This window comes from Ictidomys tridecemlineatus, chromosome 1 (assembly GCF_052094955.1).
Source record: "Ictidomys tridecemlineatus isolate mIctTri1 chromosome 1, mIctTri1.hap1, whole genome shotgun sequence".
Lineage (NCBI taxonomy): Eukaryota > Metazoa > Chordata > Mammalia > Rodentia > Sciuridae > Ictidomys > Ictidomys tridecemlineatus.
This window is the reverse complement of record NC_135477.1, coordinates 146,592,908-147,580,268: the sequence shown is the minus strand read 5'-3', so window position 1 is coordinate 147,580,268 and position 987,361 is coordinate 146,592,908. Positions and strand designations below refer to the sequence as shown.

Sequence of the window (987,361 nt, the reverse complement as noted above, 5' to 3'; positions counted from 1 at the left end):
CCACTCCTCCTCCAGCCCTGACTTTTGGGACAGGCTGGCCTTTACCTCTGTCTGGACCAATCTACCCCAACTCAAGCCTCATTAATGTACCCCTCCACTTATTTGTCCTCAGTTTTTCTGAGACTTTCTAGCTTGTAGACCAGGCAAGGACTCTGGTGATATTGTTCTTGAGAATATAATATTGCTCTAGCTGCAAGCTCACTACACTGGAAGTCCCTTATTCCATGTCTATCCTCTCCATGAGGACAGTAATCTTGCCCACAGCTGCTCCCAGTGTCCAGGACATACGCCCCTAGCACATAGCAGCACTGAAACAATATTTGATGAATGAGTACCACAGCAAGCTGAACCACGCTCTCAGCCAACAACTGGGGTACAGCCAGTTGTGAGTCGTGCTGCCATAATTTGGTTGTATGTATTTTATCATGGAAATGTTTTAGGTATTCAATATCATAACCTGAGTGTATCAGAGTCGGGAGAGAGGCTTAGAAATGATACAAAGAATGTTTCTTTTGTTCATAGAAACCCAAGCAATCAGCACTTTCTCATTGCTCTGTCCAGTTTGACAGCAAAACTTCTCCAAAGAGTCATCCCTGGATGTTATTTTTGCTTCCTCACCTCCAACTCGTTCCTCAACCCGCTCCAATCCGCCTGTCAGCTTCGCTAACTGAATAGACTTGTCATTTCAGCAGTCACCTCCAAGCCTCCCCTAGGGGGCCTTTGAGCAATTTCTGTGGGCTCCTGTAGTGCTGTCCCTGCTGGCTTTCCTGTCCCCATTGGTCATTCCTGCATCTATCCCAGGGCTTTTTAGGGTGCAGAATGAGACCTTGTGCTATCACCATCTGAGCCCTTCCCTAGGTTCTCACATCTGTCCAGTCCTCCACTGAGAATACACAGGTGCAATCCCAGCCTGCAAGTATTCTCAGGACTTCCACTATACATCCAGCTTCACACTGGACCTGTCTTCCAGATGACCCCTGTGTATGACAGACTTTCCCTCCAAACCTGTACTCTGCAGTAAAGGTATTCATCCACATGGATGCTTAAGCCAGATGCCTGTGGATCATCTTCAGTTTCTCCATTTCCTTACCCCGCATTTCCTGTGCCTCAGCAAGTGGTTTGTTCCACTTGCAAGTGCCCTTGAATGCATCTACTTCATGCCGACTCTGTGGGTACTACCCAGTCCACTTGACCATCACTTCTCACCCAAAGGACCACAGTAATTTCCTTACTAATTTTCTTGATTTTTTTCTTTCCTCTACAGCCAGCTAGTTATCCTACTCATGAGTGAGAGCAATATTTTTGTAACAGAATTACCAATCACTGGAATCAGAAAAGCTTTCAATGACTTGCCATAACAACAAAACAAAAACCCAAACTCCTTCCCATGACTGACAAAGCCCTGCACTATACAATCCTTTGTCCCTGCCCTTTGTGCCCTAAGTTCTGAGCACATTCTTCCTCGTGTTTCTGCCAACACACCAAGCGTGTTTAGCATCTCTTCCTCAATGTAATCTTAATTCCAAGAGAACAAATGTATTGTCTGTTTTTCTCCTGTATCCCTCGGCTTACCTCATAGCCCAACATTCAGTGGGCACTCAATAAATACTTATCCAGTGATCGAATGAATGAATTAAGCAAATCCCATAACCCCTAATGCATCCTAAATTTCAAAAACTCTGTCGACAGCATCTCCTTTGGATGCCCTGAAATCCCTTGTTCTACAATGTCGATCTCTTTTTTCCGGGGGGGGGGGGGGAACCTGTCCCCAGTTTGATGGGAGGGCATCTGCACTTGGCCACCTTCCAACCTCACAACTGGAATCTTCCCCGTGACCAGCATGAGTCAGAACGGCAGCCAGCACAGCCCGGGGAGGGATGGGGGTGCTAGAGCCCTCCTGAGCCAAGAAAAGACATAACCTTGAAGTAGGGTAGGGAGGCTGGAAGCTGGAGACCTGCCATCCGCTCCACCTGCACTCCTGGGGAGGAATGTCAGATTTATTCGGCTGCGGGAAGCACCCGGGACCAAGATCGATACTGAGCCTTGGGGCTGTATTTCTGCTTTTCATTGGCTTATGCACAACTATAATAACTCCTTGTTTTAACATAGTTCTTATTTCCAAAGTGCCCCGCATGTTTTATTTTCAGTTTAATGGATCCTCAAACATGTGCTCCCGGCGAGACTGAAGCAGACATAGCCATCACAGCTTTATGTGGAGGAAAAGGGAGCACAGAAAGGCTAAATCGTGAAGGTCACAGCCACAGAGAAAGATGGTCTAGTGATGGAAAGTTCTAGGTGTAGCACCCCCTCACAACGCGCTATCCCAGCTAGAATTAGAACCACCCTCGGGGCTGCATCAGATTAAAAGGGTGACTATAACTCTTATCAACCTGGATTTATTTTTAGCTGCAAACTCATGTGTCAATCTGCTACCTGGCATCTCCATTTCACTGTCTCTTAATACCTGAAGTTGATGTGTCTAAATGGAATGCTTGAGCTGCCTCTCCTGGCCAGATCTGCTCCCTTCGTCGGTCCCTACTTCAGGAAGACAACCCCCCCCCCCGCCCCCCCCGCCACTGCAAGCCCTAGGGTCACTTTGACCTCAGTTCACCTTTAATGGCTCCCCCATTGATCAAGTCTTATTTTATTTACACTATTTCCTTTTTTTTAAAGGGAGAGTGAGGAGAGAGAGAGAGAGAATTTTTTAATATTTATTTTTTTAGTTCTCGGCGGACACAACATCTTTGTTGGTGTGTGGTGCTGAGGATGGAACCCGGGCCGCACACATGCCAGACGGGCGCACTACGGCTTGAGCCACATCCCCAGCCCTATTTACACTATTTTTAGTTCCCCTTATCCTCGCTCACTGCTGAACCCCGAGAGCCTCTTCACCCCCGCCCCTCTCACCTGTAAGCCAGCGAGCCCCTGACTGGAGTCTCCTTCTCTCAGATCACCATATGTCATTCTTCCTGCACACAGGAGACAGAGTGGTCCTTCTCCATATGAATGTGACCATTTATCGTTACTTATTGTTCTTCCTGTGCTCACAAGTCAAAGACCTGGCACTTCACTTTGACACCATGTGCCTCCCGCTAAACCCAGAGGTCTCCAAGCCCCTCTGTCCCCACCCAGTCCTGTCCCTCCTTCTCTCATCACCACCCTTGCACCACAGAGCCCTTCCTGTGGGGCTCCTTAGGGTCTGGATGTTCTCTGTGCCCACCCTTCTCCTGGCCAGCCTCCACTCCCCCCTTAGGCCATAGCTTTACTCCAAGTCCCCAGAAAAGATTCCCCTTGATCCCCACAGGTTCAAGCCCTCACCACAGCTGCAGAGTTGCTTAATGTCCATCTCCTGCCAGACACTTGGTGGCACATAGGCAGGGGCTGGGAATGGATCTATCTCATTTGGTACTGAATCCGTGGTGCTTTTAAAAAAGCATCTGGTGCATAGTAGGTGCACAATAAATACTAACTGAATCAATGAATGCTCCAAGCTCAGTGTATATAGTTTCTTTCCTTCTTAGAAGCAAAGAAACTCTGAGGTTTAATTCAGAGATTTTAACCCCTGAACACTCCTCTGATTGAGGGTGCAAACAATGAGGTAATGACAATAATCTTTCCACTCCCAGGCTTTGGGGATGCTATGGGAATATATCTGGGCCCAAGAAGAGAAGAATGAAATAGATGCATTCCTTGGCATTGTGGAAAACAGCTCACCCAGCAAGGGCCTGTAACTTTTATGAACACATCGATTTCACCTATTGATTATATGTATTCAGCAGAGCCAGACTCACTCCATCTCTTCACATCCCCCAGAGACATCCCCACCCCCCTACACAGAGCTTCTTTCTTTCTTCTTCCCGTGCAGAGCCAGGGTGAATGGGCAACCTGGCTCAGGAGGAATTGATTTTAAGCAAATGAAAATAACCACCAAAAAGACCTAATGTCTAAGCAACTATGCAGGGACAGAGAAGAGGACACCAAAGTCCTGACCACAGAGAAAAAAACATCATGAAAACAACAATGCTAATAACAACATGGGCTGGTTCATATGCGCACTTAAAACATGCTGAAACTGTTCCATGGGGTAGGGGAGATTGACCCATGAGTGCTTTATCACTGAGCAACATTCCCCACCTTTTTTTTTTTTTTTTTGGTATCAGGGATTGAACTCAGGAGTACTCAACCACTGAGCCATATCCCCAGTCCTATTTTGTATTTTACTTACAAACAGGGTCTCGCTGAGTTGCTTAGTGCCTCATAGTTACTGAGGCTGGCTTTGAATTCTCCTGCCTCAGCCTCCCAAGTCACTGGGATTACAGGTGTGTGCCACCATGCCTGGCTTCCCAACCCTTTTTATTTTTTATTTTGAGACAAGAGTCTCACTAAGTTGCTTAGGGCCTCACTAAGTTGCTGAAGCTGGCCTTGATCTTGCAATCCTCTTGCCTCAGCCTCCTAAATTGCTGGGATTACAGGTGTGTACCTCTATGCCCAGCTATGTGTTATCTGATTTAATCCTCGTGAGCATTCCTTGTGAAGATGGCATTATAATAAGTCCAAATTGTCAGGTGAAATCTTGAGTCCCATAATTGTGTTACCACCTGTATTAGTCCATTTTCCTTTGCTATAACAAAATGTCTGAGTCTGGTATATATAAAGAACAGAGGTATATTTAGCTCAGTTTTGGAGCTGAAAAACCAAGATCAGCCTGCCCCATCTATTGAGTTTCTTAGTATGGTTCCCCATGGCTATGTCACAACATGGCAAAACAATGAAATGGGAACCACTGAAATACAGAAGGGGCCAAAATGCATGAGGTAGCCTCACAACAACCCACTCTCTTGAAAACTCACTCCTCAAGCTCAGCATTAATCCCTTTCATGTGTGATGCTCTGGTTACTTAACAGCCTCTCACTAGGCCCTATCTCTTAAAACTTCCACCCCCTCTCAACATCACCACAGTGGGGACCAAGCTTCCAGTATGAGAAACTTTTAGGAACAAACCATATCCAAACCACAGCATCACTTACCCAAAATCCCTCAGAGTAAATGAAAGAGCCAGGATTTGAACCAAGGACCAAGTGATGTCAAGGTTCCCACTGTGACCTACCCCAGCACTCAACTCCACAGCTGCCATCTCCCACCATATTCACTGTTACTAGTGAAAAGTCACTATTGGGTCTGCACAGGATTTTATGCATAATGTGTGGAACGTAGTGTCTATTCCATGAAATATGTGGTTTACTAAGCAAAACACTAAGTGGGAACTATTTTCAATTAAGATTGTATATGCACCAAAAGATACCGACAACTGTGACTCGCTAAACACAGTACCAAAGGACTTTATGTGACTCATGTTCCATAATGATGATGGAACCTCCCCCTCCCATCACACACACTAATAGTAATGACAGCTACATAATAACCTGGTGAAATAGCATAAGGTTGTGTCTTAACCCTAGTCTAGTGCTCTGGGCAAACTCTAACAAGATGATCAGAGAAAGACTTCTAGGGACTGATGCATTTGTGAAAAGTCACTGAGGTGGGGAGGGAAGACCTGAGTTGCTGGGGGGAAGGCAATTCCTCAAAATCTTCATCTGATCATTCAATAATCAACTTCTCAGTTGACTCTTTTGTACCAGACTAGATGATTCTGGGGACACACCAGGGGACTAAGACAGACATGGCCCATCTTCGTGGAGTTTATTCCAATAGGGGAAGACTTCAACCTGTTCACAACACTAGAGGAAAGCTTGTTTCACCCAGCTGGAAAGGGTTTGTCTTTGACTCCTCTGTGTTCTGGCAGGTTCCCAATAAACTCTGATCTCCTTCTGTCTGGAATGTCCTACCCTCCAAATCTCCAATGACTGAAATAATCACTGTAATTTATAAGACATTGTCAGTTGTCATACGCATCCCAATTTCAGAGAAGCTAAAATAGCATGCATCTTAGAATCTGTAAAGCAGTATAATGCCTGCCTCATAGGATTATCAAGAAGATTAAACAAGTTTAAATTTGCACTGTGCCTAGAACAAGGTCTTCCACATAGTAAATGCTATGTACGTGCTTATTTTGTCAAGTTAAAAGTGCAAAAAGGCCTCACCTAAAAACACGAAGGAGAGGCCTCCATCGTCCCTTTCTACAGCTAAGGATCCTGAGGTTTGCAGAGGCTAAATGGCTTGCTCAAGATTATAAGCCATCTGAACCCAGAAAAATACTCTTTCTGTTTCCTGAGTCCATGGTCTAAGCCTTCATGCACTCTCTCCCCCACATTACACTCTAAGGTGGACATGTGAAGCGCTTGATCTCTTGTGATTGTGTAACAAGCCCTCCTCTGAGGCTTCAAGACAATTTTCTATTCCCTTTCTCAGAAAAATCATCCCAACTCCCTTCCTTTTTTTTCTTACTCTGTATCCATTTAAAGAAAAATGCACCCATGTGTTGGCATCTGCCTCTATGCACACTACAAAGCTTTGAAATAGGCTGGGAGGGGCCTTCTCCTCCTCTCAGGGTCCCGCCAGATCACTGCCTTAAGAACAATCTCACAGTACGGATACAATGCAGATTCACTCCTTGGAGACTTGAAGGCCTGTAAATGTCAAATCAACAGAGAGCTTGGCCATGCCTCCAAAAGACACAATTGCTAAAAAGTGGCCTCGGCTCAGCAAGGATCCCAAGACAGAGAGCAAAGTGAGTTTCCTGTGGAAAAAGCTCTTCAAGAAACTTTCAAGCTGGGATGGAAACAAGAAAGCAAAACTGGAGCTGGGGGAGCCTCACAGGGCCTAATCCGTCTGGTAAATACAACAAATGAACCAAATTAGTGTGCTGAGGCCCAAAGAGACACAGTCTTCTTGGAACACAAAATTTCTAAAACGACCCAGGTCAAACCAAAACCAAACTTTCTATAAATATTTCCTACCCAAATTTCTAAAATAGAGTATAGAGAGGTCAGCAAGGTCTATGTGCTAAATTGAACCTGCTCAAGCACTCAGGAAGGCATGAGCTTTCATTATCATCATTATCATCACCACCACCACCACCACCACCACCATCATCATCATCAACGTAAGAACATAAGATCCACCCTCTTAACAGATTTTTAAGTATACAACACAATATTATAATCTATAGGCATAATCTTATACAGCAGATCTCTAGAACTTACTTATCTCCTATAAATTGAAATGTTGCACCCATTGATAAGCAACTCTTCCTTTTCCCCTCTTCCTAATCCCTGAAAACCCTCATTCTCTCTCTGAGTTTGACTATGTTAGATACGTCATGTATGAACTCACGCAGTGTTTGTCCTTCCGTCACTGGCTTATGTCACTTACCTGATTTCCTCCAGGTTTATCCATACTGACACACACTGTAGGATTTCCTTCTTTTTCAGACGGAATAATATTCCATTATGTATATATCACACTTTCTTTATCCATTCACCCATCAATGGACATTTAGGTTATTTCCACATCTTGGCTAGTGTGACCAGGGCTTTAATGAACATGAGAGCACTAATTCCTCTTTGAGATTCTGACCGCAGTTTTTTTGAATAAATACTCAAAAATGGTACAGCTGGATTGTATCTTAGTTCTATTTTTAATTTTTTTGAGGACCCTTCCTACTGTTTTCCACAATAGCTACACCATTTTGCATTTCCATCAACAGTGCACAAAGGTACCAATTTCTCCACATCCTCACCTCTACTTGTTGTATGTTGTTTTATTGATAATAGCCATCCTGACAGGTATGAGGTGATATCTCATTGTGGCTCTCATTTGCATTTTCCCTGATGATTAATGTTATTGAGCATCTTTTCATATACCTGTCATCCATTTGTATGTCTCCTGTGGAGAAATATCTATTCAAGTCCTTTAGCCCATTTTTTAAATCCAATTATTGAATTTTGCTATTGGTTTTTAGGAACTCTGTATATATTTGGAATAATATCATCTTAAGGCAAAATAGTCCCAGAATGCCCTGATGCCAACAGGAAGACACAAGCTTCCATCATTGTGCCATTAATGCAGGTTCACACTCTGGCAAAACTTGGTTCTAATATTGATTTCTATCTCCTACTATCTATGGACCCTCATACAAGTTGATTAACCTTTCTGGGCCCATTTGCTTATTTATAAAATGGGAATGATGTGCACTCTTCCTAGGACTGGGGGGGGGAAGATTAACTCATTTTGTCCCATTTTCCTGGAAGTAAAGCACCTCTGAAAACTTATATATAGCATATAATACATAAAACAATTAAATAATAGCAAGAATTATTAATTGATTATAATATTAATTAACACAATAATATATAAGCTCTAGAATATTATTCCATCCCACTTTAATGCATCTGTGTCAATTTCATTGAAATATTCACAGAATTAAACACCTGGAACTTAATGGGTTAAGAGGAATTTAAAGCCCACAGTGTAGAGAGTCAGCCCATGAGAAACATTATATATGATATGGCAGTGTCAATGCCATTCTAAGCAGATGCATTTTGACTTACCATGAAATTTCTTATTAAAGTCTCATGAAGGAGGCTCCCACAGCAGGTTGTTTCACCCCTTTATAGACTGAGACACTGAATTTTTAACTACTTCCACACTCATCTCCACTAGATTTTTCTTAAGGTCAAAGTGTTAGGAAGGATTTACCTGGCTACACACATATTCACATATAATTTACAGATGCCTACAATTATGAAAGACATCCTTAGGCAATTTGCAAGTTGAATTTGTTTCATTTCACTCAAAGCATGAAGTGAAAAGGGAATTATCCATCCAGGAAGAATTGCAGGGGAGACAGCAGGGGTCCCCAGAAATTCTCCCAACATCTTCAGTGGGAGAACACTAAATTCAAGAATTTAGCATCTGCCCAACAAAGGAATATTATGCAAGGCATTAAAATGATGGCTGTAAAATCCATGAAACAACATGGAGAAACGTAGAGTGGAAAAAATCACGGTACAGAATTGAATGTACAGAATGTTTTCAGCAGGAACAGAAAAAAGTGAAAGGAAGCACATGGTAATGAGTGGTAACTGTTAGGACACAATTCTGCAATTGTGGATAATGACTTTTTGTTTTTTTCAAAGTTGCTTTAACATGGATTTTTTTTTTAACCTGGGAATTGAACCCAGGGACTTTCTACCAATGAGCTCTATCCTCAGATCTTTTTATTCTTTATTTTGAGATAAGCTCCCATTAAGTTGCTTAGGGCCTCACTAATTTCCTGAGGCTGACCTCAAACTTGTAATCCTCCTGTATCAACACACCCCCACCCCAAGTCACTGGGATTACAGGCATGCTCCAGTTCACCTGGTTTAACATAGAATTTAACTTACACAATGTAATATTCATTAAAATTATATATTCTGGAATGTATGACTTTAACCTCAACTCCATCATGAATAGCTGTATGAGCTCCACAAGTGCTTTATCTTCTGTGTCTTCAGAATCTTTATTTGTAAACTAAATTTGGTGACAATTACATCATGAACCCATCAGGATGTTAAGAAGATGAGATCAAATATGAACAATGCTTTGTACCATATCAGATACCTACCAAGTGTTCAATTAATGTTAACTGGCTATTCATAAGAAAAAGCAGAAACCTCACTCCTCATCAGTGGCAATTGGCCAATATTGGCTGCTATCTATTGATTCTTCTCAGTTCTCACTTCTGCTGAAGGTGGAGGAGAAAAAACTGCATTCAGAGCAACAGGCTTGGGCTCAATTAATGATGCATATTTCTGGTTGGCTCTGGGACTTGGTTTCTTCTCCTGCAAAATGAGGGAACAGGATTGTGGTACCTCTACCTTGGCATTTTACTCTCTATAGAGGTATGTGGTGCCTTCCAATCTACTACTGGAAGTTCCATGCTCTTTGAATCAATTTGAATCTTTGAATCAAAGAAAGCTCAAATAAATTAATGAGAAAAGAAATACATCAAAGAAATGAGCTGTCGGCCCATAAAAGTCATGAAGGAATCTTAAATGCATATTACTAAGTTAAAGAAGCCAATCTGAAAAGACTCATACTGTGTGACTACAACTACATGACACTCTGGAGAAGGCAAATATATGGAGGAAATAAAAATATCAGTGGTTTCTAGGGATAGGAGGGAAGAATGAATAAGCAAAGCTCAAAGCATTTTTAGAGCAGCAAAACTATTCTGTCTGATACTATAATGTTGAATACATGTCATAATACATTTGCCCAAACTCATAAAATGTGAAACATCAAGAGTTAACCCCAGGCAGGCACAATGGCGCATACCTGTAATCCCAGCAGCTGAGCAGGCTGAGGCAGGAGGATCAAGAATTCAAAGCCAGCCTCAGAAAAAGCAAGGTGCTAAGCAATTCAGTGAGACCCTGTCTCTAAATAAAATACAAAATAGGGCTGGGGATGTGGCTCAGTGGTCGAGTGCCCTGAGTTCAATCCCCAGTACCAAAAAAAAAGTGAACCCCAATATAAATTATTGACTTTGGAAAATAATGGTGTGTCAGTACAGATTCACCCATTGCGATGCATGTATCACTCTGGTAGGGGATGTTGATAATGGGGGGATGAGACTGTACATGTTTTGGGGGCAGACAGTATTTAGGAAATCTCTGTACCTTCGACTGAATTTTGCTGTTAGCCTAAAATTGCTCTAAAATATAAATTTCGTTGAATAAAGGAATAAAGGAATAGGGTCCAACCTAAAGGAGTTCCTAATTGTCAAAGCCAGAAAACTTTTGGAAATAAAATGATGATAGTATTGGATTTAACTCATAAAATAAAAATATATAATTCTACTTAATAAATGTAGAAGGAAGGCAGGAAATAGAAAATCATTGTTGGGGGGCTGGGGTTGTGGCTCAGTGGTAGAGCACTCACCTAGCATGTGGGATATCCTGGGTTCAATCCTCAGCACCACATAAAAATGAATAAAATAAATGTATTGTGTACAAATAAAAAATAAATATTTTTTAAAAAGAAGATCATTGTTGGGCAAAATCTATTATACTAATTGCTGCAAACAAGATCTACCAAGGAATGATAAAATAAGCACATGACAGTTTGAAGAGGCACAGGATTTGCATAGTCTCAAATTATCTCCTCCAAGATAATTAGTTAACTACAAAGGGAAGGGAAGAAATTTTAGTGGGTAAACCTGGCAGAAACCACCTTAACCAAGTGATGAAGGTGAACATCACCAGTAACAAGACATACTGATATCATGAACCTTTGATCGGGTGCATGGAGGACATAACTCATTTCTTTGGTGTTTCACCAAAAATGTATAACCTCATTCCAAGCCTGAGAAAACACCAGACAAACTCAAATTTAGGGTATTCACACATACACACACACACAAAAAAAAATAATTAATCAGTATTCCTCAAAAGAGGCAAGATCATAAAAACTGAGGAATTCTTTTTTTTATCTTTTTTTTTTTTTATTGGTTGTTCACAACATTACAAAGCTCTCGACGTAAAATTGTGGATGTGTAACCGACGTGATTCTGCAATCTGCATTTGGGGAAAAATTGGGAGTTCATAACCCACTTCAATCTAATGTATGAAATATGATATGTCTGAGGAATTCTTAAAAATTAGAGATTAAAAATAAATAACAACTATGGGCTGGGGTTGTGGCTCAGTGGTGGAACACTTGCCTTGCACACGTGAGGCACTGGGTTCATCCTCAGCACCACATAAAAATAAAGGCAAAAGTAAATAAACAAATAAATAAATGTGGGGTTTATGAAACAGAAAACGGAGACCTTAGTGGAAAACCAATGAAATTCAAATAAAGTCTATAGTTTAGTTCACAGTGTTGTGTCCATGTTAGTTTCCGGGGATTATTGGTTATATAATGTTAACATTAAGATAAACTGGGAAAGAAATGAAAGGGTGCTCTATATACTATTTTGCAACTATTCTATGTCTAAAGTTGTTCAGAATGGAAGTTTAAAAAAAACAAAACAAAAAATAAAATAAAATACATTTTATAATTTTAAACCGAGAGAGAGAGAAAGAGGGAGAGAGAGAGAATAGACCCAAATGATGCAAATTTCTCTTAGTATTATCTAAGCTCAAACAAGATAAATAACACAGGTAGAAAAATAAAAACTTATGTCCACTCCTTAAACCAAACAGAAAGTATATTTAGAGCCTCCTCGTGCTGTGTTGTTCTGTTAGCATGGATAATTGGAAATTGACTGTGTTTAGAAATGATGCCCAGTTTCTCTCTTTGGGTACCACAGAAGACAAATTCCCAGGGCAATGGCCTATGATATTGAATTCAACAGTAATTAAGTTAACGTATCCTATCTTGTGTGTAGAGATGGAATTCAGGAGGTACAAATGTTTTGTTGAACTCAAATTCAATAGTCATGTACATTTCCCCTATTTGTGGTGTATCCAAAGGTTGTAGGCAAATTATAAAAGGTGATACATTATAATTATATTCTTATGAAGGGTGAGTATTTTCACTCTGTGAGAGCCTTCCATGGGGCACTCTTTCATTTGCACAAAGGAAAATGTTCAGGTGAGAAAACGTCAGCACGTTACAAATGGAGCAGAGACCTGTGGCTTTTGCCTGCCCAGTATTCTTTTTTCTTCTGCTAAATATGCTATCTCCTACCCTCTCAGCCTATATGAATCAGGTGCCCACAGAGCTAGGCTCAGGGACCCAGCTGCCCAAAGAGCACAGTCAGCCCACAGAAAAATATGCTACAGGTTTGCATCTATGGATTCAGCAAGGCCCAAATCAAAAATATTCAAATTATTTTTTCCAAGAAAGTTCCAGAAAGTAAAACCTGATTTTTTTCATGCACCAAGCACACACTAAATCCACACAAATGAAGAAATGCGCAGGCACACCCTGTGGCAGCCTCCTGGAGAGAGAGAGAGCCTCAGTCTCTCTCCAGCACTCACTGGAGCAGTGTTTGCCTCAAGTCTGTGAATTTAGGCTTACCACATTGTGTATGTACTGACCACATATAGACCTTTTTTCTTATTATTATTCTCTAAACAATACTGTATCACAATTATTTACATACCATTTACATTTAATGAGGTATTATAACTAATCTAGAAATTACTTAAAGCATCAGGAGGATGTGTACAGGTTATGTGCAAACACTATGCCATTTTATATAAGAATTCAACAATTTGCAAATCTTACCTCATCCCAGAGCAGACGAGTATCCCACCTTCCCCAGGTGGTGTTACACATTTGAAACCTCTAATGCAGACTGAATTTTTTCTTAGCTCTAAAATAACACACACACACACACACACACACACACACACACATATATATATATATATATATATTTTTTTTAATGAGTTAAAGAGAGGGAGAAAGACTTTCATAGTCTGGAGTTAAACTTCAAGGTTTATTGCAACAGGAGAGGCAGCCAGATTACAAGTGGCCATGGCTGTGTTTTGTGTAGTCATGGATTCTGATACCCATAGAGGTCCAGAAACCAATCTCCTGGGAATGCTGAGGAACATCTAGAATCCCTCCAACAGTAGTCATTCACTCAGGACTTGAGTCTGGCTGAAGAGGTGCAATTCTAGAGCTTTTGTTGGGATTATTAAGAACAAGAAAGTCTCTGTTCAATGATGACACTAAGGTGACCAGAGTTAGGGTGGCCATCTTGCCATTCTTGGAAGTGAACCTGACTGAGGTCCACAGGTGGGAAAGCAGAGCCCAGAAGGAGGGCCCTGGAGCAGCCCTGGACATTTGTCAGCACATCCCTTCTTTCTTTATTCTGTTTGTTTTTCTTTCCTTAAGCCAGCTTTAATTGGATTTCTAATATTTACTAATATAGTAAACCATTACAAATAAAGAATTCTAGACCAAGAAAAAAGGCTTTTATTTGAAGTCTCTAAATGTACCCACTCTATTATGCCATTATAAGTCTGATCTTTGTAACTACATCCCCTAGTATTCCCTCTCACTCAGACTCAACATCATTTCTAAATGTCACCTCTTCCCAGAGCAGACAAATGTCCCACCTGCCTCCTTCCCCAGGTATCTGTCACATTTGAAACCTCTGTAATTCAGACTGAATTTTCTTTCAACTCTGAAGTAAATAGTATTACTTTAAAGATGAGGAAAAGATGGAGAGAAAGACTTGAGTGGTCTGGGTTAAACTTGGAGGTTTATCCTAACAGGAGAGGCAGCCAGAATACAAGTGGCCAAGGCTGTGTTTTAGTGCCAGCCACCACCAACTCCCAGGTTCAGTCACTTTGGGCAAAGCACCTAATAGCACAGGACTTACCAAGATGTGGAGGTTATACTGATGGGGAAGGAACTTTTTTCCTCTAATGGTGTTTAAATCACATCAAATCATCTTCCAGAAGGTTCCAGGAGAAAGCCAATCTTCCACTGTACAGCATTAGATTATCTTGCTGAGACTGAGTGCCACGTTCTGATCAGACCTTAACATTAGACTCTCCCTCCCCTGTTAACCAGTCTCCAAAGGGCAAGACTATCTACTGTGCACAACAAAAAAAAACAATAACAAAAAGGAAATAGCATATATTCCCTGTGCACTTACCACATGCCAGGCACTAAAGTAGACATGCTTCAGGCAATATCTTCAGTCCTCAGAGCAATCCTTTGCTGTAGGTCACCTGAGTCTCCTTTGTTAAAAAAGGACAAGTTCAAAGAGGTTAAGTAACTTAACTGAGATCCTACTGCAAGGAAATGGCAGCAATTATGTTCTTCCCCAGGTCTGAAAGGCTCCTTTCCTCTATGCCATGTTCCTCTGCAGAGAAACTTCTGTGCATTCTCAACTTCCAATTTGACCAGAAAAGCCACAAACAGGCAGGTTGGTGTTTCAGTCGGTGTCATTGGAGGTGGCCTGGAGCAATGGGGAGAGGAGACAGACCCCTCCACACCTCTCGCCTGGCATTCCAGATAAAACACCAATGCCAAACTCTTTGTATCTAACAATGATGAATGAAAAGTTTTAATTTACAATGTGTCCAAAGGGGCTCATCATAACACTACTGATAATGAAGAGAAAACCCAGAATTCTCCCCCTGGGTGGGGCGGGGGGGAATTACTAGGATGGAGATCCTGCCCTAAAAATAAATATTTACTATTGTGTATATATATGAAACAGTATCAAGAAAAATGTAGAAAACAAAAGAATCACATCAAAAGAATAACAAAATGATTTTTGATCACTTACTATGTGCAGATAGAGTGACCAGCGCATCATGCATTACTTCACTAAGTCCTCAACTATAACTCTGAGGTAGATGTTAATATTTATCTCCATTTTGGGGGTGAGGAAATATGAGACTCAGGTTAAGTAAAATGCCCATTCAACTGGAACCCATTTTAGAAGACAGAAAATTTGAGTCAAGTGACTTCTCTTTTAGAAGCTATTTTTACTGTATGAAAATATTTAAGTATGAACATATATATTCAGTAACCATGTAGAGATGCCTATATGTGCTAGGCCTTTTTTTTTTTTTAGTTCTTGGATACAGAATTAACAAAAAGAAGCAGATAATATTTCTCATGGACGTTGCCTTCCGGTAGAACAGTTGAGGGAGGAGATAGACAGATGTAGCTGGTAGAGATAAGGATAGTGACTAAAACCAATCAGGGCAAAAGGATAGTGGGTGGGAAGGGAGCTAGTTTAATTATGGTCACCTGGAAAGGCTTTGGGGGGAAGGTAACTTTTGAGTACAATAAGGAGAGTCCAAGTATTCAGCTGAACTGGGGCCAGGGGTGGAAGGTGCTGAGGAAGGACTCACCTGTGTGTTGCAGAACAGTAAGAACAAGGTAGTGGAAGGGTAGGTTAACAAGGTAGGACAGAAGGGTAGGGGTGGGGGAGATCCTGAAGGACTCCACCGTCCTGGCAAGGTCCTTGGATTCCATGAAGTGGGAGAAACCTTCGTAGGATTGGAGCAGAGGAGGACATGATCTGACAGGTTTTAGAAGGATTGTTCTGGCTGCTGTGGGGAGAACAGACCCACAAGGCAGGCGGAGCAGCAGTGGTAAGAATTGATAGGATTCTGGATATAGTTCAAAAACATAGTTGACACAATTTTCTCATGGTTTGGATGTTACACTTGGGGGCGAAAAAAGATGAATCAAAGATGACTCCAAAGGAAGATCTACTGTAAATGATGAAGAGGAAACATACAAAAAATGTTTTAAGTATAGAGTATTTTTCTGTAAAATATTTGAATATATAGTGAATTCTATATCATTAAGTTAAAGTGATAGAAATAATCATGGATATATTCAGTAAAATAGTGCAGTCACTATGAAAAACAATATGACAATTCCTAATAAAAAATTAAAAGAATAGAACTACCGTATTACCCAGCAAGTCTGCTTCTAGGTGAATACCCCAAAAGAATTGAAAATAGGGACTCAAACATTTATTTGTACACCCATACACAGCAGCATTACTCATCATAACCAAAAGGTGGAAGCAACACAAATGTACATTGATAGATAAACATATAAACAAAAGGTGGCATATACACAGAAGAGAACAATAGTCAGACTTAAATTGTGCCACATGCTTCAGCAAGGATGAACCTTGAAGACATGGTGCTGAGTGAAAGAAGCCAGTCACAAAAGGGGCAAATGTCGCATGTCACTGGTATGAGGTTCCTGGCATAGTACAATTTGTATAGACAAAAAGAAGAGTGGTTGCTGACCATGGGTGGGAGAGAGGAGCCTGGGAAGTTAGTGGGTTCAGAGTTTAAATTCAGGAATATGAAAACAATCCTGGAGATTGATGCTGATGATGATTGCACAACAACGTGAATATACATCCTGAGACACTTTTTGAACACTTAAAGTGGTTAAAATGGTAAATTTTGTGTTGTGTACATTCTATCACTATTTAAAATAAATATATATACCTACATACATATTCACAATTAAGCATATTTTTTACTCCTGTTTCCTGAAGCATCATGAGGAATAAAGAAAAAAAAAAGAATCTCAGGATTTGTCAATCAAAAGGAAAAGGGGTTTTGACAGATAAATGGAAACACTAAGTGTAGTAGATACACACAATAGAATATTATTTAGCCTCACAAAGAAAGGAAAGTCTGCCATGCACTACTACATAGATGAACTCTGAGGACATTATACTAGGGAAGCAAGCCAGTCCCCAAGAGACAATAATTGTATGGTTCCATTTACATGAAGCACATAGAGTAGTCAAATTTATACAGACAGAAAGTAGGGTGGTGGTTGCCAGGAACGTGAAGGAGTGGGGGATTATCATTTAATAGGTACAGAAATTTAGTTGTCAAGATCAAGATGTTCTGGAGATTGCAAGTGATGATTGCACAACAATATGAATGTATGTAATCCCAATGAACTATATACTTAGAAATGGCTAACGTGAGAAACATTATGTTATGTGGATTTGATCACAATAAAAAATTGTGTTAATTCATAGCCACATCTCCACCAACCCGAGGCAGAGCCTTGGTTCGGTGACAGCTGCAGGCCTCCTCCCACACCAATTGTAAACTGCCCTAGAAGCCTTCAGTGCACTGGGGCAGGAAAGGCTGGGGAGAAGCTCTTGGCTTCTTTCTGACAGCTCAGGTATCTCAAAGAGAAACGGTGACAGAGTGCTAATATATGGTGTGTTGTTCGAGTATCTATTACAAGAACAAATGACGGGTTCTATTCCAATCTAATGAAGCAGAGATCATGAAACACACTTTTCAAGCTATAAAACATCCCTTCTCACTGCAGGATCCCCAGGGGGAGGTTGCAGAATAGATGGGAGTTAATATCTGAAGATTAAATAACACGATAGCACACTTGATATGTTTGACCTACTTTTCGAAAAGGGATGAAGGGTTTTTTTCAGTTTTACTCATCACCTTGTAATAAACAGCCACTCTAACAGGATGGTGGGACGAGAAGAGAAGCATGTGGGTATCCACTGACTACAAGAACCATATGAAATGTGGGGTGAACACCCAAAGAGGAGGAACACCTCAAAGTGGGCTGACAGAACCTCAGCGGGGACTCAGCATGTCCTGGGATTCTCCCTTCAGGACACAGGAGAGGAAATGGCTTCCTGCTTTATCATGACTCAACCGGAGAAGACAGCTCACAACCACAGCCTGCTACCCAAATACACACCCTCCTTCTTGTGGGCCTAAAAGGGACCAAACTCAAAATATATGAAGTGGGTAAACCCTCTTAAGGGCACTCATCCATCTACAGATGGGCAAATTGGTCCCAAAGAAGGCTGACCCCAGGTCAACATAGCAAGCATATCTGAGAAAGCCAGGTCCTTTGAGTACCTGTTTGGGCAAAGGAAAAGACATCTCAATGTTGAAATCAAAAGTCATAAGGAACAAGTGGCCTCTTCAGACACAAGGTCACTGGGTTTCTGTGAATCCCAGTATTTTTTTTATGTAACTCACAATTTCTTATAGAAAATAAATTAAGACCTGTACACTTTTCTCCATGTGCTAATGCACTGTTGTGTGCATTGGAGAAACCATGTTTACCCATCTGAGATATTTTGCTGGTTCCAAGTTGTCAGAATCTAAATGATTGGCTTTCAGGTCTACCTTACAAATCAACACATACTCACCCCAACCCTTCCTAGCACAGTCCCTTTCAAACTCTACCAATCTCACTGCACCCCTCTCTACCACATGTCCCTGTTCAGTTTTCTTCATAACTTATGTCACCAATTTTCTCATTTATTCATCTATTGGCTAGCTGCTGTGTTCCCAGTACTTAAAATAGCATCTCTTACATAGGCTCATCCTCTGTGGTTGTTGACTGACTTGGCTTGAAATTGAAGACCTTCCACAAGGTGATTCCCAAAGGGCCCCTGTGACGCTGTCTTCTCTACATAGAACAACTTGAATACAATTCTGCCAGTGGGCAAAGAGTTGGGGCAGGGGAACCTCTTAAGACCTTATTATTTTTTAGAATTATTTGATGTCTGCCTATGTCTATTTGCCACTGACAGACGCTGTCATTTACAAGAAAAGACAATGAGACAGCAGCATGTTCCATTACCCTGCAAGGCCATAATCCCATGCAAAATTGCACAATCTGGTCACGCAGTTGAATCTCAACTCTTGGAATGGAAAGAAAGAGAGAGCTTTTTACACTCGAGAGCTAAGACTAAAATATGTAAAGAAAAATAACAACGTTGGCAGTAAGTATTGGCAGTTTCTCTGACAGCAAAATTCAATTAAAAAAAAAAATCAGGGCAGCTCTTCAAACTAGAGCCAGACTTCAGGAAATTAGGGTTTGTGATCAAGTGGGCACATTACAATTTCATAAAAAAATTGTCTCGGCTATTCCTCTGCTGTGGACTTTGCGAGATAATGATGCACTTAATGTTTCTGATTACGTTGCTAGGCAAATCAGGGACCATGGAATAATTGGAAAAGCAGGGACTGAAGAGTGTTCAGAAAGAAAAAAAAAACAGAGCCAACCCACAAGACTTGTGACCTAGGCTTCCAACTGGCCCAGCCCTTGAGGCCACTCCTAGGTCACTCACAGTTTTACTGGGAATCCTTTCAGTCAAGTTCAACCAAAAGGGACAGAAAAGCCTGTGTTCGCTTCACCAAGCACTCCTCCATTTTCAAATAGGCAATGCTTTATTGTGTGACAAATGTCCTCATGGGTGGAATCAGCAGGGAGGCCCTTTCTCTGAGAGCAAAGCACCATGGTGCCTACCAAACCAAGATCATTCCAGGTCAAGGCATTTCGTAGGAGAATTTAGGTTTTATCTCCTAGCCAGGAGACCTCATTCGTGTAAATCCAGAACACCAGCATCAAGAAGATCAGATCCCATGACTCAGAAATAGTACTAAGGCAGCCCAGTTGACTTTCTTTCATTTCACATGGGAAGCAACGGAGGCTCCAAGCTGTCAAATGCCATGCCCAAAGTGATTGGCCCAAGCCAAGCCAAGATCCCAGGTTTCTTACTCCCAGTTAGGGTGGTCAACTATCCTGGATTTCCCAGACTTGTACTCATTTTATTATTACAAAGCCCTTATTTGACTTCCAGTTTCCCGTCTGGCATGTAAGGAATTTGGAAGTTGTCATTCTGTCCTAGCAGAAAGGTGAACAAACTGAAAAACAACCACCCATCTTAGATCTGTCAGAGAAATAAAGCCACAGGCAAAATGACCACCCCCAAATTGGAGTCCCAGACAAGGGAGAAAAAAAAAAATCACAATTGTCCAGAGCAGAAGCTCATGAATAGACACTCTTTGGCCACCAGTGCAGGGATGAGAAAGCCTGAACTACAATTCACTCATTGCTAGAGGCTGAGAGTTATAAATTCCAAGGGCTCAGTTTTAGGGAGGCACTCACACTTGTGTCAGTTTTACCACCCGGATCTTAGGGAGTTCTCAAAAAGAAGATGGGATAATGATCCCCTCATGCTGCTAGCAGAAAGATGGGGGAAGTGGCCACTTTGAAATACACCAGAGCACTCTGTTCTTTTATTATTCGGTACTTGCAATTTAACCCAGGGGCACTTTACAACTACACCCCAGCCTTCTTTTTTTTTTTATTTTATTTTTCTCTTTTCCTGACATCTCCAGGTGTACCCCCTTTTCTCAATCTCCTTTTCTCTTTGCTTTTCATTTCTGGAAGTTTCTATTTACATAGCCTCGTGTTCAGAGATTCTTTTCTTCTCAGTTGTTCTAATTTACTAGTTAGCCCTTGGAAGGCATTTTCCACTTCTGTCACATGGTTTTTATCTCTAGAATTTCTGTTTGATTCTTAGAATTTCCATATTGCTTTTATATTACCCATTTGTTCTTGATTTCTCCATTAGAATCCTTCCTTACCATATAAATCACAGCTGTCCTAAATCCTGGTCTGGGAATTCCAACATTCCTGAAATATTTGACCCTGGTTCTGATGTTTGTTTGTTATCTCTCTTTAAGCTATCTTTTATTTTTTATTTATTTATTTATTTTTTTGGCTTGGCTATACCTGATGGATGTACGGGGTCAAAAGAGTTATGATAAATAGGCATTTGTTCATATGGTGCAGGGTGTGAGGGAAAGGGAAGTGCTCTATAGGTCTGTGATTAACTTGCAGCCTTTTGGCAAGCTTGTGTCCCTGAACCATGGACTTCATAATTTTTCTTAGTATTTCCCTAATCCTTCTATGGGGCAGGATAGCTAGAGTGGGTTGGAGTTGGCTATTTCCCTCCCTCTGGCAAATAGACTCTGATAAAACCCCAGTAGGCCAGGCCCTGGTAAAATCATTTCTTTGGTAGGAGCCCTTGGTAAAAAGAACGGAATGTGCTGAGTGTGGTGATGCACACCTGTAATCCCAGCAGCTTGAGAGGCTGCGACAGGAGGATGGCCAACTCAAGACCAGCCTCAGCATCTTATTATCAAAACTAAAAGGAAGAAAGGCAATATTAAATTGCACACTGGAAATGTGCCAAGACAGTGGACATTAGGTATTTTTTTACCAGAAAAAGCAATAATATGGGCTGATAAATATCAATTCACTATGCATGAAGATAACTACACAAACATCATGTTGTATACCTTAAATACGTCCAATAAAAAAGAACAAAGTTGGAGGATTGACACAACCCAACTTCAAGACTTAACTATAAAAACGGTGTGGTATTAGTGAAAGAATAGACAAATAGATAAATGTAACAGAATAGAGAATCCATAAATAGATATACATAAATATAGGTAACTGATCTTAGACAAAGAAGCAAAGGTGATACAATGGAGAAAAGATTACCTTTAAATCAATGATGCTGGAACAACTAGACACACTGGAAAAAAAATGAATCTAGATTCAGACTTTATGCCCTTCACAAAAATTAACTAAAATGGATCATATATTCAAATGTAAAACATAACACTACAAAACTCTTAGAAGAAAATCTGGATTATTGGGGAATAGCAATACTTCATAGACGTGATACTCAAAGGCCCGATCTGTGAAAGAATTGATGTGGATTTCATCATAATTGAAGTTGTCTGTTCCATGAAAATACTATCAAGAGAATGAAAATACAAACTAGAAAAAAAATATTGCCAAAGATATATCTAATAAAAAATTTTCAACCAAAATACACAAAGAACTCTTAAAAATCAATAATAAGAACAACAGATTGAAAAATAACAAGAGACCTGAACAGATACCTCACAAAAAAAGATCTACAGATAGAAAATAAATATATGAAGAGATGCATCAAATGTCATTAGGGAATTGAAAATTAAAACAACAATGATAAAACACTATACACCCATTAGAATGACCAAAATTCCTTTAAGAAGACTAACACCACCAAATGCTGGTTAGGATACAAAGTTTCAGGAATTTTAATTAATTATTGGTGGTACTGCAACCTTGAAAGAAAGTTTGACAATTTCTTACAAAACTAAACATGTTCTTGCGATGCCATTCAGCAATCATTCCCCTAGGTATTTAGTGAGTTGAAAACTTATATCCATATAAAAACCAGCACATGGATGTTTATAGCTGCCTTATTTATAATTGCCCAAACTTTGAAGCAATTGAGATGTCCTTCAGAAGGCAAATAGATAAATTAATTCATTTCCAGAGAATGAAATATTACTCATCACTAAAAAGAAACAAACTATCATTGTAGAAGCTTAAAAAAAAAAAAAAACATTGATCACACAGAATTAGAAAGTAGATAGCGATCCCTAGAGGCTAGGAAGGGCTAGGGAGATAGGGATGGAGAGAAGGTGAATAATCGATGTCAAAATACTGTTAGAGGAGAGAAGTAGTTCTAGCGTCCTTTTGCACAGCAGGGTAATTACAGTCTACAACAATGTTATGTTTTCAAATAACTAGAGGGGAAGAGTTTGAAAGTTCCCAACACATAAAACTGATATTTGAGGAGATGGAAATGCTAATTACACTGATTTGATGGTTACACACTACATACATGTGTTTAACTATAATACTGTATCCCATAAATAAGTACAAATACTATGTCAATTAAATTAAAAGACAAATAAAAAGAATTAACATTTAAAAAGAAATGAATGAAAAATCCATAAACATACACGAAGGAACCTTAAATTTCTACTAGTAAGTAAATGAGACCTGTGTAGAAACGCTGCATACTGTGTGATTCCAACAATGTGGCACCCTGGGAAAAGTCCTGCTGTGGAGACAGGAAAAGTGTTCACCAGGGAATCCAAGGGAGGGAGGAGTGAGTACATGGTACTCAGAGAAGCAAAAGCACTCTATATGATAGTACAGTGGTGGATACACATCATCACTCATCAAAACTCACAGAATATAAAACTCCAGCAGCAAGCCCTGATCAAACTATGGACTTGGGGTGATAATGCTGTGTCAGTGTCAATTCCTCAGTTGTAAGAAATCCCTACTCCGGTGGGGAATGTCCACAGTGGGGGAGGTTCTGAATGTGTAGGGGCAAGGGCTCTATGGGAACTCTTACTTTGGGCTCACTTGTGCTGTGAATCTAAAAATTGCTCTTAAAAAATTAATTTTTAAAAGATTCTAATCCCAGGGAAATACCTCAGTTCCAGGCAAACAGGGACAGTTGATCACCCTATGTTCCCAAGTTAGTGTAAATTCTATTTATGCCTCACTCAGAAATGGGGGTGAAGAGCCTCCAGATGACTCCAGTGATCAATGGGGGAAACCAGCTTGATTCCAGATATTATAGTTCAAGAGAAGTCTTCTAAAAGGACATATCTATCTTTAAAATCCTTATAAAACAAACATCTGAAAACAGATTTCTTAAATCCTGGGCTAAAATGAATAACACCAACGTGTCTGTCCTTGGCGATGTTCCAACCTCCCAGAAAAGAGCATCTCCCAAAATTAGTCTATTCACCTCCACACAAAATGATTTATAGATTATTTTGTACAAACCTTACTGAACTGAGGGGAAGAAAAAGGAAGACTCGCCTTCTAAAACATATGTTTTAAGACTTTCAGAGAAATCACATTTTGTCTGTTACAAAGTCACCTCCCCTCACCTGAGAAGACCCAGATCCCTCAGGGCTGCACAGGTTAGATAAGGAGATGATGAAAGGGATTTGGAGAAAGAGAAGAAATGCCATGGGTATCCTTTGGTTGTGGAGAGACCAGTCCTGTGGAGTCAGGTGAGCACAAGAGGATCCCTGCTCTCTTCCAGTCTGCCCCTTTATACCCTTTCCCCTGAAGTCGTGCACCCTGCCAGGCTGCTGGGAGCACTTTTCAAAATGTGATATCAAAGGAGTCCAAATGCCACTAGGCGCTTTCTTGTATGTGGAATGTTCCCTGGTTCTTTGTTGTGCTCTAGCAGGCATTCTAAATGATTGTGCCCAGAAAACCAAAATTAAGCCCATGCCGGAAACACCTAACAGGAGGTTGGTAATTGTACTGATGAAAACAACATTTCTCATTCCTCAGCTTGCATTCAAATCACCTGGGATCCTGCAAACTGCAGGTTCTGATTCAGTGGGTCAGGGTGATGAGGTCTGGGATCCTGTTTTTGACAAGCTCCCAGGAGATGCCAATGCCGCTGCTCCAAGAAATGATGGGAACTGAAGCGTCTCATCCCAGGGACCACAAAATCCTCCATCCAGACAGGATTCCAGTTTTTCTGCACAGCTGAACCCTTATTCCTGGAGGCTAAGAAACATTGTCTCATGGCTTTAAAGACCTTCTGTTTGCTGACGACTCCCAGTTCACATCTCTTGTCTAGATGTCTCTGTCAGTTCCAGATTTATGAGTCCCACTACCTTAGTATATCCCTGATGTCCCAAAGACACTCCAAATTAAGATGTCCAAGATTGAGCTGCAGAGCTATCCCACCAAAAAAGAACAAAATTTGAACAGCTAATCAACCAGCCAATCAAACTCTGCTGCACCATCAGCCTTCCCCAACCCATGGAAGGCAGTCCCGCTCTTCCAACTTCTCCCATCAACAACGTGGAATCCTTCTTCACTCCTCTCACACCTCCATCTGATCTGTCATCGAGCTCTCTGGCTGTGCACAACTTTTTTTTTTTTTTTAAGAGAGAGAGAGAATTTTTAATATTTATTTTTTAGTTCTCGGCAGACACAACATCTTTGTTGGTATGTGGTGCTGAGGATCGAACCCGGGCCGCACGCATGCCAGGCGAGCGCGCTACCGCTTGAGCCACATCCCCAGCCCGCACAACTTCTCTGGCTACCACTCTGGCCTCATCCCTTATCACCTCCCACCTGGATTTCTGAAGTCCCTATCGATCTCCCTGCTTCTGCCCTTGCTCCCAGGAGAGGGCTGAATGACTCCCCAGCAGTCATTTTCCCACACCCTCATCCTGTATCCTGTGATGATGACTATTTCAAAAGGGGACTTTACTACTGTAACTAAGTTGCAAGGATCCCTAGATGAGATCACCCAGGAAAAACCTAAATCCAGAGGCAAGTGTCATTTGAAGAGCCAAGCAGAAGGAAATTTGAGACGGAGAAGGGCAGACCATGTGATAAGAAATGCAGAGATTAGAAATATACAGCCACAAACCAAGGGATTCTAGCCCAGAGACCCTGTAAAAGGTTGATCTTATGAGTCTGTTTGACTGGGCCACAGTCGCCCAGATATTTGATCAAAACTTATTCTGTGTGTCTGTGTGGGTTCTTTCCTAATGAGAGTAACGTCTGAACCAGTAGATCGAGTAAAGCAGATTGCTGTCCCTAACGTGAGTGAGCCTCAGCCAATCAGTTGAAAGTCTGAATAGAACAAAAAGCAGAAAACAATAAGGGGTACTGCTACATCGATGTTCATAGCAGCACAATTCACAACAGCTAGACTGTGGAACCAACCCAGATGCCCTTCAATAGATGAATGGATAAAAAAAAAATGTGGCATTTATACACAATGGAGTATTACACAGCACGAAAAAATGACAAAATCATGGCATTTGCAGGGAAATGGATGGCATTAGAGCAGATTATGCTAAGTGAAGCTAGCCAATCCCTAAAAAACAAATGCCAAATGTCTTCTTTGATATAAGGAGAGCAACTAAGAACAGAGCAGGGAGGAAGAGCATGAGAAGAAGATTACCATTAAACAGGGACAAGAGGTGGGAAGGAAAGGGAAAGAGAAGGGAAATTTCATGGAAATGGAAGGAGACCCTCATTGTTATACAAAATTACATATAAGAGGAAGTGAGGGGAAAGGGAAAAAAAACAAGGGAGAGAAATAAATTACATTAGATGGGGTAGAGAGAGAAGATGGGAGGGGAGGGGAGGGGGGATAGTAGAGGATAGGAAAGGTAGCAGAATACAACAGATACTAATATGGCATTATGTAAAAATGTGGATGTGTAACTGATGTGATTCTGCAATCTGTATACGGGGGAAAAATGGGAGTTCATAACCCACTTGAATCAAATGTATGAAATATGATATGTCAAGAACTATGTACTGTTTTGAACAGCCAATAAAAAAAAAAAAACAGAAAACAAAAAAAATCCCTGAGTCACAGGGAACTTCTCCTACCTGACAGTCTGAGCTGGGACATTGATTTTTTTCTTGCTTTAGACTCAAACTGAAGCATCATCATCTCTTCCAACTCTCAGGCCTGCTGGCTTTCAGACTAGAACATTCACCATGGTACCTGCTGGTTGGAAGGCCTTCAGATTTGTACCAGAACAGCACGTTGGCCTCCTGGGTGTCCAGCTTGCTGACCACAGATCCTGGGACTTCTCAGCCATCACAATCACATGGGCCAGTTCCTTATAATCTATTTATATACTTACACACACACACATACACACACACACACACAATATTGTATGTTATTGGTTCTGTCTCTGTGGAGAACTGACCAGTTCAGACCCAGGTGTTGGCAGCCTGGCCATCTCTACTTCAGGCTTCTTGCCTCCAAGACTGTGAGAGCCACCCTATTTGTGGTCATTTGTTGTGGCAGCCACAGGAAGTGAGTACAAAACACTGCAGCCTGAACTCAACCAGTGGCCAGAGGATTCTTGTCGATCAGAAGTCAAACCTGATCCCTCCTTTGCTCATGAGAGAAGCTCCTCAGTGACTTCTCATTTCTCCATGAGCAAAAACCAACGTAGGTACAAAAGCCCTGCACGATCTGCTTCCTGCCCCCGAGGTCAGCTTTCTGATGGCCCCCTGCCCACATTTGTCTTGCCCTCCACATCAGCCACACTGGCACCTCACTGTTCCTGGAACACATGGGGGACAACTCACCTTGACTTGGTGCCCTGAGCTTCTCAGAGGTCTGGTTGGCCAATCCCTTCAGCTCCTTCCAGTCTGACGAAATGTCACTTTCTCAATGAGCCCTGTCCTGACCGTTCATTTTAAAGCCACAAACCACAATGCCCAAAGGCCTTACTCTGCTCTGCATTTTATTTTTCTACAGCACTTATCACCTTCTAACATATTATATAATTTCCATATTTACCATGTACAATATTTACTATCTGGCTCCACCAGAAGGCTATAAGCCTCCAGGTGGCAGGAATTTTTATTCCTCTGTTCACTATGTCAGCATTAATGCCTTAAATAATGCCAGGCAAAGAGTAGGCGCTCAATGCATATTGAAGGAATAAGTGAATGAGTGAATGAATTCAACTTTGCCAAGAACACAGTAAATGGTAGACCTGAGACTCAAACCCCAGACTGTCTGGCTCCAAGACCCATACTATTCCCAATCCATGCCACTTCCTTAGATTTTTGTTGCAATCTGCCCTTGAAATAACCCCTTGGGATATCCTTACAGGTGAAACTCTAAGAGGAGGTCCTTCTAGAATTCTCATTGTATACATGCTTGAAGAGGGTAGGGTGCAGGGCAGATCAACAGTTGCCATAGCAAGAACTACAAAGCAGAGGAAGACGTAAGCTCTGTGCACAAGGACATAGAGCAGTGGAGGACAGGATAGAGGTGAGACACCTGGTCATTAGAAAATAAAACAAGAAGCCCTTTCAGTAATACCACAGGCAGCAAATCAGACCTCCAAGATTGGAAAGGGGTTGAAGGGTACCTAAAGCCAAATACCCACTCACATTTGAATTGCCTCTACAGCAATCCCTCCAAGAATGTAACTCAGCTCTTACCTTCAATTAATGCAATAAATTTTGACCTTACTTTTGTAAAAGTATACCTTCTTAAAGTCTGCACCCTCGGTTCCTCCAAATTGGGCCTCATTCCCAGGGCTTAGCACACTTTTTGTTTAAAAGGATCAGATAGTAAATATTTTAGGCTTATTATGGACCAGATGGTCTCTTTGGCAACTATTCAGCACTGCTATCACAGCGTAAAGCTGCCAGAAATAGTATATAATATAAAGGAATGGGTGTGGTTGGGGGTTCCAAAAAAAACTTTATGTATAAAAAACAGGCAGCAGACCTTAGTTTGCTGACCCCAGTATTAGACCACAGAGAACAAGTCAAATCTCATTCATGGGTCAGTATCATTGATACTTTAAACTAAGTACAAGAACCCTTCTCATTGGTATGGTCTCCAGTTCATCCAAGGTCTGATCCTTTTCTAATATCCTCTGTTTATCTGTGCAGTTCTCAGTGGGGTGTGGGTGGGGTCCTGATCTGAGTAGGATGCTCCAACATGACAGGTCCCCAGGGGGATTGTCACCTCCTTCACTCCAGTAGTCATACCTCTAATAACATAGCAAGGGATTACTTTTTTTTCCATGCATCCCAGATGGGAGGGACGAATGACAGATTCAGGGATGACACATACACAGAATGGGGAAGGAGGGATTTAGCCTGTGTATGTGATTTGGGGCTGTAGCTGACTGTGAGTGCATTCTGTGTGCATGTCATTTGTATTGAAGGCCTTACTTTAGCCCCCATAGTTTTTGCCTTATGGGAGTCCCGACTTTAGCTTCATCTAGTCAAGATCTCTGTGACCCCTGAATCTGTCCTGCATCCCTCTCATCTCTGTCATCCACAAATTTGTGAGAAGACTGTCTCCACCTTCATGCAAAACTTTGATAAGAAATCTCCTATCGACATGACCGCTTCCTCCCTGGTCCCTGGCATGTCTACACTCCCGTGCGGTCCCCTCTGTGATTCAGAATGACATCCATAATGACACCCAGAGTCACGGTTCCCTGACTGCTTTTTCTCTCCTATGGACATTCTATCTCAGGGGAAGAAACACCTGACAGGTCAGCACAGGACTGTGTGGAGCATGTTTGTGGTATTCAGAGGAGAGGGAGGAAGGGAGAGGATTTCTGTGAGACTCTAGAATTCAGTAGTTAAACTCTCCCATATTTGAAAACCAAAGATCCAACTGTGCCACCCCCTTTTTTTTTTTTAAATAACCATGACTTCGGGAATTTCACATGAACTTTCTAACTTTCTGAGTGATAACAGGTGGAGAAAATATAGGAATTGGTGGCTTCTTTCCACCAAGTCATTGAAAATGGTAACTTTTTCCAGAATCTAGATTGGCTGGGCTTTCAAGAGATTAAAAATTTGTTTTGGTTTTTTTTTCTTCTTTTAAAAGTATTTTTAGATAACAAAGTAGTTGCTTTTCAATAGGTACAAATCATTGATTTTTTTTTTTTTTAAGATTTTCAACCTCAATTCTACTGGGATCCAATTCAGAAGAAAGGCTGGACTCTCCCTTGTCAGTCAATCTTAGATCATCCTTGGCTCTGTGGTGCATCAAAATCTGACTTTCAAAATCAGAGCAGGACACTCAGGCTTGAGGTAGTTGTCTTTGGGAAAAGGCAGACTGTCAGAGCCCTGTCACTAAAACCTGGGGAAGGCTCTCTGGCTGTGTTTTCCTTCAAACAGCTGCATGGATTTCCTATTTAAATGTACAGTTGTAAGACTTCTTTTTTTGTTAATTTTTTTGTGGGGGTATTGAATTCTTTTAAATTGTTTTGTAGTTGTAGATGGACAGAATGCCTTTGTTTTATTTGTTTATTCTTATGTGGTGCTGAGGATCAAACCCAGTGCTTCACGCATGCTAGGCAAGCACTCAGCCGCAGAGCTACAGCCCCAGACCTGAGTATTGGCTTTTTCTATGCCTGATTAATATTTTTAATTTTTTTGGCTGTGCTATAATGATACATATATGGCTCTAGCTAGTGAGAATCATCAAACCTAGACTGATAGTGGCCTTTACTTCCACTCGAATAGACGGAGACAGTGTGTATGTGTGAGTGTGTGTGTGTGTGCTTCCAGCCAGTTACCCAAATAGAATTTGGTATTCATGAGTTTTATATTTGTCTGTTTAAGGATGCTCAGACATAAATGGATCTTTAATTACACAGGTCTAAATATAACCCCATCTCCTCACACACGAATCCCACCTTTCATCGAATACATTCATTTGCTCCTACTAACACTGGCTTCCAGAGAAAAGTCTAGAGTGAATCAGGAAGGAACTTCTGGCATGCAAAGGGAACACCCTCCCCAATAAGGGAGCCCTTGCCTCTTTTCTATGAGTCTCCCCCTTTCTAAGAAAAGTGGTGTGTAAGGAGACAGCAGCTGCCTAATTATGGCCCGCCTGTCTGCTCTTTGTGAATGTTAGTGGTGTTTTTCAGGCTGAGCAGCTTTGCCTTATAAAAGGGGGGGTGTTATTAAGTGGAGACCACCCCCCTTCCATGACCCAGGACTTCATAGAGCATGGAAACTGGGGTCTGAGAGGAGCAAAGGCCAGAATATCACGGCCCCCATCACTAAGCCCGAGGAAGGTCTCAGGATCTGGCTTCCTGAGGATGTGGTAAAGCTCGTCTCTTCCCTTCAGCATTGATGTCCAGCAGCTACTCTGACTCTCTGTTTGAGTAGAGAAGTGATTCTGAGCTGTGGAGCCCAGGAATAGTGATACAGGAGCTGCATGTGAGCAGAATCTGGCTGAACTTGCCTGTTAGATTTGCTATCATTGGGCCGCTTTCTGGGCACACTCCAAGGAGGTTCCCCTCCCCTGCCTCCACTCCCTGAGTTTCCAACCACACACTTCTGTGTGCTCCACCTCGGCCTTTGAACCCTCTCTTGGTAACCTCTGCTTCCTTTTCTTCCTTTTCTTCCTCTGATCAGCTCGGATTGCCCAAGGGAGTCAGGCAAGGCAAGATTCCAATTTATTTCCTTGAGCTTCAAACCTGAGACCTGTTCATCCCTAGAATGGAAAGTCCTAATAGCTGGCGTGCCATCCCAACCGCCCGGCGCTGCAGCAGAGGCAATTTGCGTTTCAAAAGTAATAGAGAGTAAATTGCAGAGGAAATATTTTATGCAAATTAACCAAGCTTAACATTTTGATAAAGGGCTTTTCTTTTAAACGAACGGAGGAATCCAATACTCCAATGCAAGTTTAACACAAAAGAAAATTTCAAAAGCCTGAATTTTTAAAGTATGTGACAGCCAGAGATATTTAGCCTGGTAGGTGACAGCAAGAGACATTAACCACCCCTAAGATGGAATATGGGAACCAAAGTGCATAAAGCTATTAGTTCTAAACAACATTTATGTGAGCTTATGGATTAAGGTGTTTCAATAATTTAAATAATTCTCTGCCTTCTTTTGAGTGGACTCGTTGCTAAGCCAAAATATATTTGCTGTGAGATCAATCCTACCTCTGTAAGTGACTTTGGAACCTGCCATCAAATAAAGGAGGGAAGGGGAGAAGAGCAAAGATTTATTGAGCATGAACTATGGGCCAGGCCCTGTGCTAGGTAGCTCACATACGTTATCTCCCCTAACCAGGCATGCTCTAGAGTCCCCTGGAGGAAACAACAAAGGGGCCAGGAAAAGCCACATGCTTATTGTGCTGGGTAAAGACACTTCCATTTGGAAAGAAAATGTTTGAGAAGAATACAGTTAATATCTTTTTCACCCACTTCCAAGACACTTAAAGGAGAGGCTCCTTCAAAAAAAATTTTTTTTAAAAAAAAAGGTAAGATAGAGACAAAAGCTTTTAAAAGTCTGCTGGTCCCCCTGCTTCCCAGAAGCCGCAAGCCTGTGTCCCCCACCATTCCCAGTGGAAAGCAGTTTAGAGGAAGGGGCAGTTTCAGTATAGGTAAAATAGCTGAGTCTCTGCTTTGTCTTCAAAGATGTGGTTCCCAAGAAGGGGGCTCCCAAACCTACACAGCTTTGAGATTTTTACAGGGGTCAAGCATCCGCCTCCCACCAGACTTTGTCTGTAGACACAATACATGCAGCACACAATAGGTGCACATTTTCTCAAAACATATAGAAGGTGCTGTGGTAATTGATACAAGGCAAATTCTTTTTAAATTAACTGAATTTGTAGGAGTTTTTAGTCATCATGTATTTTCCATCACCAGACTCTAAAAGTGCAATCCTTATCGTGGGGGGAGGGGGGGTCCACTATTTTTTTACTTTAAACAGAGCTCCTTGACACAATAAAGTTAGAAACCAATGACTCTGGAAGGAGTGAAATAATTGCTACCAAGCTCATATATTCAAATGTAGAAAAATCTCACAGGTCCACAGTGCGGTCTCATTTATTCTTATTTTATAAGGAATTTTATGATGCCTGATACTCATTTTCCAGAACTAAATGTGTCAGATTAGGAAACGGGATAACACAGAGGAAAGCACTCAATTGATTTGACCTTATAACATTCCTGTGTATTAAACTTTTTTCCATAAAAATTAAAATCATAAACTAAGAAAAAAGCATATGAAATAAACATAAGTAAAACAGTTAATAGCCTTATTATATAAAGAACACATACAAATATATAAGTAGAACAGAGAGCACCAAATCAATAAAGGACATGAACAAAACATTTATGCACAGAAGTACAAATGTCTGTGAGAACTTTTTTAAGGTTTAAATTTGCCAGAAATGAAACCTGTATAAAATAACACAGTCAGATATCGCTTTTTTACCTATTCAGTCTATCAGCTTAAAAAGTACAATGTCTGAAAATGTCCAGAATTTGGTGAGAAAAATATTTGCACACACACTATTAGTTAGAATATTAACTGATATTGTCCACATTTTAAATGTACTATTTAATAAATTTTGACACATATATACCTGTGAAACTATCACCACAATTAATACAGCAAACATATCCATTGCCCCTAAAAGTGTTCTTATGATCCTTTGTAAGTCCTTATCACACTTCTTCTCATTCACCCTCATCACAAGGCAACCATTGATATGCTTTCTGTTACTATAGATTAGTTTGCATTTTTTTAGAGTTTTAAATAAACAGAATCGTACAATATGTTCTTTTGAGGGGGGTCTGGCTTTTTTCACTCAACAAAATGATATTGAAATTCATCCATGTTGTTGCATGTAAAAATAGTTGGTTTCTCTTTATTGCTGAGTAGTATTCCATTATGCAGATATACTAGAATTTATCTATTTGCCAGCTGATGGGATTTGGGTTATTTCCAATTTTTGTCTGTTACAAAATAAAATAAAAATCTGCTATTAGCTTTTATGTGAAAGTCTTTGTGTAGACATGAACTTCATCTTTTCTTAAGTAAATGCCTAGGAGCAAATGCCTGGGTTACATAGTAGGTGTATGTCTAGCTTCTTAGGAAAATGACAAGCTGTTTTCTAAACACGACGTACCATTTTACATTCTCACAAGCAATGTGTGAGAGACTCATCACCAACAATGTGTATGGGCAGTCTAAAAAGCTGGGCTATATGTGTCAAGAGCTTAAAAGCAGATCCAAACTCTAAGGCCTAATCTATTAGTCTTGTATCTGATAATTCATCCTTTAGAAAAATTAGAAAAGAGGGCAAAGATAACCCAAAATGCTCATCATATCATTAATTAGTTTAGAAATTGCAAGTCAGCTGAATGTTAAATCATAATAGACAAGTTAAATTAAAATTCTACATTTTATAATGCAACTATCACTTTGCAAAAAAAGCTCAATAATACATTTTATACACACACACAAACACATTCTTTGTCTATTTTCTGTTGCTACAACAGTATCTATGACTGGATAATTCATAAAGGAAAGAAGCTTATTTAGCTCATGGTTCTGGAGGCTGGGAAGCCCAAGAACATGAGCCAGCCTTTGCTCAGTTCCTGGTGAAGGCCTGGTGCTACACAGCAGAAGGGCTGGCAGGCCCAGGCATCAGAGACAGCTTTTTAGGGGTGGCCTTGCTTTATAACAACCCACTCCCACAAGAAGGACAATCACCCCTTTCATCTACCTAATCACCTCTAACAGGCCCCACCACCTCTCACTACCGGTTACACTTGGAATCAAATTTCAACATGAGTTTTGGAGACTCAAACCACATTCAAACCACAGCACATGCACCTTCAGTGTGATTGAATTTTTATACATACATGGAAAGAAAGAGGGAAAATTGGATGAGAGAAAAATGCTTTCTTCATATTTGTATTTTTCTGACTTTTTTATGTAAATATGGTCATTACAATCTGTTATGGTTTTGGATATGAGGTGTCACCCAAAAGCTCTCTGTGTGAACAATGTACGAAGGTTTGGAGGAGAAATGATTGGGTTACATCAGTGAATCAATCCTGATGGTATTAACTGAGTGGCAAATGGAGGCAGGTGGGGTGTGGCTGGAGGAAGTGGCTCACGGGGGCATGGCTGTATATTTTGTGTCTGTAGAGTGAAGTCTCTCTCTGCTTTCTAATCATTATGTGAGCTTCTTCTCTCTGCCACACTCTTCTGCCATGATGTTCTGCCTCACCTCAAGCCCCCCAAAATGGAGCTGGCCTTCTGTGGACTAAGACCTCTGACACAGTGAGCCCTTAAATAAACTTTTCCTCCCCTACCATTGTTCTGGTTGGGTTGTTTAGTCACAGCAGCAAAAAAGCTGACTAAAACACAATCAGAAAAATTTTAACAGTTTTAAGAGTGAAAAAGTAAAAAGTAGGAGGCAAAGACATGAGAAGTGATAGCCAGATGCCTGCTCATGAAGAAGAGGGTGAAAAAAAAAAAAAAAAAACAGGCACAGAGCTGGAAAAGTCCAGCTCAACAAGATGCAGTTTTTTTAATGGAAGGAAATATATATATTACATTTGGAATCAAATTTCAACATGAGTGTTGGAGGAGACAAACCACATTCAAACCACAGCACATGCACCTTCAGTGTGATTGAATTTTTATACGTACCTGGAAAGAAAGAGGGAAAACTGGATGAGAAAATATACTTTCTGCATACTTGTATTTTCAGCTTTATATTTGTATTTGACACAGTGAGCCCTCAGTGTGATTGAATTTTTATATGGAGATATAGATAGAGTATAGATATAGATATATCTTCCAATAGGATTAATTAAATCCTATTGTTCCTACTCAGAGTGTCCAATACTTTGATTATAAAGGCAAGGAATTTTACAATATAATTTTTAAATATTTCCATTGAAGATGTGGTTGAAGCAAAAAAGGTTCTGTCCATGAAAGGAATAAATTCCTTGATGATATTAGGCCACTGTGCATATGGAAACTATTGCCCCAACAGGAGATTCTTTTTTTTTTTTTTTTTAGTTGTAGTTGGACACAATACTTTTATTTTTATGTGGTGCTGAGGATTGAACCCAGGGCCTCACATGTACTAGACGAGCACTCTACTGCTGAGCCACAATTCAAGCCCAACAGGAGATGAACATAAAGAGATCTAGGACAGATGTAGAAAGTCCAGTAGGTGTCACAGGAGGAGACGTTCATGTAAACTTATATTGTCACCCAGCGAAGCACAGGGCCCTTGGCAATGGAGAGAGGGTGGAAACTGGCATCATTGAAAGGGAGAATCGAGCAGGAGCTACTACCTGAAGGAGCAGGAGACAGGTGAGAGAGTCCCAGCAGACACTGAGCACCAGGTGTGGTATTGCCAAAAAGACGGGGGGCCATGGAAACCAAATACTTATCTTTAGCCTAAAATCTGAGAAATCTGCCCACCAGGGACCAGGCTCCTCCTCTCCGCCTTATTTTTCCTGGAGAGGGTGAAGACTGTGACTATTCCTGTGGGTAGGGAGCAGCAAAAGGTGTTACTTCAAGAGAATGAAAGAAGACACCCTAGGCTGTAAGTTCAGCCACTGAGTTGTTAGGGGTTGGGGACAATATAAACAGAACCAGAGCTGACCAGGCATCTCTGCCCAGCAGGCCTTTTGGACTTCAAGCCTCACACAGTGGAACTCAGAAATCAATGACCCCTTCTCAACAGAGGGCTCCCATATATTTCCACCCATGTCACATTCCAGGGAGCACACACCCCAGAAGAAAACTGGGAGATGATGAAGTCCCCAGGGATGGGTCCCCATCAGTGGGCTTGAGAAAACTGGAAGCTAATCAAGAATGATTTGCTGGCTTTTCTTTTTCAGGACACAGCCCTGAGGTGCAGATTCCAGCTGTAGAGAGAGCAATTCCCAGAGGGCTGATGGTTCGTGAAATCCAGGAAAAGAATAAAGCTGTTATTTGGGTTCCCAGACTCTTGAACTGAGTTACAGTGAATTCAACATTCAGATGGCCACTGCGGGTCAGGCATGGTGGCACAGGACTGTGATCCCTGGAAGCTCAGGAAGAAGAATCACAAGTTCAAAGCCAGCCTCGGCAGCTTAGTGAGACCCTAAGCAACTTAACGAGGCCCTGGCTCTAAATAAAATATAATAAAAGGATTGGAGATGTGGCTCAGTGGTTAAGGGCCCCTGGATTCAATCCCTGGCACTAAAAAGAAACAAAGAAAAAAAAAAAACAGATGGCCACTTTATCCAAAGCCTGCTGGTCTCTCTGTCCTGTAGATGGAAATAAAGACATACTGAACTTAAAAACTCAGAGCCCTTCCTCTTTCCTTCCTACATACAAAAGTCCTCAGTCCCTGGAGATCCTCTATCTCCTAATGATCTCCAAGGAGCATCCCTAGTAAGCCCAAAAACCTACTGTCATCTGTGGTCACTGTGCAAGACCCATCCCTGGGGACTTCATCACCTCCCAGTTTTCTTCTGGGGTGTGTACTCCCTGGAATGTGACATGGGTGGAAATGTATGGGAGCCCTCTGTCCTTCCTCTGACCCATCAATGTCCTCCTTGCACGCTGCATACAGTCTCATCCCTGTTGTTCCCAACAGTGTCCACCATGAACACATCAGCACCTGCCAACATCCACACCCCAAATGCTTTCTCTCTCTCCTGATGCCCCCCAGTGCTTACAGAGCCACCCTGCCTCCTACACCCAAATGGGAGAACATCCTCTCTGATCCTATGTCAACTGTCACATGGACAAAGAACATCCTCGAGCACCTTTATGACTCCTGGGTCCTTTGTGAAAACAACAACTTCAGCTTCTATTCCTAAGCCTTCTCAACATGAAATTTAGGGACTGGGCAGGAACTGACACGAGGCTAACCCTGCATGCTTGCCTGCTCCTCGGCTCCAGGTGCTCCTGGAAGTCAGTCCCTTTCTTTCAGCCAGAATTTTAAAATCCCCATCGATTGCAGCTCATGAAATAAAGAACTAAAGGGTCCAAAGTGGTTAAATCTCTTAAGGTCTGTATTTTCTGGTGGAGATCTCTACTTCCATGTCCCACCTCTCCTTGGACTCAACATGAGTACTCTAAAATCTTGCTGTAAACCCCGTCCCCACCCCTTTCCTCTTAATCCTGTCTGTCAACCTCACTCCTAGCCACCAAGTCCTCATGAGCCTTTCCTCCCAGGCTTGCTCCCCCACCATCTTCAGTACTGCCAGCCTCACTCCTAGACAAATGAGACAGCCCTTAACAAGAAGGTGTCCAGATTTCCTCTGCTGATCCATGAGACCAGCACTGTGCCAGAGCAAGGCAGCTATCTGAGCCCAATCAGGCTGCTGCTATAACAAAATAATCTTAGGCTGGGTAATTGATTAACAATAGTAATTTACAAGGCAGCAGAAGATTTGGAGTCTGGTGAGGCCTTGCTCCTTGTAACTGGTAACTTCTATGCATCCTCACATGGCAGAAGAGGAAGGCAAGCTCTCTCAGGTCTCTTATAAAAGCACTAATACCATTCATGAGGCCTCCACCTTCATGACTTCATCACCTCCAACAAGGTCCCACACCTTTGTACCACCGATTGGAGATTAGGTAATGCGGATTATGACATATGGATTTGGGAAGAACACAAACATTCAGGACATGGCAGCTGATAAAAGGCATCACTGGTCAAGTCCATTCAACACACACAGCAATGCTGCAACAGCCAGTTTCCCATGCAGCAGAGAAGATATGGCCACGTCACCCCATGAGTATCAGCAGCAGTGGCCATTTGATGTACCCCAGCGTCAGATACTTTAAACAACTTATTTTATCAATTCTTACCCAGTTCTGTGAGGTAGTAGCTGTTGTTCCAATTTACAAATAAGAAGAATGAGTCTCAGGTACTTAAATTACTCCAAATGTGGAGATTCTGAACCTATTGGAGGTACAAAGGCCTATGAGAACCTGACAATAGCTAAGGACACATTGAAGGCAATCCATACACTCCCTACATCAGTGTAGCCCAGACTAAGAACCCAGCCTTGGCCATATCTTCCACTCTCCCCAGAAGCAGGCATCTGGGGTTTCAATTTTATTCTCATGATCTTGGAGATTTGGTGTCCACCCCCAGATCTTTACTTTGCAGCACATTCTTTACTGCTGGAATTGGGCTAAAGCACCCTCCTCAGAACCCTAAAAGAAGGGAAAGAGAAAGGGAGGAGTAGCCTTAACTCCCAACACTGCCCTTCAACCTCCCATGAAAAGCCAGTTCCCTCTTCCCTAAATATGAGGAAGTGTCTTCTCTGGGCAGTTGATGTGGCTTTAAAGAGATGAACAGGGCGAGACAGCAATTGCATAGAAAGACACCCACAAGGTCAAAAAACCAAGGATTTCCTTTCAGAAGAACAAGGTATAATCTGATTGGTGTCAAAAATACTTACTGTGACTCCAGCATTTAAACCCAGGGCACTAAGAACACAGTGACCAGCCAGCCACATAATCACTAAACTGCCCTCACCAGCCCCAGGTTAATGGACTGTCATTCAGAACTCAGGTTTAGCCAGAAACAAAGCACAGCAACAGGAAAACAAAGGCTTTTCCTCTCCTCACTCATGCATCCATCCACCCATCCCAGCATTTGTTGGGTACCTATTGAATGCCTGGGAAATTCAGATGTGTTCCTGTTTTTGATGAGAGCACAGCCTGGAGGGAGAGACAGATGATTAAATGGATAATTATAGTGCCACATAAATGTGGCTAAATGTGAATTATAAGGGACAGGTTGAATCAATCATGAAAAGCCATACAAAAGAGTCCTACATAGCCATTAAAAAGAACAATGGAGCACCATGTTCATTGACATGGAAAGATCTCCCCAGTATACTAAGTGAAGGTGGGGAAATAGATCGCAAAACATCAGTTACAGGATTTTACTCTCTGAAAAATTGTATTTTACACACACACAAATACTGAAAGAATGTTCACCCAGTTATCTACTAGCTAGCTCTGGGGTGGTGGGTTTTCACAAAATTTCTATTTTATCCTTTATGCCTTTCTGTTTTGTTTTTGTAATTTTAAAATTTTCAAAATGAAACAGCATTCTATGGTAAAAATGAGTACTCGTTCATGGCAGAAAATTCAGGAATGGAGATGCTCAGGAACACACAAAGGCACACAGACTCCAACAGAACCCTGTTGGTGAACAGGATTCTCCCAAGATATCTGAAAGGTAAATGATGGCGTCTAGAATCTCTTCCACTTTTGGTTAGCTAACTATTAGGAATTAATATTACAAACTGGTTTCCAAGCTAAAGATTTTGGAAAATAAGAAAAGATGCCAAATAGTCCACAGTGTTTAGTAGTTTCCTCATGCCTCAAACTGAGACCCTGATAACCAAAACAAATTGCATCATCAAACTCCACCTGGCCCCTCACACCTGCTACCCCTCCAAACTGTCTACAAAATACAAAAACAGGACACAAGGTGTGAACCTGGCCCTAGAGGTTTCCTTGCTCTCACATATCCACCAGATCTGGGTTTATTTATATACTTAGCAAACCCTTCAAGAGCCTCCTCTCCTGGGTGCTTGGCTTGGCTTAGGAGCTCTGGCATAGAAGTGAGCAACACAGGCACCACCTCTTTCCCCACAGAACTCAGGATCTGGAGGAGAGAAGGAACTCACAAAGTGGCTCTGGAGGCAAAAACCTCTGAGTTCAAATCCTAGCTCCTCACTTTAAAGGTGGGTGGACTAGTCATTAGTTAATTAACCTCTCTGGACTTCAGCTTCCTGTCTGATCAAAGGCATGATAAACTGATAAGGATGTTATAGGGATCCAACTAGATGATGCATGTAAAATGCTTGGCACGGGGCCTGGCACGAAGTGGCCCTGGAGGAAGGTTAATTAATACTGTCATAAGCACTTATGCTCGTAATGAATGGCTGTGAAAGAATAGAGGGTACAGAAGAGGGACTGGGAGCTCATAACAGGAAAACCACTGGGCAGCCATCTCCCAGGGTCATTGCCCACATTTCCTGGAAATACAGGCCCATAGGAAGAAGGGACAATCTGACCAGACTTGGCACCATTGCTCTTTTTAGTTAAAATCATGGCCATTGAGAATCCATACCAATGATCAATCTCCTGACCACCTGGGCAACACCATAAGAAATGCAGAGAAAGGATGCTAATACCTCTCGTTCTGGGAAAATATATCGTAGGGGCTCCACCATGCTGACCTTTTCCGCACAGAGTATTTTGATTAACTGGCTGCTTATTCCTCCCCTGCAGGTCTAGAAGACTATAAACAGAGGGGTGAATGGTCAGCCAATCAAATTTTTGGTTCGCTGAAAAGGTTAAGAGAGTGCAGTAAAGCATAGTGACTGGAGGAGAGTGGAACCGCCTCTGCAGTCCTGGAAGTGGGAAGCGGGAAGGTGGAGCTGCCCCGTGAGCCTGGCGCAGGAGATTGACAGCTCCGCTCCTGGTCCTGAGCCAGGCGCAGCCTTTCTGTGGGCCGGTTAATTGCAGGCACCAACATCTGCCCTAAATTCTTCAAGGTAATTAGCGCCACATGTTATCAACAGGAAGTTGGTACCCAAGGGCACTTGAGATAATTGTTTCAACACTGGCACATCACTGCCTACCGTGAAAGGTCACTGCGGCAAATATATCCCCACTATCCCTCCATCCTTCTCATTAAATGAAAAAAAAAAAAAAGCTGTCCTTTGTCACTGCAGTCACATCAAGACCTGGGTGCAGGGTTCAGGGCATTCATGCAAAGGCTTCTTTAGCAGTAAGGGTGCTCCAGAGTATGTAATAATTACTTTCTGTAATTTCTGATGCCCCGTGTGTCAAGGTCCCCTCATATAAGCAGTAATTGAAAAACAACTTGGTTTGGTGGGCATGGGATCTGGTTGCTCGGAAGACAAAATATAATTGTGTTGGATGACTGTGACCCAAACTACTCAGGATCCCTCCCCACATGCCATCCCCACCACCCACTTTCTAGGGAATCCTCTCCAGCAGAGCTAGGGAAAGGGGAGATTTGTCAAGCTCCTTTGCCCAGGCCTGCACCTATGCTGCTGTCATGCAGACAATACATCTGCATGGAAAATTGCCTGCGCCCATAGGTCTAGCAGCCAGGCAGAGCAGCAAGAAATTCAGTATTTCCCAGGCAGCCGGGGTTTACCCATCAGGCCTTCTGCCAGAAGGCAGTAAAATGGGACATTCCTGTGCAGACATTCCCACCTGCCCAGCATTTCAATGACATCAGGCAGTGACCACACCAAGTCCTGGTTTAGGAAGGCTTTCCTGTCCCCCGTAATCTCCATCAGCTCTCCCACAAACCATCCCAAGATCTAAATTAAATGATACTCTTGCTCTGTCTCCCTCTCTCCCCAGAAAGAGATTCTGGAGATCCTGCTACCCTTAAGGATCAAGGCCAAATCCTTCCTGTGGCCCAGCCCTGCCACTTCTCCAGCCTCCCACACATGTCCCCAGCCCTCACTACCCAGGCTCTGGCCAGGCTGGGGCTTCTGGGAAGCACCCACACCCCTGGCTAACAGCTCTGAGATTTGGCTCATGCCTTTGTATCCTTCAAAGAACCCTCAATCCTACACACACACACACACACACACACACACACACACACACACACACACACGGAGGGGCAAAGCTCCAGGGCACCATGCTTCTCTCCTGCACAGTCTTTCTCCGTTATGATTTTACACCAGGTGTCTACATATTTGATCAGTGCTGGTTCCCACCCATGCCACTAGAAAACAAGGTCCTGAGGGATGAGCTAGACCAGGTCTACTTTGACTCCCCATCATCCCATTGCCACCACTCAAACCGCACACAAAAATGATCTGTGGACAGAAGGAATGCATTGGCTTATGGTAAGTTAGCATTACCTCTTAAGGAAATGTTAATGAGTTAATAAATGAAGGTTTGAGAAATTCTGCATACTCCCACCTCACAATACATGTAAGCATATCAAATAAAAACTCAGCCCCGCAGAGGAGAAACTGTTCGATGCACCATTTCCCAGCTTAGCTAAGTATGAAATCCTTTTCTCATGCCTTTCCACATCCTAAAACGTGGCCTTGGAACACCAATTTGGAAACATTATACAGGAGACTGTTTCTGTGTTTAAGTAATCTATTTTTAAAAATCAGTGAATATACAATTTCTCAAGAGTAGTCTGAGCCATAAGAGCATGGGGATCCATAGGGACTTGGAGACACCAGCCTGCACCTTGAGGCCTTCCCTGCCCCGCCCTCATTGGTCTGTACTATGATGGACTTGGGGACTCACACTGGCACATTGTGGACAGAGCCCCAAGCCTCATGACCCCAGAACCTGTGCAGGCTCAGGATTCCTTCACAACACATAAAGTAAGAAAAGTAATTGGCAGCTATACTTTTCCAATCAAGGTTATTGATGTTCTCCTCTTGTCTCACAGGAAACCTAGTAAGTAAGTCAGATATAATTTTCCTTACTTAAAAGGATAAAGAAAATGAAACCTATGGAGTTAGTGTGGCTTGTTCAATGTCACCCAGTTCCAGAAGAGCACAGCATGAATAGTACAGCCCCTATGCCTCTCCAATCCAGGCTCCTTCCTCTACATGACAAGGTCACACTTTCAAACTAAAATAAGCCCTGAAGAGATGGCTGCTGGCAAAGCAGCCCTGGCAATGCAGGACAGGAACTTGAGCTTATCACGAACAGAAAAGCCAGAGGCATCTAAAGCAGAGGCTGCAAGCTGGCCTACAGCTGAATCTGGTAAAAGTGTTTTATTCCACCCCAAAGTGGAGTTGTTTGTTTTGTTTTGTTTTTAGTTGTTGTTAGACCTTTATTTTATTTATTTGAATGTGGTGCTGAGAATCAAACCCAGTGCCTCACACATGCTAGGCAAGTGCACTACCACTGAGCCACAACCCAAGCCCAGTGGACTTGTTTCTGAGTTACCTTAGAGTATGGATGCCAGCTTTTCTTGGGTTGGTCAGCTTTCCACCGCTGTGGCAAAATACCCAGGAATAACAATTTAAAGAAGAAAAGGTTCATGTTCAGAAGTTTCAGAGGTTTCAGTCCATGGTCAGCTGGTTCCATTGACTTTAGACTCACGGGGAGGCAGAGCATAATGGCAGAAGGACACAGTGGAGGAAAGTTGTTCATCGCCCAGCAACCAGGAAGCAAAGAGAGAATAAGGAAGGGGCCAGGAGCAAGATGAACCTTTCCAGCGCACACCTACAGTGACCTACTTTTTCCAACAAGGCCTCACCTCTTTCAGTTTCTATCTCCTTCCAAAAGTGCATTATGAACCCAGCAATGGATTAATCCATTGATGAGATCAGAGTTCTTACTATCCAATCATTTTCCAAAAGCCCCACCTCTCAACATTGCTGCATTGGAGATCAAGCCTTCACCACATGAGCCTTTGGAGGACTTTGCAGCTCCAAACTGGAACACCTTGAAACCTTGGAGGCCTGGCACCCTGGGTCTGCAACCTTGTGGCTCGCCCACTAGCAAGTAGCAACTGCCCCTTCTGACAGGCATACCTGCTCCAGCTCACTCCCGCCACCCCCCCACCCCAGCCAAAGTAACATTTATTTACCTCTGGACCTTGCTTTGTAAATGATAGGCACCTGTTCCCAAGACTGCCAGACACAGAGTTGGGATGAGCAGAGGAACAGAGGGCTTACTAAAGAAAGAGCAAGAACGCACCCAGAAGGACATCTTGTGATGTCTGGGATAACAACCGCCACCAAAAATAAAAACATGTTTCTGCAACAGAGAGAAAATGAGGACATAAATTCCCTTTAACCAGCAGCCAAATGTTTTAATATTTATGCCTAGACTTTCCCAGGCAATTTTAATTCACATTTATGCTTTTCCTATAGAAAATAAAAAAGGAAGACAGGGGTTATAGAATGTGAAAAAAAAATATTCAAAATGCCATCATCTAAATGGAATTGAATCCTTTTCAAAACACTCTGTCCAGAGAAGCCGCCGCCTCAGAGGTGTTTTGTCAGCTCCGTGCACCACTCAGAACCCACTGAAGGCTATAAAAAGCACCTGCCGTCTTCAGTGAACTCCAAATCCATTTTCTCTGGGGTTGGATTCTAATGTGCCCCTTTGCAGTAGAAGCAGAGCTGGGGGCGACAGCTGAGGAACCGCACAGGCCTGTGACAGGTGAACTTGTTATATTACACTTCAAAGTCACACGCTGTCATAAAGAGAGGCAATGCCATCTGGGGGCTGCAGCATCCCAAACCCAACTTTGTCAGGCCTGGCTGGCAGCAGGGGGCCGAGCACTAAGGCAGAAATAGCCCAGCACACTTTTTCAAGTCCTTCTGAGTTCAGGAGTTCAAGTTGGTCCTTTATTCCAGCAAATCCTCCTCACTCAGACTGACTGCAGGTTGGAGGGCTGGTTTTATATGAGGATGGGGATTAATTTCTCCTCAAAGTGAACTCTCAACATCAGCCTACCTTCCAGGCACAGATTCACCACTGTGTCCTCCAGGAGGTCTCCACCATCTCTCCAACCCCACTTTCCCTGCTCCCCACTTTTCTCCCAATTGCTGGAGTCCTCAGTCTTTCTAATATTTACTTTGCACCTTGAATGATGACTTGCCGTTTTTAACTGAGGATCCTCGTGACTTGTAGCTAAACAGGCTGGCATCTCAGGGCAGACACAGGGTCTCCTACTTCTCTATCACACACTTAGGAGGAACTCAATGGGAACAATTAGACCCTGGACACTAGGCTCAGGGGTAGCAAAGAAACAGGAGGCACAGGGGTCTAAAGGACCATATGGCTGGGGAGGATGATGGTAGAGTGGCCAAAGGCCAGGGCCTTATCAGCCCTTTGGTACTGCCTGAGACCCGGTACCTGACACTCCCCTGAGGAGAGGAAGTGATGCAAAGCCCAAGAATAACTGAACCTGAATTTCTAATAGCCTGGTAGGATGGGGACTGAGAGTCATAGAAAAGAAGACATGTTTTAACTCTAAGTGTATGACCTGAGACTCCCACTGGCCTCCAGTCTAGCTGAAGGAAGGATGCAGGGAACTAAGAAAGAGGAGACTCTCAGCCTCGTTGCAAGGAGGGAGTCACTGAGAACATGTGAGAAGGCACTGTGACACAGGCTCTAGTGGCAGAGAAGGGATGTAATTGAGTCCCAGATCTGAGACTAGTGGCCCAAATTTGACCCAAAACCACACAGTGGCTATTTAGAAATCATTTCCAAAATGATCTCAGTAGGTATCTGGACCCAAACTGTCAATCCCCCAGGACAAACCCCAGGGAAGTAGCATGTCTTCTGAACAGATCAGAAAGTCTCATCCCCACGGAAAGATGCTGAGGCACAAAGTCATGCAGTGTCACACTGCAAGTGGCTGCCTCCCATAAAACCCTAGGACATGAACCAAGGTGCCTGAATCCCCTTCACCAGCAACAAAAACAGGCACATGATTGAATGAACAACCAATGAGTGCGTCAGTCCAGCAGGGATGCCTGCGTCTTCCATTCACTCATTAAAGGAACGCTTGCTCAGCAGTCTCCACAATGCCACACATCCTGCTCTTGCATGAGAGATGCACCAGTGAACCAGATAGACGAGGATGGACATGGTCCCTGACCTTGTGGAAATTGTCCCAGTGGGAAGAGGAGATCACCAAAAACCAAGAAGTAAATCACCCCCATGTAAGGAACAGTGCAATGCAAGAAAAGCAAAGCAAGGGGAGAGGATTTTAAAAGTGTGAGAAGAAAGGCCACCTGCAGAAAGGTGGCCTTGGAACAGAGACATTTGTGAAGATCTGAGGAGGAGTCCATGAAGAGGGAAGATCAGGAATGAAAGCTCTAAGGCAGGAGGAAGTTTGCCCAAAAAAGCAAGCTGACCAGTGCGGCTGAAGTAGAGGGAGGGGGCAGTAGGAGGGGCCACGCCTTGCTGGAACTCATTATCCATGTGTATGCCTAAGGACAGGCTGCCTGTCACTCATCTTCCTACCCCATGCCTGATCCAGGAGGGACGGGAGGAAGCTGCTCCTGCCCCCAATCTCAGTTTCCAGCACCATCAACACCCCACAAACCCTGCCAATCAGAAAAAGCCCACAGAGTGCTCCCCTAGACGAGAGAAAATGGAGTGTTTTCCAGCCCAGAACTTTGTGAACATCCCCTTCGGGGCTCAACATTTACATTTGATATCAGCTCAAAGGAAAATTTCTCTAGAAGCATTAGTTACATCTGTTCTGTTATTTTTGCATCTAGGGAAGCAGGAAATCCAAATAGTGCTTCAGTTGAAAGAAAGATTCTGGAGGCTTCTCTTTCCTATGCTTGAATCATTGAACTGATGCTGAGCTCCCCAGATGGAAACATCAAGGGGGGAGAGACGAGAGGAAAAGGCGGCTGACGTCCTGAATTAGGAGCTGCGATTGGGCCTGAGGGGACCTTGGCTAGGGACCTGTCACAGAGGAGCAAGTAAAAGAAAAGCCCTGGTGTGTCCCTTACATACGCCCTTGACCCCTTCCTTAAGCTGCTACCTGTCAAACTGTCTCAGCTCTCATGGAGACCATGACCACAGGGGCATTTCTCCTCCTAATGCACGCTGCCAGCTCTGCAGTGAGGGATGGCTCTGAAATGTGCAAGTCGCCTCGTTACTCCTGGTTTAAAACCTTCAAAGGTTCCCCATGGCCCTAAGGACAGAATCTGAGCACCTTGCACAGTCCTGTCCCCACAGCCTCCCGCTGTCTCCCACTCCCTGCCCGCAGCACAGCAGACAGCATTTCTCACACACCTATGTCTGCCTGCAGCACAAGGTTCATTTTGCAGGGATCCCAGTGCATGTACTCACATCTGTTTCCATAAACAGTGACACTCACTAGATACCATGTGCCCTGATGATTTCAGCGCCATCTTCTTCTATTTGTTTTTTAAAGGTGGTCATGACATACTAAATTGATTTCATGACTCATTAACAAATCATGACCTGCAGTCTGTAAAACAGTGTACTAAATTGACTTCTGCCATCCATCCACATTATCTTTCCCTCTCTCCCTTCTGAGGTTTCACACTTGCCACTCCTTCTGGTGAGCTCATTTTTCCTTCCCTACTCCTACCTTGATTAATCTAGTCGTCTTCCATGTTGGCTACATATTAGAATTATAAGGGATACCTTAAAACTATATCAATGCCTGGGCCCATCATTCCATCCCTACCCCCACTCTGAGACTCTGATTTTATTGGCCAGGGTAGAACCCTGACTCCCAGATGATTCCTAGGTACAGACAGGATTGAGAAACCCTGGACCTACTTCTACTCACTCTTCAATATTCATCTGCAACATCACCTCTAGGAAATAAGGAACTTGCTCTCCCAGCCCCTATACACACACAAAGTCTAGGTTTGATGACCCTCCCAATTGCTTGTAACCCTCTCTGCTTCAGTCTCTATAGTACACATTTTGTTCCATTTGTTTGTATCTTGTCTGTCTGTCCTCTGGGGGGTAAGCAGCTTGATGACGGGGATGTATCACATCTTATCTCTGTAAACTCACTGTGCTTAGCACAAAAGGAGATCAGTAAATATTTGCTACATGAGCCTATGAGGCAGGTCCTGTTATCATCCCATTTTGCTGATAAGGAAACTGACATCCAGAAGCCTAAATAAATTAGCCAGTGTTGTACAGCTAGCAGTGGTGGGTATGGGATGAGATCTGCCTAGTTCCAGGGTCAGAGCTTTTCGTCAGTACAGTAAGAGTCACCATGAGTCCACAGATCCAACCCCCAGATGCTCCCAGTCCTTACAGATGGGAGAAAACCATGACATTTGGCAGCAGGATTATTTTTTTCTGGGGCTTCCTTCTGGTCCTCAGTTCACACAGGCAACCCCCAGGGACTTTGTCCCTGATGCTCTTGTATTATCACTCTGCTCACTCACCAGGGAAGTCCCAACCCTGCTTCTGTACTCCTAATGCTGGATGGCACTTCCAGATGACACTGACCCATCACAAACTCATTCTCTTCCATGGCTCATTTCCAAAGAGTCTCACCTCCCCACTTCTCTTAATGCTTTAAATTATCCAAGTTCAAAATATCACAATTACAACAGTGCTGATCTGACCCCCTCTTCCACACTACCCCAAGTTATTCTGCCAGGCACCTGGAATTGCTGCTCCCCACTCACAATCTATTGGCCCTATCATTCCACTGGCCAATGGCCATCCTGCTCCCAGTCATCACCACTCCCCTGGACTGCAGAAGTGGTCTCAAATAAATCTTTCTGCTCCCAGGCTTCCCCTACCTATCAACACCCAAACACACACACACACACACACACACACACACACACACACACACAAATGTTTGAGACATATTCCAAAGGCCAATTCTGGCCAGGTCTCTTCTTCATTAGCACATACTGGTAGGTCAAACCCAAATGCCAAAGTCTAGTACTGTGAGCTGCTAATAGGTACCCTGGCAATACCCTGGTAATAGGGTACCTTTCCAGTCTCATCTCACCATGAACTTGTCACATGTGCTGTACTCCCAGCCACAGGTCTTCCAAGTATGTCATTTCTCAGAAATGTCCCCTATTCTCATCCTGCTCCATGCACCCTCGTTCGGTATCACCCAGTCGCAGGCAGAGAGCTCAGTGGAATTTAATACCATCAGGAAGATCATCCCAAGAAGCCAAAAGACAAAGGCATTGACTTCCTGCTGTCCATGTTAGGACCCAATGGCTTCAAGTCCTAGGTTGGGTTCATTTGTGAGTGAACAGTAGGGCTACGGGAGCATGAAACCCTGGTCATGTCAACCATGAAAACAAGGGGAAGATAGTTAAGGTTTCTATTGGAGTTATGAGAAAGATAGGTATGGGTAAGGCAGCAAAAATTATGACAATGGGGAATATCGCAGCCTGGAAATTTTGCCAGGTCATGGGATCCCCCAGTGTGCTACAAGAGAAGGCAGTACTGCCCTGCGATGTGCACTCAAGTGAGTCACATCTTCATAAGGGGAGGAAGTTCTACAGCATGTCTGTCTGCTCTCAATAGATAAGACTCAGAGAAGTCTCCAGGAAAATAGCATTTAAAAACATCTTCCCTTGTACATGGCTTTCCTTCCTCCCCAAACCTGAGATCCTACCACACATAAGGAATCAGTACCTAGAGACCCATCCTGTGACCAAACTCTTCTACTGGACACCCAAGGGTCCCTAAATCAACCCCCCCCCCCGCCCACTTCAGCCTGTCCCTGTGTCAAGCCTGACCCTGCCTTACGTGGTTTGTGTTGACTGGGGTTCCTACTTTGGCATTCCAAATGCCTAATTGGGAATAATTGCGACTCTTAATTACAGTTCAGTCATTACATACCAACACCACAGCTGCCTTTAAGTTTTACTTTTCATTAAAGCAATGTTTTCAAGAGCTTTTTTTAAAGGAGGGGAAAAAAACTACTGAATAATCATTTATAATTTAAAAGTAAATAAGAACAAATTATGATCATGTTTATGAAACAAAACATTCTATCCAATCCAGCTAGTTATCAACCTAAAAAACTCTTTGGATCACCTGGAGTTTCAGGTTCATGCACCAAGATCATTAATTCTGACTTGAAGATTCCAGGCTTAGTTTTCAGTAATAAAATTCTAGGGCCAATGCAATGGAGATTGCAGGAAAGCATGTGGTGAAGTAGTCCAAAGTAGGAGAATCCTGAAGACAACCCCTCATGTTGATCTGACAGGGCCACCTTAGAATATATTCAGATGTTCATAATTCAAGCCTCATTTTATTTGGTAGTTATTAAGATTTTAAAGGTACGATTATGAAAACACTTTCCCAGAAAAATACACATGCACCAAACATACACAGGATTTTTCATGCAATTTTCAGAGATTCACAAGTCCAATAAGTCCATCCATGAATTCCTTAAGATTTGTGAATTACAAGGTGTTCAGTGTTCATTACTTTATTTCTAGTAAATGTATGAAGGTATGTGCAAATTATATGTACCATGAAATTTTCAGGTGGGACTCTTCATCACTCATTGTACACACATTAACTGAGTGCCTGCTGTGTTGTCAGAAGAGAGTAAGGACGTGACAATGAAATAAACAGGATCCTTTAAGGAGCTCAGTTCAGTAGGGAGGAAGAGGAACTGCTGGGAGACATGGTTACATCATTATCCTGTGGGGCTGCTAAGCTTGGACTTGCCACCTCATGAAGGCTGCAATTGGGATGGGAGGACCAGAAAGGACTCCACAAAACCTGCACAATGGCATCAATATCAAAACCCAAGTCCAATGCTAAGAGTGGCAATCCCCTAAAGACCAGCTTCTAAATCTGCAATGTGACCAGTCCATCCATTAGTTACCAATGATATTCTGTCTTCTAAGGATTCTACACACTGACTACAAGGATGGAAATTCACGACTGAAATATTTTCCTTAAGAAAGGCAAAAAAGTAAGGGAAAAGGTTGTGTGTGACCAAGGTCATAGCTAGTTCATTGGGATGTCTGTTCCCTATGACATTCTAATCCCCTAAAGCAGAGCTCAGCTTTTGGCATATACAACCTGCTATTTCTGCAAGTGAACATTCATTTGACTATTATTTACTATCATGATTGTTTTTAATCAAAGAAACTTCACCAAGACTTAAGAATAAAAAACAGCCTCATCACCATGTGTCTACTCACACTTTACATGAGTACACATTTACATAGCTTATTGTTCTAAAAACCAGTGAGATATTAGTAATGCTCAGCATCAGTTCACAGAAGTGCTTTTGAGTTGGAGAATCACACAGGGTTTGGGGAAGAAAACTAGAGCAAGTCTCTAAGGAGCAATCGGCACTGCCCAGGACAGGTTTCCATGGTGGAGCTTTCTGGATCAGGTGCTAAAGGATGGATGGGAAGAGCTCAGGCTGGTGGGGTTGCCAGATTAGGTAGACACAGTGGAAGCAATGGAAGGCAGTTGGTGAGAAGTACAATGTATGACCTCATTTTTAAAAAAATTCTTATATCTCTCACCAGTCCTTCATGTTCATGTTTATGACTTTTTTATCTTAAACATTTTGTTACCTTTAAATTGCTTTTGTATTCCAAAGCCAGACAAATTACTCAAGGTGTTACTGGGTGGCCTTATTCTCTAAACAATAGTTCAATTTTGTTAGCTTTATTATATTTACATCTAATTCTTTATTTTTATCTTACAAATACTTTAATATTAGGTTGTGGAGAAAAGAATTATGGCCTATTTCTAGAGGAAAAAAGCATATATACATACTGTACCATTTGGGAAAAAAAGATAGGATTTATTTAGAAAGGCAGAGCCATACATTTTTGGTCCCAATAGTGTTCAATGAACTTAAGCCAGTCATGTATGTGTTCAATTTTTTAAAAGAACAAAAACATGAACATATAAAATTTCCAGTTAAGTATGACTAATTTACCACAGTTACTGTTTCGCCTTCTGAAAATCCTACTACAATAATAGTAAAGAAAAAAATTTTTTTTTCTTTTTTTAAGAAAACGTTTTAATTCCCCAAGGGAAAAGAGAATTAAAAAGGAGAAATGGTGAATTAAAATTTCCAAAAACTTTAGAAAGACAAAATGAATTGAGAATTCCTCAGCAGGGCAGAGGAATGTACCATAATTTTCCCATACAATGGAGATAGCTATGAAAAATAAGCCAATTTCTCCCTCCCCGTACCTCACCCATAGCATCCCAGACAGGCTCAAGACTTCAGGTTCTAGATGCAGTGAAACTGGGGAGTCTGGGATCCAAATCTGAAAACAGGAGGATTTCTGAAAAGTTGCAATTCAGAAGCACTTGCAGTGCCCCAAATTCCCCACTAAACCTTTACCACAGTCAGCTGACTATCTCCACTCACATTATCTCCAAGAAGACGAAAGTTTCATTCTCCAAGAAAATTAGACCAGAGAGGCCCTGGATTTTTTTTTAAAAATCAGCATATTAGATATAAAAGTAAGTTAACTTAATATCTGCAATTCCCATTCCTCCACCTTATTCCCAGAATGTTAAAAATGAGCATTCTCCTCCCAGGCTGAAGACTAGGCAATTTTCATTCAGAGAAAAGATGACCAGATTTTTACATTTCTTTCTTGTCACTAGTGCAATACAGTGAAGCCTATTAATTGGTGGTGTCTCCCCCCACCCCACCCCTACTCTCTCTCTTACACATACACACACAAACACACACACACACACACACACACACACACACACACTAAATATCCCTTTAGAACCCTATTGTTAAATATTCACAGTGAGCAGAGGATCAATTAGTATTTGAAGAATTCCATCAATACAAAAGAACAAAACAGAAAAGAAGGAAAGAAGCAGGTAAACTGAGTTAATAAAAAGAAGAAATGTCAATTTTTTTTCATTAAAAAAATAAGACACTGTATCCAAAAATAAGAATAGAATTCTATACTTTAAAAAAAAACAGAGCTCAAGAAAGGACATTAAAATTTAAAATAAACTCTAATAGAAAATTCAGTAAAAGATTTCAAAGACCAAAGTAAAAAATTTACCCCAGAAGTAGTTTTTGCCTACTTTGCTCTTTTCTAGACAGACAAACCAAAGAAAGGGAGTAAATTGAACATGGAGTGCAAAAGACAAATGGAACACCGAGCTTTTATAACTAGTTGAACTATCACTTGTGTAAGAGTAAACAAGCACATTTGAGACTTGAAAGAACTCAAAACTTAAGCTGAGAATCTGAAACAGAAAAGCTATAGTATCCATGAATGACTCTGTGCTGGAGGCCTAAAGAATATTTGGTCCAAATAAGAAGCAGGAAAATAGGAGTTTTCAGGGAGGACAACACTAGTAGGAAAACACCACCACCACAGAGCAATAGAATATCTATGTGTGAGTATCTTTTTTAAGATTCTTGACAGAAGTGTGAAGCTTTTTAATGAAAATAAATAAGGTATGTCCAAAGAAAACTGGGAAGAAAATGTGGGAAGAAAAAAGAGAGATACAATCTAGGAAGAGCAAAAATTCTCAAAGAATGAAAATAATGGTAACACTTTACTTGGCTAATCAATGAACTACAATTACATAATCATAATAATATAACCACAGACTTTTAACTCAACCAAAACACATTATGTAATTTTACTAGAATAAGGGAAAGCCACAATGAGGTGAGATATAGAAAGTGGGTAGGAGGTCATAAATAAGCCTTATTAAACCTACTCAACTTTAACAAGAATCCAGTAATGCCCAATATGGTTGAGTAGAGAAATAGCAGTATTAGCATATTATTTACAATTATGGAGGTAAATCTCCAAAAGAAATGTTATAGGTATTAAAAGTAATTGACTCTGTGGACAGAAATGAAAAGGGATGCTTCCTTCTACTGCTCATTATAAGCTCCTTAATGTATGAGTATATATTACTTTGATCAAAGAACATTTTATATTTTAAAATAACACCCAGAAAACATTACCATATTAGTTAAGATTATGTTTAACTAACGTGAAATGTTTGAAGGATTTTGTTCTTCTTTTTTCAGTTCTGAGAACAGAGACTTTCTTGTAACACATAAGTTCATTGTTCAACAGGCACCTATTCAATTTTCACCTATACTTTCAGGTCTGTGTTATGTACAAAGGCAGAGATTTTTCTGTTAACATTTTTCTACCACTCAGTGGCTAATGGCTCCCAGTGCTCTGCAGCTCTGAGTCCAGGCTTCTACTAATAGTTTCACAGTTGGCTCAGCCTGTCTGACCCACACACTAATGACCCATTCATTCTTCCCTATGATAACAATAGGCTGAGTCAGAATAGCTGGATCCCTGAGCAGCCCACCACACCAGACCAACACTCCTGTCTGCTCAGGCATCCTCCTGGTCCTCAGAAAGAGCTGGGAAGTCACTGGTGCCAACTTGTGCCACTGGTGCCTGCTTGCTCCTCTGACTTAACACCGAGGACCATGTCCTCTCCCAATACAACCAGGAAGATGATCAAAGTGACATTTTTCAAAGTAATAATTCCATAACTGTAATGATTAATAATCTCCCAGAATGAATATCAATCACATCTCCCCCAAAGCCTGTAGCAGTTAGAATCTGAGAATCCCTGTGGGGCTGGGGACCAGAATACCCATGCCATTAATCCCCTCTTTCCCAGAAGTGCCAGTGACTGTTCTGTCCCCATGTGGATACCAGTATATGGGAAATGATCTTGCCATGGAATTTGATCAATAGACAACATGTTAAGAAAACTTTTCTGCTGGCCTCCAATCTGGCAAAAAAAAGTTCCTCCCTCTTCTTCCCCACCTTGGCTCCCAGCCCATCAGACCAACCTTGCACAGACAGAAGAAAATGGGTATTTTCAGGACTTAAAGATATTGGGAAAGGAAAAGCAGAACTACTGAGTCAGAAGAATCAAGATCCTCTGCTGTTCCACTCTGCTGACCCCTGTAGAGCAGATGCAGTAAGGTTCCAGAAGCATTGTGGCCCTCATTGCTACTGGGTCAGGCCAGACCCAGGCTTGTCTCCACTGTGGCTAATGCATGCCAGCTCTGCAGGACCCTGCTGCCACTCTGGAGGAAGAATCACTATCAGCCATTCGTTTCTTCAAATATACTCATTAAGAACCTGCCATGTGCTAGGCATTGAAATGGGCACTAGACTTAGTGGTGACCAAAACTGGCAAGTTTCCTGCCCATTGGAGTTTAGAGTCCAGAGGAAAATTCAGACCAAGCCAATAATCTCACAGGTGAATGTAGAGGGACACCTTGTAATAAGGGACAAAGGGTGAAAATGTCAGGTTTGATGAGAATATGGAGAGTTGGCTTAATGTAAATTAGGGGTCAGAGAGAGCCTCTCTGGGGTCAGCTGGGAATGAATATGAATTTGCTGGACATAGAGAAAAAGAGCATTCCAGACAAAGAACAGTCTGTATTGTGACCCTGAGTGGGACTTTGGTAAATGGTTGGTGCAGCTGAAATAGCCAGCAGTAGGGGCAAGACAAAGCCACAGACATCCACAGGAGCTGGGTCATGCTGGACCATGTAGGCCATGGCAAGGGATTTAGATTTTATCCTAAGCACAATGGAAAGTTACTTATGCAGGACAGCTCTTTCTATCATTTGGAGACATCTGGACTTTATAACTTTGTGGCAGAATTCCTACTTTACTCTTTTGTGAAACACTTTCTTGGTATACATTTATTCATCCAGCAAATATATACCAAGGTAATAAGTCTCATACACCTCTGAGAAAATCAGCCTCACATGGTCAATGGTAAAGTTGGTCCTGAAGAATGGCTGGGTGCTTCATTCTGCCCAGGGACACAGAAAACACAACTCCTGTCCTCAAAAGGCCACAGGGAAAGGTAGGTCACTATGGAGCCCTCAAATAGGAAAAGGCCCTTCCAGACCACACACTTCTACATCAGTTCTTTTAACTTCAGCCTTCAAAAATGAACAAGACAAGTTGAAAGGAACTGAACTTGGACTTTGGAATGAGAATTCTGAAAAATGTCCCTAGCAATCCATTTCACATGGACACACACATTTGAATCTCAATGTAAGATATTCTCTGCTAAGGGATGGCACAGATACTTCTGTAAGAATTAAGAGGAAGAGGGGTGGACCAGAAAAAGTTTCAGATGGAAAAGCAAGAAAATATAGCTTTCTCAGCCCCTTCCCGCCCCCATGGAGCTCATCTCAGCCCCATTAACTTATCCTCTATACAAAAGTTATTCACAAAGTCACTTTACAGAGAATCATAGTTGAACACTTCAAAAAACTCAATGCTGAAGATGCTTTTTGATGGGGCTGGAGGTAATATCTGTAGTCCTAAGAGTCTGCATTGGCATCAGCAGCCAGTACCAAGTCTTTAAGGTGACCTAACTCTTGTGAACAGCTTTTCAAAAAAAAAAAATGGAAATGGGACCCTACCTTATCCATTGCAGCATGAATGCTGTGCCTATTACCCAAACTGCCAGGTGTGATAGGAGAGAACATGAGACGGCAGTCACAATGAAAGCTACAATTACCCATGGCTCCAGCTCACCTCTGCGCTCCCCCGTCTTGGCTGCTGTTCAATTCTGTATTCTTTCAAAACCCACTGAAACTCAAGCACTGGGCAAGATTCCTGCCTGTTGCCAGAGCTCTCTCCTAAATCTCTTGGGAAGACCATAGGCCCCCAAATTCTTGTTCTATCTTGCTCCTCTTGTCTGAGGACACTGGGTGGCAATCACAAGCCTCATCAAAGTTTCCTTTTGGAAAGTCAGGTCCCAGGGAGCCTCTCTCTCTGCAGAGCAAGGGGTGAGAGCAGGTGAAGAAGTGGGAAGAAAGGATCCTTTTGGCTGTGAGGGAAGCAGGGGCTATAATGGGACTTATGATCCAGGAATTCTTAGAAGTTCAAAGGGTTTACATCACCAAGCAAATCAATCCATGGTACAAATTTAACTTGATCTCTCTTTTCAGTTCTTCTGCCTTTGCCTGAATGGAATGACTCACTGCCCGTCTTCTTGGCTCTTCTAGCCATCTCTCTGCCTCCTGCTTTATCCTCTCAATCCAATTCCCAGATGAGAACCACACACTTCCATGAGTGTTTCTCTCACACTGGGTTCTGACCTGTCACTCCTACACAGAACGCTACTGAGTAACCACTTACTGCCCATTGGAGAAAGTCCAAGCAAGCCTGGAGGAACACACATGGCCTTCTCGGATCCATTTTCTGCAACTCCCACTGGCTCATCACTCCCAACTCTTCTCTTTTCCCATAGTACACAACCTTCCTGCTCAATAGTAATGCAGAACCAGAGGCAGTTCTCAAAATGAGCCTGAGCCTTTGTATATGCTGTTCTCTCTGACTGGCATACTTTGTACCACTGCTTTACATAACCATAAAACTTCTTCCCAATGAACTCTCCTCAGTGTCCTCTCTCTCTGAAGCTGATCTCTGATGATTGACTTCTTCCTCCATTGTACAGTAGGGCCTGTTCCAAATGACAAGTGTTGGCTTACAGGTCTGTCTGCCCCATTTGACTGAGTTTCTTAGAACACAGATTAAAATTTCTTCCTTTCCCAGTCCCTTACCCAGCTCCTAGAATGAAAGGATCTTTTCAATGGCCCATAATTAGGTATAATGATTCCCATCTGCAGTTGAGAAAACTGAAGCTTAAAGAGATAAGACTCTCAATGCCAGTAAACAATAGATTTCGAACTAGAAGTCAGTTTTTCCAATTCCTAATCTAGTATTTTCCACCAAGGTTACTCGCCCACATGGGGCAGGCTACCTATCTCTGCAGAAGGTGCCATCCCCAAATTTAAGTCCCCATCAGCCAGACTCGTATGATACAGAGATCTCTGAGGTCTGAGTATGGAGACCAAAACACAGGGCACTACCTGGCACTGCCACGGGAATCTCATTGCCTTTTTCTCCTCTTTCCAGAGAGTTCACTCAACTTCCCTGGCAATAGCTTAGCTCCAGAGACCTAAACTCACCCAGACTCCTGAGGGAGCATGGTAGACATCTTTCTAAGTGCTATTTGACAAGAAATAGAAAAGTGGCCCAGTTGGGTGTCCTTGGACAGAGGGTTAAGGGAGAGACTCAGCATAAGGGCTGAGAACATCTATATGCCTCACATTGTCTTAACCTCCCAGAGTCATAAGCAGGGAAGGCCATTGGGAGGGAGTTCTTAATTACCTGCAGGTGTCCCAATTAAGCAACATTGCCTCCCCAATTAGCAGTCCTTTCCATTGGAAATCATTAGGCTTAATTCCATTTCCCAGGAAACATCTTAATCAAGCAAGCTCTGTCCCCTACTCCTGAGACAGCCACGTTCCCACTAACGTCAGTCTGGTCCTCTCTGGCTTGGATGATGATACTAAAATGGGCTATGGGTCAATTTCCCAATTAAACACATCCCTTTAATTGCACTGTTTTCTAATGCTTAGTCAGACTAAGCATCTATGTTTCTTAAATTGTTTACTAAATGTAGAGCTCATTTTAAGAAGGGCCTTCCCTGATCAAAGAGAGAAACTTTTGTGTGCAAACTTAATATAAAAAAAAACTTATATAAAAAATAAATAAATCTGAAGCACCACAATGTGATAGCTACGAAGCACAGGAAATCTACAGGCTCATTGTCAAAGCCAGAAGAGCCCTCAATTTCTTCTCCCTCTTTTTTCCCCTTTACTCTGCCCCAAAATGATTAAAACTGAGGAAGAGAATTTTAGGAGAGAAGAGACCTTTCCAGGTGTAGATACCCACAGATGGCTTTTAAAGTACTCAAGGCCTTTTACTCAAAAGGCAAGGGAAAGGAAATGGAGGAAGAACAGTATCTGGATGTGTCCCACATGGACACTGTGGATGGAATTGTAGCTGATTACACGTCACCATAAAAGCCAGCAGGTTTATAATTTTTTCCAGTTATAATATTTTTAATACAAGTATTGCTGCTATTACTTTGAAAATACAGCAAAGGTTTATAATTTTTTAAAGAGATGGCCTTCTTGTTTGTGTCCAATTCTCCAACCAAGATTACAGACACCTTCTCATGCTGGCAAAGGGTTCATGGCCAATCAAGGGAATCATTTCCCCTGTCTACAACCAGCCTGAAATTTGTCACAATGGAATTTGTCACCATGAAATTTGCCAAAGAGGCTTTCCTGCCCAACGCCCTGCCCCCATGGCATCCTCCCCACATTCTGGAGGTTGAACTCTTCCCTAATTGTCCTTTAATCTCAGCAGATCTACACCTCCAGGAAAGGGGATAGGAAAGGGGGAAAAGTATAAGATGCAATTGGTTCCATCACAATTTAGAGTCCCTTGGAGACCTTTCTGCTAAAATCCTACAAATACATCTTAACTTTCACTCTGCAATAGACTATGAAGTTCAAATTAAATTCTGTTTCCTTTAACTTTTTTCATATCCATGTTAATCACATTCTATGAAACTGAAGAGAGAGAAGTGCCCCTCTCCTTGATACTAAATTTAATATGGGGATGATTAGAAGTGCATTTGTCACTGTTGCTTGGAGAGCTTCATACATTAGCCCTCCTGAAATTAGGTTAACACCTAATCATTTCCTGCTACTCCCCAGGTCTTCAATGTGGTGCCAAGACTCTACAATAATTGCCCTCCATTGATTTTTTTTCCCAAATTATTTATTTTTTTAAAGTTTGTAATCAACTTACATTAATACATTACTACTTGTTTTTTAACTTTATAATCAACTTATCTTAACTCATTTCTATGCAACTCTTAGTGACAAACATCAATTCTAAGGGACTCTGATTCTGTTCTCTATTAGACTAAAATACACATGCACACACACACACACACACACACACACACACACACATATATATATATATATACACACACACACACACACATACATACTTATAGAGATAAATTATCCTGAAGTCAGTTGTGTTCTATTGATGTTGACCATTTCTTCCTTCTCTTCACCAAAGACAAATTTATTTATATCTGATCTAGCACCTGATTGAAAAAATGTGACTCCTCCAATAGAGACCTAGAGACGTTACCTGGAAGCAAGCTATAATTTGCCACTGGGTTAAGTTCCAAAGCTTTCTGGTTGGGGAAAATGGGACTCTTCAAATTTACCTTAACACAGTTCCAAACCACCCCCTAGGAAGTCAGATACCTTGAGTCTCATGTCTCAGAGATGTGTGAATCTCATGTCTCACAGATCCATATTTTCAGGATTTCTGTACTGGCTCCAGGAAGTAAGTCAGGTAAAAACTATAGCGATAATAGTTCAGGTGGCCCTAACACTAATACTTCCATTGTTAATAGTTAATATTGGAGCTCTTTCTATGTCCCCAAAACAATTGAAAATGCTCTTCCTGCATTAGCTCACAATAGATATTACCCACATTTTACAGGAAAGGAAATTTAGAAAAGTAAGCAATTGCACCCAGGATTTAAATCCAGTTTGTTCTTTTGCCAAGTTGTCTGAAGCCTCAGAGTAAACAAGAGAGAAAGTTAACATTGAGCTGGGACTGGCATCTACCATCTTACATGAAAACCCTCTCTCCCTGTCTTGCTTCACAAATTAATTCATTACATTACACCTGACCTTGGACTCAGATTCTGACTTTAGGAGAATCAATTTTCCTCTAAGTCTGTTTTCTAATGGAAGCAATGAAGATACAGGACTGGATGACCCCATGGAAAATTTTCAATTCTTAGGGTCTGGGATTTCGGAACAGAAATGTAAAACTAGAGAAGCCCTGGAGGTGATTTAATGTAGGTATGTCAGATGCATAGTAAGCATACCTGCTGCCTCTTCCCCATGATGTGCTGCGGGTAGACATCATGGACCATGATCTTCTCTCTTAGGAACCCAGTTACAACTTCAGAATCCTTTTCAATTCTGTGCTGACACAGCAACTGAATATGACAACACCCCAGAGAATTAACATACTTACTATCCCTGACATTAACCAACCTGCTTAATTTACATATGAGGAAACTGAGATGCCAAGATGATGAGGAATTCAATAAACCTCTCTTGAACAATTAATGTGTGTCGGGTCTTGTGTTAGGTCTGAAGGTAAAAAGATGAACAAGACCTAGTGTTGCCCTGTAACAATTTTTAGTTTAGTATCAAACATAAGCTGTTAAGCAATTACGATACTAAGTATTATTTGACCACATGGGAAGACATCTAATCTAGACGAGCAGATTCACAGAAGGCTTCCTGCAGGGAGTCGCACTTCACCTAAAACTTGAAGGGAATTAGGAGTTTGTCAGATGAAGAAAGGGTAGGAAGGCCATTCTCAATGCAGAAAAGAATCCAACAGTGCAAGAGAGCTCAGACTATTCACAGAGTTATAAGTTGCTAAGGAACATAAAATGTAATGAGTTTGGAAATGTTGAACAGGAAGGGCAGCCAGGGCTAGTCATGAAGGGCCACACACACTATGGTCTCTACCATCCTTCACTCTGATTGTGTTTAGAAGACATGTACAAATTCTTTGATGTTCCTGCCGTTGACATATGAGGTCTGTGCGTGCTGTCCTGGAAACTTGACAGGACTGTAAAAGCTTCAAGCAATAAAGTATTGTGGAAATGATGCTACATGACTTCCAAGTCTGTGTCATAAAACCACAAAGCTTCCACCTTGTTCCCTGGATTCTCTGCTTGACACCATGAGCCACTATGAAAAAATATCACCTACCCTAAGATCACTATCCTAGAGGTGCCACATGAACATGCTCCAGCTGATAGCCCCAGTTAAGCCCAGTTGTCTGGCCCTCTCCACCAAAGTGCTATACCTATAAGTTAAGCCATCTTGAGTGGAGCTCATTACCAGCTGAATGCCACCAACTGACCTCTGTTGATGCCCCCATCAAACAGAAGAATCACCCAGCCAAGTCTTACCTGAATTCTTGATTCACAAATTATGAGATATAATAAAATAGTTGTTCTAAGCCAGAAAATTTTGAGGGCTTGTTTTATGCACCAATATATAACCTGAACAGCAAAGGAACACTGAAGATATTTAGGAAGGAAAATGGCATGATTATATTTGTTTTGGAAGAAACGCCCTGGCTGCTATGTGGAGGATGGATTGGAAAGCGGGAGAATGAAGCAGAACAACTCTTTGGACTACTGCAGGGGTATAGGTGAGTGATGACCATGGCAGTGGAGGGGAGAGAGGTGCTGGGCTGATTTACTATACACAGAGAAGGTGGAGGCAACACGATACATGACTGATGGGTGCGTGAGGGACAGAGAGAGTCAAGAAAGATTCCTAGTTTTCTGACTCAGATGGCGGGGTGGATGGTGGCATTGATGGAGAAGCTTAGAGGGGAGCATGTATGGGCAGCCTGGGGAAGGAGATGATTTCATTTTAGGCGTTAGGGGACATGATGCCACATGGGGTGGTCAGTAACTAGAGGTCTCAAGAGTTCCTTCTGGGGTAGAGAGCCAGATTTGAGAACCATCCACTAAGGGAAAGGAATGGAAGCCATGAGAGGAAAGGGACCAGGACCCTCACTGGGAGGGATAAGAAGAGATAAACAGAGGGCACAACGGCAGAAGTGGCAAAACTGAGACCAGCAGGGACAGTGCACAGCCTCCAGAAGCTCAAGGGTGAACTCCACAAGTTGCTTACCCTGCCCTATCTTCTGTCCCCTGGGACCTGCAGAGCTTTAAACATGGCAAACACCATGACTGAGAGAACTGTAGGGTATAGCTCTTTTCTGTCATTCATCAGACTTGCATATGCCACCCCGGTGCCAAGTTTTTAAATTTTATAAATACTCTGCTTTATCCTCCTCCCTCCATTCCCTCTAGTCTGATTGTTTTCTTTTAAAATGCTCCTCATTTCTTTCCCATTTCATTTTCTTTCATATGCAACCTGCTATTAAGGTTGTTTTCCCCACAGCTATTTTGACACCAAAGCAGCTTAATCTGTTCTCCTAATTAGCTTGTGAAACATACACAGAGCCCAACATCTCCTGCACAATAGCATTCTCTCCAGTCGTCTCCCATGACTCCCACATAAAGGAGGGAGCATTCCTTCTGCATGCTTCCTTTTTTTTCTTTTTTACTTCCTGTTCCCAAGGTTCCTCCAGCCACATCTTTCTCTCCATGGTTAGAAGACCTGGACCTGGACCATTGACCTGCCCAGGAAGTGGGCATCTTTAGAGTTAGTCCATGGACTGATACATTGTGGGCATAAATCCCCTAAAAGAATGCACACCTAAGAATTGAGCAGCCAGCAAGAGGTATCAACACTATGTCAGGTAAGCTTTCTTGGAAAGTTAACAAACTCAAATGAGGTAGGAAATCTTATACATAGGGAAAACTCAAGACGTTGAATGAAGGAACCAAACTCAAGTCCAAAATGAAGCAAAAGGTTAAGATGAACCAGGGGAGTAGACAGCCTGATCTAGGATCTGCCATGGGTAGAGGGTTGTGAAAACAAAGAACTCAAAATTAAAACAGAGTTGCCTCTATTGTGGAGGCAGTAAGGCAGCCTCATAAATTCAGTGGGCCTCTAATCACACACATGCACGCACACACACACACACACACACACACACACACACACACACACAAAATTACTCCCCCACACAGGTTTCCTGATGTAGCTGAGAAGCCTGAGCTGGCCGAACTCACCTTAGAGCTGTTCACAATTGTCTGAGTGTAGCCTCAGCACAAGAGAGACTAGGAAGAAGCTGAAACAGAGACCAAAATGTCATGCCTCTCTTTGAATTCCCCACCCCCTGCATTGAACTTCTTGACAATTAACAAAATACCAAAACTACATCTGCTTCATGGCCATCCCGAGCATCCTCCTCGTGTGAAAGAGGCTTAGAGGCAACACCTTGGCTGAAAGGCTGGATGATGACTTAGCCTTTCCTGGATCCCCAAGGTTCCCTCCAACCCCAGTCTAGACCTGAGGACCATGCCATGAGGTAGGTATTGTTTAAGATGGTACATACACTGGGATTTACACAGGCCTAAGCCATACTGGGCCTGCATGAATGGCTTCTCTAGCTTCAAATGCCACAGCTCTTTCCTTAGTGCTTCACAGTATGCTGAAAAGCCAAAGGTCCCACAGGACTGCTACGATGTCACCTAGAGTGCTCTAACACTGTCCTTAACATAATCTGGGTATGTCACTCTATTGCCTACTATGCAACCCAGAAGCTGCACCCAGTGCTACTTCTGAACATACCTTGCTCCTTAATCCCAAGAACAGCCTCTGTGAGTTGAATCCCATCCCAAGCTGCCTATGAAAAGATCTACTTCTCAAAGTGTATACATTTTCCAGATAGCTAGAAAATGGTGGGGAGCAAAGCTTACAATTCACTTGCTATTTTACATGGACCTTTGATCTATTATGATTCCAAAAACTGTCATTTTATCATGCAGTTTCAGAGATAGCTGGAAAATGGTCATATGCAAGTATTTAGTCCAAAATCCAAACCATATATGTGGGGAAAATTCATCATTTATTTAACAAACACCCTATCTACACTGTATCCCAGACCATTTTTTCTCCCTAAGTGACTTCTACTCATTTTCCCAAATGATAATACATTCATTCAATCAGCAAATATTTAATGAGTATCTACTATGTGCCAGGAAGCCTGGGGGGGGAACGACAAATGTCATGGGCAAAAATATCTTTGACTTGATGAAACTTGCATCCTAGTCAGGGAAGGCAGATGGTAAATAAATAAATGAATGGTTTAGAGAAAGACCCAGACAGGTTCAGGTGAGATGGAGCATGGGGAAGAAGGCATCCTCCCATTTATATACAGAAGACAGAGAAGGTCTGGCTCACCAGGGCTTTGCATAGAGGCCTGAAGAGATGAGGGAAAAGTGTCCCAGGAAGAGGAATCCACAAATGCAAAGGCCCCGGGTGGAGATATTGTTGCAGACCACAAGGCAATCAGAGCATGTGCCATGGCTTTATCCAAGTGAAAGCACAGAAAGGCCAGGGATGCAGTGGGAGGCCTGATCGAGTAGGAACTGTAGCCATGGCAGCAACAAGCGCCCACTCTGGATAGACAGCAGTCGGTGAGGGCTGTGAGCAGAAGAGAGACCTAAGAAAACGCCAGCTTTTAAAGGCTCGCTCTGGTTGCTGTGCTGAGAATGATCTGCATGGATGGCAAAGGAAAGGCAAGGAATCCGTGAGAAGGTTCCTGCATGTTTCCAGGAGAGGGCAGATGGTGGGCCAGGAGGTGGCATGGGGGTGGGGAGCTAAGCTCACAATTCACTTGCTACAGGAAGCCTCTTCTTCCCCATCCCTGTGCTTAACCACCACAGCACCCTTCACCCCATCTTTCAATTGTCTTTTGACCTTTACTGATCCTGAGTGCCTGGAGGTAAGGACCATGCTTAGCACTGGTACCCTGGCTTAATAAAATGAGCAGCTTTTGTCCTTACACTACAGGCCAGATACAGTAGGGGTGAACACCAGTGGTCTATGACCCCAGAGAAGGTAGCATTGGGAAATTATGCTATTCAAGAGTAACCCTGAAGGCCTTTGGTCTATCATTGTGCTGAGGCACAAATTTAAATTTCTTGCTTGAAAACTGGTAATAAGAAATGTATACTTCCCTCGTGACTGAGCCACACTGACTACCCAGGATACACACTGAGTTTTTCTCTTCAATTTGGCTTTTCTCTACTTTTTCCCTCAGTGACATTTTACAGAGGGGCTCACATGTTTCAGGATCCACAGAGAGCTCCCTACTGAAACTCAAGAATCATAAGACCAAGCCTGCACCTTCATCAGACTCCTATTTTAGCAGGGAAAAATGAACTTTAATAAAATAAGTAAATACAATAGAATAAAATGAAATATAAAAATGAGGTGGAAATATGGAAAAGAGACACAGAAGCTATTTAATATCTGAAAATCATTAAAGTAATATGCTATATAAAAAGAATTAAAAAACAAATACCACATGATTATCTCAATAGATACATAAAAAGCATTGGGAAAAAATCCAGTTCTACTTCATGATTTAAGAAAACCTTCAACCATAAGAAATAGAAGTCAACATGCTCAACAACACAATAAAGGGAATCTACAAAAATCCAACAGTTAACATCATATGTAATGATTTAAAAACTGTGTGCTTTCCTCCTAAGATCAGGAGAAACAGAAGATGTTCACACTCACCACTTTTATCCAATATTGTATCAGATGTTCTAAATAGGGCAATCAGGAAAGAAAATGAAATAAGAAATGTCCAAATTGTAAAGAAAGAACTAAAACTATATTTGCAGATGACATGATCTTGTATATAGAAAATGCTAAGGAATCCACTAAAAAATATACTAATAAATGAGTTCAGCAATGCCACAGAATCAAAGATCAATTTAAAGAAATCATTCATATTTCTATACCCTTAGCTATCTGAAAATGAAATTAAGAACACAATTTCATTTACAACATCAAAAACATACTTAGAAATAACTTTAACTATAAGGACAAAACTTACCCTCTGAAAACTATAAATCATTTTTACAGGAAACAAAGATCTAAATAAATAGAAAGACATCTCTAATTCATGGATCAGAAGGCTTAATATTGTTAAGATGGCAATACTCCATCTACAGATTCAAGGCAATCTCTGTCAAACTCCCAGCTGGTTTCTTTGTAAAACTTGACAAGCTGATCTCAAAATTCACATGGAAACAGAAGAGACCCAGAATAGCCAAAACTCTCTTGGAAAAGGAGAATAAAATTGGAGGACTCACAATTCCTGATTTTGAAACAGAATGGAGAGGGCACTGATTCCCCTGCCAAGGTTTTCTCCCCCAAAATAAGCTGGGTTTTTTTGCAGGATATGTCCACAGATAACCAGATCCAGGAACTGCCTGCTTCCTCCAAATCTTACAAAAGAACCCCCCACCAAATGTCCTGCTCTAACCTCAATATGACCTTCTAGGGTGGCAGTTGTGAGCCCTTCTTCATTGTTTTTCTGAGAATGGAGCACAAGTGGGAATCCTGCAATAACTGCCTGTGTATCTGTGCAGAGACAGTACAATAAACTGTCCAACACCTCCTCAGAGAACCAGTCCAGGGATGCTTACCCATGTACTGACACCCTTTGCTGCAGCATAAGTCCCAATAAAGCCTTGTGTGCCTCTCACAAGTTGAATTGATCAAAAGAGGCTTGGGCTGATTGCTCACAATTTCAGAACTTACTAAAAAGCTACAGTAATTCAGACTGTCTTATTGATATAAGAACACACATTTTGATCAATGGAATGTAATTGAGAATCCAAAAATAAGTCTGTACATTTGTGATGCATTAATTTTCACAAAGGATCTGTGTGGAAAGCACACTTTTTTAAATGGTGTTGGGAAAACTGGATAGGCAAGGCAAAAAATATAAGGTTTTACCCTTACCTCACACCATATGTACAAACATTATCCCCAAATGTATCAATACCTAAATGTAAAAAACAGGACTGTACAAGTCTTAGAAGAAAACATAAGGATAAATCTCTTCAATGTTGAACTAAGCAATGGTTCTTAAATGCACAAGCAATGAAAGAAAAAATGTATATATGGGACTTCACCAAAATTAAAAACACTTTTGCTTCAGAGGACACCATCAAAAAGATGAAAGACAACTGATGACATTGGAGAAAATATTTGAAAACCATACTGATGAGGGACTTATATCTAAAACATATAAAAGCACACTTAAAAAAACCCAGATAACCCAATTTTAAAATAGGCAAAAATCTGAGTAGACGTTTCTTCAAAGAGTATATACAAATGACCAGTAATCATGCTTAAAAATATGCTCAGCTTTAATAGTTTTCAGGAAAAATGCAAATTGAGACCACAGTGGGATACCACTTCACATGGAATTGCATGTTGAATGGTTATAATTTTAAAAAAGTCAGATAATAACATGTGTTACAAAGGTTTGGAGAAATGAGACTTTGTGAGTGTACATGTAAAATGGTGAATTCACTTTGGAAAACTATAAGATCCTCAAAAAGTTAAGTGCAAAGTTACTGGTTGACCCAATAATTACTCCTTAGTATAAACCCAAGGAAATGAAACCATATGTCCACTCAAAAATTTACACATGAACATTTACAGTAGCATTAGTTGTAATAATTAAAAGGTAGAAACAACCTATATATCAACTGATGAATATATAAACATATTGTGGTATATCTGTTGAAGGGAATAGTAGGTAGCCATAAAAAGGAACAAAGCACTGATACATTTATACATAGATGAATTTTGAAGATATTTTCCTAAGTGAAAGAACCTACAAACAAAAGACCGCATTGTATTTACACGAAATGTCCAACACATGAAAATATATACAGAAAGAAAGTACACTTATGGCTGCTTAGGGTGGGTAGGATGGGAATTGAGAGATGATGGAGATGGTAGTTAAAGGTCATGGGATTTCTTTTTCAGGTAATTAAAAGTTCTAAGACTGATTATGGTAATTGTTTTGCAACTCTACAGGAAATATGAAGAAGTCATGGAACTATATACTTGAAATTGGTGGACAGTGTGGTGTGTTAATTACTTCTCAATATAAGATGTTACAGGGAGATAGAGTGAATAACATCTAACATGTTTCACCAGAATTCCAAAAGTAAGAGAGAAGAGAAAATGAGCCAGAGACAAAAATTGGAGAAAATTTTCCAGAACATATATAAAGGATGCCCAACAAATCCAAAGGTTAAGTTTTAAAATAAATCACCTTGAGATGTGTTGTCAGTGAAACTACAGAACACAAAGGTAAAATTAAAAAAAAAACACAAAAGAATTTGGAGGAAAATGACAAAGAAGAATTAATTCAATCAGTAGCTGATTTATGAGCAGTACAATGAGAACCTGAACATGTGTTGAAAGAAAACCACTACCAGTCTAGATCTGGAGAAATAAAGACAAATGAAAACAGATAATTCAACTCTAGCAGAATAAGGTGACAAGAATCTTTCTGGGGGAAATGTCTGGAATAATTTTTGCATGTAGTGGAGGAGAAGGTTTAGCAATGAAACCTCAAGACCTGAATTTGTACTGACCCTGTTTACTATTGAAAAGATAAAAGTTGGGCATGTCACAGAACCTCTTGGTATCTCTGTTCCCATCATCTGCATCACAGAATGTATGCCCACTTACATAACAGGGTGGTTCAAATCCTCAATGGAATCACATATCCTAAGGGCCTTCATTAGCAATAGAAAATGAGGTCATTAGATGTGTCCTCACACAAGACATCTTGTGAATTGAAGAAGAGACATAATAACATGTATGGCAGGCTACTACTTGTGTATAAAGAGAGATAAACATTGTAAGCATATGTTTTTATATGCATAGAACAATTCTGGAAGGATTCACAAGAAATTGGTAACAACAATTACCTGTGGAAAATAAGTAGATATTGGAAAACAGACAACAAGAGAGAGACTTGAAATTTTTCACAACATTTAAAAAATAAAATCATAAAAGTGTTAGAAAAAAACATAACAATATATACTTTTATGATTTTATAACTTGTATCATTTTAAAGTCAAAGCCTTTTTAAAACACAACACACACAAATAAAGAAAGAAAAACAGAGGGGAAAAAAACATGACACAAAACCAAAACACCATAAAAGAACAAATGGACCAATTCGAATTACCAAAAGTTAAAGGATCCTGCATCACAATGAAAATATCACAACATCTTTTATACATTTAGAATTTTATATGTAATTATATGTTCCACATGTTCAAAAATAAATAAAGTAATTAATATTTAAATGTTTTGAATTTCTGATATTATAATGTCTTTATAACACCCCTGTCCCTCTCTCTACCATCCATCCCAGGGCCTGTTCTAGGCAGCAAAGCATCTTGCTGTCACTCCCCAACAGAGATCCTCTCTTATCCATAGCTATTTGGGGGACAGTATTCTACCATATTAGATTCTTCCTAACTTCTGGGTGATGTTTCTGATATTTGTATTATTATTACTCTTCTGTGACATTCTATAAACTACACACGCTAGTGACAGTCAATTTGCATCTCACCTGTAGGTCACTTGACCCTACTCCTATGAGAAGAAAGTGCACATCCTTCCCACCCCATTACTCTGGGAAATGTCCACAGAGCTCCTTTCGGCAGACAACAGCTCCCTTGACCAAGCTCTCACTGCTTTCCACTAAGGAATACGAGACCCCACCTCGGCCCCCCAACTCCAGTCAAGTCAACTCTGGATTTTTCTTCCTCTTTCTCTTTATCCCATATCTCATCAAGTCACAGAATCCTCACACCCTTTTCACAGCTGGCAACAATTAACTCTCTGACACAAATTTTGGCTGGGGCTTTCAGGCTGCTAGGAATAAAAGATTTTTTTTTTTCTAGAACAACAGGGGACATATGAGTCCACTTTCAGCCCTTTAGCTTCTAAATGAGATTTTAAACTTTTTCTACAGGTTTTTCATCCTGCCCTAAGGTGATGCTGTTGAATGCATTTTAATTAAGCAGAAGGGTCAATCTGCAGATAGTTATACCTGCATGAAGCGCTGTCCGTGGTTCTGGTCCTGCTTGAGGACCTGCTCCTTAGGTTTTTCTTCTCACCTGTCACAGCAGTGACCACTGAGCAACCTTCTCAAAGAACTCTGAATGAGGGAAAAGGTAGGGGTGGAAGAGAAGAGGAGAATGAGGGGAAAGGGGGAGGAGGAGAAAGATGGAGAAACTAACAAAGACAATTGCAAGAGTAGAGACTGCTGAAAGATTAGCCAAGTGAAAGAGAAGACTTTTATATTGTTTCATTGCTCAAACAATTGTTCTTACCAAGAAGCCACAGCCAACCAAAACTGAAATAGGAATTGCAAAATTGCTAAAGGAAAGTAAGAAATTTATCACAAGTTCCAAGTGATGCTGAGGTTTTCCGGTGTTGACAGAAGTACCTAAGCTCTTAGGGCTGGTTGAGGACAGCAGGCAGGTGGACATGGTATGATGGAATCATGTTGTACCAGTGTTTTCATGGTTTTTCTTTTTATATTTTGATGCAAATTTGGTTTTCTGTATCACAATTTACACAGCCTTTTTCAGGTACTCGTGAAAGCCCCATCACGGTTCCAACAGCTAAATTATTTTTCTCTTTGAGAGGCTGAGGGGCAGCCCTTCCTTGTCTTCCTCCTCCCCTGCTCATACTTCCCGAAGGCCAGTGCTGACAGCACACACCACAGCGAGGACACTCAGCCCACTCAGCGGCTGAAAGTTGACAAATTGCCAGTTTCTTTCAGCAGATAACAATTCTTCATAGTCTATTTTCAAAACACTTGAACTCTATAATGTATGCTCACTCTGCTACAAGGAATTACAGAAAATTGATACACTCCTCAATACCAAGAAACAGAATTATTGTTCTTGGTCTGGTTGTTTACGTGTTGTCTGAGCTTCAGGGCACATGAGGAGAAACTGCAAAATTGAGGGCAACGTTCAAGGGGCTTGGAGCATTAGCAGTTGAGAATGGCTCAGAGGCTGGGGAGGACCAGGCTGCAAAGTAATCACAGCCACCAGCACAGAGGTGCCACAGTTAGAGATTAAGGCCAGCTGGAGTGTTCTGCATGGGAGATAATTCCATTCAGCCCACTTTGGTGGGCCTTTTCATTCTCAATATAATTTCTCAATTTTCCAGAATGTCAGAGCTAGAAAGAAGTCTAAAGAAAGTTCGCATTTTCAATGTTCTCATTTATAAGCAAACAATACAAAACAACCTCAAAAAATCCACTGAAACTCAGAGAAATTGATTGACTTCCAAGGTCACAGAATTCGTTCAATAATCAATAACCAGTTTCCGATCCCAATCGAGTGCTTACTCAATATTCTCTGATCTCTCCAGCTCTCCCACTCCCCATCTGCATATCTTTTAATGAGCTTATTACCTTCTCTGTGCCCTGATTTTCCCACATGTTGAAGTGGGACAACTGTAGCACCTTTCTTTTGGGGTTCCGTGAGGATCAAATGAGGTTATTCATGTAAAGTGCCTTACACAGTATCCTGGCTCCGTGAATATTCAGTTTCATAGAAATTCATTATTATTGCTAATGCTGTGATTAACATTTTCACATTACCTATGAAGAAACGAAGTATTAGAGCTTCAAAAGGGCTTGGCAAGACAACCAGATTCTAAAATAATTACTTTTGAACTCTAAACCCTAACTTGTTGTGAATGGTGACATTGTTACTCTCTGGAACATGCTTTGGAGGACATACACAGATTGAAGGCAGAAAGAATGTACCTCTCATGCTCCCAGAGCCCCAGGGACTGGAATGAGAACAACATCCAGAAAGAAAAGCAAACTGTTTCCTTATCCTCAATCCTGAGACTGGGTAATGAAGCCATCAGCAGACTAAAATTCCATGTTTTGTGATCCTGACCTGCCTGTAGTTTTAATTGCTGGAAATCCTGATTTTTGTTAATCCTTTAACCTGATTAATGAAGCATAATAACTGTTTGAGGATTAATGAACATATTAATGAGAAAGAACAGGTGATTTTTAGCAAGGATGCCTGGAAGATAAAAGAATAAAAGCCGTTGAAGAAAAAATAGTAAAAGATGTGATTAACTATACCTAAGGAAGATGCTATTACCATTGCTGTTTTCAAAAAGAACCTCATCACATGCATCAGACTAAATTGCCCCTTTTTCCTGCAAATAAACCAAAGACTTGTCTCTTCTGTAATGGAATTCAACCCTCAGCTCTTATGAATCAGGATCAGATTGTAACACACTCATGCAATAAGTCTCGAATTATTTCCAGCCAATTCAGAAGCAGTTCACTTTTGGTTATACAGATAATTACCAGAAGTGAAATATAGGGGGAGATGCCCAGCTTTCACACATATCAGGGGAAAGGGAAGAGAAGGGGGAAGAAAGTCTGCATGTGGGAATGAATTAGGCCAGCTCAGAACGTTTACATACTTTGAGACTCACTGAAAGGGCCAAACCAAACCCTAACTCATACTCCCACTCACAGTTCATCCTTGAAACCTTATTCCTCTAGCAGAAAAATTCACTTTAGGCACGGAAGACATGGTACAGACAGGAGAGAGGGATGGTGCCTTCTACTCGCCAGGCATTTTACACTTTGCAATGCCCTTTTCTGCACGATTCCATTTAAAATTTGTTACCAAAGCTTACCTATGAGCTAAGTAGGCAGACATGCCTGGAAATTGTGTCCCCAAGAAGTCCTGAGATTTGACCAAGGTGTTGTTTTTGTTTTGTTTTTGTTTTCCAACAGTATCAGAACAAGAATTCAAGTTCAAGTTTTGTAGTTCCTGGGCTAAAGTTATTCATTATGCACACACACACAATTAAATTGGAAATCCTCTAAGAAACCCCCCTCCTTATTACCTTAATATAATAAGCGAAAACCTAGCAGAACATGGGAATGTTCAGCACAGAGGAAAGACATTAAATTACTGAACACCTACTACGAGCCAAACCCTCTGCTGAGCCCATTACATACTCTGTGTCCCCACCCCAGCTCTGCAAAGGGGATGTTAATGTCCCTATTTAGCAGGCAAGGAAACTGGGTCACAGCAAAGGGAAATTGTTTGTTTGCACTTCAGTCGCTTCATCTATGAAACTACAGGATCGAACTTCCTGATCTCCAAGGCCCCTTTCATCTCTAAGAATTTGTGGTTTCAAGAAAAGCAAAGACACTGCCTTCACCACACGGTGAAGGGGAACATATGTTCACATCTCCCGCCATCCCCACCAGCTCTCTCTTACGTGTGCAGGAGCCAGTCGCCATTGTCTAAAGGTCTCATAAGTCAGAAGAGAAGAGGTATCCCCTGAGAAGTGGGAAATCCAGAGGAAGACTTTTTTCTTTTTTTTTTTTTTTTGTCCCCCTCTAGATAATATATTCCACAGTTCTCCGAACACAGCCCAGAACTACCAGCCCCTGGATTCCCATGGAAATGTGGCTCCCAGCCAAGCAGCCCCATATGCTGAGTGGGAGCCCAACCAGAACAAACTTCCTGAGAGCCCCACAGGGCCACCAGATTTCCGTGCACCTCCCCACAGCCCACCTACCTCAGTCTTCCACTCCTCCCAGCGGGAACCCACAGTACCCAAGACCGAGGCACACCACAGAGGAAATTTGTGGAAGTGTCTGGCCCACCAATGTTCATTTCCTTTTCCTGACACCAATCCTAGCAGCAGCAGTTGTTCCATCTGTGCGTGTCACCGCGTGCCAAGCACTGTCCTAAGTGCTTTTTAGGTTTGGCCCCCTGCAGCCTTCGCCACCACTCTGCTTTGGGCACCATTATAACCCCTTTATACAGATGAGAAAACCGAGGACTAGAATTTGAATCAGTGGCCTGATGTCGCACTGCTAATCAGCAATGGACTTGGGAACAAATCTGGGACTTAGTGACCTGACAGCTTGCGCTTCTAACAGCGTCCCCCAGGGTCTGGCACCATGCCTGGTGCTCACCAAGTGCATGTTGAGAAGTGAGTATGTCCATATGGTACAAGGACAGGGAGCCCTTCACGGGAAGAGTGGCAGATCACACGGCGCTCTGGGAGGACACTCACACGTGCCTGCCACCACATTGCAAGAGAAGGAGGGAGGCCCTGCACAGCCCTCTGGGAAAGGTGCCACGGCCCTTGCCAAAGGCTGGAAGTGAGTGGAGATATGGGGAGGGTAGCGCCTGGTGTTGAATCTATGTGAGCTGCTTTTCTCCTGTCAATTTACTATTCAGTGAAAATTCACAAGTTTCAAAAAAATACCAGGAAATCATCTCCAGAGAAGCTCTTTGAGAAGAAAAGGGTGGGGTAAAACCAATGTTGGGGAAAGAGAGAAATTTTCACTCGTATACTCTGCAAACAACTTTGAGCACCTACTATATACCCGTGTCTCTATGCAAGACCATTCTAGACCCCTCAGGCTGCTAGGGAGAGATACCGAATGGAACAAGGTAAAAAAATACACATGTAATTAACAACAGGATGTCATGAAAGAAATGTGAATCTTTTTTTTTTTTGAAAATATTTATTTTTGAGTTGTAGGTGGATACAATATCTTCATTTCATTTTCATGTGGTGCTGAGGATCGAACCCAGTGCCTCCCGTGTGCTAGGCGAGTGCTCTACCACTGAGCCACAACCCCAGCCCCAAGAAATGTGAATCTTGAGGGTGTTTAATATAGTAATTTGAATTAGTTTGATGGGATCATGACAGGCCTGAAGACCCAGAAGCAGAAACATAGAAGATGAGGAGGAAGTCATCAAGCCAAGGAGGGTGGAGGTGGGAAAAGCATCGCAAGGTGAGGGAACAACATGTGCCAAGTCCTAGCAGCTGAGGCACTGAAGAGAGGGGCTGGTGTGGCCGCAGGAGACTGTGGTGAGGTGAGGAGGAGGGTCGGGCCCTTGGAGCTCTGTTCCGAGCGTTGTACTGCATTTCCAGCAACATGAGAAATAACTAGGCTGGCAAGAGACAAGAGCAGTTTCCCTGCAAAGGTCAACCCTTGCTGCGGTGCAGAGTTATGGATGGGGGCTGGAGGGAAGCAGGAAGCAGAGAGATTAACTGTGAGGCTAACGGCTTCATCCAGGGGAGCAGAAGGAAGCCCTGAGAAGGTGGTAGATTGAAATGGTTAGTGAGAGATGTGCTGGGTCTGATGACATTTCAGTGAGGATTAGTGTAAGGAGGGTAGCGAGCAAGACTGAGAAGAGCCAAGCCTGGCAGCACTCCAGGGGCAATCGCCCAACCACGAGTGCTACAGTGGGGTGAGAGCCTCAGCCTCGCCAACCACCACCCCTCGTACCTGGGAGAAAGCCAAGGGCAGCTCTGGGCACTCAATCCCCATCTTTCTCCCTCATGGGGGTCCTTCCCCACTGACAGCTAAAAGGCTGTCCCTAGTCAGGGTTTCTTGGAGCCAGGGAAGAATGTGGCACTCCTGAGGGGAAAACAGGAAAAATAAAGAGGTCTGTTACCAGTGTGCCGCACAAAAGGGAGGAACAAGATAACAAGAGGCAGGAAAATCCAACCCAAACCTGCCCAAATCCCAAATCAGTGTTTTTTATTGAGTTTTTATTTTGGGGTACCAGAGATTGAACACAGGGGAAGTTAACCATTGAGCCACATCCCTAGCCCTTTTTTTATATATATAGATTTTATTTAGAGACGGGGTCTCCCTGAGTTGCTTAGGACCTTGCTAAATTGCTGAGGCTGGCTTTGAACTTGTAATCCTCCTTCCTCAGCCTCCCAAGTTACTGGGATTATAGGTGCCTGCTACTGTGCCCAGCTCCAAATTAATGTTTTGTAAAGAAACAGATAACTAGTCATTTATAAATGCTATCCTTTATCTCAACTCAAACTAGAGAAGATCAATAGTCCTTATCAAATGTTTGAATTCGAGAAAGGAGAAGAGGCCACAATTCTACCTATAGATGGCACCATGCCCAGGGAGCCAACGGCTAGGCTAAGCGGCTCACACTTTTGGATCAGCCCTTTGGGGCAGCCCCAAGCCCTCTACAAGCCCCTGTTCTCTCACCCCGAACCCACAGGGTGACAGGTTCCATCATTACTCTACTCATGATAATAATAGCTACAATTTATTGAATACCTATTGGAAGCCAGACCAATAGTTCAGAAAAGTAGTGTCATCCCAGATGAGGAATCTGAGACTCAGAAGAGTTAAGCAACTCTTGATGTCCATCTGACTTCTGAACTCTACCCCAATCTTGTTGTAAACCTCCTGGTGGGGCCCTCATGAGCTACTCTCCCCCTAGTCAGCTGGGAGCCAGCAGTGGGAAGACTGGATGGCAGTTCCCTCTTCTGCAATGGCAGTGAGAACAGAGGAATTCTTTCCTATACCATACAGCAGGCCTGTCATTGCTTGCTGGACTGACACAAGGAGAAAGACCACCTTAGAGCTGAAAGCCAAGGGCTGGGTGCTGGGTTGCCTGAGGACATTGGAATGCATCTCTCAGAAAGGAAAGGCTTAGGAGTCCCAGATCCAGGAATGAGGCTGATGGTTCTCCTTCCCCTCTCCACCTGTCACCAGGCTGACACTGTTACACCACCTCCACGTGCCTCCAAGCCTGTGGTAGAGAGGTCAAACCCGGCATGGTCCCCTGCCTTCAGACCCTTCCCAGGCAGAGAGAAGCAATGAAGAGCAGTGGTTAAGAGTGAAGCACTGAAGTCAAGCCACCAGGACCACAATCTCAGGAACCTTGGGAAAATCTCTTCCCTTTTCTGAGTCTCAGTTTTCTCACCTGCAAAAATAGGAATGACCATGATAATATTCACTGCATGGAGCTGTTGAGAGGAGAAGATAAGATAAGGCAGGCACCTTGTGGCACACAGCTGGTTCTTGGCTGGCTTCACACCTTCTGTTCTGAAAGAGGCCTCATCCATCTGGTGAGAATGGAGTTGATCAGGTCATTCTGTCCTAAAAGGCTTTCTGGATGTGGGCATGTCCTTATCCACATGCAGGAGAGTGGGGTTATGCACCACTCCTCCATCTCACCAGCATGGAACCTCATCAGAGCCCTTAAAGATCACACTGTCTCTCCACAGATGTGGCAATGGAGTCCCAGAGAAGGAAGGTTACTTGCCCAAGGTGACACAGCCAGGGAGCATCTAGTGGGAACCAGAAATCAGGCCCAGATCCGGTGCACGTCCCATCACTTCACACCCTTTCTTGGTTTCTTCCTGCATAGAGCATACTAAAGAGCATTTTACTGTTCATTTATGGAGACCATATTCTGGGCCAGAAATTATTCTAGTCTCTATCCTCATAGATCTCAAGGTCTGCTGGGGACAGATAAGCCTGCCATCATAAACAGATGACTGCAATTCCAGTGCAGGTATTTCCCAAGGCCCTGCACGAAGTCCTTTCGGGATACAAAGAGGGTAGCAACAAACCCTTCTAGGGAGGGGAGGGTCAACAGCATAGGCTTTCAAGGAGACGAAACACCTGGGCCAGGAAAGAAACTGTGGTTGGGGAGGGCATTCCAGAACCAGGATTTGAGGGCTGCTTCCAAGGCCTACAATTGAAGCAGCCACTTTGCCTGTGTTCCCATCTTCATGGATCTGTGTAGTGGCCCAGCCTACTCTCCTAAGGGGCCACCTGACTAGTACCCAGCAGTGACCCCAGCTCGTTCCTCAGACCACCTAATGCTCACCCAACCAGGAGCCATGATATGCCAGCAAGTGGCCACCCTCCAGGCCACAGTGGCCTGGGGGTGCTTGTCTACAAACACTGGCTAGAAAAGCCAAAGAGGCTCAAGTATCAGTGGTCTCACGTTCACATGAAATCCTCCCTTTCTGTCTTCCTCCAGGGCTGCTTTTGGGCCACGAGCTGGGACTATGGTGGCACTTGTCGTGGCAATAGCAGGCTGAGCCACATGACTTGACCCTGGGAAGCCATCTCCTCCAGCTCCAGCTCCAGGGTTCTCTCAGGCTTCACTGAGCCAGCTGATTCTGCTACTTTACTATTATCAACAACTTCCACAATTTTTCAATGCCTCCTAGATTCTAGGCATGCATGAGTAAGCAAGAGAGAGAGAGAGAGGAAAGGAAATGAATATTCTGCCCAAGACCTGCATCTCATGGTAACACACATATTACCCCAAGAAAGATGAGAGTAGAATCTGTCCCCTTCATAGGAACACTCAGCTCCTCCTTAGCCGATAACACTTTCCTCTGGAGCAATGGAACAACCCAGTACTCCCACTCCAGAAAGCACACATATTTCAGGATTATTTCAGGAACCGAATGACTCTGTGCTAACAATCTACATTCTCTCCCTCCAAATGTGGGCCTGTAGTAATGATTAAAATGACAGACAGGCTACCTATTTCCCAGCAATTTGGAAAGACTGCAGCAATATACCCCAAAGTACCCCCGGAGATAACAGTGTAAGATTAAATAATTTGAAGATAATTTCTTCCATGAAAAGAATAATGTTGCCATCAAAATGAAAACCCTTGTAATAAAACCAAATTATGCTGGGACCCTGGGAGCGCTCTGCCTCTCTCCTGCCATTTCCAGATAGCACTTCTGCAAAAACAGTGCTGGAATTGGCAGCACAGAGCTTGCGCGGGAGGTGGAGCTGGGGACGCAGACACCCATGCTGCAGGTCCTGAGGTTGGTTTGCTCCACTGGATAGCACAGGGCCCAGGTCTAATATTAAGTGCCAAGCAAGCAGGCATGCAAGGAGTTTGCTCCAGGGCCCAGGACTAATATCACATGCTAATATTGAGTGCCAAAGTCTAATAGCAACAGAAAGAGCCAGGCCAATACCAAGGAAGTCAGACCAACCTCTGGGGCCTGGAAGAAATCCAGTGTCACAAACAGCATCAGCAATACTCCTTTTTCTTCCATATTTGAGATCAGTGAGTTGGAATGAAGCTTTCTCATTTGGTTTGGGGTCTTTAGCAAACTGTTCCCAAAGCTAGAGGAAAGGCAACTGAGCAGAGGAAGGCTTTAAGTAAGTGCATAAAGAAAATTATATTTGTCTTAGCACAACAAACAAAAAGATCTGGAGATTTTTTTCCTCCTATTTAATAGTACATTTGAGAGAGTCTGACATAAAACACAGGCCTATTGAATAGTCGCTTCCCCCACCCCCTCCAACTGCTGCTGAAACTAGAGCCCAGAGCCTCCCACATGCTAGGCAAGTGGCTCCAGCACTGAGCCACACCCCAAGGCCTCACATAGTTGTCACTTTGAAAGCAGCAAAAGGGGACCTCTTCCTTCAAAGTAGTTGAAAGCAGCATATAGCTATTGACATCCAAGGGCCAGCCCCTTGGTTTGTGATGGGGCAGCCTCTTCCCAGGCAGTGAGCAGCACCAGCAATTTACCTCTTTTGTGATGTTTAATAATTTATCTGAGCCACAAAGGGGGAGGAGCTAATCTTCCCAACTAGCCAAACAGAGGACAGAGAGAAAGATACCAGAGCATGGCCTGAAGCTCTGGTGGGGCTCAACCCCCAAGGGGTCCTCTCCTCACATGCCCCCACCTCCAGTGGCTGCAGTTTTCATGCACACCTATCGTTGTCCCCCCTCTGAAGGTGACTTCCCAGAGGCAGTTCTTACCCATGTGGGTAAACCCAGAGCCCAGCACAGTTTGGCACACAATGGACACTTGAGGTGGGGGTTGTTTGTCCAGGTCTCAGGCAGAAAGTCCGTGAGGTCAGTGCAACTTGACTTTGCATCTCCCAGCTCACCGGCTCCACTCTTCCCCTGCCCTGCTGAGCTCCCCACCTCTCAAGTTCTGCTTTCCAGAAGGATCTGCCGCCAGCACTTACTTAGCTCTTAGGAAATTTTCTCTGCCCCAGAACTCCTGTGTTTTCACAGAGTCCCTGAGACATAGACGCTCTCCCCACCAGCCTTTGCAGACTAAGAGGAGAGGGATGGAGAGAGCCTGAAAGTGAAAAATGTTTGGTTTTGTGTCAGTAAAAGACAGGAGAAGGCGGGGGCGGGGGAGAAGCAGAAGAACAACCCAGAAATTCCCAAACCAAGAGCAGCCCCCCACCGAAGGAAAGACTAAAGAGAATATTAACTAAAGCTTGGACAACAGACAGACCTGGATTCATATTCTAGCATGGCCATTTACTAGCTGTGCCACGGTGAACAAGTTACTTCAACACTCTCATCCTTCATCATCAGTAGAATGAGGATGTTAATACTAGTTCCTTAGGTCTGTTGTGGGGAGTAAATTTGCTGATATAAATAAGCCATTCAGGGGAGTGTCTGATACACATGAGAGTTCAAGAGCTCGTAGCTATTAAACTTGGCATATCTAAATCAAAGAGGGGCCTCTGGTGTGCAAGCAAGGTAATTTCTTAAGCCCTGAGATGGAACTGACTTATAAAATATTTGAAAATCTCTTCACACAAAGGAAAAAGCTTCTAGGATCTAAGATCTGGGAATAGGGGAGAAAACAGCTTTTTGAGGGAAAAACACTTGGGGAGGACACAGACAGCTTGGTGCTAAATCTTCCTACATAGCACCATTCATGGTCCTTTTTTTTCAAACAGGAAAAAATTGCAACTTTCACACTACTGCAGGAAGACATGACTTGTTTTGTTTTATAATGTAGCCAATTTCAAGTGCTTTTGACAGTTGTAGTATATTCTTATACTGTGATTCTCTTCCCCAGTCCCTCACCCCCTACATCTGAAACATCAGCCCAATGTATTGTATTATATCTGCACCAAAGAACACAAGGAAGAGTACTTAAAACTGAAAAGGCAAATCAGTGGCATCTCTGGTGCCAACTTTGATTGATGGCAAGGACTGCCTGCTGCCTTGTCCTATAGGAGTCAGTAAACCAGAGTATCAAAACTGATTAGTGACGTCTGCCCCATGCTGCATGCTGCTCAGGAGGAAATGGAAAAGCAGAGCTTGGACAACTGGGACTGACAAGAGGCATCCATGATCAAAATAGTTATTTTGATAACAGTAGTCTTTAAGAAAAAAAAAACCCTTTTAAAAATTCTTTTAAGAGTCTTTTAAAATTTTTCTTTTTCCATCAGCAAATGCAGCAACAGGTTGTGCCAGAGAGAACCAAGAACCATTCGCTGGCAAGTCTCCCAAGTCTCTGCCTTCTTGTGAAAAACTGAAGAGCAGATGGGAATGAAGGAAAGTGAATACAGGCTCCTGTCAGTCTCCTCCAAGCCTGATAAGGACTTTGGCTTCATTTCCAAATATTTGGAGATTCTTTCCCCCTCTTTAGATATCCTATTATTATTGATTTCCAATTCAGTTCCATGTGGCCAGAGAATCTGCTCTGCATGACTTCAATACTTTAAAATGGGTTGGGACATGTTTCATGGCCCTGCATATTGTGGTACAGCTAAACTGGCCATTGATTCTTCATCCCCCAAAAGATAGAGTCTACTCCTTCAACCCTTGAGTCGGGGTTGGCCGTGCAGATTGCTTGGCTCAATTGCACATCAGCAGATGTAACATAAATATAGGCTGAGGCTTGACCTCTTGTTGTGGCCAAAGCCCTGAGACTACTGTGTGAATAGGCCTGAGCTAGCCGGCTAGAAAGAGGGACACCCCCATGCAGCAACCTGCTAAACTCCAGATATTTGAATAATGTTTGATTGATTCTTGATCTCCAGCCACTTGCTGACCTACCAGCTGATGACATTCATGAGCAAGCCCACAGAGATCAGATGAACCATGTCAGACCAGAAAAACTATTCAGCTGATCCATACAATGATGAGAAATAATAAATGGTGATTGTGTTAAGCCACTAAGTTTTAGAGTGCTTGTCATGCATCAATAAGTAGAAGATGATGTGTGTTAGTACATGTGTATGTTGTATAACACACATACAAACATATATACACATACACCTCAATTAGCCTTTTCCTTCTTCTTTTTTTTTTTTCATCATATATTGGGCCAAACTATGTTGCTTGACCAGACAAACTCCATTTTTACCCTGAGACTCCATTTCATGTAAGAAATGCTTCTCCCATGAGAACCCCACCACTGCCACCTCCTGCCAAGCACACCTTGTTTGGTTTCTGTTATTCCTATACAATGTATTATTAAGGAATGCATTTGTAAGATGTTCTCCTTTAAGTTCCCATTTTTTTCTTGGGCAGTGTACTGTACCCTAAACTGGGTCATTCTGATGCACTTCCTACATTGCTATGGGTTTGACTTACTGGTAGCTTGTGGTTGGGGCTATAAAAGAGATACCCTACCTTTTGCAAGGCTTGAGATTGCAGAGGCAACTTGGGTGCTGCTCCTTGGCCTGCCAGTGAATAGAATTCCATTCCTTGCTTCAAGACTGACCTGGTGATTAATTTCAAACATGCCACAACACTATAGGCTCTGGTATACACTGTGGTTGTTAGCTTTATATTTAGTCTTAAAGCTATATAATATCAAGCCAAATGGCCACTGAACTGAGAAAAGAATAATGTCATCTAGAGAGGCAGTAACTGAGAAAGTTGGAGCTTCCCCTCTGAAGAAGAGGTTTAAGCACATAGTGAGCTTTGATGGGGACAGTTGCATCAGGTTGGCAAGGAAGCAAGTTGTTGCCACTGTTGTTTAGACACGTGGCATAGAGGTATGGATGGATGGACGTTGAATAGCCAAGTGGGAGGAATATGGCAGATCATGAGGACCATAATAGCTCAGCGTGCATTCCAATCCCCTTCTATCACACAGAGGCTGGAAAGCTAAAAACTACATTTCCCAGCTTCATTTGCAGCTAGGGTTTCAGATGTGGTTTAGGTTCAGCTAATCAGATGCTTGAGGCACAGGGGTTGGGCGTGGAGGATGTGGGGAGAGGTAGAGTGTCCATGATCCTGGTGTGTGCATCACAGGTGGCATGCATCCCACAGAAGCTATGTGGCTCTGGCTGATTCTAAAGCCTCCTGGGCTGGACGGGGGGCAGAGGCAGCACTCCTGCGACAGCAGAGCTTAGCAGCCCAGTTTTGAGACCATCGCACACTAGAGTCTGTTTATTCATTTCTCCCAGCAACTTCACAAGTCACTAAATTACCTGACCACCCTCTCCCCCCACCCCTGGTCTGATAACTGAGCCCTGATTTAGACAAGGACCAAATCCCCTCCATTTCCACAAGGATCTAACCCCTCACATACGTCGATGTTATCCTAAGGATGACAAAGAGAGCGGAACTGGACAATTATGAAAGACTGAGCATTTCTACCTAAGAAGGCTGAGAACTGCTGAAAAAGATTATTTCAACTTTTGAATAAGACTAAATTTATCTAAAATTGAAGAGTTTCTCCTCCCACTAGCTAGCAAGTGGGAGGCTTGTGAGGAAAATCAGAGCACTATTGGAGAAACAGAGGCTGCCTCTCTCTGCTCTTATGATTATATTTGTATTTACCTGCCATAAGTGTAGTGTTGAATTTAATGTTTCCAACAACTCGGTGAGTTGAGAACAATTATTACCCCATTTCAAAGCTGAGGTATCAGATGTGAAGAGACTGTACCCAAGACTGTACACACAGCAGCAGTAAGGAGACAAGTGCAACTCCAGAGCCCTCTTAACCACTTTGCTATCCTGATCTTTGGATTCCCACTGTCTGCTCTCTTGGCCACCATGTAGGTCCCCAGTGTCCTTTGTTTCCTCCCCTTTTCAAATTTGCTTGGGCATCCACACTGAGCTAGGAGTGACTGTTGAGGCTGTTAATGTTGGCAAGCAGGGTATTTGCATTTTCCTATTGTCAACATTCTCCTTAGCTGAGCTCTAAGGATGAAACCTCAGGTTATAGTGACATACACTAGAGTGACATAAGTCCTTCCTGGGGTCTTGAAAATCATACTACAGTTATCTAATCTGAAAAGTGTCTTTCCAGGTGTTTACTCTGTCTCCCCAATCCCCACCCATGCACCTCCTCCCACCCTCTCCCATGTGGAGAAAAATCTACCCAAGGCAACCCAGATGCACCTAGCAACAACCAGGAAGTATCCAAGAGGTACCCATAAGGGGCTTTGGAAATAGCAAGATGACACATATGTCAAGGATAATGTCCTTGATTCTCTATCAGCTGCAACGAAGTAGCTTTGTGGGGAAAGCAGCAGTCAAATTGTATCTCCATCAGCCCTGACTTCAATTTATTGAAATCCATAACTCTCCTCATGTCATCAAGGGAATGTGCTTAGGTGTGGGAACATCTGACAGGACACTGAAATATTGATGAAGTCTATAATTTTTTTTGATAAATAAGATGCCTTCCCATACTAGATTTTCAGTACAAACAAGTTGTCAAAGTATAAGCAAAATTTTTGCATCCAAAAATAAGATTAAAAATGAAGAAATTCTGTTTATCCCCTTAGTTTGCCTCCTGTGGCCACATATTAGTGGTGGTGTGGCACATATTAGTTAGCAGTTGGGACGGGAACTCTTTATTTCAGTTTAGTAAATATTTCTGAGCACCTTCTTTATGCTGTGTTCTGGGTGCTGAGGCATGTCCTCAGTTTTAAATAAATTTATCTTTCTGCGGATACAATCTGTAAATGCATCAACACAAAACAGCATGGAATCCTGAAGGGACACACCTTCAGCCTCAGTCGGACATGAGCTCACATTTCTGTTCAAGTTCCCGTTAGCCATTGAGACCTGGTGCTAGTTGTTCAGCCTCTTGGAGCTTCAGTTCACTTATCTGAATTGTGGGTAGTAATGCCCGTCACTTAGGGTGGTCATGAAGTTTTTGTGCTAAAGTGGACATCTGTGAAACACACACCTCCCAGCCTGCTTAAAGTGTGGTCTGCTAGTGACCTACAACTGAGACCCTCTGAAGACATTGCCCACTACCAAAGGGGGCTGCCTCACCCAACATGATATGACCTGTGAGGTGGGGGTGGTGTGCACAGTCAACAAGTTTCTTCAACTGAAGTCATAATATACATAATCTATGTTCCATACAAGTTTTCCCATTTAAAGTACAATTCAGTGACTTTAGTGCATTTGTAAAGTTGTACAAGCATCACCTCTAATTCCAAAACATTTTCATCACCCCCAAAAGATACACTAAGTTGCCCCATGTCCACTGACATCCCTCTTTCCCACGGCCCTCGGAAAATCTTTAATCTACATTCTGTCTCTATGGATTTGACTTTCTGGATTCTGTGTGTATGTGTGTATATGTGCATGTGTGTGCACAAGCCAGGGACTGGAACACTAAACAAATGCTCTGCCACTGAGATACAAACATCCCCAGCCTGATTCTGGACTTTTCATATAACTAGAATCATAGATGACTTTTTGGGTCTGGCTTCTTTAACTTAGCATAATGTTTTCAAGGTTCACCAATTGTCTTAGTCTCTTTCGTATTGCTATAACAGAATATCACAGACTGGCGAATTTTAAGGAAATTTATTTCTTATAGTCTGGAGGCTGAACGCCCAATATCAAGGTGCTAGCCTCTAGCGAGGGCTTCATGCTGTATAATGCCGTGAGAAAACAGAAGGGCAGGACAACACAAGAGGGCAAGAGATGGAACTTGCAGCTTCCGGTCCTTTCCCCCATTAGCATTAATCCATTCATGAGGGTGGAGCTAACGTGACCTAAACACCTCCCATTAGACTCCACCTAATGGATTGCATTGTTTCCAATACATGCTTTTGAGGGGACATAGTCGAATCATAGCATCCATATTTGCAGAATGTACAATACTTAATTCCTTTGTATGCAGAATAATATTCCACCGTATGGCTACGCAAAAATTTGTTTATCCATTCATCAACTGATGGACACATAGAATTGAGTCCCACCTCCACACTTTTGTGCTATTATGAATAACGTTGCTATGGAGATTCAGTTCTGAGTTTTCATGTGGTCATTTTTTTCATTTTCTGGAGTATGTACTTAGGAGTAGATTGCCGAATCACACAGTAACTCTGCATTTAACTTTTTATTTATTTTTTGGAACCAGAGATTGAACCAGGGATGCTTTACCACACCCCCAGCCCTTTCATATTTTATTTAGAGATAGAGTTGCTTAGGGCTTCGCTAAGTTGCTGAATGGGCTTTGAACTTGCAATCCTCCTGCCTCTGCCTCCTGAGCTGCTGGGGTTATAGGTATGCACCACCTTCCTGGCTTGAATTTAACTTTCTGAGGAGTTGAAAGCCTATTTTCCAAAGAGGATATACCATATTATGTTCCCACTAGCAGTGGATGAGGATTCCAAATTATCCACATCCTTACCAAAACTTGTTATTGTCTTGTTGATTACAGCCATCCTAATGTGCAAAGTGTAATCTCACTGTGGTCTTCATTTGCATTTCCCTGGTGGTCAATGACGTTGAACATCTTTTCATGTGCTTATTGGCCATTTGGGTATCTTCTTTGGGAAATTGTGTATTCAAAACTTTTGCCCATTTTTAAGATTGGAGTATTTATCTTTTTGCAGTGCATTGTAGGAATTCCTTATATATTCTGGATACTAGACTCTTATCAGATACATGATTTGCGAATATTCTCTCCCATTCTGTAAGCTGTCTTTACACTTTCTCAATTGTACCATTTAAAGCACAAAAGTTTTTAATTTCAATGAAGTCTAAGCTTTCTTACTTTTTCTTTGGTTGCCTAGGCTTTGGGTGTCAATGACTGGTTTTTCAGGGAAACAATAGATTTGTCCCCTGGGTCAACTCAGGACAACACTGAAGGGCCACCCAACTCCAGCACTCCCGAGGCTGAGTCCTCTGCTGCTGTTGTATTGTATGGTCTGCTTCGCCCTCTGTCCTGTCCTGTCTCCCTCAATTTTTCCTGGGTATCACTGCCAAAGGGGCTACCCTGAATAACCTTCTGCATGAAATCTCAGCATTTCAGAGGGGAAATTCAGCCCTAGACACTTTTGATGTTTCCCCACTGACTTTAAGACAGTCACCATGGTTTCAAGTCCTTTGAATCCTTGTGTGGCATGGCTCCTTTCCAGACTCTTCCCTATGCACCTTCTCCTTCTCCTCCATGATTCAGCCATGCTCAACTACTTGTGCTGTCTCAAAAAGGTCATCTCCCTAGCCTCTGGGCCTCTGCTGTAGCAACTGCTTCCTCCTCCCTCCACAACACGTCCCTCCCTCCCTTTACCTGGCTAAACACGCATCATCTATCCAATGCAAGGACTCAGCTGGCTGTCATTCCCATCAGAACACTGTCCCCAACCCTTTTTTGTGATTCCACAGGTCTCCTGACTCCCCACCCTTATGCTTATCATACTGCATTGAAATTCCTTGTTTACAACTTTATCTCCACAATTTCCTCACGAGGACAGGCATTTTGTCATTTATACTATATCTGTAGAGCAGGGCCATAGCCTGACATACAGAAAGAGCTTGATAAATATACAGCAAATGCATGACACATATAAAATACAGAATCCATGCAGAGAAGGCAGCCACTGTACCGCTTCAAGAAGAAAATGGCTGCTATTCGGGGCTTCAGAGCAGACAGGGATGCGTAGGCCAGCAGTGGGAGAGCTCTGCTGATGCTCTTGCAGAGTTTTAGAGCTCACTTTGGCCCAGCAAAGCCCTACTCATTTTCTCTCCAGCACCCAAACCTGTGTCAGGCCTCCTGGAGTCAACCTGGAGCTGGCCCTGCTACATTCACAGGCTACTGGTGCCTAGCAGAACTGGGCAGATCCAGGCAGAGAATGTCTTCTAGAAGCTGCTAGAAATCAAGCCGCCCTTCCTAGGACATGCATAAAGCCTTGTCTGGCTGCCTGGAGATGGTTTATGGGCTTCCTTATCAGGGCTCTGCAGCAGTCGCCAGCACCAGGACAGTCAGTTCCTTAGTTAATCATTCAAATAGGAGGCCGAGTTACATTAAAATGATGGATCTGTGGCTGCAAAACACATTGAATGCCCTCTGGAGCCTCAGCCCTTCCCCTGTGTTCCTCACCTCAAACCCAGGCCACTGTACCAAAGTGGAGGTGAGGCCAGAACTGGGGAAGGGCCTTCAAGGGGGCTTTTAGTAGCCAAAGGGCATGGGTCCCTCACTTGGGCCATTCAATGCTGGTGATAACCTGCCTGTCCTGGGATGGCCTGCATTTATGACCAGGATTACATGGCCAGGAATTGGTGGCCAAGGATTCAAATCCACACTGCTCCTCTCAGAGCCTGTGCTCCTGACAATTATGACAAAGACATTTTGAGACTAGGTCTTCCAGTTCTCAGTCCACTCTTCTTGCTGCCTCTAGATCTCTTTGTGAGGTGCAGGGTAAGGTTCCTGCCCCTGCATCCCGTGCAAATATTTCTTTCTCATAGCTCCGTGCTAAGGTTGGAGTCAGAGTAATACAGTAAGGACAGACAGAACAGTGCCCTGGCAACTAGGATGTGCACATCATTTTTGTGGCCTCCTTCAATTTAGCTCAGCTGGCGACACCCCTTGATGTGCTACCATCCAATGTGAAGATGTCCTGGAGGACAGGAGGACAAGGGAGTTGGGAAAATTACCTCCAAGATGCCCAAACCACATCTCTCCCACCTCTGCCTTCCAGTTTGCAGCCGAGAAAGATTTATGGTGCTGCCCAGATGGGTCATTCTTGAGATAAAGGTCATAGATCTTGCAGCTGACAGGCCTCCTCAATCAGTGCTTCAGGAAAACTTCCACTGCTGATAAATGAGCTGTCTCAAAAGCCTCAGCCACGGGCTCCTAAAGGTCTCCATTTCTAGGGATTTCTCATTTATTCTGCAAGAGGGACATCCACCCTTGATGTCACATAAGGAATATGGGCTGGAGTGGGGCTCTGAGAAGCTTCCCCTGCCCCTCCTGACAGGAGCCCCGGCTTTGTGTCCCCTTAGCAGAGGCTGGGCCTGCAGGGAGCATCATTAGCACTCACAGACAAGGAGCCCTGCATACAGGCAGATCCAGCTAAAATAACCTACAGGAAGATGCTAGAGGGTGGGCCACAAAGATAAGGACTTTGGGATCCAATAAGGCAAAGTACAAGCTGACCAGTGGAGAGGAAGCCCCATGACATTTGGAGACAAAGGCTAACAGGAGTTTTGACTATGGCCAACACTGCCACTTGTCCCCTCAGTATTTGACCTCCCTTCCTTTTTTCCAAGCTGAACTCAGCTTGTTTTGGGGAAGCAACACACCCAGTTAACAGTATCCCTCTACCCCAATGCATTTGTTGCTGGGGCACTGCAAGAGCTATCAGCACTACTCTACTAGGGATTTCTGGAAAGATTTTTGCTTTCTTGCCACAGGCATTACACCCTCTACCTTCCACTTCATTATTTTCATGCTAGCTTTGCTAATATAGAAATAGCTACAGAGCATCTATCTTGCAACATGTTAGGGACGGAAGGACAGAAGGACCTGGAACACAACAGCATTGTGGAACTACTGCACCAACCCTGAAATCCTACCTCCAGACTTGTGGTTATGCAAACAAAATAACCCTCTCTTTTGTTAAGGCACAGGGGTCATTATGCTGTCATATGATACTAAACATAATCCTGGGTTATAGAGTTCAAGCTCTTACAACTGGGAATTTAACACATTGCATTAGCCTGTTTTTCCCATCTACAGGAGGGAGATGACAAGAATAATAATTGTGACTATGCACAGGCACCATGAGGAATGTTTGGCAGGCATTACCCACTGAATTGAGAAAGCCACCCCTGTATACAATAGGCAGAGACACAGTGTGCACAAGAATGCCCACTTGGGGGCTGGGGTGGTGGCTCAGGGGTAGAAGGCTCACCTAGCACGTGCAAGGTGCTGGGGTGGATCCTTAGCACCACGTAAAAATAAATAAGTTAAAGGTATTGTGTCCAACTACAACTAAAAAATATTTCAAAAAGGAATGCCCCCCTGGAGCTGCCTTGTGGGACTCCTGTGAGGCTCAAGTGAGACAAGGCTCCAAATGCCTCAGCAATGAGACCTGTTCTGTAGGTACTTATCAAAGCCCACGTTGCCTGGAGCAGACAGAGGCAGAGGCAGAGGCAGAGCCAGGGGGAAGCAGCCCTACCTCAGCACAGGAAGGAAAGTTATGGATTCATGCCCCCCACTCCCACTCAGAAGGAAGAAGGAAACAAAGAGATTTCAGCTCAGTTGTGCAAAATAGAAAAGCCAAGTCACTGCCAGGAGAAACCAGGCCTTCCATATGGCTTCACGTGGGCCTCCTGCAGAAATGAAGGCCTAAGTGCCCGCCCACAGGCAAGACCCTGGGACCCAGAGCTGGTCCTCTTCCTCGTCCATACCTCCCCTTCACAGGCCCCAGCACCCCAGGCCTGCCTGCCATCAGTACCTCTCCAGCCAACACAGGACACTCAGCCTCATTCCAAGGGCTGCCCCTGCCCAGGGCCTGTCTTGGAATGGGAAGTGGCTGCCTTCTGTTCAAGATTTCTCATCTTCATCTTCTCCAGTGCCCATAAACCAGTACATTGCCCATGTTTTACAGGTCAGGGCACTAATCCACAGGATACCCTTGCAGGAATTCAGGCCTGAACTCCTGTCTCCAGGCTCTAAAGCTTCTGATATGAACTACCATACTGATCTGTGAAATGCAGGGGAAGAGAAACAGGGGGAAGACAGGAGGGGAGTGAAAAGGGAAGCACTAGGGGTTAAAGTAGAGACAATTATATTTCATGCATGTGTGATTATGTCAAAATGGCCCCAATATTCTATAGAACTATAATGCAGTAATAACATAAAAAAAAAAAAAAAAGATTGTTGCTTTTGTCTCTGTGGGCCTCTGCATCTGTATTTCTGAATGGGTGTTCTTTGTTCTCTGTCTCTTGACGTTTGTGTGTGTATGTGAACCGAAGGTGGGAGGCTCAGCCCAGTGCTGTGGTTAATGGGGAGGGCACCTTGTGTCCCCCCAGCCCCCTCCCATCTCACACCGTTTACCCCAGGCCTGGGTCTGTCTGTTCTGTTGCTCCCCATGACTCCGTCTCTTGGGGACATCCCACTGGCACACCACACCGTGGCTGCCTGGCCCTCTAACCTCCGTGTCCTCAGAGCCATCTGCTTTGTTGGCAGTTGGTTCTCAAGTGCCTGGTACAACACACAGTGTGGGCTCTGAATCTATTTTTGTTGAAGGAATCAGTATTTGTTGGACATACTGAAAAGGAAGGATGATACCCCCAGCACTAGGGAAGATGGTGTCTCTCCTAGAGGCAGCTGGGAAGTGGGAATGGGAGGGTAGGAAAAAGTCTAAAGCCAAATTCTCCATCCCTTAGCATGTTTACAATTAGAGGATTTGTCAGAACATCATGTGCTTATTGGCAGGACCCAGTGGTCTGGGAGATTAAAAACACAGGTATTACAGTGGTCGAAACTGCTATGGAAGATGGAGGTTCAAACCTCAGCTCTCTCTATCCCTTGGCCTCTCTGAGCCTCATCTCTTGCTTGTCAATGGGAACGAGGACAGGACCTAGCAAGTGGAGTAAATCCTCATTTTATAGATGAGGAATCAAAGAGGGTAAAAGATGTCCTGCAGGTCACACAGCTATGAACAAGGTTTCCTTCCACTCTGGATCAGTGGAAGACTCTGACCCCTAAGAGGGAAAGTCAAGATCTCCAGCGAGCAGCCTTTGAGGGCCAGACATTAGCAACCCCCTACTCCAAAATGCACCCAGAATTTAAGAATGACACATCTCAACAACAGCCTCAATAGGAGGGAGCCTGCACCTTTTCTCATGGATCTGTTAATGGGACCCTGTGGCACTGAATTAGAGCAAAATGGTGTCATGTCATCTGCTTCCATGAGGTATGTGATAAACTGGAATTGAAGTGCTCAGCACAGGGCCTGGCACACGGTAAATGCACAGTAAATACTAATGATAATGCTAATACATAGCTGCTATGATTAGCAGCTATGTATTAGCATTATCAGCTAATGAAACAGCTGCAGCCCAGGCCCTCTTACGGTGATTCTCAGATGGATGGGTCAAGGAGCTAGCTGGTTCTTTCTGGGTCTGCTCCACTGCTCACAACACCCCCACAGATAAATGGACTCTCCTCTCTGGCCCTCCTCTACCCTGTGGGGACACAAAGTGCCCTGCCCATTACCCACAGGACTAGGCTGAGCCTCCCACCTTCCGTTCACCTTTTCACCCCTTGGAGGGGTGAAAGAGCAGAGGCTAGGGTCAGGTCAGCCAAGGGAAGGGAGAGGAGGTGGGGCAGAGGAAGCCACCATGCCTGAGCCACACTCACATGTCTGTCCTCCCTCCTCCTATTTTCTGCATGCAGGCCAAGTGCTGGGAACAAGGGGTGCAGACTAAGTCAAGTGGGCTGTGCCCTCTGGTGTGTGAAATTCACTCCCCAAATGAGGAATCTGGCTGAGAGGCTCCCACTCACACCTAGGGTCTCTCCTGCATGCATATGAGCCTGAGCCCTCTGTGCAGTCCATCTGTCACCTGAAAGACAGTGCCTCCAACAATCTGAAGGAGCCTGGGTCTGCTGTCACAACCGAGACAACCATCCACATCTACTTCACAAGAGGCTCATCCTCCACAAAGTAGTACCCAGTGTAGCTGGCACCTTCCCCTCCAGGCCCAATTACCAATGATTGCCAGTCACGGCCATTGCCCAAACCACCTTGCAGCTCCCAAAGGAACTGTCCTGTCTAGGCCTCATTAAAGAAGGTCTTTGTGGGTCTGTGCCAGGACCGGGCAACAGAGACCAAGAAAACCCAGACCCTGCCCAGCAGATCTTAAACGGATAAATCTTTAAATCTGAAGACATGCAGGAATAAGTCTTTTTCATGTCTGAGACGTAGTGGAAGGCTTGGCTATAGAAAGGAAATACCAAGAAAGGTTCTCATAGTTTAGTTTATTAAAGTGAAACACACAATATGGGGGAACCAGAACTTGATTCCCTGTTAAAATAATACATTTGAGGAAATGTTTCTCCAACTATCACTGTAACTGATCAAGCATATGACATTGTTCTTTTACAAGATATATAGTTCCTAACACCCATGCAGAGAAGACCGGATCGAGGACCTTACCTGTGCAATATGTTGTGTGGGGTGCCAGTGATCCAGTTGTTGCCTGTGACAAGCAGAGACAAAGAGCCCACACAGACATACATATTCAGTGTCTTGAGTTTTCTTTCAAAGAAAGTATTTCACACGTCATGTACAAATTAAACACAAAGTCCAACAAGAGTCCTTTATTGCCACTGAAAAGGGGGGAAATAATTTACAATCTCATAACCAAAGGCAAGAACAGAGCCCTAGGGCAATTTGTTTCTGCAAATGCCATAGTCCCATGCATTCCTGCCAGTTGATGGTGCATCCCAGTCACTGAGTCCCAAGACAAAGGTTGAACAAGGTCATGAGGTTGTGATTATCCACCCTGGAAGAAGCCTCTTTTGTTCCCAGATGCCGGAAGTGCTGCCGCTCTCCTGCTTGGTCAGTAGATACACAACACAGCTGAATACAAGGGGCTCAGGACTCTAAATAGTGCAAACACTTAAAAAATATACATTCCAACCTCCTTGCTTCTACTGGCAAACAGAGCCTCAAAAACTCCACCTAACTGGAATATGAGTGTGCTCAGCCTCCCAACTTGATCCAACGAGGTGCAAATGGGGAGCATGGAGGTGATTTAAATGGCACCTGTCCCAACAACAATACAAATAAATGTTTAAAAAAAAAACCATGAGGCTATGTTAGATAAAAACACAAAACAGAGCCTGGAGTGGAGACACAGCTCGGGAGATAAGTCCCAAGTATAGCGTGAGCAACTGCAGAGCGCATGCTGAACACGTTCTTCTTAGGGACCATGGTGGACCCCTCCAGGTGAGACAGGGACAGATGCTTCCAAAAAAGACCTGGCAGCAAATACCTTAGGTCCTGGAAGTTTCAGAAGAATAAGAGAACAGAACAGAATGAGGAATGGTCTGCTGGACCCAGAAAACTCAAAGAGTGTGGCCTGCCCGGCAGCTGTTGTTCCATGCCCGTGGGCCAGGCTCAGTACCAGACATTAAGAGCTACCAAGAGGTGGGCCAACCCAGCCTCACCCCTCAGGAAGCAGACTCCAAAAAAACAGCTAGACAGACAGACAGACAAGCAGTATAGTTGGGTAAGTGCTAAGTTAAGCTTAACATTAGGCCCTAGCAATTTAAGAAACACTAGTGACTGCAGTTTCTTTTCCCCCCACCCCTTGGTGCTGGGGATTGAACTCAGGGGCTCATGCATGCTAGGCAAGCACTCTACTGAGCAACATCCCAGCCCAATTGCATTTAAATTTAACAGTTTCCCTTGAATATGGTATAAAAATGGAGGCCCATCTACCTGGAGCTCCTGAAAATCTGTTTGAGGAGGAGGAGAAACAAAGGAAAGACAGCAACAGGTACAGATTGTGTGTGAGACTGAATGAAGTACAGAACATAACATTTCATCACGGTGGACAATAAAAAGCAAGTCGGATATTTGAAAAATGATCTTATAAAAATATCTACATTAAAATTTTAGCCTGAAAGCTATAGCTTCAATTTTATAAAAAGACAATCTTTGAAAGGATCTGGCTCAGAAATATACAAACATTACACAACAGATACCAAAGTAAGACAGCTCAGAAAGCATCTGAGGGGATATTGCAACTGGCTTGTCATGAAATAGAATTAAGTATTCTTATTGCATAGCAGAAAATGAGGTCACTTCATTTGCATAATACTGCAACTTTTGAGATGAAGAGATGCCATTGGGTACTTAAGAGAAATAACTTTGGAATTCACAAGCTGATTTCTACACTGTCCAAATCAGTATCCAAGTGGCGTCTAAGCTGCTTCTAACCTTGGGCCTCAATTCCATTTCCCCACTGCAATCAGATTCCAGATATGCCACTGGCAAAGCTGCTTTTGCAAGCAGTAGTGGCCACCCCAATGGGGGTGGGAAGGGGGAGATGTCACCTACCATGTGACCTGCACTGACTTAAAGTCAGTCTGATGTATCCACTGTGGGGAAAGAATAATACCTGGGGATAAAGAGACAGCAGTTTCAGGATGGCATCTGTGGGCAGCCACAGAAGAGTGGCTTTTTGGTAGTGACATGCCAGTGTCCTAGTCCCCATGAGAAAGGATGCATGAGGATGAAATAAACACGCCTCAGCAACACTGCCAGCAGGGACAGTGCCTCCTAGGCAGGGAGATGCCAGGTGGGGCCAACAGCGAAAACCCAAAGGCAGAAAACACAGCTGACTAGCTTTCAGGGGAGGGATCTTTCTGGGAAGATGACACATACAAACTAGCCTTCTCCATGTAAGCACAAATGTCTAGCTTCTTGGTGGTGGGAGAGGGGATGGGAATTCGCCTCTCTTCTGATTGGAGGGCTTGGGTGAACAGCATACCTCAACCTCATTCTTACTACACGTACCGTCCCCCAAACAACTTCTTTGGAGAGAGAGGAAGGACATTTGGAATAAAAAGTTTATTCTATCAACTTCCAACCCAGGGATAGGCAGAGCTCTGAAAATCACAGCCATCCCTGCTGTGAGACAAATCCCTGCTGGGTAAGACCAGAGCACCTAACTCAAGCATGCCTTGATTCCTCCGGAAACATCTTCTAGTTCCACCCAAGCTGTACTAAAATATCCTCTTACCAAGGCTATAAAATCTCCTGGGTACCTTGATGCTCTCCAAACATCTCACTGAAATAACACTTGCTAAATACTGGGAAGAGAAATTTCAACTACAGGAGTGTTGTACAGGAGCGCACAATAAATATACTACCTGGAGAGAGTCCTAGTCAAAGTGGTCAACTAGCTGGGGAGAGTCCTAGGTTTCTAACTGCAAGGGCAGGGGACAGAGGGGTGCCAATCTCCTGGAATATCTGCTTGGAAGAAGCACAATTGTATCAGAAAGCCAACATCAGGTTTCATAAAGTCCCTTGGCTTCCTGACATCAGGAAAGGTTAACCCAGCTCCTAAAGTGTGAGACTATTCAAGACACAAAACGTCAGTGTCACAATTCCAACATGAATAGTTTTCTAGCTTGGAAACTGCATGGCTTTAAGGTTTTGTTTTTTAGTACAAATGACCCCCTGCACCCTCAAATATGCCACTCCAGATGCTTGAAATTCTATCATTGATAATTCTGACCAATGACTTAGCAAAGCTCTCATCAAACTCCTCTTTTAAAACGCAAGTGTCCTGGGAAGAGATCTCAAATCTAGGGTCCACTGCCATCTCCCCCCTCACAAGAGAAGCATAGAGGGAGGGTGTCCTGAAGGCTGAGGCACAAACCCTGAATTGGAAGGAGAGCACAAGAAAAGGGAGACAAGCATGAGACAGACCTGACCCTTGTCACAAAGTCCAAGGGCTGACACCAGTGGGTATACTCCTTGAAGTCCTTCATGGCCATCCCAATCATATGACCCCAGCCAACACAAAGACAGAACTATCTCTGGGTTTGATGGAAGGGTGACCTGTTACTTATCCTCCAAATCGGAACACTTGTCAGTATAATTTGGTGCTGTGAATAATGAGACCCAAATGATAAGTATACATGGGGGCTGTCCTGTCCTGAGAAACCCAGAAGTCAGACCCCTTTCTGAGACCACTGTGGGCTGGGATTGAATCCTTACCACTTTGATTTTTTGTTTTTGTTTTTGTTTTTTTCCTTGTCTATTTTTTTCTCCAGTGTGATACCTGGGCTTCTCTGAAGAATTTGTTTTCCCTATGGAAGAGACACAAAATCTTCCAAACCCAGAATCCATGACATCAAAGATCAGAGGCCCAGATATGAAGACTGGGCCATTCTCACCTTCCCAGAGGAGAGCCTGAGGAAGAATGTCTGGCGAGGAGCACAGATTCTGTTTGCTCCCTAGCCTGGTACCCAGAGGACATGGCAGCTTCAAGAAAGGCCCAGAGCTACAGTAGTCAAGTCACCTGTTCAGGTACGGTCAGGGGACTGCCCTGCCCTGGCCGATTACTCCAAGACATGCCCAGCCTATCCAAGTGGATCCCCAGAAGACAGCAGCTATGGTAGTCTTGGGGTTTCCATGGGACAAATCCAGAAGAGAGGTTTCTGTGATTTTGAGTTTTAGCATGGTGAAGGGATCAGTAGTAAAGAAATCCAGTGGGACGATCACACATCACACATCCCCATACCCCAGCCGAGAGAAATACCATGTTTTACACACACACACAACACACACACACACACACACACACACACACACACACACACACACACACACACGGTTCTCTGTTGTCTCTGTAGAAACAAGAAAAAAAGCCCAAAGGTGCTGCTGAGGCTGTCAGGAACTCCGCTGCTCAGGGTGGAGGCCAAAGCACCTTGGGGGAGAGGGAGGTGGGTCACCCAAGTCCATGCTGCAAGAGGCTGCACTGGTGGGAGAGGGTGCTGCTCACACCATCTCGGACCCTCCCAGTGAGTTGAATCCAGTCGTTACGGTCCCCAGGCTCCCAGTCACAGGCAGCACTTGCTCCTTCCTCCGTCTCCTAGCAGTGGGAGTTTGGGTCACAAGGACTTGTGGATCACAGCAACACCTAACATGAAAGGGGAAGAAAGTGATCACCTTAGCTTCTCCAAAGTTATTCAGAGTCCCAGGGAAGACAGCTGAGGGAAATGGGTACACTTTTTATCCAAATATTAAAGGGTTTGTGAACCTGGGCTCCCAGCACTCAGCTATTTCCCACTCTAACAGCCAAGTCCTGGCAAGACATTTAAACCCACGGGCACAGTCCCTCAAACACTGCAGGTGGGTGGACTCATCCTACACCATCACAAAGATCATCCAGATCTGAGACATCTCAGCTAATCTGCAGGCAGCACCCTCATTGAGAATACAGAGGCCCTGCACAGCTCTGTATCTGTGTCACCACAGAGAAGTGATTTTTGTCTGATTTTAGAAGACACTGAAATGAATTAGGAAGAACAGAAGACTGACTTCATGGAAGCAAAAAAAATATTGAATGTAACCCTAGCTCTGCCACCTGTCATCCTGCACTGTGGCCTTAAGCCAAGTCCAGTCACCTCCTTACACCCAGTTCCCACACTATTTAATGTCTTCTTACCAAGAGGCTCTTCCAGTGCTAAATTCTTTAAATTCTTTCAGCACCTAACTTGGTAAAAGGTGAAAGAGTACGACTTGGTGAATCCACGTGTGACCTACAATCTCTCCGTAGTAGACTGACGCTACATGAAAAACACCGTAGACCAAGTCCTCTGCCACAGACACCAGCCAGTTACATGTTTAGATTCCCAGACTACTCTGCAGCTGGAAGTGCCAGGTGGTCCAGCTGTGGCCAATGACATTGTGAATGCAAGTCAGCCAGTGTTGCAGCCTGGACTTGTCCTCATCCTTCCTGGGATGCTTATGCAAGGTCAAGCTATGAGAAAGCTGGCAAAGGAAAATGGAGGGAGATACCTGGTTCTTCAGTGACAGTCTGGGCCACCAGTGAAACTGTGGATTTCTTCCTACCCGAGACAAATACACTTCCTTTCTTATACAAGCAACAGTCTGTCAGTTTTTCTGGCACCTGCTGCTAAACAAAATCCTAACTTAAACAGTGTCTACAGATAAGATGGTTATGGGAGCCTTGTTTTAACATATTCTCACAACTATAAAATGTTCTGGTTGAAGAGAACACTGCTAAAAGAAAGCCCAGGATACCCCATAAAAGAGATTCTGCCAAATATCCTTTCCTGGATAATGGTGACAATAAAGATGCGTGGAAGCAGAGAATCCTGAGTCTGGAAAAAGGCATGCTATATGACCTTGACAACATCTCACCTCCACCCTGGACAACTCTTTCATAAGGTAGTTTTTGTTTTTTGATTTGATTTTTTTTTGTACCAAGGATTGAACCTAGAGACACTTAAACACTGAGCACATCCTCAGCCCTTTTTATATTTTATTTAGAGACAGGGTCTTGCTGAGTTGCTTTACAGCCTCACTAAGCTGCTGAGGCTGGCTTTGAATTTATAATCCTCCTACCTCAGCCTCCCAAGCTGCTGGGATTACAGGCATGCCCACCACACCCAGCAGGTAACATTTTTTTAAAGCAGGCTCCTGTATTGCTTTTTTTATATAAGCATTCTCTTTTGATTATAAAAGTAATATATTCTCATTATGGAAAATGTAGAACACAAAGAAAAAAATCTTTCAGCCTTTCACACAAAAACAACTGCCACTATCTTTTTGGATTATTTCCTAGCTTCTAATTTGCGTAATGATTATTTCTTAGCTTCACATTTGTTTACTGAGAGGTGTTCGGTGCCAGGCAGGCGCTGTGCAAAGCACTGTACACATATTATCCCATTTCATTCTCACAACAGCCCTCAGAGGCTCAGTGTAGTTTTGTTCCCATTTTACAAGTGATACAACAGAGGTTAAGTCAGACTGAATACCTGGTCCAGAGACCCAGGGCTAGCGGCAGAGCCAGGATTCAAGTTCAGATCTGACTCCATTATCCATTCCCAGAAGCAGTACCTGTTCAAGCCCACCACTGCCCCAAGGCAGAGCTACAGGACTGAATAGGGTTGACACTGCCCAGCCCTCTTTAACTGAACACCTGTCACAAATATTTTCTCATGACATTAAAAATACACTTCTGAAAAAATAGCCCAAAGATTAAGTATTTTCTTTATGGAAGACATTAAGTAGTTCTTGTTTTTTTTGCTAAATAATTAACATTCCAATAAATAACTCTCTGAATCTTTACTTTTCTGAGAATGTCCCCAGACTTTGAGACTCACTGGGGCATGGGATTGAACACAAAATTACATGCTTGTTTGTCTGCTTCCCACCTACATCTGGTGTAGGTAGAGAGTGAAAACAGGCACATGAAATATTCAGTACATGTAGGAAATTCTCACCAGCCATAGTGAAGCCCTCCTCTCTCATTAAGGCCCATGTAGAGCCAAGGGGAGATCCCACCAGTGTCTCAATGTCTTATCCTAGAAAACAGCCTGCTCAGCCTGGTGCTGATTTTCATAATTAGCCATTGGAACAGAATCGCTCTAGGAACAAAATGCTTCTAAAATCTTTCCTATTTAGCTAAAACAAAACAACAACAAAAAAACATAATTTTTTCTCATAAGGTGAGAAAAAACCCTACAAGAGGAAAAAAGTGAAAGAAATTCATTGCAATAGGAGCCTTGTGCTGAAAGAATGTGATAAAACCCTTTGGAGCCTGCCTGATACCAATGGAGTCCAGATGAGGACTGAATGAGAAAATGTTTATAAATATTCAGGATGAATATCTGGTACATTGTGTGTGCTCAATAAGTAAGTGTCTGGCCTAACTATTCCAGTTTCTGGAGACCAGATTCAGGAGCTGGGCTACATCGTGGCTATACATTTGCTTGTCTCCCCAAAGAACCTGGACTTTTACAATATCAACCCTGATGTCTCCCCAGCCCCTGTACCTTAGCAAACCCCACACACACTCCACAAGAAATAGGTAGACTCCACATCAGCCTACCATTATTCCCACTGACCTCTTACCCCAATCCTGAGCCAGAGTAGTATAAGGGGTATAGCTTAGAAGTCAATCCCAAGACTCAATTCTGACTTTGCCAATGTTAGTTTTAGTTTTGTGGCCTTTGCCAAGTTAAACTCTCAAAGCTCGGTTTTATTATCTGTAAAATGGAAGGATACAGTCCCATTCAGCCTTAGGGTGGATGGAAAAGAAGAAGGTAAATGTGTACACTGTACCTAACACACCCTCCCATGGCACAGAGAGGGGCTTCCAGCAAAGGGCAGTTCTTTGTGTCACTGTGACCCACTGTTAAGGATTGATGGAGCCAATCTCCTCCAGGTGGAGGTCCCGAACCTGCCAATTCTCAATTTATTACCCTATCAGGTAATAAAGATGTACAGGGCATTCCACTCATAACTCATGTGTACTTCATCTTGTATTTCCCCTGTTCTGTGTAGATAGGGCTTATCTTTCCAACTCAACTTCCAGAGAGCAAGAACTGTACTTGTGCCACCTGGGAGCCTGGTACAAAATAAGCCAGGAATGGCAATGAAACTCTAAAGTGTTTTGTGGCAGTGCAGATCATTTGGAAGAAGCTCCCTGAAACACTACAAAAAGAATGCTAAGGCTACATTCAGGTTCACAGGGGACAGGCTAATTATCAGCATCTTTCCTGGGCACAGAGTGAAGGAGTGATAACAATGTGACAATTACCTGCCACCCCAGGAGGAGGCACTCAGTCCCAAGTTAAGCAAGCTCACATCTCCTCCTCCCCTCCCCAGCCCAGGGTGGGTGGAGCTGGAACACAGACCTGCATAGCTCCGGCCAGTACTCATGTTGGTTGGTAGCAGTGTCCACTTGTCCGTGACAGGATTGTAGTACTCCACCGAAGCCAGGTTGCAGGATCCATCGTCTCCTCCAACCACATACAGGAGCCCATTCACTGCACAGACCCCTGGAGTCAAACAGAAGTCACTGGAGACATTAGGGCACCAGAGACCTGGATCTGCAGCAGATGCATGCTGGCTGCCTTGGAGGTTCATTTTCTCACACATGGTGGGACCACGGAGATCCAGCTCTGCAGGTCTGGGTTTGCTCAGAGGCCGCACATGCTGCCAACAGCCACTACTAGGCTCTGAGGATCCCCTAACCTAACAGTTATTTCTCTCACTACCACACAGTCCCTCAGATATTCCCTCCATCCCTTCTGATAGAGCATTGTGAGTTCTCTCAATGAATACTGAGCACCCAGCACAAAGACCTCCCAGCCCCGCAAGCTGGAGAACAAAACAGTTGAGTGATTTTGTACATGCTACTAATTCTCTGCTTGTAAGCTTTCCCCTGTGTGGTGCTAATGGCAGTGTCTGTAACCCCTTCACAAGACAGGGTTCTAAACTCACACACCATTCCCAGGGTCCAGGCTCCCCTCCAATCCTTAATGGGATTACTTAATGGGATTAGATTACTCCTAATCTCAGAGTAAACCAGTTGCAGGGCAAGGTCTCAAGAAGTGGGGACTAAAGATTAAGAATGTATAACTAAGATGATGCCCTAAAAAGTAGTGTTGGTATCAGCATTGGTGAGGATACTCTCAAATATTAGTGAGAGAATAAAATGGACCACCTTCCTGAATGCACAGGTGCTCCCTCTGACTCAAAATTCCACTTTTCACCTTTTATTATAAGAAATAATTTTAAATATGTGCATTGATTTAACTACAAGAACCATTTACAATAACCAAACTACTACTTAAACTCTAAGACAAGAAAATTATGTAAACAAATTCAGTGTCTCATAGGATGTTGATGAAAGATGGTGAAGGGAGCTTTTAAAAGCAGTTATAAAACAGTGTTATAGTGTGACTCCATATTTGTTATTAACAGAAATATCTATATGTGAATATTTGCATATACTCCTGTTTACATTTAAACTTTTTCTCAGACTTCAGATCCTGCCTTAGGGTCTGTAATTCCCTGCTCATGTGGCTTAAGATCAAATGCCAAGTTAAATCACAGCAGACTCAGGCACTGAGTAAATCAGTAAACTTCCCCTCCGTTTATACTTCCAACAAGTCAGCCACAAATGGGTTTAGCAAACAGGTAATGTGAGAATGAAGGTAATAATTCTGCCTGAAAGAAACCTGTTTGTCTTTCCAGCCTGGGAGGGTGGGCTCAGCTGATGCTTTCCCAAAGCACAGAGGCATGACCAAAAGGACAAAACTCCAAAAGGAAATAGCTTGACAGGACTCTCAGGCTCCTGGAGATACACATCTAAACCCCCTAGGGAAGGAACAGTGGAAGGGAAAGAAAGGACGAGAGACACAGGAAGTACAAAGAAGGGAATAAAGGAAGTGGTTCTCCTGGAGAACAGTCAAGGGCCCACCTTTCCCTGTAAGGAAGGAGACAGTTGACATTGCTTCTGTCAACTGCATGCAGTAAAATAATCACCGTTCATGGGGGGACGGGGTGGGGGGGATGACGACCCTTGTGCATTTAAATGCAGAGACCTGTGGCAAGTATTTTGTGTCCTGAGCTCTCCCCGCCCCTCAGATAGAGCCTGCCCAGCAGATGGATACTCCCTCCCTATTCAATGTTCAAGCTCAGCTTGAGATGCTGAGAATCTCTCCCCTCTTCCTCTCATGGAGAGCTGTTACGTGCAGAGCGAAGAGGCCTAGGACTCCCACGTCCCATTACCTGCATTGCGTCGGCACATGTTCATGTCTGCCACCTGCTTCCAGGTGTTTGTTCCAGGATCGTAAACTTCAACACTCTTCCTCACCAAGGGCCCATCATGGCCGCCTGTGGCATACAGCTGTCCACTGAGCACCCCAACCCCTGAAAGGCAGAGCAGTGTCCCGGCCTTAGGCTGGCTATAGGAACCAGACACCATGAGGCCTGATGTCCAGCCCCAGATGGTCACCACCAGCAGGTGACTTTGGGAGTGCTGTTTTATCTCCCTGGACTTCAGTGTTCTCATCTGTAAAACAGATACAATGATACCCTTCCCGCCTCCTCAAGAGATTGCCAACATGGAAATGTTGAAATATACGGCAAATATGACCCCATTCCTGTTTTAAAAACATAAAAAAAAGACTGAAATTCACCCAAACATTCAAAGTAGTTATTTCTGGGGAGTAAAATCACATTTCTTTCTTTTTTGCCTACCTATAATGCCTTGCCTTCCAAAACTGTTGCATTACTCAGCATTGTAATAATCGAGTCAAAGGGTTAAAAATTGAAACTAGACATGCAGTAAGTGTGCTAAGATCATTACCAAAGAGACATCCCTCATAGTCTTAAGCAGAAGCTGTTTTTCTGCCCACTTCTCTCCTGGATGCCAGAGGGCATTAGACAAGGCACTGAGCTGGCCAGCCTGAGGCATCATTTACAAGCTTCAGTGCAACCTTTTAAAATCCTTTAATACATTCAAGGAGACAAAAATCAATAAAGGAGGGTGGTGGCACCTAGAAAGAGCAACTGGCCTGGTGACTAGGACACCTGGGTTCTAGACCTGCCTCTAATTCCTCCATTGAGTGATCCTTTCCTTTCTGGGCCTCAGTTTTCCCATTTATGAAGGAAGGGGTATGGAATGGGTCAGAAATGCCTGTGGACTACTCCCCTTGGAGGACAGGCTGCATCTCCAACAGCTGGGGGATTTCTGAGAAGGTAGGTTCTAGGGCTTCACTCCCAGACACACTGGTCAAGAGCCTAGAAAAGTTCCATGGGTAATTAGGATGTGTAGCCAGGTTTCAAATTAAAGAACTAAATTTATAAAACATAAACTTCATATGGACAGAGAACTGTCTTATCCTTGCCTTGTTCCCTGTGCCAGGTAGTTTAAGTCCTCAGCAGACATTTGAATGACAAAGTGTGTAAAATTCCCTTCAGCAATTAGGTTAGCAAACTAGTGGTCCCTAGCAATTGCCCTAAACTAACAGCAGATGGAGCTGTTGTACTGGCGATGGCTAGCTAATGGATGCAGGCCTAGCAAGTCAAATGGGTTCCTCAGCTCCACCTTCCCTTCCTCCAAGGTGGGCAAGAACTGCTACCCCTGGAACCCTGAGATGGCCTCCTTTCCCCTAAACATCCTTTGGTGTTGCCCATACCCTGCTGAGGAAGGAAGCAGTCTTCCAGGCACTCGTGGGCGGCCTGATCCATGAACTCAGATGCAGAGGTTTCCCGTATCTAGAGCCCAGCCTGGGTACCTGCAAGGGTCTCAGGCATCTGGAAGACAGGGCCTTTGGTCTCTGGGCCTTCAGCCACCAAAAAACACCCCTAAGACAAGTATGTGGGTTCCCAAGTAGGGGGTGAGACTTGCCAGGGGCGAAGCAGCCAGGGCGACAATAATCTGAGCAAAGAGTTCATTCCCTAAGTCAAGGTCACTGTGTCTCCTAGGGACAAAGGTATTGGGATGACATAATCCTGGGTCTTTTACCTAGGTTTAAAAGGCAGTATCAGGGCTTAGTAACATCCACTCAACAGTAACCTTCTAAGCAGCTTACAGACAAAGGTTACTTCATCCACATGGATGAGCGTGAACTTTCAGAGGCAGGTGAGAAGTCCTAGTTTCAGGAGATCTGCCTCAGCACTTTCCCCTGGGGAGCTTCCTCAGAACAGCCGAGCAGGACAGTGTGCATAACCCGCTGTTCATACATGTGTGAGCCTTGAGCACCTGCTCTCATGCCTGGAGAACAGGAGAGGACTTCTGGGAAGTATAATGTATGGACACTAAAAATCCTAAGTTACTACAGGAGTTTTATGGAAGGGAAGAATCATGGGATCTGTGAGTTGAACTGGTCCTTAAGGAACATCTGCTCCAACCCACTCATTTCATATCTGAGAAACTGAAGATCAGAAATGGAGGGGGTCTTATCCAAGGTCACAGAGCAAGTTAGAACAGAGCCAGCACTGAAGCCCAAGTTTCCTAACTGCCAGGCATCTGCTCCACACTCAGGAAGGGCTGATCTGTCAGGATCAGCAGAGGCAAGCTCCCGAAAATAGCACTCCAAACAGGAACATCCCAGAGGGGGTGGGGGAAGAGGGGAGAGAGAGGCGGGGGAGGGGGGAACAGATGGTTACTTTGAGTTGTGGCTGGGAATCAGTAGCCACACACCAGAGGAACTGCATCCATGGCCTCTGCCTACCGCCTAGTCCTTTTCTTGGGGCCTCTAGGAACATGGAGAGACCAAGCAGGGAAAGAGGGACTGCTGCCACAGCTCCTGAAACAGCCCAAAGGACCGCAGAAGCACTAGTGGAAAACCACTTGGAAGTCATTCTCTTCCCATGTTGGAAGGGGGTAGATGTGAGGCAAAGGGGGGATGAGGGAGGGACACAGGTTTATTTCCAGATGTGAAGACTTCCAACCTCAAGAGAGGGATTTCAGACAGGCAGGCTGGGCTGTGTCCACTAAAGTCTGGGTGCTTGTCCTACTACCTCACAGGAATGAGCCTCTCGTGATTAATCTAGGGGTTAAAAGACAACTCTGGAGAGAGAATTCCAACTTTGGCAATTACTAGTTTTATGACCTTGGACAAATTATTCAACCCTTAGTAGACTTACTTCCAAAATCTGGTAAGTGGAATCAATATTATCAATATTGTAATATAACCAATATTGTATCTGCCGTTCAGGGTTACGCTGACTAAATATAATACTGAGGCACAGAAAGGGCCTATTATGACAGTGCCTGGTCCCTAGTAAGCCTTCACTTTGAGGAGATACAGACCCTCCAAACAAACAGGGTGATGATAAAGAACATTATTTCTTCCACTCTCTAGCAAAAGGATCTCTGGGAAAGGTGCACTTACAAGCACTGTAGCTGCAAAGGTGCTAATGGGATTATATACAGTAGAAGGAAAAAAAGAAGAAAAGTAAACTAAAATGTAAGGTTATGTCACTGGGCTCCAGACCTGGCTGTGCGCCAAGCAGCCAGTCTGCACCCTGGGACTCCCCTACCTGCACCACTGCGGCGGGTGCTCATGTCAGCCACATATGTCCACTCGTTGGTCGCTGGGTTGTACTGCTCCACGGTGCTCAGACACTGGCGGGAGGCCCCATCATAACCCCCAACGGCATAAAGCTTCCCTGGAACAGACAAAGAGGATGAGGATAATGCCAGGGACGCTAGCAGGGCACCGAAGCTTGGCTGACACCCACCTTTAACCCATAGGGCACTCTTACTTTAGACTACTGGGCCCCCTTCCTCCAGAGGAATGCCAGCTTATGTCCCCAGCAGGGGAAACCGTCTTCACATTTCTGCCTTCTACTTGCTCCTAAGTCCTGAGCTCTCTAGAAGCAATTCTGAACCTCGTTCTAAATAAGAACTCCAAAGACCCAGTTGAACCTATGACTTGGCACCACCAGGCTCAACATATTCTTGCTGGTGAACTAGGTTAATGCTTCTCTAGAACAGAGCACCTGTACTGGATAGATGGAGAGCTGGAGGGCTCTCGGCTATTACCAAGCAGGCTAACCATCTGGCTAACGGCTTCCAATAACAGATGGGATAAATGTGGAAAAATCTTCTTCAATGAGAGCCCAGACTTCAGCACATAGCCACTGTTTCTGTTCTTTCCGTATTTTCACAGGCAGAGCTTGTGTGTGGAGTGCTCTATGTAGATTCTGGGCTGAGGTGGCTGGACTTTTGTGCAGGCAACGCTAGGAGCTCCAAGCCATGCATGAGGGCCCTGAAGCACCATCATCTATTTTTAAAATAAAATACCACAAAGCTATTACCCAATAGCATCATTTCTTCCTGGGGCCAGGGACTAGGAGCAAGATGGGACAAAGGAGCAGAAAATTGGTATTCTAGCTGCTTGACAACAGAGATTTGAACCTTTTGGATTTAATATTTAGTCTTAGAATGCAATGGGACAGCCCTTTCTGTAGGGGAGAGGAAGTAACCCTACTTCACCTGATCTTGGGGGGCGGGGAGCATGAGTTACAGAACAAGGATGTTGAAAACCAGCTATAGGCTGAGTAAACACTACCAAATGCAAATCTTTTTGACAGGATTATTTAATCAATACATTTTGGGGGTCATTATATGCTTATATAAGAGTACAACAAAAATGAGAAAACCTGAAATAAATACGTGAAGTTAAATTTTTAGGCTCAAAACTATACCCTACCACCAGGGTTACTGATGTATATAAGAAATGTAAAATTATTCTTCTATTGTCACTGGGCCTGGTTTTGTTTTCTTCCCCAGAGTCCTCTCCACTGACACTTCTGAAAAAAAATAGACCTCTCCTGCGCCGTTCAGCCCTCACCAAAGTCAAAGCAAAAAAACCAAAACCAAAACCAAAACAAAACAACAACAAAAAAAAAAAAAAAAAAAAAACCAGGCCACCCACATGGTGTGGCTGGTTCAATGTGACCTTTCTTTAACACACCCCCACTCTGCTGGGGAGCTTCTGCCTATACTCTGATCCTAATACTCTCTTTTCCTGAGCAGAAATTCTTCCAAGAAGCCAGGGGAAACTATCCTAATTTCCTCCATGTTTTCTCAGTGTCCTTTACACTCCACAGCGTGCAGGAGAGGATGCGAGGGAGGGGAGCAAACCAGACAATGCACAGAGCTGCATTTCTGCCTCCACACCTAGTCCCACTGCTGCCCCAGGTGACTCACAGCCCACGAAGCTTCACATTCAGGAGGGGAAAGAAAAGTGAGTTCCAATCTGTCCTCCACCTCCACAGGGCAGGCTCCAAGACAGTGCTTCTTCCACACACAGAACATGCTCACAAAAGCCTTTGTCAAGGGGAGTATTCTAAATTACTACCATTAAGGCACCTCCTCTAACCCCCACCAGCCATTCCAACCCTGCATCAGCTGAAAAAAATACCCACTCAAGGTTTCTCCTTGACTCTATTAACAGGGATTTGCTATTTTTAAGCCCTGGTCTATTGTTTCATATTCCTGGCTGAGGAACAAGGGGGGAATGGGAAGGTGGCTAGACAAAGCACTTAGATTTGGCAGATAAATCAATTTCTGTTCCACCAAGAGGATGAGACTGCAGGAAACAATTTATCTTGGTTGGAGGAAAAAAAAAATCCTTGTAGTCACTTAAGATGACTTGTTTTGTGTGTTAAAATAGCTTTAAATGAAAATTTAAACTATGCAAACCAGTACAGAAAAAGAATATTTCTATTATTGTCTAACTGCATATTCCACTCTGCCCAAAGCATGTGTACATGGGCGTGTTCTTGCTGTGTGCATGAGAGAGAGAGAGAGAGAGAGAGAGAGAGAGAGAGAGAGAGAGAGAGAGAGAGAAGAGAAGAGAAGAGAAGAGAAGAGAAGAGAAGAGGAGAACACACATCTGTATACACGTCCAAGTGAAGAAATCTTCCAGTTGTCCCCATGCATCAGGACAGGCTAATGGGCCAATGATATCCCATAAACTCTAGCCTTTTTGGTTCAAAAAATACTTTATGCCTTGGCACGTTGAATTCTCACATATTTGTAAAACTCCTACCCATTAGCACTTGTTAATGGTCTGAAGGAGCAGAGATAGCACAGCACAGTGGAAGAGCATTGGGCTGGAGCTGGGAGACAGGCTGAGGACTGGCTGCACAGTTCCCTACCACTGCGGTGTGCAGCTCATCCCTGAAACTCTTTGGGACTCAGTTTCTCCATCTGGAGAGAGTGGAGAAACTCTTAGTTCTGCCTATCTTCTTCAGAAGAGTTTTGGGAATAAAATGAGAGATGGATAATTTACAAACAACTGCACACTGTCTGGCCAGGCCCCCAGCCAGCCTCCTGCCTCACGCCGCACACTTCCAACTGCCCTGCGGAGAGAGTTGTCAGACCTGAGAAGAGGCTCTGCTTAATGTGCCATGTTTGCACATATGAGAAAAATGTTCAATAGGGGGTGGGGTTGTAGCTCAGTGGTAGAGTACTTGTCTAACAAGTGTGAGGCGCTGGGTTCAATCCTCGGCACCATATTTTAATAAATGAAGTCCCATGAACAACTAACAAAATATTTTTTAAAAATTAATCCAAGAAAATTAATCCACCACAGTGGGGACTCTGGGTTCCTACCCTCAGCAGAGCTGTTGACAAGTGGACAGAGACAGGATGGCATTTCCTCTGGGCTCTTCCTGTTTTCCCCAACCCTATCAAACACCTCTCAGCCCTGGGCTAAAGCTTCACCTCCCTTGTCTCAACCACCCTCTTCTGTTAAATCAGGAACAATGGCTCCTAATTCAGCAGTGATCTGAAAAAACGGAGCCATTTTAGAGCATCGAGCACGATGCCAGACCCAGCACAAGGTCTGGGGACCAGGGTAGGGCTGGCCGCCCACTGCTGCCTCCTTACCCTCCACAACGCCCACACCCACACTGCTGCGCCGCGTGTTCATCGGGGCCACAAAGAACCACTCGTTGGTCTTGTAGCTGTAGGCTTCCACCGACGCCAGGCCTGGGAGACAAGAGACTCGTGAGGTTCTGCGGCACCAGGCCTCCGCTGACAGTGGGGAGTCCAAACCTGGGGGCTGCAGACCTGCATGCGTGGCCTGGTGCCACCTCTGCCTCTCCATGTGGCCCTTGATGACTCCCTGAAACACAACTGCAGTGGCCACCTGAGGGGACACTAAGACTTGACTCAGAGGACGGGTTATGAGTGGACAGGGGTGTGCCTGAGCTGTTCTGCCAAGGTAAATAAGTCACTGAACTCACAGAAAGGAATGCTTTGATTCCAGACGTGAGGCTGCCTCATCGAGCCCCTGTTCCAACCCCCTTTTCCCTGGTCTTCCTCTGCCTCCGGAGCTAGAAAGTTAAAAACTTGCCTTTGAAGATTCCCTTGCAGCTAGGGGTGACCAAGTCAATGATATCTAAGTAGAAATCTCATTGGGATTTCTGAAATAACCTTTACTTTTCTGAGATAGGTATCACTCTTTCTTGCTTCTTGTTACCTGGAACACAAATGTATTGGCTGGAAATAGAACAGCCACATTGTGATTAGAAGGAAAAAAGGCCCAGAGAATCTTAGGAACTTGGCCCCAATTTCCTTGAGCAATTAGATCAAGTCAGGAACTCCTTTTTTTGTTTCTCAAAAATAAAACAAAAATGCTTTATTTTAAAGCCATAGTATAGTTGGACTTTCTACTTAGAACCAAAAAAGCAGGTCCTAAATGACTCAATGTACCGCTATCCCTTCTGCTCAATAAACATAGCCTCCAGAAAAGCTAAAGACCATGGACTTTGTGAAGCAACATGAAGAATGAGAAACATCACCAAATCGTGAATACATAAATGAAACTTTCGAGAAGTAAAAAATATTGTATTTTTACTTTTTCTTCCCTTGTGGCTGAAGAACACTATTTTATTTTAGTGAGTTGGTTTCTACAGAGACATCTACCCAGCAGTATGAGTACAGATGAGATCTTCTCTCCAAGTCCATGTCTTCTAATGGTTCAGACTGAAATTTTTGAAGCAAGGTAAAATCCAGGAGCAAGGAGTCCACCTGTGGTAGCCCAGTCTAGTGAGGCTCAGTGGGGCAGTAGAAAGGGCAATGGACAAGCCTGGCTGCCAGTGTGGCCTGAGCCAGGCTTCTTCCCACTGCTGAGCCTTTGTTCCCTTATTTGTTCAGTAGAAGGTGCAGACTAGGGACACTTGAGTGGAGGCTCCTTCCCAGAGCCCTAGAGATCATACATGGAGAGTTCCATAGTCTGTATGAATATGTTCCTATTCTTTGGGGGCCTGGCTATGGCTCCAAAAGCTGGGTAAGGAAGGATGGTGCCGTAGTTTGGTTCCTATTGCCCCCAAAGGCCCATTGTTGAAGGCTTGGTCCCTGGATCAGTGCTATAGGATACCTTCAGCAGAAGGGGCCTTGAAGGAGGTCTCCGGGTCACTAGGAGTGTGCCCTTGATGGTAGTGTGGGTCCCACTTCCTGTTCCCTTTTGCTGCCTGGTGATGAGGCGGGCAGGTTTGCTTGGCCATGTGCTCCCTCCATGAGGTGCTGCCTCACCACAGTCCTAAAGCAAAGGGTGACCTGAGCAGGGACTTGACCTTCAAAACCATAAGCCAAAATAAATCTTCTTCTTATAACTATCCCAGAGGAAAGCTGAGTAACATGGATGTGTGTGTTGCTGAGGCAGTGCTGCAGAAGGACAGATATCAGCCCAGCAACTGGCTGGACAAAATGAGGCTGCATGGAGGGTGTACCCAGGTGAGGATGGGGAGGGAATAGGTCCTGGACCTACCAGTACTGCCATCGAAGCCTCCCACCGCGTACAGCAGGTCATTGAGCACGGCCGCACCCAGTGTGCTCCGGCGCTCCTGCATGCTGGCAATGGACGTCCACTGGTCCTTCACACCGTCATACACGTCCACAGTCCGCACCCTCAGGGAGCCATTAAATCCGCCCACAGCATACACGTGGCCAGCCATGAACACCACACCTGAGGCACAGGAAACCAAGGCACGAAGGTTAGATCAGGTGGCTGGCTGAGCGTGTTGTTGCATGATAACGTGGGAGCAGGCAGACAACACATAACTCACCACAGAAGACGATCTCCGACTACAGACACCTGGGGGTCACTGTGGGGCTCACTGGATTTCTTTTCCCATTTGCTTTTCTAATTTTGCTTGATTCAAGCAAATGCCTGAATTTGCTTACTCTCCCAACTAGGAAAGAACTGATGGGAGAAGGGACAGCCCAAAACCGAGCAGGTAGGGAAGGCAAGGGAGCCTGAAACACACAGGTGTCTGAAGAACTAAGGAGCACTGTGTGACTTCCAACACAGGGTACTAACCAGCCAGGAAAACGCAGCTGCTAGACTGGGGGACTCACCGGCTCTGCATCTCCTGGATGGAAGCTCTGCAATCTGATCCCACCGGTCCTCCTCAAAATCATAGCACTCCACGCTGCGGATTGCCTTGGGTGCTTGGCCACCAACCACAATCATGACCTCCAGAAAGACAAGGGGACATTAGCTGGGTCTTCCTAACACCAGATTAATGGGTGATCTATCCCTGGTTCTTCTACATGCTTAGTGCCCAGGGGCTGAGCGTTATCTGAGCTCACAGTTTACAGAGGTACATATGTGAAGATGCTGCCCCTAGTCATCAACATATATGAATATTAAAGAAAAAGCTAACAAGCATCTTCCTACAGAAACACAACCACAAGTTCTATAGTTCCAAAATACCCTAGTTGGGGCAATGGTGGGGGTACATTAAGCTTAAGCATCCTCCGCAATCTCAGTGTCCTGGAGGACTGGGATGGGAAGTTCAATTTTACAGTGAAACAAACTTGAATATATTTTAGAAGAGTGCAGATTTGGATGCATTAAGAAAAAAATTATTATTTAAAAGTATTTCTAAATGTCTAGCCTGCAGGGCACACTCATTGCAGTATAGAAAAAAATATTTGTACAATAGTATATGTGTGATGGTTATCACAAAACTTATTTAACTGATGATGCTTTGAAAAATGGCACTAACAGTGGCTATTTCCACAGGTACAGCAGTCACTATCACTGTCGGGCAGTGTTAAGTGTGTCGTCATTCACTTGTCACCATGACCCTGTGAGACAAACATTATCATCCAGATGAGGGGAGTAAGCTCAGAGAACAAGGGCCCAAGGTCACCCATGTAGGGGTGGCAGAAGAGAGGCTAAAACTGCAGGCAACCTGACACAGACCTGAGGCTGGCCCTACCCCTCCTGTTCTGAAGACTAGGTCCGTAGCCCATGAAAACACAGGTCATTGCATCTGTTTGTCAAAATGTAGGTCACATTTCATTAGTGGGTTATGAAATCAATTCAGTGGGTTACAACTAGTGTATTTTTGTAAACAGGACAGAAAATACCATAGCAAGGATGCTATGTCATGAAATAGCCAGGACACCTGTGTGTCCTCCAGATGGCATTTCCTACTGCAGGTCAAAAAAAGGAAAACCATCGCTAAACTGTGGAACCAACCGAGATGCCCTTCAGTTGATGAATGGATAAAGAAAATTTGGTATGTATACAAATGGAATACTATTAAGCATTAAAAGAAAATAAAATCATGGCATTTGAAGGTAAATGGATAGAGTTGGAAAATATAATGCTAAGTGAAGCTAGCCAATCTAAAAAAAAAAAACCAAATGCCGAATGTTTTCTCTGATATAAAGATGCTGATTTATAATGGGGTTGGGGGGGCAGCATGGGTGGATTAGATGAACTCTAGATAGAGCAAGGGGAAGGAGGGGAAGGGAGGGGGAATGGGGGTAGGAAAGAGGGTAGAATGAGATGGATATCATTACCATAAGTACATGTATGAAGACATGAATGGTGTGACTACTTTGTGTACAACCAGAATTATGAAAAATTGTGCTCTATATGTGTAATATGAATTGTAATATATTCTGCTGTCATATATAACAAATCAGAATAAAAGGAAAGCCATCACTCTGACTGCATTCATTAACAGAACTGCAGTGCGTACCTAACTGTGGCACATCCCCATTATTGAGACTCTTGTCACATGCCACCACTAAATAAGAATTAAAATACCAGAGCGAACTGTAGTTTACACATTTTAATAACTGGGCACATTCACACTGTTACTGTATGACACAGTACACTCAATTGCACCCCAATACATTTTCCTGAGCAGAGAGAAAAGGGTAGAGGCCACAGGCAGCCAATACAAGCCACGGGATTGTTTCCTGCAACCTGTCTTATTCACCCAATGGTTCCCAAAATTCAGTGTGCATCAGGTTCACCTGAAGGGCTGTGAAAACACAAACTGTGGTCCCCCACTCAGAATTTCTGATTTAGCAGGTCTAGAGTAGGGTTGATAATATAAATTTATAACAAATTCCCAAGTGATGCTGTTGCTCTGTTCTAGCTTTCATACTCGGAGAACAACTTTTTTAACTCATGGCCTGAAGGAATTTCATAATGATACTAATGGTATGCCATCAACAATTTTTGCCATTACTAATAATCATAGTGCTTTTTACTTCCTCACAATGTACTCTGGGGGAGAGGATAGATCATCAAAACCTGCATGAGCACACAGGAGCACAACTCTCAGATGGACATTATCTACCATAAGGGGAAGCAAAACCAGATCAGACAACCATTGCCCGAGATCAACCATTTATGCCCCAAGATGCCAGATTAGGCTCATGCACTGCTCACATGGTGACTGCTGATCACCAGAGTTAGCCCACCAAATGTGAGTCATAAAACATTCAAAGCTCAGAAATCAGTTCTAACTTCTAAAGCATTCCACAGGAACTCGAGACACAGGTCAGGCTTAAACTACTACTGCTTCCAGGCAGGCTTTCTTCCATGCCTCAACTCAGAAGGTCCCACTGCTCTGTGTCAAGAGCAGCCTTTTTCAGAGAAAAGCTTGATTCTTTCCATCTGTGATTCTTTGCTTACATAGGTAGCCATAAGCAGGTCCGGGGTATACTAATGAACACAGCCTCTTAGCAAACTTCAGATTATGCCCAACGTACTCCTCCAGAGCAAAAAGGCTAGTCCTATGTTCATAAGCATACCTAGAACTTGCATTGTCCTAAACTAAACTGAAGACAAGATGTTGCAAGGATTTTCTTTGAAATCTAATTTCTGGAGTTGAGAGGGAATAAACCCAGATTTTAGTTTTCTCTCTGCAGGATGCCACCCCTCGCTCTTGCATACAACATTCCATCTACTTTAGATATTCTTCCTCTTTTTGATCCTTTTGCTTTAACACCTGCTTATCTTCCAGGTCTTAGTTTACAAGTCTCTTCTCCAGAGAGAGCTTCTTTGACTCTGTGTCTGAGTTGCATGTCCCTCCACAGAGTGCTCAGCTACTCTGTGTGCTCTGCCTTGTGCTGTGACCATTTAGTGATTTGTCTGTCTTCCCACCTAGACAGTAAACCCTAGCAGGACAGAAAATCTGTCTGCATCAATTACCAAAATAATCCAAATAATGTCCTTATATTGCCAGATAAAACTGAGGGCTCAGACGTTTCTTTGAAATTAAAAAATTAATAAATAAAAAGTAAATAGCAAGGAGTCGAATGAAAAAAATGAAATGAAAAAAATATAAAACTGGAATGTCACTTTCTTTGGTTAAGATGTGTTGGAACACTAGATTATAATTCTGGCAATATTGAGGAAAACAAATGATATAAAAAAGGAAAAGTAAGAGATTTTCCCACCTTTTGACTCAACCATCAGAACAAAGCATTACTTGTTCCTTGCACAAAGTATCAAGCTTTTTCTTTAAATTAAAAAAAAAAAAAGGTAAAGCTTTCAGGAAACCTCACCATGTCCTAGAAACTGTCTCCTGCCAAGTGAGGGGGCACATTCATACTGGAGAAAATCCATCACTTGTGGAAGAACTTTCATTGTAACACAGAAACAATATTACAGAAATGGAGATTTTCCCACCTTTTGACTCAACCATCAGAACAAAGCATTACTTGTTCCTTGCACAAAGTATCAAGCTTTTTCTTTAAATTAAAAAAAAAAAAAAGGTAAAGCTTTCAGGAAACCTCACCATGTCCTAGAAACTGTCTCCTGCCAAGTGAGGGGGCACATTCATACTGGAGAAAATCCATCACTTGTGGAAGAACTTTCATTGTAACACAGAAACAATATTACAGAAATGGAAAGTTTCTCGTGTTAAAATAAAACCTGAGTAGAAGGACAAAAATAATACAGGACACATTTTCAAAATAAACTTGCCTCTGAGCTCACAAAAACACTGATGAGAAATGACTTTTAACATTCAAACCTTGTATGATAGTCTGAAAAGAGGAACCGTAAAGGTTTTGGTAGGGTAGGATGGTCACTTCTGGGGGGGGATGGTGGATCAAAGCAGCAAGGAGAAGCGAGTATACATTCTGCTTCTTTGCAGGTATAAGAAATCCAATTTTTATGGCAGTTATCGCAAGAAGCCATTTGTACATGGAGCACAGTATCCCCCATTGTGGTGATCATGCAGAGTATAAAGAATAAATTTCCTATCTTGACTATTACAGAGAAGTTGTTTCCATAGATACCTGATCTTAACAACCAATTAGGCAAATATGAGTATTCCCAAAGTCTACATGTGTTACATCTCTGAAATTACAAACTTCTTGCTGCTTAAGACCACAGGCTGTTAGGGCAAGGACAGACTTAAACCATTTTCTCTGGGGAGCCCTCACCCAGGCCCAGGTAGTTCAACAGGGATATCCCTTTCTTTCCCCAACACTGATAAACCCCAGCTTACTAAAGACTTATGAGGTCTTCAACAAAGACAATGGAATCACATCAGCTTCTTTTATTGATCACTATTTTTTTTAAAGTGACAGGGTCTCACTATGTTGTCTAGGTTGGCCCCGAACTCTTGGGCTCTAGTTGTCTTCTGCCTCAGCCTTCCCAGGACTACAGGCTCCATCCATCACACCTAGCAATGATTACTATTTTTTAACATTTTGTATAAGCATAATTGGTAATATAGGAATCCTAATAAGCCCAAGAACTGGTTCTGGTCTAACAATGATGCTGGACTGAACATCATTTAATCACTCCTGAGGACTGCAATGTCCTTGGGAGTCTTGTTAGTTGCCTCAGGGTCCTGATCCCAGGTCTCCACTGTGTTAAAGGCTGCAGACATTCTGGTGCCTGGAAAGCTCTGGTTTGTAGAACATGAGTGGTTATTCGACATCTCTCAAAGAAAACACCCTCTCACTTCGGAAGGTAAAAGGGACATTTGCTTTAGTGAGACCACAGAAAGACAACCTGCTTTCTTAGAAAAGAAATTCCAGAATAACAAGTTTTTCATACATATATAATGTTCTTTTGCATAGATCATTCTGGTTCTACCAGTATGACTGGGATTGAAGGTATGTTGGTCTCTCCTCACTGAAATGATAACCACTCTGTCTAAGAACCATTAGGTAGGAGAGACTAGTCAGGAAAAGGGACAGTTGGTGAACAGAACAGAGCTTTCAAGACCCTAACCCTGGCCTAGGGCTACAGAAGTAATTGGCATCTCCACTCAGGTGAAAGGAGCAACCTGGGTTCTGCACAGTTTCTTCACAGGGCAAGAGCAGAGTATGTCCAAACTCTATTCCATGACCAGCGAGCTGGGCAGAAGGCAGGCCCAGCCAGTCGGTCCCTCGGGCCAGGGCAGGAAGTGAGTCTCTCTTACCCTGGTGCGTGGGGCCGCAGGGCTAACACCAAAAATTCATCCGAAGGAGGGCGTCCAGGTCGAGCCAGCAGACTTGTCCCAGCAGGTTCCTGAGCAACAGCTGCTCCCGGTAAGTATCGACAGGCAAGGTGCAGAGACAATGGGGGTTTGAGAACCAGGCAACATGAGAGCAAAGCCCAGGGAGAGGATGGAAAGGATGAAAAAATGGACATTGGCTTGAGACACCTCTGGACTCACATGTCACTAATCGGCTGCGTGACCACAGGCAAGACATTTAACCTTGTTAAGCCGTATTTTCAACACCCTCAGCATCATGATAACAGGATATTTCTCATAGGGTGTCAGGAGGCTTAAATAATATAAAATACATCTTGGTAAATAGTAACTACTAAATTTTAGATCATATTATTAGATCAACACCAGCATCATTATTGTTGTTTAAAACAGTTGCTTAAAAAACAAACTCTTGGGCTGGGGATGTGGCTCAAATGGTAACGCGCTTGCCTGGCGTGTGTGCGGCCTGGGTTCAATCCCAGCACCACTTACAAACAAAGATGTTGTGTCCGCCGAAAACTGAAAAATAAATATTAAAATTCCCTCTCTCTTTCTCTCTCTTTAAAAAAAACAAAAAACAAAAAAACAAGCTCTTAACAAGTCATAGAAAAGAAACTTACAGATGGAATTATAAGTACTACTAAAAATTCCAGGGGTGATACGGGCACATTTTCAAGACCTGCCACCCCCCAGGATTTTTGCTAGGGTATGGACCAACATGGAAGAGAGGCAGTGTCCATTGAGGCCCAGATGAGAGGTCATCCTACCCACCTGCCAGCAGCCTCTACTCCCAACATCATCTGAAAGCAGGCCAGCCCACTCAGAAGCAAGCTGCCTCCTTCCAGCCTGAATGACTTTTTGGTGTCATTTTTAAAGAGTTGAGCATGGATGCCAACTGAACAAGAAAGACAGTGAAAAGTGCCAGGTTCAGTACACTTGTAAAGGATTCATTTACATCTTCCTGGAACCTCATTTCTCTGCTGCCATCTGTGGAGCAGGGCGACGTAGGAGGGCTCCAAGTGGCTGAGAGACAGCCTCTGGTTGTCCATGGCAACCCAGCCTCAGGGAAAGTGTAGGGCGGTGAATGTGTGGGAGACAAGATGATGCTATTAGCTGTTCCGGCTTGAATGTGTCAGTATGATCTGTGCATCAACAGCTCAGAAAAAACACCCTTATAACCTTCTACAGGGATCTCAAGGCACAATCCCATTCCTTTCAGGGAAGGGACTTGGCTGGTAAATTGACTCACTGGCAAGAATTGCAAAGGATGGTGCAAATCTCTCTCCACCAGTTCCTTTCCTGAAGTTGCTCTTTCAGAAAGCCTATCTGGACTGAATTCATAAAAGCCCCAAAATCCTTGGAATTCCTGAGGCTGCTCCTCCAACTAGCGTAATTACCTCCTGACTCCCCCTCTTCCTCCACTTATTTGGTCTTTGACAAAGTTCTATCTTTAAGGAGTCTCTAAAGGGTAGGAATCAGTTTACTTTCCATACATGACTCATCTAAAAGCCTACTATGGAGTAGAGAAGCAATATCATAGAACAGTTCAGAGCTTAGGTCTAGGGCCAGTCGTTCAAGGCTTAAATTTGAGCTCAGCCATTGACTGACTACTTGTGCTTTAAAGATTGGTCACAAATCTTTTGATCCTCCTACACTCACATATGGGCGTTATTCCTTTCCCCCTGAGTGCAGGCTAGTCTTAATGATTTGCATCTAGTAAATAAAATATGCAAAAGTAATAGGCATTGATTTTGAGGTGAGGTTATAAAAAGGCTGAAGTTTCTACCTCTCATTTTCTTGCTCTAGAGTCACATGCTCTGCAGAAGCCAGCTACCACGTCATGAGGATTCTCAAATGTCTTATGGAGAGGCCCATGTCCAGAATCTGAGGTCTGCCAGCAGTCATGTGAGCAAGCTTAGAATCAGGTCGTTCCAAAATAAGCCTGTCGATGACTGCAACCCTGACCAATACCTTGACTTTATGAGAGACCCAGAGAATGAAGGGCCCAGCTAAGCCACTCTGGGATGCCTGCCCACAGAAACTATGAGATAAACAATGTTTTTATGATAAGCCACCAAGGTTAGGGTAAATTGTAATGCAGAAATATATAACTAATGAGCAGGTGATATAACAAGATCCAATTTCCTTATGTGCAAAATTGGGATAATTACAATTATGAAAATCCTGTGAGATAATAAATGAAAATCACTTAGCCCAGTGTTTGGCACATCATGAGAGCTTAGTAACTGAGATGTGCTGTTACCATCACTGTAGGGATTAGTACTGTGCTAAAAAGCCTAGGCTTCAAGGTTACCAAATTTGGATTCAAGTCCTTGCACTGCCACCTAAGAGCTATAAAAGTCTAGGCAAATCACTTAGTCTTACTGGGTCTCAATTTTCTCCAACATCAGCACTTCCACACTCATTGTGAAGACAAAATCATGTATATTTAGAGTTTAAACTACAAACAAACTGCTCAGTCACTGACATTTAAACACTACTACTTCATCATCATCGATGCTTTTGGTGATATGAACAATGACCCAGGAAGAAACAAAATGTAAAGTACACATAACCCTAAGTGGCCATCAGAAGGTATGAGCCAGTTCTCTCCTGTGGTCCTCTGAACCAGGTTCTGGGTGTGTGCTCCCAGGGACAATTTGTGTTTGACCTTGAAGATTCAGCTCAGGCTTTAGCTCCTACTGAAAGTTTTCCTCTACCTGTCTCTATGCTCCTAGAGTACCCTGACAGTCCCCCTCGGTGGCACTGAAATTTTACCCTCTAGTTATCCTTCACATCTGTCTACCCTCCTCCCCAGCCAGAGAATTCCTTAGATGAGAGACCACCTCACAAGAGCCCTTGAGGCACTAGCACCTACCTCACTGCCTAGCAATTAGTGATTTCTCTACAGAAGTGTGTTAGATGAGTGAATTAATAAGTTAATATGTGAGAGCCTATAGATTGTTGCTGAGTTTTAGAGGGAAGTTGTTTGTTCAATCCAGGTTCCTCACAATTCTTCTAATCTCTCATGAATGAAGGCAATATTGAATGCCTTTGGGGTTGAACCAAATTTCTAGGCCTAACCTACATTAGTGATCAAAAGAGGCTATAAAGACATAAATACTTATTACATCGATGCAAAAGCTCATGTATAAATGCCAAAAGCATTGGGGGAAATAGTGAGGGATGATATAAATGGTAAGGTCTAAAGCTCCATAAAATTACTTCTTTAAAAATATATCTTTCATTCATGAAAATGTTTACTATTGCCCACCCCGTGCCAGGATCTGGGCTGGGTGCCAAGGACACAGATGAGTAATGCCTGCTGTCATGGAACCAACAGTTTAGTGGAAGAACTGATGCTATAGAAGACAAGTCCAAAAAATCTGCCCAGAGAGTCAGCCTGGGGTACTCAGCAATCTCCTGAAGATACTTGCCTTATGTTCAGACTCCAGTGAAGTCATCACCACCTAAACCCTTCCTTCTCCATTAAATAACCTTTCTACCAATTGCATTTCTACATATTAGAAATAAACTATTAAAAATTTGAACTTAAAGACGCTGAAAATAGCATAAAAATTTAATTTCTGTTCTTTCAAGTATAGCCATTATGAAAAAGAAAATGGAGGTTACTCAAAAATTAAGGATAAATCTGACAAAAACCATGTAAGACCCGTACATGGACAACTATAAGTCATCAGAGAGAAAGGCAGGTGTGGTGGCACATGCCTGTAATCCCAGCAGCTCTGGAGGCTGAGACAGGAAGATCACAAGTTTAAAGCCAGCCTTAGCTACTTAGTGGATTCCTAAGGAACTCAGCAAGACACTGTCTCTAAATAAAATATAAAAAGGGCTTGGGGGAACTGGGGCTGTGGCTCAGTGGGAGAGCACTCTCCTAGCATATGTGAGGCCCTGAGTTCGATCCTCAGCACCACATGTAAATAAATAAAATAAAGGTATTGTGTCCACCTACAACTAAAAAACAAATTTAAAAAGGTGTGGGGGAGGGAGACTGGGGGATGTGGCTCAGTGGTTAAGTGCCACTGGGTTTAATCCCTACCAAAAAAAAAAAAAAATCAGTGAGAGGAATCAAAGGAAATCTGAATGAAAGGAAATACACGGTGTGTTCATGAATCAAAAGATTTGGTATTGATGGAAATTCCCTTTAGTTATATTTAGAGATTAAATATAACTCTAATCAAATCTGCATACCTTATTTGTAGAAATAATTAAGCTGATTCTTAAATTAAAGGGACTTTAGAATAAAAAAAAATTTTGAAGAACAAAACTGGAAAACTCATACTATCTCGACTTACTATAAAGTTAGTAACCAAGGCAAGATGGTATTGGTATAAAGACAGACAAATTGAAAAATGGAACAGAACAGAATCCAGAAATAGACTAACACATATATTATTATTATGTGTTAATTAATTATTTACAACAAAAGTGAAGTATTTGATGGAAGAAGAATCTTTCCCATAAATGATATGAAACAACTGTATATTAACTTGCAAAATAAATGAAACTTGATTCTTAAGTCTCATACCATATTTTAAAAACCAACTACTCAAAATGGACTATAGACATAAATGTAAAATCTAAAACTTTGAAACTTCAAGAAGAAAATACAGGAGAAAATCTTTGTGATGTTAGGCAAGACAAAGATTTTTTTAAAAGATAGAATACAAAACAAACTATAACAACAAAACTGGAAAAAATAATAATTTCTGTACTTTCAAGTATAGCCATTATGAAAAAGAAAATGGAGATTACTCAAAAAATTAAAAGTAGGACTATTATACAATCCAGCAACCCCATTACTAAGAATATATCTGAAATCAGTATGTCGCAAATATACCCTGCACTCCTGTATTCACTGCAAATTATTCACAATAGCTAAAAGATAGAGTCATCCTTTGTCCATCAATGGATGAGGAGATAAGAAAAATGTGGTTTATATGCACAGTGGAATATCACTCCAGCTTTAAAAAGAAGTACACCTTATTATTTACAGCATGGTTGGATCTGAAGGACATAAGTGAAAGAAGCCAGGCCAGAACAACATATATTGCATGATCTCTCATAGATGCATAATCTTGAAAAAGCAAACTTCCAGAGGCAGAGTAGAATGGTGGTTCCTAGGAGATGAGGGGAAGGAGCAGGGTTGGAGAGGTATTGATCAAAGGATACAAAATTTTGTTTAGACAGGAGGAATAAGCTCAAGAGTTCTGTTGTACAACATGGTAACTATAGTTAGTTGTATTCTTATATTGTTGCAAATCAATAAAAGAGTAAATTTTAAGTGTTCTCACTCTAAAAATGGTAAGTATGTGAGGTAATGCATAGGTTAGGTAGGTTAATTTAGCTATTCAACAATGTACACATATTTCAAATCATCCTGTTGTACATGACAAATACATATAATCTTTCCCTATTAATTCAAATTATCAAAAAGAATTTAAATCTGCTGTTCCAAAGATACTCTTAAGAAAATGAAAAGATAAGGCAGATTGGGAGAAAATACTACAAAGTTAAGAAGTAACCTGTAAACTAAGAAGAAAATACTTGAAGTACATACATATAGAGGCCTCATCTCTTTAATGTAGAAAGGGCCATTTAAAACTATTAATAAAAAACACAATCCAACAGAAAAATGGGCAAGGACACGAAAAGAGATTCCCTCCAACAGAAATATAAAAGACAATAGTCATATGAAACTGAGATTAATCTCACAATTAATGCAATGCAAACTAAAACAAAATGTCATCTTATAAAGAATATTTGGCACAGAAATGTTCATAATACAAAAAATGGAAAATACTGCAAAGCCCACCAAGAGAGGACAATTAAATACATAGGTACAGAAAACACAAATACTATGTACCAATTACAATTTAAATGCTGGTTTCACCCATGTTGATATCACATTAAAAGTAATCTATGGCATATAGTTGTGTAAGGGAAAACATTTCAATCTGTATAACAAGAGCGTTAATCTGAAAGTATACATTTTCATCTATTTGTGAGTAAGTGTACAGAGATAAATGTTGGAAAGAAAACTCACCAAAATAGTAGCAGTGATTGTCCCTGGGAGAGAGTTCAGGTGACTTTAACTTTATTTTTACATTGTAGCATCCTTTAAATAAACTACAATGAGCACATACTTCTATTGTTAAAAAAAGCTAAATTACTTTTACTTAAAAAAAAAAATAAGATGTTTCAATGCAAAATTTCAACAACAACAAAATTAAAAAGGGCATCAAGTTGCAGCCAGACAAATGGCCAGACAGGCCAAGGCCCTCTCCTTGAGGCTGCACCTTCCTCTGACCAGCACTGGACACATGGGAAGACAACTAAGTGTACACTATCAGATACACAGGCAAAGCTAGGTACAGAAGGACAGAGTTCACAGAGGGTTTGGAGGGTGAGGATGACTCAGTGAAAACATAGGTTCTACCACATTAACAGTGGTGATGTCAGGACAAATCACCTCAATATCCTTCTTTGTAGACCAGGGTAATAACTTGTCTCTACCTCTTGGGGTGTGAAGTTTAAATGAGATACACATGTGAGCTGGGCATGGTGATGTACACTGTAATGCCAGCAACTTGGGGCGAGGGGGGATGACAAGGGGGGTTAGGGGGTGGGGGTAGGGGGGCAAGGCAGGAGGATTGCAGCCTAGGCAACTTAGCAAGACCCTGACTCAAAGTAAAATAAAAATTTTAGAAAGGGCTAGGGATGTAGCTCAGTGGTAGAGTGTTTCCTCAGTGTGTGCAAGGCCCTGGTTTCAATCCCCAGTACCATGAAAATAAAAAGCTACATATGTGACACTTTCACTTAGGGCTTAGCCCATAACGTGCACTTAAGATCAGCTGTTTATATTATTACCTGGGACATTTGTGACAGTTGTTCACATTGCCACCACTCTATTCGCCATGATCCAGGGTCATGGAACAGAGTATAAAGAAGGAACTTCAAACCTCAGAGAATCCCAACATCAAGTTTTGGACAACAAAACCTATTGTTCTCTATCCCTACGGAACTTTCTTAGAAGCAGCAGGCAAAGAGGATGGCAGCCAGCTAGAGAGGGGAGGATGACGACAAAGCAAGGGCCTAAATAATTTCCTGTGCTACCCACTGTGTCATCCTCTCCTCCCAACTTCCCTCCCATGTTGCCTGGGATCTTCCCCCACACAACACTATGTCAGGATTCCAGAAAGACTGATCAATTGCTATATCCCTTTCTCTGCAAATAAGGGACCTGAGGGCCAGAGGCAAGAACCCTACCTAGAACCAAGCAGTCAGCAAGCCTCTCAACCAGAGGGTCCCCTCCTGTGCTTGTCCTTCCCTCTGCTGGCTGCTTCTTCACAAGTTCTCATTTCCCCTACTTCCTCCCCCTACTTCATTACCTGTTGGGATTCTTCAAGGCCCCTTCTCTTCTCTGGCAGCCCTAATGGTCCTTTATGTCCCTCCCTGTGGTGAGAGAGGAACTGAACTGGGACTTTTCTGACTCGAAGAATAGTACACTATAAGAATGTTTACGGCTGACACTAAGCAAAGACCAACAGAGCCATCCCTCTTCTAATAGGAAGGAAGCACAAACCGTGGCATGAAATGAGAAGGTGGGGCAGGATGGAAGAGTTATGAGTTATTCTTACCCTCAATGACACTGGAGGTTTCCTTGAAACTCCTAGGAAAGGAATACCTCAGAAGAGAGGGGTACTAGCCAAAGGAACCAGCAGAGTCTGTGTCCTAGGTCTTAAATGCAACCAAGATGTAGGTAGGGTAGGCAGGAGTGAGAAAGGATGTGGAGTGTGAATGGAAAAGCATTTTTCTAGGATGTGGTCCTGACTCTGGGCAGTGGCCAGGCTGGGGCTTACCTTAGGCAGGCTTACTGGAGTCCTGGGCTTGGTTCTAGGGTTCTTAATCAAGAGTCTCTGATCCAGGGGGAGCAGATGGTATTTCATGGCCTCGATGAGGAAGTCCTTACAGGTGTTGTTATTCTTTATCAAAGCCTCTTCTTCAACTGTCTGGAGGTAACAATCCACAGGTAACACTGGAACAGAGCCTGGCCCCATTTCTCAAGCCCTGTCTCTGGGGTGGGTCATTCCTGCATTCTCTCATTCATTTCTGTATCATCTCATCTTACACCCAAAGAGAAAGATCCACAGAGTTACAACTTAGTGCTCACCTCCTGGATTTTAAGAGCACAGGATTAAGTGATCAAGCTCTGGCCTAAGACAGGGATGCAAATCCCAGCTGCACCACTCATCTCTGATCCTCAGTTTTCTCATCTGTAAAACAGGTATATTAAAAGCACCTAAAACCCCATTAGTTTTGTTTGCTTTTACATTGAGGTTTAGATGAATTTATGCAAAATAAAAAATAAGGAGTTGCCTGAAAATCTCTTCCCACATTCCTCTTGGTTTGAATGCTTTATAATGTATAGGGCAAATGGTCAGAGATCTGAGAGAAGAGAGAGAGAGGGAGGAAAAGAAGAAAGAAGACAGGATCCAAGGGCCAAACTTTGAAGGCACTGGTAAAATAAGATGGTCAAGATGGTCATCCATTTTCTTATAGTAAAAGTTTCAGGGAGAAAACTGGCCAGTGAGGCTCTAACTGAGTACTGACACTAGAGCAGAAAGAATGTCCTATACAAAATCCCATCTACTGACTTCATCTGATACCCCATCTACACTGGGATGTCGCTTCTCTACCTGGTATTCAGACCTCAGGACCTAAGCAGGACTTCAGCAAATGCAAGCCTACATGCACCATGAGTAGGCAAGGGTGCATTCTGGTACTCTGGCTCTTAAATAGCATCTCTTCAGCCCAGCTCACATCACTATGTGACATATCTGGAATGAACACCAGGGTCTTCTGAGGCCACTTGATGGTGGGAAACATCAATTCCATTCAACAGCTAACACTGATTGGATGTCTCCTGGTTGGGCAGCCCTGTGCTGACCCCCAGGAAGAAAATGATGACTAAGACAAGGTTTCTGACCTCAGGATTGGACCTGATTAAAGTCCAATCACAGAATGAGAAAGGGCTCCCACTTCAATCATCTCAACCCTCCAAACAATCAGCCCAAGGCCTGGCTGAGCCTCTCCTGGGACCTCATCTATTGCTAAGAATGAAAATAGGGCCAGGGTCATCATCCACTGGGCAATGCTGGAGCTGGCAGGAAAAAGAAGAATTGGCAAGTCAAAGCCTCTGCCACCTCTGGGCATCTTCTTCCTCAAGAAAACTCCCTACAGCCTTGAAAGATTTTTTTTTAACCTTCCCATTAGGGGCCTAACCCAGGATGGTACAAATCATAAATGTGGGGGGGTTAAAAAATAAAAGGGGTGGGAGAAAATCTCTAGAAAAGCTAGGGAGAAAGGAAAATTGCTCAAGCAGCTACTTTTCCCAAAGAATTCATTCAGCTTGAACTAAAAGCTCCCCTCTAGAGAGTTCATAGGTACAGAGTTTCAATGTGGGATGATGAAAGTTTTGGAAATGGATATGGTGATGGTTGTGCAGCACTGTGAATATAATAAATGCCCTGTATCATATACTCAAAAACACTCAAAATCACAAAGTTTGACAGGCATGGTAGAACACACCTATAATCCCAGTGGCTCAGGAAGCTGAGGTAGGAAGATCAAGAATTCAAAGCCAGCCTCAGCAACTAAGCAAGGCCCTAAGCAACTCAGAAAGACCCTGTCTCTAAATAAAATATTTTAAAGGGCTAGGGAGGTGTCTCAGTGGTTAAGCACCTCTGGGTTCAATCCCTGGTACAAAAAAAAAAAAAAAGAAATCACAAAGTTTATGTTAAATATGTGTATGTGTTTATTATCAAAACACAGCATGTTATAAATTTAGAATATCTAAAAATGCTTAGTAAAAGCCTAATTAACTTTAGCTATTGTGAGGCACAGATGCCAGGCAGTGTTGGTTGCAAGAGTTTTCCCTCTCTCCCTTCCTCTTGCATCATGGTCAGCCATCCCCAGCAGGTCTGAAGTTTCAAGGGCAAATGAATGCTGAGGAAACATCCTTTCCCAAAAGTGTTCACCCTGTGAGGCCTAATAAAAGTCCTTTTAGAAAAGGAGTCCCACACAACAGTTCTCACACCCAGTGCCTTTGACCTCCTCCTTTTCCAGGTCCAGACCATATTTTGCCATAATAATCCAGGAACTATCTCCTAATATCTTCGTTAAGTTTCAGTGGTGGACACTTAATGGAGGTTTCTAAGTCCCCTTTACCTTTCACTGGAACCCAGGTCCCTGGCTGCCCACCTGCTTTCAGTCAGTTTCCCACAGGACAGTGGGAAGACCTACTGTGACAATGAGAGGCAAGTTCAGTCCCTCTGCTTCCCTTTCCTACAGCAGGGATACCATGCCACCAGGTGGCACTAGTATCCTCCAAGGTAGCATGCAGGGCCCTTATAGAGGCTTCAAGGGTGTCCCTCAGGGCTGCAAAGAAGGCTGAGGTGTACAGATTCAGAAGACATTATACTGACGCCTTAGGCCTATGGCCAGCAGCGTCAGGAGCAGAGGACTTTACAAGTGCTCACAAGAACAGCATGGTACTCGTAGTCCCAAGGACAGTGGTAATATTAACTAGTATTCACTGATCACTGTGTGACAGGCTTTATGTGGGCCATCTCATTTTGCTCCAAACAATCCTACCAGGGCAAGTGCTATTTTGACCAGATGAGAAAACTGAGGTTTCAAGGGGTTAAGTATGGCACAGGGTAACAGGAGCTGGCTGTCAGACTGCTAAGCCTCCTCATTTATTCTTGCATCATACTTTTCTTTCCTTCCAGAGACCCTCCAGGACAGCTGAGGGGTGGCCTACTTCCTCGATGTTTAGTTTGGTTCACATATTTTAAGCTTTGACTCCCTGCTTGTAAGAGTATCTAATGCCATTTACTGTTCAAAATGAGCCATGTAATGGGGAAATGGAATAAAGAGCAACAAAGGTGGCAGCTGGCAGAACCGTGTGCCTCAGAGTCTGGCTGCTGTGCATTTGAATCCTGACTCTCCCCAGGTGGTTGGTGACCCCTGAGGGCAACCCAATCCACAGCCTCAAGGGCCAAAGTGGTAGATAGAGTGTTGTAATATTTGCCTCACAGGCTGATTACAAGGTTTAAGTAAGGAAATAGGTGGCACTATAGGGACATCCCATAATTTTAAAATTTTCTTTCCTTTCTTGGAAGAAGTAGAGGTAGTCTGTGTTCTAGGCACCTGCGAAAAGCTGATTTTCACAGTCCTGAGTTGGGCTCCAACTTGTTTAGAGCAGAAGGGTAACATAGAAATATTATGAAAATGACTCTTCTGGCTTTGGGCATCTACAGGGAAAGCAGCTAATTTTATAGAACACTTGTTAAGCCAGGCTTCAGGCTTACATACTGACAACTTGTTTCTGGAAGGAAATACTGAGGCTTGAATAAAAACTCAAAACTAGTAAGTAGTGGAGCATGGACTGAAACCTACACAGCTTATCCTCAAACCTATGCTTTTAAGCTCTACTTCAAACTTAACCCAGTTGGTTGGTGCCCCCAACACACACAGAAGATCTATTGATTTCAACTATGCCATGCAACCAGAGTGGCCTCTGCTATCCCTTGAGGCTTTGGTGGACAGGCCAGCACGCACCTGCACTAGATAATCCCTGGGCAAGAGAGGGAGTCGGACGTGTTCCATCAGTTTTGCCATATGCTCTAAACGGGTCTCTTTCTCATAATTGATCCAGGAAATCACAGCTTCAAACACCTATAAAGAAAAGAAGGAACACTTTCAAATAACTTGCTCAATCTATAAAAAGAAAAAAGTTATAATTCATCTGCAAAAGTGTTTAACATAAGATTCAACGTTTAAAATAAAACAAAAGCTTTTTTATTATATGTTCTCAAGAGTGAATACGCACATATATGCCTGCAATAAACCTGCTCTCCCCAATGTAGAATCATCGTGGTTCATTCTAAAATAAAAATCAGTTCCAATAGTTATTTAAGGGTAGAAATACAGAGCAATAACTGTGAACCAAATGTTTAAAGGTGGCTGCAGAGGACCAGATGTCCTGGGGGCAATGCCACACTCCTCCAGCATTGCTCTCCTCTAATCTCCCTTGCACATTCAGTGCAAAATGAAAATTGTAAGAAGGCCTTCTGCCTGCAGCTGGCTGTGATGATGACTGTGACACCGAACACAGAGAAGGGCAGACATTTCTCCTTGGATTTAACTTCTCTCTTGAGGAGAGATTTCATTTCTATGTAAATCAAAACTGGAGGGCTTGGAACCAAAAAAAGGATAGGTGGTTTGGATGTTTATTTTGCTCAAAGCTAAGTCTAAATTCAAACTCTGCACCACCATGCACAGACAAGGAAAAAAAAAAAAGTGTTGGTGAGGCTGTGGGGAAACCAGTAATGTCAGTGGAAATTTACTAGATAAATATGGCTTTTTAAGAGAAGAGGGAAGAATTTGGCAATATCAATCAAAAGTGTAAATGTGCATATTGTGACCTAGAAATGCCACTTCTAGAGCCCTAGACTACAAAAACACTCATAGAAGAGCACAAGAACAACAAGTGTCCAAGATGTTTGCTGCAGCACTTTCATAAAAGGACAAAAAAGGAACAACCTAAAGTCCACTAACAAAGAAGTTATTAAAATATCATCTCTATTATTGGTTTCAGTTTTCAAAAAGAATAAAACAAGATGCCTTCTTGTACATGAAAACAAGAAAGTGCTCTCAGAAACTATGGTATACACACTGGAATATTTCTCGGCATTAGAAGAAAATAAAATTATGGCATTTGCAGGTAAATGGATGGAGTTGGAGAATATCATGTTAAACCAATCCCCCCCAAAAAAGGCCAAATGTTCTCTCTGATAATGGTGGAAAGTGGGCGGGGGTGCACATGTTGGGAGAATAAAGGAACTCTGGGAAGAGGGGAGGGGGTATGGGAGAAGGAAAGATGGTGGAATGAGATGAACATTACCCTAAGTACATGAATGATCACACATATGATGCGACTCTACATTGTGTACAATCAGAGAAATGAAAAGTTGTGCTCCCTTTGTGTACAATGAATCAAAAAATGCATCTAATTAGAACAAATTTTAAAAGGGGAAAAAAGTGCTCTCAGATTAAAGAGGACATGCCAGAAGGACACAGAAATAACTGGATGGGATCTTCACTGCCAACACTTGGAACAACTCAAACATCAAAGAGAATAATGAAAAAATGAGATCAGGGCTGCTCTGGTGGGGTGAGATTTCAGGAAATGACTAGGGAAGAGGCCAAAGATTTTTGGAGGTTATAGATATGTATCTTTATAGGGTAGACACTATATGTCATACACATTTGTCAAGACTAATCAGATTGTACCTTAATATCTGTACATTTCACTGTGTGCAAACCATACCTCAACAGAATCTTAGTTTTTAAAATATAGTAATGGATTACAATACAATAAATTTTCTAAAGAAACCATTAATTCCTAGGATAATTTGAAAAGTATCAGAAGGGCTCTTCTTTAGAAAAGTGGTAAATGAGAAGGAATGACAAAATTAGAAAAACAGTATTTTGCAAAAATCACCAATGTGATAACTGATTCAGCAAGGATCACCAATGAAAGCTAGAATCAAAAGTTTTTGTGAAACAAGAAACTCACAAACTATCATCCCAAAGATTTATTTACACAGCGGGGGAAAGATACCCTCAAACAGGAGAACAGACGAATGTCACCTTAAACAAGGGATCAAACTTACCACCAATAATAGGACAAACTTATATTCCTGATTGTGATTTAATGGAAAGGACATAGTACCCCCAATGTGTATTTTTACGATAATGTTTAACCTGAATGTTATAGTGCAGAGACAATCAGACAAATCAGTTTGGAGCCTCTACAAGATGGTTGGGCTGAATTCTTCAAAATGTAATATAATGAAAAACGAAAAAGAATCAGAGGGATGGTTATAGATTAATGAGATTTTGAGACATGATAACTAACTACCATACACAAACCTTTGGATTATGGATTTAAAAGAAATAGGGGGACCATTAGGAAAATCTGAATACTGATTATTTGGTAGACAACACTTATGTTATCAATGTTAAATTTCTTTGGCATAAAAATGATTTTATGGTTAGAAAAAAACGTCTGGGAGGTGCATACTAAAATATTTAGGAGTGAAGTATCATGTATCTACAATTTACTGCTAAATGGTTCATCAAAATGAGACATCAAGTCTGTAGAGAGAAAAATAAAGCAAAATATTAACAAGTGAATCTCAGTAAAAAGTATGTAAAGTTCTTTCATACTTTACAATATGTTCGAAGTTTTCAAAATAAAAAGTGAAGAAAAAAAGATAAATTATAAGGGAAAATGATAGATGGGGCAATAAAATTTACAACCTGACATAAAGTTGAAATAAAAGCTTATCTACTAAGAGAAAAAAAAATTCCAATTTCTCTTAACTTATTTTTTCTTTATGTTTGCTACATTAATAATGCTTTGTACCTAAAATTCTTAGTTCTATTTCCTAGATACACCTTAAGTCTGAACAGGCATAACTTTTTTTTTTGAGAGAGAGAGAGAGAGAATGTGTTAATATTTATTTTTTAGTTTTCAGCAGACACAACATCTTTGTTTGTATATGGTGCTGAGGATTGAACCCAGGCCACATGCATGCCAGGCGAGTGCGCTACCACTTGAGCCACATCCCCAGCCCAGGCATAACTTTAATTGGGCAAGGAATCATAAAGTTGTCAGAAAGGTAAAAAGGGGAACAGAGACAAATGGTAAGGAGAGGTTGATCAGTGGATACGAAGCTAGATTGGAGTAAGAAACTCTGGTGTAGCAAGCACTATACGGTAGGGTGACTATCAATAATGGACTATACATTTCAAAAAGCTAGAGAACAGGGCTGGGGATGTGACTCAAGTGGTATTGCACTCACCTGTCATGTGTGAGGCACTGGGTTCGATCCTCAACACCACATAAAAATAAATAAGTGAAATAAAGGTATTGTGTTCAACTACAACTAAAAAATAGATTAATTTTTATAAAAAGCTAGAGAATAGGATTTTGAATCATAAAGAATCATAAAATTTTGAATCATAACGAAAAGATACTTTGAGGAGACATGGAAGTTTACCCTGACTTAAACATTATACAATGTATACATGTTTCAAAACATCACATGGCTTGCCATAAATAATTTTTTTTTGTTTTTATGGAACACAGCAAAAGGAAAGGAGCAATGTGTGTGCATATGTGTGTGTGTGTGTGTCTGTCTATGTAGTTGGCTCACATTTCTGAATAAAATAACCTATATCTTGATATAAGCCTATAAACTCAATGGAAATCCTCCTTGCCTAGAACATTTCAAAAATACAAACTTTCCTATAATTATGGTCCTTACCCTCATAGCATTGTTTTGTCAATGTATTTTCCCCACCAGCCCTTTATTAAAAGATCCATGAGAACAGGGACCTTGTCCTATTTTCTGGCAATAATATATATTCAAATACTATTTTAATGAATGAATGGACACATAAGTTCTTAATAAGTCAGTAGGGAGTAGGGTGGGACCTGCCCAAGCTACAGCAGAGAGCATGACTGGGAACGCGGGGCTGGAACCTTGGCGAGGAGGGCAGAGCTGGAGGCTGATGGAGAAGCTGGCCTTGTTGAAGGAGGAGATGGGTGGCCACATTAATATTCTGCCTTGCATATGGTTATCCACACGTCTTCCTACTCCCCAGACCAAAAGCTTTTGCAGGAGGAGAAGGGTATTTGCTCTGTCTCTGGGCCTCCTTCCCACACACTGCCAAGTAAAGCTCCAAGTGGCTGGCCAACAAAGCTTTGCTGAACAATGAAGTACAAGTCCTTGAGTAGTAGGGTTGATTTATTGATCACATTCTTCCCCCATCAACCAGCTTAATCATTCTATAAAAGCTAAAAAGCAAGCTGAGTCTACCAAAGTCGATATTTAACCTTATCTCCATTTTTGGCTTGACTAGTCTAACAGGTTCCGCTTAGTTGCACTGTTTACCTACTCAGCCATGAAAAGCCACAGCGGTCAGCAATAACAGTGACCTTCTAGCAGCTAGAGAAGGCCACATATGTATATATATATTTTTTTTCATTTAGATTCCATGTTTGAAAAAGAAACAAGCAAATAAACATTTAAATAGCTTTCCTTCAAAGTATCCAATGTCATTCCCAATAGCCCTTCCCATAAAGGACTCTTTGTAGACATTATCTTCCTGAATTCTCATGATAATCCAATGATTAGTTTCTCTTACCCTTTATAAAGTGATTTGCCCAAGTCCCAGAGCTAGAAAAGAGGCAGAACAAACCTAGCTCTAATGATACTCTTAGCTGCCTCTCAAATGTCTACTAGCAGGGGTTGATATATTACAGCCCAGGAGCCAAATCCTGCACCTGCTTTGGTAAATAAAATTATACTGGAACATGGCCATACTCATGTGTTTACAGACCATCTGGGCTGCTTTCTTGCTACAACAGCAGAGCCGAGAATCTATTAACCAACAAAACTAAAATATTCACTATCTGGACCTTTGTTGGAAAATTTTGTTAACTCCTGCTCTAAAATCTAAGTAGGGAAGGATGATGTTCTCTCAAATGATAATACCTTTCGTGGATCCCATGAGAAAATAATCAGCTACCCACAAGACAGGCTTGGGGTTTCACTTTCAAACAAAGAAATAATATCGTTTCCTCACTCACAATTTCTTGGGTGCTACAAGGTTGTTATGTGCAGAAGAGTTAGAGAAAAAGACTTTACAGTTCACAGGTCACCATACTTCTGATATAAGCACAAGACTTGGCCAGAGGACACCAGATTAACTGGATCCTTCCACCCCACCTTCTGGTTAGTTAAGCAGCCAAGGCAGGTTGGACCTGATATGTGGATGCTAATTCACAATGGGGGTGGGGGGTGGGCATGTGCCAGGGGAAAACAAGAGTTATTTTAGGTAGATGGGAATGAAGGGAAGGGAAGGGATATGAGGATAGGAAGGATAGTAGAAATGAAGCAGACATTATTACCTTATGTACATATATGACTGCATAACCGATATGATTCTACAACACATACAATCAGAAAAAAATAAGAAATTATACCCCATTTATATATAAAATATCAAAGTGCACAATACTACTGCCATGTATTACTAATTAAAATAAATTTAAAAAAAAAAGGAGGGATTCTAGCTTTCAAAATGTTTTTTAAAAATCAAGAAGGGGAACTCAAGTTAAAAAGGCAGGGTGATTGATGATTTAGCAACGTGAGGGGTCAAGTTAAGGGTAACTATTATCAAAATGGGGGAGAAGCTAACTTTGACAAATGAGATGGGGGGACTAGGTCCTGCAGGACCTTATTTATTAGTTAGGATTGAAGGAGGACTAATCTTATCAATAACACATACAATGCTAGACATTTTTACATGCATGATCTCATTTAAACCACAAAAATAATTCTATGAAGGTGTTACTGTTCACATTTTACAGATGAGGAAATAGCCTCAGAGAGATAGCTAGTTGTTCAAGGTCACACCAGCAGGAAATAGTGGATCTGGGCTGTGAATTCAGTTCTAACCTCAAAAACCAAGGTTCAAATGTTATGCAATAGTGCCTCTAAGAGGCAGAATTAGTTGAACACCCGGGGCAGACTACTGAATTGGGAAACCAAGTTCTTAATTCTATAATACCAATGAAGCCCTCCACATCCTCCTGGGACATCAACTCTGAGGATCCTCCTCCTTTCCCAGGGATTGAGGCAATAACAGTGGCCCAATCTGCTGCCATGTTTTTAAATCAAGAAGATGGCACTTGTAGACACAAGAATGATTTTGAGAGCCTCCTGGTTTTGTTTCTTAAAGGAAAGCTTAAAAAGAGCTACAGTAGCCACATTCCCACCTCACAGTCACATAAAACACAGGGACAACGGTGGGCAGTTGGAGCTCATTGTGCATGTCTCTTCCCAACTGAGGGTTTATTGATATTACACTGGTGGTTTGAAATCAGCCTTGGTGAATATATTTACACTGTGGCAATCAGCAAGTGAATCATCAAATGAATCAGGGCTTTTAGATTTTACTCTGTTCTTTATTTGTTTATTTACTTGTTTTTTTGGAAAGCCAATTGTTAAACCACTAGCTGGGAGATGTCCTGGTCTGAAGGCTCCCCCGCCCCCTTGAAACCTACCCAATTGCATGTATCTATCTGGCAACAACATTATCTCAAGGTTTTGTATAACACCTAAGAGCTCTTTCTTGTAGTTGCTTCATCTCATATTCACAAGTGCCATGCAGAAGAGCTAGGTTATTCACTTACAAAAGGACAAAATGAGGCAGAAAGTGACCAACTACTTTCTCAAATATTCCCCAGCTGACTGTGAAAGGGCACCTATAAACACCTTGCAATATTGTGGTTTAATGGGACACAGTTGACATGAACCTAAAGAAGAAGGTTCCCTCTTTACAGATCCCTACTCCATAATCAGCCTCACCTCCCACAACCCCCTCTTTAAATATCCTCAATTCTCATTACACAGGGTACTCCCTCTCCCAAGCACAATAAGCATTCCTGACTTCTATGTCTTTATTCCTACTATCCCTCCAAGATGAATGGCTTTCCAAAATCCTAACTTCATATTCCAAGTTTGAGCTCAGATATTTCCTTTTCCATGATGCCTTTCATATCCAACAACTGGGAGTAAAATAGTCCAAGGTGTTTTCTTTGATCTTTGATTATAAGCAATAACTTCTTTCAGTCACATAGTATAGATACATATTTCCAGTATGTTGCCCACCCAAAGAGGAGCTACAGAAGAGTAATGACTAGGTATCATTCATCCCTGTATCCTCCTATCAGGGTGCTGCACTGAAGAAGGGCAGGGTCTTAAAAGGCAGACACAGCTTCAAATCACAGAGCTATCTGATGCTAATAAATTATGTCCCTCACTGAACTTTAGTTTCTTTCCTCCTCTGCAAAACAGAGACAATAACCTCTGCCTTGCAAGTCACTGTGGAGATTAAAAGAGATATGCTGAACAGTATGCTGGACAAAAGAAATCAAATACAAAAGTATTTGTTTTCCATTATTACAATTATATAAAGTTCCAGAACTGGTAAAACTCACCTACGGTAGAAGAAGTAATTACCCTTCCTGGGCCTGGTGTACTGAGAGGAAAGGAGCCCTGGATCTGCTTCTTGATGTGGGTGCTAGTTATGTGGACATTTTACTTTATAAAGTGCTGAGCTTCATACATTTTACTTCTCTGTGAACTTACCACAATACAAACTTCATCTTTAAAAAAAATGTGCAAAATGTGCCTGGAGAACAGTGGGTCATAGTGGTAAATTTTTGCTCATAGTTCTGTGGTATTCTGCACATAGTTGATTATGGAGTTGCTCTCTCCAAAGAAAAGTCAAAAGAGGAACACAGAGTCAGGATCCCAGGCCAAATCACCACCTGCAGGCTAAGAAGCTGGCAACTGACCTCAGAAGATGGCAGGGCTGCCCACAGCTCAGCCTAGACAGTGAAAGGTACCTACTTGGTCACCAGATAACACATCCCACAGCAATCACTAAAGCCCAGCCGACTGGCCAAGGCTTTCACCTGCATCCCACAGCCAGCAGCCTGCATCCCTCAGCCAAAGCTAGAAATTCAGACAGAAGGGCATACAGCACTAATGATCCTGGAAGACAAAGACATAGTCCCTACCAGAACATAAAATGCTACAATCTGGCTCCTGACATGCAGTGCAGCACTAACCTGTAGTTCTCATTAAAACACATAGTCTAATTTTTTAAAGAGCCTCAACTAATTTCTTTCTGACCGATACCTAAAATGCAGGCCATTTCCCACCAATACTCACTCAGAGCTATCTCTGAAAAGCTTTGATAGTGTTTCCTAAGAAACATGGGATTCCTAAGGTATAAAAACATTCACTAACTAAGAAAGTAAAGATTCAGAGAAATCCAATAACTGGTGAGGTCCTGAAGCAATTCAATGGCAGAACACACTAAGACTCAGGAGTCATATCCATTTCTTTTTTCCTTAGAGTATGTTAGGCTGGAAGGTTGCTCACCTTTTCCCTAAGACATTAAGGATGCCCAAGGCCAAAACCTCTCAAAGGAGAATATGCTCAGCAGGCTGTCTGCTCACAAGCTTAGCTCTGACCCTACTGCACCACCCAAGCAAAGAACTCAGATGCCAGGGAGGGGTTTGCTTTAACTTGTTGGGGCGAGGTAGGGTGGGGATGGGAGGGTCCTATCCAAAGAAATAGTAAGATTCCATAAGACCTACCAGATCCACCTGTCCTCTCTCAAGAAACAGGGATTTTTAAACAGAAAACATAAGAAGGAAAAACAAGAGAAATGACAAAGGCCAAAGACCTCCCCTGCCCTCTAGTTCACCTATCTGTCCTATTCTCTGGAAAAATATTAAAATGATTACTGTATCCTCAGCTAGCTCAGGCCAGAGTCCAGCCTGTCTGCTTCATCACTCCCTCAGACAACATCTGCTGACACCTCCATGGCACCTCCCAGGGCATGTGTCAGCATTGTGCATGACACAAAGATAACCATGGGATCCTCAGCTTCAAGGAGAATGAGTTCAGTGGAGAATGAGAGTCCAGGAAAAAGTGAGCAACGTTGGAAGAAGCATAATCTCTGAGCTGTGGGAGAGGCCCAGACGGGACTGGAGATGCTAGGGAAGCTGGGGAGCATGAGGTCACTACCACTCCCAGCCCCTCTGGGCACTGAACCCCAGGTTACACCAATAGCCCCAACCAACATGGGCACTGGAAAAAACTTCCCCCTGACAAAAGCCCAGGTCAATATTTATTACTAACAGTAGTAACAGTAATAATAGTTTAGCAGTGGTAACAATAATAATAACAGCAATAATAGTATCTTACAGTAGCAAACACTTCCTGTGTTCTAGGCATTTCTCAAATGTTATCTCATTTCATTCTTAGAACATCTCTACAGATAGATAATTACACAATCACTACCTTTTACAGATGAAAAAATTGAGCTTTAAAGAAATTGTTTTATTTACTCATTCAACAAATATTTTCTGTGTCAAGCAGAAACTTCATACTACTGTAACAGTGAAAATTAGACAGAAAAAGTTTTGTACCATGTGGTGCATACATTCTGGTGGGTACTTATTCAAGTAAGGAAGATGAGATTCAAATCCAGCCACTTTGACTATAGAACCTATCCAGTCGGCCACTTCTACTTTCACTTATCATTAACAATAAAACACCATACATCTTCTAGTTTAAGATGCACAGCTTTTTCCCACTTTCATGTCTGCAATTTATAATATATGTTGAAAGACATATGTGGGCTGTAGGCAGGGAAGTAAGTCATGATATAGCTCATATTACTATTCAAGTAAGGATTTAGATGAACACGGGTTATTTGATTATGAACTCAGTTGATTTTCTTACAAAAATTAACACTATCTAGAGTTGAATTTTCACTTAAATTAACATCCTAATATTACTTCAAACACATACCCAAATCCCACTATGAAACAATATGGAAAGGAAAAGCTATCGAACGTACAAGAGATCACTTATCACATGCAATATGATTAAAGGGAGTAGAAATCACAAAATCTGGAACAGACACAGAATCTTCAAAGCCTGAAGGATGAGTATTCAGATGACAAACATCTAATTGTCAGAAGTCTTTAGTTTTTTAGCTTCCAGCAATACTTGATCTGTCAAGGGAAAATAAAACTATGGATTTAGCCAATGAGAAATACAGACAAAAACCTACTACTCTTTGATAAGAGTAAAATTATACTGCCAGTGTAAAGGTACTAAAGGGATCAAGAGCACAAATAATACACTTTATGAAAAGTATCACATAATCCTAAATTTATACATAATTTCTTACAACCAAACATTTCAGCAGAATTTCATTAATGTGAAAAACACTCTGCTTATACAGAAAAAAACAACTCATATATAAGCATGTTAATTAATGAGAGCCACTAGAAACAATTTTTAAGAGTGTATATTTAAAGTCATATTTCCAAAAACATTCAGCTAACTCAAAGGCATATTTTAACATTATCAATGACAAAACTGATATCATTATTATTATCAACGGTGTCTCAAAATGGAGAATTATGGCAATTATGACAACTTCCATTTATTCAGCACCTGCCAAACACTATCTGGTATTTTACATCCATCATCTCTAATCCTCATAACAACTCAATAAACGAGGTACTACTAGACTGCCTGTTTTATATTTCAGGAAACCGAGGCTCAAAGAAACCAGTGACTTCTCAAGGTCATGCAGCCAATAAGCAGAGATCGGAACCAGGTCTGCCTCAGTCCAAAACTCCAATGGTCTACAGGTCACCAGATTGCCTCTCCCTAACAATCCACCTGATCCCAACCGAAATCCTGCCACAGCAAGCACAGATTTAAAAAAAAAAAAAAAATGGGTTTAAGCTTTTAAAAAATTTTTTATAACTTTGTTTTTTGTTTTGTTTTTTTGGTTTGTTTTGTTTTTTTCGTTTTTTATGTGGTGCTGAGGATTGAACAAGTGCCTTGCACATGGTTGGCAAGCGCTCTATCACTGAGCCACAACTCTATCCCTATAGACCCTTTCTTGAAGAAAACTTACTTATGATCTCAGAGCAGGATAGGCCAGCATGAATTCAAGGTAGCAGGGTGACAGCCAACCCAAACACTTCTGAACACTCTTTTGTTTATATGACTTCTTCTATTTCTCAGTTTACTGTTGAGAATATGCTCAAACAGGCCCCAAATTCACCAACTGCCTCATCATTCGCACAGCCAATTAACTGACTGGTTCATTCCTTCCAAATGTGCCAATTTGGAAGCAAAACCCACAGATGACAGTAAATACACTTGAAAAGAAGCAAAGGCGTCCACTCAGTTTCTGAGGTTAAAGCAGGAAAGGAACTATGTATGACCTGGCCAGAGCACTGTTTTCCCTGGAGGCACTGTTTCGTATCAGAGATACTAGAAGCAGAGGCCTCCTCCCCATGGGAGTGTGGAGCTTGCTGTGCTAGTCACTTTCTGGGGATCCACTGGAGGGAGGAATCAGGGCCCATAGTTGTGCTAGTCATTTTTGGGGATCCACTGGAGGACTCGGGGACCAATAAACAACTGCTCTTCTTCTCAATCAAACCTTCCCAGCATGAAAGGTAGGGACTTGTGAATATGTCCCCATTCTCTAGACCCATGCCATTGGGCAGTTTGGTGTGATATAAAATCTTTTTCAAGTGTTTTCCTTGAATATTATCTCAGAAAAGGACCTCAAGTTGGGATACTAACAGTGGACTAAGATGATTCAAGAAATATTTACTGAGGATGAAGAAATAAGATTAGGGACCTAATAGTTGGGTATAGGAAGTAAGATTAGCTTAGAACTAACTACAGTGAACAGAAGGACGCGGTGAGTGTTATCCTGTTATACTAGAGGAAGAAATTCAGTCCAGGTGCAAGGTCAAGAATAAACTCATCTGATACTGACCGAGCACCAACTAGGTACAGTACCAGGCATTTTGTGTACAATATTATCCCATTTAATCACCTCAAAGGCTCTGAAGAATCTATTCTAATACCATTATCCTCACTTTACCAGTAAGGGAACAGAGGAGAGGCAAAGTTCCTCACTCAAGGTCACACAGCTAATTTGTAAACACTGAAGTTGTTGGCCAACAAGGAAGCTTCTGCTATTTTCACTGTAGCAGACTATGTCCCCTGGAGCAAAGAAGTTCTTCCTGGACAAAGAGGAATCAGAACTAGTTTTCCTCTTTTTAACAAGGGTATGACAGCAAGGCCTGCTTCTTGAGGATATGGTTAAAGCTGAATGGACTGAAGATCATAAAGACTTCACACAGAGTTTGACAAACTACGGTGCACAGTAAATAGAAGCAGCTTTGCCATCACCACCATAACCTCTGCCATTTCTTCTTTTTTTCTTAAGGGTTTTTTTTTAATAATTTTTTTTCAGTTGTAGTTGGACAAAATACCTTTATTTGATTTATATATTTTTATGTGGTGCTGAGGATCAAACCCAGGGCCTCACATGTGCTAGGCAAGCGCTCTACTGCTGAGCCACAACCCCAGCCCCTGCCATTTCTTCTTTAAAAGGTACAGAATATAATGATCATTAGTCAAAAACCACCACCACCTCTGTTTTAGGAGGATGAAAAAAATAGTAAGTTTTTTTTTTCCTGCCTCTGAATAAAAGATCTTACTAAACCACGAGTTCATCCCATGACCACCTCAAAAGTGAGGTTCCTGTTTCACCCAAAGCCCACTCCATACCTTCTCTTCTGAAGAAACGGTCAGCTTGTCACTGGATATCAAGCTGCACACCTGGTCCAGACTTAGGCTAAGAAATTCTTCCCCCAGCATCACCTCTGGAAAGTGCTGCTCTGTTCCAAAAAAAAGAAAAAGAAAAAAAAAAGAAAAAAAAAGTACTAGTAGTAGTAGTAAAGAAAATAAAGTTACAGCACACTCCAGCTCTTCCAAGAGCCAAGGCCATGCCAAACTGTGGACTTAAGCTGGAGAATCTGGGGCCAGGGTGGAGGAAGAGGAAGAGACAAAGAGGAATCTGGCCAAAGGGAAACCGGCTTTTTAATTCAGCAGCACAGGCATCCATCGCCCTGTGTGATCCTGTGTTCTGAATATCAACACAGAAAAATATGGGGCAGAGAAATCTGAGGTTATATATTTCTCATGCTCCATGAGATTAATAATGGCATTGCAGAGCCCCACTGGGACCTGCCTACATAATTGAGCTCATTTCCCCTCAAGGCACAAACACCGTTGCCCCTTGCAGCTCAGTCAAACCCAAGTGGGTCAGAACAGCTGGTTGACTAGAAGTCTCTGAGAATTCTTTTAAGTGGTCAACTCTAGGAGATCAGAAGATGGGATCATATTTTTTTGCCCAAAGTCACACCTATTATATTAGGTTTCTGGTTCACCAGTAGTACCAAACTAACACCCAGCTATAAGGTGTAAAGCTTTAAGATGGAAGAGAATTTGGGGACAATTAGAACAAGGCAATACCCACAGGTGTGAGGTCCACACAAGGAAAACTCCAGGGGCAGTTCCTACCCTGACATTTGCCTGGGCCATCATCCTGCTAGTACTGAGCATTATATTCAGTGAAATGCCACCTGCTTCAGAAAGAAGGAACCTATGTTCAAATTTTGGCGTTGCCATTTATGAGTTGTGTCCTTGGGACAAAAGCATCACTTCCCTAGGCTTCACAACTGCCTTCTGTAAAATGAAAGTAACACTACCTGTCTTGCTTCACTCCCTTGCCCCAATGAGAACAGATCTGTGTCTTATAAGCTCTTCCAAAGTGAATTCACCCAAAGATAGATGATTTCTAGTTTGGCAAGCTCTGGGGATCACAGGATCTTTGCCATTTGTCCTAGACCTCTCTCCTTTCTCAGTTGTCTCGTAACCCTGCACCATGGAGGAACACATGCGCTCTTCGCCCTCCAAGCCTCCCACTTCTTTCTTGGCAACTCCACCCAACCTGGTAACCTCTTGGATTCTCTGCTGGGCTTCATCACCCAATTCTCACTAGAGAGCATCCCTGCTTGGTCTAGCTGGCTTCTTCTTCTTTTTTTAAATATTTTTTCAGTTGTTTATAGACCTTTATTTTATTTATTACTTATAGATGGTATTGAGAATCGAACCCAGTGCCTCACACATGCTAGGTAAATGCTCTGCCACTGAGCTACAACCCCAGCCCTGGTCTGGCTACCCTCTTAAATGAGATTCAGGGTCCCTCCATCCCAGGGAGGCTCCTGAAATATCAAGCCAGCTGCACTTACATAATGAAAAATAAAATCAGATCATGGGTAAGCCCCTTTCACACTCATCAACTTTTCAAAAATCAAAGAAATTAAGATGTAATTATTTCTTGCAAAAATCACTGTTAACTTTCTATATGAAAATAACTTGAGACTCTTGTGTGAATTCCCTTCATCCCAGATTTTTTTTTAATGTTGACAATTTGTATATTTATTATTTGTACATCTTTTTAAAAAGTATTCTAATTTGTTATAACAGCAAAATGCATTTCAATTCCTATTACACATATATAGCACAACTTTTCTGGACACAACATACAGTCACACTATTCATGTCTTCATACATATACTTAGAGTAATGATGTCATCCCAGAAACTTTAAATGTTACTAGTTTATTCTCAAAGATGGAGTTATAAACAATCTCTTTCATCTTTCACTAACAACAACAACAACAACAACAAAAGGCTCTCCACTTGCTCCTTGCCAGCCTAATGATTTCTGTCAACACTATTAAAACCTCTCCATCCTGAAACTTGGGACTATGTTTGTACATAACAAGAAAAACATAAAAGTCAGATTCTTTCTTTTCATGGTGTTGGGGATAGAACCCAGGGTCTCATGTATGCTAGACAAGTGCTGTACCATTGAACCACACTCTCACCCTGATTTTTATTTTATTTTATTTTGAGACAGGTCTCGCTAGTTGGTACGACAGACCTCCAACTTGCAATCCTCCTTCCTCAGCCTCCAAAGTCACTGGGACTATAGGTATGCCACTACACCCAACCTAAAGGTCAGATTCTTCATAAAGGGAAACAACTGCCAGCGTCAGCAGGGTAGGAAGCTGGTCTTTGCTTCTGTAAGTCAGCAGGAAAGCCTATAGCTTTCAGGTTCAGAGGAGAGTCCTGCACACTGCAGTATCCTATCTGGTCCAGAGCCACATCTGGCCTTCCCATGTTTGTGTTTGGTTGAGTAAAGAACTATCATTTGAAGAGGAAAAATAATGAAGAAAACAGGAAGAGATAAGAAAGTAAGTTCTATGCTGTGGGAAAAAAAAAATGTTTTTTCCTTACAAGCTCATAAAGCCCAAAGTAGATGGGCTTGGATTTTGAAAAGAAAGACAACAGATATGCAGAAATGCAAATTCTAGGTGGTATGAGGAAAAAACCAGAAAGCCTCAGAGCTAAATGAAGGCAGAAAGTAATCATCTTCCACATCTTTCCATCTCTAGCTTTGTGGGCCTGACAGATTTAATCTAGGTCCCTTCTTTCCAGAGTGGACTGCTTCTTTGTTCATACAGAACCATCCCCTGAAATCCTCCCGAGATGCAGTATCTGGTAGGGAGCATGCAATAAGGGGATCAGTGTCAGTAGCCTCTCATCCGAGGTTGGTGTCCATGAACCCAGGAATTTGCAGAGCATGAGCAGGAAGCGACCGAGAAAGGGATCAAAGAAGTAATCTCACTTCTCTTAGAGCCTGTGAGATCTGCTAGGAAGAGGGCATGTACAAGGCAAATGCATCTGGAGGGCCTCCATGCAAGGCCACTTTTATTGGCCATGAGCAGAGTTTTTGGAACCAAAGTGAGAAGATAGCTGTTCCTAAAATTGAAGATGTTTATGCCCAAGATGAAACAAATTCTACTTGGACAAGGGATGAAGTTATGTGTACAAAGCAAAGAACAACACGGTGACTCCTGGAGGGAAACTGACCAAAACCAGAGTAATCCGGGGAAAAGTAATTGGTGCCCATGGAAATGACCACAGGCATCACTTGTGCCAAAATTAGAAGAAACCTTCCTGTAAAGGTCACAGAATATATGTAATGCTATACCACTCAAAGATTAAAACTAATTAAAATTAAATAAGTAAAGGTGAATTGAAAAGGAAAGATGGAAATAAGGAGAGGGAGGAAAACACCATCTTCTTTTCTCTTTTAAGTCTAAAGAGTCAAGGTGGAGCCCCTAAATTTTTGGCCAGAGTCCCCTTTCTGTTAGCAACACTTAAGAAACAACAGAGCCAGGCACACACCTATAATCCCAGCTACTTGGGAAGCTGAGGCAGGAGGATTACAAGTTCAGGGCCAGCCTGAGCCACTGAGTAAGACACTGTCTCACTAAATAAATAGACAGACAGACAGACAGATAGATAGATAGATAGACAGACAGACAGACAGACAGATAGGGCTGGGAATATAGCTCAGTGGCAGAAGACTTGCCTAGCGTATATGAGTGGAGGGTGGTGGGATGCGGAGGAGAGATGGGAAAGAGGGGAGAGAGGAAAGAGAGAGAGAGAGTCACAGACACACAAACATATACACACACACACACACATGATTGCCCTTGATTTTCTGGGAAGAGGATTCTGGTAGAAGATTATTACTCAGCTCTGTTAACAGCTGCTTCCCAGAAAGTATTTACTCTGCTTCCAGAAGATACTTCCCTGAGAGTCGTCATCTACTTTTAACAATTACTTGGTTTTTTGTTCATTTTGCTTTGCCTTGATTGTACTAATGGAGAACATGATGAAGAGCTTTGGCTAAGAGAAAAGCTGGCTAAGTGATCTCCTATGGTCACTTCTTTCCACACCTTGTCTTCTTCATCCATAAAATGGAAGAACACATGACCTATGTCTTGAGATTGTTCATTTGAAGGTCAAAGATGAGACTTATTAGTCTACTTTGGAATCTTTAAGAAGCTCTTAAGATTGGAATTGCATTTGATCTATATAGTGCTTTTGGAAGTATGGTCATTTTGACAATATTAATTCTGCCTAAGTGCAAGGTAGATCTTTCCATCTTCTAAGGTCTTCTTTAATTTCTTTCTTTAGCAATCTGTAGTTTTCATTGTAGAGGTCTTTCACCTCTTTCATTAAGTTGATTCCCAAGTATTTTATTTTGTTTTTTGAGGCTATTGTAAATAGGGTAGTTTTCCTTATTTCCCTTTCAGAGGATTTGTCACTGATATACAGAAATGCCTTTGATTTATGGGTGTTGATTTTATATCCTGCTACTTTACTGAATTCATTTACTAGTTCTAGAAGTTTTCTGGTGGAATTTTTTGGGCCTTCTAGGTATAGAATCATATTGTCAGCAAATAGTGCTAATTTGAGTTCTTCTTTTCCTATACGTATCCCTTTAATTTCTTTCGTTTAATTTCTCTGGCCAGTATTTCCAGAATTATGTTAAACAGAAGAGGTGAAAGAGGGCATCCCTGTCTTGTTCCAATTTTTAGAGGGAATGCTTTCAGGTTTTCTCCATATAGAATGATGTTGGCCTGGGGCTTAGCATAGATAGCCTTTATGATGTTGAGATATGTTCCTGTTATCCCTAGTTTTTCTAGTGTTTTGAACATGAAAGAGTGCTGTATTTTTGTCAAGTGCTTTTTCTGCATCTATTGAGATGATCACGTTTCTTATCTATTGAGATGATGAATTATATTTATTTATTTCTATATGTTGAACCATCCCTGGGATAAACCCCACTTAATCGTGGTACGCTATCTTTTTGATATATTTTTGTACTTGATTTGCCAGAATTTTATTGAGAATTTTTGCATCTATGTTCATTAGAGATATGGTCTGAAGTTTTCTTTCTTTGATGTGTCTTTGCCTGATTTTGGAATCAGGTGATACTGGCCTCATAGAATGAATTTGGAAATGCTCCTTCTTTTTCTATCTCATGAAATAATTTGAAGAATATTGGTATTAGTTCTTCTTTAAAGGTGTTGTAGAACTCAGTTGTGTATCCATCTGGTCCTGAGCTTTTCTCAGTTGGTAGGCTTCTGATTGGTGTCTTCTATTTTATCACTTGAAATTTATCTGTTTAAATTGTGTGTATCATTTGGGCAAATCATTTGCCTATTCAATTTGGGCAAATCATATGACTCTATAATTTTGTCGATGCCTTCGATACTTTCTATTTTATAGGAGTACAAGTTTTCAAAATAATTTCTAGTTATCTTCTGTATTTCTGCAGTATCTGTTTTGATATTTACTTTTTTATCACATTAGTAATTCTGAGTTTTCTCTGTACTTCTCTTCATTAGCATGGCTGAACAGACACTTATCAGAAGATATACAATCAATCAACAAATATATAAAAAATGCTCAATATCTCTAGCAATTAGAGAAATGCAAATCAAAACTAAGATTTCATCCCACTCCAGTCAGAATGGCAGATATTAAGAATACAAACAACAATAAGTGTTGGTGAGGATGTGGGGAAAAGGGCACACTTTTACATTGCTGGTGGGACTGCAAAATGGTGCAGCCAATCTGGAAAGCAGTATGGAGATTCCTTGGGAAGCTGGGAATGGAACCACCATTTGACCCAGCTATCCCGCTCCTAGGTATATACCCAAAGAACAGCATACTTCAGGGACACAGCCTCATCAATGTTTATAGCAGCACAATTCACAATAGCTAATTTGTGGATCCAACCTAGATGCCCTTCAGTAAATGAATGGATAAAGAAAATGTGGCATATATATACACGATGGAATATTATTCAACATTAAAAGATAAGAAAATCATGGCATTTGCAGGTAAATGGATAGAGTTGGAGAATATAATGCTAAGTGAAGTAAGCCAGTCCCCCAAAAACAAATGCTAATGTCTTTTCTGATATGAGGATGCTGATTCATAACGGGGATGAATCAGTGGCAGGGCGGGAGCATAGGAGGAAAAGATGAACTTTAGATAGGGCAAAGGCAGGGGAGAGGAAATGGGCATGGGATAGAAAAGATGGTGGAATGAGACAGTGAACTCATTATTACCCTAAGTACATATTTAAAAACACAAATGGTGGACTCTACTTTGTGTTCAACCAGAGACATGAAAAATTGTGCTCTATTTGTGTAATATGAATTGAATTACATTCTGCTATTATTTATAACTAATTAGAATAAATAAAATTAAAACATTTTTTAAAAAAGAAACTCTTTAGAAACAAAGGATGACTATTAGCAATCCATGTTTCTGTTTCAAAGTCCAGTTCTAGGGGCAGCATCACTCTAACAGAAAAGTTTTTCCATAGCATCAAGACATCCTCTTGGACTACAAGACTGTGGACCTACAATGTCTTACCAACCAAGTTTAATTCCATTGAGTTCAACAAACTTTCTTTGTAATTCAAGTTATTCAAGTTCCTCCGGCAGCAGTTTTCTCACCTACTAAGTGGCACTAATTATAGTATATATCTCATAAAAGTATTATAGGCTAATAAGCAAATATATAAAACTCATATTTATTGAATAAATAATTGTAAAAACTAGATAACTGTTAATGCCTGATGTAGCAAATGCAGCATTGCTTCAAAAAAGAAGAAAAACAAGCTGATGCCCACAAGGGGCCTCCTAGTTCATAAGAAGATAAGGCAAGGCATCAATATTCCCAACCCAAGTCCACAAGGTCATAACAGGGAGAAGCACTTCTAGTAGAAACAAAAGCAGAGAAGCAGGAAAATTCAGAGCACATGTAGTGAACAGCAGTAGTGGAGTCTAGTGAGCACCTACATTATACTACGTCAGTCTCCTGAAAAAGGTTTACTGAGCACTCACTGAGTCAGGACCTGTGCCAGGCGCCAGGATATGCAATAGAGAGACAGGCAAGGCTAGATCACAGGGAAGAGCCAAATGCCCACGAGGCAAGGCATTCTTTAACCACAGGCTAGCTCCTTACAGGGGAGCACTCCAGTAATAAACTAACTTTTCTTGTCTTTTTGCTTCTTCCTTAACCAAAACTAGAAACAGTGGAAAAAGTGTTAATTAACTAAGGTTCTAGTTAAGAGCCTTAATTAGCTAGACTTTAACTAAAAAGTTTAAGTTCTAAATCCTAGTTCATGAAACATTATGTGTGTGCTCCTTTCCATTAGGATGAGAAATTATAGAGAAGAGGAAGAGCCAATATGTAACTTCCAGTCTTTTCCCCCACCATGCAACACACACACACACACACACACACACACACACACTTCCAGAGTTAAAAGGATGAGAAAACTGGTGGCATCCCAGAAAAAAGATTTCTCTGGAGGCCTAGGTAGAGGAGGTTGAGGCATCTCCTAATAGTAGCTACCACATACTACTGAAGTGCATATCAACATCCCCATTTTACAGATGGAGAAACAGAAGCTTACCTAATAGTAAGAGGTAGAGCCAGGTCTTGAAACCAAGGCTGTCTGATCATAACAAATATTCTGATGAGTACCTTAATCCCTAAGATCATAAAAACCAGTCCTGAGCAAGACATTGGGGTAAAGCTCAATATGGAAACCATAAAATCCTAAGAATTCTTCTCAGCGGTGCTAGAGAGAGAGAAAGTTGTTCTAAGCATTTTGGAGTCGGTCCTATGTTCCAAAGTCAGACCTAACCTATCATTTAGACCTTTCTCACGGGGCATGGTGGCACACACCTGTAATCCCAGTAACTCAGAAGGCTGAGGCAGGAGAATCACAGGTTGGAGGCCAGCCTCAGCAACTGAAGCCCTGAGCAACTCAGCAAAACCCTGTCCCTAAATAAAATATAACAGAGACTGGAGATGTGGCTCAGTGGTTAAGCACCCCTGGGTTCAATCCCTGGTATAAATATATATATAATTTTAATTTATAAATATATATGTGTGTGTATATATGTGTGTGCATATGTGTATGTATATATATATATATATATCTTTCTCCAACAGGCTACACAAAGTGGTATTCAATATTCCCAAATACCCCAAAACAGGAAATAATAATTTGTCATATCACCAATCGCCCTGCCTTACCATATGAAGTCTGTTTGGGACTGCAGCCCCAAAAGGCATGTCTGCCTTGTTGGAAGCTGAATCTTCAGTGTTCAATACAATGTCTGAAATAATTACTAGCTCTGAAATAATTACTGCACTTAACTTCACATTCTTCAGGACTGTCTAAGACTCAGGCTACCTCCCAAGCTAGCCTCAAGCTTGTTCCTTTCTCTTTATGGGAAGAACTAAACCAAATCCTTTGATCTGGATCATCTAAGCTATCAGCCCAGAACAAATGGAACTGATAATCCACTTGTGATTTCTTTGACCTGCAGAGATGAAATGAACCCCATAATCCCCAGGGCCAGTGGCCCCAGGAACATGTGTGAGTGCCCCTGAGTTGAACCACTGGTCACAACTACAGGAGAACTCAGCTGAATACAGGTGAGCACATAAACAGAATTAAAACATTTGGCAAGATAAAAAAAATGAAATAGAACTGCTGTAAGTCTCTCTCTTCTGGTCCTCATTATCCTATTTTTGGAGAGCGGAGGCAAGCTTTCTTGAATCAATATTTGATTTTCCAGGCCCACAGTTTCTCTGCTTCAGGGAGAAGATTCTGCTGCCACAGGGAAGTAAAGGAGACCTACTTTGACCTCTTTCCAGAAGGGCCACAACCACCAGCCCTCAGACTAAATATAATTATATCCGCCCTCCCCAGGGATGAAAGGAAATGAGCTTTCTTTCCATATTGACTCTCTTTTCCATTTTGAATCCAAAACTATATGTACTGTCCCACCTTTCCTCTCTCTCTTTCCCCTCATGCACACATACAGAGCCAAGCGCTATATCGAAATTGTCCAGTTATCAGTGCCATGGATGCAACACTGAAGTTCCCTGTTACCTAGAAAATAGAAGAAACAAAGGAAATGTCCTGAAATTACCAAAAAAAAAGAAGAGCTAGCAGCAAAAGCTGTGTCTGCACTGCTGTTGCATTTTCCAGCTTCAAGATAGAAGGGAAAATCAAAGGGAGGCAGGAGGGAGGCAACCACTAGCAGAAGACAGATTGCACTGGCCAGTGCAGGAGGGGAGGTAAGTAGGGGCTCAGAGCACAGACCTCTGAAGTCAGACACCTCACCATGAACCTTGGCACTGCCACTCATAAGCTGTGTCATCTTGGGCAAGTTACTAAACCTCTCTGAGTTTCTGCGTCTTTACCTGTAGACTAAGCAAATAACAGGCTCCCTTATAGTTAGGTGACTAAAATGAGTCAATGCCCATGAAGTGTGTGCACCCCAGCAAGTGTTCAAAAATGGTAAAACCTCCCACCACCACCACTACCACCACCACCACCACTTCTTGATGCCAAGTTGGGGGCAGCAGTTTTATAAGAAGATCCTCAGTGAGTCAGAGGTCAATGACTTTAAAATGCTTTGCCAAACTTTCCTACAGCCCTTAATTTAATTACTTCATTCCAAGGTCTCAAATGACTCAATCAATTTGGTGGGGGAGGAGCCCATTTCTCTCCATGAGCACGTGAAATCCAATGGCTTTTCCATCCTGTGGCTGGAGGGTTTCAGCTCAACTTTGGCAGACTGATGTAAACAACATGTTCAAAGAATTTTAATTGCCATCTCATTAATGAAGTCCCATTAACATCCCTCCCCACCAGCTCTGCTGATAGCCCAGTGCATGGCCAAATAACAATAACCTGGGCCCTGGCCTCTGAGGTTAAAAATTAAGCAGTCCTTGGAAACAACAATAATGATATATAAGAAATAGGCTGCATAAGATACTAGGGTCCCTTTCCCAGCTACCAGCTACACAGGAAGACTGGGAGAGTGTTACTTGGGAGCAGGAATCTGAACAGGCAGCCTCTAAATGTGGGCCCCACTCTTTTCCACCACAGAACAAATATCATAGTAAAAACCCAGGGGTATCAGTCTAAGAGGGAAACCAGATTTACAGGAAACAGAAGGGACTTCGGGAGTCAGGGATCCAAACAGCCTCCTGGAGAAAGGAAGGTGCTCCAGCCCCCTCCCAAAGTCCTGCTCTCACCAGGGAGGCTGAAGACTTCTCAGAAAGCCAGAACTGGCCTTAAAAATAAGGTTCCTTTGTTTTACTGAGAGAGAAATTTGGCAATACCTATAAATTCATTCATTTATGTGGTGCCAGGGATGGAACCCAGGGTGCTGTGCATGCCAGCTAAGTGTTCTAAACTGAATACATCCCCAACTCCATCAGAATGTTTAAAAATGCACATTCTCTTTGGTCCAACAATCAATAGTATCAAAGCGGCATCCCTACAGGAGTACTAGCAAATATATTCCAAATTATCATAAGAATTCTCACTGAAGCATTTTCTATAAGAAAAAAATGAAAACATTAGTGTCCATCGACAGAGGACTAATTAAATAAATTATACTTCATCCACATGATACAGCAGATAAAAAATTATAATAAGATACAGCCATCCACAAGGATCTGGAAACAATTCCAAGACTTTGTTTTTAGTCAAACAAAAACACAATGAGTACAGAATGATTCTATTTATGTCAGTTAAAAAAAATCATAATATACAAATTTTATATGGCTACCTAATATATTCCCTTTGTCCTCTTCAAAGAGAGGGCCTAGAAGATGAACTTTGCTCTTTTATGTATGTACTGTTTGCACAAGTGTAAGTTGCTTTTACTGACTACATTCTCTAAAGTTTCAAGACAATGGTAAAGAAATGTATCTGCCAACATGGGTAACGGCTAAGAATTTTTTTTAAGCTGGAAAACACACATATACAATGAGAAAGATCCAGATGGCCTCAGAAAGATATACATCAAGGTGTTGGTCATGGTTCTCTTTGGGTAGATGGTGGTGCTTTTCATGTTCTTTTTTGCCTATCCACTTTTTCTGTTCTGATCAGGGATGGGTTTTCACTGGAAAAGGAACAAGCAGACAAGTGAAGGCACAGCCCAGCTGGCCAGAGCCTGGGGAGAATGAGGAAGCAGTAAGGACATATTTGCCTGGGGCACCTGGAGAAAAAGAAACCAAAGGCAGAAATCCTTGGAAATGATCCTCCATCCCCAAATTGTGTGTGGCTTGCAGCACTAGTGGAGGTAGCTCAAGGACTCCTGCTTTCTAGCCTAGACTCGGCTTTGAGACTCTCAGTGCAAATGAGGAGGCTGGCAGGAGGACTGCAGAGCCCAGGCAAGGGTATCTGCTCGGCCTCTCCTCCTTGACCCTATCTCCAAACCATCCTAGAAACAAGACAGAATGGACTACATCCATCATAGAGGAGAAAAGGAGCCCAGGTTCAATTAGCTCCAAAGCATTAGATGGTCGCCTTACAATCTGTTGGCTTGAAACACCTAACAAAAGTCAGGGCCCAGGAGACCAGTGATCACTGGGCAGAACAACACTGTCTCTTGTGGGTGCCTACCATTATGAAGGGACAAAGCAGCCGGTCCCTCTCAAGAAGCAGCAATGGTAAAGAGCACCAGGCCCCATTTAAACACCAGTGTGCAAGACCAAGAAAACAAAGCAGAGCCACATCACTGCAAGGGGTAGGCACACATAACACATTGTACTTTCATTCTAGACACTACAGGCTTCCTGCCCTTCACTTCTAATTTCTTCTCATCATTGTCTTAACTTCTGCACTATCCCATTACATAACCTCCTTCGTGTGCACAGCTGAGGGCTGCAAAGAAAGCCATCTGGGAGATGGTCATGGGCCTGCACACAGGGAGGAAGCCCTCAGCCTGAGGATGATAATGACTGAGCCAGGGAAAGTGAGACAGCTCCCTCCTGCAGTGAGGCAACAGGCAACATGTGTGGGGAGGAAACGGCGCAACCAGGAAGAGAAGGAGACGCCCACATGATGCTTCCCTACTCCAAAATGACTAGACACCCTGTGTTTAGAAGACAGCTGGGTGTCTGTCTACGCTGTCTGTTCTTGGAATCTGGTGACTACATGGCACAGGTTTCCAGGCACACACTTCTAATGGAAAATGCCATCTGCAGCCACCTGCACTCCTCATTCATTGACTCACAAGGTCTCTTACGTCCAAATGGGGCCTGGAAGCTGTAGACAGTGGTAGTACAAATGTCAGCTCTGGAGTAACTGTCTGGGTTTGAATTCCACTTCTGTCCCTGCTAGCTATATGGCTTCATGTTATTTTACCTCTCTATGGTTTCCTCATCTGTTCTGTGAATTAAACAAAGTAATGCCCATAAAATGCTTCACACAGGATGTGACCCAAAGCGAGAGCTCATCAAATGCTAGCTAAAGAGAATCCATCGGGGTATCTGCACATCCACATGCACCCTCAATGCTGCCCGAACCCAAACACTATGACAGCATCAGCACCAGGAAACACAATGATGGTGGACATGGTCCAAACTGCATCCTCCCCTCTCTCCCACAGATGCATTTGCACCACCAGATAGAAAAAAGGGCAAAAGGAGAATATAGATGTTGAAAGAGGGGAAAAGCCAAGCCACATGAGCCTGGGAGCCTTTGTTAAAGGTGAGAGTTCATCACATTCCCTAAATCTCAAACAATCCTATCAGCCAACTACAGAAGGATGGAACATGTGCTGCATGTGCACGGATCTATGCACACACTGGGCAGAAGGAAAGGGCTGATGAGGGAGACAAAGGAGGAGCCACAGAATTCCTGGCACCTGAGCACTCCTTCTTTGCCACCACACAAGCAAACAGCCGTGGCCAAGCTATCAACTCCTGCTGGAGAAAAGCCAGAGCACATCCATCAAGAAAGTGGCCTCTGCAGAGATTGGGCTGGGGAACCATCACTCTGAAGAGAAAGGGGGACTTAAGAAAAGGCAGAAGTCTGGTGGGGAAATGCAAGGGAAAGGACAGCACAAGAGGGACAGCAGAGGAACAGCAGAGTCGAGGTTCAGACTGACAAGAGGCAACAGGATTCAGAAGTGAGGCTACTAGGAAATGTCCTTACAAATGTCATAACCACCAAGCCCATCTTAACAACCAGTCCTATCTGTGCCCTCACAGACTCAGGGCAAAATGAGAATCTGTGCAGTCTCCTGGAGTCAGGGGTTTGGTGAGAAAACAAGAGGATGCCGAGAGACACAGCACATGAACCACAGGGAGCTACAGGTGGGCATCCAGCTGGTCCTCCGCTCCCTGCCACACACTGCTGGACAGGAGGCAGAGAACAGAGTTTGTCTGGGGAGTGGGTAAAATGAAGCTTTTTATTGCAAGGACAGGAGGCAGCCAAAAGTGAATCTATCAAAAAAATGTGGGGTCCCTTATGATCTTTCCTTTAGCTAAAAAAAAAAAAAAAAATAGTAATGAAGATTTCTGTCCTGCTAAACATGGTGGGCTGAATTTTCAGTTCATCTCTATTCCCTCCAGGGTCCCATTAAAATAATGGAATGACAAGCTCTAACACGGAGAATGTCTCCCAGACAACTAAAATGGAATCAACACATTATCAGATTGAGGATTGTTCAGTTGTATTTGACAAAAACTAGATAGAGGTTGTAGCATTGATATGCAAAAGAAAAACACAATTACTAGCTTCCTGTCTAATTTGAAGGAAAATAAAGAATTTTCTGATTAAAAATTAATACATGACTTGGTTCATTTGTGGTAGTGACTGTCAAATAATGAAGAGCAGGTGTGTGTGTGGACAAGGATAAGGTTTAGAAAGCCCAGTGGGATTTTTGTGCAGAAGTCAACACATAATTTCTAAAGTCAACAAACCAAAAATTAATGGTAGGAACAAACTGCTTAGATCAATGGAGGTAGATAGCAGATGAAGCAGGTTTTAGCTGAGTCAGAACCTGCATTTTAGTTGTTAGGACTGAAAGTCAGTAGCCTAGAAAGCAAGACAGTGTGGAAAGGTAGAGCAGGGGATGTGTTTATCAATAGAAGGCTAGCAACAAACAGTATCTGACTTTTAACTTCATGTTTACAGAACATGCTGTAAAATTAAAATCATGACCAAAATTAAAATCGTCTTCAATAACAACAAAAGATCTCTTTCAACACTTAGTTCAATTTATTGTGCCCCAAAGACTTCTCAGATCTCCTTCCTCTACTATACCACCCATCTAGCAATTAATCATATTCCACTTGGCAATGAGCTAAATACACCTATTGCTAATTACCTTCCCATCTGTGCTTTGTCTCCTAACTAAATCAGAGCTGCTTCACAGCAGAGACCACTTCTCATAATCTTTGAGGAGTCCACAGCAGGCCAGGAGATTAAATCCACAAGCCCACAGAGGAGGTGCAGTGTTCCAGTTCCCGGTTACCTGCATAGGCATTGGCCTGCTGCAGAAGGTCGGTGCAGGTGTGCACATCTGCAAATGCACGGATGCCCAGGCAATTGGTGGGATGCAACTGAGACTGCAGGAAGTCACAGCAGTTCTGCCGAACATCCATGAGCTGCAGCAAGCTGGCTGCTGGGAGCAGCACCTACAAGAGAAGGTGACATTCTAAGACACGATATCCCACTGGCAGGGACTATTCCAATCATATTCCCAAGCTCAAGATCTATTCATGGCTCGACACTGCCTATTAGGTCCAAACTTCCCAGCATTATTTCCCACTGTTCTCTTCATTTCATCAACCCAAAGCACCAGGGGATTCTCTATCCCCAAGACACACTGCAGTGCTTCCCACGGTGACATCAATCAGTGAGATCTTATTCGGATCAGATTCTGACTCAGTAGGTCTAGAGTGGGACCTGAGAGCTCATATTTCTAACAAAAACCCAGGTAATGCTTGTAGCTACTGGTTCATGAATCATGCTTAAAGTAATAAAGCCACATGTGACACACACACGGTATGGCACTTGTTCTCAGATAAATCTTGGAGTTAAGACTGAGTCAACAAATCATCCTGACTTTCCTGGCACCTTGCCAGTTTTAGCACAAGTCACACGTCCCAGGAGATTCCTCACTGCAACACTGGAGTTTAATACTCATGTGTAGATGTCACTTCCAAAGATTCCAACTTATAGGCATTGGGTATGGCCGGGGCATTGAGATGTTGCTAAAGCTCTCCAGGAGCTTTTAACGGAGAGCCAAGTGTGACAACCATTGCCCTACGCATTCAGAAAGGACTTGAGTGGCTCGCTAGCTCTCTCACTACTTAGCTGCTGAGCCTCCGTGTGTTGTGCACTGGTCTAGGCTCTAAAGTTCCATGGTAAACAAAACAAACCAGATCCTACTGTCATGGAGCTTATATCTACTGGAATAAGAGGCTCACCCTCAAATCCCTCAGGACTCAGGCATATTTATCCTCCTATCCAGCAGATAAAATGTGAAGTCTACCTCTGGATACATTCTTAGAGAGCGAGTTTTCTTTCAAAAGGTCACAAGACACATGAATATTTACACAGTATCCTGCAAGACAGAAGCAGTTCTTGCTCAGGTGTATGTGCATGTGTTTTTCCGAGCAGTCAGGGAAGACTGGCTGGAACAGGCTCAGACTGCCAGCTTCAGTCAAGCTTCCCTGGGATTTCCCTACAGCTGCTGAAGTCTGCCCTCTGGATCAAAATAAGGATGAAGGCCAAAGTCCTACTCCATCTAGCTCTGCTCCCCTGGCCTACCCCCATCAGAGGAACATATATGATTCCTAAAAAGAAATTTAGAAAAAAATTATGGAGCAGAATAATTTGATGGCTGCTTAGTTTGTGGACCCCTCCTCCTACCCCCAGCATCCACTCACACTAAAACAATCCCCTCGTCCCAGGCCCTTGCTCTCAGAGTGACTGAGAACAGCCAGACTCCAGCTGTTCCCATCCACAAGGCCTGCCCAGAAAGATACAGTCTGCAGATCATTTGCTCTTTACTCTGGGCACCATGAAAGTCTTTAAATGATTTAGATTCTGGACCCTGACTTTCTCCCAAAACAGCTCTGGGCCCTCAGTTCTGACTCTCATCACCTATAAGTGCACACGTAATGCCCCTACTCTTAGCACTTGTCCCTTCACGAGGGTAATCAATTGTCCTGGTTTTCCCAGGACTGCAGGGTTTCCCAAGACTCTCAGTGCTAAAACTGGGAGAATCAGTCCCCCTTTATCATCCCTGCCCATGTGAGTAATCACCAAGGCCCCTACTACCAGTGTCTACTAGTAGTCAACAAGGAAGGCTCTGCCTCCTAACAGCTAAAAGTCCCCCTCACCACAGCTGAGTTTGAGAAAACCCGCTCCTTCTCCCCTCCTCCACTTGCCTATGTCCCCAGTGGAAAGCAATAAATTAGCTCCATGTCCTTGATATTTTGTGGCCCACTGATTAATTCCTGGGGAAGAAAAAAAGATAAAAATCACCCTAGCTGGAGAGTTTCAGACATAAGTGAACACAGCCAGGATCCAAATCTAACCACTTCCCCCACCTCTATCCCCAGTAGGCAGTCACCAGCCCCGCAAGCAGCCATAAACTAGGAAACTCAATTAATCTGTGAGCTTGCTCAGCCTGGGTTGAGCTTGATCCCAAGACCAGATTAGTCTCTGCTTGCTGGTTAAATGGAGATCCATTAACCATTCTTGCCGAATACACACCAGGAATGGAAAGCCCTGTACCAAGTTCCCAAATGACCTCCATGGCACACCCTGACCAAGCACCAGTGACAAAGCCTGCAGTTAAGATTGTAGGTCAACAAGTCATCATCCTGACTTTCCTGGGGCCTTGCCAGTTTTAACACAAGTCACACGTCTCAGGAGATGGCTCAGTTGTAGTCAAACTGCAACACTTGCCTGCCCTAGGCTGGGGTAACCAGGAAGTCCAAGGATACCTGAGAATCCAGTCTACCCCCAGAGTCATGCACTCCCTGACAAGTCCCAGCAAGATCATGCCAGCAACACACTCCCTCCCCTTTTTCTTCTTCTTCACCAGGAAGACAGTAGCTTGAGGTGCTCAAATTCTCAGGTTGTCATGAGACAACCAATCTGAGAAATATAATAATAAATATTTCCTGAACACACTCCTTAGGTTACACTTTCAGGTTTGTTTGTTGTTGTTGTTGTTGTTGTTTTTAAGAGAGAGAGAGAGAGAGAGAATTTTTAAATATTTATTTTTTAGTTTTCAGTGGACACAACATCTTTATTTTATTTTTATGTGGTGCTGAGGATCGAACCCAGTGCCCCACACATGCCAGGTGAGCGCGCTACCGCTTGAGACACATCCCCAGCCCCTACACTTTCAGTTTTTAAAACATCCCTGGATACAGCTACCCACATAGCTTTCATCTTCCTTTCTGGTCACAAAACCCACTTACTGGGCAAAAATTATGAGGCTTCCTACCTCTCCACAACACCCATCATGTTGGGTCCACTCCCTCCAAAAGCATTCCTGAACAGGCTTCCTAAAATGAACAGGGCTTGTGGCTTCTCTGATTGCTCAATTCCCTCTCTTTGATCTTTCACTGAGATCAGCGGTGAGTCAAAGGCCCTTTTCTTTCTTCACTTCATACAAGAGGGCATGAAAAAAAGTCAAGAAAGTCAGAATGCTGAGGGGGATGATTCGGAGGCCAGGAGGTACACCACTGCATCTCAGGGGTACAGTGGGGCCCAATTAGACAGAGCCCTGGGGTCTGGGCACAAACGCAAGGCAAATCGCCGCCTAGCAAAATATCCATGAGGTGACTCTTGAGTTCCCTGCTCTGACATCAGGAGGCTTCCAGAGGATTTCCTCTTCTCTTGTCAAATACTTCTTCCTCGAGTGACAGCAGGAACAAGGTCATGAACATGAGACCAGCTCAGGCACTCAGCTTGGAGTGAGACTGCCCTGGTGGCATCACTAGTCAGTACTCCCTCTTCCTAAGGAAAGGAAGCTGGAACCACCATAAAGATGGAGGAGTACCCCAAGTCAAAATGTTCCTTGCTCGCCTATTGCTGCCTCTGCATTATGTATGGGAGGACGGGCACTCAAGTCGCCCTCAGCAAAGAGCCTTTGGGTTCCCCTTCAGCCTGCAAATGCTCAACCCTCCATTTTTCACGTGCAGGCCCAGTTTTGTTTTTTCTCTCCCTCGGATAACATGAAAACACAGCAGAGGATATCCCGTCACAGAGTTTGTTTCCTTTAGCAAAAACAAAAGGAAATGCCCTGCCTCAGAAAGCACCTACTGCTGTAACTACAGGGAGGCAGGGGCCAGGCACAGGGGGAGGTGACAGGGCCACCAGAGACTCTAGGCCAGCCATGGAATGGGCTGGCACAAAAACAGTGCTAAATTGAAACCTGTTGAGAGAAAGGAGAGAGAATGGAAGAGAGGAGGGGTGCACAGATGAACAGGATAGTGAACAGAACAGCACTGACATTACAAGGGTCACTTGGAATTTTGCCTTCTCCACTTACCAACCATGTAACTGAGGACAAATTACTTAACCTCTCTGTCTCTTCAACAGGAGAGTAAAGATAATAACGGTACTTTTAATGTACCTACTTTTACATTTAAAGCTTTTAATGTAAGCTTTAAATGCTTGTGAGGATCAAATGAGGCAATTCATTTAAACAGTGAACATAGTGCTTGGTACAAAGACAGTGCTCAGTTATCAGCTTTTATTATGATTAATCATTATGAGCAGAAGCCAAGGTTCATTCATTTAGCAAAGATGTGAACAGCTGCAGAACATAGTAGGAGAGAGCCAGGTTCAGCTCTCCACTGTACCACTTATTCCTTCTGTGACTGTAGCAGGTCACTTCCCTCTCTGTGCATCAGCTTCTTCAACTGTATAAGATGGGTCATACTAGTTGTGACTTTCATCTACCTGGCTTATAATGAATATTAATAAGCATCAGTTAGGATTGTTGTGACCTCTGCCCCAGGAAGACAATTCAATGTCTCTTCCAAGCTACAAATTTCTTGGAGAGACCAAGTGTGGCTCCCATGGTCATTAAACCAAGACCCAAATCTCTGACACAGCAAGAGCCCCTGGGACTCCATGCTCATCTCCTCAGTGCACAAATCCTCAACAAATTATGTCTTTGTAGACAATGGGTAAGCAGCTGCCTCAGCAGAAATGTAAGAGCATGATGAGGAATCTACATTTTGATCCAGACTCTCTCCTCAACCTTTCTTGATTTGTTTTTCCTCAAGGTCATCCCTGACCTTACCACATTTTAGAGTGAGGAAGAAAAGAAAAAGGAATAGTTTTACCACATATTGCACTGATTCCAAATGACAGTTCCCCTATAGTCCCATGTGATGCCTCTCCATGGAGCCCTGCACATACTGCCCCCCGCCCCATTCCACACTTATAGATGAAGACAGCAGGCCCTGAGGGTCACAGGCCAGTGGGTCACAGGTAGGTCTGGACACTCAGGCTTCCTTCAAGATTCGGCCCAAATATTTGGTATTTTCTCAGTTAGGTGTGACCTGACGGCCCTCATCAGGGCAGCCTACCCTGACCCCCACCCCGCCATGCTGGAGGACACCCACATGTTCAGCCATCTGTTTCCACCTACAGCCCAGCTGCTCCTTGGGAAGCAGCCTGTCATAGCACCCTCTTTGCCCTCAGGGCAGGAGCTCAGAAGATATGTTTTGAATGACTGATCAAATAAAAGAGTAAGATGAGACTCTACAAAACCAGCCACAAAGAAGGAGAGGAACCAGCCCCTTCCCCGGTGCCTTCTACAGCATGCTTCCCCTCCACCTAACTATTTAGCAGCTCCTTTAAAGGGCCTTTGCCTCAGAGCAGCAGCTGGCAGCTGGCCTTGGCCTCTGTCCTTGCCAAGCATTCCAGGCACACCCAGAGCAGGAGGTATCCCAAACTATCCTCTGCTTGGGACAATTCCCAGCCACTTCCAGGCCAGATCAGGTTAATCCGTACCTCCCATGCCTTATCATGGTGCCTACACCCTCTCTGACTCTTCCCTTTCAGTCCTCATCAGCCCTAAGGCAGAGGAGAAATCAGGCAAATCCTTCTACACTTATGTGACTCCATGAGCACCTCCACATTTTAGGTAACAATGGCCAACATTTATTGTTTACCATGTGTCAGGCACTGTTCTAAGTGCTTTACCTATATCAATACATTTAATCCTTACACTATAACTATGCCCATATTAGAGATAAAAACACTGAAGCACAGAGAGGTTAAGCACCTTGCTAGGGCCACACAGACAGAAAATGGCAAAGGTAGAATTTGAACACAGGCAGTCTATAACTCACTGACTGTTGTGATTCCTGCTCTGCAGATGAGAAAACTGGATCTGTGAGACAGAGTGTCAGTGGGAGTACTGGAGAAGCTCTGGCAGGAGATAGGCAGCATGAATGCCTTCCCTGGCCAGAGGCCACAGAGCCAGGCCCTCACTTTATAGATGAGGAAACAGACACCCTGCAGGGGGAAAGCACCAGGGCAAGAACCCTCTGTGAACCAGTGCCCAGGCTGAGCTGGGATCCAGGTCACCCTTGCTACTCCAGTCCCACCTCGCCCCTATTTCCACCAGTTGTCTGAGTTCATATCTTCACTTTCCCTCCCCACAAAGTACTTTACAGAGCAGTGATGAAGCCATTTTCTCCTCTGGCTGGGCTGCTGCTTCTCTATCTTAAAATACTCATTTAAGCTAATTTAGAGAGAGTCAGACACCGGGTTAGACCAAAAAACATCACCTTATTACTTTACTACCAATTATTACCTCATTACATTTTACTTATTTATACCTTAGTTATTATTACTTATTACCTTACTACTATTATTACCTTATTGCTATTATTGCCTTATTACCTAAGCAGGCAATAACAATCTAGAGCAGAATGTCTTCTAATTATCCAAATTTGTAAATACTTTATACTCTACAGGGAAAAAGTTATTAAATAATGATGAAAAGAGAAGAAAACGGGTTCTAATCAGATAGCTCTATGACCTCCCCTCTAATCATCTGATACTAAAATTATTTTGCACTTACTGTTACTGGACAAAACTCATTCAGCTCTCTGGACTCTCACTGGACCCAGCATATAACCACTGCACTGCCCATTTTACTCTGGTCAGGAAAGACCAGTAATAAAACAGAGTAGCTGTGCATTCCAGCACGCATAAAATACACTTCCACTAAAAAAGGGAGGGGGAGGATTAAGCCAAATGGATATAGAAATTGTTATCACCCAGAAGATGATCTCAGGGGCCAGAGACAAGGCAGGCTCTGCAAGACTCAATGCATTGCACCTCAGATGCTCTGCTGACCTGCACCCTGACCCCGGTGAGCATGCTTCACCACAAGGAGCTAACATCCAACTCATGCTATAGCCCCAGCTTAAAGCTTATGTCCTGAAACCAACTTTCCAAGATCCCTTCCTCCATCCAAATGCAGCTCCCTGATTCTCTCTCACTGGGGCATGTTCTTTTCCTTCAAAGGACTTATCACAATTTGTGCACAGACATTATTGATGTGCTTCATTGCTGAACACCTTCTTCACCCTTGGACTGCAAACTCCCTAAGGGCAGGCAATAGGATCAGCCCTGTTCACTGCTGATACCACAAGAGCTAAACAAAATGCATGGCAGATAATGGGAACTCAAACATTTGGAATGAACTGAGAGAATAAACAATTTTCAATTCAGCCTCTCAAATACATAGATCTTGGAAAACGGGGTGATATTCTGGAAAAGGGAATTAGGGTTTTTTTTTTTTTGTCACTACAGAGGTTTCAGCCTCAAGTAAATATGAAGTTTTATGCTAAAAAAAAAAAAAAACAGAAAAACCCTTCTTATGAGATGGAAGATGACCTGGAGATAAGAGAGGTCACCTAAGCTTCTGATTCTTCCTTCATGAGATACTGAATCAACATGAATTAAAAATTCTTCACTCCCAAAGGCTGGGATTGTGGCTCAATGTGGCTTGTAGAGTGCTTGCCTAGCACATGTGAGGCACTGGGTTCAATCCTCAGCACCACATACAAATAAATAAACAAAAGTATTGTGTCCAACTACAAAAAAAAAAAAAAAAAAAAAAACACTTTAAAAATTCTTCACTCCCAGAACCCAGAGTTATCCTGGCTTAGTGGTTAAGAACATGGCTGCCCATGCCAGCCAGGCAGGAGTTTAGGGGCCAGCTGGCCCACCTACTGGCCATATGACCCAGGAAGGCACCCAGTCTCTCTGCGGTGTTGATTTCTTCTTCAGTGACCCCTGAGTTGTGAGGGTTAAATGAAACAATGCTAGAAAAAGGCAGGTCCCAAGCATGCAATTCACTGATAGGCTCACCTGCACATTCTCTTCGGTCACCTCAATTTCTGCAGTATAGATGTAATCAATCAGCTTCCTAAGCGTATGCCCATCCACATCCTTGATTTCAATCTTCTTGGCTTTACTCTCAGACATGTCACCTGCAGTTCACAACAAGAACAAAAAGGACACAAATCTGGCACCTATGGTATAGTTAACTTCTAAAAGGCCTCCTGCCTTGTCATGGAAATAGGAAAACAGGGCCTGAGGCAGAGATTATAAGCCACTGATAGGAAGGCCACATAGCCTAGAGTCTCTGACCACCCACAAACCCCATCTTAACCATCCCCTACTTTTAGTGTGAAGGCAAATCAATGTGCAGTAGCTCATTCAACCAATGTTCACTGCAAACTTGTACACATAGGGCCATGAACAAAACCTGCACCTGTGCTCCAAGAGCACAGGTTCTAGTAAGAGATACATAAAAAGATTTATAAAAGAATAAGAACTTGGGGCTGAGGTGGTGGCTCAGTGGTAGAGTGCTTGCTTAGCACATGTGAGGCCCTAGGCTCAATCCTCAGCACCACATAAAAATAAATAAATAAATAAAGGTATTGTGTCCTACAATTAAATTAAAAAAAAAAAGAATAAGAACTCAGCAAAGGTAAGTACAAAGTACCAAAATGACAAGAAAAAAATAACACTTGTTGAGTGCTAATGAAACCCCACTTTAAATTGTTGCCTCCTTCAATCCACATAACCACCTATTGGGCTTATTAATATTATCCCCATTTTACAAGAAAAGAAAATGAGACACAGAAGGGAAGGTAGTTCATCTTGCCCTTGGTCACACATGTAGGAAGGAACCAGGATGGGGTGAACGCCAGGGAGTCTGATTTAAGAGCCCACATTTATAACCACTATGCTAAATCCCAGGAATATGGAGAAAGTGCAACAAACCCCACCTGGGAACTCCAGAGAGGCAGTAGAGGATCACAATTGAGCTGGGCATTAGAGGATGAGCAGGATATGGGCCCCATATGTATACAGGGAAGAAAATACCAGAAGGATATATCTGGGGAATGGTGAGAGGCTGCTGTGGCTGCACACGGGTCATGGTTCGAAGAAGGAAGCTCAAGAGGTGGTTGAGGGCAGGACTTGCAGAACCCTACAGGTTGTGCAAATGAACTTGGACTTCATCCAGAGGCCAGCACCACTGAGAGGTTTTAAACAGGGGAATGACATCAACAGATGGCTATTTCTGAATGAAATTTTGGAAGCAGGGAGGAAGCTGGATCGACCCAGGGAGAACAGTTGGGAGCCCTGATAATAAAACAAGAAATAAAGAATACAGGGCTATGAACGAGGGTTGTAGCAGCAGCAGCACATTCCTGCCTGCACTATAAAGACAGCACTTAGGTTTCCCTAGTGCCAGTTTCCTCCAGCAAGTGCTGATTTCAGAAGGAAACAGAGAGCACATGAAATAAAGGACAACCTGACTGCAAAAAACAAATCATTCAGAAGCCCTAACGTGAGTGGTAAAACAGCCTGGGCAGTTGTTTTCAATCAATGTTTACTGTGGAATTCAAGGAACTGAAGCCAAGAAAATAAAGTACAGTACAGCATGTGGGTTGCAGACACCCACCTCCAAGCTGCTTGGACTGCACACGATTCCTCTGACACAGTTCTAGATCTGAGTGACTGTGGAACAGGGAGGCAAGTGGACAGCAGGAGTGATTTCCAAATCCTGCCCACTGGCTTCACTGCCAGACCAGGAGGACCAGAGACCCTCTCTCTACTTTGTTCTCTCGTCTCTAACTGCTATGGAGACCAGTGAAAAAGGTCCCAGCACAATGAGCCCTGGTGCAGGATGAAGGGGAAACAGGAAAAGATGGTAGATTCCTCCTACACCCATAAGCTAGGTTCGCAATCTCTCAAATTTATGCTGAGACACACAAACAAAAACAAGCATAGACAAAGAAATCAGTGGTTAAATTCTCACTCTCTCTCTCTCTCAACAGCTAATAAGAAGTTCATTAAAGGGCTGGGGTTGTGGCTCAGTGATAGAGCACTCACCTAGCATGTGTGAGGCCCTGGGTTTAATCCTCAGCACCACATAAAAATAAATAGATAAAGGTATTGTGTCCATCTACAACTTAAAAAAAAGTAGTTCATTAAAGAGGGTCCAATTGGTAAATATACTGCAAAAGATAATCAAATAGAGCTAATTCTTGGTTTAAGATCTTAGACTTACAAAATGATACTGAAAAAAGCAGCAGGCTGACTATAAGAACCAAGAGGCTGAGAAGCCCTCCTATAAGAGTGCAACTGGAACCTGGGCTGATTAGTTTTCTGGGGTGGACTTTGTGCTTGGGGGTCAGGTGAGGGGTTTATAACTTTGAGGTAAACAAAGGGAAACTCCTGAAATTGTATAAAATATTTGTATACATACAAAAAAGTATTTTGTTTTTTTCTAAAAGGAAGATGGATCATTTAAAAAAAATTTTTTTAGTTGTACATGGTCTCAATGCCTTTATTTGTTTTTATGTGGTGTTAGGATCAAACCCAGCGCCTCACACTTGCAAGGCAAGTGCTCTACCTCTGAGTTACAACTCCAGCCCAAGACAGATCATTTTTACCAGACTCTTAACAGGTTTTCATACTCCACAAAAGATTAGTACACTGTTTTCTGAACAGTGGGACTTACCTGGACTTTTTCTTGCTTCTTTGCATAACTCTGAAATTTTTCATTTTCTACATTAAGCACCTAAAATTTTAATAAGCTGCCAAAAAAAATGACACCATAAAAGAAAAACTAGGGGTTTGAATGATAGTTATCTTCTAAGAAAGCTCTCTTAGAGTAGAGACTAGTATAGGTCACACAGACTTATAGAATCCAATCTTATTGCTTCTTGTGAATCAGCAAAAACAATTACATCAAATTAAGATTTCAATTTAAACAGGCCCTAAAAATGGGAATAGTTATAGTCACTACTGTGTATCATCCCCTCTACTAAGGGTTCATGCACATTATTTCATTGAATTCTCCCAACAAACCCTGAAAGTGGATGATAATTGCTGCCACTTGACAAATTATAGAACTGGCACTTTAAGATGTATTTACATGTAGACAGTAGGGAGCAGGGCTGGGTTTGGAAGCTGGGCCTAACTCTGTATCCTGAGTCATTTCTAATAAACCCCTCTATAATTTAAATATGACCCTAACCATGACCTTAATAAACATATTCCCAAATTCAAAGCATCATTCCAAATTCTGGAGACAAGATAGCACTTAATATATTTCAAGCAAGAACCTAATGGGCCAGGACCTTGCTAGGCTTATTAGTAAAGATATCCTCAACATGTAATAAAGTGTTTGGCATAAAATAATCACTTCAAAAATTATTGTTGGAGTCAGAGGAAAAAAAAGGAAGAAGGGAGGTTTTCTCTTGACATCTCAAGTCCATGGGCTTCAATACCTCCTGAGGGGTAGAAACCATCAAGGGCTTGATCATTTTTGCTTCTTCACCCACATCTAACAGTTTGACAAAATATTTCTAGAAAAGAGAACATGCATTCCATAAGTTTTTTCCATCTCTAACATTAATACAAGAGCCCTGCACTGCTAGTTCTTCACAAGGGGCCCTAGCAGCTATCTCAGGATCTGAACTTTCAAAGATGTACATCAGCTGCATATCCTTTTGGCACTTGCCATCTTCCACTTGTTGTATGTAAATATACATGTTCTCTAAATCATTTTCTCCAAACAGAACAAGATCCACTCAGGGTAAGACTGGTTCATTCATTCAGCAAGCATATATCAAATGTGCCTCCGTGAGCTAAGCACTATGCTAGGCCCAGAGGACACAAAGATGACCAAGTCCTCACCCTGCCCTCATGAACCTGTCTAGCAGAGAAGAGACAAGTACTCAACAACTACAAAGAGTGTCAAATGCAAGAATAGGAGATTTTGCTTCAAAAGTTCTTCAATAAGGGATTCCTGCATCCTAAAGCTGTGTGCAAAGTGATAAGCACATGGGAGCACATGCCTGCTTTTCTAGGGAGAATCCATTGTTCTCATTGGATTGATTCACACTAGTTAAGAACAACTGCTCTGGAGGAGTGACAATTATTCAGGAGAGAAGTGAGAATGAAGGAAAAGCACTCCTAAGAGAATAGTATATGGAAAGGTCTGGAAATAAGAAAGATCAAGGCCTGCTGGGAGCCATAATAAGTTCAGTCTAGCTGGAGCACAGCTTGCAAAAGGAGGGAGAGTGAAACAAAGCTGGAGACAGAGGCAGGGTCTGGACCAATTGAGGGTCTTGCAGCCCATGCTAAGGAGTTCAGACTTCATCTCAAAGGTAACTAGAAGCCCCTGACAGGTTTTAGGAGGCGAGGGATACATCAGATTGCTATTTGGGGGAGACTACTATAGCTACAATGTGGAAAATGAGTTGGGATGGACAAACAGAAGTGGAAGCAGGTTAAACAATTGGAAGACTGCAGCAGAATATCAAGTAGAAGATGCTATGGCCAGGTCTAAGGGACAGTGTCTTAAACTTCTTTAAATTCTTAGACCCTACCTTAGGGTCCTCCAAGAACCAAAGAGATCCCAGGAGAGCAAATAATTCCATACCTATCAAGATGAATGCTACAGTCACGTATAACTAAAAAGAACCAATTAAAAAAAATTCCACACCTCTATCAGGTACAAGTGTTCAAGTCTTAAGTCCTAGATCCTAGCAAGCATAACATGTGTACAACTGAGATCTTTACAAGTGAAAAATTGCCAAAGAAGAGCAAGAAGGAGGAGGCTCAAATTGAGGAGTAAAAGGAAAAAATATTTTACCATCACAAAAAATTCAAGAAATCTGAAGAAAAAAAATCACTGACTCATCATCTAGGTCACTGGTATAAACTCAATGCTTTTATTAAATAAATGAAGCCCTGAGAATGGGAAAGCAATGGTAGATTGGCTGGCAGGTCTCTCTGAAGAACCAAAGCTAAGCCACCAGGCCCCTACAAAACTGGATGTCCTCAAAGAGAAGAAAAAGGCGCACTCAAGAGTTCTTACATTATGGAATTCTTCCTCATTCCCAATTTGGCTCCTCTGTGCTACAATTTATAATCTTGTATGGTAGGTAGAAAGAAAACAGGCGAACCTTATCTTTTGTACAATGCTCCTTCATGTATGTTAAAATGATATTGAAGTGTCTTCTCCCTAACCCTCATCCATCTATGTCCTAATCTCTGAGTTGCCAACTTGTTTGGATAGAGCTGAGCATTAAGGCCTATGTCAAGTGTTAACCTCACATATGAGAAAGAAATGCTCTGCCCTCTCCTTGTATCCAAGCCAATCCTCCTGCAAATCAGAGGTCTGGACCATTTGACTGCACAAGTCTGACCTCTGTTTCCTGTGAAATAAGGACATTCCCTGCCCTGCCTTATTTTCTGGGCTAAATGAGACAAAGAGAGAAAGTTGGGACAGCAGGATCCTGCAGAGCCATAGTGGTAGGTATCACCTCATCACCCATCTTCCTTGGAATCTCAGACCTCCTCCACCTGCACAGGTCTCTCTGCCCAGCTAGTGGCAGAAGGAAACACCCATGTAGCCACATAAACATTTCATACCAATCTTAAACACCATCAGGATGGTGAGTTTCATAGCTACCCCTTAAATGCATAAGTGCTTTGGAAATGATGAATTGCTCTACAAATAAGAGTAAACTGCATTAAGTACCTATTCTGTGCTGGGTGCCTTAAACCCATTACCTATATTTGCTCTCTAGCTATTATTACTCCAGTCTCACAGATAAGAAAACTGAGGACCAAAGAGGGTGAGTGAGTTCCTTGGTTCAGGGCTGAGAATAGAATTGGAAGCCAGGTCATTGTGGCTCCAAAGCCCTCTCCAAGATAACATGCTATCTCCCAAAGCAAGGTGGCATCAGCACTTTAGTGTAAATCCTTAGCAAAAAGGCCTCTATATCACTTCCTGTTAACATTCATAAAACATTCCTTAGCAAAAGTGACCTCCCATGATGATGTGTATTTTAAGGCTGAGCTCTAAGCTCACACAAGTCTTCCCTAAGCCATCTCAGTCAAACCAGGTGCAACTTAATGGGGAGATGCTGAGGATAAATGACAGTCTCCATTCCTAGGCAATAAAAAGGCCTCTGTGGAACTACAATCCAAATCACTGCTTAAAAAGACATTTCTACATCAAGACAGTGATATGGTAGATACCTTATTATTATCTAATAATAAGTTACATTATTAGATATAACTATTATATTGTATTTCTCAGTCCCCATTCTGAGTTCTCTAAGCTAGAAAAGGATGTCTGACTTTGATGTGATTTTTCAAGGATAGGAAGAAGAAACCCTGCATCATTGTCATTTGTCCAAAGGTGACTGACTCAAGAAGATAGTCACATGGAAGGTGAGGCCATTAGTCATTATTGGAGTACCACATTACTCTGGTACCTCCAGCATTTAATGAAATATTCTGTCCAATGACTCAATAGAGGCAAAGCCCTCAGAAACCAGAGCCTATCTTCTACTTCTACTACCTCCAGGCCCTAAGAAAGGACTCGGCTCCCTGGTTCTCCTTCCCTCTATGCCCTGTTGTCTATGTTAGATTTTGCTGAGTTCCCGCACTGACAAACCACACAATCACCCAGGACACAGGCACAGGCCATGAACTGGGGCCTGGGAGGGTCTGGCAGGCAGAAAGGGTAAAACAAATGTTCTATGGAATAAGTGCATGCTTAGGGGTAACAGAGCCAGGCCCTTGTTGTTCTACTTTGTGAATGACTGGTGTCCACTCAAATTCTAACCCCCTTGCCTCTAAAACCCCAGCACACTCCTGACCTCTTCTCCCTATTTCTACTCATATGTTCAAAGGAATGAGTTGAACATCAGGCTAAATCTAATATAAATTGGATCATGACTCATTGAAATCAATACTGTATATGGTACAAAAAAATCAGAAGAGTGTGGGACATAACACTCCCAGGTCTTCATGTGGGATTAACCCCAAACATCTTTGAGCCTTAATAATGGATGTAAGACCCTGAGCCCCAATATTCTTTAGACCTCAGTTCCTTTAACACCAGAAAATGGGGATGACATGTCAGAGACTCATATGGAGTGCAAATACTATAGTGCATAGAGAGCCCAGAGTAAAAGGCGTGATAAAATAATTGATTAGTCCAGTAGCCGGGTGCAGTGGTACATGCCTGTAATCTCAGCAGCACAGGAGGCTGAGGCAGGAGGATCATGAGTTCAAGCAAACTCAGCAAAACCCTATCTCTAAATAGAATATAAAAAAGGGCTGAAGAGGGCTGGGATTGCAGCCCAGTGGTAGAGCACTTGCTTAGCATGTTTGAGGCACTGAGTTTGATTTTCAGCACTACATATAAATAAATGAAATAAAGGTCCATAATCCAAAAAAAAAGGGGGGGGTGGGAGAGACTAAAGATGTGACTCAGTGATTAAGTACCCATAGGTTCAATCTCTGGTAAAAAAAAAATATATATATATACATATATATATATATATATATATCTCGACTAGCCCATTCTATAGGAAAATTACATCCCCTGGAATGGAGATACTAGATGGGGAGAGTGGAAAAGCTGTAAGTATTCCATACTTACAGGACAAAGGTAGGCAGCATACACACTACCCATGTTATCCTGAAAGGAACATAGGGCAGGTAAGGTGACTGTCTATCTTAGATCTTCTTACACCCTGGCTGGATTTGAACACTCTCTGGAGAGACACTCAGTTTCACCATTTGTATTCCATGTGGACAGGACATGGTCAAGGAGTGTAGAGCTGGTATTTGGAACTGCCACAGGAAATTTGGACAACATGAACTCAAAGGACAAAAAATATACACATAAAAACACCTAAGCCTGACTAAAAGATCAAAATCATACAACTCAGTTGGAATAAAACCATGTGTATTTTCTTTGGGCCCTAAACATGCTGATGGAAATAGATTTAACAAGAGTCAGCTGGGCCTTTTCACAATGAACTTTATGTATTTCAAAGCCAAATCTGATAATTAGAACAGAATTTTGCAATGTTTTTCATATCTATTTAAGCAAAGCCAAGGGGCCTCAAGAATATACAAATCTCATTTAGTGCTGATGGGAGTACAGGCTGGAACAGCTGAAGGGTGACACATCTTACAGCTCTTCAAATATGCATGGCCTTTAACCACGTATTTCCTGTTCTAGGGATCTATTATAAGGAAATAATCAAAATGAAGATTAAGATGCAAGGATGCCCATTAGAGCATTATTTACAATAGGAAAATATTAAAACTATAATTTCCAACAAATGAAGAGATAGATTTTCTATTAGGATACATATGATGGAATCTTACAAAGTCATTGAAATTAGGAATGTAGGTATGATTTCATCAACATGGGAAGATATTCATAATATAATGCCAACTTCAATTAAACATTTTTATTAAGCACATATTGCATGGAAGACTATGGTAGGCAATAAAGTTGCATCAGTTAAGAAGTACAATTCTTGGGCTGGGGATGTGGCTCAAGTGGTAGCACGCTCGCCTGGCATGCGTGTGGCCCGGGTTCGATCCTCAGCACCACATACCAACAAAGATGTTGAGTCCGCCGAGAACTAAAAAATAGATATTAAAAAAAAAAATTCTCTCTCTCTCTTTCTCCTCTCTCTCTCTTTAAAAAAAAAAAAGACAATTCTTAGCCTCATAGAGCTTATAATTGATCAGGGAAATCAGATATTGAGATTAGGAATGATACTAGAGAGTAGTAGTATAAGGTACATTGGAAGTAAGTAACAAAGGGATTTAACCTAGTCTGAGGGGTCATGGAAGGCCCTCCTGAGGAAGGGATGCTTGTGGGGTAATGAAAGACAAATAGGAGCTACATGGGCAAAGAGGCAAGAAAAACACCTCAGAAAATGAATAGTAGTTTTAAAAATTATACCTATCAAAAAAGACATTTCAACTGTACATGTAAAATGAACTTACTTATGTTGAAAAATGATTTGGCATATGTCCATTTTATAAATATAAAATATGAAAGGATTATAAACCATAATCTTACCTAGGAGATGTAATACATATAATTATTTATTTATTTTTACTTTTGCTTGCTAACATTTTCTAATCTTTTCTTGTAATCTACATATGTGGATAGTATTTTCAAGAATGGGCAAATGGATGGATGGGTGGAAGGATGAATGAGCGGATGGAACAATGGATGGTAACCAGACCCAAGGGAAGGACTGAGCTGGGCATTACATGAGACTAGCTTTCTTCTCTTGCAGTCTCCCTTCAATTACTAGAATCCAATACCTGAACCAGAAGCATGTGTTCTCCCAAGCTCTAAAATCACTTTGTCTTTTCTAAGGCATTTCATCTATCCTAGAAACAAGTTCATCAGTCAAAAGCAAAGCCAACACTACAATTCACTGCAATTCCAAACAGGTTTCTCTCAATACCGGACTTTCAAACCACACACACAAAAAAAGAGCTATATTGGCATAGCTATTCGTTAATATTTCACCTAAATAACTGTTGGCGACAAGATAAATTATTTTAGAAAGAGATGGATGAAGAAAAGGGGTAAAAAGGAAATAAAAACCTTGAAACTGAGTTTGTGATCATTCCAAAGAGAGTGTTACACCAGGAAACAGACCAGAGAAATAAAATGCAGAGTGATGGTCACTACATTCAGAGCAGGAAAATGGTTCTTGGAAAACATGAGATAGGTACACCTGACCAAGTCAGAGGGTCCTTTGAGCTCTGATGGCCTCCTTCTATCAGCAGTGATTTATACAGCACTGCATGTATCTGATTCAGGAGAGGTGCTATGAGGAACTACAGATGGGAAGCCTGTGGATTTCAAGAAATTCAGCCCAGAGTTTTAAGTGTAAAATGTGATCCTTTCCTACATGTGCCCAGGAAGCGGATCCCCGGGGAGTTGGCAAAGGTGCTGAAACTATGCTAGATTTTGATCATTCTCATGTCTCAATACCAATCCCCACCATCATTTCTTCAAATCTCTTCCATACCTCTATAAAGGCTAGAGGAGACCCCAGGTGTTTGCCTGGAAGGAAAGGTTAGGGAAGAACAAGATGTGGGTCCAATGATAGAGCACTAGGCCAGGTGTCAAGAATCCAAGTCCCATTCATTCACTGTATGACCTTGGACAAGTCCCTTCCCCTCACTCAGCCTCAGTGTCCCTCATGCAAAATGGGAGACCAGAAGGCCTGGCAATGAACCTAGGAATGCACTGTTAACAAGCTCCCTAATTTTGGTGCATGCTAAAGCTTGAGAACTACTGGACTACACGATTCCACCTCTCTTCCTCGTAGTGGTCAAGGGTCTACATGTCCAGCTGGCTTGGTTGAGACTTTGGTTCCAGAAGTTCTCTATGGTACAAAGCTGAGAAAGGGAAATTCCTCACAGTAAGCTTCACAGCCTTCTCATTCCTCCCTCCCCTTGTGCCACCACCATCAATGTCCTCCCAGGGGGGCAGCAGCCCCACACCATAGGTTACTGTGTGCCCCTCACCATACCTGTGAACATCGCACAGAAGTAGGGACTGCAGGCTGCCAGGACCACACGGTGGGCTTCTATTTCCACATCTTCTGCCACAATCATCACGTCACACAACAGCTGCTTACTGCAAGACACCAGTGAAGGGACAGAATGGGTCACAGCACGAACACCTACCCAATCATACCAGGATATTGTTTTCTCCCACCCAGACTTCACACTGGTTTGCCACATGAGGTAGCCATAGAAAATTGCTCTATCTTGAGTTAAGCAAAGGGATGGGCTCCTTCATTCAAGTATTTGATAAATCTTCCACAAAGAGATATCCAACTACTCTGTGGCTGTAAGTCAGGCTGCTTCATTAATCTTCACTCTCTGTTCCCAATACCATCAGCTCTGACTGAGAATTAGGGGGACAAAGGCTCAGAAAGCAGTGGCAATACCTCAGGCTGCTAGTGAAGGACTGAATGCTGAGGTACACGAGCACACCACCAAGTGTGCCACCAGCAAGACTGAGTGCTAACAACTCCCCGAGGGTTCACCCACATGCAAAACTGTAAGAGGCAAGCCAGACTCTAGCATGTCTCTTCACATCCAGATTTAACACTATAACCAAGAGCCCACTGCCTGCACACACATAACTGAAGACCCTTTGCAAGCTCCAATCACTACAACTGTCAAGGTAAAGCTTTACCCTGCATTTTTCTGGATAAGTGAATGAATAAATGGGAATCAACTCATTCATAGACAGATGGATATTTAAAGATTGACAGGGAGCCATAAGACCCTGTCAAACCAAGAATTTTTCCTTTATCAGCCTTCCAAGTTGTTATCATGTCTGTAATTAATATAATGGATAACATTTATTGAGTTGTATGTGCCAGGAACTGTTCTAAGCATTTTTAACACATATTAGTTCATTTATTCCTCTCTACAACATGATGATATGGGGCTAATTGTTATTTTCCACATAAAAAATGAGGACACTGAGGCCCAGAGAAATTAAGTAACTTTCCCAAGGTCCCACAGAAAGGAGTATAGAAAGTGGAGACAGCATTTTCATGCACATATCTCATCCCTAGAACTCATTCTATGGTACCTAATCCTACTAGTGCCTCTAGTAGATGAAAGCACTACAGATAGGAGGGAAGACCAGGACAACAAACACATCTCAACCATGATTCACTGGTAGTGGTTGTTTAGCACACATATACTGGTACAAAAAAATCTGAAGTCATGTCTGGGTTTTATGTGAGGATGTTGAAACCAGTTAATGAGTCTGCCATGCTTGGCAGATGGAAGAGAAACTACATATTTGCCATCTCAGGTCTAGTACATTAAGCCACTGTCAACTATTAAGACAGGTTCACTTAGAGAATTGTGATCATAAAGCCTGAGACCGCTGGAGCTGCAATGCCCTGAGAGGTCGTGTGGTCTATGAAGCCCAGAGAAGTGAAGAGACGCCTGAGAAGGCCGATTCTCGACTCCAGAAATAGTGCTTTTCCCACTCGACCATGATGCCTCACAAGTGGCTGACACTCAGAATGGGAAAAGACAGAAGACAATGGGCTTCCAACACAACAGGTGTTCAGGAAATGTCCACCACATGGCGTAAAGTACCAGTGGTAGGCTTCTAAGAAGGTAAGACCTGAAGGAACCAAGAGGTAAAACCTAGGAGTTGGGACCTTACCCCACAGTGGGCAGCAGACCTCACACACCAATCTTATCAGAATACATCAGCACAAACAGGAACACAACTGATGCTGCCCCTATGAGAATATGAACAAATAAGCTTGCCACAGCATTCGAACCTGTCTTAGTAGCCCTTAGGACACATATCACAGAAATAAAACGGAGTGGCAGAAAGTCACCTGAGAACAGGCTGTTTTTTAAGTCTGGTCAAAACTATTGTAAAAACCATATACCCAACATGAATAGACAAACCTTGGATACTTTCACTTCTATTAAGGATTTTAGGAGACTTTAGTTACTGCTATTTATAGTTGCTATAGTTACTGCTATTTATGAATAATAATTTTTTTTAGATACCAATATTTTAAAGAGAAACAAAAAAGAGTCAAATTTTCAGTGCTAGAAGCAAACAAACAAATGTCAGAATGAAATTTATTGCAGATATCCAAAAAGGCTGATAATTTGTGAACAAATGAGAAAGAGATAAGAAGGAATGGGGAACAGAGATGATCCAGTTAAATAAATGAAAAAGAGCAGTTCCAACAGGTGGAAAACAAAACTCAAGGCCAAAATAAATCTACCTGGATAAATGGTCAAGAGAAATTTGCCGAAAAGTCAAGGTAAGCTTTTCCTGAAGGTAGGGAAAAGGCAGTACCAAAGCACTACAAGGCTCACAAGTACTTCTGTTTCACTTACCAAAAATCCTATGGATTCCTTTCATTTTTTTCTGAGCTATGATACTACTCCAAAGAACAATCTTAAGGAGAGAAAAGTAGACTATATGCTTTACCATTTGTAGAAAAGTATAGTGTAGCTGTTAGGAAGGTGCTCAGGTATTAGAATCGAACTAACTGAAATTCAAAACTCTGTCTCACTGCTCTCTAGCATAGGAGAGTTAGACCATCTCCAGAGTATCACAGAATTGAGATATATCATAAAAGACATAATGCACAGTGCTAATAGTAAATACTTGGCAAATATTAGTTTATTCTTTTTCTTCTTTATTCCCACAAGGTATTTTCTTTAAGAATAGAAGTTTTGGACATGATAAATGTGAGTTGTCTATTGGGCAACCAAGTGGGGTTATAAAGTAAGCAGATCTGGAGTCCAAAGATGGGAGATGGGTAAGAGGATGAAGGCCAAGCACAGTGAAGTGATGCATGCCTACAGTCCAGGCTACTAAGGAGTCTGAGTCATGAGGATCACAAGTATGAGGACAGCCTGGGCAATAGAGTAAGATCCTGATTCTATTTTTGAAAAAGTATGTGTGTGCACATGTGTTTGCGTGTGTGTTTGTGTGTGTGTGTGTGTGTGTGTGTGTGTGTGTGTGTGTGTATGGAGGGACAGCCAGCAAAAAAGACAATGTAGAACAAGCATAAAGATAACTATACATATCAAAAGAACAGAATTGAGAGTCCAGAAATTGATTTTGATTCTTTTACAAAGGCACCAAGAACTTTAACTGGGAAATGGGCTGGGATAATTGGTTATCAATAGGTAAAAGAATCAAGTTGGATTCCTACCACCTACCATATGTAAGAATTAATTTACGATGATCAAAGACCTAAGTGTTAGAGCTACAATTATAAAGCTCTTAGGAAAAAAACCACAGGAGTAAAGCCCATGATTTCAGGAAAGGCAATGTTTTCTTAAATGACACCAAAAACAATCAACAAAAGAAAAAAAATGACAGACATCTAAATTTAAAACATTTGTACTTTTCAAAGGACACCATCAGGAATACAAAAAGCCAATTCACAAAATGAGAACAACTTTTTACAAATCATCTATCTGATACTGGGGTTTTATCTAGAACACAAAAACCCAACTCTGGGAACTCAATAAAAAACATAAAAATAATCTAATTTTTTTAGGAAATTGAGCAATGGAGCTGAATAGACTTTTCTCAAAATAAGATATAGAAATTGTTCATATGCATGCACATTAACTCATTTTCAAATCATGAGTCACCAAATAAACGCAAATCAAAACAATAATAAGATATCATCTCACACCCACTTGGATGGCTATAATAAAAAAAACAGATAATAATGAGTGTTAAGAGAGGAATTGGAGAAATTAAAATCTTCTTTCACTGCTTATGAAATGGAAATGGTACAGCTGTTTTGGAAAGTAGTCTGGCATTTCCTGCAAAGGTTAAACATAACCATATGACCCCGTAAATCCCTCTCCTAAATATAAACTCCAGAGAAATGAAAACACATATCCACACAGAAACATGTACGTGAATGTCTGAAGAAGAATTATTCAATATTGCCAAAAGTGCTGTGTCTATATAATGAAATATTATTCAGCAATAAAAAGGAATAAGAGCTGAGATATGCTACAACATGGATGAACCCTAAAAATCATTATGCTCAGTGAAAGGAAGGTAAACATAAAAGACTACATGTGGCATGATTCTAAAATAGGTCAATCTATAGAGACAGAAAGTAGACTAGTAATTGCCTGGAGCTAAAGTGGGAAAGGGATGAAGACAGGGGAAGAAGTGGGAGTGGGTAACTACTAAAGTACACTGGGTTTCTTGGGGGGGGGCAACAAAAATATTCTAAAATTGACTATGGTTGTATAACACTGAAAATTCAAAGTGATTAAACTGTATACCTTAAATAGGTGAACTGTATGGCATGTTAATTCTATCTTTATAAAGCTGTCACTAAAAGAAAAACAGAAAGTAATGTGTTTAGATGGTTCGTTGCTGGCAATAAAGGCATAATGTCAGGGCATCCAAATTAAAAAAAAAAAATGAGGACTGAGAACTGTTTCCAATGTTGAAATGAGAGGTTAAAATTGTGAAGGGGATAGTATGAAGCTAGTGGTAGAGCACATGCTTAATATGTGCCAAGACCCGGGTTCAATCCCCTGGCAAAGTGGGGGAGTGGGGAGGCCTGTTGAGTCGAAATAGGAAATACTGTAGGTTCTAAATACTCATTGGTTGCTTTGTCCTTCCTGCTTCCTTCTTTTCAGGACCAGTCAGGGTATGCCATTCAAAAGGACCACATCCCCACTACTGGCTGGATGGTAAGTCAGGGGCCAAAGAGTCACTAGGACTCTGCTGCCAGAGGCACTGTGGTTTGACTAGAGCAGAGCAATTTAGTGCTAAAGGGAGAGACAGCTGGGTGGTTACCATGCCAATGCCCTTTCTCTACCATGGCAGTAAAAAATAATAGGAAACTCGTGAATTGTGTGATTCATAAATTGCAAAAACAAAAAAGTGTGCTTGAGCTAATATAGCATAAAATTAAGAGAGGGGAATGTGAAAACAACACAAAAAAAATAACCCCAGATCCCTGGAATATCATATAACATTTCATTAGCTTAATCCTTCATGGCAAAATGCTTTAACCTAGGCCTTCTTCTAAACAAGGTATGCCCACCCTCTCTCCATTTTCCATTAAAGTCACCCAGATCAATCAAGTATCAATCCAGGTCCCCTTTCTGCCTGCTTCATCTATTTCACTACAGTTTTTAGAAGATTATCATTTAAATATCTTGGAATTTGATACAGCCTTTTGAACACCATGAGAACAAAAGCTCCATAGAGGGAAAGACTTCGGTTCTCTTACCTACTGTCATATTCCGGCTACCTAGTAGAGTGTTTACCTCCTCCTCCTTCTCATCATCAGATAGCTGACACACAATATTCACTGTGTGCCAGGGCCTCACAGCAACATCTAAGGAACAGTTAGTATTATACTATAGACCATGGAAATTGGCAATTCTACTTCTAAGAATTAATTCCATAGAAATAACCATGAATGTGCACAAATATTTAGCAATAGTAATAAATGTGCTATCACTGTTCTAAGTACTTTATTCATTAATCCTCTTAACAACCCAGCAAGACTGGTACTATTATTAGCCTCCTTTTACGGGTAACAAAAGTAAGACCAGGGAGATTAATTAACTTGCCCAAGGTTGCACAGTTAGTTAGCACTAGAGCCAAGATTTAAAACCAAAGTCTATGTGACCACTACATTATACTGCTACAAAGATAACCACTGAAGATATTTTTTATATATGGAACGGGGAAAACCTAGACATCCCACACCTGGGAACTGTTTTTGTTTTGTTTTGTTTTTTAATAAAGCAAAAAAAGAATACCATTCATTCAATGTTATAAAACAGTGACTGTTTGACACAGTGCTACATGAATAAAAAAATCAGGTTTAGACATATTTTAAAGAGAAAATAGGGGGCTGAGATTGTGGCTCAGTGGTGCAGTGCTCACCTGGCATGCCCTGGGTTCAAACCTCAGCACCACATAAATGTAAAATAAAGATACTGTGTCCACCTAAAACTAAAAAAAATAAATATAAAAAAAGAGAAAATATTCTCCAAAGTATTAACAATGGTTACCACTAATATTAAAACCATAAGTGACTTTTTGTTCATCTGTATTTTCTAAATGTTCTGCAATAAATTAATTCCTTTTATAAAAAATAATTAATTAATTTGAAAAAGTCAAAGTGAAATTCATGCCTAAATTTGAATTAAAAATTTCCTAGGCAAATACAGACTGTGGTCCATTTGATCAATCAAAAAGAAGAAAAACAGATTATTTACTTAAATTTCAGCAGAGGACTATGTTTCATGTTTAGATCAGCATTTTCCAAACAAATTTCACAATATACTCAGTCTTTACCTAACAACACTCAATTATGTGTGGGAAATGTTCAAACAAGTATATTGCACATGCCTAAATACATTATGCACCTCAGAGAGGTGTAATAAATAGCCTTTTTCAAACTCATTTGGGTACGGGTCTCTTTTATCCCACAGAGCATCCTGAGGAAACAAACACTACTCAGAACAAACTATGGCAAATGTTGAATAATACAAAAGAGAAGCAGTGCAGAACTGTGGGAGATTAAATCCAAGTCAAGCCCTACTCTGGGGAAAGATACAAATGCTAGTAACTTGTAACAAAAGCAGAGAGGTCATAGGATGACTTTTTTTTTTTTTTTTTAAGCTGCTGAAGAAAATGAAATGATGCTAGTAAGGGGAAGTGGGGATAGGAAGAATCCTCTATGCACATCTATTCCCTCAGCTCTCCCTTTCAATGGTCACCAGAGTTGGCTGCACCAGGCAAAATAAGGCCCGATGAGAGAATTAGACTCTTAAGTAGATTCTTAAATCAGACAAAGGACACAAGTCATACCCAAAAAAACTAAGTTGGGATTCAAATAGTGTCTAGAGAACAACATACAAAGTCTTTAGTGACAAGAGACCAAGTCCCTAGACATGAACATCAGCTCTGCCCTATGGCTAAGACAGCTAGGGGCAGAGCTTCCAAGAAATCTGGCAGGAGGCCTAATAAAAATTGAGCAGTAGAGCATAAGACAAATTTAATTAAACTTGTTTTTTAATGCCAAAGACTAGGCTGTGCAAAAAGAAGAAATGAAGAAACAAACATAGAATCAAACTTTTAAAAGTAGCTCATGCCCCACTCAACAGACACTTCTTTGGTTATATGCCATTTCTCAGGCTAGAAGGTTTCTCCCTACCCCCAATATCCTTCATGTCTTTAACTCTGACTCAATCTTCTACATTCAGTTCAAGCATCATCTCTCTTTAAGAAGTATTCTCCGAAGTTAGTCAACATACTTGTTTCTTCTACATTATTTAAGAAACAAATTATTGCATACCTACCACCTGTCAGACACCTATTGTATTCCTCCTTCATAAGACCCAGTCACACTATAGAAAGATGATTTTTATTAACCTATTTACATTTCTGATTTGTTTTTCCACCCACCCATCCCAAGGTCTAGGCAGTACCTTTGGGCATCTTTGGTTAAAAAAAACAAAAGGAAAAAAATCAAATCTTTTATGATGTACCAAGTGCTAGAGATCAAAATTACTCAGAAGTTGTCCCTGCCCGCTGGGAGCTCAAGAGCTACAAAGAAAAAAGGTGGTAAACAATTTCACTTTATAATACAATAAAGAATCCAGTAAATAAAGGTGGGCAAAGGAAGCTGCTGAGCTCTTTGGTAAGGAAGACTGCATGTGCAGAATTTATAAAGAAAAATATGTTCAGTGCCCTAAACCTGTATTGCAACAAGCTTGTCACACAAACACACACTGGCCTTTCCAACAGCCTGCAGACCCTCACCATTTAGTTCTATGAGGATGAGTACATTTGTGTGTCATTTCTTTCTTTACAGAGTCAAACTGCATTTAGGGAACTAGGTATTCTTCCATTCATGTAGCTGTCCTGCCAAGCTAAGCTCAACCCGAGGCATGAAAGAGAGGCGAAAAGAAAATATATAACATCTACAATCTTTAGTTTGCAATTGTGTGTAGGTGTCACAGTTCTATTATTGGTTTTTAAGCAGCTGGTTCAGTTGGAAATCAAGTTTAGGAACAGACCTGCTTTAACTACAAAGGAATTTTCCCCTGTGATTAATCACTAAAATGAAAGGTGTTAAATAAATATAAAGGAAAGAGATTTTCTGGCAAAGTTGTTCTGTCTCAGAATTTGAAAAGGGGAAGGAAGCCAAGTGACTGAGAGTGGGTGGGGAAGAGTCATAATTCACTAGATGGTGGCGTTCTGACTTCTGTTCTTGGTCCCTGATAAAGCTTCCCTGCAAGTTCCTTCTGAAAGGGCACAGGCAAGATAGGAAAAGTACCTCCGAAGCTCATTCATAACCTTGAAGGCCTTTCCCATGTGGGCTGGATTGACAGTGACTGTCCTCTGGTTCTTCTCATCATCCCCAGCCTGTATCTGTGGCTGGGAGTTTGGCTTGACACTGTAAACAGGAAGGAAGAGGGAGGGGAAAGAGAACACATTAGTAAACCCATTCATGGGACTGCCATAAGTCTGTGTATTTGCCCACCCACCAGGGACATCTCTGTCAGGCTATTCTCCTCATCACAGACCAACAGAAAAGGAAATACACTGTCCAGCATTTCTGCAGGATCTTGCATTACAAAGGGCATTCCAATGAAAAAAGTCAGGTTCTAGCTCTACTTCTTCCACAAATTCGGAGTGACTTGGTGAAAGATCCTCATGCTGTCCCTAACCTCCCTTCCCAAACTGGAGAGAGACTAAGCACTCTATCACTATCACACTGGAATATTTGTTAATTAATACTTTAATTAACAAATTAATATTAATTGAATATTTTAATGCAGACAGAATGAGGATGTAGCTCAATGGTAGAATGCTTGCCTAGCTTGCAGGAGGTTCCGGGTTCAACTCCCAGTATTGCAAAAGAGAAAAAAAAGGGTACAAGTATTAAAATATTTAATATTTTATTAAATATTAAAATATTTAATGGAGGCAACTATGTGTCAAGTTCCATATTTAAGTTTAAGGAAAGCAAACAAATAAAGCACAGTATCTGCTGTCCCAAAGCCATTCAAATAGCCAAGTCCAATGGAGCAGAAAGCCAAGTAAACATTCAAACATCACATTTTAAGTATCATGATCCAATTGAGAAACTATCCCGGTGATGCCAGATTGAGAGAAAATTTCTAAAAGAAAAGATTCAGAGGAAGAGCAGAAATTAGCCAGGTAAAAAGGAAGTCAGACAGGAAATAGTATGCATAAAGACCTAAAGGAGAAAAGGAGCAAAGTGTGTTCAAAGTATAGGCAGTTCAGTAAACCTAGAGAGCACAGGAAGAGTATCAAGAAGACTGGGGAGTTTGGATCTCTTTCCAAAACGATGAGAAGACATCAAAGTGTTTCAGAGAAGTGGGAAACAGGAACAGATGAACGAACTTGTGCTTTAGAAATATCACATTGGCTATGGTATGGAGAATAGTGGCACAATAGTTTAAGTTTCTAAGAAACCATAATCCTATAGAGAGACAAGGGACTATAATTGATGTGAAAAGAAAGGACATCTGGATAGGCTAACTGAGCAAGTGAGCAAGTAGGGACCAGCAAGACTCACCCATAATCTCAACATCCTCTCTCTACTGAAAGCAAGAGACAAAACACTCAAATCCCTATGGGAAACCAGATAACTACCCAACTATCTTGAATTATCTGTTAACTTCATGGGGTAGGATGGCGGGGTAGAGGTTGGAAGAACCACCAAAAGAATGGGCAAGGAAAGGATATTCTCTCCAAACAGGTGAAATTATTTGGCTCCAAGGCCCCAGACTTACCTTGGAGCTATGTTTCAACCAAGCTAAGCTTTATTTTGCTAGTACGAAAACAGAACCTCCTCGGCTTGTATAGATTTGGGGACCCACAGTTTATGCCAACTCTAGGACACTGTAGCCCCCTTTGACTTGCCCTAGCAGACCTCTGTCCATCCTTACTCCCTGTCCTTGCCAAATGGCTAGAGAAAGGAGCTGTTATAATTAAGAGAATGTTCCAGAAGCCTACACAGATCTCACATTGAGATTTAACTATAAGCAGCATATCAAACCACAGCTTGTCTGACCATAACAGACTCCTCCTCTGGCTTCCATCCCTACCTCAGCTCAGCATGTAAATATAAGTCATAGATATCCGAACTAGGAACTGTTTGGATTCTGGGTACAAGGAAATTAGCTGAACAGAGGAAGATAAATATTGAGAGATATACAAGAAAATTACTACCTGCTTATGCAGGTAAGGAAAATCTCAAGCCAGAAAATGTGATCAGAGAGGAAGCACCTAGCAAAGATGAAAAACTTCATATAAAAAAAATCCTACACACCTAATTTATTTTAGAATTAGTGTCCTTCCTTATTACAAAGCCAGAAAGATAATTAATTTGTTTTCTACTAAAAGTTGAACATTTGCCCTTGATATTTAAGCCCTAATTTCATGTGATATTCTTTTATATGTCATGAGGTGAAACAAAAATCCAATTTTTCCCATAAGCTCCATTAACTGATACTTATTTTTCCCCCACTCATCTGTAATGCCACCTTGGGTCACAAATTAAAGTTCCAAATAGACAGGGATCTAACCTATTCCACTGGTCACTTTGTGTCTCTGGACCAGTACCACTTTTTTCTTTTTTTCTGTAGCTTCATAATAAGGCCTGATATCTGATAAGGCAAGTCCCAAATGCTATTATTATTATTAGGAAATCTCTTGTCTATTATAGTTTCTTCACTCATTCATACAAATTTTAGCATGAGCTTATCTAGTTCCATGAAAAACCCTGATGTGGTTCTGATAGGAACTACACTGAATTTGTAGATCAGTTTGGACAGAACCAACACCTTTCTTATAGTATGCCTTCCTATCCACAAACATGGGATATCTATTTTCTAGACTCCCTTAAATGTCACCCAAATTTTATTTTTTCTATAGAATGATTTTACACATTTGATTAGAATTATTCTCAAGTATGTTATAGTTTTTAACAAAATTTTTTTAAAGATATATTTCCTGATTGTCATAGTTCATAAAATACAATCAAATTATGCAAATTGATCTTATATATCCAGCTACTTTACCAAATGAGCCTATTATTCCTAACAATTTGACCACAGATTCAATCAGGAAAATCAGATTACTTGCATATCATGCCAGAGTTTTTTCCCCCTATATTCCAATTCTTACAGGTCTCATTTCTTCCTTTTTTCTTTTGGTACTGGGGATTGAACTCAGGGGCATTCGACCACGGAGCTACATCCCCAGCCCTATTTTGTATTTTATTTAAAGACAGGGTCTCACTGAGTTGCTTAACGCCTAGCTTTTGCTGAGGCTGCCTTTGAACTCACGATCCTCTTGCCTCAGCCTCCGGAGCCACTGGGATTACAGGTGTGTACCACCACGCCCAGCCCTTTCATTTTGAAAGAAATTTTGCACTGACTATCGATGTCCACACAATGTCAAATAGAAAAGGTGATAGTATTCTTGCAATATTCATGATTTTAAAGATGCCTATTGTGTTTTCCCACTATATATGTTTGTTACATGACTTTTATATATGCTCCTTATCATATTAAGAAAATCCTTTTCTACTTTTAGAAAAGATTTTTTTTTAAGTAACAACAATATACTGGATTTTACCCAATGGTTTTATTTATCTAATAAGATGATGATGTGAGTTTTTTTCCTTTAATCTTTCAATGTGTTACAACAAATACTTTCTAATACTAAACCATACTTGCATTCATGCATAAATATTCACTACAAATATTGTCTCCAAACTAGAGAGAGACTTAAAAGCAAAGATGAATAAACAAAATTTGGTATGGATCAAGGAACCACTGAAAGGTTTTGACAGGAAATGAACAAGATTAGAATTCAGAAAATATTAACTCCACTTTACAAATGTGGAAGAGGTATAGAGCAAGTAGGGCCACTTTGGAAGTACTGAGAATAATCTCCACTGTGGTTAATGAACAGGAAAGCTCATTATTCCTTTTGTTGCTCTTTGTACTTTCCAGCCTTCCAGAATGGTCCAATAACAGTATAAATCCCCTTTAATACAATGTTGTATTTACCAACTTTGCTAAACATTGATTGCCTATTGTCAGAGGATTAAAGTCCAACAAAATGCAATTCACACTATGGCCTCCCTGCAAAAGCAGTGTCTTGCTGATGACCATAGGGTTGCCCAGGCAAAGGACATCAGTTTCCCCAATCCATCCAACCTCGTTTCCACCCTTGATGCAAAAGGACATCAGAAGGAACCCAAGGCCTTTTTCTTCCCCTGCTCTGCAACTCTGTGAAGACACAGGAAGGCTGAAGAGTTCTGGATCCCTGGTTTCTAGAAGGTATAAGTTTCTTGGCAACTCATTGACCTTCAAGAGGAACACAATGTTAAACAGAGTGTCTGAGGGATCTGAGAAGTTAAGAATCTCATACAAGATAATACAAACATCCTCAGACTATTTCCTCCACAGCTTACACCTCCACACCAGCAATAGAGTAGATGCATGTACATAAATGCACACACACACACACACACACACACACACACACACACACACACACACCCTCAGCCTAGGACATGCCCAGAAACAAGACTTGCTAGATTCTACATTTCCTCCCCAACCTTTTCTCCCTCAACTCATAGAAGATCTTGACTTAGTTGCAATAGATTGTCCATCATCTATCAAGGCCCAATCCCCAGCATTCTCAGTTCTTGATCCCAAATAAGCAGGTAGATCCACTCTCATCGCTGCAAAACACAGACCACACTGAGTTATATTACCAACCTCTTGTCCAAGTCCAAGACCTTGGACTTTACTTTCCCTCTACTCACATTCATGAAATTCTCTGGGAAGACTCAGCCACAAGATGCTTTATGAAAAAAAAGTATTTATCAGTAAACATCCTTACTACAAACACATAGTGGTTGAATTCTCCAAAGCAAACACTAACTCCAGCCCCATTAAAATCACACCAGCCTCCAAGAATCTCCATCTAGATCAACTGAGGTGATTTAGTCTTTAGCATCTCATGATCTGACAAGAGGTATGCTACCTACAAAATTCCCTCCATATCAATTTATCTATGCTCCTCTCAAGACTTGAAGCTCTGGTTGCTGAACAAAGGAGACTTCACCTACACCCCGATGTCCAAAGTTCCAGAAACATTCTAGTTAAACATAGTTAGCATTCAAATTTGTCGTCAGTCATAGATGTAGTGAGAAAGTATGGACCAGGAAAACTCCTCACTCCTTCCTGTAGAAATATAAAGAAATGATCATCTAAGCCATTTTCTAGACAAGCTACAGCAGAATCAGAATATACCAAACTAGTCAACTTTGTAAAACTACTAAGTATCTGGCTGAATAATTTAATCAATTCCACACAATGACCTGTTCCTCAAAAATATACTCGTTTGAACTAACGCTGGTGCAATGGTGAACTCACTTAAGTGAATTATTCCCCTAGCCCAACTGGTAAAAAGGCCAACAACCTATCAACAGCCCACAGAAAGAGAGTGTGGAAAGGGGGTTCAGATAATCTCCTAATCTCTCAAATACCTATTGACCCCATTTAGGAAATCATACATGTGTGATGGTCAAGACTCATAGTCATAAGAATAGACAAAGCTGGCCCTGGACCTTTCTTCCTGGGCTTTCTGCTTCTTTTCTTTCCAGGCTTAGACAACTATAGTGACTTCCCACCTGCTCTTCCCCATTCCAGATGCCCTCTCTTCAAGTGCTTCCTGCACACCATTGCCAAATGGATCTTCTAAAAGGCCACTGGGATCATGTCTTTCAGATCCTCACTGTCCATAGATCTCTTCATAGTGGGCATGAGGATTATGTGCTGGAGGTTCCGTCAGAACTACTTGTTTTATATATCAGTGTCTATGTAAGATTTCCTTCAAAAGGACTCTACAAATAAAAAGTTGAAAATTCATCAGCCTGCAGGATAAAGTCACAATTCCTGCATAGTATGCAAGGCCCCCTAAAACAGATCTGCACATCAGCTTTGCCTTACTTACTCAAATATTTACTAAGAATCTATTATGTATCAAGCAGACAAACAATCCATTGCAAAAATATTTCCTTGATCTCTCTGTGTCATAACCTAAACACCTGTTCTCCAAGGAACAGTTAAGCCTTGCCTCCTCTAGGATGCGTTATGAACACTTCAGTCTGAAGTGATCTCTCCCTTCCCTAAATTCTTAATAGTATTTCTGGTCTATAACTCAACTAGCATACAGAATACTGCCCTGTGTTTGATTCCTTTTTCACGGTACAAATCTCACCATTTATTTCCCTCACAATAGATTCAACATACCTGGAGGGCGAGGACCATGTGTGTGAGGACTCTATGTACAACTCAGTCTGCCTGGAACATGGCCACACAAACAGTGGACCCTCATTACATTTTTGTCATCAATGAGTTCTGACCTGAAAGCCCTTCATTTGAATAGATAGTGTGACCCAACCACTGCCAACAATTAAATACAGTTGGCCTTCAGAACTAAACTATAAATATATATAAAATACTAATTATAAAAGTTAAAAATACGTAAGTTCTAAAATATACATATGTAAGTTCTAAATATCAGTGCCCTTCTCATAACAAACCCACCTTCCCTATCCTCTAAATTTCATATACACATACCCAATGTCTTACTTAACTTCATTTAGAGGTTAGATAAGTAACTCATACATATCCAAAATTGATGTTCTTTGCCATTTCCTTCAAACCATCCAAAATCAATGTTCCCCACCCTCTCTCAAGCCAATTCTTTCTTCTCTATTCTTGATTTCAGAGGCATAACCAACTACCGATCCACCATCCAAGACAGAAACCAGGCTGTTATCCTTGGTACTTCTTTCTTATACATGTCCCTCACAAACAGCCACCAATTCTATCAGTCTTATGTCTTTTCTGTTCCCCATTCCCTTTTCACAGTCACTAACACCACAACCACAGTACAGGCTAGTATGATCTCTTGCCTGGATCAATTCAATAACCTCCTCTCAAAACCCAGAAGGATCTTTCCAGAATGCCGATATGGATGAGGCATTTTTATGTGAAGTATCTTGCTGATCTCTCATTACCTTCAGAATGAATCTGGCAAGATACTACTAATTAACTAAAAAACAACAACTACTAAGTAAATAGCAGAAAGATCAATGGAGTGGAAGGAAGAGAACAGGGGTTAGGAGGAAGAGAAATGCAAGTACTGGGGATTGAATTAGAACAAATTCGATTCCATGTTACTATAATCATGTCAAAATAAATTCTAGTGTCATGTATGACTAAAAAGAACCAATCAAAAAAATTTTAAATAAATGAATCTGAGAAAATAATCCTATCACTGCCTTGGGAACGTCTCCTTACTGCAGTACTAAAATGCTTAAAATTACCAAAATATGCTAGGTTCTTCTGCCTGAAGTTTTGTATGTCTAGAGAACGATCTATCCCCACCTTTCCTTCCTTGGATCTAGTTAGTTCCTACCAGTCCCTCAAACCTCCTCCTGGAAGCCTTCCCTATCATCCTCCTCCACCCACGAGATTCATTTCCCTTCTTCTGTGTTCCCACAGTACTCTGTGCTTCCCTCTATTGTACTGAAAACACCTCTTACTTGTCTCTCTCCCCCTCACAGTAAGTGCTGGTAAATGTTTAACAGTTGGTTAGGGGAAAGGGATCTCTGATTTATAACATTTGTCAATTTCCATGGTATAAATAGTCCCACTATGGCAGACTCCAAATGATGTCACTGAACATGGGATTTGGAAAGAGATGTGTGTTGCTGCCAAATGAATATATAATATTGCTTATATAAGATATGACAGACATTCTCTCAAAGGTATAACATTGAAATAAATAGGAAGTAATGAGTTGTGAGTATTTATTATATTTGTTTCTAATATAATTTGTTACATAATTTGATTTTTAATAATGGCTATATTTAATAGCAGTTACAAAATTCCTGAAAATTCCATAACCCTTTGCCAAGTTTAACTCTGAGACTCTGGGTTCCATGAGAACTAGGATGATGTCTTAGTTCCCTGTATTCTTAGCATGGAGCACATGATAGGTACTCAATAATGACTATGGAGTAAATTAATAGATGGATAAGTAAATGAGGTATAACTACTGACTACTGCATCTTTCCTCATTTCTCCTCATTAGATAATTATGACTTTTTCTCCCTCAGTTTTCCTCACCATAGTGGGGGGCAGATTATATAATCCAGTTCCCTGCAATTGTGATACAAAACCAGGAGGAAGTGAGGAGATAGGAAGCCAGCACTGACTAAAGAGGAGAACAGAAAAGAATTTTGGTTTACTATATCAGTTGTTAGTCTCTCTTTCCCCCCCCCCAGGAAAATCCAGGCAATGAGTGAAAATGACACTAAAAATCAAGCCAGATAGACAGGGGACTGAAGATTCTCCAAGCAGGCTGACAGGCTGACTATGCAGGTGACTAGGGGATCTAACAAACTGAGGAGCTCCAGAGCATCTAGAGTGAGGGAATATGGGGAGGGGAGGAAAGAAGAATCTGAGAAATTCTGAAAAAGGCTATAGATTATTTTCCTATGAAAGTCTTTAAGAGATGCAAACAAAGTTTGGAAATCATGGGCTGACAGTGGCCCAGAACATTATATTCAAGCTAGAGATGAAACAGAGTAAAGAGGGCAGAATGGTGCTGAACTAAATTAAGACTATGCTAGATACATTAGAATTCCTCAATAGGTGCTGGGGTTGTGGTGGGGCTCAGTGGTAGAGTGCTTGCCTAGCATGTGTGAGGCACTGGGTTCGATCCACAGCACCACACAAAAATAAATAAAGTATTATGTCTATCTATGACTTAAAAAAAAAAAACTCTCAGCAAAGAAAGGGTGCTTTAGAAAGGAATAATCAAAAACTAACAATCATGGGCTGGGGATGGGGCTCAGTGGTAGCACACTTGACTGACGTGTGAGGCACTGGGTTCAATTCTCAGCACCATATATAAATATATAAAATAAAGGTCTATCAAAAAATATACATATATATTAAAAAAAAAAAACTAACAATCAGGGCTGGGGATGTGGCTTGGTGGTAGAATGCTCGCCTAGCATGTAGAAGGCACTGGGTTTGATTCTCAGCACCACATAAAAATAAATGAATAAAATATAGGTCTATCAACATTTAAAAAATATTTTTTAAAAAATTAAGAATCAGGGGCTGGGGATGTGGCTCAAGCGGTAGCGCGCTCGCCTAGCATGCGTGCAGCCCGGGTTCGATCCTCAGCAGCACCACATACCAACAAAGATGTTGTGTCTGCCGAGAACTAAGAAAAAATAAATAAATGTTAAAATTCTCTCTCTCTCTGTCCCCCCTTCTCTCTCACTCTCTAAAAAAAAAAAAAAAAAAAAAATTAAGAATCAGAAAACCTTAGGTCCAGCCCATCTCGCACTATCTAGGAAGAAAGGTGATTTAATCATGGGATATCAGCTTTTCATTCAGTCTCAGATGAGATCCTATTTGTGGAACTTAAAGCCTATAAACACTCAAATGCCATAACTCAGGTCCATAACCCAGTTTTTAGCCAATTGGGCCTCCCCAACCATTCTCCTTTAGAGAGAAAGTGGTAGCAGGCCCTCAGGAATACATCACCAGTAATAGTTTTCACTAAAAATTAGTAAATGGACATGCTGACTGTCATACTTCAGGTTCTCATGATGTCATCAGCATGACTCTGCTTCTTCAGGTTTGGACAGCAATGGTACACTATCAAAACAAGATATATGAGGGCTGGGGATGTGGCTCAAGTGGTAACATGCTCGCCTGGCATGCGGGGGGCACTGGGTTTGATCCTCAGCACCACATAAAAATAAAATAGATGTTGTATCCACCAAAAACTGAAAAATAAATATTAAAAAATTATCTCTCTCTCTTATCTCTCTCTTTAAAAAAAAAAAAGGTATATGAAAAACTCAAAAAACTTAACACCAAAAAAACAAACAACCCAATCAATAAATGGGCAAAGGAACTGAACAGACACTTTACACAAAAAGAAATACTACTGGTCAACAAATATATGAAAAGAATGTTCAATATCACTTGCAATTAGAGAAATGTAAATTAAAACTACACTAAGATTTCATCTCACTCTAGTCAGAATGGTAATTATCAAGTTACAAGTAATAATAAATGTTGGCGAGGATGTGGGGAAAAAGGCACACTCATCCATTGCTGGTGGGACTGCAAACTGTATGAAAGAAAGCAGTATGGATATTCCCCAGAAAACTTGAAATGGAACCACCATTTGAAACAATTATCCTACTCTTTGACATATATCCAAAGGACTTAAAATCAGCATACTAAAGTGATGTAGCCATGTCAATGTTTATAGCAGCTCAATTCACAATAGCTAAGCTATGGAACCAACCTAGATACCTTTCAATAGATGAATGGATAAAGAAAATGTGGTATATATACAAAATGGAATATTACTCAGCCACAAAGAACACCACAACTATGACATTTGCCGGTAAATGGATGGAACTGGAGACAATCATGCTAAATGAAATAAGCCAATCCCAAAAAACCAAAGGCTGAATGTTGTCTCTGATATATGGGTGCTAACACACAATAAGTGAGGAGAGAAGAATAGAAGTTCATTAGATTAGACAAAGGTGAATGAAGAGAAGGGATGGGAACTGGGGATAGGAAAAGATAGAGTGAATCAGACATAACTTTCCTGTGTTCACATATGAATGCATGGCCAGTATAACTCAACATCATGTACAACCACAAGAATGGGAAGTTAGACTACATGTATGTATAAGCCAAAATACACTCTTCTATTGTCATGTGTATCTAAAAAGAACAAATTTTAAAATTAACAACAAAATGGCCTGGGTAGAGTGCTCACCTAGTATGTGTGAGACCCTGGGTTTGATCCCCACTACCACATAAAAATCAAGAAATAAAATAGAGGTATCATGTCCAACTATAACTAAAAAATAATTATTAAAAAAAATTAACAAAAAAAATAGAATTCCTGAATCCATGGAACTCTAGGAAAACTGTATTTCTCTAAGTATCCTAGCCCTAGCTGGGAACAGTGGAACACGCCTGTAATCCCAGAGGCTAGGGAGGCTGAGGCAGGAGGATTCTAAGTTCAAAGCCAGCCTTCGCAACAGCGGCAGTGGTGTGGTGCTAAGCAACTCAGTGAGACCCTGTTTCTAAATAGAATACAAAATAGGGCTAGGGATGTGGATCAATGGTTGAGTGACCCTGAGTTCAATCCCTGGTACCACCCACACACTCGGCAAAAAAAGTATCCTAACCCTAAAGTTCAAGACCAAAGTGATCAAATTTAAATTTCAGCTTCTTGGTTAATGAAGGACCTGGCAGCAGGATCCAGGACTGGATGGGCAGTCTTGCCATCAGGAAATACCATTTATGCAGATGCTACCACAGAGCCCCATACCTGTCATAATCTTTCAGCAGAGATACCCTGGTTCTGCATTAGCCTGACGCTATGAAATACAAGCCCACATGGATACAGAAGACTTGTATCAGTAAGTTACAGTTCCCAGGTAACTGTTAATCACAGTAGTGGACAATATATTAAAGAACTTTACCTCCATTTTCTCATTTTATCTTTAGAACAATCCTATGAGGTAGTTGTTATGATCTCCTGAAGCACTGACATAAAGTTTGTCTAAAAGTCCCATATAACTAGAAAATAAAGAACTGACATTCAAACCCATGTCTATCTGACCCCAAGGCCTAAGCTCTTAATAACAATGTTCACTGACTTAGGATAAAGCCCATAGACCATAAGGCCAAGGGGAATGCAATCCCTTGTGTCTCACTCCTGGAGTTCCTTCCTGTGTGGCCAAAATAGGCCAAATTAAAAAAAAAAATTAAAAATCTTCTGGGACCTATGATAGAGCCCTATTTTACTCGACTGATTGTGAATAATTACAGAGTGTACTGAAGCCAATCAATGTTATCAACTACTTTGAACTTAGAATTTCCATACTTGGGGCTTCACACAAACCAATATGATTCATGAAAGCTGACCAGCAGCTGCTGCCCTTCCTATAATGTCCTCTTTCATAAACAAGCTCACAAACAGGTATGTGACTAATCACATTCCTAAAGGCCCTGTTCATGACTGCTTTCTTCAAAACTAAGAGAAAGCCAGGCATGGTGGCACACTTCTGTAGTAATCTCAGAGACTCAAGAGGATAAAACAGGAGGATTGCAGGTTGGAAGACAGGATGAGCAAATTAGCAAGACCCCAAATCAAAATAAAAATGAAAAGGACTATGAAACACTAGCAAAACACTTGAGTTTAGACAGAAAGAACTAAATAAGAGAGAAAGACTAAATAAAAATATCCCTCGTTTATGTGATATCTTGGAAGCCAAGTTTTTTTTGGCTTGAATGGGAAAGGTGAGCTCTCATATAGAAAATACAAAATATATTTTCACAAGTTAAAAAGAAACATCCAGGAACGTTATGCTGAGAATCTGAAAATTCTCATCAATTATGAAAAGCTACAGATTTCTAACCTGAGAGCCACTGAACTTATTTAACAAGAAAAAAAATCTAAGGACAAAGTATGTTTGAGTTATTTTTTATATAGTTTATTAATGGTCTATTCATTTTAACCTAGTTTTAGGGTTTATCTAGATATTGAAAAAAATTAGGTCAATTCTATAATAGCAAATTTCATAAGGTAGAGCACTTGCTTTAGAAAACTTACACAAAATTTCTTGTCTGGGTCTGTCCTAACAATCTAAAACTTAGCAAGAAAAATTCTCAACACCCAACAGGTTTCTTGTTTTTACAGTTGAAAACCATATTTTACAAAACAAGTATTTTCAAAATGGAAAATTTGGTTCCGATTATCATTGAAATGTACAGACATCTGCTTCAGAAAGCAGTCATGCCCAAAAATTTCTACAAAAGTTTCTACTTGTGACTTTTAAAAGTGGGAGGGGTAAAGAGACATTAAGTGACTTGCCAGTGGGAATAGAAAAAGTTGCTCAACACTTGCTCTTTCCTGGGTCTAGCCAGAGTTCTACAGGCATTGCAGAACTCAGCATTTAGGGAGCACTGACTTTCAAAGTCATGTCTCCTCCAAATATATTATTTACTTTGTTTTTCTTGGATCAAGGATAAATAGACAAGTACCTTCTTCAGTTCAGAAGCTCCCGAGGTCCAGGGGTAGGCTCTCCCTGGTAGGAACCAGCCATGAAGAACTGTCCTCTGAGGACACCTGATAAAAATTCATGGCACAAGCCTGGGTACATGGTGCCACTATCAAGTTGGAGCATCATAATGCTTCCGATGAAGAAAATGAGCACAATTTTAAGAAAAATGGACAACTGATTTCCTCTTCAAATTGCTTCTTCCAAAAGTTGTGGTTCTCTGAAACTCTTACAGGTCTTTCAGAGTCTGTCCCTAAAACTGTGCAGGTATGTGAGTGGTAAAATACATTTAACATAAAATTTACAAATCATTTTTCACTATATAATAGCATTAATTACATTCACATTGTCATAAAACCATTACCACTATTCAACTCTAAAACTTTTTCATCTTTCCAAAGTGAAACACCATACCCATTAAACAATACCCATTCCTCCCCTTCTTCAGTCTCTGACAAGCATATTATTTTCTGCCTCTATGAATCTAACTGCAATCATGTAAGTGGGAAATTTGTCTTAATCCACCCACAAGGTTGATTTCTAGAACTGAAATAAATCCCAATAGCAAGGACAAGTGCCATTTTCAATTCTATCTCCTCTACACACACACCAACACAAGCATGATTTATCACTGTAGCAGTTAAGAGTCAGAGATCCTTTTCCTTTGCAAAACAAAACACAAAGTCACTTTCCTGTGACTGATCAAGCCACAGTGATTCTCCCAAGAAGGAAGCTGTGAAATATTTAGCATCAGAACGTCCAGGAGAGAGCTAGAGAGCTTGGGGAATGCAGCAAAAGTAAGCACCAATTCATAAGTTCTTCTTAAGATCTTGGCCTGAAAAGGAGAATATCCAGGTCAGGATTCCAAACTACTAAGGCTTCTAGATAAGGTGTCTATAAAAGGGAAGGTTAAGGTAGATCTTGGTGAAACCTAAAAAAGAGGAAATGCCATACTACAGGAGGTATCTTATTATAAGGAGATAGTTTATATAAAAAGCTGATGGCCTGCTAAGTTCTCCTTAGCTTTCCCATGAGAATGGTCCCACATAATCTGTTTCAGATGATACATATAAGAAAACCCTAAAATATGCCCTTGTTAGTATCCCAGCAGCAAGTCATAGGATAAAACACAGCAATAGTTGGTCACCAATGATAACAACAACTAACCCTAAAATATGCCCTTGTTAGTATCCCAGCAGCAAGTCATAGGATAAAACAGCAATAGTCGGTCACCAATGATAACAACAACTAAACTTTACTGAGTATTTATTCAGTGCCAGAAACATTTACTAGGTATTTTGCACAGACTTTAATATTTAATATTCACAACAACTCCATGAAGTATAGATACTGTTATTACTCCATTTACACAGAAAATACAAGTTAATTCTGTAAATCAGGCATAAATTTCCTATGTTCATATATGAATACATCAACAGGGAAACCTAGTGTATACAACCACAAGAATGGGATCCTAATTAGAATAAATTATACTCCCATGTATGTATAATGTCAAAATACACTCTACTGTCATGTGTATCTAAAAACAACAAAAATAATTAATTCTGTAAAAATGTGACACACTCAAGATCATACTGATTATAAAGAAGTTTCACTACAAGGTCTATGTCTCCAAAGCCTATACTTTTAATTAACAGCCTTTCAAGGTAGAAGGTAATTTCATGCCCTCATGGCCAAGAAAGAAAATTACTATTCATTAGAAATCTCTTGATTGAAAATTGTTTATGCTTAAAAGCAGCCCAAATTAAGCTTCAGGTTAAATGTGGAACAAGGGCAAGATTCAGGATTCAGTCCCTGGAGGTTGGACATGTGATCCTAGTCCAGTCATTCAAGCTCTGTAGCCTCAGTTTCCAGGGTACTTACAAAACAAGGTTATTTCCCTCCGCACTCCCCCTACCTCAAAACATTCCATGAGGTCAATTACCTGTGGTGAGATAAGGCTGATATCCAAGGATGAACCTATGGCCAAAGATTTCAATCTTTCTCAATAATTTTCTTTCTACTTATTAGATTTTCTCACAAAAGTTATCAATTAACCAACAAATAACTGCCCAATACCTGCTATTTGTACAGTGATATGATAGTCAATAAGTAGTATTCAAAAAAATAAAAAATACAAAGTACCATCCTTGGTCTGAAGACCTATCTCCAAGTTTGGGAACTTAAAAGATAAATGAAACAAAAGCACCCAATTGTGAGATACAGCCTAGAGATATTAAGAACACCAGCAGGAACTAGAAAAGTTCAGGTTTTCCAAAACAAAGTGAAATTCTAAAACATCCTTAAGAGATAACTAGTGTGAGGGGGGAGAGGCAATCAGCAAAAGGAACCCTGGGAACCACAAATTGGGGTTTAGATGGAGTAATGTACAGAATGGGTGACCACAAAAAAGACTAATTCATTTCCTCAATTCTTATTGGGCATATAAGTAGTGGTAATGAAGAGAGAAGCCAGGTATCAGAACACTTTAATGCTTGGCATGTAAGCTAAACTTGGAGTAGGAAAAAAGGCAATGAGCTCAGTGACCTGATGACACTGGAAGTACTTGGTTTGAATTTCTTTTCTACTCTCTGTCTCTAATAGAAGAAAAGCAAAAGAACATTTGCAACCAGGTGTCCTGAAGCCACAGACATCATGGACGTTCTATTCCAGCTGAGAGCACCAGGGAACATTGTGCCAAAGAGCTCTTGGAGTGCAAGGGATCATTACATTTCTGAACACAGAACCGGGAACATAGTCAGTGACCCAAAGCGCCAATCAACTGCTGATAGTCTCATGTCAGTCTCTCAGCCCCAAGAGGCCATGGGTCAAGCAAACAGGTGTGATTCAGAATCTCTACACCATCAAAACATCACCCTGCCCTCTGCTAGCTATTATACCAACAAGGTCCTGATGAAGACACAAGGAGATCCTGTAGCAAAGAGCAAAAGAGGATGCACTAGCAGCATTTTTGATCTGAAAATTCCCAGACTCTTCCTGTTGGAGTAACATCAAGATGTACAGTCCTGAGCCTGCCCAAACAGGAGGTTGAGATGACGCCTAACATGCTAGTTCTAATAGGGTCTAAAGTTGTTTAATGATATCACTCTGCCCCATTATAGGCACATGCAAAGGAAAGTGTTTATCAAGGTGCTCTCCAGACAGAGCTTAGTTGAGACTGTTCTCATTTAACCAGCCAGTTATTGTTTGCATCAAACCTACAACTCAGAGCAACATCATCCCCCTCAGCAGTACACTGCCATGGCTTGAGCTCTCCCTTAAGTCTTCTGTCCTCAAGGTAAATGGTAAGCCCTGTTCTCAACCAGCACCTACCCGAAGAACAAAGACATGTCCTAACATTTCTAATCCAGACAGAGGAATGACCCACCCCAGCACTGTACTGAATACCTTAATAAGGCAAAAATCAGATCCTCAGATAATAATTTAAAAATTTATATGAATGTGCCTGCCAGGAAATAAACCCTGGTTAGTTTTCGCTCAACACAATAACTTAAATCCCTTCTTTTGATCCCTATTTAATAAAAAGTCTCACATAAACTTTTTAATACAGATAAAACTTGATGGGCATGGTAGCATACGCCTGTAATACCAGGAGCTCCGGAGGCTGAGACAGGAGGATCACAATTTCAAGGCCAGCCTCAGCAACTTAGTGAGACTCTGTCTCAAAATTAAGAAAAAAAAAATTAAAAAAAAAAAAAAAAAGCTGAGGATTTAACTCAGTAGTAAATTGCCCCTGGGTTAAATCCACAGTTATCTGCCTTCCAAATACTAAAGTGTCATCTGACTGAGTTTCTCTCCATCCTTGAAAACACACACACACACACACACACACACACACACACACACACATATTTTTTAGGAAAGAGATCAGCACTGCATACTTCCTGAAGATTTGGGCACATGAGTATAAAAAAATCCAACTGCTCTATGCCAGAGCAGCCCTGCTATGACATCAAAACCCCCCACCAAAGAAACACCCCGGGAAAGACGCCAAGAAAGGGAAACGCCTCCTTGAAACAGCCTGAGAAAGGTAATCCTGATTCAGCCCAGTGCTGAAACTATTCCTCAACACCAGCCAGGAAGTCCCTTCTTTTCGTGTGCCCAGCAAACCCAGATCTGCCTTTGCGGAATCCCATCTCTGGAGCTTCTGTAAGGGGTGGGTTTAGAAAGGGGCTTCCCTGCTCTAAAGCCCTTTGGGATCCATCAGTGGCCAGGTTTTCCAACCCCGCCTAACCAATGCAAACACAAAAGCTAGTGGCTATACCACAAGCATACATTTACTTACACATACAAAACAGGCACTTATACATACATACCTTTCACCCTCCATTGTGCGAGGCCCAGCAGGGGTGGTAGCTGCTGAACAGTGCGTATACACAGCGATCCTAGCTTAGTTCCCGATCCTAGCTTAGTTCCCGGTTCTCCCAGCAGCCCAGCGGGAGATCTGATCAGCAACAGTGATTCAGCATGGCTGCAACTAAAGCCTCCTCCCTCTCGATCCTCCTTCCTCTGACTTACTCGCGGCAGTTTCTACCGCAGAAGCAACAGCAGTAGAAAATGTCTTACCCAGAGCTCCCTGCAGTCCTTTCAGCTGCTAAAAGCAGCAACCCACTTGCTCCCCCTCCCCCCGCAGGCTTGCTGCTTCTCTGTCTCCTAGGAACAGCGGCAGCTTCTGCGACCAAGTGCAGTGCCACCTTTCCAGCTGCTTCTGCATCTGCCCAGGCATCCCCAGCTCAAGCAGCTAGCCCACTCAGGGGCTCCTGCCTCCTCTGCCTATGCTGCAAAGGATCCAGCAGTTCTTCACTAGCCCAAGAAATATTGACCCCTCCTTCCCCCACCCCTCCTCATAGCCTATGAGTCTGTCAGCCTAGCCAGATTGCTGGAATGAGGAGGCCCCTCTGTGGACTGTAGTGGAGTTTATCCACCTGGGGAAATTCACTGTGGGTTACAGTTCAGGTTCCAATTCCTCCTCCCAAAATCTACAGTAGCCCTGAGTCTGACAGATGGAGAGAAATAAGGGGAAAGAACTTGATAAACTGAAAAGAACACAAGAGGAAAAGAATATAGAATTAGAAAAAGAGAGGTGGTAGAAATAGGTGAAAATGAAAACAAACCCTATTTTACTGCAAGAGGCCAAAGTCTATTGCAGCAAAGCCACCACAATGAATATTACACAGGCTTATTGCCCTAGGCCATGCTGAAAGACCACCGATTTCACAGTACAACCCTAAAACATCTTCCTAAAGTCTGTTATACTGAAATTTATTTAACTTGTGGCTCAAACTAGCAAGTCTTCCACTAAATCTCTTATGTCCTCTAATCTCCAGATCTGGACACCATGCTCAGTTCCTTGTTCAAACAAGGGATCACACTAGTATCTAATGCCTTTTTAGCTCTAAAATCACTTCATTCTAAAGGTTTTTAACATCCCATTTTTTTTCTCAGTGTAATCTGTGTGATTATTTGAAAAATATTTAATGGACTCAAGTTTTGTATGGAGCTTCAGGGAAGATATAGCATGATGCATATAAAAGCAAGAGAGATGCTCAGTATATCTATTATTCTTATTCTGATTTTCACTGTTACAAAGCCCTGAAATCTCAGAATGGAGGGAAGAACATTGAGTTGAGTTGACAAAGACTTAAAAACAAAACAAAACAAAGCAAAAAAAAAAAAAAAAAAAAAAAAAAAACCACGTAAACTCTACACAGCCTCCTGAACTCAAACCAGCTAGGATGTCATTCTCCAAGACTAACCCCCTTGATATCTGTGTCCTCTTAGATGGGGCCATCCCCCAACTCACTTTTCCTCAAGTGAGAAGAGGCCTGGGTATCTTATCTACACTCTATAGCACTATAGCTTTGTGTTTTCTTTCCACAATACCCCTCATATCTTTCTCCCTTTATGTCCCTTTATGCCCCTTCCTCCTCTAATCAGCCTTGTAGCTCTGCTCCATGTTTCCTCTTGAGGTCAATAACAGGGACCACAAAAAGCTGAACATCACAAACAAGGAAACTGAATCCCAGAATCCGTGCCAGAGCACAGGCATCCACCAGGAAAACAACTGGGTGATTCATAAGAGGAACATAAGAATGAGATGACTTGTCCTTTGTACATATCCTCATTCACATCTTCATCATGCAGGAAAGAGGAAATGCCACATCTAACAAACCAGATAAAGAAAAAAGTTCAGAAAAGGAAATACTTAAGGGCTGAGCATATTCAGGTTTTAAAATACAACTATTAAGAGCCAGTGTAAAGATCCTACAGAATTTCCTTTGCAATCTACTTTTGCCATGCTAAACAAAATCACTATAATGTGTGTAAAAATCATATTGCTACCTACCCATTGAACACTTTATTCACCACTCACTATCCAGAGAACAATCAGAGAAAGCCATCTAGAAAAGATAGATCATCTAGCAAAACCAAGTACAGAATCAAAAGTCTCTGGACTCCTTACACAAATCTCTGGACTCCTGTTGTAAATCCTCTCTGGTTTCAAAGCTCCATTTCTCATTTTCTACCTGATTACCCAAACGTTCTCTGGGACAAAGCCTGAATCTATTGCCTCTAGGCTAATTTTTCTGACTAGTCTTTAGATTAAGGAGTATTGCTGTTGAATTCTTACAGAAGAAAGTCAAAGGAAACAAAGTAATGTCTGCCTGGAGAAGGCCCCATCCTTGGACTGCCCAGCAGTATCTAAGCCCAAAGTTCCTTCCAGGCTTCACAGTTTGCCAAGTATAGTTAGTGACCGCAGATCTCCACCCCAAAGTGATTTATCTCCCCCTGTACATCAACTGTGTTTAAAATCTTTAAGCTCATGTGTTGCTTGGGAAAAAAATCATATTGATAGAAGAAAAAACTTTTAAGCCAGGTTTAGTCTGGAAAGTTCTCTCTTCCATACTCCATCTGTATGCTATACCGGTATACAGATAGTTCATCAAAAGACAGCTAGACCAATCATTCTTCCTTTTAATTGCCTTTTTCTTTTTTTTCCCCCCACTTTTATCTACCTTTCCCAGGACTTGAAATCCTCATATTTGCAGTCACCATAACACAGTATAGTGGTCCTATATCCATCTGTGCATCAGAAACATCAGCTCATCTAGATAGAAGTATAGACATTTTGGGTTCAATCCCTAGTACATTAAAAACATTAATAAATTTTTAAAAATAAAGGGTAGGCGTCATGGGATCAAAAGGCACAAAGAAACTTTTTAGGGTTATGAAAATGTTCCATATCTTGATTGTCTTAATAATTAGACTGTATAAGGGCTGGGATTGTGGCTCAGCAATAGAGTGCTTGCCTAGCATGTGTGAGGTGCTGGGTTAGATCCTCAGCACCACATAAAAACAAATAAAATAAAGGTATTGTGTCCAACTACAACTAAAAACAATATTTTTAAATAATAATAATTAGACTGTATACAACTACTATGGTTTTCAAACTATACATGGCTGTATTTTATTTTATGTAAATTTTACCTCAATAAATTTGGAAAAACAAAACAAAACACTGGAGGGTCAGGTTGACCTCACACTATAGAATCAGAGCACAGGAGCAGGAATTTTAATGAGTTTCCTCAGTGGCTATGATGCACAGCTAGAGCAAAGACTACTTAGAACAATAAAAAATAACCTAGACCGTTAGATAGTACAGGATCCAAATGTACTTACCAGAATCATGACCCTAAGCAAGTTACTTTAGAAGCCTTAATTTCATCATAAAAAAATAATAACAATAATAACACCTCCCAGGGTTGTTAAGGTTTAAATGTGAAAGTATACAAAGCATTTGGCAGACAATTGGGCCTGTAATTGGGCTCAGTAACCATTAGCAGCTACTATTTCATTGTCTATGCCAGTGCTACCAAACTATGCCTATATGAGCTCTGAGTCCTGGAATCAAGCAAAAACTTGGCCAGGATAGGGGCTACACTGGAGCCATTTTAACATCTCCAATAGTCACTATTACCTAGAGATCAGCAAGGACTACAAAAGACCAAAGCTAAATTAAGGCCCACCCACACCTTTAACCACCAAAACTTCCCCTCAGATTCTGGACTACTTGCTGAATATGCTATCCCTACAACTGCTTAGAGTACCCCCCAAAAAAGCCAGGCAAAAGCTGAAAAAGGAACTTCAGGCCCCAAAATGTCAAAAGGTAAACAGAACAGTATCTTATCCAGATGGCTTTTCTCAGGACTAGTCCTCTGAGGGTGTAAGAATCCATGTCCTGCCAGACACGGTGGCAAACACTTGTAATCCCAGCGGCTTGGGAGGCTGAGACAGGAGGATTGAAGGTTCACAGCCAGCCTGAGCAATGGCAAGGCACTAAGCAACTTAGTGAGACCCTGTCTCTAAGTAAAATACAAAAATAGGATTGGGGATATGGCTCAATAGTTGAGTACCCAGGAGTTCAATTCCCAGTACCCTCTCCCTGAAAAAAAGAATCCATGTCCTGAAAAGATTCAAAAATAAAATCATGCCAGGCACAATGGTGCAGGCCTGTGACCCTAGTACTTAAGAAGGCTGAAAACAGGAGGGCTGCAGGTTCAAAGACAGCCTCAGTAATGTTGAGGCGCATAGCAATTCAGTGAGACTTTGTCTGATAAAATACAAAATAGGGCTGGGGATGTGGCTCAGTGGTTGAGTGCTCCCAAGTTCAATCCCTGGAACCAAACACTAAAATAAAATCACCCATGATGTTTATGTTGCACTTTTAAGCTTCCAAATCTTTTTCTTCTTCTTTAATATGGAACGCTTCACAAATTTGCACATCATCCTTGAGCAGGAACTATGCTAATCTTCTCTGTGTATCATTTCAATTTTACTACATATGCTGCTGAAGTGAGCACTTAATCTTACAAATTCTCCATGTCCATAATTTCCTCTGACTCAAGATAACATTCCCCTGAATAATAACTCCTATTTCTTGAATTTTTACTCTGGGCTAGACCCTGAACTCTGAAGTTCACATGTATCACTCTTATTGAATTCTTTACCTTATGCAGGTTATGTGAGAGAACTGAGGTTCTGAGAGTTAAATAACTTGACCAAGGCCCATAGGTAGTAAATGACAGAGCTGGAATTTGAACCCAGGTCTGCCAAACCCCACAGGCAACTATTTGTTATTGTACAGGGCAGGCTCTATCCCTATCTTATTATCTTTATTTTAGAGAGAAGCCAATTGAGACAGAGACAACTGTCAACTCAGAAGGCCAAAGCTAGGTGTAAGTCACGACCTCTCTTAATGCCCTTTCCATGTCACCTCTAGAGGAACAACAGCATTTGAACCCCTAAAAATATTACATAGAAGCTGGCACTGGAGGGGGGGGGGAAGGAAGGAAGGAAGGAAGGGAGGGAGGGAGGGAGGGAGGGAGGGAGGGAGGGAGGGAAGGAAGGAAGGAAGGAAGGAAGGAAGGAAGGAAGGAAGGAAGGAAGGAAGGAAGGAAGGGTCTCTGTTCATCTAGCTTACCAGTGAGACCTAGCAAAAGACTGCTCTTGGGGAGAACTACAGAAGCACCACTGGACCTCAGGAGAGTCAAAAGTCAGGCCAAACATAGAAACAAGAAGGGGCTTCACACATACCAGTAGTACATTGCAGTCTGAGTCTTCCTGAGAATTCCTTCTTCTCCCAAATCTGCAACTGATGCCCTCTGCTGGTAAAAGTGTACATCTCTCCATAACAAAAATGAAACAATTTTACATCAGTGGTTTAGGAAGGTTTAGGTGGGTAAAAAATTCATTTCCTTCTCATTCTACTGAAGAATGAGCATTAATTCTTTCTTATGACTTTTACACAGGTACATGCTAGTTTAAATCAACTGTCTTGATTCTCTTATCTGCTGCCCTTGCCTCACTTCTCCAGTTCCTTCCTCTGGGTACAAAGAAAACAGGACTGTTTTACATAAGAAAGCAAAATAGAAATGAAACATAGCCCCAAAGTCAATGTAGTGGTGTGTATGTTGGTGAGGGTCAGATCTGCACATCTAGCAGGTACAGAGTAGGCGTATGCTTAAAATAAGGAAAAACCCATGTGCAAATATGCAAAAAAAAATTGATAAATCTCTACCTTCATACATGTTTACATTTCAGTCAAAAAGTTCTCACTGAATATCTCTTCTCTCTCTCTATGCTGCACCAGGAAGTCACGACATAAATCCCATATGAGTATAATGCCAAAGAACTATTTGAGAAAATTTCAGACATACATAATGGTGAAAAATAAGACTCAAGAGAAGTGCAAAAAAGGTACTAAGGGAACTCAGTAGGAGACAATTTTCAGTTTGGGGAAAAGAGGAAGAAGATATGAGGAATAGAACTAAAGCTGAGAACTTAATAAATTATTCTGTGGCTCTTTTTGGCCCAGTATTAGGGGACAAATCCAGAAACCCTCTACCAAGCTACACCACAAGCCCTATTTATTTATTTAAAATTTTGTTTTTAGTTGTAGGTGGACACAATATCTTTATTTATTTTTATGTGGCGCTGAGGATCAAATCCAGTACCTCACAAGTGCTAGGCAAGCGCTTTGCCACTGAGCTACAATCACAGACCTATTTATTTATTTTTATTTCAAGACAGGGTCTTGCTAAATTGCTCAAGCTGGCTTTGAACTCTATCCTTCTGCCTCAGCCTTCTAAGTCACTGTGATTACAGACGCACGCCACTGCACTTGGCTTTTCTGTGGCATTTTAAAAAAGGAATTTGTAATTCTAAATAATTGCAATTAGGTAATTTCAATTCCCCATGATATTATTTTAAATGTTTTTATTTTAAAGATGTAATTTTAAATCCCACTACTCTAATATACTTACATATTACATTAATATTAGGTTACAATTTTATCATAGTAAAATACATATTAAAACTTGCAATGTTAACCTCTTTTAAACGTTCATGTTGTTGATTCAGTATCTTCATATTACTATATTAAGTATATTTACAATGTTGTACAACCATGCCACTTCCTATTCCCACTTCCACAACTACTTCATCATCCCAAGAAGCTGTATACTCATTCAACAGTAACTCCTTGTTGCCTCCTCCTGGCTCCTGCTAACCTCTATTCAACTGTTTTTTGTTTTTCCTTTTTTTTTTTTTTCTTTTGCAATACTGGAGATTGAACCCAGGGCCTCACTAATGCTAGACAAGCCCTCTACCTCCAAGCTACATCCCTAGCCTTATTCTATTTTCTATCTCTATGAATCTGCCTGTCTTAGCTATCTCATATGACTGCAATCTTTCACTAAATATTTGTCCTTTTGGTCTGCCTTAATTTGCTTAGTAAATCTTGTTTTAATGTTTATCCACATTATAGCACATACCAGAACTTGATTCCTTCTTATGGCTGAATAATATTCCATTGTACATGCACACCATATTTTGTTTACCCATCACCTGTTGATAGACATTGGGTTAGTATTTCACCTTCTCACAGAGCACAATTTAGATTTTACTATTTTCCAAATGTTTGAAATTTATATGGTTTCCGACTTTTTGCAACATTATAATGATCATTTTTATGCAAGGATTTTTTTTCCTCTCAATTGAATTGTTTTCTTAGGTTAAATTCCTAATAATAGAGTCCCAGAGCCAAAAAAAAAACCCATAAATTCTTTAATTTTTAATTAAGTTTTTACTAAAATAAATCTGTATTTTAGATGACCCTCCTTGTTCAACACTTTTCCCACTCTGATAAGTTACTGTTGGCAATTTCAAAAAATAAAGTACAAAATTTAACTTTACTAAAGTACAAAAACGTGACTAGAACCAATCAAAGGGAAGTTTTTAGAGAAAGGAATTAACAAAACAGAAATAGCTCGGAGGAACTCTCCACTAGACAGTTGGCAGATTTACGTGATAAGTTGCCCAAACAGCAATTTTTATCTATAACCTGATGTTTTCCAAAAATTTGGTTACAGTTAAAAAAAAAAAAGATACCTGTGTCAGGAATCCTTAAGATCACATGTTCAGAGATTTGTTAGGACTTGCAGAACTCCACACTGCTAATAATTACACCCATAGCTAAAGTTTGTTACAGTGATACGAAAAGTGCACACAGTAGGACTTTATACGAAGTACCCAGATACCTCGAAAACTACTGCTTTCCTTCTCTTTCCTTAGCAACAGCCACCCTGAACAAGTTGTTTTTCTTCAGAGACCAGGGGCAATCCTGCCTCCCAATTTTTGCTCTCCTAATCCTTTACCTGGAATAATGTTCTTCTAAACATTTTTGTATCTATATCACTCCATTTCTTTTAATTCCTTGCTCTAATGCCGCTTTCTCAGAAAACTACCCCTACCACCCATTTTAAATTGCACAATCCTCACAGAACATCCTGCCTTGCAGTACTCCCAACCCCTCAATTTTTTCCGTACCACTCATCTTTTATCATATAATTTATTGTTGTATTGTCTCTCCACACTAAATATAAGCTCTATGAGGGCATGGATTTTTGTCTCTTTTATTCTCTGCTGTATTATCACTGGAATCATCAAGCAGAAGAATAATAAATTTTACCAGATGGTAAAATTTACTGACACTGCATTTCAGAAATGGAGGGGAAACTCCTGACACGTAGGGATAGTGAAAACCATGTCTTCTCCAAGTGTGATGATATGTAGACGATCAAATCATTAGAAAATACGGAGGGGATTAAACAAATTGCACTGAAGAGATAACAAATGATGATGCACTTGAATAGTTACTGAAGTTTTCATAAAAGGCACTACTTACAAGGGTGTCAGCACAGATTAAGGGAAATCAACAAGGTCTTGCAAACTATCTTAGGGTTAGGAAGTCTGATATAGCAATAGGAGATGGTGGTTATCACAAGCCAGAAAAGACCAGGAGCTATAAAAGATGGACAAGGGAACAGAACTGTGGACATCAATTATCTGTTGCTGAGGAATCGTATTTAGGGAAATGAAAAAACAAATATTTTGATCTCTCCTTCACTCACACTCCAAAAACCACCTGCTGCAGTAATTTTGATTCAATTACTTCCCTCTCCCTTATGGGCATTTACCAAATACCCAATCATTTGCCAGTTATACTTTCATAATCTCCCTCAAATTCCTTTAGTCTATTTTTTTAAAATAAACTTTTTTTCTTTATTTTTATGTGGTTCTGAGGAGGGAACCCAGTGCCTCACACATGCTAGGCAAGCATTCTAGTGCTGAGCCACAACCCCAGACCCTCTTTAGTCTATTTCTAATGCTAACTCTTTGTTCACATTCAAATTCTTTTTCCTCATTAACAGGAGTTGTCTTAATAGTCTTGCTACCTGAAACATCTCCCACTGACATTTATTTTACTAGGTGCTACTGGAATAATCTTACTGAATTAGTTTCACAATTACTGTAGCTCAAAAACCTTTAGTGACTTCCACTGCCCACCAAATAAAGTTCCAAATTCCTTAACCTTCTACTTGAGATCTCAGTAACATGATTCCAACTTACTTTTCCCTAATTAAATTTTCATAACTCTTAACACATATTACTAGTTATTTGGAATCCAATACATATTGCTAGTTATTTGTAAGCCAATATTTAGTGCTAAGAGTATGACCACAGATTACTGACACTTGATTCACTATTATTTCACCAGTTAGGTGCCCCTGGAAAAACTTAACCTTTCTGAGATGAGCTCCCCAGCTACCTTCTCTGTGGAAGGCTACTGAATGGCTCCAACAAGAACATTTTAAATGTGTCTTCTATAGTGTGTAGCCCATAATAGGCATACTTCTCTGTTCCATGTCTCTGCCTATTTGTTCTTACCTGAAGTGTCCTCTTTTCTCCTCTTGCCTCTCTATGAGACCAATAAGGCTAATCATTTTATCAACCACATGCTTTTCTTTATCCTTTTTCCTACCTAGAAGTCACCTCTCCCCAACATTCATATTCACTTTTACCTTCTGGATAGTAATAAATAATTATAGCTAACGAGATTCAGCTCTTTCCTACTTGAGTTAAAGTAGCAGAAATTTAGGAAGCTCCCAACACTCCGTCAACAAGTGAGGGAAGTTTCAGTTACTAAGAATGCTACATGGATAACATATGTATACGTCACAACTCTCTTCAAAATAGTTATTAATATCATTAACTGTGCAAATACTATATGATAGAGTAAGGGTGAAATAAAGGTGTATATTTTGCAAGTCTGTCTTATCTCCCTATCAGGGGGCGGGCATACTATTAACATTACTATTTACCAGAATCTAAGTAAGCCCTTTATGTGCATTCTTATAAGCCCTATAAGGCAGTTATTATCAGTAGTTCAGTCTTTTTTAATTTTTTTAAGAGATAAGAAAATGAGGCACAGATCAATTTATACTAGGTCAGAGCTGGAAAGTTACCAGGTCTGGAATGGAACCTTGTCTACTTCATGCCAAAATGTACATCCTTACAGACTATGAAATATTAAATCAGATGCTATAAGGCAAATCACATTTGCAACATAAGCACCAAAGACAAAAGGCACCTTTCATTTGGTATAAAACTAACAACCAATGAAAGAGAGAAGAACACTAATTTTAATCAAGAGAATATATATTCAACGGCAATAACTTCTATTTGTTTGGAAGGTGTGAATAATCTTAAGACCACAATGCTGAAAAGGAAAAGTTGCATCATTTTATGATGAATTTCAACCACAATGTTACGTTATATGAAGACAGCAACAAAGTTTGTCCCACTGCTATGCATCTGCAAATCATAAGTGTTCTGCACAAAGAAGGTGCTCAATAAACACCTGATGAAACTGATAGTGAACACTGGGAAATAAACATACTGTTCAAATGGCTCAAATTCACATAAGCCAATTTGAGAGCAGGAAGTGACAATTTCAGGTAGTGTTTTGCTTGTTTATTTTTTAACTAAATCATACAAACTGGTGAAAGAATTAAAGGAGCTAAAGAAAGCCTTAGTAGAGAAGTTAAGACTTCTTAGCTGGGTGTAGTGGTACATGTCTGTAATCCCAGCAGCTTGGGAGACTGAGGCAGGAAGATCACAAGTTCAGGGTCAGCCTTGGCAACTTAGCAAGACCCTGTCTCAACATAAAAGGAAAAATAATGGGGATTGAGAATATGGCTAAGAGATACAGTGTCACTGGTTCAATTCACAGTAATTCAAAAAAAAAAAAAAGGAAAAGATAAAAAGGAAGAAAATGGGGCTGGGGATATAGTTCAGATGGCAAAATGCATGCCTTGCAATGTACAAGGCCCTGGGTTCAAACCTAAGCCCCCCTCCCCCACCAAAAAAAAGAAGAAAGAAAATGTCTAGCCTGGCACAGCATCTTCCAGAATCCTTTTCCTCTCTCAAGATTCAAATCAAGATTCAGGTGAGTTTTAAAAAATGGGTGAAAAAAGCTGAGAGACTCAATTGCCCTCTTTAGCCTTTCTAGTTTGAAATTTCTTTTTAAGTAACAGCTTTCAAATACCTTCTTTTTATAATCAATGTTTTATCTTGTAGCATTTAAACTCTCACTTTCAGAGCATATGAAGTTAACTCAACAGCAGGTTCAATGTCAAAGACTAATTTTTCAAACCAGATCTGTGCCTCTTCATGGAATGAGCCATAAATTCTATTTCCACAGTAAAATCTTCCACACGTTATATTTAGTAAAGAGACTAAATTTAAGCCTAAGAACACTCACAATATGCTAACCTCAATTTGAGGCTAATAATCCATGCCAATTTATCACTTTTCAAACTACCGATCTCCCCCCCAAAAAAAAATTACACAGTTAACTATTTTAAAATGAAATTTGGGATATACATAATCTTTCAATTATAGCAAATTGTCTCATCTTCATCAAAAACTGATTAAATCATTGCAAAAAAAATTTATAAAATTACCTATTAAATCAAAATATGGAGAACACGTAAGAAAATTCAAGAACAGCAAACACACGGTGTAGCTTAATAAGTCTCCAAAAGTGACCCTCTTTATTAAGCTACAGCAATCCATAAGTTGCTCCAATTCACAACTTATGAATATTTTCGTAAGTAGCTCCAATTTGTGACTTATATGAATCTACAATGACTATCATTTCAAGATCTCAACTGACTTATATTTCTACCATTGAAAATACTTTCGGGGCTGGGGATGTGGCTCAAGCGGTAGTGCGCTTGCCTGGCATGAGTGCGGGTTCGATCCTCGGCACCACATACAAAGATGTTGTATCCGCCGAAAAATAAAAAATTAAAAAATTCTCTTTAAAAAAAAAAACTTTAAAGTTCTGCTTCCCACACCAGTTTTGTTATTGATACTTGGGCAAAACTCACAAAACAATCAATAAAACAGATGATATTCCTTTAAGATACTTGTGATGTATCAGGTCTTTGTGATGTAACAATCTAAGGGAGGAAAAAAAAGGTTTAGAAAGCCAATACTTTGTCCTCTTCATTTGAGCATAAATCATGGAATGCCCTTTTCAAATGTCAAAACTAATCTAAATGCCTTCTCTGCATTCTACCTTTCCCCACACTGTTGCTACAGCTCAAGTATCTCTGACTAAAAAAAAAAAAAAAAAACCCCAAACTAAACTATGGGTACTTTAAACAGGGTTTGGTCCTAATTAATATTCAGTAAACTTTGTTGAATGCATTTAATAATGAATCTAAGAGTTCCTCTTGAAGGTTGTTAATAAATACCAAATAGGACTAAAGAACAAGTTTCAAGTTGGAAAGGACCTAATCAACTATAAAATAGAGAAAATAAGTTGACTTACCAAGGTTACAAGCAAGATCTGAATCCACATTTCAACTAGAAATTCACATTTTGTTGTTGTCCACCTCTGATCCAGATGAAACCTCTCCCAGTATACCCTTTCCAGTCTGTTTGCTTTGCTCTCTCAAGAGAGCTTCATGAGAATATTTATTAAATCATTTAAAATTTAAATAAAGACAATTTCTGCACTGAAAACCCTCTATTAACACACCACTAAAATATCATGCCATATATTTTGAGGATAAAATAGAAAAGAACAAATGGCATATGCCTACTTATAAAATAATCCCAAACCTCAATGTATAATCCCTTCAGAAAATAAGAGTACTAAGGCTTGTTTTTAATGGAAACAAGTTATGTTCTTAAATTAAGTCTCATAAAAAAATGAAAACAAAAATTTTGGGGGAAAATTATAACACAAAATTAAAATGTTAAGACTGTAGGGGCTGGGGTTGTAGCTCAGTGGTTGAGCACTTGCCTCACATGCACGAGTCACTAGGTTCAATCCTCAGTGCCACATAAAAATAAATAAATAAATAAAAAGAAATTAAAACTAGTGTCCATCCACAACTAAAATCAAAAATGTTAAAAAAAAAATCTTAAAAAAAAAAAAGACTATAGACTACCCAAAACTGGATACCACTATAACAAATGGGTTTGGCCAAGGGTTTTTTTCCTCTTCGTTTTGTTCTAAAATGGTAATCCAAATACTGCAAAAGGAGCTTTAAATTATAAGTGGAAGAAAAACCAGAATGTGCTTATCAATAAATCTCAATAAATCATGGTGTAGCTAGGCAACAGAAGACCACGCAGGTATGATAAGAGTAATATGTACAGGTAAAGATGTCTTTGATGTAAAATATACATTTATGCATATGAATATTATATATATAAAATGATCCTAGTTTTGTTCTACAAGACTATATATATAAAAATTTCATGAAAATAAGCGCTATAAGAAAACAAACCAAATAAAGGTTATTTCTGGACACTGCAAGTTAAAAGCTAAGCTAAAAGATCTTTTCTTATTCTGACAATCTTGAGTAAATTACCTAAGTTTTAAGTCTGTATATGAATCTGAGTTCATATACAATTGTGCAAAACACAACAGGTTTCCTTCCTAGAATTACTGGGAACAAAAATAAGTGAAATGATGCATATAAAGTACTTACCACAGTGCAAGGCACATAGCAAACTTTCAATACTATTCTTCAAATAGTAACAAAACTTAAGTGATAAATGCAGACATCATATGGAGAAATTGAGAAATACTATGCAGGAAAACTACTAAAGAAAACAAAGGGGAAAATAGCAATACAATGGTTGTCATAGGTCACTAATACTGTATTATTATATATGATCTAGCTTTGAAATTTTTTCAGTAAAATTTTGAAAATTTGCAGTAAATTTAGTTGTTTACCAAGGCTTTTTAAAAGCCACAAATATGTACATTTTGTGTATACTAGGATTTGAAAAACACTTGTATTGAGAAATGCTGATTCTCATTATCTAGCACATTTAACTTTAGTAGCTATTGCGTCAACTAAGAAGTATACATTTGATAAGAACACAGCTGAAAGGCTAACCATCACCTCATGTTTTAAAATAGCAAGAAATGGAAGAAGCAAAGTCTACCAACAGAATATTCTAAGTTATAGCAGAAACTATGCTATGGAACATTATATAGGCATTAATAGGTCTACTTGTCTTTATATGCAAGAATGTTTATGATATAAACAACAAAAATATTAACGTAGGTGCACACAAAAAGGATGTAGCTAGTTATACACTTAATAATGATTACCCAGGAAAAAGACTTGCTCATATTAGTAGGACTACTTGCTTTTTTAGTCTGTTTTACAAGCAGTTATTGAATTTTACTTTAAAATATAGACCAGCTCTAAAAAGCAGTGAGGTTTCGGTGTTTTATGTTCCCTAGCAATACTGAAATATTTTCTGTGACTTGAAATGCAATCCAAATGTTATGCAATTCTTTAAATGACAAAAGTAGAAATTACATTTTTTAGGCCTTATGCACTTTCAAGGAATTATATCCCCAGCCCCTTCAAGGAACTTTTTACTTGGGAAAAATATACGTAATGTTTTCTCATGAGACAACCACACATCTAAGTAACCTGCAAAAAGACACTAAGGAAAAAGCATTCCTGGTCTTCACTGCCCTGTTTCAAAAGGCCAAAATAGAATTGAGAGGAAATTTTTCCCAACGAGACCATACTATAACAGTGATAAAATGGTTAGTATGAAAGAGACTTACTCTTATGGACAAATGTTGTCTTTGGGGGTAAAATCCATATATTGTCTAGATGCAGTTATGCTCAAACCAATCTAGAATCTAAAAACCCACTTACAACCAGCAAACACAAAAATCAAATTTAACTTAAAATGCAAATTTGAGAAGCTTAAACACACTTAAAAGGTAAATAAATAAACCTACAAACCAAACAACTGACACTATTACTTCTAGTCTTGGGAGAATCATAAATTCAAAATTCTCAAACATCCTTAATCCTTTAACCTTGCTAAAAATAAAAATAACTGAATTGGGTTTAAATATGAAAGGTATGTTCAAAATCACTAAGTTACACAAAGAAACAATTAGTGTACTCATTCAAATTTGAGTTAGCTCTACAAACCTTAGCCATTTGTAAACTAAGACTTGAAATCATTACCATCTTTAAAAAGCCTTTACACTACTTTCAACATATTACTTCAGAATTTACACTAAAAAAAGTAACAAAAACAACAAAAATATTTACATTAAGACAAAGAGATTCATTTTAAATTTATCTCCCAAATTAAATTTTAGGCACAAAAATTGTACTCAATATTGGCTATGTTCTGCACCACCTCCTACCATTGATTCTTGAATCTGATGTTGTGATCAGTTCCCATAAGAAAAAAAAAAGTTGACCTACCCATTCACCCATCCAAAAAGCAACACATTCCAAAAACATCCACATAAAAACTCACAAATCGAACCCAAGAAAGAATAAATATCACTATGTTTTTTCTTTCACTAGATGCCAGTCCAGGTTATAGAAATTTTTAAGGGTAGACATGATACCAAAATGTTAATATACCACAAACAGAATAGGTTGATTTTCTAATTAACAGGACATCTTTTTACATAATTCATTTGCCAACTTTTTATGTGTCACTCTGGGACTACAAAGTGATAATATGCTTATTAGACTAAAAAAAAAAACCTCCAAAAAATAAACTATTCCAACTGATCCAGAAGTAGGTCTTTCCACCAAAATTAAGTCAAGGAAAATGCTTAACAACAAACATTGAAAATTTTAAGCAAATCATTTTCTGAATCCTAGTGGCCCCAAATGAAGCTAGACCAAATTATTAAGCATAGCCTATGTGTAAAAAAAATAAAGCAGAAATCTAAGGAAACTGTATAACTATTTGACAGCAAAAGATTTCAATTTTTTTTAACTTCTCTCAATGAACAAACACCTATCCCATTTGTCAGAGGTACATCTATATTTGTGCCAAGCATTAGCCATCCTTTGTCAAAGCAACTATCCAGAAGCCATAACCTAGACTACCAATCATCTCTTTAAAAGTAAAGCCCAACAATTTTAAAAATTTTGGCAAGTATTAGACCTTGGGAATTAGTGACAATAATTAAAAATGTGTGAACATTAAAATATTCTTATACTTTAAAGCCCAGTTTTCTCCTTTCCAGAAAATTTCTTAGAATATAGCTTTGGGCTTCCAACTTCAAGATGAGTCCAATATTTTAAGCTAACATAAAATCAAGTTAAGTACACTAAATTAATAGTCACTCTGAACCCGCCCACCAGGTTATACATACTCTCACTCAATCATGTAAAGAATTGAATTCTTTATTTGTGATATCCATAAACGTTGCTATTCTAGATTTCTATCCAGGAAGGCAGTTTTCTCCTATTATGTTTTTTTTTTTTATAAACAACAACTTGAATTCTAGCGCATGAAAGGGCTACAAATACACATTTGTTAACCAAGCAGAACACAGATATTTTGATTTACAACTTGCACCTAAGATACCAGTACACACAGCTGGTTCATTAGTTGTCATAGCAATTTGGGGCTTCTGCCCAAGCTATGTATAGCAGTTTACATTTTCAAATCTCATGTAAAAGAAGGGCGACTGTGATAGGGACTCATAACTACATTTCTGTGAAGCCCAACTTAGTTACAAGTAAATATGTAACTTCCAAGTTTGCACAGATTTTTGACTGCAAACCTTCTAAATCTGATGCAATTGTCCTGAACAGATTTAACAAATTATTTTACAGCTATACTGTCATTCTGCCATTAGATGGTGCTACAAAGACTGGGAGAAGGATTTTCATGAAGACAACAGTTCAGTTATAGGAAAAAAACGTTTTTAAACCTGCTCTGAAAATACAAAAATGCATTTAGTGAGGGTAAAATATAACCCTTATTTGTAACCATTCATTACAGACAAACCAATAAAAGGGATGAAACTAGGCCATCTGAAAAGTTTTAAACAGTTTATATGAATGAAAACACATGCTTAACACAAACTATTTCGTTTAGAACTACACAGTACATACTTTTAAGTAAATTCTCATAGAAAGTGACCAACCATGGCCAGATGATAAGCAAATCGCTTAGTACAAGAGATGGATGCACAGAAACTAAGATTTTTTAAAAGCTACATCCACCACTTTAAAAGTTTTGCCTGTAAGGGATAAAATTCAACAAGTCACTAGCAGGGCAACTGGAAAAGAATAAAAAAAAAACCCACAGGACCTTTTAAGTTTCTCAAAGTACACATCAAGAATTAACACGAAAAATCTCAACTAATATCCCTTAAAACGGTACGGAAAGGATTCTAGAAAAAAAATGTTGGACATGTACGGTCAAACACAATGATTTATTAAAAATAAAACGTAAAAATGATTTTTTTACATATGCTTCCAAATTTCAGGCATGGGATCCAAGTAGGTTTCATAGAAAACGCTGTAGCCAGGTATCAAGTCCTTACAACAAAGTAAACTACCCCCTCCCGCCCCAACCCCCGCCCAGGTTTTGCTACAGAATCAGCAAGTTCACTCCCTCCCCCCCCCAAAAAAAACACAAATTAAAACAAGACATTTTGCTAGTATAAAAACGACCAAGGTCCAAGTAATAATAAAAAAATAGAGTCCATCAATGACTGTAACACAAAAATGTGTATGTGGGGCCGAGTCCATTCTCGCAGGGAGAGACAAGAGAGGTGGCAGGCAAACAGGGGAACATCCCCCAAGGGTTAGCAGCCTTAGAAGCGGCTCCCCCAAGGGCAAAAAGGAGAAGGCGGTGGGAGGGGGAAGGGACTTAGGAGTTGACCCCACCTGGGTTGTTGAAAAGAGCTACCCCTATAGCCACTCCCAGACATTTTCAATTTTTTAGAAGGAGCTGCCTCCATAGCCACCCCCACCGCCATAGCCGCCTCTGTAAGGTCCACTGTTACTGCGACCGCCCCAGCTGCTGCCTCCGCCTCCGCCTCCGCCGCTCTTCATCGGCCCGTAGGAGGACTGGTGCTGGCTGTAGCTGCCGAAACCGCCGAAGCCGTTCCCGTAGTCGCTTCCCCCGTAGGACGAGCCGCCTCCGCCGCCTCCGTAGGCGTTGTAGCCACCGCCGCCACCGCCGCCGTAACCTCCGTAGCTGTTGTAACCGCCGCCGCCGCCCTTGGACAGGCCGTTCTGGTCTCGCCCACCGCCGCGGCCCCGGCCGCCGCGACCACCGCGGGAGGAGCGAGAGCCGCCGCCGCCGCCGGCGTGGATATCCTCCTTGGGGACCGCCTTCTTCACCTCCACGCGGTGGCCCTGGATGGGGTGGAACTTGACCACCGCGGCCTTGTCAGCCGCGTCGTGGTTCTGGAAATACACGAAGCCGAAGCCGCGCTTCTTGCCCGACTGCTTGTCGGCAATGATCTCGGCCTTCTCCACTGTGCCGAACTGCGAGAAGTGCTCGATCAGGTCGCCCTCGGCCACGTCTCCCTTAAGGCCACCGACAAAGAGCTTCTTAACCTTGGCGTGGGCGCCAGGCCTCGCCGAATCCTCCCGGGACACCGCCCGCTTCAGCTCCACCGTGTTGCCGTCCACGGCGTGGGGCGAGGCGGCCATGGCGGCGTCGGCCTCCTCCACATTGGAGTAGGTCACGAAGCCGAAGCAACGGGAGCGCTTGGTCTGGGGGTTCACCACCACCACGCAGTCCGTCAGAGTCCCAAAGGCCTCAAAGTGGCCGCGCAGGCCCGACTCACTCGTCTGCACATTGAGGCCGCCGATGAACAGCTTACACAACTGGGAATTCTCCATCTCCACCGCTCGGGCCTTCCCCCCGCCCTGCGAGCTCCGGGGTTTCGCCGTCGCCGCCGTTATCGTTAGCGGAGGCCTCTTCACAGCTCGGGCCCAGCCGTTGCTGGAGCCGCCACCGACGGGGAAGGGAGGAAGGGAAGGGGAGGGAAGGAAGGAGAAGAGGAAGGGGGAGGGAAGGGGAGAGGTGCCGGCTAGAGGGCGAGCCGAGGAGACTGGAAGACAACCAAGGCCGCCGCTACCGCCACCTCCGCTCCCCAATCTGGGCACCACACAAAGAGGCCGCTGAACGCGCGCGCACCCTCCCCGAGGCGTGCGTCACCAGCGACGTACGGTAGCCCAGGGCTGCCAGCCAATCCCCGCCTCGTTCTCCTTAATCCCGCCTACCGCGCCGCAGCGCCGCTCTCGATCACGGACTCCCCGCCCTCCGCGGTCTATTCAAGCCTTGGGCTTGGTGTGCTTCCACCGCTTTTCGTACCGCCCGGCTTTCATTCCCTGTAGTCCCAGTGTACCAGGACGAGGGACTCTTCCTGCGCTCTGCGCACCTCCGCGGTTCATTTCCTTCCAGCCTCGCGGCTGTTCCCACTGATTCTCCCCCTCCCCTTTCCTTATCCCCTCGCCCAACTCCGCAGTGGCGTTCGCGCCAGCCCCTTGAGAGACATGTCAGTTCAGCCAATCACCGCGATCCCCTTGCACCCACTTCCGTTTTCGGCGACCGCTGGACGGGCGCGCTCCCCGGTGCGCGCTTCCCCCGGCGCCCCCTGTGTGCAGAGCCTCCCTGTCACCCCCGCGCCTCCTCCCGCCTACGGCTTGACAGGGGAGGGAATGAGGGGCGCGCTGGGGGCCGTTCCCAACGGATACGGCCTGGGGCTCCACGCGCGGGCTTTTTGAAAACTTGACTGTTGGGGTTGGGGGCCTGTATCCACCCGCCGCGTCTGGGCCGGCCGGGTACACCTGGCGTACCCGCCCCTCCTGTTCGCACAAAGATGGAGGGCAGAGGCCTAGTCCAGAAAGGCGGTTATTAACCGTTTACAGTGGGCCTGACGCGTGGTTAATCTAAAATATTTGACACGTGGTCCTGTGCAAAGAGAGCCCGAGCCAGGGTGAGACAACAGGGCGCCAAAAGCACCTCAGACCTTAGGACCCCGACGAGGCGCGAAATCCCCACAAACCTCCTGCCATCCTTGAACCCTTCGCAAGGTCCAGCAGACATTTTCATTTTACCTCCACGAACCCTTTAAATGCTTTATTTAGTTCATCTATGCGCTGCTTCCTTTCAACTAAAATGCTAGCTTTTCTAAGCTGTGGTATCAGACCTAGGGAATTAAACAGAAGAATACTCTTTACAAAGATCACACACCCAGTTACTGCCTTAAGAATCCTCACTCAGGCAGGAAGGAATACAAAAGATAATCCATTAATTGAATTTTTGGGGTGTCAACAAAGATACACGGAAGGGGACTTAGCTATATGAAGTGTTATGTGACCAACAGCCTCCAAAGCCATGTGGAAAATATTGAAGAAGGGGAATTCATATCCTGAAATATTCAGGTATAATTAAGAGCAGAGGTGATGTTGCACTGAACGGCAGAGTCAAAGGCTAGATAAGATCTCCATAGGGAGTTCATCTGAGCAAAATTTGAAGGAAAACTTCAAGAGCAGGTGGTTTGGGGTAGAAATTAGAAACGAGGTAGGTTGAGGGTCTTTGATATTTTCTGTCTTAAAACTTAGATTGAGGAATTTGAATGTTATGAATGTATAAATGGGCTTAAGGTTTAGGGGGAAAGTGGAATCTGGCTCTATCACTTTATGAACAATCAGTTGTGTGGCTTTGGGCAAGTTATTTAGTCTTTCAAAAATATAACTCACTGGGCACAGATACTCAGGATATTTAGGCAGGATCTTTGGAACCCATGAGTTCAAGGCTGTCCTGGGCAACACAACCAGAACTTATCTCAAAGGGGAACAAAAAAGGAGGGGAAAGAAAGAAAAGAAAAATAAACAATTTTATTTTCTAAAATGGAACTAATGAAAGACCTCTTTCATGTGATAAAATTAAGTGAGATATTGTATGTAAGCATTATCCTAGTAAGTGCTTTTTAAAAGTTTGGATCTGGTTTGTCCCATAAAAGTTCATGTGTTGAAAGCTTGGTCTCCATCAATGTTCAGAAGGGGGCTTTTGGGGAAGTGATTGGATCATGAGGACTCTAATATCATGGATGGATTAATCCCTGAAAGCTATATCTTGACCCCAAGCCTTTTTCCTTCTGCCTTGCCCTGTGGTCTAAAGCAATGGAACCAGCCAACCCACCCACCTGGATCTGAAACCTTAAACCAAAATAAATCTTTCCTCCTTTTAGGTTGTTTTTCTCAGGTACTTTGTCAACAGTGATAGAAAGTTAACATGGTGTGGAATTTATCCTGTGGGAGTATGGCAATAAACAGTAGACAAAATTCTGTCTTCATGAAGCTTACATTCTAGTGGGGAGAAGCAGACAATAAACAAGAATGCTGAATTTCATGCTAGATAATGATAGGTGCCATTGGAACAACTGAAAGAGGCAAGGATAGTAGGAAGCTATTAACTTTATTATTACACGCATACACACTCATATACAAATCAAGTTTGTCGGAATTTCCTACTTGATTGATAACAAAGAAAGGAAAAAAATAAAAGGATAACAGTGGAATCTGGAAGCATAAAATGCCAACATGATGGAATAAAATCCAAGAAATGGAACTCTGATTTCAGAGAGGTTGAGAGAGATGATGAAAATAGTCATAAATGTGACTATAGCTCAGATGAGACATACAACCTTAAGAAATTTATTTTATCGTCATTCAAATGAAAGAGTGTAATATGAATTCCTGAAGTAATAAAGACTATAACTTATTTTTCTACCTAAATTAGAATTCCGAAAGTAACAGTTTTCTGCTGTATTGTTTTAAAATAATAGTCTACACCACCTAAGTGGGGATCCATTCATGGTTTATTCTTTATTGACTAAGAGCTCCATAGAGGTATGACTGGTATAGACCATACATATAAAAGTGGCTAAAGATAATGGAGAAAGCAAAACATATTTGGGAACATTAAGAAAGTCAGGATAGGGCTGGGCGTGTGGCTCGGTGGTAAAGTACTCGCCTGCATGCGTGAGGCACTAGGTTTGATCCTCAGCACCACTTAAAAATAAAATAAAGGCATTGTGTCCACCTATAAAAAAAACATACTTATTTGGAAAAAAAAATGAAAGTCAAGATAAATGTAATATGATTGAATTTTAAATTTCTTTTGGATAGGTAAAGACAGGGATAGTCTGTAAGGAATATAAACACTGCAATTGCAAAAAGGCAATCAATCTTCTACCCTTCAGACCATTTAGTAGGAAAAACGTTTTTCTACTTTACTTTTTCTATCATCACCTAAGTTTGTTTACTTTGTTTCTTGGCTCTAACTTACTAATAGGTGCTTCAGCCTTCCAAAACAAACAAACAAAAAATTAAAAATATAACTGAAATATAGACATTTTATTCCTATCCATCCTGTAAACTTGATTATAAAAACCTAATTGGATGTGGTAGTTACACAACACTTAGAAGGGTCTATTTTGTTGAGAGCCACAGAGTCGGAATGGCCCCTGGCATTTTGCCAGAAGTAATGGTTGAAAGGCAAGCCATTAAGATGATACTGGATTGAAACAGGTTGTGTATTCAATTGTATATAGACCCCTGCTGTCTGCCTCGGAGCCCACTACTTTGAAGTTCTCACGGGGATTCCTGGGGAGTTTGAGTTGGTTGGTGAAGTTCCGGTGGAGGGAGTTCCGGTTGGTGTGTGGTGTGCCTAGGAGGGCCACGTTCTCAGGAGTTTGGAAAATAAAGTTTGTTCCTGCTTGAGTGGCTCGTGATTTGTGCCCAGCCAGACTATGGCACTATTTTACTGTACCTAAATTATACTCAGAAAAAGAGAGAAAGAGAGAAAAAGTGAACTGAGAAAGAAAGGGAAAACTGTGGCCTTATGTATTTCCAGAAAGCATCAACTCTGATTTTCTCATTTAATCAACTTTTTATTATACTCAAGGTTTGTTTTTGTAGTTGGTGTTCTGTTACAAACTAAATTATGTCCCCATACATACCCAAATTTATATATTAAAGACCTAACCACTAGTGCCTCCAAATGTAACTATAATTGAAAATAAGGTCTTTAGAGAGATAATTAAGTTAAAATGAGGCCATTAAGGCAGAGCTTTAATTCAATATGATTTATAGGAAAAGGAAGAGACTCTAGGGACACACATACACAAAGTAGGGACCATTTAAAAAGATAGCAAGAGGATGGCCATCTGTGAGCCAAAAGGAGAAAAAAAAAACTCAGAAGAACCAAACCTTGCCAGCATTTGACTTTAACACTTATTCACTGGATTATGGTCCCCTCACTCTTCTCAAAGCCACTTGAGACTTTTTCACATTGTCTCACTCTGATGTTAACTCCTCTATCTTCCAGGGCAATGGACTGAATGTGTCACCTCAAAATTCTTAAGTTAGAAACTCTAATCCTCATGTGATGGTATTTGGGTGCAGAGACCTTGGGAGATAGTTAGATTAACAGAATGGAGCCCTTATGAATGGGATTAGTGCCCTTATAAGAAGCAGCCAGAAAGCTAGCTAACTCTCTTTCCACCATGTGAAGATTTAATGAGTAGTCAACAGACAACAAGCTGGAAAAAGTCCCTCACCAGAACCCCAAACTGGCTGGCACTCTGGTCTTGAACTTCCAGTCTCCAGAACTGGGAGAAATAAATTTTTGCTATTTAAGCTTCCCAGTTTGCGGTATTTGTTAGAGTAGCCCAAACTAAGACACCAGGATAATTTATTTTAAATCCTGTTGATAAGAAACCTTAATCCTATCAATAATCTTAATTCACCCTTGTCATGTAATTATAACATAATTATAGGTCCCAGAGCTTTAAAAAGTGGATATTTTCCTACCTCAGAAGGGAACAAGAAAAAATGAGGTGGAAAGGTAAGTAAGGGATGAATCAAGAAAGATGGAGAGAGTGTGTGTGTGTATGTGTGTGTGTGTGTGTGTGTGTGTGTGTGTGTGTGTATGGGTGTATCATACCATTTAATTTGAGTCTGTGTTTCTGGGCCATGGTCAGTCATATTTGTATCATCATCATAATAAATATATAATGAATAATAAATATATAATAAATATATATGTATATATCTTGTTAATGATTTCAGCTTTTAATCCTATAAAGAACATGGTGCCATTCGAGAGTTTTAAGGAGAAAGATAACAATTATATTTAGAAAGTTGTCTTGTAGGCAGCATGACTACTAGACAAAACTCTTTGGATATTGAACAAACTTGGTAGACACCTGTCCTCCATCAACCCTAAAGCTAAGAATGTGATAACATCTGAATCCTGTGAAAGATTTTCTTACCTTGTTAAACATTTGAATCTTGGAGATGAGCTATTTCTGCCTCTTTGTCATCAACTTAGCTTAAGGACCCCATCTACTTTCTTTTTTTAAAAAAATTTTTTATTAGTTGCTCAAAACATTACAATGATCTTGACATATCATACATTTGATTCATTGCCACCTACTTTCTTTTGTGACTGCAAAACCTCACTTAACTTCTTCTGTGGGAGAACCATGTTGTTCCATTGAACCTGAATCTGTTTCTAGGCCATGGTAACTTGTATTTGTCTCACCATGAACCATTGTCTTATGTCCTCAAAGCAGAGTTTCTATTTTCCTTGACAGATGGGAAGGATGAATTATTTAAGAGAGATTTAGGAGTAGGAATTTACTTGATATGATGATCAATTAATTTGAGTGGATAAATTTTCTTATTTTTGATAAGGTAGATCATGATTTATTCTCCAAAAGTGGGAGCAGGGAGAAGGCAGAGCAGATGGATTTTTTTGTTTAATAGCTATGATTATTTGGGGGAAACTAGTATATGAAAGGGGAGAGTAGAGATGTGGTCTACCCCTTCTAATTCATAATAGAGCCCATGATTTTTAGTTGGGCACTTGGCTGCAAGGTTTAAAGACATTTCCCAACCTTTCTTGCAGCTAGTTGTAGTCACATATCTAAGTTATAGACAGACTGTTAGCAAAAGTATTAAGTGGAAGTTTCTAGGAAGCACTCTCCAAAGACAACTAACACATGTCTTTTTCTAATTTCTTTGCAACTACCTCTATCTCTCTATCTTGCTGCTTACAATGTGGGTAGGATGACTGGTGCCCTAGTAACTCTCCTGAATGGAGAAGCTGAGAGTCACACCCTTTTGATGAAATAAGAAATGGAAGAAGGAGACTGGATCCCAGAATATCAAGGAACTGCTATATCAGCTGGATTGCTTAATCTTAGGCTTTTAGGTCAGAGAGGAATAAAATGTCTACCTTGCTTAAACCTCTAATCCTAATTGATAAAAGAGGATTTTTTTCTCCATGTCTTGCTAAATTGCTGAGGCTATTCTTGAACCTGCAATTCTCTGTCCTCCCTCACTGAATAGCTGGGAATACAGGCGTGCGCCACCATACTCATGGATAAAAGAGGATTAGATGTCTACTTTTGTCTGGCAAATGTTCACTGGAACTTTAATGTTATTCAGTGCCTTGAGCTAAATATCACATATTATTGAATTCTCACAAGAATCTTGTGAGGTGTTTTTTAATATTGTGCTAATATTTCAGTTGAAAAGTACTGAGTCTTTAAGACATTAAGTTACCCACAGTCTTCCATCTATTTGCTACCCTGCCTAATATCACACACAAAAAGGTTATGCTCAACTGTTAAGCAGAAGAAATGCAATGGACTATCAGCAGGATATAGATTCATAATTACATATTTCTGAATCTCTTCCTTCTTGACTTCAAAATTTATAAATCTTTTAAGAATTCAGTGAAGATATTGTCATTTTTATATCACTAATATACCTCATCTGAGCATAGCTTGTAGTGTAGTCGTACACTGCATCATGTTTCAGTCAAGAATTGACCACAAATACAACAGCAATCCTGTAAGATTGTATCACCTAATGAGTTAGTTGGCTTTGCATGACTGTGACCACAATACTCAAGAACAAAGAGGAAAAGTTTATTTTGGCTCATGATTTCAGAAGTTTAGTCCATGGTGGGCTGATTTTATTGCTCTGGGTCCAAGGTGAAGCAGAAATCATGGAAGAAGGGCATGTTAGGGGAGCACTATTGAGTTTATGGCATCCAGGAAGCACAGAGAGAAATGGGAAGGAACTGTAGAAAAGATGAACCCTTCCAGGGCACACTCCTGGTGACCACCTGCTTTAGTCACGCCCTACCTGCCTACAGTTACCACTCAGTTCATCCAACTTGGATGGACTGATTAGGTCATCTCTCTCTTCATCTAACACTTAGATAATTTTTTACCTCTGAACATTCCTGCATAATACCAAGTGACATCATAGCTATCTTAGCTTGTATGAGCGCATTCTGATATTCACAACCACAAAATCACCTAATAATATGTTTCATACAATGTATCCTTATGGTTAAATTATGAATAACTGTAGTTGCAAAATAGTAACTTTAGCAAAGAGAGAACTTACTATTTAACCTAAATTTGCATCTTCATATTTGAGGATTCTTCTAGTGAAGGAGGCACAGAGGAAAAATTAAAAGATGGAAGCACAAAAGATAGTGTCAGAAGGAGAAGAGAGAAGTTGAGCCCCACGCTCAAGAGAATAAAATCTAATGATAGAATCCTTAGATTTTATTTATTCTGTATCTCAAAATGATTCAGGAACTACAATTGAAAAAATTTCACAAATGCACAAATTTGAACTAAATATATGTAATTTCTGTAGCTCCTAAAATTCCATTGAAATGACAGGTAAAGATTTTAAAGGGCATAAACCCTTATGAGGGACTGAATTGTATCTCCTTATATTCACACATTGAAGTGCTAATCTCCAGCATGACTGTATTTGAGGGTAGGGCTTTTAAAGAGGTAACTATATTTAAAACAAGTCATGGATGGGGTTGTACTCTGATAGGACTGGCATGTCCTTATAAGAGGAGAGACACCAGAGACCTGTCTCTGCACAGGCAAGAGAAGAGGCCATCTGAGGAAACAGGGAGAAAGTAGCCATCCAAAAACAAGAATAAGAAGTCTCACCAAAAATCAGCTCTGATGCCACCTTGATTTTGGGCTTCTAACCTCCAAAACTATGAGAAAATTCATTTATTTTAAGTTAGCCAGTCTGTGGTGTTTTGTTATGGCAGCCTGATAATACTAATATAATCCTTACGAACAAAAGAAGGGGGGAAAAGAACATGAACATGTATAGGGAAATCTGATAAGCAGATAACTAATCAAGATTAACAAAATAGCAGAGAAAACTGAAGTTCAGTTTACTTTGCAAAATCTCAAAAGAATTCAGAAATTGGTGGCATCATATCACTTTGAAAGTAAGTATAACTATGAGATTGAAAATAGGAAGGTTTCTCAAAAGCACATAATTGAAACACATAGATCTCCCAAATCCTCACATCTCCCCGGTTACAAGCATCCATCAGTCTCTTGCCTCCCCTCGTAAATTAGAAACCCTACTCTCTAAAAAGGCCAAGTTAAAGCAACTCTGCTTATATTTACCAGGAAAAGTAGGGGTTTGTCTTACTGCTAAGTGAGGAATAAGTGAAATCCTTACAATACCAAATATTGATATGTCTAGCACTGTTCCCCATTTTGTTGCCAGAATACTAGTAACCAGACTTAAAACTGCAAGAGATTGGAGGATTCCTCATGAGAAAATAACCAGACCAAGAGAAAAAAATTTCCGATATTCACAACTCAAGTCACCCTTGACTTAAGTCTGATACTTACAGAGCCTCTAATCATCTTTTTTTAGTGGCTTATTGTTTAATATGAACAAACAGCTAAGGATTACCAGACACTAGAAGAAATCCTTTAATGTGAGACCAAAACCCATGAAGAGTAAATAGGAACTCAGAGGAAATAAAATCAATGTAAGAAGCAGCAGGGAAATTTTTTTTAAACCAGCAACAAAAACAACTGGGTTTTAAGTAAAATAAAAAGAAGACATAGAATCTCTGAAAAAAGACAGGAGATTTAAAAATGGGAACATGGAGAGAATAGCAAAGAACTCTTTGAAACTAAACAGGAAAACAGAGATGAGACAACAACAATGACAACAACAAAAAAACTTGAAATATAAGGCTAAGGAAATATCACAGAAAGCAAAACAAGGACAAACACATCCAAAGGGATGGAAAGACTTCATAAGACAATAACTTTTCATATAAAATATTCCCTCATTTTATCCCAGACCCACAATCCTCTTAATGTTTACTATAAATAAAGCTCTGAAATAATAGCTGCTACTTATTGAGTATCTACAATGCATTAGTAACATTTTCACACACAGTCTATTATTTTACAATCTTCAACATGGTTCTGCAAACAGTGTTGTCCACAAAGAATCAAGGAGGAAAGTGAGACTCAGAGAGCATCAGGTGTCCTAGTTTCACAATCAATAAATAACAGCCAGATGTGAACTCAGTCTATTTCCAGACCCTAAATCTTTGTAGAGCTCTGCTACCTATCTGAGTACTACAACCCGTAACTTAATAACACTTCCCATGATTTTGGCCTGAAAACAGCAAGAGCAGTAGGAGAAAGGAAGACTGGACCCTACTTTGCTACCAGATTTGTTTGGAGGATGAATAACCACATGAAATAGAGAGTGTGTAGTCCCATGATCAGAAGGGAACCTGGGACTGCTGCAAGAAAGACCAGGACCTAGTCTTGAGTCATTCAGAGTCAGAAAGGAGGTTTGAAGTTATGCAAAGCAAAGGCATACTCAGTTTCCTGAAATTGATTAAAAAAAAACATTTTTGCATTTTGCTTGTTTGCTTTCTTAATCCTTTGTCAATGAGAATTGAACAGATTCTTATTCTTCAGGAGTTGTGATTTTGTAAGAGGGGTCCGGCGGAGCTTTGGAGAAAGAGACCACACAAGAGACTGGCTCCATGCAATTGGCAAAAGGGGATTTATTGGGGATCCATTCCAGCGCGCTGGGGCTCTGTGCTTACTCAAGAAGGGAGAGCAGCCCGGAGCCCCAAGCAGAGGTTCAAACAAAGCTTAAGTACACGTTTTGGGGAGGGCGGGAGGCTTTGCATACATCAGAACAAATCATCATGAGGCACGGGAAAATTGAACAACAACTTTAAGACGTGATTAGCACATTCATTGGCGGGAACCTGCCGGGCGGGGGTGATTGGTCACTCCTAAGCAGGGTACATATTCAAACTGATTGGTTCGGTCCTGTGACAAACTGCACAGGGCCCTAGCCTAAATGGCCAGTAGGGTGTTGTCTTAACTATCTCAGGAATCTGGGTGTAACAGAGGAACTTAATAATACCTAATCTTTTACATTCAAGCTTTCCAGCTTAGAAACTTTACCCTTTCAATTTATTACAGACGTTCTCACATTAGAATTTAGGGAGGGGATAAATCCATGGGCTGGTTTCTATCCCACTGCACCTGCCCCACCTCCCATTTTTACATTGAGGTCATAACCCTAGTACCTCAGAATGTGACTCTATTTGGAGACAGAATTTTTTTTTTTTTGCACCTGAGATTGAACCCAGGGGGGCTTAGTCACATCCCCAGCCCTTTTAATGTTTTATTTTAAGACAGGATCTGGCTAAGTTGCTGTGGCCCTCACTAAGTTGCTGTGGCTGGCTTTGAACTCATCATCCTCCTGCCTCAGCCTCCAGAGCTGCTGGGATTACAGGCATTTGCCACCGCACCTAGCAGGAGACAAGATCTTTAAAGAGGTAATATAAGTAAAATGAGTTCTTAAGAAGAGGAGATTCCGACTCAGATACAGAGGGAAGACTGCATGAAGACACAAGAAGACAGCCTTCTGCAAGCTGAAGAGAGATATCCCAGAGGAAACGAACCCTGCTGACACCTTGACTTCAGATTTTTAATCTCCAGGATTGTGAGAAAACAAAATTCTGTTCTTGAAGCCACTTGGTTTTGTTGTGGCAGCACTACCAAACTGCTACATCCAGCTAAAGAAGGTATCCACTTTCAAGGCTATCAGATCTTCCTCATGTACCTGCAAAGCTGTCCATACACTTTGTCTAGATTTCTCCAAGGCCAGTTTGTCAGGGTATATCAGATTTATTTGTTTATTTATTTATTTAGGTATGGGGTTTGAACCCAGGGGTGCCAACCACTGAGCCACATCCCAGCCTTTTCTGTATTTATTTAGAGACAGAGTGTCACTGAGTTTCTTAGGGCCTCACTAAGTTGCTGAGGCTGACCTTGAACTGTGATCCTCCTATGTCAGCCTCCTAAATCGCTGGGATTACCGGTGTGCACCACCATGCTGACAGATTTAGTAGCTTATAAAGAATGAATTGTATAAAGGGTTACAGATTAATTCCTTAAAATTTCACAAACTAGGACTGGGGTTGTAGCTCAGTGGTAGAGCGCTTGCCTAGCATGTGTGAGGCACTGGGTTCAGATCTCAGCATGGCATATAAGTAAATAAATAAAGGTCCAACATGATGGAGATTTGGATCTACTTTTTCTTCTATTAATAGACACAATGTCTCTGGTTTAATTCCTAGATCCTTGATCCACTTTGAGTTGAGTTTTGTGCATGGTGAGAGATAGAGGTTTAATTTCATTTTGTTGCATGTGGATTTCCAATTTTCCCAGCACCATTTGTTGAAGAGGCTATCTTTTCTCCAATGTATGTTCTTGGTGTCTTTGTCTAATATAAGATAACTGTAAATATGTGGGTTAGTCTCTGTGTCCGCTATTCTGTACCACTGGTCTACCAGTCTATTTTGGTAGGTTGCCAAGGCTGGCCTGCTCCATTCTCATCTCCAAGTATACAGTGAATGTAGCAAAGAGAGATTTGTCTATTCACTTGACTGCAAAACTGCTATATAGTGATAGTTGTTCAGTGAATTCAGAGTATGTATAAAACCAATACCATGCTGTTTTTATTACAACTGCTCTGTAGTATAGTTTAAGGTCTGTGATGCCACCTGCTTCACTCTTCTTGGGAAGGAGTGCTTTAGCTATTCCGGATCTCTTATTTTTCAAGATGAATTTCATGACTGCTTTTTCTATTTCTATGAGAAATGTCATTCAGATTTTGATTGGAATTGCATTAAATCTATACAATGCTTTCCTTATAAGACTCCTGTAGCACAAGAATTAAAATCAAGAATCAATAAATGGGATGGATTCAAACTAAAAAGCTTTTTCTCAGCAAAAGAAACAATCAGTGAGGTGAAGAGAGAGCCTACATTTGGGGAGCAAATTTTACTACATGCATATCAGATAGAGTACTAATCTCTAGGATATATGAAGAACTCAAAAATCTAAACACCAAAAAAAAAAACCCACAAATAATTCAATCAATAAATGAGACAAGGAACTGAACAAAGATTTCTAAGAAGATTATATACAATTAATCAACAAATATATGAAAAAAATGTTCAATATCTCTAGCAATTAGAGAAATGCAAATCAGAACTACTGTAAAATTTTATCTCACTCTAGTCAGAATGGCAGCTATTAAGATTACAAACAACAATAAGTATTGGCAAGGATGTGGGGGAAAAGGTACACTCATACATTGCTGGTAGGACTGCAAATTGCTACAACCACTCTGGAAAGCAGTATGGATATTCCTTGGAAATCTGGGAATGGACCCACCATTTGACCCAGCTATCCTACTTCTTGGTCTATACCCAAAGGCCTTAAAAACAGCATACTACAGGGACACAGCTACATCAATGTTTATAGCAGCACAATTTACAATAGCTAAACTGTGGAACCAAACTAGATGCCCTTCAGTAGATGAATGGATAAAGAAAATGTGGTATATATACACAATGGAATACTATTCAACATTAAAAGAGAAGAAAATCATAGCATTTGCAGGTAAATGGATGGAGTTGGAGAATGTAATGCTAAGGGAAGTAAGCCAATCCCCCAAAAATAAATGCTGAATGTTTTATCTGCTATAAAGAGGTTGATTCATAATGGTGTTGGGAGTGGGAGTATGGGAGGATTAGACAAACTCTAGATAGGGCAAAGAGGTGAGTGGGGAAGTGAGGGGAGTATGGGGATAGGAAAGATGATGGAATGAGATGGACATCATTACCCTAAGCACATGTATGAAGACACGAATGGTGTGACTACTTTGTGTACAACCAGAGATATGAAAAATTGTGCTCTATATGTGTAAAATGAATTGTAATTCATTCTGCTGTCATACACAACAAATTAGAATTTAAAAAGTCCATTGACAACTTTAAAAAGTATTTAAAAAATTGCACAAATTACTTGACTTTTTGTTTTAGATTTTATTGCTTTTATTTATATTTAAATAAGTAAATATTTATATTACCCTAAAAGTTTATTTTATTTATGTATTATATTTCTTTTATTTTCTTTTTTGGGGGGGCACCATACTTAGTCCAGTAAGAACTCTGAAATGTCTTGACTATTTATTTCCTTCAGCAGAATTTGTAATGAACATTTTTATATCCATGGAGCATATGTCAGACCAATGTGAAAAGGAAGCTTTTAATCTTACCTGTTAAACACATTTCAACTTCTAGTTTCAACTCATAGTATAGTTAGAAATGTGAAGAACAATTTAGAAATCTTCTCTTCTTCACTTTGCAGAAAAAGGAAATCACATATACTAAGATCAAATTTCCATCATCCTAAAAAGTGTAATGTAATAATGTAACCTCTCAAGGCTGAGGTTGTGGCTCAGTGGTAGAGCACTTGCCTAGCATGCATGAGGCACTGGGTTTGATCCTCAGCACCACATAAAAATAAAATAAAGATATTGTGTCCAACTAAAAAATAAGTATTAAAAAAATATAACCTTTCCTGTACTTAGAGCTATGAATGAAGTAACATTCTTATTTACCTTGTACATGTGGAGTCCTGAGAAATCTGATTCTTCCTCATTTTTTTTTTAAGTGATGGGAGGGAGGCGGTAAGGGTGAGTAGGTATGCTGGGGGATTGAACCTAGCTAGGGGCAATTTACCACTGAGACACATCCCCAGTTCTTTTTATTTAATTTTGAAGAGGGTCTCACTAAGTTGCTGAGGCTGGCCTGGTCCTTTCTCATTTCCAAGTATACAGTGAATGTAGCAAAGAGAGGTTTGTCTTCTCACTTGACTGCTAGACTCTATATAGTGGTAGTTGTTCAGTGAATTCAGAGTATGTATAAAACCTTTCTGGATCATTCAATAAATAAAGAACATTTTTAAATATTCTTTTTATTTTATTTGTTTAGTTTTATTTATATATGACAACGGAATGCATTACAATTCTTATTACACATATAGAGCACAATTTTTCATATCTCTGGTTGTATACAAAGTATATTCACAACAACTCGAGTGTTCATACCTGTACTTTGGATAATAATAATCATCACATTCCACCATCATTAATAACCCCATGCCCTCTCCCTTCCCCTCTAACCCCGCCACCCTATCTAGAGTTTGTCTATTCCTTCCATGCTCACACTCCGAATTCCACTATGAATCAGCCTCCTTTTATCAAAGAAAACATTTGGCATTTGGTTTTTTGGGATTGACTAACTTCACTTAGCATTATCTTCTCTAACTCCATCCATTTACCTGCAAATGCTATGATTTTATTCTCTTTTATTGCTGAGTAATAAAAAATATATATGTCACATTTTCTTTATCCATTCATCAACTGAAGGATATTTAGGTTGGATCCACAGTTTAGCTATTGTGAATTGTGCTGCTACAAACATTGATGTGGTTATGACCCTGTAGTATGCTGTTTTTAATTAAGTGATATTTTTATCATACTTTCAGCACATAAATATTAGAGAAACAAAATTACATGCATCTTGTTTTTCAACTAAAACTGAAAAAAAAACCAGTGGAAAAAATAATAATTATCCAAAACTTAGATAAGCAGCAATGCAATGAAGATTAGTGGCTATGAAATTAAGCTGCTAATAAAATGTGGTCTGTGCAGAACCTATTCCCACTAGTGAGCACTGGCAGAAATCTCCCACGTGTACAGCCATGGTTGGTTGGTTTTGCATTGGCTAAGGGTACAGACTGCCTTATGTGAAACCTCTTTTACCTTTGCAGCCCAGGACTTAATTATGCTCATTTTCCAGCTTCTGAAATAACATATAAAGCACTTTTCATTCATCAGTATCAATTAAAGGGGCTTCTTTCAATGATGAAAATTGAATATAATTTGGTTCCAATTAAAATATTTTGCTAATTTCCATCATTTTTTGAACAGATTTTTAAAAAAAAATCTAGCATTATGAATTATCTGCTGTACTCAACCAAAATGTATAGTTGTTCATTTTCTAAGTTTTGGGGCATAATTCTGTAAAAGCACTACATTGATCTTACACATTTAAAATTTCCATGAAAAATAATAAATTTCTTTATACTTAAGCATATACTATAGATAAAGTCCCATATAACCCTCTATTTCAATTTCAAAAGGGTCTCTTATTCTACATTATAAAATTATAAAAATAAACATGTCATTCAGTGGCCATCCAGTTCAAAACAAGAGTTAAATGATATGCCCAGGGCCACAGACAGGTAATGACAGACACAACCTCTAATCTGCAGTCAGCTGGAGTTTTCACACATGGTAAATCCATAACTCTTTTGTTCATTTATTTCCTGTATAAGCATCCTGATTTTGAAAATAGAAACATTGTTAAAGCAAGAGAGTGGGTCTTCCTTGTATCCTTTCAGTCATCATTTATAGAAGTTTTTTCAAAATCTGTCACAGTGGAATTTCCAGGGCTCAGTCTCTTTCATATCAAACTAAAATGAAAGAAATAGGAAGGTTAGGTATTTCGATGAGACTTTGCACCCAGAAGATAAAGCTGTAAGAATATTGGAATGGAACTGGTATTTACCCCAGTCTTGCTCTCAGCCCCAAGTCAGTTCAGAGTTCTGGCAAAGGGAAGAGAATTGAAGAAAGTCATCTACCTACTTCTACCAAATGTCAGACAATCTTTTTTCTTCCTTTCCATCACTTCAACTTTTGAGTTAGAAAGAATAAAAGAAAACCAAGCTTGTTAAGGCATCCTGAGTTCATCTGGCATTCATTCCTAGGACACATATCAAACACCCTTTCATCCATTCTCTCTCAGAAAAGGTACAACTAAAAACTTATATGGAATAGTTCTGAAAAAAAAGGCCTTTTCAAATGTAAGAAATTTTCTTGCAAACACTGGGAGCTGTGAGTATGATGAAAATTATTTCACAGTTCTAGGTGAAGAAAATATCACATTATTTTCATATTATCAAATCTAAACCACCATTCCTCAGTCAGCTCCGGAGCAGTATCCCATCCCAAGGGCAAAGACCCTGGGTTTAACACAGTCCAGAGTGCTTAGGAAGGGCCCTCTGATCTTTTTGGTCCAGACTAGTTACTGCTAAGAATCATGGTCCAGGACTACACAGTTCCTTACAGAAAGATGGCTCTGCTGCTTCCTGAAACTAGTCCTCAAACTTAAGCTTGGGCTCCTTACCAAGGCTGGGAACCCCAACATCAACGGCTCAGCTTTTCCATTTTGCCACAAAGCCATTCCACATTAAGAATGGGTCACTTCCTGGGGATTACAAGGAAGCAGCACATAAGGGCTAAATCCTGGTTCCTGTTACTCCATAGTTACAGGAACAGTATTTTGCTCCTCAAATAATTTCCTCTTGGAAGCCTCCTTAGTAGATACTCCCTCCTAGGCTCTTGCCTGTTTTTCCTTCTTCTCTGGGACCACCTGAGTGGTTCTCACTTCAATGATTTTAGGCTTTTAAAAATGAAAGGCAGTTATATTGTTGTACTTGTGCTTTGACCCTGCTGAATAAAAGCTCAAAGAAAGAAAGTAGAAAATATTCTTAAAATGGGGCAGGAAAACAGAACTAAAGGCAAATTCATATTTCAATAAATTATCCTATCACATCTGTCTCTTATAAAGTGTCCTTTTTGCTAAATTATTTGAAAACTAATACTGAGTAGCCTCCTCTTCCATTCCTCTTAACATTTCTGAGATGCACTTTCTGGAGGCACAAGTTAGGGCAAGTTGTGATTGAATTCAGAGGTTAAGCAGCATCCAGTTTCTAGTCCAAAGGTTGTCATAATTAGTTGGAGTGCATCCTTGCTAATGTTTTGCTTTTGGTTATCAGTTTTAGGGCTATAGAAGTGAATTATCATGTGATCCCTATCAGTGAGCAGACCCACCATGCAGCAAAGTTAACCATCTTCATTTGACAATTGTGCCCACATCAATTCTACTTTCCAGACGTGCCAAACTGATTGCGGTTCTAAAACATGTGCTGTCTGAGCTCCGGGCCTTTGCATAGATGGCTCCCTCTGCCTAAAATCATGTTTCACAAAAATTTTAATCTCAGTGCACACAGGAAAGAATATTTGTGAACTGGAAATATGGTTCCATGGCAGAGTGTTTGCCTATCATGTTCAATCCCCAGAACTGGGAAAGAAAAGGAGAAGAGGAAAAATATGTGTATAATACAGAGGGATAAACTGGAAAGGATTTGTAATTATCTATATGGGTCTGGTTGAAAAAAATTCAGTGGGGAAGGCATTATAAGATATCAAAACATTTTCATAAGAAACTTTAGCTTTCTAATATAAATCTAACTTGTTTCTTTTGAAATCATTTAAAACCTATAAAAGTTGCAACAATAGTACAAATAACATTTTTACTGAAACAAGCTGGAATAAATTGTTAATGATATACAACAGTGCCCACAGCTAAAGCTGGGTATAATTGCTTCCTGCAAACAAGGACATTCTCTTACATAACCACAATATAACCATTACAGTCAGGAAATTTAAGACTGATCCATTACTGCTAACTAATCCACAAGGCCCATTCAAGTTTTGACAATTGTGAGAAGAGATCTCATCCAGGATCACACTTTGCATTTTGTTTTCATGTCCCTTTAGTCTCCTTGACTTTGTTGAATTTGACTCTTGAAGATTATAGCCTTCAAAACCAGTGATTTTGTATAATATCCCAAATACAAGACAATTTGGATTTGTCAGATATTTCTTCATCAAACAAAATTATGCATTTTTGGCATGAACGTCACAGAAGTGACAATGAATCCTATCAGGTGGTAAGGATTTCTATTTGTCCCATTATTGGTGATGTTAACTTTCAGCAAGGTGGTGTCTGATAGATTTCTCCATCATTAGTTTCTTTTTACCTCAACTTTGTCACTATAAAGTATTTTGTATGGAGGTATTTTAGGTCTACATAATATCCTTTTCTTCAATAAACTACCATTGCTAAATGTTATTATAGTAGTACTGGGACTTGAACTCAGGACCTCCTAAATACTAGGCAAGCATTTCGAAGAATATTTTATTTCAAAAAATATTTTATTTTGAAATAGTCTCTCTAAATAGCCCAGGTTGTCCTCAAATTTGTAATCCTCTTTCCTTAGCCTGTCAAGAAACTGGGATCACTAATTTTTAAGATTCATTGATGTTTCTTGGCTGAATTAATTATTATCTGATAACTTTATTTTATTTTGGGGATTGAATCCAGGGCTTTGCACATGTCAGACAAAATTTCTCCCATTGAGCTACATCCCCAGCTATATCCTAATATTTTCTAAATGATGATTTTCTTAATCATTCCTCTTACATTTACTAATTGTCTTCTCTCCAACTATCTATTCATTTGTGTATATCAGTATGTACCCATAGATGCCTATTTTATTTAATGAGCTGAGCTGTAATCTGCTATTATCATTATTTATTTTGATGCCCAAAGTATACCAGATTTGATCATTAGGAACTCATTCAAGATGACTTCATCTTTTGATATTACCCCACAATTCTTGAAGTACTTTTTGATTTCTGGCCTAATGAGATATTTCAAACTCATCTGAGACTTTCCCTGCCCTGCCCTGGAATCGACTAATAAGGATTCTTGATTCCCTTTAGTGGAGAATGGTACTTAGACACCAAGACATAGGCACTAAATGTGTTTCTGACTATTGGGAGTGTTGCTGCTTTCAGAGCTAGAAAATATATTTATGTATTATACACATTGTTCATTATGTTCATACCTACACTTATGTATGCAATTAATGTATTTTACATCTATATTTATTTCTACATACATCTATGTAGCCATGAGTTCATACTAATATTTCAATTCCAATCCAGTATCCCAAAATTCATTCTAGTTCCTTTTCTTTTCCGTTTTTAAATATCTCTCTTCTCTGACAATGGAAAAACTGACCTTCATTTCCCTCAATATATTTACTTATTAGCTCAGTCCTGCCTGGTGTTATCAGTTTCCTTACTGCTACCACTCACTCGCAGAGATTTCCTCCTTGCTCTGGGTTATGGTTTAGATATGAGATGTCTCCCGAAAGCTCATGTGTAAGAAATGCAAAAAATTTCAGAGGTGAGATGATTGGGTTATGAGAATCTTAAACTAATAAGGATTAACTGGTTGGTGACTTTAGGCTGGGGGGCTATGACTGGAGGAGGTGGATCACTGTGGGCATGACTTTAGGGTTTACATTTTGTCCATGGTGAGCAGAGCTCTCTCTGCTTCTGGGTCACCATGTCCTGAACTATTTTCTTGCTCCATAATCTTCTGCCATGATATTCTGTCTCATCTGGGGGCCAGAGTGATGGAGTCTGCTGTCTGTGGACTGAGACCTCTGAAATCATGAATGCCAAATAAACTTTTCCTCCTCTAAAATTGTTATTGTCAGAGTTTTTGGTGGGAGAAATAAAAATCTGACTCAAACACCCTGCTCAGATTGTGATACACTGTGGTGGCCCATCCGTGCTGCCACAGGCTGTCCCAGGTAGATGCCTTCCTTACCCTGTTGGGCTTCAGTGCCCCCACACCAAGCCATCATCTTCCTGTGGCAGAGATGCCCTCCTCATCCTAGTCAAGCTCTGACACATGGTGCCAAGCCAGTAAGCATCCTTCTTATCCCACTTAGTCTCCAATATTTATCAATGAGCTCCCAACTCCATACTCAAACTAGGCACCTTTTTTCCCTCACTCAACTCCACACCCTGTGCCAGGTTGCCACTGTCACCAGCATCCTGTGCAGAAAACCTGCTCACCTCTCTAGGCTCCAATTGCAAAGTGGGCCACTGCCACCTCCCGCTACACACTCCTTTCTTGCTCCATACAGGCTCTGATGCCCTTGCCAGGCTGCCACCACCACTGCCATCCTCTCACTTCAGTACAGATGTCTACTTTGCTCAGCACTACCTAATTGTTTTTAGATTACTTGGTAAGGAAAGGAAAAGAAGGACATAGGTTTGAGACTTGAAATGGCTATGTGCAATTCCTGATCAAGACATTTTTAAATTTTTTTTGTTCTTCTTAGTTGTACATGACAACAGAATGCATTTCAATTCATTGCTAATAAATGGAGTGCAATATTTCAATTTTCTGGTTATACACTGTGTAGAGACATACCATTAGTGCAATCATACTTGTACTTAGGGTAATGATGTTCATCTCATTCCACCATCTTTCCTATATTTGCCCAATCCAAAAGTCTTCCATTCTTCCCAAGTCCCCCACCCACATCATAGATCAGCATCCACTAATCAGAGAAAACATTCAGCCTTTAGTTTTGGGGGATTGGCTAACTTCGCTTAGTATGACATTCTCCAACTCCATCCATTTACCTGCAAATATCATAATTTTATTCTCTTTTAATGCTGAGAAATATTCCATTGTGTATTTGTGAGTGTATATACATGTATGTATGTATGTATGTATGTGTGTGTGTATAAATATATATATATATATATATATATATACACATATATATATTACAGTTTCTTTATCCATTCATCTATTGATGGGCATCTAGGTTGGTTCCACAGTTTAGCTATAGTGAATTCAGCTGCTATAAACATTGGTGTGTTTATGACACTATAGTATGCTGATTTAAAGTCCTTTGGGTGTAGACCCAGGAGTGGGATAGCTAGGTCAAATGGTGGTTCCATTTAAAGTTTTCTAAGGAATCTCTACCACTTGTAGAGATGAAAGAAACCACTCTACAAGTGGTTACCCCAATTTGCAGTCTCACCAGCAGTGTATGAGTGTACATCCTCTCCTGCCGCAATCCAGCTGGGCAAAGTAACTGGGAGGTGACAAGCAAATGTGAAGGTTGAAGCGGGAACTGAAGGGAACTGAAGGGAACTGAAGGGAACTGAAGGGAACTGCTTTATTGCGGAACAGCAGAGGTATATGTATCTAACTAATTTACATAAAGCATGACTCAATCAGCATCATCCAATCATAGCATTGCTCCCCTACAGATACAGCAATCAGCCAATAAGGAGTTCCCACCATCTTGATGGATCAGTGGCGTTGCCTCACAAGCCACTCCTCCTGGCAAACTGCCAGGCGCCATCTTGACTTGGTTGTGGCCTCCAACACTCTCCAACACTTATTATTGCTTGCATTCTTGATAACTGTCATTCTGACTGGCGTGAGATGAAATCTTAGAGTAGTTTTGATTTGCATTTCTCTAATTGCTAGAGAAGTTGAACACTTTTTCATATATTTTTTGATTGCTTGTATATCTTCTTCTGAGAAGTGTCTGTTCAATTTCTTAGCCCATTTATGTTTTGTGTGTTTTTTGGTATTAAGTTTTTTGAGTTCTTTATATATCTGAGAGATTAGTGTTCTATCTGATGTAAAAGTGGTAAAAATTTGCTCCCATACTATAGCTCTTCACCTCAGTGATTGTTTCTTTTCTGAGAAGAAGCTTTTAGTTTGAATCCATCCCATTTATTGATTCTTGATTTTATTTTTTGTGCTTTAGGAGTCTTGTTAATGAAGTTGGGACCTAAAATGACATGACGAAGATTTGGGTGCACTTTTTCTTCTATTAGGTGCAGGGTCTCTGGTCTAATTCCTAGAGTTTTGTGCACGGTGAGAGATAGAGGTTTAATCTCATTTTGCTACGTATGGATTTCCAGTTTTCCCAGCATCATTTGTTGAAAAGGCTGTCTTTTCTCTAATGTATGTTTTGGTGCCTTTGTCTAGTATGAGATGTCTGTATTTATGTGGGTTGGTCTCTGTGTCTTCTATTCTGTACCATTGGTCTACCTGTCTATTTTGGTGCCAATAGCATGCTGTTTTTGTTATTATTGCTCTGTTATTATTGTAGTATAGTTTAAGTTCTAGTATTGTGATGCCTCCTGCTTCACTTTTTTTGCTAAGGATTGCTTTGGATGTTCTGGGTCTCTTATTTTTCTAAATGAATTTCATGATTGCTTTTTCTATTTCTGTAAGGAATGATGTTGTGATATTAATAGGAATTGCATTAAATTTGTATAACAGTTTTGGTAGTATGGCCATTTTGACAATATTAACTCTGCCTATCCAAGAGCATGGGAGATCTTTCCATCTTCTAAGGTCTTCTTCAATTTCCTTCTTTAGTGTTCTGTAGTTTTTCATTGTAGAGGTCTTTCATCTCTTCTGTTACATTGATTCCCAAGTATTTTATATTTTTTGAGGTTATTTTGAATGGGGTAATTTTTCGAAATTCTCTCTTAGTGGATTCATCATTTCGGTATAGAAGTGCATTTGATTTATGGGTATTGATTTAATATCCTGCTACTTTGCTGAATTCATTTATTAGTTCTAAAAGTTTTCTGGTGGAATTTCTTGGATCTTCTAAATATAGAATTATGTTGTTGGCAAATAGTGATGGTTGGAGTTCTTCTCTTCCTACGCATATCCCTTTAATTTCTTTGGTCTGTCTGATTGCTCTGGCTAGAATTTCAAGGACTATGTTGAATAAAAGTGGAGAAAGAGGGCATCCCTGTCTTGTTCCAGTTTTTAGAGGGAATGCTTCCAATTTTTCTCCATTTAGAATGATGTCGGCCTTGGGCTTAGCATAGATAGCTTTTACAATTTAGAGGTATAATTCTACTATTCCTAGATTTCTAGTGTTTTGAACATGAAGAGGTGCTGTATTTTATCAAATGCTTTTTCAGCATCTATTGAGATAATCATATGATTCTTGTCTTTAAGTCAATTGATGGATGTATCACATTTATTGATTTCTGTATGTTGAACCAAACTGTCATCCCTAGGATGAACCCAATTTGCTTGTGGTGCACTATCTTTTTAACATATTTTTTATGTGATTGGACAGGATTTTATTAAGAATTTTTGTGTCTATGTTCATCCGGGATATTGATCTAAAGTTTTCTTTCCTTGATGTGTCTTTGGTTTTGGTATCAGGGTGATGCTAGCCTCATAGAATGAATTTGGAAGGGTTTTCTCCTTTTCTATTTCATGGAATAATTTGAGAAGTATTGGTATTAGTTCTTCTTGGAAGGTCTTATAGAACTTGGCTGAGAATCAGTTTTTCATGGTTGATAGACTTTTGATGGTCTCTTTAAATTGTGTATGTCACTCAGTATTATTGTGTTGTGATCTATTTGCTTCTTGAAATTGAGAAGAGTTTGTTTTATATATATAGATGCTCCATTGTTTGGGACATAGTTATTATGATTGTTATGTCTTGTTGATGTATGTTTCCCTTAAGCAGTATGAAATGTCCTCCTTTATCTCTTCTGACTAATTTTGGTTTGAAGTCCACTTTATCTGATATTAGGATGGAAAACCCTGCTTGTTTACATGGCCCATGTGAGTGGGTATGTGTTTTTCCCATCCTTTCACCTTTAGTCTGTGTATGTCTTTTCCTATAAGATGAGTCTCTTGAAGGCAGAACATTGTTGGATATATTTTTTAATCCAGTCTGCAAGGCTATGTCTTTTAATTGATGAGTTTAGGTCATTAACATTTAGGGTTATTTTTGAGATATGGTTTGTATTCCCAGATATTTTGGGTTATTTTTGGTTTCTAACTTGAGTTGTTTTCTCCTTTGATTGGGTTTTCCTTTAGTATAGTTCTCCCCTTTGCTGATTTTCATTGTTGTTTTTCAATTCCTCCTCATGGAATATTTTGCTGAGAATAGTCTTGTAGTTTAGGCTTTCTTGTAAATTCTTTCAATTTTTGTTTATCATGGAAGGTTTTTATTTCATCATCAAATATGAAGCTTAATTTTGCTGGGTATAAGATTCTTGTTTGACATCCATTTTCTTTCAGAACTTGGTATATGTTGTTCCAGGATCTCCTAGCTTTGATGATCTGGTTTAAATCTGCTAAGATTCAAATTGGTTTCTCCCTGTATGTAATTTGAAACTTTTCTCTTGCGGCCTTTAAAATTCTATCCTTATTCTATCTGATAGGAATTTTCATTATAATGTGACTTGGTGAGGATCTATTGTAACTTTGTATATCTTGTGTCCTGTAAGCCTCTTGTATTTGATTTTCCAATTCATTCTTTATGTTTGGGAAATTTTCTGATATTATTTCTTTGAAGAGATTGTGCATTCCTTTGGTTTATATCTCTGTCCTTTCCTCTATTCTGATAATTCTTATATTTGTTCTTTTCATGTTGTCCCATAATTCCTGGGGGTTTTGTTTATGGTTTCTCATCATCTTCACTGTGTGGTCAACTTTATTTTCAAGATTATATATTTTGTTTTCATTGCCTGAGGTTCTGTCTTCCAAGTGATATAGTCTCTTGTTTATGCTTTATATTGAATTTTTAATTTGAGTTATTGTTTCCTTTATTTCCTTTATTTCTGCTTTTTTTGTTTTGAGTCTTCATCTCTTTCTTGAAGTAATCTTTTGCTACCTATATTTCCTTTCTTATTTCTTTGTTGCAGCCATCAAATTTTTCCTGTATTTGCTCTCTTAATTCATGCTTTGCTTCACAGATAATTTTAATTATGTACATTCTGAACTCCTTCTCTGACATTTTATCTATTGTGCTGTCAATGAAATCTATTATTGTATCAGCTTTGTTTGTTTGGGGCACTTTCTTCCCTTGTTTATTCATATCATCTGTATGTCTTCCTCTCTAGCAATGTAGATTCAAGGGTTGTTCTGCTCCTAGTGAGCATGTGCAGTGGCTTTACTCCTACTGCCTAGGACAGGAGGCAGGTGTCCTTGTGTATTCTTTTTGGAATATGTTAAGTCTGAAATCTCCATTAGATAGTCAAAGAAGAGTTGAATAAGCAAATGAATATAGGGGTTAGGGCTAATGATATAAATTTGGAAGTAATTTGCATACCATATTTAAAGACATGTGATAACACTACATAGTCAAATGTCTTAAGACAGAACTACTCTGGTGTTTAGAAGTTCAGTTTAAGAAAAGCAGAAAGAAGAGGAAAACATACAAAGACTAAGAAAGAGTGGTAAGTGAGGCAGAAGAAAAATCAGGAAAGTATCATGTCTTAGAAGCCACTGCAAGAAAGTATCTCAAGAATGAGGGAGAGGATCACTATAATAAAAAAATGTAAAATGGGACAGACACTTTGGAAAACAGGTTGGTAGTTCCTCAAACATAGGGCCAACAGTCCACATTAGTGTTATACGTCCAAGAATAATGAAAACATATGTCCACACAAAAACCTGTACACAAATGTCATAGCAGTATTATTTATAATTTCTTTAAAATGGAAACAACTCAAGTGTCTATGAACTGATAAATAGATATGGACTACTATTTAACAATTAAAAGGGATAAAATACTGACACATGTTACAATATGGATGAACTTAGAGACCAGTATGGTAAGCGAAAGAAGTCAGTCACAAAAGATCACAAGTGTCATGATTTCATTTACATAAGATGTCCAGAATAGGAGAGTCTAGAGGTACAGAAAGTGGATTAGTGTTTACATAAAGCTAGGAGAGAGAAAGGATGGGGAAATGAAGAGTGATTGCTAATAGATACTTGGTTTTGATTGGGGATACAAAATGTCCTAAAATTACACTGGCTTGTGGTGATTGTTGCATAACTAAAAGCGTTGACTTGTACAATTTAAATGAGTGAATTATATGGTATGTAAATTATATCTTGATAAAACTGTTTTAAAAAACAAACTGGAATAGGGCTGGGGTTGTGGCTCAGTGGCAGTTTGCTTCTCTAGCATGCATGATGTACTGGGTTCGATCCTTAGAGCCACATAAATGTAAACTAAAGATATTGTGTCCATCTAAAACTAAAAGATAAATATAAAAAAAACTGGAATAAGTATTGCTGAGTTTCAATTGGAGTTGAAGCCACTGGATTGAACATGGAGGTCACTGGTGACCTTGATGAACAAATGTTCAGTGGTGTGATGATAACAAGGCAATTAGGGTGGGCTGAGAGGGAATGAGAATTAAGGGAGTAGAGTCAAAGCAGTTTTGTTGGAAAGGGCTATTAAGAAATGGGATTATTTCTACAGAAGCATATGGAATAAATAGAAGGGGTTTTTTTGTAAGATGAGAGATAATGGAAAATGTTTGTTGATGAGAACGAATCAATAGAGGGAGAAACTGATATTTCAGGAGAAAAAAATATTTTTTGTTGATCAAAGTCCTTGAAAAGTGACTGTGGAAGGCAGAGAGCCTAGGCACAGATGGCCCTGGATTGCAAGTAGCATCAGGAAGACCAGAGAACTGCTGCTGTTTTCTCCTCATCTGCTCATCCCGCACCATTATTAATCTTTCCATGTCAGGAACCATGAGCCACCCCCCATATGATTGGCATTCAATCAGTATATTATCAGTACGTATATTGCTTAGGGCCTCACTAAATTCCTGATCCTCCTTACTCAGCCTTCAGAGTTGCTGGGATTACAGCCATGCGCCACCACGCTTGGCTTGTGTTAGCTTTCTATATTTGCTGTAACAAATTACCATGAGCCTAGTGACCTATAACAATACAAATTAATATCTTACAGTGTTGTAGGCCAGAAATCTGATGTGGGCTTCACTGGGCTTAAATTAAGGTTTTAGCCACCACACATGCCCTGTAATCCCAGTGGCTTGGGAGGCTGAGACAGGAGGATCATGAGTTCAAAGCCAGCCTCAGTAAAATCGAGGCACTACACAACTTAGCAACTCCCTGTCTCTAAATAAAATACAAAATAGGGCTAGAGCTGTGGCTCAGTGGTTGAGTGCTTCTGAGTTCAATCCCCGGTATTCTCCCAAAATAATAATAATAATAATAATAATAATAGGGCTGGGGATGTGGCTCAAGTGGTAGTGTGCTCACCTGGCATGCGCAGGGCGCTGGGTTCGATCCTTAGCATCACATAAAAATAAAATAAAGATGTTTTGTCCACCGAAAACTAAAACATAAATATTAAAAAATTCTCTCTCTCTCTCTCTCTCTTTAAAAAATAATAATAATAATAAAATAAAGGTTTTGGCGGGGCTGTGTTCGTTTCTAGAGGCTACAGGGGAAAATTTGTCTGCTTGTAGAAACCACCCACATTCCTTGGTTTATGGCCTCCTTCCTTGATCTTCAAAGCCAGCAACTGCGAATCTAGTTATTTTCATACTTTACATTCTTCTGCCATTCTTCCACTGTCACAATATCTCTGTTTCTCTCTTTCCTTCATCAGGAGAGGGGTCATGTGATTACATTGTCCCCATCCAGATAATCCAGAATAATCTCCCCAACTCAAAGTACATAGTCTTTTTTGGGGGGGAGAGGGGTTATGGGGATTGAATCCAGGGGTGCTTATCCACTGAGCCACATTCCCAGCCCTTTTTTATATTATATTTAGAGACGGGGTCTCATTGAGTTGCTTAGGGCCTTGTTAAGTTTCTGAGGCTGACTTTGATCAATCCTCCAGCCTCTGCCTCCCAAACCACAGGGATTACAGGCATGCACCTCCAGGCCAGGCTCCTTAGTCTTAATCACATCTGCAAAGTACAAAGCACTTCTCACCAGGTAAGGTATAAGATGACATATTCATAGGCTCTAGAGACTGGGATATGGACTTCTTTGGGGAAGGGGACTATTATTCTGCCTACCCCAAGGCTAGACAAAAAAGAGAAGAACATGCACAAGTGGGAGTGAAAGGAAGCCACTCATATGTACAAGGTTATTAAGTCAAAATTGGATTTAAATAAAGGAAGTACTAAAGGAAAAATTTAAGTTTGATTGTTTAATTTAATTATCACTACTTTTGAGGTTTAAAATACCCAGTGTTGAAGCAGAGCAAGGAGGATAAAGAAAAGAGTGGGCAGAGAATCCTGAAAATAACACACACAGGAAAAAATTCTGTGCCCTAAAATTACTGCTGTGCTTTAATGGTTTCAAAGTTTGGAATCACAAATGCACACAACCATATGTTGTTTTTTCAGCAAGTTAAATATTTTTAAAAACTCAATTCCTTATCCATCCAAATACAGTTTTCCATTAACATGCCACCAGATGGCAGAAAAGAGCAGAAAATAAATTCCTTTTTTTTTTTTTTTTTTAAAGAAGAAAAGACCCCACTCTTACACTTGGAGAAGTCTATCCCTATGGACAGGGAATAAACACAACCCTCTTTAAAAAATAAATAAAAAGCACCTTGTTTTTGAAGGCTTCCAGAGACATCAATTTCAAAATTTGTCTCTAATTGATAGTTAGAGAACCCATTTAAAAATGTGTGCCAGTATGACACAGTCAAGTGGAACTCAGGATAGTTAGGCAAATTCATAAATCCTGGAAGAACTCAGAAGCTCTTTAGCTTTGCCAGGCATTCTGGCACATGCCTCTCATCTCAGCAACTGGGGAGACGGGGGTGGGGGGGCAGGAACATGGCAAGTTCGAGACCAGCCTCAGTAACTTAGCAAGACCCTGTCTCAAAACTAAAATAAAAGGGCTGGGGATGTGGCTCAGCAGTTAAGTGACCCTGAGTGAACTCAGTACTCAAACAAACAAACAAAACATAAAAAGAACCACTTTAGCTTAAAAACAAGTTTCCACCAAAGGTTTGACAACCTGCTGTCCTAATACCTTGAGAAATCCCTCAACCACCGCAAATTCAGTTTGTCCCAAATCAAACTCACCATATTATTTTTCCTCCAGTTCTCTACTTCAGTTAAGAATGCTTTTATTCACCATGTTCCCAAGTCCAGAAACACTAAATTCAACCTTGTTGCTTTTCTAACTCTCAACTTACAAAGAATGAGTATTTTATTTTCCCTTTTTCATCATTTACTGGTTTGGGAATAATACATGGTTTTTATTCTTTTAGTAGTTATCCTAGAAAATATCTCATATGCCAAACTAATATTCCAAACTAAAGTTAAGGAATATATTTATCCTACCCTCGATGACATCAGTATCATTTAAAATCCAGTTATTCTCTTTTGGATTATTTTGTGGTTATTATTGTGCATTTTAATTTTTTAACCACTAGGTCACTCTTTTATACTATGAAAGTTATCAAATTAAAATGAAGTTACTATGTGTAAAAAACCCACAAATGAAGCCAGGAGGTTATGAAGGAAAGGGTACTCATGTATGATAGCCTGATACTATTACAAAAGACTTTTCTAGAACCACACCTTGCACAAAAGCCAAGATAACCTTATACAAAACAGTATTTCTGCAAGGATTCTGTCCCACTACTGTCTATTCAACCTCCGACTGGAGTTATCTATGCTTGTTATTAGTCCTTGTAGCCGAAGGATCATTGTAATTCTCCTCATTTTTGCCCTTAAAAACTTGCCCTTGCCTGAACCTTTTTGAAGATGCTCATAGTTTACTGTGGCATTTGTATGCCTATTGCAATGCTTTATTACTCCCAAATAATATCCTTATTTCTTGAAAAAAAAAAAAACTTCTCTCTGATTGTTATTTAGGTTCCAGTGTTAACAGTGTTTATTCAGAATTACCCATATATTTGCCACTTTTATTGCTCTTCTTTTCTTCTTGCATCTTCTATCTTCTCTGTAGGATTACTTTCTTTCTGTTTGTAGTATATTATTTAGAATTTCCTTTAGTGAGAATCAGCCAGAAATGTTCTCTCTCAGTTTTTGTTTTTAAAAAATGTCTTTTTGTTCCCTCACTCTTGAAAGATATTTTTTGTTTAGTGTAAGTAATAGATTGACAGCTATTTTTTCAACCCTTTAAAGATACTCTTCCACTGTCATCTGGCTTCCATTGCCACTGTTAGGAAATCAACTGTTGGTACGACCATTACTCTGTTGAAAGCAATCCAATCTTTCTTCTGGTGCTTTTAATATTTTTCTCTTTGCCTATTGTTTGTTGTAGTTTTCATGATAGGTCTTGTGTAGATTTGTCTTGAGTTATCCTACTTTATTTATTTATTTATTTATTATTTAATTCATTCTGAAATATTTTTAGTCATCTCATCTTTATTCCCTCCACCTATTCCATCTTTCCTTTCCTTTGTAATCCCAATTAAATGAACAGTAGTCTCTTTTCTTCCATATATCTTAATTTCTCTTCCTTACTTTCCATCTTTTTGTCTCTCTTCAAAGCATCCTGGACAGTATCTTCTGATCTGTCCTCTAGTTTACTAATTTTCTCTTTAATTTAGCTCAATCTTCTGTCAATCTTTTTCACTGAGTTTGTATTTGGTAATTTCTCATTTCCAGACATTCTATTTGGTTCTTTTTCAAATATTTTTTGTTTCTTTTTATATCATCCTGTTCCCCATTGATATTTCCAGGTTTGTATTTCCTCTCTTTAAACACTATAAGCTTAGTTGTTTTAATCATGGAAGTCCAGGTTATGTGGCAGTTATACACGAATCCTCTATCTGAAAGACTTAGAATAATGAAAGTTTGGTTTTTGTTCTATGTTCACTGTGGATGAACACATCCATGGAATTTAGAAGTTTTGATATTGGAAACATTTCAGTTTTCCCCAAATGAATTACAGATTCAATTCAATCCTAGTAAACAACCATTGGCAATCTACTTATAAGTTTGAGATGCTGATTCTAAAATCAATAAGGAAATGCAAAGACTTAAGAAAAACCATGACATTTATACAAGGATGGTCAAAAAAGAACAAAATAACCAAAACTAAACTTACATATTGTTTTAATCAGTTCAGGGCTGCTAATAACAATGTACCATAGACTGTCCAGCTTATAAACAACAGAAACTTATCACATGGTTCTGGCAGTTGGAAGTCTGAGATCAAGGTGCCATTATAATTGGGTTCTGGAGAGGACCATCTTCAGAAATCTGAGATTGTAGACTACTGATTTTCATTTGTATCTTCATACTATGGAAAGAGCCAGAGCTATTGGCCACTTCTTATAAGGTCACTAATGCCATACATGAAGTCTCCACTCTTACAACCTAACTACTTACCAAAGCCTCACCTCAACACAATCACACTGGAATGATGGTTTCAATACATGAATTGTGGGAGAACACACACACAAAAATCCATCCACCGCACACATACAAACCCTGGATATATAAACAAGTGGCACTGTGAAGCAGTAGGAGAAAGAATTCCCCTTGTACTAAATGGTGCTGGAAGAATCAAATATCTCTGAGAACAAAATAAAACTGTAATTCTGCATTACAAGTAGAATATACTGAAATCCCACAAAGTTGAAAAAGCAATGGTTAAAGTGGCAATGGAGAGTTGGAAATAAATAACTGAATTCCCATTATTTGCAGTAGTTATGTTCTCTAAAGCTGTGATGAACAGGGGATTCATGAAGTGTTGCCCCTGGAGGCAATGCAGAGTTAGGTTCCCATGAGACTCTGGCCATTATGTTCTCAACAACCAATCAATACATAACTTTTATGAGCATTTTTTGCTTAATTGTACTTTATTTAATGTACTCATGACAATAGCAATATAATTTGTTCCTGGTTGAAGCTCATCTAACAAACATTTTCTCTATAAAGCACATCATAGCTTTCTTGCACTTAAGAACCCTAGATAGTACTTCAGCCATTTTAAACAGGGAAATCTCTCTCTCTCACACACACACACACACACACACACACACACACACACACACACACACAGAGCACAGCATAAAAATGTGAAAAACATGATACTAAATAGACCACAAAATGGAGTTCATTTTGCAGTATGAGAATTTAAACAAGGAGGCAGAATGTTGCCTTTTTTTTCAACAGGAAATGAGTCATTGGGTGTTCCAATTTTGTGTCCACCTTGTGTATAACTACAGATGACTCTGAATATTGGTTTGAGGGTCACAAATAATTCTAGTAGGTAAGTGAGTTCATAAATTCACAATCCTTGAATCAGGCTCAATTGAATATATATATATTTGATAACATATATATTCCTTTCTATGAGTCCTGGACTATATGAGAATGCACATTTAAGTCAGCAAATGAATCTGTTCTCAGAGAAGCACATATGAAGTGCTAAACAAAGTGAGCAAATGGGCAAGAGGATAGAGGAGGGGTGCTTTGTCTGAATGGGCTTACATTTTCAGAAAACTGTTGATAACAAAAATGAAAGTAATATTTGGAATTAACTGGTCCCAACATTCCAAATGAAACCCTAGTAAAAAGTTCCTTCAGAGGAATTGTGCTTTGACATATTTATCTACTATGGCAACATAGGGTATATGAGGATATATAATGTATGTTCAAACATCAGTGTATCACTAAAAAAATAAAATCTGACATTTTAATTTCGGGTTTGTTTGTTTGTTTACTTACTTATTTATTATTTGGTACTAGGGATTAAGATTAAGGGCACTTAATCACTGAGCCACATCCCCAGCCCTTTTTATTTATTTATTTATTTATTGAGACGGGTCTTACTAAGTTGCTTAGCCTTACTAAGTTGCTGAGGCTAGCTTTGAATTTGCAATCCTTTTGCCTCAGCTTCCTGAGTCACTGGGATTACAGACATGTGCCACTGCACCCAGCATTAATTTACACTTTTAAGAATATTTTAAATGTTTTATTAGTGAATTATATTCATACATAACAGTGGGGCTCATTTTGACATATTCATAATTGATTATAAGATATCTGTGCCTAATGTTTTCAGAGTCCAGTGCCAGAGTAGAAATGAAAGCCCATACTACATCTCTAGAAGTGTAAAAGTTCTAAAACAATTTGTTGAATAAAATGTTTAATTAGGAAGCTTGATAAAAATTTTAGAGATATATGTAAAGTTATGGCCAGGTGCAGTGGCACACTCTTTAAATCCCAGCAACTGGAGACTGAGGCAGAAGAATCACAAGTTCAACCTAGCAAGAACCTATCTCAAAATAAAAATTAAAAAGCCCTGGGGATATATAGCTCAGTGGTAAAGTGACCCTGAATTCAATCCCCAGTAACAAAATTTTTTTAAATGTGTAAAGTTACGATTTTCACATAACTAAAAGTTGACAAACTATCTAACCCCATTGAATTTAACTAAGAATTATCATTGCACATGTCTGGATATAACATTGGTGAGCTGGTGACTTTTGAATGAATAATAGGATAAAGACATATAATTCATAAATAAAAATATATTCCAGGAAACTTATTTTTCTTACCTTATTTTGATCTAAATTATGAATCATGTTTTTATTAAAACGTTTTTCTCATAATTTGTGTCATTTTACCATTAAGGATCTAAAGGATTAATAATTATAATTTATTTAAAGTGTATAACATTTTTAATAATTTATTCTTGAAAATTGCTAAGAGAATAGTCTTTAAATGTTCTTATCATAAAAAAAATTAAAAGGATCTGAGGTGATGGGCATATCAATTAGCTTGATTTAATCATTCTACAATTTATACGTATATCAAAACATCACATAGTATACCATGGATATAAACAAATTTTTCATTTATCAATTAAAAAATTGTTGATATAAGAAAAACTGCATAAAATCTGAATACATCATAAAAATGTATGTTAAATACTGGAAAATTTAAATTATGTTTGTATTTGCTTTTAAATGTCACCTTTCTTCTAAAATACTGAAAATTATAAAAGTTAAAAGGCAAAGTACAAGTAATAATTAGCAAATCCCAAATTTTAAATGAAGTTATTATAATAAAGTTTAAACTTTTATGTAAATGAAAAAGAATCAAAGTCCTATTATATATTTTTACAAAAATAGAACTACTTACAAATCTAGGGTTCAAGGCTCATCTATTGCCAATATCAGCAATGTCTGGACCTTCACATATAATATTTGAGAGGAATATGAATTGTTTTATGTTGCAAATAGTCTTCAACGGCCATGGGCCACTGTTTCAAATATCATCCTAAATTTATGAGTATCTCCTGAACTCCATATTGGAATTCAAAGAGAAATAAGTAAATGGAGGCTCAGCTGTAATGGGAGCTAGGCCTCATTATACAAGAATCTATCATATTTGTGCTAAGTTAATTAGTCTTTTCTCTTACTTAAGAATTTCTCCCACAATCCAAAGCAGAATTCATAGCCTCAATAGCCGACATGCTTCATAATGTTTGCACATAACCACCTTTTGTCTCAAGGTTACAGAGCGAGAGATGAGGAGGAGTGTTATCTGTGGTATTAGTCACCACAGGGGATGTTTGGGTTACAGGCTGTACTGTGCTGCTGAGTGCTACTTCCCAAATGACATTCGTTTTTTCAAAACAAGATTCAAGTCAAGGCCACTCTTGCCCAGGTCTTCAGGTGGCATGCTAAGCTTTAGTGAGTAAATATTTCATCTAGGAAGTACAGAAAAAAAAAAATTCAAACAGGTTACATAACAGCTTTTCTTTTTAAAAACATATATCAGAGAGCTGTTAACAAAGTCAAAAGGATCCTTGATAGAAATAAGGACAGCTGCAGCCCAGTGAAGAAAACAAAACAAAACAAAAAGCCAGGAACCTCTTTTTACCAAACCCCTGCCATAATTGATCAATTATATAGCACAGATGCCTGGGATTTGAATTTAGAATGTACTACTTGTATTTTTCAAGCGCTTCTTAAGCTTGAAAAATATGGGCTCAGAGATTCACCTAATGTTTTAATTTAAAATTAAAGTATTTCAGATTAGAGACAACAAAATGTGTCTGATAACTAAATTCAATACAATACAAGCATTCAATACAATAAGAACAGATGTAAGTGCTGAAGGCCTCTGGAGAGATGGGAGATACAGTTTTAATTCTTTCTTAAGGTCTTTTCATCAACTATATTGCCTGTTGTCCCAGGCTATTACTCTCCAAACTAATTTCTTTAAATTAGAGCAGTGAATTTTAGCTTGAGGCAAACAAAATCCTAATGCTTGCTAAATTTTCTTACCAACAAATACAGTACAGAGAAACTTAAGCTTTCAACATTGTATGCCTAAAAAAAAAAATAAAAATAAAAAAACAAGATTCTTCCAATTATGAAATATTTTTCCAGTTATGAAAATAACTCATACATATAGAAAAGTGGAAAAATACAGACAAATATAAAACATCATTCAGTATAAAAATCATCCATAATTCTAACCCTAGAAATAAACCATTAAATTGGTATATTTTCCTTATTCTATAAATTGTTTTATATATTTGAGATCATACTATATCCAGGGATTTTATATCATGCCTTTTTTACTTAACTTTATGTCAGTGGTATTCTTCTTTTTCTTTTTCCCCTGGTGCTGGGGATAAAACCCAGGGCCTTGCACATGCAAGGTGAGCACTCTACCAACTGAGCTATATCCCTAACTCCAATGATACTCTTTAAATACCAGTTTCAAAGGCTGCATAACAGTCTAACATACAGGTATACTCTAATTTGCTTAGCCTTTTCCCTACTGTTGGAAGTTTAGGTTGATTTTTTTTTACTATATAAATAATATTGTAATTAATATCTTCATGTAAAAATCTTTACCTACATTTCCAAATATTTCCTTAGAGAACATTTCTGCAACTAGAAGTACTGGGATTAAGGAAATAAGTCGTTTTTAAAGCTCCTGGATGTTTGCCCTCAATTTTTTAATATGGTGCTCCACATTATATTTCACCAATAATGTAAATAGTACCCCTTCACTCTGTATTCAGGATAGGGTATTTTCCTGTTTTTTCAGTGTTTGATGTTTTGACAAATGAAAATGAAAATTCATTGCTGTTTTGTTTTCTATTTCTCTAACTAATGAAGTTGAAACTTTTTATTCAAATATTTAATTCATATTTTCTCTTATTAATTGTCCATATCATTTGCCTATTTACATATCAGGATCTTAGTATTTTTCTTGTCAATTCAAATATATGTTGATAATGTAAAATATTATCTTTTGTATCATACTTGTTGCAAATATTTCTCCCCTTTTTGTGTCTTGATTTAGATAATGTCAATATTTTAGAAGCAAAAGTTTGAAAAAAATTTTTTTTCTGGTACCAGGGATTGAAATCAGAGGCACTTAACCACTGAACCGCATCCCCAGCCCTTTTTATATTTAATTTTGAGACAGGATCTTGCTGAGTTGCTTAGGGCCTCACTAAGTTGCTGAGGCTGGCTTTGAAATTGTAATCCTCCTGCCTCAGCCTCCCAGGCTGCTGGGATTACAGGCATGTGCCACCATGCCGGACCTAAAATGTATTTAAAGAGGAAACTCAGTTAACCTTTACTTTGTGCTTTCTTCTATTGAGTTCAAGCACATTCATTAATTCATTCAACAAATATTCACTGAAGACTTACTATTTTCCAAGAACACTGAATTTGCAGCAGTAAATAAGTCAGAGTTCTTGGCCTTAACAGCATTTTAGTAAGAAAGGCAATAAATGATCAGGCTGATACACTTAAAAAAAATATCACTATAGATTATTATATGTGCAATTAAGGAAATAAAATTGGGTGCCATAGTAGAGAATAAAGCAGTGGAGGTGGACTATGTAGACAGGGTGATGAAGGAAGAGTTCCTTGATGAGATTACACATAAATTGGAAGAAGTTTCAAAAATCCTTCTCCATCTAGAGATCATATATTTACTTGTGTATTGAGCAACTTTTAGTCTATTTTCTTATTTCAAATTATTTTTCTAGTTTTTTTAAAAAAATTAGTGTCTTGTGGCTATCCATGAAGGTGAGATTCAAAGTGGTATGTGTGTGTGTGTGTGTATATATATATATATGTATATATATATATATATATATATATATATATATATATATGAAAGTTAGGTCAGATTCACTCCACTGTTCTTCCCTTATCCCATCTCTTCTCCCTCCCCATCAATCCTCTCTCTTTACTCCATTGGTCTTTCTTCTATTCCATCAATGGAATCTCCCTTTTCTTTTCATTTTTATTTTTTCCCTTATGTTGGACGGCTTTTGCCTATCAGAGAAAACATGTACCCTTTGACTTACTAGGCCTGACTTATTTCACTTAGCACAATAGTCTCCAGTTCCATCTGTTTATCATCAAATACCATATTTCATTCTTCTTTATGACTGAGTACTACTCTATTGTGTATATATATCACATTTCCTTATCCATTCATTCTTTAAGGGCACCTAGGTTGGTTCCATAGTTTGGTTATTGTGAACTGTGCTGCTGTAAACACTGATGTAGCTGCATCCCTACAGTATGCTGATTTTAGGTCTTTTGGAAATATACTGAAGATGGGATAGTTGGGTCATACGGTAGTTCTAGTTTTATTTTTTTGAGGAATCTCCATACTACTTTCCAGAGTGGTTGCAATAACTTGCAGTCCCATGAACAATATAGTGTACCTTTTCCCCATATCCTCACCAACACTTCATATTATTTGTAGTCTTGACAACTGCCATTCTGATTGGAGTGAGATGAAATCTCAGAGGAGGAAATTAAAGAGATACACATAAGAAAAAAAGAGATCAAATTATCTCTGCTGATGACATGATCTTATATTTAAAAGATCAAAAAATGCCACCAGAAGACCTCTAGAGATGATAAACAAATTTTGTAAAGTAACAAGATACAAGACCAACATACATAAATCAATTGCATTCCTATATTCCAATAATGAATCTGCTGAAAAAATAATATCCCATACACAATAACCTAAAATAAACCCCTTGGGAATTAATCTAATAAAGGAGATGAAGGACCTCTACAATGAAAACTGAATACTGAAGAAGACTTTAGAAGATGGAAAAATTTTACATGTTAGGTAGGCAGAATCCATAATTGTCAAAAGTGTCATATTACCAAACATGTATACTGATTTCATGTAATCCTAGTCAAAATACTAATGAAAACTTTCACAGAACTAGAAAAATCAGTTATAAAATTTCATTTGGAAAAATAAGAGATCCAGAATAACCAAAGCAATCCTGAGGAAAAAGAGCTTTGCTGGAGTCACCACAATACCAGACCTCAAATTATACTACAGAGCTAAAGTAACAAAAGCAGCATGGTACCAGCATCAAAACAGCCATGAAGACCAATGGAATAGAATACAAGTCCCAGAGACAAACCCACATAAATACAGTTATCTGATACTAGACAAAGTTACCAAAAATGTACACTGGGGAATAGATATCCTTTTAAACAAATGGTACTGAAAAAACTGGAAATCCATATGTAGAATAATGAAAAACTTGACCCCTATCTCTCACCCTGTACAAAAGTCAACTCAAAGTGGATCAAAGACCTAGCACTTAGACCAGAAACTCTGCAACTGCTAGAAGACAATGTAGGCCCAATACTTCAATATATTGTCATAGGAACTGACTTCCTTAACAATACTTTAAATTCTTTGGTCTGGAACTTATTCTGGTATACAGTATGAAGTTAAATTAAAAATATTTTTATATACAGAATGGAACCAAATTAATATTTTTTTCTAGACCCTTAATTGACTACTCTTAGTAATCACAAAATAATTCTTGTTTTCCCCAGAAAGCCTTACTGCTTTCTCTATCAGATATTAACAATTTATGAAGGAAGAGGAAGGGAAGAGTGAGGGAAGCTAGAAATAGGTACCAAAAAATACAAGTTACATAGGAGGAATAAGTTCTAAGGTTCTGAAGAACAGGCAGGTGACTATAGTTCACAATAATCTCTCATTATGTATCATTTATATTGAACCAGAGAGAGGAGTTCAAAGTTTCCCAATACAAAGAAATGATAAATATTTAAGGAGATGGAAATGCTAACTTCTATGATAAGATCATTATATATATATATTATATATATATATATATATAAAATAACCAGACTGTGCCCCATAAATATATGTAATTATTATATGCAAATAAAATTATAAATAAAATAAAAATTTTATATGATCTTTAGTGTATTTCTTCTTTGTTTCATTGATCTAATTCTTGATCCAGCATTACACTAACTTAATTGCTGATACTTTGTAATATTTTAAAATATTTAATGTAGTTAATCTTGATTTTCATCTTAGTCACTCAATTTTTAAAGCTATTCTCACTTATATATTCTTTTGTAAGACATTTTTTTTAATTGTTTCTACAATTTAACTTAGGAAGAAATGACATATTTATAATATTTGGTCTTCCTATCCCAATATGCCTGCTTTCCTTTTCTTGAAGGCATTTATGATTGCCAGGTGATTCTAAAAACAGCCAATCCTGATGTCAAAGCAGTTTCTTTGAGGAAGAGAAAATAAACAGACACTTCATCAGCTCATTATAAACCAAGCTGTAAAACAAATTATAACTCTCTTTGTACCTAGGTGAGAAAAAGTGATAACAAAAATGGACCTTCCCCTAGAACAAATATACCAAATATCCGTTTTGAAATTAACGCTACCATGGTGCTACCATGATATTTCCTACACTTATTCTAGACTTTCTTTGGGAAAGGATATAGGAACAGAAAACAATGAACTCTGCTCTTATTCCAGGTTATATCTTTCTTCTAAGGAAAATTCTCAGAAACAACAATGACTACCATTTAATGAATATAGATAGATAGATAGATAGATTATAGATATATATAATATATCCTATCATTAACCTTCAAAATTATCCTGCAAGATAGGTAGCAATTTTTACCTTATAGAAAATGAATTAAAAGCTCAGAGAGAAGCTCACAGCTCCCCATCTAGGTGACACAAGAGAATCCATTCAGAGATGGCTCTATCCAACTCAAGCTGCCTCCCAAAATCTTTATCAATATTACGTACGGTTAAGATGATCTCTTAGTATCCACCAAACCTGTGGCCACTGCTAGTTTTTTCTATCATTTGAAAAGATATATTTTTTTCAATAAGCCCTACAATCTTCCAAAGTTTTCTGCACTCTCCATATTTCAACTAGAAACAGATAAATAAGTAATAGGAATACTGCTACAAGGTGACCAGAGAAAGATAGGTATGGGCCTCTGCATCCTCCAGAGGAATAGATTGGCTTCAACTCCTTCAGTATACCCCTCATCTACCCTACCTTCTATTTCACCACGCCAGTGGCCTGGTAGGGTTCTATAAAACACAGAGACACAATTTTAACAATGTTGACCACCTGAGAACTTTTAGTTTTTGTTGGTTGGTTTGATGTTTTGGGTAGAGAAACAGAATTGATTCTCCGGGCTTAGTTCTAGAATTTGGGGCTCCATTATTGAATCCTTAGGTTAGGAAATATTTCCAAATGCCATTTGCCAATCCATTAATTCATGCCTGAAATATTTTTAACCATACCTAATACTCTACAGCCTTGTTTCTAGAGTCTTCAAACATTCACCAGAAGGCACTGATGTACATTTTCTGTCTGTTCCTAACTGGAGTATGTCTAAATCTTACTTTTCTGGCCTTTTGTAACAATGAGGAATAGCCCCCTTCTTATGATAATTTTTCAAATACAGGAAAAGTGCTTTTCAGTCCCCACTTTGAGTTACAGTCCAAAAGCAGCTCAGTTGCCAGTTTCAAGATGTTAGACAAAAATCTTGTATTATAATGCATACTTTACTAAGAAAAATGGGATTAATTTCAATTTTAAAGGTATTTCTATTAATCTCATAAATTATAGAAAAACCTGGAATAAATTCCATCTCTTAACTACTGGTAAATTCTCTAAGAACAACAATTAATGTGAAGACTCCTCCCCTCTTTTTTTTTTTTTTTTTTTTTTTTGATACCAGGGATTGAACCAGGGCACTTAACCACTAAACCACATCCCTAGCCCCTCCCCCCTTTTTTAAAATTTAGAGACAGGGTCTTGCTGAGTTGCTTAGGGTCCGATAAATTGATGAGAATGGCTTTGAACTCATGATCCTCCTGCCTCTGCCTCCACAGCCTCTGGGATTACAGGTCTGTACCACCACGTCCAGTTCAACAACTATTAATGTTTACTTAAAATTTTCCATGAAGGGGGTTGTGGTTGTGGATTGGTGGTACAGTGCTTGCCTAGCATGTGTGAGGCACTGGGTTCAATTCTCAGCACCACATCTAAATAAATAAATAAATAAAAATTTTTCTCCAGGAATATTTAAGTCAAATGTCTGATTTTGGCAAAGATAAATTTTTTAAATAAGCATAAATATAAAATAGATACTTCAAAGGAGTATAATATGCTATTATGTATGTGTATGTGTGTGTGTGTGCTAGAAAATGGCACAGAATTTCAAGATGCCCTCTTATTATCATGGCTACAAAATGATGGAAAGCTACATTGTGAATGCATGTCTTAAACAGCTGCATCTAATCTCACTGCTGCTGAGATTCCTGACTCCTCCCTTCCAGCTCCTCAGTGGCTTCAGCGCCACTGGATTCCAGAGCTGGGTCCTCGGTGCAATGATTCCAACTCTAGGGAGCAGCTTCTGAAATGAAGGTATACATTGTTTAGTGGATTCATAAGCTAAGAAGGGATGTTGGGACTTGGAGAGATGGCTAATATGTCTTCCTTTGACAGAGAAATAAACTCAAAATAGTAATAATGGGAATGAAGAAAGAAAACATGTAGAAGATGAAAAGAATAGCAATAGAACTGAAAATTTCCAACAGGTAAGAAATTGGGAAACCTACCTCAAAAATGCTGAAAAAAAAAATCTTGCAGATGTGTTTTTCAGATAGGTATTTCATGTTTAAATATTCCAGTTTTTAAATGTGTGAAAATCATTAAACATTGAAATTGCAATGCTTTTAGGCTTAATTGTAGCAATTGTATTTTTTTCTTTTTTTAAATGTGATCTGAAAAACAGCTCTACAGCTTTCAAATGCACCAATGTAGAAAAACTGTCAAAAGGAATCACCAAAAGCTAGTTCTGGCACAATGTGATTTTGATTACTGTTGTTTATCAGTTAGTAAATAAACACCTGGTAGACTTATTTTCATTGACAGAGTTAAGCTCTCCTTTTTTGATGTATTTGATGTAATTTTATTTTAAGAACTAAAAACCTCAACATCCCTAAAATGGAAAGCTGAGTCATTAATCTTCAAAGAAAATTAAAGCCAATTCAGACACAATCTGTGTTGGCTTGATTTTAAGACTAGCTTTGGGAACCAAAATGTGTATATTTTCCATAGACACTTTATATCGGCTCAGGCAACTGTCAAATTCTAGAAAAAACACATAACCTATTTCCAGCAGAGAAAATCCAACTATGTGTAATAAAAGAATGCATGGGTCAAATGTAATCCTCACACTTTTAAAGATAGCACACATTTCTACAATAGACACAAACTGGTTTTTTTTTGAATGAGTAAATAATTGAATAGGATAATGAGTTTGTGTAATGTTGAATAACCAGACCAATTATACTTTTTAATAAGGCTGTGAGAAAGGAGGGATTTGTTTCTAGGTGCTTATTGTGGATACTTAATGTAATGCTGTGTTCTGAGCATAAGCTCTAAGATGTGTCTTTACAGAGATTCCAGTTCTTTTTTTGTTTCCACGGTACAGAAAAGATTAGTTGGGCTGATTTTTTTTCTTTTTTTTTTTACAAAATGAATGGCCAAATAAACTAGAAATATTGGTTTGTATATTATTTTAAAAATAGAAGTCTTATTTCTGGCTTAGCTACTAAGTATGCAAACATGAGCAAGTCTTACTTCGATGTTTGTAAATTAGTATTAAATATTATTACTATCTGAAGTTCAAGACTGCCATAGAGCCCAAGAAAACCCACCTGGTCAGCACCGGTATTCTAGATGAATTAAGTAAGGGATGGGCCAGTAATTTGAAAATCACTGAGCCCTAGACAAGGGTGAGAGATTATCTACATCAGCATGATCAAAGAATCTGTAATCCTAGAAATTTAAGGAAAGGGAAAGAGAATTCAGGGAGGGGGAGTTTGCATTGTGTTTCTGATTTTGAGCCTCTCACATGCATACTTGGGGAGTAAGGCATGTACAAAATTTCATTTTGTCTAAAGTTAAAGAAAAAAAAATAGAAAATGTTGTTTGAGTAATTTAAAAATTAAAAATAGGAAATACTGAACTTTATTCAAGAAATATAAAACAGGAGGCAGCAGAAAATAGTGGAAAGAACATGTAACTCTGAGAGCTGCGGCATCTGTAAAAAGAGATATATGAAAAACCTTCAGAGTCTTTTCCAGATCAACATGTAGTTGCAAATAATCTGAAATATACTTTATTATTTTTTTTGGTGTTATAGATAATTAAAGGAAAGGGGGAAAACAGGGTAGAGATGACAGATAAACAGAAAGAGGGGAAGACAATGAATGGTCAGGAGAAAACATTGAAAAAGTCCAAAGGGCAAATCCACAGAAAGTCTACCCCTACCTGCTATCCAAAAGAGAATTATATGGCTAAAAAGAAGAAAGATAGATGCTAACAAAAAGACATTCATATACAGAAATAAACATGTCCAGAGAGATTTTAGTGGACATTATGCTCTTATTTAATTCATCATGAAACTTGCAAACACAAAATTATAAAAAATTAATGCAATGTTGTTGTAGTATTTCATTAGGAGACAAAAATAGAACCAGTTCCAGGTAGGTGCAATAAATTACTGGCATTTTTCAAGCAAAAAATGTTGTTTGTTAATTTGAGATCTCAATCTCTGGGCCACTTTCAATCAAGCTAGCCAGAGATGAACTTTCCTAAAATAGAAATGTATCCCAAGAATTTTTTTAGGAATCAGGGGTTAACATTACTTTGCTTTCAGATAGGCTAGATTTAAATATTTTAACTTCATAGATACCAATTATGTAAAGTGTAATCCATGTTGCAATTTAACGTCCATATTTGGGGATTTTCCTATTAATCTTCTCTGAATTGTGCAGAGGGCAACTGGATAATGTAACTCTTGCACTCCTCTTTGAGTCCCTCCCAGATGAAGCCCATCTAATCTTCTTCTGGCCTTTCTGAGCTCCAAGCCTCTATAGGAATTTATAGACTGGGAGCAAATGTTTACTTTGCTCCTAGTCAGCATACAGGAAAGAAGGGTCTCCATGAAGTTTCAGACTTGCTATTGCAGGACGGTGAGTGATTCCCCATGCGCTAGGAAGACATCCCAAATCAACAAGAATGGGCAATACAAGGGTTACCAACTTTATTCCCATCTCTTACCAATCAACCAAAAACTCTGCAAAATTATGTGAATTTTTACATCTGTAAAGAGAAAACTGTGATTCAGACCTATCGTTGCAGAATTCATAGGAAGCTTTTCTTTATTATAGTAATAAGAGTTGGGGAAAAAAAAAACACTCAAAAGACTGATGATTTTGTATGGTGTGAGCTAACTCCTGGGCCTTTCTGTGCATTGGTTGCTCTATGAGATGTAGGTATAATATTCCCACCCCTTCCCAACAAAAACTTGATGTTGGAGAAATAAATAGTACAGCAGATATAAAATCACTTTCAGCCCTTTGTTGGATGGGGGTGTTGGGGTAAGGGCAAGGCTTAGGCCCAGGAACTTAGGTTCAAGGATCTGGCAATTGAAAGAAAATGCAAGGCACATTAGGAATATTGGTCATCCTTTATTTGGAAGTGGCCATAGCCATTAGCCATCTCTACTTCTCCACCCAAACCATTTTCATAGGCTCTTTTTATATACAGTTCAAACAAAGAAGGCACACTGGCTTACATAGAGAGGGGAGCATGCTCACATGTTAATGTTTATGACCTCTTGTATATGTGCTGAATCAGAGTGCTTCTGGCTTTGACTAACCATAACATAGCTGGTTCCCAGCTTTGGCTACACACAAAGAAACATAACATAGTCCATCGGAAGTGTTGGTGAGGGACCCTGACTTCAGCCATTTGGGGCCTGATCCATTCCACCCACACGACTGACATATTCAACAAGAATAATAATAACAATAATGAGCACTGTATTTGCACAGTTTTTAACAGCTTATAAAAATGTTTGAATATATTATTTTATTGCCCCTTTTAACAAGATGTGAAATAGGTAGGACATTTTAAAATTTCATTGTACAGATGAAGAAACTGAGGCCAAGAGAAGTGGCTTGCCCAAAATCAAATAGTCAGCAGCAGGACATGAGTCCTAAGAGAAAGTCCAGTGTCATTTGAGAGTACCAAGCTATACATGTAGTCATTACTCATTTCCTTTTCATTTCTTTCCTTTCTCCAAGTGGGAAGTGCTTGGTAGGAGGCCTCTAATTAGCAATCAAAGCTTTCTGTTTCTCATTTTTAGTTCTAGTCTATCAACTGTCATAAAGACCTTTAATTTATCTTAAAATTCCCCTTCAGCCAGGATCCCTGAGCCTTTCCAGGTCTGTTGGACCCCTGAATCACCCAAGCCTGAGACCATTATTTTTTGCTATTACCACCCTCATAAGTGTTGCTCTTTCTCCTTATCACCACATCACATTGGAGCCACAGACAAGTCCCTGAAAATCTTTCTTTGTAAAACACACTGTCTTTATCAACAGTTTCCATTCATCTATGGTATTTTAACAGTGTTCTTTATTGTGGTATCAGTTGTTGAAAGGGTTACAGACATAAGTATTCTTAAGGTGATTTATTTCCAATAATAATCTGCTAAGCCTTTGAACTCAGGGAGAATGTGTGAATAGGCCAGGTAATTTCAAACAGCAAATACAGTACTTTTTCATTCTTATTGCTTAGTTCCTTTTGCCAATGTCATTATGGGTTGTTTTTTTTTTTTTTCTTTCTCTACTTCTAAAGAATAAGCCAACGTGGAAAGTTGGTTGGGTTCCCACCCCACCCCCCGCCTTCCACTTTGACTTCTTACCATGTGTTCTCTTTGGGCCCGAAATCTCAGCACTTAGAATGAATGGCAGAGAGTTCATCACGCCTGTTGTGCACCCTTATATGGAATATGACCACCATATACTATGCTAAGCTTTAGGACCAAGGCCCCTCTTTCCTTTAGAAGTCAGTCAGAAGGGATCTGGAAGAAGAAGAATTGGAGGAATAGTTTCTAAATAAAGTTAATTCTAAGTGGTAGCTCACTAGGTACTAGCAGTCTTGCTTTGACCTCCAGAATCTGAAGAGTGTACCCCAAAATTGCCTGTACAAAGTATGACTTCAGCCCCAGAGAATAGAAAAAGTGAAAAGAAGAGAAGACAAATGTTATTCCATAGCAACCATATGATGAACTCTCTGCCATTCATTCTAAGTGCTGAGATTTCCGGTCCAAAGAGAACACATGGTAAGAGGTCAAAGTGGAAGGGGGAAAAGAAAACCCAACCAACTTTCCATGTTGCCTTATTCTTTAGGAAGTTGATTTAAAAAAAAAAAAGCATAATGACATTGGTAAAAGAAACTGAGCAATAAGAATGAAAGAGAACGTGTATTTGCTGTGATTTTAGCCCTCAATCTAAAGGCTATAGATGAGCTTTAGACAGTGGAGCTGACAAACTTTATTCAACATACATATTCTGAGCACCTATTCTGTGCTCTACATTGAGAATTTAGTTGCATGATCTTATTATGCATGATCTCCTCAAAACAAATCAGATTTTTTTTTTACAGATAGAAAATTGAAGAGGAAAGGTAATTGATTTATGCCAAAGCCATACAGATACCACAGAGAAATGCCCTAATTTGAACACGTCTTAGTGCCTTTGTGCTACAGATGCCACAGACTGCAGAATTTATAAACTTTGGAAATTTATTTCTCACAGTTGTAGGGGTCTGGGAAGTTCAAGATCAAGGTGCTAGCAGGTATGGGATCTGGCGAGGGCTGCTCTCTGCTTCCAGAATGGTTGTTGCTACATTCTCTGATGGGGAAGAATTGTGTGTCCTCACGTGACCGAAGGGGCAAATTTACTCCTTCAATTCCTTTTTATAAGGCACTAATCCATCATGAGGGTAAAACCCATATAGGCTAATCAACTCTTAAAAGCTCCACTTCTTAATAGTGTTGTACTGGGACATGAATTTTGGAGGGAATGCAAACATTTAAACCATACTAGATCCCAATACCCAAAACAGTACTTTGACTTCCATAGCATAATTTCTTTCCTTATGATTTTAAAGTCTGTGGGCTCAAGTGTCTACATACTTGTATGACCCTGAAAAAAAAAAAAAACAACAGACAGATGTTAATGGGATGCAAATGTGTATTTGAGATGTCTTACCCAGTTAATGGGGTGCCATCACATTTCCTGCCTCACCAGCTCTAAAGACTATGCTGATGGACCCTGAGATGAGGTAAGAAGAGGGTAAAAATACAAGAGACCCACTGGATATTTGTCTATGTCCTCAAGGGTCATTGTTCCACCTACAGAATTATCCATATGGTTAAGAATTTGCATTAATATTCTGGCTTGTTTTTAATTTTTAGGGTCTCAAGATCAGGCTCAAGTCTTTCATGTTTTCATCAAACACGATCAGAGATCAGGGAAGATTAAACTACTCATTACTCATTGGAAGCCTCAGAACAAGGTACCTCCAAGAATTGATTGTCAAAATCCTATCCAAGCACACTTAGAAAACCTCTTCTTACCCATCCTGACATAATGGAAGCTTCCCTCAACCAGCCAGCATCTAATAAAACCAGTGCAAAGAGCAATAACTCTGCATTTTTCTACTTTGAGTCCTGTCAACCCCCTTATCTTGCCTTACTATTGTTACTCATAGTCTACACTGTGGTCTTAATCGTGGGCCTCTTTGGAAACCTCTCTCTTATCATCATCATTTTTAAGAAGCAGAGAGAAGCTCAGAACGTCACTAACATACTGATTGCCAATCTCTCCCTCTCTGACATCTTGGTGTGTATCATGTGCATCCCTTTCACAGTCGTCTACACTCTGATGGACCACTGGATATTTGGAAACACCATGTGCAAACTCACTTCCTATGTGCAGAGTGTCTCAATCTCTGTGTCCATTTTCTCACTTGTATTAATTGCTATCGAAAGATATCAGCTTATTGTCAACCCCCGTGGCTGGAAGCCCAGCATCTCTCATGCCTACTGGGCCATCAGCTTTATTTGGCTCATTTCCCTTCTGTTGTCTATTCCCTTGTTCCTGTCCTACCACCTCACTGATGAGCCCTTTCGCAACCTCTCTCTCCCCACGGACATTTACACCCACAGAGTGGCCTGTATAGAGAAGTGGCCCTCCAAAATAAACCAGCTCCTCTTTTCCACTTCCTTGTTTATGCTCCAGTATTTTGTTCCTCTGGGCTTCATCCTCATCTGCTACCTGAAGATTGTTATCTGCCTCCGCAAGAGAAACAGGAAAGTAGACTGGAAGAGGGAAAATGAGAGCCGGCTCAGTGAGAACAAGAGGATCAACACAATGCTGATCTCCATCGTGGTGACGTTTGGAGCCTGCTGGCTGCCCTTGAACATCTTCAATGTAATCTTTGACTGGTATCACGAGGTGCTGATGAGCTGCCAACATAACCTGGTATTTGTAGTTTGCCACTTGGTTGCTATGGTTTCTACATGCATAAACCCTCTCTTTTATGGCTTCCTCAACAAAAATTTCCAGAAGGACCTCGTGGTGTTAATTCACCACTGTTGGTGCTTTGCACCTCGGGAAAGATATGAAAATATTGCCATCTCCGCTATGCACACAGATGAATCTAAGGGATCTTTAAAACTGGCTCACCTACCAACAGGTATATAAAAACTGATGATGTTTTATAGCAAAGCTCTTCTTCGATGAAAGGGGAGGTTGTGGTGAGGAAAATGGCAGAGTGCAGAAAGAAACCAAAACCAAAAAATATAGCAACTTTATACTCAGTCTTGCTTCAGATTAGCCTGTCTGTCTCATAAGCCCCAAAGTACACTCTAACACACAGAGGCATAAATCAACCGTTTTGCCTTTTCTTAAAAGAAGAACTCTAATAATTCAACCCAGCCACCAGCATTTTTGGTGGAGAATAAAATGAGAAAGCAGACAGAAAGGCAAGCAGTGGAGATGGCTAGGAACAACACTCCCAGGGTCTGTTGTTCAGTGGATTACCCACAGAAATTATTACTAAGGCTGTGCCTAGTGAAAGCAATGCCATACCTCCTTAGTAGTGAGTCACTTCTACTTTCAGGTGGAAACTGTAACTTTCACTCAAGTAACTTCAATTTAATTAGACAAGTCATAATTTATTAATCAGGTAACTAATTAAGTTTACATTAAAGCTGAAGGGATTTTTTTTAAATTTCAAAATATTTATAGAAAAACAATTTACCACAACATTCCTATACCACAAATATACCATAGGATTCTAATAACCAATAAAAATATACAAAGCCTATCCTGAAAATATAATTGGAAGTATTTAATAGATAGGCCCATGAGGATAGAGCTGAGTAATTTAAAATGTTAGTCCTTGGTAACACAGACTATTTGGTAATTAACAAAGGGTGACTCTTGGCATCAGACTGCAATTAACTGGGAGGGGGACCAGCTTTATAAACTGCAGGCATGCCAATTTATTCTTTCCAGAATTTAAAAAGAGGGGGAAAAATTCAGGTTTCTAAATCACAAAGTTATCATCTTAGGGATCTGGGCCTGCTTCATCTCTTCAGGTATATCTCCCAATAAAGTCCCTCCTGAGAATTTAGATGCATTGGCTCATCCCTAACAAAACTGTAAATAGCAGTTTCAAACAAGGTTAAAGTTGGGAAGTTTTAAAAAAGTATTTAAAATGAAATAACCAATTAGTTTTCTGTACTTTATGTGAATTTAGGTTTATTTCCCCTCTCACCCAACATGCATGTTAAAAGAAAACCAAAATTCAACACACATTCACTTACCCACAGATTATCCAAGCTAATGCTAATTCTTGGAGTAACATCTCTAATGGCCAAGTCATGAACCCCTGAAAATAGGGGGGGAAACCCAGATTGAAGGGATAGTTTTAACATAACATTTGAACCATGTATTGTAATTGCAATTCATTCCCATGCCTGAATCAGATTCTCTAGTTTATGGCAACAGTACATTTTCTTTACTACAATGCCATACATGTTATTAGAACTGACCACAAATTCTTTAGCACTCCAATTATGCTAGAAATCACTTTAACTAACCTCTAATGGCCAATAGAGATAGAGCTTCCAATACAAAATGGCTTTATATCCTGAATTGGTTATGTATACTAAATAAGGGTCATTATGACTCTTTTATTAGGTCTAAGGGACTTCATCAGTAGCAACTTTATAATTATCCCCAGTTTTTTTAAAACCTTGCATATATCTTGTCACTTAAACATTTTTAAAAGATCCCTCATCCCAACAGAGTCACTTATACATGGGAATCAGATTGTTTTCAAAAACACATGGGAATAATAAGAATTCATACCCCATTTGAAACAATTGTATGATAGATGATATGTCAAGATCAATGTAATGTTTTGAGCAACTAATAAATTTCTGATGTTTAAAAAAAATAAAAATTTAAAAATTTAAAAAAGATGCTGAAAAAAAAGTTACTAAATTACTGTTTAAACAGCCATTTGCTCAGAGACTTTCATTAAATTCTCATGAGCTTTATCACTTCTTTGGATGAATCTCCCTTATACCTATAAAATTTGAAATGCAGCTTATTTATGTAAAAATGTATTTTCTTTTGAATTCAATATTCTCTGAATACCTGTGATTTTTTTTCTTCTGGTGAAAAATTTTCTCCCATTCTGTCTTCCTTTCTCCCTTTCTTCTGCTCTCCTTCTTTTGTCTTCCCCTCCATTCTTTCCCTCCCTCCCTCTTTCTTTTTCCCTCTGTCTAATTCTCTTCAGCTTTTTAATTTTCTTTCATTTTGGGATAAATGAACAACAAAAGCATTTCAATGAACTAAAACATAATAGTCTTACAGTACTGGTTGCAAATATTCTTAGCTAAATACCAAGTCCAAATGGTATCATCTTAGAATCCTAAAGTTCAGGACTGTTACCCCTAATCCAGGAAGCAGTCAGTCTCCCTGGATATCCTTTCCACGTCTTGTGATGGTGGTTAGTCCTATAACTAAGATCCAATGTGGCATTTGATTTGCTTGATAAAGAAATACTGATTCTGGTTTCCTCATCAAACCACTAAACACAGGAAAGAGCACTAGACCCTATTACTACTCTCTCCTGGCACCCACACTTATATGCCCAGTCTCTTCTAACACTGACTCCACCTGCAGCACTCACAATAAATCCCTGTATATGGTTAAATATGAATTCTGTCTGGCTCCATGACAAGAGCAATTTTCCTCTGTAAAGCTCTTTTGTTTTTCCTTTTAAACTTTGCTTGAGCTCCTGTGAAATGAGTCACTAGTGGTATAACTATCAATAATAGTCTTTTCTGTGTTTATTTATTTAAAAAAAAAGTGGTGAAGAAAATGGACTTTTAAAATGGTCGTCTCTACCCTCAAAGGGACTTACCTTATGATAAGCAGGAGAACACAGGTATGTAAGTAGCTCGTAAAAAAGGTATCATGGAAATATAAACCAAGAGGCCCCACAGAGATGAAACTCATATGAGAGTTCCAGGGAAATCAGCCTCGTTCCTCTGTTTTTATAGTATCTGTGGATGGTTCACATCAGCTTGGTGTACCACTGAGCCACCTAATAAATGACACAAGACTTCCTCTTCTCAGTTGCTTCACTGCAGTGCCAGATGGCCTATATTCCCCTTTTTAGGAATCTGGATGACATTTGCCATGTTGTCCTAGAAACAGACTTCTCTAGCTAGTACTCCAAAAATCTTCTGTCCTCTGACCTCTAATCATTTTGAGTTGGAGTGATTTCCCATATCTTTGGAATTTTCTGGCGGGGAAGGAGTGGGAAGACTATTACTAGGATCAAAAAAAAAAAAAAAAGACCCATGTAAAACACTCAGAGAATCAGTAAACTAACTAGTCTGCATGTTCCTATCCAGGGAACCAGAGATGAATGAGAAAATGCTAAAACATTCTTGCAATAAGTACCCTCGGTTTTCTTTCTGCCTGCCCCTAAAAGATCCCCAGCAGAATTACCCAATTTCCAAGATGGATAATCAACAACAAAAGTTATTCAAAATACAGATTATATAAATGTGGTTTAAATGTGCTCAGTATATGGGATATGTATATTCTGAAAAAGGTGGAAATAACTTGATGAATCAACCTGCAGAAGGATTCAGCAGTAAGAAGCTGCTAAGGTTCAACAGCATAGTTCAAAAGCCTAAGGAAAAGGCTTGTCTCTCTTCCTGCAAGCTTTGGTTTTTACAGAATAATAATAAATCAAGAAAAACATATTAAGCCTTTATAATGTACTTGGCACTGTGTGAGGTAAAGAAAAATTGTAAGGCACAGCTTTAAAGAATTTTCATTCTCACTGAAGCTTTTGCCAGAGGGGTAATTCAATGTCTCAGTTTTCGAAGGCTTTAATTTTTTTTAATTTACTTTTTCATATACAATCTAGTTGACAAATAAAAGTTATATACATATACAGTGTACAATATGCTTTGATAGGTCTATACATTGAAATTGGTAAATCAAGCTAATTAACATATCCATCATCTCACATACTTTTCATTTTTGTTATGAGAACATTTAAGATGTAGTCAGCAATTTTCAAGAATAATATGTTGTTATTAAACTACAGTCACTATGATGCACAGCAATTCTCCTGAATTTATTCCTCCTATCTAACTGAAATTTTGTATCCTTTTTTGGACATTTTTCCAATCCTACCCACTCCCAGCTCCTAGTAACTACCATTTTACCCTCTGATTTTATGAGTTTAACTTTTTTTTAGATTTCCTATGTAAGTGAGATCATACAATATTTGTTTTTCTGGGCCTGGTTTATTTCACTTAGCATAACATTGTCCTGGTGCATCCATGTTGTCACAACTAACATATTTCCTTTTTTTTTTTAAAGACATAATAGTTTGTCTCTCTCTCTCTCTCTCTCTCTCTCTCTCTCTCTCTCTCTGTGTGTGTGTGTGTGTGTGTGTGTGTTTTCTTTAACCATTCAACCATCAGTTACCACTTAGGTTGATTCTCTATCTTGGCTACTATGGATAGTGCTCCAATGAGCGCAGGAGTACAGACAACTCTCTGACATACTGATTTCAATTCCTTCAAATGTGTACTCAAAGTGGGATTGCTGGATCATATGGTAGTTCTATTTTTAAGTTTTTGAGGACCCTCTACACTACTTTCCATAATGAATGTACTTATTTAATTCCTGCCAACAATGCACAAGTGTTCTGAAGCTTTTTAATGTATTTTAAGTTAGGTTGAAAGCTGCCTGAAAAAAGTTCAGAGTGACTAAAATAGTTCATATCAAAGAAAAGTCTCAAGCCAGGTGTGGTGGTACACAATTGTAATCCCAGCAGCTCAGTAGGCTGAGACAGGAGGATCACAAGTTCAAAGCCTCAGCAAAAGTGAAGTGCTAAGCAACTCAGTGGGACCCTGTCTCTAAATAAAATACAAAATAAGGCTGAGGGTGTGGCTCAGTGGTCAAGTGCCCCTAAGTTCAATCCCTGGTATGCACCCCCCTCTGCCAAAAAAATGACTCAGTTTACTTTCATACTCATAAGTGAGAATAAACTAAGGAAAGAAGTGGATATACACTAAAAGAGAGAGAAAAAGAAAAAGTGTTTCAAGATTGCTATGAAGGGGCTGGGGTTGTGGCTCAGTGGCAGAGCGCTTGCCTAGCATGTGTGAGGCACTGGGTTCGATTCTCAGCACCACATAAAAATAAATAAATAAATAAAATAAAGTTTCATCAACATCTAAAACATTTTTTAAAAAAAATATTGATATGAAGAATTCATAAAATCCTCCCTGGAATCACCCATACAATAAACTGGAGAAAGAAGATGAGCATTTCCAATGGGGTAAGGAGGGTCTCTTTTCCCTCTTGCTATACCCAAATCAAATTCCTTGAAGCTGGGGTAGTGTTTCCCCTGAGGGAGAAGGAAAAGACACCTGGTACTGGTGAGAGGAAGCCGTCCATCTTCCATCTGTCTGTTGATTATTTCCTGATGTCCTCTGTTAGGCAGATAAATCTGTTCTTCTCAGCTGAATGGTGAACTTTCGAAGACTTTCTCTTACATCTTTTATTCATTCTCTACCAGACTCCTCACTGCTTCCAGAGTGCATAAGGTAGGAACAGGCGAGGAAAGAGCATTCAATACAAATATATTTTTTAAAATTATTTCTTTAAAAAAAGTTGGGCAGTACTTACATGTTGGATGCCTGAATATTTTCAAATCTGTGTTTCATTAATTATCTAATAAAAGCATAAAGGCATACTCTTAATTACACAGAGATTTTAGTAATGCCAACAATCCTCAAAATATTTGCTAAATGTTTCTCAACAACCTCCTGTAATTCCTCAGAGCTATTAGTATGCCCTCCATCACTGCTCCCTGAGTACCCTGGGTAGACTGCTGTTGCAGGGGACGGACATGCAAGACACCAAGTAGAAACAGGAAACAGATTTTTTATTGCCTATAGCCAGGTTCAGAGGGCAAAGCTTTCGCTGTAATCAATCAATCCCCCTGAACCCCGTATTCAGGCAGTTTCAGAACTTTATATACAGCATGTAAGGGGAGGGGCTCAGAAGTTCAGTCTGCAGAAGTTCATATAAAACCAGTTTTTCCTTTCACTGTTCTGGGAAAGTTAACCCTTCAAGGACACTACCTGAGAAGGGGAAAGCTTCTTCTCCCCTTTCTCTCCTCCCCTTGCCAGCTGTTCCCATGGAGCCCAATTTGTAACTTCTCTTATCTTAGAAATGTATTCATCTCTGTGAAGCTCCAGCTCAAGACCAGAGGCCTTGTTAAAGGATCTGTCTTTTTTTTTTCTAATCACACTTTGCATTTGTAAACACACTTGTACAAACTACTGTACATGCTTATAAAAAAGTAGTAAGGGGATTGACTTATTTTGCTTAGTATGATATTCTCCAACTCCAACCATTTACTAATATGTGGATGCTAATTCACAATAAGGCACGGGGTGGGGGGGCACTAGGAAAGAATAGCGTTACCTTAGATTAGGTAGAGGGAAGTGATGGGAAGAGAGAGAGGGGATGTTGGGATGGAAAATATAGTAGATGAAATAGACATTATTACTATTTTTACTGTGTTATATGTGACTACATAACCAATATGATTCTGCAACATGTACACTCAGAAAAATGAGAAATTATATCCCTTCTATGTATATCAAAGTGCATAAATGCATTCTACTGTCATGTATAACTAATTAAAACAAATAATAATTTTTAAAAAAACTAATAGGGAGCACTGATCTCTTCCTGGCCAGGACCAAGTAAAATAGAGCAACAGGAAAATAGGAGCTATACTGAACTCTTTTGTAGAGATTCTATTGCTAATAGTTCTAAAATCAATTATGGTGAAGATTTCTGGAGAAGCTTAGTTAAAATTTTCTGTGGAGAAGGGGATGCCACTACACCACCATATGCACAGTTCCATGAAGACCAGTTCACATGTGTGCCTCCCCACAAAACATTTGAATTCCCTGAAGGAAAGGACTTGTATCTTATTTGCTTTAGTAGTTCCAGTGCCAAGTTCAGCATCTGACACAAAGTCATGGCAGAGTAAACACCTGTAACCAGTACATGTAGAATAACATCTGGGGACAACAGATCTTTGCTTATCTTTTTTGAAGTAAGGATTCACATAGTGAGTGAGGCTTACCCTCCCTAGACTCAGTATCTGAAGAAGAAGATGCCAAGCATCCATGTGAAATATAAGAGGTTGAGAAATATGCACAAGAACAAGAACAAACAAAAACATACTTTAGTCATAGGAAGGTTTAAGGGCAAAGTGGACTTCTATGGCTCAAATGTCATTTGCCGGTAAGAGTTGTGCCTTAACTAAGCAGCTAACTGGGAAGATCCTAGAACTGGAAGAAAATGCTCTATTAATTTCTAATTAGCTGCATTGGTAGGTTCTTGGAATGGCTAGCTTTTAGAAAGAAAAGGCCATCCAGGGCAACCAGCATCCAGGAGAGTGGCACCATTAATAATTCTATTAGAGAAGCCAGACTTTCTCTAAAGGGCCAATGCAGAGCACAACTTAAGTCATTTCCAGTAAGCCAATTCTTCTTCCCTAGTGAGAAATAAAAGCAAAAGACTAAAAGCAAAAATTATCGAATTACTGATTAGGAAGCCATTTTCGCCATCTGTTTTCCTACAGCGGCAGTGTCCCTGACTCCTAGACTGTCCTCAGTCCTTTCTCTTGATGAGTCAAGTTATGCACTTTTTACATATTGTATGAAATTTCTCAACTTAAAAATAAAGGCAAATATTTGAACATATGTTTGTTCATGAACATGTACAGAGCACCCAGGAAAATATCTGAAAGGAAACATTCCAGAGCACTGGCTGTGTTTATCCCCAGATGATAAGACTTTTAGGCAAAATAGCTTTCTTTCCTCTTTGTTTCATTTGCCTTCTTTTTTTAAAGGTTAAAACCCCCACAAATATCATTTATTTATTTATTATTTTTGATACTGCGGATCGAACTCAAAGCCTTGCACATGCTGAGCATACCTTCTACTACTGAGCCGCACACCCAGCCCTCTGATAAATTATTCATTGTTAGTATGTAAAAATAGCAGTAATTTTTATGTTGACCTTATATTCTGTGTTCTTACAAGTTTACTTACTTAGTAAATTCTAATGGTTTACTTGTAGCTTATTTCTAATTTTCTGTGAATATCATCGTGTCATTTGATAATAATGGCTGTTTTATATTCTGTTCTTATTCTTGCATTTTTAATTTATTATTTGTATCTTACTGTCCAGCAGGGGCCAACAAACAACTTCTTTGTTCAAAAATGAGTATGTGCATTTATTTTAACTTTTACTTTTGAAGAATATTTTAATGGGATCTAGAATTACAAATTGGTAATCATTTATTATTTTAAAGTTATTCTTCCCTAAATTCAGTTGGGAAAATCAACTGTCTTATATTTACTCTTTTTAAGATAATGTATCTTTTATTCACTGGCTTTAAGATATTCTTATTGTCTTTACATCTAGCCTTCTAAATTCTACCACCCCCTTGTTTTTAATCCTTTTGCTCATTTTTATCTTCTAAATATTCTATTAGGAACATGTGTTATTTGTATAGTTTTTTAATGGAAGAGAGAAAAACCAAAACCTAAGGGAAAAAAACTTTAGAATTCAAACTGCCTGTCCACGAGGCAACTGTGGTACAAGAATTCAAGAGATATAAATTTTAGCTTAGACTTTGGGCCAATTGCTTCAGTTTCCTCATCTATAAAGTTAATCCATCTATTCATTCAACAAATAAATATTTAATAAGTATCTACTAGGTGTTTTAATAGAATAGTGTGCAGGAATGATATAATCCCTGCCCTTAAGCAGTTTACAATGTATCAGAGATTATATTTTTTAGAAAATAAATTGAGGACTGGGGTTGTGGCTCAGTGGTAGAGTGCTTGCCATTATGAGGCACTGGGTTTGAACCTCAGCACCATATAAAAATAAATAAATAAAATAAAGGTATTGGGTCCATCTACAACTAAAAAAATATATTTTAAAACAAAGTAAATTGAGATGGTAGAGGATGTAAGCTCAGTGGTAGAGCACTGGCCTAGAATATGTGCAAAAAAAGAAAAAGAAATTGAATTTTAGCAAGAGTACAAAGGCCATAAATAAGAAAATATAATATTATAAAGTAACTTAGCAAGAAAAATTAACCTAGTCTGAGGGAAATGGGGAAAAGAAGTAGACAGGGAAACTACCTAGAAGAAATCATTTTTAAACTGAGATCAAAAGAATGATTAGGCCTTTGCCAGACAGAAGTGGGGCTAATTGGTCTCCTAGTTCTTTGTGATTTTGTGATTCTGTGTTCCATGCTGCCGAGTCCAAACAATATCATGCATCTTGTATGCCCATTCATTAACTCACTTAATCCTAAAGTACTTTTGTGGACAGGTAATGTTTTTCTAGTTTACAAATAAGGAAACTGTTAGTTAAGTAAATTGCCTAAAGTTGCATAGTGGTAAATCTTCAAATCCACCCTCTTATTGATCATTTAGGTATAATTTACTAAGTATCTGCAAATTCTCTGCTACACATTGAAGATAAAGAGACCAATAAAATTAGATTCCTGCCTTTGAAGAATGCACTGTTTAAGGCAGGATATTGAAATTGTCAGTAATCCAGACAATTACAACGTAAGTATTTAGGAAAAAGAGACAGAGTGGGAATACATATATTCACTAGAATATAATTCTCTATCTTCTGAAGAAAATCTGGGGGGTACATCATCACTCAGATTATATGAATTGGTAAATTTGCAAAGCAGGAACTGAAGCCCAGTATTCCTGATTGGTCTTGACCAATATCTCTGCTCTCTGCTATAACATTAGGTAGATCAAAACTGGCAGTCTGTTCAAATAAAAATCTTCCAGGGAAGTGGATGTCCAGATGGTAAGTATTCCTCTTACTATGCAGAATAAGCATGTTTTTTCACAAAGTGATGAATTTTTTTTTGAAAAAAGAAATATGTCCTCTGTCTCAGATTTCAGGAAAATGAGAAAAGTATGAAACCAAGATTTCAGAATTGGTCCTGGAAGATATTCAGCCAAAATCTTTCAGCAAATGTTAGATCTGATTTTAGAGCCTAATGAACTGCAGAGCCTCTAGTTTGGTGGCCTGAGTCTGGGATATGACTTAGGAGTTAATGATTCAGTAGAACCTAGACTGACAGTTGAGAAACCTCAATTCCTCTACAGAACAAGTAATAAGAAATAGTCATAGATCTCATTTTTTTTTTCATCCTCCTGAGAGGTCACAGGGAGCTACATGCTCATACAATAAAATTGTCTTTGGTGTTAATGCAATAGGAACTATCAACATTCCTTTAAAACCAGGAGTTAAGACTCTCATCCCAAGTCTTCCACGAACTTATTTTGCAGCCCTATGCATATCACTTAATTGTCAGTTCAGCCATCTATGAAAGGGGATTCCCGGATGCTCAGAAGTTCATTAGGCTCTAAAAAGACATGTGGGTGAGAAGAGGCTTTGTCAAAGAATGACCATGAAGTGCTCCGGGGTTCTGGTAGCCAAGATTTAGCTTATATGTGTCTGAGTCCAAGCTGCTAATGCTGAGATTTTTCATCACTCTGAGAAGAAACAAAAAGCAAACATTTTAATTTTTTAAAAAATTTTTTGTGGTGACAGGGATCGAACCAAGGGCTTTGATATGTGAGGCAAACACTCTACCAACTGATCTATATCCCCAGCCCTTGAACTAACCAATCTTGAAACAAGAGTTCACATTGTCTATTGTCATTTCCTTTGTCATTTTGAGGATTATCTATGAATTCCCAGCACCACACACAAAAAAAAAGGTTAGTTCAAGACTAGAGTGTAACAATGACTGCATTTAAATTTGCATAAGTAATTAAAAAGCATGGTCTTTCAAAGAACAAATTGATATGTGGACTTCATCAAAATTTAAAATGTTTGCTCTTGAAAAATACTGTTAAGAGAACAAAAGAACAGAGGACTGCCCTGTCGAACTGCAGACTCATGCTGGAGCCCAGGCCTAGGATGGCCCTTGCCTACCCAAGTGGGAGCCCAGGCCCAGGTTAGGCCCAGGACTGCACCTGCCCCAACCGACCTGCTGACCCACCTGGGAGCCCAGGCCTAGTCCACTTCCATCTTGGTATACTGCAGCCATTGCCATAGCTCTTACCACATAGTAGCTTCCACCTTGGGCCAATAGATAGGGCCTGGAGGCAGTTGCATCTCCAATCAGGCATATCAAAGCTGTAGTAAGGCCCACCCTTTCAGCCTCATCTCTGAAAGTGGTTGCATCCATCTTGGAACACCTCCATCGTTATCTTGAGTTACCTCCCCTATTGCTGCCACCACCTTTAGTTGCAGTGGCATCCATCGTGGGACACTGGCCAGGAACAGGAAGCCCAACACCAAAGTGAGGTACAGGTAATCTATAAGGACACTACAAAATTATAGAGTAGAAACTGTAATACCACAGATACACACTGCAAGAAACAAAGACACATAGACAACATGAAAAAACAAGGGAAGAAAGTGTCCCAAACAAACCAGGATACTACAATAACAGAATCCATGGACAGCACAGTTGATGAAATGTCAGAGAAGGAGTTCAGAATGTACATAATTAAAATAATCTGCAGATTAAAGAATGACATAAGTGACCAAATACAGACAAAAATTGATCTCTCCAACAAAGAGATAAGAGAGCAAGTACAGTAGCAAAAGAGTACTTCAAGAAAGAAATAGAGATTCTGGAAAAAAATCAGAGATCCTTGAAATAAAGGAAACAAACAAACAAAAAAAGAAATAAAAAAACTCAATGGAAAGTATCACCAACAGACTAGATTGCTTGGAAGACAGAACATCAGATAATGAAGACAAAATATACAATCTTGAAAATAAAGTTGACCACACGACGAAGATGGTAAGAAACCATGAACAGAACATCCAAGAATTATGGGATAACATCAAAAAACCCAATATAAGATTTATTAGAATAGGAGAAGGCAGAGATTCATACCAAAGGAATGTACAATCTCCTCAATGAAATAATATCAGAAAATTTCCCAAACATAAAGAAAGAATTGAGGCATAAAGGACACCAGATGTACAAAATTACAATAGATCTACACCAAGGCACATTATAATGAAAATGCTTAGCATACAGAATAAGGATAGAACCTTAAAGTCTTCAAGAGAGAAATCAGATCACATATAAGAGGAGACCAATTAGTATCTCAACAGGTTTCTCAACCCAGACCCTCAAAACCATGAGATCCTGGGACAACATATACCAAGCTCTGAAAGAAAATGGATGCCAACCAAGAATCTTATATCCAGCAAAATGAAGCTTCATATTTGATTGCTAAATAAAAACCTTTAGGGATAAACAAAAGTTAAAAGAATTTACAGTGAAAAACCTGCACTATAGAGCATTCTCAGCAAAACATTCTGCAAGGAGAAATGAAAAACAATAATGAAAATCATCAAAGGGAGGAACTTACACTAAAGTAAAGGCCAATCAAAGGAGAAATCAAGTCAAGCTTAAAACCAAAAATAAACCAAAATGTCTGGAATACAAATCATATTTCAATAATAACTCTAAATATGAATGGCCTAAATTCATCAATTAAAAGTCATAGATTGACAGATTGGATTTAAAAAAGGACCCAACAATGTGCTGCCTTCAAAAGACTCATCTCACAGGAAAAGATATCCACAGACAGAAGGTGAAATGGTGGGAAAAAAACATACCACTCACATGGACTACGTAAACAAGCCATCCTAATATCAGATAAAGTAGACTTCAAACCAAATCTAGTGAAAAGAGATAAAGAAGGACATTTCATACTGCTTAAGGGTTTTATATATCAACATGACATAACAATCATAAGTATCTATGCCCCAAACAATGGGGCATCTATGTATATCAAACAAGCACTTCTCAACTACAAGAACCAAATAGACCACAACACAATGCTGGGCAACTTTAATATACCTCTCTCACATTGGATAGATCTTCCAAACAAAAACTAAGCAAAGAAACTATATAACTCAATAATACAATCAATAATTTAGACTTAACAGACATCCATCAATGAGCAAATACACTTTTCTTCTCAGGAGCACGTGGATCCTTCTCCAAAATAGACCATATGCCACAAAGCAAATCTTAGCAAAGACAAAATATAGACTTACTCTTCTGCATTCTATCTGACCATATTTGGAATGAAATTATAAGTCAATTATAAAATAAAAAATAGAAGCTACTCTAACACCTGGAGATTAAACAATAAACTATTGAATGACACATTGATAACAGAAGACATCAGGGAGGAGATAAAAATAATTCTTAGAGGTAAAGGAGAACTCTGATACAACTTGTCAAAATCTATGGGACACTATGAAGGCAGTGCTAAGAGGAAAATTCCTTGCATTAAGCTCATTCATTTAAAGAAGAAAAAGTCAATAAATAAATGAACTGACATTATATCTTAAAGCCCTAGAAAAAGAAGAACAAACCAACACCAAAAGTAGAATACAGGAAATAATTAGAATCAGGGCAACAATCAATGAATTTGAAACAAAAGATTCAATTCAAAAAATTAACAAAATAAAAAGTTGGTTCTTTGAAAAAATAAATAAAATTGACAAACCCTTAGCCACCGTAACAAAAAGAAGAAAAAAGAAACTCAAATTACTAAAATTTACAATGAAAAGGAACTATCAGAACAGGAACTATTGAAATACAGAAGACAATTAGAAACTATTTTGAAAATTTATACTCCAGTAAAACAGAAAACCTCAAAGACACAAACAAATTTCTAGAAGCATGTGATCTACCCAAACTGAGTCAAGGGGCACAATTTAAACAGATCAATTTCAAGCAAAGTAATAGAAGATGCCATCAAAAGCCTACCAACCAAGAAAAGCCCAGGACCAGACAGATTCTCAGCTGAGTTCTACAAGACAAAGAAGAATTAATACCAATACTCCTCAAATTATTACATGAAATATAAAAGGAGGAAACCCTTCTAACCTCATTCTATGAAGCTAATATAAACCAAGCAGAGACACATCAAGAAAATAAAATTTCAGACCAATATCCCTGATGAACAATGATGCAAAAATTCTCAATAAATTTCTGGCAAATCACATACAAAAACATATTTAAAAAATAGTGCATCATGATCAAGTGGAGTTCATCCCAGGGATGCAAGGTTGGTTCAACATATGGAAATCAGTGAATGTAATTCATCACATCAATAGACTTAACGACAAGAATCATTTGATTATATCAATTGATGCAGAGAAAGCATTTGACCAAATACAGCACGCTTTCATGTTCAAAACACTAGAAAAACTAGGGATAGTAGTAACATACCTCAACATTGTAAAAGGTATCTATGCTAAACCCAAGGCCAACATCATTCTAAGTGGATAAAAATTAGATGCATTCCCTTCAAAAAATGGAACAAGACAGAGATGCCCTCTTTCACCACTTCTATTCAATATAGTCCTTAGAACTAGTCAGAGCAATTAAACAGATAAAAGAAATTAAAAAGATACAAATAGGAAAAGAAGAACTCAAAACTATCATTATTTGTTGACAACATGATTCTAAACTTAGAGGATCCAAAAAACTCCACCAGAAAATGTCTAGAATTAATAAATGAATTCAGCAAAATAGCAGGATATAAAATCAATACCCATAAATCAAATTCATTTCTATACACCAGTGATGAATCCTCTGAAAGAGAAATTAGGAAAACTACCTATTCACAATAGTCTCTAAAAGTATAAAATACATGGGAATCATTATAACAAAAGAAGTGAAAGACCTCTACAATGAAAACCACAGAACACTAAAAAAAGAAATTGAAGAAGACCTTAGAAAATGGAAAGATCTTCCATGCTCTTGGATAGGCAAAATTAATATTGTCAAAATGGCCATACTACCCAAAGCACCATATAGATTCAATGCAACTCCAATTAAAATCCCAATGTCATTCCTTATAGAAATAGAAAAAGCAATATTGAAATTCAGTTGGAAAAATAAGAGACCCAGAATAGCCAAAGCAATCCTTGGCAAAAAAAAAAAAAAAAAAAAGAAGCAGAGGCATCACAATACCAGACCTTAAACTATACCACAGAGCAATAGTAATAAAAACAGCATGCTATTGGCACCAAAATAGACAGGTAGACCAATGGTACAGAATAGAAGACACAGAGACCAACCCACATAAATACAGACATCTCATACTAGACAAAGGCACTAAAAACATACATTGGATAAAAGATAGCCTCTTCAACAAATAGTGCTGGGAGAACTGGAAATCCATATGCAGCAAAATGAAAATAAACTCTTCATCTCTCACCAGGCACAAAACTCAACTCGAAGTGGATCAAGGACTTAGGAATTAGACCAGAGACCCTGCGCCTAATAGAGGAAAAAGTAAGCCCAAATCTTCATCACGTCAGATTAGGCCCCAACTTCCATAACAAAACACCTAAAGCTCAAGAAATAAAATCAAGAATCAATAAATGGGATGGATTCAAACTAAAAGCTTCTTCTCAGAAAAAAAACATCAACGAGATGAAGAGAAAGTCTATGTTTGGGAAGCAAATTTTTGCCCCATGCATATCAGATATAGCACTAATCTCCAGGATATATAAAGAACCCAAAAAACTTAACACCAAAAAACCAAACAACCCAATCAATAAATGGGCTAAGGAGCTGAACAGATGGTTCTCAGAAAAAGATATACAATCTATCAACAAGTATATGGAAAAATGTTCAATATCCCTATTAATTAGAGAAATGCAAATCAAAACTTCTCTAAAATTTCATCTCATGCCAGTCAGAATGGCAGTTATCAAAAATACAAAGAGTAAGTGTTGACGAGGATATGGGGGGAAAGACACACTCATACATTGCTGGTGGGACTGCAAATTGGTACAACCAACCTGAAAAGCAGTATGGAGATTCCTTAGAAAACTTGGAATGAAACCACCATTTGACCCAGCTATCCCATTCCTCTGTCTATACCCAAAGGACTTAAAATCAGCACGCTATAGTAACACATCTTTCCTGCTCTCATGCCCTATCTCCTTTTCTCCCTCCCCTTTGCCCAAAGTATACATGTGCTGAGGGGCCCCAAAAGTTGGGGTATGAAGCAGGGCTGATGAAGAAAGACCCTTTAGAGACATGAGTCTTTGCCTAGACCTTGAAGAAAGCTGTAGATCAAAATTTGTTGCTTTCTAGACCAGACAAAGAACATCCTGGGGGAAGGGCCAGAGACTGCAGTGCCTGATGTTACAAGTAAGTGACTGTCTTAACTGGAAAATGTGGTCATTGCAAAGCCCAGGTCTTTATCTTCCCAGGGGAATACTGGGAAGATAGTAGCCTATCCTGACAAATATGTTTGCATTCCTTTTTAATATCAGACCATTAAAACACACAGTGCAGTTCATTAAAAGACACATAGGGCTGATCCTCCTGTCCTGATCTCTGGGATTGTGATTTCAAGGATTATGGATTTTATTTCCAGTTATCTTCTTGACCATTTTTAAAGCTATGTTTTTGAAATGGTGCTGAGCCAAGAAAGACTCTAGACAAGCAGAAATAACTTAGGATGGAAAGAAGACTTTTTACTATGTTTGGAAGAGGCTATATAAGCTGATTTTTTTGTAAATTAATTAATGCTTCTATGAGCACCAATATGGAGGTCACTTGGAGCAAACATATTCATGAGAAGAGAAAAAGGATAAAGGCTGACTAGCAAACCTGTTATCCTCAGAATTTGAGAAAATAAAAAATGGTGGCTCTACAATCAGATAATATAGAATTATAATCATTAAATGTAATTTCTATTGGCTAATGGGCTGTGAATAAAAAAGATTCATGCCTGTCATATTTAGGCCAAAGCATTTAACTGCTGGCACAGCTCTCCTTTTCCTTGCTCAGATAAGTTCATTTATTTCAGGTAGAAGAGCCACAGATGGCGAGTCCCACTGTCTTCCATCCTGAGAGTATTGTTGGTATATTTTTTTTTAACCATAGAATATAGTAGCCTATCCTGACAAATATGTTCATCTTGCTCACTCTCTCCTTATCTTCACTCCTTTCTTGGATTTGGAGAAAGCTTGTATCCATCCCCTAGGAAGTAGGGGGAATGAGTTGAACAGGTAGATTTGAGAGGGAGGGAAAAGGGAGAGGATAGATTTAGCTAGCAGCAGAATTGCTTCAGGTTCTTGCAAGGGCAAGAGAAGGAGGAAGAAAGGATAGATAAAGAGATTACTGAGGTCTATGTGGGTTTTATTTATTTATTTATTTTAATCATTCCTGTGAGTTATGGTCCATCTTGGGGAGATCAGGAGCTACAAATGCTGATAGCTGCTGAGCTTTCTCAATTCCCACGGCTTTGTCTATATGAAGAGGTCCTGCCCTTGAAAAGGCTTCCAGTGGTAATTGAGTAGAAAGAAAACTGGTTTGGAAATCTTGACTGAGCTTCCAATGGCTCTGACCCTAGATGCTCATAAAATTGCTTTGAGGACTTGCTGTGGGTACAGAAGTTAGCTTATCTGGCTGCATTGTCTGTGAAGTTGTTATGGAAATTCAGTCCCTGTCCCTGATGCTGACTCAATAGCAAGGAGAAGGTTTTGAGAAAAAGGGAAAAGAAGTTTTATTGATTTTTCTAAAAAATAACAAAAGCAGGCTCAAGTCTCAGGATTTTGCTTGCCAGGGGAGCAGAAGAGTTTTGGTTTGGGGTTTTGTTTGTTTGTTTTTATTAAAAGAATTATAGTTATACACAGTAATTGGGTTCATCCTAACAAAATAAAACCTGCATGGAATCTGACTCACTGCATTTCAGTCTCTGCTCCTCCCCTTCCCCCTCCCTATCCTTCCTCTATTGTATCCCCCTTTGCTAATTCATTTATCCACTCTTGATTGGTTCTTTCCACACACATATCAAGGTGAAATTTCCTGTGGTCTATTTATATGAGCACAAAATGTGATTTTGTTAAATTCATTCCACATTTCCTACTCTTTCCCATCCCTCCTGCCTCCCTGGGGATCTCCTTCTTCTACTCCAGTGATCTTCCCTATATATTTATGATATTCCATCCCCACCCCCTTTATTTTGCTCTAGCTTCAATATATGAGAAAACATTCAACCCTTGATTTTCTGAGTCTGGCTTATTTCAGTTAGCATGATTTCCTCCATTTCCATTCATTTACTGGCAAATGCCATAATTTCATTCTTCTTTATGGCTGAGTAAAACACCATTGTGAGTATACTTAACATTTTCTTAATCCATTCATTTACTGACGGGCACCTGAGTGATTCCATAATTTGGCTATTGTTAATTGTACTGCTAGAAACATTGAAGTAGCTATATAATATAGTTGTTTTTAGTTCTTTTGGATAAATACTGAGGAGTGGAATAGCTGGATCATATGGTGGTTCCATTCATAGTTTTTTTGAGGAATCTTCATACTGCTTTCCAAAGTGGCTGTACCAATTTGCAGTCTCACCAGCAGTGTATGAGTGTAAGTTTTCCCCCCACATCCTCACCAGCATTTATTATAATTTGTATTCTTAATCATTGCTATTCTGACTGGATTGAGATAAAACCTTAACATAGCTTTGATTTGCATTTTCCTGGTTTTTAGAGATGTTGAATTTTTCTTCATATATTTGTTGGCCATTTGTATTTCTTCTCTTAAGAAATGTCTATTTTGTTCTTTTGCCCATTTATTGATTGAGTTATTTGTTTTGTTTATTTATTTACTTTTTTGATTTTAAGGTTTTTGAGCTTATAGAATGGGAGAAAATCTGGTTCTCTCTTCACATTATTAATCATTTCCTTTTCTGTGCAAAAGCTTTTCAATTTGATGGCTTTTAAATTTGATTCTTGGTTTTATTTCTTGAGCTTTAGGGGTCTTGTTAAGGAAGTCAGTGCCTGCACCAATATGCTGGAGTCTTGACTACGTTTTCTTCTAGCAGTTGAAAAGTTTCTGGTCTAATTCCTAAGTCTTTGATCCATTTTGATTTGGCTTTTTGCAGGGATCTAGTTTCATTCTTCCACATGGTGCTATCCAGTTTTCCAAGCACCATTGCTTAGCAAGGCTATCTTTTCTCCAACATTTTTGGCACCTTGGTCAAGTATCGGATGACTGTAAGTATATGGGTTTGTCTCTGTGTTTTCCGTTTTACTCTATTGGTCTTTGCTCCATTGGTGAGATTCTTTGCTGAATTTCAGCACGAGATTGTTTACTTGTTTTTTTTATGTTTTCAGAGGTCTTGGATTTGTACATCATTTGAGATGGACTGCCCTTTCTCTTTTATACATGTGTTTTTTTGTGTGTAGTTTTGTTTTTTAATTTTTGTCTTAGTTGTTGATGCACCTTTATTTTATTCATTTATTTATATGTGGTTCTGAGAATTGAATCCAGTGACTCACACATGTGAGGCAAGTGCTCTACCACTGAGCCACAACCCAAGTGCTAGTTATCTTTTTTTGTTCTGGGACTTCTCTCTGTTTTTGATATATGAGTAGATGTCCAGGAGTGGGACCTGAGGTTTCCCTCTGGTTATTCCTCTTTGTGGCCTGTTTGTTGGTTTGGGGGTTTTGTCTCCCTGATTCTATGTGTTGAAGTGTTATGGAGGCTCACGTGGGGCTAGATTTTGTATGTGGTGAGATTTGTTGTTACTTGGCTGAATGGTGAGTATTGCTCAGCAGGAGGCTTTCTACTCTGTGAACTTGAACTGTCCCAAGTCCTCTTAGAGGAAGGGAAAGCCAAGAATTGTGCTAATGCAAGCAACAGATGTACAGCCTTTAGATAAATTTTCCGTATCTACTTTGACATCTATAACACCAATTGCCACCTATATAGAAATGGTGGGATCAGCATCAGTAATCAAAAATAAAAAATAATCAAAATTTTAAAAAACACATGAACTAGATTGGGCATTAAATAGCAGGTAATTACATCATCCACTGTATTAACAATCAGGGCACCATGAATGGGGTAGGAATTACACCGATTATATTATTTTATTAGATAGTGAGATTATAGTTTCTTAAGTGAAGAGAAAATAAGCTAGAAAGGCAAGAGAGTTTGAAATATTTAAAAAATGTGAATGAACAGAGTAGAGTCAGGAGAAGATAGGTAGTAGATGTCAATTGTAAAGAAGGAGAAATAAAAAATGAACTAAAAGAAATTTTAAAAATGAAAGAGAGGAAGAAGGAACCAGAAAATTTCCCAATTATTAGGGGAAGAGACTGAAGAAGAGGAAATAAGAGGGACAAAAACCAAGTATAAGTCTGGGGTTATAGCTCAGTTGGTAGAGTACTTGCCTCACATGTGGGAGGCGCTGGATTGGATCCTCAGTACCACATAAAAATAAAATAAAGGTTAAAAAAATACTAAGTACAAACAAGCAAATGTAAGATCAAAACAATTCAAATCCATGTATAAGTCTACCCCACCAAAACAAAATAAGTCTAAATAATAAACAGGTGCAGAAGAAAGCAATTAAGATGAAGGTAAAACTATATGTATATACATGTATACATAAACACTTTTTTTAAGAGAGAGAGAGAATTTTTTAATATTTATTTTTTAGTTTTCAGTGGACACAACATCTTTGTTTTATTTTTATGTGGTACTAAGGATCGAACCCAGCACACCATGCATGCCAGGCAAGCGTGCTACCGCTTGAGCCACATCCCCAACCCAACACATACACATTTTTATATATATTTAAAACATATTCATGCAGTGAGCACACGCACGCACACAAATCTCACAGAATGAAAAAAGTTAAAAAGTAATAAATTATAATGAAAGAATCTTCAAAACATTTTTAAAGTTAAAAGTTTTTAAGAAGAGTGAAAAATAGTGGGAATACAGAAAAAAAAAAAAAGAAAAAAGAGATAAGAAAGGAGAAAAATCCAAAATATCTTAATGAGACATAAAGGGCTTGTTGCCACTGAGGTGAACAAAACTGTTGGCAGTGATGGATTTTTGTTCTTCATATTTATTTTTGTGCTCTGTAACCCTTAGGTCAAGGATTATTAAATCTAACATCTTTATGTTCCACACCTGGTGCACCTGGGAGGGAAAACTGATTGTAGGAGCTCTCAGCTTCTCATTTCCCAGTATAGGGTGGGGTAGATGGAGAAGTGCTGACAAATTGTGTATTCCTGTAGTGGGGATGATGCAGAGTTCTAAATTAGAAGTTCCAGTAGTTGGGGTTTAGTCTTGATTGATCTTTGGAACTCTTTCACCTTGAGATTTGATCCATGAATCCTGTTGCTGGGGAGATGCCAGTCTCTGTTGGACATCTGGATGTCAGGGGTCTCTGGTAAAATCCACTTTTAGGGCATAGGGACCAAACCGCCACAGGTTTCACATTCACCACTATGAACATGAATTACCAGATATCAGTCCTGGAGTGCAGATGCTCCTGTGTGACAATTATTGGTGTCTTTCCAATAGCTTTTCTGAAGCACCAGAAACAAAGGGAGTTCTTTCTCCCTCATTGGATCTGGAGCTTGTTGTTGTATTGTCCAGTGTTAAGTTTCAGTGAGTGCCCTTAATTACCCACCTCATTGCAGAGCAGTCTTCCCACTTTTTTAACTCTAGGGCTAAGGAACTGCAGGGAAGTGCATTCTTGCTCTAATCTGCCATCTTCTCTCTCTGGAGAGCTTTTAAAAGGAGGGTACAAGGGCTGTTTTCCAAGTATAATGTCAGTAGATATAACTAATGTTAAACTTGCATCCTTGAGAGAGCTGGTGATCCAGTTTCCAGGCTTGGAGTCTTTTTGAGTCTTGTGAACACTGGAACTGAAGGACAGATCACTTGACTTAGGACAGGAAGAAAGTTCATCTTGCTTCTTCCATAGCTAGGGAGGGGAAGAGAAAGGGGAAAAAATATGTTTTAAAATAAGCCATCGTGGTCAAATGAAAAAAAATTATATTTAAAGCAAGAAGTAGATTGCTGTTACAAAATCTCTGTGTGAGCTTGCGAATCCTCAGTCATTAGACACTAAAGTAAGCTCAATTTGAAAGAAAATACTGATATGGTACAATTTGCTCCCAAAATCTTTCTCGGTGGGGGTCCAGAAAACTGTCTTTATTTCGTTTTGCCACTGATGAAATCTGTGGTAATAGCAAGTCACTTTCCCCTCTGAGCCTCAGTCCTCCTATAAAGCTGTCTTAATCCTGATATTCCAGAGTTCTGAGATGAGAGCATGTAGATGAGAGCATGTGGGGGTGAGGATGAGAGAGGGAGAGAGGAACAGTGCTGATTTTGTTTCATATTTTACCTTTTGGGTTCCCTTACTGTCTGAGGCCATCCTTGTTCCCTCCCCCAGAGGATTGTGACAATATAGCACATGCGTAGAATTGCTCTAAAGTGCCTCAAGGTCAGGAACTGGGTTTCATTTGTCTTTGCCCCTCCCATGTGGGACAGAGTTCTTGTTGCAAGGTAGTGGCTAAAAAAAAAAAAAAAAAAAAAAAAAATGTTTGCTGACTTTGACTTAGAGGGAATGCTTTGTGATTTCTTGTTCTTCAAAAAAATATTTTTAGCAGCTTGATTGTAGTTCTTTGATATACAAAAAATTGGACATATGTAAGGTGTGCAATTTGATAAGGTTTGTCACATGTATGTGCCTGTCAAGTCATTACTACAATCAGGATACTTAGCATATGTTTTAGTCAGCTTTTTCACTGTACAGAATAATTATAGAGGAGGAAAAATTTATTTGGAGGCTTACAGTTTCGGAGGTCTCAATCCACAGACAGTTGGCTTTATTCCTCAGGGCTTGAGGTGAGACAGACATCATGGCAGAAGAGTGTGGTAGAGGAAACCAGCCCACATCATTATCAGAAAGGGGATAGGGAGGGAGGGAGGGAGAAAGAGAGAGACTCCATCCTCCAGATACAAAATATATACCCCAGAGCCACATCTTCAATGAAGCACTTCCTCCAGCCACACCCCACCTGCCTCTAGTTACCACTCAGGTTAAGTTAGGTTAAGGCTATAACCCAGTCATTTCTCCTCTGAATCTTCTTGCGTTGTCTCACATGTGAGCTTTTGGGGGACACTCACATCCAAACCACAACATTATATCCATTGTCCCCCAAAGTTTTCTCCTCTCCCTGTGCAATACTTCCCTTCCAACTCTTCCTCTCTTCAATCACTGATTTGCTCCCTGTCACTATATATGAGTTTGCATTCTCAAGAATTTTATATAAAAAGAATCATGCAGTATGTATGCTTCTTCTTTCCTTTTTTATTAACCTTGTTTCTTTCAATCAGTAAAATTATTTGAAGATTTATCCATTGTTATGGTTTAGCTATTAGGTGTCCCCCTAAAACTCAACAATGCAAAAATACTCAGAGGTGAAATGATTAGGTTATAAAAGCCTTAACCCAATCAGTGAATTAATCCCCTAATGGGATTAACTGAATGGAAACTGAAGGTGGGTGGGGTATGGCTGACAGAGGTGGGTCATTGGGGGCATGCCTTTGAGGTATATATTTTATATCTGGTGAGTGGAGTCTCTCTCTGTTTCTTGATCATCATGTGAGCCCCTTCCCTCCCCCACACTCTTCCACCATGATGTTCAGCCTCACCTCAGGCCCCAAGGAATGGACCCAGCTGTCTAGTCTATGGACTGAGACCTTGACACTGTGAGCCCTCAAATAAACTTTTCCTCCTCTAAAATTGTTATTGTCAGGTCTTTTTGTCACAGGAGGAAAAAAAAAAGGTGACTAAAACATCCATGTTGCAGCTTGTATCAATAGTACATTTCTTTTTCCTGCTAAATATACCATGGATTTTAAAAGTTCATTTACCTGTTAATGGACATCAAGTTACTTATGATTTGGAGTTATTACATATAAAACTGCTATGAACATTTATGTACAAGTTTTTGTGTAGGCATATGCTTTTATTTCTATTAAGGGAGCACCTAAAAGTGGATAGACGGATCATATAGCTAGTTATCTCTGTGCCTTTGAACATGTTTTCTTTGCCTGAGGTCCCCTTCACATTATGTGCACTATCTCTTTTAATCCTTACCACAACTTTCTATTGTGGAGGTAATGATAATAATACCAAAGTAACGGATAATACTTACAAAGTGCTTACCATGTATCATGCATGGTTCTTGTTAACAACTTAATAATCATTATAAAACTATGAATCAGGACTTTTAATTATTATTATTCTAAGTATTCAGACAATATAGTTGATTTATACAGAGGTCAAACAACTTGTACAAGGTGACTAGCTAAAAAGGTAGGTTCTTTTATCCTCATTTTATAGATCAGAAAACTGGAACTTATGAAAACTGCATATAAGTAACTGGGGCAGGCTTTGAACCCATATCTGTTGGACTCTCAAGTCCATCTTCTTTTATTCTATCCCTCTTTACCTTTATGTGGAATATCAAGAGTGAGTGTTCAAGGTGGCTTCCCTCAGTCTTACCATTTTTGCCAGAAGTCAGGGAGTACTGAGAATGGCCTCATTTGAACATGTAGCTCTGGGAAAAATATAATTGGGAGGGCAAAGCTAATGCCCCAGCCTTTTTTTCTGAAGTCAATCCTTCAATATGCCATGGAGGCTCTGCCCGAGAGTTTCTAAAGCATGTCTTTCAGACCTTTGGGGGCTCCTAATTATGTGCTCTGGCAACATTTCTTCAAAAGATCTTTCAAATCGATGTTATATAGAGGTTTCTTATCACCTTCTGCCTCAGAATGTCCTCAAAATTCTTTCCACTGCAAGAGTCAAAACTGCTTCAAGGGCTGAAGTGTGTCTCAAAGGAAGAGTGCTTCCCTAGCATGCATGAGGTACTGTGTTCAATCCTTGGCACCACATAAAAATAAAATAAAGGTATTGTGTCCACCTACAACTGAAAAATAAATATTAAAAAAAATTGCTTCTTTTCCCCCGAAACATTTTCAGAGACTGTACCATAAGAAGAAATCTGGCTGAAGTCTTACCTCTTGGATAAACTGATTACTTCATCTTGGACAAATTATTTCCCTTCCCTGAGTCTTTTCAATACTGGATAAAGTACTCCCAGAATCTGGTTTGAGAATGTGGGTCCTTTGAGAAACTATTTAATATGGCATTGAGAGGCATTTGGTGGAGTGAAAAATGGAGGAAGTGGAAAAGAAATGTAATCAGCCCTCATATCCATAGGTTGCACATCCATGGTGGGTTGAATTCTTGATCATTTCTTTTCATATTTTTTATTGGTGCATTATAGTTACACATCATGGTGGGATTTGTTGTTACATGTTCATACATGAACACACTATAACAATATAATTTGGATACTGTCATTCCCCAGGGTTTCCCCTTTCTCTCTCCTCCCCTCTTCCCCAGTCTTTTTCCTTAACTCACTAGATCTCCCTTCCATTTTCATGAGACCTGTCCCCTCCCAACTTTCTTTTCCATTTTCCTCCCTAGCTTCCACAGATGAGAGAAAACATGTGTCCTTGATCATTTTTAAAAATTGCATTTGTACTGACCCTTTATCTTGTTATTATTCCTTAAACAATATGGCATAAAAGCTGTTTTCATAGCATTTACATTGTATTAGGTATTATGAGTAATCTGGAGATGATTTAAAGTTTATGGGAGAATGTGTGAAGGTACTATGGACATACTATGCCTATTTATAAAAAAAAATTTGAGAATCATTGTATTATGATATCGGTTGAGGTCCTGCAACCAATACCAAGCAGATATAAAGGGACAAACTATAAATTGTCTTCACCTTTGGAGAACAGAGCATAGCACAACATCCACAGACCTTTCCTATTTTCTCCCTCGGTCTATCCGCCACTGAAAACAGGAGCAAAGATAGGATCCTGCTGCCACCTTGTGGCACATTAGGGCAATACAGAAAGAAAGATTTGCTCAGTCTTGAGTTTAGCAACCCAGATTCCCCTGAGGAATTCCCGCATCCTTTTTCTCCTTTATATTTGCACAGAGATTGATAGTTCACAAAACATTTTTCAAACCTATTATCTCATTTTATTCTCCCAACAACTATAGGGTGGGGGGAGTGGCAGGGCAAGAGGTGTGATTCCACTTCACAATGGAAGAATCCGAAGCTCAGAGAGACTTGTGTGGCTCACCTAGGGTTGTGCAGTTGATAACCGGCAGTCTGGACTGGAACCACTATCTCTTGACTAATTCTGTTCACTTCAAATCAAGTGATTCATTCCCTGCTGTGTACTCTGCTGTGTTTGACAGCCTGGGGAAGGTTATGGAACTTTCCCAAGCCTTCATTTCCAGATCTGTAAAGTGGGTGGCATAAAAATGCCCATTTGAAAAGTTTTTGTTTTTTTTTTTCCAAGTTGGATGACATGATATATGCAAAGCTTTGGGCTTACCCACAGTAAATAGCAACTGATATTAATGTTAATTGTGTCCACCTTTGGTCAAGTTCTCTTTACCAGAGATGCCTTCACCTTCTCAAACTCTTTCACTCCTATTTTTCCATCAGATCCATTGCAAAGTTCTCTTTTCTGGAGTGCAGAAAGTCCTGCTGGCCTGTTACCCACTGAAGGCTCAGAGCCCTCACTCACACTTCCTTTAGTGTACTACTATGTGATATCAACTTTGTTGTAAGTCTGTTTTTCAAGTCTGTGATGCTCCAGAAGGCAGGAGCTAGGTCTTACTCATTTTACCCTAACACAGTGGAGTAGAGAAATGATTGTTGAATAATTGTATTTGGTCTATGCCTTAGATAAATAACTGAGAATTAAAGCATACTTCTGAATGGCCTTTTTAATGTGAATGGTGACCTACTAGTATTGTACATAAATTTCTTGGGATATACTAGCATTGATTATCAAGGATAAGCCTTTAAGATGAGCTGACAAGCAAAACCAAAGTGAACTAAACTTTCATTAGTGGAAACTAGAGATCGATGCACAGATGGATGGAAGGACCCAGAGCCAGGCAGCAGCTCAGCAAACTGGTGCATGACTTCCTAGGATAAGCAAGGGTGTTCGAAGTGTCAGGTGAGGGAAGGGAATAACTTTAGAAGTGGATAAGAAACTTAGGGATAGGGAAAAAATAAGAAAACAAAACCACAAACAATGAATTTTTTTCTAGGATGGTCTTAAGAGAAGAACACAATATTCCATAGAGTAGTCACCCTGTAGTCTAAAAGGGCTAGTTTATAAATTATAGCTTTCTACCTACTCATCATGAAGCCATTCTCTTTCTCTGCAGAGTTTTTGTCTAGAAAAAGATGTTTCCAAGTCCTTTAAAATACAAGAAAGATTTCTCGGTCGTCATTTATTCGAAGGTTTTTCTGGTGTCTCTGTCCTCCAAGTCATTGTCCATTCTCCAAGCCAATTCATAATAGATAAACTGACATTGTCTTATAGCCTCACTGATAACTTTTTTTCTTTTTATCCAGTCTTTCTTCTCTGTATTTTATTTTGGATAGTTATGCCTTCAATTCTACTAATCTTTTCTTTTATTGCATCTAATCTGCTGTTAATCCCATTCAATATTCTCATTTCAAACATTTATTTTTTGTTTCTAGAAAGTTGATGTCTTTTTTTTTTTTTTTAGCTTTGTAGTTACACATAGTAGTTAGGTTCATCCCAACGAACTCATAATGTGTGGAATTTGATTTCAGTTCATGATATCTCCCTTTTTTCTTCTCTTTTCCCTACCGTCTCCCATTCCTCTACTCAACTAGACTACTTTGATCATCTATTTATTTATGTTTGATTGATTCTTTCTACCTCTGCATAAAGGTGAAGTTCCCTATGGTGTTTGAGTCATATATGTCTCTTGCATTTCTCTCCTTGTAATGCTTATGTTTTCCTCTGTTGAACATGTGAAGCATATCTATAAGAGCTGTTTTAATATCTTTACCTTCTAATTTTATAATCTGTGTTATTCCTGTAATCTATTTCTATTAATTGAGGATTATCCATGTTATGGATTATATTATCCCACTTCTTTGCATGTCTACTAATTTTTCGCTAAATGCAAACATTGTATCATTACCCTTCCTTTAAGGATGTGACTATGGTCAGCGATGCTTGCTGTCCAGTGTCTAAAACTCATTGTTTCATAAATCTTGTTGGGTTTTTTAGTTGTTTAAGGTAAGAGGGTAAATTAAAAGGTCCTACAACTGCTAATAAATTACTGTATCTAGGTACTAAGCAGCAGCAATTGCTAACATCACAAATGGAGAGATAACCGGGCAGTATGTGTCACCTGTTAGGGAAACACAGCATCACAGCATCACTTATGAGAGGTCTTGCAAAAAGAAAAAAAAATCAAATCTGAATATTATCAGTTCTCTAGATCCAATTATCAGTTTAGGAAATACAGAGGACAGAAGAACATCTGAAACTGTAATACAGGTATCCAATCAACAAAATCAAAACTACAGCAAACTCTATAGGGTAACCAGCTAGTTTTTCAACAATTAAATTATAAGAAAACAAAAAAATATATGGAGGAAAACTAGGGGTTGAAAGAGACTTAAAAGATATATAGATCTTTTGTAAAGTGTAGACTTCCTGATTCAAGCCAACGAATTGTAAAGAAAAAAAATTATGGCATTTATGAGACAATGAGCAATTGTGTAAATAGTTGATGGTTTTAAGGAATTCTTATTAATTTTTAGGTGTGATGGTACTACTAAGGTTATGTTTTTTAAAGAGACATCTTTTAGATAAACATCCTGATATATTTATAGATGAAATAATATGATGTTTAGTATTTGTCTCAAAATAATATACAGGGGTAGGCAAAAAGGTGGGGACATAGATGAAATAAGACTGGTTTAATTTTAAAAGCTGAGATAGATACATATACATCTATACATGCATATATTTGAAATTTTCTATTATGAAAGGTTAAAAATTTTTAAAGAGTCATGAAATTAAGACATATGTTCTAAATCTGGCTCTGACGTCATTCTGCTCTGAGCCTGTGGGCAAATCACTTCTCTGGTGGCCTCGGTTTTCTCTATTAAATATGAAATATGAAACTCATTCCAGCATCCATTTCATTACTGTATATCTACTCATGAGCTATGTCACATACGAAAGTTACTTAATCTTTTTAAGCTTCAGTTTCCTTTTCTGTAAAAGGTGACGAAAATAGTAACTAATTTTTTAAAGTAGGAGTTATTTTCCCTTATTCTTTCTTTCAGGGTAAATGCTATCATTTTTCAGACTGTTGTGTGAGTTACATTGGATGTTGGATGTTTGCCTTCAACGTGGTGCCCAGCACAAAGTAAGCACTCAATAAATATTATTATTATAATTATCATCATCATCATCTTGCTGTATCAATTCAATAGGTGGATTCTATAATTTTTAAAAATGACTTCTATAGTTTCTGATCTTGTTATCCCTTCCCTCCCCCATATCTCCTTTCTTTAGGCAAGAAAATCTGAAACTTCCCCTCTAAATATGCCTATTAGCACAAGCCAGGAGCAAAGAAGCTTGGCTCCCCTTCCCAGGGAGAGTCATTGCTGTGGGCCTGGAAAAAACAGAGGCGCCACTTTCGTCATTTTCAGAATATAGTACGCAGCTGCTGTCCTGGAATGCTACACATCCTGAGGTTGCTCCCAGGGGCTAAAAACAGAGCTCAGGCCATCAGCCTAGTGCAGCCAAGCTCATTCTTTTCCAAAGTGGCCCCGTTTCAAATAAAATGGGCACTCTCTTTGTATCCCTTTTCCAACCAAGAGTTGCTCATCCTACTAGACTGTAAGGTCTTTGAAGGCAATGCTAATTTATCTTATAGCTTACACTCCTGGCAAAGCACCTGGGACAGATCAAGTACTCCATAAACATTCTTATTTTGAAGCAGGGTCTCTCTGTTGCCCAAGCTGGCCTTGACCTCCTAGGCTCAAGCGATCCTCCTGCCTCAGCTTCCCAAGGATCTGAGACTATAAGCAAGCTAATGAATGTGAAGTGAAGGAACTAATGATTTATTATTTTGTTTTATTTGGAGTGACATAGGAGTGTGATAGTGAAAGCAAAAGTGACTCCATTTTGTTTAGTAACTCCATTTTGTAAAACAACCATGCCAAGTAGAAGGGTCATGATCAGGGTAAGATGTTCTTTTCCTTTTGCTATAGAAACCTTTAAGAACACAGAACTACCTAATGGGGCATTGTTTCTGTAACTAGGGTAACAGGGCTCTGTTTCTATAACTGGGGTGACTGGGCTAATGATGATTGGCTAAGCGTCCCTCCACCTGACTGCACTCTCCTGTAACCTGGCTTGCTTGCATTGGCTGGACCCCCAAACATCCCTTTTGCGGTTTTCAGGCTTATAAGGAGCGTCCTTGTAATTGTTCGGGGCTGATCAGGGGAACAGCTTTATGTTCTGGTCAGCCACCACCGGTGTGCTTCAATAAAGGCTTGATTCGATTACACATGAGTGGTCTGGAAGTCAATTTTTGAAACCCAGGGAGGAAGCTTTAACTATAATGGGAGTGGGAAAAGAACATTTGTAGGCATATAAAGAACTAATCAGCATTCCGCTATCATTTATTTTTTTTTTAAATCAATTAAAAAAACCCTAATCATCGAGGGAGTCTTTCTAATAATTTAACAGTTTTTATTGAAAAATGCAAACTTGATGACAACTTCCAATTCATTATCCTTCTCCCAATACATCTTTCTGATCCTGTGATCATGCTATTCCTTCCACCTGTTGGTCTGTCTGTCTGTGTGTCTCTTCTCAGTGTTGACATCCTTCAGACTTGGCTCCAGGACCTCCCTGAACACTTTAGATTTAGCTTGAGGGACTGTGACATCTCATCACAGGCTGAGACTAGTTATATAGGTTTCATAATTTTTACAAGACTGAGAGCAAAGTTCATCTTTTAATTTCTTAGGTATCCAGCACTGTGTTTTGTACATACCAGATATCTGGTAAGTTTTTGGTATATTTACTGGCTAAATTTTAAAGAATAAGAAATACAATATTCAGCCCAATTTTAAGTATAAAATAAGTGAGCCTTAAAATATGTGTTTTATTTTTAAATGTTTTATTTTAAAATGTTTATTTATTTAAAATGTTATTTATTTAAAATGTTTTATTTTTAAGATCTTTCCCCCCCCAAAATTAGACACATCATTTTGGAAGTTTTGCTGCCTTATTAGGCAATATCCTCTTTTCCTGGAATCCTAAAAACAAAAACAAAAGCAAAAAACCCTGTATAAGGCATATGGGGTTTTATTTTGTTTTTGGTTTTTGTGTTTGTTTGTTTTGTAGTACTGGAGATTGAACTCAGGGCCTCACGCAGGCTAGGCAAGCACTCTACCCCTGAGTACCCAGCCCAGCATGTGTATTCTTTAACCAAATGAATTTCAAAGAAAAATTCACTATATTAAGATTTTAATATAAGACAACCCGGGGCACCAAAAAGACGGAGAAATACAAGATTGAGAAGCATGGAGAATCTCTACACAATTGCACTAGACAATTGTTCTTGGCTTTCTGAACACTGGCCTTCTCAAACTACTTCTCATCAGAGTCATGGCACAGACAAGAGGAGAACTCTTGAGAAACTATAAAATATCAAGTCCCTTCTGGTATAATACTTCTCAAAGGAAAGGCCAGGAGGAAGGAAGTTTTAGTTCTTAGAGTCAGGGGTGGGCTGAGGCTAAAGAGTCTAAAGTCTGGAGAGACTGTATTACCCAGCCAATGGCAGATCCCATGATAGAATCTTGTATTTTCTAACTCTCAGTTCTCAACATAAGACCAAACACACAGCTGTCTGGGCATACAGATGACCTTCGACAAACGTTTTGTTGAACGGGGATGAATATTTGTCGAATGGGTATTTATTTTGTCCCATATGTTAATCAGTGCATTATAGTTGTACATATGGTGGGATTCCTTGTTACATACTTATACATGCATATGATATGACAATATAATATGGACAATATTATTCCCCAGTATTTTTCCTTTCCCTCTCCTCCCTCCTCCATCATTCTAGTCCTTTCCTCTACTCAACAAATATCTCTTCAGTTTTCATGAGATCTGTCCCACTCCACGCCCAACATCTTTCTTTTCTTTTTTCCTGTCTGGCTTCTACACATGAGACAAAATATATGACCCTTGACCTTCTAAATTGGGCTTATTCTGCTTAACATAATGTTCTCAAGTTCCTTCTGTTTTCCTACAAATGACGTGATTTCATTCTTCCTTATGGCTGATTAAAACATGGTGTATACATACCAGATTTTCTTTACCCAGTCATACACCAAGGCTGGTTGCATAGTTTGGCTATTGTGAATTGTGCTGCTATAAACATGGGTATGCATGTATCACTATACTATGCTGATTTTAATTCTTTAGGATAAACACTGGGGAGGGGACAGCAGGGTCCTATGGTGGTTCTATTCCTAGTCCTTTGAGGAGCCTTCATACTGATTTCCATAGTGATTGTACTAATTTATCCCACCAACAATTAGTCTCTTGAAAGGAGACTAGCTTATTTCTTCTTTGATAAAAATAACTTGCTGCCCAAGTAGGATATGGAAAGAAGAGGTGAACGTGTTTTCCTGAGCACCGTAGCTCACAGGCCATAGGATAGACACTTGGGAGCAACAGCCTGAGTTCTAATCTGCATTCCACTACTGCCTACCCATTTGACCTTGGGAAAATTGCTTTACATTTCTTAACCTCCTTTTCTTCATTTATAAAATGAAGATAATCACAATAATTACCTCAAAGGAGTGTTCATTCAGTCAGTCAATGCAGGGCCAGGACAAATGTTAGGGTGCAAAAATGGACACAGAAAGACAAAATCCAATCTCAGGAACTGACTTTCTTCTGGGATTAAAACACCTAGTAGACAATCTGGCATCTAATGAATGTTCAATTAATATCAATGGCTGTTGTGGCTGTTGTTGGCGTTAGTAAAAATGTACCACATGTGCACATTTAAAAAGCAAATCAGCAAATAAATCTTGCAAAGAAACAGCTCCAAGCAAGATTGTAGGGCATAAAACAGCTCACACAGCAGTGTTTCACAAGGACAGAGATTATCACCATGGCAACGTGTTTTTTGAGTTCTTTAACAGCCCTTGCCTGAAGACCCAGGCATGGTCTGTGAAAAACGCCATACAAAGACAGTCATGTAGCGGGTAGAGAAAATCCTTTCCAGTCTGCCTCCAAAACAGAGAACTTTCTAGAGGTAATGAAAATTAATACATGAAATATGAAATTAAGAAACATAAACTAGGGGATAATTACTTTTAATACTATGGGTGTCATCAAATATTTCTTTTCAAAAGTCAACTCCCCTAGTAGATTCAAAAAATGCATCATTCAAAATTCTGTGTGATTAATAAATACATAAAATCAACATCCATAGTTACTGAGGAAATCAAAACCACAAATATGTATCACTGCATGCCCACTCAGTGGCTATGATTTAAAAAACAGAAAATAAGGAAATAAGGGTTGACAAAGATATGGAAAAACTAGAACCGTCACTCATTGTCGGTAGAAACGTAAATCAGTTTATCCTCTATGGAAAGCTTGGCAGTTCCTCCAAAAGCTAAACAGAACTTCCATGTGAGGCCAAAATTTCACTCCTAGGGATATACCCAGAAGACCTGAAAATGAGATGCACACAAGTACATACCCATGCATGCTCACAGAAGTACTATTCACATTAGTTAAAAGGTAGAAACAGCCATATGTCCAGCCATATTCATTCAGCCATCATTAGTTGAATGGATATACATTGTAGTATATATATATATATATATATATATATATATATATATATATATATATATATATATATATATACACACACACAGTGGAATATTATTCAGCCATAAAAAGGAATGAAGTACTGATCTATGCTACCACATGGATAGACTTTAAAACATTATGTTCAATGAAAGCATTCAAATACATTCCAATTATATGAAATATCCAGAACAGGAAATTTCATAGAGATAGAATCCAGATGGGTGGTTGTCAGGAGGAAGGAGAGTGAGGAATGAAGAGAAACTTCTTAATGGGTAAGGTGTTTCATTTTGAATTGATGAAAAAAAATTTTTTTGTACTAGAAATTGAACCCAGGGGCACTTAACCACTGAGTCACATCCCAACCATTTTTTAAAATATTTTATTTGAGACAGGGTCTTGTTAGTTGCTTAGGGCCTTGCTAAGTTGCTGAGGCTGGCTTTGAACTCAAGATTCTCCTGCCTCAGCCTCCTGAGCCACTGTGATTATAGTCAAGCACAACCATGACCAGCAAAATGTTTTGAAAGTAGATAATGTTTTACACTAAATTAAGAATGTACTAAAAGCCACTGAAATACTTATTTCAAAAAATTGTTAATTTTATGTTCCATGAACTTAACCATAATAAATTATTTTTTTAAAAAAGTTGTTACTTACAATGCATGGTCAATGAAGACATGAAAATGTGATTTAAAAATTTACGAAAAAAAATTGCTTACTCATTTCAGAAACTCATATAATTGGTGCCAATATCTATTCTCAATTAAGAAAGTGTTTAAATAGAACATACAGGAGGCCATTGTCCGCACCCCTTTGGTGCATTATGATTAGACATAATAGTGGAATTCATTGTTACATATTTATACATGCACTCAATATAACACTATAATTTTGATGACTTCATTCCCCAGTGAGTCCATTGTTTTAGACTGAGCTCCTACACTGGTCCCCCAGAAAACAAGCCAAATGGAGTCTCATACTATGTTCTGTATAATTTCATCAAAACTTTAATGAAGCAGGTGGAACCCCAAACAGTTTTTCGTACAAACAGAAGATTCCAAGTAATTTAGAAGAGCTAGCATCATAAGGAAATCCATTCTGATTTAATTCTTACAAGAAAAGTAACCTGATAATAACCAATCTGCTTTTTAAATTATTCTGTTTTCTTATTCTCATCTTGTATTGTCAAGGTCAGTGGAGCACCTATTCTATTTTACAGAATGAGATGCTGTCCTGATTCATGAATCACTAGTAAAAGCCAATTATATCTTTAAATTTGTTGAAATATTATTGTTTTAGTAGAAACAATAGAGAGTGTTACTAAAATTTTGTGGGGTTTTTTTTGGTAAAAGATAAATTTTAAAGTAAACTTATAACTGTCATACTAATATAAAATGAACATGTCAAAGGCTTTATTTAACTTATTTAATTAACTGTACCAGTAAGATGTTAAAAACTGCTTCTACAGGCAACTAAAAATACAGAAGTAAATTTAATAGATGCAAAACTAATCGCTTGTGTGTAGGAGGTAGTGATCGGTACAAGACAAATTTCATTTTGCTTTTCAAGAGACAAGAATAATTTGCATTAACCCTCGGTTTCCTACAACTTTACAGCGTTTAAAATTGTTCAAAGATAGTGAAAGATATAGATTGCAATAGGATCAGATAACCTGGAAAGGCCACTAGTCCATGCTTAGCATTCTGAAGGAAGGAGAGAAACTTCTGAATGGGTAAGGTGTTTCATTCTGGAATGATGAAAATGTTTTGAAACCAGATAATGGTTTAATTTTTTTTTTTCCAAATAGTACAACTTTTGGCTGACATTCCTCTGATAGCGACTGGCTCTCTTGCCAAATATCGATCTCTTCTTTGACCTCAGGTTCTTATGTTTAAAAAGTGTTTGGAGGAAGTGTTGGCCTGGGTGACCTGAAGCTCACCTTGGGCTCCAATGGCCTGCTAAGAGCCTGCTTTCCAGGGGCCACATGCTGAGTCACAGATTCCTGCAGGTAATAGAGCCCTTTAGCTGTCAGCACTCATGATCACATTGCATGAATTACTACTCTTATGATAGGACATGCCATCCTTTGATGAGGGAGACTACGCTTTTAATGGATCATTCCAGCACAGTGCCCTGAGCTCCTGTCCTGACCAACAAGCATTGTTTGATTTTTAAACAATTGGCTGAAACTAGAAAGAGAAGGAGTCTGGAGTGTGAAACTAAACAAGATAAAGGAAATCCAAGATATTTTTTTTTAAAAATACACTCACTGAGGTGAGTGGCTGTCGAAATATGGACACCACACACGTCCCATGCTCTGCTCACTTAAGTTACTGTAAATGGTAGTAGTAGGACATTTATGCTTTTTCCTTTTCTTTGATCTCCCATCACACTCTCCAGCTGCTCACTATTGGGCAGACAGTAGGTCCTCAATAAAATCTTGCTATTGAATACTAAAATTTGTTACAGAGAATGGAAGTCTACACTTCTCACCGAAATTTTCAGCTTGCTCATGATAATAGGAAAGTTTTTTATGTATTGAACTTTCCCTCTTTTTATTGTATTTTAAGTTTATTGATTAACTTAGCACAGTCAAATGCACATCCATCAACAGCACCTAGAACAGAGATTTTAAGTTTCCAAGAAAGAAAGTGTACCGTGTCACAATTAAATTAGCCTTTCTACGAGTAGATAGTTAACAGAAGCCAGAGATGGAGAAGGAAGGTGGTCAGGGAAAGAGGAAATATAGTTCAACAGGTAAAAAGTTTTAGTTTGAGAGGAAAAAATAAATCCTGGTGTTCTCTTACCCCAGCAAGGTGACCACAATTAAAAATAGGGGGTGGGGTTGTGGCTTAGTGTTAGAGTACCTGCCTAGCATATGGAGGAACTGGGTTCAATCCTCAGCACCACATAAATAAATCAAATAAAGATATTGTGTCCATCGACAACTAAAAATTTTTTTAAATAATGTACTATTTCAAAAAAAGCCAAAAAAAGAATATTTTAACTGTTCTCACAACAAAGTAACGATAAATACGTATGGTGATAGATTCTTTAGTTATCCTGGCTTTATCTTTCCACAATGTACACATGTATTGAAACATCACATTGTACCCCACACATATATGCAGTTATTTGTCAAAATAAAATTAGACACAAAAGACATTTCCATAAGATCTACAACATTGCAGAGATCCTCCACTAAAGCCAAGGCTAAGGTGGATATTAGATTTCTGAAATCAGTAAAATTATAATCCTGACCCAAACAACTGTGAGCTGTCTCCTGTCTTTGGGATGCAGAGGAAGGGCAGCTTGAATTTCCTTTCAATGCCAATACCAAAATTCTTTACATTCCAGCTAAAAATGTTTCATTTCCCTAGGAGCCTTTGGCTCTGCCCTGCCTTTTATCTCCTTGTCCCCATTTATACTTGATGTATAATTATTAGTGGTTAACTTGAGGTCACATATTTTCAGTCCTCTGTTGGGAGGATGAGCACCCCCCACCATCACCACCCAAGTGTGATAAATTGAAAGCTGTGATTGCAGCAAATAGAATGAAATAGGGAGACCCTTCCCCATCCCTTCCAGTTGATCCCTTAACCTCCTGGAACACAGCTGCCATCCCAGTCGATGCCCCTTCTTGCCAGAGAGCAGCCTGGAGGGGCTCTCTCTGGGAACAACAGGAGGAGAAAACCAGACAGACATCGTGGAGGCTGTGAGTACCTTTGGAACCAAGACTGCTGGTTGGCTGGGTTTTCCCATATTGATCCTACAGATTAGGAGAATCAAGTGATTTTAATTCCGTGGGCGCAGCACCGAGAATACAATCCTAAGGCTTATATGGGAAGTCAGTACCGTGGCTTCTGACGACTATCGTCAGGACCAAACACATTTCCTCACTCCCACATTCATCAATAAAAACACTTAACTAGTGTCTCTTATTTTAAAAAAACTAAGAAAAATTCAGGAGGGTATTCAAAGATATGTTGGAGCTCAATATTCCTCTGACTTCAAACATCTGGAGCCAGGAAAGTTCCTGCACTTCCCAGCACTCTTTGCTTGGGTCAATGGACCTTCCCAGGTCTCCCAAACCGAGTGAGTGGGAGACTAGAAAAAGCAGCCCTGTCCCTATTTGTCCTTTCTTTCTCTTTATCGGTTCCTGGGTCCTTGACTCTGTCCCAGGGAAGTCAGTCAGGCAAAATCTACTGGTGACTTTAAGATGGGAAATGATGACTAGCAGAGAAAGATGAAGAGGAAATGTCCTGATACAGCCAGAAAGAAAGGAAGAGTGACGTGTGCCCAAGAGACAAAGGTGATGATAGGAGAATGTTAATATCTGATCTCTACCAGGGATGGCAGGGGGGCTTTGACTCCCCTTTAAGAGCTCAGCTCTGAGGGCCTGACTGCTGCCTATCTGTGAAGGGGCTGTACAGGAGGAGGGTGGATTAAAAAGTCATATATATATATATATATATATATATATATATATATATATATATATATATATATATATATATTATGGTAACTGCAGAGAAAGGATGGAAACATGAGTAAGTACCTACTGATGTTTCTTGCCAGCCCACAGATTCAATTAGGGAAAGAAAAAAAAAAAACTAAAGAAACCCAGAGATTTGTTTTGTGAACTGGATCTTGGTTGCATTTCCCTTCCTTCTGTATTTTCCAAGTTTTTTTTTTTTTTAATGATGAGAATGCTCTTTTGTTTTTCTTTCTTTTTTTCTTTTGTAGAAATATTTAAATAAATTATTTTACAAAAATAAAAACAAACACTCCTGACTTAGAGAGAGAGAGAGAGCCCTCAGTCAGACTGGAATGACACCCCAGAGCTCCTGGGGTTCTCAGAATGAACCTCTGCCAAGACCTGACTGCTTTTCTGAACATCTGCCCTTGCTTACAGACTTTGTTCTGGTCACGGGCTAAATGTGTCAAAGCATTTTGTGAGTATCAAGCACTCGATCAGGGTGAGAAAGCATTATCTGAGTTCAATACAACTTGCTATAACTAAAAGAGAGCAAGGACAGATGTAAAGAAGGAAGGGATTTGCATGGGTTTCCTCCCATTTTAGTTCAAATGGGAGCTGTAGATTCTGACTTGGCCAAAGCTTCTGTTGAGAACATCTGAAGCAACGACAGAAACAAAAAAACCCACTAATCAGACTCCTCGCTCAATGTGAGGCAACTTGGATCAATGTGAAATCTTCAGGTTCCAGAGAAATGAGCTCTTGAGACGTCTTCCAACATTTCCAGCTCTGGTAGAATCTGACCCCCTGAGGGAAACACTGAAACCTAACTGACATAGAGATCCAGCAAAAACATATTTGAAACTAGGAGAGACCAAGTGATTTCCCCTGAGATTAGCCCCGAGTTTGGTTTCCAGTTCTCACTTTGTTGGACCTAACCATCTCCTAGAGGAGGTACAGGGACCAATTAACTGAACATGGCCAAGAACAACAGTAGGTATCACAGGACAAGGACGGTGGACTCACTGACCCCAGAGCATGCCAAGTCTGTTCCTCACTCTGCCTCCTATTTGCAGTGTATCAAGGGAATAGATGATGTCAACACCTCTGGGCAGACAAGTTATCTCAATGCTCAACTTCTGGCAGGAGAATTTGTGCCCTGATTTATTTTTAGTGCGTTTCTACCTTAGTAATCCAGTCAACTGAAGAAGGGCCAGCAACCTGACTATCCTCTGAGCTCAACTCCCTTATTTATTCCTTAACAATTAGAAAGATATTTAGCCACCTGGGGGAGACTCTCCTGGGAGTTTGGGGTCCCATCATTTGCCAACTTTCAGAGGCCACACAGGATTTTTATCCCAACCCAAGTGGAAGTGAGGGCCTCAGAATTTCATTGGTAGCAACCTTTTACTCAATGGAGAGAGAGAGAAAGAAAGAAAGGTTGCTAACAAAATCAGGTATGTATAGGCTAGCATTTTATCAGCGGGGTGGAGGATGGGGTGAAAAGCAAGAATCATACTTTACCTTTTATGAACTGTTCAACTTTAAGTTAGGGCACACATTCTACTAATCTTAAGCTCCAAACAGGACTATTGCTAGGAGCTTACAACGAATAATGCCTTTTCACCAAGATGCAGAAAGTGAAATGTCAAAAGATTAATCAGTCCTTTCCATGTCTTTGCATTTGAATTTAACCTCAAATATTTAATTTTATTTCAATCTCATACAGCTTGTGAAGACAGATTTATCCAACACCAGCTGTTCTCATATTTAAAAGCTGTATCACAAAGATAAAATTAGAATCAAGTGAGGATCATATTCCTCAGCAAGAATTCTGCTCTATGTCCCCCTGATGCCCTGAGCCACAACTGTCAGACCAAATACCAGCATTGTTGTTTTTCTTGGACACTTCCTAAACAGCCAGAGAAGAGAATGTGAATAGACCACAAAAAGAGGCATAAGCCCTAAACTTGGAGTTATATACATAAGTACAAGTTTATTTGCAAGGTTATTTCTCTCAGAAGTGGGAGGCGAGTAATGTACTGTTTTGACAGAGTTGGGAGAAAATGTAGTCAATTATCACAACCCACCCCCATGTGTATGTGTGTGTGTGTGTGTGTGTGTGTGTGTGTGTGTGTATGTGTGTGTGTATGTGCGTGTGCGCACATACACACTTTCCACTTCAGGAATTTTCCAAACTTCTATGAGGCTCAAAATAGATTAGAGTCTGGGTAAAGTGCAACTGTTCCTTAAATCCAATAGGAAAAACCAAATGTCATCAACTTAGTGTTAGATATTTGGTGAAACAATGTATTGTACAAGAAAAAGAAAGGGGATAAAAAGAAATATAATCTCAAGGTTCTAAAATATGATTTGTTAAATGTCCACCTGGAAGGCAGAGTAATTGTGAAAATGTAGCTGTAAAAATATATTCTCAATGTTCTATGTTGAGTTTGGAGGCATTTTATAAATGAAGGAAGAAGAGACCAATGAACACACAAAAAAAGATATAGCACTTCATTTTTTATTATAAGATGCAAGTCTACAAAACATGGAGATACCCTATTGTGAGGATTAGGAGTATTTGTACTCAAAAAACTGATGAGAAAGCACTATTTTAGAAAAGGACAATTTGACCATAACCATTCAAATTTTAAACACATGTTTCCCCCATGTAAGTATATTTATTCCCTGGTATAAATATACAGGTACACAAAGTTAAACTTACAAAGATAATCACTTAAGTCTTGTTTCGATCAATCCACATTTTCTTCATCAGGGAACTGATTAAATTAACTATTATGAACCATATAAAATACTATGTAGAAATTTAGAAGAATAAATTAGATTTTTTAATGTGCTATTATCTAATGATGACTCAAATATAGTAAGTGAAAACACAAAATATAGAATAGTATATGTAATATCCCATTTTTGAAAAAATAAGAAAAAATGACATAAATAACTGGATGAGCAGAAAAATTTACTGGAAGAATATAAAAAACTGTTAGTAGTAGAAATTGGGTAGTAGAAAGGATCAACTATTCCTTCTCACTTTATACTCTTTATACTCTCTGAATTTTTAGAATTTTTGCCTCACACATCTACTAATTTTCTTTTTTTAATATTTATTTTTTAGAAGTAGTTGAACACAATACCTTTATTTTGTTTATTTATTTTTATGTGATGCTGAGGATGGAACCCAGGGCCTTGTACATGCTAGACAAGCGATCTACCACTGAACCATAATCCAAGCCCTACTAATTTTCTTTTTAAAAATATTTTGGCACTAGTAATTTGGTTTCAGTTGTCTGGAAAACTCATTTTTTTGTGTGTGTGTAACACCCAATTTCCTAAAAATATGTCATGCACCAAAAGAATTAAATTATATTCAAAGTAGTTTTAGCACTGACTATATTTTATTACATTCTAAGTTCCTGAAAATTAGCAATTTCTTTATGTTCAGTAGAGTGGGCCAGAATTGCAATCACTTACGCAAACAGGTAACAAAAAGAGAACAGTTTTCATATATCATTTTCATTTTGAAAGTGGATTTGACTTCTCAGAATGTATTTCTTTATGCCTTGGTACCATTTCAATGATTAGGAAAGCTTTAATGTCTGGTGAATATTAAGTATGACAATACTCAGAGCACATTAAATTCTTCTAAGAGACTCATAAAGCAAGCCCTGGCCCCAGTTTCAAGAATCCAAGTATGCAACTCTGAGTAAGTGACCTGCTGTGAAAGCACTCTGTAAACTACCAAATGGAGCAGAAATTTAGATAGTAGAATGTTGGTGTATTTTGTTGGGGCTACTACTGCCTTACCTGATCTCACCAAGCATCAGGTCAGACATATGATAACTATTTAAATTATCTGCATCCTGACATTATTCTACACAGAAAAGCCCTCCATAGGTATAGGCTGATGTAGCAATTTTAGTTCCCTCTCTGACACTGTAGACAGGAGGATTGTCCATGAGGTATGAATGTGTGTGTTCATGTAGTTTTTCTAATAGTCCTCAGGTGCACAAAAAATACAATAATCATATTTTGAATTATTAATTAACATGTATGACTTCTACTTTCTCTTATCTACTGACTTATTTCTTTTTCTTTATTAATATTAGTAGTAGTAGTAGTAGTGCTGAGAATTAAACCTGGGGCACTTTACCTCTGAGCTGCATCCACAGTCTTTTTTATCTATTTATTTATTTCCTTATTTTTGGTACTGGAGATTGAACCCAGGGTCGCTTTACCACTGAGCTACATCCCCAGCCTCTTTTTATTTTTTTATTTTTGACAAAGTCTTGCTAAGTTGTTTTGGGCCTTGCTAAGTTGTGAGGCTGGCTTTGAACTCACAATCTTCCTGCCTCAGCCTCCTGAGTCGTTGGGATTATAGGTGTGTATTACACAACTGGCTCGTTTCTTTATTTTAAAAAAATATAACAAACCCCATGAACCCATCACTCAACTCAAGAACTAGATAGTATTAATAATCACATTATCTATGTTGATCTTCTTTCCTCTTACTCCTACCCTTCCCCAAGTGTAATCACTATCCTATATTTTGCATTTATCATGTCCTTACTTTGTACATATTCTTATCAAGAGTATATATTTACATGTTAAGTTAAAATAGGAGATGTAAGCAGAATGGATTCCTTCATTCACCATTAACATGAGTTTGATGAAGGGTAGGACCTGCATTAAAGATTCCAGGAGGGACTGGGGTTGTGGCTCAGTGGTAGAGCACTTGCCTAGCATGTATGAGGCACTGCGTTGGATCCTCAGCACTACATAAAAATAAATAAACAAAGGTATTGCATCCATGTACAAAAAAATTAAAAAATAAAAAGATTCCAGGAGATACACAAATGCCTGTTATGGCAGAGCACTGTACTTGGCACTTAATTCATTTTTTAAAATTAGATCTAGCAGAGAAATTTGGCAATTAAATATTTGGTGACTGAATTCTTTAAAAAGCAAGAGATTGTGGACTGGGGTCGTAGCTCAATGGTAGAGCACTTGCCTAGCCTGCATAAGCCACTGGGTTCAATCCCCAGCACCACATAAAAATAAATAAATAAACAAACAAACAAAATAAAGGTATTTTAAAAAATGACACCATGTTAAAAAAAAAAAAAGCAAGAGATTGGCAGGGATCTCTTGGAGTTTGGACATACTGAAGAAATTTATGATCCAAATAACTCCTAACCTGCCAACTCAGGGCCAGTTTGCAAAGCTATAGGACTTCCATATTGCCAGTCCCCGCATCTCTCCTTTCTGAAACTTTTTCTCACTTGGCATTAAGGGCCAGGAGTTGAATCTCTGCTACTTGATACCTAATATGAAACTTCTACTCCATCTGTCCTATACATGACGACAGATAAATCTCCCTTAAGTACAGGTCCTATCATATCACTCTCGGCCTAGTACGGAAATCTGCATTGATTCTTTGACATGTAATATGTAAATCCTTAATGCGGCATTCAAGGCTTTTTGAGATCTAATCCTAATCAATATTTTCCAGGAAACCAAATTCCTCACTATTCTCAGTGCATGCTTTCCACATTAACCAATGTTCAGGCTGTTTCTCAAAGTGTAGTCTACAGATCAATAGCATCAGTTTTACCAAGAAGTCAGTGAGAAATGTAAATTCCTGGATCCCATCCCAGGCTTACTGAATCAGCATCTGCATTTTAAAAACATTTGCAGGTAATGCATATTCACATTAAATTTTGAGGGCGTGATGGGGCTTGACCCAGTGATATTTGAGGGGCTTTTATCATCATCTTTTATTTCCCTGCAGAATGTTTGGGCACCTAGAAAGCAAAAGGTTATCCAAATTATGTGCCTAAAATATGTTGGCCAGTCCTCAGAAACAAGGGAATACATTGAATGGCAACTATAAATATCTATAGATTGACTAATTTCATTCTAGTGGCTACAAAGTTAACCAAAATTACAAATTCCCATTCTATTGTCTGATAGATCAGGCCCAACGACCTAAACATCTCCTTCATACGAACATTCATGGGGTCTTTTATGGATAGAATTTGTGTGCATATGTGTGTTGTGTGTGCATGCATGTGTATGTTTGTATGGTATGCTGGGGATTGAACCGAAGGCCTCATGTATGCTAGGCAAGTGTTCTACCACTGAACTATATCCTTAGGCCTTGGGTAGGATATTAAACAGGAAAGTAAATTGCAAAGGAAAGTGACCTTAAAGCCTAATGTGAATATCAGACATGAAAGCTGTGTGGGGGCCAACTGGAAAACTGTGTAAGTTCCCTTTAAATTAAAATTAAGAGAATAGGTTTACTTGATGGGTTCCAAGGTTATATGGGACTCTAATATTCAATGATTGTATGACTCTAGGGATACCACTTCTGTACTATCTCGGAAATGACTGTAGAAACCAGGACAACCATGAGATAAACTGTGAAGCTACAAACCCTGCCTGCCTCACTCCATTCCATTTAAGCCTCATTTTCTTTGTGACCTCAATTCCAAAAGTTCCTGCCCTACCTGGGTGTCTCTTCTCACATCCTGGCACTTCAGACTGTCCCTTGACTCATGAGCTTGTCACTGTCTCTTTTCAACTCTGTACCGCAGCTTCTCAGTCTTCACACAGTTCAACACTGTCAGGGTGGCAAATAGCTAAATGAAACCGTGCTAATAGAAGAAAGTTCTGGAGAAAGACATCCTGCTAACCTGCCCTAATCCCTCTTCTCCTCCCCTATGTTATTCTTCACGACTTTCTTGAGAAAACTATGGTGGGATATCATTACATCATATTCTACAGTGAGGGGCCTGGACCTAGTGATAATTTACTCTTTGGGCTGCTTAATTATATTTAGTTCCTGAACACACTTTCTCTTCTGCCTTCACTAAGGCCTCTGACCAAGGTCTTTGGGACTTTAACCCAACCATGATTCGCATCGAAAAAAAAATACAATTATTACACATCTCTCTCGCATTTAACAAACAGCTTTTACACATTGCAAAGTTCAATTTATCTTGACAACACATGTATTTTCTAATACATCCAAGCAATAAACAGAGACCATTCTCAGAGTTAAGTTTATGACCCACCATCCTGTGTATGTGAGGGCTAATGGTGGACATTTCTGTTCATAATCTTATGAGGTCTCTCCTAAAACTGAAGGCTGGATATAAAGTAGAACTTCAGGCTACTCTTCAGAGCCTAGGTCTCCTTTCCCCTAAACCTCCCAATTTGTACAAATTGGGAGGACATATTGCACAGGTCAAGGAAGTACATCTGTATGATAGAGGTTAAGAGCTCTCTGTTTTAAAGATGGGTTGGGTGGATTTTATTCCTGGTTTCTTCATTTACTAGAAAATTTATATAAACTCTCAGAGTTTTTCCTTATTTGTAAACAGGAATAATAATATCCCTACATGTTGGGGTTATTGTGAAGAGCGAATGAGGTTATGTATATAAAGTGGTTAATACAGCGCCTGTATGATTAACTTCATTTTGCAGTTATTAAAAATAAAGTTCAAAGAGGGTGGTTGTGCGAGGTCTTTTTCTTTAATTTGCAAAGCCTGCTTAATGCCACAGATTCTCCTCTTAGGAGTCTTCTAGTTATACAGAGCTCCAGCACATGTGGTGGGTAACCTAACACCCAGCTAATGACAGTGTGTGGTCTTAACTGTCCTTATGCACACAACACTATTCCTCTTGGCAATCACTTGTGTGTGTGTGTGTGTGTGTGTGTGTATTGGGGCAGGAGGTAGGGGGTGGGGGAACAAACAGAAGTGCCATGACTGCTTTTAAAAATTGGGCATGACTTTATAACATAAAAACATATTACTAAAAGACAAACATCCTCTTCCTATATTTGAGACAAACATCTAAGGACATAAAGTTTTGGGGTTAAATATGAAGGTCTCTTCTGCATTCAGCAGGATATACAAGACATTCAAGACATTAAAAGGAATCTGATCTCCCCCATCTCTGAGAGGCCTTGTCTGCTTCAGAATGCCTCCACGGGATCGGGTGTCACAGGGTTGAAGTGAGAGCTCTTCCAGTTTAAACACAAATGGAGGGGTGGGAGGTGTTCATGAAGACATTGTGTCTTTGAACCAGTCTATTAGAATAAAACACATCAGTTTTGATGTACCCTTGAGAAGAGATCTGTTTGGAGGGATAAGTCTAAAGGAAGAAAACACGTGTGTATGGGAGAGAGTTCTAGGGAGGGATCAGACCAAAGTGTAGTGGCAGAATTTTGCTAAGAATTGGATGGAAAAGATATTTATTTCTTCCAAGACAATAAGGCTCTTAATCCTAGGCAACTTTTCTTTTGATATCACTCATCAGCTTGATGACTGTACGTGTTGGAGAAAAGAGACCCAAAAAGCACTGTAGATCACTCACTTGAAATGTGGGCTTCTGACCTACTATTCCTTTGCCCCAAGGCCATTTGATGTCATTATTTTATGATCAAATTTAACAAAGTATCCAAAATCCAATCTTTACCTGAAATTGATATTTCCCTAACAAAACAAGAAATACCTTGCCATATAATTCAAACGAAACACCCATTGAACTTAGTATTTGAGTCCTAAGGCCTGAATTTTTTATATGGAAGAATTCTACAAAATGGGCCCTTTAAAAGTAGTTCCTGTATTTCCAAAATTGAGAGTCTGGGAAATTACAACAAAACAAAGTGGAAGAACTTTTCATTTAAAAGCGATGGCTCTTGGAACACTTGCTTCTAGAGCCCGCAGCCTTCATTTAAGGAATCCAACTTCTCTAAGGTCACCAGGCTGTGAGAAGCCCTCATCACACAGAGAGGCCCTGAAGACTGAGACACTAAGTGGAGAGAGAAGGAAACCAAGGTGACAGACTTGAGAGTGAAGAAATCGTTGTGGACACGCATTATCAAGCCCTATCTGCTAGCCCACAGATTAGAGATGAACTGCCCAGCTAGCACTTCTTGAATTCCTGATCCCAAACAACAAGCCACAGGAGAAAAACTGCATGTCCCAGAAGAGCCTCCCAGGGAGCAGTCTTTAAGATAAGACCCAGTTGTTTCCAAGTCCACTAGGATCTCCGCATCAGGGGGAAGAGCAGCAACATGCGTAATTCATGACCTGGTCTCATATCCTTTGATGAAGAAGCCATCTGAGAAAGGCCATGAATGGTGAGGACCTTAACAAGAAGAAAACAATTAGAGTAAGGGTTAGGCGACATAGATACCAAGTAGAAAGTACCTTTTTTATAACAGGTATCTTTTATGATAACTTGTGGAGTTATTAGAAACTCTATCAAAATACTGATTAGATATTAAAGGAAACTAAAAATCAGAACAGTGAGTATTTTATTCTAAAATGGAGAGATAGATGATCAATAATGCCAGAATAGACGTCCTTCTTCTCCTTTTTTTTTCACATACTTTAATGTAATTTATTTATTTCTATGATGCTGAGGATCCAACCCAGGGCCTTGCATGTGCTGGGCAAGTGCTCTACCACTGAGCCACAACCCCAGCCCCCAGACTTCTTTCTTTTCACTGAGCAAAATCCAGAAACTTGATAAAACTCTGGGTAAGAGGCAAAATTTTAAGTGCAAACAAGTAAAATTTCAAATCATCCAGAAAACAATAGCTCAATCTTGACATTAGCTTAATATGTTAGAGATTTTTAAAAATGTAATTTATTTTTCTAAAAGACAAAAAGGGGATAGACAGAGACAAATATGAAGGAGGTATGGTAAAGAATCAAGAGATCTAGAAAAATTAAAATCAGTAGAAAATGGTCTACATAAACTAGGGAGGAAATGGTAAGGCACGTCTTTAGAATTTTCCATATACCAAAACTTCCTTAAGAATGTTTCAAAGCCAACATCAAGATATTTATTTGGGGCTAGGAGTATATCCAGGACATATATAACATATATAATTATTAAATAATATTACATACTATTATATACTAATATGTTATATAACTAGTTGTTCTAATTAATATTAACATATTACATTCTACATTAATAATAACCATATTAAGTGTATTAATATATATGTAAATATATTTATAGCTAAAATTAAAAACAAGCATCTTTCACGATAACTGTTGCTTTATGGAGACTTCAAATTAATTATCTTTATGGGAATAAATGTTATTTAGTGTGGTATCTGTTACCAAGTAGGAAATAAATATTTAAAATAAACATAGAATCATAAAATAGGCCAACCCAACAAAAGAAAATTGATTGGAATAGCACAATAAAATTTGTCACCAAGTCAAATAACTTAAGTAACATTTTAAAAGAACATACCAACTTTAGCTTATTGTATAGTCAAAGCAATCTCACTAAGGTGATATTTTAAAACTTTTAAAATATTATGCATTACTAAAACCCTCTTTACCTCATTTCTCTTTTTTTCCCCATTTGTTTCTAATAGAACTACCATCAAATTCTTGAGTTGTTCACTTCTAAATAGATTGAATGCCTTATTTTTCAGATCACTGAACCCACATAATATCCACGAAGCTAGTACAACTCTGCATACACCCTAGCTATTCAGGCAATGCCATGAGGGCATCGTCATTGTTCATTTGTATGATATCCATGTATCTTGTCATCTTTCCAATGTAACATTGCCAAGGTCTTGGACTCTTCATTTGGTGGAGTCTAATTCTGTTCTCTTTACAAAGAGCTAGGATTACACTCAGCAAAGGTTACCATTTACGTGAGACATGAAGCCTGCAAGCATAACTCATCACCAAAGTAAAATTCCTAGCTATTTTTTCTCTCAAGGACATCCCCAGTGCTACCTAAAATCAAGAAGGAATACTTCAGGGCAGTTTGCATTGTAGGGATCACATTTTTATTTTGATATTCTGGAGTATGGTATATTCATAGTAGTCAAACAAAAGACATTATATTCTTTTGAAAATCTGCTCTTCTATTCCCTAGGAGGGAAATATAGAGGAATCAAATACAAAGATTACAGCGACTTTAGCAAGAGAACCCAATATTTAAGAGTGAGTTTTTTTTCAGAAATTATTCCTTTGTATGTTTGATTTTGTTTTTATCACTTACTTTAAATGAATTCTGAAAGAGCTATTTTAACAAATAAATAACTTTTTTAACTATTTAAGTAATTTCTAAGGCTCAACATGAAGGAGTGGCAGGCAAAGCCACTGTCCCAGGCACTAACTGCCCCTGCTTTTAGCACCAACATCTCTCTTCCTCTTACTTGGTACAGATTTCCTCTATTCTGGCATTTCTGAAGATCAGAGACTTAAAAGCATGGTCAGACCCTCAAATTAAAAAAAAAAATGTTTTAAAAGAACAAATATTAGGCCTAGAAGAGCCTTTAGAGAGTATCTCACTTCTCATCAGATATGAGATAACTGAGACTCCAAAGTTCTTTTCCAAAGTCATAACCAATTGATGACATTTAAAACCACAATTCAGACTTCCTTAGTGTTCTCTCCCAACACGACGATTTCTTTATATCTTGTCCATTTCTACACTGATCTTCAGACAGATTTTTCAACTCAGTGGCACACCCCCAGTAAGATCCAGGGCATTTCTTGATCCCATTAGTTATCATTTTCACCTTTCATTGGTTGGAAGATCTGAGGCAGGAAATTGGAAGTCCTACTTGGCCTCCTCGTTCCAGGGATTAAAAGAAAAGTGTGGGCTGCCTAGTGCCTTGCCTATGAAGTTGGATTGCTCATTCTTGGAACAGGAAGCATCTGGAATGTTGGGAGGCCCCCCTCATGATTTCCCTTGGATAAGATTAGATTTTGTTCTTGTTGCTTTTCTCATTAGCCTAGGGGCATAGGACAATTTCCAGTGGTAAAACCTGAATCCCACTCACCACCAAAACAATTCTGTTAATATTTTCCAGCTTCTCCTTTAAGAATGCCAAGGAGCTTAGAGGAAATTTTAGCCTCTTGCACCAACTGACCTTATATTTATTTATAAAGTGTGGTTCTTCCAAGAAGTTCCAGAAGTTTCATGCACATTCTCTCACTTAATCCCTCTCTTCCCATGGGGGGAAGCATTACATTTTTATCTTCCTGCCACAGCCAGTTTCTCTGTTGTTTATTGGGTTTCTCTCTAGACTTTGCTACTTGAAGGTTAGATATTCTCAAGTCAAAAACATTCTTAGCTGAAATCTCAACCAATACTGCTAACAAAAACACACTCATTCATCATACATATATATACTGTTTGCCTCTTGTCTGACACTATTCTAGGCACTAGAGATACAGGAATGAGCAAAACAGACTGTCTCTGACCTCATGGAGTTTACATTCAGTATAATGGCTGTTGTATTACCCAGTAAATTCAAAATTATAAATACACTCTAATCTGATAACAAGAAAACTAATTTCAACTTTATGGGTTTTTTAAATTTAATTTAATTTTTTGGTACCAGGGATTAAACTCAGGGGCACTTAACCACTGAACCATCTCCAGTCCTTTTTTTGTGAGACAGGTTCTCACTGAGTTGCTTAGGGCCTAAGTCATAAAGGCTGGCTTTGAACTCATGGTCCTCCTGCCTCAGCCTTCTGAGCCAGTGGGATTACAGTCATGTGCCATCATGCCTGGCTCTAATTTCAACTTTATAGACTAATGGCCATAGTTTCAAAGATATATGATAATAAAACCTAATAGCATAGGCTTGTAGGAATTGAACTGAAAGATAGGAGACTTATATCCTAATCCTGAGTCTTCTACCATCAGTTTGTATGACCTGACCAAAAATATCATCTCTCTGATGCCAGACAAATGACATAAAAAAATACCAGACAAAAAGATTTCTCATGCCTTCTCTTGGTCTATAATTCTATGGTTAATTAATTGTACATAGGTTATGCCGTGTTAGGACTTACTGCCAAGGTCAAAAGAGGAGAAATTCTTCTGCATCAGTTGCTTTTATGTGTGGGGTGGGATTGAGGGAAACACCACAAAGCAACACTCGCCTCCTAGGAAAACTAATCACTGCAAAAAAATCAATAAAACCAATCAACTCTATACCTATTATGTATTCAATGTGAGACTAGATACTTTGGGGATGGTAGACATGTGAAAAGATCCCTGAACTTAAGAAGCTTCCAAACAAAAATATATGATAGTAAATGGTTAAAAATAAAAGTGTATTATTATAATACAAGGTTCTAAGTTTACAAGAGAGCAAAAAACCAAGAACTACATTAGAATCCTCTGAGGAAAGGCAGCATATCACCTGTATCTCTAACGACCATCACAATAATAATAGCAACTAACATTTATTGAGTGCTTGACATATGCCATATTTGAATTAAGTGATTTATGGGATTTCTTATTTAATCCTCAAAACAACCCTAGAAATAAACAAACTATTTTTCCTGTTACAGATGGAGAAAACTAGACTTCCAGGGAAGTCTAAGGTACCAAATGGTACAGCCAGGCAAGCAACCCCAGAGTTCTTAACTTCATTTAATGGTTATGGACAGCTTTCCCACATATGAGATAAAGGGATAGCACCGTACATGGCACATAGTTTAGTGTTTCAAAATTTTGCTTTCTTCCTTCTATATCCTCTATCCTTCGCCACTACTTGCTCCCAACCCCTATTCCTCATTCACATCCATGTACTTCCTTTTCCAACTTTAAACATTCTGCAAAGTTCAGTTGAAGATCTACCCTGTGCAAGAAGTGCTTCTAGACCAACTGAGCTTCTGTCCCCTTATTTACTTCAAACATCTACTTCAAATATCCTGTGAGGTAATCATGTGCTCTCTTATGATGTCACGTCACTACTTAATGTCCTTTGATATTAATCTTACTGTTGTCTTACGGCATTTTATCATGAAACTTATATTATTACTATGTATATCTTGCATTATTGAGCTTTGCTATGGTTTGAATATGTGGAGTCCCTAACAGCTCATGTGTGAGACCAATGCAAGAATATTCAGAGGTGAGATGAGTAGATTCTGAGAGCTGCAACTCATAAATGGCTTAATCCACTGATAGGAATTAACTGGGCAGGCAGGGTGTGGTTGGAGAAGGTAGGTCTCTGGGGCTGTGTCTTTGGGTTATATATTTTGTTTCTGGTGAGTGGAGCACGCTATGCTTTCTGACTGCCATATCCTGAGCTATTTTCCTCTTCCACACTCTCCCACCATGATGTTCTGCCTCACCTTAGGCCTACAACTATGGAGTCAGCCAACCACATACTGAATCTCTGAAACCATGAGCCAAAATAAATGTTTCCTCCTCTAATTGTTCTTGTCAGCTCTTTTGGTTACAGTGACAAAAATGCTGACTAAAACAAGCTTCATATAATTTAACTGTGTCAACTAACTCCAGACTCTTTTGTGTTGCTCCTGGAGTCCTGGCATAGAAGGTATCCGGAAGCATTCACCACTGCAAGAGTTTGAGTGTTTGTGAAGTTTTCATTCATTAGAAAAATGATCCAAGCCCAGCAAATGCATCTCTTTTAGGTTGAATCCACCTTGTGTATTATGGCATTTTATCATGAAACTTATATTATTACTATGTATATCTTGCATTATTGAGCTTCATTTAATGGTTATGGATGGCTTTTCCACATATGAGATAAAGGGATAGCACAGTACATGGCACATAGTTTAGTGTTTCAAAATTTTACTTCCTTCCTTCTAAATCCTCTATCCTTCACTGCCACTCTTTCTGTTTGTGCACAATTTTGGACTAAAAAAAAAAGAAAAGAAAGAAAGAAGGAAAAGGTCAAAAAAAAAGGAAAAAGAAGAAGGAAAAAAGAAGGAAAAGTCAACTCTTACAAATATAAAACAATAGGCAGCTCCAGCCCATAGATTTATTTTTAATCTTACAAATGTATTATGAGATATTTTATACAAAGGAGTAAACATATGTGTGTGTGCATACATACACACACACACACATATATATATAAACTGTATACATGTATGTGTTTGTGTGTGAATGTGTATATATATATATATATATATTTTAAACCCAAATGTATGTTCTGTAACCACTATCCACCTTAAGAAATAAAACATGAAGTAGTATTAGCAAATCTTGTACATCACCTAAATTGTTGTCTAAAGCAATTAGCAAGCTGATATCAGGTCATAAAACTTCAAAATGATCAGGAGTTTTTGAAGACTGAAAAAAGTCATGAGTATGAAGGGATTTATGTATTAAGATTAGGAGGAGATTAGACAAATCTAGTCCCAATGATAATGTCAAACACAATATGCACAATTACCATTAAAGGGGGAGCTAATTTTTTTCATTAAAGTATTGTGGTATAAAGTAACTCTATGGTCTGAAAGAGTTAAAATTTTAAATATCAATTTTAAATCTTAACTAATTTTAACTATTCTATTTCTATAAACTAGTAGCTTTCATAATATAATATATTGTTATGAAAGCTAATCTACATCTTCCAATCTACCTGTCCTGTAATAACATAAAAGTTCTTTGTGGAGCATGGGATCTAAATGTTGGTTTAGAAAAATAAATTACCCTAGCTACATATTTATTTTTAAAGGATCAGTTTACAAGTCCAGAAGATCCTAACTCTCATATCTGTAGAACTATTGATTCTGAAGGTAACTCTAAACTTTCAAGTAGCTAACACAGAAAGAAACATACCAATACTAAGATTCACAGTGTCTATGAAGAGAAACTAAACTTATCACATGGGAGAAGCCCAATTATTCCTGATACTAACAAATGAGATACATTTCTCTAGAAAATCATCACAGAGATTATAAGAACATTGGCAACATCTTCTATGGTTTGAATGTTGATATCCCCTAAAATTCATTTGTTGGAATCCAATACTCATTGTGATGGTATTAAGAGTTAGGATCTTTGAGAAGTGGTTAGATCAGAAGGGACCCAACCTCACAAATGGAATTAATATCCCTATGAAAGAGACTCCAGAGAGTTCCCTTAACCCTTCTGCCATGTGAAGATGCAGTAACAAGGCACCATTTACAAAGTAGAGAACCCTCACTGAACATCTCATCTGCTAGCTCCTTAATCTTGAACTTCTCAGCCTCCAAAACTGTGAGCAATAAAGTTGCATTGTTTATAAGCTACTTAATCTAAGGTAGTTTGTCATGGTAGCCACCCCAAAACCAAGACAGCATTCTTCCTTATTGTAAGTACAACAAGGTGTTTCAATAAGGTACACTACAAGGTATTTCAATGGATCCCTTATCACAAATATGCTGTAGGCCTCAGATCAAAACATAATTTCACAGACATGAATCTATGTCTTCTGTCTTAGTCTGTTTTTGGTTGCTATAACAGAATACCTAAGACTGGATGATTTATAAAGAAAAGATGTCTATTCAGACTCACAGTTCTGGAGGCAGGGGAATTCAAGATTGAGTAGCCACTTCTGGTAAAGTCCTTGGGGTGCTTCATAACATGTCAGAAATTGAAAGGGGTACTGGGCACATGCAGAAGAAGCAAAACACAAGGGTCAGTCTCACTTTACAACAACCCACTATTGGGGTAACTAATCCTTTGAGAAAGGCCTTAATTCCTCTTAATGACCTAATCACCTCTTAAGAGCCCCACCTTCCAACACCCTTACAAAGGCAATCAAATTTCAACCTGAGTTTCAGAAGGAAAAAGCCATAACATCCTTTGAAATGATGTTTTTGAGAAATGACTCAACACCTTTTCTAGGTACAAGCTTTATAATTGTGTAAAGGTAAACATCTGGACTTTTCGAACTGAGAATTTTCCATCCTTAAGAATTCCAATGTTTTGGATTAACCTGCTCTCTGTAACTAACTTGCTGGTCCTAAATACCATATACTTAACCTATATTTTATGAAATGCTAGCAAAATTTAGACAGAGTTCCTTTTCTTTTTTTCTTTTTTCTTTCATGTAGGTGCCCAAGAAAGTAAGAAAAAGTGTCATCTCTGGAATTGTGCTTGGAATATGCAACAGACATGTCAGAGTAAGCACAGAATCATATGTGGATGTGCATTTGTTGCATATGAATATAGGAGAAATTCCACTTAAAAAATAAATACCCTAAGACTTCCCAGAGAAACTCTGAAGTGTCTATTTGCTTTATGAATTATTTCTTCTGGATAATTTATTTCACAATAGTCCATTGATTACTACATTAAGGCAAAGAAAATTTAAAGTGGAATTATTGGGAGATATAATTCTCTAATAATATATTTCCAAGGGGGGGGGAAGGCATTGAAATTATTACTAAAATCTAGAGAAAACTAAGAAATATAAGCAAAAATATGTGCTACGTTCAAAAGTATATAGTAAGGCTGTGCTGTCAAAGTCACCTTGAATCTTTCTCTTACTGGGTTTTGTTTGCTTTTGATTTCCCCACAGGATAAAGAAGAAAACCACTAGAGTTTCTCTGACCATCAGTTCTCCAGTTAATGAAAACTCCAACATCAGATCAAGTTATTCTACGTTAGTTCAACCATTGTGTATTGACCCCCAGAGGGTAGGTTTCATTAAAATGAAACCTTCTGAGAGGGTACCAGTAATGGAGGCCAAGGTTAAGAAAAAAAGTTGATACAACTTTCTTTAAAAGCATGCACAAGAACAGCTCCATCTACACAACCTCAGAAGGAACAGGAAAGGCAACTAATGGGTGTCAGGAATAACTCTAGGGGAGCTCTATGACTTGGCCATTTGTCTGTGTGCCAGACCAGAGCAACAGTTCCCTAACAGAGCATTCCAATAATCCAAGGAATGAATTCCCTTTTAATTAAAAAAAAAAAAAAAAAGGAGGGAGATGCCTTTTTAAAAAACTGACCAGAGCAACTGTATGAAGGGAGAAAAAAAATTTAGTCAGTAATATTTAGAAGTTATTTAAACCTTTAACATGCAGTCTCTAAGTGCGTGCCAATAACCATTTCTCAAAGGCAAATTGTCCAGTGTTCTATTTCATCATCTCCGCTGATGGAATGCTGGAAGAAAAAGAAGAAAGGGTGGCGTCAGAGCAGACATCCAAACTGACATTTAAATTAGAAGTCTCATCCTTTCCAAAAAGGAAACTCAGGGTAGGGTGGGTAGTGGCTAAAACTGGACTAGTTCATAGTAACTAGAATGAATGCAGTTAGTTTATGGCCACTAAGTACTTGGGTTTGGGGGCCTTGATAAAATGGATGATGGCATCATGTTCTCTTTTATTCTCCAACACAGATGCAGAGCCCCTGCAGTAGCCTGTCAGGATCCATTTGTGTGGTGGCCCCTGTGTTCACCAAGGTAACCTATCCGTACTGCATGACAGAATTTGGATTTTATAGATAAATGGTAGACTTTATTGAAAGAGTAAGAAGAAGGAAAGAGAAACCAGAAGAGACTCCAGATATTATTATTATTTCATATAGGAGAAAACTGAGGCTAGGAAAGAGTAAAAAGATTGGCTCGATGTTTCAGATCAACGCTTGGTTTATCCCATGCTCTTTAGTCTTTTGCTCTGTGTCAATCCTCTAGCTCTGGAGAACAATGCTTAGACCATCCTTTCTAAGGAGTCTATGCTCTGCCAGACTTCAAGATACAGTCAAATTCTCCCAGTGATTCATAAGATGCCCTTCTGATAGAGTCAACCAGCAAGGTAGTAGCTACTTGCTGCTAAGATCATGGTCAGAGGCCACTATTTCCCCAGCCATCCACTGAAAACATCTGAATTCAATCACATAAGTTAAAACAAAACTAGACCTGAGCCTTCTCTGGTCAGTTTCCTAGTTATGAAATCTAACAGAACCGGAACCACTGCCCACTGCTGGCCCAAAGCATGAAAAACAGGGCCAGGATTTAACCCGCATTTCCTCGGAGGCACACATCTGTCAGCAGGTGTCAAGATTAGGCTGTCTTTAGGTCTCATGTAGGTCTGACCTGACAGAGGATCTAGATACATCCTTCTCTGGCCTCAGAACCAAGTTATAATCTGGAATGTAACTCTGGGTTTTAGAGAACCTTGGGGTTGCAGGTAGGGAAGGAAGAGGGATCCGGATTTAAGATGTAGGTTTACCGCCAACACCACTCACTCGCTCATTTGTGCATCATGAGACTGAACTAGCTATGGTTGATAAACACGTCTTATATATCAATATAACTTTTAGGCCTCGCAGAAAGTTTTTAGATTATTTATATGAAATGAGCCTCAAATCCTCCAGGTAGGATGTGCATTTTGCTAGCCCTGTTTCACAAAGAACCTGAGTTCCACAGAGGCTGAGTCTTTTCTACGTTCCTAGAACCAGCTTCCACCAGCCAGTGACAGTTGAGATTCTGGCCCAGGTCCTGTAAATCATGATTCAGGGGCTTTCACATACAACAATATTGTCCATACTACCATAAACAAAATAATAAAGACCAAATCTGTGACTAGATACGTACTCCACAAAATAATCAAATTCATCACAACAAAGGCGTTTCCACTAATCTCTTTTCTAATTTGAAAAAATGGCTCTGAGGGAAGCCAACAACAAATTTTTTTTTATTGTACACTATGAAGTTAAGATGAAAATAACTTACACTTGACTGTAAAATATAAGGTCTCAAACAATGCCCAGCCGCTCCTCGTTTTGCTTAACATGCAGTCAGTGCTCAACAGTCACAGGTGCCAAAGTGTGCACATGTCCTGCAGGTGGCACATGGTACAGGAGCTTCTTCCTTTCAGCGAACTCTGTTTCTGTTCTTCAGCATCTTCAAGACATCTCTACAACCAGAGGTCAGATTGTCGTGTTTGAATGCCGAGTGCAGGCCACGGCTTCGGTTCAAGTTCACTGGTACAGAGAGGAAGAGCAGATTGCCAGCTCAGATGACTTCCGGATTCTGAGGAAAAGTATCATGACAAACTTTTCAGTTGCACTTACTTAACCTTGAAATCAAATTCATGTTTTTAAGTAGTTCAATAGCTGATGTGTTACAGGCTAAATGATTTCTACTGTTAAATAATTGTTTTTTCAAATCCCGATAATTCCTCATCAAAAACAACTTGGGGGATAGAGCTCACTTGGTAGTGTTCTTGCCTGGCACACACAAGGCCCTGGGGTCAGTCCCCAGCAACACACACACACACACAAAAAAAAAAAAAAAAAAAAAAAAAGAAAAGATAACTGTTTGTTTTAATGAAAGAATACATTTTTTTTTTTGAGGTGGCATATGCCTATGTTGTCTAGGCTGGCCTTGAACCCCTGGGCTCCTATGCTCCTCCTGACTCAGCCTCCTCCGCAGATGGGATTATTGGTGTATATCGCAGCGCTCAACTGAAGAAAATAATTTTAATAGCTATGAAAAGACTGGTTTATTTTCATAAAGTCATCCTAATTCTCTTCTTGAGGAGTTCTTGGCATATAAACAAAAAAAGAAATGTAAGACTAGACATATGTTTTCAAAGGTAAAATGGATGAAAATCGATGCACAACTTTCTATACATTTTATTGCATAATTTTTCTAAAAATAATTAGGGAAGTGTAGCAAGAATGATGATCTACCTCATGTTAAAGTCTGAGTTTATGCTTTATAAACAACTTTTCATATACATTTTTTTAAGAGAGAGAGAGAGAGAGAGAGACACACACACACAGAGAATTTTAATATTTATTTTTTATTTTTTTTAAAGAGAGAGTGAGAGAGGAGAGAGAGAGAGAGAGACACACACACAGAGAATTTTAATATTTATTTTTTATTTTTTTTAAAGAGAGAGTGAGAGAGGGGAGAGAGAGAGAGAGAGAGAGAGAGAGAGAGAGAGAGAGAGAGAGAGAGAGAGAGAATTTTAAATATTTATTTATTTATTTATTTCAGTTCTCGGCGGACACAACATCTTTGTTTGTATGTGGTGCTGAGGATCGAACCTGGGCCGCACGCATGCCGGGCAAGCGCACTACCGCTTGAGCCACATCCCCAGCCCTCTTATACATTTTTGATATATGTTATTACCCCCATTTTATTAGTGAGAAAACTGCTATCAGAAATACAATCAGAAAAATTTAATTTAAAAATTTAATCAGAAAAATTAAAATGATTCTTTGGGGAAAAAAAAATGTGTCTCACCAATGGTTCACACCCAGAGAAGAGATATTTATTTAGTCTTCGTTTCATATTAGAGATGAAGTTCTAAGTCCTAGAGAAGTAAAGTAATTTTTAAAATTCACAGAGCAATTTCGTGGTAGAGCCAGGACAAAAATTAAGTTCTAGCACTCTGCCAATCATTCGTTCCATTATGCACATTTTCAGAATTTCTAATGAATTTATAATCTGTGACTCCAGACTTCAGTCAATCTTTTATTTTGCCTTTTGCTATTTCTCATACATTCATGGCCCCTTTCCCAACTAAATTAATTATCATCATTTAAATTCTCTTTTCTCCTGTTTTATCTTCCAGAAGCTTGTTTATCATCCATTCCTGGTAAGTGCTATTCTTCAACATCTTAATAATCAATTAAATCAAAATTAGCATCAATAACCTTTGTCTCCTAAGTCACTGTTGCCCTCACTCGCTCTTTTGGAGCTACCCTGTGCCAGCTCTGAACTGAAACAACAGAAGAAAGGAACCTGGGATTTGTCAGTGCAGTTATTCATTTATTCACTCATCAACATGTTTACTGAGCACATACTATGGATAGGTTCTTTTTTGCACTAAGAAGACAGAAATGAGCCAGACTGTTAAGATCCCTGCCCTCAAAGACCATACATTCCCCTCTAATTCTACTTGATTTAGTGTTTGTGACTCAGCAACTTGACACAGAAGCAGTCTTGATGTCAAACACCCAACCGTTCTCTGTATAGCTATAAGTGGGGTGTCCATCACACAGAATTAGGTCTAAGCACCAAGGAAATGATAATTTTTAGGTCGGTTCAGAAAATGTTTCTAAAGTATTTTTATGCTAAGCACTAAAGCTACAGAAATATAGAAGTCAAGGAATAAAGTGCTTTTGTTTTGATTTGGTTTGGTTTGGTTTGGTTTGGGGGTTTTTGGTACTGAGGATTGAACCCAAAGTTACTTTACCACTGAGCCACATCCCGGTCCTTTTTATTTTTCATTTTGAGACAGGGTCTTGCTAAGTTGTTAGGGCCTCACTGAGTTGCTGAGGCTGGCCTCCAAATGTGATTCTTCTGCCTCAGCCTCCCTGATCACTGGATCATCATGCCCTGTGTAATGCCGGCTTTCAAAGACCTCATTCTAAAAGAGAAAACAGACATGTCTGAGAGTCCAGGAAGAACAAGTATACAGGGATTGTTTTCGATTGTATTTTTGAGATTTAGAGTCATAAGCCTACTCAGATGGCAAAATATATAATCGGACAGATTTTTATTTTTTTAATTCCCCAAAATCTATTCCGAATCACCACTCTCCCTGGTATCATCCTAAGTTTTGGTTTTTGAATTTGGAGCATCCTAATGTGCCAATAAAGTTGGATTTCTTTCCTTTACAGAGGAAGTCTGCACCTTGATTATCACGGAAGCATTTCCTGAAGACTCTGGGGAGTTCAAGTGCGTTGCAGAAAATGAGGCTGGAACTGCAGTTTCGGCAGCCAGACTCTTTGTTTCCCCAGGTAATTATCCTTCGAAATCTCCTTCTTCCAATTCAGCTTTGAGCCAAAAGAAAAAGTATGTTTCTATCTTAACTGTTGATTAATTATATTTTTCAGAAGGAAAAGAAGTAGAAAAATCTAAGAGTTCTCCCAAGTTTTCCATGAGCAAATTCTCTCCCAAACTGGCCTCCTTCCCCTGGGAAAATGAAGGCTACACAAAGGACAAAAATCCAGACGATACCCCAATAAACCTTATGCCATCTAATCCTGAACCAGCCACTTACAATGAACATGAGATCCAGGTGGTAAAAACGGATGTCTGCACCATCAATGGAAATTCCCCCGAGGTACAACCACAATGGTAAGGACAGACAGACCTAACATTAACTCCTTCAGCAAAACCCTTGGTCCTGTAGGTCTATGGTGACAAAGCACCTGCCCTTGGGGAGCTTGCATTCCAAGATGAATCACTTTATCTTTGTCAATCCTCCCTTGACATCCAGTGCACCTTTACCATGGCATCGCAAGTCTCGCGATTACATGCACTTTTAAGAGACTTGTTGAAAAACATTATTAATGCTGAAATGGCACGAGATATTAAAGAATTAGAATCTTTTCCTCAAATAGAATTCAGTGTCCCATTTCAATAGAAATACTTAAAATATTTTGTGATATGGATTTCTTCATTTTCAATCTTAGAATAAAGAGAGAATTGTTCTAGGGTTTAAAGAATAAATGCAAAAATGAAGAGGTAGTTCAGTAAGTGAATTTGCCAGCCAGATTATGTTTAAAATAACACAATTCACCATATTTTGACCAGTCCTCACACCAAACACAACACAAACCTCAAACAAAAATACTGATTTAAAGAAACCAATCTAAAAATTAATGCACATTTTAAATTTAAATTTTGTTTTAGCAATATTTAACATATGACACTAAATACTGCACCAACCTAAATGTTATCTTTAATTTAAACACTTTTAAAAACTTGATATATCATCATACTTGACTACTAAGTATAACTAATTGTGGCCTCTGTTAACCAGAAAATAAAAAGATAATAGAATCACCAGGCACCCTGGCACATGCCTATAATCCCAGCAACTCAGGAGGCTGAGGCAGGAGGATCACGAGTTCAAAGCCAGCCTCAGGAAAAGCAAGGTGCTAAACAACTCAATGAGACCCTGTCTCTAAATAAAAAACAAAATAGGGCTGGGTATGTGGCTCAGTAGTTGAATACCCTGGACGTGAGTGGAATGTTTTACCTGAGTTCAATCCCTGGTGCTTCCCCGCAAAAAAAAAAAAAATATTGAAATCCTTTTTAAGAAAATTTTTCTTGGGTGGGTGGCACATGTCTGTAATCCCAGCAACTCTGAAGATTAAGGTGGAAGCTTGGCATGCTCAAAATAAAAAATAAAAAGGGCTGAGTATGTAGCTTAGAGGTAAAGTATGTTTTGAGTTCCTCCAATCCAAGAAAGAAAGAAAGAAAAAAAGAAAGAAGGAAGGAAGGAAGGAAGGAAGGAAGGAAGGAAGGAAGGGAAGGAAGGAAGGAAGGAAGGAAGGAAGGAAGGAAGGAAGGAAGGAAGGAAGGAAGGAAGGAAGGAAGGAAAAGAAGAGTAGAGAGGGAAAAAAGAAAAGATTTCATGGGTAGTATTTAGGTCTATGAGGTAAGAGAAATATATCATGTTTGATAGAAACAACTAGAGGCCATCTGCTTCAAGTTTTTAATTCTACAAATGACACAAATTGCAGATCAGCTCATGTTGTCGAGAGCTCCTTCCTCATGTTTTCATGACCTTGAGATACATACTTCAAGTTTTCCTTGCAATGAAGACAGTGAGGGACTTTGGACTTGGAAACTAATAGACCCAAAACAAAGTATGTGAACATAGTAGGGACTCAATAAATAACAAGAGGAGTGGGAAGTAGCTCAGTTGCAGATCAGTCGCCTAGCTTGCACAAGACCCTGGGTTCAATCCCCAGCACTGCAAATTTAAATAAATAAATGGTAGCTATTACTTTACTACAATAAACATGCTCTCATTGCATTGTTTTCTTTTTAATCAGGAACAATAGGTCCCCAGTAAGGGCCCATGACTGTGGTTTCTGGGTTAGTCTCCAGGAATCACTCTAGCTTCTGGTATCTCTAGTTGCCCAAGCAGTAACTACTTCTATAAATAAAGATTCCTGATGGGGTCCAGGAAGAATGGGTGGGTGGAACAATAGATAAGACTGCAATTTATTCAACAATCATTTATTAACCACATTCTATATGTTTGTCTGTTTTTGTGCTAGACTTGCCTTGGAAGTTGGCCAATACTGACCTCTTAAAGGTTTCTTCATGAGTATCAGTGAGCCTTTAAGGTTTTAAAGGCATTGAATTTGTAAGATGGTATCTTTTATGGGAGATTACCATCTTTGGTTGTTGTTATTATTTAAGGATTGTTAAATATAAAATTGTACATTATACCTGTAATCCCAGCAGCTTGGAAGGCGGGGGCGGAGGATTGTGAGTTCAAAGCCAGCCTCAGCAATGGCAAGATGCAAAGCAACTCAGTGAGACTCTGTCTCTAAATAAAATACAAAAGAGGGCTGGGGATGTGTCTCAGTGGTTGGGTGCCCTGAGTTCAATCCCTGGTACCAAAAAAAAAAAAAAAAAGGAAAGAAAAGAAATATTGAATAGCCATTTGCATATTGAAATTCTCTGATAACAAAGTGAGACATGAACTTCTATTATTTATTTATTTATCTATTTATTTATTTTATAAAATCATCTGTGGAGAAAACTATTGAGTAAAATTTCCATAAAAGCGAACAAAATTTTCCTGTCTACTATGAGCTATACTTTGCCAATCAAAAAGATAAATAATTAAACAGCCCCTCCTTCAGAAATATTTGAATCTGGTTGAGGAGGTATATTGTGCCCATAGAACAGTCTGTATATGACTTCCCATTTCAAGTCCCTCACCATCATCTTGTTTAGGTTGGTAAAGCAGGTACTAGCTCCATTTTCAATTGGTTATTAAAGACTGAAGTTCAAGCAACTTGACTAAGTGTACATAGCAAGTATGTGGTAGAATATTCCCACTCCTGTCTCTAAAACAGATTATAAAAAAAGGTAATATGTCAAGAAAGTTTTAGAACATTAGTCAAATTAATGCTATTATCATTTTTACTCTTTGATGCCAAATTCAGTGGAGTACATTTTCATTTCTTGCTTGAGAAGATTATCAGATCAAGTCAAATGGCAAACTGGGTATTTCAAATTATAAATGCCATCAAATGGAGATCATTTTACTCAACTGACCCAATCTTCAGTTCACCTGACTCAATCCACCACCTTCATTGTTTTGAACATTTCTTCTTCTATAAAAGTCAAATTCCTTTTCACTATATCTCTGTGCAGAATCTCAATAACCATAATGAATTATGTGTACCCTGAAGTAAATACAATTTCATTAATTAGTCCTTTCAGTTGACATAACAGAAATTATCTTTATCATGGACATCTGACTATGACTTTAGAAGTATCTCACAGAATCAATCTTTTTTTCAAATATACACTTTACATTTTAAAAAACAATAATAGCTATATATAAAGAAGAGTGAATGACAGCTGAATAGTAATCCTGTTTCCTCTGACAATAGGTCAAGGAATTCCCCTAATCTGCAGTAGGGAAGATTTCAATGAGATAGTAGGGAATAACCACATTTTGTTAAGCATTGGATTGATTTTTTAGAGTCCCTAACTGATAACTTAGAAAAAGAAATGAAAACAGTTGGAATAAGGTTCACCCACTTGCTATCTTCCTGATTCTTTTCAGTCTTAGGATTCTAAGATTTTTCTCAAATAGATAAAAGCAGTGGCTATTTTTCTCAAATAACCATTCAAATGGCCACATTTGTGACAGAACTTAAAACACAATTCAAAAAAGTAAACAATTCATTAAAAAGTAGAAAAAAACAGACTCATAATATATTATTAAATGTGAATCCTTAACTGTTAAGAACGGTGTCACGAAATACACCTAAATCATGCCTTAGTCCCCTTATTATAGGAAGAACACTAGCCTTGATGAACACTGGAGGTGACCACATGTATTACATTGCAGCCCACATTATATCTTGCAAACCCCTAAAGATAAGAAGAGGCAAATATTGAAGGACAAAGAATAACCAGAACTGAAATTCTTCCTCAATTATAGTATTTTCAGAATCTACTATAATTGGGGATTAGCAGTTTTTCTGGCCATCTTACCTACTTGGCAAGTGCATTTCAAATTTTTTGTACTGAGAGATCTAAAATCTAATAGCTCCTCTTCCTTACCCTCATGAAATCCTGTTCTCAGGCAGAACCAAATGGCAGTCACATATATGACATTTAAAATACTTAGAATAGCATCTTATTCGTAGCAGATGCTGTTATGTGTTAGCTATTATTATTTCTATGTCACTTGCATCTCATTTTAATTTGGAATGAAAGGTTTTGTTCCTGTTAATGGAATTTGAAATATCAATGAGCAGATGTGGAGAAATATTTTGGGAGATTCCTGAAATAAGACTTTGTAGGCAGCCACCTACTCATCAAGTGTAGCATGCTTTCTCTACTAAGTAATGGCTGCATGCTCAGGCAGTGATTGCCAAACTTTCACTGAGTATCAAAGGAAGGAACCCCAACATGGTCAGTCGTGATGAGTTTTACGTGTGTTTTAATGTGTTCAAACATCTATTTGTTGGACTTGAAGGCACGTGGTAATTAAATCCAGATTGGAGTATCTACCTGTGAGGGAGGGGGACTGAAATCATTAAATGGAGATCATTCTACTCCATTGGCCTGATCCTCAGGCCACCTACCTCACTCCACCATTTTTGTTGATTTGAAGGTTTCTTCCATAGTTTTTTACTTACATGTGTAAAAAAAAATGAATAAGTAAAATTTCAATTAGAAAAAAAGGAAGTCTAGGGTTGGGGCTGTAGCTCAGTGGTAGAGCGCTTGCCTAGTACGCATGAGGCATTGGGTTCCGTCTTCAGCACCACATCAAAATAAACAAATAAAATAAAATAATAAAGGAAGTCTAAATGCTATAATGGTCTCCATGAGAAAAATAGAAAGGAAACTAACTGTTGGGAGAAAGAGAGAGAATAAAAGAAAAAGAAAGGAAGGAAGGAAGATTGACAGCCTGCATAGATTGCTTATTTGTTTGGTTGTTCCTTAAGTATTTCAAAACTCTTTTAGAATAAAAGTTGTAAGTCAAAGGGGCATACACCAGACAGATTCAGAAACTTGCTTAGAAAGCTAAATTATGTTTTCCCATCTGCCTACTTTCCCAGTGACATATCAGCATGACCCTGCTCTTCTGCCTCTGCCCAGACCACACCTCCTCTTTGAACAAACTGCTTGAATCAAACTCCACCCTCACTCTCATTAGGCAAGTGGAAAAAGAGCTTTCAGATGAAGAATGATGCAATACAAGTCGATTTGGAACCAGTCCACCACTGGTCTTATCACTGGAGAAGTTTTACTAGATAGAAAACCTTATCTTAGAATGCTGTTTTTCCTTTAGTTCTTGTCTCTTCAACAGGGAAGAATCCAAGTCCCCATCACAGTAAATAAATTGAGTTTTCTTTACACTTTTTCCCATTTCCCAATTTACTGCTCTTCCCCCGACAGAAGCTTGCTAAGCTCATAGTCAAACTTTGTGTCTAAAATAAAGAGGCCTGCAAGAGAAGCTCATGTAATCCCACTCCTTAAATATCACTAAGACATCTGAGATATTGTTTAGATTGTGGACTCTTACTTTGATATGCCAGCATAGGTAGATGGACAGGCAAGCACATCAGATGTCACTGTTTGGCAGCTGATAAAAGTCAGTGGTGCTATAATACTAAGCACAGAGCCACTAGATTAGCCCGTGAGGGAAGGAGATGCCTTTTCCTTCCCTTCAATAGTGGGTTAAACCCAGCTGGCAACTTCTGGAACCACGGGTAAGTCCCTTCTTTATTCATGCTACAGTTTGGAGTTTTGCTTTTGTTTTTTGTCCAAATCAGAGAGATGGGTCCAAAGACAATCTGCAGTTAAAAAGTCTGAAAGTCCCAATATTAAATCTTTGTTTTATAAAGATTTAAAGAGAAAGTAACCTATTCATTCCATGGAAACTGGAAGGCATTTATACAAAGGTCAGAGAGAAAGATGGTTGTGTGTCATTATTTTTAAAGCATCATTTTTCCTTGAAACGCTTGATCTGACTGCAATTGTGATGATGTCCTATGGTCTCAAAAACCCTCCCCCTATCTTTCGTGCAGTCTCTGCTCTATTAGAAATATTTTTAATAGTTAATATTTTTAAAATATTTTAAGTTAGTATTTTTTAAGTAGGAGACTATTTTATTTATAAAATCTTTGAATTGACTCAACAATACTTGGAATAAAAGAATACTGTCTTGTAATCAAACCTCTGATAGAATTGGATTGTTGAAGAGTAACTACAAATAAAAATAAAGACCTTTGGAGCTATCTGTATAAGTATTTGCATAAAAGTTTATTGAGACAGATAAAATGAAACTCTTAAAAGATCATATTTTTAACTGAGCTTTAAAAAATATCAGAAATTATGTAGGTCCATCCCCAAAATGTACAAGATAGTTGACATTCTTGAAACCATATGTTTAAAAAATAAAAAGAGAGAGAGAGAAAAAAAATGTATGTAAAGATATTCTGAAAATAAGTGTAAAGAAAATAGGAATCTCTTTTGGGAAAATATGTACTGGCTATTTGTTAAGTAGTTTATTCCTTGTTACTTGAAATGAGTTACTTGAATGAGTCCAAATAATTTATCTACCCAGAAAAGAAATTAGGAAATAAACTCGATTCATTTCTGCAATGGAGTGAATAAACCCGTAACTACAGAACGACTTGCCTTAAAATAGAAACCTTTTATTTGAGGAGACTGACTTAAAGCCCTCTGGATGTTTTCCCCCAACAATTTAAAGGCCTATTGTAGTTGATTTCTATAATGTTCTCTGGTTGAAGGCATTTGTGTTCATAAACTTTAAATTAAGGAATATAAATCTTTTAAGTGTCCTCTTTCAAGAGATTCTTTTGCTTGACTATTTAGTTGTATTTTATTCTTTCCTAAAAATTCCAGTTTTAATTTAACTCTAAGCTACATATACAACCTTAGAATGAAGTTGGTTTGATCTGGAAAAAATGCTAATACTGATATTTTTTTTCAGTTTTAACTCAAATAATTATAAGACTTTGTTTCAATGATGATAAACAATTTGGTTGATTTTTTTTTGGTTAAAAGTTTGATTGATCATTATCTTAGTATTGTTTCATACTATGTGAAACAAACCAAACATACTTTGAATTAAATTATCTGATATTTTGAATAAAAATAGGGTCAATGTTACAATAATATATATGGCTAATCTTTGTGTATTATGTCTATTTATAATCTTGCTTAGATTTTTCATAGTAATGAAAAAAATCAGCAGCAAATATAATCCTACAAGGTTTTGTTGTTGTTTTGTTTTGCTTTTGTGTGTGTGTGTGTGTGTGTGTTTGCTGGGGATTGAACCCAGGACCTTGTGCATGCTAGGCATGGACTCTTACCACTGAGCCTCATCCCCAGCCCTAACTGCTATTAATCAAGTTTACTTTTAATGGCAAATAAATAAAAAGATAAGAATCTACTAGTGTAGGAAGGCAAGAAGGCTATTTGCAGAGCCAAGTAAGGAAAATAGTATCATCTTTTCCAAGGACCGACTAACTTCTTAAGAGCTTTCCATCTCTACTTCCTATTTGCCATTTTAAAAGAATAAGTAAGAGAAGCTAAAACCTTTCCAAAATTAGTCTAAAAGACATCCTAAACAAGTAATAAAAGGTAAAACTCTAAGAGAACATCAAGACTAATAACTAGAAAGTATAATCTATAAGTAACAGAAAAAAATTTACTAGTGGCTTTGGAATGCAGTCTGTAACTTATATACAGAGACAAGCATACACAAAGGCAATCCTTAATTACCATCTAGGTTAGCCAACTTGGAATTAAGGGGAAAGAAAGAGACAGTGAACTGTAAGACTAAAAAAAATCCACTTGAAGTTGATAAAAAATGAGTTGTAGATGTTCACCCTACTTTGTAAAATTTAGAAAGGGCAAAAGAATAAAGAATAAATATTAAAGTCATGTTCTTCATAAATGAAGCATATTGCTTCCCTTGTTTTACCAAGATGTTGTTCATCAGAGACCATCAGGATATTAATTAATTGGTATAGCAGAAGGACAATTAATCTGTTTAGATGAGCAATGGGAAGACTTCATACTGAACAGAGGCTGACCTTATATATTTAGCTGCTATTATTTATCTTTTTATTTATTTATGTTTTTGTGAAACTAGGGATTGAACCCAGGGCCCTGAACATGCCAGTCAAGTCTTCTACCACTGAGCTATGTTCTCAGCCCTAACTGCTATTAATTTTAAGTCATAAAATCTCTATGGTTAATAAATCTTCAGCATCTGGGTAAAAGTTAATTATGAGATTATACACTTATCACACTGAGCATCATCAAAGAATTTCTTTTTAAAAATAACCTCTTGGAGGGGCTGAGGCTGTAGCTCAGTGGTAGAGTGCTTACCTCACATTGTGAGGCACTGGGTTCGATCCTCAGCCCCACATAAAAATAAATGAAGATATTGTGTCCATCTACAACTAAAAAATATTTTTAGAAAACAACCTCTCGGAAAAGACAATTTTATGCTTTTACATTTTGAAGCCCCTATATAGGCTATTCCCCGGGGTAAACAAACACTAATGAATCATTTTTACCTATTCTCAGGGGGAAAGTCATGTGTGCAAAGATACAGATAAAGGAAGGGAAAGTCCAGAAGCCAGAAAGTCCTACAACCTTAAAAGCAAAAAAAAAAAAAAAAAAAAAAGTCAAATAAACAATATTGTTTAAATAAAAATTACAACTTAATTATTTTTTTCCTTTTGAAGGAACAATATTCATCAAGAGAAGCCCACTCTACCAAAGCCAGAAGCACACTATTCCCAAGATCCCAGCAAGGAGGGGCAGACCAAGGCTGCTTCTGATTTGTTAAGACCTTCCCTAATTCCAGACTTGCAGCCCCACATTCAGGACCCCGCCTTTCCAGGAACAAATCATTGTAGTAATAACTTGCCTTCATCTTCCATCTGCCAGCTAAGCATGTTTAACTACGAACGTCCAAAACACTTCATCCAGTCCCAAAACCCATGTGGCTCCAGACTGCAGCCTCCTGGACCGGAAACATCCAGCTTCTCTAGCCAGACCAAACAGTCTTCCATTATGATCCAGCCCCGCCAGTGCACAGAGCAAAGGTTTTCTGCCACCTCCACAGTGAGCTCTCACATCACCATGTCCTCCTCAGCTTTCCCTGCTTCCCAGCCGCTTGCTGGCTCCAACCCAGGCCAAAGGGTTACAGGCACCTATAACCAGTCCCCGGCCAGCTTCCTCAGCTCCATATTACCATCACAGCCTGATTACAGTACCAGTAAAACCCCTTCCACTGTGGAATCCAAGTAAGTGATTTTTTTATATATATATACTGTATGTACAGTGAACCTGTATCTGAGGTGCTTGGGGGGAGGGGGATGGATTGCAGTTCATTCTGTACTATGTAAAAATGCAATGTGACCTTACAGTCTCCTCCCATAATCCTCCTAGAACACATTGAACCAGAGTACTGGCAACAAGAAGTCAATCTGATCCTTTCTCCAGTGTCCAGGCTGAGCTGAACTCAAATTACCTATTACCCCATACTATTACTTACCTATTATTTTCCATCTTAAAAAAAAAAAAAGAACAAGATTTCTAACATACCCAAGAACAGTGAACTTTTTGTTAAGGTCTAAGCTAAGTCTCTCTTGCTGTAAATTTAATTCCTCTGGTCTGGGCTCAACTGAGATGAAGAACACCTGTCTACTCTTCTTCAGATAGGATTTCCTCTCACATAAGCAAAGGCTATTAAGTTTCTTTTCAGCCTTAGTCTTTTCTTCCTATCCATTTCCCCCTCTAATCCTAAATATCTATTTGGCTCAAAGAATTTTAAATTAACAATTTTTTTAAAAAAAATCTGGGATTCAGACACTCACATGTATGAATTTTGTTTACCATGAGCAAAAGGAAGGCTTGTTATAGGTGAAGACTTAGGACTTTAAGGCTTCTTTTGGAAATTAAAACCATAACTTGTTTAAATTCGTTGGGTGATCTAAATCCAGGGAAAAATACCTGCAGCCTTTGGCAAGCATGTACTATTTCCACAGCCTAAGACTGTCCTAGGAGAACCTGATATGAAGGAGGAAATGGTGGTTGGGCTTTTTTTAAAACATGAACTGAATACTTCATGCTTATGCATACTTAGGGCTATCAGTTTTCCTATTTCTTGGCTGGCTAAGACGTCAGAGAATTCAATCAGAGGCATCTCATAAATTGGTGGAATATGTCTTGTTGTAGGCATATTGACACATTCCCTGAAACTCTTGCTAATTTCTATCAGTCTTCTCTAAAGGCTAATATTGGTGAAAAGTCTAGTATTGGTGACAACATCGGAAACCTAATTGAACCGAGTACACACATTCAACCTGCAAATAAACCTTTTCCATATTTCAAAAAATAATCAGAGAAGCCAAAATCACATGTTAGAATCATACGGATATTAGGCTAAAACATTTGAAATGGCTGATAGTCAACTGTTTTTGAGCTATAAAAATGGCATTCTCATAGACCTGACCTAATTTTTTAAAAAATTGTTTTAGTTGTTGAAGAACCTTTATTTTACTTATATGTGGTGCTGAGAATTGAACCCACTGCCTCACACATGCTAGACAAGGGCTCTACCATTGAGCCACAACCCCAGCCCTTGACTTAATATTTTTGAAGGATGCCTTTAAGAATTAAGAGCTCCTTGCTCTTTTTCTCCCCAAATTCCATCATTCCCATATTATACATCGTAGATCTTTCTTGGTTACATTTACCCAGATAATCATTTTCATCTATGTTTAAATCTAAAATAATCTTTCCTGACTATAATGTTTCTCTTAGTCAAGTCTTTCAATTCCATTCCAAATTCCTGCCCAGGAAAGAAAGTTATAAAACAAATATTCACAAAGGCTCAATCATGTACCCAGCTCTGTGCACAGACCTAAGAAGAGAGGAAGAAAGACAAAAATAGAGAGAATAAGAAAGAAAGCCTAGGAGGTCTCCAAACCAAAGATCAAAGATCCAGCTTTAGCTGTTCCATTTTCAGCAACCAGAGACACCTCTTTTAATCTTCCCATAGCTACATGATACCCCTGTTCTGTGTTCAGCTGTACAGGGTGGAAAGCCCTGGCCCTTTGAACATTAGTGCACAACTCCCTCATTGTTATGATGGGCTCAAGTTTGCTCTGTCTTCGAAGATAATCCCTTGAATTCTGACCTAAAGAAGTTTGAAAGCTTTATTTAGCTTTTCATTGGTAGGAAGCCTGTAAGCAAACATTTCATTCAGTTAATCAAATCACACACAATAGAAATTGGGAGCAATTTCTTAAGTATTCCTTCTTTTAAAAATGTGCTTTGTAATATTCAACAAGTGCCACACTTGCTCAATGATTCAGTTTTCTGATCTGTAACAAAATTAAGGGTTGGGCTAATTGGTGATAGAAAATCAGACTCATAAAGCTGTGTACAAATAAAATATTAGTTTATAAATAGGAACAGGTATCAACTGTTAACACTCAAGCCATCTAAGCTGGAAAATATGGGAATATTCAGTGAATAAAGTATTCAGAGGTTTCAGAGATATCGGTGATTCTCAGGCTTGCTTTTGTTAATCCTCCAGGATTTCTAAGAGGTATCATGATAGTCTGAAAATTAGAATTACCTAATTCTAATTTGCTTTAACAAATGTGTGATTTTTATGAAGATGGCAGGCTACATTAAAAAACACACAATAGGCTAAATTTTCAGACAGCTGGAGTAAATTGAGATCTATATGACGAAAGGAATTGTGCAATTTTAGCCCAGGAATTCAATCTGGAGGGGGCAAAAAAACAAAAATTTCACTGTTTATTTAAACACTTGGTTTGGCTATTAACTGAACAAATCAGACTTTAGTTAAGGATTAATAGAGTCAAAATAAGAAAACCGAAATGGAAGGAGGGAAAATGTACATCAACAACTCCAACACATAATATCTTGAGTACAATGAAAAACATTCACTCAGTTGACAATATCTCCTATGCCTGTGCTTAGTGAATATAAAATGATACAATGATACAATGGTAAGTAATAAGACACCTTTTTTTCTTCAATCTGTTTACAATCTAGTGATTCCTAATAATCAAGACTCTAAAGACAGCTTAAGTGAAGTCTCACTCCACTGGGAGGAGCTATGTTTCCATTTAGCCCAGAAGTTTTTTTAATGATCCTTGTGAATATTTGGACAGGAACATGTCAGAAAACAGACCAAGGTTGTCACATTTGTATAACTAGGAAACATTCATTATGATCATGGCAAAATACTCATTAGGGCAGTGGCCAGTTTTCCCATGAAGGAATATTTGTGGGCTAGTCCATATTATTCTGGATGAAATATCCTAATTTCCCATATATTTTGTGTTTTTAATAACACTAGTAGTTCTTTGTGGTGCTCTCACCATATCTGCAGATGACTTACAAAATGAAGTCGATTCTATTTTTTTAAATTTTGAAGTTTTCTTCTTTTTCCTTTATAAGCTATCAACAATCTTCAGTTGGTCAACCTGTAAATGCTAAGCCATCCCAAACTGCAAATGCTAAGCCCACACCAAGGACTCCTGACCAGGAAATACAGGGATCTAAAGAAGCTTTGATTCAAGATTTGGAGAGGAAGCTGAAATGCAAGGACACCCTTCTTCATAATGGAAATCAAGTAAAGATGTCTATTTTGTACAAAAGACCAATTAAACTATAAAAATCTAATTTAAATAAGAAAGTTATTTCTGTCTCACAAATCTTTATTCATATAAGCAACAAGGAATAGGGTTATCTAAAAAGAAGGAATATTTGTGGGCTGGTTCATATTATTTTGCATGAAATCACTGATTGGTTTTCAATAGTAAAAGAATAAATCTAATGAAAAATCAGTCTGAATGATTTAATGAAAATTTTGTTTTAAGCATCACCCTCATAAAATGTCTGATGGCCAAATAATGAATAGAAAATGTTGTCAACCCAACTTCTTCATGTTCTTTGTTATATAATATTGATGGATAAATACATCAAACTATAATTTTTATGTAGCACTTACAGTGTACATTGGTATTATCACTGATCTTTGAAACAGTGCTATCTCCTTTTAATCCAAGTACATTTAGCATATCAGTTGCACTGGTATCAATCAGAAGTGTGTACAATCAAATGATCAGTGTTTCATTTAATAAAAATTTATTTTTGAATGTGAAGTTATACAATACTATATTTTAAAAAGGAGGAGACTAGAATATGCAAAATAAGGAGGAAAGGAAAGATTTCCCCCTTACTTTGGAGGAGGGTCTTATCTAAGGGTGATGTATGCCTGTTTTTCTTAGGAGCAAATAGAAATCCTACAGGAATCTTTATTAGACATGAGAGAAATAGTACAAAGATGGAAAATAATGTTTTGAATGGCTTAAAACATAGAATCTATAATTCAATGGACAGAACCATGCTTCTTTGAAGTTCTGACTTACAGTAGTAGTTTTAAGGTAAATCTGTTTGAATACCTTGTAGTAAATCTGATGCTCATCTTCTACTGACTTCTTTAAAGCGACTAACATATGAGGAGAAGATGGCTCGCAGATTGCTGGGACCACAGAATGCAGCCGCTGTATTTCAGGCTCAGAATAGTGATGCACAGGATTCACCACAGGTAAATTAAAATAACCTTTATCTGAGTGAAACTTTTTTCTTTCTTTCTTTCTTTTTGTTTTTTAGATAGGTTCATGCTATATTGCTCAAGATGCCTCAAATTCCTGTGACTACAAGCACAGATCACGACACCCAGCTTAAAGTACTTTTATTCTGTGCAATTTTTAAATGTCTGCTTTTCTAAATGCTTATAAACAGCACTGCAAATAAAAGCCAATCACTTCCATTCTCCATTAGAATATACAAAGGCCATCATGGATGGTGAGTGGGTATAGGTGTGGGTGTGAAATTTTACCACATTTTCTGTAGTCCTAATGTCTGCAGATGAGCTGACATAAAATCAAAACACCAGGCTGATGATATTACTTTTTATCTGGACATTTAGGAGTCAGGTAGACCTAGGACTCTTTCTACAGGGGCAGAGACTTTGTGTTGTAAACCTTTAACAGGACAAAAGTTAAAGCTCAAAGTAATTAAAACCTTTTCTCATAAATGTCAATCATCTCAATGTTTTAAATTATACTCCTGGTACTAATGAAATGTTCAATTCCTTTTGTCATGTTCCTGTATTTAAAACAAAACAAAACAAAAAAACTCTTACAAGTAATGACTCTCAGATTAACAAAAGAATCCTTTGCACGAAGAGGTTAATTTTACAGAGGGCATAAAACGAATATCCCATAGGATTGTGTCTGACCAATCTGTTTTTAATGATTAACTTAACCTAAAGGAAAATATATAGTTGAAGAAGCAGCTAGACAAGTGCTCTACCACTGGGCTACATCCTCAGTCCTTTTTGTTATTTTTATTTTGAGAGGGGGGTCTCCCTAACTTCCCCAGGCTGGCCTCAAACTTCGTGATCATTCTGCCTCAGCATCCTGGGTCACTGGGATTACAGGCCTGTGCCCCAAGATGCACATATCTTCCTTTTATAATTAGCACTAATGCCCTACAGAAAAGTCCACAAGAAACTGGGACCCATGGGAAGGAAATGGGAAACTCAAGAATTCCAAGCTTCCAAGTATAGAAAATTGAAAATCAGGTTTTGGTTTCTGTTAAATGCAATTAGACCTATGAAAAAGGATGAGCACGATCAAATGAAGAAAAAAGTAAACACTGAAGATAGAACTTATATTTCATCTTGGTGACTGCAGTTTGTTCATTCATTAATTCAGCATATTTACATGGAACACCCATTAGTTACTGGGCTCCAAACTTGGTGCAGGAAATTACAACAAGAATAAGACACAAACCCATCTGTATAGTAGAAATTACTCAGAGCAACATTATGTTGATGACAGTTTATCTTATAAATGCACAGTATATTATTTCAAGGGTGAGAATCTATTGTTTTCTCATTCATTCATTCATTCTTTAAAACCTTTAAAATGAAGCCAAAAGTACTAGAAAAAAGAACAATGTAAATATCATTTGGAATCAGAAAAGATAACTCTTACTTCAAATACTATACCTAAATAATACAAAATGTCATCAAATTATGGTACAACAGAAATACTTCATCTCTGAATACAATATATTCAAACCAAAGCCAAAACAATTTGAATAATTTTTAACCAAAAAAAATATTATTGGATTTTTTGGATCACTGAAACGAATACTTGTTTTGACATTTTAAAGAACCTTAAGCCTAGCCAAAAATTGTTAGAGTTGTTAAGACTTGTTTAAAAATGACAAGACAGGGGCTGGGGTTGTGGCTTAGTGGTAGGGCACTTGCCTAGCACATGAGAGACACTGGGTTCGATCTTCAGAACTACATAAAAACAAATTTTAAAAATAAAGTCATTGTGTCCATTTATAACTAAGATATATTAACTGAAGAGATTCATCCCAAAATATATTTTTTATATTGAGATTTTCTATGTTCCCATATGGATTATTTTAGGTATTTATTTGGACAGGGACTGTATATTTCACTGCTTTTTATCTCCCACTGTTCCAAGAACAGTAAAATACACAAAAGTGTCCCTAAATAATTAATTAATTATATTATAATTTCCATCAATTTCTGACTTTTTTCTCAAACAGAAATAATTTTCTGATACTTGCATATAAATCCTAAAAGATATTTGCTTAAAGTAAATATATCTTTATTAACAGGAAGTTATCCATGCTGGTTTTCAAAGCTTTCTTTTAAGTTTTATACCTGTCTCCAATGGCAACCCATAGGACTTTGTGACACGAGCTATAAAGAGAAGTATTTTCCAGTCTAATGTGTTTACTGATGTTGGTGCCACTTTTGAGCAGCAGGCATAAGACCCTGTATCTACTGCCAACAAAAGTGACTTCATGTCTATTCCTGTTTTACTCAAGGACAATCTGTCCCATGTGCTCCCATTTCAAACACATCAGGGGGATCTCATCACCCTTTGTCACAAAATAGTTATGTTAAAAAATGAACCCTCATCAATCACAAGTGTAGCTAATTTTTATAAATAATACCTGTTAAATAGTACTATTTATTGTAGGCATTTCTTGCTAGAGTAAGAAGTTTGTAGTCTATTTAAAATGTTTAAAAATTGAATACGTAAAACTAACCATGACTGTACAAATACAGCCAAATAGACAAGTTCTTTTCAACTACAACTGCTTAATTCTGCTTCATGTTAAGCTAATACCTGTGTGTTAACATTCTCACTATGTTTTGATTTCAAGCATCACAATCCAGAACATGCACGACTGCAGGTTCCTACATCACAAGTAAGGTAAAAAAAATAAAAATAAAAAAAAGTTTAACATTTTTGATGTTTTGCTATCTAGAATATTTTTAGCTTAAAAATGTAATATTTACAAAACCCTCAAGTTTACTACTTTACTTTTTAAAACACAATGTGAATTTTCTCATGTCAGAGATGATGAGCCAAAATTTTATATTAATAGTAATTAAATTTTATATTAATACCAAGTTGAATTAATTAATTAATATTAATCAGATTTATATTGAGGGAGTTTTTTTTAATGTTTTGGTAATATAGGCCAAGATTATGTTTTCTTGTTAAACAACTTTCTCATGACAATGAGAAATTGTCCAAATTCTAATAAATCTTTGCAGATGATAAGAATAATTTGTGGAGTACTCATAGATCAGCTTCTTCATTAATTCAAGGCAATCATTTCCTGCAAAAATGCACCAAATGTTTGAATTGCTACCATTTCTAATAGTCCAGCCCATTGTTACTATACTAACAAATCAAACAGTAGGTTCTGGGCTTTCAAACTTCATGACCAAACTATACTTGTATGACAACATTTATGCATTGTTATTATTAAAATGTTTTTGTAGAAGTAGATCATCCTCAAGAGGAGATGTGAATGATCAGGATGCAATCCAGGAAAAATTTTACCCACCTCGTTTCATTCAAGTGCCAGAAAACATGTCAATTGAAGAAGGAAGATTCTGCAGAATGGACTTCAAAGTAAGAGAAGAGTTTTAACATTCTGGGGGAAAATTGACCATGAGATACCAAATTTTGAAAATTATATTTTCTTCCTACTGTATAGCTTGGTACACAGCTTGAAAAGTAGAGTATGCTCCACTATAGAAATCAGAATGCAGGGGCCTCAAAAGGCTGGGAATGGAACCACCATATGACCCAGCTATAACACTGCTTGGTATTTATCCTAAAGAATTAAACTCATCATACTATAGGAATACACGCATACCCAAGTAGCACAATTCATAATAGCCAAACTATGGAACCAGTCTAGGTGTTCATAACTGAATGAATGGATAAAGAAAATGTTGCATTTATATACAATGGAGTTTTATTCAGCCATAAAGAAGAACAAAATTATGTCATTTTCAGGAAAACAAATGGAATTTAAGAATATTATGTTAAGTGAAATGAGCCAATCTCAGAAAAAGTCAAAGGTTGTAGTTTTTCTCTCACATATAAAAGCGAGAGAGAAGAAAAGCAGGTGAAGGAGACAGAGTTCTCATGAAAATAGAAGTGAAACAGTAGAGTAGAGGAAGGGAACCAGAGAGAGGGAGGAGAGGAGGTAAAAGGGAAGTACAGGGGAATGAAATTGTATGCATATATGAACATGTAACAACAAATCCCACTAATATGTATAATTATGGTGCACCAATAAATATTTTTTTGGAAAGACAAAAATTCCAAAAAAGAAAAGGGAGAGACCGGAAAAGCAGCACATATAAATAAATAAGAGCACAAATTCTGGAGCTGAACTGATATGAGTTTGAATCCTGACTCTGACTCTGCCTCTTTTAAGCTGTGTAAACTTAGACAAGTCACTTAACTGCTGTCTTAATCAGCTATTTCTTTGCTGTGACCAAAAGACGTGACAAGAACAATGAGAGAAGGAAAAGTTTATTCGGCACTTATGGTTTCAGAGGTCTCAGTCCCTAGACAGCCAACTTCATTGCAGCGGGCCCAAGGTGATGCAGAACATCTAGGCAGAAGGGTGTGACAAAGGAAAAGCAGCTCTGGATATGACAGAAAGGAGAGGGGAGGTGGAGGGAGAGGGAGAGGGGAGGTGGGGGGAGAGGGAGAGGGGAGGTGGAGGGAGAGGGAGAGGGGAGGTGGGGGGAAAGGGAGAGAGAAGAGAGGGGAGATTCTCTCATCAGGGGCAAAATATATACCAAAGGCACATTCCTCAGTGTTCTCCAGGCACACCCAACCTCCCCACAGTTACCACCCAGTTAATCCATTCAAGTGAATTATGCACTGATATAGGTCAAAGCTTTTGGAACCCAATCATTTCCTTTTTAATTTTTTAATTTTTTAAATTTGTTCTTTTTAGATACACATGACAATAGAGTGTATTTTAACACATTATACATACCTGAAGTATAACCTCCTATTCCTGTCACTTTGAACTTTCTTGCATTGTCTCAGATGTGAATTTTGTGTGGAATATCTCCTATCCAAACCATAACAACTACTCTGTGCTTTTGTTTCCTCTTCTATAAAATGGGAATGACGAAGACACGTACCTTATAAACTTATAATGATTAATTGAGTAAATAAGTATACCCTATTAATACTCTATATAAACCAAAGGTCTCATAACAGTAGGAATTCTAAAGTATGATGCAGCTCTAATTCTCCTCCTTCAAAAAATTTAAGCCACCCTGCTTTCTATTGGCCTAGAAGAGGTGTTTAATTTTTTTAGGCTAGAACAGCTCTTTAGAAAAGACTACATTTTTATTATTCTCATTTTGGAAATCTTATTCTTAGAAAATGCTTTTTTTCAGATTTCTTATCAATAAAAGTTAGTGTTAAGGCTTATCCAAAAATATTTAACAAACTGCCATTTAACAAACTGTAGCTGAAGAATGCTGTTTTTGAAAAGTTACTCATTCAATCAACAATTAGATAAGTGCCTCTGGGACTTCCTTTGCAGTCACATTCAGCCAGAAAAGCCATACGACTTCCATATTCTTTGAGGAGACCAACGTAACATAAATTAATGTTGTCAATATATTAATTAAGATCGTAAAGAGCTTGAGATTGTATATGAAAGTTAGATGGGACTTGAGCTAGTCTGAAAATAATATATTAACTTCATGGGTTTTAATTCCACTCTTTCATTTTTTTTTAAATTACAAATAACTTTTCAAGCTCTTGCTTTGCATTTTTTTATCACAAACCCACTCAGATACTGAAATTGTTAAAAATTCCTAAGTGGACAAGTGGGTTCCCATGATGTCATACTTTTAAAATTCTGTCATGCCCTGTGTTTTTGTTTCTAGGTGAGTGGCCTGCCGGCTCCTGATGTGTCATGGTATCTAAATGGAAGACCAGTTCAGTCGGATGAGTTGCACAAAATGATAGTATCTGAGAAGGGTTTCCATTCACTCATCTTTGAAGTGGTCAGAGCTTCAGATGCAGGGGCTTATGCATGTGTGGCCAGGAACAGAGCAGGGGAAGCCACCTTCACCGTGCAGCTGGATGTCCTTGGTAAGACTGAAGAGAGCCTTCAAATCCAGCAGTACAGAAAAAATATTTAAAAAAAGAAAAGAAAACCCCAGAGGAATTCATGCTCCAGGTTGATGTCTACCCAGCCTAGAAGAATGCCAATTTTTATCTACAAGAACAACAACAATTTTTAAAAAAGACATTTTGAGGGAAAGTCAGTGAAATTAGAATGACAGATCTACCATCAAAGCTTTTCTAGAAAAGAAATCATAAAATTTTAGACTAAATTTGAACCTATGGGGGGTTCAAAGTAAAAACTTTATATTATTTATCTGGTCTATAGTCTAAAATGACCAACCAGATTCATGTTATTACAGAATTGTCATAAACTATCATAATTTTAAATGAGTTAATGGCAATATTTATTTATGCTGGAGATTGAACCCAAGGATGCTTTACCACTGAGCTATATATCTTTAAAAAAAATTTTTTTTAAATAAAACTTTAAAATTTTATTTTTTTATTTTGAGACTAAGTTTCTGAGGCTGACCTTGACCTTGGCGGTCCTCCTGCCACAGCCTCTCAAGTTACTGGGATTATAGATGAGTATCATCATACCTGGCTGAATGGTAACTTTTCTAGGAAATCAGTCTCTAATTATAACAAAAATATATTCACTTGTTTTAGTAAACAGGCATGACAAAACTTATGCCTCAAATTTCTTTTTGGTAGAAGAGTTCTTAAAAAACTCATGGTCTGTTTTGCAATGTAAGTACTTTAAACATACCACATTTAAAATGGTTTAAACTATGGTATTATCATATATGGGATATTTTGCCTTAATTCACTGTTTATTATATAAAATACTTGATCAGGTTAAAAGACAGACAATTTGAGTTTGTATTATGTCAAAATTAAACAAAAATCTTTTATATTTTTCTATGATAGTCTGAAAAGGCGTGAAAATCTAAGAGAAAATCTAGTGACCTAGGAATAAAACATAATAAGCACATAATTCAAGTGATTAAACTTTGGGCAAGTCTATTTGTGCTGATGGCTTCAGAAATTCTGTATTAGAGCTCAAAGAGACCGTGGCTGGCATCTGTCCAATCTCCTCACTTCTCCTTCAGAAAAGCCAGAATTACAGTACTCTACCATCACTTTTTCCTTCACTCATGTGCTTCACAAAGTCATAATAATTACAGGTATTTGCCTATTTTTTTTAAAAAAATGTAGTTTTAAATGAACAGAATGCCTTTATTTGTTTATTTTTATGTGGTGCTGAGGATGGAACCCAGTGCCTCACACATGCTAGGCAAGTGCCACTTAGCTACATGCCCCCAACAGAGAAGATAAACCCAAGTCTAGAACTATTACCACCACACATGCTACTTCCCTACAGATCAATGACTTAAATTCTTTGAATAAAACATAATTATAAATTCAATGAATCATTATGTTACAATTAAAGAATTCAACATCATGAAATAGTAATGTATGTTGTAGCATTTTAACTAAAACTAAAAAAGTTTCTAATTCTGTTGCTGCTTTTAAAAACTTTAATGTCAACATACACAAGTTTGATTTATATCATTTTATAATATTCCGAACACTTGATTTTTTTTATTAATGTGTAGCAAAAGAACATAAACGAGCACCAATGTTTATCTACAAACCACAGAGCAAAAAAGTTTTTGAGGGAGAATCAGTGAAACTAGAATGCCAGATCTCAGCTATACCTCCACCAAAGCTTTTCTGGAAAAGGAATAATGAAATGGTACAATTCAACACTGACCGAATAAGGTAGGATAAGTATTTCTAGATTTGCCTAGAGTTGATTTGGATGAATACAGTTATACTTTAACATACATTATAAATGGCATGCAATTATAGTCTCAATTTGTCTAATTTTTTATTTTATTATTATTTTTTTTATTTTTTTGTGGTGCTGGGGTTTGAACCCAGGGTCTTGTGCATACTAAGCAAGCACTCTACCAACTGAGCTATATCCCCAGCCCTTGTCTAATTTTTTAAAATGCATAAAGAAATGTAATGAAAATTCATTAAGTTAGAGTCCACTAATCTGAAATTTTAAATAGCCTAGGATTTACCTTTGTATTAACAATGAAGAAAGATGGCTGAAGGAAATATATAACAAGATGAATGGGGATGGCTTTTTTGTGTGTGTGGTGCTGGGTATTGAATCCAGAGCTTTCTACTTAGTAGGTGAGCACTAAGCTACACCCACAGATGACATGTTTAATTCAAGAAAACCAATAGTTATTTGGCAATGATCAGATACAGCCTTGGAATTTTCGACTATTTTTTCTTCTTATTAGTCTGACTTGGTAGGTCAGAGACATCCTTAAACTTTCACCAAAAAAAAAAAAATAATAATTTCTATATTTGTTTGTTGTTCATTTAGCTTATATCATGACAATGCTGGGAGAGTGACTTTACTGATAAAAGATGTAAACAAGAAAGATGCTGGGTGGTATACCGTGTCTGCAGTGAATGAAGCTGGGGTGACCACATGTAACACGAGATTAGATGTTACAGGTAAGTCGCACTATTGACCCCAGCGCTAGAAAGAATCTAACCAGGAAGCTTTAATAAGAAACACCAATCTCAGTATAGTATAAATCCTAAGGGACTTTCCTCATAATCATTTTTTTTTCTTGAAAGTCTGATTATGAATACCAAGTGTAACTGACTTACTTGTTTAGAATAAGTTTTCTGAATTAACTTTAATTTGATCTATTTCAGCCCGTCCAAACCAAACACTTCCAGCTCCTAAACAGCTGCGTGTTCGACCAACTTTCAGCAAATATTTAGCACTCAATGGGAAAGGTTTGGATGTGAAACAAGCTTTTAACCCAGAAGGAGAGTTTCATCGTCTGGCAGCTCAATCTGGACTCTATGAAAGTGACGAACTTTAATAATTTACCAACATTGGAAAACACCACTACACGATTAGTAATGCATTTAATTACATTTTTGAAATAAACCCATAGCTGTTTTAACAGATTATGGCTTTAACTAGGTAATATAAGTAATATACATTCATAATATTATTTATCCTTTGATTCTTGCACATTCTATCTACTTCTCTGATTTGCAAAGCCAATGGTAAATCTGGCTATATGGATTTGTACTGTAGAAGACAATCTTAAAATGTGGGAACTTAACATTTAAGTCATATACAGTTAACATTTACAGGTTATGAATTAATAACTTTTAAACACATCGACTGTTTGCATTAAGGTTTACTGCTAGTGCTTCCTACATAGACTTACCTGTTTTCTCTTGTAGGAATACTAACATGACATAGATTATCTGAGTGTTCCATAGTTTTATGTCAAAAAAGAATAAACTTCAAATAGTTAAAAAAGACTGTCTCCTCTTCATCAAAGTATAGATCTTCATAATAAAAATCAGCAAAAACTTCAAATAATCAGTTCCAAAAGGGCAACAGTACTATTTCCTAGAACAGTGTGAAATTCACGGCTCCTAAAAGTGAACTGGACTTTCCATGGCTTATGTTTCAAAGAAATCACAGAAATTTAAATCATGACTGAATTTCTCCTAGATTTGTAATTTTGTGTTCACAGAATAGGTCTCTAATCTTCTGAGATTTTTGTATCCACAGAGTTTAGTGGGATAAAAGTTTCTGAAGATCATCTGCCTAATTCTTACATTTAGTGTAAATTTGAATACCTATATTTGGGGTTTTCCCCCTCCCACAATTTCAAGCTCAAATAACCTATTATATTAGACAACACGATTTTATTAGTCTCTGAGAGTCCAAGTATAGGAAAGCACGAATTCATTTTATTAAACAATATTAAACTCAGACAATAGCTTTGTCTTGCTCAGAGGCCTCTAGTCCCTTGGAGGTCAGGCCTTTCACTTGGCCTCTCCTGTTCCTTTCATCAATAATAGTTTTTGCCAGTCACTACTGTGTGGCCTGGTTTTGCTTTTTATCTGTACATAAAATAGTGTTTATTAACACCACACTCCACTTCTTTCAGGGAAATAACAAAAGTGGCTTTATCTTTTACTTTCAAAACAGCTTAGTGGTTTTCTTTGCAGCCTCCCTAGAGCCTTTGGAAAGAATTCTCTTTTATTTTCCATTTTACCACTATAAGAATCCCTCCTGTCTTATATCCTAGAAGGATTTGGGCTGCCTTAATGTACAGCCAAATTTTCTTGATCTTTTCTATAGCTTGTTTACAAACCTCATCTTTGCAAATCTTCTGGGCCAGGTGTGGAACCCCAATCCCCAAGGACCATTGTCTTTGCTCACTCTTTCATATAACCACTGGTTTTGTTTGGTCTTTTAAATCTTTTTTTTTAATATCTATTTTTAGGGTGTTTTTTTAGGTGAACACAATATTTTTATTTTATTTGTATGTGGTGCTGAGGATTGAAACCAGTGCCTCACATGTGCTAGGCAAGCACTTTATTACTTGAGCCACAACCACAGCCCATAGTCATTTAAATCTTGTTTTGGTTTTTAAATCTTGTTCAGAGCTGGGTGAATGGAGTGGAAACTATTTCTGGCAACACCTCTTGTTTAATAACAACCACTTCTTGCAAGTAGCTGCAGGACGAGAGGTCATGGTAAGGCATAAGGGCTTTGGTGTTCAGTACGCTGTGCCCTGACTTTGGGCAAACTATTTTATCTCTCACCACCTCAATTTCTTCAGGCCTTTAAATGAGGACAAAAACTCTAATGTTTCAGGGAGGTGGATGTGAGACTAAATAAGGTAGTGAATGTGAAAGGTACTCAAGAAAGAGAAGCCTTTTAGAATTAATCACACAATTTTTTAAGCTCTCAACTGGAAGTTGGTTTCCAAGGTGGAGGGAGGAAGTACTATCCAAGGGACCTTCTTTCTGCATTCTCTGGCATTCTGTGATACTATGGGGCTGCCAGGAAAGGAGCTTGCCCAGGATGTAGATTCAGTCCTGGCTAAATTGGAGAGTTTGCTAAGACACCTCCGCAGCCACTTTCATGCCCTTTTCTTCTCTGGAGACCAGTGCTCTTACTTCTACTACTACTGCTTCTTCTTCTTCCTCCTCTTCTTCTTCCCCTCCTCCTCCCCCTTCCCCTCCTTTTCCTTCTCCTATAAAACCTGCTTTCAGAAGAGTCTAAAATGTACTCACAAGGTGTCATATTGGCCACAAGTATCTGCATATAAATAGGGAGTAAACCTTAAGGCAAAGTTAGGGCTAGAATGACCAAGGCTGGAACAGTCTCCACACCTTGACTAAATACCTGGAAGGAAAGCTCCAAGAGAACTTTAGCTGTAATAAAATATTTTACTTCATAAACTCTGACCTTGAGGATGTGGATGTCTTCATGTATTTGTGGATATCTCTTTCCTCTTACAAAAAAACTTACTTTTTGTACCTCTATTTCTCTTTTTATTTCCTTCTTTTTCTTTTTATTATTTTCTCTTAATAGGCTATAATATATTGAAAAAACTTGTTAGTTGTTAGCTTTACCAGACAGTTACATTTTCTATATATTTTATCTTTAAAGTAAAACAGCACACACCTGGAATCCCAATGGCTCAGAAGGCTGATCACAAGTGGGAAGCCAGTCTCAGTAACTGAAGCTGGCCCTAAGCAATTTAGTGAGACCGTGTCTCAAAATAAAAAAAAAAATTTAAAAGGGCTGAGGATGTGGCCCAATGGTTAAGTGCCCCTGGGTTCAATATCCTAGGTTCAAAAAAAAAAAAAGAAAGAAATAAAAAGAAAATGAAGAAAGAAAATGCGTAACTTCAAATTCAACAAATATGAAAAAAAAATATGGAATACTTCACTAGTCTTATAGAAAACAGAAAAGGAATAAAAGGGAAAAAAGACAGAAAAGAGAGTAAAGATAAGACTTAGATAAATTCAAATGTACCAAAATCACTATAGGAGACAATTGAATAGAACTCATTTATTAAAGGATCAAAAACACCCATTTCATTTGTAGCAAGCAAACAAATAAATCTACATAGGTCTGAGGCTGGCAGTACAGCCTCATGGTAAAGCACTAACCTATCATCCACAGGGCATTGGGTTTGATCCCTAGCACTGCAAAAATAAATAAATAAATAAAAACAATTCCCTAAAGTTCAAGATGCACATACAAAATCATACAGAAACTTGAAAATAAAAGTTAAAAAAGATGTAGGAAATACAAATGAAAAAAAAAAAGTCTATGCAGAAATGTTAACAGCATTTAACAGACTTAATAGAAAGTGAATGGAATTAGAAACGAGAAGTGTCATTTGGAATAAAAAGTAAAACTCTTTAATGATAAAAGAATTATTTACTGGAAGACATAACAATTAAGAACTAGTATTTCCACATAAATAAAGGGAAAAATCATAGAATTAGAATGAAGAAGTAAATCTTAATTAATTGACAGATGAAGCTGGCCAAAAAATAAAAATAGTAGAGAACTACAGAGTAGAGCTTCCCATTGGATGCACCATAAGGAATTGATCCCAATAAGTCATACAGTGAGTGGGCAGAACAGGGTCTTGATGGCTGAAGTCTCTGCACTGTGACAAATCACATGAACATTAACTAAGCAAGGATGTGGGAGAAATGAGAACTCTTGCATATTACTGCTGGGAATCTAAATTATTGCAACCATTTTGGAGAGATATTTGGCAAAATTAAAGTTGAAGAAAAACACACCCAGCAACTCTATTTATAGATATATATCAGAAAAACTCTCATATAAGTGCATACGTAGATATGAACATGAACATTCTTTGTAGCATTTTTTTATACCTGGGAAATAGTTTAGATGTGCAACAATAGAAAAAATAGGTTTGCTAAAGTTAAATTTTACATTGAGGTTAAAATGGATTATCTAGAGTATAGTAAAAATGAGACAAATTATAAATACATATTGTGAAGAGGAAAAAGGGAGATTGCAAAATGATGAGTAGAGTATGAGAACATTTAACATTTTAAATTATGCACAACAATTAGGTCATTCATAGACACATATGAATGTGGTAAAAATCCAAAAAAATGCATGAGAATGACATACAAAAGTATTTATAGAATGAGAATGATCAACCAAGAAAAGGAGAGAAAAAAATTAGAAATAAATTTCCAAACTTTTAGTTTTAAAAATAAATAGGATTATAGGACAAGTGCTTCTAGAGTGAATTCCATACTCTGTAAATAAATATACTTATAGGATAAGAGTAGGCTTACTAAAGCCAAGTTTACATAAGTCTAAGAAAATGATCTGAAGTCACTAGAATGCCACAGATACATGTATGTTATCAGTGTTCAGAATTGCTTCTGCAGTTGTATCAACAGGCACTAATTAATTTATATTCTTGAGAAATCTGGCAAATGGAAATAATGTGTTGCTTTTTGCTGAGTTTTATTTCATTTAATGATCACATAAACACACTCAAATCAGGTTAGTATGACTTAGGTAGAATTAATCAGTCTGCAGTTTCATCTTTTCTAAATGACACCTCTGCAAGGTATTATGGAATGTTCCAAATGAAGAGAAAATATTTTCCCTACTTTCAATGAACTTCAAAATCTAATTTTAGAGATAAAGCCAACAGAGAAAAATAAAACCAACTGTTGGCTACCTTGTATGTCACATATTATAAGAATTCAGAAAATCTGAAGACCAGGATTGGCTCTGGTAGCAGTAGGTGAAGCTTCATGAAGTAAGTGAAATCTGAGTTGGGATTTCTAAAATGAGAAGAATTTATTCTGGTTCAGATACGAAGTTTAAAAGTAAGACTTTCCTCAGGCTGTGTAATTTACTTTTTAAAAATTGTCAGTGCAGGAGATTTTTTTTGATAATTGAAATAAAATTAATCTCACAAGGGCTGGGATTGTAGCTTAGTGGTAGAGCACTTGCCTAGCATGTGTGAGGCCTTGGGTTCAATTCTTAGCACATGTAAAAAATAAAATAAGGGTCCATTAGCAACTAAAAAGAAAAAAATACATATATATATATATATATATACATATATATATACACACACACACACACACATACTATCTATGTATCTGTGTGTACATAAATATATATTGGCAAATCTTATATATACATATGTGTATATTCATATATATATATGTATGTGTGTGTATATATATACTGTATATATATAGATATATATACTGTTCCTTTACAAAGTTTTCAGTAAAGCCTGCAAAAACAACTAATATTTTTTATATCTTTATTTTATTTTTTTATGTGGTGCTGAGGATCCAACCTTGTGCCTCATGCATGTGAGGCAAATGCTCAACCACTGAGCTACAACTCCAGCTCCTCAAACAACTAATCTTTAAAAAAAGTTCATCTCACATGATGGATGTTGAACAAATTATAGCAAAGTACTAACTGTAAAATAGTAACAAGAGAAAAAATTTCTTTTATAAAGCAAAACATTGCAGATGATTATATTCAATGGAGATAATCTATGCAGAATTTTAACTATTCTCTCCTTCTCAAGTAGCCTAGATGAACAATTACTATTTTAAAAAAGGAGTAGAATCCAGAAAATAGAGTCAGAAAACACAGGAAGACAAATCTTGAGTGTCTCTAGAAGTCTCAGAAGAATCCATAGGATCAATAGCCTCCACAACAAGATGAGCGGTAGCAGCAGTCATACCATACCTGCCCCCATATATCCCAGACCACCATAGCCACAGCCCAGGCATCCATGGTAATTGCTATAGTAGCTCATGTTGTTTAGAGTGGAAGGTTCTGTCAGGGATTAGGGAACCAATATCTTTAGTTGGAACGTTAATATCTGCCAAGGGCTTCAAAGTGGGTGGAGCAGACCACATGATTGTTGGGACTCATAATTCACTCTGTTTTACATTTTAAAACTTCCTTATTTTCATGTTTCTCTAAGCAAAGAATTCACACCTGCTACATGTGTTTTGCCTTCAGTCAGGATTCTCATGATCAAACCATGTGACTAATTATAAATAGTTGCCATATTGGCAAATCTGAATAAAACTGGGCTAGTTAGTGAAAATTCACTTACCAGAATTTTATAGAATTTCAAAAAAATGCTAGGTGCTCATGTGGGTGTATATGTGCAGGGGCAGATTTTTTTTTAACTGCAGTAAATATTTTGTCAAAATACCTATGTAACTTTTTCCACATTTTTTATTGGTGTATTATAGTTGTACATAATGATGGGATTTGTTGTTACATATTCATACATGAGCACAATATAACAATATAATTTGGTCAATATCACTCCCAAACGCATCCCTCTTCCTTCCCTCCTCCCACCCTGTGATCGCTTACCTCTTCTGAGCTCCCTTTGATTTTTCTTAGATTCCCCATCCCCAAACTTTCTTTTCCTTTTTCCTTTCTAGCTTCCACACTTGAGAGAAAACATATGACCTTTGACCTTCTGAGTTTGGCTTATTTCACTTAATATAGTAGTCTCAAGTTCCATTCATTTTCCTGCAAATGATAAAATTTTATTTTTCTTTATGGCTGAATAAAACTCCATTGTGTATATACATACCACATTTTCCTTATCCAATCATCCATTGATGGACACCTAGGCTGGTTCCATAGTTTGGCTATTGTGAATTGTGCTTCTAGAAACATGGGTATGCAATATCCCTGTAATATGATGACTTTTAATTCTTTAGGATAAATACCAAGTAGAGGTATAGCGGGGGCATATGGTGGTTCCGTATCTAGTCTTTTGAAGAACCGCCATACAGATTTCCATAGTAGTTGTACTAATTGACAATCCCACCAACAGTGTTAAAGTGTTCCTTTTTCTCCACATCCTCTCCAGCTGTTATTATTTGTATTTTTGATGACTCCCATTCTGACTGGTATAAGATGAAACCTTGGTATAGTTTTGATTTGCATTTCCCTAATTGCTAATGCTGTTGAGCAGTTTTTCATATATTTTGGCCATTTGTATTTCTTCTTTTGAGAAATGTTTAATTCACTTATCCACTTATTAGTAGGGTTATTTGGTTGGGGGTTTTTTTGGTGTTAAGTTGTTCGAATTCTTTATATATTCTAGATATTAATCCTAGGTCAGAAGAGTAGCCAGCAAATATTTTCTCCCATTCTGTAGGTTCTCTCTATACATTCCTACTTATTTCCTTTGCTGTGCAGATGCTTTCTAATTTGATGCCATCCCATTTGTTACCTCTTGGCTGTTATTTCCTGAGCTTTAGGGATCCTATAGAAAAGGTCATAGTCTGTGCCTACATGCTGGAGTGTTGACCTTACATTTTCTTTTAGGAGTCGCAGTTTCTGGTCTAATTCTGAGGTCTTTGATTCATTTTTAGTTAAGGGTAAGAGATAAGGGACTAATTTCATTCTTCTACATATGGATAGCAGTTATCTCAGCACCATTTGTCAAAAAGCCTGTCTTTAATGTACATTTTTGGCACCTTGTCAGGAATCAGATGATTGTAAATATGTGGGTTTGTCTCTGTGTGTTCTATTCTGTACCATTGGTCTATGTATCTGTTTTGATACCAGTACCATGCAATTTTTGTTACTATAGCTCTGTAGTATAATTTGAAGTCAGGTATTGTGATACCTACAGCATTGCTTTTCTGGCTTAGGGTTTCTTTGGCTATTCTGGGTCTTTTATTCTGCCAAATGAATTTCAGGACTATTTTTTCTAATTCTTTGAAGAATGTCATTGGTATTTTGTTAAGGATTGCATTGAATCTATATATTGCTTTTGTTAGTACACCCATTTTACAAGTATTGATTCTGTCAGGCTGTTTTTTTGTTCCAGAACTGAGGAAGATTTACTTCTATCAATCATTGGCCTTGGTTTAGAAGCATCTCAACTTATAAAACATTAGCCAGTAGAGAACATTGGGGTTGCATAACTCAGTACTTAGCTCCTTCTGTGCCCAAATGTTTTTACTAGGTGGAAAATCAAAATGAGAATAAGGATTATGCCATTCCTCTTTCTTTTTAATTATTTTTAGTTGTAGGTGAACACAATACCTTTATTATTTTATGTGGCACTGAGGATGGAACCCAGGGACTCACATGTGCTAGGCAGGTGCTCTACCACTGAGCCACAACCCCAACCCTGACATTCCTCTTTCTGTCCCATTAGAGCCTAATATGACTTATAGAAGACCAGAAACCCACTCAAATGTGCAAGGTAAAAACAAAGAGCTCTAGGCTGGGGTTGTGGCTCAGCTGTAAAGCACTTGCTTAGCACATTTGGGGCCCTGGGTTTGATCCTCAGCACCACATAAAAATAAATAAAATAAAGGTATTGTGTCCAATTACAACTAGTAAGTAAGTAAATAAATAAAAAGAGCTTACTGAACACATGTTGAGGTGTAGAAGAGCTTGAAATTACTCTCTCTGCTTTCTCATTTCTTTTTTCCTTTTGTTTTTTGGTTTCTATTTTTTGTTTTCTCATTTGGATTCCTCTGTCTTGCACATAGCCCAAGTGTCAGGCATTATCTATCAAAACTTCAGATGCACATTCTTTTTGCCTTTGCAATATCTCTTTGGAATTTATGTTGTAGACAAGCCCATACAAGTGTGTATGAAGAAAAAAAAAGAATGTATAAAAATCTTTCAAAAGCAAACAATCTGGAAGCAATCTAAAAGTCTGATAACAAGGGTCTGCTTATTGGGCATGTAAGTGCATGCTTATAGCGCCAGCTACTCACTGAGATGGGAGGATCACTTGAGCCCAGGAGTCAGAGATGAGCCCAGACAACACAGCAATGACATCACAAATGAATGAATAAATAAATAAAATAATAAGAACTTGGAGGTGTAGCTCAGTGGTATCGCATTTTCCTGGAATGCATGAGGCCCTGGGTTCAATCCCTAGCACCATGAATAAAAGGTAGAGGCAGCTCTCTTTTATACTATGGTTACTTCCTGAATGATATATATGGTAGACGTTTCTAGTACTCATTTCTAGTATTTTTCTTTTTCTTTTCCTTTTTTTTTTCTTTTCTTTTGTTTCTTTGTTTGTTTGTTTGTTTTTTACCAGAAATTGAACCCAGAGCTGCTTGGCCATTGAGACACATCCCCAGCCCTTTTGATTTTTTATTTTGAGACCGGATCTCACTAGGTTGCTTACAGTTGCTTAGGACCTTACTAAGTTGCTGAGGCTGGCTTCAAACTTGAAGTCCTCCTGCATCAGCCTCCCAAGCTGCTGGGATTACAGACATGCACCACCGTGCCTGGCTTCTCATACATTTCTCAATACCTTCTCCTTTTGGGTGCACAGAAAAATTATTCACATCCCTGCCCCTTTTTGGTTTTGCATGACAATGTGATTTTCTTTGGCCCCCGAAATTTGAGAAGTATTTTAAGGGCCCATTGAGATTCTATATGCTCTCTTTTGCTGTAGCAATTTTACATTAGGATGGAGGGTCATGAGATGGAAGTAACCCAGCCACTGAGCCATCACAGGGAGGACAGCAGACTTCACAATATAGAAGAAAAAATTTTTTAATGTTTTGATGGTGTTTGTTATCACAACATAACTTAGATCATCCTGACTAATACAGTATATTATGCAACCAATACAATGAATGGGGTAGATAGAGTGTATGATGAAATGGAAAATGTCCAGAATATATTCAGTTAAAAAATAACAGGGTCATAACTATGCACAGAATTATTCTATTTGTGGGCTAGAGATGTAGCTCAATGGCAAAGTGTCTGCCTAGAATTGTTACATTTATGATTTTTAAAAAAAATACCAATAGGAAAAGAAAAGCTGAGGATTCTTCCAGAGTAAAGGACAATAAAGAGAAATAATATCTAAAGGCAATATAAATCTTGGATAGAATCCTGGGCCCCCCCAAAAAAATTACTTCCTTTTTTTTGCTATAAAAGACTTTACTGGGATAATTAATGAAATTTGAATAAGGTCTATAGATTTGTTAATAATATAATATTGTTGCTAATTTCTTGATTTTTTATAATTTTACTATGGTTATTGAGTAAAATGATTTTGTTTTTAGGAAGCACCTGATATTTTGTGTTCAAGAGGCATTACATTTTTAACCTAATCTCAAATTTTTAGAAAAAATACATGGAAAGGATAAGATATCAAATATGGTAAACACTAACATTTGGGAAGTCTGGGTGACGGGTATGTATTTTTTTGTGTCTTGGTTTTGTAATTTTTCTGTAAATCTAAATTTATTTCAAAACAAGAAGCCCCAAATATTACCTTGCTACCTGTGTGTATATTTGCATATGCTTAGAGATATTCTGGAAACTATAGAATATAATTATCTATACATGAGTGGATAGGTAGATGGGTCTGCTATCCTGGGATAGAAGGGGAAGAAAGGAAATGTCTACTTTTCCTGTGCACCCTTTTGTTCTGCATGAATTCCCCAGTGATAATAAATATCAGTGGTTGTTTCTAACACTATATAGCTTTTTGAAGTAATTTGTTTAGTTTACTAATATACCAGGTGACTCCTAGCAAAATAGAAACTGCTGCAGGAGAAATACAACAACCTAAACTGCAATCACAGGAAGTAAAAGAAGATTGGTTGAGATCCAATTGTAGCATGAAATAGTTTCTGGAAACCTTAAGCATAAGTTTCTGATTTTAAAATTTAGCAGATATATTTAAATAACTGGTAGTAATGGTGAAGAAAAAAAGCAATAGAAATGGTGAAAAACATGACTTGGAAGACAGATCCTGGAGATGCAACAAGTAATTATTAAGAGTATCTGTAGTATACTCTTTTTCCGTCTTTTGAGTATAGTCCGAGAAGGGGAATAGCTGGGTCAAATCGTGGTGCCATTCCCAGCTTTCCAAGGAATCTCCATACTGCTTTCCAAATTGGCTGCACCAATTTGCAGTCCCACCAGCAATGTATAGTGTGCCTTTTCCCCTGAATGCTTGCCAGCACTTATTGTTGTTTGACTTCATAATGGCTGCCATTCTTATTGGAGTGAGATGGTATCTTAGAGTAGTTTTAATTTGTATTTCTCTGATTGCTAGAGATGGTGAGCATTTTTTCATGTATTTGTTGATTGATTGTATATCCTCTTCTGAGAAGTGTCTGTTCAGGTCCTTGGCCCATTTGTTGATTGGGTTATTTATTTTTTTGTTGTTTAACTTTTTGAGTTCTTTGTGTACTCTAGAGATTAGAGCTCTATCTGATGTGTGAGGGCCTGAAAAAGAGCATACTACAGGGACACAGTCACATCCATGTTTATAGCAGCACAATTCACAATAGCTAGACTGTGGAACAACCTAGATGCCCTTCAATAGATAAATGGATAAAAAAAATGTGGCATTTATACACAATGGAATATTACTCAGCACTAAAAAATAACAAGATCATGGCATTTGCAGGGAAATGGATGGCATTAGAGCAGATTATGCTAAGTGAAGGTAGCCAATCCCTAAAAAACAAATGCTGAATGTCTTCTCTGATATAAGGGGGGGTGACTCAAAATGGGATAGGGAGGAAGAGCATGAGAAGAAGATTACCACTAAATAGGGAAGAGAGGTTGGAGGGAAAAGGAGGGAGAAGGGGATGTGCACGCAAGATGGAAGGAGACCTTCATCGTTATATAGAATACATGTATGATGTTGTTAGGAGAAAAAAAAGAAGTGTGTTACATTAGATTGGGTAGAGAGAAGTGATGGGAGGGGAGAGGAGGGAAAGGGGGGATAGGAAGGACAGCAGAATAAAATACATTTTTTTTAATTGGTTGTTCACAACATTACAAAGCTCTTGACATATCATATTTCATACATTAGATTGAAGTGGGTTATGAACTCCCAATTAAAATAGACATTATTATTGCTGTATGTATATACGTGTCTGTATAACCAATGTGTTTCTGCAACCTGTACAATCAGAAAAATGAGAAATTATACCCCATTTGATTCAAATGTATGAATTGTCAAGATTAAAAAAAGAAAACTATATAGAAACTAAAAGTTGTTTACATGAAAAAAAGAATCATGTAATAAAAAAGAGTATCTGAAGGAGAAAAGGAACAAGTTGGAGGATAGAGATAATTTTAAAATAGAAGAAAAATTATCTGACCTCAAGAACAATTGAGTACACCAAATTTCAATCAGACTGATTATAAAACAACAACAGACAATAGAACCTAAAAATATACTTACAGGCATGTTTTGGGAAATTTCCAGAACTCCAAATAATAAAAAAGATAAATTTGGAACCTGTTGGATTCTAAGAAAAGATTATTTAAAAAGGGAAAATATCAGCCTGGCATCACATTTCTCATTAAAAACCTGAAGATATAGAGAATAAAATAAAATTCACAAACTGCTAAGAGAAAAAAAAAAAACAATTCCAAACAACTCTATTCAAGAATCTATCGAGATTCAGAAGTCTCCCTTGGATGATGCAGATGACAACTGAGTCAGAGCTGGGGTAAGAAAGGGCCAGTTAATTTAATATTAATATAAATTAATATTAACTTATTTACCATTAATAATAATAGTAAACTGTAATAAAAAAATCTGTTTCTGATCTAGAACTCCTTATGTGTGTATTCAAGGTAAAATTAATAAAGGTAATGAATATATATAAATTTTATATAAAATATAACATATTAATAAAGATGAATAATATAAAAATACAACAATCACTTTTTCCCAAAGTGCAACAATTAAAATAACAGTGAAGCTGGGCTCTGTGGTGCACACCTATAATCCCAGCAGCTTGGTAGGCTGAGGCAGGAGATATGAGTTCAAAGCCAACCTCAGCAAAAGCAAGGCACTAAGCAACTCAGTGAGATCTTGTCCCTAAATAAAACACAAACTAGGGCTGGTGATATGGCTCAGTGTTCCAGTTCCCCTGAGTTCAATCCTGGAATCTGAAAACAAAACAAACAAAAAGAACAGAGGCAATGGGGTAAGCACAGAAGCACACATGCTTGCATATTACCTTTGGATCTGTGAATTCAATGCAGACTATAGCGAACACAATCTGGCAGTACCTTTTAAAATAAAAACTATTACATTCCTTGGCCATAGTACTCTCACTTCTGCTAGTCCTTAGAAATAAATGCAGCATTATGTAAGAACATACATAACTGAATTTTATTGTAGCATGTTTTGCAGGAATAAAAACTGGAAACACTAGAGAAAAGGAGCACACAGTATTTAAACAAGTAGTTTAAAATTATAGAGTTTATTATAGAATTTACCTGAGGTGCAAGTATAATATACTTTCCCCCACCCCACCCACCTGACTCGAGATGATTTTTTTTCAGAAGAGCTCAAATATACAAAAACTCCACTTATTTAGTCAATTCTAAAACATGTATATATTTTTCAGGGGCAAAATAGAGATTTCCAATCCGCACTGTATACTCAGCTCAACTGTTCCAACTAGTTTTCATTGCTATTTGGTACAAAAGTAAACGGAACCACTTTCCAAGCTGTAGTGTTCCTTACATGTTCTATACCTGTTCTATGTATAGTATAATCACAGCTTATTTCAGTAGCTTTCACCACTTGCCTTCTCAAAGATGAACTAAAATTTAATTTCACAGAAAGGACAAACATATCCAGCAAGACATTTTTTCCCCAAAAAATAATAAATCAAGTTTTTTTGTCATTTGGTCAATAATGTGAATTCCTAATGAAATTCTCATAGTTTCTCTTTGGAGCTCAAAACGTGGAGCAGTTTCTGCTGTTTATGCTCATTTTAAATGTGTGGGGGTTTTTTTGTTGTTTGTTTGTTTGTTTTTAATTCTCAATGACTTGTATTATGTTGAATCCTCTGCAGTCTGTTGTCTTAACACAATTGTTAATGGATATGTGGACCCTCTCTGAAAATGTGTGGTGGTATCTTGAGGTCAGCTGTTCTGAACTTGGCACCCTCTTAATGCAGATGTTGCCAGCATGTCCACTGGAGGAGACCGTCTCCTTCCCAGTTGTAGTCCTCACTGAGGGTGGTTTGTGGGGCTTTACAGGAGTGCATCTGCAGAGAATCTCTTCCTCCAGATCTTGAGTAAACATACCAAACTCTATGTGGAACAATTTCAGTTTGTTTTCTATCATTAATCATGGTGTGTGTGGGGAGGCGTGGGGGGATTCAGCTTTGGGGAAAGTTTTTGCCTAAATTAGTATATAAAAAAGCTAACTTACAAATACTAGGAAGCAGTTTTAAAGGGTATGAGAGTTTGTTGAGAAAATTTTAGGTTTGTATTTCGAAGTCTTGGTGTGTCTGGCATTTGGTTAAGCAGAGAAGTTAATGGACATGACACTGTTCTAACCCAGGACCTACTGGTACTGTAGTGGCACCCCCTTTCTCCACAGAAAAGTCTTAACTGGGCTTCTCCAGAAATCTTCACCATGGCTGACTTAGGACTGTCAGCGAAAGAGTCTCTACAAAATAGTTCAATGTAGATAAACTTCCTATTTTTGTATTGTCCTGTTTTACTTGGCCTCTGGCCAGGAAGAAATCAACACTCCAGGTGCTGGACACCCCCTTACTAAATTTTCACAACATGTATCCAGTATAGTAGTTTGTAGAAATGTGTAAATAAGGTCTCTGGCCTTGAGCTGAGGCTTCACAGAGATGTCTACATTTCTAAGATAAAAAGTAAGTTACCAATTGGGCTCCAAGGTAACAGCTGGCAGGGGGAGGAAAGAAAGGGGAGAAGAAGCTCTCCCCTTCTCAGGTGTTGTCCTTGAAGGGTTAACTTGCCCAAAACAGTAAAAGAAAAAGCTGCTTTTATGTCAACTTCCGCAGACTGTGAACTTCTGAGCCCCTCCCCTTACATGCTGGGTATAAAATTCTGAAACTCCCTGAATTTGGGGTTCAGGGGATTAATTGATTACAAACAAGGTGCCTTGCCTTGTTTGTCCCTACAACAGTCCTGCCTCCTGGACCTCTGTGTCTAGACATCAGCAGCCTTTCCAGGTTGGGTTTTGTAGCCTCCATGTTTTTCTTGGTGCACATGCAACTCAGGTTCACAGCTGGCCCACTAGATGTTTTAACTTTATGTTCCTTTAATGTGCTGTCCATGGCTGAGTTTATTATCAACTTATGGGCTTAGCAACCACAAAATGTTTTATTAAGAACCCAATTCAAAGATAAAAATTTGTGTGTGGTGGGGGGCAGATTACTGGGGATTGAATTCAGGGGCACTCAACCACTGAGACACATCCCCATCCCTATTTTGTATTTTATTTAGAGACAGGGTCTCACTGAGTTGCTTAACACCTCGACATTGCTGAGGCTGGCTTTGAACTCATGATCCTCCTGCCTCAGGCTCTTGAGCAGCTAGGATTACAGGCATGCGTCACTGCACCCTGCTCAAAGATAAGTTTGCACTGCTGATTTTTCTTGCCCTATTCCTCTCCGTAAAACAAGGGTAAAATGCTCAAAGAATCTTGACTTTTTTCCCCATTATGCAATGCAAGGCGTCCTTGATAGAAGTCTTAACTCCTGTGTTCAGGGAGATCCAGTCCGAGACCTGTCTGCTGGCATTGCAGTGAATCAGGAAAGTGGACACTATGACCTGTTCTGCTGTTCACCAGCTGAGCCATATGTACATAATCTAGATTTTGTTTTCATAGTTTTGCACTTTTTATAGCCTATTTTTGAAGATTAACACATTTGCAACATGATTGATTCCGTCTTTGACTAATCCAGTGGGTGTTACAGAGAGCTTGCTGAGACTGAAAATGTAAATCTTAAAAGGGAGCATGTGATAATAGTGGGCTGAAACCTGTTTTTTTTTTTTAAAGAAATAACCAAATCTATTTGAAAACAAGGGAGTTTGTGTTATGCTGAAATTTTGGGGGCTTTCAGATCTCTCTTTTCCAATCACGTCTTAATGGACAAAAATATAAGTTTTTTTTTACAGCCCTATGTACTTCAAAGTATGGTTTTTGTTCAGTATTAACTATTGGGATACTACTGGTTTTGTATGTGTTTTTTCCCTTGAGACAACAGTACATATAATAGAGGTACAATTTGTTGGATTTGTGTGTATTTATTTCATTGTTTGATTTGTTTAATTGTTGATACTTAAGTTGTGAAACAGTAAACATGACTTGTTTTATTTATGATATATTTCAGCTTAACATTATATGTGGATGTAAATATAGATTGGGTATTTTACAAAACAACAACAACAACAAAAAACTGGAAACAAAGTGTATGCCCATTAATAACAAAATGATTGACAAAGTTGTAGTATTTCCACCTCATTGAATATCAAGGGACATAGAACATTAGATAACCAAAAGAGTAAGTGAACTCTATCCGTTGAGTTGGATTTTCACTAAGAAAAGGAAATTCAGAAAAATGATAGCCTTTTATTGTGGAAAACAATGAGAAAAATCTCCATGTGGGATGTGTGTGTGTGTTTGTGTGTGTGTGTGTGTGTGTGTGTGTGTGTTATAGGGTAGGAGTAGATATGCAGGGATGTACACTGGTAGCTAACATTTCCAGAAATAGTGGGTTGGAGCTAGAAAAAAGAGGGAAGAAAGGGGAGGTAAGCAAGACTGGGAACATAAGCAGGGCAGCGGAAGGAAGTAATAATACAGTACTTCATTGTAAGTGCAGCAGCTATACAGAGTGGGCTGCTGCTTTGCAAATAAAACTTTAAATTTGTTAAAAATATCATATGTTTCTGCATTGCTTTTATGGCTGTGGCTGAATGAATATACTGTCTAAATTAGAGATGCCTGCTGTATTATTCAAGGTTAGCAATGCAAATTCTCTTCTGTAGAAAACTGAATGAACAGATTTTATTGTAGGTCCTGAAATAAGGCTAGACTGCATTCTTTTGAAAACTGGCAGTCTGCCCTTTCAGTCATAATTTGCCATTCTTTCCCAAATAAAAGTATCTGAAGAAATGATATTCAGAAGCTAGAAGTAGATGATCTTTTTGATTTATATAATTTTGGAAACTATAAACTTATGGTTCAAATAACCCCACTGTCCTGAACATAATGGTAGAGATGGGAAAATGTTTAGAAATTAACAATCTCCTTTTGCATATTAATATGTCATGACTTGGACTATATAAACATAAAATTTGCCTACATTATTTATTCCCAGAGTGGATCTCTTCATTGACTTGTACTAATGTTTCCTATTAAAAGTTGGAAAAATTTGCTTTTAGAAAGCCATTTACTAATAAAAACAGTGAAACTCTTTTAAGTAATAAAATAGAGGGTACTATTTTTTTTTTCTTAAATTTCTTAATAAAAAGTCTATCTGGGTAAATTTTAATATAGTAATACTCTTCATGGACATTTGCATTTTTAAAAGGAAAAATGCATTAAGGCTAGGGATAATATTCTGAAACAGTATTATAGACATTAATGAAAATTAGGATTTGACCTCTATTGGTCAAGGAACAATTAGAACCAAGAACCAAGGAAGTGGATTCTATTCCTCCTGTCTGCCTGGCTCCTTCAACTCCATTCCTCAGAGTCCTCTAGCTAATAAAGGCCAGATGTAAACTCTCTTGTTTTGATTAGAGCAATTACCAAATTTTTTTCTGTTCATTTCCAACTTGATCTTTTATTACTCTGCCTCTGACTTGGAAAGCATAAGCTTTTTGCCCAGTAGTCTCCCTTCCAGTTCCAAACCCCAGATCCTGATTTTGCCTGAGACCATTTAAGTCTGGTGTTGCACTTACCCTACTAGGTACAGTTCAGCTTTCCTCTCTCTCAAATAGTTTTGATCTGGACCATTTCCTCTCCTTGTCGGGGCCCTAAGTAGTACTGACAGAAAGCAACATATGATGTAAAACTGCATCTCAAGATTGCTTGTAGACTGTTGAGTTGTGTGTTAGTCCTCTTTTCATTGCTGCAACCAAAATATTCCGACTAAGCAACTTAAAGGAGAAAAAGTTTATTTGGGGCTGATTTTCAGAGGTCTCTTGTCCTGGTTGGCCATGCTCTATTCGTTGCTCTGGGCCTGAGGTGAAGCAGAACATCATGCTGGAAGGGCATGGTAGAGGAGTGCTGCTCAGCTCTGGCAGATAGGGAGCAGAGAGAAAGAGAGAAAGGGGCCAGGAAGAAGATAAACCCTTCCAGGACACTCTCTGAGTGGCCATCTTCCTCCAAGTGGGTCCCACCTCCCATTAAGCTATTCAGCTTTCAATAGATTAATTAATGAAATAAGGCTAGAGCCCTTATGATCCACTCATTGTGTAAAAACCCCACCTCTGAACCTTACTGTGTTGGGACCATGCTTTCAACATGAGACTTTGGGGGCTGTTCCAGATCCAAACCATAACAAGTTGAAATGGAGCCTAAGTAAGGTGATTTGAAAGGTTAGTAATCCTATTAAAATCATTACATACATGGAAGTACTGTCAAGGAAATGGTAGGGTTGATGACTCATTGTGTCACCAGTCTGTGGGGCTCAGAGGCAGTGCTAAATGCTCCATCTCAAATCTCTTTCTTGTCTATACGTTGTTGACTATAGTTCTTTTAGACTCACTGTTAGGCAATTGCATAATTCAGCTCTTCCTGGTTGGACCTATGGGACAGTTTTCTGCAGATACCTTTATTTCACTATGTGTTGATTTTACTATTGGAATCAGAGAGTTTTCAAATTCTCTTCTTTAGTGCCGAATGAGTGGGGTCTAAGTTTCCATCTTCATTTCCAAGATTGCCCTCTTGCTTTGGACTGATGCTCTAATCCTGATAAACATCTGTTACCATCTTAAAGCTTAACTTTTTTTCTTACTGCTGCTTTATTTTCCTAATAATTATTGTATTAGTCAGCTTTTCATCACTGTAATGAAATACCTGAGACAGGCTGCTTAAGAAGAAAAAGGAGGTTTATTTGGTTTATAGTTTTGGAGGTTAAAGTACATGATGGTGGCATTTGGCCAGCTCTGTCAAGGACCCTCTTGTATGCATCATATCATAATGAATGACAAAAGGGGGAGTTCATAAGGGACTAAATGAAGACATCACCAAATGGGAAGAAAGAGAGCTGAGTGGGCCCAGCTCGGGCTTTAATAACCCTTTTTAGAGACCTTCCCAGGTGCTCCACAAGAAATACCTTAATCTCTTCTAAGGACATGTCCCCAATAATTAAAAAATCTCCCTTTAGACTCTATTTCTTAAATATTCCATAACACACTGAGGACACAGCTTCCAGCACATAGAACTTTGAAATTCAAATCACACCCAAACCATGGCAACTATAGACCCCAGGTTTTCATGTAGACCTCTCACTTGATTCCCCAAAATACAGGAAGGGCAAGCACACCTAGTGTGTTAGCCAAGACTCATGAGTAGAGACAGAAACTTAGCTTAAATGGCTTTAAGGAACAATAACAATAAATGGTAGCAAAGGAAAATGTGTTGACTAATGCAATTAAAAATCCAAGGATATCTGAAGTACAAGTCTTATTTGGATTTCAGGTCTCAAACAATATGATCAGAAATTGGTTTCTCCTTATCCCTTGCCGCTGCTTTTTTCTGTTTTGGCTTCCTTTTCAAGCATACTTTCCTGAGTGGGAGCAATCAGATATCCACGCTTATGATGCCAGCACTTTAGCCCAACAGAAAGAAGTCCCAAAACATCTAGCACTGGGTCTTTTGCATCTTGTCTTAGATGCCTATCTTGCCTCTTAAATAATCACTGTTACAAGTGCTCTTGGTGTTTGGAGGCTAGGAAGGAATTGTTGGAGGTAAAGAATCCATCCCACCCAGGGACACATGAATGAGAGAGTGGGGGAAGAGTTGTTCCTGAAGGAAAAACAACTTCATGTCACCAGAGGGAAAATGAATGCTGAGAAATCAAAAGAAAGAAAGAAAAAAGTCATATTCTCATTACACTTATGCATTAACAAATAAAATTATTATAAAAATTTTTTTAAAAATCCAGTGCTGGGATTGTGGCTCAGTGATAGAGCGCTTGCCTAGCACATGTGAAGCTCTGGGTTCAATCCCCAGCATTACATTAAAAAACTAAATAAACAAAATAAAGGTATTGTGTCCATCTACAAATGAAAAATGAAAAAGAAAATCCACTCCACCTGGCAGGTGATGGTGATACATACCTGTAATCCCAGTGATTTGTGGGATTGAGGCAGGAGGATCTCAAATTTAAAGTCAGCCTCAGGAACTTAGTGAGGCCCTAAGCAACTTGGAGAGACCCTGTCTCTAAATAAAATATAAAAAATGCTGAGGATGTGGCTCGGTGGTTCAGTGCCCTTGGGCCAAATCCCTAGTACAAAACAAAACAAACAAACAAACAAAAAACACCTTAAAGTTAATGCATATTGATCCCTATTGCCCAGGTGTTGAAGAATGACCACCTGAGAAATGCTGAGGCAAGAGTAAAAAGTTTTGTTTCAAGGAGAGAACAGAGACGGCCCAGTGGGGGGTATAGCGATTCCTTTGTAGAGGAGGGGGTCCAAATCTGGTGTCTGAGGGAGTGGGATATTTTGCCCCTTTCATCCTTTCTGCTCATGTCCCTTCCTGCTCCCATCCTGCTCCACCAAAAGGTGGAATGACCAAGGGCAGGAAGAAAGCCATCCAGTGGGTATTCATTAACAACTTCTTGCTGGGAGGAACAATTTCCTAGAGGCAGGTGACCTTGCTAACAGGTTGGAGGAGGGGGAAGTGCTCTGGAGGTATTAGCATTTTATTTCCTTTTGAATCAGCCCCCATCTTCCTGACCCAATCTTTCTTACCTAAACTGACTGTCCTTTTCCCCTGGCCTCAATATCCCCTCTGATAAGCGAACCCTGACTGCTGGAAGGGGAAATGGACAATCACCCCTCTGGCTGCATCAGGCTGAGAGGGAGTGACGTGAGGAAAGCAGTTTGGGTTTCCCTTTGAGGAATGTTGTAGGTAGGTCAGTCTAGGGGTGAATGGTAAAAGTCTGGTTCAGAAAAAAAATCAAGCTATGAAGTCATAGGAGGTGGGTGCTTCTATGAAAGAAATAAGAAGACATGAGTACTGGAATAAGATTAATACAACAATAAATGCTGCAGAATGTGAACACGCAAATGAAATGCCAAGGCAAGAACAAAAAGTAAATTTTATTTAAGAGACAGAACAGAGAGAGAGAGAGAGAGAGAGAGAGAGAGTCCTTGAGAGGGGAGGGGACCCAGAGCTGGTGCCTATGGGAGTAGAGGTGTCTTGACCCTTTATAGATTTTAGGTTTCCTTTTCCTCACATGCCTACATGACCAAAAGGCAGGAGAAAACCAAAAGGCTTGAAAAGAGCCATCCAGCAGGTGATTGCTTGTGTTGGAAATTATAATTCTTCCCCTTTCCCATAGGTGTTGGCGATGGGTTCCTGTTCTTTGATAATTAGCTATCCATCTTTTGCCCCTGTCTCAGTTGGCAGACTGGATGGATAAATGGATGAGGAATGGATGGGAGGATATAAATTGTCTTGAGCATGCCTGGTACATATACTAAATTGTAACTATATACTTTTTTTCTGACAGTATGTAAATACCTTATTTTCATATACTGAAACATTAGTGTCTAAAAATTTTCAATCATTTAAACAATTTTAACACTGTACAGGGAATGTGGTTTTTCTCATAATAGAAAAATTTAAAATATTGGCCCATGCGTTTTGTTTGTGCAAAGAAACAAACTGCAAATTCCTTCGGCATAAAATATGCCACTGTATATTACACTAAAAAGCATTAATCCTTTAAAAGAAAAACCGTCAGTTCCCTTAAACTGGAATGTCACACCTCTGCTCTCTATGTGCTCACTCTCCACAACCTGTAGCTGCCACCAGGAAGAGCTATTGGGTGAGGAGGCTTCATGGCATGTGGTAAAGCATCCAGCCACTGCTGTAGGCAGGCCCAACCCTGCCACTGGCCCAGCGTTTGCTTCCCTGCACATGGGAAGATGAAGCCACAAAATAACCTGGAATCTCCAATGCCTTACCAGAGGTGTCTTCTCCAACAGCTGCAACCCATCATCCCCGAACACTTCAGGGAGGGGCCTGAAGACAGGAAAAAGATGGCTTCTGGCCAAAGTGAACAGCTCAAAGTGAATCAAGTCTGCACTGACTAAAGGGGGGCATCTTCATCTACACTATGACAAAGAGAGCAAGTCCCCATCTACATTGGCTTAAGGCAAGTGAGTCCACATCTACCCTGGCTCAAGGTGAGTGAGTATATATAGTGAGCAGCAGAGGGAGGCACAGTGGTCCAGGCCTTGGAGTGGATGGCTGCTGAGCTCCAGCCCTTGCCCTGAGGCCTCTCTCTCTCTCAAACAAAACAAAACAAAACAAAACAAAACAAAACAAAAAACTGCCTTCTATCATTGAAACATCAATTTTATTATACAATTTGTGAAGAAGAAAAAAAAAGAAGATAGAAATAAATTTCTCCTAAAGTATGGGAGAGAGGACAAAGAGCAGGACAGGAGGAAGTTTACCAGGGAATAATCTCTATGATGTGTTTCTCAGGTGAGGGCAGAGGAGACTCCAGGTGGATGCAGATGTACTCCTGACTGGAAGTACAGTACTTTCTGAGAAGCCTAAGCCAGTCACCAGTTGGCACACCTCCCTCCCACACCGTGATCCAGCATCTGCAGAGCTCAGGGTCTTCTGGCTGGCTGTCAGTTCTGTCTGTCTGGCCTGGGCATTTCCACTGGACCCACCTGTAAGGGTCTGGCGAAAAGTTGGAGGAAGAGACCACCAAGAGACTGACTCATGCAATTGCAGAAAGGGATTTATTGGGGATCCATTCTAGCGCGCTGGGGCTCTGTGCTCACTCAAGAAGGGAGAGCAGCCCAGAGCCCAGAGCAAAGGTCAAGCAGAGCTTAAGTACACTTTTTGGGAAGGGAGGGGCTTTGCATACATCAGAACAAATCAGCATGAGGCACGGGGAAATTGAACAACAACTCTCATACATGATTAGCACATTCATTGGCGGGAACAGGTCGGGTGGGTGTGATTGGTCACTCCTAAGCGGGGTACACATTCAAACTGATTGGTTCAGGCCCTGTATGCCTACGTGACAAGCTGCACAGGGCCCTAGGCTAAATGGCCAGTAGGGCATTGTCTTAACTGCCTCAGGAATTTCAGGTTCTGGGTGTAGCAGAGGAACTTAACAATACCTGGTCCTTCACTTTTTAACTCAGGCTTTGCAGCTTAGAAACTTTACCCTTCTACACCCTGTGTCTGGATGCTGAAAGATGGAAGCACGGTATGCAGCAGAGTTGCTGGATGCATTTGGTAATCCTCCTCCTCACCCTCTTTTAACCCCTGCTGCTGTGGTGGGGTTGCCCTGTGGAGGTACCTTGGCTGAGTGGCTGGGCACAGGGTGAGGCTGGGAGGCTAGGCTGGGGGGCGGGGGTGTCCTCATGGAGGAAGTGAAGAGGGATGGCAGGCACGCTGGCACTTCCAGCAGCCTTCTGCTGGGTCTGCTGGGCCTCCTCAGGCTGCTGCTGCTCATGGGGCAAGGGAAGGGCAGGCTCACTAGAACCCTTTTTAGGGCAGACCCTGGGAGGATCCTCAGGGCCCAGGCCAGGCTTGGGCTTCACCTGGAGGGCACAAGTCTCCCCATTGAGTTCTCTCGTGCTTAAGGATGAGGTATGTCACCATTATGTCATTAAGTTTGTAAATTGCCACAGACACCCAGGTATTGTAGGGGTGGTAACCCATGTCGATCATGATGTTCCTAATTGCGGGATCCAGGAGTTTGGGGAGTGTTTCACCAGGAAGACTGGGAGAAGCTTCCTTGCCCTGGCTCAGCCATGGGTACCCCTTTACCTCGTCTATGGTGGGCTTCTATGGGGTTCCACTGTGAGTATCTCATGGATGAGGCTTTGTGTTCCCTTGGAGACATGCTGGGGTATGCTGTATGTTCCCTGCTCAATCAGCTTCTTCACCTGCCTGTTGCTGCTCACTGCGAATGGACCTCTCCCTGTGGGCATAGAATAGAGAAGCACACCCAAGCTCCAGATGTCTGGTGGCAGGACCCATGGATGATTTCAGGGACAATGTAGAGGAAAGTGCCAAGTAACCTCTTCACCTTCTTCCCAGCTGTGAATCTGGTGCTCAGGCCAAAGTCAATGAATTTGACCTTGCCGCTGGCATCCACCATGGTGTTATCCGGTTTCAGGTCAAGTTGCACAATCCTCTAGCAGTACTGCACCACGGCAAGCAAGATCTGCCTGAACAGTCTGCTTGCTTCCTGCTTCTCCTGCATGCCATCAGTTTCCAGGATGAGGTCCCATAGCTGTCGCCCACTTGCATGCTCCATGATGAGGTAGATATATTCGTTAGTCTCAATGACTGGAAAAGCTGGATCATGTTTTGGGGCCCAAGGCTGGGCCGACATCTTCTCTGGTTCAGAGAGGAACAGGGAATTGAGGCTACTTTTGCTAAGACCTTCACCGCATCCTCTGTCCTGGTGAGCAGATGATGGGCAAGTTTTACCTGGGTGAAACCCCTTCCCCAATGTCCTGAAGGACCATATAATGGTCTGTGAAGGTAGGCTCATACCAGGAGCTCTGCCCCTGCAGCACTACACTGCTCTGACTACTCTCATAGCTCATCCTAAACCCGAATGAGGATGCTAGCTTATAAAAACAAAACAACAACAAAACACACACACACACACAACATCCAAAGACCACAACCACCAGCCACCAATCACCATCCACCAACCACCACCAAATGTGCTAACTATCTGGGAGTCCAACAGGTCACCACCAAGAGCTTCCTGTACTTAAGGACAAAAAATTCGGTAGCAGCCACTCTATTATATACCTGCAGTTTGAAATTCCCTCACAACGGCTCCTTGTAAAGTCAAAGCAAGAAATGACCTGGTCACACCTGGGCATAACCCCCAGTAGTCATCTCACTTTTGGGTCCTGAACAGAGCATGGGTTCTGTTAATGTTCAGAACATTGGGCAGGTTGCCTGCCATTGGTCCAGCCAGTGCCAAGGGTTCCTCTCTCAAATTTGGCTTAATCAATGATAAACACTGAATTCAGGAAAGGAGGGAGAGTTTTCTTGCTACCATGTTGCCGGCACATTCTGGGCAAAAAGTGAATGATATGGGTCAATGAAAATGAGGCTCGAGGGTGGTGAACTGAATTAAGATAAGACTGCCTTCCATAGGATCCTACGCTTCCATTTCTAACACTTAGGGGTGAGGGATTTAAAACATGACTGTAAAACCCTTGTACATGCCTCCCATCAAGGTGTGAACTTTATGTCTCCTGTCTGGAAAGGATACACTGGGAACTACTTCAAACAATAAAATAGGATGGAGATGATACTATGTGACCACCAATGTTCCAATGCTGTTATAACAGGCAGTGAGGCTTCTGCCTTGCCCACTGGAACCCTCATGCTGGAGCCACAAGCTGTCAAGTTATATGTTCAACTATCCTGAGGCTGCCATGTTTTGAGGAAGCACAGCTGCATGGAGAATACTCATAGTTGCACTCTGACTGACAGTCCTGCTAAGCTCAATGTGCAAGACATCTTAGCTCTGGGGCCAGACAGGTGAATGAGACTCCCAATGATTCTAGTCCCCAGCTGTCAAGTCCCCCTCATGTCTTTGAGTCTTCCTAGATGAGATACCAGAGAACATGAATCAGAAGCAATCCACTTCCACCCCCAATACTCTGCCCTAATTCTCACCCAACAGAATCCGTAACCATAATTCCATCGATATTTTTCACTACTGCTTTGAGACAGTTTGTTATTCAGCAGTAGTATTCAAAACAAATTTTGATGATAATGGAAGCCCCTCCCACTCCCATAATGCAAAAGCTAATGTCCTTGAGGGAAAATGCATATCTGCTTACTCCAGTTTATGCCAAATAATTGTTGTTGTCTTTCTTTCTTTCTTTCTTTCTTTCTTTCTTTCTTTCTTTCTTTCTTTCTTTCTTTCTCTCTCTCTCTCTCTCTCTCTCTCTCTCTCTCTCTCTCTCTCTCTCTTTCTTTCTTTCTTTCTTTCTTTCTAGGTTTAAGGCTTACCTTTGTAATATAAGGGGGCAGGTTATATGCAGAATGCAATTGCAGTTTGGTTCTCTGTACAAACAGAAAACATGGGAAACAATGTGTATATTTTTAGATGGGGACTTGCTTCCCTTGGCACAGTGTAGATGGAGATGCCCCCCTTGAGTCAGTGCAGAATTGTTTCGCTTTGAGCTGGTCACTTTGGCCAGAAAGCATCCTTTTCTTCAGGCCCCTCCCTGAAGTGTGTGGGATGGTGGGCTGCAGCTGTTGGAGAAGACACCTCTAGCAAGGCATTGGAGATTCCAGGGTGTCATATTGCTTCATCTTCATAATCACACATGCAGGGAAGAGACAGCTGGGCCAATGCTCTTAATGTACAAAATGTAGCTGTGAGAATTTTAGTTTTTGTAGCATTTTGATAATGATTTTGGATGGAAACATTCTCTATAACTCCAATTTGTATGGTTTTAAAACTTTTGTTTCATAATAACATGGCTCCATTAACCAACCTTTGGGCATAGCAAAATGTTTCCAAGGATCTCCTGAAGAGTTGGTAAGAAGATAGCCCTATCATGGGCCATGTGCTATTTCAGTTCAAAATGCTGTATGCTTATCAAGACCATGGTCATAAAAATGGCAATTAAGTTCTAAAAATGGTAAAAAGTTTTGTTTGTTGGGAATTCCTTGTTAACACTGAAGACTCTGGAAGCTAGGCTGTGGGAGCTACCATTCCTACTTTAACCTCATTGTGCCTCATATACACAAATATGAAATGTGAGCAGTAATAGGTCCCTCTGACAGGACTAAAGGCTCAACTTAAGGTATAAGTTGGATATTGCTCAGATACATGCTTGCAACCATCCAACAAATATTCATGCATGTATAATTTAATGAGTAAATGATGATTTATAATAATATGTTTACTCCATTTTCAAAGTAAGCTCTGGTTTTAGGAAAGTGTTGAGTTTAACTAAGGCTACCTTTATGTTATGTGATATGGAAAGAACTTTCTAACCTGTCACAATTCCTAAATCTGTGGTCAATTTTAATCTGATAAGAATCACTGGAGAGTTAAGAAGGGGAACTTGACAGCTGGGGACTAGAATTATTGAGAGTCTCATTCAACTGTCTGGCACCTGGGCTGAGATGTCTTGCACACTGAGCTCAGCAGGACTGTCAATCAGAGTACATCTATGAGTACTCTCCATGCAGCTGTGGTTCCCCCAAACGTGGCAACCTTAGGATAGTTGAACATATAACTTGGCAGCTTGTGGCTCCAGTGCCATGTTGCTCAGAGTAGCAGGCAGAAGTTTGTTAAAGGGATAGGGAAAAGGAAAAGAGGACACTTTCAAGAGAGAATGGATACTCTCAGAGGAAAAGGATGGTGTACCCTTCTTGCCCTCCAGTTTTATTGGGGGGTCCCAGGGAAGTCCAGAGAGTCCCTCCCAGGTTCACCTCTTGACTTTTGACTGAGGGCAGAATTACAACAGACTTTCAAGCTCCCACTGTGCATGACAACTCTAGGTCACTTTGGCCCTGCTAAACAAGTTCTAATTGGAACTTGTTCTTACAGACTTTATGGTTAGGTAGGAATCATCCTTATCTCCCTGAGTTGTGTCATCTGTGTCTGTGTAGATGTCCACAAAAGAGCCCATCCCCCAGGGTAAATTGTGCTCTTCTTATCAGTATTTCAGGCCTGGATTTCTCCTGCAGATAACAGGTTGTTTGCTGAGGAATGTAATATATGCTGTTGACTTAAGTCAGGTAGGGCTGCAGGGAGATGGCTTGAAAGAAAGCAAGTAGGATGTCAGCCCAGTGTGCCCAGTTTATAAAATTATTCCCTTAACCTCATTTTCCAACCTGTCATGTCTGTTACCTACTGCATGAACACAGAATAATTCGATCAATGCCAATTTTCTATAGATACTTCCCAGAGGTCCTAGTCTACCCTTCTACTTTCATTGAAACAGTCTGAATTTGGGGGCCCTGCTCTGAATTAACAGAAAGTTCCTCATGCAGAGAGTGGAAGCTGAAGGGCTACAAACCTCTCCTCCAGGCATCAAGAAAGGTGAAAATGGAGATGGTCCCCTGCCTGACCTTGACCTGTCTAGTTCTGGCTAACTAAATCTAGATATGTGTATTTCCTGCCTTTTGTCTCATTATGCCACCTCTTCAGGTCAGCTAAGCCTATATTTGTACATCACCTGGCTTTTGTTTCTCTAAATTGTAACTGCTTTGGTTGGACTGGTAGAGAGAAGCAAATGGATTGGTCACTTCCCCTTTTCCATCTTTCTCCTGTTTCTTGAGGATCTCTGGGTTAGGCTTTCAGTAACAAACTTCCTTGGAAAAGTGTAGTTGCTGCTTGTAGCAACATATATCTGTGAGAGATGCCAGGAAACATGAGCTTTTAAATGAGTCCTGTAACTAAGTGGAAGAAGGAAAATGGATGTTGGAGGAGGCAGCTCCCAGGAGAAGTATTTGTCACATTGTGGAGACTTCCAGCTTTAAGCCTATGTAACTGGTTGCCCTTGGATTCTCCTTCGCAATTTAGGAGTTCCAAGATATCTCTGTTATTCTGTGTGCTGTCTCAATCCCTTTTTTGAGTTAATGTGTTGCTAATCTATGATTCCTGACAATAGTAGGCAATATATTATGCTGAGGGGCCTGCCCTTCCAGTAATCGACTGTGGGGAGCTTGCGGGTGTGGAGAAACCCGTCCTGAGATGGTTTCAGAAAACTGTGTCTGCTTTATTGCACAGCAAAAATAGCTTTTATTGTGGGTATGTGCCAATTTACATATAACAGTCACGATAGGCCAGACGTGATACACAACATATTATATTACGGGAGTCCAGACACCAAGAGTTCAAAAACGGCCACATAGCTCAACCTTGCACCAACAGGGGAATAACTCCTTGTCAAAGGAACAAGGAAATGGCGCTTGCCAGTGTTCTGATAGCTCTCTGTACCAAAACATAGCATTCTATGTTAGTACTTCCCTGCTACACAATGAGCAAGATAAGCATTCCTCCATGTAGGTTCAGAGTTAGGCCCTGTGACAATATTATATTATATCATATTATGCAGTATACCCAAGCAGTATGTCTGATGGCTCTGAAAAATAGGTGTTAGTCATTTTAAGCAGTTGCTAATAAGTCCTAAGAGAAGGCAGGTAAAAGTCATGGAAAACTCTTCATTTGGAACATTTTGTAAATATTTCTCACCTCAACAGAAAATGTTGGCTTTAACAGGACAACATGAAGGATATTTGTGGTGATGAACGTGTGCTGTCTTGATTGTATTGATTTCATTATCCTGGTTATGAGATTGTCCTAGTGTTGCAAGATGTTGTTATTGTTGGAAACTGGGAAAGGGTACACCAGATCTCCATTCTTACAACTGGATATGCATCTATCATTTTCTCAAAAGTAAAATTTTAATTTTATAAAAAGTCAACAGCATTTTATTGTGCATAGATTTTTTTCTCAATAAAGTTTTTGAAAGCCTAATGTGTTTCAAATTGATGCATTTAACAATATTTTTGTACAGTTTCAATATTCCTATAATTTTCCCTGTTAGGTACTAAAGAAACAAGAAGAGAAAAAAATATCCATTGAATTTTCAGTAAGAATATATTATTTAAAAAATAACCTTTTTATTATTAATACTTAAACTAGAAAAGAGTTGAAGAGCCACAGTTAATGTAGTCAGCACCCAATTTGAACAATACCACCCTTTGCCAACCATATTTTATCAATTTTCTGTACAGTTTCCCCCTGGTGGATGTGTGTGGGGGGTGTGTGCGTGCACGCATGTGTGTGTGTGTGTGTGTGTGTGTGTGTGTGTGTGTGTGTGTGTGCGTGCGCATGCATGCACACGCAGGCATGCACACTAGCTGGTCCTTTCCAGGACTGTCACTGTGACCATCCATGGGGGGCAGGGGATTTCATTTATAAGTCAGTTCTGTGTTAATGCAGGTTCTGAGGTAAATGGCCAGGCAAAGTTTAAGTTTTCCTGTACTACTAAAGAAATATTTATTCTGATACACATTGAGAAACCTGTGGCCATAAATCCTAACTGAACAATGATCCCAGTTGGCCCTGTCAGGAGGTAGCCCCATTCATCTTTCCTTCTTGACATATTTCTTAATTGGTTCCCTTTATTTCCACCTGTTTATTCTCAGAGTTAGTACATCTGTTGTTATCCTACAAGTTACTGGATTACTCATTAATCTTAAAGACAATTTAAAGAAACCCCGTGATCCTGCTACATTATTGGTTTGCATTCCACTCTTCATTACCAACTACTACCTAACAATTTGAAGATAGGGAGAAAACCCTGAATTATCTAGGTGGGACTAATAGAATCACAAGTGTCTCTAGAAGTGAAAGAGGAGGTATGAGTAAGTCAGAGGGAGACGGACTAAGAAAGAGAGATGTGATATAAGAAGTGTCACAGTTGGGTGGGGACCTGAAGCTACGAACCTCTGTTCTTGAGTTCTGGTGAAAGAAAATTTAAGGTCAGACATGAAAAGCCATGCAAGAGAAATTTAATATAAGTGAAAGTAAAGAAAGGCCCAAGCAAAAAACATTCTGAAATGAGGGTGGATCATCTCTGAGTAGAGAGTGACAAAGGAAAGGATGCTTCATTCAAACTTATTGCTGTTTGATGTTGGTCAGGAGAATTGCATTCAGCAGTCTTCACCAGTCAGATGTTTACCATCTTTCAGGTTGGGTGTGTGTTGGGGGGTGATCCTAGTTGGTCCTCTTTGGAACTGTCATAGTGGTCTATCCTATTCAAGAGGGCTTCATCTACAAGTCAACCCTTTGTTAATGTGGGTATTGGGGTCAGTGGCCAGACAAAGTTTAGCCTAGTGTACTTGAGCTATTCAAGAAATTTCTCTTCAGAAATACATTGAGGAACTTGTGACCATAAAAACTAACTTTACAATGACCTCAGTAGACCTTGCCATGAGGTAAGTTCTATTTATTTATTTAATTTTGGTACCAGAGACTGAACCCAGGAGTGCTTAGCCACTGAGTCTTATCCCCATCCCTTTTAAAAATTTTTTTTAATTGAGACAGGCTCTCACTAAGTTGCTTTGGGACTTGATAAGTTGCTAACGCTGACCTTGAACTTGTGATCCTCTTGCCTCAGCTTCTCAAGTGAAGGGTATGAAAAATGACAACCCCCCAAAACTGACCCAGAGGAAGATGGAAAAGAAAGGCAATCATTAATCCTTTCTCAGTAAATCCTTTCCCAGTAACAAAGGGCCCTGAGGAGATAAAAGAAAACTTTTATTCCTTCCTGGGTTCATCCCCAAGCATCTCCACCAAAAGCAAACATTCGTCCAGTTCCAACCACAATGGATCCTGAAGGAAGGAGGTGGATACTAAAATGCTGGGCCCTGGACTTTTACCCTTTCCTATTGTCAATGAGTCCTGGAAGGAGAAAAGCATATAGTGAAGCTCTGGGTAACAATGGGTCCCAAAGGAAGAAGAGTTCTGAATTTTTCCCAGAGACAATGAGTTTCAGCTTTTTACAACATCTTCCTTAACTGCTCAAAGGACAATTCCTGCTTCAGTCTCCAATAATTAAACTACCCTCATTGTAAACTATAAAACTCAAACTCCTTCTGTAACTGGGGACCATTTTTCTACCAGAAAATGAGTGCCTCTGGTCCCTGATTGATTGACTCTGATGCAGAATAAAGGAAGCTTTTTGAGGTCCGCTTCCATCCTGGTTATTTGTGTTTTCATAATGGTGCGGAAACCATGTTGGTTATTTTTGCTTACACCAAGTCTCTGGTATTACAGGCATGTTCCACCTTCTGTCTTCCTTTCTTGACATATTTCCTAATTGACTCCCTTTGTTTCCTCCTGTTTATTCTGAGTCAGTACATTTGTTGTTGTTCACTAGTTACTTGAGTGTTACTAAGGGCCATTTCAAAGAAACCCTGTGACCATTGTGCTATTGGTTCACATTTTACTGCTCATTGCTAACTACTACCTACCAAGAAAGAATCAACTACCATTGTTAACTTGAAAGAAGGAATGAGAGAAACATGAAGCAAAGGAATGCAGGTGGCTTCTGAAAACTGTTAAGGAAATCAACTCTCCCTTGGAACCTGCAGTGGGGAGCACAACCCTGCTGACACATTGATTTTAGCCTAGTGAGATGTGTTCAGTTACTGTGTGATAATAAATTGTATTGTTTAAGGTACCCAGTCTGTGGTAATTAGTTATAATAGCATAGAAAACTAATATAGAGAGTGAGATTGTCCTGCCATTTGGCAGTGCTGTGATAACTAGAGAATAGATAAAAGATGACTAATTCTAAGGGGATCTTTCATTGTGTGGGGGTTTCCTCAGAAATCTGAATCCCTTAACCAGAAAATAATGTAATTTCCCTAATGCCTTATAAGTGGAGTCCCATGTGTGGTAAAGGTCTGTTTTAAAGTTCTGCTTTTGTACTAAAAACCAAAGTCAGCACTGTCAATTTAAAAATGGAGAAAAGGCACGAACACCCTCTGCTGGTAGTAGCTGAAACAGATTTTGGTATTGGATTCTGGTATATTCTGGGACTAGTTAACCGATTTTGAGGGCAACCGTAGGTGGGGTCTCTGTCTGGAGAGAATTGCATCAGCTGTGGAGAGTAATGGAACAAAGTTAGCTGATTATTTTAACTGTGAGTGATGGCACAGTACTTCTTCTGGCTGATTTGTTTGTTGTTTTTGATAAAAACTTATTAAGAAATGAGATGTGTAAGACAAACTCCTTTTCCCAGTTAAAAAGCTAACTAGATCAGAGAAGAAAAGAAAAACCAGTATCTAGGATGCTTACTCAACAAGAAAATTTATTCAGAGATTGAGATATAATTTGTCTTAGTAATTTAGTTTTTGAAATTTTAGTCAATCAGTGATAAGAAACTTATACAAGAATTTTTAAAAACTGTTGTAGAGTTTGTATTTCTGATTTTTAAAATTGACATTAGGGCTGGGGATGTGGCTCAAGTGGTAGCGCGCTCGCCTGGCATTTCGATCCTCAGCACCACATACAAACAAAGATGTTGTGTCAGCCGAAAACTAAAAAATGAATATTAAAAATTCTCTCTGTCTCTCTCTCTCTCACCTCTCTCTTTAAAAAATAAAATAAATAAAAAATGAAATTGACATTAAAAAAAAAAACCTCCTGAAATAATTTTGTTTTTCTGGATTTGTCCTTCATGCAAAAGAAGGTTGGTTACCATCAGCTTAGAGCTTTCCAATTTGAATCTGACAACTCCATTCTCCCCCTTTAAACTGCTCCCTCCTATTATGACAGACATCAGTGCATGGAAGTTAGGCACGACAGGAAGAGCAGGAAGGGGAGGGCAAAGAAAAGGGGCTTATTTAGAGTTCCAGTCATTTTATATAAACAACACATTTATACATGACATGTTTTTATTTAGCTACATATTTCTTCTTCCTTTTCTTCTTTCTCAGAGCTGAGGATTGAAGCCAGGGCCTTGGTCATGCTAGGCAAGCACTCTCCACTGAGCTACATACCCAACCCTTTATCTATTTTATTTATTTATTTTTTCATTTCATAGCAGTTTTATTCATTCACTGATCCAGTATTTACAGGAGCCAGAAGGGACAGGCCATGCTCAGCCCAGAGAGGCAGCTGCCACACTTGCCAGACCCCCCAGTCATTATGTACAGATAAGAGACCGGTTTGGATCACTTTCAAAGCCATGTGGCGGAGGCCACAGGGCTGTTTGGGGCCTGATCTCCAGAGGCAGTGCTGAGCCCATTACCCTCTGGCATCAAGCCCTCTGGGAACTCAGGAACTCCAACTGATTTGTCTTGATCCTGCCATCCCCCACCCCGAGTGCCTGGCAGAGGCCCAGGAGGCGGGTGGAGAAGTGATAGCTGAGAGGCACCAGTACCTGTAAGCAGCCCAAGCTCTGACTAAGTCTTGCTAAGTTATTCAGGATGGCCTTGAACTTGTGATCCTTTTGCCTCAGTCTCCTGAGTAGCTGGGATTACAGGCATATGTCACTGTTCTGGCCCTGATATTTCTGCATACCATTCTATATATCTAGTGTTTGGATCTGGAATGACCCCCCAAAACTCAATATGTAAATGTCTAGGTGCCCAGCTTGGTGTTTTTTTGGTGGTGGTGAAACTTGTAAGAGGTGAGGCCTCTTAGCAGGAGTTCTCTAAGCCTATGGTTTTTCTGTTACTCCCAAACTTCTGAAAAATATGTAAATCTACTGGTAAATCGTGAATTAACCCAGTCAGGTTGAGGCTCAGACCCTGGGAAAGAGTTTTGGGATCTTAGTAGGTGAAGGAAGATGCCAGTCACAGTTGGGATAGTAGACATACTTTATTTGAAGGTGACAGCAGCCCCAAGCCCTTAGCTCCCCAAGTCATTTTCATAGGACTGTTTTATGTATAGGCCAAAGAAGGCACATTGCCAACAGGTTGCATAAGTGAGTACATGCTCACAAGCAAAATGTTTATGACCTTGAGTACATACACTGAATCAGGGTTTTCATGATCTTGGCTATATACTAAAAACATAGCCCTCTGGAAGCTTTGGCAAGGGAATCTAACTATAGTGATCTTGGGCCTGCCCTACACCCCCAGTAATTAAGCAAATAAGCATCTATAATTTACTTTCCAGTGCTATCTATTGATCTGATAATGAAGACCACATGAGCCTGAGGATCTGGAAATTGACCAAACCACTAGAACTTGTCTTGGGATCATTCAACTGTTATCACTTCTACATACCTTTCTATACCCTCCTCACCTTCAACAAACAGGAACCCCCAAAATGTGTCTCTCACTCTCAAAATGACCTACATTCCCCCTTAAAGGCATATTCCTTGTTTCATACACAAGGGTGTCTCTTGAGAGTGCCCTCATTCTCCTCCGAATCTATTGTGTACTTTCCTACTCTATGTCTTTAACTGGTGCCTATGAAATTCCTTTTCATTAATTATGCCAAGAACCCTGCCCTTCTTGAGTTGAATTCCCCTTTCTCTCCAGGAACTCCTCAGACCTTGTAGAGGGGACACCTCTTCTCCAGTGATAAAATGACTGATAAGTGTTTTCATATAAATTCTCATCTCCCTAACCCTTTGAGTGGAATAACTCTGAGGTTATATGCTTTACACTGGCTTTCAGAGTTTTTTAGTGGGAGTAAGCTCCAGTTTTCCATGATGCTAACTTTCTTGATAATAAACCCATAGTAGATTTCTTCTCCTCCTTGACTCAATCCCTTGCTCTGCTACCAGTGTTTCCTAAGATCACCTCCATCACTGACTACTTTAACTCAGGTCCTTTCTCACAGTCTGCCTTTTAGGAAATCCAAACTAAGACTTGAATTGTCCCATGGGAATAATGAATAAATAGGAATACTCCAGTTTGTGCTCCCTACTCAACTCCTAGACTACTTCAGGCTGAGTGTGGATTCATTTTCTTTTTAGGGAATTTGACCAGCCAGAAAGAATGACGGTACAGATACTTATATCATCTGTGTCCAACTAACATCCCAGCCAGATTATCCTACAGCAAAGCTCTCAAAAAACAAGCCCTAACCTCATGTTGAGAGCTTCTGATCTGTTTTTATAGCACTTGACTCCATGTTTTTAAGGACTATTAAGTGTGAGTGAATAGTGAAGGACCACAGACAGCTAATAAGATAGGAGATCAATTAAATAGCAAAAAGCGACTGAAATGAATATTAGGGAGAGGAAAACTTAAAAAATATATTAATATTCTCTGAAGGATATGAGAAATAAATAAATAAATATGTACATGAAGCAAGAATAAAATAACACAAGAAAGGGACATTTGAAGATTAAAATAGAACTCTTCTTAAGAGTTAAAAACAAAAACAAAAAAACTCTGTAGATGTCCAAACGATAAACTCGAGGAATTCTCCAAGAAAGAGCAAAAAGACAAAGTTGGAAAACTGGAGAGTAAGATAGATGGTGCTAGTCTTTTTTTTTTTTAATATATTTTATTTGTCAACGGACCTTTATTTATATGAGGTGCTAAGAAACAAACCAGTGCCTCACACATGCAAGCCAAGCGCTCTACCACTGAGCCACAACCCCAGCCCCGGTGCCAGACTTTTATATCGCTATGGGATATAAGAGATTTCACACATCAGCAGCTGATGAGAGGGTGAAAGGAAGCTGAAAACACAGTAAGCAGTTCATCTCAATAAAACACACACAATTTAGGCAGTTACACAGGAATGTGAGCGGAGGCACTGGTACGCTGCTCACACAGGAGTGTGAAGAAATTATGCAAACCTAGATATAATGAATTTGACCGAAATTAGGAGAAAACATGAGAGATTAAATGGTAGAAGAGACTAAACTCCTGATAGAGCCGGTGTGTGTGGTGGGGGTTGGTGGGAGCTGTGAGTCTGATATAAGAACAGATGGATCCAGTTTCTCCAAAGATCACGAATGAATTTGGACTCCACCAAGAGGAGAAATGAATGAGGACAAGCCAATTACAGTGGTGTGTGTAATGGGTAGAATGCAAAGCCCATGTTCAGGTTCAGTGTTTCCTGAGATCTCACTGGGTGTCAAGTAGTGGGATAAAGTCCTTTTCTTCATATTTGGGACCAGGTGTCTGAGGATAAAAGAGAGGTGAAGCACATTAAAAACGGCATACTCTTTTTGGGCACGGTGCACGCCACTAATTCCAGTGGCTCTGGTGGCTGAGGCAGGAGGATTGCCCAAGTTTAAGGCCATCCTCAGTAATTTAGTGAGGCTCTAAACAGTTTTGCCAGACCCTGGAGAGGTGGAGAGGTGGTTAGGTGGTTAAGCGCCCCCAGTTTCAATCCCCAGTACCCCAAAAAACAAAAATAAAATTATAGTAAAAGGCACAACCAGTGCCTGGAGGAATGGGGGGCGGTGGTGAGTGAGTGCGCAGGCTATTTGGTGAATACTTGAATACATGTTAGTGCTTATCGGATTCTCGGGGTTGGCCTCGCGTGGTGAACGTCACGGAAAAGTCAATGAGACCACGCCGAAGTCCCGGATGTTGGTCTCGACGTGGGCATGGAAGACCCTCGCTTTCTCAACTTCCAAGCGCAAAAGAGGCCTGATACGCATGCGCCTACCCGTCCTGGCGCTCAGTCGAAGGCGGCGGGAAGTTGGTTTTCCGAGCAGGAACTGAGCAGCATGAAAAAGGATTGGCGATGACGGACCAATAAACAGACGTCTCATTGGCTTAGCGTTCTCAGACTCCCAATCCTTTAGCTTCCCATTGGGCCTTTTAAGCAGGGCAGGGGCGTGACTGTCGGGGCTCCGCCCCGCGCCTCGGCCCAGCCTCGGGGTCCTGGGCTGAGGAAGCGGGACGGAAGTGAACGGGTCCCGCCCCTTCCCCCTTGGCTTTCGTCGGAGCTGCCGCCGCTGCCGCCACCGCAGCCCGCTCTCCGGCTAGCCGGAGCCTCTTTTCTGTACCCTCGGTCCCCGGCCGCGCGGAGCCGGGATGCACTGCTCCTGCTGTGGGTCCTCATCATGGAGACCAAACGGGTGGAGATTCCTGGCAGCGTCCTGGACGATCTCTGCAGGTACTGCGCTGCTGCGGGTTTCTTCTCAGGGTCGCCAACCCCCGGGCGTCCTCCGCGCGCCCGCTTGCAGGTCCTTGCTTTCCTCTCCCGCCGCCGTCAGCTCTCCACCGCCGACTCTTCCCCGCCACCGCCCCCTCTCCGTTTCTGCCGCAGCCTCCCTGTTTCTCACGGCCCCCATCCTCCCGCGCTGAGCACGCAGTGTCTGGTTTTCTTAGTACCCGCACGGGTTTCGCTTTCTCGCAGTTGAAGCCGCTCGTCCAGAACCAGAGTTTTCTTTAGCATATTTTCGGCCCATTTCTGTCTGTCTCTTTTGGTTGCTGACTTTCACACACCGTTTCTCCTCTCCGTCTCATTTTCTGAATCTGTAGGACGCCCCCAGTGTATTGGGTCGTAGGGTCTCTGGTACCTGGACCCATGGCAAGGAGCAGTTTTGAAACTTAAAAACCTTTCTTCTGCATATTCGTCTATGTCAGTGGCATTCTCTGTACATTCCTAAAAAGAATTTATTATTCTCTCTTTCCCAGTACTTAAAAATCTTCGAGAGGGAGAGGGGGAAAAGTCGAGAGCTGCTTTTCTTTTCATCCCTTAATTATCTTACTTGAAAGGAAATTCTCATTCGCAGGGTTTTAACTCGGGGTACGTACACTTTCCCAGGAGAAATTTTATGCATTCTTTCTTGTCAGCTGTGGTTTCGGATAACCAAACACGTGTAAAATGTACTTAAAATACTTCTTCGAAGTAAAATTTTATGGTACTTAAGCGAATTGTCGTCCAGAGATGTGGATTGTGAAGTCATTTGGATTACAAGTGAGTAAAAGCTCTCATAAACACTTATGTACTTTTAATTATTGTACTTGTGTTTAAAGGTCAGACTCAGTGGTGTCGCATTCACGCTAATTTTTTTTTTAAATGCCAAGGAAAGAGTTTGTGGAGTTTCTACTGTGCTAGGTATTGGATGCTCCCTTCACATTTATCATTTTATTTAATTCTCGAAATAACCCTTTTTTGATAGGTGCAGTAATTTCCATTTTTTTTCCAAACATGCAGAGACTTGGTAATTTAAACACTGTCACATTCATCTTAATTCAGAAAATCAAGATATGAAACCTGTGCCTTTTCTTTTTCCAATAGTACCTGTGCTTTTTTCCCATACCAAGTCCAACATTTTGCACTTCACAAAAGTATACGTGAAGAGTAAGTAAACTGGCAGCAGAATACAACAGACGCGAGTATGGCAATATGTAAATCAATGGAAGTGTAACTGATGTGATTCTGCAATCTGTATACGGGGTAAAAATGGGAGTTCATAACCCACTTGAATCAAAGTGTGAAATATGATATATCAAGAACTATGTAATGTTTTGAACAACCAACAATAAAAAAATAAAAAAAAATTCAAAAAAAGAGTAAGTAAACTAATTTGCAACTAATAAGAATGTCATGTAATGGAAGATTTATATTTTTTGAAATATGATAGATGCAGGTGACCTTTAAAAGTTAAAAAAATGCTTTCTATGATCCCAAATTTGGTAAGAGAATTTGGTACATTTATTTCGATGAGGAGAAGTGCCCAGATCATAAATCAAAAGTGAGATAATAGGATTGTGAGCTTCATTTTCTTCATGTTACCAAGATTTTTTAAAGGATGTTCATTTTACAGATAGAAAAAAATTAGAGAAGAGTATTTGGAAAGGTGAGCAGTTAATTGTATGTGGGTTAATAGAGGTAAAAGTTGATTTAGTTAGGCATCTAAACTAGTCTTCCTATCAGTATTGGGGTTAATATGGCCATTACGTGGGATTAAATCATTTAAAGAAGTGATAGGTCACTGTGATTCTATGTATGGAACCTGTTCACAGAATAAATGTGTTTTGTAAATAGAAGGTTAAATATCCCTTAAGTGTTAAATACAGATAGTTGATTTTCCAGTGAATGTATTTAAGCTATTTTCTTATACAACTCTTTGGAATGGTTTTAATTAAAAAAAGTTTTTTTTAAAACAATTACTGTTTGGATATATAAATTAAAATGTAATATATTAACAAAAAATTAGGGCTAACTAGTCTATAAACTAGTGACAAAACCAAATGGCCATTTCTTAATATTTCAGGTTTTAAAAATAATGCTTTTTGAAATGCTTTTGAAAGTTAGTATTTATACCTTTGTTGATGAATTTGAAGATGTTTTTATGTTAATAATTCAAACTTTTGATTGTGGTTTTAAAATAAATTTACACTTAGAATTTAAATTTTTCTGGGCTTTTTTTTGTTTGTTTCCTTTTTGGAATTGAGAATTAAACTTGGTGCATTTAACCATGAGCCACATCCTCAGTCCTTTTTGTTTTTTATTTTGAGACAATCTTACTAAGTTGCCATATATATAAATATAAATAAATATATAAATATATTTATATATATGGCTTTATTTTGTTTACTTATTTGTATGTGGTGCAGAGGATCAAACCTAGTGCCTCACATATGCTAGGCAAGCGCTCTACCACAGAGCCATAACCCCAGCTCTTACTAAGTTGCTTTTGGCCTTAGTTGCTGAGGCTGGCTTTGCCCCCAAGTTCGTTAGCTTTTAGAGTCGCTGGGATGGACCATGCCCAGTTGTTAGATACCTCCTGAATTATAAATTCAAACCCCATTCTGTTCCTTAGCATTAGAGTGGGTTTTTTTTTTCTTTGCAATTTATTTATTTATTTATTTTGATGACATTCTCCTGTGAATCTTGCCTACTGTAGCCATTGCCACATATTAATAAATTTTGGAGAAATGTGAAATTTGGAAGTTGATTTTAATGTAAAAAAAAGTAGAGGAAACTTAAAATTTCAAAATGTGATCATGTAACCATTAGTCTGCTTACAACATAAGATATGGAATGTTATCTTTCAGATACCTTAATTGCAACATTTCATTTACTGGAATACTGTGCAGCCATTATAGATTCCTAAAGCAATTACTAAATAGTAAACTGAAGGAGTGTGTTTGTATGGTGGAAGACATACATATCATACCATTGAGTGTAATACTTTTTAGTAATTAAATGCCTTTGCTTAAAACAAATTTTTAAGAGTGTGTGTGTGTGTGTGTGTGTGTGTGTGTGTGTGTATTTGTGTATTTGTATACACAGGAAATATCTGAAAAGAATTTCTACTACGCGGTAATTTTTGGTTTATTTCTGAGTGGAGTGGAGTTAGAGGAAAGGAAGAGAAGACTCCTCTTAAAATGTTGTAGGGGCAAAAATCACCTTATAATTATAAGTATATATAAAGGTAAAATACATCAGCATTTTATGATTGATACTTGCCTTTGAAACACCATGATTTTTGACATTTTAAAGTCAAATACAAAAAACAAGTCAAATAGTTTTTAATACCATATAAACTAGAATTAAACTGCTTATAAAGATGAAAAGCATGTTTTAAAAATGAAAACTGGAGTTTGATAAGTTGTTTCCTTTTGAAAAAAATTCTTGAATTATTATTTTTATTTTTTGTACCAGCTAATGAACCCAGTAGTGCTTGCTTAACCATTGAACCACATTCTTATCCCGTTTTTATTTATCTTTTATTTTGAGACAGGGTTTCACTAAGTTGCTGAGGGCCTTGTTAAGTTGCTGAAGCTGACTTTGAACTTAAGATTCTTCTGCCTCAGCTTCCCAAGCTACTGGGATTATAGGCATGTGCCACCTTGCCTGGCTGGAATTTTTTTTAAAAGCCCCTTTAAAATTAGACGGCAAGGCCAGCCTTCTGTTAAAAGGGAAACTAATGTTGCCATTATTTTGGAGATGGCATAGGTTAATTAGTTAGCCATTTTAGTGTTGAATTCTGAAACTTTTCTTTTAGCTAATTGCAATCCTCATACTACTGTTTCTATAGGAAAATTGATGATAACATCTTGAGAGATAGCTTTTCTATAATAAATTGTGGAAGGCATATTATTTCCCCTAATATTATATACATATACATACATATGCACACACTTTTAAATCTTTAAAACAGTTCAACAGTATTTGCAAAATGAAAGCATTAAATATGTGTAATTTTCGTGTATCAAAATTTTCTTACAAACTTAATGATGTAAGCTTTCAGCTATGAAAAAGATGTAGTCATGTGTATGGTTTTTAAAAATCAGTACAGTTGGATTTATAAATGAAAAGCAACAGTTTCTTGTCCTACCCCTTTCTATTTCTGTTCTTTCTAGAAGCATTTACTTTTTTCTTTTGTGTTGAATGCTTCTGGTGGATACATCAATATTTTAAAATATACTTGTGCCAGTTTTTTGTTATATTAACTTTGGATATTAACATAAGGTTTTACTTTACCTTGGTGGATATTAGGTGAGGGTTTAGTTTACCACATCTACTATTGACCTCATCCTATCTCCAGCATATTGTATTTTTATTACAATTTTAAGCTATTCTGTTGTTTACCTTTGACACCCTTATATACTTAAAATTATATTTCTGTTGAACATAGAAAATCTCTTGAGTGTCTATTTGATCAGGTGAGGCAATTAATTAATATTCCCTCTTTTACATTTCTTAATCATTTCTCCAATTTCTGTCCAAATGAACTTGCAAATTAAGATTGGTATTTCTATTCCATATTATAACCTTCCAAAGTCTATTTTACTTTTTTACTATTGTTGAATGTAAAAGCAGAACAATATTAGTAGCACTTGTTATACAGTATAACCAGGTACCTGTTCTTAACAGTAAAGGCAGGTCTATAGTGGTTAAGATTTTGTTCCCATGTGGCCAATAGAGTCTTTGAAAGTGTCTTGAAGGAGAGAGTGTTCAAATGGATTCTTTTTTTTTCTTAAAGTCTACTAATTGGTCATAAGGTCATAATAATTTAACTTTTTAGATGTGTTTTTGAGCAACACACACTTTCCTGACCTCTTAATTCCTTTTTATTTTTAAGATTGGTGTTCTGTTAAAAATTTTTTTTTTCGTTTCACATTTAGACTGTTTTTCTTACACATCTACCCTTTTCCCCAACATTTCCATAGTTTTCTAGCCTCCCCACTTCTCATCTGCTTCTTGCTAAACCCTCAGTCTTACTATTCTACAGAATTCTTTTTTCCTATACACTGCTTTCTTGGAAATCTCCACTTTCCCAGTCCAATCTGGATTAGAAGCTCCTTAGACTGCCCAAACAACTTAGTTGAATTCAGTTTCACAACTCTCAGGTTGTATTTATTCTTTCTTGAATCTCATGTTTTATTCTTTTTAGATTTTTATTCTTGCTTTCCTGGTGCATATATTAATTTCTTTTGAAGGGATAAGTTAAGGGGGAGTAAACAAAATTTAAGTCCTTGTAGGACTAAGGACCCTTCCAGGTACTGGATGGAGTTCCTAGGTGTTTTAAGGTCTTTTAATACTCTAGTATCAGGTTTAAAGAAATATCCTCAACACTGTCTTACAAGGCTTTTGTTGAGTATATTTTAGTAATGATATTGTTAATTTCTAAGGGCTTGTATTCAATGGGTGTGTGTGTGTGTGTGTGTGTGTGTGTGTGTGTTTTAAGTGAAAATACATTTGCTCCAAAGGGCTCTTTGACTCTCTTTGAGGGCATTAATTAACTCTTCCTTTGACCTTTCATCTTTATTTTCTAATTCCTGAATTTTTTTCTTCAGGGTCTTTTTTTTTATTAAGTTTAATTTTTTTTTCCAGGTTTTCTTTAGATGTTGAGTGATTCTTGGTTGCCTTTTTTGTATTTGGGATAGGATAGTAGAGGGGCTTATTATTGATAGTTTTTTTCTTTATGCGAGTGATAGGAACTTTGTTCATAAACTTAGGGCCGTTCAGAAAGCAGTCTGTGGAAGCTTTGCTTAGGATCCAACACCCAAAGCTATCTGCTTGAATTAATAGAAGAACCCTTAGTTATTATTCTCTTTTTCTTATTCTTGTACAGGAAACCCCTGACTGGTAAAGGAGTGAAAACCTAGTGGACATTCTTGAATTACATAAACAGACTCTATACAGTTTCATTTGATTTTAGACCTATTCCTTATTCCCATCCACCAGCTTACTTCCTTCACTTGAGGCTTCCCTGTGTTGGGGTAGGATAAGGTGGGCTTTTTTTCCTTACTTAGGCATTCTCTTATAATGTTGTATTGTGTGCCTAATGTCCTAGCAATTTGTTTGAAATGGGATTTCTAGTTAAAGATGAATGTAAACATCTTCACTGAAGACGTTTTATTAAAAAAAAATAAATGCATGAACATAAGAAAGGAAAGAATGGGTGAAGTGGTGAGCCAACAAAATTTGGAAATTATAGAACAGAAGGAGATACTTGATTGTGAGGATGGGGGCGAGGATAAACTTTTCCCTATACTCTGTAAACACAATACCTCTGTGACCATTGTGTGTGTGTTTTCCCCATACACTAAACAAGCAAGCAGTTCTTCAGTGGACGGTACCTGGGTGTCCTAATTCAATCCAGTTCAAACATTATGTATTTGAAGGTATTGTCAGATTCCACAGGTTGAGAGCTCAGTCTCACAAGATCAGTGAGAGTCCAGACTTCTGGAACTATCGCTGGATGGGCTACAAATTAATGGTTCCCTCGACCCACTCCTTGTTTTACAAAGGATACAGATGAAGAGATGTATGAGGAGAGGTTGTGTGGGAAGGGGCTCTAAGCTCCCATGCCCTTTCTGTCACTCTCCAGGAACTTCCATGTGTCAGCTTTTCAACCCCACCCCCACCCCACCCCCTGCCCCCAATACTCCTAGATTTTTGTGGCAGTTTCATTACTTAGGCATGATTGATTATATAATTGACCTTTCGTGAGTGACAGTACCTTCAGGGCCTCCCCTCCCTCACTTGGGGTCGGGACTGAAAGTTTGAGCCTTCCAATCACAGGCTTGGTTCTTCCATGCCAATCACCATCCTGAAGCTATCCAGGAACTCACAACCATGATTAAACTCATTAGCATAAGAGGACTTTTAACACTGTTGTTTTCTAAGAAATTTAGGAGTTACATACCAGGGGCTAAGACCAAATATATATCTCATAGTATCACAATGACTTAGCAAATTTGAAATATCTGTATGAGAAACTGTTGTAGTAGTGTCAAGTCTATTCCAGTATAAGAGAATATTGAAAAATTAGAGAAATGAATTTATATATCTTCAATGCTGTAATTCATGGCTCTCTTTTCCTGTTCATCTCCAAAATAGGGAAGAGTCTTCTCCAGGCAATCTAACTTCAGAGGAGACCTAAAGATAGTGACATCAGTGGGATTTCCAGTTAAACAGCTTAGCCTGTATTTCTTCAGTTGTGCCTCATAATTTGACAATCTTCCTAAATAGCTCTGTTGTGTGTCCCAGATATGAGTATCTGAAATACGCCTCTTCAGAAAAGAGTGGCTTAAAACTAACAGAAAAGTTATTGGGAAGAATCAGATTATGCAAATCGAAGAAAACTTAAAACTACATTGATCCCCTGAGAGTGGTAGTTTTCTATAACCATGAAATAAAAACCCCATACTCTATAAAATTATACCTTAAAAATTAAAATAAACTTTTGGAAACTAAAAATGTGAGGGGGGGGGGAACCACAGTAAATGACTTGCAAGATAAAGAAGTTTCCCAGAAAGTAGAGGGGCAAAGATCAGAGACAGGGAGTATGAGAAGAAACAATCATTAGAGAATTGGTCCATGAGGTCTTTCAGGTATGAATTTGCAAATGAATAGTCCATTGAGTGGCTGTACAGTGGAGTGGACTTAAAAAAAGTGCGGAGAGAGAGACACTGGAAAATTTTAGAACACCAGGACAGAAGGAAGATCTTTAGAAGCATCCAGACTGAGTGGGGGAAAGGATCAGTGTGAGGATAAAGATATTTTCAGTAGTGCAGTGTCTCAATACTTATCTTCCCTGCATTCTTCTTTCAGAATGTTTGGGAGTATGAAAACAAGGTTAATTAAAGAGGAGGAAGACAAGGATATCTACTACAGGATGAAGAAATAGGGACTGGTGGATGCTAACGAAAGTGTAAACTATCAGATCTATTGGCCCTTCTCAAGAGGGAGATCCCCCAAAGAGACCTTTTTCTGATCTGTGTGCTAAAGCCAAAAAAGGAACCTATAAGCAGTCATTTAGGTGGCCATAGTGGACCTGGACTATTTCTGCTGATAATCAAGGAAGGAGCTTCTTACCTCTAGGTGTCCTGTTCTCAAAGATAAGCATAGTTAGTGAAGAGAGGCAAGCCAGGATGTGCAGCAGTTGCACTGGGTAATGAAAGGACAGTATGACAGATATGTACCAGAAGTAGAAGGTAAATGTCATTAATTGGAACACATCACAATATTTAAGGGCAGTCTTTAAGGTTAAACATGGATCTGAATTGACATCTTGAGGGAAAAGTTGGGAAAACTAGTAGAATGTTGAATTAGTGACAGGTACTTTATGGAGAAAATAAAAGCAAAGACAACAATGACAATTTTTAATCATGGGGCAAGTAGGAGATTGTGCAAGAAATAAGTAATCACAGTTTACCACATGATTTAGTTGTTAATTGCATTTACAGTCATATGTAAACAGAATGCTCCTCTGTCAAAAGATAAGGTGGCAACAAATTTTAAAGGTCTTGTCTAGAATTGGGCAACACTTACTTCTATAAAACATCGGAAGTATTCCAGTAAGCTGAGCAGAAGAGATTGGTTTTATAGTCAGAAGAGGGCTGAAGACAAAGAATAGAGTGGACTTGCCCTATGGACGTTACTTTCTTTATAAGGCAGGGAGAGGGACATAGAACAATAGAAAAATAATTTATAGCTTAATGTCAGGTTTGTTTTGTAAGAATTAAAGCAAAGGGGACTTCATTTTCATCTGGTTTCATTGTCATTGACTTTGGCCCATGTGAAATCGGTTATTATCTCCTAATTTTTTGGAAGGTCGGGTAATAATTGAGTTGTCTTGACTTCTTTTTGAAATTTAACTTGTCCATTTAGGGTTTACTGTAAGAGCTTAGTCCAAACCAGTATCATACTGTAATTTTTATTTAACACATCTAGCTCGGTAATCATAAACTGGGAGTGATTTTGTTCCTCTCAGGAAACACTTGGTAGTATATGGAGATATTTTTGATTTGTCATAACATGGCAGGTAATTCTATTGAGATCTAAAAGGATAGGGGCTGGGGTTGTGGCTCAGTGGTAGAGCGCTCGCCTAGCATGTGCTAGGCCCTGAGTTTAATCCTCAGCACCACATAAAAATAAATAAGGATGTTGTGTTCAACTACAACTAAAAAATAAATATATTTTTTTTAAAAAAAGATCTAAAGGATAGAGGCTGCAGATGCTGCTCACCATCCTACAGCACACAGGGCAGCCCCCTTTAATAGAATTACCTTCTTTAGAATGTTGTGCCGACATTGAGAAACTAACCAAAACTGTGATATAATTTTGTTGGAAGAATGGAAAGATGAGAAAGAGTGTGAAGTGTGAGAATAGTTAATCCTTCGTTTTCTATAATTGAAATCAATAGAAAATGTCGCAAACTAAGAAAATAGACACATTGCTTTTTTTTTTTTTTTTTGAAAGAGGGAGAGAAAGAGAGAGGGAGGGAGAGAGAGAATTTTTTAATATTTATTTTTCAGTTTTTTCGGCGGACACAACATCTTTGTTTGTATGTGGTGCTGAGGATTGAACCCGGGCTGCAAGCATGCCAGGCGAGTGCGCCACCGCCTGAGCCACATCCCCAGCCCAACAGTGGTCTGTTTTTATAGTTCAGTTTTCTACAATTGTAATGGACTATTTATATTCTAATCTGAGCATGCACAGATCAGGGTTGAACCCCAGAGTTCATAAATAATTTTCAGTGGTCATTTTCTAGAGCTGTTGTCCCTCTACTATCTCTCTAGTGCTATCTCCCTAGTACTTTTGCTTTCCCTGGGGCTCCCTGGCTCCCCTGTTTGGTTTTAGGCTAGAAAACCATGCTGTATATATACCTCATAGAACTGCCCATATCTGGGAACAGCCAGGCAGAGGAAAGACAGAAAAGTCAATGGAGATTGGCCTTACCATTTTATAATCAAAACAGCTTTTGTAATTGGGAAGGAAGGTTCTTAAAAGACCTTTAGTTTTCATGCGAAGATTAAACAGATAATGAAACATACTTTTTAGTGAATTATATGAATATATTTGCATATATTCTTGGAAATGTTACATAGATAAACTCTTAAATTTGTGAGTTACCTATGATATCTCCTTCCTCTTTGTCTCCCTTTTTAAGACTTATCTTCCCCATGGTAAGTTCTTCCAGATATTGTTTGCTTCCTTGAACAAGACTGCTCTTGGTCTCTTTTCTAAGTTGGTGGGTCAGGGGTGAAGCAATTAAATAGTTTAAAATAAATTGTTATAGTTTGTAAATGTAATTTTTTTTGTGTTTTGTTTTTGACAGCCGATTTATTTTGCATATTCCCAGCGAGGAAAGAGACAATGCAATCAGAGTGTGTTTTCAGATTGAACTTGCCCATTGGTTTTACTTGGATTTCTACATGCAGAACACACCAGGATTACCTCAGTGTGGGATAAGAGACTTTGCAAAAGCTGATATCCTTTTCATTAATATGACTGTCTTTCATTCTTGTTAATAAAATATTTCAGCACAAATTTCCTTTTGCTTGTCTTTGAGACTTTTAACTTACTGGATAACATATCCTTGACTTGTAAATATTGTCAAATATACCTAGGGATGTAGCTGTATGGCAGAAGGCTTGCCTAGCATCATTGAGGTCCTGGGTTGCCAAAAAAAGTTTTTTTTGTGTGTGTATGACATAATTTAGTAGTCTTATTTCTGCACTAGGACTCCTTAATGTACATTGATTGGAAATAAATTTTGGCATTTTTGTAAACAGCCTATTTTTATAATTGATCTGTTTTTACCTGATTCTGACTGTATCATTTAACTAGGTAATCTTTAAAGAGATGACTTTTCCAATTTATTTAGAAATTTCTTAAATAATTACTGAATATTTACTATGTGCCATACAAGTTAATAATCATGAATTCTGCAGCCATGTTCCCTCTGTTAGTATCCTGTCTTTCCTATTAACCAGCTGTGTATATTTGGGCAAATTTTGGGACTCTTCTGTACCTCTGTTTGCTCTTCTGTAGATTGGTCATAGTCTTATGGCTTTTCTTCAATAAGCACTCAGTGGTGTGGATATTTAAGATGCTTGAATTCTTTCATCAGTCTAACTTCCCTCTGTCCTTCTCTTCAAAGTACTGGGTAGTCCAGTAATGAATATGTAAGACTCAAAATAATTTGGTTTGTGATTTAAGGAAATCAATTGTCAAGAATTTTAATAAAAAATTAGAAATGATGGTTATCAATTATGGCATATTTTAAGCTTTTTCAAATTAAATGTATTGTCAAATAAAAATGATACAAATTTCTGCTATCATGGTTGAATTGAAGTACTATTTTTTAAATATGAGGAGGATAAAAGATTTATGGGAAGATTGATGTCTTTTTATTACTTGTTCATTATGGACTTGGGCAACAACTTAACAGATAATTTTCTTTCTTTTTTTCTTCTTGATTTCATGAAGGTTGTGTTTAGTTAAGGGTGGAAGGGACATTTAGACCATAAGCAAGTAAACCCATAAATAAGGTGTTTTTATAAGTACTACAAAGATGGTGGAAGAGTGATGTGATTAGAAATGGCTGATACTAAGGGACTGGGATTACTTTAGCTAAGGGTCTCTCAGTGTTGGTGTTATTAACATTCTGTTTTAGCTTTTGACTTTTTAAAAATTATCATTCACATAACAGAATTTGCTTTTTTAAAAGTGTACAGTTAGTTGTTCTTAGTATGTCATAGATATGTGGAATGATCATTGTTATCTAATTCCAGAGCATTTTTATCACCCTGTGGGGGGAAAAAGCCAATTTATTCCCTTCTTCCCTCCCCATGCCATTCATTCACATCCTGGCAGCTGCCGATCTGTTCTCTATCTTTAGCAAATACTTTTTAACTGTAATTGGCAAATGCATTTTGAATAGTAGTCAGTTGGTTCAGTCAATTTGTTTTTTTGTGAGGGTGTTGGAATAGGGAAAAATTGAAAAATGAAGCACATAGTTTCCAAACTTAGTTGGTTAATTTCTCATTTAATATTTTTATCCTTTTTTTCTTTTTTCTTTTTTTTTTTTTTTAATTTGAGTCAGGACCTTGCTGTCTCCAGATTCCTGCTCTCAAATGGTCCTTCTCAGCCTCCGCAACAGCTGGGACTCTAGGCTTGTGCAACTACATCCAGTTTGTTTTTCTTTTTAAATAAATTTAATGGATAGAAAAGTTAGATAATTTTTATGATGGAAGTTTCATCTTGTGGGGAGATAGATGTACCTTAAAAGTACTAGTAACAGCATAGAGAAAAGGAAGAGAAAACAACAAAACTGGATATGTATCCTGCTTATAGATAACCACTGCAAGTTATCTATGTTCTTAGGGTCTGTTTACATTAGTTTCTCTATGGTTAAGTTTAAAATGGAAAAAATATCATTCAAAATTTATGCTTTGGTTAGATTTTTAGAAAATCTGTGATGACTTTGTAATACATAAGTAAGGACTTTTACTAAACATGTAAAGTAGGACCTTTATTGGGAAATACCTTTCAGAATCTTAGAAAGCCCCCCTGGAACCACAGGTGTTGTGGGATGGTTAATGTTATATCCAAATTTTCATCTTTTTTTTTCTTCCCCAAGAGAAGGGAATAATTTTATTGAGATTAACTTTGTGCCCATCTTTTCATTTTGGTGTTATCATAGATAGTTGACTTTGGGATTTGCCAAAGGCCTTTTTGGTTCTTGTTAGAGCTATAAAGCCAGGACATATTTTAGAATACAAAATTGTAGGACTCATAAAATTCCAGTTTAATTAAATGAATTTAATGTTATATGTTTGCCCAAACATCTCGTTTAATGTTAACATGCTTACTTAAAGGTTCTTTTGAGTTTGACATTTCTTATACTACCAATTCTACTACCTTTTCTTAGTTTGTTACAAAAATTCCTGTGTTATGTTGAAATATCTTTTGACCCTAATGCAAGAGTACAATTTGGGCTTTTCTCTATATCCTAATGCATATATATTAAGTTTCTTCTATTTTTAGTAACCCACAGTAAGTTTAAGTAGTTTTAGAAATTAAGTGCTAGTATTTCATATATGTGGCCTTGTGAATAATTGAAAATATGCTCATATGTCTTTATATTAACATTAAATTGAAAATACAGAGAAAACAAGTTTTTACAGAGGGTTTGGGAATCCTTAAATATAAATTATAATTTTCACCACACTTTTTGTAATTAAGAGGATCACAGTGATGAGGCTTTTGAAGGCACAGAATATCAGAAGGCTGAGCATACCATTTCATGGTTTGGGGTTTTGGATCTTTTTTCCCCCTAGTACTTTACATTGTCCAATTTTAGGATAGCTTAATACAAAGTTTCTTTTGAAACTTGCTATACATTCCTTAATACCCAGATTTACCTTCCTCTATAATACTTAGTAAATCTAAATCTTTAAAATGATTTCTCATTATAAAATCAATACATATATATGTTTAAGAAATAGAAAAGTAGAAATTAGTGTGTATATCCTAGTTCTACTTTTTAGAATTGACTGCTTTATTTTTTCCTTCTCTTTTAGCAATGTGCATGTACTTGCTTCCTTTTAGCAATGTACTTGTGCTTCTGCTTCTTGCTGTCAGTTTCAGTGTCTGTTGTTGACTCTGATGTGATAAATATTTGAGATGTGGATTCCAAGTTCATTTGTATTAACTCAGGGATCTGGGACTCTTAAGTATTCAAAATTTACTTTTTCTAGGCTAAATGGAGATATTAACAGTGATTTGTTCAAGAGAAAACAAATATGGAAAAAAGGTTAAAGTGAAGGTTTGAGTAATTTCATACAAAATACTCAGTTGACTTAAATAGGTCTCTTTCTGTAAATAATTTCTCAAGCTGTATTAAGGGAGGAAGTAGCTTCCTTAACACTTATTTATACTCTTCAATCATTGTCCATTTTTGCTGCCTCAAGGTGAAGATGTGGAAAAAATTTTGGATGAATGGAAGGAATATAAAATGGGAGTACCAACATATGGTGCAATTATTCTTGATGAGACACTTGAAAATGTGAGTGTAATAAAAATAAGATTTTTTTAGTGAAATGGTCATCAACTGTCAGTTTTTAGCCTATTAACATTTGTTATATAGTATTCTGAATTAAGAATGAATGAATCTTAGATGTTTAGTACTTGAAAGGCCAAATTTTCCATGTTTTATCTATTTCTGTATTTTAAGATTTTTTACTTATTGCAATTATAGCTTAGTGAACATTGTTATTTCATTTTTGAAAAAAAATATTTTTAAATACAATGCTTTCCTTTGCACTAATAGTAGTATATTTAGACTCATGGAAGATACCTATACCAAATGAAATGCTATATGAAATTATTGGTGCTAATAGAAAATCACCTTTAATTTTAGAAAAGAGCATAGAAAAGGGGGAGTAAGTTTGATTTTTATTTCTGCTTGTATTGTAGGTACTACTGGTTCAGGGGTACTTAGCAAAATCAGGCTGGGGATTTCCAAAAGGAAAAGTAAATAAAGAAGAAGCTCCTCATGATTGTGCTGCTAGAGAGGTAAGTTATTGAAGTTTGAAACAGTAAATTTGGCTCTTAGTTTCCAAATGTTTTTAAGCTTTGTTAGAGATACTCTTGGACAGTCTTAATACTCTTTCCAAAACTTGAGTACATGAGTTAACTTTTGATATAACCAGCAGTTGTTTTGTCTGCATCTCTGTTGTTCTCATGTGTTTCCATTTTCTTTCATTGTTTATTTTTAAACTTATCTCTTTTGCTTCTTTCTTTATGATGATATATTTTCCATCTTTGACTTAACAATTGGATTGGCAACTGGTAAAACTTTTTGATTATTATATTCCTTGTCTTGTTTTATAATTTTAACTTTTAGACAAGTGTGCAATTCAGGGTTTTCTAAGAAATTGTATTTGTTGCTCAAAAACCTGTTGCAAATTATCCTTTTTTTTTTTTTTTTTTAAGTCTGTCACCAGCTAGCTTTGTCTATAGGACTTGAAGTTTAGAATGGATATCTCAAATTTGTTCTTACTTAAAATTCTGTTTTACCAGTTAGCTGTAGTCCATGGTAGTCTCTGAACTTTAATATCAACAAATTTCATTATCATTCATTGGCATTAATTAATTAAACCTTGAGTACTGTATACTACCCAGTTATTTATTTATTTATTTTTAATTGTTCATGGATCTTTATTTTATTTATTTATATGTGGTGCTGAGAATCAAATTCAGTGCCTCACACATGCTAGGCAAGTGTTCACCACTGAGCTACGGCCCTAGCCCCAGTTTTTTATTCTTTATCACAGTATAATTTATCCTTGAGATTTGAGAAGTTGACCTGAAGGAAATATGATATAATTGAAAGAAGACTGGCTGAGGAGCAGAAAGACTTTTATTTTGGTATAGGCTTTGTTACTTAATAGACTAGAGTCTTTGGGGAAGTCATTTAACCTCTGTAAAATGAATCTGTTTATTTATTTATTTGGCGCTGGGAATTGAACTCACTGTGCCACATCCAAATGAATTTATTAGCCACATCTAAATGAATTTATTAAGGAGAGTCACTCTCATGGGTTTTTTATAACTAGAAGTATTATTCTTGAGGAAAAAAACTAAAGTGATAGTGATTTTGAGTTTTTTTTTAAGATGGTAATATGGATTTGGGGGCATGTTTTATTAGAAGCTATTGCCTTATATGTTTTGTAGTAGTGTATATTGCCTAGTTTAAATTTGCATATAACTGTTAGGAATAAAAGTTCAAATTCTTATAAACTACTAGTGGTTAATTTACCACAGAAAAACTGTTAGTGGGATTTCCCTTGGAGCAGGATTAAAAGAATGATTAGAAATACTGTGTATTTTAAATTCAGTCTGAAGCAAGTTAGTATTTCTACAGCGTATAGATAGAGTGATTGTATTCAAGTAAGTGAAGGTTTATGTACAACCTGTAAAACCAAAACTTGTTGGGAGAAGGTGCTAGCAGCTTAATGCTTTGGGTATGAGGCAGTTCAGTTTGCAAGCTGAGATAATTGATTTTCCCATGTTCATAAGAACAGTTGAACCTAAGGATTTCTGTCAAGTCCAAGTTAGTATGGAATGTCCTTTTCCAGAACTTGATGACTTCCATTGCTGGGTTAGTCAAGTACGTATAGTTAGACTACTCTTAACCCAGCAAGGAAGTCATCAAGTTCTGGAAAGGACATTCCATTAATTGGAATTGACAGAAATTTAGGTTCAACTGGGTGCAATTTCTATAATTGAATCTTCTTGGATGAACATGGGGAAAATCAATTATCTCAGCTTGCAAAACTGAACTGCCTCATACCCAAGGCATTTAATGCATCCTTGCTAGCACCCTTCTACCAACAAGTTTTGTATACCATATTGTAAAGAATCAGAACAATGTAGAAATAGGATATTTAAGGAAAGACAGAAGAGCAGTTAACTTGTCAATTGAAGCATTCAGTTTTCTTTTTGGTTTATCTTAATTTTCTGCTCTGGGTTACTAAGATAAAAGATTTCTCTGTCCATGTAGTAATAATTTTAGTAATAATTATAACTCATCAGAGTTTGTAAGAAAATAAATAAACTTTATTCTTAAGGCATGAGAATTGGGACAATAGAGTGTGGATGATAGGACCTAAGGCGAGTCTTCTGGGAGGGAAGATAACGAAAAGTTGAGTGTTCTTAATCCAGAAAACTCCAAAAATCTGAAACACTTTTGGTTGTAAGCAGTTCAAAAAGGAGATACTAAACCTGTGTTACAGGAGACTGTTATTTCCATTTTAGAGATGTGGGAATTGAGAAACAAAGCAGGTAAGTAACAAGCCTAAGGTCTAATAGTAAGCAACACAACAGGAATATAAAGCTTGATAATGGCTTTAGAGTCCATATACTTGGTGACTGTAATATAATTGCTACTCAGGGTAATTTATAAATGGGTAAATATTTATGAAAATAGAAGGAATTATTTTAAAAATATCTATCTATCTATATTTTAACATTTACCTGTTTGTTTGGGTGAACATGAATTTGTTTTTTCCCATTGGAGAATTTTGTTTTTCTGTGAGGGAAGCACGGACATTCTGAGGAGCCAGAGTCCCTTAATTTCAAGGGAAAAAAATGTTTCCCTGTGTCTTTTTTTTTCCTCTTTTAAAATGCTTAATAAAAAACATTATAGTTATACATACTAGTGGGGTTCATTTTGACATATTCATAGATGCACGTAACACAGTTTGCTCCATTTCAATCATATCCTCTTGTAAAGGAACTTGGCAGAAAATATTTTACTTTAATATCTATAGTTTTTTGGGTCTTGCTTTCATCCCTGATTTTTAAATTGTCACATTTTTCATATAAAGAGAAAGTTTTAGGGAATTAAGGTGGAGTGCATTAGTTGTTTGAGCAATCATAATATCACAGGTTGGGTGTTTTAAGCCATAGAAATTTGTTTCTCATCAGTTGTAGAGACTGGGAATCCAAGATCAAGGTGCCAATTGATTGGGTTCCTGGTGGGGGCTCTCTTCTGGCTTGTGGACAGTAACTTTCTAGCTGTCTTTCACATGGTCTTTCCCCAATCGTGTGCTTACATGCTTCTGGTGTATCTTCCACTTATAAAGGTACCAGCCCTATCAAATTAGGATCACACTGGTATGTGTCTTATTTAACCTTTATGACTCCTTTATGTTCTTCTAACTATAGTCATAATGGGAGTTAAACATTCAACCTGTGAATTCTTTTTTGAGGGTGGCAGGGGGAGGGTGAATAGGATGCAATTCAGTCCATAACAGTTGCCATTTTTGAGTGATGAAAAATATTCAACTAGCAGTTAGAAATGTAATAAGTCTTTCTGCCACTTGGTGGTACTATAGTATAATAGAAGAAGCACTGAAAGCAGGAGACCATTAATTAAATCTTAGTTGAAAACCAGATTGTTACCCATTCTTCATAATAGTTTATTAATACTTCACTTTTTAAATTTTCACTCATATTAATATGAAGGGAGAGATTTTTGTCCTGATTTTCTAGCTACCAATTACTCTTAGTTTGATGTCTTAAAACACTTTTCCCTTGCTTTTAAGGTATACAATGATACCATAGGATGCTTATCCTTATTTAAGTTGATAGTAAAGTTTTTTGGTTGTTTTGGGGTTTTTTTTTATGTGTGTGGTGCCGGAGATTGAACCTAGAGCTTCACGCATACTACTAGGCAAGTATTCTGTACGTTGAGCTACATCCCCAGCCTGATAGTAAAGTTTTTATTTGGGTTTTTATAGCATTCCTAGTTTTATTAATGTCAGTATTTCATTATATATGGTAGTGTGTGGTTGTTTTGTTGTGCTGTAGCAGAATTCGAAACATTCTTGAGAGCTCTGTTTGTGGGTTTAGCTTCAAGAAGTGGTGGCAAACAAACTTCTCAAAAAGGTATGAATCAATACCAGTGAAAAGCTAAGGGCAGTCATGTATAGTGGTTCCCAATCTTCTCTTAACTTTTGGTTTACTATTGTTAATAGGGTTCTTTCTGATCAGTTTTAGTGAAAGTAGAATAAGAGCAGAAATAGGAAAGTCATGTTTTAGATATTGTTGAAAACAGGTGTTAGGATAACCTCAAGTGTATTTTTGTTATTATGGTAAAACATCAATTGCTTTTGAGAACAGGCAAACCATACTTGGCACTTCACTTGTGGTCTCAATATTTTATAATTTTGCTTATTATTTGGCAAAATAACATCTTGTATTGTAGTGAAGTTGACTGCGTTTACACAGATTAATTAATAGCATTTATATAGAGGAACTCTAATTTCTTTTCTTGTGGTAGGCTTATAGTATAAAGATTATAGGCAGAGCATTTCATTGTCTTTTTGCACTGTTGCTTCTTTGGGTAACGTTTTTTAACATTTTGTTTAGGTGGGTATTTTTATCTGATAACTTTTTTTGTGTGTGTGGTGCTGGGAATTGAATCTGGGGCCTTATGCATGCGAGGCAAGCACTCTGCCAACTGAGCTATATCCCCAGCCTATCTGATAACATTTATTAAGTTAAAACTGTTCCATATTTCCAGGAAAATGCACTGTGTATCATAATGAAGGAATAGATTTTGATTTTCGGGATCTATGGTGTTTAGGTTTTTAATCTTTAATATTTGTACATAAGGTCAGTCATTAAAACCTTTTCTTGGTAAATATTTTTTTAATACCTTTATTTGGCTTTTATGTGGTGCTGGAGATTGAACCCAGTGCCTCACATATGCGAGGCAAGTGCTCTACCACTGAGTCACAACCCCAGCCTTCTTGGTAAATATTTGATGAGAACAAATGTGTAATTTTGGAGGCAAATTGTCTTTATCATATAGAATAAAGGAGAAGTTTTGTCTTTGGCTTTTGTAGGGATGAAGGGAAAACTCCTTTGCTCATTGAAAGTTTACTAGAATTAATTGACAACAGATTTAACAGGAGAAAAATATAAATTTATTTAATGTACATGGGGGAAATCACAATAGAGTGATTACCCACGAACTCTGTAAGGTTTAGATGCAGTTGACTTTCAGAGGACCTAAATGATCTTTTGGAGGAACAGATGTGCCAAGACAACTCTACCGTTTATTAATGATTCTCTTTGGAAGAATTAATGGATCCAAGGAGGTGAACATAGTTTGTGGCAAAGCCTCTCCAGGTGTGATTCCATTCCTCAATCTCCCTTTGTGGAATATGAATTCAATTAATGAAACCTCAGGAAGTGGACTGAAGGCAATTGTTTTGGGGAACTGTTTTTGTAGGCAGATAGGGGAATATTGAATAAGGCCTTTTTCAGTGTCCCGTGGTCTGCAAGGGCTTTTAATTTAAAATAGTGTACTGGAGTGAAATTCTCTTTGTGATGATGATGATGGGCTCCTTCATTTTATGTGGATTTGGTTGTATAGGGCTTGAAGCACCCTGTGTGAGTGCTGGTGGCTATTTTCATGTTGACCTATACCTCTTCTTCCTGTGTAATTCTTGGCTGTAGCCATTTGTATGTTTAAATGGGATATCTTCTTTTAAATCTACCTGGCAAACTTCAATTGTCTTTTTAAGTCTTAGCTCCAGTGTATCCAGCAGAATAGGTCATTCATGACAACTCTGCCCAAAGCTATTAGGTAACCTCCTCCTACCTCTTTGTATTAACATTGATTTATAATTATGTTTTTCGTTTTTAGACTGAACTCTTTAAAGGGAAGTGCTTGATTTATTCATCCCTGAGTTCAGTGCTTAGGCTAGTACCTGTGACTTACTAAGCACACAGTACATATTTAAATGAATTTACTGAAAGGTCTAAACATGTTAGTAAGATGTGACTCCATAAAAACTGCATTAATAATGAGAGTTCAAATATAGAGAAAAATAGAGTAATACAAAGAATAGGTTCACTAATTTTTTTTTTTTTAGAAAGAGTGAGAGAGAAATTTTTAATATTTATTTTTTAGTTTTCGGCGGACACACATCTTTGTATGTGGTGCTGAGGATCGAACCCGGGCCGCACGCATGCCAGGCGAGCGGGCTACCGCTTGAGCCACATCCCCAGCCCACTAGTTAATTTTTTGCAATATTTACTTTGTTACTTTTGAATATATGCATGGTTTTTATTATTGATGAATCTTTCAAGAGGAAATAGCATACCTAATGTCCCTTTGCTCCTAACTACTTTTAAGAACAAGGAATTCTCTTGGGGTAATGGCCCTGTAATTTATCAAATTCAGGAATCTAACATTGATATGGTACTGTTATGTAATGGACACTTCATATTCAAATCCACTAATTACTCATTTTGATCCTTTAAAAGTTTCCACCCTCTCACCCATCCAAAATCCTACTTAGGTTCACTTATTACATTTGCATTTAATTGATTTATCTTTTCAGTTTCCTTTAATCTTAAGTAGTGCCTTAGTCTTCCTTCTGTACTGTTTTTTAAATTAATGATGTATTCAGTTAGATAGTATTTGTAACACAAAGATCACAGAAGTCTGCCCACAAAGGATTTTGTATTACACAGTTTATTTTTAGTTTAGTTTCTAATTATTATACAGCTTTACATGACTAGTTGTGTATAATTATTTCTGATAACTCAAAGGGAACTAAAGAGGCAAACTGGAGCTTCTGGCTACTTGAATAAACAGAGTTTCCTGAAGAATGGCATACCTTCTCCCATACCTCACTAGATGCATCTCTTCAGCTGTATCTTTAATAACAAGCTGGTAAATATTAAAAAGAAAAATTAAGAACCATAGATGAGGTATTTTTAGAACTGTTTGTTTTGAAGCTAAAATACCTGAACTACACTAATGTTAACAGATAAATCATTTTTATATGTGCATATTCTTGTGAAACCACCAGTGGTGCACCACAGAGGAGTCTTTCCTGACCCTCCCCATTCAATACCCACTTATTCCTTACTTTCTGAAGACACTGTTTTGACTTCTACATTGCTTCCTCTTAAACTTCATACAGATAGAATTTTGCAGTAGGTACTTGTTTTAGTCACTTTTTTTTGGTTGTTGTTGTTGTTGTTGCTGTGACTAAAAAATCTGACCAGAACAATTGTAGAGGAGAGTTTATTTAGGGGCTCATGGTTTCAGAGGTCCATTCTATGGGGCTCCAGTTGAGGCAGGATATCATGGCAGAAGAGCATGGCAGCGCGGAAAGAGAATGGCAGATGGAAGTAGCTAACATGATCAGAAAGCAAAGAGAGTCCACTGACCAGGTACAAAATATATACCCCCAAAGCCACACCCCAGTGCCCACCTCCTCCAACCAACCATGGTTACCACTCAGTTAATCCCTATCAGGGAATTAATTCACTGTTTGGGCCAAGACTGTCAAAACCCAATCATTTCTCCTCTGAAATGGGGACAGCTCACATCTAAACCATAACAGTATTTATTTTATGTTTGACTTCTTCAGCTCAATTTAATTCCAAGAGATCTCCCTGTTGTTGCATGTATTTAGTACTTGCTTCTTTTTATTGTTCTATGTATTCCAATGTACATATATATCACAGTTCTCTGTTTTATGCATTGCATTATTTTCAGTTTTTGCTACCATAAATAGAACTGTTGTAGACCTGGGTGCTGTGGCATATGCCTGTAATCTCAGCAGCTCTGGAGGATGAGGCAGGATGATTATAGGTTTGAGGCCAGCCTTAGCAATTTAACAAGACCCTGTCTCAAAATAAAACAAAAAGGGCCAAGGATGTATCTCAGTGTTAGGTGCCCCTGAGTATCAGCCTCAGTAATCCCCCAATCCCCACAATAAATGCTGTGACATTCATTGTATAACATTGTTATATATGTCCTTTAATGGAAATAAATCCGTATTTCTTTAAGACTGGATTTGCTGAGTCACGGAGAGGCTGCTATTACTAGTTTTCTAAGTGGTTGTACCAATTTACATTTCTAACAGCAATGTAGGAGAATTCTAGTTGTGCTGCATTCTGCCCTATACATCAAATTATCAAATTAAATTTTTTGTAATGGTGTGTAACATTATGGCTTTAATTTGCATTTTCCTGAAGTTTAAGGATATTGAATGCCTTTCCTTGTTCTTAATCGTTTGATTGTCTCATTCATTAAGTACCCATCTATGTGGTACCCATTTCTTTAATGACAGATTTCTTGTCTTCTTGTTATATACAGATTTTTAATATATTCTGAATGTGAGTGTCTTGTAAGTGCCTTCTGTTTTATATTTTCCCTGTTGATTCTCTTAATGGTGTATCATTGATGAAAAGAAACAATTTCATGATCATTAACATGTAAACTCTTAGGTAACTAGCCTTGTTATAAATGTAAATAATTTCATGATCATAGACATGTAAACTTTTAGGTAAACTAGTCTTGTTGTAATTAGAATCCATAAAGATTAATTTTAATGAGTTTTGTTTTGTTGGTGTTGGGAGTTTGACCCCAGAGCCTTGAGCATACCCTCTGATACTCATCTGTTCCCCTAACCCCATCAAAACATTTTTAAGCTCTGTCTCAAGCAATAGATTAGACCTTAATTTCAAAGTAAAGGAAAAAACCAAAGCATCTGGTTGTTCTTTTGCTCTAATGGAAATGCTCAGACAGCATGCATGAGTCATGAAACAAATCCACATAATTTACTGTTTGCTTACATTGTTTTAAGTGTGTAAATGTTAAAACTTGGGGAAGTGAGAAACAACAAAACCTCTAACACCAAGCCTTTAGAATTTTATGTGGGAAAGGTATGTTGTTTTAATATATTTGAACTTCAGCAATAAGCTCTACATTAGACTGTTTCTATATTTACCTGCAATGTCAGTGTTACATATAGAGAAACAGTACAAAACAATTTTTTAACATATACTATTTCTGAATCTAGTCTTATTTCTGGAAGTAGTAAATACAAATAATCTCATTTTCTGAATTTTTCTTTGAGATAAATATATTTTAATGGACTGGATGTCTAAAAGCTAAAATTGAAAATTTCATCCAAATTTATTATTCCTAGGTCTTTACTAAAGGATAGTTTTGAAGTGAGCGTATTCATCGAGTTCTTAAAAAATTAAGAACAAAAGGTATAACATGCTTACGAGTATATATAAATGATGATACAAATGGTTTGGGTGTTGGAGAGTTTAATTGGAAGTCCCAGACCACACATTTCTGAGAGAAGTATAGATGTGCCCTTACTGAGGAAAGTAGAAAGAATACACATAACTAATCAGACAAAGGGAAAAGACAAAAGGATTGGATAGAAGTAGCTCTTTCATAACTGTACCTTGAAAAAGAGGCCTGTGCTGATGTTTAGTCTGTCTCTCTGATTTGTTAGGAGGTGTTAAAACTATAGAGAAGAGGAAGAGCTCTGTCATCAAAGATTCACTGTCGTTTCTAACCCCTGAGAATGCACAAGCCCCCCTGTAGATTTTGGAGGTCAAATGGGGAAAAACTTTTTCAGTAACGTGGATGTTAATAAATGGAGACTTAAGGCTAGAATAAAGTAATGATTTTTTATTTTAAACCAAATTACAGTATGTTAATCAGACTAAGCATGACTTCTATCTCTGGGTAAAGGAAAAATGAAAGGTTTAGATGTAACATTAATTCTCGAGATTAATTCCCATTCCCCTGGTTTTTCTTTTTCCTACTCCCTCAGCTTTTGAGGCATAGTCAAGGCAAGGCAGTTTTAGAACCATTAATTCAGTTCCTTTTATTTCTTCCCTCTTTCTCTTTTTAGTTACCATGTAGGTCTTTCCACCTTCCCCAGTATGAGTTCATTTATACTTCTCACAGTTCTTTTCACTTCTTTTGCATAAATGCTATCTCTTCCCCAATACCAGTTATACATGCATACAAATGTGAATGTAGCTTTACCTTTGGAAACTGTTTGTTTAATGAGCTTCTATCACAGTTCAACTTTCATGTTTGAAAAATAGTTGTATTTGTAGCTTGATATGTATTCAAATTTTTGGACTTTGTAAATAAAATCTATATGTGGTCTCCAGTAGGTATTTTTTTTACAGATTGAAAGTCATTGATGTATTCTAACATCTGCCTTCATTTAATAGATTAAGAAAGTAAATAGATTTTTCCATAATCAGTTTATTAGAGGCAGAGCTAGAACTAGACTTTGAATCTTCTCTCTTTAGTTTTTTCATTTTAATTACCTGGATATTTCTGAATTTTTGTCTTTGAAATAAATTTTGATGAACTAGAGTCATAACAGTTAAAATTGAACATTTCATCCAAATTTATTTCTAGGTCTTTGAAGAAACTGGTTTTGATATCAAAGACTATATTTGTAAGGATGATTACATTGAACTTCGGATCAATGATCAACTTGCTCGTTTGTACATCATTCCAGGAATTCCAAAAGACACTAAATTTAATCCAAAAACTAGAAGAGAAATTCGGGTATGTAACAGTTGAGAATATTTGCATGTTGCTGAACAGTATCCTATTGAATGATGTGAGAAATTCCTTTTAGAAAGTCATTGATAATAATTAACTAAATGAATTTTTTTTTTTTTTGGCTTTCAGAATATTGAGTGGTTCTCCATTGAGAAATTGCCCTGTCATAGAAATGATATGACCCCCAAATCCAAACTTGGCTTGGCACCTAACAAATTTTTTATGGCCATTCCCTTTATCAGGTTTGTTCGTATGTGTTGAAATATAAAACCAATCTTCATGATTCTGATATTTAACATTTTAAAAGTGAAATTTTTAATGTTTCCATAGACCATTAAGGGACTGGCTTTCTCGAAGATTTGGGGATTCCTCAGATAGTGATAATGGATTTTCCTCTGCTGGTAGCACACCCGCTAAACCCACTGTGGAAAAATTGAGGTAAAGAAATATATTTATGAAATTCATGAGAGTTTGTAGTACAGTAACATTTTGATTCTAAAGTTTGTAGAGGTACAAGATTCCTTCTTACAGGTACTATTTTGTTACTGATCTCATCAATAATAGAAGATTTTTAAAGCCTTTTGTTGTTGTAGTTGGACACAATACCTTTATTTTATTTATTTATACTTTTAGGTGGTGCTGAGGATCAGACTTGTATGTGCTAGGCAAGTGCTCTACAGCTGAGCCACAATCCCACCCCTTAAAGCATTTTTGATGAGATGAAAAAGGTTAATTGAAGTTGGAAAGTAGCTTTAGGCACATTTTTAAATGGAACACCCAAGAGGATACCAGCTTTTTAGATGGACAGATGTAACACTAGGAAAAGGAAAAAAAGTGTGTGTTTATGGTATGTTCATGTTCTACTTTAGAAATGAGTTTCTGAAGATGGTTGAATGGGGTTATGTTGAGGTCTGTTTTTGTATAGGGAGACAGGATGCTGATGAATAGATTCAAGGATAGAAATGAGACTTGGGCCTTCTTTCTTTTCTTTTTTTTTTTTTAACATCTTTCTTAGCATCAATTATGTATTATTAAGAGAGACTATTACATGGATGTGAACCATGAAGAGTATTTACTTGCTTGTAACTTAATTGCATCCAGATCACAATCATAGTCAATTGGGAGTAACTTGCTTAGATAGGGATATATTTTTGCAATCAAATTGTCATAACTTTGCCTTTGTTAAATTCAGAGGGAGTCAATTTTTGCTTTTTCTGTAATCTGCATGTACTGATTTATTTTTGTAGAACTTCAAAAATTAAAAAATAGGAGTAAACCACATCTGTAGTTAGTATTTTTTTCACATATGTAGCACTTCATTTCAGCTGGGTTTTATGAGGTCAAGAGCTTGGACCAAATGCTTTAAGAATTGTTTCTGCCTTTCAGAGTCTATGATTATAACTACCAAATTAAATTCCACTGGAAAATAAATAAAACTGTGGAAGGAATAAGAACGCAGTTGGTATTAAAAGGAAATAAAGAAATTACTAAAAAAGTTATGAAATGTTACGTTACAGTGTTTCTTTTAAAATGTGTGTATGTCATCTTTGGGAGAATCTTTTAGGGTTTGTGTTCTTGTTGAGGGGGTAGAGATGATAAAGCAATCTGTAACCAAATACAGGTTGCATATGGAAGTGGTAATGCTGATTAATTAGCATGCTGATTAATGCCTATGATGATGTGTTGGAGGAAATGTCTCAATTTTATCTAAATAAAGGATAGAAACACTGAAGTTTTATTGTAGGTCTTAAGTGGAAAAGGAGTAGAACATTTAAGTATTATTCTGAAGTAATCTTACTGTGATGTGGTTTTGGGCATCAGTGACTATATATGTCTTATAATAATATTTTTTATATGATATTACAAACTGTTATTTCAGGAATCAGATTTTTTTTTGTATAATTTGACATGGGATCATAATTTAATTTACTCATCCTTTGTCTTGTGCCCCTGAATTTTTTACTTTAGAAAATAGCTTTATTTCTCAGATCTTCTTGTATCATGGGTAAGTTCATAACTGACCTGTGTAAATAAAATTCCATACTTGAAGCCTTCTAGTAAGAATCTGAATTGTCTGTTCTATTAGAGGAAAAAGTTCATGTATAGTTCTTTAACTTTGTTTCAACTAAATTTAGAAAGAATTACTTCATATTTTAAAGAATATAATACTTAGAGGAAGGAGATGATATGGATCATTAGAAAAATCTGGGATGAAAAACAATAGGTTATAATTTGTTCAAGAAAGTTTTTGAACAACAACATGCATCTCTTTAGGGGCAGGGCATAAAATAATAGGCAAACAGACAAGAATCTTTACCCTCCTCAAACTTATATTTTGCTGGGGAGAGATGCACAATAAATAAGAAAATGAAATATGTAGTCTATAAGTCAGATTGTCAATTATAAATAAAATTATAAATAAAATTTTATCATCTGATTTTTATTTTTTAAATCTTGGTGTAGTCGAACCAAATTCCGCCACAGTCAGCAGTTGTTTCCTGAAGGTTCTCCTGGCGACCAGTGGGTAAAACACAGACAGCCACTGCAGCAAAAGCCATACAATAGCCATTCTGAAATGTCTGACCTTTTAAAAGCAAAGGTGAGTGATATACGTTTAAAATTTTTGAGTAATTTACATCATTTGGCATTGAAGTTATTCTTTTTTATTTCTAATTCTAATTTGTTATATATGACAGCAGAATGCATTACAATTCATTACACATAGAGCACAAAATTTTTCATATCTCTGGTTTTATAGAAAGTATACTCAAACCATTTGTGTCTTCATACATATACTTAGGATAATGATACCCATCTGATTCCACCATCTTTTTTACCCTTGTGCCCCCTCCCTTCCCCTCTCACCCTTTTGCTCTATCTAGGATTCCTCTAATCCTCCCTAAGCTCCCCCTCCCAACTCCATTATGAATCAGCCTCCTTATATCAGAGAAAACATTCGGTGTTTGTTTTTTTTGGGGGCGGGATTGGTCAACTCCACTTAGCATTATATTCTCCAACTTCATCCATTTACCTGCAAATGCCATGATTTTATTCTCTTTTTTATTGCTGAGTAATACTCTATTGTGTATATATGCCACATTTTTTTTAATCCATTCGTCTATTGTGAGGAGCCATTCTCACACGTGATTGGGCGACTCCCGGTTTGGGTCTGAGGTGTTCTGGCTGTGTCAGAACTTTCCTGGCCCTCTCCTGATGAGAGAACCTGTCCCTGTGGGGGTGTGACTGACCCTGACCTTGGAGTGCGGCCCCCCCTCAACCTTCATTGGATGGAATTCTCCCCTGAGTTTCTTGTTCCCCAATAAAAGGCTACTCCCTGGCGTGCTCGCTCTCTCTCTCTCCTGCTAGCCCTGAGTAATCCTTGCTGCCCTACTGGTGGTTCGAGGTGGGAGCCAGAGAGGGGAGCCGTCTCGGACCTGGTCATAGAATAAGGTAACTGAGTCTGTGTGTTTTCTTTTGATCTCGCTAGCTAACTTTTATGCCAAGAACCTCATTAATGAAACCATTGCGCTGGCCGCATGGTAGAGTCTATTGAGGGGCATCTAGCTCGGTTCCACAGTTCAACTATTGTGAATTGTGCTTGCTATAAACATTGATGTGGCTGTGTCCTTGTAGTATGCTGTTTTTAAGTCCTTTGGGTATAGACCGAGGAGATGGATAGCTGAGTCAAATGGTGGTTCCATTCCCAATTTTCCAAGAAATCTCCATACTGCTTTCCATATTGGCTGTACCAGTTTGCAGTCCTACCAGCAGTGTATGAGTGTACCTTTTTCCCCACATCCTCGCCAACACCTATTGTTGTTTGTATGCATAATAGCTGCCATTCTGACTGGAGTGAGATGAAATCTTAGAGTAGTTTTGATTTGCATTTATCTAATTGCTAGATATGTTGAACATTTTTTTCATATATTTGTCAATTGATTGTATATCCTCTTCTGAGAGGTGTCTGTTCAGTTCCTTGGCCCATTTAATGATTAGGTTATTTGTTGTTTTGGTGCTTAGCTTTTTGAGTTCTTTATATACCCTAGAGATTAGTGCTCTATTTGTGTGAGTGGCAAAAATTTGCTCCTAAGATGTAGGCTTTCCTCCAACACATCATCATAGTCATTAGTCAGCATGCTAATTAATCAGCATTACCACTTCCATATGCCACCTGTATTTGGTTACAGATTGCTTTATCGTCTCTACCCCCTCAACAAGAACACAAACCCTAAAAGATTTTTCTGAGAAGAAGCTTTTGAGTTTGAATCTACCCCATTTATTGATTCTTAATTTTAATTCTTGTGCTATAAGAGTCTTATTAAGGAAGTTGGGGCCTAATCCAACATAATGGAGATTTGGGCCTACTTTTTCTTCTAATAGGCACAGTGTCTCTTGTTGAATTCCTAGGTCCTTAATCCTCTTTTGAGTTTTGTGCCTGGTGAGAGAGGGGGGTTTAATTTCATTTTGTTGCATATGGATTTCCAGTTTTCCCATCACTGTTTATTGAAGACGTTATCTTTTCTCTGATGAATGTTTTTGGCACATTTGTCTAATATAGGATAACTGTAGTTATGTGGGTTAGTCTCTGTGTCCTCTGTTCTGTACTATTGATCTATCGGTCTATTTTGGTGCCAATAACTATTTCTCTATAGTATAGTTTAACGTCTGATATAGTGAGGCCACCTGCTTCACCCTTCTTGCTAGGGATTGCTTTAGCTATTCTGAGTCTCTTATCAGATGGTATTTTGTTTACATTGGGATCTGTTAATGTTGTCCTTCTGCTCAAAGGAGAGGTATTAGAACCCTGCAGGGGCATTATAAGCCTATAGGGTAAAAACAGCAACGCCTTGAATCCACAGAGCTAGAAAGGAAGGCACATGAGCAACATGAAAAGACAAGGGAAGAAAGTGCCCCAAGCACATCAGGATACCACATTATTAGAATCCATGGCCAGCACAGCAGATGAAATGACACAGAAGGAGTTCAGGATGTATATAATTAAAATGTTCTGTGAATTAAAAGATGATACAAGAGAGCAAATACAGGCAGCAAAAGATTACTTCAATAGGGAGATAGATGTTCTAAAGAAAAACCAAACAAAATCTTTGAAATGAAAGGAACAATAAACCAAATTTAAAGTTGAATTAAAAGTATCATCAACAGATTAGACCATTTGGAAGACAGGACCTCAGACAATGAAGACAAAATATATACTCTTGAAAAAAAAGTAGACCACACAGTGAAAATGTTAAGAAACCATGAGCAGAACATTCAAGAAACATGGGATAGCATAAAAAGACCAAATTTAAGAGTTATTTGGATAGAGGAAGGCTTAGAGTTTAAAACCAAAGGAATGAGCAATCTCTTCAACAAAATAATATCAGAAAATTTTCCAAACATGAACAAATTGGAAAACCAAATTCAAGAGGCTTACAGGACACCAAAAGTGCAAAATCGCAACAGATCCACACCAAGGCACATTATAATGAAAATGCCTAGTATACAGAATAAGGAGAGAATATTAAAAGCCACAAGAGAAAGGAATCAGATTACATATAGGGGGAAACCAATTAGGTTATGTGCAGATTTTTCAACCCAGACCCTGAGAACTAGAAGATCCTGGAACAATATATAGAGAGCCCTTTAAGAAAATGGATGCCAACCAAGAATCTTGTATCCAGCAAAATTAAGCTTTAGGTTTGATGATGAAGTAAAACCTTACATGATAAACAAAAGAATTTACAGCTAGATAACCTGCACTACAGGACATCCTTAGCAAAATATTCTATGAAGAGGAAATGAAAAACAACAATGAAATTATTCTTAGTTGACTAATTAATGATATATTATAGAGCTCTGAATTGTCGAGCAAAGACTTTGATGTGTCTGACTTGTGATTTGAAGCAGGGCGGACATTCCTTTTCCTTCACAACTTTGTTATAAATTCAGCTTGGCAGGTGGCACATGCCTGTAATCCCAGCAATTTGGGAGACTGAAGCAGGAGGATTGTAAGTTCAAAGCCAGCTTTAGCGACTTAGCGATGCTCTAAGCAACTTAGACCCTGTCTCAAAATAAAAAATTAAAAATGGGCTGGGGATGTGATTCAGTGGTTAAACACCCCTGGGTTTAATCCCCAGTACCAAAAAAGAAAAAAAAATCTGTATAGCAAATAATAGGAACTAATATCTGATTTTAGTATATGTACTGTTAGTTAAAGGCTCATTCAAAAATAAAACAACAAATGATGGCTGCCAAGTTAAGGTAAATAGATCTATTGACTTTTTTCCAAGAAAAATGCAACATTGTATTGTAAAATTTCATTTTTGCTCTTGATTAGCAAAAATGGCTTATGATGATACCAGAGTTTTATCCATTCATGCTTAGTGGACACTTTGGTTGTTGCTACTTTATTGCCTGTGTTCTTGAGTATGTTCTTGGAAATGATGTTTTCTAATGTTTTATACTTGTTTCTAGATATGAGAGTTGTGTTTTATATCCTCACACGTGGTATTATCTTTTTCATTTATTTATTTTTTTGGTATTGAGAATTGAGGTACTTAACAACTGAGCCACATCCCAGCCCTTTTTATATTTTATTTAGAGATGGGGTCTCAACTGAGTTGCTAAGTGCCCAGCTAAGTTGCTGGGGCTGGTTTTGAACTTTTGATCCTCCTTCCTCAGCCTTCTGAGCCACTGGGATCACAGGCATGTGACACTGTGCCTGGCTATCTTTTTTATTTTAAACATTCATTAGGGTGCCAACCTTGTTATCATTTTAAAAAATACAGTTTGTCAAAATTTAAAAACTTTTGTGCATCATAAGACATTATTGAAACAGTGAAAAGACAGCCTACAAAATGGGAAAAAAATGTTCGCAGATCATGCGTTTGAAAGAAATTAATTTCCAGAATATGTAAACAACTCAACAACAAAATACCAACCCTATTAAAATGTGGGTAAGTGGGGTTGGAGCTGGAGCTCAGTGGTAGCGCACTTGCCTGGCATGTGTGAGGCACTGGGTTTGATTCTCAGCACCTTCTCAGCACCACATATAAGTAAATAAAATAAAGGTCTATCAACAACAACAACAACAAAAATATGGGTAAGTGACTTAAATAGACACTTAAGAAGATATTCCAATGGCCAGTAAGTGCAAAAAAGATGTTTGCAACATTGTTATTAGGGAAATAACTGCAAATCAAAGCACAGTGAGATACCACTTATGTATTAGGGTGCCAATAAGAATAATAACACCAACAAAATGGAAAATAACAACTGTTGATGAAAATGTGGAGAATTGGAATGCTTGTACACTCCTGTGGAATATATGAAGAACAGTACTGATGTTTTCTCTAAAAGTCTAAAGTTACCATTTAACTCAGTAATTTCACACCTAGGTATATATTCAGAGGAATCAAAAGCAGGTACTTAAAAGGTTATCATCCAACAGTGCTTACTTATTAGAAATATAAAGTAGATTTTTCAGGGTGATAACTGATCACATCCACTACTGTTCTAAATTCGGTTGCCAGTTCCCATTAGCGTTCCTTTCACAGAGAGGTCCCCTTTAATAGTCATGTAGCGTTTTCAAAACCTGTTCCTCCATCTTTTTTCTCTTATTTATTTATTTGTTTGTTCATTTGTTTGTTTATTTATTTATTTATTTATGGTAGTGGTGGTAGTAAGGGTGTTGTTGGAGACTTAACCCAGGGTCTTATGCATTCTGACTACACTGTATCACTTAGTTGTACCCCTAGCTTCTATTTATGCATTATAAAATCTGTAAGCAAAAGTGGGACAAGGCAAGAGATGTGGAAAGATTCCCAAGGCCCATCCTATTTGCTCTTTTCTACCTTTAGTGGAATCTTTATTTGTAAAGAACTATCTTTTGTAAGGAAATACGTTAATATGATGATTTATGAAATTTTGAATTCTATCTAGCTACAAATATTCATAGAAGTATATTTTGTGTTCTTACATTATATAATAAATTTACATTTTATTTCTTTTTATTGGGAAAATAGAGTATGAGGGGAAATGGCAGAAAACAGTATCAAGATTCACCTAATCAGAAGAAAAGAACAAACGGTGTCCATAGCCAGCCACCAAAGCAGCAGAATCCCTTGATGGTAAGAATTATGACACAAATGCTAAATATAGTTCATTCTGAGAGTGGAACAATGGGCATTGTCAATGCACATTAATGTTATTGTGTTGTTATTTTGATACATTAATAGGATTTTTATGGAAGTAAATTAGGCACTCTTGTATTCATGCATAAAAAATTTTATTTGGTTGCTCTTAATTATAGACTTAAACAACACTGATTCAGTTGTACATATAATTTTTTGCTTTTTAGATGGTTATTCACATTGATTTTGGGGTTGGTGTACCAGGGATTGAACTCCGTGGCAGTAACCACTGAGCCACACCCCCAGCCCTATTTTGTAATTATTTAGAGACAGGGTCTCACTGAGTTGCTTAATGCCTCACCCTTGCTGAGGCTGGCTTTGAACTTGTGATCCTCCTGTCTCGTCTTCCCGAGCTGCTGGAATTACTGGTGTGCGTCACCATGCCTGGATACATTGATTTTCATGCCATGAAAACAAGAGTTAGACTTCTCTAGAGCAATCCTTTGGCTGTTACTCTGTCTATATTTTCAAAAAGAATAATCTATTAAAATTTTTCAATTTAAACTTTTCAGTGGATCTTTAAAAGCATAAAAACTGTATGTACTTATGGATTACCATGTGATGTATTCATACATGTATACACAAAACAAATGTTCAAATCAGGTTAAACAAATCTGTCTCTCAAACATCTGTCTGCTTTTCTTCATAGTGAAAAAAACTCCTTCCAACATATATATAGTTGTATTTGGACACAATATTTTATTTATTTTTTGTGGTGCTGAGGATTGAACCCAGCGCCTCGCACATGCTAGGTGAGCGTTCTACCGCTGGGCCCCAGCCCCTCCTTTCAACTTTTTGAAATACATTTTATATTATCAATATCTATGGGCTTAGTCCCGTCTAGTTGTATCCACTGATCAACTTTTTTGCATCCCTCTGTTCCCCCATTACTCTCCCCAGCCTCCAACCAGTCTACTCTCAACTTCTTTTTGTGAAATTAACTTTTTTGTAATTCATTAATTTATTGAAATTAAAAATTTGGCAGAACGTCAGTGTTTTTTTTTCCTTCTCCAAGTTGATAGTTTAGAAAATTAATAGCTAGTGACATTGTCATTAAACTAGGTCTAAAGACAAATAACTGAACATTTTAAGGCATTTCCTTTCATTCTTAATTTGTGCTTCAGAAGGTAATTAATAATGTCCTTGCTTATTTCTTTTGTAAATCCTAATGTTATTGTGCTTGATTTTTTTTTTTTGTAGTTTTACCTGTTTTTCATTTCTTTAGTGAAGTGGATGATAATAGTAATCCAAATTTTTAGCAAAAAAAAATTTTCCTGAATTCCTTGAGTGTAATTTATTTGACTTGGGGTGTAATGACTCCTCCAGTAAAGATAAAGATACATTAAAGACCAGTTTACTATCAAAACTTTTTACTCTCTTAGGGCTGGGGATGTATCTCCATGGTAGAGTGCTTGCCTGCATGTACAAGGTCCTGGGTTCAACCCCTAGTACTGCAAAATACAAAAACAAACAAACAAAAAAAGAAACAAGTCATTTGCCCTCTTATTTAACTGTAGTCTGATTAAAAAAAAAAAATACTGGAAAGAACAAAATAATCTTAACTGATGATCAGAATACTTCTAATAGAATTCAACATCCAACAAAAGCTAGGCGAGTATTTCTTAATGATAATATTGTACAATTCAAAGTATAAATTTAACTCTACCAGTCAAAAAGTTTTACTGGCTTTTCTTTTTGAAAATGTCACAAAGGACTCTCAAATTTGTCTGGAAAATTTGAATAGATTTAAAAGTTTTAGAAAAGAGAACAAGTATATGAATAGTTTGTAAGAGAAGAAATAAAAATAACTAATACACATAAGAAAAGTGTTAAGTGTTCAAAGAGGAGTTTTACCTATATCAAAAGCCTTATCTCATTTCCTTAGAAGGGGAATTTAAAGAAGAATTTCATAATAATGAAAATATGGAACAAGTACGAGATCTAAGAAGATGATATTAAATGCTGTATTGTAGATAGATGCAGTAGACTATCATTGAATCAGTAAAATCTAAATATGTACTTATAGAAAAAAGATTTTGTTCATAATATGACCTTTTTTAACATTAAAAAAATTTTTGTAGTTGTAGATGGACAGTTAAATAAACAAAAACATTTAGGCTTGGGTGGCAGGGGGGGAGAAGCCACTGAGGGCTGAGGTGTAGATCAATGGCAAAGCACATGCTGTTATATGCAAAATCCTGGGTTTAATCTCCAGTTCCAATAAAGAAAAGACCCCCCCCCCAAAAAAAAAACAGTGAGAGAATGGAAATGGTAATTGCATTCCTGGTTAATTCTCTCACTGAGAAATTTGGTAATATATCTCCTTATTTTTAAGAAGTGCAAATAATTGGAGACGGTTTTGTATATGTGAGTGTGTTTGTGGTCTTTGTTTTGTTTTGATAGAAATGTGAAAAGAAACTGCATCCACGAAAACTTCAGGATAACTTTGAAACAGGCAAGTTGTTTTCTGTTTTTTTCAAGAATCTGTCTTGTGGGGTTTGGTTTGTTTGCCTGATTTTTTAAAGGTTATATAATGAACTGATAGTTAAAACAGGAAGAATTGCATATATTCTTTAGAGAGTTCCTATATGGAGTTTTCTATAAACTGTCTAAAATGAATTAATTTAAATGATCAAGATGAAATTATTTGTCCTTTATACTATTTCTTTTGTGAATGTGAAGTCTCTGTGCTATGCCTGAGTGTGTGAAAAATTGCTTATGTGTTAGTGGGAGAATAGAAAGGGCCAAGTTATTGTAAAGGTACAGAAACCTCATTGTCACATGTACATAAAAACACTAAGTTCACAAGCGAATATATTCTCCCTTTTTTGAAGGTATTGAGGATCTTTTTAAGGTGGTTCCATGGATAGAACTGTCACTTAGAAGTGCAGTGTGCTGTTTTTGAAGTGTTTGAAATTTGCTGTGCTATGATTTATTCATCTTAATTTAAGGCTTTCTTAGGAAAGTTAAGAAATCAAAAATATTCTTTATCTTATTTTTATGTTAATGTCTATAATTTTAGCAAGATAAAAAGCTACTATTATGGAAAGTTAAGGTTAACTGTGAAGTAGGATTTATCATCACATTTTAGTTTGATGTAGTCTCCTTTATTTTTGCTTTTGGTGTCCTATCCAAAAGTTAAGCTTTTTTTTCTGTCTTTCCTTCCAGAAGTGCCACAGTTTAGGGTTTTTACATTTAAGTCTTTAATCTGTTTCAAGTTCATTTTTATGTATGGCGTAATAGTTGGGTATGAATATATTAAACTTTGGGTTGTCTTGAGAAAGAAGTATAAAAGGATTCTTGTTTTGAGAATCCTGATATTTAGACCTCTTGCCTCAGCTTCTTAATGTCCTTTCCAGACCTGATTTCCTGGTTAGGTCCCTGCTATATTTAAAAACGAAACAGAACCAAATAACAGTAAAACCAAATAAATTGCAGTTTTGTTATACTCTGATTTTGGAAAAAATTTTTTTTCATTCAGTATATTGAAGACTGAGGAGTAACTTCTTTTTTTTTTTTAGTTGTAGATGGACAAAATACTTTTATTTTATTTTTTTATATGTGGTCCTAAGGATTGAACCCAGGGCCTCACACATGCGAGGCAAGCTCTGTACCACTGAGCCCAGCCCTAGCCCCCTGAGTAACTTATTTTTCTGTAATTGTAATCTTTACAATTTTTCCATTTTAACTGATTTTCACATTGCTTCCATTTTGAGCTCTTTCGAGAAGCTCTTGATATTTTTGCACATAATGCAAATGAATATAATAGGTAAAATTGTGTCCATTTTAAAAACAAGGGAATGCTGAGGGATTTTGAGTATTTATGTAGAAATAATCAATAATTAGAAATTCAGTTGACGAAAAGGAAATATTTTGGTGGTTCTGCTTAGGTTAGAGTGTGGAAAGATAAACATTCTGCATGAATTTCTTTGTAACAAAGGTAAAGGGTCATGTTTTCTTAACTGAGTTACTGAGATTATTTATTTTGTTTCCTAAGCAGATGCTGTATATGACCTGCCTTGTTCCAGTGAAGACCAGTTACTAGAACATGTTGAGGGACAGTCTGTGGCATGTAATGGACATTGCAAGTTCCCCTTTTCATCCAGAACTTTTTTGAGTTTCAAATTTGACCATAATGCTATAATGAAAATCTTGGACCTTTGATAGCAACAGATGTATTATAGAAGTCCCAAGCCAAGATCAGAGACCTGTTGTATTTGAGCGGGTGTCTCCTCAAGCCTTACCTTTCTCAGGTGTTTTAAAGAAATGCAGGGAGGCAGTGTTTCTGAAAGGATTTTCTGTGCAGAAGAGTAGAAAGAAGCATGAGTTTGCACTGTAAATGCAGTTATAATCTTTTAAACAGTTTTACCTTTTCAGTGTTTGAAACAAGTGTAATTTTTTTTTTGGAGGACTTTTTTTTTTTTTTTCCTGTGTGACTGGGTCTTATTTTTTCTGGTCAAGAAAATAGTGTTTGAGAAATCAATTAGCCCAGGTAATGGGAATGCTTCATCTACCCATTACAGTGATTGCAATAATCGTTTACTTGTATTGAAATTTTTAAAAAGAAACTTAACATATCCAATTATTAAATGAACATACAAGCTAAAATGTCTCAGATGTTGAGATTGCAAGCCATCTGTCTTGGTGGCATTTTATTTCTTTGCTTCTGACCACTGAGGCTAATTCTCCTTTGCTTAGAGTTTTGTTGAAAGGAGTTATTCAGAGCCAACATCTTTAATATAATATTCATGTGCAAAATGAACTCATAGCACTTCATAAGGATAAAATTGGCAGCTTGGAGGAGGGATTCAGTTGATGGGGAGTTGATGCTGTAATTTTGAGTTGTGCTGGATACATTCAATAAACCTGTGAGTGCTGGAGCAGAAAGCAAGGAGGCAAGGGCCCAGTAAGTATTTGGGATTATGTTTTTACCATCCTGCCTCCAACCCTTTACCATTGTATAATGATTTTATTCGTGTGAAAATTTCTGATATATTCCAGTTGTGTAAATATGTATGGAAAAATTGATATTAGTTTTACATTGCGTATTTGTGTGATCTATGGAAATTGATGTTATATTGGGTTCCAATTTTCAGTAGAACAAAGTGAAATGCTTTTATTGGCATGCTGAAACCCCTGAATGATGGGCATCAGAAGCAGAAGGGGTGTCCAGTTTACCAAGAACAAATAAAGCATTTCACTAAGGCAAGATCAGAACATGAAAGTAACATACATAACTCACTCCTAGGAATGTATTTTGCTCCTTTCGGATTCTTAAATCCAAATAAGGATGGCAATAGCCATTTTGAGAAGAATTTTCAGCTATAACTGAGGACAATCACCTGAGCTTTAAGTAGGAGATACATTTTGGCTGCATTTGACCTCATTGAAGATAATTCTTGGGGGTTGGGGTGAGGGACAGTTTGAGTCTATGCGTGTGTGTCTGTCATGGGTTTTGATCTTTTTGTTTGTTTTACAAGCGGTATCCACAAAATATTTTCTGCTTATAAATGTTACTGTAGAAATCTTTATTCTGTATAGGTAGCCTATTTAATTAGAGGTTCTGCTTAACCTGTAGAACTTTTAAAAGGGGGGCTATTGTAAGGATTCACTTTGTATTATTACTTGACTTTAGATTTTAAGTGACTTGATTTTAAAGGAGAAATTCTATTTATTAATGAAAGTGTCATTCTCGGTGCTAAGCAGGAGAATTCATGTTGCTAGCAGTGTTTTGAGAATTAGGTTATCCACAATCCTGCATCTTTTAATGTGACTAATTTGTGAATCCTTGTGTGACCTTTGCTTTTTAATGCATTATATGATTGCATTTGGAAGCTCTTACTATTCTTTTCAGAAATACAGCTGCTTTGCTCGGGTCTCCTTGAGCCATATTTATAGTTGGTCCAAGCATTCCAGATTTCTGTTAAATCATTAAGGAAGTGAAAACAGTTTGCCTGGCAGATGAATCATTTTTCATTTGTTTACTATCATCTGGAAACCATTTAATTTTTAGTGTTTTTGTGTGTGTGTGTGTGTGTTTGTCTTTTTTTTTTTTTCTTTTTAAATGAGTGCTTGATCAGTCCTTCTGGTGCCTATAGGTTTAGACTTTTTAGCTCTCAATACTAAAGCATAAGAGATCAGAGTTATCAGAAGTATGGACTCTGTGGTTGAGTATTTTCAAGAACCAACAAATTTTCTTTAATTACAATAGTTATTGCTGTTGTGCTGCTTCATTTAATGCACTGTGGAACAAACTTAAGGGAATGGTTGGTATGTGATTATGGTAACTTAGGCTCTCTTGACAGTATGAGGTTAACATGTTAAATGATGAGTTAAATTTTATGTGAATGATGTGACTTAACTATGCAGAAAATATTTAAGTTAGATGTACCTGTTTGTTGTACTTATTCCCTCTCATTGTTCAGGTTACCTTGAGACAGGCCATGCTTAGCACAGGACTAGATTTTCTCCTTTTGGGATACTTAAGTATGGTTTGAGGAAATCAGATGATAAAGTAGTATGCTGAATATGCAATAATTTCCTTCTATTGAGTGCTGCATTTTAAGAAGCTAAATGAGAAGAGTAGCTATGTTGGCTTCACTATATTTCATGTATTTGAAAGATAGATAGGTCTTTGAATTCACTTTTTAAATGTTCCAACCACATGTTCCAGGGTGCAGTGCACTGTGAATCTTTCATTTTTTAAAATTTTGTAGGTGCTTTTATGTGTAACTTCAATGATTTATAGTTTAGATTAATAATGTTAATACATGTTAAATGAATTGTTTTTATACTTAGTCATTGTAATCCAAAAGATAAGGGTATGGTTTACATGTTTTTCACAAGTTTTTATTAAGAAATAGCAAACAAATGGTTTTAGGATTTCAAATAGGCATGCCCTCTGGAGACATGAACATTTGGAGAGGTCTGAGAATCTAATAGTTCTGTTAGCATGGGTGGAATTTGATTAAAATTAAGGTTGTTTGAATTAGTACATAAAGGATAAAGTCTCCCAGTGCTATCAGAGACATTGTAGTAATTGCTTGCTTTTTTGAGCTTTGAATATCATTATTTTTGTAATATGTATCCATTAGTAAATACAAATAATGAAGATATATAGCAGAATTAATTTTATGCTATAAGATTAGGTTGTACTCTTTCTTTTTGAAGGCTTTAATAATTTGTTTGTAATGTCGAAAACTCCATACTAAGTGAATGACATTCATCCACTATAGGAATTAAATTCCTTTCTACTACTCAACATATTGTGTTCTCTAGAAAAGTTAAGATCTGTGTGCATGTGTGCACTAAAATCATTTCATTTTCTATTCCCTCACTTATATAGTCTTTCTTAGGTTTTTTTAACCCCCAACATTTAGTTAACTTAGTAAGTAGAGCAAAATCAATTATAAAAAATTAGACTTTTTGCCAAGTTGTTCTTACTATGTTACTTCTATTTACTTTTTATATTTGTACTGGTGGACCTTTCTGTTCAGAGATTGTTTTGATTAACATTTATTGTGTCTCTGTATTCTCTGAGGCAGTATTTTCTTTGTATATGAATCATAGCTATTCATTAACACTTCCTCATGATCTTGACTTTTTTCTAGCCTGGGGGAAGGGGTTCATGTGTATTGTAACTTTAAATTGATGATAAACAAGATAACCATTGTTTTGTTTGAAGGTATTTTTAACCTTTATGTACCTGTCTTAATGAAACAACAGTTTTGTTAACCTTAGTTGCCCATTTCTTCCGTCCTAAAACTTTAAAGTGCATTTGTATAGTTGCCAAAAATCCTAAAAATGAGCTTAAGATGGGCCTTCTCAGCATCTTTTTTCTTCTTAGAATTAAATTACTCTTGAAATCTATCTGCCTGTCAGAAGGTGGCAGATTGCAAATGGGCAGTACAAGTTTTGTCCTGTGCTTTCAAAGTAGAATTCTGGATTGCACATTCTAAAATTGATAATAGATTAGTATTATAGAACAAAAGTGCCCTGAAAAGAAAAGAGAACTATAGTTGCTGGGCAGAGTATAAGGAGGACATTGTAGAAGATATATCAATCCTTGAGTGCTATATGATGCATCAAGCCTAAGCATAGTCTAATATATATACACACACACACACATATATATATGGCCATTGCCAAGCATTTTCTAACCCTGAATAAACTTATTTTTTCCTTAGTATGATTGCCAAGCAATCCAGTGAATCTAAAGGAATTTCTCTCACTTTAAAGACCAGTGTTTGGGAGTCTGGTCCTTTCTGTGCTGTATCATTGCAGAACTCCAGCCACTCTGAAGTACACTACTTTCTTATAGGAAAGGGAGGTAACCCAGAGTGCATACAGCTATAGTCACCTGTATGGGGCAGCTATACATTTGTCCTGAATGCTTATTCATTTCTTATCAACTAGTTTCCTTGTGGCAAATAGCATTTATTATTGAAATAGTCCATAAGTAGTGAAAATAATGAAGTTAATTCTCTTAAATGAGAGTAAAGTATTGACTTCTACCAGCAGAATTATTCAGACTTTAGCATGAAGTACAAAGAAGTGTACAAAGAACAACTGTGATAAAATGTAAACGTTTTGTCTTGAAAAGTATTCATAATGGAATTTCTCATCCGGGTCCCAGATTAATGAAATCACCAGTCAAGAGATTACATTTACCTTGGGTCTTCTGTAATTAGCAGAGGGGATGATCTGTATATATTAGTAGCTTGAAAGCACAATCTAAAAGAAATTAACCTTCATAAGGTGTCTGCATTATCTGAGTAGTGTTGGTCAAGGGAACTCTGGGGAAAGAGATTGAATGCAGAAATGCAAGTGTGTGTGATTTTATCTCCTCCTCATACTTTAGTCCTTTAGGCCAGGAAAACAGTAAGGCCCTGAATATATGTTTGCTGCAGGTAGTTGTGTGTTTTTCCTTATTGACTGGTCTGCTGAGTGCCATTAAAAAAAAAAAAAAAAAGTTTCTAATACTTGGTGTGGCTGGCCAGGAAGTCATTGAGGTCCACACACACAAACACACACCCCTTCCCCATTTTTTCCTGGTGACTTTTCCCTTCATCTTTTTCTTTGTGCTATATCCTTTTGGCCACTGTGAGAACTTGCAAGTAGTGATTACATTTTGCCTTCTGATGATGACTTCACTTTGACATTTGGGCCACAAGCAGATAGAAGTCTGAACACTTGTGCTCTTTTGAGTTTTGATGCATGTAGTTGACATATTGATTTGAGAGAAGAAAACTGTGGTTCCAAGGTGAAATGAGCAGTATTTGCTGATTCTCGATCTTCAAGAGGTCCTAGGTAACATTCTTAGGATAGTAGACTTTTTGAGGTAAAGTGTAACATTTTAATTTAATCTACTTTGAATGAATTGAATCTAAGGTTCTAAAACAATCTAACAGCTACAAACTAGTGAAGACTTGGGGCACAATTCTACATTCTTCGTTATTTCTCAAGCTTTAAGGAATTAGCATATGCTTTTATGATATTTAGGAATAAACTATGGGTGGCAGAAAATGAAAGCAAATTAAGGTTCTCTACTGTGAATTTAGCAATGTAATATCTTTTCCTTAGTAGTTTGGTTGATTAGATATGTTAATACTTTTGGAACATATATATGAGTAGCTGTGGACTTGCACTCTTCATGCACTGATAGAAAAGCACAAGACATATCTGCAAGAATTTCTTTGTGCATTTCACTACTGTCCTTGGCACTGCTGTCTCTGTGGTCCATTTTAGGTTTATGTTTGGATGTTGCACAAGTAACTGTTAATGTCAAATGCAAGTGTCCAAAGAAATGAGCCTTTAATTTTACTTTTTGTTTGAATTTAGAACAGGAGACGGCTAACCTGACTTACACTTTAAATAGTACCAACTTTCTCTTTAGTAACAATTAGGAAAGGACAATAAAATCACAAACCATTTTGGTTTATATATATTCTCTCTTAAAATTATTTTTGAAGTTTATTAGCTTAAAATCTTTTAAAAAATCATCTCTGATAGGCATTGACTCATCCTTGTTCTGTGTATGATTCAGATTTAATTTTATCTCTTGGCTTTAATGAAACTTTAAAACAATCATTTCAGAACGATTAATCAGGTGGAATAATGTTCATGTATTAGCTAGCTTAACTGAAATGTAACACTGTCTTTCATCTAACCAAATAAGGTGTATGGTTTCATTTGGGTGAGAAAGGGAATGAGAATTGCTTTTTTTAAAAAATACATACATACTGTGCCTGTTTCTAAAACAAGATTTGAAGTGGCTTTTTACATTATGCTGTGAAGACTAGGTAATGTTCAAGGAAGATATATAGTCTTAACACATTTTCCTTGAGACTAAGTTTTAGTCTGAAAAAGGGAAAGGTATTTATGCTGTGTCATGTTAAGCAAAATATTTGGAACCTACAAAAGCTGGTAGATAGGGCTGGGGCTCAGCGGGAGAGCGCTTGCCTAGCATGCGTGAGGCACTGTGTTCTATCCTCAGCACCACATAAAGTAAAATAAAGACATTGTGTCCACTATAACTAAAAAATAAATACTTTTTAAAAAGCTGGTAGACAAAAATTTGAATTGGTTTCATTAAAAACATGGTATTCAGTGAGAACTGGACTTTAGGGTAAATGTGCTAACTAAATAGATTTGTAAACTTTTTCTTCAGTAATCATTATTGTCATGCAAAATGATTTAACATTTAATTTTTGCCTAAATTATAGCACTCACTGTTGTATTACTTTACCTTATAGGACATTTTAATGCTTGGAGAATGACTGTAAGTATATACCCTTTAAGTGATTCTGTCTATAGTAGTGATAAAGTTCTTACTGCTTTTTGATTAATTGTCAAAACATTTAGGGAGAACTAAAAAGGAACCCAAAGTACCAGTGGGGTTTATCTTGGAGTTTAAAGAATTTGAAACATTTAGAGCAGATTTGTTGTTTCTGGATTTATTTTACTCTGAGGTTCAACAATAGCTTTGTTTTTTCCTTCAGTGTTAATGAAAGGAAAAGGACTGAATTTCACTTATATTGAGTATAACTGTCATAAATAAAAGATTTCTGAGACTCATGTTTGTGAGTTGGAGTTTGTTTGCAGGAGCATTGTACTTCCAAAGATGTGTTTGTTTTCTGTACCTTCCATTGAGAAAATGAATTGATGACTTAATAGTTATTATGCTCTAATTTTTGAAAGTATTTTGATGTAAATTAGAAATTGAAAACCTTACTATAAAAACCAATAATGAAGGTTACTCATATACTGGCTTTCTGTAAAACATTAGGCTATTTGTAAAACAATACCAATAAAATTGGCTCTTTGAGCAGTTTTAGTTACTTCCTTGTTTCTGCTGTTAATTGTTACTGTAGAATCCGAGTTTTCATTTTGGACCAATGAAAATCGATGAATATAGGATATATATAAAATAAGGTTATGTTTACATAATGGGAAGAAATATTAAATGTTCAATGTCTCTGCAAAAATGAAAATGGAAAACTTGTGTTTATTTCTCATTTTAAACCACAGTTTTTTTACTTTAAAGCAAGATTATAGTGGCAGGCTGGAGATGTGAACCTGCTAATGTACAATTCATCAGTTCTTTAAATATGTGCTAGAACCAGGCTTTGCGATAAAATGATTGTCCTTGGATCCCAGGGGAGAAAGAAATATATTCTCTGTTAAAGACCTCAGTTATATGATGTAGACTAGTGTATAATGCTGTTATTATCAAAGGTACTTTGCTCCTGTAGTGAAAAATTGATACATGCTATAAAGCTGCTTCCTATCTTGTAGGCATAGTCTTGTATGACTTCCTTGTACTTTTAGTTCTGTGTTATCATCCCTGTACCAGTAATCTTTAAAAGGGAAAAGAGATCCTTCAGTAGATGATTTTGGCATAAATGGAAAGTCAACGAAGTAGCTAAATAATAAAATTTGGTGATAAACAATGTTTCTTTGGCTGTTGGTGGTTTGATCTAGCCTTAATCCTAGCCCCTTACTTTATCAAATCTTATATTAAATATTCACATGTTTAATAGTTAACAGAAGGACAGTCTTATCCTTTAATTAAAACAAAGTACAGTGTGGAATTAGAAATATTTATTCAGAATATAAGAATGTTTGTAAAATATTATAAATGTCTCTGTATAAATAAATGGAGTTTTTTTTTAAACAATTCTATATCAAATAACACAAAGTAGCTATTTTACAGCAGCTAAAACTAAAGGCATCTGGAAACATTTAAAGCATACAAGTGAAGAATCTAAAAATTACAAGGTATAGTACAGTGTTAAGTAGCAACTTTAAAATGAGACTTTCAGTACAAACAGCAGAACAATACTGACAAATGCAAACTTAGTCACATGTGCTTTAATAACTGGCAGTACATTCAAGCAGGTTTTTCTAATAATTCAAGTGGTATAAAAGCACATTTTCAAATAATAAGAAACTTAAAATCTCATGCAAAGTAAGTAATAGTCTTGACAAGATGTCTACAAACTGATTAGAAATAGGAAAGAAGTGAACATGTTTCATAATCTTTGCATTAGGTTCAAACAAAAGCACATTATTAAGAGTTCTCAATTTACTTGGAGTGCTGACACGAGCGCTGTAAGTGAATACTAGGAGTTCTACAAACAGAATATTTTCCCACGTGAATTTGATTAGGAAAAAGTGCAAAAGCAAATGACAGAGCAAGAACTATTTAAGCAGGGAATCCATGTGAATGTGATGTAATTCTACATAAAATTGGTCTGTTCTGCTGAACTCCTATTTCAGATGATTAGCAGATGAAAAGATGGAAAGATGAAATACTCAATCAAAGATGTACTACTAATCCAACAGCAGTTGATATTTCTGGGACCAAATGGTGTTTGTCTTGTGTACATGCAAAATCCCACTCAGATGTAATGTGGTGAGAGACTTGTAATCTACTATAACTTATCCAAAAACGTAATGGTTCTGCATGTCAAACACATTTCCTCTACACAGGCATTAGAAGAATAAGAATACACAAACATCTTCTATTCAATTTTTGTACCTTTTCCACTTGTTTATATTTTTAAACAGCAACTTAGTGCTCACTGGTGCTGTGGTGATAGCAGCCAGCAATACATTAATTGATAATTCTAGTTCCAATTCTTAGTTCTTGGCAGCCAAGGCATGTTTCTTAGAGTTAACTTCAAGTGTGTTAAGTGAGGTATTTTAGAAGGGCTCAGGTTCAGTGCTAATTTCAATGATGGAAAAACTTAAAGAATTTGTGTAGCAAATGTATTTTTGTTTTGTAACAAGTAATATCTTTGCTACAAACTGTCTAGAGAGTTGATAAGCCAAAGATGGTGATTATATTATTATATGTGAAATGGGATAAACAGGAAAATGGCTGATTTTGCCCCAGTTTTTCTAGTGTTGTATAAAGCTGTCATGTACTGCAGAAAGAAAGAAAACCCAAAAAATATGTTGTTACCGTTCCCTATGGCAATCCTATGGCTGCATTCCTAATTAAGATCAATACAAAAATTTGAACCATCAGAAAATTCTGTTTGGGTTCTAAAATCTTTGTAATGCTGGCTGCATTTATAAGTAGGTGAAGCTGTAAACTTAGCATAGTTTTTTCACTTAAAATTATTTGTAGAATGAACAGGACATATTCCTAATTAGGATTTGCAAATAATTTAAAGCTTTATATGGGAGAGAGGACACTTTCAGATGTCATTAACAAAAGTTTGGGGGGGTTCTTGTATGCTGTTCTCATCACTTAAAACAAGAGCATCTTACCCAAGCTCTTGAGAGTTTTGAGTTAAGGTGATGACAGAATTGGAAAATAAGCACAGCATAAATTTTTGTGGGTCATCGAAAGCATCTTTAGAATTAAACATGCAGCTGTGGAAGTTAATTCATGCCAGTGACACCGCATTCCAGCCTTGTCCAGGTGACTATAGGGCATTTTTTTTTTTTTAGTAATACCCATAGGCAGCTAGGAAGTAGAAGACTTTCAGATAGTTTCAAGTTTTCCTTAGGATGAGGATTGTCTTACCACTCTTAACAGCTTTAAGGAAAAAGCCTTTAGGCTGCAACTTATGTCAAGGCTCTAATTTAGAGTTCTCCGAGATCCCTGTAAAATATTGCTGCAGGCCCAGAGGAAGACTTAGTATAGGTACGTGTATCTGAAAGGAGAATTAAGCACTTATGTTTAACTGGCACTTAATTTTTATTAGCCTAACATTCCACTTTCAGGCAGCATGGAAATAACTCCAGAAACTTGACATGCTAGCCGGTACAAGTGAATATGAAACACTAATTACTTCCATTGGCAATGATGAAACATCTAGTGCATATATGGGCCTAACTCATGAGAGACAGGGACAGCATGATAGGTTCATCTCAACTGTCTCATCACACTGTGTTTTTAACCATAAATGTCTCAAAAAGGAATCTTTCTTATTGCCTACAAGTACAGGACAGTATTGGCAGCTAATATACCCAGGCTTGGGTAGAATATCAGATCCAGCTGGTAGGCTCACATATGATAAGTTGTGGACTGAGGTCTCACTTCTGAATTCTGCCCTAGTGATTTTATTTGCCTCATTTAACAATGGCAAATATATGCCAAGGAAACCGTCAAATGGTTCCTTTTGCTCTATTCCCATTTTGCCAAGCCAGACTGAACTTTGAATAGAGGTTGAGTGCCACTGGAGAAAACAAAATATGAAATTCTGAAGGTTAACCTCAAAATCAATGTCATTGTTTACCCTAAATGGAGATGTTAATGTAAACCACCTCCTATTTAGAGAAAAATTCAGGTATAGCCAGATAATGCAAAAAGGAAAATTACCCAGATGCCTGTTCTCATTTAATCAGTGGTGTCCAGTAGCTCTCAAAATCAGCATAACCAAATGCCTGATACTTTACCTTCAACAAAGATTGTCGTAGGGGAGTATTTGAAAAATATACTGAAAGGATATCAATTTATTATCTCTTTATTCTGCATGTCTGTAAAAGTTGATAGTTTTGCCCGGGAAGTTCACCCAGTCATCCCATATTTAAAAGTATTGTTGAAGCATAAACTTAGGCTAAGTGGGATACTAATGGAGACCATAACAGAAGTGCTTACCCCTTTAGGCCTCTCCTGTGTGGAGGAATTACAGGGCCTAAAGGGGTAAGTTCTCTGATTTTAGCTGGAGGGGGAATGGAGGCAGAGGTCAGTGGGCAGGATGTTATTGCTGGTCTGTATGTATTTTTCAGTGTTGAAAGAAAGCCATGCACATCTCAGTTCACTCAGTGTAGGACATTGCCTAGCAAGTTGGAAAAATGATAAACTTATTTCATGTATAAAGTGTATGGGTTTTTTTGCATACACTTTTCAGCCAGAACATTTTCCTCATGACAAAATGTAACTTTGTCCAAAGAATGAAAATATATATTTTTTTAATCAGAGGAGCAAACCTTGACTGAATCAGGGATAGATAGAAACAGTGATCACCCAAAAGCTGATCCAGGCTCATACCAGTTGATGGGGGATTTCCCCTCAATGAGCATAGTTGTTACTTTTAGGGTAGAAATGACTGTCCTCCTAAGTAGTGACTTTCCCATTGCAGAGAAAGCCTAAGAACTTGAATCATGTTCCCCAAAAATACACCCACCCGAAGCTCATGGATACGGAGGATTCTACTGTGGTAGCTTGATCATAAAGCACAAAAACTTTAATTTGTAGTTAACTGGCATTGGAGCCCATTTATCACAGAGGTCTTGGTATAGTCTCCAGGGCTGCAGAGGAGGGAAAAAAAGGCAATCATCCTTTAATTATTGGTGTGGAACTGAAAAACAGAAGGGGTAAAATAGTGAAGGCTACAGTTGAAAAGGGATGATGAATTTAAGTTGGAGGACTTAATGTGCTAGTCATTGTCATGTATTTTGGGTTGTGGGGGAGGTGGAACCTACCAACCAGTCCTCACCTCATCTCTGTCATGACATCAGGACTTGTTGAATTGGGAGTTCACTGGCACTCTCTTAGATAGTTTTGCAAAACATTCAGTATCTTCTTGGTGCCTGACAATGCACAGCCTTGGTCTAGAGCTACAAATGTGTTCGTGTGGGTGAGTTTTGATTCAGGAGAACAGCAATTATGTAGTACCCTGCAGCTGGGGGAAGAAGTTCTAATACCACTTCTCTACTCTTGAAGAAACCTGATAAAAATTTTAGTTCTACTACATGTGTCCGTGATTCCCAACCCTTACGCCTTAGCTATTAAGGGCCCACTGGGAGGAAAAACCCCAGAATATTTTCCAGTCCTGCCTCTGTAACTAAAAGGTAAAATGTTTTTTAATTCTTCTAATACAGAATGTTCAGGCACAGCCTTGGTTTTGTTCTCCAGTGTATCTGAGACTGTGACACCTATGTGGCCTGTTAACTCCCAGAGACACCTCTGTGAGACCTTTAACATGGGACCTGAACACCAAAGCTTTGTTGTGGTAAGCTAATCAGCAATCCTTTTAGATGTTGGAGACATACAGACTACATCAAGATTTCCCCTGAAGGAGGAAAGGAGAAATCTGGGGTGCCAGAATATAAGCAAGTCCACTGTCTACAAAAAAGAAAAAATGATAAGAAAACCTTATAAAAACAACTGCTTGGGATCTTACTGATGGACAGAAAAGGTGCGGGAGTGAGAAAGTGAGTGCTGAAAGTAGAAGTAAGACCCTGCTGGGCACAGTGCACAGAGCCTGTGTTTATATACTGTCCGTGACCCCAAGAGGAAGAGCAGGATCCTGTGGATACAGTCTTCATGTCAGCAAGGCCACTCACCCCAGGGTCTGAGTACGAGGCACTCCATTGTCCAAGGGCTGATCTAACTGCCAACCTTCCCTTTGCTCCTCCCAGCAGGTTCAGTAGCCTGCTAGAGTTTTGCCCCCAGGGGCCAGAACTTTGGTGCCTGAGTGCTCATTAAAGTGAAGTTTCATTGGTGTGTGGCCTGGAGTTCTCCTCCTCTAGCAGAGCTATTCTTTGCTTGAGCATCCTCACTTGGGTCTCATGCCTCTCCACCATGGCCATCATCTGAGACTCCAACTTCTTCAGTTTGTTTTGGTGCTTCTTCTTTGCTTTCTCATAGGCAGCTACCAGGTTGCTAAGTAGGAACAGAGGGAAACAAGAACGTGTACTAAGTAGCATGAGACACACTGTCCTGTCTGATGGCTAGCCAGGTCTAGTGAGCTCTGATCTTGAGAAAGATCATGCATGCAGCCTGATCTTCAGTAAGACTCTGGAACCAGGTAATTTTGAGAAGCACAGTGCCAGGGATTTCCACACTAGGGGTCATCATCTACTGGCCTAACCATGACTAATTCAGTCACACTGCTAACATTAGGAGGGGTTGTGGATAAGAGTCAGCCAATAATGCAGAAAAGGTAGCTGAAATCTGTTACTTAAATACAAATAGTGGGTCTACTTGTTGTCCTAGATGGTCCATCATCATCCAGAGGTGATGCAATGGAAGTGACCTCACTTAGGATCAGGGAGAGATGTCAAGCTTTGTGTAGTTGGATTCAGAGCATCCAGTTAGGCCATAAGAAAACTGTGTCCAGCCCAGTAAGTACGACTTGGTGAACTGTTTGTGCACAAGAGTCCCATGGACTGGGTCAGGGATTGAAACCCAGTAAGTCTAGATATGCTTGCTATGCTCTCTGGTCCCAAACTGCACCTAAACCCCTTCCATGTACATCTGTATTACCCCTTAAGCTGCTCTTCAGGGGGTCTGTGAAGTCAACCTTTTACTATACATCTGTATGAAGTCAGATGTTCTCAATATACTTCAAAATATTTTGGCTACATAGAGATTAAATTGGACATAGTTTTGGAAAACTAAAAAGTGTCACTCATAATAAAAATACCATTCGTGTTACATCTAATTAATTTTTTTTGTAAATGAGTAAAAACTTTCCAACACTTGTCTTCGTTTTAGTTTGATAGAAGTATCAATAAAGATAGTTTACAGGGACACAAGCTCACTGAGGTCCTCTATTTCTGGGGGGGTGAGGGGGCACAATACGGAGATTGAACCCAAGGCTGCTCTCCATTAAGCTACAACCCAGCCCTTTTTATCTTCATTTTGAGACAGAGTCTGGTTTCAAACTTATGGTCTTGCCTAAGCCTACAGAGTAGCTAGAATTACTGGCACATTTGGCAGGGTCCTCAATTTTTTACAAATATAAAGGGGTCCTAAGCCCAAAGTTTTTGAGACTACTATCTAATAGTGTCCTAAGAATATCCCACTGGATATTAAATATTGCTCAAATATATGGTTCCATAGTCAATTCTGTTGGAAAACATTGACTTAAACAGATTTTTAAAAATTATATGACTTCTCAGAACCTTTACTCTATGAAATATCCAGAAGAGACTACAGCTGGGCACAGTAGTGCATGCCTGTAATCCTAAGGTAGGAAGATTGCAAGTTTGAGACCAGTCTGGGCAATTTAGTGAGACCCTATCTCTAGAAGTAAGGGATAGGGATGTTGTAGCTCAGTGCCACAGCACCTATTGGTTTAATCCCTAGCATTAGAGGAAAACCAGTATATTCTATTTTCTACACAGTCAAAGGACCTATGTTCACTGAGCATTTAGGTTTCTGTACAAAGCCCTGCAAGATGCTGCTTTCAGGAAGAGTGGGTGATGACTCCCCACTGTCTACAGTTGCTTCCCAGGAGTTCCAGAGTAGCCATCCCTGGTGAGACATGACCTTGAGGTGGGCTTGGTCTAAGTGCCACAAGGATGTACAGGGGTGTTTTTACCTGTTGGCCCGCTTTAAGTCATTAACAAACTCTGCTGACTGCTGATGTCGAATTTCGCTGCTCTTTGTGAGTCTTTCCAAGGCACTCACCAGCTCTTGAACTCTGGCCTTCAACTTCTTTTCTCTGTATCCAGGAGAGAGAGAGCACATACCATGAATAGCTTGAGATGACAGTGGAGGTGCTGCTCCCTCCGAGGTGTGATGGGAAAGGCAGAGACATGTTGCTTGCCAAGTCACAAGGCCAGGGCATGGAGAGTGAAGAGGGCTCAGCAGAGCCAGCATGAATGCCTCATCACTGCATTTTCAAAGGGAGTTAGAGCCTGTTTAGTAGGTGCCCATAGAGATCTTAAGTATGTTTCAAAGGAACGAGACAGGAATTTCTACTACTGGCATATCAGGTTCTTGGCCATGAGTGCAGTTTGACCACAAATCCATCTTGATCTCCACACCCATTTTTTCCAACTGTTCTAAGTAGCTGCAGAACCACTCGGGGATTCAAGACAGAAACCTCTCTCACCTGGACTGCCTACCTTAGACAATCTCCCTACTCAAACCAACACATCCTACCTACCTCAAAACCAAAAAAACAAAACAAATGGCACTAGTGGAAAAGGAATAGAAATTATACTGTTCTCATTTTAAAGATGCCTTTATTTTCCATTAACTGAAGTTCTACTGGACTTCATTTGACTCCCTCGTTTCTATGCTGAAGTGGCTTAAAAGTTCCATGGGTTCTGCACTACTGTAGTAAACCATGCTAGAGGAGTCAGTGAAAGATAGTTTTTAGAGTCCAGTTAGTTTACTGCCTTCCTCTAATTCCCACCAGTGAACAAGACCCAGGCAGGAAAACAATTACCACCTTCCCTGACATTGAGTGCATAGGGCTGCTCTGGGTCATAACAAAACTCACCACAATCTACTAGGTTCGCTTCGGCACCGAGCACCATGCCTCCACGGCAGCTTCTAGTGATGGTCCAGACTGATTCAGAACTCATAAAATTATTTGGGAAGCCAGGATTTAGGGAAGGAATTCCTCTAAAAAGCACCATTTTGTGAGGTGCTTTTCATTCAGCTTTGTTCATTTGTATGCCAATTTGGTAGTCCCTAGCAAACACGTCCTTGACTAAGCAATGTGATTTCTATGATTATCTCACAGAGTAAATATGATTGTAGGCACATAAATTAAAGCTAGATTCACTTAAGCTTTGGTTACAATAATTAACAAAGTGAAACACTTAAGGGATTAGTTAAGTTAATCAAGGTACATATATGCTACTAAAATGGGCTGCTTTAAAAAAAATATATGTTAACTGAGTGTGGTGGTGCATGCCTGTAAATCCCAGCATCTTGGGAGGCTGAGGCAGGAGGATCACGAGTTCAAAGCCAGCCTCAGCAAAAAAACATGGCACTAAGCAACTCAGTAAGACCCTGTCTAAATAAAATACAAAATAGGGCTGGGGATATGGCTCAGTGATTGAGTGTTCCCAAGTTCAATCCCTGATACTTTAAAATGGAGATTGACTATATTAAGTGAAAAGAATAAATTCTATAGAATATTTTGTAAAAACAATTAGAAATCTGAATAAATATTTGCTACATTGTAACAAACTATATTGTATGGAACTTAATAATGGTTAACTCACAAGAATGAAATGCAGAAGGCTTTCATTTATACTTACTTTTGCACTGCAGTGCTTGAAATTTGTATGCTTTCCCTACAGTATGTGAGTTAATCACAGCTGTGCTTCTTGTAGGAGTGGGATGGGGAGACAACTGCACAATGAAAGACTCTGAGGTGCCCAGATAGTCTAGACCCTGCTTCTCCCTGGTTTCTCCAGTGTATATAATCTTTCAACATTTCTGGAGCTACTATAAGGGGAAAATCCTCAAACAGATGAGTGAAGGAGAGAAGTGCAACACAGATACCCAGGCCTGCTTTTGTGAGAGGTAGGAGGGGGTTGAGATCTGTAAAGGAAGCTTGGTAGCCAGTCCACAGTGCATGGCTTATTCTTCAATGAGTCCTGTCACCTTCCTTAGCTATTCGGGAAGGCCTAAGGGCTGGCAGGAGCCTTGCTGCTCTGCAGCTGTCCTCTTGAGGAATGTTTTTTTTTTTTTTTTCCTGGGCCCCAGCAGCCACCAGATCGCCAAATCTGGTTGCATTTCCCACTGGAATCAGAGGGTGGCAGCATTTCCTACCAGAGTGAGAAAGTACTGCCAGGAGGTTCCCTTTCTCCTTCCCTCCCCAAGGTTTCCTCATAGCTTTCCAAGCAGTCCACCAGCTAAGGCAAGGATAGAGAGTGCCAGGCCCCCACCCTACCCCTGTCCTTCCTCTGACTAAAAAAGATAGGGTAGAGTTATTCTATATTTTGTCTCTGTTCTGATTCCTTTATCTTCCATTCTAAAGTTGATTAACTGTACAAAGGAAAAAATCAAATTATGAAGAGAACTAAAAAAATGTGACCATGAATTCAAATTGAGAACAACAAAATTTTACCCAGAGAAAGCCCATCCTCTACCCTTCCCATTTCTTCCAATGCCCCTGAAGACTTAAGGGCATGCAAATTCTAGCCCTACCACAAACAAACGACTTTTTTCACCCCAGCATTCAGGTCCACCATGGACTGGAACACAAGGAACTTTCCAGACCTAGAAAGCTCTAAAAGCTAACAGAATCCCAGAAAGGCAGGAGAGGCTCTCTGATCCTGCCCAACCCCAGCTGTGCTCAGAACAGGATGGCAGAGGGGAGTACAAACCCCAGCAAGAATTATGTCACTGTTTTAAAGATGCAAAAAAACTAGGCCAAATCCCAAACCTACGATCAGGGTTGCTTTACCTGTTTTCATTCATTTGGCTGAAGTAGACCCTGCAGTAATAAGAGGCATGACTTCATCACTCACCTAGATCTAAACTGTGAAGTAGCAACTTCCTAGATTTGCAGATCTAACAGTATGCAATAATACAGCCTCTAGACTCAAGTGGCTTTCTGAGACCTGATTAGGGGGATGGGGGTTGAACTGAATAAATATATGCCGAAAGTGTAAAATGCACACTGGAATTTGAAGCCTCAATGAAATTCCTCACTAATACTTTTTAAAATATTGGTTACATATTGAAATTTTTTTTTATGATACTGGGGATTGTTCCAAGGGCAAGCATTCTACCACTAAGCCTATGACCCCAGCCTGAGATATTTTATATATTGGGCTCAATATGCTATTAAATTACAATCAGGAACTTTTCTTCTTTTTAAGGGGGGAGTGCTGGGTCTTGAGCCCAGGGCCTCACACATGCTAGGCAAGCACTACATCATAGCCCTATTGTTATTATTACTTTGTATTTTGTGGAATCTAAACAATGTAAAATCATCCTGAGTGTCAAATGGAAGTCATACATATATCAGAGGATAGCACTGCTCTAAAGCATTTGTTTAAAGGGATAGCATCATTTCCCTAGGTTCTGTTTCATTAGGTTTGGGTGAGACAGGAATTGCAGTTCATGAGGTGCTCCAGGTGATCCATGATTAGGCAACTTTGGGAAATTAATATGGTAGAAAGGGGTTCTTTACCTTGATCTGAAGACAAACTCCGTGTGCTCCTGAGACTCCCTGATTTTCATGATACATGCAAAACCGTAGTATGGGCATTCCTTAGTCCTTGAGTAGACAGCTTTCCTCATTCTCAAGTGATATCTTGGGAAATGCTAAAAACCACAACTGGCCAATTCAAGTCACTTTGAAACCTCAACCATTCATGTCCTCTTTTGGTTTCTAATTTAATTTACCTGGCCTTCAGTTAAGAATTTATGTGGTTTGTATACATACGATAGTAAGGTTGCCAGGACTGGTAGCAGCAGCAGGATGACACTCAGCCTCCAGGGTCTGCTGGTGGCAGTGGCCTCCGGAGGTACAGTAGCTGGTGGACAGTGGAGTTGGGGATTGAATGTAGCACTTTGAACATGGTGAGTGAGTGCTCTGAAGCCAAGATAAGCCCCTATGCTGGGGCACGTATAAAGAGAAAGTAGCTCACTAACAAACCTGTTGTAACTGTTTCAGTAGGTGCTAGAGATACCTGTCCCAATAAAAGAACAACTTTCAACATAGAAATGCAGATGACAAGGCCATAAGATGCCTCTATAAAAGTTCACATCTTCCCAACAAATAAACCCAAAGACACTGAAGTGGAGGAAATGCTAGGTAAAGAATTTAAAAATTGTTTGTTAAAATAATCAACAAATTAAAAGACCTAAAGAAGAAAATGCAGGATATGAAAGAGCATTTCAATAGTGAGACAGAGAAATCTTGGAGCCTGTAACCCCAGCAGCTTGGGAGGCTGAGGCCAGAGGACTGAGTTGAAAGCCAGCCTTAACAACTTAGTAAGGCCCTAAGCAACTTAGCAAGACCCTGTCTCTAATTAAAATTAAAATATAAAAAAGTCTGGGGGTGTGGCTCAGTGGTTAAGTACAAAAAAAAATAATCTTGGAAATGCAAAACCCAGTTAGCCAAATAAAAAACTTACTGGGTATCTCTCAGAAGAATGTCAAGGCTGGAAGATAAAGTGCAGGAAGTAGAATACTTAGTAATAAAGGTGGGGTGGGGAGATAAAGAAGAGACTATAAACAGAAAGTACAACATTAAAAAGTTGTGTAACTTGTAGTTATACTGCTAACAAAGCAGTACAACATTAAAAAGCAAAACTTAAGAATCAAGCCTTGAAGAAGAAGGGGAAATACAAACTAATGGCAATATTTTACATATTCAATAAAGTAATGGCAGAAATTTTTCTTATCTTAGAAAGGAGATGGACATACAGGTACTGGAAACATTTAGAACTCCAACTAGGACCAGAAAAGAACTCCATGATATATTACAGTTGAAATGCCAAAAATTCAGAACGAATTTTAAAAACTGCAGGAAAAAAGTACCAAATCACTTATAGAGAAAAACATCTGAACAACAGATTTATTAGTAGAAACTCTAAAGGCTAGGACAGCATAAAATAATGTTATTTCAAGCTGGGCTGGGGGGTGGCACTGCCAACCTAGATTACTACAACCAGCAAAGCCTTCTTTTAGAATTAAAAACAAATAAAAATCTTCCAAAATGCATAAACTAAAGGAATTCATGACCACTAAAACCAGCATTGCAGGAGATATTCAAAGGAACCCTACACACAAAAGAGGAAGATAAAAATAACCAAGAAAGCATAGGAAAGAATAAGCCACAGTAGAAAAATAAGCAAATGAGAAAAGGAAATCAAACATAAGAATTAAAACAAAATGACAGAAAGTAACACATACCTCTCTACAATAACACTGAATAGAAATGATCTTAATTCTCTAATTAAAAGATATAGATTGGAAATTTGGATTAAAAAACAGTATCCAATATTATGTTGCCTCCAAGAAACACACCTTACAAAAGGCATTCACAGATTCAAAGGATGGATAGTGATATTCTTTGTGAATGGAATCCAAAAGCAAGCAGAAGTGGACACTTTTCTATACACCAATAATAAATCTGTTAAAAATGAAATTTTCCATTCATTTCAAGCAAAGCAACTTAAAGCCAAAATTAAGAGAGACAAAGAATGTCATTACTTATTGGTAATGGCCCAATGAGAAGATATAACAACTGTACTTATGCTCTGAAACCTGGGGACACCCAATTTCATGAAACAAACATTGCTAGATATAAAGGGACTAATAGACTCCCCATTATAGTAATAGTGGGGATTTTAATAGCTAGGTCATCCAGACAGAATCAACCAAGAAAATCAGATTTAGACCTTTCTGTGGATTAACGGGATTTAACAGAAGTCTATAGAATATTTTATCCAACTCTAAATGCACTTTCAGTCACTCATGAAACTTCTTCCAAAACAGATCATACATTAGTCCATAAAGCAAGTCTTAGAAAAGAAAGAAAAAGAATCTTTTGCATTTTTCAGCTCATAGTGGAATGAAATCATAAATCGATAGCAAGAAAAACTACAGAAACTACACAGATACATGGAGACTAAACAAGATACTTTTGAATGATGAGTGGTTCGTTGAAGAAATTAAAGGTGAAGTTTTAAAAAAATATCTAGAATGAAAACAAAAGGTTGAAATACAACGTACCAAAATCTCTAGGATGTAGCACATGCAGTGGTAGGAGGGAAGTTTGTAAGTATCTAAAATAAATAAATGCAGATCTCAAACAATACATCATAAGGTCTTAGGAAAACAAAAACAAACCAATCCTAAAACCAGTAGAAGGAAGAAATAATAGAAATTGAAATTAATGAAATAGAAACAAAAAGAACAATACAAAGGAGTAATAAAACAGTTGGTTCTTTAAAGAAGTAAACTGATTGATAAACTACTAGCCAAACTAAGGAAAATACCTAAATTTATAATCAGATGCAAAAATGGGGACATTACTAAAAACATAACTGAAATCCTGAGGATCATTAGGGAATATCTTGAAAACTTATGTTCCAATAAATTGTATACGCTATAAAAGGAATGGGCAAATTTCTAGACATGCAACCTACCAAAATTGAGAAAGTCAAACAGACCAATGGCAAGCACTGAGATTGAAGCAGTAATAAAAAGCCTCCCAACAAAGAAAAGGCCACAACCTAACAGACTGACAGCTGGATTTTACCAGATCTTTAATGAATAACTAATGTCAGTACTCCTCAAATTACTCCTTGAAACTGGAAGAAGTAAAAGCTTCCAAACTCACTCTATGAAGCCTGTATCCCTCTGTTACCAACATTACTTTTAGGAAAGAAAACTATAGACACGAAAACCTTCAATAAAATATTAGTAAATCAAATTAAACCACACATTAAAAAGATTATATACCATGATCCAGTAGGCTTTACCCCCAGGAATACAAAGAAGGTTCAACATACACCAATCAATAAACATAACACTCCACATAAATAGATCCAAGGACAAAAAGTCACATGATCACTTCAGTGGCTAAAGAAAAACTTCTGACAGAATCCAACACTCTGCATGAGAAAAACCCTGAAGAAACTAGGAATTTACTTTAACATCATAAAGACCATATATGACAAACTGAAAGCCAATGACATACTGAGTAGGGAAAATCTGAAAGTATTTCCATTAGTATCTGTAACAAGACAAGGATGTCCACTCATCACTTCTGTTCAATATAGTAGTTGAAATTTTAGCCAGCACTATTAGGCAAGAGGAAGAAAGATAATAAATAAGAAAGGAAGAAATTAAACCATTTCTATTTGCATGTGATATGATCTTATTCTTAGAAGACCTTAAAAGTTTGAATAGAAGACATTTAGAGATGATAAATTCAACAAAATGGCAGGGTAAAAAAAATTACTTTTCTATACACCAATAATAAATCTGTTGAGAAAGAAATCAGATAAACAGTCTCATTCACAAGAACTTCCAAATCAATCAATAAATACATAGGAATAAACTTAACCAAAGATGTAAAAGACCTCTATGATGAAAATTATAGAACTCTAAAGAAAGAAAATGAACACTAGGGGCTGGGGATGTGGCTCAAGCGGTAGCGCGCTCGCCTGGCATGCGTGCGGCCCACGTTCAATAAAGATGTTATGTCCGCAGAAAACTAAAAAATAAATAATAAAAAATTCTCTCTCTCTCTCTTTAAAAAAAAAAGAAAATGAACACTAGAAAAATGGAAAAAACATGTTCATAAAAAGGAAGAATTAATAGTTAAGATGTCCAATTACCAGAAGCAATCTAGAGTTCAATGAAATTCCTGTCAAAATACCCATGATGTTCTTCATAAAACTAGGAAAAAAAAAAAATCCTGAATTCATACGGAGGAACAAAAGACCCAGAATAGTCAAGTTATGGAATTGGCCTAGCTGTTCCTCAATACGGTTGGATAGAATCTAAACACACACACACACACACACCCGTATATATTTTATATATATGCATATATAATAATATGTATATAATGGGGTTTTAGTCAGCCATAAAGAAGAATGAAATTGTGTCATTTGCAGGAAAATGGATGGAACTGGAGACTATAATTATGAGCAAAAAAGTCAGAAGAAAAGTATGTTTTTTCTCATATGGGAAGCTAGAAGGAAAAAAAAACAAAAAAAAGGGACTCCACGAAATCTGAAGGAAGACCAATTGGGTTGAGGAAGGGGATTAGGGGAAAGGACACTGTATAGGGGAGGCACTGGGGAGTGAAATTGGATCAAATTATGTTTTTGCTTTTTTTTAATTAAAACGGTTTTAAGCAGTGGAATGTTAGAATGTTCACATTCACGGAGGCTGTGAGTGGCAGCCTCGTGGTAGGAGTTACCAAGAAAACCAAACCCAAGTGGTCTGCCATTCTGCTGTGTGGGAAATGGCTAAGCACTGCCTGCTTATCAGACCAGAAGGAGGGCTTTGTGGGCAAGCAGTCAGGAGGTTGGATCCTCCCTAAAATGAAAAGGCCAGCACCAGCATTTTATGATTAGAGAAAGTCACCAGAGCTAGTCAGTGCCCAGTCCTGATGAGGTGCTGAGTGGCTGTGCAGCAGGCCAGGAAACCTTTTAGAAGAGCTGTAATCAGACCAAACCGCAGGGAGTCACAGCCACAGCGCCACACAGCCTGGAATTTCTTAGCAATTGCTAATTATATGAGAGAATTGTCTGAAAATGTGGTTCCTTTCTCCCTCACCTTCCATTTACTCCTTAGCCCCAAATGGGGTTCTGTTCCACTCAAAGGGCTCACTAAGGTCACCAGTGATCTTTGGGTTGCCACCTCCAGCAGTCGCTCTGTCATTTTCTTAACCTGTAAGGGCATCTGCATGGCTGACCACTCCCTCTTCCTTGACCATCCTTTACTGGTAATCAGTGTGAGGCCCCAGTACCTGGATTTCATCTTACTTCACTGTCTATTCCTTCAGTTGTCCCCTTCTTCGATGACTCCTTTATATTGTATCTCTAAATCCTGGGAGTTATTTAGGACTTAGGCTTGTACCAGATTTTATATCTTACCCTTTCTTTAATTCTGTCCATTTCCATTTATTTTCCTGAAACTATATGCTAGAAACCTCCACATCTTTATCTCCAGCCTTCTCTCAGATCTCTATGAGAGTCCATTTGATACCTCCAGTTAGCAGGCATCTTCCATTTAACATGTCCACAACACAACTTTTGAAATTACACCCTAATCCACCCTTCTATGTCAGCAAATGGCAACCCCACTCACCCGGTTATTTACATTGTCTCGAAGTCACCTCTTAAGCCCTCTCTTCCTCTCATCCCCCTTCATCCCTTCAATATACATCCTGCCTACAAAATCTTGTCTTCAGGCCCTTTCTGGCCCAACCACATGTCTGTGCTGCCAAACACTTGGATAACCAACACAGCCAGCTGACTGGTTTCTCTGTTTGCATCCCTCGGATCTGGTTTTCACACAGCAGACAGGCTATTTTTTAATGTGATAAACCAAATGATAATAATGTCATTCTACTTGCACAGAGAATAGCATCTGAGGTCTCACCTCCATCTAGAAGGTTCTGATTGACCTAACTCCTGCTTACCTGGGATGGCCTTCTACCCCTCTGCTCCTTCTCTTTTTCCTGTCAGTTTAAACAGTACTTCTCAGAGACGCTAACCTGACCGTTGCTGAGACAAATGCCCCAGAGTTAGAACATTACCGTGCCTTGTCATTTCCTTTATATTATTCATTGCAAATGATGTTTCCGTTATTGAAAAAAAAAAAAAAAACAACCCAGAGTGACTGTATCCCTTCACCATCTTTATTTCCATTATGGTAATCAGCACAATCTATAACCGTTTATTTTGTAGACTAGCCATGTAGAAAGTTGCAGACAACTTTCTCAAATCCTTTACAAGGATGAAGTCATTCAGTCCTCACAACAGTCTTTAAGGTCAGGACTACTATTATGCTAGTTTTCTAGTTGAGGAACCTGAGCCACAGTTAATAGTCTTATCCACCAGGAACTGTAGAATTGGAGTCCACACCCACGGGTCTGTCTGCAGAGCTTAGACACTTAAGCATCTCACTGAAGTATCTTGTGACTCGTAAAGGGAACAGAGCATTAGATAAACAAGATCTCTGGTTAAGAGCACAGGCCTGTGGAACTAGGATTAAGTGTCCCCAGATAATGATGCTCTGCAGCTATTATGTTTAAGCATGACTGCACTTTGCCAGGAGTAGCAGCAAGAGGATGATAGCAGCAAACGTTTTTACCCAGACATTCCTAGGAACATGTTTTATGTCCAGGAAATGCACCTGGAGCTCTCACAGGTCCACCACCACCTTTTCCCAGGGCTGCTGTGTGTTCTGGTGCTCCCAACCACTCTGCCTTTATGAGGGTCCCAGATGAGGCCTCCTTCTCAGCTTTTGGGGCACTGGGGACAATGACAAAGTAAAAGAAATCTCAATCCCTCAAGCAACACCCACCTCAACCCTTTGAGTGATCCTCAGTGTTTACCTGTGCCCTTCTAAGCACCCCGGTTTGGGGGCTCAATAATTTATTTCTGAGATAATGAACCCCCGGGGCGCACTTTGTACCCCATCAACATCTTACAGACCCATGTGCGTTTGTGGAACTCTAGGCACAACTTCCTATGCTTGCTTGCTATTTTAAATCATCCAGATATGAAGAATCAGCAAGTACAAGTTTAATAAATCAGCACCTTTAAAAATAATGGTCCTCCTAATAAAATGGCAAAACTTCTGCTACTTGTTTGTGCAGGGGGACTCCCTTTGTAGGAGCACCCCATCTGTTCCTTTTTCATGTGGCCCCATCCCACTGTATGACTGAAAACATTATTCATGCATAGCTGCTGACATAGGTTGACATCTTTTTTTCTCCCTTATGGCCAAATGTTGGTTCCTAAAAGCCCTCTGGAAGTCTCTTTGAGCTGGGCAGATGATTTTGCAACTCAGACATGGGATTTTAACTCTGAGGAGTCTTCCTGGAATGTTTAAAGTCACCAATAGGACTAGAAGTCAAGCTCTTTTACTCAGACTTTCCTAGGAACAGGTCTTGTGTCCAGAAAATGCACCGGAAGCTCTCACAGGCCCACCACCGCCTTTTCTCAAGATTGCTCTTGTGCTCTGATGCTCCCAACCATTCTGCCTTTATGGTCCCAGGAGAGCCGCCTTCTCTCTGAGCCTGCAGCCAAATACTCTGCAGGCAACTAATAGGTAGTCAGTTCCACTGTGGATTCAGAGGAAAACAGGAAAATACACAATAGAGGTGACCAATGGAAACTGGAGGAAAGTGAGGACTCTAATTAAAAGGTGAGGAGAGGTCCATAAGTGACAGGGAGAGAGAGAAAGTGAGGGCTTGCTCTTGGGAAGATGAATTGTTTGGAGTAGCTGGTTACAAACTGCACATAGGGGAATCATTTGAAACATGGACTAGGAAATTGCATTAGGAACCTATGCATGAGCTTGAATGCTCTACATCATCACCATGCTCTGGTGGTCACGCTGAAGGTAATTATGCCCATCAGAAGTGAGCATTCAGATGTTCTGGTGGCAGGACACACAGAGACCAACAGCAGAATGACCCATCAGTACCAGTGAACTGGGAGTTCTGAGAAGCTAAGGGACAAACTCGGAAGAAGACAGTACAAATGGGAAAGAATAAAAAAGACTTTTAGGGAAGAAACACTGACTTCCGAGTTGTACTCGGAATCACGGGATCATTAGGACAGCAGGTTAATATACATATGAATTCTGAGGGAGAGGCCATTGTCATAGGGCTTTCAGGCTCTAGTGTGATCTTTGGGGGTAAACAGTCGGGATGAGGCTGACGGAATTTAGGGACCATGTGGAAGGAACAGAGTCATCCGAGTTGCAGCCATATAGCTGGCTGAGGAAGTCAAACAGCTGGCCTTGAAGAGATTATTCTGAGTGGAACTGACCCACTTAGGTGAACCTTTAAAAGGGCCTAGGTTCTTCCTGGAAAAAGACTTACATCGGGAGAGGGATTTGAAGCGAGGGAAGTTTTCCCTGGTGGATTTGAAGATGGAGGGGATCATGAGAAGGACTGAGAGGCCTTCTAGGAGCTGAGAGTTCCCTGCCCAACAGGCAGCCAGAAAACCAACCTCAGCTCTCCAGCTGCAGGAAGCTGGATTCTGCCTTGGAGCAGAATGAGCCCAGAAACAGGATCTCCCTAGATTCTTTAGATGTGAACACAGCCCTGGCCGACTTGACAGGACAGGGCACCTTCACTGCAGCCTTGCCAGGCCCCAAACAGGGAAGCCAGTCATGCTGGCCCCAGAACAAGTGGGTCTTGTTTTAAGTCACTTTTGTGCTTATTTGTTATGTGGCAACAGGAAACTGTCACAGGGTAGCCCGTCATATTTTTCATAAGGTTACTTCTTGTCCCTGTAAGAGTCTCCCCTTCATTGGTTCACTCTCAGGGGCACATGAATATGCTCTAATGTCTCCTTTCTTAAAAGAAAGAAAGAAAGATCCCACTGCCTGAATAGTGTTAAGTAACTGCGTCTTAGAAGATAGTTCCTAGGGGCTGGGGTTGTAGCTCAGTGATAGAGCACTTGCCTAGCATGTGTGAGGCACTGGGTTCGATCCTCAGCACCACATAAAAATAGATAAATAAAATAAAGGTGTTGTGTCCACTTACAACTAAAAAAAAAAAATATTTAGAAGAAGAAGAAGATAGTTCCTTCCTTAGAAGCACTTTCTTTTCTTGGCTCTCCTCCCTCCCCTGATAATGTCATCTTCAAGCTCAGCCATCTGGAGTCCCTCCATCATGAGTAACCTGTGAAGTGGTGCGGACCTAGGGATGAGGGACAATTTGGGGGACAGTCCCACCATGTGTCATTGAGCCCTTAGGCTAAGCCTCATGTGCCTGTCCCTTCCTGCGTGGCTACCTGCACTCTACTTCAAGTCATATCAAGCCCTTCCAAATATGGTCTCTGTGACACGTTGATAAACAGGACCCACCTGCCACTGGAACTGTCCTTACAGGGATATGTCATGCAGTGATCTCTCCAAATAGTGTTGACTCCCTTGCTTATTAGCCATCAGAGAGAGAGAGAAAAGGAAGCCTACATGCCCCTCCTTTGGATGAGTTGGGTGCATCCTGTTACTGAACAGTGGCTCTGCAATTGTTGAATGTCTTCACTTAGCATTTAACAGAACCATCTGCATACACACAAACACAGAGGGCTCCTGGTAGGTGTGTGACTAAATGAGCACAGCCTCCTGTGGGGGCAGGGTACCAACTTCTACAAGTAATGTGTCAGCTGGAGCCAGGTCCTGATCTGGGAGCTGACCTCTGCCCTGCTTCAGGGTCAAGTGAAAGGGTCAATGCATACGAGTCACTTACTCCCTATATCCCAGCACTGAGGAAACAGCTTCCTTCCTTTTAATCAGCATTACCTATGTCAGCATATGGCACTGCTTCACATACCTGTACATTTGAGGAGGTCTGCCTCTCCCTTAGCACCTCTCTTGGCCTCACCATCAGTAGGCGGACACATGATCGTGTACCAGGAACACAGAGGTCCCCATTGCCCCAGACCAGTGCACACTATGGAGGGTAGACTGTGAGATTTAGCTTGCTCTAATCTGCAAGTTAACCTGGCTCTGTCTGCACATGTGAAGTGCAGAGGGTCCCCCAGAGAATGCTGAGGCATAATTCTGCCACTGTCTCACTGTGACCTTGGGAAATCACTCAGCCTTGCTGTACCCATCTCACGCCCAGATCATATGGAGAGCAGCACCTGCTTCCCAGCTGCCTCCCAAGACCATGACAGAGATGAAACTGCTTCACTCAGCTGTGCCCAGGTCCTGAGGGCAGGCTGCACAGACACCATGTAAGTACAAAGAAAAGTCATCTCTGAAAATCCCTTTATGCAGCTGCCATTTTCTACTTCACTTCTTTGCTGGAAAGATCAGTCAAATTTTATTAGAACCTGTAGGATCCTAGTAAAAAGAGGAATCTGAGAAGAACTGGAGAAGGGCCGTGGCACATAGCCTGTGCAGATGAGCAAACCCACCTACCCTGACAAGAAGACACCTCCTGTGCAAGACTGGAAGCCTGGTCATCCAGATGGGGTTTTATGGCCATACTGGAGCCAATAAACCACAATAAATGTTCATGTAAGTGGAGGGAATGGAATCAGACCAGATGGGAATTACACAGTAAATGCAGGATTGCACTAAGTGCTGGTTTTGTTCCAAAAATGAAGACAGTTAGGAGAAGACTCAGCAAGCAAAAAGGGCCGGTACTGGGTGACAAGGGCCCAATTACAGATGAAGCATGGCTGGAAAAGGGGAGACTAAGTTGGTACAGGGCATTAACCTAGAACCAGTGACTCCCATGTCACAGAACCTTCCTTGGCATGGCTGGATTTCCTCAAGAAAGGATCATTACTTACTGAACTTCTTTTTCCTCTTGTTTATGCCTACTCTTCTCAATTTGGATGCCTGGGCCCATAGCTTTGGTGTCTGAAGCGAGCCTTCAAGGGAGGAATACTTCTGAAATTGCTAGCAAGATTCCCCAACTGGCTTCAGCCACTAGCCCAACAATCTTAATAGCTTCAAAAGAGGTGTTAAGTTTCCATTTGACTTTTTTTTTCTTTTTTAAACCTGTTACCAGGAATTGAACCCTAGCTCATGGTAGGCAAGTGCTCCACCATTGAGCTACATCCCTAGTCCTTTTATTTTATATTTGAGACAGAGTCTTGCTAAGTTGCCCAGGCTGGCCTGCAATCTATGGTCCTGCTTCAGCCTCTGGTAGCTGGGATTACAGAGCTGTGCCTCACTGCCTGGCTTCTATTTGAGTTTTAAAAATAAAAACATCCCCAAAACCTCAGCCCTCAGGTGCCTGTATTATACACTTTCATGAAATGATCATTCCAGCTTCTAAGCTATATTTACAGTATAATTATGTTATTTTCCTTTCTTCTCAAGCTCTGTGGGTTCTTTCTTGGCTCCATCTATCTGGGCCTTGATTAGAAATCCATGCTAACCAACTTAAGGCTGGTTATTGGAAATCTATTGTGACTGACAGAATAAATGAAATCTCTTTATGTTTAGCCAGCACAACCTGCATCCTACTTGTGCCAGTAAAGGCCTCTGGGGCTTGAGGAATTTGAGAAAATGCAGGGGCTTAGCTTACAGATACAATATCCAAATGGCTCCCTGTTGGCATCAGAGAGCGGGTTTTCATCCCAGGTCCCTGGCACAGGCAAGTCATTAGAATTTGCTCAGGCATTTTCCTCTGCTGCTTCTCTTCTTGCCCCAAGCAGAGCAGTTACAATTGAAACACATGGCCAGAGGTGCTGGCAAAGTAAGAACAGAGCTATCACAACTTGAAGGAAAGACCAAGAAAGAGTATTGGGAAGTGCATCAGGAAGGTGCCGAGGTTCCCCAGGAGGCAGCCTTCAACCCACCATTATCTGGGAGGCTATGCTATAAAATAAACAGCCCTGACTATATCACGTTAGCAGATAGGGTACACTGTAGCCATCTCCTCCCACCCCAAATCCCCAGAAATGATGGGAAAGATGTATTTTACAACTCCCTAAAGTAAGTAAGTAAGGTTCCCGTGTAACAGAAACCACGGGCAATTGTGAAAAATGAAAGGCAGATGTTTTATTCTTTCTGAAAGAAGAAACCACAACTCTGAATGCACACAGAAAAAAAAAAAAGCTGCTGCCAAAGAAAGAGGGGATTCAGAGATACTCTCTATGGGGAGCAGGAGGAGACCAGATACTTGGGTCAGATCTGCAGGCTTGATAGTGGTTATCAGCCAGGAGGAAGAGAAATACCAGAAGACGAGCTTCTGATACACTCAGCCAACAACACTTATGATCATAGGACCTGGCCACGTGTCAGGAAGGAGCCATGGTAAGCAGATGCAGTACTCACAAACAGGACACAGGGAATTTCAAGTGTGAGATGAACACACAAACCAGATCCACCAAGAAGTTAAGGAAAGGCAACACCCAAAGTCACAGTACTCAATACAAAAAGAATTTACATGAGAGGAAACTGAGTTTACATAGCAGACACACCAAGATTTAAGAATAATAGCCAGTTGTGGCTAAGGTTTGAGGATCCCAGGGTTCAAAGCCAGCCTCAGCAATTTAGCAAGGCTATAAGCAACCTAATGAAATCCTGTCTCAAAATTTAAAAAAATTTTAAGAAGGGCTGGGGATGTAGCTTGAGTTTAATCCCTGGTACCAAAATAGTAACAATAATAAGTATAATGAATATCCTTAGATGCAAGAGGATAATATCATTTAATTTTAAAAAAAGAGATGACTTTATCACCAAAAAACAAAAACAAACCCATATAACCCAAACATCACCATGGACATAACTAAAGACTAAACTAGTGATCTGGAAAACTAAGCTAAAGAATCACTCTATGAAATGCCACAAATATCCTATAAATATGTACAATTGCTATGTGTCCATTAAACTATATGTATGTATGTATGTAGAAAAAAAAATCTCTCTAGAACTGTAACTCTCTGAAAGAATAGCCAATAGCCATATGCAGCTACTGAGCACTTAAAATATTGGCTAGTCTGAACTTGGGATTTTTTTTTTTCTAGTACTGGGGTTTGAACCCAGAAGGCTTAATGACTGAGCACATCTCCAGCCCTTTTTTATATTTTATTTAGAGACAGTGTCTCACTGAGTTGCTTAGGGCCTTGCTTTTTGTTGAGGCTGGCTTTGAACTCGAGATCCTCCTGCCACAGCCTTCAGAGCCACTGGAATTACAGTGTGCCACCATGCCCAGCTGTACTTAGGATTTAATGTAATACATGAAGTACATACCTGGTTGAAATGATATTTTTAATACATTGGGCTAAATGTGTTCTTTTGTAGTTGGACACGATAACTTTTATTTTATTTATCTATTTATGTGGTGCTGAGGATCGAACCCAGGGCCTTGCACATGCAAGGCGAGCACTCTACCGCTAAGCCATAATCCCAGCCCCTAGATGTGTTTTTAAAATGAATTTCACCTGTTCATTTTTTTTCATGTGGTTACCATAAAATTAAAAATTACATGTGTGGTTCATATTACATGGACAGTGCTGCTATGGAAACCAAAGCAAAAAGCAACAGTAAGTATGAAAAGTTAGGATATAGAAGATACAGCTGGATGAACTCTATCTGCCTCTCCTTGCAAAAGAAGAAAAAGAAGGTAGGAGAAGACATACTGAAATAACAGGGAAATTTCCCAGGACTGAATAAATACATGAGGCCCCTCACCAAAAAGGGCCACCAGTGCTGAGGGAAAACAGTGCCACTAAAGGTGGCATGCAGTTAAGGGTGCCTGTTTTCATGTCACCATGGGTGTACATCATCCCAAAGGTTCTAGCCACTGCAAACAACCTAACAGCAAAGGAAAGGAAGAGACATCTTCTTATCTGCAGATGGGATAACTGCCTGCATGACTCCCCTCCCACCACTCTGCTTTTGAAAGGCCTGGCACAAACTTGGCTTCTCCATTTCTGGCTTCCAAGGCCTCTGGGCAAAAGTAGAACATAACTAGCACGTTCTCTTCAGGTAGTCCTGTGTGATCAGGAAGAACTGACATGAGCAGCCAAGAGAGCCCAGAACTACGTCTTCCTCCATGGGATAAGTCACCAACGGGGACGTGGAAGGGTGCTTACCGACGGATGGCGTTGGCGAACTCTGCAGCCAGCTCGCTCTCACTGCATGTTGTCCTTAGTTCAGCCAGTGACAGAGCTGGGGAGGCAGCATCAGCACATTCCTGAGGACAGCAAACACATTCTTGTCAGGGCTGAAACCAAGCCTGAGAGCACCTGGAACTTAAATCTGCTGCAGAGCATGTAGGGTGCACAGCGTGGGGCTGGTAGCCTCAGATCAGGGTGCAGGGGAAAGCCTGGCAGCAAACCATAGGCAGCCCCCTCTGCTCTAAGACTTCCGGTTACTTTTGCAGGCTGCTTAGCAGCAGCCATCATGACCCCCAGTGTGCTGAGAGCCCACGGGGGCTGGCACTGGTCTAAGCCCACCACATACATTCACTCATGGAGTCCTCCTGAGGACCCTCTGACGAAGGTACTACTGTGATCCTCACTTTACCAGAAAGAAAATTGTCAGAGAGAGATCACACTGCCCTGTCACCAGCCAGGAGATGGCAGCTCTAGGACTGAAATCCAGGCTGTCTGGCTTCAGATGAGTCTCTTCAAATAAGCAATGCTCATGAATATCCTAGTTGCCCCATCCTACTTCTCTTGGGGAGAAAGCCAGTTTTCTCTAGATTTAGGAGCTTTACTGGGTTCCATGTCATCATCTGGAAAACTCAAGAAAGGAGAAGAACAAATGCACCCCATGCACCTCACCTTCCCTCATGTAGTATTATCAGACAGGGACCGTGTATCATTTAAGGTGAATTCTCCCCCTTTTGCAGCTGAGAAACATAAGAAGCTAGAATTCCTGAATCCCAGAGGTAAGACTTCACAAGCAGCAAGCATGCCCGTGTGACTGTTCTACTTTACAAACAGAGCTGCGGTGACACTGCATAATGAGGTGGCCATTGGGAAGGAACTCATCAGATGATGTGCTCAACAGACATCTGTACTGAGGGTCTATCATGCTCTAGGCCACAGAATAAAAAGCCTGTGATCTGTTGCAGGAGGTGGAACATAAACAGAAAATTCTGTTACTGTGGGATGAATCCAGTGCGGCAAGTCCAGATGACAGGAGGGACCCTTTTTCTCAGCCTACTCTTACAGAGAAATAATACCTACCCGAGGGATCCTGGGCAGCAGCACATCCAACACCTGAACGCTCTTCTCTCTGGCGTGCCCTCTACCTGGGCTTGCTCCTGTCCTTCTAGCTGTCCTCACAAAGCCAAGCCTGCCCACAGCAGCCAACGGCATCTGTGAGATCCCATAACACCCTTGCTTTTTGTACATCTAGTCTCTGATGTTGACATTCCACACGAGTCCTTAAAGACAGGGACTGCCTTGTCTCACAGTGCCTGTTGCTGAATATATGTAGTAATGCCTGTTGCGTGTAGACAAGGACTACAAAAACCGAACACCACTTGGAGTGGATTTTGGACCCAGCTTATTAGCTGGAGGGAAGTTTTTAAACAAGCAGGGATATCCACCCAGTGGAACAAGACCCAAATGTGGCCCACCACCACCCGGTTATATACAGCCCACGGGTAGAGACTGGTTTTTCTTTCCTAAGAGTCATTGACAAAAAGTCAAATGAAGAATATTTTGTGATGGCAGACATTGCATGAAATTCAGATTTCAGTGTCCATCAAGAAAGCATTAATAACAACAGCCACACCCACTGGTGTCCTAGGAGGGCAGGGACATGACCCACAACCCTAAAATATTTACTATCTGCTCCTTTCCAGAAAAGTTTGCTGATCCCTGCTCTAGACCGTCGGCCTCATCTCCAGCAAATAAGACCAACAAAGAAGACTAGCCCAGAGGGGAAATTTTATTGAAATAGTAAATAGATACAATATTTGAAAATAGAGTAGGCTGATTATCAAATATTAGATCTATTTACTAAGTGAATTTCCTAACACTTATGAGGGTACATGGGAACCCTCATAAAGCATCTTACTGTAATGTTAAAAAAAAGTCATCTGGCCTTCTCTATCAGAGAAATTTCTATATTTTGAAGTACTCCACCAAACACAGTGCTTCCCCCAGTCAAAATAAATACCAGGTATTAGGAGACAATGCTTAGCTCAGGGGGCCTTTGGCAGGAGCCTGGTAAATCCATCCCCACCCTATCCTCAGAACACACACAGACGAGAGCTCTGTCTCTCAGGCTCAGTCCCCAGTTGACCACTAACAAACTTGAAAACCTATAAAAGATCTTGAGGGTGTTTTATGGGACAGAAAATACTACCATATGACTTGCACCATGTAGGGTGCTGCCCACCCCACCCCCAACATGACTCCCCAAGCTCTGGTTCACTTGCCAGTGTCTTTTCCAAAGCTCATACTGTATCACATCACTCCCTGCAGACAGACTTTTCCATGGTTCCTCACTGTCCTCAGGAGAACATGGCTGGCTGACCCCTCCACCATCGGTTTCCTCTTTCCTCTGTATTGCATATGCTGTCCCGTTGGCCTAGAGAGTGTGTGCCTTCTCTCCCCTAGTCCTCCAGACCAGCCCTCTTCAGCAGGCTAGTTCCCATCCTCTGTGGGTCTCAGTTTAGAACCAGGATCATTTCTTCCAGCAACCTGTACTGAATCTTCCTTCAAGTCTGAACTCTGTGGCCAACTCACGGTCTCCCATAACCCTGTAAGTTGATACTGGCACTTGGAACACCCCATCACTCCACCCTGATCATGTCTACCTATCACCCTCCCCTTCAGAATATAAATTCCTGGAGGACAGTCCTCATTGGTCTACCATGGGGCTGCCTCCTGCAGCTTGCCTAGGTCCCAGCATACTGTGTCAGATGACACTCCTCAACTGAATGGATTACTGAGAGCAGCCAGGGTCCAAGAGAGCTGGCAAGACTAGGTGCCAAGCTGTGTGCTTTCCAGGTTCCTCACCAGGAGTAGGGAAAGTTGTAGCTGTGGCCATTTGTGAAGCATGCTGCAGAGCTCTGAGGTATTTAGATAGTGACAATTCATACCATATGGCACCAGCACTGTCCCTTCCTTCCTTGGTACCCAACTCTCGGGGAGACCTCCCTGCCCTTGTGCTGAGAGGCCGCTTACAAAACAAGTCAGCATATGCCCACAAATTCTAGGTTGGAAACAAACTCAGTTTAGGAGAAGCTGCATTTATTAGTATGATGCATAGAATAAAACAGTACCCCAGATGAGGAATATAATTCTTCAGGATCCAGAGCTTGCTTCCCCCCCCTTTCCTTTTTCAATGCAGTTATTTGGAACAGAGAAAGAATGAGCTTGGATTCTAGGAAAAAAGACCTGGGGAGCTGATAGGTATGCAGGTTTACAAAATTATAACACCAGACACACACACACACACACACACTGATGTTGTACATGCTCTGTAATCCAAGGCTGGTCCCCTCCTCCCCTGCCCTCAGGCTGCTTCCTGTTTACCACCCACTGTGGCTGAAATGCTGCCAGGGCAGAGGAGGCAGGCAGATGAGGGGAGGCCAGCCTGTCAGCCAAGTGTGGGTTTAAGCCTGATGCTGCTGTTTTCAGCTAGAGACCCCTCGCTTCTTTAGAGCCTCACCTTCCTCATATAAATGGACACAGATATTCCTACTAATACAGTGATTAGCCCAGAAGTACCACAAATCAACAAATGATGGCTGCAGGATGCAGGGGGACTATAAGAAGGTGAGACCAATATCAGACCACTGGGCCATCACACAGACCACTCTCTGATTAGACTGCCACGTGTGAAAATGTTTTGTGAGATTTGTTTTTTTCAATGTGAATTTGGTTTCTCTATGCTCAATGTCATCCTGTTAGTCATCTAGGAATGAGCAGCAGCTCATATACAAACAAGGAAACTGAGGCAGTTGGATAGAGACGTCAGTGGTCATTTGCAGGAAGTACCACCTGAGCCAAGGGTGCCCTGTGCCACCCAGCCCTACCTTGCTGGGCTTGTCCTTGCTGCTGCTGCTGGTGGAGCTGAGGGACCGCATCCGCTGTTCCTTCTGCTCCTCCACCTCAGATTTGAGGTGCTCAATGTGCACCAGGTAGGCCTGCTCCTGTGCCTCGCGCGTGCTCAGCTTCAGCTCCAGGGCCTTCTTCTCTTTCTCCAGTAGGTACAGTTGTGCCTTCAGCTCAGCCATCTCCTCCTACAGAGTGAGGAGCACAGGGTATATGAATGCCTGTTATGTGCCAGCACCAAGTGTCATGGGGGTCTGGCTATAACCCAGGGCCTGCGATAGTGATCACTCTAAAAGTGGGAATAAGATTACTGAACAAAGATGGAACTGATGTGTGGACAAAGCTACATGCTTTGTTACTATAGGGACTAGCAGTAAGTAAATGGGTACAAGTCATAGGAAAGCAGATTTTGGTTCAGTGTAAGGAAAGCCTTCCTAATAGTTCCTAGGACCCCCAATGGGCACACTTTCCTTGTTGGAAACCAGTTCTCTGGCATATAGAGGCTGAGCTGGAGCAGCCCAAGGTTGTACATCCATGTAAGAAGCTGGGTCTCACTGGGTCCCTTCTGATTCCCACTCAGTTGCTATGGCACCAATCTATATATTTAACCACCCCAGATGGCACCCTTGTGACCCTGCAGCCTAGCCATGCAGGTGGGGGACTCCCATCACAACAGCATCCTCTAGCTCTTGACTACTTCTGAAAGCTCTAGTGAAAGCAATAGGAATGGAGTCCTTTATACGGGATTTCTCTTCAGATAACTTCACTTTCAGTGCTGGTGATTAGACCTAGAGTAGCCTTGTGCATGCTAGGCACACAACCTACCACTAAGCTCACCCCCGCTAGATAACTTCTAAGAGAATCTTAAAGGATTCAAATGGTTGTTTCCTATAGAGAGTAAGAAGTGAATCCCAAATGGGACAACACTAACTTTGGACCACCAGCCTCTATTGAGCACATAATACTGTTTTTTTTTTTTTTTTAAGAGAATTTCCAACATTTTTTATTTTTTAGTTCTCGGTGGACACAACATCTTTGTTGGTATGTGGTGCTGAGGATCGAACCGGGGCCGCACGCATGCCAGGCGAGCGTGCTACCCCTTGAGCCACATCCCCAGCCCCCACATAATACTGTTTTAAGGGTTCACAAGAAGTAACTCATTTATTCCTCCAAATCCAAGATAAGTACTATAAGCATTTTCATTTGTGAATGAGAAACTGAGGCATGCAGAGGGACATTCACAGGCCCATGGCTCTGGACAGCTGGAAAGCCAGAGTTGGAACCCAGGCTGTTGGGCTCAGAGCCCAGGCTCATCAACACTAAGTTCCGCTGCTTCCTCCCTGCTTCAAGATGTGCCTGATCATGACTGTGGCCCTTCACCTCTACTCAAGAGTGGGTTACCACTGTGTGACCATCAGCCTAGCTTCCCCAATGGTTTATTTCTATGATTCCTTGCTCAAAAGGGATCTGCAGAAAGCTGGGCTGCCTTAAGATGGACTCACCAAGGCCTTTGGTTCTGGCTGCCCCTGATGGTAATGAACTGGTATGCTCTCCTGGGTACATGTTTTTACCCTTCAAGGTAGTTTAAAGCCTTCTCGGGGATACAGGAGAGCTCAGAATTAATGAGTTCAGAAGAACAAGCCAATTATTAATGAGCTCAGAACAGGCCATTTTTTTTTTTTTCCTGGAAGACCAGGCATAAAAATCAGAATGAAGAGTATTTCCATCCCAGAAACCTTCTCATCTTTTCCCATCAGAAGCAGGATTGTGAAGGTTCTAGTAACACTGCATATGGAGCTAATGTGCACATTCACTCAAACATAAATGCAAGTTAGAAAGAAGAGAAGGAAAACTCATAGGTCTATAGATGAAGAGAGAAGTCCAGCAAGGTGGACAGAGGTATGAGGCAGGTCTGCAGGCCCTGCCATCTGGGATCTTATCATCTATGCAAGGGTAGGTCTATGACTCTGGGACTCTCAAAGTATTGTCCAAAATAAGAGACTAGAAAACTTCCTTTCTGGCAATTTGGTTAAAAAAATTGTCATATCTCAAGCTATGGGAGAATAAAGAAAGAAAAGGCCCTTTTGAGGAATCAAAACCTCAAACTTGTGTCATATGTACGTGTGGGAGAGGAAATCTTAAGCCAAGAATGTACCCCAAACTAGCAATAAACCTCTGAAACCCACAGGTCTCACCCATCTAAACAGAACTATTCTGCAGGGACAGCAACAAACCAGGGCCCACAGGACCCCCAGACACAGGATGTCCACAGATGAGCCTGTACACATGTTCTCCACCTCCCATCACAGGAAATGAGAATGAAGCACAAAGAGGGAGAATCAGCAGACACAACAGAAGTGAGAGCTGGCATTCACAGAAGCAGAAGTAACAGAATATGAAAAACTAATATTTCAAATGATTCATGGAATAAAGGAGTAAGGGTCACAAAGAAAGCATAGGTCATACAAAAAAGAAGGGCGGATTTTTAAAGTGACCAAGTAAATCATCTAGAGGCAAAAAGGTATTTACCAAGAATCATATACAAGAAGTAAAAAAAAAATAAAATAAAATAAAATAAAAACCTCAGAAACTTGAGTGTCTCTGTAGTTATATTCTAGAACAAAATGGTAAAAATCTAACAAAAGCTGCTGGATTACAGAGCATGTACAACATCATCAGTCTGTACTGATGAGTATGTATTGGCAAACACACTGGGGAAAAGGCAATGGGCTGATGCTTAGCCTTGGGCAGTGACGACTCCCCATCCTGAGGTTCAGGCTATGGGTTGTCTCTTCCCAGCTCTCTGTAATTTTTACTCTTTCAGCAAAGTTCTAAAATCATGCATGTTTTATTTTCACATAGCAAAAGGAATATCAGAGAGCTTTTATGCCACAAAAGCATGTCTTTCCTGGCCAGTATAACACTGAATTTGTCACACCACATGTTGGCCACAATATAAAAAGGAAAATTTTAGTCTATGGCCAAAGGAAATATGAAGTTTGGAATAAATAATGGAAGGGTGGCCTCATGGCTCATGCCCACAGGGTGCAAGTGTCCACAGAGAGGGGGATCCTAATTGGAACCACTGTGATTATAGACCCAAGGCCAGGTCCTGGGCAGTGAGAGGAGAGATCAGCTAGTGTGATATGAGAACTCTCCAGGGAGGAAATCTGAACCAAGGGGCTGGAAGGAGACAAGCAAGTGTGGACATGGAGCAAAATGGTGGGCTCCCCACATCTGTACCCACTGCCCAGAGTCTTCCCAGACACAAGTTCCAGCACCAAGGGCAAGGACTTGCTGAGCAGGGTGCCCAAGTGCGTTGAGATACTACTACTAACAGCCTCTGCCCTCTCTCCAGAGGCAATGGGGAATCTTTCTGGGGACGATACTGGTCTCCATGGTAGAGAAATGTTGTGGGCTATTTCTGTGGCATTGCTGTGACCCACTCTGCCTCCAGTTCCTAAGCTGTGAGCTGGCTTTTGCCTGAGAATGCCCCTGGCATGTCCCAACGCCTGTGGGCCAGGGACATGGTAGAATCCAAGACTCTACAATTCAGGCCACTGTTCACAAAACAGCAGAGTTTGGAAAGCAGGTTTAGAGAGATGGCTCCCAGGCTCTAATTCTCCCTGATCACCTGGCAGTTCAGCCCAGTGCTGCCCCAGGTCCTGCAAGAGCAGCCTAAGCAAGCTCCCACCTCTGTGAGTCAGCAGAGCCACAGGTAAACTGCTTACCAATGAGTGGCAGCCGTTTTCCCAGAAGCTCCCTCTGCCCTGCAAATGCTGATAGAGAACTCAGCCAGTGGGTGAATGGCCCAAGATCTTACAGGATATTTAGCCTAAACAGCATCGCCAAACTTCCCTGCAGACACTGTGGTCTGAGCAGGCTTCACACTGCACCCACGTCTCCAGGGTGTCAAAAAACACAGGGTTCTCAGTCAAGTTCTGCAGCTGGCCTCACCCTGGTCTGGCTCCACCTCCAGTTAACATCAGCATTAGTGACCCAAGAAATACTTTCACACATTCTTGATATTAGAGGCCATTGTAAAAGGACAGAGGCTTATTCTAGCCTGTTGATGTCTGGCTTGACTTCTCTTGGAGGAATAAGTATTCTAGAGCTCAGCTGAGACACCCCAAAGTATCCTCTAGAATGTAACCACCCCTCCATGAATGTCCAGCCCAAATGACCCCTGGACAAATGGAAACCACACTGTCCACTAGCAAGGCTCTGACTCTACTCTGGGGAGAAGAGGCTGAACACGGATGGCGATGATTTCTAATCTGCTGACCCCACCCCCATTCCCAGGCCTGTGATCTCCCCACCAGGCCAGCAGCAGGCTGACCCCACAGCACACCTTCATGGCCATCAGCTCCTGCATCAGCACCGCATTCTCCAGGTCCAGCCTCTGGCTGTCCCCCCGGGGCTTGACGTCATAGCTGAGCGGATCGATGTGGATGCTCTCCAGCTCTAACATGGTCAGCTTGACCGCAGCTCTGTCATTCTTGAGCTGCTGGATATAATCCTTCAGCCTTTGCTCATCTTCTTTTGTGAACTCGGTGTCGCAGCTGCTGGCTGTGGAGCTCGTTGTGCTGAGAAGAAAAGAAAAACACCACATTTCCAAGCCATTACTAGTAGATCTTTTCTCATCCCTCTCCCCCAAATTATCTAGATGGTAGTGGAAAAAAAAAAGTATTTTTAGCCAGATGTGGTGGTGCACACCTGTAACCTCAACAACTAGGGAGGCTGAAGCTGGAAGGTCACAATTTAAGGCTAGCCTGGAGAATTTAGACCCTGTCTTAAAAAGAAAAGGGACTGGGGATACAGCTCAGTGGTACAGTGCCCCTGGGTTCAATCTCCAATACCACAAAGAATATATATTTTATGACAAGAATACTGATACTACCTTTTAAGCAAGAAATAAGTATGAAGAATAATAAAAATGTTTATATTTTGAGGTAACATTGTAGACTCTAAAATTGAACTACAAGGATAATCCCACAGAAGCAAAAAGATACACATGTACAAAGCTGTTTGACATATATAATCTAAAATAAGGTTTAGTGTATTATTATACATCAGAAGGGAGAGAAATGATGTGGACATTATGGTGATAACCATGAGTACGGTAGAGATATTTTAAGTGAGTCAGTAGAATGAAAACTACATGTAATAAAAATAGATGCACATGTGTAAGAGATAACATTAAGGGAACAAGAGATTGAAGAATATGATCTACATGGCATGATCTATAGCTATGTGTGTGCACACACACTCACAAGCACACGTATCCCAGAGTGGCAGCAGTCCCCTGGGGTTGAATGTGGAAGGAAGGGTGGTTTTGCATTGATTCCTCTATTGCTTATTGTACCCCAAGAAACAGGTGAGTATAATATAGCAAGAACAATGCTCAAAGTGGGTGACTTAGTTCTCCACAGCACATTCTTAAGTTGTCCAACAGAGGGTCTTGGTCCAATCCAGGTGGCCCTTGGCAGCTCAGGTTGCACAGCAACTGGGTAGGTGCACCCAGCTGAAGCTTGGGCCTTTGTTGGCACAGGAGAGTTTCTGAGGAACCAAATCACCAAGAAAGGGAAAGGGCCACAGGAAAACTGAGGCTCAAGAGGATTCCAGCCTGTCCCAGCAGTGGCAAGCTGGCTCCATTAGCTCAGAATGAGCCACTGCACCTAGGCCGTCCTGGAGGTTTCTGAGCCCCATTGGACCCACAGCAATTTCTCTACCCACACTGGGCCTGCCTAAGCTTGGCTCACTCCTCTTGGAACTGGTTTTGGAAAAGATGGAAGATTGAATTCTCAACCAAACAGGGCAGGCTGGCATTATCATCACCATTATTACAGATTTAGAAACCAAAGCTCAGAGACATTAAGTGGCTGGTGGAGTCATGGGGCTGAAAGTGGTGTAACACTTGGCTGAGGATTCTTATTCCACAGCTCTGTCCTCTTCCCAAGATTCCTGCAGCTAGAATCCAGGCAAGAAGCAGGGAGAGGTCTCCACAGCCTGCCCTCTGGATCTTGCACTGGAATAGGGCAATGGGCAGAGGAGTCCGAATCAGCAAGGGCAATTCCACTCTTGCACATGAAGGAGACAAAGCTGGGTGCAGTGGCCTGTGACATGGGAGGCTGAGGCAGGAGAATCCCTGAAGTCCAGAAGTTCAAGGCCTGCCTAGGCAAGACCCTGTCTCAAAACAGAGAAGGCTTCCAGGGAGATGAAGGGTGAGAAGAGAAGGTGGGTTGGAGCCTTCCTGGGTCCACATGAGGAAAAGACCACTTTATGGCTCCGGTGGCCTTTGAGTCAGAGAATAACTTCCAGGACAGCTAATTCCTGAGTACCAAAGACCTTCAGTGTAGCCCCTCACTCCTTTTGTCCCATCATCACAGAAAAGAAGTCACTGGGAGATGAAATGAGACCAACCTGACCATCTTACACCACCCCTCGGGCAGTGGGAGGTGAGGGAAACGTCCGTGGGGCTGGGCCACAGCGCCCAGGTACTTGCAAAACATGTCTAGATGGTGCTATGAAGGCATATTTTAGATGTAATTAATATTTAAGTCATAAGACTCTGAGTAGAGAAGATTAGTCCCCATAATATCCTCATCCAATCAGGTGAAAGCCTTAAAAGACTGATACCCCCCCAAGAAGGAAGAAATCATGCCTCCACAGCCTCCAGACTCAGGACTCAACAAGGACTCTTTCTTGTATCTCCACCCTCACCTGAAGACCTCAGACTTGCCAGCCAATAATCAAATGAGTCGATTCCTTCAGATGGTCGTGTGTGTGTGTGTGTGTGTGTGTGTGTGTGTGTACAGACAGATAACATATTGACACCTCTCCAGCACTCTACTAGATCCACTGCCTATTGGTTCTCTGTCTCTGCAGAGCTCTAACACTGAAGTGCTGCTTTTACTCCTGACCTGAGCGTCTTACATTTTGTAGATTTCCTATTTCATCACCAGTAAAATGAAAGTAATTATCAGTACCTGCTCCATAGAGATGTGGGAAGGAAAAATATATATCACTGAGGTGCTTAGACAGTGCCCAGTGTAGGGTAAGCACACAACAAATGTAGCTGTCATTCATTTATTCAAGAAATACCAGAGTGCCTCCTGAGTCCTGGAAAAGTCCTTGCCTGAGCAGAACTCCTATTCCAACAGGGGAGCCAAGCAATTGTGTGACTGATGTACTGTGTGAATGACATAGTACATCAGGCAGTGAGGAGCATAGTGGAGAACAATGGAGAGAGACACATGGGGAGGGCAGAGTGGGGTGGGGTCATTATCTAACAAGGTCTGCAGGGCAATGTTACAACTGAAGGGACCAAAAGGAGGCAAGAAAAAGAGCTATGAGGATATGTAGAGGAAAACTGCACTGGCCAAGGACACAGCAAGTGCAAAAGCCCTGCAGCACTGAACTTGACTGGCAGGAATGAGATAGTGGCAAGCCAAGTCAGCCAGGGAAGGAAGAAGGAGAAGAGGTCAGAGAGGAGGCTGTGCACCGTTCCACATAGGATTTTATAAGGATTGCATCTTTTTCTCTAGAATTAGAATGCAAGTTATTGAAGTGGTGACAAAATCCACCTATTACATTTTAACAGGACCCCTCTGGCTTCTATGCTGAGGAGAGATGCAGGGAGGACAGGGCAGAAAGAGGGAGAGCCCTTAGGAAGCTATTGCAATAGTCCTGGGGAGAGACCGTGGAAGTCTAGCAGGGTGTGAGCTGGGAATGCAGGGAAAGGATAAAAATAATCATTACTGATCACTATTTTGTTTTCTTCAGCTGTCTTTTAAAAAGGATGAGAAGGAAGAAGCACCTTTCCACACCTTGAGTGCTGTTCCATAAAGAAATGATGCAGCTCAAAGAAGCAGGACTGATCATACAGTACCCAGAGTGCAGGGCCCTGGTGAGCTGGGCGGCACATGAGAGAAACTTCCTCAAAAGAGAAAACAAGGGTCCCTCGCTCAGCATCACAGGAAAGCCCTGTCTGTAGACAGCTCTGTGGTGGGTATGCAGTGCACAGACGGGACTCAGGAGCTCACCTCAGGCTGTCAGCATTGCCATGGAGAGACAGACATTTTCCCCAGACGAATGAGCAGGAAAATTAAAGCAAACTCAGGTGTTGGCATTGTTCAGCAGGCGTTCCGTGGGGCTGAGCGTGATGTTTGCAGACAAGGTGGGTTTAGAAAGCGAGGCACTGGGGAATAGCAGGGCTTCTCTTCTACTTAGTTGGAAGGAGCTCTCAGGAATGAACTCCTCCCCCATGAAGCTGGGACTCAGCCCCCCCAAATCAACTTAAACCTCTAGCCTTTCCTTTCATTGAAAATTATAAAATTTCAAATGCATAGAAACACACAGACAATAACCAATACCCACGTGCCTGCCATTTACATGACACCTTGTTTTCTTCTACTACTGTTTTTAGAAACACACCTTTCATATTTGAAGCACCCTCAATAGACTTTCATTTGAAATAAAAATTGCAAAATTCAAATAGGACTAAGAGTCATAGTACTCTTCATTATTCTGCAGACCTTGAGTGATATTTTGTCAGATTTTTCCACTTAGCAAGATCAGTCTACCTCAAGAAGGATCCCTGGGCTGGCCACATTAGTGATGCCTGGGTTCTTGTCAGGAGTACACATTCCCAAGCCTCATGCCTCAGACCCATAGCGTCAGGGACTCCACTAGGTGGCCCAGCAATCTGTGTTTTAATAGAGATTCTGATGCAAGTCTGAGAACTTTTGTTCTTAAGTTTGTCTACCCCACAGGATAAACCAGCATCTTCTAGTAACTGGACACCCTCACATTTTTCTAGGTAGAGGCCACTATGCTCCCAGGTTGCTTGGGCGGATGCCGCTGGCTTCCAGCACATCTCTGAAATCAGTCCATAGATTCTTCCTCTGGCCCTTCCTAACCTCACAGGCCTGAGTGAATTACACAAACTTTCTACACTGCAATAAATAGGAACACTAATGGTTCACACTTCCCCAGGCATGAAAAGGATCAGCTCATGCGGCCACAAAGCTCTTGTTCTAGGCAAGGAACAGGGATGGGGCCACTTTCCAGATAGCTGGGCCAACAGTCACACAACACCCACCCCAGACCTAGGGATCCTCGAGGGGCCAAGCCATTGCAGCCATCTAGAAAACCCCCATCTGAGAAGAAAAGTCGTTTCCACTTGAATTGACTTTAAAGATCACTTAGAACTGTTTGGGAGAGCTGGGTGTGGTGGACACCTGTAATCCCAGTGACTCGGGAGGCTGAGGCAGGAGGGTTGCAAGATGTCAACAGCCTCAGCAACATAGCAAGGTCCTAAGCAACCTAGTGAGACCCTATCTCAAAAGAAAAAATAAATAAGGGTCAGGGGATATGGCTCCATGGTTAAGTGTTCCTGGGTTCAATCCCCTGTACCTGCCCCTCCCCCAAAAAACTACTTGGAAGAACAGCTGGAGATGATCCCTGGTTGAGTAAGAAGGCTTTTTGCTATAAGCATAATTTTCAGAAAGGAATTAAAAAAAAAAAAAAAAGATCTCAGTTCACAGATCTGACCCTGTTGGAAGCTGACAGCCTTAAACTGCTCTTAAGCAAAGGAAAGTTGAATTTCAAGATAAGCACCGCAGCCCAGGGCCACTCCAGCCTCCCTCTTTCCTTTCCAGGACACCAACGGGGAAGAGATCAGGCGAGGTTAATTACAATCCTGCTTTATGCCCTTAATGTTCCACCACAGAATATGATTATGACAGTGGTGGAGGGAGGGGCAGCCACTGGCCTTTCCTCTGGCCTCCTGCAGACAGGCACTGCAGGCTCCCAAGGGCCTGCTGTCGGCTGCCGGGTGGGGGCTAAGTCATCCATTAACTCTCCCAGCTTGGAACGCAGGATGAGCTCAGCTGTCAAGGGGAAATAAATCACTTTCTGCAGGCTACATTATCCCTCTTCTCCAGGGGGGGAGGCTGGAGGTGTCTGTGAGCAGGATGGGGAAAGGCTGCAGAAGAAGAAACCCCCAACTCCACTGATGGCACATGCTTGTGTTTTGCTCTGATTTTTGAGGAGCCAGGCAGATACATGGGTGTCTTTGGGTGATGCTCTGCTGGAGGTCCTGTCGTAGTAGCTCATTCTGTATCTGATCATGTCGCACACCCACTGCACATGTAGCTGGCCTGCAGCTCAGTGGAAACACATAGCTGATTGGCTCAGGACCACCCACCCTGTGCCTACCCTGTCCACTGTGGGAAGTGCTGTTCTAACTAGCTATCCATATCAAATATCAACTCATCTGTCCCTCTGTACCAGGTCCCATCTCTGTCCTCAAGATGATTCCCTATCTTAACCACTTAAGAATGCTTAACCACTGAGCTCATCAGATGAAAAATTCATTTTTATTTAGCCTGCCTAGAGAGAAAGCTAGAAGGATAGCCATTTTCTTTTGCCTCAAAAATCACAAAGTTTTCCTGGACTTTTTATCAGCATCTTACTTAGCATTGGTTGAGATCTAATTTCTACCAAGGAACAGCTCATTTTTAGAAAGGAAGTGCTATGTACCTAGCCACCTGCATTGCTGAGCATGTGAAATTGATTTGGAGGAGGGTGTTGGCCCCAGTGTCACTTGATACTTAAGCTACTCCTAGGTGGCCTCATTTATCCAAGTGCAAGAGCCCCATCAACTGCCTTTATTTTTAATGTTGTGCTGAGGGTATCCCCAGCCCCCCCCCCTTTTGATAATAAAAGGTTTTGCAGCAAAGGACTAAAAACACTAAAAAATTCCAGGCATCCTAGGCTAGGATGCTCTTGAATGACTATCGGAATTCTCTATGAGAAACTGAGGTTAAATGAGGGTAAAGTACTTAATAAATTGTCTTGCAAAATATGGGTATGAAAGAATATGCAGTCAGATAAAGTCTTCAGAAACTGCCTGGGTCCAGAAAGCTACTGCAAACTTAGTTGACGGTAGAAGTCAAAATAGGAAGCAGAGACGTTTAGGAGATAAATTCTGCATATTCATTTTTAAAGGTGCCATTATAATGGCGTTGGAAACAAGGCATCTCTAAACAAATACTAACCCGTTCCTGATTTGGTCAAGGATAATAAACCAAGATAGACACCATACACACCTGACGGCCAAATTGAGAACATGTACGCCACACCATGCAGTGTTCGCAAAGGTGTGGAGGGAGAGGCCCATACGCTGGCTGTAGAAGAATAACTGGATTATGTAGGGAGGGCTATTTGACATTGAAAACATTAATCATTTCTGAGTCCACTGATTCATCTTAGAACTGGTCCCACAGAAACTGCACAAGAGGGACAAGCATAAGGACAAGGACAGTGGCTGCAGCAATGTCTGCAATAGTGGAAAACTGGATACAAACATCCCACAAGAGGAATCTGTTGAAGTACACAATGGTATGTCATCCGATGGAAAACCATGCACTACTGAGGAGCATGATGCCTATGCCAAAATGTCTGAGAATATAACACTTAGGGGGAAGCATGTTTCAAGACAGTGCACAATAGAATCCCTGTGAGGTTAAAAATTAGATGTTGTCATGTTTTTATGGACAGTATATTTTTAACGATACCAGATTTGGTCCACAAGCTCTTCTGTTGAGATTCTCTCCTTTCCTTCTTCACCCGCGACACCTGTGGGAATGGCTATAACCTCACTCTGCTATGGCCACTGTTATTCCCAATGTTTTTTTTTTTTTTTTTTTTTTTTTTAGTCACTGCCTTACAATTGTATACGATGGTGGCATTCATTGGTATATATTCATGCATGCATACAATGTAATTTGGCCATTATCATTCCATTTGGGATTTCTCTTACTTGTTGCCCATGAAACCTGTCAGCCTCATGTATAAATGAAGGCGTTGTGCTGGTTCTGTCCCCTGGAGAAGGCTGCTTGCAGTGAAGAGAACTCAGTCATGTGCGGGGGGCCACACAGGCTGGATGTGGAGGAGCCTGGTGCTGCTGCTGTTTGGGTGTATTGTAAGCCTCTACCCACTGCCTTCTGCTCAGGTATGCAGCTTGTGCATAGAAGACCTGATCTCTTTCCAGGGAGATCCCTTTCTGTTTAAGCTATTTGGGCACATTTCTGTCCTTGGCAACTCAGGGTCTTTTTTTTTTTTTTTTTAAGAGAGAGAGGAGAGAGGAGAGGGAGGGAGGGAGGGGGAGGAGGAGGAGGAGGAGGAGGAGAGAGAGACAGAGAGAGAGAGAGAGAGAGAGAGAGAGAGAGAGAGAGAATTTTTTTAATATTTATTTTTCAGTTTTCAGTGGGCACAACATCTTTATTTTATTTTTATGTGGTGCTGAGGATCGAATCCAGCGCCCCACGCATGCCAGGCAAGCACGTTACCTCTTGAGCCACATCCCCAGCCCATCAGGGTCTTCACTAATAAAAAAAAAATGCAGTTAAGTATGTGGGCCTACACCCCAAACTGTCCTTTCCAGTGAGGGTCCTAGCATGGAGAACTTTTACTTTGTGTACTATGCATTTTGTAATGTTGGAGTTTAATTATTTATTTTGATGATATGCCTACAGTTATTTTGAAATTGGGACGTTAAGTCTTTTTTTTTTTTTTTATTGGTTGTTCACAACATTACAAAGCTCTTGACATATCATACTTCGAACAATAGTTTCAAGTGAGTTATGAACTCCCATTTTTACCCCAAATACAGATTGCAGAATCACATAGGTTACACATTCACATTTTTACATAATGCCATACTAGTGACTAATGTATTCTGCTACCTTTCCTATCCTCTACTATCCCCCTCCCCCCCATCTTTTCTTTCTATCCCATCTACTGTAATTCATTTCTCTCCTTATTTTTCTTCCAATTCCCCTCACAACCTCTTTTATGTAGTTTTTTATAACAATGAGGGTCTCTTTCCATTTCCATGCAATTCCACTTTTCTCTCTCTTTCCCTCCCATCTCGTGCCTCTGTTTAATGTCAATCTTTTCTTCCTGCTCTTCCTCCCTACTCTATTCTTAGTTGCTCTCATTATATATCAAAGAAGACATTTGGTATTTGTTTTTTAGGGATTGGCTAGCTTCACTGAGCATAATCTGCTCTAATGCCATCCATTTCCCTGCAAATTCCATGATTTTGTCATTTTTTAGTGCTGTGTAATACTCCATAGTGTATAAATGCCACATTTTTTTAATCCATTCATCCATTGAAGGGCATCTGGGTTGGTTCCACAGTCTAGCTATTGTGAATTGTGCTGCTATGAACATCGATGTGGCCGTATCCCTGTAGTACGCTCTTTTAAGGTCTTCAGGGAATAGCCCAAGAAGGGCAATAACTGGGTCAAATGGTGGTTCCATTCCTAGCTTTCCCAGGAATCTCCATACTGCTTTCCAAATTGGCCGAACCAATTTGCAGTAAAATTGGGACGTTAAGTCTTAAAAAAAAATAAAAGAAGCATATTTCATGTCTCTACCATATTCTCAAAAAGTGACAAAGACATCTGAGCAGGAGAGTTGGTCACCACCCAGTCATGTCAAGGAACATATCTCAGGTAGAGATCTTACCATCACTACAAAGTATTAATCTCTGGGATTTTGGATGGATGCCCTTGATACTTAGATGGGAAACTACTTCCTTTTTAGTAAAGGTAATGTTACAATAGTCAGATCTAGTCCCAATCAAATTCCCTGAAGCTTACTGATGGGGGTGGCAGAGACCTATCCTAATTAGATGACTATTTGAAGCTATTCACCTTTTCATTTGACATAAATCTACTGTCCTCAACTGCTCTTTCTGCCCCAGTGCAACTTTACCTTAATCCAGACCAGATTAGAGGGAGAGGGCTGGCCTCTCTGGAGCCCTGTTACCTTCCATTATAATTAAGGGATCATGCCCCAGTAGGAATGACCAGCCAGGCAGTACCCCAGCTGCACGCAGGTACACCGAGGCTCATACGAGGTCGCGGTCACCCTTCGCACATGGCTCAGCCCGGCCCCCACCAAGTGCTAAGACTCGATTCCAGCCTCTGTGAGAGTAGGCTTGCTTGGTTCTGTCTGTCTCGGCTGCTTATCCTTTTGTGGATTTAGGTCAGTGACAACACTCCCATATTATGAGCTGGGACTGCAATGCTTCATGCAAAGGTAGGCTTGATTGAGAACCCCCATTTCAACTTCCTAACAATTTAGCCCATTTGCCTCTTTGCTACGACATGTTGACAAAATTGCCCAGGCCATCAACATTACCTAGTTACTCTGACCACAAAGACAATTATGTTTCTGATGAAGCAGTTGCTATATTAAAAAAAAAAAAAAAAAGAAATGGCAAATAGCAATGTCCCTGGGCTTCTATCAACAGAGCGAACTGAGTTTTATTCTCCTTGCTGGTAAACTACCCCTTTGCTGCTCCTTCCTAAAAGGAGCCTCCCTCCTGTCCTTAGGTGCTGACTGTGTGTGCCAGAGGCCTGACACACAGCATTCTTTTCCTGAGACGGTGGGTAACAGTGCACGGACTCTCTGACTGGATGCTCTCTGCCAGCTGGTCACAGTGGGAGAAAAGGTGATTTACTGGGACACATAATGCACTATAATAGAATACTTTTTTCTTTTTTTTCCCATAACTTGACATGGGGAATGTCTAAGTCAGAAAGGCAAGAATTACAAATAAGATTTCTGGGATTACTGAACGTGTGAAAGAGAGCTGGTGGTTGGGAACTTCACCCTGCACCCTTGTTTAACATGAAATATTGCAGTTGTGTCAGGTTCTGTGAATGCGGGGTGCAATGTGAATGTCCTGTGTGTGGTTCTCCTGTATCCTCTTCTCTGAGTTGCCCTGAGGTGAGCAGGAGAGGGAATTTTTAAGAACCGTGTGGAATCAGAGCTAAGATGGAAGACCCAGTTGAGACTGGGTCATACTTTTGTGAGGTCATCTTTAAATATAGAGATTCTGTGTTCTGAATTTATCTCAGCCTCTAGAAGTCTACTGCCAAAGATTAAGTTTCTCTGAGAAAATGTTGTCAAAAATCAAGGCTCACCTATTCCATAAACCATTTCTTCTACCAAATACTTAAAACCGGGATCTCCATTAACAGATGGTGAGAGAACTGCACTTCTGACTCTGAAATGGTCTCTGATTCATATTAAAACAATAAAATTATATTAGGGGATGGGGAAATATGAGAAAACACACAAACCTCATAAGCTACCAAATCGGTGTACGTTCCTGTCAACCCAATTCACTAATTCAACAGAACAGCCTCACTGACAACATGAGGACTACATCTCTATCTAAACGAACATGGAAATTATGGATTATACACTCTGGAAAAGTCATTAAGAAGCATCTGCTTTCTGTGTTTAAGCAGAAGAATATGATTTCCAGGAAAAAAAATATGATCTGTGTTTCACTGAATTAAGACAACTGTTGCTGGAGTTGAGAGGAAATAAGTCCCCTTGTGTTTGTGGACACCTGGCCAAGTTCAGTATTAGGACTGTGGCCTCTTGTGGATGCAGGTCCAATACAGGTAAATGAGGCACTCGGCTGGGTCCTGCCAGTGGGAAAGAAATGAGAGCATTACACTGCTTTCAGGTACCGAGAATATACCAGCATTTCTCCTTGGGCTTTTAAGATTCCATCTACCCTTAAGTGATTCTGGTCATTTGGCATGCAAGGACACTGTCCAGGAGTGTTATGAGATCCAGTGTGGTGCAGCGGGAGGAACTGTAAGCTTGACCTCAAAGTCCTGGATCTCCCTCTGGGCAGCCATGTGACCTTAGGCAAGTCGCTTACAGGGCTCTGGGCCAAGGTTTTCTCATCGGTAATGGAGTACCCTTGTCTTTCATGACTTGGAAATTCCATTAGAATCTCTGACAAAGTGCCTTTTAGACTGAGAACTAGTGTATGAAGGGAAGGAATTTAGGGCTTTGATGGTAAGAAATGATAACTGGAAAAGGTTTCATTCTGAATCCCCATCCCCCATCCAAAGGGATCAAAGAGCTTCAGCAAATTATATCTCGCGAGGTCTTCACGGCTCTCCTCATCTTTTTCAAGTACCCACTTTAGTTCTCTAGATTGAGATGGGGAACTTGACCTCAGGTTCATGATTAAGAGCTTGCTAAGCACGTGCCAGGAATGTGGCATCACTCTAAGAGGCAAAAGAAAGGACAGGAGAGGCTCTTGCCTGAGAAGAACTTATAAAGCCCAGAGGCACAGGAGGGAAGGAGAGTGGAGTATGGAACTGGGAGAAGTGGGCTGGGCCTGGGATTCCCAATGACTGTAGCAGGCAATCCCTTCGCCACTCCAGGTGCTAAGAAATCAAGAATTATAAGGAAATGAAGAACAGAGTAGTATAGGAAAAAGAGCATCAGACAGAAATGTAGATGTATGTTCCATCTTTACCACATTCTGGAGCAAATCACCCTTTTTCTCTTGAATTCAGTTTCCATGGGAGCCAAACAAGGCTACTTTCTAGCTCTCCATTCTCCTTTTTAAAAATTTTTATTTTATTTTATTTTATTTTTTATTTTTGCAGTGCCGGGGATCAAACCCAGGGCTTCACACAGGCCAGGAATGTGCTCTAACACTGACCCACGTGCCCAGCCCCTCCACCACTTGCTCTGTTCCTCGGACTCCTTGGATGGAGCTGGTCACAGCCTGAAGGGAATTCTGCCTGACTCAAGCCAACTATGTGTCAAGCCCAGTGAGGAAAAAAGAGGTCCCTCCGGGGACAGGGAGGCCACCCAGTACCTGGTGTGGCTGTTGGATGACAGGCTCTCCCAGGGCTGCACGCTGCAGCCGGCCACAGCGAAGGCTCCCCCGCAGCTGCCGTCCAGCTTCATGAGCAGGGCCTTGGCGGCGTTCTCGGCCGTCTTCCTGCAGTCATGGGCTCGTTTTAGCATCTGAGTGATGTTTTCATCCCCTGACTGGTCGCCTGCATCACAGAAAAGCCAATGGATTAATCAAGGTTGGCCTGAAAGAGGGAACAAGCCTGCATAAACATGTCTCAGTGACTCAGCAGAGGTGGCACACTGGGGAGCAACGGGGGGCCCTTCAGTGAGAAGACTTGTGTTCTGGGCCTGGCTCTGACCCCGTATTTGGGAAGGCATTTCTCTGCTCTGGGCTCCACTATCCTCAGGGACGAATGTGATCTCCAAGGTCAGTTTCCAGCTCTCACGTGCTCTGTTCATCCAGGCTCCTGGCTTCTCCTCCCACGCAGGCACAAGGCCACTGTGCATGGGATCTTTGTGAATGACAGCAGGGAGAAACGGAGGCAAAACTGCCATCTCTCTGTGTCAACAACTTCAGTTAAGAGACTGATGTAGGGCTGAGGTTGTGACTCAGCAGTAGAGCGCTCGCCGAGAATGTGTGAGGCATTGGGTTCAAATCTCAGCACCACATAAAAATAAAAACAAATAAAAATAAAGGTATTTAAAAAAAAAGAGGGATTGATGTAGCGGGGGGGGGGGGGGCTGGGGCTGGGGCTCAGTGGCAAAGCACTTGCCTGGCACGTGTGAGGCACTGGGTTCGATCCTCAGCACCACATAAATAAATAAAATGAAGGTATTATGTCCATCTACAACTAAAATAATATATATATTTAAAAAATGATTGATATAGGGCAAAAGAGACCAAGCTAACGGTTCAAATGAGAACTTCAGATTTTCCGTGCTGATGCTATCCCTGACCTTCTCTGCTTGGTAACAAGCGGCCCACTCAAATGCCTCCAGGAGCCAGGAGTCGAGGCTGGAGCAGGAAATGGAGCCTGGTGGGCACCAGCACAGAGTCAGGCAGTGATGTCCCAACCTAGGATGTTCACATTTTTCTTGTTTTAAACATTGTTAATTCAAGAGACATTAAAAAGATCAGTGGTTGGGGCTGGGGTTGGGGCTCAGTGGTAGAGCACTTGCCTTGCATGTATGAGGTGCTGGGATGGATCCTCAGCACCACATTAAAAATAAATTAAAGGTATTGTGCCCATCTACAAATAAAAATGTATGAAAAAAAAAGATCAGTAGTTGCCAAGGGTTGGGAGGATGAAAGTGGAGAGGGAGGAAGGAATAGGTAGAGCACAGTGAAACTACTCTTTCCAGTATTACAACGGTAGACACATTGCATTACACATTTGTCCAGACCCATAGAAGGTATACCCCCAAGAGTGAACCCTAATGTAAATTCCAGACTTTGGATGATAATGATGTGTAAACTTAGGGTCATCAAGTATGACGAATGCATGGCTCTGGTGGGAGCATTATCACTCTAATGGCAGAGGCCTTCCATGTGCAGGTGCAAGGGCTAGGTGGGACCTCTCTGTACCTTCCTCTCAATTTTGCTGTGAAACTAAAACTGCCCTAAAAAATAAAGACTTAAAAAGAAAAAATGCCAATCACTGGCTACCTATAGAGCACATTTTTCCAAATATTTTCAAATGAAATCATTAAATTTTGCATGCTGAACTGTACAGAATGATAAATGTGGAACTGGGTGAAGTGGGCATGGATGGCCGAGGTACACTCAGCTTCTTACCCTTTGAAGCCACTTCTGAGGCCCAAAGAAACCCTTCCAGCTTCCTAGGTCACAGTTCGAAAACCACTGATCTAAATCATCTAGAATGAACGTAATGAGTGCTTGTGAAGTCAAGAAGAAACAAAGAACACCATCACAATAATTGATACTGTGGGTAAATGTCACAGACCAGCTCTTGCTTAGATGGCCTGGTGGGGCACAGTGATAGATCTGTGCCGTTGTCAGCGGGATGGAGTGAGATTTAATGGGGTGGCTGCTAAATATGAAGACACCCTTAGAGCTACGGAGAGTGGTGAAGAAGTGGGGTGCATCCCACATCTATGGCTCCCTGGACTTTCCTCCCACAACCTGCATGCCTTTTTTCTTTTCACAAAGATACTTAACAGACATCTCACCAGCTGACTGCTATTTGAATTTGGTTCTGAAGTAGGCATGAGATTAATGACAGGTGGCATCTTACAAATACATAGATGAGCCACCCAGTATTAGGTAAATACAAAGCATTTTTAAGATTGATTTTAAATCTTTTAAATGCAGGTTTATTGAAGCCATTTCAGCTCCATGTAACTGTACTCAGTAGGTAAAAGGTGTCTTTAAAGGACGGAACAGGTTAAAACACTGCTCTGACACAAGCTAGAATTAAGATGGTTGATTTGTTTTCTCCTTAATTGATCATTTTTCTACACACACACACACACACACACACACACACGACTGACAGCAGGCCAAGATCAAGATCACTTTAGGATCTGTTTCATATGAGGAATAAAGTTTTATGACTCAACTAAAGGACCCTAAGAAATGAGGTTTCTAATGGAAATGTTGGCAGAGTTTCTACTTCTAGGCCGAGACTGGTAATATTAACAAAAAAAGAAAGAAAGAAAGAAAAAATATTCGGGGGGGGAGGAGTTGAGAATGGTCATTCATACAAATGAAGGCCTGCTCCATTGTGGGGTAACTTAGATATGAAGCAGGAAATTAACGCCCAGCTTGTTTCCCTTCCTCCAGATTTGATTCAGATTCCTGTGCATGTTATAACCAAAGGAGCAAAAATATGTTGAGTATTCACTGCAAAAGCTAGACCCCAGGCAGGCAAAGGAGCTGGCGAGGACAGTGGGGGCATTTAGAAGGTGCTTTGGTGGTGGCCTTCTTTGTAAGGGGGATCCTGAAAGGACAGGCCCTAATGGAAGGACACAGCCCTTGAAGAGCTGTGGGCCCCTGAGCTCACAGCTCCAAGCCAGCCTGTGACAGATGGCCTGGGGCCGTCTAGCCTGCTCCTACTACCCACCCATGACTCAAGATTGACCTGGTCACTTTGGCTTCATGGACTTGCCAATGCCTTTCCAAAGAACTATAAGCAAGGTCATGTCCAGGCCCCCGTTCTGCACAGAGAGGGTGGGAGCCCTGCCCCTTGGTCTCTCTTCTCTATATCCACTGTGGTCCTCCTCACACCAGAGCAGGCCTCAGAACCACCATCTGTGGCCAAGTCTAGCAAATTCTGTTGAGCCTAGGATGCCACATTTGCATGGTTTTTAATCACATTTGCCTTCTACAAATCAGGCCAAAAAGACACCTGAGTCCTGGGGTGGGGGCAAGAAGAGGTGGCAGGGAAGCAAGAGGGTGAGCACACACCTGCACTCCTACTCAGACTGGGCTGGTGGAGTGCACATTCTGCAAAGCCGGTGACAGCAGGCGTGAAACTACTCCTCTGCGTTCATAAGACATGAGAAATGGAGAAATGGTAGAGGAAACCCACCCTCCAAAACTACTAGAAGAAAGATTCTTAGGGATCGAGCACAGCCAATAAAAGCAGTATGACAAGACAAAGGCCACAGCAGCAGGGGGACCCTCCACAAGTAGCATCGCGGTGTGTCGGTGTGTTGGTCTCTTTAATCACTAGTGTGGGTCTCTGGCTCCATCTGGTCCTACTGTCAGCTCAGGAGAATATGTTTCCTAAGAGGGCTTGTTTGTTTTAACTTGTCTGTAATTCTGTTTCCACTCCAGTTCTTGCTGCATTCAACATAAACAATTTACCCACTCAGTCATGAGGAAAAACGAAAAACACACTTGACAAACGAGTTTGTGTTGCTGGGAGATGACTCAATGCCAGCAACTGAGAAGGGGGCGGACAAGCACAAGAGGCTGGGAGAGGAGACAGGGAAGAGGGCCGGTGGGACTCGAGATACTTACCGGGGGAGGAGCCCACGCCAGCTGCTCGGAACTGCCCCAGGATGAGGCTCTGCTCACTCTCAGCCAATGCCAGGAGGAGTTCATAGGCTTCTATGCACTGCTCACTGAAATGGAAGCACATGACGTCCTCAGCTCTCGTGGGGACTGGGGAGCACATTCAATGCCAGCTCCATTTTCAGGATCTGTCTCAGCCTCACCATCCTCATGAGTGAGAAGACCACTCAGATAGATTCCCTGGACAAAGTCAGTGGCTTGCTCTGTATTGCGGCCCAATTCTAATTTTTCAACTAGGTTCTAGAAAAATACAAGAGAAGCAATTTGGTTGTCCCGTTGATGACCAGCTAAGAGGGACATGTGATACACCTGAGGAGGTCAGCCTCCAAGGGGGTCTCCCCATCCTGGTATACACATCCTGGCGCTGCTCCTTTCCATATTGGACCACTGTTGGTCTATGTGACTTTAGAGAAGTAGAAGAAATGATGTCACTCCTACGATTAGGTTCTTAAAAAACACTGTGGGTTCCATCTTGGTTCCCCTCTCCTATTTCCTTTTTTCTCTCAGATCCTCCTCTCCAGAGGAGGCAGCTGCCATGTCTTGACCACTCTCAAGCAGTGTTCTGGAGAGGCCCTTGTCGTAAGGAACTATGGCTTCCAGCTAAGAGCCAGGGAAGAACTGAGCCCCCCATGTGATAGCCACGCGGGAGCCTTCCCAGAAGCAAAACTGCAGCCCCAGTTAAGATTTCAGAAGATGCAGTGTCGGCTGACAGCCCACCCAGAACCTCCATGGAGACCCTGGCCCAGAATGACCCAGCTAAGCCACTCCAGGATTCCTAACCCTCCAGACTGTGACATGATAATCAGTCATGTGACAATCAATAACTAATATAAAACCCCCTGAGAAGATGATTTTGACACAGACCTGCAGCTTATAACATCCACTAGCTATATGCAACTCTTTAAACATTTTTGAAGTTGAATGAAAAGATAGATTCAGTCCCTTTAGTGCAGTAGCCACTTTCCATATGCTCAATAGACACACGTGGCTCATGGTTACCATACCATTCAGCACAGAGGGAGAACATACCTTTCCACTGAAACAGAAAGTTCTACCAGGTGCTTGTAAAACTGCCTCACAAACACTCTCAGGCTTTCAGAAGCTTTCTCATAGAGTTGGAGTCTGGCTTTCTAGGGGAAGGAAAACCAGTCAAAGGACAGCCCCTGTCCCTTAGCCTGAGACACAGAGGGACCCACATGCAGACAGGAGGCCACGCATGTGCACAACACAGACAAGAGGCCCTCAGTAGCAAGATCTCCTCCTTAAGCAAATAACTAATTAGCTTCCCCAAGCAGAATAGGGTAAATGTTGCTTAAGTGAACATGTAGTTGAGAGGCCATCTGCTTTTGATTGTCTTTACTTTCATGATTCTTTACTAACAAGTAAGAATAAGGGCCAAAACACTAGCTGGAGGTGCTGGCAGTTCCTCCATGCAGGACAGTCCATATTTCAGGACAGAGGTGCTAGCTCTTCATCTATGAGGATGTGCTAATGGGAGGGAAGTCCCTTTTGACCAAAGGCAGACTGCAGGTAGAGAACAACCTCTGCTGACTTGTTGCAGGAGGGATGGGTGTGGGGATGCATGCCTACAACCCCAGAGGCTGATGCAGGAGGATCACAAGTTCAAGGCTAGCCTCAGTTACTTAGCAAGATACTCAGCAACAAAGTGAGATCTTGTCTCAAAATTTAAAAAGGGCTGGGGATGGAGCTTAGTGATGGAGTGTTCCTGGGTTCTACCCCAAGTACCATAAAATAAAACAAAACAAAGTTTAAAAACCCTATGACAATATGAGGAAATAGAGCACACTCAATTTGCAAAAAATATATAATATATGCGAATATGAAAAGACCAGGAAGAACAAGTCAATATGTAATGCAAAAACTGACATTTTGAGTGACATTACTTGAATGAGTGATACCTAGGTTGCATATGCTGGTAGAAACATACCTGCTTACTAATACCATATCCATTACCCTCACTGTCTCAATTGCTCAGAGGTGATAACTGATTTTCAACGTATCATGCTAATATTTGCTGGTTCAACCCCTGAGTTAGTTACACCTTCTAAAAGCTGGATTTCTACTTTTATGCAGAAGGTTACTATGGATGCATCTCCAAATTAAGGTGGCCACAAAAATATCACATGTCTTCCCGCCTCCTGCTCCCCTACCTGTACTGCAAGGCCAGCCTCAGCGCCGTGGCGTTGGACTCGTACTTCCCCACCAGCATGCTCATCCTCTCCGCGTTGCTTTTGCACTCCTCCAGAGTTATGGTCAGAAGATCATTCTGGGATTTGAGGTGTTCAATTCGGCTACGAAACAAAGAAAAATCACTTTCACGCTGGGACTGTAATTAACTTGTCAACATTCTAGTTGTCTCATTTATATGCAGGCCAGAAATGAGTGTTAAGATTTGTTTTAGCAAATGTAATGGACACAGAATGATCAAGGAAATGACTCTACATAGAAGAACCATGAGATTCTGTATGGATTAAGAATAAAAAGTAAGCCCCTGATTATTTCCCACACTGCTGTGCTCTTCACGTGCCAGGTACTGTATGAGACTCTGGGGATTTTAAGAAGGCAACAGATGTGTGACCTCAAGACCATCACCAGAGCAGATGGTATGCTTCACCATCACCCTACACAGGATGAATGAACTGCAGTCAAGGTTACTATTTGCTGAGTCTTTGCTCAATCCTGATCCTAGAGGCCTGTTGGATTAAGTATTGTTATCCCCATTTCTTTGATGAGGAGATGAAGGCACAGAAAGCTTAGCACCCTGCCCTGGGATTTGAACCAGTTAGTCTAGTTCCAGATCCCATGCTCTCAAGCACATATGCTACAGCAGAAGCAAAAGATGAACTTGGTGAGTGAACAAGAAACTGCACTTGAGGGTCTGTAAGTAGGAAATAGGCCAGAACTGTGGATGGTGTCCAAAGCTCCTTCTAGGTTGGAGGTCCAGCAACTCTTAACTTCTGCTAGGGTCAGCAGTGAGAGCCTGAAGTTTTCTTAGATTCAGAGCTCTAATGCAGAGCAAATGAGTTTGTGGTGATATCAGAAAACAAACAAAAAACACCAAATCTTCAGTTTCTCCATTTCCCACCCTAGGACATGTATATTCTAGGTCTGATGATTCATTTTCCATAAAAATGCCACATAATGCTCTTAGCACTAAGTCTTAAGGAGACATTGGGTTAGACACCCACAGAATGCACGTGACTCTTGCAGTGTTTAGGGGTATGGAAACCACTGGCTTCCAGGATAAATCTTAGAACCACAGATCTGAGAGCAGAATATGGGGCACATGTCCACAGAGGAGACTTCTGGTGAGCACGTAAGTAAGAGCTGTTGGGCTCTGGCAACTCCAAGGTCAATTCAAGGTAGGATGTGACAAGAACAAACTCTTCTGCCCCTGTTCACGTTAAGACTTCTTGAAATAATCTGTGCTCTCTTGTTTATGACTCCAGTGTACATTCAGTCCCTGCTAATTGGATGAAGCCATTTATGCAGCCCACAGAGTTCCATGTGGCCAAACCCCAAATGCTCCTTCTTAGAATGCCTTTCTCACTGAGGTCATGGCGCCTCTGCTGGTTTCATCCTGTCTCAGAGGCCATTTCTTAGCCTCCTTATTCCCAGGAAAAGCTGTGCGGGTTGGTGCTCCTTTAGGGCTCAGTCAGAGCTGTCTCCTTAACACTTTCACCCTCAGGGTGATTTTTATTTAGTCCTTGATTTTAAGAGGCATTTCTGTTCCCAGTGTTTGCAAACTTCTCTAGCCCAAACTCTTGAGTATCAGTCCCACATATCTAGCTACCTGCCATATTTCCAGCTAGGTGTCACATGCCACCTCCAATTTAATATTTCAACAGGGAATTCTTGATTTTCCCCAAACTTTATCTTTCCTCCCATCTTCTCCATCTCAGTAAATGCTACCACCATCTACCCAACAGTACAAGCTAGACACCCAAGAAAGACCTTTGAAACCAAGTATAAGCTAGACACCCACGCATCTTTGAGACCAACCTTTCTCTTACACCCAGACCTAATCCAGGTGGGGTCTCCACCGATTTTACATATCCTGAGCCCAGTGCCCACTGCGGACACCCTGGTCCACTGCCATCATCTCTTTACTTGGGATCTTCTCTACCCTTTCCATTCTTCATTTCTGAATGATCTTTCAAAATGTAAATCAGGTCTCGTTCTTCCCATTTTAAAACTTAATCTAATAACCTCCAGTAACACATCGCATGAGTTATAAAATTTGTCGGTGCCCTCAAAATCCACATTCAAGTTGGTCCTTGCTTCATGACCACCTTATCTCATGCAATTCCTCCTTCTTCTCACCCTAGTTCAGTTCCACTGTTCTTTGGACTGAAATTCCAGCCAATTTCTTTCCAGTCTTGAGGTTGTTAAATTGGCCCATAAGAATCTTTGTGGTTTGTCATATAGCTGTTTCTTTTCCCCTATAATCTCAGAGTAAACCTTCCCCTCTTCAAGACATATACCAAAAATCCACTCTCGGGCCGGGGGTGTAGCTCAATGGTAAAGCACTTGCTTAGTGTGCAGGAGGCCTTGGGGTCCATCCTCAGCATTGCAACGACAGCAAAAAGGGAAATAAAGAAAAGTCTGTCACCGTCCTTTATACCCATCGAGGAGCTTTCTCATCTCATCTGCTTGCTTTTTGTCCATCTTCCCTAATAGAATATAAACTCCATGAGAGCAAGAACTTTGTCCATTTTGCTTTCTTTGCATATCAAATAGCCCAGCACATTGTGGATACATAACACACATGTGTTTAATGAGGAAATACACATCTGAGTAGGAATGCCCCTCTCCGCAGGGAAACCACAAAGTTGAAGGCTAGCATTTTTTTAGAGTAACGGGGCTTCAACTTTGAGAAAGGTAGTTAAAGAGAAGATACTAGGACATGTTGGTAGGTTATTTCTAAGAAATTCTAGGTTCCAGCTGCAACTACTGTCACAGAGAGGACAGTGGAGGTGAGGTCAAAGGGTGTGGTGAGCCGTTCCTGTGGACTGTGGTCGCCATTACATGATGGCGCTGGCTCCGTTGTGGTCTGTGAAGGACAACTCCATATCAAAGAGAGTTGGCGTGTTCCCAGCTCCTTATCAGAGAAAGTTGGCGTGTCATTTTCTAGCACCCTGTGAGAAGGGTACACGTGGCAGCTTTGCATTGGGGTTCGAGGTGCTTTATTAAGGCTGGGAGGGGCATCCAATTATTATTCCGGGTAGTAGAAGAATTATTAGAAGAATATCAGGGGCCTGAATAAACTGCTGAAAGAAGATTCCTGAGTCGCGTCTTCCTTGCGGGCAAGGGGGTCGTGACAAGTGGTGCCGAAACCCGGGAGAAAAGGAACAAAGAAACACCCAGGAACCAGAACTTTCAGCAGTCAGGGAGGCGCGCCGGTAAGTCCCAGGTAAGGTGGGACCCGCTGTTAAAAAGCGGAGGCTCCTCTATACATAAAGAGGGAGCATTAAAAGGTACCTGCTCCTCTGTAAAAAGAGAGGGCGTTACATCTCATAGCAATTGCACTCTGTATTTTTGTTTTGTTTTCTGTGTATGTTCGTTTTGTTTTGTGTACTTTCACTTTCGATTTCTGTGTTTTCTTGTGTTGCGTCATGGGTGCCGTGACTTCAAGTCCACTTCTTCTGGCCTTAGATGGCTTTTTACGTTCCAAGGGACTGGAGGTGAAACGCAGTACCTTAGAGAGATTTTTACAGAGGGTAGATACAGCTGCACCGTGGTTTGCATTTTCAGGCAGCCTCACTACACCCAGCTGGGATAAATTAGGCAAAGACCTTGACTTTGCTCATGAGCAGGGCATGCTAGAGGGCGGGGTGATACCCCTCTGGAAGATGGTCCGTAGTTGCCTTACGGATGGCAGATGCCAAGAAGCGCTTGTTAAAGGGCAAGAGGTTTTAGAACAATTGCATGAGGAAAAATCAGAAACAACAGAGAGTGAAGTGTCCCAGGAAGAGGGGAGTGTGCGGGGCGTGGAGAACGGGAGGAGACTGTATCCAGATCTCAGTGTGCTGCGCACGCCCCCATGCGAAAGTGGGTCAGAGGCAGAAGACGCTGAGGAGGAGGAGATAAGAACGCTGTCCCGGCAGTTAGGGAGTTTAGGTACAGGGAACAGAGATAAGCAAGGGCTCGGGAACGGGCGGCCTCCCGATCCGCCTCCGTATGGCGGGGGTGTTTCAGGCTGCCGCTGCTTTCCTCTGTTCCTCAGGGCTGGCATATCATTGCTATTGACATTAGAGACTGTTTCTTTTCTATTCCTTTGCATCCTAAGGACTCACAGCGTTTTGCCTTCACCCTTCCCTCGTGTAATCACGAGGAACCAGATCAAAGGTTTGAGTGGGTTGTTTTACCACAGGGAATGTCTAACAGTCCTACGATTTGCCAGATGTATGTAGGGAAGGCACTCGCACCTCTCAGACAACAATATCCTTCCATCAAGATTATTCATTATATGGATGATGTATTATTGGCAGCCAAATTAGAACAGTCAGTTTATGAGGCCTATAAAGACTTGGTGAAGTTGTTAGCTCAGTATGGATTACATATTGCACCTGAAAAGGTTCAAACAGGGGATTCTATTCAGTATTTGGGAGCGACGATTAGATATGACATATTAAAACCACAAAAGGTTACTATAAAAACTCAAGATCTCCAAACTTTAAATGATTTTCAAAAACTGTTGGGAGATATTAATTGGATAAGAGGTTATTTACATATTCCTAATATCGTGCTCCAGCCTTTGTATGCTATTCTTAAGGGTGATCCAGATCTTACTTCCCCTCGTACCCTCACTAAAGAGGCCAGAGCGGCCCTTATAAAAGTAGAAGAAGCTATACAACATGCTACTCTATGCAGGCTCCAGAGTGATAAACCTTTCCAGTTATGTGTGCTTGCCACTATGCGGCAGCCTACTGGAGTACTGTGGCAAGATGGGCCTTTACTATGGATCCACCCACATGTATCCCCAGGAAAATCTTTAGAATACTATCCTGATGCTGTTGCAGCGTTCGCACTTAGAGGGATTCAACAGAGCATTCAATTTTTTGGACAAGCACCTTCTTCTCTTATCATACCCTATTCTAAAGTTCAACTCAATGTTTTGTGTGCTACTCTAGACAACTGGGCTATTCTATGTTGCTCGTTTCAAGGGGATATTGATAATCATTACCCTTCTCATCCATTACTCCATTTTGTTAAAGAACATCCCATAATTTTCCCTAAAGTAACTTCACCCACTCCAATTCCAGGGGCTGTTAATATTTTTACTGATGGCTCTAAGTCTGGAATGGGAGCTTATGTGATTAATGACTCTCCCCCTGTCCAGCATCAATTTGCTCCTGGAAATCCACAATGGGTAGAACTACAAATTGTCATTGAAGTTTTTAAACAGTGTTCTTTTCCTTTCAATCTCATTTCGGACTCCATCTATGTGGTGCAGGCGCTCAAAATTTTGGAGGCTGTAGGAGCTATTAGTGACACCCATGCTGTGTCTGCTTACTTTAATCAGCTTCAACAGCTTATCCGTAGCCGTACTGCCCCCTTCTATCCAATGCACATTCGGGCTCACACCTCTCTTCCTGGCCCGTTATCACAGGGTAATGCCTGTGCTGACTCGGCAACTAGAAGCCAGTTGGTATGCTTGGCCTCCTCCTTAGAAGAAGCTAAATTGTTTCATCACAACTTTCATGTCAATGCTATGACACTGCGTAGACGTTTTTCCATCTCCAGAGCAGATGCTCGTCAGATAGTATTACAATGTCCCCATTGTGTCACATTTCTTCATCCTCCTACTTATGGTGTAAACCCACGAGGATTGAAGCCATTGGTCGTCTGGCAAATGGACGTAACTCACGTGCCTGACTTTGGTAACCTCAAATATGTACATGTTTCTATTGACACATACTCTGGAATTATTCATGCTTCTGCTTTATCGGGAGAAAAGGCACGTAATGTTATTACTCATTGCTTAGAGGCATGGGCAGCATGGGGTGCACCTGCATCCCTTAAGACTAATAATGGACCTGCTTATACTGGCAGACAGTTTACATCTTTTTGTTCTACTATGGGAGTACAACTTGCTCATGGGTTGCCTTACAATCCTCAAGGGCAAGGCATTGTTGAACGTGCCCACCGCACCTTAAAAGAAACCTTAGAAAAACAAAAAGGGGGAATAGGAGTTGACCACACTCCTAAAGAACGCCTGTCCTTAGCTCTTTTTACCATTAATTTTTTGAATTTGGATATTCATGGCCGCTCTGCGGCCGATAGACATGTGTCCCCTCAGCCCTCTGTGACTGGCTATGTTAAGTGGAAGGATGTTCTTACGGGCCAATGGAACGGCCCTGACCCCGTGCTGACATGGGCACGAGGATCTGTATGTGTTTTTCCCCAGGATCGCACGGAGCCGCTGTGAATCCCTGAACGCCTGACAAGAAGAGTCTAGAGATCTACTAACCAGCAGCAGGAGGTGCCACAACAGCCCCATGATGAGGAGCTTCATTCTGATGAGTGCTCTGGCTCTGATGCTGGTGCCAACGGTACAGATGGCACCAATGCAGTGGTGGGCAGTGGCACGGGCATGGCCAATGCCAATGCCAGTTCATAGTAATTCTAGTGTCCTCCCCACTCTTTTTTCTACCTCATGTGAGTTGTCTGCTCCTTGTACCTCTCCTAGAGGGGACATGGAAAATATTTTTAATCAGTCTCAAGTTAATCTCACAGGAGTTTTTTGTTTCAGTCTTGGGAACACTAATTGTATTAGCCTTAAGACCAAAAACTACTTTAGCTATTATCTCCGAGGTATTAATCCCAATGCCTCCTTCTTCTAATAGTACTTGCTATGCCACTCATTTCAAGGCCTCTCCTTACTGTACCCCTAATTTTGGCTTTCCCCCGACATTTACACCTTGTCAGGATCATTCTTGGGAGAAACATCAAGTTGCTAAAGGTTTCTCCTTTTCCCCCCCTCTTAAGAGATATGTTTATAACTTTAACAACAATGCCAACTCCTCTACATTAACAGGTTGGTCCTGGTTTCAATGACTCATTTCCAATGAGAAGGGGGCTTCAGCCAATATTTCCACATTGGCTCAATTACTAGGAGCCAAAAGTTGGCTGGCTAATGTTTCTGGCGCTACTAAGGAGAGTGAACGAGGTAATAGGCTTACATCTGTTTCGTTCAACTCTCTGTTACATTATGCCACATTGCCTCCTGCAATGGTCTGTATCCAATCCCCGTTCTTGTTCCTTTTAGCTAATGACACCTCATCGGGGATGCTGGATTGTTCTATTATTACCTGTTTCTTATCTAAGTGTTGAAATGGTTCTTGGACTGTAGCAGTAATTATGAAAATTCCAACTTTTGTCCCAATCCCAGTCACTGCGGATCCAGATAAATTTCCTCTTGTAGAGCTACTTAGAGTCCGCAGAGATTTTGGAATCACGGCAGCTATAGTGACAGCCGTGGCGGCATCTGCTGCTGCAGCAGTTACGGCCGGAGTAGCCATGGCCAGTCAAGTACAAACTGCTGCCACTATTAATCAAGTTGTTCAACAAACGTCCACTATACTTGAATCGCAAAATGCGATTAATCAACATATTTTGTCAGGGATTTTAGCTACCAACCAAAGAATAGATTTTCTTCAAGCTCAGGTAGAAGAATTGGCTGACCTAGTACTTTTAGGCTGCATTGACCAACGTGCACATTTATGTATAACCTCTGTCAGATTTAATGATTCCAGGAATGCTTCCCACATCATTGGTGGATATCTGGCCGGAAATTGGTCCATGGAAGCGGAAGACATGATCCAGTCTCAACTAACCCAGATAGCTGTCTTAAATAGTACCCGTGTCGATCCCGTGACTCTGGGTCAATTCACCAATTGGATATCTTCTGCTTTTTCCTTTTTTAAAGAGTGGGTGGGAGTAGGCATTTTTGGTGCACTGTGTTGTTTTGGTATGTTCCTCTGTTTGTGGTTTCTCTGTCGCCTTAAGGCTTGTAGTGCTCAAGATAAGGCTATGATCATACAAGCTCTTGCTGCTTTAGAAACTGACAACTCGCCACAGGTCTGGCTTGCGCATCTTAAGCACTAAACTTTTGACATGGTCATTGCACCCCAAGTTCTTATAACATTGCACTGGGATTGACATGTCTTTCCTCGTTATTCTCTTAGTGTCAGAAAGCCCTTGCACTCTGCCGGTCTTGCTACCATTGCACACAGATGGGTTTCTACACTAGTGCCTTTGACATGGTCGTTGCACCCCAAGTTATTATAACATTACACTGGGTACGACATGTCCTTCTTTTGTCTTTCTCTTAGTGCTGAAAAGCCCTTGCACTCTGCAGGTCTTGTTGCCATTGCACGCAGAAGGGTTTCCACACTGGTCTTTATCTATCACTTTAAAGTCCGTGCCTTTCTTTCAGGGTGCTGCCAACTTGTTTGTAGTTGTACCTCTGCATGGCCACAGTTCAACCTCAGCTATTCCCTCTTACTCACCATCGTCACGATACAGGATGCGAGGCAAGGCACTGCACTTGAGTGATCCATTGAGAAGAGGGACCTCAAGGGGAGCATGTCCTATTGCATGCGGGTTTGACGTGTCTCCGCCCCGCCCCACAAAAAAAGGCGTCGGCTGATATGGTGTCAGGTCTGGGGAAGGCGCCCCCTGGGGCTGGCCCATACTATGCAGCCACTTTTACACAGTGGGATAGGACCTCTACTCTCGCCTGTATTGTCTTAGTGAAACAAAAAGGGGGAGCTGTGGTGAGCCGTTCCTGTGGACTGTGGTCGCCATTACATGATGGCGCTGGCTCCGTTGTGGTCTGTGAAGGACAACTCCATATCAAAGAGAGTTGGCGTGTTCCCAGCTCCTTATCAGAGAAAGTTGGCGTGTCATTTTCTAGCACCCTGTGAGAAGGGTACACGTGGCAGCTTTGCATTGGGGTTCGAGGTGCTTTATTAAGGCTGGGAGGGGCATCCAATTATTATTCCGGGTAGTAGAAGAATTATTAGAAGAATATCAGGGGCCTGAATAAACTGCTGAAAGAAGATTCCTGAGTCGCGTCTTCCTTGCGGGCAAGGGGGTCGTGACAAAAGGGCAGGGGTTGGAATTCTGCCTCAGTTATTCAATAGCTCTGGGCTTAAGGCAAGTCGCTCAATTTCCAACTGCAAAGCCTTTGTTTTCTGATTTGCAAAATGAGACTACCTTACCCTCACAAGTTGAAGCCTAGGTAGTTGTTTGTGAGAGCCCAAGTTGTTAACACAATAATGTGAGTTACAAGTACTAAAATATTCCCTCATCCTTTGGCCTCTCCTGGGTATACATAATTGAGGAGAAAGGTACATCCCCCCAAGTTCAGCTACAGAACAGGCTTATTAAATCCCAGAGTCAGTAGAGAGCAGATTCTCACTAAAATGAGGGCCCCCTCAAAAGGCATCTGACTTCATTACATTGCAAAGGGCACATCTAATTTAATCTTTAAGCATTCCCAGGCCAGTGATACTGAGAAGCAGTACTTGCTGCAAGGTAATCATCAGGCTTGTCACTGTTAAGTATTTAGGATTTAATAAGGAAACCATTTAATTTCGAGATTTAAAATGACCTAGATTGCCACATTTCCTTAGTTCTCAAGATCTATATTAAACAGTTTCAATTCAGGAAGGACTAACGTGATATTTAATTTATTCAGCTTTGCCACACACAAGAGGAATGGAATGAAGCAATGGTGGATGGGAAACGGCATCCGCATTTCTTCATGGTTAGCTCATGAGCCTTCCAAGTCCTTGCTGTGCTCTCCCACTAAGGATGGCTAGGTCAAGGCAGTCCTACCACGCTTGGATGTGGTTACACAGTCCGTCCTGCCATGACAGAACAAGGCCGTGACAGAGAGGTCACCATGGCTTGGCCCTGGTCCTTGTCCTTTGCATTTCTACTGACTCCCTCACGACTAAGCTGACATGTAGCCAGCCTTACCAAGAAGCAGAAGAGCAGACTCAAACTACCTCTGTCGTGGGAACTGGGAAGAATCCATGAAACTGGGCATATGGTAGATTTATTCTAAGTCAGACAGTTAGGATAAGATGTAGGGACCCAGACAAACAGCATAAATAAAGTGAGTCAACACGTGGGAATAGCAGGGAGAGTTAGAGCAGGGTGCTTAGCTGAAGCCCGGAACATCTCTGCCAGACTGCCTGTGCTGTTTCCTGGAAGCTCCAGGCGCCCCCGGGACGCTGACTCAACATTCCAGGACTTCCCTCTGTGCAGCAAGGGCCTGCGTGCTTGGCAGCCATCTGTGACCTACTTGCCACTCTCTATGGACTGCTCCCAGGACTTGCTATGTCATTTGCAAGGTCCAGGATGAAATGAAAAAGCAGAGCCCCTTGTTTGTAAATTAGTAAGAATTTAAAACGGTGACTTGTAAAGCAAGTATGGAATTTTTCTAAGCACAAGGTCCTCTGGGAACACAGGTCACATTCCATGAGGTGGCCCTGACTACTTCAAGCAAGTCTCCAGTGGCCCAGATGGTAGAAACCCCCATCTCACTGGCTTGACAGCCTCAGTCCAGGCCACAATACACACTCCAACTGGAATGAACCTTTGGAAAAGTAAGGGAGGACCAGCTCTTGACCTCCCAAAATGAAGGACTGTTCCTTACCTATTTAGTCGTTCTGTCTCCACCTCAAACTCTCTAATCTTGCTTTCAGAGATGGCAGATCCATGGGAGTACAGCGTCTGGAAAATCTCTTGGATGTTGGAGCAGTCCTGAAGCGAGTGGGCCAGGTGTTCCGCCACGCTGCTCGATACCTGCACAAAGGAGTGTTAAATCCCCTCTGAAGCGTATCACTCAGGGACACTGGTCCCCAGGATCACTGCACGCACAACAACTTACAGCTAGGATTTCTTGATGTATCTTAGTTTTTATATTATAATTCTATCATAAAAAGCTAACTAATATGAAAGCAACACATAAAACACAAAATACAGCTACATCTCCTCAAGCATCTGCCTCTGAACAGCAAGAGGGGGGCCAAGATGTCTCCCTAGGGCCCCTGAAATTTTGGATAAAATTTAAACACAATCTGGGAGTCCTTCCCCTTTCCTGAACCCCCTGCCATTTCAGGCCACTGTCGATGGTTAACTGTGGCCAAAGAGGTTGACTTCTTTATTTTCACAACCTGGCTTTCACATGGAGTCTCAATGCATACAATTTGGGGAGTGGAGTTTGTGCCAAGTATTAACCCAGGGCCTGTGTGGACCAAACAAGCATTCTGCCATGAAGCTGCCATTTTGCTTAGTGAAAAATTTCAAATTAGGGTCTTTTAAAAGCCCTTTTCCACCCCTGAGGATCAAACAGCCCACTCTCAGGCCTCATGTCCAATCCTGTAAGAAACCCCTTCGGGAACTGAAACTACTCCCTTGTCACCATGGCTCAGCTCTTACACCCCAGCGGATGGTGCTCCCACTGGGGACTCTGCTCTAGCAATGGCCACACTTCAAAGGCGGCTTCATCCTCACTGGAGAGCACGTTCCCTTCTAGAGGGATGTGCAAAAGGCACAGTTCTTTTGAGTTTCATGACTCCCTTGGTCTCTGGGGGACAGGGCGATGTAAAACAGATACTTCAAGATTTTCATTGACATCACCAGGAACTATACCAAAATGTTTTTTTTCTAAATGGTTTCAAGCCGGGGGGGGGGGGGTTTCCTTAAAAGCTGAAGAAGTAATTCACCACGTGAAAACCACTATACATTTTAATTTGACCCCGTGGAAAGAAATCAGGTATGATTTATTATTATCATTAACCAGTTTATTGGAAGTGAACTGCAGAAGTTCAGCCATCCAGGAGACATTGTCTATGCGGCTCTTAGGCGCCTGCTTCTCACCCACACTCACCCCTATGCTGCTGATTTCTGAGCCCAGCACTGGCCGATCCGACGACGAGGACTCAGATCTTGTCTTTGACAGCTTCACCCTCTCTGCAATCTTACGGAAGAAAACATTCATCAGAAAAGCACACATCACTCCTCGATCCACTGTCGCCGTCACGTTTACACAGGACCATGGTTTAACCACGTCAATTAAATTGATAACGTCATAAAAATAACTCCTTTGTCCAATTCTTCTACCATCAACTTAACCCAGGCTTCTCCACCTCAGCACTACTGATATTTTGGGTTAGATAATTCTTTGTTGGGGGTGGGGGGATGTGTTCTGTGTATTGTAGGATATTTAGCAGCATCTCTGGCCTCTAGCCACAAGATGCCAGTAGCATTCCAGCTGTGACCATCCAAAATGTCCCCTGGGGACAAAATCACTTCTGTTTCACTCAACTTGCTAAATTTGAGGGCCAATGTTACTAGGGAAAGTGGGAGGGCTACCACAAGCATCCTTTGAATAGTCTTTCTGGAACAGACGCAACACAGGAGCTAGGGGACTATGGCAGAGGACAAGTGGGACACCTTCTCCAAACGCCTGCCCACTGTGATGCCCTCCTTTTTTTTTTTTTTTTTGCTGTCAAAGCTGGTGGTCCATGAGGGGGCAGATCATTGGCTCATTCAGAGTCCCCACTGGGCTGAACCTTAGTCCTCTGAGAGTAACTGTCCCTCCACTGTGAAGTATTGTAGCACTTGACAAAACAGCTCACTGTCTGCAATGACTTGTCAGCTGTGACATTCTCCAGGCGGCTGATTAATGAGAGCTGGCCTCCAGGTTGTAGTCAAAAGAAACTTAAAACTATTAGCAGGTTATCTCTCCCTGCAGCTCCACGCGGGAGGCCTGTGCACAGTCCCAGGGGAAGCTCCTGGGCCAGCTGAACTAAGGGAAAGCCTTCACAGTGGCACTAGGAGGGGGCTGGGACTTTTAGATAAGGGGGGGTGTTCCCACCATCAGTCCATCCCCAGGAGCTCACCTTGGCGATTGGAATGTCATTGCTGCTGCTGCTGGTGCTCAGCTCTCCGGTGCTAGGGTTAATTGGGCGGTTGGCAGACGTGAGGCGGCCAGGGCTGGAGGGACCTGCAGCCTGAACACTCTGCAATCTAGTCTGAAGCTCTCGAACCTGAAACCAAAATTACTTTAGACGGGATTGGCGGTTTCCCTGGCCGAAGAATAAAAGAGCCAGATGGGCCGATGGCAAGGCTTTCCTTTACATTAAGGGATCAGCTTCACTGTAATACTAAATCGGCTAAGTTCACCTAAGTCACTGTATCCTCAACTGGACCTGCCACTGATAGTCATCTGTTCTTTACAAGCAACTGTGTTATCTAGATGCTGGAAGCTTCTATCAATGCTCAGCTTCAGGGCATGTTTATTCATGTAGAGATTCAAGTGCCTAAAGCTGTGCTGGGTGCTGCAGAGAAAGAACTTGGGATAACATCTTCACTCTCATGGGACTGAGAGCCTAGAGGAGGGGAGAGACAAATAATCTCTGCACAAGAGCACCTAAGTGCTAGAAACCCTCACCTTGAGGGTTACAGGCAATAGGAAAGGGGAGAAAGCAACTCCACCTATGTCACCTGGAGAGCATAAGGAAGACAGACAGCGGGCTTGAGGCGAGTCTCACAGATGAACAAGTAAGAGGCTGGTTTGGGGGTAGCATCAGGGGGATGAGGGTGAGGATAGCCCAGCTTGCACAGGGGCCCAGGGTTGGGTGATGTGCGGTGTTTGAAGAACTGAAAGTTATGGGGGCTGTGTGGTTTTGGAGATTTTATGTGCTGGGAGGGAGGTTAGGGTAAGATGGAGGGACAGATGAAGCACCAGCAGCTTCCCCCAAATGACTTGAAATGGGCCCATCCCTGAAACAGTGGGAAGGAATATCTAAATAGCCCTTCATTATAAAAAAGAAACACCAGGCTCTTTGTATTACATTTAAGATATACATTTATCTGCACAGAATTCAAATATCCATGTCCCACTTCTCTATGGAGATAGCTCTGTGATTTCCAAAGGAAAAAGGTTCCGAATCAGTAGAGAGAGTTGCGAGAAATCAGTCATTCGGATCACCTTGATCGCATTTTACTACCAGTCTTTATCTTAAAGGGCAAAGGGACTCCAGTACCCAGGGGCCATCACGAATGAATGGAGACCAGAGAAGAGCTTCCGAACTTTATGATGCGCCAGAATGCCCTAGAAGGCTTGTTAAAACAAAGATTCCAGATCCCCCAGCCCACCAGGATTCAGGTTTAGTAGCACTGAATGAAGCCAGGAATCTGTATATCTAATGAACTCCCCAAGGACGCTGCTGCTAACTGTAAGGGGTCCCCAAAGCCACAAGGCATGTTAGTCTCACAGACTCGCAGCCCAGAGCCAGCCCTGCTGCCCAAAGCCCTTCCAGGCAAGGACAGAGAACAGGCACACAGCCCCCTTCACTAAAAGCCACTGCCAGGCTTCTCATACTAAATGTCTGGGATGGCTCCACCCTGCTAACTTGGGAACCAAAAGTAATTGAAATTTCAATAATTCATCAACATATTAGAAGCCAAAATAGGGAAATTCCCCTGGAGCAAATTGCACTCAATAGTGAAACAGCTCCAAAGTGCCTACTGCTCCTCGGCTCCCGGGGACTGTGGGTTGATGGCAGCGTGTGCCGTCGTCACCACCCTACACGTAGCACCCGCCTCGAAGCAGCTCACACACTAGAGAAACAGATCCTGCCGAAGCCAAGTTGTACTGCTGGTGAGAGATCACAGGGCACGTTCAGGGAGGGTTTCTGACAGACCAAAGAACAGCGTCAGTGTGGATGTCTCATTATGCCAGATGGCAAAGGAAGGGAGAGGGCCCATGTTCCTGTCAGGAGAAACCTCCCTGGTGGAGACTGTGGATTTCAATTTCCACTGCAGTGAAAGTCTGATGAGGTCCTGAATAATTAACAATGTTAACATCACTCCAAAACCTAAATTGTGTCTGAATTGTACACAAAACCATCAGTGGCCTGTCCTCAGAATCCCAAGAGGCCTACTCATTTATTTTATTTATTTTTAAATACAAATGGTCTGGCACTATTCATAAAAATTTCATTGAAACTTTTTTTTTTGTACTGGCGATCGAACCCAGGGGCACTCAATCACTGAGCCACATCCCAACCCTTTTTGTATTTAAGACAGGGTCTCACTATGTTGCTTAGGGCCTTACTAAGTTGTCGAGGCTGGCTTTGAACTCGAAATCCTTCTGCCCCAACCTCCCAAGTCGCTGGGATTACAGGAGTGTGCCACCATGCCCTGCCCCTGAAACTATGTTTTAAAAACATTTCTTCTAATCACAACATCGTATGAATCATATTCATTGTGGAAAATGTAGACAGTGAAAATTAAAACAAGAGAGGCACTTATGTTCTATTGGTGTAGAGACGATGTTTATTTGGCATACCATGGCCACTTGGCATGGTGTGCCAAATAAAATAATTTCTAAATCTAAATGTCCATTTTTACTTTAAAAGCTCTGGAGCCAGGGAATGTTCTGAAAACCCTAAAGAATGATAAACATGCTTATTTGGGGCTACGCTTTATTATTTGATGATAATTGTAAGGCAGTGGAGTGGGGGGTTCAGCTGGAGGGAGTTTGGTAAGCCTCTGCTGGAAAGACAGCTGCTGGATGGTTAGATGGCCTCCTCCCCCTCTTGATTTGGGGGTGGGGATCTCAATGAACTTACATGAATAAATACACAGAATCCAAGGCTACGGTCAATTTGCTGAGTCAGCTCAGCAAAGCCTGGGAGAGGCACAGGCGCGTAGCTCTCAGAGCATTGGCTTTCCTTCTCACCCACTGGAGTGCATTTTGTCTTCCAAAAAAGATATGTTCAAATTCTAACCCACAGTATGTGTGAATGCGACTTTATTTCAAAGCAGGGTCTTTGGAGATACAATTAAGGATCTCTAGCTGAACTCATTTTTTTTATTTGGTGGGCCCTATCTAATGACTAGTGTCCTTAGAAGAGAAGGAGTGGGAGACCGAGACACAGGGAAGAAGGTCATGTGAAAACGGAGCCAGGGACAGGCCACAAGTCAGGGAATGCTAGGAGCTACCAGAAGCTGGGACAGGCAGGAAAGGGTTCTCCCCTGAGCCTTAGGGCTCACCCTAAGATGTCATGGCTCTGCCACTAACACCTGAATTTTGAACTTCTGGACTTCAGAATGATGAAAAGAAGAAATTTTCTGTTAATTTGAGCTGCCATATTTGTGGTAATTAATTCATATACCCATCTTTCATTGAAGATTTTTTACTAAAGGAAATATGTTCGTTTCTCTATCAAATGTATGTCTTAGAGTTAGACAGTGGAGTGGGATAAAGATGGCCAAATATACTCCAGGATCTGAGGACAGCCAAGAATAAAGGCAAGCCTGAAGTAGGGGCTCATACTCATGGAAAGGCCATTCATCACCCTTCTTGGTCTTTCTCAGTTGGGTTCCTCAACAACAGGCAGGACCTGACCCAGGCTGCCACATTCCTCCTGAAATTTCTACATAGCCAGCGCCCACCCAGACGAATGGAAGTTGCTCTTGGAATAGCGCACGGGAACTCTGATACAGAGTATGAAGATGTGAGTTCTTATCTTCCAGGGGCTCAGAATTGAGCAAAACATCACAAGGCTCTGCAAAGGCTATCAACAAGGGAGTGGCAGTACAGATGAGGAGTCTGCCTTCCCTGCAGCAAAGGTGGGATCCCCTCTTGAAGGCTGAGTAGCCTTCAACAAGCAAGTAAAAAGGAAAAGATGGTGGGGGGACTCTGGAGAGCTCAAGTAAGGAAATGACAGTAAGAGGCCAGAACTCTGCTTCTTCTTGGTATTTCTTTATGGATTTTATAAGAATCACTTGATGAGTAAAGAAAAACTGGAATGAGGGGGGAAAAGTTGGTGAGAGCATTACTAATGAATGGTTCAGGTGAGAAACAACGATGGCTCAGACAGATAGTGAAGTGGGATAAAGATGGCCAAACACACTCCAGCACCTGGCTGGACACACAGAAGTTACCCTGTTCCATACACTAGAACCTGGTAGAGTACAAAGGTGAGATTCTTCTCTTCCAGATAGAACTTTCTGTCATGACAGGAAAGTACAGTGGCACTGTCCGCTATTGTAGCCACCAGACACAGGAGGCTACCGAGCACTTGTAGCATGCCTACTGTACCCAAGGAACTGAATTTTAAATTGCATTTAATGAAGTTCAAATTTAAATAGTTGTGCATGGCTAGTTGTCGCTGTATCTGTCAATACAGTTCCAGCAATATTCAAAGAGGTAAAACAATCACCCAATCCTGCCACTGGGTGACTGAATGGATCATGGTTCTACTCAGCACAGGGGAGAAGGAGCTGATTTTTTCAGAGAGAATTGAAGATGTCAGCTTTGGACATGTTGAATTTGAGGTAACCCATGGGATGTGAGTGAGGACCTTCAGCTGACAATTAGATATATAAGCCTGAAGGAAGGGGATCAGAGCTGAACTTACAGACTTAAGAAATCTGGTTATGGCTAAGGCCCAGGCAGTGGGGTAGGGCAGTGGCCCGTGCATAGCTGGCAGAAGTAGAGGGTCAGTGGAGGACAGGAAAGGGGGCAATAAGGAGGGTGAGTTTGCCCTGCACAGTGAGAATAGGAAACACCCCATCTGATGGCTTTTCTTTTTTCTCTGCTAAGCATGAGGGAGAGAATTATCAGGTGTCAGGTATGATGACAAAGGAAGCTAGCTGACCTAGGGCCAAAAAGAGAAACAGAAAAAAGTAAAAAGCGAGCTTACACAGCAAAACTGAGAGCTGGCTGGGTGGGCTCTTTCATTCTGGATGGCAGACTGAGTAAATGCATGTTTTCTTCAAACACTGGAGACCTCATTAAAACCACAGTAAAGAATAAATTTTTAAAAGGATTAATACCATAACAGAGAAAAGAACGTGCTTTGGGCATTAGCAGAAACAAGACCTAGGCACATTTCTTAAAGGCCAAGTGGAAGGAAGATTCCAGTACCCATGGAGGAAACAGAGTGAAAAAATTTTGTGATGTACACAAAGGGAGGCGCGAGGCGCCCAATCTACCCAGGAGGATGGCAGGGTTTGGATTCATCTTTGGCAGATACCACGAAGGACAAAAAGCAGAGAAGCAGGGCTGGAACAGGTTTTCTGAGGTTGCGGTTCTTTAACTGTATACAGAACTGAAAATTCCCAGCGAATGACAGCTTTTGCTGAGAAAGTCAACAGGCACTCCTCCTATTAAAAATGCACAGAAATGCTGCATTTAAAAAAAGGAACAATGAGAGGGGAATTCATTGCCAAGGTTAAAAGAAAGACAGTGAAATCTCCAGGTGCCAGTAGAGAGAACTGAAGCTAGAGAGGTTGGCGGGGGAGGGGGAGTGCTGCGCCAGCTGCTGAGGCAGAGGGGGTGTTGATGGGGAGGGGTTGCAGATGGGGGTGGGCTCCTGCAAGCCAGGAGGTGTCCCTGAGCACCATGCCCTTCCCCAAATAAAGCCTGGAGCTTTCCAGCCCTGTCCAGTCTGAAAAGTGGGTTGAAAGTGCCTCTTATAAAACCAGAAAGCATCTCTTCTGGGTTGTGCAGAGGAGAAAACTCTAAGAAACCAAAACCACAGACCTGTGGCACAGTTGGGTGTGTCATCCAAATGAATATTCTCTACACATTGCAGACTTATCCATTAACACAGAAAACTGATCTGGGTTTTGCTAGGCCCCCTACTGCCTGGGAAACTTAATTTGTAAATTGTCCAGTTATCATTAGGGAACTTAGGCGACTTCTGCTTCCCAAGACTGGGGACTTCCCAGGACCACAAAGCTTCCAGACACGGAAAGACCACTGCAGAGAGAGGAAGATAAAACCAGAGTCAGCCACCCAAGGCAAGAGATGAATTCACCCCAGAAGAAGAAACAGCAAACTGTAAAGCACATCACAATAGATACATTTAGGATGCTTAGAAATAAAAAGTATAATTTTCATAAAGAGTAGGTCTGTTCTGTTCAGTACTGCTTGCCCAACGCCTCCAACAGAGACTGGTGGTTAGTCTTGAGAAAATCTGTTGAATGTCGCTAAAAAAAAAAACCTGTCACCACAAAATCTAACACCTAGCTAGACTATTGTTAGTGTAGGAGGCTGAATAATGGCCCGCAAGGAGTCCTCGTACTAATCCCTGAGACCTGGAAATATATCACCTTCTACAGCAAACAGACTTTGAGATGGGGAGATGGTTCTGGATTACCCAGGTGGGCTCAGTCCTCACGAGGACCTTGGAGGAGAGAACACAGTGCCAGAACCCAGTTTTCAAATGTTACGCTGCTGGCTTTGAAGAGAGGGAGGGGCAGTCAAAGAAGCGGCTGCCTCTGGATTCAGGGAAGGTGGGGAGGCAGACCCTCCCCTCACGCCTCCAAAGGGAGGCAGTCCTGCCTACACCTGGATTTTAGCAAAAGTGACACATTTTAGACTTCTGACCTCTGGAACCATAAGATAAGAAGCCACTAAGTTTGTGACAATTTATTACCACATCTGCAGCAAAGGATATAACTCTCAAGAATGTAGGCAACCGTCATGTGTGGGCCTAAAAAATCTGATCTCATAGAAGTTCAGAGTGGAATGGTGGCTCCCAGAGGTGGGGAGAGTAGAGAGGAGGGAATCTATATACTCAGAGTAATCCTTATCAAAATATCAGAGACAGTCTTCACAGGACTAGAATAACAATCATAAAACTTATATAAAACCACACACAATAAAAGATTCCTGAACAAACAAAGTAAACTTGGGTGAAAAGAATGAAACTACCCGACTTCAAAACACACACACTACAAAGCTGTGGTAGTCAAAATAGCATGGTATTGTCCTAAAAACAGACACACAGACCAATGGAACAAAACAGAGAGCCTACAGAGAAGCCTACAAAGAAGGCATGTCCTTAGCACCTTCCACAAAGGTGCTAAGGACATGCCTTGGAGATAGGACAGGCTCTGCAATAAATGGTGGTTACCAGAGGCTGGAGACAGGAGGGAGGCAAGGAGAGAGCGATAAGGAAGGGCTAATCATGGGTACTAGGTCACAGGTAGGAACAAAAGTTCTGCTGTGCTACTGTTCAGAAGAGTGACTATAGATAAGACTGTACTGAACATTTCAAAAAGAAGAAATGATTTCAAATCTTTTCACCATGAAGAAATGATATTTACAGAGACAGATGTTTACCCTGACTTAACATTACACAACATACCTATGTATTGAAGCATCACATGTTAGCGTGTAAAAATATACAACTTTTATGTTTCTTATATCAGTTTTTAAAAACTATAATAAAACATAAAAGTTAAAAAAGAAGGGGGTGGGTAAAAATAAAGACTGTCAAAGATTAAGAATTTATTACCCAGCCAGGTGCCATGGTGCACACCTGTAATCCCAGTGGCATGGGAGGCTGAGGCAGGAGGATCATAAGTTCGAAGTCAGCCTCAGCAACTTGGCGAGGCCCTAAGCAACTCAGTGAGACCCTGTCTCTAAATAAATTACACAAAAGGGCTGGGGATGTGGCTCAGTGGTTTAATCCCTAGTACTACCAACCCCTCAAGAAAAAAAGAATTTATCACCCTTAGATCTTTGCTAAAATTAAGAACTTCCCAAGGATATATGCTCAAGAAATTAAACCAGAGAACCACAGGATGAAATAAACCAAGGTAAGCATCAGAATCAGCAGGAATGTAGGGGCAGGAGATACCCTCTGATGCCACTGCTGAGCAAGAGACTGATAAGCCATGCCAGAAAGCCACTGGCAGGACTTGGTCAAATCAAGAATACGCATACCCTAGGGTTCAGCAAGCTCACTCTTGGACATGGAATCCAGAGAACTGCCCACGGGACCAGAAGGGGCACATGAAATTGACCACACCCTAGGATGCTGTCTGTGGTTGCAGGAGGAGGAAGCCATCTGGCTGTAAACCAGTTGATGTGATGGCTGGTCACACTAGAAGCCCTTATTCATATCAGGCTAGACGTTCATGTAGCAATACAGACAAATCAACCATTAGAGTGCCAAGGAGAACAAAGAGAGGGCCATAGCCCAGGAACATTTCTGTAAATTAAAAACAACACACAAAACACCACATATCTTACAAATGCACACAAAAAAAAATGAGGGAAAGAGAATGAGTAATAAAAGCAATAAATAAATTCAAAGAGGGACCTTGGCCAGAACAATGAGTATTCCTTTAACTGAGGGATATAATTAACTTATCTCTCTGCCCTTGCTCCAGGGCCAAATTAAAATAAAATATAAAAAAGAAAGTAAGCAGGAAGACAGGAGCTGGGAGCCCAGAGCCAGGAGCCTGAAGATTAGGCACAGATAGAAAGTCGGATTAGGGATTTGGTGTTAGGGCTGCCAAACACCCAGGGTCCTGTGCACACAATTGGTTTCTGAAATGGCAGGAGCCTCCCCCCAAACTGTGAGCCTGGGGCAAGTATATGACGGGGCAGCTCTGTGGGCACTTCCATGTTCCAGGACCATTGGAGGAGCAGAGACAAGGCGACTGAGAAAGCTGATAAAGTCATCTGTGACTGTGGTTCACAGATGAGTGACTAGCAAGAATGAGAGGTGGCATGGGGTCCTGAGTGGGATCAGAGACATTATTATTACCCATCCAAGACACAGTCTGTTCCGCTGACGATGTGCAGCAGTGCACACCAGGTAGTTGTAATTTCAGGCAATTAGGTTGTAATTCATAATTTCAATGCGAAATGGAGCCGATTGTGAAGAGCAGATTCATACTATAGAGGAGTGAGAATCACTAGTCCAGAAAAGCTCCACTTAATGAGTTTAAAGGCAGTTTGTTCCCATGTGGTTCTTGGAAAGCTCTCTCCTCCTGGTTTGTGGGTATTTTGCAGAGAACCAACCTCCTAATAGAGATCTCATATGATTTTTCTTATGAGTCCCCAAATAAAGGAGAAATCAGAATCAAATACAAAAATATGTACTTGTTCTCATAAATCTAATCTACATGGTGTTTCAGGAAAGCGGTGTTTCGTTGTTCATGGCAGTTGTCAATGGGTTGCAACAGGAGAAGGAAAGCAGCATTTCACCCCCTGTAGGTTTGATAGGTGCATTGCTTTCTCTTGGTCTATAGCCCACTACGCTACCTGGATCCCATATCAAGATGGCAACTTCGGGGAAAAGGTCAACACATGGCTGTCTTCCTCATTCCTTAATAGCTTCGAACAAACAGAATCAAGCCACTTCCTCTGTGGCCAAGATGAGCCTTAAGCAGCCTCACAGGATGGGGAAGCCAGAGATGGAGAAGCAAACACTGGTGCCAACAACTAGAACAGTGACCTCATGGCAAAGGTGTGGTAAAGCCCTCTTAGGGTACCAGGAAACAGTTCAGAGGAGGTGAAAGAACCACAGCTCTGAGGATTCTCTGCCTTGAGTCCTACTTAGAGCTTCCTCATCCTACAGAGAACACACGCTTCGCTGGACTTGAATCAAGTTGAAGCCATGCCTAGAGAGCTCCTTCCTGGAATGTGCTCACTGTGCCTTCACTTCCCAGTCTCAGAATGCCAGGAAGGGGATCTGCGGAGCTCTATGGAACCAGACAGCTGTGTTACTATAACAGGATGGTTGCCTAACGGCTAGTCCGCATGGAAGGGATAGAATGAGGAAGAGGGAGAAGAGAACACAGAAAAGCTTCCAAACAACAAGTGAAAACTGCATCCCATAATAAGGCTACCAGTATCTAAATTCTGATAACAAGAGCTAATACTAGCATAGACCCAGGCAAGAGTGTTAAAACTTCCGTGGGACTTGGCATCTCCATCTCTAAAATGGTTACACATCAGGACTCTGGTACAGACTAAAGGAAATGTGCATCAATCGTTGCCCACAGCAAGTAAGTGCTTGAAAATGTTTAGTGTTATAATTTAGGCACGGAGTCCTGCTTTGCCCTTAGAAGTGTATATTTTTAGCGTGAGAGGGTTTGTTCATCCTGAAAATGTTCAAAGGATGTTAATGTTATCAACACTATTAATGTAGTATTAAAAATAAACCTACTGAGCTCGTGTTGGTAACTAGCTCCCAGAACACCTGTTCTGCACCGGGTGAGTGAGGAGCTTGGTGCTGTGCCAGGCTGTGCCTCCTGGTCTTTGCAGCCCCCTGAGGCTTGTGCCCTGCTGGACCCACTCTCCCACTCTAGTCAGGCGACACTGGTAAGTGGGCAGGACAGATTCTACACAGCAGGGTGTCACTTGGGTATAGGTTCCCAAATGCTAGCCTGCGGGCCCCAAAGGAGCAGGCCAGGCAGTAACAGAAAGGCCTTGGTTCTCTTTCACTGCCCTAGAGAGGGAGATGGAGGAGACAACTGGAGAGGCTCTTGGCCCACATCCAGCGGGGGACTAGAGGACACTACCTTTCCCTGTCATGGAGACCAGCTGGGATGGGAGTATGCTGGAGCCCACACCCTGGTTACTGGTTCAGTGGCTTGTGGTAGGGACCTGGGCATGTATTCCCTGAAAGAGCTCACCAAGGACTCAGAAGCCGAAATTTAAAGTCAGTACAAGATGGATAAGATAGATATGTGAGAACGCCTGTTTTCCTGGTTCTGACTGATTGATTGACTGATGTTTTGCAGTACTGTAGCTTGAACCCAGGGCCCTGCATGTGCTAGACAAGTGTTCTGTCACTCGGTACATCCCAAGCCCTTTTATTTATTTTTTATTTGTTTTTTAAAGAGAGAGGGAGAGAGAGAGGGAGAGGGAGGGAGGGAGAGGGAGGGAAGGAGGAAGGGAGGGAGGGAGGGAGAGAGAGAGAGGGAGAGGGAGGGAGGGAGGGAGAGAGAGAGAGAGAGGGAGAGGGAGAGGGAGGGAGGGAGGGAGGGAGGGAGAGGGAGGGAGGGAGGGAGGGAGAGAGAGGGAGAGAGAGGGAGGGAGGGAGGGAGAGAGAGAGAGAGAGGGAGAGGGAGGGAGGGAGGGAGAGAGAGAGAGGGAGAGGGAGAGGGGGAGGGAGGGAGAGAGAGAGAGGGAGAGGGAGGGAGGGAGGGAGAGAGAGAGAGAGGAAGAGGGAGAGGGGGAGGGAGGGAGGGAGAGAGAGAGGGAGAGGGAGGGAGGGAGGGAGGGAGAGAGAGAGAGAGAGAGGGAGAGGGAGACTTTTTTTAATATTTATTTTTCAGTTCACAGCGGATACAACATCTTTGTTGGTATGTGGTGCTGAGGATCGAACCCAGGCTGCACGCATGCCAGGCGAGTGCGCTACCACTTGAGCCACATCCCCAGCCCCAAGCCCTTTTATTTTATTTAGAGACATGGTCTAAGTTGCCCAGGTTGGCTTCTAACTCACCATCCTCCTGAGTCACTGGGATTATAGGTGTGAGCTACCGTGTCTGGCAGGGTCTCTGATTTCTATCAAGCGTCTCTGGTATCATGATCAAAGCAAATAGTTCAACTGTGTCAAAACATTTATTTCTCAACAAATATCCATGTGCCCTTCTGTGGGTCTCAGTCCCTTTAAAATTAGGTGAAGCCATCGGTCTAGTTCTGGCCCAAAGGCAATGAGCAGAAGCCTTGAAGCACTAGGATAAGACCTTTCAGGTGTGGTCTTAGGTGCTGGGCAGTCAACAACCTGGACTCCTGAGTGAACATGTGGAGCAGAGATGTGTACCTGTCCCCATTCCCATCCTGGACAATGGTGCAAACAAGGAATAAGTGTCATACCACTGAGATATGGAAGCCAATCAGTACGGCAGAGTCAGTTTTAGCCCAACTAATGTACTAGCCATACAATGGGAGAGCCACCTGACGCCCCCATACTGAGGCTGGGTGGGGCCACTGGAGCCCACCCTCTCCTCTGGGCTACCTCTCACTGGGCCAGATTAGGGCTGGTTTGTATGAATCTTTCATGAATTTGAACCTAGCTAATATCACAGGCTCTGTCTCATCAAGATATTCCTAAGAAAAGATGAAACCAATAAGAAATGAACAAATGTTCCCTAATGAATAAAAGAGAAAACAATTTTACTGGCTCATGAATATCAAACTGTTTAAAGTTGAAAGGTATAGATCATTCTCCATAATCCATACATCATTTTTTAAAAAAAATACTGGACATTAGACCCACTGGAGATTTTATACTGGGGCGATTTACCACCAAGCTACACCTGTAGCCCTTCTTATTGTTTATTTTGCAACAGGGTCTCACTAAGTTGCTGAGGCTAGCACCTCAAACTTGTGATCCTGCAGCCTTATCCTCTGGAATCACTGGGATTACAGGCGTGTGCCACTGTGTCTGGTCATACTTCATTTTTGGTTTGCTAAACTTGAAAAATAAAGAAGAGTATGAATGAGAGAAAAAGTAGGGTTGGGATGTGGCTCAGTGGTAGAGTGCTTGCCTTGTATTCATGAAGCCCTAGTTATGATCCCTAGTACCATCAATAAAAGAGGGGAGGAAGGGAGAGCAATCATATCCTTTCACTGCCTAGATTTAGCCTCTGTTAATACACTGACATATTAGTGTCCTATTTTTCTACATATTCTTCTATACATGAGAAGTTATATGACTACATAAAATATTCACTTAACACTTATTAAAAAAACATTATAGGAAAGTTCAAATCTCCTTTGACCTACACTCCTAGGTACCTGTCCCTTGCATAACTATTATTATGACATTAGTTTATGTTGTTCTGGTCTATTTTACACATATCCACATATAAATACATAGTAAATATACATTTACATGTAAATACATAGTAACTATACGATTCTGTCTTTCTTCATGTACAATGGTGGTGGGAAGAGTATGAGGGAGGGAAGTGAAATGGGAAGAGTTTTCAGGAGGCTGGAAGAGTTTCCAAGGTAAAGTAGATGAGTCTGTATTTAACCTACCTAAGGTCACAACAGTTCACTGCTGGAAATATCTTCACTGAGACTGATTTCTAGTTAAAAATATCTCAGACATACTGAGTTAGCATATAACAGGAAACAATGTGGACAGAGCAAAAGGCTGCTTCCAGTATAGACAGAATCCACTCTGGGCACATCGATTTGGCACTGTAAGACTCCCAGTGAGGGTGGATGTAGATGTTATAGAAAAAGCACATAATAGAGTCCTAGATAATCACATTAAGTAGCCCCTTTGCTTTAGTTCAGATTCTCTTTTTCATCTCCTCTGATATGGTCTCTAATCAACATGTGTCCTTGGAGATACTGAAGGTGGATTAGAGTTGGTGTTTAGATCTAGTTAAGTTTCAGCAACTGGCTCCAGTGATCGGGATCTCTGGAGGAACACCATAGGAGGATGCCCTGTAAACAGCCTTAGCTGCTGAGTTCCTGGGACAAGTGCTTGACCATGTGCCGCACACCTGGCTGAGCAGAGCATCGCTGAGCACCCCTCAGCACAAGGACCTCTGCTGCACGAGGAGGACTATGGGCAGATAGTGCAGCCCATCATCTCTCCGGACATAATCACAGACATAAAAGTGACCCACAGGAGTCTCATGACAGGATCAGTACTTTGAAAAGCTTATGGAAAAAAAAAAAAGTGCGGAGAGAGAGACAAGGAAATTCCTCCCTTCATACTTACACCTTTCCTGTCATCTCCTTTCCAAGCTTCCTGTTCCCAAAAGAGGTTCCATTGCCAGGAATTTGATGCTACTTTCTATTAAAGGAGATGAGGTGACAGGGAAGGAAAGGGGCTCTGAAGCTCTACGGAATTTTGCCTGTCCCTTTTCTGGCTGTGAAGCCAAATGGCAAATATTTAAATATGCAGAGTCTGGAGTCCTTGCTTATACTTTAAGAAACTGTGTGAACCAGGTGCTTCCATTTTTATTACGTAGGTCTATCAGTGCAATCTTTCATAAATACAATCTTGCATTTAGATATCAAGAATGACTGGTTCCTTATCACCAGTGGGAAGAGGAGCCTCCCATTCCCAACTAAAATCTTTGGGGAGCCAAGTTAATATAACAAACATGAACTATTTTTACAAGATTTTGAGGGGAGATGGGGAAAGTTAGGAGGAGGAAATTTCAGACTAGGTTAACTTTTATTTGGTTTAAAAAAAAGTGTGTGTGTAGTCTCTTGAATTCACTGTAATGTTAACCAGAGTCAGAGCAGAAACCAGACCCCATAGAGAGGCAGATGGAATTCATCCTCAGACATGCTGAGAAGTCCCAGGAAGAGAGCAGGGAACAAGGAAGGAACTATTACCACTACCTTATACTATGAACATGGAGAACTTTCTGAAGAGTATCTATAAAGTCTCAGAAGGGACTTTATGTCCAAGTCCATGATTCCATGAGACATGGGTTCACAAGCCTATGGTCATATCAAGTTTGCTTTGCCAAACAGATGAGGAAAAGCATTGGATAATTTGGGCTATATAGAAGTTAGTCTAAACAATTTAGGTAAAAAAATGGATGCAGTAGGGAGAAGCTGGGCCCTGTTACTGACGTCCCTCCTATGAGTTCCCAGGGCACTCTCTGTGTTCACCGTCCCTACCATTCGGCATACACCATTATGACCTCTTGACTTGGCTGTCTCCCCAGCGTCCCTTAAACCAGTCATGGTGCTCTGACCATCACTCTAAGACCTCTGCCTGACACAGACATGACCAGCCATGTTTATGAAGTACATAAATGAATGAAAGAAAAACAAAGTGCTTCCTTTCTAGAGTAATTAACTCCACCTTGCCTGGATTAAGCCTGTTTCCTTAAGTGTGGGGAAATAAGTGGTTATATTACAGAACATTCAGAAATAAATTATCATTTCATTTAATAATGAACTGGGACCAATAATAAAAATTGTCTGCCTGTTGTTTCTTAGTTACTGCTCTGTCAAATAGTCCAATTTGTTAACTGACTACATTAAAGATCTGATTTAATTAAATCTTGAACAAGGCTCAGAAGACCTACAGAGAGCACTTTGTTTAATTATAGTTGGGGGGGTGGGGAGCATCAATCCTATCGATCTGGTCAGTTAAAATTCTATGAAATGAATGTGGGCAAAGTAAAAAAAAAAAAAAAAAGCTAAGCCCCAATAATTTTCAGGTCACTTTGATGAACTATGGACTCAGAGCTGCTACAAAGCACAAAGGCAAACTAGCCATGAACTATGTAAAATCACAGAGATGAAAATGGAATTGTAGCTCAGTTACTCTGCAAACCTACACATCATGACAAACAAAAGATAATGCTAATCACAAAATGTAGATCCCTCAGGGAAATGAAATATACTGGGTGGGTGAAGTCTTCCAGGACTTAAAGTCTAGTAAACCAGCATTGAAAGGCATCTAGAAAATTCTTTTGAGAACCTCAACTGCCTAGAAATAAATCTAATTCATGGGTAAGTATACATATCCCACAAGACATTACTAGTTGAAGACACAAGTTCCTTAAAGTTTTATTACTGGGAGGTAAATGAACTACAAATTATGTAAATTTATATAAAACCACATTAATGGCACAAACTTAAGTAAATACAATCAGAAGAAACATTTTGTGAAGAAACATGTGTGCATGTGCACATCTATATACTTACAATATATTCAATGTTCATGTTAGAATTTTTCAAACATCTAATGATTCTTATTAAAAATAAATAAACAAAAAGATGGCATGAAACTAAACTTTCCACACCATTCAACATATAAATGTGGATTCTAGTCCAAACAACTACCACTAATTCTAATTTTTTGAGTATTTACTATATGCCAGACACCGTGTAACTATTTTATCAGTATTAGATAATTTTCCTGCATTGGGTATTATTACTATTCCCACTTCATGGCAAAATAAACTGAAGCCCAGGGAAGTTAGGCAATTTGCTAGACTCATAGGGACTTTGCAGGTCAGGCTATGACCCTATGCAGTGTGGCTCCAGAGCTCTGGTACACAATGTAAATTCCTCCCCACTGTTCTGTTCTTAATGCTGACCTCCAAAGTTGAAGAAAACATTGGAGGGGTGGATATTGGCGCCCTTTTTTGTTTGTTTTTTTGCTACAATCAAAAGCTATTCTGCATCTTAGTAACCCAAGTTAGAGAAGGAAATTTATTGTAAACCACAATATGTAATTATATCTAAGACCAACATTTCCTTCACAAAACATGCACCAACAGAATACACACACTAAAAGCAAGCACATACCTAATTAGGATATTAGTCATAAAGATCAGAGGGGGTAACCCAGGAAATTACAGGTGGTGTAGGCCTTAGTGCTAAGTAAATTTCATCGAGTTCCCCAGATAAAGCCTTTGCTGACTAGGATGATTCACACCTGCTGATACAAGTTTGGAGAATGGCATTTGGTAAAGCTGGGTACTGAAAATACACTTAATGCACAAGAGTTAAGATAAATGATGTTCAGATATAAGAGGTAGGAGTGCTGGCTCTTTAATCATGACATTAGGCATAAATGAGGAGAGGAATGGTGTTGGTAATATTCAACAATAGTTATCTCTTCTATATTCAAACAACAAGAATATCTGCATGTGGATTAAGAACAGAACCATTTACATGCCTGACCTTATTGAAGAACAAGTTACTTCCAAGGTGTCTCCAAAGGTTAGAGAGAAACAGTAATGGTGAAGGTTGACGAAACCAACTAGATTTATTTTCCCCCTATCATTCTACTTCATGTGCAAAATTACCATTCAGAGCATGACTCGAAAGTAACAGCCTAATATTGCTTAGATTGAGAAAGAGAGTAAAGTAGGTCTAGTAATTCAAAGTGAAATTTGGAGGGAATTGTTTCTGACTGAAGAATCCATTGCTTCACCCCTAGTCCAATCACAGATAAAATTCACAGCCAAGCAAAGACGTACTTATGGGTCCCTGCGGGGTAAAAATGGCATCTTTAGAAAACTGAATGCTTTAACAATTCTATGCTAAAACATTTCTATGCTGAAACATCAGTACCTTCAGCAAGGGATATATGTCTTCAGCAAAGTAGTTCTCAAACTAGAGCAGGCAGGCCCTTAGGTGAATACAGAAATCAATTAATCAATTTCTCTCTCCCTCTCCCACAAATACACACACATACTCTCATGTGCATACACACCCACAGATATGCATACACAAATACACATACAGACACACATGTACAGATACATACACACACATAACTATATGGTTATTTTAACTTTAATAAGTTTATGCTAGAAGACGGGACATTTCACATTAGATATAGCCATAAGTGACAACAGATACTAAGAAGTTAAAGAAAATTTTGTAGAAAAAAATTGAAAGGGGAAAATTCTATATTTTTTCAAATTATAAAAATATTATTAGACTATCTTTTTAAAAATTTTTTTAGTTGTAAATGGACACAATATCTTTATTTTATTTATTTATTTTTATGTGGTGCTGAGGATTGAACCCAGAGCCTTACCTGTGCCAGACAAACACTGCACCACTGAGCCACAGCCCCACCTCCTAGACTATCTTAAAAGAAGCACCTTTTAATAGAGCTTGGAGAAGTTGTGCATACCCAGGAGAGTAGTTTGAGGAAAACTGCTCTAATTTTATCATCTACTTAGATTTAGGATTCCAGAAAAAGGAGTTTTAAAAAAATCTTATCTCTATATCTTAGCATCTTAAAACTACTTTCTAGAATGACTTCATAACCAGGAAAGGCTGGTGATTCCAAAGACTAAGAATCCATGAAATTTTGGGGCTGCCCTTGGCTGTATATGCCCACTCCTCTCAGCCCCATGGCTGGGACAGGCCACACTGAGCCGGCTGTGGTGCTCACCCTCCTCCGGAGCCGGTCGCGCTCTTCCCGGATGGCGTTCATGGTGGCCTTGGTCCGGTTGAGTTCCTCCTCTTTGCTGCACAGCATAGCAGTTAGGCTCTCGTTCTCTTCCCTCAGCCCAGCCAGCTCCTTCTCCCACCGGATCCGCTCTTCAGCCAGGTTGGGGTACAGGTCCCGGCCAAGCACCCCTTCGATCTCTTCAACTGTCTGCAAAACATGGCCACAAAGAAAAGTCATATTCGCTATCTTGGAGAAACGGGATGGGAAGAACACAGGCTGCACATGAGCCACTGAACCCAAAGAAGGAGGCTTAAAGCCACTTCATTGAACACAGGGATGGTGATCAGAGACATGCATCCCCCATGGTCCTCTCCCCAGTTTCAGAGGAGGCTGTCTCCTTGCCTGGGTCATGGTCTGGGTTACTCCGCCATCCCCAGTTAGGAAAACACTGTCCCTTTCTGGTGTTTAAGTCAGCCTGGTGCTAACCACCACCAACATGCCACCATTGATCTCCTTCACTTGAGTTCCAGAGTTGGCAAATGTGCAACCAGGAAGCAGGACAATTACTGATCCGGGGGATGCAGTGACAAACGTGAGGTGGCAAACTGCATGCAAAATCTAATTGGAAGTTTCCTAAATTACAGGCTTCCTGTGTGCCAGCTCAGCAATAAAACAGGTCACCTCAACCTTCCCCACTTTCAGTGCCACGTAAGAATTCAGATGGTGCAAATGAGGTTCAGTCCCAAGATGTGAAAGTCAAAAATAAACCTCAGTGACACAGAAAAGAGGAAGCTCATTGTGGAGGTTTCTCAGACAGCGGGGATTTAATTAATAAGGTAGCTAAGAACTAAAAACTATTAAAAAATAAAAAAGAAAGAAAAACGAGAGAATCTCTTATCGTATTTGAAGGGTTATTAAAAATTCATTTACAACAGCATTAGTGCAGAAGAAAGATACATAAAATTAGAAAGAAAAAAAAAGAATTTATTCTGCTTGCTCTCAGAAACTATTCATTCACATATATTGTCCTTTGTGAAAGAAGCAGAGGCCAGTTGATTTCTAAACAGAAGGGAGAATTACTGGGCAGTTGCAAAAGGCCAAGAAGAGACATGATGAGAAACAGGTTTCAAATACTAAAACGCCTAGGAGCCACCCTCAGAGGCTCACACTGGTTCCCTGAGGAACACAGGTACCCAAATCCTGCTGCCACTTTCCTCATGATCTGCTTTGTTTCTCCTTTCAAATCCAAGACTCTTATCCTAGTTGGCTATGCTCCGGGCCCTGCTATGTCCCTGGCTAGTTGGTAGAAGTCCCTGGCCTCCTCTTTTCCTCTCAATGTGGAGGCTGGAGCTAGTACCCAAGATGACATTGCCATCTAATGTGGAGCCTGGGAGACTCCAGAGCAAGAAACACCAGTGATAGCTTCTCCTCATCCCCAACCCCACCTCACCTATATATTTCCAACTGAGATGAAAGAGAGAGAAAGCCAGCTGTGTTATAAACAGACACCATGCTGTACCTTGAGACAGCACAGTTCTTTGGGGGAAAATCCAGGGTTCCTGTTGACAGAAACTTGGGCCTAGATTGTTCCTTTGCATAAGATCCTCCCAGACTTCTAAATCTGAACTGCTAGGCCTAGGTCACTAAGCTATAGTGAAGTAACGTAAAGACACTTGAGGCCCGGGATCAGCTGGACTTGTCTTTCCCATTGTTCAGGATGAGTTTGTGCAGATGCAGCAGATTCCCCTCACCTGCTCCTTCTTCAGCAGGAAGATGAAAACATGTCAGAGGTGTGGCTGAGACCCAGCTGTACTGTGCAGGGGATGGGATGACTCAGTCAGGTGCTGAATCTTCCCCTTTGTCAGCGACACAGATTGTTAACTCATGAAATCGTGTTCTTGAGGCCTTAAAGCTCCAATAAAACTTCCCTGGTACACTTACAAGTACTCTGTCATGAACCGTGCTAAAATGATGTGGCTGGGCGCTAGTAATCTAATCATTTCTAAGCACACCATCTCTTTTATAGAAAAGCCAGAGATCTTGACTGTCAATATAATGGCTTTTTTTCCAAAGTCATTCAGCCAAGCAAAGATTTGTGGGGCCCCTGCTTCTACCTGGTGGCCCAATCTCTAGCATGGCTGTCACTGAAACATCCCTAACAGGTATTTGAGACAAACATGCCTCCAGAGTGGGTTCTGACCACTCCCCTCACATAATCTAAGACCGCCCGGCAGTGGGTTGAGGGAGGCCCACCTTAATAGCCAAGTCGCAGTGCTCGCTGGCGGTGGTAAGCTGCTCGATGTGCCTGTCCACCTCAGCCACCGAGAGGCTGCAGCTGCTCTTCTTCCTGCCGCAGACAACGCTCTCCAGCCCCGTCAGCACCCTCTGCAGTTCTGAGTTTAGGTCACTGCAGTTATCTGTGGGTAACAAGGACAGACATGGTATGGAGCAGGCAGACTGGCAACACAGGCGCTCTGTGGGACAGCAAAGGAGCTCAACATTTCACACCTGTAATCCCAAATAGCTGGGATTACAAGTGTGCAACAGGACCAGCCTCCCCTCAGGGCTGCCTCGGAGGCTTAGAGCAAACTTGAAGCTCTTTAGAAAGGAGTCTCAGGTCCTACCCATTTTCTAAACAGCTACACCATCCTAAATTCTCCTGCCTTTCACTCAAAGGCAGCCACATCCAGAGTTTCTTTACTAAGAACACAGAAGTGCCTCCCAAAGGGGCTGTTGGCATTTCAAAAGCCTTCTGGTCAACATTCCTGTTCAGCCAGCGCTGACTCCAGAGTTTCAGCTACAAACATTTCCCAACTTTACTAAACAAACAGTTCAAAGCCTCAGAATGAGCAATGTAGTAGGCATTTTTGAAAAACAGATACTGAGTCAGGTGCACAGATACTGGCATGTGCCTATAATCCCAGCAACTTGGGAGGCTGAGGCAGGAGGATATCCAGTTGGAGATCAGTGTGGGCAACTTAATAAGACTCTCAGCTTTGGTGAGGTCCTATCTCAAAATTAAAAAAACAAAACAAAACAAAACTGGGAATGTAGTTCAGTGGTAAAATGCTTGTGGGTTTAATTCCCAGTACTTAAAAAAAAAAAGTTGAGAGAAAGTTCTTGCCCCCAGTGAACTTCAAATCTGGGCTCCCCCACTCCATATACCAATCCGTAGACTTCATCTTTACAACTTAATGCATGTACTTTCACCAGGGGAAAAAAAATGACAAACTTCTTACAAAATTCCATGTTGTTCTCACTGCACCAGGGCTCCATCAGCATAATTAGGAAAATATGAATATTTCATTTCTGAGGTCTACAGTCTGGAGTTTGGAATTAGAGTTCTAATTATTTAATTTTTGATTTAGTGACCCTGGAGATTTTATGGCACAAGGGTGCACTCTACCACTGAGTTGCATCCCTTTTTAATTTTTATTTTAAGATAGGGATTTGCGATTTGCTAAGTTGCCCAGGCTGGCCTCAAATTTGCAGTTCTCCTGCCTCAGTCTCCCAAGTAGCTGGGATTACAGGTGTGCATCACCCAATCCAGTTTCCAATAATCTAATCTTGATTTACCAATCTCAATTATTTTTACTGCCAGATATCCAGGGCCTGCTCAGGGAAGGAAAATTTATAACATAAGCTAGTTATCTTGGAAAATAACTTTGTTGGGGGGGGGGAATTCCCTTTAAGTCAAACATAAATGTTTTAACCTGTTATTTCTGATTCTATAAATGACCACACTACTCAATTATTATAGCAAAACAGGTGTTGACTACATGCAATCTCTCAAAATATATCCTTCCCCTACATCCCACCTGATACTGGTATGAAAGAAGCTTTCCCTGCTCGTCACAGGTCCTATGCACTAAAGTGGTCAACTGGCTTTTGGTGCTTACCTTTGGAAGACTTCAAGAAAACTCTCAGCACGAAAGGAACAGGATTTCTCAGGATAGTTTAGCCAACCTCATTTGGTTGTAAGTTAACTCTAGACAGAACACCAGCTTGAAGTTTTCACTCCAAACAAGGCATGGCAACTTCTCAAACTTGTTCCTCCCTGACCTCCCTGACCTCTCTGTGAATGGCAGTACCACCCACCAGGTTATCGGGTCAATTCTGAGGCATCGTGAGATCTTTTTGCATTACATTCTAAATCCAATCCATTTTTTTTGACCACAGCCTCCAATCCAAATACTGACCTCCTCCTACCATCTCCACTGAATCCACCCTGCTTCAAGTCACCATCATTTCTCAAGGGGGCCATGGTAATAACCCCCGAGCTCCACTGCCCACACAAGAGCCAAAGTGAGCCTCTTAAAGACATAAATCAGATTATGTTCATTTCCTAGTTCAAATTGTCCAATAACTTCACACTGTCATTCAACTCAAGTCCAAGTTCTTACCAGAGCCTGTAACACTCTGCAAGATCAAGACTCGTGGCCTATCCAAGCTGCATTCCCTAGGAAACTTTTATAAAAGGCCAATGTCCAGGTCCCACCCCAGATCAATTAAGTCACAAACCTCTGCAGGTGGGGCTTGGACACTGGAATTATTTTTTTTTTTTAAGTTCCTTAGATAATTCTGCAGTACAGTCAAGGTGAGAACTACATGACCTCCTCCTGGTATTCCGTATGTTCTATTCACACTTCTGGTCTTCTCTTTGTCCTGGGAACATGCCCAATTCTGGTCTGTCCCAAGGGTTCCTTTTCCTTTGCTGTTTCCTCTATCTAGACTAATTTCCACACAAATGATCATGCAGCTCTCAGTTCAAATGTCACCTTCTCACCAAGCCCCTCTCTACCTAGAGCACGGCTTCCATCTTCCTCTGCTCCTGTTCCACTGTCCTGTTTTCTTCGTGGCACTATCAGAGAAGGATGTTTGATCTTCCTTACCATCGTATCTCCAACATAGGCATCAAATACTATTTTTAAATGGGAAAATATAAACACTACACATCACTCTACATTTAAGAGATAATTGCTGGGTGCAGTGGAACAAGCCTGTAATCCCAGGGACTCGGGAGGCTGAAGGAAGAAGATTGTGAGTTCAAAGCCAGCCTCAGCAGTTTAGCAAGGCCCTCAGCAACTCAGCAAGACCACGTCTCTAAATAAAATATAAAAAGAGGCTGGATATGTGGCTCAGTGGTTAAGTGTCCCTGCTTTCAAGCCCTGGTACCCCCCAAAAAAAAATTTCTTTTAAAAGACAATAATACTAAAAAACACAGACTCTCAATAGTAGCATGCTCTACATCAGCTTTGTGCTTTTCTTCTTTGTTATGGATCATACCCTAAGCTGCTAAAATGAGGATAATCATCACTGTAGAGGGCCCTCTGGACACCAGGGGCAGGTATACACCACCAGTGAGAGGTAAAGGGGCCCAGGTGCGGAGCAGCACACCCCAGTGACCACAAAGATCAGTTGCCCTCAGGAATAGGTTTCCTGTTGCCCTGAGCTGGAGTGAACACACATCCCTGAATTATTTGTACTATTAAGCACTTACAGACAGGATAAGGAAGAAAAGAGGCTTCCCTTCAGTCACTCCGTGCTGACTTCCCCAGCACAGGTCCACCTGACCCAGCAGTCACGTTGGATGTGTCTGCGGAGGGGTTCTCATGGTGGAACTGCAGGGGCAGCAACCAGGCTGATTCCTGCGGATGTTGGGCCACAGGGAACAGGAGGAGGGACCAGAGGTCCAACTAGAGTTGCCATTCATTCTATAACCAGACAGTTGCTGAGCCCTGGCCTCAGGTTGGAAGCAGAGTTCAAAGATGATCAAGAGACTGTTCTCAATTCTGAGAGGTTAACTGATCTACAAGGGAATTGCTGGAGCAATTCCTTCTCTCAGCTGCCTGTCACTGCCCTGGGAAATACCCATCAAGAACACAGTGCAAATATAGGACGAGGCAGAAAGACATGAGGAAGGTACTGAAGTCAGACCCAGACTGTAAGGAGCTCACAGGCATCCACACTTCAAACAAAGGAGGGCTACAAATATTTTCTAAGTCTTAGGAGGAAGAATGAATGCAAATATCCCTGTTGGCTGGTTGACCCCACATACTGCAGTCTGTTATCCACAGAACTCTGCACACGTGGCTTCATATAAAACCGATTAATGATCTGCTCACACTTGGCTGTCCTTTGCCATTGTGCTGGTTTGGTGTCTCACAGAAGGATGAGGTGGCCAGGCTACCAGGAGCAGATGAGTTGGGTCCCCTGTCAGAGGTAATGTCACATAACACCAATCGCTCGCCACCGTCCACCCCCATCAACACTGCTCCATACTGTAGAATTTTCTTTCACTGTCTGTGGAATATTCTTCTAAATACACCCTTATAACAAGTTCCAAACTCCTTCCTACAGTGCCCTGCATAATTATGATCCCTGCCAGAGACAGGGCCTCCAACACCAAAGGCTGAGTCTCCACAAAATACCAGATGAGGGCTGGGGATGTGGCTCAAGCGATAGCGTGCTCGCCTGGGTTCGATCCTCAGCACCACATACAAACAAAGATGTGTCTGCCGAAAAACTGAAAAATAAATATTAAAAAAAATTCTCTCTCTCTCTCTCTCAAAAAATAAATAAAAAAGCACCAATTATAAAAAAAAAAACCAGAGGTGACATCAAGGGACCAGAGGGAATGAGAGAGGCCAAGATAAGGAACCAGGTTATCCAAGCAGGGCAAAATGTGCCTGAGAGGTGGCATTCACAGCGACCTAGCTCCTGAAACAGAATCATGATCCTTTGGTTTAGTCATAGGGGAGGAGATGTCTTCAAGGAAAGGTCTGAGGCGTTCCTGGAGAGAAGGGGAACTCACCTCAGGACTGGGGCGTTCTTGGCCTCCGCAAAGGAGGAGAATTTCAGCACACACACCAGTCAGAAGCTTATTTACAAAAGCAGATATACATTCAAGGGAGTATGCAGGTCATCTCGAGAATGAGAGGAGTTTTCAGGGTTCTCAGCTCTTCTTTTAAAGGAAACTTGGTGAGGGGTGGGTACAGAAAGGCATGCAGGAATAATAGTCTGGTGAACTCAGGATGGTTTCCAGTGGTCTAGTCAATCTCTGGATCCTTCGTCTGATACGCTCTTCATTCTCTCATCTGTAGGTAGCACTGAAAGTCTCTTAAATTATAGGTTTCTTCAAATATCCTATCTCTTTATCTGTTTATTAAGGAATTAATTAGTGGTTCAGAGGTAGATTTACAGATTTCCCAGGAATTTGGGGGCTGGCTTAGGGAGTGACAGGCCTGGAAAAGCATGTGGAACTCCTGAAGAAAAACTCTTATACTTCCTTTATGTCTCTACCTATTTTTATGTCTTCTATCCTAACCCAGGTTGGACAGGGCTTTCCTGCATATTATAGTCCATCCCACTAGGTTGGGGTGCTAGCTGAGGCTTAAGGACTTGGTTACTCAGGAAGGCTGCACAGTAGGTACGCAGAACAGCTGGAACTACAGCCATGGCCTCCTGTGGTCCGATGATTTCACCACTGCAGCTGGAATAAGGATCTCTGGGTGTGCAAGTGCAATCCAGAACATTGCAGGCCTAGCCACAGCCATTGTTTCCCAAAGGAGCCAAAGGAGGGACAGAAATCACAATGAAATGAGGAATATTAACTCCGAGTAGATTCTGAAAAGGTACTCTAATTCCTAGAATAACCACTAAAAAAAAAAATGATGCTAAGAGAGATCATTGAAAGATAATAAATAAATTAAAATAAAATTCTAAAAAAAATCAAATAAGCCAAAAGGAGGAAGAAAGGAGAAAAGAACAACAACAACAAAAAAAAAAAATCAGAAAGGAGATAAACAGAAAACAAATAGTAAATTGGGAGACCCCCAGTCAGCCATATCATTAATTACATTAATGGTTAATGGATAAAATACTCCATAAATGGAAGATATTGTCAAAATGGTTTTTGAAATCCATATAGCAATTTGAATGACAAACACACTCACACTCACACACACAACACAGAAAATGATGTTATCAGTGGCGACATGGAAAAATTGGAACCTTTCTGCATTGCTGGTAGGAATGTAAAATGTTGCAGGTATAGAAACCAGTGGTTGTGAGAAAGTTACACACAGGAGCTGTAGCTGTAGCTCAGTAGTATAGCATGTGCCTAGCAAGTGAGAGGCCCTGGGTTTGATCCACAGCAATGCAAGAATACCAAGTTGAACATAGAAGAGCCATGTGATTTAGCAATTTTACTCCTAGGCTTTCACCCAAAATAACTGAAGGCAGGGATTCCAATAGATGATTGTACACCAATGTTCACAGCAGCACTATTCACATTAGTCAAATATGGAAACAATTCAAGCGTCCACTGACAAATAAATAAACTAAATGGTTACATACACAAACAGAATATGCATCGCCCTTAAAAAGGAATAACATTCCATTACATGCTACAACATGAATGGACCTTGAAAACATTATGCTAAGTGCAATAGGTCAGACACAAAAGGGCAAATACTGCATAATTTTACTTTTATGAGATATCTAATAGAATAGGCAATTTCATAGAGACAGTGGAATGGACATGTGGAGGTTAGGGGAGGTAGGAGTTATTGTTTAACAGGTATGCTAGGTACAGGTAATGCTGGGGAGGATGAAAAAGTTCTGGACATGGAGAATTCTATGAATGCACTTAATATCACTAAACCATTCGCTTAAAGATGGTTAATATGAGCCAGGCACTGAGATGCACGCCTATATAATTCCAGTGACTCAGAAGGCTGAGGGAGGAGGATCACAAGTTTAAGATCAGCCTGGGTAACTTAGTAAGACCCTGAATCATAAAATAAAATAAAAAGAACTAGGGGAGCTGGGGTTGTGGCTCAGTGGCAGAGCGCTTGTTTCGCATATGTGAGGCACTGGGTTTGATACTCAGCACCACATAAAAATAAATAGAATAAAGCTATTGTGTCCATCTATAACTAAAAAAATTTTAAAAAGATATTTAAAAAAAAGGATCAGGGATGTGGCTGAGAGGTTAAACCATCCTGGGTTCAATCCCCAATGCCATAAAACAATAAATAAATACCATAAAACAATAAATAAAACAAAACATAAAAAGGACTGGATATATAGCTCAGTGGTAAAGTAATCCTGGGTTCCATTCCAAGTAACACACACACACACACACACACACACACACACACACACGGTTTAACATGTTAAATTTTTTTATACATATACACATACATGTATGTATATACAGCCACAAATATACATAACTTCCATAATAATAAAATAATAAATGTATTTCAGTGAGTAAAACGAGAAGATAAAAGCAATAAGTATGTATGAAACAGAAATCATCGCTTTACAAAGCAAAATACTATAGGAGGTGCTGTAGGACTTACATGCTTACAAAGGATTTGAAGAAAATTGTTTAATTAAAGAATGTTTTGGAGAATGGGAGAGCAGGAGAAATAAGACCTCAAGAACTGTCGGGAGTCACTGACTCTTCCACGTTCCAGCCTCCCCGTCAGGAGCTCCAGCGAGTCCCTGGGAGGGAGACCCACTCCTCCCTTTGCCAGGCTGTGCTTTACCCACGTCTATGTCCACGGGAGAGAGGAGGTCCTCTGTTCAGCTGCACTTTTCTCTTTCGTTTATATCATGTCTCTTTCCAAAGAAGAATCTGAGGGGACTTTTCACAAACAACCACAAAAAAGGTGGGGGGGGGACCCAGCACCTGGGACTGGGGAACGGCTGTGGAAGCAAATGGAGAAACACAACTTTCTGAGGTCAACTCTTTCATTTAGCTGTGAGCTTCCTGGCAGCCAGAGCAAAAATAAGTTATCTCCTGTCAGAAAGGAGAAAGCATTTCCATTTCACAAGAAATACAATGTTTTTTTTTTTTTTTTCTGGCAATCAATACTGAAAGAATTTAGGAACATGGGACTTCATGGGACATGAAGCAATGTGACTGTCAGTCCCCTCAGCCAGTTTCACATTTATGTAGATTTCCTATATATATATTTTCTTTCTTAAACTAACATTCACTTAGAAAAGAAGACATAGACCATAGAGCACAATGTCAAGGAATTTTTATGTGGCTTTCCAGGTGTCTACCCTGCTGTCTGATGGATCAGGACACAGAAAAGTATGTGAAACTGACCTCTCCTTTGACTAGAGGGTGCAAATTAGCCAGCAACAGCCAGATAATGTGTCTGCACATCCGGCAGGGTTGGAGTGTCCAGAATGGTCCTATTTTTAAAAGCAAGTTTTGAAGAATTTATCACCATTTAAAAGTCAGTAGGATTAGCGGCTATTCTTGTGAAATTCTAAGGTGTGGCAGTGTTGGGCCCTTCTGCACTACAACAATCTGCCAAGCAGCAGAGGAGACCCCTCTGGACTCAGCGAGTGGGTGCTCCAGCCCACTTCCTGCCTGGCTGGCTACTTCCCAGCCCTGTTGGAGTCTGCAGCACTTCCTATAGTATTTTGCTATCTTCTCTGAGTGTGACACTTCCCAGTTAGGCTTCTGGTGGGAGCTAGAGAACACACAGCTCAGGTTATATTTTCCTAATGAGAACTTAGGGTCTTAGGTTTTAATATTGCTGTTTGAGGGAAGGCCCATATACTTTGGAAATCAGGAAAGGAGGTCAGAGGACATTCTTAGCTACAAAAACTAAAGAAACTCAACAGCAATCTTGCCCAGTTAAATACATCCTAGTGGGCAAACCTGGCTTTCTTCTTTCTGTCTCAGGACCAACCATGCCTATGCCCCAAGGTGACACCATAAACTATGCCAGAATTGGTTCATTTTGAATCAGGTATTAAAAATTGCTGCTATTGTTTTTTAAAACCCCTGGAAAAAATTCTAACCCACATAAAGTCCAGCTACGTGGATTAGGTGTTAAAAACTATCCCCCAGTCTCCCTAATGGAGAGGCTGGGACTTTCATTCACTGGATGAATCTGCTCCAACATGTGATTTCGGATTCAAACAGCACACACTTCTGGGACTTGGTATTCGCTTCACAGTTACTGGTTAGGTATTTGCCCAGCTTGGAAGCCTCTCGTACTCCTTTTCCAACAGGTCTTCTTTAAGCTTTGCCCTGGAATCTTGTTTCCCAGGAGGCATCTGATCAGGGTATCATATTCCCCGTAATCACCTACTAACCAACACATAGACCCTGGCAAGTCCAGCCCTGGTGAGCAATGACTCCGTTCATTCAACACTGTATTCCCAGAGACTCACAGCGCTGGGTCTGGAGTAGGCGTTCGATTTACACTAGATGAGCTGAAAGCATCATAGAAATAAAAGGCTTTTTATAAGCCAACTTTTTAAAATATCAAGCTTTTGTTGCCTACTTCTTAATCAAGGGTCATCAAATTTAAGACATCTCAAATGACACATCACACTTTCTAAAAGGCAGAAAGCTTTCAATTAAGTTCCTGGAGGTAGAAAGCTGCCAGTGAAGTAAGAGATATTAGCTACAGTGAATTTGAGCCAGGCTAAGAAACAGAAGTGACTGCAGGCCTGCTGCAATGCAGGAGGCAGCAGGAGGGACCTTGCATATTACCCTTGCTGCCTGCCAAAGGCCAGTCCATGCCACCCACTTCTCTGTTCTGACTGGGCACATATCATGCCTGATAGAGCAACTTCGAGTGGAAGAAATCTGGCTGCAGGTGGAGTTCAGAAGTGGAGCAAGTGCTTGGTAGGAACAAGGCCCTGAGTTCCATCCCCAGCACCAAAAAACTAAAACAAAGAATGAGCTGTAAATTCTTTTAGCATCAAAGCAGACTTTCTGCAAAGAGGCCAGACATTACATACAAGGAATCTAACACGTCGGAGTCTACTGTAACTCCAAAGCCGCACCCAGGGGGATGCTGCTTTCTTGTTAGCAGTCCTCTGCACTTGGCACATGGCAAGGCGCTCCCACCAGGAATTGACAGAAGCAGGACAAAAAAAAACAACATAGAAAACATAGAATCTAGTGGGTCTGAATGCCAAGGAGAAAGAAAGTATCCTCAGAGGTTTCCCTCTGCTTAATGCCTCAAATTGCCTGTGTCTACCTAAGACAAGAGGATTTATAAGGACAACGCCATTGTAGTTTTAGAACTTCTCAACATCACTAACAATGGACCAACGCCATCAGGAGCAACTTGTTGCAACATGGGAATGAGAACATATCTTCACCTACATAGGTTTTTATAAAAAAAAAAAAAAGAAGAAGAAGAAGAAGAAATTAACCACAAATCTAATAAGAAAACAATCAGACTATTCAGAATAAAGGGCTTTCTGAGATAATATAGGGTTGGTCTCCTCCAAAATGTCAATATCATGATAGACAAAACCAGGGCAGGGGGTACCATCCTAGGATTAAAGGGAAGTAAGGAGACATGATGACCCAGTATAATGTGTCAACCTTGATTGGATCTCAGATTCAACAAAGTAATAAAAGGCATTAATGGGACAACTGGAAAAAGTTGAATTTGGATTATATATTAGTGTCCCAGCAGTGTTAAAAAATTCTTGAGTGTGATTAAAGACTCTGGGGTTACACAGGAGAAGATTCCTGTTCTTAAGAAGTTTTTACTGATGTATTTAGGAATGAAGCATCAAGATGTCTGCAACTGACTTTCATCTGGCTCAGAAAAAAATAAAATTACATACACAGGAAGGGAGAGGGGGATGAAAACAGGGAGGAGGGGGATGAAAATGTGGCAAAATGTTAATAATTGGTAAATCTAAAACAAACAGTTTTGGGGGGTTCACCTTACCATTTCTGTAAGTTTGAAATTTTTCAAAATAAAAAGTTGAGGGAAAACAATATTTTACATTCTAGGCAAGAAGGCCTCATGTCAGATGGATACACACTGAGATCTCGATTTAACCCAGAGAATTTGAAGATGATGGGCTTCTCAATGTAGCTCCCAGAACAGGAGCACTCCCCAGTAAGTGTGCCTGCCCCAGGCAGATGACCAGCTGAGAACACAGGAGCACTCAGGGAGGGGGTCCCAGAAGAGCAAGCTGCACCCCCACCCCACATCTGAAAATGAGGCTGCATGCTCATGACTTCTATTTTAGCAAAATCTTACCAGCCTGGGATTTATTTTCATTTTTGCTGCTTTTTTTTTTTTTTTTTTTTTTTTGGACAGTTTGTTTCTGAGAAACAACAGACTTGGTTGTAAATAAGAAGACCCAAGGAAGATGGCCTAACATCAACTGTTGTAAAGCCATTCTTCAGGGATGGCCAGCCTGAGTCCTCGGTGCCTCTTTTAAGACCCCTCCCTCCAACGTGCACAGATTCTGTGCACCCTCTGCCTCTTATATAAAAGTGCTGGAAGCACTTCTAGAAAGCAAGGCTCTGGTGACACAAATGTCAGCATCATTTTAGGTGACTTCTGATCACTGAGTTGACACTTAGAATAAAATAATCCCCAGTGGTATAAAGGATGGTAGGAAACCTTTGGGGTAGAGAAGGGGTAACTTTTGTTATTCTGCAAGTAAAGCCTTAAAAATCATTCTGGACCTTTGAGAACTGATCTTGGAGAGATAGTCAGGGGCATGTTTGGAAGGAAAACTCCAGCCCCGCCTCACTGCCTCAGGGGTTCTCCTGGGCCTCACCTGTGACCACCCTCCCAAGTTCAAACAATCCAAACAGCCCTTTCTCAGCTTGAATTGTCTACAGCAGCCAAGAGTCCCTGTTGAGACAGGCCATCCCCAGTCCTGAGAGCAAACAGCGCCTGCACACAGTAGGCCCAGCGCTTAGGCCAGGACTTGTGGTTCTCCCTGTAATAGGCCTGTGAATTTCCAAGCCCCCAGGGAAAGGGAGAGCATGTACTCCCAGCATCTGAATGTCAGAAACATAAAATACTGCCAGGTGTGGTGGCACGTGCCTGTAGTCCCAGTGACTTGGGAGGCTGAGGCAAGTTTGAGGCCAGCCTCAGCAATTTGGGTAGGGTGGAGTGGAGATTGAATCCAGGGGCACTTAACTACTGACCCACATCCCCAGCCCTTTTCTTGTATTTTATTGAGAGACAGGGTCACACTGAGTTGCTAATTGTCTCACTAAATTGCTGAGGCTGGCTTTGAACTTGCAATCCTCCTGCCTCAGCCTTCTGAGTCACTGGGATTACAGGCTTGCGCCACCACACCTGGCCAGCTTCAGCAATATAGTGAGGCCCCAAACAATGTAGCAAGACCCTGTATCAAAATAAAAAATATAAAAAGGGATGGGGATATGGCTTAGTGTCTGAGTCCCCCTAAATTCAATCCCCAGTACCAAAAAAGACACCCAAAATAGTTTTTTTCTCATAGTAACAAAGCTCACCATGGTGGTCAGGGTGGTGGGAACAGCAATGAGGGCCCGGACTTTATTTCCATTACAGGCTAAACAGGCTGGTATAGAACCTAATACTCCTGCTGGTTATAAGGAAAATTATGTCATGAGTTTCAAACAACCCAAACCCTAGTAAACCTTAAGAGATAAGATCTGTTTAGAAAATAAAGACTTCTTAAATTAGAGGAATTCATGAATCCCAGCAATGGTGGGGGCTCATCTGGAGTGAAGGTTGCAGATCAATGGCTTTTCATTTCTATCTCATTTATACCCCAAGTCTTTTGGGGGGGGGGCAGGGGCAGGGGCTGAGAAGCAACCAAACAGTATAATGTGAGGAGAATAAGCCTGAAGCAGAGCAATAACCTTTCCTGCTCTCAACCCTAGTTACTCTGAGGAAACTTCCAGAATGACTTTCAGTGGTCTCCTCTGTCACTCAGGTGCGCCATGTTGGATCAGGCTCAGGAGAAAACACAGTCATCTCAGAGAGGTAACTGCAGTAAGCCAATGTCCCCAGGCTTGTCTTGAGCTTGGGGGATATTACGTTGCTCAATAAAACTACGGAGAAGGGGTTGGGGGATGCAGCAAAGAACTCAGCCTGTTACGTGGAGGCAGGGTGCAACTTTCAGTCCAGTCTAACGTTTTCACAGGGTGGGGGTGAGGGCTGGATACTCAAAGTTTCCAAGTAAAGTTCTGAATACTCTGACTTCCCTTTAAAAGCTTGGTACTGGGAGAGAACTACTAAGCCACCTGGTTCTTAGCAAAAAGTGAGCCTTCTCCAGAGAGGCCGCCTCACCTTTGCAAACACTCCTCTCCCAGTTTGCAAAAATTGTTTTTGGAAGAGGCAGGGCAGCCTTTTCCTGCGCTGACTTGATCTCCCGACTTTGAGTGGCTGCTTGACACTTCTAAACATTTTTCCCGAAGCCATTAAGCCTCAACAGCCACTAAGCCAGGAAAATCTGGCTTTAATGTTAAACATATTTCATAGTCACGGCCGTGCCAAAAAGCCAGGTTCCATGTGTAAATTCTTCCTTGGTTGTCCTCCAAAAACGACTCATACTAAGGAAAATACCATCTATATGATCGCACCAGTGAGCATAGGATCCTATGCTTCCTTTCAACCTATGAGCGTATAACAGCTTAACGTTGCTAAGTTCCAGAAAAATAAAAGTTCCTTGCTAAAATCCAGAAATCGTCTCAAAATACCAGAGCAGAGCCCCCCACTAGCTCTACAAAGGTCTATGGGATCAGGGATTTTGTTTGTTTTACAGGCAATTGCTCCAGAAAAGCTTTGCTGTTCCATTAGTAGGGCTGGGAACAGAGCCTGCTGGAGGGGACGCCACACACGTGTGACGCGATGGGCCCATGCATACATCTGTCCTCTGCTTGATTGCAACACCCTGAATTGTTTGGGCTGAGTGTGTTGTTTCACATTCAGAGATCTGCAGAATCTTGTTTAATTACAAATGCTCGGCAATTAGGCCAGGTGCTTGTGATCACACAGCTGCTCCTAAAATTCCCCTATCAGCACTAGAGACCTTGAAGGGTGGCAAGAAGGGTACAATATCAACCATGTCTCACTAATGCAATAGGAGTGCAAAAATAAAGCTGTCTGCAGAAACAGGCACAGCAACAAAAATCTCTTAACTGTGTGGCCTTGGACAAGTGACTAACCTTCTCTGAACTCTGATCCCCTATTAAGACTTCAGGGCCTCATTCATGATTGGGATTCAACACATGGTACAGTACATGAGCAAAACATATTAACTGTTACATCCAGTCTCACTTCTAACTACAACACTTCGCTTGACTGAGGAAACAAAAGCTCTAAGCCATGATTTCAACCTTGACTTTAGCCATTCAGTTACCTATATTTCCCAACTGTGTGACCAGGTTTGAAAAGAGGTAATGTTATTTATTTTAAAATGCAATGTGTTTTTTGAGGACCTTTCTCCTTTATTTAGCTACTTGGGAAAGTTCAAGCACTTTCTGAACTGCTCATTTACCCCTCTAGGCCTAGAAGACAGTGCCCAGGAGCCAGGTTACAGAACAGGCAGCCAGGCTGTGACAGGTGGCATTTGCAAAACAAAAGAAAAGTGCTTTTTGATGAAGTGAGTAGATTGGACTACTCCTGTTATCTTTAGAGATCAGCAAATACACTGTAGCAAACTCTGCATATAAAATCCAGCCCAAGAAAACCTCTGGGTTACTAATGCAGGTTTGCAAATATAGCAAGCATAATGAAATGGATGCTTTTTAATGATTTCCTATAATGGTGTTTATATATGGAAGCTTTTTTCCCTATTAAAGCAATTTAATTGGAAAATGGCAAAGGAATAAGAAGAGGCAGCCAGCCAGTTCCGATTAACACACACAATGACTGTCTCTGTGCTGCAGCCTTCCTGCACTTCTCAAAGTTGTCCCCAAGTGCTTGTTGTCCTCAGGGACCTGGCAGACTTTCTCTGCCCCGAGCAGCCTCCCCGACCTGCTTCTCTCCCATTTGACCCTTGCATTTCCACTGAGCTGTGACTTCCACAAAGTCTTCTCAGGGTTCTGCCTGAGGTTATCATGAAGGTTCTCTGCAGGCCTCCTGGGTGATCCTGACCCCACTGTGGGTCTTCCCTGCTGACCTATCACCACATTCTCCAAAGAACTCTGAGCTCCAAGGTGGTGTCCACTCCTACTCAGGGATTCACTCCAGTGCCTCTTACCTGTGGGCACTGTGAGGCTGGCATACAAGGTTGCTAAGCTCCCCGCCAGCATGTAAGTGACAATGACTTGTAACACTTGAGGGACTAAATGCCAAACACAACCTATGCTCAGGTGCTATGTTCTAAGTGCTACGAGGGATGGGTGTGCCTGCAGCGAGTGACGCTGCAGACCTGAAGGAGTCAGGGAGACCTGGGCAGAAGACAGTTGATTGACGGAAGGAAAAGCCATGCACAGACTCTTGGAAAGAGCAGGGAGAGAATGCAGAGCCTGCAGGCAGGAGAAGGGACAGTGAGAAAGAAGGCCAGTGTGGCCAGAGCTGGAAGACAAGGAGGGCAGCGGAGGCAGGAGCTTCAGGCCCTGGTGATGTCACTCCAGATTTGAGGGAGCCGAGTGTGGGAGCCAGTCGTACAATGGGGGACTGTGTCTTTAAAGCACTTGCTGCTGCCTGAATTGCTGCTAAGGCCAACACCAAGGCATAACCCTAGGATTCCCCTCTTCTCATTTTCTCCCTACCCATTTATTTGGCTGACTGGTTGGTGGATTGGTTGACTGCTTCATTCATTTATCGGTTCCAACAGGATCTTTGAACATATGTCACATGCCAGGCTCTCGTTGGCTCCAGAGTTACACTAGCAGATGAACAACCACATTTCTGCCTAAAAGAGTTTAGTGGGAGAGTCAAACAGCGACATGATTTAAAATTTCAACGTCATATGAGAAGGCAACAAATGGGGCAGTGACAATGTCCGCACAGTCACACAGGCTGGGGCTTCCCGAGACCTTCTGAGGAGGCACATTTAAACTGAGACTGAAACGGTGCAAGACAAATCCCTGCCACTGGCTCCTGATGGGTCCTCAGCTGGTGGCCCCCAGGGCTCCGTCAGGCTCACTTCTCACTCTCTGCACATCCACTTTTACGGCTTCAGTGACATCTGCAAACAACCTGAGGTCCAGAACTTTCCTCTTCACTTCTTATCTCAGTGCCTACTGCCTTCTGAAGCATCTCCATCCAAATACCTCAAGACACCTTAAACTGGTGCCCAATAAAACACAAGATCTCCACCTGTTCCTCCACCCTCCCCTATTAGCAAAACAAAACAAAACTCATTGCAAAACCCCCTGGTTCTCTCTGCTAGACTCCCCATAGTGGTGAGTGGCCCACCATCAACCACACCAAACTGTGAAAACCAAACCCTTCAGGGACATCCCTGCCCCTGCCCATACACACACACACACACACACACACACACACACACACACACACACGCACACACACGCACTCACACACACATGTCTGCCTTTGCCCTATTTTACTCCTGCAGTAAATCTTGCTAAATTCTCACCTTCTCCATATCCATTTCTTTTTTTATATCTCGACTGCCACCACCCTAGTCCTAGCAATAATTTTGCCCCACTAGATTTTTGAATGGTTTTCTAGCTAACCTCCCTAATTCACCTTAATCTACAACTCTTTTTCCATACTGGAGAAGGACTGATTCAAAAATATAAATCTTAACATCTCACCCGCTTCTTCCACTGTTGAAATCTTTCGGTCCTTCTGGTGGGTCTCCGGATAAAAGCCAGACTTTCTAACAGTGTGTACAATATCCACACTGTGTGCCCCAGCCCACCTTACCTCAATGGTCTTTCCCCTCCTTGAAGGTACCCCACCTGGAGGGATGTCATCTTCCCCTTTACCTGCTTAATTTCTACTGACCCTCTGCATTTCAGCTTACCTGTCACTTTGTAGAGAAAGCCTGGAACCCTGGGCTGACTCAGAGTCTTTGATACAGTCACATGATACCATGTTGTGTGACTGTTTGGGGTATTATCACACATGTTTAGGTTGGTAATTAAATATAAATGTGTACTATTTAGATAAAATTTCACTCCCCAATTAATTTTAAGTCCCATGAAACTCAGTATACTTTTCTTCTCCTGATCATTCTTCCATCTCCATACTCAGTATGAGTGTTTCCTAAGACATGGGGTGCCTTCCTCTTTTGGCTCCACATCCTTTCAACCATGGGATCACTTTAGCTCAGTTGACTTCAAAGCCTCTACCTTCAATTTCAATCCAGGCAGGCATTTCTGGGTGGACCAATATTGTACAACATTTTTTTTTTTAAGATAGAGTGAGAGAGAGAGAGAGAGAGAATTTTAATATTTATTTTTTAGTTTTTGGCAGACACAACATCTTTGTTTGTATGTGGTGCTGAGGATCGAACCCGGGCCGCACGCATGCCAGGCAAGCTCGCTACCGCTTGAGCCACATCCCCAGCCCAATATTGTACAACATTTTGACTGCAACTCAGAATAGTTCATTTAGCAACTTACTACACAAACACAAGCAATACACAAGTTTCATGAAACAATCCTGTCTCTGTTTTCATTTCCATGAGACTTTAGTTTTCATATAATTTCAGGACCCAAAAGTGGGTCATGACCTGCAGTTTAAAACTCGATGTGCCAGATATTTCCACATAGACATTTCTCTACGATCTCAAACATACTTTGACCATTTCTCATCTCATTTCTCAATTTAACTTCCTTAATCAAGGAATGTGATCATTCTCTGAGTCACTTAGGATCAATGTGCTGAAATCATTTTGGATTGTTCCTTCTTACCCAAGAGTTGTTGCGACCTGCTGGGCTACTTCCACTGCAAAGTACTGCCACCCATGTCCCTCCTTTCCACTCATACCATCATAGTTCAGTTATGACTTTAATGTGGAACACTCCAGTGGCCTTTTTAATAGGTTCCCTGTTTCTCAAATTTCTAAACAGAGGTGACATCTGCTTGAATCACAATCCTATCAGGGCATTCAGTTGCATTTTGGCCAATGAAGTGGTGAGTAAGGGACTGAATGTCTTCATCTACTCAGCAAACTCCTCGGGGAATTAAATTTTTAACTCAGGCTGCCCTGTGTTTCTCAGATTCCTTTCACAATCCAGAATACCCAACTCTGGCGTGGTGGTGGGGGGCTGGCCGACTCACCCATGTCAGCAGTGACCATGGTGGACTGGTTTTCAGGGATGGAGACAGAGGTCTGGTCTTGATCCATGCTTCTAGAGTCCTCGTTGACCTCGTGTTGACTCTGGCTGAGTTCAGATCGCAGTTCCGAGTATTCATCTTCCTCCCTGAGAAAAAGGAGAGTCAGCCACCACCAACAGAGTATGTGAGCCAAGTCCTTAGAGTATATGTCTTTTAAGAACAAGGTGAAGACATGCCAAAAGGAAAGACTTCTCTCATCCAGTGCACAAGGACCAGAATTCCTTTCAGGCCAAAGAGATGGCCATATCTATGGTCAGTCAGTGTGTGAAGCTGAACTGTTGCTTCTGTGCTCACATTCATATCATGTTCAGAACAAAACTGTCTATCCACCCACTAGAAACTTCGCTCTTCAAAGATTTCCCAAAGAAACTAGATTTCTTCACCCTCTCAAATTTCAAAGTAAAAATAAACTATTAGCATGGATGCTAGAGTAAGCAAGATTAAGAGTCCCAGCCATCACCCGGAAGGTCCCACTGGGAGCTTTCTTCTTGGAAAAGGACGTGGGGGAGATGCTGAGGTTAGAGTGACTGAGAACTCATCTGTTCATCAATGCAGAGCAGATCGGACCTTCTGAGAGATGTACAGATGAGCACATCTAAGAAGGACCACAGGTTCCTTCCCCAAAGAAGGTAGGTGGAGTTAGGGGATGGGAAAAGAAGACAGGTGAGGAGAAAAATGGAACAGTGAGCAAAAGAATACCATGTGGTGTTCTTTTCTTTTCCATTGCATTTGCTAACAGAAAGGCAATGCTGAAAAGCAGCCCTGTTTCATTTGCATGTGAACATCCACCTCTTTTCAGTCCTTTACAGATCCTTCAACCTCCAGTCTCTGAATTGCACTATTAGCAAGGTGTGAAATCTTAGACTTTTAGTGTGTATTTGAAAGCACACACTTTGCCCCTCTCTGTATTTCACTACCACCATTTCCACATGCACACTGGGCACTGGAGAAAGGAAAAGTGACTCTCTTTGAAGTATTTATTTTTCAACTGTACAGGGAGAGAACATCGTCACAGGATGGAACTGTGGGAGGGGAAAGCTCACTGGTGTCTGCTCAGTCCCAGGGAAAGGGTACTATGAAGAAAGCTAGGAAGAGAAGAAATCAATTCCTTTTGAGTAGCCACTAATGGGGAAGAAAGTTGACAATCTTGAGTTTGGACTAGATCAAGACGGTGAGCAGTCACCTCCAGTGCTTGGGGAAGAGGCAACTGGGGAGACATATTTAAAGTCAGAGAAATGGGAAGAGTTTGCCAAAGTTCTTGATTCTCTCAAGAAATCAATATTCTTGCTGGGCATGGTGGTACATGTCTGTAATCCCAGAAGCTTGGGAGGCTAAAGCAGGAGGATTGTGAGTTCAAAGCCAGCCTCAGCAACTTAGCGAGGCACTTAGCAACTCAGCGAGACCCTGTCTCTAAATATAATATTAAAAAGGGCCAAGAATATGGCTCAGTGGGTAAGCACCCTGGGTTTAATCCTCAGTACCCCCCCTGCCCCCCCCCAAGAAAGAAAGAAAAGAAATCAACATTCTTCCAGGAAATAGATTCAGGTGCATATCAAAGAGCCCCTGCTTTATAAGGTATTTAAATAAAAGCCATTCAGAAAACTAGGAAGAATTTAAGCAGATGTAAAGCCCCTAGCCATGCCAAATATGAATGTGAATGAGAATGGTGGAGGTAAAAGATAAAGGTTAATGATATATGAACGAGTTCATTATTAGACATCTTCAGAAGTCAACAATAATTAGATTTAGGAAAGAAAACAATTAAAAAGTACTCTTCAGAGTCACCTTTTTGGTCTAGAGGACAACTGTTTGTGCACTGATATGTCAGCTCTCCTTTCAGTCACCACTTAAGATTCTAATTTAGTTAACAGGAGATTGTGTATGATGAATAAATTCCTTTTATTGCATGGCCAATATAATCAGCCTCAGCTTGGCTGAGACTGTTTTATAGCCAAGAAAGTGAGTGATAAATGGTGCTGCTGTTCCTCGGGTATAAATGGCATTTGCAAAACTCTTTAATAGACACCTTAAACCCTCCTGGCTTGGCAGATTCCAAAACATACACTTCCTGCCAAATCTCTTGCTTTGTGCTAAATTACTTCTAGGGATTATTAGGATGAACTTTACAAAACAGCAAATAGGGAAGGGGTGGAGGAAGGAAGCCGTCATCCTAGCACCATCCCCTCTGAGGTCAGAATGTGGTCAGAAGCAGAATAATAATACACTGGTGAAGCCACTGCAGGCTGGCAAATTTTAATGACATGAAATGCAAACTAAAGATATCCATTATATGTATTTGAGCACTGAAAACAGGATAGGAAAGGAAGAAGAAAACAAATAGGCTTGCAATCAATTCTTAACCTAAGAGGGCTGCTATGGGTGGACACAGGAGGAGAATGTGGGGCTGTCAGTGGGTAGGGGCCAGGGAAGACTTCCCGGATGCAGCCACACTCCAGATGAGTCTTGAGGCAAATACATTTTAAGCAAGTCATGAGAGCAGAAGAACACATGCAAAAGCTCAGAGGAGCTGTTGAGTGACTAGAGCTTGGTGGGGAGCAAGGTGTTTGGTGTGGGTGCAACCCAAATGGAGCATGGAAGGGGAGCCTAAGGTGGAAAGGACCTAGTCAACAGGGCACTTTGATCAAAAGGTGAATTGTACTAGAGGAAGCAAATGATCAGGGTGAGACAGTAGAAATAAAATTATGGTGTTCAAAGTCTAGTAATTCAGAGGAAGTAGTAAATGTTGCCAAGGTTTCACTTGAAAACAGATAAAATGAGAAGAAAGAAAGAATGAGCAAAATCTCTGTGTCTTGACTCCACAGGAAGGGCTAGCTCGAGCATACCTGATCCCAGGTGAGAATACTTCCTATGATCATCATAATGAGTACTCTGGAACAAAAACAGCACATGCAAACAAAGTAAATCATAATTAAGAGGTGGAAAGCCACCTTGCAAGATCAGAGGTTTTGTGGTACAAAGAATGAGGTACAAAATAGATTAAACTGAGCCTAAATATAAGAAGATGTGGGCAGCCCTGTTGTTTCTCCCACCGACTTTGGCAAAACATCATGGAGTTGCGCATCTCTATTATCACCTATCAGCATACCTTGAAAGGAGGCTGGAATTTGGGACAAGGAAATGACAAAAATGAATTCTCTCAGGGCTCTTTGTAAATTGACATTTGTGATTATATGGTAGGTGTACCAGAATGGAGATGGGGGTTTTCTCTACCATTCAAGAAAAATGGTCCATCAAGAGCAAAGGAATAGATCAAAAATACTCTGCTGGTCCATGGTACAAAGACAAAATCCTGAGTTATTCATTCAAGGGCTCTTCTGCACAACCTTGAGCCACTTACCAGTGAAGGTGCTTTGGTAAGTTCACAGTATCATTCTCTAAAACAACTTTATTGTTCCAATTATGTCATATGCACATATGAATATGGCATAATGATCTCCCTATTATGTACAATTATAATGTACCAATTAAAAAAGATAATCCCCTTAAATGACTTTACGGTTCTCTTCCTTTTGCTGTATACACATCAAGGGATAACTTATTTCCGGGCAGGGGTTTAGAGGGATGCCTTCCCCCCTCCCCACCAAATACTCACTGATAGCTCTATTGATGAAAAAGAGAAAAAGTCCAAAAAGTGATGATTTTAAGAGACAATAACAGAAGCATAAATAAACTGAGAAATGTTGATAATTATACTCCATAGTGGACGTTTCATAATGATGGAATTACAACGTTCCTGAGTGTTTCTTTCTGGAACTTGAAGGATCATCTCATGGGATTCTAAATGTACATGATTTCATTGACTTGGAAGCACTTGGGAAGGGCTTACAAGTTGCTTTATTTAGACTTGTAATGGTCAATGCTTGCCTCTAGCTTAAACAGAAAAACACAACAAATTCTCCTAAGGAGGCGGACTCTCCACTGTGTACACGCCTGTGTGATGACTGGCAGACAGAAAAGTCTCCGGCTGATGAACCGCAAGGGATCTTAAAGACCAGTTAAGGCAAGATCAATACTTTCATTTTACAAATAAGACAACCCAAGTTTTGAGAAGTGAAGCGACTTTACACAGCATGATGCGACCAGTTAGTAGTAGAGCTTAAATCCTAAATTTGCTACCCATGACACAACAATCTAATATTGTGGCCTCGGAAAATGATTTGTTGTTGTTTTGCCTTATTTTAAGATTCCTTTTTATCGGCTAGAAGTGAAATGATCAAGTCAGAACAGGGAAAAGTAAATGTACCATTCTTAAATTTTCCAGACTTCAAGCTGAAGGACTCTGGAATCAGCAACATTTAACAAAACATCATTAATAATCCTTCTATCTACTTTATTTTGCAATGCACATTTATGCCTTGTCACTGGGTTGGAAGGAATTGGGAAGAAGACCCAGATGGATATCTGCCTGCCTTGGCAGCTGTCAGTCAACAGTGGCTAGTGAACCCAGTCTACCTGACCTAGAGGGATTTATTTGTTGAAACACACAAATAAACACTGTTTTTCTACAATTTAAGATGGACTTGCCCTGAAATGGCTGGTCTTCTTTTGATAAATATTTTTTAGAAATAGGTAGAAAATATATTCCTTTTAGTTCTCTCTTAAAAATCTATGGTGGAAATAAGTGGAAAGTAAAGTCTTGATTTTTCCTTTAGTTCTACCTCCTTTTCTTTTTCCATATAGCACAGAGGGAAGTCAGACTCATCTAGGAGTTGTCTGGTGAATAACTGAACAAATGGGATTTTGACACGCTCTTCCACGAACATAACAATCGATCCTTGTCTCAACCAGCTCTGATACAAGATCTGTATACAAGAACTTGAAAATAGTGAACAAAGGTTTATGTATACCACATAAGACAAACAGGGAGAAAAAAATTTATCTTCCTGGATTTTATTTTGATTTCATCATACTGACTTTCTTGGCCATAAATTAATCAGAACAACATGTTTTGCTGGGACATGAAGAGGTTTGGGTTATACTGTGTTTGAGATACAGGATACCTGACAGTGGTTTGGGGCTGCTATCAACTTGAAAGGTGCTGAGGAGAGTGAGTCCAGGATAAGGGCTGAGGCTGAGCTTAGATCTCAGGGGAAGAGGAGGAGACCCAGGAACTGCAGGGTCCTAGAGGTTTAAAGAGTACATCAGGAGGGAAGGAGGACTCTGATTAAATGCTATAGAAAGGGACCAATAACAAGAAAAAGATTTTCCAGTTAAGATTATAAGTAGACAGCTGGGAGCAGTGGCACATGCCTATAATCCCAGCAGCTCGGGAGGCCGAGGCAGGAGGATCACACATTCCAAGTAGCCTCAGCAAAAGCGAGGCACTCAGCAACTCAGTGAGGCACTGTCTATAAATAAAATTCAAAATAGGGCTGGGGATGTGGCTCAGTGGTCAAGTGACCCTGAATTCAATCCCCAGTATCCCAACCCACACCCTGCAAAGACAAAAAAGTTATAAGTGGACAGGGGTTGAGGGTATGTGATAGATAGCCCAGTGGTAGAACGTGAGCTTAGCGGGCATGAGGCCCAGGGTTCAATCCCTATCACCAGAAAAAAAAGGAGGCTGGGAAGTACAAGACCAGGTTTTAGTGTGGTTGATTTCTAGAGAGGGTTGTCTTTGTGACTTTCAGAAGGTGGCCTTCTCTCTGTGTCCTTACAAGGCAGGGAGAGAGGAAGCACTGGCTCTCCAGTATCTTCTTTATTTTTGTATCGTAGCATAATTTATCACATATTTAAATACACTGGTGGCATGTAATAGATAATAAGGTTAAATACAAAAAGAAGAAAGGAGCAAAATCCTAACATAATTCTCAAACAACGAAACACAGCATAAAAATGAGATGCCATTGTTTGTTGCCTTTAGTTTTTGAAAAATTTAATGTTTAGGAAGTATGTAGTATGGCAGAGGGTTGGAAAAAAAACACTAGAATTCTTTTCCCATCTGTCTTCTTACGAGGACAATATCCCATGGTAGGGTTCCACCCTATGAGCTCATCTAACCCTAGACAGCCTCCAGAGGCTCATTTCTGAAGACGTCACATTGGTGATGAACAGATGGGTGGGGGAGGGGCATAATTCAGTCCATTGTAAAGGGAAACTCTTGGGGTCAGAAGGCAGACACAAGGAGCTGGCAAGCCAACAGGAAATGAAGCCCAGAGCAAAGACTAGTGGAGAGAGCTAGGAGTGAAGGGCTGATGTTATGAGAATAGCTTATGGGAAAAGAAAATAATCTCCTTGGGAAAGAAAAGACCTTGTGTTGAATTTGCTTAGACATCTTTTTTTTTTGTTTTTCTTTTCAGATCCAAAGTGAGTTTTACTGGTGTATTTTTTTTTTCATTTTCCCTCCATCATTATATTATCTCCCCAAGTCAAATAAACATTTTTAAAAAGTCACTTATGGGTAGGTGAGAAAGCACATACTACAAAACAGTGCATATTGCATGATCTGATTTGTTTAAAATATTCATAAATACAAATTTTTAGAAAGCCACACAAACAGAAAATTAAAGGCTTATGCCTAAGAGATAGGGTCTAGGATGCTTTAGATGGGGTTCAGTTAGGAAAAGAAACTGCATGGAGTGGTTCAAATAGAAAGCATTGACTTTAGGTAGTGCTGCGCCTGCACAACTGTTGGAAGGCTGGAGAAGAGAAAGATGGATGGAGGCCACCAGAGTTGTCATATTTGTCATCACAGCTGTGGATCCCTCAGAAATCAGGAAACCGATGCTGTCTTCACACCTCCCAACTGCTCCTAGGTCTGGCCACAGTGCAGGACCTTACACCAACCTTGCATGGCAGCCTGCTCGGCAGTCACTAGCATGGCTGACGAAGAATAGATCTCACCTCCCTTCTACCTTCCAGACCCATGTGAGTGTATCTCATTGGCTGAACCAAAACCACATCCACAACCCAGTTGGAAAGGGGGTCTCAGGGTCCCAGATATTTTTTTGGGGGGGAGGTACCAGGGCTTGAACTTAGGGGCACTCAACCACTGAGCCACACCCTAGCCCTACTTTGTATTTTTTTAATTATTATTTTAGAAACAAGGTCTCACTGAGTTTCTTGGTGCCTCACTAAATTGCTGAGGCTGGCTTTGAACTCATGATCCTCTTACCTCCGCCTCCCCAGCTGCCGGGATTACAGGTATGTACCACTGTGTCCGGCCCCCAGACCCTTTTGATTCTGGAGAAATAGAGAGAGGGATGGGAATGATACCAAGGGCCAGAAGATATCCATCATAGTACTCAGTGACTGACCATACACACTCTCTGGACCACACTAAAATTCCCAAATGCAATCAAAATGACACCAATTTTCTCCTACTATATCTTAACTCAGGATAAATGGGCTCAGCTTTTCCTCAAAATGAGAGACTGAAAGTACCATCAGTTACTGTATCCACAGTTAGGTAATCTTGCCTCTCTAGTTCAATGAAAAACCCACCTAAATCTCATATAAGTTAACCATCAAATTTCAAGTTTCACCAGTACAATTCACCCTCTGTAAAATAACAGTGGGAACTAAGAGGAGAAAAGGAAATGCATACACATGTGAAGAAGCAAGATGTGCACAGCTTAGCCATCTTTTCTGTAACTGGATATAAAGCTATAGTTTTTAATCACTTTCTTCTACTAGGAAAACCCATTTCCTTTGTGCTTAGTCAGCAGTTTAACTTGTTAGAATTAGTTCTTTACATGGTGAGCTAATCCAAAAATTTATTCCCAAAGGGCCTAGCCCTGTGTTGGGTTGGTCTAATCTACTAGCTTTGGCCACTAGACAATTTCTAGGAGGCTTCCTAGAAAATCTCACATTTCCAATATAGATCTCACCACCCTATAATATAGTAATAACCAAATTTCTCCCTTAATAGTTTCCCCAGCCAACTTGTTGGTTCAGTGGCAGGAGATACTCCAAAGGAACAGGTGGCATTCAAGAGAACCATTATCATATTCTCTGCTGGAGACATTGCTCCCTTAGGAATGGAGGTTTGTAAACTAGCAGAGCTCAAAGGTCCAAGAATGCGCAGCAATAACTTTTCCAAAGTGGATTTTTAGCTATATGAATGAGAAGAGCTACTTCTTTTTTTTTTTTTTTAGTTTTTTTTGTGTGTGTGTTTACTTTTTTTAAAATTGATTTTATTTTTTTAAATACACGATAGAATGTACTACAATTCTTATTACACATGTAGAGCACAATTTTTCATATCTTTGTATAAATTATGTTCACACCAATTCATGTCTTTATACATGTACTTGTTTGGGGTTTTTTTTTTTGCATTACAATTCTTCATATCTCTGTATGTAAAGTAAGTTGACGCCCAATTCATGTCTTCACACATGTACTTTGGATAATGATGTCTATCATATTCCACCATCCTTGCTAATCCCCTGCCTCCTCCCTTTCCCTCCCTTCCCTCTTCCCTATTTAGAATTCATCTATTTGTCCCATGTTCCCCCTCCCTACCCCATTATGAGTCAGCCTCCTTATATTAGAGAAAACATTTGGCATTTGTTTTTTTAGGATTGGCTGAGAAGAGCTACTTCTATTTCCCCTCTTGGTCCTTGGATACAAAAAGACAAGACCATAAACTATTGCTAGTTAGGAGCACTTATCACAACTCCAGAGCGTTGAAAAAGGTTCTATTTCAGATGGTGCTGTAACTAGGTCCTCTATGGGATAGATTCAGGCCGTAATATCATTTGGTCCCTGACTCTTGACTTTGGATTGAACTTTGTACCCCCAAATACATACGTTGAAGACCTAGTCCCAACATGATGGTATCTGAAGATGAGGCCATGAAGTTGAAATCCCATTTTCCCTCCTTTGCCATGTTAGGATAAAACCAGAAGGAGGCAATCCTCACGTCAGAAAGAGCCCTGAGTGGGTAATCAAATTAACTCACAACTTGAACTTGGACTTTTCAGCCTCTAGAACTGTAAGAAATGTGAGTTCTGTGGTATAAGCCACCCAGTCGAAGGAATTTGGTCACAGTAACCTGAGCAGACCAATTTGCCTTCATAAATCAAGACCAGATTGAAGTGACAAGGAAGTCTCCACACAAGGCCCTGGGCAGTTTGGAAATGAGTTGTCTGGACATTTGGATATGTGAGGGGAATTAGCATTCACCCAATTCGCCTGGTTCCTGCTGCACTGGGGCTATCCCAGCCTATCAGGAGATGAGGACAAACCAATTCACTGGGGTGCTGAAGGCTGAGGAGATGACCAACCTCTGGAGCTTAGAGGCCAGGAAGTGCCTTCTATCACTGACCCACATTCCTGTGACTCTTACAGCCTTGCAGGGAGTCCCCTCAAGGAGAGACCAGCTCATTTACATAATGAAAACTGGCAGAATTTAATGTGATATCTGCATAGGTGCAATCTTCCTTTAAATCAGAGGCATCAATAAATATTTACGGTCAAGCAGCTCACTGTATTTTAATGGCAGCAGTTTGGCTATTATATTCAATTTTACACAACTTGAAATTGAGTTGTCCAGGTGATGTGTGATGCATTTTTTTTCACAACTCACTGAGCCCATTTGCTTTCACCTTCTCAAGTGTTTAAAAGTGCAACATGTTTTCATGGAAATTACAAATTTGCCCATGTCCTCTGTTAGGCTCCTTTAAAACTGCTGTAATCATTTCTTTGGGTTGAAAATTCTTCTCTGCTCATGTATTTCAAACCTACAATCACTCTTAAGACTAGGATACAATTTAAAAGCCCTGAAGTTCTAAATTAGAATATGAAATTTATTGTGTGGCTCCAGCTCAGTGCAAATTTTTTCCACAATTTTTGCCCAGAAAACAGATGCCCCTCAGTACCCTCATTAAGAAGCCCCGTCATTACTGGGACTCTCCAAGTTGGAACGAAATGCCCCCAAAGTTTCTCCTGAACCAGGACTTCTAGAGGGAGAATGTAGAGCAGCCGCCTCTAAGATTTTCATCATGGTTTGTATGAGCATTCAGTGAACACAGCACCCTTCTCCAGAAAAGTAGCTGCTTTCCTTAGGGCTGTTCCCTGAGCACCTCCAGGAAGATAAAGAGTTCTCATCCTTGGCTCAGTTAAGTCATTCAGCAAGTCCCCTGAATAAAAGAGCAAACATAACCAACTAAAGCACTGTGTATTGGAGACTTAGAAGGCAATGGGTGGATAAGATATGAATCACTTTTTGGAAAGAAAATTAAAAGCAGAGATATTCTGGGTTCTGACTTCACCTCTACTCTCTGCTAAGTATAACTGCAAAGCAGTGTTTTTTTTTTTGTTGTTGTTGTTTTTGTTTTTTTTTAAGGCCCAGTTTTATAAGCAGTTAAAATGATGGATAAAGGAGTCTGATAAGAGGATAAGTCAATGCTGATTAACAACCTGGGATAAGCTCAAAATATTAATAGATTATCTGGAAGCCTATATAATGCTTAGATATAAGCCATGATTGTGGCTTCATGAATCTCTAAAAATCTCTGGGGGAAGCACATAGTGTACACATCTGGAGACTAAAAGACCTGGAGAGGTTGTGGGGACACCAGCGTGTCTCTAAGACAGAGCAGGCTTAGGACTCATATAAAGCATTTCACTGACTTTCCGACTCTGCACCCTTATCAATAAACTGAGGCTCACATCACCCACCCAGTCTACCTTCCAGGATTACTTGGAGGATAAGAATCAGAAAAGAATAATGGAGAGAAAAGCTCTTGGTTAACAAAACAAAGAGAAGGTGTTTTATAAACTGGGAAAGTCTTAGTTACAAAGAAAGCATCATTAACTGTAATTCACAGGGGTTCCTTCAGCTCCCACACCCAAGTAACAGCACAGAGGGGGTGCAGAGAAAGCAAAGCTTGGAGCCCCAGTACCTGATGGTGGTGCCTTGCAAGCGGTCTATCTTCTTATTGAGCTCAGCAATGATGCTGTGGAGTTCCGTGATGCGTTCCTCATACCGAAGCGTCGTTCGCTCCTGGACATCCTCATGCTCTCTCATGAGGTGCGACTGCTCACACTAGGACCAAGAACAGGAGAGAAGTGTCGATGAGATGACACACCTTTTGGAGAATGAGTCCATATTCTGTGGCCTCCAACCACCAGAGCTTCAACATTGAGTGTGCTCCAAATAAAACACACGCCTGCTCACTGGCCAGCAACCCAGGAGATGTATCAACAGCTAATTTTTACAATGCCCCAAAAGGACACCTGAAGCTTTGTCTTTCTAGCACTCTTTGGAAAACAGTCTCTCAGCAAGTGGCCCAAGCTGGATTCCTCAGATATCTTCTCTGGGAATTTGAATCTTGAGCAAATGGACCTCAGATTGCAAAGAATGGATTTATCAACAGCCTGTAAAGACTGTCTGTGAGTTCACACATATTACTTTATTCCTGTTCAGTTTCACTTTTACCAACTCAACCCTTTTTTGCTGAAGTTGGTCAGGATATATTTTAGCTAAATTTCAACCAAATAACCCTAAGTGGTATGACACAGTGTCTTATCTGGCTGGATTACCTGTGACTTTCATGCTTTCCAATATCCTTTCCTTCCAGACTACAAATTCTCAAAAGGCAGGGACTATGTGTTTTTGTCATTTAGCCCTAGCCCCTGGCATATGGCCTGGCTCACAGTGGGATATCTAGAAGTGTAACAGAAATGAATAAATTCCATTCTATCTCACTGTCATGAAGGCTGCTTTGTAGGGAAAAAAAAAAGGCAAATAGAGGCTGAGGTGCTTCCCTTGCTCAGTGTTTGATGAACTAAGGCAGCAGATGCTATGAACATATTTTTGCAGATGGAGTTGAAATCCTAAGGAACCTGCTCACCTTTTTCATTTTTCTCTACCTTCCTCAACATGCACCCCTCACTGTGCAGTTAATCTCTTTCACAATAAAATGTTCCTCAGTGCTAGAGCAAGTGGTCCAGTTTGTGTGCCTGACTACTACACTCATCCCTGATTAATTTCCTGTCCAATAGAGGAATTTTAATTTCATTTACAACCAGGCTTTCCTAATGCCAAGAGCCATATGTGCTTGCCAGCTTTGCATTTTAAGCCCTGTGGCAGGCAGGGGAAGGTAAGACAGCTTACCCATCACCTCTGATGTCCTCCTATCTCCCTAAATCCGCTAAGTTTACAAGGGTATAACCCAGGGCAAAGACAAGAACACTATTCTCAGCCTAAATATCAATACAAAACCAGAAGAACTCAAGAAAGACATCTGATAAACATATTGGTATAAATCACGGCAGGGACCAAACCCATGAACTTGATTGGTATTCTTGTAACTTCCTGGGGGTTTACTGAGCGCTCCAGGGACGAGGTCAGAGGGAATAAATTATTAAATGTTGTATCATAGACTTCTGTGGAGTAGTTGCTTAAAAAAATGCTGATATGAATGACTGTTTTTAGTGACAGCCTAAGACATCAAATAACCTTCACTCAAAGTTATATTCACAGCAAATTAAGTGGGACCAGAGGTAAAGATGACAATAGAGTATAGACCACTTTCATGGGACTAGGAGTTCAGCTCAGAATACAGTGAACTCTTGGCAAACATGAGCCCTGGGTTCAATCCCCAGGATACCTGCCCCTCAAAAAAGCCACAGCTACATGGAAGCTCTCTTAACAGAATATCTAGTCACAGATACTCTCCCTGTGCACTTAGACCTTTTTCATCTGTGATCCATCAAACATTAAAAGAAATAAAAGTCCACAAAGTGACAGTATCTCAAAGTTGGTTTATGTCAATAAATTAAAAAAAAAAGTTTTCTTATTTCCTTGGAACATACCAACAACAGAACATTGTTCTTCTAGCTGCCACAGAGTATCTATCTGAGTTCTTCTTATTTTCCTTCTTTTTTTCTCATCCTCCAACTGTGTATGAATATTGTATACATAGATGTAAATAGTGGATCCTTTCATGGGGGTAACCAGTTCCAGATTTTTTTTTAGTTTTTTAATTTTTTTAAAATTGTTGACAGACATTTATTTTATTTATTTATATGTGGTGCTGAGAATTGAACCCAGTGCCCCACACAGGCCAGGCAAGTGCGCTACCGCTGCGCCCTAGCCCCAGCCCCCCCTATCTTGAAATGATTACAGGATAGTGTCTATTCCCTGACCTGGATTTTGTCTATGTTATGAGACTTTTTAGATTGTTATTGGTTTTCTGTACTCAGTTCTCTGTGGCTAGAGATCTCTGTGAATTGCTTCCCCTCCCAAACTTAATAAGCTCCCATGCTCCCTTAATGCCCCATTTATTCTTCCTTCTTTATTCTCTTTACTGGTCAAGTGGCCACTGCCACCTCCTAGGCCTGCAAGAAACTACAAAATCCAATTAACAATGGAGACATGCAAGTGTTAATATAAAAAAAGAACACATGATGAACTGATAGCCACCAGCACCGTGGGCATCCCTCTGGACTGCTGTGGGATGCCCAAAAGGACATCAGAGAGGTGGGGGTGCTGCAGAGACAACAAATGAAGAATAAGAGTATGCTATCTGGTATTGCACCACCTTTGTCCTTGCCTCTAACTGTAAAGTCTGCCTGGAAGGTACATGTAGGAACAAGAGGGCACAAGAAGTCTGATGATTCAGGCAGTTGGAGAAGCACTTGTAGCTAAAACAAAAGATTCATAATGTGTATTTGGATCTCAAGGGTTCATTTGGGAGTAGTAACAAGAATATATTGAGGAAAATTTTATTTTGGTTAAGGGCAAAGAAGTCTGGCTTATATGCTTCATTTTTCAATAAGTATGCTTTTTCAAAATGGCAAAACGTCTCTATAATACTTCCTCGGCAAAAAAATCATATATTTCTTGATTTCCCAAAATATCTAAGAGATTGTGGTAGGTGCTATGCAGGATATTGAAATGGAGACTCACAGAGAACAAAAAAATGTGGGAAGGGGAGGAGAGCTGATGGTAGACTGGCATTCCTTTCTCAGTGAAAAGATAGTCTTGGAAAACCATTATCAAAATAAACTCCCAGCCACAGACGTAGGAGTGGCTGAGAAGACACTGCTGAAACTTCATGTGTACAAATCAACCTCCTCGTGCTGACCCTCAACTGCATTCAGCCAATAATATTGAAGCACTGGTCTCAAAGCTTAGCGAAAATCCCTGAAGCACCTCTGAGCTGTGGTGCAGGGAAAAGCCAAGCAACTCCCACAAGGGCAGACTGAGTAGGAGGAAACAAGCCGACACCTGCAGGAGCCCAAGGACTCAACAAAACACCCTTGTTAAACAGCCCATCAGACTGCATGTGAGTTGAGCCTGGGAACAGGGCAGTGTAGTGCAGGAAGAGGCGCAGACGAGGGGGTGGCACCAGGGCATACAAAGCCATTCTGTGCAGTCACGGCCTCTCCTGCCCTGGAGACACCCCACAGGAGCAGCACTGGCCTTTCCACACTCTAGTATCCTTATTCATCCAGCGCCTCCCACCTTCCTGAGTTTCCACGCCCTGGGAGGGTATTTTTCAACCTGGGATGGTGTGTGATCTGACAAGGACACAGGGTAGGCCAAGCTCAAGGCTGTACCTCCGTAGCAGTCACCTGTAGCATGTGCTTCAGCAAAGCCTCATTCAGAAAGGTAATAGGACAACAAAAACTAAACAGGAAAAGGGAGTGTTTATTTTTATGACATTTAAATTTTCAAAAAGTTTACATCTCCTCAAACATCTATCATTTCTTTACAGTAGAAACATTCAGAATCCTTTCTTCTAGTTGTTTTTTTTTTTTTTTTTTTTTTTTTACCCCCAGTACTGGGAATTGAACCCCTGAATGCTCTACCATTGTGCTACATGCCCTTTTTATTTTTTTGAGATGGTATCTCACTAAATTGTCCAGGCAGGTCTTGAACTTGTGATCTTCCTGCCTCAGCCTCCTGAGTAGTTGGGGTTACAGGTATGCACTACTACACCCAGCACCTTTCTTGTATTTTTTTTTAAATGACTAGTACATGGCTGTTCTCTATTGTCATCCTACTGTGCAATTTCACACCAGAACCTCTTGCTCCTAAGTTACTGAGGATCCACTGATCAGCCTTCTCTTTTCCCCTCCCTCCTCTCCCCAGCCTCTTATATATAACCAACATTTATGGAAAAGGCTATCCTTGCTCCAAGGTATGCTCTTAGCACCTCTGTCAAAAATCAGTTGGCTGGAGATGCATGGGCTTATTTCTAGGATCCCTATTCTATACCACTGGTCTGTATGACTGTTCTTAGGACAACACCATGCTGTTTTGACTATTATAGCTTTCTGGTATATTTGGAAGCAAGGTAGTATAATATCTCACTTTTTATTCTTTCCATTCAACATTGCTTTGGCTGTTCAAGGAATTTTACAATTCTATATAATTTTTATGATTGTTATTCTAGTTCTGTGAAGAATGAGATTGGTGAATTACACTGAATATGTAGATAGCTTTGGGTACTATGGACATTTTGAAACTATTGATTCTTTAATTCTATGAACAGGGGTGTCTTTCCATTTTTATGTGTCTTTTTCAATTTCTTTCATTAGTGCTTTGCGGTTTTCATTGCAGAGACCTTTTACCTCTTTGGTTAAGTTTGTTCCTAGGAATTTAGTGTTTTGGGTATTATAATTGGGATTGCTTTCTTGATTTCTAGTTCACGTAATTTGCTATCAGTGTTTACAATGCTACTGATTTGTATATGTTGATTTTATATACTGCAACTTTACTTATTCATTTATTGTTCTAACAGGTTTTCTGTTAGAAATTTTTGGGATTTTTCTGTATATAAGATGTCATCTCTGAATAGTTACAAGTTGACTTCCTCTTTTCTAATTGGCATGTCTTTTTTTTTTTTTCTTTTTCTTTGTTTTTGAGATGAGGTCTTCCTATGTCTAGGCTGGTATTGATTCCTGGGCACAAGTGATTCTCCCATTTCTACCTGTCAAGTGCTGAGACTACAGGCACAGGCCACCACACCTGGCTTGGAAAGTTCTTTATTTCTTTCTCTTCCCTGATTGGTCTAGCTAGGATTTTTGGTACTATATTGAATGATAGCAATGAAAATGGGCATTTTTTTCTTGTTCTAGATATTAGAAAGATTTCAGCTTTCCCCCCTTCAGCACAATGTTATTTGTTGGCTTACTATAAATGGTCTCTATTATACTGAGGTCTATTCCTTCTATTTTCATGAAAGGATGCTGAATGTCATTTTATTTTTTGCATCTACGGAGATAATTATGTCTGTGTTGTGTATGTGTGTGTGTGTGTGTGCGCACATCTAGTCCTAGGCTTTTCTTTGATTGGAGACTTTTTATTACTCATTCAGTCTCTTTATTTAATATTGGTCTGCTCAAGTTTTTCTACTTATTCATGATTCAGTCTTGGTAAAGTGTACATATCCAAGAATTTGTCCATTTTTTCTGGGCTCTCAAATTTGTTGGCAGATAGTAGTTCATAATCATCTCCAATGATCCTTCGTAGTTCTGAGGTGTCAGCTGTTTCTGATTTTATTTCCTTGAGTCTTTTCTCTTTATCTGGGCCTAGCTAAGGATCTGTCAATTTTGCTTATATTTTCAAAGAACCAGCTCTTTGTTCACTCATCTTTTGTATTGTCTTTTAGTTGCTATTTCACTAATTTCTGCTCTGATCTTTATTTTTCGCCTCCTACTAATTTTGGTTGTGGTTTATCTTTGCTTCTCTAATTCTTGAGATGCAATGGTTGATTGTTTACTTGAGGTCTTTGTGTTTTTTTTTCTTTCTTTATTTAAGTGCGGTTGCCATAAACTTCCTTCTGAATATTGCTTTTTGCTGTATCCCATGTTTGGGAATGTTGTGTCTCTCAATTTCTAAGCTATATATTTCAATGGGATTAGATGCTTTTAAAACATCTGATAAAAGACTCATCTATTTTTTTTTTAATAAATCCATGAACAACATACTTTTGCGAATGGTTATTTTCTTTTGTATGTTGGGCTTCACCAGGAGCACTGCAAGGGTTGCACATCGATAAGCATCAGCACCCTGCAGGACAGCAAGACCTTCACCAAGACTCTGCCTCCATCCACACACATGGTAGAATTACACTTCCCCTCCCCTGACGCTCAATAAACTCATGTGACTTATTTTGACCAATGTGATATGAGTAAATATAGACCTTTTTTTTTTTTTTTTTGCCAGAAGCCATTAAAAGATCGTGTAGGATTTACCATGCTCCCTTTGCCAGGTCATAGCTGCTAGTGACACTCCAGGTGGTAGAGGCCATCAGCTTGGGAACCTGGATGAGGACACTATAGCACAAAGTCGCCTGACAGCTACCATAAGTTCCTAGTAAGAATCCAGAAATAAGCCACTGGAAAATTGGTGTTTTGTGAGCACTGCATATCCTGAATAATAAAGCCATTTTATAGATAAGAAAACAGACTTAATAGTGACTGATTTATTTACTGTAACCCAGGTAACAAGCAGAAACCTCTGAAAAACTCCCTGATTCCTGTTTAAGCCACCAAGGGATTGAGTCACAACCTTCTTCTCTCTGCTGCTTCCTCTCCCAGCTCCCTGTGGGCTGATCTCCTCATCATCATTTGCTTAAAGCTCTCCAGTGGCACCCTGGTCTTGTGCCCGGAAATACCTCCAATGAACTGCAGGAAACGGGAATATTATGCCTGATGGTACCAGGGTTAGGGTTAGGGTTAGGGTTAGGAAAACCAGCTCCCTTTTCAAGTCCCCATGAGGACAGACACAGGGAAGGAGACTGGAGGGGGTATGAAACAGGGGAACTCCAGCTTCCCCGATGCCCTCCAGCTTCCACGAGGGCAGCTTCAGCTGTCAAAGTCAATTATTCAATGACAACTTACTTAGCAGCCTCCAGGAGCAACTGAAGGCAGCTTCTTCTAGCACAACTTTCAGGTTAGGTCTTATTTTCTTCTCTCTACTGAACAGAAACGCCCCACACAACTTCAGCTGAACAAAATGGGAAATAATCTCAAACACCATGCTACTGATTTTTTTCCATAATTATAGGTAATTGCATCCAGGGTTTTCCCACCTCCTGGCCTAAACTGAATTTTGGACTGGTACCACATCCAGGGCAGGAAAGCCAGAAAGCCGACTACTGCAGCATCTTGTCTGCCATGAACTTCTGGAGGTCAGTACCATTGAAAGTCTAGATTTTTTTTTTTCCCTGCAACTACAGGCTTTCAGTTTGAAAGGAAAAAAAAGATTGAGATTAGATATGATGAAAATTTGCTTTTCCTGCATTTCTTCTGGTATTTAAAACACACTCTGAGCTTCTTAAGATCGTAGCTCTCCTATCATGTTGAGGAAGCAAATTTAAAATCCCTATAAATACTTGTGTTAACCACAAAAACTGGCGAAATTGCCTATATGCAAAGATGTTTAATAAAAACAAGCAACACCCTCATTTCAATAGCTGAGAATAACACGTTTTAGGCTCATCTCTGCTAATGGTGCAATCCAGGGATAAAGCCATGAGTCAGCCTCAAGACAGACTGGACTGAGAACATGAGCACTTGTTGGAAAAACCCTTGGCAATGTGGTGGTGCCGAGAAGCTTGATGGTTTTGTTAATGTTCTTCACTGGGTTTTCACTTACTCCACGGAGGCCACTGATCTTTAATCATCGCATTAGTCTCAGCTGTCAAAGCCAAGAGCATTATGAACTGGATTCTTGAAAAATGCAATGCCATCATTAATGTGTTAACCCTCTCAACCATGCTGAGAAAGGGGCCAGCGCCACGTCCTTTTGAAATATGCTATGGTGTGCGTGATGCTCCTTTCTCAGGGTCACAGTGGATTGGTCACAACTAACAGAACTCAAAGTATTTCCATCCTCTTTTAAAATTTTTGCTCAGGTTCCTCTATGAGGAAGGCGAGGAAAATTAAGCAAGCTGAATAAAGAGAAATACAGATAACACTGAGAAGCAGAACAACTAGAGAGCACTTTACCAAAGAGAGTAAGAAAAGACAGGGGAGAACCCTAACAAATAAAATACATTGCAAACTATATATATATATATTTTTTTTTTGAGAGCGAGAGAGTCATTTTTTTTTAAATTTATTTTTTAGTTTTCAGTGGCACAACATCTTTATTTTACTTTTACGTGGTGCTGAGGATCGAACCCAGGGCCCCATCCATGCCAGGTGAACGTGTTACCGCTTGAGCCACATCCCTAGCCCTGCAAACTATATTTTTATCTCAGAAAGCTACACACTGATAAGAGAAACACTAGCTCCATTTAATTTCATGAAAACAGTATGTTCTCTTTCTGGGAGCCAAGAAGTAGAAAATTCCAGGAGAGCTGCTTTCCAAGGACAGAGGGCTTAAAAATAGATATTGCTGGTGTGGTGGCACACACTAGGAAACCCAGTAGTTTGGGAGGCTGAGGCAGGAGGATCACAGCCAGTTCAAAGCCAGCCTCAGCAACTTAGGGAGGCTCTAAGCAACTGAGACTCTGTCTTTAAATAAAATACAAAAGAGGGCTGGGATGTGACTGAGTGGTTAAATGCCCCTGAGTTCAATCTCTGGTACAAAATATTATTATTTCCATATTACTACTGACTGATTTCATATGGGCCTGTAAGCCGTTTGATGTATCTCCTTCTGTTGTACTTTAAAAATGCAGTAAAGTTAGTTAATTAAAAATAATTGTTGGTACCAAATAAATGGCAAATATACCAAAAGAATCAAGCCAGGATGATGTATAATCTTCACTGGTTTCTCACAATGCCAGTCTCCACCTGGTTGTGGAATATGGGTGTGAATGCATGTGGGAGCTGTGCACCTGTTTAGTCTGGGAGGGGAGTTGGACGTTTCTTGTAGCCATGAAGTTTGCATTTGTGAATTTGTTACACAACAACAGAAAATCAATGCAGAGGTATTTTTGTCTTCCTTATCCTACTGATACCGGATTCCTTTACTCAGCACTTCCTTTCCTATCACTCAGTATTCTCAAAAATCCACTTACAGATTGATCCCGTGACCATACATAATGAACCTTCTTTTATTCAACCAGCTCCAGTCACCATTAATAACTATTCAACAGATGTTGAAGCTCTCTTGATAATGTCTGATGAACATAACCACCATTTACATTTTAATCAGAGCACTATAATATTTGGAGAGCTGGTAAGACTTAGTATACCCACAGAACATAAATTTTCACATGAATTTGCTCTTCTACAATCTGGTAAAGCCTCAAACATGAATCACTTACCAAGCAAGATATATGACACAGAAAGCAAAGAACCATCATTTCCCTGTATTTATCTTGTTCTGGAATAAATTCATCTTTATAAGAAGCAGGAGATGGCAAGCCTGACATTTTCACATGTCCTCTTTTCCGAGTTTTAGAACTGGGAAGACATCTCCAGTGAAAAAAGCAGAGAGTAATCTTTAAGTCTAGTCAATGCAGGAATGTAAATGGGAGTTGGTGGCACTATGATGTGACCGTTTTCATAAGGGGTAAAACCAGTCACCAAGAGCTATTATGCAAGTATGGCTTAATCATAAGTAAGTCGAAAGGGAGCTGAGTCAATCTTGGGCAGAGCCAAGTTTTCTATTATCCTCTCATCATCCGCTGCTTAAGTGGCTTTCTCCTCGCAGGCTTACATCCTAATACCTAATACCTTCCTGGTTACCCTTTAAGATCCAAGACTGACTGGGCATGGTAACACATACCTGAAATCCCAGCAACTTGTGAGGCTGAGACAGGAGGATTGACACATTTAAGGCCAGTTTCAGCAACTTAGTGAGGAGGCCCTAGCAACTTAGTGAAACCCTGTTTCATAACTAAAAACTTAAATAGGACTAGGGATGTATATCAGTTATAAGGAGTTCCAGGGTGTCTCCTGGAACAAAAACTTCCAAGCAGGTAAGGACCAACACCATTCGTAGATCTGAGTGGCATCTGTGGGCAGAATCAGAGGAAGCAAAGAGGCTGGTGGATGTGAGAGTGGAAAACCCCAAATAAACCCATCGGCACTCACAGGAAAGCGAGGAGGCCAACCCGAGAGCAGCAGCTGAAACTAGGACGAGTTACTCCTCCCAAGAGAGTGTAGGTGCAAGGGGCCCCCCCAAAGATCTGAAGAGTCCCATTCCATTGAGCTCTCAAGACCAGTCCCAGAGCTCCCTGCCAGGAAATGGTGGGAGTAAAACCAAACAGAGCAGGATGCAGATCACAGGAACACAGGAGAGAAAAGATCCTGATGACAGTAGGTGAAAGGAAAGAGCCAGGCAGCGTCAGAAGGCAGCTGCCCCAGTTCTCACCAGAGGAAAGCCCATGGCCTCGGAGACCCCTCTTCACTCGGCCTCCTGAAAGTCTAAGGGAACTATTTTTCACATAAAAATTAAAAACAAAGAAGTCAAAACTTGTACAGTCAAAACTTAAACAGAAAACTGTGTTCTTTTTAGTTTTCTTATTCTTTAGTTAATAAGAAAACTAAAAAGAAAACAGAATAACATCCCTACTAACCATGAAATTATGTCACGACATGGAATAAAGGAAAAGCCTCTCAAACAATGGGCTACTTTCTTTTTCTTTTTGCAGTGCTGGGGATGGAACCTAGGGCCTCAGGCAGGCCAGCCAAGTGCTCTCCCACTGAGTCACATCCCCAGCCCTCACCTGCTATTTTAAAGTGAACTACGACTTTAAGGAAAGAACAGAATTTGGAATTTGAAAAATTCAGGACTTAGGTACCAGAACACAGAAAAGAATCAGAAATAAGATAAAAATACATGTCAAAAGTGAGAACTAAACTAGAAGAAACCAAAGAGGAACAGAAAACAGAACGCCTCAAGAGAAACAAGAAATGAAGAGCAGGGCAAAAATGAAATTCAAAAAAGGAAGAGATATAAAGGATTTGAGATCATGCCATATGTTAAAGATGAATGCGATCTAACATATGAATAATAGGAGATCTTAAAAATCAAAAGAAGAGAATAAAACTCATATTAATGTGCGAGCTTTTCCCAGGGCCTTACACATGCTAGGAAAACATTCTACCACTGAGCTACAGGCCAGCCCAGCAATACAATTTTTTAAAAATGTCCCTGAAATAGAAAAGATGACTAAAAAAATATAATCAGGGGGCTGGGGTTGGAGCTCAGCGGTGGAGCACTTGCCTAGCATGTATTGAGGTACTGGGTTCAATTCTCAACACCACATATAAATAGTGTTCTAACAACAACTTAAAAAAATTTTTTTTAAATATAATCAGAAGAATACATAGCAAACCTGAAAATATCAAGCCAGAATTATTGATGCACTCAAAGGAAGGAAGAAAGAAATGTAAGAAGGGAGAGATCCTTTGGATAGCCACAGTAAGCAAGTAACTTAAAAGGCAAAGAAAGTTAGATTCTCATCATGCTTTGACAGCAGCACTCTCTGCCAGAAGAAAATAAACCAACATATTCATAGAAAGAAAAGATGAGCCAAGCATTTAGCCTCCAGCAGTGTCTTTCTTTTTCTCTGACATGGTGCTAGGATGAACCCAGGGCACCCTGCATAATAGGGAAGCACTCTACCCTGAAATACACACCAGCCCAAAGTACCTTTCAAGTATGAAGAGAAACAGATACATTCTTATTAACATGCAAGAATTCTGGGGAAATTATCCCCACAGGTCCACTTGGAAGAATCTATTAGAAAATAAGCTTCAGGCAAAATAAATTCATTAATCTATTAAAAATGGAGAAAACACTGCCATTATAAGAATCCTGGTGAACATTAAACATGGTTACTTGTAGAAGACTAAGGAGAACTAAAAGGGAAAGAAATACAAAATGTGGTGGCCATATGGTCAGATAGCGTGGCTACAGTTCAACTGCAAAGGAATTGAGAATGAGGAGAATGACGACAAAATATTTAAACTCATCTCAGTAACTACAGTGGTTATGGTGGTATTGACATTATTACCCTGAGACTATACTGAACGTGGATATAGCAAATGAGTGATTATGAAATATCATAATTCTACTATCCCTTGTAACTTTAAGAGCCAGGACTTTTAGTGTGAAAGAAAAGAGATAAAAATAAAATACAGAAATTGAGCCAGGCATAGTGGCACATGCCTATAATCCCAGCAACTCCCGAGGCTGAGACAGGAAGATTACAAGTTCAGGGCCAATCTCCGCAATTTAGTCAGACCCTGTCTCAAAATAAAAAAATAAAAAGGGCTAGGGATATGGTTCAGTGGTAAAATGCCCCTGGGTTCAATCCCTAGTACAAAAAAAGAAATAAAAGAAATTGAATAAAGATACCCATTGGAAATATTAGCATGAATTCCTAAGGCATTTTATCTCAAATTTTATGTATATCTTAAATTCTGCAGGTACATATGTACATAAATTAATAAATAATTTTCTGCCTCATCTATTAAAGATGTCCAAATATAATGAAGAACCTACAAGAAATAAGTATCCTTAGATACCCAGACAATGGTCTTGAAATATCATTTCCTGCTGAGAAAAGTTATGGTTACTTGGAGAATAATTAATTCTAGGTTCAGGGCAAGAAATGTAGTCTAGGAGCCTGAAATAACTAGTTTATGCTATACGACTCAGGAACCAGCTTAAAGAGACTCTTACTAGCTCTAAAGATAATATAGTTTGAGCCATTTTACAAAGAAAATAATTATAATGGATTAAAATTGAAATATATCTAAATCCATAAATTCATAATAATAAATGGGCACATTCATAGGATCGCAGGGAATCGATCCATTATCTTATTAAATAGGAACATTCATGCTTTCATTTTGTTTTTCTTCTAGGAACTAGACTATGTTTCAACAAATAAAAGACAGGAAATTTCTGTATAAAAGTATTCTCATTAAAAACAGAGAAATGGTAAAGCTTAAGTATCATGATTCTGTTAAGTCCTAATGAAGTAATGAACCTAGGCATTAAGTAGCAACAGCTGCTGACATCACAGAACGATAACAACCAGGCATTATGTGCCTGTTCGTGAAGAACATACTTTCTACAGTTTTGCCAGAGGAATTGGACATGAATCTGATCATGCCTCAGGATTCAGCTGTCAATTATCAGGAAATACAGAGGAACATGCTGAACTGCACCAGGAGTGTGCAGCCAGCAACATCTGGACTGTAGGAAAATCTACAGGTATTAACAGCCAGGCTTAACAAATAAATGAAAAAGCAAATAAAGAATGGAGGAAACACCCATAGAGGAAAAGATTTAAAGGAAACATCTATTTTTTTTTAAATGGGCAAGATTAGAATAGGGATGCAAATTTACAGGTCTAAGGATGCTAACTTAAGTAAAACTGTAAAGAAGCAAGAAACGTTATTCTGAATGTCATCCTGGTGGTTTCCTTTGTGGGAAGAAAAGTGTGGAGATTGAGATGGGACACAGGAGGCTCTTAGGGTAACAGGAAAATTCTGTTTCTTGATTTAGGCAGTAGAGTGCATGTTAAGGAATGTTAGTGTGCCCACTTCCAAATTCATATGGTGAAGTCTGATCCTTCAATATGATGGTGTTAGGAGGTGGGGCATTTGTTAGGTGAGGGTGGAGCCCCCATGACTGGGATTAATGGCCATCTGAAGAGGACACAGGAGAGACTGCCCCTCCACATGACCCAGTGAAGAATGTGAGTCTGCAAACCAAGAAGAGAAACCAAGAACCAAACTGGCAGGCACCCCGACTTCCTGGTCTCCAGAACTGTGGGAAATACATGCTTGTTATTTAAGCCATTCCGTCCATGGTGTCTGTTATTGCAACCCAAACAGTCAGAATATTTGATTAAGTCAAATTTGGTTTTGTGGAAATTTCTGTACATGTTTTATTTTTAAACAAAGAAGTTAACACGCACAACAACCACCACGTTCCAGATCCCTTACCTGTGCCTTGGCCAATTTCTTTTCTAGAAGATCCCGTTCGCGCTCCGTTTGCTGCAGACGTTTATTAAGCTCCACTATATCTCCCTTGAGTGATGCCAGGGCTGCCAAATGGAGCTGTGGTGACAGAAAGAAAGAACGGGGTCAGTCTTTGCCGCAGAAACTCATTTCCTTCCCTTCATTCCCTGTAATTAGTGTAACCAAGTAAAAAAATGCATCATCCAAAAGTGGACACTTTTGAGAACAAATGTGTATTAATCTCATGGGACAGTGGACATAAATCAGATGTCACAGGCAAGCTGGGTTATATGGCCAACCTAGAGGTGCCAGGGAAAAATCATGTATGGACAGTAGGACCTAATTTTGGATGGTAAAATCAGACTAGAGAGCAAGGCTCTATATTCCAAGGACTTTTTCCTGATAGGATAATATTAAGAACTGGCATGAATGCAAGGAAAAGGCGAAACCAAATCAACTTTACTTTTGGAAAGTGTGATAGTTGAATTGGGCAAATCAATTTTTTTTTTTTCAATTCAGTCCCCCAAACTGCTCCAAATACAAGAGTCAGGGGCTAATTAAGGAAAAAAAGGAAGAGCTCCCTTTTCTTGGAGTCTCCTCTTAAGAGTTGGTCCACTTATTTTCTTGCCAGTTTCTTCTTCCTCCTTGCCCCCTGGTCAGCTGGATCAGCTAGATAGACACTTCTTATGTGTTAGCCAAACCTCGTCAAAGAGCAGAACCAGACTTCTGATCCATTATGCTGTGAAAGACAAACTCAGAACCCATGCAGCTATCCTTCCCCAGCCAACTCTCTCAGATTAACTGGAGCCAGGAAGAATGTTCTCGGACAGATTAGCAAATGGCACCACGCACTCCCATTTCAACCTGATCAACTTCACATTCTGAAGACTGTGCTTCAGCTGCACACAGTCCTGCCCCACATGGGGCTTTGGTGACTTTCTGGCATAGGGACAGTACTGCTTATAAAACCGGCTCAGCTCAGTGAACCCAGAGCAACACCTGGAAACCTCTACCCTCGCAGACAGGGATTTCACCTGCCTTTGCTGCCTCATCCAGGGAGCACACAGAGTAATTCCCTCCTGAATGCCGTATTATTTTGGTAAGCGGTGCAATCAGAATGAACGCTCCCTCCCTCTTTAAAGGCTTCTGCCAAGAAAGACTTAAAATAAGGAATGAGCAAATAAATGTGATCTTTAAAGATGGACACAGTGCAGTGGTACACAATCCAACTCAGGAGATTATTTTCATTTCAGGTCTAGAAAAATACTCTTTGTGCAACCTGCCCTTCCACGGGGTCACTTTGGTGGAGGGGTTGGGGGTGGGGGTCAGGTTTCATAGCTGCTGTTTTGTTAAATTCCAACAGCAGTGAATATGAATTCACTTAATTGCATCAGGGCTGCAAACCAACAGATCAATCGCTGATGTGAAATCAGGAATGCTTGAAATTTAAAAAAGGAAATGTCAGGCGATCCGGCAGTATTTGCTTCTCATGTAGGGCTAGGGCGGCTCAGAAAAGGTCACTTTGGTTTTCAGACATAAGGTTTTGTGTGATGATTTCTTTACACAAACACCTCAGCGTTCTCATTGCGCAATCTTTCCAAGACTGTTCTGCATCAAGTCCCCCACCAAGAGGGACAGAAATTCACTCCTTTCCATAGCTGGGCTGTCCTGTCAGCCTCTGAACGGTCCTCTGAGGATTCTCCTTCAGCACTGGACACTGGGACTCGTTATGACTATATTAAGCATGGGGAGAAGATTCCCTACCTCCCTTTGGTGAGAAGGATCAAATACTGAGAGCTGAAATGTTCTGTAAGAAACTCAGGCCAAGGAACAAGGATCCCGACTTTGGGGCCCACTCATGCTTCCTGCCCCCCATCTCCTCTTACTTCTGGGGGAAAGGGCTGCATGAAGGGGAGGGGGGAGGATTGGGGCAAGCTGATGCAGAAAGCTGTGGGCTGCTCCGTGGATGGCTTGAGCTGGCTCACATGGGGAGGCACACAGAATAGTCATTTCCATCACAGCTACAGCAGAGGGGTCCACGGTGGGACACTGCCATGGAGGTGTCTCCACACTTCTCTGATGGATCATGCCTTCCCATAAAAATAGACCAGTTATTCTTAATCTTCTTCAGATTACAGATTCCTTAAGAATCTCAAGCCAGGCAAAATGGCACACACCTATAATGCCAGCAGCTTGGGAGGCTGAGGCAGGAGGTTTGAAAGCTCAAGGCTAGACTCTGCAACTTAGGGAGACTCTATCTCAAAATCATAAAAAAGAGCTGGGGGCTCAACCTTCAGTATCAGGAGGAGGCAGGAAAAACATCATGAATGCAAAGGATCCTTCTCATAAAGAAGAGTAGGAATTTCAGTTACATACGTGGGTTTTCTTTTGCCCAATTATGTTGATGATACACCCTGGAGGCTAGCTCCAAATTAAGAAACATCTGAGCTAAACATCAGTTGTGTAACCCCAAAGTTCTGTACTGTCTCATATGTCATGATCCCAAACAACTGCATGAGGACAAGGCCCTTGGTACTCAGTGTCCCCTGTTTCCACAAGTGCAGGTAAGAGTCTAGAACTCACGGACCAGCTCACTCACACATCTGCTGGGATTACAGGTGTGCAACATGGTGCCTAGCTTGAGATTCCTAAGGAATCTATAATTGAAGAAGGCTAAGAAAACTGGTCTTTTATGGGAAGGCATGTTCCATCAGAGAAGTTAGGACACTTGCCTAGAGTGCCCAGAGTGGGTGTCTTCTTGGTGACCTGGTCAGCCAGATGGCATTCTCAGTTCCTGGCCCAGTGCTCTCCCTCATGACAGCATCCCACTGTGGACCCCTCTGCCCACGGAGAGCTTACCCCCACAACCAAGACCACAGCACCCTTTGATCACTATACAGTGTCATATGTGACAGTAATTTTCAGTTTTTTACATGAACAAAAGCCTTACTTAAAATTTTTTCTTCAATTATAGAAGAAGTAAAAATGTAACACAAAAAAAAAAATAGGAAAAGGCATTCTAACATCTTAGAGGTAGGCTCTGAGTGGTTTTAGACTTTTAGGTGGGTAAATTTTGTTTAATGAAATTTTTAAGAAAAACATTTTCTATTAAAAAAGCAAAACAAGAGTTAAGTAACTATTTTATGTAGGCTGCACCATAAAAATTGCAAAGGGTGACTTTCCTTCTTAGCTCTTTTTTTTTTTTTTCTCTTTCTGTTCACAAGCCCTTATGATAGAAGGTAACACTTTAAAAAATTGGCTAGGACAAAATGAGTTCCTTACTGTTAACTGTCAGATACTCAGCAGAGGCCACAACTATGGAGCGGAGCGGAGGCACAGTGGGGGAGGAGCTGCCAACCAGCCATCAGCACCCTTGCTGCCAGCTGCTCCCTCAGCTGCTAAAGACCCAGCAGGAGACTGAGTGCTGGGTCCTCAGCTGCTGAGGACCCAGCAGGAGACTGAGTGCTGGGCACTGAATCCCTGTGGATTGGAGTTCAGCAGCTTTCCTTATCACTAACTCAGTACACAAAAGCAGGTCTGGCCTCCCTTATTTGGGGGTTATATCCCCCTTATTCTGGCAGAGCTGGTGGTATCTCCATGTCTTCAAAAGCTGGAGAGTTTGTGAGTTACCTTACAAGGAACCTGAGAGAAGTAGAAAGGTCCTTTTGGGCGGTTTCTTAAAGAATTGATGAGGTGGATGCAGTGGTGTGTGCCTAAGCTACCAGGGAGGCCAAGGCAGGAGGATCACCTGAGCCCAGGGGTTCCAGACCAGCCTAGGCAACATAGTGAGACTCTAACTCTTAAAGAAGAATAACTGACAGTGGGTTTAATCCTGGAAAAATAAATTTACCAAAACAACCAATTGTTCAATGGCTGTAAATAGGACCACACATTTATGCCCGTTTGGGGATGCCTTTTGGATTCTGAAATGGCCTCTAATTTGGGACAGAGCTTCAGCCATAAGAACCATAATATATGATTAAAAGACTTTTCATGAATCAAAGAGACAGAAAATGTATAATGTTTGGGTCTGTGCTAGTGTCCTCAACACCAGACTTCTCTTCATTCTCAAAAGTTAAGATCCTGACTTTAAGCTGGTTATATTGCTGCTCAGCTATAATATCCCAGTTCCCAGCCTTCCATGCAATTGGAGCTGGGTATAGACAGGTGACTAAGTTCTGGCCAGTTGAATGTAGAAATGGTGTGAGAAGTATGGGAAAATCTTTGAGAGCGACCATACCCTTTCTCTTGTCCTCCATCATCCTTGTTGTATAGTACCTCATATGATGGATGGAGCTCTGGCAGTCATATTGCATGATGAAGATCAGGTCCACACTCTAGGGAGCCAAAAGGGGCCCGAGTTCCTAACAACTCTGTTTCTACCTACAATCTGCGGAATGCCTAATCCCAGACCTTATCACAGAATAACAAGAATCAAACTTTTTTGGATAAAACACTCTACCCTGAGACACTGTGGAAAATGAAGCTGATCTAATTCAAATTAACACAGAATCAGATAAACCTTGGTTCAAGTCCTATTTATGTCACTTGCTGGTGGACCATCTTTACTCACTTTGTGATAGGGCTGCTGTGTAGACAAAGTGAGACAGTATGGATTAACTGTAACTAGCAGTAACAGAAGCCCCCTACAGACATACATTACCTCCTTTCCATCCAAGTTTCAAGTCAACAGCAATTCAGCACTTTCTCAGACTAAGCCCTTTGTAGATGGTGACGTTCAGTTAAGTCTAAGAGTCCCGACCTGGGGAAGCTACTACCTGCAAGGTATCAGCACAGAATGGAGAGGCCAGAACCTGTGCTGCTGGCTTCTGCTAAAGTTCTAAGGCTTATCTCAAGGAGCTGACGGCCAGGGCTCTTAATTCTCTGTGAAATGTTAGCAAAGGGCCGAAGGAGGTTGAAATGGAACCTTGACACTTCCTATATGAATTCGGGTCTAGTGCATGAAGGATATAAATACGTACATTCCTCACATTTCTGGAGATAAAAGTACCTAACTCCCTAGGCTGTTTTGAGCCCTGTTTCACACTCTCTTTACAGTGTGTATCCAAATGAAACTAAACCACCTGGACACTTGGTTGCAAGCTAGCTGTCAAAATGGTTGTTATTTTTGGATGAAACATTCCTCAAGTAAAATTGCAATGTTCACTGGCTCTAAGGACAGGCCCATTTAGCCTCCGTAAGGTGAAGTGTCAAGCCTCTAGGCCCAAATGAGAAGTGAGCAGTGCCCTCGTGACAGCCTCTCTTGGTGGTTTCTCCTGGGCTAAGTGGACAGATGTCTATCCAGTTACACATCAGTATGAGATAAAGGGCTTTGCACTTCATAAGAAGCCCCCAGAACCTGTCAGTGAGAGAGTGTGACAAGACCCCCTCCAGGAACATCATATGTGTTGGGGGTTATAAGGTGCTCCTCCAGTTTGCTATGACTGGCAATAGAAGTGCCCAAGGCAAGCCCGCACCGTCCACTTCCATGGGGCTCCCTCACACCTCATCTCATTTGACTGGCACCGTCACACCATGACCCTGGCCTGAGGGAATCTATGATTCCCAAGTTGCTAAGGGACAAGTACTTTCCTCATGGACCACAGGACATGGATCTAGCCTGTCAAACTCTAAACTCATCATTGTGTTTATCTTTCTGGGATTTAAACCTTTGAATAGCTCCATTTTCAAAGTGCCAAAGACTCCCACAGCTGGACAGAGTGATGAGTCCATCTGCAGAGTCTCTTTCCAGGCTGAGCCAGTCTTTCCTGCCTTGCTGGGGGTGAGCACAATCAGGACAAATTGCCCGTCCCCTCACTACCTCCTTTGCTTGGTCTATGAGGTGCTCATGTTTGTATCATACCTGCTGAGTGCTTCCATTTCTCTCCCATTACTATTCCGTCCTCCTAACAGCCTCTGCCCTTCAGATACCATGTACACACCATTTCTATATTAGTGATGACAATATGTTCTGCCGACTTCTCTCATCCAGTAACCTCTTTGTGGAAGAAACAAGTGCAACTAAACTCTGCTGAACACACATTCTTGGGAGGTTCTGAGCTATGTGCTTTGTGCACCTTCCCAACTCCATCAGTTGCAGAGTCCTGAGAACTCTAGGTAATTGGATAATAATACAAGAAATAATATTAAAAGTTACCATTTGCTGATTGATTGTCCCCACTCACCAAAATGCCATGAGATAGGTATTATTACCTCTTTTGACGATTGAGGAAACCAAGTCACAGAGGAGGGATAGATCAGTCCAAGGACTAAAGAGTAGTAAATAGTCGAAGAGCTATTAAGACACAGGCATTTGCTGCTCAAATCTGCTCTGCTGTGTGCCTCTGGACACTGTCAGCTCCATGCCTTGCTGTTCTCTCTTGCCTTTGGGATATATGAAGATTGTCGGTGTGCATGTCTGAGGGTGACTGGAAGGATGTGGGCTGGAGGCGATGTATGTGCACTGGAGAGGGAGACTTGGGGAGAAGGAGGGCCAGGTTGTCTCCATGGATGAGCAGCACCAAAGGATCTCAGGTGGGTGCAGAGGAGGCGGCAAGGTAGGCCTTCTAATGGCTCTGCTTGGTGTGAGTCTGGGTGACTCTCCTTAATTCCCTGCACATTTTTTTTTAATTAACCTTTAGAGAAGGATTTCTACCAGACCATCTCTAAGGTTCTGGCTTTAAACCTGTGAGCATGTATTCCTTGCATGCTCATCTGCCCAGGCCCCACCCTGAGTTCTGCATGAGGGCTTTTGCCTATTTTATTTGTCCCAGAAAGGACCTACTAAAGCTAAACCACTCCAGGGAGTTTCATTAAATACCAGAAAGATCTTTTCCCTAGAAATGGAACAAGCACTCAGAATCCCAAACAGTCCTAGCAAGGGCGGGGGAATGGAGAATATCTAGTTCAGTTCCCTTGTTGTGAAACTGAGACCAAGAGAAACAAGGCTCATCAAATTCAGATTTCCTGGTTCTCTATCCAGAGGCTTCTTCCTTTCCCAAATGGCAATCAAGAGCTGGTGGGTAGTGGATGAATGCAAAATGTCCCAGCTGTCCTTGCTGCCAGCAGGAGACAAGGGCATACCAGGAAGTAGGCTCATTCAGTTTCCCCTCCTAGACTCTCCACATCCCAGGGGCTCTGATTCAGATACACAAAGAACAAAATCCCTGGCAAAAGGGTAGTTCTTCCTGCCAGATGGACACAATCAGGCCTGTTCAGTGGCTTCCAGGATTGGAACATTCCTATTTGCTGCTAGAATTCCAGCTAGGGGCACCTGCTGTGTAGTATTTGGAGAAATGCTGCTCACAGTCTTGCAACTTAGAACTCATTAAACATCATCTGTAAGATTGCTCACCGTATGCACATCACTTATTGTTGCCCTCTGTCAAGTCAGAAAGCAGCAGTTTTTTTTTGTCTTTCATTTTACCTGATCATTTCAATGAAAGGCCAGTGGTCCCTGAGTTCGTTTTTAAACCTTGGCTGAAATTCTAAGGCCCCTTCAACATGGCAGCACCAGGATACCATCTACATAGGGACAATAAATCACATCCACGGCTCCCTGACACAGGTGATGGTGCCAAGTTACCAAGCAAGTCTCTGGTACTACCTGTGAAAGCAGTCACACCATCACCCCGGGACCCATGGAAAGTCACTCTCCCTTCCCTTGCTCCAAATCAATGGCAGGGGAAATGGTTCCCGAGGAGGGGAGGTATCCAAGACTGACCATTACCCCTGAAGATGATCCTTCATCCACCCCGTCTGCAAACAAATGTTCATCTAAAAATAAGCCCCATCACAGTTTCTACTGGCAATAATACTAATACACAAGTACTTACTTAGTGCTGGCTGCTATTTACTAAGCATATAATACTCGTTTTCTCAGTTATTCTTCATACAGACTTATGAGATAGGTATTGTCATTATCCCCAATTTAAAGGGGTGAGAGTTGAGACCTAGAGTCTAAATAACTTATCAAGCTAGTACGTGGTAGAGCTACAATGAAAGTCCAGAGGTGTCTCACCCCAGGACCTGATTCAAGACATCATACCCCATGCTTTAAAACAAAATATCATAGTGATCCTGAGATCCTTGCAAATGCACAAGAAATTCTTGAGAAGATAAGGTCTTAGAGAAGAGGGTTGTTTTTACAAGAGGAGAAAGCAGAATTGCAAAATAACAGAGGAAAAAAATATTCATTCTTTAAAATGTCCAGCATTTTCAGAAATAAAATACCCTTCAGCTGGTATCAGTCAGACCCAGGAAGGAATCAGAAAAATTATAAGAGGAAGGAAAAAGGATAATGTGGCGGTTGGAAAAAAACTTAAAAACAATTATGTTATTAAATATTACATAGGAAGAAAGGTTATTTCAATGTGAGGTCTTTAAAAATTAAAAACCTAAGCAGTAGAATATTTTATGTATATTTTTAAATACATTTCACAAATATTATAATGCAACAGTAGCTATTAAAATAAGTCACTTAGAATTCTCCAATAAACCATAAATTCTTACTTATTATAATATTATTTTATTTTCAAGAGAAACCAAAATTACATGATTATACAAGGATTTTTTTTGAAAAAAAATACAGACAAAATAAAGACGCTTCAATAAACTGGTTGTACTCACTTAAATTTCAAGGTGGGTTGCATCCTAATGACACATCATGAAGGAGATGAAGATGTAACAATTAAATCCAGCTAATCAGGGGACATGAATATTTCAGCACACACTAAATACTGATGTGATCCCCGAGGCGGAAACTCCCACAGAGAATTATATGAACAGGAGTAACAGAGTTCCCTGACAAGGCCTGCCTTGTTCATAAATTTTTACATTGATCCAATTTAGCAAGTATTGAATTCCCCATTCTCAAGAAACCAAGTACCTTTAATGGTGAAACAGTCAATAAACTCTGCAGATCAGGAGAAGCCAGGGTATTTTTACAGCAATGGTTGAAGTACTTTGAAGGACTCTATTTTTTACCAGATGGAGGACAATGTTGCTCCTTGGGGAGAGTGAAGATTCAGAATGTGTGCGTTCACGTGTGCATATGCACAGGTGCACACAGAGACATACACTGACCCACATGTACACATATGGACGTTATATAAGCTTGAGACTCTGCTTTCAGACTTCCTGTTAAAGCACAGGTACAGCCAAGATGTCGACTGTGCAGACGCTCGCTACAACCATTTTTAAACGCACTCCCAACTTCTGAAAGATATTTTAATATGCATTAGTTCATTTAAAGAACCCTGCTTTAAAAATACTTAATGCCAGGGCGAGCTTCCATTTCAGGAAGGCACAGGCAAGTCCTGGCATGTCAAGCCTCACCGCAAGCCCCTGACTGACAGGCCACTTTGATGCTTGCTAGTACCTCATCTAGCCCAAAGCACCAGCACAGGGCAGAGGAGACACATTTCATACTGCTCCATGATTGCTCCTGGATGGGGCCCTAAAGACTGCTTCAGGGAATAATGTGTGTGGACAGAAAGAAGGGACGTTTTAAGGTCTGACTCTTCTATCCTTTCCAAATGATCCTAAGGCCTGGCCAACGATATTCTCAAACTCGATCACCTTGGTCCTTCAATGGAGAGAAAAATGTGAGAGATAAAGTAGAGAGTTAAAAAATAATGGGAAAACACAGTTCGGTGATTAAGGACAAAAGTTGTGTCAAAAAGCCATGACAAAAACCCCTGGATTTGAGTACTGGCTCATCCTTGGGTAACCTGTTTAATTTTTCAAGACTCAAAACTACTCACCTGTAACCGGGGGACAACACCCATCCATTCAGAGTTGTGAGGACCGAATGAAATACCAATGAAATACCATGGGTCAATCTCTGCCAGAGCATTAGCCACAACAACCATTAGCATCTTAATCATCATGATCATCATGTCACCCTTTTTGTCACCTAAAAAGTGTTTAAGATAAAATCTGGCTTTGAAAGCAGCAGTGGGTTTCTCTCCTGTCTCCTTGTTTACACAAGCCCTGATTGAGCAATCAGAACAACTCATCAGATGGGGGCCTAGTCCCATCATTCACAGTAATCTACACTTTGCCTTTCAACAATGTGTAATTGAACAGCCACTCCCTGACACCGGCTGGGCCAGCGGATAGGCAGAACAGCCCAGAAACTGGAGCAGCTTCATAGCCAGCCTGCATCTTGTACCTCCTGGCTCCTTATGTTACTTAGGTAAGAGGTGACCAAGAACCAAGCCAAACATGTGCAGTGACCTCAGAATGAATTTCCACAAGAATATTTCTCAGAGTTAAAAAGATCAAACAATTTACCATAAGCAAGGATACACACAAAGATCTGTCCGTGATGTCAAAACCCAGAAAAGAGTAGTTGAACAAATTATATGATAGGCACAGTGCACCAACGTATCAACTGTAGATAGGTCTGCGCACACACACACACAAGAAAAAGTAACTTAGTGATCAATATTTTCTATAGCAATGGTTCATTCCCTAAATTCCATCAGGTTGATTTCTACTCGTCCATCACCAGCCACCTGGAACAAGTTTTTCATTCCCCTATGTGCCTTCTATACTTTTGCCCCTCTTTAATTTTCACAACATTTACCATTACCTGACATCATGTTTGTTTGTTTTGTTCACTTGCTGCCCCATAGAATATGATTCCAAGAAAGCAGGGATGTCAAAATGTGGGGCAACAAACAATGAATTGTACCTGCTACATAGTACAACTTTAGACAATATTTGTGATTGTATAAATTTAGAAAATTTTAAAATACAGATAAAATATCTGTACAGATAAAATACAGATAAAAGAACTTACATTATCCTGCCCCTAGAGTTGGAATCATCTGCAAATGTCTATCAGAGATTTTTCTACATATAAACTTAAAATAGATTATGTGAAACAAAGTCTAATATAGTTTTTTTTTTAAATGGTCAAAACATCTACTTAGAAGTCTGCAAAACAGGCATCAGAATTTTAGCATGATTCCCAGACTATCTCTGTTTAATACGATTACAGATGACTTTTTCATTTATGTTTATTGTGTTTTCTTATCTTGAACATCTATTTGTATTGCACATTTTTGTTTTTGTTTTCTTCACCCCATCTACAGAGTATTTGGGGGGCATACGAGTGAGTATAAAATGTAATTCTTGCCCTGAGCTCCCAAGGTACTCAGGGAGACTCAAATTACTCACCTGTAACAGGGGGGACAATACCCATCATTCAGGAGGACTGAATGAAATACTGTGGGTCAATCTCTAAATTTAAGAATTTTTAGAATCTAGGAGTTAGAAAGAACATTAGCCATCCTCTATTCCAACAGTCCAGCCAGCACCAGAATCTTCTCTAATATCTGCCTGCAGGTAGCCACTCTGTCTACGTGATAAAGAGCTCAGCAAGCCCTAGGCAGCCATGCCTGTTCCCCATTGGAGGGCTACCATCATTGGAAAATTTTACCTTACAGTGATTCTGAAATTACCTCCCTTTAACTTCCTCCCATTGGTCTAGCTCCATTAAGTAGGACAAAATTAATTCTTCTGTATACTTCAAAATCTCCAAATAAGCCACAGTATCGCTACACCCTAAGTCATCACATCTCCAGAACAAGTCGTCATCTCTCAAGGGCCCCCAATCTGCCAACGTTCCTCTTGGTAAATGGTGCCCAGGACTAAGCATGGCACTCCAGACCACATGTGTCATCTAACCACTCTACAAGGCTCTTCACAGCATTCTCACAGGAACCCTTTGAGATTGGTGCTACGATGACCTCATTTTGCAGAATAGGAAACTGAGGCACAGTCCGTTTTTTCCCAACAACCACAAACTTCCAAGCTGATTTGTCACATTTACAAATGTCCTTCTCATATACCATGGGTGCCCAGGGTCACACATTTTGAGATTGCAGTATCTGGGGTGGGCCAAGGGAAAAAAGAGTTTGGGGAGTTGAGATTGCACACTTGGAGGGCCCCCAGCACCAGATGGTTTACATAAGGGCTGCTCAAACTGGAAGGGCCACTGGCACCAGAAAGGAGTTTTAGTGAACACCTCTATACTTGGTTTGAATGTGCCCAGTGCTGGAGGGAAGGAGCTATTGTGCAGGTGAAGGCAGCCAGAATACAGTGGCTAGACAAGGGCTGTTCACATAAAGACCCCATTCCTTCAAGCCACGTGCCCACCAAAACAGGTGCCCTCCACCATCTGTTAGCACAGCCTGGCCAGGTCCTGTGTTTCACATTCCCTTGCCAAATCACAAACATATCAGAACTGCAGATAAAAGCTTTCACACACCGTAAATGAGCCACAGACCAGCATGAAACCCTGTGGTTTGAGTCTGGCTAGACAACATTCCTGTTCCTTTCCTGTAAGGAGCTGCTGCTTCTCCCTCAAAGGCAGCCTGTCCTCCCACTTTGTGTCTAAAACAATAGCATCTTGGACAGGCACGCAACAGCTCAGCATTATTTTGATATCCATCAGAGAGCCTCCCTTTGCCTAAGGAACACACTTTATCACATATTGCCTTGCCAGGGTTCTCTCTTATAAATCAATTTATTCTCTCTTCTTCTTTCCACCTTCAGTTCACAGGCTAACTCTGAAATTAATAAAGTATAGCGGGCATGGTGGCAGAACTCACTATCTGCAGACGGGACAGCCAAGGACAAGAACACCTTCTGCTGCCGGGGGCTGTAACATTCCTAGGGAAGCGACAGAATATAGGGGAGGCCATACAGTTAGGCTGATGAAAGAACCATTTCTCTGGGATTTCTGACCTTCTCTAAATGGTAGGAGCCCCCATTGGGGAGGCACCACCTTGCATCTTAAAGCATGGGGCAGTCAACAAACCCCATGTGTGATTCCAGACCAAAGTCCAAGGTGGTGAGAGACAGTTTGGTTGCTCAGAGGGGCGGGAAGCTTTCAGATTATCAGCTTCCTATGAGTAAGGTGCTCTTCCATTACACAGTTTTGGGAATGACATTGTTTTCTTCCCATCCCCTAGGTTCATTTGCAAACTAAATTTCTCCTGGGCTTATAAAGGAGAAAGGGGAGGGGAGGGCTGCTTATTTTCCCAAGCTCATGAAGCTCAGACTGATCATTAGTTCAAACACGCCACAGTGGAAGAGGTAAAATCTAACTCGTGATTTTCTTGTCACATCTACCACCCCTGTCCCACCCTCCTCAAAGCTCCTGGTAGACACAGCACTAGAATGCAAACAGAAAGATTCCCAAAAGCTGTTTGTTTCCTGACTGCAGAGGCAGTAAGCAGAAAAGACTCTTAAAGAATTCTAGGCTGTTCAGGAATAAAACATTTCCAACCTAGATAAAAATATCAAATGAATGTCTGACAGTGACTAGAAATACTAGGGTTTCAAAAATATAAAAGACAAAATTTTTAAAAAATATTTCTTAGTTGTCAATGGACCCTTTATTTATTTATATGCAGTGCTGAGAATCAAACCCAGTGCTTCACATATGCTAGGCAAGCCCTCTACCACTGAGCCACACAGCCCAGCCCCACCCAAAACAAAATTTACCCATATGATTAAAGTTAAGCCTCACTATTAAAAAGAAGTTAACACTTTCAGTCACCAGACATAGGACTAAATACAGAGGGGAAAAACATACTGAGTGAAATTTTGCCTGATAGTCAGACGAAGATTCCTTAGACCTGAAAAAGTTACCCTGAATGATCAAAATTCTGAAATGCTAATTATGTAACAGTACTGGTGATGTTACCGTTTAAAATGCAAACATCATTCTGAGATGGATACATAGGATTATAAACCCATCCATCTCAACCCAGGGCATCATTTACAAAATATATCTAGCTTAGTTCTGGGCTCCCAGAAAAATATTAAAAGTCCAAAATAGGATTATCTAGCTCAGAGGGGAGGAGGAGGATAAAGGCAAATTAGCACTCACTGTCAAGCACAGGATGAACTGTGAGGGGACTCACCAGCACCTACAGCCAGAGATAATGGGTTTACATTTCAGCATGAAGGAGTCAGGCTGCCTCTAAACATCTCTCCTGACAGTGAAGCTTGTTATGTCCTAGAAGGTACAGCAGTGGCTACGGAATTACTCTCCTAGAAAATCTTTCCAGACAGAGGCGAGTCTTGTCTCTCAGGGATAATGTGGGTGCAGTCCTGCCTGGGAGTTTAGTCTGCAGCCTCTCAAAATTCATTCCAGTCTGATGATTCTCTCATTATACACCCATAGATGCACTGGGGCAAAAAAAAGGTGAGTCAACACACAGAGCAATTATGGAGGGCATTTCTTTTCATGTGGTAAAGAAAAACAGAGGTTATTCCAAAGGAAGCATGGGTACCACAAAGCCAGCATTTATTTATTTTTTTATATCCTTGTAGTTGTGACTCCTAACTTAGCAACATTTATAGGAGCACAGAATTTTTGCACAGTTCATTCCCAAATAAGCTGCAGCCTGAAAGCTATGGTGTTTACACATCTGAGTGAAATTTGCAACAGAACTGGGTATTAATCTAAAGTGATTGATACATAAAGCAGCAACTCTGTCCCCACACACTAACAGGCTAGAGAGGAAAATGTAAAGAGAACCACCACGTAAAATTTGGATTTGAATATTTCTAAACATTTTCGACATTTAAAACAATTTCTTCTGGGGCAGGGAAACCTGACCTATGATTGCTACTTGGAAAAATAGTCATCCTAAAGGAAGCCAAAATTATACCAAAATTGTCTATGGTCTTGAGATTCTAAAAGTTAACAAATGAATCAGCCTCATTTCAGGTATGATATTCTTCTGCGCAACAGCTTTATGTTTATATGCACATACACGTGCACACACACACACACACACAAAACACAAAAATATTAAATAGTTTACTGGAGGAAACACAACCTTTGAGTGTCCTTGTGAACCAATAGCTTATGCTAAATTTTCTGTACTCACTTCACATACTGGGTGCAATATGAAACCAGGGGCATGTCACAACAAGCCTATTTGGAACTTAAAAATGCGGCACATGCTTGCCTCAACATGGCAACTAGAGAGCCACAAGGAATTCATAATTTATATGTGAAGTTTAAAATTTTGCTGGAAATGTGCCCTTTCCAGATAAAGTCCAGATGTTAAGAGCACCTTCATGTTCTTTTAAACCAGTGCATCATATGATTTGTCCTTTGAAACATTTGAAAAATACTTGAATTTATTTCCCCCATCACATTCCATGGACAAAGATGCAGATAATCACATGCTTTAAAAAAATAAAAAAAAGAATTAGCTATGCCCTGTAAATTAAATGATTTCCATAGAAATATGTTATTAGAATGTACAGCATGAAAACTTTATGCTATGAAAGATAATACAAAGCAAATCTTTTCTATGGTGAGTTCAAATTCTGAAATATACCATCTGCACAAAATCCCGGCAGTTTATGCAATTCTTAATCTCCAATTCTGAGGGCAACCTATGCTTTTCCACTCTGCCTATGGCTTTTTTTTTTTTTTTAATTAATCGTTGTTGAGAGGGAGAGGGGACAAATGGACCTAAGGTGGAGAAGCAAGGCAAGAATAGGGGATTTGTCCATATGGCTAATTCTGTGTCCTGCATCTTACCCCTCAGAGTTCGCAAAACAAAAATCTCCTGCATTCAGATCAGACCAGCAGCAAGCCACAGCAAAGGCAGGCTTCCAGCTCTGTAACACAGCTCTGCCACAAGAGAGATGCAGTAGACACAATCCAGCAGTGTAAAGGTTGTGTTAGCTGAGCAAACAGGTTTTATCACAAGCCCCACGAATGCCCCCCACCCCAAACCTCAGCCCCAGAGCATCCTAGGCACCTCAGTATAGAAATGTTGGAACTGCCATCATCCCAGACTCATTGCTTTCTGCCCTGGAGACAGAGGAATAGGAGACAATGATTTGCATTGTGCTTGTTGTTTCATTGGCATGATGCGAGAGGAGGAGGGAACTGAGTCCACAGGATGGGGGAAAGGGAAATTGAATAGATATGCATATTCGTGGACAACCATTAATTCTGAAGAAAGCCAATAAATCTAGAAGGAGAAAAGAATATTAAGGAGAAGATAACTAAAGCAATAAGCATTATAGATTAAAAAACAAAAACAAAAAACAAATGGTCCCTTTGAAAGACTTCTCCTTGCAGGACCATTTCTGTACCCAATCATACCAAAGTCTTCTTCTTGCATCCTCTGCTGTAATGCCATCTGACCAGCATGGCCAAACACACTCCCTGATCAGCACAACCAAGCACACCAAGGAACGCTCATGTTTAGATAACTGGGTGGAGACAAGCTGTGGACTGAGAAACAGCCACAGGCTGTTCTCCAAACAGAATTCTCTTATTCAGACTCAGTCAAACTGCCCAGGTATGGAGCCAAGGGGGTTAATGTACAAGTTCAGAAATTCTATGTGGGTCACATTCTGTCCTTGGGGACACGCGAGGGTGGGTTTAGTAAAATGTGCCGACTTGCCCTCTTCTCTGCCAGCAGTCACCTTTGAACTGCTGTGGGATGACCTGGGAGAAAAAAAAGCAAGCTGTGAGACCAGGCACTCCTGTGAGAGTGTTTGCAGGGAACAATCAGAGGGCTGTCTAGAAAACAAAATGCCTCATTTCTTTAATAGTAGCTATTCAGGCAGCAAGAGGCAATTTAGAGACCGGCCAGCAAAGTGCACTGCTTGAGAGATCAGCATAAATGATATCATTTCTGTTCTGCTCTAGCTTTTATGCATTGCCCAAGTTCACTTTAGTTAAACAAAGTATTTTCTTCTGGAGGTGGCGAGTACATGATACCTCAGTTACAGCTGCTATGATAGAATCAGATGGATAAACTGTACACGCCTAACTCCAGTGCAAAATTCTTAGGATTTTTGGTAACCTGCACAAAGGGATATTGTTCTGTCCTGTTTTGATTTTTGTCTTTCAGGACAAGATCATAGGCAGGTCTGCTTTCCATGGTCAGAAGTAATTAATGTGGTGTCTTAGTTAAAAAAAATTTTTTTTCTCCTTCTTTATAGCACCTATTTCTTTTAAATGAGGACAAAGGAAAATATGGGATATAACTGGTTCCTTCCATTCCTTTCATTTTCAACAGACTTTATTTCTACCTCACAGCAGAATCATCCTTCTGTTGTAGAACTGGAATATACCATGTTCCCATTTATCAGGCAAGAAGTTGTATTTATAAGAAAAGTTCTTTAAAACTATAATTGTGCAAGTGGAATGAGGCTTGAATGCTTTTTGTTTTTGTGTTTATCACTCCAGTACCTCAGGGCCCAGCCTCTGCCTATGCACGCTTAACCATTTCCTGATCTGCTCTGTGGAAGCTAATATTTACCCCCCTACCTACTTCCTAGGGAAACTAGAGGGGAAAGGGATATTCATGTAAGCACTATATGTTACAAGCATTGTAAAAATGTTACATGACACAGTTCAAGTTTCTGACTTTATATGTAACTCCTTGTACCTGGCTCCTAAAATTAATCCCAGACATATTTTATTATGTTTGCCTTAATTTATAAAGTATGGGGTCACTAGTTACAGTATGAGCAAGCAACTCTGGTGTGCATCTTGATTCCACAGAGGAGCCTTCAGGAATACTGATCTTTAAAAGACAAGATTTGGGATCTGAGGGATAGATCAGGATATTGCCAGGAATAACTTGAAGCTAATAGGAGTCTTCTAAAGTGGGTGTTTTGGCTCTCATACTATATGGTCTACATGCTGAACTGGGAGTCTGCTGAAGTGCTGGGTATATGTGACCCAAATGCTTTGGCTTCACAAAAGTTGGATGCACTTCTGAACTATTTCTGTTTCATGGGGGTATTGGGCCATGTCCTGGACATTCACTCAGATATCTGCACTCAGCATAAAACATCTCGTCACAACTGCCTACATCCGCAATGAAGTTCCTGAGACAAGTTTTGCAAATCATAATTACAGCACGGTACAAGATAATTTCCCATCAGACAGGGAATCATTCTCTTGAATCTAAAGACCAAAGGAAGAAGCATAGAAAATAGAGCTGCTTCATCACTCCGGTACTGATTAGCTTGCATCTCTGCCCCAAAATGTATTAAGCTTCCGTCTGGCAATTAGTTGACAAGGGCAAAAATGCTCGCACAAGCAGAAGGTGGGAAACTCTTTAACCCAGAAAATGTAATTGGTTGGCTCTGTGTCACATATCATTTCACAGGTGAGTATCTGGCAGCCCCCAAGAACAGAAGCAACTGCAGCAAAGGAACTTTCCAGAAGTTATGGGGTTTCTAGGCACAGAGGGCTTCAGAGACAACTAACTTGTCACACCAGGAAGTCCTGGAACTGGCCAGTAACTGGCTCTGTTGCAGGAACCCTTGGAGGAAAGTTCCCCCTCCCTAATCAGTCTGTCATGGTGTTTGTTCAATCATCAGTCCAAAGTTTTGATCTAGAAAAAGTAAAATGGAAAGCTGTTCAAATGTTGACTGATGGACTTCAGGTGTCATGGGAACCTTGCAAAAGAGAACAAACAATATAGGAAAAGGATTCTGTGTGAGAATACAAAGGACCCTTTCTCCAGCTGCGGGAAGGAGAGATAGACACACACCAAACAAAGGTTTACACCAAGGGAACATAATTCAACTCAAACCATACAAACACCTGACTTAGTACTGACCAAGTCCCACTTGGTCTCTTGAGACAGGATTGCTCAAAGCTGACCAGCAAAGCTTCTGTCCATATGACCACAAAACAAGCAAGTAAGAATTTCAGCATTCAAACTGACCTTATTATTTAACAAACAGTCTAGGCATGGATTTCAATGTGGATACAGAATATGCCTCATTTTTCTCTTTACACTGTATGTGGTTAGCCTCAAGTGGCTGTTCCTTATAGCTTACAGTTGAGAAGTCTTACTTTGCCATGTACATCTCTTCCCCTTCTAGGTAACCTCATCTGAATAAAAAGATGTTAGATTTGCTCTTTCCCCATCTTTTTAAAACTGACATAACCCAGAATAAACCAGGCAACAAGAACCAAGATCTCATGTCCATCTTCCTTCCTTCCTTCCTTCCTTCCTTCCTTCCTTCCTTCCTTCCTTCCTTCCTTCCTTCATTTATTTATATGTGGTGCTGAGGATCCAACCCAGTGCTTCACATGTGCAAAGCAAGTGGTCTACCACTGAGCTACAACCCCAGGCCACCAAATGTCCAAATGTTCATCATAACACAATTATTAGATGTGCCATCAATTCTTCTTGTTGTATAATACTGCAATTAATAACTATCAGACAAATTCCTGGAAATGAAATTATCTGGTCAAAGCTTCTGTGAAATTGCCTGCTTCAAAAGCTATTGTAATATACACTTCTGCCAACTGTCTTTATTTCACTTAATCCCCAAGAAGTCCAGGTATAACATTTAAATAAATTTTTTGCCAATATGAGTCCAAAATGATATTTAGGCTTTACTTCCTTGACTACTTGAAGTTAAGTAGTTTTTACAAATATATTGAACATATAGATTTATTTTTTAATTGCTTGTTCATGTTCTCGGCCCATTGGTACTGCATGTTGATTTCTCAGCATTCTGTATACGTTACACATAGTAACCTCTCACCCTATGTATTGCAAATATTCTTTCCAAATTTGGCTATTCATCTTTTAATCTAAATAGTATTATTGACATCTATGTTTTATATTTTTATGTTATAGTCTGCAGAAAGTTTTTCTTTACAAATTCTTCCTCTGCTTTTCATTTAGAAAGTTCTTCTCTGCTTCACTCAAATCAGAGTTACCTACATGTTCTTCAGTGTGATTTTTTTAAAAAAATGTGTTCACTTTTTACACTTTTAATTCATCTGTAATGAATTCACATAAGTAAATTACAAATCTAACTTTGCTGTTTTTATTTTTAATGTTTGTTCTAGTACTACTGAATAATTGTAGTTAAATAATTTTAAATATTACTTTAAGTGATGGCATTTTAATGTTTAGTATTGCATTGTGTTAAAATCTCATCTTTGTTTTCCAAAAAATATTATTTTAGCTCTTTGTTTATTCTTCCAGATAAACATAAAGTCACCATGAAGGTTTTTCTTATTCCTTTGAATCAGAACACCACTAAATTTCCACTCTCTCCCAAGTCAAAGTAGTCATGTGTAAGAGTGAATCCCAAGTAATAGCACAGACATTCCACTAACCAATTATCACTTTCTTTATAATGAGGCGCTTCTTAATGTAGAAGTAAATTCTTGAGGACAAACATTGTGTCCATTTTTCTTCTCAAAATATTCCAGGGCTAGGATTGTGGCTCAGTGGTAGAGCGCTTGCCTGGAATGTGTGATGCACTGGGTTCCATCCTCAGCACCACATAAAAAGAAATAAATAAAGGTATTGTATCCATCTACAACTAAAAATATATTTTTAAAAAACTATTCTATTCCTAGCAACTACTACAGAGTATGAGATATTGAATGAACATTTCTAAATGACTGAAATCAAAGTGACCTTGAATATTTGTCCCAAATATTTTGTTTAGTATCTTTAATCCAAATTAGCTAACATGACACTATAACCCTGAATGCACTTGGTGTGTATAGACTGAGCTAAGGTGTAAGAATGCTATCAGGATTTACAGCCCACTGTATCCAACTCTGACTAATGGCATCAGCAACTCCAGCTTCCTAAATATCTGCAACAGCAATTCAGAAGGCAAGAGAAGGCAGAGTGTAACAATGGGGCAGATCACACAAACCAAAGTCAACACAGTAGGAATCTGAGCTTGAAAACTACAGAAACATGTCCAGAGTGAAGTACATCATAACCATGGAGGAGCAGAGAGATCCACAAGCTGCTTTAAAAAGTCCTAGACTCAATGCTAAGAGAGAAAGCGATGGCTCAGTTTAGGAGTGCGCAGAGAGAGAAACTTCCTCAGTTGAAAAACTGGCCTGAACCAGTGTTTCTGACCTTCTTCCCAGCTCCCTACTGAAGGGACTCAGCTAATAAAACCAGCCAACTAGTGAAGACTGCAAGACATCATGGTGGACTGTGTCCACAGGCATCATTTGATACCGAAAGAACCTACCCCTCTTTTGACCTATTAATTTACTCATTTTAGGATATACTTACAAAGGTGTTTATCATTGCCCTGTAGTTAGCGACCAAAACTAAACTAAAAAAACTAAATACACCAATGCTCATCTATAAAGACATTGAATGAATAAGCTGTTATGTCTACATTTTGTGATTATGAAGAAAAATGAGACTTAGAGCAGATCTGGGAGAGAAAATCATGACATATTGTTAGGCTTTTTAAAAGCTAAGCTTAGGATATGCACAGTCTGATCTCATTGCTATAAAAATGTTCACCCTATATATAAATATTTATGTATTTTCTATGTGCTCAGGTTGGTACTGAAGAATATACACCAAGTTCTTGTTAACTCTGGTTCAGGGAGAGATGGGAATTAACCGGGAAAGGGACTGTCCCTAAACTGGCATGTTCCTGGTGTACTTTTATGGTGTTCAACTTGTTACAATGGACATGCATAGCTTCTGTGTCTTGAAAGGAAAGGCTAATAAATTATTACCCTTGAAAACAAATAGACATGTCAACAAATTTTGGAAAATGGATATTAACAATGCAAATGTAAAATTATCTCAGAATTATCAAGTGTAAGAACAAACAAAATAATGAACCCCATTAGGACAGTCAAGCTTTGATGACTCAAAGCTGAAGAGAGGTACTACAATTAGTTTTCCTTTGATTTCAGGGACTTATTTATTCTGCTTATCTCAAGGCAGAGCTAATAGACCAAATCATTCTGAAAGGTCCTAAATGGTTCTCAACATTTGGGTATATTCCAGGAAGACTAAGTTAATTTAGCTATTCACAGAGTGGCACATTTGACAGAGGAAATGCAAATTAGATCACTGTAGTTGGTGTTCGATTAGCCACTCAAACTGGAGGGAAAGCAGTAAAAGAGATAATGCCACAGAGTCCACAGTTCATTGGACTTTCGAAAGCCTTATTAGACTGGCTCAGGAACCTATTTAGGAGGTTGTGTGAGATTTAGATGAGATTGCAGGTCTGCTGCAGAGTACCCCAGGAGATTAATTAAAGATCAACCAGACGATATTCCTGATAATATACTTTAAAATACATTCAACTGTAAGGAAATGATAAAAATCATCCCTAACCATAACTTAAAATAAATTTAGTGTGTGATCAGCATGGGTCTAGATTTAAAAAGAAAGCCTGAAAACCAGTGCCCTGAACAGTCCCTTCATTTCTGCCTCCATCCTCTACCTTCTACTCCAATCAGCAGGATAAAAGCCACTTTCTTTTAAGTCTGGCTAGCCACATCCTGCGTTGATTTTCAAGGAGCTGATTTTGTCATTAAGTTTTTTTTTTTTAAGTCAAGTAAGTATCCATTAGAAAATTCAAGAGATAATTTTTTTCTCTTTCTCAGCAAGGTGTTTGTTACAATGGGTAAATAATTTTGCCTTTAGATTTCTGAGAAATAGTTCCAAAATAAAAATTGTTTGTACATTAAAACACCAAATAAGAACAAAGAAAACCGCAGGGAAAGAGCCAAATGCTGAGAGGAGGTTGAGGGTTGTGTTAACAACCCAGCACTGACAGCTGTTGTCCAAACGTACAGAGAAGATCCTGCCCTGAGTACAATAGCTAGTCAACCCTTCTATGCTAGCAGAACTCTTTGGGGAAAAGTTTAAAACACAGCTCTTAAATTCCAAACTCCACAAGTGACAGATCCCTTGTGCTCCAGGCCTGTGTGATGAGCTGACTATAAGACCTCTGTACCCAAAGGGTCAAACTCAACATACCTCAAATCAACTCACCTTCTTCCCTTGAAAACCAACCCACTCCACACACCCACCATGCTGCCCTGTCATCCAGTCCAATTACATGAGCAAATAATGGCCCAGAGTCAGGTTCTACAAGACCACTGGCTTATGCCAGAGACCCAGGAACCCTTTATGAATTCTTCCCCACTTCCTTCATTCTTATCAATTTCTGTCCACTCTCTGCATGCCTTCTATCACCATTCCAGCCCAGAGACCACTGCTCACCTGGATCTTGCAGGAGTACCTTTTAACTGGTTTTGTGCCTTCAGCCTTCTCTCTAACTTGTTCTCCAAAGCCACAGTGAACACTGGAAGGCAGTTCTGGCTATCTCCCTCTCTTGCTAAACAGAAATATAAACAAACAACCTCCACCCTCCACTAGCTGCCCTTCCCCTCAGGTAGAGTCCAAATTCCTCACTGTGACTTGTGAACAGCCTCCCTCCCTGTCCCCACAGGGTCTTCAGCTGACCTCCAGAAAGACCTCCTGAATCCTGGTGGGCACCCCTCCCATCAAATCATTGCATCACCTGGAGGCCTAGTTTCCTGGCCCCTTCCAGTAGGTCTGAAACTCCTTGAGGACTGCATTGTGTCTGGCTGGTTTACAACACCATTGACCACTTTTCCGCAGCGGGAATTTTGGAGAAGCTAAACCAGGCACTGGAGGTCATTGTGGAATTTACACAATTACACAACGTGGACTTTCACCGAGGGATAGGAAACCAGCCCGCCAAAGCTCTGAGGTATAGGGTCAGAAAACCTAGGGCTAGATGGTCAGGCAATGATATCAGCCACAGGATCTGAAAACAAAAGGGGGCACGGAAAGCAATGATATAATTCTGCTTATAACTATAAACAATGTTAACATAAGTACATTTTACCACTCAGACCACATTATGTGAAGAAATTTTAACTTCCCCTCAAAAATGTAACAGCTATTAGATTTCTCCATGGTCCTTTCAATTTTTTTTTCTGTATGTTTGAGTTTTTCTTTAAAATGTTTATAATCACAGTTTATATGCACTGCTAATATATTTTATATAGACTTTCCCAATTGGGTACACAGTTTTCATATTTATAGTCTTAATAATTGAGTAAATGTATACACTAGAGTTTCCTTAATCACATTTAGGTAGTTTCTAATCTTCGTTAATTTAAAAGAATACTATAACAAATATTTTTAAAAAACGCTTTCCTTACTTTTCAAATTAGGACAGTTTTTTTTTTTCCCCCTTCTTATCTTGGAAGGTTATTTCACCATGTGAAAGAAATTGAAAGAACACACACTGGGGACACTGTCCACATGAACAAAGCTCAAAAGCATAAGAATGGACCCAAGCAGGGCTTGCCCATCTACCTGCCTGAGAAGACAAAGAGGAATGAGCAAGGAAGGAGGCGGAGTGGTGATGGGGTAGACTTGCTCAGATGGGATATGGATAGGGGGGCACAGGTGGAGGGAGTGTGCTCTTGAAAGACACAGGAAAAGCACTTTGTAGTGGCTCCTGGTTTTCAGTGAACTATGCCCCACCCTTCAGCTGCCTTGTTCAAAAACAGACGTGAGGAGGCGAGTGGACTGTCTCATTATCTCTGAGGGCAAGGGCACAGCAGCTTTCCCAGCAAGGTTGGCTAGATGTTGAATTTAAATGTAAAAGCCACGGTGGGCAGCAGAGGATTTTGACCTTTTCTCCATAGTTGGGGAACCAGAGAACAAGAGAAAATAAGGAGAGAAGGGCCTTCCAGGGCAGAATATTTATTTAGGAGAGAGACTCTGGGGAGCATATCTGAAGGAATAATAGGCTCTCGTCCCACACTCTCAAGACAAGTGGTCACTCAATCACTTCTCCATCCTGGCCCCCAAACCAGCCTCTACAGGGACAGCTACACTTCTGCCAACAGCCCGGTTCCTCCCTTAGTAGGCTTCCTATAATTAAAATTTGACTCAGCCCTCAGGTAAATATTGTTTCTCGCTCTACTCTCTTTCACCATTGTTGTGCTAACCTCGACAGTTTTCCCATCCTACTTCCACTGTCAAAGAATAATAAAACCCTCCTAGATGTCTCATTCTTAATTAATATGCTCTATTTTCTTTTCCTCCTACTCTATAGCAAGGATCCAGCTCTAATGGAAGGCAAAGGGGATCTGCAGTCTTCCAACAAACAGAGCTGTGGTCTCCAGTGCCTGCAGTCACTCCTATCTACTCCATTTATTTCATGAAAGTCCTCGTAGCAATATTTATACATCCTCTAAGAAGCCAGGTTACGGTTAAGCCTTGAATTCCACCGAGTTTAAGCATAAGAGGAAGACAAAATGGTCAACAAGTCATGCTTTACTATTAAAGACACTATCCATCTAGCTCCCGCCCCATCCCCCACGGCCACACTTCTTCCATGCCTCATTCAATACCCTACAGAGACCCTTTAGGAACACAGTCTGTGCTTTCAGCAGTAACTGACATCCCTGTAAATCCATGTAATTTTCAGAAAATAAATCCAGTGCTCTCTGCTGCCCATGCGGCCACATTAATCTTAGGAGCAATAGCAGAGAAGGCCCTCCCCCTCCACCCCTCCCCTCCCTCCATCTGCTTTAAGTAGGGCAAGTGTTTTACTCATGTTAATTGTTCTGACAGATGAGGATCAACACGGCTTTAATCCATTTGCAGCCTGGCACAGGGAACATTTGTCTTCTCAGATGCTGTTAGAGGCGAGTACTCTGGCGGCTGGTAACAGGAGAGCTACTTCAAACAGTGCTCGGTACTCTAAGGGACTCTCCTTTCCTTACAGGGGGAACTCAAGGGAAATTCTGCCCCAAACTGGCTCAAGGCTTTTTGGGTTGCCACTGTGGCTGTTTTGCGCCTTTAAAAACAGCAAACAGCAGGATTTTACTAAATGAAGTTATATTGGACCATGCATGGTGGGGCCAATAATCCCAGTTACTCCGGAGACTGAAGCAAGAGAATCACAAGTCTGAGGCCAGCCTGGGTAACTTAGAAAGATCCAGTCTCAAAATAAAAATTTAAAAAAGGACTGGGGATGTATCTCAGTGGTAGAGGATCCCTGGGTTTAATCCCCAGTACTTAAAAAAAAAAAAAAGGAAAAAGAGAAGCAAAAGACACATTGAATTTACTTCTATTGACTTTATTTCAAAATGTTAGCATCTTCTTATTTACCAATTAATCTATGCAAGTTCTCTAAATGATAAATGGATGCCTCCATATACTATAAACTTCAACTGCCCAATTAGGAACTGTATCCACTTTGCAAGAATATACCTATCACTTCTTTGCAACTCACACTGGGAAGCATCAGGCTGCTCACCTGCCAGTATGAACAAAAACATGGGCCTTAGACATTGGCACACCTGGGTTCAAATCCCAGCTCCTCCATTTTTTCCTCTATGGCCAGATGCCATGAGTACTACAAGTGTCAAGTGATTCATACATTCAACACCTAGCCCTAGTCAAAGGCTCTGGGGGTAAGTATGTTAGACATGCCGAAACCTTGGTTCTGAATTACCTGAAAACATGAAATAGTGTGCTAAAAATCCTTTGTAGATTTTCATTCACATCCCAGAAGTACAAACAGGACTTCTATACACAATGAATACTGACACCCTTCCTCTCTTTTAGGAGATAGATATAGCTCTTCACCCTGTCCCCACTGAGTCATATTTCTTCACCTGGACTCCTCTGACCCACCTCTATTACTCATAACCCATGTGGTTTGGAATTTGCCATTTTCTTTTTCCTAATCTCTGTCTTATTTCTATTTCCTCTTCAATTCCATCTTCTCTGTCTCCCATGCTTTCAATTTAATAACCTTACAGATTTCAAGTTTTCAGTTCAGGGCTTCCAGCTCAGAAAGTTAATGAAGAAAAATAAATATGGTATGACTCAGATTTATGGAATATATTGCAAAGAGAACCTGGTTGCAAAACTCACTCATTAGCTCTTACAGGTTTTGAAGACTACTTTTCCTTCTCACACCTCTGCTTTAACCCTGTTCAGGCTACTTTGGTAAAATGAGAGGAGATGAACAGAAGAATATTCTTCTAGTTCTTGAGCTTTTTCTTCTTCAACTTCCAGATAAGAGGATGGTCCACAACCATTTACTTGCTTAAAATTACTATTACTGACAAGAGAAATGCTACATTATAACACAAGTCCTTCTTCCCCAAAATGGAATATACACTTGTATATATGTCAGGATTCCAAAGTGTAAAAAAGATCAAAATCATGTCCTCTATACAAATAGAAATAATAAAACATTTATGAGGGCTGGGGTTGTGGCTCAGCGGTAGAGCACTCATCTAACACATGTGAGTCGCTGGGTTTGATCTTCAGCACCACATAAAAATAAATAAATAAAGGTCTTGTGTCCAACTACAACTTAATTTTTTTTTAAAAAAAACACATAATGATAAGTATATTTGAATTTTAGGTGATTTTTATTTTTAGTATTTTATATGATGATTATGAATTACATTTTAATGAGAAAGCAAAATCAGTGATAAATATTGGAAATCTTTTATGTCCTTCATATCCCCATTCAGCATTCTACATTAAAAATCATTGCTTATTCTGTTTACCATTTAATAAATCATCTAGAATAACCACCTCTAATTTTGAAGAGCAAAAGCTTTGACTTGCCAAATTGATTAAATTGTATTAATGCTGCAGTGTCCTAAAAACCTACATTCTCATATTGAAACCGATACATCTCTACATGACCTGATGACATTCATTAAAGACAATTTAGACTAAAGCCCTGAAAGCAGATGATTTACACAATTCCTGAAGATGAATTTTGATGGGAACCTTTGGTTTTCAAGAAGCAGTGTTCCTCTTTCTGATGTTAAAAGAATATGCCCAAACATGTCCAGGCCTCTTTAAGACCATACCAGGCAAATTTTAGAATAGCACTATCTGTCAGAACATCAGGACCAGCCTTGAAATGTCCTGATGAGAATTTAGAAATGGACTCCGAGGAGCTACACTTTTGCTGGGACTCAAAAAAGTTTGGCTGGACTGTTCTGTTGTTTACAATCACTGAGGTCAATATTTCAGAAAAATAAAAGATAACATATATGAACTCTAAAGACTTACCTAAACTGACAGCATTCAATGAAAACACCTGCATTTGTCCTGTAAAATGGAATATAAATTAAAGAGAATGCACAGTAGCCTTGGCCATATTCTGACTGTGCATCTGCTGTCGGAAGAGTGAGGTCACAGGATGAGAAAATCAGCCCCTGGAGCAGATGAGGAGAGTCAGCCTGTACAGATGAATGGAAATGGTAACACAGTCTACAAACGTGAAGCACCAGGTTGATGGTATTAACCACAAAAGGCAAACCAACGTCAAGAAGAATCTATTTACCTTTCTTCAGATGTAAAAGCCACAATCCCAAAACCAAAAAGCCATGTAAATAAAGAAAACAGGAAGACAAAAAAGCAAGTTTCCAGACACTGCTGAAGGACCAGGAGTCTGTTACCTGTGACTGCAACCCACTGAAAATCCTGAGTCCCTGTCGTGTCGGAGAGAGGGGCTGCTTATAGCAGTCACACCACGGGTACGGTGCTCCCTCCCTGTGGCCTGTATTCCCTGTCAGCTGTGTCAACTGCTCAGCTTCATCTGCCCTTTCCTACTGAACTGGAGACCCTTCCGCACTAACTGGCAGAGACACACCATGCTATCAGCTCAGCAGGCTCTTCTGGAAGATTCCTTTTGTTTGCATAAGGTGAAGCCACAGCTCCCTTCTTCACAGGGGTTATTCCTTATCTGCTAATTTAGTATTACATTAGGTGTATTCCCCCACCCCAACTTAAATGCTTTTTAAGGAGGTTTTTACAGGGAGAGGAGGGATGAAGTGCGTTCCACAGATGGTACAGAATCTCTTCAGCCAATGCTCACCGGATGGCCTTCATGTCTTGCTCTTCCATTACAGCACTCAAGCCAGACCCGGTGCTACAGAGCAATTAGGCACACATCTTTTTACTAATTAGATAGCAAAGACTCATTCAAAATACACATATTAGGTATCTATTATGGGCCAGGCATTCTGTTATCGTATGGAACTAAAAGATTAAGACTCTCACCCACCTTCAAAGGCAACACCTTTACGGCTACAGAAACTACTCACATGTGCCCCTTGCACTATGCAACAGTATCACAGCAAGTTGTATTTTCATGCCTGTCTGTCTCCACACCCGATTCTGAGCTCCTACATCTACCTATTTCCAGTTCCTATGGTAAAACTTGGCACACAGTCAGCACTCAATGCTTGTCAGAGGAGGAACTGGCCACCCAGAAAGCCGAACGTGGCCAGGCATGGTGGTGCACGCCTGTAATCCCAGCAGTTCCTGAGGCTGAGATCTTGAGTTCAAAGCCAGCCCCAGAAAAAGCAAGGCACTAAGCAACTCAGTGAGACCCTGTCTCTAAATAAAATACAAAATAGGGCTGGGGATGTGACTCAGTGGGTGAATGTCCCTCAGTTCAATCCCTGGTACCCCCCACCAAAGAAAAAAAAAGAAAGGCAGAACATGTATATCCAATAATCACAGGAGGCATGTGATAAGGGCTTCCGCAAGGGTCTTAATAACTACCACAGACAGCACAGGAGATATTCAAGTAATATTCAGATAATGTTCAAAACATTTCCCACTAGAGGCCGCGTCAGAAGATCTTCCTGGAGAGTGGGCATTTGAGCTGAACTTGGAAGTCAGACTTCAACAGGTAGGAAGAACGTGGGGTAAAAGAGGGTGTCTTCTTAAATAAGCTTCACTACATTTCAACTTTTTCAATATATGGTTTATTTTGATTCTACCTGTTCTTCCTTTAGGTATCAGATCAAAGAAAATCTGTCTGATTACTCTTATGAAAAATCTTTTCTAGGTCAGGGGAAACTGACTAGTGAGTGATAAGGGGCAGAATTCTCTGTGTTCTGGGTCGTGATTTGGAGATGAAGTGTCCCCCAAAAGGTTCTGTGCTAATGAAGGAATGGTTGGAGGTGAAATGATCATGTTATAACTGTTGCAGTCTAATAGGTGCATCCAAGTTTGAATGGACTGACTTGGTAACTGTAGGCAGGTGGGGCTTGGCTGGAGGAGGTGTGTCCCTGGGGGCATGGCCCGGAAGGGTACATCTCCCTTGAGGCCCCTTCCTCCTCCTCTGTATGTCTCGGCTGCCATGAGGTAAGCAGCTTTTCTCCACCCCACTCTTCCACCATGATGTTCTGCCTCACCTGGGGCCCAGAGCAATGGATTTGGCTACCTGTGGGCTGAGAACTCTGAAACCGTGAGCCCCAGTTGAACTTCTCCTCCTTTAAGTTGTTCTTGTGGGGTATTTTGGTCATAGTGAGGCAGAGCTGACTAATAGAATCTATAAAGACTCGGACAGAGAAAGGGGGTTAAGAGGAGGATATATTCCCTACCACACACCTGTCACCTTTCTTCCTCCTGTCCTGGCCCCCATCTGTCTTCCTAATTCCCAACTCTTTTTGTCAGCTGTGCAAACTGAAGCCCATAGAAGTTAGAGAAATTGTCCAAAATCACAAAGCTAATAAGTAGAATGAATATCTGGTGCCAAAATTCATTTGTACCTCCTCCAAAGCTCATTAGAGGAGACAGCTGGCATTTCATTTTTGGAGTGATCTTCAAAAGAACTGTAATCTTATAACGTTAGAATCTGCTTTTGTAAGACTGTTTTCTCACTCGCTAGTGGCATATTTGCTGAGATAGATTTGGATACTACCAGTATCTCTGGCAAAATATAATGGGATCATTCAGGTTCTTAACCCAAAGCTCTGTTTCTACTTAAGATCATTTTTTTAAAAAGCTACAATATCAGCTTCTAATTCTTTGCCATCCACCTTTCCACCCTACTACCTCATGAACCAGTTTTCCTTAACAGGTAAGCATGACTTAATTTTTCTGTTTGTTTGGACAGGTTGAAAATATACTGAAAGAAAAGTAAGACCAACCTGTAAAACTTTGTTTTGCTGAGTTATGCAATAGCATATACTTTGATAACCATTCAGCTTCTATGATCCTATAGAAATAGAGGTCAAAAAAAGTCTTTTTAGTAAAAAAAAAAAAAATCAGAGATAGACAGGTATAAGCCAAAAGAGTAAGTCCGAAGATGTAGAAGACAATTTCTGGGTTAAATCCTTAGATCTCACTGATGGATTAAGGTGTACGAGACAGCTGACAGCTTCAGTTCCCCGTGTCCAGTTCTAGAATTACCTCTCATTGAAACAGACAGGCAGAAAAACTTGGCTTCATACAAAGGACTCCATGACATACACAGTAGTGACAGGAACAAAGAAAAGGTTTCTCTGAGAACCTCTATTTGTTTGCAAGCCCAAACTTCACTCCTTCCACCTTTTAACCAGAAGGGATAAGACAGGAAGAGTTCAAAGGTGCTGGGGGGAGCCAGGAGGAGCCGCTGCTAATGCACAATCACACACACTGCAAGGACACTGATCTAAACATGCAGAATAAAACACCAGGCCACAAAGCTTGGTGACCCCCACATGTACACAGCCTGCCCACAGTGGTTGAAAACATCACCATTATGAGGAGAGACTGAGCTTAAGACTTCATCCTGCTCTGGATTCTGAATGTCTAGCCTCTCTCTAAGATGAGGTCATCAGGGAAGCTGCAGGGAGGCAGGGTGGCCATATGACAGGGAACAAGCTTACTCTGGAAGTCCTGGAGGGAACACCTCTACGGAGCTGAGCACCTTGAAGATGAAGAAGAGGCTCTGATCAGCAAAGGGACATCCACGTCCTCCCTGTGTTCACGAACTTGGATCCTAAGAAATGTCCCCATGTGGGGGGACATTTGATGTTCCATAGATCAGGTTACATGATCCTAAAATTCCATGGACACATGATCTCCCAATCCATAGAAGATTAGAAGCAGTAAATTAAAAGGCTAGAAACAGCTATCCAGTTATCAGGGAGAACTGATGGCTGACCAAGAGGTAAGAAAGAGAATCATTATTTTTAAGGCAAACATATTTAAAAGCTCAGCATCGGTCTGAGAGCGCTGAGAGGAACTAACAGCTTTCCCACAACTTCAGTCACTCTTGAGTCATTGCCATCCCCAAGCACGCCAAAATAATTTATTACAAGTGGAAAGAAATATGGCTCGGAAGCAGGACATATAAAAGAGATTTAGGAATTCTAGTTCATGCTAAGTTCATTGTGAATTAAGTGCACCACAGCTGTCCAGGGGCTCTGCCACCTTAGGGTCTGTTCTGGAGAGTTACAGAGAACTTGAGGATTGTGAAGGAGGAGGTCACTCTCTACCTTGCACTGGGCAGACTAGCTCATTTCTGGACTCCTTATTTTGAGAAGGAAGCAAATAAGGGAGCATTCAATGAAAGCCACCAGAACTGGAGATGAACATGGGGAACAGAAGACTTTTTTTTTTTTCTTCCTAAAGTGGAAGCATAGTGGGGATGGATGACAACACATAATCTCAACATGGAGAACTGATTTGGGACTGCTACCGCTGCCGATGGGGTCTCTGCAGGAACCTGCAAGAGCCCCTGGACTAAGGAGTCCCAGGGTAATTACACACACCTGTGCATGCAGTAGTTCCTCGAAGCTGTTCCTAGGGCTCTGGCCACATCCACACAGTATTCAGTCTCTGCAATTTTGCCTCTTCTTCAGTTCTGCATCTCAAAACAGGGAAACCCGGTGTGGGTGACAAGATAAGCAAGCTACTCAAAGCCCTAATAAACCAGGTCCAGGAAACTACAGACACATTTGGTTTATACAGTCTCCCTTCCCATGCACTCATTGGAGCCTGTTGTAAAAATGAATGGGTTTCCCATAAAATTATGTTTCCAGATTTCTTTAAACAACCTGAGCTCTGGCAGCCCAAGCCCTACATAGGGCATGGCGACAATGAACTTGAAAGGAAGGTAGCTTCCTCCTTTGGCCACTGCTCTCCACAATTAACATTTGGTCCTTTCAAACAGAAACAAAACCTATCCCATCTATTTAACCTGCCCGGCTTGGCATCTGAGCATTATGCCCTGGAGCCATACCTTCACTTGAACTAAACCTAACTTTAAAAAAAAAAAATTATATTTACAGCCAACATGGACAGATTAGAAAACAAAGCAAAATATATGTGTGCTTTTCAGAGAAAATACCTATTAGTCCTGGATGTTGAAAAATGTCGAGCTTAGGAAACCTTCTAGGATCAGTAACCATGGGTTTCACACTGCTTTTAGAGATTGTGGAAGTTGCTTTATTTTAGGGCAGGAGTCTCAACCAAGGGTGATTTTGTTCCCAGGAAACGTTTTTCATTTTCACAATGGGAGGAAGCAAAGGGGGGACTTCTGGCATCCACAGGGTTTGTGTCCAGGAAAGTTGCTGAACACCCTAGACACAATGCACACAGGACAGCCCCTTGACAAAGAGTCTTCCAGCAGAAACTGCCTCAAGTGAGTATTTGAGAAGCGCTGGCCTACTGATATAGGACCTGGTCCCCCATGCTCAAGATAAAAACCAGTAGCACTCTACCACTGAGCTACATTCTCAGCCACCCTCCCCATCTCTGCCTTTTTTTTGAGAGAAGGTCTCATCAAGTTCTTCATCTGCCTCATCACTGCCGATCACTGCCGATCTTTCTTCCAGCCTCCATCCACATTTGGCCGGCAAGTATTAGTGCCACTCCTGCAGGTATTAATGTCATACCCTTTGTTGCTACTTTTTTTTGGGGGGGTGGGGTGGGGTGGGGGGAGACAACAGATTGAATCCAGGGGCACTTATCTCTCAAGGTCAACCTCAATATTATCTGCTTCTGAAAGCTGACTCCAGTTCTCCTTGCCAAAGATAGATTGCCCCCTTCAGTGTTTTTGTATTTTAAAACAAAGCAAAACAAAAACCCCACTTTGCAAATGTGTCATGCAGTCTTATTTGAACCATCTCATTTAGTTCTCAGTGTTGCTGCATGAGAGAGAGCCCACAAGAAGAATGTACCACTGGGGTGGTGAAAGGCAAGGGCACCCCAGGACTGGGATTTCTGTACCACCTCTCATTAGCTTGGCAATCCTAAGAGAACGGGGATAAGTGTGCCTTCAGTCCTGCTGTGAAGATCAAAGGACCCCAGGAGACTTTAGAAGCCTTCCTGCTCTGGACTCCTGTTCTTTTTTTTTTTTTTTAAGGTACCAGAGATTGAATTCAGGGGCACTCGACCACTGAGCCACATCCCCAGACCTATTTTGTGTTTTATTAGAGACAGGGTCTCACTGAGTTGTTCAGTGCCTCTCGAAATTGCTGAGGCTGGCTTTGAACTCACTATCCTCCTGCCTTCCCCTCCAGAGCTGCTGAGATTACAGGTGTGCGCCACCATGCCCATCCTGAACTTTTTTTTAACTGTATCAGAACACACTAACAAGCAGGGTGCAGTGGTAGACACCTGTAATTCCAGCATCCAGGAGGCTAAGGCTGGAGGATCGCAAGTTTGAGGTTAGTTTCACAGCAATTTAGCAAGACCCTGTCTCAAAAAAGAAAGGGCTGGGAATGTAGTTCAGTGGTAAAGTGTTCCTGGGCTCAGTCCCCAAGGCCTACCCCCCGCACCTGCCAAAAAGCCAAAAAAAAAAAAAAAAAAAAAACCCAAACCACCACACTAACAAAAGCAACATGTGCATCTATTCCTCAAATAGAAAAACCAAATGGGCTCTTTCCCACCGAGGTACATTATCACAAGTGTGAGCAGCCTCACAAGTTTTAGACAGAGCCCACATGACCAACCAGGCTTTTCAGTTTTATAGCATACACCAAACAAATTGAAGGACAAAGACATGACAATAGGAACATCAAGGAATCTGGTGTGTGGCCCTGCTCCAGTGAGATGCCATTATAATTCTAGAGACAGAAAAGTAGGAGCAAGTAAACCAGGCTATAAAAGAGCCTCTCTTCTCTCAGAGCTTTGAAAAGGGGACAGGGAAAGGGCTATGCATTATTTAGAGAGAAAAAAAGGCAGGAAGCCCAGAAGGGAAATGAAATAACAAATAGAGCCCATATCAGCACCCGCCTGTCCATGTCACACACCAGCCGCATGCAGCCTCTGGACACCCCACTTTCCATGCATTCATTACGGTCATGATTGGGTGTTGTCAAGCTTCATGAAAAGACACAAGTTGGCTGACAAACTAAATTCCTCTCATTGTTTACAATAAGAGGTGAGAAAGATTCTAATTATTCTGGCACCTTCTTAAAACAGGTAAACAAGAATCAGAACTATGTGTTCTATCAGTGAATACAATGCACTCAGAATTGACTGCTTCAAAGGATGACCACAGAGAGGCAGGGGCAGGGGGAGGCGGTGTTTACATCATTTAATAAGTAAATTTGATCAAGAAGCTGAAGGCTTTACATTTTCAAGTTTATTAGGTAAAGATAAGCAACACAATAGCAGAGAGGAAGCAGGGAGGGAATCAAGACTGAGCTCGCACATGTCCCACAGGGCTGTGGCATGAAAAGCCACCCAACAGTCAATTCAACTTCAGGTGTACTGTTCACACATCGTCTCACTCAATCATCACAGTAGACCTCCAGGTAAATCCTACTGATCATCCTCATCTCACAAGAGTAACTACTTTGCAGAGACTGACTAATATACCCAGGGCCACACAGCTGGTTAGTGGCAAAGCCAGGAATCAAGATGTCCAGTGACCCCTGTGCCTTTACTTAGGGTAACCCTTAGGGTGACTCTGAGCTTGATAAGCTATGAAAACATAGCAAGTGTCCTATTAGATAATGTGGATGAGAAATGGACACTTAACAAGGAAAAATCACTGTGAGAAGGGAAATCCTCTTCTAGGGGACAAAGATGAGCTTTGTACAACAAATTTTCAGAATGCAAAGTTCCCAGACAGATTCCCCTCTGAGAAGAGTCCTGGGAAATGGAATTGGTGTGAAGCACTGCAGGAGCATGCAGCAGGCCCAAAGACAGACCCAAACAGAACCAACACCACCTCAGACTTGTCCACTACTTCAAAAGCTTCAGAGCAGTATTTACAAGACAAGCTAACACGTGCAGGTGAGCCCTGTAAAAGTCACTACCCTTGCCTTGTTTTGCACACCTCTTGGAGGTGACTAAAGCAGAGATGGACCCTGTAGCCTGCTCTTAGGAAGGACAAATGAGTCTGACAGGCTAACTGGATGGACCACCTAGGATCACTTTTGACTTGTTTAGAGGCAGGGGTGCAGACCCAGGTGACTCTAAATCGTACGTCTGTCACTATGCAACCCTGCCTTTCAGGTCCTTCTGCAATAATGCCTCAGAATACACAAAGAATGAAGGGAAGCGAGTCAACTGTCCTTGGATGAGAGTTAGTTACCTAGAGAGCCTCATTACTCTCCCAAGATCCTGGCCTCAAAGAGCACTCAGGGCTTTGGGACAATCTGCCGTACCCTGCCTAGCCACCTGCAGCACCCCTCCACCTGGGTCTTCTGTTCCCATCTGATCAGGTGTTCAAGTGCCCATAATGACCCAATATATCTTGCCTGGATAGCTGCGGTGACAGTCTTGACCAAACTATAGTTGTAAAGTCAACCACTTCCACAGCACTCAAGTCAGGGGATAAAACGTGAGAGACCTAATTCGCTGTCTCCTGCTCCAATCGACAAGGCAGCTGTCAGCCACGAAAGTTTGCACAAGCCACTCTGTCCACTTTCCTTTGGAGCTAAAAGGCCTGCAGGGAAGGACAGTAACAACAAATACAAGTGACAGGTCAAAGGAAAAATCACACAGCAAGGAAGAGCTGCGAGAATTCATCAGAGCTGGAGAACTTCACGTGCTACACTCCTTGGAAAAGCCGGGACACTTTTCTGACCCTTACTCTCCTGGCACCCGGGTCCATCAACCCTATGCCACTCTCCTCTCCTTCTGTTCCTTAGAGAATTAAAAGGGGTTCCCTCACTTTTTTTTTTTGTTAACACTTCTCTGTGTCCTGTCCAGGAGTATTGCTGGGTCCTGTCCAGGAGTATTGCTGGCCACTGTGGGGAACAGGGCCTGGAGGTCCATCTTAGGCCTGAGAGCTCTGAATCTCCAGGCACCCAGGAGGCCTCACTGCTGGGTCACGGTCCTTTAAAGCCAGGCTGCAGCTGGCAGCTGAGCACAGGAATGGGCAGAGAGGAGAAAAGGGTGTGAGGACAGTAAAGACAATGATTCCAGGGGCTTCCTGGTGGCACTGTGACACAGGAAGAGATCCCTTCCTAAAAGGGGCAGCATTTGTTTTATTTTTTATTTTTCTTTCTTTCTTTCTTTTTTTTTTTTTTTTTTTTTGGTACCAGAGGCACTTCACTGAGCCACATCCCCAGCCCTTTTTTAAGACAGGGTCTTGCTAAGTTGCTTAGGGCCTTGCTAAATTGGTGAGGCTTACTTTGAACTTGGGATCCTCCTGTCTCAGCCTCCCAAGTGCTGGGATTACAGGTGGGTGCCATTGTGCCCAGCTCAGTGTTTGTTCTTTAGCTACATCTCTGTGTATGTCAGGGGGAAAAGAAAAGCAGCAAGGCAACTTTTTTTTTTTTTTTTTAAGAGAAGAGGATGCAGCAGAAGAATGGACAAAGTTCCAGCACTGATTAGAACAACAGTTAAAGAGCCGCCTGTGGTGCCCATCATTCCCTGCAGAGGCAGAGGGCCCTACTCGCACACTTTGCATATTACACGGGACCCAGTGCCACACGCCTGCCGTCATCATGGCATCCTCCACTGGGCCTAAGGAGATGCCATCAGTAGCCAAAAACAACACCTGGCGATGTTCGGGCAAGGTCAAGCTATTAGATAGGATTGACCTTTGAAAACAACTCTGCAAAGTGCAGTCTAAAGGCTTCCCCTTGACAAAAGAACACTCTCTGAATGACTCTCTTATCATTCGTGATCAGTGATCAATACCAAGAGGCAAATTATCAACCTTTCGTCAAGAATTTTCTTCCTGTTTTCCTGAACATTGGGTTATACATTCTCTGTAGAAAATTTGTGAATTATGAAAAAAACATAAGCAAGAATATCACTTATAACCCCCCACCACTATTACAACATAGCTCATGTCCTTTGTGCAGATTCCTGTGTGGGTTAAAGACACGCAGTGCATGGGCTCTGGGATCCTGTGGGTCAGCTGGAACCCTGGCTCTGAAACTAATGGTGTGAGATACAATTTAGCAATTGAAGCCTCACAGTTATCTGTAAAAATGGGAATGCTATTACATCCCAATTGGTTTTTGAGGACCATGAGAGTCTTTATGTGTAAAACTCAGCTTTACAAGGCTCTGGGTTAGTTTCCTATTGCTGCAGAAACAAATACCCATAAACTTCGTAGTTCAGAGTAACACACGTTTATTGTCTTACAGTTCTGGGGGCCGGAAGCCCGAAATGATTTCCCTAGGCCTACATCACAGGAGGCTCCAGGCAGGATTTGTTTCCTTACCTCTCCCAGCCTCTGGAGGCTGCCAGCTTTGTAAACAATGGCCTCTACTCCCATCTTTAAGACCAGCAGCACAGCACCTTCAAGTCTCTCTCAGACTCCGACCCCCTGCTTCCATCATCACACCTGTCTTCTGACTCTCATCTCCCTGCCCCCTTCTGATAAGGACCCTTTTGATTATATTAGGCCCACCTGGATAACCCAGGGAACAGTCCCATTTTAAGATTCCTAATCACAAGTGCAAAGTCTTTTTACCGTGGTAAGTAACACATGCACAGGTTCTGGGGATTAGGCTGCGACATCTTTGGGAGGACCATCGTTCAGCCTGCCCAGATGTTCTTTCTATATTAAGCTATGTGAGGATAGGAACGTGGATTTGTTAGAAATATCTTCTCCCGTGTGTCTACATTTCTTTTCATAAAAGTAACATATTTATTGTGAAATCCTACTGATCTCTTCTTTCATGATTTCTTTCACTAATTTTTAAGCCTTCCATGCCTTGGAAATAGCCTCTTGAGTCTTGTCAGGACAGTATTTGTGTGCATGTGTGTTTATGTGTCTTATTCATTCTTATGAATTCTAACAATATAGAAGCATAAACAAAAAGAATGAAATTTGTCTCCCATCTCCAATTCCATGTCTCCAAGGAAAGGGCTTAATAGCTTGGTATCTTTTCTAGGGTTTATGCTCCTTATTCAGAAACATATGTGTATTTCCATGTATGAGACCAGTGTGTACACCTAGGTCTAGGGTCCAGTTGGGATTTACATTAGTGAATACTATCTATCTAGGGTACCCTCTTCCAACTTGTTTCCTTTATAAAATAAATAATCATTAATCAAAGCACTACATAGTATTTGTTAAGTCTTCTATGAAAGGGTATTTTACACACTATATACCTTTTTTTTTCCCCCAGTTACCCATACCTTCCAGTTCTGCAACAGGTACCACTGCTTGCCTGGTGGCAGTACACAACTTGTAGAGACAGCACTAGGACAAAATTACCCAGCCTCCAGAGGACTTCTTTCACAAACCTAAGACCACACAGTGACATAAACAACATCTTTCTGGTTTTCTCACTGGGGGACAAGTGAGAAAATGATTGTGTTTGAAAAATGACAATCTGTCTTGAATTTGTTCACACAGAAATCCAGGAATCCAGTAGGGGTGCCTGGTGCTGTTCTCCAGGGCTTACTTGATACTTGGTTCACATAAAACACTGTTGGGTAACTTCTATGGAATAGATGAGGAAAGGCCAGGTATCAAGCCACAGAAGAGAAAAAGCCAAGGACCACAAAGCTTGGTGTTCTCCGACAGGTCTCCCGATGCTGTGTGATGGCTGAGTGAGGAACAATGCGCCCGCTAGGAAGATTTCTGCAGTCTTGAGTTCTCTCCTCAATAGTCACTTCTGGAAGACTTACAGAAATAAATCTAGATGCAGTGTAAACAGGAAGCAAAATAAGCCAAGTCTAAATAGCTACAGAATCAACAAGGGAATAAAATAGCTACAGAATCAACAAGGGAATAAAAATAAGTGCCCTCATGGTTCCAGGGCAAGGCACACTACTCTGAAGTCACTGGTGACATCACAGCCAGGATGGTGGTTCCACAACGGGAGCAGTGACATTGAATGCTGAGTGAAATCGGGTCACCAGCTGAGAAGCGTCCACACTCTTTTCAGATAGGGACTGTCATAGGCTTCCTGGAGCACAGTGCAAACTAAATGTATCAGAGTGTCTGTTGAAGGGAAAAGCAAAGCCAATGCCAAGATCACATGCAGATTACAACTGGTGGGTGAATGGTGGCAGACCTGGGGGTGGGAGGGGGAGTCAATGGGGCCTTGCCCTCAGCAGCAACATGCTTAGCAAAATGTGCTTAGGAGGAGTTAGCAGTGGTTCTCTCTGTGGTCCAGCACCCAACACCAGGAAGGAACAAACTGTCAGTGCTCTCGGGCAGCCAGGATTACAACAGTCAGAACCTGGTGAGTCTCAAGTTTAACTGGGTCCCAACCAGACACAGAACCCGCTTAGGGTGGGCATGATTTAGACAGAGCAGCCTCAAACTCGCTTTCCACCTCTTTCTCTGACAAGCAGACTGAACTCCTTCCCAAGTGTCACCACACCCCTTTGATGCATTTCAAACAGCATGTGAAATTCAGCACTCTTGTCTGGACCCGAAATCACTGGGCCTTTGCCAACCTGGCAGAACCATGGGCCTGAGAAAGAAAGGGGATCTCTGTGACATCAGCACAGGACCCTTGGGAGGAATGGGCTGCAAGGAAAAGTGGGGTGGGGGTACAGGGAACATCCAGGCAAGCATGTCAACAAGCCTTGGGGATGTCTGCTGGTATTTTCATTTCTAAGATGCCTTTGGCCACAACATTCCTCTTCTCAATACTCTTTGGCAGTAGGTCCCTACGGCCTGTGTTCCAAAAGCCACCATCTAGTCTCAAAGGCTCCCTGGCAGGTCCCTCCTCTCTCTTTAGCTCCCCCTGCTCCTCCCCCTGCAGATCAAGCTGCTCAAATGGCAGCTGCCTTTTCTTACTGATATGCTCCCTCCAGGGAGAAGGCAGGTTTCCCCTCCAGCTGTTGAAATCCTAGCATCCTCAAGGAGCTGAACCAAATGACTCTCTTTGTGAAACTCCCACAGGCAGCTCAGGCAGCAGCAGACACCCTTCCCTCCCATTCTTCATTTCACCACTTATATGATGCAAGCATCCCTCACTGCAGTCAGTACCTCTCCTACTGGTGATAAATCCATCAATGAGATACAGTAAATATCTTCATTTCTATTTCCTTGCCCTCTCCCAGCACCTAATGCCAGGTCTCAGAATAGGTGCTGAACAGATGATTGGATGAACCCTCCTTCTGAGTATCGGGGCTCTCACAACATCCTAGGGACAGGGTTCCAACTCTAGAGTCCAAGGTGTGTTAGGGGGAAGTGGTGAGCAGTACAGTCCATGGCAAACGGGAGAGTACCTGACCCCTTATCATTAAACATTTTCTCAGCACTAAAATTTCTTGTCAGGTGAGATTGTGGTCTCTCATGTTGCCAGGTATTACAATTTTGTTCTTTAAAAAATCCAGAAATCTGAATGTTTAAGTTTGCTATTGGTACTGGGAATTGGACCCAGGGGCTTGCACATGCTAAGCACCCTACCACCAAGTCCTTTTTATTTTATTTTGAGACAGGGTCTTGCTAAGTTGCCCAGGCTGGCCTTGAACTTGCAATCTTCCTGCCCCAGCCTCCTGAGTAGCTGGAATTATATCCATATACTATCACATTTGGTCTGAGGTTTTAAGGGAAATATTTTGATGTGTTAGAGTTACTTACAAATAAATGCTAATTAAAAAAAAAATACCATACAGGCAAACAGAAGCATGTAGGTAGGTTCCAGTTGTGAGTTTGGGCTCAGTGATATAGAACCTCCAACAGACATTCTTCGGAACTACAGATAATCCTTGACTTCCAATGGTTTATAATTTTTTCTAACTTTACAATAGTGCAAATGTGATACAGTTCCAGTAGAAACCAGACTTTAACATACAATAACCATATGTTGATTAGTACCCATACAATTATTTTTTCACTTTCAAAAACAGTATTCAAAAATGTTAAGAAGTTTCAGCTCTTTATAAAATATGCTTTGTGTTAGATGATTTTGCCCAACTCTAGGATAAGCATTTGATTGCACTGAAGGTAGGCTAAGCTATGCCCTTAGGTGTATTAAATGCAATTTTGACTCGTGATATTTTCAATTTACAATGGGAATGTTGGGGCCTAATCCAATCATAAATCAAGGAGCAACTGTATTTTTTCTAAATATTTTATTAAATGTTAATGGGCCTTTATTTTGTTCATTTATTTATATGCGGTGCTAACAATCGAACCCAGTGCCTCACACACACTAGATAAGTGCTTTACCACGGAGCCACAACCCCAGCTCTTATTAAGAGTGCTGTCCAACGTGGAACACTGATTATGAAAGACAGACTTTGTGCACATGGAGTTTAAAATCTTGTTTTTGACATATAACATGTATATGTAGAAATATGGGCCCCAAAAGGCAGTTCATGTCAATACTGTAGAGACAGGAATACAGACTTTTGGGAGCGAGAAGAGTTGCTGGGGATCAGAGAGTTGATGCAAAAGGCTTCTTTCTTATTAAATAAATGCTCATGATGCTTCCTCTGGAATGCAGGAAGCATGACCGCCAACTTCTCACTTTCACCTCCCACCATTTCTTGGGCTGTGATAGAACAAAACAACTCACGATGACATCAAATATTGAGAACCGGCCTTGTACAAGACACTGTATATTAAGCACCGGTGTCATTTATTTTATTCAAACCTCATTGCAACCTCACAAAAACCCAATAAGGAAGTTACTACCACCACTGTACACTGGAGGAAAGAAGGGGAAGCATTAAGTCATCTTCTCAAGGTCACAGAGCAACTCTGAAGCCCAGAGCTGAACCTGAAGCAGCAAGGCCTTTCCCACTCACACCAGGCAGTTCCACCCTGCATAAAGGAGGGCTGAAGGAGAGGTGGAGGCAAGCACAGAGGGCAACTGTGTCATGGGACAAGTTCTGAGTGTCTCCATGTGGCTGGTACAAGCTGATGGAACCAAGTAGATTTGAAAGGTTGTAAGAACTGGCTGCTGGCCACGCTGCGGGCCAATACTCAATCAGAAACAAGGGAAATGGGTGCACTGTGGGCTTTCTTCCCCAGAATACTTATAAAACTGACATAAAACAGCTCTGATACCATGTACAGAAATGCTAATACCCATATAAGGTAGTTTGGCTTGTTCATGTCTTTTCCCAAGTAATTATTTCAGTTTAAGGGTCTTCCGTCTTCCTGAGCTGCTTGACAGCAGGGCTGTCGCTGTCTCCCTATCTTCCCCTGCTGCCTTAGCGTAACACCTAGCAGGTGTTGAAATATATTTTTAAATAGATGAACCTTGGAGAACTTCTACATTTCTAGGGAGAAGTCATGAAGTTAACTTCCTTGCCAGCTAACATTTTATAAATGACTAGATGTGATAAAACTCTTTCTAAAGAAAGCAACAGAACAATTGTCACAGTATTCAAGAGAGAGGCTACTCTGAGTTGGAAGGCAGGACCACACAGGCTGGTGTGAATATGGTCACATTCTAGTTCCTGTGCTGGGAGTGAGCTCACAATGGTTAGTTGTTATACAGAAACAAAACTGGTTGAAGAAAGTACTGTCTTACCAGTCCTAAGTATGATATGAGCCAAGCGCCATGGTTATCCCAGTTCCATGCAACTAAGGTTCAAGAGTAGATAATAAATGAAGCCACAAGACACAGAAGAAAGAAGCAAGGCCCTCTCACGCAATCAATAATGCCCACAATAGGAAGATAAATTCCCCCAAATCAAGCAACATGTGTGGTTTACATAGGAGTCCTTAACCTGGAGGCCACACACCTTGAATAGACAAGAAGCATTGAATTATGTGTAATCCTATAGAAAATTGTACATTAACATATTTCCCTCTGGGAGGAAGGAGGATGCTGCTCCCAGATTTTGGAAAGGATTACTTATCTAAAAGGGTGAAGATAAGAGTGAGTACACTTAAAATAGAGGAACTATAGCAGGCACTGTGCACTACCACCTGCACGGAATGAAGCCTTGGGAGGGCTCCAACGGAATCGAGGGAATGAGAAGGCTGCAGGCGCTCCTCAGCTTGCTGAAGAAACAACCCCCCCCCCCAAAAAAAAAATACAAACAGGAAAGTGAATGATGTGGCAAGCCCCCAAGACTAACTCCACCTACTCTTCTCCATGTCTGGTTTTCCTAGTGAAAACACTGCAAAATATCCCGGAATTTCTAAGGACAGTCCCGAAATCCAAGGGGGATATTTTTCTGGCTTCTTCCAGGTAAAAGCAAATGATTTAGGAAGATAAAAGAGGAACAAGGAAGAGAGCAACATAGGGTAATGCAAAACAGGATTTTTATATTTAGGCACAATGTAGATAAGACACAAGAGAGGGCTTCTCTGGAAAGAAAGGGCATCTCATGAGCACAGGTAGAAAGTTCTACAACAGACACACTGACAAGGCAAGCTCATTCTAATGGGAAATTTGGAAAGTGGAGAAAGAAATTGGGTAAAACTTAAGGCTACAGTGGAAAATAATAAATAGGACAGGTTATCACAGAAGGAAGGGATTTCAAGCCTATGGGAAAAAATAGAAGAGAGGTAGAATATCATAATAAATGCATAGTTTGTGAGTGGTAAGCATCATGAAAAAATTATAAAGAAAAGGTGATCTCAAAATAATGGTGAAAGGTCTGTAGCATAGGAAGGTGCATCTTGTTCAATGTAAGCCATCCAGATGGAGGGTACTGACAAGCAGCTGTGTGTCCAGATGACAGCTTAACAGTAGAACCTTGACTTGCCCCTCCACCTCGCTGCCTCCATAGATCCCTTCCCCTTTACAACACAGAAGACTACACAAAGGAGGGTTGTCCGAACAGCAAGACCATCTGGTTCCATTCAAAGAAATGTTCTTCCCTATTGAACTTCCCAGGTCCATTTAGTTAGGGCAGACCTTAGGGCTGTTAGAGAAAGCCCCTGCCCCATGTCAAACATGAAGAAGTGTTGGATAGAACTTAAGATTGACAAGAAAGTAAACATGGCTGTGGGGTGTAGCTCACTGGTAGGGCTCCTGTCTTGCTTGTGCAAGACCCTGGGTTCAATTACTTGCACCAAAAAAAAAAAAAAAAGCAAGCAAGAAAGCAAAAACCTGGCTAGCCATATAAACAAACCATCACTTCCCCAAAAGAAAGAGGAAGTTTGAAAACAGAACAGAGGTGTGGGAACCCCCATGGCTGGCTACCTAGGTGAGGCCAGAAGGCCCCTTCAGCTGATGGGGAACTGGCCCTGTGCTACACAGCCAGGAAAAAGGGAGGATTTGTGTCCGGCTAAATCTTTGTATGTACTTGCATGTCTTGAACACAAACTAAACTGACTATGCAGAGGAAAAGGGGCTAGTCTTCTGTCATGGGTCATCTGTAGGTTATTTGGAATACTGTAGCTAGAGAGGAAACATTTGGTTAAGTTCTCAGGTTGACCTCCTTACACTTGGAGGGAGAGCTCCTGACATCCCCCTCTCTATACCCGGATCTCAAATGAGAAATGAGTGACCCACTGTAATCTGGCATCCCACTCCTCTATAAGTCTAGGGCCCTGATTTAGATAAAAGTCCAATCCATGGCTCCTTAGTTTTTAAAATCCAATAACCAATTAGCTTTTGTTTTTCCCAATTATAAGTTAGGCTAAACACATTCTTGCATTTCAGAGGTGATGTTTTGACATTCTCATTTTTTTTAACTTTTATGAAAACCTAAAAGAAATATTAAAAATAAATTCTGGATCAAATGTCAATCCTTAATATTTAGGTGCTTCCAAACTTCAAAGTACGTAATTTAATTATGCAGGAAGGTTGGTCTAGTAAAGGTTAATTTATGCCCAAGACACACATTCTTTCCTCTTTAAGAGGGGAAAGTCTTATTCTGCTAGAGGGACAGATTAAATCCAACCTGGTTTTTACACTCAAGCTAACTGAGACCAGGGAATCCAGGAATGAAGTGGTTTCCTGACAGGCCATCCAAGTAACAGGATGTCAGACAGTCTACACTCACTCGAGCCAGGAAAGAGGGACAGACAACAGCCAGGAGTGACCCCAATACCCCCTTCTCTTCATCTTTCCTCTTTCCCGCTCAATCCTTAGGGGCTGCCAAATACAACTAAGCAGAAAGCAAACTTTTCTTTCACTATAATGGGCTTTCCTTCTCCCTTGACCTTGCTCAACCTCTACCCTCCATTATTAATTTCACCCCCTTCACCCGAAGCCACCAAACATCTGCTATCTCCCTTCCTTGCCTGAGACACCTCTGAAAAAATTGTGATTAACTGAATTTGCTGCTCATTTTTGTAGAAGAAAAAAGAAGGGACAGATAGAGAAGGAGGCTTAAAAAAATAATGCAACCCCTGTGTTCTGCTTGAGTACACATGGAACTTCAAGGGGAAATGCCTTTTTAATAGTTTCTTTAAAAAAGAACATTTCTGATCCAAGCCAGCTATTTTTTTTTTTAATCTTGAGGACTAATAAATAGCCTACACTGGGGTAGCTCCAACATTCAGAGTTACTTTGAAAGGTTTTTTTCTCCAACTATCACTAGATTTCAATCTTTTTTTTTTTTTTAACCATACTGCACATACATACGATTAGTTTATAGGCTCGCCTTTGCAATTCACTTTTGGATGAGATCATTTACTAACAGTCACTCAGTGCATACATTGTATACGGAGGGGATCCTAAAATATGCACATACTATCTCCACCTAGCACTGGCACATAATTACACACACAGGTGCATTTGATGTCAAAGGCTTGGGACAGCTGCTTACATTTGTGAAGCAGAGAATACCTATTCTCTTTGTTTTTACTGAGGAGAGACACAGTTATTAGACTTTATGACTTCTGCCCCAATTCCCCATCCCCCCAATGCCTTCTACTCTCCCCCAACCCAATGCAGTTAAAATTTTCCATTTTTTGGACTTTTTCTATTGGCATAAAAGCTTCAGGTTTTTGAACTATATAGTGCCCACGGAAAAGCAGTGACTTGACATTCTCAAACCTGCTTTTCTCACCCATAACAACAATGCCTGCCCATTGCCAAGTTTAAATGTTACTTAAAACTGTACTCAATCTAGCAAAAAGAGTATTTGATTACTGGCTTTTCAGAAAACGCATGCAACTTTACCTTTCAAAACGTGTGAGCCACTAAGCCAGGAAATCTTTCGGTGACCACCCACCTTCTCATTTGTATGGAGAGGCTCAGAACCAGAGGCTGACGTTCAGAACAGGAGTTTCCCCATTTCAGCTCCACCCTGGAGCTCTGAACCTGTGAGAGGTAGATGGGGTGGGACACCATAACAACTCCTTGGGCCTGTGCACGATGGCTCATGTCCCTACCTTATCACAGGCTACTGTACTTGCCCCGCATGGAGCAGAACTCACCAGAGAGGTGTGGGCGTGGGTGTGGCGGCAGCCCAGTCCAGGGGTTGGTCTCTCCCACCAGGCCCTGTTCAGTAGCCTTTTAATGAACTCAGTGACTCAGCGCAGTCCCCTTCCCCCACTGGCCTCCAATCTCACTGCTCTCAATCGCACGGATATCCATGTGACAGCACGTTGTCTCCACCGAGACTAATCCCATATCAATAAGAGCTTTCAGCACAACGCAGACCAGATTGCTCTGTCTCACAGCCACTTTGCTGACCCACTGGGGGTGCCACAGAATACTCCCTGAGCGTATACTATTTACAGAAGAGTCCACATATGCTGGATCACTTGGTGTGATGATTTTGCTTCCAAAGTTTGTGGCTTTTACAAAGCCACTCTGCTAACTGACATTTGACCACTCAACCAGGTGCTGTGCAAGCCCCCAGGATGAGAAAGCAGACTTTACACACATGCAATTATAAACACAACCACCAGGACAGAGTACTGTTATCTTAGCACTTACCCCCACCAAAGCAGAAGATTCAAAAACAGCCTGCACATTCAATGACAGGTCAAGATGAGCTCTTAAATGTGAGTATGGGTTTTGATATTAGAATTCTTTGCCATAAATCCAGGGCAAAGCAACAAGGCATATTTTCATTATATATTTTCTCAGATTCATGTGCACTGAGCAAAATGTCTTTTGCAAGAAGGTCAAAAAAGTACTACAATTGGTTCTTAACTTTGCCCATCCTATCATCTACACTGATTTTTTTTTTAAGAAAGAGTGAGAGAGGAGAGAGAGAGAGAGAGAGAGAGAGAGAGAGAGAGAGAGAGAGAGAATTTTTAATATTTATTTTTTAGTTCTCGGCAGACACAACATCTTTGTTGGTATGTGGTGCTGAGGATCGAACCCGGGCCGCACGCATGCCAGGCGAGCGCGCTGCCGCTTGAGCCACATCCCCAGCCCTACACTGATTTTTTTAAAGAGGTAAATTAAATAAAACTTAATACACACCTAAACTCTCCCCCACTTGCCCATCTTTTCTTTTCCTGAAATTCCTATTTCACTCCTAAAGTATGATGGCTGGTCCAAGAGAACACTGGTCTCTATTCACAGCCTTTCTGAGTGGCAAGATAAGCAAGAGGGATAAGTCCGAAGCCTACAAACATTGTGGAGGAGATAACACGGGGTCCCCAGAGAACAGCTACACATGTGCCTGGAGAGACTATCTTGAGGTTTTAAGAGCACAATTCAATCAGCCTGATGGGTAAGAACAAGAAGGCCACATATAAAATCATCACAAAGGATTTTTCTCACTAAATGTGAAGCTATGAAGCCATCTGGATGGATGAAGTCCTTTGCACACAAAGCTTTCTTCCTTAGAAAAGCTGTATTTGGCAATCTTGAAACAAAGGACTTTAGTTCTACAACCGTGATGATTGCTATTCAAAGTTCAATCTCTTTCCTTTACAGATGCATTAAAATTTTATTTCAATGTGCACCTAAATAAAAATTTACTTTTAGAATTAAAATACTTAATGCTCACTATACATCTCTGTTCAAATGCTGGGCAGATATGAGAGAGCTGTAGAGGACACCCCAGAGAAGGGAGAGAAGCACTCACAGGTGGGAGAACAGGGCTGGCAAGAAACCAGAAGAAATTAAGAAAGGAAAATTCAGCCCAAAGCTGCTCCCTCCCTCACGATGCTAACTATTTATCAGAGGAAACAGTAATTCCACTACTTGCTGGTCATCATATCTTATGCTGTTTGTCAGAGAGTAGACCTTAAATTCAAGGCAGATTAATTTGGAAAACTAAATCAAACCCATCTTGAAGCTTTCCTTTTACATGCAATAACTGACACATGAAATAAACAATCATAGAGAAACTCCCTAAATACCTAGAATTAAAAGTGATAGGCTGAGCAGGCAGTTGGGGGTTGGGGGCTGGTTTCACAGTCAAAGTCATGGTCAAATTCCATCACCAAAAGGTCAACTGCCCCTTTGGGTGAAGAAGATGGGCAATTCAAAGGCTACTTTTATTCTGTGATTCTGTTCCTCTCTCTTTACCTCCTCCTTACTGGAATTTTCCTCAATGAGTTGCTAAGAGTTGGTGCATTTTTTAGTTGGAGAACACAGTTTGCAGGTTTCAAGAGGGAATGAAATAAAAGTCCACTGATGCAGTGAGAAGAGCAGGACCTACGAATCAGAAGAGGTGGGTTTTATATCTGGAATAGTAAGTATAGGCCCACGGGCAAGGAGTCTAACCTCTGTGCCTCAGGTTCTTCATCTGCAATGGCAGCATTACCTGCCCTGCTTGCTGACTTTACAGGGCCAACCTGGTGCCTGCAGGGTCAGGTATGCAGATGTGGCTTTGTATCCAACAGAAGGTAGCCCAAAGAGGATGGACAAAATGCCTGAGCCCCAGCTCTGCCACGTCCTTACAGTACTTCCCCTCCCCTTCTAGGTTCATTTGTAAAATCGAGATAGTCAGACCTGCTCTGTTCACCTGCCAGTGTCAACATGAAGCTTAAGCAATGCACTTGAAAACAAATATGACAAAAAAAAAAAAAAAAACTGGCACTAAAGAAATCATGAGAATGGTGGGGCAGGTGGTGGGGTGGGGGTGGGGGACAATGAAGCCTCTCCCAAATAAAACCTAAAATCAGAGCCAAAAGCACTAACAAGCAGCTCAGCTGATGCAGTGCACAGACCAGCTCTGGGATCCAGCGCAGTTCTAGAAGGTACCTTGCTTCATGTCTAGTGTTTCCTTTTCTAGCATGGCAGGAGGCCTACAGCAGGCAGCCAATACTGTGCTAATATCTGGAGTGAGCTGTGACAACTACGCAATTAAACAACTCAATCCTGCAGGACTGCTCCAAAACACAGGTTTAGAAAGGCAGGTCACGGGAGTGTGCAAACCATTCAGTCTAGCCAGCTTGTTTGATAGAAAGGGAAACTGGGACCTGGCAGCAAGGTGGAGGTGCTTCCCCAAGAGAGTTAGCATCTCAGCTCTGCCGAGCATCCTGGACTCCCCAGCCAATGTACACACCACCAGCTTAGGATGCTTTTCCCACCCAACCAGAATCTCTGCTGTTCTCCTGTTTGCCAGTGTGAGTGTGCATCTGTATACCACAAAACCTTAAAATCACCTTTGAGGATTCTTCCCTTCCTGGCATGCTAAAAACGTATCATTTCCTTAAGCAAATTGATTTCCAAATGCTAAAATATTTCAGGGGCTTAGAGAAACCAGAGTCTTGAGCCATCTTTCATTTAAAAAATAGGCAAATCACATAATTCATTATGAATCTTCCTAACATATATAGAGTTCCTTATGGATTTTTCATGAGCCTCCCCTGAGCCTCCCCAAAGCCCTGGGATGTAAGCAAGGCAGAGATTATTACCTTGACTAAGGTGGTGTCCTAGGGAGGCTGAATGATTTATCTGGTGCCAGAACTAGAGTAGAACCCATGCCTTTAAAATTCAATCAGTCTTGGTGTTTCCTCATCACTCTATTAATTCAAATTAAGACCTATTATGCACCAGACATTCGTTTAAACCAAGGATGCAAACATACATAAAACAAAGGTTTTCAGAGAGCTGGTAACTAGTGTACACACACACACACACACACACACACACACACACACACACTCTCTCATATTATAAAAACATGAATCCCAAGGTTAGAAACTTGGGAATCAGACTTGCATTTCAGACAAGACTTCAATGCTTGCTAGTTTTGCGATACAAGGCAAGTCATTTCATCTCTTCAAAACACAGTATCTTTGCCTCCTGGGACTGCCATGAAGATTAAACGAGAAAACAGATAAAAGATGGTCAGCCTGGAGCCTGGCACATGAGAACTATCCAATAAGTATTAGCTATTTTTATTAAAACGAGTACAGTGCAATGGTAGAGAATTACAAAGCCTATAATGGGAGCAGGGTCTGGTAACACCTTTCCTGAGTTTGGAGAACCGTGTACCTGGTGGAACTGAGTCTTCCAGAATGGCTCCAGGAAAAGGGCTGTTTCTACAAAACAACCCTTTTCCTTTGTTCTTCTTGTCATCCATCTGTCCATCCATGTAGTTATCTAGTGCCTACTGTGAGCGCAGCACTTTACAAAATGAGTCTCAGCAGGGCCCCCTGAATAAAGGGGTTTCCTAGGGCACTTAAAATATGAGCTGATTCACAAAAGTCATACTCGTACAACTTTTCTAATGTAAACCTACTGAATGAAATGAGGCATAGCAGTGGTCTGTTCTGATCCTAGCTTAAGAGAAACATGCCTGTAAAATGAATCCCAGCAACATGACCTTTGATAACAGAGTAAAAAGTCCTTCTCCCCTGATTGAAGACCCTACTCTCTCTCCTTAGCCTGGTCTGAGAGCCTTGAGACTCAGTCACATTTGACTGTACCTTTCACTTTCAAGGAGAGAATTTACCTAGTTCAATGCTCATTCATAGACAATATCTGCCTGTCAAAGGTAGCACAGGCAAGAATCCCATACTTCCCATGCAGCATTATGATTTCAACTTCCTCTTCATCCATACCTGGCAAACTGACCGGCTCCAAGTAGCCAAATGAACTCGTATGAATGAAGCTGAGATGTGGGCTAGCCTGGGAACTTCCTTTTTAAAAAAAGGAAAAAAGGTTCTACTATTAAAAGATGTCTCTCTTTAATATCACAGAGACTGCACTATTCATTTTCCTGTTATAGATATGATATCACACAGATATGATAAATATCTGAGATAATCAAATTATAGGGAGAAAAGGATTATTTTAGCTCACTGTTTGGGAGGTTTCAGTGCATGATAGATTGGCCCTGTTGCTATGAGCCTGTGGTGAAGCAACACATCATGGCACAAGTGATTGGCAGAGCAAAGCTGCCCATTTCATGGCTGGGAAGCAAAAAGAGAAGAGGAAGGGATAAGCATCTAATTATCCCATTCAAGAGCATGCCTCCAATGACCTACAGACCTCTCTAGGCCCCAACTCTTATCACATGGAACTTTGAGAAACACTTAAGATTCAAACTATACCAGTGACTTATCACAGTCATGAGATATGATAATTTATAAATTGGATGTCTTATAATTTATAGGTTGGATTAACCTCTTACATGGCCTCTTTATAGGTTGGATTAACCTCTTACATGGCCAACTTTATGAGAAGGAAATTGGCATCTTTTCTGCAAGTACCTCTTAGACTCTTTTCTACAAAGTACCTCAATCTTATGCAAAAGGAAAACTATCATCTTTCAAGGAAACCCAGAAGCTATTGGTAGCTCCCCTGCCTCAGACTGCTGCCCTGTATTAAAAAAGAACTGAAGGACCAAGTCTTCTGGGTTTGTAATTAGATCCTTCAAGATGGGTTAGGACTCTCATACTCCTCTGGAAACTGAGAAAGAAGAAAAAAAAAAACAAGCCTTTCTTCAACCATAAAAGACAATGCTGTTGCTTTGGTACAAGAAGATAATACTGAGCTCCTAAATTTATAAGAAACCAAGGCAGGAAAAAAAATAAAATACCAAATTCAGCCAGCAAGAATTTCTTTTGTGGTGTAAAAGAAACCACCTCTGCTTCCTAAAAGTCTCCAGTCTTGAGAGAGACACTTCTTACCTAAGGAATCACAAAATTACAAAAGTCTCCATTGTATTATCCAAAGGAAATATCCCCAACAATACAGCCAGAAAAGGGCAGATTTTTTAATACTCCTACATATTATAATTCACCATAAAATTCAGAAGCCTATCACAGAGCTCAGACCCTGGAGCCAATCTATGAGGAGTTAAGGGATACAATCTATGTCCATATCATATAGTGGTATAATATTATCCAAAGACTGATCCTAAAATAGTTCCAAGAAGAGTATTGGTATGCTGCCTCTTAAATTATCTTCCCTAAATAGTATATCTTCAACTTGAGAGTTAATAGAAGCTGTATATCGAACCAGAACAAGATTATATTGTATATCAAGGGTCTGGCTTCTCCTGACAGGCCATTATATTCCAAGATTAATGCTCCAAGTAATTCACTAATTCACACATACAAAACTTATTCTGATTTTAGGGACTCCTTGACATGTTTACCTAAAGTCATAAAAACAAAGACTTATTAAAGTGCCTCAGAAATAGAGGAAGTAAGGCTTCAAAAATTATTTCCATTCCCAAAATGCTATTGCTCCCAAATGTCATATATCAATGGCTCCCCAATCAGTCATGCTCTGCCTAAGCAATACAACATGAGGTTGTGCCTACGGCAATTCCACTGGGTTTTTCCAACCAGAGCTCTTAAAGACTACAAAGGAAACAGAAAGATGACAGAATATGTATACTTTATTTTAGACCTATCCTGATTTCCTTTAAGCTTTGGGTATACGACTACTTTTATGACTATAATAATTTTGTTATAACAAGTCTGCATAGAAATTTCTTCTGAGAAGGTGTTCTATATTAGGTTGTCAAGCAAAAAGTAAGGTATGTTTTTTCCTCATTCAAGGACACTACTCAGCTCAGAAGAAGGAAATAGCTGTTTTCTAACACTGTAATATAGTATCAGCCAATCTAGTGACTGTCCTTCTGTGACTATTTGCTTAGGGAATCACCTACCTTCCAGGAGATCACAATGGGTTAAGGCTGACATCATATTTGTCTTTTCTTCTCTTCAAACTAAGAAATCTCCAGTCTGGCCATAAAAAGGTAGGTGGGTGTATAATGCTCATAAAATTTATAAACAGATGTGTTTAGAGTACTATTTAATTTTTTTAAAATTTTTTTTATTAGTTGCTCAAAACATTACAATGATCTTGACATATCATACATTTGATTCAAATGGGGTATGAATTCTTATTTTTCCACATGTACAGATTGCAGGATCACATTGGTTTTACACCACATTTATACATACAGCCATACTAGTGTCTATTGTATTCTGCTACCCTTCCCTCCCCTCCCATCACCTCTCTCTACCCACTCTACTATGACACTTTTCTCTCTCTCTCTTTTTTTCTTCCTCACACCATCTTATATGTAATTCTGCATAATAATGAGGGTCTCCTTTTTTAAAGTAATTTTTACTTTAAAAAAAAACGGGTTCCCATGCTTATAGCCACCCCTGTCAAATGGGTGAGATTTATAAAACAAGGTCTCCACTGATTTAAAGGCTAAATGGTTGCGTGCTGTTGTTCCCTCCTAGTCATTCATAATTTGATCTACCCCATCACATTCATTAGACTCTTGTAGTACAGAGTTTGGCATTAATAGAGAAATAAATTAGGGCAGAGAACGTGACGGTAAAGCTGTGGCTGAGAAGATTGTCTGGGAGAAAAAGTCCTGTTGTACTATTGAGGATTTAGGGCTTCAGTCTTTTCAGCCACAGCTTTCCCATCCCATTCACTGGGGCTTTGGGGAGGTGTTAGCTCATGGGGGTGGAGCCCTCATCAGTGGAGTTAGTTCTCTTTTTAAGTAGACTCCAGAGACTCCTTCACCCCTTCCCTCCCATGTGAGGATAATGATCAGACAGTGTCTGTGAACCAAGAAGAAGGCCCTCACCGATACCAATCTGCAAGTGCTTCGATCTTGGATTTCTCAGCCTCACTAGTTGTAAAAAATAATTTTTGGTGGTTTACAGGCCACCTACTTTATGATATTTTGTTACAGCAGCTTGAATGGACTCAGACATGGATACCAGCTTTCCGGCTACAGAAAAATGAGATAGGAGAATTCAACAAGCCTAACATTACCTTGTACAATAGTGCCCATAACTGGATTCGGAAACAATCCTGTGGGCAGTCACTGGCTTAGGTGCATTCTTGTCACCTAATCCTGATGAGATTAAAGGAATCCTGACCCCAGAAATGTCACATCTGCTTCAAATTACCTTTTCACATAAGGGATCCTCAACACATTAAAAATTCACAAAATAGACTCAGTAACCATTTGCTGACTACTGATGCAATTTAACATTTGTACATAACAGCAGGACACGGTAGGAGTCTATGTTCATATATGGAAACTTAACTGAGAGAGGACATTTATAATCATCCTCTACCCTCAACTATGAGAGGGTCAAAATCCCACATGATTAAAAATGATCAAACGGGCTTAGAAGTCTGTTTGTGTCACACAAGATATAGTTGTTTTATGAAAAACAAACATAATCATAAAAACTTTATTTTAGGAGCATAAAAATGGGAATGGTTTTGTATGATACATGCCTGAGAAACAGAAACTGCAAACTACTACAGATGTCCATTAAATCAGAACCAAAACACTCACGCACATACAAAAAAGTCAAGTATCTACAATTTTCCGACTCATACACCAGATGGTTTTCCTAAGAGAATGTCTCTGAGGTGAGGTAAGACACCAGGTGACCATAGAAATACTGCATATTTGCAGCTTAATTGGGTAGATTTTACTAAGATGTGCATTTAAAAATTCATGGGTGTTTGATAACTAACACTCCTTTATATTCTCAGTAATACACGTCAGTAAATAAGATTATATTGCTATATAAATGAGCCATATTACCAAGTTTTATCAACTCATACAAAGATAATACACAACTATTCAAAGCTAAAACCAAGAAAAAACAACTCCCCTTTCTCTGCCCAGCAGCATGAGGTACATTTCTTTCTTGCTAATCTTGAATCCCTAGATATTTTGAACATGGACATTTGTTGCTGACAGCCACCATCAAACAAAGCTGTATGACCTGGCTCCACTCCAGGGAAGGCCACAGAGAGGGCTTCATACCATTCTTGGAAAGCATTCAATTGCCACATGCAGCCTGATCTCTTAAAAAAGAAAAAAAAAATCCCACATTGCAGACAGCTTCACTATAATGCTAACATTCTTGATTGTTACACACACACACACACACACACACACACACACACACACACACACAGAGACAAATGTAAGCCTCTACATTTCGATAATTTCAGTTTATAATGATAATTTTCAAACACAAAATTATCTACCATTTCTGGCAACATTTATCTCCACCTGTAATTTCATTCTCTCAACTTCCAAGACCTTACTTGAAAGAAACAAGAGACCACTCTATCATTCACTCTCCAACATTTACAAATATGTACCAAGATACTGTACTAGGCACAGACAATATGACACTGGACAAGACCCAGATCCTACTTACAAGGAGCTCACAGGGAGACATTCTTGTACTTTCTAAACTACATAATTCCTAAGGGGTCAATCTCCTCCAACTGCTGGGGGAAAAACCTATTTAAACTTATTTAAACTCTTTAACCTCCCATCAATGCTTCCTTTCCTACCCAATTCTCATTTTTCCTTACCTTTTATTTCCTTTATTCATTTTAATCTTTCATTCCTCCCTAACGCTTCTGTTTGCAGTGTTCCCTATTCCTTCTGAAGTGTGCTTGTTTTTCTTGTGTTTTTAAAATTCTACTCTGTGAGCTTGTTTTTCTCATGAAAATTGTCCTTGACCTGTATTTTAGAATGCCCTAAGCAAGACCATGTCTACAGGATTATGTTAAGTGAAATTGTTGTTGTTGTGTGCAAAGCCCCTTGCTGCTTCCATTTGCCATTCTTTCCTAGGGTTTTTGTTGCTAACTCCTAAACTTCCACTGAAAAAAGTGGAAACATGGAGGAAACTTGCCAACAATCAAACCTGGAGGAGTTAGGCCAACAGGTGTTAAAATATTAAATAGGATATGATCATAGGCCCTAAAGTTTTAAGTGCCACAGAGACTTGGAAGGGACAGAGATAAAATTTGATTAATAGAAATATGTGAAATGCAAAAGCGTGATGGTCTCACACTATTTACGGCTGTCAGTAAATGCTCATTGCCACTACGACCTTGCAGACAGTTCACACCAAGCAGGGTCCTAATAAAAATATTTAGTTGAGTAAAGAGAATAAGACCTGAAGAATACTGGGATCTCAACGCTGGAGGCAGACCAGCAATGCTGGCAAGTTGCCCGTGCTTTTGATAGCCCGTGTCAAAGCAGAGCCAGTAAGAGAGAATGCAAGTTCAAGTTCAAGGTTCTTTTCAGCCATGAGGGGAGGGATGGGGCTGAGGAGACAGTAACTGTACTTCCTTGCTCAGAAGCTGCTGCTAAAGCCATCAGTTTCTCATTCCTGACACGCGCTCCCTTTCATACCCATTCACAGTGTCCCTTCAGCTTCCCTTTGTTACTCCTGTCACTCACAGTTCTGTAACTCACTTACCAGAAGCTACTTTGTCCGGAAGAGGATACATCAGCTAATCCTTAACTCCTTTGAGTGCTAAAGAATTTCCCTGCAGGGTGCATCATGTATTTTTTTTTCTCTATTTCCTAAGTCCTCATTTTTAAAGCAGAAAACATAATACAAGGGACTCAATCAGCCAAATCAGAATTTGTAGAACTGGTGCCTTTCCCCCACCCCCAGTGGTATTGTCTCCTCTTCTCCCTGCTCCCACCCCCATCCTCGTATTCCAGACTTAAAATACAAGGCTGTGCATGAACAATGGCATGAATGTATGAAAACTCAAAGCCACACTCCAAGAAGCTCCAGCTTGAGCCCTGAAAAATACCCTGGGTTGCAACAGAGGACTGACCTGCCCTCTGCTCACCCCCTTGGGCCTATTTCGAAGCCTACAAAGAACAGCAGCCCTGAAGAGCAACAGCACTCAGGCCTGGCCATGTCCCATGGGGATGCTGGCACACACTGGATCCTCTGCTGAGAGGGCCCTTCTTGTCCACCACACCCACAGAGCGCTCTGTGTCATCAAATCCCATGAACTGACTTTTCCTGTATGCTTATTTGCTGCACCCTCTATTCTGAGTGCTGTGGACACAGTGGTGAATCCTTGAGTATTGTATAGTCAAATTTAGGAACTGAAGAAGTAAACACATAAAATATGAAGGGACCTGCTGAAACTAAGGTGGGGAAGAGATTCCACAGCTAGCAAGGTGTGTTCCTCCACTCTGCCTGCTTTTCGTCCACGCCCCAGTGTTATTACTTCCAACACTTTGATTCTCAGGAATCTTGACCATTCTCCAGCCCCATCACCCACTCAGCTCAAGTCGTCAGCTTCTCCCTCCAGGATTACAATGTTCTGCCAACTGTTCTTGCACACTGCACACTCAACCAGGTGTATCTTCAAAGCGCAAATTCAATGTGGTGGCCAGTGCGACCCTCATTTAAAAAAATACCAGCTGGTGGCTCCTCATTACCATCAGGATAAAGCCCATCCAGTAATGGCATCTGTAACCACTGAGAGCAAGCACCTTAAGATCCTACAATCTGTAACCCCTTTTGTCTTCCTGTGTTTCTCCAGCACCTGGGATAGCTCTAATGGAAAGTTCATAGTACCCCCACTTCCCCACACTCATCTCTATCCTGAGACTCTGCACACAAACCATCCCCTGCCGGAAACACAACTCCCATCTCCCACACCCTTCCTTCCTACTATATGGCTAGCTGGTCCTAGTCAAACTTTAAGATATCACCTCTTCCAGAAGCTTCTGCTTACTACCCGAGATAGGGCCTTTTTATGGTTCTGCTCTAAAACTTACAATACTGTCTTGTAATTGCTTGGTTGCTCACCTACTTCCTCCACTAGACTTTAAACAACTTGGGGGACTAGAATGCAAACTTAAGAGACTAATAGGAGTGTCCTTAATATCAGTTGAATAAAAGAAATTGAAGGAGCTCAATCATGCCTATTTACCTTTTTAAATCTTTGTCCTTAGCATATAGTACTTGACAAAAACAGACGATTATTAATTGAATGGAAGATCTAATTCTGTTTGGATGTTTCAAAGTATGGCTTCATTTAAAGAAAAAACAAAGAATCATCTGAAGCCAGATGCAGTGGTGCATGCCTGTAATCCCAGGTGGCTTGGGAAGCTGAGGCAGGAGAACCGTTCAAGTACAAAGTTCAAAGCCAGCCTCAGCAACTTTGCAAGGCCTTAAACAAGTTGGTGAGGCCCTGTCTCAAAATTTAAAAATAAAATAAAAAGGACTGGGAACGTGACTCTGTGGTTAAGCACTACTGGGTTCAATCTCTGGTACACCCCTATCCCCCCAAAAGGATTATCTGAGTCTTAAAGGAAAGAAAATGGCTCATTTGAACCTTGGGAGAGCCCAGTTGTAACCACGGTGCCTGTGGCTGTCACTCTGGGAAGATCCTCACATTAAACAATTGCCAAGACCACTTGTCCACTGACCTTATCTTGCTACATCAATCATGGCCAGAGACAGACCCAGTCAGCCTGTCTTCCCCAATATGCGACAAAGTGCTTCACCTTGGTACCAACAAAGATATTATGAAGACGAATAATTAAGACTAATTTTATTTGTACAGCTGAACTGTGGACAACTGTTCATCACCGTGACCCAGCCAACAACTGAGCTGCTGTGTTATGCTATCACAGGCCTCCAGAAGCAAGAAGGCGTACAATGAAGCAAAGCTGCTCTCGCATCAGTATGAGTTATTTAAAAATCACCTAACAACAGCCACAAATAAATGCATACCTTGACGTTTAAGCCTTCCCAAAACTCTAGTCATGTTCTAGTCATATTCCTGTGCTCAGTGGATAAGCTATATCCTCAGACTTTTAATGAGACTAAGATTCTCTTCAGCTTCCACTTCAACACTTTTGAAGACTAAGTTTGCCCCCGCCCAAAAACACCAAAAGAAAAAAAAAATCAGAAAGGCAAAAATAGAAGTTATAGTATGCCTCTTAAACCCCAAATAGGTATCCAGCATGATGACTTCCCTGAAGAGGAAAAATAAGCTTTCAAAGAATTCAAATACCATGACTGCTTAGGGTTTTTCTTAACTAACAGGTTATATTTACATATAACCCATTTAAAATACACACCAAAGTTCAAGTCTCCTACCCCATCATCTCTCCTCTCACCAGATAGCATCAGTAAAAAATGAGAATTAGAATGACTATACTATGCAGCTAGTCTCATTCTACAAACACTTCCTAAAAGCCTACTTCAGTCTGGAATGACCATATTCTGATCTTCAAAGTAGGTTGCCAATTGCTTTGTTAAAACTGTTGCTTCTCTGTCATATCCTGGTTGATAAAAAGGTCCCCTCTTCTCCTATTTCAGAGGTAAGTTAACTATGGCACATAAGTCATTTCAAGGCTAGGTTTTTGTCAATAAAGTTTTATTGGAACACAGCTATCCATTTATATATGACCCATGGTTGTTTTTGCTGCTATCAAGGTACAGGTAAGTAGTTGCAACAGAGACCATATGACCTGCAGAGTCTGTAATATTTTTTTTATCGGGCCCTTTACAAGCAAGGCTTGCCAATACTTGCCCTATCATATTTGATAGGTTTCCCTCCTACCTCTTGTGGCTGTGCCTACACAAGTTCTTGTTATTCTGCTGCCCAATAAATGTAGAAGTCTGATGTTCTCCAGGCTTCTATCAGTTAATTTCCTAACGAGACACATTCTCCCTCTCTCCAGGAAGGTTCCCGTGGCCTCTGAGCATCAGAGACCTTCAGGATAACTATCTGTACACTTTTCTGTCTTCCTCAACAGACTGGATTCCTGGAGGATAGGACCTACATCTTAGAGTCACAATTCAGCATAGTGCCTAGCCATTCAGAAAACATCAAATAGGTGGATGAGTACCAACTAGGTGTGTTAAAAATAATATAGCTAAAGGATCCAGAGAAAGTTCAGCTATGGTCCCTTGGTGACAATACAATCATTTGACTCCTAAAATTTCTATTCTTCTTTATTAGGAGTTTTGACATGCCTGTAGGCAGCATGAATGATAAAGCAGAAAGTCTGAAAAGGGAATTTCCCATCTAGGTGAGTGCTGTAGGATCTTAAGGTGATTGCTCTCAAAGACTCAACTGCCACATCTGTAAAATAGATAATGGGATAATGCTTGTATCTCATAGATGGTTGTGACACTAAGGATATGTGTGAAATGTCTCCTACCCTGTCAAGCAATATCAGTGCTCAGTAAATAGAAACTGTTATTTTTATGGCCAAGTTCCTCTGCTTTAAGGATCCATGTACACTGGCAATGAACATGGCAGGGGCTGTCAAATCTGTTATAGCATCACACTGAGCCTTTTGTAGCAGGAGACCAGGTTCAAGTGGTAGTTTCATATCTTAAATTAGAAAAAAATCAAGTAGCTGAGTCATATTAATAATTGTCCTTTGAAATAAAGACTCAAAACTCTAGAGACAAAGCCTCCCTCCACCACTGAATTTCATCAGTTAAGAGCATTAGTGCCACACTAAACTGAAGCCTCAATAAATTGTTTGGTAAACTGTCTTTTGCAGATAGAATTGACCACAATGTGGGTTTGTTGTTTTTGTTTTTGTTTTTCCTAGCTTACAATTTAAGCCACAAAATTTTAGAGCAGATGCTTTAGTAATCAAAAGGACAATATTGAGTAAGTCCATTTTTAAGGTCTCATTATTGCAAAGATACTTTTCCTAAGCTAATGTGTATATGCAAAATAGCATCTTTCTGTAAGAGAAGAGGTTTTTCTACAGGGGTTACAACCGACATACTTGATTTTAACAATACAAAACAAAAAGAGGGTCTAATACCAATAATTCACCAAAAAGAAAAACACTCTGTCTCATTAGTATATTAAAACATTTGAAAGGCTAGAAATCAAAGGAGAAAGTAGGGTTTTAAGCTAATCAGGGTCAAAACTCTGCCTTCCACCTATGTCCCTAAATTGATGCCCTGGTTACATCGTGTGACTATGATGGATGGCCAGGGCTCTACCATTTATCTTTTGAAGTGAAACCAGAGAACTGAGGCAGGCCTACTGGGTACTGCTCATGGATGTGCTATCCTATCTACTCCCAGGAGAGAAGAGAAGCAGTCAGAGGTGAGAAAGGACGTGTGTATGTGCACATCATACCTGCACATTTCACTTCCCACTCCACACCTCCTGGGGGCCAGTGAGAAGTACCCTTAAAACAGAATTGTTCAGTACTATCTGCAGCTTGATCTGCCCCATGCTGACCTCACACTGAGCAGTTTAGCTCAGAAAGGAGCCACAACCACTAACTGAGCATCTGGCTCCTAAGAAGCCAGAAGGGTGGCAGGAAAGGGTGGTGGTAGGTGGGTGGTGGCAGGCTCCTCTGTACCCAGCTTCTCTACCAACTTCAGCAATACTGGCTTAGAAACAGGTCATCTACAATAAATAACTTCAAACATATGCTGGATAGGTAGATCCACACCCCGGCTTTTATTAGTTTAATTCTTCCACATCTCTAATACTTACATCTTCCAGAGACTGGCTGGCATTTTTGTCACTGGGCTGAAGGTTGGGGGCTGGGCGGAACAATATTTCAGAAGCAGAGCTGAATGTCAGACAAGGGCAAAGGGCACTGTGTGATCTACTGAGTGCCTCTGCTCTCTGCTGATTACTGACATTACCATCCACTCAAGCAGGAGTGGAGAAGATGGGTCGGGATAATCAGTTAAGTGCATCAGGGCTTTCCCTTTCTTCCCTACAAATGCCACATGTGCTACTAAGAGACAATGCCCAGAGGTAGACATGAAGCTCATAAAAGCAAAGTGTGTGCATTTCTGTTTATATGAGTCAAAATATATTTTAAAAATGCCATCAAATGAATCGGGGAGCTATTTTTTTCACATTGCAAATGAACCTGCCACACAATTCTTTTAGAAGATAAATGTGCTCTCAGAATTTTAAAGTAACTTGTTCACAAACATTGGGTTTGTACATGATGTATTTAGCAATATCTTTTGTGCAAGTCAAGATGAGATAACCTCAATTTTAGATTTTTGATTACTTTTTAAAACAGGAAAAAAATTTAAATTAATAACTATCCTTTAGAATAAAGGGGAATCATAAGTCCCTTTTGAAATAATCCAGAACTAAGATCATTTACAGAAATTCTCATTGTATTGTGGGTAATATGTAAACCAAGTTTTACTTATTTTTGGTGGGAGTAGGGGTAGAGAGTCTTAAAAACAAAAGTTTTAAAAAATTTCCTATATAGGAGAGAAAAGTAGTTTTACACTGTCCTGTACCTCCTGAAAGTGTTTCCAGGATTCTGCAAACAATACAGCATTTGCTGTGAAACCCAGAATAACATGGAGGGGGTGGTTAGTTTCTTTCATCTTTCTGGTGGTTTCAAATGTTGGGGTGCTGATGATTTCATTTGAACCGAGTTCTGTTACCAAATAAGCGTTGAAGCTATTGTTGGTGAGGTGCCGGGCAGTCGGGCAGTCGCTGTACACAGGAAGGTAAGAGGAAGCAGCCCTTGGCAGTGCACTCGGAGCCTTTCCTTGGGGGCGCTGAATTGCTGCTGTGAACTTCCAACAGCAAGTCACCAGCATCAAGAACCAGCAGTGCAAATTCAATGGTCAGTTGCTATATTTAACCTCAAACTTAGAAGCAGTTTTAACATGATGTTTTTATTTTGTTAAAAGAAAAAAAAAAAAAAAAACCTAGGGGTGGGGAGGTAGCTCAGTGGTAAGAGTGCTGGCGTCATAGCCCCTGGGTGAGGCCCGAGTCTAGCATCCCCACACCCTCCACACAGAGTTCATATGAAGCAATATGAAGTTAAAATAGTATCTCACAGAAGAGAACATTTTGCTTTGTTTAAAAACAGCATATTGTTGATAATCGTATAATGACAGTTTTTAAAATAATATTTTTTAGTTGTCAATGGACCGTTATTTATTTATATGCGGTGCTAAGACTTGAACCCAGTGCCTTACACATGCTAGGCAAGCGCTCTACCACTGAGCTACAGCCCCAACCCATAATCACAGTTTTAATAGTACATTCCAACTGAGAGGTAATATAATGACTCCCTGTATACTCATTTTCTCTACTTTTTGAATATGGCTGAAATTTTTCATAAAAAGGTAAAGTTTTTTTTAAAAGTCCCAGCAGGCCAGAAACTATGTAAGAGGTTCAACTTTATACCCCTCAGTTATATAGTCGAGGAGGTCTACGACTACTGAGAGGAGGGTACTGATCCCTCTTCAACCAGCCACCTAGCCTTCAGAGTAGCTCACTGTTGTTTTTCCTACTCCAGCATGGGAGGGACCTGACCAAGCAGGTACAAATTAATGTGGTTCATTATATCCTCCATGGAAATAATGCGGATCCACCTGATCAAAAAACATTTTCTCCATTTCATTCCCCTTGGAAGTTCTAAAAATAGCAACGTATGACTGCAATGGCAAAGTGACTAAGGTAATTTCCAGCAGAACACAGAAGCAATTATTAAGCAGAATCAGTCTTGCTATAAATAGTTTGTGCTCTGTTTAGTCAGGTTTCCTTAAAAAAGGAATAATCACCCTCCTCTCTCTGAATCAGGCAGGAAAACAAACTGGAGTGGCAGTGGGATTTGGAGAACACATCTGCCAAGAAGAATTAATTAATTAACAGGAAAGCCAAGAGAAATTAAAACGATAGAATGTCAAGGCCAACACCATGGTATCAATCAGGTTCTGAAAACATTAGGTCCTGATTTATTCACCTATAAAAAGCAAAGTTGGCCTGTCTGTGACCCAAGGCCTCCCCCTGTATGTAAAATTGTATAAGCCTAGGGCTCTAAACCATTAGCTCTAAAACGCTGTTCTATTTTAGTGTTTTCTTTTAGAAACCAGTCTATTAAAGACAAGAAAATAAACACTGAAGTAGTTTAAAAGGAAAGGGGGTCCCGGCTTGCCAAATTTAAGTAAATAAAGCCTATGCTATAGAACTTGTGGTGGTTCCTCACATAGTCCTAGTCCACTCTCCCTGACCCCGCCCCCTTTATTTAAACATAAACTCATTATAGGAAATAATTACAAAGTACCTATTATAAGCAAGTGTGTATTCTAGGCAATACATAAAAGCAAAGAAATACAGAGCTTGCCTCTTCCCCTTTGACTTTTGAGTTACAACAGCCACAGTGTCATAGGAGAAGAGGCGTCTCCAAAGAAGGGTTCAAGGAGATCCCATAGCGAAAGGAGACCCCAACTCAGGACCAGTGGGGTTCTTGGCATACATGATGGAAAAGAATTTCAACAAATGCCAGTCAGAGGCTTTGTGTATTATTTGTTGTGATATAAATACATGACAAGAAGAACTCGGGGGAAGAAAAGTTTATTTTGACACATGGTTTCAGAGGTTCAGTCCCGGGTCAGCTGGCTCTTGCTCTGGCCCTATGGTGAGGCAGAACATCATGGTAGAAGGGTATGGTGGAGGAAAGCTGCCAACTTCACAGTAGCTGGGAAGCAGAAGGAATGGAAGGAAAGGTGTGTGCGGGGGGGGGGGGGGGGGGGGGACACATGATACAGTCCCTGAAGGCACGTCCCCAGCAGCCCACCACCTTCAGTTACTGCCTAGTATAGGAATCCTTTCAATTTATTATTAATCCATCAAATTAGGTTTAATTAAATTGGGATTGATACATTGATTAACCCACTCATTAGGTTATAGCTCTTGAAATCTAAAAATTTCATCTCTGAACATTCCTATTTTAACACAGGAGCTTTTTGGGGGACACCTCATATCCAAACCACAACACATAAGAGTTTTATTTAGGAAAGTAGATTCACATTCAAGGAGGAATGTGGGTGATTAAGAGAGAAATGCCTTTTGGGGTAAAGCAAAGAATTTGCATTAGAGGGAGAATGTGGGCTTTGAGAACGAGATGTCTGGGAGTTCTTCTTTTAAAGGAGACTTAGTGAGGGGCAGGGCATGAGAAGGTAAGTAGGAATGAATCTAGTAATCTCGACATGGTTTCTGGGGGGTCTGGTCAATCTCAGGATCCTTAGGGTGACATGAGCTTCATTATCTGATTGGTAGGTAGTACTGGAAAGTCCCCTAAATTGTATGTTTCTCAAAATACCATCTCTCTCCTAGTCTATTTATTGGGGAGTTGTAGACCTACATATTTCTCAAGAATTTGGGAATATCAAGTCTAGAAAACAGCTTAGGGAGTAATAGGCCTGGAAAAATACATACAACTGCTGAATTTAAATCATATTTCCCTGTCCTTCCTTTATGTTTGCTTCCTATTTCTTCTACCTATTTCAATAGACCTATGAGACCAATATCATAATCATGATAGTAAAACACCCTAAAATATCAACCCCAAAAGGCTCCCCAAGCCTCTTCCTAACACCAGGCAATCACTGATGTGCTTTCTGTCACTATTGATCAGCTTGGATTTTCTAGAGTTTTACAGAAATGGAATTATACACTCTGAATTCTTTTTTTTTCCTGCTTGTTTCACTCAGCCTAATCATTTTGAGATTCATCCTTGATTGCATATATCAATAGTTCTTTTTTTTTAAATTGAGTAGTATTTTATTGTGGACATATTGTAGTTATTTTATCTACTCAATTGCTGATGCACATCAAGACTGTTTACAGTTTTGGCAGCTGTAAATGAAGCTGCAAGGAACATTCATATGCAGGTGTTTAAAATGTCAGGGTGATACAGGAGATGTATGTTTAACTTGTTAAGAAACTATCAAACTTTTCTAAATCACTTGCACCAGCAGTACAACAGCTTTCTAGTTGCTCTGTGCTCATGCCAGTCTTTTTTTTTTTTTCAGTCTTTTTTATTTTACTCATTTTGGTGTAGAGGGGGGTATTTCATTGTGGTATTACTTACATTTAGCCAATGTCTAGGAAATGTTCAGTACTTTTTTTTTTAATCTATTTGCCATTTCCCTTTGTTGGTAAAGTATCTGTTCCAATCCTGTATATATGCTCTAAAAGGGTTGCTTTGTCTTTTTATCACTGAGTTATAAGAGTTCTTTATGCACTCTATAATACAAATACTTCATCGGGTATGTTTTACAAATATCTTCTCCCAGTGATCTGCCTCTTCATTATGTCAACAGTGTCTTTATAAAATCCAATTCACTAACTTCATGCTTTTTGTGTTGTATTTAAGGAAAGTTAAATTAAGAAATCCAAACCAAGGTAAAATAGTTTGTTTTCTTCTGGAAGTTTTAGCTCTTACATTGATGTGCATAAATCATTTCAAGTTCATTTCTAATGCATGTGAGGTAAGAATGAGGGTGTTTTTGTTTTGTTTTTGCAATTGTCCCAACACCATTTGTTGACAAGGTTATTGTTTTCCTATTAAATTGCCTTGGCATCTTAATCAAAATGAATTATGTAGAGCTATTATTTCTGGACTCTGTCATGTTGCATAGATCTATTTGTCTGCCTTAATGCTAATACCACACTGCTTTGATGATTGTAATTTTACACTAAGTATTGAAATTAGGCATTATACATCTTCCACGCTTTTTGTTCTTTTTCTATGTGATTTTGGTTATTTAAGACCTTCATATTTTCATATGAGTTTTAGAACCAACTTGTCAATTTTTTTTTACTGAGTCTACAGATCAATTAGAAGAATTTATATCATAGTACTATTGTGTCTTCTGATCTATGAACATAGCCATTTATTTAGATCTTTCTCACTTCTTTTAGCAATGTCTGTATTTTTTCCAGTGTCTTGATTTGCAGCAAGCCCTCTCCTACCGTGGGAATGGAAGTAGGAGATGGAGAGGAAGAGGATATACTGTAAATTTTTTTTTTTTAAGCAAGGATTAAATAATGCTTCTGTAAAAGGTAAGGAAGGGGGAAGAAGCAGATTCTTAGTCCAGGTCACAGAATGACAGTTACCAAGTAGGGTAGAATTTAGTACATGGGAGAGGTGGAGACAAGCTAGAGAAAGTGATACGTTATTTTTTCATAGATTTGTTTCTATTACCTGGCTATAGACTGACATTTTGACAACAGAGAAGTATTTCATTTTCAGACCATCTAGCCTGAACACTGGCACTCTGCCCAAATCTTCTGGCCCACATACTTGCCCAAGGACTCCAGAGGCCTTCCCCTTGGAGATCCTTGCTCCACAACTACACCAGCAACGCTTCCCATGGACTTACTATGCACAATGCACAGGCACTATTTTAGGCATTTTTTACAAACAATAACACAAGTAATGCTGACAGCAGGTCTACAAATAGGCATTGTTACAAAGTTTATAAAGTGAATGCATGCAAACTGCTTTTCCTTACTCTAACTATGAATTAGAGGGGCCTGAAACTAAAAATGGCTATTTTTCTCAAAGGACCTGTCCTCATCTTTGAGCATCTCCTAATGGTGGAAAAACCACTGAATATTTTTTAACATCACTTCAGGAAGATCAGAAGCTACTTAAGGTTTCCAGACTCAGTAAACACTATGTTTTCTTCTGTGTAAATTCCAAATGTACCACCATTAATCCAAACAGTTCTGCAGATGGGAGTAAACAGAAGAGAAACCTAACTGAAAGGTCACAAAAAAAAAAGATTTTCCTACAGCACAAATAACAGGCACGGGTCGTTGCTACTAAATTCAAATCTTACACAGATGCAGGGATAAGTCCAACTTCATGCTCCTCTTACAGAGACAAATCCAACCAGAGAATACAGAAGTAACTTCTTCAGAAAGTTTCTTTCAGTAACAGAAGATAGGTTGAACAAAAGGTGGAATGGAACATGGTCTGAGGTACTCATACCAGAGATGTAGGAGTGGTGGTCCCCATTCCTGCTTGGACTCAGTCTGTGGAAATAAATAGTCAAAGCTGAAGAGTGAGACCATGTCCAAAAAGGTAAAACTACTACAGATATATTTGTGTAACACTTGATGGAAACACTGAAGCCTTCATATATAATGCTTTATTTGGTAATAACCTCTGAGATAGGTCTTTCCATAATCAAAGATTTTAGCATCATTATTGTGGTTGAGATATGAGGTATTCCCGAAAAAACCCATTGTCAGACAATACAATGTTCAGAAGTGAATGTAACCTAATCAGTGGGTTGATCCATTGGTGTGAATCAACTAGGTTGTTAGGCAGATAGGGTGTGGCTGGAGGAAACAGAGGTGTGGCTTTGGGATTTATATTTTGTCCTTGGTGAGCAGAGCTTTCTCTCTGCTTTCTGGTCATGTCCTGAGCTGCTTTCATCTGACATGCCCTTTTGCATGATGTTCTGCCTCACCTCAGGCCTCAAGCTATGGAGTCAGCCATCTGTCTATGGACTAAGACCTCTGAATCCTTGAGCCAAAATAAACTGTTTTTCCTTTAATTTATTCTTGTTGGGTATTTTAATCACAGAAACAAAAAGATGACTAAAACAATCACAAAGCTGATGAGTTCAGACAGGAACCCAGGTATGACACTGATCACGTGTTCTCCTGTGGATCTCCCTGAATTAATGTTATTAATGAACGTCCTTCTAGAACTCTGCCTTCAAGGTGTTCCGACCACCACCAATCTAAAGATCTCAGTTAATCTACTCAAGGAAGTCACCACTTACATCCTGCCACCATTTTGAATTGCTGTACCTCTAAGAGCCCAATGTCAAGATTCTCCTCAATCTAAATGTCTTGACCACTCTTTCCTCTGCTCCCATCTCACTCCTACTGTCCCTTCTCTGAGCCTCACAAGGAATCTCTAGGCATTCAGTGAACATCAACAGAATATGGCAAAGTTCTTCTCACAGCTCCCGCTAAACATTATTACATCCTCATTTACTCCACTCTACAGAGAACAAGCATGCCCCTGGAGACCTTCACCTCTTGGATCTTCAAACACAATTACAAGAGGCTACAAATCACGACATGCCAGGGAACTCTTCCAGGCACCTCCTCGGTTCACTGATGTGTGCTAGATAATCACAGACACATACATATTCACTGACATCCCAGGAGGCAGTGAGAATTAGTGAGGGCGAGAGCTGGAAAGGACAGCCTTAAAGCCTGAGGTTAAGGTGAGAGCTGGCAGGTGGGAGAGAGTCCATGATATACAAGAAAGCTTCCAGAAAAAGAAAAGGTTTATTCAGATACATAATGGACTAGAAAAAAGGGCTCGCATAGGACCAAAGGCAACACCTCTGTGGCCCTCGCCAGGAACTGATGTAACTGCAAAGGTCAGAAAACCATGATGGAAAAATGAAATGGGCTCCTATTTTAGTGTGCAGGCAGCAGGAAATCCCAAAACACATCTGCACTCAGAGGAGACTTGAAAATCTTGAAGAAGATTGTTCTGGCACCTATGCGTAGAACAAAAATCAGGCTTTCAAATAATAGCCTTCACTGTCAAATTAAGCTAGGTATTTGACTAACGATTTAAGGTGAGGGCCTGGGGCTATTAAACTTAACATTTTAGGAGAAAAGATGTTACACTTTAAATAATTTCCACACCTTTCACCAGCTTTAAATTAAACTCGCTTTCTTAAACCTATAATCAACACTATCTCCTAAAATGTTAAAAGTGTGTTATCTCTGGGAGGTGAGATTATGGTATTTTTAATTTTTAAAATTCTAAGTTTAAAATATTTTTCATTGTGGGAAGTATTATTTGTCTTCAAGGGGAACATCTTATTTTAAAAGTCTTATCTTCAGATAGACCTGAGTTCAAAATCCATCTCTTCTACAATTAGGTGACTTCAACTTGGTTGTCTTAGTTATCTTAATAACAGCTTTTATACCTGTTGTTCGTTATGAAAATTAAAGAAGAATGTACATTTTGTTATTTGCTAAGGATAAGCAATGGTGTATAGCAGAGATATTTATCAGTAGGAACAACACCCAGTCTCTGTTTTTCTTTTCCTTTGTTATCCCAAGTGATAGGATAACCTGTTTCTAAAAGGAACCAATTAAATGGCATTGCTTTAGCATCAGAGCATTACAAAACTCTGAATTAACAAAAGTTTCCCATGATATTTCTTTAGACATATTTTAGCCTTTCATCGTTGTCTCTGCCTATTTACTTATCTCTGGAGTACCCACTATCAATGGAATCCTAATACCATTTTCTATGAATAAATTCCACACTAGAGCCAGGACACCAGAAAAATGTAAGCATGCTCAACTCTGTCAAATAATCCTGTGTTAAGTACTCAAGGAACACTAGAGAAAACAATATGAAACCTCACCAGAAGACACCAAGTGTTGTGTGTAGTATATAATCATACCTTGGACAACCCAGATATCCACTTTGCAAATATTTCATTCTTGAAGTGAAACATACTTCACAGCCACTCTCTACAGTGTTCCCAAGTTTGCTCATGAGTTAACTTACTCTTGCTTATGGTGCCTACCTACTCAGGTCACTAATCTTTGTGCTTTATGTAAATATGCTTGATGGAACAGCATCCCCTCCATTTGATTTTAGTTTTCAACAACAGCCACACTGCATGTTTCTGTAGACAGCAGAACTTAAGCATGTTTGAAAGAAACAATACCAGGATGGCTCATAAAATTTTCATGGGCAGGATCCAAATGGTATACCACTTGTGTATAACTATAATGGCTATAAAGTAGGAGGTGGGTGTCAAAGACATTCCATTCCTCTCATAAAAGCCAAGTAAAAGGCAGCCTTTTTCCCCCCCTATAAGATCTATTATTTTCCATTACTCCCCACTTTTTGCACCTGTCATGAAAATCCTATAGTACAAAGAATCTATAAGGAAGACGGCTCACCAGCTATTAGTCTGACCTTTCATCCCCGGGGCCAATGCATCCTCCTAGAGAAAGGCTGGTCTAGTCTAATCCAAACCAGGTTTCGAACAAGCACGCAGAGCAGAGGCTGGGTCACTTACAATTAAACCACAGGTTACACCCTGGAGCTTGGGCTCAATTAAACCCAACAGACCAGAGAATTTGTCTACTGAAGCACTTATTTACTGAACAGATTTCTTTCCAAACTTGAGACATGAAGATCACTCAGGGAAAACTTTGAAACACTCAGAATAGGTGCAGGATTCAATCCAAAGTCTGATTCTATAGATCCCAAGACTGTACTAAAGAACAAGGCCTATATATATATATATATGCCTTGTGTGTGTACACACACACACACACACACACACACACACACTCACAAAAAGTCCAAAAATCTCTCCCAGTGGAGCTGCTTTAGGGTCCACTATGAAGTGACATACCCATGTCTTCCTAGACTTTGCCCATGTCCTACTCAGGATAGGGATGATCATTTATCTCATGGTTGGCCAGCAGCCAGCTGAATAAGGAGGTTCACCATGGACTCCTGAGCCCTCTTCATCTCCCCCAGGAAGATTCTATCATTCTATCTGTTCCCTTCAATGTTACACAACTATTAGGAGATTCCTTAATCTCCTCAAATGCCTATTTGTATCAAAAAAAAGAAGCCTCAGTTATTTTCCTCATCCATGCTGGGATACCGAATTCCCCTTAGCATAATTTGGGACACTTTGAATATCAAAATGAATGGCTGTGTGGATTAATAACACACTGAATATAATAAAATTCGTCAATTTGCACTGACACTAAAAATGACTTTTAAACAGGAGGGAGACAGATGGGAAAGCTATGTCAACTAATAAATATAGAAGGAATGCTAGAAAAAAGAAAAGTGCCATTTTACAGTCACCATAGTAATTGATTCAGGCAGGAATCATTGATACATATTGAAATCACTGGGTGAAAGGCTACTGGGGACCAGGGGAGCACATAGTCTCAAAGTATCACTTTGGAAATCTTGTACTACAAAAGGAAAAGAGGCATTCTCACAATATGGAAACGTGGTGGATACCACCTTAACTTAGGGGCCCACACTGGCATTACCAATCAGGAAGAATGTCACCACATGGCCACTGGCACAGCAAACTGAGAACAAACAACCCCACCTGATTATACTCCTGCCAAAACTATTTTCTTATGATTTAATTCAGTTTACAAATTGAAGGACAACATGCCAAATACATAACATGCATTCTTCAAAATGTCAAGTCATGACAGACCAGTAAATGCTTAGGAACTATGTTCTAAATTAAAGGAGAATAAGAGGGCATGGCCACTAAATGTGATTATAAAATCTTATTAGATTCTGGATTTGCAACAACAAAGGACACTACAGGAACAACTGAAAGATCTGATATGAACTCCAAATTAAGTATTACTACTATATCAACATGTTCTGAAAAAATATCCATATTGTGGACATATAGAGGAATTCCCTTGTTCTTAGAAGATATATTCTGTGAAGTATTTAAAAGCACAAAGGGTCATTCTATCTATGACTAATTCAAGTGTTCTGAAGAGGCTGGAGATACAACTCAGAGTATTTGCCTAGCATGAAGGGGCCCTGGGCTTCAATCCACAGCACCACAGACACAAAAAGAGTTGGGGGGGGGCTTTCATAAACATAGATACAGAGAGATGAACCAAACATGGCAAAATGTCAGCATCAGTAACAGGTACACAGGTGTTCACTATACTATACCTGTGCCTTCTCTGCCAGTTTGACACTTTTCCAAAAAACTCTAACATGTACAGCTAAGGCTTTTTAATGGAAAGACATTAAAATGAAATTATCCAGGATGATGTAGAAAATTATTAAGAACCAATGTGACTGTCAAAAATAGTATTATTACAATCTTTGCAGGGAAAACAAAAAGGATCCAAAAATATTCATTCAGTTGAATATTTGTCTTTTTTTTTTTTCATTCAGTTAAATACGGACTGAGATTTTACTGTGCACTCAGTATATTCTGGCTGCCCAAACAAAACAATCTCTACCCTCATGCAAATTCTGCTTTAGTCCAAGAAGAATAAAGAAATGTTTCCTACACACCCATCCTCTAGATGGTGTTGGGGACTGCAGGCAGGGAGATATAAGGAAAGGATGGTCAGACCTCGCTGATGAGGTGACATCTGAGCAGGGACCTGCAGGAAGTGAGAACAAGCCACGTGGGCATCTAGGGAAAGTGTGCCCCTGAGGAAGTCCTTACTGGCACCCCAGAAGAAAGCAAGGTGACTCATGTGTCTGCAGCAGTGAGCAAAAGGGACAAGCTGTGGGGATACAGGGGGGCAGGATAAGGTTCAGATGGTATTTGGGCCATGTGGCCCATTTGGGGGACTTGGAGGTTTATATTCCAAGGGTGATGGTCTGTGGCAGAGAATAACGTCAACTAACTTAAATTTTGAAAGGTTCACTCAGCTGCTAGTGAGAACAGACTGTAGAGGGTCAAGGACAGATGCAGAGACACCAGGGCCAAAACCAAAAACACAAAACAGTGAAAATGGGGAATACAGGTGATGGTGACTTGGTGAGTATAGTGGCAGACTGACTCTGGACAGTTTTTGAAAGTAGAGACGTATGATTTGTTGACAGGTAGGGTGTGGGTATTAGGAAGAAGAATCAAGAAACACCCAGAATATTTCTGTCCTGAGCAAAGATGGTGTTGCCATTTCTATATGTGTATATATGGAGAACACTGAGTTCAGAGTTTGGTTCTAGAGAGATTCCTTTGAGATTCCTCTTAGACATTCACAAAAAGATGAAGAGGCCACTGGAAATGAGGGCTGGATCGGAAGTCAGTGTTCAGGTGGTTTCCACAGCCCTGGCATGGGTGCGTTAGAAGAGGTGGGAGGCGGGAGCTTAGGGACAACTTAATCTGTGATTACTGGAGAAGAACAAAGGAACCAGCCAAAAAGGCTAAGAAGGGGTAGCCAGGGAGGTGGGAGAACAGCCAAAATGCCAGCATCTTGGCCACATGACTACGTTTGAACTAAAAGTCTATTCAAACTTTTCAAAAACTGAAAAAACACAGTTTGTTCTTTTAGGAAGTACAAAGTTAAGAAGTACTGTAAGAAAATACTTGATGATGACTAAGAGTAGCCATAAAGTTTAATTATTTATCCAAATACCTAATGAATAATATTAGTGATTTCAATTAACACACAATTGAGGAGCTGGTTTTATTAAAAAAAAAAGATGAAATGATCTTTATATAGATTACAGGCCAAACTTCACCTTCTCTTATGTCCTCTGCGCAGGTTTGGAGATGGTATTTTAAGCAGGTTTATGTAGCAACCTAAAGAACTGTTCTGAAATTATTGTATATGTGACATTTCTGTTCCTCTGGAATTCTGCCCAGCTGATGTGCAAAGGATGAAAGCAAATGAACACCATTTCAATAATTCTCAGTCCTCAATCAAGATGCTACATAGTGAATTCTAAAAATGGACATTGTATAGTTGAATTGTCTAATCCTTCTTACCAAATTAGGGCAGCAATATGGCTTTTTTTTTTCCTTTTTAACCGTTACTGGATTTTAAAACTTGCTTTCATCCTTTAAAAATATCTTCATTAAAAATTCAATTTGAAGATTCTCTTAAGAGAGCTAACACATCAGCGTCCCTGAAACACAACTCCCAGGTAGTGCAATTTTAGATAACATGGTGGGAGGACTCAAAACTCATACATAAACAATGAAGAACACCATTGTATTTTCAGAAATTAATCAATGCAATATCACAGATGTTAATAAGAGGACCCTAATCAAATTTTTATATGTGAGACAGCTTTTCCCTCCATTCCTTCTAGCATAATGAACTGAAAGCGATAGTACCTGGGCAGTTCTTCTTTTAGCAGGGAAAATATTTCACATTGAGTTTTCAACTCAGCAATGTTATACTTCTGATCCAACAAAAATTAAAGGTCTATTCCACCCAAGGCAGCAAGAACACATTAATGTAGCCTGGCTCGGGAAGAGGTTCGTTCTGCCTCCTCTTTGGAAGCTATAAGTGAATGCACTATTCACAGAGTATTCATTTATAAATTAGATGAATACTTGGTACATTCAGGATGAAACCCTGTGTCGATTTCTACCCCAATTTTATGAACCTGGCTGTGTGGCTGCATCACCACAGACTCTAGTTTCTGTAAAATAAAAACTGCAGTTCCACCCTACTCCTGATGCGCCCTTACCATACAGGAACCTTCTGCTTGGGGAGAAAAAAAAAAAAGGAGCCCCAAAACACTTCCTCAGCTAGAGGAATCCCCTGGGTTGCACAATTTGTGTATTGCAATCAAATTTTTTAAAGTCCTCCTCATTCTGAAAAGCAAATCCTATTCTCCAAAACTCTTATCTAATTCCAAAAAATGTTTCCTCAGGGAGAAAAAACTCTCAAAAGAGTTTGACCTTCAATCCCCATTGAGAACTGCAGGCTTTTTTTTTTTTTTTTTTTTTTTTTTTTTAATGGAGTACTAAGATACTGAAACGTGTCCTTATTTCAAGGCTTCTCAATTCCTGCAAGTCTTTCCCCATTAAGAGTTGCTCAGTTTTAGAAATTCCCTCAAGTCACACTTCCATCTAATTTAATTTAGGAGCTCAGTTTATATTGTAGTCTTACACATCCCCAATAAGTATGTTTCGCCTAAGAAACTGTCTTGGGACCGAAATTCTTTAAGAAGAAATATGCTATGGTTTCGGTTTTGTAAATTTGATATTCTTACTAAGCTTACCAGAAACCAAGGAGCCTTGTTATTTAGCCAACTTACAACTCAGAATATTCATATGACCACAGGACATGGGTGACGGTTCACCCATTAGTCATGGCTGCATCCCCTGTTTGCTTTGTTCCTACAGCCAAATATGCTAATGAACTTTCTCATTAATCCTTTTCCCTCTATAATCATTTCTAAAGTGAAATTTCCTTCTAGAAAAGAAATGCTGACAAATTTTCTTGGCAGCTGTGGCAGTTACAATTAGTGTCTCTAAGATAATTATGATTACCAATTTGCCAATATGGGTGAAAGAAAATGCGTATTGAACTTTGAGACAATAAAGAATATCCTGGCTTTGTTGAGGCTTGATGAGTTTTGTGAGCTGTTGTATTTATTTTCAGGATATTTCATAATATCCTGAATTATTATAGCCAACAATTTATTAACTGACACCAAGTTCAGCTCTTATAGGACCCATACAATTCTGAATTTCAACAACCCTCTGGTTTCACAGTCACTGTAGACTCGAATCATAAACTAGATTATCTACATATTTTATAACCACTTCAAGCACAAAACTTTTACATCATTAGCCAGCTTTTTACCTTAAAGGAAATTCTAACAAGCAAAAATAAAGCTTGACACTTTGAACACCAAATTTTCTAAGCACCAGGGAAGAAAGAACCAACATGTCCATGCACCCTGTAGTAGGGACTATAAATTTGGAATGTGTCTCAGATATGCAATAAGAGTTTCTGCTTAGCTGGGCACAGTGGTGCGCGCCTGTAATCCCAGCAGCTCATGAGGCTGAGGCAGGCAGGAGGATTGTGAGTTCAAAGTCAGCCTCAGCAAGGCGCTTAGCAAATCACTGAGACCTTGTCTCTAAACAAAATATAAAATAGGGATGGTGATGTGGCTCAGTGGTCGAGTGCTTCTGAATTCATTCCTTGGTACAAAAAAAAAAAAAGAGTTACTGCTTAATCCATTTAATGTCTTATGACTGTCTCCATCCTCCAATGCTGGAATACTGAGCCTCAGTGGATGAATGGGAATCCAGTTAGTTGTCTTTCAACATCAATCTTCCAGAACTAGTTGCCTAGACACTAGCAGAAAATAGCAACAGACTGGGTCAACATGTCCACACCTTTGTCCAATCCATCAGCTTTCAGGTATCCCCAAACATTCCCTTCACCTCCCTACTCTGGAGTCGAAAATACATGAAGCTCTGAAAAAAACAGAGATAGGAGAATCTGGCAGCTTGCTTGGTAGGTTCTCACATGAACATTCAAATTCAGATTAATGCATAATTATATATACATATATTCAAGGTACCAACACTTCAAAAACTTTTCACTCTAAAGAAAGACACTTTGAAATTTTATTAAAGCAAGAAAGGACTTACTTGAACACTAAAAATACAGAATTGCAAATTAAGTGTAAGTCGTATAATATTTATATGGGGCAGAACTTTCATACAGATCTTCAGAAAATTCCAGGTTCGCAGCCATGTGCTGAGTGCTCTGAGGAGGCTGGGAGCCAGATGGCTTGGCTTAGAGCCAGGCTCCAGCACTGACTCTGTGACCTGGGACACTTCTGTCTTCACAGTTAATGGAGATCATTTCAAGTATCTCTCAGGAGCTAAACCAGGATTTGAGGAGCCTGAAGCTTATAGAGCAGGTAGTTATTTGTGGACTGTGAGTGAAGTCACAGCTGGGCCCTCTCCGAACTTTACAAATGGCTATGCAAATGAAAAATCTTAAAGTGTAGTTTCCTCAGCAACACAGAAAACCCACCTCTGTGCCACCATAGAAGCTTGTTATGGGATGAAATGTGGTGGTACATGCAAAGAACTTGGCAAAGCATCCAGCACATAGTACATGCTCAATAAACTTGACCATCACCAATATTAGTACAGGAAACTAGGAAGGAGAGCAAATGAGTAGTAGAGACTCATCTACTTTCCTTTGAAACAAGTTCTTTTGAAATAAACTGAGAGCCAGATGGATCATTTATTTACATGGCAAATTATATTAATAAATGTATGTAACATCTTATGAGTTGCAACAGCTGAAAAAAAATAGAGTGAGGGGGAAAGAAGTTATTAAAGGGTTTGATGCTTTTCTATAAATACCTTGGATAACTAAACTTATACCCCAAATGCCTCTTCACATCTTAGACTTGGATGCACTTCAAATTGTGAATTTCAGAAAAAGTCAACAAGGTAACTGTGCTGCCTGCTCCAAACACAAACACAACAAAGTCTCCTCAATTTGCCAGATTCTCTGAAACCCCAGGTGTTTTAAGTCCCGTATCATTCCAAGACACATTCTAGTGACTGAGAAGAGGAACAAGAGGGCCACTTCTCTGTGACTTAGTTTTGACATGATGCTCACTTGCATATGTGAGCACCTTGTCTCCTCTCCTCTCCCCCCTCCTCCAGCCAGATGTTAACAGTGTGTCTCACACTTCAAGAGAGAGAGGTGCGAACATTATTAAATCATCATTTCCTTGAGAATTAGATCCAAATCCATCCCCAGTCATGTAAGATACATTTGGCTGCCCCAAATCCCTAGATTATAAATAACATTCAATCCTACCTACTATGAAATTTTATCGGTCTAACAAATGGCCCAGGACGACTCCGACTGTCAGAACCCATTCTGCTCGTGTAACCATCGTGTACTCTCAAAAGGAAGGAAATCACAGGATGGGGAACAGCGGAAAGAAATAGTTGGATGACACAAGCATACATACGTGCAAGAGAATAGATTCTGCCACTCTACCAACTCAAGTGGAGGGAACTCTTCTGAGCCACTTGTCATTAACACAGAGTTGAAGCTTCAACATCCATTTTGACCAGCACCTCAAAGAATCATAGGCACTAGATATTTGTTGATTGATGGCATCTGGTGCTATGCTTGCTTACTTTCAGGATCTCCATGAGAGTTTATCAAAACGAATTGCCTTATCATTCCTTTAGTGATAGAAGACCTTTAAATGCATCAAGAAACTTGTTACACAAAACACCGACATAATATCAAATATCACCTCTAAATAAAGAGACTGCTTTAATCCATGCCACTTTCAACATTCAGGATGCATGGGATGACTTCTTCACACTGACTTACATTACTATGAGTCTGAAATCTCACGTAGATTTAATATATTTGAATACAAGCCAGTGTCATGCTCCTGCCAGGAGGAAGGCTCTGAGAGCAACATTTCAACAACAACGTACAATCGGCTCACCTGTTTGATCCTTTGTGAAATGAGACTAGAAGCAGCAACTCTGCACCACGTCAGAGCAGAGGGACACACTGCAGGACTGGGGCACGCTTTAGGGTGTGGGGCAGGTTCCCCCCGACAAGCTTAAAATCCTTTAAGAAAAGACCTCTGTTCTACCCATAGCTTTTAATCTTCTTCCAAAATGACAGAAAAACAGAAAATTATGCTGAGTTCAGGTATTATATATAGAAAACAGCCAGAGTTAAAATGGGACTCTTCCTCCTGCCCATTTCCTCAAGGAAACTCAGTGCCCCACCCAGCCTTGTACTTAACACTATGCTTTTTCATGGATGCCGGAAATGCAGACTACAAATACAACAGAAGTCACTGGAAGCAGCTGCAGGTTCCTGGCTTGATGAGGAACTCTGGGGTTCTAGCAATTAAGCGCAAAGATACATGAAAAAGACTTGAACCAATGCTTGATCCAGTTAGCCCCAGATCCAGGTGGCAAATCCAGCCTCCTGGCTAACTCCAGTGTATGCCACCACCAGCAATGTGACCAAAAAGCCCACGTTCTGCTTCTTCTAGCCTGTGTCCGTGGTTTTTCTAGAACTCTTCAGGGCTGAGATGATGCTATTCCCACAGTGACAGGTGCCATATAAACATTAAATTGTTCCACAATAAAAATGGGCTCTCCCCCCCCCAAAAAAAAAACACCAGTTCAGAGAACAACACAAACTTCTCCTCGTCCTTTCCACTTTGCATTCTGGATTCTTCAAAAGGTATGATCTCAGTACACAGGAGAATAAATCAAAGAGGAATTTTTCTCTAAATAAAAACATAAGCCTCCTTGTCAGATTCTGATAACCAAACACATATCCATATCCTACTACTTCCCAAAAGGAATTCCCAAGTCAGTTTCAATGTGATTGAGCCAGGCAAGTGACTTAAGTTTCCTCAAGTTCACTTCAGAGGAAAAAAAAGTAAGTGATCTTTAGAGAAAAACACATGTTTAAATGGAATGATGCACTGGAGGATTTTTTTTTAAAAAATTCAGCTGTACTTAGAGGAGCTGAGGGAGGAAGTGTAAATAAAATGGTGAGTGCAGATTTAGCAGTTCTGCTTTTTGATCACACAGGGGACAGGAGTCTCCCCTGGTCCATGTCCTTCACATGAGGGGGAGGGAAAGCTTGAAGAAGCACATCCTCACTTGAGGTGTAAAGATGCCTCCTTGACTGGGCACAATGTCTCCTCAGAGAAAGTATCTTGGAAAAAGGCCTCTCACCACTTCCCTTCCTCCAGGGAACAAAAGCTGAGGTAGATGAGATGCAAAGCCAGACGGATACTCTAAGAAGAAAACCAGGGTCCTTTCCCCAGCTGATCCAGTGTTTGCTCAGGAAACAGGCTGTGGCTGCACCAGGCCAGAGAGTGTCCCTGCAGGTCAATTCCCAAGAGATTACTCTCCTGGCAGATCTCCATCCCTTCCTCCTCAATTGAATTTGCAACACACCCTTTTAAGGTGTGTAATATTTTAAAATAAGAAGTCAGGCTGGGGCTATAGCTCAGTGGTAGAAGCTTGCCTAGTATGTGTAAGGTACGGGGTTCGATCCTCAGCACTGGATATAAATAAATAAAATAAAGGTATTGTGTCCCTCTACAACTGAAAATATTTTTAAAAAATAAGAAGTTGCAATGTGCATATTAAGAGAAAAGAAATGAGACTGTGAATGTCGGATGTATTCGCTCTGATGAATTTAAGAAAAAAAAAATGCTGGAAAGGAAAGTGGTATATGGGATTCCTGATATACCAAAAGCCCTCAGGATGTTCGTTAAATACTTACTGGCTGAACTTGTCCGTTCAATGAAAACTTGAAAACATATATGCCTTCAGGGAATATGTCTTGGGAGTCTGCAGTTCACTGAGTATCTTGCTTCTTAATAGTAACCACAGAATCAGGTTTACATTTAAGTTAAATATTTAATTGGTATAAATACACTACTGAGATTACTGAGGCAAAAAAAGTGAACATTTTATTTCTATGTTTTAATGAGCACATTTCTGGCCATTTATGTCTTAATGAGTACATTTTTGGCCATTACGCTTATACCTCGTAGAAATTTCTGAGTTTCACAGTTCAAAGACATTTTAATATGACTTAGGTATTTTCATTGGCATCATATACACATGATGGGAAAATAAACAGGCATGTTCCATGAAAAGCAATTACCAACAACTTTTACTGCTTATTTATCTTAATGTTCAAAAATATTTTTATGGAAGAATCTAAAGCACAAAACAGCCAAACCAGGAAAACTGGTGCCTCGAGGATTAGGAGGTTATAAAATCACCTAACCTTATTCCTGCCAAGAAGGGTCATTTATATTGAAATGATAGCATTCAACCAAGGAGCAGGGTGGACACAGGCTATAGATCTGAAACCAAGTAAGGAAACGAGGGCCGATTATATTTTAGAGAAGGTATAGGCACACACATGGGCTATGAAAAAATAAAATGTTTTGTTTTGTTTTGTTTTTCATGCATGAGCCTCAGCTCCACTACAATTTCTGAGTGATTCAGAAACTTCCAAGGTTCTCGCAGAACCAGAACAGACAAGGATTTTGATGTATATTGCCAGTAATTTAATTTTTTCTAAGGCAGGAGCAGTGAAAATCCATCAGGGTCGTCTCATGCCTGAAAAGCAGAATTGAATTACTTTTCACAAACAGCAGAAAAGTAATTTTCATGAACGAGTATGATTTGGGCGACTCAGGGAGGGAAAATCTGAAGTAGGGACATGGAAGCAAAGGAAGGAAATGTGCTTTGTGGGGTTTTTCCTCCAATAATGGAGAGTTCAAGTATTTCAGGCTGTTAGGCTTTTCAGGCAGACATGGGGTATGCTGCTGTATTTGGCTTCCCCACATGGCGCGGGCAACACACACTCAACCTTCCAGTTACTTAAACGTGGGGAGGGAAGTAGGCTCTTCATGAATTATGAAGTTCTGGAGAGAGGGCACCAGGGCAGTTTTGAATACGAAACGTAGTAAAATGCCAACTTGCGTTTCAATGTCTTTTGCTGCCTTCGGATGTAGACTTTGTTAAATAGGCTGATGAGCTTCTGGCACATTTAAGAACAGCAGTGATATTTGGGGAAAACTTTGTTGTTTTGTAAATAAAGGGATGCTATCACTGAAAACTGGGAAATGAAGAGAAAAAAAGCTACCAACAAAATCAATATCCACTACTAATTGTTAGCATTTTATATATTTCATTCTAGTCTTTTTTTCCTATTTCCTGTCTGGAAGTTAAATATGATAAACATCTGAGAAACCAACTCCTGCATTTTAGTCTTTTTTTAAAAAAAAAAAAACACACTCTTTATTAAAGCTGTTACATAAACAACAAAAAACTCCAGCGGTAAGCTAAGCCAAATCTTGCTTACAGATTTTCCCCCATCTTTAAGGTTTTGCTGTTGTTTATTTAAAATTCAAAAACAAACACTGTTAATGCTGAGTTCAAAGTACAGACATAGAACACAGAGCCTGGAGGTCAGCTAGGCTTGTCCTCCCACAGCCCCATGGTGTGGGGAGTGCGCAGACCATAGCTGCTCCACAGCACTGTTTGCTCTGAGTGACGAGGTGACACAATATGGGGGTGTGTGGGTGGAGGGGAACTAACTGTCTCAAGGTTTTAACAGTGTTTAGTTTCTGACTTTTATAAAATGGTTGTTTAACAGAACTTAAAAGAAACTGTAAAAGTAATGCAGGGGAGGGGAGTGGGTGATTCCAATTTATTCTGTAACATTTATTTAGTCCACATAGTTTAAAAACAAAAGTTTCAAAGATAATATGAAAATTCATGGAGGTATGAAAAGAATATCCATCTATCTTTATTTTCCTTTTCCACCTTGTTCTTTAACATCTAGTTTGTTTCATTTTTATCGGATACAAAACATGAATAGAATACTGAAAGAATTTAATTTGTAAATATATGAAAATTTCACATACAAGCGATGAAAGCTCATACTTCATTCTATTTTTTTTTTAAATGGAGAACTTTATAGAGACCATTAGCTTAAGCAATTATAATATGAGCACTGTTTGTTACCATATTGATAATAAGATCTCTTTATAAAAACATGTTCCATGTTCCAACTGGCATTGCCCCAGGAACAAATCTGTCATGGAAACATACCATGATTCTGTGGATCTTTTTCAAATATCAGATTGGATAATGGGATCTTGGAATCCCAGAATAGGAGCTGTTAGCAGAAGCAGGGCTACTTCCTTCCTCCAGAGGGAACCCTCAACATGGCAGAGTTCTCAGTTTCTTTAGTTCAGTCCCATCTTAACCTGGCAGGTGGACTGAACCTTCTCAGACATTCAAGGGCTTTGACTCACACACCTGCTGGAGCCCGGTGCATGGATTCCCGGGACTATGATCCCAGGGAGTCAACTACAGGTCTGTCACAATGGAGGAAGGACCTCAGCAGGCAAAGCCGCATGGGAATGAAGACTCCAAGTCCCATATGCCGAAATGCAGCATATTTGTGGCAAACACTTAAGTGGAAAATGGCTTGTGTGGATGGAGGGAGGCCAAGTCTGGGGTGCTTCTTTTAGTCAATCATGGTATATACACTCAGTTGTCATGTACATTTTTCTCATTTGTCAGATTTCCCATGGTGAATTGGCAACTCCTGGAATCCCAGACATGGCAGAAGGCAGATTTTCTGGTTCCGCAACAGGTCTTGTCAAGTTTCTGATCCCTACCAGATCTATTTCCAACTCTATGTAGGTGACTGATTCTCTACATAGAAGAAGTCAAATTGAACTCTCAGACACAAATCTTATCTGGTCATTCATTGTATCATTCCTCCAATAGCTCCTTGCTGACTGTTTTTAAAGTCCAAATTCCTGCTCCTTTCTGGTCTCCTTTTCTGCAAATTGAATCTCCACATGAGGCTGTGAAGCAGGTGAAGCTGGTTACCTACCCTCTCCTCCACTCCTTTTGGAAAGAGCTCTGCTCCCCTCTGTGTGGCTGCCCAGGGGTACTGCCTCAAAAGGATGGTCATAATTCCCTCCCCGACCCTGCACAGAGACTGGTTGGTTGAGGTTAAGAACTTGATCCAATTAACAGATGGGGAACAAAAAAGGCCTGAATATAACACCCTGACCTCAGGATCGAGCCAGGAAAAAAGTGACTCCTGAGCTAATCTGGTTTGTTTTTGAAAAGGTTTCTCAACTTTCAACTGAAATAAACTCAGACCATGTTAAACCAACCTCTTTATAAGGCTACGGAACTAAATATATCCTGATCTTTTCAAGTCAATGGGACAAAAGAATATCCCATGATCCATGATTTCCACTCTCTAGTTTATGTAGCTAAACTACACGGAACCCACTCCCTTCTCTAATCTGTTTAATACATCAGTGGGAATGGTTTTAATGGAGATTGCTCAGATATCCCATTTCCATTCCTTAGAGAGTCTATACATCAAAGGTTTCTAGACTTCTAGCCCTTACTGTTGCTACAGAAGAGCAGATGGGAGACTGCATTAGAGATGACCAGAATCTGTGCTCCAGGAACCAAAGCCTCGGGACCGGAAGTGCCGAGAACTGGGATTTCAGCTTTTACAGGTTTGAGGGTCTTCAGGTCCAGATAAAAACCCTGGAGTAAGACATACAAGGCTTTTGCACAACCTGTCCTCTTTACTCTCTACCCCAAGAATCGCAGAATGTTAATCCTAGAACGACCTCAGAGATAGATCCTTATTCAAAAAATAATAAACTGGGGGGGGGAGTAACTTGACTTAGAGCAGAGTTGGAAGAAAGGACACCCTTGTCCCCCGCACCACACAGCTCCTCCAGGACATTATGTAGACTCTTGCACACCAGTACCAAGACACTGCCGTCTCTTTGGGGTGCTCTGTGTAGTTGGATCAGAAATAGTACTATCCGTGTGGCATTTTGAAATAGCTTTAGTTTCAGAGTAATAATAGGGTCTGAGCTGTATGGCACATCAACATAACTATATAGAAACTCAACAAACTTGTGGTCTTTTCTCTAGAGTGTGGTAGAATTCTGATTAAATGGAGCAGATGACCACACATTACTCACATCTCCTTTCTAAGAGCTACTAAGAGGTTGACAAAGGGGAAAAAAATAAAGAAATAGATTAGGGCAAGAGAATAGGACTGAAGATTGCAGAAAAAGGTTATTTCAATAAATTTTGGGAAGACAAAATAGAAATATGCCTGATTTAACTTCCTCAACTTTATTTTATTCACAAAATAAACTAAAGGGGGGAGTAATTTGACTTAGAGCACAAGAATTGGTGCTCTTTATAAAAGAACCTGCAAAGGAGATACTAAGAAAATTAACTTGCTCTCATAAATTAGAGGCTCAGATTTAGGGAAATTGTGTACCACAGAAGACAGGGGTAAGACCTGAGATTGAAAACTGGGAAAGTGTTAAAGAGTTTAGAGAGCTATTAGGCTCCCAGGTCTTTGCCTTAACCCTTCATAGGTACAGGACTAGTGTCTTCTCACCTGCACCATCTTCCCTGAACAGGTAAATCTGGACAAGGAAGGTTGTCAACCACAGAAATCAGGCACCAAAGGCTTAGGACGGGAAATAGTATTAAATAAAAATATACACTCTGAATGTATATTTGTATTAGATAGTTTTCTGTTATTATAACAAAATACCAGAAGCTGAGTACTTAAAAAGAAAAGAGGTTTATTTAGCTCAAAGTTCTTGACACTGACAGCACATAACTGCTATCAGCTCAGCTGTGGTGAGGATTTCCTAGCAATGGCATCATGAATGGAGGCACTTATGGGGCGGGGGGTGGGGAAGTAGAGAAAGATAGATCATATTGCCCGACAAGAAGCCAAAAAGAGGCCATATTTGTTCTTGTAGAGCCAACACTCCAATGAGAATTAACTCAGGGTCCCAGAAGAACTACCTTAATGTTCACAGAGGGCACACACTCAATGACCCAATAAGCTCCTATGAGCTCTCTCCACTTCAGCAATGGCACACTGAAGACCAAGCCTCCAACACATTAGCCCCTGGGGGGCAAACTACATCTAAACCAAAGCCAAACTCATTACTCCAAAGTTTCATTTTCCCAAATGTTGTGAGTGAGACAGATAACTCTATAGTAAGAGATCTGAAGAAGTCTTCTCTGAAAAAACATAAAAGACTTTCAGTTATTGTATGGACATGTGGATTGACAAAACAGTTAGCCCCAAAGCCCACCTGTTGATTGGTCTAGCTATTCCCACAGAGCCTTAAATCAGATGAGTCACATTCTGTTAAGTAGGAACAGACAACCCAAAACACCTCCAGCAGAAAGCATAGAGAACAAATCAAATAACACAGTATAAAATGAAAACTCTCCCTCTCATAAAACATGCTTACTTTTTGTCATTGCCTGTAACCCCTAACTGGTGTTAACCTCATCCTCTCATCCACCACAGCCACCTTTGGTAACAGTCCAATATACAAGGACTGTTCTTCCTTCTTCCACAATATTTCTCATTTCAGTAAGATAGTAACAAAATTTTCCAGAATATCATTTGAGTTCCTCTGTGTCAGAAGAGAGATAGCCTGGCTGAGAGACTAAACTTGGAAAAGAATCCTTCAGTGACCCATTAGAAAACTTCCATCCTAATCCCAGTGGCTCGGGAGGCTGAGGCAGGAAGATTGCAAGTTCAAAGACAGCCTCAGCAAAAGTGAGGCACTAAGCAACTCAGTGAGACTCTGTCTCTATATAAAATACAAAATAGAGCTGGGGATATGGCTCAGTGCTCAAGTGCCCCTGTGTTCAATCCTCTGTACCCACCAAAAAAGAAAAAAAATTTCCATCCAAGTTTATCAACACTTGTCCAATAAGTAAGTCAGTGGTATGCTTCTCAGATTTCTCCATGATCCCACTCTAGGAGGGAGGGCCAGTATATGAGCTGACAGAACCAGGGTCCCAGCCAGAGACTGAACAGATAGATAAAATAAAAGACAAAATTAACTAGTGACAAAATTAAATTTTATATTTAGTTTTTTAAAAACTACAAATAGAAGAAGACATGAATTAATTAATTATTAAGAATTTTTTAAAAACATCTCAAGAGGGCTGGAGTTGTGGCTCAGTGGTAGGGTGCTTGCCTGGCATGTGTGAGGCCCTGGGTTCGATCGATCCTCAGCACCACATGTAAGTAAATAAAAGATCCATTAACAACTAAAAATATATTTTTTAAAAATCCCAAGAACCTGAGCTTCCTATACATTCAGTGACTCTTCAATGATGCAATTGCCTAAGACTAATGCCATTTCAGATGGTAGCAGGAGAAGGAGGTGCCTAGGACACTGGGGGATCTTCCATGTATCAAGCAGACCTGGCTGAGGCTCTTTGTGGCCACTGCATTTGGGGAGGGCAGTGAACAGAGAATAACTTGCCCACAAACCAGATTGACACGGCTCCAGACTTGAGGGAATTGTGTTTCCCACTTTGGTATTTCAGAAAGCCATTCATTTTCTTCATTCTCACCAAAAGGAAAAAAACTGTGTTATGGAAAATTAAGAAGGTGAAGCTGTTGATTTTTGCAAAAGGAAAAGGGGTCAGGGAAGTCCAGGACAAATGATCAAGCCAAGTTACAGGAATCAGTGATAATGAGAGCTTCCACTCCCTGCTGAGATTCAGATCCAGTTCGCAGTGAGATACCATGTAGGGAAAAGTCCTCTTTAGTTAACTAGTTACTTATGCATGTTTAGACCAAAACATGTTTAAACCAAACATCCTGTTTTAAATTAATGAATTCTGAAACTTGCAACTACACCTTCTGCATATCAATATATTCCAAAAACCCAGGTCTATTACCATGTTTTTCTTGCTCTTTTGTTCCTTTTATAGGATAGTATCAGGTGCTGACCTAATCTAGGATTTCATTGCATTTACACCAACCCTTTTCTGGAATGAACCTTCTATATAAATAAATGGATGGTAAAGAAAAGACTATTTTATTAAAAGAAATTATTAAATCACATACCAGTTAAACTTCAATGGTCCCAGAATACTCAAGAAAGTCAATTTTTGATTTCTGGAAAATAATTCACAAGTATTAGCCATACCCAATGCTTTTGCCCTTTTTCCGGTTTAAAAATGGTTACTGGCTCCCTTTGCCTCCTGAACCAAGTTACTCATTCCCGGTCTGGCAACTAAGGCCTTGGCAGTCTGCTCATGGCTCTCTGACCCACCCAACGAATAACCTGACCCACATTCAAGTTCTGCAATTGGTTGGAACGCCATTACGGCCAACAGTAAACAGACAACAGGCTCCACTTCTGCAGTACAAGCAAAGTAAACATACAAAAATCTGGTTACCATATTTCTTTGGAAAGCACCTATGGAAAGATTAAAATTATCTAAATCTAAATGACTGATTCTAATAGGCATGGCTTATCTAATAAACAAATGTCTAAATGGGAACATGCTTTTCTTACTCTCAAATTACTTATGTAATGTGAATACAAGTGTTGGCCTCCACAACTCTCATAATTTCAACAACACATGGAATGGTCACCTATATTTCCATGAAATATAGAAAATAAATACAGTGAAGTAATCTACAAGTAGACTTACAAGATTAAAACCTGTAAGAGCAAATATATTTTGATCCTCCGGTAGTTAGACTTTCAGCAAACGAAGGAAATACTCCAATTATATAATACTTGATATAATCTCTGGAATTGGAGCAAGAATGCGTTTAACATGTGCTTGGAGGTTTAGCTGATACATTATGAAACTTTAGAGGTCTCAGCTTTAAAAAAAAAAAAAAAAGCTTTAAATAACATTTCCAAATACAACATTTGGCTACTACGGGTATCTCTGGTGATTGAGAATTTACTTAGTCTGAAAGATAAAATGTCAGACTCCAAAAGGAAAGGAACAAAATTAGTGCAAACCCATAGTTCTCTCCCACTGGAGAAATAATTTCACTAAGCAAAGGTACTGATTTCTACCTTGGTGGCTGGGCATGAAGACAGCTAACCAATGCAAAGATGTCCCCCTAAAGTAATTAGGAAAACAGCCTTGCACTGCCCTGCTGTCCCCCAAATGCCTGGTCTATATATTCTCATAAGCATGACACCGTCTAAATACATGTGGAAAGAAAATCTACCATGACCACAAACTTGTCATAAAATCTGACTTTCTCCATTGTCATTCAATCCGCAGTGCTGCCCACAAGTGTACAGAAGTTATTGATAAGCCAGTGTGGGTTCAAAATGACACAGATCTGTTAGGGTGAACCATCTGGGTAGTGCCTCCTGCTGGAAAGCACATAAAAAGTAATACTTTTTCCCATGTAGGTTTAACCCCATCTTGAGGAGCAAAGAATGAATCAAAGAAATCTCTTATAACCTCTTTTTTGTGTTCTCCAAATCATCTGGTGTTTGTTTTTTTAATAATCCAAATGAACATTTCAAATTAATCTCAAGCTATCAGCAATCCAACTAGTCAGAGAGAACAGTGAGCTCAACAGAATTCAGCTCTTGCCACAATACCTTTGGAGCAACTAAGGACACAGGGCCAACAAGACATGGACCACTAAGATAATAGTTGGTTTGGAATCCAGCATAAAACACAAAAACTCCTAGGGAAGAATTTTGAAACTGCACTTTATCACTCTGCAACCCTCCTAGGGATGTATGGCTTCTCGGTTTCAGCTTCTCCGTGTCGGTAACAAGTGACAATGCCTTCATACGTCTGTTTCTTCTGTTATTTATCCCCTCCCCCAAATGATGGAAAATCCAAAGGGATTCAAACCATAAAGAATTCCTACTGAGACAATTTAAAACCTATTCAATCACAGCAGCTGCCACTTTGAGAGGAAAAAAAAAAAAAGTCCAGGAGTAAGGACCAACAATGTAATCAGCATCCAAGGAGATCAGATAATGTCTGGAGTCTGGGCTTCACATGACACAGGGGCCAAGGAGCCAGCCTTTCTGCAGAGGGCTAGAAAGATATCTTGTTATAAAAGCTTTGAGATAAAGTCCTGGCCAAAAGTATTTCCCAGGAGAAAGATGGGGAACAAAAAAGAAGGGAGTCTTGGTGGAAAAGACACTTAGATTTAGTCATAAAACAAGGTTTACTCGTACAGAATTTGATGAACAATGGAAGGAAAATAACATTTGGCCTCAACAACTCAGATTCTAGAGGTTTCAGGGCTCCAAAGACAGTTAAAACACAATTTCCACGCCCTTGTCCCTGAACAGAGATTTAGTACAATGAGATCCCAACCCACTGAGGTATGTTTTAAATTGGTAAATTGATACATTCATTCTTCCAAAAGCAATTTCTCATAAAAAGTGAAATCTCATCTTGAGGTGGAGGAAGAGGGATGTGAAGGAGGGAAAGCTAATCTCAAGGGAAGAGGAGCATGGTGTTCCCTTGAAGAACTTCAGGCAATCCAGAATCTTCCAGATTCAGAGAGAGGTATGGGAAGGGAGGGTCGATTTAATTTCTAGAACAGGAAGGTTGTTGGACCCTCTGACTAGTGCCTGTTATTTGCCAGTTCAAGCGGAAATCCCAAGGAATGGCAAGAGGCAGCTAATCTTATTTTGGATGTAGTCAGAGGCCCCAAGCCAAAGAATCCTAAGAATATATAATGCTTGTGTTTCCAGCTGTCAGCTTTTCATTATTTTCTCTTAAAGCTGTCTCGTCCCTTTCTGTGATTACGGCTATGAAATCTTCTCACTGTATGCTGTGAACTACGTGCTGCAGGCGCTGACTTACACACTGTTTCTGCAGATCCTTCTGCTCTCCTGCTTACTCATCACCTGGGGAAGGAGGGAGGCTGCAGTGCAATGTCTCTAAACCCAATCACAAGGATCATTCACATGATATTATGTTCAGGACGGGACCCATGGCTTAATCGGTCACAGACCAGCAAAAACTGAGACCCGGGATGATTAGGAGATTTGAAAAAGTTCTCTGGAATTTTTAGGGGCTTTCCTCACTCGATCCCTTTCAGTTCACCATAGATCACATTCTTTCTACCTCTGACCTCAGTTTGTGGCAAAGGAAGATGCTGGATACTGGTCTAAAGTCTTAAGGCATGACCCTGCCCTGGAGCAGTTTATAGCTACTAGGGAAGATAGAGCTTACACATAAAAAACACAGGTAATAACCAGGCATGGTGGCACACACCAGTAATCTCAGCAACTGGTGAGCTGAGGCATGAGGATTACAAGTTCAAGGCCAGCCTCACAACTTAATGAGACCTAGTCTCAAAGTAAACTATGAAAAAGGCTGGGGATGTGGCTCAGTGGTAAGTAACTCTGGGTTCAATCCCCAGTACGAAATAAATAAATAGCCAGCCATGGAGGCACACGCCTGTAATCTCAGTGGCTCAGGAGGCTGAGGAAGGAGTATCTTGAGTTCAAACCCAGCCTTGGCAACTTAGTAAGACACTAAGGAACTCAGCGAGACCCAGTCTCTAAATAAAATACAAAAAAGGGATGTGGATGTGGTTCAGTGGTTGAGTGCCCCTGGTTCAATCCTCAGTAACAATAAATAAAGAATAGGTAATAATATAATTAGGAAAAAAAATAGCTTACAAAAATCCAGAAGAGTGACCCCTTGCTGGGACAACTGAGGAATGCTTTGTGATGATGGGAACATTCAGTGGAAAAAGAGGAGAGAATCAATAAGGCCCACTCCCAGCAGGACAGGGAGGTGGACCTTAACCAGCACAGCAAGGTTGACATTGAAATGACACACAAGATTCTTAGGTAAACAGAGAACAGCACGGATGGGGATGAGGAAGAAGCAAAAAAACAAGAATGCTTTTGTTGCCAAGATAAGAAATGTGGACTTTCTATTCCAGGCAGCCATGAAGACTTCTACTGGGAGAAACTTCTTCAGACAGAAGTTTTAGTAGAAATAAAAGTTATGTTTAAGTAAAACAGCATCTTATAGGTGACAGTTCTGAAAGTGCAATAGAAAGTGTATTAAAGAAAAAACTGGGGCCAAGGAAATTGAGAGGACACTCGGTAGGGCAGGTATGAGATGATGGCGGGTAAACAAAGGAAGGAAGGAAGTACAGATTAGGAAAGTACAATCTAAGGTTGGGATTGTGACTCAGTGGTAGTGCGCTTGACTAGCATACGTGAGACACTGGGTTCGATCCTCAGCACCACGTAAAAATAAAATATTGTATTCACCTACAACTAAAAAATAAATAAATTTAAAAAAAGGAAAGAACAATCTAAAGGACAGGTCAGGGTTGGGGCTGTAAGTCAGAGGTGCCCTGGGTTTGATCCCCAGCATTGTCGAAAATAAATAAATAAATATATATGGGCAAGGTTGATGAGATTTGGCATTCAAACTACATGTGGAGAAATCGAAGCTTTGAAGCCACAGGTATAGACATATTGGAAAATGACATTACCATGACCAGAGAGAGGATGTCAGGAACATGCAACAGGTGGCCACGGGGGTAGGGTGTGGTTCCCTGTGAAGACACAGCCCATAGGCAGTTAGAAATCAGAGGCTGAACTAAAGCTCTACAGTGACCCCAGAAAGCACTGTGTGAGGAATCACCCAGAACTGAAAGCCAAATCTTGAGGGTGAAGGAGAAACCCAAAGAGTCCCAGAACTCAGCCACGGGTACACCTCATACTCAGGGAGCTGAAAGAAGCCAAAAAGGTCAGGAAAGCTAGAAAAGAAGGAAAAACCTCAAGAGGAGGCTAAGGGTAAAGATAGTGCATGAGAGAAAGGCAGGAGGGCGCATCACACCTCAGTATCACTAGCTGCTCAAGGAATCAAAGTAAGTGAACACAGAAAGACCCACTAGACGGGGGTGCACAGGTCGCAGACACCAGCCCATGTGCTTTATTCAACTTTATCCGGAATTACCAGTGCCTCACTACTAGGGTAAATATGAAAATATAAAAATAAATTTTATTTCTGGGTAAAGTCTTATAAGAAATTACCTTGTTGCTTTCTGAACTTCCTTAGGGTTGAAATACTGGTTTCTAAATCTTCTCAATGCTAAAAGGGACAATGTAGGTCAGATTTGGTGGGTCCAATACATTTACCACGAAAGGTCCTGAATAACAAAGCTGTTTTCACCCTCCACGGGTGAATATAAAATAGTCCCTCCACTGGAACAGGACAGAACCATGCTCGCTGCTTCTTACTGTACTGTGCAATCTCTTCATCCCCAGCCCTGTCATCTAAACACTTGATTTGGATACCACACTCCGGGGGATTCAGAAAGGCAATGGTGAGCGGCTACGCAGTAGTAGAGCTCAGTCCCTTATTTACCCTACAACAGTCATTCTCCTTCAAAGCTGCCAATCACAACAGCATCAAGGTCTACTCAGGAGCAAATAGAAAGTTCAGGAGGTCAATGAAGAAAAGAGGATGACAGTAAAATATCCTGACTTTACCGAGGTCAAGTCAAAAGAAAAAGAGTTCCTTATGGTCCAGTCTCCCCAATGTCCAAGCTATATTCTTATTCTTTTTCTTTAGAGCTTCTGTGGAGATAAGATTTCCCTTCAGGTCTGCCAATTCCATTCCCTCTACCTATGTTCTGATCCCATTTTTTTTCCCAGACTGTACCCAACTGTTGATTCATTAGTTATTTTCTCTCTTTTGCATTTTTTCTCCCTTCCTCCTGGCTCACCCTACAAATCTGATGCTCAGTACCTCCAGCTGTCTCCACATCTGTGTGTTCAGGGAATATACAACCCACCTGCCGCGGCAGGATCTCAGGGGCAGATAGCAGAGTGGCACGCTTTACCTCACTTTCAGTCTGCTCCACCAGGACCAGGGGAGGACAATTGAGCAGACAGATGAAGTTGTTCTCCAGTGCCTGATACCCAGACTTCCCTGCTCTGGCATTACCCTCTACCCCCAAGCCTTTGGTTTTTACTCATCTGCTAAGCTATCTGTGATTCTAAGACATGCCGTTAATACTAGCCACTTCACACTCAAAAGCACAGTCTTCACAAAGGAAAAAATTTAAAAATATATCGTAGAATTTCAGGAACCACCATCAAATAATAAGAAACATCTGGAAATCTGGAAGGAAGAGAACTTCTCTGGCATACTGAAACCCAGACCAAAGACTGTATCCCTCTAAGGCCAGGCCTGTTTCTCCTCAGGTCTTAGAGATGGACTGTGGTAGCAGAAGTAAAGATGGACGGTGAAAATTTTCCATTGTCCCAAGTTACACAGAACCTTCTATCATTACCTCAGGGCAGAAGGGCAGCCACCATGCCTGAAGAAGAGTCACTGAGGAGCATCTTCCCCAATCTCAATCTCAATCTCTCAAAGACTATGAGAGTCAGTGACTGTTCAGATATCAGAGATGAAAAAACTTCATGGAAGATGGTCTCATCCAACCTTCTTAAGTTTACACAAAAGGAAAAGGGGATATAAAAAAAAAGTTTGCTCAAGGGACCCACAGCATGATAGAGACAGCTGGGATCAAATCCAGGATTCTTGTATCATCACCCCCCATCAACCCTCACCATCCTGCCTCCCGACATCTGTTCTTGTACGCACTCAGACATGTGCCTTTACAAACACGGCTTTTTTGAAGTTGCTTAGGTTACCAGTTTGTTTTTTTTCCCTGTGATCCTGTGTTCTTGCTATTGGAATCTTAACATCAATCACAAAGTTATGTCACAGGCTTCCTGGGAAGTGCATGCAACTGTTTATGTAAGCGGTGTGGGGAATTCAGATCAAATATTCAGTGACTCAAAACTGAAGATGAAGGCAGCCAACGCTGGAAAATGCATGTGGCTTTTTCAAATGGGCTGGATTCCAAGCATGTGTAATCCTACTCCCTCTACTTCCTATGCTATGATGACTGGAAATCTTGGGGTCAGGCCAAGGTCGACCTCCTCACACAAAGGGAACTCCCAAGGACGGTCTTAGAAAAACATGGCCCCCCAAACAGGTAGGTTTAGGACACACCGTTCCAGCAAACTGTCTCAACTGACAAATTCTCTAAAACTGTCTTGGTACACAAAGGATTTATACCCCTCCTTACTAATGCAAGAGGCTGAGAATTTATCCAGAAGGGTTTCTTACAGAACTGCTTTAACAATGCAGTCAGAACTACTTTACTCAGCCCACTTTCCTGCATGTTAACAAATCACTACTGTCCCCAAGAAAGTTAAGCTTATGAACATCAGGAGGAGTATCTCAGTTGTCCACTACTGTCTCTGTGACTGGTGGGTGTGCTGATCACAAAATCTGGAATATATTCACATCAGTCTGGGCAAGCCGAAGGGTATGCTCTTCCGTAACTTTAATCAGTACCACCTTTTTTTTTTCTTTTTAAGCAAAAACATTTTTATTGCCTAGATTAGATTTCAACTATTGAATTAAAGTTTCCATTTTATCCCACTCATTTGTGCTTGAAAGCAGAATAGCACTATAAAATACACTAGGAGGAATTTTGAGAGAGAACTTCTCTGATAGTTTGGAATCCTTTACAGTGGGATCTCCAGAGTCAGGGAAACAAGCAGAGTACGACAGGGGCTCTGCTGTAAACCAACATGCGAAGGGGCTGTTTGTAAGCTCACAGGCAGATGTGGACTGAGCAGAACTGTGGCAATGTGGGGAAGCTATGGTCCCTCCCCAGAGGCAGCAGGTACTCAGGTTTAGCCAATTGCCAAGCAAGGAAGACCCTGCCAGTATTCCTGGATCTCCCTGCCTCTCAAGAGAAGCCATGAATCCAGAGTTTAGGGGAAATCTCAATTTTTAAAATGTTAACTCAAGTTGAAAATGAAACAAAAACAAAAACAACAACAACAACAACAAAAAAACCACTGTGGTGCCAACCAAATAGGCCCAGGGCTTGCCTTGGTTGCAGTCTGCTACCTCCCCTCCATAGGACACAGGAATAATGCATATTCAGTGACTGACTGTCAAAAACAGATTGTTTAGTGTCAGAAACTCTCTGGTGGCCTGAGGAGATGTGTAAAGGGAAGAGGAACAGGAGAACAGAGAGCAAAGGATTGTTTCATTGACTTAGGGAAAAGTATTCAGGTTCTCTGGGTAAGGCAGGTAAGTCTTTTGTCCACTGAGGAAATCAACACAGAGATCTGCTCTCTTCACCCTGTTCCTCTATTTACATCCCACCAACACCTCACCAGTGGCTAGATTTTTATTCTTTCTGAAATGATCTCAAACAAACGTTCAGGACCATTGTCCCCATGCTACACATAGTGTTAGACCCTCAGCCACTGCCTACCCCACAGCAGCCTCTGTGACACCCCAGACTCCAGCTTCTCTCCACCTCACCCCAATCCTAGTCCAAAATACACATAGCTACTAACTGCCTTCTTCTTAAATGTGCACAATATTAATTCTCTGGAAGTACACAGGAAACTGCTAATAGCAGTCGCCTCTAGGAGGAGGATGGGAGAACCCGAGCCTAGGTTCAAACAAGGCTTGTTTTCCCCTGCAGGTCTTCCTGAATTTTTAAAACAATGTGAGTATTACTGGGATATATGGAATATATCCCAGAGCTTCTAGATTGAGTATCTATAAGACATCTCCCCATCCGCAACCCACCATAGCACATAATGGACTAGAGATTTTTATAAGTGAGATGAGAGTGCTTTGAGAAATCAACCACAGCAGAGCTTGGGACACATATGGGAAGAGCGGAGGTGGAAGTTGGCAGGATCTGAGATTAGAAGAAACGCAGAAACTGAAGGAAGCCATATGTCTGCAGGAGGATGGCATGGTGGGCTCCCCTGCCTTAGCCTGAAAGGTCAGCAGTAGGGTCTGCCCTGAAGTCACACATCAACTGTTCCAAGGGCACAAGAGATGCACAGGAGGGACTGGCACCTCTGGATAGGGAGCTCCTCTCTGGCACTGGGAATGCCACACTCCACCCTCACTTTCAGTGCCCAGGAACACTCCTCTGGATGAAGGATGGGCCAGCAGGGCCAACAGATGAGAACAGGGAGGCAGCCCAGTGGGTACCTGTCCTCCAGGTGTGAACATGGAGCATTAACCAAAGGTCCCCAGACAGGAAAGGAGGTGGGGATGGCAAAAAAAAAAAAAAATATATATATATATATATATATATATATATATATATATATGAAGCAAATAAGAGAAATCCCAGAGAAAACAGAGATAGAGATCCACAAAATTGAAGCAACAGAGAATTTTAGGAGGAAAAATGAATATAGTCAAAGATATTACAAAACACATAATAGATACATGAAATAAAGACATTATTATGAAAAGGAAAAAGGATTCAACAATTAAAATTTGGAGTTTTGAAGTTAGAAATTCAATAGAATGATGGGGGGAAAAGAGGGTGACAAAATTCCCAGAAAACTGGGTAAGGGGAAGGAGAAAAAAAATGTTTGATAAGTCAGTTGAAGAGTTAGACCAGAAATACATTTTTTTAAATATATATATATTTTTAAAAATATACGACAAAAACTAAGTGAAATAAGCCAATCCAAATGTTATCTCTGATACGTGGATGCTGACTCACAACGGGGTGGGGGCTGGGATCAGAATGGGCAGGGGGGAGTAGGGGGGAAGGAAGGGGGATGGTAATAGAAAAGGCAGTAGAATGAATGGGACATAACTTTCCTATGTTCATATATGAATACACAACCAGTGTAACTACGTCATATACAACCATAAGAATGGGAAGTTACATACTCCATGTGCGTATATCAAAATACATTCTATTGTCATGCATAACTATAAATAATAAATAATAAATAATAAATTAAAACATATATATAGGACAAGCTGGGCACCATGACTTATATATGCAACCCCAGCTACTCCAGAGGCTAAAGCAAGAGGATAGCAAGTTCGAAGCCAACCTGGACAACTTTGAGAGAGCCTGCATTACAATAAAAAGATAGAAAGGGCTGGGGGTATTGCTCAGTGGTAGAGAACTTGCGTAGCACGCTCCAGGCCCTGGGTTAGATTACCAGTACCACAATAAATAAATAAGAACAAGAGAAGACGGTAGAAAGGACGCAATAAAATAAGAATTTCCAAGAGCCAAAGAATCTATCTTTGGATTGGAAGGGCCCTTAGGTGCTAAGCTGAATAAAGGGAAAAAGACGGATTCTCATGAAATGTCACAATATCAAGCAGAAAACATTCTGAGTCTCCAAAGAAAGGTTCATCCAAAGGCACAGAACTCAATAGCATTGACTGCAATTCCTTTCAAATACTGAGGGAAAATGACTTTGAACTCAGCATTTCACATTCAGCCAAATTACCAATTAAGTATGAGGACTGATAAGCACAGGCTCAAAGGACACTTGCCGTACATTCCTTCTCCAAGCCTACTTCAAAACGTGCCAGCAAAACTAAAAATATGTCTATGAAAAAAATAATAAGATAGAGAGTAGAATTTAAGAAAAAGTAGAATTAATCCAAAAATAAAAGGAAATTTCAGGATGATGGCTGTGCAGCAGGCCCTAGAAACAGTTCTTATTAAAGCATTCAAAAAGTTGTATAATTAAGAGAATAAACTAGAACATTGACAGAAAGAAGATAAATATTACTTCTGTTAATCAAAGCAGGCAATTAGAAAGTCCAGGAAGTTTAAGGCTAAACAATGATATCCATCTTTTTTGGGGGGGGGGCGCAGAGCTGGGGATTGAACCCAGGGCCTTGTATATGCAAGGCAGGCACCGTACCAACTGAGCTATATATCCCCAGCCCCTTGAACAATGATATCCACACATGAGGAAACAGAAGTGTGCCGTGTCCCTCAGCAAATGACCAGACATAAAGACAGCTTCCCCTCAAGTGGCCTAAGCTTAGCTAGGGAGTCCATCTTCATGTTCTACTCATTTATGTTCCATTTGTATTTTTTGAAACCATGTTTTAAGTGTCATCTGAGCCTCGAGAGCCAACCAAAATCAAAAGTAGACCATCTTCTTGGATTTTTCCCTACAGAAGAGTGTGAAAGACAATGTTAGTTGCCCGAGTTAACCTTACCTGCCTTTAATATAGACCTTCAGAAACAGAACAGCTGCCAGGTGTGGTGGCGAATACCTGTAATCCTAGTGGCTTAGGAGGCTGAAGCAGGAGGATCACAAGTTCAAAACCAGCCTCACCAACTTACGGAGGCCCTTAGCAACTTAGCAAAACCCTGTCTCAAAAAATAAAAGGGCTGGGGAATGTGTCTCAGTGGTTAAGCACCCCTGAGTTCAATCCCTGGTACAAAAAAAAAAAAAAACTCCAGCTAAATTTGATTTCCCAGCCTCCTTTGCAACTTGATCACAGAGCCAAGGAGATGTAGGCCAAAGTCCTTTGGGGAATTATTCATTTGTGAATAAAAGGCCATGTCTTGATAAGAATAAAGCTTTGCCCTATCCTTTCCCTGTTTTTCCTGCCATTCTGTGTTGAGAATAAAAACCACACATTAAGAATGATTGGACTGGGCTGGGGATGTGGCTCACCTGGCATGCGTGCAGCCCTGGTTCAATCCTCAGCACCACATACAAAACAAAGATGTTATGTCCGCCGATAACTAAAACAAAATAAACAATTAAAAAAAATCTCTCTCTCTCTCTCTTTAAAAAAAAAAAAGAATGATAGGACTGAGGCTGGGGATGTGGCTCAAGTGTTAGCACGTTTGCCTGGCATGCGTGGGGCACTGGGTTTGATCCTCAGCACCACATAAAAATAAAATAAAGATGTTGTGTCCACCGGAAACTAAAAAATAAATATTAAAAAAAAATTCTCTCTCTCTCTTAAAAAAAAAAAGAATGATAGGACTGGAGGGCAGAAGTTCCAAAATGATCTCTATGTGTGCCTACTGCAGCTTTCGATGAATTTCAGCTTAGAAAATTAACACCTTATAAACTTAACAGTTTAGTTGCCTATTTTTTAAATTGTTTGGCGGAATACATTCCCAACCAAGAAGGAATTATTTTCTCATTTTGAATAAAGCCCAGTTTGAGTTGAATTTCTGACATCAGCAAGTGAGAAAGACTAACTAAATACTTACCTTCTTCTTCTTCACTCTGCTCCAGAGAACAGTAACCCACTAAGGACTAAGTCTTCACCTTCAGCCTCAAGAGGAGTACGATGTGGAGGACCCCACAGAACTCTCATTTAAACACTTAATTGGCCTCAAACACAGCTAATCCCCATATTGCTGAATGGGATACCAGGCTAAAGATATGCTGCATCTGCCCTCCCAGGCCCCAGTACAATGGGGCAGAGAGTTTACAAACAAAGTGCTGTCTGAGTGTGGCACTGTGTTATGCAAGCACAGCTAAGGGAATAATTCAGATTGATTCAGTAACAATTTAAAACTCAGTCAAATTTTAAAATTTGAAACAGCTTATTTGGCCTGATTTAGTCACATCAACATCTTATCCACCCGTCAATTCTGAATTATTCACTGAACAATGGCAGAGATGAGCCAACACATTTGCCTTGAATGAATTTATATTTTAAACTGGGTGTGTCTATTGTTCTGGGAATTCACCACACCCCAAACAAACTGACTCCAAATCAAAGGTCCTGATTCAAGAGAAACCAGCTTGTCCTTTGGCTGTGCTAACCCTGTCTCTTTAGTAGGAGTCCCATTCTTCTGTCTCTGCCTTCAGTAGAGGAGTTCCAATCTCTGCAAGAGCACTGATTGACAGCAGCACCACTCTTACTGAACCAAAGACCATTCTCACCACAGCACAGCATGTTTTTTTTTTGTTGTTGTTGTTGCTGTTGTTTTCATTTTTGGTTTTTGGTACAGGAGACTGAACCCAGAGGTACTTAATCACTGAGCTGCATCCCCGGCCCATTTTTACTTATTTATTTTTTTATTTTGAGACAGAGTCTTGCTAAGTAGCTTAGGGCCTAAGTTGCTGAGGCTGGCTTTGAACCTGTGATCCTTCTACCTCAGCCTTCACAGCCACTGAGACTGCAGTTATGCACCAATGTTTCATTCTTAAACAAGATTAGGTGGGTACCTACTAAGTCAGATATAGTACATATATTAGAAAATAAGATAGCCACCACCAAAGAGCTTATGTCTAGTGAGGTCAATGGCAGAAGTAGAGAGTTCAGACAGCTATCACCAAGCTATCACAATGCTTTATACCGAGCTCTAGAAAGGGGAAATTAAAGTACTATGAAAATAAAGATTAGGAACTTCTAGAGTGATAAGGGAAAGAGCCCTAGGGCAGGGGGCGGGGAATGGGTATAGTAGGAATGGATTCATCATAGGAAACAGAATATGAGAAGGGTTTAAAAATATATAGATAGACACACACATACACACGCACATTTAGTTGTAGACACACACTACACCTTTATTTATTTTTATGTGGTGCTGAGAATTGAACCCAGCCCTTCACATGTGCTAGGCAAGTGCTCTACCACTGAGCCCCAGCCCCATGTGAACGTTTTGAGGTGAGACCCAACATGGCATATTCAAAAAACCTTACGAGTTCAAATCAGTGAACTTGTCTACCTGTACTGTAGATGGCTGTACCATTGACTGAACTGACTGGAGTGATAAGGAATATTGTGAATGCATTCCAGGACATGTTGAGTTTGGGATGCCCGTGAGAGAGCCAAACAGGATTCCAGCAGGTAGACACTTAGGTTAAGAGCTGTACCATCCCCGCAGACACCGCCCCCACTCTCAACCGGTCACACACAGTTGCTGTAGCCTCAACTCTGAGAAGAGTCATTATGGCCTTCAAATCTGGGTTAATGCCATTTTTTGCTTTATTTCTATACCATATCTGCTTTTTTTGCTTGCTTTGCAGAAAATGCCATGAAGCAAAACCCAGAAACCAGCCTGAGAGCTAAATTATACTTCCTTGAGTTCTCCCAAGGTGACATATTTCAATTCAGATCTTCATAGGAGTAGGTCCCCTGGGAGAAGGTCTGAGTGGTTACCAACTGTTTATCCTGCTTCGTTAACCCATGGCCTGCACCAAGTGGTTGTCACAAATTCATCTCATTTTTCCCTTTCCCCTCTATCTTGTCAGGGAAAATTAGTGGAGGTTTGCAGCATTGCAATATATAGGCAGCTGGAGATTTGTGGGCCAAGTATGCTCAATTTAAAGGTTCATGGACCACTGGAGTATACTCAGGTGACATTTCCAGTCTTCCTGACCTGGTATGGTGTGTGGGACCAGAGTTCAGACTAATGACAGATTTGCAAATTAGCACTGAGGCTGTGACCAACTCTAAGCAACCTTCAAGAGTATAGGGAATTTGAAAAAAGAATTCAAAGCTAGAACCTCAAGGACCTCAGCAACAGTGAGACAGAGGAAGAGGAGGCTAAGACAAGACAAGACCTCAGCAATGAAAGTCAAGGTCAGATGAGGGAATAGTCAACAGACTGACCTAGTGTGCAGAGTTCAAGGTCAGATGAGGGAACAGACAACAGACTGACCTAGTGTGCAGAGTTCAGTGAGAAAGGGAGTAAGAAGTAGGTTTAATAAGAAGAGGTCTGGATGATGTTGGAGAGAGAAGTAGGTTAAGAAAGAAAAGTGAAGACTCAGAAGGCACAGAAAGTCCTTCATTAGTTGGCAATAAAGAAGGTATAGGGAAGGGGGAGAAAGCAGGAGTTAGGGACATGTGTGTTTAAAGAGTTTTAAATACATTTATTTAAAGACTGTTGGGAAGGAATCCATAAAGCAGGAAGTCAGAGCATGTGCTAAAATTAAGAGACGTGATCAGGTATAAAGTTTTTGTTGGAATTGATTTTAGTGGGCTTTTTCTCTTTTCTTTTTGGATAGGAAGTAGGATTTACTGGTGACATGAATGAAGAGCCCTCATGAGTGCAGGGCTAGCCACTTGTCTAGGGAACCGGGACTGGGGATGCGTTTAATCTCACAGACATCCAGGATGAGCTGCTTCTCAGCCATCATGTCTTCATATCCATCCTCATTAAACTTGGGAAAGCCAAGTTTGACTGTGGATCTGCTGGCAACCAGGTAACTGGAACTTGACCCTACATAGGGCCTCAATTCCTGGTTCTGCAAGTGGTTTTTGAGCCTCCACTGGGAACAGCTGAGGTCACAAACATGAATGTCCACTGGAAATGGCTGTCTCCAGGTCCATAGGGAAACATATGCAAGCACCAGGTGGCACACAAGGCCACAGAGGCTGCAGTTTGCAAGGACTGCACACCTGGGCCCCTGGGGGTAAGGAGTCCAGTCAGACAGGATTTAAGTTTAACAAGAGTAAAGAAGATATCCAAAAACCACTGTGCTGAATGCAAAAGGGGTTTTTCTAGGGCAGTATTTTTTCAGTGAGCACAGGGTCCTGAAACCAATTTTCTTTTTGAAAGGGAGGAAATTTAAAAAAAAAAAAAAAAAAAGAAAAGAAATCAAAGTACATTGGATACCATAAAGGCAAAAATTTTATATAATAAAATTAATGTAACATGTTTATATGTATACTGAATCATGATGTAAAAATGTACTTTCTGTGAGTGACAGGCAAAATATTTGAAAACCAATAGGCTAAGATAAATAAAAGGAAACGAGAGCACTAAGAACTCCGGTGAGTTTGGAAACAGTTTTAGTTTGTGGTGGCATTACCCTACATAGCTATGATTTGTGCCTTACACCTGGCCTGGGTTAGAGGCAGTAATTAAGTTTAAAGCCTTCTGTTAAATGCTGTGACTCAAGGAGAGAACACATATAAAATACATAAAGTAATACATCTTATCACTTACTCTACTTAATTATGCTAATTAAAACTTTTAAAGTAATTTGACAGTAAATTAAGAGACTGTACAAGAAGAACAAGATCTGCACTACTCTGTTTGACCACATAATTATGCTTTTTGCTATCCATTAAAACTCTTAAGCTGAACAATCTTTAAGTGATCTATTCAACTTGTACATATATCTTGTGAAAAAAGGTTAAAGGTGATTTCTTTTAAAACCATCCACATTTTTACGATTTAAAATAGCAAAAGCAAGACAAAAAAAATACCACACAGCTCCATTACTGTTAAATCTCCTAACTGGAGGCAAATCGATTGTCTCTGAGAAAGGTATTCCTCGACCTCCAATGAAACCAGAGTGACTCCATTATAGAAAAGTGCATTTGTTTTCCATCCTCAACAAGAGATGCCCCATGGTTACAGATGAATCTCCACTAAAACAGCCAAAAACTGAGCGTTCTCCTCTTTCTCACTTAGCCAAGCACCATAGATTATTCAGGGATCAGATTGTCCTTCAATATCATTCAGCACCTAGCCAGGTGTAGTGGCCCATGCCTGTAATCCCAGCAGCTCAGGAAGCTGAGGCAGGAGGATTGCAAGTTCAAAGTCAGCCTCAGCAACTTAGCGAGACATTAAAGCAACTCAGTGAGACCCTGTCTCTAAATAAAATACAAAATAGGGCTGGAGATGTGGCTCAGTAGTCGAGTGCTTCTGAGTTCAATCCCTGGCACTCTCCCAACAGAAATTAAAAAACAAACAAACAAATATAACAATAACAACAAATACACACACACACACACACACACACACACACACATCATTCAGTCCTGATGTCTAATCCCACAAATCTACTTCCTGGTTTGAAGACAGCCTTTGAAAATATAAGAAGTCAGGTAATAGAGTCCATACACACTCCAGTCATTTAATAAACCCATTATCATTTGCCAAAGGAAAACAAAATTAATTGGAAAGCATTTTGCTCTTAATATGCTTCAAAAGTCATTTGCAAAGATAGCTGTGAAGCCATTTTATTTCTTTATCTCCAGTAATCAGATTAAACTTGGTGGGGGCAGGTGGGTAGGGACAAGCACATGCCTTTTATTTTCCCCTTGAGGACAATTCCAACTCCTATAAGTTAATTTTCATCATAATGAAAGTGAAGCTATTTTATGTGTGTGAAACTGTTATAGACACCACAAAATACAATCTTTTGCTCAGGTAAACATTAATTTCTAGGAAAAGAAGCTCAATATATATATATTAATTCTAACCATAAAATGACTTTAAAAAAGTGAAAAAGATAATTTTTGATTAATGTATATTATATTTCATGTGCCCTGAATTCATTACAAATTCAGGGGTAGAAACAGGAATCAACTGTTTGAGTTCTGAATAAAAAGAATCTAAACACAGTTCCTCTAACCTAGTAGTTTTCAAGTATTTTGGTCTCTATCTTCACATTCTTAAATTACTGAGGGCCTCAAAGAGTTTTTATGTTTGTTATATCTATCATATTCAAAGAAAATTTTAAAATACTCATTTATTCATTAAAAATTAAATAGATTTTTAAAATTTGATTTAAAATGATTTTTAAGTTACATATTAACTTAAATACTATTTGTGAAAAAGGAACTTAGTTTCTAAAAGATAAAAAATGAGTGAGAAGAATGGTGGTGGTGTGCATTTTTGCTAATCTTTTGAATTTCTGCCTTAAAAGAAAACAGTAGAGTCTCAGGCCTGTTTCTGCATGCAATCTGTTGTGATATGTCTTTTTGGCTGAAGTATGAGAAGAAATATGGCCTCACATAAATAAAGTTGGAAAGGTGGGACACTCCTTAATCCCAACTACTCAGAAGGCTGAGGCAGGAGGATCCCAAGTTCAAAAGCCAGCCTCTGTAACTCAGTGAGATCCTGTCTCAAAATAAAATAAAAAGAATTGGGAATGTAGCTCAGTGGTAATGGTCCCCTGGTGGGGGAAAAGAATGTCAATCTCTGACTCTGGGCACTTTATTGCAACTGCCACATTTGCTGTCAGGTAGAAAGGAAAAAAGTTAAAGATAACCATACTTGACTTGGGTTTTGTAAGAAAAGGTACCCTTATTCTGGATTGGCAACTGTTTATATGTAAGTCACTTTTTGAAAAAAAAATAATAATTTCTTTCTTGGTAGTAGATAGACACAATATCTTTATTTATAAGTGTTGGCGAGGATGTGGGAGAAAAGGCACACTCATACACTGCTGGTGGGACTGCAAATTGGTACAGCCAATATGGAAAGCGGTATGGAGATTTCTTGGAAAATTGGGAATGGAACCACCATTTGACCCAGCTATCCCTCTCCTCGGTCTATACTGAGGACTTAAGGACTTAAAAAACAGCATACTACAGGGACACAGCCACATCAATGTTTATAGCAGCACAATTCACAATAGCTAAACTGTGGAATCGAACTAGATGCCCTTCAATAGATGAATGGATAAAAAAAAATGTGGCATATATACACAATGGAATATTACTCATCAATAAAAGAGAATAAAATCATGGCATTTGCAGGTAAATGGATGGAATTAGAGAAGACAATGCTAAGTGAAGTTAACCAATCCCAAAAAAACAAATGCCAAATGTTTTCTTTGATATAAGGAGGCCGATTCATAGTGGGGTAGGGAGCGAGAGCATGGGAGGAATAGACTAACTCTAGATAGGGCAGATGGGTGGGAGGGGAAGGGAGGGGCATGGGGTTATTAATGATGGTGGAATGTGATGGACATTATTATCCAAAGTACAGGTATGAAGACACAAATTGGTGTGAATATACTGTGTATACAACCAGAGATATGAAAAATTGTGCTCTATATGTGTAATAAGAATTGTGATGCATCCCGCTATCATATATAAATAAAAAATTTTTAAAAAGAATTTCCATTTTGGTAGTAGATAGACACAATATTTTTATTTTGTTTATTTATTTATTTATGTGGTGCTGGGGAGCGAACCCAGTGCCTCACATATGCTAGCACTCTACCAGAGCCACAAACCCAGTCCCTGTAAGTCACTTCTTAATGGAAACATCTTAGGTGAGCCCATGTTTTATGCCTTTGTCTTCTTGTTCATCTACCTCCATTCCTTTGTTGTTGTTGTTGTTGTTGTTTGGTCCCAGGGGTTGAATCCAGGGGGAACTAAACCACTGAGACACATCCCCAGCGTTTTTTAAATATTTTATTTAGAGACAGGGTCTCACTGAGTTGTGTAGGGCCTCAGCCGCTGGGATTACAGGCATGGGCAACGGTGCCTGGCACCACCATTCCTTTTAAAAGATGATACCCAATACCATCAGTTATTGTTTACTGAGTATTTAGGTGTAAATATTTATACACATCACCTTAAATCCCTATTATGGCTTGAAAAGCAGGGATGGCTCTCCTCTTTTTATTGAAATAAAGAAACTGAAGGCTAAGCATGGTGGCACACACCTATAATCCCAGTAACTCGGGAGGCCGAGTTGGGAGGATTGCAAACTCGAGGCAAGCCTCCGCAATTTGGCAAGACTTAATCTCAAAATTAAAAATAAGGAGTAGGGATGTGGCTCCCTGGTAAAGCATCCCTTGGTTCAATACCCAGTGTGAAAGAAAGCAAGAAAGCACACAAGCAAGGTAGCTGAAGGTCAAGTAACCAGTTCCAGTTAGCTTGTAAGTAGCATGACTAAAATCTAAACACAGGTTTGGCACTAAAGTATGATTTTCAAACTTTAGTATGTCACCTGAAGGGCCTGTTGAAAAAAAAAAAAATACTGAGCTCCACACCCTGATTCCTAGAATTGGGCCCAATAATTTGCATTTCTAACAAGCTCCCATTTGATGCTAATAGTGCTAGTCAAACTTTGAGAATCACCACTCTCACCCGATGAGCCAACGTGGCCTTGCGGAGGATTTGAAGCATATGTAGAAAGCAAATGAAGGCTAACAGCCACAGAATTATTCAAGGGGAGTCAAAAGGTTGAAATTCCGATACATTTTTCAATTTGAGAAATCCTTTTCCCTACTTGGATATTTTTCTACTCTCAATAGATGCCCTTCAAGAAAACCTATTTTGGGCTTTGGTTTTCTTCCTAGTATCAACAGCAAGTCTGAAGAGTCACCATCAGTGTCCCATTATCATCCTCATAGAGAAATGCTGGTTAAGAAGCAGAAGTCCTCCTTTCTTTACCTTTTAGAGGGACAGTGTTCTCAAGACTGACTTTAAGAAGTAGAGAGGCTGCATTTCTCCTAAGCAAACCCAACAGTTCCGTAGCATCGGCTGGAGTTAGAGAAGGCAGACAGTTTTCCAACTGGACTAGTCAGGAAAGATTGCAGCTACATCTAAGTGACTGTGATGGAAAGAACCCTTAATGGGAATGGAAGCTGAAGGCAGAAGACAAGGACATGGAACATACAAGAGGAGACATCTCAGGACATTAACTCTGGATCAGATACTGGCTACCATACGAAAGAATCATAGCTATGTTGCTATGGACTAATCCGTATGGCCCTGATTCACTTGGACAGTGGAAGAGCGATGGGTTCAATGTAACCTCCACCTGGGAAGCTGCAAAATTGGCCCTGTTAAAAACACGGCTCTTTCCAATTGTTTAAAACTCTCCTACTGAGATGCACGCATTTGCAGCAACATTTCATTTCTCAGAGTAACATAACTTTCAAGGACAGGGCAAAAAGATTGCAATAATTTTATTTCAGGGAATCCACTCTAGAAAGTAAAAGCTGTAATAGAGCTATTACCTAAGGGGGTTATCTCCAGGAGCATCTTAATTTTCCTGAGACATTTATAGTGTGGCAGAAGACGGCAGGACTCTCGCATACCAATTCCACACAGATCAAGACACAGAACACTTCAGCACAGGAAGGCAGGAGCAACTGAAGGGAATTTTAAAAGGGAGGAAAGAAAACCAGTGGGTTATATTTAAAAGGAAGAAGGAAAATAGAGAAAAACAACCTGGCCAAACTTACTTAGCCCAAGTCATTCATTGCACTGGGTCCTTTAATTCTTCATTGTATAGGAAAGTCTTAAAATGAAAGAGGCAGTAGCTATCTGTGCATTTTGGAAACTAAAACCAAGTGATTCTCGAGGATGTGACTTTTCAGTATTTGAGAGAGTCCATGAGGGAAACACCCAGTAGAACTGCTTGATTGGCAAGGAGGTGGAGAACCTGGAGCCCCGCTACAGCACTAGTGAGGACACAAAATGATACAACCACTTTGGAAAGCAGTTTTGGAGTTCCTTAAAAAGTTAAATATATGCTTTCTATATGATCCTATTTCCATATGACCTAATCCTGGAAACTTAACCCAAGAGAAATGAAAGTATAACCTAATAAGGCCTGTACACATACATGAATAATAGCTTTCACTTGTGACATCTAAAATCTGAAAATGATTCAAACACCCATCGACAGACAACAAAGAAACTGTGGGAATGAATCGTAAAATATTTTCATCCAAGAAGCCAGACAGAAAAAAAAAAGCACTTAAGATTACATTTATATAAAATTCAGTGAAATGCAAGCAAATGTATAATAACAGAAGGCAGATCAGTGATTGTTGGAAAGAGGACAGAGAGAGATGGAATTTGTGGGTGGTGGGGATGGACACTGTTCATTATCTTGATTGTAATAATGGTTTCATATGTACATACCTATAACAAAACTTCTTGAACAGCATACCTTAAATATGTACAGTTCTCTCTACATCCATCATACTTAAAATAAGTATGCCATTTAAAAAAAACAATGACTTTTATCTTTCAACTACAGAGAAGGGGAAGGTACACATTTCAGTGGCTAAATTATAGATCAGAAAATTAAAACTCTATAATTCTAATTTGGGCTTCACACAAAGTATTACACAAAATTCCAGGAGACTTGTCTATTTAAATGTGGAAACTGTATCTGGTCTTCACCTCCTTGATTCAATAAGCAGAGGGTCTCAGGCATGGGTCAAGCACCTGAAGACTAACCTACGAATTACTAGCTTCCACACTGAAAACCAGCTCATTGAAACTAAAATCTGTCCTTTATCTCGCTGTTTAGGTGGAATACCAGTCAACTGTCTTTGGTCCCAGGGGACCAAATGAAAAGGTTAACACATTCCGTGGACACGCTCAGTGAAAACTGTTTTTACCCACTTTGGCCATCATAAAAGCAATGGGTTGAGATCTGCAAACCACAGTCAGGGGTCCAAATCCACCTGCCACCTTCATTTGTATAGCCTACTAGTTAAGAAGGGTTTTCACATCTTTAAATGATTTAAAAAATCAAAAGGACCTCATGCCATTTAAAACTCACATGGAATTCAAATTCTAGCATCTGTAAATAGAGCTGTGTTAGAGCACGGCTACATGCAAAGGTTGGCATGCTGTCCATGACCCTGTACCCTACGATGACAGAGCTCATTAGTTGTGATGATCAAATGACACACAGAGCTTAAAAGACATACTCTGTGGCCCTTTACAGAAAGTTGGCCTGCCCCCTGCTCTGTGCCCAAGTCTTGTATACCCAAGTCTTGTATGCTTGAGACTCTTAGAAAATTAACCCTAGAAATAGACCATTGTACTGAAAAGCAGCACTGTAGTTGTTTTATCCCATCCCAACCTGGAATCCTTAACAAATGCTAATTCTTCTAGTGTAGAACAAGGCAAAGATGTCATAGAATTTGCCTCTGCCACAATGTCTGACCTCAGGGACCTATATAGCAGCTTCCTCTGTGGGGCCACATTTTCAACGACTCAGCCTGCTACTTATGTCCTATACTCTGCTTTCTAATAGGGCCTCATAGCAGTCCTAAAAATTCTGAGGTTTCTTGTCACTACTACATTGGGGCATGTTTGGTTGCAAATTCCCAAAGTCACTTGAGATAGTTTAAGCAAAACAGTGAACACACTTCCTTTTCATTAGTTGTAAGTACTTGGGGGTCTCTGGAACTTGAAGGGTAGCATTTGGGAACACTCTGCCCCTCTCCTTTCTTCCTCTCTCACTGAAGACCAAGCCCCTAGTTCAGACCCCAATAGGGTTTACACTTTCCGAGTTTCATAGATGAGGAGTCTAAATATCCAGGAGACAGGTCAAGTTCACAGTGAAAACAAGAGCAAAAGGCAGTTTCCAGAAAATAAGGAGCAGGGATGTGGGTAGGCCATACTCCAATATCCACTTTGCCTGCCATAATGCAGAAAGGGAGGGCAAGCTGTACAGACTCAGGAAGAGAGGGGAAGCCTCCTTCCAAAACAAGCTTACCAAGGGCTTCACAGCATGCAGCAGTCTCATGGCTCTGACTTCAACACATACCAAGGCCTAGTTCCTGAGCCAGGAAAAACTGATGCTCCTTTTTTATGGTTCTTCCAAAAATTTTTTCATTTTTTTTTAAAGTAAGTGAAATAAAGGTATTATGTCCAACTACAACTAAAAAATACATATTTTTTAAAAAATTCAATTTTTGGTCTGAGCTCAGGTCACCCTCTACCTTCAACTACTTTTTATTTTTTGCTTGTTTCTGCATTCCCTTCTTAACACACACACACACACACACACACACACACACACACACACACACACACAAAATCACCACTGCCAAAGAATCTCCAACACTTCTGAAAAACCCTATTCAGGAAATAAATTCAGACTAGATATTTACTTTCCCCAAGTGGAACTCTCCATGTTTACCCAGTGACAATCAATAATAACACCTTTCACATTCGTTTGGTACTCCTTACAAATGCAGCCAGTCAGTACCTGGGCTGTCCTCGGGGAAATTCCCAGCAGGTTTACTTGGGAAAGGGATAAGCAGCAGATGGGACAGTGCCACTCCCTTCCATTTAAAAGCCCCTTGGCCCATGTCAGCCTTTTCCTGTACCTTGTTGCTTACAAAGGGATCCTCAGTAATCCAGCAAGGGAAATGCCTACAGCCTGAAGAGATCAGGTCATGGAATCAGGTGCGGCAGGATCCAGGTCACATTTCAAGCCCAGAGCACTTTGTTTTCTTTCTTTTTGTTTTTTAAATGAGAGCCTGAGTTACTGACCAGTTAGCATGTGGCCTTCAGCCAATAATAAATTGGGTCAGAGAAATCCTGCACAGGCATGACTTGGCCAACAGTTAGCTAATTAAGAGAACTGAGCAATGATCACATTATTAAACCATTTCAGTAGAACAGGTTTAACACTCCTTTGTAACCTAGGGCCCTAGGGCTCCAGTTACACCCTGAGAATTCTCTCTCAAAAAAAGCTATTAAAATGATTTCTGTATCTATAGGTAACATCTTAATAATAAAAAAAGATAATGTCTGCTGAAAAAATAATTGATCTTCAAGTAGAATGAAAAAAGTGGAATGGATGAAGAATGAACACACCTAAGACCAGCTTCATCTTTGACTCCCTTCCACTCCCTTCTTTCCCAATGTTTCTCACTGACCGAATTCTGCCACTTTTACAGCCAAAACTTCTTCCATCTTCATCTAGGCTTTATTTCTATGAACCTGGGTTACTAAAACAACCCCTTAACTCTCCTTCCTCATTACCACAGCTCTAGTCTCTTCCCTATCCAAACAGTCCTACCCGACCTGTCCAAAGCTCTTCCACCAATCACGTTCCCTTGCACCTTTCGCCTGCAGCGGTCCCTCCTAGAGCAGCTGGTGTTGGGACCTACCTCAGCACGGAAAACACCCAAGCCATCCAGCAGTCTCACCTGGTCATGCTTGATGACTCCCACACACACTCTCCTTGGATCTCTCTCAGGTACACAGCACCAGCACCAGCAGAAATCCTTTCTTCCTGTTATAAGAAAACCTTCAGATGTTCTTCCTTCCTCAACTTCCCTTGATGATTCCAGACCATGTTTCTCAGAACTGTAACCGTAGCCTGACTCAAGTACTTAATACTTAGATAATATGAGAAGTCAACTTAGTGTCCTGCCTCCCAGGACCAAAATGCAGCTACAGTGGCCAGACAAGGTTATGTCTTCTGTGACTCTTATCCATCCACTAAGTATAGGATACTGTTACACAAGATGTCACTCTATTTATCAACTATTAAAGAAGATCATGAGCTCCTAGAAATACTAGCTCACCATTTGATATCTGTATAATATTCCTGCTACTGTTTGAATATGGCTTGTGTTCCCCAAGGGTCCACTGTGATTAAAGGCTTGGTTCTCCTGAATGGCATTATTGGAGGTGGTAGTGGAAGCTTTGGGAGGTGGAGCCTGGTGGTGTGTTTAAGTTCATTGAGGTGAGGATTTTCTTAAGACACCCTTTGGTAATTCTCATGACAGGGATGTCATAAAAGGAGCAAGCTTGGCTCCACCTAGTTTTCTCTGCTACTTGGCTCACCATGGGATCTTCCTTCCAAGAAGCTCCGCCATCACCATCTGCCATGACCTGCTAGAGTTTGCACTGTGCCATTTTAACTCCCATCTCCAGAAGTGAGCTTAAAAAAAACCTCATCTCTGATCACATTAGTTCCCTGGATATTTCATTGTAGTAACACAGAGCTGACCAACAGAACTCTAGAAGCCACTGGCAAAACCAAGAAGTTTTAGTTTAGGAAGTTTTAATCACACATCAGTAAATCTTTGGTTATCTGGGAACTAGTTTTGACTGGCTTCCATTGTGTTCAAACACTGGGCTTAAGGAGGAAATAAAACCTCAGCTTCAACACACCACCTTGGCGGAACCTGCAATTTTATTCAATGGTGTCCTGATTGGCTAGTGCAACACAAAGGACAGGAATGTTCACAGCAACTGAGGTCATCTATAGAAGTCAGACTTACTTACCTCAAAGATGAGAATTCAGAGGGGGAGCCAAAGGGACCAAAAGGGACAAAAGAAAAATAGCAACAGAAATTAGAAATAGTGAAGATAGCAGTAGAAACAGCAGGGTGGGTGACCACGGGACTAAGAAAACCAGAATGAAGAACATTAAAGTCAGACCAGCTTTACAATCCAGAGGGAGCCAGGGCATAATTCTCTGCTCACAAAAACCTGTGGAACACCTGCAGGCAAGTTTTTTTCCTGGGCCAGGGTCCTGCAATAAGTCTCCAGGTGGAAACCAGGCCTTTTGACTCCAACAGGCTCCATTGTGGGGAACCAGAATCCGATAAAATAGTGAAGCTTTTTTCCAAAGAAAGCCTGAATGATAAAGCTTCCTTATGTGTTGAAACTCCTCTCTCTTCAATTTAGCTACTGCAATGGCATCACATAAAAAAAAAAAAAAAAAACCACTTTCTTCATATCTCTAGAATAATGTGTTTTTTTCCACAGTGACACTGAAACAAATGATTAAATTGTGGTAGCTTTCTAAATCTGATTAATGTTATTCAGGGACTCCCACAAACTGTTTGCCATTTATTTCACTTGCTAATTAGGAGCTCTAAGGTCTTTATCTTCCCCAACCTACGATCACATGCTCAGGATGGAGCTTTCCTAAAAGCAGGACTCCTGGCTAATACTGTTAATGAGTTTAGCACTGCCAAAATGTCAATGGTTTTTTATTTGTTAAGAAAGGGACTAATTTAGTTCAGCTGCCCTCAGTAATTTTCATGGAAATGTCAGAGCAGCAATCAGGAAAAGCAATGGCAATAAAGATGATTACTAGAGGGGTAGCAAAGAACACCCCACTGACAAACGGCTTTTATTTTTCTCTCATCATTGGGAGATTTCATTCAGAGATAAGGCAACAGAGCATGTACAGTTCAGAGCCAAAGCAAACCACATATTCTGTCAAAAGTACAATGACACTTTTGAAATCTTGAAACATACTGTATTGGAAGTTTAACTGCAAATCTCCAAAAGAAGAGAGCATCGGCTGTTTGGGGGAAAGAAGACAGAATAGCTGAGCTGGGTAATATAATTCACATTCCTTCACAACACAGTTGAGGAGGCTGAATTAAGATAGGGCACCTGGAGGAGATCTAGATTGCTGTTATCACTTTTGCACTAGAAAAATTTGTTTTTATGATGTATTCAAGGCAAAATAAGAATAAAGATTCCTTCTTTGGCAATTTAGATTTATGCTTTCTTAAGAAAGTGTAAGTGGTTAGAAATGAAATACTTCGATGGGTCAATAATGGATATTGGGGTTGCCCATCTTTTGATCCTCGATGTTGGGCTGGCAAGGAAGGCATTCATCTAAGCTTATGATAGAATGTGTGAGGAAACCCTGTAAACTCAGCAGGGTGGCTGGACTCCACCTTTCACTGACAAAAATTCCAAAATTTACCATAGGGCATATATCAAACTCATTTAAGTCTTTATGAGAAGGGAAAATCCTACAAATACAAAGTAAAAGATAAAGCACTCAGCCTAGTCCCCAAGGGCTGAGCTGCTGTAGATTAAAAAATTCCAGGGCTCAGTGGTAGAGCACTTGCCTTGCATGTGCAAGGCACTGGGTTGGATCCTCAGCACCACATAAAGATAGATAAATAAAATAAAGGTATTAGCCAGGCGCACGCCTGTAATCACAGGGGCTTGGGAGCCTGAGACAGGAGAATTGTGAGTTGAAAGCCAGCCTCAGTAATGGCAAGGCATTAAGCAATTCAGTGAGACCCTGCCTCCAAATAAAATACAAAATAGGGGCTGTGGCTCAGGGGTTGAGTGCCCCTGAGTTAAATCCCTAGTACCCACACCCAACCCCCACTCCCCCCCAAAAAAAGGCTGGAGATGTGGCTCAGTGGTAAAAAGCCTTTAGGTTCCACCCCCAGAGCTCTCTCTCAAAAAAAAAAAAAAAAAAGCAAGTAAAGAAAAGATATTGTATCCAATACAACAAAAACAAACAAACAAAAAAACATTAAAAAAAAAAATTCCAGGCACTTGGGGCTGGGGCTGTAGCTCAGTGGTAGAGCACTTTCCTAGCAAGTGTGAGGCACTAGGTTTGATCTTCAGCACCACATAGAAATAAATGAATAAAATAAAGACATTGTGTCCACCTACAACTAAAAAAAAAAAAAAAAATTTAAATTCCAGGCAGTCAAGATGATAATTTTTTGCATCTACCTCATTCCGTCCCTGATTCCCTATCTCTCACATAATGGCTATAAAAAACATTTCATGTTTTCTGATGCAAAGCCCATTTTTTTTTATTGGTTGTTCACAACATTACAAAGCTCTCATAACCCACTTGATTCTAACGTATAAAATATGATATGCAAAGCCCATTTTAACTTTTCATTTTACTAAATTAAGGGGGAGAATATGGCAAAAAGGCCCTTGTTTAGAAAATCGAGAAATGGAAATTCTGATGCCAAATTCCATGTGACCTGAGCTACACCCTCAAATTCCCATGCATATTAATTTCCAAGAAATTCAGCATATCTTTGTTATTTAAATCACAGAGTCCACATACTACCAACATAGGTGTTAAGAAAAATGTTTGAAGCCAGGTGTGGTAGTGCACATCTATAATCCCAGGGACCTTGTAGGCTTAGGCAGGAGGAGTACAAGTTTGAGACAGATCTCAGCAACTTAGCAAGACCCCGTATCAAATTTAAAATGAAAAAGGTCTGAGAATATAGCTCAGTGGTAGAGCACCCCTAGGTTAAATCTCTTAATACCACAAAAGATAAAAATAAAGAAAAGCCTTTGACAGAAAATTTTCACTTTACCTCTTAAATTTCTTTTCAAAAAACAAGTACACAAATACAAAGTTGGTATATATGGCCTTAATTCAGCCTCCCCTTCAGGAAAATTAACAGTTCCCTAAGGCAAGGATAGCAAAAATATCCACTTCATTTTTTATCAATTCATCTAGCTTAACTAAGCAATTCAACCAAGTTATTCATTGCAAGAGTGTCTCTAAAAACTGGACCTTTAAATGATCACATATGTTTACTTTAAGATAATGGAAGGAAATACTTTTATCTAAGGGGGCTCTGTTTATATTTCTAAGCAGAGAACTGCAAGGATATAATGCTACTGACTTGGCTGCCTGGGTATTCCTATGGCCATAAGAAATGTCTTGCTTTCCCTTGAATCAACTCCCCCATGATTAATAATGGCATAGTTTTGATCTACCAACTACCTCAAAGACTAGAGTCACAATTCCTGAAAAAGAAATAAGCATTGTGCACAGACAGTAAGAGTCCAAGGCTCAAGTCTAGAAGCAGAAGACAGACAAAACCCCACACAGACTAACGTATAAAAAAGAAAAGGCTTCTTATAATTGGTCATCCTGGGGCTGGGATTGTGGCTCAGTGGTAGAGTGCTTGCCTAGCATGCGGGAGGCACTGGGTTCGATCCCAGCACCACATAAAAATAAACAAAGGTCCATCTACAACTAAAATAATAATAATAATAATAATTGGTTATCCTTATTCTAGTAAAAATTGTCAAGTGTAAGATTAGAAACACAACCTGGAATCAACCTCAAAAATAAAATGACTGACCAACCATTATGGTTTGTTCAGTATGAACACATTTTTGTTGTTTTTGTACCAGAGATTAGACCCAGGGGTGCTCTACCACTGAGCCACATCCCTAGCCCTTTTGATTTTTTATTTTGAGACAGGGTCTTGCTAAATTCCCAGACTAACCTTGAACTTGAGATCCTCCTGCTTTAGCCTCCTGAATGGCTGGGATTACAGGCAGGAGCCACCATGCCTGGCAGGACTAAAGCAGGTTTTATAATGAAATTCTTGGACAAACAGAGATAGCTGTTTGCTTTAACAGAAATTCAAATGAGTAATTTTAGAATAAAAAATGATGGGTTAACTTCAATACAATTACTTGATGCTCAATTCTCTACATTAAAAATTTAAGATTATTTAGCTTTAGCTTGACAATTATTTTTTTCTTTCTTTGTTTTTTTTAGGTGCCAAAAGAGAAATGTGTATGTATTTAATTGTTTGAGGCTCTGCCACTTATACTGTGACTTATTTAAAATCCCCGTCTTAAGTTCCTTACCATGCCAGGCCCATAATAAGCACTCAAATGTACCATCATTACTAAAGTTCCTCCAGTGGTCTGGCTGTATTTGTTCTGAAGGTCATTTTTAAAATATACCCATCATATCTCTCTCTCTCTCTCTCTCTCTCTCTCTATATATATATATATATATATATATATATATATATATATATATATATATATATAAACACACACACTGTGGATTTTTGTTTTAATCTCAGAAGAACCTACAAATATCATTAGGTTGATACACTCTCCATTCTTCTCCTTTCCCTGACAGATCTACATTAAAAAATAAAAAAGTAATTTCATTTCCTTTTTCAATTTAAAACTGGGCTCTCCCATGCTCATTTTAGCATAACCAAATGATAGAAAATCCTTTTAATGGCAAAATATCATTATTTCTCTCTCAGTAATTTCTAATTACCCGCACATCCATGTCCATGTCAGGGTATGTTCTCTATTCCAACAGCTAACCTAGAAACAGCAATAAACTCATCAAAATTCTAGCAACACCAGTAACAAAACATAATTAGCTTCTTGGAATTTATGAGCCTATTCTTTCCACAAAATATAGTAATTATTCTTTTTAAAATGGATTCGATAATGCTTGGATTGCAAGGAAACACTTCTGTGAATGAATTATGGGTCACTACTCTCCTGTCATATCTGGTGAGTTTCCTTTTACCGCGTTGTCCTTCGTTCATTTGAATTTTCAATCTCAAGGTAATAAAACCACTGACAATCAAGTGGGTAGGCAGCACACAATTACTAAAAAGAAATAATGTCAACTAGGTGGTGGTTGATTCTCAGTAATAGGGATTATAGAAATGGGGCAAGAAAGAGTTTAAAGGACTTGCTATTATTTATTATCACTATTTTACTGATGTGAAAAAAAAAACTAATGAACTAAGGGAGAGAGAACTGTTAGTCCCATGAAAACAGAAAGGAAAATAAGAAATTCTTAATCTACTGTTATTCATCAGCACAGGACCTGAGAGGCTGAAAGTGACACTGGACAAACTTTTGGAATGGAAAGAAAAAGACTTTCCTCCAAAGCGAGAAGTTGATTTGTTAATTACAGAGTCAATGCACAGTTCCTAGTAAACAGGAGGAATGCCCTGACCATGTGTCCTTTCCCTTCTAGCAAAGCTCCATGATCAGCTTTTGGGTATTATGTAAGAGGATCAGAAGTTTCCCACTTGCTCATTGGCTCCTGAAAGCCACTTCCAGGGAAAGTGCTATAGAATAGGAATAAGATCTCAGTGAAGTTTATATCTTAGCAAGTCCAGACTCCATGCTTTCTTTTCTTTTCTTCCAAAATCATTCAATACCATGACTTTCAACACGGCAAGGTCTTTCTCAATTGAGTCTTGATCCTCTAGTACTGTGTTAGGTATTACAGAGGGACAGCAGAAGAGCACATAAATGAGCCTGACACTCCCAGCCACTGAAGATGCTTACAGGCTTATAGAGGAGGTAACATTTAAACAGGAGAAACATTTTATGTCATCTAGGTATGCATGTGGAAATGAAATGCAATACAATTTTTAGTAAACAGGTCAAAGTAGACACATGGTGGTGCCAAGCACAGTGAGCTGTACACACAAAAAAGGGACATTTTCATGATTAAACTGTATTAAGCAAAGAAATGTCAATAGTACCATGCAAATGGTTCTGGTAATAAATATCAGGAATCTCTTCGCCCATAATAATAAAGTGATGAATAAAGTGAATAATATCGAGGCTGAATAAATTAAGAAGCCCTTCTGCCAAGAAATAAACTCTATGCCCCGTCTCCTTTCTCCATCCTCCCAGGCTTGCCTATCAAATCCCAGTGCTAATTCCACCCCTAGCTCTGTGGTCCTCAGGATTTTTGTGTATGGCCAGTATCCACAGGAAGAGAGGGGTTTACTTCTTCACAGAGAGATGCCAGCTTCTCTAGCACAAATCATTGAACATTTACATCCAATAGCCATATGAAGCAGGGTCCCCTCTAGGTCACTGAAGAGTACCATATAGGGGATTTGTTTCAGTCCTGCCTACTTCCCATGATGGCCTCACAGCTGTCCTGATAAATGAAGTCAGGCATTAGAAACTGCTCAGTTGCTTCCTCTACTTTGCTATGGATGGTAAAATTCTTAGCAAACCAACTTCCTTCTAGTAAAGGGGGAGCCAAGAGGGAAGTATCTATATTAAGCTGGGATAATTTAATTTTAACTAAAAATACCTTGGAGGTTAATGAAATCAAGGCCAGATGAGCACTCTGGAAGCTATTTTCCATCATTCAAATGATCAAGTTTCTACTACAATCCTTTGATGAAGCTAATACTGGTCTATTGGTCTAAGTACAAATGCTTCTATCATCCAAGTTCCCACAATTAACTCTATTTTCATAAATACTCATTTCTGAATGAATGTTATACCTTATGCTTGAGAAAATATGTTTGTGCTGAATGACATTTCTGGCTAGGAAGCCAGGCTCTGACACCTCCTGCACCATGCCTAGATTCCCAGCTTGGCTTTCAGCATGCCAGAAAAGTGGGAGCAGAGGAAAACAAGGAGAGCTTGCAGATGGCTTCACTCATGCAGCTTACGTCCCTCCCTTTGCTTCCTGAAAGCAGCAAAGCCCTGAAGAGCATCCTAGCAACCAGAGCCTCTAGCCAGTGGGTCATCCAGGGTGGGCCACTGGATTAATGAGATCCTTACAAGAAAAACCAAAAACACCCTGAAGCGACAAGTTGGCCCTCCTCCATTCTGCTACAAAAATAGTTACTCTGACTCCAAGAGCTAAATTGATTACATGGCATAGTTTGCCAAGTCAGTAGGTTAAATGTTGTTCTAGATTAGCATTTTGGTCATATCCACTTAAAACAAAAATTAAATAAAGCCTTTAACTGTAGGCTTGTACTTAGCGACACAGTTTGATTTAGGAATTTCCAAGTAATAATCTTGTTGTTATTTATAGGAAGCTACCATTAAAACTGAGAAACACTAGCAATTCACAATGGTAACATTCGTTGGCCAGAAAAAATAAAATTCAGCAACCCTTCTGATTAAAAAGGATGAAGGTTCCTACACTTAGATTAATTCACAGAGGCTGGGGATGTAGCTCAGTGGTAGAGTATGTGCAAAGCCCTGGGTTCCATGCCCATTGTCTTCCCCACCCCCACCCCCCATACACACACAAAATGAGAGGAGACTTTGCAAAAATCCATTAATACACAGAGACAGGTATATATGCAAGAAAGGAGTCATACAGTACTAGATGTTCAAGTGAAAGGTCCTTTTTTTTAAAACATCATTCTAAAATTGGTTTCACTTGGTGGTTAAAAAAATAAGTAAATAAAAGGTCAGCCAACTCACATCTCCCACCATCCCATAACCCATGGTTCAGAATGTCTCAGCCATGGTTATGATGGCCCCAGAGGGTAACCAGTATGGGAGCTGGGCAGCCCATGCTGGCTTCCAAGTCTACCGCCTGGCTTTCCCTGTCTCTGCACCCCTTCCCTGGCTGCTTGCTGACACATGGCAGCACTCCTTCACCATTTTATTTATTTATTTTTAATATTTTTTTTTAGTTGTTGATGGACCTTACTTTACTTTATTTATGTATTTATATGCGGTGCTAAGAATTGAACCTAGTGCCTCACACATGTGAGGCAAGCTCTCTACCACTGAGTCACAACCCCAGCCCCTCCATCACCATTTTAAAGGCATTCTTAAATAAGCAACAGGCAGAAGACTAAGCAAGCAGGCCCAGGTAGAATAACAGATGGTCCCAATTTATTATACAGCCTGTGTGTTTGGTCTTTTTTAAACTGGTCTTTGTTTTATTTTACAAAGACCACCCCAGGGCCTTGAGGTATCCTTGTGTTTTCTTCTGTAACATCAGCTGCGAATACTGCACAATGTGCTGCTCAGTCTCTTCATTTACACACATTTTTTTCTCCCTTGCCCCCACCCTTCCCTATTTGTCCCACTCTCCTCTGACCTGCCCTTAAAGACACTGTAGACCTCTTTAGCCATGGTTTTGCTTCCTGCAGTTTCAAAAACCTGCACTCAGCTGTACTCTAAAACTATTAAATGAAAAATTCCAGAAAAATATTAAATGATAAATTCCAGAAGTAAATAATCCATAAGTTTTAAATAACTTTTATTACAATACATTGCTATAATTATACTATTTTACTAATAGTTACTGAGGTTAGTCTCTAACTGTGTATACTTATAGGATGTTTGTGTAGGCAAAATCAGCATATACAGGGTTCAGTGTTATCTACAGTTTCAGGCATTTACCAGGGGTCTTGGAATGTAGTCCCTGAAGATAAAGGAGGATTAGCATATAAGAAAACAAGTTATGTAGGGTCATTATTTACATGAATAAAGATTTTTAAAACAAAACATTTATTCAATAGCAAATTATATATTATAATCTATAAGCTAAACAATTAGTTAGGTTATATATATTTTAGTTGTAGGCAGACACAATATCTTTATTCATTTTTATGTGGTGCTGGGGATTGAACCAGGGTCTCATGTGTCCGAAGCAAGCCCCCTACCACTGAGCTACAACCCCAGCCCTAGTTAAAAAGTTTTTTAAAAAATAACATCTCAAGAAAAAAACGTAAAACACAGACTATAAAGTATAGTATGATCCCCTTAAAGAAAAAATAACTAAAAGAACATACTAAAATGTCACTAGATAGTAAAATCACAAGACTCTTTATTTACTCTTATTTTTCAAATGTTGCCTGGATACACATCACTATTATGATCATACCTGCATATGATCTTACTTCTTACCCTACTATTTCTTTAAGAAGTCAAAGGTGGAAATGTTTGTGTGGCATGAAAGTTTTCTTAAAAAAAAAAAACAAATAATGATGACTTAAAAAAAACACAGTCTGCTCCAGTTTATAATGACAGATTCTGAGCCCTAAATGCATGTTTACTATACATACATAAAAGGCTAGAAGGCATAGATAGATGACAGTCCTTTGACCTGCCATGTGGTTACTTTATACTCCTCTTTATTTATGTGATATGTGAACTATAAGCATCTACTATGGAGAGACTGGAACAGGACAATGTCATTGTGAGTGTGCAGCCATGAAGAGGAAAGCTTCCCAAATCCTAACCTCTAAGTACATCAGTCTTATGAACCAACAAGTGCACTTCCACTTAGCTGACCAACAAGCACTCAAACTCAGCATGTCCAAACTGGGACTCATCATTCCTCACAGACTGGATTTTACTATGGGCTCTTTAATCTTTCCAATCAGCATAATCTTCCCAGAAACCTGGACTTCATCTCCAATACCTATCAACCCACTACAACCTGTCCACCCATGCACCAAAACCCAGGTCTTACAGATGCCAGCTCTCAAGGTCATGACTACAGAGTCTGAAAAGACAGTGTGCATTGTGCACACAGCAGGTACTTCTGGATTAGCTGAAAACAAGCCCTGCAACCTATGAGATGCAGGACTTTGAGACAGAGTCTAATCGGTATAAGCTTTCATTCTCTCACTGCCAGTGGCCCCTCTAGACAGGACCTATCTCTTAGGAGTAGGAAAGTTTAAACTAAGTTCATCCTCTCAAAAATGAACACTGAGGGCTAGGTACTATGCAAGTGCTAGGACCACTGGTAACTAACAGTCATTCTGGGAGGAAATACCAAGACCATGGGCATGTATCATGATTAAGGAGAGGAGAGGACAGGAAACCTAGACCAACACAGGAATACCAGGGAGGTTTTCCAGGGGAACTAACATTTAAACCAAGGATGAACAGGAAATAGATATGGCAGCAGTACAAAAGCAAAAGTTGTGAGGTCCAGAGACAACCAGGTACCTTGAAGGTACTGACACTAATTGAGTTCGCTGAAGTCTAGAATATAAGGGTGAGAAGTAACCAGAAATATAACTGGTGAGGTCAAAAAGAGCTAAGGGATTGGGTATCCCAAAAGCAAAGGTTTTAAGCAGGGAAATCACCTCAAAATTCATTTAAAGTGCCATTACTGTAACTGATTTCATTTTTGCCAGTATACATTCTGATTTATGCTGTCAAGAATTTGTAACCAAATGCATTTTTTTTTTTTTCTGGCAGGGATGGATAGCACTGGTGGTGAAGCTCAGTGGTAAAGTGCTTGTCTAGCATATAGGAAGCCCTGGGTTCTACTTTTAGCACCATTCAATTTTTAAAAAATTTGTTTTAATTGGTTTCACATGACAGTACAATGACCTTGACATATCATACATTTGAATCAGATGGGATACAATTTCTCATTTTTCTGAGTATACAGGTTGCAGAATCATATTGGTCATGCAGTCACATATATACACACAGTAATAATAATGTCTGTTTCATTCTACTATCCTTCCTACTATCCTTCTAGCATATAGGAAGCCCTGGTTTCTACTTTAAGCACCATTCAATTAAAAAAAAAAAACACCTTTCTTCTTAAGCTGACATTTCCTACTAATTATTAACATACTAGAATATTTTTAAAAAGCAATTTAAAAATCCTTTCCTCAATTTTCTGAGTGAATTAAAGATAGGCACATAATTAGAAAAGCCCATTCGCTGTTAGCTGTACTCTTATAGTCAGAAAAGCAATGAAAAGGTTAATTTCTTTTCTAAGTTACAAGCCCCCAAACTCCCTACAAAATAGATCACATTAACTTCCCGACTCCAAATACTGTGCAAGGTAGCATTTACAAGACATCATATCCCTGTCATCATTTTGCAGCATCAGTTACGCCCATCTTCCCATCCAGCCCATATAAGCACCAATGGTTCAGGATACTCACCAAAGCACAATGGGCTGACTGCTTTGAAAACTTAATTCTGCCACAGAGGGATATGGCAGTGTCATATATTGAATAAAATCCAATCCGTAACCCAGGCTTTATTGGAATACCTTATTAGCTCTACACAGTAACCTATGAACACTGACATTTATAAAAAGTCAAATTAGTGAAATGAATTTAAATCTCTATCATTCCTACTGGATTCAGAATCATTCACCCAAGAAAAGCAATTAACATATTTCTGTCACTTGCAAATGAATACTGAAATTTAACTGCAAGGACTTCCCTACACTTGTGAAAAACGGAATTTTTTTTTTGCATGTAGGGCACAATTATATAAAGATTATTATTATGAATAATAATTCCCATGAGATTTGACTAGACACAAAGTCCCATCCTTAAATACCACACATTCATTTCTAATTTGTAAAGAAACTTTCATTAGGCTAGAGGCATTAGATTACTATTCTCATGAGTTCTAACAGTTTTATGTTTGATTAACCAGAGTATCAATGGACAATATGCACTTAATAATTTCTAACAGTAAGCTTTTCAGTATCAAAACTGTTATTGTGCATCATTAAACAATTATAGTTTTGTTCTACGAAAGGCAACTTGTTTCTAAAAGTAACTTTTAAAAATGAAGAAAGGGAGGGAAACTTGCCTGGTGACACAAAAGTAATTTTGTACCACACTGCTTCACTTGAAGTATTTCAACAAAATATTAATACAGATGCTCTTGACTTACTAGGAGGTTGCTTTCTGATAAACCCACCAGAAGTTGAAAATGCATTTAATACACCTACTCTACAGAACACCACAGTTTAGTAGCACAATAACCTGTAGAGTATTAGCTGTTTACACTCCTGATCCTATGGCTGGCTGGGAGCTGTGGCTTGCTGCAGCACCTAGCATGGAGAGAGAGGATCATACCCCTTGTTTGCTAGCTCAGGAAAATATCACAATTTGAAATCTGAAGTACAGTTTTTATTGACTGCATATTGCTTTCACACCATTGTAAAGTTGAAAAATCTTAAGTGGAACCATCAGGGACCATCTGTATCGCCATCCTTCACATTTATCATTTCTAACACAATCTGCAACAATCCCAGCTCCTGGAGCTACTCCCACCATCCCACGATTAGAACCTGTTCCCAATCAGCCTCTGTTCTGATCTCTTGGGGGGATGGGGGAGCGGGGGACACCTAATACCAAACTGATATTCCCATGAGATTGGACTGGAAGTGAAGCTCTCCAACCCCAGATCTACTGAGTGAACTCAGTGTTTGCCTTCAGAAGCAAACAGAAGGGCAGTACACCTTCTGTTTATTTTATTTTTACATCTTTCTATCATTCATAACTATCAGGTATCTGGTCAACCACACTGCAAGAATGTGCTTGGAAGAGAAAGCATTTCTCCTGCCTGTGAACATCCCAAGTAAGCTTCCAAGATGGAGAAGCAGAACAGACTGTATTACCGAGTGCTGCATGATAAGCCCTGAGGCACAAGAGTGTGGCCAGGCCCCATGGCATACTTGGTATTAACTGGGAGTTGAGAAAGGCCTTCCAGAGAAGGATGTGTGTTGTTGGTCTAAAAGATGAACTGGTGTCATTAGGTGAAGGCACAGGTCATTGTAGGAGGAGGGACAGGCATGAGTTTTGCTCTGATAAGGAAGGAGGAGGAAGAATACTGACTTTTTATAAAGGATTTGTATTACACAAGACCTGTGCTTCTCCTTTTACCTGCTGGATATTCAAATCCATGTGGGCTGGAGATAACTTATGAGGCAACAGCTCAGAGATGGTAGTTTAAGTCATGGGGATGGAAACATCACCATAGCAAGCTTCAGAGATGAAAATCTAAACGCTCCAAAACTCCACTCCATAAGAGGTTAAGAGGTTAAGACAGGTTCAGGACTTCTGTTGAGAACAGGGCAAAGTGGGCAGGAAATAAAGAGGGGGTGGGGGTCTATAAAAATGCAAGATATCCCCACTCCCAGGGATACCAGCCCTGGGTCCCCTTCTCCTCTCTGTGAGGCGGGGCGGGGCGGGGGGGGAGGGGGAGCAAGGACCCAATCCCGATTTCCAAGACTCAGCATCAGTTTCCTTCACATTGCTCCCAAGCTATTAGCTCCTCAGCAAACAACCCATATGCTTAACAACTTAAAAACACCCGCAGGCACATAGTAACCTCTTCCTACTTTCTGACCATTAGACAAAGCCTCAATAAAGTACCAAAAGCATTAAAACAACAACAACAACAACAACAAACATTTAAAAAAGCTTCTTTCAAATGAAAAAGTTAGCTGTAGAGAGAAACACAGATAGTCTTCCTACCGTGAAGCAAAATCCAAGTCATCTCAAACCCACTTACCAAGGCTCCCCTCTCATCCTCCTGAGGTGCTTCCTCCTGCAATCACTGCCAGTCCAAAGCAAAGCTCCCATCCATACTGCTGCACCCTTCTTCCAGTTAACAGACTGAGACTTGCAAGGGAATTCAAAGACTTTGCATCGCTGATAAAACTTTATCTACATGAGCAAAACGGTTTTGCAATGCATAAAGACCGTCTGTTTTGCAGCAGTATGTCCTCATTCCAGACGTGGGCAGCTTGCAATGCCTTCCCATGCTGACCCTGAGTCACGGTGGTCATCTTTGAGGCCACTTCCGGGCCCTGGGTTCAATAGAAAAACACTATAGAAAACACTATAACTGGGACAAAATTGGAATAAATTTCATACTTAAAATTTAAAAGCAATTAGTATTATCACTTATTAGCTCATAAACATTCTAGCTCTGTGAATCCAAAAGAAGAAAACAGCCACCTTTCTTTTCTAAGACTTGCCAATATTTGGATAAACATTTTCCCAGGTCATGAGCTTTTGGAGTGAATGTTAAGAAGAAAAACAGCTGCAGCCTTCACTCTCATGATTCCTGGATATTGTTCTCATGACAGAACTTATTTTACATTATTTCAGTACGCCCAGCTACAACTCCTAATGCTTCTGTTTATCAAGTGCTTCCTTTCCACTTGGCACCTTTGCTCTTTGCAAACACAGTATTACTATCATTATTATCACAGCAACAAGAGTTGACAATACCCATATATTCACCAGGCATTGTGGTAAGTAGTACATGGTTATGTCACTGGTCTTTGCCATTTGTCTGGGGTACATACTCTTTTTTTTTTTTAAAGAGAGAGAGAGGGGGAGAGAAAGCGGGTGGAGAGAGGGAGGGAGGGAGGAGAGAGAGAGAGAGAGAGAGAGAGAGAGAGAGAGAGAGAGAGAGAGAGAGAGAGAATATTTCTTAATATTTATTTTTCAGTGGACACAACATCTTTATTTTATTTTATGTGGTGCTGAGGATCAAACCCAGTGCCCCGCGCATGCCAGCAAACAACACGTTACCGCTTGAGCCACATCTCCAGCCCAAAGGGCACATACTCTTATTACTATTTTATAACAGGGAATGTGCAGCCCAGAAAAGTAACTTTCCCCTGATTGCCTAGCTAGGAAGTGCCAGAGCTATGATTTCAGATCCTACAACTTCACAAACACATAGTTTTCAAAGAAAGAAACTGAAGTAACCTGACTCATTAAAGATGTAAGTTAGGGTAGCCAAAAAAACAGAGGTTTATCCTAGTTGTTCAACATACTATCCTGACCCCAATATGTCATCGTGGCTAACTGGGGACATTTTAATGCTAAAGACACCCCATCTTTGACACTCGGAGAATTAAAGGGTTTGTAGGCGGCTTTATCAGCATCAGACACTTTCTTGTGCACAGTAATTACATGTGTGTCCAGACAGCATTTCATAAGCAGCTCAGAAACCCAAAATGAGAGAGAAGCCGTCTCAGAAGTCGCTCTATCAATCCCACTGGAAGGCATACTGTTTTCGGTCTCTTGCTGACAGTAGGGCATACCACAAAAAGAGTATCCCAAATCTGAGTTTAAATACCCATTCTATGTAGGAAATGGAAAATCCTCCAGTGCTGGAGTCTGACTCACCAATGTCCCCCTCCTCACTCTCGATGCCCCCCCCTGTGAATCATCAGCCTGGACATAGCCAGCTGCCTCTGGGCCACTGCATTCCCACAGTACTCCTGTGTGATGCTCAATCAGAAGTGCTCCCAATCAAGCATGAAAGTAAATTAGATTTTAGTTTAACCAGGATTAGATTCATAGCACCAAGAAATGAAGTAACAGTTATCTAATCTAACAGGCCAGCCTCAGACTTCCTGGCTACTCTCCACAGGCCCCACTTGCTAAAGCTCTCTTCTAGAATTCCTCTTTAAAGACTGTGAAATCACCATGTGGGGTGGGAAAACATACCTCTTTATAGGTCATGGGCCTAATTCTTAACTCTGTGCTTACCTAAGGTTGCTGCATATCCACTACTCTTTCCACAAGTTGAGCTACCCGGTGTTGGCCTGTGGAAGTCTGGCCCCACCTGCTTCAGAAAGTTACTTATTCCTGCGGAGCTAGGAGGAGCCTCCTGGGCTCCAGCACAGAACATTTGTTTTCCATGGAGAAGCAGTTCATTCTCAGGCCTCATTTTATAGCCCCTTCATCTGGAAATACTAAAGAGTGAGTGCTACGCAAAACCCAACACGGAAAATCAGACATGCACAAAAGAGAAGAGGGATAAGGAGCAAAGGGCTGATATCCAGAATACAAAAAGAACTCCTATAAATGGAAACAAGCAAACAAAAAAACCTCAATTAAAAATGAGCAAAGGACTTGAATAGACATTTCTCCAAAAATACAAATATGGCCTATTAATAAACACATGTAAAAATCAACATCATTAGAAGGGCTAATTGCTTATTTATTTATTTTAAAAGAAAAGTCAAGCTGGATAGTACGCACTTATACTCCCAGAATTTAGGAAGCTAAGACAGGAGGGTCACCTCATTACAAAAGTTTGAGACCAGCCTGGGCAACAAAGCAAGATCTTGTCTCCAAAAACAAAATGAGGGCTGAGGATGATTTGGCACAGTGGAGAGCACTCACCTAGCATGCCCTCAGCCCTGAGTTCAACTGCCAGTACTGCAAAAACAAAATGAGAAAGGAAAAAGTGTTGGCAAAGGTGTAAAGAAACAAGAAACCCTACATATTATGGGTAAATTGTGCAGCCATTACAGAAAGCAATGTGGTAATTTGGTAAAAAAATAAACATAGAATTACCACATGATCCAGCAATTCCACTTTTGGATATATATGTAAACACACACACACATATATATATATGTAAACACAGAGACTCTGACAGGTATTTGTACATCATGTCCATTGTAGCATTATTCAAAAGTTGAAAACAACCCAAATGTCCATCAATGGATAAATGTGATATATAAAATGTGATATACACATACAATGGAATATTATTAAGCTTTAAAAAGGGAGGTAATTCTGACATGCTATAACATGGATGAATCTGGAAGACATTTATGTTAAGTGAAATAATCCAGTCACAAAAGAATAAATACTGTGATTCTACTTTATGAAGTGTCTAGAATAGGCAAATTCATAGAGACAGAAATTACAAATGCTGGTGGTCAGAACAGGTGGAGGGGAGTTATTATTTAGTGGGTAGAGTTTCAGTTGGAGAAATGCGAAAGTTCTGGAGATGGATCATAGTGATAACTGTACCACAGGTGAATGTGCATACTACCATGGTTAAAATGGCTGGGCTGGGCTGGGCATGTGGCTCAGTAGTAGAGCACTTGCCTAGCATCTTCGAGGCTCTGGGTTCAATCCCCAGCATCACACACATGCAAAAAATTCATAAAACATTAAATTTTGTTATGTATTTTTTTAAAGAGCATGAGAAGCTTGACCAAGTCATATATTGTCAATACACAGCAGCTGACAGACCAGCCAAACAGTCACCCATCTCATTATTCCCCAAAATAGAATGCAACTGCTCTTTCGGATTTGCAGACCTGCTAAGCCCCAACAAACAATCTTTGCCAGTAAAAACCCACTGAGAGCAGATAATGATAATGCACCAAAACACCATAGAGCTAAAAATAAAATCTTCTAATATTTTAATAGTAGGAGCTAAAAAAATAATGCCATATGTGGACAAGATTAACTGAAAAAAATAGAATGTCTCCTCTTAAAATAAGTAAAGAATATTACAAAACACATACTATCATGTAAATATCCTGTGACACAGGAACAAAGGAAGTTGAGGCAGAAAGGGAAAAAAGCCATTGGAATTAAAACATAAATCAATCTGGTTTCTACATTTTCCCCTTCTGCCATGAGTTAGTCTTCTTCAGGCCTCATGCAAAAGGTTTAGACAAGTTAAAAGTCCAGTCAAAGATAAGCATAGTGGTATCATCCAATAGAAGCATCTTACCTGATTCCATTCTTACTGGTGACTTTCTGGTCATACTCTAATCATCAAGTTGCTTTTTAATAGGAAAAAAAGTACCAGTATTCCAGTCTCCTTAGAGCTATATTTGTTATAAATCAATAAACTGGTTCTAAATTTCATTTAAAAAAAAAAAGCAGTGATTCTTAGTAGTTGGAGGAAACTGATCCAAGTGATGGTGAAAGCAGAGTCCAGTTTTCCTAATTCAGAAGCCACTTACATTCACATCATCAGCATCCATCAGTACTGAACCATCAATCAAGGAAAGACAGCCTTCAGATCTTTCTTGGCCAGTGCCTCTCAGTTCTTTAAATCATTCCTTTTAAGGGAAAAATGAACTTGAATACCCTGAAATAATTATGGTTTATTTTTATGGCCTAAACAATTATTTCTGATTATAGAAAATGACACAGTTTGAAAATTTGGAAATATGCGCAGGCTTTCAAGGCGTGAGCAAGCAAAAGAGGAAGCATCTGACAGCTCATCACTTGACCATCTTCTGAAAGTAACTTAATTGGCTTTTGGAAATGACCTTCCTGACCTTTTCTTTCTTTTTCTCTCTCTGGTGTCTATGTGTGTTTCCTGAATCTCTGAGTCTAGCCTGACCCACAGTGTAGGGAAAAAAAAATATAGAAAGAATAAAAAATAAATTCAGGCCTATGTTCAAAACTCTCCAGAGAGATCCAGATTCTTTCTCATGGCTTACAAAGCTGCAGGTAATCCAGCCAGAAGTATTTTCTAGGTCTGCTCTTCCACCATCTCCCTGCCACTCTTTAAACACAACAGGCATATTCTGATTGCCCCCTACAATCACACCTTTATCCCTCACTTCTTCCCATTCTCAGTCACAGACTGAGGTCTTCCCTGACCACTTAATAGCGACCCTCAGTCCTTCAATCCCTGCATATTTTTTTTCTTTATAGCACATATTACCGCAGGATACACATCTGTCTGTGTGTGTTGTCTGGCTCCCACTAGAGTGTGGAGTCCATTAGAAGAGAGACTACATCAATTTTGTTTGTTGCTGTATCCCCAGACCTAAGATAGCATCTGGTATGTAGAAGGCACACATGATATTTGTTGAATAAATAAGTAAATGGGGAAGAGCTAATAAGTTACAGTCATAATGACCAAACCTGATTTCATCAGATGTGTACCTTAACTAAAATAGAAAAGTTATCTATCCAACACATCTGTCACAGTAAACAACTGGGATTTGGTCCAAAGAGGCAACTTTGAAGTCTGTTGATGCCCTATTCCGTCACAGATTGACTTAGATGCTGGCAATACAGTGCTTCGTTGTACTCTACACATTCCTTCAAAGATTTCAGGGTTTCCCTAAGGAGGCAGACAATACGCCTGGATCATGAAAGCGAGTGTCTGAATACAAGTGAGGAAAGAAACGATTAACCTGGAGAAGCTAGGAGGAGTCGGGGCAGGGACCCAGGAGCAGTTAAAGTGTGCCCCGTATTCTATAGACAAGTTCATACAACCACAGGAAAAGAGGGACAAGCGATTACTCCCTCTCTTACCAGGCAACCATTCAGAGAACTTCATTGCCTTTCTCACTGCAAGGCAATCTTTCTCCACGCTGGCATTCTTCCCTTGACAACTGCTTTAAGTATTTCTCACAAATCCTGTTGGAGTTAACTGACATGTGCACACACACTGGGGTTTCGTGTTACCTTCTATTCTCGAGTAATCAAACACTAGAACCTTTCCTCGATTTAAGATGAATTTCCATATCTAGCCCTACATGTCCCATCATGCATTCCAAACGCTAATCAAATCTCATGGCAGGGGACCTGCCTCAAACACATCCCCCAACAAAAGCACCAGGTGCCTTTCACTAACCACACAAACTCCCCAGTCATACAGGCTTTTATGGCTTATTTACAAAGTTAATAAACCAACCTATAGCTTTTTATGTGGCAAGTAGAATCAATAGCTACTAGTTTGGGGGGTTTTCTACAGGACTTTCTTCAGGCTTAACATCTTTGCTGAATTTAAGGAATATCTTTTAAGATTTGCATATATAAAGTACTTTAGGAGCTCAGTAACTCTTATGATAATGCAAACCTTCCAAAAGGTGCCCTCTTTTCCCCTGTGTACTAATTTTAGCTGTTTCTGGTCAGCAAGAGAAAAAGGACATTCAGTAGTAAAACAGAGAAGCTCTGTGGTTCCAGTAAATATTTACCCTATTAATTTAACTTCTGTTTATCTGTGTAATCCAGGTTACTTGTTTTTTTGCCTAGAGTGAATGATACCCCTGCTAGGAATTTAGGTTGGTGTGAACCAGGGGAGGTTTCAAGAAAATAAATGCCTATAATTTATAATCCATGTCCTGAATAATATCTATCAATCTTCTGAATCAGTCTGTCTCTGTCTCTGTCTCTCTCTGGCTCACCTGATTCTATAATCTTGCCAACACAAACCCCTCTCCCCAAATCTAGCGATTACTTAATATGTAACTTGATTTTATGCAATTTTATTCCTGGGATCAAAAAAAAATGAAATTTTTGTTCATCAACTTCTTAATTTCGTTACAAATGCAGATTCAGTCTTCCAACAGCAGTCTTACCTGGGAAACCTTCCTCCTGACTGGTCTGGGATAAATCACCCTTTAAGCAGGTCTAGGTAAGTGTGCCCACTCGCTCTGTGTTCTGGTACCTCAGACCTGGTAGCAGAAGGCAGGTCCTTAAGACGACAAGTCTTGGGAATCAAATTTTCCCAAATGGACAAAGCACATCTCACAATCCAGGTTCTCTCTGTGCCTCCATGGCTGTGGCCACCTCAGTTCCTGAAGAACTACCACCTGGTCTTTGATTAACTTCCTTTTCTCATATTTCCTCCTCCTCCTTGTTGTCTTGACTTCCACCTGGTTTGAGCTCTGCAGACCATCTCTATGGCTTGGTCTACTTCTTCTTGCCTCTGGGTTTGACTCATGGCCTCACTGATGTGCAGCATGTGCTTCCTTAGGACCTGGCTGCCAGCCACACTCTTGCCATACAGCCCTGGCTGCCAACTTCATTGGGCTCCCTGGCCTTGCTCACTGGCATCAGCACTCTGAGGCCCAGTAGTGACACTGCCTACTATAGTAGCACCCAAGAGTCCCGCTGCAGGGTGAGAGAGCGCTAATTCTTTTGACAAAGTTTTATTCTCTTTGTTCCAGCACCTCAAATATCGCAGCACCAACCCCGAAAATGCCTGAGTGTATGACAGGACAAGGGTTAGCACCCTATCTCCTCTGCAATAAAAGGAAACAGAAGGCCCTCGGCAGCTGGGTGAGGATCATGCTGTTTCTTGTGGCCAATTCTGCTTTTAGGGCTCTGGAAACTCAACATGTAGTGTTTTCCAGCCCCTTGGAGGGGACAGCAGGGACTATGTCCCTTCACTCTAATCATATCCATTTCATTTTTACCAAAAACACTTCTCTAGGCATTGCATAGGGGTTACAATATGGATCAAGTTAGGCAGGATTTTTAAATAGAATACTCACTCCCTCCTGAGAATATGTGATCAAAAGTTCAAAGTCAGCAACAGAAATTCATGAAAGGAAACAGTTAAATGACAGTGCTCTAGGAAAAGCCCACCTGGACATGAATCCTGGCTTTCACAGTTTTAGTGGCCGTGAGTTTTCTCACTTGTTTATGCCTCATTTTCCATACCTGTAATATGAGTATGACAAAAGGTGTATCACGGGGGTTTTGACAATTAAGCATGTCAGTATCTGGGAAGAGCTTAGAAAATGTTAGCTACTGCAAGCCACTGAATAAACAGCTAAAATATAAAATAAAACAACAGAAACTATTGCCAGGCATAGGGAATTAAGAGACCAGTGTTTCAGAAAAAGCTCAGTCATTCTGGAGCCTCTAAAATGGATTACAAATGGCTGCAAATTCTTTTCACACACCCCCCCCCCTTGAAGCGGTGGGATCTATTTCCTTACTTCTTTGAACATAGACTATACATATAGCTGGTTTGACCAGTGGAATACATACATAAATTACCTCGAGTCAGTCTCAGTTCTACATTTTTGTTGTTGTTGTGCTCAGGATCAAAACGAGGGCTTCACACCGGCTAGACAAGCTCTCCACCACTGAGCCACATGCCCAGCCTAGTCCTACATTTTAAGAATCCTGGCAGCTTAGACTTCCTCCTAGGAACCCAGCCGCCATATTAAGAGGAAACCTGAGCAGCTACATGAGGAGGCCCACAGAGAAGAGAAATGAGTGGATCTCCCAGTTCATAGTAAACCCAGCCATGTACTTAAGCCATTTTGGAACTGGATCCTCTTGCTATAGTCACTAAGCTCTGTCCAAATTGCAAAACAATGAACAGATAGATTGATTAGTTCCTAAATTATGAGTTTGCTACACAACCACAGAAAAGCAAATGAACAAACAAACAAAAAGGTGGGGGGGAACCCAAACCAAGCATTTAATGATTTAATATCATTTCCTCAAGGAGGAAAGCAGCAGCAAGGTGATCATTCATTTGAACATCTGTAGAACACCTACTGTATTCCAGACTCATCATCAGGTCTTGACACTGCTCTTCTGGTGCTTATAGTCTGCAGCTAAGACAGACAGACAGACATTAAATAACTTATTACCAAGCCATGTGACTCTCAAGACAGAGCAGTATGAAGAAATAAAAAGGAGTGTGGGAATACAGGTGATCTCACAGGCCTCTTCCTACTCTAATATAATTAATTTGTGATGAAGAATAAGTACATCTGTGAGACGGCCATTTAGAAACGGTCACATGAGATAATACAAGTAGAGAGAAAGCTTTCTTTTACACAAGTCTATTTCTTAATTAGAGCATGAATGCAGAGGCAGGGTTTCAGGTGTTATTCAACAGATAGACAAGAAGGCATGGAGAGCTGCCTCTACTCAGCAGTGGAATGATCGGTCTGATGAAAGAGGTTTTGCATAAACAGATAAAGAGACAAGATGAGAACTATGATTTCCAGGGGCAACCAAAGTAAATAATGATGGAGGAATTTTTTAATCTTGTTCATCATTTAAATAACATTTAAAAGGTAAAGAATCTAAGTTGATTGTTTCAGACAAATTCTTTGAGTAAAAAAAATATTTCTTCATCTCCAGAATGATTGCCAGGAAAGGAAAAACTTCAAAAGATATGTTTTTATTTTCCTGCATAAATAGGTTGATGTCTACCAGACAAGCAGGTGGAACAGACAGACAGCTATTCCACAGGGATGGTGTTGAATTTAAGTATCAGCCAATATGGCTGCTTCTCAAGACACCTTCTTTCCAAAGCCTGAATTGGTATAAGAGCCCAGAGATGGGACTGTGATAGCGAAATGTTTTGGTTAAATTGCACACTAGCCTCACAAGATATACTGAGATATTCAGGAGTTAACTGACAACCTAAAACACATGCCTATGAGAAGTATCATTCCCAAACTTTCCCTTGACAAGCTTTGGGAGAATTGAATTCAATGCTACTACAAGTATAGCCATTCAGTTTCTTGATTGTGGGTGGAGGGAGGCTGGAAGTCAAACATTTAATTTTCTAAGTACTTTTAATTTGGCTAATGTTAAAGTCCTTCCTTAACCTCCCATTTAAAAAAAAAAATCCCTGCTGTCTTTGATAGGGGTAGCTAATAGGGAAGAAACAGAACAAATAGTCAATTCATGCTTCTCAAATTTTCCTTCTGTTGTTTGTGTTGCTTTTGTCAAAGAGTCCAGTCTTGATATAAGCATTCGTGAGCAAAAAATAAAAATGTGTATGAATGCTCATAAACAGAGGCAATTTTACTCTCCCATAATCAACTCACAGAATCTGAAATGGCTATCTTTCAAACTAAAGACACAAAAGGAACACATTCATGAATTTCCTGTTTTTCCATTTTAAGGTCTCACACTTGCAAAACACCTCATGCCCAACACCCAGCTCTAGGTCTCCCAACCTGGTATCCCCCACCACCCACACCCTTCCTGCTTGGTTGTATCCAAGCCTTCCTGGAGCACAGGGGACTAACACCTCCATTGCAGACCAAAGCTTGTACTGCTTTTACTAAAGAGAGGTCAGCAGGTTACAACTAGAAATTGATTAAAGTCACTCCCTCTTGTTCAGGATGTTACCAAGTCAGTGTCAACATTATTGTCAAAGAGTCAAAGATTCCTGTGGTTCACAAGTCAACACCAACCAGAGGCCTCTTGTTTATGACACCCAGGACAATGGTGGGTCCTTTCAGAGTTCTTCTGAAATGCCCAGTGACCATCAGACATCTGACCCCACAGGTGACCTCCAGACAACCTCAAGGCTCCTGAGCAATAGAAGATATGGCACTAAAGAGGCTCTCAGAGGGTTTTTATTAGCTTTGCTTCCAGGTGAGGAAAAGGAGTTAAGCATCAAAAGAGAATGGGGAGAATGGGGAGAATGAGGAGAATGGGGAGAATGAGAGAGAGAGAGAGAAAGAGAGAGCGAGAGCGCTGGCAACTTTATCTCATGAGACATTAAAGGGAAACCAGTGTTTAAAAAAAAATCACAGTGAAAACAAGAAACTTCACCAGAGGCCTAATGTGAGAAATAGAAATAATTTGTATTTACATCTAGGGATTCTGATCTCTGTATATCATAGAAACAGTACATGTTAAGGCTACTGCCCAATAAATTGAATGGAGATTTAGGGTCCAAGATATGAACCATACACACTTGTTCACCTTACAAATTCTCTTTACTGAAATCCTAGTTTAAAATATGTACCCTTAGAGACAATTGCAATTATTCAACCCAGCAGGAAAACCAAGAATGGGGGGGGGGGGACAGAGGAGCACCTGAATCATGGAAACCAGAACTGGCTCAAAAGAAAGCAAAAAAATGAATGAGCAAACACTGAGGACAAGGAAAGAAAATTTAGTAAACTTGTTTATTTCCTTAGGGACAAGACTGTGTCTACAATGCTTAAATATAATTTTTCCAGCCAGTGCAAGGGCCACAAATCATCTTCAACCCCTTCATTTGGCCACAGTTTTATAGGAAATACAACTGGCAAAGAATGGTGCTTTCCCTTGCAAAGACCCTCCAGGCTCACTGAATGCACTCACAGATGGTCCCAATACTACTCAAGTAAATTCACATCTTCTCTTTCTCCACTCAGCATTCTAGTCACCCTTGCTCATCCTAAATCTATGATTCACTTTTTTTTTTTCTTTCTTGCAATGCTGGGGATTTAGCCCAGGGCCTCATAAATGCTAGGCAAGAACTCCACCAACCCCAATGATTTACTTTTAAACCAAGGATATACACAGCACACTTCAGATGACAGCGAGTTAAAGCTGCTGTACAGAAAGAATCCATGTGAAGGGACTGTCAAAGACCTCTCTCTGCAAGAGATATGGGTGCAGCAGTTTTCGGTTTTAAAATGACCTCAGAAGATGGACCAAAGGCTTTTCCTTTAACAGTGTTAATTATGGAGCAGGGTTTTGGGTTTCAGTTCAAATTTGTGACCCTTCCCTCATTATGAAATGGGCAAAAATTATTTAGTTCCACAGGTCTCCTATGGGCTCCCATTTCTAAACTACATCCTTGGTCTCAATATTTCTCCAGTCTTTTACATCACAGGGATGGAGGAGGGGAACAGGGATTAGGAAGTGCCTCTACCACATTCAGCAAGTCCCTGACAAGCTCTTCCAACCCTGGGCAGAACAGCACAGGAGCATGAGGGATGACATTCACCACAAGACACCAGAAACAGACTGGGACTTCCCCCACCCTTCTTCTCCCAGTCTCTTCCTGATCGCCAGTAGAGAGATCCATTCTTTTCATTTTCTTTTCATAGTTGGTAATCTGACATCACTGCTGTCTGCCTTCTGGCTGTTTGTACATTGGTTTTCTTTTCTTCCCCTTTTCTCTCTTTAGCAGGACTCGGGAAGCTTAGAAGACCTATGCTACTTTGACCCCCATAAATGATGTGATGGCTAAGGGGGAAGCCCACCGCCCTTCTGCTCTAGACCCCAGCACACAGACCTCCTCTCTCGAACACCCAGTTCTGTAGGATTCCCATCACCACTTTTCAGATATTCAAAGCTTTGGGGGGATATTGCCCAGGCATCCTTGAAGTCATCAAAAAAAGGTGGCTTTAAGCATCTTACTATTCACATATTTGCATACTGTTTGTTTTAATTCAAAGACATCCTAAACACTCTAGTAGATACATTACAGTGAGAGCCCAGGAATTGCAAATGCGCTTGCCTCAAAGACGCAGGAGTCCAGACTTGGGCAGGAAATAAAAGTTCTAAGCGGCTTTGATGTGCTTCCTCCCCCACCCCACCCCCATCCCCGTGTAAACCATTCATCTCCGCCCAGGGAGAGACCACCTTGCCAGAACCTAACCAAAGACACCACACGTGGAAGCCAAGTGGGAGAGTGAATAATCCAATGCTTCCCAGTCGCTCAATCCCACCCCCACCAAATCGGTTACCACCGGCTTTAAACTCAGCTGGGATCGCCTAGTATTTTCCGAATACGAAACGGAATTTTGAATATAAATGGGGGGAAGCGAGTGTGCAGGGACAGGGGATCCAGTTTTTACAGGAGAGTTAAGCGCTGAGCGGTTTGGTTAGAGCTTGTTTCTTTTTTAAGCTGACTGAACCATCAAGCCAGTTCAGGTCATTTCCTGAGTAGCACTACAAGTTAAAACAAGATCCAGAAAAATCAATTAATCTTCAATTGCGCTGCCTCCAGACTGCGAACACAAGCGGGTTGGGTGGGATGTTGGGCTGGGGGAGATGATCAGGGGGACGGTGTCGAAAAGCACACGCACCAGAAACCCGAGCTCCCGACCTCAGCTGTTCCTTACCTCACTCAGCTCGGCTGAGGAGTCGTTCCCATATTTCATGGCAACTCCAGAATTCATGACTGCACTTTTCAGAGCCCGGCTCTTCCGCCTCCAGGTCTCAGAGCTTAGGAGTGGGGCTTAACAGGCTGGGTATCCACTGCTTGATCCCTTTTGGCACATCTTAGTCTAGACAGCCATTTTCACTCAGGACACTGTTTGGAAAGCCCAGGAAGGATGCAGACAGTCCTAAAAGGCACAGACCCGACGAGCCATTGCTGCAGGAGGCTCGGTGCCGTGGCGCGCTCGCAGCTTGCTGCAGCGGCGGAGCGGCGGGGATCCGCCCGCGCGCGCCCACCGCCGGGTCCCGGGGCAATGCCACCCTCAGCGCCGCTTCGCCACTCCTACTGTGCCTCGTCGACCCCCATTACCAAGCTGCAGGGCACCTCATAGCTGGCGCCAGTACCCTGGAGGACTCGGACAAGCTCTCGAAAGAACCAGGGCGGCGGAGCGGGAAAGATCCGCGCCTCGGATTCCGGGGAAGGAAAGCAAGCTGGAGAGAGCCGGAGCGGAGCTGCACTTCACGCTGAAGTTTCCCCTTTGAATCGTCTGGAGTTGTAAGTGGTTTCTGATTGAACACAGCTGTCTAGCTGCTGGCTACGGGCTGTGCGGAGAGGGCGGAGCCAGAAAGAGAAAAGGGTTGGGGGTGGGGGAAAGCCGAGCAGAGAAGACCGTGCTTGGAGGGAGAGCCGGCATCCTTCCAGTTCTCTGCAATAGTAATTACAGGACTCAGGTCCAGAAGGGAGAGAAGAAACAGGAAAAGCCACCTGAGTAATCGAGCAGGAAATTGGAAAAAAAAAAAAAAACTTCTCTCATAGGAGCCACTTTGCATGATTAAATAAGGTCAAGACAAACCTGAACACTGTACATCAAGCAGCGCTGTGCACTTCTCACGGTACATTAAGATTTTACAAGAGTGTGGAGCGGTCATTTTCCCTGATCAGTCTAAAGTCAACACTGATGGTGTCAATTCACTATCAAACTCCCTCTTTCTGTCGCTAGAGCAGAGTACATTTTCTGCATGTCCACAATGAATATAAAGATAACTCATCCCTTGAAAGATATAAGATGGGCTCACATTCCCCACCCTCCCCAACCCTCAGATCTTCTTAAAAATTGTACTGCTTATATGAGCAGAGCGAGTATGACTCAGAAAACCTTCAAGGAATTCTTACGTCCAGTGGACCCCATGGGGTCAGAAACCCCCGCCCCTAGAGCTTTGAGTTCCCCTGAGGTAATACATCCTGTGTCTATGAGGAGTGGGTGTGGAGGAGGGAAAAGGCAGAGATTTTATCTCCACAAAGTTAAAGCCCCGCTGCATTAGAGATGCACTGGAAATGGTCTGATCCTTTAAAGCAGGAGGTCTGCTGGATTGCTTAAGAAACCTCATCAGTCTCTTTCTACACAATAGGAACAAAATGTCTCCGGCCCCAATGACAGACCTTGGCATTTCCTGAAGCCTTCTATGAAAAAGCCATTGTATTGTTCACTTCCAAGTTCTATTTTTGAAAACATCCAATAGGATGTTTATTCTGCTCTTTAAGAAGGAGCAAAGAGGGCATCATTTGCATAGATCTTCTTACTTATCCCCCCCCCCCCAGCTTCCTGTTGAGTTCATTCATTGCCTGGAGACCCTGCTGGGATGGGGAAGAGTTTGGTGCTCTTTCTAGAGCTAGAGCACCTTGTAGATGGGGAGGGGCTGAGGAGTCACTTTATTTGATTTGTTTATTCATTAAAACCTGCTGAGAACTGACTGTAGTTGAAGCTGGAGATGTTTGTAGATTTAGGGATATTGGTATAGACTCTGCATGTCAAGCATCCATATATCCAAATGCTACAAAATCCAAGATCCCAAATGCTCCAAAATCCAAAAGTTTTTGAATACCCTGTTAGTGCTCAAAAAGTTTCAGGTTTCAGATGATTTTGGATTTTTAGATTAGGGATGTTGAACCCATATAAATATGAAGAAAACTCAAGCACAGTCCCTGCTCTTGAGGTAGTCAAACATGATCAGAAATATAGAAATATAGATAGAAAATGATACTTGCCATCAAAGTGGTATAAATGAAGATCAATTGCAATTGAGAGGAGGGAAATATAATTTTGGCTAGGCAGGGTCAGGGGAGAAGACTGTGAAGGAATCTCAAAAACTGAAGCGTATGAGTTGATCTTGGAAGAATGGCTGACCCCAATGGAGACGGGAGTAAGGAGAAGGTATTCCTGGTAGTGGTCCTATTGTGAAAGTATGGGTATAGACTGGAATGGGCAGAGCATGCAGAGGGATTGCAGGCATTCCACTCCAGAATGGAAGCTGGGTGAGAAGAGAGGATCGAAATCAGATCACGAATAGTTTTGAGTCCCAGACTAAAAAAATGCAACTCCTCGATAGGCAACGGAGGCTCATAAATGTGTCTGAGCACAGAAACATCAGAGCTGTGCTTTTAGATATTGTAATAGATTTTTATCACACCCTTGAGTAACTAACATGAATTCAAATATGCTAGGGTTAAATGTGATTATGATTTTCAAAGTACTTTTTTGTTGTTGTTGTTATTGAGGATTGAACCCAGTAGCTCTCTACCATTAAGCTCAATTAAAGATACATTATTCTTCATACTACTTGGGCCCTATCGCCAAGCAAATGATGTCACCTGGTGTCCAACCAAAAGAAAAGTGTTTTGTTCATCAGGTGGAGGAAAAACTTTCATTGTTGAACTTGTTAAGCTGAATGTCTGCTGGGTGCAGCAGCACATACCTATAATCCCAGAGGCTCAGGAGCCTGATTCAGAAGGATCACAAGTTCAAGACCAAACTCAACAAGATCCTCCCTCAAAATAAAAAATAAAATAAAATGGTTCGGGGAAGGGGGATTTAGTTCAGTGGTAGAGTGCCCCCTGGGTTCAACCCCTAGTATCACAGTATGTCTATGGATAATATAAGGCATTTCCAAGGGTTATGTTGACTGTATGGAATTTTCTTCATAAACAATGACTTTGGAACTTAACTCCTACATAAGATGGAACCACACCACAATCCAGCAGCTGTAGAGGTGGAAGAGTTAAAAGTAGGAAGCAGACTTGCCAATTGGACTATTACAATAGTCCAGCAAGAGGTTAAAAGGGCCTGAATTGCCAGGTGCAGTGGAATTCTCCTGTAATCCCTGCAGCTTGGGAAGCTGAGGCAGGAGGATCTTGAGTTCAAACCCAGACTCAGCAATTTATCAAGTCCCTAAGCAACTCAGTAAGACCCTGTCTCTAAATAAAATACAAAAAGGGAAGTTGAACATTTTTTCATATATTGATTTTTTCATATATCCTCTTCTGAGAAGTATCTGTTTAGGTCTTTGGCCCCTTTATTGATAGAGTTATTTGTTTTTTTGTTTGTTTGGGGTTTTTTTGGTGCTTAGCTTTTTGAGTTCTTTATATACCCTAGAGATTAGTGCTCTATCTGATGTGTGAGGGGTAAAAGTTTGCTCCCAGGATGTAGGCTCTCTATTCACCTCACAGATTGTTTCTTTTGCTGAGAAGAAACTTTTTAGTTTGAATCCATCCCATTTATTGATTCTTGGTTTTAATTTTTGCACTATAGGAGTCTTGTTAAGGAAGTTGGGCTTAATCCCACATGATGAAGATTAGGGACTACTTTTTCTTCTATTAGACGCAAGGTCTGTGGTTTAAAGGGCTGGGGGTGTGGCTCAGTGGTTGAGTGCTCCTAAGTTCAATTCCTGGTACAGAGAAGGAGAAGGAGAAGCATCCATAGTCCATGCTACAGGAAGGAGGGAGGCCTGGAGTCTGGTAAAAGAGTATTTCAAAGATCTGAATGTCTTTGTAAATCTGAGGCAACACCAGGCAGATTACCACAGGGAATGAGGAGGAACTGGAGGTGGTGTCCACACACTACTCTTCTGTAAATCTGGTGATGACAGAAATGAGGAGGTTGATCAGTCTCTTGGAGTCAGAAAGCAATGTTGAGTAGAAGGCAGAACAGACATATTTGTAGGTTGGTAGAAAACGTGGAGATACAAGGAGTGGGGATATGGAGCAAAATTCCCCCCCCCCAAAAAAAAAGGGAGAAAAGGAAGGGCCCAAGGACTAAAACCATGAGATCAGCTTTTGAATAATCTTGGAGAAGAGAGGATTCTGGTGCCCTTCCTGGGAGTCCAGGAACAGTTGGGTGATCTGTCAAATTTATAGAGAAGACTTTAGACACTGTTTTAGTCAGCTTTTACTTTGCTGTGACCAAAGGACCCCAAAAGAATGGTAGAGGAGGAAAAGTTTATTTAAGGGCTCATAGTTTCAGAGTTCTCAATCCAAAGACAGCTGGCTTTATTCTTCGGGTCTCCAGGTGAGGCAGAATAACATGGTGGAAGAATGTGGGAGGGGGAAGCAGCTCTCATGGTGATCAGAAAGCAGAAAGAGAGGTCTCCAAACTTGCCAGATACAAATATATACTCCATAGCCATGCTCCAATGAACCACATCCTCTAGCCATACTCTACCTGCCTCCAGTTACCACTCAGCTAATCCCATCAGGGATCAATTCACCGATTATGTTAAGGCTATAACCCAATCATTTCTCCTCCAAACCTTGCATTGTCTCACATGTGAGCTTTTGGAGGACACCTCATATCCAAATCATAACAGACACTACAACTAGTAGCATTTATTTGAAGAGCACACCAGCTTCTTCCTATGATTGTAGAGGAAAACTGAAAGCCAATGACATTTTATCATGAGATTCTGACTCAAGGAAAGGAAGACCTTAGTGATGTCTGTCAATGCAAAATGGAATGAAGTAGTTGTGATCCCTTCCCTTAAATTGTTCAAGCATAGGTTTTAAGATGGTGGGACACTCTGAAGCTAGACATATGTAAAAGTAGAGCTTGTTGTATTGAAAAGAAATCTGATTTTTCCGCCCCGCTGTATTAGGGATGGAACCTAGGGATGCTCTACCACTAAGCTACACCGCTAGCACTTTTTTTTTCTTTTTTTACTTTGAGGCAAGGTTTCTCTAAATTGCTGAGGTTGGTCTCAAACCTGTAACCCTCTTGAATAACTGGTATTACAGGCATGAACCACTGCACCTGATCATTTTTTTTAAATTTTATATTCCATGAAATGAAGATAAGTTTTTGCTATAATTTAAATGCCTTATTTTTTTCTACCTCTTAGTCTTGCTCTCTGCTATCAAAGGCTAAGATAATGCTTTAGACAAGACTGCACCTGGGTCAATATCCTGAGAACATTAGAAATGTGAGAAACATTTCAGCACACCACAGGACAATAAAGCCCCAAGTGTTTCCAACACCAGTCAAAGATCTTAAACTGGGCATGGTGGCACATACCCTTAATCCCAGTGACTCAGGAGGCTGAGGCAGGAGGATTGCAAGTTCAAGGCCAGCCTCAGCAACTTAGTGAGACCCTGTCTCAAAATAAAATAGAAAAAGGACTGGGAGCATAGCTTAATGACAGAATGCTCCTGGGTTAAATTCTCAATACTGCTAAAAAAGAAAAAAAAAAAAGTCTCGAGATTACAGCTCACATAGTTGACCAAGTGTATTACTATATTTGACTACAAATTCTTCCATATTGTATCCATGACAGCATGATTTCTCCAAAAAGCTTCTCCCAATCTGTGTGTGTGTGTGTGGGGGGGGTATTTTACTGGGGATTTAACCCAGGGGTGCCCTGCCACTGAGTCACACTCCAGCCATTTTTATTTTGAGACAGCATCTCACTGTAGTTGCCCAGGCTGGCCTTGAACATGGGGGATCCTCCTGCCTCAGCCTCTAGAATAGCTGGGATTATAGGTACATATCACCATACCGGCTAGTTTCTCCTAGTCCTTCTGCTTTAGCAGAGATTAAACTCCTAGTGAGAGGTGTAGGCAGGAGGTGGCAGTGGAATTCATCAAGTTCAGGGAGTAGTTATGGGAGAAGGAGGAAAAACTGCTTTCTACCTTGACAATAGTGCTTGGGTTCCTCTCCTTCTCAGACCTTGTGTTCCTAACAGGCCAGTCTCTTTAAATCTGGTCACTATTATTAGAGGAGGCAGCAGTAGTCCTGGGAAAGTTTTTCCGTAAGTGGAAGGTGCTGGTTGCATAACTGGAAGAGACTGTACCAATTCCATGCTGTTGGCATACTGGCCTTACTTTTCAGGCTGGTCTGGCCCTCTGTGTATAGCTGCTCATCTCAGCAACTCTCTAGATGAGGTTCCATCCTGGGACTGATCTGTATTCTCCAATGGCAGTGAATATCAGGTTAAATCAAAGCAGCCCAGCATTATGGAAATTGAATCCTTGGGACTGGCTGGCCTGGTCTCTTTGTTTCTACCCCTGGGGCTCATAAGCCACCCTTGCCTGCCCCAATGTGTGTTGAAGGGTGTCTGCCCTTCTCCAGCCCATGCAAGGTCCCAGACTCCAATATTTCCCCTTTTCTCCATGATTCTCCTAAGCTAAATAAAATGTAAATACCGAGGTTTTAGGAATTAAGCACAAGGGGGAAAAAATAATCTTCTCAACCATACCCTAAGTATTTACATTGTAAAAAGAGGATGCTTTGAAATAATTCTTAAGGTGGTAAGACTTCCTGAAGAAGACAGTGAATTTTGAGAGGCAAGAGGGATTTTGGAACCATGTGGAGACTCAGGAAATTGCAATCCTCTAAGTTCTTAAAGGTCGTAAAAGTTAAGGAGCCCTCAAAGTATACCCTCAACAGAATTTCCTGCCCTAAATCTATAAGCCCAGCCTACTCTCCCACCTCATGACTCCAGAAATGTTCTCGCTATCCAACTCCTGTGGCCCTGTGTTCAATCAACAGGCCCAAGTCTTGGGTAGGAAGCCTCTAGCCAGCCTCTGTGACCTGCCACTGAGTCCCATATTGCAGATATCATCAGCCCCAGTGCTGCAACACAAAGAATTCAGAAAGCATTTCCCTGAGTGATCTACATCCTTGTCTGTGTCCTCAGAGAACACAACAAAGATCCAGAAGAACTCCTACAGTGCCCTAGTGCATTCTTGCATCCCTCTCACTTCGGTTAGAATACATAGAGTCAACAGATGTGTAGTGTTCATTCAGAAAGAGAAAAGAACCACTGCATGCATTTTCCATGTGTGTCCCGGGATGAATGTGTATGGGACAGAAAAGATCCTGCTTCACAGAGCTAGTGTGCTTGGTGAAATGATTACTAAATGCATGAAGAAGATAGAGACAGCTGTGGTGGATGCTGTAAAGGAAGGAAATATGATGGGGATACAGGACCCTTTGGTGGAGTGGGCCAGGAAGGCCTCTATGAAGCGATGCCACCTCAGAATCGAGGTCAAGAAGGAACCGACTAGGCAAAATGTGGGGACATATGACCAGGCAGAGGGAACACCCTAGGGCAACAAAGGGCTTGACCATCAAAATATTTCAATAAACTTCAAATTTTAACTTAAATTTCAATTTCAATGAAAAGGTAGACAGTGAGGTAGAACATGATGAAAACAGTTGCTGGAGGAGGCAGGTTCTACAGGGAATGTGTAGACAACGATTCCACTCTGTGCATCGAGATGCTGCAGGGGATCTTCAGCAGGGCAGAGACATGACTCAATTTACATTTTTAAAATTTATGTATATATTTATTGTTTTTGTTACTGGGGATTGAACCCAGGGGTACTTGGCCACTGAGCTGCATCCCCAGCCCTTTTTTAAATTTAGAGACAGGGTCTTGCTGAGTTGCTTAGTGCCTTGCTAAATGGCTAAGGCTGGCTTTGAACTCATGATCCTCCTGCCTTAGCCTCTTGAGCCACTGGGATTACAGGTGTGTGCCACCACACTGGCTTCAATTTACTTGTTTAAAAGATAAATATGTTCCTTTACAAACTCTACTAGTAGATAACCTAAAACATAAACCATGGACAGTCCCTCCTTGCTACTAATAAATGCAGAAGAGTTTATAGAATGTCCCTATTTTGCAACCTCTAATGAATTAATACAAGTTGAACAGCCAGACACATGAGGTCTGATGGGAAAAAAAAAACAATACGACCTATAAAGCCATCTTAGCAGTTTTAACGCATTCCTCACAACTAAACACTCAGAGTCACTCCAGGTGAACTGGGCTGCACAAAATAACCACACAAGAGACAGAGATACCTTTTTCTTTGGGGTCCTGTGATGGCTCCTCTGAACTTAAGGGTTTGCAGAAAGAGAGAGTGCACTTGCTGAACCCTTTTATTGGAGAGAAGCCATTCAAATGAGGCAAGGGGTCAGGTTTCAGGGGGTTGAGTCTAGTTTCATGATGTCTGCTCTCAGCAGGTTGACGGACATCTAGGGAGGCCATGCCCATTTCATGTGCTGTGTGGGGATCATGGCAGATCGAGGCCTGGCCAAACAGAGGGGCAACATTGGTTCAGTCTACTTTGTGTGCTCAATACTCATAGTTCACACACACACAGCCCATGGCTGGCTTGCCACATCTCCCCATTCTCATCATTCAAGGCTAAGGGGCACTTGATTCCTGTGTGGCAGCTCCTGACAATGAAGCAATGTTACATTTTCTACAGGGATGCAATTAGCAAAATATAGACAATAGCTCTACAGAAACAAAAATCTGGATTCTTCAACAAGTAAATTACAAAGGGGAAAGAAAGCAAGTGAGCAATTAAAGGAAGGGGAGCTTTATGGATTAAAAGAGACTCAAAGACCTATCAACCATTTGTAGTATGTGACCTCATGCAAGACTGAATCTAATAAATTACAACTGTAAAAAATATATGAACTATAACAATATTTGTATCAGAAATATACCTTTTTGGATATTCGATGATATTAAGAAATTACTAATTTTTAATGTTAATGTTAATTTAAAGGAAGTAAGTCCTTTCAGAAATACATATTGAAATATTTAAGAATGAAATGATCTAACACCTGGGACTCATGTCCAAATACTACAGGAGGCAGAGTAATAGAAGAGGTTATTAATGAAACAGACTGGCATAAGTGAATTTATAACAATTAAAGCCAAAAGACCAGGTATTTGAGAGTCTATGTTAACTTCTGCCCACTTGTATACATTTCAAATCTTCATAATACACAAGTTTGAGGAGATTGCCAATGAAGAAGTGTCTGATTTTGGAGATTTCTGGTGACCTTGAGAGGAGCAATGTCATTTCATGGTGGAGATATGTAGAAGCTAGATTGAATAGTGTGGATTAAATAGTGTCCAGGAAGTGAAAAATTTGAAAGCACATAGAGATAACTTTTGCCCTAAGCCTCACTGCTACTGAACCATCAGAATGAGTCCGTCCTATCCTGGCTGGATTTTCATCTTATTGTTTGTGAAGTTGCCTACACTGCTTAAGACTCAATGACTCTACTGGGAAGTAGCTGTTTGAAATTTGGTCAGCCTGTTTGAAATTTCTAAGAAAAGCAGTACTTGCAAACTATTTCCAGATTAAATCTCACACATAGAACAAACAAACAAAAATCCAACTTTCTCCAACTGCAAATATAACTCAAGCAAAGGAAGAACCCCGGTGCTCATTAATTATATTCATGGACTGCCTCACACCCAGCCTAGGCATTCTCATAACCTAGAATCATTTGGTACCAATTCCTGCCTTTTTCCATGGGGAATTCCCATTTGAGATTTTGTGCCTCATTGCAAGCCTCATGTGATGCTTCAAAACTGCCCGACTGTCTAACAAGATATTTTGGAGCCCAAAATTTTATATGTGTATCTTCACTGATTATGATACAGTATCTTTTTATGCGTTTGTCCTTAAATTTCTTTAAACTCCATCAGATTCTCTAAGGATAAGAAAAACAATCAGTGGAGATTAGGGATTTGGAAATCCAAAGAAGTTAAAAGAAAGAAAGAAAGAAAGAAAGTGTTAAGTCCTCATTGGAGTACCTGCATATGTTTAATTTCCTGGAAATGAAAACAAAAAAAAAATTAGATGCATAAAAATAGATCTAGTAAAATTTGGAGAACATGCTTAAATTAAATGAATTCCAAATGCCTGCCACTGTTATTTCTGGAGCTCTTTGGGCTAAAACAGAATCATCATTCCATTGCTCTCTTTTAGCCAGAATATGTTATAGCAGCTGTTCAAAAGGGGCAGAGAAATTATCAATGTAACATGATGCCTCATCTACCTCGTGACAAAAGAGCCACCAAGCTGAGGGGTGAAGGAGGTTCTGAGACAAAGGCTGGGGAAAGCCACCTTCCCAGTCTTTGGGCCCACAAAGTGCCTGAGGATGGACTGCTGTGGTAGGGGTTCCCACAGGGACACTCTGGGGTCTGAGGAATGGGCTCTTGCCTCCCTTGATGAGTAAAACTTCCCTCTCTCAGCCATCCTCAGTTGCTTTGCACAATTGTCACATGAGTTGGTACTTTCCCTTCTGAGCAAATACTCTTCAGTTTCCATTTCCTGCCACAATCCTTACTTGTGCTCTAGTGACACTCCCCTCTCCCAGTTAATGTCTTTTTATGCGACTGACAGACACTTTGGTAGAATCATGTCTATAATTTGTCACTTTCCACCAAAACTCAACTTTAATTGCAGCTTACAGATTTCTGTAAATGGAAGCATTATTTCCAGACTAATAACTGGAGTCATTTTGGGGTCTCTGCCTTCATCCTCTCTTCTAGCTATGAAGCCCCTTCCTTCTTCCCACTTGCTCTCTCTCTTGTTCTCTTGTAGCACCATCTTTCAGGCCTCATCCCTTCCATTTTGGTAACTGTAATTAACACTGTGACTCAACTCCAAATCATTCTGGATACTCCAGGGCAGCTATTCTTCTCCGAAGTACAGCGTGGTGTTACACCATTCTAGTAGTTATATTTTATAAGGTTTATTGAGGTATAATTCACACATCATAAAATTTGCCTTTTAACATATACAATTCATGAGTTTTTAGTATATGCACAGCGTTGTGCAACCATCACCAATATGTTATTTAGAACTTTTTAAAAAATACCTTTATTTTATTTATTTTTTTAAAGTGGTACCAAGGATGGAACCCAGGGCCTTGCGCATGCTAGGTGAGTGCTCTACCGCTAAGCCACAACCCCAGCCCCTAAAACTTTTTTTTATCACCAAAAGAAATCCACACTCATTAATAGACATTCTTCAACCCTCTGCCTAACCCTGACAATCACTAATCTTTTTTGTATCTCCATAGATTTGCCTGTTCTGAACTTTTCATATAATAGAATAAGACAATTGTGGTTCTTTGGCCTTTTTTCACTTAGCATATTTTTAAGGTCCATCCATGTTGTAATAGGTATTAATATTTCATTCCTTTATTCCTTTTTGAGGGGTCAGGGAAGGAATACCAGGGATTGAACTCAGGGGCATTCAATCACTGAGCCACATCTCCAGCCCTGTTTTGTATTTTACTTAGAAACAGGGTCTCACTGAGTTACTTAGTGCCTTGCTTTTGTTGAAGCTGGCTTTGAACTCGAGATCCTTCTGCCTCAGCCTCCTGAGCCACTGAGTCATTCCTTTTTACTGCCAAATAATATTCCATTGTATTGGTAGACCGAATTTTCTTTGTCCACTCATCATGGATGGATATTTAAGTTTTCCCACTTTCTATTATGAATACTGTTGCTATGAAAATTTGTGAGCAAGTTTTTATGTGGAGGTATGTTTTTAATTTCCCACCTAGAGATAGAATTGCTTATTAATAGGGGAATTCTATGCTTAACATTTTGAGGCACTACCAAAATTGTTTTCCAAATGGCTGCCTTTCAGATTTCCATCAGCAATCTTTAAGTATTTCAATTTCTCCACATTCTGCACTTATTATCCATCTTTTTATTGTAGCCCATATGGTTTTGATTTTCATTACCCTGAAGAATGTGAAGGTTGAACATTTTCTCTTGTGCTTGTTGGTCATTTGTATGTCTTCTCTGGATAAAAGTCTATTCAAATCCTCTGTGTGTGTGTGTGTGTGTGTGTGTGTGTGTGTGTGTGTGAGTGTGTTTATGTGATACTGGGGATCAAACACAAGACCTCATTTATGCTAAGCAAGCAGTCTACTACTGAGTATTGTCCCAAGCCAACACATTTTTCAATTGGGTTGTCTTTTGTCATTGAATTTTAAGAGTTCTTTACATATTCTTGTGACAAGGTCCTTATCAGATGTAAATTTGCAAATATTTTCTTTCATTTCATGGTTTATATTTTATGAAGTCCAATTTACCTATTTTTCTTTTATCACTTATGCTTTCATTGTTATATTTAATAAACTATTGCATAATACAAGTTCACATAGATTTACTGCCATTTTTTGTAATAATTTATGATTTTAGCTCTTGTATTGATGTCAATGATCCATGTTGAATTATTTTTAATATAGTACAATAAAGGGTCCCACAGCTATCCCACTTCTTGGTATTTTCCCAAAAGATATAAAATCGGCAGACTATAGCAATACAGCTGCCTCCATGTTCATAGCAGCACAATTTATAATAGCTAAATTATGGAATCAACCCAAATGCCCATCAGTAAGTGAATGGATTAAGAAATTGTGGTATATGTATACAATGGAGTTCTACTCAGCCATAATGATAATAAAATTATGGCATTTTCTGGTTAATGAATGAAAATGGAGAATATCAGGCTAAGTGAAGTAAGCCAAACTCAGAAACTCAAAGTTCAAATATTTTCTCTCATATGTGGAAGCTAGAGTAAAATAAAGGAAAGGTGGAGGGAAGGATAGGATAGCATAAAGATAAAGGGAAGATCAGTACTCTAGAAGGAGATTGAGAGACAAGGTACAGGTTGGGAAAGTGGGGGACAATGCAGAATGAATTATTTTTAAAAATCATGTGAAGCAGTCAGGCACAGCGGTGCATGCCTATGATCCCAGTGGCTCAAGAGGCTGAGGCAGGAGGATCACAGGTTCAAAGACAGCCTCAGAAACTTAGCAAGGCACTAAGCAACTCAGCTAGACCCTGTCTCTAAATAAAATATTAAAAGGGGCTAGGAATGTGGCTCAGTGGTTGAGTGCTCCTGAATTCAATCCCCAGTACCAAAAAAATTAAATTAAAAAATCACATTAGGTGCATGTTTATTCAGGTGTTTTGCTGCTGTGACTAAAAGATCCCAACCAGAACAACTGTACAGGAGGAAAAGTTTATTTGAGGGCTCATGGTTTCAGAGGTCTTAGACTGCAGAAGGCCAGCTCCATTCCTCAGGGCTTGTGATGAGGCAGAACATTATGGCAGAAGAGTGTGGCAGAGGGAAGAAGCTCACATCATCGGGAAGCAGAGAGTTCCCACTGCCAGATACAAATTTAGACCTAAAGCCACACCCCAATTCCCACCTCCTCCAGCCACACCCTACTACTTCATTTATCACTGAGTTAATCCCTATAAGGGGATTAAATCACTGATTAGGTTAAGAGTCTTACAGCCCAATCATTTCTCCTCTGAACCTTCTTGCATTGTCTCACACGTGAGCTTTTGGGAGACACCTCGAATCCAAACCATAGCCGTGCATATGTAAATATACTACAGGGAATTTCACCTTTATGCATAAGGAAAAAGAACCAATCAAATACAAATGAAGAGACAAGTCAAAGAAATTCTAGTAGAGTAGAGGAACAACACGAGAGAGGATGAGAGGGAAAGTGGGGGAAATTGAATTCCATGCATGTATGAGTTTGGGAGGATAAACTCAGCTAGTATGTATAAAGCTCTAATAATAATAAAGAAGATAAGGGTCCCAACTTCATTTTTGGATATCCAATTGTTCCAAAACTATTTGTTGAAAAGATTATTCTTTTCCTCCATTGAGATTTCTTGGAGCCCATGTTGAAAACGAATTGACCATAAATATAAGGGTTTATTTCTGGACTCTCAAATCTATTCCATATAGTTGTTTTTGTTTGTTTGCTTGCTTGTTTGGTTTTCAGTACTAGGGATTGAACCTCAGGTGCTCTACCACTGATACATCCCCCCCCACTTTTTATTTTTATTTTGAGACAGAGTCTCACCAGTTGCCTAGGCCAGCCTCAAACTTGTGATCCTCCTGCCTCAGTCTCCCATGTAGCTGGAAATATAAGCATGTGCTACCACATCCAGCTGTATTTCCTATATCTGTATATCTATCTTTTGCCAGTACTACAAATTTTTTATTTATTTTTGTTTTGTGCTAAATCGTGAAACCAGAAAGTGTGAGTTCTCCAATTTTAATTTTTTTTCTTTTCTTTTTTCTGGTTGTATACAAAGTATATTCGCACCAATTTGTGTCTTCATATACGTACTTTGGGTAATAATGATCATCACATTCCACCATCATTTATAACCCCAAGCCCCCTCCCTTCCCCTCCAACCCCTCTGCCCTATCTAGGGTTCATCTATTCCTCAAGGTTGCTTTGGCTATTCTGAGTCCCTTGCACTTTATTTTATTTTATTTATAGTATTGGTATTGGGGTTGAATCTGAGGTGCTTTATCACTGATACAGTTCCTCAGTCCTTTTTTTAAAAAATAGTTTTAGTTATAAATGGACACATAACTTTATTTTATTTGTTTATTTTTTATGTGGTGCTGAGGATCGAACCCAGTGCCTCACATGTGCTAGGCAAGCACTCTGCCACTGAGCCACAGCCCCAACCCCCCAGTCCTTTTTTAAATTTTACTTTGAAACAGGGTCTTACTAATTTGCTGAAGCTGGTCTCAAACTTGTAATTTTCCTACTTCAACCTTCTGAGTCAGGTTACAGGCATGTGCCATTGTGCCTGGCTTCCTTGCATTTTAATGTGAATTTTATATCAGCTTGTCAGTAGCAAAGAAGCCAGCTTGGAGTTTGGTAGCAACACTCTGAATCTGTAGGACAATTTGGGGACACCAACATTTTAATATTCACTCTTTCAATCCATGAACATGGAATGTCTTCCCTTTTCTTAGGTCTTCTTTGACATCTTGCAATGATGTTTTGCAGCTTTCAGTATACATATTTTGTACTTCCTAAGGATGCAATTTTTAAATCTACTATAAATGGAACCATTTTCTTAACTTTATTTTCAGATTACTCATTTACTCCTAATGTATAGAAATGCAATTGATTTTTCATATTGCTCTTGTATCTGCAATCTTGCTGAACTCATTTATTCCAAGTTTGTGTGGATTTGGCGGGGGGAGATTTTTCTATATCCAAACTACTGTCTTTGGCAAATAGAAATAGTTTTACTTTTTCTTTTCCAATTTGAAATATTTTCTTTTTCTTATCTGACTCCAACATAATTTTGAACAGAAGTGAAAGAAGAAGATATCTTTGCCTTATTAGTCACCTCTAGGGAGAAAACACTCATTCCTTCATTGTTAAGTATAATAGTAGCTATAGGTTTTTTCATTGATGCCTTTTTATCCAATCAGTTTCATCTCTCACTGAATAGGAAACATTTCTCTAACCAGTGTCGTTTTCTTATATTCTTATGAGTATCAAGCTCACTCCCACAGTCTTTTTCCTCTCACCCTCTCTCCTCACTACAGTATTAGCCCCATTTGCCTCTCTGAACCCAACAACTCTTTAACTCTTGTCCTGAACCTGATACTCTCTTATCTCAAGTCCTTCAGCACTGCTGGCCTTGATAGCTTCATTCAAAAGTGAGTTGTATGATTCTCAGCACAACTAGGTAAAAAGAAAAGCAGAGCTGGAATAGCTGTGTTGGTATTAGAAAATGGAAATAATTCTTATTCAGTTGGTGCATAAGTACTGCTCCAGATCATGAAGTGCCCACTCCCAGCCCTTTCACTGCCCAGTCTGCTTCAACCCCATCGCTAGAATCCTCCAGAATTTTCCGCAGTTGAGCAACCACAAGACTAACATTTTGCTCAGTTGAGGTCTTTAAATCTTCCTCTATGGCTATGGACAATATTGTGGATATTTTCCCTGAAGAAAGAGGTTATATTACTTAAGCAAATATACTCAAATAGTTTTTCCAGTTAAATTATCCTCGTTCTCATAGGATTTGCTAGCAACATTGGAATCAGCATCACCTACCTCTTTTACCACTCTTTGAATAGAAGATTCACTTATGGTTCCATGTTTTACACAACGACTTTCTTTCTCTTCTTCCCTCCTTCCCTCTCTCCCCCACTTCCTTCCTTCCTTTTCTCCTTCTTCTTCCTTCCTTCCTTCCTCCTTCCTTCCTTCTTTCCTTCCTTCCTTCCTTCCTTCTTTCCTTCCTTCCTTCCTTCCTTCTTTCCTTCCTTCCTTCCTTCCTTCTCACCCACCTTCCTTCTTACTGTGTTTCATACCCTTATGGATCTTTAAGGATTTCAGTTCCATAACTAACCAGACTCCAGAATATTTGGCTTATTTTCATAGTGATGAGGAACACAACTATCTGAAGTCATCATCAGTCTCCTCTCAGCCCCCCAAAGCTTGTTATGTGGAAGTCTACCAGGGTTGGAATGATGGGGTCCCCTCCAAAGTTCATGTTGAAACATAATCCCCAAAGCAAAGTAGGAGGCGTGGCCTTTGGGAGGGTTTTGCCCAGGTAAATGGAATTAGCACTTTTGGCAAAGAGCTCAAGGCCAAAGGGAGCACACTTGCTCTTCTGCTCTCCCACCAGGTGAAGACAGCATCCCTCCTCTGCAGACAATGCAGCAACTGGGAAGCATCTGCAAGCAGAGAGCAGCCTTCCCCCTACACCAGTCCTGCTGGCACCTTGATCTGGGACTTCCCAGTCCCCTGAACTGTGGAAAATAAATGTGTCTTCTTTATAAATTACCCAGTCTGTGACTTTCTGTGATAGCATCACAAAGCTAAAGCCTCTGGCAGGAGAGAAAGCTTGCACAGAACTTTGTCCACCCTTATTTCTCCCTCAGAAATAAGGTCCCCTTCATTCACACAGCTCATACTTAACTGTATTTATTTGAAGTTACTTTTCAAACACCTTCCACTACTTCTGGCACCAGTGATAGGGATGGAAATGTGTGAGATGGGGAGTAAAAGCTAACTAACTGTGAGTTGCAAACAGCTGTTTTATAGGGGAATTTTGGAATCTGAAAAAAAAAAAAAGGCTAACAATTTTAGGCTGCTTTCTTTTATCTTCCCTAAGGTAGGAAACTTTTTTCCAAAGTGAATGCTTTTCTAGATTCTTGAGACAACAGCATTAAATTAGTGCCATTTCATATTATGTCCTTTCCTTATTAAGGAAATACTCATCACCCATTGTGCATCTTGGTAGGTACTAGATATATAACAACAATTAAAAAGAGACACACCAGCACTGCCTTCACTTGAGCTTAGCACCGCACTGTGGTAAGACTGTGAAGAAGGCCCCCGTCTTAGTCCCTCTGTGCAGACACTTCTTTTGCCTGTAACTTTGAAATGTTCTTCCACTCTGACTCTAGCCTTGTCCATGTGACTTGCCTTGGCTGATAGAAAAATCTTCCACTAACGTGTGAGAGTGACTGAGCTAGCCTTTTGGAGGATAATGTACATATGGGGCAGTTGCCCCAGTCACCCAAACCAAGGCCTAGATAGATCAAACATCAACCAGTGAGTCCTGTCCTTATAGCCAAGAACAGCAGCTGTCCTGCCAACTCCCAACCACCCTCAGACATGTGAGCATAAACATATTAAATGTCACTGTGATTTCATGGTGTTTTATTACCTAACCTTACCGTGATACATTGCTTAACCATACAAAATGAACATAAAATTACAACTGCATTATGTTCTCTGAAGGACGGCAATATAGAAATAGGAAACACATAAAAGGTAGAGTTGACTTAGACTGGGTGGGCAGGGAAGTCAAGGTCTACTTTTTTTTAAAAGGAAAAAATGTGTAAGCTAAGATCTAAAAGACATGTAGAAGGTAACTAAGTGAAGAACAGAGGAAAGAGTTATTCAAATCACAAGACCAGTATATGCAAAGGCCCTGTTGAGAAAGAGTACAGATATTTAGTTACTTATAAGGCCAGTGTGGCTGGCTGGAGTATGGAGATGAAGGGGATAATGCAAAACAACATCAATAATAATTATAAGGCTAGAATAAGCAGTGACTGAAAAAAAGTAGAAAGCCTTATAGCATAGGAAAAGTTTGAGACTTTATCCAAGGAACTATGAGACTCATGGAATGGTTTTAAGATGGTAATGACAGTTGTTTTTCTCACATGCTTATCTTGTTCTGAAGTGGGTAGGAAATTTCTCAAATATACACCTTGAAATTTGCCCATGAATTTCAGAACCTCTAAAGCAAGGATATTTATTTATTCAATGAACATTTATTGAGATGGTCCAATTTGGAGTAAGTAAATGATTCAGATTAAATAAATGAATGACCCTGTACCAAGTCACCTAATAGGCACTGGAGAGGAAAACGGACATGGCTCCTGCCCTGGATATGCTCATGGTCTGGTCAGGCGGGTTCACCTCTACTTTTTTTAGATATAAAAAAGAGGTGTCACTGTTAATCCAGAGTAATATGAATAATGCACTTTTAAAAAATGTGAAGAGGAGCATCTACTTCTGTGAGGGCCAAATTACAGCTCCTGTTCTGACCTGAGACTCTCTGTTGGGTATTATCTGACACTTGGTGGTTGAGGGGGAAATGAGAGGCAAATAAGGGGGAGAGATCCAGGTGTCTTCCAGTATGGAAGTCCATCTCCTAATCCAGAGGTCACAGGTCAGTATGGACATTCACCTACTTACTTGGACTTTTATTTTCTAAAGATGTTCTTTGTTCTTTCCACCAAACCCAGAAAGATACCTATAATTAATTCTAAGTACATATTCCAGATTTTCTTGAAGTTCCTAGGAAGGCCTGCATATGAACCTGCCATTTTCTAGGGAAAACGATGGAGTAAAATCAAAAGATCAGAGGGCTTATTGATGGAGAGCAGAGCTCCTTAGAAAATTAATTCTATAAACCAAGAGAATATGAGAATAAAAGGTTAAAATCTAGAATAGTCAGCAAAAGTCTAAGAAAGCCCTAAGACCAGTCCTGCTAGACCCTTGAACTGACTTCTAAAAGTGAACATTATGAGGCAGTGGGGCCAACAGTGGGGAGTAGACGGTCCCACTGCAGGTCTTCCTTGGTCCATGCTACCGTGTGCACTAGCAACACTCCCGATGTCTGGTTGCATGCTGGGTGGAGTGAAGCAAATGTTCTGTCAGGTGAGATGCTGATACTTTCAACACTTACCTGCCCCATTCCTGATTTTGAACAACTCAGGACATTCAGAGAAATGGAAGCCCCATAAAGTCCAAAATTGCTCTCCATCAATAGGTAAGAAATTGTTTTATAATATAAGACATTATAAATGCTATTCCTATTCACAGTCTGTAAAAATAAAGTCTATGATCCTTACTATGTTTTTAAGGTGGAGGTATTTTTAAAGTGGAGCTAGAAGATATTAAAGATAAAAGATATTAAATAGAAATACAATGCTCATTTCCCATTTTTCTTTCATCTGTGCCACTGACTCCCCAAATTCCTAATGATATTCATTGCCAGTGAGCTTTTTTTCAATAGCAATTTCCAAAAATGCTGTTTTTTTCATTATTAGAGCTTGAATATTCTTCACATACTACATACAATGATAAATCCAGTAGGTGTTCAACAAATTATGGACATTAGGCTATTTTTAATAGAACAAAAATAGAAAATATTGACAATTTTAAATTGTTAAGCAATATGAAGTTTTGCTGCACACGGCCAATTTAGAAAGGCAAGTTGAATCGTGTTATAGAAGTAATCTCAATAGCATCTTGAATGGTCAAATGCTTTTCATTCACTTTTTTAAAAATATGACAGCAAAAAGCTGGGATGATTGGATCATTTCTTCTCATATTATGCCCAGCAGACTATTTTATAGGAAATGGGGGGGAAGAAAAGAAGACCCTCAAGAAATGTTTGTTGTATTAAATAGGAGAATCTACTTAACATCAGTCACATTCACAATTGAAGGCCAAAAACATAACTTGATAATATTGCTTAAGACCCTTTGAGATGCTAGCTGAATTAAATGCTAAGAAGAAATAAGAAAAGGGGGAAATAAGTTTGTAAGCCTCATCTGCTAGCAAAGTCAACTACCTATGTCTTGATGGAAATGAATTCTCATCAGGGTTGACTATTCTCTTACAGGTCATTTATATTTCTGTCATGATCCAATAAGTTCTAAGAGCAAAAGACACCACATTTCACATAGCCCACATGAGCCCTGGCACATCTAATCTTCAATCTCCACTTTTAATTTATATCTGCGAAATGAATGAATGGGCAACTACAGGGATATAAAAGCCAGGGTCACATAAACATAATGCATAACTCTATTACACCTGATGCCCAGTTCTGAACAAATAAACTGTATTAGATGTGCTGGCTTTGTATCAAGAGGGTAAAGCAAACTGCTCTCCCCCTGGCAGTCATGCAAAATCTGTCAAATAACACAGCATTCAGCCCAATGACTTGGTGTGTGTGTGTGTGTGTGTGTGTGTGTGTGTGTGTGTGTGTGTGATATACACATACATGCATATATGATATATATATATGAAACGAGTTTTTATTTTGTTTTAATAACATTCCTTCTTAATTTAAGCAAGGCAAAATGGAAATAACACTGGAACAGATGCAAAAGCATGGTGAAAAATGTCTTCTTGGACGAAGCTATTTTAATGAAAGCAACATTCTATGTGGTCTCCCTGATTTCTCCTTAGTATTCAACCACCCAAATTAGATTCACTTCACTGGCTGTCTTCATCAGATTTCATAAAACTGGGGACCAAAAGAAATAAAAGGTGAGGGTTTTCCTCAAAGCAGGATGCTAGGTTTTGAAACAAATATTCATATTAAGTGAAGGAACTTGATTAAATCCACAATTCAAGATAATGATGAACTGAATGCTGGAACTCAGCTGCCTGACACACTTTAGCATATGAATTAGATTTTCTCTTAGCTAATGCACTAAAAAAAAAAAAAAATACTACATTCAAACATCTCCCTTCAGGGAATTGGCCATTTGTGGAATAAATTGGCCCTTGGGTCCACATGGGGCTTGGCTTACAATTTCTGAGTTTGCTAAAAATGTGAGTTTATTATCCCATATTAAAATGGACACTGGTAGATTACATGAGCATATGACACTGTAGTGGGCATGTCTATTTAATTAAATGTGCTATCACTCAAAAGTATACAGGTGTACCAGCAATTGTTCTCATGAATGATAATTCCCCAAAATTGATGTTTATGGCCACATGCTAATGAATTTACCTCAGACCAGGAGGCCAGTACGTGTGGGGCTGATAGGAGAAGGGTGGTCATAATGGATGACTTGGATCTTCCTAAGCACATTCACAACTCTGTAGCAAAATGTTTTCCATAAAGCCTTCATTCCACAAATAGAATTTAAAAACTGGATTGTAGCATATGGCCATGTAAATTGTAAATGCGAGCCACATGTCTTCAACAATGCCAATGTGGTGGGCTGAGGAAGATGCAAATGGGGAAAGGTGTACTATTAAGTTGGCTACCTCACAACACACAGATGGCCCAGAGATTCCAGAGCCCTTTTGTGAATATCGAAAAGAAAAATATGATCCAGATACTGTCACATCCTTCTAAGACTTCACATAGTTTCCATATCATAATGTGCACAGGGAGACCTATGTGCTGCAGGAATCAAAGAAAAAAGGAAATAAGATGCTTTCCAATGATTGACACTGTGCTATAGGAATGATAATTACGTCTTGAAGTGTTTGTTAGCTTGGGATCGGCTAAGATTTGAATACATCTGTTTTTCAAAAACATTGTACTCCAGGCTTTACATACATGTGTGTCACTGTTAGTGCCATTTTGAGATGAAAACAACTAAAGCTTAGAGAGATGAAATAATTTTATTAACATCACAAAGTTAGTAAGTGTAAGCGCCAGATCAGAGATGCAGATTTCAAGTCTAAGTGACTCCAGAGTCTGTCCCCTGTCCCCCCCGCCCTGTGTTATTGGGGATTGAACCCAGGGCACTCTACCACTGAGCTAAACCTCCAGGCCTTTTTAAAAATTTTTCATTTGAGACAGGATCTCACTAAGTTGCTGAGGCTTTGAACTTGGGATCCTCCTGCCTCAGTCTCCCCAAAAGCTGGGATTATAGGTATGTGCCACTGCTCCCAGTTCCGTGGTTCTTTCTCTGCCCAAGAATTTATCAAGGAAATCTATCATGAATGACCTTTACAACTTGCCAGACCACATAACATCTGTGTTATAATCTACTTAACAGTTTTCTCTAAACTGATAAGTTTATACTTCAAAATAGTTAAGTGAAAATATTATAATGCTATTATTAATGGAAGAGAATTGCCAGTGGCCTTAAGCAGAAAGCAACTTATAAAAATGATTTAAATTCTACCTAAATATGGTTGCCTAGCAAAGCTCTGATCATGGGGCTTACCTTTTCCTTATAAAGAAGGTTCTGAGGGCTGGGGTTGTGGCTCAGTGGTAGAGAGCTTGCCTAGCACATGTGAGGCACTGGGTTCAAGCCTCAGCACCACATAAAGATAAATAAATATCGGTATCATGTCCATCTACAACTAATATATATTATATATATAATTTTTTTAAAGAAGGTTCCAAAAGTTAAGGAGGTATTACAGAACTCCCTGCACCCAAGTGAAGCTTTTCTCCTGATCTGAACAGAAGGACTAAAAGAGTACTCAAAAGAGAATTCTATTCCTGTAGTGTGATAGTCTTGCTTGATGTCACATGGGTGTGCCACCTGTAATCACTGTGCCTACCACCTGTAGCAATCCAGTCATGCTTTGGGAAAGTGTGCACCATTGGCTGAGCTTTGCTTTATTTATTTCTTCTGTTAGTTGGAAGAAAAGAAGATAAAAATGAAGTGATTGGATCTGATTTTTTTTAATAAAAATTCAACTGGAAGGAAACCAGATATAGGCATCCATGTATCGCTCAATTAAATATTATACGGAACAAAATAGGGAACAAATTCAAAATTAAGCACAGAGCTAAATTCTTACAAGACTCTAATGCCCAAAAGCCTTCAAGCATGGCAGCTCTAGGAACCACTGAAGATTATTAGCCAGGGAAGGACATTATTGTGCAAGCATTGCCATGTCCCTCCCTCTTACAAAGTTTTGCCTTGGAAAAGACAAGCTGAAACTTCCTAGTGCCTTACCTAGTCCTGAATGAACCTGACTTGAAGAGTGGTCACCCAAAGATATTTCTGAGCATAATTTCCATCCTGGGTTTCTTACCTTCTATAAAAAGTACAGAACGACAGCATACCATTTGAATACCAAGATTCTTACCACAAAAAAAAAAAAAAAAAAAAAAATTGAAAAACCAAGTCTATGTCTGTCTGTCTCTCTCTCTCTCTCTTTCTTTCTCTCTCTCTCTCTTTCTCTCTCTCTCTCTCTCTCTCTCTCTCACACACACACACACACACACACACACACATTATTTTAAACAAATAAAACACTGAATTTCAGAAGCAGAGAAGGCAATGGACTAAGTGAGATCTATTTTGAAAATGAATTTAGTCATGTCAGGAAACAGATTTTAAAATGGTAATAAAATTGTACACAAGACAAGCCCATTTAAGAAATGCATCAGAGTCAGTGAAAAAAAAAATTCAAAACTTAAATAGGAGTGACGACACAGTACTGACAAAGCAGCCTGATAACCTACAAGCCCTCTACTTGCTCCAAATATTTATATTTCTGAGGAAATACATGTTTAGTTTAGGAGTAGGAAAGCAAGTGCTTACATCTTAAATTTTCAGGAGCCAATACCTGGTTTAATTTTTTTAAATTTTTTTTTCATGAGGAATATCATTTTATTAGAATCCAAAGATAAAAGTATTGATTTACGTATCACCTATGAAAGCAATTCTAATTACGTTAGTATTGAAATTTAACTTGTAACTTTTTTTTCTTTTTTTTATTGGTTGTTCAAAACATTACAAAGCTCTTGACATATCATATTTCATACATTAGATTCAAGTGGGTTATGAACTCCCATTTTTACCCCGAATACAGATTGCAGAATCACATTGGTTACATATCCACATTTTTACATAATGCCCTATTAGTAACTGTTGTATTCTGCTACCTTTCCTATCCTCTACTATCCCCCCTCCCCTCCCCTCCCCTCCCATCTTCTCTCTCTACCCCATCTACTGTAATTCATTTCTCTCCTTGTTTATTTTCCCATTCCCCTCACAACCTCTTATATGTATTTTTGTATAACAATGAGGGTCTCCCTCCATTTCCATGCAATTTCCCTTTTCTCTCCCTTTCTCTCCCATCTCATGTCTCTGTTTAATGTTAATCTTTTCTTCCTGCTCTTCCTCCCTGCTCTGTTTTTAGTTGCTCTCATTATATCAAAGAAGACATTTGGTATTTGTTTTTTAGGGATTGGCTAGCTTTATTAGCAGAGTTCCTTGGCCAAACTACCGCTTCCAAGAAAGGCAATACCCTGACATACTACACGCACTTCTTTTTTTTTTTTCTGGTACTGGAGATTTAACACTGGGGCACTTTACCACTAAGCCACATTCCCAGCCCTTTTTATTTTTGAGGCTGGGTCTCACTAAGATGCTTAGGGCCTCACTTGAATTTGTGATCCTCCGGTATCAGCCTCCAAACTGCTGGGATTACAGGCATGTTCCACTACGCCTGGATACACCCACTTCTTTGCAATCCCATGGCCTGGCCCACTGACTGACACATAAACATTATTGAATGAAAACAATGGTGGGTAAATTCGGATATAGGCAACATCTTGCTCTTAAATATAATTTGGCCGGATTTTGGAAATGTGAAGACAGAGTTGGCTTGAATGTCAATCATTTCACCTCTCTATAGCAGACGTCAATATAACACTAATGATACTTTCTCAAATATTTTAGATATAATGTCCTGCACTTTCTTAGTTGATACATTATATAAATAGCTTTAGAATATTGAACTGCTCCAATTTTCTAACGCTAAATTTTTAATTAAAAGAAAAAGCTTAGGCATGAAATGATATTTCATCATATACACATGGTTCAACAATCATTTTTCTCTGTTTTAGGGAAATAACCTCCCAACAATAAAACTGTAAAGGAATGAAAACAGAACCAAGAAGGTTAAGCAATTTCCATTTTAACTGAAATTTGAAAACACAGATCTCTATTTTTAATTTGAGGTTGAGAAATGAAACTAAAATATATCTTTTCTACAGTCAAGTTTAACAACCAAAGTTTCTTTGTAAAATGAAAAAAAATAGGAAAATAATTTTTAAAACAGGAAAAGCTTTATTCTCTGGGTCATATCATTTTAAGAAGCCTGGGCCCTATTTTCTCATCTTGGGTTTTACAACCTGAAGCAACTAGTTCTCTGCTCTTACTAATTTGAGGGAAAACAGCTGTCAGGAAGTAGGTGAAATCTAACTCAGAGTCAACCTTCTGGATTTGAGAGGAACTTCACCAGGAAAGTGCAGAGGCCACATTAGGAACCACCCTAGGAGGGCACTGTCATGTGATCAACACAAGAAAACATCTTCTCAGCTAGAAACACCTCAGTTACAAGGAGATGCTGCCTCTCATTCCTAAACTTGCCTCTGGAAAAACAAATGCCCCCCTTTCTTCTGAAGTTCAAAAGGCTTCCTAAATGCAAAGTCCAGGTTAAGTCCTAAAGAGCAATGTTCCTCAAAGTTCATCATGCACGTGAGTCATCAGAAAGCTTGTTTAAATGCAGTGTTTGATTCACAAGGACCAGGGTGATGCCAAAATTTGTATTTCTAGCAAGTTCCTAGATCATTTGGATGCTGCTGATTTGCAGACAATCTTAGTGCACATCAGTGCCTTCCCAGACTTTACCATTAGTGGTAAAAACATGTAAATAAACATGTAACCATTCTAGTTTAATTTCGAGTTATCCCTGCTGTTTCCTATCTAATATGATTATAATACATTTTCATTTTGATGACTTACGTATTAACTATATTGGAACAAATAATTATATAAAATTATTACAGAAAAAGATACAACAGATAAATCTGTTATGGACAGTTTCACTTTAAAATGACAAGGGAGAGAGAAAAAGAGTCAGGAAGTTAATCATGAGAAAACAAAAACCATACTTTACAATTTCCTGATTTAAAAAGTGAAAAATGTTTCAGTAAATAAAGAGGAAATCTTTATTTATTTAAGGGATACCCTTAGTCCCTCCCATCCAATTATTCAATTAAAATTTCTTGGATGAAGTCGACATTAACCTGAGATGTTCATTTTATATCCATTTCCTACCTCCTATTTTAAGCAATTGGTTGACATAAGGATTTCCTATTTCTTCCATAAATATTTATTGAGCATCAGCTGCATGTTAGGCACTGGTCTGAGTCCAGGGGACAGAGAATAAATGAATGGGGGACACAAACAATAAACACTTAAAAAATTAATTGGTGATTGTTTTGTAAACATTTCCAGTTACTATTTACTGGTGATAGAAGACACAGGACCAGCTTCCAAGACAGCCCACAGTGGTTCTTGCAATGGTCCTAGTGTTCATGCCCTTGAATAGGCCCATTTTCAGCTAAACAGTGCTGGCTTGCAAACAACATTGCATAAATGATGGTGCATGGCTTCTGAAGCTAGGCCACAAGAAACTCTGTAGGTCTGCCTGGCTCTGTTGGATCCGTTGCCCTGGAGGAATCTAGCTGCTCTGTTCTTGACAACAATCATGCAGCCCTATGAAGAGATCCACATGAGAAGGAACTGTGGCTTCCTGCCCCGATCCAGCAGTCACTCTGGAAGCAGATTCTTCAGCCCTCTGATGATGCCACCCTTGCTGACAGCAATCTTGTGAGAAACCCAGAGCCAGAACCACCCAGTCAAACCACTCCTGGGTTCCTGATCCACAGAAACTGTATGAGGCAATAAATGTGTGTTGCATTAAGCCACTAAGGTTTGGGGTAATTTGTTGAGTGAGAACAGATAACTAATACAGAAGAGAGGGTGGGAACACATCTACTTAACCAGTGTGGTCGGAAAGGTGTGTCTAGGTAAAATGGAGCCAGCTCTGGAGTATAGGGTGGTGGCAGAACTGGGTGGATGAACTGCATTCCTGAATAAAGGATCCAAGTGGCAGTGGGGCCAGAGCAGTGCTAAAGGAGTGGGGATGATGAGGTCACAGAGGTGGTCTTGGCCCTATCTGGTAGGGCCTCTTATAAAGACTTCAAATGATATTCTTGACACACTGCAATGCTTTGATGAGTCTTTAACAGAAGCCTAAAGTGATCCTTGTTGCTTAAATACCTCACTTGGGCTGGGTGCGGTGGCACAGGCCTGTAATCCCAACGGCTCCACAGACTGAGGTAGCAGGATAGCTAGTTCAAAGCCAGAATCCAAAACCAGGTGTGGCCTTAAGCAACTCAGCGAGATCCTATCTCAAACTTTAAAAAAAGTGGGGGGGGGGGCGCTGGAGATAAGGCTCAGAAGTTGAACCTCCTGGGTTTAATTCTGGGTACCTCCCAAAATAAATAAAACCTCGCTTGGGCTGCAGCCTGGGGAGAACACCAATGCTCTGTATGCTGTCTACTCTCCGGTTACTCTGAGGCTCAGAGAAGAATGACCAGGAAAAGCTGAAAGTATTAGGAATTACACGAATGCATAATTACTATTAGTATTGCTGTTGCTATTATTTTAGACGCAGGCCTTGTATGGCCTCTGCACTGTTGTAGGGGAAGAAACACAGAGAGAGGAAAAGAGCAACAGGGATCTCTGCTGGCTTCTGTAGAATCCTGGAGCCCTTCCCAAGGCAGTTTCTGAACCTCACTAAACCCAATTCCAAACACGGAAGAAAAAGTTATGTACTTTCTAAAGCCCAAAATGTGGATATGGTACAAGCACAAACTCAAGAACAAATATTTACCTTTTGGTTTAGGTGTGATTTTTTAGAAACAAAATTTCCATTTTTTTGCAGATAGTGTTCATTGTGGAAAAAGGCTCACTTATTATGAACATAATGTGCATTGCAGAAAAATAAATGTGCAAAAGAGATGAAACTAAAAATTAACAACGATCCCACTTATTCCAAGATAATGTTTCTATATTGGTGAATATCCTTCTAGGGTTCCTATGGCTAAATGTGATATATGCTGGTTAAAACAGATTTTGTAAAAAGGTTTTTCTTGCCAGGTGCCATGGTGCAACTCAGGAGGCTGAGATAGAAGGATTGCAAGTTTGAAGCCAGCCTCTGCAATATAGCGAGGCACTCAGCAACGTATTGAGAACCTGTTTCAAAATAAAAAGGGGTGGGGATGTAGGTCAGTGATAAGGCACCTCTGGGTTCAATCCCTAGTACTGGGGGGGTGGGGAGGATTCTTTTCTTCCTCTATTAAAAACCCATAAATGCTGATTTGAAGATATAGAAAATATAAAGAAAAAATAACTTACATCAATGGCATCAAATCCATTTCCTTAGAAAAGTAAAATAAAAGTTTAAAATTTGAAGGTTGTTCACTATGAGGAGGGTTTGTTAATTTGAGTAATTAATTTATTTTAGTTAATTTGCATTTTTGCAGTGCTGGGCATTGAACTCTACACATGGAATATGGAGCTTTGTGCATGCCAGACAAGTTGCTTTACCAGTAAGCATCAACCCTTACCCTGCTGGGCACTTCATATACCAAGAAAATTGATTTAGGGAAGTAGGAAAGAAAGGTGTGTTGTGATAATAGTGGGAGAAAATTCCCAGTGTTTCCTTTTCACCACAAATCCTAATAGACAACAGCCCTCTGAAATATATCTTAAGGTTAGCACTTGAAGAGATAGAGAAAATTTTAGAAATTTACACAATGAGAATGCTCAAACTAGGGGTTGGGGCTGTAGCTTAGTGGTAGAGCGCCTGCCTTGCACGTGTGAGGCATTGGGTTCGATCCTCAGCACCACATGGAAATAAATATACAAAGACATTGTTTCCATCTACAACTAAAAAAATTTAAAAAAATTAAAAAAAGAATGCTCAAACTAGCTAGGCGCAGTGCTGCATGCATGTAATCCCAGCAGCTCAGGAGGTTGAGACAGAATGATGGCGGGCGAGTTCAAAGCCAGCCTCAGCAACATCAAGGTGCTAAGCAATTCAGTGAGACCCTTTCTCTAAATTAGCTGGAGATGTGACTCAGTGGTCAAGTGCCCATGAGTTCAATCCCAGGTACAAAAAAAAAGAATGCTTAAATTAAAAATTAAAAACAAATAAAACACAAAAAAACTATCTGGAAAAGTGTATTAAACTCTAGGTGTTTTCATCTTAGGTTTTTCTTAATATTTCTACTGATCATGAAATAAAGACATCATGGACATCAGCTGTTCCTTTTCTCATGTGACTCTCTAGACTTCCCTGCTAAATCCTCTGCTGCTCTTAGGCAATCACCCAGAATCATAAGCAGTGTGGGCCCAGAGAAAGTAATCTCAGTGATAATCCTGAATATTTTATTGAACAACTGAAATTCATTTACTTAATGGAAAGCATTACAGAACATGGTGCCATTCCAATTGAGGTTCAATTCATTTGAAGGCAGACTTTCAAGAAAGTTAAATCTGTTATTTTGCTTATAAAAGGAGTCATTCCACAGTTGACTCTCACAGGAATTTAAAACCATTGATCCACAGCCAATGCTGATAAGATTTTACCTCTCTGATACTAAAGTTACCTTTTTGGATTCAATGGAAATCATTTTTAGCCAACAAGGTCTACCAGAGACAGGTTCTTAATGCACCTGGACTCTGGAAAACTGAGTGGGGAATTTAGCCCCCAGAGTAAAAGGTAACATGAGATGTACTGGAGATCGGGGGGAGAATGGGGAAGAGTGAGCAAATACATGAATTAGGGCTTCATTTATACTTTTGGCTGCAAATTAGATATTTTGTCTAGATTAAACCCATTAGCAGGTACAAGAAGGAAAAAAATGTATTTGAATGTGGTATGGTTTGAATTTCTCACATCTAAATCTGAATCAAGATAAGAATAATATGGGGCACACCACAAACCCCAAATAGAACCAGTGCTGCCTGGTTAAAAGTGATTTGTTTCCACAGTAAAGGGAAAGATAAGACACATAATAGGAAACCACTGTATATTATTTATCTATAATTTGGGTGCTAAGCACATTTGTGCTGATATAACAAAACACCTGAGACCAGGTAATATAAAGAACAGAAATTTAGGGGCTGGGGTTTTGGCTCAGTGGTAGAGCGCTGGCCTCATACACGTGAGGCACTGGGTTTGATCTTCAGCACCACATAAAAATAAAATAAAGGGATTGTATTCACCTACAACTAAAAAAAATATTTTAAAAAAGAACATAAATTAATTTCTCACAGTTCTGGAGGCTTGGCAGTCCAAGATCAAGGTGTTAAGGTCTTTCAAGATGGCACCTTGTTGCATATCCTCTGGAGAATGCCAACTGCAGTGTCCTCACATGGCAGAAGGGATGGAATGTCAAAAGGGCCTAGCTAGTTCCCTCCAGCCCTTTTACTACAAATACCCTCATGACTGAATCACTTCCCCTAGAACCCTATCTCTCAATACCACCACAAAGGAGAATACATTTCAGCATGAATTTTGGAGCAGGCATACTCAAACCATATTGTTTAATATGGTGCTACATTAAGTTTATAATAAATTATCTATAGTTCTCACAACAGTGTATGGACTCAGTTATTTTCAACATTCTTTTTATCTTGATGATTTCCTGTGTTGATGTATCCCTTCAAGTATTATGTTAAACAAAAGTTATTTTATATTACATATAAAATATCTGAATTGGAATGCATTATATCAGTCTGTTTAGAGTAACGATTCTGTAAATGGTTCCTCACTTCAGAATTCTGTCAGGAAGGCCTATTCATATAAGGAAATGAACACATTTTAGTCCCCCAGAATTTCTCGAAAGGAACACTTCCATTAACCATGTGGAATGGGCCCTGCTGGGGAGAAGAGCATAAAGGCAGAGGTGTCCAGAGGCCAGAAGTGTCCAACAGGGACTATGAGGTACCTTGCTTAAAAATAAGGGTGGGGCAGGGTGGGGCCTTTCGTGTGATAGTCATCTCCTTCTCCTCATTGCTTAATAAAATCCATATTGCTCACTAATTCTTTTGTGATTCTGTCTTCCTCACTGAGTTTCAAATCTGTGTTGCAATGAGGCAAAAAACAGATGAAATGAGCAGGAACTGAATCTGAAGGACAAAGGGGCAGGGGACTTGGATTATTCAAATAATCATAATTAGGGCTGGGGTTGTGGCTCAGTGGTAGAGCACTCGCCTAGCTCCTGGGTTTGATCCTCAGCGCCATGTAAAAATAAATAAATAAATAAAATAAAGGTATTGTGTCCAACTATAACTAAAAAATAAGTATTTGAAAATAACAATCATAGTTAGTTCTCAGTATGAAATTTATACGGACGTCTATAAACATGGAATAAAACCTAACAATTAACAAATGACTGTTCTTCTCAATATAAGAAGAATTGATGCCATAATCCGTGGATCTATTGATCTTTTTCTGCTGTGTACCTGGCAATGTTTACTTCTTGAGCTTGTTTGAATGGCAGTCTTACAAACAAGGAGGGTCTTACCCTCCCCTGGGAGGAAGGAATGGTACGGTCAATGGTGGCTTATGGAGCGCTAGGCTTGAAGAGCACCTGGCTGTCAGAGAATTAAATGAGATGATATCGGCAAGGCCCTTCTGGCAGTAACCTGAATGTACTAAACAAGCAATGAATGTGACCAGTTATTCACAGGAATAATAGTAGGAGGACACATAAGTCCTTTCTGCTTTTGTTTCTGGTGAAAGGTTCAGCTGATCCATGGCGTGAGACTATTTCTTCAAAGACACAAGGGAGTCGGGGCTGGGGAAGGATTACTCCTCTGTCCCTGGACAATCTCCTGGGAGCCTGAGTTGGTGTTCTTTCTTGTTACTAGCTCTTTGTCCTCTCCACTTTTAAGTCTAGCTGAAGAAAGCTCCAGTATTCCTGGCAATTAGATTGAGATCTCTGGGTTCCAAAGGATCTTTGATAGATGCCTCTAACTGCATCAAAGCAGCAGGTGTAAATGGGCAGGTGTATTTATCTCAGCATTTAATGCTAATCCCTCCTGTCGTCTAAGGACAAGTAACTACACAACCATGTCAGAAAGTCCCAACATAAATCCATGAAGGGTTTTAGTTACTCTCTACTGACAATCAGAGAAATGAAAACTGTGTGTGTGTGTGTGTGTGTGTGTGTGTGTGTGTGTGTGTATGTGTGTGTGAAAGAGAGAGAGATGGTACCACCAGGCTGTCCACAGAAAGATCAGGGCATCATTTCTGTCCCTATAAAGGAGAAGGCAAGAACCCACATCCTGTTGGAGTTCAGCCTGTTGGAGAGAGCAGAGCATCATCTATAGGGGGATTAGAAGAAGGGACAGTTTCTCCCATGGCTCTGCCTGCAGCATCCTCCATTCCCTTGGGTGCAAATAAATGAGTGACTACAAGCTCAAGCCATGGAGTCAGGTTAACCTAGGTTTACACCCCATCTCATCTACTACATCCTCACTGTTTAATCCCAGAGGACTTCTCTAATCCTTGAGTTTCTCGTCGGTAAGTAGGGATCATAACTATAAGTACAACACAAGGTTGTTGTGAAGTTTGAGCACGGTCATCTATGTTTATCTTCCATAATCTGAACACAATATGTAGCATATGATAGCGCTCAATACACATTAGCAATCTCAAAAGAAATATAGGAGTCCCTAGCCCCTGTGTGATAAAACACAGGCAGCTACAGGTTCCAGATGTCCCTCCTCCCACCCAGATCTTTTGTTGGGTGAGTCCAAAGAAGAACATCTCATCTCCTTGCCTGAGCCCAAGAGTGACACAGCAAACAAACACCTTCACACACACACACACACACACACACACACACACACACACACACACACCACACACCTGCTGTAGATTTCAAATTTTTTTTAATTTTGATTTTCAAAATTCAAAAGCAAATCCCTTCAACATCATTCTTTTTATAACTTTTATTATAAAACCCAGGGACCCACACAATCCAGTTTCAAGGGGTTACTCCTTTCAAAGAAACAATCTAACAACAAAATGTGACTAAAAAATAAATCAGATCCTTTATTTAGGATCCTCATATTCTACCAAAGGCAGACTCACAAATAATCCCCTGACATCCTTTTAATGACCCTTTGCTTTCCTCTTGAAATCTATTGCTAGTCTTCCTCACTGGAACTTCTCTCTTTTCTACCCTACACTTTGCAAAACACATAGCCTAGTGACTTTACCCCTGCTTTCCACTCCCTTCCCCAGCCGGTTCCTTTGGTATAAGAGATCAGCTTATCTCTCTTGTAGCAACCAGGACTCTCTCCTACTTAGAAGAGGGCATGAGAGTAAAATTGAGTGAGCTCAAACACTTCTATTTAGTAAGAAGGAAGCAGCTCTGCAGACTGGTGCAAGCACATAGGAAATAAAAGAAAAGTCCCTGCACCTTTCTTCTCCCTCATTCATTCTTTCTTTCTCTTATATTTAGTTTTTATTTTTTGTAGCTGTACAGCATGTCTTTATTTTGTTTATTTTTATGAAGTGCTAAGAATCAAACCTTGTACCTAACACATGCAAGGCAAGTGCTCTGCCTCTGAGCTACAGCCCCAGTCCTTCTCCTTCATTCTTGATCCACTACTATTATCAAGCCTTACTACCTTAAATTAGGACTGAATGTATCCTATCGCCCTTTTGCCTATTTTTTTTTAAAGTGTCATTAAGATGTTAACAAGGACTCTACTATTAAAGCCCCATTGAGATAAGTCACTGGAAGGAGGGTGGAGAAGAAACGACAAGGAATGATAGGGTGATCAGACAGCTCATCTGTTTTTATAAAACACTTCTGACAGAAGTAGCATTTGCATTGTGTGGAGGAGACTCCTCTTCCCCTCGCCTACACAAAAGGAAAGGCAGAGAGATGCTGAGAAAGTGGTAAGTTGTCAGGTATCTACATATGGGACCACTGCCCTCTAGTGTGTACTTAAAATTCTTCAAAATACTATTCTTAGAGATCTTACCCCCCAAATAGTAGTGAACAGAAAAAAATGTGAACCTATATTGAACTATCCAACAGAATAATTTTTTAAAAATAATGCAACTTATTAAAACAGTGCTATCTGATGACTTCCTACTACCTCACGAACTGTTGGTAGTTGTATTCTTTATAAGAACCTAAGAAGTGGATGCCTTGTTTCAGTTCAACAGATAGCCAAAAGGCAAGAAATATGAGAAGTATTTCACAGCCAAGGTGGCATAGGTACCACCGGCCAATCAGAACGCCAAAGATCACCCAGCAGTGATACTACCTCCCTCCAGTGGATGCTGAATCATGGGGAAGTTGAGGGTACTTGGGAGAAAGCCCAGATCCAGAAAGAGTAGAGACTCTGGTACAGTTGAACATCAACTCTTCCACGGGGCTTATAGGAGATAACAACAACCCAGTACTGCCCAGCACGAAAGAGTCCAACAGTGAAGATCCTACGGAGGACACAGGGCTCCCAAATTTCCTCCCAGTAGATGTTTTTCCTCTTGCTGATGACCAGGGATTTCCCCTTAGACCAAGGCGGAGGTGCAGTGGTATCAGTTGTGGGCATCAGGAAACCTACCCTCACGTCTTGGTCCTCCTACTTCCTCCCAACAACGTTAGATAGATTTTTTACTTGGGCCTCCATATTCCTGTTTTTCAAATGGTTGAGTTGACAGGTGTTTTTCAAAGACTCTTTCTTTCATCTGTAGGCAGAAATTATCATCTGTTTTCATGATCTGGATTTCTGTGTTCTACATACCAAATTATTCCATATAATGTTTAATGCCAATACCACCAACCTTGAAACAAGTGATTAGTAAATATCTTAAAATCTTCTTGAGAGATCTCTTCAGAATTTTTTCTAGTTTCTATTTTCAAATATCGCTTCAAATTTATCCACTTGTACAAGCATTCAAGATTTGCTACTGTTAATGAGATATGAAAATAGCAATAGCAACCATTATTGTTTATTGAGTACTTATTCTCACCAGGAATTGTATTAAGAACTTTGTATGCCTTATCTCATTTGATTCCTGTCACAGCCATATAAGGAAAATATTATCATTATCTCTCTTTTATGAAAATGATGAATCTGAAAAAGGTCAAATGACTTGTCCAAACTCTGACATAAAAGCCCTCCTTGTGGGGCTGGGGTTGTGGCTCAGTGGTAAAGCACTTGCCCAGCATGTGTGAGGCACTGGGTTTGATTCTCAGCATCCATGTAAATAAATGAATAAAATAAAGTTCCATCAACATCAAAAAAAAAAAAAAAAAAAAAGCCCTCCTTGTGAATCGCTAAAGTCCACATCCTTAGTTACTCTACTGGAGAACTTCATCTATGCCAAGTTCCTACCAGTTAGTGAAGAAATGTGAAAGACAAAATAACTTCATCCTTGCATAAAGTTAAATTCAGTTTTTCATTTACTCACTTATTTGGGGAGAGACAGGGAGAAAATAGTAAGTACTACTTACTTTGGAGTTTGAAAGTCCTTTCTTTGATGAAATGATGGTGGTATTAGTTTAAAGATTGGCAACATAAAAAGTTGGCAAGGCTCAATCTTTTGAAATGCTACTGGTCCATGAAATCGCAACATCTGGGAGTATGAACATCATGTATGAACAGTGCCGCACAGGTACCCTGTCCGTTCCCAAGCCTCAAAGCACATGAAGGGTGTGGAGCTTGCCTTTTGTAGACTTTGTTGATAGTTACTTATTGGTAGGGAGAGGCCCATGCTCCCTTCACAATCTAACTTGGACACAAAAGAAAAAGAAGGGGATTTCCCTGGTGGCTCTGTAAGCTACTCACTCCTTCCATTTGCGACAGAGATATAGAAGACAGACGTTAAAAAGGAAAGAGGAAAAAATCAGAGTTAAGCTCAGATTCTGCTAAACAAGGACAAAGAACCTCTCTGGAAAAAAATGTAACTTAAGGCACAGATTCTGCACTGTGGGTTTTATACTAATAATAACAATAACAATAACCGCACAAATTCTCTAAGTACATCTTTATGTCCACAAATGAATCGGAAAAGATTTTTGTCACATTTAAAGTCCTTTCCAAAAAGTTTTATAATTTCAATAAGATGTTAGCGCTTAATCTCTTTATGCCTGCGGAGTATTTTAGAGATTAAAAGCACTTATGAAGATTTTAATAACTCAATATTTGTGGAGCATTAGAATACACCATAATAAATCATCTCTGTACAGTTTTGGAAATCTCTCAAATGGCCAATAAATATCCAAAGAAATAACTTTTCCTTACTTACGCTATTTTTTTGACAACTGCTGTGTACTTCAATACTTTATAAAAGTGTGAATTAACTCTAAGTACATGTATGAAGACACGAATGGTGTGATTCAACTTTTTGTACAACCAGAGACATGAAAAATTGTGTTCTATCTGTGTACTATGAATTGAAATGCATTCTACTGTCATGTATAGGAAATTAGAATAAATAAATAAATTTAAAATTTAAACAAAATGCTAGTTTTGCATTTACCTCCTCTTCTCTTTTACACTGACAAAGCCTTGACCTCAGGTGACTTGTTTATAAAACCAGGCAGAGTTTGACACTGTTGGTTCCAAGTTTCTCCCAGTGATATGATGGATGTTTGGGGAGATAAGGAGTTTACAGGTCTTTATGTTTCATTCTATTCTTTCTGAGAAGTGCCAGCTTCAGGACCTAAATTATAGACAGAGAGGGCCATGTCGTAGAAGGGAGGTGAGAGTGAAGAGTGAGAGGAAGAGATTAAAAACAAAGAATGAAAAGATGAAAGTCCTCAGTGAGAAGTAAGACAGAGATAGAGTCAGGAGGAGACTGATTGGGTCTGGCCTAATCCAAAGCTCACACCTGGGGATAACTTAGACTGAAACTATGAATGCTTGCTTCCTTTAACTACTATCTAGCACTCTGTTTTCATCAGCCATAAACAAACAAAAAAAGAGTGGAGGGTCACAGTTTTCCAAAAAGACAAAATATAACTTTCATATAAAATCAGAACCAATATTTTCTCAAGATTTATTAGTTCATTGAGGAACCCAACAGGATGATAAAGTTGATTCAAAGACGGATAGAAGACACTGGTAAATATAGTCAAGGGAAAAAAGAATGATGGAAGATGGAAAAGTTATGAAATGGTTATTCTATTACCAGGGCAAATAAAATATAACATTTGGGTTTATCTTCAAGAAGTAGTTTATAACGCTACCAAAAATCATTGATAACTTACCAATCTTCTTCAAATTAAGATCTAAACTGATAGAATCTGGACCCTAGTTAATAGTAAATAGGAAGCCAAGTTAAGCCACATCTCCTGACATATCAGGTGTTTTAATATAACTTAGAAAGGACACTCAGCAATCCATTTGCTTTATTTCTTTTTTTTTTTTTTTTTGGATAACTCTCATTAAGAGTTTTCAAAGCATGCTTGCAATACATGCCTATAATATGGCTCAGAAGGCTGAGGTAGAGGATGATTTTGAGTTCAAAGCCAGCCTTAGCAACTTAGCAAGGCCTTAAGCAGTGTAGTGAAACCCTGTCTCAAAAAAATAAAAAGGACTGAGGATGTGACTCAATGGCTAAGTACCCCTGGGTTCAATCCCTAGTACCAAAACACCCCCAAACAAAAAACAAAAACAAGAGTTTTCAAACAAACCCCTTGATTCTAAAACAGCAAGGTAGCAAATCTAGATGAGAGAGTATAACAAAGATGATAGCAATTGAAAAATGTAAAACACGAAACACACAAACAAATAAAAAAAACCATTAGTATCTTATAATTGAAGTGAAGAAAAGAGGAAACTAACCAAAAACTAATGTGAAACACAAGAATTGATCAAGTGGATAAACCAAAAAAGAAGACCCTAGTCTACCTCACTGCTGCTACACAAATTCCTCATTCATTTACAAACGTTTTAAAGATGGTTCTGTATTGGCAGAAATGTGTAGATTTGAAGTGTTCTCCAAAGTATCATAACTATGAATGTTGCATCAAATAAAGGTAACTATATTAACAATTATGATCACATATCAGATTAGCATTTTAATAGATACAGTTCTAATTCAACTTCCAATTCCTAGATCTTATTAACAGCTTAAAGTAAAGAAAGAAAAAGAAGCTTAGAGTTTCTGACTGTTGGATATACACAATAGCAAAATTTGCTAGGCCTTTGTTTGTGTTCTGCTGGGGATCAAACTCAGGGCCTCATGCATGCTACCCACGCACTATGTTGGTTTTTAAATTTGTGTAGTTTTACTTGTGCAACTTGTGACTATCTTTTTTTTTTCCTTTAAAGATATAAATTACTTTTGCATAAATAAATAAATAAACCCTTAGGAACCAAACTACATCTTCAAATAGGCAAAGCTGGAGTCAAATTAACTAAAAGGAAGAAAGGCAGCCTTGAGCAGCAGAGTAAGACATCACTATTTTCATCTGCTTCGAAATGAGGCCCACTCTGCCCATCTGTGCTTATAAACACCATCAGAGTCATCATTTGAAACATTAGAGGGAAACATGAAATAGGGCACTTCCCCCATAGAGAGAGGGCTGGGATGTGAGATAGTTAATAGTACAAAGCCCAGTGTCTTTTTCTCTACATAGCCAAATTCTATTACAAAATTAGTGAATCATTTGGATGTAGCAATTCAAGGTTTTGAAATTTCTAGATTATATCTTAGTCTTTTAAAAAAATCCAATATTTTATTTTTACTGTCCTGAAAACCTAAAAGATGAAGAGCAAGCCTTGTGCTGGAAACTTTCTTGTTCTTTGACACTGGACAATGCCCAGAAGAGGGTGCTCATGGAACAATCAGCCTTGTTCTAACCACAAAGCCAGGACACATCCTCTAGGCCAAAGGTTTCAACATGGCCATCCAGAATTTGGCATCTCTGCAACGAATGAACATCTTAAAATTACAGAAGGAGAAATAAAAATTTCCCTATATGAAAAGCAATTTAAGGATACATAAAAAATATTGGGCTGGGAGTGTAGCTCAGTGGTAGAACACTTCCGTAGCATGCATGAGATGCTGGGTTTGGTCCCCAGTACACCCCCCCCCACACACACACACATACAAAAATTGAAAACCATGTAAATAAGGGAAGATGGGGAGACAAATGACAACTTAATTCTCATCACTTCTATTGTATTGGTTCAGGTACTTTATATCATGTGCATAGTTTCTTTGATAGTATAATTTTAATAAAATAATAATAATTAATTTATTAATTAAAGAATAATGATACTTTAACAAGTAATATAGATGAAGGAATCTATCTAGAATTTGATATTTTGCTCAAGAATTTTATCAGTTCTATATCTAAAAAATGAAGCAGTTATAGTTTATGCTTTAAAGTACTTAAATATATCACTATTCAAAATTCATAACATTACAATTTATACTTGTGCTTTTCCCTGGGAATATGAATCTTTGGAAATAAAATCCATCAGAGAATAGGCAGCACATTTTTCCCATTGCAGCCTCTCTCTACCAAACTCCTACAGTATCTCGGGTTGCTTTGCTCATAGTACTCGAAATAGGGCTCAGATTGTACTGGCAATTTCACTCATGTTCTGTGGTGGTTTGGTACTCAGTCAATTCAGTTATGTTGCAGCCATGTTTCCTGAGTTCTCTTTGTGTATGGTTCTGTGCAGCCATGGGAAACATTCTATGGTAAATACAGAGGATAGGAATGAAGAAGTCATAGTTCTTATCTTATGAAAGTTGATACAGAACACTGTTTTATGCTGCTATGGTAGAATGCCTGAGATTTGGTAATTTATAATGAGCACATACTTCATAACTTACAATCTAGAGGCTCGGAAGTCCAACAAGGTGGTTGCATTTGGCAAGGGCCTTCTCAGTGCATCATCACATGGCAGAAAGTGGAAGGGCAAAGAGAGAGTGATGAACAGGGGAATAAATAAAGCTGTGTGTGCTCACTTAAGAGAATCCCTGATGAGAATTGGATCATTAATGAAAATAGAGGCACCAAAGTCCTGTAACAGTGCTATTTTTCTCACTGAGTGGAAAAAATTTTAAAAACAATTAATACCATTTGAATTCACAAACCTTAATAATGACTTTGGACCCTATGGTTGAGAGTGTCCAGGCCCCCATTCTTCATCCCTTTCATAATGACAATATTCCCCCTTTCATAATGGCAATATTCCAATCACCTCTTAAAAGTCTCACTACTTAGAACTGTTATATGACAATTACATTTCAACATGCATTTTGGAGGGGACAGATATTCGAGCCATAACAGATACCAAGCACCGTGGCAGTCTGAACACATTGTTGTTAACCTACTGTTTAAAAGTTGATGTACCAGGCTCCAGCTCCCACCAGATTTCCTCCTTCAATTTCTTGGAGTCCTGGGCGAAGTGTGTGTACTACTCCTTGACAAAGGGCACCATTTCCTCTTGTAGGGTACCCACAGCCGGTTGGTTGTAGAAAGAGACAGAAGTGGATTTTCATTTGTTCTTGCTTTCCAACTTTCATTCTTAGCTGCTAATCTGATGGACCTATAGTAACTTCAGGTTTAATACTAGATGCAGAATCAATAACTTGTATAGACTGCATCACCAGCTCCCATATTTGTGTAAGGTCTAGCTCCTACAATAAATCCCTTAATCTAAATCACAGGTAGATATCCTGCTACCCAGATAAGATCATGGCTGCTACAGGGGTTCTATTTACAACACCACTTGTTGCCTTTTTATTTTGAACAGTATGTTAAGTCCCAAAGTTGTGGTACCTACTGTCTTAAGTAGAAGGAGAAGACAAGTTTTTGGTGGTCAGAGAAAAAGAACACTTACAAAGGCAAAAGGTTGTGTAGGAAGCACTCAGAAGCTTCTCAATGCTAACAATGCCTGTGCCAGTTACTGGTTTGGTATCTCTCATCTCCAATCCACCTTTGTGGGTTTTGCAATACTAGGACTGGACTCTGTCAACAGAGGGCACTGGAGGGACACTGGAGGAAGAAGGGAATTCCCGCCTTGACTGTTGCTCTTCTCTGCTTGCACCTGTGGTGAGTGGAAGCCAGCAATGCAGGACATCCATAGGCCCTCACTCCTTGTAAGTTTTAGTGGCACCAAGTGGGGGGCCTCTTGGTGGATTCTGCGACCATTTTAGCAGGCTCCCCAGTGAATTCTTCTGGCAGTTCTGTGGACACCTTCCTCATGACACTCGATGGGTCTTGTAGATGCCCTAATGGGTGGCATCCCAGCAGCTGGAGTGATGCTCTAGGGGGTTGGTTTCCTGATCGCCAGCCCTGGCCTGAAGCCTCTTGGGGAATTCCTCTGCTGTCCATTGGGCACAGCCATTTCCCTCTGCAGTGTCTGAATCAGCTCTGGGTGAAGGATGAGACCCTTCCAAATCTGTCCTGTCCTTGGGCTCTCTGCTTCAACCTTAGATGGAGGGGCTGCTCTTTCTGTGTGCTATTCTTCTACTCATTAAAAGCTTTCTTTACCCCTTAGTAGGTAACTTCTGCTCCTAGTTAACAATTCTTTATTCTAAACCGTCCCTGTGTGAATTATTGAGTGAATTCTCTTTCCTAACTGGACACCGATAAATGCCTTTTACTCTTAATAGATTTTCCTTTTAAAAAAAAAAAAAACAAAAAAACAGAATTTAATTTTATTAGTTCAGGAGTTTGTTTTAGAAGAAACAAATTATTTTAATGTGATTTTATTTAAAAAAAAAAAAAAGAATCGCTCAAGTGTGCAGCTGGAAGAGGCTATTTGCTTTCTTTGGCCACATGTCAGGGGTATTCCTCAAACCAGGATCCATGGACCCCTGTGAGCAGACCCTGAGTCAACTCTGACTGAAAAAAAATCACCCCAACCCCAAGAGTTAACACAACAATTATTATTTCTCACTTGTCTGTCAGGAAGACTCCAAAGTTACATCACAAATGGTAACGATGCAGGAAGGGATGAAGAATGGGGGCCTGGACACTCTCAACCACAGGGCCCAAAGACATTAATTATTAAGGTTTGTGAATTCAAATGGTATTAATTGTTTTTACTTTTTTTTTCACTCAGTAAGAAAATAGCACTGTTGCAGGACTTTGGTGCCTCTATTTTCATTAATGATCCAATTCTCATCAGGGATTCTCTTAAGTGAGCACACACAGCTTTATTTATTTCCCTGTTCATTTCTGGTGCCAATTGTTTGTAGAGTCATAGTTTATTTTTTCTTTTAACTTATCCAGAGTATTCCAGTGAATAATCATTACCACTGACTGCATGTCATAGTTTTTATATGCATACTGCAAGCACCTGAGCTGCAGGTGCCTGGTTCATGGCTGTCCCTAGGGGCGAGTGCTTGACAGTTCAGTAAGTGTTTCTCCAGCTGGACCTGCAGAGGCCACCTTGGCACCATCCTTGCAGTTTTATAACCAACAGTACACAGAGAAGACATTTGGGTGGGGGGCACCCAATCTGGATAAACTCATTGTGGGAAGCCCAGGGGCTGAGCTGGCCTCTGACCAGAAGAGTCAGGAGAACAGAAGTCCATGGAGAAGTTGAGAACCACAGAGTCATACACAGGTAGGAAACAGCAAACCCCCATAGTTTTCAACAGTGAGTTTGCTGCAGAAAACTGGTGGGCTACGAACCCCGAGCCCTTCGAAGCAGGCCACCAGATATTAATATATAACACTGATTTTTAATATATAACACTGATAATATATAACACTGTACTGTGGGGGCAATGCGGATGTAGCACGGAGGGAAGTTCAACTTACTGCACGTTAGCTGTAACAGGAATGGCCTGTGTCCAATTCCAATGCAGAGAAAGATGGCATATTTACCAATAGTTGCCTAGTCTACTGTGCACATGGGAGGTGAGGAGAATAGTTACTATTTTACTCAAACTGCAAGATGGTTCTTGAAGGCGGGCCAAGTGATGAACAATATGTAACTGTGGGTGTGTTGACAGACTTTGGGAGACGGAGACATGCCCTGGTAGTAATGGTGTGTGTGCTTTTAATATATTTTCTATTTTATAATAGTTTTAGATTTACAGAAAAGTTACAAAGATATGACAGAGTGTTCACATATATCCCAAAACCAGTTTTCCCTATTTATTAGCATCTTACAGTATTATGCTATACTTGTCACAATTAATGAAAGAATTAATGAAAGAATATTATATTGTTTATCAACTAAAGTCTACACTTTATTCAGTTCAGGTTTCCTTAGTTACTTTAACCAATGTTCTACTTTTCTTTTTTTTTTTTTTTTTTTTGGTATTGAGCACTAAACCCAGGGGCACTTTTACCATGGAGCTATATCCCCAGCTCTTTTTAATTTTTTATTTTGAGACAGAATCTCACTAATGTCCTTTTTCTAATCCAGGGTCCCATTTAGGACCATTTCTTCTTATGCTGCTCTTATATGAACAGTTTCTGTTCTCACACTTTCCTAGCTTTTGATAATCTTAACAGTTTTGAGGAATACTGGTTAGGCATTTTGCAAAATGTCATTTGATTGGGACCTGTCTGATTGTTGTGTTTTAGTTATTGCTGGACTATGTATTATTGTTAGTTCCTTCAAATATCTCACCAAAAACATCTGAATTAGAGAATTTGCCTTACATTTGTTTGTAAACTTCTAGTCTACACCAAAGCAGACCATAATACATATAAATCAAAGTTGTGGAGATGGTTATTCCACCATTCACACTTCAATTTCAAAAAGCCAGGTAGGTTTTTGACCTTCCCACACTGATTGGATAGCAATCTCAATTTGTAAACTGCATGTCACCTAAAATGGCACAGGCCATCAGCCACCTGCCTTTGTTCCCAGCTGTGACTTAAAAGAAAGCAATAACTCTTCACCCAAAGGTCACTTTAGTAATGACTCATCATCTCAGGATAAAATGAAAGGCTAAGGGGCTGGAGAAGAATTAGCTCAGTGACAAAGTTTGCCCTCAGCACATGTGTGAGGCTCCAGTTCTATCCCCATTCCCCAGCACCAAAAGAGGTTAGAAAGAAAGAAAGAAGGAAGGAAGGAAGGAAGGAAGGAAGGAAGGAAGGAAGGAAGGAAGGAAGGAAGGAAGGAAGGAAGGGAGGGAGGGAGAGAGAGAAAGACAGAAAGAAAGAGAGAGAGAAAAGATTAAAAATGAAATTCTAATTTGTCCCATAGTTTTCAAAATATTTTAAAAGTATAATCAGAAATAATAATCAAGCTTTCAATTAAATATTTTCTTGTTTTTCAAGTGGGTGAAACCTAAGTTAGGGAACATAAAGATGTATGTCCTTTTAATCAGTGATGTCTGTTACCATAGAAACAGTCTAGTTATTGAAAAGCTGCTATAGATATTCCAGCAAATAAACCTGTACAAGTTCCAGACTTAATCAAAACACCTTTCAGGAGTCGAGTCTGATCTTTTATCTATTTATTTTATTCTTTGTGGCACTAGGGATTGAACCCAGGACCTCACACATGCTAGGCAAGCACTCTCCTGCTGAGCTACATCCCCAGCCCTTAATTTGGTCTTAATGATGAGATTGAAGTTCCTAAGTCCTTAGGTGCTGGCCACTTTGGAATACTTAGAATTACTGGCAATGCTGGAAATGGTATAATGTTTAGCTTAATGAAAAAGACAATACTCACTATGTCCTCTGAAGCTCAAAATTAAAATATTTGTATTGGAATACAGACAGGCCTAAAGATTTATGTGTTCTATGAACCAAAACACACTCACCGTGTTGGCCAGCTCCAGATAGCTTCCTCCTACAGAGTTGCCAAAATGAGGGGACTGTGTCAACGATTTGTGGAGAGCAGTCTGCTGATGCAAAGAGCTTCTGCCGTATTCGAGCAGCTTCTGTAGGGCCGACTGACTCTGCAAGTCTGGGCTCTGGAGGTCCCTGGCACCAGAATCATATTCCCAGCTCTCCCTGGCTGCTGATAAGGCACCTAGGTCCAGGAGAAGCAGGGAAAATAAAAAGACATTTCCTTCATTAGCCTGTGGGTGGCCAGTAGGCAATGATTTGGAACCTTCTAACTTTTCCATGTGCCAGCATCTCAGAACACATGTGGAGCCCAGGCTGCCTGCTAAGCACTTTCCCTTTCAATTTGACACATGGGGAGCCTGGAGATAAAAGCAATTTTAGGCAAAGCATTCAGAAATAACTACTCAATGAATATGTGGCCCCCAAACAGAAATGCTTAGCTAAAAAAAAAAAAAAAAAAAAAAAAAAAAAAAAAAGACTTGGAAAGCCAAGTAAAAGGAATCCAGAACCAAGCCACATCTGTCTGGGATTTACACAGCATTGCTGTGTTAACCTTAGCACCAGCAATTCTTTTTCTTTAGAAGAGGAAGCAAGTGAGAGGACTAAGAAAGCTAAGGCATAGCACTATATCACGAGTTTCTAATGTCAGTGTACTTGTTCCTGGAGGAAGCTCCAGGAAGCTAGACTGTATTTTCCAGTTAATTATAAATTATAAGTATAAACATACAGCTGAATTCTGGGCAAAAGAAAGTGAACAAAAGTGGTAAGGGTCACTTACAGACCTTGCTCATAAAACCATGGGCAGATTCCCCTAGCCCTTTGCCTTCTAGCCTGGATCAGATCAGAAGGGTACCCTTGGAAGCCATGTGGTACAGATGGTGGAGCCACAGGGTGGAAGGTGCCTGGATCCCTGAATCATCTGCTCATCCCAAGCACTCTGTTTTGATTTTGTGTGATTAGGAAAGAAACTTCTATTGTGTTTGAGTCACCATCTATTTTTTGTTTGTTGGTTAGAGCAGCTAGTATTACCTTAACAATTACAGCAGATTAGAACCCGATAAAAGTTAGTAATATTTGTAATACACTGGGATAGTACAATGAAAAAGTAGACCTAGAGGAGGATTGTCTAACCTGGAGAGAGTACGAAATAGTCATGTAAGGCTTCCTGGAGGAGAAAGCCCGATGCTTCAGCTGTCATCCTAGGTAGAAGAATTAGATTTGAAAAAATCCTGCTTTCTTTGCTGTTCACTGCTGAACAGAAGTCTCTTGTGGGTACATCTGGAGTTTTTTGTTGTTATTGCTGTTGTTGTTTTTATTTTGTTTTGTTACTGGGGATTGGACCTTGGGGCACTCTATCACTGGGCCATAATCCCAAACCCTTTTTATTTTTTATTTTGAGGGAGGATCTCACTAAATTGCTTAGGGTCTTGCCAAGTTGCTGAGGGTGGCTTTGAACTGGTGATCCTCCTCAGTCTCCCAAGCTAGAACTTGGGAGGTGCTAGGACTACATGCATGTGCCACTGTGCCCAGCTGCATCTGGAGTTTCTTTGGTGGAGCCTGGGTCACATGCATTTGTCTTAGCTACAAGGAAGGTTAGAAAATTTTGTTTTCTGGTTCCCGCTTTGGGGAGGTAGATTCTGTAAGGTGAGTCATTTCTTAAACAGAGGAAGGATGTTCATAAGATCTGGGCAGCCAAAAACAAAACAAAGGTCTACACAGGCTCAGGACTAGGTACTGGGGACATGGCAGTAACCATGATAAATAAAAATTGGAATTTTCATTCTGGTGGGTCTTTACTATATGACTTTTAATGACAAAAAAAAGGGCTTCAAAGTGATTCAATTTGTATTATGAAGCGAGAATATACACAGATCACTCTACATGTACTTGGGTGTAATTACAGCAAAACATGAGTTGTGTACAGTGGGTTCTGATATGAACATCCAATCCCCTGTTATTGGGTGCTGATGAATTTAATCAATGTGATTAGGAAAAATATCTTCAGGTGGTTTTCCATATTGTTCATGTTCTACAAATCTTGTCAGTCCAATCCAACACACATTCACAGTGTGATGTGACTGGGATATATCAGCTACTTCCTATCAAAGCAAATGATTCTATCCTTCATATCAAAGCAAATGATTCTATCACTACGTTTGCAGTTGCTTGAAGTTCATTTTAATGCAAAGTCTATCAATGGTATTATAAAGGAGGTTTGATTTTCTTAAGCATAGACTGCAAACTGCCTGACCTCTTTCTCCTGCTTTTCCAAATACTTGTTATTATCTGCCTAATAGACTCATGTTCATTGTCATGGCCCCAGCAACATGTGGCAAGAAGACAGAAGTCAGAGTTGAAAAGTGGGTCTCTTACACTGGATTGAATCTCAGGGCTTTTCATCTCACATGTCCACAAACAGACATAATGCTGGACCTTGCTTCTTACGTTCAACATAGTATCCCCAACACAGTGCATATAGCCTGTGACATATCAAGTTTTTAATAAACATTTATTAGATTACTGAATTATCCACGGCTATAGTGCCCAAGGGTCTCATTTTGTTAACCTAGAAAAGCAACATGAAAATTACTTTTTAAAAAATGAAAATAAATTGTACATTTTTATACAGACAGGAGCCTCATTTTTGAATAATAAAATGCAATGCTTTTGGGATAAAACAGTCAAAGGAAGCTTCATTTGAAATTTATTATGCCATATTAATAGATCCAAACCCAGTTTCTGGCAGAATCATATAATCAGGTTAGCCAAGCTCCATATTAATCAGCAAGATCAAAGGCCTTCCTATTATTACCATAACAATTTTTGCTGAAGTGATGCTGAAGAGCTCAGATCTTTTGCAAAGGAGTGAGTCAAACATAATGCATTCACATAAATGAGACATGAAGAGGGAAATATGTTTTTTAAAAAATATGGTTGATTATTCCCATTTCCTTTCTTCATTTTCCCCTTCACGATACTGGGCATGCAACCCAGAGCTGCATGCATGCTAGGCAAGTGCTCTACCATTGAGCCCCATCCCCAGCCCTTTTTATTTTATTTTGAGAAAGGGTCTCACTAAGTTGCTCAATCTGACCTCAAATTTGTTATCTTCCTGCCTCAGCACAGACAAAAATCTGTGTGTTAAGGAGTTCCCCACTCAGGTAAAAGGGCAGAATTGGTTCTATAACTTTTCTGAAGTTCAAAGTATTTCCTATTTTTTTCCCTGCAACAGCACTGGGACGGGGGCTGTGGGAGAGAGAGGGCTTATGAACTCATTCTTTTAAAATCTTACTTTAACTAAATCTGTTCCTCGATAAAATTTGTATTTGTGTACTAACATGAATGTTCTGTCATTAATATTCAAGTTACTCTCCATCAGAAGAAACTTTGTAAACACACCTTTAGGTTGCAATTCCCCAATTTCTGCCTGATTTTTTTTTTAATGAGAACTATAAGTGAAATAAATATTGGGTGAGATTTAAATATGATTTGGGTTTTGTTTGATATCTGCACATCAGGTGAATGGTCTCATGAAATGTCTTATAACTCATCTCTTCATTTAAAAATTTGTTCATTAGTCTGGTGTGGTGGTACACACCTATAATTCCAGCAACTCAGGAGGCTGGGGTAGGAGGATCACAAGTTCAAAGCCATTCTCAGCAACTTAACCACGTCTTGTCACAAAATAAAATAAAAAGGGCTGGGATGTAGCATAATGGGAGAGCATCCCTGGGCTCAATCCCCAGTATAAAACAAACAATCCCAAACCAAAATAAAAGCCTGTTAGTCCCTAGGAGAAGCCTGTGTTCTAGCTGTTTCGATGTTCTAATTGCTAGTCCCCACCTTCTTTGTCTGGCTCAGTTCTCAGAATTCCTGAATCCACAAACAAATGACAAGATTGTTGCTAGGAGGCTCCCAGCACTCGTTCACTCTCATTCCTGAAGCAGGAGGGCTTGGGGTCATCAGCATTGGTACTGGCTTTAGGCTCTCATAGCATGAGTCCCAGCTGTGGCCTTAGCAACTGTGTGATCTTGGACAAGCCGTGATGAGAAGGATAACAGAGTTTACTACAAAGGATAGTTACGGAAAATGAAAATAAATAAAGATTACAAAGTTTGAAACATCTATCTGTGTAGTCACTCAATACTTCTCTGGGTGAAGATTCTTTCCTTCCTTCCTTCCTTCCTTCCTTCCTTCCTTCCTTCCTTCCTTCCTTCCTTCCTTTCTCTTACAAAAATACATTGCCTAATAGAAACCAAACATAAGGGGCCCTGCAGTTATTCATAAGCATTTAAACCAGTATAGGATGGATAACTTGTTAAAGGCTCCTTAAATATTCTCTCTGGCCTAGAGAGTCAACCCTTGGTCAGTCTACAAATGGTTAAGGTCATTCTAGCTGTCTATACTGCTCACTTAGCAAAATACATGAGTCACTTTAGCCACGGTCTGTCTTTCACTCTTCCCCTCCCACCCTCCCCCCGCCCCTCTCTCCTTCTTATGAAGATATCACTTGACATAGCCATGTACATAGAACTGTTTTATACAAAAACTAATGAAGACAAGTAGAGAATTCTTTGGTCATTTTTCCCCTTAGGAATGGTATAAAGAAAACTAATAATGGTCACTATTAAGCACACTAATTCCTTTGTAAGCATGCCATTATTCCTTTGTCCACTAGGAGTTACTATCTGAAATTTGAATATAATCATGTTGGTTAGGGCAAGTTAGATTATGCTGCACTAACAAAAAGGCCCTACTTACCACTCCACCCCAAAGTTGAATGATTTTGGGGAAAAAATGTTATTTCCCCTGCATATTACCATCTACCATCTGAAAGTCAGCAGGGGTCTCTGCTCACAGTAGTCCCTCTGAGCCATTTGTTGCTGTCCAGGAGGAAGAGAATGTTCTAGAGGGTTTTTTACTAGCAAATAAAATGTTCTTGCCTAGAAATGGCTCACATGGTTCACATCTACTGGCCAGATACAGTCACATAGACCAAATCAACTCTGAGGGGCTGCAGGTCATGCAATCTTACCACATCTCCAGAATTGGGAGAATGGGAAATATTTGGTGAATGTAAGGATGATGTGTAAAGAGTTTAATATTTGTTAAACTTCCATGATAACATCTGAAGTTTCTGTATTTTTTATTTTTGCAATGCTGGGGATTGAACCCAGAGCTTCTTACATTCCAGGCAAACACTCTACTGCTGAGGTTCCCACCTTGCCTCTCTTTTCTTTTTCAAAAAACTATTGTATTATGACCAACCATCTGCTCTGTATGTTATTACTTCTCAGTCTCCAGAATTAATTGTTAGACATTATCCTTGGCTTGTTAAAAGAAGAATGTGGCAATAGCATGTTGTACATTCACAGAAAGATACTTAGGAAAAAAAAAGAATCATCTTTTCTATCTAACTATAATATTCTTATTGAGAAATTCTCTATATGTGTACATACACACATAAAGAAGGAAATACTGTATGTTTCAGTGAGATTTACTACAATGAAATATCTGAGACAGCTAACTTATAAAGAGAAAGGGTTAATTTGCTTACAGTTTAGGAGGTTCACAGGCACAGTGCTTGCATTGGCTTAGTTCTGTTAAGGGTCTTCTCTCTTGGCTCTAATGCATCATGGTGGAGATGTGCAATTTGTTAGCATTTTCATTGCCAAACACACAGACACATACACACACACACACACACACACACACACACAGAGAGAGAGAGAGAGAGAGAGAGAGAGAGAGAGAGAGAGAGAGAGAGGGGTCCTACATCCCCTCCAAGGGCATGCTCTCATTGGCCCACGATCCTCTCTCTAGCCACACTTCTCAAAGGTTCGACCACCTTCCACTACTGCCACCTTGTGGATGAAGTTTTCAAACACCAGGGACCCTTGGTGGATACTCTTGCTTATCCACTTGGTGGATATTGAAACCATAGAACTATGTTAGAAAAACAGTAAAAGTGTAAGAAAAAAAAAATCCTTATTTGAATTTTGCCTGTATTTTGACAACCAAAAGAACTAGATAAAAGACATGCTAAAAGGGGAAGAACTGGGGAATAAAGTTGACCAAATTATGCTATGTGCATATATGAATCTATCACAGTGCATTCCAATTTTATACATATAAAACAAATACATGTGCCCAGTTAAAATAAATAAATAATAGAAGGAAGACAAATAGATTAAAGGAAGGAGATCGGGCAGGAAGGAGGAAAGGGAAGGGATTAGCATTATAAATTGAAATGGAGAAAACTATATTATATGCATTTATGAATATATGTCAAAATGAAGCCTATTATGAATAAATACAGTGCTTTAGAGAGGGAGGGAGGAGAGAGAGAGATACACACTGACCAACTTCATCTTAGTTAAACCATCAGAGAAAGACTAGGCAGGTTGATCAAAGAAAATACAACAGAAATGCACCAAGGGGAACTCTTTATCACAGGCCAGAGGAGCCTCCTTTAGGTTTGGGAATTTTCCATCGATCACCATTATGTCTATTATATTTTAAACTGAAATTTAACCTCTCTCCTATCTTGCTATTTCATACGTTATCTCCTACAGAGCTAAAAACAACTTGTCTAGCAGAGAAATAATAGATAGGCAGTGCTCACTTGTGCTAGTATTATCTTCTTTTCCTATTTTTTTTAAAGGCTCCCTAAGGAAGAGATAACCACTTTATTTGTCTGCTCAGGTTGCTCTAACAAAATACTATGCAGAGCCTGGGTGACTTGAGTAAGCTTCATGGTATCTCTTCTTGTGGGGGCACTCATCCCATGATGAAGGCCCTACACTCATGACCTCATCTAACTCTAATTATCTTCCAAAGGTCCCCTCTCCAAATATTATCACACTGGGGTTAAGGCTTCAGCAAAAAAAAAATTTGGAGAGGACACAAATATTTGGTCTCCAACAACCATTGAGCAGTTGCTTTCTAGGCCAGTAAGGAAACTGAGCAAATGGTGTCCCCATAAGTCTGAAAGTCCAAAGCGCTCTCTGGACCCAGAGGTCTCTGTGTGCACAAAAGGAAAGGAAGCCATTATATCCGCTATTGCAACTCCTCAGGGCTCTCTAAAGTTAGAGGTGAGGTATATTCTTTTAAAAAACGACAACCGGAAAATGTAATTGTTAGTGTTAGAAGGTAGCAGAGCACAAATTCTAAATATCCTACGTATTTAAAAAAAGCATGAGGCTGGGCATGGTGGCGCACACCTGTAACCTAGCAACTGGGAAGGCCCAAGCAGGAGGATCCCAAGTTCAAAGACAGCCTCAGCAATTTAGTGAGGCCCTAAGCAACTTAGCAAGATCCTTTCTCAAAATAAAAAATAAAAAAAGCTGGGGATGTAGCTCCATGGTTTCTGAGTACCCATAGTTTGAATCCATGGTTTAAAAAAAAATAGCATGGGGATATAGCTCACTGGTAGAGCACATACTTAGGGCTCTCCTGGTGGCAGGGGCAAGAAAAGAAAAAGAAAAACAAGTAGCAATTTGACATGTTTATAAAACAGATCACTGAGAGAACCCTGTTGTCAGAGTGAAGGCTGGAACAGAAAACCTGCCAAACACTGAGATCCTTGCCCTGCTGGGTACTTGGCAGCAATAGGCTAGTACTTTAATCTCATCTTCAAAGTGCCACCCAGGTTGGGCTCCAAGGCCTGCAATTACTGTGCTTATTCACCAAAGGCATGATGCTACCTTCCCAGCAGGCTTCCTTGAGAACAAAGTAAGCCAAAGCTTTTGGAATACCTAACGTGCACCTTAAAGACAGATAACGGCAATTGTGACAGCTAACATCTATTCAAGGGCCACTACACTAGGGGCTGAACACCATTATTAAGCATTTTACATATATGATCTTATTTGGTTCTATCAATAACTTATAAATAGCTACATTTGTTTCTCAGTTTTAAAAGAGGACATTTTCTCTCTTTCATCTTAACGTTTTATACATTGCTCTTTTGCGTAGAATAATAGTTAAGAGTTGGGGTTTTGTATCACATTGTTGGGGTCAAATCAAAGTCACCATGACCAGTTATGTGCCCTCCAGAAAAGTATTTAATCTAACTCAGTCTCTTCATCTTTAAAGTGGGGATAATAACATGTACTTTATAGATCTGCTGTGAAATCTGAATAAAATAAAAATATATAGAACACTTAAGAATCCCTTCATGAGGCAAACTGATAACAAACGGTAGCCATAATGTGGTCACATATATTTGGAATCCATTTGAGATAACAGAGAGCAAATATATGGGGGAACTGTACACTCTGACTTTCTGAAAGGTACACGTTATGGGTTTTTTTTGTTGTTGTTGTTGTTTTTTTTTGCACCAAGATTGAACCCAGGGGCACTTAACTACTGAGCTACATACCCAGCCCTTTTAATTTATTATTTTAAAACAGGGCCTTGTTAAATTGTTGAGGCTGGTCTTGAATTTACAATCCTCCTGCCTCAGCTTCTAGAGTCACTGGGAATACAATCCCAGCACCATCAGGCCTGCCTTGGTTACTAATTCTTTTTTTTTTTTTTTTAGTTTTTAAAAAAAAAATGTTATTTTTTATAACTTTGTTTTATAGATAGATAGATAGATAGATAGATAGATAGATAGATAGATGGACACAACACAATGCATTTTATTTTTATGTGGTGCTGAGAATCGAACCTGGGTCCCCCCTGTACTAGGTGAGCGCTCTACTGCTAAGCCACAATCCCAGCTCCTGTTTTATATTTTTTATGTGGTGCTGAGTATGGAACCCAGAGCCTCGCACATGCTAGGCAAGTGCTCTACCACTGAGCCATAACCCCAGCCCCTTGGTTACTAATTCTTAAAAAAACAAAAACTTTCGGTGTGTATCCAGTGCCTAAAAATCCATACAATAGTAAATACTGGCATTATTGTAAAGACAATGAAAATAGCCAATTATGTCAGAATTTCTCTTGAGTGTGGAATATTCCATTAATAGGTCAGTAAGTTTTGAGGATCGATGGTCCTTGCTTTCCTCTACCACTGGGCCCACTCGTATCTGGAGAAAACGATCACCTTCCCAAAGCTTGAGGCCAGCGCTCAGAGGAAATGTGCTTGGCCCAGAGGCTGCTTAGAAGCAGAGGAGTCATTCTTTTTATTTATCCAGAAGATTGGTGTGCTGGCCACCTCATCTGCCCCTGTTGACTGCCTCCAGTTCCTTTCTTTCCATCCTTCATTAGAATTCTGGGGCCTCTACCAGCACACAGGACTTATAAGGGCTTAATTTAACAGTATCTTACGATATCGTCTACATTTTTGTGCACTGTGTAGAGAATGTTCCCTAGTTTACTATCCTCAGAGGCAAGAGCAAACCCTCCTTTCAAAACACCAGAAGCAGCTACCCTTCTGCACTCGGAACTCCCCCCCCCCAACAGAAAGAAGCGTATGAGAACTGGAATAGATTGGTTGCCAGGTGTCAGCCTTCCCTGTAAAATAGCACATTTACTATTCCTCGATAACATTGATACCAACAGAAGCAGCAGTAAATTGTTTCATCCACAACAGAATCACCATAGGAGTCTTTAGTCATTTGTTAATGTCAATGTTTGGTACCAAAGCCAGGAGCCCACGAGGGCCACAGGCCTCCTTGGCCACAAATTACATTGCAAACTCAGACCAGTTGTTTCTGTGCCTGTGGTTACAAGGAGCATGGGGCAGGGAAGGAGAGATAAATACAGCCTATCTAACCTTCTCCTGGGAGAAAGCAAAAAACAAAAAGCAATTTAAAATCACATGTTCCACTAAGGGGAGGTAAATAACATTACCTCTCAGGTGATGAAAATCAGGTCTTTGCCCTTTGGCTGCCTTCAGTAAGTGAGTTTATTAGTGTCTATATTTCATATGCATCCTATCTAGAGACAATGACATGAATTTCAAAGTAACATTGGAAATAGAGTGGAAGATGTATTTTCAAATGCAATTCTCTCTTCCCATCCCACCCCCCACCCCAAGACTGTTAATAGGTGACAAGAAAGAAATGAGGAAGTGCACTTTTTGTACTGAAGTGTGTTTATCACACCAGCACCATTGGTGGGTATTTTTTAATGTCCTGCTGTGCACAAGCAAGTTCAACAAACCTTGATGTGCTTCAGCCCAGGCTTGAGAATGCTTAATGGGAGATATTTTAGAGAGAACTAAAGGAGCAGCTGGAATAAACAGACTTTCAAATTCTCCTCCAGCTACAGCTCCTATTGTTCTCTTCTTCACCAAATTTAATATAAAAGGCAAAGTGTCTGCCCTTTGGCAGTTAATAATTCAGTTATGGAAGCACAGCTGAGACAAGCATCTTTAACCTTTTTAAAAAACAATTAAAAATAAAATGTGGTAGCTTATTCTCTTGGCTTGTCTAAACTAGATATATGGAGGAGATAAGCAAGAGGTGTTGATTCAGGCTAAAGAATTCAAAGGAGAGTTTAGGGAAAGAGTGTTAGAGAGAAGAGGCTTAAGCACAAATAAGTGTTAATTAAGTTTCTGTTGAACTCAACAGAAGGTTTGGTCACTAAATCCCTTGAGACTGCCTTGGGAGTGGGGGATAACATCCATGGTCTGCATGCATTTAAGATTTTTGTTTTGTTCCGTCTCTCTGTGGTTAAAAAACAGGCAGTGTATTTTAGATCAATTTATCTTTCTCTTCTAAGGCATATTAATGATCTATGAACTCATTAAACTAATGGCCTTCAGACTGAGAATGGGGTACTTATGCTTGGCTAAAAAAACAGCCTAATCCAAATGGAAAATGCCAGGGAGGAAAATACACAAACAGGAGTCTGAAAAATAATTCTGATTCCTGCTACTTAGCAAAATAGAAATATTGTTTTCCTTTATTTCCCCACAGTAGGTGTTTGTTTTTTCATTTAAGTTTTCTTAATATGGTGGATCACATTGATTTTCTTTTTAAAAATGTTTTAATTAGTGCATTAGTTACTCATAACATTGGGTTTAGATTTAGTCATACGAGCATGGAATATAATTTGCTCCATTTCAGTCCCTAGTACCCCCCACCCACCCAGAGGTCCCCTTTCTCTACTGCTTTTCCTTCTGTTTATTTGTAGTTTTTAAAATTGGTGCTTTAAAGATTTATATAAAAGTGAAATCCACTGTGTTGTATTCATATACATACATACACACATATGTATAATAATAATTTGGTCATTTTTGTTGTTAACCCAGCTTACATTCCAGAGACAAACTAATGTCGTTAAGATACATATAATCTTGTCCATGTATTACTGATCTTGGTTTTCTAGTATTTAGTTTAGGATTTTCACATCTCAGTTCAAAGTAAAACTGGTCTATAATTTTTCTTTCTCATACTATCCTTGTCAAGTTCTGGTGTTAAGGTTATGTGGAGTTTGTATGAGACTAGACTGGAAATATTGTTTGAATGTTAGGTAGCCTTCATCAGTGAAGCTGTCTGGGCCTGGGGTTCTGTTTTTGAGAAGATTTTAAAAGTTGCTCTTTTAATTTCATTCACTGTTATAGAACTATTCGAATTTTATATTCCTTAATAAATCAGTTTTAGTAATACATTTTTCTGGAAAATTGCTTATTTTAAAAATTTTTAAAAAGCTATTCATAATATTTTCTTTTTGTTCACATCTTTAGCATTTGTAGCAAAATCTCCTTTTCACTTTTGATATTGATTGGAATAGACCATGACACAGCCACCTAGCTGCCAATAACAGTGTTACTTGTTAGATGACAAGGTCTGCACCCAGTTGCTATATGTATAAGGCCCCAGGATGTACCACTTACATAGTACGTGACCTTCAGCTAGCCCACTGTGTATCTAACTAACAAGCCCAGACACTTCCAGACAATCAGCAGCACCCAGGGGCTTTGCATTCCTAATATGCCACTGACACAACTGGTGATCCTTTCTTTTCTCCCCAAAATTTCCATCTGGAGAACTCTCCATGCTTTGTTTGGTTGCCTGGTTGGTAGTAAAAACTTTTCCACTCAGTAGTCAATCCTGAACTCTAATGATCTTTCAAACAATTTTTTTTTCCTCTTTAATAATTGAGAGGCTACCTGACAGGCTGAGGCAAGATGATTCCTTGAGGGCTGGGTTTGTAGCTCAGTGACAGAGTGCTTGCTTAGCACGTGTGAGGCCCTGGGCTTGATCCTCAGCACCACATAAAAATGAAAATAAGTGAAATAAAGGTATTGTGTCATCTACAACTGAAAAAAAAAAAAGATTCCTTGAGTCCATGAATATGAGGATTGCTTGGACAAATTCTGAAATGCTGTCTCTTAAGAAAAGATCAAATAATCCCACCCCCCCCATCACACATATATATCAGTTATTTGTTCCTTCTCTTTTTTTCACTTCAGCATTCTTGCCATGAAGTTATCAATTTTGTAAATCTTTGTGGCTGGAGATGTAGCTCAGTTGGAGAGCACTTGCCTAGCAAAGGAAAGCCCTGGGTTCAATTCTAGTACCATGCACAGACATACAAAGAACTGTCTTTAACCTTATTTGTGCCTTATATTTTGTGCTCATTTTTAAAATTAATTTTTTGTTCTTATCTTTATTATTATATCTTTTCTTCTATTTTATTGTATTTAATTTGGTGTTCTCTTTATAAATTCTTGGAATGAATACTCACTCAACTTAGCCCTTGATTCTTTTGTTTCCAAATATCAACACAAAAGCCATAAGTTTTCCTCTAAGTACTGCTTTGAGTTGCATTTTTCAATTGATATGTTCATAATTACTCAATTCAAATTAGTTTTGAATTTTTATAATTTCATCTTTGTCCCATGGGCTGTTTAAGAGTGTGTCTGTGATGGAGAATTTTAGGTGTCAACTTCACCGAGTGAAGGGGATACCCAGACAGCTGGTGAGGTATCATTTCTCTGTATGTCCCTAAGAGTGTTTCTAGAAGAGACTGGCATGTGAGTTAGTGGAGTAAGGAAGACCTGCCCTTACCCATTGCAGGCAGGCCAAATACAATCAGTTTAGGGCTTAGTTAGAACATGAAGTTTGTTTTTGTTCCCTGTTCCTGACAGAGCTCCAGAGAGCATAAAGTGGAATCTTTGAAATTTTGAAAAAGCAATAACAGTGCTTTTCTTAAGCTAATGAGCTGCCTCAAGGAAGGCGGAGAAAGGGGAGTTTCTGCTCATATATAATTTTTTTCTCTCCCTCTAGAAATCTAATTATGTTGTGTTAAATTCTCCTGACTCTATTCTCTCATATTTTACCTCTCTTTCTTCCTAAACAATGTCCTCTAAACCTCTCTTCCAGTTCTCTAATTCTCTCTTCATCTCTAACTAATTTGTTAATTTTCACTGGATCTTTATTTCAGTCATAACATTTCTCATTCCTAGATGTTCATTTGGTTCTTTTTCAAATTTGTCTGATCTTTTTAGTTTTCTATTTCTAACTTAGATTTTTCTTTCTGAACATAATAAATATGATATTATATTCTGATATGATAATTCCAGTAAGTGAAATCTTGGTAGGTTTATTTTTTATGTGAATTCTTGCTCATGATATGTAGACACTGAATATTCCCTGAGAAACTATTTGTAGGTACTCTTTTAGAACTGCTTTGCTCATTTCTAAGGCAATTTCCCTTGCAATATTCTAAAGGTACTCCAATCATGTGAGGTGTTATACTTCTGTTCAACCTTACACAGAATGCACAGTCCTCCAGGGTATTAACTTTTTTTTTTTTTAAGGCATATGTTATTAGCTTCCCTACCTGAGAAGTCCTTGGAATTGGTCTTCTTTCCCCAAAGCCCACAAGTTCATGTAATCCAAAGGTAAGTGTTACCAGGTTCAGACACCAATCTTAAGGTAAAAGTGGCTTGATGTTTCTCAGGTTTTTCTTATTCACTTAGATTTTAGAAAATGCTATTTTGCTAAATATTCAGTGTGTTAAAGGAGGAGTTTTAAGATATATTTATTTCAAAAAAATAAAAAATTAAAATTAAAAAAAATATGTTTATGGGGCTGAGGTGTGGCTCAGTGGTAGAGTGGCTCTCCTAGCACATGTGAGGTGATAGGTTCGATCCTCAGCACCACATAAAAATAAAATAAAGGTACTGTGTCCGACTACAACTAAAAACTAAATATTAAAAAAAAAATGTTTATTTCAACTTTTTGTGTTGAAATTTTTTATGTTAAAAATAGCTGGTATCTTCTGATACCTAATCATATTATTTGATATGGAAGTCAATATTTATTATTTAAATCATGAGGGGCTAGGGTTGTGACTCAGCAGTAGAGTGCTCACTAGCATGTGGGAGGCCCTGGGTTTGATCCTCAGCACCACATAAAAATGAATAAAATAAAAGTATTATGTCCAACTACAACTAAAAAATAAATAATTTAAAAAATAGATAAATTATGCCTACATAAATGATGATGCTAAAACTACATATTTACATTTAGACCATGATTATTTTCCTTCTGTTGAACAACACCACCCCACCAACCACCCCACCCACCTACCCACCCCAATCCCGCTCTTTTTTTCTTTTTTTTTTTTTTGTATTTTCGTTTGTTTAGTTTTCTATGTATTGGGAGTTAAATCTGAAATTCTTAGTCAGATATGTAAATCTCCTCTCAATAATTTAAGATGCATGGATATTCCATCAAATTTAGTTTGAAAAATTTCTCCTGGCATTTTTTTCTAACTTCTCAGGTCTGAGATGGATCCAATGACCAGTATGCTTCACCTTTCACCTGTTTTCATTCTCTTATATTTTTCAAGCATTTCTTTTAAGATCCTTTTAAGGAAGTCAAGTAGGCCTTTTAAGAAACAAGGTGTGAGAAATAAATATTTTGAGACTCCATATACATAAAAATATCTCGATTCTATCCTTACACATCATTAATAATCTGGCAATTCTAGGTTAGAAATTTTCCTTAAGTTTCTAGGATTCTGCTTATTGTTCATGTGTGTTTCCTGTTCCGAAGATTTGAAGAATCTTTTCCTTGTCTCCAGTGTTATGAAACCACTGTGATGTGGATGTGGGTTAACTTTAGTCTTTTTGTTGGGATACTTCATAGGCATCCTCTAACAAGAAACATGTCCTTTGGGTTGGTGGAAATGATTATAGACAATTTTACTGTTGATTTCTTTCCCTGTTTTGTTTGTTTGCTCTTTCTAGACTGCCTACACCAGCCCCCCAATTTTTCCTAATATTCTTTCCTTCATTATATTTCTTCACTCTTTTGCTTTTCTTTCTAGAAGACATTCTTATTTCCATTTCTCATTGGTCTTACTGAGGCCATTCAATACCTACACTATTATTTTCCTGGAGTTTTAAAAATCAATCCTCTATCTTGCTCTTTTTCCATGGATATAATATTTTCTTTTCTTTCTTTCTTTCTTTTTTTTTTTTGAAGGCCACTGTCTTTATTGATCTAAAAAACTTTACAAGGATAGTGACTGTTATGCCAAAAAAAAGTACCAAATGACATCAAACAGACCAGAGGTGAAGGTGGGGGTGAGGGAAGGGGCCAGGAATCCAATCAGAAAAGCCGATTAATGGTTTCCATGGAACTGGCAGGGGAAAGAGAAAGGGAGTTGCATGCAAGAGCAAAAATACCAAAAAGATTGAAATGGGGAGGGGACAGAACTCCCAAAGAATCTGGAGTATAACAACAGCAAACTTTTCCTTTGTAGAGGACACGGAGCCCCCACTCAGCTGCACACTCTGGACACTTGATAATGGGGCTAGGGATTGAGGGCTCCCCAGAGAACATCACAAGAAGGCGTCACACCATTCTCAAAGGCACCCAAGGCAGTCCCGGGACTGCTTTGCATTGGCACCATGTGTCCTTCAGCCATTCTGGAAGAGGTCTTCATCTTTCTTTAGCACCAGAAACTGACCGAGGACGACATATGCCTTGGCAAAGCCCCTTTCCTCCAGCTTTTTGCCCAGGACTTCACCAATCCCAGCCAGGCTCCCTGCTGGCTTTTCCCCCATAGGCTCTGCTTTTGGAAGGTTGTCATCTTGATAGAGCTTAATAGGCAGCTCCGGTTCCTGTACCAGTTGCTCTTGTTACTCGGCCACTCCTGCTGATACCTCAAGCCACTAGTTTTCTTTTGTTTTTCATAGTAAATTAAGGAGATGTTTTGAGCGTTCTTTCTTCTGGCAGAATCTTGGTTCCCTTCCTTCCTTCCTTCCTTCCTTCCTTCCTTCCTTCCTTCCTTCCTTCCTTCCTTCCTTCCTTCTTTCCTTCCTTCCTTCCTTCCTCCTTCCTTCTTTTCTTTTCTTTTCTTAATTCTTTATTTGTTCTTTTTAGTTATACTTGACCATAGAATATATTTTGACATTCATACATACATGGAGTAGAACTTCCCATTCTTGTGGTTGTACCTGATGTGGAGTTACACTGGTTACACTGGTTGTGTATTCACATGATGTAAGGATAGCCTCAATCTAAGAAGGGCCTTAGCCTAAGAAAATCCATTTTAAAATAAAACTGCAGTCCCCACCAGGCAAACCCAGGGAGCCCTCCATTATTGTCAGCAGGCATAGCCTGATAAAATAAGTCACTTTCCACAATCCTGATAAAACTTAAGAGTGAAGTCTTTGTCATTTGTCTTCGCCCTGATAAAGTCAGAGGCAGAGAGATCAGGGCGGAAACCACCAGACCAGTTGTCCTGATCCTACAATGAGAAACCTGCTAACAGCTGATAGGGATTGAAAGGGCGAGTAGAAGCCCACAAATTTAGCATAAATGATGGAGCAAATGAACAAATATTCAGCCAGTTGACACTGATGTCCACATGCTGGAGAGCCTGATGAGGACCTGGACTGACATCCCAACTCTTCTTATCATCTGCCTGATCCTTTGCATCATCCTCACCACTCCCAAACTCTATAGCCACATCTTTTTTTTTTAATATTTATTTTCCAGTTATAAGTGAACACAATGTCTTTGTTTTTACTTTTTATCTGGTCCTGAGGATCAAACCCAGTGCCTCACACATGCTAGGTGAGCACTCTACCTCTGAGCCACAACCCCAGCTCCCTATGGCCACATCCTGACCCTGTAAGAATGGCGACTTCCCCTTAGGACGCTCTCCTCAGCTGGCCATCAGCTCCACCCCAGAGGAAGCCTCCATTGGTTCCTGATCTGATCACTGCGGTCTGAGTGAGTGTGCATCTGCTCAACTTAAGGCCTAAGACTCACTCCAGACTTTAGATCTGGCACTTGAGCTTAGTATGCAGAGGGAATGTCTGTAATGAGCCTGTCATGATTAAGTGTGTTTCCTGTGCTTAGAATTAACTTAGAACTGTTTGCCTTGAATTGATTATGTCTGTTGCAGTGCTCAACATTAAGGACTGTCATTTTCTTTATGAACAACCTATAGAGTAGAATTGAATTGAGTGATTTGAGTGGATAAAGCATTGAAAAGGGCAGAAACACATGGACAGTCTTTATTTCTCCCCCTTAACTGCATAAGTTGCACCTTTGCCCATTGTGACACATGAACATAGGAAAGTAGTGTCCAATTCATTCTACTGTCTTTCTCATTTCCATTCCCTCCAATCCCTCCTAAGCAATCAGGTTAACCTCCACTCCTCCCCACTACCTTTCCCCCAACACCTATTGTGAGTCAGCATCTGCATATCAGAGAGAACATTCGACTTTGGTTTTTTGGGGATTGGTTTATTTCACTTAACATGGTAGTCTCCAGTTCCATCAATTTACCAGCAAATGGCATAATCTCATCCTTCTTTAAGTCTAAGTAATATTTCATTGTGTATATATACCACACTTTCTTTATCCATTCATTTGTTAAAGGGCACTAGGTTGCTTCCATAGATTGGCTACTGTGAATTGAGCTGCTATAAACATTGATGTGACCATGACACAATAGTATGCTGATTTTAAGTCCTTTGTGTATATGCTGAGGAATGGGATAACTGGGTCAAATGGTGGTTCCAGTCCAAGTTTTCTGAGGAATCTCCATACTCCAGAGTGCCTGCAGAAATTTGTAGTCCCACCAGCAATGTGTGAGTGTGCCTTTCCTCCCACATCCTCATCAACACTTATTGCTGCTTGTATTCTTTTTTTTAACTTTATTTTATTCATTTATTTTTATGTGATATGAGGCTTGAACCCAGCACCTCGCACATGCTAGGCAAGCGCTCTACCGCTGAGCCACAACCGCAGCCCCTATTGCTTGTATTCTTGGTAATTGCAATTCTGGCTAGAGTAAGATGGAATCTCAATGTAGTTTTAATTTGCATTTCTCTACTTGCTAGTGATATTGAACATTCATATATTTGTTGACTGATTGTATTTCTTCTGTAAAGTGTCTGTTCAGTTCCTTAGTCCATTTATTGATTGAGTTATTGGGGTCTTTTGGTGTTATGTTTTTTAAAGTTCTTTGTATATCCTGGAGATTAATGCTATATCTGAGATGCTGGTGGTAAAGATTTTCTCCCATTCTGTAGGCTATCTCTTCATGCTATTGATTATTTCCTTTGCTGTGAATAAGCTTTTTAGTTTGATACCATCCCATTTATTGATTCTTGATTTTACTTCTTGTGCTTTAGGAGCCTTTTTGAAGAATTTGGTTCCTAAGCCAACATGATGGAGAGTTGGGCCTATTTCTTCTTCTAGTAGGATGTCTGGTCTAATGCCTAGGTTTCCGATCCACTTTGAGTTGAGTTTTGTGCATGATAAGAGATAGAGGTCTAATTTCATTTTGCTATCTGTGGATTTCCAATTTTCTCAGCATCATTTGTTTAAGAGGCTATTTTTTCTTCAATGTATGTTTATGGTATCTATCTAATATTAGGTAACTTTATTTATGTGGATTTCTCTCTGTTTCTTCTATTCTGTACCATTGATCTATGTGTCTGTTTTCTGTTCTCTTTCAGTTACCTCTTTTACTTGTTTAATTTCTTTCATTTCAGAGAAATTCCTCATGCATCTGGCCCTCTTTGGTTGTTTGCCCTTGGGTCACGTAATCTATTCTAGTTCTAAGGACTTAGTTCACCTTTCTTAAAATAATAGAATTCTATTGGGCCCAATTTAGGAAACATTAATCTATCTCATGAGATAAATAGGGATTTTATACACAAAAGTGAACAGAAAAAAAGTGTTTTACATAAGCTCTCCCTCCTTCCTCTTTCTTTAGGTTTCTCCCACAACTTTAACTCTCTTTCATTCTATCTCTGTCTTTTAAGATCTCTCCTTTGTATTTTTGTTGCCAAATGCACAGACAGGTTTAGTTAGAAAAGTAGATACAAATTCAAGGGAGAATGGACACAATCTTTTTTTTTTTTAATATTTTTTCTAGTTGTCAATGGACCTTTATTTTAGTTATTTATATGTGGTGCTGAGGCTTGAACCCAGTGCCTCACATATGCTAGGCAAGTGCTCTACCACTGAGCTACAATCTCAGCCCAAATGGAGACAATCTTAAGAGAGGTTGCATTTGGCTTAAAGCAAGGAATATGAATTCCAGAGAGCACGAAGGCTATCTCAGGAGGGAGAAACAACCTCTCCTTCATTTCTTTCCCATATTAGAATCAGTTTAAGTAAAGAATTCGACCATTTTATGAACAATATGAATGACTAATGAAGCTAAATATATTCTCTGGTATTTGGTTTTAAAAATGAGGACAGAAATATTATTTGGAAATAAATCAAAGAAATAAACTCTGAGATGTAACTTGGTCAACATCAAAGATATAAGAAAATAGACAACTTCCTTAATAAAAATAAATTTCCTTTTTTAATGGTATTAGGGATTTGAACCCAGAAATTCATATATGTTAGGCAAGTATTCAACCATTGAGTTACAACCCCAATCCTATTTATTTTGAGACAGGTTCTCACTAAATTTCCCAGGCTGGCCTTGAACTTGAGTTCCTCCTCCCTCAGCCTTTGAACAGCTGAAATTATAAGCATGTGCACTATGCCCAGCTAATAAAAAAACCTTCCTATCCTACAAGATTGGCAATGGAGTGAGAATCTCCACGATGCACTAGGTGGCAAGACCCTAAAATCCTAACTGTATCCTATATCATTCACTTTCCCCTTCAGGATTTTCTTCTAATTATCCCATCCACTAATCTTTGCCATGAAGAGGAAGAATTGTTACTCTTTTGACATGGTGGCCCAGGAATAGATGTCTATTTTTCCTTAATACCCCCAAGAGAATGAAATGATGACATTCCTAAAAGGTCTTGTTATGTCTAAAGATTAATTGTTGTAGATATTGGCATGAAACTAGATAATTAGGCACATCAGAAATGATTTACTGTTTGGGGATACTAGCCTTATCCTATCCTTATTCCCAGTTCCCAGCATTCAGGAACACAAAACTAGATAGTCTGATTCCTCTTATTCTAAAAACAAGATAGGAAGGCTCAGAAAGAAGCCACCTCCTACTCTGCTGACTTACCAATCTTTATTCTGCAAGAAACAGCAGACTGCTAGACTATGGACTCGGTCTAATCCACAGACATGTTTTGTTAGCTCTGCTTTAATTAAAAATAAACTTTCCCTCCTCTACACTGTTCTTGTCAGGTCTTTTAGTCACGGTGATGAGAAAGCTAACTAAAACATACGTAGATACATACACAGACAGTCTAGAAGTCTGGCTCCCATTCCTGCATGCTGACATTTGGCTGGAGTTGAGTATCAGCATTTTTTTTTTTTTTTGCGTTAGGTATGTGCCTTTGTTTTGCTGCAGCCTCCATCTGATAAACTTCACTCATTTATGTCCTCTACCTGCCCTCCTGAGCACTTGCAACACTTGCTTCTGAGCTGTAGTTCTGTGTCTGAGGATATATTCATCCCGCATGTTGATTTGGGAAGAACCATCAGCAATCACCTTGACCTTCAGAAGAGACCCCACCCATCTCAGTGTTGTGGACTTAGGAGACCTACTTATATATCAGAACATAGCCCCAATAGTCATACAGGAGGTGTACACTTGTAGTGGACTGGTTTTATTATAAGAAGGGCTTTTGTGTAAGAACCGGTAGCATTGAGCAGCATATCTGAAGATGGATGACATCTCACTTCTTTGTTGACATATGAAACATTAGTGTTTCTACCCCTGAGTTCTGTGTCTGATTCTGTTGTCAAACTGAGATACACATCATGTGAGACATCCTTTGAGGTGTGCTGTGATCTAAATGTCCTTGTCCCCCCAAATTCATGTTAAAATGTTTATCCCTGAAGTGATGGGATTGGGAGGTTGGGACTTTGGAGGTGACTACGTTGTGAGAGAGAAGCCCTCACAAATGGGATTAGTGGCTATAAAAGAGACCCCAGAGCGCTTAGCTCATGTGTCCTTTCCCATGTAAGGCATAGTAAGAAGGTGCCTTCTATAAGCAATGGCCCAAGCCAGACACTGAATCCTTAGACATGTTGACCTTGGACTCCTCATCCTCCAGAACTGTGAGAAATAAATGTCTGTTGTTTATAAGCTTCCCAGTCTACAGTCTTCTTAAGAATAGCAGCCCAGACTAAGATAAAGTAAAATATAAACTAAGCAGAAAGAAAATAGCAAAGTGTAAGCTGCTAGAAAAACAAGGACAGTTTAAAGTTTCAGGTTTTGGCACTAAAGCAAGTAAAGAGGGAAGACTGGTAACTACTTTATTCCTTAGGGGCCCAAGGTGGCACTTTCACACCTTAACCTCTACAGAAAAGCTCCTAATAAGGGCGGGGCTGTGGCTCAGTGGTAGCGCACTTGCCTGGCATGCATGAGACAGTGGGTTCGTTTCTCAGCACCACATATAAATAAATAAAGTTATATATACATAATAAAAGTTCCTGATAAGAAAAACAAATCATCTTAAAGACTTGAATTCTAAGATTTTGTCTATACAGCAAAATAAAAGGGGAGAAAGAACCCTACAGTGTGACTTAGTGGGAAGACAAATTCAGGAGCCAGGGGAGTTCCATTCTGGTGCCAGCCATGCCATCAACTAGGTCTATGACCTGAGAAGTATTATTTAATCCTCTGGCTCTCCTTACTTCTTATTATGGTTTAGATGTGGTGTCACTCAAAGCTCACCTGTGAGACAATGCAAGAAGGGTCAGAGAAGAAATGATTGACATATGAAAATATTAGTGTTTATACCCTTGGGTTAGGAGAGCCTTAACCCAATCAGTGAATTAGACCTCCATAGGGATTAGCTGAAGTGGTAACTGAAGGCTGGTAGGGTGTGGCTGGAGGAGATGGGACTTTGGGGACATGGTTTTGGGATACATATTTTGTATCTGATGAGTGGTCTCCCCCTCTCTCTCTCTGCTTCCTGATCATCACCTCTGCCACACTCTTCTGCCATGGTGCCCTGCCTCACTCAAGCCCCAAAGAATAGAGCTAGCTTTGTAGGAACTAAGACCTCTGAAACTGTGAGCCCTCAAATAAATTTTTCTTTCTCTAAAATTGTTCTGTTGAGATCTTTTAGTCACAGCAGTGAAAAAGCTGACTAAAATGCTACACTATACAGAGGGTGAAACTAAATGATATTTAACAGGCCCTTTGGATTGTAATCTTGCAATTCCAAGGGCAAGATTTTATCAAAGTTCTCTAAATCTTAACTCAGATCAAAGAAAACATTATACATACTAAAAAAAAAGTGACATGGTAATTATTTTGTATTAAAATTTATCTATAACTGATGGTTATGTATCCATAAAATGAAAGTTACATAAATATTTGAGGTACCAGATTAAATTATGCTTTGACTCAAAGCAAAAATGTTTTTCTTATAGATAGCAACTTAAATGGATCAACTGGAAACCATACAAAATTCTTCCGAAACTATATAAATTCAACTGATGTAAACAGTCATTTACTAATGCCTTTCCATTTATGTTCTCCAAAGAATTTGCAGAAGTCTTACAAGAGATAAGACAGGAAGCAAAAATAAAGCCTTTCTGAGTCTTTTGTGATTATAATATGGAGTGACAGATTCTCCAGAATGAACAATGGACAATGGATCAGTCTGGCCAAACTAAACACTTTCCGTGAGCAGACTGAACCTTTATCTCAGCCAAGTAATCAATTTATTAAAAAAAAAAATCTCTAAAATCATGCCAAGTTGTATTGCTGCCACTGAAATTGGAGTAACTTCAACATCCTATAAAAACCAGTGACACTTAATGAATTGCTTCAGTAAAATCATCCTGGAGAGAGAAAAGAGATGAACGGCTTTATTGTGTTCTGTGTGGTTCAGAAGCTATCACACAGGTAATCATTGGTGTCCTTCATGCCAGGATTCCCTCCTGAGATAAGCACACCTGGATTCCCATGAATTATTTGGTTCCTGCTGGCTAAAAAGAAGTGATTAATGCCACTGGGAAGTGGATAAAATAATAGATCCAAAAGGAACAGCACCAAAGAGTGTGAGATATGCTGATAAAAGAGGCAGCATGAAAGGTAGATCACTATTTGAGATATCATTTTAAAAGAATTTAGACCACCACGGAACAATGTATTGAAGAATAGGGTAGGAATCTACAAAACAATTTTATTGAATATCTTGAAATATTGAATATCTTGAAAAATACCTGAGAATCCAGTGGTCTTATGCATGCTTGCTTAGAAGTTTAAAAGAAATGTATTAATTTTTATTCTGATATTGCTCTTTAGTTTTCTTTTCTTTCTGCAATGAATGCAGAATGGAGAGGTGATATCCAATATACCACAAATAGAACTGTTAAGCATAGAATTCAAATTAGAATTAAAGGCTTTGTTAAGTATAGAATTTAAAATTCACGGGCTGGGGTTGTGGCTCAGTGGTGGAGCACTCGCTTAGCATGTGCAAGGCCCTGGGTTCGATCCTAAGCACCACATAAAAAGAAATAAGTAAAATAAAGATATTTAAAAATAATAATAATAAATTCACACTAAAGAACTAGTGTGGGAGACCAACCTTGCACTTGACTGAGTCACACTCCCCAGCTGGGTGCTGAGGCGCTCAGTCACAGAAATGTGGCAGAGCTTTCCCCACCCTTCTTGGGTTCGAGGGTCAGAATCTCCTGCATGGGTGTGTCTTGCTACAGCCCCATAAGTAAAGCTGTGCTCACCTGTTCCTTTGTAATATAACCCCTTGCCCTGTTTAGGATAGAATCTTCCATGGAAGTGACTTGTGTGTGTCCCCTTCTCTTACTGTGCCCTTGGGTGTGGCCTACCCAGGTGTCAGTCAACCTGCTGACAGTGGACATCATGAAGATAGACTCAGCCCCCTGACACCTGACCCCTTGCCTTATGTGAATAGCTTCTCCTCAATAAAAGAGGTCAGCACGTGCTCTCGCTCTCTCTTTCTGGGAACCCTTAAGGTCAGAGGAGCTGTCACAGCGACCCCAAACAAAAAGGTATTTGTGTCTCCTGTGTAGTTATTTTGCAAAGCCCAGTTAGCCCAGCTCAACTGGAGTGACCCCTGAGCCTTTTAGTCGCGAGAACAGAAACCCGGCAAACTAGAGTTCAAATATATCCAATATATAAACATTTTCATTCTGATAGATAAATAACATATATCTGGCTTTTGATTATTTTGTCTTAAAAAGGTCAACATATTGATTATTTTGGGTTTCACTGGCTATTTTGTACTTACATTTAATATGTGGGTTCTATTTTCTGAGAATCTAATATATGTATTATTATAATATATATATATATATATATATATATATATATATATATAATAAATGAGGACATAGCTTAGTGGGGTTTGGGGGAAGTTTCTTACAGTTTCCTACTTCATTTCCTTATTCAGAAGATCTCTTGGTCTCTCTTCATGACATAACTTGCCAGGATAAATCTAAACAATTTTCTATTTTAATGCTCTGTATTTTCCCTTGATTTAGGATAAAGAGAAATTTTCTGTTTCAATGGATGCTAATGATGCAAGTTACAAAATCTGTGAAACATATTATCATACTATATCCTTAATTGTGTTCATAATTTGAAACCAAGATTTTTCCAACATAAGCTGCTCCTAAATAATCATGATATTCTTGTGTTCATACATTTCCACTAGAGGATTTCTTCCCTCTACATGCTAAGATGGGACCTTTGTCTTTTTTTTTAATGTCAAAGCCATTGTAATAGGCACCCCAGGAAATTCCTTTGCTGGTTGGCATCCTAATGGTGTTTGGGTAGCCTTTGACCTCTTTACTCCTTGATCTAGATAAATGGGCTTTGTAAGTCATTCCCTGATGTCAAAGCAACAGTCGGCATAAATGTCCGAAGCCCTAAACAGCCCCAAAAGACAAACTAGAAGAGGAATAAGCTTCAAAGTGTATACTTTTTTTTCAGTTGTCAATGAACCTTTACTTTATTTTGTTTTTATATGTGGTGCTGAGAATTGAACCCAGTGCCTCACACATGCTAGGCAAGCGCTCTACCACTGAGCCACAACCCCAGCCTCTCAAGGTATATATTTTAAAGGAATTCTTCCACACGGAACTTCCTAATTTTTCTAACAAAGTATCCCAAAAGCAGAGGAGAGTCAAGAACTCTGGGGCAGAGGGAAAGGCAAGAGAGGGCAGAAGGAAAGGTAGACCAGATCAAGGAACAACCTATGCATGTAAAGGTCAGAGTGCAATCCATTAATTTGTACTAACAAGTGATAAAACCACACAGGGAGACCCAGCCAACTGGGTCTGATCCCTGATCAGACCTCATAGTTCACCAGTGCTCCAAGAGGTGAAGGAAGAAGCTGCAGAGGATTTTGAGTTCTAGGCTCTAAACTTGTACAATTCTTTCGACATTCTACTGGTCAACCTAAATCACCAGGCCTCCCTAGAGTCAAGGAGTGGAATAAACACTTCACCTTTTGAAAGGAAAAGCTGTAAAATGGTGTGAGCTGTGGTTTTCAGTCCACCGCACCATGCCTTCTTTTATCAATTTAGGAACAAGTTTCCTTGAGAAGGTACTTATTAGGCATTAGCTGAAGTGACCTCAGTATTCTGATGCTTTTATTTCACCTAGCTTACAACTATAAACTCAGAGTAAGAATCAATTTGAAAGAAAATTGATATCAACAATATTGATCTAGAACTCATTACTTGAACTCATTTTCTTTGTAAAAAAATGCCTGGATCCAAGCACACATGTCTATATTTCAAAGGGATAGCTGTACATCAAAGAAAGAGGTCCATGCCTTGAAGGCTGACAATAAGTAACAAATATTGCTGTATCTGAGACTAGGTGCTGTGAATATCAAAAGTTTTGTTGCCTGATACACTCATTTATTGATTGAACACTTAATCAATGCTTGTCATGTGTCAGGTTCTGTGCCTTTTTTTTTTCTTTGTATCGGGATTGAACTCAGGGGCACTCAACCACTGAGCCACATCCCCATAGACAGGCTCTCACTGAGTTGCCTAGCACCTCGCCTTTGCTAAGGCTGGCTCTGAACTTGCAATCCTCCTGCCTCAGCTTCCCAAGCCTCTGTACCCGGTAGGTTCTGTGCTTTTTGCCCAGAATGCATAATCTAATAGAGGAGATGAATATACAAGTGGATAATTATAATATGATTAATAATGACAATGATATGTATGCATACCGTATAACAAAAATATAAAAAAACAAAGTGTCTACCAGTTTATTTAAAGAAAAACTGTAATTTGGTTGTGTGACAAGATGCACATCAATCTTCTAGTTGCTAAGTACATATATATACATATCAGTATAATGTAGCATAATTTAAAACCTTTTGAGCACTGTGAGTGAACATATACAAAGAAAATAAGCCAGGTACGATTTCCTTACAGGACATATTGTGGACATCTGTTTTTTTGCCTGCCCAGCATCCATTCCTATGTCTTGCAGTAACAGCACCTTAATTCTCAGGCCCCTTGCCTCAACTCTCAGTCCATATGAAGTGGATAAATACACCACCACCTTTTCCTAATTTTACAGATTGATGCTGTGATCCAGTCAATCAGACCACTGTACTCTTCTGGAAAGAGTGGCTCATTAGGATAAGTAGATGGCCCAGGAAGAGCTAGTGAGTCCAATTTCCAGGGCTTTTGTATTGCTCCTTTGAAGAGAAAATCAGTCCTTTTTCTGAGGTTACACAGTAGAATGAGCCAGGGGCTATTGGAAGCCACAATAAGGAGCCTAAAAATAAAGACAATTCTGAAGTAAAGGGCTGAGACATGGTGGAGGAGGAAGACGAGTGGCAGTTGAAACTAGAATTAGCCATGTTGAGTCTAACTGCCTAGACGTCTCCAAAGCACTCAGATTGTCTTTCTCTCTCCCTCCTCTCCTTCTTTACTCTATTTTTTTTTTTTTGCCTTTGAAATAGTAGAATTGACCATTGGCTATTTGTCACAAAAAAAGCTCTAACTAATATAGTATGGATTAAAACTTAAGTGAGTTTGGGGGTATGTGTATAGGGATAGTTAAAAGATCATCATCATCATCATCGAAGTTAAGGGTTCATGTGGGGAAGTAATGGGAAATAAAATTGGATAAAGTAGGATGAGTTCATTAAATAGTAAGGAGTTTTGGCATTCAAAAGGTTCAGAGGTGAGATAGCAGATTATTACGTAGATAAAAGAGAATCAAGGCTGGGGATATAGCTCAGTGGTACTCTCCTTGTCTAGCATATGTTAAGCTCTAGGTTTTATTCCTGGTTGGGGGTGGGAGGAGGAAAAAAAGAATCAGTGCACTGTACCATGCATATATATTAAAGGTATTAGGAAGTCATAGCACCAACTGAAATGAGCAGCTTGCAGGCAGAAAGAACAGCTGGGAAGAAACTATGGAAATTTAGAGGGTAAGGGAAAACCTAGACCTGGACCTGGTAGTGCCACTCTGAGAAGTGTGAACAGAAAAATCAATAGGGTCAGGAAAGACATAATTAAAAAATAAGGATTCAAATGGGCTTGTTAGTCAAAGAACAGGTCAAGTCTACCCAAATAAAATCCAAATGACAATCTAAATACAGTAGCTTGACAGTGTTCTTAGTGTGCAACTCAAGAAAAGAAAGGTGAACCCATTAGTAAAAGACTTCAAAATCTATTCTAATTCCCAAATAAAGGAGTAGAATAAATAATTTTAAAAACCCATATTTTGCACCTATGACATAGGGCTCACAGTACGTAAAACAAAACAATGATAACCCTTAAAACTTTTTGAAACCTTCAACTGGGACTGAAAACTTCTGGTTTTAGGCTAGCTGGGAGGTATTGTGTTTTTGTTTGTTTGTTTTAAATAATGAATTACTCTCATGAGCGATTTTATTTAAAAGGCTCTGTGTTAATTAATTGCTTATGTAGAGCTCACTGGGGACTTAAACCACTTTTGATTCAGAGCCCACTGGGGACTAAAACATTTTTGATACTTTCTCTTATTTTTTATTTATTTATTTTTTGGCAGCACTAGAGATTGAATTTAGGGTTCCAAGCATGTTAGGCAAGTTCTCTACTACTAAGCTATACTCATTATACCCGCCCCCCCCACCTTTTTTTTTTTGGAGACAGAATCTGGCTAAGTTGTCCAGACTGGCCTTGAACTTGAAATTCTCTTGCTTTCAGGCTCCCAAATTGCTGAGATTACAGACGTGCACCACTGCACCTGGCTGATTTTTCTAATTCCTCAGCCAAAACTTAACCAGGGCTGATCCAGCTGGACTGAAAAATGCCTTCTTGTCTCAGTTTAGCCTGTTCTGAATATTTAGGAAAATATTTACACACATGGGAAAAAAACCTAGAATGAATGCTAAAAGTTACACTCTTTCTGGAAAATTGGGATATGTTAAGATTAAATTATGTATCTGAAATAATTGTGGTCCTTTTTTTTCAGATGTCAAACTCACATTCAGGGTCTTGATTATTTGTTTTTAAACATCTTCCAAGGAATCAGGATATTTTCTATATTTTCTCCCTCACCTTATGAAGTTTGGAGTTCTTTATGCCTAAACCATGTATTCTTTGGTCTGACTTTTTTAAAAAATATATTTTAGTTATATATGGACACGATTTGCGTGTGTGTGTATTTATTCATTTTTATGTGGTGCTGAGGATCGAACCCAGTGTCTCCCATGTTCGGGCAAGCACTCTGCCACTGAGCCACAACCCCAGCCCGGTCTGACTTTTTACTTCAAGTTCCTCTTAGGAAAAACTTTTTTTGCTGTTGGCTTTCCCAAGAGACTTCAATATTTTATGTATTTCTTGAGGATTAGCCATCAGGCTGACCCATAAGGCAGTAGTCTACTTCACGGAAAGGCCAGAAGAGTCTTTGAAGATCCAGATGATAGGGAACAGTGCCTTGTGTTCTAATCTAAGCATACATTAAATTTAGTTGGACTAATTAGTACTTTCCAATGTCTGCTCTCTAAAATGATGTTTTAAATTCATGGTGATTTGCTTCAAATAAGTTCTTGGGCTCTCTGAAACCTGACCAAGGTTAAGAAAAACAAGTGTCCCAAAGCTCAGCAGAGCACAGACAGGGGACCAGCTCCTTTGGGTAGTTGACAGGCTGCATTGGCTCTTCCCAGGCAATCTGGAGTTTTTCCCCTGGTCCTCACCCTGACGCACTACTTCCCTCACATCATCCACACTTGACACAAGTGCGTGGAATGTATGCTTACAACTTGGTCAAAATTTAAAAAATAATAATTTTTAAAATACCCTGTTTATGTAAAAGGGCGTGTTCAAATAAAAACTTTGTTGGAATCGCTAACATATGGAACTATCTAAGGCTGGGATTTTTTTCTTTTATACCCCAGAGTCTTTCCTAATCACAAAGAAAAGCACAATTTTCAAAATGAAGTTCCCAAATGGTTATAAGGAACTTAGATGGTTTGCTTTCTGTATTCTGTATCAGGCAGCATACAGAAAACTTCACAACTGTTTGGTATAATAAAGGTGTCGCTTTTCTTGGGAAGACAAAGGGCTAAACTAACAGGAATTGCCCTCAGATCTCCCCTCAAGACCCTGGGGACCATGTGTCTGTCATTTCTGAGAGTGGACTCTGGATGGTAGTGTTCTTTTTAGTTTGCAATGTTGGTCATCAAAACAAAGTTTTCTAAATTAAAGTTGCTGGGGACTCAAAGAATTATCTTTTTTGACAGGGGACCTTAGTGTTTTCCACCCCTTGATTGCCCTAAGCTCTGTGGCTAAGAGCCTCAGTTTCCTCCTCTATATGAGATGATGCTATTCTAAAGAATTAGAGGGATAAGGATTGTTATAATAACCATTACTTGTTGAAAGCCTACTGTGAATAGGCACTGTATGGGAGTTTTACAAGTAATATCTCACTAAATTTTTTCAACTAAGCCACAATGTACATATTATTACTCTGATTTTAGATATAAGAAAACCCATGCTCAGCATGTAAGTCCCGTGGCAACTCAGTAGTGAAGATGGTATTTGTCTTTTAAGCACATGACATAAGTGCCTAGCAAATCATCTTGTATGTAGTACATATTAGTAATTTTTAACTATTTCATTGTTATTGCTATAACTATTGCATTATATAATTGATGTCTGATATACACAGAAAGATTTAGAAATGTTACTGTTATCTAAAGTGGATATAAAAACCTATTAGGACCTAGTCATTCAGGTACCTTCGTTTTCCCCCAGAGTATATTTGAGCAGACAATGTAAGGCCTAAGAGAAGCTTTCTAAGTAAAAGTTGATGGTCAATTAAGTTTGGGAAATGATATATATTTTATTATTCTCCTAGAGTTTCGCAAGAAGCAGTGCCATATTAAAGGCTCTGAGGTATTTTGCAGTAAAGAAAACTATTAATCTACTTTAACTCAAAGTTTGCAAATTATTTGACAAAGGAATTTTTTCTTTACATAATATTTATGACCATCCCTTGAAATGACTGTTCTGTGGAAAACACTTGGGATCAATGAATCTATTGAAATTCCTCTTCCAAGTTGTGCGTGTTGGAATGTTTTGACAGGTCTTCTTTTTCTGCCAACTCGACTCCCTGCTGTGGATGTGCTGGGAAATGTCAGGGCTGACGATAAAGTTTTTCTGACAGTTAACCGTTAAGTTTAAGTTTTTCCTACACTTTTCTCATGACAGTCCAACATTCTTTCTGCTTCCCTCCATTTTGTAACCACAGGTCAAATCCCAGCCCTTTCTTGCAACTTATGTTCACAGTATTTCTCAGATCTCATTTTGCCCTGTATTTTCTGTACCTATCATTGGCTCCTCGTATTTTGTTAACTGTAATTTAAACCCTGTTGCTGGGGTGGGGAGGGTGTGCCTTAGTGTAGGGTATGTGTTTAGCAAGGATTAGATCTCTAATTCCATAAAACAAACAAAAAAACTAACCTTAACATTATTTAATTTGTCATGAATATATATTAATTAAGATATAAGTTCCTCAGTGTCTGAAAATGTACCTTGAACTTCTGTATATCCCTAAAAGAACACATAAACAGTGGCATTGCTCAATTACTCATTCATTCCAGAAATGCATTGAGCATCTCTCACGTGTTGCAGTAAACAAGTCAGTCAAGGTCATCAGTACTCTGGAGGAAACTTTTTTTTTTTTTAGCAGTACTGCATGTTGAACCCAGGGCCTCCTGTTTGCTAGTCAAATACTTTACTACTAAGCTACACCCCAGCTTTTAAAATTTTATTTTGAGACAGGGTTTCACTAAGTTGCCAGGCTGGCCTCAAAGTTGTGATCCTCCTGCCTCAGCCTCTGAGTCACTGGGATTAGAGGTGTGCGCCACCATGCCTGGAACTCTGATGAAACTTTTATTGTACTGGGGGAGATAGACAAGTAAGTGTTCAAGTAGGGAAATAGTCTAATGTTAGATGAGGATAAGTGGTACACAGCAATGAAGGCATGTGAAGAGTGCATAAAAAGAGGTTACTTAGTTTGGGACCTTCTTCCTGAAGACAGTACAATTAAGCTGAAATCTGCATAACAGGAAAAAACCAGCCATTCAATAAGAAGGTTGCAAAGAAGATGGGAGTAGGCCCAAGAAACGAATCTGGGCAAAGGTTAGGAGCTGGCTGAATTTGCTAAAGTAGAGGAATAGTAGGAAGGCCAGTGTGGCTGGAATACAGAGTAAGTCAGGGGATCCATTATGAGATCAACTTAGAGAGTATTTATGAATCAGCCTACAGTTGTGGACTATATTTTAAGATGATATAGAATTCATAGCATTTTAATCATGGCAATGACCTAACCATGTTTTTTGTTTTTGTACCACGGATTGAATCCAGGAGCACTGAACCACTGAGCCAAATCTTCAGCCTTTTTTGCTTGCTTCTTTGTTTGTTTATGTTTTATTTTGTGACAGGTTCTTGCTAAATTGCTTAAAGCCTCGCTAAGTTGCTGAGGCTGGCTTTGAACTTGTGATTCTCCTGCCTCAGCCTCCTAATCACTAGGAATACAGGCACGTGCCACTGTGCCTGGCCTAAGCATGTTTTTATAACTTTAAAAAATTACTCTGGGGCTGAAAATATAGCTCAGTTGGTAGAGTGCTTGCCTCACTTGCACAAGGCCCTGGGTTCAATCCCCAGTATCTCACACACACACACACACACACACACACACACACACACACACACACAAATTACTCTGACTGCAGGGTAGAGGATGAAATGTTGGGATCAAGGGAGGAATTAACCAATTACATGTTATTTTAGTAGGAAAACAAGTTATGATGGCAATTTGGACAAAGGTGACAGTAAGAGAGAAAAAGAGCTGGACAGATTCTAGATACACTTTGGCAAACGAGACTATGGGACTGGCCAGCTTGATCAGACTGGTCGAGAACAATAATCCTGGCTGCAGATATATCCAAGACAGTGCTATCTCAGTAAGGAATGGGCCTGGGAGGAAGAGAAGGGGAGGGAATTGAGTTCTTTTTTTATTGTATTGAGGTTGGGAGGTCTATAAGACATCCAGGAAAATGTGTCAATTTTAACTGATTCTGGAGCACATAGGAAAGGGCAAGAGGATACACATACACATACCTAAGTATCATCCCAATGAGTTATATGAAATCTTTTACTGAGATAACATAACTCCAGGTCATCACAAAATTTGTGATAATATAAGGAAAGGGTGGGGGGAGGCTGAGAAAGAGAAGCTACAATAGTCAACAGAATCCCAAGAGAATGTGGCATCAGGAATTGGAGAGAATAAAAATGCAGCTAGAATGAGGGAGTGGTTTGCTGGGTCAAATGCCAAAGATCTAGATGTGGCCAGAAAAGGAACCATTGGATTGAGCAACATGAATGTAGCCAAGAGCAGAATCCATGGTGAGGACTGAAGATGGTAGAGGTGGGTTGAAGGAAGAAGGAGAGGTCAGAACTGATGACGCTTCAATGTAGGCAAGCTCTTCAAAAAGTTTTTCTGTCAAGAGGAGATGAGAGACAGGTGCTGTGGTACACACCAGTAATCCCAGCAACTCGGGAGGCTGAGGTAGGAGGATTGTGAGCCTCAGCAATTTAGGGAAGTCCTAAGTAAATTAATGTGACCCTGTCTTAAAATAAGTATGAAAAGGGCTGGGGATGTGGCTCAGTGGATAAGTGCCCCTGGGTTCAATCTCTGGTACCAAAAAAAAAAAAAAAAAAACAAAACAAAAGGAGGTGAGAAGTGGGTCAGTAGTTAAGGAGGCATGGAGCCATGAGAGGGCTTCCACCCACCCCAAAATGGAAGTTACTGGAATTTATCTAGAGTCAGAAATGTTAACAACAGAAAAGAGAAGGATAAATGAACACATACATCTCTGTTTAATTATTGTCAACTTAAGAATGTACTTGTTCACTTTAAAACTGAATAGGAGGTTATTTTCCAATAAATGGGTTGTAATGGTGACAAACTGTAGGACTTAAAACCTGGGACGTAAGAATAATAACAACATTAGTTTTAAGTGTTGCTATGCTTTGGATATGGTTTGAGTGTCCCCTAAGGCTTCATGTGTTGAAATTTAATCCCTGCTGTGTGGTACAAAGAGGGTAAAAACTTAATCTATAATGTTTAGAGGTGAGCTTTTGGAAGGTGATTAAGATTACATAAGGTCATTAAGGTGGAGTTCTGATGATTGAATTCTGGTGCATGAAAAGGAATTTGCCAGCAAGAAGACCTTTACCTCCAGAACTGTGAGCTAAATAAATCTCTTTTCTTTATAAAGCTACCCAATCTGGGGTATTTCATGATAGTAATGCAAAATGAACGAATACACATGTTTTTAGTGTTCACTCTCTACCAGGCATTATTTTATGTGCTCACATATATATTAGTTATTATTAACAATAATTATCCCTATTCTACCCTTGAGGAAACTGAAAGACAGAGGTCAAGTAATTTTCCTAGTGTCATGTTGGCAGAAAGTGACAGGAGCAAGATTCACATGGAAACAACCAGACTCTGCAGCCTTACCTACCAAGACACTGGTCAGAGGTTTCATAGCTGTCTGCATTCCTTCAGTTCATGACATGTGTTATGATTCACCTCTTCTGTTACTCTTCTTATTTACTTGCTTTCTTTTTTTTGTATTTATACCAGGGATTGAACATAGGGGCACTTAACCACTGAGCCATATCTCCAGCTCTTTTTTATATTTAATTTATAAACAGCATCTCACTGAGTTCTTTAGGGCCTCACTAAATTGCTGAGACTGGCTTTGAAACTGTGATCCTCCTGCCTCAGACTCCCAACTGGCTGGAATTACAGGCATGTACCACCATGCCTGGCTTGTTACTTCTTCTTTCCCTAGTGAATCAGGGTATATAAAAAGAGGAAAGAGGATTTTTTTTCAATCATTTCTCTGGTTGGGTCAATCTCAAGAGATGGTCAAATCAGGTAGATGATTTCAGCATTTAGTTGATTCCTTACAGAACACATATAAATATATACTATGTATAAAAATGCATTTTGACATTTAAACAGTATAGTTTTTCCCACAAAAGTATTTCTTCCATATTCAGATTTGATACACATTTAGACATTATTTTAATGATTGTATAGTATTCAATTATTGGGATATTCCACAGTTTATCTAACTTGTAAACATATATGTGTGTATGCTTATGTATTTATATAAGCAATTCACATTCTTGGCAAAAAAATTAGAAAATACAGCTAGGCAGAAAGAATTCCACTCATTCCTTATGTAATAATTATTTATGAAGTATCCATTTTATGTCATGCAACCATTACGAATCATGCTTTCATATTATATAAAAGCATGAAGAAAATGCAACGGTTTTGCAAGAGGCAAAACCATACAGAAGAAATTAGTTATAAAAAACAAGAAAAGAACAGGACTAGAGCTTTAGCTCAGTGGTAGAGCTCATGCTTAGCACACAAGAAGCCCTGGGTTCAATCTCAGCACCAAAAAACCCCCCCAAATCAAAACAAAAAGAAAACCCCAGGAAAAACAAATAAATAAAGAAGGAAAAGAAAGAGATAAAAAGAAAAAGAAACTATTTTAAAAAATCATATACTCACAGAGAGAAGAGACAAGAGTGGGAGTGAGAGATCGTGCCAGAGAGACCCCAGTAGCAAACGTGACAAATGTAAGCTGCAGTTATTATTTCTGGAAGGTGAGGTTAAAGAGGATTTCCAAATTTTCTTCTCCTTGCCTTTCCCCCTTGTTTTTCTATAATGAACATATATTACTTCAATACTCAACAAAATAAAAGTTATTTCAAAGTTCAATATTTCTTCATATTCTGGGAGCACATGCATTACCAGTCATCTTATAGACTGCCAAAGTGGAATCCATTAAGGTAGCAGGACATTTTTATTGTTTCAGTTACTGAGTAATAATTCTCCAAATGATTCCACTGTTAAGAGCGTGCTCAGGGTGTGTGCGTGTACGTGTGTATATACATAATTATTTGTGCTAATTAGTATATACATAATAGTAGTTTATGTAGTATATAGTCTATATATTAAAACAACTAATCGGAGCTTTACCTTATTGTCACCAGATCTGCATATGTATATTAAATCCTCTATTCCTCCAGATGACAATAATTGCCCACATTCTATACCCAAGAAAACTGAGACAGAGAGGTCAGGTAATTTACCTTGTATCATGTTGACAGTAAATGAAAGAACCAGAAATTATAGTTAAACAGAAAAGAAGATCCAAGAGACATTTTCAAGGGGACATTTCTGTTCCTTTGTTCAGGCTATTCTTTAAGATGCCTCTTTTCTTCTTATGATGTAAAATTTCAAACATCATAAAAAATACACATAGTTGAGTACCCCAAAAATACGTGCAGGATAACTCATGTTCCTGTCTGCCAGTCTCAATAATTATCAACAATATTAGGACTCTCTCTCCAATTGCTTATCTTGTACCAGAAAGACACAGTAATATCTCTGAACAGGAAAAGGGTCTATAGAGAAAAAAAGTGTTTAACATTAAATTTTAAAAAATGACCTTTAAAAACCTTTGCACTAAGTGGTGAGAAAGTCCCCCAATAATTCCTAAGATGTGCTGATGTAGTTGCCACTTTTCCTACCCATTCCTCCATCTTTTCCATAGCTACTTGAATGCATTATTACACCCAGAAAAATGGGAGAACTGAAATAAATCCACAAAGTTCTACCATTGGGTAGAACTGGGGAGATGTCTAGTATTTGCCCCGGGAAAGTGTGGCCAGGAGGACAGTCCAGAAGCAGTGGGCAGGAGGCTGGGGAGATCACTCTCATTACAGGGATCACAGAGCAGGGCTGACAGGTCACTGTCACATGCCACCTGGTTGTACCTACCCAAACTGTTGTCACTGCTTGTGGGCCAGGAAGCAATTCTATCCCTCAGCTTCTTCTTTGTACAGGAATTGTCTGATTTCACAGAAAGGTCTACTTCTTCCTTCCTAATTTCTCGAACGAGCTGCATGCGACACCGTGTAAAGTCCTGAAAGGAGATCTTGCCATTTTCATCTGCACCCAGTTGGTTCATGATCTCCGCCACGGACTCTTCCATATTCAACTGGCGACAGACCATCAGCAAGTCATTTCTGCAGAGGGGATTGAAGAGAAGAAAGTGTGTCAGGAGAGACTTTGGAGCTGCAGAAAGTGGTCAATGAAAAAAAAAAAAAAAGAAAGGAGTAATTCTTAAATATATTTGCACACAGTAGACCTATTTTCAACTTTCTCAATGCTTCCAGAAAAGTGGTAGTATACCCAAAAGAATCTGTTTCGTCTGAGTTATTTTAGACAAAAACTCCATTGTTATTTGGCAGGGTGAGGCAACTTTAATCCTTTGTTCTCTTCCTGTCTCCACGCTGTCTATTTCTTTTGAAATTGAAGAGCTTAGAATTTTTTTCTTTACACCTGTAGAGTGCAGCACTCTGATCTCTCCACAGGATAGAGTTTCAGGACATAGAAAAAACATTGTTTAAACTCTTGGCAGAGTCCAAAATCTCCTCAAGTTGTAAAAGAACAACAGAGATTTTAAATAGGCTCAATTCTCAGCTTTTTGGACCACAGATAATTTTAGTTTTTCTTTAAGATATTACTCAATCTTCATTTTTATGATTCAGTGCTCACCTACCTCTGGTGTTTCCTGTTATTCTATGAGTATTTTCTACCTTCCGAGCAGCGATGGATAAGCCTGGACTACAGAGCAGTAGCCAAACCCCAGATATCTTCCAGGACCAAATGTAATATAAATATGTGTAGTGGGTGGATCTAAGGCAAATGTGTGGAGTTGGTGGGGTTTTGGGCTGGACTAGAAAAGTGTAACCAGTTTACAGGGTCTCATATAAAGGGGAAAAAAAAGTAAAAAATGGAATAATAAGAACGCCACCACCATGCCGACCAGGACTTCTAATTTGGAGGACATCAGTTTGATCCCTGACATTTAAGTCTTGTTCTTTTCTCTCCACCTAAACTCCTTTGGGCAACATTTTGTTCATACTGCTTCAACTATAAATCTCAATAAAGGTCAAAGAATTATAGGATTTAAGAATTGAAAGAGACATTAGACACTCATGCATGGTCACAAACAAAGCTTAATAAAGCTAACAAATTATGCTCATCACAACAGACCACCAACGTTCAGTCATCTTGAGAACATGACCCAGATTTGATGTCTGAAAACTAGCCATGAAAAATAAGACCACCTCTTGGCACTTTCTTGGGAAGATTCCCTCATACGTGTAAAATTAATAAAACTTTCATGATTTTCTTTTGTTATTGAGTTTTTGCACAGGCTCCCAGATCTAGCCAGAGAGCCCACATAAGAACTGAAGAGTAGGGGTTATTATGGTTTTCATCTTAAATGCCTCCCAAAGGCTTGGGTGTAAAAGCCTCACTCTCCAGTCTGTGGTGGTTTTCTGAAGTGGCAGAAACTATAAGAGGTGATGCCAAGTGGGAGGAAGTTGGGTTATTTTATTTTTCTTTTTTAATATTTATTTTTTAGTTTTCGGCGGACACAACATCTTTGTTTGTATGTGGTGCTGAGGATCGAACCAGGGCCGCACGCATGCCAGGCACGCGCGCTACCGCTTGAGCCACATCCCCAGCCCAGGAAGTTGGGTTATTGAAGGTGGGCCCTTGAAAGGGATACTGGGATTTTGGCTCCTTCCCATATCTCTCTCTGTTTCCTGGCTGTCATGAGCTGAGTAGCTTTGCTCCAGCACACATTCCTCCATGACGTTCTGTCTCACCACAGGCCCTCCAAAATGGAACCAAGTGACCATGAACTAAAACCATAAGCCAAATAAACCTTTCTTCCCTTTAAGTTATTTTTGCAGGCATTTAGTCACAGCAATGGAAATCTGACTGATATAGGGGTTGATGGTATCTCTCTCCTACAATACTTACTCTTTATTGTGTTTTCCCATAAGTTCAAGTCTCTAAAACCTTCTTAATTTATGCTAGGTCTATGACCCTAACGTTTTAGCTGATCACTCTGCTTCCATATGACATCCCATTTTTATGTTCCCATAAAGAATTTTAATACACAGTTACATTTTTTTTCCTTCTAATATAAACATATTTCTCATATGTACATATATATTTGTAAAAAGATGGATGGGTAGATGAATAAATATGTACATGGAAGTGAGTATAGAATTTATATTAATTGGAATTTTCCATTTGTCTACAAATGTTGTACATCTATATCTTTGCTTTAACCTTAGAGGCCAGGACAAACTCATGGCAGGTGTGTCCTTCCCCATCCCTTAACTTCAGGCTTGACATTGAACTGGTTTGTCCCCTGGGATGTCAATGGACTTACATCTGTACAGTTGGGCTTGCTCCCTTCTACTTCTGCCATTGATTTGAGAAGAACACACCATGGTAATTATAACTTCTCTACCTTGAATTACAAAATAAGCCACCCTGGCCAACCTGCAGACTCAGAGCCTAAGAGCCTACTCCAGCTACCCACAAGATGTGTGCTCAAGGATAAATTCATACCTATCAAGGCTAATTATTCAGCTGAGATTTTGTGATTATTCCTCAGCAATAACTAATTGATACACCAAAATAAGGTAATTTAAAAAAATGTTTTCATATACTTATCTGTTTTTATCCTCTCCTATGTACAATCTGCCTGATATTCAGCTGGATTCATGTGAGATTTAGGGGTAGTTTTAATTACTAATGAAGAAATGAAAACAGAAGGAAAGTGTACAGATTTGTCTTTGGGTATAAGGTGCAGATCATGTTTTCTAAAATAAGAATCTATACTGGGCACGCATACTCCTGTAATACTAGCAGCTCAGGAGGCTGAAGCAGGAGGATCTCAAGTTTGAGACCAGCCCAGTCAACTTAGAAAGATCCTGTCTCAAAATACAAAATACAAAAATAAATAAAAAGAGGTGGGTATGTAGCTTAGTGGTACAGTGCCTCTGGGTTCAATCCCTGGTAGCGCGCACACACACACACACAGACACACACACACATAAAATGCAAAAAGAATTTCTTTTTAACATTTTTAAACAACAATTTTAAAAAATGAAACTTGGGAGTTCAAAACCCAATTGAGTCGAATGTATGAAAGATGATATGTCTTGAGCTCTGTAATGTTTTGAACAATCAATAAAAAAAAAAAAAAAAGAAAAAAAAAAATGAAACTTGGTCAGAAGTAAAAAAAATGTTTTCTACATTTCAAACAGTCAAATAATAAGATGTCAGTAATCTCTAATGATAAGAATATGACATTTTTCATGTTCTTAGTTTGCCTGTCTGTATTTTATAACGTTCTGTAGTAGTAGTAATAGTAATATAATACTTTCATAAATTGACATGTCACTTTAGGTTTTTAAAAATGTGGATAATAATAGTACCTATCCCATAGGGCTGTTCTCAAGATAAATGAGATAATGCATGTAAAGCACTTGACATAGGACTTGGCACATATCGAGTCAATAAATAGTAGTCATCACTATGACTATTTTATAATTATTGATCATAGATCTTTTACAGTGTCCCAGTTTCATGATTAAGGCTTTTGTGATGAAGCATGAATTTCTCAGGGGGATAAAACATCTGAAGTGAAAACCTCATCAAGCAGGACACTCTGTCCTGCCCACACAGACCTCCTTCCTCTCTTCCTGGGGCCCACTTACTACATTGGGTTCCCCTGGGAGAAACCCATTCTGTCCAGGCTTGAAAACCCCCATTCTATAAAAAAAAAAAGCAGCTCAGAAAGAGGATTTGTGTTCTAGAAATGCCAACTCAAAGTAGAATATGTAACAATGCGTCATTTGGTAAAAAATGTGGTCAATGAGAGGCTGATATGAAAGATCAAAAACCAAAGTACATTGCACTATGCTAATACATTAAAAATACATTAAATATCAGCATAGTGCAATGCATCAGATTGTAATCTATGAATAGTAGTAGCAGTTTTTTGTTTTGGTTTTGGTACTGGAAATTGAACCCAGGGACACTTAACCACTGAGCTGCATCCCCATCCCTTTTTATATTTTATTTTGAGACAGGGTCTTGCTGAGTTGCTTAGGGCCTCACTAAGTTGCTGAGGTTGGCTTTGAACTTGTGATCCTCCTGCCTCTGTCTCCTGAGTCCCTGGGATTATAAGGGGTGTGCCACTGTACCTGGCTAGTACTAGTTTTTAAAAACTAAATTAAACTGAAATTCTCTCAGAATAGAGAAACAAACAATAACAACAAACAAGTCTGCGGGGGAAGTACTATTATCCCATTTCACACATTAAGATACAAAGGCTGAAAGAATCATAGAAATAATATGTGGCAAAGCCAGGAATCTAAACCATGCCAGTCTCATTCCAAAGCACTTGCTCTCCCATTCTACAGCCCAGGGCTCTGAATGTCAATGATACCTAAATTTTAACATGTGAACACAATGAGGGAAAGCACTAATATTAGCAGCTTAATCATTACAGGTCATCAGTTAATAATTCTATGTAAACCAGAAAGTCTATTCATTCATATAAATGTTATTTTTCTATGTTAATTATGAATGAAAATATTAAGTTATATTTTGTTATCAACATTATGGAAAAAAATGTTACACGAGAGAAAAAAATTTCCAAAATCCCTCCTTGATATCAAGAAGTAAGTCTCAGATGGTGGAATTCGATGGAAATCATTATCCTGGTACATGTGGTAGGACTCTACATCCTGTACAACCAGAGAAATGAAAAGTTGTGTTGCAATTGTGTACAAAGAATCAAAACACATTCTGCTGTCATTTATACCTAATTAGAATAAATAAGTATATAAATTTTGAAAAAGCCAGACACTTACAAAAAAATAGGAATTTCTGGGACTGTCAACATGTGAAAGTTGAATTAAAAGTGTTGTGACTTGTGCTTTTGAGCCAGATAATCCACATAGGCAGGCTAATGACAACATTTACTGGTGATGAAGTGACATTGAGGAAGTTGCTCAACCTTTCCAAATCTGTGTTAGCAAATCTTATTGGTAAAAGGGTTTAAAAACAGGATGCACCTCAGAGTATTTCCATAAGGATTAATAGAGATGTGGTATACTAGACTGTATGACAATAATAGTACTAAATATATGTTGCTTCTTTTGTTATGATTAAAAAAAGAAGAAGAAGAAATAAGGCTAGAGCCAGGTGCAGTAACACACACCTGTAATCCCAGTGGTTTGGGAGGATGAAGCAGGAGAATCGCAAATTCTAAGCCAGTCTCAGCAATTTAGCCAGGCCCTAAGCAATTTAGCAAGAGCCTGTCTCAAAATAATAAAATAAAAAGGCCTGGAGATGTGACTCAGTGGTTAAATGCTCCTGGGTTCAATACCTGGTACCCCAAACCCCACCCCCACCTCGCTCCAAAAAGAAGTAAATTTAGAGAGCTTGGATCACAACCAGCATGTTAGGCTGGTAAAAATGGCCCTCAGTGCTGAGAATGGTAGTGGATGTATGTAATCGTGGCAAGTCTGGAGGCTGAGATAGGAGGATCACAAGTCCCAGGACAGCTTCAGCAACTTAGTGAGAACTTGTCTCAAAATACAAAAAGAAAAAGGACTGGGGATGTAGCTCAGGGCCAAAAGAACCCTGGGTTCAATGAATTATAACCCTTGTGACCTGTGACCACACCCCTTTGCAATATTTCTTTACCATCCCTTCTCTTATCAATAGGTGGAGGCTCTTTTCCTGCCTTTGAACCTGAGTTGTCCTTGAGATGTGCTTTGACTAATGGATTGTGGCAGAAATAGCCACATTCTAGGCTTTCTAGACTTTAAGATACCTGTGACCTCCACTTTCAGCTCCAGTGCGTCCAGCTCCATGCAGCCTGGTAGTCCTCTGGGGACCACAGTGGTCTCTTTCTTCTGATAACACTTTGGGGTGCATGTATATCTTTGTGACAACTTGTGGATAGTTGTACTAAACTCTCATTTCTCTCTCTTTTAAAAAATTTATCTTTGCACGGCTGGGGCTGTAGCTCAGTGGCAGAGCACCTGCCTAGAACATGTGAGGCACTGGGTTCCATCCTCAGCCCCACATACAAATAAAATAAAATAAAGTTATACTGTTCATCTACAACTACAAAAAAAAATTTAGAAAAATTATCTTTGCACATTTAATTAAGCCTTATCTTTTCAACCTACCATGGGCTCCTGGAAGCAAGGATTGGTCCTATATGAATATCTCTTGAGACTTGTGCCGCACCCGGCACGTCATTTTGCACACAAGAAGTCCTTCAACATATTTGTTTCAATGGGTTGATTCATGAACTCTCAGAATTTAAAAATAAACTCTTTCTTGAAGGGGATCTCCGCTTTAATATTGTTGCATATATACCTTGTTGTATTTTCTTAGAATTCAGCACACAGAATGCTCAGAAAGTATGAATGGTCCATGGAACCATCCAAACAAAACCAAAACCCCACCACTGAAAAAAGAACACCAGTGGTCCTGTAGCTGGAGTAACAGAGCAGCATGATGGCTTCTCTGCCCTGGGAGAGAAAAGTTTCTCAGAGAAAGAGCAATAAGCTGGGATTGTCAAACTAAATAGTACTGCGGGGAGTTATTGCAGTAGCAAGAACATCATCACATGAGGCACCTGCCTCCAAAACAAAAGCTTTTTGTGTACTGCATGCATATTCCCCTTAGAGAGAGGGACACATTGTGGGAAATGTGTCACTAGGTGATTTCATCATTGCATAAACATCATACAGTGGATTCACACCAATGGAGACAGCTTCACTAAGTGATACATGCTCATGGGACCATCATCTATATATGTAGCCCATTGTTGACTGAAATGTCATCATGCAGTGTGTTAAGTCAGATTTCTGTCACTGTGAAAAAATGCCTGAGAAAATCAAAACTTAAAGGAAAAAAGATTTATTTTGGCTCACAGTTTCAGGACTTTCAGTCCAAGATCAGCCAGCTCCATTGCTTTGGCCTGGGGTGGGATCATAGTGGGAGAGTGTAGAAAAGCAAAGCTTCTCAACTTCTTGCAGCCAGGAAGTTGATAGAGAGCCAGAGAGTGAAGAGATTGGGGACAAGATGTATCCCTCAAAGACATGACCTGGTGTCCTACTTCCTCCAACAGGGCCCTAGCTCCTAATAGCCCAATTGGGTACAAACTCCAATCAATCAATCAACTGTCTTAGTCAGCTTTGTGCTTCTGAAACCAAGAACCACTGAGAGAAGGAAAAGCTTATTTGGCTCATGGTTCAGAGGTTTATTTATTTTAAAATTGTTATTTGTTCTTTTTAGTTATATATGATGGTAGAGTCTATTTTGACATATTTATACAAATATGGAGTATATCTGATTCTAATATAGACCCCTTGTGGATGTACATAAAGGTGAGATTCACTGTGGTATATTCATATAGGTACACAGGAAAGTTATGTCAGATTCATTCCACTGCCTTTCCTATTCCTATCCCCCCTTCCCTTCCCTTCATTCCCCTATGTCTAATCCATTGAACTTTTATTCCCTGCCCACTCCCTGATTGTTATAGGTTAGCATCCACATATTACAGAGAACATTCGACCTTAGTTTTTTTTGGAGTGGCTAATTTCACTTAGCACGATAGTCTTTAGCTCCATTCATTTACCTGTGAATGTCATAATGTCATTCTTCTTTATGGCTAAGTAATATTGCACACACGTGTGTGTGTGTGTATGTGTGTGTGTGTGTGTGTGTGTATGTGAGCGATATATAATATATATCAATTTCTTTTTTTTTCCTTTGGTGGTACAGGGGATTGAACCCAGGGCCTTGTGCATGTGAAGCAAGCACTGTACCAACTGAGCTATACCCTAGCCCTGTATCACAATTTCTTTGATGTGCATCTAGGTTGTTTACATAGCTTAGCTATTATGAATTGTGCTGCTAATAAACATTAATGTGGTTAAGTTACTATAGTGTGCTGATTTTAACTCCTTTGGATATATACCAAGGAGTGGTATAACTGGGTCAAATGGTAGTACCTTTCCTAATTTTCTGAGGAATCTCCATACTGCTTTCCAGCGTGATTGCACTAATTTTCAGTATCACAAACAATGTGTGAGTGTACCATTTTCCCCACTGTCAAAAGCTAACCATGGGCTGTGTGTGTGAGCTATGACATTTGAGCACATGAGGGGACCGGAATGACATTGCTTCTCTGACTGGACTGTGTGACATATGTGTCCTTTTCACTTGCTCTGCCTTTGATCCCATACAGCACCTGAGATTGGTGTGGCTTTCCAAGATGTCAGTCAATCTGCTGACTGCAAGACATCACCAAGCAACCCCCTGAAACCTAATCCCTTGCCTTATTTGGATTGAACTTTCTTGAATGTAAATAGGATAAATAGGATGGTTTCAGGCATGCTCTCTTTCTTTCCACAGACCCTTAAGATGGAGAGCCCTTCCTGATTCCTGCAAGCAAAAGGAATTTCTGTGTGTTGTGTGATTCTTTCACTGTTTTCTCAGTTATTGATGTAGCCAGCTCTTGTGAATCCAGCTCAGGTCGCCAGCCCAGCTAGCTGCTGACACCCCACATTCTCACCAACATTTATTGTTACTTGTATTCTCGATAACTGTCATTCTGACTGGAATGAGGTGAAATATCAATGTACTTTAATTGATATTACTCTAATTGCTAGAGGTGTTAAACATTTTTTAGTATATTTATTCACCATTTGTATTTCTTCTTTTGAGAAGTGTCTGTTTAGTTCCCTTGCCCATTTACTGATTGGGTTATTTGTTTTCTTGGTGTTAAGCTTTTTGAGTTCCTTATTTATGCTGGAAATTAATGTCCTATTTGAGGTGTGGGTGGCAAAGTTGTTGTTGTTTTTTTTTTGCATTCTATAGGCTCTTTCTTCAAGCTCTTGATTGTTTCCTTTGCTGTGAAGAAGTTTTTTTTTTGTTTTGTTTTGTTTTTTTTTTTATTTGACACCATCCCATTTACTGATTTTTTATTTTACTTCTTGTGCTTTAGGAATCTGTTAAGGAAGTCAGTTCCTAAGCCAACATGTTGGAGTGTTGGGCTTACATTTTCTTTAATAGGTGAAGGTTTCTGAGTTTTGTGCAGGGTAGGAAATAGGAGTTAAATTTCATTTTAGTACATATGGATTTCCAGTTTTCCCAGCGCCATAGTTTATAGGTTTAATTCATGGTGTGCCAACCCCATTTCTCTGGGCCCAGGGTGAGGCAGTACATCACAGTGCAAAGGTGTGGTGGAGGAATGTTGTTCCATTCATGGCATCCAGGAAACAGAGAGAGACAGAGAGTGAGAGAGAGGGGGGAGGAGAGAGAGAGAGAGAAGAAGAAGAAGAGAAGAAGAGGGGAGGGGGAAGGAAGGGCAAAGTAGGGTAGGAGAGAGGATAGGGGAAGGGGCTATAGGGAATGCCCTGGTGACTCACCTTCTTCAGACACTCCTCACCTGCCTACAGATATCACCAAGTCAGTCGATTCAAACTAGAATGGACTGATTAGGTTACAGCTCTCACAATCCAATCGTTTTACCTTTGAACATTCCTGCATTAACACAGGAGCTTTTGGAGAACACCTCATATCCAAACCCTAACATTCATGATCCAGTCACTTCCCCAAAGCCCCACCTCTGAACACTGCTGCACAGGAACCAAGAAGATCCAAACATAACACAGTACATGACTACACATCAGAAAATAAGCACTCAATGTAGAAAATGTTGAAAAGCAAAAAGGAGACAATATAAATTACATTTCATTGCTCTACCCAGTAATAGTCACAGTGAATATATTGGTGAATGTCCTAAAATTTTGGTGAACATTTCTGCCTCTAAATCATCACTATTACAAGTACTCTAAAAGATGTTTTAAGCTTCTTCATATTCATACATATATGTCCTATCTTTAGAGTACACTACGATGGTGTGAGAAAGGAATAGGCTCCAGGTTATAGCAGAGGCCCTGGCTCAGTGGGTAAGACAGTGTTTAGTTCTGTAGAGAGCATCAATCACCAGGTGGTAGAACTGAAGTGCGGCTGTAGACGGATGCTTCCAGCTCAAAACTGCGCGTTTTTCAATGCACATTATTACTTTCTGTATATAAAAATCTTATTTTTTCCTCTTGATTATTATTCTTCCTCTAACTTACAAAGAAAATGAGTAGGAAGTGAAAATTCAATGAAGCTATTTATCATTCAAGGAAATTCACAGCCTTACATCAGGGAACTATAATAGAAAAGATGGGCTTTGGTCTCTCAGGTGCAGGGGACGAGAACACCACTATTCTTTCCCACGATGACAGTAAATCCCAAACCCAGTTGGAATGAAGAATAAGCGAAGGCAATTATTATGTTTATTAATTTTGTTATATGCTTCTGTTCAAAATTCTTAACTGAGACCCTTGGATCTAACACATGAACCCATAGTTAAAAGACCCAAAATAGATTCTCCTGAAAAAACAATTTCTTCCAGTTGGGTCCCACCTCCAAAAAAGACATTCCAAAAAGCTCATGTCTAAAAGCTTATTTGGCCCCTGTTTAATTTGAGTCACATAAAAATCTTATTTAGAAGACTATAATTTCAGTTCCATAAATATTCAGATTTTTTAAATAAGAAATATATTATCAGAAAACAGGTTTCTGGGGCTGGGGATGTGGCTCAAGCGGTAGCGCGCTCACCTGGCATGCGTGCGGCCGGGTTCAATCCTCAGCACCACATACAAACAAAGATGTTGTGTCCGCCGGAAATAAAAAATAAATATTAAAAAAAAATTCTCTCTCTCCCCCCCCCTCTCTCTCACTCTCTCTTTAAAAAAAGAAAGAAAGAAAGAAAACAGATTTCTGAGCTACAGTTGATAATTTCTACCTACAGTTGCTGTCTGGAGCAAATCCATTTGCCTTTCATTGTTACTACTTAGTCAAATAAAGTACAAGTCAAAGAAGTAAATAAACACATGAACCCATAGTTAAAAGAACCCATAGTTAGAAGAGATTTTGAACGTTAAGAGATTTCAATAATTTCAAAAAGGTATAAAAGCGATGGGAACATGTTGATGGATGACACAGGGGCTACAAATCCATGTTTAGAAAATGCATTGAGGGAGCTGCTGAGGAGGTAGTGAGCTGGGGAAGCTCCAGGGTTCACAGTCAACCCCTGTGCTGGACAGTGACAACGAGAAATGGAATTGAAAAGAGCAGAGCTATCCTTCCCTTTCACACTGTGGAATAAAGGCATATTGTTTAAAGTCGGTAAATACAGATTCAGAGATATAAGCATATTCTTCAGTGCTGTGAAAGAAAGAATCAGGAAAACCAGAAGCTCAAATGGCAAAAAACAAAAACTGCCTCTGGGGTATGGAAGTTGGCACAGAAAGAGGATAGTAGACTTGTGTTTTTCATAAACTACTATACCATTATATAACATTTTTTTAACCTTGCACATGAATTACTTTAATAAAAAAACAAAACAAAATAGGTCATTAATGTAATCTGAGATACGACAGACAAAAGATTAATATTTAGACTTATAAAGAATTTCTACAATGCAATAAGGAAAGATAACAAGTCATTATAAAAACAAATGATGAGAACAGTCAACTTAAGAGAAAAGAAAACTAGAATGATCAGTAAAGACATGAAAAGATTCTCATCCTTGCTAAAAATAAGGAAAATGCAAATTTAAAAATTCAGATATCATTTTAATACCTATGGGATTGACAAAAATGGTAGCCTCACTAACCAAGTGCTGGCAAGGAGGCAGAGGTTTGCATGAGGTGTTGGTAGAAGAAAAGTGGGAACCACCTCTTAGAGAGGACTTTGGCAACATATAAAAAAGTAGAGTTAAAATACCCTTTAGGACTGGGGTTGTGGCTCAGTGATAGAGCACTCTCCTAGAATGTGTGAGGCACTGGGTTCAATCCTTAGCACCACAAAAAATAAATAAAATAAAGGTATTGTTTCTATCTACATATATATATATATATATATATATATATAATCTCCAACAAAAAAAAATAGCCTTTAGCCAGCAATGCAACTTTTGGTTACATGTGCTGAAGCAACTTACACAAAGATAGAGGAGAGATGCATAATATCTGTAACAGCAAAGAATTAGAAACAGCTTAATAATAACATGACAAATCATACTGATGATAATAATAGCTCATATATTTTTGATGTTTATTATGGACCACAGCCTGAGCTATGAGGTTGGCACCAATAATATCTACATTTTCCAAGCAAGGAAATGGAGGAACAGGGGTGGTAAGTACCTAATCCAGATACCTATCAATAGAGAATATATCTAAAAATTGAGGTAGCATTGGGCAGTGAAATACAACAGAATGGAGTTTTTGAAAGAAATATATCATCATAAATCTCCAAAAGTGTAGTGAGTAAAATCCTCAAACTGAAGAATGACTTGAATGACAGCATCTATCTAAAAACATACAAAACAACACTGTACATCGAATGTGGATCTGCACACAAGCAAGCAATAAAAACAAGGTCAGGAAGGATAAATGACTTCTGCAAAGTGGTGAGGGAGAGAGGGAATGGGGTTTAAGAAAAGGAAAATGGGCTCAACAGGCATTTATAACGCATTAAAAATTACAGGCAAATATAATGTTAACATCTCTTCAATCTCAATTATGGCATGTAAGTATTCATCATATCCTCCATAATTTTCAGTATTTTTAAATATTTCTTATTACAAAATCCAACATGTAAAAAGTCAACTTGAAACAAATGTGGTTCAAGGCCATGGTGGGAGAGGAAAGCCAAAATGAACCGTGTCACTCATCTCAATAAGCATATACAGGACATACTGCTAGGAGTTAAGTGAAGTTAGACTATCTAAAATGTCACTTCATGATTTTTGCTCATCCTTACAGAATATAGCACATTGGATTATTTTTCCTATGAGAACACCTGTTTTTTCTTTCTTTTTTTCTTTTTTTGGTACCAGGGGTTGAACTCAGGGGTGTTTAACCACTGAGCAACATCCCCAGCCCTTTTTATATTTTTTTCTAGAGACAGGGTCTCACTAAGTTGCTTAGGGCCTCCCTAAGTTACTGAGGCTGGCTTTGAACTGTCTTCCTCCTCTGCCTCCAAAGCCTCTGGGATTACAGGCATGCACCACTGAGCCCATAGGGCACTGTGACCCTACACAACTGCAACTGCGCTCAGCTGAACATCTGATTTCTAAAAGTGGAATTACTCTTTGTTAAATGGTTCAATCTTGCAACACAGTTTTCAGAACATCCCTTGAGAACTATCCATCAGTTTATTTTTTTATTTTGGGGGATTTAAAATTTTTAAATTTGTTTTAAAATTAGTAATACATGACAGTAGAATGCATTTATGCACTTTGATATATCATACATAGATAGGATATAATTTCTTACTTTTCTGAGTGTACATGTTGCAGAATCATATTGGTCATGTAGTCACATATATACATAAAGTAATAATGCCTGTTTCATTCTGCTATCTTTCCTATCCCCACATCCTCTCCTTTCCCCTCCCATCACTTCCCTCTACCTTATCTAAGGTAACGCTATTCTTCCCTAGTGCCCCTGCCTTTTTGTGAATTAGCATCTGCATATTAGAGAAAACATTCTGTCTTTGGTTTTGTGGGATTGGCTTATTTCGCTTAGCATGATTTTCTCCAACTCCAACCATTTACTGGCAAATACCATAATTTCACTTTTCTTTAAATTTGAGTAAATTCCATTGAGTATATATACCACATTTTCTTTATCCATTCATCTGTCTAACCATTCATCTAGGGACACCTAGTTTGGTTCCATAGTCTAGCTATTGTGAATTGAGCTGCTATAACCATTGATGTGGCTGCATTACTGTAGTAGGCTGATTTTAAGTCCTTTGGGTATAAACCAAGGAGTGGGATAGCTGGGTCAAATGGCGGTTCCCTTCCCAGGTTTCTGAGGAATCTCCACGCTGCTTTCCAAAATGACTGCACCAATTTTCAGTTCCAGCAGCAACGTTTGAGTGTACCTTTTTCACCACATCCTTGCCAACATTTATTGTTACCTGTATTCTTGATTACTGCCATTCTGGCTGGAGTGAGTTGAAATCTTAGAGTAGTTTTGATTTGCATTTCTCTAATTGCTAAAGATGTTGAACACTTTTTCATATATTTGTTGATCAATTGTATTTCTTCTTCTATGAAGTGTCTGTACAGTTCCTTAGCCCATTTACTGATTGGGTTATTTGGTTTTTTGGTGTTAAGTTTTTTGGGTTCTTTATATATCCGAGAGATTAACGCTTTGTTGGAGGTGCATGTGGTAAAGATTTTCTCCCAATCTGTAGGCTCTCTCTTCACCTTATTAATTGATTCCTTGCTGAGAAGAAACTTTTTAATTTGAATCGAACCCATTTATTAATTCTTGATTTTACTTCTTGCGCTTTAGGAGTCTTGTTAAGAAGGTCCTAGGCCAACGTGGTAAAGATTTGGGCCTATTTTTTCTTCTGTTAGGCCCAGGGTGTCTCTCTCTCTCTCTCTCTCTCTCTCTCTCTCTCTCTCTCTCTCTCTCCTCTGTTCTAATGCCTAAGTCTTTGATTGACTTTGAGTTGATCTTTGTGCAGGGTGAGAGAGAGAGGTTTAATTTCATTTTGCTACATATGGATTTCCAGTTTTGCCAGCAACATTTAAGTAGGCTATCTTTTCTCCAGTGAATGTTTTTGATATCCTTGTCTAGTATGAGATAACAGTATTTATTGGGTTTGTCTCTGTTTCTTCCATTCTGTACCATTGGTCTATAAGTCTATTTTGGTGCCAATACCATGCCAATTTTGTTACTATAGCTCTGTAGTATAGTTTAAGGTCTGGTATTGGGATGCCTCCTGCTTCACTTTTCTTGCTAAGGATTGCTTTAGCTATTCTGGGTCTCATTTTTCCAAATAAATTCTATGATTGCTTTTTCTATTCCTATGAGAAATGTCATTGGGATTTTAATAGGATTGCATTAAATCTGTATAATGCTTTTGGTAGTATGGCCATTTTGACAATATTAATTCCGCCTATCCGGGAGCGTGGGAGATCTTTTGAGGTTTTCTTCAATTTCTTTCTTTGGAGGTTTTCTTTAATTTCTTTCTTTGGTGTTCTGTAGTTTTCACTGTAGAGGTCTTTCATCTCTTTTGTTAGATTGATTCCCAGGTATTTTATTTTCTTTTTATGAGGCTATTGTGGATGGAGCAGTTTTCCTAATTTCTCTTTCAGTGAATTCATTGCTGATGTATAGGAATGCATTTGATTTATGGTTGTTGATTTTATATCCTGCTACTTTGCTGAATTCATATATTAGTTCTAGGAGTTTTCTGATGGAATTTTTGGATCTTCTAGATATAGAATCATGTCATCAGCAAATAGTGATAGTTTTGAGTTTTTCTTTACCTATTTGTATCCCTTTAATTTCTTTTGTGTGTCAATTGCTCTGGCTAGTTTTAAGAAGTGGTGATAAGGTGGCATCCTTGTTTTCATCCAGTTTGTAGAGGGAATGCTTTCAATTCTCCATTTAGAATGATGCTGGCCTTGGGTTTAGCATACATATGTATGTTTAGCATACATAACTTTTACAATGTTGAGGCATGTTTCTACTATCCCTAGTTTTTCTTATGTTTTGAATATGAAGCTGTGCTGTATTTTGTCAAATGCTTTTTCTGCATCGATTGAGATGATCATATGATTCTTGTTTTTAAGTCTATTAATATGGTGAATTATGTTTATGGATTTCCATATGTTGAACCAACACTGCATCCCTGGGATGAACCCCACTTGATTGTGGTGCACTATCTTTTAAATATGTTTTTTTATACAACTTGCCAGAATTTTATTGAGAATTTTTGCATCTATGTTCATCAGGTATATTGGTTTGCAGTTTTATTTCCTTGATGCGTCTGTCTGGTTTTAGTATCAGCGTGATACAAGGCTCATAGAATAAGTTTGGAAGGGTCCACTCCTTTTCAATTTCATGGAATAATTTAGGAGGATTGGTGTTAATTCTTCTTTTCAAGTCTTGTAAAATTCAGCTGAGAATCCATCTGGTTTTGAGCTTTTATTGGTAGGCTTTTGATGGTGTTTTCTATTTCATTACTTGAAATTGATCTGTTTAAATCATGTATGACCTCCTCATTCAGTTTGGGTAGGTCAATATGTCTCTAGAAATTTGTCAATATCTTTGACATTTTCTATTTTATTAGAGTATAAATTTTCAAAATAGTTTCTAATTATCTTCTGTATTTCAGATGTGTCCATTGTGATATTTCTTACTTCATCTTGTATTTCAGTAATTTGAGTTTTCTCTCTTTTTCTCTTCATTAGCATGGCCAGGGGTTTATGCATTTTATTTATTTTTTTCAAAGAAGCAACGTTTTGTTTTGTCAATTTTTACAATTGTTTCTTTTGTTTCAATTTCATTGATTTCAGCTCTAATTTTAATTATTTCCTATCTTCTATTGTTTTCGGTGTTGCTTTGTTCTTCTTTTTCTAGGGCTTTGAGATATAGTGTTAGATCATTTATTTGTTGACTTTTTATTCTTTCAATGAATGCACTCAATGCAATAAACTTTCCTCTTAGTACTGCCTTCATAGTGTCCCAGAGATTTTGATGTGTTGTATCAATGTTCTCATTTACCACGAAGAACTTTTTAATTTCATCCTTGATTTCTTCTACTACCCATTCATCATTCAATTGTGTATTATTTAGTCTCCATTTGTTACAGTAGCTTCTATTTTTTTATTTTATCATTGATTTATAATTTCATTCCATTGTGGCCTGATAGAATGCAGGGTGTCATCTCTGTTTTTTTGTATTTACTGAGAGTTGCTTTCTGGAATAAGATATGGTCTATTTTATAGAAGAAGCCATGTGCTGCTGAGAAAAAAGTATATTTGCTCATTGATGGATGAAATATTCTATACATGTCTGTTAAGTCTAAATTATTGATTGTATTATTGAGTTCTATAGTTTCCTTATTTAGATTTTGTTTGGAAAAATCTGTCCAGCAGTGAGAGAGGTGTGTTAAAATCAGCCAGTATTATTGTACTGTGGTCTATTTGACTCTTGAAAATGAGAAGGGTTTTATTGATGTACATAGATGCTCCATTGTTTGGAGTTTAAACATTTATAATTGTTATGTCCTGCTTATATATACTTCCTTAAGAAGTATGAAATGTCCTTCTTTGTGTCTTCTGATTAACTTTGGTTTGAAGTCTACTATATCTGAAATGAGAATGGAAACCCCTGCTTGTTTATGCAGTCCACAGGAGTGATAAGTTTTTCCCCATCCTTTCACTTTCAGCCTGTGGATGTCTTTGCCCATGAAGTGAGTTTCTTGAAGACAGCATATGGTTGCGTCTTACTTTTTAATCCAATCTGCCAGTCTATGTCTTTTGATTGATGAGTTTAGGCTGTTAACATTCAAGGTAATTATTGAGATATGATTTGTATTCCCTGTGATTTTGATTTATTTCTGGTTTTTGATTTGTCTTAGTTTCTCATTTGGTTGACTGTCACTTTAGTGTAGATCCTCCCCTTTCTGGTTTTCGCTTTTTTTTTTTTTCCACTTCATCCTCATGGAATATTTTGTTGAGAATGCTCTGTAGAATAGGCTTTCTAGTTGTGAATTCTTTTAATTTTTTTAGTTGTTGTTTATCATGGAATGTTTTAATTTTATCTTCAAATCTGAAACTTAACTTCACTGGATATAAAATTCTTGGTTGGCATCTGTCTTCTATCAGAGCTTGAAATATATTATTCCAGGACTTCTAGCTTTGAGGGTATGGGCTGAGAAATCAGTTGAAATCCAAAATGGTTTCCTTCATACATAGTTTGATTTTTTTCTCTCACAGCCTTTAATATTTTATCTTTATTCTCTGTGTTAGTCATTCTCATTATAATGTGTCTTGGTGTGGGTCTGCAGTAATTTTGTACATTTGGGGTCCTGTAAGCCTCTTGTATTTGATTTTCCATTCCATTCTCTAGGTTTGGGAAATTTTTTGCTATTATATCATTGAAAAGACTGTGAATTCCTTTGGTTTGTATCTCTGTTCCTTCCTCTATTCCAATAACTTTTAAATTTGGTCTTTTCATGTTATTCCATAATTCTTGGATGTTCTGTTCATGGTTTCTTACCATCTTCTCCACATGTTTAATTCTGCTTTCAAGATTATGTACTTTGTCTTCATCTTCATTGTCTGAGGTTCTGTCTTCCATGTGGTCTAGTCTGTTGGTGATGCTTTCTATTGAATTTATAATTTGGTTTACTGATTCCCTCATTCTGAGGATTTCTGCTTTTTTTTTTCCATGATCTTTATTGAAGTGGTCTTTTACTTCCTGTATTTTTTCTTTGATTTCACTCCTTATACTGTCCTTTACATTACATATCAGTTTAACTATAAACAAACTGAACTCCTTCTTGGACATTTCTTCTACTGTGTTATCAATGGCTTCTGTTGTTAAAGTATCTTGGTTTGTTTGGGGCACTTTATTCCCTTGTTTTTTCATGTTGTCAGTGTGTTTTCCCATCTAAAAGTATGGATCTAAGGCAGGATAAATTCTACCCTGTAGACCTATAGTGTCCCTGAAGGTTTCCAGCACTTTGCCTTTACTGGTAAGACCAATATCAACAGCACCCAGTGTATACAATATATAGCCTTAATATGTTAGCTCCCACTAAGGCACCTACTGCTTTCTCACATTAAACCAAAATGATGAGTTCAATAACTATCTACAGTACAAACAGAAAATTTGTTAAAAATGATTTACCATTTCAAATGGTGGATGAGAGAACAGAGGTAGTATAGTATGCAGTATTCCTGAGGGAGGAAGAGAGAAGCTAGAAGTAAAAAATCAGAGGAAGAGTGGAAGAGGAAACAACAGAGATCTGCTGTTGTTTGGAGAAAAGTTGGAAAGAAAATAGACAAGAGATTGGAAGAATACAAACAAAGAGAAAAAATTAAAGACATAAGAATACAATAAAAATGCAAAACACCATTCATATATCATTGTCCTCCACACAATTATGCATAAAAAAATCTGCCAAATATGGCAGAGAGATTAGTGAATCAAAAAAATAAAATAAAATAAATCTTGCTGGAAAGTTGAACCATCTCTGTCAGTGTTCAACAGTTTCTCAGTCCTGTCTCTGACATCTCTTGGGATCACCAAACCCAGATCAGCCCTCACAAACCCAGTCTCTATCCCACCGATCTGGGCCTCAGATACCTCAGACTTGGCCATGCTGCAGTCCCAAGATCTCAATGCTGCTCCTACTTGCAGAGAGATTACCAGGGATACATCCATGCACAGGAGAAACCCCGAGATGCGGCAGCAAGACAAGGGCCACCAGCACTTTCATCAGGAAGACCCCAGGCTCCTCCAAACCCACTGGCACTCCCACACTGGACCGGCAGTTCCCAGCTGGAGTCCCCAGACAGAGGCTCTTGTGGTGGTAAATCTGCTGACACCTAGGCCCCAGGCCCTGCCTAGTGTCCTAAAATGGGTGCAGCCACATGTAACCAAACCTGGAGTCTCTCCTGAAGCAGTCCTCTAGGCCGTGGTAGCAGCAGTAGTGGTGGTGGTTGTTGGTCAACAGCACTGCAGCTGCAGTGGCAGCTGCAACAGCAGTTATGGGGGCAGCGCTATCAGGCGATCTCCAGGGGTCAGCAGCAGTGTCTGCTTCAGTTGCATCAGGGGAAGTGGTTTCTTCTGTGGCAGCAGCATGCAGAAAGAAGACCTCCAGATGCTCTCAGGCTGGCAGCAGTGGAATCATAGGCAGTAGCAATGGTGGTAGCAGTGCAGACAGCAGTTGATTGATAGGAGACTTCCAGGTCAGCAGCAGTGACTACAGAGGTAGAGTCAGAATTCCGGTCCAAGGTAACCAAGACCATGCCCAAAGAAGAGACCTCCAAGCCGGCAGTAGTGTCTGCCGCAGCGGTGTCTGGGCTATATTTATCAATTTATAGCCCCACCAGTGGTGCTTTTGCTGTCTACACTGCAGTTATATTTGCAGAGAGTCTAGTCAAATTCCTGACCCTGGGAATAGTCTCTATGTCTTCCCTCTCTTTTTCTGCAAAGGCATTCATTCTAAGTCATCCCAGAGACACACTTGATCTGCAGTGCTTAACACTGACTATGGCTACTTTCTTGCTATAATTGCAGAGTTGAATATATGTGACAAAGATGAAATGGCCCATAAAACCAAAAATTCATACTATATAATGCTTTGTAGAGAAATTTGCAAGCCTGTCCTAAACTGCATATTCCTAAAGGGCAGCGTTCATTCTTGTTCATCTTTCAATCTCTAAAACCTGGTGCATAGTAGGTGCTAAATAAACACATAATGATTAAAGAAATGAGTGGGTAAATAAAACATTATACTTGAGATAAAAGAAGTAGAAAAATAACATAATGAGAACCTTAAATCCCATTTCTTCTTTACTGTTTGCATACCCCTATTTGTAAGTATGGATAAAAACAAAATAAGTTTATATCATTAGGTTTTTAAATATCTTGTAGTATGTATGCTGGGCTCCAGGAGGTTTCAGTGGTGCTGAACTCTGGGCACATATCACAGTCACCTGAAGTGATTAAAATGTACTGACACTCAAGCCTCATGGCCAACAAAATAAATCAGAATGGTGGGGTGAGTGGGGGAGGGCAACATCAATACTGAGACTTCCAAGTGATTCAGAGAATTTCTGTTCTGTACCAGAAATTATAAGGAATAAGGGCTCTAAGGCAACTTGAGAATTTTACTGTACCAAAAAAAAACATTAAATTATGTTAATTTATGTTCTTGCAAGATATATGGAAATAGGCAGAAGCAGAAACAAAAAGGATTCCTCTAGAATATAAGCTCTATGAGGATGCAGAATTTTGTCCACTGTCGTAAATAAATTGCTTTTGATCAACAAGAAAAGCCCAATTCTAAATATTCCAGTTAATTTTACACATGAAGAAGGCAAATTGGCAAATATAGTTTTCAGTTAATCAACAAACAACTCTCTTCAAGAGCATAAGCATCACATTCTACAATTTAAAATAGTGTTTTGATGTTAAAAAGGAAAGCAGAGAGACTGCTGTATGTAAATGCACCTCAGCCTTTGAAAAAAATTCAGCCTTCATTTAGAAAGGTCAGTTCTAGTCTGAAAATACATGAGATGAGAACATGAAAAGCCACAAAGGAAAGAGAAAACTAACATTATTGTAACATTATTTATTTATTTTAAATATTTTTTTTTAGTTGTCAATGAACCTTTATTTTATTTATTTATATGCAGTGCTGAGAATCAAAACCAGTGCCTCACACATGCTAGGCAAGCGCTCTACCACTGAGCCACAATCCCAGCCCTGTAACATTATTTAAACAAACAAAATGCCCTATGACATGCACCCTGAGGAATTCAATGACATCATCTTTTGGCCCCTCCCCCTGTGATCTTAAGCCCTGGACACATCTGCTAAAGAACCATCAGATACTGGCTGCAGGTTTCTCATACAACACAGAAACAGTGAAATCATCAGTCTAATTCTTATATCTGGAAAAAAAAATGCTTTTAGTTGTAGCTAACAACTTGAAAAAAAAATGTAGAAAAAAATGGAAAAGACAAAACAAAAATCAAGATTGAAAGAAGGAAGGGACACTTTCAGACATCTTATTTTATTATAAGGATTTTTTTTTTAAATTTCAAACCTAATAGAATATTGGGATATCAGCTTTTTGCCAAATTAGAATTTCTAATTACCAACTTCCTTAATATTGTCTAGTTGGAAATCTATTTCGATTTATTTGGAACCTATTTTAACCCATAGAATTAATATATGTAGTCTTGGACTACACTGTTCAACATGGTGGACATCAGGCACAAGTGACTATGTTTAAATTAACTAAAACTAGATACACTAAAAATTCAGTTCCTTAGTTGAACTAGCTGATAACTTCATTTCACACACTCGGCAGCCACATTGGACAGCACAGATGTAGAACATTTTGACCATCACAGAGAGTTCTATTGGTTAGCACTAGGAAAATATAATATAGAACAATCCTTTCCAAAAGCTTTAGGTAACATCATCAGTCAAGCAAGGAAATTGTTAAAAATGTCAGTTATTATTCTAGGTAAAGAAAAAACAACCAAATTGGAAGCATTTTTCCTCTGGAATATAAAAATTGCATTGTCATCAGTCTAATTTTCTTTTTTTTTATAGTTGATTTTCTAATTTGGATTCATTCCTTTTCATAGGACATATACAAAAATATTCACTTTTTGATTAAGGAAATATGATCAAAATTTAACTTATATTTGAATCAACAGCCAAATGAAAAAAACTTTGGCTGAAAGATTCATGAGACTTCAGGGGCAAGTGGAGGGATGTATATGTTTCCGAGAGGAAGTGCTGGCTTTATCTTTTGTAGATTTGAGTTACTGCAATACTAATTCCTTCCGATGTCTATCCTGAACTTTCTAAGAGTTCACAGAAATAATGAATAGCTGAGATCAATCACTGACATGAGGGTTTGCTTTCTAGGTGAAATGTCAAGAGTGATGAACAGCCAACATTCACAAAGACAACACCGCAAACAAATACTACATTTACATATTTTTTAAAACCACGTTTATTCTATAATTCTCTTATGACTGTTTCCTTAATACTCTTACAATTCTTTTGGCAATTCCTTAATTAGGCATTAGCTATTGATACTCCAGGGGAAGAAAATATTTTAATGTGTTTCCCCCTTGGATTATTTCTTTGAATCAGTGAAGTGACATTCTACATTAAGCAAGACTTACTTTTCTTCACAAAGATTTGTAAAAATATCTCCAAAGCAGACTCTGTCATTCGAGGGGGAAAATGCACATTTACACATTCTTTTTTGGAGGCTGGGCTAGAAGTTTTAGATATTTATCTCATTGAATCCTTACTCTAACTTAGGTATTATCTCCCTTCTTAAAGGGTCTATGAGGGCCTTATAAAAAGGAACCCAGCCTGTGTTCCTGGCACCGTACTTGAAGTACAGCAGTATTTAAACAGGCTGGTGAGTGAATAATGAATGATTGAAGAGCATCATTTTGGTAACCTTGGTAATGGACATAGAACTTTGCAGTGGGTGCTAAGTAAATTCTCACTGATTGAATATGTGAGCAACACTGGTCACTATGACAAATGGCTAAGTGGTTCTTAATATTTGGGAAGTATACCAATTTTTAAAAACTTATTTTTCAGTGTTTTAAAATAATGCTTCTAGAAATTATACCTTCAGATCCTTTCAAGGCATACTTTTTTGGGGAAAAAACAACACATGTCATACCACTCTATAAAAAGACAATTACACTCCAATGTTTTTCCTCCAGGAAAGAAGTTAACATGTTAAATGTAATTTACATTACATTTAACATGTTAACTTATAAAAAATTTACAATCTACTATGAATGATAAACTTGTAATCAAACTTATTCTTTTTCTATTGCAGAAGAAGAGTAACTAAAAATAAAAAACATAAAGCAAAAATTTTCATGAAGTGTTATTCAATTAAGCAGACAAGGCTAAGAAATATTTTATGCTAGCTGCAAATGTGCACCTGATCCCTGGCTCTTTATAATGCAGGCAGGCCCTCCCACAGAGCACAGAGGATCCCTGTCCTTTTCTCCATTGTGTTTCAATCCTCTCTTCCTTGGCCTCATTCTTTTTACCATTTCATGCCCCTCTCTGTGCTTCTTGCTTCACAAGGCCATAGCTTAGCCTGGGGGGGAAAAAAAAGAAAAAAAAACCCAAAACCTCTCCGTAGGGCTAGTTCTCTGACACTCGTAAATTTCCCTAGAGGTTGCTATTGACATTCTATCCAAAACTTTTTAAAACATTCAACTCATGGAAGAGTTTTTCTGAGTGCAAAGTCATTGCATTAATTTTTTTTCTCAATATCTTCCATAGTACTTTAGTTTTAGAATATAGTACTAAAGCCAACATAATATGGGGAAATGCAATTTACACTTTCTTTTGAAGGGTAGAAAATTGCAATTCTCTCTTCATGCATAATTTTCTGTCTTATTCTACTCATTCTCTTGGAATCTAATTAAAACAACATCGGTAACAGGAAACGCTGATGAGGCCTTGTAGTCTGATTACAGAATGGGAAGGGGAAGATCTAATCCCAGTAATGCAGCAGCCTCAGGCAAGAAATTTTGTCATCGTGTCTCATTTCCTCAAGTATTACATGGGATGTCATATTTGTCATCTTATGAAAACAATGAATTTTATAGCAATATATCTCGCTTATAAGCTAGAGGATCACTGAAAGTTGATGTTTTTAGCTTATTGTAAAAAAGAAAACCTAATCTATGATGAATTGATATTTTGTAGAATAAAATAAAACAAATTATTGGGGGGAAAAGATTTTTTAAAAACCCATAAAATGCAAGTTCAGTTTTAAAAATTGAATTCAGTGCTGTCAAATTGCCATAAAACTTTTTGAATCTCTCACTTCCAATTCTTTTGCTTACCTGGTTACAAACATGCAAGAAAAGTACCAGTTTGTAGACCACTCTTTAGGCAACAGTGTTCTAGATGTTCTGAATGTGATTAAAATAATTCCTTCCTCCACAGCTTGGAGATCAGTGTCTAATGTGAAAGAGGATAGTACCAAACAACACAATGGCAGTACCTTAGGTAGCTTGACATCTTTGTTAACCTTGACATATCTATCCCAAAGAAACCAAGTATACTCTAATAACACATAAGTCTATGTTCAGTATTAGTAACTACTGAATAGAGGAAACAACCCACAGAATTGCCATCGAAGCTTTATATTTATAAATACATTTAAATTAAGTTAAAGCCAATTTTTAAAAAAATCTCTATTTTCCAACTAACCACAACATCATATATTTAAGTGTTCTACATAATTGAACAAAACAGGCTCTTTTACATATTGAAAGTCTGGAATACAAATGCTATTACAGATCATCATATAGTAAGCACATGGAGGGGGATCTATAGCTATAAAAATCAAACAGAGCTTGCTCTGGTTTGTTCCTGAACCTATGGAGTTGGGATAGTGGCTGAGGGACAGGTGATACAATTCCAACAGGAGCTATCAAAACTGGATGAGCAAGAGGAGAAGAAATGAAAGTAAGGGGTGAGAAGAGGAAAGGAAGCTACAGAAAGTAAAATTTCTGGCAGGAAGCCAGCCCCTGGGGTGAGAATGTGATGGCTGGTTAGCAGAGTAGCTCACTTTAAGGCCCAAAGTTCAGTTTGTTTGTTTGTTTATTTGAGGGTAGGAAGAACCCTTTCTATGCTTTTCTTTTTCTTTTTTTTTTTAGAGAGAGAGAGAATTTTTTTTTAATATTTATTTTTTAGTTCTTGGTGGACACAACATCTTTGTTTGTATGTGGTGCTGAGGATCGAACCCGCATGCCAGGCGAGTGCGCTACGCTTGAGCCACATCCCCAGCCCCCCTTTCTATGCTTTTCAAATCAAGAAAAATAAACAAGTTTAATCTTCCTCTGCATTGTCAAGATTCAGGGTTCTGCAAAGTCATTATTATTTCCACAAAATTCCAGCAACTATTCCCCTCTTCTATAGTAAAGCACATTTAGACATAAGACTATTTCCTATATCAATGCTCTCAAATAGTTGTAAAAGTTATAGGGTCCAGGAGTGTGGAAAATAAGCCCTAATCCTAAACCAAAAGTCACCAATATAAAACAAGAGAGCCCAGAGGCTCTGGACTGTGAACAGGTTCAGAAAAACAAACAAAAATACCAGGTCTGGAGTTTAAAAGCACCTGTCACTCTCATACTCTGCTGGCAGGAGTACAGCTCACTATACTTACTGTAATTTTCAGTATTTGTTGAAATAAGAAATGCATGTCTTTATTTTGACCTCATAATTTCATCTCTAACAACCTATCCTATAGATATACTGATGAATGCAAAATGATGAATGAATAGAGCTACTCAGTGCAGCAAAAGATTGGAAATCATCTAAATATCCACCAGTGGGGGTCTGGTAAATTAGGGTCCATCTACACAATGCAGTGAATACTAAACAGCCCCTAAAACGAGTGAGTCAGATCTCCATATGACACAATCTCCAAAACAGGTCAAAGTTTTAAAAGGCGGGTTCAGATCAGTGCACATGGCAATGACCATACATATAAAAAAGGAAACAGAGTCTGTATGACATGATGTACAGTATCTCTGACAGGCGCCCTAGGAAACGGTTACCAGGGACTGTGTCTGGAGAGGGGACCATGTTTGGAGGACAAGAATGGGACAGAAATTTATTCTGTAATCTACATTTTGAATTTTGACTTATATTCATCAAGGCTTTTTTTTTTTTTTTCCAGTGCTGGGGATTAGGCCTCGTGCATGCTAGATAAGCACACTGCTGCTGAGCTCCATCGCTATCCCCTGTGTAAGAAAAAAATTTTAAAAGCTACATACCTTCTCTACAGTGACTGTCAGTATTTAAAGAGAAGTATTAAAGAAAAAGGAGCCAAGGAGCTTAGCTTTGTCATTCGTTGTCCTGCCAAGAGAAAAACCAGAGGCCTCTTTACAGTGGATTATCTAACAGGTTATTCCGGTTATTATCCTGTCAAGACTTTTTAGTAACTTTGGGTTCACACTTAGCCTTGATAATAGCTCGCTTCAATTGTTCAAAACTGGTCAGTTAATCTTCTGCAGGTGACTTAAGTAACAAGGGCATCAGTATATGATATGTAAAGAGGATTTAATTAGCTGATAGTTGGAGAGAATTTGAATTCTTTTCACTCTGTAAATATTATAAAGATAAAAGAGTGCTCAAAAATCTACCAGGCAAGGTGATATGGGGGAATACAGGAGTCCTCTGAAATATGCTGTGGCTTTTGTGAAACAAAAATATTTATTAATGTTCTTTCAAGTGTCTAGCATATGTTTGCATGACTACACTACTTTTTCCTTTTGAGCATCACTTAAGGATCCTCAGTGCAGAGCATCCTTTAGATCAAAAAAATCAGGATGCTCTCCAGGCTTCAGTCCTCTTGTAAATAATTATGTCTCAAAAGCTAGACAATTCAAGGGCTAATTACTCTGAACTGATGTATAAATTAAAAGTTCACAGGTTCATGTTAGAAATTACAACTGGGAAAAAAAAAAAAAAACAACGTTTCCACTTGTGAAAAGCCTTGCTTCTTGCCTGCACTAACGTGCAATTTATTCATCCTGAAAAATTACAGTCAAGTTAAACACAAACAGTACTTTCTAAGTTAATCACAGACAAATCTTCTTCCCTACAATTTAAATCTTAGAATCCAGCTCTAGGCTGTTTTATTTCCATTCAGCTGAAGGAAAGAAGTTGCTAGCTTGTCTTTCATGTGGATATTTGATTTTAATCGAAAATTCAAAGCAGTCCCAAAACTCATTTATGCCGCAGAATACCAATTCTAGTCTCACTGGAGAGTTTTTAAAAAATGACCCAAATCAGATACATTCTGTTGTAGCATAATCAGCTCTTGCCTGTGTAATGGAAATAGAGACCCTTCCAGTTGAAGCTGTGGTGGCCTTCTGTTTTCCTGTCTGAACTAGTAGTAAAAAGAGTTCTCTATAATCCTAGTTGTAGCCTACATCTGTACCCATCAGTGAAAGCATAATTAAATGACATCCCCCCACTTCCCAAATCAATTAAATTTATCTGGATATTAATTCAGAATAATGTTTAAAAATAATTTTCATTCATAGAAAAGCAAATAAGAAACAAATTAAGAAGGAAAGATTATGTTTAAGCCTGAAGCTTTACAGTTACAGAACCTTATATAAATTCTGTATGCAGCTTACATAGAGTATTCCAGTGGCACATTCAAACAAAAAGGCCCAAGTACAGACAATCTCAGGAAGGTTTGCCTGGATCCCTGAGAAGAGCTTTCAAAAAAGGGAGCAAGACTTATGCTCAGGGCTGCCTTCAAAGTTCCATGCCTTGAGCCTTGCCCAGCTGGTGAAGAGAGAAAAGAATTAACGTGTTTTGACAATATATGATGTGCCTGGCAAAGTGTTAGGAGTTTTATAATTGTTGTTTGTCTTATTTAATCCTCAGATCCACCCTGCAAAGTCAGTATTATTTCCACAAAATTCCAGCAACTAATCCAAAACCAAATAGCAATAGTATTAGAATTTTATTTGAAATTGAACCCAGGGCCTTGAACACTCCAGGCAAGTGTTCTACTATCTAGTCCCACCCCCAGTACCCCATTTAAAAAAATTATTCTGTTATTTTAAGACAGGCTGTTGCTAAGCTGCCCAGGCTAGCCTCAAATTTTAGATCCTCCTGCCTTGGTCTCTCAAGCAGCTGGGACTGCAGGTGTGTACCACCTTGAGTTAGAGTTAGAAAGTTTAACTCAGCTAAGGCTGGCTACTAAAAATCTATGTTCTTTCATATTGTAATAAAATAAGTAGTAAGACCCAAATATCAATCAGAATAGAGGAATAACTACTTACACACTCAGTAAAAACAGATGCAGACCCGACATATGAAGATTCTGAGTAGCATAAGAAATGTGAATAATAAACTGTTTAAGAGAGAAAGGCAGAATAAAAATTTTATCTACCATGATTATAACTCCAGAATAAGTTAATATAATTATTATTTATTGAGCACATACTTTGTTCTCAACACTTGACATAATTATCTTAATAAGCATGCAAAGAGGCTATTATTATCCCCTGGTTTCAGGTAAGGAGACTAAGCATCATGCAGGTTAAGTAACTTGTCAGCTATTGCACCAGCTTAGCTGAGATTTAATGGAAAATCGACCTGCTCACAAAGGACCCACAGGAAATGTTAACAAAAACTGTTTAAGAAGAAGCTGAGTGGTAAGTGAATTATGGCAGTGGACAGGGTGGAAAGTGTTCTTTATACTCAGAGGAAAGATGAATTCCTACCTTTGCCATTTTCTAGATGTATGGAGGTAATACCGAATCTTTCTCAGTCTCTAGGAACTTACCTGCAACATCTTACCTCATTTTCTACTCAGGACAATATCTGAGGAGGTGCCTGGCACAGTGGTGCATGCCTGTAATCCCAGCAACTCCAGAGGCCAAGGCAGGAGGATCTCCAGTTCCAGTCCAGCCTTGGCAACTTAAGGAGACTGTCTTAAAATAAACTAAAAAGGGCTGGGGATGTTGCCCAGCATCCCTGGGTTCAATCCCCAGTACTGCAAAAAGAAAACAAAAATCTGAGGAAGCAGTGAGTCCAGTGGTCCAGTGCCTCTCTGTGGCAGGCTATGCACACATTCAGCATCTCTGTCTCTCCTTTACGCCTCCCCCATACACCACCTTCCCACTATAAAATGTCCGAGTTGCAAGTGATCTTAGCATTCATTTGGCTAAATCCTCTCATTTTCAAGATCAGGAATCAGAGGTCCACACACTAAATTGGTGACTAATTAGTGTTAGGACTGGAGTTTGCATGTTCTAACTTTTTTGGTCCTGTGCTCTTTTCCTCCTCTCCAAGAGACTTGGTTAGAATATGGGGACAGCCAGGCATGGTGGCACATGCCTGTAATCCCAGCAGCTTGGGAGGTTGAGGCAGAAAGAATCCTGAGTACAAAGCCAGCCTCAGCAACTTTGTGAGGCCCTACTAAACAATTCAGTGAGACCCTGTCTCTAAATTAAAAAAAAAAAAAAAAGTAGGGGGTTGGGGGATGTGGCTCAGTGGTTAAGTGCCCCTAGGGTTCAATTCCTGGCACCAAATAAATATATAAATAAATAGGAACAGAGGAAATGCAAAGAGAAATAAGTTAATATAATCATAGATAAAATTCCAACAAAATGTGCCCTGGACATATGAAAAATAATGCTCACTCTAAACACTACTATTATGAAAGATTAATCGTTTGCTCAAAACGTTCAGTCTAAGAAGCAGTAAGGCAAACTTTTGGAGCAACAAAAAATAAACTTAACAGATATAGTTTTGCCACAATTGTATCTAAGCTTTTTCTGTCTCTGTCATACTCATGATACTATTTTCTCTGTTCTTATTTCAATAGAAAAAAAGAGAAAGTGATAGGGTGTTTTGGGGTCAAATACTAGATCCTTCTCTTAAAGGTAAAAAATTCACTGAATCATATTAAACACAGCAAGCTTTAGAAAAAAAGCCTGGCTAATTCTTCTTAAGCCAGTATTTCCAGATTTTTACTTGACAGTGAAGTTCTCACTGGCTGAGTATGAAACTCGGTGCTCCACAGAAGATATCTAGGACTGAGGTTTTCCACTGTGGTCCTTAGGATCTAGGAACTGGTTAGAAGTGTGAATTTTCAGGCTCAAGTCTAGGCCTACTGAGTTACAAGTTCTTGGGATGTTTTACCAAGTCCTTAAGGTTCAGATGAGAGCTAAAGGGTGAGAATCACTAATGAAAGCAAAACATGAAGATAGTTTTATCATGAATATTGGTTGTCTGGGGAGTTCCCTTAGAGGGAATGCTTTCCAACTGCTCCATGGGATTAAGGGGAACTAAGGAGAAGGAGACTAAGGAATGACTATGTACCAGGCTTCAGGACAGACCACTTGCCCCATTCCTACTTGTTTATTTATTTTACACATAAGGCTAGAGATTAAGGCTTTATTTGAATGATTTTTTTTTTCAGTTTAAACAAGTTTGAAACTCATCATCTGATGATTTTAAAGAGTTCAGGACCTGAACTCAATATTAGTGCCTGCTAATGAGTAATAAAGACCAGTTTATCATTCAGTGTTTTAGTCAGTCTTTTTGCTGCTGAACAAAAAACCTGATAATAGCAATTAGAGGAGGAAAAGTTTATTTGGGAGCTCACAGTTTCAGAGGTCTCAGTCCACAGATGACCAACTCCATTGCTTCATGCCTGAGGTGAGACAGAACATCATGGTGGAAGGGCATGGTGGGGGAAAGCAGCTCAGGACATGGCCACCAGAAAGCAGAGACAGAAAGAGACTCGCCTCACCACAGACAAAATATATATCCCAAGACATGCCCCAGTGACCCACCTCCTTCAGCCACACCCTACAGGCCTAATTCCTATTGGTAGAGTAACACACTGATTAGGTTAAAGGCATTCCTAACCCAACAATTTCATCTCCAAACTTTTCTGCATTGTCTCAAACATGAGCTATTAAGGAACACCTCATATCTAAACCATAACAGTCAGAGAGTCCTTTGGTGGCTTTAAGCTATAATAAAAGCTCAGGAAGGCCCCAGAGCAAGATAGATTGGGATTCCATTGCACATACCTGTAGTTATTTTCTCCCCTATCCTTGGAAATTACTCAAAATAATTATAATTCTAGACCTGGTCTCTGATCTTTTTTCCCCCAACCTTCTTAAGATAAATTTGAAGTCTTATCACAAAAGCTCCACTCTCAGGGACAATGAAAATACAACATCCAGGCTCCATTATACTGTTAAATACTTGAATATTCATTGAAATCATTAGGAAAATTCCTAACAATTGAGATTTAGTAATCTTAAACAATAAGAATCATGCTCCATTCTCTTATTTCCAATCCCTTCAATATCTGTGATATTTATATAACAGATAGTGAAGATGAGGATATTCCCTTCCCCAACACTTAGATTAGAGGCTCACACATGGCAGATCCTTAATAAATGTCACCTGAATAAATAAATTTTAACATACTTAATGGTTCTATTTGGTGTCATGAATTCCAAATAAAATTATCTTTCCATTCTATTGCTTATATTTTGTGATAAAAATAAAATATATATTCACTGTAAAATTTTGTTTTAACATAAAAATAGAAGCAAAGAAAAATTATCTATGATCTTACTTCCCATTAAAAACTTTTATATTTATACAATGATTGTTCCAAGTAAATATCTATGTATTTGATAGATATCAACATAGAGGTCTACATTTATGTGTGCATATCTATATGATGGTATTTATTCCTCTAACAATATATCTATGTCTCTATCTCTGCATATTTTACCCCTAAATGGAATGATGTTGAACATACTGTTTTATAGCATGTGTATTCAATGTAGCAAAGAAGTGTTAACATCTTGCCATGATAATAAACATGGCTCTGAAAATTATATACCTTGTATGCCTTTCATAATATTTTCATGATATGATTTAAAAATCCATTTAATTGGTAATTTTCTCTTGTAAAAATGCTGTGTAAACATCATTGAGCAGTTGCTGATTACTTCTTTAGACTAAATTCCTAGAGATAAAATTGATGAATCCAAAAAAAAAAAAAGTTATACTGACTGGGCACAGTGGCTCATGCCTACAATTCCAGCAATTCAGGAGGCTAAGGCAGGAGGATCCCAAGTTACAGGCCAGCCTGGGAAACTTAGTGAGATCCTGTCTCAAAACAAAATAAAAAGCTCAGTGGTAGAGTGCCTCTGGGTTCAATCCCCAGTATCAAAAAAAAAAAAAAAAAAGAGTTCACTTATATTTTCACACCTAAGAAGCCTATAGAAAGGCTGAGTCAATTTTACTTTTGCCAATTATGTATGAGTTTTCTTTTTTTCTCATACCTCCAACAACACTTGGTATTCTCTTATTTTAAAATATTTTCCAAATCAATAGAAAAAAACAGTATATTGGGTTTTCATCCATAATGTTGACAAAGATTAAAAATTTACTAATACTTCAACACTTCTGGTGAGAATGGGGTGATAAGCACTCTCATACATTGTTATTGTGTTAATTGCTTCAATCTCTAAGAAGAAAATTTGGGAATATTTATAAAATTAAAAATACACACACTTCTGGCCTCACATTTGAACTTTTAGGAAATGACCCTGCTGATGTTCTTCATATGTGCCAAATGGCCTACAGACAAGGATATTATTGCAGCATTGTTTTGCAAAGGCAAACAATGGGAAATAACTATTTGTCTTTAGGGGGTAGAATAATAATTGTGGTACAACTGCATAATGAAGTATTATGCAAATGTTAAAAGAAATAAAATTCCAACTTCTCTATATACCTGAAATTTTTCATTTAAAAAAATGTTAGAGGAAAAATAAATAGAAAATATTAGGAAGATAAAAATAAGGCAGCTAAATATGTATTGATATGAAAATGTTTCCAAGATAACTACTACATGAATAAAGCATGGTAGAGAAGATATACCTTCTTCAACATGTAGTAATATGTATGCATACATGTATATGCATGTACTTTATATATGCACATAAAACAATTTATATGTGTATGTGCATATAGATATGGATACATAATATGTATTTTATAATATAGTTTATATAATACATCATGAATATGTGTATATGTATACCCAGACAACTATTAAAGGAGTCTACAAGAAACTGGTAATGGTAGCTGCCTTTGGAGAGGAAGATGGAGTGCCTAGAGAATAAGACAGCATGGGAGGACAGAAATATATTTTTAATTTTAAATGATTTTGTACTATGTGCATGCATATATTACCTATTCCATAATAAATAGACAGTATGTGTATCTCATTTTAGTGTACATGTTTTTTGACAAGTAGAGGTTGGACAGATTTTTATTGACCTATTGGCCATTGCCATTTCTTATCCTGTGAATTGCTCTTTCATGCTCTTTTCACACACTTTAGGAAATCCCCATATTTCATAAAGCAGAGTTGCCTGTTATTCTGCTACTAGTGGCCCTGCTTGTGTTTAGGGAAGTGCTGATAAAGCTTTTACCACGGTTGCTCCAGAGATCCATAATTTCCCTCAGCACCAGAGCATTGCTGAGACACAAAACAGTTTCTGCATTCGAAAAGCCACAGCCATGATGAATCTTGGAAAGAACTCTAGGCTTATGATGCAAATGTGTAAGGGACAACACTAAGATGTCATTCTAAAGTGAAAATAAAAATAATCTTAGTATCACTCTGTAAAGGATATTAGGCTTAAGCATTATAGAATTTAGTGAGGGTCTGGGGTTGTGGCTCAGTGGTCAAGCACTTGCCAAGTACGTGAGAGGGACTGGGTTTGAACCTCAGCACCACATAAAAATAAATAAATAAAGGTATTGTGTCCATCTACAACTAAAAAAAAAAAAGAAAAGAAAAAAGTGACAACATGCTGCTTTTGTGGTCATTTTCCTCTGCATGTATTTTTTCTGGCATAAAATTTGAAACTACACATTTTGATTCTGTGTGATACAGGCTTCAGTTAGAATCCCAATTCTCAGAGAAGGACAAACTAAAGTCTAAAAAAAAAAAAAAAAAAAACCACGTTTGAATGGACACATTTTAACCTTTCCATGGAGTGAGAGGCCCCAGTCTAACATCATCTTCTCTTCTGCCAACCTCCAGAGGGTTGTGAAATTGTGAAATTTCTTCACCAATTGAATGTGTGGTGGTCTGGGCAAATGAAAATAGGATTAAAAATATCCATCTCAGCTGGGTGTGGTGGCACACGCCTGTAATTCCAGTGACTCGGAAAGCTGAGGTAGGAGAACTAACTGCAAGTTCAAGGCCAGCCGCAGCAACTTAGCAAAACCCTGTTTTGTTTTGTTTTTTTTTAAAAAAAACAAAACTAGGGATGTAGCTCAGTGGAAAAGGGTAAAGTTAAAGTCACCCTTGGCTCAATCCTCAGTACAGAAAAAAAAAAAATAGATTCATGTCAGAAGTGTATTGTGAAGGTTAAATACCATTTGCCAACCCTTTACTCTGGTGCCTGGATACTGGAAAGCAGCTCACAACTGGCATCATCAACACATCATCTTCAGGAAGATGAGCTAGAGAATGTTGCCATTTATTAAGGTTAAAGCGGAAGAGGCACAGAAACCACACATGATTTCACAAACTATATTCCGGCTATATGCAGTTCTTTAAACAAATATTTCCTGATAAACTGTAGACAAACAAACCCAAATAAGAACCAGTGAGTTTGCATGCTGCGATAAGAGTAGCACCCCATGGAGGAGGTCAGGTGCATCACTTCCTCTTTATGTCTCTTCCTCTTTAAGCATCATAATTTATGCAACAAACCAGAGGGATGCATATTTGTAAGAGAACTAAACAGTGAAGGACATAAAGGTAAATGACAAACAGAAATGAAGTCATTGGAAAAGTTTGGAGGGTCCTCAAACGGTTCTACAGAAGTACCATGTGAACTCTCAATTCTTCCCTAAGTATGCATCCAAGGGAATCAACAGCATATCAGTTCATAGGTGTGGGACTCCTTTTTGGGGTGTGAAAATATTCTGAAGTTAACTATAATTTTATCATTGCTGTTATGGGTTCGCTAATTTACATTCTGTATCTCTGGTCTTCAAACACCAGATGGTGATGGCTGAGCAGCATAGTGAATTGTAAATTTTAAAATGGTGAATTGTATGTTAGGGGAATATACTGCAATTAAAAAGCAAAAGAAATGAATTTATTGTGCAAAAATTACTGATATTAAGATCAGGCAAAATGATTTAGGAGAGTGATTTTATGTGGTCCATGGAAGAAAGAAAGTAAATGAAACAACATCAGCAACTGAACCAAGTTTGATACATACTAGGAACCATTAAAATATAAGGAATAAAGAAAGCTGATAGCGCCACTTACAAAAATTTCTGGAATATGGAGATGAAATCAAACAACTAAGGAAAAACACTTTGACCCTATGTCTTGAGCAACCTGATAGTCTCTCAGTTGACTTCAGGCATAATAATTCAAGCAGGAATCATCTCTGTGGCATAAATTTTAATATATAAACCTGACAGCTATTCTCTCCTGAAAGACATCACACTATGGGGTTCCCAGAATTAGAATTTGAACAAAAACTAGTGTGACAGTAGGTCCAGAAGTGTGCCTTATACTGCATACACTCTGCCTTGACAGGAAGAATTATTCTATTTTAAAATGTAAGCCATGAATTAGTCTGTTTTTCCAGAAGTCTCTTAAATCAAGCATGTCATTGCCCCTATTAATCTAGTCCTTCCTTTAACAACAACGATAATTAGCCAATGAGGACAGCAGCACAACTATTTTCTATTTTCTGCTTCCTACGTTGATATTTTTCCCTCCTTAATTACTTTCCAGGGATCTATCAGCCAGTTACTTCTTTGAAACCCAACTGATTCTAAACACTAAAGTTAAATTTAACAAATGTAAGTCTTTTAAAAATACACAGTGACTTTATAGGTCAGTAATTTGAACCTAACAAAAAATCTACAACGAGTTGAAATTTTGCAAAATAATTTCAAATTTGCTCTTTAGTCTGAAATTTTCCTGTGAGCATTGCCCAGAGAAAAGACAGCTTTTGAGTCTAATTTCACAATGATATTAATTGGCCTGAGAAATAACATGTTATATGAATCACTCTTCTCTAATTTACACATATTAAGAGGCCCTCTGCAGTTTGAGTCTAACTAGGTATCAACAACTTTATATCATCATCTGTTGACCACAGAGCTTGGGCTTTCCCAAGCTACATTTACATGGTCCTTGAGTGTATCTAGGTCAGACTGCAATATATTGTAGGAAGGACCCAGATTCTTTTCCCATGACTCTTTAATTAGTCTTCATTTCATTTTCCTCATTATTTCTGCTTTATATACATCTAAGTAGCTAAAGCATTTCCTTGGGTCTAGCAACTGACTCTCCTTTGTCAATTAATTTCTATTTTTACATAGTTTCACATTCCATTAGGCTATGGAGTTCTTGAGACAGTCACTTTCTCAAGGCTAAAGGGGTGATTTGTTGTTCTCCTCACCACATCCCAAAGCCTCTGATAAGTACCTTTTACTACTAAAAATAATGACGGTATAGATGAAATTATAAGATTGCTTCATATAAAGATTTTTTATATAAAATTTTCAGCTTTCAGTGTTTGAAGATCAGAGATACAGAATGTAAATTATCGAATCCTTAACGGTAATGATAAAATGATAGTTAATTTCAGTCAATGGTAACAAGTTAATATTTAACAATGGGCTCTCTGGGGAGAAAAAGTCCTGACTTGGAACATTTATAGTTTCCACAGTGTAAATAATTCTGCCAAAGTTGATTTTAAACCATCACCGTCATGTCACTGAATGTGACACTGAGTGAAGAGACTGGGAAGAGATGTGCAATAGCACACAGGGTTTCCACCACACAGAGACAAGAGACATAAATAACCTCGAGAGCATTAAATAATAATAAAATATAGTAAAACAATTGGGAAACAATGAGCTTTAGGAGTGTTTATTACCTTTGTTGTCAATATAATTTACTGAGTTGCAAGCTCCTATGATTTAAGTTGTAAATTATATTATTTGATTTTTTAAAAAATGGGACAAATAGGGCTGGGGTTGTGGTTCAGTGGCAGAGCGCTTGCCTTGCCCATGTAAGGCACTGGGTTCAATCCTCAGCACCACATAAAAATAAATAAATAAAATAAAGGTATCATTTTTTTTTAATTGAACAAATAACACGATTTCATTTTTATCAATGGTTATGTCTAACAATGGCTTGAAAGTTCCTGAACATGTAGTGATCGGTTTTTGCAAGTCAGCTCCAGCACATCTTGGTCCAGAGATTATAGGATATGTGAATAACTATCAGGATGCTAAGGCATGGTCAGGCTTGGCCCAGCTGGTTACAGAGGGCCTGATTGACCTGAGGACCTGGTGGAGCCCAGCAAGAGTGTGAAAGGATGGAAGAGGCAGACTGAGCTGGAGGAGCTGGCCAAAATCGACATGTCATTGTAGATGAAGGTAACAGTGGGTCCTGTACAAAATGACTAGCATGACAGAGATTTCCCGTTAAATGCAGTGGGCCTAATAATCTTATTTGCCATCTTTGTTTCTTTTTACTCCCTCCTCAAGTCACCCCAAGAAGATAAGGGGATTTTTTTAAAAAGACATAAAATTGTAGCCAATCCTCATTATTCATTATTCTATTTATTGCTATGTTTTTCCTATATTTGTGCCTTTTGTTTCTGGTTTTCACTATTCAAAGTGGCCCCCATGCACAGTGCAAAAGTACGAGCTAGGGCCCATCAGAGAAAACACATGATTAGATAAATTTTGTTCAGTTATGAATTATAGTGCTTGGACCTTGAGTTCAGTGTTAACGAATCTAACTTTAGACAGAAATATCTATAACACAAGGCTGTGTGTTGATCAGAGGCTAACAGGAACCTAACCCTGCACTTCCCTAGGAGCAATGGTTCAGTATTCACTAATTCAGTGTTTGCTGCAACATTTTAGAACATAGTGAGCACACAACATGACAATCAACTGCATAATGACAAGGAGAACAAAAGATCAGAACAACTAAAATTTCAGAATTTGCACGTAGATGGATGAGTGGACTCAGCTCACCAGAGAAAGCCAGAGTAACACTGGACCTTGGACAGGCTCAGAAACAGGACAGCAAGGAAATGCCAGGTGAAGTCCAAAACAGGAAGATTAAAGGAGTATGTAAGAAGCCATTAGATCCATTTTTCCTATTCCCAACCAAGCACAGTCAAGTCTTCCCACCACAGGCAGAAAACTAGAGGTTTCTATTCTACAGTGTTTGATCTCAAATTGATCCTGAATGTAAAGTGACTAGTCACAGGATAGGGTATCATCTTAAAATTGGAAGGTTAAGTGAAAGTCCATATGGTAAATGGCAAAACCATTGGCTCCTTTTCTCCCACTCAGCTCTGGCAACTCTAGCTACTAGCTCTACACTATCCAGACAGGAGACTGAAGGATGACACTCTGGGGATACTGCCTGGGCCAAAAGAAAATACTTCTGCATATTGGGCCCGGCAGGGAGGGAGCTCCTAGTGAAATAGCCTTCTCAGATCATCTCATGGTGAATCAGACTCAACAAAATGTCCTCCTCTACACACAATGCACATGCTTTCTCTCTCTCTCTCTCTCTCTCTCTCTCTCTCTCTCTCTCTCTCTCTCTCTCTCACACATACACACACACACACACACAAAATACACAATATACATGTGCTCTTAATTAGCTTTGTTGCAACTCTTAAATACAAGAAGATAATTAAGGACTACCAGGCATTTGAAGAAGGCACTTAACAAAAGACAAAAACAAACAAAACAGAAAAAGGAACTCAGAGGAAACAGAGAACTAATGGTAGAACATAAGAAATCTTTTTAAAAGCTGTCATAAAGATCCATATGGAGTTAAACAATGATATAATTTTTACAGAACAAGAATGAGAAACATAAAGAACACTAAAAGACTAATAATATAAAATTTGAAAGTATGTGGAAACTTGGAAGGGCAGGGGCAGAAGAGATTGTTTGGAGACTGAACCTGAGACCAGAAAATGTGGGGTCTGAAGGGTGACGTAGGGGACTAAGAATTGGGTCCCCCACCACGCCAGTGGAACCCAGGGGACATCCCTGGGGTAAAGTCTTCAAGTGTGGACCAGCAAGTACTAGGTGCTTGGTGGTGCACTGATTTAAAATCTCCAGGCCAACTGGCATTCAGCTGTGGGAGACCAACCTTGCAGGTGACTGAGTCACACTCCCCAGCTGGGTGCTGAAGCGCTCAGTCACAGAAATGTGGCAGAACTTTCCCCACCCTTCTTGGGTTCCAGGGTCGGTGTCTCGTGCACAGGTGTGTCTTGCTACTGCCCCATGGGTGAAGCTGTGCTCACCTGTTCCTTTGTAATATAACCCCTTGCCCTGTTTAGGATAGAATCTTCCATGGAAGTGTCTTGTGTGTGTCCCCTTCTCTTACTGTGCCCCTGGGTGTGGCCTACCCAGGTGTCAGTCAACCTGCTGACAGTGGACATCATGAAGATAGACTCAGCCCCCTGACACCTGACCCCTTGCCTCATTTGAATAGCTTCTCCTCAATAAAAGGGGTCAGCGTGCTCTCGCTCGCTCTCTCTTTCTGGGAACCCTTAAGGTCAGAGGAGCCGTCACAGTGACCCCAAACAAAAAGGCATTTGTGGGCTGGGGATGTGGCTCAAGCGGTAGCGCGCTCGCCTGCCTGGCATGCATGCGGCCCGGGTTGGATCCTCAGCACCACATACAAAGATGTTGTGTCCGCCGAGAACTAAAAAATAGATCTTAAAAAAATTCTCTCTCTCTCTCTCTCTCTCTCTCTCTCTCTCTCTCTCTCTCTCTCTCTCTCTCTCCCACTCTCTCTTAAAAAAAAAAAAAAGGCATTTGTGTCTCTTGTGTGGTTATTTTGCGCAGCCCAGTTAGCCCAGTTCAACTGGAGTGATCCCTGAGCCTTTTAGTCGTGAACAGAAACCCTGCATTCAGCAAAGAGCCTGGAGTCCACCTAAGCCTAAACCCTGCCTCCAGGAATTGTGCCTACAGGATTACCTCTCTCACTCCAGCAATCTGGATGTTGGAACATCACGCCCCATTGCTGAGAAGAGAAGCTGAGAATCTTTTGAACTCCAATAGAAAGAATTCTTAAACTTTTCACTGAGATTTTTTTAAAAAATGTTTTTTCTCTGTTTAATTGTGATCTTAATGGTACATGAATATTTATACATATTCATCTTTGTTGGGGTTTTTTTTTTTGGGGGGCAGAGCAGGAATTGAACTCAGGGGTACTTACTTGACTACTGAGCCACATCCCAGCCCTATTTTGTATTTTATTTAGAGACGGAGTCTCACTGAGTTGTTTATTTTTGTTATTGTTGTTCGGGTTTTTTTCTCCTCATTTCTAGCATTTTAATAGAGAGCCATTTTTCATGAATTTTTTTTTGTGTGAACTAGGATGTTTTATTAGTGTATTTTAGTTTTGTACTTTTATTTTGTATTTTGTATTTTCATTATATTTTGAGTTTTGTATTTAGTATAGTTTGTTATGTATTCTTTTATTTTCATTTTTAATTTTTAAATTTTTTTTTACTTTATATATAGTTTTTTTCTCCTACCTGTTTCCCTTGATTTTCTCTTTTCTTCTACTAATGGCCAATCTCTATTGTTCTTTCACTCTTCCTTTAAGTTTTTACTTCTTCTCTCTTCCTCCCTCATCATCATATACTATAACACTTCTATTCTCTCCCTCTCCACTATTTGAAATTATAAACCCTTTTGCAAACTTGCTGTTTTTATTGTAGGCAATAACTGATCATATCATTTCTGTTTACTGTGATAATTAACATTGTAGACATCATAGTGGAAACTATTTGGTTTAATGCTGTATATTGTTTGCATTGATTCCTGTCTTTATTTGTCTCCTCCTGAACAGTTGAGGCACTAGGAACCTTCAGGGACACTATAAGTCCACAGTTGAAAGTCTACTTCATCAGACCTGTATTGTTAGATGAGTAGACAAACAAACAACATGAAAAAGCAAGGAAAGAAGTTGCTCCAAACAAACCAAGATACTCCAATAACAGAATTCACCAACACCACAGTGGAAGAAATATGTCAGAGAAGGAATTTAGAATGTACACAGTTAAACTGATCTGCAAAGTAAAGGATGGTATAAGAAATGAAATTTGAGAGAAAACACAGGAAGTGGAAGATCACTTCAGTAAAGAGGCAGAAATCCTGAAAAAAAAAAATAAGAAATCCTTGAAATGAAGGAAACAATAAACCAAATTAAAAACTCCACAGAAAGCATCAACAACAGACTAAAGCACTTGGAAGACAGAACCTCAGGCAATGAAGATAAAATATATGATCTTGAAAATAGAATTGACCACACACAGAAGATGTTAAGAAATCATGAACAGAACTTCAAAGAACTATGGGATAACATGAAAAGACCAAATTTAAGATTTATCAGGATAGATAAAGGTAAGGAGCTATAAACTAAAGGAATGAACAATATTTCCATGAAATAATAGCAGAAAATTTCCCAAACCAGAAGAATAAAACAGAAAATTAAGTACAAGAGACTCACAGGACCCCAAATGTACAACAGACCCATGCCAAGGCATATTATAATGAAAATGCCTAGCATACAGAATAAGGATAGAACTTTAAAGCCTTCAAGAGAAAAATATCAGATTATGTATAGGAGGGGAACCAATTTGGATCTCAGCTAATTTCTCAGCCTAGATCTTTAAAGCTAGGAAGTTCTGCAATAACATATACCAAGCTCTGAAAGAAATGGATGCCAACCAAGAATTCTATATCCAGCAAAATTAAGTCTCAGATTTGAATGTGAAATAAAAACCTTCCACAATAAACAAAAGTTAAAAGAATTTTCAACTAGAAAGCCTACACTACAGAACATTCTCAACAAAATATTCCATGAAGATGAAGTGAAAAAGAAAAATGAAAATCAGAAAAGGGAGAAACTGCACTAAAGGAATAATCAATCAAAGTAGAAACAATTTTAAATTAAAAACTAGAAATAAACCCAAATGACCAGGAATACAAATTTATATCTCAATAATAACCTTGAACAGTAATGGCCTAAACTCATCAATAGAAAGACACAGATTGGCAGACTGGATTAAAGAACAAGACCCAACAATATGCTGTCTCCAAGAGACTCATAGGCAAAGACATCCACAGACTGAAGGTAAAAGGATGGGAATAAACATCACTCACATGGACTGAGTAAACAAACAGGGGTTTCTATCTTCATATCAAACAAAGTGGACTTCAAGCCAAAGTTGTCGAAGGGACAAAGAAGGACATTTCATACTACTTAAGGGAATTATATATATCAACAAGATATAAAAAAATGTGAATATTATGCCCAAATGAAGTATCTACGTACATCAAACAAACCCTTCTCAATTTCAAGAATCAAATAGACCACAACACAATAATACTGGGTAATTTTAACATGCCTCTTTCACCATTGGATAGACCCTCCAAACAAAACCTAAATAAAGAGCTATAGAAGAAAAGAATATAATTGATGATTTGGAGTTAACAGACATATAAAGAGTATCCATCAATGACTGAATACACTTTCTTCTCAACAGCACATGGATCCTTCTCTAATAGAGACCATGTTAAGTTGGCATACAATTATAATATTACCTTAACAGGGGCTGGGGCTGTAGCTCAGTGGTAAAGTGCTTGCCTCACACATGTGAGGCACTGGGTTCCATCCTTAGCACCATATAAAAATAAATAAATGAAATTCGTGTCTGTCTACAACTAAAACAAAATTTTAAAAAATATTATCTTCATATGTTTTTAGCATCTGTAAGGTAATTTTGACAGCTCCCTTTCCATTGATAGTACTTTCTGTGTTCTTTCTTTTATTTTTTATTAGACTTGTTTATTTTAAAATCAATTTTAGCTGTATTATTTCTTCTCTATTTCATATTTTCGTTTCTATCCTTATTTTTTCTTTCTACTACAAAGTTTGAAAATAATTTGCTATTCTAGTCTCTTTCTGATACAAGTACTTTGTTATAAATGTTCATCTGAGTACTGTTTCATCTCAGAGATCTTGATATTTTAAGGTTTATTATCACTGAATTCAAAGCACTTTTTATTTACTTCTCTTGTGCATTCTTCCTTGACTTCTGAGTGCCATTTATTTTTGAAATAGTTGACATGCAGGAGTGGGGTTCTATATATCTTAAGGTGATTGATTTTTTTTTTTTTTTTAGTTGTAGATTGACACAACAGCTATATTTATTTTTTATGTGGTGCTGAAGATCGAACCCAATGCCTCACACATGCAAAGTGAGCACTCTGCCACTGAGCCACAACCCCTTAAGGTGATTGATTTCTAATGTAATAAATCACGCAGGAAACTCAGTCGGCCTGATTTCAAATTAAAATAAAAAAAGTAATGGAGATCTTTTTTATTGATTATATTGGTTATATACATGTCAAAACTAATCAAATTGCATACTTCAAATATGGGCATTTTATTTTATTTTACCTCAATAAAACTATGAGGAAAAAAAGAATTAAAAGTATAGTAGTCAAAACTAAAAATTTTAACAAAAGAATTGAAAAGTAAGATTGAAAAAAATCTCCCAGAAAATAGAGGGGAAAACAGAGAACTGAAAATGTGAAGAACAAGTAAATCATTTTATAATATTAAGCTTTCCAAATTACACATTACAGGAGTTCCAGAAAGAATGGCAAAGAAGAGGGGAACTTACACTCTAAGAAACCTCCTAGAACTGAAGGGTGTTAATTTCCTTATAAGAGACTCCATGAAAGACCCAGCATACTAGCTAAAAACTAAAAACAACCCACACCTGTTGTAAGTGTACCTATATATAAATATCAACATGAAATTTCTGAATGCTGGACAAAAAGATGAGTCTAAAGAGAAAAAGAGACAACAGGACTGGGAGTCATTGCTACTTTCTTTTTATTTTTGCATGTTGGAAATCGAATCCAAGGCCCCACATATGCAAGGCAAGTGCTCTATACCTGAGCTATACCCCATATCCCTGTTGTTACTTTTAATTGCTAGAATAATCACTTCACAATCCCAAGAGAAAATAATTTGCAACCTCAAACTCCATGCCCAAATTATCAATCAAATGAAAAACAGTATTAAGACACTTCTTTAAGCATCTAGCTATCACACACACTTTTTCAGAAAACTACACCCATAAGAGAGAAAGAAAAGACAGAAACATGGTATATTGAGTTCGACTACATATAACCTATTCCAAGAAAATGTACAAGAAAGGGTTCTATTTTTCTCTTATGTAACAGTTAATTTGACTATTAATCTAATAAGAATTATGATTAGGGCTGGGTACAGTGGCACACATTTGTAATCCCAGCAATTTGGGAGGCTGAAGCAGTTTGAGACCAGCCTCAGCAATTTAGTGAGTCTCTAAGCAACTTTGTTAACTCTGTCTCAAAATAAAATATAGAAAGAGTTGGGAATGGAATACAAGTTAATGGGAAAGTATCCATTCAAATACAGGAGAATGATTAGGAGAATGGGTAAAAGGGAAGTTAGGTCCATATTTGGATATTTGAGAGGGAGTACTAAATTCTCATATTCCTTGGTAGAAAATTAATACTTACTATCTACAATTAAGAATTTGAAGAAATAGTCATATGAACAAATTACTATAAATTGTAGAGGCAAACATGAGAAGAAACAGCTATAAGTATGATCAAAGTTACACAGAAAAGAATTGTTATGTAAGGGGTTGGGGTTGTAACTTAGTGGTAGAGCACTTTCCTTGCATGTGTGAGGCACTGGTTTCGATCCTCAGCACCACATTAAAAATAAACAAATAATAAAGGTATTGTGTCCATCTATAACTAAAAATTTTTTAAAAAAAGAATTGGATGTAAGGAGGGTAGAGAGAAGAGTTCTGCTTTTCATTATGAATTTTGAGCATCTATCTGATTTTTAAGCCATGCATAATGAAAGAGATAGAGAAGGAGAGAGATAGAGATAGATAGATAGATAGATAGATAGATAGATAGATAGATAGATAGATAGAGGTGTGGAGGCCTGGGACCTGGTGACATCTGAAGCCCAGGCAACCAGGCATTACGTGAATCTACCATCAGAGGGCAGAACTCCAGTCACAGAGCAGAAACTTAAAGAGGACATCCCTGCCTGAAGGAGACAAATAAGAACTAGATAGGCCAGGTCCCAAGGGCTGGTAGGTTTCCAAGACAGTGAGTCAGGCATAGGAAATAAGACCATGTGGGGACTTGGGTGTTGAGCCTGTCTGGCGGCCAACACTAAAGCAGCTACTGCTCACTTTTTACCTTCACCTGAACTCAGAACCACGAACAGACTGAGCTTAGCAGATGAGAGTCACAGAGAAGCAAAACTGAATACCTGGAGGCTTAATTATCAGTAGTGGATACCAGATCTGAGAGCTACAGGCCATTCTCTTTCTTCAAAGTGTCTGTTAGTTTCCCATTGAGTAGCATACATACATAGGCCTCAAAATCTATTCCCAGGACTAAACTGAAGTATCCACCACACTTGATAGAATAGCATGTAACCAGTGAGACAAACTTTGAAGATTCCTGGGAAATTTTCTTTTTCTTTTTTTTTTTTTTGTCTGTTTGTTTCTTTGTACAGCTGCCTAATTCCTACTTCCTCTTCTATTTTTTTCATTCCTCGAACATGGTACCTGGACATGCAGCAACACCTGCATGCACAGAACTATCTTGTGACCCTGGGGCAACAAGTGTAAGGGCAAGCCCGACATTCTAAGGAATCATTGAGCCACCCACTGCAGAATTATTTTTATTTATTTATTTATTTAAATTTATGTGTGTGTGTGTGTGTCTGTGTATGTGTGTGTGTGTGTGTTGTAGGTGGACACGATACCTTTATTTTATTTATTTATTTTTATGTGGTGCTAAAGATTGAACCCAGCGCCTCACACTGCTGAGCCACAACTCCAGCCCTCTTTTTATTTACTTACTTATTAAATTTTTTTGTCTCTTTGGGGAATAAAAGAAAAACCCAGGCTGGCGTCACCCTCATGATCCTCCCACATCAGCCTCCCTACTAGCTGGGATTACAGGTGTGCATCACCATGACCAGTTTATGCTAAAATTCCTGATCCCTTAAATTAAAAAAAAATACTCCTAACTGATGATATTTCCCAATGAGACTGGTAAGGATTTGATAGGAAACCACAACTTCTAGTCTTTTTAATTTTTCAGAAACTCAAAATTCACTTCTCCATAGCCCAGCGGGAATGCAAAATGAGTTCAACACTCTCCCCCAGGACTACTGTTGAGAATAATTACCTCTCTAGGAACAAAATCCACAAAACACATCCTCAAATAAAATTGCCTTTCAGAACCCTGGAGAACTCAAAATGTGCACACTTAATCACATATTGCCATATCACATCCTAATTAGCATGTTTCTACTCCTATTGTGCAGATGAGAAAACTGAGGTACATACCTTCTCCAGGTGCAAACCATTTGTAAGGATAATGAATTACAAAATACATTTATCATCTTTGAAAGTTTGCTAAAACTAATTTTGAATATATCACATAAAGGACATCTACAACTAGCTTAAAATCCTTAGCTAATTTAAATTAATTGCTTACTTAGAAAAAGCTATAATAAGAAGTTTGTGTCATTTCACTAATATGCAATTAACACAATTAAAAACATTTTCCAAATGCTTATGTGGACCACTGCTGACACAAACTGCTGCTGTTCTGGAATTGACTGGAAAGTTCCCATTGATTTCTCTACATGGAAGAAACATATTGTTGACATCTTGCAAGAAAATCAAGTTATTCAACTTAATGGATCAGTACGGGAAACAGAACTCTGTCTGCCAAGCAGAATATTTTGCTGTGCTTGTGTTTCATCTGATCTAAATTTACTAGCTTTGGATGTGCATTTAAACTAACATACACAAATGGCATTTGATATGGTCTACTTTATTCATTAAAACAAAGTGAGGATTGTTATGTAGTCACTTTGAAGGGTAGTTTGGGCTTTCTTATTTAATTAATCCATTACGCTTAACCTTCCAGTATTTCACTCTCTGCAAGCATTATTAACACTCTACAGATATGTTTTGCATTATTAAATTTAAGAATTTAGTACTCAATAAAACTCTCAGCAGGAATATTGTTATTAAATGAGTTCATTAAACCTAACCATACTAATTAACAGCTAAGTATTGAGGAACACGTAGAGAGTAGTGGGCTGTATTCCATCTTCCTAACCTCTCTGCTAATTCTAGCAAATGAACAAAACATCCTTAGGAGAAAAAAAAAAAATCCAGGAAGGTTATAGAAACCACACATACCTCTGAGGAAATCAGTTCCTCCAAAATAAACGCCCAGACTTGTCTGAAACTGGCTCCTCATCCCATCATCTATCACTAATTTTCAATGATGTGTGCAACTGGTTCTAGCTTCTCCCTCCCTTATGCCTGTAACGACATGACTAGAAATATAGTGTATTTTACTTTTGCAATTAATAACTAGTCTTAGCCGGCCACAACCTAGCATTTTCAGAGGGTTCCTACATATAAAATCTTCAGCCTTTAGCATAAACATGCTATTTTAACTACAGGAAAATTAAAAAACAGAATCCTAGGTGGAGGAATGTCAACTGATTTTGATGTACAATACTCCTCAGGCCTCCCTCTCGTTCCTGCAGTGAAGACTTTGATGCTGCACCAGACTGCAGCAGCGTTCTCTCAGCTGCCAGGAGTGAGCGCCCCTGAGGCTCATGACACAGTTCCTTTCTGGGAACTGCTCTCTGTGTAAGGGAAGCATCTTGCTCAAAAGTTATGCCTCTTTCCCAGGGCAGACTATATCCAATAACTGGCGGATGGATGTGAGGGTACAAAGCCCTGGCCCTCTGGCCTCAACTCTTGGCTAGGCTGAAGGACCATCTTTCCTACAGGATCAGTTTATAAATATGTCTCAGTTCAACTTCTCTGTGTGGCTCACCCTGTTTCCTTCTGCGGATCCCAAGAGTGCTCCCCAACAAACGGACTTAAGACATCTTCACCTGAAGGAATCAACCTTAAGGAAGGATTGAAGGAAAACCCCATCTATGTACCTATGACATCTATTTCTGTCAGAAAGTAAATTAATTCTAACCAAACACAATTGAATTTTCTAGATTCAGGGTTCAATTCTTCATAGTTCAAAAGATTATAAATAATTGTAGATCTCCCAATAGAAGAACTGTCTTTAACAAGATGGTATCAGGTTGCTTTGCCTCCTAGTCTAGCTAATAATCTAAACCTATTAAAGTAATTATGCTGCATCCCAATTTATTGTATCTCTAATTGCACTGTATCTAAGTATTCCACTATCCATCAGCTCTCTCTTACTGAAGCAACTAGGGGAAAAAGACTTTATGTGTACTTTTTTTTTTTTCTTTGTGCTGGGGATTGAACCCAGGGGCACTTACCACTGAGCTACACGCTAGCCCTTCTTAATCTTAATTTTTGAGACACGGTCACATCAAGTTGCCAAGGCTGGCCTCAAATTTGTGTTCCTCCTGAGTCACTGAGTTTATAGGAATGCACCACCATGCCCAGCTGTATACTTTTTGTATGGTGGTGCTATGGACTTGTGCTCCCCCCATTCATATATTGAAGCCCTAACCTCCAACCTGATGGTACCTGGAAACAGAATCTTATAGGAAGTAATTAGGGTTTAATGGGGTGGGATCCTAATAGTTAGGTCATAGTCTTAAAACAGGAGGAGAAGGAGGTTCTGTTTTCTCTTTTGCTCTACTTTCTGCTTCTCTCCGCCACTGCCATATGAGGACACTGGGAGAAGGTAGCTGTCTGCAAGTCAGGAAGAGAGGAGAGGCTCTCATCAGAAACTGGATCAGCGAGCACCTAGATCTTGGACTTCAGCCACCAGCACTGTGAGAGAGTACATTTCTATTGTTTAAACCCCCAAGTCTATGTAGTCTGAGCTTACTACCACAGGGAGTGAGAACGCAGTGTAACTGTAATACAGTTCTGGATTATTCCTCACAAGGCATCACTTGTTCTGCTTTTTAGTTCTGCTTCTCACCTTTTTCTCAACATCTTTTCTTCAGCTCTTTTTTGCCCCTTTCTCTCACTCAGTATTAGTTCTCTTGACTCTAGAGTGGTCATACTTTCTGGCTCTCATTGAATCAACTGATGTTCTATTTAGGGCTGCAGAGGCTGCTGGGTTGTGGCCTAAGTTCTGCTCAGAGAAATTCTAAGGGAGCCCAATAAAGGTAAGAGCCCACAGGATTTAGAGATGAAGTGGTTGAGAGCTAAACCAGTAAACATTTTTTAAAAAAATGCATGAACAAAGAAACCAACAGAGTGAATGAATCAGCAACATATAGAAGTAATATATCCTGTGAGACAATCCTGTAGGCAGGGAAACACTAAAACCCAACCAAGACCACATCTTTGCATACTCAGGCCTGAACTGCAATCACAAACATCACGGGGACTGCTACACTGCCAGGAGAGCTCACATGTTCATAGATGGAGGTGGCCATTAGGATGATCCCAGATTCTTTTTCTGGATCTAAGCAACCTTCTGATGAAAATATTTGGCTGCCTGTGGCTATATCCAACATGAATAGTGAGGGAATATGTGTGACTCTGTTAATTCATGTGTTCTATTCACTTGGCAGTTATTTTTTCAAAACTAAAATTGAAAAAAATAGCAGTCTAGATGGTTTATCAGCCTTTCATGAATTTTATTAATATGAATTAGCTCCACTAAACTAGGTCACTCGTCCGTATGATAAAATCTGGTTTCAGACTATGAAGTCCCCATGAAGATATGGCGCTGAGTCAAGGTGCCAAATTTAAGATGGGCCCTTCTCTATACAATAGGGTCTAGGCCCAGCTGGGGTGGTGCTATGAGATAATTCAATATTGAGATGACTGAAGACAAACAATAAGTGTTGGCAAGGATGTGGGGAGAAAGGTACACTCATACTCTGTTGGTGGGACTGCAAATCGGTGCAGCCAATATGGAAAGCAGTATGGAGATTTCTTGGAAAACTGAGATTGGAACCACCATTCGATCCAGTTATCCCTCTCCTCGACCTATACCCAAAGGACTTAAAAATAGCATACTACAGGGACACAGCCACATCAATGTTTATAGCAGCACAATTCACAATAGCTAAACTGTGGAACCAACCTAGATGCCCTTCAGTAAATGAATGGATAAAAAAAGATGTGGCATATATACACAATGGAATATTACTCAGCAATAAAAGAGAATAAAATCATTTGCAGGTAAATGGATGGAGTTAGATAATGCTAAGTGAAGTTAGCCAATCCCCCAAAACCAAATGATGAGTGTTTTCTCTGATATAAGGAGACTGATTCATAGTGGGGTTGGGAGGGGGAGCATGGGAGGAATAGACGAATTCTAGATAGGGCAGAGGGATGGGAAGGGAAGAGATGGGGCATGGGGTTAGAAAAGAGGGTGGAATGTGACGGACATCATTATTCAAAGTACATGTATGAAAACATGAATTGGTGTGAATATATTTTGTAAACAACCAGAGATATGAAAAATTGTACTCTATATATGTAATAAGAATTGTGATGCATTCCACTGTCATATATAAATAAAAATTAATTTAAAAAATAATATAAAAAATATTAAAAAATATTGAGATGACTCTGGCAGCTTATGAGAGATAGGCTGGAAGCTAGAGAGAGTGGACAGAAGGATAGTAAGCAGGCTTTCATCGTTGCTCACAATGAGGATTTCAAATGGTCTAGTGGATTTAAACAGTATGTGTGTGACAGGCACTGCAATAGAAGTCTCAACACGACTTGGTGAGCTTGTTTTGTAGGACAGCATGGAGAAGAAAGTAAGTTCTGGGGTCTGGTTGGCTGTGGAAAATGAAATTAAGAGGTTGGTAAAGAGCTTCGATCGTGTGCTGTTAGAGGGCAATAGGTGGAGCTGACCATCAAGCAGTTGTAAATGAGGGGTTTGTGCTCTGGAGAGAAACTGGAATACAGAAAATAAGCCTCAGAGTTAACAGTGTGGGCTAAAGTCATGGAAACGAATATGAACACTGAGAGAAGCAAATGCAGAAAAGAAAGGAGAAGGACCATGCCTTATGGAAAGCTAAAATGCGCATGGTAGGAAAAGCCACATTCTAAGGGGCAAAGGAATCAGTAGCAACAGAGAAAAATAAGGGGAATTGAGAAGCCTCAGAAGACACTCCTTTCAGCAGCACATGGATCCTTCTTAAAATAGACCATATCTTATGCCACAAAGCAACTCTTAGCAAATAGAGAGAGAGAGAGAGAGAGAGAGAGAGAGAGAGAGAGAGAGAGAGAGAGATTATCCTGCATTCTATCAGATCATAATGGAATGAAATTAGAAATCAATAATAACATTAAAAATAGAAGCTACTCCAACACCCAGAGACTAAATAATACACTATAATACACTATTGAATGATGAATGAATAGCAGAAGAAATCAGGAATGAAATTTTAAAAAATACTTAGAGATAAATGAGGACACATCAAAATCTCTGGGACACTATGAAGGCAGTGATAATAGGAAAGTTCATTGCACTATAAGCTCATTATTAAAAGAATAGAAAGTCAACAAATGAATGACCTAACATTACATCTCAAAACCCTAGAAAAAGAACAAATCAACACCAACAGCAGATGATAGAAAATCATTAAAATCAAAGCTGAAATCAATGAAATTGAAACAAAAGAAACAAATCAAAATATTGACAAAAGAAAAAGTTGGTTCTTTAAAAAAATAAATAAAATTGATAAACCCTTAGCCAAGATACCGAAGAAAGAGAGAAAGCTCAAATTACTAAAATTTGTGATGAAAAATGAAATGTCACAATGAACACTACTGAAATAGAGAAGACAATTAGAAATTTCTTTGAAAATTTACACTCCAATAAAGTAGAAAGTCTTGAAGATGTGGACAAATTTTTAGAGACATATGACCCACTCAAACTGAATCAGGACATACACAATTTAAACAGATCAATTTTAAGCAATGAAATAGAAGACACCATTAAGAAAAACCCATGATCAGATGGATTGTTAGCTGAGTTCTACAAGAATTAACATCAATCCTCCTCAAATTATTCCATGAAATTGAAAAGGATGGGACCTTTCCAAACTCATTCTATGAGGCTGGTATCACCCTGATATAAAACCAGACAAAGACACAGCTAGGAAAGACAACTTCAGACCAATATCCTTCATTAACATAGATGCAAAAATTCTCAATAAAATTCTGACAAATTGCATATAAAAACGTATTAAAAAGATAGTGCACCACGAACAAATGAGATTCATTCCAGGGATACAGGTTGGTTCAACATACAGAAATCAATAAAGATAATTCTTCACATCAATATACTTAAAGACAAGAATCATCTGATCATCTCAACAGATGCAGAGAAAGCATTTGACAAAATACAGTAGCTCTTTATATTCAACACACTAGAAAAACTAGGGATACAGGAACATACCTCAACATCTTAAAAGCTATCTATGCTAAACCAACATCATTCTAAATGGAGAATTGAAAGCATTCCCCCTGCAAACTGGAACAAGACAAGGATGCCTCCTGTCTCCACTTCTATTCAACATAATCTTGAAACTCTAGCCAGAACAATTAGACACACAAAAGAAATTAAAGGGATCTGAATAGGAAAAGAAGAACTCAAACTATCTCTATTTGCCCAAACATGATTCTATATTTATAAGACCCAAAAAATTCCACCAGAAAACTCCTAGAACTAATAAATGAAAATCAAATGTATTCCTATGCATCACTGACGAACTCACTGAAAGAAAAATTAGGAAAACTACCCCATTCAAAATAGCCTTAAAAAACAAAACAAAAAAAACCTCAGGAATCAATCTAGCAAGAAAGACCTAAACAATGAAAACTACAGAACACTAAAGAAATAAATTGAAGAAAACCTCAGAGGATGGAAAGATCTCCCAGGCTTTTGGACAGGCAGAATTAATATTGTCAAAATGGCCATACTGCCAAAAGCACTATACAGATTTAATGCAATTCCTAGTAAAATCCAAATGACATTCCTTCATAGAAATAGAAAAAGCAATCATGAAATTCATTTGGAAAAACAAGAGACTCAGAATAGCCAAAGCAATCCTTGGCAAGAAAAGTAAAGCAGGAGGCATCACAATACCAGATCTTAAACTATACTACAGATCCATATTAACAAAAATGGCATGGTGTTGGCACCAAAGCAGACATGTAGACCAATGCTACAGAATAGGCAACACAGAAACAAACCCATATAAATACAGTTATCTCATACTAGACAAAGGCACTAAAAACATTCACTGGAGAAAAGATAATTTCTTCAATAAATGGTGCTGACAAAACTGGAAATTCATATATAACAAAATGAAATTTAACCCCTATACTTCAATTTGCACAAAACTCAACTCAAAGTGGATCAATGACTTAGGCACCAAAACACAGACTTTGTGCCTAATAGAAGAAAAAGGAGGCCCAAATCTTTACCATGTCAGCTTAGGCACTGACTTCCTCAACAAGACTCCTAAAGCACAAAAGGTAAAATCAAGAATGAATAAATGGGATGGATTAAAACTAAAACGCTTTTTCTCAGCAAAGGAAATAATCAAGAACGTGAAGAGAGAACCTACAGAATGGGAGAAAATCTTAACCAACAGCATCTCATATAGACCATTAATATCCAGGATATACAAAGAACTTAAAAAACCTAAGAAAAACCCCAAATAACCCAAACAATAAATGGGCTAAGGAACTGAACAGACACTTCACAGAAGAAGAAATATGATTGGTCAACAAATAATATGAAAAAATTGTTCAACATCTCTAGCAATTAGAGAAACACAAATCAAAACTACTCTAAGATTTCATCTCATTCAGAATGGCAATCATCAAGAATACAAGCAACAGTGAATGTTGGCAAAGATGGGGGGGGGGGAAAGACACTCATACATTGCTGGTGGGACTGCAAATTGGTGCAACCATTATGTAAAACAGTATAGAGAGTCCTCTGAAAATTTGGAATGGAACCACCATTTGATCTCACTATGCTATTCAATTTACACTTGAAGGGTTTTAAATCAGCATACTATAGTCACATCAATGTTTATTGCAGCATAATTCACAATAGCTAAACTATGGAACCAACCTAGATGCCCTTCAACAGATGAATGGATAAAGAAAATGTGGTATATATACATAAAGGAATATTACTTATCCACAAAGAAGACTGAATTATGGCATTTGTAGGTAAACAGATGGCACTGGAGACTATTATGCTAAGCAAAATAAGCCATTCCCAGAAAACCAAAGGCCGAATGTTTTTCTGATATGTGCATGCTAATTCACAAGGGGGAAGCTAGGGAAAAACAGAGGTACTTTGGATTAGGCAGAGGGGAGTGAAGGGAGGGAAGAGATAGGGGGGTAGATAGGATAGTAGAATGAATCGGACATTATTGCCCTATGTACATGTATGATTACAGGAGCAGTGTGATTCTACATCATGTACAACCAGAAAAATGAGAAGTTATACTCCATTTATTCTAAATGCATTCTACTGTCATGTATAATTAATTAGAACAAATAAAAAATAAAACGATATAAGGTTGGCAGTTTCACACCACCAATATTTGTAATTGCCATCTTTTTTATTAGAGCCATCCTAATATGCATGAAGTGGTATCTCATTGTGGTTTTGACATGCATTTCCTAGTGAATAATGAAGCTGAGAATCTTTTCATGTATGTATTGGCCATTTATATATTTTCTTACATTCTGAATATCCAGTTACTTTTAGATATGTGGTTTGCAAATATTTTTTACCATTCTGTGAGTTTTATTTTCTCATTATTGATGTCGTCCTTTGAAACAAACAAAAAAATTACTGTGATAACAAACCATTTTGCCTTTTCATACCTAAGAAATATTTGCCTGATGCTAGATCACCAAGATTTACTTTATTTTTTACTTCTGTTTTATTCTAAGAGTCTTATAGTTTTGGATTTGACATCTAGGTTCTATGAATGATTTGGTGTTGAGCTTTGTATCTTCTGATGCATATGGTATGATGTTAAACTTTATTTGCATGTGAATATACAGTTGTCCTGGCAATATTTGTTGAAACAACTATTCTTTTTTCCCATTCTTGGCATCCTTGTCAAAAACAATTGACCATTAAAGTATGAGTTTGTTTCTTAAAAAAAAAAAAGCATACCTATAAGGCTGATAGTATTATCCTCATTTAATAGATAAAGAAACTGAGAAACAGGTTAATCACATGTGTGAGAACATCTAGTAATACAGTCAAAACCAGTCTAGAGAAACCAAAAGTTCATACTCTTAACCATTACATTGTATTGCTTTTAGTATTGGTTGATTAATTTGTCCATTAATTTGGTATTAGCATTTAAACAAAAAAGTATATGAGCAAAAAAGGAAAATGAAAACTTTTTCTTAGTCCATTAAATTTTCTTCTGGTGGCAGAGTTGGTGGGGAGGGATTCGCTAGGGAATAATTAGCTATACTATCAATTTCCAGGAAAAAGATTAAGAATACAGAAGAGTTAAAAATGGAAATAAAATTTCCAAGTGCTCTTTTTCAAACATTACCAATACACAGTTAGAACAGGAGAGACACAGAGTAAAGAAAACCCAGATTGAGCAAACTAGAGGTTAAGTCAGTTTCTATTTCTTCTTGTCACTCTTCCCATTTTTTTCCAGCTCAGTGCTACTCCTGAGGATCTAAGATAATATTGAAAGAAGCACATGTGGGATAGAAGATTTCTAGCACTTCTGTCAGCTTACTGCTTTAAAAATATTTTTTGAGGCTTCTTTAAAAGTTTATCTATACTGCTGTCTGCAATGACAAATATCCAATGTTATGTTTATTCTTAAGAATAAAACAGCTAAAAAAAATTCTTTTTTGGCTCCCATTACTGTTTTCTTTACTGAGTTATCTTACAGAGGAAATAGGGAGAGACAGGCAGAGGTGAATGCAAGAGAGAGTGAGGGAAGGCAGCATCCTGCAATCTGGACTTGCTCATCTGTGTCCCCTGGCTGCCCTTAGCACAGAGCCTCATGCACGGTCATGCACTGAGTAGACACTGGCTGAAGTGACTATGGCACAGAAGGGGGCAGGGAGAAGAAAAATCCATTTCCTTTATTTCTTCTTTAACCCTTTTTGTTCTGTGTAGCCTAAGGACAAAGACAGTGAAGTCTGAGATATTCACGCAAAATGATAAATAATTACCTTGGGATCAAGTAAGAACATTACATCCAAAATCCTAAATTGATGGTGTCATTGCATATTTGCATTTTACCAAAAAAAATGGGTTATACACACACACCTATGCACACATAATCATATACATGCTCATACAAAATATTTGGAGATATATCAGGAATAGTGCTGAACTCAGATAATATGTTTTTGCTCACAATTCCTTAAGCCAGACTTCTAAAATCAAGTGTCCAATCTCCCTGCTTTTGTCCTTTGAATCTTAGATGCTTCAAAATTGGAAAACCCTTGATCTATATGCCAGCTAGTAGAGCTATTCTGTAGCCTCGACCAAGGTATTCTGTTGTTGATGTAGTTGCTCTTGGGTCTAGAATGTGTTGGTAAATAAATATATTTTGTGCAGTGAATTTGGACGGGAAAAGGATGGGAGGGCAGAAACCCCCACCCCCAGCTCTTGCTGCTTTCATGCCTCAAGTCTGCTCCCACAGTGGCACATGGGATTCTCTGTGCAGACCATCCCATAAATTGGTACATGTCATAAATTCAACACTGAGGCTGCAACCTACCAGTCTAAGTGGCTGAGTGATGGAGAAAGCAGTACTCTGAGGGTTTGGGGTGCCAGCTTTCTTATGTGGAAATATGGAGGAGACCCAACCCCTGGTCCTACAGCTCTGAAGATACATTTTGCGACTTTAAGCAAATGACTATACCTCCTACCCTTAGTGTCTTTCTTTCACAGGGGAAAATGTTTCACTTAGAAGTCTCAAGTCTTTGTGATTCTGTAACTGAAGAGACAAGTTCTTCAGGGCTCCATTTCCCATATGATGAGGTATATAGGAGCTGAGGTAGGTTAGAACGCCACATCGGAGCAGATACACCTGGTTTTAAACTTCAGAGGCCACCTCTTATTTATAGTGTAACTTTTGGAAAGTAACTTCCTCTCTGAAAATCATCTATACAATGGGGAAGTACTTCATATAGGTGTGAGGATCAAAGATAGCAAGTCCTAGGGTATTACTTCTTCCTATTTTTTGAGTTGCATTATGTCATAAAGGTTTAAAGTAGAAATATTCTACATTGCAATCAATTCATATACAAAATATTTGTTATAATATAGATCAACCATAGAACATTGTAGAAGGGACCTTGTAAACAAATTATTTTCTAGTGTCTACTGAACATTTTTCTCAACACTGTTTAAGCACTGTGGAGAAGCTAAGGCCCCATCTTTTAAGACATTTTTATATTGAATTGGGGAAATCGCCAAAATGTACATGAATGTTATAATACTGAAATATTGAATTTATGTAGATAAAGAAGTGTTTGTTTTGTGGTATATTTTATTTATTTATTTATTCATTTATTTTGGCAGTACTGGGGATTGAACCCATAGGGGCTCTACAACTAAGCTATATCCCTAATTCTTGTTTTTATTTTGAATCAGGGTCTTACTAAGTCGCCCAGCTGGCATTGAACTTGCAATCCTCCTGCCTCAGCCTCCAAAGTTGTTGAGTTATAAGTATGCATCACAAAGCTCTGCTTTTGTGGTATATTATATGGTAAGTCTTACAGGCAAGAAGAAAGAAATCAAAGAGCTGGGGTTTCCCAGGTTAGAGCTTCCAGAGGCAGGTTTCCCTGGCTGAAAGATGACCCAAGGTGGTGTGTGGAGCAATGTCTTCTAAGATCACAGTTCCTAAAACCAAACAACAGACAGCAGGAACATAATTGTTAGGGGTTAAGGATTACTCTGGGAAGGTAGTCCACAAGGCAGACCAAGGTCTGAGCTAAGGAAACAATGAAAAAAGTGGTTGGGGTGCTGACATATAGCTCTGTGTTTGAGTGTCTTGACTTCTGTCCCAGCACTATAAACACACACACACACACACACACACACACACACACACATACACACACACACAGAGCACGTGTGGAGATCAGTTGGAAAACTTCCAAGGATTAATTTGAAAAAGGCATAAAGAGCCCAGGTGCCTGAGCATTTAGGCAGGCCAAGCTGGTGACAAGGGAGCAAGCTGGCAGGAAAGGCAGGCTCAGAGAGAGGTTTCAGTTGAGTCCTGGGCCTGACCTGGAAGCCATCTGAGTGTAAGTGACTCACACAGGCTGGCTGGAGGGTTGCAGAGAATGATGGGACATACATGACCTTGAAACAAGGGCAGGAGGTATAAAGGTAGATAAGATTGGTAAGATAGGAAAGGGGAGGAGCATTTGAACAAAACACAGATAAATGAAATAATATGGCAAAGAGCAAGTAGATGAAAAGTGCCATGGGAGTGACAGAGATGAATATAACATGGCAGGAGTCCTCAGGAGGTGTCTCAGTAGTAAGTCAGTGGTCATTCACAAGTTTTTTACTGGAGACCCATAGTACTGATGATAGATGAGAAAGCAAAAATCCTACGCTGGGGTCATGGTTATTCAACAGCTTCCATCTCTCTGCACCTCAGCACCCACATCTGTAAAATAGGGACATGAACAATCACAGGATTGTTGCAAGGAGCCAACAGTTACTGATGGATGGAGCTCAGCAAAAGGCTGGTGCCTGGCAGCTGCTTACCAAGTGCTAGCTGTTGTTTTTGATGGCCATTTTCTTACATCTGGGCCCTCATTTCTTAGTGCACACTTCCTCTTTTCTCATCCAGTTCCTGGACAGGCCCCTTATTGATCTATTTCCAGCCTAACATTTCTCCTCATCGCAACCTCAGTGTTCTTTATTAAGGACTAATCTGGATATTTTAATCCTCAGCCTCAAATTTTGAAATAGTTCCCTTAGGAAGAAGTATGGGTGGCTTCAGGATCTGAGGAATCTTGTTATCTGCCCCTGGCTACTCTCTGCCTTTGCATCCCAGTACCATACTTGGACTAGTAGCCAGTGTCCCCCAACTCTGAGGTTTGCACTGCTGACCCTGTCTGCATTACCTTGTCCCTTCTTCCCAGCCTTGATGCCTTCTCTCCAACCTTTCCCGACTTTCCTCTCCACTCCATTCCCAGTCAAATTCACAACACCTTGATCTCATTTTTATTACCAACACTTAACACTCTATAGTTTGGTTCATTTAATTCTCTGACTCACCAACTAAGTGTGTCCATGGCAAATACCACATCTTAATTGTTCTGGATTCTCAGTGATATTTGTTTAAAGGTACTCAGAAGATATTTGTTTAAAGAAAGGGAGGAAAAATAAGAAAGTAAAGAAGAAATAGAAGGAAGGAGAAAGAGTTAAATGTGAGAAGGGAAAGAAGAGGGGGAAGGGGGAAATAGAAGAATGATGTCTATATCCTCTAAGGAAACAGGAAGAAACTCATTTTCAGTAAATTTGTTAACGAATGAAGAAAGAGGAGGGAGAGAGAACAGAAAGAGAGAAATTCAAAAATAAAGGATTATACTGGAAATTTAACAACTCATAATTACTATGGTTGACGATAACGGACACTGATTTTTTAAAAATATTACTGTTATAATCATAGTGTGACAGACAAAAACTGTTAACATATAAGTGTTCACATCTTTTTCTCCTCCTCTCAATCCCCTATGCTCACTGTGTATTTACAGATTAGGTAACTAGATGCCAGGATGTGGATAAGTGTCTCCCAAAGGTCTATGTGTTAAAGGCTTAGTCAGCAGTCTGTGGTACTATTGGGACGTGGGAGAATCTTTAAGAGGTGGAGACTCAGTGGGAGGAAGTTAGGTCACCAGGAACATGTCCTTGGAGGGAGATATTGGGACCTGGTCACTTCCTCTCTCTCTCTTTGCTTCCTAGCCACCATGAGGTGAGTAGCCTCCTCCAACAGGTATTTCCATCATTTTGGGCCCTCGCCACAGACCCAAAAGCATCAGGGCCAGCAAGCCTAGATTAAAATCTCCAAAACTGTGAGCAAAGCAAACCTTTCTTCCTAGTAAGTTGACTTGTCTCAGATACTTGTTACTGTAAAGGAAAACTGATTAATACCCTAGGGCAGAGGAACAACTAAGACAGATGCACGGGGAAAACTTTTATTTGCAGTAGAGAAAAGAGAATGGTGTAGAACAGGGATTGGAAAACATTTTCTGTAAAGAGCTAGGTGAAGTTGGCTTTGAGAGTCTTATGTAATCTCTGTCACATTTTTAAAAATTATTTTAAAATATAAAGACTAAATCCTAGTTACTTGGGAGGCTGAGACAGAAGGATCACAAGTTTGAGACCAGTCTGGACAAATTTATGAGACTGTTCTTGTTTTCTTTTCTTTTCTTTTTTTTTTTTTGTTTGTTTTTTATCTTTATTTTTATTTATTGATATGTGGTGCCTCCAAAAACTCAAACAAGAAACAAACAAAACAAGAAAAGGTTCTTAGCTTGATGACTGTACAAAAATTGGTTATAAGCTAAATTTATCTGGCAGATCATAGTCTGCCTACCCCTGGAAAGGGGAGGAATTAAAAACCAAAGAGTCCAAAGGTTTGTAAAGAGTTTCAGTTGACAATTGAAAGTGAGAAATAGGAAGAAAGAGCTATTAGAGCGGCTACAGGCTGAAAGATATAGATTGGAATTATTAAAACTATCATTGTAGGTCTTGAATGCATCTCCTCTGATATTCTTTAAGAGTCACTGCATTGAATTTCTTTAAAGGAAGAAGGATAGAAGCAAGACTGGGTCAGGTGAACCCCAAATTTATTTAGGTAACAACTATATAATCTACATCTAGACCATACAAACTGGAGGATGAGGAAAGGATGGATAGCCCTCTGCATGGTGTAAGGCCTCCAAACCAATGCCTGCTTTTATTACTGGGATGCAAACGCCACAATTGTCCTTTTTTATTGTTGCTCAATCTGGGCTCTGCTCCTTAGGCTAATGGAAAAGTCTTCTATTGTTCCCCAATTGTATAGCTCTTTTAGGTAATGGTTCATTTAGTACTACATTTGTCTATATTGAAGGCCTGGAATCTATTTCTAGGCCATTAACCAGATGACAATAATAACAATAATGACAATAGAAATTTAAAAGTGGCCTTTGCACTGCTTTATTTGATTTATAATACCCTATAAAGAAAATACTCCTATAGATGGGAAAGCTGAGGTTCAATTCATTTATGTAAATTACCCAAAACAGAGTTAGTAAATTCGAGAAGTGTATAAATAACCGTGATACAAAGCACTTTCTTAAACACAGTCTTCCTATTGACCACCAGTGAGTAGCTCAGATGCAACCCAGACACTTCAGTTCCTTCCAGCTTGCAGTATGGTCCTGGTCTCACTTTTCATCCCCAGATTCCAGAAAGACACAGGCAGCTTTTTTTGAGTCCTAAGTTGGGTTTCAGGCACCAATGTAGGGAGGTTTAGGAATGTGATACCATTTGAGCAACTAGGTCAGGCATTGCCTGCCCCTCCTTGCCTTTCCTCTGACTGAAACATTCTCCTTGAAGGTTGGCAGGTATTAAGGGTATACATTGTGATCCCATCATTATTTTTCTACAGCTGAATTCAGAACTGGAAGAGGTCTTAGAAACCATCTAATCCAAACACCTCCTTTGACAGATGAGGAAGACCACATGTTCCACATTTTGACATTCTCTCATAGTTGGCTCATCCCCCAAGGATTTTTTTAAAGATATGTATTTTTTTAACCTGAGTTACTAGTAAATTGGCTAAAATTCAAATAAACACATCCTCCCCACATTCCCTTTCTCCACATCTGCTCTGACTCTCAGAGACAGATGATGCTACCTCTGAGACTGTTCAACACACGGAGCCCCTGTGTTTGTGCCATTCAGTCCAGTGATATCTGGAACTGCCACAGGGTGGCCCATTGAGGGAGAGCATTTTGAGACAGAGGACCAGCTGCTCCATTTCTTGGCAGTGGCTAGAAGAGAACCAGAACTGGCAAAAGTAATCTTGGCTACTCCGGAGTCTGAGGTGGGATGATTGCTTGAGCCCAGGAGTTCAAGACTAGCCTGGGCAACATTATAAGACCCTGTCTCAAAGAAAACAAATAAATCAACCCAGAAAATAGCTTTGGTTTTGCTGATCTTCTTCAGGAGTCCTATGGGCTTGAACCTGGCCCTTATTTAGGGATGGGTGGAGAAGGTATGGAAAAAAGGGAATAGGAAGAGGAAGGAAAATGAAAACTATCGTGGAAACAATGGTACTGACATGTGGGTTTACTACTACTGTGAATAAAATGCACAGCACATACTACATCTCACAGTAGAATTATTATTTTTTTTTGGTCCTGTGTCTATTCTCAGATTCCAAAAGTTTTTAATTATGACAAGACTCAGAGCCCTTTTGCAAGAGATGGAGCGCCCACAGGGTAGGCGGGCATTGCATTGTTAGTGGGGTCAGTCTGTCTTCACCCCTCCTTTCTTCTCCTTTTGGTGCATAACCTTGGAAGGAAGAACACATGTGGAAGAGCTATGAGTCTGGTAAAGATACATAAATTGTGAAAATACCATGGTTCCAGACACCACTGGCTTCACATCAGAAAAATCTTTCCAGGGTAAACATTTTGTTTAAATATTAAACTTAAGTAAAGCCAGACACAAGAATACAGTCTAAATAGCAAAGAGAGGCAGCAATGTCCTCCAGTGAATGGGAATTAATAAATGCTTCTCCCGGCAGACAGACCCTCCTGACACAGAAAGACAGCTGCAGATACGGTGACCCCTGGAGTCTTTCATTTTCAGATCCTTAGTGGGCAGTGATGTACAGTGATGGGAAGCACACAGTCCCCAGTGTTTTATTTTTTTAAACAAACAAAAACATTAGTTTTTGATAGTAGGGATAAGGTAGCCTGTTTTTGCACCAGTATCTTTTTCTCCAATATTTTTTTCCAGCCATACAAAATTATCACCTTAAAGAAGGAGTACTGTAAAGTCATTATATTTTAATGCTAATGGGGAAGAAAGTGTCTAAAAATGAAGGAGGATGGTCTTTCAAGAAGTCTCTCAAGCTCTTACACAAATAAAGGCATAAAGTTCAATTATGAACTTGTCAATCTTTTATTCGATTTATTTCTCCCAGTGAAAAAGGCTTGCAATATAGATTCAACTTTTAATTAATCCACTTTGGGTGACAGGTATATTGCCATGTAACAGGTAAAGTCCACACTGTTGTATGCTTTGATTTGCTGTTGACCTTCAATCAGTCGTGAGTGCCTGTCCAATGTCTAATGGTCATGAAAATCGAATAGAGGGCCACCAGACCTCTTACTGGGAATAAAACAGCACCGATGGCTTACGAACTAATCAATTGTGTAAATACTCTCGGGTCAGGGTAGACCCTTCCTGGAAGCCAACTTGATAACCTTTAGCACCAGGGATTTAAGTGACAGAAAAACAGCTAATTTTAAAAGCTAGAGAATAGGGCCTGTGAGGAAAGCTAAAAGAAACAAATGACTTAGACTGGAGAAGATAAGGCTGTAGAATATCCTAATAACGTCTTTTTGTGTACATGAATAGCAGAAATGGTGGCCGGGACATAGAAGAAAGAAGAATGAAATGAGACCAGGATTATGATGTAAGGGTTTCAACAATGTATTCGGGAACGAAAAAGGGTCCTTTCACTCACTCCTTCCTTTCTTCCTTCAACAGTACATCCTGGGGTAGACTCTCAGCAGGACCCTAGCAGGGTGCTGCCTCAGCAGAGGTCAGGGACCTCCACCTTCTAGTAATTTCTGTGTGGTCTCATCCAAAGACAAAGGGATAAATTGAGAGTCTGCTTATTTGAAATTCCTCTGTTTTTTGCAGGAAAAGGAACAGCGTACAGTGGAACAAGAAAAGAGCAGTATTGTATTGGAAGCAGTTGCAGAGTCGTTTCTGAGATAAAACAACCCATGAAGTTACAGCTGTCAAGCCCCAGTATAGTCTACACGTGAGTTTGGGAAAAGAAGGAAGAAAAAAATCTAGGTGTGAATTGGTTTCTTTGGTCACATTTGTCTTATCCAGCAATATCTTCAAACCACAACAAATACATGATTTTAAAAGCATATGTAAGCCAGGTGCAGTGGTGCACGCCTGTGATCCCAGCAGCTTGAGAGTTCAAAGCCAACCTCAGCAAAAGTGAGGTGCTAAGCAACTCAGTGAGACTCTAAATAAAATACAAAATAGGGCTGGGGATGTGGTTCAGTGGTTGAGTGCCCCGATACCCCGCCCCTGTCCCCCCAAAAGTATATTATTGCTAGATTTAAGTTTTTGTTTGTTTGGTTGGTTGGTTTTTTACTTCAAATTTAAGTCCTGCCTGGGACAAAGAAAAAACACTTTTTCTTGGGTGAGAATGATCTCAGACATAGATGAAACATTTGTCTGTATTTGGAGGATGACTTTTTGTATTTAAAAAACTTTATTTTTTCCTTTCTAAAAATAAAATAGGCTCATTACATATAATTTGCAAAATACACTGCCAACTATTTCAGTAAAATGTTTTAAAGATATAATGTTATGGACACTGAAAGGGTCCTTCCCTGTGTACACCCTCCCCCAATCCCTAAAAATGAAATTCCTTCATTAGATTCTTAACTGAAGTTAGAGAAGTTCACAGTTAAACTAAACTAAACATGGGGTTGGGGAGAAATAACACAAAATGTCACCTTTTTTTTTTTTTTTTTTTTTTAAGTAACTTACCTTGAATTAGTTTAAGGCTAGAGGACTGCCTCTGAGAGGCCAGAGGCCACAGGAGGCCCAGGCTGTCCAAGAATCTCTGGGAGGAGGACAAAGGCAAACTGCTGTCATGGATTTAGCCCCGGGCCAAGTCCTAGTGGAGACTCAGCAGTTCTAGATAGTTCTTTTGGCAAATATAGCTGTCTTTGACTGATATGGTGCCCCAAACCTGGCGGCATCGCGACTGGAAATGTGTGAGAACCCCAGGAGATGAAGCATTTCGGTGAGGACCATTTGCTTAGCATGACCCTTATGGGACCCAGCATGCTTTTGAGGCAGTTTCACAGATGTTCTCACAGCATGTGCTACATTACGAAATGCTTGTAAGGTAGTGCAGAACTTCCACTTCCCTCTCTAGAACTGATTCTGGGTTTCTTTTCATAAGTATTTTAAAACACGCTCCTCTTAGACTGCCTCTTTCACAGTACACATGTACAAACCTGCCTGAGAAAATGTCAGTCTCCAGGGGGAGGGCTTCTGTATTTCCCCATCCACATCTTTGGTAGGATCTACAGAAAGCAGATTCTTTAAAAAAATAAATAAATAAAATTAAAAAAAAAAAATATATATATATATATATATTGTTGTTGTAGATGGACCTAACACCTTTATTTTTATTTATTTATGTTTATGTGGTGCTGAGGATCAAACCCAGTGCTTCACACCTGCTAGACAAGTACTCCACCACTGAGCTACAACCCCAGCCCCAGAAAGCAGGTTCTTAAAATGCTGTTACAGAGACTGGCCTTTGTGTTCTGGAGGAGGACTCTTCGTCTTCCTTTTATTATTAAAACATATCGATAGAGGACTTCATAGGTTCCATTTGTCCTTGCTGAAAACAGCCCCCACCCTCCTTTTCTTCTTCTTCCTCCTTCTCTCTCTCATCTATATCCTTCTTGCTTCTTTCATTTTCATGCACCTTTCCTTTTCCATAATCATATATTTTTCTTTCCTACCCATGACTCAGGCCAGCACACACAACCTCATAGTTTGACCTCCCTAAGTGGAATTCAGGGAGTAAAACAAGAATCCCTACTGACAGCATAACCACACCTGATGACATGCTTTACCCATCTCCCTTCTGCCCCCTCACACGAAGCCCATGACACCAGGAAGCCTGAGGATTCACTGGTAGTACCTGATGCAGACTGTCTGCACAGGAATTAGACTGGGAGGAGGGTAGGGGTGGAGGAGGTAGGATAGAAAGGTGACATGCGTTTACTATAATATCAATCACTAACACTTACTAAGCTCTTACTCTATTCCAGACAGTTTTGCATGCTTTAAATTTATGTCGCTTTCAGACCCATATTTAAAAGCAGAAGAGAATTTACATTCTACGTCAAACCCTTTTATTTAAACCCTATTATTTACATGACCCTCTTCTCAACCAGACCATGGAAATGTTTTTATATTTGTAAATAAACACATGCACATATGTACACACATAGAGACACATACACACTCACAAAATCAGATTTCCAAAATGAAAAGGCTTGAAAGTAAAGAAAAAAAATAACACCAAGAAAAATGTTTTAAGGGCTGGGGTTGTGACTCAAGAGGTAGAGCATGCAACTAGCATGCATGAGGCACTGGGTTCGATCCTCAGCACCACATAAAGTAAAATAAAGACTCTGTGTCCACCTATAACTAAAAAATAAATATTAAAAAAATGTTTTCAATACCCTGACCTGACTGAGGTTGTATTTCTTTACATGAATACCTCCCATAGGGCCTTCTTTCCCTCTGTACTGTAATAAAACACCCCAAAGTAAAGCACAGGATTCTTTTGGCGGTGATGAAAGAAAGAATAATGATTCAGCATTTTAAATTCAATCAAACTTTACCCAGAACATTCACTTTTACTTATTGGTCATCAGGATGACCCTGAAAGGTAGGTATCATTTGTGTCATCCTCATTTTACAGATTGGTGCATGCCTGTAATCCCAGCGGCTTGGGAGGCTGAGACAGGAGGATTGTGAGTTCAAAGCCAGCCTCAGCAAAAGCATGGTGCTAAGCAACTCAGTGAGGCCCTGTCTCTAAATAAAATACAAAATAGGGCTGCGGATGTGGCTCAGTGATCAAGTGCCTCTGAGTTCAATCCCTGGTACCCCTCCCTCTCAAAAAAAAAAAAAAAAAAAAAAGACTTAAGATTTGTAACAGCCACATTGCTTGCCCAAACTACACACATCAGGTGACTATGACCCAGTGTTTGTAACAAACCACCCTCAAATTTAGTGGCTAAAAAAAAATAAAATAAAAATCAATTTGTGTCAGGCATGGTGGCACATGACTGTAATCCCAGAGACTTGGGAGGCTAGTTTCGGAGGATTTAAAGTTTGAGGCCAGTCTTAGCAATTTAGGAAGACCCTGAGGGATGGAAGGGTAGCTGGGTGTGGGGGCAAAGTGGCCCTGGGATTGATTCCCAGTAGAGCAAAAAGAAAATCAATTTGTAATTACTCGTGGTTCTGTGGGTTGGCTGGCAAGCTGAGCAGTGCTGCTCCACGCATTCCACTGGGACCTTGCCTGTGGCTGGAACAATCAAGGTGGCCTCACTCTGGTGTTTGGCAGCAGGTGCTAGCTATTGACTGGGGCACCTCGGTCCTCCTGCACGTGTCCTTTCTTCCTCTAAGAAGGACAAAACAGACTTCTTTACATGACAGCGGTTCCAAGAGAGTGCTCACAGAACCTACTAGGCCTAGGCCTGGAAGCTTCACATGGCATCTCTTCTGCTGTGGTGTGTTTGTAACACAGCAGTCTGGGGAGGCAGTTTTTAACAAAACTATAAAAGATGTTTTTCTAACAGTTACTTCATCTTCTCCTAGACCTTCCCTTATCTATCCCCCCACCGTCTTCAACATCCCTTGATCACAGTATTCTAAATTCTAAAGAAAGCCCTCTGCAATGCCTCTCTTCTTCTCTGCTCAAAAGTTAACAGGTTTATCTAAAAAGAAAATGTAGATGCTGGCCCCAGGAGGTGGAGATTCTTTCTGATGCGTTAAGGAGGCCACAGTGACTCAGACTGAGACAACAAGGCCATCTTGGAGAAGAGGGCAAGTCCATCAAGGGAAATCTCCTGCCTTTGACCCACGTAGCACCCCCTTTTCCCTCTCCTAGGGTCCTATCCATGCCCCAAGCCCTCCAAAAGACAGAGACTTGATACAGAAAGATCTTCTCTATCTTCCTCAAAGCCAGCTTTAAATAAAACCTGTTTTTCCTCCCAATCCTGTCTCCTAAGTGTCAGTTGAGCACCAGGAGCAAAGCCTTCCTTCAGGCAACACCGGGACCAAAGCAGACCAGGAGCCAACCAGATTCTGGGGGGAGGAAACAGATTCAGTCTATTGATGAAGAAGTCACCTGCATGTATAAGAAGGGAAAGAAGGACACAGCTGTTTACTACAGGACACCCAAGTTTATACCTCCAAGATTCATGTGCTGAAACCTAATCAACTCAGTAAACTGGTATGAGGAGGTGGGGCTTGTGGGAATGAAGGATGAAGAAATCAGAAGGATGAAGCCCTTATGGGTTGGATTAGTGCCCTTATAAAGGAGACTCCAGAGGGCTGCCTTGCCCCTTCTGTAACAGTGGTTCCACCTTATGCTTTGAATATAGCCCTTGCTGCTCTGCCACTGTGACTTATTTTTAAGTGGACCTGTTTCTTTCTCTTCCTCTCTCTCTGCTCCTCCCTAATCTCTACCCCTTCCTAATCACAGAGGAAGGAAACCGGATTGCCTTTCTTTCCCATCCTAGGCACAGTTATCTGTCCCACCACAGATAACTAACAAAGTTATCATACCCACCACAGGAACAAAGTAATTCAGACTTTGGGGATGGCACCAGGAGATCTCACAAAAGACTGTCTCCCAAAGTAACAAGTGAATTACAACTCTGACGGAGAATACATGGAGTATAGCCTTTGAATCACCTCTTTAAAAGCCCCTTGTGCCCCCTGATGGCAGAATCACAGCCTCTGGGACATAAGGCCCCTGTGCTTCTTTTTTTGCTAGCACAGCAGTAAAATTTCTTTTCCCTTTTTCTCAAAACCATGTCCTCTTTATTGGACGGGCATTGGAAACAAAGACTGAGCTTTCAGTAACACTTCCACCATGTGAGAATGGTGACAGACATCCATCTATGAACCAGAAGAAGTCACTTATCAGAAACTGAATCTGTTTACATCTTGATCATGACCTTCCCAGACTCTAGAACTGTAAGAAATACATTTCTGTTGTTTATAAGATACTCGGTTTATAGTATTTTGTTATATACTACCTTTACAGACCATATACTATGCTAAGAGGATTGCAGCTGAAACAGTTAAGTGACAATGTCACCCATCATTCTACTAATTCTTTCATGTTTAAGTCCTGGGCTATGGTTTCAGTATGGACACATATTCAGGGGCAGGGAGTTAGTTCCTGAATTGGTCTCAGGTGATGTTGGCATGAATGTAACTGTGCCTTTATGTGTCCATTATTTGGAAGGCAGAGATATATTTAGGTTTGTAGATAATTGTTATTCATTTGACTCAATAATCTGTATAATTCTAAGTTCTCAATAAGGACTTTAAGAGCAGGGTATAAAGTGACAAAATTTACCCCCAGGGGTGCTGATACTTAACAACAGACCAAACAATGGGCACTTGCTGATGAATGATAGTGGCAAAGAGCCATTGGCAGCAGAAACCAGGAGAAGGTTGTTTATGTGACTGACTCAGTCATATTGAATATTCCATGTTTAGTCATGTTTAATCACCATCTGACTAAATGGTCTCTTTAGAGAGACACATTGTTACACCTGAGATTCTTTGAGTTCTAAAACTCTTCCAATGCCTAACTCACCTAATACAACAACTTCTCAAGAACCTCAGCTTGAGCGTATACACACACACACACACACACACACACACACACACACACACAGTCCTACCACTAAATGTTGTAGAACAGCTATTTTGAATAAGTGAAAATTATGTTTGAGACTTTTTCAGAGTTTCAAAATCTCTTGAAGTGAGCAGAACCCTCATAGAACATCGACCTAAACCACTGGTACAAAGGCTTCACACACAGACAGTCACCAGGCAGCTGTGGCTGTGATCCTTCCACTCGGTTCAGCAAAGGTAGGCATCAGGACTCCTTTTCTGGTTTTGAACCACTGTTTTGAACCTTTTGAAAGGTATTTTACTCCTCTGTGGAAGGAGGCCTGATTTATTAGGGACTTTCCAGCAGCCTCTCAGTTACTTTCAGTGTCTCCTCAGTTCAACTGCATTGGACAACAAAAAGAAAATCACAGAAGCTGGCCCCGTGGTGCACACCTGTAATCCCAGTGACTCCAGAGGCTGAGAGGAGGATAGAAAGTTTGAGGCCAGCCTCAGCAACTTAGCTAGATCCTGTCTCAAAATTTAACACTAAAAAGGGCTGGGCATGTAGCTTAGTGGTACAGATCCCTTAGGTTCAATCCCCAGCACTGCCAGAAAGTATAAAAATAAAAAAGAAAGTTATAGAAGAGAAGACCCCTCAGGGGAGGGTGCAGTAGATTTTAAGGTGGGAACTCTAGAAATTTTTTGGTATTTAATAACTGAAGCCTAGTTTAGTTTGGTTGTTTATATAAGTATTAATAATATAACATAAAATTATTAAAGTAATAAATATATATATTAAAGACTATTTGAAAAGGAATCCCCTAAAACCACCTTATTTCTCCCTATTAAAAGCAAATTGCTTTGTTTGTTTCTGGTTTCATATAATTTGGTGAATTTTGTAGCAGAATCAAAGGCCCAAGACAGGTGGGTGGTTTCCTTGATAAAGTGTTAATTTTCTAGTTAAATGGCCTTCATAAGAAAAACCTAAGCCAAACAAATTGGATTAACAATTTTAGAAATTTTAGCTATGTCAACCTACTTTAAAGGGAGAACTAATAACAAAAATTATAAAAGCATACAGATTCAAAAGATGTTCCTGAATCAACTTTAAGTATTTAATATTTGATTTATAAGAGTAATATGTTTAAAGAATTCTACCTACAAAATTAATTAGTTGAAAGATCAACTAATGGAGGGGGAATCAGTGAATATGTTATACATTTGGGGAATTATTTAAATATTTTGTCTAGGTTGTTGAACAGAATACATCAGGAAATATTAATTTGGGAGAGGAAATATGTGCATGCACGCATAGAGTCCCTGAACAATATTATACAATGGTAACTGAATGGAATAAATAATTATATTTCAAGGAATTATGCACAATATGTTCAAAGATGTCACTGTCATCCATTGCTGTCTGTGGCCTTCAAGGTAAAATCCAATCTCTTTCACTAGACATACAGAATGTTGCATATTGCACTCCCTTCCTACCTTTTTGCCTCATTCTCCATGGATCTAGTATGTATTAGTAGGTTTTCCTCCTACTGTAACAAAACACCTGAGATAATCAACTTATAAAAACTTAAGAGTTGGGACTGTATCTCAAGGGTAGTATGCTTGCCTATCTAGCATGTGCAATTCTTGGCCATCTAAGGCTGAAAAGTCATCTGCTGCCCAGCCCACATTTCCTCACCTCCTAGATTAGGGCTCTTTGAGGACAAAGACAGCATCTTGTAGCTTTTCTTTTCCTTCCTTCCTTCCTTCCTTCCTTCCTTCCTTCCTTCCTTCCTTCCTTCCTTCCTTCCTTCCTTTCTTCCTTTCTTTCTTTTTTTCCAGTGATGGGATTGAACCCAGGGCCTTGTGTATGTGGGGCAAATGCTCTACCCCTGAAGAGGTATATCCGCAGTCCAGCAGCATCTTTTATCTTGTCCGACCACCACCCTCACCACCACCACCCTGCCCACACTTGGCAGACAGTAGGAATTCAATAAATATTTATTCAGTGAGTAAGGTCACATTTCAGGGGTCTGTCACAACTAACAGTTTATATGATTGGCATTTGCATTACATTGCTATGTTAATCCTTACAAGTAGCTCTCTGAAAGACCCTTTTCCAAATTTTTTAAGATTTGCTATATTTAGAATTTCAGAAATTTTGTATTTTAGAATGAAAATATGTTATAGTAATCTCAGAGTGATTTGGGGCAACAGCAATAATCAAACACATATAGTCACTGTTAATCAAACATAATCAGCGACACATGAATAATTTTACTAAATGGAATAAATTAAGACTATAAATAGACTGGTCAATTCAGGTCAAGTTTTGCTACCTACTAAGTTTGCAGAAAGCTTATGAAAAAACTGAGAGTTTTAGAGCATTTTGGATATCAAACTTACAAAAAAAGGAGTATAAGCAAGGTGTGGTGGCACACACCTGTAATCCCAGCAGCTTGGGAGGCTGAGACAGAAGGATCGTGAGTTCAAACCAGCCTCAGCAACTTAGCGAGACACTTAGCAACTCAGTGAGACCCTGTCTCTAATAAAATATAAAAAAGGGCCAGGATGTGACTCAGTGGTAAAGTGCCCCTGGGTTCAATCCCTGGTACCAAAATAAATAAATAAAGAGCATGGACTTGCACAATTATCCCTATGTGTTTCAGAAATAAAGAGAAGGGGCTCAAAAAGGCAAAGCAGTTTGACTAACATCATATAGCTAATAAATTAAAATTTGGTGCCTGACTCCAGATCTCTACTCTTGAAAAAGGTTAAATTATGTAATATTTGATATACACAAAGAATATTTGTGACATATATAGAATAATAATTAAAATAAAATAAAAATGAACCTGCCACCTAACTTAGAGATATAAATCCCTGATCGTAACTCCTGGGCACAACGACCCAGGGCAGGCTAAGCTATTTATGGCTGTGTGACAGGGACTGAGTTTTCATGTCTCTGAAGAGAAACTTCTTGGGTGGAACCCAAGAGATCATACAGCTATGACACCAGTCAGCCTTAACCAGAGAACATTAGTCCTTTTAAAATGTCAAGGGACCAATGAATGGAGGAGAGGATAAATTTATATTGTTTTCCAGATGTAAAAATGATGCAATTTCAGGTATAAATGAATGAGGGCTTGTTACCAGGCACCTCAGGTCAAAACATAATAGTGTGTAAGACCAGAACAGACTGGTATGTGCTGCTTGTATAGGACAATGTAACAGCAGCACAGGGTCATTGACCAGAGCTTCTGGGTCAATTAGAAGGAATCAGAAAGGAAGGCATGTTCAGTACCCAGGGCCCTGAACAGCAAGTATATGGTGTGATTATCTGCAGATAAAGATAAAACCCAAAGTGGCCTGCCTTTTTTAGTTATACCTCATTTTCAGGAGCTTCCAACTGTCCAGGGGAAGCTTCAAGTCCCTGAGATTAAAGGTTCAGAAGATAAAAGGGTTTTTGCAAAGTGGAACTGATTTTGTGGGAGAGTTATTGATTAATGGACCCTCATCCTGAGATCAAACATCTCCAAGCTTGCCAGACACTGGCCTCTCTCAAAAAGATACTCAGGCATAAGAGTCCAACTAAGATCAGGGCTGGAATCTGGATGCTCTGAGTAGGTAGTAGAAACTGAGGTCTCTGGGGAGAGTGAGGTATGTGTGTGTAGGGGGGTGTGGGTGTAAGTGTGTTCGTGTGCATGAACATGAATGAAGACTCCAGAAAAATAAATCTTTTGAAAAAGAACACTGTTTACAGATCATATATACATATATATGTGTGTATATATATATACATATATACACACACACAATATATATATATATATATATATAGATAGATAGATCTTTATTTTATTTATTTTTATGTGGTGCTGAGGATTGAATCCAGTGCCTCAGGTGTGCAAGGCAAGCAACTCTTCCACTGAGCCACAACCCAGCCCCCTATTCACAGCTTCTTACTGAACCTATGAATACTCTGTTACTCCCTGAGTGGTGGGGGATGACCAGTCTTGATTGATATGAAGGACCTGTTATACCAAAATTACCCTGTAATCATGTGCTACTTCAGAAACAGTGCTGCTGTTGACCCATTCATTCTACCTTTAGCCACTCCCAAGGTGACCACTGCTTTAAAAGCCAAAGAGCAGACAAATGATTCAAAGGAAACTAGATAGCTTGGACTTTCATTCCAAAAAAGAATCCCAGAATCACTATGGAACACACACAAAAACTCACGGTGTGCACACCTTAGTTGCATTCTGTGGGTACAGACATTTAAAGAAAGGAGAACTATACACCCTAGAGCAGTGGACTGAGTTGGAAGCTTTTGCTCCATTTATGTGATGTGCAGGAAAAGTAACTGAAGCAGAGCTGGGCTGTAGCTCATTGGTAGAGCACCTGCCTCGCATATGTGGGGCACTGGGTTCGATCCTCAGCACCACAAAAAAATAAATAAATAAAAATATTGTGTCCAACTACAATTAAAAAAAAAAAAGTAACTGAAGCGACAGATGGCTTGGGTTCACAAAGAGCCCTTTGTATGAAAGGGACTATTTATGCCTAAACATAATCACAGTGTTTATACCTCAACCACTGAAAAAGTTGAAGTAAAACGAAAAAACAAAACCTCCTCCAAGTGTTTGGAACTGAAGTTATTTCCAGCTTTTTATGACTGTCAAAGGTAGGTTTCAGGAAAATATTATATGAAATCCTGACAATCTGTGGAAGTAGGAAAGTGGGGAAAGCTGAGAACTGTGACCCATCCTCAAAGGCTCTGTCAGCATGGATCCCTCTGAGGAATAGGTACAACACCCCTCTCTCTTTGGGGTGTGGCTATTTGTTCTTTTCTTCAACAAATACTTGGATCAAGATCTTCCTGTGAATTTTCTCATCCGCATTCCTTCCTCTTTCTCTTCTTTTTACTCCCTAATCACACATAACACACATGCTGTGTCAGTAGCTCACTCCCAGCTGATCAGAGATTTAACTTGCAGCAATCCCTTCTCCCCACTAAAAGCTGTAGGAGGACTACACAAGCCCATAGATCGCTCAGGGTTCCCAACAGCCCCACACTGTACACGGTGTGCACTGTGCTGAAAGAACTGTGGAAGAGGAGACAGAATTAAAGCCTGGCTTCTGCACTGCTTGCCCAGCCTGAGCAGAATTTCTGAGATGAACATAGCCTGTTGCATTACATCTGGCTGCTGCTGAAGTGTGGTTTATGGACCTGAAGCACATGCAACACCTTGCTGAGACGACATCTCAGCTCCCACACCAGAACTGCAGAAACAGAATCTGTAACTGACTATCTCCAAATGATTTCTATGTACACCAAAATTTGAGAAGTACTTTTTAATGGCACTTTATCACAATTATTTTGTTTAACAAATATTTACACTAATTACTATAAGTCAAACACTCTTAATACACTTTCCAAATACTTTATCCAGGTATGGTGGCAAAACAGTAATCCCAGAGGTTTGGGTGGTTGAGGCAGGAGGATCACAAGTTCAGAGCCATACTCAGCATTGCAAATAACTTGTTTACTTCTTAGAAAAACCCCAATTATAATCATATGGTCAATATTACACTTCTGTTTTACAGACGAAGAAATTAAGTCTGAAAGTGTTAAGTAATGCCAGATAGCCAGTATGGAATGGAGAAGGGATTATATGTCACAACTCTCTATGCTCCCTGTCTCTTCAAGAGGTGCCAGAAATAATTTGAATGCATACATATATATGTATATGTGTGTGTGTATAAATATATAGATATGGGGGGGGCAGTTCAGGAGATTGAAACCAGGGCCTTGCACATGCCAGGCAAGTGCTCTACCATTGAGCTACACCACCAGAATGGATTTTTTTAAGGATGAACACTTTGTACCCCCTGTGGTTTAAGCCAACAACTATTCTGGAAGCTACAGATTATGGTAGAGATACTCTATTCTAAAAGGAAACTTAATTCAGAAAGAAATGAAACAAGTAAAAGCTTTCCCCATCAGGCAATCAGGAATCCAAGGTGAGCAGAGTAATGGCTTAACAACTGCTAAATAAACAAAAATTATTACACTTAGTGACCCACTAAAAATGTTTTTAGAACATTCTGAAGTTTAGTGAAGTAAAAAGGGTGACCTGCAAGCTGGAGAACCTTAGTCTGTTAATGCCCTCACAATACATTAGAACGGGAAAAAATATAGACCTAAAAACTGGCACTTTTCTTGCTTTATTTGTCAAATCAGGTCAAAATACTTTAAAACTAATTGCAGACCATCCACAGAGCTTGGGCTCTGGCCTTCTTAATTGTCCATGTGGCAACGTGACTCTAGCTGACACAGCCACCCACATACTTTCTACTTTCATTTCTTGAATCTTGCCTTCCCTTAAAATATCTCACAGCTCTGATCTCTAATTTGCCCACAGGTCCAGGTTTTCTGGGCTGCCTGTTTCACAGTACTGAACTGGAATGCTGGGTAAGAACACCTCAGGCTTACAGTAACTTCCTGAAGCCTCCAGAAAGTGGATTTCGCCCCAGTCAAAACAATACTTTTAACACATTTGGAAATGTCACAACAGTATTATATAGTTATCAGCCTAGAATCTGTGCATTTACTCAATCTTGAGTAAAGGTAGTAAGCACAAAGGACTCAGGGAAATGATATAAAAATGTGAAAACAAACAAAAAACTCCAACATCAAGTTCTTCTCTTGCAACTCCAGAAAAACCTAGAAACCTCCCTAAAAGGGGTTCTCTTTTGCTTATGAAAATAAGTTGCCTATGCAAATTAAAAGAAATGCACCAATGTGCCAATTATGCAAAAGTAAAACTCCTCGGCTTAATTTTAAGAAGAGAAAAGGGATTTCATTGATTCTACAAATATGAACTGAGCACTTGTGATGTGCTGGGTTACCGTGCTAAGTCTGATGATTCAGTGGTAAACAAAAGCAGATATAGTCACTGCTCTCATGTAGTTCATAGTTGGGTGGCCAGAAATACATTATTTGTCACCAAAGAACATTTCATTACCAACTGAAATAAGTACACCAAAGGCAAGGAAGATGGGAGGGTGAGGGGGCTGAAAAAGTGACCCTTGAGATGAGTTAAGAAGTTTGAGCATAGCCAGATGTGTCCAGCTGTGTGAGAGCTCAGTGGAGACTGAGGGAAGAACACACTGCAGAAACAATCTTGGAGAACACTGGGGTGGCTGGTGCCTGGAGAACCAGGAGGAGAAAGGACAAGATGAGGCTTGACAGTAGGTGGGGTGAAGGCAGGCAAGGCCTATGTTGGCTGAGTTGAAGATTTTGACTCATTTCAAGGGTTCTAAGCATTTCAGCATGTGGAAAAGCAGGCGAGCAGGTCAGCATGTGGAAAAGCTTTCTCTGGCAGCAGTGTGAAGGACTGGATGGGATGGGAGCCAAAGCAGATATCAGACGGTCAATTAATAGTATCTGCTCCAAATGAGAGAATTAATATGGTAGTAATGAAGTGAAAAGAAGCAGACAGATTTGAGAGAGATTTAGAAGATAACTTAATAGGGCATGGTGATGAAATCAATATGGGAGTCAATGGAAAAGATGAAACCAAGATTTCTTCTAGCTTATGTAAGTGGGTGTACAGAGGTAACATTCACAGATATAGAGAAGTTGGAAGACTAGATTTTGTAGGGAGAGATCATGAGCTCAGTATTGCACTTGAGGAGTTCAAGACGCTTTAGAAATACCTGGCAAGAGATGACTTACAGGCAACTCAATTAGTAATGCATGTCTGAGACAGAAAAAAGATCTGAGCTGGACACTTCCTTTGGGCGTCATTGGCATATACAAAGATAACTGAAGCAGAAGCATAAATAGGAGACAAGAAGTATAAAGGCATAGAAAGAATGTATGGGGTTCAAAGAGTAGTGAGCAAAAGTTATGCCTTAATCATTTAGTGATTTTTTTTTAATAAAATACTTTTTGAAACTTAAAAAAAGGTTGGTACCTTGAGAAATTCTAACACTCTAGAGCTAGGTAGGAAAGGATGACCCCAAAAATGACATAGCAAAGAAGGAGCCAGAGAGGTGGGGAAGATGCAAGACTGTGGGGTCTTGGAAGCTGGGGAAAGAAGAGTGCTGAGCGGCAGATAATGGTGAGCACAACTGATTGCTGTTACAGGAGAGGACTGGAAATATTCACTTCATTTACTGACAAGAAGGTCACTAGTGCCCTTTGCATTGATTCAGTGAGGTGTAATAGGGAACAATGAGTGGCACATTCCGTAATAGAGTGAGTTGAGGAGTTTGCGAGAAGTAGGAAAATTCAGTATAGACAACCCAAGAGAATCAAGCAGAAAACACTCTCATTCAGACAAAAAGCCAAAGCCCTAATAATCATCTACAAGGACATAAAATCTGTCCCCTCCTTGCTTCATCTGTACTTTCTCATTCTAGGCACACTGGCCTCTTATTCTTGGAATGAACCAGCTTCTACTGCTTGGCTTTTGCCTTTATTGTTCCTCTAATCTGGAAATTTTTTCCTCCATACAAATAATAAACAGTTGCTCCCTAACCCTTTAAGTCTTGGGGGGGGGGAGGAGGAGGAGGAGGAGGAGGAGGAGGAGGAGGAGGAGGAGGAGGAGAAGAAGAAAAGAGATCTCAGCAAGATCTCCCTTAGTGATCCCATTTAATATTAAAATCAGCCTCTTGTGCCTGCACTCTCTATTCCCTTTCCTAGCGTGTTTGGTACTTATTACCATCTCACATGTTCTGTTTTTGTGTTCATTATTTATCTTAATCCCACTGAAGAATAGAAGTTTCATGAGGTAGAGAACTTTGCCTACTTTGTTAACTGTATTTAAATTGATATGAGATCTATGTTTACATGGTAAATTTACATGACACAGTATGTGAAAAAAGCAAGTTACAAAACAGCATTATAGTAAAATCCCATTTATATAAGTACATGAGTGTTCTAGGATGCTTTGGGGAAATAAGTAAAGAAAACATAATAACTTAAGCAGTCTTATAAGAATTGAATTGGCTTATACAACAGGAATTCTAAAGACAGGTTGGGCTTCAGTTGCTATCTTCAAGACTCTCACTTTTTCCATGCTGTTCCCTTTCCTTCAAAATGTGGTCTTCGTTCTAAAATTAATTTCCCTTTGGATCCCTTGGAGTCTGCTATTGGCAGTCAGGAATGTATGCATGCTCTTCATGTCTATATCCACTTGAGAGGGGAAGAGAGGAGTTGCTTCCAGAAACTAGAAGAAGAATGTGGGAAACTTTTCCAGAAATCTCCAGCAAAATTTTCCTGGAGGTTTATTAGTCCAGGTCCAATAATTAGATTTAGCTAATTCCTAACCTCTATCAAGACTCTGGGATTACCCTTAAATCAATGGAGCTTACCCTACATTTGAAGTGGGACCCTGCAATACATGGATTTCATGTATGAGAGAGACAGCCTGAACAAAATTAAGAATCTGTTATTAGAAGAAAAGTGAGGATTGGTGGAATGTGTGCAACTGATAATGTGTACCACACACCACATATTTGTGTGTAGGTGTGTGTATTTGCTAAGTAGATGAGCTTAAGAATGATTTCATCCTTCTGAAATTTCCCTTATTGAATGGATTTTTTAATTAGGCTAATGAATCCCAATATATTTAAACAATAATCTCCTTTTAAAAATATTTTTTTTAGTTGTTGATGAACCTTTATCTTATTTACTTATATGTGGTGCTGAGGATCAATCCTAGGGCCTCACACATGCTAGGCAAACATTCTACCACTGGGCCACAACCCCAGCCCCAATAATCTCCTTTTTGTGAGCTTGTTATATGGTTTCTATCTTAAGTTTACATGCTTACACTGGATCTGTGCAATCTCAGGGGAGCAAGGGTGAGGGGAAAAAGCTCAATGAAGAAGCAAATGGGGGAGAATCAATAGAAGGAGGTTCATGACCAAGTTGGCTATGGCTTCATAGCAGGCACAGCAGATTACTTTCTTACATGTTTCCAGAGAGGTCCAGGAAAACTATGGCATTCAAACAGTTTTTAGGGGAAAGGAAGGAGGAGCAACTTACCAGTTGTCCTTCCTGTCTCCTGTCTTTGAGTAGGGCTGCCCCACCGCGTGTTACCTCTACAATACCACAGGCTTGTGCAACCGGACTCCTTAGAAGAAGTGGCTTAGGAAGTCAGAGACTCTGCTGGTGGTTTCTACCTGTTATCAGTGCTGCACAGGGCAGCTCCTTGATCTGTGGAAGGGAGCAGTGGAAACAGGGAACAGTGGGAGCCATTGGTAGACCCACTCTGGCTAGAAGCAAAGAGGCCGTGATCAAGGAAAGTAGGTGAGCAGCCAGTCTGGGCCTGTATATGTTCCATGCAGCAAACTTAGCTTTAACTAGAACAACATCCTCCAGTAAAGCCCAGATAATAGTTTATTCTTCTTTCCCTGATCCTTTTTAAATACTCTGCATTTTCTTTATGCATGTGTGCTCTTATTGCATAAGACTAAACACTCCTAAAGTGCAGAATTATAATAGACTCCTCTTTGTATTCTTCTGTGTACACAGTGAATGGGTAAAAATTAATATTTTTAAGGACTAGAGATGTGGCTCAGTGGTAGAGCACTTACCTAGCATGAGCAAAGCCCTGGGTTTGATCCCCACACCAACTTAAAAAAAAATTGCTCTGATATGACTGTCATTGGATGCTGTAAGTTCTAAAGACTTAGAAGGAAATCTAAAAAGTGACAAACTACTATAAGTAGCAATTATTCCTTTAAGAGAATTTGTATTTTATATCAGCAAAATAAGGGGCTTTAACAAACTAACTTACAAAATCAAAAGGCAATATTCTTTGTGAATTTTCTTGTTCCGTGTTATTTCACAGATGGTAATTTTGAAAGCATGTAAGCATTCAGTTAGGGACAGGTGCAGGAGTTTTCCTCTGTTTTAGGAATGAGCAATTTCAAAATGCTGACTTGAGAGTGTGGAAGCAGTACCATATTTTGTCTTGAAAGTATAAATCCATCAGTTCACTCATTCGATGCTGATTTAGCATCTGTGTACAAGGGATAATGTCAGGTGGCAAAAGAAATATAGACACTGCTATTATATTCATAAGCTTATACTCCAGGAGGCAAAAGAAGCTGAAGAGAAACTGCTGTAACAATCATTATAAAACACTTTAGTATTGGGTAAGTTTCTTTATTTTTATTCTATTAGTAATTTACAATGTTAGCTTACTGTGAATACTATATGTTATGGTTTGGATGTGAAGTGTCCCTTTGAAAGCTCATGTGTGAAATTATGCAAGAACATTTAGAGATGAAATGATTGAGTTATGATAGCTTTAACCCAGTCAGTGAATTAATCACTTGATGGGAATTAACTGAGTGGTAACTGGAGGCAGGTAGGATTTGCTGGAGGAGGTAGGCATTGGGAGGCGTGCCTTTGGGGTATATATTTTGTCTCTGGTGAGTGGAGTCTCTCTGCTTCCTGATCATCCTGTGAGCTGCTTTCCTCTGCCATATCTTCTTCTTTTTTGGGTGTAGGGGTTGGCGTGGGGAGGCGGGTACCTGAGATTGAACTCAGGGGCACTCAACCACTGAGCCATGTTCCCAGCCCCATTTTTGTATTTAGAGACAGGGTATCACTGAATTGCTTAGCGCTTCACCATTGCTGAGTCTGGCTTTGAACTCGTGATCCTCCTGCCTCAGCTTCCTGAGCTGCTGGGATAACAAGTGTGAGCCACATACTCTGCCATACTCTTTGGCCATGATGTTCTGCCTCACCTTGAGCCCCAAGTAATGAAGTCAGCTGTCTATGGATTGAGATCTCAAACTATGAGCCCCCACATAAACTTTTCCTCCTAAAATTGTTTTATAAAGTCTTTTAGTCACAGCAGAAAAAAAAAAAGCTAACTAAAATGCCATAAAAGGATAGCCTATTAAAAGTGAGGTAAAAAAATATTAATTTGAGAATCTTCTCTATTTGGTACGGGGGGTTGAACCTAGGGGCACTTTACCACTGAAAATCACATCCCTAGTCTTTTTTTCTTTTTTTTAAGACAAAGTTTTGCCAAATTGCTAAGGATGGCATTGAATTTGTGATCCTCCTGCTTCAGTCTCTCAGGTTTCTGGGATTACCGGTGTGCACCACCACACCCATCCGCTTTCTAAATTTTTGTATACTCTGAACTATGTGAACAACACTTTAATAACAACTAGAACACAAAGTTTTGAGTAGTTTTTAATTTCCCCATATCTCATAACTTTTACTTAGGTATTTAAAAAATCCTAGCCAACACTTCAATGCTTTTGAAATTCCCATTATTAGTTGAAATGGAAGGCTATTGGATAACAACTACCAACACAAAGGAACTACAGACTCATCAGTGCCTGTTCACAAAGCCCAGATAGTTGTCTGATAGAGACTAAATAGTATGCTTTTTTACAAAAATATGCTACCTTTAAAATCCTGAGCTGGCACCCACAACCCATAAAATCAAAGTGTTTCAGTTCTGAAAAAGATGATAAAAAAAAATCCTACAAGAAGAGACACTAATTATGTGGAACTTGTGTAAAGTCATGACTATTTAGTAGCAGGGACACAGAATTATTTCATAATGGTATTTTAGATTAGGTAAAAATGCATACTATACAAATTCCTAAACTTCTATATTAGACAAAACCTCAATACCTCAGCCTATATCTTGAAAGCAAATTTTTACCCCTCACACATCAGATAGAGTACTAATCTCTAGGGTATATAAAGAACTCAAAAAGCTAAGCACCAAAAAAACCCAATAACCCATCAGTAAATGGGCCAAGAACACAAACAGACACTTCTCAGAAGAGGATATGCAATCAATTAACAAATATATAAAAAAAATTCATCATCTCTTGCAATTAGAGAAATGCAAATTAAAACTACTCTAAGATATCCTCTCACTCCAGTCAGAATGGCAGCTATTATGAAGACAAACAACAATAAGTGTTGGCGAGGATGTGGGGAAAAAGGCACACTCATACATTGCTGGTGGGACTGCAAATTGGTGCAGCCAATATGGAAAGCAGTATGGAGATTCCTTGGAAAACTGGGAACGGAACCAACATTTGACCCAGCTATCCCTCTCCTCGATCTATACCCCAAGGTCTTGAAAACAGCATACTACAGGGAAACAGCCACATCAATGTTTATAGCAGCACAATTCACAATAGCTAAACTGTGGATGCCCAACTTAGATGCCCTTCAGTAGAAGAATGGATAAAGAAAATGTGGCATAAATACACAATGGAATATTACTCAGCAATAAAAGAGAATAAAATCATGGCATTTGCAGGTAAATGGATGGAGTTAGAGAAGATAATGTTAAGTGAAAAAGTTAGCCAATTCCCCCCCCCCAAAAAAATAAAAAACAAATACCAAATGTTTTCTCTGATATAAGGAGGCTGATTCATAGTGGGGTAGGGAGGGGGAGCATGGGAGGAATAGACTAACTCTAGATAGGGCAGAGGGGTGGGAGGGGAAGGAAGTGGGCAGGGGGTTAGAAATGATGGTGGAATGTGATGGATGTCGTTATCCAAAGTACATGTATGAAGACATGAATTGGTGTGAACATACTTTATATACAAACAGAGATGTGAAAAATTGTACTCTATATGTGTAATAAGAATTGTAATGCATTCCACTGTCATGTATTTAAAAAATAAAATCAATTAAGTATTAAAAAAAAACTTCAAGAACTCTAAAAATTCTCAAGCTTTTGAAACCACGACTACACAATAAACACTTTTTTGTTTTCCACTGATGCTCAGTAAGTTTCTAGTAAGTGTAGAGTACTGAGGTTACAAAAACAAAAGACAAGAAAAACAGTCTCTGCGTTGGGGATGGGGAGGAAAAAAACCAAACTAGAGAACCAGAATATGTGCAAGGTGCTGGGACATCAGGAAAGTATCCAGAGAGGAAGAGCTTTGTGGAAACTGAGTCCACAAAATATGAGAAGGTGTCATCACATGGGCAAGGGGAGAGGAAGGCCTTACAAAGGAGGTATGTGTGTGAGGCCCCTGTGCTTGGAGTAGCCCGGCACGCTCCAGGGTGAAGTTTGAAAGGAATGTAGCAGAAGATAATGCTAGAGAGGGGGTAGAGTTATTGTGCCAGATAGGCAGGGACCTTAAGTTAAATGCCCCTAGACAGTCTGACCTTATCTGTAAGGAATAGGCAATAGCTAAAGTATTTCAAGAAAAGCAGCCTGCTCAGTTTTGTGTTATAGAAAAATGACTTTGGTGAGTGTGTCAAGTGGCCTGGAGGGGAAAGCCTGCTAGTTAGAACACTGGGACAACAATTATGGTTAGAGATGTAGGGACTTAGGAAACCAAGAAGGGAGAGGGGGTAGGTAAGAGCACTGTCAATTATACTTGAATGATGATAAATATAAAACTTTCTACACATGTTTTAGAAGAGTGAATACTTCCTATGTAATATTCTCACAGTGATTTTCATCCTGTTTATTACTGTTAAATAAACTCAGGCTAAGTCTCAAGTTCATAGGATTGTGAAAATAAAGCCCTTTCCTAAAAGCATTAACTTCTAGAGTAGAATATTCTTTAGCTTGTCATTTCTCAAAAAGAAGTTCTAGGGCTGTAGCTGTAGCTCAGTGGCAGAGCACTTGCCTAGTATGTGTGAGGCACTGGGTTCAATCCTCAGCACCACATTAAAAAATAAAAATAAAAAAGGCATTCTATCCATCTACAACTACAAAATTTTTTTAAATAAAAAAGAAGTTCTAAATTTTTGTAAATAAATGCAAAATTCTGACCTTTGAAGGAAGTGAAGTCACATCTTTACAAGAGACCTTCCCTTCACCCTAAGTATTATCTCATTTCCTTCATCTATACTACAGATTAAGGCATGCTGGCCTTTGAAACCATAGGTGGCAGCATCCTAACCAATGGCACTTGCCATAATCTCAAATAAATACCCAATTAATACCAATATAAAGTCTAAAGTGCTTTTTCAATTATCATATATTATTACTATCCATGTTTTTAAGAAATTAAATACAATGCACGTCTATGTAGAACTTTATAAGCAAGTCTTACAGCTCACTATTGAACTAACAAATGTCCCATCAGGCACATCTAATGCTTGATAGTCAATCTAAAAACTTGTTCAATTTATATTTTCACTTCATCAGATAAGAATGATCCAAATGTTTGAAAAATGAATAGGTCCAGAGAATCCTTCTCTCTACCTATATTTTTGTTCCCATTAGTCAGAGTCATCAATAATCAATGACATGAATTTAGTAAGGACTAATTTACATATTTAAATTGACATTTTGAAATGACAATGAGAAGCTGACAATTAACTGTACTCTAAGAAAATGCCCTTTTTCTCCAGATGCCTTCCACTCTGGGGCTAAGATTTAAGGAGATTTTCAACTTACTGAACAACAGAAAGTCACTCCAGCTGAGACTCTGTCCCCCACCATGTAACTTCATTTAGAATGCAAATGCCTATACCAAGATTTTAAATGCTACTCCTATTGATACTAAAAAGGCAGTTTATATAAAATAGAGTCATCCTCACCATAGAGCTTTGGTAAATTAAAAAGCAAAGACCTGCAAGGCTTTCAGGGAAAACAAGTTTTCTTGTGCTAACTGGACAGTGTATATGGTGAAAAAAAACCTTCAAGAAGCTATGGTTTCTTGACTTCTCACCTTAAAATGAAGACATTAATTTGTGTTGCAAGAATTGCATGAAATAATTGGCTTAACTGATTGTAAACCATAAAGGTTTCTATAAACATATGCCATCATACTTTATACCTTCATTAATATGCTGACTCAAAATGAAAGACTGTAGCTCAGCAGTACAGCATGTGCCTAGCATGTGAGAGGCTTTGAGTCGACTCCCCAGCACACCACCCCCCAATTTTAAAACCTGCAAAATAAAGATGTGGGCTAGACGAAAAAGCAAAAATGGTCCTCAAAACGCACTTAATAAAATGCATATACATAATCTCCATAAAACTCACAGATCCCTTTTTTGAAGGTATTGACAAGCTAATTCTAAAATTCAGATGGATACTCAAGGGACCCAGAATAGCCTAAAAATCTTGAAAAGAAGAACAAAGTTGGACAATTCACACTTCCCAATTTCAAAACTTACAACAATGCAACAGTAATCAAGAGTGGTACTGGTATAAGGATAGGCATATGAATCAATGGAAAAAACTAAGGGTCCAGAAATAAGTCTAAATATACTTTTATGGTTGAGCGATTTTCAACAAGTGTGTCAAGAAAATGGAAAAAGAAGATTCTTTTCAACAAATGATTGCTGACAACTGGATATCTACAATCCAAAAAAGAAAGTTGAATCCTTTCTTTATTACATATGTAGAAATAAGCTCAAAATGTTGAAGTTATAAAACTCTTAGAAGAAAGCATATGAGTCATTCTTTGTGAGTTTGGTTAAATTTCTTGAATTCAATGCTAAAACACAAGCGACAAAAGCTGCATAATGTTTGATTCCATTTCTGTGAAATGTTCATAACAGGCAAATCTACAAAGATAGTAGGTTAGTGAGTGCAAAAGGCTGGGGAAGTTGAGAGGTCATGGGGTATGTCTGTTAATGGGTACAGAGTTTCTTTTTAGGTTGATGAAACTATTCCAGAATTGATTTTTGACAATTATTGCACAACTCGGTGAATATGCTAAACACCACTGAACTGTACTGTTAAAATGGGTGAGATGTATAATATGCAAATAATATCTCAATCAGAATATTTAAAAATAACTTGAAGCAATAGATGTGAAACGTAGCATCAGTTAGTGTTCAAGATTCTTATTTGATAACAAAAGACCTGAGTTCAGGCCTTACCACCCATTAAATCTTAAGGAAATTACAATATCCTTGAGCTTGTATTCTCATATTCAAATTGTGTGATAATAACTTCTTTCTCAAAGAGGCTGTTGTGAATATTAGATGAGATCATGAGTGACTGCTGAACACAGAGCCTGGCACTCAGTAAGTGCTTGGTAATATTAAGCTATTCAAGGGAAAGACATGTGAGCCTAGACTGTAAGTAGTAGCTTAAGACAAAAACAAAACAGTATATTGGTTGAGGTATTGCTTAAGTATTATTTTAAAAAAAAATTATAGGTAAACTTAATCAAGAGGGTGTTTCCAAACAATTACGCTCACTTTGTTAACACTCAGTAAAAAGAGAAATGAGGGCTCCACTACAGGTCATGATAGAATCTCAGAGGCTGGATTTGTCCTCCTTGCCTAAAACAACCAGACAAAATACATGAAACAATGATTATCAAACATTTTATAATACATAGTACAAGACTATGTTTCATGAATGAAAGAAAATTAGTAAAGCGAGCCTATAATTCTATCTATATACAGAGATACAGAAAGATCATAAAAATGGTAGATAAACCAAGTCAGGAAGCTCTAGGCTCCAAGACAGTCTGTAGGCTGCAGAACAGGAGGGAAGACCCAGTGGTCTTACTCAATTAAGGAGGAAAAACAAACAAAAACCAAAACAACAACAACCAAAAAAGCAACAGCAACAACAAATCATTTAGGAAAGCCAAGGTAGATAGTGCAGAAGGAAGAAGAAATGCCTTAGAGAGAGACAGACAGTGTGTTCCAGAGATCTGTGGGGGCTGAATTAGCCTAAGACTCCAGGCTGCCAAACAAAGCTTAAAGGCAAGCTTTCAAAAGATGGAAACTCAACAGCATGTCAGAACAAAGTAAAGGAGTAAAACAGAAACCCGTGCCCAACAAGTTAAAATGTCTGGCATCCTATCAAAAATTATCAGGCACATAAAGAAGCATGGGAAATATAGCATATCCAGTTGAAAAATCCATCAATAGCAATGAACTCAGAAATGATACAGACAATGGAATCAACAGACTGGGATTTCAAGAGTTAAAATACTGTTTATCAATTCTTCTGGGTAACTGGGTACCAAATTTGTTCCCCTCAAATGCTCCATATGTACAAATAGAACTTTTAGAAGCTAAAAATACAATATCACCCGACTTTTTGGTGAGGAAACTTACGATATAGGCAGGGTCTGAACCCAGGTTACAAGAATTGATAATACTGACAGATTGGATGCAGCGTGTGAGAAGAGTCCATCATGACTTCAAAGTTTTGACTTGAGCCTCCAGCAAAGGCCAATTATTCTAAAGGGAAGGCTAGCCTTGAAAGAGGAATCAGGAATTTGATCCTGTACATGGTAAGTTTGAGATACCATCAAACATGCAAATCAAGTGTGCTGTTACTGCATATAGCTGTCTTAAATTCAAAGGACAGATTAGGATCAGAGATACAGAATGATCATAAAAATGATAGATAAACCCAGTCAGGAAGCTCTAGGCTCCAAGAGTGTTTAGACAGGAAGATTTTGTTATAATAATGTGGTGTTATATTCCTCAGGCTGTGCGGTCTCTTACCCACCTTATTAAGTGTTCTTTCCATTGTCATAGATTCTCTCACATTATTTGCTTTGCCAGGATTCTCCACTTTCTTTCTCTTTGCTTCTGCAGTATCTACCTTGCATGACTACATAAGCTATATAAGTACCTGGAGAGCACTGAATAAATGGTAGCTCTCTCTTATCTTGAAAAGAGAATCCCGTGTCACAAAAGTAACATAGTTTCACTTGTATATGAATCTTCCTAAAGCCTTTATTCATAATAACCTCAAATTAAATACAACCCATATGTTCATGAGCAAGTGAAAGGGGTAAGCAAATTGTGGTACATTTATACAATGGAATGTTAGTCAGTGATAAAAAGGAGCCACTGATATGCATAACAGTCTGTATGAATTACACAAGCATAATGGTGCTTGAGAAAAGCCAGACACAAACTAACACATTTATAAGAAGCACTAAGAGAAAAATCTAATTTAGGAAGACAGAAAGCAGATCAGTGGTTGTAGAGGACTGGGATTGAGGTGGAGAAGGACCAGGAAGGGGTGCAGGAAAATTTGGGGGGTTATGAAAATAAATCATGATTGTGCTAGATTATAAGGATATACAGATTTGTCAAGACTCATTAAAATACATATTTAAAATGAGTTCATTTTATCATGGTGTAACCAGGAAATACTACTTATCAGTTCTTCTGGGTGACTGGGTGCCAAATTTGTTCCCTCCAAAATTCTCAGTCCCATGTTATTTTATAATTCTAGGCAGGGCTATAGTTTTTATCTTGGGCTACCTCAAGGGGAGCCATGTGGGATTTAAAAAAAAAATCTAATTTAAAAAATGAAATTGGATCATATTTTCCTCTGACTTATTTTGGCAGGCTAACTGCTTCAGAGCTGGTTTCCCTAGGATTTTAATGGTCTTTCTTTTTTCTTTTTCTCCTAGTTAGGCTCCAATTATACTCTTCTGAGTGACACTATGGTTTGAGTGTAGCTTTGAGGCTTTTGGGACGATTCAGTTTCTTTGAAGTTTGGCTTTAGTTATGCTGCTCTTTGAATTTCACCAAAGGCTCTCTTTTAAAAATTGTGTTCCAGGGTATTGCTTCCAAGAAGAATAAACACATTGCAGGTTTTATCTTCATGTCATGGGAATCTACTGAGCTATGAGACAAGCAACCTAGAGCTCATAGTCTTTCTATTTCATTTACTTTTCATTCAAGCAGTTCCTCCAACTCTCTATTAGCCTGATGACTTTTCTTTCTTGCCTCTCCAAGTCAGATTTCTGCTAACACACAGCAGGTTTAATATGTAAAGCTCTAGTTCTTTAGTCAAACACATTACTGTATTCTTCTTTAAACCTGAAAACCATTTGTTGTTGCTATTGTTTAAAGACTGAGCAATAGTGTCTGCAAGTGACTTTCATTGAAAACTCCAATTTTGAAGAATTTTCTAACAGTACAATACATGGAAAAAGGAAGGTGTTTATTCTACTATTAATGTCTCCTATTTTAAAACTCCTAAAATGCACAGATTTGCAATGTGAAATCTGAATGTTTCTTACAATTTCTGTTGACTTGGTGCCAAAATAGTAACCATGGCTTCCTAAATATGAATCACATTGTTACTCTTGATAACCTAACTACAATTCTCAAGTTTCCTTAAAAATACATGTTCTAGTTATTGTATGAGGACCTCCTGCTGATGCCTTGTGGTGAGAACAAGAGTACCAACATTGTTATTTGCAGAAAGGGCATCAGTGTACTACAAGAAAATCCTATAGAAAATGGCGGAGCTCTCTTTGAAGAAATGCTGTGCCCCTGGATATTTGGGGACTGAAGAGGTTGATACTGGTCAGTAAAACTCAAAATAAACACTTTGAATTGAAAAGTGATTTAGAAGATATGGACTTGAAATATGAAGTTTCAGGATTATTATAAGCAATCTGATTTACCCATTTTCCTTTTTTATGTAGTACAATAATAATATATGATAAAAACCTCATAATTAAAGAAGTCTAATAAGAATAAAATAAAAATTCTGAATGATAAAAGAAATATTTTTCCATGGTTTAACTGGCACAGAAACAATGGTGTGTCCTAGTAATTTGATACCTTAGATTTAGTAAAATTTCAAAACAAATCATTGAAAACTGCCTAAATATCTGACAATAGAAGAATCAACAAGTAAATAAAGGAATACTGCAACAGTCATAAGTCACATTTTCCAACCTTTTCACGGTGACGGCTTGGTTGAGCTACAATTCACATACGTAAAATTTACCCATTGAAAGTGTATAATTCAATGTCCACCTTAACAATACTAAGTTTTCCTATCAATGAACATAGGATGTTCTCTCCTTTTAATGTACTAGAGAAATGATATGCTACAGAAATGTAATTGGGAAAATAAAAATGATATTCCTTGGTTATCGGTTATGATGACTGATTTTATTTCATACATGTCTGTATTTTTTTTAATTTCAACAAGAATATCTTCTGCATACCCAAAGAAGATATTTTAAAGGAAAATATTATTTAATGAGACATGTAAATTTACAGTGTTTCATGAACATGGAATTTTAAATGAAAATGTTTGAAAGAGGACTAGGATTGTGGCTCAAGTGGTAGATTGCTCACCTAGCACATGCAAGGCCCTGGGTTTGATCTTCAGCACCATATAAAAATAAATAAGTAAAATAAAGGTATTGTGTCCAACTACAACTAAAAAATAAATATTTTTTTTAAAAAAGAAAATCCTTGAAAGATTTTTCAACACACATGCTGTTTATTCTTGATCATTTATTCACCAGAATTTACTGATTGTGCTAGGTACTGAGTTTTAACAAAACAGATGTGATTCCTTTTTCTCCATGAAACCTATAGTTAGTGGTAGACTGACAATTGTCAGGCAAAGTAGCAGAAAAATCATGCAAGTTCAAGTCATACAGAATTTGGAAAAAAAACAATCACTTCTATGATGCAGAAAACTGGTGAGATTGAGCAAACTCACTTTGAAATAGTGCTCAGGGAAGCTCTCTCTAAGGGTTTGTAAATAAGGGTTCCATGTACAAGTACTTTGTTAGATATATGTTTTGCAAATTTTTCTCCTGTTCTGCAGGTTATCTTTCTCATTTCATTTTTGATAGTGTCCTTTGAAACATAAACTTCAATTTTTTTTTTTTGTACCAGGGATTAAACCCAGAGGTGCTCAATCACTGAGACACGACCCCAGCCATTTATTTTTATTTTGATACAGGGCCTCACTAAGTTGTCTAGGACCTTACCAAGTTGTTTAGGACCTTGCTAAGTTGCTGAGGCTGGCTTTGAACTCACATTCCTCCTGCCTTAGCCTCCTGAGCTCCTGGGATTACAGTAGTGTATCAGTACCCCAAATAAACTTTAAAATTTTTGATGAAGCTCGGTGTATCGATTTCTTCTCAAATGCTCATGGTTTTTGGCATCATGTGTAAGAATCTTTTGCCAAATTCAAGGTCACAAAGATTTAAACATTTTTTTTCTAAGAGCTCAACAGTTTTAGCTCTTACACTAATTTTTTGCTCACTTTTGAATTAATTGTTGTATGGAGTATGAGGAAAGCATCCAATTTCATTCTTTTATTTGTAACTATCTAGCAGTTCCAGCACCATTTTTGAAGATTATTTCCCCCCTATTTCCCCCTTGATTTGGCATGTTTTGCATTGCACCCTTATTTCAAATCAATTGGTCGTGGTTTACTTCCAAACCCTCTATTCTGTTCAATTAATCTATGTGTCTATTCTTATGCCAGTACACTATCTTTTTAAAATTTATTTTAAACAAACATATAAATCCATAAAAGTTGTACATACTAATAGGGTATTGGGTTTGATGAATCAGGTTAAACACATGTCTCTCTTCAACCATTTATCATTTTTAAATAATGAAAACCTTCAAAATCCTACTAGATTTTTAAATGTACCATACATTATTATTATCTATAGTCATCACACTGTGCAGCAGTATATCAGAGTTTCATCCTCCTGTCTGACTGTAGCTTAGTATCTACTGACCAACTTTTCCCAACCCTTCCCCATCCCCTGCCCTCCCAGGCCTCTGGTAATTACCATTGTATTCTCAGCTTTTATGAGATCAACCATTTTTAGATTCCAAATATGAGTGAGATCATATAGTACTTATCTTTCTGTGCCTGGGCTTATTTCATTTAACATAATGATCTTTAATTCTATCCATGTTGTTGCAAAGACAGAATATTATTCTTTTTATGGCTGAATAGTATTCCATTGTAGATCTGAACCACATTTCTTTTGATTTCATTTCTTGGCTATTGTGAATGAATATGAGAATGAATATGAGAATGTTCATTTGTCACTTCAACATACTGATTTCATTTTTCCATTTTCTTCAGATATATATCCAGTGGTAGTATTGCTGGATCACAGTGTAAATATAAATATATATACACACACACACACACACACACACACATTAGGCTGTTATACATAATAGCTGTACTAATTTACACTCCAACATCAGGGTGCAAGGAGTCCCTTTACTCCACATCCTTGCTGAAACTTGTTATCCTTAATTTTCCTGATAATATCCTGTCTGGGGTGAGCTGATATGTCATTGTGGTTTTGATTTGCAGTTCCCTGAGGATTCATGATGTTGAACATTTTTTCACGTACCTTTTGGCCATCTGTATGTCTTGTTTTGAAAAATGTCTAATAGATCTAGTGTCCATTTTTAAATTGTTTTTTTGTTTGTTTTCTTTTGCTTATTGAGTTTTTGGAGTTCCTTATATATTCTGGATATCAACCCTTTGTCAGATTGAAAATATTTTCCCCCATTTTGTAGGTTGTCTGTGAACTCTGTTGATTGTTTTCTATTAGTTGACTGTGACAAAGCTTTTAGTTTGGTGTAATCCCATTTGCCTATTTTTAATTCTGTTTCCTATATTTTTGGGTTTTATAAAAAAAATTCTCACTCATTTCAATGTTCTGAAGTTCTTTCCCTGTTTTCTTCTTGTGGTTTCATAGTTTTAGGCCTCACATTTAAGTCTTTTTTAATATTTATTTTTTAGTTATAGGTGGACACAATGTCTTTATTTTATATTTATGTGGTGCTGAGGATTGAACCCAGTGCCTCACACATACTAGACGAGGGTGCTACCTCTGAGCCACAATCCCAGCCCCATATTTAAGTCTTTAATCCATTTTTGAGCTGATCTTTATGACTGGTGAGAGTTAGGGGAATAGCTTCTTTCTTCTGCATGTGAATACCCAATTTTCCCACACCCACTTATTGAAAAGATTATCCTTTCTCCAATGAGCATTCTTACCATTTCTGTCAAAAACCATTTGGCTGTAGATGCAGGGGTTTATTTCTGGACTCTACTCAGTTCATTGGTCTGTGGGTCTGTTTTATTATTTATTTATTTGCTCAAATGGACTTGGATATTAGGGATCTTCCATATTAATGTTAGCATAGTTTTTTTATAGTTTTTTGAAGAATGCCATTGGTATTTTGATAGGGACTGCAGAGAATCTATATATCACATTGGATAGTATACAGTTTTGACAAAGTTAATTTTTCTAGTCCATGAACACAGGATATCTTTCCACCTTTCTATGTCCTCTTCAATTTCTTTCATCAGTGTTTTATAATTTTTATTGTAGAGCTCTTTCACCTCTTTGTTTAAAATTTTTAAAATGTTTTCTTAGTTGTAGATGGACACAATACCTTTATTTTTATGTGGTGCTGAGGATCGAACCCAGTGCCTTCCACATGCAAGGAGAGCACTCAATCACTGAGCTACAACCCCAGCCCCTTTGGTTAAATTTATTATTAGGTATTTTACTTAAGTTTTTTGTTGCTGGTAGTGGTAGTGGTAGTTGGTTTGTGTTTCGGTTTTGTTTTGTTCTTGCCATTGTAAATGGGATTGCTTTCTATTTCAGATAATTTCTAAGTAATGTTGCAATATTTCTGATCTTTATATGTTGATTTTGTGTCCCGCACATTTGCTGAAGTCATTTATTAATTGTTTGGTAGCATTTTAGGGGGTTTCTATACAGAAGATCATGTTATCTGCAAACAGGGATAATTTGATTTCTTCTTTTCTAATTTGGATGCTCCTTATTTCTTTCTCTTGTCTAATTGCTTTGGCTAGAACTTCCAACATGTGGAATAGAAGTGGTAAGAGGGGCATCTTTGTCTTGTGCCAGATCTGAGAGAGAGCATTAAGCATTTCCCAATTTATTTTAAATTTTGTAGTAGTAAAATTTTATAATATGTTAGATAAAAACATTATAATATATTAGCTGTTGGCTTAGTATAAAGGTCTTTATTATGTTGAGATACATCCTTGTATGCCTAATTTCTTCTGTATTTTTATCATAAAAGGTTGTTGAATTTTATCAAATGACTATTCTGCATCAATTGAGATAACCATAATTTTTTTGTCCTTCATTCTGTTGACCTGGTGTATCATATTCATTTATTTGCATATATTGAACCATCCTTGCATCCTTGGGATGAATCCCACTTGATCCTGGAGAATAATCTTTTCACTAAGCTGTTGGATTTGATTTGCTAGTATTTACTTGAAGATCTTCATGTCTATGTTCATCAAGGATATCAGCCTGTAGTTTTCTTTCTTTACTGTGTCCAGAACACTATCTTGATTACTGTTGCTCTGGAGTATGTTTTGAAATTGGGAAGTGGAATGTTGAAATTTTGTTCCTCTTTTTCAAGATTGTTTTTACTATTTTTGGATCCCTTGAGTAGTCATATCAATTTCAATATCAGCTCATTAATTTTGTTTTTTGTTTTTGGTACCAGGGATTGAACCAGAGGCACTTAACTGATGAGCCATATCCCCAGCCTTTTTTTATATATATATTTTATTTAAAGACAGGGTCTCACTGAGTTGTTTAGGGCCTCACTAAGTTGCTGGTTTTGAACTTATGATCCTCCTGCCTCAGCCTCTCAAGCCACTGGGATTATAGGCATACACCATCTCACCCAGGTTGGATCAACTCATTCATTTTTGCAACCATTATAACTCAACAGTAAAAAGATGAATAACCCAATTTCAAAATGGACTAAGGATCTGAATAGACATTTCTTCAAAGAAGATATACAAATGGCCAATAAGCACATGATAAGATGTTCAACACCATTAGCAACTAGGGAAATGAAAATCAAAACTATACTTTAAACCAAGCAGGATGGTCATAATCAAAAATTCAGATAATAACAAGTATTGGCAAGATTGTGGAGAAATAAGAATCTTTCTATGCTACTTGTAGGGAGGTGAAATGATGCAATTACTTTGAAAAACAAGCTAGAAGTTTCTTAAAAACTTAAAAATAGAATTACCATTATGATTCAGCAATTCTACTCCTAGATATAGACCCAACAGAACTGAAAATATATGTTCATAAAAAATGTATACATAGCAGCATTATTCATAATAGCCAAAAGATGTAAATAAGCCAAATGTTCAACATTTGGTCAATGAATAAACAAGATGTCTACATCCTTAAAATAAAATATTATTCAATGCATGTTTTTTCACACTTTTGTCTAATATAAGATAATTGTAATTTTGTGGGTTAGTCTCTGTGTCCTCTATTGGTCTACCAGTCTGTTTTGGTGCCAACCATGCTGTTTTTGTTACAATTTCTCTTTAGTACATGCATTGGATAAAAAATAACCTCTTCAACAAATGGTGCTGGGAAAACTGGAAATCCATGTGAAACAAAACAAAATTAAACCCCTATCTCTCATCTCTCAAAATGGATCAAAAACTTAGGAATAAAACCAGAGACTCTGCATCTAATAGAAAAAAAAAGTAGGCCCTAATCTCCATCGTGTAATTAGGCCTCAACTTCCTTAATAAGACCCCTAAGTGCAAGAATTAAAATCAAGAATTAAAAAATGGGATGAACTCAAACTAAAAAGTTTTTTCTCAGCAAAAGAAACAATCTGTGAAGTGACTAGAGAGCCTACATCTTGGGAGCAAATTTTTACTCTTCACACTTCAGATAGAGCACTTATCTCTAGGGTACATAAAGAACTCAAAAGTTAAGCACCAAAAAAAAAAAAAAAACAAATAACCAAATCAATAAATGGAAATAAACAGAAACTTCTCAGAAGAGGATACATTCAGTCAACAAACATATGAAAAAAATGTTCAACATCTCTAGCAATTAGAGAAATGCAAATCAAAACCATTCTAAGATTTTTCTCACTCCAGTCAGAATGGCAGCTATTATGCATACAAACAACAATAAGTGTTGGCGAGGATGTGGGGAAAAAGGTACACTCAAACATTGTTGGTGGGACTGCAAACTGGTACAGCCAATATGGAAAGCAGTATGGAGATTTCTTGAAAATTGGGAATGGAACCACCATTTGACTCAGCTATCCCTCTCCTTGGTCTATACCCAAAGGACTTAAAAACAGCATACTACAGGGACACAGCCACATCAATGTTTATAGCAGCACAATTCACAATAGCTGAACTGTGGAACCAACCTAGATGCCCTTCAATAGACGAATGGATAAAAAAAAATGTGGCATAATACACAATGGAATATTACTCAGCAATAAAAGAGAATAAAATCATGGCATTTGCAGGTAAATGGATGGAGTTAGAGAAGATAATGCTAAGTGAAGTTAGCCAATCCCCAAAAACCAAATGCTGAATGTTTTCTCTAATAGAAGGAGGCTGATTCATAGTGGGGTAGGAACAGGGAACATGGAAGGAATAGACAAACTCTAGATAGGGCAGAGGGCTTGAAGGGGAAGGGAGGGGCATGGGGTTAGAACAATGAGGGAATGTGATGATCATTATTATCCAAAGTATACATGTAAAGACACAAATTGGTGTGAATATACTGTGTATACAACCAGAGATATGAAAATTTGTTCTCTATATGTGTAATAAGAATTATAATGCATTCCACTGTCATATATAAATAAAAAAATATTATTCAAAGGAATGAAATACTGATGTAAGCTACAACATGGATGAACCTTGAAAACATTATATTACGTAAAAGAAGCAAGTCACAAAAACTTATATTAATGATTCTGTTTTTATGAAATGTCTAGAATAGACAAATTCATAGAGACAAAGGGCAGATTAGTGGCATCTTAAGCTTGGGAGTAATGGGAGGTATTAGGAAATGAGAGCTAAAGAATAAGGGATTTGGGTTCCATATCTCTCTTTAAGGTACCAATGTTTCAGCTGAAACTTGAAGAGTAGATTGAAATGTAAATGTTGGTTTATTTGTCAATGATAAGTTCAAAATAAGCAGTTTCATACACTGAAGTGAAAAATCAAAAAAAAAACTATAAAACTCTAAAGAGAAAATAATTTCAAGAAATAGAGTAACCTCCATCAGTTCCTATAACATGATATGCAAAGTCCAAAATATTCAAATCAGTGAAATATAGGGATAAGTCATTATAAATTTAATGAAATGCACTGGAAGAGCCTACTGTGCTTCCAGTGTGCAATCCAACCCCTTCCCTGTCTCAGCCACAGTTCAGGGCCACTTCATGGTGGTTTTGTGCTCCCTGTTAATGTCAGAGGGGGATGATGCTGGGTTCCTTTCACAGGCTAGAAGTTTCTTAACAGAAGCAGCAATTCTAGCAATGCAGTTCGGGTAAATGAACATATTAATAGGTCAAATTACAGGAAAGGAAGGACAGAATGCTGTTAATTTCTCATATGCATTCTTCCCTGTGTGAAATAAAATTTTTTTCTTGACTGAGCCAAGAGAATGTTGAAGCATAAAGTCCCCCGTTTTACCTCTCAGACATTTCCCTCATTGCCTCAGTCTCTCTTCCATTTTTCCTTCCTCTGAACATAAGATTTCCAGCTCCCTCCTATTTAGATGAACGGCAAGGTAGAGGATCAGAGGTAATACATTGGAATGCAGGTTATTGTGGGATCTTTATTATAGGTACTGGTAGCTACTTGCCCATCCAGCATCTATTCCTTGCTCTTAGTAACAACTCAGATTTTGTTGAGAGGCAATGTGCCTGGTTGAAGTATACCCTTCCTCAGACTCTACTGAAGGTAAGCATGGCTAGGTGTTGTAGTATGAACAAGAAGGAATTTGGGGGAAGCTTGTCTTTAATGATAAAGGTACCACACATTTCAACTTCCTTTTACATCTTCTTCCCTAGAATATGGGGACATGGCTGGAGATAGAATAATCTTCTTTGGACTTGAAATAACCATGTGATGAGTGCTTTATATGAATAATGGAGCTGCAGAAAGGTAGAAGGAAGCTGGGCACTGATAGGACTGTGGAGCTGCTGCCCAGTTCTGGAGAGTTGTCCTCTAGGTTTCTGCTAGGTGACAAGGCTGACCCTTATTTGACTATGGTTAAGTTTCAATAAATACTTGAACATATCATAGTAGTATTGTTCATAAAAGCCAAAAGATGTAAACAACCAAATGTTCAATATTTGATGAGTACATGAACAAGATGTCTTTTATCCTTATAATGAAATATTATTCATTTGGGCATATTGGCACATATTTGTAAACTCAGCTATTCAGGAGGCTGAGGCAAGAGGATCTCAAGTTTTAAGGTAGCCTGTGCAACTTAAGAAGATGCTATCTCACAAGAAAAAAAGAAAAAAACAGCTGGGGATGTAACCCAGTGGTAAAGTGCCGCTGGATTCAATCCCTATCCCCCCTTCCCCCTGCAAGAAAGAGAGATAACATCCACAATACTCCAAACCCTAAAACCCACCTCAGAGTAGAAAGTAAAGGTTATTAAAAAGATAGCTCAGAGGAGTGGTCTCAGATAAGGAGTCACTTAATGCCCCTCTTCCCCAAGCCATACTCAGTAAACATATTCCAGGTAAAACTGTGCTTGTTCTGTAAATACATTTCCTGACAAGTGCCTTAGTGCCTCCTTTCAATAAGATTGCCAAGCCTAAACTCTTCCTATGGGGAAATCTGCCTACAGCATAATCTCCAGGGTGACTCTACCCACTGTTAAAGTTATTATCTAGTGTCAATTACTAGACGTACCTTTCAACTTTCAAGGAGACACATTAAAGTGATGTGGCCCAAGGAATGCTAACAGCTCTTTCCACTTTTGTCCCCCCCCCATTTCTCTTCCACCTCAAAAATCTCTTCTTTATCACCACCCTCATACAAATTTCGGTGCGTACAAACACCTCACCTTCCAAAAAAAATGTCCTTAAAGTTTGCTTTCAGAATTCATTACCCTCAAGGAAAAACTAAACTGTCACTGAAAACAATATAAGCATATAAACAGAATATGTAGTTCATATAAAACAACATATTAATAGGCCAAATTAGAGGAAGCAAAGGACAGAATGGTGTCAATTTCTGTTACTTACTCTAAGCTGGTATTGGAATAAAATTATTTTTGTATGCAAATGTGAATATAGATTGTTTTTATTATTAATATGAAATCACAATGAGATGATGGCCTTTCAAGAAGGAAAATCACTATTTATGTGTGTGTGTGTGTGTATAAAATTTGTCTTTTTTTGTCTTGTTTGTTTGGTACTAGGGATTGAACCCAAGGACATTTTATCACTTTTTATCTTTTGAGACAGGTTCTGGCTACATTGCTAAGATTGGCCTTGAATTTGCCATTCTCCTACCTCAGGCTCCCAAATCACTGGGATTACAGATGTGCACAACTGTTCCTGGTCTATATAATTTATTTTTTAAAATACCAGAATGGCAGTTAGGAAAGATTTCCAGATAAAAATCTATATGGGGTCAATCAGGATTACATAACATTTTCATTTCAGAACAGCATTACTCCATAAAATTTTCTGTTCTAATATTTCTCAATGAAACAATGGCCTTTCAAGTAGGAAGACAACATATAAAAATAAACAGCACAATTAATTTTTCTTTTAAATCCAAGAACCAAAATAGGAAAAACCTTCCAAATAAAAATCTATGCACAGTCAGTCAGCATTACATATTATTTTCATTTCAGAACAGAATTGCCACTTAAAAAATTCTAGTGTTTCTGGTTTATCAATGCAATTTTAGAAAAGTAATAAAATTCACTGAAAAATGATAATTAAGTGATCTCAAATAAGAGATTATTTTTGTAATGGTTAAATTCTTACATGTTAAATCACCTATTTCGGAGAGCTTTTTAAAAAACTTATGAGGAAATCCTCCCCGTCCCTCCCCCCCCCCCACTTTGTTTTGTTTTGTTTTGTTTAGGGCAAGGATTTTCAGAACCGGGATCTTTAGCATCATCAAGACAAAGGCTAAAGAAACACGAAATACAAGCCTTAGGTAGCATTCTTCATTGAAGGCAATTCAAATTTCGGCGCGTACTGGTTTCAGCGCCACAGAAGCATGCTCTAAAACACTACATTAATTTCTGTAAGTCACACAAATCTGGGCAGAAGTAATCATTTGGCCAAGTCGGGCGGCAAGAAGCCACAACACTGCCTCTGTAGGGAGTCTAGAGAATCTGCGCAGGCAGAGGCACAGACCAATGGAGAGACCTCGCGAGGCTCACCTGGACAGAGCGCAGAGCAGGGTTAAGTAGGGTCTATATTCCAGACTCACTTCTAAACCTCCAATATGCTCCAGGACGCTTCCTACACCACTTCCCTGACCCCAGGCCAGTGTGTTTAAATCAATACTGGGTGACAAATCATACCCATTCTTTGGAATTCATTGTTTGGAATTCAGGGACTCTGTGGCACATGAAAGTTCTTCACAGCTTATTTCCCTGTCCGTCTCTTGTCACTGAAGAGTGCATCTCTCTCCTAGTGCGACCATAGGGTTGTACCCCAAGCTCCCCAGTGCCACAGCATCCGGACACCCAGAAGCTGAAGACTGCAGGGCAGCCCCTCCTACTTGGAATAAGCGGCCAGAACTCGTTTCCCAACCGCGAGGAGCGCTCCCAGACCCCGGGAAGGGCTCGCATCCCAGAGATGTTTCCCAACGCCTAGACAAAAGAAGAGGCTGGGAAAAGTTGGACCAACTGGCACCTCCAGAGAACGAACAGGGCTGCCCCTAGCCCTCAGTGGCCGAGGCAGCGACGCGCTCTTAGAGTCGCGGTCAACTTTTCCTGTAAGCTTCTAAGCAACTTACTGGAAGTTGGGGCACCGGAGGGGTCAAGGGCAGCGCGGAGTGTCTGGTCTCGCCCCAGCCAGTTTCTTGCACCTTCCCGCGTACCTGCTGATGTATCCGTCCCCGTCCCCATCGCAAGTCTGGAAGAGGCGCCGCATTCGCTCCTCCTCGCCGGTGCTGGATGTGTCGCTGCTACTGCTACCGCCGCCTCCACCGCCGCTGCTGCCGCCGCCGCTGGCGCTCCCGGCCGCCGCTGCAGCTGCCGCCATCATGCGCCCGCTCCCTGCTCCGGAGGAGGACGCGCGGCGGCAGCAGGGATCTGTGCGGCGCAAAAGCTGCTCGCAGACCCGAACCTGCCTGACAACGGAGCATGCCCAGTGGTCGCCCGAGCGCTCCGGGCGAGGAATTCCACCTCTCCGGGTTTTGCCCGGGCTGGGAAGATGGGCTCTCTGGAATTGCCCGAGTAGGCACCTTGGGAGAGAAGAAGGTGGAGAGAGTGGCTCAGGAAATCAGAGAGCCCAGGGTGGCGATGGGGACGCGAGAGGAGGGAATTTCCACAGGGATGCCCTCCGGAAGGGTGTCAGCACGGTGCATCCAGCCACCACATAGGGTACCTGATACCTGGAGATGCTTTGGACAGAGAGCTGGTTTTCTGCAGAACTGCCCTGAGTAAAGGATTTCCTTTCTAGGAAAAACATAATATTGCCCTTTTGCAAACTCAGTACGGTGCGTGTGATCCCATTCTCCAACTTCTCTTGGTTCTGTATCCATAGATCCAAACGAGACCTGGGAATGTCTGTCCGTTGTATGAATTTTTGACACCTGTTAAGAAATCTGACCCTCTCAGCCCTGACTTGTCTTCAGGTCTTGCAGTGGGTTCAATCTGGCCTTCTCATGCGGCATTGTGTATGTTAGGGCCATTTCTAGAAACCTCTCACTCACCTGGTCAGGCATCATTAGAAATATTAAATTTTTTTTTAGTTGTAGATGAACACAATATCTTTATTTTTATTTGTTTATTTTTATGTAGTGCTGGGGATCAAACCCAAGGCCTCACGCGTGCAAGGCAAGCGCTCTGCCACTGAGCTACAACCCCAGCCCCAACAGTATTAATCTCATCAATAATGAAAAAAACTGATGGTTTCATTTGATCCACACTACAGACCTAGAAGCTGCCTCTTATTATCAACCTTAGGAGTTAGATATGGGTTATTTTAAGGGGAAAAGGAATAGGCACATAATACAGGACAATGCCTGACACCAGGTGCTTAATATATGATAGCTCTCATTATCTTCAATTTACAGATAAGAAAACTAAGGCCTGAGACTTACTCAAGTTTGCAGGCTCAATAAGTGTCAGGGCAGAGGCAAGCCCAGGCAATCTAACTTCAGACTAGGAGCCCTTAAACACTACACTGTCCTTCCACCATAAGAGAAGGGGAACCACATGAACCAATTTGTGCTTTAGTGAATGATTCATTCTGTTCCAGGCTTTCTGCCAGAGATCTATGAAATCTTGTGGTGCTTTAAAAGCATGTCCACAGATTCTTTGGTGTACTTCTCATCAAGAGTTGGAGTCTGTTTTCTCCTCTTGAACTCCCTAGGACTTCCTGACTGCTTAACTTCTGAGGCTAGGTTGAAAAAGGCTACAGACTCTACCTGGCTCCCTTTCTTGGACTTGAACCTTTGAAACTCTGAGCTGCCTTGAAAGAAGTTTGACTACCCTAAAGCTTCCATATTGGAGAAGCCATGCAGAGACCACATAAAGACAAAAAGAGATGCCCAAAGAGTACCAGTTGTTCCAACCAGCAGATGTTTGAGCTTTCCCAGACCTGGTGCCAGGCATGATGATGACTAGCCCAACATACAGCAACTGATAAGATATTCTGAGCAAGAACAGTCTAGCTGAACCCAGTTGACCCTCCAGAGCTGTGATGATGACTGTAAAATGATTTTTGTTGTTTTAAAGCCTTTAAGTCTTGAAGTTTATTTATTTATGCAGCAATACAGAACTGAAACAAGTCCATAGGTTGGGGACTGTCTGCAAGGTCAGAAGGAAGAGGCCTCTGCCTTCTTTCTCCCCTGCTCCATTCCATTCATCCAAGAATTTCAAGTATTTCAGGGCACTGATGACCATACAATGACTAGACCATCACCTTAGAAAAATTTTATGAATCCACCCAAAAATATTTGCTTGAGAGATGCTACCAGCATCACAGATATTTCTATCTACAATAGAACAAGAACCAAAGCCCATATTTATACAGTATAAATTTTAAAATGTTTACTTTTCTCATTTTCATAAAATAAGAACCATGATTATCTGACAATACAGCCAGACAGGAATTGTCACCCTCAAATCCTCCCATAGGATTACTGGTGGAGGACCAGAAAACAAGAAAGTCAGGCATCCAGTCATAAGTACAACATGCATAAAGAGTCTGGAACCCAAACAAATTTCCAGGATTTGAATGAATCTTTCTATGACCACATCCATATAAACAGAAAGTGGAGGGTAAACCTCAACTAATGATATGTCAAAGCAAAGACTATATTTCTTTTTAGAAAATATGTATTATAGCTCTGGAGGTTTAAATTTAAACTATATGGAAAAAAAGAAATTTAAAATTATTTTGAATTGAATCTGTACATACCAAAAGTGGAATTTGACATATTTCCTGAACAACATTATCTCATGCTTGGGTAACTCAGAAATGGATGAACAGATAGGTTCAACTTTCCAGAAAAGAATCTGCTTCTGTGTTGATATGAAGCATTTGAAATTTCAGCTGAAAAGGTTATTGGAGTGAGTGATACTTATAAGACATTGAAAATAGAGATGCCATATGAATGTAAAAATGATAAATATAAGGTAGAGCTTGGAATGGGAGCAATAGCTAAGACTATAAATCTAACAGTACTGGTTATGTCATAATTTCAAAGGTTTTATGTATTTATCTGAGATGAGTACACAGCTCAACCTCTTTGTCTTTATCTAGTTCTTTTTTTTCCTTCTCGGATTCCTCTTGGTTATAATTACCCTTCATATTTATGTAGTACATTTCAAAATGCTCTGTGCATATTATAAGATATAAGATATACTGTCTCATATGTCTAAAGTTACCAGTTAAATAAATAAATCAACTGCAGTACATTGTAAACTTGATTATCTGGGGTTTGCCCTTTCAAATTCCATTTACCTGAGCTAATACTATATGCAAGAGTTGGAGTGGGGAGCTCCCTTTCTCTTGAGGGTGATTTTATGAGCTCTGCTAAATTCCCACTCCCTTCAAAAAGACTTCCTTGATCTGGGCTTGGTGGCACATGCCTGTAATCCCAGCAGCTCTGGAGGCTGAGGCAGGAGGATTGCGAGTTCAAAGCCAGCCTCAGCAAATTAGTGAGGCCCTAAGCAACTCAGCGAGACTGTCTCTAAATTAAAAAAAAAAAAAAAAAGACTTTCTTCACCCTCCAAATCACACCAATCTTTCAGATCTTTCTTAGTTTGAATTAGACATTTTGAAAGAAGAATCATAACATTTGCAATTTCTCTCCCCCCTCTACTTGTCCAATAGTATCAATTATTTATTATTAAATGAGCCTGCAAATTCCTGAGAGAAAATAGGGAAGGAGAGTTAAGGAAAGTTTAATAAATTTTTATTGAGTCTTCATCAAAAATCAGTAATAATGTTTAAAACTTTACCTTAATCCTATGAAGTAGAGGATGAGGCAAGAGGATCACATGTTCAAAGCCAGCCTCGGCAAGGTCCTGAGCAACTTAGTGAGACTCTGTCTCAAAATAAAAAAAAATAAAAAGGATCTTAGCAAGGTCCTAAGCAACTTATCAAGACTCTGTCTCAAAATAAAAAATAAAAAGGGCTGGGGGTATGGCTCAGTGGTTAAGTACCTCTGTGCTCAATCCCCAATAAGAGAAGGAGGGCAGGGAGAGAGGGGACAAACCTGAGAGCAACCTTGCCTGACCTCACATTTCTGAAATGGTATTAGTTTCCTATTTCTAGCTTCACAATGAAAATTTATTTTCTTAAAAATGATACAAATTTAGGGCCTGGGGTTGTGACTCAGTGTTAAAGTGCTCGCCTAGCATGCACAAGGCACTCGGTTCGATCCTCAGCACCACATAAATATAAAATAAAGATATTGTGTCCACCTAAAACTAAAAAATAAATATTTTTTTAAAATGATACAAATTTATTATCTTACAATTCTGGAGGTCATAAGTCTTAAATGAGTCTCACTGAGCTAAATTAAAGTGTTGGCAGGACCAAGTACTTTCTGGAAGCTGTAGCAGAGAAATATTTCTTTGCCTTTTCCAGTTACTGGAGGTTACCTGCATCACCTTTCTGGTCAGCAGAAGAGTATTATCAAATCTCTCTCTGATTTAGTTCCCTTTTCTGCCTTCCTCTTAAGCTATAAAGGACCACTGTGACTTTACTAGGACCACACAATCTAGAATCTTCTTGGTATATTAAACTCAGCTGATTAGTAATCCTAATTCTATTTGCAACCTTAATTCCCCCTTGTCATATAACAGCATATTTATAGGTTTCAGAGATTAGAATGTGGTTATTTTTGGAACAGACATTATTCTACCTAACACATCAAATAGTTCTTTATTGAAATGAAATGGCTAGGCCTTTATACCACTGCCTCAATTGGTCATTGGATGTAGATCCCCAATACACTGTATCCACAACCCAGGAAGCTCATGATCCTGGGCAAGGTGTCTGTCTATGGCAAAGTCAATTCCTCATAGACTGATACCTAAAGATTATCTTCTCATGGATGTCTTAGCAGCTGGGAAAACAAGTTCTTTCTTGAAAGGAGAAATGGATGGTGCATTTCCATCTTAATCACAGTCCACCCCTTGAGTCATTTGGATCACTTCATATATGTCAGTGGAACAGCTCCTCCTGGATTCTGATGGATCTCTGTTTCTACAGACTTTTTTTTTTCTTTTTTGGTGCTGGGATTGTACCCAGGGACTTATGGGTGCCAGTGTAAACTCTACCATGGAGCTACACTCTCAGCCCTTCTGAGACAATCTTAGAAGAGGAGGCTTAGTGGGAAAATGATGACTGGTACAAGTCTTGGGGTCCCAACTGATGTTCATTGTCTCCCTCCTCGACTAGAATTCCTTCATTCTTAGAACCAATCTAGGTTACTTAGCAGGTGACACAACCCAGATGGTTATCTCTGATAAGGATGATATTGATGCACTTGTTCATTTATTATTACAACTGGAAAAGGGGTTAGCAAGAGGTACCCAAATCAATCATCTGTGTGCTATGTTCTCCTTGCCCCTGTTGTATAACTCTAGCTTTGCCTCTTCTTCATTATTAGGGTTAATTACCCAGCCAAGATGTTAACGCTTCTTGCCTACTGTTGTGCAGGGGCTGAGACACAGGAAACTCATTTGGGGTTTGGTGGAAGAAGATGTAAAACACAGTTAAAGTAGTAGATATGCTTTATTCAGCCTCCAAGGTCCAGCTTCAGCTTCGGCCCCCAGACAGTTCCATTTTAGCCCTCAAATTGCCCCCACTTTTGTCCCCATTAGTCCAGTTTGCCCTAAGTCTTTTCCAGTGGCCCTTTTTATATGTAGGTCAAACAAAGAAGGCACAACTGCCAACAGGTTACATAAGGGGGCACCTGCTCACAAGTTAATGTTGATGACCTGGAGTATATACGCTGAATCAGTGTTTCTGGCCTTGACTCCATAACATAGCTAGTTCCCAGCCCTAGCTACACGCTAAAAACATAACATAGCCTGCTGGAAAGTCTTGGCAAGAGAGTCTAACCATTTTGGGACCTTCCCCAACACCTACGGACCTGCAGACATAAGTATTCTGAAGTACATAATCTATAGCTAGGCATAATCTATAGCTTAAAGTTCAAGGGAACTCTGGGTGTATCACTTCATCCAAGTATTTTTCTTTTGGCCATCAGAAGTCAGAGTTTTGGGGACTGGAGGCAAAACGTCCCCTAATGAGTCATGAGAAGTAAAAGTGATCACTCCTGCCTTCATGTTTTGGATCATAGACCCAACTACTCTTCCTTCTGGGGACATAGAATAATATAAATGACTTTGATTCAAGGTATAATCTGTGCCCTGGAGGATGGTTTGCCACCTTCATGATGGCTCTTCAGCGGTGCTCCAGGAAGCTGCTCTTGCCTCTCTTTTTCCGCAGCTTTTTCATGGTGTGGTATGTAATATGATCACTGGGTCCCATGGTCATGAGCCCACTACTATGCTTTCTGTGATGTCATGTAGGTTCCTGATTTGACACAAAGTTATGTGGAATGTCATGTTAATAGAGCAAACACTCTGTAAACCTTGGATAGTAATACTGACTGAAGCACTGAGATAGGAAAGGCAGATCCATAATAAAAACATCTGTCTACTTCTGTGAGCATGAGTCACTGGCCCTACTGTCAATTCCTTCAGAGTAGAAGTGACCCAATGTAGTCAACTTGCCATTAAGGAGCCAGTTGGTCTTTTCAAATAGTGGTGACATATTGGGGTATGAGCATTAGAATCTGTTAAAGGCAAGCTGGACATTTGGCAGTAATAACAGCTTATATCAGCTGTGTTAAGTGGGTGTTTATACCATTAGGCTCCATTTCTGTTACCACCAACCTTTTATTCTGGCACTAGGGTGGTTGATGACAGGCGTTGACTGGCATCATTTCGCCAAATCACTTTGTCTATATGTTTATTCTATATGTTTATTAATTGCCTCTTCTATGGTAGATGGTCTTTGATGAACTTTGAGATGCAATGTAAAGCTCTTCACATTCTGTATTCACTCCCATATGTCCATACACACGTCTCCCTAATTCTGCTTCTCTCCATCTTTTTCCTCTTTCCCTCTTTTTAGCATTCTTTTCCTCCTGATCAGCTTTTCAGGGCATTTGTCACTACCAGAAGATTGTATGCAGCTTGGGGACATTTCTCTCTGTACATCGTGGATAATCACTTGAAGCTCTGTCCATTGGGAGGGCTTCCCTTGCTACAGGTTTGGTTGCCAGGGAAACAGACAGAATATGGTGTGTAAGATATCTATTAAAGAGTCCTGGAGAGAATTGAGGGAAACAAGGGAAAGGAAGCAGAATTGGACAGAGGAACAAGGCAGACTCAATGTAGATCTGATAGCAAACTTGTATGACCTGATAGGAAACCCTGGTGCTAATAAGGTCTTTCAGAATTGTCTTGCTGTGACTCAGACTTTATATCTCCACCTCCATTTATCACAAGATATAGGTTGCTCCAAGAAGGTTATGACTGTATGTTAGCCAGCTTTATTTCACTGTGACCAAAAATCCTTAGAGGAAGAAAAGTTTATTTTGAGTTCATAATTTCAGAGGTTTGGTCCATGGTCAGCCAACTCATTGCTATGAGACTGAAGTGAGGAGGAGCAATAAGGCAGAAGAGCAAGGCAGAGGAAAGCTGCTTTCACAGCTGGGAAGCAGGGGTGGAGGATGGGGGAAAGGTAGAGAAGAAAAATCCTTCCAGAGCACACCCCAAGTGACCCACTCCCTCTAGCAATTCCCACCTACCTTTTACCTCTCAGCATTTCAGCACAGACACAGGAGGTTTTCATGGAACCCTAATTAACCAACCACAACACTGTGTTATGTTTCTTTGAAGCCCAGGGAATTTCTGAAGAGTTTGACAGCTAAAGGCTGCTGTTGACAACACTCCTAGAATGTGGGGTACCAAGTACTTTTTGAAGGAGGATTGAGTAGTACATCTTTGTGTCCACACAGAGCAGAGAGCTTGAGTTCAAATCCTGTTTATGCTGATGACATTTTGAGTGCTATTGGACAAATGACCTAACCTTTCTGAATTTCAGTTTCGCTAGCTGTACAATAGGGGTTATGGTATCACTTGTTTCATGGGAGTTTTGTGAAATTGCAGGAAATAATTTATATAAAGTACTTTGGATCACAGGAATGAGCCTAATTAAACTAACTTTTATGATTTTTATTATAAAAATGGTCGTGATATTTCCAGGACTTTTATTGTTGAATATCAGATACTTAGTTTGTTCATTTGTAAAATAATCCAGTTGAATTCCAAAGGTCCCTTCTATTTCTAAAATTACATGATTTACTTCTCATAATTAATGTTTTACTTATTTATAATATTGGAGAATTACCAGAAAGGTATATCTGTCTTTTCTACTCATGACCTACTTCTTTCTTTCTTTCTTTCTTTCTTTCTTTCTTTCTTTCTTTCTTTCTTTCTTTCTTTCTTTCTTTCTTTCTTTCTTTCTTTTTTTCTTTCTTTCTTTCTCAGGGATTGAACTCAGGGCTACTTAATTACTGAGCTGCATCCACAGCTCTTTTTAAATTTTTTAAAAAATTTTGAGATAGCCTTGATAAATTGCTTAGGGCGTCACTAAATTGCTGAGGCTAATTTCAAACTTGGGATCCTCCTGTCTCAGCCTCCTGAGTTGCTGGGATTATAGGTATATACCACCAAGCCCAGCTCAAATCCTCTCTTTTAAAATGTTTTCTATTTATTTATTTGGTACCAGGGATTGAACCCAGGTGTGCTTAATCACTGAGCTAAATCCCCAGCCCTTTTTGTGTTTTATTTGAGACAGGGTCTTTCTAAGTTGCTTAGAGTTCGACAAATTGCTGAGGCTGGCTTTGAACTTGCAATCCTCCTGCGTCACTGGGATTACAAGTGTGTGTGCCACCGTGCCCAGCTTTTTATTGTTTGTTTCTTATGTAGGAAATTAGCTATATATTATATAAATTCAAATGGAGGGGGGGTCTGACATTTATCTGCACATACAGAACTACTTATATATGCCTGCATTTCTTTTTGTGGATAAATATCATAAATACCAATACCATAGGGAATATTTAGGTTGAGCTGAGTATGTGCTTGGCTATGTATCATTATCACCTCACACGTTGACTGGCTTTTCAGCCACCTCTACCAAGGCCATGATGGATTGGGCTGGCTGTGAACTACCTGCCAGCTGTTCAATGTTGGTTGACTTTATATGATCCCTAGATAAGTACCATCACTTATAAAGAGTCTAGGTATTGTGGATTTAAACTGAGCAACCACACTCAGAGAGAGTTTTGACTAGTCCCTAGTGAAGAAAATGATGAAATGGTGAGGCCAAGAGCCCCAGAGAAGAGGTCCTTTTCAACATCAGATGTCAAACCCTTAGGGCAGTGGTTTTCACACTGCAGGTTGCAACCCAAGTGTATTTTTTTTCTGGGACACTGTATAAAAACAATGTAATCTTGTTTAGCTGGCTGATACATACTGCTTGAAGGGAAAGAACCTTACAGCAAGAAGAATTACCCTGACCGTCTTGGCCTAGCAGCTCTAATTTTCTTTCTTTTGATCAGGAAGGACTTGAAGCATTGCTCTCGGTCCTTTTCACCTCCTTCACCTTCTAGTCATCACACTTGTGGTGACCAAGGAAGAATGCATTTTATGTACCTCCTGTTCCCTTTCATATTTTCAGGGGATTCCCAGGGTGGGCCAAGAAGGCCAACCTGCTCTAGTTAGCTACTCTTGCAGGCAAAGCAGCCAAGAATCAGTTAGGCCAGGCATGGTGGTGCACATCTGAATCCCAGTGACGCTAGAGACTAAGGCAGTAGGATTGAAAATTCAAAGCCAGTCTCAACAATTTAACGAGGCCCTGAGCAACTTATTGAGACCCTGTCTCAAAATAAAAAATAAAAAGGGGTGGGGATGTGGCTCAGTGGTTAAGTGCCCCTGGGTTCAATCCCTGATATATATATATATATATATATATATAAATGAATTAGGCTGCAGGGTTCTAGGTCAGGACTGGAGCAGAATTTCTAGCTGAGGTGGGTAGAGCCAATGTGGAAATTTTATTTGGATTCTCAAATCTAAGCTAGACAGCAATGTGAAGCCAATGACATTCTTCATGGAAACAGAAAAAGCAATCATCCAGAAACTCATCTGGAAAAAAATAAGAGACCAGAATAGCCAAAGCAATCCTTAGCAAGAAGAGTAAAGCTGGTGACATTACTATTCCAGACCTTAAAATATACTACAGAGCAATAGTAACAAAAACAGCATGGTATTGGCACCAAAATAGACCTGTAGACCAATGGTACAGAATAGAGAACACAGAGACTAACCAATATAACTACAGTTATCTTATATTAGACAAAGGTGTCAAAAACATACATTGGAGAAAAGATAGCCTCTTCAACAAATGGTGCTAGGAAAACTTGAAATCCACATGTTACAAAATGAAATTAAACCTCTATCTCTTACCATGCACAAAATTCAACTCAAAGTAGATCAAGAATCTAGGAATTAAAACAGAGACCTTTCACCTAATGGAAGAAAAAGTAGGCCCAAATCTCCATCATGTCAGATTAGGCCTCAACTTCCTTAATAAGACTCCTATAGCACAAGAATTAAAAGCAAGAATCAATAAATGGGATGGATTCAAACTAAAACTCTTCTTCTCAGCAAAAGAAACAATCGGTGAGGTGAATAGAGAGCCTAAAGAATTGGAGCAAGTCTTTACCACAAATACATCAGCTAGAGCACTAATCTCTAGGATATATACAGCACTCAAAAACCTTAACATCAAAAAAACCAAATAACCCAATAAATAAGCCAAGGAACTGAACAGACACTTCTCAGAAGAGGATACATTCAGTCAACAAACATGAAAAAAGTGTTCAACATCTCTAGCAATTAGAGAAATGCAAATCAAAACTACTCTTAAGATTTCATCTCACTCCAGTCAAATGGCAGCTATCAAGAATACAAACAACAATAAGTGTTGGTGAAGATGTGTGTGTGTGGGGAAGGCACACTCATACATTGCTGGTGGGACTGCAAATTGGTGCAACCACTCTGGAAAGCAGTGTGTAGATTCCTTGGAAAACTGGGAATGGAACCACCATTTGACCCAGCTATCCCACTCCTTGGCTTATACCCAAAGGTCTTAAAAACAGCAAACTACAGGGACACAGCCATATCAATGTTTATAGCAGCACAATTCACAATAGCTAAATTATGGAATCAACCTAGAAGCCCTTCAGTAGAAGAATGGATAGGGAAACTTTGGTATATACACACAATGGAACATTACTCAGCAATAAAAGAGAATAAAACCATGGCATTTACAGGTAAATGGGTGGGGTTGGAGAATATAATGAAGTAAGCCAATCCCCCAAAACCAAAGGCCAAATGTTTTCTTTGATACCAGGATGTTAACTCATAATGTCCATGGAGTAGGGGAGCATGGGAGGAATGGAGGAACTTTAGATAAGGCAAAAGGGAGGAAGGGGAAAGGAGGAGGCAGGGGGCAGGGAATGATGGTGGAATGAGTTAGACATCATTATTCTGAGTACATGTATGAAGACACAAATGGCGTGAAAATACTTTGTGTACAATTAGTGACTTGAAAATTTGTGCTGTATATATGTAATATGAAATGAATTGCATTCTGCTATCATGTATAACAAATTAGAATAAATAAATAATTTGATAATAAAAAGAAACATCAAAACAAACAGAAACAAAATTAACAAACCAGAAAAACAACACCAATAGCAAGCAAAAACAAAATCCAAGAAGGGTATGGTGGCTTTGTGTGTCTGAAATATTTATTAGTCATTGCATTTCTCCACTGACCCCACAAACCTAATGTCAGAGAATTTCTGAAGAGTCTGCGAAGAGACTTGTCTTATTTCAGTTATGAACTGATAATTAAAGAAGCAAAGAAGACTGTACCTACCCAGAGATTGCCTGTGGTCATGAATTAGGAACAGAAAAGGTGGGGTTGTAACAGCTGGCATTTCAACATGTGCACAGGAAACCACAAACTAATCTTTGAAGCCCAACACAGCATGAAACACATAGAATTACTTGTCAGGGTTAAGAAATTAAAGGCTTGCTTATGAAGAAGTGGCCCACTTGACCACCTCCTTGCAAACAAATCCAGACTGAAGATATGCTGCCAGAAGCTGATCTTGATGTCTAACAATATGAAGCAATAATGTGAAATGGTGTAGTAGAAACATAAGCTAGTTTGGGGTCTTCAAGAGACTATACAGTATGGGAATCCACGCAGACAAGTAATACTTTGTTTGCTCATTTCTAAAATGATACAATTGAATTTCAAAAATCCCTTCTATCTCTAAAAATTCCATGATTTTTCCCCTTAATTAACGTTTTACTTGCTTTTACATTGGAGAATTATCAGTAAGGCAGACCTGTCCTCCCTACTCACATGTTACTTAGTCTCATAAGCAGAAAAAGTAATGACCACTTTTATGTGTGATTCTGGGAATAATGACATGGAATCTCAAGTTTGCAAACTTTGCAGGAACTAAAGCATTTCCCAATATTCCACTAGAAGACATTTATTTCATTGTAATTTGGAAAGTTCTTGTTAAGATTCCCTTATTAAAAGGAAAATGACCCTGAAAGACCCTAATTCCTTAGCACTGATTTATGGCTTTCTGATATTGTCTTATGGGTTGGAGGAGAGGAAGTGGTTGAAAAAGAGTGTGAATCTGTTGCACTTTTTGGGCCCCACTGCTGTGAGTTTTTATAGGAAAGGGAAAATAGGACTGGGGATCATTTGGGGAGTCATTGGCATACACATGAATTTTAGCACCTAATTCTGGAAGTCACTTATGTCTGTCTCTGTTATGGAATGGATATTTGTGTCCCCTCTTGTATTCATGTGTTGATTCTCTAACTTCCAATGTGATGATATTTGGAGACTGGGCTCTTGATAGATGATTGGGATTAGATTCAGTTATCAGGGTGGGGCCATTAGTGCCCTCTTAAAAGGAGACTGGAGAGCAAGCTGTCTGAGTATGCACCAAGAGAAAACCATGTGAGCTCACAGCACGTAAGCTGCCATCCATCAGCCAGGAAGAGAGTCCCCTCCAGGAAAACTAAACTCTGTCAGATTTTTTAAAAATAACTTTATTTTATTTTTATGTGGTGCTGAGGATCAAACCCAGTACCTTCCATATGCAAGGCAAGTACTCTACCACTGAACTACAACCCCAGCCCCTCTGCTGGATTTTGACAGTAGACTTTTCAGCCTTCAGAACTGTGGAAAATAAATTTGTTATGTAAGCCACTCAGTCTATGGTATATGTTATGGCAGCCTAGACTGACTAATGTAATTTCTTTTAACCATGTGGTCCACTTCCCTTTCATGTTAGTCATGAGTTAATTTATTAAATTAGCTTGAGAGAAATGTCCTCAAATCAGCTGGTATTGGTGTATCCCTAAATGTTATTCCTCCCCCAGAGAATGTCAGGCTGGTCTTTCTTTTGGAGCAGATTGTTTAAACTGACTACTTTTTGGATGATGTTGACTGCTTTCGTTTGATTCATTCAAATAAGTGGCTGCACTTCCTGCAGGAACATGTCTCTCTAAATCTATCCCACATGTGTAAGCAGGTTCACTAACTTGTTATAAATGGGGGCTGGAAAGATGATTAATAATTTTTCAAAAAGTTTGTCAGCATTTTCTAACATGCCCCAGAGAAAAAAGAACAATGCAAAAACAAACAAAAAAAATTAAAAATAAACCCATCCCGCAGATTCAGTGATTACACCAGGATTTTGCTTATAAAGTTTTTTTTTTTTTTTAACTTGGGATTGAACCCAGGTTACTCTAATACTGATACACCTCTAATTCTTTTTCACTTTTTGAGACAAAGTCTTGCTAAATTGCCCAGGCTAGCGTTGAACTTTTGATCCTTTTGCCTCAGCCTCTGGAGTCTCTGAGATTACAGGTGTGTGACACCAAGCCTGACTGCTTATAAAAATTTTGAAGAAAAATATCAGTGTGACTACTATATTTACAAAACACTACATATGCCACGGGAAAACATAAATTCATTATTTTATGGGATATAAATACATTGTCAAGCTATAGAAAAATATATTTACTGCTTCTTCTACTACCTGCAAGGGTAATATTTGGCTATTCTTTAAAAGCGGGATTCTTTAATAAAGTGGAAATGTTAACTATTCAGTGATTACCCTGTTTGTTTTCTTTTTTTCAGAGTGTCCGAAGAGAGAGCTCCATGAATAGATTTTATTTTTAGTTCTTTTTAACAGTTTCATGAGGGGCAGTCTCCCAACCTAGTGCATCCTCTTACAGATTCTTTTCTGATTTTGTTTTAACCACTACAGTTAAATCTTAAAAAGTGTCATCATTTCTGCACTTGATTTTTACACTCCTGTTGCCTGGAATCATCAAAACATTATTTCCTTACAATCCTACAAGAACATTTGCCAGCTGACAAACTTATACCACTTCTATCTTCAAAAACCACACAGTGGCTCCACTTCCCAGTAAGGTAAAATTCCTTTGTGACCAGAACAACATTGATAACCTGGTGTCACTCTTTCTTCCTTAGTCCCTTCAACCTTTCAACCTGCCTGTTCATGTTCCCAATGAGGGGTTGTCAGGGTTGTGACATGGTGCCTTCACTTATATATACCCCTTTCTCTTTTCTTTCTAAAAATTTGTTCTTTTAGTTATGCATGTCAATAGAGCATATTTTGACATAATACGCATACATGGAGCATAACTTCCAATTTTTGTGGTTGTATAGAATGTGGAGTTATACACAGGTTGTGCATTCATATATGAACATGGGAAAGTTATGTCTGATTCATTCTACTGTCTTTCTCGTTCCCATCTTCTCTCCCTTCCCTTCATTCCCCTTTATCTAATCCCATCAACTCCTATTCTCCCATCCCCCTTATTGTGTGTTAGTTTCTGCATATCAGAAAAAAAACATTCAGTCTTTGTTTTTTTGGGATTGATTTATTTCACTTAGCATGTTCTCCAGTTCCATCCATTTACAGGCAAATGCCATAATTTCTTTCTTTTCTTTTTTTTAAAGAGAGAGTGAGATAATTTTTTAAATATTTATTTATCTTTTTTAGTTTTTGGTGGACACAACATCTTTGTATGTGGTGCTGAGGATCGAACCCAGGCCGCATGCATGCCAGGCGAGCGAGCTACCGCTTGAGCCACATCCCCAGTCCAAATTTCATTCTTCTTATGGCTGAATACTATTCTATTGTGTGTATGTACTACATTTTCTTTATCCATTCATCTGTAAGGGCACCTAGGTTGGTTTCAGAGCTTAGCTATTGTACCACCCCTTTTTATTACAAAGTTCTTCCTGTGAGCTTCTCTTCTTCCACTTTTACTGTGCATATCTTTAAAATTATATCTTCTTAAAAATAAAAACAAAGGGGAAAGCTAGAATGACTGCAAGGAGGAAGTGACAATTTTCCTTTTCCTCAGCCATCCCCAGCATGAGATAGAAAGTGCTCAGTAAGTTATAGGATTTATTTGCTGGACCTATTGTGCCCACATTTTGAGACTGAGCTTTTAGAAAAAGTTTGGGAGATAGATTAATGGTATTCCAAATGTTTTTGAGGCACATACTATAAAAATATCCACTGAATTTTTAAAGTCTAAGACCTAAAAGAGACCATATCTATTTAAATTTATTGATGGATCAGAATGTATTATTAGGGCTAGCTGTTTTGCACAATGATTGGGAAATTCCATGACATGATAATAAATAAGAAAAAAAGAGAATACAAAATAGCTGATAGCACCTTCCATAGAGAAATTCTATTTTTTAAAAACAAGCATTGCCTCACATAAATCCAAATTCTTCCATGTCAATTTTTACTATAAGTATTGTTGTTATTACAACAATTCACAGAAGTTATATGTTAAAACATCAACGATGTTTAAGATCTAGGATTGCAAGCAAAAGATAGCTTTCTAGTACCACCTTGTGGCTAACTTGTTAATATATATTTTTAAGTTGACTGCTATGGAGATAGATATACAGATAAGTAGATAAACATGCAGAGTATAGCGGAATATCCATTTTGATATGTATATCATTATATATGTATCAAATGATACAGCTGGAATTAATTTGTCAATCACTTAAACCTTGAGTAGGGGGACTGATTTTATTCCATAGATTCAAAGAGGGAAGGACTTAATGTGTCTGTAATTAACTTAATCTCATATAATTCAGGAGCCCCCTAGTAGCTTTGCCTATGAGTTGTTCTAGAAGAGTTACAAGGTGTCAAGGCATCAGGAAGTGTGAGAAGTAGTTCCTGATTCTTGGTTTTTATACAACATGGGGCACTGCTAAATTATTTGTTGCTTATATCCAGCTACAGGACTTCTTCAAGTCTGGTGTATGTCTCTGGACTCCTCTTGGGCTCCTAGAATTCTCTGTTGCCTTACACTACATTAAGCCCCACCTGGCTAGACATATCATACCATTAATCTTCCCTGTGCTGTCTCTCTTGGCTCCACTTGGGAAAGCAGCTGTCTTTGTTTTTTGTTGATAATAATGCAATACCACAAGCTGGTATTGGATAAGTTATAAATAAAAGAGGTTTTTTTTTTTGTTGTTGTTGTTCATGATTCTGGTCTAAAGTCAAGGGGTGGCATCTGGTTATAGCTTTCTTGCAGGCAGAGTCCTTAGGCAGTGTAGAGCATTATAAGAGGCAGGGAATGAGGGCACATATATTTTCTTTTTCTCTCTTCTTATAAAGCCACTAGCATTTTAATCACAGAGGTACCACCCTGATGATTTTTATTTAATCCAAATCATCTCCCAAAGGCCCTGCCTCTAAACACCCTATTTGGATTAAGTTTCCATCCTCTTAATACCTTACAATCAAGATTAAACTTCAATATGTGTTTTGGTGGGAACAAACCGTGTTCAAATTATAGTAGACGCACATTCTCATAGGGTTTCCCAAATCATCCAGGATTTAAATTTTGTTCTCTATAATGAAAACAGGGATCAGGATTCTTTTTAGTGAGTCACTGACGTATTAGTATGTGACTTCTAGGCTGGGGATATAGCTCAGTGGTAGAGTGCCTGCCTAGTGTGCATGTGGCCCTGGGTTCAATCCCCAATACTGAAAAAAAAAAGTGACTTTTTCCTCCTCCAAGTTCTAGGAAGCTGAAAGCAAGCCAAGACAATATTCCTTCCTAGAAATAATAGATTCTAAGTGAACTACTTGAACAAGAGAGAAAGGGTGGAGAGATGGCGAGTGGGTGTGGTTAGGGGGCAAAGGGTGGAAATAACTATCTGTAATAGCAGTAATAAAAGCATATTGATCTTATTTTAATAGTATATCACTCTACTGTGCCAATTTTATAGGTGAGAGCCACCTGGAGTAGATTCCAGAGCACTGTGCTGTGTCATGCACATTGTTTACAAGCATATAATCGTCCATGTCCCCAGTCCTTGGGCAGTTGAGTAGGAACCAAAAGAGTTGAAGTTAGTTCTCTTGGCCCAGTCACTTCTGGCTAAGATAAGTCTTAACTCTATCCCAATATATTAGTCAGCAGAAGATAACTTTGTATTAGCTATCTGTTGTTCTATGACAAACTGAATCTACACCTTATTACTCAAAGGGTAGCACTTTATTTGCTTGTGTATTCTGTGGGGAAAAAAGCTGGGCTATGTTTGGCTAGGAGGTTCTTTTCCTAAGATTGTTCAGGTCACTTATGTATCTATAGTGATGTGGCAGCTTGTTTGAGGCTTGACTCTCCAGTACGGCCTCTTTCACTGATCTAGCTTCTTTTACATGTCTAGCCATTGGTACCAAAGGCTGGACTGTATGTCTTCTGTAGTGAAACTTCTTTACTTGATGGAAGAAGAATTCTCACCAGCAAGAGAGGGTACACTGTAATGCACAGATACAGTCTTAAGTAATTTTTGCTTATTTCCCAGTGGCCAAAGCAAGGTGCAGAACCAAAGGACAGATTGGGGTAGGAGGAAAAGTATACAAGGATATGAATACAGGGAAATGCAATTCATCAGAGCCATTAAAGTGACCATCTACCATATTGTTATAAAAAACACGTTCAAACATTTCAGTGGTTTACCACAATCGTGGATTGTTTCTTACCCATGTCACAATTCAAAGCAGGTTGGTGAGGGGATTTCTACTACCACCATTGAAGAAACCACAACCCTTTTATCTAACTGCTCTACCATTCTCTAGAACTTATAGCAGACCAGAGAGGAAGACAATGAAGGATTGAAGGAAGGTTTAAGAGACCAACCCTGGAAGTGGTATGTCAGTTTCAGCCACATTCCAATGACCAATAGTAAATGCAAAAGAATTAGGAAATATTATAATGCCCACGAAGAAGAGAAGAAACTTACTTACTGGAAAACATAAATATCTTTGACACAGTTAATGATGCTAATAACCTACCCACATTTGTTCTGTGTTTTAGCTTTCTTTAGCCCTTACCTGTATAAAATAGACCTCCTCTGCCTAGCTCATTGGAACCCATTCTATTTTATGAAAAGAAGTGTTGACAATTCTAGAATCATAAAGTCAATTAAGATCTTTTTGTTGTTTTTGGGTGCTGGGAATCAAATCTGCAGCCTCATACACAGTAGACGAGTGCTCTACCCCTGACCTACATCTCCAGACCCACAATTAAAATCTTTAAACAAAATTGTCATAATGTTGTCTTTTGACAATACCCTGACCACCAAATGTCAAATATTTTGTTCTCTTCTAACCACATAGAATATACATATAATCTCCCTGACATGCCCAAAGTTAGCATTTGTTGTTGACACACAGTTCTCTTTATCAGGGTTGTATGTGGTACCGAAGATCAGATAACCTATATACTTTGTAAATATGTTCTATGTTTCTTTCCCTACCCTTCCACCACCCAATGTAAAGTGTTGGAGCAGTACCTGTATACTTGCCATAAAATTTTCCATTTAGATAAAGGACAACTGCAAGACACACAACACTTACTCACTGGTCTCTAGTGATCCTGACATGACGTACCCCTGGGCATACATTGAGAAGGCCACCTTCTAGGAAGACGGGAGAAGTTGTTTCATTTTTAATTCCTAATTCTGTTCTCCAGGTGGGAAATCCTTGTATATTTTTCTTTATGTTCCCTGGCCTCACTCTCTGCAGGTTCTTACTTGTCCATGGTCCTCCTTAACCACATAAAGAGTGGGAATGGGGAAGAATATCCTATTTATGGTTGTACAACTTTTAAGGTCTGCCTCTTGATGAAGCAAGCACTGAAAGGCAATAGCAAAGGTGGCTTTACTATTTAAACAGTCCATCAAAAGCTTTGTTTGTTTGACTTCATGATTCTTTGTAAATAAATACAAGTTCCTCAACATATTTACAGGCTTCTGACATTTATTTCCAATCAGTTTCATACACCAACACTACACTTGATGTTCATTCCTAAATATAATTCTCTAGCTTGATTTGTTTCTTTGTTCCTCACTCTGTGCCTCTTTTCCTCTATTTAAAGTCAGCTACCTTTTGGCTATCTGAAACAACAAGTGAGAAGACCGGAGCTTTCATCCAATCTTTTCAATAGAATTGGGTCATTTGCTTATTGAGAAGTTTTACTGTGTTTGCTCCTTGAGTCTTTTAAAATCTCATTTGTTCTACTGTTTAAAATTTAGTAGCAGTTAGTTTTCAAACTTGCAAGGATCTGTATTTCTAGACTCTCTAATCCTTTTTATTTCTGCAAATTCTTTTCTGAACTCATCTCTCTCATGTAATTATTTACCAGATACAGACAATAACGACCAACACACACTTTTTATTTTGAAATAATTTTAGACTTGTAGGAGAATTACAAAAACAGTATAGGGAGTTTTTCTATACCCTTGTTTCAGTTTTCGCTAATACAAACTGTGTCACTACTGTGACCAAAATACATGACAAGAACAATTTCCAGGAGGTAAATTTTTATTAGAGTTCACTCTTTCAGAGGTTCAGTCCATGGTAAGTCAACTCGATTGCTCTGGGCCTGAGGTGAGACAGAACATCATGGTGGAAGGACTCAGCAGAGGAAAGCCACTAAGCTAATGACAGCCAGAAAATAGAGAAGGGACCAGGGACAGATAGTCCAAGGCCACAACCTCAGTGATCTGCCTCCTACTGCCACATCCCACCTGCCAACGGACACCACCCAGTAGTCCCTCTGGCTACTGTGGTCAATGGATTACTGCAATAAAAGGTTCATCCACTGATGACGCTGGAGCCCTAATCATTTCCTAAAAGCTCTGTACCTAGTTGTTTTAGAGACCAAGTTTCCAACACATGAGCTTTGGGGAACATTCCAGATTCAAACAACACAAACCTCTTACCTAACTCTCAATTACTGAGTTCAGAAAGCTAGTACAAGTATTTAAGTTTTGCCAGTTTTCCCACTAATGTCTTTATTCTGGCCCATGTTCCATTCCAGAAATTCTTGTTGTATTTGGTTTTCATGTTTTCTTAATCTCCTCCAATTCTCTGAAAAGTACATGTTTTCATAATCTTGACGATTATGAACATTATTGGCTATTTTGTGGAATGTTTCTCACTTTGAATTTTTCTAATTTTCTTCATGATCAGATTGATATTTTGTATTTGTGGTGAGAATACTACAGAAATGATGTTATGCAATATATGTGTAGGTAATGTTGTTGATAAACTGTATTATTGGTGATGTTAACTTGATCAATTGGCTAAAGTGACATAAGTTTCTTCATTGTTAAGTTACTATGTTCCCTTCATAATCAATGAATTATAGAGAAATATTCACAGAATATGCAAATATTCTATTTCCTATCATACCTTTGCTCACTATTTTTATTTAACATCTATAAATGATTCTTTCCTAACATAATTATGAATGTGTTGTTTCCTATGGTGATATTCTGTTTTTATCATCCTTTCTATATTTATTAAATAGAATATTTCTCTAAGGAAGAGCTTTCCTTTCTCCTATTTAATTATTCATTCATTCAGAAGAATGAATATAATAATAATAATTCTTATTAATATATTAATAATATAATAATATTATGTTGTATATTATATAATAATAACTAATATTATTTATTAATATCATAATGGACTCATGGATGTTTATTTTATTCTACGGGTTGTAAACCAACACTATAATTACTCATGCATTACTTAAATTATGCCAACTTTGATACTTAGTAGAACCCGTGTTCTTTTGACAAGTCTATATGCTCTTTTACACAATTTCCTTTTTTTGACATCTGAAGATGTTTCAGGTTCATGTTATCTTTGTCCTATTCCAGCCCTGGATTCAACCTTTTTTTTCTAGAGGGCCTTGGTTCTCTTTATGGGAAATAACACAAACTAAGATTTGGGTACTAGGTGTACTCACTGATACCTTGTAATTGCTTTTAGGCTCACTCTGTATTTATACTCACAAATACATACTTACACATCTATTTTTAGTTATATTTTTTTAGTATTGGGGCTTGAACCCAGGGCCTCACAGATGCCAGGCAAGTGTTCTAACATTGACCTACATTCCTAGCCCTATTTTTAATTCTCTCGTTCTTTCTCTTTCATTCATATATATACATATTTCCAAGAGTTGATACTGATACCACTGATTCAACTCCAACATTGCAGAGCTCATTTTCAACTAATTCCTTCTTCAACATCTAGCTGCAGACCAGAAAAGATAAAGAATCATACAATACATCACTTGTATCTACATTCTATTGAAGAACTCAGCCACATAGTTTTACAATAGGAGTAAAATGTGGGGAAACATGGGAGGAATGTGGTGTAATGTTGATCTCTGAAAGAAGAGAAACATGAAAATTTATAAGCATTAGTATTCTTTGTCATACCCAGTCTGTCATGCAAATATCACTTTCTATGTGTACCATGAGATGAAAAGCTTGGGAAGCACTAATCTGGAAAGATTAAATGATTTGCTCAAATCAAGAAGCAGATAGATTTCTTCCAGTTAAATTATATTTTCTAGGATTAAACACCACTTTATTATTACTATTTGGAAATATTTTGATATGCAAGTAATAAGTCAATGGAAAAATACCAAAATGGAACTGTAGTAAGTAGCTCTAAAACTTTCAATTTAGAACATAATTTTTGATCTCTAAGTCAAGTAAATATATGAGTGTTTTAATGTACATATATTTCTTGGGGTTTTTTGTGTGTATATTTAAGTTCCCAAATTATCATTATTTGTAGATATGACATCCTGTTAAGCATTGCAACACAGTTGACTGTGATTAACATAGTGGACATTATAATAAACTCTTTCAGGATGAGTTGCTAGTTTATAGCTATGTAGGGATTATTATATAGACATTTTGCTGCAGTGAGATGATTGTTATCTATCTATGACTTGCTCTCTTTATTGTTATCTATCTATGGCTTGCTCTCTTATAAAGTCTGTAATACATCTCTGGATATTAGGATAGTCCACTCTCAAAGCTAGTCACTTGTTTTTAGCAAGGGGCAGAATATAAGACCTATCTTTCCTTGTCCAGAACTCTTTCTAGGAGTCAATAAAAGATATTTGGAGTTTAAGGATTATGAGGAATGTATTCTGAGGGCAGAGATAACCAGTCTTAATTCTAGATTCTAAAACACCTATTGTGTGCTGACAAAACAGGGACAAACATTATAAACAAGGTTTCTGATTATAAGAAGTTTATATCCTAGTGAGAAGAGCAAATAAAATATTTTCAAAAAAGTGGCAAATGAAAACAGATTGATGTGAGAGAGCGTGCCTAGGCAAGGGATGGAATTCTGCTTTAGATGATGATAAGTTTTCAAAGGAAGATAGCCTTATGCAGGAGAAAATTATCCAAGTGCAAAGTTCCCCAGATGGGAAGGAGCTTTGTGTGAGAAAGGGGGGGGGGGAGAGAGAGAGAGAGAGAGAGAGAGAGAGAGAGAGAGAGAGAGAGAGAGAGAGAGAGAGAGAGAAGTGCATCTGAACAGGATACACTATCATGATGGTGAGGGCAGCCGCAAAGTGTCTTGAGGTCATGGTACAAATTTAAGGTTTGTTCTAATTGTAGTGCAGAATAATTCAAAGTCTTTATATTGGGGTGTGATGCTATTTGCCTTATATTTTAAAAAAGATTACTCTGGTTGCTGTCTAGAGGATACTCAGAGGAAGATCAGAGTGGCAGGGATTAAATTTATGTTAGTGGGATTGCAAATCAATGTAAATTCTCATAACCTTCCCTCACTACCCCAGACTAAAGGGCCCTACCTCCATATTCCATCATACCCAAAATATGAAATCAATAAATAGTTATAATATTTATAACTATGACTTAATCATTAACTTGTTTTTTGTCTGTCACCCCATTTAAGGTTGTGAAATAAAATATAGACTCTCAGTTAAATACGAATTTCGGGTAACGGATAATTTTTTTCCACTATGAGTTTCCAAATATTGCATAGGAAAGATGGATATTAAAACATTATTCGTTGTTCATGTGAAATTCAAATCACTCTATTGTCTGTATTTTTATTTGCTTCATCTGGCAGCCTACTCCCCCTAGAATATAAACCCCATGAGGGCGGGAACTTTTGTCTATTTCCTAATGCACATCGAGAGTGCAGCATACTGCTGGGCAGTAGGAAGCTGTTCTGAAGGAAGGAGCGAAGAATTAAGCCAACTAATAAGTAATTGAGTAAAAGGATGAAGGAGAACACCTCCGCGGGCGGCGAGAGGAAACCTCACCATCACCTGGGTGGGACTTTCGGTCTGCACAGCTGCCGCCTAGCGGGGCCGCTGACGTGCTGAGGTCACGGGCTGCGGCGGGCCTGGTGACGTCATCACGCTCGCGCACTCGGCCGCTCCGGGGCTTTAGTGGCGCCGGCGCTTTTTGGCTTGTTGTGGTGAATGCTAGCTTTCCGGCGACTCTGACCCAAGAGCGGCTGCCGGCTGAGACGTCGGGCTCCCGCAGTTGCGCCTGAGGCCCACATTCCCTGTCGTTGGCTGTCAGCAGCAGGCCTGGCCGCTCCCGCGCGGGGAGAACATCTCCTCAGGGCCATGTCCAGGCCGAGCAGCGTCTCCCCGCGGCCGCCGGCTCCAGGCGGTGGCGGCGGCGGCGGTGGGACTGGAGGCGGAGGGGGAGGCCCTGCTCCGTGTGGCCCTGGGGGCGGCGGCCGGGCCAAGGGTCTGAAGGACATTCGTATCGACGAGGAGGTGAAGATCGCGGTCAATATCGCTCTGGAGCGCTTCCGATACGGGGACCAGAGAGGTGCGGTTCCAGACAGGGACCTCGCGGGCCGACGGCCCTTCGCCCCAGGCCCGCAACTGGATCCCCTGAGTGATGGGGCTGCCCCAGAAAAGGAGGGGAGACCGGGGCCGCCCACCTGGCAGCCCTCCGAGGCTCAGCCCGGGTTGGAGCGCGGTGGTGCCCCTACGGTGGGAAGTGAAGAACCGCAAGCTGCCGTGCAGGTCCGCTGGGTTACCGACCAGCACTTGCCTGGCATCAGAAGGCGGGAAGGTCAAGTTGCTCCCAAGCGGGAAGTTTTTCTTTTTCCAGGACTTTGAGCAGCCTTGGGCAGCTAGGGCAGCGTTTTTTGGGTATTGGTAAGCCTCCACACTTACGTTATTTAAAAGCAGCTTAGCCTTAACTAGTTAACATTTAAGCTACAAAAGTAGAAGGAAGTCAGATAAGTAAATGCACTTGCAAAATCTTAGTAACATCATGCTAAACACTTAGACAAATTAAACTTATCTTGGCCTACAAAGCTATTCCACACCTTGGAAGACTCTGTCTTGGGTCCTATAATTCAGGACCAGCAGCTCACCTGTGGTATCTGTACAGCATCATTGAATGCTCCCTCCGTATTGCTGACTTAAATGGAAGACTTTTTAGTTTCAGTCCAAACTGGGTGACCTGGAAGAGTAATTTTGGACTTCTATTAAAACAGACGTAAAGTATCAGCACTATGTAACAATAAATCTCATCCAAAATAATGGAACATAAATTCGGTATAGTTTTGAAAGCAAAGACAGTGGAGTTTCATGTTGAGAACTAATGCTTGCATATTCTCCTTGTTGAAGGAAATAAACATTTTGTTAGTTAAGGAAATAAACATTTTGTTAATTAAGCATACACCTGGATTACAGATGTATGTCCTGCTTAGTTAATTCATTTTGATGTTCATTGTGAGTTTATAGCAATGTTCTGGGTGCTACAAGAAGCAAGTAAGGACTAAGTAAAAATACTAAATTATGTTCATCAGTCATTATATCAGCTCAAGATTCCAGCAGTCTTTGGTAAGCATCAGAGTCCTTTATCATATTTAGGTTCATTACATGGTTCAGAAAATTAATATCAGAATTCTGGTAAGCATTCAGTGGTTATTGAATTAATACTTACTTTTCACAAAATATAATTTGACTATATGCTTATGTGTTTTTTGTAATTTGCATTTTTATATATTACTTGAAAGAAAATTGTCCATCCACAAATGGTACTACTTTTTATTTTTTATGTAGAAATGGAATTTCCTTCTTCACTGACCAGTACTGAAAGAGCCTTTATTCATCGATTGAGTCAATCTCTTGGTTTAGTTTCTAAAAGTAAAGGGTAAGCTGATAGTTTTTCTTATTTTAAAACAGATTATTTATCAAAAAAAGGGATAAATATGTCATAGTACTTAACCACTGAACCACATCCCACCCCTTTTATTTTATTGTTTTAATTTTTAAAAAATTTAAAATAATTTTTTTAATTGTAGGTAGACACAGTACCTTTATTTTATTTATTTATTTTTATGTGGTGCTGAGGATTGAACCTAGTGCCCCACGCGTGCTATGCCACTGAGGTACAACCCCACCCCAAGTTGCATAGGGTCTCACTAATTGCCAAGGCTGGTCTTGAGCCCGTGATCCTCCTGCTTCAGCCTCTGGAGTCTCTGAGATTACAAACCTGTGCCACTGTGCTCGTCTGGTAGCCTTTCTTTCAAAATGAAGACATATGATGGATTTTGTTTTCCATCTCTTCTTAACAAGTTGAATGTACTTTGGTTTTAGTTTTAATAGTTGCTCATCTTTTAGTGAAGATAGTCTTTTTGTAGTAATACCCCCATTTTGTGATATTTAGTATATCTTCTACTAAAGTTTTCTTTGAAAGTCAGGTTTCACATGCCAAAAATTCCATCTTGTCTTTGTTTAATTTTTTTCCTCAACTGAAATCATTGTGGTTTGGTCCTGAGAGAATACTTTTTTGGGCTGGGGTTGTGACTCAGTGGTAGAACGCTTGCCTAGCATGTGTGAGGCACTGGGTTCAGTTCTCAGCATCACATATAAATAAACACAATAAAGTCCATTGACAACTAAAAAAAGTATTTTAAAAAAATTCCATTTCATCTTTTGTTTAATTTTTTTCCTCAACTGAAATCATTGTGTTTTGGTCCTAAGAGAATACTTTTCTGAGTCTGTGACTTGTTTATAACCAAAACAAAATCTTTTCCTCTTTTAATGCAAGTTAGACAAAATGAAGTTTACAAAATTAATGGTTAAAAACTTGTGGAATGAAAAAATACAAAGTATGTGAAACTAGATTTTCCACATATGTGGTTCTTATCCCATGACTGTTACAGTCACTACTTAATAGGTACTGAAATAATTTACTCACCTTGACCAGAAGGGTATACTCCTTTTCAGGTTTACCCTTTCATCTTATAAGGGTTCAAAGTAGTAATGTCTCTTGAGGAATTTTTTGACACCATTAAAAAGAAACCCTGCTATATTCAGTGATAATAACAGCAGCTAACACTGAAGTGCTCTTATGCATCAGTCACTGTGCTAGATGCTTTAAATGGATTATCACTTAATTCTCTCAATAGTTTAATAAGATAGGTTCTTTTATTAACATCTGGTAACTATATAACAGGTGAGGCCACTGAAAGCTTAGAGGTGATAAGTAATTTTCTTAAAATCACGTAGCTAATAAGTGGCAGAGCCAGAATTTGAACAGTTAATGTGTAACTAAAATAATTATTTTTTTGTGGGGGAGGGTACTGGGAGTTGAACTCAGAGCACTTGCCTAGAATACACAGGGTCCTATCTCTAATCTCTATCACCACCCCTTTTTAAATTTTGTTTTGAGGTAGGTTGTTGCTGAGTTTGCCCAGATTGCCTTGAAGTTGTGATCTACCTGCCTCAGCCTTCTGAGTAGCTGGATTACAGGTGTATGCCCTGCTTAGTTAATTCATTTTGATTTTCATTGTGAGTTTATAGCAATGTTCTGGGTGCTACAAGAAGTTAGGTCAAAAATAATGTATGGGAGGTCTCATTTTCCAGGTACTTATAGTCCATTAAGTCCATACAAAGAACAAATTTACTACAAACTGTGGATATAGCGTAAAAGCAGCTGTATTCATTTTAGTGGCAAAGTTATTTGGTTGGTTATTAAACTATTAAGTTTCTAACTAGTCATAAAAAAGTCCATATTAATATATTAAAGTTTAATATATTAAACTTCAATAAATTTGTAATTCTGTATTACATACAGTATTGGGGTGAAAATGATTTAGATCTTTTATCTCCCTGCTTAAGGGAAGTATAAATATAGGGTATAAGAAATTAAGTATTTATTTAGTAGGCATCTAATGAATGTCTTGGTTTTTTTAGAGGCATTAACTCCTTGATGGCTGTCAGCTTTTTTTAACCTTTTTTTTTTTTTTAGATGTTGATGGACACTTATTCATTTATTTATATACAGTGCTGAGAATTGAACCCAGTGCCTCACACATGCTAAGCAAGCACTCTATCACTGAGCCACAATCCCAGGCCTGGCTGTCAGCTTTTTAAGTAGTCATTTCTTTGGCTTGTTAGATATTTTTCTTTCTTTCTTCCTCCCTCCCTCCCTCCCTCCCTCCCTCCCTCCTTCCCTCCCTCCCTCCCTCCCTCCCTCCCTCCCTCCTTCCTTCCTTCCTTCCTTCCTTCCTTCCTTCCTTTCTTTTTCTTTTTTTTTTTTGGTGCTGGGCATCAAACCCAGGGTAGTATATGTGAAATAATCTACCACTGAGCTATACCCCCAGCCTCTTTTAGATGATCTTTTAAATTGTTTTCAGATTTGGAAAGTGGAGAATATTAAGGCATATGGCTGTTTCTGTTAAATGCTTAATACCATGTTTAGTAAACTGATAAATGGATTAATAAAAAAATTGTATCAAATTTGATTGGTTATAGCATAATTTTTCTTTTTTTGGTGGTAGGGATTGAACCTAGGGCCTTGTATATGCTGTTTGTGCTCTACCACTGAGCTAAGTTCTCAACTCCCATCATTTTTCTTCCAAAGGAAGAAGCCATTGAAATGCCACAACTTCACTATAGCATGCATTGGTTATTTTTACACTTTGAAATTACAGATAAGAAATTCTTATCTATAATATTATTACATTAGTTTTAGTTAATTTTTATTTTTAATTGACTAATAATTTTATATATTTATAGAATACATTGTGATGTTTTGATACATGTATACATTGTAGAAATCAGGGTAATTTAGCATATATATCACCTTAAATATTTATCATTTCTTGGTGGTGAGAATTTTTTTTGTGTGTGCGTGTGTGTGTATGAGAACTTTAAAAAATTCTCTCATAGCTATTTTGAAATGTGCCTTATTGTTAACTATAGTCACCATACTGTGAAGTAGAACACCAGAACTTATTTAACTATAACTTTGGACCTGTTGACCAAAGTCTCCCCTTTTGCCATCCCCATTGAGCATTTGCTTTTATGCTTAAAAACTGCATGTGAGGTTTGCATTTTGTTATTTAAAAAATTCTAGCTGGGCATGGTGGTGTACTTCCGTAATCCCAGAGGCTTGGAAGGCTGAGGCAGGAGGATCGTAAGTTCAAAGCCAGCCTCAGCAACTTAGTGAAATCCTTTCTCAAAATTAAAAATAAATAAATAAATAAAGGGCTAGGGGATGTGGCTCAGTAGTTAAGTGCCCTTGGGCTCAATCCCTGGCACAAAAAACCCAGAATTCTTGGGAAATTATTTATGTAGCATTATTTTCTGTGGCTAGTTTCTAGTTAATTTTTCTTTAGAAAGGGGATTTTTATGTTTTTCATCAAAACATAGTATCAATAGTCTTGGAATGAATACCTGATAAAATTTTAGTGTTTCAGATAATGTAGCAGTATGTAATCTCTACTATATTGAATATTTCATTCAATGATGAGGTGAATATTTTACCAAAAATCTCATTGATCCTTTTGTGATACTGTCACTGTGATGCTGAATGTGGTAGGAACAAACACTAATAGCCACAGGTGGACTCTTATTAAACATAGAAACTGTCAACTTTATGCTGTTTCTGCCCTACCATCTGTGCTAAACTTGAATTCAATACATTTTAAATGGTAATGGCTATGTCATTGAACCTGCTTAATGTGAATTGTTTTTATAAATAAAAGCTGTTAGGCAACCTGTATTAGGAAGGTTTCATTTTGACTATTAATTTGATTGTAGGATTGTTGAAGAAGGAGAGTATATTTTACTCAACATTGTAATTCTAGTTTCTACCACAGTGCCTGGCCTAAAGTAGGTGCTCAATTAATGTATGATGATAGAAACCATATATTTAGTATTTAGTAAGGAATCGCCAGAAATTTAAAATTGTTGTAAATTAAAAGCCTCATTTAGAAGCCTTATATAGGTAAAACTGTATAGGTCAGTTTCCAGTTTAATATCGTTTTTATAATGAAGATAATTGATTACAAAATTTAAAATCTAATTAGAATCATAAAAATTATCAAAGTAAGTAATAGTTGTTGTATTTATGACTCTGTTGCTTTTTTTATAATATGCTGGTGATGTTAATAAATGGTAAAGCATTTTGTAAAATATTTTGGGTAACTTTTTTTTTAAATTTAGGAAATCAGCCAGATGTGGTGGCACATCCACCTGTAATCTCAGCAACTTGGGAGATTGAGGTAGAAGAATGGGAAGTTCAAGGCCAACCTCAGCAATTTAGTGAAAAAAAAAAAAAAAAGGGACTTGGGATGTAGCTCAATGGTAAAACGCCCCTGGGTTCAATCCCCGTTACCAAAAAAAAAAAAAAAAGGAAATAAAATTTTTCTCTGATAATTATATAATAAGTTTCATTTATGTTAGAGCCCATGCTGAAGGTGGAACATAGTAAAACCTCCTGACATGATTACTTTTACACTATGGAAATTACAGATATTTTTATGTGTAACTATTATGTTTACTTTTAGTGAAATGTACTTGACAGTATATCATTTTAATCATATAATATTCCTTTGAAATAAATATTATAATCTTAGACTTGAGCCATTAAATAATTTTCTTATGGCGACACAGCCAGTAAGTGATAGAACTAGGATTCAAACCCATGTCTTGTGAGCCTTCAGGGCCTGAGCTCTCAGTACAATTAGTGCCAGATAATATCCTTGTGTTATTAAATCATTCAAAACACTTGAGTATTTCCTGTGTGTATAGCATTTAACCTAGTGTTTTTGGAGCTACAGAAGTATAAAAGACATGGTCAGTTCTGTACTAGATAAAGAAACAAATGAATTTCCAGGAAATAACTTGAATAGTTATAGATCATCATTACCTTTTAATTAAAGAGCCTGAAGCTTTGAAAAATTTCTTCGATTAAGAAAAAATGTATGTGAAATAGTTACCAGAAATGCTGTTTTATGAATTTTTGGTTCAGCCACTAAAACTGGCTCTTTTAACAGGTTTTCATGGGAATGTGACATTACCAACATACTGTGGAAGCATTCAGTGGGACACATTAATCTGAATAGTCAGCCATAGCTGCTTCATTGTCACTTTTAGGTTCTTTTGTTTAGAACCCCACCCCAACCCCACCCCGCTCTATATGCTTCACAGCATTTATTAACTGGTGATGTTTTGTCTACCATAAAGTCTGCCAAAGACAAATTTTCAACACTTCTGGATAAGTAAGCCTCCCCACCCCCCCATTTTTTTTTTGCTGATTTCAAATTAAATTTGCCACATTTTGAAATTTTAATTGAAAATAGTCTTGTGGCCATTTTAGCCCTAAATTTCCCTTTATTGCATTTTGGGAGGATGTTTAGCATTTTATTCCAAAAGTGTTTTGATTTTTTAAAAAATGTTTTGCTTGAGAAATGTAGGCATATATGATATGTGAACTAGTTGACTGTATGTAGTAAACAAATGATTTTTATTAATATTCAGAAAGGGAGCAAATAGATACCTAACTGTGAAGAAGAAAGATGGATCAGAAACAGCTCATGCAATGATGACCTGTAATTTGACTCATAATACAAAGCATGCTATTAGGAGCCTAATTCAGAGATTTCCTGTCACCAATAAAGAGCGAACTGAACTTCTGCCTAAAACGGAAAGAGGAAATGTGTTTGCAGTTGAAGCTGGTATGTATTTTCTGGTGAGCTTCCTTGTTTACCCTGTTATTTGATGACTATTCTTTTTTCATTTAGATTTATTTTTAAAAACTTACATAAAATAAGTTTTTTCAGTTTGAATAGTTTGTTAGAAATGATTAAGAGTTGTGAAAATTTGGGAACAAAATGCAGTTTTAAGGCTTGTCATGGAGTTGAACCAAGTTTTTTTTTTTTTTTTTTTTTTTTAAGCATTATAGTAATAGCTAACATTTACTGAGCACATATTGTGTGCTAGGCAGTATACTAACCCATTATAAAAGGCCTCATGGCAACCTTTGTCCTATGAAGAGTTAAATGATTTGTTTAAAGTCATTCAACCAGCCAGCAAACTAAACAGGGTTATATATACTACCTTGATGCATTAATGAATAAAATTTTGAATTGGGGCTTTAGTATCTGTTAATGGGTTGGTAGACTCTTTAGTTCATTAAGTTGCTCCAGTGTAGAAAAATTATTATTTTGGTTAGAAAATGAAGTTGTAATTTTACTATTTGGAAAAATAACTTCCAAAGTGAGACATTTATTTTATTACCTATAGTGACAGATTTGCATAATTATTGCTGTCTTTTGGAGCAGGTCTGCAGCAAATATATGGTCTTCAATATTAAATAACTTGTTTTAAATATAGTTAGACAAAACTTATTTGAAGCTATATGGAGAATATAAAACATATCTTTTTTATTCCTTCTTATGTTAAATGTGGATATTGCTAAAAGGCTCAACTAGGAAATTTGTGAAGCTTTCCAACCTTGTATTTACACATGTAATCCTGTTTCTCACTTAATCATACATGTGTAAATTTAGAATATATAGGTTATTTTCTTTTTCTGTAATATGTTTTCATATTGTATGTCACAATTCTTATAAATATAATGCACATTCTTTCCTACTATAAAATTTTAATTTTCTGTGATACTACTGATGGAAACTTATGGTAAACCTGAAAATAATTTAGGTTATCAAAATTGTGTTTTTAATGATTATTAAAGAATCAATTTTTATTCATCTATATGGGTACTGAAATTTGTAGTATATTCTATAGTAAGTATAGGAGAAAAACATGAAGCATTGAACACTTCTTTTTCAATGTTGATTATAATTTTTTTGTTCTTCCATTCATTTTCAAAGAAAACCGGGAAATGAGTAAAACAAGTGGGCGACTCAACAATGGCATACCTCAAGTTCCAGTGAAAAGAGGAGAATCTGAATTTGACTCATTCAGGCAGTCTTTGCCAGTGTTTGAGAAACAAGAAGAAATTGTAAAAATAATTAAGGAAAATAAAGTAGTTTTGATTGTAGGAGAAACTGGGTCTGGAAAGACCACACAGGTTTGTTTCTCTATCCCATGTTGTAGTTTTATATCAAGTTTATCCTATTTGTGTTTATAAACAGAAAAATAGAATTATGGTTATTATACTAGTGGTTATTTCAGAAATATTACTGGGAGTACATTTTGAGAATTTGTAGAAAGGAAATGTTATAAATTATTTATTTTATAACTAGAGTAGTTTATCTTAAATCTAAAATAGAGGTGAAAATGCAGATTGGTATTATGGAAGAAACATGGGCTCAGATCTGGAGTTCAAATTTCAGTTCCTCACTTATTTGATGTGAAGTTTTAGGCTAGTTTTATAATCTGTGAGGTAGAGTCTTCACTTATAAAATGAGACTACTACTTTTTTAAGGGTAAGATTTAGAGAGGCTATCTCTATAAAGCACTTGGCATGCATGGCGTTTTGTACATAGCAGCCAAAGTAAAAGCAATAAAAATTAATATAGTTTGAGGAATAGAATTAATAGGAATATGTTTGACTTGGATGTTTAGAATCAAAGCATATCTTTGCTATGAAGTTCCATTCACGATAAAAACTTTCATATAAAAGTAACATTTCTTTTATAGACAAAATTTAGTTTCGACAATTAAGATTTTAAAAAAATATTTTTAGTTGTAGATGGACGTGGTACCTTTATTTATTTATATATGCTGAGGATCAAACCCATTCCCTCACACGTGCTAGGCAAGCACTCTACCACTGAGCTATAACCCCAGCCCAACATTTCTTATAGTTATATTGGTTGGCTTAATAAGTAGTCAGTTTGTAAGGAATAAAGGTTTATTTAGTTAATGGAACCTGAGAAGTCCAAGAACATGGCACTGGTCACTGGTGATGGTTTTCAGAATCATAACGTGGTAGAGGGCATCCCTTGGCTAGACAAAACATATATGCTAACTTGGATTTCTGTTCTTATAAAGTTGGTAATGCTATCATGGCAGCCCTACCTGCTTTACCTTATCTGATCCTCATCAGAAAGACCTCACCTCTGAACACCATTAATATAAGAATTTGGATATTAAGTTTTGAACTCACAAACTTTTGGGAGACACATCCAAACCATAACAGAGAGGTTGACTATATCTAAAAACTTTTTCAGTTATTTATTTGTAGGACTTAGTCATTTGAACCTTAAAATGAGCTAACTAATTCATTTTTGTCTGAAGACAAAATATGTTTTTTCTTCAGCATAAGTCCTTGTATGACTTAGTGAAATTTCATAGAGTCACTTTGAAGAATCTCTTTGAATGTCTTATTGATTTGTAATTCCCCTTATTCATATTTGTTTTACAAAACTCAAACATTATGGAAAATATTACAGAGAAAGTGAAAAATAGAATTATAATTTTCCTGTCATGCTCTCTACCTGTTGTGAGAAACTTTGGATATGTTTTAGTTTTTCTTTGGGGAAGGAAGTGGGGGATAATGTATGTTTTGTTTTTGATCTCTCTTAGCACTGATTTATTTTATATTTAAAAAACCCCAGAGGTCTCTTTATAAGCATTGATATGTGATGATGTTTTTTAAAAACAGACATGGGATAATGGCATGTTACTTTTTTCATCTCATAAACTGGAGGTTTTCCATGTTACTATCTGGAGATATACTTCATTTTAAAAACACCTACATATAGTATTCTTGAATATTTTTATAATGATAAAAAAATGATTGAAAAAATGTTTATGGTGTGCTGAGTTTTTACAAGAGCTGTCTTAATTCAGCCTTTCAGTAACTTCAAAGTATGTAGATTTATTTAATTATCTTTTTAGAGATAAGGAATAAAAGCTAGAATTTATGGATATTAAGCTGCCAAGGTTAATATAACTAGGAAATAGAGAAGGAATTTTGGTATTATGTGTTGTATTTACTTTCTTATGTTGTATCCTAATGTTTCTTTGCTTATTTGTGGAAGTTTCAATGAGATAAATTCCTAGAATTGCAAATACCACATTAAGAATACTGTATTAAAAGTTGTAATAGTTAGATTAACTAGTTATTATGTAATAACTCTGAAAAGAATTAGCATATTAAAACAGTATTGACAGTATTGAAAGTTTTGAATTTATTTTTAGAACACTTTATATATTAAGGATATATGCCTGTTGTCTGTTAAACATGTTAATTTCTCAGAATTTTTAATTTGATTTTAGTTTTACTTACGGTATCTTTGCTTATGTTATACAATATGTATGAAAAGATATTATATTTCACTTATAGTTGAAGAAATAAAAATCAATGTTTATCATATTGGCAATCTAAAATTTTTATTTAATAAAATCTCTCAATCTTTAAGACTTTGAACCATGCTAAAAGAGGAATTTTCTTACCATCAAATTAAAAAACACTTCCTATAAATATTTTATGCTCATTGTCATCTGACAAATTCATCAGGAATTTATTGTATCATATCAGGTAGAAATTTTTTTGTCAATGTCTAGATGTTCAAATATAACCTTTGTCTAATATAATAACCTATTCTCTTCCCCTATAAAATGTAGTTTTTGATCAAATATTAAGTTTCTGTGTACTTGGGTCTATTTCTGGAATTTTTGTTATATATCTCTAATTTCATTATCTATTCCTGCACCAAGAGTCTGCTTTTTTATTTTTTGTAGTTTACAGTATATAGCAAAACACTTCTCTTCATTATCTTCTACTTTTTTGAGTGGTTTCTATAGAATTTGCAATATACATTTATAACTAATCCAAGTTCAGTTTCAAATAATACCACTTCACAGTGTGAATGACTTAAATAGCAAATTAGTTTTAATTCCTTTGTACTGTCAATTGTATTGTCACTGTCACTCATTTCACTTATATATAAGCATACACATATATACATATAAACACAAGATTAAACAAATGTATATATATATACATATATATATATAAACATACATAATCAAATACATTTTTGTTGCTATTATTTTCCATTAGGTCAATAATGAAAAATTATAGTAATTATGAGGGAAAATTATAATTATTTTACCTTCACTTTTCATTCTTTGCTGTTCTTCCTTCCTTTATGAAGATCTGAGTGTCTGCCCTATATTATTTTCTATATCTTTAAAGACTTAAAAAAATACATTTCTTTCAAGGCATGTTTACTGGCCACAAATTCTCTCAATTTTTGTTCACCTAACAAACTCATTATTACTTCTTTTGAAGGAAATTTTGTAACATAGAATTCTAGGTTGATTGACTGTTTTCTCTCAACATTTAATTTTAGTCTGCTCTTTCCTTGCTTGCATGGTGTCTATTGAGAAGTCAGATGTAATTCTTATTTTCGCCTCTTTGTAGGCAAAGTATTTTTTTTCCAGTTTTCTTTCAGAAGTTTTTCTTTTATCTTGAATTTCTGTAGTTTGAAAATGATATATTTATCTTTTCTTTAAAAATATTTTTGGCAGTACTTTTACATTTATGCTTCTAGATGAATAAGTAAAGTTCATCCTAGAGGCTAATAAGGTTTATATGAAAAGATCTTTCCTACTCATAATAAAAACCAAAATATATTTATCATTGGCAGAAATTTAAAAAATTGATGATATTCTGTATTTGCATATTGGAAAATAGCCTTTTTGCTTTGTTGGTAGGTGTATCAATTGTTTTGGAGAACAATTTGATAGTTTTTCTATTGAGGTTATGAATGTACACACTTTGAAATCTTTATTTCCAGTAATTTATAATACATAAATCTGCATAAGTATATGAGAATAGATTTCACTGCAGCATTGTTTTTAATAGCAAGCCAGAACACCAATAACAAGTTAAAAAACTGAAAATTACTTAATGTGTAGTCATATTTGTTCAATTATAGCACATCCATAAGATGGAATGTGTAGCTGTTAAAATGCATTAGGTATATCTGATAGGTGAAAAGAAAATGCAAATTTAAACATTAAATACAGTAATCACTTTTAATAAAAAATGTTTGTATACATAAACATCCTGAATTTTGTGAATTATTTTTCTTGAAATAGTTCATGAGAAACTAAGTAGTTTATAGAGAGAATTATGGCTATGGCTGGGTAAGACTTACTTTTCATTTCAAATCTTTATGACCTGCTGGAATTTTATTTTTAGAAAAGTATTTGCAGCCTGCTATTATTTGTCTACTTTATGCTTTTCACTATTTAAAAAAGCACAGTGGAATTTAGATTATTATTTCATGATTCTTAGAATGATTTGGGGGACAGCTAAAGTTTTTACAATAGTGATTATTCCCATCTATGAATATAATGTATTTCTTTACATATTCGGGTCTTTTATTTTTCAACAGCATTATGTTGTCTTCATATAATCCTTAAGTATTTTTGATAAATTTAATTTAAAATATTTTAATTTTAATATCTAACAAAACAGGATCTTGCCAGGCATGGTGGTCCACGCCAGTAATCCCAGCAGCCCAGGAGGCTGAGGCAGGAGGATCACGAGTTCAAAGTTAGCCTCAGCAAAAAGCAAGGCGCTAAGCAACTCAGTGAGACCCTGTCTCTAAATAAAATACAAAAGAGGGCTGGGGATATTACTCAGTGGTCGAGTGCCCCTGAATTAAAACAAAAACAAAAAAAAGAATAAGATCTTTTAAATTATATTTTCTTTTAAAAGTTTTCAATGGATACGATACTTTTATTTTTTTATTTTTTATTATTTAGCTTTGTTTTTCTTTTATTATGTGGTGCTTGGGATCAAATCCAGTGCCTCACACATGCTAGGCTAGTACTCTACCACTGAGCCACAATCCCAGCCCAAATTAAATTTTAATTGATTATTACCAGTTACATGAAAATTGTTGATTTTATGATTATTTTATTTGAACATGTTATTGAACTTTTAGTTCTATTGGTGTTTCAGTTGATTTATTTGGATTTTCAGGGTATGCAAAATACATATCATTTTATAGTATTTTAAAATTTTCATTTCAGATTCCTCAGTTCCTTTTAGATGATTGCTTTAAAAATGGTATCCCCTGCCGTATATTTTGTACTCAACCAAGACGATTAGCAGCTATTGCTGTGGCAGAAAGAGTTGCTGCAGAGAGAAGGGAAAGGATTGGTCAAACAATTGGTTATCAGATCCGATTAGAAAGCAGGTAAAGACAGTTCTTGTATCTTCTTTAATGTTTAGAAAAGACTAAATGTATATATTTCACTAAAAATAGAGAACGTGTTTGTTGAAAAGTTAGTAAGTTTATACTAGGATATCGAAGTCATGCCTAAACTTAGTGAGGTTTTGAATAGTTTAAAAAAAGAGTTTATGGATTACAGATACAAATCTCATTTCATAGATTCATAATCTAGTGCCAAGTTTTTTCACCTCTCTGAACCTCAATTTTCTCTATAAAAAAGGCTAATAAAGGCCTGTGAAGCACAGCTTTGATATAAAGTTTATAGTAAGCTCTCATTGAATATTAATGACTCTGTTTTAATGTCATTCGTATTGGTTGAGTATTCCTTATTCTAAATATTTGGGAGCAGAAGTATATCAGATTTTGGAGGTTTCTGAATTTTGGAGTATTTGTATAAAGTGTACTAGTTGAATATCCTTAGCCCATATGCTCTGAAATCCAAAACTTTTGAGCACTTTGAATTTTGGATTTTTGAATTAAGGATGCTCAACCTCCAGTAGAGCTAATAATACTTTCTTTACAAAGAAGTACCATTTCTTTGTTTTCAGTAGAGATTAAAAAGGTTGATTTCATTTGTGATGCAGTTTTTTTCTCCAAGCAAAAAGTTTTTAAGTTTTTTTTTTAAAACCTTTTTAACACGGTACCTAGTTAATAGAAAACTGTTAGTAATAATACATTTGTGAGCTTCTTAGACATAAAATATGTATTTCTTATAACTTTGCTAATAAGCTGTACTTATCAGTATACTATTATTTTAGCAATACTTAGTAAAGTACATATAAGGTCATCATTTAACATAACTGTTTTAATTACATACAAGATTTGTAATTATGCGCTTTATTTTGATTTTGTAAAAAGGGTTTCTCCAAAGACACTTCTGACATTTTGCACTAATGGAGTATTGCTTCGTACATTGATGGCAGGCGATAGTACATTGTCAACTGTGACACATGTTATTGTGGTAAGAATATTGCTGAATTTGGGATATATAACTCAGATTGCTTAATACTTATGTTTTTACCCTGTTCTATAAATGTAATTATGTAATTACATTTATAGAACAGGGTAAAAATGAAAGCTAATTTTTTGTTTTGAAAAGGCTGTTTCAATCAAGTTACTTTGTGTCTATAATTATTAGAAGTAAATACTTGGTAGTAAGTATTTTATACTATCAGATCTAATGAGGTAAAATAGGACATTTTAAAAATGTAAAAATTTTCATATGTGAAAATAATGCAAGTAATTAGAATTCTTCAGAAATTGTGAAAGTTTTATCTGTATACTTAGTTATCTGATCCCTCTTTAATATCATTTATTTCCCAGTTGTAAGTGTATATTTTATAGTCATTTAATTTCATGGTTAAGCTATTAAATTAATTAGCCACCGATGGAATAAGATGAGCTACCTTCTTATTAAAGAATTCTAACCTTAACCAGTTTGTGTTATAAAAACATTAGATTAAGTTTGTGATAAAAGGCAGTACTTTTTGTCATCCACAGTAAGTTGTTAATGTCCAATTATTTCTGAATTGTCCATAACCCAAAAGTTCCACTAATAATGATTGGCCTTGTCCACGTTTGATTTGACTTAATGTAAGTCCTGTAGTGCCAGTATTTTAAAGATTTAGTCCTCCATAATCTTTTAATTTTTTCATTGTTTTATTTCTGTTTATTGCAGGATGAAGTGCATGAAAGGGATCGATTTAGTGATTTTTTACTTACAAAGTTAAGAGATTTGTTGCAAAAGCATCCAACTTTGAAACTAATTCTTTCTAGTGCTGCCTTGGATGTAAATCTTTTTATAAGATATTTTGGAAGTTGTCCAGTTATATATAGTAAGTTAAATTATAAACTTTCATCTATAATTTTTATGAAAGAACAGTTTGGGGTATGATTGTATATATTTTTCTAACAGAAATTGGAAAATGCTTAGAAGTAGAGGGTATCCATTTCTGTTTCCTGTGATATAGATATCATAGTTCTGTTTCATACTTCTCTTTTTCCTTCTATAGCTGTTTGGTGTTGTGTAGTAAATCCAATTCGGTACTCTTAAAAAGAAATATGCCGGGCTGAGGTTGTGGCTCAGTGGTAGAATACTCACCTAGCCCATGTGAGGCATTAGGTTCGATCCTCAGCACCACATAAAAATTAAATGAAGATGTTGTGTCTACCTACAACGTAAAAAAACACACAAAAGAAGTATGCCTTATTTTGATCCTGTGTTTCCTTTTAAATTCTGACCTATAGCTTCTTCCCTTTATTGTTAGATTCCTTTGTAAACTAGTCTGTGCTCCCATGTGTACTCATTGTTCATTTCTTAATATTGTGACATTTAACTTTTGCTTTTGTTCTTTAATAAGAACTGATTTTTTCCCAATTTTTTTTAATATTTATTTTTTACGTGTAGATGGACACAATGCAATACCTTTATTTTTATGTGGTGCTGAGGATCGATCCCGGCCCCCCTCCCCATGCTAGGCGAGCGCTCTACCGATGAGCCAAAATCCCAGTCCTCCCAATTCTTTAAAAAAAAAAGATAAATTCCTTTTCAAAAGTTACAGAAGTTGTATAGTTGTATGTGTTTTCTTCATATATAGAGAAAAACTTCCCTGTCTTCTTTTTGTTCCATGTCTTATTTCTTGATACTATGGGTTTTAAAAGCATTGTATATATCAACTAAGGTTGACTAGCCTCTTACAAACATATGCATGTATATAATGTTTACAAGATTGAGTACGTACCTGATATATTACTTGTAATTTGCTTTATTTATATGACAGTAAATTATGAATAGTTCTCCAGTTCAGTAGCTCTGAGTCTCGTTCATTATTTTAAGCAGCTGCTTTAGAGTTTCATAATATGGATGTATCATGGCTTATTTAACCATTCCTTTATTTTTGGACATTCAGATTAGTTCTAGATCCCTTCCCCAACCCTCATCATATATGAAAAACATTAAGAAGAGCATGCTTATAGTGTATTCTTTATATACTCTTAATTCTAGAGATAGGTCTTGAAAGTGAAATTGCTGAGTAGGAAAAGTCTATATGACTTTCAATATTAATAACTTTTGCTATTTTACATTTTCAAAAGGCTGAAATTATTTATATTTTTGAAGTGTACAGGGCTACTCACTTTTTTGGACACTGCTGTAATTACTAAGTCTAATATTCAGATTTTAGTAAAAAAATTGTTTTAGACTTTTATTTATTTTTTATTATGTAGTGTTGAGGATTGAACCCAGTTCCTCATATATATGAGGCAAGCACCCAGCCACTGAGCTGCAACCCCAGCCTCTAGTCGACAATCTTAACTTAAATTTTCTGTGTTATTTCTCAGAGTTGGCCCTCTTTTTTTTTTTTTTTTTCTTTCTGAAATGCTCACATCCCATATATTTAGCACTACTGTCTCCTGGCTTTTACTCTACATTATAGTGCTTTCTATATGGGTTTTTCTTCCTTTGCAGAGTGCCTAAATCATGGCATTTGCTAGGATTATTCCCTTGATCCATTTCTTTCTTTCTATTCACTCTCCCTTTCTTTCTTATTATCATTAGATTTCTTTCCTCCTCCTTCCCTGCTCTGTGTTATACTTCACTAGCTATTGGAAATGTATACTTAATTTCCCTGGAAGTTCTCATTGTGCCCTTTGCTTCTGTTTTCTGGTATATACTGATGACTCCTGAATCTTTATTTTCAATTTAGATTGTTCTCTAGAGTTTTAAATTTAGATATCTTGACAGGCAGCTCACTTCTAATATGCCCCCAATTAAATACTTACTCTACAAAATTTGCTTTTCTTCTTGTGTTGCCTGTCTGGATTAATCATACTACTGTTAACCTAGTCATGTAAATCACAAACCCATACATTATCATAATATTTTCTTGGGTGGTTAGGAGCATAAAATCTAAACCTCTTAATGGAAAACTTGTTTCAGCACTGCACATTTGATGTGGGTGAAACCATACCTCCATTCTCAATACCCAACCTGCTTCTTTTTTCTGCGTTCCTCATTATATCAGAGTAACATCCTTCTGGTTTTGCAAGCCAGACATCTGAGAATCATAGTTGACACTTCTTTATCATTCTCTCATATTCAGTGTAGTGCTAAATTCTGCATAGTTTACCTCCTCTCTCAAAAATCTTACTACTTTTTCAGCATCTCCAGTCTCATTTAAGTTATTGTGATGAATTAAAATTGTTCCTATCTGGTCTGGTTTCATTCTACTATTTTTTAAATATATTTTTTTAATATTTATTTTTTAGTTTTAGGTGGACACAATATCTTTTATTTTATTTTTATGTGGTGCTGAGAATCAAATCCAGTGCCTCCTGCATGCTAGGTGAGCCTGCTACCTTGAGCCACATCCCCAGCCCCCATTTAACTATTTTTTAAATCTGTTCTTCACACTGTGGCCAGAATCATCTTTTTGAAGTGGATTTATGATGTTTAATACTTCTTGGGCTTAAATTTTTTGAATAGTCTTAATTCAGGACAGACTTAAACCCTTGATATATAGTTCTCTTACCTCATCTTGAACTACAATTCTCTCTGTGCTCCTTGTTTCCCACCATTTTCCAAGTAGGTTAATCTTTTAGTTTCTTGAAAACATTCTTCTTTCCACTACACAGAATTTACACAGCTATTTTTCTTCATTGCGCACTCTTTCCTTTCTAAGAGTATAATTACTTTGTATGCTTCTCTTGTTCCTTGTTTTCTCAGTGAGGATGATTTTCTTGGTGTAGTCAGAAGTTATGTACTGTCATGTTGTCTTGTACTTCTCTCTCATAGGACAACTATATTATTGTTTTTATTTTCTGGACTATTGGATCAATGTCTGTCTCCCCTGCTGGTGTGCCTGAAGGGTACAAAAGTAGCTCTATTTCTGTTTGCCATTTGTATTTGTGGTTTCTAATGTGATGCTGGACACATAATAGGTAGATAATAAACACTGGAAAAAATAAGCAAATTGTCTTATATCCAGTTGTCTAAAAACTGAAGTTATATTTAAAAGACAATATTGTGTGGATCACTTGAGCTTTGGCATTGCTTTTGAATATTACATTAACTTGGGATTCTGATGTTTTTATGTCAAGTATCTCTGAGTTGCAAATTGACTATTTTTTAAAAATTTCTATTATTTAGTACAGGGAAGACCATTTGAAGTAAAAGAAATGTTTCTGGAAGACATTTTAAGAACTACTGGATATACAAACAAAGAAATGTTAAAGTACAAAAAAGAAAAACAGCGAGGTAAACTTTTTATCAAAGAAATATAAAAGAAATTACTATTGAAAATGACTTTTTTGGAGTACTCTATCTTTATCCTATGGAGGTATAAAGATGCTTCAAAGTGTTATTCTCTTGCATATATTTGTGGAAAAATGTGTTAGAATATTATCGAAAATATACCTTTGCATTGTGGTTTGTATTTTCAAAGTAGCAATCTATAAAAAGGAATTGAAAGGGGATGCCAGAATTGAGGAATTTTTGAGTATGTTTATATCCAAAGATTCAACCATTGTTCTAAGGAAGCAAAAGAGTGTATGCTGGCTGCATACCACCTCTCTCCTAAGTGGGAGTGGGAAGTAGATAAGAGGGAGTAAAAAGAGTAGCATCTGAGCTAAGATGGGCTTATCTTTTATAAAAATGTGAAGATTTAGAAATCTTGATAGTCTTCTGGGGTTACATTTGTATTTCAAATATAACATTATTTGCCTATTAAAACATCTTGTAATAATTTATACTATATTACAGCTTTTGAATTGGGGTTTAGATTTCTTTTCGTTTAGCTGCCTTGGTCATTATGATATTGGTTTCAAGCTCTGATTCCTTTGTTTATTCTGTATAACAATGGACAAATATCAACTCATTTGGATTCTTCACTTCAAAAGTTTAATTAATCAACTCCTATTTTGCCAGGCAGTGCAAAATCACGTATATGTAAATTGTGAAACTCCTAGATCTTAAAACTTTTCAAACTTTTGAATTATACATAATCATATGTCAAACAACTGGTAGGAGTTTAATAAATGGTTTTCTTTAAAGAGCTATATGAATATTAGTCACTGATTTAAACAATATGTATCAAATGGATAAAAATACTCTTAATTCTGGACTGAGTTAGAATTAAGCTTCTTACCAATAGATGAAGATGTTTTTAAAGCAGTTATACGTGTCTTTATGGTTTTGCATAATACATTTCACTAAATATTCTTGATATAGTTTTAAAAATAACTGCAAAATAAGGCCAGCTTTTTATGTGATATAAGATTCACTTAATATTTTTAAAACAAAGGAGTACATTTTAAAAAGGAAAGGACTTATGTAATTATTTTTTCTTTGGTAATCAATTTAGAAGAGAAACAACAAACCACTCTTACAGAATGGTACTCGGCTCAAGAGAATACTTTCAAGCCTGAATCTCAGAGGCAGAGAACTGTTCCAAATGTGACTGAAGAGTATGATTTATTGGATGATGGTGGTGATGCTGTCTTTAGTCAGCTGGTAAGACCTTACTGGTTTCACACTTTTGAGTGAAAATATTTAGGTTAAGGAATATTTTTTGAACTAGTTATTTTTTACTACATAATTGAAGGGTAGTTCTCTTAGTTTATCTTAGATGACAGCGTATTTTCAAGAACAAATTTTCTTTCTTTTTTTTTTTTTTTTTTTTTTGTCACAAAGCTGGGATTGATCCTAAGGCCTTGCACATGCTAGGGTGCTAACACTCTACCACTGAGTTCTACCCCTAACCCTGAAGTTTCTTTTTAGAAAAGAATCTGTTTTGAACATGAGAAGATAAATAACATAATGCAGAGATACTTGAAGTTTTTTTTAAATCAATGTTTAAATTCTAATACATCCAAACGAACTATATATTACCTTTTAAAAATACTTTTTAAAGTATTTTTTTAAAAAATACTTCACTCAGTTTTAATAGAGTGGATTAGGGGAGGGAAGAAAGGAGGGAAAGGGAATGTACTAGAGAATGAAATTGATCAAATTATGTGCATGTATGAATATGGTATAATGAATCCCACTGTCATGTGCAATTATAATGTACCAATAATAAAACTAAGACCAAGGAATGTTTTAAAATTGTTATTTAGTATAGGAGAGATCCATTTGAGTCTGAACAGCATTTTGACCATGTAAATTAGTGACCTTGCTGATAGTTACATAACCAATGAGCTAAAAAGTCCTGTGGAACCTGGTCCTTTACAACAAAGATTTTGATGTTCTTGCTCTGAAGTGGGACCTGGTATCAGTGTTAGAAAGCATCAGCTGGTGCTTTCTCTAACCTGTAGCTGAAGAGGGAATCGCTGATGTATAGATACATTTAGCAAAATCCTATCAGAAGTATAATTAATGTTGTGCCTGGATTATAGTCCTTTGTTGACAAACTCATTCTCAGATAAAAGGTTAATGTAAGAACAAGATAAGAATATTGTGTGTCATAAGTTTGTAAGATGGAATGAGGAACTTTTGCAATAATACATATAATATATAACGTCATATGGTTATATGATTAGTAGTTCTTGTAGCCATTGTGGTCATTTTCCATTCTTTGCAAGCAAATGTTGTTGGGTGATTATAATCTTTTTTTTTTTTTAATTTAAAGACAGAAAAAGATGTGAATTGCCTTGAACCATGGTTAATCAAAGAAATGGATGCTTGTCTTTCTGACATATGGTTACATAAAGATGTTGATGCATTTGCTCAGGTCTTTCACCTTATTTTAACTGAAAACGTTAGTGGTAAGTTTATTTGAATTTATAAATTATTCTTGCAGTTATTTATGGTATAACTGTAGTTTAGTTCAAAATGTATATATTACATTTTTTGTTCACACCCGGTAATTTGATCTTTTGGAGTACTTATTTTATGTCTCATGTAAAAAAAATCAGGATCTTATTATCATATCGTAGTGTAATCAGTATGTGTTATGTTAAATCAAGTATTTAACCTAGTATCTTCAGAATAGTTTTATGAGGTCTGTATGTACATGACAATTGTTTATAAAAATACTTTTATGTACACATATGTACATTCTGATCCCCTAACCCCTAGAAAGTTATTTCTTAGGTTCTCAAAGAGGTTTCTGATTTAAAAGAAAAAAACAAAAAACAGAAGAAAACAATGGGTAGTAACTTCTGCTCTAGATTGCTCATTTAGTAAATGAAAAATTTTAGTATTTTCTTTTGCTATATAGACATACTTTATGTCATGTGATGTAATTTCCACTAATGAGTTATCCTCATTTTGTTAGATGGTTTTTCAGATCTCTATAGGCTTCTAGGCAAAAGGCAGAGTGAATTGTTGGAAAGGATATAAATGTCAAGTAGTAATCTCCTTACCTAAACCTCTCAGCATTATTGTAATTATGATTATTATTGATCATTCCCTTTTTGAAACACCATCTTTGATCAACATCTGATATTTCATATTTAGCTTATTTTCTTTCATTTCCTAACTATAACTTCTTGGTTTCCTTGAGAGGATCTTTTTCCTTTTCTTGACCTCTAAACTTGGCATGTCCCAGACCTTGATCCTTAGACCTTACTTCTATTTACTTTTACTTGTTACATGGATCTCATTTACATATATATTTTAAATGACCTTTAATTTTTATAGTTGGCATCCTAACTTCCTCGCTGACTTTAATATACCTGATCATTTGCCATCTCTAGTTACTTTTCTGTTAGGTAGATAGAATTGGATATGTCCCAAACACCTTTTGATTCCTTCATTATTTACTTCCCTCCCAACCTGCTCTTTCCTTCATGTTTTCCTTTTTAGTTAAGTCTGCATTGCCATTCACCTAGTTGCTAAGGCAACAAAGCATATGTAGAATCATCCTTGACTTTGCTCTCATAAACCATATATAATCCAAAGCAAGTCCTGTTGGCTTCTCTAAATAAATCTGTATCTGATCACATTTCACTTCGCCTGCCACTATCCTAGTCCAAGCCCACATTTTTCTCCTGAACTATTGTGGTAGCCCACTGATTCCTTCTATTCTTATGTTGCTGCATTTTGTTCTCCATAGAACAACCATATTTATTTTTTCAAAACTGCCATTGTCCTACTCTTAACTCTCCCATGCTTGCTATTACATTGTGAAGGAAAATCAAAGTCCTTTCTGTGATTGCATCTTTGACTGCCTTTTGTCCTTTCAATAGTTGACATTATACATTTTTAATTTTTCCCTGTTTCATGTACACTGCATGAGGGCTGAACCCTTATCTGTTTTACTCATCTCTGGGTTTTTAGAAGTTCATAGTAAGTCCTTCAAAATGTGTGTTCAGTAATGCTATTACTTTTAGATATCTTTACCAAATGATAAATTATTTGAATATGTTTAACGACACTAAGTTCACTAACTTCCTTGAGAATATTCTTTCAAATTTGGATTGTTTTAATTATAATTTTGTAATATGTTGAAGCGAAACCCATCTGCTTTTACCCTTTTCTGCTTATAGTGTGATAATGAAGAAATTTAGTATGTATTTATGTCTGACAGACTTGCAGGTATGAACATAGTTATTCTTTTTCCTAGAAGTTTTTTTTTTTGTTTTGTTTTTTTCCTTCTTTGGACATGTTTTAGTCTATCCTTCTAAAAAGCCCAGCGTCTAGTTCTGAGTTTAATCTCTTAGTTACTGTCTTAGGATAGAATAGGTCTATTAGCCTAAGTAATCTCTACTTTTTATTTATACTAATTCAGTCTACCTCTTTGTCAGCCACATTGTCTTATTGATTTTTATGTCTCTGAAAATCCTGTATTTATTATTCTAACTTATTTTGAATTTAAGACATACCATTTATTCCTTTTAAATTTTATCTTATCTTTTGATTTGGCCCATTTTTTCTGTGTAACAACTTAAAAAAATTCCAACTGTTTATTTTATTAATAGACTTTCTCAGTTTATTGAGTTGATGGGATTGGGTCAAAGACCAAACATTGTGATATGCAACAAGAGACTTTAGGTAATACTTAGGTGCGATTGTTTAAACAGTTATAATACTGTATACTTATTAGTCTGGCAAACCTCTTAAATAAATGAGGATCCTTTGTCATTTTCTTGTTATTTGTAAATGTAATTTGGCTCATATTGATGTATTTTTAAAGCTCATAATTTTTTTGAAAGTGTATATATTTGTTAATCTTCAATTTTCTGGCATTCTCTTTTGTTTCATTTTGAAAATATATTACTGTGAAAAATTAAGCAATATTACTTGAAAGTTACAAGATTTAAAGTCTGAGATATATTACATTTTAAATATTTGTTATTCTTGGCTCTCTTTCTAGATATTTCTTTAGCAAATACTAGATTACTTTGGTAATGGTCATCCTGTGGTCTCACACTCCTTGTCTATTAATGTATAGTTTATACATTTTCCTGAGTCTAATATCTAATATCTTTAGCCATATGAAGAAAACAAAAAAATGTAACAGTAGCTTTATGAACAGTTTTTCATTTTCCAACTTTTTGTTAATCTCTAATGTCTCTACCCTTAGTTGGCAGCAGAGTTGGATTTCTTCTTGTGATCCCAGAAATTGTGAGCTTTATAGATTTATTTTTAGTACCATCATTTTCCCCATGTGTTCCTGTAAATGTAGCTAATAATTAGTAAGTCTAGACATTCTATGTTGTGCTGACCATATTAGTCACCTTTTGCTGCATAACAAATAATTCCAAAGCTTAGCAGTCTGAAACATTTTTGCATACTTCCTGAGAGTTAAGGATCTGGAAGTAATTTACCTGAGTAGTCTGATTCCTAGTCTCTCATTAGGTACATTTAAGCTGTTGGTGTAGAGGGGAATGCTGTAGTCATCTAAAGATTTATTGGAGCTGGATGATCTGCTTCTAGGAAAGGTTCACTCATATGGCTGTTGGCAAGAAACCTCAGTTTGATGCTATTACCAGAAGGTCTTGGTTCTTTGCTATCTAGGCTGTCTTATTCTCCTCATGATCTAGTAACTTGCTTCTCTAATAGTGAAAATCAAGTGTCTGTCTATCTATGCTTCCAAAAATAAAAAGCAAAATAAAAAATAAAAATACAAGTCCAAAGCCAAAGAATGTATAACACCAGTAGAATTTGTGTGATGAGGTATCAGTACAGGTTCATCAGTTGTTAACAAATTTACCACTTTGGTAGGTAATGTGAGAGACTATACATTGTGGATCAGAGGGTCTGTGGGATGTCTCTTTACCTTCCTCTCAATTTTGCAGTGGACCTAGACCTTCTTTAAAAATATAAAAAACAGAAGCCTGAGGTAATTCTCTTGTATATTCTCTATCCGTTTAAAAACCTGTGGTTTACAGTGATAATGGATACTTATTTTAGGGCATTAATTAAATAATGAAAATAATTGGGTATGTATGGAAGATCAATTTTTTTTCTTTTGTTAATTTTCTTAAATTATAATAGGTTTGTTCCTAGGGATGAATTCTTTCTGAAAATATCAATTTGTAATTTAGACAAACTAATCCTAAGCAATTATATTTGAATTGCTTTAGGAATATATTCTTGGAAGGAACTTGTAATGGAACTTAAATTATCTTCCTATGAAGGGCTTCTGTGAGAAGTAAACTTCTGCCAGTGTTGTTCCTTGCTATGGTTTGTCCCCACCAAAACTCAGGTTAATCCCCAGTTTGGTAGTGTTGAGAGGTGTTGGGACCTTTAGGAAGTGATTAGGTCTTTAAGAGGAATTAGTGCTTTTCTCAAGACTGTGGGTTCTTGCTCTGACAAGCTTGGATTGAATACCCTAAGAGGTTATTAGTAAGGGAAGCCACCCCCACAGGCTTGGCCCCTTACTACTTCTCTCCATGTGTTGAGCACTTCTTGCCTCTCACTAGAAACTGTACAGATGCCAGTACCATGTTCTTGTACCTTCAGAACTGTGAGCTAAATAAACCTCTTTCCTCTAAAAATGACTGAGTCTCAGATTGAAGCTCTCAGTCTCTGTAGTTATAGCAATAGCAAATGGGTTAAAACATTCTTATTAAGTGTTTTGGGAAATAGTAGTCTTGAATAAGGGGGATTAAAAGCAAAACCAACAAAAAAATTGTCATGGACTTTGCTTGAAGCTTTTAGTCATTTATTATCAGTCACTAATGAGGGTTAACTTTTTTTTTAAGAGAGAGATACAATTTTTTAATACTTACTTTTTAGTTTTCAGTGGGCGCAACATCTTTATTTTATTTTTATGTGGTGCTGAGGATCGAGTCCAGCGCCCTGTGTATGCCAGGCAAGCGTGCTACCGCTTGAGCCACATCCCCAGCCTGAGGATTAACTTTTTAATTCTTTAAGTATATTTTGTCATTTGATGATCAAAGCAATATATAGATTTAAGATGATTGGGGGTTTGACTAGCTAGTAACTTTCCTTTTCTGTTTTAATTATATAGGTGAGCTTTAAACAGTTTAATAGCCATCATTCCTTCTACCTTAAAACTGACACTCTATTCCATCCTGTTTATATTAGGGCTTATCACTAGCAGATTTCCTTAGATGATGTGATTTGAGGCTTATATAATGTATTAAATAAAGTGAAGGAACATGTCAATTCTGCCACTTAAATTTAAAAAACAATATTTTTAAATATTTTGTAAATTCAACAATTTCATTTTTCCTTTTCTTCTTTTAGTTGATTACAGACATAGTGAAACCAGTGCAACAGCTCTGATGGTTGCTGCAGGACGAGGTTTTACGAGTCAAGTAGAGCAGTTAATTAGCATGGGAGCCAATGTCCATAGTAAAGCATCAAATGGCTGGTAATTTTAGATTACATCCATTCTTTCTGTCTTTGTGTAGCTGCACATATCTTTTTTTTTTATTCTTATGTTTGTCTTTAAATTGTAAACAATTGAAAAGTGGGTGTAATCCTAGTAACTTGGGAGGCTGAGATGGGAGGATCACAAATTTGAGGCTAGCCTTGGCAACTCAGTGAGACCTGGTCTCAAAATAAAAAATAAAAAGGGCTGAGTATGTATGATGTATCTCAGTTTTGAAGCACCCCTGGGTTTAATCCTCAGTACCATCAAAAGGAAAAAAAACCTCCAAGGTTGAGTTATAATTGTTAATACATTTCTAGTGGATAAATATATAATTTTGAGTGAATAGTTTTATAATTTTGAGAACAAATTATTTTTCTGTCTTAGTCTAATATCTTTGAATTTTGACAGGATGGCTTTAGATTGGGCTAAACACTTTGGGCAGACTGAAATTGTGGATCTTCTAGAATCTTACAGGTAAAACCTTATACTATTTTAAAAATTAACCTTGCCTTCTTTTTAAAAACTACCTAGCTATGTAAATTATAGAATATATAAATGTAGGCTATTTATAGTCTTTCTTATCCAGATAATTTTTTTCTGTGGTTATAAGCAAATTTTCTTTCTGACTTATTAAAGTTGCTGATAAGAGGTTATACTATTAAGAGCTGTCAGTGGTGGGGAAAGCTACCTCCTGGCAAACTGATTCCCTGTATAATGGTTAATATGAACTGAATGGTGTTGGGGGTTCACCAGATCTTCCCGCACTGGGTACTCACCCTGTGGGGTATGTCAAGCCCACATTAGGTGTTCGCCCACATTCAGTAATCGCTCCCCCTGCACTCAGGGTTCATCCTGCATTGAGGGCTCACGCTACATGGGGTGCTTGCCACTGAGCATAGTTCTTGTACATAATCTGCAAAACAACCCTTAGAGATAGGTACTTGTTCTTATTCTTATTATTTTTTAATATTTATTTTTTAGTTATAGTTGGATGCAATACCTTTATTTTATTTATTTTTATGCTGAAGATCGAACCCAGGGCCTCACATGCTAGGCGAGTGAGTGTTCTACTGCTGAGCCAGAACCCCAACCCCCCTTTTTTTAAAAATATTTTTTTTAGTTGTTGATAGATCTTTATTTTATTTATTTATATGTGGTGCTGAGAACCGAACTCAGTGCCTCACACATGCCAGGCAAGTGAGCTACCGCTTTGCCCCAGCCCCAGCTCCTTATTGTCCTTATTTTATGGATGAGAAAACCAAAGCCTGGAAAAGTTAAGGAACTTGCTTAAGATCAGGCTTAGTTATGTACAACTATAATACACCAATAAAAAAAAATGGGAAAAAAAATCTCACACACACACAAAATATTGTATTATAATATCTTATTTTTTATTTTACTTAAAAAATTAGAAAGGAGATTTCCATTTGAACATAGTAGACAGAACACATGTATTTATCTCTGCATTTTCCTTATTAAAATAACAATAAAGGAATATGAAAAGTGTAGAATGATAAAGTTGAAGAGACTGAGAGGATGCAACAACTGATGGAGGATGTTAAAAATTTATGGATGCCAGGTAGCTAATTGATTAGTGATAATTGAATTAGCAGAATTAAGAAATCTCAGCCAGTCAGTGAGAGACAAACTTCTTTAATATCTTTGAATGAAGCAATGAAAGAAGAGCTAATAAATAAATAAATACATACATAATACACCAGAACTGGGTGACATATTTTGTAATGAACATTTTAGAGCTCCAGATCACATTCTTTTCTGCCTGCCAGATGATACACGTTGGCTGGAAATGGGAGGTTTATTAAATAAAATTAAGCCAGAGAGGCTTTGAACTTAAGATTATTGAAAATTAACCATAGAAGCTTTAGACTTTGGGTTACCAGGTACAATAAGAAAGTGAGGGCAAGGTATCAAACAACAAAGGGGTTTAAGTGAAAGTTCATAGATTGATAGTTGAAATACCATCTACTCCTTTCCCATGGCATCACTGTCACTTTTTCCTGTTTGAAATATATATGTTCTTTGGCAGAAAACTTGACAATTCTTTCTTGGAAAAATAGACCAAAGACTAGAGAAAATGTTTAGATTTATAAGAGATTTAGTGTTTCTTCAATGAAATGACCATCTTTAAATCAAATGACTCTGTAATCTCTACATGTGTACTTGGAGTTTTTTTGGTGCTTTACTCTTTTAAAATGGACAGACTTCCAAAGACTGATCACTAGACTTTTGAGAGGAAAGCACTCATAAACCAGAGAAATAAGACAGATTTCCATTAGCACAATAACCTCTGGAACTTAGATGAAACTAAGCATCAGTGTTCAGAAAAAAACTTACAAAAACAAAACTATAATTTTTCTATTATTAGAAGATTATAGTATTTCAAAGGCTTCAATGACACAATTGGTTAGTGCCTGGTACTTACACAGAAGAATACAGTTTTTCTATTGTTGTTTTCATGAAACAAAAGTAGTGTGCTATAAAAAAGGAATAGGACACAAATCTTTGTTTATAGTTCATTTTTATGAGGCCTACCCAAATTTACCCCAACATTGCAGCTTACCTCCTTGCACTTCATTTATTTTAACCTTTTCTGCTTTTTCTTTTTTCTCTTGTCCGTAGAACCTATTATTCTTCAATATATTACGTAATTTGCTTATTTACTCTTTTTGTTGGTTTATTATCTTTAGCTTCTTTCCACCTGAAATTAGTAAATGTCTTATTTCATTTGTTCAGGAAAAGTGCCTGATATACTGTTTGATTAGTGAATATTTATTGAATGAATGAAAAAACAAGAAAGAGTTCATTTAAATATGTGATAGAAAAAAATTCAGAAGTGTTCAAAGATGAAGTTGAGAAAATTACTAAAAAGTAGGAAGAAGATATAAAAGATGGAGAATTGTAGAACATCTGAAAATTTATTCTCTGTACCCTTTATCAGGAAACTGTTAGAAGGTGTGCTCCATAAAGAAGAGGTAAAACAAATAAAACAAACAAAAATTGACAGGAAAATATAGTAGATCCTACACAGAAGTTAGGTGAAAGGAAAGGTTTGGTATTGGTACAGAAGAGTGTGAGGACAACAATTGTCCAGCAGGCCTAGTCCCATAGGAACAGAAGATGGCGGGCTCCAGGAGGGTGTTATCTGAAAGGAAAAAATAATCAATTAATATATTTGAGTATATTAAGAAGCTTTACAAATCTTTTGGAAAATTTGAGAAGAATTAGTGGTCAAGTTCACATAAAGCTAAGCAAATAAAATTAAAACATAATTTCCCTGGGAAAAGTAAAAAGGTCAAAAGTAAAGAGTATTGTTTGGCTCAGCAGTAGGTAATGTTTACATAGTAATAGTAAACTCAAGGCTGAATGAAGAGCTGAGGAAAATTGTAAGTATTGGAGTATATGGAAAGTTTATGGAAGTGAGATGGTAACCTCATCTTTAATTAATTAGAGGTTCACAGATAATTATTAAATTGTTAATCAGTAAAAGAAAGTACATATTACTTAGAAATGGGGCAGTAAATACAAAAAATGACTAAAACAATTGAAAATGTTCCTAGGTAGTATGACTAAGGCTTGTGTGATTATGGTTTTTGTTGTAACTTTTATGAAATTATTTGTGTATTAATATTGTGAATATATATTATTTTTAAAAATGAAAAATCAGAAGGACAATTCAGATACTTTAAAAATCCTTTGTAACCAGTTTAATTATTATTATTATTATTATTATTATTTTTGGTCAGTGTTGAGGATTGGACCTCAAGCAGTCTACCACTGAGCTCTGTCTCTAGCCCCTAATCTTTTATTAGGGATTTGAGATAAGTTTAAATTAGATAACTAGATAAATTATTTATATTTTTAGATATTTAAAGGAAACAATACATTGTATAATACATTATAAAACATTGATAATTTCTATTTGTTTTCAACCTCTGAGTCTTAAAACGGAAAAAAAATAAGGAATCTGAAGTTAAAATAGAGTAAAAAATCTGCCATTTAAGAATATATAAATGATTCATTTGACTTGGGTTTTTGTGATTAATTCTGTAGATGTAAGTCTCAGGCATTATAAGTAAATGTTTGAAGTATGAAAATATTTGTTGTTTATATTTCATAAATTGATAATATAGGTTACAGAGTCTCAAAATTCTTGATAGGTCCAAATGTTAATTCTGATGAAGTAGGTTTTATTGCCGTTTAAATACTTAGTTCCTAGAATGTGTAATCCTTTTAGTAGTACTACTTTGAATGTTCTAGATATTCTTATGTTGTTAAGTATTCTAGACACAATAGATTACCAAATTACAGATTACAAAACAAAGCAATTATCTGGATAATACTACCTCTTGACCAGCTGGGCTTTTTTTTTTTTTTTAAATCCTATAGACCATGACATTATCAATTAAAATGTATGTCAGGCATGCTGGTACTAGCCTATAATCCCAGTTACTCGGGAGGCTGAGGCAGAAGAATTACAAATTTGAGGCCAGCCCTGCCTTGAAATAAAGAAAGAAAAAGAGCCAGGGATGTAGCTCAGTGGCAGAGCACCCCTGGGTTCAATCCCCAGTACTGAAAAAAAAATTATACTTACAGAATTTTGTTAGTGATAGCTAAAGTTTATACCTTTAAATAAATAACATGTTTTCTTCATTAACCCATTAAAAAGTAAGAAACAATAAAATAGAATATTTAAAATAGAACTTGAATAAAATTCAAGATACTGCAGTTATAAAGTTGTATAATATTATTCTTTTTAAAAAATATTTATTTTTTTGGTGGACACAATATTTTATATTTATGTGATGCTGAGGCTCAAATCCAGTGCTTCATGCATGCTAGGCAAGCATTCTACCATTGAGCCACAACCCCAGCCCCTTTAATATTATTCTCATTGAAAACAGTCTTATAATTTTTTTGCTAAGCTCTTTGAGATTGAGTTGAATTGAACTTCCTAGAAATTCTATTGATAGTTATTACTGATGACAGTAGTTTATATTTTTACATAATAGGATGAGAAGACAAGTGATTTCAGTAATTTATACTGATTCTGAGCTCTTGAAAAATAACATAATTAACCTGCTTTTTGTATAAAATTACCTACAGAATTTCTTTTTAATGTGGACAGTTCATTAGAATATTATTTATTAGAAGCAATGTGTTAATAAAATATAAATGATGACTAAAAGTTTTTAATTTTTTTTAGTATTTTAGATGTTATGAACTTTATTATTTATTTATTTATTTATTTATATACAGTGCTGAGAATCAAACCCAGTGCCTCACACATGCTAGGCAAGCGCTCTACTACTGAGCTACAAGCCCAGGACAAGTTTTTAATTTTTAATGAGATAATTCACATATGATTATAATTCATCTATTTAAGGGTACAATTCAGTGATTGTTTTTATGTTCTCAGACTTATGTATGTTCACAGACTTATGTAGTCATCACTACAATCAATTTTAGAACATTTTCATAACTACAGATAGAAACTTGTGCCTGTTAACAGTCCCTGCCTATTTTCCCCCCAACACTTCCAGCTTAGGACAATCACTGATCTACTTAATGTTTCTATAGATTTGTCCATTGTAGACATTTCATATGAATGGAATCACCTGATATTGGTTTTTAGTAATTGTATTCACTTTGCATAATCTTTTCAAGGTTTATCCATGTTGTAGCATTCTTTTTATTACTGAATAATATTCCATTCTGTGGATATACCAGAGTATATTCAATTGTCAACTGTTGAAAATTTGGGTTCTTTCCACTTTTAGACCACTGTGAATAATTCTAGTCTGAATATTTGTCTACAGTTTTTTAATTGACAGATATATATGGATTTGTTTTTCCATTTCTTTTGTGAAATGGAGTAAAATTACTGGGGCATATGGTAACTCTGTTTAATGTTTTGAAGAACTGCCACATTGTATAATACATATATGCCAGGAATGTAGGAAGGTTCTAAGTTTTTAAAAAATATTTATTTTTCAGTTGTAATTGTATACAATATCTTTAATTTATTTATTTATTTTTATGTGGTGCTTAGATCAAACCCAGGGCCTCACCTGTGCTAGGCGAGTGCCCTACTGCTGAGCCACAATTCCAGCCCTTGGTTCTGATTTTTTTATACCTTTTCTAATATTTACTTTTTGGTTTTTTGATGATAGCTATCCTACTGGATGTTAAGTGGTATCTCTGTGGTTTTGGTTTGTATTTCCCTGATGACAAATGACATTGAACATTTTTTCATATGCTTATAGGTAATTTTTTTGTCCTCTGGAGAAATGTCTTCAGAGTTTGATTTTCTAAAGGCACTTCTTGTCAAATTTTGCTTTGAACAAATGTGCTTGAAACCAAAACATGAATTATATGTTTAATTTTTTACTTACTGTAAAGTTGGTACAGTAAGTGTCATCTATTTTCCTTAGGATATATTGGAAATTTGAAGGACATAATAGGAATCAGCTTTTTGTTGTTGTTGTTTTAGTGCTTCTCTGGAATTTGGAAATCTGGATGAAAGTTCTCTGGTTCAAACAAATGGAAGTGACCTCAGTGCAGAAGACAGAGAGCTCCTGAAAGCTTATCACCATAGTTTTGATGATGAAAAAGTAGACTTGGATTTAATCATGCATCTTCTATATAATATCTGCCATAGTTGTGATGCTGGTAAATAAGTATCGTCTAAAAGAAATGAATTTAAAAATTAATGCTAGTTGTACAAAATTTTATATAATTGCATTAATAGTAAAAATGAAAATTATCATATTATGATCATTTACTAGTACTTGAAAATGTGTGATGTAGTTTCTTAGTTGTTGATTGTCTTGATTTCACAAGATCAATATTGAAAAATATTCTTCTTTCAGGTGCGGTATTAATTTTTCTACCTGGATATGATGAAATTGTTGGACTGAGAGATCGTATCCTGTTTGATGACAAGCGGTTCGCTGACAATACACATAGGTAAAATTTTAAACTTTCTATTTGTTGCTTAAAATAACAGACAGGGACTATAGTATATTTTCTCTTTCAATTGTCAACAGATATCAAGTTTTTATGCTTCATTCAAATATGCAAACATCTGATCAAAAGAAAGTATTAAAAAATCCACCTGCAGGTGTTCGAAAAATAGTAAGCTTCATAAAATCTTATTTTTCCATTTTTTTCAGCCATTTTTCTGTTTTCGTATTAATTATAAAATAATATCTTATTTCAGATCCTTTCCACCAATATTGCTGAAACCAGCATCACAGTCAATGACGTTGTCTTTGTTATTGATTCTGGAAAGGTGAAAGAGGTATGTTTGGACAAGTTGCATTTTTACTTAAATGAAGTTCCATTCCAAGAAATGCTTATATAAGCAGAATTCACTTTAGTGGAAACATTTATTTCTAGATGAATTTAAAATAGTAAGTGCTGATTTCACTAAAATGAGTGTTTTACTTAAAATCAGTACATAGGATGTTTTGTTGTTTCAACAAATTAGACAAAGAGTTTAGCTTCTACTCACTAAATACAAAAAGAAAGTTAAAAGTTTGGCTAGTTATGGTGAAAATTTTCTGCAGTGTGGGAATTCTGTTACATATTTTCTGTTTTCTTCCTATATGTGGTCATGGACCATGTGCCTCTTATTCACTGTTGTATCTCCAATGCCTTACATATTAGTAGATATTCAGATGATAACTTGGTTCAAGAGGACCTGATGGAAGAATCAAAAAAAAAAAAAAAAAAACCCAAAAAACCCCAAAACACATAAACTTGGACTCAACAATTACCAGCAGTCAAATCAGACTTATTACTTGCTTTTGTAAAAAGTTTCATGTACTCTTTTACCTATTGGATATAGCTGCTTTTATAACTGTGATGACATTTGAGTAATTGCAGCAAAGACCATCTCAGAACCTAAAGCATTTACTCCTTGGCTCTTTGTCCTTTTCCAATCCCTGATATAAATAAAGGGTAATATTTATTCCTTTTGGTACTGGAATGCCTAGCAATTTTCAGTGCTCCTAACACATAGTGGATCCATTCACTGAACAAATGAAAGTGGTAGAGGTAATTGATTTTCCAAGGGAGGAGATATTATTCATGTTGTGGTAAGGAAACATGTTTGTCTAGTGGATGTAAGTGATCATTTTTTATGCGAAAACATTTAATGGTTTTCATGTAGCTTTTAGAACTATCATACAGAGAATAAAATTTTCTTATAGAATATTGTCATAGTCATTATAGTTGTATATTGTAAAGGAAGTTGAGTTTTTTTTTTTGTAATAGAACAGTAGTGAATATTATCATTAAAACTCTGGTGAGCCAAAAAAGTTCAGATTTTATTACTCTAAAAAGTTGATGAAGTGGACCTTGAAAAATTTAGAAATTAATTCTATTAGATATTGTTTGTGAAGTATATCATGGTTTAAATGTGGTGTCAGGGTCATACATTATTTTACATTCAATTGACAATTGAAACATTTTATTAAAAACTAAGCAACATGTTTTCTAAAAGTTCCATAATTAAACTATTATGAGACACATTTTTATTTAGTTTTTTTTTTTTTTATTTGTGTGCTGGGAATTGAACCCAGTAGGCACTTTAACACTGGCTACATTTCCAGTCCTTTTATTTTGAGACATGGTTTCACTAAGTTACCGAGATTCTTGCAGGTTTCTGAGGCTGACCTTGAACTTGTGATCCTGCCAAGTTGCTGGAATTACAGGCACATGCATTACCATGCCTGACTTCTTTTAGTTTTTTTGTATAAGGGAAAACATAAGTCACTGATTGAAGTATGTGTTCTATGTATGAATATATTCTCTTATTAAAGTGTTTCTTTATAGCATGTTTTCACTTTTGGTTTTTTGAGGTAGTATGGCATTAGTAATGGTTCTGTTTTTATTTTTTCACTTGTAGCATTCCTGATAGGCTAACTTTGTTAGTAGCTCAGCAAGAGATAAGTGGAGGGATTAAAAATTCTTCACTTTGGGATTTAATTATTTTTATTCCACAAGATCTGCTCCCTGTAAAGTATTTCAGAAAATGATTTTACCAGATCACTCTTATTCTTTATATTTCTTTATATTCTTTATAATGTAAATGTGATAGAAAAATGATCAAGAGAATAGACCAGTTTTTTCTGTTTTGGTTTCCTATGAGAATTGGTTGCCATTATTCACCTATAGCACAGAACAGCAAAACACAGAATGGGGATGTTTTATAGCTCTTTTGAGTTTAGTTTGGTTTTTATTCTTTTTCCTTAGAATGTTTGTAACCAGAACATTTGGGTTTTAAATAATCAATGTACTGTTCTAGTTATGTAATCAAGAAGAGAACATTAAATTAAACTTGGCATGTTAAGATATGGTGATAATATTTCTTGTTCTTTCCTCTTAAATGCCTTTCATGTTTTAACATAAAGATAATTTAAATATTACAGAAATCCTTTGATGCACTGAATTTTGTTACAATGTTAAAAATGGTGTGGATTTCCAAAGCTAGTGCCATACAACGAAAAGGCAGGTAATGTGTGTTTAATGTACATTCATTCAATTGCCTATAAAATGAAAATATTTTCATAAGTGTTCTATATTTATCATGTTTTCCACCTTCTGTAAAATGTTAGTTTTCCTGTTAGTCTTAATTTGTATATTATCATTGCAAAACTAGCCATTTAAAACTTTTTTAAAAGCTGAATTTAGGTTATATTTAAAGATTATGTATGCCCTGTATATTGCATCATATATGCCAAAATAATGTGAATTAATGAATTGGTTCTTTTGCTTATCAGATTGACACTGGTAAAAATGTTTTGTAGTACAAAATATAGTGGCAAAAACATGGGCCACTAGGCCTTCATAATTTATTGATGGGAGAAAATTTCATAATTTTATTGATTGTTTGGCTTCTTCAGAAGGTAAATTGAAATTATTTATTGGATCTATCCTTTGACCATGGATTCCACTTCTCATAATTTGTCCTGATTATACTTGCACATGGGTGCAAATATGTATGTTTAAGAACATTCTTTACACTATTATATGTAATAATAAAAAGATAAATTATGTTATAGCTACACAATGTCATGTTGGGTACCTGTTAAAAGGAAGGCCAGAAATCTATGTTCTATGTGAAATGAGTTTTCATATATACATGTGCATGTGTATGTGCATATGTATATGTGTGTGTGTGTGTGCATGTGCGCATCAATGTATATATATCAACACATGCGTGCAAGAATCTGGGAGATATATATTAATAGTAATTAGTGATTTTTGGCTCTTAAGAGTGAGGATTTATTTGTCTATTTGTGATGCTAGGGATCAAACCCTGGGTGTTCTGCATGCTAGGCAAGTGTTCTACCACTGAGTCATACCTCTGGCCTATTTTTAGTTGTACATGACAGTATAGTGTATTTTGACATATCATACATATGTGGAGTATTACTTCCCATTTTTGTGGTTCTAAATGATGTGGAGTTATACAGGTTATGTATTTATGTATGAGCATAGGAAAGTTATGTCGTTATGTCCAATTTATTCTACTGTCTTTCTTATTCCAATCCCTCTTCCTTCCCTTCCTTCCTCTTTGTCTATTCCAGTGAACTTCTATTCCAGCCCCCCTCCACTTATTGTGAGTTAGCATCTGTATATCAGAGAGAACATTTAACCTTTGGTTTTTTGGGATAGACTTATTTCATTTAGAATGATAGTCTCTAGTTCCATCCAGTTACCAGCAAATACCATAATTTTTTCTTGTTTATGGCTGAGTAAGATTCCATTACGTATATATACCGCATTTTCTTTATCCATTCATCTATTGAAGGGCACCAAGGTTAGTTTCATAGCTTAGCTATTGTGAATTGAGTTGCTTATTACATATATATTACATATATAGAGCACAATTTTTCATATCTCTGGTTGTATACACAGTATATTCACACCAACTTGTGTCTTCATACATGTACTTTGTATAATAATGATCATCACATTCCAAACCCCATTCCCCCTCCCTGCCCGTCCAACCCCTCTGCCCTATCTAGAGTTCGTCTATTCCTCCCAAGCTACTGTTCCCTGTCCCACTATGAATCAGCCTCCTTATATCAAAGAAAACATTCGACATTTGGTTTTTTGGGGATTGGCTTACTTTACTTAGCATTATTTTCTCTAACTTCATCCATTTACCTGCAAATGCCATGATTTTATTTTCTTAATGCTGAGTAATATTCCTTTGTGTATATATGCCACATTTTTTTAATCCATTAATCTATTGAAGGGCATCTAGGTTGGTCCACAGTTTAGCTATTGTGAATTGTGCTGCTATAAACATTGATGTGGCTGTGTCCCTATAGTATGTTGATTTTAAGTCCTTTGGATATAGACTGAGGAGAGGGATAGCTGGGTCAAATGGTGGTCCCATTCCCCAGTTTTCAAGAAATCACCATACTGCTTTCCATATTGGCTGCACCAATTTACAGTCCCACCAAGAGTGTATGAGTGTACCTTTTTCCCCACATCCTTGCTAACACTTATTGTTGTTTGTATGCATAATAGCTGCCATTCTGACTGGAGTGAGATGAAATCTTAGAGTGGTTTTGATTTGCATTTCTCTAATTGCTGGTGATGATGAACATTTTTTCATGTGTTTGTTGACTAATTGTACATCATCTTCTGAGAAGTGTCTCTTCAGGTTCTTGGTCCATTTATTGATTGGGTTATTTTTTTTATTTGGTGTTTAGTTTTTTGAGTTCTTCATATACTCTAGAGATTAGTGCTCTATCTGATGTGTGAGGGGTAAAGATTTGCTCCCAAGATGTAGGTTCTCTATTCACTTCACAGATTGTTTCTTTTGCTGAGAAGAAACTTTTTAGTTTGAGTCCATCCCATTTATTGATTCTTGATTTTAATTATTGCTCAATAGGAGTCTTATTAAGGAAGTTGGAGCCTAATCCCCCATGATGAAGATTAGGGCCTACTTTTTTTTCTATTATATGCAGGGTCTCTGGCTTTATTCCTAAGTTTTTGATCCATTTTTAGTTGACTTTTGTGCATGGTGAGAGATAGGGGTTTAATTACATTTTGTTGCATATAGATTTCTAGTTTTCCCAGCACCATTTGTTGAAGAGGCTCTTTTCTCCAATGCATGTTCTTAGCACCTTTGTCTAATATAAGATAATTGTAGTTTTGTGGGTTAATCTCTGTGTCCTCTATTCTGTACCATTGATCTACCAGTCTGTTTTAGTGCCAATATTATGTTATTTTTGTTACTATTGCTCTGTAGTATAGTTTTAAGGTCTGGTATAGTGATGCCACCTGCTTCACTTTTCCTGCTAAGGATTGCTTAAGCTATTCTGGGTCTCTTATTTTTCTAGATGATTTCATGATTGCTTTTTCTATTTCTAGGAGGTATGTCATTGGAATTTTGATTGGAATTGCATTAAATCTGTATAGTGTTTTTGGAAGTATGGTCATTTTGATAATATTAATTCTGCCTATCCAAAAGCAAGGTAGATCTTTCCATCTTCTGAAGTCTTCTTTGATTTCTTTCTTTCTTTTTTTTTAAAGAGAGAGAGAGAGATAGAGAGAAAATGAGAATTTTAATATTTATTTTTAATTTTCGGCGGACACAATATCTTTGTTTGTATGTGGTGCTGAAGATTGAACCCAGGCCGCACGCATGCCAGGCGCGCGCGCTACTGCTTGAGTCACATCCCCAGCCCTGATTTCTTTCTTTAGGTTTCTGTAATTTTCATTATGTAGATCTTTCACCTCTTCTATTAAGTTGATTCCCAAGTATTTTATTTTTCTTGAGACTATTGAAAATGGGGTAGTTTTCCTCATTTCCCTTTCTGAGGATTTGTAACTGATATACAGAAATGCCTTTGATTTATGGGTGTTTATTTTATATCCTGCTACTTTGTTGAATTTATTTACTAGTTCTAGATGTTTTCTGGTGGAGCTTTTAGGGTCTTCTAGGTTTAGAATCATATCATCAGCAAATAGTGCCAAATCGAGTTCTTCTTTTCCTATGTGTATCCTTTTAATTTCTTTCGTCTAATTGTTCTCGCCTGTGTTTCAAGAACTGTATTTTTAGAGGGAATGCCTTCAATTTTTCTCCGTTTAGAATGAGGCTTTCCTGGGGCTTAATAGCATAGATAGCCTTTATGATGTTGAAATATGTTCCTGTTATCCCTAGTTTTTCTAGTGTTTTGAACATAAAGGGTGCTGTATTTTTTCAAATGCTTTATCTACATCTATTGAAATGATCATATGATTCTTATCTTTAAGTCTATTGATGTGATGAATTACATTTATTGATTTCCATATGATGAACCAACCTTGCATCCCTGAGATGAATCCCACTTGATCGTGGTACAAGATCTTATTAATATGTTTTTGTATTTGATTTGCCAGAATTTTATTGAGAATTTTTGCATCTATGTTTATTAGATATATTGGTCTGAAGTTTTCTTTTTTTGATGTCTTTGCCTGTTTTTGGAATCAGAGTGATATTGGCCTCATAGAATGAATTTGGAAGTGCTGCCTCTTTTTCTATTTTCTGAAATAAATTGGAGAGTATTGGTATTAGTTCTTCTCTAAAGGTCTTGTAAAACTCTGCTGTGTATCTGTCCAGTCCTGGGCTTTTCTTGGTTGGTAGACTTTTTATGAGTCTGCTATTTTGTCACTTGAAATTGACCTGTTGAAATTGTGTATATCATCCTGATGCAATTTTGACAAATTATATAAGTCTAGAAATTCATTGATGCCTTCATTATTTTCTATTTTATTGGAGTACAAGTTTTCAAAATAATTTCTAATTATATTCTGTATTTCTGTAGTGTCTGTTGTGATATTTCCTTTTTTATCATGTATGTTAGGATTTGAGTTTTCTCTCCTTCTCATCGTTAGCATGGCTAAGGATCTGTCAATTTTACTTATTTTTTCAAAGAACCAACTTTTTGTTCTGTCAATTTTTTCAGTTGTTTCTTTTGTTTCAATTTCATTGATTTCAGCTCTAATTTTAATTATTTCCTGTCTTCTGCTGCTTTTGGTGTTGATTTTTTCTTATTTTTCTAGGGCTTTGAGATGTAGTATTAAGTCATTTATTTGTTGACATTTTCTTCTTTTAAGGAATGAACTCCATGCAATGAAATTTCCTCTTAGAACTGCTTTCATAGTGTCCCAGAGATTTTGATATGTATATCTGTGTTCTCATTCACCTCTAAAACTTTTTTAATCCCCTCTTTGATGTCTTCTGTAACTCATTGTTCATTCAGTAACATATTATTTAGTCTCCAGGTGGATTTCATTTCTTATTTTATCATTGATTTCTAATTTCATTCCATAATGATCTGATAGAATGCAGGGTAGTATCTCTACTTTTTTACATTTGCTAAGAGTTGCTTTGTGGCATAGTATATGGTCTATTTTAGAGAAGGATCTATGTGCTGCTGAGAAGAAAGTATATTTTCTCATTGAAGGATGGAATATTCTATATATGTCAGTTAAGTCTAAGTTATTGATTGTAATATTGAGTTCTATAATTTCTTTGTTCAGCTTTTGTTTTAAAGGTCTATCTAATAAAGAAGTGTGTTAAAGTCACCCAAAATTATTGTGTTGTGGTCTATTTGACTCTTAACTTGAGAAGGGTTTGTGCTCCTTTGTTTGGGGCATATATATTTATAATTGTTAAGTCTTGTTGGTATATGGTTCCCTTGAGCAGTATTTAATGTCCTTCTTTATCGTTTTTGATTGACTTTAGTTTGAAGTGTACTTTATATGAGGATGGAAACCCCTGCTTGCTTCCATAGTCCATCTGAGTGGTGATTTTTCCCAATCCTTTACCTTCAGTCTGTGAATGTCTTTTTTCTGTGAGATGAGTCTCTTGGAGGTAGCATATTGTTGGGTCTTTTTTTTTTTTTAATCCAATCTGCTAGTCTATGTCTTTTGATTGGTGGATTTAGCCTATCAACATTCAGAGTTATTATTGAGACATGATTTGTATTCCCAGCCATTTTTGTTTATTTTTGGTATTTAGCGTGACTTGGTTTCTCCTCTGATTAGATTTTGTAATCCCTCCCTCTGCTGATTTTCATCATTGTTTCTCCTTTCCTTTTCTTGGAATACTTTGCTGAGGATGTTCTGTAGTGCTGGCTTTCTAGTTGTAAATTCTTTTAACTTTTTGCTTATCATGGAAGGTTTTTATTTTATCCTCAAATCTAAAGCTTACTTTTGCTAGATATAATATTCTTGGTTGGCATCCATTTTCTTTCAGGGCTTGGTATATGTTGTTTCACAATCTCCTGGCTTTGAGGGTCTGGGTTGAAAAATCTGCTGAAATACAAATCGATCTCCCCCTATATATGATCCGATGCCTCTCTTTTGCAGCTTTTAAGTTTCTATCCTTATTCTGTATGCTAGGTATTTTTATTATAATATGCCTTGGTGTAAATCTGTTGTAATTTTGTACATTTGGTGTCCTGTAAGCCTCTTGTATAGTTTTCCAATTCATTCTTCATGCTTGGGAAATTTTCCGATATTATCTCATTGAAGAGATTATGCATTCCTTTGGTTTGAAATTCTGTGCCTTCCTCTCTCCCAGAAACTCTTCTATTTGGTCTTTTGATGTTGCCCCATAATTCTTGGATGTTCTGTTCATGGTTTCTAATTTTCTTCACTGTATGATCAACTTTATTTTCCAGATTGTATAATTTGTCTTCATTATCTGACGTTCTTTCTTCTAAGTGATCTAGCCTGTTTGTTATGCTTTCTATTGAGTTTTTTATTTGATTTATTGTATCCTTCATTTCAAGATTTCTGACTGACTGTTTTTCAGAGTCTCTCTCTCTCTTGAAGTAATCTTTTGCTACCTGTGTTTGCTCTCTTATCTCATTGTTGGAGTGATCAATTTTTGCCTGTATTTGCTCATTTAGGTCAATCTTTAATTCACAGATCATTTTAATTATGAACCTTCTGAACTCCTTCTCTGACATTTCATCAACTTCGCTGTCTGTGGGTTCTGTTATTATAGTGTCCTGGTTTGTTTGGGGCAATTTCCTCCCTTGTTTTTTCATGTTGTCTTATGTGTCTTCCTTTCTTGCAATGTGGATCTGAGATATTACAGTTTCTTCCCTATATTATTGTAGTACTCATGCAGATTGTCTGTACCTCACCTTGATGTTGGTCTTCCAGACCCTACTGGTGTCCCTCAATGAATGTTACTGCATCCTGGATCTGGGTCCTGTGTAACTTGGAGTGGGTGGATCTGGGCTACTGGGCTTGACCTCCCATGGTAGTCTGCCAGTAGGAAGGGGTGGTCTTGTGCCAAAGGCTGGGCTTTGGCAGTGTCTGCCCTGCCTGGGGAGGGATGGATCTGGCCTGCTGTGCACCTGGGTCCCCCAGAGGCCAGTGTGGATGGATCTGGCCACTAGACTTGACCTCCTGCAGTGATCTGCTGGATGTCTTGTGCCAAAGACTAGGCTTTGTGTCTCCCCTGCGGGGGGAGGGGTGAACCACGAGGGGGGAGTGTTGGGGGGTGAACTGGCCTATGGAGAGCCTGAATCCCACATGGGCTGGTGTGGGCAGTCTGGGCTGGATCTCGGCTCTCGTAGTACTCCACTGGTTAGAAGTCCTGTACCAGAGTCTGGGCTCTGAAGAGTGTCTGCCCCGTTGAGGAAGGGATGGAACAGGCCTGCTGTGAGCCCGGTCCCACAGAGGTCAGTGTGAGTGGATCTCATGTCCTGCAGATTAATGCTCTATCTGAGGTATATGTGGCATTCTGTAGGCTCTTCACATTATTGATTGTTTCTTTGGCTGTGAAGAAGCTTTTTGGTTTGATACCGTTTCATTTATTGATCCTTGATTTTACTTCTTGTAGTTTCAGAGTCTTGTTGAGGAATTCATTTCCTTAGTCGACTTGATGGAGACTTGGGCCTATATTTGATTCTAGTAGGTGCAGAGTCTCTGGTCCTTGATCATCTTAGAGTTGAATTTTGTTCAGGGTGAGAGATAAATGTTTAATTTTATTTTGCTATACATGGATTTCCAGTTTTCCTAGCACCATTTGTTGAAGAGGCTATTTTTTCTCCAGTGAGAAAAATCGCGCCTTTGTCTAGTATCAGATAACTGTATTTATGTGGGTTTTTTTCTGTGTCCTCCACCATTGGTATTCATGTCTTTTTTTGTGGCAATAACATGCTGTTTTTGTTAGTGTAACTATATAATATAATTTAAGGTCTGGTATTGTGATGCCTACTGCTTTACTTTTCTCTCTGAGAATTGCTTTGACTATTCTGGGCCTATTATTTTTCCAAATGAATTTCATAACTGCTTTTCTATTTCTATGAAGAATGTCGTTGGAATTTTAATAGGAATTGTATTAAATATGTATACTGCTTTTGGTATTATGGCTATTTTGACAATATTAATTCTATCTATCCAAGAACATTGGGAATCTTTCCATCTTCTAAGGTATTCCTCAATTTCTTTATTTAGTATTCTATAATTTTCATTGTAGATGTCTTTCACCTCTTTTGTTAGATTGATTTTCAAATATTTATTGTTTTTTAGGCTATTGTAAATGGAGTGGTTTTCTTAATTTCTCTTTCAGTTGGTTTATCACTGTTGCATAGGAACGAGTTTGATTTATGGGTGTTAATTTTGTATCTGTCTATTTTGTTGAATTTATTTATGAATTCTAGGCATTTTCTGGTGGAATATTTGGATCTTCTAAATATAGAATCATATCATTGGCAGATAGGGGTAGTATGAGTTTTCTTTTCCTATTCATGTTCCTTTAATTTCTTTCTTCTGTGTAATTGCTCTGGCCAGAGTTTCAAGAACAATGTTGAATAGAAGTGGTGAAAGAGGGCATCCCTGTCTTGTTCCAGTTTTTTAAAGGGAATGCTTTCAGTTTTTCTCCATTTAGAATGATATTGCCTTTAATTTTAACATATATAGTTTTTACAATGTTGAGGTATGTTTCTATTATCCCTAGGTTTTCTAGTATTTTGAACATGAATGGATGCTATATTTTGTCATGCTTTTCTGAATCTATAGAATCATGTGATTCTTACCTTTATGTCTATTGAGGTGATGAATTACATTCATTGATTTCTGTATCTTGAACCAACCTTGCATCCCTGGGATGAGCCCCACTTGATCATGGTGTACTATCTTTTTAATATGTTTTTGTATATGAATTGTCAGAATTTTCTTGAGAATTTTTGTATCTATGTTTATCAGGGATATTGGTCTGAAGTTTTCTTTTATTTGTGTGTCTGATTTGGTATCAGGGTGATACTAGCTTCATACAATGAGTTTTGGAAGGATTCCCTCCTATTTCATGGAATAGTTTGAAGAGGATTAGTGTTAGTTCTTCTTTAAAGGTGTGGCAAAACTTGGCTGAGAATCCCTCTGGTCCTTGGTTTTCTTTGTTGGTAGTCTTTTGATGGCATCTTCAATTTCATTGCTTGAAATTGACCTGTTTACATTTTCTGTGTCCTCCTGGTTCAATTTGGGTAGGTTATATGTCTCTAGAAACTTGTCAATGTCTTCAAATTTTTCTATTTTATTACAGTATAAATTTTTAAAATAGTTTCTGGTGATTATATTTCATTAATTTCTGTTGTGATATATCCTTTTTTTGTCATGAATTTTTGTAATTTGGTTTTTCTCTTTCTCTGTTAGCTTGGCTAAGGGTTTAATCAGTTTTATTTATTTTTTCAAAGAATCAATTTTTTGTTTTGTCAAATTTTTGAATTGTTTCTTTTGTTTCAGTTTTGTTGATTTCAGCGATTTCCTGTCTTCTACTGCTTTTGGTATTGATTTGTTCTTTTTTTCTAGGGCTTTGAGATATAATGTTAGGTCATTTATTCATCAACTTTCTATTCCTTTTTTTTTTCTTAGTTGTTGATGGACACAATGACCTTATTTTATTTATTTATTTTTATGTGATGTTAGGATTGAACCCAGTGCCTCACACATTGTAGGTGAGCACTCTACCACTAAGCTACAACCCCAACCCAACTTTCTATTCTTTTAATAAATGAGCTCAGTGCAATGAACATTCCTCTTAAAATCGCCTTCATAGTGTCTCAAGAGATTTTGGTATATTGTATTACTATTCTTGTTTCCCTCTTAAGTATTTTTTTATTTCATCCCTGGTTTCTTCTGCTAAACATAGGTCATTCAATAGCATATTACTTAGTCTCCAGGTATTAAAGTAACTTCTATTTTTAAAATTTTATCATTGATTTCTAATTTTATTCCATTTTGATCTGATAGAATGCAAGGTATTATCTCTGTTTTTTTGTATTTGCTAAGAGTTTCTTTGTGGTCTAATATATGGTCTATTTTAGAGAAGAATCCATGTGCTGCTGAAAAGAAAGTGTATTCAGTCATTGATGCATAAATATTGTTTATATGTCTGTTAAGTCTAAATTATTAATTATGTGTTTTAGTTTTATAGCTTCTTTATTTAGCTTTTGTTTGGATGATCTGTGGTGAGAGAGGTGTGTTGAAGTCACACAGTATTACTGTGTTGTCGTCTATTTGCTACTTCTTTTTTTGGGGGGGCCGGGTACTGGGATTGAACTTGGGGGCACTTGATCACTGAGCCACATCCCCATACCTATTTTGTATTTTATTTAGAGACATGGTCCCACTTGAGCTGCTTAGCACCTTGCTTTTGCTGAGGCTGGTTTTGAACTTGTGATCCTCCTGCCCCAGTTTCCTAGGCTGCTGGGGTCTATTTGCTTCTTGAAATGGAGAAGGGTTTGTTTGATTTATGTATGCTCCATTGTTTGGGGCATAAATATTTACAATTGTTATGTCTTGTTGATGTATAGTTCCCCTAAGTACTATGAAGTGTCCTTCTTTGTCCCTTCTGATTAACTTTGGCTTGATGTCCACTTTATCTGGTAAGATGTCCACTTTATCTGCTTGTTTATGAAATCCATGTGAATTATATGTTTTTTTCCCATCCTTTTACTTTTAGTCTGTAGATATCTTTGCTGATGATGTCTGTCTCCTGGAGACTGCATATTGTTGAGTCTTGTTTTTTAATCCAGTCCACCAATCTGTGTCTTTTGATCAATGAGTTTAGGCTATTTGCAGTCAATTTTATTATTGAAAAATTATTTTTATTCCATGTCATTTTGATTAACTTCTGTTTTTTTAATTTGATTAGTTTTTCCTTTGGTTGGCTATTCTTTTAGTGTAGTTCCTCCCTTTGCTGTTTTTCAGTTTTATTTTTTATTTCTTCTTCCAAAATAGCTTATTGAGTATGTTTGGTAGTGCAGACTTTCTGTTAATTTTTTTTTAACTTTTCTTTGTCATGGAAAGTTTTAAATTTTTTTATTCATATTATTTATTTATTTGTTTGTTTGTTTATTTTTGTATTGGGGATTGAACTGAGGAGCACTCGATCCCTGAGCCAGATCCCCAGCCGCATTTTGTGTTTTATTTAGTCACAGGGTCTCACTGAGTTACTTAGCAACTTGCTTTAACTGAGGCTGGCTTTGAACTCTCAGTCCTTCTTCCTCAGCCTCCCAATCTGCTGGGAGTACAGGCCTATGCCAATACACCTGGCAGAAGGTTTTTATTTCATTGTCATTTATGAAGCTTAATTTTGCTGAGTATAGTATATTCTTGGCTGGCATCTACTTTGTTTTAGAGCTTGGAATATATTATTCCAAGACCTTCTAGCTTTGAGCATCTGGGTTGAGAAGTCAGCTGAGGTCTGGATTGGTTTCCCTCTAAGCATGATTTTTCATTTTTCTCTGGCAGCCTTTAAAATTCTTTCCCAATTCTGTATGTTAGGCATTTTCATAACAGTGTGTCTTGGTGTGAGTCTGTTGCAAGTTTGTATATTTGTAAGCCTCCTGAATTTGATTTTCCATTTCATTCTTTAGGTTTGGGAAATTTTCTAATATTACTTCATTGAAAAGATAGTACATTCCTTTAGTTTGTATCTCTTGTGCCTTCATCTGTCCTGACAAATCTTAAATTTGGTCTTTTTAGGTTATCCCATATTTTTTGGACATTCTGTTCATGGTCTCTTAATCTCTTTTCTCCACTGTCAACTTTGTTTTCAAGATTATATATTTTGTCTTCATTGCCTAAAACTTTTTTCCAAGTGATCTAGTTTGTTGGTAATACTTTCCATTGAAGTTTTAATTTGGTTTTCTGATTCCTTCATTTTGAGGATTTCCTGCTTGGTTTTTCTTCAGAATTTCTATCCCTTTATTTTTTTAAATGATCTTTCATTTCTTGTATTTTCTCTGTGCTTTCATTTGTTATATCATCCTTACTTCGCAGATCAGTTTATGTACATTCTAAACTCCTTCTTTGACATTTCTTCCACTGTGGTATCGATGGATTCTGTTATTGGAGTATCTTGGTTTGTTTGGGGTGATTTGTTCCCTTGCCTTTTCATATTGTTTGTGTTTCTGCCCATCTAACAGTATGAATCTGAGGGAGTAGAGCTTCTACCCTGTGGACTTAGAGTGTCCATGAAAGTTTCAGTACCTCACCATTTATGGGGAAACAAATATTAACAACTACCAGTGCAAACAGTATACAGCATTTAACCAAGTATTTCCTGCTATGTGCTTACAATGTTAATTGTCACAACAAACAGAAATGATCAGTTATTGCCTACAATAAAAACAGTATGTTTGCAAAAGTGTTTATAATTTCAAATGGTGCACAGGGAGAGAACAGAAGTGATATGGGTTGTTGATATAGGATTATGAAGAAGGAGGAGAGAAGATAAAAGTAAAAACTTAATGGAAGAGTGAAAGAACAATAGAGATTGGCTGTTAGTGGAAGAAAATAGAGAATCAAAGGACTCAGATAGGTGAGAGAAAAAATATACATAAAGTAAAAATTTTAAAAATTAAAAGAATATAAAACAAAACTGAAATATACTAACTAAACATCCTAGTTTTAAAAAATGAGACCCATGATAAACAAATGGCTTCAAAAATGGTAGAAATGAGGGGCTGGGGATGTGGCTCAAGTGGTAGCTCACTCGAGTGGCATGCGTGCGGTCCGGGTTCGATCCTCAGCACCACATACAAACAAAGGTGTTGTGACTGCCAAAAACTAAAAAATAAATAAAAACTCTCTCTCTCTCTCTCTATTAAAAAAAATAAAAATAAAAGTGCCTTCTTTAAAAAAATGGTAGAAATGAGAAAAAAAATAAATATGAATATGTATAATGTCCATGAACCTTTAAGGTCACAATTAAACATAGAAAAGAAAAAATATTGATGAAAAGTTAAAGAATTATTTCTTTTGGAATTGAAAAGATTCTCGGCTTCCCTTCTCAGCAGTGTTAGGTGGTGTTGTCTGGAGTGTGATGCTGCTCTGTGTGGATTGCTGGAATGAGCGAGGTAATTTGGTAGGTGGAACTCCAGGAGGCAGGTTTAGGCTTAGGTAGGCTCCAGGTTCTTCATTGAATTCCAGTTGGTCTGGAGATTTTAAATCAGCACACTTCCAGGGCCCAGCAGTTGCCAGTCCAGGGTGAAAGACTATACCCCGGGGGCTCCCCCTGGGTTTCACTCATGTGGTGGATGAGCCAATTATTAGTTCACTACCTCACCTGTGGACCTCATGTTTCCTGGTCTCAGGTTCAGCCTCCAAACTCAATCTTTCCTACCCCTGCCCTTTCAGATTCCCAGACAGTACTTCTCTCCCAGCCAGTCCTGCAAGAAGCCAGATTGGAGGGAGAGAGGGTAAATCCAGTTGCGTTTTCACAACCAGTTGCCCCCTGTATAAACCTCTCTCCACTTTTGATTTTCTCCTGGTCACTTAGGCACACCCTATGTTGTGTAATATGGGTTTGCGAGGCCTGTATTTTGGGCCACACTTGGGTTTTCCAGCAATCGGCTCTCTCACCTACAGGCCCACACGCTGCAGCTGTAAAATGATTCCTTCCACTGTCCTCTTCATGCAGCCAGAAAAGATGAGGTTTCTTTCCCACACAAGGATATTGTGCAGCACACCTTTCAGTTTTGTTGGGCAGGGTCTTTGATCTTTAAAATCTCTATACTCATACACACCTCAGGCCTCCTAAAAATGTGGGTTTCTCTAATTCCCTTATCTCTCCTCTGTGTTCACAGAGGGACCATTATGGCTGATGCTTGTGCTATGGTGCTGGGGATTTCTTCCTAGTTTTGTTATATCCAACCTCCTGATTTCCTGATCTGCTTTGAATGTCCAGTATTAAATTCCAGTAAAGCTCCCTTTCCCCTTTTTTGTTCACCTACTTTGCTGAGAAACTGCCTATCTGCTTTCTTGGTTTCTTGCCATAGAACAGCCAGGAAAGTGACATTTTCTATTCTGCCATCTTGAAACCTCCCCTCAGGTGTTCTCTTAAGACAAAGTGTGGCTTTTTGTATTTAGCTAGGGTTTATATACTGTTAATTGTACATAACTGGAAGTAAAAGAAATCATACACATTTTCATGGTTATGTTTCAAGAGATATTTATTGAATCCTTTATTGTGTAAATGTTAGCAATATAGTGATGAATAAACCTTATAGATAAAGGTCACATAATATTAAAATTGCTTAATTTTTTGCTCTTTCTTTGTTTCCTGGTTGCCATGATCTGAGAAACTTTCCTCCACCATGGCCTTCCTCTCCTCAGGCACAGAGCAGTGATTTGTCTGACCATGGATTGAGATTTCTAAAATCATGGGCCCAAATAAACTTTTTCTTCCTCTAAGTTACTCTTGTCAAGTATTTTGTTCACAGTGATAAAAAGATAACTAACGTAGTGACTGAGAAAAGACTACTTTTCCTTTTGATATTTTTCTGCTATTTCCCAGAAAATTATAGTCTCTATGATAAATAAATTGTAATTCTTTGGAATTGTGTAATACATAATTCATACAAGTCTAATAAGGGGCCCTGAACACAATGCTTGATAACACTTCAGTAAAACTGATTAAATTTAAATTACCATTTATTTATGCTTTGACTTTTACTTGCTTTCAGAAGCTTATTATTTCTTTTGATTTTTATCATTACCCTAGCAAGTATATCAGGTAGGTGTCATTTATAAATCTCCCTCAATAAATGAAATAGTTGAGTCCAAGGTAAGTGAAATGCCTTCTAAAAGGATTTATAGAGGATGAGTAAGGATATCTTAATCCTGGTTTATTTTTCTATTTCCTAGCTCAACATTGCTTTTACAGTTTATTTGTTATAATCTTTACTGCTTGCTTTATTCTTAATTTTATATTTTGTTTTTAAGAGCCGGCCGATGTAGACCTGGAATTTGTTTCCGTCTGTTTAGTAGACTCCGATTCCAAAATATGTTGGAATTTCAGACTCCAGAACTTTTGAGAATGCCATTACAGGTAGAAATTTGTTTAATCTTAAAAGGTCTTTTTTTGAGGGGGTGAAGAAGGAGAGGGGCCAACTTCTACTAATTTGACTTTCAAAAATTTAGTTTATTTTGTAAAAATTTAAAATATCTTCTGAAGGATGGATATATCTATAACAAAATTTATTTTATGTAAAAAAACAATTCACAATTCACAATTTGTGTGTGGTGTGTACGTAGCTTTTTACTTATCTTGACTACATAGTGTTGTTCACTTTTAGAATTCCCAGTAGAATTAGACAACAAATTAAGATCCAAAAAATAATAACAAAATTGTGTAAGATGCTGAGATTACATTGGTAATTTTGAAACTGATTTCTTGGACTTTATTATTTGCTTCTCTTACAGTTTTCTAACTTCGCAGAACAACCATACACTGGGTAGCTTCTAGGGAAAACTATCAGAAGTACATTAACTTGAGTTTCTAGTGAATTAGGCTAGATAATGGTTTCCAAACCTTTATTAGATGTAGAACCATATTTTTGACATTCATATGTCTAAGATGATTTCCCATTTCCCAATGCCTATGTGTGATTTTCTGTTGTGCAAGGATAGATAAAAAATTCTTAGCAAGGTCCTAAATAACCTGTTCCTATCTACGACTATAATTTTATTTCTTGCTATTCTGCCTGTCTCTCCTCATACTTGTAAGTTTTAGTTTCTCAAATACATTCTATTTGTTTTTATTTTAGGACCTTAACATTTGCTGTCCCCTCTCCATAAATTCTTACCCCTTATTTCTTTTATGATAAACTCCTACTCAGTTTTTATGTCTTAGTTTAAGTGTCATTTCCTCTGGGAAACTGTCTTTGACTTCTCCATGGCCTCCCTCTCTTGCTCGCTCTTGAACTTGATTAAATGTCATTTTATCTCTTTGGCTCGCTGTATCCTTTGGAGCATTTGCTACAATTGTGATCAAATAATTAATTAAATAATTAGTTATTCAGGATCGGTGTATATTCCATGAGAGTAGACACTTCTTTTTCTCCAACCTGCTGCATAGTAGTACCTTGTATCTAGAAAGCACCTAAATATTTGTTGATTGCATAAAAGATTGTGGAATGTAGTAAGCATAAAGAGGGGAGAAAAATTTTATTTTTTGGGTAATGACTCTTAAGTGTTATGTTTGAAAATTATGTGAGGAGACATTACCAGAGCAAGCAATGGTAATTTTGGTATGAGTTGATTGAGTGTGTTTATTAAGGTTCTGACATCTAGAATGAAGTGTGAGCCTGCCTTTCATAGAAAGAGGTGGTTCTCTCTACTAATCATTCTAACCTGAGACTCTTCTAGTCTATGTTTGGGAACTCTAGTTCCCATGATTTCTTTAAAACTAAGTCAGTGTTTTTTTTTTCTTTTTAATTTTTTCATAATTTCTTATTCTTTTGATTTATAGGAACTTTGTTTACATACCAAGCTGTTAGCCCCAGTTAATTGTACCATTGCTGATTTCCTTATGAAAGCTCCTGAACCTCCACCAGCTTTAATTGTAAGAAATGCTGTACAAATGCTTAAGGTTGGTGTCTTAATAGTTTTATTTTACCTGATTTTTCTTACTTGAAATTTAAACTAAATGAGAACATGTCTCAACTAAATAGTTATCTTATTATAGATTGTCATGTACTTTGAACCATACTCTTATAATTAATAGTTGACAAAATTATAGGTATTTTTAAATATATATTTGAAGCACAGTATATTTTTATTATTTTTGGTAGCTTAAGAAAATTTATATTGTTTGGGTTTTTGAGTTAAACAGTTTTGGGACATGCCAAATTCTTCTCTTTCTCTTTTGTTTAGACAATAGATGCAATGGATGCATGGGAAGATTTGACTGAACTTGGATATCATTTGGCTGACTTGCCAGTGGAACCACATCTTGGTAAAATGGTCCTGTGTGCTGTTGTTTTAAAGTGTCTGGACCCTATCCTTACAATTGCCTGCACACTGGCCTATCGAGATCCTTTTGTACTGCCTACCCAGGCCTCTCAAAAGCGTGCAGCTATGCTTTGTAGGAAACGTTTCACTGCAGGAACTTTCAGTGACCATATGGCACTTCTCAGAGCATTCCAGGTACCTGTACTGTTGTTTATTTCTGAAAATGCTGTAAATGCATTTCTGGAGCAAGTATAGCAATTAATAATAATAATCCCATTAATTTTGTTTCATTTTCTACATCACAGATTTTTGGTAATTTTGGTGTGTTTATTAAGGTTCTGACATCTAGAATGAAGTGTGAACCTGCCTTTCATAGAGAGAGATGGTTCTTTCTACTAGTCATTCTAACCTGAGACTCTTTAGTCTGTGTTTGGAACTATAGTTCCCATGATTTGTTTAAAAATAAGTCAATATTTTTTTCTTTTTAATTTTTCAAAATTACTTATTCTTTTGATTTATAGGAACTTTATTTACATACCAAGCTGAAAAGCCCTGAAAAATATCTTCTTGCTGTTAATATGTTAAAATTATCATGATTTTTTAAAAGATTGTTTTTAGTTGTAGATGGACACAATACCTTTATTTTTATTCATTTATTTATTTTAATGTGGTGCTGAGTATTGAACCCAGTGCTTCATACATGCTAGACAAGTGCTATACCACTGAGCCACAACCCTAGCCTGGTTGCTCTTTTTTTTTTCCCATTATTTTTTCCTTGTTAGGGATATTATACGTATATATAAGTATGTGTATTTTTTTGATATTAAGTTTCTTTCAGTCATGTCTTGCGCAAGAAATACTCTAAATTTTTAGTTAAGAAAAATTGTCTATTAAAGTATATAGAACAGTGCTTATGAGAAAATTTTCAGGGTTTAATATCTATTTATTGGATATTTTAAGAGTGCATTTTTTACTTGTGTGCTCAAGATACTCTGCCAAGAATTTAATTCCCTAAAATATTCCAATATCATTTAAAATCTTTTAAGATAATATGAGAAATTGAGAAAATAACATGGAAATTCATATATGTGGGGAAGAGTGTGTTATTACTTGAAAAGAAGACATCTTCTTTATCTTTAAGTTCTCTTGAATGTAGGCTATAAATACACATTTTTTATGAAAGATAATCATAGGGCAGTAATCATATTACTAATATAATTTAGTGTCTGAATTACCATTAATAAGCACCTAATATGTGCTGATAATTTGCTGTCATTTTTTTTTTTGTACACATTATCTTCAAACTATTCTATAGTTTTGGCAAGGTCAGAAATATTACCCTTATTTTACATATAAGAAAGCAAAGTCTAAAAGAAGGTTATTGACCTGTCCTAAATTACATAGCTAGTGTAGTTTATAGCCAAGTTTTTCTTTTTTAATTAGCTAATTAATTCTAATTAGGTATATATGACAGCAGAATGCATTTGATTAATTGCACAGAATTGCAGCACAACTTTTTATTTTTCTGGTTGTACATAATTTAGCGTCACACTTTTTGTGCAGTCATACATGTACCTAGGGAAATGATGTCCATCTCATTCCAAGTCTTTTCTGCCACCATGTTGCCTCCCCTTGTCTCCCTTCCCTTTACTCAATCACAGTTCCTCCTCCATTTTTCCCATGTGCCCCACACTTCCCAGTATGGATCATCATCCACTACTCAGAAAGAACATTTGGTCTTTGGTTTCTTGGGATTGGCTTACTTTGCATAGCATGATATTCTCCAACTTCGCCATTTACCTGCAAATGCCATAATTTTATTCTCTATTAATGCTGAGTAATAGTTCATTATATACGTGTGTGTGTGTGTGTATGTGTGTGTATATATATGTGTGTGTGTGTATGTGTGTGTGTGTGTGTGTATATATATATGTATTTTCTGGGGCAAGAGAACTCATTTTCAAAGGGTAGCTTTTTTATACTATAAATAGATGAGTTTTAGAAATCCCATTTACCAGTCTTAGACAGATTAGGAGATTGATATGCAGGTTATTTTTTGAGGATCAGAATGGCAAGATTCTTAGACATTAAAAATATTATTATGGTGGTTTACTTGAAAACTTCTCACATGTTTGTGAAATAAAGTTAGCAAATGCATCTGAAAAAGGTAAATGTTCTTATAAAGCTGCTCATTTAGGTTACTTGATACTTAGTTCTCACTGGGATTTTATAAATTAATGGCTGTAATACCATTTGAGTATAAATTAATGAGTATAAACTCTGAGAACTGGGCTGTTGTTAAAGCTGCTTTGGTGGCAGGCATGTATCCTAATTTAGTCCATGTGGACAGACAGAATGTAGTATTGACAGGGCCAAAGGAGAAAAAAGTGTGATTTCATCCTACTTCAGTTCTCAGTCAGCCTCAGTATACCATTTGAGTATAAATTAATGGTAAATTTTATTTGATAACAAAGCCTTTGATTTTATAGAATAACTAAGAATTGACCTTGTGATTAGTGTAGTGTGTTGCCTCATCAAGAAATGATTACTATGGCATAACTATAAAGGCATTGAATATAATTTGTTCTAATTCATGGCCCAGTATTTCTTCTTCCCTTCTTTTCCTCCCACCCTGCTGAATTCCCTCCACTCTATTGATCTTTCTGCTATTTACACACACACACACACACACACACATATATATATATATATATATATATATATATATATGTATGTATATTTAATTAGTGTCTTGTGGATGTATATGATGGTGAGATTCATTGTGGTATATTCATATATGTACATAGGAAAGTTAGGTCAGATTCATTCTAGGGACTTTACCTATCCAATCCTTCCTCTCTTCCTTTTATTCCATATTGTTTACTCCTCTTATCTATTCTTTTTTTTTAATCTACCCCAGCCCCTTATTTTGCTTGTCATGTATAACTAAAAAGAACCAATAAAAAAATTTATAAAAAAAAGAAAGGGAAAAATAGAAATGATTGTTAAATGTGTCTTGTTATATAATCATTCCATTTTTATAGGCTTGGCAGAAAGCGCGAAGTGATGGGTGGGAGCGAGCCTTTTGTGAGAAGAATTTTCTTTCACAAGCTACCATGGAAATAATTATAGGCATGAGAACACAGTTGCTTGGTCAGCTTAGAGCATCAGGTAAGTTTTCCCTAAAGAATCTATTTTAGCTGCTTAGAGTACCACACCTATACCTCATACATGATTTTATTTTTGGTGTTAAGTAATGCCAGCTCCTATTATTTTTATGATATTATTGTGTTGTACATGTTATATTTATGAGTTGATTTATTTTACCTGACCTCAACTTTTGCTTTTTGATGAAAAATATTGTAGAAACTATAGTTGAAAAACATGTAGACAGAATAATATTATTTTGATACTGTCAGTAATGAGCAATTTATATTTATTAGCAAATATCAACTTAGATCTTGTAGTTGTTATATTTTCTTTTGTTTTTATTAACAAATAATTATTTTAGATCTGTGAAATAGAAATTATAAAAATATGAGTGCTGTTTTTTATTTTTTTGAAATACCAAAATAATTGGAATCACTTGAAGGTACTTGAATCTTTTTCAAAAAGATTCTAATTTTTCTATCTTCTTTTAGAAATGTTTCTTTGAATTCCCTTTTTCTTTCTTTTTGTTGAGTAGCATAGTACAGTGAAGGCAAGTGATAGTCAAAAGATAGATTCAGAAATTAGCTAAAGTGCCCAAATAATATAAGAAAAGAACCAAAGGATTAAGAGTTGGAAATATTACATATGAGAGAGAGATGGGAAAATATGAAGAATTTTGAAATTCAAGCTAGACTACTGTATAATTACTTAACTTCATCTCCACATTAATGTTTATCATAACCAAAACATTAATACTAGTCAGAAGAATAGTTTGGGTTTTCATCTGTGAACTTAGTTTTTTCTAATAGCAGCTGATAGAGAACTTTATTGCAAGATAGTGCAGTTTAAGAAATCCCTTAGGCCCCAGTAAATACTATGTTTAATCTAACTTGAGAAGATCTGAAGTTTTCTATATTGGTTCTGTATTTTTAGACTTTCTAGAACAGATTCTGTTAATTGTATTATTTGCATACCATTAAATTTATATGAGCTGTATAATTTTATGTAAAAAAAACCCACAAATTTTCAAGTATCTTTTGCACCATAGGAAAATTTCATGTTGTGTTTTTCCTCTTTCTAGGTTTTGTTAGAGCACGAGGTGGTGGTGACATTCGAGATGTTAACACAAACTCTGAGAACTGGGCTGTTGTTAAAGCTGCTTTGGTGGCAGGCATGTATCCTAATTTAGTCCATGTGGACAGAGAGAATGTAGTATTGACAGGGCCAAAGGAGAAAAAAGTGCGATTTCATCCTACTTCAGTTCTCAGTCAGCCTCAGTATAAAAAGGTAAAACATTTTTAATGCTCTTAGGCCTTGAGTTAAACTAATTTAGGTAACTGAAAATTAGTGAAAAATACTCCAAATACCCGCCTGCTTTAAGAAAGTAGTTATATATGTATAAACATTGCAACAAAATTTTGATTGAATCTTAGAATTGGAACAGTAATGAGGACTTTTATATAAACTACATGATCAACGAGTAGCTTTAATTTTTGCTTGAGTACTAACATACATCTATTTTATCAAGGGATTTTTTACATTTATAAGCATTCCCTGTAAATTAAGAGATAATACAATTAACAGTGTTTTGATTTACTTTCCAAATAGATTCCTCCAGCTAATGGTCAAGCTGCAGCAATCCAGGCACTGCCCACAGATTGGCTTATTTATGATGAAATGACTAGAGCTCATAGAATAGCTAATATTAGATGTTGTTCAGCAGTGACACCTGTCACTGTGCTGGTATTCTGTGGACCAGCTAGGTTGGCAAGTAATGCTCTTCAGGAACCTTCATCCTTTAGAGGTAAGTGTATTATGAAGGAAATAAAAATGTATATTTCAAATGAAAGATTTTTTTTTTTACTAAAATAAAAATTGTGAAATTGCAAAAATTTGTGTAGTAGAAGCAGCTCACTTTTGTTATAGTGAGACAATTAGGAAATACTAAAATATAACACTATGCTTGAATGGGTTTCTGAAGTAACTTGACATCAGTTTGTGTGTTTTTTATTAATGTTGCTGATGGGAAGAAGCTTGTTTTTCATTTGAATTTAAATGATAGTTTAACAAAGTAATTTTAAAAAGAATAAGCCTAATTACTAATAATCCCATTATATCTATATAAATGCTTTTTAATATTATATTTTTTCTAATTATTCATATATTTTATTTCCTCATACTATTATTTTGGTATTCTGTTATTTTATTGAATTAGAATATTTAACACATTTTTAGTATTTCATATTAATGGCTTTAAATATTTTATTTCATTGAAGTGGCATAGTGAATATAAAAGGTTCATTTACAATTGGGCCTTTTGAGGGTTTTGAACTTTTTATGTATAGTGATTCAGTAAATATTTGTCAGTTACTGTGCTAATCGTGAAGCTGTAATAGAAAACAAGATAGTCTGTCCTCCAGACTTAACAGTAGACATGGTAGACAGACAGTAAATGATAATCTTCAGGGTGCTGTCTGGGAAATAGAAAGAGGACTGCTTTAAGGGTGACCTCCTTTAGAAGGAACCTGTGTAAGTTACTTTGAGGAAATGAGATTTAAACTGAGACCTAATATTTGAGAAGCATCCAGCCATATGAAGAAATAGAAATGTTCTACAGGTAGAGGAAAATGGAAAACTCAAGATTCTACACTAGAAAATGATCTAGGAACTGAAAAAAAAAAAACTATGTGATTGGGGCACAGTGATCAGTGGTAGAGGGCAGTGAGATAATGTTGAAAAGAAGGCATGGATCTGTAGTCAGTGGAAGAGAAATCATTAAAAGATTTTAAGTAAGAAAGTGAGTAACATGATAAGTTTTTCTTAAAAGATCATCTTGGTTGAATGGAAGGGTTGTTAAGGGCTAATAATGGAAGAGTGGAGGCGGGAAGGAGGCTCTTGCAGTATGTGTATGTGTATATATTAGTTGTAGATAGACACAACACCTTTATTTTGTTTATTTATTTATAGTGGTGCTGAGGATCAAACCCAGTGCCTCCTGTGTGCAAGGCAAGCGCTCTACCACTGAGCCACACCCCAGCCCCTTGCAGTGTTCTTATGACATATGATAGCTGGCAACTAGGGTGGTGACCACTAATATGAAAAGTAGATTCAGAATTATTTTGGAGATGCTAGTAACTGCTGGATTGATTGTAGCTGATACGAGAAAGGGAAGACCAAAGTATAACTCTTAGGTCTTTGGCTGTAGTAGCTTGCTGAATAAAGATGCCACTTACTTGAGATTCAAAAAACTGGGAGGAGCAGGTTGTGTAGGGAAAAAGCCAAGAGTTCTGTTTAGACATGTTGAGTTTGAGATGACTAAAAAACATCCTTAGTGAAATTTCTTCAGAAGGCAATTGAATATAATTACCTGGACGTCAGGAAAAGGGCCTAGATAATACAAATTTGAAGGTGATCAGGTTGTAAGTGATATTTAAAGATGTGAGAATGGATTTTCTGAAAAGAATGTGTAAATTAGAGTAGAGGAAGAAAGAATGGCTCAGTGATGGATGTAAATGTTTGAAGAGTGGTTGACTGTTACTTTGAGAAATTGAAAAAGATATGGACTGAAAATTTCAAGTTTTTTCTTTTTCTTTTTTCTTTTTTTTGGCAGTGTGGTAGTTATTGTTGACTTTCACAATAACATTTTCATTGGATGGTTTGGGTTTGGAAAGAGTAGGAATAGCATGGGAGGTAACTCATTAGAGTGTATACAAAGTATAGGCACTTGTACTTTAATACCTTCACCTCTATATCCTACTTTCATTCATTTAATATTTTCCTTGGGTTAAAATTTTTTGAAGTGGAAATTGCTTAGTAAAAGCATGTAAATATTTGTTGTTTCTTCCACTATATCAGTCATATTAGGGCCATTAAAAGTGAATTTTCTTGCAATTATGCCATCTTTGGGTACTTGTTTTAAAAATGAAATATTTAAAGATTTGTTTTTACTTTTAATTCTATTTCTGCCAAAAGAAACAATTCTCCATGTATTAGTTTATTTCCCTTTAATTGAGTATTTTACCTTTTGTCCATTTACTTATTGATTATCAATATTTTCTTAAAAATTTGAATCATAGTTTTATGATTTTAAAGGCATTAGCCCTTTTTCTATTATATTTAATGCAGTCTAGTATACATTTTAGCCTTATGTATGTTTTTTTGTTTTGATTACTATATATAGTATATATAATTTATATTACTGTATTGTATTTTAATTATTATATTCAGATTAAACAGTCTTTTCTGTTTGCTTTCAAAGCTAAGAAAGTTTTATTCCTCTATTGAAGTAATAAGTTTTGTTTTTGTTTTCTATAATTTGAATTTTAAGATCTATTTTTTTAACCAGGTTGATTGTAGTTTAAAATGTAGCCCCCTGCCCCAGTGCTTTCCCCTTATCTGTGCCATTTATTGAAAAATCCTTATGGATTCTTATTTTTCTTTTCGTATTCTTATGTATTCTTTTATTTACATTATTGTGTATTAAATTTGGCATCTTTAAGGTTCCTGTTCTTTTACATTTCTGTATATAAATAAATAACATGTGTATTATATGTTTTGTTTAGTATTTTTGCTTATTAGTAAGTTATGTATCTATTAGTGGAGGATCTACCTGTAACTCTTTGCTTTTCATTATTAAGTTTATTCTTTTATAATTATACTGTTTTTTGAATAAATATTTGCTAGTCATCTTCTTGTGCTCCTTTCTGCAAGCAACAATTCTTTTGTGATTTTTATTTAGTATTTGTTTCCAGGAAGTTGAGAGTGTTTTATTTAGCTGTACCTTGTTTTAAGCTTTAGCAGTATCTTTTTTTTTTTTTTTTTTTTTTTTTTTTAGGTAACTTTTTTCAGGAGATGGGAAGATTTCTGAAGATTTTTTTGGTGTTTTTTGTTATAGCTCATAGGTTTCTGTGTCATTTTCCTGCTGATCTTTCTTAATAGAAATACTGTTATTGACATTAATATGTTTTGTTTGCTTTGTTATTCACAAAGTTCTTATTAATCCAGTGGATTTTCTGTTTGTTAAATTATATCCCCTTTGGTTGGTAATTCATTTGTTACCAATATTTTTTTCTTTTCTTTCTTTTCCAGACTTTGAAAAACCATATTAATGACTGACTTTGTCTTATTGAATTTTAAAGGTTCAAATTCTAAATTTGTACCATTGATTATAATGTTGAGTTTTGCTTTAATAGTATTTTATTAAATTAGGGTAGAATTATTCTGTTTTTTTTTTTCTGATAAAAATATGCTCCTTTTTTTTTCCTTTTTGAGGGGGGATGGTACTGGGGATTGAACCCAGGGGTGCTTTAATACTGAGGCACATTCCCAGCCCTTTTTCTATTTTGTTTTGAGAAAGCATCTCACTGAGGTACTTAAGGCCTCATTAAGTTGCTGAGCTTGGCCTCGAACTTGCATTCTTTCTGCCCTAACCTCTCAGAGTTGCTGGGATATCAAGCATGCACCACTGTGCCTAGCAAAATGTGCTGAATTTTAAAAATAGTTTTTGAGTTAGAATTAGTTTAGCCTGCTGATATGGTATGTAGGTTTTTCTCATTGAATTTGTTATTTTTCTGAAAACAAACCTGCTTCTATACATTCAGGCTTGTTTAGGTTTTAGGTGTTATCAGGTTTTAGGGGTAGGTTCATATTTGTCTCACTAAATGAACTAGTCATTACTTGCTTCCTTGAGAGTTTGATACTTGGTGTTCAAGAATATTTAATATTTTTCCTCAAGTAGGTTTGGGGTTTTCTATTTCTTGTTCTTTGGTTTTAGTGGTTTTTAAAAAAGAATATAATAAATTTCTTTGAAGATTTAAAATCTGTAATTATGCATACTATATTTTTTAGGTTATTATTGAATAATCTAGTATTTTATGATTTTTTTCTCATTGCTGATGTTTTTAGAAGAATTTATGCTTTCTTTATTAAATCTACAGAGGGTTGTGCATTAATATTTTCAAATAACTGGAGTAAAATTTTAACTATTTTAATTATTACTACTATTTTGTCTTTCTAATGCATCAGTCTTTTTCTTTACCATTTTTCTTTGGGTTTTATGCTGTTTTTCTACAATGTAGTTTTCTTTTTTCTTTTTCTAAAATTGAACCCTGTAAATTTATGAGTTGCTTTGATTATCTTCTATAGTTTTTTTATATATAATTTTTTCATACCTGTTTTATGTTCATAGTTCTTTCTTCATCCAGTTGTTATTTAAAAATTGTGATTCAATTTTTAAGTTTATGTCTTTAAATTTTGTCTTGTTACATTGTGATTAGAAATTTTAATCTTTAAAATGTCCTTTTTTTTTTTTTTTCAAATATTGTGACTCAATTTATGATCTGTTTGGTTTGGAGAAGTTCTCATACAAATTGTTAGTATGTCAGGAGGATTTGTTCACGTAAAGAGTATTCTGTTTACTGTTTTGCTGTGATATAAGATGGTAAAAATTATTTATTCTTTCAATATGTGTTGGAGCAGCAGATGGCATTCCCAATGACAGTAGTGACAGTGAAATGGAAGATAGAACTACTGCTAATTTGGCGGCTTTAAAACTTGATGAGTGGCTCAATTTTAAACTAGAGCCAGAGGTAAGTTGCTTTTTAATAAGTAATAAAAATTTCTTTCATTCAGTGAGTGTGGAACTCTGCTCCACAGTATGATAAAAATTTAAACTTTAATATTGAGCCTTTAGTATTAGGGAATACAGATTTTTTTTTTTTTTTAAGTTTTAAGAGGGTGCTTGTGCATAGTTTTCTGTACCAGGTCTCCCCACCTGCCCCAGCAAAGGACTTGAAAAACCTAGTGTGGCTCAGTATTTATGGTTATTGGCTAAGTCCACTTGTGCTGTTATAACAAAATACTACTACTGGATAATTTATAAAGAACAGAAATTTATTTTTCATAGTTCTAGAGGCTGTGAAGTCCAAGATCTAGGTGCTGGTAAGGGCTGCTCTCTTCTTCCAAAATGACAACAAAAATGTTGTTTTCTCACATGGCAAAAAGTGAAAGTGTTAGAGGGATAAACTGTCTCATCAACTCCTTTTGTAAGAGCATGTCTTTCTAGTCATCTCTTCAGTTTCTCACCTTCAAATACTGTTGCATTGTGAATAATGCAACATTAATTTTTAGAAGGGATACAAAAGCATTCAAACCATATTAGAAATATTTGAATATTTGTATATGTGTAAGAAAATATTGAACATTTGGTTACATGAGAATTCCTTTATTTTGGACAACTCTGTTTCTGAATGAGATCATTCTGTTTTCTTTTTTTCATATACTTCTGAATAGGGAAGAATAAATATATCTTCAAATTATAAAATTTTTTGACAAAGACTTCCCTTAATTCCACTTGTACTTTTAAAGCTTATTCTATATCTATTTTGGGGCTCAACTAAGTGAACAGTGGTTAACATGAGCTAGGTTTACTTTATTTTCCATGCATTCATTCATTATTCCAACCCACTGTAGTTGCATTCCCATTCTACCAACCCTTTTTTCATTGAAATGGTACTTGCCAAAGTCAGCTGTCTTCTCCATGTTGTCAAAACCAGTATGTCTTTGACAACCTTTAATAATCAACATGTTAATAACTCCTTTTTGTAAACCTGACCTTCTCCAGTTTTTTCCTTCCTCACTTCTGCCTCAACTTTTTAATCATTAGTTAGTGTCACATTAACCCTTACTTCTTCCTCTGTTGTTATTCCTTTTGGAGTTGTTTCATTGACTTTTTAAAAATGCTTTATGTATATGCCTTTTAATATATGCCAGGTATACTTCATTAAAGATGTTCACTGACTATATGTGTTTGTACATATACACATATGTGTTTGTACCTTAAACTTTAAATTCTCTAGTTCTCTGTGCCTTGTTCTTTTCTTCTTACTCTCTGCGCAATCCCTGCGAACCTTATCTTTATGTGTAGCTTTGGTAACCGTGTATACACTGATGTACTCAAGTTTGTATTTCTAGCTTAAGTGTTTCATGATCTAGCTGCCTTTTGGGCACCATCATTTGGATGTTCTGCAGACACTAAAGTATGACATCAATAGAATTAAGTGTATTTTTCTTTATTTGCTTTGCTACTACATTTTCAGTAATGATTACATTACCATAACCAATGTTTACTGTCTCTTTTATTAGACTATTTGATTTGATTGTGTGTCTTTAAAAGCTTAGAATATGATGAACAAGAGATTTCACTTCATTCATGCAACAAAATTAATGACATTAGTAAATTATGTGAAGTATAAAATATGTTCTTTGGAAACAGTTGTAGACCTTAGCTAATAAGTAAAAGCATCTTGCATATGTTACATGAATTTTACTTATATCTATTTGAATGGAGGAAACTTTTGTTATAGGCAGCCAGTTTATTGCTGCAACTGAGACAGAAGTGGCATAGCTTATTTTTACGTCGAATGAGAGCTCCATCTAAACCATGGTCTCAAGTTGATGAAGCTACCATAAGAGCAATTATAGCTGTTCTAAGTACTGAAGAACAGTCAGCGGGTTTACAACAACCATCTGGGATTGGCCAAAGGCCAAGACCTATGTCTTCAGAAGAACTTCCTTTGGCATCATCTTGGAGATCAAATAATAGTAGGAAAAGTTCAGCAGATAATGAATTTTCCGATGAGTCTACTACTGCAGAAAGGTAAGTTTATGACATTCTATCTAAATAGAAGATTTTCTCCAAGAAAATGAATTATTTATAGTATTTAATAATTATTTTCTTAAAATCTAGGTTACATAAAAGGATTATAATATGATTGAAAGAGTTTTATACTTGGAAAATATAATTTTAACAAGTGTTAAGCTGTATGAAGGATTTTAAGCTACTGATACTTATGAGTTATCTAATAAGGCTATTCTTTTCAGGAATAACTCCAAATGTTTCATTTCTGAAATTCACAAATTTAAGATTTCTTAGAAATGATAGCAACATTTAAAAATTATATATTTTAGTTGATACACATCAAGTGACATTTTCTTGTTCTCTGTAGTGAGAAATAAATGGCTCTGGCCATTTAAAGAACAACTTTCCCATAAGCCTTACCTAGTAACAGTATTGCTGACTAGCATACATAAAAGTACTTAATTTACTCATTCAGTGACACATCGAATGCCTGTTGTCCTTGGTGTAAGGTATATAGCAGAGAACAAAACAGATAAGATCTGTTTCTTCACAGAGTTTGCATTTTATAGGGAAAGGCATTATAATAAATAAGCTACAAATTTACTGTCATGTGAAAAAAAATTGTTTTCACGTTACATGTGCCAAATTCTTTTGTTGCTTCTAGTACTTTGCAATTATGTGTGCTGAATTTCTTAAATGTTGGTTAATAAGGTGTCATGATTTTATTAAATGGTTGTTACTAAGAGAGTTCTTGGGTTGGTCATGTAACTCAGTGGTAGTGTGCTTGCCTAGTGTGCATGGGACTCTGTGTTTGATCTCTAGCACCACACACACACAAAAAGTTCTTAATGTAAAAATACATTTTAGTAATACAATAGTGTTTATAATGATCATTGGGTATGATTCAGAAATATTTCTGGTTATGGAGTTGTTTGCTGGTATCAAATTTTAGTTACTTTTATATCAGTTAAAAAAATTCTACCCTGTTAGATTTGATTATTTGACAAATTAATCTTACCTATGAGGCAAAGTTTGATATTGTTTGAAGAAAGTCTCTGTAGTAAGAATATGATTTCATAGTTAAAAACTGAAACCATAAATAATGGTATGTGATGCTTACACACTTTTCAAGGCTCAGGTGGCGTTTTTAATACCTTCTTTTGATTAGATTTTGCATATTTGCATAAAACTTGTCTGTTAAGACTTCAGTGAAAGAGAAATTAAAAAAAACTTGATTTCCAAGTTGTTTAGGAATAATTCAGTCACTTTCTAAGAAACCTTGTGCCTTTCTCTCTGGTGTAGACCCTACTGAGAAAAAGACTCAAAAAGTGCATTTTCTACTTAGGACACTCCCACTTTTTGAAAATATCATTCTGAAGTTTTCTTAAAGACTAGTTGTTTAGGATGTGGGAAATCATTCCCATAGAAATTGTTATGTGGTATTGTTATCCTTATAAAAACTTGTTAGTCCCATAGCAGCACTTTTAAGTATATGTGTGTAAATGCATTTGTATACTGGCACACGTGCATTTTTAGACATGAGAAATTAAGCTTAGAAGCTTTGTATATAAAGCTTCCTTTTTTTCATTTATAAAAACAATACATGATCATTTTAATAAAAATAGGGAAATAGAGAAAATAAGTGAAATTAGAAAGTATAATTTAGAAACTGGTTATTTTATAAATTCATTTTTTAAATGTGATATTTCTATTAGCCTCAACCTTTTTCATTTCTTTGCAAGTTGCTGCCTGCCACTCTTCATTCTTTTACCAGTTAGGATTTCATTTTTTTTTTTTGACTTTTGGTGGTATTAATAGATAAGGCCTTGAGTTCATGTAGCATGGTGAAGAATAGAGTCAGGACTCTTAGGTAGATTTATTTCATCTTTTGGTTCTCCAAGCATTTTTTCTTTTTAATTAAAACGTAACAAATGTACATATTTTGGGCTTTGAATGCAATGTTTCAGTACATTGAAACGATGTATATAATGTGATCGAATCAGGGTAATTAGTATTTGTATCTCCTATCATTTCTGTGTTTGGACCCTTCAAACTCCTTTCTTCTAAGTCTTTATAAAATATATAATAGCTTATTATAAACTTCAATCAATCCTACTGTACTGTAGAACACTAGAACTTATAATTAATATCTGTTCTGGTGCCATTAAGCCAAACCTCCCTCCAAGTTGCACTCACCCCACCCCACCTTACCCTTTCTTGCCTCTAGTAATCACTGTTTTACTTTAGGAATATTTATTTTCAGGGGAAAAGCTATAAAATTAGTGGGATTGCTTCTTAGGAAAAGGTATTTATAGTTATAATTTTCACTATAAGGGAGTAACCGATTAGGTAACAATTTCTTTTAATGAAATTTTCTTGATGTGGAAACTGTTAAATAATAGCATTTGCCAATGTTTCATCCTAAAATTATACCAATGTTATTTTTTAAAATATCATTTTATAAATAATATTTTGGTGATAGAGGACAAACCTTTTTCCTATTAATAAGTTAATAATTTTGCCACTGTATCTATATGAGAATCTTCTTAAATGAAAATTTAGGTGAAAGGTTGGTGGGAACTTTTTGTTTCTACTTGAATGAAATTTTGGGGGAAAGAACACATATGAGAGAAAAGCTAGGATCCTTCTCAGAGCACAAGACCAATTTGAAAATCACAAAACTAGGCATTTAGTTCCATTGACAACATCATTTTAATTTTTTCTTTTTGGCAGAGCTGGGGATTGAACCTATGGCCTTGAGTATGCTAGGTAAGCGCTCTACCACTGTGCTGCATTCCTAGCCCCCACCATTTTAATTTCAATAAGATTTTACCTTCATTTAGGTTCTGTCACTGAATTTTCAGGTCCATTAATTACCAGGGCAAGAATGATGGTTGTAACAAGGTGATTCATTGGACCTCAGTTAACTGGAGAAAAAAATACCTGAAGAGTTGTTTTTACACTTTATATTTTTTGTTAATAATTTATATGTGCATTCATTATATATTTTATTGCTAATGTTTTTAGGCTTTTAGCCATTTTCTTTCATTTGTTAAAGAATCCTGTTCTAAGATATTTTAAGAGAAGCAAACATGGGGATAAACTCCTTTAATTTGTTTTGAAGACAGAGTAATTATAATTTTAAGACAAGTGAAGCTAATGAATTATTGAAGACTTATATTTCTGGTTTTATATTTATTATAACCATCATTAAACACAGAAAAGAAATTCCACAATGAACTCCATAGTCTAGCTTGAACAATGTACCAAGATTTTCCCCTGTTTGAAAAAATTTGCTTTTTTGTTCTTGCTTCTTTTCTTTTTTGCTTTACATATTTCAAAGTAAATCCCACACATCTTGCCATTTTACCCTTCTATGTTTACATATACATCTCTTAAAAATAAGGACTTTTTTTTTCTGTACATTCGAAGTGTAGCCACCAATCCCCTCAAAATTAACATTTCCCCAGTTATCTCAAACTATGGTTTTATTTAAATCCACATCTAGGAATTGATTATACTAGGTTTTCAAGTTTCTTGAGTCTGTTGTGATCTAGAACATTTCTTCTCAACCTTTTTGAAGAAACAGGTCAAGGTTGCTAGCACTGTGAGATACCCCACATTCTTGGTTTGTCTCTTTGTTTCCTCTTGGCATCATTTATTCTTATACTCTGTATTTTGTGTAAACTGGAAGCTATCTGTCAAGGCTTGATTAGATACACTGTTTTGTCAAGAGTATTTTATAGGTGATGTTGTGAACTTTATATGGTGACCAGGAAATACTTAATGTATGGTTGTACCACAAAGACCCATACTTTAAAAAAAAAATTGTAAAATTTCTGAGTGACATGTTTTTGGCATTTATTCATAGAATTTTTGATTAGAAGAGTCTTAGAGTTTACTTTGAATAATCCTTTAATTTAGCTGATCAATTAAAGCACAGATAAGAGAGTTGCTCAGGATCACATGGTATTTGTTGTGAACTTAGTACTGTTCTAGAAATCTGTATCTCCTAACTCTAGTCCAGCATTCTTTTCACTTTACCACACTGTAATTTTTAGTAGGCTTTTAAAATCTATTTTACTTAATAACCTTTCTGATCTTAATCATTTAAAATGTATATTTTACTTCATTTTTTAAAGTATACTTATATAGCCCAGCTAATTCTTTTTCTTTTTTTCCTGTGCTGGGGATCCAGCCCAGGGCCTTATGCATGCTAGTTAACTACCATACTACTGAGTTATACTTCACAGCCAAGTTCCGTTATTTCTGAGCTTTTAAACATAATAGAAAATTACATTCCTTTAAAAAATACTATTCCATACATCATAATGTCATTGGGACTTTTGATTGAAATAGCATCAGCTTTGTATTACAAACTTAAATATAATTGATATTTGCTTCCTCCTTGCTCAAGAGTATTGATGAAATCTCCATCTCCAGCATTACACCCACCTCAAAAGTACAAAGATAGAGGAATTTTACATCCTAAACGAAGCACTGATGACCGATCAGATCAATCTTCTGTGAAATCTACAGACAGTAGTAGTTACCCCAGTCCTTGTGCTAGTCCTTCTCCTCCATCTTCAGGGAAGGTAAAGTATCTAAAAGTAGATGTAGTAAGGAACTTATTTGTAGCACTACTGATGTTACATATTTTTCAAAATTATAAACATTTCTATTTTTTAAATTATCAACTCTGAAAAATTGAGGCTGGCATACTGGCAACACTTTGAGTATGTTTTTTAGTTTCCTGCTTGCCAAATAATTTATTTTAAGACTAACAGATTCATTAATGTCATATAGGTAGGCAGCTCATTGTTTCTTTAGAAGCTTTTGGGTTAAAACAAAGAACAAAAGATTGTCTTAATTTAAAATAATTTTGGTTTATAATTTCAGAATTGAAAAGTTTCATTTCATTATTTGATTTTTACAGTTCAATAGTTATATTAAAATATTCAAATTAAAAAATAAAATGGAGAAGATAGATTAGGCATAGGAATGTATGAGATGTTTTTAAGGAACTGAAAACTATCACTTAAAAATATTGTAATAGAATTTATTTATATGTTCAGAATATGTTAACTTTTAACTTTCCTGAGTACCTGATTAAGTAAGTATTTGATTAGGGGTTTGTAGTTTGTTGAAAATGTTTGCTAAAACACTTTCGTTCAATGGAAAGAAATGTTTTTCTGAATTTGCATTCTTAGGGTTTGAATTTTTGTCTTCTTTTAAAATACTTTAAGTATAATTTACATATAATAAAATTTGCCGATGTAAACTGCAATTTAGTGAATTTCAACAAATGCATAATTGTGTATCTGCATCACAGTCATGTACAGAAAACATTCCCATCAACCTAGGCCTTGGAAACTTTCCACTGACTGTTCTTTGTCCCTTGAGCTTTGCCTTTTCTAGAATTTCCTATTTTTGAGTCTGATTTATTTCATTTAATACAGTGCTTTTGAAATTCATCCACATTACTAAGTGTATTATTAATTACTTTTATTTCTGGGTAGTTGTCCAGTTGATGGACATTTGGGTTGTTTCTAATTTTTTGGTTTTCTGTTTGCTATTATGAATAAAGCTGATGTAATATTTGAATACAAGTCTGCATGTAAATGTGTTTTCTATTTTGGACTGGATACCTTGAAGTAGGATTGTTGATTTGAATAGTAAAGATATTCTTAACTTTACAAGAAACCATCCCATGTTTTCTAAAATGGCATTTTTGCATTCTATTCAACAGTCTTCCATTTCCTCTATATCCTTGACAAAACTTGGCTTTATTAGTCCTTGTAATTTTGATTATTATAGGGTATATATTGTGATAGGCCATTGTAGTTTTAGTTTGTATTTCTCCAATGACTAATGATATTCTGTATCTTTTCTCATGCTTATTTGTTATCCTATATATATAGTCCATGGGGAAGTGTCTATTTAAATTTTTGTTCATTTTTTTTGTTATTATTTATTGATTGTCTTTTATTGAGTTGAGTGAATTTCCTATATATATTCAGTGTATGAGTCTTAGTTGTATCTCCTTTGTAACTTTATTTCTGTCAATCTTTGACTTGCTTTTTCATTTTCTTCAAAGAGCAAATGTTTTTTGATTTTTTTTTTAACAGACAACATGCCTTTACTTTATGTGTTTTTATTTTTATGTGGTGCTGAGGATTGAACCCAGTGCCTCACACATGCTAGGCAAGCACTCTACCACTGAGCTATAGCCCCAGCTCCTGTTTTTTTGATTTTGATTGAATCTATTTCATCACTTTTTCCTTATGATTACTATTTTTTATGAATAATTTTTTTATACTGTTATTTTATTTATTTATTTTTATGTGGTGCTGAGGATCGAACCCAGGGTCTCGCACGTGCTAGGCAAGCGCTCTGCCGCTGAGCCACAACTCTAGCCCCATGATTACTATTTTTTGTGCAACCCAAGATAACAAAGATTTTTCCTGCCTTCTAGAAATTTTGTAGTTTTATGGTTGGTACTCTTACATTTAGATACATGATCTATTTCAAGTTAGTTGTACTGTGTAGAAAATTCTAAGTTGACAGCAATTTCCTTTCATTACTGTAAAGAAGTCACTCCATTTTCTTCTGCTTTACATAGTTCCTGATGGGAAGTTGACTGTCATTCTTACTATTGTTAGTATAGTCTTTTTCCCTCTTACTGCTTTTTTAAATTTTTTTTTTTTTAAGGAGAGAGGGAGAGAGAGAGAGAGAATTTTTCAATATTTATTTTTTAGTTTTCGGCAGATACAACATCTTTGTATGTGGTTCTGAGGATCAAACCCGGGCCGAATGCATGCCAGGCAAACACGCTACCGCTTGAGCCACATCCCCAGCCCCTCTTACTGCTTTTAAGATTTCTTTTTTTTCACTTATTTTCAGCAATTTGATTTTTTTATATGACTTGGTCTGGTTCTATTTATGTTTTTTAGTTTATCTATTTATAATATTCATCAATTTTAGAAATTTAGGACTACTCTACCTTTACATATTTTTCATTTCTTTACCCAAAAGGGTAAACCTTTTGGGGAACTCTGGATACACAATTGATATCTTTCTGCAGGTCAGAAATAATCTTTTAGTTTTTTTTAGTCATTTTTCTCTTTTTGCTTTATTTTGGGTATTTTTATTGTTGTGTCCCTATGTTTACTGATATTTTTAATTTTGGTCTCTTACCTACCTTTCATTCTTTACAATGTGTATTCAAATATTATATTTTTATCTCTAGAAGTTTCCTTTGGGTCTTTAAAAAATAGCTTCTATTTCTCTTAGTAATGTTCATGACTTCTTCTGCCTTCTAGAACATTGTGAACACATTTATAATAGCTTCTTTAAAATTCATGTCTCCTAAATCTGCCATATATTTTTCTGCTTTTTTTTTTTTCTTTTCCTGGTTGTAGGTCATACTCTCCATTTTCTTTCTATTTCTTATCAATTTGTTTGGCTGGTAGATTTTTGTTGTATTCCCTTAGTGTTAGTTTTTATTTTGTTATATAGTTTAATTTCAGTCATTTTAATTCTTTTATGGTTTGATTGTAAACAGTATTAGAGTAGGTTCACAGCAGTCTTCATTTTAGTATTAATCTAGTTCTGGTACTAAGTTGTGACCCTTTTGTGCATCTGTGCCCTGTCTGTTATGATGTGTCTGTTCTGGCTGAAGATAACATGATATATTACCAGCCATTTGTGAGCTGTGGGAATTATTTGGTTGATTGCTTTCCTAGCTCCAGCATATCTTTTTTTTCCCCTCAGTTATATTCTGGTTAGTACTTAGCTAAAATCTTATGCAGTTCCTCTGGAGCTTACTTTCTGTGCAACTCCCTTCCATTTAATACATTGCCATGTAAATTATAGCTATCTTGGTCTATAAACCTCTTATCTCTGCATTTGCAATTCAGTGAGACTACTGGACTCTTTTGAGCTTCCCTTTGTTACCTGGAAACTGCCTCCAAAAGTAAGCTAGAGTAATCTTAGTTTTGCTTTCAGAATTTGAACATTCATTAAAGCATTTTCTGGAAATTCAAACGGAATATAAATCAAAGTTGATAATCCAGGATACTTTCTTGACAAGGCATTTTGTATGCTTTGAAAATGAGTACTTGTTTTTGACTCTTTAACTTCAATTTGATTGGGCCTTGTGTAGGTTTTCAGGCATGATAGAGCTATTTGCCTTTGTTGAATATTTGGTAAAATATTTAGTTTATTTGTTTTTGAAGATGTTACTTAATGGAGCCATTGGTTTTGAAAGGTCAATTTACCTTTCAAGAACTTATGCATTCTCTTATAGGGCTCAAAATCTCCTTCACCAAGACCAAACATGCCTATTCGATACTTCATAATGAAGAGTAGCAATCTGAGAAACCTTGAAATTTCTCAACAAAAAGGTATCTGGTCTACAACCCCTAGTAATGAGCGGAAGCTAAATCGAGCCTTTTGGGAGAGCAGCATGGTTTACTTGGTATTTTCTGTTCAAGGATCTGGACATTTCCAGGTGAGCCATCCTGAAACAGTACAATGAGCTTGTTTTGGCTGTAGGTTACACCATACAGATAAAAAGAAAACAAACTCTAGCTTTTTATTGCATCATAAGGCAAGAAAGCCTTTTTCTTAATTAAGGATTAGGAATGTTTTACATCTCTTCAAGTGGGTGCTAGAACTGGGATCTCTTTGTTTTTGCCTTGTCTTATCACAGCTTTTCTAGATGGACAGTTTTTTCTTCTGAAAACAACTTTAGATTACTAGTTCTCTGTGGACTAAAAATAATGAGAAGCATGACCTTTTGGTTATGCTTAAATTAAATAGGCCAAGAAAGTATTAACAATGAAGAAACCATATTTTGTAACTCTTCTTGACTTACTATACATCTGAATTTACAAAATAATGAATTTGCTATTTGATATTCATTATAATTTTTAGAAATAAAAGTTAAGAGGTTTGATTATACTTGCTATATAATAATGTGGGCTTAGAACTATTGATATATTATTTGTAAACTGTTAATATTTGGAATTAGGCTAGAATTGGTCTTTCCTCTAAAATTTAGCAATAAATCCTTATATAAAAAAATCACAAAGTAGGCCTTTTGTTGTTTTTTTTGAGTGTACATTACTTTCATATTACATCTTTACCTTAAAATTTAAAAACTCAGCGTTAGCAGATAAATTTATATATTTTAATATCATCCTGCCTCTGCCCTTTCCCCCTAATTTTGCCTACAGGGATTTTCCAGGATGTCTTCTGAGATAGGAAGGGAGAAGAGCCAGGACTGGGGCTCAGCTGGACTAGGAGGAGTATTTAAGGTGGAGTGGATACGAAAAGAAAGCCTTCCCTTTCAATTTGCACACCATCTCCTAAATCCGTGGAATGACAACAAAAAAGTACAGATAAGCAGAGATGGGCAGGTATACACTGGCATTTAAATATTTTCTTTTCTTTTGCTATTAGTGCTTAGAGGAGAAAATGTACAAATTATATATTCCATGTGTACATGGAGAACATTTTGATATACAATAGAGCTGGTGTAAAAGTTGATTGAAAATGTGTCTTATGTGGTTCGTTGCTTTTTAACATTTCATAAATTTTGCTTCTTACTGTAATTGCTTACAGGAAGTCTTTCATAAGTCATTTCATGGAGGTTTCTGTTGTCTTACTCACTAAGAAATGATTAAAACTGAGTGTAAATAGGACCTAACTTTCCTATGTTCATATGTGAATACATGACCAGTGAAACTCCACATCATGTATAACTGCAAGAATGGGATCCTAATTACAATAAGTTATACTCCATGTATGCATAATATGTCAAAATACACTCTACTGTCATGTATATCTAAAAAGAACAACAATAATAATAATAACAAAGAACTTGCCAGAAGGAAAAACTTGAAAAAAAAAGAAAAAGCTGAGTGTAATCCTGAGGTCATTTGATTTAAGTCTTAAATGACAACAGTATTTAACTTCTTTTCAGTTTTAACTATGTAACGTGAATAAACAATCTTTTAATATTCTACTAATCTTTGTTTTTATTACTTTTTGTTTGCCTTGGTGATGCTGTTTATGTGCGTTTTAAGCCAATCCCAGTGGTGGGAATTAACATATAGCACCAAACACCAGTGCTTGCTGCTTTATATAGCTTCTTAGTTCTTAGAAATAAAGGGAGTTATTAGTCAAATTTTATGTAAAAGAAAAGAGACTCGGAGATCAGTTTTGCCTACTAAGATCTCACAGCTAATTATTTATTTGAGTCTATGTGTCCCATTTCTCATCACCATGGGAAAGTTGTTAGTTTTTTTTTTTTTTAATTGCTTATGCTGTTGGAGGACAATAAAGTGACATTCTTTTCACTTCCATAATATTTTATTTTATAATAATGATATTGAAATAAATTTAATTTAAATAATTCCTAAGATAAGAAAGTTTCTTGAAAAAGACCTGAGAACATCTGATTAGGCTAGATTTCACAATAAGCCTTTGGAAGTTCAAGTTGAGTGCTTTTGCTAAATCTGTTCTGAAAACAAAACAAAATCCATTATTTCTAGATAGACAGAATCCTAGGAAGACTCTATGAAAATTTGCCATTTTGTCACAAAACCTGAGGTATTTTCAGATTGTGGTTACTTCATATATCTTAAAGCAAAGAATTAAAATAATGTGGACCATAGGATTTTAGCATGTCCTGGTAGAACAATGAAATTTAAAGTGATTTCTTTTTAACATTCTTATTAGTATGGATTTTGGTGACTAAAAAATATTTTCATTCCAATTCTTTTTTATATTTATTTTGACTTTTCATTTACTTAGGAACTGGAACCTCAAGTTGGTGAACAGTTGCTCCAGTTATGGGAACGCCTTCCATTGGGAGAAAAAACCACAACTGATTGACACTGGGTTTATACCATGCTTGACTTCAAGTACGGCAATGTTTGTTACCACTAGGATGACCTTCAGATTATTTATCTTTTTTTTTTAATTCTTCCAGAATTCTTATAATACATATGAGAACATCATACATATTATAACCACTGAATGCACTGACTTTCAAAAACTGAGATAAGGTTGTGCGTGTGTCATGAATGGGTTTTTCTGGTTTAGAGTGTTGCTTCAGAATTACCATCTTAATTCATAAGAGAAAAGGATTTTTTCAGTTTTTGAAGTGACCATTGGGAAAGATTATGTAATGTTAATTATATGTTTACAATGAATAAAATAGTAGTTTCAGCTATTTGGCACAACAGTAATTATTTTTAAAAAACTTAATTTGAAGCTAAACATTTCTTTAAATTATTTCATTACAACACTTGCTTATGACTTTTTAATGCAAGACAGGCCTGAATATATCAGTACATGTGAGCACCATTTTAAAGGAGACAACTTTTAATATTTATCATATAAAAACAACAAAATTCTAAAAATAGTGGGTGTTAATTAAGGGCTATTTATTCTGCCATTTTTAACCTCAGATGCATTAAGAAAAAAAGGAGAGATATTCTTTTTCTGTGATTATGAATGCAGTTCTATCTGAAGAAAGGCAGAGTTCCTTCCTGTTTTTGATCAGATCAGATTAAGTGTTAAGTTTCATTCCTGTATGTGCCTCTTTTATCCTGATGTTCACCATACCTCTTCTTTTCTTCCTCTCGTGTAAAAACCTTCACATACCTCTTTTGTGAGCACAATAATTATGACCACTTTGTTTTGGTTATAGAAACTTGATTTATACAAGTTAAAAATTCAAACAAATTTATATACATTTTAAAAAGTGCTCAGCAGTTATTGGTAGTTTGGTTACTATATGTCTTTGAAACTAAAGCTCACAAGGACTACAATTCCAAATGCCTTCTTCCATTTATCTTTCAATTTCTCCCTTCTTTTGCATTTATAGTTTAATAAGTGGGGGATTTTTACCATTTTTTGCAAACATGCACTAATGCCAAATCTCATATTTCTTGCTATCTCAGTTATTTAGTTTGATGTCTTTGTGAAGTGTTGATGAAGTTTCCTTAGAGGCTTTTTCAAGGGAAAATTTAGAGGTACAGGAAAAAATGAATGAAATGTCTTGGTCACTCAACTCCATAACAACAGATTTGATAATACTTCTCATATGAGTCATTGTTATAAAAAGATATAAATCTTACTTAAAGGCAAAAACAAAACAAAACAAAAACTAAGTTCTCTGCTTCTGTATTTGAGGACAAAGAAGTGAAAAATCATGGGTCAACATAAAATCTTGAGAACCCTTCTACTTTCTCTGGGAAAACATTGTATATTGGTGCATTAGTTTAGAATGTCAGCTGTGATTTTTGCCTATATTAGTAGTTCTTAGGTTTTTTTTTTGTACTTGGAGAATACATGTAAATTGAGCCTATGTGAATTATGTTCCATTGTGCATGTGTATTACATTTCTTTTCTTACTGTGTTTTCCTGATAATGTATACTTTTTAAGGTATTTACTTAGTAGTTCATAGTGTTCTAAATTTGGAAGGACTTCTAAAGAATAAAATTTGTTTTAATATTCCATTTCCTAATGTCTAGCTCTATATGTAAGTAATGGACTTGTTGGTATTTAAAGTGAATACAATGTGAATGTAATTAAAATGCTGTTTGGGAAAGACATGAACTTAAATATACTTATTAAATGAAATTTCATTGAATTAGTCAGATCTTGTCATTTCTGATATCATCTAATAGGACTCAGGTAACAATGATCAATAATATTCCCTGAGATATTAGTGAATTTCAGATACCTAGAAAAATAAATACTACATTGATACAGAAGGTGGTAGTTTTATATCTGTATCTGCCCCATGGCAAAAATTTCAAAATTTTTTACTATAAAATCTTTTACTATAAAATCTTTTAAATATTAATAAAATATTCAGAAATAACATTTAAGTACTTTGCACTGAAATGTTAGTATTTTTCCATTAAGAAAACAGCACCTGCTATTTGCCAAATACTTCTCATGTAGTAGTAGTACCTAAGACACTTGGTTTCCATCAGTCTACCTCTAAGGAAAATAAAAGGAGACACAGAAACAAGATGCAGAGGCAGGAAAAGACGTGGCTGTCCCTCCAAGCAGCTGTGTTTATTTATATCAAAAGTTATATTAGATAGTTAGTACCATGACTACATTATTATTTAGTATTCCTTTAATCCCAGGTGCTAGATAATTGAGATCAAAGACCAGGCTGATTAAGACACAGAGCCCTTTTCTCTAAGGACATTACCATAGAAACTAGATACTGCACCAGTATCTTAGTAGCTTCAACGAGAAACTGCTGAGTATTCCAAGCATGGGAAATGGAGTGCAAGTTGCCCATTGGGAGTTTGCTCACTA

General features: G+C 39.2%; 7 protein-coding genes, 4 long non-coding RNA genes and 2 other non-coding genes across 30 annotated transcripts; 7 read left to right on the top strand and 6 right to left on the bottom strand.

Moving 5' to 3' along the window:
- Window positions 1–93,520: 93,520 nt before the first annotated feature.
- Window positions 93,521–201,388, bottom strand: Klhl3 (kelch like family member 3). 5 transcript variants are annotated; one of them, XM_005333208.5, is made up of 15 exons: window positions 200,877–201,387; window positions 183,634–183,753; window positions 175,309–175,415; window positions 164,768–164,889; window positions 156,873–157,035; window positions 142,352–142,461; window positions 129,639–129,755; window positions 125,876–126,025; window positions 112,603–112,720; window positions 112,013–112,210; window positions 110,128–110,229; window positions 106,767–106,895; window positions 103,506–103,646; window positions 101,624–101,767; window positions 93,521–97,875 (listed from the first exon to the last, which is right to left on the bottom strand). In XM_005333208.5, the coding sequence occupies exons 1-15, from the start codon at window positions 200,888–200,890 to the stop codon at window positions 97,847–97,849; spliced, it is 1,764 nt and encodes a 587-aa protein (XP_005333265.1). In that variant the 5' UTR covers window positions 200,891–201,387; the 3' UTR covers window positions 93,521–97,846. The 5 variants fall into 5 exon arrangements, with proteins under 5 accessions (XP_005333265.1, XP_040128151.1, XP_021587286.1 ...); XM_040272217.2 differs by lacking the exon at window positions 175,309–175,415 and having other exon boundaries at window positions 200,877–201,388; XM_021731611.3 differs by lacking the exon at window positions 110,128–110,229.
- Window positions 201,389–205,312: 3,924 nt separating this feature from the next.
- Window positions 205,313–205,421, bottom strand: LOC120885917 (U6 spliceosomal RNA). Its single transcript, XR_005728717.1, has one exon. It is a non-coding gene; the product is annotated as a U6 spliceosomal RNA (small nuclear RNA).
- Window positions 205,422–218,199: 12,778 nt separating this feature from the next.
- Window positions 218,200–219,953, bottom strand: Hnrnpa0 (heterogeneous nuclear ribonucleoprotein A0). The gene has a single exon (XM_005333209.5). It carries the CDS (start codon window positions 219,639–219,641, stop codon window positions 218,730–218,732), a length of 912 nt encoding a protein of 303 aa, XP_005333266.2. The 5' UTR covers window positions 219,642–219,953; the 3' UTR covers window positions 218,200–218,729.
- Window positions 219,954–261,253: 41,300 nt separating this feature from the next.
- On the top strand, window positions 261,254–272,391 carry LOC101976749 (neuropeptide Y receptor type 6). 3 transcript variants are annotated; one of them, XM_040273063.2, is made up of 3 exons: window positions 261,254–261,342; window positions 261,424–261,515; window positions 267,257–272,391. In XM_040273063.2, exon 3 carries the CDS (start codon window positions 267,432–267,434, stop codon window positions 268,545–268,547), a length of 1,116 nt encoding a protein of 371 aa, XP_040128997.1. In that variant the 5' UTR covers window positions 261,254–261,342; window positions 261,424–261,515; window positions 267,257–267,431; the 3' UTR covers window positions 268,548–272,391. The 3 variants fall into 3 exon arrangements, with proteins under 3 accessions (XP_040128997.1, XP_077905008.1, XP_021587288.1); XM_078048882.1 differs by lacking the exon at window positions 261,424–261,515 and having other exon boundaries at window positions 261,257–261,342; XM_021731613.3 differs by having other exon boundaries at window positions 261,271–261,515.
- A 41,285-nt stretch (window positions 272,392–313,676) lies between these two features.
- On the bottom strand, window positions 313,677–331,854 carry LOC144377485 (uncharacterized). 2 transcript variants are annotated; one of them, XR_013438490.1, is made up of 5 exons: window positions 331,695–331,854; window positions 327,741–328,869; window positions 326,220–326,519; window positions 324,558–324,649; window positions 313,677–315,880 (listed from the first exon to the last, which is right to left on the bottom strand). It is a non-coding gene; the product is annotated as an uncharacterized LOC144377485 (long non-coding RNA). The 2 variants fall into 2 exon arrangements; XR_013438488.1 differs by lacking the exon at window positions 313,677–315,880 and adding an exon at window positions 322,191–323,144.
- Window positions 331,855–335,070: 3,216 nt separating this feature from the next.
- Myot (myotilin) lies at window positions 335,071–352,427 on the top strand. The gene is made up of 10 exons (XM_005333211.5): window positions 335,071–335,209; window positions 338,225–338,788; window positions 341,985–342,159; window positions 343,036–343,137; window positions 345,810–345,859; window positions 346,438–346,570; window positions 348,871–349,078; window positions 350,674–350,839; window positions 351,462–351,595; window positions 351,803–352,427. Exons 2-10 carry the CDS (start codon window positions 338,436–338,438, stop codon window positions 351,973–351,975), a joined length of 1,494 nt encoding a protein of 497 aa, XP_005333268.2. The 5' UTR covers window positions 335,071–335,209; window positions 338,225–338,435; the 3' UTR covers window positions 351,976–352,427.
- Window positions 352,428–389,277: 36,850 nt separating this feature from the next.
- Window positions 389,278–434,715, top strand: Dcp2 (decapping mRNA 2). 4 transcript variants are annotated; one of them, XR_013438471.1, is made up of 12 exons: window positions 389,278–389,560; window positions 399,975–400,126; window positions 403,582–403,709; window positions 404,120–404,218; window positions 414,423–414,575; window positions 414,702–414,814; window positions 414,903–415,010; window positions 417,036–417,171; window positions 422,597–422,701; window positions 425,168–425,219; window positions 426,765–427,670; window positions 433,519–434,715. XR_013438471.1 is itself a non-coding variant. In XM_078048880.1 (12 exons), exons 3-12 carry the CDS (start codon window positions 400,072–400,074, stop codon window positions 426,926–426,928), a joined length of 1,113 nt encoding a protein of 370 aa, XP_077905006.1. In that variant the 5' UTR covers window positions 389,278–389,560; window positions 390,244–390,367; window positions 399,975–400,071; the 3' UTR covers window positions 426,929–434,715. The 4 variants fall into 4 exon arrangements, 3 of the variants coding, with proteins under 3 accessions (XP_077905006.1, XP_077905005.1, XP_077905004.1); XM_078048880.1 differs by adding an exon at window positions 390,244–390,367 and having other exon boundaries at window positions 426,765–434,715; XM_078048879.1 differs by adding an exon at window positions 390,183–390,367 and having other exon boundaries at window positions 426,765–434,715.
- Window positions 434,716–434,851: 136 nt separating this feature from the next.
- Window positions 434,852–885,663, bottom strand: Mcc (MCC regulator of Wnt signaling pathway). 4 transcript variants are annotated; one of them, XM_040272372.2, is made up of 19 exons: window positions 885,457–885,663; window positions 783,585–783,832; window positions 746,849–747,060; window positions 561,493–561,606; window positions 547,515–547,657; window positions 536,590–536,732; window positions 518,840–519,003; window positions 516,587–516,793; window positions 498,812–498,958; window positions 497,797–497,886; window positions 496,561–496,709; window positions 486,038–486,178; window positions 483,813–483,916; window positions 479,847–480,030; window positions 467,481–467,715; window positions 463,111–463,317; window positions 459,203–459,303; window positions 441,553–441,675; window positions 434,852–439,889 (listed from the first exon to the last, which is right to left on the bottom strand). In XM_040272372.2, exons 1-19 carry the CDS (start codon window positions 885,621–885,623, stop codon window positions 439,709–439,711), a joined length of 3,060 nt encoding a protein of 1,019 aa, XP_040128306.1. In that variant the 5' UTR covers window positions 885,624–885,663; the 3' UTR covers window positions 434,852–439,708. The 4 variants fall into 4 exon arrangements, with proteins under 4 accessions (XP_040128306.1, XP_005333270.1, XP_077905001.1 ...); XM_005333213.5 differs by lacking the exons at window positions 746,849–747,060; window positions 783,585–783,832; window positions 885,457–885,663 and adding an exon at window positions 702,026–702,165; XM_078048875.1 differs by lacking the exons at window positions 746,849–747,060; window positions 783,585–783,832; window positions 885,457–885,663 and adding an exon at window positions 641,364–641,519.
- On the top strand, window positions 498,763–509,586 carry LOC144377473 (uncharacterized). Of its 2 annotated transcripts, none has more exons than XR_013438474.1 (3): window positions 498,763–499,472; window positions 502,296–508,736; window positions 509,184–509,586. It is a non-coding gene; the product is annotated as an uncharacterized LOC144377473 (long non-coding RNA). The 2 variants fall into 2 exon arrangements; XR_013438475.1 differs by having other exon boundaries at window positions 498,772–499,472; window positions 507,978–508,736.
- Window positions 665,428–665,556, bottom strand: LOC120885990 (small nucleolar RNA SNORA70). Its single transcript, XR_005728774.2, has one exon. It is a non-coding gene; the product is annotated as a small nucleolar RNA SNORA70 (small nucleolar RNA).
- LOC144377472 (uncharacterized) lies at window positions 702,493–718,792 on the top strand. Its single transcript, XR_013438472.1, has 2 exons — window positions 702,493–702,618; window positions 718,635–718,792. It is a non-coding gene; the product is annotated as an uncharacterized LOC144377472 (long non-coding RNA).
- LOC144377476 (uncharacterized) lies at window positions 847,310–848,397 on the top strand. Its single transcript, XR_013438476.1, has 2 exons — window positions 847,310–847,805; window positions 848,036–848,397. It is a non-coding gene; the product is annotated as an uncharacterized LOC144377476 (long non-coding RNA).
- A 23,392-nt stretch (window positions 885,664–909,055) lies between the features above and the next one.
- Window positions 909,056–986,675, top strand: Ythdc2 (YTH N6-methyladenosine RNA binding protein C2). 4 transcript variants are annotated; one of them, XM_078048871.1, is made up of 29 exons: window positions 909,058–909,497; window positions 910,748–910,838; window positions 916,460–916,656; window positions 917,815–918,014; window positions 922,943–923,109; window positions 924,004–924,106; window positions 924,824–924,980; window positions 928,292–928,399; window positions 929,505–929,653; window positions 930,771–930,906; window positions 935,801–935,927; window positions 936,339–936,404; window positions 942,442–942,620; window positions 942,821–942,917; window positions 942,998–943,085; window positions 943,171–943,251; window positions 945,386–945,468; window positions 960,210–960,315; window positions 961,738–961,857; window positions 962,142–962,414; window positions 965,264–965,390; window positions 966,451–966,656; window positions 966,978–967,173; window positions 971,847–971,956; window positions 973,733–974,025; window positions 978,425–978,602; window positions 982,316–982,519; window positions 983,247–983,429; window positions 984,829–986,675. In XM_078048871.1, exons 1-29 carry the CDS (start codon window positions 909,287–909,289, stop codon window positions 984,907–984,909), a joined length of 4,317 nt encoding a protein of 1,438 aa, XP_077904997.1. In that variant the 5' UTR covers window positions 909,058–909,286; the 3' UTR covers window positions 984,910–986,675. The 4 variants fall into 4 exon arrangements, with proteins under 4 accessions (XP_077905000.1, XP_077904998.1, XP_077904997.1 ...); XM_078048873.1 differs by lacking the exon at window positions 909,058–909,497 and adding an exon at window positions 909,507–909,832; XM_078048872.1 differs by lacking the exon at window positions 982,316–982,519 and having other exon boundaries at window positions 909,057–909,497.
- The last annotated feature ends 686 nt before the right edge of the window (window positions 986,676–987,361 follow it).

Bases quoted from the DNA above. Each gene is read 5' to 3' on its own strand.
- Klhl3 (XM_005333208.5), bottom strand. The intron at 157,036-164,767 runs GTGAGCCTATCA...CTTCTCTTGTAG, and splicing joins TGACCGAAGAGAATGTGCAG to GTGCTGCTCCCAGCAGCCAG. The intron at 142,462-156,872 runs GTAACCGGGAAC...TTTTTGGAACAG, and splicing joins GCAGGCCAATGCCTATGCAG to AGCAGCACTTTCCAGAGGTG.
- LOC101976749 (XM_040273063.2), top strand. From the start codon at position 267,432: ATGGAAGCTTCCCTCAACCAGCCAGCATCTAATAAAACCAGTGCAAAG.
- Ythdc2 (XM_078048871.1), top strand. From the start codon at position 909,287: ATGTCCAGGCCGAGCAGCGTCTCCCCGCGGCCGCCGGCTCCAGGCGGT. The intron at 943,252-945,385 runs GTATGTTTGGAC...TAAATATTACAG, and splicing joins ATTCTGGAAAGGTGAAAGAG to AAATCCTTTGATGCACTGAA. The intron at 961,858-962,141 runs GTTGGTGTCTTA...TCTTTTGTTTAG, and splicing joins ATGCTGTACAAATGCTTAAG to ACAATAGATGCAATGGATGC.
- Dcp2 (XM_078048878.1), top strand. From the start codon at position 389,508: ATGGAGACCAAACGGGTGGAGATTCCTGGCAGCGTCCTGGACGATCTC. The intron at 422,702-425,167 runs GTAAGAATTATG...TTGTTTTGATAG, and splicing joins AGCAGCAGAATCCCTTGATG to AAATGTGAAAAGAAACTGCA. The intron at 425,220-426,764 runs GCAAGTTGTTTT...TTTCCTAAGCAG, and splicing joins TCAGGATAACTTTGAAACAG to ATGCTGTATATGACCTGCCT.
- Hnrnpa0 (XM_005333209.5), bottom strand. From the start codon at position 219,641: ATGGAGAATTCCCAGTTGTGTAAGCTGTTCATCGGCGGCCTCAATGTG.
- Mcc (XM_040272372.2), bottom strand. From the start codon at position 885,623: ATGATGGCGGCAGCTGCAGCGGCGGCCGGGAGCGCCAGCGGCGGCGGC. The intron at 496,710-497,796 runs GTGAGTGTGGGT...TCCTTTGTGCAG, and splicing joins CAGAAATCAGCAGCATAGGG to GTATCGAGCAGCGTGGCGGA. The intron at 480,031-483,812 runs GTAAGTATCTCG...TCTGTGATGCAG, and splicing joins TGGCGTGGGCTCCTCCCCCG to GCGACCAGTCAGGGGATGAA.
- Myot (XM_005333211.5), top strand. From the start codon at position 338,436: ATGTTTAACTACGAACGTCCAAAACACTTCATCCAGTCCCAAAACCCA. The intron at 338,789-341,984 runs GTAAGTGATTTT...TTCCTTTATAAG, and splicing joins CCTTCCACTGTGGAATCCAA to CTATCAACAATCTTCAGTTG. The intron at 350,840-351,461 runs GTAGGATAAGTA...TTGTTCATTTAG, and splicing joins TTCAACACTGACCGAATAAG to CTTATATCATGACAATGCTG.